Source organism: Neoarius graeffei, chromosome 14 (genome assembly GCF_027579695.1).
Source record: "Neoarius graeffei isolate fNeoGra1 chromosome 14, fNeoGra1.pri, whole genome shotgun sequence".
Taxonomy (NCBI): domain Eukaryota; kingdom Metazoa; phylum Chordata; class Actinopteri; order Siluriformes; family Ariidae; genus Neoarius; species Neoarius graeffei.
Window position 1 is genome coordinate 9,968,582 of NC_083582.1, and position 1,153,433 is coordinate 11,122,014.

The 1,153,433-nt window shown below is 43.2% G+C and overlaps 1 protein-coding gene across 1 annotated transcript; it reads right to left on the reverse strand.

Annotated features, from left to right (window-relative positions):
• Positions 1-215,782: 215,782 nt before the first annotated feature.
• Positions 215,783-962,336, reverse strand: grid1b (glutamate receptor, ionotropic, delta 1b). The gene is made up of 16 exons (XM_060938730.1): positions 962,255-962,336; positions 956,984-957,139; positions 646,864-647,148; positions 515,852-516,057; positions 325,578-325,631; positions 314,349-314,522; positions 311,804-311,965; positions 309,285-309,404; positions 283,665-283,766; positions 281,469-281,666; positions 280,629-280,953; positions 278,295-278,433; positions 249,239-249,434; positions 247,863-248,029; positions 225,344-225,590; positions 215,783-216,418 (listed from the first exon to the last, which is right to left on the reverse strand). Exons 1-16 carry the CDS (start codon positions 962,334-962,336, stop codon positions 215,990-215,992), a joined length of 3,042 nt encoding a protein of 1,013 aa, XP_060794713.1. The 3' UTR covers positions 215,783-215,989.
• Between the last annotated feature and the right edge of the window lie 191,097 nt (positions 962,337-1,153,433).

Consider the following 1,153,433-nt stretch of genomic DNA (forward strand, 5'->3'; position numbering starts at 1 on the left):
ACTTTGTTCTACCATGATTCTTTGTAGTATACAGGGATGGATCCCGCCCAAGAATCTGACAGATGCACATTTGCAGAAATATTTTCACTAATTTTACCAGATCGCTATGGATTTTTGCAGGGTCATAGAGCACACTGAGCCCTTTCCAAAGAGGGCAGCCATGGCCCGCTACAACCGCGGATCAGCCCGTTATTCGCCCCCGAAGCCCCACGTGAGCACGACTCGCTGAAAACTTTAATATAAGCCCTGGCTCCAGCTGCACATGCACAGAGATTTAACAATTCATAACTTGGCCACCAAAAGTCATAGCCCTGTCAAATTTTACAGGCACCTCTCCCTCCCCAATACCTTTTGAATCAGACCAGGCTCAGCCCACAATGACTGCAGCTCTGCCCGCTATTTGCTCTGAAGCCCCATGCAAGCGCGACTCTCTGAAAACTTTAATATGAGCCCTGGCTCCAGCTGCACATGTGCAGGGATTTAAAAATTCATAATTTGACCACCAAAAGTCTAAGCCCTGCCAAATTTTACAGGCACCTCCCTCTCCCCGAGACCTTTTGAAACAGCCCAAGCATGGCCCACTACAACTGCAGCTCAGCCCGATATTCGTGGTGAATTTCAAATTTCAACCTCTTTCTGGAGCCTTTTATTGGTTTGACCTAGATTCTTTGTTTCAGGTCACACTATACAAAGCATCATGAAAATACATGTAATTATGTCAGGTAAGTATTACCACAGGTGGTCAGATCTTGAACCATTGGTCTGTTGGTTGAGCGTGGTTATAGCCCATGAAGCTGGCTAGAGGTAAAGTAAACAAATGCTCCATAACCGATGCCAAGTGGTGCACATATATTTCTGACTGATGCACATGCATTGATTGCATCAGTCTGGATCCGTCCCTGGTATATTATCAGTGAATTGTACAATTACCTGGTGAATTGTAATTGGTATTCCGATGCGTTGTAGGCTCTTCAGTGTATACTGGAAGAAAATATGGGTAACAAAGAAAACACTGACGTTAAAGAACATTCACCAATGGATCAAGAGATGGAGCATTTGACTGAGCTTCAGGTATACTTCAGATAAGAGAATTACTCAGAACATTTTGCATGAAACTCACTTATTTGAAATTTCCCAAGTTTTATTTCATGGTAGTTTCAGTTTCATTTATGTGCTCAGAGTGTGAATTGACCAGAAAGAGGGATATTGCTGTGCAAACAGATGAAGTGTTGAAATCCAGACAGAGACAGTTGTCTTCGAAAACAAGATTATCCAGTGTTCTTTGTTGGGAGATGAAAACATCTCATTAGATGATTCATTCAAAATCTACTAGCAAAACCATGATGTAAGCAGAGGCTGCGCCAAGCTTCCACTATGCCACGTCATTGTCTACATCACTTCCATGGGAGGCCCATCTGGGATTTTAATAAAAATTTATTTTTCTTGAACACTATTTGGTCTCTGAAAATGAATGTTCAACTGTTGAAATCTGTGAATACTTTTACTGAACATAAGTTTAAGAGTAAATCTGCTGGAGGATCCTTTTAATGCTCCATCACAGAAGTGTAAGTTACCTTTGTCAAAGGCACTGACACAACCCCACACCATGACACACCCTGGCTTTTGGACTTGCTCCTGGTAACAGTCTAGATGGTTCTTTTCATCTTTGGTCCAGAGCACATGGCATCCATTTCTTCCAAAAAAAGACCTGGAACACTGATTGGTTTGACCACAATACATATTTCCACTGTGTGATGGTCCATCGCAGATGCCTCCAAGCCCAGAGAAATCGATAGTGCTTCTGCACACAGTTAACATGCAGCTTCCTTTTTGCACAGTAAAGTTTTAACTGCCATTTGTGGATGTAACACCGTATTGTAGCTTGACAAAGGTTTGCCAAAATAATCCTGAGCCCATGTGGTTTCTATCAGCTATAGATGAATGAGGGTTCTTGATGCAGTGCCATCTGAGGGATTGGAGGTCATGGGTGTTCAGCTTAGGCTTGAGCCCTTTCCTTTACACACTGAAATTCATCCAGATTCCTTGAATTGTTTAATGATATTATGCACCATAGAGGGTGAAATATCCAAATCCCTTCCTATCATTCTTTGAGGAAAATTGTTTTTAAACATTTCAATTATTTTCTCATGCATTTGTTGACAAACTGCAGATCTTCTGCCCGTCTTTGCTCCTCAAAAATGAAGCCTTTCCTGGATACTAATTTTGTACCAAATCAGTGGAACAGTGGAAGCTAATACCATACTTACGAGTAATATCACCCAGAGGTAACATATATAAACAAAAAAGCAGTGGGCCTAAAGCAGAACCTTGTGAAACATCAAATTTGACATATCTACTCATACCTTAGTATGAGTAGATATGTCACAATTCATATCAACAAACTGATAGTGATCAGTTAAATAAGACCTAAAGCAGCAGAGGGCTGTTCCCTTAACTCTCACAACATTTTCTAGTCTATCCAGAAGAATGGAATGATCAATGTTGTTAAAGGCTGCAGAAAGGTCAAGCAATACAAGCAGATAGACACAGCCCTGATCAGAGTAGGTCATTTACTACTTTAACCAGTGCTGTCTCTGTGTTATGATGAGGTCTAAATCCTGACTGATACATTTCATGGATGTTATTCCTATGTAGATATGAGCATAACTGCTGTGCCACAGCTTTTTCTAGGATCTTGGAGATAAAAGGGATGTTTGATATTGGCCGATAATTGGGCAGCTGACGGGTTGAGGTCAGGTTTTTTTAATTAAAGGTCCGATAACTGCTAGTTTAAAGGATTTGGGTACATAGCCAGTGCAAAAGAAGAATGGATTATTTTTAGAAGAGGCTCGATTGCTTTTAGTATTATCTGTTTGAAGAGTCATGTAGGTAAGGGATCTAGTACACAAATTGAAAATTTTGATGAGCCAATTATTGAAATTAGTTTGATTTCTCGAAGGGGAGTGAAACATTCTAATTGCTGATACAATACAATTATATTGCTAACTACAGGGTTACTTGTAAAATTGTCTGGCTTTAAATTAATAGTTTGAAAATTTTTTCATAATAATTTCAATTTTGTCATTGAAAAAATTCATGAAGTCATCACTACTACATATTTCAGGTGTCCATGTTTCTGTGATGGTCTTTTTCCTAGTTAATTTTGCAACAGTATTAAATAAGCCTTTAGGATTATTTTTGTTATCCTCTATTAGGGAGGAAAGATATGTTAATCTAGCAGCACTAAGAGCTTTTCTATACTTCAGGAAGCTCTTCTTACATGCTAATTTGAACACTACCAATTTTGTTTGATGCCATTTACATTCTAATTTTCGAGTGGTCTGTTTTAAAGTGGGAGTATAATCATAATACCAGGGTGCTAATTTTTCCTCTCTAGTCATTTTTCTTTAAAGTGGAGATACATTATCTAAAGTATAGCAGAACGTTGACTCTAAGCATTCAGTTGCCTGATTAAGTTCCGTGGGGTCTGACGGTGATCCAATCAAAGTTGATAACTCTGGGAGACTATTTATAAAACTTTGTGCAATAGTTGACGTGAATGTATGTTTAACACAGTAGTGTGACAAGGTGCATATAAGACATACATATTTTGAATAAGATGAGATAATGATCTGAGGTAACCTCAGACTGTGGAAGTGTGACTATATTTTCTATATTTAATCCAAATGTTAGTATTAGATCGAGGGTGTGACCACCATTATGGGTAGGTCCTATAATGTTCTGATTAACCCCTACTGAATCTAGAATGGACACAAATGCTGTTTTCAGAGGGTCTTCTGGGTTATTGAAGTGAATATTAAAATCTCCAATAACTAAAGCTTTCTCTAAGGAAATAACCAGGTCTGAGATGAAATCCGCAAATTTCAGACGAATGCAGACTTATTCTTTTTTTTGTGGCTACATGTGGTATGTTAGTATATTAAAAAAAAAACTCAAATGGCTTGAATTTATGTCCAGGTTTTTGTGTGACTCCTAGATAATCATTATAAACAACTGTACTTGCTGAAGTTTTGCTAAAAAAAATCAAGACAAAAAAAGGAATTTGAATACTTCAGAATGCTCAATGTTGGGTCATCACAGAAAAAAAAGTGATGTATTGCATATAACAACTTCTCAACTATTTTGTTCCTGCTTTTTCTAATGAAAAACTTCCCAATATCTGCAAATACTGCAAATTCCAGCTAACTGCTGTAATTACAAGGGTTTTTTTCAGTGCTTAATTTGTGAAGTGGGAGGTCCCGGAATGCAGGAGGTGGGTGGGTCCGGTGACTCAAAAAAAAAAGGCAGGGGGCGGTTTACTATAACTTTACGCACACACGCCTATTGCATGACATGTATTGCAACAGCACCAGTTATCAAATCCTGGACAACAATGGACAACGCTCAGAATGTTCTCCAAACAGGCACTCAAGTTCACTCTCGCTCTCCACACATACGTTAAGGCAGGGGTCGGGAACCTTTTTGACTGAGAGAGCCATGAAGGCCACATATTTTCAAATGCATTTTCGTGAGAGCCATATATAAAAAGTGACGCTGAATACAACTAAAATGCATTTTTACATACAATTTGAGTGTAATATATTCTTTTTCATAATGAAGAGGCTCTTGACATGCTGTCTTCCTCCTGTCCCCCGCTGAATATTTTGACGCAAACATAGCTTGGCGTGTTTCGAAGTGCCGCTTTATTTCATTGTTTCATCGATGCAATCTTGTCATTGTATAGGCCTATTGGACACAAAGCAGAACCCTCTCACCCCACTAAGGCGAATTCCTCTGTCCATTCCTGTTGAAATGTACGGTAGCCTACTAGTCACCTTTTTTCCCTTTTCGCCATGTTCTTTGTCAAAAGGCTTTGCTTTGCGGACAGCTAACTGACTTTTTCATTAAATGGAGGTGTACTTCTTGATCTCAATGTGAGCTGATTAATCTGCGAGCCAGATGCAGTCACCAAAAGAGCCACATCTGGCTCCCGAGCCATTGCAGACCCCTTCGTTAAGGCAATAACTGGATCAACAATTAACAAATCAAACACAGGTTACAATATATTGATTGCCATAATAAAACACAGCAGAGTAAAGACTTAATCTTGCTTGTGTATCTGACTGAGATTATAAAGAAAGTAAATAAATAAAACGGTCCTGGCACACTGCACCCACAAAGCAGCCCCATAGACCATAGAACACATTTGAACAATAGACCTACCGCGTGTCGACCGACCTGGCAGTGGCCCCGCTTGGCAAAAAATTAAAAATAAAATAATATCAGACATTATGATCTTAGAAAACGCTTTAGTGACGAACAGTTACAGACAGTAATATGTAGTGATATTATGTTATAAAATATTATTTTTTATTAGGCTATATATTAAATTATATATTAAATTTATCTTCTAAAATAACAGACTGTACTCATATCACAACCGGTTTATTTCACCATTGGAGATCAGATCACACAAGACATGAGTTAAATGACTCATTTTAAGGATTTAAGTAGGGTATTTAAAAGCATAGCCTAGGATTTCAAGCATATTTCAAGTTTAAAAGCAGTGCCAGCAAACATAAGTGCCAGCAAACAAGTGCAATCAATTCAAGTAATAGTTAAGAAATAAAGGGTTTACAAAACAAGTTGGAGAATTCATTTTAAGGATTCAAGTTTTACTATATTCCAAGGATTCAAGTAGCAGCCATAACGTCGTCCATTTTAGGTTGTTTAGGATCCGGCTGTCCTGGGACTTTCAAAAATTTTAGTAAGCTTTCTTGTTTTTTTGCCTTTTTTTTCCACAGCACAAGCTAACGGCTACAAAAAACCCGGTATTCTATTGAGCGGAAGTATACACCCCATGTCTCCCCCCCCTTCCCCTTTCGCATAGATTTTGTGGATGTCATAGGAGAAAAATCAACAACAGATATCAAAATCAAAACCGAACACTAAACAAATTTTTATTTACTTATTTATTTAACTTATTGTTTGATTTTTTTCCCTTTATGATGGTCACGGAGGTGATCTGATCCATTTAAATAGCTGCCGGAACACCGAATGAAATGAAAATAGCTGCCGGATCTGACGACGGAGGTTCCGGATCTTGTTCCGTCATGTTCCGGCTCAAATTAAGCCCTGTTTTTTTTCAATAAATGTCAGAGGATACAGCACTATCACCCACAATGCTGTACTGTTAATGTCTGATATATCACTAAAACAGTAGGCACCTGTGTTTCCCTTCAAATGTACATCAGGTTTTTACAGTGTAGGGAAATGTATTTCATTTTAAGAGATTGCATCAGGATTATTCCTTAAAAAAGCAAACCATTAGAAAAGAAAGAAGAGGCAGACATGGTTCCTGGCTGATCACGGTGACCTCTCATGCTATGTCATGCTTATTGTTCCTGATATTTCTTTCCTTCAATGCAAGGTCATTATAACAGGTAAAGTTCATATACAAGTCAAATAAGGCCACTCGTCATGCACGTAAACTAAAGAGGACACCAGTGGATTCAGTAAAAAAAGGACAAAATTGGAGATACAGTGATTTTGGCTTGAGTGAGGAGCAGTGTTAAGTCCAGCACAACTGCCTGACAGTTTAATATAACCACAATATGTCATGCTGAAATTTATGGTTTGGCTGTCCATACATACACTATGGAATGCCATCCATTCCATTCTACCTCATCCAAGACCTGTTGGTGACACTATGAAGTCTTTCCAGATAGTTCAGTCAAGCATGGCAGACAGGAGATCTTCATTTTGCAGGCCAACTTTTTCCTCGATCAGTTTCTTGTGGTTGACCACATCTTTCTTTGTTATCTGCTTGCCATAGAAGGACCTTGGCGGCCATCTCATCATGGTACATCATCTGGCCAGTAAGGGCCAGACGGTGGTTACGAATGACCAAGGAGATCTGTGGTAGGCCACCATAGAGTTGTTTGTTGGTGGTGTGGCTCTTCCAAGAAACATTCAGGGCAGCATGAAGGAGGTGAGTGTAGTTTCTGTCAAGCTTTTTACTCAGGGTTTTGGTTAATGTCCACAATTCGGACCCATAGAGCAAGATAGACTTGAGACATGACTTGAAGAAAATGGAATGCCATTCAAGGATAATATTAAATACATAAATATGACATTACTAATTCATTATTTAACATCTGTCCTCATGACCGAGGACATTGGAGGGGACGTATCTTAATCAGAGACATCTCTTATCTAGAGGAATTAATAGTTCATGCATAAAATGATGAATGAATTTAAAGATGAGTGCTCAGTCAGAGTCTCCCTTACACCGTGTACACATTTTCTTTAAAGCATAGTGTTTCAAATTAACATACTGACATTTATTTTATGATTTAAAAATCAAAATAGTGAATTAAAACTGTGATAACATCTCCTACATTTCACACACAGTAAAATTTCATGACCTCGATTTAGAATCTCATGGCTTTCATTAAGTTTCGCTCAAGTAACTGTCAGAACATGATATAAAATAATAAAATGTAAAACACTCTGTGCTGAATCAAGTGCTATTCTATGAGCTGCTGAATAACGAGTGTGGAAGCCCATCCATCCATTCCATCCATCTGTAGCCACTTATCCTGTTCTACAGGGTCGCAGGCAAGCTGGAGCCTATCCCAGCTGACTATGGGTGAGAGGCGGGGTACACCCTGGACAAGTCACCAGATCATCGCACGGCTGACACAGAGACAAACAACCATTCACACTCACACCTACAGTCAATTTAGAGCCAACAATTAGCCTAACCTGCATGTCTTTGGACTGTGGGGGAAACTGGAGCACCCGGAGGAAACCCACGCAGACACGGGGAGAACATGCAAACTCCACACAGAAAGGCCCTCGCTGGCCACTGGGCTCAAACCCAGGACCTTCTTGCTGTGAAGCGATAGTGCTAACCACTACACCACTGTGCCGCCCAAGTGTGGAAGCCATTTTCTTAAATTAAACCAGTGTTTAATGTGATTATATTAGAACTAGATCTATTCATGCAGCAATATATTAATTAGAATTAATTACTTATAAATAATTTTTTCCATGTCGCACAGTGTTTTCACTAGTATGTTTACCATCTGTCAAGCCTCAACAAGGGCCTCAGACAGCCAGTACTTTTCTCAGTACGTGAGCTGTGCCCATAAAAGGCTGACTTCTGCAAAGTGCGTAGATCATATAAGATTCCAAGCTGTTCTCGATAATCCTTGAACTTCAGTGGTATTGACCCTAAGGCTTCAATCACCACTGGTATCACTACTACCTTACTCTTTTGCATTCTCCACAATCTTGTAATTTCTACCTTCAGCTCAGAGTTGGCATCCATCTTATCTATTTGTTTCCTTAACGATGTTGTAATCTGCTGCTAGGGCTACATCTGACATTGATTATTTTCTTGATCCACTATATCAGGACGTCAATATTTGTTGACTGTCAGTTTGAAAATCATAATCCCAAAACAACTTCGGCTTGCCTTCTTCCATCGAGAAGGGGGGGAAGAGAAAACACAGGTTGTTAGGTATGCCCAGTGTCACCCAAAGAGAAAGAACAAGATACATTTTGCACTGAGTGCAAGCAGGGACTCCGGCAAGACTAACTATGACAGCATACCTAAAAGGGGAGAGCCAGAAGGTAACACAGACATGAGGAAGCCCTGGGACATAAAGCAGCCAACCACTCCACAATCAACAAACCCAAGTGAGCAATGGGGGGAATGACAGCATTCATACATCACAGTTTACCAAAACACTCTATGCCTGAGGACCCTCCAGATCTACTCCTTTACCTCATAAAACCTAATAACAAAAGGCTTGACTAAACAGATATGTTTTCAGCCTAGGCTTAAAAACTGAGACTGTGTCTGAATCCCAAACACTACTTGGAAGGCTGTTCCATAACTGTGGGGCTTTGTAAAAAAAGGCTCTGCCGTCAATGTAGCCTTCACTATATGAGGTACCACCAGATAGCCTGCATCTTTTGAGCTAAGTAGGCATGGCGGGTCATAAAGAACCAGAAGTTTGGTCAGGTACTGTAGTGCAAGACCAATTAGATGCTTTAAAGGTCAATAGTAGTATTTTATAATCAATACAAAATTTGATTGGGAACCAGTGCAGTGTGGATAAGACAGGGGTAATGTGTTCATATACTCACATACTGTAGTTCTAGTTCTAGCAAGTGTTTGACAGCCAGGCCTATCTCCCCAAGCTGGTAACCCATTTTCATCTTTCTCAGCACCATTGAAATAGGAATGAGTGCTATCACAAATAACAGTGGTGAAAATGAGTCACCTTGAAAAATACCCCTCTGAATCTTCACATCACCCAGGTACTCACTGTTTGAATAAAGCCGTGTATTCTAGTCCTTCATACTATCCTGGAGAATGGAAATGACATTCTCAGCAATTCCAAACATTCGAAGAGATTCAACAATCCACAAGTGAGACAACATATCAACAAGTGAGGCAAAAGTGAGGCCTTCTTGAAATCAACCCAGGCCATGCATAAGCTGGTATGATATTGCTTCCAGTCCTTCAGGATTGTTTTATCTATCACTAGATGATCTACTGGGTGATATGGTGGTGTAGTGGTTAGCACTGTCACCTCACAGCAAGAAGGTCCTGGGTTCAAGCCCAGCAGTTGATGGAGGCCTTTCTGTGTGGAGTTTGCATGTTCTCCCCATGTCTGCATGGGTTTCCTCTGGGTGCTCCGGTTTCCCCCACAGTCCAAAGACATGCAGGTTTGGCTAATTGGTGGCTTGAAATTGACTGTGAGTGTGAATGGTTGTTTGTCTCTATGTGTCAGCCCTGCTATGACCTGGTGATTTGTCCAGGGTGTACCCTGCCTCTTGCCCATAGTCAGCTGGGATAGGCTCCAGCTTGCCTGTGACCCTGTACAGGATAAGTGGCTACAGATAATGGATGGATAGATGATCTTTTGTACCTAATGACTGTTTGCAACATCTCTTCTGCTGATATGGGAGTAGGTCATTGTAGAAATAGTTTAAGGTGGGTGGAACACAGAAGCGCAGCAGGCCAGAACTGAGTTCTCACAAAAACTTTTATTACACTTTTCAGCATCTTATTTTGTTCGCCCACACACACACACACACACGCACCCACAAGTGTCCAGGTTGGGGAAAGCTCACTTCCTTTGCTCTCCCTCTCCTCTTATAGGGCGCTGTCACTGGGGAAGACACACAAACACAGGTTAATTCCCATCAGGTGCAGTGATTCTGCCACTTACCTTCCCTGACTCCGCCCTCCATTCACAGACCGATGCTTGACCACGCCCCTGCTGCCACATACCCCCACCGCCTGACTCAGGCCAGGGAGCCATCCGGCCTGCAACTGACCCGCAGATGGTCATGGCAGATTTCCTCTCCCGTCAAGGGGGGGGGGGGCCCTTGACGGGAGAGGAAATCCGCCATGACCATCTGCGCCCCCGGCCTGTGGACCACCTTGAACTTAAACAGCTGGAGTGCCAGATACCAACAGGTGATCCATGTGTTGGCATCCTTCATGCGGTGGAGCCACTGCAGGGGCACGTGGTCCGAACAGAGGGTGAAAGGGCACCCCAGCAGGTAGTAGCAGAGGACAAGGACTGCCCACTTGATGGCGAGGCATTCCTTTTCTATTGTGCTGTACCTACCCTCGCGCACTGACAGCTTCTGGCTGATGTACAGCACTGGACGATCCTCCCCCTCCACCTCCTGGGACAGAACAGCCCCCAGCCCTCTGTCCGATGCGTCCGTCGGTAAAACAAAGGGGAGAGAAAAGTCAGGGGAGTGTAACAGTGGCCCCCCACACAGTGCAGCCTTTACCTCAGAGAAAGCCCGCTGGCATTGCTCCATCCACTGGACCGGATCTGGTGCCCCCTTTTTAGTCAGATCAGTCAGAGGGCTGGTGATGTCCAAATAATTAGGTATAAACCTACGATAGTAGCCAGCCAGCCCCAGGAACTGTCTCACCCCCTTTTTGGTCTTGGGCCTCGGGCAGGCCACAATCACTGCTGTCTTATTGATTTGGGGATGCACCTGCCCATTGCCCAAGTGGAAGCCCAGACACCGTACTTCCACCTGCCCAATCGCACAGTTCTTCGGGTTGGCTGTGAGCTCCACTCGCCTCAGCAACCTAAGGACGGCCCTTAGGTGTTCTAAGTGCTGTGGCCAGTCATTACTATAAATAATAATATCATCCAAGTATGCAGTCGTGTAGGTGGCATGGGGGCGGAGGACCCTATCCATAAGCCGCTGGAACATAGCGGGTGACCCAAACAGCCCAAACAGAAGCTTGACGAACTGGTGTAAGCCAAACAGTGTAGAAAAGGCCGTTTTCTCTCGGGATAGCAGAGTCAAGGGGAACTGCCAATATCCCTTTGTCAAATCCAGCGTCGAATAAAAACAAGCTGTGCCTAGTCATTTCGAGCATGGCCTTGAGTTCTTCCTGAACCACCTTTTCTTTGTTTTTGGGCAGTCTTTAAGGGCGGCTGTGCACTACTACCCCCGGGGGTGTCTCAATGTGGTGTTCTATGAGGCGGGTGCGGCTGGGCAGGGGCGAGAACAAGTCAGAAAATTCTGTCTGCAACTGGGCAACCTCCATGAGTTGGGTCGGGGAGAGGTGGTCTCCACAGGAGACCGGAGTGGTGGGCGATGCCAATTTTCCTTTTTGAACCGCCGGCCCCAGCTTCGCCTTCTCTGGAACCACCGACACCAACGCCATGGGGACCTCCTCGTTCCAAAGTTTTAACAGATTGAGGTGGTAAATCTGTAATGCTCCACCCCTGTCCATTTGCCTCACCTCATAGTCGATGTCCCTGACTCGCCGTGTGACCTCAAAGGGTCCTTGCCACCTGGCAATCAATTTGGAGCTCGATGTGGGCAACAACACGAGTACTTTATCTCCTGGTGTGAATTTCCTAAGGCGCGTGCCCCTGTTGTACAGATGGACTTGACATTCTTTGGCCTGCCGCAAATTCTCCTGGGTTAGGTGCGTGAGTGTGTGGAGTTTGGCGTGCAGGTTGATAACGTATTGAATTTCATTTTTACTTGTTGAAGGTCCCTCCTTCCAGTTTTCACTCAGCACATCTAGAATGCCACATGGCTTATGCCTGTATAATAATTCAAATGTGGAGAACCCCATGGAGGCTTGCGGGACCTCTCGCACTGAGAATAACAGGGGCTCAAGCCATTTATCCCAATTGCGTGCATCTTCGCTTACAAATTTCCGAATTATGTTCTTGAGGGTGCGATTGAACCGTTCGACTAAGCCATCTGTTTGTGGGTGATAAACGCTGGTGCAGATAGTCTTTATTCCCAGTAACCCATACAGTTTGCGCAGTGTGCGTGACATAAACGTAGCACCTCTTTGGGGGTTCCGACTCGGGAGCTGACGCGGAAGAGCACTTCTGCAATACTACGTGCTGAGATATTGCGAAGAGGCACTGCTTCCGGATATTGCGTTGCATAGTCCACCAGAACTAAAATGAAGCAATATCCTCATGTTGACCAATCTAATGGCCCGACGAGAGCCATCCCAATTCTTTCGAACAGGGTCTCGATTAATGGCAGAGGGTGCAAAGGCGCTTTTGGAATGGCAGCGGGATTTACTAACTGGCATTCGCGGCACGCCGTACACCACCTACAGACATTGCCGTGAATCCCTGGCCAATAGAACCGGGCCATTATTCGGGCTAGTGTCTTATCCTGCCCCAAGTGTCCGGCCATGGGATTAAAGTGAGCCGCCTGGAATATAAATTCCCGGCGGCTCTTTGGGATTAAAAGATGTGTTATCGGTTCCTTAGTCTGAGTGTCCTGAGTCACTCGGTATAACCTATCCTTAATAATGGAGAAATAGGGGAAGGACGGGGTGGCGTTTGGCTGGAGCGTTTGACCATCGATTACCCTCACTTGTTCAAACACATGCTGCAGAGTTTCGTCTCGCGACTGCTCCAGTGGGAAATCCGCGAGGGATTCCCTGAGAGAGGAAGGAGGATCCTGCTGCTCCTCACTCTGACATGATGATGACATAGACGGCTCTGTGACAGCTGCTCCCACCAATGCCACACCTGGACCTACCCCCGCTAAATTATGGCAGGACCCACTCTTGACTAAATGTGCCATTAAGTCCCTAAATCCCAGCCAATCAGTCCCCAAAATTATCGAGTGGGTAAGGCGAGGATTAACCGCCACCTTTACTCTAAATTTCCCCCCTCGAAATAGAATGTGGACTGACACTAAAGGGTAGTTGTGAACATCCCTGTGCACACACAACACCTTCACCAATTGTGCTCTCCCCAATGCCTCATCTTGCACCAGGCTTTGGTGGATTGAGGTCTGATTACAGCCGGAATCCACCAAAGCCTGATACGTATCCCCTTGGATACTCACCAGTATGCGATACGCTCCGTCCTGATTGAGAGCGGTCCCTGGCGCGTCGGGGATCCGGACCACCGCATCCACCTCCATTGCCGAGCGCTGATGCTGGAGGTGCCCCAGCTCCCTGCAGTGCCAGCATACTGGCCCAGGCTCTCCCTCTGCACCAGTGCTCACTCACCTGAGGGGGGGGGGGGGGACACAGACACGGAAGTAGCAAATGGTAGGGCACCACAGGTGAGGCGGGCTGGCTGGGGTGGAGCCGGCCCCCGCCTCCGCGGTGGGGGAATGTGGTGAGGACAAGGAACAGAAGGGGAGAGAGAGAGAAAAGAGGGGAGAAGAGGAGACATGCTGTCCTGCCATCAGAACAGCCGCCATATGGTCCTCCACCAGCATGATGGTCTGATCCAGCGACACCGGGCGATGGCACTGGACCCACTCTGCTGTTCCTTCCGGAAGTCGGGCAATGAATTGTTCCAGTGCCACCAGGTTGATGATTCCCTCGGCGTCGCAGTTGTCGGCCCTCAGCCACCACTGGCAGGCATCCTGGAGTTGCTGGCCAAATGCAAATGGCTGGCTGATCTCCTCCAGGTGCAGTGTGTGGAAGCGCTGCTGTTGCTGCTCCGGGGTGTGCCCCACACATTGGAGGATGGCCCTGCAGAGGTCGGCATAGACCAACCGGCTGTCGGCGGGGAGCTGTAGTGTGGCCAGCTGTGCCTCGCCTGTTAGCAGGGGAAGGAGGCATGACGTGCGCTGTTCCACTGGCCAACCCCATGCCTCTGCTGCCAGCTCAAAAAGAGTGAGGAAGGCTTTGGGTCATCATGCGGACCCATCTTCATTAGGGTGAGGTGGGGAGGGTCCGCAGCAGTGGTGATGGTGGACCCCGCCGACGCGAGCAGGTGCCGGAACGCCTGGCAATCTTCCTGCTGCGCTAGCACCAGGGCTTCGAACTGTTGTTCCTGCTCCTTCCAGAGGGCGACCATCACCTGGTGCTGGCTCTGTTGGGCCATGGCGAGGGCATGGACCAGGTCCTTGAAGGGGGAGGACTCCATGAGGCTGTTCTCTTCTGTACTCTGTCCCAGGTTTCAGCACCACTGTAGAAATAGTTTAAGGTGGGTGGAGCACAGAAGCACAGCAGGCCAGAACTGAGTTCTCACAAAAACTTTTATTGCACTTTTCAGCATCTTATTTCACTCGACCACACACACACACAACCACACAAGTGTCCAGGTTGGGGAGAGCTCCCTTCCTCTGCTCTCCCTCTCCTCTTATAGGGCACGGTCACTGGGGAAGACACACAAACACAGGTTAATTCCCATCAGGTGCAGTGATTCTGCCACTTACCTTCCCTGACTCCGCCCTCCATTCACAGACCGACGCTTGACCACACCCCCGCTGCCACAATCATTTTCTAGTAGAAACTGATAGGTCTTCTCAGCAAAGATGCTTGTCAATAATTTCCAGACAATATTTAAGCAAGCTATTAGCTGGTAATTCCCAGTCACATTACCCTTACTCTTATCCTTCATTACAAACATTGTTCTTCCAGTTACTGTCCATTCAGAGACCGTCCTACTGGTAACACATTCATCCAGGTGAAGCAAACTGTTGAACCAGTATAGTTCAATATGGATGGAAGCAAACTATTTGAACCAGCATCCCTGGATCCCATCTGGGCCAGGTGCTTTCCAATTAGGCAACTTGTTCGCTTGCACACATACATCTCTGAGGTGGATCTTAATCTGCCCCGCTTTGGATTTTCCTGCAGCTGGACCTTCCCATCCTCAATCCATTCAGCCTTGTTATTGTGCAAGACACTCTGCTCCCAAATTTCACTCCAGAATTTCTGTGCTTCTTCAGCACCCAGGGCTTCATTTGTGCCAGTATCTCCCTCAAGATTAAAAAAAAAAAACCTGCTGCATATTATTCTAGAACATCCAATTCTGCTGGTATTGGTCACAGCATTCAGTGTATCTTCATACCTTCTGTGCCTTGGATATTATTCTCTGTTTTAACTGTTCAATTACTGTTCTCAACCCACTTGCTTGTATCTGATATTTTCTTTCAAGGGCATCCTGCTCTCTCTTCTTACCATTCTTCCAATTTCCCTTATACCACTGTTCAATCCTACTCAGGTCTTTTCTCAACATTAGAATGTCCTTCTCTATCCTCCTCTTCCACTGCAGCTCCACTTCCTTTCTGCCTCTCTTCCCTTTGACATCTAATTGCTCTTTGACCAACAGTGCTGCAGCACAGATAAGTCTCAGTGATATTATGAGTTGGTATATATTGGAGAATATTATTCACATGTTTGGCAACTTTTCTGATCCTATTCCAATCCACACGGTATAGACTCATGGGAGTGTGTTCTCCACTTTCATTCATTAGTTCCAGTACTCTAGTCACTAGAGCACATTTTCCTTCATCTAGCTCCTAGTTGTTGTGGAGACCTACATCTGCTTGAAACCTGTTCTCATCCTGTTGACAGGAACCAATGACACTTTCCTTATCAGTTTCCACTTCTACACCATTTCCGATATCACCTTCTACCAGATCCCTCTGCAAGCTAATAGTTCACAGCAGCTTTCAGCTTTCAGTTTTTTGCCACTTTGGTTGCATACTTGATGTATTTTGACCAGTCACAGGATGACGACCAGTGGGAGCCTGACCATCTGGATTTTTGGGCACCTGGTGCGCGCTCCCCTGTCCAAAAAAAAAAAAGTTTTAGTATTGCAGATATTGAGATATGCCTGCCATTTTTTATTTAATTCATAAGGTTTAAAAAATAAATAAAGCGTTATGTGGGATTGAGCTGAAGAGTTTATGGTATAAATTTATATTTAATAGTAGGTCCGATAGGTTTTTTTCACTTGTTACATGAATGCAGTGAAAAGCAAGCTGGGCAAGTCCTGTTGGATTTTAACAGGGCACGAGAACTTCATGCATCTACATAATAACAGTGTGGGAATTAAGGCTGGACCAGCAGACATTGACTGGTAATTTTCACGTTTGTCCGTCTGTATTTCAAACGCATCAAACCAGATGGCCCATGAAAAATTGTAAAGATATGGGTCTAATCTACTTCTAATTTTCTTCCAAATTTCACACTGTGTGAATACATTACGTCGTAACATGGCCTGTGATTGGTGGATTGCAGACGTTCTCGATGAATGACAAGTCGCCTCTCATCAGTGAGTAGAGTGCATTCTGGCATGATGACACGTGACGCTGTTATCAGCTGGGTAGGTTTACCACTAATGTTAAAAGAAAATAGACTACTACAGGTTTTGGACCCTGACAAAGCATTTTTTCCATCGTATATTAACCCTCTGGGGTTGAGAGCTTCTCCGGTGAAACTTGGCAGGTTTAGAATGAGTAGGTCATGTATTTCAATAAATATTTTCAATTTTTTATCATACAAACATGATAAACATGTTAACAGAAACTTTATACTTTACACTTTCCTGTGTGCCCACTGCCAAATAATATTCTAGTTTTTAAATTACCTAAATTAGATGAAACATCAAACTTGTCATCTTACTCAGTCACACCGGAGTCGGAGCACTGAGCGCCCACTTATGCATTCATAAAAGACTATTCCCATGGTAACAGCATGATAATCACTTTCTCATGATAAACTCTTTTGGTTTCGATTGGTTTCTTTTTCATGGTGTTTTCTTCTATTTTCTAAATTCTAGTCCAGCAGATTTTAGTCTGAATGCCAAATGATATTACCATGTCTAGTTCGAAGTCATTTTAAAAGTCATTTTGTTTCAAAGTTACTTGGAATCTCATACTCAAAATCTTAACTCTATTATGTCAAAATAGTTGTATTGTTAATTACTAAATTCCTTATAGACTTATTATAAACATAGTATAAAAATACTCATTGTTGACATAATGTTTCATGAGTGTTATTATAGTATGTATATACTATATGAGTACCAGTAAGTTGTAACCAATTGGAACATCCTTGTGTAAGATTGGACTGCTCTTCGTCTGGACTCTTCCCTTCAACCTGTCTGGCTTGGGTGGCCCTACAAAAGCCATTGGTCCCACCAGCATAGCTCTCAAGATCATCAAGACACACAAGGCCCTCCACCACAACAAGGTGGTAGTCCATGGAGGGCAATATTTATTTATATTAATTATAATATTTTATCTCATCTCATCATCTCTAGCCACTTTATCCTGTTCTACAGGGTCGCAGGCAGGCTGGAGCCTATGCTAGCTGACTGTGGCAGCGGGGGCGTGGTCAAGCATCGGTCTGTGACCAGAGGGCGGAGTCAGGGAAGGTAAGTGGCAGAATCACTACATTTGATGTTAATTAATGTTTGTGTGTCTTCCCCAGTGACCGCGCCCTATTTAAGGAGAGAGAGCGAGAGCAGAGGGAGCTCTCTCCCCAATCAGATGACTGATGTGTGTGCGTGTGTCTGAGTGTGTGTGAGAGTAAATATAGAAGCTGAAAAGCTAAATAAAAGAGTTTTGTGAACTCAGTTCTGGCCTGCCGTCCTTCTGTGCTCCACCCACCTACACGAACTGTCACAGTGGTGCTGAAACCCGGGATGAGCACAGAAGAGAACAGCCCCATGGAGTCCTCCCCCTTCACAGACCTGATCCATGCCCTCACCACGGCCCAACAGAGCCAGCACCAGGCGCTGCTCGCCCTCCGAAAGGAGCAAGAACAACGGTTCGAGGCCCTGGTGCTGGCACAACAGGAAGATCGTCGGGCGTTCCGGCACCTCCTCGTGTCCGTGGGGTCCACCATCTCCACCGCCGTGGGCCCCTCCCCCCTCACCCTCACGAAGATGGGCCCGCAGGACGACCCCGAGGCCTTCCTCACGCTCTTTGAGCAGGTAGCAGAGACCTCGGGGTGGCCGGTGGAACAGCGCGCGGCACGCCTCCTCCCCCTGCTAACAGGAGAGGCGCAGCTGGCCACGCTACAGCTCCCCGCCGACCGCCGGCTGGCCTATGCGGACCTTCGCCGGGCTGTCCTCCAGCGGGTGGGGTGCACCCCCGAGCAACAACGTCAGCGCTTCCGCGCTTTGCGCTTGGAGGAAGTCGGCCGGCCGTTCGCGTTTGGCCAGCAACTCCAGGACGCCTGCTGGGAGTGGTTGAGGGCCGACAACCGCGACACTGAGGGACTCATCGACCAGGTGGTACTGGAGCAGTTCATCACGCGTCTACCAGCAGGAACCGCAGAGTGGGTCCAGTGCCACCACCCGGTGTCACTGGATCAGGCAATCGAGCTGGCGGAGGACCATTTGGCGGCTGTCCTGATGGCAGGACAGCAGACGATCTCTTCTCTTCTCTCCTCTCTCTCTCTCCCTCCTCCTGTGTCTCCTCCTTGCCCCATTCCCCCACTGTGGAGGCAGGGGCCAGCGCCACCCCAGCCGGCCCGCCGCACCTGCGGTGCCCTCCCGTTTCTCCCTTCTGTGTCTGTCTCTCCCCCCCCTCAGGTGAGTGAGCCCCAGAGCACTAGTGCAGAGAGGAAGCCCGGGCGGGTTTGCTGGCACTGTGGGGAGCCGGGCCATCTCCAACAGCAGTGCTCGGTAATGGAGGTGGGTGCAGTGGTTCGGATCCCCGACGTGCCAGGAGCCGCCCTCGATCAGGCCGGAGCGTATCGTATACCGGTGAGTATCCAAGGGGATACATATCAGGCGTTGGTGGATTCTGGCTGTAATCAGACCTCAATCCACCAAAGCCTGGTGCAAGATGAGGCATTGGGGGGAGCACAATTGGTGAAGGTGTTGTGTGTGCACGGGGATGTTCCCAACTACCCTCTAGTGTTGGTCCACATTCTTTTTCGAGGGGAAAAATTTATAGTGAAGGCGGCGTTTAATCCTTGCCTTACCCACTCGATAATTTTGGGGACTGATTGGCCAGGATTTCGGGATTTAATGACACACTTGGTGAAGAGTGGGTCCTGCCATAGTTTAACACAGGGAGGTCCCGGTGTCGCGCTGGCAGGAGCAGCTGTCACAGAGCTGTCTACGTCAGCTCCGCGTCAGAGTGAGGAGCCGCCGGCTCCTCCTCTCTCTGTTGGGGAATCCCTCGCGGATTTCCCATTAGAGCAGTTGCGAGACGAGACTCTGCGGCATGCGTTTGACCAAGTGAGAGTAATCGATGGTCAAATGCTCCAGCCAAACGCCACCCCATCCTTCCCCTACTTCGCGATTATGAAGGATAGATTATACTGAGTGATGCAGGACACTCAAACTAAAGAGCAAGGCATGCAGCTTTTGATTCCGAAGAGCTGCTGGGAATTGGTATTCCAGGCGGCTCACTTTAATCCCATGGCTGGACACTTAAGGCAGGATAAAACACGAGCCCGAATAACGGCCCAGTTCTATTGGCCAGGGATTTGCGGCGATGTCTGTAGGTGGTGTACGGCATGCCGCGAATGCCAGTTAGTAAATCCAGCGGCCATTCCAAAAGCTCCTTTGCACCCTCTACCATTAATTGAGACCCCATTCGAAAGAATTGGGATGGATCTCGTCGGGCCATTAGATCGGTCAACACGAGGGTACCGCTTTATATTAGTTCTGGTGGACTATGCAACGCGATACCCGGAAGCAGTGCCTCTTCACAATATCTCAGCACGCAGTATTGCGGAGGCACTGTTCCGCGTTATCTCCCGAGTTGGAATCCCAAAAGAGACTCTGACTGACCAAGACACCTCGTTTATGTCACATACACTGAACGAACTGTATGGGTTGTTGGGTATTAAGCCGATCTGCACCAGTGTGTATCACCCACAAATGGACGGTTTAGTTGAACGGTTCAATCGCACCCTCAAGAATATAATTAAAAAATTCGTAAGTGAGGACGCACGTAATTGGGATAAATGGCTCGAACCCTTGCTATTTGCAGTGCAAGAGGTCCCCCAAGCCTCCACGGGGTTCTCCCCGTTTTAATTGTTATACGGGCGTAAGCCGCGTGGCATTCTAGATGTGCTGCGGGAAAATTGGGAGGAGGGACCTTCACTAAGTAAAAATGAAATCCAATATGTTATTGACCTGTGCGCAAAACTCCACACACTCACGCACCTAACTCAGGAGAATTCGCGGCAGGCCCAAGAACGACAAACCCGCCTGTACGCCAAGGGTACGTGCCTTAGGGAGTTTGCACCGGGAGATAAAGTACTCGTACTGTTGCCCACATCGAGCTCCAAATTGGTTGCCAAGTGGCAAGGACCCTTTGAGGTCACACGGCGAGTCGGGGACGTTGACTATGAGGTGAGGTGAACAGATAGGGGTGGGGCGCTACAGATTTACCACCTCAACCTGCTCAAACTCTGGAACGAAGAGGTCCCTGTGGCATTGGTGTCGGTGGTTCCGGAGAAGGCAGAGCTGGGGCCGGAGGTTCAAACGGGAACATTGGCATCACATACCTCTCCGGTCCCCTGTGGAGACCACCTCTCCCTGACCCAACTCGCTGAGGTTGCCCAGTTGCAGACCGAGTTTTCGGACGTGTTCTCGCCCCTGCCTGGCCACACCAACCTCATAGAGCACCACATTGAGACGCCCCCGGGGATGGTAGTGTGTAGCCGCCCTTACAGGTTACCCGAGCACAAGAAAAAAGTGGTTCGGGAAGAACTCAAGGCCATGCTCGAAATGGGCATTGTCGAGGAGTCCCACAGTGACTGGAGCAGCCCGGTGGTCTTGGTACCCAAGGCCAACGGGTCGGTCCGGTTCTGTGTAGACTATAGAAAAGTCAACGCGGTGTCTAAATTTGACACGTACCCAGTGCCTCGTATTGATGAGTTGCTCGATCGGCTAGGCACGGCTCATTTTTACTCAACACTGGATTTAACAAAGGATTATTGGCAGATCCCCTTGACTCCATTATCCCGAGAAAAAATGGCCTTTTCCACACCGTTCAGCTTACACCAATTTGTCACACTTCCTTTTCGGCTGTTTGGGGTGCCCGCTACATTTCAGCGGCTGATGGATAGGGTCCTCCGCCCCCACGCCACCTATGCGGCTGCCTACCTCAATGACATTATAGTATAATGACTATAGTAATGACTGGCCGAGGCACCTCGAACATCTGAGGGCCGTTCTTAGGTCGCTGAGGCGAGCGGGTCTCACAGCCAACCCGAAGAAGTGTACGATTGGGTGGGTGGAAGTACAGTATCTGGGCTTCCACTTGGGCAACGGGCAGGTGTGTCCCCAAATTAACAAGACCGCAGCAATTGCGGCCTGCCCGAGGCCCAAGACCAAAAAGGGGGTGAGACAGTTCCTAGGGCTGGCTGGCTATTATCGTAGGTTTATACTTAATTATTCAGACGTCACCAGCCCGCTGACTGATCTGACTAAAAAGGGGGCACCAGATCCGGTCCAGTGGACGGAGCAATGCCAGCGGGCTTTTTCTAAGGTAAAGGCTGCACTGTGTGTGGGGCCACTTTTACACTCCCCTGACTTTTCTCTCCCCTTTATGTTGCAGACGGATGCGTCAGACAGAGGGCTGGGGGCTGTTTTGTCCCAGGAGGTGGAGGGGGAGGATCGCCCAGTACAGTATATCAAGCTGTCGGGGCGTGAGGGGCGCTACAGCACCATTGAGAAAGAGTGCCTGGCGATCAAGTGGGCGGTCCTCACCCTCCGTTACTACCTGCTGGGACACCCTTTCACCCTCTGTTCGGACCACGCACCCCACCAGTGACTCCACCGCATGAAGGATGCCAACGCGCGGATCACCCTTTGGTCTCTGGCACTCCAACCCTTTAACTTCAAGGTGATCCACAGGCCGGGGGCGCAGATGGTCGTGGCAGACTTCCTCTCCCATCAAGGGGGGGGGGAGTCAGCTGCAGGCCGGACGGCCGCCCGGCCTGTGTTGGGCGGTGGGGGTATGTGGCAGCGGGGGCCTGGTCAAGCATCGGTCTGTGACCGGAGGGCAGAGTCAGGGAAGGTAAGTGGCAGAATCACTACACCTGATGTTAATTAATGTTTGTGTGTCTTCCCCAGTGACTGCACCCTATTTAAGGAGAGAGAGCGAGAGCAGAGGGAGCTCTCTCCCCAACCAGATGACTGATGTGTGTGTGTGTGTCTGAGTGTGTGTGAGAGTAAATATAGAAGCTGAAAAGCTAAATAAAAGAGTTTTGTGAACTCAGTTCTGGCCTGCCGTACTTCTGTGCTCCACCCACCTACACGAACTGTCACACTGACTATGGGCGAGAGGCAGGGTACACCCTGGACAAGTCGCCAGGTCATCACAGGGCTGACACATAGAGCCAAACAACCATTCACACCTACAGTCAATTTAGAGCCACCAATTAGCCTAACCTGCATGTCTTTGGACTGTAGGGGAAACCGGAGCACCCAGAGTAAACCCATGCAGACATGGGGAGAACATGCAAACTCCACACAGAAAGGCCCTTGTCGGCCGGTGGGCTCAAACCCAGGACCTTCTTACTGTGAGGTGACAGTGCTAACCACTACACCACCGTGCCATATAATAATAATAATGATAATAATAATAATTATTATTATTTGTAGTAGTACTTATAATCAAGTCAAGTTTATTTTTATAGAACTTTTAACAATAGACATTTTCACAAAGCAGTTTTACAGAAATTTAAAGACTTTAAACATGAACTAATTTTATCCCTAATCTATCCCCAGTGAGCAAGCCTGTGGTGATGGTGCCAAGGAAAAACTCCCTCAGACGACATGAGGAAGAAACCTCCAGAGGAAACCCAGGAAACCCATCCTCATTTGGGTGATAACAGACAACATGATTATATATAACTTGCTTCTATAACAGTGTCCTATAGAGTCACAAAATATAACTGTGAAACCAGGAAATTCATTATAGTTTTAACACAATTGTTGCCAGGTGACTTGTCCAGGGTGTACCCTGCTTCTCACACATAGTCAGCTGGGATAGGCTCCAGCTTGCCTGTAGCTGCTTATTTTGTGTAGTACAGGATAAGCGGCTACAGATAATGGATGGATGGATGTTGTGGCAGTATGGTGGTGTAGTGGTTAGCACTGTCACCTCACAGCAAGAAGGTCATGGGTTTGAGCCCAGCGGCCAGTGAGGGCCTTTCTGTGTGGAGTTTGCATGTTCTCCTCATGTCAGCATGGGTTTCCTCCAGGTGCTTTGGTTTCCTCCACAGTCCAAAGACATGCAGGTTAGGTTAATTGGTGGCTCTAAATTGACTGTATGTGTGAATGTGAGTGCGGATGGTTGTTTGTCTCTATGTTACCTCTGCGATAACCTGGCAACTTGTCCAGGGTGTACCCTGCCTCTCACCCATAGTCAGCTGGGATAGGCTCCAGCTTACCTGCGACCCTGTAGGACAGGATAAGCAGCTACAAATAATGGATAGATGGATGGATGGATGGATGTTGATAATGGTAATATCATCAGCAATCATCAGCAGTCAGGTTATAGTCCTCTGAAAATCTGTGACCTTGAGTTTGACCTTTCAAGGTCACTCAAGGTCAAAGACCATGGTGCCAAATGAAAGGCCATATGGGAGTTCCTATATGCTTGTAATAATAAATATTTATCTATCGGCAACCGTTTGAGTTATAATGGAAAATATGTTATTTTGACTGAAAGGTTGACCATTCCGTTAACCTTGACCTTCACCTTGACCCAGTTACCCACAAAATTTAATCTGGTAAACTACAGACCATTACCCACCTATCCTGAAAATTTGAAGTCAATTGGTACAACCATCTAGATGCTAGATTGTTAACAGACACACACACACACATACAAACACACACAAACCGCATTGATCATGAGGTAATGAAGTCTAGTCTGTTGAAGTTATAAACTGTTAATTGATGGAAACTTGAGTGCAAAACTGTTCATGACAACTGCAGTCCTAGAGTTAGCAAATTAACTATAGTCCTCAGCCATAAAAGCATTACTGTAAGTGTCCAGAGCCATCTTCCAAGTGCGACTTTCAACTGTCTATATGAGTCTGTCCTCCACAGGAGCAATGTGATGAGACTGCAGCCAGAAGTAGGACATCATACTGACATAACATAAATACTGACATAACTTTGGGACTAATGAATATGGCTCATTCTGAACATCCTATAAACACACTCAGTACTATTTGTTCTACTCTACGATATTGTAAACTATTATTTTTGTGGTCTCTAAATATAATACACATGAAATGCATTTAACATCCATAGCCACTTATCCTGTATAGGGTTGCAGGCAAGCTGGAACCGATCCCAGCTGACTATGGGCGAGAGGCGGGGTACACCCTGGACAAGTCACCAGGTCATCACAGGACTGACACATCGAGACAAACAACCATTCATACCTACGGTCAATTTAGAGCCACTAATTAGCCTAACCTGCCTGTCTTTGGACTGTGGGGGAACCGGAGCACCCAGAGGAAACCCACACAGACACAGTGAGAACATGCAAACTCCACACAGAAAGGCCTTTCATCAGCCACTGGGCTTGAACCCAGGACCTTCTTGCTGTGAGGCGACAGTACTAATCACTACACCAACATGCCACCCTGCATTTAACATTTAATATGAAAAAATGAGTTAAGGTAAGAATCAACTGCAGTCTGTGATTTTAGTTATTGTGTAAATGTAGTAACCATGACAACACTCTTTGTACTGAACCATTTTAAATCATTTTCTCGTCTCGTCTCGTCTTCTTCCGCTTTATCCGGGACCGGGTCGCGGAGGCAGCAGTCTAAGCATGGAAGTCCAAACTTCCCTTTCCCCAGACACCTCGGCCAGCTCCTCGGGAAGAACACCGAGGCGTTCCCAGGCCAGCCGAGAGACATAGTCCCTCCAGCGTGTCCTGGGTCTTCCCCGGGGCCTCCTCCCGGGGGGACATGCCTGGAACACCTCCCCAGGGAGGCGTCCAGGAGGCATCCGAAAGAGATGCCCGAGCCACCTCAGCTAATTCCTCTCGATGTGGAGGAGCAGCAGCTCTACTCCGAGCTCCTCCCGAGTGACTGTGCTTCTCACCCTATCTCTAAGGGAGCGCCCAGCCACCCTGCAAAGGAAACTCATTTCAGCCGCTTGTATCTGCGATCTTGTTCTTTCGGTCATTACCCAAAGCTCATGACCATAGGTGAGAGTTGGAACGTAGATCGACCGGTAAATTGAGAGCTTTGCCTTTTGGCTCAGCTCCTTCTTCACCATGACGGACCGGTAAAGTGACCGCATCACTGCAGAGGCTGCACCAATCCGCCTGTCGATCTCAAGCTCCATCCTTCCCTCACTCGTGAACAAGATCCCGAGATACTTAAACTCCTCCACTTGAGGCAGGACTTCTCCACCAACCTGAAGAGGGCAAGCCACCCTTTTCCGGTCGAGAACCATGGCCTCAGACTTGGAGGTACTGATTCTCATCCCAGCCGCTTCACACTCGACTGCAAACCACCCCAGTGCATGCTGGAGGTCCTGGTTTGAAGAAGCCAACAGGACAACATCATCCACAAAAAGCAGAGATGAAATCCTGTGGTTCCCAAACAGGATTCCTTCCGGCCCCTGGCTGCACCTAGAAATTCTGTCCATAAAAAATACAAACAGAACCGGTGACAAAGGGCAGCCCTGCCGGAGTCCAACATGCACTGGGAACAGGTCTGCCTTACTGCCGGCAATGCAAACCAGACTCTTGCTCCATTCGTACAGGGACCGGACAGCCCTTAGCAAAGGGCCCCGAACCCCATACTCCCGAAGCACCCCCCACAGAATACCATGGGGGACACGGTCGAATGCCTTCTCCAGATCCACAAAGCACATGTGGACTGGTTGGGCAAACTCCCATGAACCCTCGAGCACCCTATGAAGGGTATAGAGCTGGTCCAGTGTTCCGCGACCAGGATGAAAACCGCATTGTTCCTCCTGGATCCGAGGTTCGACTATCGGTCGAATTCTCCTCTCCAGTACCCTGGAGTAAATCTTCCCTGGGAGGCTGAGAAGTGTGATTCCCCTATAATTGGAGCACACTCTCCGGTCCCCTTTCTTAAAAAGAGGGACCACCACCCCAGTCTGCCACTCCAGAGGCACTGTCCCTGACCGCCACGCGATGTTGCAGAGGCGTGTCAACCAAGACAGCCCCACAACATCCAGAGACTTGAGATACTCAGGGCGGATCTCATCCACCCCCGGTGCCTTGCCACCGAGGAGCTTGCAAACCACCTCAGTGACTTCGGCTTGGGTAATGGATGAGTCCACCTCTGAGTCATCAGCCTCAGTCTCCTCAATGGAAGACATGACGGTGGGATTGAAGAGATCCTCAAAGTATTCCTTCCACCACCCGACAATGTCCCCAGTTGAGGTCAACAGCTCCCCACCCGCACTGTAAACAGTGTTGGTAGAGTACTGCTTCCCCCTCCTGAGGCACCGGACAGTTTGCCAGAATTTCTTTGAGGCTGACCAATAATCCTTCTCCATGGCCTCCCCGAACTCCTCCCAGTTCTGAGTTTTTGCCTCTGCAACTGCCCGAGCTGCAGCACACCTGGCCTGCCAATACCTGTCAGCTGCCTCAGGAGTCCTGGAGGTCAACATGGCCCAATAGGACTCCTTCTTCAGCTTGACGGCATCCCTTACTTCCGGTGTCCACCAGTGGGTTTGGGGATTGCCGCCACGACAGGCACCAGAGACCTTGCGGCCACAGCTCTGAACAGCCGCATCCACAATGGTGGTAGAGAACATGGTCCACTCAGACTCAATGTCCCCCATCTCCCCCAGAAGCTGGGAAAAGCTCTCCTGGAGGTGGGAGTTAAAGACCTCCCCAACAGAGTGCTCGGCCAGAAGTTCCCAGCAGACCCTCACCATACGTTTGGGCCTGCCAGGTCTGTCCAGCTTCCTCCTCTGCCAGCGGATCCAACTCACCACCAGGTGGTGATCAGTTGACAGCTCAGCCCCTCTCTTCACCCGAGTGTCCAAGACATAGGGCCGGAGATCAGATGAAATGACAACAAAGTCTATCATCGACCTCCGACCTAAGGTGTCCTGGTGCCACATGCACTTATGGACACCCATATGCTCGAACATGGTGTTTGTTATGGACAAACCGTGACTAGCACAGAAGTCCAATAACAAAACACCACTCGGGTTCAGATCGGGGAGGCCGTTCCTCCCAACCACGCCCCTCCAGGTGTCACTGTCATCACCTACGTGAGCATTGAAGTCCCCCAGTAGCACAATGGAGTCTCCAGTCTGAGCACCCCTCAGTACTTCTCCCAGGGACTCCAAGAAGGCCGGATACTCTACACTGCTATTCGGCTCGTAGGCACAAACAATAGCAAGAGCCCTCTCCCCAATCCGAAGGCGCAGAGAGGTGACCCTCTCATTCACTGGGGTAAACTCCAACACATGGCGGCTGAGCTGGGGAGCTATAAGCAAGCCCACACCAGCCCGCTGCCGCTCACCATGGGTAACTCCAGAGAAGTGGAGAGTCCAGCCCCTCTCGAGGAGCTGGGTTCCAGAGCCCAAGCTGTGCGTGGAGGTGAGCCCGACTATCTCTAGCCGGTACCTCTCAACCTCCCACACAAGCTCAGGCTCTTTCCCCCCCAGTGAAGTGACATTCCATGTCCCAACAGCTAGCCGCTGTGTCCAGGGATCAGGTCGTCGAGGCCCCTGCCTTCGACTGCCACCCAATCCACACTGCACCAGCCCCCTACTGCTACCTCTGTGGGTGGTGAACCCACAGGAGGTCAGGCCCATGTCATCTCTTCGGGCTGAGCCCGGCCGGGCCCCATGGGCAAAGGCCCGGCCACCAGGCGCTCGCATGCGAGCCCCAACCCCAGGCTTGGCTCCAGGGTGGGGCCCCGGCTGCACCATACCGGGCGACGTCTCGGTCCTTGGTTGTTGCTCCATTAGGGGTTTTGGTGAACTGCTCTTGGTCTGGCCTGTCACCTAGGACCTGTCTGCCTTGGGAAACCCTGACAGGGGCATAATGCCCCCGACAACATAGCTCCTAGGATCATTCAAGCACACAAACCCCTCCACCACAATAAGGTGGCAGTTCTAGGAGGAGTTAAATCATTTAAAATTTTTTTTTTTCATTTAAAATGAAAAAAAAAAGAAAAAAAAATTAAATCATTTTCAATCATCAAATGATTATTAAATCTTTGAGTTTAATAAATGTAAAATGGTCTGATTTCAGAAAATGTGTTCAGTGACCTGTAGGAACATAATAAAGCTTTTCAGGCCCAGTAAAATTTCTACCTCCCCGCTGGATTTCAACCTTGTCGTGGTCGAGGAGCTTGTGTGTCTCAGTGACCCCTAGAGCTATGCCAGTGGGAGATTTATCTCCTGGTAGGGCCCACCATGCTGGACAGGTCGAAGGGTAGAGGCGAGACAAAAAGCAATCCACTGGTCCTCCAGGTTGGGGATTGGGCACAGGGCTAACAACCCTGTCCCACAAAACAAATATGTTACGAGAACAGCAACGGAATGAATTGACACTACCAGGCATAATGGACTTCCAGGGCTATCGATAGATGCCAGAATGAGTGCCAATGGTGAAAGCCGTTTGGAAGCCAATGGCAGGAAGGTGGAAGTTCTGAATGCAAAACATAAAACTAAGATAGGATTTTGGAATGTAAGAACAATGTACGATACAGGGAAACTAGCACAAGTAACATCAGAGATGAGACAATACAATTTATATATCCTCGGAGTAAGTGAAAGCAGATGGACAGGCTTGGGGAGACTTAGGACTATCACAGGAGAGACAGTGTTGTACTCAGGGAGGGATGATGAACATCACAGAGAAGGAGTAGCTATCATTCTAAAGAAAGGAGTGGAAAACATCTTGATAGAGTGGAAACCTGCCAATAGCAGGCTCATGAAGATCAGAATGAAGGAGAAACAAATTAACACAACTATCATTCAGTGTTATGCTCCAACAAACAATAGTAATGGCAAAGTGAAGGATGAATTTTATGAGCAACTACAAGCCGAGCTGGAAAATACACCAAGGCATGATATGAAGATTATGATGGGGACTTGAATGCCAAAGTTGGTAATGACAATACATATTATGACAGGGCAATGGGAAAAGAGGGCTGCAGTACTATGAATGAGAATGTCGAGAGACTAGCAGAGCTATGCACCACTTATGACCTAGTAATTGGAGGGACCCTATTCCAACATAAGGACATCCACAAACTCACATGGTACTCTCCAAATGCAAGGGACAGGAATCAGATAGACTATCTCATGATTAACAGCACCTGGAGACACTTGTGACTGGATGTCAAGGTTAGACGGGGAGCAGATGTTGGCACCGATCATCAGCTAGTCCTGGCTGTGCTCAAAGTGAAACTGTGGAAGGTGGGAAACAAGAATCTAGGCAGACAACAGTTTGATGTTGGGAAACTACATGACCCAAAGGTGAAAGGCTCCTTTGTGCTTCAACTAAGGAACCAGTTTCAGGCATTGGCAGATATGGAAAATCATAAGGAGCCAAATTCAAATGGCATCAATACTATGTGGGAGCAAACCAAAACAGCCTATCTGAAGACCAGTGAATCCTGCCTTGGGTACAAGCAGAAGAAAAAGAAGGAATGGATAACTGAAGACATGTGGCAAGCCACAGAAAGTAGGAGAGAATTAAAGAAGCAAATAAATGATACAAAGTTGGAACGGCTGAAAAACAGATACAAGAAACAATACCAAGAAATAAACAAAACAGTTCAAAGAAAAGCCAGAGCTGATAAATGGGCATACCTAGAAGATCCTATTAATCAAGTAAAAGAGGCAGCTAGGAAAAGGGAACAAGGGAAGATCTACAAGATAACAAAGATAGTCTGTGAAAAGCATCGTCAAACCACAGAGATGCCAATAGTAGACAAACAGGGCCAAATCTTGACAACTGAGGCAAAACAAGAAGCTCAGTGGGCAGAACACTTCAAAAAAGTTCTAAATAGACCACCACCCACAGTAGACGCTGATATCCAGCATGCCAAGATAACCTGAATGCAGAGCTGTTCAAGGCAGATCCTGAACTTGCTGCTTGAAGTACTTCATCTACTATTCACAGCTATATGTATGGGAAAAGAAGGAGATCACTCTCCTGTCTATACCCAGCAAGATTTTGACAAAACTTATCATACAATGCATCTCTGATGCAGTAGATGAATAAGCTAAGAAATGACCAGGCATGTTTTTGCAAAAGAAGGGGATGCATTGACCAGATATTTGCCCTTAGAAACATCATAGAGCAATGCACAGAATAGCAGAGACATATTTACATCAACTTTATTGATTTTGATTTTGAAAAGGCTTTCGACAGCTTCCACCAGGACAGTGTTTGGGACATCTTAAGAATGTACATAGTAGACATCATTAAGTCCTTCTGGACTGCCTTGCATTCCAGGTGAAGACACGAGTCAGACAAGGATGTGTGATGTCTGTGGTGCTCTTCAATATAGCTATTGACTGGGTGATGCGCCAGACTACCGAAGACCAAACAAGAGGCATACGATAGACCCTCTTCTCATCATTAGAAGACCTGGATTTTGCAGATGATTTGGCCCGGATCTCCCATACTTTCAAGCACATGCAAAGAGAAAACATCCTGCCTGAGCTCCTTTGCACAACAGATTGGCCTCACAATAAACCAGAGGAAAACAGAAGTTAGGACACTTAACATCCCAAACCCCTTACCAATCCAAGTGAATGGAATTGATCTTACAACAACAGAGGAATTCACTTATCTTGGGAGCACAGTTAGATATGATGGAATGACATCAAGAATTGAATCAACAAGACTAGGAATGCTTTCAAAATGCTCAACAGTGTATGGAGGTCTTAACAGTACAGCATCAAGACCAAAATTAAGCTGTATCAGAGCTGCATCCTGTCCACTCTTCTATATGGATCAGAATGCTGGAGGATGACTGCCAATAACCTCAACCAACTATCAGTCTTCCACACAAAAAAATCTGAGGAAAATATGCAGGATTTTTTGGCCTAAAACCATATCTAATCAAGAGCTACTTGACAGATGCCAGATAGAGAGCATGGAGAATATCATAATGAGACAGTGCTGGAACTGGATAGGGCATGTTATGAGAAGAGAGCCAAACAGCATCCCTAGAGTAGCCCTGCATTGGACACCAGAAGGTAGAAGAAAAAGAGGAAGACCCAAAACCACCTGGTGTTGGACTGTGGAGGAGGAGATGCAAACCATGAATCTAACCTGGGGAAGTGTCCAAAAGATGGCCCATAAACACCAGGAGTGGAAATCCTTCGTTGCTGCCCTAAATGCCAGGAGGCATAATGGGCAGTAAGTAAGTAAGTGAGTGAGTGAGTGAGTGAGTGAGTAAAATTTCTACACCGATGTTATATACGCAATTATCAAAAATGATATGTGAATACTTGACAGTCTTGACTCTAACAGTGTTTATTTCCTCCACAGCAGCTGGATTTCTGCAGCACCACTGGATTGGACTTGTGCTGGATACTTGCCCGCTTAATGTAAAACTCCAGACTTCATTTAAAATAATTGATTGGGAGATTCTGCTGTGCAGCAGTTTGAGAATTTGATCAATAAAATATTGACATGATAAACATTAAACTGTGTGAGTAAATAAATTAGCATTAATAAAATTAGAATTTAATTTATGATCTATAAAACATGCAAAATCAAAACTAAAATAATTAGGCATAATACTGGCAATTTGAAATTTATATTATAAAAATGTTCAAAGTATCTGAGGAATAAGTCAAGGGGTCAAGTGTGTTGATCAATGAAAAAAATATTAGGTGCATTGATTATGCCTTATGATCAAGTTGGAAATTTCCCCCTCATGTCATCTCAGGGAGTTTTTCCCCTCTGGAGTATTCATCATGGATCTAACTCAACATCTGGATTTCTGTAAAGCGACTTTGTGACAATCCTATTGTTAACATCGCCATAGAAATAAAATTGTATTGAATTAAGAGCATGTGATCTAAAGAGAGTATAATTCTGGTTGATTTTGCTGAAACTACTGCTGCTGATAAAGGTTTATTTACAAATCTCATTTCCAGAAAAATTGGAATATTTTCCAAAATGCAATAAAAACAAAACACTGTGATTTGTTAATTCACATGAATCTTTATTTAACTGACAAAAGTACAAAGAAAAGATTTTCAATAGTTTTATTGACCAACTTAATTGTACTTTGTAAATATAAATGAAGTTAGAATTTGATGCCTGCAACACACTCAATAAAAGTTGGGACAGAGGCAAAATAAGACTGAAAAGTTTATCGGATATTCAATGTGGCAACGGGGGTGTGGCCAAGCAGCAGTTTGTGAATGGAGGGCGGGGTCGGGGAAGGTAAGTGGCTAAGTCATTACACCAAGCAGAGAAGAGCTGATTCCTGACCAGAACGTGTGTGTGTGTGTGTGTGTGTGTGAGAGAGAGAGCGAGAGAGAGAGAGAGAGAGAGTGTGGATAAATAAATAAATAAATAAATATAGAAATAGCACCTGAGTGAAGCTGAAAAGCTATATAAAATAAAGTTTGCAAGAAATTCAGTTCCTGCCTGCCATGCTTCTGTACTCCACCCACATCAGGGATTTACTACAGTGGTGATGAAACCCGGGATGACTACGGAAGGGAACCACCCCATGGAGTCCTCCCCAATTATGGAGCTCGTCCATGCCCTCACTGCTGCCCAGCAGAACCAGCATCAAGTGCTGACCACCCTCTGGAAGGACCAAGAGCAACATTTTGAAGCCTTGATGCTGGCCCAGAGGGAAGATCGTCAGGTGTTCCGGCATCTGCTGGCGTTGGCAGGGGCGTCCACCATCACCACCATGGACTCCCCTCACGTCACCCTCATGAAGATGGGCCTGCATGACGAGCCTGAAGCCTTCATCGCTCTCTTCAAGCAAGTGGCCCAAGCGTGGGGGTGGCCAATCGAGCAGCATGTGGCTCACCTCCTCCCTCTCTTGACAGGCAAGGCGCAGCTCGCAGCGCAGCAGCTCCCTGCCGACAGCTGGCTCAATTACTCTGACCTCAAGAGGGCCATCTTGCAACAGGTCGGTTGCTCCCCTGAACAACATTGCCAGCGGTTCTGGAAGCTGACACTGGAGGAGGTCAGCCAACCGTTCGCATTTGGCTAACAACTCTGGGACACCTGCCGGCGGTGGCTGAAGGCGGAAGACTGCGATGCCGACAGGATCATCGACCTGGTGGCACTCGGCTTCCAGAAGGAATGGCGGAATGGATCCAGTGTCACCACCCGGCATCGCTCCAGTGAGTCATTGAGTTGGCGGAGAACTATCTGGTGGCGGTTCCAATAACAGGCGGATGAGGTGAAGGCACCTCTCCACATTTCTCTTCTCTCCCCCTCTCTCTGTCCTCTCTCTCACCCTTGCCCCATTCCCCCACCGCGGTGGCAGGGGCTGACTCCTCCCCAGCCAGCCCGTCGCACCCGTGGTGTCTTCCAATCTCCCTTTTCCGTGTCTGTGTCTGTCCCCCCTCAGGTGAGTGACGCCCATAATGACAGTGCAGAGGGAAAGCCTGGGCCGGTATACTGGCATGGCAGGGAGCTGGAGCATCTCCAGAAACAGGGCTCTGCAAGGGAGGTGGAAGCCTTGATCCGGATCCCTGATGTGCCAGAGACCGCCCCCGATCGGGCTGGAATGTATCGCATACCGGTAAGTGTTCAAGGGGATTCATATCATGCTTTGGTGGATTCCGGTTGTAATCAGACCTCAATTCACCAATGCCTGGTGCAAGGTGAGGCATTGGGGAGAGCACAAGTGGTGAAAGTGTTGTGTGTGCATGGGGATGTTAACAATTATCCCTTAGTGTCTGTCCGTATTCTATTCCAGGGCTAAATGCATAGAATAAAGGTGGTGGTTAATCCTCATCTCACCCACTCATTGATTTTGGGTACTGATTGGCCAGGGTTTAAAAAGCTGATGGAACATTTAGCACATAGTGGGTCCTGCACTAGTAGGTCATGGGAAGAGCCCTGTGTGGCATTGACTGGAGAAGCTGTCACAGAGCCATCTACGTCAACACCGCATCAGAATGAGGAGCAGCCCGCTCCTCCTCCCTCTCTTGGGGATTCCCTTGAGGATTTCCCATTAGAACAGTAGCGAGACGAGACTCTGTGGCATGCGTTTGACCAAGTGAGAATAATCGATGGTCAAACTCTTCAGCCAAGTGCGACATTGGTCTTCCCTTATTTTGCTATTATTAAAGATAGATTGTACCAAGTGACACAGAACACTCAAACGAGTGAACGAATAACCCAATTATTAATTCCAAAGAGCCATAGGGAACTTGTATTCCATGTGGCTCACTTTAATCCCATGGCTGGACATTTAGGGCAAGATAAAACACTAGCCCGAATAATGGCCCAGTTCTATTGGCCAGGGATTCGCCGGGATGTCTGTCGGTGGTGTGCAGCGTGCTGTGAATGCCAATTAGTAAATCCCGTGGCCACTCCAAAAGCACCTTTGTGCCCTCTCCCTTTAATTGAGACCCTGTTTGAGCGAATTGGGATGGATCTCTTCGGGCCATTAGATTGGTCAGCACAAAGATATCGCTTTATTTTAGTTCTGATGGACTATGCAATGCGATATCTGGAAGCAGTGCCTCTCCGCAATATCTTAGCATGCAGCATTGCAGAAGCACTCTTCTGTATTATCTCCCGGGTCGGGATTCCAAAAGAAATCCTGACAGACCAAGGCACTACATTTATGTCATGCACACTGCGCGAACTGTATGGGTTACTGGGAATTAAGTCTATCCATACCAGTGTCTGTCACTCACAAACGGATGGCTTAGTGGAGCGTTTTAACCAAACCCTCAAAAACATAATCTGGAAATTTGTAAGTGAAGATGCACGTAATTGGGATAAGTGGCTCGAGCCCCTGTTATTTGCAGTATGAGAGGTCCCACAAGCCTCCACAGGGTTTTCTCCATTTAAATTATTATATGGGCATAGGCCACGTGGCATTTTGGATGGGCTACGAGAAAACTGGGAGGAGGGACCTTTGCCTAGCAAAAACGAAATTCAGTACCTTCTTGACTTGCACTCAAAACTCCACACCCTCAGGCACCTAACCCAGGAGAATTTGCGGCAAGCACAAGTATGTCAAATCTGACTGTATGACAGGGGCACATGCCTTAGAGCAGGGGTTCTCAACCTTTTCAAGCTGTCCCCCCCCAAAGCTGGTTCATTGCAGTTGGGGCCCCCCCTTTCCCGGTGCCACCCCCCCACCTTACCAGCCCCACCCCCCTACACCACCTTGCATAGATAGATAGATAGATAGATAGATAGATAGATAGATAGATAGATAGACTATTATTTTTAGGCCCACACTATTATTATTATTATTATTATTATTATTATTATTATTATTATTATTATTATTATTATTATTATTATCAGTAGTAGTGGTAGGTAGGCCTATCATCATTATTAGGCTATTGTTATAACTGGAAGTAGCATCAGACTTCTAATGTGAGCTTGCAGGCATTATTATTATTATTACTATTATTATTATTATGAGTAGTGGTAGGCCTATTATCATTACTAGGCTATAGCTATATAATTATGAGGTTGCATGTTTTGCTATTATTATTATTATTATTATTATTATTATTATTATTATTATTATTATTATTATTATCAGTAGGCCTATTATCATTACTAGGCTATTGCTATAACTGGGAATTGGCACTTGACCTCTGATATGAATTTATGCTTTATTATTGTTATTATTACTAGGTCTAATAATAGGCATATCATCTGCATGTTTTACAGAAGCTTGCAGGTAGGTGATGTTAATGTGAGACCTGAGCCTGCTTTGCCTTGCAAAGATCCTCAATTCTTGGTGCAATGTCTGATAAACATAGCCTCAAATCATCCTTGATTTGTGTACGATTGCAGTATTTCATTTTGAGTGCAGTCATTTTTGAGAATCCTGCCTCACACAAATATATGGACGCGAAAGGGAGGAGAATCTTCAAGGCGACGTCACAGAGTTGAGGGTATTCCTGCATCAATGCTGCCCAGAATGACGAAAGAGGGCAGGAGGTAAAAAGTTCCTTCAGCCTACTGTCACTCTTCAGCTCAATAAGCTGTTCCTGCATATCAATTGACAGCTCATTTGCTGTGCACACAAATGGATCTCATACCCACGCAAAAGAGCGATAATCCTCTTTAAAGTACGTCACAAATTCTTTTCTTATTGCAGACAAGTGCTCAGACGCTGATTGAAATAGAGAGAAGAAATCGTGTGACGTGCCTGCATCAGTGATAAAGTCTGCAAGGCTGGGGAACATGTCGCAGTTCCTTCGACTGATGCGGCCATGCCAGAGGTCAATTTTTTGTGTGAAGGCATCCACTCTGTCTGCGAGGAGCAAAATATGAGTTTCTCGGCCTTGCAGAGAAAGGTTGAGGCCATTCAAACAGTCAAATATATCGACCAAATAGGACAGAGACGCAAGCCACATAGTGTCATCCAGATGCTTCGCCAGATCTGATTTGATTTCTGTCAAAAAACACTTCACCTCCTCTCGCAGTTCATACAACCGCTGCAACACCCACCCCCTGGAGAGCCAGCGAACTTCAGTGTGCAGAAGCAGCTGTTCGTGCCCTGACCCCATCTCCTGGCAGAGGACCCCAAACAAGCAAGGGTTTAGCAGCCATGATTTGATTAGATTTGTCATTTTCACTGATTGGTTCAGCATGGAGTCAAAGACAACCGGCATTTTTTTAGCAGCTAATGCTTCGCGATGGACCATACAATGTGTCCATTTCACAAGTGAAGCTACTTGCTGAACACGAGCAACTAGGACATGCTTGTGGCCCGTCATTGCCCGTGCACCATCCGTGCATAGGCCAACGCATCGGTCCCAATATCAAGGACATTGAAGATGGCTTCTCCTGTAGTGTGCGACTGAAGAGGCCGGCAAAACAGGACATCCTCCTCAATTGCCTTGTCACGCAGATACCTGACATAGGTGAGGAGCTGTGCCTGCCCAGCAATATCAGTGGATTCGTCCAGCTTCAGCGCGTAGTAAGGACTCTGTTTTATGAACTCTATGAGTTGCTCTCTGATGTCATTAGACATGTCTGAAATCCTTCCAGCGACTGTGTCATTGGACAGTGGTACTGCACCGAGTTTGGCTGCTGCACTATCTCCTATCATTATTCTGCACGTCTTGTGCAGCCGGCAAAATGAATCTCGGCAATTGTATGCGGTTTACCCAGTTTAGCTATTCTTTTGGCCACTACATACAATGCCTCCAAACACTGTTTAGACACAGTGCTGTGCACTGAAATGGCTGCCTGTTGCTGATGGAGGCCATCAAGCTTTCTTTTAAAATATTCTGCTGGTTTATCTTTAATAGCAGCATGTTTTGTTTCGAGGTGCCTTTTAAGTTTGCAGGGCTTCATGCTGTCGTTTGCTAGCATCTTGGTACACATGACACACTGAGGTCTCAGGTAAGCTGTGACTGTAAATCCAAACTGCAGGTATGCGTCATCGTACCTTCGAAGCTTTTTTGCAGCTGGTGGTGCATCGGTTGCCTTGTTGGTCCTCACTAGAAATCTCTCCATTTTTGTTAATTATAATTTGGATGTGTGGCTATGTTCAGAGACAAGTATTGGGGACTAATCAGACAGGACTTATGCACGTTCTTTAATGCAAGTGTTTAACAATTTTGCAGGCAATACCAATTTTATTTGAAGACTTAAGATTGTAGTCCTGAGTGAGTGAGTGAGTGAGTGAGTGTGTGATTGTCTTAGTCGTGTGTGTTGTATGTGTTGCAACACGGTGAAAAAGGCAGAGGCTTACCCTATTAGCTAAGTGCACGCTTAGCAGTTAAAAAATAGCTAGGGCTGAGATTGGGATAGTCTTTAAAAAGACTTTTTGTAGTATTAGTCTTTAAAAAGACTGTTTGGGTTTGAAGTAAAGGCCTAAAGTAGATCGATATCAACACTGATAACAGATAGACTAGCAAGAGCTGGCACAAGTGAACTTGGCAAGAGACGAGAGTGAATGAAGCTCAACATGTGTGCAGACGCTTATATAGTAGGCTAGCCCAGCAGTTACGTGACATCGCATCACAGGCTCAAAATACTACCCCCTGTATTGGTAAATTTGAAATGAAACTGTGTGGTTGATTTGTTTCTGTGTTATAGTAGTCCAACCACTTGCATTTTCAACATGGGAATTTTCGTGATTTTTAAAAAAAAATTTTTTCCTGATTTTTTCCCCTCATCCTAGCCTACTCGCGCCCCCCCGGGAGAGTGTCCATGCCCCCCCCAGGGGGGCGGGCCCCACCGGTTGAGAACCACCGCCTTAGAGAGTTCACGCTGGGAGACAAAGTACTCATATTTATTGCCCACGTTGAGTTCTAAATTAATCGTCAAGTGGCAAGGGCCCTTCAAGGTCACACGGCGAGTCGGGGACATCAACTATGAGGTGAGGCGAATGGATAGGGGCGGGGCATTGCAAATCTACCACCTCAATCTTTTAAAATGCTGGAATGAGGGGGTCCCCGTGGCGTTCGCGTCGGTAGTCCCAGAGAAGGTGGAGCTGGGGCGGAAGTAAAAAAGATAACATCTCTAACCACTCCAGTCCCTTGTGGAGACCACCTTTTACCGGCCCAACTCACGGAGGTGGCCAAGTTGCAAAAGGAATTTTCCGACGTGTTCTCGCCCCTTTCCGGTTGTACCCACCTCAGAGAACACCACATCAAAACGCCCCCAGGGGTGGTAGCGCATAGCCGCCTTTACCGCTTGCCTGAACACAAGAAAAAGGTGGTTTGGAACAAACTCAAAGCCATGCTCAAAATGGGCATAATTGAGGAGTCCTACAGTGACTGGAGCAGCCAGTCCTGGTTCCCAAGACTGACAGGTCGGTCTGGTTCTGTGTGGACTATAGAAAAGTCAATGCAGTGTCTAAATTTGATGCATACCCAATGCCTCGCATTGATGAGTTGCTTGATCGGTTAGGTGCTGCTCGCTTTTATTTGACACTGGATCTAACAAAGGGATATTGGCAGATCCCCTTGACTCCTCTATCCTGAGAAAAAACGGCCTCTTCCACACCATTTGGATTACACCAATTTGTCACGCTCCCTTTTGGGTTATTTGGGGCACCCGCTACGTTCTAGCGGCTTATGGACAGGGTCCTCCGCCTTCATGCTGCCTACGCAGCCGCATATCTGGATAATATAATAATCTACAGCCATGATTGGCTGCGGCACCTGGAACATCTGAGGGCCATTCTAGAGTCGCTGAGGTGTGCGGACCTCACAGCTAACCCAAAAAAGTGTGCAATTGGGCAGGTGGAAGTATGGTATCTGGGGTTCCACTTGGGTCATGGGCAGGTGCATCCCCAAATTAACAAGACTGCAGTGATTGCAGCCTGCCCAAGACCAAAAAGGAGGTGAGATGGTTCCCGGGGCTGGCTATTATCGTAGGTTTATACCTAATTATTCGGATGTCACCAGGCCATTAACTGATCTCACTAAAAAGGGGACCACATGCCCCTCCAGTGGCTCCACCTCATGAAGGATGCCAATGCGTGGGTCACCCGTTGGTATCTCACTCTCCAGCCATTTAAGTTCGAGGTGGTCCACAGGCCAGGGGCACAGATAGTGGTGGCGGACTTCCTGTCCCATTGGGGGTGGGAGTCAGCTTCAGGCTGGATGGCTCCCCGGCCTGAGTCGGGCAGTGGGGGTATGTGGCAATGGGGGCATGGCCAAGCAGCAGTTTGTGAATGAAGGGTGGGGTCGGGGAAGGTAAGTGGCTAAGTCACTACACCTGGTGTCAATTAATGTGGGTGTGTGTGTTTGTTGCAGGGATGGAGCATAAAAGGAGGGGGAAAGCAGAGAAGAGCTGACTCCCGACCAGAACGTGTGTGAGTGAGAGTGAGAGAGAGAGAGAGAGAGAGAGTGAGTGAGTGAGTGAGTGAGTGAGTGAGTGAGTGGGTGGATAAATAAATAAATAAATAAATAAATAAATATCACCTGAGTGAAGCTGAAAAGCTATATAAAATAAAGTTTGCAAGAACTTCAGTTCCTGCCTGCCATGCTTCTGTACTCCACCCACATCAGGGATTTAATACATTCAAGGAACACCATTCTGGAAGATTCCAAAATCAGCAGGTTAATTGGTATCATGATTGGGTATAAAAGGAGCAGCACCAAAGGCTCAGTCTTTGCCAGCAAGGATGGGGCGTGGCTCACTGCTTTGTGCCGAAGTTCACGAGATAATTGTTTGTCAATTCAAAAAGAACATTTCACAATGCAAGAAATTATGTCTTTCAAAATCTACAGTAAATAATATTGTGAAAAGATTCAAGGAATTCAAAGACATCTCAGTGCGTAAAGGGCGAGGTCGGAAACCACTGTTGAATGGGCGTGACCTTCGAGCCCTCAGGTGGCACTGCCTGAGAAACCGCCATGCTAATGTGACAAATATAGCCACGTGGACTTGGGACCAGTTTCAGTGAGCAAGGATGGGGTGTGACTCATCCCTTTGTGCCAAAATTTGTGGAAGAATTGTTAGTCAATTAAAAAAGAACATTCAGTTAATTAATTTGTTTGTTTGCTTTACTTCTTTGCACATATTCTGCCTTAAGGGTCATCCACCTGTCATGTACAGCACAATCCAGAACCTCAATTATGTCAAAGCTAAACATTCAGAAAGCAATACTGCACTTTTTAAAAAAAAATTGTTTGCTTTACAGTGATGATCCAAGTAGCCAGTAAAAGCAAAAAGGAGATTTTACCTCTGTGGAGCTGATGGATGGTTTCACTGGAGATGTCTTTGATTCTAGACACATCATTGGCATTGGATGAACATCATCAAAAGCAGTGTACATGTACAGAACTGACAGCCAAAAGAACAGATGTACCTGACACTTTCTCTGAGGCACTGTCTGAGACTGAAACCATCATCAAGCTGTTTTAGATGATTGAGGAGGTTTTCAGTCACATTCGCACCTTGGAAAACAAAACAAAACAAATAAACAGTCTGGGTTGTGAATGTATTACACAGTGCTTCAATCAAATTAAAATCGCCTGCTAACAATGAAATCCACACTCACTGATGTGAAAGACGTCTAATGATCAGACATGATTAGTTCAGTACACACACAGAGTGAGAATGATCTGAACACTTCTCAGACTTAGGGCTACTCAAGAAAATAATTAAAATCACAATCCAGATGTGCTTCTCAGTGCAGTTTGAGTTAAGAAAAGTGTTGACTGTGCAGTATTTGGACTTTAGCAAGACTATAATCAACATAGCATCGCTGTTCCAATTTAGTCACTGTGATTAATAACCACAAACATGCTTTAGGAAAATGGAGGTAGCACAGACTATGCTAATCACGCTGATGCAATTTAATACAGCTTGTAAGAAGTAAAGCGCTTGAGGACATGGTGTTATAGAAAAATAATGAATGATGCAGTCATAATTGCATGTCCCCAAATATCTTACTCCTCTTTTACCACAGCAATTTCCCAACAATTTCATTTTTTTATTCATTAAAGAACATGTCATGGTTTTTGTGGCTACTGCCTCATAGAAGCAAAGTGAGGCAGTAGCCACTATGTCATCGTGTTGTAAGAATGTAAGAATGAGTGTAACAATAGCAAAACTTCATAACCAATCAGCACTTATCCTGATCGAGTTCGATTACCCATTCTACTTCTTGATAAACTTTGGAACCAATCAGAACCAGAAATGAAATAAGAGAAACCTCATTATAACTTTGTAGTACCAGAAGATAATTGGCAGATAAAAAGATAAATGAAATTTACCTCATGGTTTGCCAAGGCTACTGATTCAATATCAAGTAAGTGGTGTTGATTTTAAGAAAATTTACCTTTTGATTATCACAGCTTTTATTTGGTCCTTCTGAAAAGTCAAATGAAAGATTTTGTAAGGTTTTTTTGAGCTTTTTGGCAGACATATTGAAAAGCCGATATCAAACTTCTGCTATTCACTTTAATTTTTTAATAAATTTTTTTTATTTTAGTCTTTACATTGCACTTGCGAAACAAAATGTGCTCATTAGTACTAAATAATGCTTCTAAGACAATTCATGAATAAGTGCTTTCTTACTATTTTGAAAATATAGTTCACAGCACTGTATTTTGAACAAAACACAGTATATAAACTTGGTAACCAAGATACTACAAGTCCTGATGCTGCTTGCAAGAGATGAGGTGAGTATCACTGATAACATGTATATATGTGATATTTACTGTACCATATATGCTAGGGTTTTGCTGGGATTCGAACCTGGCTCGCTGGTGTGATAATCCAGCAAACCCCCACTAGGCCACCAGGGGGATGACTCAAATGCAGAGGCGTGAGGCAGAAGTAGAAAAGGTATCACAAGGTTTATTTACAATATTTACAAAAATCCAAAAAGTATAATCCAAAATGCTCAGAAGATCTTAACCCTTTGGTGACTGACCCCTTGAAAATGGTTCCTCCAGGAACCATGACATTTCAGTTGTCAAGACAACGGAAAAACTAAAATACAAATACAAATACAAGAGCATTTTGTTTTGTGCACAAGAGCATTGTGACGTATCTTTCTGTTTTTGTATTTTAGTTTTTACGTTGTCTTGACAACTGAAACGTCATCGTTCCTGGAGGAACCATTTTCAAGGGGTCAGTCACCAAAGGGTTAAGGGAAAAAAAATAAAAAATCCAAAAGTTCAAAGTCAATACAAAAGCCAAAAAAAAACTAGAAAAGAAAAGGCAAAAATACCAAACGCTCAGAAGCTTCACAAAGTCAAAAAACAAAATCCACAAAGTCCAAAAGAAAGCAAAAATACAAAGAACGCAAGGACATGGACGAGGAAATCGGAACAGAGGTAACTGGGGCTTAAACATAACAGCACAAAGACTCCGTGACAAGAGGACTGAACTCAGGGGGTATAAATACACAAAATAAATTGGAAACAGGTGACACTAATGAAAACAGGCAATCAACACCAACCCAAAACACAGGACACAGTGGCAACCTTTAGAGGCCAAAACAAACATAGACAAAAAACAGGAAATAACAGCGGCCTCTAGAGGCCAAAACAGTCCCAGTCCTAACAGGACCCCCCCCCCCCCCCCCCCCCCAGGAGCGTCTCCTGACGTTCCCAGGGCGATCCGGATGGGCCGAATGGAAGTCCTGACACAGTTCTTTATCTAAGACTTCCCAAGCAGGAACCCAGCAGCGCTCCTCAGGACCATAGCCCTCCCAGTCCACAAGATATTGCAGCCCGCCGTGGACCCGGCGGGAGTCAAGCAGGCGATGCACGGTGAACACAGTCTGACCCTGGAAGATGCAGGGGGGGGGTTCCTAGGGGCAGGGGCATACGTGGACATCAGTACAGGCCGCAACAGGGAAACATGGAATGTGGGGTTGATCCTCAGAGTCCGGGGCAACTGGAACCGGTAGGAGACAGGGTTCACCCTGCGCACCGCCTTGAAGGGGCCAATGTAGCGAGGAGCCAGCTTGCGGTTCTCCACCCACAGCGGAAGGTCCTTAGTGGACAGCCAAACCCACTGCCCAGGGCAGAAAGTGTGGGCAGGTCTTCTATGGCAGTTGGCCTGAGTCTGGTTGGTTCTGGAGGTCTGTATGAGGGTCTTCCTGACCTTGCTCCAGGTCTTGCGACACCGTCTCACATATTGGTTGACCGAGGGCACCCCCGCGTCCTCCTCCTGGTCCGGGAACAGAGGTGGCTGGAACCCGAATTGGCACTGGAATGGCGACAGCTTGGTGGCTGATGACTGCAGGGTGTTGTGGGCGTACTCTGCCCATGGCAGCCACGTGCTCCACAATGTCGGGTTATCCATAGCCAGGCCTCGCAGGGTGGTTTCCAGGTCCTGGTTGAGCCTCTCCGTCTGACCATTGGACTGTGGGTGAAACCCAGAGGACAGGCTGGCAGTGGCTCCGATGACCTTGCAGAACCCGTGCCACACTCGGGAGGAGAACTGGGGTCCTCGGTCTGAGACGATGTCCTGTGGGAGACCAAAGACTCGGAAGACATGATTAAAAATAAGTTTTGCTGTTTCAAGAGCAGAAGGGAGTTTGCACAGTGGTATGAAGCGGCAGGCCTTCGAGAATCTGTCGACTAAAACCAAAATGACAGTGTTACCTTGAGACTCAGGGAGACCCGTGATGAAGTCGACTGCCACGTGGGACCAGGGATGCCGGGGAATGGTCAAAGGATGCAGGAGACCCTGGGGACGCTGTCGCGGGTTCTTGGTTCTGGTGCAGACCTCACAGGACAGGACAAATGACGTTACTTCCTTCTCCATGTTAGGCCACCAGAAGCGTCTTTTCAGGAAGTCCAGGGTCCTCCGAGCTCCCGGGTGGGCGGTGAGAAGGGAAGAGTGACCCCACTGGAGAACCTTGGCCCGGGCTTGATGTGGGACGTACAAGAGGCCCGGTGGCCCCGTCCCAGGACCGGGGTCCTGGCGTTGGGCTCATCGGACGGCCTCCTCAATACCCCAGCAGACAGGGGCCACAATCCGGGACACAGGGATGATAGGCCCGACTTCACTCTCCCTGTTAGTGGCAGAGAACAGCCTGGACAGTGCGTCAGGTTTGGTGTTCTTGGAGCCGGGGCGGTACGAGAGGGTGAAATCAAACCGACTGAAAAACAGGGCCCACCTAGCCTGTCGTGGGTTCAGTCTTTTGGCTTGCTGGAGGTACTCCAGGTTCTTGTGGTCAGTCCAAACCAGGAATGGATGTTGCGCTCCCTCCAGCCAGTGCCTCCACTCCTCAAGGGCCAATTTGACCGCTAGCAGTTCTCGATCCCCCACATCGTACCGGGACTCTGCAGGACTCAGGCGGTGGGAGAAGCAAGCGCAGGGGTGCAGCTTTCCTTCCGAACGTTGAGAGAGCACCGCGCTGACACCACTGTCCGAGGCGTCCACCTCCACGATGAATGGTTGGGAGGTGTCCGGGAGGACCAGAATGGGTGCCGTGCAGAAGCAATCCTTGAGGTCTTTGAACGCCTTTTCCGCCTGAGGAGACCAGACATAAGATCCACCTGTCCCTTTGGTGAGGTCCGACATGGGTGCTGCTACAGAACTAAAGTTCCTGATAAACTTGCGGTAGAAGTTAGCAAATCCTAAGAACCGCTGAACCTCTTTGACGGACTTGGGAGTGGGCCATTCCCGGACGGCCAGGGTCTTGGCTGGGTCCATTTGGAGTTGGCCTGTCCGTACAATAAAACCCAGAAAGGGGACCTCGGGAACATGAAATTCGCATTTCTGGGCCTTGGCGAACAGATTGTTCTGTAGCAGCCTCTGGAGAACCTGGCGGACATGGTGGCGGTGCTCCTGCACGGTCTTGGAAAAGATAAGGATGTCGTCGAGGTAGACAAAAACGTACAGGTTAATCATGTCCCTCAAGACGTCGTTGATTAGGGCCTGAAAAACAGCTGGTGCGTTGGTGAGTCCGAAGGGCATCACCTGGTATTCGTAGTGCCCAGACGGGGTGTTAAAGGCAGTCTTCCACTCGTCTCCCTGTCGGATACGGATGAGGTGGTATGCGTTCTGTAGGTCCAACTTGGTGAAGACGGTGGCGCCTTGGAGGAGGTCGAAAGCTGTGGACATCAGCGGAAGGGGATATCGGTTGCACACAGTGATCTTGTTCAGGCCCCTGTAGTCAATACATGGTTGGAGCCCCCCATCCTTCTTACCGACAAAGAAGAAGCCGGCACCAGCAGGTGAGGTGGAGGGTCGAATGAACCCAGAGACCAGGGCATCTTTGAGGTATTCCTCCATGGCCTTGCGTTCTGGCTGAGAGAGGGAAAACAGTCTGCCACGAGGAGGGGTAGTCCCAGGGAGCAAGTCGATGGCACAGTCATAGGCGCGGTGCGGAGGAAGAACGGCGGCCCTGCTCTTGCTGAAGACTTCCTTGAGATCCCAGTACTCTGTGGGAACTTGAGATAACTCGGTGAGATCAGGGGGCTCGGCAGGAGACACAGGAGAGCTAGAGAGCAGACAAGAGGCATGGCATGCAGGGCCCCATTCCACAACCTGGCTTGTTACCCGGTCTATGCGAGGGTTGTGGCGAGTAAGCCAAGGAAGGCCTAGAATAACTGGGAACTCAGGTGAAGGAATCAGGTGCAGGGATATTTCTTCCTTGTGACCTTGAGACTAGAGGAAGACTGGAGAAGTAACTTGGGTGACTCTTCCATCACCTAATGCTTGGCCATCGAGGGCAGACACAGACAGTGGGACTTCAAGAGGTGCAGTCGGGACATTGATACTTTGGGCGAAGTGAATATCCATAAAGTTCCCAGCCGCCCCTGAGTCTAACAAAGCTTGACAAGAGTGGACAGACTCACCCCAGGAGATGGAGACCAGGATGTAGATTCCTTGGCCAGGGAGTCTGGGAGAGAGGGTAGGCCCCATCACAACCCTCCCTCGGCTGGATGGGGTGGTCCTTTTCCCGAGAGTTCAGGACATGATGCTCGGAAGTGACCAGGCTTGCCACAGTAGATGCAACACTTGTCCCTCCTTCTGTGCTCCCTCTCAGATGCGGAGAGGCGAGTACGACCCACTTGCATGGGTTCTGGACAGTCACTGGAGGAGGTAGACAGGCTCCAGGTAGAGGTAGGGAGGCTGGGGGGGGGGCTCAGGACTTGGTGGCGTTCTCTCATCCTGTTGTCCAGACGAGTAGAATGTGAGATGAGAGTTTCGAGGTCACTTGGGCATCCAATAGAGGCCAGGCCATCCTTGATGGGGTCAGACAGACCATGGTGGAAGGCTGACACCAGGGCAGTCTCGTTCCATCCACTTACTGCTGCGAGCATCCGGAACGAGATGGTGTAATCTGCGACGCTTCCTCCTTGCCGGATGGACATGAGCTTTCTGGCTGCGTCGGTACTGACGTCCACCTGGTCGAAGACCCGAAGCATCTCTTCAGTAAATAGTTCAAAATCAGAGCACTCGGGTCCCCGTCTCTGCCAGATAGCTGTTGCCCAAGCTCGTGCCTTACCAGCTAACAAGGTTATCACAAAGGCGATCTTGCGGTGATCCATAGTGTAGGTGGTAGGCTGTAGCTCAAAGGTGAGTTGGCACTGGGTAAGGAACTCCCGGCACTCACCGTGCTTGCCATCATACCTCTGTGGTGCAGGAAGGCTGGGTTCACAAGGTGAAGGAGACAGTGTGGCGGGAGGCACTGGAGCAGGATCAGGATGAGGAGATGCAGGCAGAGGTGTCAGCTATGCCAGGGTTTTCCCAATTTGCTGAAGCAGTTCCTCATGGCAAGCAAGGGCCTCACGTTGGCTGGTGAGCGGTCGTCCATGTGCTTCCATGGTCGCTCCAAAGCGTGTCAAAGCTGCCATAATTCCCTGAAGGTTGGCCGGGTAGACAGTTGAAGCAGCCTCTGCTGAGTCGGTCATGATGGAGTCTTTCTGTTAGGGTTTTGCTGGGATTCGAACCTGGTTCGCTGGTGTGATAATCCAGCAAACCCCCACTAGGCCACCAGGGGGATGACTCAAATGCAGAGGCGTGAGGCGGAAGTAGAAAAGGTATCAAAAGGTTTATTTACAATATTTACAAAAATCCAAAAAGTATAATCCAAAACGCTCAGAAGATCTTAAGGGAAAAAATAAAAAATCCAAAAGTTCAAAGTCAATAAAAAAGCCAAAAAAAACTAGAAAAGAAAAGGCAAAAATACCAAACGCTCAGAAGATTCACAAAGTCAAAAAACAAAATCCACAAAGTCCAAAAGAAAGCAAAAATACAAAGAACACAAGGACATGGACGAGGAAATCGGAACAGAGGTAACTGGGGCTTAAACATAACAGCACAAAGACTCCGTGACAAGAGGACTGAACTCAGGGGGTATAAATACACAAAATAAATTGGAAACAGGTGACACTAATGAAAACAGGCAATCAACACCAACCCAAAACACAGGACACAGTGGCGACCTCTAGAGGCCAAAACAAACATAGACAAAAAACAGGAAATAACAGCGGCCTCTAGAGGCCAAAACAGTCCCAGTCCTAACAGTATAGACATGGGAGCAGAAAACTATTTTATTTATAAGCAATAGCCACATGTTTGCCTACTTACCAGTGAGTGGCCTAGTCGTTAGTGTTTCCGCTTCTCGATTGGGAGATCGTGAGTTCTACTCAAGGTCGGGTCATACCAAAGACCATCATAAAAATGATGCCTTCTGGCAAGGCACGCTGTAATACAGATGTGAGTGGGGAGTCAAACTCTTGCGGTTACCAGAGGACTAGCCCCCCACTATAACCCTAGCTATGTAATATAGGTGAGAGACCGAGGGCTACGAAACGGAGATTGGTGCTGCCAAATGTGCCATGAATGGTGTGGGAAGGACTTTGAGCCACATACCCATAGGGTACCCATTTTTATCTGTTTGTAGTTATGTTTAATGTTGTGTAGCACGAGTGAAACAAGTTAGTTCCTGTTGTCATTTACATTACAGCAGCTATAAACTGTCAGTCCCTCATCAGCCTCTCTTTATTCTCTCTTCAAGTTAATAAGACAAAAAACAAAACAAAACGCAGTTTGTTGAGTTGCTCAGAAACTGCAAAGAAATGTAAACTCCACTGTCCTGAAGATGGAACTCTTAACATTACAGCTTCACCTCTGACACTGGAGAGTCCTTCCATAAATGTGAAATGAATAAACATTTCCTCAAATTATTTTTTGATCCATTTATGTTGAGCATCCGTTGCACACATCCCTATGAATGAGCTGTTACTACAGAACCGTAATATAAACCTGCACTACTGTCAGAGCTGCTGTTATAGAAATATATCCTATTAGAGTAGCTTTATTTAATCATATTACATCCCAGTCAGTTGCTTGGACACACTTCAGTTACAGATTTGCATGTTGTTGTCATATGGCAACAATTGCATTTTACAAAAGACTCATCTCATCAACTCTAGCCACTTTATTCTGTTCTACAGGGTCGCAGGCAAGCTGGAGCCTGTCCCAGCTGACTACGGGCAAAAGGCGGGGTACACCCTGGACAAGTCGCCAGGTCATCACAGGGCTGACACATAGACACAGACAACCATTCACACTCACCCCTACGGTCAATTTATGGTAGAGTCACCAGTTAACCTAACCTGCATGTCTTTGGACTGTGGGGGAAACCGGAGCACCTGGAAGAAACCCATGCGGAGAATATGCAAACTCCACACAGAAAGGCCCTCACTGGCCACGGAGCTCGAACCCGGACCTTCTTGCTGTGAGGCGACAGCGCTAACCACTACACCACCATGCCGCCCTACAAAAGACTCATTACACCTAAACTTGTTTTAACGCTAGAGCAATAAGTATTTACTTTTCACAGATAGTGTTTTCATTTTTTTTTTCTTGAAGGACTTTTGTCTAAATACTGTACAATACTTCAATTTTGACAGCCCTTGGGTGATGACCTTGATGGTGTCAAGCATCTGCTGAAAAGCGAAGTGCTACCAACATTTCCTGGTCATATAATGTAACAAATATGTTTCATAGCAAAAGAAAGCTCCCAATTTTCACAAATTAATGTAGGTTTTCTGGTACGAACTATTAGTAAAATGAAAAATTAATTGTTGCCATATGGCAACATCATGCAGTAGAGGGTTAATCAACACTTTTTGGCCAATCACAATCCACAATTCAACAGCGCTGTGGTGTAAACCTACATGCTCCTGTTGTGCAGAAGAATTATGTATTTCGATTTCACTTCTCCAGCAAAATAAATCAGGACTTTTATTTAATAATGAATTGTGCAGCCTTCAGTACGACCTTTACTGCCTGCTTGGTGCTAGTTCTGTTGGACACGTGCTCCAAGCTGGTTTCTTTTCAGAATGACATCGACTGAATAGTTTCAGCACTGCCATGACATCTGTAAGCTCTGTTTATGGTTGAATGTTTTGTCTTTTCATATGTTCAAGGATACTTCCCTCAGTAGAGAACAGGATGTCTGCTGCTAGCAGGTTAAGAATACTTTTATCACTGCCAAAATGTATTATCAATCTGTTCTATTACATACTCAAGGACAGGAGTTTAAATAAACAATGCATTAGATGAAATTCTTCTGGTTAAAGGTATTCATTTGCAGTTGTACAGATGGTAGAAGACTATAATTTATCCACTCAATCCTGCTGCTCTGCTTTCTACTGTTACTTTACAATGTTAATGAAAATCATCTCATCTCATCTCATTATCTCTAGCCGCTTTATCCTTCTACAGGGTCGCAGGCAAGCTGGAGCCTATCCCAGCTGACTATGGGCGAAAGGCGGGGTACACCCTGGACAAATCGCCATGTCATCACAGGGCTGACACATCGAGACAAGCAACCATTCACACTCACGGTCAATTTAGAGCCATCAGTTAGCCTAACCTGCATGTCTTTGGACTGTGGGGGAAACCAGAGCACCCAGAGGAAACCCACACTGACATGGGGAGAACATGCAAACTCCACACAGAAAGGCCCCTGTTGGCCACTGGGCTTGAACCCAGAACCTTCTTGCTGTGAGGCAACGATGCTAACCACTACACCACCGTGCCACCCCAGCAGAAATTATTCTACACAAAAATATTAAATACATTTAAAAAAAAAAAAGCATTTATCAGGGTTCCCACACCTTCTTAAACATCAAATTCAAGGACTTTTCAAGGACTTTCAAGACCCAATTCCATCAAATTCGAGGACCCAATACGGCATAGTTTGAGACATGGGTTAAGGTTAATTATTGTTATAACACTAAGAATTTTTATAATGAGAACTAACAGGCTTTACAAAAGCTCACAGTCACCAATTAAAAAGAGAGAGTGGCTTGAATGTGTCAATAGAGGCTTTGCACCATCATGTGACCCCATAGCAACAGTATCTACACTGCCATGACAGGGGACACATTTGTAGTGCGTCATTCAGCTGAGTTAGTTGTTATTGATTGGTATGGGAAGGTTTTGCTGCATTTTTGGACATGCAAATTATTTTGAATGAAAGAAAAAAATATCAGATTTTTTAATTTACCAAAAGTAATTCATCATCGGGGAAAAAAAACAACAAAAAACTAGAGAGCTTTCTTAACATAGAAGGGAAAATGGGGGAAAAAACATTCAGCGGGATTTGGTGTCAAATGGAGAGGTCAAAAACCTTATGGTATGTGTAATGGAAATTTCTAATAAACACTTCAGAATGCTTAGCAGTCGTCTTTTCAGTTATTTATTATAGTAAATCATATAAACAGATATATAAAATAGGAAAGGAAAGAGAAGAATAGAAGAAGAAACCACTTCTGATGATGCCGAGAGTACGCGCACTCTGAGTTGTGTTTTAGGAATGTTATCTATTATACTCTGAAAGCATTCGCTCACTGCTTGTGTCGTCACGTGATTGGCTCAAGATTTTCTATGAAGCTTTGTTAAAGCGTGCACCTGGCGTGCTCTGGTATGTGCAGGCAGATGCGAGTTAGGGAGAGCTCAAGCTCCCTGCTTATCACCACTGAGGTCAGGAAAGGTGGTTACATCATGAGAAGATGCGTAGTTAGGATGAACTCAAGCACCCTGCTCATTACCACCAAGGCCACAGAAAAGCGATTACAACATTGGAAAAAAACATCTTTCTCAGTATATTAGGCCACTTGAGCTCAACACACAGAAACACAGAGAATAGGAATGTTCATCCACTAAATTTTCCTCACAGTATGCTCATGCCATTTCCATGAAGGTAAGAATAAAAAGAAATTTAATTTCACAACTGCAGCGCGGTGCTCATTCTTATACAGTGAAGTGAACATGAGCCTCAACACAGCGATTCTGCAGAGCCTAACCTTCACCAAGACTTAAAAAGTGCATTTACATTTGGAAATCCTTGGGAGAGTGGAGTGCGTGTGCTTGGGACCCAGTCATTATGGGAAACACCTGATGTTGATTTGAGTGCAATCAGCATGCGCAAATAAGGAAACGGAGGCTTTGTGAAGTATTATCATTATCACTGTCATGTTTGTTTCTAGCCATGTTTATGACTCTGCTTTCGGTTTTGTTTTGGTAAATATCATGCCTGCTAATAAACACTCTTCCTGCACTTAGACCCATCTATTGCCGCATACCTGACAGAATACTTCACAAAGTGTCCGTGAAAATAACATGCTGATTATGCTCAAATCAGCATCAGGTGTTTCCCATAATGACTAGGTCCCAAGCGCATGCACAACATGCTCCAAAGGATCCCTGAACATAAATGCACTTTAAGTCTCGGTGAAGGTTGGGTTCCGCAGAGCTGCTCTGTTGAGGCTCATGTTCACTTCACTGTATAAGAATGAGCACCGTGCTACAGTTGTGAAATAAATTATTATTTTAAATTCTTACCTTCATGGAAATGAAGTGAGCATACCATAGGGTTTTTGACCTCTCCTTTCAACACTGAGTCACACTGAATGCTTTTTTTTTCATTTTCCCCTTCTATGTTTAGAAATCTCTCTAGTTTTTTTCCCCTGATGATGAATTACTTTTGGTAAATTAAAATCTGATCTCTTTGTTTTGTGTGGAACGATTTGTACATCCAAAAATGCAGCAAAACCTTCCCATAGCGATCAATAACAGCTAACTCATCTGAATGAAGCACTACAAGCATGTCCCCTGTCATGGCGGCATAGTTACTGTTGCTATGGAGTCATGTGATGGTGCAAAGCCTCTATTGTGCTGTTACAGTGATGGCAAACAATGTGGTCTCTTGCCTTCTCTTACACAGCACAGCAAAACACTGTAAGTTGAGCGATAGAGAAAAAGACTGATGAGTTGAAGAGCTAAGTAACTGCTCATTTATTTCATGAGCACCAGCTTCACAACACAAAACACGTTTTTTCATGAACATGACCGTGGCCAAATGAAGACCAATAAACACCACTGGACTCAAGAAAGTGTGATGGTAACCATCACGTATGTGCAGGAGTGAGTGAAGTTTAGGGTGACCAGACGTCCCGGTTTTACCGGGACAGTCCCGATTTGGGGTTGTGTGTCCCGAGTCCCGACAAAAGTCTGTCAGGACACGGATATGTCCCGGTTTTCGCCACTCGCGACGTTTGTGACTGAGCAGCGTGGGAATCATTAGCGGAGAAATGTCTGCATTTACTATTTTGATGAATTGACAGGAATCGCAAACTTTCCTGGTTACTGCCCCCTGGCCCTGTGGCATGGGTGTTTATTTAGCCACATTATTCCAGACAACAGAACGTGTTGCCATGCAACAATAAAATAAACATTAACTGGCGCGAATGTTCTTTGTCTAGCAGCTAGCAGCAGTAATGCTGCAGCAATTATGCCGAAAAGAAAATGTACCTTTTCCAAAGATTTACAGGGCACCTACCCCTTCCTCCGAGAGGTGCAGAACAATGCGCACGAAGCCTACTGCACACACTGTAAGTGCTTTGTTCTTGTACTAAGTTGGGTAGCCTATGCTGCAAATGCTGTGCGCTCCTGTGGGGGCTTTCCTCGGGCTGTCGCCCCTCTCCTCCTTTACTGCTGTTTTGTTTGAGTGTATATTTACGGAAGCCGCGAGAGGCCCTTCATATAATCTTTTTTTATTCACCTTGTTATCCCGAGATAATGACATAATTAATTCAGGATCTCGAGAAAACAACACAACTAATTCGAGATCTCGAGAAAACAAAACAATTATTTCATGATCTCAGCTGGATCACTGTATCTCCGTCGGTAGAGACGAAGCCGGGCCAGTTTTCTGCGGAAGTGCCGCGGACTAATTTTGAAATTATCCCTTATTAAAAGACTTATGCAATCTCTCCCTGTGTCAACCCCTGATCAAAATATTGCCTTATTAGGTGATCGATTATTCCAGGCATTCTAATGACCAAAGTTGCGTCTATACAGAATGAGAAATAGCCCCAAAGTCAGTATCACAAGTCTCTTGGCGTACCTGAATGAACCATTTCTCAGCTGTTGACTCGAGATCATGAAATAATTGTTTTGTTTTCTCGAGATCACGGAATAATTGTTTTGTTTTCTCGAGATCTCGGAATAACGGTTTTGTTTTCTCGAGATCTCGAATTAGTTGTGTTGTTTTCTCGAGATCCTGAATTAATTATGTCGTTATCTCGGGATAACAAGGTGAATAAAAAAAGGATTATATGAAGGGCCTCTCTCGGCTTCCGTAGTATATATTCTCAAATCACTTGTCTCTTTTTTGTTTCTGTTTAACATACCATTCTGACAGTTTGGCCATATTGCTGTGTTGAACAGCTTGTTGCACCTTCCATTAAAGTGTTCACTTTTGTACACATCTTCTTGCTTTATTCATTTAGAGTTGTGGGGAATGGTTAGTAAGGTTGATTCTGACCTAGGCTATGTTGAGGTCACATTTAAGTGACACTTTTAAGTCACACTTTTTAAGTTCATGCTATAGTGCATACAATTTTAGAGATATAGCCTACATGTGCATATGCATTCTTCTTGGTGTTCTCACAAACAGGTGAAATAAATCAGTTTAAATTTGGCCTATGGACATAGCCTGGCCTATTCTCAGCCATTACAAAATCTGTTGTCTGACCATAATTTAACTGATCTGTATACCACTATGCTACTAGATAACAAAATGCCTGTTTGTTTTATTTCATGTGAGATGTTGATAAATGTGAGCTTCAACAAAATGATAAGAGCACCTCTCTGAGTGTCACGTTTACGTAAAAAAAAGGTGTGCATGCACGAGCATGGTCGCGAGCAAAAGTGTCCCGGTTTCAGACTAGGGAAATCTGGTCACCCTAGTGAAGTTGAATGACAGAGGTTAAACAGCAGCAAGAAAGCTAACATTAAGTGAAGTTTGTGGATGTCACTCCATATCGTAGAGCTTGACAAAGGTTTGCCAAAGTTAATCCCGACCCCATGTTGCTATATCAGCGAATGATGAAAGACGGTACTTGATGCAGTGCTGTCTGAGGGTCTTCAATTTCTATTTTTTTGCACAAAATATAAAAATATTAAGGACTTTCAATGACCCATGTCTATTTGTGGAAATTTTCAAAAAACTTTCAAGGCCTTAATTTTTTTTTTCTCAAATTCACAAACTTTCAAGGATTTCAAGGACCCGTGGGAACAATGGTTTATTATGTGCAGTTGGACATGTGCTGATCGAGTTCCTGTTATTCAAATCCATTTCCTGCTTCAGGGTCTTGACTATTTTAAGATGCTCTGGTTCCATCCAAGGCAATGTACATCACAGAATATTATCACTTAACCAGTGTTGTAATCGAGTTATTAAACCTCGAGTCTGAGTCCAGTCTCAAGTCCCCAGTGTTCAAGTCCGAGTCAAGTCCAAGTCATGAAAGAAAATTTCGAGTCGAGTCCGAGAACAAGACTCCAACTGTACCATTTGACAGTGGCTGTTGCTGCCTTTATGTGAAACCGTCTCTGCTACTGTGTTGGACTAATGTTACTGCTCGACTGCCCAATTTGAATGAATGAATGAATGAATTTTATTTCGAACATCTCATCTCATTATCTCTAGCTGCTTTATCCTGTTCTACAGGGTCACAGGCAAGCTGGAGCCTATCCCAGCTGACTACGGGCGAAAGGCAGGGTACACCCTGGACAAGTCGCCAGGTCATTGCAGGACTGACACATAGACACAGACAACCATTCACACTCACATTCACACCTACGGTCAATTTAGAGTCACCAGTTAACCTAACCTGCATGTCTTTGGACTGTGGGGGAAACCGGAGCACCCGGAGGAAACCCACGCGGACACGGGGAGAACATGCAAACTCCACACAGAAAGGCCCTCGCCGGCCACGGGGCTCGAACCCGGACCTTCTTGCTGTGAGGTGACAGTGCTAACCACTACACCACCGTGCCGCCCTATTTCGAAGTTCGAACATGTATAAAAAAAATGTATGTAACTATTTGTACATACAAAAGAAAGAAAATGAGAAAGTGACAAAAAAAAGTTCATAAATAAAATACATAAAGAGCTAAGACATTACAATACACTGCACATTGTTCGAAATGGAGTGGGAAGAAGTACAGTACTTTTTTTAATTTCCCACCCCTTTGTAACTACCCCGAAATCCAAACTTCATTAATACACCTATAAAAATATATACCATACACTTCATGAATATCTATATAAATATATAATTACAAAAATAAATATATACTACATACCATATATATACACACTTCATAAATATCTATATAAATATTTAATTACAAAAATAAATATATACTACATTCCATATATACACTTCACAAATATCTATATAAATATATAATTACAAATATATATATATATATATATATATATACTATATACCATATATACACTTCATAAATATCTATATAAATATATAATTACAAAAATAAATATCTACTACATACCTATCCCTGTAAATATGAATATATAAACTATCCCCATAAATAAATATATACCATATATACCATATACTAAGTTAGTTCTAATATAACAATCAACCCTATTCTATTTATCCCTCATCATCCTCCGTTAACATACTTCCTCTTCTATATATTTGTTTAAAATATTTTTTGTACCTTTTTTTAAACAGATTTATATTTGCACTTTGTTTTACTTCTGTCTCCAGTCTGTTCCATAAAGTCACCCCACAGCTCGATACGCACATGTTTTTCATATTTGTTCGAACCTATGTTTTTTTAAAATTTAGGTCTCCCCTTAGATTATATCTCCCCTCTCTCTCGCTAAACATTCCTTGTATATTTTTTTGGCAATAGATTATTTCTCGCTTTATACATTATTTGTGCTGTTCTGAATTTGACCAGATCCATAAATTTCAACGTGTGATTTTATGAATAGTGGGTTTGTGTGATCTCTGTATCCTGTTTTGTTTATTGTCCTTATTGCTCTTTTCTGTATTGTACATATCGGCTGCAGAGTGGTTTTGTAGGTGTTTCCCCAGACTTCGACACAGTAAGTCAGATATGGCAAAAATAATGAGTAATATAGAGTATGCAAAGATTTGCAATCAAGAATATGTTTTGTTTTCCACAGAATTGCCGAGCACTTTGCCAGTTTTGCTCGTACGTATCCTACATGAGGTTTCCAGCAGACTTTATGATCCAAAATCACACCACGAAATTTGATTTCCTTTTTTAGTTAACAGGCTACAGATAAAAAGCTTGTTCATTGCTCAGCAAGCCCCGCCCACTAGCAATAGAGCAAATAACATGAGAGAGGGTTAACACTAGCTAGTTCATCACTCAGCAAGCAAGCCCCGCCCACTATCAACAGAGCAATGAACATAACGTGTCACTTCCTTCTCTGGGTGGAGTCTTGCCAAATGACGATTGAAGTTCGAGGTTGTCTCCATCGTCTCCTCGATAGTTCTTCTACATATGGAACACACAGCAGTGCATTTTTTCCCACAGCACGAGAAGTCTGTATAAGCAAAGTGGACAATCCTAGGGGCGTCTCTCCAGGCGTTTTAGCGCCGTTAACGTTAGTTTGTTCCTGAACATGACGTATGAACAGGTGAATGTGCATTCTCTTGCACAAAATTAGTATAAAAAATAATGTAGATATAAATATCTTATGCCAAATTATTATGGCATGTTACAAAAAAATAAAGAAATAATCCAAGTCCTCGTCTCCAATTTACAAATCCGAATGCAGTTAATGTACGAGTCTGAGTCCAAGTCTGAGTTAAGTCACGAATCCTTAAAATTAGGGCACAAATCGGACTCGAGTCCGAGTCCTGGACTCGAGTACTACAAGCCTGCACTTAACTGATGGATTTCCAAATGTTGTAGCAAAATGTTTATGAGGATCTGGTTATGTGAAGTCCCCAAAAGAGCACAGTGTCTGTATTCATTTGCAAGTGTTTTTTTTTTTTTTTTTACTTTTACCACTAAGCAGTGAGCCGGATTTCTCAGTAGAGTTCAACATTAAAATAAACAGCATGCAATGTGGTGAAATTGCACAACATATCATAATATTTTCCAAAGTGAATCATCAAACTGCACTTAAGTTCAGATCTTTAAAAACCTTGAAACATTCGCACCTCAGGAGCTGAGCTTTGTTCTTTGACACAGGAATAAAAAATAAATCTGTAAGTCAGGATTGAGCCTCAGTGCTGTACAGAAAGCTCGCTGGTTGAAGTGTTAATAACTCTGCTCCACAGAACGCACAGCTCACCACTGCTCAGGAACAAAGCCTTACAGGAGTATATTTGTTCCACATTAAACTCTGAAATATATTGCTTATAATGTTATTGACATGATGTGGAACAAGCGGCACGGTGGTGTAGTGGTTAGCGCTGTCGCCTCACAGCAAGAAGGTCCGGGTTCGAGCCCCGTGGCCAGCGAGGGCCTTTCTGTGCGGAGTTTGCATGTTCTCCCCGTGTCCGCGTGGGTTTCCTCCGGGTGCTCCGGTTTCCCCCACAGTCCAAAGACATGCAGGTTAGGTTAACTGGTGACTCTAAATTGACCGTAGGTGTAAGTGTGAATGGTTGTCTGTGTCTCTGTGTCAGCCCTGTGATGACCTGGCGACTTGTCCAGGGTGTACCCCGCCTTTCACCCGTAGTCAGCTGGGATAGGCTCCAGCTTGCCTGCGACCCTGTAGAACAGGATAAAGCGGCTAGAGATAATGAGATGAGATGAGATGAGATGATGTGGAACAAAATATACAGATTAAAAAAAAAAACGCATAGAACACAGACGATCTCATCTCATTATCTCTAGCTGCTTTATCCTGTTCTGCAGGGAAGCTGGAGCCTATCCCAGCTGACTACAGGCGAAAGACAGGGTACACCCTGGACAAGTCACCAGGTCATCACAGGGCTGACACATAGACACAGACAACCATTCACACTCACACCTACGGTCAATTTAGAGTCACCAGTTAACCTAACCTGCATGTCTTTGGACTGTGGGGGAAACCGGACCACCTGGAGGAAACCCATGCGGACACGGGGAGAACATGCAAACTCCGCACAGAAAGGCCCTCGCTGGCCACGGGGCTCGAACCCGGACCTTCTTGCTGTGAGGCGACAGCGCTAACCACTACACCACCGTGCCACCCGAACACAGACCAAGTAATAAAAATACACACACTGCAAGCAAGTAGGGGAGATGGTTTGGTTCTCTAAGCTGTGTTTTATCTTGCAGAAGTGACAGATCATTACGCTGTGATGCAGCTGATAGCTAGCAGTTTAGCTTGTGTCTATCAGTGTCAGATATGTGCAGTGCTTTTTATTCTAATAGGATGTACAGTGGTGCTTGAAAGTTTATGAACCCTTTAGAATTTTCAAAATTTCTGCATAAATATGACCTAAAACATCATCAGATTTTCACACAAGTCTTAAAAGTAGATAAATAGAATCCAGTTAAACAAATGAGACAAAAATATTATACTTGGTCATTTATTTATTGAGGAAAATGATCCAATGTTACATATCTGAGAGTGGCAAAAGTATGTGAACCTCTAGGATTAGCAGTTAATTTGAAGGTGAAAATAGAGTCAGGTGTTTTCAATCAATGGGATGACAATCAAGTGTGAGTGCGCACCCTGTTTTATTTAAAGAACAGGGATCTATCAAAGTCTGATCTTCACAACACATGTTTGTTCAAGTGTATCATGGCACAAACAACGGATATTTCTGAGGACCTCAGAAAAAGCGTTGTTGATGCTCATCAGGCCGGAAAAGGTTACAAAACCATTCTCTAAAGAGTTTGGACTCCACCAATCCACAGTCAGACAGATTGTGTACAAATGGAGGAAATTCAAGACTATTGTTACCCTCCACAGGAGTGGTCGACCAACAAAGATCACTCCAAGAGCAAGGCATGTAATAGTCGGCAAGGTCACAAAGGACCCCAGGGTAACTTCTAAGCAACTGAAGGCCTCTTTCACATTGGCTAATGTTAATGATCATGAGTCCACCATTAGGAGAACACTGAACAACAATGGTGTGCATGGCAGGGTTGCAAGGAGAAAGCCACTGCTCTCCAAAAAGAACATTGCTGCTTGTCTGCAGTTTGCTAACGATCACATGGATAAGCCAGAAGGCTATTGGAAAAATGTTTTGTGGACAGATGAGACCAAAATAAAACTTTTTGGTTTAAATGAGAAGTGTTATGTTTACAGAAAGGAAAACACTGCATTCCAGTACAAGAAACTTATCCCATTTATGAAACATGGTGGTGGTAGTATCATGGTTTGGGCCTGTTTTGCTGCATCTGGGCCAGGACGGCTTGCCATCATTGATGGAACAATGAATTCTGAATTATATCAGCGAATTCTAAAGGAGAATGTCAGGACATCTGTCCATGAACTGAATCTCAAGAGCAGGTGGGTCATGCAGCAAGACAACATCCCTCAGCACACAAGTTGTTCAACCAAAGAATTGTTAAAGAAGAATAAAGTTAATGTTTTGGAATGGCCAAGTCAAAGTCCTGACCTTAATCCAAACGAAATGTTGTCAAAGGACCTGAAGCGAGCAGTTCATGTGAGGAAACCCACCAACATCCCAGAGTTGAAGCTGTTCTGTACAGAGGAATGGGCTAAAATTCCTCCAAGCCGGTGTGCAGGACTGAGCAACAGTTACTGGAAATGTTTAGTTGCAGTTATTGCTGCACAAGGGGGTCACACCAGATACTGAAAGCAAAGGTTTACATACTTTTGCCACTCACAGATATGTAATATTGGATCATTTTCCTCAATAAATAAATGACCAAGTATAATATTTTTGTCTAATTTGTTTAACTGGGTTCTCTTTATCTACTTTTAGGACTTGAGTGAAAATCTGATGATGTTTTAGGGTCATATTTATGCAGAAATATAGAAAATTCTAAAGGGTTCACAAACTTTCAAGCACCACTGTAGATGTAAAAACGCTGATCTTACATGAGTTATTAAAGCTCAGAAAGTCTGATAGCTTCACCAAACAGCCAGTTCCTCCTTAATGACCCTGTATTAAACTCTTGAACCTATCTTGTGGGTGAGTTATTTTGGGGAGGTGAATGTTATGAGCAGGAATTTGTATTTCCTGCTCACTGGTCCCACTGTGAGTACTGTGTAATTTTACATCGAGGTTACAAATCTGGCACTGGTCCATCGCTGATACTGTTTGGACTTCTGGCTGAGTGAAGGCATAGTCATGGTTCTCATCTTTTGAAAGACACTGCAGCTGAGCACAATTTTACAACCATTATAGGAAAGTCAGACAATTTTCCTGAAAGGTTAAAAATGGGGGCACAATGTGCTCACATTTTCTGGCACTAATGTGTCAAACGAGTAAAAGAGAGAAAAAAAAGCTCTCTGATATTTCTATCAGCGAAATAGTAGAAAAAAGTAAAAAGGAAATGAAATGGGAGAGGTTGGAATTGAGGCTAAAATGCAGGGTGATTGAGTATATTTAGGAAGAGCTAGCCAGTGATGGCATGAAACAGATAGGTTTTCCTGCCGATGGCTGAGAGAGGGGAGGAGAGGAAATGAAACGGTGTCCTGAGGCTAGAGGACAGCGTGATTCAGCTGTAGCGATGGATGGCCTGATGAACACGATTAGGCTGGTGAGGTGTCCTGCACAGCGAGCAGACACGTCCCATAGCTCAGCTGTAGGGACCATCCATCTGCGTCTGCTTCCCTCACAACTACTGAGAACTTTACATGGCCAATACTGATAACACAATACTGATAACAAGAGATTTCATTTCTTTATACGCTATATGGTGGTGTAGTGGTTAGCTCTGTTGCCTCACAGTAAGAAGGTTTTGGGTTCGAGTGGAGTTTGCATGTTGTCTGCGTGGGTTTGCTCCGGTTTTACCCACAGTCCAAAGACATGCAGGTTAGGCTAATTGGTGTGACAATCTGGCGACTTGTCCAGGATGTACCCCGCCTTTCACCCACAGTCAGATTGGATAGGCTGCAGCTTGCCCGCGATCCTGCACAGGATAAGCGTTTACGGATAATGGATGGATACACTATATAAAATACACTACCGTTCAAAAGTTTGGGGTCAGTTTGAAATTTCCTTATTTTTGAAAGAAAAGCACTGTTCTTTTCAATGAAGATCACTTTAAACTAATCAGAAATCCACTCTATACATTGCTAATGTGGTAAATGACTATTCTAGCTAAATTCTACTAAATGTCTGGTTTTTGGTGCAATATCTACATATGTAGGTGTATAGAGGCCCTTTTCCAGCAACTATCACTCCAGTGTTCTAATGGTACAATGTGTTTGCTCATTGCCTCAGAAGGCTAATGGATGATTAGAAAACCCTTGTACAATCATGTTAGCACAGCTGAAAACAGTTTAGCTCTTTAGAGAAGCTATAAAACTGACCTTCCTTTGAGCAGATTGAGTTTCTGGAGCATCACATTTGTGGGGTCGATTAAATGCTCAAAATGGGCAGAAAAATGTCTTGACTATATTTTCTATTCATTTTACATCTTATGGTGGTAAATAAAAGTGTGACTTTTCATGGAAAACACAAAATTGTCTGGGTGACCCCAAACTTTTGAACGGTAGTGTATGTAATGAACAGAAAAAGAAATAAATAGATTTATGCCTCTAATTATTTTCAGCATAATGTGTGTAATCATAATCCGACAGGAATAGAGGTCTGTGGATATAGGGGGCCATGGGGGACACCATGGTCTAATGGCTAGGGAAGCAGCTTTGGGACCAAAAGGTTGCTGGTTTGATTCCCTGAACCATCAAGAATGGCTGAAATGCCCTTGCGCAAGGCACCTAACCCCCAACTGCTCCCCAGGCTGCTCGGGATGTGTTGTACGGATCAGAGCGTCTCATAAATGTATGTAATGTGATATAGAAATGCAGACTGAAATGAATTGAGAATTAAAGAACAGATTTCTGTCACTGTGCTGAAAACTGCAGCAAATGTTTGTGTTAACAATAAAATGAGAGTTTAAACACTTCTAAATTGATGGATCACAATACTGTTCATTTACATGTAGACATTTAATATGACGTTTCCATCAACACCATAATGACACCCACGAGCCAAAAACATTCAGGGTTGTTTCTCGTTAATGAATAAGAACAGAATGTCATCTGTTTTTTATCTTTTTTGCAGGATTAGACTAATACATATTCAGCCTTAATTGAGGTTAAATTAGTGGATGTGTCCTAAAACTGCGATGAGCTTCATTCATTCATTAATTCATTCATAAGTACTGTAAAAACTTACCAAGCAACCAGATTTTTTTTTGCCACATTGTTATATTAATTAACCCTCTGGGGTTAATGAGAAGGGTGAAAAATTTCCATTCCAGTCCAATGAGAAGAATAAAAACCCCTCCCACTGCCATCTCTTAATCCCATCAGGTCAAGTCACAGTGAGTAAGGTCATGTTTTTTCACACATTCCAACCCAGGTCTAAAACTGCTTTTTACAACAACTTAATTTATCTGGTATTTGACTTTATTTTGGTATTTGACTCGATTCAGTGGGTCTTGAAATTAACTCTTGTACTATTTTACTCAGTTCAGAGCCACAACCAACTCTGTTACACAATTACTCTGTAATTTTGCTCCCACTCCAAGTCCAAATTTTACTCTCTAAACTCAAAATAGAGCAAAATTAACTATTTTTGAGGAAAATACTTTTAACTCTGGAAAAACTGCTCAGTCATTTTTCCTGTGTATGCACTACAGCGCACGCATATCAACCGATCTGGAGTGGGTTTCCCTTTAGCCCTCTAGAGCTAAAGAGCAAGTTGAGAGACTCTCTTAAGCAACGAACGTTGTCTCTGTACGTGGTTTTCCCGAACTCACTCGTAAGAAGGAGCAACAGGACGAAGAGTGTCTTTGCAATGCACACATCCCCGATATACGTAGGCATTAGTAGTTGCTAAAGGCAATCGTACTGTCGTTGCTGAAGGCATTAGTAGTTGCTAAATCCAGTCAATAAGGTCACATGGCATTTTTTTTTTACCAAAATCGAATGAAATATAAAGTGTTTACAATAAGATAATATATAGTATAATTTGGAAGCATTACATATATAATGTGGTAATTAATTAAGGCCAAACAAAATAATATATGTGTTTCTGGTTACCCGACCGACCCTGTAAAAACACTGCGACCCTTCAACTGTTTATGACCATGATAAACAAACTATTTCTCGCGCCCGACCCTACCTGCTTGGCAGCCACCTGGCGAGTCAAACGAGAACCGCTAGGGTGTGTCATATAAACCACTTGATATTTGCGGAAAGACACGAGGCCCATCAGGAGTAAATTGACAACCAACATGCCCAGTTGCGTCCCGAGGCGCGGGGCTAGCCGGCCCTGGCAGTGCTGGTTCGTTGGGGACAGGGCAGAGGTCGCTGGCTGGCAAGTTTGAGGCAAGGCTGGGGCCTCCCCTGCCCGAGTTACGAGCGTCCAAAGTCGGGCAGGAGCCGCCGATAGAAAAACGAAACTAAAGCCAATCACCGTGGCTCTTCGTCCCGAGGCGCGGGGCAAGCCCGCCCTGGCAGCGCTGGTTCGTTGAGGAGAGGGCAGAGGTCTCATGCGGGGAAAATAATTTAGTGTGGATATGGCTAGATAGTGATTGAAATAATGCATACATCACAAGGAACTGTTTGCTCAGGGTATAAATCAGGTATTCAACACTTCCAGTGCTATTCTATACTCAACTTAAGATATCTGAATTGATAATAAATCTGAAATTGGAGGAGTTTGTGTCAGTGAAATGATACATTCCTTGATTTCCTCCTGATTTAAACCTTAGAGCAAATAGTATGAACCATGGACTAACAGGGCTGAAAAATGAAAGCATTTGCATTTATTTTGCAACACAATTTACAAACAGAATAGGAAACTTAAATATAGGAAATTTAGTTTCTTTATTTGAAAAGAAAATGGCACGGAGCAGCTGTATTCATTAGAACAACATAAGTGAACATTGCATTCATAGACAGAATAAGAAAAAACATGAAGCAAATATAATGTCATTAAGGCCGAGATGTTAAGCATGCACCCAATTTTGATAAACACACAAGACATCAGTTTTAAGTATGAAGGTCCCCACTAGTATATAAAAATATATTTTGGAAATGTTCAGAACTGAAGGGATAGATCTAGGTACTGGACCACCACCACTCTGGCCACCACCAAATAGATCATCCACCAAAATATTCCCATTTTACCTGGAAAATGAAAGTATGCCATCATTATTAGAACAATTTATATACAAGTGCATCCTTATATCATCAACGATATCTGATTACTAGGTTTAGTTTTGAACGAGTATTTTACAAAAAAAAGTTTTCAAAGGAAACTTCTCACTTTTTCCTACCTATCCTAGAAAATTTGTCGTAAACTTTTGGGATAAACAAATTTTTTTCCCTACCTACCTATTTTGAAAACCCAGGAAACAGGAAACACATATTATTTTGTCTGGCTTAATGAAACTATTTTATGTTTTTGGGCAATATTTTTATTCCAAGCATGTTTTTAATTAAATGAACAAACGTTCACATGAAAGAATGAGCAAATAATAAGCTAAATAATTAGGTAAATGTGTTCCCCGTGCTTGCTGTTACCCCCCTATCATGCAGTCAGGATTATTTCAACTGTTATCCACAATGCCAAGTGGGCAATGTTCTCCCTTATAAGTGTGTGTGTGTGTGTGTGAGAGAGAGAGGTTTTGATCTGTGTGTAGTGTGGACCGAACGAGGTTGTATTGACCTCCTATCTATCTATCTATCTATCTATCTATCTATCTATCTATCTATCTATCTATCTATCTATCTATCTATCTATCTACAGTGCCTTGCAAAAGTATTCATCCCCCTTGGTGTTTGTCCTGTTTTGTCGCATTACAAGCTGGAATTAAAATGGATTTTTGGAGGGTTAGCACCATTTGATTTACACAACATGCCTACAACTTTAAAGGTGCACGTTATTATTATTTTTTTATTGTGACACAAACAATAATTAAGATGAAAAAACAGAAATCTGGAGCCTGCATAAGTATTCACCCCCTTTCATATGAAACCCCTAAATAAAAGTTGCTCCAACCAATTCACTTCATAAGTCACATAATTAGTTGATTAAGTTCCACCTGTGTGCAATCAAAGTGTCACATGACCTGTCACATGATGTCTGTATACGGTAAATCAACCTGTTCTGGAAGGACCCTGACTCTGCAACACTACTTTTTATTCATTTGTCTTTCCATCTTTGTACTATTTTTGTGCACTTTAAATATTATCACACTCACATTTATGCACCACAAGTTTGCTTTAGTTGGGCATATCAGGTGAAGATTCAAATTCAATCCAAATTGCTTGAAACTGCTCTCATTGGATTCAGAATTGAATGCAGAACAGACTTTTTACAAAATTAAAATATCTGTTCTTGAGATATTACAAATATTAAATATTACAAATCAAAGATTGAAGAAACGGCTTCATTTTTAGAAAACTGCTATAATATTCTGTATGAGGATCACGTGGCCTGCGACCCTGGAGAACAGGATAAGCGGCTACAGATAATGGATGGATGGATGGATGGATCACATGGTCGAAAATGGGCCTCATTAACCAATGAGATTGAATGTTTTTTCTTGATAACTGTTTTATTCTTTCAAGCTATTTACATGGAAATTGGCAGTACAAAGATGGTTGGATACTGAATACAAAGTTTGAAAAATTAGTAAAAACAAATTATGCAGGTTAGTATTTAATTATTATTAATTATGCTAATTTGGTAAAAACGTTAAATCGGTACATTCTCTTCTTCAAAGTTTCACCAAATGGCTTTATTTGTGCAATATAAAGCTGATCTTAACTCTCATTTATAAATCACAAAGAAGGAGAAGTCAATGTTAATGATAAAATACGCATCAATAAGCATTGAATGTCATTCACATCTACCATTTTCTATCAAAATAAAAAAAGTAATAAAAGATTATTTCTAATATTGTCTGTGCTTTGTAGGCCTTTGTATTTCTAAGTAGGGCCTACTAGTGTTTATATGAAAGAATATAAATTATTATTTTGATTAATATTCACAGCTTTCAAGGCAAACCTTGAAAAAATTGGATGTTTGAACCACATCCAATAAACAATTCACATTAACTGAACTGAAATTGACACTTGCATTTCTGACTTCTGTTTTTTTAAAAATCATTCCGACCACTAAGATCTCAATATTTTTCATCAAAACAACTACAGTTATATTCTAAAATATATATGTTATTTACCAGCTGGGAGGTCTGTATCGTGAAATATCGTGACCAAGGTCTTGAAAGTACTGAGCGAGGCCCTCTGGGCTGAGGTCAGTATTCAAGGCCGAGGTCACGGTATTTCACCATACGGACCGACCTTAAGCTGGTAAATAATATATTTATTTTTTTCTTTACCTAATTCTAACAGAAAACGAGAGCGCCTGAAAGGGAAAACTGAGCCGAGCCGAGCCACCATTTTGAATCCTCATTCACAGCTGTAATGCAAATTGCTTCCTCCTCAGTATAAAAGTGCACTTCCATGGCAGGAAAAAAAACCTACATTTTGCCGCCTATGTAGTCCCCTATTTATACAAAATTCAGTCATTCAGTATTCAGCCATGTTTTTGCTCGGTGTTAGGTTTTTAGCTTTCTCCTGAAATGTTTTATTTTATTTCTTCTTCCTCAGGGTAGTAAAACTTGTTTTTGCTGTGAAGACTGTCATTATTGCTATCCATGCTGTAAAATTAATGCTATTATGTTGAGAAATGCTGGCAAAAATGGATAAGATTTTTGATAAAAATCTTATAAATAAATCTTATAAAAAAGATGTGTTGACAAAAATTGCGACAATGTTTGTTGTTGTTGTGAACAAGCGAGTTGCCAGAGGTCTGTAACTGGGGTCCGTAATTGGGGTCCGTATCGTAGGATATGGACCCACTCGCCAGCCAATCAGAGCGCAGGATTTGATGAAAACTGCACCATGAAAAAAATCAAGCTATTTATTTACATGAATCAGTTTGATTTGAAAAAATAAGTAGGTAAAGCTTTGAAAAGTCACTTCAAAGTCTCCCATGAAGCATAACATCAAAACTAGCCGACGGAAAATTTTGCTGAAAATGTCATCAAAAACAGTGAGAGAACAGAACCAGAGAACATCCGTATAAAAGTTATCTGCTTGATATTCACGAGTAATCCAGTCGGAAACCGATCAGAAGAAAGAGAGAGACAGCATTACCGCTTTCCTGTGACTCAAAAAGAAAAGCACTGGAAGTTTCCTGACGTCATGCGAGCAGAGTTTTTACTCTGTTGTATTGACTCCAACCTGCCATTACTCCCAAAGTACTGAACAGATCTTAATAAGATAAATTTCTTTGGAAAGCAGAGATAAGCTTTTTATTGATTGTATTCATGATAGAAAATATTCAAAAGTTAAGCAACGACAGGTTTGGAAACTTTGATGAGCGTCTGCATGGACAATTTTCACAGCACGGCCAGTGAGCGTCTGATATGCCTACTTTAGTAAGAAATAAAAAATGTAAATGGAACAGAGTATTTGTTAATATGTTCAGGGTGGTACTGTACATTTTCTCCATGGTGTGGTTCTGTTACTGGAAAATAATCAACAACAGGGTTGTGTGATAAAGCTGAGTTACCATTACGAGCCCAAGTTGATTATTTTCAGCTCGTCCTCATGTGTTTTCTTTACACCCCAGAGTGCCCTGGACTGTAGAAGAGGATGAGTGTTTAAAAGATGAGTGTAATTTTTGAACAGTATTGTACGAAAAAGACTAGTGTTCTTTAAAAACGTCAGTTTATATTAAAATCTGGTCACGTTTGTTCATAGTCACAGTTTGGTCTACGTTGTTGAAAAAGCAGATGACTGGGCTGTGCTGCGGAAAATCGGACAGTGCTATTGTACACCCAGTGGGACATCTGCATAGCCCTGTAATTCAGAAGGGCCTTGTTTTCCATCTGTTTCTCGCTTCAACCACAGCAGAGGACGTTAACAAGCAAAGAACTCCCTTTGTGGTGCTTTTAATGTGAAAGACCATTCTGGAGCTCGAGAAAAAAATATTAGCTGATTAGATAATTAGAAGTGAAAAAGACAAAAAGTGAAAGATAACTTCCAATCAGGAAAGAAAAGTGTTACAGGTTGAGAAGATGCTTCCACACTGTTGCATTTCTATTGGGACGATTCTCTATTCTATTATCTCTGGACCACTGAGACAGCAACTAAAAGCATCAAAATGAATGGATATATTTACAGACAAATGTTTACTGATGTCCACTATAACAGCACATTAACATTTGATTTGTTTCTGTCAGTGTGTCGGAGCCTCCACTGAACATTCCCTAAAGGCCCTCCATCACTTTTCCTGCAAGATAAATCTGTAATAAAAGCCCCCAAAAACATACAGACACTGGAGTATGAGGTTTATGTCTTGTCTTAGACAATAAAAATTGCCTATTAGGTTTGAAAATTCCGAGCCACATTCAGCAACAACTCTCCATCGCGGGATCACAAACGACTTCAGGCGAAGAGCGTGTTTTCAATATTTAATTGTTGAACTGAACCTTAATCCACTTTAAAGTAGTGTGAGAGTGAGGGTTTTGGACCAAAGCTCATTTATTTTACACGAGCTGAAGGAATGCTGTGTTCTTTCACACACACACACACACACACACACACACACACACACACACACACACACACACACACACACACACACGGTTTAGTCTCATAGCCTTAATTAAAGAGAAAACAAACAAGCCTGTACACCAACATTTGCCTCAGAAAGAAATTTAATTTTCACCATAAAACTCACAGTGCAGGTTTACTTTAATGCATTCGTTTGAATACGATATAATTTCTATGGTAACAGCATACACGTTCACACAGACGTACAACAGACACTCCACCAACTGCTATGAAATGAGTCTCCAGTACCAGTCAAAGGTAAAGGTGTAACTTTATGCTTTCTGGCATCCCACAATATTAAATACAACTCTAAATGGGAAAAAAAATCATGATGTCATTCTTTAATAAATAAAAAAATACAATTCTTGGCAAATTACTGATATAAAAGTAATGAAGAGATGTTCCTGTTACTACACAAAGATGATTATTTTCCAATAACAGCACATCCCCGAGTGTTCTATTTCTCTTATATGACAATTTCCTCACAATGAAATATTTCTTTATTTCTGAATGACGTCATAGGGCTTATCCATTTATAGAGCGGGTTAGGGTTCAATGCAAGTTACAAGTGTAAATTCAGGGTTTTTAAATATATAGCAGACAAACAAAAGTCAAAACCAAGGAGCTGGAGGACACAATGAAAGCTCAGCAATGACACAAAGGACAGGTAAAGAACTTTAAAAGAGACACAGAACAGGGAGTGTCATCAGAAGGGTGACAGTGCGTGACATGGTCATGTGATCTGGTTGGAGTTTGTGATGCTGATGGGAAATGAAATCTGAGGTGGCCATGTCGTGAGGTTGTGATGAACTCTGGGAGATTCCCTGCTGAAACCGGCACTGGCATGACACAAAAACACATTTCTACAAGATTCAAAGCAAGAATGAGAGAGAGAGAGAATACCAAACCAACTACATTTAAAGTTTAGACATAAATAATAATAATAATAATAATAATAATTACTATTGCTTTTTCTCCTGCTGCTGTGAAGATTAATTCATGTGGTTTATTTAATTTAGTCCATGCTGTAATAGTTTATGCAGCAATACAAAATTATTTTAATCACTAAAACTGCATGCTACAAATGATCTAATAAATTATACAGTATATCGCCAGATATAAAAACTCTAAATAATAAAGTAATTAAAGCTCTACTGCCTTTCAGATTTTTCAAGTTTAGGTCATAAAAAGAATTTTCCCCAACATCCAGTTATTTTTGTTTAGTGGACTGAAAGCTACTGAATTTGAACCACAGACTTCCAATTTTATTAGTTTTTTTTTAAATAGAACAATTAAAAATTTAGGGCCACTTGGCCCTAAATTCTCCACTATTTTTTCCTGCTTCACCATGAGGCAATACAAGATACTATGTCATGCATCACATGGTGGGCTTTCCCCGTTCACGCAAGGCATTGTGGGATACAAATTTGAAACAGGAGAAGAAAATGGAGGACGTGAATGAAACGTGAAAGACCGACTACCGTAATGGAAAGCGAGAAGAAAAGATGTTATATATGAAGGAAAGGAAATGCAGGACCAAACTAATAAATATCGGCAGTCAGCGAGCACCTCGGTGAGATCAGCTGTTCGTTTAGCGACAGAATGATGGAACTGTCACAGCACGGTCAAAGGTAAACCTGTAGATGGCAGTAATGCAACACTGTGGATGTCAGCTGCCGTAAAACCCAAAAGAAGAAGTTAAACCTGCGCATGTGCACACACACGGACTTCCTCTGTCTGCTTGACTGCGCAAAGCGAGCAATTTCATGCACATTATTTGCTTTAATCCCCTCAAATTAAATAACTTCCCAGCCACAGAAAGGCCTGATATTTTAAGCGATATTACAGAAATAAACATATATCACAATGACCAAATCTCAGAGGAAACTAAATTTCACCGATTTTATGAAACTGAAAGGCCATCTAGCTTTAAAGTCCGAATTAAGTGGAATAAGAAAGCAGTGATTGCAGAACGAAGCAGTTTGGGTTAGTGTCTGAGGAGTTTGGTTGGTGCAGGAGGGTGGAGTTCAGGGAGACATGTTTATAGGGCTTTATAAATGTGATATCTGTCAGGGCTTTATAAATCCTCAGTCTCTCCTGAATGCTGTAGAGGATTCAGTATTCTGACCAGCTGCTGTGCCGAGCTTTTTAGGAACACCACATCTCTGTTATGTGATCCGTCCATAAGCTCAGTATTAGGTTTAAGTTAAAGAGCTTTACCTTTTGATTTCAGTTATACAACATATTCAAGCTTATTTTTGCACTTTGATTTCACTGGCCTTAAAAAAGACAGTATTTGAACTGGACTTCATATGAAAGGATCACACAGTATAACAGGTCATTTATCTCTGTTCTAATTTATCTCTCTTATAATGGTTATTGGAACTGAGCTTTTTTATCTGCTTCAAAATTGAAGACGTTATTTCTTACAGAGAAATTTCTTCCTTGCATATTTTTCAAATATCTCAGAGGGAACTGACTCCTTTTTAAAGCACAAACAAGTCTCTGAACTTCCTGTGGGTTTAAGGTTAAAAGCAAATTAAATGGATTTCAGTGAATCATGATGATGAGGCCACAGGGAAGCAACACATCACATCACCATGTTCTTGATTGTTGCTGTTATTAGAAGAAGAAGAAGAACAACAACAATTACTGAGTTAGAATGAGCACATCCATTAAAGTCACAGAAATGAGTTTACTTTTATTAAGAATACAGAAATGGACATTAAATGCCCGAGAGTTAAACATCTTATCAATTAAAAACAAAGCTGATGATAATGGGTTATTTATTATTGCACTCAACTTCTGTCATATATCAACTATTTCTAGCTTTTCTCCACAGGAGAAACATTTTGACTTCTGTTCATTCACCACTTCACTTTATTCCTTGTTTTTTATTTTTTATTTTTAGTATCTTTTTATGGCCAAAATGCAATTAAATATACATGCTCCCCCAAAGCTGCTGGAATGGGAGATATGTACCAATAACTCACCTTAACTCACCAAAAACTCCACAGTAACTCACCAATAACTCACCTGTAACTCACCAATAGCTCACCTGTAACTCGTCTGTAACCAGTGTTGGGCAAGCTACTTGTATAATGTAGTGAGCTAAGCTATCAGTTACTCAACAATAAATTAAGCTTCACTACACAAAAGCTACCACCCATAGAAATATAGCAAGCTAAGTTACACAAATATGGCAAAAGTAGCTTAACTACATCAGAAATTACTTCACATTGTACCAACCTAATGCCAGATTAGGGATGCTAACCGATGACCGTTTGACCGGTGGTTGAATCAACGTCAACCGGTTAATTTTTTTTGGTTGTCGGTTAAAAAAAAAATCAATCGTTTTGAAGCTGCCGATTTTGGAGCGGAGAACCTGGAATTCTGTGTTGTAAATGCTTGGGGCATGCCATGCGGTGTAAGGATGACAGCTGACAAATCAGAAACACCCATTCAGTCATGTCCCGCCCCAGTTGAACACAGCTGCCACTCGGCGAAAGAAAAGTGTAGACACAGGCTTTTTAGCTTACAAATTACTATTCTGTTTTTTTAAAAATTATTATTAGAAGGCACATCGAGTTTAGTCCTGCCTTGGCCAGTGCATTCTGAAAGTATGTTTCAGTCTGTAGCCAACAATGCATATTATTGCAGATCATATCTCTCCACACAAACTAAAGGCGCAGATGCCGACTTTTTCACGGCTGAATCGTGCAGATCCGATTTTTTTTTTTGGGGGGGCATTGGCGTGTCTGAATAATTTTAATACAGAATTTACTCTGATGAAATTATTCAGACACTCCAACGCCCCCCCCCAAAAAAAAATCGGATCTGCACGATTCAGCCGTGAAAAAGGCGGCATCCGCCAAAAGGCGCGCCGGTTAACCAACTTTAACCGGCTAATGAGGCTCGGTGGTCGGTCAAGATTTTTTTTTAGTTTTCGCCATCCCTTTGCCAGATCAGTGCAAAATAACAGATAGATACACTGGTTAAAACATTTATTGAATAAAAGCCCATGATCTAACACAGTGTAGACATTGCATTATGTGAAGCATTGAGACATAAATAAAAGCTACAGTGCTTACTACTGGGAATAAAACAAAAAAAGTTATTGGCCTACTATTAGGTAAACCAGTACTCTAGGAAACAAACTATTTAGTACCAAATTAAAGCTCCTGTGTAGTGTTCTATGGGCAAGACATGGCTATAGGTTTAAATTGACCAATTTAACATTTCTAGGGAAATCAAAACCATATTAACAGGCATCTTATCTCCTCAGGGCCTCCCTTAACGAGAAAATTTCTTCAGACCCCAGTTAAGTCTATTCAAGTTACAAATGAACTTCATGTTTAAGAACCGTGTTAAACTGTGTTTAAGCAAACCATAATATCTAACACCATGATTATAAAGCATGGCACAGAGAGTGATCACTAGGACAATAGCAAATGAACTGGTCCAAGCTGAAATGAGAATCAAATTCCTCAAATACATGTTTTAGTGCTGGGGTATGGGAGGGGAGGGGGAGGGGGGTTATGTCGCATGGCTGGGCCCTTATTGTTCTAACAAGAGGTGTTTGTTTACACGGCACAAGAGAAACTTTTCAAAAGTGGCATCAGAAAGGCGGTTTCTCTTTGGTCTGAAAATATCTTTTCCTACGCTAAACAGTCTTTCACATGCTGCACTTGCTGGGACCCCTGTGTTGTATTTAAGAAAGACCTTTTTCATCAGTGGCAGGTTTTGGAATGCATTTACAAGTTTGGTTTCAGATGACTGCAAGTAGGAGTCCACTTCATTCAGCTCTGTGGCTGATCTCAGGGATGGGAAGTACCCTGTTACCTCATCACCATCATCAGTTGCATTGTCCTCATCTGTTTGCATGTGACCTAAAGACTGGGTTTGAAGCAGGTGTACTTCTGATTTCAGGTCTGACACAACTTGAGCCTTCTTGTCACTGGGGATGTAGGTCAGTCTGAACACTGGGTGAGCTGCAGTGGCTGTGAGCAACCTGGCATCTTGAAAAATGTAGTCAAACCTTTTCTTAATCCCACTGATGATGGCATATACCAGGGGGTTACAATGATGAAGTCGGCTCTCCCGCTTCATCTGTTCCATCTTCTCAAGTAGAATTGATAAAAACACTTTTGTCAAAGTAGCTAACAGCGAAAAAAAGATTGGAGACTCCTGGCCTAGGACCTTGAACATCACTCTGAATATCTGAATAACTGGAGCCTATTGATAAAAACAATTATGTATATGCTAATCTAATTTCACAATGATAAAAACTCACCTGTAACTTGCCAATAACTGACCTGTAACTCACCAATAAATCACCTGTAACTCACCAATAACTGACCGGTAACTCACCAATAACTCACCTGTAACTCACCAATAACTGACCTGTAACTCACCGGTAATTCATCAGTAACTCACCAGTAACTGACCTGTAAGTGACCTGTAACTCACCAATAAATCACCTGTAACTCACCAATAAATCACCTGTAACTCACCAATAACTGACCTGTTACTCACCAGTAACTCGCCAATAACTGACCTGCAACTCACCTGTAACTTGCCAATAACTGACCTGTAACTCACCAATAACTGACCTGTAACTCATCAATAACTCACCTATAACTCACCAATAACTGACCGGTAACTCACCAATAACTCACCAGTAACTCACCAATAACTCACCAGTAACTCACCAATAACTGACCTGTAACTCACCTTTAACTTGCCAATAACAGACCTGTAACTCACCAATAAATGACCTGTAACTCACCAATAAATGACCTGTAACTCACCAATAAATCACCTGTAAATCACCAATAACTGACCTGTAACTCACCAGTAACGCACCTGTAACTTGCCAAAAACTGACCTGTAACTCACCAATAAATCACCTGTAACTCACCAATAATTGACCTGTTACTCACCTGTAACTCACCAATAACTCACCTGTAACTCACCAATAACTGACCTGTAACTCACCAATAACTGACCTGTAACTCATCAATAACTGACCTGTAGCTCACTTGTAACTTGCCAATAACTGACCTGTAACTTACCAGTAACTCACCAATAACTCAGCGGTAACTCATCAGTAACTAACCAGTAACTCACCAATAACTGAATGGTAACTCACCTCTAACTTGCCAATAACTGACCTGTAACTCACCAATAAATCACCTGTAACTCACCAATAACTGACCTGTTACTCACCAATAACTGACCGGTAACTGACTTTTAACTCACCAATAATTGACCTGTAACTCACCAATAAATCACCTGTAACTCACCAACAACTGACTTGTAACTCACCTGTAACTTGCCAATAACACACCTGTAACTCACCAATAAATCACCTGTAACTCACCAATAACTGACCTGTTACTCACCAATAACTGACCTGTAACTGACCTGTAACTCGCCAATAATTGACCTGTAACTCACCAGTAAATCACCTGTAACTCACCAATAACTGAACTGTAACTCGCTAGTAACTCACCTGTAACTTGCCAATAACTGACCTATAACTCACCAATAAATCACCTGTAACTCACCAATAATTGACCTGTTACTCACCTGTAACTCACCAATAACTCGCCAATAATTGACCTGTAACTCACCAATAAATCACCAATAACTCACCAGTAACTTAGCAATAACTGACCTGTAACTCACCAATAACTGACATGTAACTCATCAATAACTGACCTGTAGCTCACTTGTAACTTGCCAATAACTGACCTGTAACTTACCAGTAACTCACCAATAACTCAGCGGTAACTCATTGTGGCAGTGGGGGTGGGGTCAAGTGTCGGTTGTGACAGGAGGGTGGAGTCAGGGAAGGTGAGTGGCAGAATCACTACACCTGAGAGCAATTAACCTGTGTTTGCATGTCTTCCCAGTGACCGTGCCCTATATAAGGAGGGAGAGCAGAGAGCAGAGGATCCCTCTCCTGAACCAGACACCCGATGTGTGTGTGCGAGTGTCTGTCTGGGTGTTTATGAGAGACCACTGAAAAGTGTGTAAAATAAAAAGATTACGAAACTTAGCTCTGTCCTGCCGTCTTCTGTGCTCCTCCCTTCTACACGAATTGCTACAGTGGTGCTGAAACCCGGGACTGGAGTACCAACGCCCAACCGCCCCATGGAGTCTTCCCCGTTCACCGACCTGGTCCACGCCCTCGCCACAGCCCAGCAAAGCCAGCACCAGGCGCTAGTCATGCTCTGTAAGGAGCAGGAGCAGCACTTCGAGGCCCTGGTGTTGGCCCAGCAAGAGGACCAACAGGCATTCCGGCACTTCCTTGCGTCGGTGGGGACAACCGACGCTTCCACCGCGGGCCCGTCCCCCCTCAGCCTGACAAAGATGGGCCCACAGGATGACCCCGAGGCTTTCATCACGCTCTTTGAGCAAGTCTCAGAGACCTCGGGGTGGCCAATGGATCAGCGCGTGGCGCGCCTCCTCCCCCTGCTAACGGGAGAGGCGCAGCTGGCCGTGCTACAGCTCCCCGTCGACCGCCGGCTGGCCTACGTGGACCTTCGCTGGGCCATCCTCCAGCGTGTGGGGCGCACCCCCGAACAGCAGCGCCAGCGCTTCTGAGCTTGGAGGAAGTCAGCCGGCCATTCGAGTTTGGCCAGCAACTTCGGGACGCCTGCTGGCGGTGGCTGAGGGCCAACAACCGCGACGCCGAAGAGATCGTCGATCAGGTGGTGCTGAAGTAGTTCATCGCGCGCTTGCCAACAGGAACCGTGGAGTGGGTCCAGTGACACCGCCCGGAGTCACTGGATCAGGCCATCGAGCTGGCGGAGGACCATTTGGCGGCTGTTCCGGCGGCAGGACAACAGACAGCATCTTCTCTTCTCTCCTCTTCTCTCTCTCTCTCTCTCCCCCTCCTTCTGTGTCCCGTCCTTGCCCCATTCCCCCACTGTGGAGGCGGGGGCCGGCACCACCCCAGCTGGCCCACCACACCCGCGGTGCCCTCCCGTTTCTCCCTTCTGTGTCTGTCTCCCCCCCCCCCCTCAGGTGAGTGAGCCCCAGAACACCGGTGCAGAGAGGAAGCCCGGGCCGGTTTGCTGGCGCTGCGGGGAACCGGGCCACCTCCAACAGCAGTGCACAGCAATGGAGGTGGGCGCGGTGGTTCGGATCCCCGACGCGCCAGAAGCTGCCCTCGATTGGGCCAGAGCGTATCGCATACCGGTGAGTATTCAAGGGGATACATATCAGGCGTTAATGGATTCCGGTTGTAATCAAACCTCAATTCACCAAAGCCTGGTTCAAAACGAGGCATTAGGGGAGCACAGGGGGTGAAGGTGTTGTGTGTGCACGGGGATGTTCATAGCTACCCTTTGGTGTAGGTCCACATTTTTTTCCGAGGGGAAAAATTTATAGTAAAGGCGGCGGTTAATCCTTGCCTCACCCACTCGATAATTTTGGGGACTGATTGGCCGGGATTCGGGGAGTTGATGAGCTGTTTAGTGGAGAGTGGGTCCTGCCGTACGTCAGCAGGGGGAGGTCCCGGTGTCGCCTTGGCGGGAGCAGCTGTCACAGAGCCAGCCACGTCATCTCCGCGTCAGAGTGAGGAGCCCCAGGCTCCTCCTCTCTCTCTCGGGGAATCCCTCGCGGATTTCCCGTTAGAACAATCGCGAGACGAGACTCTGCAGCATGCGTTTGCCCAAGTGAGAGTAATCGATGGTCAAATGATCCCGCCGAACGCCACCCCGTCCTTCCCCTATTTCTCTATTATGAAGGATAGATTATACCGAGTGACGCAGGACACTCAGACGAAAGAGCAAATCACGCAGCTTTTAATTCCAAAGAGCCGCCAGGAATTGGTATTCCTGGCGGCTCACTTTAATCCCATGGCTGGACACCTAGGGCACGATAAGACACTAGCCCGAATAATGGCCCGATTCTATTGGCCGGGGATTCGCGGCGACGTTCGTAGGTGGTGTACGGCGTGCCACAAATGCCAGTTAGTAAATCCAGCAGCCATTCCAAAAGCGCCTTTGCGCCTTCTACCTTTAATTGAGACCCCGTTTGAAAGAGTTGGGATGGATCTCGTTGGGCCATTAGATTGGTCAGCACGAGGGTATCGCTTTATATTAGTTCTGGTGGACTATACAACGCGATACCCGGAAGCAGTGCCTCTGCGCAATATCTCAGCACGCAGTATTGCAGAGGCGCTCTTCCGCTTTATCCCCTGAGTTGGAATCCCAAAAGAGATTCTGACTGATCAGGGCACCACGTTTATGTCACGGACACTGCGCGAACTGTATGGGTTATTGGGGATTAAGCTGATCCGCACCAGCGTGTATCACCCACAAACGGACGGTTTAGTTGAACGGTTCAACCGCACCCTCAAGAATATCATTAAACAATTCGTAAGTGAGGACGCATGTAATTGGGATAAGTGGCTCGAGCCCTTGTTGTTTTCAGTGCGAGAGGTTCCCCAAGCCTCCACGGGGTTCTCCCCATTCGAATTATTATATGGGTGTAAGCCGCGCGGCATTCTAGATGTGCTGCGGGAAAATTGGGAGGAGGGACCTTCACAAAGTAAGAACGAAATTCAATATGTTATGGACCTGCTTGCAAAACTCCACACGCTCACCCACCTAACCCAGGAGAATTTGCGGCAGGCCAAAGAACGGCAAGCCCGCCTGTACAACAAGGGTACGTGCCTTAGGGAGTTCACATCGGGAGATAAGGTACTCGTACTGTTGCCCACATCGAGCTCCAAATTGATCGCCAAGTGGCAAGGACCCTTTGAGGTCACACGGCGAGTCGGGGACGTCGACTACGAGGTGAGGCGAACGGACAGGGGTGGGGCGCTACAGATTTACCACCTCAATCTGCTTAAACTCTGGAATGAGGAGATCCCCGTGGCGTTGATGTCGGTGGTTCCGGAGAAGGCGGAGCTGGGGCCGGAGGTTCAAAAAGGGGCATTGGCATCACGTACCTCCCCGGTCCACTGTGGAGACCACCTCTCCCCGACCCAACTCAAGGAGGTCGCCCAGTTGTAGACTGAGTTTTCGGATGTGTTCTCGCCCCTGCCCGGTCGCACTAACCTCATAGAGCACCACATAGAGACGCCCACGGGGGTGGTAGTGCGTAGCCGCCCTTACAGGCTACCCAAACACAAAAAAAAGGTGGTTCAGGAAGAACTTGAGACCATGCTCGAAATGGGCATTGTTGAGGAGTCCCACAGTGACTGGAGCAGCCTGGTGGTCTTTGGCACCCAAGGCCGACGGGTTGGTCCGGTTCTGTGTGGACTATAGAAAAGTCAACGCGGTGTCTAAATCCAACGCGTACCCAATGCCTCGTATTGATGAGTTGCTTGATCGACTCGGCATGGCTCGCTTTTATTCGACACTGGATTTGACGAAGGGATATTGGCAAATCCCCTTGACTCCACTATCCCGAGAAAAAATGGCTTTTTCCACACCGTTTGGTTTACACCAATTCGTCACATTTCCGTTTGGGCTGTTTGGGGCGCCGGCTACGTTTCAGCAGCTGATGGACAGGGTCCTCCGCCCCCACGCCACCTATGCAGCCGCCTATCTCGAAAACATCATCGTCTATAGTAATGACTGGCCGAGGTACCTCGAACATCTGAGGGCCGTCCTTAGTTCGCTGAGGCGTGCGGGTCTCACAGCCAACCCAAAGAAGTGTGCGATTGGGCGGGTGGAAGTACGGTACCTGGGCTTCCACTTGGGCAACGGGCAGGTGCGTCCCCAAATTAACAAGACAGCAGCAATTGCAGCCTGCCCGAGGCCCAAGACCAAAAAGGGGGTGAGACAGTTCCTGGGGCTGGCTGGCTATTATCGTAGGTTTATACCTAATTATTCGGACAGTCATTACTATATATGATGTCATCAAGATAGGCGGCCGCATAGGTGGCGTGGGGGCGGAGGACCCGATCCATCAGCTGCTGAAACGTAGCGGGCGCCCCAAACAGCCCAAACGGAAGTGTGACGAATTGGTGTAACCTAAACGGTGTGGAAAAGGCCGTTTTTTCTCGGGATAGGGGAGTCAAGGGGATCTGCCAATATCCCTTCATCAAATCCAGTGTCAAATAAAAACAAGCCGTGCCTAGTTGATCGAGCAGCTCGTCAATACGAGGCATTGGGTACGCATCAAATTTAGACACCGCGTTGAATTTCCTATAGGCCACACAGAACCGGACCGACCCGTCGGCCTTGGGTACCAAGACCACCGGGCTGCTTCAGTCACTGTGGGACTCCTCAACGATGCCCATTTCGAGCATGGTCTGAAGTTCTTCCCAAACCACCTTTTTTTTGTGTTCGGGTAGCCTGTAAGGGCGGCTACGCACTACCACCCCCGGGGGCGTCTCGATGTGGTGCTCTATGAGGTTAGTGCGACCGGGCAGGGGCAAGAACACATCCGAAAACTCGGTCTGCAACTGGGCGACCTCCGTGAGTTGGGTCGGGGAGAGGTGGTCTCCACAGTGGACCGGAGAGGTACGATATGCCAATGCCCCTTTTTGAACCTCCGGCCCCAGCTCCGCCTTCTCCAGAACTACCGACACCAACGCTACGGGGACCTCCTCGTTCCAGAGTTTCAGCAGATTGAGGTGGTAGATCTGTAGTGCCCCCTCCCTGTCCGTTCGCCTAACCTCATAGTCGATGTCCCCGACTCGCCGTGTGACCTCAAAGGGTCCTTGCCACTTGGTGATCAATTTGGAGCTCGACGTGGGCAGCAGTACGAGTACTTTATCTCCCAGAGTGAACTCTGTAAGGAGCAAACCCTTTTTGTACAGGTGGACTTGCCATTCCTGGGCCTGCCGCAAATTCTCCTGAGTTAGGTGTGTGAGCGTGTGGAGTTTTGCGCGCAGGTCCATAACGTACTGAATTTCGTTTTTGCTTTGTGAAGGTCCCTCCTCCCAATTTTCGTGCAGCACATCTAGGAGGCCGCGCGGCTTATGCCCATATAATAATTCGAACGGGGAGAACGCCGTGGAGGCTTGGGGGACCTCTCGCACTGAGAACAGCAAGGGTTCGAGCCACTTATCCCAATTACATGCGTCCTCACTTACGAATTTTTTAATAATATTTTTGAGGGTGCGGTTGAACCGTTCTACTAAACCGTCCCTTTGTGGGTGATACACGCTGGTGCAGATTGGCTTAATCCCCAATAACCCATACAGTTCGTGCAGTGTCCGTGACATAAACGTAGTGCCTTGATCAGTCAGAATTTCTTTCGGGATTCCAACTCGGGAGATGACGCGGAAGAGCGCCTCTGCAATACTGCGTGCTGAGATATTGCACAGAGGCACTGCTTCCGGGTATCGTGTTGCATAGTCCACCAGAACTAATGGCCCGACGAGATCCATCCCAATTCTCTCAAACGCGGTCTCGATTAATGGAAGAGGGCGCAAAGGTGCTTTTGGAATGGCCGCTGGATTTACTAACTGGCATTCGCGGCATGCCGTACACCACCTACGAACATCGCCGCAAATCCCCGGCCAATAGAATCGGGCCATTATTCGGGCTAGTGTTTTATCCTGCCCTAAGTGTCCAGCCATGGGATTAAAGTGAGCCGCCTGGAATACCAATTCCTGGCGGCTCTTCGGAATTAAAAGCTGTGTGACACGCTCTTTAGTTTGAGTGTCCTGCGTCACTTGGTATAACCTATCCTTCATAATTGCGAAGTAGGGGAAGGACGGGGTGGCGTTCAGCTGGAGCGTTTGACCATCGATTACTCTCACTTGGTCAAAAGCATGTCGCAGAGTCTCGTCTCGCGATTGTTCTAATGGGAAATCCGCGAGGGATTCCCCAATAGAGAGAGGAGGAGCCGGCGGCTCCTCACTCTGACGCGGAGATGACGTAGACGGCTCTGCGACAGCTGCTCCCGCCAAAGCGGCACCGGGACCTCCCCCTGTTAAATGGCAGGACCCACTCTTTATTAGGCGTGTCATTAAACCCCGAAATCCCAGCCAATCAGTCCCCAAAATTAGAGAGTGGGTAAGGCGGGGATTAACCGCCACCTTCACTATAAATTTTTCCCCTCTGAAAATAATGTGGACCGACACCAATGGGTAGCTGTGAACATCCCCATGCACACACAACACCTTCACCCCTTGTGCTCCCCCCAATGCCTCGTTTTGAACCAGGCTTTGGCGAATTGAGGTCTGATTACAACCAGAATCCACCAACGCCTGATATGTAGCCCCTTGGATACTCACCGGTATGTGATACGCTCCGGCCTGATCGAGGGCAGCCTCTGGTGCATCGGGGATCTGAACCACCGCGCCCACTTCCATTGCCATGCACTGCTGTTGAAGGTGGCCTGGCTCCCCGCAGCGCCAGCAAACCGGCCCGGGCTTTCCCTCTGCACCGGTGATCTGGGGCTCACTCACCTGAGGTGGGGGAGAGACAGACACAGAAGGGAGAAACGGGAGGGCACCGTGGGTGCGGCGGGCCGGCTGGGGTGGTGCCGGCCCCCTCCTCCGCGGAGGGGGAATGGGGCGAGGACGGGACACAGGAGGAGGGGGAGAGAGAGAAGAGGAGAGAAGAGAAGATGCCAACTGCTGTCCTGCTGCCGGGACAGCTGCCAAATGGTCCTCCGCCAGCTCGACTGCTTGATCCAGCGACACCAGGCGGTGGCACCGGACCCACTCCGCAGTTCCTGCTGGCAAGCGAGCGACGAACTGTTCCAGCACCACCTGGTCGAGGATTCCTTCGGCGTCGCGGTTGTTGGCCCTCAGCCATCGCCAGCAGGCGTCCTGGAGCTGCTGTCCAAACGCGAACGGACGGCCGACTTCCTCCAAGCGCAGCGCGCGGAATCGCTGGCGCTGCTGTTCTGGAGTGCGCCCCACGCGCTGGAGGACGGCCCGGCGGAGGTCCGGGTAGGCCAGCCGGCGGTCGGCGGGGAGCTGTAGCGCGGCCAGCTGTGCTTCTCCCATGAGCAGGGGGAGGAGGCGCGCCACGTGCTGCTCCATTGGCCACCCCGAGGCTTCGGCGACTTGCTCAAAGAGCGTGATGAATGCCTCGGGGTCATCCTGCGGGCCCATCTTGGTGACAGTGAGGGGAGACGGGCCCGCGGTAGGAGCACTGGTGGGCCCCGCTGACGCGAGGAGGTGCCGGAACGCCTGTTGATCTTCTTGTTGGGCCAACACCAGGGCCTCGAACCGCTCTTCTTGCTCCTTTCAGAGGGTGAGTAGCGCCTGGTGCTGGCTTTGCTGGGCCGTGGCGAGGGCGTGGACCAGTTCAGCGAATGGGGAGGACTCCATGGGGCTGTGAGGCTGCTGTGCTCCAGGTCCCGGGTTTCGGCACCACTGTGGCAGTTCGGAGCAGGTGGGTGGAGCACAGAGGACGGCAGGACAGAGATCAAGTTCCAATTTAGAATTTATTGTCACACTTTTCAGCATAACATTCACTCAGACAGACACACACACACACGACGGGTGTCTGTTCCGGGAAGAGCTCCTCTGCTCTCTGCTCTCCCTCTCTATATAGGGTGCGGTCACTGGGAAGACACACAAACACAGGTTAATTGCTCTCAGGTGTAGTGATTCTGCCACTCACCTTCCCTGACTCTGCCCTCCTGTCACAGACCGGCGCTTGACCATGCCCCCGCTGCCACACTAATTATTCGGACGTCACCAGCCCGCTGACTGATCTCACTAAAAAAGGGGGCGCCAGATCCGGTTCAGTGGATGGAGCAATGCCAGCGGGCTTTTTCTGAGGTAAAGGCTGCACTGTGTGGGGGGCCACTTTGATACTCCCCTGACTTTTATCTCCCCTTTGTGTTGCAGACTGATGAGTCAGACAGAGGGCTGGGGGCAATTTTGTCCCAGGAGGTGGAGGGGGAGGACCGCCCCATCCGGTACATCAGCAGGAAGCTGTCGGTGCATGAGGGGCACTACAGCACCATAGAGAAAGAGTGTCTGGCCATCAAGTGGGTGGTCCTTGCCCTCCGTTACTACCTGCTGGGGCACCCTTTCACCCTCTGTTCGGACCACGCGCCCCTCCAGTGGCTCCACCGCATGAAGGATGCCAATACGCGGATCACCCGTTGGTATCTGGCACTCCAACCCTTTAATTTCAAGGTGGTCCACAGGCCGGGGGCGCAGATGGTCGTGGCGGACTTCCTCTCCCGTCAAGGGGGGGGGGGAGTTGGCTGCAGGCCGGACGGCCGCCCGGCCGAGAGTCGGGTGGTGGGGGTATGTGGCAGCGGGGGCAGGGTCAAGCGCCGGTCTGTGACAGGAGGGCGGAGTCAGGGAAGGTGAGTGGCAGAATCACTACACCTGAGAGCAATTAACCTGTGTTTGCATGTCTTCCCAGTGACCGTGCCCTATATAAGGAGGGAGAGCAGAGAGCAGAGGATCCCTCTCCCGAACCAGACACCCGATGTGTGTGTGCGAGTGTCTGTCTGGGTGTTTATGAGAGACCACTGAAAAGTGTGAAAAATAAAAAGATTATGAAACTTAGCTTTGTCCTGCCGTCTTCTGTGCTCCTCCCTTCTACAGGAACCGCTACACTCATCAGTAACTAACCAGTAACTCACCAATAACTGACCGGTAACTCACCTCTAACTTGCCAATAACTGACCTGTAACTCACCAATAAATCACCTGTAACTCACCAATAACTGACCTGTTACTCACCAATAACTGACCGGTAACTGACTTTTAACTCGCCAATAATTGACCTGTAACTCACCAATAAATCACCTGTAACTCACCAACAACTACCCTGTAACTTACCTGTAACTTGCCTATAACTGACCTGTAACTCACCAATAACTCACTGGCAACTCATCAGTAACTCACCAGTAACTGACCTGAAATTCACCTGTAACTTTCCAAAAACTCACCTATAAATCAGCAATAACTCACCAGTAACTCGCCAATAACTGACCTGCAACTCACCTGTAACTTGCCAATAACTGGCCTGTAACTCACCAATAAATCACCGGTAACTCACCAATAACTGACCTGTAACTCATTAATAACTCAGCTGTAACTCACCAATAACTTACCTGTAACTCGCCAAAAACCCACCTGTAACTCAGCTGTAACTCACCAATAACTCACCTGTAACTCACCTTTAACTCAACTGTAACTCACCAATAACACACCTGTAACTCCCCAATAACTGAACTGTAACTCACCTTTAACTCTCCAATAAATGACCTGAAACTCAGCAATAAATCACCTGTAACTCACCAATAACTGACCTGTAACTCACCAATAACTCAATGGCAACTCATCAGTAACTCACCAGTAACTGACCTGAAATTCACCTGTAACTTTCCAAAAACTCACCTATAACTCAGCAATAACTCACCAGTAACTCGCCAATAACTGACCTGCAACTCACCTGTAACTTGCCAATAACTGACCTGTAACTCACCAATAAATCACCGGTAACTCACCAATAACTGACCTGTAACTCATTAATAACTCAGCTGTAACTCACCAATAACTTACCTGTAACTCCCCAAAAACCCACCTCTAACTCAGCTGTAACTCACCAATAACTCAACTGTAACTCACCTTTAACTCAACTGTAACTCACCAATAACTGAACTGTAACTCACCTTTAACTCTCCAATAAATGACCTGAAACTCAGCAATAAATCACCTGTAACTCACCAATAACTGACCTGTAACTCACTTGTAACTGGCCAATAACTGACCTTTAACTAACCTGTAACTTGCCAATAACGGACCTGTAACTCACCAATAACTCAGCGGTAACTCATCAGTCACTCACCAGTAACTGACCTATAACTTGCCAAAAACTGACATGTAACTCACACATAACTCCCCTATAACTCACCTGTAAATCACCAATAACTCACCTGTAACTCAGCTGTAACTAACCAATAACTCACCTGTAACTCACCTGTAACTCGCCAAGAACTGACCTGTTACTCACCTGAACCTAACCAATAACTGACCTGTAACCTCCCTGTAACTTGCCAATAACTGACCTGTAACTCACCTGTAACTTGCCAATAACTGACCTGTTACTCACCAATACATCAGCTGTAAATCACCAATAACTGACCTGTAACTTGCCAAAAATTGACCTGTAATTCACCAATAACTCACCTGTAACTCACCAATAACTTACCTGTAACTCACCAGTAACTCAGCTGTAACTTGCCAATAACTGACTGGTAATTCACCAATAAATCACCTGTAACTCACCAATAATTGACCTGTTACTCACCTGTAACTCACCAATTGCTGACCTGTAACTCACCAATAACTGACCTGTAATTCACCAATAACTCACCTGTAACACACCAAAAGCTGACCTGTAACTCACCTTTAACTCTCCAATAACTGACTGGAAACTCAGCAATAAATCACATGTAACCAATAACTGACCTGTAACTCACCAACAACTGATGTCTAACTCAACAATAACTGACCTGTAACACACTTGTAACTAGCCAATAACTGACCTGTAACTGACCTGTAACTTGCCAATAACTCACCGGTAACTCATCAGTAAATCACCAGTAACTGACCTGTAACTTTCCAATTACTGACCTGTAACTCACCTGTATCTCGCCAATAACTCACCTGTAACTCAGCTGTAATTAAACAATAACTCACCTGTAACTCACCAGTAACTCTCCAATAACTGACCTGTAACTCACCTGTGCCTTGCCAAAAAATGACCTGTAACTCACCAATAACTGACCTGTAACTCACCAATAACTCATGGTAACTCATCAGTAACTCACCAGTAACTCACCTGTAACTCACCAATAACTCATCTGTAACTCAGCTGTAACTTACCAATAACTCACCTGTACCTCACAAATGACTGACCTGCAACTCACCTGTAACTTGACAATAACTGACCTGTAACTCACCAATAAATCACCTGTAAATCACCATTAACTGACCTGTTACTCACCAATAACTGACCTGTAACTGGCCTGTAACTCACCAATAATTGACCTGTACCTCAACAATAACTGACCTGTAACTCACCAGTAACTCACCTGTAAATTGCCAATAACTGACCTGTAACTCACCAATTAATCACCTGTAACCCCCCAATAAATAACCTTTTATTCACCTGTAACTCATCAAAAACTCAATCGGTAACTCGCCAATAACTGACCTGTAACTCACCAATAAATTACCTGTAACTCACCAATAACTGACCTGTAACTCACCAATAATTCACAAGTAACTCACCAGTAACTCACCTGTAACTGACCAGTAACTTGCCAGTAACCCCCCAATAAATAACCTTTTATTCACCTGTAACTCATCAAAAACTCAATCGGTAACTCGTCAATAACTGACCTGTAACTCACCAATAAATTACCTGTAACTCACCAATAACTGACCTGTAACTCACCAATAATTCACAAGTAACTCACCAGTAACTCACCTGTAACTGACCAGTAACTTGCCAGTAACTCACCTTTAACTCACCAATAACTGACCTGTAACTCACTGTTAACTCAACTGTAACTCAGTTATAACTCACCAATAACTAACGAGTAATGCACCAATAACTGACCAGCTACTCACCTGCAACTCACAAATAACTCACCTGTACCTCACCAATAACTGACCTGTAAGTCACCTGTAACTTGTGAATAACTGACCTGTAACTCACTAATAAATCACCTGTAATTCATCAATAACTCACCAGTAACTCATCTGTAACTTGCCAGTAATTGACCTATAACTCACCAATAAATCTCCAGTAACTCATGTTTTACTGTCGTTTTACTAACCTGTAACTGACCAATAACTGAACTGTAACTCACCAAAAACTCGCCAATAACCAAGCTGTAACTCACCAATTACTGACCTGTAACCTGTAACTAACTCACCTGTAACTTGCCAATAACTCACCTGTAACTCACCAATAACTGACCTGTAACCTGTAACTAACTCACCTGTAACTCACCAATAAATCACCTGTAACTCACAAAAAAGTGAGCTGTAACTCGCCAATAACTGACCTGTAACTGACCTGTAACTTGCCAATAACTGACCTGAAAGTCCCCAATAACTGACCTGTAACTCACCAATAACTCACCAGTAAGTTATCAGTAACTCACCAGTAACTGACCTGTAACTTGCCTATAACTGACCTGTAACTCGCCAATAACTACCATGTAACTCACCTGTTACTTGCCAATAACTCACCTGTAACTCAGCTGTAACTCACCAGTAACTCACCTGTAACTCACCAATAACTCATCAACACTGACTTGTTACTCACCTGTAACTCACCAATAAATCATCTGTACCTCACCTATAACTGTCCTGTAACTCACCTGTAACTCGCCAATAACTGACGTGTAACTCACCTGTAACTTGCCAATAACTGACTGGATAAAACTGCAATAACTCTCTAACTCCCCAATAACTCACCAGTAACTAACCAATAACTGATCTGTAACTCACCTGTAAATTGCAAATAAGTGACATGTAACTAACTTATAAATCACCTGTAAATCAACAATAATTGACCTCTTAATCACATATAACTGACCTGCAACTGACCTGTAACTCGCCAATAATTAACCTGTAACTCAGAAATAAATCACCTGAAACTCACCAATAACTGACCTGTAACTCACCAATAAATCACCTGTAACTCAACAACAATAGACCTGTTACACACCTGTAACTCACCAGGAACTCACCTGTAAATTTCCAATAACTGACCTGTAACTCACCAATAAATCACCTGTAACTCTCCAATAATTGTCCCGTTACTCACCTGTAACTCACCAATAACTCACTTGTAACTCGCCAATAACTGACCTGTAACTCACCAATAAATTACCTGTAACTCAGCAATAACTCACCTGTACCTGACCAATAACTGACCTGTAATTCACCTGTAACTCACCAATAACTGACCTGTAACACACCTGTAACTTGCCAATAACTGACCTGTAACTCACCAAGAACTCACCAGTAACTCACCTGTAACTTGTCAATAACTGACCTGTAACTCACCAATAAATCTCCTGTAACTCACCAATAACTGAACTGTTACTAACCTGTAAATGACCAATAATTGACCTGTAACTCACCTATAACTTGCCAATAAGTGACCTGTAACTCACCAATAAATCACCTTTAACTCACCAATAACTGACCTGTAATTCACCAATAACTCACCAGTAACTCACCTGTAACTTGCCAATAACTGACCTGTAACTCACCAATAAATCACCTCTAACTCATCAATAATTTACCTGTTACTCACCTGTAACTCACCAGTAACTCAGCCTTAACTCACCTGTAACTTGCCAATAACTCACCTTTAACTCACCAATAACTGACCTGTAACTCACCTTTAACTCAACTGTAATTCAGCTGTAACTCACAATAACTCACCTGTAACTCATCTGTAACTCACCCATAACTCACCAGTAACTCATCAATAACTCACCAGTAATTCATCAATAACTGACCTGTAACTCACCAGTAACTTGCCAATAACTGACCTGTAACTCACCAATAATTGACCTGTTACTCACCTGTAACTCACCAATAACTGACCTGTAACTCACCAATAACTCCCAAGTAACTCACCACTAACTCAGCTGTAACGTGCCAATAACTGACCTGTAACTCACCAATAAATCACCTGTAACTCACCAATAATTGACCTGTTGCTCACCTGTAACTCACCAATAACTCACCTGTAACTTATAGTGGTGCTTGAAAGTTTGTGAACCCTTTAGAATTTTCTATATTTCTGCATAAATATGACCTAAAACATCATCAGATTTTCACACAAGTCCTAAAAGTAGATAAAGGGAACCCAGTTAAACAAAGGAGAAAAAAATATTATACTTGGTCATTTATTTATTGAGGAAAATGATCCAATATTACATATCTGTGAGTGGCAAAAGTATGTGAACCTCTAGGATTAGCAGTTAATTTCAAGGTGAAATTAGAGTTAGGTGTTTCCAATCAATGGGATGGCAATCAGGTGTGACTGGGCACCCTGTTTTATTTAAAGAACAGGGATCTATCAAAGTCTGATCTTCACAACACATGTTTGTGGAAGTGTATCATGGCACGAACAAAGGAGATTTCTGAGGACCTCAGAAAAGGCATTGCTATTGCTCATCAGGCTGGAAAAGGTTACAGAACCATCTCTAAAGAGTTTGGACTCCACCAATCCACAGTCAGACAGATTGTGTACAAATGGAGGAAATTCAACACCATTGTTACCCTCCCCAGGAGTGGTCGACCAACAAAGATCACTCCAAGAGCAAGGTGTGTAATAGTCGGCAAGGTCACTAAGGACCCCAGGGTAACTTCTAAGCAACTGAAGGCCTCTCTCACATTGGCTAATGTTAATGTTCATGAGTCCACCATCAGGAGAACACTGAACAACAATGGTGTGCATGGCAGGGTTGCAAGGAGAAAGCCACTGCTCTCCAAAAAGAACACTGCTGCTCATCTGCAGTTTGCTAAAGATCACGTGGACAAGCCAGAAGGCTATTGGAAAAATGTTTTGTGGACGGATGAGACCAAAATAGAACTTTTTGGTTTAAATGAGAAGCATTATGTTTGGCGAAGGAAAACACTGCATTCCAGCATAAGAACCTTATCTCAACTGTGAAACATGGTGGTGGTAGTATCATGGTTTGGGCCTGTTTTGCTGCATCTGGGCCAGGACGGCTTGCCATCATTGATGGAACAATGGATTCTGAATTATACCAGCCAATTCTAAAGGAAAATGTCAGGACATCTGTCCATGAACTGAATCTCAAGAGAAGGTGGGTCATGCAGCAAGACAACGACCCTAAGCACACAAGTCATTCTACCAAAGAATGGTTAAAGAAGAATAAAGTTAATGTTTTGGAATGGCCAAGTTAAAGTCCTGACCTTAATCCAATTGAAATGTTGTGGAAGGACCTGAAGCGAGCAGTTCATGTGAGGAAACCTACCAACATCCCAGAGTTGAAGCTGTTCTGTACGGAGGAATGGGCTAAAATTCCTCCAAGCCGGTGTGCAGGACTGATCAACAGTTACCGCAAACGTTTAGTTGCAGTTATTGCTGCACCAGATACTGAAAGCAAAGTTTCACATACTTTTGCCACTCACAGATATGTAATATTGGATCATTTTCCTGAATAAATAAATGACCAAGTATAATATTTTTGTCTCATTTATTTAACTGGGTTCTCTTTATCTACTTTTAGGACTTGTGTGAAAATCTGATGATGTGTTAGGTCACATTTATGCAGAAATATAGAAAATTCGAAAAGGTTCACAAACTTTCAAGCACCACTGTAAGCTTCTAGAGCTGGAAAGATAAAATTGAAAATGGAGAACACAACATGACCTGTGGTGGACACTTTCATAGGAAAAAAAAAAACCATCAGAAGTAAACAATGAATCCCTCTCTCTCTCTCTCTCTCTCTCTCTCTCGCATTCTCAGCTCCACTCATCTGCACTCCATCCTCACAGAGGAGACACAGACACAGAGACACCATCAAACCCATGTTCAGCTCTGACACCTACACTATTTCTCCTCAACTGCTCCAGCCATCAATCACTTTTAATGAACGGAGCTTTTTCATGTGTGACAGAAGAACATGGACTGTGCTATTGTCCCATAGTTTAGAAAGCAGCTAAAGATTCCTTGGAATCTCAATTCATTAAATAGGAAATGTTACCGTTTCCATAGTAACGGCTCGTTCAGCAGCACTTGGATGGATGATGCTCTACGTGCAAGTGAAAACCGTGTAACTCTTAGTAGTTTGTGACAAAATGCTTCTTTACTTCTTTCTTGTTTATGGAAGGAGTCTCCAGCGTCAGATCTGTAACAGTCAAAGGTAAAGCTGTAAAAGTTTTCCTGCTTTTTTCCATCTTCAAAAGAGAGAACAAAGGGATTCTGGTGAGGGAATGACTGTTTATACAGTAGCTGCTCTAATGTAAGCTTCCCAGATGTTCCACAACAGTAAATGCAACAACAAATGCATAAAAAGTATGACAAATCGTTATCAGATAAATAAAACACATACCAGTTAGTATATTGCTGTGGTAAAGAGGACTAAAACATTTATTTATTTATTTATTTACAGGAACATCGTCGACATCAGGGTGGTAACAGTAACTGCTTCATCACACCATCCTGTTGTTGCCAATTTTCTTATAACACACTGTTTATTCCAGACTTGGGAAGTAGGCAGGCTGTTGCTTGCACTGTAAAAAATGATTGTGGTCAAGTAGATTTTAATTAATGAATAAGGTAAAATATCTCGTCTCGTCTCGTCTTCTTCCGCTTATCCGGGACCGGGCCGCGGAGGCAGCAGTCTAAGCATGGAAGCCCAAACTTCCCTTTCCCCAGACACCTCGGCCAGCTCCTCGGGAAGAACACCGAGGCGTTCCCAGGCCAGCCGAGAGACATAGTCCCTCCAGCGTGTCCTGGGTCTTCCCCGGGGCCTCCTCCCGGGGGGACATGCCTGGAACACCTCCCCAGGGAGGCGTCCAGGAGGCATCCAAAAAAGATGCCCGAGCCACCTCAGCTGGTTCCTCTCGATGTGGAGGAGCAGCGGCTCTACTCCGAGCTCCTTCCGAGTGACTGTGCTTCTCACCCTATCTCTAAGGGAGCGCCCAGCCACCCTGCGAAGGAAACTCATTTCAGCCGCTTGTATCCGCGGTCTTGTTCTTTCTGTCATTACCCAAAGCTCATGACCATAGGTGAGAGTCGGAACGTAGATCGACCGGTAAATTGAGAGCTTCGCCTTTTGGCTCAGCTCCTTCTTCACCACGACGGACTGGTAAAGCGACCGCATCACTGCGGAGGCTGCACCGATCCGCCTGTCGATCTCACGCTCCATCCTTCCCTCACTCGTGAACAAGATCCCGAGATACTTAAACTCCTCCACTTGAGGCAGGACTTCTCCACCAACCTGGAGAGGGCAAGCCACCCTTTTCCGGTCGAGAACCATGGCCTCGGACTTGGAGGTGCTGATTCTCATCCCAGCTGCTTCACACTCGACTGCAAACCGCCCCAGTGCATGCTGAAGGTCCTGGTTTGAAGAAGCCAACAGGACAACATCATCCGCAAAAAGCAGAGATGAAATCCTGTGGTTCCCAAACAGGATTCCTTCCGGCCCCTGGCTGTGCCTAGAAATTCTGTCCATAAAAATTATGAACAGAACCGGTGACAAAGGGCAGCCCTGCCGGAGTCCAACATGCACTGGGAACAGGTCTGACTTACTGCTGGCAATGCGAACCAGACTCCTGCTCCGTTCGTACAGGGACCGGACAGCCCTTAGCAAAGAGCCCCGAACCCCATACTCCCGAAGCACCCCCCACAGAATACCACGGGGGACACGGTCGAATGCCTTCTCCAGATCCACAAAGCACATGTGGACTGGTTGGGCAAACTCCCATGAACCCTCGAGCACCCTATGAAGGGTATAGAGCTGGTCCAGTGTTCCGCGACCAGGACGAAAACCACATTGTTCCTCCTGGATCCGAGGTTCGACTATTGGTCGAATTCTCCTCTCCAGTACCCTGGAGTAAACTTTCCCTGGGAGGCTGAGAAGTGTGATTCCCCTATAATTGGAGCACACTCTCCGGTCCCCTTTCTTAAAAAGAGGGACCACCACCCCAGTCTGCCACTCCAGAGGCACTGTCCCCGACCGCCACGCGATGTTGCAGAGGCGTGTCAACCAAGACAGCCCCACAACATCCAGAGACTTGAGATACTCAGGGCGGATCTCATCCACCCCCGGTGCCTTGCCACCGAGGAGCTTGCAAACCACCTCAGTGACTTCGGCTTGGGTAATGGACGAGTCCAATTCTGAGTCATCAGCCTCAGTCTCCTCAGTGGAAGACATGACGGTGGGATTGAGGAGATCCTCAAAGTATTCCTTCCATCGCCCGACAATGTCCCCAGTCGAGGTCAACAGCTCCCCACCCGCACTGTAAACAGTGTTGGCAGAGTACTGCTTCCCCCTCCTGAGGCGCCGGACGGTTTGCCAGAATTTCTTCGAGGCCGACCGATAGTCCTTCTCCATGGCCTCCCCAAACTCCTCCCAGTTCCGAGTTTTTGCCTCCGCAACTGCCCAAGCTGCAGCACGCCTGGCCTGCCGATACCTGTCAGCTGCCTCAGGAGTCCCGGAGGTCAACATGGCCCGATAGGACTCCTTCTTCAGCTTGACGGCATCCCTTACTTCCGGTGTCCACCACCGGGTTCGGGGATTGCCGCCACGACAGGCACCGGAGACCTTGCGGCCACAGCTCCGAACAGCTGCGTCCACAATGGAGGTAGAGAACATGGTCCACTCAGACTCAATGTCCCCTGCCTCCCTCGGAAGCTGGGAAAAGCTCTCCCGGAGGTGGGAGTTAAAGACCTCCCCAACAGAGTGCTCGGCCAGACGTTCCCAGCAGACCCTCACCATACGTTTAGGCCTGCCAGGTCTGTCCAACTTCCTACTCCGCCAGCGGATCCAACTCACCACCAGGTGGTGATCAGTTGACAGCTCAGCCCCTCTCTTCACCCGAGTGTCCAAGACATAGGGCCGGAGATCAGATGAAACGACTACAAAGTCGATCATCGACCTCCGACCTAAGGTGTCCTGGTGCCACGTGCACTTATGGACACCCCTATGCTCGAACATGGTGTTCGTTATGGACAAACCGTGACTAGCACAGAAGTCCAATAACAAAACACCACTCGGGTTCAGATCGGGGAGGCCGTTCCTCCCAACCACGCCCCTCCAGGTGACACTGTCGTCGCCCACGTGAGCATTGAAGTCCCCCAGTAGCACAATGGAGTCCCCAGTCTGAGCACCCCTCAGTACCTCTCCCAGGGACTCCAAGAAGGCCGGATACTCTATACTGCTATTTGGCCCGTAGGCACAAACAACAGCAAGAGCCCTCTCCCCAATCCGAAGGCGCAGAGAGGCGACCCTCTCATTCACTGGGGTAAACTCCAACACATGGCGGCTGAGCTGGGGAGCTATAAGCAAGCCCACACCAGCCCGCCGCCGCTCACCACGGGCGACTCCAGAGAAGTGGAAAGTCCAGCCCCTCTCGAGGAGCTGGGTTCCAGAGCCCAAGCTATGCGTGGAGGTGAGCCCGACTATCTCTAGCCGGTACCTCTCAACCTCCCGCACAAGCTCAGGCTCCTTCCCCCCCAGCGAAGTGACATTCCATGTCCCAACAGCCAGCCGCTGTGTCCGGGGATCAGGTCGTCGAGGCCCCTGCCTTCGACTGCCACCCAATCCACATTGCACCAAACCCCTACTGCTACCTCTGTGGGTGGTGAACCCACAGGAGGTCGGGCCCACGTCACCTCTTCGGGCTGAGCCCGGCCGGGCCCCATGGGCAAAGGCCCGGCCACCAAGCGCTCGCATACGAGCCCCAACCCCGGGCCTGGCTCCAGGGTGGGGCCCCGGCTGCGTCCTACCGGGCGACGTCACGGTCCTGGATTTTTTCTCCATAGGGGGTTTTTGGTGAACTGCTCTTGGTCTGGCCTGTCACCTAGGACCTGTCTGCCTTGGGAAACCCTACCAGGGGCATAATGCCCCCGACAACATAGCTCCTAGGATCATTCAAGCACACAAACCCCTCCACCACAATAAGGTGGCTGTTCTAGGAGGGGAAGGTAAAATATATTCAATATAATTGTGTTTTCAATTTTGAGGCAATAAAATAATTACATTTCACATAAAAATATTCAGAATAAAATCAACACATTGTAATTTAATAAAACATAAGCAATATGGTTATGTAATTCCAAACAGAGAGAATATTAAGTGAATCCAAATTAATATAATCAGGCAAATTTGAATAGAAAAGAACTTCCGGTCAAATGCACTTCACTTCATTGTTTAACTGTAGGGTGACCAGACGTCCCGGTTTTACCGGGACAGTCCCGATTTGGGGTTGTGTGTCCCAAGTCCCGACAAAAGTCTGTCGGGACACGGATATGTCCCGGTTTTCGCCACTCGCGACGTTTGCGACTGAGCAGCGTGGGAATCATTAGCGGAGAAATGTCTGCATTTACTATTTTGATGAATTGACCGGTGTGGCAGCGGGGGCATGGTCAAGCGTCGGTCTGTGACCGGAGGGCGGAGTCAGGGAAGGTAAGTGTCAGAATCACTAGAGGGCTCCGAGATGATGCTAAAAATAGTAACACTGCGCGTGCGCGGCCATCTTGGAAGTCACTCATGCCAGAGCGCTCATAGAGTACACATCATAGAGTACACATCATAGAGTACACATTTAGTGATTCGTTTCCGCGTTATAGGGCTTAAAAGCTTGGATTTTTTTTAAAGAATTTAGACATCTGAAGTGATGGAGCACTACTGTGATAGTTTGGATAAGCAGGCACGGGAGCGTTATGCTGAGAAGGTACGTTTCATTGGGAATGTAGATCCATACACTGTTAGTGAGAAGGAATGGAAAGCTGACCCCAGCTTGTTGCTGCATTTAACATACATAGATCTTGTGAACTATCTAGTGGTTCACCCAAGTCCATTTTGTGAACTAAAGGATTTCCAGAACTACAAGAGCATGGAAGCATACGATAGATTTGTGTCTGGTTGGGTCCGCGATGTGTCGGTGTTTACTGCTGAAGACGGAGAGACAAAAGTGATCAGAGGGAAAGTGTTACACTTGCAGAGACTATCCCAGCCTAGTCTACACCCCTGGATAATAGTTGACAAGAGACATGATATTTTGTGTGCACATTGCAACTGCATTGCTGGACTTGGGGAATGTTGCTCCCATGTTGCTTCCCTGTTGTTTTATGTTGAAGCGGCCACGAGACTGAGGGAAAGAACGACGGTCACACAACAGCCGGCATACTGGATGCTACCGGTAACTATGAAATTAAAATAACTATTTTAGTAACTATGAAATTCAAGACAATTTAACCTACCTGTCACAAAGTGATCAGAACAAATCCGGATACAGTCAAGTTGTCCTAAATTTGATCGGTTAATGTCAGCCAGCCACTGTCGTCTCCTCCGCTCGCTTTTCTCCTGTGCTGCAATTCCCTGGTTAGTCACGACTTTAGGGAGTCTGTGGAAGCTTTTGCCACCCTTTTCCCCCCGGCTACTACAGCCAACAATGACGCACGTATTCGGCATTGTCACCCCTTTTTGCTTCGCTGAACAACAACAATGCACTGACACAGCGCGCTTTGACTTCCAATATGGCCGCCGCTGGGTTCACGCTGACCTCGAAGCACTCTATACACCTGATGTGAATTAATGTGTTTGTGTGTCTTCCCCAGTGACCGCGCCCTATATAAGGAGAGAGAGAGAGCGCTCTCTCCCCAACCAGACGACTGGAGTGTGTGCGTTGGCTGGGAGAGTTAAAAGTTAAATAAATAAAAAGAGTTTTGTGAACTCAGTTCTGACCTGCCGTCTTTCTGTGCTCGGTCCCGGATTTCAGCACCACTATGACAGTCTGTATGGGTGGGTGGAGCACAGAAGGACGGCAGGTCAGAACTGAGTTCACAAAACTCTTTTTATTTTCACTTTTCAGCAAACTTTTAACTCTCCCAGCCAACGCGCACACTCCAGTCGTCTGGTTGGGGAGAGAGCTCGCTCTCTCTCCTTATATAGGGCGCGGTCACTGGGGAAGACACACAAACACATAAATTCACATCAGGTGTAGTGATTCTGACACTTACCTTCCCTGACTCCGCCCTCCGGTCACAGACCGACGCTTGACCACGCCCCCGCTGCCACACCGGTCAATTCATCAAAATAGTAAATGCAGACATTTCTCCGCTAATGATTCCCACGCTGCTCAGTCCCGAGTGGTGAAAACCGGGACATATCTGTGTCCCGACAGACTTTTGTCGGGACTCGGGACACACAACCCCAAATCGGGACTGTCCTGGTAAAACCGGGATGTCTGGTCACCCTATGTTAAGGTCACAATGCTGCAACATGTCCATCTTATGTTAATGGTTAATAAAGTACAAATTTGACTATCAATTGTGTTCTGTACTTTTGTTTAGAAAAATTTATTTAGATTTATGCATTCTTTAGAAAAATGTATTTAGTTTTCATTCATTGCATTGATTGACGTAAGTGGCAATGGATAGTTTTTCTTAAGAAAAGTATAGTTGGATTTAATTCATTGCATTAATTGAATTCAAATCAATGCCCAGATTAATGTAGATAATTGATTATTAATTATATATCATTGATGGGTAGAATTTAATTAATTTGTATGAATAGTATTTAAACATTATGGGCAAAATTTCATTAATTTTCATGAGCAGTATTTAAACATTATGGGTAGAATTTAATTAATTTTCATGAGTAGTTTTTAAACATTATGGATAGTTAGTAGTTTTCAAATCCAATCAGTTTTTTTGTTTAGTTTTTAATTAATTCTGTTATGTTTTCCTATTTGAATCTACTCATATTAAATGGATGCATTTTAAGGGTCTTAATTAATTTGTATTTACTCAATACCAAACATTGTGAAATTTAATTAATAATATTGACTGTAAATGGTTGCCTCATTTTTATTGATTAGATATGGTGTAACTTTTTTACAGTGTATAATGATAAAGATGAAAAAATTGTGAGGATGCAGGTTTGTGACTAGAAGTAAGAGAAGTTGCCAGTATATTATCATGATCCTGTTGATAAAATAGTGCAGGTTTCCCTCATCTCATTCTCTCTAGCCACTTTATCCTGTTCTACAGGGTCGCAGGCGAGCTGGAGCCTATCCCAGCTGACTACGAGCGAAAGGCGCGGTACACCCTGGACAAGTCGCCAGGTCATCACAGGGCTGACACATAGACACAGACAACCATTCACACTCACATTCACACCTACGGTCAATTTAGAGTCACAACCTAACCTGCATGTCTTTGGACTGTGGGGGAAACCGGAGCACCCGGAGGAAACCCACGCGGACATGGGGAGAACATGCAAACTCCACACAGAAAGGCCCTCGCCGGCCACGGGGCTCGAACCCGGACCTTCTTGCTGTGAGGCGACAGTGCTAACCACTACACCACCGTGCCACCCCACTGTTAATATATGCATGTAAATGATAATTACATACACTACATAGGACGTAAATTCTAGTTATTGTCACAAACATCAGCCTCGAAATGAGAGGACGCAAGTGCAGTTAAGCTGAGCTTTAAAGCGAGCCTGCCTTTCGATTTCATAAAATAGGTGAAATTTAGTTCCCTCTGAAATGTGGTCATTGTGATATATGTTTATTTCTGTAATATCAAACAAAATATCAGGCCATTTAGTGGCTGGGAAGTTATTTAATTTGAGGGGATTAAAGCAAATAATGTGCATTAAATCGCTCGCTTTGCACAGTCAGGCACACGGAGGAGGTCCGTGTGTCTGCGCATGCACAGGTTTACTTTTGAGCGTGCACTGACAGTTCCATCATTCTGTCACTAAACGAACAGCTGATCACACCGAGGTGCTCGCTGAGCACCGATATTTATTAGTTTGGTCCTGCGTTTCCTTTCCTTCATATATAACATATCGTCTTTTCTTCTTGCTTTCCGTTACTGTAGTCGGTCTTTCACGTTTCATTCGCATCCTCCATTTTCCTCTCCTGTTTCAAATTTGTATCCCACAATACCTTGCATGAACAGGGAAAGCCCACTATGTACGTAATGCATGATGTAGTATCTTGAATTGCACCATGGTGAAGAAGGAAAAAATAGCGGAGAATTTAGGGCCATGTGGCTTTAAATTAATTAATTGCTCTATTAAAAAACTAATAAAATTGGAAGTCTGTGATTCGAATTCAGTCGCTTTCGGTCCATGAAATAAAAATAATTGGGCATCAGGGAAAATTCTTTTTATGACCTACACTTGAAAAATCTGAAAGGCAGTATAGCTTTAAAGAAAGTTCAACCAGGCAGAAAGACAAATCCAAAGCAGGAGGCAGAAATGTGCTCAGTGAGCAGGCACAGGTCGAGCGGTTTGCAAACAGGCATAAACAAGGAAAGGAAATCCAGAATATCGAAGTCACAAAATGAGCACAGGTCAAATATAGGAACAAAACAGCTTGGTAATGAACAGAAGGATCAGAACAATACTTCACAGAGAATGTGTGTATGGGTGCAGAATCCTTCAGTAACGCAGCTATGATCGTGAACCGGTGTCCATATTTAATACTCAGGTGACAGGGAGCAGTGTGGAGCATGATGGGAGTTGTAGTGCAGGGTGTATAGTGCAGTGAGGTGACAGGGAACGGGCAGCGGATGTGACAGTTACATATGTAAATTATCTACCTCGTGCCTTTCTCCTGTCCACAAATTCATAGAAAGAGGAAAACTATTCTGTCCTCTTGGAGACAGAGAGCAGACGGGGGCTTTTGCATCACCTTCAAATAAAACCTCTTCTGTAGGTAAAGTGCTGGAAAAAGGTGTGATTATAGAAGCAGAGCAGTAACCCTAACCCGAACTTGAACTCGAACCCAAGGGCTTTCATCTTTTCATCAGGAAGTTTAGCACAGTTTGTTCTCATGGCTTCTTATGACTCCACACAGCTTTGTGCAGATCAACGCTAGGAAAAATGCGCTGAAGAGGCTCAGAGCAGAATAATGACAAGAGTGTGTTTCATTTGTGGATTGTGGAGAATGCAATTAATGACAGACAAAACAATACTGTACAATAGTGTTAATCATTTTAGAGCTGAGAACAAAGCACATTTTCTTTTTCACAATTTTTTCACAATCTTTAGTCTCTTTGTGGTGAAAATTAAATGTCTTTTTATAAAAAAAAATATTTTACATATCGGATGGCACGGTGGTGTAGTGGTTAGCACTGTTGCCTCACAGCAAGAAGGTTTTGGGTTTGAGCCCAGTGGCCGACGGGGGCCTTTCTGTGTGGAGTTTGCATGTTCTCCTCGTGTCCGCGTGGGTTTCCTCCGGGTGCTCCGGTTTCCCCACAGTCCAAAGACATGCAGGTTAGGTTAACTGGTGACTCTAAATTGACCGTAGGTGTGAATGTGAATGTGAATGGTTGTCTGTGTCTATGTGTCAGCCCTGTGATGACCTGGTGACTTGTCCAGGGTGTACCCCGCCTCTCGCCCATAGTCAGCTGGGATAGGCTCCAGCTTTCCCATGACCCTGCACAGGATAAGCAGTTTCAGGTAATGGATGGATGGATGAATTTGAAATATCATGTGACCGATTATTTAGAAACTAACCCGAATCCAAACTTCCTTCACTAACCCTGTAAACACTTTATGAAATAAATTGCCAAAAAAAGACCTTTAACAGGCAGTTTATCAGTGTATTACAGCTATGCATCATTTCTTTTAGAGTGAAAGAACCTGTTAATACCCTGTTGATTATGGAATTATGTCCTAAGCAAAAAAAAAAAAAGCATAAGCAAAACAAAATGGGTTAGATTCTTCAAAGCATCCTGCGTTTACCTTGATGACGCTTTGTTCACTATTGGCATTATCTTAACCAGCTTCATGAGGTAGTCACCTGGAATGCTATACAAGTAACACGTGTGCCTCGTCAAAAGGTCACCTGGAATTCCTTGCCTTCTTAAAGCTAGACCGCCTTTCAGATTTTTCAAATGTAGGCCATAAAAAGAATTTTCCCTGACACCCAGTTATTTTTGTTTAGTGGACCAAAAGCTACTGAAGTCGAATCACAGACTTCCAATTTTATTATTATTTTTTAAAATAGAACAATTAATGAATTTAGGGCCATGTGGCCCTAAATTCTCCACTATTTTTTCCTGCTTCACCATGACCCAATTGAAGATACTACATCATGCATCATGTGGTGGGCTTTCCCTGTTTGTACAAGGCATTGTGGGATACATATTTGAACCAGGAGATGAAAATCGAGGACGCAAATGAAATGTGAAAGACCAACCACAGTAATGGAAAGTGAGAAGAAAAGACGTTATCTTATATAGGAAGGAAAGGAAACACAGGACCAAACTAATAAATATCAGCAGTCAGCGAGCACCTCGATGTGATCAGCTGTTCGTTTAGTGACAGAATGATGGAACTGGGGCGGCACGGTGGTGTAGTGGTTAGCGCTGTCGCCTCACAGCAAGAAGGTCCGGGTTCGAGCCCAGCGGCCGGCGAGGGCCTTTCTGTGCGGAGTTTGCATGTTCTCCCCGTGTCCGCGTGGGTTTCCTCCGGGTGCTCCGGTTTCCCCCACAGTCCAAAGACATGCAGGTTAGGTTAACTGGTGACTCTAAATTGACTGTAGGTGTGAATGTGAGTGTGAATGGTTGTCTGTGTCTATGTGTCAGCCCTGTGATGACCTGGCGACTTGTCCAGGGTGTACCCCGCCTTTCACCCATAGTCAGCTGGGATAGGCTCTAGCTTGCCTGCGACCCTGTAGAACAGGATAAAGCGGCCAGAGATAATGAGATGAGATGAGATGATGGAACTGTCAGTGCACAGTCAAAGGTAAACCTGTAGATGGCAGTAATGCAACACTGTGGATGCCAACTGCCGTAAAACCCTAAAGAAGAAGGAAAAGAAGAAGAAGGAGATAAACCTGCGCATGCGCACACGGACTTCCTCTGTCTGCTTGACTGCATGAAGCAAGCGATTTCAGGCACATTATTTGCTTTAATCTCCTCAAATTAAATAACTTCCCAGCCACAGAATGGCCTGATATTTTGTGAGATATTATAGAAATAAACATATATCACAATGACTGACTGAATTTCAGAGGGAACTAAATTTCACAGATTTATGAAACCGAAAAGCCATCTAGCTTTAATGCATTTGAGATCAAACAGTAAATAATAAAAATACAGTAAATAGTCTGATTCCACAACTGTAGTAATGCATATTATGTCAAGAACCAAACAACTAAATAAAGAGAAACGACATCCATTATTACTTTAAGACATGAAGATCCATCAGTCCAGAAAATTGCAAGAACTTTGAACGTATCTTCAAGTGTATAAGTTTGACTGGTTCAAGTCTGACTGGTACTGTTATTGTATATGAGAAGAACATAAAACCCAATACAGCAGCATGAGGAGCTCTAATATCCTCAGAATTAGGCACTGTGGTGGATCATGATTTTAGAATAGCTATATTTTACATATTCAAAAAAAAATTGGAAATTGTATTTGTTTTCTGTGTAATTTTGATCACTTGGAATGTATGGAACAGGTCAAAATAACTGGCATGATAGAACACAAAAAGAGCCTTAACCTGATCAGCAAGTTTAAATTCCCACTAAAATGGATGTTCAGGGGGGCGGCACGGTGGTGTAGTGGTTAGCGCTGTCGCCTCACAGCAAGAAGGTCCGGGCTCGAGCCCCGTGGCCGGTGAGGGCCTTTCTGTGTGGAGTTTGCATTTTCTCCCCGTGTCCGCGTGGGTTTCCTCCGGGTGCTCTGGTTTCCCCCACAGTCCAAAGACATGCAGGTTAGGTTAACTGGTGACTCGAAATTGACCGTAAGTGTGAATGTGAGTGTGAATGGTTGTCTGTGTCTATGTGTCAGCCCTGTGATGACCTGGCGACTTGTCCAGGGTGTACCCCGCCTTTCGCCCATAGTCAGCTGGGATAGACTCCAGCTTGCCTGCGACCCTGTAGAAGGATAAAGCGGCTAGAAATAATGAGATGAGATGAGATGGATGTTCAGGGAAATAATAAGGAAAGAGGAAAGCAATAATGAGGACAAATAAAAAAAAACAACCAAAAAAAACGATGAAATGCTGAAAAGCTGAGCATAGTTAATTACAAATGGGAGTTTATTGAAGACTGAAGTAAGAGATTAAAACTATGTTCTAAAACCCCATTTCCAGAAAAGTTGGGATATTTTCCAAAATGCAATGAAAACAAAAATCTGTGATTTGTTAATTCACATGAACCTTTATTTCACTGACAAAAGTACAAAGAAAAGATTTTCAATAGTTTTGCTGACCAACTTAATTGTATTCTGTAAATATAAACGAAGTTAGAATTTGATGCCTGTAACACACTCAATAAAAGTTGGGACAGAGACAAAATAAGACTGAAAAGTTGATCAGATATTCAAGCACCATTCTGGAACATTCCACAATCAGCAGGTTAATTGGTCACATGATTGGGTATAAAAGGAGCAGCACCAAAGGCTCAGTCTTTGTAAGCAAGGATGAGGCGTGGCTCACTGCGTTGTGCCAAAATTCGTGAGATAATTGTTATTCAATTCAAAAAGAATATTTCTCAAGGCAATATTTTAGATCTTTCAAAATCTACAGTCCATAATATTGTGAAAAGATTCAGGGAATTTGGCGACACCTCAGTGCATAAAGGGCGAGGTCAGAAACTACCGTTGAATGGGCGTGACCTTCGAGCCCTCAGGTGGCACTGCCTGAGAAACCATCATGCTAAAGTGACAAATATAGCCACATGGGTTTGGGAGTACTTCGGAAAACTGCTGTCACTTAACACAGTCCGCCGCCGCATCCAGAAATGCAACCTGAAACTGTATTACACAAGGAGGAAGCCATTCATCAATTCTATACACAAATGTCACTGATTTCTCTGTGCCTGAAGTCATCTCAGATGAACCGAAAGACAGTGGAAACGTGTGCTGTGGTCAGAGGAGTCCACATTTCAGCTTGTTTTCAGGAAAACTTGACATCGAGTTCTCAGTGGCAAAGATGAGCACGACCATCCAATTTGTTATCAGAGAAAGGTGTAAAAGCAACATCTGTGATGGTATGGGAGGCATCAGTGCCCATGGAATGCATGTGTGTGAAGGTACCGCTGATACAGAGACGTATATTGGGATTTTAGAGAGACATTCATCAAGGCAGCATCTCTTCCCAGGAATTCCATGTTCACTGAGCAGGACAATACCAGGCCTCATTCTGCGCAGGCTACAACAGTGTGGCTTCATAGATACAGAGTGTGTGTGCTTGACTGGCCTGCCGCCAGTCCAGCTCTATCTCCTATTGAGAATGTATAGCGCATCGTGAAGAGGAGAATCAGACAGCGGTGACCACGGACTGTTAAGCAGCTGAAGTCTTGTATCAAGCAAGAATGGACAAAAATTCCATTTGCAAAACTGCAGCAATTCGTATCCTCAGATCCTATACGATTAAAAAGTGTTATTAAAGGAAAGGTGATGTAATACAATGGTAATAATGCCTCTGTAAAAACTTTTATTGAATGTGTTACAGGCATCAAATTCTAACTTTGTTTACAATTAAGTTGTTCAATAAAACTATTGAAAATCTTTTCTTTGTACTTTTGTCAGTTAAATAAAGATTCATGTGAATTAACAAATCACAGATTTTGACTTTTATTGCATTTTGGAAAATATCCCAACTTCTCTGGAAATGGGGTTGTACTTGCTTATGTCCCTGGATCGCCAACACACTTTCCTCGAGTGCTGCTCTTATTTCTCAACTTTTTTACTGAGTGCAAATGAAGTCATTGGCAGAGAAATGCTCCTGCTACATCATGTTACAATCTTACCTTACCAGCAGTCAGAAAACAATTTCACAGATGGTAAGAAAACTAGAATATATTTTGTTCCTGTTAAATCTCCACCGTCTTGTGGATTTAGATCAGTGACATTCCTCATTGTTACAACCAGCCATGTCACTGATCTAAATGAGTACACTGCAAAACCCGATAAGGTCACTGAGCTCAAAAATTTTATTGAGACCGATTACGTAAAAATTTTTGAGGTAAGTAACTTAAATTTTTTAAGGTAAGATTTCTTAAAAATTACAATTAAGTGTAACTATACTGTAATTTTTAAGAAATCTTACCTTAAAAAATTTAAGTTACTTACCTCAAAAATTTTTACGTAATCGGTTTCAATAAAATTTTTGAGCTCAGTGACCTTATCGGGTTTTGCAGTGTACAGACCTATGAGCATCCATTATCTGTAGCCACTTATCCTGTTCTACAGGGTTGCAGGCAAGCTGGAACCTATCCCAGCTGACTATGGGTGAGAGGCAGGGTTTACCCTGGACAAGTCGCCAGGTTATCACACAGCTGACACAGACAAACAACCATTCACACTCATGGTCAATTTAGAGCCACTAATTAGCCTTACCTGCATGTCTTTGGACTGTGGGGGAAACCAGAGCACCCGGAGGAAACCCATGCAGACGCGGGGAGAACTCCACACAGAAAGGCCCTCTCTGGCCACTGGGCTCGAACCCAGGACCTTCTTGCTGTGAGGCGACAGTGCTAACCACTACACCACCGTACTGCCCCACCTATGAGCACGACTAAGTTAATAACTTGCTATTTGGTTAAGTATTGTAGCATCTGGCTTACTGGCCAGTGAGCCAACAAAAAAAGGGTGAGCACCTTTACTGCATTGTTGCAGCAGGAACAGAAACATGTACGGTAAGCAGGCATGAGCTAAATTAGCAGCAATTTATTCAAGAATCATGCTTTTTATCTATTTGTAGTTACATTTACATGGTTATGTGCATGATACAGTATTATATTATAGCAGCTACAAACAGTCGTTCCCTCACCAACCTATTCTTTTTTCTCTCTGTCTCTCTCGTTACTGAGATTCTGCAAACTCCTCTGTCCCTGAATCTGTTACTATAGAAACAACAAAGAATTGAACTAAACCTCCAGTCAGAGCTGCTGTTCTAGAAAATTAATCAACACCTGAGTACAAATCCGAACGCAGAATTCAACTGGGGATTTCAGTACAAGATTAAGCACAAAAGCTTTATTCCCTGTGATTTAGTGTATATGAGTTTTATTGGCTCTAAGCGTGGATGTCATGGATACGGTGTTGCCATGGTTACAGCAAGCTCAGTGTTCAGGCTTGCTTAGTACACACGTCAGGAAGCAGCATAAATACATGTTGTCCATCTACCTCCCAGATCGCCTTGTTTTGCTTTCCTGGGAGAACAGACAGGACCGAGGTGAAGTGCTCACCCATGTAGTGGTGTAATCTGGTATTTTCACTCAGGACGGGGCCAAATCTACACTCCTTCTGATCATTTTTTTTTGCTAGGATTGAACACTCCTGAACTAAAAACACTCTCATTCCTGACATCACCTTCAACATGTTAAATGTTTAAAATCACAGACCATCCTGGAGCTTCTGGTATTTTTTTTCATCCGTTTAGGATTGTCGTACAGTATTTGCCCCCACTGAAGCTTTATGCGTCTTATTCGCATCTTATGTTCATGAGGATGCTTTGATAAATACGATTTAATACAATTAAATTAAATTAAACAAGTTACAGGCGGGGCGGCATGGTGGTGTAGTGGTTAGCACTGTCGCCTCACAGCAAGAAGGTTCTGGGTTTGAGCCCAGTGGCTGATGGGGCATTTCTGTGTGGAGTTTGCATGTTGTCTACGTTGGTTTCCTCCGGGTGCTCTGGTTTCCCCCACAGTCCAAAGACATGCAGGTTAGGTTAACTGGTGGGTCAAAATGAAGAGTTTGGTTCCAAAACACTATATATTCCATTGTTTTGAGAAAAATCACTTTTTCTGATTACAGGAAGTGATAAAAGGAAAACCACTGTATCCTGTTTTAAAATGTATTGACTAACTCCTTAATGATAATAAATTTAAAAAAAAAATCCAGAACTAATTAACAGTTTTTAACTGAACCAAGTAATTATTTTTTTGTCAAGTCGCTACATATCCACGCCACAGCATTTTTCCCCAAAATGCTACATATCCGTTTCTATTTAAAGTGCATTTAACTGTGTTCTTTCATGACATATTATTTTATTTTATAGATTATTTTGTTTTTTTAGATTATTTTATCAAAATTATTCATAATTCAGCGTGAAATTGTCCAATAAATGCAAGAAGTGACGAAGCGATTTCCTACTTCATGGGCGCAGCCATCTTAGAAGAGTTCACGCCAATGGAGGCCTCTGATTGGCCAAATGGATATGTCTGGTTTTGAGAAAACTCGGTGATGGCGCTTGTTGCGTTTTGGAATGAAAAGCCGTAATGCAGTGTGTAAATCAATGGTGCATATCGTGTTTTGGCAAAAATTGAATATGGTACGAGTAAGATATGATAATTGCTGATGGTTTGGTGGTGGGAGTTTCAATTTTTCAAATTTGGCATTTATCGTGTTTTGGAACCAAACTCTTCAAATTGATTGAAGGTGTGAATGTGAGTGTGAATGGTTGTTTGTCTCTATATATCAGCCCTGCGATGATCTGGTGACTTGTCCAGGGTGTCCAGAGTGTCTCTCTTGTCCTCTCGCCCATAGTCGGCTGGGATAGATCTCATCTCATAATCTCTAGCCACTTTATCCTGTTCTACAGGGTCGCAGGCAAGCTGGAGCCTATCCCAGCTGACTACGGGAGAAAGGCAGGATACACCCTGGACAAGTTGCCAGGTCATTACAGGGCTGACACATAGACACAGACAACCATTCACACTCACATTCACACCTACGGTCAATTTGGAGTCACCAGTTAACCTAACCTGCATGTCTTTGGACTGTGGGGGAAACCGGAGCACCCGGAGAACATGCCAACTCCACACAGAAAGGCCCTCGCCGGCCACGGGGCTCGAACCTGGACCTTCTTGCTGTGAGGCGACAGCGCTAACCACTACACCACCGTGCTGCCCACTGGGATAGATTATAGATTCTTTTATTTTATTGACTGTAGGTGTGAATGTGAGTGTGAATGGTTGTTTGTCTCTATATGTCAGCCCTGCGATGATCTGGTGACTTGTCCAGGGTATCCAGAATGTCTCTCTTGTCCTCTTCCCCATAGTTGGCTGGGATAGATTATAGATTATTTTATTTTTTTAGATTATTTTTTCAAAATTATTCATAATTCAGTGTGAAATTGCCCAATAAATGTGAGAAATGATGAAGCGATTTCCTACTTCATGGGCGCAGCCATCTTAGAAGAGTTCACGCCAATGGCGGCCTCTGATTGGCCAAATGGATATGTCTGGTTTTGAGAAAACTCGGTGATGGCGCTTATTGCATTTTGGAATGAAAAGCCATAATGCAGTGTGTAAATCAATGGTGGATATCATGTTTTGGCGAAAACTGAATATGGTACGAGTAAGATATGATAATTGCTGATGGTTTGGTGGTGGGAGTTTCAATTTTTCAAATTTGGCATTTATTACATTTTGGAACCAAACTCTTCAAATTGACCGTAGGTGTGAACATGAGTGTGAATGGTTGTTTGTCTTTATATGTCAGCCCTGTGATGATCTGGTGACTTGTCCAGGGTGTCCAGAGTGTCTCTCTTGTTCTCTCACCCATAGTTGGCTGGGATAGGCTCCAGCTTGCCTGTGACCATATACAGGATAAGCGGTTATGGATAATGGATGGATGGATAAATAAGTTATGTTGCAAAAAAACCCAAAAAAAGAACAAATGTGTCAGAGCGATGGGTTTATTTTCTAACACACTAATCCTGAAGTAGTGATTAAAAGGTAAACTAATACTGGTTTTCATTGTTCTGACTGTGAAGACTAGAATTAGTCTAGCTGCAGGTCACTGAACCATGAGCTGTGTTTTCATTATGCACCGCCATGCTAATTATCCTACTCTTTAATTGGGTCCACTGTGTATTCCTGTAATGTTTTTTTTTAATTTAATATTCACTATTTATGATTTAGGTTCAGTTTGTCTGTGGTACCATGTCTGATAATGAACTGAAATAAAACCAAATATAATTTACTCACTTATTTATATGTGAGGTCATTAAGACCTTGACTGGATTTAGCCAACAGGTCATTTGTAATTTGTCATGTACTGTACAGGCTCCCAAAGTGTAATCTATTTGCATTACATTTATATTACAATTACATTTATATTGTATATCATTTAAAACCCATTATGACTGTGGTCTAATGTTACAAACTCCAGTGTATGCTTCACTACAGCTCTACAGATCCCGTTTTAGTTCTACATAAGTGTTTCTTCCAGATTTGACTCCAGAATGTGTTCGACATACAGCACAGATGAAATTTCAGTCCTCTCTGACCCACGGTGCAAACAGGCAATACAATAAATAAAAATAGAATAACTGAAATAAACAATATAAACAGTAAAAACACTCTAGATAAGAAATAGACATAGACTAAATACTCACAGGTGTATATATATATATATATATATATATATATATATATATATATATATATATCATCTTCAACATCTCGTTGAGCCAGGCTGTTGTCCCCACGTGCCTCAAAACCACCACCATCATCCCGGTCCCGAAGAAGCCGTCTCCCTCCTGCTTCAATGACTACCGCCCTGTCGCACTCACTCCCATCCTCATAAAGTGCTTCGAGTGGCTAGTCATGAGGCATATCAAGTCTGCCCTCCCCCCCGCCCTGGATCCTTTCCAGTTTGCATATCAGTCCAACCGTTTGACCGATAACGCCATCTCCACTGACCTCCACTCAGCCCTCACCCACCTGGAGACAAAAGACTCATATGTCAAAATGCTGTTCATAGACTTTAGCTCAGCATTCAACACAATCATTCCTCAGCAGCTCATTCATAAACTGGACCAGCTGGGACTCAACACATCCCTGTGCAACTGGCTGCTGGACTTCCTGACGGGGAGACCACAGACTGTATGGGTCGGCAGCAACTCCTCCAACACCATCACACTGAACACGGGGGCCCCCAAGGATGTGTGCTAAGCCCCCTCCTCTTCACTCTGCTGACCCACGACTGCACACCAACATCCAGCTCAAATCTCTTCATTAAGTTTGTGGATGACATGACTGTGGTGGGTCTCATCAACAATGGCGATGAGACAATCTACAGGAGTGAGGTGAGCCGTTTGGCCATGTGGTGCAAGGACAACAATCTCCGTCTGAACGTGGAGAAAATGAAGGAGATTGTTGTGGACTTCAGGAGAGAGCACGCCCAGCATGCTCCACTATCTATCGACGGTGCTGCAGTGGAGAGGGTGAGCAGGACCAAGTTTCTGGGTGTGCACATCTCTGAAGACCTGTCCTGGAGCAACAACACCGCATCACTGGCCAAAAAAGCCCAACAGCGTCTGTACTTCCTCTGCAAACTGAGGAGAGCAAGAGCCCCGGCCCCCATCATGCACACTTTCTACAGAGGCACCATCGAGAACATTCTGACCAGCTGCATCACCGTGTGGTACGGCGCCTGCACCGTGTCCTGCTGCAAGTCTCTGCAGCGCATCGTGAGAGCAGCTGAGAGGATCATTGGTGTCTCTCTCCCTTCTCTAATGGATATTTATAACTCCCACCTCATCCGCAAAGCCATCAGGATTGCAGGTGACCCCACCCACCCATTTCACAGCCTCTTCAGCCTGCTGCCGTCGGGGAGGAGACTGCGGAGTCTCCAGGCCAAAACCAGCAGGCTCAAGAACAGTTTCTTTCACCAGGCAGTCAGGAGGCTCAACTCCCTCCCTGTTCTGCCCCTCCTCTCCCCTCTGCCCCCTGCCACAGATTCTGCTCGCACACCCCCCTGCCCCCCCTTCAGCATCTGACATGTCATCCTCACAGTTTCCCCCCAACACACACACACACACACACACACACACACACACACACACACACACACATAATACATCTCATCGTTCATTAACACACTGAACTCAGGGACCGCACATCTCACTTCACCTCGCTCATTTGCACTATTCCGCACTACCTCATATTAACAGCTGGTAGTTTGTTTATACTGCTTATTTCATGTTTCATGTTTACCTGCTATACCTCAAGTGCCCTTGACTGTTTGGTTATTTGAACCAATTTATGTGTGTGTGTGTGTGTGTGTGTGTGTGTGTGTGTGTGTGTGTGTGTGTGTATACATGAGTGTTTAGTCTACGTCTAGTTCATATCTAGAGTGTTTATACTGTTTATATTGTCTGTTTGAATGTTTAGTCTGTGTGTAGTTCTTATCTAGTGTTTACACTGTTTATATTGTCTGAGAGTTTAGTCTATGTCTAGTGTATATACTGTTTATTTATACTGTTTATATTGTTTGTCTGAGTGTTTAGTCTATGTCTAGTTCCTATCTAGAGTGTTTATACTGTTTATATTGTTGTTTGTTTGTTTTTTCAATTATTCTATTTTTATTTTTATTTATTGCATTGCCTGTTTGCACCATGGGTCAGAGAGGACTGAAATTTCATCTGTGCTGTATGTCGAGCATGTATAGCATATTTGACAATAAAGTTGACTTGACTTGACTTGATACACACACACACACACACACACACACACACACACACACACACACCAGTACATACACACATATACAACCCTGATTCCAAAAAAGTTGGGACAAAGTACAAACTGTAAATAAAAATGGAATGCAATGATGTGGAAGTTTCAAAATTCCATATTTTATTCAGAGTAGAACATAGATGACATATCAAATGTTTAAACTGAGAAAATATATCATTTAAAGAGAAAAATTAGGTGATTTTAAATTTCATGACAACAACACATCTCAAAAAAGTTGGGACAAAGCCATGTTTACCACTGTGAGACATCCCCTTTTTTCTTTACAACAGTCTGTAAACGTCTGGGGACTGAGGAGACAAGTTGCTCAAGTTTAGGGATAGGAATGTTAACCCATTCTTGTCTAATGTAGGATTCTAGTTGCTCAACTGTCTTGGGTCTTTTTTGTCGTATCTTCCGTTTTATGATGTGCCAAATGTTTTCTATGGGTGAAAAAGCTGGACTGCAGGCTGGCCAGTTCAGTACCCGGACCCTTCTTCTACGCAGCCATGATGCTGTAATTGATGCAGTGTGTGGTTTGGCATTGTCATGTTGGAAAATGCAAGGTCTTCCCTGAAAGAGACGTCGTCTGGATGGGAGCACATGTTGCGCTAGAACCTGGATATACCTTTCAGCATTGATGGTGTCTTTCCAGATGTGTAAGCTGCCCATGCCACACGCAATAATGCAACCCCATACCATCAGAGATGCAGGCTTCTGAACTGAGCGCTGATCACAACTTGGGTCGTCCTTCTCCTCTTTAGTCCGAATGACACGGCGTCCTTGATTTCCATAAAGAACTTCAAATTTTGATTCATCTGACCACAGAACAGCTTTCCACTTTGCCACAGTCCATTTTAAATGAACCTTGGCCCAGAGAAGACATCTGCGCTTCTGGATCATGTTTAGAGACGGCTTCTTCTTTGAACTATAGAGTTTTAGCTGGCAACGGCGGCTGGCACGGTGAATTGTGTTCACAGATAATGTTCTCTGGAAATATTCCTGAGCCCATTTTGTGATTTCCAAAACAGAAGCATGCTTGTATGTGATGCAGTGCCATCTAAGGGCCCGAAGATCACGGGCACCCAGTATGGTTTTCCGGCCTTGACCCTTATGCACAGAGATTCTTCCAGATTCTCTGAATCTTTTGATGATATCATGCACTGTAGATGATGATATGTTCAAACTCTTTGCAATTTTACACTGTTGAACTCCTTTCTGATATTGCTCCACTATTTGTCGGCGCAGAATTAGGGGGATTGGTGATCCTCTTCCCATCTTTACTTCTGAGAGCCGCTGCCACTCCAAGATGCTCTTTTTATACCCAGTCATGTTAATGACCTATTGCCAATTGACCTAATGAGTTGCAATTTGGTCCTCCAGCTGTTCCTTTTTTGGACCTTTAACTTTTCCAGCCTCTTATTGCCCCTGTCCCAACTTTTTTGAGATGTGTTGCTGTCATGAAATTTCAAATGAGCCAATATTTGGCATGAAATTTCAAAATGTCTCACTTTCGACATTTGATATGTTGTCTATGTTCTATTGTGAATACAATATCCGTTTTTGAGATTTGTAAATTATTGCATTCCATTTTTATTTACAATTTGTACCTTGTCCCAACTTTTTTGGAATCATATATATATATATATATATATATATATATATATATATATATATATATATATATATCATCTCATTATGTCTAGCCACTTTATCCTTCTACAGGGTCGCAGGCAAGCTGGAGCCTATCCCAGCTGACTATGGGCGAAAGGTGGGGTACACCCTGGACAAGTCGCCAGGTCATCACAGGGCTGACATATAGACACAGACAACCATTCACACTCACATTCACACCTACGGTCAATTTAGAGTCACCAATTAACCTAACCTGCATGTCTTTGGACTGTGGGGGAAACTGGAGCACCCGAAGGAAACTCATGAGGACACGGGGAGAACATGCAAACTCCACACAGAAAGGCCCTCGCTAGCCATGGGGCTTGAACCCGGACCTTCTTGCTGTGAGGCGACAGCGCTAACCACTACACCACCGTGCTGCCCCATATATATATATATATATATATATATATATAATCTCATCTCATTATCTCTAGCCGCTTTATCCTTCTACAGGGTCGCAGGCAAGCTGGAGCCTATCCCAGCTGACTACGGGCGAAAGGCGGGGTACACCCTGGACAAGTCGCCAGGTCATCACAGGGCTGACACATAGACACAGACAACCATTCACACTCACATTCACACCTACGGTCAATTTAGAGCCACCAATTAGCCTAACCTGCATGTCTTTGGACTGTGGGGGAAACCGGAGCACCCGGAGGAAACCCACGCAGACACAGGGAGAACATGCAAACTCCACACAGAAAGGCCCTCATCGGCCACTGGGCTCAAACCCAGGACCTTCTTGCTGTGAGGCGACAGTGCTAACCACTACACCACCGTGCCACCCAACCTCATACCCATCTGGTTCAAATCAACACCCATGCCACAGTGAAAGAAAGTCACACTTTGAGATCACAATTTTTCCCATTCTGATGTTTGAACATTGTGAACATTAACTGAAGCTCTTGATTTGTATCTGAATGATTTGATGTTCCTAATAAAGTGGCTGGTGAGTGTACATTATATATATATATATATATATATATATATATATATATATATATATATATATATATATATATATATAAGGAGGATCAAGACGAGGAAAGCTGCTGGCCCTGATGGTATCAACTCCAGACTGCTGAAGGACTGTGCAGATCAGCTCTGTGGGATTCTTCTGTACAATTTCAACCTGAGCCTCAGTCTGGAGAAAGTTCCACTTCTGTGGAAAACATCATGTGTGGTTCCAGCTCCCAAGACTGCGCACCCCAAGGAGCTCAACCACTTTCGGCCAGTAGCTTTAACATCTCACCTCATGAAGATCATGGAGAGGATTGTTCTCTCCCACCTCCGACACCTGGTGAACAGCGAGATGGACCCCCTGCAGTTCACATATCAACGGGGCATTGGTGTGGATGACGCTGTTATTTACCTGCTACACTGGTCACTTTTGCACCTGGAGGGCACTGGGAGCAATGTGAGAATCATGTTCTTTGACTTCTCCAGTGCTTTCAACACAATCCAGCCATCACTGCTTAGAGGGAAGCTGGAGGGAGCTGGTGTTGACTGCCACCTGGCTGCATGGATCATCCACTACCTCATTAACAGGCCGCAGTATGTGAGGCTCCGCGACTGTGTGTCTGATGTGGTTGTCTGGAGCACAGGGGCTCCACAGGGTACAGTGCTCTCTCCTTTCCTCTTTACACTTTACACATCTGACTTCAGCTACAACATGGACAGCTGCCACCTCCAGAAGTTCTCAGATGATACAGCCATCGTTGGATGTGTCTCAGAGGGGAACGATCTGGAGTACAGAGAGGTCATCACCAACTTTGTCACCTGGTGTGAACTTAACCACCTGCACATCAACGCCAGTAAGACAAAAGAGGTGGTGATTGATTTCAGAAGGACGGCTCCTCAAATTGCACCAGTGAACATCCAGGGTTTGGACATTGAGATCATGGAGGAGTACAGGAGTGTTCACCTCAACAACAAACTGGACTGGACTAACAACACAGATGTCCTGTACAAGAAGGGCCAAAGTCGTCTCCACCTGTTGAGAAGACTGAGACAAGTTTGGTGTGTGCAGGACACTGCTTAGGACTTTTTATGACTCTGTGGTAGCATCATCGATTTTCTACACTGTGGTCTGCTGGGGCTGTGGAAGTTCAGAGAGGGACAGGAAGAAACTTAATAAACTGGTCAGAAGGGCTGGCTCAGTCTTGGACTGTCGTCTGGACTCCATTGAGGTGGTGGGTGAGAGGAGGATGCTAGCCAAGCTGGCATCAATCATGGATAACCCCTCTCACCCCCTACATGAGGCTGTGGGGGCTTTAAGCAGCTCTTTTAGTAATAGACTGCTACACCCACGGTGTAAGAAGGAGAGATACTGCAGGTCATTCATGCCTACTGCTGTCAGACTGTATAACACCCACAACTTGTAATGTAGCACCAATAACCTGTCGTTATATTTGCACTACTTCACCACTACTACCTCTGCCATCTCTCATCGATGCAATTACGTATTATGTTATATAATTATTATATATATAGGCCTTAAACTATTTTTATGCATATATATATATATATATATATATCTCAGCTGGATAGTACAGTGGTAATGCTCACTGACTACGACGCGGGTGATCAGGGTTCGAATCCTGGTCGGGGCAAAACATCATCCAGTAAGGGTCCTTAGGCAAGACCCTTGATATATCAGCCTACCTCAGGAATGAGTGAAGACAAGAGTGACAGGAGTGAAGACCCGGCTCAGACGTCGCCCGGGTCAACAAGGTCTGCGTCAGTTGCTAGGGAACCAGGGCAAACTGATGAGAAATGGGCTACTGGAACAAGACATTGATGGACAAGGACAGAAAATACGGAATTGCTGGAATGCTACTATACAAGCAATCCCAGAGAGAGGGGATACATGCAGCGAATGTGGGACCATTGGATACTTCGAAACCCACAATCAAGGCTAACAAAGAAACACCTATTAGCCCAGTGTTCCAGCATCCGTAATCGAAATCTACTATCAAAACTAGAGATTAATGAAATACAACAATGATGCTACGGCAAGGGGGAGCCAGGAAGACAGGTCAGCGGGGAGATGTCGTCATCATCATCCCCACAACCAGCTAACAGCCTCAACACAAGAGCTGCTGACCTGAGAAGGAAGATCGTGACCCAACTGGAAACCTGGAGCCCCTGACGAATACTGAAGCTGAGTTGCCAAGTACCTTCAGAAGATCTACTAGTAGATGTGAATGCTGCTCTGAAGACAATCTCCACAAGAACCATCACTGAGACCAACAAGCTGATACAGTACAGTACAGCAACAGTAATCATGGAGATGCTTGGACACAAGGTGGGCTCAGGACATAAACAGTATCCACCATGGAAGAGACGATTAGAGGCCAAGATAAAGGCAGCACGGAGAGAAGTTAGCTAGCTAGCTGAACTACAGAAAGGGAACATGGTGAATAAAGGGGCACCCAGGAAGCACAACTCACTCTCCATACCAGAGGCACTCGAAACTGCCAAACAGCGACTAACAGCTCTGGCCACCCGGTTGAAGAGATACACCAAGGAAGGAGAGGCCAGGAGAATAAACAAGCTGTTCTCCAGTGGCAGGGAAACAACAACCGGTCAGACCCACCAAGAGCTGAGGTGGAAAAATACTGGAAAGACATATGGGAAAGAAAGGCATCACACAACACCGATGCCCAATGGTTAGTGGACCTAAGAGCTGACCACAGCAACCTCCCAGAACAAGAACCAGTAACCATCTCAATGGCAGACGTCCAAGAAAGAGTGTCAAAGATGAAGAGTTGGACAGCACCAGGCCTCGATATGATCCATACGTACTGGCTGAAGAAGCTAACTGCACTCCATGAACGTCTAGCAGCACAGATGAACCTGAGGGATGGGACTCACCCAGAATGGCTAACCCAAGGCAGGACAGTCCTAATCATGAAGGACCCCCAGAAGGGACCGATCCCATCCAACTACCGGCCAATTACCTGTCTCTGCACAACATGGAAGGCCCTGTCAGGCATCATTGCGGCAAAAATGAGTAAGCATGTGGCTCAATACATGAGCGAGGCACAGAAAGGGATTGACAGTAACACCAGAGGAGCCAAGCACCAGCTACTGGTCGATAGAACAGTCGCCCGAGACTGTAAGAAGAGACAGACCAACCTGTGCACTGCCTGGATTGACTACAAGAAAGCCTACGACTCAATGCCACACACATGGATACTGGAATGTCTGGAACTGTATAAGATCAACAGGAACCTAAGGACCTTCATCCAGAACTCAATGGAAATGTGGAAGACAACCCTAGAGGCCAACTCAAAACCCATTGCCCAAGTCAACATCAAGTGCGGCATATACCAAGGAGATGCGCTATCACCACTGCTGTTCTGCATAGGCCTGAACCCCCTCAGTCGGATCATCATGAAGAGCGGCTACAGGTACCGATTCCGTAGTGGGGCAACAATAAGCCACCTGCTCTACATGGATGACATCAAGCTGTATGCCAGGAACGAGTGAGAAATAAACTCGCTGATCCACACCACCCGGATCTACAGCGATGACATAGGGATGTCATTCGGATTGGACAAGTGTGGCCGGATGGTCTCAAAGAGAGGCAAGATGATCCGGACTGAGGGGATTGACCTACCAGAGGGCAACATAGGTGATATCCAAGACAGCTACAAGTACCTTGGCATCCCACAGGCTAATGGAAACCATGAAGAGGCCACAAGGAAGTCAACCACAGCCAAATACCTCCAGAGAGTAAGGCAGGTCCTGAAAAGTCAGCTGAATGGTAAGAACAAGGTCCGAGCCATCAACATGTATGCACTACCAGTCATCAGATACCCCGCTGGTATCATAAACTGGCCAAAGGAGGAGATAGAAGCCACAGATATCAAGACTAGAAAGCTCCTCACCATGCATGGAGGGTTCCACCCCAAGTCCAGCACCCTGAGACTATACACTAAGCGGAAAGAGGGAGGTCGAGGGCTAGTGAGCGTCAAGACCACAGTCCAGGATGAAACATCGAAAATCCGAGAATACATCAGAAAGATGGCCCCAAAGGATGAACTGCTAAGTGAATGTCTCAGGCAGCAGAACCCTGATGAGAGTGCAGAGGAGGAGGAGGAACAGACAACCTGGAGGGACAAACCCCTACATGGCATGTACCACCGTCAGATAGAGGAAGTGGCTGATATCAAGAAATCCTACCAGTGGCTGGATAATGCAGGACTGATAGACAGCACAGAGGCACTAATCATGGCAGCACAAGAACAGGCCATAAGCACAAGAGCCATAGAGGCCAGGATCTACCAGAGTAGATCAGACCCAAGATGCAGACTGTGCAAAGAAGCACCTGAAACAGTCCAGCACATAGTAGCAGGGTGTAAGATGCTAGCTGGATCAGCGTACATGGAGAGGCACAACCAAGTGGCTGGGATAGTATACAGGAACATCTGCAACCAGTATGGAATAGAAGTACCCAAGTCCCAATGGGCCATACCACAGAAGGTGGCTGAGAAGAACAGGGCCAAGGTTCTGTGGGACTTCAGCTTCCAGACTGACAAACAGATCCTGGCTAACCAACCAGACATAGTGGTGGTGGACAAAGAGCAGAAGAGGGTGGTGGTGATAGATGTGGCGATCCCAGCTGACGCCAACATCAGGAAGAAGGAACATGAGAAACTTGAGAAGTATCAAGGGTTGAAAGAGCAGCTGGAACGGATGTGGAAGGTCAAGGGTTGCGTGGTCCCCGTGGTAGTGGGGGCACTTGGGGCAGTAACCCCCAAACTAGGGTTAGTGGCTCCAGCAAATCCCAGGAACAACATCTGAAGCCTCAGTCCAGAAGAGCGCAGTCCTAGGAGCATCGAAGATACTGCGCAGAATCCTCAAACTCCCAGGCCTCTGGTAGAGGACCCGAGCTTGAGGATGACATGTATACCACCCCCCCGCCGGGGGTGAGAAGGAGATTTTGTTTTTTATATATATATAGTTAGGTCCATATATATTTGGACACTGACACAAATTTTGTTTTTCTACCTGTTTACTGAAACATATTCAAGTTATAGTTATATACTGGACATGGACATAAAGTCCATACTTTCAGCTTTCATTTGAGGGTATCCACATTAAAATTGGATGAAGGGTTTAGGAGTTTCAGCTCCTTAACATGTGCCACCCTGTTTTTAAAGGGACCAAAAGTAATTGGACAATTGACTCAAAGGCTATTTCATGGGCAGGTGTGGGCAATTCCTTTGTTATGTCATTCTCAGTTAAGCAGATAAAAGGCCTGGAGTTGATTTGAGGTGTGGTGTTTGCATTTGGAAGATTTTGCTGTGAAGAAAAGATGCGGTCAAAGGAGCTCTCCATGCAGGTGAAACAAGCCATCCTTAAGCTGCGAAAACAGAAAAAAAACATCCGAGAAATTGCTACAATATTAGGAGTGGCAAAATCTACAGTTTGGCACATCCTGAGACAGAAAGAAAGCACTGGTGAACTCATCAATGCAAAAAGACCTGGACGCCCACAGAAGACAACAGTGGTGGATGATCGCAGAATAATTTCCATGGTGAAGAGAAACCCCTTCACAACAGCCAACCAAGTGAACAACACTCTCCAGGAGGTAGGCATATCAATATCCAAATCTACCATAAAGAGAAGACTGCATGAAAGTAAATACAGAGGGTTCACTGCACGGTGCGAGCCACTCATAAGCCTCAAGAATAAAAAGGCTAGATTGGACTTTGCTAAAAAACATCTAAAAAAGCCAGCACAGTTCTGCAAGAACATTCTTTGGACAGATGAAACCAAGATCAACCTCTACCAGAATGATGGAAAGAAAAAAGTATGGCGAAGGCGTGGTACAGCTCATGATCCAAAGCATACCACATCATCTGTAAAACACAGCAGAGGCAGTGTGATGGCTTGGGCATGCATGGCTGCCAGTGGCACTGGGTCACTAGTGTTTATTGATGATGTGACACAGGACAGAAGCAGCCGGATGAATTCGGAGGTATTCAGAGACATACTGTGTGCTCAAATCCAGCCAAATGCAGCCAAACTGATTGGTCGGCATTTCATAATACAGAAGGACAATGACCCAAAACATAAAGCCAAAGCAACCCAGGAGTTTATTAAAGCAAAGATGTGGAATATTCTTGAATGGCCAAGTCAGTCACCTGATCTCAACCCAATTGAGCATGCATTTCACTTGTTAAAGACTAAACTTCAGACAGAAAGGCCCACAAACAAACAGCAACTGAAAACCGCTGAAGTAAAGGCCTGGCAGAGCATTAAAAAGGAGGAAACACAGCATCTGGTGATGTCCATGAGTTCAAGACTTCAGGCAGTCATTGCCAACAAAGGGTTTTCAACCAAGTATTAGAAATGAACATTTTATTTACAATTATTTAATTTGTCCAATTACTTTTGAGTCCCTGAAATGAAGGGATTGTGTTTAAAAAATGCTTTAGTTCCTCACATTTTTATGCAATCATTTTGTTCAACCCACTGAATTAAAGGTGAAAGTCTGAACTTCAACTGCATCTGAATTATTTTGTTCAAAATTCATTGTGGTAATGTACAGAACCAAAATTAGAAATTTGTCTCTGTCCAAATATTTATGGATCTAACTGTATATTATTTATGTATATTATTTATGTATATATGTGTGTATATATACAGAGTCTACCTGTAATGTGCAATTTTTCCGAGCCTCTCAATAAGGCAATTTTTCTATACTTTTTCACGGTAGATAATGCAAATAGCCCTCTGTATTTAATCTTTCATTTTGTCGAATTTTTTATTTCAGTTTTATTTGTTATCTGTATGACATTTTCTTGCTACTGTAACACATGAATTTCCCCGATGTGGGATGAATAAAGTGAATCTAATCTAATATATATATATATATATATATATATATATATATATATATATATATATAATGTGTGTGTGTGTGTGTGTGTGTGTGATGAGTTAATGTATTAATCTATTTGACTTTACAACCCATAATACAGTATATATTTAAAGAGTCTTCACTAAGTAAATAAATGTTATCGCTCATCCTAACAGTGTGCAGAGAAGAATAGTTTCTGTTTGCTTTCTTTGTCCTCGATTCATCCTCTTCTACTTTCAGAGCCACTTATTGATGTCAATGCATGCAGTAAATAATAATACTTTAAAAAATAATAATAATCATAGCAGAATTTGAGCATGACACTGCTGATCTAGTGTGCTGTTTCTTATTTGTCGAGTGTGTAGATCACCTGACCCTTTACCTGCAGAACGTTTCGACTATTTTTACATTTTGGTTTATCTGCCTCAGTCTGCTCAGTTAAACCCTTGTGTCCAAAGCTACCTGCCAAGAATTTCAACAACCTTCCCTTCCCTCCTCATAATACATTTACAGAACACAGAATAATTCAGGTGTGTAGAGCAGCAGTCAGGATGATATTGTAGTGCTGTGAGATATGCAGAGAGAGAGAGAGACAGAGAGACAGAGAGAATGTTGTTCCTCCAGGTCAGATCTCTCTCTCTCTGTCTCTCTGAGCTCAGATTTAACTCGAGCTGATAGCGGTGGGCTTTGATATCACGTCTCCTCTCATGTCTGTATCAGTGCTCACCATGTTGTCTTGTCTAATCAGGACTCTGTCAGCCAGCAGCAGTAACTTCTCCAGGTCAGGTTTATAATACCCTCACCCTGCCTCATAAGATACGCCTCGTTCTTCATTCTTCAGAGATGTCATTAATTATCAGTACTCAGTACTCTAATCCTCAATCAGATACTCAGATGAAGAATTAACATGAAATGATAGTAGGTTGGGTGGCACGGTGGTGTAGTGGTTAGCGCTGTCGCCTCACAGCAAGAAGGTCCTGGGTTCGAGCCCCGGGGCCGGCGAGGGCCTTTCTGTGCGGAGTTTGCATGTTCTCCCCGTGTCCGCGTGGGTTACCTCCGGGTGCTCCAGTTTCCCCCACAGTCCAAAGACATGCAGGTTAGGTTAACTGGTGACTCTAAATTGACCGTAGGTGTGAATGTGAGTGTGAATGGTTGTCTGTGTCTATGTGTCAGCCCTGTGATGACCTGGCGACTTGTCCAGGGTGTACCCCGCCTTTCGCCCGTAGTCAGCTGGGATAGGCTCCAGCTTGCCTGCGACCCTGTAGAAGGATAAAGCGGCTAGAGATAATGAGATGAGATGAGATTTACATATACAAATATATTAAAAAAGATATGGGGAAAAAAACTCCAGCAGGAGAGGTATTGCACATTGTCCAGTATTGCTTTTTCGTCAGGCTAGGCTACTGCTCCTTCCTGTCCTCTGTCCTCCTGTTACCCCTCCTCCCCCCAGAGAGGAGTTGTACAGTCTGATGGCGCGAGGTACAAAGGAGTTTTTAAGTCTGTTAGTCCTGCACTTGGGAAGGAGCATTCTGTCACTGAACAGGCTCCTCTGGTTGCTGATGACGGAGTGCAGAGGGTGACTGGCATCGTCCATTATGTTCAGTAGTTTGTCCATAGTCCTCTTCTCTGCCACCATCACCAGAGAGTCCAGCTTCATGCCGACTACAGAGCTGGCCTGCCTGATCAGTTTGTCCAGCCTGGATGTGTGCTTCTTGGATGTGCTGCCCCCCCAGCACACCATGGTGTAAAACAGGACACTGGCGACCACGGACTGATAGAACATCCACAGGAGTTTCCTGTAGATGTTAAAGGACCGCAGCTTCCTCAGGAAGTATAGCCTGCTCTATCCCTTCCTGTACAATTGGTTGGTGTTGCAAGTCCAGTCCAACTTGCTGTCCAGTGCCGTTAATGTTAGTTTGTTTCTGAACATGTTGTATGAACAGGTAAATATGGATTCTCTTGCACGAAATTAGTATAAAAAGTAATGTAGACATAAATACAGGGAAGCCACAGAACATTCGGGTCGGCAGTAACACCTCCAGGGCCATCATGCTGAGCACAAGGGCCCCACAAGGGTGTGTGCTCAGCCCACTGCTCTTCACCCTGCTGACCCATGACTGTGTACCAATCTACAGCACCAACCACATCATCAAGTTTGTGGATGACACGACTGTGGTGGGCCTCATCACTAACAACGATGAAGCCAACTACAGGAATGAGGTGAGCCAACTGGTTCAGTGGAGTAAAGATAACAATCTCTTTCTGAATGTGGAGAAGACCAAAGAGATTGCAGTTGACTTCAGGAGAGGTCATTCACAGCATCCCCCTCTGACCATTGATGGTGCTGCAGTGGAGAGGGTGAGCAGCACCTAAGGGTGCACATCTCTGAGGACCTCTCCTGGTCCAACAACACCGCATCGCTGGCCAAGAAGGCTCAAACTTGCCTCTACTTCCTCCACAAACTAAGAAGTGCACGAGTCCCACCCCCCATCATGTGCTCATTCTACAGGGGCATCATTGAGAGTGTCCTCACTGGCTGCATCACTGCATGGTACGGAGGCTGCAGTGCTTCCTGCCGGAAGACTCTGCAATGTATAGTGAACACTGCCAGCAAGATCATTGGTACCCCTCAGCCCTCCCTTACGGACATCTATCACTTCCGTCTCACCTGCAGAGCCATCAGCATCGCTGGTGACACCTCCCACCCTTCACACTCACTCTTCAACCTCCTGCCCTCAGGGAAAAGGTACCAGAGCCTCTGGGCCCGCTCCACAAGACTGCTGAACAGCTTCATCCACCAGGCTGTCAGGATGCTGAACTATGTCCACTGCCTACCCCCTACCCCTGGTCTGTAACACATTCATTCACACAAGAAACTCTATCTCATCTGTTTGCACATCACACTACAATTGTTTGCATTACTGCTGTATCTGCTACTATTGCTCATTTGCACTACTGTTCATTTTCACCCCATAAGCTACTCTTCTAGCACTTTCTCTGTTACAGATATTGTACTGTATTTGCACTACTGCTATTTTGTACATTGATTTTAGAGTGTATTTTTATCTATCTATCTATCTATCTATCTATCTATCTATCTATCTATCTATCTATCTATCTATCTATCTATCTATCTATCTATCTATCTATTGCTTGTTCTTAAATTTTTTTTGGTAATCTTTATCTGTTTTTACAAGTAGGGTGAGAGAGAAACGGTATTTTGATTCTACTATATGTCCTGGATATATAGTGAATTGACAATAAAAAAAATCTTTGAATCATGAATCTTAATACAAATATCTTAGGCCAAATTATTATGGCATGTTACAAAAAGTAAAGAAAAAAATCAGAGTCCTCGTCTCCAATTTACGAGTCCGAATGCAGTTTATGCATGAGTCTAAGTCTGAGTCTAAGGACTCGAGTACTACAAGCCTAGTCAGCACTTTGTAAAAGTCAGAGGTGAAGCTATAATGTAAAAGAAAATGATAAAGAAAACTTTAGTGTTGTAGCAGTTCCTCTGCTTCATCACGCGACCCCATCGCTAATTATTTTCTGATAACAGCATGTCCCCAAGTGCTCTATTCCTGAAATAAATGTGTTTTTCACAGCACATAAACCAACACCATGGTCAGAACATGAACAGTAAGTTTTGTGTAATATTATCAGCTCGGGGGGCGGCACGGTGGTGTAGTGGTTAGCGCTGTTGCCTCACAGCAAGAAGGTCCAGGTTCGAGCCCCGTGGCCGGTGAGGGCCTTTCTGTGTGGAGTTTGCATGTTCTCCCCGTGTCCGCGTGGGTTTCCTCCGGGTGCTCCGGTTTCCCCCACAGTCCAAAGACATGCAGGTTAGGTTAACTGGTGACTCTAAATTGACCGTAGGTGTGAATGTGAGTGTGAATGGTTGTCTGTGTCTATGTGTCAGCCCTGTGATGACCTGGCAACTTGTCCAGGGTGTACCCCGCCTTTCGCCCGTAGTCAGCTGGGATAGGCTCCAGCTTGCCTGCGACCCTGTAGAACAGGATAAAGCGGCTAGAGATAATGAGATGAGAGATGAGATTATCAGCTCGTTTCAGAAAGCGGTGTGAGTGAAACGGAAGGTCCACCATGTCTGTAAATGATGTATTTAATGAAGAAGTTTTGTAGTTTCAGGGAAAAGAGTAGTGCTAGCGTTCAATTACAGGCCATTTAACACTGCGATTAGACATCCATATTCTGTCGTGTGTGATTAATGTGTCACTTAACTGAGCTCAAACAAGAGTCCAATGGCCATAAACCAGCACATCCAGTGCTGCGTGCTGATATATATCACACATTACCATGCTAAATTAGCATAGCGCTGCGATTGTTTGAGTTATTAGGATGTCAAAACACGCTGATACTCAATGAATAGTTAATAAAATTCAGTTCAGCGTATACTCAAGAGAAAAAATGAACTAAATATGATGTGTGTGTGAGAGTGAGTGAGTGGGTGAGTTATGTCATTTATCATACAAGTTCATGCTAACAGCAGTCTCCCTCACCTACTTTTAACCTTTTCCCCACATCTGTTGGTTTTACAGAATCAGGATTTACATGATTTAGGTTTTATATTTATTTCCAATCTTATACTTGTGGAACTATTTGCAGTTCATCCTCTATACAGGCTCTATAAGAAATAACCCACTGTGTGTGGTGCTGTTACAGGAAAATAATCACTGACTTGTGGTGAGGTGCTGTGTGTTAGCACCCTGACCCATTATACAGTGGTGCTTGAAAGTTTGTGAACCCTTTAGAATTTTCTTTATTTCTGCATAAATATGACCTAAAACATCATCTGATTTTCACACAAGTCCTAAAAGTAGATAAAGGGAACCCAGTTAAACAAATGAGACAAAAATATTATACTTGGCCATTTATTTATTGAGGAAAATTATCCAATATTCATATGTGTGAGTGGCAAAAGTATGTGAACCTTTGCTTTCAGTATCTGGTGCAGCAATAACTGCAACCAAACATTTCCGGTAACTGTTGATCAGTCCTGCACACTGGCTTGGAGGAATTTTAGCCCATTCCTCTGTACAGAACAGCTTCAACTCTGGGATGTTGGTGGGTTTCCTCACATGAACTGCTCGCTTCAGGTCCTTCCACAACATTTTTGATTGGATTAAGGTCAGGACTTTGACTTGGCCATTCCAAAACATTAACCATTCTTTGGTAGAACGACTTGTGTGCTTAGGGTCGTTGTCTTGCTGCATGATCCACCTTCTCTTGAGAGTCAGTTCATGAACAGATGTCCTGACATTTTCCTTTAAAATTTGCTCGTATAATTCAGAATTCATTGTTCCATCAATGATGGCAAGCCGTCCTGGCCCAGATGCAGAAAACTTCCACCACCATGTTTCACAGATGGGATGAGGTTCTTATGGTGGAATGCAGTGCTTTCCTTTCTCCAAACATAACGCTTCTCATTTAAACCAAAAAGTTCTATGTTGGTCTCATCTGTCCACAGAACAATTTTGTCCAGTAGCCTTCTGGCTTGTCCATGTGATCTTTAGCAAACTGCAGATAAGCAGCAATGTTTTTTTTTTGGAGACTAGTAGCTTTCTCCTTGCAACCCTGCCATGCACACCATTGTTGTTTAGTGTTCTCCTGATGATGGACTCATGAACATTAGCCAATGTGAGAGAGGCCTTCAGTTGCTTAGAAGTTACCCTGAGGTCCTTTGTGACTTCACCGACTATTACACACCTTGCTCTTGGAGTGATCTCTGTTGGTCAACCACTCCTGGAGAGGGTATCAATGGTCTTGAATTTCCTCCATTTGTACACAATCTGTCTGACTGTGGATTAGTGGAGTCCAAACTCTTTAGAGATGGTTTTGTAACCTTTTCCAGACTGATGAGCATCAACAACGCTTTTTCTGAGGTCCTCAGAAATCCCCTTTTTATCATGCCATGATACATGATTCCACAAGCATGTGTTGTGAAGATCAGACTTTGATAGATCCCTGTTCTTTAGATAAAACAGGGTGCCCACTCACACCTGATTGTCATCCCATTGATTGAAAACACCTGACTCTAATTTCACCTTGAAATTAACTGCTAATCCTAGAGGTTCACATACTTTTGCCACTCACAGATATGTAATATTGGATCATTTTCCTCAATAAATAAATGACCAAGTATAATATTTTTGTCTCATTTGTTTAACTGGGTTCTCTTTATCTACTTTTAGGACTTGTGTGAAAATCTGATGATGTTTTAGGTCATATTTATGCAGAAATATAGAAGATTCTAAAGGGTTCACAAACCTTCAAGCATCACTGTACCTTTTATCCATTTAGAGTGACATTTAATTTTTTGATTAGTTTCTCTTTCACTTATGTCATAGACACATTAAAGTGCTGTTATTGGAGACTCCTTCCTTAAATAATTTCCCGAAAAGTCACCATATTAACAACTACACATTTTTTTCTTTATAAAATAACAACACAGTGTCTATACGTTTGTTCTTTGATAGAAATGATAATGTCGTATTAGAATGAGTGTGTTAACATAAACTTGCATGACTGCCAGATCTGATGTTATTTAACAATTATTCTTCAAAGGCGAGATGAATATCGGTGAACAATAACTGAGATGAAGTCGAGCTTGAGGTTATTATTCACCGATATTCACTGAGCCTGAGGCGGATAATTGTTTTAGTATAATACACAGGTGATTATTTTTAAAAAATCATTTAATTCAAACTTCAAAAGCAGCGTGTAAATCAGTGGCAGCTGGTAGTCTTTCAAACAGGGGAGGCTGGTCGGTTACGATATTTCCAGATTTTAAAAGAAAAAAGAAAAAACACATCAATTTTGCCCATACTCTTGCCTCTGATCTGGCTGATTGTTGGCAGGGTCACAAACTGTGAAATAACAGGTTCTTTTGGCCCATTAGCCTACTGTCCAATATACATGATGGTGGTGTTGGGGGGGGGTATATTTTAACATTTTATATTTTAAAATTGTGGCATGTTGTTTAAAAATTTATCATTATTGAAAGCAGCTCTTTGTCAGGAACCTCAGCAGTAACAGCAGAGTGTTCTGGAATAGGCACAAGCACTGACTTTGGGGAGCCAAACATAGAGCTGGGTGCCACACATTTCATTCAATGACACTTTCCCTATATTTTACTTATTTTGACTGAGAAATGTTTTATTGACAATTTTGATAACCCTTCACTTTTAATCCAGGTCTGTAGTGTGAAATGTTCTCGGCTGTGTTTTTGTTTAATGTTTTCCAAATTGTAGCTGTGTTTAATTCATAGTCGAGTATTATTCCCTACCTTTTTCACCAAGTCAATTTGAGGCGTTGGTCTACCCTGCTCTTTAATTTAAATTTTTTCCTCGAAAGGAAGACTGGCAAATGGCTTCACCAAAATTAAATCAATAATGCTTGGCATCCGTGTGCAGCTTTCTTGCTAGCTGACTAGCCCCCTCAAGTTCAAGTTCAGTCACTCAAATAAACGAAATTTCTGGAACTAAGATAGCAAACTTGACAACACTATATTTACACTTTATTTACAATGAAAATATATACAAACTAAAAAAGCTGGTAGAAACCGTATGTAATGAATAAAATCGAAATGTAAGCTGATCTCTTACAATACACCACAGCACTAGCGAATCCGCATGGGACTGAACTGAGATTCACCGCTGCCTGTCTATATTTGAAACGAGCTGTCAATCAAAGAAAATACCCGGCCACTTTCACCAATCACCAGTCTCCTCGCGGAAAGCTTTGCCATGTCCCTCCCACTGTGAGGCTGGGAGTCCGTGGGAGTCCGGGGGCGGGCGCTTTTGCAGTATTTGTCCAATAATCGTCTTGCATTTTGATATTGAAAAGCGCATAGCTCCCAAATGCCATTGAAGTGCACTGAGGCTGGGCTGCATCGCGCTGTCACGAGGGGGAAAAACTCACGCACACATTAGGCAAACTGGGGAAAGTTATAACGGAATGATTTCGCACTGTAGTTGGGTTGAGCACATATATTTCTATGATTCTGGATCTGAAATAGCAATGTTATAAGGTCGGCTATAACATAAGCCTAGCGCAATTCATCCTACACGATGTTTGTCATTTTTAGAGGAGGCTGAGCCTCCCTCGTTGTCTTAGAGCAATCACCCGTGGAATGTAATAACAGCTTGTGTCACTTATCTATGCTGAGTCACATGAAATACTTTGTTTTGAAATCGATAAAATAAATCCCAATTCCACCTTACCTTTGAATAGTTTTACAACCCTGATTCCAAAAAAGTTGGGACAAAGTACAAATTGTAAATAAAAACGGAATGCAATGATGTGGAAGTTTCAAAATTCCATATTTTATTCAGAATAGAACACAGATGACATATCAAATGTTTAAACTGAGAAAATGTATCATTTAAAGAGAAAAATGAGGTGATTTTAAATTTCATGACAACAACACATCTCAAAAAAGTTGGGACAAGGCCATAATTCCCACTGTGAGACATGCCCTTTTCTCTTTACAACAGTCTGTAAACGTCTGGGGACTGAGGAGACAAGTTGCTCAAGTTTAGGGATAGGAATGTTAACCCATTCTTGTCTAATGTAGGATTCTAGTTGCTCAACTGTCTTAGGTCTTTTTTGTCGTATCTTCCGTTTTATGATGTGCCAAATGTTTTCTATGGATGAAAGATCTGGACTGCAGGCTGGCCAGTTCAGTACCCGGACCCTTCTTCTACGCAGCCATGATGCTGTAATTGATGCAGTATGTGGTTTGGCATTGTTATGTTGGAAAATGCAAGGTCTTCCCTGAAAGAGACGTCGTCTGGATGGGAGCATATGTTGCTCTAGAACCTGGATATACCTTTCAGCATTGATGGTGTCTTTCCAGATGTGTAAGCTGCCCATGCCACACGCACTAATGCAACCCCATACCATCAGAGATGCAGGCTTCTGAACCGAGCGCTGATAACAACTTGGGTCGTCCTTCTCCTCTTTAGTCCGAATGACACGGTGTCCCTGATTTCCATAAAGAACTTCAAATTTTGATTCGTCTGACCACAGAACAGTTTTCCACTTTGCCACAGTCCATTTTAAATGAGCCTTGGCCCAGAGAAGACGTCTGCGCTTCTGGATCATGTTTAGATACGGCTTCTTCTTTGAACTATAGAGTTTTAGCTGGCAACGGCGGATGGCACGGTGAATTGTGTTCACAGATAATGTTCTCTGGAAATATTCCTGAGCCCATTTTGTGATTTCCAATACAGAAGCATGCCTGTATGTGATGCAGTGCCGTCTAAGGGTCCGAAGATCATGGGCACCCAGTATGGTTTTCCGGCCTTGACCCTTACACACAGAGATTCTTCCAGATTCTCTGAATCTTTTGATGATATTATGCACTGTAGATGATGATATGTTCAAACTCTTTGCAATTTTACACTGTCGAACTCCTTTCTGATATTGCTCCACTATTTGTCGGCGCAGAATTAGGGGGATTGGTGATCCTCTTCCCATCTTTACTTCTGAGAGCCGCTGCCACTCCAAGATGCTCTTTTTATACCCAGTCATGTTAATGACCTATTGCCAATTGACCTAATGAGTTGCAATTTGGTCCTCCAGCTGTTCCTTTTTTGTACCTTTAACTTTTCCAGCCTCTTATTGCCCCTGTCCCAACTTTTTTGAGATGTGTTGCTGTCATGAAATTTCAAATGAGCCAATATTTGGCATGAAATTTCAAAATGTCTCACTTTCGACATTTGATATGTTGTCTATGTTCTATTGTGAATATAATATCAATTTTTGAGATTTGTAAATTATTGCATTCTGTTTTTATTTACAATTTGTACTTTGTCCCAACTTTTTTGGAATCGGGGTTGTAGACCAAACTTCAGAGCATCGTTAGTGCTTTTATTTTAGGAACAGCATTTTCTTTCATCATTTGTAATTCTTCCATACTTCTGGTGACAAAGCGATTGGCCGCCATTTTGCCGAGTTGCTCAAGGTGATTATCGAGAAATAGTCCGAACCTCTCGACCAATAAGCATGCACAATTTTCTATAATCTCCTGCATATTTATCATCTCATCTCATTATCTCTAGCCGCTTTATCCTGTTCTACAGGGTCGCAGGCAAGCTGGAGCCTATCCCAGCTGACGACGGGCGAAAGGCGGGGTACACCCTGGACAAGTCGCCAGGTCATCACAGGGCTGACACATAGACACAGACAACCATTCACACTCACATTCACACCTACGGTCAATTTAGAGTCACCAGTTAACCTAACCTGCATGTCTTTGGACTGTGGGGGAAACCGGAGCACCCGGAGGAAACCCACGCGGACACGGGGAGAACATGCAAACTCCACACAGAAAGGCCCTCGCCGGCTATGGGGCTCGAACCCGGACCTTCTTGCTGTGAGGCGACAGTGCTAACCACTACACCACCGTGCCGCCCCTGCGTATTTATATGAAAGAGAATTAATCAACAGCTGACTACCAATCAGAAAGCAGGGTGGTGTAAAATATATTAGGACACAGACACACCATTTACATATTCTCACATTTACAGCTCAGGCTTGGCCTTCTGGTCGCTCTTTCTCTCTCTCTCTCTCTCTCTCTCTCTCTCTCTCTCACACACACACTCATTCTCCCTCTCTCTCATTGTCTTTCTCTTACTTGCTCTCTCTCTCTCACTCACTTTCTCTCTCTCTCTCACATAGACTCTCTCTCCCTCTCTCACTCACACACACTCATTCTCCCTCTCTCTCATTCTTTCTCTTACTTGCTCTCTCTATCTCTCTCTCTCTCACACACACACACACACACACACACACACACACACACACACACACACACTCGTTCTCCCTCTCTCTTGCTGTCGCTCTCTCTCTCACACACACATACTCCCTCTCTCTCACTGTCTCTCTCTCTCTCTCTCTCTCTCTCTCTCTCTCTCTCTCTCTCTCGGATTTCCTCCTCAGCAGCAGTTAAAAGACGAGTTGTTCATGACAGATGTCACTCTTCAGCATAAAGATCACACCTGCTGAGGTCCACAGGAGGCTGCAAGATCAATAACGCTCAGCTTTCCACCAGGCTGCTGTACAATGAACCCTCATTATCACTGGCCTTAGCCTGACAGGAGCATTTATAGAAAGCCAACAACTTTTTCTTCAGTGATTTTCAAAGGTAGCTTTTCATTCTGACCAGCCTTTGGTTTTTTCTGACAGGACAAGAAATAAGATCTGGTCTTCCGATAATCGCAGTGACGTGTGGTGTCAAAAAAACAAAAGCAATCGATGACAGATCACCTGGGTTCATGTAGGATGTGGTGTGAAAGACTGACAGAACCATCAAAAAAAAGTGAAGTTCTGTATTTTACAGCTCAAACAGGCCTTCACGAGTTTCAGTATAAAACCCGAGGAGTAGTGAAGCTCCAGTGTACAACAAATATTAATGCAGCATGCATTCACTGAGTATAATACAGATGTTACATACGCACCAAAACCCTCAGTGTTGGAAAATCACTAATCACTACGCTTTAAAACAGCTTGGTGTGTCTAGAATAAAAAATTCAGTGTGCTGCTGTTATAGTGAAATAATCAACAGTCAGTGGAGTGAAGAAGCAGAGTTTCTGTTACTTCATTTTTTCTGAAGTGTTTTATTCTTTTTATTCCACAGCAGTTTAAAATTGATTTTTGGAGGGTTAGTACCATTTGATTTACACAACATGCCTACCACTTTAAAGGTGAAAATTGTTGTTTTATTGTGACACAAACAATAATTAAGACGAAAAAAAACCCCCCCAGAAATCTGGAGTGTGTATAGATAGGTATTCACCCCCTTTCATATGAAACCCCTAAATAAGAGCTGCTCCAACCAATTCACTTCATAAGTCACATAATTAGTTGATTAAGATCCACCTGTGTGCAATCAAAGTGTCACATGATCTGTCACATGATGTCTGTATAAATCACCCTGTTCTGGAAGGACCCTGATTCTGCAACACTACTAAGCAAGCAACATGAAAACCAAGGAGCCTCCAAACAGGTCAGAGACAAAGTTGTGGAGAAGTATAGATCAGGGTTGGGTTATAAAAAAATATCCTAAACTTTGAATATCCCACGGAGCAAAATTAAATCCATTATAGCAAAATGGAAAGAATATGGCACCACTACAAACCTGACAAGAGAAGGCCACCCACCAAAACTCACAGACCAGGCAAGGAGGACATTAATCAGAGATGCAACAAAGACACCAAAGATAACACTGAAGGAGCTGCAAAGATCCACAGCGGAGATGGGAGTATCTGTCCATAGGACCACTTTAAGCCATACACTCCACAGAGCAGGCCTTTATGGAAGAGTGGCCAGAAAAAAAGCCATTGCTCAAAGAAAACACGTTTGGAGTTTGTCCAACAGCATGTGGCAGACCCCTCAAACACATGGAAGAAGATTCTCTGGTCAGATGAGACTAAAATTGAACTTTTTGGCCATCATGGGAAACACCATGTGTGGCGTAAACCAAACACCATGAAAACACTGTTCCTACAGTGAAGCATGGTGGTGGCAGCATCATGCTGTGGGGATATTTTTCATCTGCAGCGACAGGAAAGCTGGTCAGGACTGAAGGAAAGATGGATGGCACTAAATACAGGGCAATTCTGGAGGAAAACCTGTTTGAGTTGGCCAGAGGTTTGAGATGGGATGAAGGTTCATGTTCCAGCAGGATGATGACCCTAAACATACTGCTAAAGCTACACTGGAGTGGTTTAAAGGGAGATATTTAAATGTGTTGGAATGGCCTAATCAAAGCCCAGACCTCAATCCAATTGAGAATCTGTGGCATAACTTGAAGATTGCTGTCCACCAACGCAACCCATCTAACTTGAATGAGTTGGAGCAGTTTTGCCTTGAGGAATGGGCAAAAATCCCAGTGGCTAGATGTACTAAGCTAATAGAGACACACCCCAAGAGAAATGCAGCTGTAATTGCAGCAAACGGTGGCTCAACAAAGTATTTACTTTTTTTTGGGGGGGGGGGGGATACCTATGCACATTCCAGATTTCTGTTTTTTCATCTTAATTATTGTTAAGTTCATAATAATAATAATAATAATAATAATAATAATAAAAATTTGCACCTTGGGGCGGCACGGTGGTGTAGTGGTTAGCGCTGTCGCCTCACAGCAAGAAGGTCCTGGGTTCGAGCCCCGGGGCCGGCGAGGGCCTTTCTGTGTGGAGTTTGCATGTTCTCCCCGTGTCCACGTGGGTTTCCTCCGGGTGCTCCGGTTTCCCCCACAGTCCAAAGACATGCAGGCTAGGTTAACCGGTGACTCTAAATTGACCGTAGGTGTGAGTGTGAATGGTTGTCTGTGTCTATGTGTCAGCCCTGTGATGACCTGGTGACTTGTCCAGGGTGTACCCTGCCTTTCGCCCGTAGTCAGCTGGGATAGGCTCCAGCTTGCCTGCGACCCTGTAGAAGGATAAAGCGGCTAGAGATAATGAGATGAGATGAGAATTTGCACCTTTAAAGTTGTAGGCATGTTGTGTAAATCAAATGGTGCTAACAATCCATTTTAATTCCTGCTTGTAATGCGACAAAACAGGACAAACACCAAGGGGGATGAATACTTTCGCAAGACATTGTATACAATGTATATAAAACTCAGTTATTTCTCCTGCTCAGTTTATAGAAGAGTAAATACAGTGTGAACTTTCCAGGCATGTGCACACTCAGGCCATAAAATATTAGTGACATGACGGATTCAGACTGAAATCCCAGAGAAAACTCGAAAACTAATCCAGTCTGAATAGAACATTGCTGAATAGATAGCTAGCTTATGAAGATAAGAGTTCAGACTGTGTGTGGTGGTTCGGGGAAATGTGTCACATGTCACTGTGGATGAATTCTGGAAAAACACAAACAAAAAAGAGCTAAAAAGAAACTTTGAAAAGAATTTGCACATTATTTTTCTGCACATTGATCTCTGTTGTATGTTGCTGCATGTCGCACTGCGGTCCGTGGAGATTCACTGTTTCATCTCACAATGTACACAGTTGTTAATGACAATAAAGAAACCTTGATCACACACAGGAGATCTATCAGGAGACGGAGACAGAACCGTCACAGTTATTTAGATCACACAAAACTGACATCCACATTTACAAATCTCACTGTAACACCAACATAAAGCGTCATTAACATTTATTTCCTCTCTCTCTCTCTCTCTCTCTCTCTCTCTCTCTCTCTCTCTCAGAGTTTTAGCTGTATGGTTCTGCAGGGTTTAACATTCAAAATGATTTAAGGTACACTGCTGAAAAAAATGGCACAACACAAATGAAAGTGTGGTGCTGCTGCTGATGGCGATGGTGATACTAGTGATGAATTATCACTTTTTCATGCTGCTTGCCAGTGCCTTGACCCACAATATGGACTATGATGATGATTTCTGATTTGCTCCAAATTAACTGCACGCTAATTTTATACGCTTCTTTCCTGTCTCTCACACTCCTCTTCACACGTTACAGAAGCTACAGTAGTAGAGTAAACCCACACGGACATGGGGAGAACTCTACACAGATAGAAATCTGAGCTCAGGATCAAACCAGAGACCCTGGAGCTGTGAGAAGACAAACACTTCCCACTGATTAAGTAATTAAAGTGATGTATGCAAAACACCTAACCTGTGGGGAAAAATCAACCTGAGTATCAAACACATTTCTGGTTCTGAGGAAAATCTGCTCTATACCAGCTGCCAGAAGGCAAGAAAATGTAAATGGAGTTTTTGTGTTTTGCATCTCTGGGACCTGAAACCTTGAAGCAGTAAATCAGTTGTGATGCTGCTGTGTGAATCACTTCACAGATGATCATGACATCACAACATCATGCTCCATCTGGAGTGTATTCCTGCCTCATGGCCACTGTTGCTTCTCTATCTGGAGTGTATTCCTGCCTCACGGCCAATGTTCCTGCTCCACCAGGAGTGTATTCCTGCCTCACAGCCAGTGTTCCTGCTTCATCCGGAGTGTATTCTTGTTTCACGGCCAATGTCCTTCTCCATCTGGAGTGTATTCCTACCTCAGAGTGAGTGTTCTTGCTCCATCATGAGTACATCCCTGCCTCACAGCCAGTGTTCCTGCTCCATCCGTAGTGTATTCCTGTCTCACAGTCAGTGTTCTTGCTCCATTTGGAGTGTATTCCTGTCTCATGGTCAGTGTTCTTGCTCCATCCGGAGTGTATTCCTGCCTCATGTCCAGTGGTCCTTCTCCATGTGGAGTGTATTCCTGCCTCAGAGTCAGTGTTCCTTCTCCATCTGGAGTGTATTCCTGTTTCAGAGTCAGTGGTCCTTCTCCATCCGGAGTGTATTCCTGCCTCATGGCCAGTGTTCCTACTCCATCCGGAGTGTATTCCTGCCTCATGTCCAGTGGTCCTTCTCCATGCGGAGTGTATTCCTGCCTCAGAGTCAGTGTTCCTTCTCCATCTAGAGTGTATCCCTGCCTCACGGCCAATGTTCCTGCTCCACCAGGAGTGTATTCCTGCCTCACAGCCAGTGTTCCTGCTCCATCCGGAGTGTATTCTTGTTTCACGGCCAGTGTCCTTCTCCATCTGGAGTGTATTCCTACCTCAGAGTGAGTGTTCTTGCTCCATCACGAGTACATCCCTGCCTCACAGCCAGTGTTCCTGCTCCATCCGTAGTGTATTCCTGTCTCACGGTCAGTGTTCTTGCTCCATTCGGAGTGTATTCCTGTCTCACGGTCAGTGTTCCTGCTCCATCCGGAGTGTATTCCTGTCTCACGGTCAGTGTTCCTGCTCCATCCGGAGTGTATTCCTGCCTCATGTCCAGTGGTCCTTCTCCATGTGGAGTGTATTCCTGCCTCAGAGTCAGTGTTCCTTCTCCATCTGGAGTGTATCCCTGCCTCACGGTCAGTGTTCCTGCCCCATCTGGAGTGTATTCCTGTCTCACAGTCAGTGTTCCTGCTCCATCTGGAGTGTATTCCTGCCTCACAGCCAGTGTTCCTTCTCCATCTGGAGTGTATTCCTGTCTCACAGTCAGTGTTCCTGCTCCATCCAGAGTGTATTCCTATCTCATGGCCAGTGTTTCTTCTCCATCTGGAGTGTATTCCTGTTTCAGAGTCAGTGGTCCTTCTCCATCCGGAGTGTATTCCTGCCTCATGGCCAGTGTTCCTACTCCATCCGGAGTGTATTCCTGCCTCATGGCCAGTGTTCCTACTCCATCCGGAGTGTATTCCTGCCTCACAGCCAGCATTTCTTCTCCATCTGGAGTGTATTCCTACCTCACGGCCAGCGTTCCTGCTCCATCCAGAGTGTACTCCTGCCTCAGAGTCAGTGTTCCTTCTCCATCTGGAGTGTATTCCTGCCTCATGGCCCATTTTCCTGCGATACACTCCAGATCCTCTGTGACCCAGACCATTTCATGAAGATAAATGTATAAATATTTCATAAATATACCAAATACAAACTGGCAATTTGATTAAAAACAGTACTCTGGACTGTAATGAGTAGAGCCAAGCATTTCTGCTGGAGATAATAATATCATATATAATATAATAATATTCAGTTAAAGTGTGAATCCTGTCTCTGACTCATCCATCAGCATATGCAAAGAATTCTTTACAGATCAATCAAAACAGCAGGCATCACCCATTCTTCTCATTTCCATAATATGTACAGTAAATCTGTTCTTCTGCTTTGTTCTATACACCGCCCCATGGATCTTAAGATCAATTACTACATGAGCACCTCACAGCTCTTCATCCAAGTGTGGCAGTGATCGATCAAATGTGCTGTATCTCATTTCATCCGAGTGGCATCCTCCATCCAGCACCATGCATGAGTGCATCGGGATAATTACAACTCCCTGATCACACTCCTCATATTAATGATCAATCATAAAACAGCCAGAGTAGTTTATTAAAGCAGTTCCTCTCTTGATCTTTACCTCAAATGCATGTTTATCTCGATAAAAGCAAATATCGGAGTACTTAAGGGGATTTAATATGAACTGTTTGTGGAAAGAATGTTTATTTTAATTATACCGTTGTAACGTAGCTTTTTCTAGACTGCTTTTAAAAGTTAACTTCGGGTTGTGGGAGAAGAGAAAACACTGGGATAGCTTTTTTGCTGACTTGATTCACTTTTAATGTCTGCCACAACCGTCGGACAACTGACAAAGTGATACATGACCTCTTCACCTTTTTCATTGACAGCGAGCTAAACTTTGACAGTCACATGAAAGCAATCACTAAATCGGCATTTTATCACCTAAAAAACATTTCCAAACTAAGAGGACTTATATAAAAAAATGATCTGGAAAAACTTATACATGCCTTCATCTCTAGTAGGGTTGGCTACTGCAATGGCCTTTTCACAGGCCTGCCTAAAAAGACCATCAAGCGACTTCAGGTGATTCAAAATGCAGCGGCTAGGGTTCTCACACGAACAAAAAGAAGAGAGCACATTACTCCAATTCTAAGGTCCCTTCACCTTCACTGGCTTCCAGTAAGCTACAGCATTGACTTTAAAGCATTGCTGCTGGTGTACAAATCTCTAAATGGTACAGGGCCCAATTACCTCTCGGATATGTTGCAGCGGCCTAACCCAATCAGATCTACCAGATCGCAGCAGCAAAATGTACTGGTAAAACCTGTTGTTAAAACAAAGTGTGGTGAAGCAGCTTTTAGCTACTATGCAGTACAGCTATGGAACCAACTCCCAGAGGACATTAAAAATGCTCCTGCTGTTGGCAGCTTCAAATCTAGACTAAAGACCAAGCTGTTCTCAGATGCTTTCTGCTAAATGATAAATATCATCATCTTTACGTTTTAAACTTTACTTAACTTTTACAGTCTTTGCATGTTTTAAACTTTACTTAACTTTTATTCTATTTTATTCTGCTGTTTTTTACTGAACTTTTACTTCATTTTATTATTTTATTTCTACTATTGTTTAATTCTTCTTATTTTTTCTCTCTTCTTCCCCCTTTATTTTATGTAATTTTATTTTCTATTGTTTACTGTTTTGCCTTTACCTCTGTAAAGCACATTGAACTGCCACTGTGTATGAAATGTGCTATATAAATAAACTTGCCTTGCCTTCACCTTACATCATATCATTCTGCCAACCATAACCACTACTAACCTTATAGGCAAGGTGCACCATATTAAGTAGTTCCTGATCCAAATGAAGGAACAGAACACAACCTCCACATATGCAGTATATGCTGTAATTACCATTATGAAATTATACCAACTCTTATTAAAAGAGGAAAATTGGATACCAAAGAAATTACACAAAATAAATCTCATCTTACATAATTATGCTGTGAATTTTCAAATCAACATTTCTGACTGTAACAGTTTATATTAATGCACCCATTCATTTTTCCATCCATCCATTATCCATAACCGCTTATCCTGTGCAGGGTCACGGGCAAGCTGGAGCCTATCCCAGCTGACTATGGGCGAGAGGCAGGGTACACCCTGGACAAGTCACCAGATCATCACAGTGCTGACACATAGAGATAAACAACCATTCACACTCACATTCGCACTTACGGTCAATTTAGAGCCACTAATTAGCCTAACCTGCATGTCTTTGGACTGTGGGGGAAACCGGAGCACCCGTAGGAAACCCACACAGACATGGGGAGAACATGCAAACTCCACACAGAAAGGCCCCTGTTGGCCACTGGGCTCAAACCCAGAACCTTCTTGCTGTGAGGTGACAGTGCAGTGATTCTTCAGATAAGGGACAAAACATGTCCGAGAGATGAAACTCATTTTTGTGGTTAAATATGTAAATAAAATATGTCACATAATTATCTTAAATAAAAAAACAAATACAGATTTGCACTATAAAGTATGATTTAAAGGTTTTGTACACATATATTTTATTTTACATGAGTGAATGTGTTACCAGCACCATAAATAAACCTTGTCCGAAAGCAGGTTTCATAATTTCTTAACACTTAAAAAATTGTTTAAAGTAAAATAAAACAAACATCATAGCTACTGTCATCAAGTATTCTAATTAATTATTCAAACTGTACACAAGTTTACAATTTGAGAAACATTTTTGTGTAATTTTTAAGCGATTGAAGTCATGTCCAGAGTTTCTGTCAACACCATAAGATTTTTCAAAAATTAGAAAAAAAATCAGGCATTATTGTGGGCAGCTCTCAATCTAAGGACCCCTTTACACTTCCTGCTTGATACACATGCCATGAGGCCACTGCTCTGGTAAGTTAATATTTTATATTTTTCCCCTGAACTATCTCTTTTAGACATCATTTTGTGTCACAGCCATAGTGTGTCAACACCATAGTCAATAAAATTCAAGATTTATTTGACTCTTTTTGTAATGAAAGCTTTATTTAACTTTATTATTGAGGCCACAAGCAGCCGGTGAAAAACAAGATGGCTTCTGCCAAAAAAACACAAGTTATGATGAAAAGTAGACTACTTTGTCAACTCCGTCAAACGTCAACTCCATAAGATTTTTTGAGTTGACCTTGGCCTTATGGTGTTGACAAATGTGTGTCATTGGGGCGACTGTTAAGAGATGTGTCGACAGAATTGTTCTCAGAGGTCAGGACATTGTGGATGGCATGACGTTTCATCAGCTGGTGTCCAGCTGGCTAAGTGGAGTCCACCTACACTATATCACCAATGATGACTTCTTGACTTATGATGCTGTTCTCGCCCAGCCCCTGCGATCCATCACAGGAACAAGAAAGATCCATCAAGTTGTGGCTCAGCGCAATATGATTTACTGTAGACAGATGTCGTGTTTTTGTAACGAGACAGAAATTTGCCATTGTTTCAATCCAGCTGCACACCAATTCCATGGCATCTCTCAGCACCAGGATGAACATGCTCAAATACAGTGATGAACATGCTCAAATACAGAGTCCTCTTGCGATGTTGGTGGAAGCAATGGAAAATGAGCCGCAGAGAACACCTGAGGGCTTAACAACAACAATAGGGCCTAGTGATGTCCACATCGGAGATTGGCTTGCTGTCATGTACGACCAGGGTGCGATTTGTAAAAAAACCAGAAGAGGGGATGTTTTTTTTTTTTAATCATGAAATGTCACAAAACTAAGGTAACAATAGGCTAACAGCTCAATAACATCCGATGATATCAAATGAATAACACTGTGGCAGCGGGGGCGTGGTCAAGCATCGGTCTGTGACAGGAGGGCGGAGTCAGGGAAGGTAAGTGGCAGAATCACTACACCTGTCGTTAATTCATGTGTTTGTGTGTCTTCCCAGTGACCGCGCCCTATTTAAGGAGAGAGAGCGAGAGCAGCGGGAGCTCTCTCCACAACTAGACGACTGATGTGTGTGCATGTGTGAGAGTGCAGATAGAAGCTGAAAAGCTGAATAAAAGCGAGTTGTGTGAAATCAGTTCTGTCCTGCCGTCCTTCTGTCACAGACCGATGCTTGACCACGCCCCCGCTGCCACAAACACTAAATGAAAACGAACACTAAACCAGAGATAGTAAATTATTCTTCCTATCTCTCTGACTAAATACACTAACACACAACAAAGTTCGCATTGCTTGTCGCGTTGCTGTGATGTTTCTCTCCCTCCGGATTAAATGGACAGTGACTCGAAAATCACTAAAATACATGAATACTAAATGAACAGTTTGCTCTGATGGCGCAGTTCATGTGGCCTTTTCTGCTTTCCCGTCGGTGCGCTATCCGCCGCGTTTCGCCCTTCTTTAATCCACATTTCTGTGAATTTCTCAGCAGGGAAGGAATGCACGTCTGGCCCATCGACAGCGAGGAAAAGAAGGCTGTCAGTGTGGATACATTCATTCTGTTGCGCTCATCAGTAAGGATGTAATTCATGGCGCTAAATCCACATTCACACTCTGGATATTGTTATTATCTACAATGTATCTATTTGCTGGGGACGTTCGTGAACATCAAAGCTGCCACTTCGGGTCATTTTGAAAGTGAGTGCAATGTAGACCATAGAAAACTGTGTCACAACATGCCTGTCATGTCAACTTTTTTTTTGGTTTGTTTGTTTTATTGACGAGGTTGTCCCCGAGGATTTTTTTTCAGCAGAGATAAAAACCAGAGGGGGGGATGATCCCCCCCACCCCCCCAGCAAATCGCACCCAGTGTACGACCATAACTGGTGATTGGCAAAAGCCCTCAGAATGGATGAAGAACATGGAGATGTTCAAGTCGAATTTTTTCACCCTCATGGTCCAAACTCTCGCTTCCAAAGGAAACCAGGATGTCTGCTTTGTCCAATTTGCTGATGTCATAGTTAAACTTAGTGAACCATCCTCACCAGTCCGTACAAGTCGAACCAGGGACATATACCAGCTCTCTTCTGAGGTTATGGACTTCATAGATGAGGAACTTTTCAATCGGTTGTTGCCAGGTCTTTAAACCCATTTTCATGAGTTCAATATTTCCAGATGTCCATAGGCTTAGTTACTGAATGTTCTTTGTTACAACCTCACGGAGAAGCACACCAGAAATAAGTGCCACATATATATTTGTATGATAATGTGTGTGAATGCCACACACACACACACACACACACACACACACACAATGTTCTATTGCATCAGTTGTTTGGTTGAATGTCTGGATGTTATTTTGTTTGACAAGAATATTTTTGACTTTTTGCTCTGTATAAGATATAAATATGCATACTGCCTGGTTCATGTTTTTAAAGTAGGTTTTAATTCAAATATATGATTAACCCTAAGTGGTATTTTATGTCAATAAAATGTTCAATGAAATTATCTCCATTTCCCTTCTATTTCGTCAACACCGTAAGTGGTGTGTCAACACCGTAAACAGCTTGTCAACTCCATAATATGACTGTTAAGTTAATTTTTTCTTTAAAAGGATATTTTATTACATTGTTTCAAGTTGTTACAATAAAAACACTGCATTTCCAAATTAAATGTGTATACTTTATATTGCTTAATACCATTGTTTGTTATGGAGGATAAAAACTAAATGCATAAAGTCACATACTGGTAAATATAGTCAATAACATCTTAATAAATTAACTTTTAAAAGTAATATTACTACTTTGAAAACACAGACAGAATGACAGATTAAAGCAACCTCCAAGAGTAAAAATGCCTGGAAAAACTTTAAAATAATATATATATTTTTACATTTCTTTGTGTCTTATGGTGTTGACAAAATCTCTGACTTGCCCCGCAAACATGAAAATAATGTTAAAAATCTTGACCTGGGAGATTGTCCGAAAACTGTATAAGAGGGCCAACACCTTGTGCAACCATAATATATGAATATGTTTTGGAAATAATGAGATTTTATTTTTAGAAAATCAAAACCCCTTTTGTCCCTGATCTCAAGAATGACTGAATAACCACTACAACACCACGCCACCCCGCTTTCTATATTAGCAAATTGTAGTATGAATTTGGCTTGAGCTAACTTGTCTCGCTGACATTTGACAACATAAAATGCAACTATACGTGGATAAAAAGTACTAACTGGGAATCAAAGCTTGAAGTGAGAATCATGATCTCAGTGTGTATAGAATCTACCTTTATGATTATGGTGTTTATGATTTCGTTATTGCTGGAGTCAATATACTGTAGGTATGTGAGGTCTGAGTCAGGGACAGGACAGGAGAGCTCTTCTCAAGGTCCTCAGGGTGGGAAGAACGGGAATTGTTGTTTGTTATTTGTCTCTGAAACTGTCTGGGATTTTTAGACTCTACACTTGTGGTATGGTTTCAACATAATGATTGTATCACTGATTACAAAACTAATTAGTTTTCACTCTTAAGAGACAAATTCATCTAATCAGATGCAAACAGTTGTTTTATTAGATAAATATGAGCTTGAACCTGCGGTGGGTAGTGTTGTCTCCTCACAGCTTCACATTTAATTCTGGGATTGAGTTGCTGTCTGTGTGGAGCTTCACATGTTCTTCTGTGTCCATGTGGTTTCCTACAGGTTTTCGGGTTTCCTCCAAACGATGCCAATGTGTGTGAATATATGTGATGGACTGGTGGCTCTGACCTTTCTTATACAGATCCTCTGTGATTTTCATCCAGTCCATCTTATTGCCTATGTGGATGCCCAGGGACTTACATTCCTTGACAACTGTCAGAGATTCATTAGCTGATCCTTGGAGTAACCAAAGGATCCCTATGTCTCCCCTGCCAGGATGGGGATCGGGCATGATAAAAGTTCTGCAAATGCAGTGGAAAAGACACAAGATAATAAAGAGCAACTCTGGCAGGCTGCCACCCAGGATGGGACTGGAAGTATGTGGATAAATTATCAACCAAAACATTAGAATAGACAGTAAATAGATCCCTAATGAACACTAAAATACAAAAATGCTGGAATGCCATTCAGAGAATATTGGAGGGGATGCATCTTAATCAGAGATATCACTTATCTGGATGAGTGAATAATTTATAGTTAAAATGTTAAATGATGGGTGGCACGGTGGTGTAGTGATTAGCACTGTCACTTCACAGCAAGAAGGTTCTGGGTTTGAGCCCACTGGCCAACGGGGGCCTTTCTGTGCGGAGTTTGCATGTTCTCCTCGTGTCCGCGTGGGTTTCCTCTGGGTGCTCTGGATTCCCCCACAGTCCAAAGATATGTAGTTAGGCTAATCGGTGGCTCTAAATTGACCTAATTAGGCTAAAATTCCTCCAAGCCGGTGTGCAGGACTGATCAACAGTTACCGGAAACATTTAGTTGTAATTATTGCTGCACAAGGGGGTCACACCAGATACTGAAAGCAAAGGTTCACATACTTTTGCCACTCACAGATATGTAATATTGGATAATTTTCCTGAATAAATAAATGACCAAGTATAATATTTTTGTCTCATTTGTTTAACTGAGTTCTTTTTATCTACTTTTAGGACTTGTGTGAAAATCTGATGATGTTTTGGTCATATTTATGCAGAAATATAGAAAATTCTAAAGGGTATGCAAACTTTTAAGCACAACTGTATTTGAGAAGACAAAGCTTCAGTTTCCTGAGTCAGCCTGAGGAGTCACTGGCGATGTCGAGCTCTTTGTGGTTGATACCTGATCTCCAAGAACTTCCACTGCTTGTCCTCACAAAACCTTCGAAGAGCCTTTCTTCTTCCGTTTCTGTGGTGCTTCTTGGCTTCTCCTTTCTTCTGCCTTTCTTCCTACTTTTGGATCTAAATGCACACAATTCATGACACCTGTCTGTGATCTGTGTTACTGCACCACCTCTTCACCATTATTCGGGAATATTTAATAGTTCATCAGTCTGTGTCCACATTCATTTAGATTATTACACTGACTTGTGAGTCACTAATGAAAGCTAATACAAAACATGTCCAGATGCTTAATTGCACCACTAACATGAGACCTAATTATTATGACATCACCCTAAATCCAGGGTCGGGGCAATAACCCTGATTTAGTCCCAGCTTGAGTGAAAGGAACTAAATGGTGAGGGGGCAGTTAACAGCCTAATGGGGAGCATCATCAGGTTGTGCCACATGCATCAAAATCCTCACATCTGTAGGCTGATTTCATTCAGAAATGAGGGACGTGATGTACAGGGATGTCGGGCTAAACTGTCCACTGCTGCATGAGAATGAGCCTCAGACTTGAACAATGAGCCAGTTTGAAATATTCAGTGTTTAGAAAAAGGATGAGGCTTTGAACAAGCATTTAATTAGAAATGATATCGCCGTTAAAAACATGTTTTAACCTTGAATAATAACTGCTGAATAATGTTCTCAGAGTTCATAATGAAAAAGTTGAAATGTGTGTAGTAGTGTAAGGTCAAGGAGATGAGTCGAGGTAGATATAGTCGAGGAGATGAAGTGTGTGAATGACCTTGGAATTACACAACTACACAACTCACGACTCTTGAATATGATAAAGTGACCTTGATGATTAAAAACCATCACAAACTTGACAAGACGTTAAAATGTAGCATTCTGAAGTGTTTTTCTACTCATCCATGTAAAAATATTTTATGTAGAACTAATGAGTTTGTCAGTTTAATTAGGTTCATGTATTGCATCTCACATAATAATGAGCATAAATCCCATTTTACACCAAAACCATGGTGCATGTAGAGGAGTTGAACATTCAATTTCTGTCATTTCCCAAACTGGTTTAGTAAATATAATGTAAATGTTTTAAACATGCATTAGTGCTGTATGAAGTTGGTTATTCCAGTGAGATTTTCACTTCTACACCCTGTGAGAGTTAGAACTTTCACTATGTTTGGATTTTAACCATCAGAGTGAATCTTTTTCACAGACAGCAGTGTATATTGTGTACTGAGTAACAATGAGCAAGTCAGAAGTGATGGTGGTGAGAAAGAAAAAAAAAACTCCCTGAGACAACATGAGGAAGAAACCTTTAGAGGAACCAGACTCAAAAGGGAACCCATCCTCATCTGGGTGATAACAGATAGCGTGATGATAAATAATTCAATCCTTTAACTGTATTCTATAGAGTCACAAAGTACCCATGAAATTTGTAACCATGAAATTTATTACAGTTTAACATGAAGTATGTTTTGTTGAAGCTATCAACTGTTCATTGATGGAGACTTGAGGGTAAAACTGTTCATGACAACTGCAGTCAAAAGCCATCGTCATGGTTTTTAAGGGCATCTTTAAGCTGTATATGGAGCCATTCTCAGCAGGTGATGACAACTCCAACAAGAGCATCAACAGAAGTACAACAGACATCAAAGAAGGACTATAGAAGTAGAACATCAAGATGGATCAGGCAAGTCCAGACAGCAGAAGGGGTCATTGATATCTCAGGAGTGGCATTTGTGGAAAGAGAGAGAGAGAGAGAGAGAGAGAACACAGGTTATTACAATCCCATATTGCACCACACACACCATAGGGTCAGTGCGAGGAATCATGTGAGATGATTGTTTGGATTTGTACATTAGCATTGAGAAAATCTCAATCAAATTATTACAACCCCAATTCCAAAAAAGGTGGGGTGCTGTGTTAACTGTAAAGAAAAACAGAATGCAATAATTTGCAAATCATGGAAATCCTATTGTGGCAGCGGGGGCGTGGTCAAACGTCGGTCTGTGACAGGAGGGCGGAGCCAGGGAAGGTGAGTGGCAGAATCGCTACACCTGACAGTCGTTAACCTGTGTTTGTGTGTGTTTTCCCAGTAACCGCTCCCTATTTAAGGAGGCAGAAAGAGAGCAGAGGAAGCGCGACCCGGGACCGGAAGCAGAGTGTGCGTGTGTATGTGAGCTTACGCTGAATCCGACTGAAAAGTGGATTAATAAATATCCTTCTCTGCATCTAAAACGTTGTCCTGTCGTCCTCTGTGCTCCACCTGCACTTGATTCGCACCACAGTGGTGCCGAAACCCGGGACAAGGTGGAGCACCAGCTTTGCAGCCCCATGGAATCCTCCCCATTCGCGGACTTGGTCCACGCCCTCGCCACGGCTCAGCAAAGCCAGCACCAGGCACTCGTCACGCTCCGAAAGGAGCAGGAGCGACGCTTTGAAGCCCTGGTGCTGGCCCAGCAGGAAGATCGAGAGGCATTCCGGCATCTCCTCGCGTCGGCGGGATCCACCAGCGCCCCGGCCACGGGCCCGTCTCCCCTCACCATGACCAAGATGGGCCCGCAGGACGACCCTGAGGCATTTATCACCTTGTTCGAGCAAGTCGCCGAAGCCTCGGGGTGGCCGATGGAGCAGCGCGCGGCGCGCCTCCTCCCCCTCCTCATGGGAGAGGCACAGCTGGCCGCACTACAGCTTCCCGCCGACCGCCGGCTGGCCTACGCTGACCTTCGCCGGGCCGTCCTCCAGCGCGTGGGGCGCACGCCCGAACAACAGCGCCAGCGCTTCCGTGCGCTGCGGATGGAGGAAGTCGACCGGCCATTCGCGTTCGGCCAGCAACTCCGGGACGCCTGCTGGCGGTGGCTGAGGGCAGACGATCGCGACGCCGAGGGAATCATCGATCAGGTGGTGCTGGAGCAATTCATCGCCCACTTACCAGCCGGAACCGCGGAGTGGGTCCAGTGCCACCGCCCGGTGTCGCTGGATCAGGCCGTAGGACTGGCGGAGGATCATCTGGTGGCTGTTCCGGCAGCAGGACAACCAACGACGCTGCCTCTTCTCCCCTCTTCTCTCTCTCTTTCTCCCCTCCCTTCTGTGTCCCGTCCTCGCCCCATTCCCCCACCACGGAGGCGGGGGCCGGCTCCACCCCAGCCGGCCTGCCGCACCAGTGGTGCCCTCCCGTTTCTCCCTTATGTGTCTGTCTCTCCCCCCCCTCAGGTGAGTGAGCCCCAGAACACAACTGCAGAGGGAAGGCCCGGGCCGGTTTGCTGGCGCTGTGGGGAACCGGGCCACCTGCAGCAACAGTGCGCAGCTATGGAGGTGGGGGCGGTGGTGCGGATCCCCGACGTGCCAGAAGCTGCCCTCGATCGGGCTGGAGAGTATCGCATACCGGTAAGTGTACAAGGGGCTACATATCAGGCGTTGGTGGATTCGGGTTGCAATCAGACCTCAATCCGCCAAAGCCTGGTGCAAGATGAGGCATTGGGGGGAGCACAGGGGGTGAAGGTGTTGTGTGTGCACGGGGATGTTCACAGATACCCATTGGTGTCGGTCCACATATATTTCAGAGGGGCAAAATCCATAGTGAAGGCGGCGGTTAATCCTCACCTTACCCACTCTTTAATTTTGGGGACTGATTGGCCGGGATTTCAGGGTTTAATGGCACGCCTAGTAAAGAGTGGGTCCTGCCGGTTGACAGGGGAGGGTCCCGGTGTCACTTTGGCTGGAGCTGCGGTCGCAGAGCCGTCTACGTCATCTCTGCGACAGAGTGAGGAGCCGCCGGCTCCTCCTCTTTCTATTGGGGAATCCCTCGCAGATTTCCCACTGGAACAATTGCGAGACGAGACTCTGCGACACGCATTTGACCAAGTGAGAGTAATCGATGGTCAAATGCTCCAGCCGAATGCCACCCCATCCTTTCCCTATTTTTCCATTTTGAGAGATAGATTATACCAAGTGACGCAGGACACTCAGACGAAAGAGCGGGTCACCCAGTTATTAATTCCAAAGAGCCGCCGGGAATTGGTATTCCAGGCGGCTCACTTTAATCCCATGGCTGGACACCTCAGGCAGGATAAGACACTAGCTCGAATAATGGCCCAATTCTATTGGCCGGGGATTCGCGGCGATGTCCGTAAGTGGTGTACGGCGTGCCGCGAATGCCAGTTAGTAAATCCAGCGGCCATTCCAAAAGCGCCCTTGTGCCCCCTACCATTAATCGAGACCCCGTTCGAAAGAATTGGGATGGATCTCGTCGGGCCATTAGATCGGTCAACACGAGGGTACCGCTTTATATTGGTTCTGGTGGACTATGCAACGCGATACCTGGAAGCAGTGCCTCTTCGCAATATCTCAGCATGCAGTATTGCAGAGGCCCTCTTCCACGTCATCTCCCGGGTTGGAATCCCGAAAGAGATTCTAACTGACCAAGGCACCTCGTTTATGTCACGAACACTGAGCGAACTGTATGGGCTACTGGGTATTAAGCAGATCCGCACCAGCGTTTATCACCCACAGACGGACGGTTTAGTTGAATGGTTCAATCGCACCCTCAAAAATATTATCAAAAAATTCGTAAGTGAGGACGCACGTAACTGGGATAAGTGGCTCAAACCCTTGTTATTTGCAGTGCGAGAGGTCCCCCAAGCCTCCACGGGGTTCTCCCCGTTTGAATTATTATACGGGCATAAGCCACGCGGCATCTTAGATGTACTGCGGGAAAATTGGGAGGAGGGACCTTCACAGAGCAAAAATGAAATTCAGTACATTATGGACCTGCGCGCAAAACTCCACACGCTCACCCACCTAACTCAGGAGAATTTCCGGCAGGCCCAGGAACGGTAGGTCCGCCTGTACAACAAGGGCACGCGCCTTAGAGAGTTCACTCCGGGAGATAAGGTACTCATCCTGTTGCCCACGTCGAGCTCCAAATTAATCGCCAAGTGGCAAGGACCCTTTGAGGTCACACGGCGAGTCAGGGACATCGACTATGAGGTTAGGCGAACGGACAGGGAGGGGGCACTACAGATCTACCACCTCAATCTGCTGAAACTCTGGAATGAGGAGGTCCCCGTGGCGTTGGTGTCGGTAGTTCCGGAGAAGGCAGAGCTGGGGCCGGAGGTTCAAAAAGGGACATTGGCAGCACGTACCTCTCCGGTCCCCTGTGGAGACCACCTCTCCCCGACCCAACTCACGGAGGTCGCCCAGTTGCAGGCCGAGTTTTCGGATGTGTTCTCGCCCCTGCCTGGTCGCACTAACCTCATAGAACACCACATAGAGACGCCCCCGGGGGTGGTAGTGCGTAGCCGCCCTTACAGGCTACCCAAACACAAAAAAAAGGTGGTTCGGGAAGAACTTCAGGCCATGCTCGAAATGGGCATCGTCGAGGAGTCCCACAGTGACTGGAGCAGCCCGGTGGTCTTGGTTCCCAAGGCCGACGGCTCGGTCCGGTTCTGTGTGGACTATAGAAAAGTCAACGCGGTGTCTAAATTCGACGCATACCCAATGCCTCGTATTGATGAGCTGCTTGATCGACTAGGCACGGCTCGCTTTTACTAGACACTGGATTTGACGAAGGGATATTGGCAGATCCCCTTGACTCCATTATCCCGGGAGAAAACGGCCTTTTCCACACCGTTCGGCTTACACCAGTTCGTCACACTTCCGTTTGGGCTGTTTGGGGCGCCCGCTACGTTTCAGCGGCTGATGGACAGGGTCCTCCGGCCCCACGCCACCTATGCGGCCGCGTATTTAGACGACATTATCATTTATAGTAATGACTGGCAGTGGCACCTGCAACACCTGAGGGCCGTCCTTAGGTCGCTGAGGCGGGCGGGACTCACTACCAACCCGAAGAAGTGTGCGATTGGACGGGTGGAAGTACGGTATCTGGGCTTCCACTTGGGCAACGGGCAGGTGCGTCCCCAAATTAATAAGACAGCAGCAATTGCGGCCTTCCCAAGGCCCAAGACCAAAAAGGGGGTGAGACAGTTCCTGGGGCTGGCTGGCTACTATCGTAGGTTTATACCTAACTATTCGGACGTCACCAGCCCGCTGACTGATCTCACTAAAAAGGGGGTGCCAGATCCGGTCCAGTGGACGGAGCAGTGCCAGCGGGCTTTCTCTGAGGTAAAGGCTGCACTGTGTGGGAGGCCACTTTTACACTCCCCTGACTTCTCTCTCTCTTTTGTGTTACAGACGGATGTGTCGGACAGAGGGCTGGGGGCTGTTTTGTCCCAGCAGGTGGAGGGGGAGGATCGCCCGGTCCTATACATCAGCCGGAAGCTGTCAGTGCGTGAGGGGCGCTACAGCACAATTGAGAAGGAGTGCCTGGCGATCAAGTGGGCGGTCCTCGCCCTATGTTACTACCTGCTGGGGCGCCCTTTCACCCTCTGTTCGGACCACGCGCCCCTCCAGTGGCTCCACCGCATGAAGGATGCCAACGCGCGGATCACCCGTTGGTATCTGGCACTCCAACCCTTCAAATTCAAGGTGGTCCACAGGCCGGGGGCGCAGATGGTCTTGGCGGACTTCCTCTCCCGTCAAGGGGGGGGGGGGGGGGGGGGGGGTCGGCTGCAGGCCGGACGGCCGCCCGGCCTGAGTCGGGCGGTGGGGGCATGTGGCAGTGGGGGCGTGGTCAAGCACCGGTCTGTGACAGGAGGGCGGAGCCAGGGAAGGTGAGTGGCAGAATCGCTACACCTGACGGTCGTTAACCTGTGTTTGTGTGTGTTTTCCCAGTAACCGCTCCCTATTTAAGGAGGCAGAGAGAGAGCAGAGGGAGCGCGACCCGGGACCGGAAGCAGTGTGTGTGTGTGCGTGTGTATGTGAGCTTACGCTGAATCCGACTGAAAAGTGGATTAATAAATATCCTTCTCTGCATCTAAAACGTTGTCCTGTCGTCCTCTGTGCTCCACCCACACTTGATTCGCGCCACACCTATATTTCATTGAAAATAGTACAAAGACAACATATCAAATTTTGAAATTGAGAAATTGTATTGTTTGTTGAAAAATATACTGTATGCTTATTTTGAATTTGATGTCAGCAACACGCTTCAGAAAAGTTGAGACAGGGGCATGTTTACCACTGTGTTGCATCACCTCTACTTTTAACAATACTCTGTAAATGTTTGGGAACTGAGGAGACCAGTTGCTATAGTTTTGAAAGAGAAATATTGTCCCATTCTTGCCTGATATACAATTTCAGTTGCTTAATAGTTCAGGGTCTCCTTTGTCATATTTTGTGCTTCATAATGCACCAAATGGTCTGTAGGTCTGGACTGCAAGCAGACCAGTTTAGCACCTGGGCTTGTTTACTACGGAGCCATACAGTTTTAATATGTGCAGAAAGTGGTTTGGCATTGTCTTGCTGAAAGAAGGAAGGTCTTCCCTGAAAATGATTTTGTTTGGATGGCAGCATATTGCTCTGCAATGTGTATATATCATTCAGCATTAATGATGCCTTCCCAGATGTACAAACTACCCATGTCATGTGCACTAATGCACCATCATACCATCACAGATGCTGGCTTTTGAACTGTGCGCTGATAACAAGCTGGATGGTCCTTCTCCTCTTTAGCCTGGAGGATGTGGTGTTCATGATTTCTAAAAGGAATTTATACTTTTGGTTCGTCAGACCTCGGGACAGTTTTCCACTTCGCCTCAGTCCATCATAAAAGCGCTCAGGCCCAGAGAAGGTGGCAGTGTTTCTGGATATTGCTTATATCGGGCTTTAACTTGCATTTGTGAATGCAGTAATGAACTGTTTTCACAGACAGTGTTTTTCTGAAGTGTTCCTGAGTCCATACAGTGATTTCCACTACAGACACGTGTCTGCTTTTAATGCAATCTTTTAATCCTGAGGGTCTGAAGATCACAGGCATCCAATAAAAGTTTTCAGTCTTGTCTCTTGCATACAGAGATTTCTCCAGATTCTCTGAATCTTTTAATAATATTATGCAGGGCCACTGACAGCTTTGGCTGGGCCCGGGACAAAATGCTCTGAATGGGCCCCCCCTAACAACCCCCCCAGGCCAACCCACACACACACCCACCTCTCTTATCCCAGTCTCTACTCACGCGATATGATTTTTAATATATTTTTTAAACCTCATGTTTTATTTAAAAAAATACAACAATTCCACCGATTTTGTAACATTTATTGAAGTGTAGCTGATAAGTAACGTGACAAAAGCAACAGGTAGAACATCCTTGCAGCCTGTTTAGCCTTACTTGACGCACAGGTCGGAACGGTAATTGGCACGCGTGTGCGCGTAATCTTATGGAAAACAAAAGTGTCCTGTCTCCCTCTCGCAACGGACAAGGTGAAAAAATAGCCTATGTATCATTAGGCTATATTAAAAAAAACATAACAAGGTCGGCTCAAATATCAAATAGCCTAATTTAAGAAAAAGAAAAAAGCGAATGCACATCAGTGGCGTGAGAGAAGGATCTGCGCTGCTCCTGAATAAAGAAAGAAAAAGAGGAAATTACGATTTAAATAAGATCAAACAATATGACTATTTAAAAAGACTATTAACAAGGCCAGTACTCACTTAATGGGAAAAGTGACACTTCCCTTCGGTCACAATTTTGTGGATGTCGGGCGACAGGGATGTCACTTTTATCCTCAAGCAGCTCTCCAGGTTTGTATTGGTCAGACGGTTCCTCTCGTGTGTTTTGATTGTGTTCATTGAAGAAAAGCTTGACTCACAAGTGTAGGTAGATGGAAACATCGTCAGCACATAAAGGGCAAGTTTCTTAATCCCCGTGTACTCCTCCGAGCAGCCGATCCAGAAATCCTCTACGGAATGCTCACTAAACGCATCACGGACGAGGGAGCTTGTCTGGAAATCAATGAGCTCCAACTGAAATGTTGCCTCGTCTAACGAGCTGATGGTTTTTTTCGCCAATGAGGAGAATTCCTCACTTCGGATGGAGAATGGGTCACGGACAAAACCAACGATTTCCCCTGGGACACAGTAGTGTTGGAACCGTGACTGAAAGTTGGCCCGTAGCTTTTGACAACGACATTTTGCATCGATAGCTAGCAATCTTCAGCTAATCATTTACACGTCATCCAAAAGAATAAACAACCGGCAATTGTATATATTAGTTACGGCAGGTTGCTAGGCAGGTCGCCTGTCTCATGAGAGACGCCAGGAGATGCAGCAGTTGGCTTAATAACAGCGCCTAGAAGCAAATTAATGTTTTAAATGAAATGAAATTAAATGCATTTAAAAAGTTAAATAACGTTTATTTTTAATATAATAGAAAAAAAATATAACTTTTTTTCCCCATTAGAAAAGCATGGCCATGGCCCACGATGCCATTGTCAGAAAAAAATTTGGCCCGGGTCCAAACTTAATTGCCGACCCCTGCAATAAAGGCAAAAGATCTAGAAATCATTTATTGAATGCAAATATAGCACATTTCTCCCCCAAATCAACACATTTTGAAATGAAATAAAATAATCGCAGCTTCATGAGAGCCCAGTTCTGGGCCCCCCCCATTCCTGGGCCCGGGACAACATACCCGTTTGTCCCCCCCTGTCGGCGGGCCTGATATTATGTACCATAGATGATGTAATCCCCAAATTCTTTGCAATTTTACTTTGAGGAACATTATTCTTAAATTGTTGCACTGTTTTCCCACGCAGTCTTTCACAGAGCAGTGAACCCCTCCCCATCTTTACTTCTGAGAGACTCCACCTCTCTGGGATACTCTTTTTATACCCAATCATCTTACTGACCTGTTGCCAATTAACCAAATTTTGGTCTTTTGTTGCCCTGGTCCCAACTTTTCTGAAATGTGTTGCTGACATTAAATTCAAAATGAGCATATTTTTCAAAAAATAATAACATTTCTCAGTTTCAACATTTGATATGCTGCTTTTGTACTATTTTCAATGAAATATAGGGTTTCCATCATTTGAAAATCTTCACATTCTGTTTTTATTTATATTTTACACAGTGTCCCAACTTTTTTGGAATTGATGTTGTTAGGCATGCCCATTATCACCTAATGGTTAAGAACAGTGTACATTTTGTGCTAAGTGCAAGCAGGGACTCTGGCAAGACTTACTATGACAGCATAACTAAAAAGAAAAGCCAGAAGGTAACACAGACATGAGGGAGCCCTGGGACATAAAGCAGCAGCCACTCCACCATCAACAAACCCGAGTGAATGAGTGAGAGTGTGTGTGTGTGGAGGGGTTACAGCATCCGTACATCCCAGTTTACCAAAACACTCTATGTCTGAGGACCCTCCAGATCTATTCCTTTACCTCATAAAAACTATTAACAAAAGGCTTGACTAAACAGGTATGTTTTCTGCCGAGACTTAAACACTGAGACTATGTCTTAGTCCCAAATACTACTTGGAAGGCTGTTCCATAACTATGGGGCTTTGTAAGAAAAGGCTCTGCCCCCTGATGTAGCATTCACTATATGAGGTACCAACAAATAGCCTGCACCTTTTGATCTAAGTAGGCGTGGCAGGTCATAAAGGACCAGAAGTTCACTCAGATACTGTGGTGCAAGACCATTCAGTGCTTTAAAGGTCAACAGTAGTATTTTATAATCAATGTGAAATTTGATTGGGAGGCAATGCAGTGTGCAGAAGATAGGGGTGATGTGGTCATATCTTCTAGTTCTTGTAAGGACTCTTTCTGCTGCTAATTTCAAGGATTTAGCTATGCAGCCAGCACTAAGGAAAGAATGGATTTTTTTTAGAAGAACTTCAGTTAGGCGGCACGGTGGTGTAGTGGTTAGCGCCGTCGCCTCACAGCAAGAAGGTCCTGGGTTCGAGCCCCGGGGCCGGCAAGGGCCTTTCTGTGTGGAGTTTGCATGTTCTCCCCGTGTCCGTGTGGGTTTCCTCCGGGTGCTCCGGTTTCCCCCACAGTCCAAAGACATGCAGGTTAGGTTAACTGGTGACTCTAAATTGACCATAGGTGTGAATGTGAGTGTGAATGGTTGTCTGTGTCTATGTGTCAGCCCTGTGATGACCTGGTGACTTGTCCAGGGTGTACCCCGCCTTTCGCCCGTAGTCAGCTGGGATAGGCTCCAGCTTGCCTGCGACCCTGTAGAAGGATAAAGCGGCTAGAGATAATGAGATGAGATGAGAACTTCAGTTATTTCTGGCAGTGTCTGTTTGAACCACCATCATCTCTGGCTTGCTCATTAGGGATACATTTGTATGTTTTCCTCCTGCCTGTGTGAATTTCCTCTGGGTGCACCGGTTTCCTCCCATGGTCCCAAGACATGTCGATTCAGTCAACTGGCTCCTCTAAGGTGGGGTTTACATTAGACCATATCAGCGGATCATCAGATTAATGTTTTTAAAATGATTAGCGTGCACACAGCAATGCCAATACACGATTCGCGCGCTCGGCTCCGCAGGCATCCTGCGCTCCAAATCACTCCGCCCTGAACAGCGAGTGCCCTCTGGAGGGTGTGCACTCCAGCCCTGCGCAGCTCACAGAGCGCGCGAGTGAAGTGCACGAGCAGTGATTCGGGACTGAGCCGCTGTGTGTGTGATCCTAGTGCATATCGGGCATGCGCGTCACTTACCACTTGCAAGTGGAAGGATGGCAAGACTAAAGACAATCATAACTACACAATGGGCAGTATTTGCATCAGTATTTGCAGTATTTTCATACTTTTATACTCTTTAATGAAAGATGATACAAGGCGGAAGTCCGCGCCGTTTTTCAGCAGTCGCGTCACATGACCAACGCCAGCGAATCAGGAAGGTGGATGTCACAGTGACGTTGTCCAATGACGACGCCAGCTAGAGCTCAGCACAGCGTATCCACGTATCCGTGTATTCTCAATGTTTACACAGCACCGGACCAGACACGATCTGGATTGAATACGTGGACCCTGGCGGATTCCCATTTCCCGGCGTTTCCAGGCGTTTTAATGTAAACGGACAGTGCATCCGCGAAGAAAACGAGACAGATACGGTCTAATGTAAACTTGGCCTAAATCTCCCAGAGGTGTGAATGTGAGTGTGATGGTTGTTCATCTCTGTGTAGCCCTGTAATAGATTGGCTATCTGGCCAGGGTGAACCCCACCTCTCACTTGAAGTAAGCTGGGATTGGCTTCATCTTCCCCATTACCCTGACGTATAAATACTATAGAGCAGGGGTCATCAAACTACGGGCCGCGGGCCGACTCCGGCCCGCAACCCCCCTTTGACCGGCCCCCCAGCCCCTCTGCCCCCCACCACTTGAACTGGCCCTATGAGGCAATCCCCAAAAGTGGTCATGGCCTATTTTTTTTAAATTGCTTTTTGGCAAATAATAACATGTCTGCATCTTGTATTTTGTTGATTTTATCAATTAAAATTGATATTTAGTTATAAAATGAACTATTCATATTTTCCGAATTTTCGTCATATGCTTGCGATCAAGCAGTGACAGGCAGCGCACATGCAGAGAACTGTCAGTGTTCAGGACAGCAAAATGGCTAGCAGTAAGCGAAAAACTGACAGAGAGTGCGGAGTTTTTAAAGAACAGTGGACCACCGATTATTTTTTCGTTCAGTGTAAGGACCGTGCAGTTTGTCTTGTATGTAAAGAAAATGTGTCGGTTTTCAAAGAATATAATCTGCATCGTCACTACGAAACCCGCCACAAAGAGTATGCTAGTTTGTGAGGGCAAACAAGAGAAGACAGGATTCGGAGGATGAAATGCGGACTGGCTGCACAACAGAATGTATTCCTTCGCCAAACCCAGATCAACCAGGCTGCTGTCTAAGCTAGCTATAAGGTAGCTCACCTACTAGCTACCCATGGAAAGCCGTTTACTGATGGGGACTTTGTTAAAGTATGCATGCTTGCTGTGGCCGAGGAGGTGTGTCCCGACAAGAAGGATGCGCTCAACGCGGTGAGTCTTTCCCACTTAAACTTTCCCACTTTTCATTGGGAGGTGATTCAATGAAAATAAAAATACATTATTGTTGTTCTTGTGAAATTATTTACAAAATAGAAAGAATATGAAGCTGCAAAAATAAACTTCGCATCCATTCAAAGTTTCACAGATTCTCCAGGTCAAGTTTAAGTTTGTCTTCGTGAACATGGTCACTGATTGTTTCCACTCGCACCCGTCTCGTCCGTCCGTCCTGCTGGTGTGTCCCTGCGACATCTTAAGAGAATTTGTTCCTTGCTTCTCCTTCTCCTTCAATAAATATTTTTAGGAGTTCTTGAGTTAAAAGGGTTAATTAACACCGCAGTCGTGGACTCACTCAACTCATCTGAAGAGAATCCCGATGAGAGGATGCTGAATATATCACCTGAAAGCTATAACACTCAAACAAGCATATAACCAGATATCAGAGAGCATGTAATCAGGAAGCTGGCCTTGAAACTTGTGGAGAAAAGTTGGCAGAGTGATGACGGATCTCCGGCGGTGAAAGATAATTAATGATGGTCTCTATGTGGCTGCAGCAAAGCATGCTGGGCCTCTGAAGGAGTTTCCATTCATCAGTGCTGTCACTGTGATTAATCTCATAATGTCTGCTATGGGTTCTCGACCACCCTAACACACACACACACACACACACACACACACACACACACACACACACACACACACACACACACATCGATATCCTGTTTGTGTGTAATATTTCAACTCCAGATCAGTGACAGATAGGATGAGTTCGGAATCTTTTTTGTCTAAGGATGTGTAAGATATTATGAGCGTCTGTCATCCTGTATTGCAAGTGAGTTTTGTACTTTCACAGAAATAAAACTGTGCATTAACATCGATGACGAAGACATTTGGTGTAAACAGAGTTTTATGTCCCAGCAGCCGTCTTCAAGATGCTTGGTGTATGTTTGTGCTGCAGTAAATGCTAATAGCAGCAGGATGTGTGTGCTGTTTCTTTCAACTTTACTGGACGCACAGAATAAAGTGTCAGAAACAGTGTATCATTTAAAAAAAAAAACTTCACATGGCATCAACATTTTGACATTTTGCATGGAAATATTTGTTCTGAAAATGAAAAGAAAAGTGAAAAAGAAGCTTTTTTTTTTTTTTAGCTTTTGGGGTTTTAGATGTCATTTAAAGTAGAATTCAGCAGCAGAGACATTCGCTGGATTTCCCAGACCTCCTCACATTTATATTCATTGCATTTGCATGAAAGTGCGAGTATAATCCAGTTCTGCAGTCTGACTCTTCAGCTCTATGTTCTTTGCAGAGAAACTCATTTTCAGATGAAGAAACATTCAGAGGCTTGTCCATGCATTCTCTCACACATAAATGGTTCTCCTAGCACGTTCTGCTCAGAGCAGTTGGACATGTGTGGTGCTGAACTTTGCCCACAGAATCCATTCCTCTCTTCCATGAATTTGTGCTTCTGACCACCTGAAGAGGAATCGATAGAGACAGAACATGGTGAACTCAACTGCAATCACGGGGCTGAGTTTAAAATAGTAGACAGAGTGTTCTAGTGGCACTGTCCTGCTGGTTAAATTCAACTTCTTAGCAAAACAACAGTTTTACACGTGTTCAGGCCTCTGCGTTCGGAGTTTCTTTGTGATGCACTATGTACTCCTGGGCCAACCAAGCCCAACACCCATGCCACAATGAAAGAAAGTCACACTTTGAAATCACAATTTTTCCCATACTGATGTTTGAACATTGTGAACATTAACTGAAGCTCTTGATTTGTATCTGCATGATTTGAGGTGTTGTGCTGCTGTCAAGGGATTGGCTGATTAGAGAACTGCATCAAACAGCAGGTGGATGTATGGAGGTTCTGAATAAAGTGGCCAGTGAGTGTACTTTAAACAGAACCATATTATAATTTTTTGTTATAAATACATTACTGTGAAATTTTATTATTGAGAAACATTTATTTTTATTTTGCAGTCTATTAAAAACATTTCCTATCGTAATTCATATAATAAAAGTAAATTTTTAAAAGTAAATTTTATAATAAATTATATAAACTATAAAATATATTTGACCATGAGCTAGCTGAGTGCTTAGCATGTCTGTCTGTTGACCTACTCACAGTCAGGTCATACTGAAGACCATCTGGAAAGGCACGCTGAATTACAGATGCGAGCTGAGAGTCAAACTCTTGCAGTTACCAGAGGACCGCCCCCCCCCCAAGCTATATACAGCGGTGCTTGAAAGTTTGTGAACCCTTTAGAATTTTCTATATTTCTGAAGAAATATGACCTAAAACATCATCAGATTTTCACACAAGTCCTAAAAGTAGAAAAAGAGAAACCAGTTAAACAAATGAGACAAAAATATTATACTTGGTCATTTATTTATTGAGGAAAATGATCCAATATTACATATCTGTGAGTGGCAAAAGTATGTGAACCTCTAGGATTAGCAGTTAATTTCAAGGTGAAATCAGAGTCAGGTGTTTTCAATCAATGGGATGACAATCAGGTGTGAGTGGGCACCCTGTTTTATTTAAAGAACAGGGATCTATCAAAGTCTGATCTTCACAACACATGTTTGTGGAAGTGTATCATGGTATGAACAAAGGAGATTTCTGAGGACCTCAGAAAAAGCATTGTTGATGCTCATCAGGCTTGAAAAGGTTACAAAACCATCTCTTAAGAGTTTGGACTCCACCAATCCACAGTCAGACAGATTGTGTACAAATGGAGGAAATTCAAGACCATTCTTACCCTCCCCAGGAGTGGTTGAGCAACAAAGATCACTCCAAGAGCAAGGCGTGTAATAGACGGTGAGGTCAAAAAAGACCCCAGGGTAACTTCTAAGCAACTGAAGGCCTCTCTCACATTGGCTAATGTTAATGTTCATGAGTCCACCATCAGGACAACACTGAACAACAATGATATGCATGGCAGGGTTGCAAGGAGAAAGCCACTGCTCTCCAAAAAGAACATTGCTGCTCGTCTGCAGTTTGCTAAAAATCACGTGGACAAGCCAGAAGGCTATTGGAAGAATGTTTTGTGGACAGATGAGACCAAAATAGAAATTTTTTGTTTAAATGAGACATTATGTTTAGAGAAAGGAAAACACTGCATTCCAGCATAAGAACCTTATCCCATCTGTGAAACATGGTGGTGGTAGTATCATGGTTTGGGCCTGTTTTTCTGCATCTGAGCCAGGACGGCTTGCCATCATTGAGGAAAAATGAATTCTGAATTATACCAGCAAATTCTAAAGGAAAATGTCTGGCATCTGTCCATGAACTGAATCTCAAGAGAAGGTGGGTCATGCAGCAAGACAACAACCCTAAGCACACAAGTTGTTCTACCAAAGAATGGTTAAAGAAGAATAAAGTTAATGTTTTGGAATGGCCAAGTCAAAGTCCTGACCTTAAGCCAATCGAAATGTTGTGGAAGGACCTGAAGCGAGCAGTTCATGTGAGGAAACCCACCAACATCCCAGAGTTGAAGCTGTTCTGTACAGAGGAATGGGCTAAAATTCCTCCAAGCCGGTGTGCAGGACTGATCAACAGTTACCGGAAATGTTTAGTTGCAGTTATTGCTGCACAAGGGGGTCACACCAGATACTGAAAGCCAGTGGCGGCTGCTGGTTTTTAAAACAGGGGAAGCCCATTTTACGCATTCATCGTAAAACCTGTAGGCCAGATATCAAAGCATAGAAAGGTGTGCCCCATTAGCATAGTGAACTAGACAACCCTACCTAGTGGCAGAAAGTATTTTTGCTTGTACATTTCATGTTATAGTCTGGCTTGCCAGGCTAGTGCCTCATATCCTTAATCAAAAGTATCAAACATCCAAAAATCACTGGCTATTCAATGAAGAGCCTTGAACATCATACCCTGATATGCAACACAGAGTCTTTAACACAACACCCAGCTGTGCAACACATCCTTGAACATCTTCTGCAACACAGTCTGGAAATTCATAACCAGGTAGGCTATGCAACACACAGAACCTTGAATATTATACCCAGGTATAACCTATAACACAGAGCCCACCATTCTCTTAACATTACTGAACAATATACACACCTCAGATTCATGAACATTATATGATGCACACTATTTATACACAAATTCTGCCCTCCGCTCCTTTTCCAGAAAATGGTCTTTGACCCTGTCATACTAGCTGGTTGTGCTTTCCAGAGACTTCACCAATTTCTGTTAGCAGCTAGCACTGCAGATCCCAATAAGGCTCAAGCTAGCCTACAACCAGATTGAACTACAAATGAAATAAACGAGTGAATTCGCGAATGATCAAACTGATAGAATGGATGAAAGTTAACGGAGCACAACAAGTAATATTTACATTTATTTACAGAGTAATGTACAGAAACATCAATGAGAAGAAACGTTTATATGAAAAGAAAGTCGGACAGCACTTTGGCACACGACTACACTTTCTCGACATCCGCTGGGGACTGACTGATCATACTTCCGTGTTCCTCGCCGAAGTACCGCCCTCCTCATGTCTTTCAAACACTACCTCCAATAATCCTTCATCAGCCCGGCTTCTTGTCCCTCCCACTGTTTCGTTTAGTCCCAGAGAAGCCCGGCTTCCCTGGAAGTGACGATTTTGTCGATTTTAACCAATAACAACTAGCCGAAATTGGCTGTTCAGAGCCATCTCATAGACTGCAACGGATACCCGGCTGCCAGCCATAGAGCCCATTGAAATAAGAAAGGTTACAGCCAGTGTTGCCAGATTGGGCGGTTTTAAGTGCATTTTGGCGGGTTTTGAACATATTTTGGCTGGAAAACGTCAGCAGTATCTGGCAACGCTGGTTACAGCCTGGCAGCAAAGGTGATTCTCGTAGCGAACTGCAAGTTCATCAGACATCACTCAAATAAGTTACAGGATAGTTATGAACGTAAATACAATCTTGGGCATATATTATGTTATGCAAGTTATTGTTTTAATGAGAATTCAATGTCGTAGATGCCACAGTTTGGGGAGAGAATTTTAGGGGAAGCTCGGCTTCCCTTGTTGTCTCTGAGAAATCGCCCCTGCTGAAAGCACAGGTTCACATCCTTTTGCCACTCACAGATATGTAATATTGGATCATTTTCCTGAATAAATAAATGACCAAGTATAATATTTTTGTCTCATTTGTTTAACTGGGTTCTCTTTATCTACTTTTAGGACTTCTGTGAAAATCTGATGATGTTTTAGGTCATATTTATGCAGAAATATAGAAAATTCAAACTTTCAAGCACCACTGTAATAACCCTCTAGCATATAACAACCCAATAGTTAGTACTGGGACAGGAGACTGCCTGGGAAGACCAGGTCCTGGCACAGGAGGGACTTTGACTTGATAAAATACATTTGAACATTGTTTATATGTTCAGTATTAATGCATTAATTCTTTTCAGAACTTTTTTAAAATCATTTTTTAGGTTTTATATTTTTATAAATTGCTCTGAAATTACTTTTTAAAATAAGTAGCTTATTTATTTATTCATTCGTTTATTTTAGTTATCTGCAAGCTTATTAATGTCACAAGAGAGAAAAAGACAGGCTGGTGATGGAACGACTGTTTAAAGTGACTATTTATAATGGATGTGACGGCAGGATCTAACTCGTTTCAGTGCTATTCCAACATCAAATGTAACTATAAATGGATAAAAAAGTATGATGTGACATTCCTTAATGTAAACTACTGTAATTATTGGTGAATTGCTGTGGTGTAAGAGGAGTAAAACACTCTCTATGGTGCTGTTATAGAAAACTAATCACCTTCATGTTGGTTACAGTAACTCCGCTCCATCACACCACATTGATTATTTTTCTATAACAGCATGACACAGTGTTTATTTCTTACTAATATATAATGTGTAAATCACAGAAGAGATTAGTGAATGCATGGTCGTGTAATGGAAATTTCTAATAAACACTTCAGAATGCTTAGCAGTCGTCTTTTCAGTTATTTATTTGTGACAGTTCGTGTTAGTGGGTGGAGCACAGAAGGACGGCAGGACAGAACTGAGTTCACAAAACTCTTTTATTTCCACTTTTCAGTGCAAATCTTTCTCTCTCAGCCACACACGCACGCACGCACACACATTCCAGTCGTCTGGTTTGGGAGAGAGCTCCCTCTGCTCTCGCTCTCTCTCCTTAAATAGGGCACAGTCACTGGGAAGACACAAACACATTAATTAACGACAGGTGTAGTGATTCTGCCACTTACCTTCCCTGACTCCGCCCTCCTGTCACAGACCGATGCTTGACCACGCCCCCGCTGCCACATACCCCCACCACTCGACTCAGGCCGGGCGGCCGTCTGGCCTGCAGCCGACTCCCCCCCTTGACGGGAGAGGAAGTCCACCACGACCATCTGCGCCCCCGGCCTGTGGATCACCTTGAAGTTAAAGGGTTGGAGTGCCAGATACCAACGGGTGATCCGCGCGTTGGCATCCTTCATGCAGTGGAGCCACTGGAGGGGCGCGTGGTCCGAACAGAGGGTGAAAAGGCGTCCCAGCAGGTAGTACTGGAGGGCGAGGACCACCCATTTGATCGCCAGGCACTCCTTCTCGATGGTGCTGTAGCGCCCCTCATGCACCGACAGCTTACGACTAATGTACAAGACTGGGCGATCCTCCCCCTCCACTTGCTGGGACAAAACAGCCCCCAGCCCTCTGTCCAACGCATCCGTCTGCAACATAAAGGGGAGAGAAAAGTCAGGGGAGTGTAAAAGTGGCCCCCCACACAGTGCAGCCTTTACCTTAGAGAAAGCCCGCGGGCACTGCTCTGTCCACTGGACTGGATCTGGTGCCCCCTTTTTAGTGAGATCAGTCAGCGGGCTGGTGACATCCGAATAATTAGGTATAAACCTACAATAGTAGCCAGCCAGCCCCAGGAACTGTCTCACCCCCTTTTTGGTCTTGGGCCTTGGGCAGGCCACAATTGCTGCTGTCTTGTTAATTTGGGGACGCACCTGCCCGTTGCCCAAGTGGAAGCCCAGATACCGTACTTCCACCCACCCAATCGCACACTTCTTTGGGTTGGCTGTGAGACCCGCTCGCCCCAGCGACTTAAGGACGTCCCTCAAGTGTTGTAAGTGCCGCTGCCAGTCATTACTATAAATAATGATATCGTCAAGGTATGCAGCCACATAGGTGGCGTGGGGGCGGAGGACCGTATCCATCAGCCGCTGAAACGTAGCGGGCGCCCCAAACAGCCCAAAAGGAAGTGTGACAAATTGGTGTAAGCTGAACGGTGTGGAAAAGGCCGTCTTTTCCTGGGATAATGGAGTCAAGGGGATCTGCCAATAACCCTTTGTTAAATCCAGTGTCGAGTAAAAACGAGCCATGCCTAGCCGATCGAGCAACTCATCAATACGAGGCATTGGGTACCCATCGAATTTAGACACAGCGTTGACTTTTCTATAGTCGACACAGAACTGGACCGACCCGTCGGCCTTGGGTACCAAGACCACCAGGCTGCTCCAGTCACTGTGGGACTCCTCAACGATGCCCATTTCGAGCATGGCCTCGAGTTCTTCCCGAACCACTTTTTTCTTGTGCTCGGGTAACCTGTAAGGGCGGCTACGCACTACCACCCCCGGGGGCATCTCGATGTGGTGCTCTATGAGGTTGGTGCGGCCGGGCAGGGGCGAGAACATGTCCGAAAACTCGGTCTGCAACTGGGGCTCACTCACCTGAGGGGGGAGAGAGACGGACACAGAAGGGAGACACGGGAGGGCACAGCAGGTGCGGTGGGCCGGCTGAGGTGGTGCCGGCCCCCGCCTCCGCGGTGGGGGAATAGGGCAAGGAGGAGACACAGGAGGAGGGGAGAGAGAGAGAGAGAGAAGAGAAGAGGTCGTCTGCTGTCCTGCCGTCGGGACAGCCGCCAGATGGTCCTCCGCCAGCTCGATTGCCTGATCCAGCGACGCCGGGTGGTGGCACTGGACCCACTCTGTGGTTTCCGCTGGTAAACGTGTGATGAACTGCTCCAGTACCACCTGGTCGATGAGTCCATCGGTGTCGCAGCTGTCGGCCCTCAACCACTGCCAGCAGGCATCCCGGAGTTGCTGGCCAAACGCGAACGGCCGGCCGACTTCCTCCAAGCACAGAGCACGGAAACGCTGACGCTGTTGCTCCGGGGTGCGTCCCACCCGCTGGAGGACGGCCCGGCGAAGGTCCGTGTAGGCCAGCCGGCGGTCGGCGGGGAGCTGTAGCGCGGCCCTGCGCCTCTCCCGTTAGCAGGGGGAGGAGGCGCGCTGCGTGCTGTTCCACCGGCCACCCCAAGGTCTCCGCTACCTGCTCAAAGAGTGTTAGAATGCCTCGGGGTCGTCCTGTGGGCCCATCTTTGTGAGGGTGAGGGTGGAAGGGCCCGCGGCGGTGGAGATGGTGGACCCCGCTGATGCGAGGAGGTGCCGGAACGCCCGACGATCTTCCTGTTGCGCCAGCACCAGGGCCTCGAACCATTGTTCTTGCTCCTTTCGGATGGCGAGCAGCGCCTGGTGCTGGCTCTGTTGGGCCGTGGTGAGGGCGTGGATCAGGTCGGCAAAGGTGGAGGACTCCATGGAGCTGTTCTCTTCTGTGCTTATTCCTGGGTTTCAGCACCACTGTGACAGTTCGTGTTAGTGGGTGGAGCACAGAAGGACGGCAGGACAGAACTGAGTTCACAAAACTCTTTTATTTCCACTTTTCAGTGCAAATCTTTCTCTCTCAGCCACACACGCACGCACGCACGCACACACATTCCAGTCGTCTGGTTCGGGAGAGAGCTCCCTCTGCTCTCGCTCTCTCTCCTTAAATAGGGCGCGGTCACTGGGAAGACACAAACACATTAATTAACGTCAAATGTAGTGATTCTGCCACTTACCTTCCCTGACTCCACCCTCCTGTCACAGACCGATGCGTGACCACGCCCCCGCTGCTACATTATCTAAATTATCATAATCACATTATCATAATCTAAAATATACAAATTTGAACATTTTTCAAAATTAAATAAGCTTCAAACACGAAAGTATATCCTGGGTGATCAGCTACATGGGATGAAATAGTGAGGCAGTTGTGTAGATCATATAAACAGATATATAAAATAGGAATGGAAAGAAGAAAAGAAGAGAAGACACCACTTCTGATGCCGAAAGTACGCGCACTCTGAGTTGTGTTTTAGGAATGTTATCTATTATACTCTGAAAGCATTCGCTCACTGTTTGTGTCTTCACGTGATTGGCTCAAGATTTTCTATGAAGCTTTGTTAAAGCGTGCACCTGGCGTGCTCTGGTATGTGCAGGTGGATGCGAGTTAGGGAGAGCTCAAGCTCCCTGCTTATCACCACCGAGGTCAGGAAAGGTGGTTACATCATGAGAAGATACGTAGTTAGGACGAACTCAAGCACCCTGCTCATTACCACCAAGGCCACAGAAAAGCGATTACAACATTGGAAAAAACATCTTTCTCAGTATATTAGGCCACTTGAGCTCAACACACAGAAACACAGATAATAGGAATGTTCATCCACTAAATTTCCCTCACAGTCACATCACTGATCTCCAATGACTGTGCATTTTTATAACCAGGCACTACCTGTATTTGTAGCCCTGGGTGCTTTCTTATTGCCCTCCTGGGGCAGGTATTAGATATTTTAAACATTCAGTGGAATGCTTTCTTTCCCTTCTGTCCATCTAATGCTTGTAAATATCATGACATCACCCTAAATCCAGGGTCGGGGCAATAACCCTGATTTAGTCCCAGTTTGAATGAAAGGAGCTAAATGGTGAGGGGGCAGTTAACAGCCTAATGGGGAGCATCATCAGGTTGTGCCATATGCGTCAAAATCCTCACATCTGTAGGCTGATTTCATTCAGAAATGAGGGAAGTGATGTACAGGGATGTCGGGCTAAACTGTCCACTGCTGCATGGGAATGAGCCTCAGTCCTGAGGAACAATGAGCCAGTTTGAAATATTCAGTGTTTAGAAAAAGGATGAGGCTTTGAACAAGCATTTGATTAGAAATGATATCACAGTTAAAACATGTTTGAACCTTGAATAATAACTGCTGAATGTTCTCAGAGTTCATAATGAAAAAGCTGAAATGTGTGTAGTAGTGTAAGGTCAAGGAGACGAGTCGAGGTAGACATTTTAAATATAGTCTAGGAGATGAAGTGTTTTGGAGGCACGTGTGAAGGACATTGAGATTACATCCTGAAGTACACGGATTATAGCTACTGAATATGATAAAGCAGACCTTGATTTTTAATGAAACAATAAAATCCAACCTGTAATGCAGAGACGTTCCAGCATGGTGTCTGCTTGTGGCCACCTTTCTAAAGCCATAAGGGTTTATTATGAGGATTGTTCCAAAATACTATATATCCAATTCCATTGTTTCAAGAAAAATCACTTTTTCTGATTACGGGAAGTGATAAAAGGAAAAAACCACTGTATCCTGTTTTAAAATGTATTGACTAACTCCTTAATGATAATAAACTTCAAAAATGAAATCCAGAACTAATTAACAGCTTTTAACTGAACCAAGTAATTTTTTTTTCAAGTTGCTACATATCCACACCACAGCATTTTCCCCCAAAATACTACATATCCCTTTCTATTAAAGTGATAATTACTAAAACCTGTTACATGGGACAGGACAAGACATATTATCGCGCACAGTCACATCCCCGTCCCGTCACAGACCAGAATAATTGTCACGGACATATTATCGCTCACAGACATTGAACTCTTGTCACCTCCCATTCTGGGGGATCTTACCTTAGCTGTCCTGTCCCATCCCAGGGGATCTTACCTTAACTGTCCTTTCCCATCCCAGGGGATCTTACCTTCACTGTCCTTTCCTGTCCCAGGGGATCTTACCTTCACTGTCCTTTCCCATCCCAGGGAATCTTACCTTAGCTGTCCTGTCCCATCCTGGGGGATCTTACCTTATCTGTCCTGTCCTGTCCCGTCCCGGGGGATCTTACCTTAGCTGTCCTGTCCCATCCTGGGGGATCTTACCTTATCTGTCCTGTCCTGTCCCGTCCCGGGGGATCTTACTTTAACTGTCCTGTCCCATCCGGTGGGATCTTACCTTAGCTGTCCTGTCCTGTCCTGTCCCGGGGGATCTTACTTTAACTGTCCTGTCCCATCCGGTGGGATCTTACCTTAGCTGTCCTGTCCTGTCCTGTCCCGGGGGATCTTACCTTAGCTGTCCTATCACGTGCCATGGTATAGTTTGGATAACATACTATAGTTTTCATTTTCACAGTATAGTTTGGATAACATACTCTAATTAGTTAAGAATAATCAAAAGAAAGAAAAGAAAGAAATAACAAACAAATTAGTGTGTATGTGTTAATATTTATTTCTTTTGACATGAGAAGAAGAAATGACAAGTCAACATAAGAATTTTTCAACAAATTATTTATTAATTAATAAATTGTATCCCATCACTGACAATAAGGTAGGTGTTCCATCCCGTCCCATATGTCACGGTTCCATCCCATCCCGTATGTCCTGTCCTGTATGTCATCCTATCCCATATCGTGGGGAGGTCACTGCCCAAGCGATAATATGTCACATCCCATTCTATGTCACAGGTTTTAGCAACAGCCATTTAAAGTGCATTTAACCGTGTTCGTTCATGACAGATTACTTTATTATATAGATTTTTTTTAGATTATTTTATCGAAATTATTCATAATTCAGCATCAAATTGTCCAATAAATGCAAGAAAGTGCCAAAGCAATTTCCTACTTCATGGGCACAGCCGGGCGGCACGGTGGTGTAGTGGTTAGCGCTGTCGCCTCACAGCAAGAAGGTCCTGGGTTCGAGCCCCGGGGCCGGCGAGGGCCTTTCTGTGTGGAGTTTGCATGTTCTCCCCGTGTCCGCGTGGGTTTCCTCCGGGTGCTCCGGTTTCCCCCACAGTCCAAAGACATGCAGGTTAGGCTAACTGGTGACTCTAAATTGACCGTAGGTGTGAATGTGAGTGTGAATGGTTGTCTGTGTCTATGTGTCAGCCCTGTGATGACCTGGCGACTTGTCCAGGGTGTACCCCGCCTTTCGCCCGTAGTCAGCTGGGATAGGCTCCAGCTTGCCTGCGACCCTGTAGAAGGATAAAGTGGCTAGAGATAATGAGATGAGATGAGATGGGCACAGCCATGTTGGAAGACTTCACATGAATGGTGGCCTCTGATTGGCCAAATGGATATGTCTGGTTTTGAGAAAACTCGGTGATGGCGCTTTAGCAACAGCCATTTAAAGTGCATTTAACCGTGTTCGTTCATGACAGATTACTTTATTATATAGATTTTTTTTAGATTATTTTATCGAAATTATTCATAATTCAGCGTCAAATTGTCCAATAAATGCAAGAAAGTGCCAAAGCAATTTCCTACTTCATGGGCACAGCCATGTTAGAAGACTTCACATGAATGGTGGCCTCTGATTGGCCAAATGGATATGTCTGGTTTTGAGAAAACTCGGTGATGGCGCTTTTTGCATTTTGGAATGAAAAGCTGTAATGCAGTGTGTGAATCAAGGGCAGATATTGTATTTTGGTGAAAACTGAATATGGTACGAGTAATATATGATAATTGCTGATGGTTTGGTGGCGGGAGTTTCAATTTTTCAAATTTGCCATTTATCACGTTTTGGAACCAAACGCTTCATTTATGGCATTTGGCAGACGCTTTTATCCACAGCAAATTACAGAAGCGCTTTGACGTCTTTATCAATAAATGGACAAATCTTTCTGATGCTGTAAAGGAGAAATCGGCATGAGCGATGTGAGAGGAGAACAACAGTTTGTCCACGATTACCTCAAGGTTACATTTGTGCAGTGACAGAAGGTGAGATCTGAGATTTGTTCAGTTAAAGTTAGTGCACATTGGTATGGTTGATCAGTGCAGCACTCACCTCTCAGTCCCTCACCAGAGAGGGTCTCCATCAGTTTCAGACAAACAGGTCTGGGAATATGTCACACTGGCATGGGGGAAGATCCATCCATCCATTATCCCTAACCAATTATCCTGTGAAGGGTCGCAGGCAAGCTGGAGCCTATCACAGCTGACTATGGTCGAGAGGTGGGGTACACCCTGGACAAGTCACCAGGTCATCGCAGGACTGACACATACAGTGGTGCTTGAAAGTTTGTGAACCCTTTAGAATTTTCTATATTTCTAAATAATTATGACCTAAAACATCATCAGATTTTCACACAAATCCTAAAAGTAGATAAAGAGAACCCAGTTAAACAAATGACACAAAAATATTATACTTGGTCATTTATTTATTCAGGAAAATGATCCAATATTACATATCTGTCAGTGGCAAAAGTATGTGAACCTGTGCTTTCAGTATCTGGTGTGACCCCCTTGTGCAGCAATAACTGCAACTAAATGTTTCCGGTAACTGTTGATCAGTCCTGCACACTGGCTTGGAGGAATCCATTCCTCTGTACAGAACAGCTTCAACTCTGGGATGTTCGTGGGTTTCCTCACATGAACTGCTTGCTTCAGGTCCTTCCACAACATTTTGATTGGATTAAGGTCAGGACTTTGACTTAGCCATTCCAAAAAAAATGAACTTTATTCTTCTTTAACCATTCTTTGGTTGTGTGCTTAGGGTTGCTGTCTTGCTGCATGACCCACCTTCTCTTGAGATTCAGTTCATGGACCGATGTCCGAACATTTTCCTTTAGAATTTCCTGGTATAATTCAGGATTCATTGTTCCATCAATGATGGCAAGCTATCCTGGCCCAGATGCAGCAAAACAGGCCCAAACCATGATACTACCACCACCATGTTTCACAGATGGGATAAGGGTCTTGTGCTGGAACGCAGTGTTTTCCTTTCTCCAAACATAACGCTTCTCATTTAAATCAAAAAGTTCTATTTTGGTCTCATACGTCCACAAAACATTTTTCCAATAGCCTTCTGGCTTGTCCACATGATCTTTAGCAAACTGCAGACGAGCAGCAATGTTCTTTTTGGAGAGCAGTGGCTTTCTCCTTGCAACCCTGCCATGCACACCATTGTTGTTCAGTGTTCTCCTGATGGTGGACTCATGAACATTAACATTAGCCAATGTGAGAGAGGCCTTCAGTTGCTTAGAAGTTACCCTAAGGTCTTTTGTGACCTCACCATCTATTACATGCCTTGCTCTTGGAGTGATCTCTGTTGCTCAACCACTCCTGGGCAGGGTAACAATGTCTTGAATTTCCTCCATTTGTACACAATCTGTCTGACTGTGGACTGGTGGAGTCCAAAGTCTTTAGAGATGGTTTTGTAACCTTTTCAAGCCTGATGAGCATCAACAACGCTTTTTCTGAGGTCCTCAGAAATATAATTTGTTCGTGCCATGATACACTTCCACAAACATGTGTTGTGAAGATCAGACTTTAATAGATCCCTGTTCTTTAAATAAAACAGGGTGCCCACTCACACCTGATTGTAATCCCATTGATTGAAAACACCTGACTCTAATTTCACCTTCAAATTAACTGCTAATCCTAGAGGTTTGAATACTTTTGCCACTCACAGATATGTAATATTGGATCATTTTCCTCAATAGATAAATGACCAAGTGTAATATTTTTGTTTCATTTGCTTAACTGGGTTCTCTTTATCTACTTTTAGGACTTGTGTCTGATGATGTTTTAGGTCATATTTATGCAGAAATATAGAAAATTCTAAAGGGTACACAAACTTTCAAGCACCACTGTCGAGACAAACAACCATTCACACTCACATTCACACCTTTGGTCAATTTAGAGCCACCAATTAGCTGAACCTGCATGTCTTTGGACTGTGGGGAAAACCGGAACACCCGGAGGAAACTCACACAGACACAGGGAGAACATACAAACTCCACACAGAAAGGTCCCCATCACCCACTGGGCTCGAACCCAGAACCTTCTTGCTGTGAGGTGACAGTGCTAATCACTATGGGTGAAGATGCAAACACAAAAATATTTAATGCTGATGCCCATAATTCCAGAACATTTCTTTAAAAAAAAAGTCACAGTCCAGTCCAGTCCATCCATGCCTGAGTTTGTGGGACTTCCACGCTGGCTCCAGGCCGGATCCGGGACAGGAATTCCATCCTGCCCTGCTGGAGGCCATCTACCCTGAAGTGGCACTCCCACACCTGCTACCACTCCTCTCCCATCAGCCAGGGCCTACTTAAGAGCTGTTTGGAGCTACTCCAGTTGCCAGACTGTCTCTTGCAGACTTTCCTCGCCTTGCTACAGCTCTTTGGTATTGTGACTTCTCTATTCTCCCTGCCTGTATCGTTCTATGTTTTTTGCCTAGTTTTCTGTCTAGTTTTTGCCCCTGTTCTACCTGCCTGTTCCTTTGGATTGTGTTTTTTGCTTCCTCTGCCTGGGTTTCCCTTGTCCCTGTTTTCTTCAGTTTTTGTGAAGATTTTTCTGTCCTGTTTTTGTTCCTGACCGTGCCTGCCTGCTCTTCTGTGTTTTGACCTCTTGGCCCATTCTCTGACCACTGAATTTTGCCTGAGCCCTATTGTATCTCTGCCCTGTACTTTATTAAAGAAGTTTCTTTTTGTACACTGCCTGCCTTGAGTCTGCTCTTGAGTCCTCACTTCACCTCAGCTCGCCATTTCTGATAGCACAGTCTGGCCAGCATGGACCCAGCAGATTTGGCGAGCTAAGAGCAGTGGTGCATAAGCAGGGAGCTCTCTTTGGGACCCACCAACAAGACATCCAATAGGTGAACCAAAACCTTGTCGCCATCTCTAACACTCTCAATCTTCTTGCCACTCAGCTACAATGGCTTCAAATAACGTCTGCTCCTACACAACCCCCTCTGCCTACTGCTCCTCCAGCTCCTGCTCCAGCCCTCTTCAGGGAGCTGAGACTTCCCACCCCACAGCCATACAATGGAGAACCAGGTACCTGCCAATCATTCTTATCACAATGCTCGCCAACCCTTGAGCTTCAACCATTGGCCTTCCCCACAGAGTGTTCCCGAGTGGCCTGCACCATCACTCTCCTCACTGGCAAAGCTAGGGAGTGGGGAACAACTATGTGGGACACCAATGACCCATGCTGTGCCAGCTTCAAGAATTTCACAGAGGAGATGAGGCGAACCTTTGACCGCTCTCTGTCTGGCAGAGAGGCAGCAAGAGAAATTGTGGGGCTGCAGCAGGGTGCCCGGTCCACTTTTGACTATGCTATTGAGTTTCGGACTTTGGCTGCATCTTGTGGCTAGAATGAGAGTGCCTTGTTTGACGCATTTTTGAACAGGCGGTCAGACTCCATCAAGGATGAACTTGTCTCATGGACCTCGCCAATTGTATTGACTCCCGGATCAGAAAGCATGTGAAAGAAAGAGCTCGGACTAGTCTTGCTTCCCCTCAGCCTCCCATTCCCTCTGCTGAGCCAATGCAGGTAGACCGAGTCCGCATCTCACCTGAGGAACGACAGCACTGCAGGGATCTGAGGGCATGTTTTTATTGTGGACAGCTGGGGCATTACTGCCAATCATGCCCTTTAAAAGGAAAAGCCCACCAGTGAGTTTAGGGGCCCTGGTGGGCAATGTCCAGAATCAGCCCCCTACCGATCGACCACTACTCCCAGTGGTCATTATCCATGGCAATCAGCCCCATGACCTCCAGGCACTCATTGCTTCAGGGTCTGACAGAAACCTGATCTGCTCGACCACTGCCAAGCGCCTGGGGATTCCACTACTGGCTCTGAACCTGTCCCTCACTGTCCTGACCCTTAACGGTACTGGTCTGACCACTATCACCCATAAAAAAGCCCTGGTCACCTTAAGAATTTTGGGCAACCACTCTGAATCCATCCAGTTTTTCGTCATGAGCAACCCCCATGTGCCCATAGTTCTTGGTCTGCCCTGGCTAACTCTACATAACCTCCATGCCAACTGGACTAACAACACCATTTTAGGATGGAGTCAATTTTGTTTATCGTCATGCCTGAGATCTGCCCTCCCTCATGCCAAGCTGCTCCAACCCACCATTAGTGAATATCCTGACCTCTCTAATGTGCCTCCCGAGTATAATGACTTAAAGCCTGTGTTCAGCAAGTCTCAAGCTGTTTCCCTTCCTCCCTATTGGCCCTATGACTGTGGAATTGACCTTTTTCCTGGGACTGCACCACCTAAAAAGAAAGAAAGCAAAGAAAGCACAACTTTATTCATCACACACTTGTGAAATTTCCTCTCTGCATTTAACCCATCTGAAGCAGTGAACACACACATGCACACATGTGAGCAATGAGCACACACACATACCCAGAGCAGTGGGTAGCCATGCTAACAGTACCCGGGGAGCAATCAGGAGTTCGGTGCCTTGCTCAAGGGCACCTCAGCCCAAGGCCGTCCCATATTAACCTAACCGCATGTCTTTGAACTGTGGGGGAAACCGGAGCACCCAGAGGAAACCCACGCAGACGACATGCAAACTCTACACAGAAAGGCCCTCACCGGCAGCTGGGTTCAAACCCAGAACCTTCTTGCTGTGAGGTGACCATGCTAACCACTTACACTACCGTGCCTCCCGAGGGGCGACTTTACTCTCTTTCTCCTTCTGAAAGGCAAACCATGGATAAATACACCACCGAGTCCTTAGCAGCTGGAATTATTTATCCCTCCTCTTCTCCTGCAGGGGCAGGATTCTTTTTTGTGGAGAAGGACAAATCCTTGCACCCTTGCATTGATTACTGGGGGCTAAATGACATCACCATCAAGAACCGTTACCCCTACCTCTCATGACCATGGTGTTCGAGTTACTCCAGGGAGCCCAGATTTTCACCAAGCTAGACCTGCGCAATGCTTACCACCTCATGAGGATCAGGGAAGGGGACGAATGGAAGATGGCGTTCAACACCCCCATGGACCACTACGAATATCTCATGGTCCTGTTCGGCCTGACTAACACTCCCGCGGTTTTCCAGGCCCTCGTTAATGATGTCCTGAGGGACTACCTTAACCTTTTTTGTTTTTGTTTATCTGAACTATATGTTGATATTTTCCCGCTCCCTTGATGAACACCGCATCCACGTCAGGCAGGTCCTTCAACGACTCCTAGAAAATTAACTCTTTGTTAAGACAGAGAAATGCGAGTTCCATAGAAGCTCTGTCTCCTTTCTGGGTTTCATTATCTCCCCTGCACAGATTCAGATAGACCCCCTGAAACTCAAGGCAGTTGCTGACTGGCCCACCCCATCCTCTTGGCGAGAACTCCAGCGGTTTCTTGGGTTTGCAAATTTCTACAGGCGATTCATCAGGAACTTTAGTTTGGTGGCTGGGGCCCTCACGGCTCTAACTTCCACCAAGGTCCCTTTCAGCTGGGGGGAAGGGGCCAAGAAGGTGTTCTCTGAGCTCAAACAAAGGTTCATGTCAGCACCCATACTCACCATTCCAGATCCGTCCTGGCAGTTCGTGGTTGAGGTCGACGCTTCGGAGTCAGGGGTCGGAGCCATATTATCCCAAAGATCGGCTAGTGACAACAAGCTTCATCCTTGCTCCTTCTCTTGTCGGCTTCCCCCTCTGAGAGAAACTATAAAGTTGGCAATAGGGAACTGTTGGCTGCAAAACTGGCCTTGGAAGAATGGAGACATTGGTTGGAGGGGTCAGACCTTCCCTTCATCATATGGACAGGTTACAAGAACCCCGAATACCTCAGGACTGCCAAGCGCCTCAATTCTCGCCAGGCCTGATGGTCTCTCTTCTTTTCTCGCTTCAAGTTCACACTTTCCTTCCACCCAGGCTCCAAGAATGGTAAGGCCAATGCCTTGTCCAGAATGTTCTCTCCCCTCCAGGAGGAATCGACCTCCCCTGAGACCATCCTTCCTCCATGGTGCCTGGTGGGGCCGCCCTGTTAGAAGTGGAAACCCTGGTCCAGGAAGCCCATGAGCAGGACCCAGGGCCCAGTAATGCACCTCCTAACTATCTTTTTGTTCCTGTTTCTGTGCGGGCACAGGTGTTGCAGTGGGGTCATGGTTCCAGAATGGCATGCCACCCAGGAGCAGCTCGGACTCTGGCACTCATCTGACAATGTTTTTGGTGGCCATCCATCAAGGAGGACGTCCAGAAGTTTGTGGCAGCTTGTGACATCTGCGCCAGGAACAAGACTGGCAACAGACCCCCTGCTGGCCTGCTGCAACCCCTTCCTGTTCCCCACCAGCCCTGGTCACACATAGCCCTGGATTTCATCACAGAACTCCCTAATTCAGGTGGCAATACTTGTATACTCACTGTTGTCGATTGTTTTTCTAAAGCTGTTCATTTTATCCCTCTGCCCAAACTTCCCACTGCCAAAGAGACCACTGAATTGCTGATACTCCATGTTTTTCATCTACACGGACTCCCCTCAGACATTGTGTCAGACCGTGGACCCCAGTTCTCCACCCAATTCTGGAAAGCTTTCTGTAAACTCATTGGTGCTTCTTGCAGTCTGTCTTCAGGTTTCCACCCTCAGACCAATGGACAGATGGAACGGGCCAACCAGGAGCTGGAAGTGGCCCTCAGGTGCATGGTGTCCAAGGATGTGGCCTCCTGGAGCAATACCCTTCCTTGGATAGAGTATGCTCATAACTCCTTACCCACCTCTGCTACAGGTCTTTCCCCTTTCCAGTGCTCTTTGGGTTACCAGCCACCACTCTTCCCCATCCAAGGAGAAGAAGTCGCCGTGCCCTCTGCCCAGGTGTTTGTGCGCCGCTGCAGGAGAATGTGGGCACTGACCAGGAAAAAGCTCCTACATTCTGTCAAGATGTTTAAAGAGCAAGCTGTCAAACACTGCTCGGCAGCTCCCATCTATTGGGTGGGGCAGTGGGTGGTGCTCTCCACTCGCCACCTGCCCCTCAAGATGGTCTCCCACAAATTGGTTCTCAGGTTCACTGGGCCTTTCCCCATCTCCAAGGTAATTAATCCCTGCTCTGTAAGACTGTCTCTGCCCATAACCATGCGCCGTATTCAACCAACTTTCCATGTCTCCCAAGTCAAACCCCTTGTCTCCAGTTCTCTATCCCCACCCTCCAAACCCCCTCCTCCCAGGTTCATAGATGGTGGTGAGATCTTCATGGTCAGGAGGTTGCTGAAGGTACAATGCTGAGGCAGAGGACTCCAGTAACTGGTTGATTGGAAGGGGTATGGTCCTGAGGAGAGGAGCTGGGTTCCTGCCAGGTTCATCATGGATCCCACCCTCATCACGGACTTCCACCAACAACACCCTGAGGCACTTCCTAAGGCACTTGCAGGCACCCATCCGGTCCAGTCCATCCATGCCTGAGTTTGTGGGACTTCCACGCCTGCTCCAGGCCAGGAATTCAGTCCTGCCCTGCTGGAGGCCATCTTCCCTGAAGCGGCACTCCCACACCTGCTACCACTCCTCTCCCATCAGCCAGGGCCTACTTAAGAGCTGTTTGGAGCTACTCCAGTTGCCAGATTGTCTCTTGCAGACTTTCCTCGCCTTGTTACAGCCCTTTGGTATTGTGACTTCTCTATTCCCCCTGCCTGTATCGTTCCATGTTTTCTGTCTAGTTTTTGCCCCTGTTCTACCTGCCTGTTCCTTTGGATTGTGTTTTTGCCTCCTCTGCCTGAGTTTTCCTTGTCCCCATTTTCTTCAGTTTTTGTGAAGATTTTTCTGTCCTGTTTTTGTCCCTAACTGTGCCTGCCTGCTCTTCTCTGTTTTGACCTCTTGGCCCGTTCTTTGACCACTGATTTTGCCTGAGCCCTATTGTACCTCTGCCCTATACTTCATTAAAGAAGTTTCTTTTTGTACACTGCCTGTCTTGAGTCTGCTCTTGGGTCCTCACTTCACCTCAGCTTGCCATTTCTGACAAAAAAATATATATATATATATATTTTATATATATACACATACAGACAGACAGAACAGACAGAGATTTGGACAAATTCAGAAAAAATGGAGCTTTAATTAAAGAAGACCTTCTTTGGAGTCTTGCAAAAACAAAAAGTACATACACTATACAGCCAAAAGTATGTGCACCCTGTCCAACACACTCGTGTATTTCTTCTCCAACCTGTTTCCACAAAGTCTGAAGCACGCAGTTGTATAGAATGTCTCTGTATTCTGGAGCTTTACAGTTCCCCTTCACTGGAACTACAACCCCAATTCCAAAAAAGTTGGGACAAAGTACAAATTGTAAATAAAAACAGAATGCAATAATTTACAAATCTCAAAAACTGATATTGTATTCACAATAGAACATAGACAACATATCAAATGTCGAAAGTGAGACATTTTGAAATTTCATGCCAAATATTGGCTCATTTGAAATTTCATGACAGCAACACATCTCAAAAAAGTTGGGACGGGGCAATAAGAGGCTGGAAAAGTTACAAAAAAGGAACAGCTGGAGGACCAAATTGCAACTCATTAGGTCAATTGGCAATAGGTCATTAACATGACTGGGTGTAAAAAGAGCATCTTGGAGTGGCAGCGGCTCTCAGAAGTAAAGATGGGAAGAGGATCACCAATCCCCCTAATTCTGCACTGGCAAATAGTGGAGCAATATCAGAAAGGAGTTCGACAGTGTAAAATTGCAAAGAGTTTGAACATATCATCATCTACAGTCCATAATATCAAAAGATTCAGAGAATCTGGAAGAATCTCCATGCATAAGGGTCAAGGCCGGAAAACCATACTGGGTGGCCATGATCTTCGGGCCCTTAGACGGCACTGCATCACATACAGGCATGGGCGCCGCCAGGGGGGGAAAGGTTAGAACAATTCTAGGGGCCCAGCACTGCCATGGGGCCCTTTAAGGGGCTGATAATATGCTTTTAATTATTTTAATAAGACTTTTGAAATAACAACAATGTCATGGGCGTCGCCACCATTGAATGTGAAGGGGACATGTCCCCCTCACATTTCATAATTCTTCGTTTGGACCCCCCCACATTTAACATAAAATATTAGTTCACCCAGCGCCATTTCTATTGCTTCGTGAAAGAATCCATTCCACTTGATCGATAAGAGAATACACATCCCACTGAAAATCCACTCCGGGTTTTCCGGGCATTCCCTACAACAGCTCACCGCGCGCGAGTGAAGTGAATCTCAGCGCGAGCAGAGAAATGTTGGTGCAGCTGCTGGAAAGTGGAGGAGGTGACGTCAGCCACATTGCAACCTCACAATGTCTAGCTTTTGCTAAAACCTTATTCTTTTGTTATCTGCCCTCAAAATTAACCCTAGGACATGTTAAATTAATATTCAACTAAACAGTGAAATAAGCTTGGCCTAATGGGGTATTCTTGGTTGATGATGAATTGTTTGCAGTATTTGCTCCTCCCCAGACACAATGGACATGAGGACATTCTTTACAAAGAAACAGAAAGTCAGTCAAAATGTCCCCACAGGACAGGGTTTTTTGTCCCAATGGAAATGTTAGTGCAGTTAGCTGGCTAGTCAATGTTAGGAGATGTATCAGCTAGCTTAATGTTAGCTATCATTTAATTCAAACCCAGTAGGCCTGCCTTACTATAATGCCAAGAATGAGGTCAAGTCTGCTCTGATGATATTTATTGATTCCTTGTTTTGTCTGGTCTTTGGCAGTTTTCTGGAAAGTAAGGTGGGAAATCAGTGTATGGGGAAGGAATAGTAGAAAGGAAAGTGATGGAGAGAGATGGATGTTATTCCAGGTGGATTGTGAAGGAAAGGGGGATAAAAGTTATGAAGTGGTAGAAATTGTGGTGGCACCAATATAAGAAGGAGTTCTATCTATAAATCTATTTGTTATACAAATCTGTAAATGCTACTGTAGTACCACCATTGCATGTAGGTTGACAAAACTGCACTTGTTCATTGTGTGGGTGCAATCAGTTAATTATTGAAATTAAGTGATCAATCTCGTTAAATCAGTCTCATTAAATTTTGAAGGTTAATAATTAAAATGGATCAATCCCATTGAATCATTTACTTTGACTCGTTTGAATTGAATCATACCATAGAATCAGTCTCATTCAGTGAATCGTTCAATGAATCGTTTAGTGAATCATTTAGTGAATCGTTCAATGAATCGTTTAGTGAATCATACCATTAATCCTGGATAAATTACCAGACAGCTAGATTATGGTATATTTCCAAATTATTACGATCACTTACCATATTACATAACATATGCACCCTTTCTGAATTCTTTGAGAAGATTGGGGACTTCACATATTGTTCACCAACAAGATGAATACACACAGCTTTGATAATAAATGAATTTATTATACAAAGATAAAAAAAAAAAAAAATTATGGATAATCAATATATACAAGCAGTGAGGTGTATATACATGTGTGGTGTGTGTGTATGGCCTAGCTTGTGGCTAGCTAAAACAGTGTGTGTGTGTGTGTGTGTGTGTGTGTAGGACTTGACCATGTGTTTAGCCTCGTGTAGCTAACTACACGTGGTGGAGGCCTAGATTAGCCTTGTGTTGCTAGTGTGTGTTTGCTAAAGGGCCCTATGGCCTAGCTAAAGTGTGTTTGTGAAAGGCCCTATGGCCTAGCTAAAGTGTGGTTGTTAGGCCTGGTGAGGCCTACTGAGCACGTGTTGCTAAAAACAAAGGGAAGCTATCTAAAGTGTATCAGGCCTGGTCAGGCCTGTTGAGCACATGTTCTCAGTAACAAAAAGATTCCACACTCATAACATTACCAAACTCACTGAAGCCTTGATAAGGTCAAAATGTATGATAAGGAAATGAAGGTGTTAGTCAGAATAAGAGAGAGAGAGCATGCACAACTTATTAAAACAATTGAGAGAACATAGAACCAAAATAAATCAACACGCTGCGTGTCTAACAGTGTAACAGATAAACCTGGGTTTAAATTCACACTATTTCAAACAAAAAGCAAATTCCTAAGACTATCCTAATTATGCCCAAATGCCAAAATCTTACTTAATCCTGCCTTTAGCAAGATATGAAGAACTATTCGCCGGTGTAGTCTCGGGCCTCGCCGTGGGAGCGCGTGAGCCGCTCGTGATGGAGGCGTAGAAAACTTTCAGGTCCAGCGGAGCACTTGGGTGGTTCCTGTGGAAAGCAGAGGATTCTTGGTCCGAACCTCAGCATTCGTGAGGAAAAGTCTCTGATCAGAATAAGATGCACAGCGCTTTTGAGTTAAAAAGGATTCAATCGCTTCTTAACTTTTAACTGCCTGGGCTGCAGTCGTGACGTCACTACTAATGCAAGTAAACCGGTTGTAACTCAAGTTGAGTTTAAAGATCGCGCGACTCTAGAGTTTACCTTTGCCAAGGGTAAGAAAGAAAATCGCGCTGAGTGATGGATCTTGCAAGAAAGAAGACGTCTTTTTGGGTGAAGAGCGCCTCTTTATACGTCCAGATTCATCGGAAGGCAGACGTGAGAGACAAAGGTGGCGGAGCTTCCGCTTGGATTTATGCGTGCATGGCAGACTGACGTAGGTGATCCCGCCCACGCGTGACGTAGGTCACACGGAAGTTGCCTGGGAATTGTAGTTCTGACACAAGATGGCGGCATGATACCTACAGTCCCCCTTTTGGTCTCAGGGGTATGACGGAGTCGTAGCACTGAGAGCACTGTATCGTATCATCGCCGTGTCCATAGTCCTTGAGGTAGACTTGTCCTGTGCAGTTCATGGTGTCCTGCGAAGACTGTAAACTTGTGAGTTCCAGTAAGACAGTTGGAGACAGAGGCATTTTGGCATATCACTATGGGCATTTTGGGCATATATTCACTAACTAACTAGATCAAAATCACATCAAAAAAAAAAATTAAACATTGAACATGAAACATGTAGTGTTCAATTTCCTATGCACAAAAAAAAGAAAAAGAGAAGAAATGAAGGAAGAAAAGAAGTATTAGTGTTTGGGTTGGCAAACCTAATCTTCTAGAAAGGTGATAGCAGTGGGGGGGGGTCTGGCTAGAAAACGTGCGCTACTGCGGCTAGCTGTCGGGGACACAGACCATCTTATCTAGCTAGGTGTGTAGTGTTATGTATGGGTTGCCTGGGCAGACCCAGTGGATGTCTTTAGTGAAGGTGCATATCTCTAAGTCTTGTGGATTCACAAAAATGAGGATAGCACTGCCAAGACTATATGCCAGGTGTATTTGCGATGAATACACACTAGTAATAATAGCGGATTTTAGTATTTTATCTTCCATGTTATACTGAAGGGTTATTACTTCATTGGGTTGGTGAAGTCTGACCGGGACTGTTAGTGTACGCTTATGGTTGAGTGATGCGTACAAGCTAGGTGGACAGGATGGGCCTAGCTGTCGTCCACCCCCTTTTGGAGTGAGGACTGTTCCAAAGGTTTGATTCGATTATCATGGAAATCGATATGAAAGCGTTTGATTAGGCCTAAATGTCCTAATGTGATACGCGACGGGGAACGGTTTTCCCACGATCGAAAGGTCTCGACCAGGGTGGTAGGAACTTCTCTGAGATTCGGGCGTAGTAGGCTTTGTGTCCTTCTACTCTCGAATCGAGATTCTTTTGGGCACCTGTAAAGGTTGACTGTAGGTGGCGTCGTAGGTCGGCGACATGTTGATGTGCGGTGTATGTAATCGCGACACTCATGGCCTCTGGTTTGTATAGGAGATGCGGGGGAAGAACCGACTCTCGCCCAGTCATCATCCCAAAGGGTGTGACTTCAGTGGCACAATGAGGGGTGGACCGAATGGCCCTTAGCACCAAGGGAAGTTTCACGTCCCAAATTTGACCATGGTTTGTGATATACTCTCGCAGCATGCTCACAATGGTTTGAATGGCTCGTTCAGCCTGACCAGAGAATTGAGGGTGGTACGCGATATGGAATTTCACCTCGACGCCTAACATGTTCCACAGCGCAGCCATTACACCAGCAGTGAAATGGGTGTCTGTGTCTGAGTCGATGGATAGAGGGAGATTTTTGAAAGAGTTGTGGCCACTAGGGGGAATCGCGATGTCGGGTGTTTCGACACCGGACTCGGTGTGCAAAGACATGAACTGAAGTTCATCAGAAATTTGATCTCGCGTGGTGCTTGGTTGATCAGTGTTCGCACTAATCTCGTCACAACGGGTTTGTGCATATTTTGTGGGATCCAACGACTGTGGGGTTTTGTTTTGTGTGAAGCTGACTACGTTTATGTTGCAGGGCTTGGTTGGGATTGGGTCGCCTTGTGAGAGCCGTGTGTCTGAAACCTCTGCGAAGACTTTGGAACACATCAGGGTGATTTCTGACCCGGTATCCAAGAGAGCTTGGAGGGAAACGTTGCCTTCTACCACCACTGGGGTATAGATACGCTTGGCTTTGCCTTTCCTAACCAAATCTCCAAGAAACTGCGTCAGGGGTGCATCCTGCGGGTCAGGCTTCACTACTGGAGGGAGTGGTTTCAACTCATCGCTGCCTATTGGGCAGGGGTCTTTTCCCCACCCCACGAGGTAGACACGCGGTGGTGGTGGGGATGGGTCCCGGCCTAGTCAAGCTGACGGTTTGTCCCTGACTCTGCTCGGCTTACCCTTCCCTTTCTCATCGCTCAGCAGTTGTCTAATCTGTGCTAGTTCGGCCCTCATTTCTGCCATCCCAAGCGGCTCTTGGTTGGCTTGTTTAATCTGTGCTAGTTCGGCCCTCAGTTCTGCCATCCCAAGCGGCTCTTGGTTGGCTTGTTTAGTGGTAGCTGACTTAGGGCTCTGCTCCCTTCGAGAGGAGTTGCGATGGGGCCCTGACTGTCCGCTATTCTGAGATTTAGGGCCGTGACTGCCAGATTCGCGGTTACCTTGCCCGTGGGCGTTGGGGCCCTGTTCCCCCTTGGCTCCAGCTTATCGGCCTTTCCAGTTACCTTTGGGTTGACTCGACGTCTGGTGGCCGGGGTTTGGGTTCGCCCAAGGGGGTCCGCGGTTTGGGGCTTCACCCCCTTCTAGGCCTAAGGACTGACCTTCCTGCTCATATAGGCGGAGGACTCTGGGATCATCCTCGTGGTGGTCTGTGGGTCGGACGAACGTCTCCCACGTTAGTTGTGCGGTGCGACGCATTTCTCTCATAGTATGGGGGCGCTGGCGACACGCGAGTGTTACTTGGTTACGGATGCGCGGGTGAAGGTTATGGAGGAAGAGGGACTTGAAGTTGCGATCTTCCTCTAGCCCGGGCTCGCTTCTGCCCTGAAAGTACGCCGCGCGGAGCCGACGGTAGTACTCGCGAGGGTGTTCGCTTTGTTTCTGTCTGATTAGAATGGCACCCATCGTCGCAGCAGTCTCGTCCTCGTACAATGAGTATTCCTCTTTCAAGTACTCACGTATTTTCTTGTAGTTGTCGAGGACTGACTGTGGTAGGGTCTCAACGAATGCTCGTACGCTGCTACCTAAAGTTTTCCAGACTAGTCTGGCCTTTTCATGCGACGTAGCCTCTGGCAGGTCCAGGAGGCTACGTTTGATTTCCCGGAAATAATCATTAACGCTTCGGTGTCTATGATTTTCCGGCTCAAAACGCTCTATGTCTTTCGCAAGGATGTCGATTTGGCGGATCCTAGTTTTGCGTTCTGCGACAAGGCGTTTTGATTTTGACCCGTAGGGGTCCTCGCTGTCTTCGCTATTTGAGCTGCTCTCATATCGCCTATGTCTGCGTTTCGGCTTGTAGGCGGCCTCTCCGTCAGAGGAGTCTGAGGGTACGTAGCGCGGCGTTTTCCGCGTGCTAGAGGCTGCAGCGATATTGAAGTGCGAGGGGGTGTAGTGGGGAGTAAAGTAAAAACTCCCAGCGCCACGAGATGGCGATCGCGCGGCTTTCACGCGAGTTGAGCTTGAGTGCGGTGTCTGATCTACCGTTCTAAGCTCAGGTTCTTCCTCCTCCAGAGCGGAACTCTGTTCTTGGGAGGGTTTGGCCGATCCCTCATCTGAGCGACGTGCTTGCGTCACTTCTTCTCTGAGGCATTCTATTTCGCACTTTAGTTCATCTTGTGTGGCTCTCAGGCCCACGAGGCTACTCTCCGCGCTTTCTGCTCTCCTTTGAGCTTCGGCCAGTTGTCGTTTTAGTGTTCGTTTCTCTTGTTCGAGGGTCATACACACATGTTCCATTTCCTTATAGTAGATCATGAACAATTTGGATAGCCCTTCTGGGAGAGTCATAGTACGCTCTTTAAGTTCCCTAACGGCTATGTGTATTTCATCAAAGCAAGCCTTTTGGTCCAGATCACAGAAGTAATTTCTCCTATCCTCCAGGACTTGGCCTAAATCGCCTACAACGTCGAAAAGAGAGAGGAGGGGCCCTTCTGACTCACTTGATTGGGGATTCGACATTTTGTTCAAAATGTATTAACTTAAAGGAAATTAATACTGTGTTGATTAGGTTAGAATTTAATTTAATCCAAGTTGCTAAATAATTGATTTGTGGTTTCTTAGCTACTTTGTTCTTTCACTAATGTTTCACTCATTAATTAGCTCAATTAATAATATTAGTTAACAATAATGATTGTTATTAATAATATTAAGTACTCAGATTAGATATTACTCTAATGTACTAATCAATTAAACCAGTTTATCAGCTAACTGTGGTTGACAGCTGAATTTCAGTTCTGTGATTAACACACTGTTAATGATTCACCATTACAGTCACCTGTGTTATACCTTGGCAGTTGCTGAATCAACTGAGTTTATTTGTTGTTGAACAACATCCCAGAAGTCAACAAACCAATCTGCCTCACACGGGGCACCAATTTAACTGTGGGTGCAATCAGTTAATTATTGAAATTAAGTGATCAATCTCGTTAAATCAGTCTCATTAAATTTTGAAGGTTAATAATTAAAATGGATCAATCCCATTGAATCATTTACTTTGACTCGTTTGAATTGAATCATACCATAGAATCAGTCTCATTCAGTGAATCATTTAGTGAATCGTTCAATGAATCGTTTAGTGAATCATTTAGTGAATCATACCATTAATCCTGGATAAATTACCAGACAGCTAGATTATGGTATATTTCCAAATTATTACGATCACTTACCATATTACATAACATATGCACCCTTTCTGAATTCTTTGAGAAGATTGGGGACTTCACATATTGTTCACCAACAAGATGAATACACACAGCTTTGATAATAAATGAATTTATTATACAAAGATAAAAAAAAAAAAAAAATTATGGATAATCAATATATACAAGCAGTGAGGTGTATATACATGTGTGGTGTGTGTGTATGGCCTAGCTTGTGGCTAGCTAAAACAGTGTGTGTGTGTGTGTGTGTGTGTGTGTGTGTGTGTGTGTGTGTGTGTAGGACTTGACCATGTGTTTAGCCTCGTGTAGCTAACTACACGTGGTGGAGGCCTAGATTAGCCTTGTGTTGCTAGTGTGTGTTTGCTAAAGGGCCCTATGGCCTAGCTAAAGTGTGTTTGTGAAAGGCCCTATGGCCTAGCTAAAGTGTGGTTGTTAGGCCTGGTGAGGCCTACTGAGCACGTGTTGCTAAAAACAAAGGGAAGCTATCTAAAGTGTATCAGGCCTGGTCAGGCCTGTTGAGCACATGTTCTCAGTAACAAAAAGATTCCACACTCATAACATTACCAAACTCACTGAAGCCTTGATAAGGTCAAAATGTATGATAAGGAAATGAAGGTGTTAGTCAGAATAAGAGAGAGAGAGCATGCACAACTTATTAAAACAATTGAGAGAACATAGAACCAAAATAAATCAACACGCTGCGTGTCTAACAGTGTAACAGATAAACCTGGGTTTAAATTCACACTATTTCAAACAAAAAGCAAATTCCTAAGACTATCCTAATTATGCCCAAATGCCAAAATCTTACTTAATCCTGCCTTTAGCAAGATATGAAGAACTATTCGCCGGTGTAGTCTCGGGCCTCGCCGTGGGAGCGCGTGAGCCGCTCGTGATGGAGGCGTAGAAAACTTTCAGGTCCAGCGGAGCACTTGGGTGGTTCCCGTGGAAAGCAGAGGATTCTTGGTCCGAACCTCAGCGTTCGTGAGGAAAAGTCTCTGATCAGAATAAGATGCACAGCGCTTTTGAGTTAAAAAGGATTCAATCGCTTCTTAACTTTTAACTGCCTGGGCTGCAGTCGTGACGTCACTACTAATGCAAGTAAACCGGTTGTAACTCAAGTTGAGTTTAAAGATCGCGCGACTCTAGAGTTTACCTTTGCCAAGGGTAAGAAAGAAAATCGCGCTGAGTGATGGATCTTGCAAGAAAGAAGACGTCTTTTTGGGTGGAGAGCGCCTCTTTATACGTCCAGATTCATCGGAAGGCAGACGTGAGAGACAAAGGTGGCGGAGCTTCCGCTTGGATTTATGCGTGCATGGCAGACTGACGTAGGTGATCCCGCCCACGCGTGACGTAGGTCACACGGAAGTTGCCTGGGAATTGTAGTTCTGACACAAGATAGCGGCATGATACCTACAATTGTGTGAAGTTATCTTTTATGTGTCATTGCTTGACCCAGTGTAATTTTGTGTTATGAAGACTGCATGATGCCATGCCATTTTTGTTATGAGTATCGCTAAATCGGAAAAAAGTAAAATGCACCCACTAAAGTCACTGTTGGTGGTGAACAAAATTGCACCTGTTCATTGTGTGAAGTTATTTTTTATGTGTCACTGTTGCTTGACACAGTGTGATTTTGTGTTATGAAGTTTGCATGATGCCATGTCATGCCTGTTCATTGTGTGAGATTATGAATATTCTTATTTTTAAACATGCAGTTGAGTGTCACTATTGCTTGGCCCAGTGGCATGTTGTGTTACATCTAAAACTAAATAGAAAACACAAAATAAAAAGTAAAATGCACCCATAAAGTCATTGTTGGTGATAAATTGTGTCACATTCATCTCATTATCTTAGGCGTAGCGGTGGGTTTAAAAACAGGCTAATGAATATGTGGACTAGTTGAATGAGGACTTATTGTTGAGTCTCTAAAATAGTCATTGAATTAAGTGACTTTTGTAGGTAAAATTAGGTGTTTAACACCCTGTTAAAAATACATCAGAATGCAGGAAATGGCATCTAATTAATAAAAAATTTACTGGCGGAGGACCCCGCGCCAGTGTGTCCCCCCCACATTAAAAATGCTTCTGACGCCCCTGAACAATGCAATATTCCATCTAGTAAAATGAGCTAATTGAACAAGGTTGTCTATTTCTTGAGTTCTTCAACATATTGTCATTTAACCCTCCCCCTTTTGTGAAATGGTGCGGTCCAGTTCTGGTAGAAGCGCGATGCGTTAAATCTGTGTGCTGATCAGTGCAACGCTACTTGCTGCTGTGTCGCCGTGCAGCAGCAGCCAGCCAGCAGTGGAGTGCATACAGTCTATGATCGCTAAATATGAAGAGTGGCTGTCAAAAACGTAAAGAAAGGCAGCTGAAAGCTGAGAGGGACCAGAGAGGCAGGCAACTGGTCACTCAGTTTTTCCCAAAGAAAGGTAGCTATCGCTCACATGTGTGTTCAAAATATTAGCGAATGGTAAATGAACAGTATGAACGTGGTTGGATTAGCCTATCAAGAGAGCACTTTTACAGTTTGTACAGTGACATTTTTTCCATTTTAATAACTGAACTGACTTGTGTGATAAACAAGATGAAATATTATGTTATGCTGGTGCTAATAACTAGTGCTAATAACCAGTTTCATAACTAATGGGGTGCCCTAAATATGCACAGATTCAGCCTCAGGGGGACCTCCGCCCTACCAAACCACTGAACCCCCCTTTGGAGAAGGAGGTAAGCAGCAATACAACCCATAAATGCTTTAGGATTGAAGTTTTTAATGAGCGAGCGCCATATACAGTTTGCTAGATTAAAGTGTTGCTAATAACGGTCCATGGAGGGGCAACCAATAGTCTAACTCTGCTTATGCTCAAATTTCTGTCACACTTTGCTTTGAACATATTCCCTTTTTGCAGAACAGTACACACAGCTTTCTACCTAACACACAACAATCCATGGGATTTCCATAGGTATTTTGATGCTGGGTAGAAAACTTTTTCTATGATTTATTAGCAGTCACATCACACATTTCACTACCAATTGTCCTAGCACAAGAAGGCATGTGGCAAAATCTTGAATTTTCATTTGTGATTGTAAATGCACCAGAATTAGTCACTGACCAGTTTTCATCTAGTCCCTGGTAGGTTAATACATAAAATGTAATAACAAAGTCACAAACTCAAGGTCCATGGGCTATCAAAAGTCAAATAATGACAATAGTGCAATTGTGACGAGGGTGGGCAAAGTTGGGGGGCCCAAAATTCTAATCTTTCATGGGGCCCAAAATTCCTGGCGGCACCCCTGCATACAGGCATGCTTTTGTATTGGAAATCACAAAATGGGCTCAGGAATATTTCCAGTGAACATTATCTGTGAACACAATTCACCGTGCCATCCGCCGTTGCCAGCTAAAACTCTATAGTTCAAAGAAGAAACCGTATCTAAACATGACCCAGAAGCGCAGACATCTTCTCTGGGCCAAGGCTCATTTAAAATGGACTGTGGCAAAGTGGAAAACTGTTCTGTGGTCAGACGAATCAAAATTTGAAGTTCTTTATGGAAATCAGGGACGCCGTGTCATTCGGACTAAAGAGGAGAAGAACGACCCAAGTTGTTATCAGTGCTCAGTTCAGAAGCCTGCATCTCTGATGGTATGGGGTTGCATTAGTGTGTGTGGCATGGGCAGCTTACACATATGGAAAGACACCAGCAATGCTGAAAGGTATATCCAGGTTCTAGAGCAACATATGCTCCCATCCAGACGAGTCGACGTCTCTTTCAGGGAAGACCTTGCATTTTCCAACATGACAATGCCAAACCACATACTGCATCAATTACAGCATCATGGCTGCGTAGAAGAAGGGTCCGGGTACTGAACTGGCCAGCCTGCAGTCCAGATCTTTCACCCATAGAAAACATTTGGCGCATCATAAAACGGAAGATACGACAAAAAAGACCTAAGGCAGTTGAGCAACTAGAATCCTACATTAGACAAGGTTAACATTCCTATCCCTAAACTTGAGCAACTTGTCTCCTCAGTCCCCAGACGTTTACAGACTGTTGTAAAGAGAAAAGGGGATGGCTCACAGTGGTAAACATGGCCTTTTCCCAACTTTTTTGAGATGTGGTGTTGTCATGAAATTTAAAACCACCTAATTTTTCTCTTTAAATTATACATTTTCTCAGTTTAAACATTTGATATGTCATCTATGTTCTATTCTGAATAAAATACGGAATTTTGAAACTTCCACATCATTGCATTCCGTTTTTATTTACAATTTGTACTTTGTCCCAACTTTTTTGGAATCGGGGTTGTAAGAGTCTGAAACTTGTTCCAGCATGATGATGCTCCTGTGTACAAAGCGAGTTCCATGAAAGCATGATGTTTGAAGGTTGGAGTGAAGAACTCGAGTGTCCTGCACAGAGCCCTGACTGAACTCAACCCCACTGAACACCTTTGGGATGAACTGGAACTGGAGCCTCAACATCTCAACAACAGGGTCTGATCTCACTAATGCTCTTGTAGCTGAACTGAATGAATACAAATCCCCACAGCCACGCCCCAAATTCTAGTGGAACAATTTCCCAGAAGAATCAAATTCACTCTGATTCAGACTCTGATTAGACAACAAGTGGGCTAATAAGTGTTTTATTCGTTAACAAGTGCTTATTAGATTAGACATTACTTCACTGTCTAATGTTCTAGGCAAGATAGCAGAAAGATTTCTTCATAAAATCATTAAACATGGAACAGCAGCATACCTCTTTCACCTCTGGATGTTCATCAGAGATCAAAATATACTTTTGGATTTCAGTAAAGCTTCTCAGAGACAATGGCTTTTTACTTCGGCAGAGTGAAATTGAAGTGAATGCAAAGTGTTTTGAGCAGAACTAATGCTGAAATGATTAACTGAATAGTTATTATTGACTGATAATAAAACCTTGTGGCTTTGCTGGAAAGCTGTGTTGGAAAGCAAGATGACGTTGTGGAAGTTCCCATTCTGGCTGAGCGTTAGCTGCTCTTTCAGGATAGTTTAACTACAAGCTGCTGTTTACAAATTCAGTACATTGCACATATGCAGATAAGAGTACTGGATTTTCACAGGAGAAATTGGCCTCAACAATCAGCATTTGGTGTGTTGTGCTCCCTGGGTTACACCTGCTGTGCACATCTGTTCCAGGAAGTTATGAATAGACCTCAGCAAATGCGTTTATCTGCCGCAGAAGATGCAGGTAGGTGGTAAGTGCACCTGCATGCGTGACTGCAGAAAGTTTTCCACCAATTCATCTGAATGAGTGATGAGATTTTATGGGGAGAAAAAGTGGCTTTCAGGAAGTTTCTTTTTTCTTCTTTTTTTTTTTGTCCTTCCCTCAAAATCTGACTCATGCTGTGTCACTGTCCCAACCCCTGACACTCCATGGAGATGTTTCATCATGACATCAGATCTATTTGCAGGGTTTGTCTGGATTTGTTTCTGAACTCTGGGGAATGGAATAGGACTTTTAAAGGTGTCATGTCACTCTGGACCTCTGAGGAAAAGGATGATTTGTCCTCCGTGAATGGTTCTGTTAATCTCCTGCTGCTCCTTTGAAGCCTGCTGGAGAAACTTTGCAGATATTCATGTACATGTTACTTTAGACTGGATTAGCATAGGATCAAAGAAAAAGAAGCTTTTCTGACAATGATATTTTAATTATTTCATACTTTTTCCTGAACAGATGAGACTTTTTTTTGAAACTGAAGTAGACAATAAACACAAACTTCTTCTCCATCTAGTCATCTCTTTTATCAGTCTGTGTTCTTGCTGATACAGCTGTTTATGTTCACATCAACCATTCTCACACTCTCCGTGCAAGACAATGCCAAACCGCTTTCTGCACATATCAAAACTGCATGTCTCCATAGTAAAAGAGCCCAGGTGCTAAACTGGCCTGCCTGCAGTCCATACCTGCCTCCCATTTAAAACATTTGGTGCATTATGAAGCACAAACTATGACAAAGGAGACCCCAAACTGTGAGCAACTGAAATTGTATATCAGGCAAGAATGGAACAACGTTTCTCTTTCAAAACTACAGCAACTGGTCTTGTCAGTTCCCAAATGTTTACAGAGTGTTGTTAAAAGTTGAAGTGATGCAAAACGGTGGTAAACACACCCCTGTCCCAACTTTTCTGACATCAAATTCAAAATGAGCATATATTTTTCAAGAAACAGTAAATTTTCTCAGTTTCAACATTTGATATGTTGTCTTTGTACTATTTTCAATGAAACATAGGGTTTCCATAATTTGCAAATCTTCACATTCTGTTTTTATTTACAGTTTACACAGACTCCCAAGTTATTTTGGAATTAGGATTGTACTAGTTTCTGACTATAAATCAAATATATATATATATTTGATATATATTTTACAGTAGTTTATATATATATATATATATATATAAACTACTGTGAGTCACTTCAGCATGAGCAGAGTTGACCTGGAAATGCAATCCACTGTTCTTCAGATTGTACTCTGGTTAAGATGTGTAATTCAGGAATTCCTAAAGGATAGGATAGGATTACCTTGCAGAAATATATTATGGATGATTGAAACATTCTTAAATTTCAGCACCTGGAAAATACTGCTGAGTTTTTCAGTCAGCATGTGGTCCTTCTTTATGGTCACACACAGTTACTGATTTTAACCCTCTGGGGTCGAGAGCTTCTCCGGCAAAGCTCGACAGATTTAGAATGAGTAGGTCATGTATTTAGATAAATATCTTCAAGAACATAGTGATAGAAACTTTACACTTTACACTTTCCTATGTGCCCACTGACAAATAATATTATAGTTTTTAAATTACCTAAATTAAATGAAACATAAAACTTGTCACCTTATTCAGTCACACTGGAGTCGGAGCACTGACCTCCCATTTACGCATTCATAAGACTATTCACATGGTAACGGCATGATAATCACTTTTACTCATTCCATTTCAATTGGTTTCTCTTTTGTGGTGGGAACGCCCACCGTAAACAGGATAAAATCTGTCAGCCAAAGTTTAGGCTATTTGAAGGTAAAACTTGTTGCGAGATGACACGTGGATTTTATGTGCTTCGGATGATTCAGGACAGTGATTCAATTACAGGACAGCGAAATCAATTCATGATTCAATTCATGATTCAGGACAGCGATTCAATTCAAGCTTGAGAACTGTGACACTGATGATGAGTGGTATTTATTTATTTTATTTTATTTTTTTACTTCGACTCGATCCAGCTGAAGATCAACTTGAGTAAGTGTAAATATTTCTTCTATTTCTGATGAGCAGATTGGTTGATATGCGTGCGCTGTAGTGCATACACAGGAAAAATGACTGAGCAATTTTTCCAGAGTTAAAATTATTTTCCTCAAAAATAGCTAATTTTGCTCTACTTTGAGTTTAGAGAGTAAAATTTGGAGTGGGAGCAAAATTACAGAGTAATTGTGTAACAGAGTTGGTTGTGGCTCTGAACTGAGTAAAACAGTACAAGAGTTAATTTCAAGACCCACTGAATAGAGTCAAATACCAAAATAAAGTCAAATACCAGATAAATGAAGCTGTTGTAAAAAGCAGTTTTAGACCTGTGTTGGAATGTGTGAAAAAAACATGACCTTACCCATTGTGACTTGACCTGATCGGATTAAGAGTTAATCCGATGGGATTAAGAGATGGCAGTGGGAGCAGTTGTCACTCTTCTCATTGAATGGAATAGTGGAATAGAACATTTTTACCCTTCTCATTGAATACCCCTCCCACTGCCAACCCTTTATCCCAAAACAATAGGATATATATATATATATTGATGGCCAGTTAATTGTTCAAATCAATGGAGCAGATTTAAGTTTTTGTGCTTGATACATTCCTAAGACTGAACAGAATCACCTCAAGTGAGAAAAATGGTTCAACACAATGGGTAAGGTAATGTTTTTCCACACATTCCAACACAATTCTAAAACTGCTTTTTACAACATCTTCATTTATCTGGTCTTTACAATCATGACATACAGACTACATAGATATTACTGTAGCTGAACTTGTGCTGAATACAAAAAAAAAAGTCATATGACTTTGAAAATACTGCTTAGATTTGTTGAAATTGACAACAAAATCAGAGCATGCCATAATCATTAGAGTGCCAGAAAATACCCTCAGACCCCAGAGGGTTAAAAAGCTCATCTCATAGTGATCCATATGAGCAGTAAATCAGGAACTATTGCTGATATTGAAATCGAGGTTCAAAATGCCATGTATACACCTTAATTCGGCTGAAATTGAACCGAACTTGATTTCTCGGAATTGAGCTACACGACCTAGTTTATGCGATTTCTGCCGAGCTACTTTGTGCATGTATACCCTATCGAGCTACTTGTCGAGCTACTTCCAGAAGTGACGAGTGATGAGACCACAAGCGGGAAACAACAGCCTCGGTCGGCATGACAACGAATCATGACAACGGCATGAATCTTTTCTTTTTGTGGCATTGTTTGCACTGTTAAAATTTAGCTCACTTACTGTATCACCAAATACATCTGTACAGCTGTTGCATAGCTGTGAATTGTGTACATAAACAAGTCACTGTATTTGTGTGTGTGTGTGTATATATATATATATATATATATATATATATATATATATATATATATATATATATATGTCCAACATCTGAAGAATGTCAATAAAAACAAAACAATTGAACTTTTTGTGTGTTTATTAAGACATAAGTTAAATTGTAAGCAAAAAAAAAAAATTTGTAAGCAAAAAATGGACTTTATAAAAATATTATTGTGCAAAATAAGTTGTCTTACAAAACAGTGGTCTGCGCAGGACAGTTTGTAGCCATACAGTCTGTTAGAGCAAGCCTAACAGCTTGAACACGGAACTCTAGTGTTGCCAGATTGGGGGTTTTAAGTGCATTTTAGCGGATTTGAACATGTTTTGGGCTGGAAAACGTCAGCAGTATCTGGCAACACTATAGCTCTTCTTCATGTCAACAACCGGAAGTGTACCAACACGATGGGGCGTGTAGCGCCACGTGTGGCTCGGGTACACAATGCACCTTGCACAATAGCCCGATTTCACTTGTGCATGTAGGATTGGATTTCTCTGGCATCCCTGCTGGGACCCTTTGCTCGATTACCAACAGCAGCTCGATTTGGACGTGCATGTAAACGTAGTCACTGTTACACATCGGGCTCATTTGAGATTAACCTCATCTTTAAAGTTTTATATATATATATATATATATATATATATATATATATATATATATATATATACAGAGCAGTAAACAGGACCTCTGCCTCTGCATTGTGATGCTTTATGGTGTTTTGAACTAAAGCTGTGAATGAATTCCAGTTTTCTGAAGCTCAGCACAGACAAAACTGAAATTTGAACCGTTGGTCCTAAAATACTCTGCTGACTTTGAACATCTTGAATCTTCTTAAAGTCACTGCTGCTTTTGAAATTGTAAATCATGGTATGGCGCATTTTTTATCACAAGGTATTGTAGGTTCGATATTCACTTGGTTCAAGTCCAAGCTCGGTAATAGCAATTTGTCACCAGTAACATATATAAATATATCTCTCTCTCTGAATTATGTTTGTCATGAGTCACTTCTCATCCCTCTTTGATTTATTTTTTATAGTCTCTTGGCCAAGATGTTCAACAATGCAGAAAAGTGAGGCATTCATTTGACTAATCCCACTTCTACCAACTCAAGAAGGATTTCTAACCAGTCCCACCCACTCCAGTTAAGAATTTTGACCAATCTCCCCCCACTTCAGAAGGAATTGTGACCAATACCACTCCAGAAAGATTTTTTACCAAGCCCACCCACTCCAGAATGATTTCTGACCAATCCACCCACTCCAGAAAGATTTCTGACCAAACCCACCCACTCCAAACAACTCCAAACCCAAGCTGTCTGGAAGGCATTATAATCAATCCCACTGTCCCAAAAGGAATTCTGATCAATCAGGCCCACTCTGGAAAAAGTTCTGACCAATCCCACCTGCTCACACAGGTATTATTTTGTTTCTACCCTCCCACAATGTTTTGAAATGAACCTGTTTGGTTTCTGTTTCCCAATATATGAGTGCATGTCAAATAATTAGAATATTGTGAAAAAGTACATTTGTTTTCATAATTTAATTCAAAAAGGTAAATTTTCATTTATTCTATATTCATTACATGTAAAGCTAAATATTTCAAGCCTGTTTTTTTTTGTTTTAATTTTGATGATTATGGCTTATAGCTCATGAAAATCAGAAATCCAGTATCTCAGATTATTAGAATATTTCCTAAGAGCAATCACAAAAGGATTTACAATACGGAAATGTCCATTTTCTGAAAAGTGTGTTCATTTATGCGCTCAGGACTTGATTGGGGCTCCTTTACCATGAATTACTGCATCATTGGGGCGTGGCATGGAGGTGATCAGCCTGTGGCCTTGCTGAGGTGTTATTGAAGCCCAGGTTGCTTTGATAGCGGCCTTCAGCTCATCTGTATTTTTGGATCGGGTGTTTCTCATCTTTCTCTGGACAATCGCCCATAGATTCTCTCTGGGGTTCAGGTCAGGCGAGTTGGCTGACCGATCAAGCACAGTAATATCATGGTCAGCAAAACATTTGGGAGTAGTTTTGGAACTGTGGGCAGCTGCTAAGTTCTGCTGGAAAACAGAACCCAAGATGGCGGCGCAAGGAGTCACAGTGGCCCGAGGCTCTACCATTCACAGCATTTTTTTTAAGGACCCTCACTCAGAACTTATCGAAATACAAAAACACTGTTCAGACTTTATTCCAGAGGACATTAATCCATTTTGGGAAGGATTTTTTCATCCATGGAAGCGCCTGTAATTAATCCGAGCGACAGTGGGACCCAGACCATGGAGACACGGACGGAGGAAGCAAGGCAACAGGGCAGGCTGCCGAGCGAGGCTGCACCGTGCTCCACACCGACCAGCCATTCCAAGCTTACTCCTCATCAACGCTTGCTCTCTTGTCAACAAAATGGACGACTCGAGACTCCGATTTGTGAATAACCAATGGGAAAGCTGTATAACAGGCGATTTTCAAGACATGGTTGCATGGAAACATCCTAGATGCAGCTGTGGAACTACAGGGGCACAGCATCTACAGAGCAGACTGTACATCAGAGGCCGGGAAGAAAAAAGGAGGAGGTGTGTTTGTTTATGTGAGAGACGATTTCTGCATTGATGTAACTGTTATAGAAAGACATTGTTGTACAGACTTGGAGTTTCTGGTGCTAAAATGCAGGCCATTCTACCTCAGCTGTGAGTACAGTGCATTGTTTGTTTTTGCTGTGTACATTCACCCATGAGCTAATGCAAAGTTAGCCATGAGCAGGCTGCATGAGGTGATCAGTAAACAATAAAACAGATTACCAGACAGTTTTATCATTGTGACAGGGGATTTTAATCACACAAACCTGAAGTCTGTGTTACCCAAATTCTACAAAAAACATCCACATGGGGACACGGAATGGAAAAATACTGGATCAGGTTTACACCAGGCGGCACGGTGGTGTAGTGGTTAGCGCTGTCGCCTAACAACAAGAAGGTCCGGGTTCGAGCCCCGTGGCCGGCAAGGGCCTTTCTGTGCAGAGTTTGCATGTTCTCCCCGTGTCCGCGTGGGTTTCCTCCGGGTGCTCCGGTTTCCCCCACAGTCCAAAGACATGCAGGTTAGGTTAACTGGTGACTCTAAATTGACCGTAGGTGTGAATGTGAGTGTGAATGGTTGTCTGTGTCTATGTGTCAGCCCTGTGATGACCTGGCGACTTGTCCAGGGTGTATCCCGCCTTTCGCCCGTAGTCGGCTGGGATAGGCTCCAGCTTGCCTGCGACCCTGTAGAACAGGATAAAGCGGCTAGAGATAATGAGATGAGATGAGGTTTACACCAACTTCAAAGGTGCCTACAAAGTCTGCTCAGCCCCCCACCTTGGACAATCAGACCACTTGGCTCTGTTTTTAACACCTTTTTATCAACCTCTCATCAGCAAAACAAAGAGCCAGGTCAGGACAGTTCAGATCTGGTCTGAGGAGACTGAGCCAGCACTGCAAGACTGTTTTGAGGACACAAAGTGGGAGATCTCTGATCAGGAAGACACAGAACAATATGCTTCCATAGTAATGGACTATATCAGGTTCTGTGTTGAGACTTCCACCAAAACCAAAAACATCAGAGTGCCCCAAAACCAAAAGCCCTGGTTCAACAGCACTGTTTACAGTCTACTGAAAGCCAGGAATGCGGTGCTGCGATCAGGTGACCGGGAGACCTACAGGAGATACAGAACAGATCTGAGAAGGGGGATCACTACTGCCAAAAATAAATATAAAATGCAAATCGAACAGCATTTCAAAGACAACAACACCCGCAAGATGTGGCAGGGGATCAGAACAATTACTAACTACAAACAGAACCCCCTCCCTCCCTGATCAGCTGAATGCCTTCTTCTCCCATTTTGACAGCAACACCATCAACATGAATGAGCCATCCCCAGCATCCCTCACCCACAGTCAACATCCTTCATGCACCTCCAGCCCCCCTCAGAAAAAGAGACATCCAATGGTATTGCACCAGTACCAGGTTAAGCTCAACATCAATGGCAAGAAGGTGACTGGTCCAGACAGGGTCCCAGGACATGCTCTAAAAGCATGTGCTCACCAACTGGCAGCTGTTTTCACTGACATATTCAACAAGTCACTGAAGGAGGCCATAGTCCCCTCCTACTTTAAAGCTGCAACCATCATCCCCGTCCCAAAGCGCTCAGCAATCATATGTTTGAATGATTATCGGCCCGTTGCACTAACACCAATAATCATGAAATGCTTCAAAAGACTGTTGATGAACTACATCAAAGCCTCCGTCCCTGCTGACCTGGACCAGTACCAGTTTGCCTACCAAACCAACAGGTGCACTGAGGACACTATGTCCCTCATGCTCCACACCGTACTGACTCACCTGGAGACCTCTGACATTTATGTGAGGATACTGTTCATTGACTTCAGCTCGGCATTCAACACTGTCAATCCAAGCAAGCTGGTCAACAAGCTGCTGTCTCTGGGCCTGGACCACCACCTCTGTAGCTGGATTAAGAACTTCCTCTCTAACAGACCACAGCATGTGAGACTTGGAGACCTCATCTCATCCAACACCATCTTAAACACTGGCACCCCCCAAGGCTGTGTTCTTAGTCCACTCCTTTACTCACTCTTCACACAGGACTGTTCTCCCATTCATAAACTAAATATACAAGTTTGCAGATGACACAGCTGTGGTGGGGTTGATAACCAACAGCAATGAGGCAGCCTACAGAGAGGAAGTTCAGGCCCTCGCATCTTGGTGTCAGAACAATGACTTGCTCCTCAACACCAACAAAACAAAGGAGCTTGTCATTGACTTCAGAAAACGACCAGTTAAAACAAATGCCAGCCTGGTGATCTCTGGAGAGGAGGTAGAACAGGTGGGGAGCTTCAAGTACCTTGGTGTTCACCTCTCAGAGGACCTGACATGGGGAGTGAACACCAGAGAGGTGGTGAAGAAGGCCCAGCAGAGGCTCTTCTTCCTGCGATCCCTGAGGAAAACTGGGCTCTCACAGAAGCTCCTCACCAACTTCTACCAGTGCACCATACAAAGTGTTCTGAGCTATGGATGCATAGTGTGGTTCTCCAGCTGCACCTCAGAGGAAAGGAAAGATCTGCAGTGGATCATCAGGACTGCATCTAAAATCATTGGTACCCCTCTCCAATCCCTGGAACAGATTTACTCTGCCAGGCTGAGAAACAGAGCCACAAATATTAGGACTGATTGCACTCACCCCAGACAATGTCTTTTTGACACCCTTCCCTCTGGCAGGCTTAGGGTCATAAAGTCACAAACAGCAAGACACCAAAATAGCTTCTTCCCCAGGGCTGTAAAAGCTCTGCTGGAGGCCTGATCCGGACTTGGACTCACACTCTGCACCTTACTGTGTTTGGTTACATTGTATAATTACATGCGGCAATTTATACTGCTGCTTATATGCCAATATGCTGCCTTTTAAAATATTATTTATTTATTTATTTATTTATTTATTTATATTTTATTGATATGCTGCTGTAATCTGAGCCCTCAAACAGTGTTTCACTGTATAGTAATATGCAATGACAATAAAGTATCTACCTATCTATCCAAAAGGAAATCAGCATCTCCATAAAGCTTGTCAGCAGATGGAAGCATGAAGTGCTCTAAAATCTCCTGGTAGACGCTGTGTTGACTTTGGACTTGATAAAACCCAGTGGACCAACATTAGCAGATGACATGGCACCCCAAATCATTACAGACTGTGGAAACTTCACACTGGACTTCAAACACCTTGGATTCTGTTCCTCTCCACTCTTCCAGTTCTTTCTTTTCTTAGCCCAGATAAGCTGCTTTTGATGTTGTCTCTCATTCAGGAGTGGCTTGATATTAGGAATGTGACAGTTGTAGCCCCTTTCTTGAAGACGTCTGTGTATGGTGGCTCTTGATGCACTGACACCAGCCTCAGTTCACTCCTTGTGAAGCTCTCCCAAGTTCTTGAATCGACTTTTCTTGACAATCCTCTCAAGGCTGCACTCATTCATGTTGCTTGTTCACTGTTTCCAGCCAGCCTTTTCAGCAATGGCCTTCTATGGCTTACCCTCCTTGTGGAGGGTGTTGATGATCATCTTCCTGACAAATGTCAGGTCAGCAGTCTTCCCCATGAGTGTGGTTGCGTGTACTGAATTAGACTGAGAGATACATAGGATTTATACTGTTTTACATTATATTACATTATATTAATTTTTGTGTGGACTCAGTAGTTGGAACAAAAGAAATCAAAATCTATTCCAATAATAAACCATGGGTCAGTAAAGAACTGAAACACCATTTAAATCTGAAGAAAATAGCCTTCATGGAGGGTAACCTAGAAAAAACAAAAGAACTGACCAAGGAAGTCAGACGGCTAATAAAAAAGGCCCAATTGGATTACAAGGATAAGGTTGAAGGAAAACTGAGGACTGGTAATGCTAGAGATGCATGGAGAGGGTTGAATAAAATGATGGGTAGGGAGAAAAAACACATCTGCCAGTGTGACGAGAACCCTGTCCAGCTAGCAAACAATCTAAACAGATTCTATTCTAGATTCGATATACATGATTTTCAAAAAGAGTGTGACGCTGTCTGCACTGGTCTGACCTCTGACCCACTGATTATTCAAGAACACACAGTAACTTCCATACTCCAGAGGCTTAACCCTCACAAAGCCCCAGGCCCAGATGGACTCAAGGGGAGGGTGTTAAAGGAATGTGTGGCCCAACTAGGTCCAATTATCACCAAAGTATTCCAGCTGTTCCTGGACTGCAACTTCTATCCTCAAGCTTGGAAGACAGCGACTATCATCCCTGTACTTAAAACTCCCCATGCTAAAACAAATAACGACTTCAGACCCATTGCTCTCACAGCCATCCTTAGCAAATGCATGGAGCATCTAATTTGCAATTATCTGACCCGTCAGGTAGCAGGATCACTGGACCCTATGCAATTTGCCTATCGTACCAACAGAGGGGTGGAGGACGCCACACTCACCCTCCTATACAACATACATAGTCACCTGGATAAACCAAAAACTCATGCCCGCATTCTCTTCATGGATTTCTCCTCAGCTTTTAATACTGTGCAGCCACACCTCCTCTTACAGCGCCTTTGTGACCTGAAAGTCAGTAGTGGCCTAGTCCTTCTCATCAGGGACTTTCTGAGAAACCGGCCCCAGCGTGTGTGTATTAACAACTGCCTCTCTGACTCTCTAGTTCTCAACACCGGTGTTCCTCAAGGATGTGTATTATCACCCCTGCTCTTCTCCATATACACAAATGAGATACAATGCAACAGTGATGACCTCTCCCTCATCAAGTATGCAGATGACATGGCCCTAATTGCTTGCCTGCAGGACACAGACAGCTCCCCCTACCTGCAGTACATTAACACCCTGGCTGCATGGTTTGATAGCAGCTTCCTGGATCTCAACGTCACCAAGACCAAGGAGATGTGGCTGGGAAGCAGCAAGAAGGGAGGCAACAAAGATTCTGGGCACACCTTCAGGCCAATCAGCATGAAGGGTCAGGAAGTGGAGCAGGTCACTCATTTCAAATACCTTGGAACAATAATAGACAGTCAGTTACAATTTCAAGAACATGTGGACTATACATTCAAAAAAGGGAGACAGCACCTGGCTCTTCTGAGGAAACTCAGGAACCTGAACACCAGTCAGCGGACAATGACTATGGTCTACAAATCACTGACAGAGAGTGTGCTGACATTTAACATCGTGTCATGGTATGGGCACCTCTCTGTCAAACAAAAAAACACACTGGCACAGATCGTCAACCAGGCTGGAAAAATTATTGGACACAAACAATTGCAACTTTCACATCTATACACACAGGCTCTAACAAAAAAAAGCATTTCAAGTCTACCAGGACCCCACTCACCCTCTACACTGTGCTTTCCAGATGCTGCCATCAGGACGGAGACTTAAAGTCCCAATGACTAGGAAGAATGGTTACAAGCGGTCATTTATTCCATCAGCTGTGACCATTCTCAACAAAGAATTGCCTAAGCAATAGTGACACATTATAGTTAGTTAGGTTGTGTATCTTAAAAGTTTTTAGTATTAATATGGTGTTTTTACATCTTTTAATGTCTTTTAACTTTTTAAAATTTAACTGAGTGAAATGGACAGAGTAACTGTTCCTTAAGAACACTTTTTCTTCCCCATTTATTTATTTATTGAGTATTATGCTGACTGTGATGTGTGTTTGTCTCTGTGTGTCTTTTATGCCACTACTAAAGAGAAATTTCCATTTCATGCAAGTTTAATGGACAATAAAGAAGTCTAAGTCTACATAAATTCAAAATGAAATATTCTAATAATCTGAGATTTTTAAAAAAATTTTTGGTCTGTAGGCCATAATTATCAAAATTAAAATAGAAATATGCTTGAAACATTTTAGTTTACATGTAATGAGTCTAGAGTTTATCATATTTTCACTTCCTTAAATAACTGATGGAAAATATTAAACTTTTTCATGATATTCCAATTGTTTGAGATGATATTTCATTACATTCCTTCCTGTAATTACGGTACTATGGTTACATTTTATGTTTTTCAACTTATTCCCTGTAAAATGTCAGACAGTAAAGCATACTGAAGGTTATTGCAGCATTTCTGATTCATTCTGTATACTTTTACTAAATTCTGTATATAATGAAAATACAATAATCTTGTTTTCTCATCAAATGTTGGTTTATGTAATACAAAGTGATAATCGCATAAAATGTAATCACAATAATCAGATGTTAGTGTTTCTCATGTTACTGCTTTCTGAATGGTCAAGTGAACCTTTGCTTGTGTTCTGGATGAATTTGCGGTGTGTGTGTGTGTGTGTGTGTGTGTGTGTGTGTGTGTGTGTGTGTGTGTGTGTGAAGTGTCATTTGGCATAAAATTAAATTTAATTTAAAAAACGATGATGATGATGATGATGATGATGGTGATGACAATGCAGGTTTGCAGTTTCCTGTGATGTAATTCCTGTTTTCAAATTGTTTGCTGCAAGTCTTTTTTCTTTCGGTGTCAGCGTTTTATCTACAATCTTTTTCATGTTTTCTATAAATAATTTTGCACTATCATTTTCATTTTATTTTCACTTTCCCTTCTTCTGCATTTTAATTTTTTTCAGAGAATGCCAAAGACCAGAAGTTTTTTCCTTCCTGTGCAAAGACCACAAGCGGAGGCCATCAACATCGGATCTGCCTTAATATCAACAGATATGAATATCAAATTCTGTGGAGTTTTGGATATGGTGGAGGGTGTTGCCCACCAAGGGGGCCAAGATGTTGGCTACATGCTTAGCAATGTTGTAAGTAACCGAGTTTATGCTGCTGCTGATGGGCTTGAGCGGGGCCTCTTCTTTGTGAATCTTAGGGAGTCCATATAAGCATGGGATAGTGTCTTGGGGATTCAGATGGTGATATCGTAGACGGTCAGTGGTTCCTTCTTCCTGTAGCTTTTGTAAGCATTCTATTGCCTTCTTCTTGTAGCCACTGGTTGGGTCTTGTCTCAGAGTTTCATAGGTGTTAGTGTCACTGAGTAGTGCAGAGACCCTAGCGTGGTAGTCGGTTAAGAATTACCGTGCATCTCCCTTTGTCTGTTGGAAGGATCGTGATTCTTTGGTCCTTGCTCAGTGATGTCATGACTGTTCTTTCCTCAATTGTGAGGTTGGAAGGGGACCTTCGCATTGGACAGAGCCGCTGACACCTTTAACCTAAGCTGCTCAGCTTCAATTTCTGTTAAGTTGTTATTCCTTATAGCTGATTCTGTAGCTGTGATGAGATCAACTATAGACCCTTCCCACTGACGTCACCGGAAACCGGAAGTAAACAGACCCTGCGCCATATTGGAAGACCAACAAACTCATGATCGGGGGAAATAACGGCAGCGCGCGGAATTTAAACCCACGAGGCACTTGATTCATCATAAACCTACAATGGTAAACTTTTGTGCTGTGTTAGGGTGTTCCAACAAAGCTGATGGGAAAGGTGAAAAGAAGTCGTTCTTCAGAATACCAGCTGTGATTGAGACACAAGGGGAGCAAACTAAGGAGCTTTCTGCCAGGAGACAGAGAATAAGTGCATTACTGAGTGTCTGTGAGCAAAGGAGAGCCTGAATGTTGCAACCTCCCTATTGGCTGTTTATTGGCTGTTTGTAAAAATGTATCAATTGTTGCCCTTCATCGCGGACTCGAGAGACGAGACCTGACGAGTTAGTTCGTTGGTAGCAGAACAAAATGTCTGGACACAAATCGGGTTTTCAGAAAAGGAAAGAAAATAAACACAGGGTCGAAAATACAAAAAAGGAGGCAGAAAATGCAAAACGAGTTTTAAGGTAGGACAAATGGTTACTTTTCTGAGGCAGCCCGCCGTGGCTGCAGGCTTTCAGTTGTGTCATTGAATGGTTACTTTTCTGAGGCAGCCCGCCGTGGCTGCTTGCAGGCTTATTTATTATAGCCCATTTAGTTAAAATAGTTGATCTAAAATGTTTATAGTTATAGTTATGTGATGGTTGTCCTCAGTGTTCGAACTATGCCGATATTTTCGGGGGGTCCCTTTTTTTCCCTGGGGGGTGCTTGCGCTTGTCTCGGAGCGCGGATCTCCAAACACATGAGAAGCCTATCTTACGCACATATCACGCGTACTCCACACCTCCACACACGCATCGCATCTGAAGTCATAACTCATCAGGAGAAATCGTGTCCGCATTGGCATGTTCAAAAAACAACCTCGTGTCAACAATGATACCACACGCAAGAAAAAAACAGTCAGGCTACTCAACAACCAACCTGGCAGCAGCAGTTGTTGTCATATCAGTTTATTTTATCTTTGATGTAAACAACACTTTGGATATGCAAATGCTTCCCGTTACACACGATTGCTATGTCAATAAACATCATTTTGCCAATATTTTAGAGACCCCCCAACATTTCCCAAATCATGTTTTCAAGGGATCTCATGTCTGTTTCAGGGGATCTCGGATCCCCCGAGTACCCCCGTAGTTCGAACACTGGTTGTCCTGATTTAGACTGGTGTGTTTTTTTTTTTTGGGGGGGGGGTTGCGCGATGTTGCACCCGGGTCCAGATTAGGGCAGAACCGGCCCTGGCTACATTTCAGGTGTAGTTTGTTTTATGTATGTATGTACTTGCATAGATGTGTACTTGGTCTTCCAATATGGCGACTACCGAAATCTCGCAGCGCGGTGACATCATGCAGGATCCCTCTGTAGGTAATTGCTGTGGTGTCATGGCAAAGTTCAATCCTTTGGCTAGGACCTCTTTCTCTTAGTGGTTAAGTTCCCTGTCTGACAGGTTCTTTACCCATCTGTTATGTGTTTCCTCCTGGGTGGGATTGTCTGTCTTTTACCTTCAACTAAGTATTTCCATTTTGCTAGTGTTTTTTGGTCCACAACTGTAGGTTTTGAAATTTTCTTCTTTGTCTTTCTTTACTTCTGGTGTTTTAGGATAGTTGGGCTTTCTTTATGAAAGCAATGACCTTCTCCAAGACTGCACCAGGCAAGAGTAATATTAGTTTCTGGAGTAATTGGTCAATTTTCTCCTTCAGTCCTTCAATAGTGAAATGGTCCTGTCTCACTTTCTCATTTAGGAGTTGTTTTTGTGCCTTTTCTATGATCTTCTCCGCTCTGTGGCATCTCATTGTGGAATATAGGTGTAGGCTAATTGGTATAAGCCTGTGTTGTCTGCATCTTTGATTGAACCATAGGTGGCTTCTGTAGTCCGCAATTTGGGGTGTTTGGAGTGTACAGGAAACCCCCACACACAGACCAATACCTACTTTTTGACTCATACCACCTACTGGAACATAAGCTAGGTGTTATCAGAACCCTACAACACAGGGCTGATAATGTACCCACCAGCACTCAGGCCCAAAAGGAAGAGCACAAACACCTGAGGGAGGTCCTTAAAACCTGTGGTTACCCCAGTTGGACCTTTGTGAAAATAGCAACACGTTCCAGAAAGAACACCAACACTGTGGATGCTGAGGAGAAGCATAACAAGCGCAAGAGCATAGTTATCCCATGTGTGTCTGGGGTATTTGAGAAACTCAGGATGATCTTTAACAAGCACCACATCCATGTATTTTTCAAACCCAGTAACACACTCAGGCAAAGACTAGTACACCTCAAAGACCGTACACCACACACCCAGAAATGCAACCTGGTGTATGCTGTCCAATGCAGTGAGGAATGCTCGGACCTGTACATTGTTGAAACCAAACAACCACTAAACAAATGTATGGCCCAACACAAGAGGGCCAACTGTTCAGGCTAAGACTGCTGTCTATTTACACCTAAAGGAGAAGGCACACTCATTTGAGGACAGCAATGTACACATTTTGGACAGGAAAGTCAGATGGTTTGAAAGAGGAGTAAAGGAAGCCATCGATGTGAAATTGGGGGAAAAAAATCCCTCAAAAGAGGAGGAGGTCTGTGACAGCACCTATCTCCCACTTACAATGCTGTCCTTTCATCCCTACTCTGGATATTTTACATCTTAGCCTCGAAGAACAACGGTCATTCCCAAATGGCCTCATGTGACTCCAGCAACTCGAACGACCCCAAATGACTGTCATTCCAACAGAATGAAGCACTACTGAAGTTGACTCCAAAGACGTTATCACACCTTGAAGCACGAAAGAAACAATGACATCAGTGGCCCTGAGAACGACTCCAAAGAGGTTAAATACCTGGCTACTCACACCACTTGGTCAGACTAGCCCAGTCTAGTCAGACAAGCTGATGAAGTGAACTGATGAAACCTCTTGGATGAGAGGTGAAACATCTTCAAAGACTTAAACCAAGTCCAGTTGCATTCGATTTAATTTCCTTGAGATAACTATGACCTGGATGAATGAGAATATTCAAACCACTCTGGATGGACTTTGTTTCTTCATGTGCAGCAGTAAAAGACCTCATGGTGATCACTAACTCCAGTCTTTTGTTTGAAACTCATATTGATAACATTACCCATATAGCTTTCTTTCATCTCAGAAATATTGCTAAGATAAGAAATATAATGTCACTACATGATGCAAAAAAAAAACTAGTTCATGCCTTTGTTATCTCCAGGTTGGATTATTGTAATGCCTCAACAAGCATCAACAAGCTTCAGTTAGTTCAAAATTCACGCAGGCACGAGGAAAACATGCAAATGTATCCCTAATGAGCAAGCCAGAGGTGGTGGTGGTTCAAACAGACACTGCCAGAAATAACTGAATTTATTCTAAAAAAAATCCATTCTCCCCTTAGCTCTGGCTGTGTAGCTAAATCCTTGAAATTAGCAGCAGTATGAGTCCTTACTAGAACTGGAAGATATGACCACATCACCCCGTCTTATCCACACTGCACTGGCTCACAATTAAATTTTGCATTGATTATAAAACACTACTATTAACCTTTAAAGCACTGAATGGTCTTGCACCACAGTACCTGAGTGAACTTCTTCTCCTCTATGACCCACCATGCCTACTTAGATCAAAAGGTGCAGGCTATCTGCTGGTACCTCATATAGTGAAGGCAACATCAGGGGGCAGAGCCTTTTCTTACAAAGCCCCATAGTTATGGAACAGCCTTCCAAGTAGTGTTCAGGACTCAGACACAGTCTCAGTGGTTCAGTCTCAGTTGAAAACATATCTGTTTAGTCGAGCCTTTTGTTAATAGTTTTTATAAGGTAAAGGAGTAGATCTGGAGGGTCCTCAGGCATAGAATATATGGATGCTGTCATCCCCCTCCCCCCCACTCTCACTCACTCATTCACTCGGGTTTGTTGATGGTGTAGTGGCTGCTGCTTTATGTCCCAGGGCTCCCTCATGTCTGTGTTACCTTCTGGCTCTCCCTTTTAGTTATTCTGTCATAGTTAGTCTTGCTGGAGTCCCTGCTTGCACTCAGTGCAAAATGTACACTATTCTGACTCATTAGGTGACACTGGGCATACCTAACAAGTTGTCCCCCCTGTCGAGTTACATGTCGATGCTGAGACACCAGTGATGCTGACCTCGCCTGCTACTTGGACCTGCCTGATCCATCCTGATGCCCTACTTCTGGCTGGAGTCTCATCACATCGCTCCTGTGGAAAATGGCCCCATATGGACAGTCGAAACTCGCACTTAGAAGATGGCTCTGGACACTTACAGTTTTTCTATGATGGTTTAGGACTACAATCACCATGATAACTTTAGGAATGCAGTTGTCATGAACAGTTTTACACTCAAGTCTCCATCAATGCACAGTTGATAACTTCAACAAAACAGACTTCATATTAAACTATAATGAATATCCTGGTTACACAGTTGTATTTTGTGACTCTATAGGACACAGTTATAGAAGCGAGTTATTTATAATCATGCTATCTGTTATCACCCAGATGAGGATGGGTTCCCTTTTGAGTCTGGTTCCTTTCAAGGTTTCTCCCTCGTGTCATCTGAAGGAGTTTTTTCCTCACCACTGTCACCACAGACTTGATCATCAGGGATAAATAAATTTATTAGGGATAAAATTAGCTCATATGTTTAAAGTCTTTGATTTTCTGTAAATCTGCTTTGCGACAATGTCTGTTGTTAAAAGCACAATACAAATAAAGTGACTTGATGATGATGATTATTATTAAAGAATGATTATTAATGGTGTATTTTTGCCCAGTCTGTAGAAGGCTGGGCATGATGTGCTGTTGTGCCTCCATGTTCTTGCAGAAACCATTTTAAACAGTGTATGAAAATACAAACGTATAAGCTCCAGTGATCCATTCACATGCAAATGAGCATCACTCTACAACTCATCAACCATCATTCAAAAACATGTAAACCATATTTCTTTATTAAAGAATTAAGAAACTCCAAGCAGCATATTCATAAAGAAAATAAGAGTCTCCCTCTGGTGTAATGTTACAGACTGCACTATGATAGACTTCTTCCTTTCTTTTAATCTTTAATATTATCTGTTTTTCTTTCTCCAATTGGGTAAGGGAGTCAGGGCAGTAAAAGCAGTGAGCACACAGCTGTCCCTACAAGAAGGTCAGACATTGTCGTCTCCACCAGCGAGCGGTGTTTCATGGTGTAACACAGTGTCATATGATATCGCTTTGGTTAACATTGGAAACTATTCGAAAGTACACAAGATATTCAGACTACGACTGTGAGTACTGACAGAACATATGCAGTGCTGATGGCAGAATGTCCCCTCCACTCCAAAAAAAAAAAAAAGGAATGTCCTCATTTGACAGTCAAGTGTTGAGGGACAACAGCATGTACATCTACATCCACTGTCAGATATTTGGCCTGTCCTTCATCACCACTGATTGATTACTGATATTAAATATGAAGCATGGAGAAAAGCGCGGTTAAATCAAACACAGGTGGAAACAAAGCAAAACAATTACACAACGATAGAAAAGACAAGGACTATAAGTGCAATTCCACGATTCATATTCCTGCAGAACATCATATTGTGATGCAAAGTCAGTGATAATTGTCTGGGGACAGAACCTATTGAAGAAAACAAAAGTTTCTCATAAAAATCCTTCATAATGACACAATCATATGTTCTCCTTGCAGGACTGTATGCTCATTTCCAGTAAAAATAAAAATGAAGAAAAAAGAATATATATATATATATATATATATATATATATATATATATATATATATATATATATGGGTCCATCTCAGAAACTGGTCTTTCATTTGGGACCTTATGGTCAAAAAATTAATTTTCTAATTTTACTATTTTTTTTTGCATTTCCGTAACACTCAATGTTTCTTTTGTCATGTTTAATAATAATAAAGATAGTATCTTGCTTTATCTGGCCTACACTGTGGAATTTTTTTTTTATTACAATTCAAATGCTTTTGCAAAATTGATTTCCATATAAAATAACATCATGATGAAGAATTAAAGCCCCTCCTTCACAGATGAGTGAAAATACTGAGTAAATTTCCTCTTTTTGATTGCTTGGGTTAAAAATGCCAAGTTATGATGACTGAATTGATTATTCACTTAAATATGAATAATATGATACATTTTGGGTATTTGATATGGCGAAATAGGACACGATGGAAAAATCAAGAATGCACCGGAAAGATGAGAATAACGGCGGTGGTAAAAGAACAGCGACTGTACCGGCTGAAGGTCGCGCGGGTCTCTGCTGCGGCGTGCGAGCAACGGGACATCACTACCGCACCGGACGGAGCGGGGGCAGGGCAAAATGACTGGCCGTAGATTCTATCAAAAGTTCGATCTAAATTGACCATGGTTGCAAAATATTGGCCAAAGATATGCAAACACTACGAAATATGAAACTAATTTGAAAAGAAACATTCTATTGCCTTATACTGCAAGACTAAAACAAAATAAAACTGCCCAAACTCACCTTTTCAGTGATAACGTCCGAACAGATCACCCGCGTAACAGAAAGACAGCAAATGTTAGCACGATCAACTTCTAACTGCTGGAGTGGAAAATTCCATTCTACACATGCAAATTGTTAATGTGTGTCCTTCCCCGCACACAAATAACACGCTACGGTAAAAAATAGACCACGACTCATTTTATAGCTCAGAAATTCATACAAGACCTTATGGTCAAAAAATAAATTTTCTAATTTTACTATTTTTTTTGCATTTACCTAACACTCAATGTTTCTACCATCGTCACATATTCTGTAAGAAACATATTCTATGCCTAACTTTCAGCTTTCGTTTTAAAAAAACAAAATCGCAGATTTATAACTAAATTTTTATATGGCGTAGTGATTTTAAGTTCCTACTTTTGGTGAGTTAGTGACCTCGACCCTGAGGCTTTCCGTTTCAATCAAAGCACACGATCGTATTGGTTTTGGGTATGCAGAAAATGGAGTTACAAAGGTGATCAAATATTTTGCATGATGTTTTATTACGGTTATGATTATTCTGTGAGCGCACCAATCCTTAGGTCAAGTCAAGTCAAGTCAAATTTATTTGTATAGTGCTTTTAACAATAAACATTGTCGCAAAGCAGCTTTACAGAATTTGAACGACTTAAAATATGAGCTAATTTTATCCCTAATCTATCCCCAATGAGCATGCCTGTGGCGACGGTGGCAAGGAAAAACTCCCTCAGATAACACGAGGAAGAAACCTCGAGAGGAACCAGACTCAAAAGGGAACCCATCCCCATCCGGGCAACAACAGACAACATGACTATAACATTAACAGTCCTAATATAAAGCCAGCTTCGTTGATGTTATAAACCCCCCACCGAGCACAAAACCGTTCATGACAACCGCAGTCCCAAAGTCAGCAAGTCAACTGCAGCCCTAAAGTCAGCAAAGTCAACTGCAGTCCCCAGCCACAAACGCACCACTGCAAGAGTCCAGAGCATCCTCCAGGCGCGACCCCCAACTGTCCACATGGGGCCGCCCTCCACAGGAGCGATGCGATGAGACTCCAACCAGACACAGGGCACCAGGATGGATCAGGCAGGTCCGAGGAGCAGAAGAAGGCCAGTTGTATTTTAAGTTACAACTTAAAATACAATTAGTGATAACTGTAGACTTTTCAGTGGACTACAACCTTTTTAAGGGAACGCGATGTAGTCAACCATTTATCATGTCCCAGATCAAGCCGCCATTTTTCCACAAATTTGCAGAATTTTTGCCAAATTCTGAAGAGAGTATTCACATCAAAGATTTAGTTTTATCTGTATTATTTCTTTCATCATTTTATTTCAAAATAAAACTAACATCACCATTCAAAACCGTATAGTTTATTGACTGTAAGTATATTTAGTGGGGTACCCCCACAGTACCCAGTTTCTGAGACAGACCCATATTATATATATAAACAGCATGTATTGTTTCATCCCTTTTATATTTTATATTTGTCTTTACAGAGTTTGTTAATGATAAAACCATTTCATTTCTTTGCAGTTTACTCTGAAGGAAAATATCTCTGTATGTTACATATATCATCACACAAATATAAAAAAATAAAACTTATCACTGTTGTCACACAACCTGCATTGATCAAGCAGCCATACGTTGATAAAACAAAACAGATCCAATAACCAACCAGAGATTTTTCTTTGCTTTCTCCTTCCAGCCTCGCCAGACCTCACTCTGAACATGGCGCTCAGACTCGACACTAATGTTCACACCATCCATCATCAAACTTATTAATAAAGCAAGCAAAAAAAAAAAAAAATCCCCCCCAAAACCTGAATATCCAAACAAAGACGATGCTCTTGGAGACTAAAGAATAGATATGATTGTTTAAAAAAATGAAAAAGGGTGCAAAATTGATTAATTAATCTTCATTGTGATTCATAATGAAGTGAAATGTGTGATAATCTCGTAACAAGCTGCGGAGAGACATCTTTTTTTAATTTCGGCACTTAGAAAACAATCACAATGAATTTGCGTCTTTATCCATAGAGAACAAAATTTACAAAGCCATTTAAACAGTCATTTTTAAAGTCCATTTTATAGTTTCTTTTTTTTGTTTTCGTTTTGTTTTTGTAACTCAACTCCAAAAATTGAGAATATTCAAAATACACTTTAACTCACTTCGCTCTTTTGTTATTTACAAATATTTACAAGAAAAGATCTTTTTTGTTTTTTTTGTATCTATATTAAAAATCTCCTCCACTCTTATATGTGTGTGTGTGTGTGTGTGTGTGGTTTTTTTCTTTGTTCTTTTTATACATTACACCCAACCGTACTGCCACAGCCTGCTTCATCCCACAAGAAAGTTGCCCCCTTGTGGCGTCAGATGGACGTGCTATGGGTGGGATCAATGGCTTCGGGGATGGGTCCTCCTGCCACTGGTGGGTAGGGCATTGGCATGGGTGTCTTGCCGGGGCTCTGCCGGAAGAGACCCCCGTTGGGAGCCCTGTGTTTGCATTGGATGGAGGAGGGCATGGTGGAGCTGCCCAGGGGCAGGGGGAGCACAGTGCCAGGCCCTGGCGCCAGTGTCCTGCCCACTCCATGGGCCTGCTCTGGCAGGAAGGTGCTCACGGATAGAGCTGTGCCCGCGAAATCCCGGCCAGCTTCCCGTGCCGCCTGGCTCGGCTGCATGCCACCGATGTCCAGGGCAGAGATCTCGATAGATGGCCCGGGGATCTGCTTGTGCGCCATGTCCTCGTCTATGAGACTGTTCATGCGCCGATGCACCTGCTCCAGGTTCACCTCCTTGTCCTGGAGAGGGTGAGAGAAGGAAGAGAGAAGGGGAGGGAAGGAAGGAAGGAAGGGAGGGAGGTTTTCTGAGAACTCTGAAGCTCCACGCAATTTGTTTTCTCTTGCTTTCTCTTTTTGCTTTGTTTTTCTCGTTGGTCAAAGTTCCACAATAAAAGGCCCAGTCGGAATTGCCTGTATAGCATCGAATTGAGGGAGGAGTATAGAATGTGCACTTTGAAATCAAATTTGGCCAGTGGATAGGAAAATGTGTTAGCTAAGCAAGACCAGAATTAGAGCTCAGCACGAAATGTGAAATAACACTGAAGCATGGATATAAAAAATTAAACAGGAGCCAGGGGACCTGTTATTTGCTAAAATTTTATCATTGGCTGATCATAAAAGCAATTTTATTTTATTATGATTAGACTCAAGTTGGATCCAATGTTCCTGAAGATGATTTACTGAGAGCTTTTATGCTCTGCAATAAATTACGAGCTTGTTTATACATCATAATGATAAATGAGTACAAACTGATATTTGAGGGACTTTACTCTCCTATAAACTCTGTCCATGTGTAATTCATCCTGGACTTCTTTATTTATTCCGTTATCTTTCACTGAATTTGGACTTCTTGCAAATTTGAGTGATAAACTCACACAGTACTGTGCGAAAGTCTTAAGCACCCTATTTTTTTTTTAGTGCAAAATTTGTTATAGATTTTTATTTGATGACTTCTACGTTATCAAGTCAGTACAACAACTTTTCAGATAAAAACATAATGAAGGCTGCAGGGTTTTAGTGCAAAAATAAGAAGCATGTGCGAATGTGACTGGTTCAGTAAAACTAACAGCTCATTCCGTTATTTAAAAAAAAAAATCTAATTTCCTTACTGTTTATTGCTCGAAAGTAATTTTTTAATGTAGAAAGAGTTAATTCCATTATTTTTCAAGGTGTCTTTGCCCTACAGGATTTCTTTGCATGTGCCTTAGACTTTTGCACCAGACTGTTTGTTTAATTTTAATACATGATCAGTAACGTTATTGGACGAGCACTACACAAAGCCCCATCATTCCAGCCTCTGTATCTACCATCGTATTATGCTTTCCAAGGCACTAGTTTTGCATCCCTGTTGCAGATCTGTAAGCCTGTACTGCTTCCCACAGTGTCGTCCAACATTATCAAAGCCCCAACCATGGACAGTAAAAATGAATCTATCTTTACCAACTGTTCTGACTGGTAACAAACTGAACTGATTCACTTGGACGAGAACCAAGCCGTTCCAGTTTAGGGTGCATCAGTTACAGTGTCTTGCAAAAGTATTCATCCCCCTTGGTGTTTGTCCTGTTTTGTCGCACTACAAGCTGGAATTAAAATGGATTTTTGGAGTGTTGCCACCATTTGATTTACACAACATGCCTACAACTTTAAAGGTGCAAATTGTTGTTTTATTGTGATACAAACAATAATTAAGATGAAAAAAAAATCTGGAGTGTGCATAGATAGGTATTCACCCCCTTTCGTACGAAACCCCTAAATAAGAGCTGCTCCAACCAATTCACTTCATAAGTCACATAATTAGTTGATTAAGATCCACCTGTGTGCAATCAAAGTGTCACATGATCTGTCACATGATGTCTGTATAAATCAACCTGTTCTGGAAGGACCCGGACTCTGCAACACGACTAAACAAGCAACATGAAAACCAAGGAGCCTCCAAACAGGTCAGAGACAAAGTTGTGGAGAAGTACAGATCAGGGTTGGGTTATAAAAAATATCCCAAACTTTGAATATCCCACGGAGCGCCATTAAATTGATTATAGCAAAATGGAAAGAATATGGCACCACTACAAACTTCACAAGAGAAGGCCCCGCCCACCAAAACTCATAGACCGGGCAAGGAGGGCATTAATCAGAGATGCAACAAAGACACCAAAGATAACACTGAAGGAGCTGCACAGATCCACAGCAGAGATGGGAGTATCTGTCCATAGGACCACTTTAAGCCATACACTCCACAGAGCGGGGCTTTATGGAATAGTGGCCAGAAAAAAAAAAGTCACTGCTTAAAGAAAACACATTTGGAGTTTGCCCAACAGCATGTGGCAGACTCCCCAAACACATGGAAGAAGATTCTCTGGTCAGATGAGACTAAAATTGATCTTTCTGGCCATCATGGGAAACACCATGTGTGGCACAAACCCAACACCCTGAGAACACCATTCTTACAGTGAAGCATAGTAGTGGCATGGTAGAAGCATGGCAATGGCAGCATCATGCTGTGGGGATATTTTTCATCTGCAGGGACAGGAAAGCTGGTCAGGACTGAAGGAAAGATGGATGACAGTAAATACAGGGCAATTCTGTAGGAAAACCTGAGACTGGGACGAAGGTTCACGTTCCAGTAGGACAATGACTCTAAATATACTGCTAAAGCTCCACTGGAGTGGTTTAAAGCAGGGCTTTGAACCGGTTCAAGGAACGAAAATGAAAACCGGGAACTTTTTCTATTTTACATGGAACAGAAACGAAACCAGAAACTTTATTATTTTTTATGTTCCGGAACAGAAACGCTTATTAAAAATAATGGTAACCGGTTAATACTGGTTTTTATTTCGTTCCTCAAAGTTTCTGTAGCCTACAAATAAAAAAGCCATTCTTCTCCTGCACAAGTTTCTATGACCCGCTGGGGTTCACTTCCTGTGTGACGTTCGCTGACTGAATGGAGAGCGCGGGAAGGTGGACTGCTATCCACGTGATAAAGTGAGTAATTGCATTACTGAGTGTCTGAGCAAAGAATAGCCTGAACGATGCAACCTCCCTATTGGCTGTTTGTAAAAATGTATCAATTGTTGCCCTTCCCACGGGAATCATCGCAGGCTCGAGAGACGAGACCTGACGAGTTAGTTCGTTGGTAGCAGAACAAAATGTCTGGACACAAATCGGGTTTTCAGAAAAGGAAAGAAAATAAACAGAGGGTCGAAAATACAAAAAAGGAGGCAGAAAATGCAAAACGAGTTTTAAGGTAGGACAAATGGTTACTTTTCTGAGGCAGCCCGCCGTGGCTCCAGGCCTTCAGTTGTGTCACTGAATGGTTACTTTTCTGAGGTAGCCCGCCGTGGCTGCCTGCAGGCTTATTTATTATAGCCCATTTAGTTAAAATAGTTGATCTAAAATGTTTATAGTTATGTGATGGTTGTCCTGATTTAGACTGGTGTTTTGTTTTTTGGTTTTTTTTTGGGGGGGGGTTGCGCGATGTTGCACCCGGGTCCAGATTAGGGCAGAACCGGCCCTGGCTACATTTCAGGTGTAGTTTGTTTTATGTATGTATGTACTTGCATAGATGTGTACTTGGTCTTCCAATATGGCGCCTAACAAAATCTCGCGGCGCGGTGACATCATGCGGTAGCCCTCTATAGGGCCTGACTAGCCTTTGGTAACACACTAAACGAATTATCTTTCATTTTTGGCACTTTTTCTGTTTGTGTAGATGGGAAGACATACTGAGAATCCAAATCGCCAACATTTGAAATAATAATTGTTTTGAATTATTTCTTGTCTTATTTAATGAAGGTTGTAATAGAATTAGCCTACATTTGGCTTAAGCTGGATGAGACAGAGACATAATTTTATAGCCATTTGTTAAACAGCTGACAGGGAATGTAATTAACCGTTCCGGGAACGAAATTTTTTTGTTCTAACCGGTTTGGGAACGTCTATTTAATGGTGGAACCCAAAACCGGAAACGTTAAAATTCCGTTTCTGTTCGGAACGAACCAATAGGAAAAAAATTCTGGTTCAAAGCCCTGGTTTAAAGGGAAACCTTTACATGTCTTGGAATGGCCTAATCAAAGCCCAGACCTCAATCCAATTGAGAATCTGTGGCATAACTTGAAGATTGCTGTCCACTAACACAACCCATCTAACTTGAAGGAGTTGGAGCAGTTTTGCTTTGAGGAATGGGCAAAAATCCCAGTGGCTAAATGTGCTAAGCTAATAGAGACATACCCCAAGAGACTTGCAGCTGTAACTGCAGCAAAAGGTAACACTCCAGATTTCTGGTTTTTTTTAATCTTAATTATTATTTGTGTCACAATTTAAAAAATCACCTTTAAAGTGGTAGGCATGTTGTGTAAATCAAATGGTGCTAACCCTCCAAAAATCCATTTTAATTCCAGCTTATAATGCGACAAACCAGGACAAACACCAAGGGGGATGAATACTTTTGCAAGACACTGTATTTGGTTACTTCCAGTGATCGTGTGCACCCAAGTCAAAAGTCTCACACATAGGTTACTTTAAATGGAACCCTGATGTGTTCGACTCTTCAGTTGCAGGTGAGAACACACACAATCACACTCTGGTCCGCTCAGTGAGCCACTGATTTGATTCTGAATTGACTCACTGCAGGAAGCGAATCAAACATGCCATGTGTTCTGGAGATTTGGACTGAAGAACAAGAACAAAAAGAGAAAATTAATTAAACTCTGGATTTGACACACAACAGGTTTTTTTATGTTTATAATAATCTAATTATTTATTTAGTGCATTTTGTCTAAAACTGTGTTTTACAGGTGATTCTTATGATTTGCACTTGGTAAAGGTTTGTTTAACTTTCTCCACGGCTGTATATTTCTGATCGAGGTTTATGAGGATATTTTCAGTCTCAGACAATTTTTTTTCTTTTTTGCTTTTTGGTTTGTTTATTTTTTTGCGCTGCATGAATCCAAACCAAATAGCAAACGGATTATAACTCTGATTCAGACTAGACAAACAGACTAATAGATGTGATCCTGTCCAACTTTCTAATCCTCGTCTCTGGCTTTGGTTCAGTATCAGTTCCTGCTCTGTACTGGTCCCTTAACCCTCACATTTCCCCACGGTCTCCCCAGTCATCCTTCTCCGAGCATGTTCTTAACTCTTATCTCAGATCCAGATCCAGTCTCACACGCCACCCCTGATCTCCACTCTCACTCTTCAGCTCCTGATGAAACCCCTGACCTCCATCCAGGGATGTAATTCCTCTGACTCTGGATGTGACATTAACAGACCTGCCAACCATGAAGAGGAATAATGCGTGGTCCTTGTGTATGGTAGAAACAGGAGTGTGTGCATGTATACACAAGGTAACCATCAGGTGTTTGCGGGGAAAAGGTTGTCACTCATTTGTTTAAGATATAAACACTAGTAAAGTTTACACTGATATTTTCTTTATTTACGATTCTACAAAAAAGGCATTACCTACAGCAAAGAATAATAAAGTGTGTGCAAACTTTTCACTTTTCTAGTGTCATCTTAACTAAAACAGACAAGCAACAGCCCCCCCCGAAGTGTCTCTCTCTCTCTCTCTCACACACACACACACACACACACACACACACACACACACACACACGCGGTTCTAGTTTTGAATCAGTTCCTAATTATCATCATTACGATTCAAATTATTTGTTAAGTGTTAGATCTGACACACTGAAATAAAACTCGAAATATTTTCTGTCAAAATGTTCAGTGACAAAAGACTTAGTGAAATTCTGAATAATTATCGAGGGCGTAAATGAACTCAAAATATTCTCCATCAAGTCAGTATGAGATGAGAAGAAGGGGCGGAGCTACCTGGGGGTCAGTTAATATCATCTATCCATCCATTATCCATAACTGCTTATCCTGTGCAGGGTCGCGGGTGAGCTGGAGCCTATCCCAGCTGACTATGGGCGAGAGGCAGGGTACACCCTGGACAAGTTGCCAGGTCATCGCAGGGCTGACACATAGAGACAAACGACCATTCACATTCATGGTCAATTTAGAGCCACCAGTTAACTTAACCTGCATGTCTTTGGACGAAACCCACGCAGACACAGGGTGAACATGAAAACTCCACGCAGAAAGGCCCCTGTTGGCCACTGGGCTCAAACCCAGAACCTTCTTGCTGTGAGGCGACAGTGCTATCCACTACACTACTGTGCCTCCCAGTTAACATCCGAGAGCTCAAAACACAAATATTCAGCTGCCAATCATTCCAGATTCTTGTGCTGATTCGCTCATCTGCTCTTTTATTAAGGAACAAAAGAATACCCTTTTTTAACTCATAGGAATTTACTCCAGTGGATTATATGGAGCTCCTACACAGAAGGTTGGCAGGTCTGCGTTAAACACTGTGCTTTGGAGGTCTTGGTAGAACAGGACTTCCTCTTCTCTGGCTTGTCTCCTGGATTCCTCCTGACCTCCTCAGGGGATCTCAGTTGTTACTATATAATCGTGTCCTGTGTGCTTGTGGAGATTTCCGTGAGTAACCACACCAACACTTAACCGTATTTTAACTCCCTACTTCCTCGTGCTTTGTGTGTGTGCCTCTGATTACAGAATCTAGCTTCATGGTAACTCCTGTAGTTACACCTACGTATCTCTAGCTTCTGCGATTCTCTCTCTCACACAAACACACACACACACACACACACACACACACACACACACTACTTTTATTGGTTCTTGCTCTTTTGGTACTTAGTGAATATCATGTGTTTAGTGTCCAACAGCTTCGACGTAGAAATGAATGTTTTTACATTTCAAAGTCTTTGACTTGAACGTCTTCTGCTTTAAACTGTATGTTTCAGTAAATAGTGGCTTCCATAACTTCACCACTTGAACCTTTCCACATTTTGTAACAATGCGACCTGGAAGTGAAATGCACGGACTCGGAATTGTGTCATGAATCTACACAAAATCTTCCATGATACTGAAGTGAAGGGAAATCTCATCTCATCTCATTATCTCTAGCCGCTTTATCCTGTTCTACAGGGTCGCAGGCAAGCTGGAGCCTATCCCAGCTGACTACGGGCAAAAGGCGGGGTACACCCTGGACAAGTCGCCAGGTCATCACAGGGCTGACACATAGACACAGACAACCATTCACATTCACACCTACGGCCAATTTAGAGTCACCAGTTAACCTAACCTGCATGTCTTTGGACTGTGGGGGAAACCGGAGCACCCGGAGGAAACCCACGCAGACACGGGGAGAACATGCAAACTCCACACAGAAAGGCCCTCGCCGGCCCCGGGGCTCGAACCCAGGACCTTCTTGCTGTGAGGCGACAGCGCTAACCACTACACCACCGTGCCGCCTGAAGGGAAATCAATATAAAAATTATTTACAAATAAACAACCCTAAAATTCTTTACTCCGAGGAGACCAAAACCTTTGGTCTTGGTACACACAGACTGGTAGAAACAAAACAGCCTGAGGACACCATCTACACTGTGAAGCGTGGTGGTGGGAGCATCATTGCGCTTCATCAGCAGCGACTGGGGAAAGTGGTCAGGGTTGAGGCGAGATATTTGTGGACAAATAGAGCGCAATCTTAGATGTAAACCTTGATGCTGAGGCCGAGATTTGGTATAACCTAGCAGGCCAATGACCCGAAGTGAAATAAAAAACGTGAATGTGTTACACCAGGCAGACCAAACCTCAATCTGATTGAGAATCTGTAGCAAGACTTGAAAATCACTATTCACAAGTGATGCTTTCATTCCGGTCTAGCAAGAAGAAAGATCAGAAAGGGACGTATCCCATCTTTAATTACAGACGAAAACGGTCCTATGACGTAATGACCAGCCAACAATAAAGTGCATTTCAGTTCCAGGTTGTAACACGACCTGGAAGTTCAAGGAGGTGAATACTTACGCACAGCACTCTATATCATTATTGAACTTTATTTTGATGTTTTTGTAGACCTATATTGGTATATTGATCTTTTTGTTTGAAAGCAACAACTAGTCTGTATGCAAATGAAGCATTTTTAAGCAATCGAATCACAATTCTTTCAGAAGGTCACATTGCTGAGCTAGAGGAGTTAAATCAGAATGAAAGAAGGGTACTCATAATTATAATTCTTCCATATTTCTAATGACCCCATTGTGTTTTTTTTTCCTCCCTTGGCCCGCCCCTCATACTCGACCCGTTCGGACAGCACGAGTTCTATTCTGACCTGTGTCAATAGCCTCTGTTTCATCCCAGTCTCTCTCTCTGTCTGTCCAAATGTCCTTGCTCCCCTCCGATGAAGCAGTAGCAATATCATTATATCTCAATGGATCTGAAACCCTTCTCACTCTGTAATCCTTAGTAACCTGCACAAGATCATAAACATATCAAAAAAGACGTAAAGAGAAATTTCAACTCTCCACATTGACATAGAAAAGCAGTGGGGGTGACGGACTACGTCTGATTGCGTCAGTGGGTTCTGACCCATGCAAACATCCTTTTATTGACCACACTTTAGTTTATGGATCCATGTCAAGCCTTTGTAGTTTGCAGTTCTACAGTTGGTAATGCAAGGAGCGCACACTGGTCTCAAGTCATAAAAAAAAGGTGTTTGGCCGATTTGATGGATGAAGTGATTGTTGAATTGTGATGGCGAATATGATTTGTTAATAATGAAAGACGTTCGTTTTTAAATAGTATATAAAAGCAACAGAACAAGAAATTTCCTGACGAAGCTCGGAGATCATCTCAGGATAATAATTTCGAACGTATTCTGTAATGTCTGGGTGAAGGAGAAGTAAAAGGCTGCTGTAAGACATCAGCACTTTCTACACTGCAGATTTAAAAAAAAAAAAAAAGAGGAAGATTTTCAGTCTATAAATAAACATGAATAAATCAGCACTACAATTCCTGTATAAGAAGTGCAGTCGTGCTGTGTTAAAAATAAAAATAAATGCCACAGTGCCTGGTGTGAAAGAGGGAACATGGATGTGACGAACAACAAAAAATTGACTCTCTTGGTGTGTGTTTTTTGTTTGAAGATGGGAAGGGACCAATTTTGATTTCAGCAGAGCACACCTATAGCTGCGTGTACTGGAGTTCGACTAAGTCTGGGCTCGCATCTGCGGCCGGATCCGTAAAGTAGAGTGTGGCAGTATCGTCAGCCCTCCCGGCCCTGTGCTCGGTCACCTCTTTGGGCTGCTCTCGCCGGCAGTGGCTGCTGCTGCTGCTCCAGAACGTCTCGAGGGCGGCCACCAGGCAGGCCAGCACAAGCCCGGCGGCCAGCACACAGAAGACGCCGGCGAAGCTGTGCAGTTTGAGTGAGCGGCCATCGGCCGGCGCCCCCCGCTGGCTGCCCGGGTCACAGCGACCCGAACGAGGCCACCACTTCTGCTTCAACACATCCAGGTCACCCTTCTCCTGAAGCTCCAGGATCCTGAGGAGAAACAGCCGGAGAACAGTTACAGAATTTTACCTCAACAGTGTGTCATTGCAGGAAGTGGCACTCTGCATTAAAGGGCTGATGACACAAACATGACTCTATGCAATTTCTTAAATAAACTATACAACATGGCAAACATGTTAGATTTCTGTTATAATTACGTGAAAAGAAGCTGTTGTTACGCAAATATCCAACTTTTAATTGCACAGCGCAAGAAAACTGGGTCCGTGGCTCGCGGCCATGTTGTGACGTCAGCGGGAGAACACACTGCGGTTCACTGGCTGTTCTACTCTGGTTCTACTCAATGGAAATGGTGCATGAAAACGCCGGTGAACTCTCTAGTGCTAGCTCTTCCTCTTCTAGGAGTCTAGAATTGTGTTGATCTCTTCCAAATAGAATCTATGATAGCCTACCCTCTTTACCCTTTGCCTCTCGTTGCTAGGCGGCAGTTACATGAAAGCCGCAAGCTTTCACAAGCAAATACATGACTGATATCACGCCGACTTTATGATTACATTTATGATTATCATGTAGAATCTATAGCTCTACGTACCTTTATCTTATGTCGTTTCACAACACATGTTCTGACAGGAGGACTGTCTTTGGATCCGGCATAGCTACTAGTAGACCCCCTCCGGAATACTGGCAGTGTTGCCAGATTGGGAGGAATCCCGCCCAGTTGGGCGGTTTCAAGTGCATTTTGGTGGGTTTTGAACATATTTTGGGCTGGAAAACTTCAGCAGTATCTGGCAACAGATACTGCTGACGTTTTCCAGCCCCAAATATGTTCAAAACCCACCAAAATGCACTTGAAACCGCTCAACTGTGCGGGAAACCTCCCAATCTGGCAACACTGTGTAGGCACTGCTGATGGTAGTAACACACATTTGTGCTGAACTGCACACCCAAGAGATTCTTTTAAGCTGGGAAGGGTGTCAAAACAATCCAAATCGAAGTGTTCAGAGCGCAGGACGGATGTTGGTGAGGGCTCCCACTTGTCACGAGTGCGCCTGACTTGCTTCACCCACTTTGCATGCAGCTCGGGATCTCTGGGAAACTTGAATAAACTTACCCCATCCTTGTAGGTTTTGGAGCAAAAGCCGGCAACACAACGCAAAGGCATAATAACTAATTATATATATACATATATATATATATATATATATATATATATATATATATATATATATATATATATATATAATAATAATACTAATAATGACAAACTGAACACCTGTCGCATCAACAACAAACTGGTAAGTGAGGAGGAAGGTTCTTTCGCTGACGTCATATAGCTCCTCCTCCTCATTCGTCTCCTGGGTGCTGCAGCCCCGTCAAATTTGCCCAAATAGCCGCGTTTTTTATCATAACTTGTAAAATAGGCGCCTTCGTGAATTAATATATGGATCATCAGGAATTACTTTTTATGTTATAAAACATCGCCAAAGATGTCAAAAACATGTCATCAGCACTTTAAAGGCACCATTCAAAATCTTTTGTGTGAGCAGCATTTCTTATTTGAGAGATTTGTTTAGAAACTACGGCTGTATCCAGAGTTTACCTTCCAAAGACACGTCAATATTTATGTCGGGAAAGTTTTCTATATTCAGACTCGGCTGACGCTTGATTTTATGAGCCGCCCATTCACATTATTAAGTCTTCAAGGTTGCCAGGTTTTCTTGCTCTCCTGGCAGTTTTTCAACAGACCTCTAACTTGCGTTTAAACCTGAGAAATTAAGAAATGGTGGGTTGAACATGCAAACCAATAAAGCAGATTGCATTTCTGTCCCTAAGAATATATTATGGCACAAAAGAAAGACACGATAAAACTCGACGCCTCTGATGCGGTCAGGTTCGAACTCCTTTATGCAGAGAAAATGAAAAAGAACAGATTTTTTTTTAAAGTAAAAAGAACAGAAGCACATTTGTGGCCTCTCCAGGGCGTCGTAGATTGATTTAATAATGCCAGATTTATATACTGCAATTGATTTGTATTCCACAGTTTGAGTCCATGTACATTATTTAAAATGCGTTTCGCTGTAGTCGGCCTGACAGCACGCCGCTGTGCTAATGAAAGTATGGGATATGTTTGTATGGGAGAACAGCATGTTTTTCGTTTGTGCGGCGTTGTGATGAACTTTTACTTTAAGCATTTTTTTTTTATGTTGTGTAATGCAATACACCAAACTCACAGGCGCCACCATGCCATCTTGGGTTTTTTAGTGATATTTGTCACCGGTCCATGTGTTTTGTTGTTGCTTCTTCCAGCTCGCTCACTGTTGGTTCAATCAGCTTGAACCTCATGATTCCCACCTAGTGGTCGAATTTCTCATGTTGACTTGGTTTCCAATAAAATCAGCTGAACACTTTGCTGTCTAGTGCCCGTGAAAGATCAGATCACTGAGGAAAATTTTGTATCCTTCCTAAAATAATTAATGATTTTCCAAATATTTTTTTCACGGAGAAAAAATGAGAAGGTGTTTAAATATCTATAAGACTGTTTGGAAGATAATTAACAAAAGTTTGACACTCTTATACACAGCACATTCAAGCGCCACCATCATTAGTCATGCTCGATGTCTACAATTTAAAGTGAACATACCCAATAAATTCTAGCTTTTAGGTTTAAACCCAAAGGATGGACCAGTGTCAGTGATGTATTACTTTTAAGCCTTCTAGGTGCATAATTGTGATCTACAAGAAGAAGAAGCCTTTATCTGTAATTCTTACCCTGAGACTCAAAATGGCCCATCGCTGCAAACTGTAGTTCCAAGAAACTTCATTACCTCGCCCGGAACGGAGTCCACCAGGGGGCGAGGTATTGTTTTCGGTGAGGTTTCTTTCTTTCTTTCTTTCTTTCTTTCTTTCTTTCTTTGTTAGCAACATTATGGGGAAACAGCTGGACCAACCTTAATGAAACTTTCAGAATAGATGGGCATTGGTCTCAAATAGAACCTCCAACATTTTGAGGGTCATCCAGTCAAGGTCAAGGTCACCAAAAAGGTCAAAATAGTTTTTTTTTTCATTTTCCACGATATCTTCCTTCATATTCATCATCTCATCTCATTATCTCTAGCCGCTTTATCCTGTTCTACAGGGTCGCAGGCAAGCTGGAGCCTATCCCAGCTGACTACGGGCGAAAGGCGGGGTACACCCTGGACAAGTTGCCAGGTCATCACAGGGCTGACACATAGACACAGACAACCATTCACACTCACATTCACACCTACGCTCAATTTAGAGTCACCAGTTAACCTAACCTGCATGTCTTTGGACTGTGGGGGAAACCGGAGCACCCGGAGGAAACCCACGCGGACACGGGGAGAACATGCAAACTCCACACAGAAAGGCCCTCGCCGGCCACGGGGCTCGAACCCGGACCTTCTTGCTGTGAGGCGACAGCGCTAACCACTACACCACCGTGCCGCCCATATTCATCATATTTACTTCAAACCAATTCCACAATGTTCATCTTTCAATTCTGCTTCAATTGATATGCTGCATGATGAGGTATCTCTTTTAGTTTTCTTAGCAGTTGGAGGTCAAATGTCAGGGTGGGAGTCAAGGTCTCATCTCATCTCATTATCTCTAGCCGCTTTATCCTTCTACAGGGTCGCAGGCAAGCTGGAGCCTATCCCAGCTGACTACGGGCGAAAGGCGGGGTACACCCTGGACAAGTCGCCAGGTCATCACAGGGCTGACACATAGACACAGACAACCATTCACACTCACATTCACACCTACGGTCAATTTAGAGTCACCAGTTAACCTAACCTGCATGTCTTTGGACTGTGGGGGAAACCGGAGCACCCGGAGGAAACCCACGCGGACACGGGGAGAACATGCAAACACCACACAGAAAGGCCCTCGCCGGCCCCGGGGCTCGAACCCAGGACCTTCTTGCTGTGAGGCGACAGCGCTAACCACTACACCACCGTGCCGCCCATATTCATCATATTTACTTCAAACCAGTTCCACAATGTTCATCTTTCAATTCTGCTTCAATTGATATGCTGCATGATGAGGTATCTCTTTTAGTTTTCTTAACAGTTGGAGGTCAAATGTCAGGGTGGGAGTCAAGGTCATTGTTAAAATTTGCATAGATTCCATCATAACTCAAACGGTTAGAGATAGAGAGATGTTTATCATGATCAACATATAGGAAGTCATATATGGGCTTTCATTTGGCACCATGACCTTTGACCTTGAGTGACCCTGAAAGGTTTAGTTGCAGTTATTGCTGCACAAGGGGGTCACACCAGATACTGAAAGCACAGGTTCACATACTTTTGCCACTCACAGATATGTAATATTGGATCATTTTCCTGAATAAATAAATGATCAAGTATAATATTTTTGTCTCATTTGTTTAACTGAGTTCTCTTTATCTACTTTTAGGACTTGTGTGCAAATTTGATGATGTTTTAGGTCATATTTATGCAGAAATACAGACTATTCTAAAGGGTTCATAAACTTTCAAGCGCCACTGTAGATTATAACACTTCACTGAGCATTTAACTTTTAATTTTCTTTCAACGCTCCATCACTTCACAATTAAATGCACACAGAGCAGAAATAAAGAGAACAAAGAGACGACACACTCAACAGCCAAAGACTTCCTGACATTACATTTCGTTGAGGCCGTAAACACACCAGCTTTTATAAAGTCATGATCAGCTCCCTGGAATTAATAGATTTTTTTGTTGTTGTTTTGTCGAGTATTTGAGCTGTGAACATTACCAACATGACCAATGTGCACATCTCTATCAGTTCTACCTTCAAAGAGATTCATGTAAATAACTTGGTAAATCTTATTCAAGTGTAAAGGAATTTAAAATGTGTAATTGCACACAAAAGGAAATTAAAATCAAATAAATGGAGATGTTTAATTTGAGGTTTAAAAAAACAAAACAAAAACAACACAACCCAGAGCATGAGACTGTACATTATCTTCATCAGCTGCTACTGTGTGAAAAAGCCAAGCAATTTCCAGACTGGAAAAAGGAATACAGTGAACCATTTGAGAGAGCTGCAGATAAATGGGAGCAAGGCAGGAATGGAGCATGATGGAACAGAAAAGGGGAAAGTAAGATGAATCCCTCTCTCTGTAGAAGATGACACAGTGGTTCATGGGCCTATTTGCCATCGAGCTGCTCCCAGTCGTCCCTCAGGGTGTTAGTCTGTAGGTGGATTCACTCAGGGTTTGGATTCCCCTGAAACAATAGTATATTTTATAAAAAAAAAAAATATTTAAACTAAGAGGAAGTGTGTCATGAGTGAATGTCAACAATGAAATATATACACATATACAGTACAGTCCCTTGCAAAAGTATTCATCCCCCTTGGTGTTTGTCCTGTTTTGTCGCACTACAAGCTGGAATTAAAAGGGATTGTTGGAGGGTTGGCACCATTTGATTTACACAACATGCCTACCACTTTAAAGGGGCACATTGTTGTTTTATTGTGACACAAACAATAATTAAGATGAAAAAAACAGAAACCTGCAGTGTACATACGTATTCACCCCCTTTTGTATGAAACCCCTAAATAAGAGCTGCTCCAACCAATTCCCTTCATAACTCACATAATTAGTTGATTAAGATCCACCTGTGTGCAATCAAAGTGTCACATGATCTGTCACATGATGTCTATATAAATCAATCTGTTCTGGAAGGACCCTGACTCTGCAACACTACTAAGCAAGCAACATGAAAACCAAGGAGCCTCCAAACAGGTCAGAGACAAAGTTGTGGAGAAGTATAGATCAGGGTTGGGTTATAAAAAATATCCCAAACTTTGAATATCCCACAGAGCATCATTAAATCCATTATACCACTACAAACCTGACAAGAGAAGGTCATCCACCAAAACTCACAGACCAGGCAAGGAGGGCATTAATCAGAGATGCAATAAAGACACCAAAGATAACACTGAAGGAGCTGCAAAGATTCACAGTGGAGATGGGAGTATCTGTCCATAAGCCCACTTTAAGCCGGACACTCCACAGAGTGGGGCTTTATGGAAGAGTGGCCAGAAAAAGCCATTGCTTAAAGAAAACACATTTGGAGTTTAACCAACAGCATGTGGCAGACTCCCCAAACACATGGAAGAAGATCCTCTGGTCAGATGAGACTAAAATTGATCTTTCTGGCCATCATGAGAAATGCCATATGTGGTGCAAACCCAACACCCTGAGAACACCATTCCTACAGTGAAGCATGGTGGTGGAAGCATCATGCTGTGGGGATATTTTTCATCTGCAGGGACAGGAAAGCTGGTCAGGACTGAAGGAAAGATGGATGGCATTAAATACAGGGCAATTCTGGAGGATTTTTTTTTTTTGAGTCAGCCAGATGTTTGAGACTGGCACAAAGGTTTACATTTTACATTCCAGCAGGACAATGACCCTAAATATACTGCTAAAGCTCCACTGGAGTGGTTTAAAGGGAAACATTTAAATGTCTTGGAATGGCCTAGTCAAAGCCCAGACCTCAATCCATTTGAGAATCTGTGGCATAACTTGAAGATTTCTGTCCACCAACGCAACCCATCTAACTTGAAGGAGTTGGAGCAGTTTTGGCTTGAGGACTGGGCAAAAATCCCAGTGGCTAGATGTGCTAAGCTAATAGAGACATACCCCAAGAGACTTGTAGCTGTAATTGCAGTAAAAGGTACTTCTACAAAGTATTGACTTTAGGGGGTGCACACTCCAGATTTCTGTTTTTTCATCTTAATTATTGTTTGTTTCACAATAAAACAACAATTTTCACCTTAAAAGTGGTAGGCATATTGTGTAAATTAAATGGTGCTAACCCTCCAAAAATCCATTTTAATTCCAGCTTGTAATGCAACAAAACCGGACAAACAGGAAGGACTACGAATACTTTTGCAAGACACCGTGTGTATATATATATATATATATATATATATATATATATATATGAGTGATTCCACGCTTATGGGTACTGAAATGGTGACATGAACTTATTTTTATAAATTCACCTAAAACCATTTCTTTTTTTTACCATCAGGTCACAAAACATGTAATCTTTAATGAATGATATGTTAAAAGATAACTTTAATTTTCTGAGATGTAATAAAAACATATTTATATGCCAAAGTCAGAACGTAACAGAAGTGTTGTGGACATATATATTCTCAATTTTAACAATGTAGAATTACTTGTTGAAACATAGGAAGGTGATGTTTTAGCAAATATAATTAATAAACATGTGTAGTAGAATAAACATACACATTCTTTCAATAAGATTAACATGGTATAGAGCTAGATTGTAATTAATTTGTAACAGATGCGAGATGGACAATCGTAACAGAAGTAATGTAACAGACATCATTTTGGAACTCATAGGCTTGACTTTGGCATATAAATATGTTTTTATTACATCTCAGAAAATTAAAGTTATATTTTAACATATCATTCATTAAAGATTACATGTTTTGTGACCTGATGGTAAAAAAAGAAATGGTTTTAGGTGAATAAGTTCATGTCCCCATTTCAGTACCCATAAGCATGGAATCACTTTATATATATATATATATATATATATATATATATATATATATATATATATATATATAATGTGTGTGTGTGTGTGTGTGTGTGTCCCCTCATAAACCTCACAGTGCAGTATATATACTGTAGAAGGACACCCCGACTCATTTGTAGGTGTTTCTGTATCGTGACCATTTTCTACATTGTAGAATAATACTGAAGACATCAAAAGTATGAAATAACATCTGGAGCATCTCTGGAATTACTGTATGTGGTAAACAAAAAAGGTTTAAAAACAAAATACGTTTGATATTTTTAGATTCTTCAAAGTATTCAGTGTTTACTTTGATGTTTTGCACACTACTGGCATTATCTTAACCAGCTTCACGTGGTAGTCACCTGGAATGCTTTTCAATTAACAGGTGTGCCTCGTCAAAAGCTAATTAATGGACAAGTTTCTTGCCTTCTTAATGTGTTTGAGATCAAACAATAAATAGTGAATAATACAGTAAATAGTCTGATTCCACAACTGCAGTAATCCATATTATGTTAAGAACTAAACAACTAAGTAAAGAGAAATGATGTCCATCATTAATTTAAGACATGAAGATCTGTCAATCCAGAAAATTGCATGAACTTTGAATGTATCTTCAAGTGCAATTGCACAAAAACAAACAACAACAACAAAAAAAATCCCCTTACCTCTGCTGCTGAGAATAAGTTCATTAGAGTTACCAACCTCAGAAATCACCAATTAACATCACCTCAGATTAGAGCCAACATGAAAGCTTCACAGAGTTCAAGTAGCGGACACATCTCAAATTCTCAACATCACCTGTTCAGAGGAGACTGCCTGAATCAGAACTTCACAGTTGAACTGCTGCAAAGAAAACCGCTACTGAGGGAGGACAAGCTAAAGAAGAGAATTGTTGGGTTAAGAAATGGATATCACAAGGAATGGATATCAGACCAGTGGAAATCTGTACTTTGGTCTGATGAGTCCAAATTTGAGATTTTTGGTTCTAACCACCATATCTTTGAGAGATGCAGAAAAGGACAGTAAATGGTGTCTATATGTGGCTCCCACCATGAAGTAGGAGGAGGAGATGTGACAGTGTGGAGATGCTTTCCTGGTAACACTACTGTTGGTGATTCTATTCCATTCTATTCTTTTAGTCCTGGGTATGAATTTAAACTGCAACCGGTGGTCAGTCTCAAGTCTGGGAGGACTTGAGTATTGGGGGAAGTGGAGTTACCCCTTAATCACCATTGCTCCCAGGTCCACTCTGACCCGGAGTGGTAGCACCTGCCTGGGTTCCACCTATGTGTTTGTGGCAGCGGGGGCGTGGTCAAGCACCGGTCTGTGACAGGAGGGCGGAGTTGGGGAAGGTAAGTGGCAGAATCGCTTCACCTGAGTGTCATTAACCTGTGTTTTGTGTGTTCTCCCCAGTAAACCGCCCTATTTAAGGAGGGAGAGCGAGAGCAGAGGAGTTCAGCCCCGGACGAGACGCTGTGTGTGTGGGTGTCTCTCTCGCTATTTTGAAACATTATTGTAACCCTGAAAAGTGTGGCAATAAAGCCGATAGACAAACCTGATCTCTGTCCTGCCGTCCTCTGTGCTCCACCCACACGCGATTCTCGCTACAGTGGTGCTGAAACCCGGGATCGTGGAGCACCTGTCCTGCAGCCCCATGGAATCCTCCCCGTTCGCGGACTTGGTCCACGCCCTCGCCACGGCTCAGCAGAGCCAGCACCAGGCGCTCGTCACACTCCGGAAGGAGCAGGAGCGCCGCTTCGAAGCCCTGGTGCTGGCTCAACAGGAAGACCGTGAGGCGTTCCGGCGCCTCCTCGCGTCGGCGGGGTCCACCAGCGCCCCGGCCGCGGGCCCATCTCCCATCACCTTGACTAAGATGGGCCCGCAGGACGACCCCGAGGCGTTCATCGCGTTGTTCGAACAGGTCGCCGAAGCCTCGGGGTGGCCGATGGAACAGCGCGCGGTGCGCCTCCTCCCCCTCCTGACGGGAGAGGCGCAGTTAGCCGCACTACAGCTCCCCGCCGACCACCGGCTGGCCTACGCCGACCTTCGCCGGGCTGTCCTCCAGCGCGTGGGGCGCACGCCGGAGCAGCAGCGCCAGCGCTTCCGCGCGCTGCGAATGGAGGAAGTCGGCAGCCCGTTCGCGTTCGGCCAGCAGCTCCGGGACGCCTGCTGGCGGTGGCTGAGGGCCGAAGATCGCGACGCCGAGGGGATCATCGACCAGGTGGCGCTGGAGCAGTTCATCGCCCGCCTACCCGCCGGAACCGCGGAGTGGGTCCAGTGCCACCGCCCGGCGTCGCTGGATCAGGCCGTAGGACTGGCGGAGGATCATCTGGCGGCTGTCCCGGCGGCAGGACAACGGATGTCATCTTCTCTCTCCTCTTCTCTCTCTCTCTCTCTCTCTCTCTCTTCCCCCTCCTCCCGTGTCCCATCCTCGCCCCATTCCCCCACCACGGAGGCGGGGGCCGGCCCCACCCCAGCCGGCCCGCCGCACCCGTGGTGCCCTCCCGTTTCTCCCTTCTGTGTCTGTCTCTCCCCCCCCTCAGGTGAGTGACCCTCAATCCACAGCTGCAGAGGGGAGGCCCGGGCCGGTTTGCTGGCGCTGCGGGGAACCGGGCCACCTGCAGCAACAGTGTGCCGCGATGGAGGTGGGGGCGGTGGTGCGGATCCCCGACGCGCCAGAGGCTGCCCTCGATCAGGCCGGAGCATATCGCATACCGGTAAGTGTACAAGGGGCGACCTATCAGGCGTTGGTGGATTCGGGTTGCAACCAGACCTCGATCCGCCAAAGCCTGGTGCTAGACGAGGCATTGGGGGGAGCACAAGGGGTGAAGGTGTTGTGTGTGCACGGGGATGTTCACTGCTACCCGTTGGTGTCGGTCCACATACATTTCAGAGGGGACAAATCTATAGTGAAGGCGGCGGTTAATCCTCGCTTTACCCACTCTTTAATCTTGGGGACTGATTGGCCGGGATTCCGGGGGTTGATGGCACACCTAGTAAAGAGTGGGTCCTGCCGGTTAGCCGGGGGGGGGTCCCGGTGTCGTTTTGGCTGGAGCTGCGGTCGCAGAGCCGTCTACGTCATCTCCGCGACAGAGTGAGGAGCCGCCGGCTCCTCCTCTTTCTATTGGGGAATCCCTCGCGGATTTCCCACTGGAACAATCGCGAGATGAAACTCTGCGACACGCGTTTGACCAAGTGAGAGTAATCGATGGTCAAACGCTCCAGCCGAATGCCACCCCGACCTTCCCCTATTTTTCCATTTTAAAGGATAGGTTATACCGAGTGACGCAGGACACTCAGACGAAGGAGCGTGTCACCCAGTTGTTAATTCCAAAGAGCCGCCGGGAATTGGTTTCCAGGCGGCTCACTTTAATCCCATGGCGGGACACCTTGGGCAGGATAAAACACTCGCCCGGATAATGGCCCGATTCTATTGGCCGGGGATTCGCGGCGACGTCCGTAAGTGGTGTACGGCGTGCCGCGAATGCCAGTTAGTAAATCCAGCGGCCATTCCAAAAGCGCCCTTGCGCCCCCTACCATTAATCGAGACCCCGTTTGAACGAATTGGGATGGATCTCGTCGGGCCATTAGATCGGTCAACACGAGGGTACCGCTTTATATTGGTTCTGGTGGACTATGCAACGCGATACCCGGAAGCGGTGCCTCTTCGCAATATCTCCGCACGTAGTATTGCAGAGGCCCTCTTCCACGTCATCTCCCGGGTCGGAATCCCGAAAGAGATTCTGACTGATCAAGGCACCTCGTTTATGTCACGAACACTGGCCGAACTGTATGGGCTACTGGGTATTAAGCCGATCCGCACCAGCGTGTATCACCCACAAACGGACGGTTTAGTCGAACGGTTCAACCGCACCCTCAAGAATATTATCAAAAAATTCGTAAGTGAGGACGCACGTAACTGGGATAAGTGGCTCGAACCCTTGTTGTTTGCAGTGCGAGAGGTCCCCCAAGCCTCCACGGGGTTCTCCCCATTTGAATTACTGTATGGGCGTAAGCCGCGCGGCATCTTAGATGTACTGCGGGAAAATTGGGAGGAGGGACCTTCGCAGAGCAAAAGTGAAATTCAATACGTTATGGATCTGCGCGCAAAACTCCACACGCTCACCCACTTAACTCAGGAGAATTTGCGGCAGGCCCAGGAACGGCAAACCCGCCTGTACAACAAGGGCACGCGCCTTAGAGAGTTCACTCCGGGAGATAAGGTACTCGTCCTGTTGCCCACGTCGAGCTCCAAATTAATCGCCAAGTGGCAAGGGCCCTTCGAGGTCACACGGCGAGTCGGGGACGTCGACTATGAGGTTAGGCGAACGGACAGGGAGGGGGCGCTACAGATCTACCACCTCAATCTGCTGAAGCTCTGGAATGAGGAGGTCCCCGTGGCATTGGTGTCGGTAGTTCCAGAGAAGGCGGAGCTGGGGCCGGAGATCCAAAAAGGGTCATTGGCATCTCGCACCTCTCCGGTCCCCTGTGGAGACCACCTCTCCCCGACCCAACTCACGGAGGTCGCCCAGTTGCAGGCCGAGTTTTCGGATGTGTTCTCGCCCCGGCCCAGACGCACCAACCTCATAGAACACCACATAGAGACGCCCCCGGGGGTGGTAGTGCGTAGCCGTCCTTATAGATTACCCGAACACAAAAAAAAGGTGGTTCGGGAAGAACTTCAGGCCATGCTCGAAATGGGCATCGTCGAGGAGTCCCACAGTGACTGGAGCAGCCCGGTGGTCTTGGTTCCCAAGGCCGACGGCTCGGTCCGGTTCTGTGTGGACTATAGAAAAGTCAATGCGGTGTCTAAATTCGACGCGTACCCAATGCCTCGTATTGATGAGCTGCTCGATCGACTAGGCACGGCTCGCTTTTACTCGACACTGGATTTGACGAAGGGATATTGGCAGATCCCCTTGACTCCATTATCCCGGGAAAAAACGGCCTTTTCCACACCGTTCGGCTTACACCAGTTCGTCACACTTCCGTTTGGGCTGTTTGGGGCGCCCGCTACGTTTCAGCGGCTGATGAACCGGATCCTCCGGCCCCATGCCACCTATGCGGCCGCTTACTTAGACGACATCATCATTTATAGTAATGACTGGCAGCGGCACCTGCAACACCTGAGGGCCGTCCTTAGGTCGCTGAGGCGGGCGGGGCTCACTGCCAACCCGAAGAAGTGTGCGATTGGGCAGGTGGAAGTACGGTATCTGGGCTTCCACTTGGGTAACGGGCAGGTGCGTCCCCAAATTAATAAGACAGCAGCGATTGCGGCCTGCCCGAGACCCAAGACCAAAAAGGGGGTGAGACAGTTCCTGGGGCTGGCTGGCTATTATCGTAGGTTTATACCTAATTATTCGGACGTCACCAGCCCGCTGACTGACCTCACTAAAAAGGGGGCGCCAGATCCGGTCCAGTGGACGGAGCAGTGCCAGCGGGCTTTCTCTGAGGTAAAGGCTGCACTGTGTGGGGGGCCACTTTTGCACTCCCCTGACTTCTCTCTCCCCTTTTTGTTGCAGACGGATGCGTCGGACAGAGGGCTGGGGGCCGTTTTGTCCCAGCAGGTGGGGGGAGAGGACCGCCCAGTGTTGTACATCAGCCGGAAGCTGTCAGTGCGTGAGGGGCGCTACAGCACTATCGAGAAGGAGTGCCTGGCCATCAAGTGGGCGGTCCTCGCCCTCCGTTACTACCTGCTGGGGCGCTCTTTCACCCTCTGTTCGGACCACGCGCCCCTCCAGTGGCTCCACCGCATGAAGGATGCCAACGCGCGGATCACCCGTTGGTATCTGGCGCTCCAACCTTTCAACTTCAAGGTGGTCCACAGGCCGGGGGCGCAGATGGTCGTGGCGGACTTCCTCTCCCGTCAAGGGGGGGGGGATTCGGCTGCGGGCCGGACGGGCGCCCGGCCTGAGTCGGGCGGGCGCCCGGCCTGAGTCGGGCGGTGGGGGTATGTGGCAGCGGGGGCGTGGTCAAGCACCGGTCTTTGACAGGAGGGCGGAGTTGGGGAAGGTAAGTGGCAGAATCGCTTCACCTGAGTGTCATTAACCTGTGTTTTGTGTGTTCTCCCCAGTAAACCGCCCTATTTAAGGAGGGAGAGCGAGAGCAGAGGAGTTCAGCCCCGGACGAGACGCTGTGTGTGTGTGTGTCTCTCTCGCTATTTTGAAACATTATTGTAACCCTGAAAAGTGTGGCAATAAAGCCGATAGACAAACCTGATCTCTGTCCTGCCGTCCTCTGTGCTCCACCCACACGCGATTCTCACTACAGTGTTAAATAAGTATATCAGCAATAAGGCGCTGGCAGCAAGGTGCTTTTTGGTGCAATGTGGGAGATGAGCCCAACAGGGTCAATGGCACACCATCAGATGGCACACAGAAAAGCCACTCAAATGGCCAACGGATGGCATCACTCGGCAAGTCAGTTGTCACTGCGGGTAACTTCCATACCCATCACGTCTGTGGCACTTTTGTGCATCACTTGGCATCAGGTCTGGAGGGCCAGAAAGATAACACGATAGGGGCACGACATTGTTTGTCTTACCTTACTGTGTAAGGTGCTTCGTTAGGAGAGGAGAATAGTATACAAGAGCTCAGGAGGCCAGACATTCCATGGCGGCTCAGCCGGGCCATTTGTGCGGCCGCTGCGGATGACTCTGTCGCTCTGGTGTGGGCCTCACAGTCCATCTGTGTTTCTGCACATCCTAATGAAGCAGTCATCATCACTAGTGATGGACAGCTGCCGCTGACTGTTGGTGATTTACTGAAAATTGAAGGAACACTTAACCAGCATCTCTACCATAGCATTCTGCAGCAACATGCCATCCCATCTGTTCACACTTAGTGAAACCACCATTTGTTTTTCCAACAGGACAATGACCCAAAACACACCTCTAGGCTATGTAAGGGCTATTTAACTAAGAAGGACAGTGAAGTAGTGCTGCATCAGATGACCTGGGCGAAACAATCACCCAACCAAAACCCAACTGAGATGGTTTTGGAAGAATTGGACCACAGAGTGAAAGAAAAGCACCTACAAAGTGCTCAACATAAATGGAAACTCCTTCAAGACTGTTGGAGAACAATTCCAGGGAACTACCTCATGAAGCTGGTTGAGAGAACACCAAGAATGTGCAAAGCATCATCAAAGCAAAAGTTGGCTACTTTGAAGAATCCAAAATTTAAAACATTTTGCTTCATTTACATTTTTTGCACAGTTCCACATAAGTTATTTCATAGTTTTGATGTCTCTATCGTTCTACAATGAAGAAACTAATACAAATTAGAAGGTGAATTAGAAGGTGTGTCCAAACTTTTGACTATAAACAGGATTTATATTATAATACATTCAGTTTTAATCAGTATATTACACCTGTTTTAAATTTCCAGTCATGTAGATTATAACATGGTACTACATGTTTTAATGTGCATTATTCACTTCAGTTACCATGGTGGGCCACCAGTACTTGGCCTTCAGCAGGTTATAGGTTCGATGTGTTCCAGGGTGGCCATTGGTGGGAACTATGTGTGCCCAAGTTATTAGTTTATCTATGAGTTAGTTTGTTGGACACACAACAGGGAGATGATGTGTCAGCAAGCTTGCTGTCTCCTGATCCAGTTCCCAGGTTATGGCTCTGATGAAGCAGGAAAGGGCAGGATGGGGTTGGGATCTTGGGCTGGGTTATCAGCAGGATAGCTGCATGACAAAGAGTCAGCCTTGGTATTTTTTGAACTGGGTCGATAGGATAGTGTAAAATAAAACTGGGTGAAAAACAGTGCCCACCAGACTCGATGTGGATTCAGATACTTTGCTGTCTTAAGTAACTCTAGGTTCTTATAGTCTGTGAAAACTGTGAAAGGATGCACAGGGTGAACCTAACAGCTCGTAACTCTCAGTTCCTGATGTCATAATTTTGTTCTACAGGGAGAGAGTTTTCTTGAGAAAAAGGCCACTGGATGAAGTGCTGAGATAACAAGGCTCCTATACCTGATTCAGAACCATCCATGATGAAAGACGTGGGTTGGAGCTGGATGTTTTAGGATGGGGGCAGTGGTAAAGGCAGTTTGGAACTTGGAGGAGGCGTCAATAGAAATTGTCAAATCCAAGGAAATGTAATAGCAATAATAATAATAATAATAATAATAATAAAGTTTAACTTATATAGTGCCTTGCTCACACCCAAGGTTGCTTTACAATTAAAAAAAAAGTCCACCAAAAGAGATCAGGATGTAACTCCAGCAGCATAGCTGCCCACAGTCCCACCAAAAGGTGCACGAGGATAAATCCTACACTGCTTGCACAGCTGCCACGACACCACCGGGCAACAGCGCTTGGAACACCATGCCATGGATCCAGAAAATGAGCACAGAAGCACCGCCACACAGAGCGCTGGGCAACTCCGATATTAAAGAGAACAATGAGCTCACTGCAGTCCATTGGAAGCAGAACACGTCACCCATGGCAGACAAAGGCCTGAGGAAACCGATGCCCAAAACTGGGTCTGGATACCACAACCGGCAAACAAAACATTCAAACAAAGAACAAACATCAAACTATACAAACAAAAAGAAAGAAAGAGCTCTGGTGAGAAGTGACAGCCAAAACGCACACAGCATACTCTCAACCGGAAACGGAAGTATATATATGATATATAAATGTTGCAGATATTTGACAGTTTGGAGTATGGGCCACTCAATCATTGCAGCCCCATTAGCTTCATCCATGGCTATACCTTCCTGGCTAATGATATACCCCAGGAATGAGATTATGGGGACATGGAATTCTCGCTTTTCTCCTTTTACATAGAGCCGATTCCTTAAGAGACAGGATAAGACTTGCTTTTTTCAACATGTCTTTCAAGGGAAGGGGACTATATCAGAATGGTGTTGATGTAAGGTATTATACATTTTCCCAGCCTATCTCTTAGCACAGGGGTGTCAAACCTGATCCATAAAGGGCCATGTGGCTGCAGGTTTTCATTCCAGCCATGCAGCAGCACCCTGATTTGGCTTATTCAATCAACTGACACACCCACCCTTTAATCAAGGGTGGGTGTGGCTGCAAGTATTTGACTGTGTGAAGACAGTTCAGTTGATTGAATGAGCCAAGTCAGGTGTGCTGCTGCATGGCTGGAATGAAAACCTGCAGCCACAAGGCCCTTTATGGATCAGGTTTGACACCCCTGTCTTAGCACATCATTAATTCAGCACTAAAATACCAGGGGGGTGTAAAAGAGCCCATAAGGCATGACCGAGTACCCATAGTGGCCAGTGGTGGCACAAGAGGCAATTTTCCACTCAATGACTGTTCTAATGGGTATATGGTGATAGGGACTGCATTGGCCGAACTTTGTGAATGTCTTGTCCGAGTGGAGTTGCTTGAGTGCAGAGGGAACCAGTGGCAGAGGATATGGATACTTCTCTGTGATCTCATTTAGCCCCATATAGTCAGTGTAAGGATGAAGTCCTCACCATTTTTTCCTCACTGCAAACCCCAACCCCAAACAAACAAACAAAAAACCCTGCTGATCCTGGCGATGTGGATGACCAGATATACCCTTGGTGGGCTTCTTGAACATATTCTTCCATGACCCACTGTTCAGTGAGTAGCAAAGGTGTGGTGGTGTGGTGCCTGTGAGGAGGTCGATTGCACAATTGTAGCATCGGTTGGGTGGTAAGCAGCTCAGTCTGGTCTGAAAACTTCTAGGAAATCATGGAAAATGTCTGGAATTCTGGAATGTCAGTTGTGACAGGGCTGCTAGGGCAATCTACAGTGGTGGAAGCAAAAATGTGATGAGGTAGGTGAAAACAGTGGTGCAGGCAATATTCTGAGCACTTAGTGATCTCTTTATCCTATGGGGAAATTTGAGGATTGTGTAGATGCATCCAGGGCCATCTGAGGATGATGGCGATCAGAAATTAGATGGATTCCTGATGCAGGCTACTGACTTGAAGTAGAAGGGTTTTGGTAACCCACTTTGGATGGGTACTCCATCAATGGTGCTAATTTTTAAAGGATGCTGTAGTGACTGCAGTGGGAGCTTGAGCTGAACAGCAGTGTTGTGGTCTATGAAATTATCAGCAGCTCCAGAGTCAATCAGGGCTGAGAGAATGAAAACATTTCCTGAGTGCTTGATCTCAGCATTAAGGGGAAATGATTGGATAGACAGAAATTGAGTTGGAATCACTGCATAGGACAGTGTGAGTGTTCTCTGAGCCAGGTTAGAGGAAGTAGGGACTTTTCCCCACATTGGGCAGCTTGCCACTTCGTGATTTGGGTAACCGCAATAAAAACACAAATTGCCCCTTCTCCATGTCTCATGCTCGGTGGGGCTTAGCATTGAGCGTGTGATTTACATTAGTTCAGGAAAATCCAGCATGCTTGCTGAACTGCTGGCTCCATGGTATGCTTGGTGGTTTCTAAGGAGTTTATCAAGATGAATAGCCATGTCATTGATGTAGTCAAGGGAAATTTGATCATCCAGGCATGCTAGCTCAGGGAGTACCTCGGCATTAAGTCCTTGGAAAAAAGCAAACTTTAATGCAGATACATTCCAACCACTTCTGGTTGCAAGCTTGTGGAATTCCAGCGCACAGTCCACTGCTTGCCTTCTTCCTTGTTTCACATCCAGAAGTTGCTCACTAATCTCTTTGCCCTCAGGGGCGTAATTGAACACTGTACGGAAAAAAATCTATGCAGTGGGCAAAAGAAGAAGGAAACTGTCCACCTTTTCCCCATACTGCTGTAGGCCATCTGAGAGCCTTTCAAGGGAGAAGGTTGAGGAATTACACAGTCTAAGACTGGTCAGAGATGCCATCGTGGCGAGCAAATTACAGGGCCTACTGGAGGAGGACACCCTTGCACTGGAAGGTTTCTTCTGAAAACTTCAGGATGTGGAATGAGTAGATCAGGAGGTGGAACTGATGTTGGGGTGGCATGGTGGTGTAGTGGTTAGCACTGTCACGCACAGCAAGAAGGTTCTGGGTCCGAGCCCAGTGGCCAACAGGGGCCTTTCTTTGTGGAGTTTGCATGTTCTCCCTGTGTCTGCGTGGGTTTCCTCTGGGTGCCCCGGTTTCCCCCACAGTCCAAACACATACAGGTTAGGCTAATTGGTGGCTCTAAATTGACCGTAGGTGTGAATGTGAGTGTGAATGTTTGTTTGTCTCTATGTGTCAGCCCTGTGATGATCTGGCAACTTGTCCAGGGTGTACCCTGTCTCTCGCCCATAGTCAGCTGGGATAGGCTCCAGCCCGCCTGCGACCCTGCACAGGATAAGCGGTTATGGATAATGGATGGATGGAACTGATGTTGAGTGTGAAGAGGACGCCTGTGCAAATGCTTCAGCAAGTTGATTAATCTTGGTGTCCATGTCATTCAAACACTGCTGCTGCTCTCCCATAAATCTCCCTTGGGTTGTAAGCACATTCTAGTAACTATCTGAATCTCCTGCATCCATGACAGCGGGAACGTAATCTGTCATGAAACAGTTCTGAGATGGATGCAACTGCAGGTTAGTGTTTTTATTACAAAAGCTGACAGACAAATCCAAAACGTAATTCAAACTTGTGATCAGAAGGTCATGTGATCAGCAAACATCAAAATTTTTGTCAATAATTATATTAAACATGAACGCAGCAGGATCGTTCAGGATTGTTTGCGATGTGGTCTTAGCAATTTAGGAGTCCTCTGGAGTGCCGTGCATGTTTTCACACTTTTATAAAAAAAATTAAAAATAGGAATGTTAAGATAAGGAATCCTAAAATCAGGCAATTAAGGCCCGGTCCCAGAACACCAATAACTACAACTACAACTATAAGGATAACTATAAATAAATGAGTCCCCTGCAGTTTATGTGGTTGGTGGTCACACCAGACTGATAATGATAGCTATAGCCCAGGCCTGGGTTTATCTGTATCGCTGAGATTGCTTCTGGAGTGATTTTTCCAGACCTGAACCTGATCCAATAAAACATCTGACCAAAGAGGTAATTGTTTACATGTGACATTGTCTGAGCACATGCTATTTTTCTCAGACATCTTTGTACATCCTTGTTGCATCATGAAATCATGGAATACGGATTCACGAAAAATAAAAAATACAATACAAAGTACGGATCTTTTATTCACGGATATGTGATTTTACGTGAAATATCAATAGCAAATTAATAAACATATAAATGCAGGTAAGATATTTTAATTATGAACTTTGGCAGTCCAAGCATTTAATTAGTTTAGACTTCTTAATTTTTTATCCGCAACACATCATCCGTATGAAATCCGTAACCGATCTGTAATATACTGAAACGTCCATGACCAATCCGTAAATTATTAGCATCCATAATGAATTCGTATTAAAATTCATAACCACTCCGTATGTTGTATCCTTTATTATTTTTCCATAATCCGTGACCTATCTGTATTTTATCAACCACCGGAGTGTGTACATGGGTTATTTTGAAGTCCAAGCTGTACAGTATGACCCGGAATAATGTGCTACTACTGGAAAAAACTTCCACGACTATTCTTAAGTTGCATGCGTTTATTTCCCTGAGTGGCAACCGATATTATAGTGGGAATTATAGTTGTGGTGTTTCTGCTCCAGACTGGAACTAAATTCAGGCAGAGGTATAGTCATAGTTGTAGTTATAGGTATAGTTATAGTTATCGGTGTTGTGGGACCGGGCCCTTATGAGCTACTTTTAAATGGACCATTCTTTCTGAATAAAGGAGTCAATGCTATCAGAGCTGCTGTTATAGAAAAGTAATCAACACCTTCTCGCCAATCAGAATTCAACATTCAACATTGCTGTGGTGTAAATAAAAAAGAATCATTCCATAGGCGAGAGTTTACCATCCTGTTTTCACAGTAAGACAGTAGTTTTGTCAGTCATTATCAGTCTTTGCTCCCGTTCTTGCTCATAGCGACAGAAATTATCCAATATTATATTAGCAATGACAGGCCATTTTTTTAAAGTAGTTGTCATAGTGTTGTGTAATGTATCAAGTTAAATTTAATTGAACTTGTTTAATTTTGTAAATATGTCTAAAAAAACCAAAGTTATGAACACTGAACATTTGAAAATCCGGTATTTTATAAAATTTCCATTTCTGTCCGTTGCCCCGGTCATAAGCCAGCAACCATTTTCCATCGGTTTACTTTTCCATTCGTGAGAAAAAACCTCAATCAGAAACTAATCGACCAAAAAGCCAAAAATTAAGAGATTTAGAATTTTCAGTATCAGGGTAAGAACTACAGATAAAGACTTCTTCTTCTTGTAGATTACAATTGTGTACCTAGAAGGCTTAAAAATAACACATCACTGAAACTGGTCCATCCTTTGTGTTAAAAGCTAGAATTTAGCGGGTATGTTCACTTTAAATTGTGGACACCGAGCATGACTAATGACAGCAGTGCTCGAATGCGCTGTGTTGAAGAGGCTCAAACTTTTGTTAATTCTCTTCCAAAGAGTCTGACTGATATTTATACCCCTTCTCATTTTTTCTCTGTGAAAAAAAAATAGGAAAATCATTTATTTATTTATTTATTTTTACAAAGGATACAAAAATTTTCTTGGTGATCCGATCTTTCGCAGGCACTAGACAGCAAAGTGTTCAGCCGATTTTATTGGAAAAACAAGTCAACATGAGAGATTCAACCACTAGGTGGGAATCATGAGTTTCAAGCTGATTGAACCAACAGTGAACGAGCTGGAAATAACAACAAAACACACGGACCGGTGACGAATATCATGGAAAAACCCAAGATGGCGTGGTGGCGTCCGTGAATTTGGTGTATTGCAATACACAATGTTAAACGCTTAAAGTAAAAGCTCACCACAACGCCGCACAAAATTAACAATATATTCCGTAAATATGTTATTTATTCTTGAATCGATACTAGTTTTATATAAACATTTTTAAACGTCTTTAAAGGCCAAACGAAAAGATGCTGTTCTCCCATACAAATGTACAGGAGGTTCGTCAGTGTGGCGGCGCGCTGTCAAGCCTAATTATATATCGAAGTATTAATTAGGTCCGGATGTCGGAGAGGTAAATCGGTATGTGATAAAGTTAAGTTCTCTTTAATACTCCACACTCCTGGAAGGACCTGAGAGAATTATATAAGCTTCCAACAAACAGTAATCACTGGCAGTCTGTGTTGCAAGCTGTTGAGTCATGCATGCTAGAATATTCTTAATAGATCAATATGAAATTGCATGAAGGCAGTTGAGAGACAAAAACAGCTCTCCTGGCTGTCCAAATGCCCACGAAATATGATTATCCATTCAGTTTTAATTGGCTACAAGCAATTATGTGGAGATTTGTCTAATCTGCCCGCATCTGTTACTTTCACAAAATTTATAATAAGTAACTACTTCAAGCTACAAATCAAAGCTCTACACTTAACAAAAAGTGACAGTAATTTCTGTGATAATGACGTGTTGCTATCATTTCCTTCCAATTTAGCCACTTGATGTTTACCAAAGTACTTGTTTCTGATTTCATATTTCAAATAACCCAAGGCCGTGCAGTATTTATCATCATTTTGTTTTCCTTCTGTAGCACAAGTACTTGAACATCGAGCAAACAGTTTCCTTTCACTCCCTGGATAATATAACAGTCACGATATTACCATCATGCACAGCTGACTGGACAGAAAAGAGTTAAAGGTATAGTAAAGAGGACAGGAGAAAGGGGGGGGGCAGGTGGATATTTACTTCTGGGAGAAGAGGTCTCGGTAAGGGCTGCCGTGCTGGAGAGCGATGCCGTAACCCTTACTGCTCATGCTGTTGCCCGAGACGGTGACAGTGCAGTCATCATCTGTCAGGGCTGCATATTCCACTACTGCCATGTCCCAGAGGAATGCATAAGGGCCTTTCTTTGCCTGTAAGGGAAAAACAGACACTCGTGGAAGTGCAGTGCTAATGCCCCTAGCATCTAATCAGCTCTAGTTAGCGTATTATTAATACAACAGCAGTTCAAGTCATAATATACATATACATACGTTCAATGTAATGGAAGTGCTAACTGTTTTTTGGACAAATTTTTCATTGTCACAGTATATTCTTTGACAGCCACTAAACGATAATGTCACAGTAATTACAGTAAAACAGCGCAGCCATGGAGACGCGGCTGAGCTATTACCATTCCGGTGATTAATAAGGTGCTGGTCAGAGGTTAAAACAGATCATATCTCCTGTAAGAATTAAAAAAAACACCACTAAGCTGTCTCGGATCCGACAGCTGTGTGTTGGCTTCCAGTACTCGGGCTACAGTAATTAGTCACGTACCGTAAAAGGGACCGATAGCTTTTCTTTCTCGTTCCAATGTCATCATTAATTCCTTTGTTTTCATTCATGCGCTTGCTTGAATAAGGAGAGCAATGAACAATGTTTAAACCTAAAGCAGCTGCTGTTTTGAGGGTTTGTGCAAAGACTTAGGAGTAGACAAAAGCAAAAAGGTGCACAGGGTTAGGGTTAGCATGTTATTAATGTTCCCTTACACATTCTCTTCCAAATACCAATGCTGACGCAGAGCCTGACAAATAATAGTGCTCATAATAATAATGAATAATGCCATTTGTTAATATGCTTCAACGGCTCATCAGAATAAGGTGTGGGAATGTTTGTGGGAGGAAGTTGTGAAACAAAGCATTCGTCAGAAAAGCCCGCTGTTCCTGGTTGTGTGGAGATTGTGTACAGTTTTGATTTGTTACTCTCAGATTAAAATGTGAAACTTTTTTTTAAGTGTGTAATTCCTTTATTACAATAATTTGCAATCCACTTGACGAGTTCCTGTCGTCACTTATGGTATAGCAGTTTACACCAAACACATGAATACTGTAGGAAATTAATCAACAAGTCAGAATCCAGAATTCAGCAGTGCTATGGTGTACTGTATCACTGTATATCAATGCAAACAAATACAGAAAGTCTCATCATCTCATCTCATCTCATTATCTCTAGCCGCTTTATCCTTCTACAGGGTCGCAGGCAAGCTGGAGCCTATCCCAGCTGACTACGGGCGAAAGGCGGGGTACACCCTGGACAAGTCGCCAGGTCAGATACAGAAAGTCATTTTTTATATTGTTTACCTTACGGATGCCCTCGGATGGACTGGACACGGAGTATTCCTGGCCGTTATTTTTGCTGATGGTCCTCCACAGCTCAGCGTAAGTGCTGTCCTGCTCCAGTGGGTTCGTGCCCTTGGCTCTGAAATAGTCATACACCGCCGAGTCCCGCACGGTGCCGTAATCCAAGTCAACCTGTCTCGCCAGGTCCTGAAACGTCCTGAGAGAGAGAGAGAGCTCCTGTAATGTGTCATGTGAAATGCCATGTTGAAATGTAGCTGAGATTGTCGAGTATAGAAATGAAAGTCAATAAATAAAAGCATGCAGGGGGCTCCATGATGTGACATGGAGGGATGTGAACATTGAATTTCATTACTGTGGTAAAATGACACCAAAGTCGAGCCTTTAGGCCATGAACGCCATGATACGCAGACAAAGAAAAGCACCTGATCCCTGCTGTAAAAACCTAATCGCCATTGCCAGGAGGTTAAGACTTGGCAGTGTGAATGAGTCACTGAACAAGATAACGACCATAAACTGACATCCAAATGTTTTTCAGAAACATAAAACATCTCTTTTAATGTCTGGTGTTCTGAATTAAAGAAGGCAGGAGCAAAATATAAAAGAGCTTGGAATTTTTTCTGCATGGACAAATCCTCCATCGTCTACAAGTCACTGTGACATCGCTAAACATCACAAAAAAGGTTCTGTGCTATTCATCTCTCTACTTACTGTTCTGCTTTTACTTCTGTAAAGCACATTGAACTGCCACTGTGTATGAAATGTGCTATATAAATAAACTTGCCTTGCCTCTCCATTTCCTAGTACAGTGTCTTGCAAAAGTATTCATCCCCCTTGGTGTTTGTCCTGTTTTGTCGCATTACAAGCTGGAATTAAAATGGATTTTTGGAAGGTTAGCACCGTTTGATTGACACAACACGCCTACCACTTTAAAGGAGCACATTGTTGTTTTATTGTGACACAAACAATTAGGTATTCACCCCCCCAAAGTCAATACTTTGCCAAGCCACCTTTTACTGCAATTACAGCTGCAAGTCTCTTGGAATATGTCTCTATTAACTTAGCACATCTCACCACTGGGATTTTTGCCCAGTCCTCAAGGTAAAACTGCTCCAGCTCTTTCAAGTTAGATGGATTGCATTAGTGGACAGCAATCGTCAAGTTATGCCACAGATTCTCAAAAGGATTGAGGTCTGGGCTTTGACTAGGCCATTCCAAGACATTTAAATGTTTCCCTTTTCAACCACTCCAGTGGAGCATTAGGAGTATGTTTCAGGTCATTGTCCTGCTGAAACATTAACCTTCATCCCAGTCTCAAACCTCTGGCCGACTCAATCAGGTTTTCCTCCAGAATTGCCCTGTATTTAGTGCCATCCATCTTTCCTTCAGTCCTGACCAGCTTTCCTGTCCCTGCAGATGAAACATATCCCCACAGCATGATGCTGCCACCACCATGCTTCACTGTAGGAATGGTGTTCTCAGGGTGTTGGGTTTTTGCCACATATGGCATTTCCCATGATGGCCAAAAAGATCAATTTGAGTCTCATTTGACCAGAGGATCTTCTTCCATGTGTTTGGGGAGTCTGCCACATGCTGTTGGGCAAACTCCAAATGTGTTTTCTTTAAGCAGTGGCTTTTTTCTGGCCACTCTTCCATAAAGCCCCACTCTGTGGAGTGTATAGCTTAAAGTGGTCCTATGGACAGATACTCCCATCTCTGTTGTGGATCTTTGCAGCTCCTTCAGTGTTATCTTTGGTGTCTTTATTGCATCTCTGATTAATGCCCTCCTTGCCCGGTCTGTGAGTTTTGGTGGGCGGCCTTCTCTCGTCAGGTTTGTAGTTGTGCCATATTCTTTCCATTTTGCTATAATGGATTTAATTTTGCTCCGTGGGATATTCAAAGTTTGGGATATTTTTTATAACCCAACCCTGATCTATACTTCTCCACAACTTTGTCTCTGACCTGTTTGGAGGCTCCTTGGTTTTCATGTTGCTTGCTTAGTAGTGTTGCAGAGTCAGGGTCCTTCCAGAACAGGTTGATTTATTTATACAGACATCATGTGACAGATCATGTGACACTTTGATTGCACACAGGTGTATCTTAATCAACTAATTATGTGAGTTATGAAGTGAATTGGTTGGAGCAGCTCTTATTTAGGGATTTCATACAAAAGGGGGTGAATACCTATGTACCCTCCAGATTTTTTTTTTTAAATTTTAATTATTGTTTGTATCACAATAAAACAACAATGTGCCCCTTTAAAGTTGCAGGCATGTTTTGTAAATCAAATGGTGCTAACTCTTCAAAAATCCATTTTAATTCCAGCTTGTAATGCGACAAAACAGGACAAACACCAAGGGGGGTAAATACTTTTGCAAAACACTGTAATTCAGAGTGAAGTTGCTGTATTTTTAAGCTCGAAGCTTATGTTATTCTTTGTATGTACACATTTATGGTTGATTTCCTGATGATTGATGCTTCCTTTACTCCCGTCTTACACCAGCTGCCTGGTACAGCGATATGTACCATGTCGTTAAAACAGTGCCATCTGAAAAGGTAAACCTGAGCAGTGGTTAAGGATCAGACTACCTAAAAAGTCCCATAATTGCCCTTATTTCTGCAGGATTCATTAATTTTTAATCAGTAAAATCATTTTAAATCAATACTTTGAGTCAAATAATGGATTAGTTTAGTAAGTAGCTGTGAAATAAACAGGATGACGTACGGCGAGTTCACCATTCAGTCTTACACCATCACTAACCACTCCACCCTAATTACTGAAGATGATTCATGTTAATGTGCACATTTGGATATTCTGTTTTATTTGGACCATGATTATTGAAAAAGTAAGTGTAAAAAGATGGAGTTTTTATCCGACCCACTGCCTTAAAATAGTTTTATAACACCATGCTTGTGCAGGGTTTGTTTTTTTCCTTTTTCTTTTTTTGAGGTCCCTTTTAATCATGCAACTCTGTGAGCTTGGAACATAGCCCAAGGAAACACCACCTCCTAAGAAGAGAGAGCAGCCGGGTGGAGCACGGGGAGAGGGAAAAGTGCAGAGATGAAGGCAAAGTCCATGGAGCTGAAAGCATAAAAAGTCTGAAGGGAAACCCCTGAAGGGGAACAGGGACAAAGGGAATTCCTGAATCCGACATGAATCCTTTTCATATAAACATTGCACGTCAGCCAGTGAGAACATACAGCACACTGAAATGTTATAGCACCAAACACACGAGCACACACACACACACACACACACACACACACACACACACACACACACACAAAGATTCATGAATAAAGACTGAAGAGTCATTTCTGGGCATTTGTGTAAATAAAAACAAAACACTGTTTCTCTTCGGCCAGAAAGTGCAGATCAGAGAAAAAAAAGTCTACAACAGAGAAAATCTATAAAAAGAAAGGGAAAAATATTATAAATATACAGATAAACAATGGAAATAAGTTATAATACAGTGCCTTGCAAAAGTATTCATCCCCCTTGGTGTTTGTCCTGTTTTGTCGCATTACAAACTGGGATTAAAATGGATTTTTGGAGGGTTAGCACCATTTGATTTACATAACATGCCTACCACTTTAAAGGAGTACATTGTTGTTGTTTTTTTTAATTGTGACACAAGCAATAATTAAGATGAAAAAAACCCAGAAATCTGGAGTGTGCATAAGTATTCAACACCCCCCACAAAGTCAATACTTTATAGAGCCACCTTTTGCTACAATTACAGCTACAAGTCTCTTGGGGTATGTCTCTATTAGCTTAGCATATCTAACCACTGGGATTTTTGCCCATTCCACAAGGCAAAACTGCTCCGACTACTTCAAGTTTCCCTTTAAACCACTCCAGTGGAGCTTTAGTAGTATGTTTAGGGTCATTGTCCTGCTGAAACATGAACCTTCGTCCCAGTCTCAAACCTCTGGCTGACTCAAACAGGTTTTCCTCCAGAATTGCCCTGTATTTAGTGCCATCCATCTTTCCTTCAATCCTGACCAGCTTTCCTGTCCCTGCAGATGAAAAACATCCCCACAGTCTGATGCTGCCACCACCATGCTTCATTGTAGGATCAATGTTCTCAGGGTGATGGGTTTGCGCCACACATGGTGCTTCCCATGATGGCCAAAAAGTTCAATTTTTGTTTCATTTGACCACAGAATCTTCTTGGATGTGTTTGGGGAGTCTGCCACATGCTGTTGGGCAAACTCCAAACGTGATTTTTTAAGCAATGACTTTTTTTTGGCCACTCTTCCATAAAGCCCCACTTTGTGGAGTGTACGGCTTAAAGTGGTCCTATGGACAGATACTCCCATCTCCGCTGTGGATCTTTGCAGCTCCTTCAGTGTTATCTTTGGTGTCTTTGTTGCATCTCTGATTAATGCCCTCCTTGCCCGGTCTGTGAGTTTTGGTGGGCAGCCTTCTCTTATATATGCATACTCCAGATTTCTGTTTTTCATCTTGATTATTGTTTGTGTCACAATAAAAAACAATTTGCACCTTTAACATGGTAGGCATGTTGTGTAAATCAAATGGTGCTAACCCCCCCAAAATCCATTTTTATGGATTTGATAAGGTGTTGATAATAATGAAGATGAAAAAACAGAACTCTGGAGTGTTCATAGGTATTTACCCCCCAAAGTCAATACTTTTCAAGTCACGTTTTGCTGCAAGTATAGCTGCAAGTCTCTTGGGGTATGTCTCTATTAGCTTAGCACATCTAGCCACTGGGATTTTTGCCCATTCCTCAAGGGAAAACTACGTCAACTCCTTCAAGTTAGATGGGTTGCACTGGTGGACAGCAATCTTCAAGTTATGCCACAGATTCTCAATTGGATTGAGGTCTGGGCTTTGACTAAGCCATTCCAAGACATTTAAATGTTTCCCTTTAAACCACTCCAGTGTAGCTTTACCAGTATGTTTCGGGTCATTGTCCTGCTGGAACGTGAATCTTCATCCCAGTCTCAAACCTCTAGCTGACTCAAAAAGATTTTCCTCCAGAATTGCCCTGTATTTAGTGCCATCCATCTTTCCTTCAGTCCTGACCAGCTTTCCTGCCTCTGCAGATGAAAAACATCCCCAGAGCATGATGCTGCCACCACCATGCTTCACTGTAGGAATGGTGTTCTCAGGGTGTTGGGTTTGTGCCACACATGGCATTTCCCATGGTGGCCAAAAAGATCAATTTTAGTCTCATTTGACCAGAGAATCTTCTTCCATGTGTTTGGGGAGTCTGTCACATGATGTTGGGCAAACTCCAAACATGATTTATTAAGCAATTACTTTTTTCTGGCCACTCTTCCATAAAGCCCTGCTCTGTGGAGTGCACGGCTTAAAGTGGTCCTTTGGATAGATACTCCCATCTCCGCTGTGGCTCTTTGCAGCTCCTTCAGTGTTATCTTTGGTGTCTTTGTTGCATCTCTGATTAATGCCCTCCTTGACCGGTCTGTGAGTTTTGGTGGGCGGGGCCTTCTCTTGTCAGGTTTGTAGTGGTGTCATATTCTTTCCATTTTGCTATAATGGATTTAATGGTGCTCCATGGAATATTCAAAGTTTGGGATATTTTTTATAACCCAACCCTGATCTATACTTCTCCACAACTTTGTCTCTGACCTGTTTGGAGGCTCCTTGGTTTTCATCTTGCTTGCTTAGTAGTGTTGCAGAGTCCGGGTCCTTCCAGAACAGGTTGATTTATACAGACATCATGTGACAGATCATGTGACACTTTGATTGCACACAGGTGGATCTTAGTCAACTAATTATGTGACTTATGAAGTGAATTGGTTGGAGCAGCTTTTATTTAGGGGTTTCGTACGAAAGGGTGAATACTTATGCACACCCCAGATTTCTGTTTTTTCATCTTAATTATTGTTTGTTTCACAATAAAAAAAAAAAATGTACACCTTTAAAGTGTTAGGCATGTTGTGTAAATCAAATGGTGCTAACCCTCCAAAAATCCATTTTAATTCCAGCTTGTAATGCGACAACAGGACAAACACCAAGGGGGATGAATACCTTGCAAGGCACTGTATATCCAATTAATTATCACTAAATAAACACACAAAACTTTATACCTGCTGAAAAATCAGAGTTTATAAAAATGCAGGGTACAATAAAAAGCTGAGAAAATTATTGAAATGTTTTTAAAAATGTTCCTCAAAGAAAGATAGGAAGGGATTTGGATATTTATGCACCCTCGATGGTACATAATATCATTAAACGATTCAAGGAATCTGGAGGAATTTCAGTCTATAAAAGGGCAAAGGGCTCAAGCCTTTTCAGTCTGGATGAAAAAGACCATCCAGACTGTTACCAGGTTCAAGTCCAAAAGCCAGGGTGTGCCATGGTACTGGGTTGTGTCAGTGCCCTTGGTAAAGGTAACTGACACTTCTGTGATGGAGCATTAATGCAGAAAATACACTGAGATTTGGGAGCAACATATCCTGCCTTCAAGACGACATCTTCTCCAGGGAGATTTCAACAAAACCACATTCTGCACATATTACAAAGGCATGGCTGTGGAAGAAGAGGGCATGTCCCCTCTGTCCCCAATAGAAAACGTGTGGAGAATTTAGAAATGAAAAATACGACAGTGACGACCCCGTACTGTTACACATCTTAAGACCTGTTTACAGAAAGAATGGGACAAAATAACACCTGAAACACTCCATCACTTGGTGTCTTCTGTCCATGAACATTTTTTAAGTGTCGTGAGAAGGAATGGAAACATTATAAAGTGCTTTACCGTCCCAAATTTTTTTGAAATGTGCTGCAAGAATCAAAATTGAAATAAGTTTATTTTCAAAGAACAAAATTCATGCACTAAAATATCAAATAATGAGTGTAATACAGGTCAAAGATGATTTACAAATCAATGTTTTCAGTTTTAATTTCAACAGATCATCCCAACTTTTTCTGGTTTGGGGGTGTAGAATTATTATTATTATTATTATTATTATTATTACTGGGCGGCACGGTGGTGTAGTGGTTAGCGCTGTCGCCTCACAGCAAGAAGGTCCAGGTTCGAGCCCCGTGGCCGGCGAGGGCCTTTCTGTGCAGAGTTTGTATGTTCTCCCCGTGTCCGTGTGGGTTTCCTCCGGGTGCTCTGGTTTCCCCCACAGTCCAAAGACATGCAGGTTAGGTTAACTGGTGACTCTAAATTGACCATAGGTGTGAATGTGAGTGTGAATGGTTGTCTATGTGTCAGCCCTGTGATGACCTGGCGACTTGTCCAGGGTGTACCCCGCCTTTCGCCCGTAGTCAGCTGGGATAGGCTCCAGCTTGCCTGCGACCCTGTAGAACAGGATAAAACGGCTAGAGATAATGAGATGAGATGAGATGATTATTACTACCTCACCTGGGACAGAGTCCACCAGGGGGCATGGTATTGTTTTTGGTGGGGTTTCTTTGCTTGTTTGTTTGTTTGTTAATGATGTTACGGGAAATGGCTGGACCAATCTTCATGAAACTTTCAGGATAGATGGGCATTGGTCTCAAATAGAACCACCAAAATTTTGGGGGTCATCCGGTCAAGGTCTTTGTGGCTACTGCTTCATATAGAGTCAATAGCCACTATGTCATCGTGCTGTAAGAATGTAAGAGTGTAACAATCATGCAGAACGGTGTGTTCTGATTGGCTGAAAGCAGTAAGCAATATAGTATGTTCTGATTGGCTGAGAGCACTAGAGAATCAGAATCAGAACCATGTTTATTGACCAAGTATGTTCACACACAAGCTCAAAATCAAGTTCAAGGTCAACAAGAAGGTCAAAATTGTTTTTTTTCGTGACATCTTCGTTCATATTCATCATAAGTGCTACTGGGCGAGGTTTGTTTTGCCTGGCAAAAATTGTTATTATTATTATTAGTTTTTAAGGACAATGTCAGGACAGTGAGATATGCTTTGTGAAAGGCATTAAGGTTTTATTTTATGTTTTATTTAAATATTTTAAAGAAGACAGAGTGATGTGGCAGGCTTGGAGTATTCGAGTCCGACTCATGCCCTAATTTTAAGGACTCATGACTTGACTTGAGGGGCGGCGTGGTGGTGTAGTGGTTAGCACTGTCACCTCACAGCAAGAAGGTCCTGGGTTCAAGCCCAGCGGCCGGCAAGGGCCTTTCTGTGTGGAGTTTGCATGTTCTCCCCGTGTCTGTGTGGGTTTCCCCCGGGTGCTCCGGTTTCCCCCACAGTCCAAAGACATGCAGGTTAGGTTAATTGGTGGCTCTAAATTGACCGTAGGTGTGAATGTGAGTGTGAATGGTTGTTTGTCTCGATGTCAGCCCGGCGATAACCTGGCAACTTGTCCAGGGTGTACCCCACCTCTCACCCATAGTCAGCTGGGATAGGCTCCAGATTGCCTGTGACCCTGTAGAACAGGATTAGCGGCTACAGATAATGGAGGAGGAGGACTTGGCTTGGACTTGAGCACTGATGATTCGGACTTGGACTCTTACATTAACTGCATTCGGACTGATAAATTGGACATGAGGACTTGCATTTTGTCTTCATTTTTGTAACGTGCCATAATAATTTGGCATAAGATATTTATATCTGGCGGCACGGTGGTGTAATGGTTAACGCTGTCGCCTCACAGCAAGAAGGTCCAGGCTCGAGCCCCGTGGCCGGTGAGGGCCTTTCTGTGTGGAGTTTGCATGTTCTCCCCGTGTACGCGTGGGTTTCCTCCGGGTGCTCCGGTTTCCCCCACAGTCCAAAGACATGCAGGTTAGGTTAACTGGTGACTCTAAATTGACCGTAGGTGTGAATGTGAGTGTGAATGGTTGCCTGTGTCTATGTGTCAGCCCTGTGATGACCTGGCAACTTGTCCAGGGTGTACCCTGCCTTTCACCCGTAGTCAGCTGGGATAGGCTCCAGCTTGCCTGCGACCCTGTAGAACAGGATAAAGCAGCTAGAGATAATGAAATGAGATGAGATATTTATATCTGCATTAATTTCTATACTAATTTTGTGCAAGAGAATGCACATTCACCTGTTCATACATCATGTTCAGGAACAAACTAATGTTAACGGCGCTAAAATGCCTGGAAAGAACAACCCTAGGATTGTCCGCTTTGCTCATAAAGACTTCTCGTGTAGTGGGAAAAAAATGCACTGCTGTGTGTTCCATATGTAGAACTATCGAGGAGACGACGGGGACAACCTTGAACTTCAATCATCATTTGGCAAGAGTCCACCCAGAGAAGGAAGTGACACGCTATGTTCATTGCTCTGTTGATAGCGGGGCTTGCCTGCTGAGCGATGAACTAGCTAGTGTTAACCCTCTCTCATGTTATTTGCCCTGCTGATAGTGGGCGGGGCTTGCTGAGCAATGAACAAGCTTTTTATCTGGAGCCTGTTAACTAAAATGGGGCAGTCAAGCAGTAACGTTAGTCCAAAACAGTAGCAGAGACGCTTTCACATTCCATCATTTTTTTAACCATCCTGCATCACATGATCTTGGACATTTCATTTGGAGTGAAATACAGTGAGGTCCATATATATTTGGACACTGACACAAATTTTGTTTTTTTACCTGTTTACTGAAACCTATTCAAGTTATAGTTATATAATGGACATGGACATAAAGTCCAGACTTTCAGCTTTCGTTTGAAGGTATCCACATTAAAATTGGATGAAGGATTTAGGAGTTTCAGCTTAACATGTGCCACCCTGTTTTTAAAGGGACCAAAAGTAATTGGACAATTGACTCAAAGGCTATTTCATGGGCAGGTGTGGGCAATTCCTTCGTTATGTCATTCTCAATTAAGCAGATAAAAGGCCTGGAGTTGATTTGAGGTATGGTGCTTGCATTTGGAAGATTTTGCTGTGAAGAAAACATGCGGTCAAAGGAGCTCTCCATGCAGGTGAAACAAGCCATCCTTAAGCTGCGAAAACAGAAAAAACCCATCCGAGAAATTGCTACAATATTAGGAGTGGCAAAATCCCCAGTGCTGAATTAACACCCAGAGTGTTTATATAGGTCCAACTGGACACAAATTAACTCTGAAAGTGTTAATTCAACACTGAGGAATTTGCTGTGTACAGTTTGGTACATCCTGAGAAAGAAAGAAAGCACTGGTGAACTCATCAATGCAAAAAGACCTGGATGCCTACAGAAGATAACAGTGGTGGATTATCGCAGAATAATTTCCATGGTGAAGAGAAACCCCTTCACAACAGCCAACCAAGTGAACAACACTCTCCAGGAGGTAGGTGTATCAATTTCCAAATCTACCATAAAGAGAAGACTGCATGAAAGTAAATACAGAGGGTTCACTGCACGGTGCAAACCACTCATAAGCCTCAAGAATAAAAAGGCTAGATTGGACTTTGCTAAAAAAACATCTAAAAAAGCCAGCACAGTTCTGGAAGAACATTCTTTGGACAGATGAAACCAAGATCAACCTCTACCAGAATGATGGAAAGAAAAAGTATGGTGAAGGCGTGGTACAGCTCATGATCCAAAGCATACCACATCATCTGTAAAACACGGCAGAGGCAGTGTGATGGCTTGGGCATGCATGGCTGCCAGTGGCACTGGGTCACTAGTGTTTATTGATGATGTGACACAGGACAGAAGCAGCCGGATGAATTCGGAGGTATTCAGAGACATACTGTGTGCTCAAATCCAGCCAAATGCAGCCAAACTGATTGGTTGGCGTTTTATAATACAGATGGACAATGACCCAAAACATAAAGCCAAAGCAACCCAGGAGTTTATTAAAGCAAAGAAGTGGAATATTCTTGAATGGCCAAGTCAGTCACCTGATCTCAACCCAATTGAGCATGCATTTCACTTGTTAAAGACTAAACTTCAGACAGAAAGGCCCACAAACAAACAGCAACTGAAAACCGCTGCAGTAAAGGCCTGGCAGAGCATTAAAAAGGAGGAAACACAGCGTCTGGTGATGTCCATGAGTTCAAGACTTCAGGCAGTCATTGCCAACAAAGGGTTTTTGATCAAGTATTAGAAATGAACATTTTATTTACAATTACTTAATTTGTCCAATTACTTTTGAGCCCCTGAAATGAAGGGATTGTGTTTAAAAAATGCTTTAGTTTCTCACATATTTATGGAATCATTTTGTTCAACCCACTGAATTAAAGCTGAAAGTCTGAACTTCAACTGCATCTGAATTGTTTTGTTCAAAATTCATTGTGGTAATGTACAGAACCAAAATTAGAAAAATGTTGCCTCTGTCCAAATATTTATGGACCTAACTGTAACTATCGGAGTTAAAAGAACAAAAGAGAAAAACAAGAGAGAGTTGAAGAAGAATATCGACTTAATGTAGCCCATTAGATTCAGCTCTTTGCCAGCTTGCTTTTGAAAACTTACTGCAGAACTCAGGAGATCAAAACCAGGTTCAATCAAACACTCTCTCACATCACTCTGGTCCAGAATCTTCACCAGCATCCTCTTCAGTCGTGACTCACTCCACATCGATCAGTGTTAGACTAAATCAGACATGTCGAGGGCAACAAATGAGGCCAGGGGTTTCATCTGTATTGAAAATGGGATGGCTATCTAAAATGTGTACAGATCTCATCTCTCCGCTGGATAGTGTACATAGAATAATTATTGAATTTGAACTGTTCAGTGTTCCTGATGGGCCTGTTCATCCACTTCATTAAATCTTGGAGAAAAAAAAGAATGATTGCTCTGCCCTCAGGGCCCATTCTGCACAACAATGGCTTCATCAATAAATCAGGAAAATGACAGAACGGAGCGGAAGTAAACAAGAAAAAAAAATTCCAGAGAGAATTAGGAATAAAAATCCAGTAATTAAAGCTGAAAGCAGACAAATGGCACATTAGTTTCATGTTAATGGTGGCATGGAGCAACAGCAGCCTGGGTTTCCTGCTGAGGCTTTCACACAGATCAGGAGAAAGGAAAACTCGCACCAAGGAAAAAAAAAAAGTTTACTAAAAACCACAACCGCAAATGATGAATAAACTGAAGAAGACTGAGATTAAGAAAGCTTTAGGAAATAGTGACGGTTCCACAATGCCTCACTGAAAAGCTGGAGAGCTGTTTACATGGTGAGAAGTTTCATCTGCTGAGAGTAAACATGTGCTTTATCCTGCTTTATTAGCGTCTGTAATCCAAGAAATAGTGACAGTACGAAGTGTGACAATCTGGAAAACCCACTTCTCTGGCTGCGTTTGGAAAACATTCCAAAATTAAACAATATATATATATATATATATATATATATATATATATATATATATATATTTTGTTTTTCTGTCTGTAACATTCTTTGACACTTTAAGAAGCCATGAATGTATTTCACCAAAATGAATATGATCACTAAAGCTTTCCTTGGATTTCTACACAAATAACATGAAGTAAATACAGTGTCTTGCAAAAGTATTCATCCCTCTTGGTGTTTGTCCTGTTTTGTCGCATTACAAGCTGGAATTAAAATGGATTGTTGGAGGGTTAGCACCATTTGATTTCCACAACATGCCTACCACTTTAAATTGGCACATTGTTGATTTATTGTGACACAAACAATAAGAAAAAAAAAATCTGGAGTGTGCATAGGTTTTCACCCCCTTTTGTATGAAACCCCTAAATAAGAGCTGCTCCAACCGATTCACTTCATAACTCACATAATTAGTTGATTAAGATCCACCTGTGTGCAATCAAAGTGTCACATGATCTGTCACATGATGTCTGTATAAATCAACCTGTTCTGGAAGGACCCTGACTCTGCAACACTACTAAGCAAGCAACATGAAAACCAAGGAGCCTCCAAACAGGTCAGAGACAAAGTTGTGGAGAAGTATAGATCAGGGTTGGGTTATAAAAAAAAATATCCCAAACTTTGAATATCCCACAGAGCACCATTAAATCTATTATAGCAAAATGGAAAGAATATGACACCACTACAAACCTGACAAGAGAAGGCCCCGCCCACCAAAACTCACAGACCGGGCAAGGAGGGCATTAATCAGAGATGCAACAAAGACACCAAAGATAGCATTGAAGGAGCTGCACAGATCCACAGCAGAGATGGGAGTATCTGTCCATAGGACCACTTTAAAGGAACAGTCCACCGTACTTCCATAATGAAATATGCTCTTATCTGAATTGAGACGAGCTGCTCCGTACCTCTCCGAGCTTTGCGCGACCTCCCAGTCAGTCAGACGCAGTCAGACGCGCTGTCACTCCTGTTAGTAATGTAGCTAGGCTCAGCATGGCCAATGGTATTTTTGGGGGCTGTAGTTAGATGCGACCAAACTCTTCCACGTTTTTCCTGTTTACATAGGTTTATATGACCAGTGACATGAAACAAGTTCAGTTACACAAATTGAAACGTAGCGATTTTCTATGCTATGGAAAGTCCGCACTATAATGACAGGCGTACTAACACCTTCTGCGCGCTTCGACAGCGCATTGATACGGAGCTCAGATATCAATGCGCTGCCGAAGCGTGCAGAAGGTGTTAGTACGCCTGTCATTATAGTGCGGACTTTCCATAGCATAGAAAATCGCTATGTTTCAATTTGTGTAACTGAACTTGTTTCATGTCACTGGTCATATAAACCTACAGTGGTGCTTGAAAGTTTGTGAACCCTTTAGAATTTTCTATATTTCTGCATAAATATGACCTAAAACATCATCAGATTTTCACACAAGTCCTAAAAGTAGATAAAGAGAACCCGGTTAAACAAATGAGACAAAAATATTATACTTTGTCATTTGTTTATTGAGGAAAATGATCCAGTATTACATATCTGTGTGTGGCAAAAGTATGTGAACCTTTGCTTTCAGTATCTGGTGTGACCCCTTTGTGCAGCAATAACTGCAACTAAATGTTTCCGGTAACTGTTGCTCAGTCCTGCACACCGGCTGGGAGAAATTTTAGCCCATTCCTCCGTACAGAACAGCTTCAACTCTGGGATGTTGGTGGGTTTCCTCACATGAACTGCTCGCTTCAGGTCCTTCCACAACATTTCCATTGGATTAAGGTCAAGACTTTGACTTGGCCATTCCAAAACATTAACCTTACTCTTCTTTAACCATTCTTTGGTAGAGTGACTTGTGTGCTTAGGGTCGTTGTCTTGCTGCATGACCCACCTTCTCTTGAGTTTCAGTTCATGGGCAGATGTCCTGACATTTTCCTTTAGAATTTGCTGGTATAATTCAGAATTCATTGGTCCATCAATGATGGCAAGCCGTCCTGGCTCAGATGCAGCAAAACAGGCCCAAACCATGATACTATCACCACCTTGTTTCACAGATGAGATCAGGTTCTTATGCTGGAATGCAGTGTTTTCCTTTCTCCAAACATAACGCTTCTCATTTAAACCAAAAAGTTCTATTTTGGTCTCATCCGTCCACAAAACATTTTTCCAATAACCTTCTGGCTTGTCCACGTGATCTTTAGTAAACTGCAGACAAGCAGCAATGTTCTTTTTGGAGAGCAGTGGCTTTCTCCTTGCAACCCTGCCATGCACACCATTGTTGTTCAGTGTTCTCCTGATGGTGGACTCATGAACATTAACATTAGCCAATGTGAGAGAGGCCTTCAGTTGCTGAGAAGTTACCCTGGGGTCCTTTGTGACCTCGCCGACTATTACACGCCTTGCTCTTGGAGTGATCTTTGTTGGTCGACCACTCCTGGGGAGGGGAACAATGGTCTTGAATTTCCTCCATTTGTACACAGTCTGTCTGACTGTGGATTGGTGGAGTCCAAACTCTTTAGACATGGTTTTGTAACCTTTTCCAGCCTGATAAGCATCAACAATGCTTTTTCTGAGGTCCTCAGAAATCTCCTTTGTTCGTGCCATGATACACTTCCACAAACATGTGTTGTGAAGATCAGACTTTTATAGATCCCTGTTATTTAAATAAAACAGGGTGCCCACTCACACCTGATTGTCATCCCATTGATTGAAAACACCTGACTCTAATTTCACCTTCAAATTAACTGCTAAGCCTAGAGGTTCACATACTTTTGCCACTCACAGATATGTAATATTAAATCATTTTCCTCAATAAATAAATGACCAAGTATAATATTTTTGTCTCATATGTTTAACTGGGTTCTCTATATCTACTTTTAGGACTTGTGTGAAAATCTGATGATGTTTTAGGTCATATTTATGCAGAAATATAGAAAATTCTAGAGGGTTCACAAACTTTCAAGCACCACTTTATGTAAACAGGAAAAACGTGGAAGAGTTTGGTCGCATCTAACTACAGCCCCCAAAAATACCATTGGCCATACTGAGCCTAGCTACATTGCTAACAGGAGTGACAGCACGTCTGACTGCGTCTGACTGACTGGGAGGTCGCGCAAAGCTCGCAGAGGTACGGCGCAGCTCGTCTCAATTCAGATAAGAGCATATTTCATTATGGAAGTACGGTGGACTGTTCCTTTAAGCTGTACACTCCACAGAGCAGGGCTTTATGGAAGAGTGGCCAAAAAAAAGCCATTGCTTAAAGAAAATACATTTGGAGTTTGCCCAACAGCATGTGGCAGACTCCCCAAACACATGGAAGAAGATTCTCTGGTAGATAAGTGTGGCGCAAACCCATCACCCTGAGAACACCATTCCTACAGTGAAGCATGGTGGTGGCAGCATCATGCTGTGGGGATGTTTTTCATCTGTAGGGACAGGAAAGCTGGTCAGGACTGAAGGAAAGATGGATGGCACTAAATACAGGGCAATTCTGGAGGAAAACCTGTTTGAGTTGGCCAGAGGTTTGAGACTGGGACGAAGGTTCACGTTCCAGCAGGACAATGACCCTAAACATACTGCTAAAGCTACACTGGAGTGGTTTAAAGGGAAACATTTAAATGTCTTGGAATGGCCTAGTCAAAGCCCAGACCTCAATCCAATTGAGAATCTGTGGCATAACTTGAAGATTGCTGTACACCAACCCAACCCATCTAACTTGAAGGAGTTGGAGCAGTTTTGCCTTGAGGCAAAAAAATCCCAGTGGCTAGATGTGCTAAGCTAATAGAGACACACCCCAAGAGACTTGCAGCTGTAATTGCAGCAAAAGGTGGCTTGACAAAATATTGACTTGGGGGGGTGAATACCTATGCACACTGTTTTTTTTTATCTTAATTATTGACTGTGTCACAATAAAACAATTTGCACCTTTAAAGTGGAAGGTGTTTTGTGTAAACAGGGCTGCTACCTTTTCGAAATTCCTTGGAGTGAGATTTTTTTTTTTTTGGGGGGGGTCGACGGCAAAATTTTTCCACACACCATGCAGTAAGTGGGAATTTTGTATTCAGTTTGATATTCACTTGTCCCCCTGCATCCTGGTGTTTTGTTTGTGGGTCATCCAGCTGGAGATGGACAATGGGGGGGGGGGGGGGGGGGGGGTTGAGATTTTGGATTTAGTAGATGTTCCTGCATTCTGGTGGATTTTTGGAGTGGCCTGCTGTGCCATACCTACATTCTTACACACCCTGACTTGCCAGGCCTTCAGCTTGTGGCCAACAAAAGCACCAAGTTTTGGCTTAAAAGCCCCCACACTAGAAAACTACAGATGACTGCCAATGTTCCTGTAGCCCTATAGACCTGTGTTTCAGATTTAAAGGCAAGTTCATGTTTGAAAATATTTCATCAGCTAAGCCTAAACACCTTCTGAATTGAAACTAAATGTTAAGTTTTTAATAACTGTTGCAAAAAATAAGATTGTCCCTCACTGACTATTCATTATGCATTTAGGGGCTTTCTCCACCACTGGGTTCAGCAGAAGATTGGCATGGGGAAAAATATCAACAGCAAAAGAACAAATAAAATGCTTAAACAGTAAGCAAAATGTGCATGTGCTACAAGAAACATTAAAATGATTACGTTTGAACAGTATTGAAACACAAAAAGCTGAACCTTGGCCATAGGTGGGAATGTGCACACAAAGTTGGGCTTAAAAATCTCATCTCATTATCTCTAGCCGCTTTATCCTTCTACAGGGTCGCAGGCAAGCTGGAGCCTATCCCAGCTGACTACGGGCGAAAGGCAGGGTACACCCTGGACAAGTCGCCAGGTCATCACAGGGCTGACACATAGACACAGACAACCATTCACACTCACACCTACGGTCAATTTAGAGTCACCAGTTAACCTAACCTGCATGTCTTTGGACTGTGGGGGAAACCGGAGCACACCCATGCGGACACGGGGAGAACATGCAAACTCCGCACAGAAAGGCCCTCGCCGGCCCCGGGGCTCGAACCCAGGACCTTCTTGCTGTGAGGCGACAGCGCTAACCACTACACCACCGTGCCGCCCTGGGCTTAAAAATTTTGGTCATATTTAAATAAGCTATATTAATATATTCTTATTAATTTATTTCTTATCTATGTTTCTTATTAGTAATAGAGCATTCGTCAGGGCCTATTATCTGACAAATATTCTCTACCTGTCTTGCCCTCTTTGAAACCCTGTCTCCTCAGTATATTGTTCTCTGTCTTTTTTTTTAATTATTCACAAGTTCAAGTTCTTTGATATTACAGGTGACCATGCTTTATTTACTTTAACTGAGCAATTACATACATCATAAATAATTAAAAATAAATACCCTGTAAATAAACAATAGGTATGGTGGCTAATGGCTCTTCTTGCATTTGTAATATTATCTCTTACTTGCTTTATTTTACAACATTTCCAGTATGGCTTCAAATAAAGTCATAAAGTATGATAACATACAGTAAACAAACTAAAAATGCGCCTTAATAACCGTGTGCTAAGGAGGTGCTCTCCCGTGCTGCTTGTTGGGGAAGATAGAGGCTGTGGCACAGCAGGAGGCCTATAATGATTTATCATGCCTAGTACACAGCTCTCGATATGGCATTAAATATTCTCACAACACTTCTAGGCTAAAACGATTAAGAAACTTTATATAAGTTCATAATTACGCCAGTAACACCACACATTGGTGTGCATATGTACAAACCTGTCTGAGACACCCATCTTCAACTCAGATACCTTCTTCTCCCTCCTCTTCCTCTAAATTGACGGTAGGCAATTATCCAACTTGCGGCGAGTGCAGCATCATTAGATGTGCCACCTACCATAGGGGAGTGTGTACAGAAGGGAACACCTCTCTGCCTGTTTAGCCGTGCGTAAGGCGTAATTGATCAATCGCAAGTGGTTGGCGCGACACAATGGGTAGCCTAGATCAGATAGATAAACTAGATTTTTTTCTAGCGTGAGAAATCGGAGGTATGGCGTGTGAGCGTGTGAAGACAATCAAATGCGTGTGTCTCACGCTCATTGCGTGAGAGTTGGCAGCCCAGGTGTAAATCAAATGGTGCTAACCCTCCAAAAATCATTTTAATTCCGGCTTGTAATGCGACAAAACAGGACAAACACCAGGGGGGATACTTTTGCAAGACACTGTCAGCAAACATTTTAAAGACATTCAGAAGGCATAAAGAAGATGGTTCAGCCTGCAGTCCTTGCTTGCTACAGGTGATTTCCTCACACAGTCATCATCACACTTTCATCAACGTGCTGGTTACATGACAGAGCGAAGTACATATAAGTCTAACGGAGTTTGATTAAGACCGGAGTGAGGATTTAATACTGAAATTACACACCTCAGTATTCAGGCCTCGACCAATTTAAACGCTATTCAGAGAGTCACACATGTGGGGACGGAATTAGTTTGGAATAGAGGCATGTCTCAGTTATACTCGATTCTGATCTTGAACTGAAGCACATTTTTCTTGTGCTATATCTCACAATATAAAAAGCAATCAATATAAAATAAAGGATGTGCTGGAGCAAGTGCTAGTCTTTGCTCTGCTGAATAAAGAGAGTAGAATTAGGATGAAAACTTTTTTTGTCCCTTTTTACTTTCAGGGACTTTAAAATACCAGAACGTGAATTGAATTTCTGTAGCTTTTTCAAAGTGGGAGTTCTGATTTTCAGCCCTTACAAAATGTGACCATATGATTCACTGAACAAAACGAAAACTAAATGTATGATCTTAAAGATAGATCACCTTCACATTTTTCAAGTGTAGGTCATAAAAGAATTTTCCTGACACTCAATTATTTTTGTTTAGTGACCGAAAGCTACTGAATTTGAATCACAGACTTCCAATTTTATAATTTTTTTTAAAAATGGAACAATTAATGAATTTAAGGCCATGTGGCTCTAAATTCTCTGCTGTTTTTTCCTGCTTCACCATGACCCAATACAAGATACTACATCATGCATCACATGGTGGGCTTTCCCTGTTCAGGCAAGGCATTGTGGGATACAAATTTGAAACAGGAGAGAAAAATGGAGGATGGGAATGAAACGTGAAAGACCGACTACAGTAACGGAACGCGAGAAGAAAAGACGTTATGTTATATATGAAGGAAAGGAAACGCAGGACCAAACTAATAAATATTGGCGGTCAGCGAGCACCTTGGTGTGATCAGCTGTTCATTTAGTGACAGAATGATGAAACTGTCAGTGCATGGTCAAGGTAAACCTGCGCATGCATGCACACACAAACTTCCTTTGTCTGCTTGACTGCGTGAAGCAAGCGATTTCATGCATGTTATTTGGCAGGGAATCCCTTCAAATTAAATAACTTTCCAGCCACAGAATGACCTGTTTTTTGCTAGATATTACAGAAATAAACATATATCACAATGACCAAATTTGAGCGGGAACTAAATTTCACCGATTTTATGAAATCGAAAGGCCGTCTAGCTTTAATGATCCTAAAGCTTAATGTAATTCACTAAATCTTTTCCCACTAGATCGTCCCACTCGACCAAATCTGAAATGCCCTGACAAAGGATCTCTGATTGATTTAGGTTTTACTAATGTACCTCACAAATACACAACTGCATCTGTTTTTGTAAGTGAAACACAAAAATTCCCAAATCCAAACCTGAGATTATTAGAAAGCAGGACATGAAACACTTTGCAGAGCAAGGATTTTTACATGGGGGCGGCACAGTGGTGTAGTGGTTAGCACTGTCGCCTCACAGCAAGAAGGTCCTGGGTTCGATCCCAGTGGCTGGCGAGGGCCTTTCTGTGTGGAGTTTGCATGTTCTCCCCGTGTCTGCGTGGGTTTCCTCCGGGTGCTCCGGTTTCCTCCACAGTCCAAAGACATGCAGGTTAGGTTAACTGGTGACTCTAAATTGACCGTAGGTGTGAATGTGAGTGTGAATGGTTGTTTGTCTCTGTGTCAGCCCTGCGATGATCTGGCAACTTGTCCAGGGTGTACCCTGCCTCTCAGCTGTAGTCAGCTGGGATAGGCTCCAGCTTGCCTGCGACCCTGTAGGGCATGATAAGCGGCTACAGATAATGGATGGATGGATTTTTATATGATCTCTTTCACTTTGACTCAGGGAAAAAAAAAATATATTGCTGATCCCTGCGATGACCTGGTGACTTGTCCAGGGTGTACCCCACCTCTCGCCCATAGTTAGCTGGGCCATAGTCCAGCTTGCCTACAACCCTGTAGGACAGGATAAACGGCTACAGATAATGGATGGATGGATTAAGAAAGAAAAGAAAGAAAGCACAACTTTATTCATCACACACTTGTGAAATTTCCTCTCTGCATTTAACCCATCTGAAACAGTGAACATGCACACATGTGTGAGCAATGAGCACACACACACACACACACATGCCCAGAGCAGTGGGCAGCCATGCTAACAGGGCCCGGGGAGCAGTTGGGAGTTCGGTGCCTCGCTCAAGGGCACCTCAGCCCAAGGCCGTCCCATATTAACCTAACCACAGGTCTTTGGAGTGTGGGGGAAACTGGAGCACCCGGAGGAAACCCATGCAGACACGGGGAGAACATGCAAACTCCACACAGAAAGGCCCCTGCCAGCCACTGGGTTCGAACTCAGAACCTTCTTGCTTGTGTATGCTAACCACTACACCACCATGCCACCCATTATTGCTGATGTTGAGAATGCCTGGAAATTCTTCCATGATGGTTTCATTGAAATTGTTGACAAACACGCTCCCATCAGAAAGTATGAATTCAAAGGCCGTAGTAATGTATGGTTGACTTCAGGTATCTCTGACCTGTTTTATGAGCGCAATGTGGCATGAGCAAAAGCCAGGAAACCCAATTCTGAGTCAGATTGGCTGCTTTTCAAGTGACATCACAATCTATGCACAGCTGCAATAAGAAAAGCCAAATCAAATAATCTCTTTACTGAAGCTACAAAACAAACAAACAAACTAAACAGTTCTGTTTTGGAAGTCAATTAAAAACTTCACTGGAGATCTCAATCTCCAGCTGTATTGACTTTGTCTTGCTACTGAACCAAGATTTCTGGACGAGAGAGTGTGGTCAGTGATCTGTGCAACTCCTCCACACTATAAAGCAATTCACCATGCAAGTCACTTTGTCATCCTACTTGAGGCCTCACTGAAAGCTTCTCAAAAAGCTTTCGAAATTGACCCCCACACATGGGAAGAAACTGCTATGGATGGAACACATTGGCAGCATCTAACCCGGGACAGAGCCATCACTCATGAGGAGACCTATACAACCACTGTAAAACAAACAAGTGTTGCCAGGCAAAACAAGCCCCACCCGGCAGCACTTATTTTATACCTATAATGTTGATAATGGTAATATTTCTCAATTATCAGCTGTCTGATTATAGTCCGGCGGCATGGTGGTGTAGTGGTTAGCACTGTCACCTCACAGCAAGAAGGTCCTGGGTTCGAGCCCAGTGGCCGACGAGGGCCTTTCTGTGTGGAGTTTGCATGCTCTCCCCGTGTCTGCATGGGTTTCCTCCGGGTGCTCCATTTTTCCCCCCAAAGGCATGCAGGGTTAGGCTAATTGGTGGCTCTAAATTGACTGTAGGTGTGAATATGCTTGGAGAGGAGATGGGCACCACCAAGCAATCCAAGCCCAGAGAAAAGACATGAGAGATGAGTGACTATGTCAGCATCTCCCATGCCTCCCTACGACCGCAATGTGGTTAAGGGAATGAACAGAACAGATTATAGTCCAATGAAAATCCATGATCTTGAGTTTGACCTTTCAAGGTCAAAGATCATGGTGCCAAATAAAAGGCCATATGGGAGTTCTTATATGTTCATAATAGTAAACATTTGTCTATCAGCAACCATTTTTGAGTTATAATGGAAAATGTTATTTTAACGGAAAGGTTGACCTTTCCGGTGATTTTGACCAGAGTACCCCCAAAATTTAATCAGGCAATCTACAGACCATTGCTCACCAACCCTAAAAATTTGAAGTCAATCGGTGCACCCGTCTAGATGCTAGATTGTTAACAGACAGACACACAAACAAACTGCACTGATCACAATAAAAAGCCAGGCCAGGAAAGAACGTCCCAACAACCCTCCAAAGGACACCAGCCTTCATCCATGCCTGCACTGCAACAAAATACTCCACACAAGGATCGGCCTAATCAGCCATCTTTGGACACATCCTACGCCAACCCAACCACAGGATGACTAAGTGGTCATAGTCGCTACGGCGGATGAACAACTAGCTGGACATAAAAATAGCACAGTGCTTCCTGCATGCATTGTTAAGGACTCACATAAAATCTCCGATAAGGCTGAAATGCTTCAGTGTTTTGACGAATATTTCATTGCCTTGGGGTATGATTCTCTAAACATTTCTCATGAAAAATCCGGTACCGTTATCTGTTCTGACGGTCATATGGTGAGTCACCCGTTTAGTTTCTATCCTGTTACAGTCCCTGAGGTGCATAAAGCCCTCAAACTTTTAGATACTAAAAAAAAAAAAAATCAGCAGGTTCTGATAACTTGGAGCCTTATTTGTATCCCCCAGGCATATAACACGAGGGGATACAGCTATTGCTCTGTCCATCCATCCATTCATCAGTCTGTAAACATTTTAGTTTCTGGAGCATAACTCAAACTATTAGAGTTTTTTCACAAAACCTGACAGTTAAGTGACTACATGGATTGCACCTTTTGACATTTCCGCGATTTTTATTTTCTTCCATATTTCCATGGCAACCAATTCAACTTAGGAAAATTTGGAGTGGGGTTTCATGTTGGGGCCGGGGGGATACGCCATCTCCTGATGACTCTTGTTTAAAGCTAGCAGCTGATTTTATTGTGCCACCTTTGACATATCTTTTTAATCTTTCCTTAATGACAAATGAAATTCCTCTTATATGGAAATCAGCCTTTGTACTTCCCCCGTTAAAAAGGGGCGATCCTACTATTCAAAATCATCCGTGCTTGTCTGTGAACAGTTAAGAGTTTTTATCTACAAATAATATTTTATCTAATTTTCAGTCAGGTTTTAGGAAAAAAAAAAACAGCACAATTACAGCAGCCTTAAAGGTAGCTAATTGCTAACAATTAGCTAATTGCTAACATCATTGTGCAGCGCTTCTTATTGATTTGTCTAATAGACTCGCCAGTATACGTCTGTAAGAACAAACTGCTGGTTTGAAAGCTATCTGTCAGGCAGATCCCAATGAGTTCAGGCAGAGGGTTACATTTCCAGTCCCCTTTGTGTCTCTAAGGGTGTGCCCCAGGGATCAGTCCTCGAACCACTACTTTTTATTATTTATATCAATGGGACATTTTGTGCAAAACCAAACATAAATTTTCACGTTTATGCTGACGATACAGTCATGTACGTACTGCACTGCCCCAACACCAAGTCAGGCTCTTCATCAGCTACAAGTTGCTTGTAATACTGTACAACACTCTATATAATTTGAAACTTGTTCTGAATAATGTGCATGAACTTGCTCGCTTCACGCAGTCAAGCAGACAGAGGAAGTCCGTATGCGTATGCGCAGGTTTACCTTCTTTTTCTTATTCTTTTGGGTTTTACAGCAGCTGGTCTCTACAGTGTTGCATTACTGCCATCTACAGGTTTACCTTTGAGCGTGCACTGACAGTTCTATCATTCTGTCGCTAAATGAACAGCTGATCATACTGAGGTGCTTGCTGACCACCGATATTTATTAGTTTTGTCCTGCGTTTCCTTTCCTTTGTATATAACATAACATCTTTTCTTTTCATTTTCCGTTAAGGTAAAAGTCGGTATTTCATGTTTCATTTGTGTCCTTGATTTTTCTCTCCTGTATCAAATTTGTATCCCACAATGCCTTGCGTGAACTGGGAAAGCCCACCACGTGATGCATGGCGTAGTATCTTGTATTGGGTCATGATGAAGCAGGAAAAAACAGCAGAGAATTTAGGGCCACGTGGCCTTAAATTTGTTAATTGTTCGGTTTAAAAAAAAACTCATAAAATTGGAAGTCTGTGATTCGAATTCAGTAGCTTTCGCTCCACTAAACAAAAATAATTGCATATCAGCGAAAATTCTTTTTATGACCTAAACTGGAAAAATCTAAAAGGCAGTCTATCGTTAAGACTCATATTCAGCAATAGGTAAAAAGAAATGGACTATGGGGATGTTGTATAGATGCATGCCTCTTCACAGTGTCCATACATGCTGGATACAGTTTATGATGGAGCATTGAGATTTATCACAAATCTCAAGGCTCTCACACATGTATGAGCAGGTGGGTTGGTTGGCCCTGTTGACCTGAATAACTGAAGCATTGGCGTATTTTTTATTTATAAGGCAGTTCTTGGACTTCTTCCTTGTTACCTCCAGACTTACATACAACAACAGCAAAAAAAAAGTCTGGGAAGTTATTCTCTTTGCTCCCAGGATTTATTCCTTCTTACAGTCCCCAAAGTCTATACTGAACTTGGGGAAAGGGCCTTTAAACACATTGCTTGGAACCAGCTGCAGAATCATTGAACCCTTCAGGAGCTGGTTTCACTGAACATTTTTAAAAGGATTTTAAATGACTTGAATACAGCTACATCTGGCTGTTGATGTGTCAAAAGTTGATTTTTGTGTGTGTGATGTTTTATGTTTGTGTCTGAAACTGTTGTGTGCTGCTGTCTTGGCCAAAAGTGATATTTTATCTCAGTGAGTCTCTTCCTCCTGGATAAATAAAAGGGGGGAAAATGAAAACAATTACACTAGTGTTAATAATAATAATCTCATACCATCTCATTATCTGTAGCCGCTTTATCCTGTTCTACAGGGTCGCAGGCAAGCTGGAGCCTATCCCAGCTGACTACGGGCGAAAGGCGGGGTACACCCTGGACAAGTCGCCAGGTCATCACAGGGCTGACACATAGACACAGACAACCATTCACACTCACATTCACACCTACGGTCAATTTAAAGTCACCAGTTAAGCTAACCTGCATGTCTTTGGACTGTGGGGGAAACCGGAGCACCCGGAGGAAACCCACGCGGACACGGGGAGAACATGCAAACTCCGCACAGAAAGGCCCTCGCCAGCCACAGGGCTCGAACCCGGACCTTCTTGCTGTGAGGTGACAGTGCTAACCACTACACCACCGTGCCGCCCAATAATAATAATAATAATAATAAATCAGAATGCGGCAGCATGGTGGTGTAGTGATTAGCACTGTCACCTCACAGCAAGAAGGTCCTGGGTTCAAGCCCAGCAGCCAGCGAGAGCCTTTCTGTGTGGAGTTTGCATGTTCTCTCCGTGTTTGTGTGGGTTTCCTCCGGGTGCTCCGGTTTCCCCCACAGTCCAAAGACATGCAGGTTAGGTTAACTGGTGACTCTAAATTGACTGTAGGTGTCAGTGTGAATGGTTGCTTCTCTCTATGTGTCAGCCCTGCAATAACCTGGCGACTTGTCCAGGGTGTACCCCGCCTCTCGCCCATAGTCACCTGGGATAGGCTCCAGCTTGCCTGCGACTCTGTAGAACAGGATAAGCGGCTACAGATAATGGATGGATGGATAAATCAGAACGCCATTTTTCTAAACCAGCATAACAGAAAAGGTTGCAAGAAGTCCCATGTAGTGACAAGGAGAGCAGAATGATAAAAGCTGCAACACAAAGCATTCATTTTAGCATTAGCTTAATGGCATGACATTCACATGCACTGACGAGAGCACACTTTTGTTGAACTCTTAGAAGAAAAATGCACAGACCCAGAATGAGTCATTGTAATCAGCGGTGCTCGAATGTAGTGGACCTACATTCTCCAGTCAGGATGCTCATGCTCAGCTCCGAGCCGTAAAGAAAAAGGCAACATCCAAATGTGGAGTCTGAGAGCAACAGACTGCTTTGGGGAAAAAGTGTTTCCTGAAATTGCTGGGTTTCAGTCACGTGACTTTTCTTAGAGGTTTTACCAAAAGTGAAATAGCTGGTGGTCTAAACAGCGATAACTTATCAGTGCACGCTCGTAATCTAGAAGCCACTGCTCGCTTTAGATACTGTATATTCAGAAGATTGCTATGTGCAATGGAATCGACCCCTACAGTCTGGGAAAGAAGGATTTGTCATACGATCTCAAAAATGACCCTTCAGTCGAGTTCCCCGACATCTCGAACTATCTGGTGTTGCAGACGTCCTTCTACACCGCAAAACAGATGAAAGCATGGAAGATTATGGAGGCTTACAGCTTTTTTGTATGTGGCTGGGTAAAGGACCTCGCTATCAAGTCGCTGACGAATGAACCCTTTATTGTTTTTGCCCGTGGAAGTAGTTTTTTTTTTAAGCTTTCTGTTCGTGTCTTTACAATGAAGTGCTGCAAGTTGAAATGTAAAGCAACAGTTCACTTGATTCTCACTTGTGCAGGCTCTTATCTCTCAGGTAAATAATTCACAAAGATCATCAGAAACCCCTTTAAAGACCTGGAGCTTAGTTAAACAAGACGGAGACGTGATCATGGTGCATTGTAACTGTACGGCTGGGGAAGAATTTTGTCATACCTTCATGCATATGGACATTGTGAGGAGTAAACAAAGAAACAGCTGGGGACTTTAGCGCTTCGTGACTAAAAAAAGTACCGTAAAATAACGACACATAGCAAGAAAAGTACTTGGAAAACACCAAGGACATAGCTGAGAGGGATATACAGTGGTGCTTGAAAGTTTGTGAATCCTTTAGAATTTTCTATATTTCTGCATAAATATGACCTAAAACATCATCAGATTTTCACACAAGTCCTAAAAGTAGATAAAGAGAACCCAGTTAAACAAATGAGACAAAATATAATACTTTGTTATTTATTTATTGAGGAAAATCATCCAATATTACATATCTGTGAGTGGCAAAAGTATGTGAACCTTTGCTTTCAGTATCTGGTGTGACCCCCTTGTGCAGCAATAATTGCAACTAAACGTTTCCGGTAACTGTTGATCAGTCCTGCACACCGTCTTGGAGGAATTTTAGCCCATTCCTCCATACAGAACAGCTTCAACTCTGGGATATTGGTGGGTTTCCTCACATGAACTGCTCGCTTCAGGTCCTTCCACAACATTTCCATTGGATTAAGGTCAAGACGTTGACTTGGCCATTCCAAAACAATAACTTTATTCTTCTTTAACCTTTCTTTGGTAGAATGTCTTGCTGCATGAACCACCTTCTCTTGAGATTCAGTTCATGTACAGATGTCCTGACATTTTCCTTTAGAATTCGCTGATATAATTCAGAATTCATTGTTCCATCAATGATGGCAAGCCATCCTGGTCCAGATGCAGCAAAACAGGTCCAAACCATGACACTACCTCCACCATGTTTCACAGATGGGATGAGGTTCTTATGCTGGAATGCAGCGTTTTCCTTTCGCCAAACAGCGCTTCTCATTTAAACCAAAAAGGTCTATTTGGTCTCATCCGTCCACAAAACATTTTTCCAAGAGCCTTCTGGCTTGTCCATGTGATCTTTAACAAACTGCAGATGAGCAGCAATGCTCTTTTTGGAGAGCAGTGGCTTTCTCCTTGCAACCCTGCCATGACACCATTGTTGTTCAGTGTTCTCCTGATGGTGGACTCATGAACATTAGCCAATGTGAGAGAGGCCTCCAGTTGCTTAGAAGTTACCCTGGGGTCCTTTGTGACCTCGCCAACTATTACACGCCTTGCTCTTGGAGTGATTTTGTTGGTTGCCCACTCCTGGGGAGGGTAACAATGGTCTTGAGTTTTCTCCATTTGTACACAATCTGTCTGGTTGAGGATTGGTGGAGTCCAAACTCTTTAGAGATGGTTTTGTAACCTTTTCCAGCCTGATGAGCATCAACAACGCTTTTTCTGAGGTCCTCAGAAATCTCCTTTGTTCATGCCATGATACACTTCCACAAGCATGTGCTGTGAAGATCAGACTTTGATAGATCCCTGTTCTTTAAATAAAACAGGGTGCCCACTCACACCTGAATGTCATCCCATTCATTGAAAACACCTGACTAATTTCACCTTCAAATTAACTGCTAATCCTAGAGGTTCACATATGTCTGTGAAGATTCTCAATCATCCAGGTCATAGTAAACTGTGGGTGGTAGAAATACTCCCTATTAGTCAGACAGAACTGAGGAAGCCTTTTGGACGAGAGGTGAAACGTTTTCAAGAATCTTCAAGCAAGTCCAGTTGCCCATTTCTACCACCCACAGTTTAGACATTCACATACTTTTGCCACTCACAGAAATGTAATATTGGATCATTTTCCTCAATAAATAAATGACCAAGTATAATATTTTTGTCTCATTTGTTTAACTGGGTTCTCTTTATCTACTTTTAGGACTTGTGTGAAAATCTGATGATGTTTTAGGTCATATTTATGCAGAAATATAGAACATTCTAAAGGGTTCACAAACTTTCAAGCACCACTGTATAAACCTTTCACCAAGTGATCACTGCAAACTCGAGTGTGCTTCAACTTGGCTCCCTTCAATTTCATTAAGAGAGGTTCAAAGGCCACCTTTCTCGACGTCTTTTTGTGAAATCCTCTGTTTGTTCACCTTTTTTTATTAGTTCATGGGGAACCCTGAAGAATCTCTTATCAGTTTCATGGTTTGATTGATTCGAACAACCTAAAACAACGTATTTTTCGTAAGGCATTTTTCATGCGAGCAATGCACCTTCTCTGTACAAACGCTTTGTCAACTGAGCTTTGGTAGACCACCAGCTAAAGTTTTGAATAACTAATGAGGCGGCTGTGACGTCACGTAAAACCCAGCAATACATAAAAAGAGAAAAGAAAAGAAAACGGGTCATTTGAGAAGAGATAAGGACGTACCGTATGGTGTTGTCCATGCGGGACACAGTGAGGTACGCTGCAAGGTTAGCTGTGTACGATGAACACACGATTAAGGTGAAGAGCCACCAGCTCCCCATCACGATCCGCAAAGCCACTGAACCCACTGCCGAGTCTCCGCCTGCAAGCGACACAGCATGATCACGTTCTTAACTAAATCACATTTTATTACCTTGTTCTGGAAAAGAAAAAATCATATTAGGATGAACTGAAAGAGGAAAAACAAATCATTAAGGGACTCTACATGTGCTTAAGAAATAGTGAACGCATTCCTATAACCGAAATCCCCCTTGGGATTATTAAAGTATTCTGAAACATGCTAGCACAATCCTTTTCAATTTTCTGTCAAAATAAAATGCCCTTATTTCCAGACTAAGAAGTGTGTTGACCAAACAGAGGTGAGCTTATTAGCCATATGCCAATTCCTCCTGTGCTAATTCCACCATGCTCGATAAAAGGACGCTCATCGAGAACTTGCATAGATTGGTTGCAGAACCTTTTGTGCAACATCTATCAATCATCAGAAAGATTAGATGGCGGTGGCAGGCTAAGGACCAATGGGACAGGGCCTCCTCTGATTTAATTACAGGCTGGTTGGCATAAAAGCACTCCAGTGGCAGCGTGCCAGGCGGTAATAGATGCAGATGGAGCGTCACAGTTGCTGAGCTAGCCGTTTTCTTGCTTTTTGGATCAGATGAAGCCGTTACTCATTGTCTCTATACAAAGGCACCTCTAGCACATCTCTCTTCTTTAGTATCTGTTCTTTAAACACCAAAGTGTTCACTACAATCAGCCTCATGGATCCTAGAGGTCAGTGTCTCTGGGATTTCAAATCAGAAATGTTAAGGCTGAGATATGACACCATTACAATCCTTATTGTTACTTAAGTCAATCAGAAATGTACTTTCAAGGTACAGATTCCTAACCCTGGTCCTGGAGAACCTTCTGTCCTACAGACAGGACAAAATTGTACCTTTCGCCAAAATGACTATCTTCTGAATATTCTCTGAGATTAGGCATCACATGGGAATGCTCCAGTACTGCAGGTGGCGCTATTAAATGGTCATGACAATTTCCACTTCTCAAACTCATGCAAATATACACTCCCCAGCCACTTTATTAGGAACCCTAATACATCCACCTGGTGCTTGATACAATTCTCGGATCAACCGATAACTTGATGCATCAAATGCATCATGCAGATACAAATCAAGAACTTCGGTTAATTAATGTTCACAATGTTCAAACATCAGAACGGGAAAAACTGTGATCTCAAAGTGTGACTTCCTTTCACTGTGGCATGGGTGTTGGTTTGAACCAGATTTGAGTGTTTCAGAAACTGCTGATCTCCTGGGGTTTTCACACACAGCAGTCTCTAGAGCTTATACAGAATGGTGCAAAAAACAAAAACCACTGAATCGAGTGAGTGAATGAATGACAGTTCTGTGGGTGGAAAAAAACCAAACGCCTTATTGATAAGAGAGGTCAGAGGAAAATAGACAGATCGGTTCGAGATTTCTTTTTTGCCAGGAAGGATATAGTAACTCATAATGGGTCTTTACAACCATGGTGAGCAGAAAACCATCTCAGTATGCAACAGAAAAATGGATCACATTGGGTTCCATTCCTGCAGCCAAGAACAGGGATCTTAGAATCAACAACAAGTTCCTATTAAAGTGGCCGGTGAGTGTATGTTTGAGCATGGCTCATTTGTAATGACCAATCACAGGCTCGGTTGCATCGGAGTTCTTCCAGCTGCCAGAAGCCTTCAGACTCCACATGATGTCATATTGTTTGTGGAAGGCTGCTGAATATCATCGTCATGTTCAGTCTGTGTAAAGCCACGTGACTTCCTTACATAGTCGACGTCATGCTTTTATCACTCTGTGTGTTGTAGTGAAACAGACATAATATTCATCAGATCACAGGGATGTGAGCACACACACACCCAGAGGGCAGTTGGGGTTTATGTGCCTTGCTCAAGGGCACTTCAGCCATGTACTGTAGAGGGAGGGGAAAATACTGCTCCTTCACTCCCACATTTTCCTGCTGGTCCAGGGAATCAAACCACCAATCTTCAAATCCTAAACCTGCTTCTCTAACCTTCAGGCCATGCCTTCCCTATATCCATCATGTTCCTGCTTCGTATCCAGAATGAATTTTTAAAATGCATTCTATATATTTTTACCTTTTTGTGAAATTTAAAACTTCATAATTACTTGTGGTGAAAAACATATAAAAGAGACGTCAATACGTTTTCTGCTGATATCGCTCCAAAGGTGTTTGCGTACCGGTAGCCGAGCTTTCCGCACTTACCTTGGTGCACGAAGGCGCCGTAAACAAGCCACACAGCACTGTGTAAGGAGTTGGACAAGCTGGGAGGAGCTCCTGAAGGATTCTGGCAGCGCAGCGACTGCATGCGGTTCAGCAGGAAGATCAGGACTCCGACCACAGGGATGGCTGCTGCGATGCAGGCCCAGACGGCGAGGTCAAATGGAGCAAACAAGGAGAAGATGTTGATCTTCTCCTCCGGTTTGCGCATCAGGATCCCCACGGAGTAATCCATGTAGCGTTTGCTGAAGTCCACTACGTTCTCTCGCTCAGGTGTTATGGTGATGGCCGACACGGCTAGATCGGCCCTCTGCACAGAACAACACATCAGTCAGGGATCAGAACCTTACCTACACGCTTGAATTTGTGTCATAACTCAATCTGATCATGAGCTCACTCTCACATGCACCCAGCTTCTCCATTCCTCATTTAGTTCCTTGTATTAAAGTTGTTCATCACCTTTTGACATTCCAGTGAACATTTCTGAGCATCTTCTCTGTTCTCATGCTTGGTTTTATGTCCCTCATGTTCATTTTGCTTTTTAATTGCCCTGCATTGCTCTGTGTGCCTGACCTTTTACCCCTGTCTGTGTTTGTCTGCTAATTTGGATCTTTAATAAACAACTTTCACGTTCAATTTCAGTTACAGGAATAATTAGACAGCGGTAGCCTTAATAGTTCCGTTACAAGCTAATTGATGGTTCATGAAGCATGAAAATATGAACGGAGGTATAGAAAATGTTCTGAATCTACCCCCTGAGCTTTCACAACCTATTCTACATCTTCCCCTGTTCCCTCTGTTCTGAAGTGTTCCTGAATCACTCACTTTGTTAATAAGTTCCCCAATCATGCCGTTCCAGGAACCATTGTGAAGCTGAGAGCCATACTTGCTGTCTGCAACCTGGTAGATGTCATATTTGAAGCCGAGGATCTTCGCCAAGGCGTCAAGAACATCGATGGAGAATCCTTTGTACCTTTTGGGCTGCCCGAGAATGTTTTCTGCTACCATGACAAATGGGTCCTCCTTTAAAGAGAAGACATAGATCATTTACTATGATTGATTTCACTGACAATTTCAAACAAGTGTGCAACGTGCTCTTCACTTTCCAAGCACTGTCGGACATACAGTGGTGCTTGAAAGTTTGTGAACGCTTTAGAATTTTCTATATTTCTGCATAAATATGACCTAAAACATCATCAGATTTTCACACAAGTCCTAAAAGTAGATAAAGAGAACCCAGTTAAACAAATGAAACAAAAATATTATACTTGGTCATTTATTTATTGAGGAAAATTATCCAATATTACATATCTGTGAGGGGCAAAAGTATGTGAACCTTTGCTTTCAGTAGCTGGTGTGACCCCCTTGTGCAGCAATAACTGCAACTAAACGTTTGCAGTAACTGTTGATCAGTCCTGCACACCGGCTTGGAGGAATTTTAGCCCATTCCTCCATACAGAACAGCTTCAACTCTGGGATGTTGGTGGGTTTCCTCACATGAACTGCTCGCTTCAGGTCCTTCCACAACATTTCCAATGGATTAAGGTCAGGACGTTGACTTGGCCATTCCAAAACATTAACTTTATTCTTCTTTAACCATTCTTTGGTAGAATGACTTGTATGCTTAGGGTCGTTGTCTTGCTGCATGACTCACCTTCTCTTGAGATTCAGTTCATGGACAGATATCCTGATATTTTCCTTTAGAATTCACTGGTATAATTCAGAATTCATTGTTCCATCAGTGATGGCAAGCCATCCGGGGCCAGATGCAGCAAAACAGGCCCAAACCATGATGCTACCACCACCATGTTTCACAGATGGGGTAAGGTTCTTATGCTGGAATGCAGTGTTTTCCTTTCTCCAAACATAACGCTTCTCATTTAAATCAAAAAGGTTTATTTTGGTCTCATCCGTCCACAGAACATTTTTCCAATAGCCTTCTGGCTTGTCCACGTGATCTTTAGCAAACTGCAGACAATCAGCAATGCTCTTTTTGGAGAGCAATGGCTTTTTCCTTGCAACCCTGCCATGCACACCATTGTTGTTCAGTGTTCTCCTGATGGTGGACTCATGAACATTAACATTAGCCAATGTGAGAGAGGCCTTCAGTTGCTTAGAAGTTACCCTGGGGTCCTTTGTGACCTCGCCGACTATTACACACCTTGCTCTTGGAGTGATCTTTGTTGGTAGACCACTCCTGGGGAGGGTATCAATGGTCTTGAATTTCCTCCATTTGTACACAATCTGTCTGACTGTGGATTGGTGGAGTCCAAACTCTTTAGAGATGGTTTTGTAACCTTTTCCAGCCTGATGAGCATCAACAACGCTTTTTCTGAGGTCCTCAGAAATCTCCTTTGTTCATGCCATGATACCCTTCCACAAATATGTGTTGTGAAGATCAGACTTTGATAGATCCCTGTTCTTCAAATAAAACAGCGTGCCCACTCACACCTGATTGTCACCCCATTGATTGAAAACACCTGACTCTAATTTCACCTTCAAATTAACTGCTAATCCTAGAGGTTCACATAATTTTGCCACTCACAGATATGTAATATTGGATAATTTTCCTCAATAAATAAATGACCAAGTATAATATTTTTGTCTCATTTGTTTAACTGGGTTCTCTTTATCTACTTTTAGGGCTTGTGTGAAAATCTGATGATGTTTTCGGTTATATTTATGCAGAAATATAGAAACTTCTAAAGGGTTCACAAACTTTCAAGAACCACTGTACATGGCATAATGGTGCAGGATTACACAAAAGGCATTTGAAAACAGTGTAATAATAAGGAGCATGAAGTGAAATACAGGAACTCCAACTCCAGCAGCCGTTCTGCTCAATATTTCAGGGGGAATGCACTGAATTATGCATCTTTCTCTCATTTCTAATGAAAAAAAAAACTAGTTTGTATGCAGACAGACATCAAGATGATTTCATGAATAAAGGATTTATTTTGATTAGATATCGAAAAACAAATTATTCAAAGATAAAAACAAACTGTTATGAATGATTCCCACCAGCAGTGTGACCACTTTGACCGTAACCCCTTGCATGCCGTTCTCAATCCGAGTCTCCTTCAAGCTCCCGTTGAGGCCGTGAACCGAGTCCCACGTGGCTAACTGCAGGAGACATAAAACACACACGAATTTTCATTAAATCAGGGTTCAGATTAGATGCTCAGAGAAAGCGTGACGTTCATTTCAATGTTTATTCATTTTCTGGGACAGATCTTCCACCGATGTGTGGAAAAAAATGGTACAATATCTCACAATCTAATTCACAACCAGAGATTCATTTCCTTAAGTCTATATTTAACAGTTATTCCACAAAACCAAGTCGTACATGAGCTGATAGCTGATGAGGCGCGTAGCACCAAGTTGGCTATTAGCCATGTATGACGAGATTAAGTGGAATAACTGTTTTATTCTATCTACACTCACTGGATTTTGAGAAACAGAGCACTTTTATTTTTATTTTTCGCAAATTTGATAAATAAAAACTTTTTATACAAAACGTCTGACAAAATCATTTCCGCTTAGAATGTAAACAAACTTATGTTTTGTTGCTTTTTTTTGTCTTTTTTGGGGTTTTCTTCTTCTTTAGGTTTTTTTTTTTGGTGGTTGGCAAACCAGCTTAAAGGTGTATTACTGCCACCAACTGGGCTGGAGTGTGGAACACGCGATATTGGGGGGGGGGGGGGGGGGGGGCTATATTCTTTTAGCTATTTCTGTTTCTTTTAAATACTTGATAGTTTTTATTTCATTCTCGGTTGGTTCAGCAACACATTCCACCATTTTTTTCTACTCACAGGATATGAGCTGATATCCTTGTAGTAGAGTAGCCAATCAGAGTGCATGATTCCTCATATCAAGTGAATGTGGATAGAATAATAAGAGATATATACAGTACCTGGCTGTATGTAGTGCATTATATGTCATTATCGTAGGCTTGTAGTACTCGAATCTGACTCGTGCCCTAAGTTTAAGGAATCGTGACTTAACTTGGACTTGAGAACTGATGACTCGGACTCATGCATTAACTGCATTCGGATTCGTAAATTGGAGACGAGGACTAAGATTTTTTCTTTATTTCCTGTAACAGGCCATAATAATTTGGTATTAGATATTTATATTTAAATCTACATTAATTTTTATACTAATTTTGTGCAAGAGTCCCACACCTGCGCGCCTTGGCTGATGCATCAGATAGACTCTCAGGCGTGCTCACACCTGCACAGGATTAAAGCGCAATCAGCGCGGTTATATAAAAATTGTGAAAACACACTTACTTTGCGAAGTATTGAGTTGCGTTGCTAACATATTATCAAGCCTTATTTCCTTGTTCAGTTTCTTGATCCCTGATTTCCTGTTTCTCATCTTTGATTCTGCCGAGTCTACGGTAGCTTGTTTGTGCCTCGTTCATTCGCACCTATCGCCTGTTTCATAGTTTTACGATTTCGCCTGCCATTCTGGATTGTTTGTCTTCACTCGTATTAATAAACACACCTTTTGCACTTACATCCGTCTCCCAACCATCTCTGACAGAATACTTCACACTCCCTGATAAAGAGAAGCACATTCACCTGTTCATACATCATGTTCAGGAACAAACTAATGTTAATGGCACTGAAACAGCCACCATCAAATGGTGCGGTTGGAAGTTTGTTCTCGGACTCATCTCATCTCATTATCTCTAGCCACTTTATCCTGTTCTACAGGGTCGCAGGCAAGCTGGAGCCTATCCCAGCTGACTACGGGCGAAAGGCGGGGTACACCCTGGACAAGTCGCCAGGTCATCACAGGGCTTGTTCTCAGACTCAAATTTTTTTTTTAATGACCTGGACTTGACTCGGACTTGAACAATGGGGACTCGGGACTGGACTCAGACTCGAGGTCTAGTGACTTGACTACAACACTGCATTGTAGTATGTTAGCTATATTTAGGTCAAAGCACAGAACTGGACAACACTTAGATTCACCCAGTGGATGAGCACTTTATGAATTTATGATTTGTCCATCTCTGTACATACACACGCACACAGAATTTTCCCCTGAGTGGTCTGTCATAGCATCCATCATCAATAAATGTCATCATGGAGTCTTTTGGATTAATGTCTTTGTGTGGAAATGGTTCTCTTCTTGCACAAAAAGGCGAGCGGTGAATAGTCTTTCTGTAACTCCCTCTTATGTTTCCAGCAGTCTGCTGACTAACAGAGTGTCCAGTGGCTTTAACAGCTGCTTGGTCTGAACTTGGCACAAGTCTACATCATGGATGCGACTCCCAGGACTATTTCATGCCTCTCAGCATCATCTGGTGGCTCAGGCATGTTTGCTGCTTGCTTATGGCCAACCAAGTCTAAGTCTAAAGTCCTTTCCCAGACCATATGGTGCATAGGGCAGCGCCAATCTCTGTTTCTGTAGCCCTCGGCCTCTTGCCTATTACATAGCTATGGTTACAGTGAGGGGCTAGTCCTCTAGTAACAGTGAGAGTTTGACTCCCCACTCGCATCTGTATTGCAGCGTGTCTTGCCAGATGGCAGTTGGAACCATTTTTATGGTGGTCTTTGGTATAACCCGGCCGCAAGTAGAACTCGCGATCTCCCGATCAAGAGGCGGACATGCTAACCACGAGGCCAACTCGCGGTGGCCAACTAAGTGCACATAATTATTCCAGATCAGGTGTGTTTAGATCAGAAATATGCAATAATCTTAGTCTAAGACATCCCCTGGTCCTGGACTAAGAGGCACAAGAGGGAAAAAACACCTCAGTTGTGCTGGATAGAAACCTTCCAGACCACGGATCTAAAATCGCATTGATGAATTTCCAGCAAATGCGTTCAGCATGAGTGATTAGCGTGTGCGAGTTTTAATTCAATAACACTGAAGCATATAAAGCAATGTATATAAAGAAATCAATAAACATTCTCCACAATGAGCCATACAATCGGAAAACATTCGACCTAAACAATATTCCATTAAATGAGCCGATGTGGAAGATTAATCTCTGGATGAGTTTATCCACACATACACACAAGTCATAATCAGGATTAAGCATCATGGTAATGGAGTTATTGAAAAGCAGCACATATGCTTTCTGCTTTTGTAAGCTGTCTTGTTATCTCTGTCGAGTGCCTGAAGGTGATGAGATGTGATGTTCAATGAAAAACTTCAGTGTAGCTCATGTTCACGTCTCTGCTTCAGAACATTTCTCTGTAGTAAGATTCTATGCCCTGGTTCTGAAATAATAAAAAGATGTAGACACACTAGGGTTTGCCAGCCTAGGGCTCCGAAATACCATTTTTCCAGTACATAATATTCAGATAACTCTTCAGTGATTCCAGCACCACCAGGGGTTTCTTGATTACACACATGAACTCCCTCCAGCAGCAGCTCTGCTCTTCACTCAAGGTGCTTGCAGAAAAGTCGTGATAGTAAAACTCTCATTTCCGTACTGAGCTACTGCCAGAGCATATAACAGGTGAAAATAAAGAAAAACTGCACACACAATTTGTATAGAGTACAGGACATCTCGACAAAAGCTCCCAGCTGCAGGGGAACAAGAAGGATGGGCCCGTTAGAGCTCTCTCAGAACAGAGACAAAACCTCATTTGAAGCCAGAATGTGCCAGGAGCAAAATTCTCCCCTTTATATATTGCTGCTTTTTTGCTTTATTAAAAATCAACTATGAGATAGAGCTAGACATGATGTATAGAAGTTTATCAGGCTGGAACTTGCCTTGTCTAATGAATATGAACATCATCCAGCAGTGATTAGTTAAAAAAAATACACAACGAACTGCTGCGAAAGAAAAAATACTGTAATGAATGAAGAAGAGCTTATACAGTGCCTTGCAAAAGTATTCATCCCCCTTGGTGTTTGTCCTGTTTTGTTGCATTACAAGCTGGAATGAAAATGGATTTTTGGGGGGTGTAGGACTTTGAGCGGGTGGGTGGAGCACAGAAGTATGGCAGGCCAGAACTGAGTTCCAAAAAAACTCTTTATTTGCAGCTTTTCAGCTTTACAATCTCCCAGTCACACAGACACGCACACACACATCAGTCATCTGGTTGGGGAGAGAGCTCCCTTCCTCTGCTCTCTCTCTCCTTATATAGGGCGCGGTCACTGGGGAAGACACACAAACACAGGTTAATTGAGATCAGGTGCAGTGATTCTGCCACTTACCTTCCCTGACTCTGCCCTCTGGTCACAGACTGACGCTTGACCACGCCCCCGTTGCCACATACCCCCACCACCCGACTCAGGCCAGGCAGCCGTCCGGCCTGCAGCCGACTCCCCCCCCCTTGAAGGGAGAGGAAGTCTGCCATGACCATCTGCGCCCCCGGCCTGTGGATCACCTTGAAGTTAAAGGGCTGGAGTGCCAGATACCAACGGGTGAGCCGCGCGTTGGCATCCTTCATGCGGTGGAGCCACTGGAGGGGTGCATGGTCCGAATAGAGGGTGAAAGGGCGTCCCAGCAGGTAGTAGCGGAGGGCAAAGACCGCCCACTTGATGGCTAGGCACTCTTTCTCTATGGTGCTGTAGCGCCCCTCACGCACCGACAGCTTTCTGCTGATATACAGCACGGGGCGATCCTCCCCCTCACCCTCCTGGGACAGAACAGCACCCAGCCCTCTGTCTGACTCGTCCGTATGCAACATAAAGGGGAAAGAAAAGTCAGGGGAGTGTAACAGTGGCCCCCCATACAGTGCAGCCTTCACCTCAGAGAAAGCCCGCTGGCATTGCTCCGTCCACTGGACCGGATCTGGTGCCCCCTTTTTAGTGAAATCAGTCAGTGGGCTGGTGACATCCGAATAATTAGGTACAAACCTACGGTAGTAGCCAGCCAGCCCCAGGAACTGTCTCACCCCCAGGAACCGTCTCACTCCCTTTTTGGTCTTGGGCCTCGGGCAGGCCGCAATTGCTGCTGTCTTATTAATTTGGGGACGCACCTGCCCATTGCCCAAGTGGAAGCCCAGATGCCGTACTTCCACCTGCCCAATCGCACACTTCTTCGGGTTGGCAGTGAGACCCGCTTGCCTCAGTGACCTAAGGACGGCCCTCAGGTGTTGCAGATGCCGCGGCCAGTCATTACTATAGCTTATGATATCGTCTAAGTATGCAGCCACATAGGTGGTGTGGGGGCGGAGGACCCTGTCCATAAGCCGCTAGAATGTAGCGGACGCCCCAAACAGCCCAAAAGGAAGTGTGACAAATTGGTCTAAGCCAATATAGAAAAGGCCGTTTTTTCTCGGGATAGTGGAGTCAAGGGGATCTGACAAATAACCCTTTGTCAAATCCAGTGTCGAATAAAAGCGAGCTGTGCCTAGTCGATCCAGCAACTCGTCAATACGAGGCATTGGGTACGCATCAAATTTAGACATCGCGATGACTTTTCTATAGTCCACACAGAACCGGACCAGCCCGTCAGCCTTGGGAACCAAGACCACCGGGCTGCTCCAGTCACTGTGGGACTCCTCGACGCCCATTTCGGGCATGGCCTCGAGTTCTTCCCGAACCACCTTTTTCTTGTGTTCGGGCAGCCTGTAAGGGCGGCTGCACACTAACACCCCCGGGGGCGTCTCAATGTGGTGTTCTATGAGGCGGGTGCGGCCGGGCAGGGGCGAGAACACGTCCAAAAATTCGGTCTGCAACTGGGCAACCTCCATGAGTTGGGTCGGGGAGAGGTGGTCTCCACAGGGGACCGGAGAGGTAAGCGATGTCAATGTTCCCTTTTGAACCTCCGGCCCCAGCTCTGCCTTCTCTGGAACCAACAACACCAATGCCACGGAGACCTCCTCATTCCAGAGTTTGAGCAGATTGAGGTGGTAAATCTGTAGCGCCCCACCCCTGTCCATTCGCCTCACCTCATAGTCAATGTCCCTGACTCACTGTGTGACCTCAAAGGGTCCTTGCCACTTGGCAATCAATTTGAAGCTCGACGTGGGCAACAGTACGAGTACTTTATCTCCTGGTGCAAACTCCCTAAGGCGCGTACCCCTGTCATACAGGCGGATTTGCTGTTCTTGGGCCTGCTGCAAATTCTCCTGGGTTAGGTGTGTGAGTGTGTGGAGTTTTGCTCGCAGGTCGATAACGTATTGAATTTCATTTTTGCTTGGTGAAGGTCCCTCCTCCCAATTTTCCTGCAGTATATCTAGGATGCCGCGCGGCTTACACCAATATAATAATTTGAATGGGGAGAACCCTGTGGAGGCTTCTCGCACTGCGAATAACAGGGGTTCGAGCCATTTATCCCCATTGCGTGCATCCTCACGTACAAACTTTTTAATTATATCCTTGAGGGTGCGATTGAACCATTCAACTAAACCGTCCATTTGTGGGTGATAAACGCTGGTGCGGATCGGCTTAATTCCCAGTAACCCATACAGTTCGCGCAGTGTGCGTGACATAAACGAAGTGCCTTGATCAGTCAGAATCTCTTTGGGGATTCTGACTCAGGAGATGACGTGGAAGAGTGCTTCTGCAATACTATGTGCTGAGATATTGCGAAGAGGCACTGCTTCCGGGTATCACGTTGCATAGTCCACCAGAACTAAAATAAAGCGATACCCTTGTGTTGACCGATCTAATGGCCCGACGAGATCCATCCCAATTCTTTCGAATGGGGTCTTGATTAATGGTAGAGGGTGCAAAGGCACTTTTGGAATGGCCGCTGGATTTACTAACTGGCATTCGCGGCACGCTGTACACCACCTATGGACATCGCCGTGAATCCCTGGCCAATAGAACCGGGCCATTATTCGGGCTAGTGTCTTATCCTGCCCCAAGCGTCCAGCCATGGGATTAAAGTGAGCCACCTGGAATACCAATTCCCAGCGGCTCTTTGGGATCAAAAGTTGTGTGATCAGCTCCTTAGTCTGAGTGTCCTGCATCACTCGGTATAACCTATCCTTCATAATGGAAAAATAGGGGAACAACGGGGTGGAGTTTGGCTGGAGCGTTTGACCATCGATTACTCTCACTTGGTCAAATGCATGCCGCAGAGTCTTGTCTTGCGACTGCTCTAACGGGAAATCCACGAGGGATTCCCCGAGAGAGGGAGGAGGAGCCTGCTGCTCCTCAATCTGATGCAGAGATGACGTAGACGGCTCTGTGACAGCTGCTCCTGCCAATGCCACACTGGGACCTCCCCCTGCTGAACTATGGCAGGACCCACTCTTCACTAAATGAGTCATTAACTCCCAAAATCCCGGCCAATCAGTCCCCAAAATTATCGAGTGGGTAAGGCGAGGATTAACCGCCGCCTTTACACTAAATTTTTCCCCTTGAAATAGAATGTGGACCGACACTAAAGGGTAGTTGTGAACATCCCCGTGCACACACAACACCTTCACCAATTGTGCTCCCCCCAATGCCTCGTCTTGCACCAGGCTTTGGTGGATTGAGGTCTGATTACAGCCGGAGTCTACCAAAGCCTGATACGTATCCCCTTGGACACTCACCGGTATGCGATACACTCTGGCCCGATCGAGGGCGGTTCCTGGCGTGTCGGGGATCCAGACCACTGTGCCCACCTCCATTGCTGAGCACTGATGCTCCGGCTCCCCGCAGCGCCAGCAAACCGGCCCGGGCTCTCTCTCTACACCGGCGCTTTGGGGCTCACTCACCTGAGGGGGGGGGGGGAGACAGACACGGAAGTGGGAAATGGGAGGGCACCACGGGTGTGGCGAGCCTGCTGGGGTGGAGCTGGCCCCCGCCTCCATGTGGGGGAACAGGGCGAGGATGAGACACAGAAGGGGAGGGGGAGAGAGAGAGAGAGGAGACGAGGCGATCTGCGATCCTGCCATTGGAACAGCCACCAGATGATCCTCCGCCAACTCGATGGCCTGATCCAGTGATGCCAGGCGGTGGCACTGGACCCACTCCACGGTCCCTTCAGGAAGTCGGGCGATGAACTGCTCCAGTACCACCAGATCGACGATTCCCTCAGCGTCGCGGTTGTCAGTCCTCAGCCACCGCTGGCAGGTGTCCCGGAGTTGCTGGCCAAACGCAAATGGCCGGCCGACCTCCTCTAGGCGTAGAATGCAGAAGTGCTGGCATTGTTGGTCTGGGGTGCGCCCCACACGCTGGAGGACGGCCCAACGCAGGTCCGCGTAGACCAGCCGGCTGTCAGTGGGGAGCTGTAGCGCGGCCAGCTGTGCCTCACCCGTTAGCAGGGGGAGGAGGTGCGCCGCGCGCTGTTCCACCGGCCAGCCCCAGGCCTCTGCTGCTTGCTCGAAGAGCGCTAGGAAGGCCTCGGGGTCATTGTGCAGGCCCATCTTCATTAGGGTGAGGTGGGGAGGGCCCGCAGCGGTGGAGGTGGTGGACCCCGCCAACGCGAGGAGATGCCAGAATGCCTGACAATCTTCCTGTTGCGCCAGCACCAGGGCCTTGAACCTTTGCACTTGCTCCTTTTGGAGGGCAACCAGCGCCTGGTGCTGGCTCTGTTGGGCCATGGCAAGGGCGTGGATCAGGTCTGCGAAGGGGGAGGACTCCATGGGGCTGTTCTCCTCTGTGCTCCTTTCCCAGGTTTCGGCACCACTGTAGGGCTTTGAGCGGGTGGGTGGAGCACAGAAGTACGGCAGGCCAGAACTGAGTTCCAAAAACCTCTTTATTTGCAGCTTTTCAGCTTTACAATCTCCCAGTCACACAGACACATGCACACACACATCAATCGTCTGGTTGGGGAGAGAGCTCCCTTCCTCTGCTCTCTCTCTCCTTATATAGGGTGCGGTCACTGGGGAAGACACACAAACACAGGTTAATTGACATCAGGTGCAGTGATTCTGCCACTTACCTTCCCTGACTCTGCCCTCCGGTCACAGACCGACGCTTGACCACGCCCCCGCTGCCACAGGGGGGGTTAGCACTATTTGATTTACACAGCATGCCTACAACTTTAAAGGTGCTTTTTTTTATTGTGACACAAACAATAATTACGATGAAAAAACAGAAATCTGGAGTGTGTATAGGTATTATAAGCTTAGCACATTTAGCCACTGGTATTTTTTTTGCCTCAAGGCAAAACTGCTCCAACTCCTTCAAGTTAGATGGATTGTGTTGGTGTACAGCAATCTTCAAGTTATGCCACAGATTCTCAATTGGATTGAGGTCTGGGCTTTGATTAGGCCATTCCAAGACATTTAAACTTTTCCCTTTAAACCACTCCAGTGTAGCTTTAGCAGTATGTTTCAGGTCACTGTCCTGCTGGAATGTGAACCTTTGTCCCAGTCTCAAGCCTCTGGCCAACTCAAACAGGTTTTCCTCCAGAATTGCTCTGTATTTAGTGCCATCCATCTTTCCTTCAGTCCTGACCAGCTTTCCTGTCCCTACAGATGAAAAATATCCCCACAGCATGATGCTGCCACCACCATGCTTTATTGTAGGAACAATGTTCTCAGGGTGTTGGATTTGCACCACACATGGCATTTCCCATGATGGCCAAAAAGATAAATTTTAGTCTCATTTGACCAGAGAATCTTCTTCCATGTGTTTGGAGAGTCTGCCAAATGCTGTTGGGCAAACTCCAAACATGTTTTCTTTAAGCAATGGCTTTTATCTGGCCACTCTTCTATAAAGCCCCGCTGCACATTCCAGATTTTTTTTTTTTTAATCTTAATTATTGTTTGTGTCACAATTAAAAAAAAGCAATTTGCACCTTTAAAGTTGTAGGCATGTTGTGTAAATCAAATGGTGCTAACCCCCAAAAAATCAATTTTAATTTCCAATTGTAATACGACAAAACAGGACAAACACCAAGGAGGATCAATACTTCTGCAAGGCACTGTATAAGGGCCACAGCTTGGAATAAATGTGAAGAAAGAAAAAAAAAAGAAAAAAAACCCTCCCAAAACTTCCAGAATGAATGAGCCGATAATCTCCCTTCCAAACAAACTCAGAGCCAAGGTCAGCAAGTGAACGTGATGGGGTTAAATGTCACATCGCTGCCCCCTGTCTGTCAAAAAACCCTCGTCAACATGGAGTGATGATCTTGAAGAGCCCGAGGCTGAGAGAGCTGGCCAACCGATTCATCAACAACTGTCAGATTTTCCCACTCTGTGTCAAACTTTTCAGTACAGAGACAAATGAAATTCAGGACATGATGGATGGTGTATCACAACAGAGCCTTAGAGGAACTAAATAGGAGAACTCTAAACCCAAACGACAAAAAAATATCATTTATTGCTTATCATGTATCTTACCTCACCTTACTGAGGCAGACTGACAGCTTTCTAAATACACAAACATTCCTGGCATCTCTTTTCTCATTAGTTATAATTACTATAACAATTACTTCAAGAGATTTTACTCAATTATATTACTCTACCATGTCACAGATATATTATTATTCTATGTTATGGAGAATTATAAGTATAAATATTATATTAGTAAATTAGGAGGGCTATACCAACATAATTTTCAGATATATTACTATCCTATAGTTAACATATTTTACTATTTCTTCAGTTGCTCAACAGTCCAGGGTCTCCGTTGTCGTATTTTGTGCTTCAGAGCAGGCCAGACATTTTCAGTAGGAGGCAAGCAGGCCAGTTTAGCACCTGTACTCTTTTACTATGTCTTCCTGGAATAAACAGGATGCCGTCTGGATGGCAGCATGTTGCTCCAAAACCTGTCTGTACCTTTCAGCATTAATGGAGCCTTGACAGATGTGTAAGTTACCCCCACTATGGGTACTAACACACCCCCATACCATTACAGATGCTGGCTTTTGAGCTTTGTGCTGGTAACAATCTGGATGGCCGTTTTTCTCTTTAGCCCAGAGGACACGTTGCCCATGATTTCCAAAAACAATGTGACTCATCAGTATTAGCCCTGCAATAACCTGGCAACTTGTCCAGGGTGTACCCTGCCTCTTGTCCATAGTCAGCTGGGATAGGCTCCAGCTTGCTTGCGACCCTGCACAGGATAAGTGGCTACAGATAATGGATGGATGGATGGATGGATGGATGTGACTCGTCAGACCATGGCACACTTTTCCACTTTGCCTCAGCCCATCTCAGATGAGCTCAGGCCCAGAGAATTCACCACTGTTTCTGGATGTTGTTGATATTTGACTTTCCATTTGCATGGTAGATGCAGCATGAACTGTGTTTACTGATAACGGTTTTCTGAAGTGTTCCTGAGCCCATGGAGTAATGTCCTTTATTCAATCATGTAGGTTTTTAATGTGCTAGCCGCCTGACGGGTCGAAGGTCATAGGTGTTCACTGTTGGTTTTCGATCTTGCCCCTTACGTGAAGAGATTTCTCTCGATTTTAATCTTTTGATGATATTACGGATTGTTGACGGTGAAATTTCTAACTGTTTTCAGACCTCCGAACAGTTTTTCAGTTTATTTATTGTTGTTTATGTGAAACCCAACAACAAAACCAAATAGAAAATGAAAATAGAATAGATTTCACTATGGCTCAGAATTAACAAACAGAATAGCATGCGTGAAAGTGCACTATAATTACTGTTCATATTAGCAGTGTGAGGTGTAACAAAACAGCATGAAGAAAAGTCCTTTATTTTTCATCCGTGGAAAAGGTAATGGTTCTGTCACATTAGGAAATAAGATTTGCAACTTTCTGAGCTTGCATTGTTTTCAGAAATGAGAAGAACCACGGGCTCGCTCATCCTCTCCTGTTAACAGGAGGGAAATGGTACAGGAAGGTTAATGCTTGGACAAAGATGATGCTGTGAGCTTGACAGCTGCTCAGTCTTGGAGTTTATGTTCGGTACTGCTTCCCAATTATTTCCCATAAACGTCAGTAAAACACATCTTGTTGTAAATGTTGCAGCGTCTGGGAGAAGTTTGGTCAGAGTCTGCCATCTTAAGTTCCTCGATGAGTGTTTTTACAGCGGAAAGTCTGATTGCATGCACTATGCGTGAAGGAAAAAAAGAGGATGCAATTCCCACCTTGTTACAGCCATGCTTATTTGATCTTCTAGAAACCCACTTGTATTTTCTTAAATGGGATTCCAGAAAGTGTGGCTGTCTTTTGCTAAGCAATATTGTTTCAGAGAAATCGAAGTTACCGCAAGTAGTAAATGCATAGATGAAAAAAATCAGTCCGGTGGGAATGAAAGAGAGCAGGAACAAGAAAATAACACCTCAATCTCCATTACTCTTAACCTATGAGCTGCTCCATCTGCTGAGGAAAAAAGGCATGGGCAGGAAGAAGAGAGATTGGAGATTAAGATAAGACGAGAGAGGATAAGACATGGAGACTGACGGCCTGGACGGTTGACGATATCTCTTCGTGGCTGGCCGCGAGTTTCTTGCTTTCCTTTAGTCTCTGAAGCGTTTCAAATTCAGCTTGGAGATGGAGTGAATGTGTCTGTGCTTTAAATTCATGATATATGTCAAATAAACAGGAACACTCCTCATTTGTCTCCATAGTGAGTGGAGATGGAGTCGGCTGGATTAATGTCTTGTCGGGAGGTGCTGGTTTCAGTGAGTGACGCCGGGTCTCTAATAAAGAACAACAACGGCACTGAGTGCACTTGACGTGCCATTAGCTGTCTTTGCCTTTCATTACAGCTAATAAATGTGCCGAGTGTGTGAGGGGAGCCCAATGCCCTGTGGAAGTGTGTGTGTATATGTGTGTGCCTGCAAGCTAAATGGCCATGGTCTTGGGAACCTAATGGCCATAATGCGATATGCTGGGTTCATAATTCAAGTCAGGATGCAGGGTGATTAAATCTTCATTACCAGCGGACTGTTTCAGTCCTCATTCCTGTAATTTACATTACTCTTTATTTTTAAATGATAGATAGAAAGTGAAAGATTGGGGAAAGCAAAACCAAAAGCAAAAAAAAAACACCCATGAAAAAAATATATATCCAGGATTATGAAGGGAGAGATTGTGATTTATGGATTGTGCTTCTTGGCATCACCTTAGCGATGGAACACTAAAGAAAAGTCGCTCTTAATGTAGTTTGGCAGAGCATGAGCGACTCTGAGAGAAGCCTGCATCCAAACCAGCCACTCCATTATGAGCTCCTTCAGAGCTCTGCCACATGCACCACATACTGTAAATACACAACAAATATCTGTATGATACATATCATTAGTCCTGGGTATGACTTTAAACTGCAACCGGTGGTGAGTCTCAGGTCCAGGAGGACTTGAGTATTGGGGAAAGTGGAGTTACCCCTTAATCACCATTGCTCCCAGGTCCACTCTGACCCAGAGTAGTAGCATCTGCCTGGGTTCCAGCTATGGGTTAAATAGTACATCACCAATAAGGTGCTGGCAGCAGGGAGCTTTTCGATGCAATGTGGCAGATGAACCCAACAGGGTCAATGGTACACCACTAGATGGCATGCAGAAGAGCCACTCAAATGGCCAATGGATGGCATCACTTGACAAGTGGGGCAACTTCCATACCTGTCAGGTCTATGGCACTTTTGTGCACCACTTGGCATCAGGTCTGGAGGGCCAGAGAAGCAACACAATGGGGGCATGGAGTCGTTTGTCTTACCTTACTGTACAAGGCACTTCATTAGGAGAGGAGAATACAACCACAATTCCAAAAAAGTTGGCATGCTGTGTAAACTGTAAAGAAAAACAGAATGCAATAATTTGCAAATCATGGAAACCCTATATTTCATTGAAAATAGTAAAAATATAACATAGCAAATGTTGAAGCTGAGAAATTTTATTGTTTTTTGAAAAATATATGCTCATTTTGAATTTGATGTCAGCAAAACACTTTAAAAAAGGTGGGACAGGGGCATGTTTACCACTGTGTTTCATCACCTCTACTTTTAACAACACTCTGTAAACATTTGGGAACTGAGGAGACCAATTGCTGTAGTTTTGAAAGAGAAATGTTGTCCCATTCTTGCCTGATATACAGTTTCAGTTGCTCAACAGTTCAGGGTCTCCTTTGTTGTATTTTGCACTTCATAATGTGCCAAATGTTTTAAATGGGAGACAGGTCTGGATTTCAGGCAGGCCATTTTAGCACCCTGACTCTTTTACTATGGAGCCATGCAGTTTTAATATGTGCAGAAAGCAGTTTGGCATTGTCTTGCTGAAAGAAGGAAGGCCTTCCCTGAAAAACATTTTGTCTGGATGGCAGCATATTGCTCTGAAACGTGTTTATATCATTCAGCATTAATGATGCCTTCCCAGATGTACAAGCTACCCATGGCATGTGCACTAATGCCCCCTCATACCATCACAGATGCTTGCTTTTGAACTGTACACTAATAACAAACCGGATGGTCCCTCTCCTCTTTAGCCTGGAGGACGTAGTGTCCATGATTTCTAAATAGAATTTCTACTTTTGATTCATCAGACCTCGGGACAATTTTCCACTTCGCCTCAGTCCATCATAAAAGAACTTGGGTCAAGAGAAGGTGGCAGTATTTCTGGATATTGTTTATATCTGGTTTTAACTTGCATTTGTGGATGCAGTAATAAACTGTTTTCACAGACGATGGTTTCCTCAAGCATTCCTGATCCCATGCAGTGATTTCCAATGCAGACATGTGTCTGCTTTTAATGCAGTCAGTGCGTTTACATGCACATAGAGAAAAGCGAATTTCTGCCGTTGCTCGACTGAAATCGAAGTTCTAAATGGCATAGAAACACCTTAGCTAGGCTGAAATTGAACTGAACTTGATTCCTCGCAATCGAGCTACACGACCTAGATTATGCGATTTTTGCCGAGCTACTTAGTGCATGTATACCCTATCGAGATACGTAGTCAAGCTGCTTACATCAGCACTGCCCCTTCCGGAAGTGACGAGTGATGAGACCACAAGCGGGAAACACAACAGCCTCGGTCGAAAAAAACAAAAAAAACCAAAAACAGCCTCGGTCGGCATGACACGTCACCTTAGCCGCCACTTTATTAGGAACACTTGTGTCTGGGCATGTACGCACCCATTTCCAATTAGTTGGTAAGTTATTAGCATGTTAGCAGGCTAACAGTTAATATGTTCACCAATACAGATCAACTTCAACTTAGTGGCCATTTTATTAGGAACACTTCTGTTCATACATATAAACTACAAACACTTCTTGTGAACACGGAACTGATAACTTTGTTTATACTCTTGAACAGTGTTGCCAGATTGGGCGGTTTTAAGTGCATTTTGGCGGGTTTTGAACATATTTTGGGCTGGAAAACGTCAGCAGTGTCTGGCAACACTGCTCTTGAATAGCTCTTCTTCATGACGACAACCGGAAGTATACCAACCAACACAATGGGGCGTGTAGCGCCACCTGTGGCTCGGGTGCACAATGTACCTCACACAATAGCTCGATTTCCTTGTGTGCATGTAGGATTGGATTTCTCTGGCACCCCTGCTGGGACCCTTTGCTCGATTACCGACAGCAGCTCGATTTGGATGTGCATGTAAACGTACTGACAGTCTCCTGAGGGTCTGAAGATCACAGGCATCCAATATCAGTTTTCAGCCTTGTCTCTTGTCTACAGAGATTTCTCCAGATTCTCTGAATCTTTTCATGATATTATGGACCATAGATGATATGATCCCCAAATTCTTTGCAATTTTACATTGAGGAACGTTATTCTTAAATTGTTGCACTGTTTGCCCATGCAGTTTTTCACTGAGTGGTGAACCCATCCTGATCTTTACTTCTGAGAGATTCAGCCTCTCTGGGATGTTCTTCCCCAATCATGTTACTGACCTGTTGCCAATTAACCAAATTATTATTATTTTTTATCATTACACAACTTTTTCAGTCTTTTGTTGCCCCTGTCCCAACTTTTTTGAAATGTGTTGCTGACATCAATGTCAAAATGAGCATATATTTTTCAAAAAACAATGAAATTTCTCAGTTTCAACATTTGATATGTTGTCTTGGTACTATTTTCAATGAAATATAGGGTTTCCATGATTTGTAAATCGTCATATTCTGTATTTATTTATGTTTTACACAGTGTCCCAACTTTTTTGGAATTGGGGTTGTAGTACGTGAGAGCTCACGAAGCCAGACATTCCGTGGTGGCTTGGCCAGGCCATTTGTGCTGTCACTGCAGGTGACTCTGTCGCTCTGGTGTGAGTCTCGCAGCCCATCTGCGTTTCTGTGCATCCTAAAGAAGCAGTCATCATCGCGAGCAATGAACAGCCGACGATACATATCATATGATCCTGAGCTCACATTTGTGTGTGTGAGGAGTTTTATATGTTCTCCCCATGTCTGTGTGGGTTTCCTCTGGATTCTCCAGTTTCCTCCGACTTCCCAAAAAAACATGCAGGTAACCCCTGGATAGACTCTGGATCCTCTGCCACTCATCACATTTTTTTCTTTCTGGTGGAGTTGCAATTCTAACAGGTTGTGAAGCTCTAACCCCAGGCACAGATTGCAGCTGCTCCTCCTGACGTACCCAAGCCAAAATAATCTCTCCAGCAGGTTCTCGTACAGCTTTACCAGGAACCAAGCACGGCTTGGAAGTTGCCCAAACCACCTCCTGATTCAAAGAGGTAGTAACTCTGAGGGTCTCCAAGATAGCTGATCTCCTCAAGCCACCATGGAGAAGCTCATTTCCACCAGCTGTTCATGTAAACTTACTGGATACAGTGGTGCTTGAAAGTTTGTGAACCCTTTAGAATTTTCTATATTTCTGCATATATGACCTAAAACATCATCAGATTTTCACACAAGTCCTAAAAGTAGATAAAGAGAATCCAGTTAAACAAATAAGACAAAAATATTATACTTGGTCGTTTATTTATTGAGGAAAATGATCCAATGTTACATATCTGTGAGTGGCAAAAGTATGTGAACCTCTAGGATTAGCAGTTAATTTGAAGGTGAAAATAGAGTCAGGTGTTATCAATCAATGGGATGACAATCAGGTGTGAGTGGGCACCCTGTTTTATTTAAAGAACAGGGATCTATCAAAGTCTGATCTTCACAACACGTTTGTGGAAGTGTATTATGGCACAAACAAAGGATATTTCTGAGGACCTCAGAAAAAGCGTTGTTGATGCTCATCAGGCTGGAAAAGGTTACAAAACCATCTCTAAAGAGTTTGGACTCCACCAATCCACAGTCAGACAGATTGTGTACAAATGGAGGAAATTCAAGACCATTGATACCCTCTCCAGGAGTGGTTGACCAATAAAGATCACTCCAAGAGCAAGGCATGTAATAGTCGGCAAGATCACAAAGGACCCCAGGGTAACTTCTAAGCAACTGAAGGCCTCTCTCATATTGGCTAATGTTAATGATCATGAGTCCATCATCAGGAGAACACTGAACAACAATGGTGTGCATGGCAGGGTTGCAAGGGAAGCCACTGCTCTCCAAAAAGAACATTGCTGCTTGTCTGCAGTTTGCTAAAGATCACATGGATAAGCCAGAAGGCTATAGGAAAATGTTTTGTGGATGGATGAGACCAAAATAAACCTTTTTGATTTAAATGAGAAGCGTTATGTTTGGAGAAAGGAAAACACTGCATTCCAGTACAAGAACCTTATCCCATTTGTGAAACATGGTGGTGGTAGTATCACGGTTTGGGCCTGTTTTGCTGCATCTGGGCCAGGACGGCTTGCCATCATTGATGGAACAATGAATTCTGAATTATACCAGCAAATTCTAAAGGAAAATGTCAGAACATCTGTCCATATCTCAAGATAAGGTGGGTCATGCAGCAAGACAACGACCCTAAGCACACAAGTCGTTCTACCAAAGAATGGTTATAGAAGAATAAAGTTAATGTTTTGGAATGGCCAAGTCAAAGTCCTGACCTTAATCCAATGGAAATGTTGTGGAAGGACCTGAAGCGAGCAGTTCATGTGAGGAAACCCACCAACATCCCAGAGTTGAAGCTGTTCTGTACGGAGGAAATAATATAAAATTCCTCCAAGCTGGTGTGCAAGACTGCTCAACAGTTACCGGAAATGTTTAGTTGCAGTTATTGTTGCACAAGGGAGTCACACCAGCTACTGAAAGCAAAGGTTCACATACTTTTGCCACTCCCAAATATGTAATATTAGATCATTTTCCTCAATAAATAAATGACCAAGTATAATATTTTTGTCTCATTTGTTTAACTGGGCTCTCTTTATCTACTTTAAGGACTTGTGTGAAAATCTGATGATGTTTTAGGTCATATTTATGCAGAAATATAGAAAATTCTAAAGGGTTCATGAATTTTCAAGCACCACTCTATATGGTGTAGAAAGGCACAGCCTGCTGGGATTAGGGTTATTGAGATCTGTCCCTGGAGCCAGGCCTGAGTGTGGTGTCTGGAATATCTGTACTGACTAGTTCTTCTGATTCTTCATGTCAGCGTTAAACATTGCAACACCCTTGAAGACAGTTTAAAGAGCAGCAACATCACCAATGTACATGGTAACATTAAGACATGAAATCACTCTCATCACGAAAATAGAGAGTATGTTTCTCTCTTTAGGTGGCACGGTGGTGTTGTGGTTAGCACTGTCGCCTCACAGCAAGAAGGTTATGGGTTTGAGCCCAGCGGCTGACGAGGGCCTTTCTGTGTGGAGTTTGCGTGTTCTCCCCGTGTCTGTTGGGTTTCCTCTGGGTGCTCCGGTTTCCCCCACAGTCCAAAGACATTCAGGTTTGAATGTGAGTGTGAATGGTTGTGTGTCTCTATGCCCATGTTTACATTAGACCGTATCAGAGGATCAGATTAACGTTTTTAAAACGATTAGTGTGCACACAGCAACACCAAGACACGATTTGCGTGCACACAGCAACACCAATACACGGATACGCTCGGCTCCGCAGGCATCCTGCGCTCCAAATCACTCCGCCCTGAACAGTGAGTGCCCTCTGGAGGGTGCGCACTCCGGCCTTGCGCAGCTCACAGAGCACGCGAGTGAAGTGCACAAGCTGTGATTCGGGACTGAGTCGCTGTGTGTGTGATCCCAGCACATATCACTTACTACTTGCAAATGGAAGGATGGCAAGCCTAAAGACAATCATAACTACACAATGGGCAGTATTTGCATCAGTATTTGCAGTTTTTTCATACTTTTATACTCTTTAATGAAAGGTGATACAAGGCGGAAGTCCGCGCCGTTTTTCAGCAGTCGCGTCACATGACCAACGCCAGCGAATCAGGAAGGTGGATGTCACAGTGACGTTGTCCAATGACAACGCCAGCTAGAGCTCAGCACAGCGTATCCACATATTCTCAATGTTTACACAGCACCAGAGCTGACACGATCTGGATTGAATACGTGGACCCTGGCGGATTCCCGTTTCCCGGCGTTTCCAGGCATTTTAATGTAAACGGACAGTGCATCCGCGAAGAAAACGAGACAGATACGGTCTAATGTAAACTTGGCCTATGTGTCAGCCCTGTGATGACTTATCCAGGGTGTACCCTGCCTCTTGTCCACAGTCAGCTGGGATAGGCTACAGCTTGCCTGCGACCCTGCACAGGATATGTGGTTATGGATAATGGATGGATGGATGGATCCTTGGTTTCTACTAGTGAGACAAAGTGATGAAACATCATGCTACAGCGCTCCCACATGGAGGCGTAAGCCATTACAGCATATATATGGCAGCCATTTTGCGTACATGTAATAATAGTGCGAATATAATCCATGCATTAAACAAACTGAGACTTGTGAAAGTGCAGACTGGATGAGAAATAAGGAAGAGAGTGATGCTTGTAGCTTATCTGTGAATTTCACTGTAATGCAACAAGGCGCAGGGCTGGGAGCAGGCCTGTGATCACAGTCAGGCTAAAATCTGACAAATGATGAGTCGAAGATAAAAAAAAAAAAAACAGAAACAGGCATTTTATGATGAGGCTTTTCTGAGTTCTGACTGCAGCAATGAGTTCAGATCAAAACGAGGCTCTTCAAAACTGTGTGTTTAATTAGCGGTGTGTAGAAACAGTTTCCAAAAGCACACAGGAGCGTGTGTTCTGTTCATGAAGTACATTTGAATGAATAATTGTTTCACAGACTCTAAGGACAATACAACTTATATCAGACTTTACTTTGTCATCCTTCCTTAAATATCTTATCAGGAGTGTGTTATCACATGGTTTACACACATATCTTCAGGAAACCAGAGCCATGGAGGGATTCGGTTTAATCTCTCATGATAAATGCACTGAATGCATTGTTATGAAGCTAATATTATCACAGTTACTGAAATGTGGCTTATTGTCCCTCATTCACTTTCTAATAATGACAGATTGTTCACGATAGCTTTCTTTCTCTCCACACACACACACACACACACACACACACACACACACACACACACACACTGATACGCTTGGAAGAACTATCATTGTTATTTTTATCTCTTTTTGACTCAGCATGGCGAGGCTGCAGTCGTGTCGGGATGGAAAATGACTAAATTATTACCTTGAGCCACAATAAAACCTGATGAACGACCCTCTTAAACTAACCATGTGTTTGAGTCTGCGGTGGTCCTTTTCTTTCTGTTCTTCGCTGTTCTTTTTTTTTCCCATGCAGTAACCACTGAGACAAGAAACACTAACTACTATACATTTATCATCTATGACTACACTCATCATAGTTTAATCCAAAATTTCCCAAACAGAAACTGGAAATTTCAAAATGTTTTTACAAATAAAAGATTAGCTACTTAAGATCTCAAATAAAAATCTCAAAGGCAAGCAGTTTAGGTTCAAAATGTTCAACTGACAAAAAAGTGGAACCCCTGGATTTTCTTAATCTAAATATCTAAAATCTAATAATCTAAAGAGAAGCAGGCTTGTAGTACCCGAGTCCAACTCATGCCCTAATTTTAAGGACTTGTGATTTGACTTGACTTGGATTTGAGCACTGGTGACTCGGACTCGTGCATTAACTACATTCGGACTCGTAAATTGGAGACGAGGACTCTGATTTTTTCTTTATTTTTGTAACATGCCATAATAATTTGGCATAAGGTATTTATATCTACATTAATTTTTATACTAATTTCATGCAAGAGAATGCACATTCACCTGTTCATACGTCATGTTCAGGAACAAAATAACGTTAATGGCGCTAAAACGCCTAGAGAGAACACCCCTAGGATTTGCTTATACAGACTTCTGGTGCAGTGGGCAAAAATGCACTGCTATGTGTTCCATATGTAGAACTATCAAGGAAACGACGGGGACAACCTTGAACTTCAATCGTCATTTGGCAAGACTCCACCCAGAGAAGGAAGTGACACGCTATGTTCATTGCTGTGTTATAGCAGGGCTTGCTCACTGAGAAATGAGCTAGTGTTAACCCTCTCTCATGTTATTTGTCCTGTTGATAGTGGGCGGGGCTTGCTGAGCGATGAACAAGCTTTTTATCTGTAACCTGTTAACACTCTCAGGTCGCTGACCCCCCACAGGGGACTTTTAGGACTGTTAGTAAACACACATCTAAGGTGGGGTTTACATTAGACCGTATCAGCGGATCATCAGATTAACGTTTTTAAAACGATTCGCGTGCACACAGCAACGCCAATACACGGATACGCTAATCACATGACTAATTAGACGGCTCATAAGTTGAAATGTGTAGTGCGGCTCAGCACTTCCTCCTCAGCGGCTCGGCTCCACACAGGCATCCTGCGCTCCAAATCACTCCGCCCTGAACAGCGAGTGCCCTCTGGAGGGTGCGCACTCCGGCCCTGCGCAGCTCACAGAGCGCGCGAGTGAAGTGCACGAGCAGTGATTCGGGACTGAGCCACTGTGTGTGTGATCCCAGTGCATATTGGGCATGCGCAAGTCACTCACCACTTGCAAGTGGAAGGATGGCAAGCCTAAAGACAATCATAACTACACAATGGGCAGTATTTGCATCTTACCATGAACAACATTAAGAATGACAAAGCAAAGCATTATATTCATACTTTTATACTCTTTAATGAAGTGAAGTCCATGCCGTTTTTCAGCAGTCGCGTCACATGACCAATGTGGCATGACCAACGCCAGCGAATCAGGAAGGTGGATGTCACAGTGACATTGGCCGAATCCCATTTCACCCCTTGGACCAACCCCTTGGCCCTTCCCCTCCGTTTTGCGCGTTCACTTGAAGGGGTAGGGGTATCCCAATCCCAGTTAACACGGAGGGGTAGGGGAAGGGGTAGAGCTTCTGTACCCCTCCAAACGGAGATTTTCCTGGAGCTGACTCCGAACGAAGGGGTTTGAGTGATTTCCCACAATGCCATGCGGATTTCAGCGAGATTTCATGTGGATTTCAGAAAGATGGCGGTTCCCGCGGCGAAAGATTGTCATAAATGTATTTTCTCCATTATTTACGTGTTTTAAGTTGTTATCCAGAGGAAACACGCCGCTTGATTCGCTTTCGAGCTGAGAATGAGCAGCGATTTCTGAAATCCAAGCTGCTGCTAAAAAGCTTTGGGAGTGAGTATTGTTTTCGGTTGCTTGACTGCATACGTTTTGTTCTGTTATTCTCGCTTTTATTGTTTACATCAGTGTTCTGACACCTCATTCTGTCGGATGTGGTGCACGAAGCGCCAAAGATATCCCATTCAGTGGTGTTAGTTAACAAATCACACCCTGCCAGCAGAGATTTCTGGTTCTGCCTCTGGCTCTGACTGTAACGGCTGGTCGCAGCCAATGATGCATTTGGTCGCGTTTTGCTAACGTAAACGCTGACGGAGGTACGCGATGACGTATGCGATGACGTATGCGATCGTTGAAGGGCTATCCCAATACGTAGGGGTTGAATTTCAAGCCCTATCCCTTGTACCTCAGTTTCAAGGGGAAGGGCCAAGGGGAAGGGGGAGGGGGAGGGGTAGAAATTAGAATTGGGATTGGGCCACTGTCCAATGACGATGTCAGCTAGAGCTCAGCACAGCGTATCCTCGTTCCTCAATGTTTACACAGCACCAGATCAGATACGTACTGGATTGAATACGTGGGCCCTGGCGGATTCAAGTTGTTCCGCCTGTGGAGTCATTTCCCGGCGTTTTAATGTGAATGGACAGTGCATCCGCGACGAAAATGAGACGGATACGGTCTAATGTAAACACCACCTAAAGCTCCGCGAGTTTTTGTGCTAGAAACGCTCAAGTAACACCACTAGAAACCTTGAATCTTCTAGTTTTCAAAGAGAATAAAAACAACTCTTATGAATTTCAGTACTTCAGCCAGCAACAGCCTCTTAACGACACACCCTTCAGCTATTCACGTGTTAAGTGCATGGAACATCAGTGTCGTCATTCGCTCATTGTATAGCAAGGGGAGGTGATTTCACCGGTATAAACAAGTGCACATGTTCACTTGTTTCCATACCAACTGAGAAACTTTGAGGAATGGCCAATGCAAGGAAGATGTCTCACTCGCGGTTGTTATCATGCTTTTTCGGTTAGCGTATAGGGAGAACTACATTACATTACATTTAGCAGACACTTTTATCCAAAGCGACTTACAATTGAGAAAAATAATCAACCTACAATAAAACATAGGAAATCATAGAGTAAGATGAAGAGAGTGCATGTTAGATGGTTAGTGGGTTGTTAGAATAGGGGGTGCCCTTTGAAGAGAAAGAAGTAGTTGATCGAAACATGCTGTGTTATTTTTGTCAAGTTTTGAAAACATTTTTCTGTTGCCAAACTATGTTTCACTGATTTACTGATTACTGATTTACAGTAATTAGTTACTAAGTCAACATGCCCTGCATAGTCATAGTTTATCTTCATTGCTAACTTTAGATTTATTATAGTCCGTGCATAAGTCTATGCAGAAGATTGTGAAATGTAGCTTTGGCTTTTAGGGCTTCTTTTCTTTGCAGAAATTTCCAAGCAGAGAGGTGTGGAGGCAGGGAGGTACAGGGGCCAGGGCCAGGGTCTTAGGTGGGGTTTACATTAGACCATATCAGCGGATCATCAGATTAACGTTTTTAAAAACGATTAGCATGCACACAGCAACGCCAATACACGATTCGTGTGCACACAGCAACACCAATACACGGATACGCTAATCACATGACTAATTAGACTGCACGTAAGTTGAAATGTGTAAATGTGTAATGTGTAAATTTCTCCTCAGTGGCTCGGCTCCGCAGGCATCCTGCGCTCCAAATCACTCCGCCCTGAACAGCGAGTGCCCTCTGGAGGGTGCGGACTCCGGCCCTGCGCAGCTCACAGAGCACGCAAGTGAAGCGCACGAGCAGTGATTCGGGACTGAGCCGCTGTGCGCAAGTCACTCACCACTTGCAAGTGGAAGGATGGCAAGCCTAAAGACAATCATAACTACACAATGGGCAGTATTTGCATCAGTATTTGCAGTATTTTCATACTTTTATACTCTTTAATGAAAGGCGATACAAGGTGGAAGTCCGCGCCGTTTTTCAGCAGTCGCGTCACATGACCAACGCCAGCGAATCAGGAAGGTGGATGTCACAGTGACGTTGTCCAATGACAACGTCAGCTAGAGCTCAGCACAGCATATCCGCGTATCCTCAATGTTTACACAGCACCGGACCAGACACGAACTGGATTGAATACGTGGGCCCTGGCGGATTCCTGTTTCCCGGCGTTTCCCGGCGTTTTAATGTGAACTGACAGTGCATCCGTGAAGAAAACGAGATAGATACGGTCTAATGTAAACTTGGCCTTTGTCTTTGACAAATGGACTATTGACACTGACGGGGGGAGGGGGGATTACAGGTGAATTACACCTGCCTCATCAATATTCATTTGAAAGGGCAACTGACTTTGGAGAAAACAAAGGTAGTCTGAAGTTTCTACAATTAGTATTGAAACTACAGAACGTTTCTGAATGCCGTTCTTACTTTTATGTAGCCAACACCTATGTTTACAAGGTTCAGACTTCAAAAGTCTTGTGCAGATATATTTATAGTGTTTTTTTTTACAAGGTTTGAAGACTCTGAAAATAATTTTTTTGAAAGGTTGTGTTTGCACTTAATTTAAATAAAAACAAATTTCATTACATTCACTTTACTCTCATATTATTATTGCTGAGGGTGTCCAGAATATAACCATGTGTGTCACTTTTGCATGGATGTTTTTAGTTAGATGAAATACTTAAAAATGTCAAGGTTTATCGGACTGCCACAGAGTGTCTGACAGGCCCAGGACCTGCTAAAATGAGGCAGTCGAGCAGTAACGTTAGTCCAACACAGTAACAGAGACGCTTTCACATAAAGGCAGCAACAGCCACCATCAAATGGTGCGATTGGAGTCTTGTTCTCGGACTCGACTCGAAATTTCTTTAATGACTCGGACTTGAACACTGGGGACTCGAGACTGGACTTGGTCTCGATGTTTAGTGACTCAACTACAACACTGAAGAGAAGTAATGTTTAAACATCTGTCCCAGATAGTGATCAGCTGGTGATCAGGGATGTATGGAATATGTTGTGTAAAAATGTCCCAAGTAAGAGTTTCTGAATAGGCATCTCTAATTATTGAACAAACAAAGAAACACGCATTCACTGAAGCTCAGTTAGCATCCCATGGCTTTAATCTGTGCTCTTTGTGTGTTTATTACCTCCCTTTAGTGAACTAACTGTGTCTGTAAATTCACTCTTACATTAAATAAAGAACTTTAATGAGGCTCCTTCACTGAAGCTTTAGCACATCATGAAGAATGAAAGAGTTCAGGAAATGAAGACCTTTAGTTTTGATGACTAGCATGCTTTTCTTTTCTTTCTTTCTTACCCGTTTTATGTCTTTTCCAAAGGTCTCACTGAAGCTCGTGCCTAAAATCTCAAACTGAACATGCGAGTTGGATCCATTGTCCATGAAGTCCATAACTCCAGTGAGGCCAGTGATGCGACCCTGCCAAGAGAGGAACAGCCGAGTGTTTAGCACAACACTGCACACCTCCTCATGCTAATGTTCTTATTTGACCACTTATAGGATATCAGGAAGAGATAATCAGTGTTCAGGCTGAAGGTCAGAGACTGAAAGAGAGGGAGGTTTCAACAGAGATACAGAAAGACAGACAGATAGCTAGATAGATACAGTGTTTTGCAAAAGCATTCACGCCCCTTGGTGTTTGTCCTGTTCTGTCGCATGACAAGCTGGAATTAAAATGGATTGTTGGAGGGTTCGCACCATTTGATTTACACAACATGCCTACCACTTTAAAGGTGCACATTGTTGTTTTATTGTGACACAAGCAATAATTAAGATAAAAAAAAAACAGAACTCTGGAGTGTGTATAGGTATTCATCCCCTTTCAAATGAAACCCCTAAATAAGAGCTGCTCCAACCAATTCACTTCAAAAGTCACATAATTAGTTGATTAAGATCCACCTGTGTGCAATCAAAGTGTCACATGATGTCTGTATAAAGCAACCTGTTCTGGAAGGACCCTTACTCTGCAAAACTACTAAGCAAGCAACATGAAAACCAAGGAGCCTCCAAACAGGTCAGAGACAAAGTTGTGGAGAAGTATAGATCAGGGTTGGGTTATAAAAAATATCCCACACTTTGAATATCGAACAGAGCACCATTAAATCCATTATAGCAAAATGGAAAGAATATGGCACCACTACGTGTAGTGGTTAGCACTGTTGCCTCACAGCAAGAAGGTCCTGGGTTCGAGCCCAGCGTCCGGCAAGGGCCTTTCTGTGTGGAGTTTGCATGTTCTCCCCGTGTCTGCGTGGGTTTCCTCCGGGTGCTCCGGTTTCCCCCACAGTCCAAAGACATGCAGGTTAGGTTAACTGGTGACTCTAAATTGACCGTAGGTGTGAATGTATGAATGGTTGTCTGTGTCTATGTGTCAGCCCTGCGATGACCTGGCAACTTGTCCAGGGTGTACCCCGCCTCTCGCCAATAGTCAGCTGGGATAGGCTCCAGCTTGCCTGCGACCCTGTAGGACAGGATAAGCAGCTACAGATAATGGATGGATGGATGGATGGATGGATGGATGGATGGATGGATGGCACCACTACAAACCTGACAAGAGAAGGCCCCGCCCACCAAAACTCATGCCGAGCAAGGAGGGCATTAATCAGAGATGCAACAAAGACACTGAAGGAGCTGCAAAGATCCACAATGGAGATGGGAGTATCTGTCCATAGGACAGCTATACACTCCACAGAGCAGGGCTTTATTGAAGAGTGGCAAGAAAAAAATCATTGCTTAAAGAAAACACATTTGGAGTTTGCACAACAGCATGTGGCAGACTCCCCAAACACATGGAAGAAGATTCTCTGGTCAAATGAGACTAAAATTGATCTTTTTGGCCATCATGGGAAACACCATGTGTGGCACAAACCCATCACCCTGAGAGCAGCATTCCTACAGTGAAGCATGGTGGTGGCAGCATCATGCTGTGGGGATATTTTTCATCTGCAGGGACAGGAAAGTTGGTCAGGACTGAAGGAAATATGGATGGCACTAAATACAGGGCAATTCTGGAGGAAAACCTGTTTGAGTCAGCCAGAGGTTTGAGACTGGGACAAAGGTTCATGTTCCAGCAGGACAATGACCCTAAACATACTGCTAAAGCTACACTGGAGTGGTTTAAAGGGAAACATTTAAATGTCTTGGAATGGCCTAATCAAAGCCCAGACCTCAATCCAATTGAGAATCTGTGGCATAACTTGAAGATTGCTGTCCACCAACGCAACCAACGCAACTTGAAGGACTTGGAGCAGTTTTGCCTTGAGGAATGGGCAAAAATCCCAGTGGCTAGATGTGCTAAGCTAATAGAGACATACCCCAAGAGACTGTAACTGTAGCAAAAGGTGGCTCTATAAAGTATTGACTTTGGGGGTGAATACCTATGTACCCTCCAGATTTCTGTTTTTTTTTCATTTTAATTATTGTTTGTGTCACAATAAAACAACAATTTGCACCTTTAATGTGGTAGGCATGTTGTGTAAATCAAATAATGCTAACCCTCTAAAAATCCATTTTTATTCTAGCTTGTAATGCGACAAAACAGGACAAACACCAAGGGGATGAATACTTTTGCAAGACACTGTAGACAGACAGACAGACAGACAGACACCACTACAGGCACTGGGCTAACCTTTCAGAGAGATATGTGGCAGAACACAACTCAATCAAACACTCGTCTAGGACCTAAAACGCCACTCTGAAACATTTCTTTTTTGATTCTGCAGCTCCAATGGCTTGTCACTTTGAACCTCTTGCGTCTGCCCTGGAGTCAGAGGGCTTCCTGCTAACAGCGAACAACTTCTCAGAGGAGAACAATGTTGTACCTTCTGGATGGTCTCCAGCATGGACCAGCCTCCATTCCAGGGCTTGGTTGATTTCCGTATGCAGTTCAGGCTGGCCATGCTGTGCCACTTCCTGTCCTCTAACTTCCTGTAGAAGGCGTTGGCTAGCATCAACACGCTGTCATACAGATACAAGTTGGACACCTGAGAGAAAAACACAGAGATGATTCATCAGTGAAGAATCAAGGCACCTAAGTGTCAGTGTGAGAAACTGTTGATATTTCTAATACATTCTCGTGTATATTTCTTGTGTTTTTACGGAGCCAGGTCCCTCCCCCCGATCAGCTCTCGCCTGTCACATGACAGCTCCAGGGATGGTGAAATCTAACACGTGATTCCATGAAGCCAACAGCTGCTCAAAGCGTGATTCACTCACTCAGATGCTCCAAGGAAACAGATTTTAAACTGCGTGTAATCAGTGATACATCACTGTAAGGGAATTTTTCAAGCCAGCTCATCTGCTCAGCTGATCTGCAACCATGCCACAGTCCGCGTTAGTGTTTCCTGACTGGATCTGGATTCCTCTGTCAGACTCTGAGCCTAAGAACCACTGAAGCACTGATGACTGTGTCTGATGTCACATGTGCATTATTTGAGTGACACAGTCCTCTAAAGCCTGGTACAACACATTACAGCGCAGAAGAACAGATGTGTGTCAGGCACCAAAGTACATCAAGTGCTATAAAATCCAGGAGGAGGCTCAGATTCTGTCTGACATGTAGACCTCACACCGTCATGGCTGATCAGGACAGAGAGGCATCTTACAGCCACAGGCTGTCATTAAGCCACTGCATCATGGCCATGACAGGAAGTTGTTTCTGTTTAGACTCGTAAAGACGTCATACTCCGACAGCAGAAGGCAAATGGATGAGAAGTATGATGTGTCGTTTTCCAATAAATATAACATTCTAACTGTTGGCACAACACAGTGTTGAGCATGTTGAGACAGATAGAGAGAGAGAGAGAGAGAGAGAGAGAGATACAGAAGGAGAGGTAGTTAGAAAGAGAGAGACAGAGAGACTGAGAGAGAAAGGGAGAGAGGGAGCGCAAGAGACAGAGAGAGCAAGAGAGAAAGAGATACAGAAGGAGAGATAGTTAGAAAGAGACAGAGCATGAAAGAGAGACAGACAGACAGAGAAAGAGATAAAGAGAGATAGTTAGAAAGAGAGCATGACAGAGAGTGAGAGAGAGACAGAGAGATACAGAAGGAGAGATAGTTAGAAAGAGACAGAGCATGAAAGAGAGACAGACAGACAGAGAAGGAGAGATAGTTAGAAAGAGAGCATGACAGAGAGTGAGAGAGAGACAGAGAGAGAGATACAGAAGGAGAGATAGTTAGAAAGAGAAAGTGAGAGACAGACAGATAGACAGAGATGCAGAAGGAGAGACAGTTAGAAAGAGAGCATGACAGAGTGAGCGACAGAGAGAGAGAGAGATACAGAAGGAGAGATAGTTAGAAAGAGAGAGTGAAAGAGAGACAGACAGACAGAGAGATACAGAAGGAGAGACAGTCAGACAGAGAGAGAGCAGCAGCGAGACAGACAGACAGACAGACAGACAGAGAGATACAGAAGGAGAGATAGTTAGAAAGAGAGTGTGACAGAGTGAAAGAGAGAGACAGACAAAGAGAGAGATAGAGGAGAGATAGTTAGAGACAGAGTGAAAGAGAGAGAGACAGACAGACAGACAGACAGACAGAGAGATACAGAAGGCTAGTTAGAAAGAGAGTGCGAGACAGTGAAAGAGACAGACAGAGAGATACAGAAGGAGAGACCGTTAGAAAGAGAGCGTGACAGAGTGAGAGACAGACAAAGAGAGAGATAGAGGAGAGATAGTTAGAAAGAGAGAGACAAAGTGAAAGAGAGAGAGAGACAGACAGAGTGACAGACAGCAAGAGAGAGACAGAGACAGACAGACAGACAGACAGACAGACAAAGAGAGAGAGAGAGAGAGATAGACAGAGGGAGAGAGTGACAGAAAGAGAGAGAGAGAGAGAGAGAGAGAGAGAGAGAGAGGTGTCATTCTTAAATAAATATAACATTCTAATTGTTGGAACAACACGCTGTGGTATAAGAGGAATAAAACACTTCACAACATGCTGTTATAGGAAACTAATCCACTATAACATCACACTGACCTTTTCATGACAATATACGGTTATATTTGACTTATAGATTTGTTTCTATTGCTCTCCTCATGGACCAGAGTCTTCTTCCTCACTGTACGGTGTACGCCGTGGTTTAAACCGATAAGATTAAACAGAAACTGTAAGAATTGCATCAGCACACGAATCTCAGAGAGCACAAAGGCCTGGGAGCAGTGAATTGTGCCTCAGTGAGAGCAGGTATGACGTGATGATACGGATCAAGTGTAATTAAAGGAGTTAATGTTCAAGGACAGCTGGAGCTTTAAACCCTGCTGACGCTGCAGCGCCTCACTGAGGAAGCACAAGTCAAAGCAAAACTCTCCCTGACTTCCCAGGAGGTGTCGTTATAGGAAAATAATCAGCACATCAACTGGAACTGACCTCCAGCGACTGCAGGTATCCCTCCTGAGGGTCACAGAGCAGAGAGGAGATACGGTGGCTGTTCCTCATACAGTTCACACTGCTGTCTCTCCACAGCGGAAAAATCTGCCGGATCACCGTCATCCTTCCTAAAGCGCTGTGGGCCAGTTCCATGATTTCACTGTCGCTGATCTCCTTTAAAAAAAAAAAAAAAGTGATTTAGATGCTGCTTATTTTACCATCACATTTTTACCATCAAAAGGTGCCTGTTAATAAATGGTGAAAGAAAGATTTTGACCCGGATGTGAATGAGTGTGATGTTAACGGAGGACGATATGGCCACTGGAGGATTGTCCAGGTGCTGCGATTAAGAATGCATTAATGGCCATCTATGCACATCTGGATCCCACTGTAATGGACTGAGACATAATTCATGAGTCGTTTAGATTCACGAATATTGGATTTGTGTGGTGTAACAATCAAAACGAGACAATGAAATATTTTTACAAAGAATTTTCTGGGAAAAAAACGAATTAATTGCTACAAATAACAAAATAAACAATTGTTGTTGTTTTTTAATGAAAAACAAAATGACACAACTTCTGTCATACAGGTTTTAAAAAGTGCCTGAGCCTCGTCTCTCTCTTCGAATGGCACATTTATGGATTTGATCTCGCTCCCTTTTTCTGAGACATAATACATTATATGACATAACACACGTAGTTCTCTTTGGTTTGGTTTTAGCCTTAAGCTTGTTGAATCTGTTGTTTTGTGCTTCTTCTGAATAAACTCTGCACTTTTGGTGTCTGTACCCTGTAGCTGTAATGGAAAGAGTGCTCGGTCGGTGTTATATAATCCTCATGCTACTTAGCCGGAAAAAAAAAGGTATTTTAAAGAAACATATGAAAAGAAGGCCAGAAATGATATTATGAATCACCGTTTACACAATGCACACTGAGATAATTAGGGGATTGGACCAAATGAGAAAATGACACACTGATTCTTCTGAATATTAAGTTGTGAAGTGGTGTCTGTATCAGAGAGAGAGAGAGAGAGACAGAGAGACATACAGACAGAGAAAGAGCAACAGAGACAGACAGACAGACAGACAGACAGACAGACAGACAGACAGAGAGATACAGAAGGAGAGACAGTTTGAAAGAGAGCATGTCAGAGTGAGAGAGAGAAAGACAGACAGACAGAGAAAGCACAACAGAGAGATACAGACAGACAGAGAGATAGACAGACAGAGAGAAAGAGACAGACAGACAGGCAGAGAGACACAGAGAGGACAGACAGACAGAGACAGAGTGAGGGAGACAGACAGACAGACAGAGAGTGACAGAAAGAGACAGATAGACAGAGAGAGACAGACAGACAGGAGAGAGAGAGAAAGACAGACAGAGGAGAGAGAGACAGCGACAGAGAGAGGGAGCGAGAGAGTCAGACAGAGACAGAGTGAGAGAGAGAATGAGACAGACAGACAGAAAAAGAGCGACAGAGAGAGACAGACAGACAGAGACAGCGTGAGAGACAGACTGAGACAGACAGAGGAGAGAGACACACAGGCACAGAGAGAGAGCAACAGAGAGAGAGAGACAGACATAGAGAGACAGAGAGAGAGAGACATACATACAGACAGACAGAGAAAGAGCAACAGAGAGAGAGAGACAGACAGAGACAGACAGACAGACAGAGGAGAGAGAGAGACAGACAGACAGAGAGAGAGCGACAGAGGAGAGAGAGAGACAGCAGGCACAGAGAGAGAGCAACAGAGAGAGGGAGAGAGAGAGACAGACAGACAGAAACAGAGTGAGGGAGAGAGACAGACAGAGAGAGCAACAGAGAGAGAGAGACAGACAGACAGATGGAGACAGACAGACAGACAGAGGAGAGAGCGACAGAGAGAGAGACAGACAGAGAGAGATTGACAGAGAGATAGCGTGAGAGAGTCAGAGAGAGAGAGAGAGAGAGAGAGAGAGAGAGGGGTCAGAGAGAGTGCATACATTTCCTCCAGATTCCCTTTCCTGCATTATCTTTACTTGTCTTTTCCTGTTTCTGTGATATAACACTCACAAGTGAGATGACAGATGTTTTGTAAATTAATGAAGTAAAACAGCTCGGAACATGGAATATTCATCATCAACATGCTTTTCAGTCATTATTCATGAACTCAGCGTGTAAGCAACAAGAACCCAGTGCAAGATTACTGTAAAGACAAGAACAAAACACACAGACACACACACACACACACACACTCCATCAGGTAGGAGAGTGACCTCGAAAAAGGCCGATGACGTTAACATGTCTGCATTTAGAGGTGTTTGTGTTGTTGTGTGTGTCCTGTTTGCGTTCCCCCGCGGTACACAGATTGAGAGATCTCCTGCACGTCCATGCTAAAAGCCTGCCAGTGTTTTTCCGAAACACTAAGGGACTCGCAACGCCTCTGCTAATTTCACAGTCTGTAGTTTCACATCTGCAGGAAGAATAGAGCAGAGAGCCGGCACTGCACTTCACTGTCAATCTCAACGCAGGGAAGACAGTCAGGAGAACACACAGTCTTAACTAAACATGGACTCGCAATAAAACTCTCCATGTAGTGCCATTATGGGAAAATAATCAACAATCAGGCAGAACCTACAACAGTTACTGGTGGATTATCTACCATGGGCAGGTTGAGAAGATGGTTAGGGATTGTCCCTGTGCTGCTGCATTCTGCTGGAAAAAGAAGAAGGTGTTTACTGTTCAACGAGCGATGAAGGAGGAGGAACTGATCATGTCTGACTGCTTCGGACAGCTCTCTTCCTTTCTCTGCTCTTTATTAATATGTAATGTGAACTTGAATAAACCATGAGAATGGATTCAAGGATGCACAATATTAGTCAAACTCACTATTTTGAAATCTGCTAGAGCAGGACGCGTGCTGCATCATTAGAAAGCTGCACACATCAATATTTAACAGCTGCGTATGATACACCGCAGCATGCTCGAGCCTTAGCCATGGTCTTATAAAGCTAACGCAAACAAAAACTGTGTTCCAGAGACTGCATTAGTAAAGTTGATACACATTCAATGATTCCAAACTCTTTGTGTGCACATAGTGAAGATTAAACACCATCTGCTGATGTATAAATGGCTCTTAATCTACTGTTGAGATGATTACAGAGTGCATTTGTGTTGCAGCTGTTATAGCAGTCTGCTCTGTATGCAGACGACGTAGTGCACTACATAGGGCACAAGCTGAGGGCTTTTTAACCTCATCTGATATACTGGAGTTTTACAGATAAGTCTATTTTTAAAACATATCACCCAAAGGCACCGTGTTTTACACTTTATCAGCACTCCAGGAGCAGGACATACTGGCAGAGTTGGTGCCTCAAATCCAAAACTTAGATTCATATTTACATGGGGAACATTCTAGGTGTTCAGCTCCACATTCAGATTATCAGAGTCCCCTGTATGGGTTACGGCTGGACAACACTTCCAGGATTTTCTTGAGTGTTTCTCGAGTGTTCAAGACCACTGCCTTTAAAATCTCTCATCTCATCTCATTATCTCTAGCCGCATTATCCTGTTCTACAGGGTCGCAGGCAAGCTGGAGCCTATCCCAGCTGACTACGGGCGAAAGGCGGGGTACACCCTGGACAAGTCGCCAGGTCATCACAGGGCTGACACATAGACACAGACAACCATTCACACTCACATTCACACCTACGCTCAATTTAGAGTCACCAGTTAACCTAACCTGCATGTCTTTGGACTGTGGGGGAAACCGGAGCACCCGGAGGAAACCCACGCGGACACGGGGAGAACATGCAAACTCCGCACAGAAAGGCCTTCGCTGGCCACGGGGCTCGAACCCGGACCTTCTTGCTGTGAGGCGACAGCGCTAACCACTACACCACCGTGCCGCCCTGCCTTTAAAACGTTATTTTATATTTCATTTTTCAAACAAGCTATAACAGATACTTGTCTGGAAAACTTAATGGAGTGATGAAACATTACCATAAACAACCTGCCAGTAGTTAAGTAGTTTTAAGTTATTGAGGACTTAAGTAGCATTGTATTGTATTGTACTGTATTGTATTGTATTGGGGCGGCACGGTGGTGTAGTGGTTAGCGCTGTCGCCTCACAGCAAGAAGGTTCTGGGTTCAAGACCAGTGGGCCTGACAGGGGCCTTTCTGTGTGGAGTTTGCATGTTCTCCCCGTGTCCGCGTGGGTTTCCTCCGGGTGCTCCGGTTTCCCCCACAGTCCAAAAAAATGCAGGTTAGGCTAATTGGTGGCTCTAAATTGACCGTAGGTGTGAATGTGAGTGTGAATGGTTGTTTGTCTCTATGTGTCAGCCCTGCAATGATCTGGTGACTTGTCCAGGGGGTACCCTGCCTCTCGCCCATAGTCAGCTGGGATAGGCTCCAGCTTGCCTGTGACCCTGCACAGGATAAGCGGCTACAGATAATGGATGGATGGATAAACTAAAGCAGATGTGTGAGCTGATGTCCAGTGACAGTGCAGCATGTGACATGACATGATATGAGCCTGACATGACGTGATGTGTAGTACTGAGATGAGCAGTAATGTTACCCAGGTCTTTTTCACCATTTCAGGGGGTTAGTTGTTGCTAGTTTTGGGGTTAGAAAAAAAAATACGAACAGGAGAAACTTGATGAAAGCGATGGAAGATAGGAATTCATGGAGGCAGCTAGTCAATGATCAGTTCCACGAGAGCTTGCTTCAGTAGGTAGGTAGGTAATTTGGGGTTAGTTTAGCAACGTAACTTGCCCAATATTAGCGATATTATAAGCCACACAAGCTTTGGAAATATTATATGTATATAGTTTGGAAATATTTGCTTCATCATAAGAACAGCAACGTGAAGAAGACTGTAGGAAAACAATTCAGTGGGAGTGGCTATCAGAGTTCTCTTTAAAGCTGTTAGCCATCAGTTGAGTGCATTCGTTATTGGCTACAGGAGCTAAGGAATACTTCTAAAACAGGCTGTTTTCTGTCTTTTGCTGATTGCTTTCGTGATTCGAAGACTGTGCTTTTCTGTTGCTTTTATCTGTTGAATACTCTGTTTATCTGTTGCTTGTTGGGCATGTGCTACTCCATTACCTTGCATTTGCATTTGTTTAGCTACTAAAGGGGATTTGCCCATAAGTTTCAATTGCACAAGCAACCATCTGTTTTTCATTTGTTAATTAGCTGGGCTTTTAGTGTGTCACTCCTTGAGTGACAAATAGCATTGCTCCTTCCCAAAATCTCTCCTCCTCTCCTACCACTCCCATTACCCATTCATTGTGTGTTTCTACCCCATTCCTGTTTGTGGACTCATCTGCAAAATACACTTCCATCGCCATGGCCCCCTGTGAGGACGATGCTTCTCCAAGCTCATCTACCCTTCAGCTCCCTCTACTGACACCTTCTGGATCACAATTGGATTATGGAACTACCAGTCTGCCACACGGAAGGCTGACTTCATCTCTGCATATGCCTCCCTCCTGTCCCTCCACATCCTTGCACTGACCAAGACCTGGATTTTACCTGAAAATGCCACAGCCCTCTCCACCTCCTTCTCCTTCTCTCACACCCCTTGACCATCTGGTCATTGTGGTGGCAGCACTGGTTTGTTGATCTCTTAGTCATGGAAGTTTTCACCTCTTCCATTCTCCCACCTCTCCATCTCTTTCTTTGAATTTCACTCTCTTCTCTTGTTATCCTCTTTGTCATTGTCATTTATAGCCCTCCTGGCTCTTTGGGATGTTTCTTTGATGAAGTGGACCTCCTACTCAGTTACTTCTCAGAAGATGGCATCCCACTGATGCTCCTGGGAGACTTCAACCTTCACCTAGAAGCCTCCCACTCTGCTGCCTTCCTTTCACTACTCCACTCCTTTGATCTCTCCCTGCTGCACTCACCTCCAACCCATAAAGTTGGCAACCTTCTTGACCTGGAATTCCTCAGAAACTGCTCTGCCTCAGATCCCACAGTTACCCCTCTCCATCTGTCTGACCACCACTTCATTTCATTCCCCCTTCCTCTCTATCCATCCTCCCTCCTCCTACCCCCACTGTTATAGTCCATTGTAACCTCTGCTCCCTCTGTCCCTCCTCTCTTGCCTCCTCTGTCACTGCTTCCCTCCCCCCCTTGAATCCTTCTCCAATCTCCCCACTGAATCTGCTGCATCTTCTCTGCTCTCCTCTCTCGCCTTATCACGTGACACATTATCTCCTCTTGTCTCCAGGCCAGCAAAATCTTCCCCTCCTAGTCAATGGATGTCAATCACTTCGCTCCAACAGAAGCAGCCTACGAGCAGCAGAGCGGAAGTGGAGAAAATCCAGGGCCCCAGCTGACTTGTCTCACTACCAGTCCCTCCTGGCTGAGTTCACAGCTTCACTCACATCAGCTAAGATCAAGTTTTATCATTCCAAAATTCATACCTCCATTTCCAACCCTCATCAACTATTCTGTTTTCTCTTCTCTCCTCAGCGCTTCACCAGCTGCACCTCAGTCTTCCATCACTGCAGAAGACTTTGTGGTCTTTTTTGAGGAAAAGATGATGTCCATCTGTAACTGTTTCACCACCCCTGGCTTCCCCACCTGCCTCCCTGTCTCTTCCCCCTTGCTCTCTGCTTTTTCCCCTCTTTCCATTTCAGATGTCTCCCAGCTACTGCTCTCTCATCATCCTACCTCCTGAGCACTCATCTCTCCTCCAGAGTATCACTCCTGACATCCTTCCATTTATTACCTCCCTTGACAACTCCTCCTTGTCCTCTGGATACTTTCCCTCCAGCTTCAAACGGGCCCACATCACCCCTCTACTGAAAAAAAAACAATACCCTAGACTCCTCTGTCATCCAGAACTACCACCCAGTTTCTCTTCTCCCCTTCCTATCAAAGACACTTGAACTTGCTGTTGCTAACCAATTCTCCTCTTTTCTCTCAAAACAACCTCCTGGATCCCAACCAGTACGGCTTCCAAGCCAGACACTCAACTGAGACTCAGAGACTTCTCTCCATCAGTGAGGCAGTTAATGCAGCATGTGCCACCTCCCTCTCCCAGTTGTTTCTCTCTTTTCCTCCTTCTGACACACAGGTCTCTGCATGCATCTCTGCTTGCCTGCATGACATCCAGAGCTGGATGGACAACCATCACCTGAAACTCAACCCAAGCAAGATGGAGGTGATCTACATTCCTGCTCCATCCTCTCCACCCCTGGACATTGTCATCTCCCTGGGAGACATCTCTAGGTCACCTTCACCCAGTGTGAGGAACCTAGGGCTGGTGTTTGATGACAGACTCTCTTCCTCAGCGAACATCGCTGCAGTGACCCGGATGTGTAGATTTCTCCTTTACAACATCTGAAGGATCCGCCCCTTCCTCACCACTTACTCTGATCAGCTCCTAGTCCAAGCACTGATCCTCTCCCGCTTGGACTACTGCAACTCTAGTTTTGCTGTCCTTCTAGCATCTGACATCAGACCCCTGCAGCTCATCCAGAACACTGGAGCTCACCTGGTCTACAACCTCCCTCGATCCTCCCACATTACCCTTCTGCTTGTTGCCCTTCACTGTTTACCTATCACAGCTTGTATCAAATTTAAGACCTTGGTGCTAGCTTACCAGGCTGTCAAGGGGTTAGGGCCAGCATACCTCCAGAGACTGATCTGCCCCTACATGCAGGCCCGATCCCTTTGCTCCGCTACTACTGACCACCTGGCCCCTCCTCCTCTCCATTCCTGCCCGGCCCTCTCAAGACTGCTGTCTGTCCTGGCTCCCTGTTGGTGGAATGACCTTCCCACTGAAGTCAGAACTGCCGAATCCCTGACCACCTTCAAGCGCAAACTGAAGACTCACCTCTTCAGGCTGCACCTCTCCCCTGCTTCCCTGCCCACTGTGTCACTGCGTATCTGTCTAGACCAACAAAGTCTGTGTATTGTCTAGCCTGGGGTTAGCTGTTGGAGTTTTATTTTTGTCTATTTAGTTGTACTGTCAGCTCATTTGTATGGTTGAATTGTTTTCTTTAGCTGTTTGCTGATTGTTGGTATTTCAACAGAATATTACATGAAGTGTTATTCTGTCACTTGTTCAGTTGGCACTAGAACTTCCTTGTATAGAAGTTCAGCCCTTCTGGTACTTGACTTTTGCACTTGTACATCGCTCTGGGTAAAAGCATCTGCTAAATGCCTGTAATGTAATGTAATCAGAGTGGAGCTATTTACATATTTAATATTTATAGGCACAGCCACAAAATCAGCCTGTTTAATCCTGTAGGGTTTCCATACCATCATACAATATCATGAGAAAAATAACCAAGCCATTTTCTCCGATATAAAAAAAAGTTCAAGTTTGGAATCGAGTGTAACTGAGACACATCTCTGTTTTAGACAAACTACCCCCCCATGTGTGTAACCATCACGTAACTTCTGTACAGCTTCTGGAAAGTGTGGTGTTATGTCTGAGCTCTGAATCATGAAGTGTGTGATTTCAGGATTAAATCCTCGGCCTGAACTCAGTGATTAATTACTGTATATATGCGGAATGTGGAGGTTGGGTGCGTATTTTAATAATGTGTGTTTGAAGAAATGCAAAAAAATCAAAACACAGGAAGAGTGAAAGCCTGAGAGGTCAAAACACAAGGTCATGAAATTCATGAGTCACTAATGCAGGAGTTATTCATCCAGTACTCTCAGTGAAGGAAGGACATCTAAATATACACACTAATAACAAGTTACAGACAACAAGTGGCACTAATTAGCTTCCATGGCAACCGGAAATGACTTCAGGAAACACGACCATTTAAGGAATGTCAAATGAGAGAAACAGGGACAGAATCTGTAAAGATGTGCTGCTGCTGATAATAATAATAATAATAATAATAAATGTGAATATTATGTGTGGCGGCGCGCACACACACACACACAACGCAGATGCCCTGTAATGAAATTTTACTTATTTAAGTATCAGCAGTAAAACTTTCTTCCTTTAAAATGAGGATTTCATGAAATCAGAAGCTCCAGTGTTTATATTAAATGACAGAATGGATTGGACCGAACATAACAGAAATAAAATGACATAACACAAGGATGTTTTTCTAAAAATATCAAAGCAGGTGATTCTATATCCTGTTGAGAATATATTCATCCTTCAACTGACGTTTACAGAAAAATTTACGATTATACATTTTACTTTTTATTATTATTATTATTTTCCTTAGATTATCTGAAGTGCCCACTGTAGTATGAATTATTTAAAAAAACAAAACCCAAAGTCAAGTTTCTTTACTAAATCACTTCCATTATACCCAGTGAGTCACTGCTAAAAGAAATCTGAGCTAGTAGTGTATTATATTAATAAATTAAAGCTTAATGGATTTTGTCACGTTTGCATTCTGGAGTGCCATTAGCGTCTCTGCATTAATTACTCATGAATAATTTGTTCAGTTTCTGTAAAGTCCATGTAAAGTTCTCAGATGGGTAACAGGGTAGAACTGAGGTACATCAGTTTGCAGCGGTGCAGTTTTAGGACACACGTGAGTTTTTAGGCGTTTTGTAGCAGCTCGAGACGTCACCACACCACAGCTCAAAGATTTCCTATATTCACAAAAAAAAAAAGTAATAAATTTCACAAGATCTCAGAGCTTTTTTTCAGGAATGAATATGTTTTCATAATTCTTAGAAATGACAAAGTGAAATGATGTCATTTTAAAGGCGCAACCAGTACGATGCAGCATGATGATGATGTTACACTCATAATTTTTTTATAAAATGCAGTCTCTTGCAAAAGTATTCATCCCCCTTGGTGCTTGCCCTGTTTTGTTGCATAACAAGCTGGAATTAAAATAGATTTTTGGAGAGTTAGTACCATTTGATTTACACAACATGCCTACAAGTTAAAGGTGAAAATTGTTGTTTTATTGTGACACAAGCAATAATTAAGATGAAAAAACAGAAATCTAGAGTGTCTGCATAGGTATTCACCCCCCACCCCCCAAAGTCAATACTTTGTAGAGCCACCTTTTGCTGCAATTACAGTTGCAATTACTCCAACTCCTTCAAGTTAGATGGGTTGCGTTGGTGGACAGCAATCTTCAAGTTATGCCACAGATTCTCAATTGGATTGAGGTCTGGGCTTTGATTAGGCCATTCCAAGACATTTAAATGTTTCCCTTTAAACCAATCAAGTGCAGCTCTAGCAGTATGTTTAGGGTCATTGTTCTGCTGGAACATGAACCTTCGTCCCAGTCTCAAACCTCTGGCTGACTCAAACAGGTTTTCCTCCAGAATTGCCCTGTATTTAGTGCCATCCATCTTTCCTTCAGTCCTGACCAGCTTTCCTGTCCCTGCAGATGAAAAACATCCCCACAGCATGATGCTGCCACCACCATGCTTCACTGTAGGAATGGTGTTCTCAGGGTGATGGGTTTGTGCCACACATGGTGTTTCCCATGATGGCCAAAAAGATCAATTTTAGTCTCATTTGACCAGAGAATCTTCTTCCATGTGTTTGGGGAGTCTGCCACATGCTGTTGTGCAAACTCCAAACGTGTTTTCTTTAAGCAATGATTTTTTTCTTGCCACTCTTCAATAAAGCCCTGCTCTGTGGAGTGTACGGCTTAAAGTGGTCCTAAGGACAGATACTCCCATCTTCCATTGTGGATCTTTGCAGCTCCTTCAGTGTTATATCTGGTGTCTTTGTTACATCTCTGATTAATGCCCTCCTTGCCCGGTCTGTGAGTTTTGGTGGGCGGGGCCTTCTCTTGTCAGGTTTGTAGTGGTGCCATATTCTTTCCATTTTGCTATAATGGATTTAATGGTGCTCCGTGGGATATTTAAAGTTTGGGATATTTTTTATAACCCAACCCTGATCTGTACTTCTCCACAACTTTGTCTCTGACCTGTTTGGAGGCTCCTTGGTTTTCATGTTGCTTGCTTAGTAGTGTTGCAGAGTCAGGGTCCTTCCAGAACAGGTTGATTATGTGACAGATCATGTGACACTTTGATTGCACACAATAATGTGCACCTTTAAAGTGGTAGGCATGTTGTGTCAATCAAATGGTGCTAACCCTCCAAAATCCATTTTAATTCCAGCTTGTAATGCGACAAAACAGGACAAACACCAAGGGGGGACGAATACTTTTCAAGACACTGTAGCTCTTTGAAACAAATCTCATGCACCGAACACAAAGAGTTTCTGCTCCTGATGAGAAAGACGAATGCAAAGTCAGGAAAGTACGTGAAATACTTTCTTACCTCATTCACAAACACCCAGTGACTGTCTTTGGAGGCCAGGTTGGTTTCCACAGCCTGTGGAGATGGAGAAAAGAGAGAGAGAGAGAGAGAGAGGTGATGAGTCTGGACTGAACAAAGCCACAGAGACAGACACTGGATCATTTGATGTCATTCAAATGAAGCTCAGGATGTGTTTCCGCTCTGGACACAATGCATCATTGAGACATTTATATAAACAGCACGGCGTTCCTCTTGGTGAGATTTTACACACACTGTGGTGGTATAAGAGGAATAAAGAACTTAAGAACATGCTGTTTTGGGAAAATAATCAACTTCAGGGTCGGGAATCAGGCCTCATCACATGTCCACATCACTGACTATAGTAATGTATTCATCATTAATAATTCATCATGCTAAATTTAGTCATTATACACAGTAAGCTATTTCTAAGACACTGTTTTATGTCAGACTTGATGATTGACCGGGGCTCGCTGTACAGTACATTATCCCTTACGTGTCGGTTTCACGGACGGTCAGGAGGAGCAGTGAGAAATGGAGGAACCTGAAAGCAGAGGCATCTGAAAAGATGAGTGTGATGATGTCTAATATAAGAAAAGGGAATGAGGTGCCACTGAAGACCATCTGGTGGTGTTCCGGAGCCTGAGGACTGAGCACTGGGCTGTGTTTACTCAGTGAAACGTGTTTCTGTGGCGTAAAGCTCAGATTATATTCACCACATTGTAATCAAAGTCATGACTTTATTCCACAGCAGTAGAATCATAAAGAATGTTCTTCTCGAGGAACATTAACAGGCAGGTTAAGCAGATGCTCTTCCTCCAAAGCTTCTTAAGGCCAGTGGACTCGTCAAGTCAAGACGAGTTTATTCAGTTCACTTTAACACGAGCTTCATTCCACAGACTCCAGACCGCACGCTGTGCTGCCCCCGTCTTACACTTTATCTCTTTATCCTTCTCACTTTACAAACTCCATAGAAACACATCAAAATCACTCACATTTTCTATACACTGTGGACTTTATTTAAAAATCATAATCTGCACAACTCTGTGAGAGCAAAGTGCCTCATTTCTCTTGACTCTTTGTGATCGACTCGAAACATAGGACAGACATGAAAATGATAAAGATTGTGTTTGTTATCAAAGCCTATGGTTGAAATTTTGCACTATTTGTAAACTAACTGATTCAAATTGCTTCTCTATTTGTGGCATAATGTATGTCCTGTTTCAAATAAGCACATTATTAACTAGTACTTAACTGAGTAGGTTAACAGGCCATGTTGGATCAATTAACAATTATTCCCTGAAGGCGAAGTGAATATTGGTGAATAATAAGTGAGATGAAGTCGAGGTCGAGGTTATTATTTAAATAATATTGGCTGGCTTTGTGAGGTCTATCAGATATGTTCCATTCAGCCAGCATGATATTGAACGAGTCGAAGACGAGTAGCTGAATGGAATATATCTGATAGACCATGAAAAAAAGCCATTATTATTATTATTATTATTATTATTATACATACAGGGGCGGCACGGTGGTGTAGTGGTTAGCGCTGTTGCCTCACAGCAAGAAGGTCCGGGTTCGAGCCCCGTGGCCGACGAGGGCCTTTCTGTGTGGAGTTTGCATGTTCTCCCCGTGTCCGTGTGGGTTTCCTCCGGGTGCTCCGGTTTCCCCCACAGTCCAAAGACATGCAGGTTAGGTTAACTGGTGACTCTAAATTGACCGTAGGTGTGAATGTGAGTGTGAATGGTTGTCTGTGTCTATGTGTCAGCCCTGTGATGACCTGGCGACTTGTCCAGGGTGTACCCCGCCTTTCGCCCGTAGTCAGCTGGGATAGGCTCCAGCTTGCCTGCGACCCTGTAGAACAGGATAAAGTGGCTAGAGATAATGAGATGAGATGAGATTATACATACACATTCGACGGAACAATTAAAGATTTTACAGAAAGTTAAGAACAGGGCGGTAACTTACCAATATTGAATGCTGATTCTGATCGAATGTAATTCAATGTTCTGTCAATCCAATGTACAAAGTCAAAGTTCTAACAATAAAAATGGTACAAGTCCAAAAAGCCTGAACAACAACCCAACTTATCTCATCTCATCATCTCTAGCCGCTTTATCCTGTTCTACAGGGTCGCAGGCAAGCTGGAGCCTATCCCAGCTGACTACGGGCGAAAGGCGGGGTACACCCTGGACAAGTCGCCAGGTCATCACAGGGCTGACACATAGACACAGACAACCATTCACACTCACATTCACATCTACGCTCAATTTAGAGTCACCAGTTAACCTAACCTGCATGTCTTTGGACTGTGGGGGAAACCGGAGCACCCGGAGGAAACCCACGCGGACACGGGGAGAACATGCAAACTCCGCACAGAAAGGCCCTCGCCGGCCACGGGGCTTGAACCCGGACCTTCTTGCTGTGAGGCGACAGCGCTAACCACTACACCACCGTGCCGCCCCAACCCAACTTATATACAAGCAATAAGGTTGATGGTTCAAGTTCAAAGTTACTTTTAGTTGTAGTTAATTATTACATTGCAGTTGTTCAAAACAAAAGGGCTTTGCTGAGTGAAGTCCACGAGTGAAGTCCTCTTGTAAAAGCCTCCATCATTTTTCCTCACCTCCAAGTAGAACTTTATATTTCTGCTATTGCTCTCTCTTCCAGTTTTTCAATGTCCGATGGTATGTTTTTCTCTTGTAAATGTGCGTGAAGAATATCCAGGGAAGTTTTGGTAGCCTTTTGGGTGTTCAGTGCGTCTTTCTCTTTCAAAATTCTCTTTCAAAATATATCTCCCGCTTTCAATCTTCCACTTTAAATCTTCCGCTTTTAATGAAGCAAACCTTGCAGCCATGTTTGTGTACAGTCACAGTCACTCGTTAGTGTGGAAGTTTTACATCTCTGATGTGCATCTTTTCCAGCTTTTCCATATATTTAATGCGGAAGATTAAATGCATGAAGAATATCCAGTGAAGTTTTGGTAGCCTTTTGGGTGTTCAGTGCATCTTTCTCTTTCAAAATTCTCTCTAAATCTTCTGCTTTTAATGAAGCAAACCTCATGGCCATGTTTGTTTACAAACTGTCACAATCACTTGCTAGTCCGGAAGTTTTACATGTGTCTCTTGTCCAGTTTTTCGATGTCTGTTTGTATGTTTTTCTCTTGTAAATATGCGTGAAGAATATATAAGGAAGTTTTGGTAGCCTTTCAGGTGTTCAGTGGATCTTTAGTTTCAGTTTTCAGTTTATTTATTTATTTAGTGCTTAAACCAAGCACTAGATTAGTAGTGGGGCAGCATAGCTAACCTATTGTGCATTTTGTGATACAAGCACCAAATTTGGCACAAATGTACATTGACATATGGCGAACATTTTCAGATATTGAGCCACTTGGAATTCTCTCTTCATGTCCGCCATATTGGAATTCAAAATGGCCGCCATTTGAAATCTACATTTGCGCTTATCTGACCTAAACTTCACTTCCCTGTTGTTTCCATTCTGTGGACTGTTACATGAAGAATAGATATTTTTATATTCCAATTAAATTTAAGGTAATACTAGCACTGTGTTTGCCATCCAGACTGGTCCTATTGCAAGAGGATAGTGATGACCACATCAGTGGATTTTATACTTTTCCTCATTAAATAATATTTGGTGCAGGTGATGACCTAATCAATACCTCATTAAGTAAAATGAGATGTGTTGGAATCCCAGCACAGACACTGGAATGAAATGGCTGCCGTACACAGAGATGCTGATTTAAGAAAAAGATTTAAGTGGTCTCTTATTTCTTTTTTTTCCAGAGCTGTATGTCATGTCTCTACACAAAATAGCCCATATTATTGAGAAATGGATTGATCAGTATAGTTTGCAAAATTATTTACAAATAAAAAAATTAATTTGTCAACTATTCACCCTCCATTGGTGTAAAACCCCTAAATTAGTTATGGTTAAATCAGCTGAAAGTTTCCAGAAACTATGAGGTGATTTCCATTCTAAAGACAGTGATTTGATTGTAGAAAGCTCCAGGGTTTATTAGAGAGCATACTTAAGCAAACAGCATCATGAAAATCAATAACCTATGAAAACACATGCAGGACAAGGTTCTGAAAAAGTGTCAATTAGGGTTTGGTTATTAAAAAAATATCCCAAACTTGGAGCACCCACAGAGCAATATTAAATCCATCATTTTAAAAAAAGGAAAGAATTTGGTACAATCATGAGGAAGTCATCCACCAAAAGTCAGTGACTGAGTAAGTAACCAAGAGGCAGAGGACGGAATAGATGCTCATTCTTGTTCATCAGCATTATCTAGTTGTTCCAGTTAAACTTTCAGGAACACACACCTTCTCCTGCTTGACAATGCAGTCACCTTCACCCTTCCATCCATCCATCCATTCATTATCTGTAGCCACTTATCCTCTCCAACAGGGTCGCAGGCAAGCTGGAGCCTATCCCAGCTGACTACGGGCAAAAGGCGGGGTACACCCTGGACAAGTTGCCAGGTCATCACAGGGCTGACACATAGACACAGACAACCATTCACACTCACATTCACACCTACGGTCAATTTAGAGTCACCAGTTAACCTAACCTGCATGTCTTTGGACTGTGGGGGAAACTGGAGCACCCGGAGGAAACCCATGTAGACATGAGGAGAACATGCAAACTCCACACAGAAAGGCCCTCATCGGCCGCTGGGCTCGAACCCAGGACCTTCTTGCTGTGAGGCAACAGTGCTAACCACTACACCACCGTGCTGCCCGTCACCTTCACCTACTTTAGGATAATTAGCCTATTGCTTAACTGTTGGAACTCCTTCAGGTTCCATATCAAACCTAGAACAACACAGAATCTAATCAATAACTCAAACTTGTCAAAACAATTTTTACTTCACAGACTTTGAGTAAAATGTTGTCTTGTCAAAAATACATGATGATGAATATTCATCTCTCATGAATTAAGTGGAGTACTGTAATAAAGTATGTCATTTTGAAAAATGGATACCAGCAAATATTGTCATGTACTATAAAAATATTTGACCCAGAGGTAATCGCACATGTAGAATTCAAGTGGCGGCCATTTTGAAATCCAATATGTTGGCTAATTTATAAAGATACACAATGCAGATTGTAACCATCGGATTCCTTTCCTCCCAAAACATACATTTGGACACCAGAATCGAGTCAATAGCAGCATTAGACCCAAAGATAATCGAAAATGTAGATTTCAAACAACGGCCATTTTGAAATCCAATATGGCGGCTCATTGGTACAAAATATGCGATGCAGATTGTTACCATTGGATTCCTTGCCCCCCAAAACATACATTTAGACACCAGAATCGAGTCAATAGCAGCATTAGACCCAAAGATAATCGAAAATGTAGATTTCAAATGGCGGCCATTTTGAATTCCAATATGGTGGACATGAAGGGAGAATTCCGAGTGGCTCAATATCTGAAAATGTTCGCCATATATCAATGTACATTTGTGCCAAATTTGATGCTTGTATCACAAAATGCACAATCCTTTTGAATATTCGAGCTAAACCGCCCCACTATAGCTTCATCTTCTCTCTTTCCTGGTCGACAAAGAAATGTTTGTGCGCATGCGCAGCAGAAAAGTTTTGTTACTGGATCTTCGCATGAGCTCCGATGTGTGACGTTGTGTTGTCTTGACAACGTGCAATATTATAACAATATTGCACGCTCATTCTCCATTGGGGAGAGTGGTGTAATACATGAAGGATAAGTGATATGAAAACAATATTGCATGCCATCAATAAACCCACTAGAAGGGAATAGAACACGTTTTTACTCCATGAAAAAAGTGGCTTGTATGTATAATAATCAACGATATTCACTGAGCCTGAGTTGGATAATCGTTTTAGTATAAATACACAGGTGATTATTAAAAAAAAAATCATATTTAAAAAGAAAATAATTTATTCAAACTTTAAAAGCGTCATGTAAATGTAATAACTTTGCAGCGCAGACTTGTGTCACTTATCAATGCCATCACATAAAGTACGTTGTTTTGAAATGGATAAAATAAATCACAAATCCACCTTACCTTTGAATAGTTTTAGACCGAACTTTGTAGCATCTTTAGTGCTTTTATTTAGGAACAGCATTTTATTTCATCGTATGTAATTCTTCCTCACTTACGGTGACAAAGCGATTAGCCGTCATTTTGCAGAGTTACTCGAGGTGATTATCGAGAAATAGTCCGAATCTCTCGACCAATCAGAGTGCACGATTTTCTATAATCACCTCCGTATTTATACTAAATGCTATTATTATTATTATTATTACTATTATTATTATTATTATTATTTGGGAAACTGAGGGAAGGGGCAAATGTGAAAATTTAATTGCAAACGTTGTGATTATGTTGATTTTCACCCTGGTTGCTGTGAAACCCTTAAATGGTTACAGTATCGAATGTTTAGCTAATAATGAATCACAATACACCATCATTAGCATATTTTGTCAGTCGTTGAGTTTATGACTGTGAGTTTCCTGCTCTACTTTGCCCCGCAGTGAAATAACAGAGATTTGCTGCTATTTCCATTCTTTCCGTTCATCATTATGATCCACACGAGGATTTTAATTAAATTTGCTGCACCAGATTAGAAGCTGCATTGTGTCCCCGAGCCGTATGTTTCAAAGGTTTTAAAGGCATCAGTCTTTCTGTGGAATGAAGTCAGTGTTCGAGTAATGAGTGGCAGGCTGTGATTTTCCTCCCAGATCCAGTGGAAGGCCGGTGTCGTCTTGGAGCCCGTGCTCACCAGGGTTCTGCAATCTGGGTTGAATGGATTCGGTGCTTGTGTAGCTCTCAGGCTGTGATTTCTAGAGTGGCAGGCCCAGGTGACACCGAGGCACCTGGGGAGGGGGTTCACAGCTCAGCCAGCAAATCTGACAGCCATTAACCAGGCAGGGGAATGTGCTCTGACCCAGCCTGATGCTCGGGAAAGTGGCTGTTTTAAGAGCTTTTACTAACAGGACAAGGTCAATCTGCACAGGGCTGGCTGCATGCTTTCTCTCGCCGCTCTCTCAGGTACGTTCAGTCTCAGGACTGCCATGGTGTCGAGGGATACATGCCATTACAATGGAAGGTGTACACTCAGGGGGCTTCTCCTTCACATTCTGGAGACAAAAACCCTCAGGAACAGGGGGAAAAAAATAAAAACCCTCTGCTTTACTAAGGCTGCTGGTGAAAATGCAAATGGAAGACTCTCTGTGTTTAATGCTGCAGATCACCACATCATGAGTGACAAGATGGAGAAACGAACAGAGTGGATGCGTTATCGTGTGTTATTGTTATTTATACACGTTCCCATGTGATGTCATGGGAAAAGAATCATTCAGGGATGAAATCACATCACAACTAAAACCATCAGGTCCCACACATATTAAAAATCAACTTCAACTTTCAACTTTATTGTCCCCAAAGGGGTGATTGAGGTGGTGTTTACATTAGACCGTATCCGTATCGTTTTCGTTGCGGATGCACTGTCCGTGCACATTAAAACGCCGGAAAACGACTCCACAGGCGGAACAGTTTGAATCCGCCAGGGCCCACGTATTCAACCCAGTACCGTATTTTCTGGACTATAAGCCGCTACTTTTTTCCTAGGTTTTGAACCATGCGGCTTATACAAAGGTGCGGCTATTCTGTGGATTTTTCTTCCACCGCTAGGGGCGCTCTAACCGGAAGTAGAATCAAAAATAAGATAGACGAAAAATCAATGCAAAGAAGAATTAGCAGATCTTTAGCAGATAGAACACGCACGACAAATTACTAACTGGTAATTATTTTCAAATCCAGCGAAGATGATTAAAGTGACTTGTGGTTTCAAACACAGGAGAAATGAAGGTAAATAAATACCGGTTATTTTCTCTTGGTTCTGTTCCGTTTTAATCAGCAAAGTTGCTGCCGTGTTAAAAGGCACTGTTCGGAAAGAATCTGTTCAGGTACATACATGTACATTTACAGTACAAAATCGTTCTGTACATGCAGTAAATATCTAATTTTTCAACATGGATATCTGCGGCTTATAGCCCGGTGCGGCTTGTATATCTTTTTTTAAATTTTTTTTTAAAAATAGAGCGGATGCGGCTTATATACAGGTGCGCTCTATAGTCCAGAAAATACGGTATGTATCTGATCCGGTGCTGTGTAAACATTGAGGAACGAGGATACGCAGTGCTGAGCTCTAGCTGACGTCGTCATTGGACGACGTCACTGTGACATCCACCTTCCTGATTCGCTGGCATTGGTCATGCCACGTTGGTCATGTGAATGAGCAATACAGGAAGTGTGTTGAGGAAGTCATTAAGTGAATGAGCAATACAGGAAGTGTGTTGGTTACCGTAGCACTAAATAGTCTTGTTGTAATCGCAAAAAACGGCCGTTCTGCGAGGTGAAGAGTGTACTGAACACTGTTAGATCCTTCTAGCATAAACACGAAGGCCATACACGGTGTAAAAAAGGCGTCATTGTAGTACCAGTACCGCCGATAACAGGTTGGCATACTTCATTTTTTACAACGACATCCTTCCACTTGCAAGTGGTGAGTGAGTTGCGCATGCCCGATATGCACTGGGATCATGTGACGTGCCGTCTAATTAGTCATGTGATTAGCGTATCCGTGTATTGGCGTTGCTGTGTGCACGGGGAACGGTTTTGTTGCGGGCACAGAAATTTTGTGTGTGTACGCGAATCGTTTTAAAAACGTTAATCTGATGATCCGCTGATTCGAAATAATGTAAACAGGGCCTGAGTGTGCAGCAAGACAACATAAACACATATAGACAACACATAACACAGGACAGACCATAAAGGTCATTAAAAAGTTAAAAGGTTAAAAGAAAAAAATAAAAACATCATAATAAAATAAAATCATCATCACAGCATAAAATGCCATAAACAACACCAGAGATCAAGTCAAGTGATCAGTGAGGATCTGAGTTTAACAGGGAAATGGCACTGGGGACAAATGAAAATCTAGATCTGTTGGTTTTGACAGAGGGGAACCTAAAGCGTGAACCAGATGGAAGTAGCTGGACTTCAGAGTGGAGAGGGTGGGCAGTGACAGATAAAATAGACTCAGCCTTCCTCAAGGTGGCTTTCTTGTACAGGTCAGTGAGGCTGCTTTGCTGGGCACCGATGATTTTACCACTGACCTTCACAATTTTGGCGAGGGAGTTTTTGGCTTTCACACTGAGGTTATTAAACCAACAAGATATAGAAAATGATAAAACTGATTCAATGTAGGATCTATAAAAAAGAGTCACCATGGTTTTATCAACATTGAATTTAGCTAGCTTACGTAGACAAAAGAGACGTTGTTGGCTTTTTTTTACATATGTGTTCTATGTTAATATTAAAATTTAACTTATGGCCCTTTTCCACTACCCTTTTTCAGCTCACTTCAGCCCGACATGGCTCGCGTTTTGACTACCTCAGAACAGCATGACTCAGCTCGCTTCAGCCCTACTCAGCTCCCAAAACTCGCACGGTTTTGGAGTGGGGCTGAAGCGAGCCAAACCGAGCCGAGTGGGGCTAGGGGCGTGAGGAGACACTCCCCTGTGCACTGATTGGTGAGGAGGAGTGTCCTCACACGCCCACATACGCCCCGCGAGCACGCTGGGATCTGTAAACACCGTAAACCCGGAAGAAGAAGAATTACGAATTACGAGAATTTCTGAAGCCTAATGCGCCTCGCCTCATCTATATGCTCTTGCCAGTATCTGTTGGCGTTATCGGTGAGAACAAGCTACAGCACCAAGACCAGCAACACTAACGACTCCATGTCCTCCATGTTTATTGTTTACTATCCGGGTCGTGAGACTACCGCTTAAAAGGTCACTGATGTCACTGTTTGCGCCGCCTAACGACATCACGTGACGTCCACCCACTTTCGCTAACTCCACCCAATGTGTCCACCCACTTCCAGCCAGCACGGTTCAGCGCGGTTGTAGTCGAAATGCAACTCCAACAGCCCCACTCAGCTCGACTCAGCCCAACTCAGCACGGTACGGCTCAGCCCAACTCAGCCGCGTTGGTAGTGGAAAAGCGGCATTATTGTCAATCCAACTACCCAAGTACTTATAAGAGTCTACCACGCTGATAGCCTGCCCCTTGATGATAGTGGTCAGAGCAGGGAGGGGGTTGCGCCTAAAGTCAATGACCATGTCCTTTGTTTTTGTGACATTCAGGTGAAGGTGAGAACTGTCGCACCAGGCAATAAAATCATCTAAAACAAGACCATGATCTGTTTCATTTCCATGGAGAAGGCTAAGAATAATTGAATCATCTGCAAATTTCAGTATGTGTCGGTTTGCATACTGGTTACGGCAGTCATCAGTATACAGAATGTAGAGCAGAGGAAACAAAACGCATCCTTGAGGTGATCCTGTAGAGCAGTAGTCACCAACCTTTTTATGCCCGAGATCCCTAACCTCTGCCTAGATGGCAAGCAAAATCTACCCCTTGAAGCGTTGACAGAAAAAGAAATCCAGACTAGACTGTTTCAAGTTGAGGCTTTTTATTTAGCCTAATTTTAACTGAATAAGATTTAAGACCCTGGTCCAACTTTTTAATTTCTTGTGAGAGCTGACTAAATGACTTAATTTCAGTACAACATACAATGGAAATTAACTATACACAAAAAATATATAGGCCTATATCTGTAGTGAGCAGAATGAATGAACCACCAATGACTCAGATTGTTATTAATATCAACTAATAATATTGTAATGAGAAAGCTGAACTGTTAACATCAGTTGCACTGTCTTGTTTGTATTGTAACACTAAATTAATTAATTTCACAGCAACATAAAATGGAAATTGTCAAAATTACAACACACCAGTGATGATATATCACAAATTGTAACTTAAGTGACAAAATGACAACTTCAATTCAACATGAACTGATTTTCTTTAACCATACACACACAATAAAGACAAATATGAACTTGCAGTGATGCTACTACCAATGGCTGCTGTCATGCTACAGAGGTTACAGTTCATCACGCAACTCAAGTCAATGTGATGGCTCTGACTGAACACGGTCAGTGAGTGCCTTATAGTTAGGTTCATATCACGCATCATATTACGGCAGGAACAAGCAGCAGTAACATCCATGACCTTACGCTTAAAGCTCGACAAAGGAAAAACTTGACAGCAAGCTAATTAGCATGTTACCGCCTACAGTCGGTACTTGGCACATTAAAAGTGGGTCAGCATTGTAACAACATAACGCTACTGTACAAGCAATGCTTATTTAACGGTAACAAACTTGAGCCCTATATGTTGAAATTCCTCTCTTATTCATTCGTTAATTTATCACACAGTCTTACCTCAGTCAACTTCTTCCCTCCTTCTGTGAAAATTCAACGTCTCAGACGCGGACACAAGTGGGCAGGGGATGCATTTGATTAAGTCTCCTGATTGGCTGGTGATCGATTGGTGGGCGGGGGATGCGTTTGATTAAGTCTCCTGATTGGCTGGTGATAGATTGGTGTCATTATAGCGCGTCGGAGCGGTTCATGCCAGGCTCGAGTCCGATCCACCACTCCATGGAAACACTTCAAGAGCTACAGTAACACTGACAGCCAGGTTATATCCTCACGGTTTTATAGGCAATATCATGCTTCCTTTTGTAAAGGGGCGGCAGAAATTAAATGGGGGCGGGAATCACAGAAAGGGGGACGGCCCGCACCTCTAAAACCACTCGTGGAGAACCCTGAACTGTATTGCAAGGCTATCACCATGGTGACGATGCTCAGAGACGTAAGATGTAAGCAGCAGGAGTTAAAAAAAAGGACCCTGCGACACAGAGGGGGAAAGCTGTAGTGGGCCTATCGGAAGACATGTAATGTGAACGCCAATCAGATATACTGCAGTGTATTTCTGTATAATCTTCCAATTTCTTTCCTCATCCCCCAAGATCGACTGGGAAAGCCTCCGAGATCGACCAGTCGATCGCGATCGACGGGTTGGTGACCTCTGCTGTAGAGGATGTCATTTTTTCAGAAAGTACCCCATTTACCCTCACCTGCTGGGTTCTATTAATTAAAAAGTCCAGAATCCACCCCACTAAGCCATGGTCCAACTTAAAATTGCTAATGTCATGTTATGTTAGGTAATGTCATTTTAAAAATGTCATGTTAAAAAAAAAACAACAACAACAATGAATCAGGTATCAAAATCATAAGACAGTAGCCATGTAAAGATACATCATGTGATCATAAATCACGGTTCAAATTTATGGTGATTCAATTTGATGGAATTAAAAAAAAAAGAATGGTGATGATCATGACCATAAATTCCTTTGTTTAGACAGCAGAGAGCGATGTAACATACAATAGCCAAAATACATGTGACTTCACTGTAGGTGGAAGTAACACAGCTCTAATGCTGCACACTAATAAACAGATGTAAAATGTGAAAGAGCTGCTGTGTGATTGTGCACCAATAGATTTAAACGAGAAATCGGAGCTCTCTTTTCTTTTACAGACTGCTGAAAGAAAAGAAAAGAGAAGCAAGTGGAGGAAAAATAAATGTTGAATAAAGTTTATTAAGAAAAGGAATATTTGTTATCAACTTTTTCATTTTCAATAAGAGGAATATTTAGTTAATAGCTGATTATATTTTACTCCAACCTTTACAAATGTGGGGAAATAATTATTGTTGGTAATTAAGAAAATGAAACTGTCAGAGCGCGGACACTTATGGATGCAGGTGCAGGGGAGAGTGGGCGCGACGAAAACTGCAGCTGGAGCCAAATTATGAGACAGAAATTGTAGTTCGGAAACGGGCATAGGTCGATCGATCAGTGAACAGAGTAATGCAGGAGAGGCGAGGAAATGAGGTCGGAATAATAACAAGAACTGGGATCTAAATTGAGAAATCAGTCAGAAAAACAAACAGCTCGGTATATTCAGGTACGGGACACAGAACAATACTTTGCGTTGACTGAGTGTGAGAGCTGGGCTTATATAGGGGAAGTGATTGCGGGATAATTGGAGACAGGTGCAGTAGTTAATACCAGGCTTGTGCAAGTAGTACTCGAGTCCGACTCCTGCCCTAATTTTAAGGACTCATGATTTGACTTGGACTTGAGCACTGATGACTCGGACTTGGACTCGTGCATTAACTGCATTCAGACTTGTAAATTGGAAACAAGGACTCGGATTTTTTCTTTATTTTTTTGTAACATGCCATAATAATTTGGCATAAGATATTTATATCTACATTAATTTTTGGACTAATTTCGTGCAAGAGTGTCACACCTGTGTGCCTTGGCTCATGCATCAGATAGACTCTTGGGCTCACTCTGGACAGCACGTGCGGCAAGTGGACTCTCGTGTATGCACCGTAAATGACTCGAACCTGCACAGGATTAAGGCACAATCAGTGCGCCTATATAAAAACTGTGAAAACACACTTACTTTGCGAAGTATTGAGTTGCCTTGCTGACACATTACCGAGCCTTATTTCCTTGTTTGGTTTCCTGATCCCTGATTTCCTGTTTCTTGTCTTTGATTCTGCCGAGTCTACGATAGCCTGTTTGTGCTTCGCTCAACTTATTGCCTGTTTCACCGTTTTACGATTTTGCCTGCCGTTCTGGATTGTTTACCCTCTTCACTTGTATTAATAAACACACCTTCTGCACTTACATCCGTCTCCCAACCATCTCTGACAGAATACTTCACACTCCCTGATAAAGAGAATGCACAATCACCTGTTCATACAGCATGTTCAGGAACAAACTAATGTTAATGGCGCTAAAACAGCCACCGTCAAATGGTGCAGTTGGAGTCTTGGACTCAACTTGGAGTCGACTCAGATCAATAGTGGACTCGACTCAGACTCGACTTGAAATTTTCTTTAATGACTTGGACTTGAACACTGGGGACTTGAGACTGGACTCAGACTCGAGGTTTAGTGACTTGACTCCAACACTGGTTAATACTCTGGTGACGGAGGGCGCTGTGAATCTTGGAAAATCTCCCCCCATAGAGCACCCTCTGGGAGCAACTTCTTTCCTTGGTCGACCTCTCTTTCTTGGTGCCGTTTTTTCAGGGTGCTAACTGTGGAATTCTTGGGTGAGTAGAGGGTCTAAGATGTCCCTGGAACTGACCCAACTACACTCCTCTGGGCCGTAGCCTTCCCAGTTGACCAAGTACTCCAGTTGTCCCTGTCTACGGCGGGAATTGAGGATCTTGTTGACCTGGTAGATCGGTTCTCCTTCGATGTCTGGGGAGGGGTTTTCTTAAGTGGGTGTGTCTGAGGCTAGGGGACCTGGGACCTTGGATTGACAATAGGAAAATAAATGTTGCATTTTTTTTGGAGGGGGGGAATACAATTTTCTTTATTTTATTTATTTACTTATATTTTTTTAAATATCATTAATCAGATCAAATCGAATCAGTGGGTGAATCATTACATGCCTACAAGCATTTGCATGCCAGTAAATGAATCCTGTTTTCAAAAACATGATAAAATCTTAATTGTGTAAAGAAAAAAAAGAAATCAGATGAAAACAAAATTTAAAAAATGTTAAAAATTATGTGAAAATAAGTAATTTGCAACAAAAACATCTCATCTCATCTCATTATCTCTAGCCGCTTTATCCTGTCCTACAGGGTCGCAGGCAAGTTGGAGCCTATCCCAGCTGACTACAGGCGAAAGGCGGGGTACACCCTGGACAAGTCGCCAGGTCATCACAGGGCTGACACATAGACACAGACAACCATTCACACTCACATTCACACCTACAGCCAATTTAGAGTCACCAGTTAACCTAACCTGCATGTCTTTGGACTGTGGGGGAAACCGGAGCACCCGGAGGAAACCCACGCGGACACGGGGAGAACATGCAAACTCCGCACAGAAAGGCCCTCGCCGGCCACGGGGCTCGAACCCGGACCTTCTTGCTGTGAGGCGACAGCGCTAACCACTACACCACCGTGCCGCCCCCAACAAAAACATATGGTGAATAAATCATGTAGTTAGTAAATCAATCAATCAATAAATGCACTATGTGAAAAAGATGTAGAATGTTCCCAGTATGTCAACTTCTCACGTGAATCATGTGATTATTCACACGTGAACTTTGTTTCCATTTGACTGTCAGCGACACTAACGTCAGTGTGAACAGTGAAATCGATCAGCGCTAATTTTTTTCCATGTGACCAGACCAAAGACGCTCTTTTATCAAGCACAGACATTAACTGAGTCTTAATCCATCATATTAGTGCGCACTCAGAGCCATATTTATTGATCCTGGAAGACATGTGATGTGTGAGAGTTGAGATGTCGTGAGGGGAAATCAGTGCCTAATCCGTCAGCGCGCTGACTGGACCTCCATCCAAACTCGCTCTTTCCCTGAGTGAGCTCAATCCATGGTCACGTTCAGAACAGTGATGGATCTTCTGGAGAACATTCTGATTGGTCACAGGGTGATGATTACGTCATAGTAACAGCTTGTTCACAGGGACGTCTATGGTGAAAGCTAAACATGAATAAATAATAAACCCCTTGCACTCACGTCACATTTACATTAGCAACCGTCACTACTCTATACCTGGGGGATAAGTGAAGATGTCCAGCATCTGTTGCTGTTGCCCGAAGAAAACTCCAGCTAAAAAAGCTCTACTACCAGATTACTTGGATAATCAGAAAGAAGCGAAGCATAGATATATGCGGAAATTAGAGTTGATTAATGTTTATGATCCATGCAAAATTCCTCGAAACGACCGGACTGACGGTGCAGATTTGTGGCCGAGCATTAGCATTGGCATCATGTTGGAATATACCTTCTTTTTCCTGAAGAATCCCGACACGAAAGAACAATTTAAAAAAACTACAAAAGCAAGAACACCTTTGTGTCAAGACTTTCCTGACATCAGCTTTTGAGAACAGAGTGCTGCGAAAGCCAAAGCACTTACTCTCAATGAACTCCAACCTGAACTGTGGGCTAGATGGGAGTCTATTCCTGGCCCTCCATGCCTCAGCAACCCCAAGGACATCTAGTTACACAGCTATTTGCACTCTATCATTTATACATTGATACTTATTATTGTTACACCAATATCTGAAATGTTTTTGCAAAATAACAAAATATCTTGCTCTAGACTTTCAAACAATATTGTAAGATTTTATTTAATCTAATAGTGGATGGTAGAATAATTACAAACACTAACAGAATCAGCACATTCCAGTTGTAGCTATAGTCAAATACAACCCAGATTCCAAAAAAGTTTGGACAAAGAACAAATTGTAAATAAAATCGGAATGCAATGATGTGGAAGTTTCAAAATTCCATATTTTATTCAGAACAGAACATAGATGACATATCAAATGTTTAAACTGAGAAAATGTATCATTTAAAGAGAAAAATTAGGTGATTTTAAATTTCATGACAACAACACATCTCAAAAAAGTTGGGACAAGGCCATGTTTACCACTGTGAGACATCCCCTTTTCTCTTTACAACAGTCTGTAAACGTCTGGGGACTGAGGAGACAAGTTGCTCAAGTTTAGGGATAGGAACGTTAACCCATTCTTGTCTAATGTAGGATTCTAGTTGCTCAACTGTCTTAGGTCTTTTTTGTCGTATCTTCCGTTTTATGATGCGCCAAATGTTTTCTATGGGTGAAAGATCTGGACTGCAGGCTGGCCAGTTCAGTACCCGGACCCTTCTTCTACGCAGCCATGATGCTGTAATTGATGCAGTATGTGGTTTGGCATTGTCATGTTGGAAAATGCAAAGTATTCCATGAAAGAGACGTCGTCTGGATGGGAGCATATGTTGCTGTAGAACCTGGATATACCTTTCAGCATTGATGGTGTCTTTCCAGATGTGTAAGCTGCCCATGCCACACGCACTAATGCAACCCCATACCATCAGAGATGCAGGCTTCTGAACTGAGCACTGATAACAACTTGGGTCGTCCTTCTCCTCTTTAGTCCGAATGGCACGGCGTCCCTGATTTCCATAAAGAACTTCAAATTCTGATTCATCTGACCACAGAACAGTTTTCCACTTTGCCACAGTACATTTTAAATGAGCCTTGGCCCAGAGAAGACGTCTGTGCTTCTGGATCATGTTTAGATACGGCTTCTTCTTTGAACTATAGAGCTTTAGCTGGCAACGGCGGATGGCACGGTGAATTGTGTTCACAGATAATGTTCTCTGGAAATATTCCTGAGCCCATTTTGTGATTTCCAATACAGAAGCATGCCTGTATGTGATGCAGTGCCGTCTAAGGGCCTGAAGATCACGGGCACCCAGTATGGTTTTCCGGCCTTGACCCTTACGCACCCTTCCAGATTCTCTGAATCTTTTGATGATATTATGCACTGTAGATGATCTCATCTCATCTCATCTCATTATCTGTAGCCGCTTTATCCTGTTCTACAGGGTCGCAGGCAAGCTGGAGCCTATCCCAGCTGACTACGGGCGAAAGGCGGGGTACACCCTGGACAAGTCGCCAGGTCATCACAGGGCTGACACATAGACACAGACAACCATTCACACTCACATTCACACCTACGGTCAATTTAGAGTCACCAGTTAACCTAACCTGCATGTCTTTGGACTGTGGGGGAAACCGGAGCACCCGGAGGAAACCCACGCGGACACGGGGAGAACATGCAAACTCCGCACAGAAAGGCCCTCGCCAGCCACGGGGCTCGAACCCAGACCTTCTTGCTGTGAGGCGACAGCGCTAACCACTACACCACCGTGCCGCCCGCACTGTAGATGATGATATGTTCAAACTCTTTGCAATTTTACACTGTCGAACTCCTTTCTGATATTGCTCCACTATTTGTCGGCGCAGAATTAGGGGGATTGGTGATCCTCTTCCCATCTTTACTTCTGAGAGCCGCTGCCACTCCAAGATGCTCTTTTTATACCCAGTCATGTTAATGACCTATTGCCAATTGACCTAATGAGTTGCAGTTTGGTCCTCCAGCTGTTCCTTTTTTGTACCTTTAACTTTTCCAGCCTCTTATTGCCCCTGTCCCAACTTTTTTGAGATGTGTTGCTGTCATGAAATTTCAAATGAGCCAATATTTGGCATGAAATTTCAAAATGTCTCACTTTTGACATTTGATATGTTGTCCGTGTTCTACTGTGAATACAATATCAGTTTTTGAGATTTGTAAATTATTGCATTCCGTTTTTATTTACAATTTGTACTTTGTTCCAACTTTTTTGGAATCGGGGTTGTAGATAGTAACTATAATCACCCTTGCAATAATAATTTCAGTAAATGGTTAATGTTCAGTTCCCTCTTCATTTATTTTCTATTCAAAAGGCACAACTGAGTCACACAGGTTGAGCAGTGTGTAACGGACAAGAACAATTTTATCCGGAATAGTTTTTCCTACCTTAGTGGATTTATTTCTGTTTCGCATGCATGCAGCCGTTGTAAAGTTCAGTATGTGTATGTGTGTGTGTAGAACACTCTTGAACTGTAGGTTCATTACTACACTCTGACTCCATGGTGACAGTTTGTACAGGACTGGGTTCCTCTGATAACAGAAACAAAGCTCTCGCACTCTCTGTTCTTAATCTGTTCTGTTCTTTCAGGATATATCGCGCATGTCACTCCTTGTTGTTTTTTTTTTGTAGCTCTGCCTCATAGAGGCGGAGCCACTATGTCATCGTGTTGTAAGAATGTAAGAATAAGTGTAACAATAGTGCACTGCGCATGCGCATAAGCATTACAATCATCAGAATGGTCAATCGTGATCTCTGATACGATACGATAGTTGAGCTCGTGTTATCAAAAGTACACAAGAACGAGTGGCGAAGCCACGATGTCATCGTGTTGTAAGAATGTAAGAATATAGTGTAACAATAGTGAAACTTCGTAATCAATCAGCACTTCTCCTGATCAAATTGGATTGCCCGCTCTACTTCTTGATAAACTTCGAAACCAGTCAGAACCAGAAATGAAGTAAGACAAACCTCGTTATAACTTCATAGCATCAGAAGATAGTTGGCAGATAAAAAGATAAACAGAATGAAGTGTTTGGTTCCAAAACGCGATAAACACCAAATTTGAAAAACTGAAACTCCCACCACCAAACCATCAGCAATTATCATATCTTACTCGTACCATATTCAGTTTTTGCCAAAACATGATATCTGCCACTGATTTACACACTGCGTTACGGACTTTCATTCCAAAATGCAACAAGCGCCATCACCGATCTTTCTCAAAAACAGACATATCCATTTGGCCAATCAGAGGCCGCCATTGGTGTGAAGTCTTCTAAGATGGCTGCGCCCATGAAGTAGGAAATCGCTTCATCACTTCTCACATTAATTGGACAATTTCACACAGAATTATGAATAATTTCGATAAAATAATTTAAAAAAATCTATAAAATAAAATAATCTGTCATGAAAGAACACGGGGCGGCACGGTGGTGTAGTGGTTTGCACTGTTGCCTCACAGCAAGAAGGTTCTGGGTTTGAGCCCAGTGGCTGGCGAGGGCCTTTCTGCATGGAGTTTGCATGTTCTCCCCATATCTGCATGGGTTTCTTCTGGGTGCTCCGGTTTCACCCACAGTCCAAAGAGATGCAGGTTAAGATAATTGGTGGCTATAAATTGACCGTACATGTGAATGGTTGTCTGTGTCTATGTGTCAGCCCTGTGATGACCTGGCGACTTGTCCAGGGTGTACCCTGCCTCTCGCCCATATTCAGCTGGGATAGGCTCCAGCTTCCCTGCTACCCTGTAGAACAGGATAAGCGGCTACAGATAATGGATGGATGGAAAGAACACGGCTATATGCACTTTAATAGAAAGGGATATGTAGCATTTTGGGGGAAAATGCCTTGGCGTGATTATGTAGCAAATTGACAATTGGTGCAATTAAAAGCTGTTAATTAGTTCTGGATTTAATTTTTGAAGTTTATTATCATTAAGGAGTTTGTCAATAAGTTTTAAAACAGGATACAGTGGTTTTCCTTTTATCACTTCCCATAATCAGAAAAATAGATTTTTCTTGAAACAATGGAATTGGATATATAGCATCCTGGGACCAAACTCTTCAAATTCACCTCGTGGTTCACCAAGGCTACTGATTCGATATCAAATAAGTCGTGTTTATTTTAAGAATCACAGCTTTTGTTTGGTCCTTCTGAAATGTCAAATGGAAGGTTTTTTAGGTTTTTTTTCAGCTTTTCTGGCAGATATTTACAGTATGCCAAGAATTCCAGCAATTACAAATGTCCCATGGAGGAAGCTCATAAGTCAACTCCTTCATGCTAACTACACTACCGTTCAAAAGCTTGGGGTCACTTTGAAATGTCCTTATTTTTGAAAGAAAAGCACTGTTCTTTTCAATGAAGATCACTTTAAACTAATCAGAAATCCACTCTATACATTGCTCATGTGGTAAATGACTATTCTAGCTGCAAATGTCTGGTTTTTGGTGCAATATCTCCATAGGTGTATAGAGGCCCATTTCCAGCAACTATCACTCCAGTGTTCTAATGGTACAATGTGTTTGCTCATTGCCTCAGAAGGCTAATGGATGATTAGAAAACCCTTGTACAATCATGTTAGCACAGCTGAAAACAGTTGAGCTCTTTAGAGAAGCTATAAAACTGACCTTCCTTTGAGCAGATTGAGTTTCTGGAGCATCACATTTGTGGGGTCGATTAAATGCTCAAAATGGCCAGAAAAATGTCTCGACTATATTTTCTATTCATTTTACAACTTATGGTGGTAAATAAAAGTGTGACTTTTCATGGAAAACACAAAATTGTCTGGGTGACCCCAAACTTTTGAACGGTAGTGTAAGAGTAAAAGTTAAAAGTATAATTGGTCAAACTTCTGCTATTCGCTTTAATATTTTTTATTTTATTTTTTATTATAGAGTCTTTACACAACACTTGTGAAACAAAATGTGCTCATTGGTACTAAATACTTCTAAGACAATTCATGACCAAGTGCTTTTTTACCATTTTGAAAATAGATCTAGTTCACAGCACTGTATTTTGAGCAAAACACAGTAAACAAGTGTTGCCAGGCAAAACAAACCTCACCTGGCAGCACTTATTTTATATCTATATGTTGATCATGGTAATATTTCCTCAATCGTCAGCTGTCAGGTTATAGTCCTATGAAAATCCATGACCTTCATTTTGACATTTCAAAGTCATTCAAGATCAAATGTCATGGAGGTAACTGAAAGCCCATATGGGACTTCCTATAAGTTGATAATGGTAAACATCTGGCTATCATGAACCATTTTAAAGTTATAGCCCTCTGAAAATCCATGACCTTGAGTTTGACCTTTCAAGGTCACTCGAGGGAAAAGACCATGGTGCCAAATGAAAGCCCATATGACACTTCCTGTAAGTTGATAATGGTAAATATCTGTCTACCATCAACCGTTTTCAAGTTACAGCCTTCTGAAAATCCATGACCTTGAGTTTGACCTTTGCCAAATGAAAGGCCATATGGGAGTTCCTATATGCTCATAAAAGTAAACATTTATCTATCAGCAACCGTTTTTGAGTTATAATGTAAAAGGTGTTTTCCATTATAACTCAAGGTCCTTTCCAGAGACCTTGACCTTCACCTTGGCCTGATTACCCTTAAAATTAAATCAGGTAATCTATAGACCATTGTCCACCTACCCTGAAAATTTGAAGTCAATTGGTGCAACCGTCTAGACGCTACTTTCAAGGGAGTAACTTTGATTTTGACATTGGTGGGGACACAAAAGTGATCCAAGGCAGAGCTTCCGAAAGGTGGTTTTTTTTTCCATTAGCAATCATAATTTCATGTCATGCAGATCTTATAGGTTAACGAGGGCAGCCGTGGCCTAATGGTTAGGGAGTTAAAATGATATTTGGATATATAATTTAGTGATTGCCTATTATAGCATGATTATGATTACATTAGTATTGCATTTGTAGTATACCCCCCATTTTTTTTGTCTTTTTGTTGCCCCTCCATTTTCCATATTTTGTCATTTTGTTGCCTGTTTCTGTGTTCGTAACGTGTGTTATGATTTTCACTGCAGATGTGCTTGTGACTTCTTTTATGTTCATGCTGCAGTTACCAATATTCGTCTGTAGGTGGCAGTAAAGGACCATGGATTTGTTGTATCTAGCCTAGCCTAGTAGTAGTGGAAAGAGGTCTCTGTAAAATGGTGAACGCAGCAGACTCAGCGGCTGTCACGCTGTTGATTCTGAAATGCAAGTCGCACATCTGCATGGCCATGCAGTAGCCTACATCTGACTACTTACATTCTGTAAAACCATTAGGTCTATAAATTTAACATTCATTCATCGAGGATATTATCTAACACCAAGTTACATTGCTCCAGCATTCCTTTTCTCTGCAGCTATGCAGTAGCCTAGCTCTGATGCGTCCTGTCACGTCGCTAAACCTGCCTAAGGAGCCGCAGCAATAGTTTTATGAAGGGTTTCCATACATCAAAAGGATTTTGTTGAGTTTTTAAAGCTCGACGGAAACCCTGCACTTTCTTCTTCAAAGTCAAGAATGTATGAACGAATGTCTCGTTTCTTGGGAGGGGGGCCGTCATCCATGATACTCAAGTCAGCATGCGAGTCATAGGGCAAGCATGCATGGACATCGAAGTCCAGCTCAATTTGTAGGCTGACGGAGAGTGGGGGGTGCGTGGGGTAGGTCAGGTGTGTACGTGTGAGATACGGGGGGGTTGATGGGCGGGTAGTCACGGCTGCTGTGGGAAGTGTGCCGCTTTTACAGCAGATGGAGTGACAGCTGGGATAGCCAACCATGTACGGTAAGTTAGCGAGAAACAGGTAGCTAATCAGAGAATGATATCTACGTTAGAGGGGGGATTATTAGCAGTGTCATACATTTAACCCTTCGTGTGCCATATAATCATTGCTCATATTAGGACATCGGTTTTATTGATCGTGATTACACAGTAGTGGCTGAATATTGGTAGGGACACGTCCCTAGCGTCCCTACCCAAAATTACGCCCTACGCTACTTTGTTAACAGACACACAAACAAACAAAGAAACAAACCGCAATGATTACAATACTTCGCCCCGCTTACTCCGTCGTGGGTGCGGAAACAAAATTAGTAACCAAAATACTACAAGCTCTGATGCTGCTCACAGCTTGGTGATGCTTGCAAGAGATGAGGCGAGTATAATTGATAACATGTATACATTATATGCAATATTTACTGTATGGACATGGGATCAGAAAACAATTTTATTTATAAGCAGTAGCCACATGGACCCATAGGGTACCTATTTTTTACTGAGTTATGCTCGAGTTGTTTGAAACTAATCTGTGTCGAATAAGGAAGCTGGTTCACCTGTAAGAAAATCAAACACTTTCATGAAGATGCTAAATCCAATGCGAGCAGAAAAAAATAAAACGAGCTTCTTAAGTAAACTCTTCCATCCTCATTTCCGACTTTCTATTCATTTTAAATACAATCGCAAATTTCTCCGGAGTTTTCAGGCTGAGTGCCTCTCGTCGTATTCTCCTCTACCGCTCATTTCTTCATTGTTCTTGAAGCATTTGCTTCTCTTTGTTAACATTTTTCTTGATAGTGGGGAGACAGTGATACTGTTTATCTATTTCTTGATTTCAAAAACCAAAGACAGCACAAAAATGAACCATATTGAAGACAGATTAAGCCTTGCTTATCCTTGACTTGCAAGTGACGTCAAAGCAAAATAGAAACCCGGATGTCGGCCATGGTGGTGGATATAAATACAAATCTGGGGTCAAGCAACATTCCATACAAAACACAGTCACGTGTGCGCGACTCTTTCACTACGTTCAGACTGCAACCTGAAACGACCCATATCCGATTTGTTGTGAAATCCGATTTTTTTGTTAGGCCGTTCACATTACTAATTATATGAGACTTGTATGCGATCTCCAATATGAACAGAAAACGACCCAAAAGTGTCCCGCATGTGCAAATTGACACGTAATAAGCACATCTACGTAATACGTAAACAAAAAAAAAGCGCACTCTTCAAGTTTGCAAGTAAAGCATGGAGATGAGGCGAGACCTGGCGATGTGGTTTTTGTGGCGGCGGCGGAACTCACACAATAATCTGATTAATGTGGGCAGCAGACTAATGAGACCGAAGGTGTCAAATTACTGGAAATTTCCAGAACAATCTTATAATCTTGTAATACAGGATGGTTTAAGTTATAAATCAGTTACAGAAACTGTTTTATTTAATCAGGCTAACAGACAAACCATCCAGGTCCCTACCAAATCCACCATTAGCTTGATCAATTCTATAAAAGTCTATTTAAATTCTGAAAACTGTACAAATGTTGTTGTTTTCCACCAAAGAGGCGGGATTAGCCAACGCAGAATAGTGACGTTTGTCTCTTGTTGATGACGTGTAGGTCGCATGAATGCGACCTGTCCGGTCAGACTGCAGTCACATGTGAAAATAACGGATATGCATCGGAATTAGGACCACATATCCAAGCGGCCTGGGTGGCATGTGAAAAAATCGGATCTGTGTCGTTCAGATTGTCAATAACAAATCGGATACAGGTCGCATATGGGCAAAAAAATCGGATATGGGTCGTTTCAGGGTGCAGTCTGAACGTAGTCTTTGTTTTTCCACTGCTTTAAGTGTTCTTTTAGCTCTGCCATATGTTTGTGCTGTGGTCACAACAGTACTCGTGACCGTGGCACGTTCCGATTTCTTAGAATTCTGTCCATGATTCGGAAAGAGGGCGAGGAAACTCTGAGGCTTAGTACGGAGAGGAGACGAGCACGGCTGAACAACATCTAACAGAGACTAAAACCAAAACAGCTCGTGTTTGCAGTAATCATTTTCTCTCAGGTGAGATTCAAAAGCTTTCTCGATAATATCATGGAAGAATTTTATTTCATCTTGCTAGAATTTTGCTATAAAATGAGCGTTCTCTTGTCATGGTTCACTTGGTCGTTGTTATAATTTGAACATGTGTAATTGTTAGGGTTTTGCTGGGATTCGAACCTGGTTCGTTGGTGTGATAATCCAGCAAACCCCCACTAGGCCACCAGGGGGATGACTCAAATGCAGAGGCGTGAGGCGGAAGTAGAAAAAGAATCAAAAGGTTTATTTAAACTATATACACTATATACAGGGCAAAACAAAAGACAAAAAAAAAACCAAAGAGTATAATCCAAAAGAAAAGCAAAGTGCAAAAATACAAAAGCTAAGAAGATCAAAAAACACAGTACAAAGGAAACTGGAGATAAACATAACAGCACAAAGACTCCGTGACAAGAGGACTGAACTCAGGGGTATAAATAGACAAACTAATTAAGGACACAGGTGAAGATAATTAGGCAATAAACACAAACTCAAAACACAGGAACAGTGGCGGCCTCTAGAGGCCAAAATGAACACGACATGAAAAGGAAATAACAGCGGCCTCTAGAGGCCAAAACAGTCCTAGTCCTAACAGGACCCCCCCCTCTAGGAGCGTCTCCTGACGTTCCCAGGGCGATCCGGATGGGCCGAATGGAAGTCCCGACATAGTTCTTTATCAAGGACATCCCGAGCAGGAACCCAGCAGCGCTCCTCAGGACCATAGCCCTCCCAGTCCACCAGATATTGCAACCCGCCGCGGACCCGGCGGGAGTCAAGCAGGCGATTCACAGTGAACACAGTCTGCCCCTGGAAGATGCGGGGGGGTGGGGGGTTCCTAGGGGCAGGGGCATACGTAGACGTCAGTACGGGCCGTAACAGGGAAACATGGAAAGTGGGGTTGATCCTCAGAGTCCGGGGCAACTGGAGCCGGTAGGAGACAGGGTTCACCCTGCGCACCACCTTGAAGGGGCCAATGTAGCGAGGAGCAAGCTTGCGGTTCTCCACCCGCAGTGGAAGGTCCTTAGTGGACAGCCAAACCCGCTGCCCAGGGCGGAAAGCGTGTGCAGGTCTTCTATGGCGGTTGGCCTGAGTCTGGTTGGTTCTGGAGGTCTGTATGAGGGTCTTCCTGACCTTGCTCCAGGTCTTGCGACACCGTCTCACATATTGGTTGACCGAGGGCACCCCCACGTCCTCCTCCTGGTCCGGGAACAGAGGTGGCTGGAACCCGAATTGGCACTGGAATGGCGACAGCTTGGTGGCCGATGACTGCAGGGTGTTGTGGGCGTACTCCGCCCATGGCAGCCAGGTGCTCCACGATGTCGGGTTATCCATAGCCAGGCCTCGCAGGGTGGTTTCCAGGTCCTGGTTGAGCCTCTCCGTCTGACCATTGGACTGTGGGTGAAACCCAGAGGCGAGGCTGGCAGTGGCTCCGATGACCTTGCAGAACCCGTGCCACACTCGGGAGGAGAACTGGGGCCCTCGGTCTGAGACGATGTCCTGTGGAAGACCAAAGACTCGGAAGACATGATTAAACAAAAGTTTCGCAGTTTCAAGAGCAGAGGGGAGTTTGCACAGTGGTATGAAGCGGCAGGCCTTGGAGAATCTGTCAACTAAGACCAAAATGACCGTGTTACCTTGTGACTCAGGGAGACCCGTGATAAAGTCGACTGCCACGTGGGACCAGGGACGCCGGGGAATGGTCAGAGGATGCAGGAGACCCTGGGGACGCTGTCGTGGGTTCTTGGTTCTGGTGCAAACCTCACAGGACAGGACAAATGACCTTACTTCCTTTTCCATGTTAGGCCACCAGAAGCGTCTTTTCAGGAAGTCCAGGGTCCTCCGAGCTCCCGGGTGGGCGGTGAGAGGGGAAGAGTGACCCCACTGGAGAACCTTGGCCCGGGCTTGATGTGGGACGTACAAGAGGCCTGGTGGCCCCGTCCCAGGACCGGGGTCCTGGCGTTGGGCTCGTCGGACAGCCTCCTCAATACCCCAGCGGACAGGGGCCACAATCCGGGACACAGGGATAATAGGCCCGACTTCATTCTCCCTGTTAGTGGCAGAGAACAGCCTGGACAGTGCGTCAGGTTTGGTGTTCTTGGAGCCGGGGCGGTATGAGAGGGTGAAGTCAAACCGACTGAAAAACAGGGCCCACCTAGCCTGTCGAGGGTTATGTCTCTTGGCTTGCTGGAGGTACTCCAGGTTCTTGTGGTCAGTCCAAACCAGGAATGGATGTTGTGCTCCCTCCAGCCAGTGCCTCCACTCCTCAAGGGCCAGTTTGACCGCTAGCAGTTCTCGATCCCCCACATCGTACCGGGACTCAGCAGGACTCAGGCGGTGGGAGAAGTAAGCGCAGGGGTGCAGCTTTCCTTCCGAACGTTGAGAGAGCACCGCGCCGACACCACTGTCCGAGGCGTCCACCTCCACGATGAATGGTTGGGAGGTGTCCGGGAGAACCAGAATGGGTGCCGTGCAGAAGCGGTCCTTGAGGTCTTTGAACGCCTTTTCTGCCTGAGGAGACCAGCCATAAGATCCACCTGTCCCTTTGGTGAGGTCTGACATGGGTGCTGCCACAGAACTGAAGTTCCTGATGAACTTGCGGTAGAAGTTAGCGAATCCTAAGAACCGCTGAACCTCCTTAACGGACTTGGGAGTAGGCCAATCCCGGACGGCCAGGGTCTTGGCAGGGTCCATTTGGAGTTGGCCTGTCCGTACAATAAATCCCAGAAAGGAGACCTCGGGAACATGAAATTCGCATTTCTGGGCCTTGGCGAACAGATTGTTCTGTAGCAGCCTCTGGAGAACCTGGCGGACATGGTGGTGGTGCTCCTGCATGGTCTTGGAAAAGATAAGGATGTCGTCGAGGTAGACAAAAACGTATAGGTTAATCATGTCCCTTAAGACGTCGTTGATTAGGGCCTGAAAAACAGCTGGTGCGTTGGTGAGTCCGAAGGGCATCACCTGGTATTCGTAGTGCCCAGACGGGGTGTTAAAGGCAGTCTTCCACTCGTCTCCCTGTCGGATACGGATGAGGTGGTATGCGTTCCGTAGGTCCAACTTGGTGAAGACGGTGGCGCCTTGGAGCAGGTCGAAAGCTGTGGACATCAGCGGAAGGGGATATCGGTTGCGCACAGTGATCTTATTCAGGCCCCTGTAATCAATACATGGTCGGAGCCCCCCATCCTTCTTGCCGACAAAGAAGAAGCCGGCTCCAGCAGGTGAAGTGGAGGGTCGAATAAACCCAGAGACCAGGGCATCTTTGAGGTATTCCTCCATGGCCTTGCGTTCTGGCTGAGAGAGTGAAAACATTCTGCCACGAGGAGGGGTAGTCCCAGGGAGCAAGTCGATGGCACAGTCGTAGGCCCGGTGCGGAGGAAGAACGGCGGCCCTGCTCTTGCTGAATACCTCCTTGAGATCCCAGTACTCTGTGGGAACTTGAGATAACTCGGTGAGATCAGGGAGCTCGGCAGGAGACACAGGAGAGCTAGAGAGCAGACAAGAGGCATGGCATGCAGGGCCCCATTCCACAACCTGGCTTGTTACCCAGTCTATGCGAGGGTTGTGGCGAGTAAGCCAAGGAAGGCCTAGAATAACTGGGAACTCAGGTGAAGGAATCAGGTGCAGGGATATTTCTTCCTTGTGACCTTGAGACTGGAGGAAAACTGGAGAAGTAACTTGGGTGACTCTTCCATCACCTAACGCTTGGCCATCGAGGGCAGACACAGACAGTGGGACTTCAAGAGGTGCAGTCGGAATATTGATGCTTTGGGCGAAGTGAATATCCATAAAGTTCCCAGCCGCCCCTGAGTCTATCAAAGCTTGACAAGAGTGGACAGACTCACCCCAGGAGATGGAGACCGGGATGTAGATTCCTTGGCCAGGGAGTCCGGGAGAGAGGGTAGGCCCCGTCACAACCCTCCCTCGGCTGGACGGGGCGGTCCTTTTCCCAAGAGTTCGGGACATGATGCTCGGAAGTGACCAGGCTTGCCACAGTAGATGCAGCACTTGTCCCTCCTTCTGCGCTCCCTCTCAGATGCGGAGAGGCGAGTACGACCCACTTGCATGGGTTCTGGACAGTCACTGAAGGAGGTAGACGGTCTCCAGGTAGAGGTAGGGAGGCTGGGGGGGCTCAAGGCTTGGTGGCGTTCTCTCATCCTGTTGTCCAGACGAATAGCATGTGAGATGAGGGTTTCGAGGTCACTTGGGCATCCAATAGAGGCCAGACCGTCCTTGATGGGGTCAGACAGACCATGGTGGAAGGCTGACACCAGGGCAGTCTCGTTCCATCCACTTACTGCTGCGAGTGTTCGGAACGAGATGGCGTAATCTGCGACGCTTCCTCCTTGCCGGATGGACATGAGCTTTCGGGCTGCGTCGGTACTGATGTCTGCCTGATCGAAGACCCGAAGCATCTCTTCAGAAAACAGCTGGAAATCAAAGCACTCAGGTCCCTGTCTTTGCCAGATAGCAGTAGCCCAGGCTCGCGCCTTACCAGCTAATAAGGTGATCACAAAGGCAATCTTGCGGCGATCCGTAGTGTAGGTGGTAGGCTGAAGCTCAAAGGTGAGTTGACACTGGGTAAGGAACTCTCGGCACTCACTGTGCTTGCCGTCATACCTCTGTGGTGCAGGAAGGCTGGGTTCGCGAGGTGAAGAAGGCAGCATGGCAGGAGGCACTGGAGCAGGAGTGGGAGCTGGATCAGGAGCAGGAACTGGATCAGGAGCAGGAGATGCAGGCAGAGATGTCAGCTGTGCCAGGGTTTTCCCAATTTGCTGAAGCAGTTCCTCGTGGCGAGCAAGGGCCTCATGTTGGCTGGTGAGCGTACGTCCATGAGCGTCCATGGTCGCTCCGAAGCGTGTCAAAGCTGCCATAATTCCCTGAAGGTTGGCCGGGTAGACAGTTGAAGCAGCCTCTGCTGAGTCGGTCATGACGGAGTCTTTCTGTTAGGGTTTTGCTGGGATTCGAACCTGGTTCGTTGGTGTGATAATCCAGCAAACCCCCACTAGGCCACCAGGGGGATGACTCAAATGCAGAGGCGTGAGGCGGAAGTAGAAAAAGAATCAAAAGGTTTATTTAAACTATATACACTATATACAGGGCAAAACAAAAGACAAAAAAAAAACAAAGAGTATAATCCAAAAGAAAAGCAAAGTGCAAAAATACAAAAGCTAAGAAGATCAAAAAACACAGTACAAAGGAAACTGGAGATAAACATAACAGCACAAAGACTCCGTGACAAGAGGACTGAACTCAGGGGTATAAATAGACAAACTAATTAAGGACACAGGTGAAGATAATTAGGCAATAAACACAAACTCAAAACACAGGAACAGTGGCGGCCTCTAGAGGCCAAAATGAACACGACATGAAAAGGAAATAACAGCGGCCTCTAGAGGCCAAAACAGTCCTAGTCCTAACAGTAATACCGTTTCGCTTCTAGGAGCGCCAGCAAAATTACATGATAGAAACAATCCAGACTGGGCACCCGCTCAGAAAATGGGCTATGTTTCGTCCAAGGTCGGACTTGATTCTTTGGCAGCCGAACCAGATAGAACGTGATATCTGGGTACTCGATGGTTGGTAGAAGCGTCTTATCTTCAGAAAAATCTGATTTTTTTAAATAACGTGGGTCAAAACCACACATATCTATCTTCTCTTTGTATCGAATCTTCACTCAACTGTTCAAATCGTGGTAATCGTGAGAAAATTCAGCATTGTTTACAGACACGCTCTCAGTGGCTGCCATCCTAGTTGCTTTGTATATCCACCATCATGGCGGACGCTCATGACGTAGCACGTTTTGATCACGTGGCTGCAAGTCATCTATACAAAATACGGTGTCTGTTTGTCCCCCAGGTGAAATTATCACGTGATGCGTAACGTCATGCACAAGGGGCCAATAATTGTTGAAATGGACATTTTTTGGAAGAGTCTCCAGTGTCAATGCTTTATAACAGTACAACACCTCCTTCAATAAATAAACACTGTGCATAAGAGGAACAGGAAGAGTAACTCCACTTTATCGCTCCATCACGGATTATTTTCCCATCACTGCACCACACACAGTCAAACGTTCCTTCTTCTTTATTCCCTGCATCTACATTTGGACTTAATGAAAATGGGCCATGGTAGAAATGTCATGGCATTATTAAAAATGTGTGTGAGGCTTTATAATTTGAGTGAGTGAAGAAAAAGAAAAGTAGAAAGTTCGAAGGAGAGAGACAGAGACAGAGAAACAAATGGATTTTTATATTCTCAAAAATAAAGATGACAGAAATGATTCTTCAGAGTGATAATAAATCAATAAAATAGTAATTTTCTTCACTTCCTGAAGAACCTGTTTGATTGATGGATCTTTAGCTGCAAAATAATTCCTCGTATAAACGTGGAAAGGATTTTTTTTTTAGGTATTAAATGTTTATTCAGTTTATTTCAGCAGCAACAGAATATTATTCACAGCAGTGGATCTGAAAATCAAAAGTTTTTAGATCGAAATTTATTATCGGTTCGTTCCTTTTGTTATTCGAACCATATCCTGATCAAATTAATCGAAACCGAAAGCAAAACAAATCAGGAAAGTTCAAGAATAATAAAAAAATGTACACTAAATTAATATGAAGATTGTAAAATTGTGAGATTATTGTTGTACACTTTTTAATAACGAGCTCTTAAACATCTTAAATATCAGCAAGTAACTAAAGCGGCGACTATAATTATCAACAGTCCATAATTATTGAAACCTTTTCAGGTTTACCAATAAAAAACAATTTTACAAAGGTGAGTTTCAGATTACAGCAGTTATTATTGGTTAATTAATCAACCAGAAGACTCCCTTCGCATTTTGATCTTGTCGTCTGATGATGCAGCTCGTTACCTGAGATGGAATTTTTTTAGCACGATCAGTGATTTTTCGGAAAACCCGGACGTTATCATCGCAGGTAAGCATGGTGGAAAGATCACGGACATGTCTTTACTGATGATCTCCTCGTCAAAATCTACTTTGTTTCTTACTCTTTCGTTTGACAGTCACCATTTTGTATCTAAACGTGCGTTTGAGAAGTCACGTGAGGTGTCAATAATAGTGATCACTTTCACCGGTGTCCACCATTATCGACACCCTGTGAGATTAAGCGACATTTACAACTGTTATGGCTCGATCTTTGTGTAACATTGTTGAAGTAGATGAAGTACTTTTAAAAAAATTAAAAATAAAAAGTGCTGTGATTTATATATATTTTTTTCTGATTCATAACAGAATGGAATGTTTATCGAGTATTTGGAATCCGATTGCAATAAATAGAATTAAACCAGAATTAAATTCCTAGCATATAAAAAATGACATGCTTGAAATATTCAGATTTTTCTATTCCATTCAGATTTTTTTTTTTTTTGCAGTTTGTTATAAATATCTACCACATATTATAATATCAGTAGACATTTTATATTTTGGTTCGAGGAACGAGATGCGACCTTTGACCTGGACGTTCATGTGATTACAATATCAATTGCCTGTTGACGTTTATTGGTAAACTACAAAACTAGAAATGAATACAAACAACGACGAATGATGAACAAAATGTGGTCTACGAAAATACTTCGAAAGTGGAACAAAAAGATTTTCTGACGCAGGTTAAACATTATCAGTTCATTTGTTTACAAACATTAGAATTACTTCCTCATTTACGTAAACACCGACATCCATATATTTATATAAAAGATATTTTGTACTAAATATAAGTCTATGTAAAACAAATTTTAAATAAAAAAAACTATTTTTGTTAACTTAATACCACATACTGATTATTTTTTATAAATAATTATGGAACGATGTTGATAACTGTGGACAAAGGTGTCGATAATTCTGGGACGGTGTCACGTGATCTGATACGCTAAGTAATCGGGAATCAACTCATTTTTTTTTTTCCAGTGGAAGTTTGAGTAATTATTCATGCACGATTTACGTACTGAAAGTCTTTTCTACTTTTTCAATGGCCAAAAGATCATTACGGTGTCGATAATTGTAGCCGCCGCTCTATATCAGGTTTTAAAAAAAAAACGATCTGTTTATAAAACAAGATGATTTCCAGCTTAAATTAAACCTAAAAGCAGGTTTAATAATCCAGCTTAGACTGGAGATAGGAAGTGAATAATGGTTGAAGGTGATTATGACTCTTTAAATCTCACTGTGTGTGAAGAGGTCATGTGAGTCGTTGTGTGTTTGTGAGCTTTCGGCGCTCGGGACGCAGTCGTCTCTGTGGGCAGCGGTAGGATTCGGAGCATGAGGAGGAGGAGGCCAGATCAAAGGAGAGTATTCTTTACAAAAAAAAAATCAATTAACATTTGAAGAAACGTCAAGAAATCAAACCTCGAGTTTTATTCCTGTTCACTCTGTTCACTAACAAGGGCTTGTGTTTTAAGTCATGTCTTAACAGTGTTTATCGGTTGCAAGCTGCATGAATACTGTGACAGTGAATTATACTGTTAAGACATGACTGTGAGAATGAAGTGAAAATGGAAAACAACAGGAGAAAATAATCCTATTTCAACAACTGTCCTACACAGACAGGAAGTATTGTACAGCCTTTGTGCTGGTATAATAAATAGAAAGGAATACAAAAAGAAAGATACACTGTATAAGAGAAAAGTTGAAATAATTTCCTCTGAAATAATGATAGTAATAAAAGAGCCATTCAAAAAAATGATCAGAAACTGGACTGGAAAAGGAAAAAAAAATAACAGTGAAGCGGAGCGCTATAAAGATATTTCAGGAATGTGGGTAAAGTGGAGAAAATAAGAGGAGGGAACGAAAGAAGGAAAAGTCAGTAGATATTTTTCTTGGGGCAAATTTGATCGGATATACACGCAATGGGAGTGGTAATATGGCGGCCAGACGTCTTCACTCGTCTCTCTTTCAAAATTCCATATTTTATTCAGAATAGAACATAGATGACATATCAAATGTTTACACTGAGAAAATGTATCATTTAAAGAGAAAAAATAGGTGATTTTAAATTTCATGACAACAACACATCTCAAAAAAGTTGGGACAAGGCCATGTTTACCACTGTGAGACATCCCCTTTTCTCTTTACAACAGTCTGTAAACGTCTGGGGACTGAGGAGACAAGTTGCTCAAGTTTAGGGATAGGAATGTTAACCCATTCCTGTCTAATGTAGGATTCTAGTTGCTCAACTGTCTTAGGTCTTTTTTGTCGTATCTTCCGTTTTATGATGCGCCAAATGTTTTCTATGGGTGAAAGATCTGGACTGCAGGCTGGCCAGTTCAGTACCCGGACCCTTCTTCTACGCAGCCATGATGCTGTAATTGATGCAGTGTGTGGTTTGGCATTGTCATGTTGGAAAATGCAAAGTCTTCCCTGAAAGACACGTCGTCTGGATGGGAGCATATGTTGCTCTAGAACCTGGATATACCTTTCAGCATTGATGGTGTCTTTCCAGATGTGTAAGCTGCCCATGCCACACGCACTAATGCAACCCCATATCATCAGAGATGCAGGCTTCTGAACTGAGCGCTGATAACAACTTGGATCATCCTTCTCCTCTTTAGTCCGAATGACACGGCGTCCCTGATTTCCATAAAGAACTTCAAATTTTGATTCGTCTGACCACAGAACAGTTTTCCACTCTGCCACATTCCATTTTAAATGAGCGTTGGCCCAGAGAAGACGTCTGTGCTTCTGGATCATGTTTAGATACGGCTTCTTCTTTGAACTATAGAGTTTTAGCTGGCAACGGCGGATGGCACGGTGAATTGTGTTCACAGATAATGTTCTCTGGAAATATTCCTGAGCCCATTTTGTGATTTCCAATACAGAAGCATGCCTGTATGTGATGCAGTGCCGTCTAAGGGCCCGAAGATCACGGGCACCCAGTATGGTTTTCCGGCCTTGACCCTTACGCACACAGATTCTTCCAGATTCTCTGAATCTTTTGATGATATTATGCACTGACCTATTGCTAATTGACTTAATGAGTTGCAATTTGGGCGGCACGGTGGTGTAGTGGTTAGCGCTGTCGCCTCACAGCAAGAAGGTCCTGGGTTCGAGCCCCGGGGTCGGCGAGGGCCTTTCTGTGCGGAGTTTGCATGTTCTCCCCGTGTCCGCGTGGGTTTCCTCCGGGTGCTCCGGTTTCCCCCACAGTCCAAAGACATGCAGGTTAGGTTAACTGGTGACTCTAAATTGAGCGTAGGTGTGAATGTGAGTGTGAATGGTTGTCTGTGTCTATGTGTCAGCCCTGTGATGACCTGGCGACTTGTCCAGGGTGTACCCCGCCTTTCGCCCGTAGTCAGCTGGGATAGGCTCCAGCTTGCCTGCGACCCTGTAGAAGGATAAAGCGGCTAGAGATAATGAGATGAGATGAGTTGCAATTTGGTCCTCCAGCTGTTCCTTTTTTGTACCTTTAACTTTTCCAGCCTCTTATTGCCCCTGTCCCAACTTTTTTGAGATGTGTTGCTGTCATGAAATTTCAAATGAGCCAGTATTTGGCATGAAATTTCAAAATGTCTCACTTTCGACATTTGATATGTTGTCTATGTTCTATTGTGAATACAATATCAGTTTTTGAGATTTGTAAATTATTGCATTCCGTTTTTATTTACAATTTGTACTTTGTCCCAACTTTTTTGGAATCAGGGTTGTACAAAGCAACTCGGACAGCAGCCGCTGAAAGCGTGTCTGTAAACAATGCTGAATTTTCTCACTATTACCATGATTTGAATGATCAAATGAAGATTTGATACAAAAAGAAAATAGATATGTGTGGTTTTGACCCATATTATTTAAAAAGTCAGATTTTTCTGAAAATAAGACGCTTTTACCGACCATCGAGTACCCAGATATCGCGTTCTGTCTGGTTCGGCTGCCAAAGAATCAAGTCCGACCTTGGACGAAACATAGCCCATTTTCTGACCGAATGCCCAGTCTGGATTGTTTCTATCATATAATTTTGCTGGTGCTCCTAGAAGCGAACTGCTGATACACATGTTCAAATTATAACAATGACCGAGTGAAGCATGACAAGAGAGAACGCTCATTTTATAGCAAAATTCTAGCAAGACGAAATAAAATTCTTCCATGATATTATCGAGAAAGCTTTTGAATCTCACCTGAGATAGAATGATTACTGCAAACATGAGCTGTTTTGGTTTTAGTCTCTGTTAGATGTTGTTCAGCCGTGCTCGTCTCCTCTCTGTACTAAGCCTCAGAGTTTCCTCGCCCTCTTTCCGAATCACGGACAGAATTCTAAAAAATCGGAACGTGCCATGGTCACGAGTACTGCTGTGACCACAACCATATACAGCACAAAGATATGGCAGAGCTAAAAGAATGCTCAAAGCAGTGGAAAAACAATGAGAGTCGCGCATGCGTGACTATGTTTTGTCTGGAATGTCACTTGACCCTGCATTTGTATTTATATCCACCAACATGGCCGACACCTGGGCTTCTATTTTGCTTTGACGTCACTTGCAAGTCAAGGATAGGCTCTGAGCTCTCCAGATTTTATATAGAGCTCAGATGTTTTGCAGCAGCTGGCATCCACAGTGTTGCATTACTGCCATCTACAGGTTTACCTTTGAGCGTGCACTGACAGTTCCATCATTTTGTCGCTAAACGAACAGCTGATCACACCGAGGTGCTCGCTGACCGCCGATATTTATTAGTTTGGTCCTCCATTTCCTTTCCTTCGTATATAACATAATGTCTTTTCTTCTCGCTTTCCATTACTGTAGTCGGTCTTTCACGTTTCATTCGCATCCTCCATTTTTCTCTCCTGTTTCAAATTTGTATCCCACAATGTCTTGCGCGAACGGGGAAAGCCCACCACATAGTATCTTGAACTGGAACAGTGGAGAATTTAGGGCCATGTGGCCCTAAATTCATTAATTGTTCTATTTAAAAGTAATAATACAATTGGAAGTCTGTGATTCAAATTCGGTAGCTTTCAGTCCACTAAACAGAAATAATTGGGTGTCAGGGAAAATTATTTTTATGACCTATACTTGAAAAATCTGAAAGGCAGTATAGCTTTAAGAGGCCCACTTGCTAAGAGAGATGAATAACATTATGTTCTCCATACTGCCTCACACACACACACACACACACACACCATATGACCATGTAATGCCACTTTTGCTAACAGATGGTCCTTCTGATGTTCTCTGATGGCTGGATGACTTGTGACGTCTCTAGCTTGTTCAGACTCACACAGGAAATGTGCACCAGTCAGGACGATGGGGAAAAAAAAAACAAACAGCAAAAGCAACTAAATGTAATTTTTTTCATCTGAAAATATTGGTTATGAAGTGGAGAGGAATTTCTCCTATACTTATTTTTGTTCTAAAGAACATGGAAAGTCCTGTTGTAGAGAATTCTGTGTGGAAGAGCGCCTTCAGATGGACAGACGGATGGACGGACATCGCCATGACATAATCCCCCTTCAGGCCTTTTGGCCAGCGGAGGATAAAAAAAAAACCCTCAATAGCTGGACATGTGATTTCTGTGACGCAAAGATTGACGTTCTTTGCTGTTATAGGTAGACATGTAGCAATGCCATCACAGAAATCTTGTGGTGATTTCTGTCATGTTTCTTTTGCATGAGGCACCGCTGTGACTTTGCGGGTTTAGATTGGTTCTAAAGGAGGAGATGCGAGCCGTCACACACGTGCGCTAATCAAATAACCGGCCAATTACATGTACACAATTACACAACCAGACAAAAGATAACATTCCTCCATTTTGCGATAACACATTAGTGAGCTTGTGAGACAGATCATATATGATGGCTGTTTGGTTTGGGGGTGTGTTAAGCCTGCCTTGCTATCTCCCATCGCTTAGTCACGCATGAGTCACTTGTCATGGCCTCAGGGAATGATGGGAGTAAAAGGCTGTTTAGTTCTATTTAACTCCACACAGTGATGATCTGGCTGCAGTTCCTCGGGGAACAACTCCATCAGGAGTATTCGCTTATGAAAGCTGTCCAAACGATAACTCAGGAGAGAGGTGGTGCGCTGTGGCGTGTTGGTGTTTGCGGACTGAAGATAACTGCATGAGATACTGTTGGAGCTGACTTCAAAACATGGTGGAATTGATGCAAACGTCCTGGAGAACAACAGGAACATCAGAGAGGCATTGACAAAGAATTTCGACAGATTTCCTCAGTTTCCTCTGATCATCAAACTAACAAAATCTGCTTGGCCTTTCTTTCTCTCATGATAGCCGAGCCAAGTGTAAACAAAAGCAAGAATACCATATCTTAAAAAAAATAAATAAATCTCCGAGCAACATTGATCGAACCATATGAAACGCATCAGTCATTTATGGAAGATTTGTTCACAAACCAAATAACACACAGGTCACACACTGTACCCACTTTGTCTTCACACGGACAAGGGACACAGTTACAGGAGATTGTTTTTACATGTGTGTGACCAGGGGCGCCGCTAGGGGGGGAAAAGTTAGGACGATTCTAAGGGCCTGGCACTGACAGGGGGGCCCTGTGAGGGATATTAATATTATTTTAATAGTATTGCCTTGTGTAAGTTTTTGAAATAAAATATTTCATTTCATCTGTTAAAATATGCAAATTATACATGGTTATGATTTGCTATAACATTTTTCTTGAATTATTTATGATATTGTCATTTCACCCCTCCACCCTTTTTACTAATGGTACAGTGTGATTCTGGGAGCGGGACACGTAAAATGTGTAGCTCCGTGTGTGCACAGCGCCGCTATTAGCGCAGTTTAGAGCAGCTGTCAGTTTCTCTAAGTGCGCAACAGAGGTGAACATTCTAGAAGTTGCTAAGCAGGAGCAGGTGTGATGAATTATGAAGTCCGGATATCACACTGTGTGTGGAAAAAAAAATCACCTTTTTTCATAGGTATCTTTATTGTATAATTAAGTCTAGATGTTTTGCCATTGTTCATGTGTGGATTTGTTGATCTCATCTCATCTCATTATCTCTAGCCGCTTTATCCTGTCCTACAGGGTCGCAGGCAAGCTGGAGCCTATCCCAGCTGACTACGGGCGAAAGGCGGGGTACACCCTGGACAAGTCGCCAGGTCATCACAGGGCTGACACATAGACACAGACAACCATTCACACTCACATTCACACCTACGGTCAATTTAGAGTCACCAGTTAACCTAACCTGCATGTCTTTGGACTGTGGGGGAAACCGGAGCACCCGGAGGAAACCCACGCGGACACGGGGAGAACATGCAAACTCCGCACAGAAAGGCCCTCGCCGGCCCCGGGGCTCGAACCCGGACCTTCTTGCTGTGAGGCGACAGCGCTAACCACTACACCACCGTGCCGCCCGGATTTGTTGATATTGTTAAGTATTTAACTTTAATATTTTGCACATTAGCTGTGGTCATAGATATCATTGCTATTGTTCATGTGTGGATTTATTGATACTGTTGCTAGGTATTTAACTTGAATATTTGAACATTTGCTGTGTTTTCTAATAAATGTGTGATGCCTAAAAGAAACCAAAAACACTTAGTGGATTTCTTGCAGTGCACTCTGTAATTGTATCAAAAAACTAGTGTAGTTGGCGGCATGGTGGTGTAGTGGTTAGTGCTGTCGCCTCACAGCAAGAAGGTCCTGGGTTCGAGCCCCGGGGCTGGCGAGGGCCTTTCTGTGTGGAGTTTGCATGTTCTCCCCGTGTCCGCGTGGGTTTCCTCCGGGTGCTCCGGTTTCCCCCACAGTCCAAAGACATGCAGGTTAGGTTAACTGGTGACTCTAAATTGACCGTAGGTGTGAATGTGAGTGTGAATGGTTGTCTGTGTCTATGTGTCAGCCCTGTGATGACCTGGCGACTTGTCCAGGGCGTACCCCGCCTTTCGCCCGTAGTCAGCTGGGATAGGCTCCAGCTTGCCTGCGACCCTGTAGAAGGATAAAGCGGCTAGAGATAATGAGATGAGATGAACTAGTGTAGTTATTCATCAAGGCGTACATTTGATCACATAGAATAAGTCAATAAATGGAGGAAACAAAGGAATACATTTTGTAATCCTGATTATTGATGATGTTTGCTGGAGGGCTCTGGAGTATCCATAATGTGCATACAGGATGTTATAAATCCATACTGATACAGTGATGCATGCAATTTCTCTCAACACAAACATTTGGATTGAATGAACTCCATAGGCTACTGAGTGGCCTAATAATAGTTGCTCATAAAAGAAAAATATATATATATATCTTCCATATATATCATGGAATGTTCATTTTAAGGCAACAGTCTATTCAGTCTAATTCTGACAGTTCTGCATTTAAAATGTTCATAGACCAAATAATTGTATCACCTAAACTTGCTAGGTAGCTGATCACACGCGTAGTAAAGTAAAAGTGCCAGCCAAAAACAGACCTCAAATTCAGTTGCTTGAGCTTGAAAATTTTACCGGGGGGGCCCTAAATTGTAATCTTTCATAGGGCCCAAGATTTCTAGCAGCGCCCCTTTGTGTGACTATACACACAACTTCTACAGGAAGTGCAACTTCAATTCCAAAAAAGTTGGGACGCCGTGTAAAACATAAATGAAAACAGAATGTGATCATTTGCAAATCATGGACACCCTATATTTCATTGAAAATAGTACAAAGACAACATATCAAATGATGAAACTGAGAATTTTTTTTTTTAAATGTATACTCATTTTCAATTTGATGTCAGCAACAAGACCATCCAGCTTGTTATCAGTGCACAGCTCAAAAGCCAGCATCTGTGATGGTCTGAGGGTGCATTCGCGCACATGACATGGGGATTAGGGTGCATCAGTTGCCCCCTAAAAATGAAAAGTTCCTCCGATCATGATGCATTTTTGTTTTTATGTTCCTTTTGGTAAGAAAACACACTGGGTGAAATATTTTAACAAAATTCAAAAGTTTAATGGTGGCACCAGGAGCTCAAAGTTATGGAAAAAGGTGCTATTTTATGACTTTTATGACAAAATTTCGATCACTTTTCATGAAACATTTTGGCACCTTATAGAGTATGCCAAATATCTTAGATCCACATTTTTAGTACATATTCTAAATATATTATCAAGCACAGTTTGAGTTTTAGCTGTTCATTGAATCATTTGTTCAACTACTTTTAAACAATACAAATGTATTATGAATCACATTAATGCTTCTCAATCCCTTGCAAAGGTTCTTAACATGGGTCACAAGAAATCAATAAATGGACATTGTGATTCAAACCTTACGCGAAAACATAAAATAAGCATTTTTGGCAAAAAATGAACCTCATGGTGCCACCATTAGACTTTTGAATATGGTCAAAAAATTTTACAGGATGTCTTTATTGGTGAAAAGGAACACCCAAACAAAAATGCATCAGATTTTATGAAAGTGAGGGCAACTGATGCACCCTAATGGGGATCTTGTACATCTGGGAAGGCATCATTAATGCTGAATGATATATGCACGTTTCAGAGCAATATACTGCCATCCAGACAAAAGAATTTCCTTCTTTCAGCAGGACAATACCAAACCACTTTCTGCACATATTAAAACTGCATGGCTTTGTAGCAAAAGAGTCCAGGTGCTAAACTGGCCTGTTCAGACCTGTCTCTCATTTAAAATATTTGTCGCATTATGAAGCATAAAATATGACAAAGGAGACCCTGAACTGTTGAGCAACTGATTATATATCAAGCAAAAATGGGACAACATTTCTCTTTCAAAACTACAGCACTTGGTCTCCTCAGTTCCCAAACATTGACAGAGTGTTGTTAAAAGTAGACGTGATGCAACACAGTGGTACTGTAAGCATGGCCCTGTCCCAATTTTTCTGAAACGTGTTGCTGACATCAAATTCAAAATGTTTTTAAAGCATATGTTTGTTTGTTTTTAAATGAGAAAAAAATTTCAATAACTGATATGTTGTCTTTGTACTCTTTTCAATAAAATATTGGGTTTCCATTATTTGCAAATTATCACATTCTGTTTTAATCCACAGTTTACACAGTGTCCCAACTTTTTTTGGAATTGGGGTTGTAATAATTGGATTGAGATTTTCTCAAAGCTAATGCACAAAGCCAAACAATCATCTCACACGATTCCTCGCACTGATCCTGTGGTGCGTGTGGTATGATGTTTCTTCAGTTCCCTGCTCACAACTGAGATGAGTTCCTGTTTACTGTTTAAAGAAAAGCTTATAAGTGTGGTTTGATCTTCTCCTGTCATTCTTGTCGTCATCACATGTGTACAGAGATGTAATGAAGAAACAGGAGGAAGTAGCCTCCTCCAGGAACACCTGGGGAGTGAAGATAGCTAGTGAACTTCGCACCAATTCGAGATTTACTCAGTTTGTTGTTACTTCTTCAATTTTCTCTCATACTATTTCAGCCAAGTGTGAACATAAACACTTGTCTTGAATAGTATTCTTCTGACTCTGTGAAATTTCTGAAAAAGACCATGGAACCAGAACACACCTTTTCAAGTCAAGAAAGCAAATCGAATGTGTGAACAAAAGAAACAAATCTGGCAAACTTTATATTGAACATGTATTAGCGCAAGAGTACCTCGGGAAGAAGGGCTAGCCTTTAGACCCAATAACACACTGAGTAGGACTCATTTGGAGCTAAACAGGCTTTTCTGAAGCCCGACAATATAATAGACTTGATGGAAGGAAATGAAATGGGGACAGCGTCATTAGCAGGCAAGACTGCTTACACGGCTGCACAATGAAACACATTGTGCTCCAAAACAGTGGCGCTGAAAGATAAGTGAGTATAAAGGCATGTTCGCAGCATTGAGCTGAGCTGCAGTTGCGTTTTAATAACTAAAGGGCCCGACTGTGTGACTACTCACTTTATTGTCTACCGGAGCAAAGGTCTGAGCTAGCCAACTGTTTAAACACATTGTTCAACCATTTCCTCAGCTCTGCTTAGTGATACTTTTATTCGCATCTAATTAACGCTGCTTAATTTGAGATTCTGTTTAAGAAAAAAAAAAAAACAAGGCAAAAAGTACGCTGTCAGACCACCATGAGAACAACTTGAATTCACCTTGGCGTCGATTCCATGCCGCTAATGAAGCGGATCATTTTCATTCCTCATCGAACCTTCAGTAATCCCTGTGGATGGGGGTGGAGTCATTCAAGAGACCATGCCCACCATGATAGAAATGTTTAATCACAGGATAAAGGAGATCAGTTAGAAGCAGGCTTGTAGTACTCGACTCCGACTCATGCCCTAATTTTAAGGACTCGACTTGGACTTGAGCACTGATGACTCAGACTTGGACTCGGACTCATGCATTAACTGCATTAGGACTCAGAAAATGGAGACGAGGACTCAGATTTTTTTTTTTTTTCATTTTTTCGGTAACATGCTATAATAATTTGGCATTAGATATTTATATCTACATTCATTTTGTACTAATTTAGTGTAAGAGTGTCACACCTGCGCACCTTGGTGCGTGCATCAGATAGACTCTTGGGCTCGCTCCAGACAAGCGGACTCTCGCGTGCACGCCGTAAACGAATTGCACCTGCACAGGATTAAGGTGCAATCAGCACACCTATATAAAAACTGTGAAAACACACTTACTTTGCGAAGTATTGAGTTGCATTGGTGACAGATTACCGAGCCTTATTTCCTTATTTGGTTTTCTGATCCCTGATTTCCTGTTTCTCGTCTTCGATTCTGCCGAGTCTACGATAGCCTGTTTGTGCCTCGCTCGACCTATTGCCTGTTTCATCGTTTTACGATTTTGCCTGCCGTTCTGGATTGTTTACCCTCTTCACTTGTATTAATAAACACACCTTCTGCACTTACATCCGTCTCCCAACCATCTCCGACAGAATATTTCGCACTCCCTGATAAAGAGAAGCACATTCACCTGTTCATACGTCATGTTCAGGAACAAACTCATGTTAATGGGGCTGAAACAGCCACCGTCAAATGGTGCGGTTGGAATGTTGGACTCAACTCGAATTTTTTTGAAAGACTTGGACTTGACTTGGACTTTGAACACTGGGGACTCGAGACTGGACTCGGACTCGAGGGTTAGTGACTTGACTACAACACTGGTTAAAGAGCTTCAGGAGTGATAGACAGTCATTTGTAGCATGATAAATAAATAAATGCCCCCTACAGCCTTCATGTAATCTGTTACATGTCTGGATATACAGTAGAAATTCATTCTACTGTACATTAAAAATGAAGAATATAGCTTATAATATGGGGCGGCACGGTGGTGTAGTGGTTAGCGCTGTCGCCTCACAGCAAGAAGGTCCTGGGTTCGAGCCCCAGGGCCGGCGAGGGCCTTTCTGTGTGGAGTTTGCATGTTGTCCGCGTGGGTTTCCTCCGGGTGCTCCGGTTTCCCCCACAGTCCAAAGACATGCAGGTTAGGTTAACTGGTGACTCTAAATTGACTGTAGGTGTGAATGTGAGTGTGAATGGTTGTCTGTGTCTATGTGTCAGCCCTGTGATGACCTGGCGACTTGTCCAGGGTGTACCCCGCCTTTCGCCCGTAGTCAGCTGGGATAGGCTCCAGCTTGCCTGCGACCCTGTAGAAGGATAAAGCGGCTAGAGATAATGAGATGAGATGAGCTTATAATATACAGTCTGTCCTCCTGAAACTTTTTTTTTGTACCAGATTAGGTTTGATGCTCGAATAAAGCAACAAAACCAAATGATCGTTTTGAACAATTCCTCGGACCGATCCTATGATGAGTGTGGTACGATGTTTCTTCGGTTCCCTGCTCACAACTTTCATTCCTACCTGTAATTAATTCAGCTATTCAAACAAAAACAAAGCAAAAAGAATGCGAATGAAGCAAAGACAAAACCAAAATGAAATGAAAATTCAACCAAAGAAAGCCAGTGGTGTAGCTGAGGAGTAATGAGATGGAGGAGATCAGAAAATCACTGGACTTTATGTCAAAGTGGTGAAACAACAAGCGATGCTACTTGATCTGAAGGATGAGACAATTCATGACCTGGAGCAATGCACAAGAATGGAAGATTTCATTGTAAGTGGACTGGATACTGCACAGCGAACTTATTCCAGTACGAAAGAGGAGGAGGACATCCTAGCAGAGGAGAGACAAACTTTGATAAGGAAAGTCATAAAGTTCTTTGAAAGTAAGAACATGAGCATAACCTGCCATAACAGTCCAGCTTGGGACTCGAAAGCACACCATTGAGCAACTGAAGAAGGCAAAGAAGCTACAAACAACATATAAGCAACATGGACAAGAAAGTGTGAAGTGATGATATGGCGAGAAGGAAAAGCCAAAGAAGCCAAAGTAGTTACAATAAAAGAACTCAAAGACTAATACAGATAAGTAACTGTAAAATCTTCTGTTTGTGCTGATACCATGGAATATTTCCATTTGGAGATGTTGATGGCGGTGGCACGGTGGTGTACTCGTTAGCACTGTTGCCTCATGGAAAGAAGGTTCTGAGTTAGAGCCCATTGGCCGACGGAGGCCTTTCTGTGTGGAGTTTGCATGTTCTCCCCATGTCCGTGTGGGTTTCATCCAGGTGCTCTGGTTTCCCCCACAGTCCAAAGACATGCAGGTTAGGTTAATTGGTGGCTCTAAATTGACTGTGAGTGTGAATAGTTGTTTGTCTCTATGTGTCAGCCCTGTGATGATCTGGCAACTTGTCCAGGGTGTACCCTGCCTCTCACCCATAGTCAGCTGGGATAGGCTCCACTTTGCCCGCGACCCTGCATGGGATAAGCAGTTACAGATAATGGATGGATGGATGGATGGATGTTGATGGATGTTGATGGCTGTGGATTTTGTAGACATGGGTTCGGATTGTGTTTATATAATATCCTATATATTGGGCTGCAGTAACTCAGAGTTGAAGCATAACTCTCAGATGTGTATCTGTGTATCTGCTGGGCTTAGAGGGCAGTGCTTGTGAGTCCAGCTAAGTCTAAATGCCTCTCACACTCAAGTCAAAGTCCAACTCCATCATTAAGACAGGTGCACCCTGGGTAACTTGTCCTTACGGTTAGGTGAGCTCACGGAGTAAAGGTTGTGAAATCACCTCTTCCTTCATAGTTGAAGAGTGGTTTTGATTCTCTATTCGCTTATGAGATAAAAGGTAGAATAGTCCAAATCCTTAGCTTTAGTTCTGTTGCCAGAACAACTAATGGACAGGCACCAGGCCCTCAAAACCATGCTCATCAAAAAGGACTTCCTGTGCTTGTTGGACATGCGATTTCCATCAGCCAAGCAAGTACTGGTACATCCCAAGGCTGACCACGTATCGTGGGGAAATTCGATGATGATGATGATGTACATAAATGAATGAATATCCATCCATCCATTATCCATAACCACTTATCCTGTGCAGGGTTGCAGGTACTGTAAGCTGGAGCCTATCCCAGCTGACTATGGGTGAAAGGCGGGGTACACCCTGGACAAATCGCCAGATCATCACAGGGCTGACACATAGAGACAAACACCCATTCACACTTGCATTCACACCTATGGTCAATTTAGAGCCACCAATTAACCTAACCTGCATGTCTTTGGACTGTGGGGGAAACCGGAGCACCCAGAGGAAACCCATGCAGACACGGGGAGAACATGCAAACTCCACACAGAAAGGCCCCCGTTAGCTACTGGGCTCAAACCCAGAACCTACTTGCGGTGAGGCGACAGCGCTAACCACTACACCACCGTGCCTCCCTAAGTATGAGTATTTGAACTTTCAAACTTTTGAGCACAAAGAGCACAAAATGAATGAGAGTGAAAATAATATTGACCTGGAAATTCACTTCAACAACAAAAACACCTGTGAGTACTACACAGATGAACAACAGAAATGTGAAAATGGAAGGTTCTTCAAGCACTCATCTCTCATCTCATTATCTCTAGCCGCTTTATCCTGTTCTACAGGGTCGCAGGCAAGCTGGAGCCTATCCCAGCTGACTACGGGCGAAAGGCGGGGTACACCCTGGACAAGTCGCCAGGTCATCACAGGGCTGACACATAGTCACAGACAACCATTCACACTCACATTCACACCTACGGTCAATTTAGAGTCACCAGTTAACCTAACCTGCATGTCTTTGGATTGTGGGGGAAACTGGAGCACCCAGAGGAAACCCACGCGGACACGGGGAGAACATGCAAACTCTGCACAGAAAGGCCCTCGCTGGCCACAGGGCTCGAACCTGGACCTACTTGCTGTGAGGCGACAGTGCTAACCATTACACCACTGTGCCGCCCCCTGCATAGATGTATTTGATGATAAATTATCCAGTGTGTTAAAGACAAGAAAACTCAAAAAGAAGCACAAATATGTGGAGAAGCTGTGGATTAGAGAATGCATGTAGATTTCTAAAATACAGAAGAAAAGAAGCAGAAAATAATCTTGTGTATATATATATATATATATATATATATATATATATATATATATATATATGAATTAGTATTATGAGATAAAGGAACATGATTAGAGAGATTAACAGCTTAATTAAAAAGGGACTGAAAAAACAGACATGCAAAATAACTGTAAAAGATAACAATATAATTATAAATAAAACAAACAAATTTAATGATTTCATTGTACATGTTTTAAGCAAATGAGATCATGGAGAAATAAGGAAGGTGTAGATGAAGATATTATTCATAAAACCTCCAACTCCGTTGATGGCAAGGAAATAAATTAAAAATAAAAAGTCCACTGATTGGATTGAAATTATGTTGTTGGTAGAAATATTATTAATGAAACCTTTGACACATATCTACAATCAATCCTTCCAAACAGGTCAATTACATTTCCATCCATCCATTTTCTTTTGCTCATCCGAAGTCAGGTCACTGTGGCAGCAGGCTAAGCAAGGTATTCCAGGCATCCCTCTCCCCAGCAGCGCTTTCCAGTTCCTCCTGGTGGATCCCAAGGCACTCCCAGGCCAGATGAGATGTATAATCTCTCCAGCATGTTCTGGGTCTACCCTGATGTCTCCTCCCAGTTGGATATGCCTGGAAAACCTCCAAAGGCAGGCACCCAGGAGGCATCCTAATCAGATGCCCGAACCACCTCAGATGACTCCTTTCAATATGAAGGAGCAGCGGCTCTACTCTGAGATCCCTCCAGATATCTGACCTCCTCACCCTAATTCTAAGGGTGAACCCAGCCACCCTATGGAGAAAGCTCATTTCAGCCACCTGTATCTGCGATCTCATCCATTCAGTCACTACCCAAAGCTCATGACCATAGGTGAGGGTAGATTGACTGGTAAATCGAAAGCTTTGCCTTCCAGCTCAGCTCCATCTTCAACATGACAGTCCGGTACAATGCCTGCATTACTGCTGATGCCGTCCCAATCCACCTGTCCATCTCATGCTAACCCCAATGAAACAGCAAAGAAGGAGCTGCAGCACCTAGCCCAGGAGCTGGAAACTGGGGCCTCCCCTTGTAGACAGACCTGTAAGGGGAGCTCACTGGTGAGCGTCTGGTGGCCAGGCCTTGACCCATGGGGCCCAGCCAGGCACAGGCTGAAGAAATTACATGGAGGCGCCACCATGTGGGCTCACCATCCGCAAGGACAGGCACCGGGGTCAGGTGCATTGTGAGCCAGGATCCTCAGCAGCACAGACTAGATATTGGGACTACATTTCCATGGAAATGAAAACAGAAAAAGTAATTTCTATTTATAAATGTGGAAATAGACATCCATTATCCATCCATTATCCATAACCCCTTATCCTGTACAGGGTCGCAGGTAAGCTGGAGCCTATCCCAGCTGTCTGTGGCCGAGAGGTGGGGTACACCCTGGACAAGTCACCAGATCATCACAGGGCTGACACATAGAAACAAAAAAACAATTCACACCTATGGTCAATTTAGAGCCACCAATTAGCCTAACCTGCATGTCTTTGGAGTGTGGGGGAAACCAGAGGAAACCCATGCAGACACGGGGAGAACATGCAAACTCCACACAGAAAAGTCCCTGTTGGCCACTGTGCTCAAACCCAGAACCTTCTTGCTGTGAGGTGACAGTGCTAACCAGTATACCACCATGCCGCCGGAAATAGACACCTGTTTTCTAATTATAGATGAACTTCTCTGCTTTCTCACTTTTCAAAGATTTTAGAAATACTATCTGTGACGAAGTTTGATAATTTCATAGAAAAAAATACAGTTGATTGAGTGACCATCAGTATGGTTCAGCAGACAGGTCCACCTCAATGCTGCTGGTAGAAGAAACATCTACTGCAATGGACAACAAGGAATATACCATGAGGGTGTTTATAGATGTAAAAAAGCATTCGATACGATTGATGAAGAAATTGCAGAGATAATGGATCGAAGGGATAGAATCATGGCTGAGAAGTTACCAAGAAGATATATATGGACAAGTAAATAATGATGAATCCAATGTGTTGTGGAGTTCCACAAGGTTCGGTGTTAGGCAAATGAAGTAAAAATTATGATCGATGATTTTGAAAGAGGGGTGGCACAGTGGTGTAGCACTTAGCACTGTCACCTCACAGCAAGAAGGTCCTGGGTTTGAGCCCAGCAGCCGACAAGGGCCTTTCTGTGTGGAGTTTGCATGTTCTCCCCGTGTCCGCGTGGGTTTCCTTCGGGTGCTCCGGTTTCCCCCACAGTCCAAAGACATGCAGGTTAGGTTAACTGGTGACTCTAAATTGACCGTAGGTGTGAATGTGAGTGTGAATGGTTGTCTGTGTCTATGTGTCAGCCCTGCAATGACCTGGTGACTTGTCCAGGGTGTACCCTGCCTCTCGCCCATAGTCAGCTGGGATAGGCTCCAGCTCGCCCGCCACCCTGTACAGGATAAGTGGCTACAGATAATGGATGGATGGATGGATGGATGGATGGATTTTGAAAGAGCAATAGTGAATGAAATAAAACTGACTCCCACTCAAAACTGACTGGCTGCTTCTTCATCCTTGAGTCTCGATTGTATGAAGACTAGATTTTACAGGAGCTCTTTGAGGAAAGCACAAGACATCAGTCAGTATGCACTGACTACTAGAAGTACTGTCTGATCAGAATCTGTTGAGATCTTTCTTTAGCAGCAGTGCTACTCGTATGCTTTCATGCCTCCACGGCCTTGCCTGCTCTTACGCTTGCTTTCTCATGTAATTGGTTTGTGCCTCTGTGGAGCAATGGAGAGTTTATTGAAGCCGCACTTGCTGAAGTGGGATAGCCGCAACAGAGCACTGATTGAGCTGAAATGTTTTAAAAATGTATTATTTGTAATTTTTGTATTATTTTTTCTTTAGTAATCTTTCATGATTACTTCGAATGCCAGTGTCCAAAACACTAGCATTTCAGCAAATCACAAATTCCTCCTCAAACATTTAACAGTTCATAATTATCAATAAGATTCAGTTTGCTGCAAAGTAAACACGACCACCATCGTTCTTTTCCGTCGTCTGGCTCGGAACACAAGCTCATCCTCTCTGTAAGCCACTCTGAGGTGCAGGAGGAGCTCACGGTTTATGTAACAAAAGCGACGTTACAGATCTGACTGCTGAGAGAATCATTTCCTTTACACACTCTCTGAATAAAGTACTCAATTTAATTATTCCCAGGCATGAGCATACAATTTTTTTGCAATTATGTTATGGATGCATCCTCCAGATGATTAGACGTGCTAGCCGTGATAAACTACTCTCATAAATTCTTCAATAAAAGACTTCAGTGCTCAGCACAATCTCAAGAACCCAATTTATGTTCAGTAAAGTTCTGTAATTTTTTCAAATCTCATGTGTTTACGTTGTGTGTGTGGTACATGACGTAACTGCAGTCTACTGCTGTAATAATAGATGCATTAAAAAGTGCGTGAAGGATGAAGCAGCTTTGTTCTATAATATAATATAATATAATATAATATAATATAATATAATATAATATAATATAATATAATATAATATAATATAATATAATATAATACAGTTATCATCCTGAAGTTGATTATTTTCTTATAACAGCCTGTCCTCTAAACATATATTCCTCTTATAGCACAGCAGTTTGTTTTGTAAATTAAAGGATGATGTTGCAATTGAATCTGTTTATAGTCACGTTAAGTTAATGTTGTGGAACGTCCATGAAACGAGTTAGTTCCTGTTGTCATGTTAACCATCACAGACTCTACCGGTTTCACACTTTAACACACTGCAGATTTATATATCAGTTTATATCTTTCAACTCGACTGTTTGAGTTCTTTCCTGTTCATTTCAGAAAAACGTACAAATTCAGTACGTGAAAGAAGTTGAGGCGAGTGCAGGAGCTGTTCCAAGGATTAATTTTTCCCCTGGAAGCCATTTAGGGACTGTTGATCTGAGAGTTACAAGTTCAGACATTTTATAAACTACAAAACACACAGAGGAAGGAGAGAGAGAGAGAGAGAGAGAGAGAGAGAAAGAGAGAGAGGAAGACAGTGAGAGACAGACAGAGAGAGAGACAGCCAGACAGACAAAGAGAGAGAGAGAGAGACAGGCAGACAGACAGAGAGAGAGAGAGACAAAGAGAGAGATAAAGACAGAGAGAAAGACAAAGAGAGAGACAGACAGACAGACAGACAGACAGACAAATAAATATATAGAGACAGAGAGAGAGAGACAGACAGACAGAGTAAGAGAGACACAGACAGAGATACAAAGAGAGAGAGAGAGACAGACAGAGAGAGTGAGGCAGACAGACAGACAGCGAGAGAGAAAGACAGAGAAACATAGAGAGAGACACAGACAGAGAGACAGACAGAGAGTGAGGCAAACAGACAGACAAAGAGAGAGAGAGACAGACAGACAGACAGACAGACAAAGAGAGAGAGAGACAGAGAGACAGACAGAGTGAGAGAGAAACAGACAGACAGAGAGAAAGTGAGGCAGACAGACAGCAAGCGAGAAAGAGAAAGAGAGAGACAAAGAGACAGACAGAGGGAGAGAGGCAGACAAAGAGAGAGACAGACAGACAGAGAGAGTGAGGCAGACAGACAGACAGATAGCGAGAGAGAGAAAGAAAGAGAGAGAAAGAGAGACAGACAAAGAGAGACAGACAGAGGGAGAGAGAGGCAGACAGAGAGAGACAGACACACACAGAAAAAGAGAGAGAGAGAGACACTAGAGACACTGCAAAAAATGATATATTTGCAAGTGAAAATATCTTGATAATAGTTGAAACGATCTAGAATTTCCTATTAGAAGAATACAAGACACCAATTCAGAGATTATTAAACCGAGTTCTAGATTGCAACCAACTTATTCTAAGATGTCTTATCAAGTAAAAATATCTGTCCATGCAGCAAGATAATTGCACTGGTATTAAGTAATTTTCTCCTCAAATTCAGTTTTCAGTTTTTTGCAGTGCAGAGACACACAGAGACAGACAGAGAGAGAAAGAGAGAGAGAGAGAGAGAGAGAGAGAGAATATTTCACTGAGTTTTCAGCCACAGTGGAGATGTTAAAGCTCAGATAAGAAGCGAGTGATGGAGGTGATATAAACACAGAGATATAGATATGAAGACTGACCTCAATTATAGTATGCAGATAGAAGAGACCTTGCTAAGCCTGAGGTGGGCATTCAGGCATCTTACACCAGAAGCTCGATCCATTCACAGACACAGAGAGCAGACAGGACACTCTGTTCACATGTTAGCTACAAACACTGCTTTAGCCTTTCACTCAGCACTGGGAACTTTTCCTTTCGGTTCCATTCCTGAGGAAATCGTAATTCTGAGATCATGTTGGATGAGAGAGTTTATAGCAGAAGAGCAGTGCTGTGAAAATATGATGACTTGTGGAAGTGATGAGGAAGTCAGGGCCCAACGGTTAATGAAGCAGCTTTGGGACCAAAAGGTCACCAGTTCGATTCCCTAGACCGGTAGGAACAGTTGAAGTGCCCTTGAGCAAGGCACCGAACCCCCTACTGCTCCCCAGGCTGCTCTGGGTGTTTTGTACCTCGCTCTGGATAAGAGCGTCTGCTAAATGCCTGTAATGTAATGATGCTTTACTAAAAACTTCTTGAGAAATGAAAAGCTGAAACAGTGCTCTTACAGGAAGTGAAAATTATAGTACACACCCTGAGGGCATCGCCCGGAGTGTTTTATGCCTGTTATACCGCAGCCAATGGTAACAAGTTTTATCCATTGAAGTACAACATGTTTATAGTTATATTGTGCAGTGTTACAGTTGAGCCACTAAACCTTGAGTCCGAGTCCAGTCTCAAGTCCCCAGTGTTCAAGTCTGAGTCAAGCCCAAGTCTCATCTCATCTCATTATCTCTAGCCACTTTATCCTGTTCTACAGGGTCGCAGGCAAGCTGGAGCCTATCCCAGCTGACTATGGGCGAAAGGCGGGGTACACCCTGGACAAGTCGCCAGGTCATCACAGGGCTGACACATAGACACAGACAACCATTCACACTCACATTCACACCTACGGTCAATTTAGAGTCACCAGTTAACCTAACCTGCATGTCTCTGGACTGTGGGGGAAACCGGAGCACCCGGAGGAAACCCACGCAGACACGGGGAGAACATGCAAACTCCGCACAGAAAGGCCCTCGCCGGCCACGGGGCTCGAACCCGGACCTTCTTGCTGTGAGGCAACAGCACTAACCACTACACCACCGTGCCGCCCCAAGCCCAAGTCATAAAATAAATTTCAAGTCGAGTCCGAGAACAAGACTCCAACCGCACCATTTGACGGTCGCTGTTTTAGTGTCATTAACATGAGTTTGTTCCTGAACATGACGTATGAACAGGTGAATGTGCTTCTCTTTATCAGGGAGTGTGAAGTATTCTGTCAGAGACAGTTGGGAGATGGATGTAAGTGCAGAAGGTGTGTTTGTTAATACAAGTGAAGAGGGTAAACAATCCAGAACAGCAGGCAAAATCGTAAAACGGTGAAACAGGCAATAGGTCGAGCGAGGCACAAACAGGCTATCATAGACTCGGCAGGATCAAAGATGAGAAACAGGAAATCAGGGATCAGGAAACCAAACAAGGAAATAAGGCTCGGTAATGTGTCAGCAACGCAACTCAATACTTTGCAAAGTAAGTGTGTTTTCACAGTTTTTATATAGGCGCGCTGATTGCGCCTTAATCCTGTGCAGGTGCTAGTCGTTTACGGCGTGTGCGAGTCTATCTGATGTATGCACCAAGGCACGCAGGTGTGACACTCTTGCACGAAATTAGTGCAAAAACTAATGTAGATATAAATATAAACATATTATGCCAAATTATTATGGCATGTTACAAAATATAAAGAAAAAATCTGAGTCCTCATCTCCAATTTATGAGTCCTAATGTCGTTAATGCCCGCTTCCAAGTCCGAGCCATCAGTGCTCAAGTCCAAGTCGAGTCACGAGTCCTTAAAATTAGGGCACGAGTCGGACTTGAGTCCGAGTCCTGGGCTCGAGTACTACAAGCCTGATATTGTGTTCATGTTATGGAGTTAGTTCCTGTTGTGGCTGATGTTATAGCAGCTGTAAACAGTCATTCCCTCACCAGCCTCTCTTCATTCTCTCTCTCTCAAAGTAAAAAAACGGAGCTTGTCATGTTCCAAACGTAAACTTCTCTGTACCAAATGTAGCGCCCCCAGCCCGCTATAAGGTACTGCAGTGACGCCCTGGGTTCTATGAACTTATAACTCAATCTAGATTCAATGTATATAACTCCTAGGATGTATCTCTCTCTATGATGTACTGAATGCAAATAGTCTACGTTTGACTTAAATGTTCTTGTAGTCTTGTATGTAAGCTTTTAACTTGTTCATTCCAAAAATGAATCGTCCACACAGTGAATAAAGTTTAGTGTCTATATTGTAAATGTAATAAGTAAAATTAAAAAGCATGAAAATAAACAGAAAACAAACACAAATGTAGCCTAAATGAGAATGTATCAATATGTTCCTTACACAACTTTAATAGCCTATTAATCCTTTTCAGGTAACCACAGGTTTCTCAAAAAAACATACCAGTAGTAGACACAGTTAAACTAATCACATTCAAATACCATCAACCTCTTGTATAATAAACCTATTGGGCCCATTCAACATATAACACAAAGCAGGCACACCTTACTTGTCTCCCATACCCTGCCCAGTGTCCCCGATGCAGGCCTGAGTCGAGGCTGGCGTGGGTTGTGGCCTTAAACAAAAATGTCCGTTTCGACAAAAGAAAAGAAGTGAAGCAGGCTACTCACACCAGCTCCAGTGTGTATTCCCCGCAAGCAGTCGGTTTAGTCAGCCGACCTCGAACTCCCGTGTCAATTTCCAGCGTAGACCTCCGGAAAACAGTTCACGGTTAGCTGCAGTTTCTGGAACTCCGTTGTTGGCTTGGCCAGTTCGGCAGTTCTTCTGGCAGACACGTTGGCTACGTTATCTGCAATCGCATGTTCAGTTTATCCACTCCCACTCGAAGTTCAGTTTCAGTTCCGCGCACAAACTCCAAAAACAATGCACTAACTGCGGTCTCACGCCTTTACGGCTACCTCAAATATCACGTTTTAACCGAAAAATAACAATAACTCGCCGTCTTGATGACAGCAGCGTTCTCCTTCACTCGCTCAAAACAAAAGGAAGCCCGTTTCCGCTATATCCAGGCCTTTTTCTGCCTCCGTGACCTCTCACCCTGTACAGTCATTGGTTCCACTGTATTTTTTTTCAGAATTACAAATAATTAAACATGCAATAATAATAACATAGGTACACATGAGAACACTTAATATTACACCAGGAAAACACATCTCATCATCTCTAGCCGCTTTATCCTGTTTTACAGGGTCGCAGGCAAGCTGGAGCCTATCCCAGCTGACTACGGGCGAAAGGCGGGGTACACCCTGGACAAGTCGCCAGGTCATCACAAGGCTGACACATATATCCACCAAAGCAGTTCCAGGGCTGGTTCGGGGCCAGTGCTTAGTTTGGAACCGGGTTTTCTGTTTCCACTGACAAAGAACTGGCTCTGGGGCCAGAAAAAACAGTTCCAGGCTAGCACCAACTCTCTGCTGAGCCAGAGGAAAGAACCGCTTACGTCAGCGGGGGGGCAGAGTTGTTAAGACCAACAACAATAACAAGACCGCGAAAGATCGCCATTTTTAAGCGCTGAGAAGCAGCAGCTGTACAAACGCGAAGTCATCCTTTATTATTATTGTTGTTGCTGCTGCTTCTTCCGTGTTGTTTTTGCTTCGATATTCGCGCCAAGAATTATGCAAACGTAACGACGTAATGACGTATACAACGACGTAATGACGTGACTCCCCTTAGCACCGCGAGCTATGGAAAAGCAAACTGGTTCTCAGCTGGCTCGCAAGTTGAACGAGTTGTGAACCAGCACCAGCGGAAAAGGGGTAATAGACACAGACAACCATTCATACTCACGGTCAATTTAGAGTCACCAGTTAACCTAACCTGCATGTCTTTGGACTGTGGGGGAAACAGGAGCACCCGGAGGAAACCCATGCGGACAACATGAAAACTCAGCACAGAAAGGCCCTCGCCACCCACGGGGCTCGAACCCAGATCTTCTTGCTGTGAGGCGACAGCGCTAACCACTACACCACCGTGCCGCCAGGAAAACACATAAAATGGTAAATAAAATCAAGTAACAGAAACATGCATTTCCTCCTATACCCTATATCTCCACTTACATGGATAATAAAGGAAACTTATCTGCATTTTCTGAAAGGGTTACACGAAGACGTCGGAAAACGTAACGTTACATCTTCTGTTACAGAAAATTAATCACCACCTTCTGACCAATCAGAATCCAGAATTCAGCAGCGCTGTGTGTTTACAACTCCAAAGCATGTTGAGTAAAATGTCAAATCTGGATTAGCTTTGTGATTAAAGAAAATCTCCAACAGTTGTCATGCATTTCCAGTGGGAAACAGGGCTGTGCTTTAAGAGTTCACACTTCTGCTGAGAAACATTTTATTCTTTAAAATCCTCAGTAAATCAGTGACAGTCTGCTGTTAGATCCGTGCGAAGGCTGAAGGCAGAATCCTCGCCAAGACAGAGCCTGCCGTACATACCTTCCTCACCCAATCACTCGCGCCACCAAAGTAATCAGTGCATAAAACTTTTAATCTCTTTTCTTCTCCAGGATAATCATTCATGTAGATAAATACTGGCACCCTTTGGCACTGTGACTCATCATGGCATTTCTGTGTACCTTGTTCCAGAAAGCTGAATCCATCCTTGCTTCAGACCTCCATTACCCAAGCAGGCTGGGCTTATTAAGACTGAAGCCTGTATGATTGAATATAATGGGCCATTGATCCTCTGCCAACAAAGAAGGTGTGTGTGTGTGTGTGTGTGTGTGTGTGTGTGTGTGTGTGTGTGTGTGTGTGTGTTGTGTGAAGAAAAGCTAAACAATTCCTCTTCTCTTTTTGTCTGGGAAAAGCTGGAGCAAACAACATGTGGCAGGTTAGCATGAGCGGCATACTGATGTGTGCAGCATGAATTCTGAATTCTCCTCTCACACCCTGATGTGGCGATTCAAAAAGCCTTCCAAAATAACTACCTTTTCTGAACATCAACCTTTCTTCTTTTTTTTTATTTCTATTTTTTTTCACGGTCTTGCCACATCCCCAGTTACACTTCTGCTACTTTTTTGTGGAAAAAAGTCTGCAGTTTCAATTTGCATGTACAAACAGCTTGTAGTGATGTTCTATTAAAAAGGTGTGAGGTAAATCAAAATGCTTCTTAGTACACAGACGGCTCTCTCTCTCAACCCCTCTGGGGTCTCATTACTGGAGTAACATATCTGTCTTTCACATCTCTCTCTCTCTCTCTCTCTCTCTCTCTCATGTTTTCCTTTTCGTCCATGTCAGTCTGCCTTGTGACCCACGGAGACAAGCTGAGCTCCTCAACACACCTGAGGGAAACCGAGCTGAATACTAATTTCACATCTAATCTGTTTTTAATGACACAGGTGTAACTAAGGAGAGGCTGGAGCTGAGGTCGTCTCAGTCCTAGTTTGGCGATGTTGACTGGATCTCGTGGGGGCACGGTGGTGTAGTGGTTAGCACTGTCACCTCATAGCAATAAGGTTCTGGGTTTGAGCCCAGTGGCTGACGGGGGCCTTTCTTTGTGGAGTTTGTATGTTCTCCCTGTGTCTGCGTGGGTTTCCTCTGGGTGCTCTGATTTCCCCCACAGTCCAAAGACATGCAGGTTAGGTTAATTGGTGGCTCTAAATTGACCATAGGTGTGAATGTGAGTTTGAATGGTTGTTTGTCTCTATGTGCCAGCCCTGCGATGATCTGGCAACTTGTCCAGGGTGTACCCTGCCTCTTGCCCCTAGTCAGCTGGGATAGGCTCCAGCTTGCCCGTGACTCTGCACAGGATAAGCGGTTATAGATAATGGATGTCAGGATCTCACTGCTCTTTCAACATGGAGGTGAACATGGGTTTCATGGAATTGTAACCAGGACGAAAACTACAGGTAATGCATTTCTGAGGTATAGTCCTGAGGTGACCTGTTGTGAAGTTCCTGGTACAAGGTTGCTGGGTTTATTCTCTGTGACAGGGTGAGGAACTTGACAATCTGGAAAATTTTTGGAGTAAAAGCTCCACTGAACCAAGATGAGCCAGCCGAGATGGTTCAGGCATTATAGCAACCTTGGGAATGTCTTGGGATCTCACAGGAGGAGCTGGAATCTGTGGCTGTGCATAGAGAAGGTCTGGGCTGGTTTACAGCCAGTGCAACTTCCTCCTTAGATATTCTTCTTTGATTAACAGAACTCAGAAAAGGATGTATTGCTGAGGTATGAAAATGAGATTCCTCTGCAGGGTTCCTGGGTTTATATGCCAGGTGAGGAAATTGACAATCTGGGAGAGCCTTAGACTACAGCTCCTAGTCCTCTGAATTATAAGGACACAATTGAGGTGTTTTGGGTCACCTTCCACAGCCTTAGGAATGTCTTTGAAGCCCTAGAAAGAAACTGGAATACAAGGCCATGGATAGAGAAGGTCTGCTGTCTCTGGTTTACTGCTGGTGCAGTTTGGTGTATTACAAGAAATATTCATGAGGCCTTAGTTGATGCAGGACAAAGTATGTGTGTAGTTGCAAGTACAAGTCATGGAAATAAGGTTCCTTCACAGAGTTATTCTGCGACAGGTTCAGGAAATCAAAAGATCTGGTGGAGCTTCATACTGTAATGGAGCCGCTGCTCTGTCAAATTGAGAGGAGTCAGTTGATATGGTTCAGACACTTTACAAGGACACCCCCTGGCTGGCTCATGATAGAGCTGTATCAGAGAACTCCAAATGGATGGAGAACTCAGGGCAGTACCAGAAGCTGCTGGAGAGATTATATCTCACAGTCATTTGGGAATGACCTCCACCAAGAGGAGCTGGAATCTGTGGCTGGGGATAGAGAAGTGTGGAGTGAAAATCTCCAATCTGATCTTTAACCCCCTCAGAATGAATAATGTGAAAGTGATTTGATCTTTTGCACCTTATCTATAGACCTGTCTGAAGGAGAAAACATGATGGTTTGGTAGCAGATACCAGTTCTACTCCTACCATCAAGTTCTGATGGAGTTGAAGCAATCCAAGAATGTTGCACTTTCAGAAAGCATGGAGGGATGCAGAAATGCCAATATTTATGCTTTAGCTGTAGTATTTACAGTTTTTAGTCCTGGGTATGACTTTAAACTGCAACACATGGTAAGTCTCAGGTCCGGGAGGACTTGAGTATTGGGGAAAGTGGAGTTATCCCTCAATCACCATTGCTCCCAGATCCATTCTGACCCAGAGTGGTAGCACCTGCCTGGGTTCCAGCTGTGGTTTAAATAGTATATCACTGTGGCAGTGGAGGCATGGCCAAGCAGCAGTCTGTGAATGGAGGGTGGGGTCGGGGAAGATAAGTGGCTAAGTCATTCCCCCTGCTGTCAATTAATGTGTGTGTATGTGTATGTGTGTGTGTGTGTGTGTGTGTGTGTGTGTGTGTGTGTGTTTGTTACAGGGATGGAGCATAAAAGGAGAGAGAGAGAGCAGAGAAAGGGAGCTCTCTCCCTGACTACAATGCATGAGTGAGTGAGTGAGTGAGTGAGTGAGTGAGTGAGTGAGTGAGTGAGTGAGTGAGTGAGTGAGTGAATGAAAGAAAGCTGAAAAGCCAAAATAAAAGTGTTTGTGTAAAGATCAACTCTCACCTGCCATGCTTCTGTGCTCCACCCACATCAGGAAGTGCTACAGTGGTGCCAAAACCTGGGCACACAGAGGGAGGTGGGTGCTGTAATCCGGATCCCTGATGCGCCAGAAACCACCCCTGATCGGGCCGGAACGTATCGCATACCGGTGAGTATTCAAGGGGCTACATATCATGCTTTGGTGGATTCCGGTTGTAATCAGACCTCAATTCACCAACTCCTGGTGCAAGGTGAGGCATTGGGGGGAGCACAAGCAGTGAAAGTGTCGTGTGTGCACGGGGATGTTCACCATTACCCTCTAGTGTCTGTCCAAATTCTATTCCGGGGCTGAATGCATAGAATAAAGGCAGCGGTTAGTCCCCGTCTCACCCACTTGTTGATTTTGGATACTGATTGGCCGGGATTTAAAAACCTAATGGAATATTTAACACGCAGTGGGTCCTGCACTAGTAGGTCATGGGAAGATCCCGGCGTGGTGTTGACTGGAGAAGCTGTTGCAGAGCCATCTACGTCAACACCGCATCAGAGTGAGGAGCAGCCCGCTCCTCCTCCCTCTCTCAGGGATTCCCTTGGGGATTTCCCATTAGAGCAGTTGTGAGATGAGACTCTGTGGCATGCATTTGACCAAGTGAGAGTAATCGATGGTCAAACTCTTCAGCCAAGTGCAGCACCGACCTTCCCTTATTTTGCCATTATTAAAGATAGATTGTACCGAGTGACACAGGACACAAACTAAGGAACAAATAACCCAGTTGTTAATCACAAAGAGCCGTAGGGAACTCGTATTCCATGCAGCTCACTTTAATCCCATGGCTGGACACTTGGGGCAAGATAAAACACTCGCCCGAAAAATGGCCCGGTTTTATTGGCCAGAGATTCACGGGGATGTCCGTCGGTGGTGTGCGGCATGCCATGAATGCCAATTAGTAAATCCTGTGGCCACTCCAAAAGCACCTTTGTGCCCTCTTCCTCTAATCGAGACCCCATTTGAGCGAATTGGGATGAATTTCATCGGGCCATTAGATTGGTCAGCATGGGGATATCGCTTTATTTTAGTTCTAGTGGACTATGCAACACGATATCCAGAAACAGTGCTTCTCTGCAATATCTCAGCACAGAGTATTGCAGAAGTGCTCTTCCGCTTTATCTCCCGAGTCAGGATTCCGAAAGAAATCCTGACAGACCAAAGCACTTCGTTTATGTCACGCACACTGCACGAGCTGTATGGGTTACTGGGGATTAAGTCTATCCACACCAGTGTCTATCACCCACAAATGGATGGCTTAGTAGAGCGATTTAACCAAACACTCAAAAACATAATCCGTAAATTCGTAAGTGAAGATGTGCGTAATTGGGATAAGTGGCTCGAGCCCCTGTTATTCGCAGTACGAGAGGTCCCACAAGCCTCCATGGGGTTTTCTCCCTTTGAATTATTATATGGGTGTAAGCCACGTGGCATTCTGGACATGCTACGGGAAAATTGGGAGGAGGGACCTTCACTGAGTAAAAATGAAATCCAGTACGTTCTTGACCTGCATGCAAAACTCCACACCCTCACGCACCTAACCCAGGAGAATTTATGGCAGGCACAAGAATGTCAAAGCTGGCTGTATGACAGGGGCACATGCCTTAGAGAGTTCGTGCCAGGAGACAAAGTGCTCGTATTATTGCCCACGTCGAGTTCTAAATTAGTCGCCAAGTGGCAAGGGCCCTTTGAGGTTACACGGCGAGTCGGGGACATTGACTATGAAGTGAAGCGAACGGATAGGGATGGGGCACTGCAAATCTACCACCTCAACCTTTTAAAATGCTGGAATGAGGGGGTCCCCGTGGCGTTGGTGTCGGTAGTCCCAGAGAAGGTGGAGCTGGGGCTGGAGGTAAAAAAGATAACATCTCGGACCACTCCGGTCCCTTGTGGAGACCACCTCTCACCGGCCCAGCTCACAGAGGTAGCCAAGTTGCAGAAGGAATTTTCCAACGTGTTCTTGCCCCTTCCTGGTCATACCCACCTCATAGAAAACCACATCGAAACGACCCCGGGGGTGGTAGTGCGTAGCTGCCCTTACCGATTGCCCAAACACAAGAAAAAGGTGGTTCGGGATGAACTCAAGGCCATGCTCAAAATGGGCATAGTCGAGGAGTCCCACAGTGACTGGAGCAGCCCAGTGGTCCTGGTTCCCAAGACCGACAGGTCGGTCCGGTTCTGTGTAGACTATAGAAAGGTCAACACAGTGTCTAAATTTGATGCATACCCAATGCCTCGCATTGATGAGTTGCTTGATCGGTTAGGCGCTGCTCACTTTTATTTGACACTGGATCTAACAAAAGGATATTGGCAGATCCCCTTGACTCCTCTATCCTGAGAGAAAACAGCCTTTTCCACACCATTTGGGTTACACCAATTTGTCACGCTCCATTTTGGGTTGTTTGGGGCGCCCACTACATTCCAGCGGCTTATGGACAGGGTCCTCCGCCCTCACGCTGCCTAGGCAGCCGCCTATCTAGACAACATCATAACTTACAGTAATGATTGGCCACGGCACTTGAAACACCTGAGGGCCGTTCTAAAGTCGCTGAGGCGAGCGGAACTCACAGCTAACCCAAAAAAGTGTGCTATTGGGCGGGTGGAAGTACAGTATCTGGGGTTCCACTTGGGCCATGGGCAGGTGCGTCCCCAAATTAACAAGACCGCAGCAATTGCGGCCTGCTCAAGGCCCAAGACCAAAAAGGAGGTGAGACGGTTCTTGGGGCTGGCTGGCTATTACCGTAGGTTTCTACCTAATTATTCGGACATCACCAGCCCACTAACCGATCTCACTAAAAAAGGGGCTCCAGATCCGGTCCAGTGGACGGAACAGTGCCAACAGGCCTTCTCTGAGGTAAAAGCTGCACTGTGTGGGGGGCCACTTTTACAATCCCCTGACTTCTCTCTCCCCTTTATTTTGCAGACTGATACATCGGACAGAGGGCTGGGGGCCGTTTTGTCCCAGAAGGTGGAGGGTGAGGAGCGCCCCATGCTGTACATCAGCCGGAAACTCTTGATGCATGAAAGCAGGTACAGCACAATTGAGAAGGAGTGTCTCACCATCAAGTGGGCGGTCCTCGCCCTCCAATACTACCTGCTGGGGTGCCCTTTCACTCTCTGTTCAGACCGAGTGCCCCTCCAGTGGCTCCACCACATGAAGGATGCCAATGCGCAGATCACCCATTGGTATCTTGCCCTCCAGCCATTTAAGTTCGAGGTGATCCACAGGCCTGGGGCGCAGATGGTGGTGGCGGACTTCCTGTTCCATCGGGGTGGGGAGTCAGCTTCAGGCCGGATGGCTCACCGGCCTGAGTCAGGTGGTGGGGGTATGTGGCAGCGGGGGCGTGGCTAAGCAGCAGTCTGTGAATGGAGGGCAGGGTCAGGGAAGGTAAGTGGCTAAGTCATTCCACCTGCTGTCAATTAATGTGTGTGTGTGTGTGTGTGTGTGTTACAGGGATGGAGCATAAAAGGAGAGAGCAGAGAAAGGGAGCTCTCTCCCCGACCACAATGCATGTGTGAGTGAGTGAGTGAGTGAGTGAGTGAGTGAGTGAGTGAGTGAGTGAAAGCTGAAAAGTCAAAATAAAAGTGTTTGTGTAAACATCAACTCTCGCCTGCCATGCTTCTGTGCTCCACCCACATCAGGAAGTGCTACAATCACCAGTAAGGCATTGGCAGCAGGGTGCTTTTTGATGCAATGTGGTAGATGAACCCAACAGGGTCAATGGCACACCACCAGATGGCATGTGGAAGAGCCACTCAAATGGCCAACGGATGGCATCACTCGGCAAGTCAGTTGTCACTGCAAGTAACTTCCATACCCGTCAGGTCTGTGGCACTTTTGTGCACCACTTGGCATCAAGTCTGGAGGTCCAGAGAGACAACATGATGGGGGCATGACATCATTTGTCTTACTTTACTGTGCAAGGTGCTTCGTTAGGAGAGGAGAATAGTATGCAAGAGCTTACGAGGCCAGACATTCCGTGGCAGCTCGGCTGGGCCATTCGTGCCACAGCTGCAGGAGACTCTGCCGCTCTGGTGTGGGGCTCACAGCCCATCAGCATTTCTGTGCATCCTAATGAAGCAGTCATTATCACTAGCGATGGACAGCTGATGATGACGATGAGTATTTTCAGTTTTGACCACTCACTAAGATGATATAGGAGTCACCTGAAAAGTATGTTTTTTACATTTACTTTCTCTTCATGCTGACTTTATCGAGGTGACCTTTGACCTGTGAATTCACATGTCAGTCTTGTGAGCCAATAGGAAACAAGAAGAAGCCTTTAGAAGAAGAAGAAGACTTTATTTATTTGTCACACGTACACTCAAGCACAGACTTAAGTACACAGAGAAATTCCTCTCTGCATTTAACCCATCTGAAGCAATGAACACACACACACAAGCAATGAGCACACACACATACCCAGAGCAGTGGGTAGCTATGCTACAGTGCCCGTGGAAGCAGTTGGAGGTTAGGTGCCTTGCTCAAGGTCACTTCAGCGCAAGGCCACCCCATGTGAACCTAACCACATGTCTTTAAACTGTGGGGAAAACTGGAGCACCCGGAGGAAACCCATGCAGACACAGAGAGAACATGTAAACTCCACACAGAAAGGCCCCCATCGGCTGCTGGGCTCGAATCAGAACCTTCTTGCTGTAAGGCGACAGTGCTAACCACCACACCAGGGGAAGTAGGACTGTGGTGCGTTGGAAGAGCCGCTAATCATGATGATAAACAGCATCACATTGTGATTGTTTGTCTCACGCTTTTCTTAATGTTGCTTGATGCACATGTGAAAAAAGTTCGCAAATGTTCCTCCTACGTTATGTTTAAAATCATCAGTGTCACTATGGAAGCCCGTCAGTGCCTGAATCTATTGAGGAAAATAGCGTTACAGTGGTGTAAACACACGCAAGTTTCATACATCTTTGCATCACATGACCCACTGGTCTGCATGATCAGTTAGTTAAAGATTAAAAGCACAGTGTGGGGTTTGCTGTGTATCTCCATTTCATATTTCTTTTCAGTATGTAGGTGGAGATTTACTTTTTATATCCTGTATGTAATAAGTATTTCTTTTCCTAATTGCGTAGAAAAGTCTGGTTTCTTTTACATTTTCTATCCAAAAGAAATTTCAGATCGTGACTAAGTTCTGCTCTGTATAATGAAGCTCAGGTCTCAAAATAGGTCCATTAATCTCCACTAATGTCAGTTAATTACGATCTGCAGTACAATATAGACATGAGACATTGTAATTATTATAAAATGAAGGCTTTAATGAATAACTGGTTGATTATGAATCCAAACGTTTCGACAGTTAAATATCATTTGACCCACAGGACGTTTTATCATTTATGGTGTTTGCATGGAGCCGTCCTGTTCACTGACATCCACACGGAGAATCCATGGTAAAGTTCTCATTGGGTTTTTTTCTCCTGTTAGCAATATCGGCACACTATTTTCTGTTAACAGATAATGATGCCTTGGATAGATGAAAAGCTTCATGCAGATGCAAAATATGTTTCAGCCAGGGGAGGGGAAAAAAGTACTATTGATTTCCAAAAGTAGTTCTTTATCTGAATGTAAGTGAAATGTGTAGAAACTTTAATGAGGGAGAAAAAAAATTAATTGGATTTCTTGGATATGAATAATGACTTTTATAAGTTGTACGGTATACATTTTCACAGCTTTTCCATTGTGATACAGTTGGTATGGTGATTAAAATACTCTTTCAAAACACTGCAGAAATAAGAGAGATTTAGAAAAAAGCCACTGGAGTTCATCCTGAGATCATGGCTGGGGGGGAAAAAAAAGGCCCTCGGGTTCGACACCTGATGCTTTCCAGTCACACGGAATAGACAGAATGACAAGGGCTGGGGAAAAACATGATTAAAGCTTCTATTTCAGATCACTTATTTCTCCATTAGGATGATTAATATGACCAGCTTATGTCTCTAGCAAGGCTCTGACATGAAAAATGACACAATTAGCAACTTTTGAATAAGAGAGGGAACCCTGGGCCAACAAGGGAACAGCCGACGGAACAGCCGAGAGCCTCTCACTTTGCTTTGAGGTCTGGACAGATACACAACCCTCTTTCTTTCTTCCATTTCCTGTTGTTAAAGGCAGAGACACATCTCAGAAAGTGTCGAGATTCATAATCAAAATTCAGCAGTGAAGCAAAGCATGTTTTGTTTTGTTTTTTGCCACAGAGGACATTTTGTCATTTTTTTCCTCCTTCGTGTAAAATGTGTAAGATGAGCAAAAGAACAAAACAGAAAATGTCAAACACTCACTCTCTCCTGGTTCCTGTTTTATGGATCATTGAACATCAATACACACACTGAATAACTGAATATATTCAGGGAGAAGATGTGCATCATCCCAACACCTTAAACATGGCAGAGTGCACTGTGTGATCGCTGTTCCTGTCCATTTAGGGGAGCGGAAAAACATTCATATTCAACATACATGAGAACTACCAAGGAAATGGCCTTGAGAGGGTAAAGATAGTGTTTTGCAAAAGTATTCATCCTCCTTGGTGTTTGTCCTGTTTTGTCTCATTACAAGCTGGAATTAAATTGGATTGTTGGAGGGTTAGCACCATTTGATTTACACTTTTGGATATGTCTCTATTAGCTTAGCACATCTAGCCACTGGGATTTTTGCCCATTCCTCAAGGCAAAACTGCTCCAACTCCTTCAAGTTAGATGGGTTGCGTTGGTGGACAGAAATCTTCAAGTTATGCCACAGATTCTCAACTGGATTGAGGTCTGTGCTTTGACTAGGCCATTCCAAGACACACACACACACACACACACACACACACACACAAAAAAAAAAGCAACATCAGCTCTGAAGTTTTTATGTATCATTATTTTTGTGAAAGGGAATTATTGAATGAGATCATGGATTACTGTTCAATAAACTGTGACTACACTGATTTCCGGGGCAGCACGGTGGTGTAGTGGTTAGCACTGTCACCTCACAGCAAGAAGGTTCTGGGTTTGAGCCCAGTGGCTGGTGAGGGCCTTTATGTGCGGAGTTTGCATGTTCTCCCCGTGTCCGCATGGGTTTCCTCCGGGTGCTCCGGTTTCCCCCACAGTCCAAAGACATGCAGGTTAGGTTAACTGGTGACTCTAAATTGACCGTAGGTGTGAATGTGAGTGTGAATGGTTGTCTGTGTCTATGTGTCAGCCCTGTGATGACCTGGCGACTTGTCCAGGGTGTACCCCACCTTTCGCCCGTAGTCAGCTGGGATAGGCTCCAGCTTGCCTGCGACCCTGTAGAACAGGATAAAAGTGGCTAGAGATAATGGATACACTGATTTCCATTCCTTTCCATTCAATTCCTTCCCCTTCCATCCCTTTCCATTCTTTTCTATTCCTTTCCTTTCTCTTTCCATTCCAGTCCATTCCATTTAATTCCTTCCCATTCCATTCCATTTAATTCCTTTCCTTTTCCATTCCATTTCAATTAATTCCTTTCCTTTCCCTTCCATTTATTTCCCTTTCCTTTCCATTCCATTTAATTCCTTTCAGTCCCTTTCCCTTTCCATTTGTTTCCTCTCCATTACTTTCCATTTAATTCCTTTCCTTTCTATTCCTTTCAATTCCAATTAATTCCTTTCCTTTCCATTCTATTCCTTTCCTATTCCATTCCATTTATTTCCTTTCATTTCATTTCCTGTGCCATTCAATTCCTTTCCATTCTATTCCATTCCTTTCCTTTCTTTTCCCTTTCCATTCCATTCACTTCTTCTTCTTTTGATTCCTTTCCTTTCTTTTCCTTTTCCATTCCCTTTCGATTCCAATTAATTCCATTCCTTTCCTTTCCATTCTTTTCCATTCTATTCCTTTCCTATTCCATTCCATTTAATTCCTTTCCTTTCATTTCCTGTGCCATTCAATTCCTTTCCATTCTATTCCATTCCTTTCCTTTCTTTTCTTTTCCCTTTCCATTCCATTCCATTCTATTCCATTTACTTCCTTTCCTTTTGATTCCTTTTCTTTCCATTCCATTCCATTCCATTCCATTCCTTTCCCTTTCTATTCCTTTCCCAGTCCATTTAAGTCCTTTCTAATCCTTTCCTTTCAATTCTTTTCAATTCCTTTCCTTTCTTTTCCTTTTCCATTCCATTAATTCAATTCCTTTTCCCTTTCCATTCCATTCACTTCCTTTTCTTTTCATTCCTTTCCTTTCTTTTCCATTCCATTCCATTTACTTCCTTTCCTTTCCATTCAATTCCTTTCCTTTCCATGCCTTTCATTTTCCAGTCCATTTAAGTCCTTTCTAATCCTTTCCTTTTGATTCCGTTCAATTCCTTTCCTTTCCATTCCTCTCCCATGCCATTCAATTCCTTTCCATTTCATTCCTTTCCTTTCTTTTCCTTTTCCATTCCATTCCAATTAATTCCATTCCTTTCCCTTTTCCATTCCATTTATTCATTTCCTTTCCCTTTCCATTCCATTTAATTCCTTTCCTTTTGATTCATTTCCTTTCCATTCCTTTCCCATTGCATTCCATTCCAATGAATTCAATTCCTTTCCATTCCATTCCTAGCAGGCAGAGATGGCAGGAGAGGAGAGAGTACAGGAGGAATACTCTACTGCTGATGCTCTGCTAAGGTAATTGGATGGAAAGCTACAGAGTTACTGGAGGAGGGAAAAATGTCAGTAACATCTTTATTGGTCTGAGACAGACATTATGATAGAAAAAGAAAAAAAATCTTTGTGATGAACCAGACCTGAAAACTCCTAGAAGTTTACTTTCTGCCCTCAACGCCAACTCTATTTATTATACGGGGAGTGGAGCAGAGCGCTATCGTTCATTTATCTTTCATGCAGTGTGTTAATTGTGTGTGAATTGCCATTGTCTTTCCTCATATTAATAAAGAGCTCGCGCCTGTCTTCGTAATTGGATTAAGCGTAACCTAAACACCTCTGAAGAAATGTCTCCAAAATAAACTTCACATCTGATTATGCAATATTTCATTCACTGATGCACACTGTCCAAATGAGTTCTTACGTAAGCACAGGGGTCGGGTTCTTCAAAACAAATCAACATGAATATTTACTTCGACTGAATAAAGCCTTCTTTCGTTTCATTAATAAACACCTGTGTGCATGTGTGTGTTATACACCTGTTATACGTTATATACTCTATATATTTATTATGCATGTTATGTAAGAAATAACACCCTTGGGGATGTGCAGTTGCAGGAAAATAATCCACACTGGGGTGATGTGGACCTGAAACAGAGCTGAGATTCCACACTGAAGTCAGATCTTTTCCAATAACAGAACATAACACGCACAAGTGGTTCATTCCTTGTATTTACACTCACTGGCCAATTTATTAGGAACCTCCATCCGCCCATTGCTTTCTGCAGTTCTCTAACCAGCAGCAACTCCCTTGACAGCAGCACGATGCATCAAATCACGCAGATACAAATCAAAAGCTTCAGTTAATGTTCACAATGTTCAAACATCAGAATGGGAAAAAGTGTGATCTCAAAGTGTGACTTCCTTTCACTGTGGCATGGGTTTTGGTTTGAGCCAGATGAGTATTTTTGGTTTGAGTATTTCAGGAACTGCTGATCTTCTGGGGTTTTCACACACAACAGTCTCTAGAGTTTACACAGAATGGTCCAAAAAACACTGCGTGAGTGAGCAACAGTTCTGTGGGTGGAAACAAATGCCTTGTTGATAAGAGAGATTAGAGGAAAATGGACAGACTGGTTCAAGCTTTTTGGCCATGAAGGTTATAGTAACTCATGTAATCACTCTTTACAACTATGGTGAGCGGAAAAGCATCTCAGCATGCAACAGAAAAATAGAAGACCATATTGGGTTCCGGGACGGCACGGTGGTGTAGTGGTTAGCGCTGTTGCCTCACAGCAAGAAGGCCCGGGTTCGAGCCCCGTGGCCGCCGAGGGCCTTTCTGTGCAGAGTTTGCATGTTCTCCTCGTGTCCGCGTGGGTTTCCTCCGGGTGCTCCGGTTTCCCCCACAGTCCAAAGACATGCAGGTTAGGTTAACTGGTGACTCTAAATTGACCGTAGGTGTGAGTGTGAGTGTGAATGGTTGTCTGTGTCTATGTGTCAGCCCTGTGATGACCTGGCGACTTGTCCAGGGTGTACCCCGCCTTTCGCCCGTAGTCAGCTGGGATAGGCTCCAGCTTGCCTGCGACCCTGTAGAACAGGATAAAGCGGCTAGAGATGATGAGATGAGATACTGGGTTCCAGTCCTACAGCCAAGAACAGGAATGTTAGAATCAACAACAAGTTCCTATTAAAGTGGCCGGTGAGTATACCACAACATACTGCCAATGACTACAACTATTCATTTATTAATGAACGACACATCATACTTTTATCCATTTTACATTAATGCACCTGTGCATCAGTGGTGGCTGGTAGTCTTTCAAACAGGGGAGGCTGGTCAGTTACGATATTTCCAGATTTTAAAAGAAAAAACATCAATTTTGCCCATACTCTTGCCTCTGATCTGGCTGATTGTTGGCAGGGTCACAAACTGTGAAATAACAGGTTCTTTTGGCCCATTAGCCTACTGTCCAATATACATGATGGTGGTGTTGGGGGGGTATATTTTAACATTTTATATTTTAAAATTGTGGCATGTTGTTTAAAAATGGATCATTATTGAAAGCAGCTCTTTGTCAGGAACCTCAGCAGTAACAGCAGAGTGTTCTGGAATAGGCACAAGCACTGACCTTGGGGAGCCAAACATAGAGCTGGGTGCCACACATTTCATTCAATGACACTTTCCCTATATTTTACTTATTTTGACTGAGAAATGTTTTACTGACAGTTTTGATAACCCTTCACTTTTAATCCAGGTCTGTAGTGTGAAATGTTCTCGGCTGTGTTTTTGTTTAAAAATGTTTTCCAAATTGTAGCTGTGTTTAATAAATATCCAGAAAAATATATATTCCAATATAATATACTCAGCATAAACATTTTAAATAGATTCTATATTTTTGGTCCATCCATGACATATTACTAAAGTAGCCTATTTACTGTTGTTGATGTGGGTCACTTGCTGTTAGCCAATTCACTTTCTCGTACCAGGAGAGCTGAAAGGAACGAGTATTATTCCCTACCTTTTTCACCAAGTCAATTTGAGGCGTTGATCTACCCTGCTCTTTAATTTAAATTTTTTCCTCGAAAGGAAGACTGGCAAATGGCTTCGCCAAAATTAAATCAGCAATGCTTGGCATCCGTGCGCAGCTTTCTTGCTAGCTGACTAGCCCCCTCAAGTTCAAGTTCAGTCACTCAAATAAACGAAACTTCTGGAACTAAGATAGCAAACTTGACAACACTATATTCACACTTTATTTACAATGAAAATATATACAAACTAAAAAAGCTGGTAGAAACTGTATGTAATGAATGAAATCGAAATGTAAGCTGATCTCTTACAATACACCACACCACTTCCGATTCCGCATGGAACTGAACTGAGATTCACCGCTGCCTGTCTATAGTTGAAACGAGCTGTCAATCAAAGAAAATATCCGTCCGCTTTCACCAATCACCAGTCTCCTCGCGGAAACTGCCATGTCCCTCCCATGTGAGGCTCGGAGTCCGTAGGCGGGCATTTTCGCAGTATTTGTCCAATAATCATCTTGCGTTTTGAGATTGAAAAGCGCATAGCTCCCAAATGCCATTGAAGTCCACTGAGGCTGGGAGTCCGCGAGACTCCGTGGGCGGGCGTTTTCACAGTATTTGTCCAATAACCGTCTTGCATTTTGAGATTGAAAAGCGCAGAGCTCCCATTGCCATTGAAGTCCACTGAGGCTGCGCTGCATTGCGCTGTCACGAGGGGGAAAAACTCACGCACACATTAAAGTTATAAGGGCATTTTTAGAGGAGGCTGAGCCTCCCTCGTTGTCTTAGGGCAATCGCCCGTGCTGTGCATGTACTTTAAATGAATCATCAATATTAATGGAAAAAAGAAAAGAACCATGAAAGGAATAACATATGATGAATAGTTTAGCATCATTGAGTTAGACAAGCAAAGTGTGAACAATATGATCTACAGTGTCTTGCAAAAGTATTCATCCCCCTTGGTGTTTGTCCTGTTTTGTCGCATTATAAGCTGGAATTAAAATGGATTTTTGGAGGGTTAGCAACATCTGATTTACACAACATGCCTACAACTCTAAAGGTGAAAATTGTTGTTTTATTGTAACACAAACAATAATTAAGATGAAAAAAAAAACAGAAATCTGGAGTGTGCATAGGTATTCACCCCCATAAGCCAATACTTTGTCGAGCCACTTTTTGCTGCAATTACAGCTACAAGTCTCTTGAGGTGTGTCTCTATTAGCTTAGCACATCTAGCCACTGGGATTTTTGCCCATTCCTCAAGGCAAAACTCCTCCAACTCCTTCAAGTTAGATAGGTTGCATTGGTGGACAGCAATCTTCAAGTTATGCCACAGATTCTCAACTGGATTGAGGTCTGGGCTTTGACTAGACCATTCCAAGACATTTAAATGTTTCCCTTTAAACCACTCCAGTGTAGCTTTAGCAGCATGTTTAAGGTCATTGTCCTTCTGGAATGTGAATCTTCGTCTCAGTCTCCAACATCTGGCTGACTCAAACAGGTTTCCCTCCAGAATTGCCCTGTATTTAGTGCCATCCATCTTTCCTTCAGTCCTGACCAGCTTTCCTGTCCCTGCAGATGAAAAATATCCCCACAGCATGATGCTGCCACCACCATGCTTCACTGTAGGAATGGTGTTCTCAGGGTGTTGGGTTTGCACCACACATGGCATTTCCCCTGATGGCCAAAAAGTTCAATTTTTGTCTCATTTGACCAGAGAATCTTCTTCCATGTGTTTGGGGAGTCTGTCACATGCTGTTGGGCAAACTCCAAACGTGTTTTCTTAAGCAATGGCTTTTTTTTGGCCACTCTTCCATAAAGCCCTGCTCTCTAGAGTGTACGGCTTAAAGTGGTCCTCTGGACAGATACTCCCATTTCCGCTGTGGATCTTTGCAGCTCCTTCAGTGTTATCTTTGGTGTCTTCAAAGTTTGGGATATTTTTTATAACCCAACACTGATCTATACTTCTCCACAACTTTGTCTCTGACCTGTTTGGAGGCTCCTTGGTTTTCATGTTGCTTGCTTAGTAGTGTTGCAGAGTCAGGGTCCTTCCAGAAGAGGTTGATTTATACAGACATCATGTGACAGATCATGTGACACTTTGATTGCACACAGGTGGATCTTAATCAACTAATTATGTGACTTATGAAGTGAATTGGTTGGAGCAGCTCTTATTTAGGGGTTTCATAGGAAAGGGGGTGAATATCTATCTATACACACTCCAGATTTCTGTTGTTTTCATCTTAATTATTGTTTGTGTCACAATAAAACAACAATTTGCACCTTTAAAGTGGTAGGCATGTTGTGTAAATCAAATGGTGCTAACCCTCCAACAATCCATTTTAATTCCAGCTTGTAATGCGACAAAACAGGACAAACACCAAGGGGGATGAATACTTTTGCAAGACACTGTAAACTGTGGATTCTATGTACTGCATTTGTGTGTGTGTGTGTGTGTGTGTGTGTGTGTGTGTGTGTACGCCTTTTCTGTATATATGACAGTGCTAATTAGGCAAGGCTAATCCTTCCATCATCATTCCCCATCTCTCCATTATGTTCCTTCTGTTTTACTGCTTTTCCCACAGCTACTCCGCTATCCATGATGTGCATTCGAGATACTGAGTAAATAATACCGAATACTTTTTATCAGCTCCTAATAAACAGGATGAAGCATAAACATTTCACTGGGATTGAGCTCGTCTCTAATTGCAAATCAAGAGAACAGCTAGAGAACATAAAGCTAGCGGTGTGAAATCGATACAGCCGAAATTATATCAACCAGCCAATTTTTTTTTTTCTTCCAGCCAACGTCTAAAGAGAATGAGGTATCAGGGGGTAAGATAAGATAAGGAAAGGAAATTTCATTTTTTATGATTAGCACACATGGAAATCTGATGTGCAGTAATGGGATTAAGTGACTTGTGTAAAGCAGGGGTCATCAATTCCCATGTCCTGGAAGACTGGAGTCCAGCAGAGATTGGTCATTTCTTCACTCTGGCGTACACACTGAAGCTGATCATTAACTCGTGAGGTGTCTTCACGCTGAGAAATTGCCAGACTGTGTCTGGGAGTGATGAGCATTGCAGTACAGGAGGAAAACCTGTTCTAAAACAAGGCTGGATTTCTTTTTACAGGAAACAAACACAGGCAAAACGTTTTCATTTTAATTGCAACCTCCATGGTTTCCCACACTGTGTATAGCCACATTTGACCCTTTTGGCCTTCCAGTTTGTCTCTTGGTCATTTTCTTCCTCATACTCACTCTTTAATTATTGGTCCTCATTTCCCACTGCTCGACCTCGCATGTTTGTTTCACCTTAATGGACAATGCTTATTGGTCTTAGCCCATAATTTTGACCCTCAACCTTCATCACTCACCCACTGAAGGTCTCGAACCCAGTCTAGAACCAGACAGAGCTTTGGTATGAATCGTTGGGATACAGGAGGGAAAACTGTTAAAAAACTTGGCTGGATTTCTCTTTACAGGAAACAAACACAGGCAAAAAGCTTCCGTTTTAATTTCAACCTCCATGGTTTCCCACATTGTGCACAGCCACATGTGACCCTTTTGGCCTTCCAATTTGTCTATTGGTCAGTTTCTTCCTCATGCTCTTTAATTATTGATTCTCATTTCCCTCGCATGTTTGTTTCACCTTAATGGACAGTGCTTATTGGTCTTAGCCCATAGTTTTGACCCTCAAGCTTCATCATTCACCCACTGACAGTCTAGAACCCAGTCTAGAACCCAGTCTAGAACGAGACAGAGCCTTGGTATGATTTGTTGGGGTATAGGAGGGAAAACTGTTGTAAAACAAGGCTGGATTTCTCTTTACAGGAAACAAACACAGGCAAAAAGCTTCCATTTTAATTTCAACCTCCATGGTTTCCCACATTGTGCACGGCCACATTTGACCTTTTTGGCCTTCCAGTTTGTCTGTTGGTCAGTTTCTTCCTCATGCTCTTTAATTATTTATTCTCATTTCCCTCGCATGTTTGTTTCACCTTAATGGACAGTGCTTATTGGTCTTAGCCCATAGTTTTGACCCTCAAGTTTCATCACTCACCCACTGACGGTCTAGAACCCAGTCTCGAACCAGACAGAGCCTTGGTATTATTCTTTATTCAAGTGAGAACTCAACAATCACACTTGGATCTGAGAACGTCTGAGTGAGGTGTTCTCGGTCCACTTCCAAGTGAACTATAGTGAGAAAGTGAATTGACTCTGAATCGACTCACTGCAGGAAGTGACTCAAACATATTGTGGGCTTTTTTTGGGGGGTTGGGTAGTTCTTTAAGAATTAGAAGTTTGTTGTGATGTAAGAGGAATAAACCACTTCAGAACGTGCCATCAGAGAAAAAAAAAAAACAACTTCAGGGTGTTTATTCCACACACATTTTTTGTGCATTGTCAAACCAAACAGCAAATGAATCAAAAGAATCAAATTCACTTTGATTCAGACTCAACAAACAGACTCAAGGCCAATTTATGCTGACAACGCAGTCCTCGCAGAAGCCTCGCAGACAGCGTTGCAGACAAGAGGGCTCTGATTGGTCCACTCCAGGTCCACTCTACATCCGCTGTACACGCACTTCCGCTTCCCTACTTTCCCGGTTTGGTTTGTTTTCACTACCGCCATTTTTAAAAACACGAGCGAAGATGGAGCAGCACGAAGAGCGGTTGATCGAGGAAGTGAGGAAGTACGTACATCTACACGACTCCAGTTCTAGTCATTATAAGTAACCGGAGGATAAACACTCCACTAACCACACCCACCAACTACTCCTAGCGATTTTGCGACTTCGCGCCCCCTTGCGTTGTGGCGGTGAATAACATCGCGCTCGCCTATTACTCCCCGCTCAACGATAAATTACAACTGTCTGCGAAAAGCTATCTGCGAAAGCCTTGTCACAAGAGCATACAGAGGCCCTCACAGTGCCGGCTGTAAAAGCAGTCGCAATCTCATGCAGGAGAACGCCTCTGTAATTAGACCCACAATGCTCTCTGTTCTACAGAATTAATGTGTTCGTAAAGAATGAAACATTTTGAGCCACACAATAGAATCCATCACATATTATACAGTATAGTTAATAGATTATAGTCTAGACAGCATTAATTTGTCAGACAAAGCACAAATGCTGGTATTAGGATGCACCAAAAAGGAATAAATCCCTTTTTGTATGCCTTGTATGTGAATTTTTGTGACAGTGTATTTTATATATATATATAATAAAACACTTTGTAGCTATCTCTTTCTTGTTCCTTTCCAGAATAAGGGATGTGACCTGTTGTGAGGCTTTTTCACTGAAAGCAGTTCAGATGGTGCTGCAGCAGACTTCGGATCCTACGCTGACTGTAGATGTGTGACTTTAGCAGTTTAAAGGCTACAACCCACTCAGACACAGTGCGGCTCTGTGCTGCTCAGAACAAATGAGCAACGGGCTTGAAAATAAGATTGCAACTGGAAGAAAATGTTTTCTTCTGTCATACAAATAAAGAGAAATATTAAGAGAAAATGGCAGATAAGAGAGGCAGAGAGTAGAGCCTTATTCAGACGGGATTAGTTTTCCATGGTGAGGTTTGAAATGTAATTATTCCCGGGGTATCTCTGGGACTTTAGTCCGGGTCCGTAACGTCGGTCATTTTTTATGGAGCGTGGCTTATTTTCTGTTCTGTAAACTGAGCAGTAGAAATAACTCCAGGTAATATACAGTACAGTGCAGCGGCGAAGCAGAGGAGTGGCTAGCCGGCTTGACTTACTTAGCCAAGAAACCCTAGGAAAGGGATTCAACCCAGAACATGCTGGACGGGCAGAGAAGAAAAGAAGAAGAAGAATATACAATACTGTACATCTCATCTGAACTGACATGTTGGTAAAGGGTGTGTTGGAGCCTGTAGGTGTTTTTACCTCAGTGTAAAGATGATCCAGGACGCATCCACTCTTTTCTCTTTTCTCTAAACTATAGACAAGGTATAAAGGGCATGGCAGGGAAATGACACCACTGGGGGACAACAGACATGTTCTGGTCATGTCTCTGACTAATGATCAAGTGTGGCCACGCCCCTGACGACAAGTAATTAAATATAATCCTCTGTCTTGAACATAATCTCACAATTCGAACAAATTATAAAATTGACAACCAATGTCATTCTCTCTCTCTCTCTCTCTCTCTCTCTCTCTCTCTCTTTTTTCTATGTATTGCTGAGCGGTTGCCAAATCTTCCCTCTTCAGCAATGAGCTCACTGGATACAGTACCAATTCCCCTGACGGTGAGTGGAGGAGGTTTCAGTCGCACTTTCGAATGAGCTCTAACACCTGCTCCCGTCTCCTAAAAAAAGGACGGCCTGTGACTAAAGCAGACAGTTTCTGCAGTGATATTAGCCAGCACCGCATACAGCAAGGCAGGAGGCGTTTCAGAACCTGGCAGTGGACACAACCCAAGTTTTCAAGCTTGAACTAACTCCGAAGTTTAAAGCAGGGCTCAGCAGGCAAACAAAGTTAGAGCCCAGAATACAGTCAAAGTTGTTTTGGAGATGAACTCTTTCAGTTCCAGAGGAAGGAACCAGTTTTTCTGGTGTCTGATCTCATTCGGGAACCAGAGTACAGAAATAACTGGTAACAGGGATACAGGATGTGAGGACCGGCACTTGGAGCTCACGGAGAAGAAACAGGTGCGGAAGACACATCGCATAGTTTTATACCAATATATTAGCTATTTAGCAAATATGGATAATGTTAATTACCTCCGCCAAGGAGGTTATGTTTTCGGTAGCGTTGGTTTGTTTGTTGGTTTGTCTGTTAGCAACATTTCAGAAAAAGTTATGAACGGATTGCTCTGAAATTTTTTCCAGAGGTGTGACTGGGCACAAGTAACAATCCATTAAATTTTGCCGGTGATCCGGATCACCTTCTGGATCCCGGATTTTTTTAAAGGATTCTTGGCGGAGGTCTGCGCTCTCCGAGTGCTTTTCTAGTTGTTCAGCATGAAGTCGTCAGAGAACCAGGCTAGTCGCACTTCTGTGGATGCTAACTGACCTGTGGAAATGGAAATGGCTTTGAAACTTCTGGACTGACTTGTTTCCTGAAATAACTAGAGTGTGAGAGGCGATCACTGGGGTCCAAGCATTACAACGTGTAATGTTTCCCAAATGGTGACAATTCAAAACGTTTGAGTACTTTTACAATTAAGAAGAACAAGTCATCGATCCTTGCTGTGTTTGCAGATGTAGAAGCGCCAATCCTTACTGTCTTACTGATGTACTAATCCACATGGTGCTGAGATGACATTTTCCAAATGTTAAATGTTAGCGCAAAGTTAGATTTTCAGGGAAAATCGAGTCATGATGCTAAACCGCACGATTCGAAAGAGATGAGCGGAAATGGAAGTGTGACTCTGGCACCTCAGACTCAGCCTTTCATAACTAACAGTTGATTAAACCATGCTATATATCAGTGTTATAGTCGAGTCACTAAACCTCGAGTCCGAGTCCAGTCTCGAGTCCCCAGTGCTCGAAGTCCAAGTTGAATCCACCATTGATCCAAGTCGAGTCCAAGGCTCCAACCGCACCGTTTGATGGTGGCTGTTTCAGCACCATTAACATTAATTTGTTCCTGAACAGGTGAATGTGCTTCTCTTTATCAGGGAGTCTGAAGTATTCTGTCAGAGACAGTTGGGAGATGGATGCAAGTGCAGAAGGTGTGTTTACTAATGCAGGTGAACAATCCAGAATGACAGGCAAACTCATAAAATGGTGAAACAGGCAATAGGTCGACTGAGGCACAAACAGGCTATCATAGACTTGGCAGAATCAAAGTCAAGAAACAGGAAATCAGGGAACCAGACAAGGAAATAAGGCTGGATAATGTGTCAGAAATTCAACTCAATACTTCGCAAAGTAAGTGCGTTTTCACAGTCTTTATATTGGCATGCCTTAATCCTGTATAGGTGCGAGTCATTTACTGTCCGGAGTGTGCCCGAGAGTCTATCTGATGCATGCACCAAATTAGTACAAAAATTAATGTCGATATAAATATAAATATCTCATCTCATCTCATTATCTCTAGCCGCTTTATCCTTCTACAGGGTCGCAGGCAAGCTGGAGCCTATCCCAGCTGACTATGGGCGAAAGGCGGGGTACACCCTGGACAAGTCGCCAGGTCATCACAGGGCTGACACATAGACACAGACAACCATTCACACTCACATTCACACCTACGGTCAATTTAGAGTCACCAGTTAACCTAACCTGCATGTCTTTGGACTGTGGGGGAAACCGGAGCACCCGGAGGAAACCCACGCGGACACGGGGAGAACATGCAAACTCCACACAGAAAGGCCCTCGCCGGCCATGGGGCTCGAACCCAGGACCTTCTTGCTGTGAGGCGACAGCGCTAACCACTACACCACCGTGCCGCCTAAATATAAATATCTTATGCCAAATTATTATGGCATGTTAGAAAAAATAAAGAAAAAATCCAAGTCCTCGTCTCCAATTTACGAGTCCGAATGCAGTTAATGCACGAGTCCAAGTCTGAGTCATCAGTGCTCAAGTCCAAGTCGAGTCACGAGTCCTTAAAATTAGAGTACGAGTCGGACTCGAGTACGACAAGCATGCTACATACTGTACCGGTACATCAAGCCATTTTCCTAACCAAAAAAAAACAACCAACATTCATGTTTTACTGACTTTAACTAGTGTGTCCAAAACATCTGAAACACACAAAACTGAAAGCAGGTGTCGTGCAGTTTGTGGTGTCAAAAGTCATCTCTAATCCCACTGATTCAGCCCTCTCTGCTTTTTCATGAGCAGGCAGTATGTCAGGATGACAGAGCATAAACACTGAGAAACCCATCGCATTTACGTCACCTCCGTCAAAGACTGTCTTCACTCTCGGAGCGAATTCTCAATTCTGTATGCGGGATACAGTCCAGTCTCATGGAGGAGGTTTCATCACAGGGTCCTTATCATATTTTTCTGAACTGTTTATTCATATAATCAGCCAATCAGCCAATCATTCAGGAGCACAAATTCATACAAGCACTTTGTAGTAATTGGTTTTTGTTCATATTACTTTACAAAGCCGTTGACAAGTCATTCCAAATAAAGCAAACAGAAACATTAAATGTCTTAGGAAGCTAATCTAAGAAAATAACAGAGGTGCTGGATCACAGAGAAGAAAGCCATATAAAACACTGAACCTTGGAGTCTTCATAAAAAAAAAGAAAAAAGCATGTTAGTCTCATCTAGCTGTGCCATCTCTAGAACTATAGTGGTGCTTGAAAGTTTGTGAACCCTTTCGAATTTTCTATATTTCTGCATAAATATGACCTAAAACTTCATCAGATTTTCACACAAGTCCTAAAAGTAGATAAAGAGAACCCAGTTAAACAAATCAGACAAAAATATTATACTTGGTCATTTATTTATTAAGGAAAATGATCCAATATTACATATCTGTGAGTGGCAAAAGTATGTGAACCTTTGCTTTCAGTATCTGGTGTGACCCCCTTGTGCAGCAATAACTACAACTAAACCTTTGCGGTAACTGTTGATCAGTCCTGCACACCGACTTGGAGGAATTTTAGCCCGTTCCTCCGTACAGAACAGCTTCAACTCTGGGATGTTGGTGGGCTTCCTCACATGAACTGCTCGCTTCAGGTCCTTCCACAACATTTCGATTGAATTATGGTCAGGACTTTGACTTGGCCATTCCAAACATTAACTTTATTCTTCTTTAACCATTCTTTGGTAGAACGACTTGTGTGCTTCGGGTCGTTGTCTTGCTGCATGACCCACCTTCTCTTGAGATTCAGTTCATGGACAGATGTCCTGACATTTTCCTTTAGAATTTGCTGGTATAATTCAGAATTCATTGTTCCATCAATGATGGCAAGCCGTCCTGGCCCAGATGCAGCAAAACAGACCCAAACCATGATACTACCACCACCATGTTTCACAGATGGGATAAGGTTCTTATGCTGGAATGCAGTGTTTTCCTTTCTCCAAACATAACACTCCTCATTTAAACCAAAAAGTTCTATTTTGGTCTCATCCATCCACAAAACATTTTTCCAATAGCCTTCTGGCTTGTCCATGTGATCTTTAGCAAATTGCAGACAAGCAGCAATGTTCTTTTTGGAAAGCAGTGGCTTTCTCCTTGCAACCCTGCCATGCACACCATTGTTGTTTAGGCCTTCAGTTGCTTAGAAGTTACCCTGTGGTCCTTTGAGACCTCGCCGACTATTACACGCCTTGCTCTTGGAGTCATCTTTGTTGGTCGACCACTCCTGGGGAGGGTAACAATGGTCTTGAATTTCCTCCATTTGTACACAATCTGTATGACTGTGGATTGGTGGAGTCCAAACTCTTTACAGATGGTTTTGTAACCTTTTCCAGCCTGATAAGCATCAACAACGCTTTTTCTGAGGTCCTCAGAAATCTCCTTTGTTCGTGCCATGATACACTTCAACAAACGTGTTGTGAAGATCAGACTTTGATAGATCCCTGTTCTTTAAATAAAACAGGGTGCCCACTCACACCTGATTGTCATCCCATTGATTGAAAACACCTGACTCTAATTTCACCTTCAAATTAACTGCTAATCCTAGAGGTTCACATACTTTTGCCACTCACAGATATGTAATATTGGATCATTTTCCTCAGTAAATAAATGACCAAGTATAATATTTTTGTCTCATTTGTTTAACTGGGTTCTCTTTATCTACTTTTAGGACTTGTGTGAAAATCTGATGATGTTTTAGGTCATATTTATGCAGAAACATGGAAAATTCTAAAGGGTTCACAAACTTTCAAGCACCACTGTAAGTAAACTCAAGTCATGTTAAAAACATCACAAAGAAAAAAAAATATTCAAGAAGATAGAACGCCCACACCTACACCTACCTCAACACTAAAATTGGCATCCTTGACCTTTACCTGAACCCCCTTAACCTCTCAGAGCTTCAAACAATCGGTTTCATCTTTTGACTGAGGACCAAACTGCAGAAATATAGCATTATAATCAATTCATACACTCACTGGACACTTTAATAGGAACTTGTTGTTGATTCTAAGATTCCTGTTCTTGGCTGCAGGAGTGGAACCCAATATGATCTGTTGCATACCGAGATGCTATTCTGCTCACCACGGTTGTTAAGAGTGATTATATGAGTTACTATATCTTTCCTGGCAAAAAAAAAAAGAAATCTCCGATCAACATTTTCCTCTGATGTCTCTTATCAACAAGGCATTTGTTTTTTCCACCCACCGAACTCTCACTCACTCACTCAGTGTATTTTGTTTTTCATAGCATTCTGTGTTGAGACTGTTGTGTGTTAAAACCCCAGGAGGAGATCAGCAGTTTCTGAAATACTCAAACCAAAAATACTCATCTGGCTCAAACCAACACCCATGCCACAGTAAACGGAAGTCACACTTTGAGATTACGAGTTTTCCCATTCTGATGTTTGAACATTGTGAACATTAATTAGCTGAAGCTCTTGATTTGTATCTGCGTGATTAGATACATCGTGCTGCTGTCAGGGAATTGGCTGATTAGAGAATGGCATCAAATAGCAGGTGGATATAGGGGGTTCCTAATAAAGTGGCCGGTGAGTGTACATCACAGTGCTGAATGTGTAGTGCATCTCATCTCATCTCATCTCATCTCATCTCATTATCTCTAGCTACTTTATCCTGTTCTACAGGGTCGCAGGCAAGCTGGAGCCTATCCCAGCTGACTACGGGCGAAAGGCGGGGTACACCCTGGACAAGTCGCCAGGTCATCACAGGGCTGACACATAGACACAGACAACCATTCACACTCACATTCACACCTACGGTCAATTTAGAGTCACCAGTTAACCTAACCTGCATGTCTTTGGACTGTGGGGGAAACCGGAGCACCCGGAGGAAACCCACGCGGACACGGGGAGAACATGCAAACTCCACACAGAAAGGCCCTCGCTGGACACGGGGCTCGAACCCAGACCTTCTTGCTGTGAGGCGACAGCTCTAACCACTACACCACCGTGCTGCCCCAATAATAATAATAATAATAATAATAATAATAATGTGTTGCCAGGCAAAACCAACCTTGCCCGATAGCACTTATGATGCATATGAAGGAAGATATCGTGAAAAAACGATTTTGACCTTTTTGGTGACCTTGACGTCCAGGTTCGAGCCCTGTGGCCGGCGAGGGCCTTTCTGTGTGGAGTTTGCATGTTCTCCCCGTGTCCGCGTGGGTTTCCTCCGGGTGCTCCGGTTTCTCCCACAGTCCAAAGACATGCAGGTTAGGTTAACTGGTGACTCTAAATTGACCGTAGGTGTGAATGTGAGTGTGAATGGTTGTCTGTGTCTATGTGTCAGCCCTGTGATGACCTGGCGACTTGTCCAGGGTGTACCCCGCCTTTCGCCCGTAGTCAGCTGGGATAGGCTCCAGCTTGCCTGCGACCCTGTAGAACAGGATAAAGCGGCTACAGATAATAAGCTGAGATGAGATGGTGACCTTGACCAGATGGCCCTCAAAATGTTGGAGGTTCTATTTGAGACCAATGCCCATCTATCCTGAAAGTTTCATGAAGATTCGTCCAGCCGTTTTCCCATAATATCATTAACTAACAAACAAACCCCAATGAAAACAATACCTCGCCCCCTGGTGGACTCTGTCCTGGGCAAGGTAGTAATAATATAACCTACCCTTTCCAATGTAAAGGTTCTGGTTATACCCATGGCTATGTTCTGCCTCTACATTGTCAGAACCTTAAAGTGCTAATCTAACGAAAATTACACCATCAAATCCCAGGTTTTCTGTGTGTGACATGCTCAAATAGGTTGTAAAGTTCACCAATAAATAAAAAATTGTTTCAAAAAATACATTTTTTGCATCTGAATTCTGTCCCAAAAATCACTAAAAGCTTGTCCGCCATTATTAGATCACAGTGGTTTACAGATCCGCGCCACTGCCTTCTTTTGTGTCCACACAGACTCTACTGCTGGGTTTCACGTGACGTCACAGCCGCCTCATTAGTTATTCAAAACTTTAGCTGGTGGTCGACCAAAGCTCAGTTGACAAAGCGTTTGTACGGAGAAGGTGCATCGCTCACATGAAAAATGCCTTACGCTTGTACTGTTTTAGGTTGTTCAAATCGATCAAACTGTGAAACTGATAAAAGTTTCTTCAGGGTTCCCAGTGAACTAATAAAAAAGGGTGAATGAACACAGGATTTCACAAAAAGGCATCGAGAAAGGTGGCTTTTGAACCTCTCTTAATGAAATTGAAAGGAGCCGAACCGAAGCATGCTCGAGTTTGCAGTGATCACTTGGTGAAAGGTTTGTATTTCCCTCTCAGCTCTGTCCTTAGTGTTTTCCAAGTACTTTTCTTGCTATATGTCATTATTTTACAGTCCTTTTTTAGTCACAAAGCGCTAAAGTCCCCAGCTGTTTCTTTGTTTACTCCTCGCAAAGTCCATATGCATGAAGGTCGCGACAAAATTCTTCCCCAGCCGTACAGTTACAGTGCGCCGTGATCACTTCTCTGTCTTGTTTAACTAAGATCCAGGTCTTTAAAAGGGTTTCTGATGACCTTTGTGAATGGTTTACCTGAGAGATAAGAGCCAACACAAGTGAGAATCAAGCCAACTGTTGTTTGTTTACACTTCAACTTGCAGCACTTCGTTGTAAAGACGCAAACGCAAAGCTTAAAAAAAACCTACTCACACGGGCAAAAACAATACAAGATTCATCTGGCAGTGACTTGATAGCGAGGTCCTTTACCCAGCCACATACAATAAAGTTGTAAGCCCCCATACTCTTCCATGCTTTCATCTGTTTTGCAGTGTAGGAGGATGTCTGCAACACCAGATAGTTGGAGATGTCAGGGAACTTGAGTGAAGGGTAGTTTTTGAGATCGTATGACAAATCCTTCTTTCCCAGACTGTCGGGGTCGATTCCATTGCACATAGCGATCTTCTGAATTTATCTAAAGCCAGCAGTGGCTTCTACAACCCCGATTCCAAAAAAGTTGGGACAAAGTACTAATTGTAAATAAAAACTCAGGCCCGCCGACAGGGGGGGACAAATGGGTATGTTGTCCCAGGCCCAGGAATTGGGGGGGGCGGGGGGCGGGGCAGAACTGGGCTCTCATGAAGTTGCGATTAAATTATTTTATTTCATTTCAAAATGTGTTGATTTGGGGGAGAAATGTGCTATATTTGCATTCAATAATTGATTTCTAGATCTTTTGCCTTTATTCTCTTTGAAAAAGGTGTCAAGAACCCCCTACCACCCCAATGCAAAAATGGTTTGGTCTGACTCTTTGATTAAGGGGGAAAAAACGACATCGTTCGATCATAGCGCTTCGACAATCAGCGTGCGTGCCATTTGCCAACATGCACAAGTCAGGAGCACAGAAAAGAAAAGAAAAGAAAAGAGAAAAAGAGAGGAAGAAACCAAGAGACTCAGGGGCTCACTGCATAAATATTTTAAAAAAGATTCGGATGATGCAGCAGGTACTAGCAAAGGCAGTGGGGCAGCTGAGCCAGGTAAGACGCAGCCAACTTTTTCCAGCCCCGTAAAGTAACCCCAACCAAGGCAAGCGCGGCACGCAATTCATGTTACAAACGAGGGGAGAGCAAGTCACACTGAACACCATATCAAACGCACAGGGCATTGAATCATTTCATAACCACAACGGCTTAATAACATTGTGTTTCATATATCTGATTGAAGCTAAGAATATTCACATTAGCCCGCAATCATATCCCGCCGTTTCTCGAGCGGTGTGTTCTTCTCTGCTTTTCACACTGGACAGTACGCACACACAGTATACTATGTTCGCCCCCAGCCCTGCCCGAAATCCCCCGTCCATCGCTGCTTCTTCAAGAGCACCCCAATCGCGTGATTATAGTAGACTATCCACGAGTTTAGGAAGGCATTGCGGGGGCTGTCGCATGCAGGCTTGGGGCGTAACGGAATACATTTAATGGCGTTCGGTTAAAGGATACAAAATAACAGTAACCGCTTATTCCGTTACAGTACAGGGGGGAAAGATTCAGTGAAATTGGGGATTACTTCACAGGATCACAATGTGTGTGAGGTTGCTGGTTTTGGGCTTTTTTTTTTTCAAGCCTGCATTTTACATTGGCTTTTCGTTTGCTACCGTACCTGCGCTCAAACATGTCACAGGAGAGGCTCAATGGGCTGGCAATGCTCTCTATAGAGCATGAACTTGCGAAAAAGCTGGACTTCAATGACCTTATTGACGACTTTGCCACAACAGAAGTCCAGCGGATTGCATTTCGCACCTGAATAGTTGCAGACTAAGGAAATGTTAAAATGTTAAAACTGTAAAAATGTTGAAATGCTAAAATGAAATGGTTGTTGACCGGTTGAATGGTTTTTGAATACCTGTCATTTAAGGGTTGGAGTGAGTAGAGACTGGGATAAGAGAGGTGGGTGTGTGTGTGGGTTGGCCCGGGGGGGGCCCATTCAGAGCATTTTGTCCCGGGCCCAGCCAAAGCTGTCAGTGGCCCTATAAAAACGGAATGCGATGATGTGGAAGTTTCAAAATTCCATATTTTATTCAGAATAGAACATAGATGACATATCAAACTCTTTGCAATTTTACACTGTCGAACTCCTTTCTGATATTGCTCCACTATTTGTCGGCGCAGAATTAGGGGGATTGGTGATCCTCTTCCCATCTTTACTTCTGAGAGCCGCTGCCACTCCAAGATGCTCTTTTTATACCCAGTCATGTTAATGACCTATTGCCAATTGACCAAATGAGTTGCAATTTGGTCCTCCAGCTGTTCCTTTTTTGTACCTTTAACTTTTCCAGCCTCTTATTGCCCCTGTCCCAACTTTTTTTGAGATGTGTTGCTGTCATGAAATTTCAAATGAGCCAATATTTGGCATGAAATTTCAAAATGTCTCACTTTCGACATTTGATATGTTGTCTATGTTCTATTGTGAATACAATATCAGTTTTTGAGATTTGTAAATTATTGCATTCTGTTTTTATTTACAATTTGTACTTTGTCCCAACTTTTTTGGAATCGGGGTTGTAGATCTCCTCATTATCTCTAGCCGCTTAATCCTTCTACAGGGTCGCAGGCAAGCTGGAGCCTATCCCAGCTGACTACAGGCGAAAGGCGGGGTACACCCTGGACAAATCGCCAGGTCATCACAGGGCTGACACATAGACACAGACAACCATTCACACTCACATTCACACCTACGGTCAATTTAGAGTCACCAGGTAACCTAACCTGCATGTCTTTGGACTGTGGGGGAAACCGGAGCACCCGGAGGAAACCCACGCGGACACGGGGAGAACATGCAAACTCCACACAGAAAGGCCCTCGCCGGCCCCAGGGCTCGAACCCAGGACCTTCTTGCTGTGAGGCGACAGTGCTAACCACTACACCACCGTGCCGCCGGGGGTTGTAGATTACGAGCGTAATCTGATAAGCTATCTCTAGTTGTTTAGACCACCAGCTATTTCACTTCCGGTGAAACCGCTAAGAAAAGTCGCGTGACTGAAACCCAGCAATACTATTCTCTGTAATGACATGCCTTCTTGATACTGATTCTCTTGAAAAAGACAATGAAAGTTGTAGACCCTTTCTATTCTGTGCTACTGTACAACATTAAGTAGAGGTGCGTGTGTGTATTATCTACAAAAATCACGGAATTGGCGCGAAGGAAAAGGCCGTTGCAAGATCTCATCTCATCTCATTATCTCTAGCCGCTTTATCCTGTTCTACAGGGTCGCAGGCAAGCTGGAGCCTATCCCAGCTGACTACGGGTGAAAGGCGGGGTACACCCTGGACAAGTCGCCAGGTCATCACAGGGCTGACACATAGACACAGACAACCATTCACACTCACATTCACACCGACGGTCAATTTAGAGTCACCAGTTAACCTAACCTGCATGTCTTTGGACTGTGGGGGAAACCGGAGCACCCGGAGGAAACCCACGCGGACACGGGGAGAACATGCAAACTCCACACAGAAAGGCCCTCGCCGGCCCCGGGGCTCGAACCCAGGACCTTCTTGCTGTGAGGCGACAGCGCTAACCACTACACCACCGTGCCGCCCCATTGCAAGATTAATTTATAATTTACAATTTATCACTCTGTGATAAACTTCCCTGTGTATTTCTAAATCTTGTTGTTGGCTTTTTATCTACTGAAACACGCAAGACATTATATTGCATCTAAAAACATGATTTCAATATCAAATGAATGGACATGCCATCTTTTTATGTCTCTCAACTAACTCATCATGGGGTTTTTTCTTTCTGTATTTATAGGCTCTGAAAGAGATTCTCTCACAACATGAGCAAAATGTACACTGTTCAATTTATACTCTATCTTCAGGTACTATTAACACGTCATATCCATCTTCCATCAAATACTGCCTGTAAACAAAATAAACTGTCGAAACAACCACTCTCTTCTCTTTTTGGTATTTCATCCAAGTGTGCTGCCGCCAAAACAACATGTGTGTCTACTGTTACAAATAGCAGCTCCTCCTTCTTCTTCAAATACTGCATCAGGCACAAACAGAAACAGCCTTTCCACCCTCTCCTTCAACTACAGAATCGGAATTTTCGTAAAAAATAAATAACAGTGATTGCGTGCTGACCTCCCGCCACACACACACACACACACACACACACCTCTACTTAACGTTGCAGCACAAAATAGAAAGGGTCTACATGGTCCTGACTGGTACTGTTAGAACCAGAAAAGGTTGTAGTTTTATGAGCAACTTCGTTTTGGTGGTGAACCCTAAGACCTGTTGTGTGCTCGCTGCGCACAATGCATATGGCACAATGTGCCACCCACTCCACCTGGCACTGAAAATCTCAGTACCTAATTACTGCCATTATTTATCCTTGTATAAAACTTCAGAACAGGCCCGTTTCAAGCTATTTGGGGGCCCTAGGCAAAGGGGGATCTGGGGCCCATAATTATCCCCCCTCGACGAAAGGCCTTATGGCCGCCTACCCACTGAAGACTTAATAAATAAACATCACACATATTGCAATCATTCTTACGATTTTTACTTAATAAATGAACTCTTTACATTATTATAAATAATTATCAAACCCAATTAAACACAAGAATAGACAAAATACACACACACACACACACACACACACATATATATATAAATCAAATATGAAAATAAGACAAAGTAATAGAAAATGTGCAAATAACACAACACTAAATATTTACAGTATATACACAAGTAGAAATAACTTCAAATGGTGATTAAATGATTACAAACATGAATAAGAATCTTAATAAGAACCAGCACACAGAAAAGTGCAAAAGGTATAGAAAAACACATAAAAATTTAAGAATACACAACTAGAATCATGGGCAAAATGTCTCAAACTGTTGCTTGCGGGCTTTGGCTTCAGCAAAGGCAGCCACAATACCCTCCATGCCCAAAGACCTGCGGACATCACATTCAATTGACATCAGTGCCACTTTTTTACATAAATAGGCTATTTATGTAAAAAAGAGCTTTCTTGTGAGCCATCCCCTGTCCTACTCCATTCATGCTCACGACACACTAGCTACTTCTGATGAAAGCCATGCAGCTCGCTGAAACTAACTCTATGACATTTTGATAAACACAATAAGTTAATCTGGGAGAAGTTGTGTTAGGACTAGGACTGTTTTGGCCTCTAGAGGCCGCTGTTATTTCCTTTTCATGTCGTGTTTATTTTGGCCTCTAGAGGCCGCCACTGTTCCTGTGTTTTGTGTTTGTGTTAATTGCCTAATTATCTTCACCTGTGTCCTTAATTAGTTTGTCTATTTATACCCCTGAGTTCAGTCCTCTTGTCACGGAGTCTTTGTGCTGTTATGTTTATCTCCAGTTTCCTTTGTACTGTGTTTTTTGATCTTCTTAGCTTTTGAATTTTTGCACTTTGCTTTTCTTTTGGATTATACTCTTTGGTTTTTTTTTTTTTTTTGTCTTTTGTTTTGCCCTGTATATAGTGTATATAGTTTAAATAAACCTTTTGATTCTTTTTCTACTTCCGCCTCACGCCTCTGCATTTGAGTCATCCCCCTGGTGGCCTAGTGGGGGTTTGCTGGATTATCACACCAACGAACCAGGTTCGAATCCCAGCAAAACCCTAACAGAAAGACTCCGTCATGACCGACTCAGCAGAGGCTGCTTCAACTGTCTACCCGGCCAACCTTCAGGGAATTATGGCAGCTTTGACACGCTTCGGAGCGACCATGGACGCTCATGGACGTACGCTCACCAGCCAACGTGAGGCCCTCGCTCGCCACGAGGAACTGCTTCAGCAAATTGGGAAAACCCTGGCACAGCTGACATCTCTGCCTGCATCTCCTGCTCCAGTTCCTGCTCCTGATCCAGCTCCCACTCCTGCTCCAGTGCCTCCTGCAATGCTGCCTTCTTCACCTCGCGAACCCAGCCTTCCTGCACCACAGAGGTATGACGGCAAGCACACTGAGTGCCGAGAGTTCCTTACCCAGTGTCAACTCACCTTTGAGCTTCAGCCTACCACCTACACTACGGATCGCCGCAAGATTGCCTTTGTGATAACCTTATTAGCTGGTAAGGCGCGAGCCTGGGCTACTGCTATCTGGCAAAGACAGGGACCTGAGTGCTTTGATTTCCAGCTGTTTTCTGAAGAGATGCTTCGGGTCTTCGATCAGGCAGACATCAGTACCGACGCAGCCCGAAAGCTCATGTCCATCCGGCAAGGAGGAAGCGTCGCAGATTACGCCATCTCGTTCCGAACACTCGCAGCAGTAAGTGGATGGAACGAGACTGCCCTGGTGTCAGCCTTCCACCATGGTCTGTCTGACCCCATCAAGGACGGTCTGGCCTCTATTGGATGCCCAAGTGACCTCGAAACCCTCATCTCACATGCTATTCGTCTGGACAACAGGATGAGAGAACGCCACCAAGCCTTGAGCCCCCCCAGCCTCCCTACCTCTACCTGGAGACCGTCTACCTCCTTCAGTGACTGTCCAGAACCCATGCAAGTGGGTCGTACTCGCCTCTCCGCATCTGAGAGGGAGCGCAGAAGGAGGGACAAGTGCTGCATCTACTGTGGCAAGCCTGGTCACTTCCGAGCATCATGTCCCGAACTCTTGGGAAAAGGACCGCCCCGTCCAGCTGAGGGAGGGTTGTGACGGGGCCTACCCTCTCTCCCGGACTCCCTGGCCAAGGAATCTACATCCCGGTCTCCATCTCCTGGGGTGAGTCTGTCCACTCTTGTCAAGCTTTGTTAGACTCAGGGGCGGCTGGGAACTTTATGGATATTCACTTCGCCCAAAGCATCAATATTCCGACTGCACCTCTTGAAGTCCCACTGTCTGTGTCTGCCCTCGATGGCCAAGCGTTAGGTGATGGAAGAGTCACCCAAGTTACTTCTCCAGTTTTCCTCCAGTCTCAAGGTCACAAGGAAGAAATATCCCTGCACCTGATTCCTTCACCTGAGTTCCCAGTTATTCTAGGCCTTCCTTGGCTTACTCGCCACAACCCTCGCATAGACTGGGTAACAAGCCAGGTTGTGGAATGGGGCCCTGCATGCCATGCCTCTTGTCTGCTCTCTAGCTCTCCTGTGTCTCCTGCCGAGCCCCCTGATCTCACCGAGTTATCTCAAGTTCCCACAGAGTACTGGGATCTCAAGGAGGTATTCAGCAAGAGCAGGGCCGCCGTTCTTCCTCCGCACCGGGCCTACGACTGTGCCATCGACTTGCTCCCTGGGACTACCCCTCCTCGTGGCAGACTGTTTTCCCTCTCTCAGCCAGAACGCAAGGCCATGGAGGAATACCTCAAAGACGCCCTGGTCTCAGGGTTCATTCGACCCTCCACCTCACCTGCTGGTGCCGGCTTCTTCTTTGTCGGCAAGAAGGATGGGGGGCTTCGACCATGTATTGACTACAGGGGCCTGAACAAGATTACTGTGCGCAACCGATATCCCCTTCCGCTGATGTCCACTGCTTTCAACCTGCTCCAAGGTGCCACCGTCTTCACCAAGTTGGACCTACGGAACGCATACCACCTCATCCGTATCCGACAGGGAGACGAGTGGAAGACTGCCTTTAACACCCCGTCTGGGCACTACGAATACCAGGTGATGCCCTTCGGACTCACCAACGCACCAGCTGTTTTTCAGGCCCTAATCAACGACGTCTTAAGGGACATGATTAACCTATACGTTTTTGTCTACCTCGACGACATCCTTATCTTTTCCAAGACCGTGCAGGAGCACCGCCACCATGTCCGCCAGGTTCTCCAGAGGCTGCTACAGAACAATCTGTTCGCCAAGGCCCAGAAATGCGAATTTCATGTTCCCGAGGTCTCCTTTCTGGGATTTATTGTACGGACAGGCCAACTCCAAATGGACCCTGCCAAGACCCTGGCCGTCCGGGATTGGCCTACTCCCAAGTCCGTTAAGGAGGTTCAGCGGTTCTTAGGATTCGCTAACTTCTACCGCAAGTTCATCAGGAACTTCAGTTCTGTGGCAGCACCCATGTCAGACCTCACCAAAGGGACAGGTGGATCTTATGGCTGGTCTCCTCAGGCAGAAAAGGCGTTCAAAGACCTCAAGGACCGCTTCTGCACGGCACCCATTCTGGTTCTCCCGGACACCTCCCAACCATTCATCGTGGAGGTGGACGCCTCGGACAGTGGTGTCGGCGCGGTGCTCTCTCAACGTTCGGAAGGAAAGCTGCACCCCTGCGCTTACTTCTCCCACCGCCTGAGTCCTGCTGAGTCCCGGTACGATGTGGGGGATCGAGAACTGCTAGCGGTCAAACTGGCCCTTGAGGAGTGGAGGCACTGGCTGGAGGGAGCACAACATCCATTCCTGGTTTGGACTGACCACAAGAACCTGGAGTACCTCCAGCAAGCCAAGAGACTGAACCCTCGACAGGCTAGGTGGGCCCTGTTTTTCAGTCGGTTTGACTTCACCCTCTCATACCGCCCCGGCTCCAAGAACACCAAACCTGACGCACTGTCCAGACTGTTCTCTGCCACTAACAGGGAGAATGAAGTCGGGCCTATTATCCCTGTGTCCCGGATTGTGGCCCCTGTCCGCTGGGGTATTGAGGAGGCTGTCCGACGAGCCCAACGCCAGGACCCCGGTCCTGGGACGGGGCCACCAGGCCTCTTGTACGTCCCACATCAAGCCCGGGCCAAGGTTCTCCAGTGGGGTCACTCTTCCCCTCTCACCGCCCACCCGGGAGCTCGGAGGACCCTGGACTTCCTGAAAAGACGCTTCTGGTGGCCTAACATGGAGAAGGAAGTAAGGTCATTTGTCCTGTCCTGTGAGGTTTGCACCAGAACCAAGAACCCAAGACAGCGTCCCCAGGGTCTCCTGCATCCTCTGACCATTCCCCGGCGTCCCTGGTCCCACGTGGCAGTCGACTTTATCACGGGTCTCCCTGAGTCACAAGGTAACACGGTCATTTTGGTCTTAGTTGACAGATTCTCCAAGGCCTGCCGCTTCATACCACTGTGCAAACTCCCCTCTGCTCTTGAAACTGCGAAACTTTTGTTTAATCATGTCTTCCGAGTCTTTGGTCTTCCACAGGACATCGTCTCAGACCGAGGGCCCCAGTTCTCCTCCCGAGTGTGGCACGGGTTCTGCAAGGTCATCGGAGCCACTGCCAGCCTCTCCTCTGGGTTTCACCCACAGTCCAATGGTCAGACGGAGAGGCTCAACCAGGACCTGGAAACCACCCTGCGAGGCCTGGCTATGGATAACCCGACATCGTGGAGCACCTGGCTGCCATGGGCGGAGTACGCCCACAACACCCTGCAGTCATTGGCCACCAAGCTGTCGCCATTCCAGTGCCAATTCGGGTTCCAGCCACCTCTGTTCCCGGACCAGGAGGAGGACGCGGGGGTGCCCTCGGTCAACCAATATGTGAGACGGTGTCGCAAGACCTGGAGCAAGGTCAGGAAGACCCTCATACAGACTTCCAGAACCAACCAGACTCAGGCCAACCGCCATAGAAGACCTGCACACGCTTTCCGCCCTGGGCAGCGTGTTTGGCTGTCCACTAAGGACCTTCCACTGCGGGTGGAGAACCGCAAGCTTGCTCCTCGCTACATTGGCCCCTTCAAGGTGGTGCGCAGGGTGAACCCTGTCTCCTACCGGCTCCAGTTGCCCCGGACTCTGAGGATCAACCCCACTTTCCATGTTTCCCTGTTACGGCCCGTACTGACGTCTACGTATGCCCCTGCCCCTAGGAACCCCCCACCCCCCGCATCTTCCAGGGGCAGACTGTGTTCACTGTGAATCGCCTGCTTGACTCCCGCCGGGTCCGCGGCGGGTTGCAATATCTGGTGGACTGGGAGGGCTATGGTCCTGAGGAGCGCTGCTGGGTTCCTGCTCGGGATGTCCTTGATAAAGAACTATGTCGGAACTTCCATTCGGCCCATCCGGATTGCCCTGGGAACGTCAGGAGACGCTCCTAGAGGGGGGGGTCCTGTTAGGACTAGGACTGTTTTGGCCTCTAGAGGCCGCTGTTATTTCCTTTTCATGTCGTGTTTATTTTGGCCTCTAGAGGCCGCCACTGTTCCTGTGTTTTGTGTTTGTGTTAATTGCCTAATTATCTTCACCTGTGTCCTTAATTAGTTTGTCTATTTATACCCCTGAGTTCAGTCCTCTTGTCACGGAGTCTTTGTGCTGTTATGTTTATCTCCAGTTTCCTTTGTACTGTGTTTTTTGATCTTCTTAGCTTTTGAATTTTTGCACTTTGCTTTTCTTTTGGATTATACTCTTTGGTTTTTTTTTTTTTTTGTCTTTTGTTTTGCCCTGTATATAGTGTATATAGTTTAAATAAACCTTTTGATTCTTTTTCTACTTCCGCCTCACGCCTCTGCATTTGAGTCATCCCCCTGGTGGCCTAGTGGGGGTTTGCTGGATTATCACACCAACGAACCAGGTTCGAATCCCAGCAAAACCCTAACAAGTTGACAGTCTTTCACCTATTTGTGTGGCACATATTAGAATTTTTAGCCAGTCCTTGCAAGTTTGTAAGCCTGTTGTGCATGACAACGTTTACATCACTGTTATAAACACTGTCTACAAGATAACTACCATTAACGTAAGCTAGCTACCAAATTTGCTTGTCGACCCGCTTGGTATTAATGAGTGTGTACATTCTCACTTACCAGTGTCTTGTTTTTTTCTGTCTTCCTCTTCCCTTTTCTTCTTTCTCTTCTGGCTCCCTGAGGGGTAATTTCGCTTCATATTTGATTTCGTTTTTTGTTTTTTTTTTTGCCGTGGAGCTCTGCAACCACTTGACTGGACGGAGATGGGCATTGAGGGGTTGACAACAGACTGTCATTGCACTTTTTGGCCAAAGCATGTAGGGAGGCGCTGTTATGCATTAGGGGGCCCCCCTTGGAACTAGGGTATTTCAACAAGTGTCATTAGGCGCTGCGCTGCCGCGCTCAAAAAGTTGTCATTGCTATTGAATACATAACCAGTCGTTCGGCAGCGGGGGCCCTTCGAGGGCTGGGGCCCTAGGCAATTGCCAAGTCTGCCTACCTTGTTGCAATGGGTCTGCTTCAGAACTGCTATCAGTGAAAAGGATGAAAGACTAAAATAATAAATTCAAGCAACAGGCTAAACACAAGTTCGACCCTTACTGTGCGGCGGTAAGCTCTTTGGGATGGCGCTTCTGACTTCTATTTCCAGATCGTAGGAACTGCTTCGCATACCAGACATCGCTCAAATCCTTCTGTGTGAATCTGCCTCACAAATTTATCTTCTTCAAAACGTATGGAGCAGACACTGAACCATCCTGTTGGCTTAAAGTTACCTCTCTTTGTCCGTACAAATCAAACCCATTCATTCCGTAAGTGTCCTGCTGACTTTGGGTCATGGATAATAGGTCAAAATTCACCTTTTTTTACTTGAACAGCCTTGAATTCACCTCTTATGAGGCATGCTTTGGTTTTAGTTTTGTTGTGGAATTTAAAAAAAAAAATGTTAAAAACGTGCTACGGGGCGGCACGGTGGTGTAGTGGTTAGCGCTGTCGCCTCACAGCAAGAAGGTCCTGGGTTCGAGCCCCGTGGCCGGCAAGGGCCTTTCTGTGCGGAGTTTGCATGTTCTCCCCGTGTCCGCGTGGGTTTCCTCCGGGTGCTCCGGTTTCCCCCACAGTCCAAAGATATGCAGGTTAGGTTAACTGGTGACTCTAAATTGACCGTAGGTGTGAATGTGAGTGTGAATGGTTGTCTGTGTCTATGTGTCAGCCCTGTGATGACCTGGTGACTTGTCCGAGGTGTACCCCGCCTTTCGCCCGTGGTCAGCTGGGATAGGCTCCAGCTTGCCTGCGACCCTGTAGAAGGATAAAGCGGCTAGAGATAATGAGATGAGATGAGAAAAACGTGCTACACTTGTGCAAAGCAGACGAAGCCGCAAACTTTCAAGCATTGCACGTATGACGTCACTTCCTTTGAATTAACAGTAACTTTGTTTTATATTAGTTTATTAGTTCATTGGTTTACTTGTTGTCTCTGTGAGTTTGACTGTTTTTTTTATAATTTTTAATTAATTTAAGTTTTAGCTTAATTTAAATCCTTTTATGAGTTTGTTTTGCAATGATGAGGATTGCACTTCAGTTTCGTTGTACATGTTACAATGACAGCAAAGATATTCTATTCTATTCTATTCTATTCTATTCATACCAGGAACGCATTTGTGTAATGGCAGACTCAAAGAGCCAAATTTCACCAACTAAATAGAACATGTTCCCAGGCTCATATTAAAATATAATTTAGACAGTAAACTATTTAACATGTCTAGTTTCATAAGGTATAATTTCCAGGGGGGCGGCACAGTGGTGTAGTGGTTAGCACTGTCGCCTCACAGCAAGAGGGTCCGCGTTCGAGCCCCGTGGCCGGCGAGGGCCTTTCTGTGTGGAGTTTGCATGTTCTCCCCGTGTCCGCGTGGGTTTCCTCCGGGTGCTCCGGTTTCTCCCACAGTCCAAAGACATGCAGGTTAGGTTAACTGGTGACTCTAAATTGACCATAGGTGTGAATGTGAGGGTGAATGGTTGTCTGTGTCTATGTTTCAGCCCTGTGATGACCTGGCGACTTGTCCAGGGTGTACCCCGTCTTTCGCCCGTAGTCAGCTGGGATAGGCTCCAGCTTGCCTGCGACCCTGTAGAACAGGATAAAGCGTCTAGAGATAATGAGATGAGATGAGAATTTCCAGGGGGGCTATCATTTTCGTAAGATGAGCATTTTAAGTCAGCATATCAGATGCTCGCTGGCTGTGCTGTGAAAATTGTCCATGCAGACGCTCATTTAAGTTTCCAAATCTGTCATTGCTTAACTCTTGAATATTTTTATCGTGAATACTATCATTAAAAAAGCTTATCTCTGCTTTCCAAAGAAATGTATCTGGTTAAGATCTGCTCAGTACTTTGGGAGCAATGGCAGGTTGAAGTGGGTACAACAGAATAAAAACCCCGCTCACGTGACATCAGGAAACTGCCAGTGCTTTTCTTTTTGAGTCATGGAAAAGCGCTCAAGCTCTCTCTCTGTCTTCTGATTGGTTTCCGACTGGATTACTCGTGAATATCAATCACATAACTTTTATCAGGGTGTTCTCTGGTTCTGTTCTCTCACTGTTTCTGATGACATATTCAGCAAAATTTTCCGTTGGCTAGTTTTGACGTTATGCTTCACGGGAGACTTTGAAGTGAGATTTCATAGCTTTACCTACTTATTTTTTTTCCAATTAAACTGATTCATGTAAATAAATAACAATTTTAGAATATAACTGGAGTCATTTTGATGAAAAATATCTCATTGGTCGGAATGAGATTTAAAAAAATGGAAGTCAAAAACGCGAGTGTCAATTTCAATTCAGTGAATGTGAATTGTTTATTGGATGTGGATCAGACAGTTTTTTCAAAGTTCACCTTGAAAGCTATGAATATTAATCGAAATAATCATTTATATTCTTTCATATAAACACTAGTAGGCCCTACTTTTGAGAAATACAAAGGCCAAAAGAGTACAAAGGGGGATTAGAAATACTTTTATTACTTTTTTATTTTGATAGCGAATGGTAGATGTGAATGACATTCAATGCTTATTGATGCATAGTTTATCATTAACATTGATTTCTCCTTCTTTGTGATGTATAAATGAAAATTAAGATCAGCTTTATATTGCACAAATAAACTATTTGGTGAAACTTTAAAGAAGAGAATGTACTGATTTAATGTTTTAACCTAATTAGCATAATTAACACTAATTAAATACTAATTTGGTGTCCTGGGTATGATGTTAAACTGCATCCCCCAGCTATGGGTCAAATATTGAAGCCATGGCTGTAGGTGGTGGATCCTCTCATCAGGCATCTAGAACATCTTTTCCAGTCGTGGCTGCTGAAGGACATCAATCTCTTGACCGGCACTGCAGTCAACCATGGCAGCAGGTTGTTGATATCCTGATTGGGCACCTGGGACATCCTTCACAGAAGTGGCCACGAGAAATCTCATCAGCTTGAGCTGATACTGAGGAGCAGCTGCCAACTGACCAAGTTGTCGGGATCTTCTCCTGCCATTTGACTCATCAGCTGACAGCCCAGAGGGTGAGTAGTGTACCTGCACAATGCACCTCCCACCTTAAAACCCTTGTGCAGGCTTAGCCAGCAACCCTTCAAGACACAAAGCGACGAGCCCCCTTACGGTACCAGCAGGTGTGAGAGATGTCAGCTGGTAGTAAGGACTTGTATTTGTGCGGATCAGGAGTGCTGGTCGTGGATGCACTGAGGGTGACAGTGCTCCAAGGTCCTTCCTGGGTGACCAGGTGGCCCTTTTCAGGGATGACCTGCCTGCCTCAATCCGAGGACACCTCAAGAAAATGCGAGGTAAACAAAGCTCACCCATCCTCTTTCCTGGCTGGTTTCCCATGGCCAGCGGGTCTCCAACCAAGTGGGCGCAACCACAAACTTACTCTACATCTTGCCTATTGGAATATACGAACCTTGCTTGACAACAACCCAAAACACACTCAACGAAAATCAGCTCTACTTAGCAAAGAACTTGAGACATACAGCATCGATCTTGCAGCACTCTCAGAGATGAGGCTATCAGACAGTGGTGAGAGAAAGGAGCAGACACATACATTCTTCTGGTCAGGTACCCTATATGGATCATCTCAACAAGACACATCAGGTGTTGGATTTGCCATATCCAACCAACTGCTCCCAAAGCTCTCAGAAATGCCAAAGCCAGTCTCTGACAGGATCATGACTCTCTGCTTTGCAGTCAGCCCAACTACACATGCAACAGCTTTGAGTGTGTATGCTCCAACCCTCTGCAGTGAACAGACCAACATTGAAGCCTTTTACACCCAGTTGAAAGCAACCCTCAGTTGTGTATGACACAATGACATTGTAATCGTCCTGGGGGACTTCAATGCACGAGTTGGCAGTGATTACAATGCCTGGCCAAATGTTCTCGGAAAGTTTGGAAGAGGGTCTTACAACAGCAATGGAAAACTGCTCCTACATCTTTGCTCAGAATTTGAACTCGCTATCTCAAACATCTTCTTCAGGACCTCAGACCATCATTTCTTCTCGTGGAAGCATCCCAGATCAGCCCACTGGCACCTGCTCAATTACATCTTAATCAGCCAGAAACATCTGAAGGATGTTTGTATCACACGTGCCATGAGAGGAGCTGAGTGCGATACGGACCACATTATGATTAGAAGTAGGATGAAGCTATCAGTACACTGCACTCTTAGAAGGTCAGCCAGCAAACCTCTGAAGAAGCTGGATGTGCAGAAAATGGATGATGCAGACATTAGATAACAACTCACCCAAGCTTTCCAAGCCCACTTCACCCAGGCGCCAGATGCCTCTGCTGAAGAAAAGTGGGAGAAGTTCAAAACCTGCCTAATGACACAGGCTGTAGAGGCACTCGGCCACTCCAAACGCAAAAGTCGAGATTGGTTCGAGGACGGAGTTGGAACCATATCAGACCTTATACAGGAGAAGAGAAGAGCCTTCCAAGCGAAGCTTGCAAACCTCAACTGCTCAAGAGCCCAGCAGAAGTTCACTAGAGTCAAAGCCACACTGCAGCAAGAACTTCATCGGATGGAAGACAAGTGGTGGAACTATTTGGCAGACAAGATACAAGGGATGGCTGATGCCGGCGACACACAAGGGTACTTCCAAGCACTTAAAACAGTGTATGGCCCACAAGGTGCTCAGTCCTGTCTCCTACTCACTGCCAATGGCTCCACAATCCTGACTGAGCGCTCAGAGATCCTAGAGAGATGGAGAGAGCACTTCAATCAGTTGCTCAAGCAAAGCTCCAACGCAAACCCAGTGGTCATAAACAATATCCAGCAATGCCCAGTCCTGATAAGTGCAGACGATGACCTTACCCTGGAGGAAGTGAGGAGAGCTATGAAGAACCTTGCTCTGCGTAAAGCTCCTGGTATGAATAGCATCCCAGCTGAGATGTACAAGAAAGGAGGAAACTGCATTGTTGAAGCACTATTTGATGTCCTGTCAACAATCTGGCATGAGAGGAAAGTCCCTCAGGACTTCAAAGATGCCTCAATCATTCCTATCTTTAAGAAGAAGGGCAGCAAGCAGGAATGTAGAAACTACAGAGGCATTTCGTTCCTTGCTATCACAGGAAAGGTCCTTGGCAAGATTATTCTCTCCCGCATCAAGCCCATCTTGGACACAGTCCTCCCAGAGTCTCAAAGCGGCTTCAGAAGTGCAAGGTCGACCATTGACATGATTTTCACCTTGAGACAGCTCCAGGAGAAGGCAAGAGAACAGCATAGACCTCTATATATAGTATTCATAGACTTTACTAAAGCCTTCAACACTGTGAACCGGGACTGTCTCTGGCTGCTCTTACAGCGATACGGCTGCCCTCCAGGCATCACTAGCCTCATCACTCAGCTTCACACTGGTATGAAAGCACAAGTGTCAACGGACGGAATGACCTCAGAGCAATTTGAAGTGAATCAAGGAGTTAAACAGGGCGGCGTGCTTGCACCAACCCTCTTCTCACTCTACCTGTCTGCTGTCCTCGAGCTCTGTCCTGCCAACAACAATGATGGTGTCTCCTTATGCACTCACTCACATGCCAAGCTCTTCAATGCCTGACGACTCAAGGCCAAGACAAAGACCCGACGAGTGTGCATGAGGGAGATGCTTTATGCTGATGACTCAGCCATGGTGTCCCACTCAGCACAGAATCTCCAGACCATGTTGAACTCCTTCTGCACTGCTGCTTCAAGCCTCAGACTGACCATCAATGTGAAGAAGACAGAAGTGATGTTCCAGCCACCACCTGTCTCAGACGATCAGCCACCAGACATCCTGCTCAATAACGAACGTCTGAACTGTGTTGAACATTTCACTTACTTAGGGAGCACAGTCTCACTCAACACCAGCCTTACAAAGGAGGTAGAGAAGAGAATCGTGCTGCCTCTGCTGCTTTTGGGAAACTGCAAACTAGAGTGTGGAAATGTCCTGGTATCAGACTTAGCACCAAGTGCAAAGTCTACAGAGCAGTTGTCCTCTCGTGCCTTCTCTACTCCTCTGAATCTTACACATTGTACCACCGTCATATACACAGCCTCTGGAAGATGCAGATGTCCCACCTCAGGCAGCTTCTCAAGATCAAGTGGAGTGACAGGGTCAGCAACACGGAAGTCAGGATTATAGGAGGAATCCCAAGCGTTGAAGCCTTGTTGACACAGAGCCAGCTGTGATGGACGGGCCACATGACAAGGATGGAGGACACCAGGCTTCCTAAAGCAGCGTTCTATGGGGAACTGTTGGAGGGAAAGAGAACTGTTGGACAACCCAAACTGTATTACAAGGACTGCTTCAAGAGACACCTCGCTGCCTGCAGCATTAACATCAATTCATGGGAAGAAATGGCATGTGATTGCAAGACCTGGCACCACCTCACCAAGAATTCTGTGAAAGTTTTGAAGATTGCTCCAAGCCGAAACTCAGCAGCACAGCCTGAGAAGCACTAGCCGAACCAGCACAAGTGACGCTCCTTCCAACGTTGGCAATCAACATCAATGCCAGCACTGTGGCCAAACATGCCTACACCGTATCGGACTATTCTCCCATCAACGAAGATGCCGGTTACGTCATACTCTGCATGAGTGACAGCCTGATGATGATGATGAAATACTAATTTGCATAATTTGTTTTTACTAATTTTTTAAACTTTGTATTCAGTATACAACCATCTATGTGTTGCCAATTTCCATGTAAATATCTGGAAAGAATAAAACAGTTAAGAAAAAACATTTGATCTCATCGGTTAATGAGGCCCGTTTTGGACCATGTGATCCTCATACAGAATATCACAGCAGTTTTCGAAAAATTAAGCCATTTCTTCAATCTTTGATTTGTAATATCTGAAGAATGGGTATTTTAATTCTGTAAAAAGTCTGTTGTTCTGGATTCAGTTCTGAATCCAATGAGAACAGTTTCAAGCAATTTGGGTTGAATTTGAATTTTCACCTGATATGCCTCCTGTTTGGTGCTTGAAGTGAACCAGTTGGAAAACCATGATGGTGGAGAAGAAAAAAAAAAACAGGTTCATCGACACCCAGTCCCATGCTCAGCCATGTAATAGCAGGTTTACGGGAAGATCAGACACCAAATTGCCCTGAGTAATGGAGGGCTTAGAGTCTTTATCCTCCTGCTGGTGTTGCTCACAGTGGAGAAAATACACTGGAGAACACAGCTCCTCAATTCAATTAATTTAAGAACAAGTTCAGGCGGCACGGTGGTGTAGTGGTTAGCGCTGTCACCTCACAGCAAGAAGGTCCTGGGTTCGAGTCCCGTGGCCGGCGAGGGCCTTTCTGTGCAGAGTTTGCATGTTCTCCCCGTGTCCGCGTGGGTTTCCTCCGGGTGCTCCGGTTTCCCCCACAGTCCAAAGACATGCAGGTTAGGTTAACTGGTGACTCTAAATTGAGCGTAGGTGTGAATGTGAGTGTGAATGGTTGTCTGTGTCTATGTGTCAGCCCTGTGATGACCTGGCGACTTGTCCAGGATGTACCCCGCCTTTCGCCCGTAGTCAGCTGGGATAGGCTCCAGCTTGCCTGCGACCCTGTAGGACAGGATAAAGCGGCTAGAGATAATGAGATGAGACAAGTTCATGAAGAATTGCCATCATGTCAATTGTCATGAACTCTCAGACATGTCATTGTCACTCGATTGGCATTGTCATGTCCAGCAAGAAGCCATGTCCCTTAAATTAGATTTACATGTCCAGTTTGTACTCACACGCACAAAAATGCACTTACGCCATGCAGCGATGAGGAAAAGTACAGTTTGGAAGCATCAGTTCTGGAAGAGTGTGTCAAGGACAGCTTCCTGATTTGCAGTGGGTATAGTTTGCTGCTCTGTGATTATTGCTAACTCAGATTACCTCGCAGGTATCTCACCTTCTCTCGACAGATGCTTAACGACCTTGAAAATCTTTATGATGGCCATCAATTATGGTGCCACGTTTCAGCAGGTGCTGCCGTATCAAAAAATATGGATGGAAGTGGTCCAAGAGGTTCATTCTTCTCTACTGTAGATGCTGGCGTCAGTCAAGAAATTAAAAAAAAAAAAAATCCTCCTCTGAATCTGCATATTCTTCACAGACCGGAGTTAAAATTAGTAATTAGTCTGGAGTGATTGGGACCGAGCAGCACACTAAACTTATATATATATATATATATATATATATATATATATATATATATATATATATATATATATATGCATGATAAATTATGCTGGGACTTTTTAGTTATACCTCCAGTTCACTAAGCAATCAGCCAGCATACGTATTTTTTATTACCCTGAATAAACAGTCATAATGAAATGAAGGACAAATTTCTCACTTGGTTTCACATCTTTTTGAAGGAAAAGCTGAGTTTCATTATAATTGAGGTTATGAGACAATGATTCCATTTGAAATAAACAATTTCCTGTTTCAATAGGAGGTAAAATGTGATGCAGAGGCATGGAAATCCGATGTTAAAAAAAAAAAATTCAGATGAAGTTGCTTAACAGAGCTCTGTAAATGAAATATTGCATAGCTTTTGTTTGTTCTGTCAAATGAAATATCATAGAGTCGCTGTACTGCTTTGTGGCGGTAAAGCCGGAGCTCTTTCATTGATTAGGACCTTGGTGCAGAGCTCATCTGTGAGACCCACGTACGTCTGCCGTGGAAGCTCTCTGATGTCCCAGAGATGATTATGTTCTGGCATTTTTCTTGAATACATGGCTATTTTATTATTTTTGGAAGGTGAGAATGAGCCACTTATACAAGAAATACAACCCCGATTCCAAAACAGTTGGAACGCTGTGTAAAATGTAAATAAAAACAGAATGCAATGATTTGCAAATCTCATAAACCCATATATTTTTCAAAATGGAACACAGACAACATATCAAATGTTTAAAGCTAAACTGCCTTTCAGATTTTTCAAGTGTAGGTCACAAAAAGAATTTTCCCCGACACCCAGTTATTTTTGTTTAGTGGACCTTAAGCTACTGAATTCGAATCACAGACTTCCAATTTTATTCATTGTTTTAAAATAGAACAATTAGTGAATTTAGGGCCATGCGACCCTAAATTCTCTGCTATTTTTTCCTGCTTCACCATGACCCAATTCAAGATACTACATCATGCATCACATGGTGGGCTTTCCCCATTCGCACAAGGAATGCTGGGATACAAATTTGAAACAGGAGAGAAAACTCGAGGACGCGAATGAAATGTGAAAGACTGATTACAGTAACGGAAAGCGAGAAGAAAAGACATTATGTTATATACAAAGGAAAGGAAACACAGAACCAAACTAATAAATATCGGCGGCCAGAGAGCACCTCGGTGTGATCAGCTGTTCGTTTAGTGACAGAATGATGGAACGGTCAGTGCACGGTCAAAGGTAAACCTGTAGATGGCAGTAATGCGACACTGTGGGTGCCAACTGCCATAAAACCCAAAAGAAGAAGAAACTGAGAAAATGTACCATTTTAAGAAAAAATAAGGTAACTTTGAATTTGATGTCAGCAACATGTCTCAAAAAAGTTGGAACACGGCCATGTTTACCACTGTGTCGCATAACTATTCTTGTAACAACAGTCCGTAAACATCTGGGAACTGAGGAGACCAGTTGCTGGAGTTTTGGGAGAGGAATGTTGCCCCATTCTTCGTGATATAGGATTCTAGCTGCTCAACAGTCCTGGGTCTTCTTTGTCGTATTTTTCATTTCGTGATGTGCCAAATGTTTTCAGTTGGTGAAAGGGCTGGACTGCAGGCAGGCCAGTTTAGCACCTGTACTCTTCGACTATGAAGCCATGCTGTTGTAATAGATGCTTATATGGTTTAGCAGTGTCTTGCTGAAATATGCAAGGCCTTCCTGGAAAAAGCAGTCATCTGGATGGGAGCATGTGTCACCCTAAAACCTAAATATACCTTTCAGCATTGTTGGTGTCTTTCCAGATGTACAAGCTACCCATGCCATAGGCACTAATCCACCCCCATACCATCAGAGATGCAGGCTTTTGAACTGAGCACTGATAACAAGGCGGATGATCCCTCTCCTCTTTAGCCTGGAGGAGACGGCCCATGGTTTCCATAAAAAAATTTCAAATTTTGATTCGTCTGACCACAGAACAGTTTTCCATTTTGCTTCATTCTATTTTAAATGAACTTTGGTCCAGAGAAGATGGCAGCATTTCTGGACCATGTTCACATATGGCTTCTTCTTTGCATGACAGAGCTTGAACCTGCATTTGTGGATGGCACGGTGAACTGTGTTCACAGACAGTGATTTCTGGAAGTGTTCCTGAGCCTATGCAGTGATTTCCATTACAGAATCAGGCCTGCTTTTAATGCAGTGCCGCTTGAGGGCCCAAATATCACAGGCATCCAATATTGATTTCTGGCCTTGTTCCTTGCACGTAGAGATTTCTCCAGATTTTCAGAATCTTTTGATTATATTATGTACTCTAGATTAGGGGTTCTCAACCTTTTCTGTTTCAAGGCCCACCTATACATACTTGTAACGAGTCGGGGCCCATTAAAAAATATCCCCAATTGTTTTGGCTCATCTATTCTATTTGAATCTAATAATCTATTGTCAGGTGTATTAATGGGATGCAGCATCAGTCCCTGTTACAGATGGGAGCCCAGGAATTAAATAAATGCAATAAGAACAAAATGTTCTTATTTTTATTTGTAGGTATTGTATTTAAAACTGTATGGATGTGCCAGAAGCCAAACCATGCATGCAGGTCATTCTCAGTCAAAAGGGATTAATGATCCAAAAGTGGAGTCTGGTTGATTAACACAAGAACTTATTGCCATGTTTGTGTTCAGCAAACAAGCAAGTTATGAAAACCAAGAAGTACACTCAAAAGAAGTGGCTATAGAAACCACTCAATGGGATTAGATCCTTACACATTAACAAATACAGTACGGCTTTTTTCCTATGAGTTGGAAAATTATCCATCCGTTGAGTTCCCCGACATCTCAAACTACCTGGTGCTGCAGACGTCATTCTACATGGAAACACAGATGAAAACCTGGAAGAGCATGGAGGAGTACAACTTTTTATATGTGGCTGGGTTAAAGATCTGGAGATCAGGACACTACAAGATAGACAGCAGTAGATAGATCTAAGTGCAGGAAGAGTGTTTATTAGCAGGCATGATTTTACAAAAACAAAACACAAACGAAAGCAAAAAGCAGAATCATAAAGCAGAGTATTTAAAGGCCCGGTCCCACTGGCCGATGGACACAAAACGTATGCAAAAAGGACACAGCGGACGAGCAAAATTTCGGGGGTGGCTCTATCCGTTTTCATCCGCTCCAGAAATGGACAAAATTGGCGAAAATAGAACGGAAAAGAACGGACGTGGGTAGTATATAGCGGGGATGTTAAAAGCATGTTCATAGGAAGCCTAGCGGATGAAAGCGGATGGAAGTGGATGACAGCTCTGAAGGGGTTACCGGTGATAACTGAGAAGCGGACGCATAGCAGAAAGAGCGGATGCATAGCGGGTGAAGGGGCTGCATCACGTACGCCTAACGGAAACAAAGGGGATGTTGCGTGGATGTATATCGGATGCAGACCGTTCACTGCGCTAGGTGTCCTTCTACATACTCTAGACATACTCCAGACATCCTAAATATACGAGATACATCCCAGATATAAACGCTTTGTCCGTTTTGAATACTTTATATACGAGATGCATACGCTTACATCCTTTCTATTTCCGTGCTACTAACGATGAATAGACGTTTCATGTACCTTATCTTTCCTCCCTCTTTCCGTTTTCAGCTGCAGCGGATGTGAGTTGCGAGGATGCCCAGAGGATGCAGAGAGGATACAGCAGACGTTTAACGGATGATAACGGACATAGAACGTTTGTTGCTCGTATATGTCACGGATTTACATTGTACACGGCGGAAAGTTCATCCGTTCTAAAAGTTTTGTGCAGCTCAAAACTTTTTGCACGGATGAAATCACAGTGGACGGATGTTCGATGGATAGAGCGTATGAAGCACGTATGCAATGAGTACACAACGGATGCATAGCGTTTTCCAACGGATGGCAAAGATTTTTTTATGTTTTACATCCTCTTTGCATCCATAAGTGCAGTGGGACCGGGCCTTAAATGGCGTTATAAACATGGATAGAAACAAACATGACAGTGATAATGCATACATGTCAACCTATACGGATTGTCCGGAAATTATACAGATTTTAGATCATTTCAAGGGTGTACAGGCATATAAACAAAGTCTTATGGATTTTCAGTATTTTCTGACCTAAATTTATTTAGTGTACATTGTCATTGAACATTGTCAGCTGATCGTCGCAAAAACATACAAAAGCTCGATTTATAGACAAAGAACATATGCAGGGGCAGATAACCCAGACTATGTGAAACCGGATGTTTATTCCTCAAGCCTCGTGCAGTATCGCGACTGCGAGACTTCGCTCGTTCCAGTCATGCGCACGATCTGCATTTAAACACGCCAAACGGTCATTGTTCGAATGATTTTCTCATTGTGCAGAGCAACATTGTTTACACCGGAGAGATTTTGAATAGCGTCTGCTGAGTGAAAGAATGGGAACACCAAGAAAGAAAATGAGATACGGTACGGCGGGCGGTATCTTCCTGAATGGAAGGAGACATTTAATGGTGTCATTGTTCAGGCAAAAAATGAGGAGTACGCGCACTGCACAGTTTGTGTGCGAGATATAAAAGTTGCAGCATCTGGAGTTTACGACGTGAGGGAACACATGAGGTCCAAACTACATCAGCGAAATTTGCACCAGAAGCAGAATCAGCCGCAAATGATGATGTTTGCAAAGCCTAAGACCGATGATCAACCAACAAGTGTAATAAGAGCAGAAGTTACGATCTGTAATTTTATTGCTCAGCACAATTTGCTGCTAGCCGTTGCGGACCACCTGACAGAACTGTTGCTGTGAATTTGCACGGACAGTACGATTGCGAAATCTATCAGCTGTAGGCACACCAAAACAACGCAAATAATCAAAAAGAGCTTGGCCCCCAAAGCTACACTACCGATCATCCAGCACTGTCGGACATCGCCATTTTCCTTGATGATCGACAAATCCAATGACAAAAAGACGGACAAGCGACTGGCCGTTTTGGTACGGATCTTCGACATAAACAGAGGGGCGAAGTCAAGAATCATAGACATGCCCATGTGCAATATCGGCATGGGCGAGGCGATTTTCGACATGCTGGACGAAGTTCTCAGGCAAGTTATATTTACTTATTTATTTATTAAAGGGATAGTTCGGGATTTTTGACATGAATCTATATGGTATCCCCGTCAGCAGTGTCGTGCATCCACACTGACTTACCCCCGACAGTGTTCTGTGAGCCTAGATATTGTACAGTGTTGGTCAGTGCACAAGTAGTTCCGGCAGGTTTCCTGGGGTCTGCAAAGTAACACGTTTTTCTTCTCAAAACAGCTCGTGTTCGAATGAGTGATTTATTAGCATAACAAAACCCTTGTAGTCCAAAAAGTCACACCTTGTAATTGCTTGGGGCTACTTTCTCTCAATAGCGATCAGTGCGCGCTGTCACTGTTAACAGTTGTGTGCGAGCTAGCCAACAACTTTCATTAGTTGTTCGACAGTGTTTAGCAGCAGCAAATTGCTTTCCTCCTCAGTATACAAGTGCGCTTCCATGGCAGGGAAAAAGAAACTACCACTGCTGCCTATGTAGTGCCCTATTTATACAAATAGGAGTCATTCAGGATTCAGCCATGACACGGAGCAAAAACATAGGCAGCAGTGGTAGTTTCTTTGTCCCTGCCATGGAAGCGCACTTGTATACTGAGGAGGAAAGCAATTTGCTGCTGCTAAACACTGTCGAACAACTAATGAAAGTTGTTGGCTAGCTCGCACACAACTGTTAACAGTGACAGCGCGCACTGATCGCTATTGAGAGAAAGTAGCCCCAAGCAATTACAAGGTGTGACTTTTTGGACTACAAGGGTTTTGTTATGCTAATAAATCACTCATTCGAACACGAGCTGTTTTGAGAAGAAAAACGTGTTACTTTGCAGACCCCAGGAAACCTGCCGGAACTACTTGTGCACTGACCAACACTGTACAATATCTAGGCTCACAGAACACTGTCGGGGGTAAGTCAGTGTGGATGCACGACACTGCTGACGGGGATACCATATAGATTCATGTCAAAAATCCCGAACTATCCCTTTAAGTTTGGTGCGATTCAAAGGCTATAAGGATTTTATGTTGATTTTATGGATTTCTTCCTCTGATAGTACAGGTGGACGCCCAAAGGGGTTGACATGTATGATAATGATAATACTTACTAATAATGATAACACAGAGAATAGTGAATATGGCCATAAAGATAATAGGAAAGCCACAAAAGCACTTAAGTATAATGTATGATGAACAGATTTTAAACAAAACCAGGAAAATCAAAATGACCCTTCCCACCCGCTCCACTGTGAATTCGAGCTTCTACCCTCTGGGAGGCGTTTTAGAGTGCCCAACGCTAATAAGAACATCTTTAAAAACTCCTTCGTCCCAAAAGGAATAAGGGCGATAAATAATACAGGGATTTTTATTTAATTCACCCCAGTCCTTTTTATTGGTCTGATTACTTATTTATTATTATATTTATGATATTTATTACTTTTCAGCTATTTTATTCTTTTAAACACTCTTTTGAGTGCTAATGTATTTTATAATAACTTAGTTTTCTCTTCTTCTGTTTTTACAAAATGCAGTGCTTGAATGCTTGATTTGTGTATAGTGATTTTAATGTTTAATTGTTTAAATGTCTGTGGTGAAACTGAAGACAAATTTCCACATTGTGGACAATAAAGTATTCGTATTCGTACTTCATAAAGCCTCTGTGAAAACAGCTTCCGTATCTGGATCTGTCTGTATTTGCTGATTTCGCTCAAATCGGTATCAGGTGTTTCCCATAATGACCGGGTCCCAAGAATGCGCACCACATGCTTTATGAGTACGCATGGCTGCTTGAGCTGCGCCAGACTCAAGCATGCAAAGGTGTGACAGTCAAGTATTCGTGTGCTGTGTGACCACAATTTTTAGCTCACCTGTATATCGCCATGCATCACCACCAAAATGTCTCATTTTCATCAATAACCTCTCACAAAGCATCGCGAGCTGTAGTATGACTGTGAGGTGGATGTGATGTCGGATGCAACCCAGCAATTGTACCCTACTACGAGTAAAAATTAGCTTTAACTTGGGGGAAAAAAAACCTGTGTTTCACAGAGCAGTGAAGCTCTGCCCATCTTTATTTCTGAGAGATTCTGCCTCTCAAAGATGCTCTTTTTTATACCCAATCATGTTACTGACTTGTTGCTAATTAACCAAATTAGTTGCAAAATGTTCCTCCAGCTGTTTCTTTTTAGTACCACTTACTTTTCCAGCCCCCGTCCCAACTTTGAGACGTGTTGCTGCCATCAAATTCAAAATGCGCATATATTTTTCATGAAATATTACAATTTCAATATCAATTTCAACATTTGATATATTGTCTGTGTTCCACTGTGAAAAATATCTGGGTTTATGGGATTTGCAAATTATTGCATTTTGTTTTTATTTACATTTTACGCAGCATCCCAACTTTTTTGGAACTTGGGTTGTATGATGTACAATCACACTCAAAAAAGAAACAGTCTATTATACAATTAAAATAATGTTATCATGTTCATGTTTCTCCTGTTTAATAATTTAGAAAAAATGAAACAATTTAGGGCGGCATGGTGGTGTAGTGGTTAGCGCTGTCGCCTCACAGCAAGAAGGTCCGGGTTCGAGCCCCGTGGCTGGCGAGGGCCTTTCTGTGTGGAGTTTGCATGTTCTCCCTGTGTCTTCGTGGGTTTCCTCCGGGTGCTCCGGTTTCCCCCACAGTCCAAAGACATGCAGGTTAGGTTAACTGGGGACTCTAAATTGACCGTAGGTGTGAATGGTTGTCTGTGTCTATGTGTCAGCCCTGTGATGACCTGGCGACTTGTCCAGGGTGTATCCCGCCTTTCGACCGTAGTCAGCTGGGATAGGCTCCAGGTTGCCTGCGACCCTGTAGAACAGGATAAAGCAGCTAGAGATAATGAGATGAGATGAAACAATTTGTATTAAAGAATTGTCATTTGAAAGATTGTATATTTTAAGAAGTACCATTAGGTGAAGCTAATTCCCTCACCGGGGCGGCACCAGAGACTTTCTTTTGCTGGTGTTATGGGGTTGCTTGACTTTTCAGTGAGGTTGCTCTGAAATTTAGGGTTTTCCATTAATGTGCCGGTCACCACAGTTTCATTACCTCCACCAAGAAGGTTATCTTTTCAGTTTGTTTGTTTGTCTGCAAGCAGGATAGCATCAAAATTACCAACCCGATTTTCATGAAACTTGGTGGAATGTTGGAGCATGGGCCAAAGATCCCATTTGATTTTGGAGTGGATCCGACTCACGGTGTGGCTCAACAAATTTAGTTTCACTTTTGCTAATGTTGCATTTGGCCTTGGCGAAGGTCTGCCCTCTCTGTGCCCTTCTAGTTTCTACTTCAACAACACACACACACACATATGCAATACCTGCTCTGTGACAGTTACAGTGCAAGATTCACAAACCAGCTAATGTGAACACATCTCCAAATATTAAACGTCACACAATTATGTCATGACCAGGGCATGCACACAAGCAGCAAGCAAAACACACACACAGAGGTGTGTGCACATTTCAGCCTCAGATTCTGAGAGCACAAACTCATGCTGCCAGTTACCAACACCTCGACCAATGAATCAACAGTGTTCTGCTCTATAGAATTAATGTTACACAACCCATCCCATCCCATTCATTATCCATAACCGCTTATCCTGTGCAGGGTCGCGGGCAAGCTAGAACCTATCCCAGCTGACTATGGGCAAGAGGCAGGGTACACCCTGAACAAGTTGCCAGGTCATTGCAGGGCTGGCACATAGAGACAAACTACCATTCACACTCACATTCACACCTACGGTCAATTTAGAGCCACCAGTTAGCCTAACCTGCATGTCTTTGAACTATTTGTTTTACACAGTGTCGCAACATTTTTGGAATTCAAGTTGTGTAACAGGCGCCATGGTGGTGTAGTGGTTAGCACTGTTGCCTCACAGCAAGAAGGTTCTGGGTTCGAGCCCAGTGGCCGACGGGGGCCTTTCTGTGTGGAGTTTGCATGTTCTCCCCATGAGTTTCCTCCGGGTGCTCCGGTTTCCCCCACAGTCCAAAGACATGCAGGTTAGGTTAACTGGTGACTCTAAATTGACCGTAGGTGTGAATGGTTGTCTGTGTCTATGTGTCAGCCCTGCGATGATCTGACGACTTGTCTAGGGTGTACCCCGCCTCTCGCCCATAGTCAGCTGGAATAGGCTCCACCTTGCCCGCAACCCTGCACAGGATAAGTGGTTAGGGATAATGGATGGATGGATGAACCACAGATATTTTCTCAGGGTGCCATGGTGGTGCTCTGACTATCCTGGAGTAGCTACAGCATTCCTACACCTCTCCCTGGTGTCGCCCATATCACTCACTACCCATGACGGAAAAGCAAAAATAAAATAATTATGTAAATGTTTAACTTGTAAAAGGAAATGTACACAGACAGTATACATTCTTATTTTTGATTGATTTTACATCCCACAGTTACATACAATGTCAAGTTAAACTTTCCCAGTGTGTACTGTCAGTCTTGTTGAAATTCATGCAACTTCCTCAAGGAAAATCCTGGTCATTTCCTGGATATGGGACAATTTAGATGTATAAGGCAGTGATTTGATATTTAACCCTTTGATGCAAAACATATGCACACCCCTTCTAATGCACAACATGGGTCAAAAATGACCCACATTCATTTTCCAGGTTATTTCATAGTTTTTCTTTGCTCTATCTTTTGAAATCAATTTATTTTATGATTGAATATTCCAAGTATTCTTTAAATATCTTGTTTTTAATTATCACAAATCATTAATTTATTTTTTTCTTTCCTACTTTCTGAACAAAAATACTTTTTATATTACTACACATGGGTCATCCAAGTGTGATTTAAAATTAAATATCTTAATACTATAATAATAATTTGTTTCAAGTAATTACTTTAGCAGTGAATGGGGCCAGTTATTTATTTATTAACTATGTAGTTAGCTAAGCCAACTACAATAAAATTAGCTAACTAAAGTAGAATATGTCAACAGCTAGGTAGCTAATAGTAAGTACTTGTAACTTTCTGACAAGTAATCTACTCACTCTCAAGGGAACCTAAACATAATCCATTTTTTTCTAAGGTAATGTTAGAACAATTGAAAAACATTACTTCCATGTATTAGATGGGCAAAGGGCGCTGTGCTGTGCTGTGAAATGTCTGACACAAGCACAATTCACAGTTCCCACCAAACGCTGGAGTAAATGCATGCGGGTCGGTTCTGATCCATGTGTGTAAACTTGATGTAGAATTACAAAAGCTGTGCTTGTTCATAACTTAAGAAAGGAAAAATAAAAATGATGATTTGTGCTAAACAAAAACAAGATATTTACTGCATATTTGGAAAAGTAAATGACAAAATGAATTTATTTCAAAAGTATATCATAGAAACACTCAGCCATACATGAAATAACCTGGAAAATGAACGCAGGTCGTTTTTGACCCATGTTGTGCATTAGAAGGGTAGTGATACAAAAAGGGTTTTTATTCAAAAAGTAAGAAAGGAAGAAATAAAATAAGGATGTATGATGATCAAAAACAAGTTAATTGAGGAATACCTTGAATACTGAATGATGGAATTAATTTATTGCAAAGATATAGAAGATAAAAACTCACCCGGGTCAATTTTGACCCATGTTTTGCATCAAAGGGTTAAATAATATTGGCTGGCGTTGAGTGGTGTATCAGATATATTCCATTCAGCTAGCATTATATTGAACAAGTCGAAGATGAGTAGCTGAATGGAATATATCTGACAGACCATGAAAAAAAGCCAGCCAATATTATTATTATTTTTCATACACACTCTCTTCATATCAGCATTCTCAAAGGCTGATGTTAGCTTACCCGCGACTCGGTGCTGTTAGTGCAGCAGTCCAGTTAGCTTCCAGCCGGTGTAGCAGTAGCATTCGCGAAGGCCTACATGAGCGTACCGGCGACTTGGTGCTGTTAGTCCAGTTATGTTCTAGCTGGTGTAGTGTTAGCGAAAACCAATGCTAGTGCAGTCAAGCCAAATATTATTATTATTATTATTATTATTATTATTTTCCCTGTGTAATTTACTTAGTTGCTTTTAAAATCAGCATCAACAGCTACACACAATGGAGCGATGTGGCAGCCAAATTTCTCTCAAAAGCTTCTACTTTTAATGAAGCAAACCTCGTGGCCATGTTTGTTTACAAACTGTCACAATCACTCGCTAGTGAGGAAGTTGTACATCGCCAATGTGTCTCTTTTCCAGTTTTTCAATGTCCATTGGTATGTTTTTGTTTTGTAAATATGCGTGAAGAATATCTCATGAAGTTTTGGTAGTTTTTTGGGTGTTCAGTGCATCTTTAATTTCAGTTTTCAGTTCATTTATTTAGCGCTTAATCCTAGCACCGGATTAGCCTCGTTTTCTCTCTTTCCCAGCCGACAAAGAAATGACTGTGCGCATGCGCAGCAGAAAAGTCTTATCATTGGCTCTTCACATCAGCTCCGATGTATGATGTTGTGTTGTCTCGACAACGTGCGATATAGTAACAATATTGCATGCTCATTCTCCATGGGGAAAGTGGTGTAATACATGGAGGATAAGCAGTATGATAACAATATTGCATACCATCAATAAACCCGCTAGAAGGGAACAGAACACTCGTTTTTATTCCATGAAAAAAGTGGCCCGTATGTATAATAATTGATGATACGACTCAATCTGTATGATACCATATGATTCATAAGTGACCGACTTTGTTGCGGATCTGGGGTCGTCCCAGTGTTAACTGGTGAACGATGATGATGATGTTGAGAAAAACTGTTTTAAAGTGATCAGAGTTACTTTGGGCTTCTTTTTTTCTTTCACCACATTAAAATAGACTTGGCTATAGTCACCTCTGACACCTGTACAGTCACAGCTGATTGGTCGGAGCCCAATTAGCAAAGATTATCCATTGTTTTCAAGATAAAATGTCCAGACTTACTGAAATATTTAACCAAGCTGAGATTAGTTCACATGCCCAGGTCTACATTATGTTCCTCATTATTTTGTCTTGTCCAGTTTCCTTGTCTTCTAACTTTTCTGTCCTCACTCTCCTTTTTTCTGATTCTCCAGCTTCATTATCCTAGGACACACTGATGAGCAGAGAATCAGATGAAGCACACAACGTGAATTAAGTGGAACCATGTCCAAGATGCAGCAGGGTGTCCATCAGTGCAGCCAAATGTACCATTTTGTCCCTTCTCTCACCAAACAGCTTGTGCCATATGTTTACCTGTGGTGGTCCAATAGGAGAGGACACGTTCAGAGTTTTCAGATCATTATCACAACTTCTAAAACTAGTGCAATGAGCAAAATTCAAATTATGACCTTTTCCTCAGGCTATTTCAAAAAGCGCATTTCAGGATTTCTGTGCACAGGTCAGTGACTGTGTTGAAGTTAAAAAAAAAAAGGAAAAAAAAAGTTTATCTTGGTGAAAAGTCGCTCATGCCAGTGTGGAGATGCTTCAATGAACACTTTTTTCCGGAGCTGGCCGTCCTCACGCTGTCGATTCAACACAGTGTTTCAGTGCAATGATGGTGACTTGACTTGATGATCAGGTGCAGACCCGTTGCAACAAGGTAGGCAGACTTGGCAATTGCCTAGGGCCCCAGCCCTTGAAGGGCCCCCGCTGCCGAACGACTGGTTATGTATTCAATAGCAATGACAACTTTTTGAGCGCGGCAGCGCAGCGCCTAATGACATTTGTTGAAATACCCTAGTTCCAAGGGGGGCCCCCTAATGCACAACAGCACCTCCCTACATGCTTTGGCCGAAAAGTGCAATGACAGTCTGTTGTCAACCCCTCAATGCCCATCTCCATCCAGTCAAGTGGTTGCAGAGCTCCGCGGCAAAAAAAAACAAAATCAAATATGAAGCAAAATTACCCCTCAGGGCATACCTGTCAACCCTCCTGTTTTTCCTGGGAAATCCCTTATTTTGACTTATTTCCCGCTGTCTTCCCGTTTTTTTATTTTCCCGAAAATATCCCGTATTTTCACATTATATAAAAGTCCCGTATTTTCACAATATAAAAAAGTCGGTAGGTCCAGAATTCATGATGCGCCTCTGACAGGAGTTTACAGCAGGAAGTCGGGCCATGAATTCACGTCCCTGCCCTCTCAGGCATCAGTAATTACATAACTACGTCTGGAGGCGAGGCTGAACAAGTGATTAGGTCCAGTGTTGCCAGATTGGGTGGTTTCCCGCCCAAGTTGGCCGGTTTCAAGTGCATTTTGGCGGGTTTTGAACATATTTTGGGCTGGAAAACGTCAGCAGTATCTGGCAACACTGATTAGGTCTGAGGTGAAGATGGCAATGCTAATAGCTAAGAAAAACATTAGCCTCTCTTTCTTTGATGATTTCAACAAGTGTGTGGCTGGAATGTTCCCAGACTCTTCCATCGCAAAGAAATTTTCCATGGGGAAAACGAAAGCCTCCCAAATAATCGAAGGTAAGCTACACATGTTTACATTAAGTATGTCCTGGCTAAGACCTCATAAATAGCCTAGTGTAAACTAATTGGTGTATTAACTGTTTTATCCACTCATTGTCTATTTTATTTTCTATCTGAAACTTACCCATTTTAAATCACTCTTGGTTTAATATCTATCTATCTATCTATCTATCTATCTATCTATCTATCTATCTATCTATCTATCTATCTATCTATCTATTGTTCCGAGGCCATGACTATGGTAAAACCATAATAAATTGCAATGGAATTGAATTTATTGACTGGTTATATAATGACCTTTCTTATTTTAACATAAGATACGTATTTTAGCCCTTAATTTGGGAAATAACTGGTACCACTGAAAGCAAATAAAAATAAATGTATAGTTTATTCACAAATGCACTCTATAAACCAGACCTGGGAATTTTACGGCCCGGGGGCCACATCCGGCCCTTTGGTTCATTCTGACCGGCCCGCATAAGGTTAATTAGAAATTACAAAATAAACGTATTTTCTAATTTTACCTCATGCATGGACTGAATGTGCATTGCTTTTATTTTGAAGTTGTGTTCAACAAAAACACAATGTGCATGACATGAACATGACATGAAATCCCACGAAACCTAATCCCGCGATAACTACTTCCGTAATTTGTCCAGACCAACCACAAACTTGTACGTCATCCTTCAAACGGTCCAGCCAATCACATAGTGTGACGTCACCAGCAGGCGCCGGGGCCCGAGCCGATCTGTAGATCTGATACCTACACCGAATCGACGTTATTGGGAGCAGGTCACAAGAAGACTTTAGTCCCCAAAATGTCCGCAAAAAGAAGAAAAGTAGATGCCGAATGCAGGGCTTTCAACAAAACATGGACTGCTAAGTATTTATTTACTGAAGTCAGAGATAAAGCCGTGTGTTTAGTTTGCGGAGAGCAGATCGCCGTGTTCAAAGACTACAATTTGAGTCGGCATTACCAGACGAAGCACGCTGAGAAATACCGAAACTTGACTGATGCTGAAATAGCGCGGACATCGGAAGCTTTGCTGGCTAAGCTAGAAAAGCAGCAAGGCTTTTTTACCAAGCGTCACACATCCAGAGATGCAGCAACCAAGACCAACTTTGTGCTTTCCCACAAAATCGCTAAAAACAGTAAGCCATTCTCGGAGGAGGAATTTGTGAAAGAGTGCTTGGTGGACTTGGTGCTTGATATTTGGAGTAGAAAGACAATATTGTGATGTCTTTATTGTGTTTTGGGGTGAATGTGACTGAAAAAAAAATGGTACAAACGTTCACATTTTGTTAACCATTGTTTTGGGAAATTTGATTGAATAAATGACATTTTTTGTACGGCAACCTTGGTTTTTTTATACTCTTACCAGTCTTAGCAGCTTGTAAAAACAATGTTATTTATTGCTTTATATAAAGAAATACAATTAATATTATGCAGAATTTAGTTCAGCCTTTTGGTCTGGCCCTCCACAAAATTTTCTGTTTCTCATGTGGCCCCATGGAAAAAATAATTGCCCACCCCTGCTATAAACCATAAGCATATTGAGTTTGGGTCTTGGCTATCACCAACATGCACCAGAGTACAGGAAATCACAAATACTAGAGAGAAAATTGCCCCCCCATTCAACTACACACCCACTTTTGGTGAAGGGTATGACTTTCCGAAATTTTCCCTTATTTTGAGTTAAAAATCTGGGAAATATCCCTTTTTTTCAAACCTCAAAGTTGACAGGTATGCCTCAGGGAGCCAGAAGAGAAAGAAGAAAAGGGAAGAGGAAGACAGAAAAAAAACAAGACACTGGTAAGTGAGAATGTACACACTCATTAATACCAAGCGGGTCGACAAGCAAATTTGGTAGCTAGCTTACGTTAATGGTAGTTATCTTGTAGACAGTGTTTATAACAGTGATGTAAACGTTGTCATGCACAACAGGCTTACAAACTTGCAAGGACTGGCTAAAAATTCTAATATGTGCCACACAAATAGGTGAAAGACTGTCAACTTCTCCCAGATTAACTTATTGTGTTTATCAAAATGTCATAGTCAGAGTTAGTTTCAGCGAGCTGCATGGCTTTCATCAGAAGTAGCTAGTGTGTCGTGAGCATGAATGGAGTAGGACAGGGGATGGCTCACAAGAAAGCTCTTTTTTACATAAATAGGCTACGTTTGTGACCTTGGTTGGATATTAATGCAGTAATTCAGCTAAGAAACCCAAACTTTCTGCAAGGAAGCCCTGCTGCGATCAGCATGGCTAATGGCTACGACATGGCAAGTTTGCTTCGCTTGTGTCTCTGTATTGTTTTTGCTTCCATGGGAAGGAAGGACAGCCCTTGCCATTTTCTCTGATTCGAGTAACCTCTGCAAGAATTCCATGCATCATGACATATATATATATATATATATATATATATATATATATATATATATATTAGTGCTGTCAAGTGATTAAAATATTTAATCGCGATTAATGTCGCGACTTTCATAGTTAACTCGCGATTAATCGCAATTTAATCGCACATTTTTGTCACATGAAAAACCATTGTAATTCTCTTATCAGCATAAAAAAGTGAATGGGCTTGCTCACCGTTCGAACTACGGGGGTACTCGGGGGATCCGAGATCCCCTGAAACAGACATGAAATCCCTTGAAAACATGATTTGGGAAATGTTGGGGGGTCTCTAAAATATTGGCAAAATTATGTTTATTGACATAGCAATCGTGTGTAACGGGAAGCATTTGCATATCCGAAGTGAGCGCGTGATGGAGATCCGCGCTCTGAGACAAGCGCAAGCACCCCCCAAGGGAAAAAAAGGAACCCCCCGAAAATATCGGCATAGTTCGAACACTGGTTGTACCAATGTTTTTTTTTTTTTTAATTGCAGAGCATAACACGTCTTGTCACAGCCACTGCAAAGTGGGGCTGGAGCCGCCGATGGGAAAACGAAACCTAAGCCGAGCACCGTGGCTCTTCGGGGGAGGGCAGAGGACTCTGGCTGTGCGGCGCGTGGCATTACAGTCTAGCTGCTATCGTTTTTCTAAGCAAAGTCTCTGTTCCAAGTTCCTGGCAGTTTCAAAAGCTTATGAAAAACCTACATCATGTCACAGAGTGTTAATTTCGCGATAAAAAAATCATCGCCGTTAAAATTGAGTCAAGTTAACGCGTTAATAATGCGACATTTTTGACAGCACTAATATATGTGTGTGTGTGTGTATTTTGTCTATTCTTGTGTTTAATTGGGTTTGATAATTATTTATAATAATGTAAAGAGTTCATTTATTAAGTAAAAATCGTAAGAATGATTACAATATGTGTGATGTTTATTTATTAAGTCTTCAGTGGGTAGGCAGCCATAAGGCCTTTCGTCGAGGGGGGATAATTATGGGCCCCAGATCCCCCTTTGCCTAGGGCCCCCAAATAGCTTGAAACGGGCCTGATCAGGTGACTTGTATTGTAGGAAGAATACAATGAATAAAAGGAATGAATTTCAAAAGTCTTCGGCACATGTAAAGAAATGCTGTTGACCAAAATTGGCTTAAAAATAATGAAATGAAATGTTTCGACATAAAAAAACCAAAACAAAACTATAAACCGTAATCAGTAAGTCATAATAAATGAAACAAAATCAGTATTTGGTGTGAGACGGCCTTTTGGTTTAAAAAAAAATAAATAGTAGTCTCAGGGACAGTAAGTGCAGTTTTATAAGGAAATGAGCTGTAGGTTTTACTGAACATCTTACAGAACCAGCCACAGTTCTTCTGGACACTCTGACTATCATACTTGCTTCTTCATTTTGCACCAAAACCCAGTAGCCTTCATTATGTTTTTGTTTTTAATCTGAAAAGTGCTCTCTTATGGAATATGCTGCTCAGATACAATTTTTTTTTTTACGTAACATTTAATTAAAAAAAAAGTTTGGAACTCTAAAATGTTTTTGGAATGTTTCATACGTGTCAACATTTGGTCAGTCAAACCTGTATAACCAACCTCCAAAATCCATATTTCCCTTATAAAATTCTTATAAGATGCAAATTAAAATTTGAATGATAATTAACAATGATATATCCAAGTTACTTTTTATTCAATATTAATAACAATAAACCTTCAGAATGAATACAAAGCTCCAATGCTTGACAAAAACACAAAGTGTCACTCTAACATTCTGAATTGTACTCCATGACAGCTTTTTTAGCAGTCTGCACCAATACCTCACTAGGCTGCATGTCCCAGCAAGTGTTTGTGTTGATCTTGCCGGAGTGCCCATTCAGAATCTTTTCAGTCGCTATTGAAAGTCGCTCAGGTGGAAATATGCTTTTCAAACAAAATGTTACTTCCCGGTTGACGGGATTCTCGCAATGCAGTGTGCGCATGATCAAAAGTGGAACGAAGTCTCGCTACCACAAGATAACACGCGATTTCATAAGACTCTTTACTGGCTGTCGGTGCTTTCTGTGGTGTACAGTATGTTTGTAAATGTTATGCACTCTTTTATCATCGTAGGAATTGACTATTGCTCTAAATAAATATTGAAGTTTTTTTTTTTTAAATCCGTATAACTTTATTTGTACACCCGTATACTATGTTTATTGAATCAAATCCGTATAAAATACGGACATTCCGTATAGGTTGACATGTATGAATGTTTTGACTCTATAATGTATGTAGAAGTCTCATCTCATCTCATTATCTCTAGCCGCTTTATCCTGTTCTACAGGGTCGCAGGCAAGCTGGAGCCAATGCCAGCTGACTACGGGCGAAAGGCGGGGTACACCCTGGACAAGTCGCCAGGTCATCACAGGGCTGACACATAGACACAGACAACCATTCACACTCACATTCACACCTACGGTCAATTTAGAGTTACCAGTTAACCTAACCTGCATGTCTTTGGACTGTGGGGGAAACCGGAGCACCCGGAGGAAACCCATGCAGACGGGGGAGAACATGCAAACTTCGTACAGAAAGGCCCTCGCCGGCCATGGGGCTCAAACCCGGACCTTCTTGCTGTGAGGCGACAGTGCTAACCACTACACCACCGTGCCGCCTATGTACGGTAGAAGTCATAAAATAGAAATCTTTAACAAAGTTTGTATGAAGAAAAACAAAAAAGGGGGGGGGCTAAAACTTTTGCACAGGACTGTAGCAACATAAATGTGATGCAAGCGTATTATATCTATAAATCAAAATACAATATGATGATGTTTGGAAACATACTGTATATGCAGGACACATTCTGCAGTGCTAAATGGTTAAAACGCATGTAAACTTCTTGGCTAAGGCTAAACCATGTCAAGCACTGTTCTATAAATTACACACACATCTGCCTATTGGCAGAACCTGTTCTATTTCAGAAAAGTGTGATCATATCAAGCTTGCGCTGTGAACCAGGTCCTGATCGAACACATTTCAGATTCACATAGAGGAGGGAGCATCATGGTTTACTGCCTCAGGGCCTGGACAGCTTGCAGTCACTCAGGGAATGATGAGTTCAAAACTACATCGATAACTTCTTTAGGAAAATATGAGGGTAGCGCTCCATAACCTTCATGAATTTTGGGTGATGCAACAAGACAACAATCCAATAGACTCAAGTAGATGCAGAACAGAATGGTAAATAAGTAAAGTTCAACAATAATCAATCAAGTTTTTTTTTTTTACAGTTTTTTTTTCTGTTTTTAAGAGGTTGTAAGCAGGGAATTACAAGGTGCAACATCACCTCAAATGCAGCAAAAATTGGCTACGTTTGGATATATTACAAGGTCTTGCAAAAGTATTCATCCCCCTTGGTGTTTGTCTTGTTTTGTCGCATTACAAGCTGGAACGAAAATGGATTTTTGGAGGGTTAGCACCATTTGATTTACACAACATGCCGACCATTTTAAAGGTGCACATTGTTTTCTTTTGATTGTGACACAAACAATAATTAAGATGAAAAAACAGAAATCTGGAGTGCGCATAGTTAGGTATTCACCCTCTTTCATATGAAACCCCTAAATAAGAGCTGCTCCAACCGATTCACTTCATAACTCACATAATTAGTTGATTAAGATACACCTGTGTGCAATCAAAGTGTCACATGATCTGTCACATGTTGTCTGTATAAATCAACCTGTTCTGGAAGGACCCTGACTCTGCAACACTACTAAGCAAGCAACATGAAAACCAAGGAGCCTCCAAACAGGTCAGAGACAAAGTTGTGGAGACGTACAGATCAGGGTTGGGTTATAAAAAATATCCCAAACTTTGAATATCCCATGGAGCACCATTAAATCCATTATAGCAAAATGGAAAGAATATGGCACCACTACAAACCTGACAAGAGAAGGCCCCGCCCACCAAAGCTCACAGACCGGATAAGGAAGGCATTAATCAGAGATACAACAAAGACACCAAAGATAACACTGAAGGAGCTGCAAAGATCCACAGCGGAGATGGGAGTATCTGTCCATAGGACCACTTTAAGCCGTACACTCTATAGAGCGGGGCTTTATGGAAGAGTGGCCAAAAAAAAGCCATTGCTTAAGAAAACACGTTTGGAGTTTGCCCAACAGCATGTGACAGACTCCCCAAACACATGGAAGAAGATTCTCTGGTCAAATGAGACAAAAATTGAACTTTTTGGCCATCATGGGAAATGCCATGTGTGGTGCAAACCCAACACCCTGAGAACACCATTCCTACAGTGAAGCATGGTGGTGGCAGCATCATACTGTGGGGATGTTTTTCATCTGCAGGGACAGGAAAGCTGGTCAGGACTGAAGGAAAGATGGATGGTACTAAATACAGGGCAATTCTGAAGGAAAACCTGTTTGAGTCGGCCAGAGGTTTGAGACTGGGACACAGCTTCATATTCCAGCAGGACAATGACCCTAAACATACTGCTAAAGCTACACTTGAGTGGTTTAAAGAGAAACATTTAAATGTATTGGAATGGCCTAATCAAAGCCCAGACCTCAATCCAATTGAGAATCTGTGGCATAACTTGAAGATTGCTGTCCACCAACGCAACCCATCTAACCTGAAGGAGTTGGAGCAGTTTTGCCTTGAAGAATGGGCAAACATCCCAGTGGCTAGATCTGCTAAGCTAATAGAGACATACCCCAAGAGATTGACTTTAGGGGGGGTGAATGCCTGTGCACACTCCAGATTTCTGTTTTTTTTTTCATCTTAATTATTGTTTGTGTCACAATAAAACAACAATTTTTATCTTTAAAGTGGTAGGCATGTTGTGTAAATCAAATGGTGTTAACCCCCAAAAAATCCATTTTAATTCCAGCTTGTAATGTGACAAAACAGAACAAACGCCAAGGGGGATGAATACTTTTGCAAAACACTGTAAGTTTAACCAATGCTATCACATAAAATCCGGTCTTAAATAAATGTTGGCACACTTCCATGTTTATCATTTACTAAGCTGATACTTTATATATAAAATAAATGAAATGCTTGATATGAATATCACTCAAAAGTGGCTGCGTGTCTTGAATGTAAGTGCAGATTTTAAGTGTTTTGTCAGCATCTTACTGGTTTTGCCAGTTCCCATAAATAAACACGGGCCGGAATGTGCATGCTTCACCCAACCCCTCTAAACTCCCTGGTAAGAGACATCACTTACCATAATGAGTGACAACTTTACTGCTTCACATATACAAAGCCCTAATGAAGTAGCAGCAAGAATAGTGGCGGATTGATTTACAAAAAAAAAGTGGCGCAGTGGAAAGGTGACCTTGAGGATTTTTACTTGTCTACAGGTTCCACCTCATGGTCAGGTTTTCTTGCGAATCTGTGTAATATACTTTACTGTGATCAGGTGTACTCCAGGGGTCAGTGTTACGTCCAAATTCAAAACATCCCAATTCAAAACATTCTCTATTTACTGTGACAGAAAGCGAGGATGCCGCGTCAGTGAGAGACGAGAGCACCAGCCAATATATTACTAATGAGGGTGTCAGTTAATATGGGAGAGGTCACAATGCCTACACAACTGTCAATCATTCCAGATTCATATGTCAATTATTTTGACTTGTAGCAACATACTGTTAAACTGTGGAGTCTAATTGTTCAAATGTTTAGTCAGTCTGGGTGCTAGACAAGAAACTGGAGCAGCTATTAAACTGATCAAAAACAGCACAGTGGAACACAAAATCTGTCCTGTAGCTCTTTTACTAGTGCAGCACAGTCAGTTCATATATATCAACACTTGTCAAGTGAAAACGAAGACTATAGCAATAATCCAATAAGAAGAACACAACAGCTCAAAGCAAAAAAATGTTAGTTGTAGACTTTCTACGTGGTACCTTTTCCGGAGAGATAAAAATGACAAAAGTCACTCCTCAGATATGTCGTTGGTTTGTGTGTATTAATGCACATAATTAGCTTGTCATACAAACCCCATTTCCAGAAAAGTTTTCTCGCCCATAGTCAACTGAGATGGGCTCCAGCTTGCCTGGGATCCTGTAGAACAGGATAACTGGCTACAGATAATGGATGGAAACTTTATTTATTATCCATTACCTGTAACCGCTTATCCTGTGCAGGGTCACGGGCAAGCTGGAGCCTACGCCGGCTGACTATGGACAAGAGGCTTGACTCAACTGTATAGGTCAGTTAATTGAAAGCCATAAATGAGTATGAATGAAAATGTTTTTTGGAGCTGGTGTTAAACATACTGTACTAACGAAAACATTGTTTTGTTTTGTGAGTGGGTGGGTTGGTATGAGTCAGTGGCGGCTGCTGGTTTTAAAAACAGGGGAAGCCCCCCTTACGAAAATCTACCATGGTTTACTATGGTTTTACCATGGTTTTTATGTAGTAACCATGATTCTACCATGGTATCTCATGGTTATTCTAAGTACTATGAACCAACCATAGTATTACTATGGTTCATCCATGGTAGTAACCATGGATCTACTATGGTATTTCAAGGTGATTCTAAGTACTATGAACCAACCATAGCATTACTGTGGTTTATCCATAGTACTGCAGTAGCTGTGGTAGCATCATAGTTGTATGTGTAATAGGTCATAGTAACTACGAAATTAGTTTAAAAAGGGATAGTATGGTTTTTAAAAGGATGCACTAACTGTAGTATTACCATGCTTTCGTCCAACAGTCAATGCTGTAGAGAAGGATCTCGATTAACAGCCCAGATACATTAACATTTACTTAGAACCTAAAAATTTAAGTGAACATTGAGGTAAAATGCACCATGGTTTTCATGGTTACCCAAAAAACCATGAAAACCATGAATAACTATAAACCATGGTAAAACCATGGTTAGTTTTCATAGTAAAACCATGGTTAATTTTCGTAAGGGCCATTTTATGCATTCATCGTAAAACCTGTAGGCCGGATATCAAAGCATAGAAAGCTGTGCCCCATTAGCATAGTGAACTAGACAACCCTACCTAGTGGCAGAAAGTATTTTTACTTGTACATTTCATGTTATAGTCTGGCTTGCCAGGCTAGTGCCTCATATCCTTAATCAAAAATATCAAACATCCAAAAATCACTGGCTATTCAACGAAGAGCCTTGAACATCATACCCTGATATGCAACACAGAGTCTTTAACACAACACCCAGCTGTGCAACACATCCTTGAACATCTTCTGCAACACAGTCTGGAAATTCACAACCAGGTAGGCTATACAACACACAGAACCTTGAATATCATACCCAGGTATAACCTATAACACAGAGCCCACCATTCTCTTAACATTACTGAACAATATACACACTTCAGATTCATGAACATTATATGATGCACACTATTTATACACAAATTCTGCCCTCCGCTCCTTTTCCAGAAAATGGTCTGTGACCCTGTCATACCAGCTGGTTGTGCTTTCCAGAGACTTCACCAATTTCTGTTAGCAGCTAGCACTGCAGATCCCAATAAGGCTCAAGCTAGCCTACAACCAGATTGAACTACAAATGAAATAAACGAGTGAATTCACGAATGATCAAACTGATAGAATGGATGAAAGTTAACGGAGCACAACGAGTAATATTTACATTTATTTACAGAGTAATGTACAGAGACATCAATGAGAAGAAACGTTTATATGAAAAGAAATTCGGACAGCACTTTGGCACACGACTACACTTTCTCGACATCCGCTAGGGACTGATCATGCTTCCGTGTTCCTCGCCGACGCCGAAGTACAGAGCCTGCCCTCCTCATGTCTTTCAAACACTACCTCCAATAATCCTTCATCAGCCCGGCTTCTTGCCCCTCCCACTGTCTCATTAGTCCCAGAGAAGCCCGGCTTCCCTGGAAGTGACGATTTTGTCGATTTTAACCAATAACAACTAGCCGAAATTGGCTGTTCAGAGCCGTCTCATAGACTGCAACGGATACCCGGCTGCCAGTCCATAGAGCCCATTGAAATAAGAAAGGTTACAGCCAGTGTTGCCAGATTGGGCGGTTTTAAGTGCATTTTGGCGGGTTTTGAACATATTTTGGCTGGAAAACGTCAGCAGTATCTGGCAATGCTGGTTACAGCCTGGCAGCAAAGGTGATTCTCGTAGCGAACTGCAAGTTCGTCAGACATCACTCAAATAAGTTACAGGATAGTTATGAACGTAAATACAATCTTGGGCATATATTATGTTATGCAAGTTATTGTTTTAATGAGAATTCAACGTCATAGATGCTGCAGTTTGGGGACAGAATTTTAGGGGAAGCTCGGCTTCCCTTGTTGTCTCTGAGAAATCGCCCCTGGTATGAGTGTAATGAGGGAATATATATGTGTTTGTATGAGTGTGATGGGAGAGTGTGTGTGTGTGGGGGGGGGGGGGGGGGAGTGTGTGGTTTAGAGGATGAGAACATGATGTTTATGTTGCGTGTAAGAGTTTATGTTTTGAGGAAAGTTACGATTATTAAGAAAAGAAAGTTTATGTCGGTTAAAAAAATATATTGGTATACAAAAAATGAGTAGTTCTGCTTTACCACAAAAAGGATTTAGAATGGGTCACTTAAACATTTGTAGTTTACGAAATAAAATCGATGATGTTTCTGACATCCTTAATGAATATAATCTACATTTGCTTGCATTAACAGAGACCCATCTGAATCCAGAAATAAATAGTGAAGTATTGAAAATAGAGGGATATAATATGTATAGACTTGATAGAGGTATGAGGGGAGGTGGGGTAGCTATCTATTGTCAAGACCATATTCCGGTTAAAACCAGGACTGATTTGGGATGCAATGGGGCGGAAATACTATGGCTGCAAGTTCAACTAATGTATATAAAGCCAATGCTGATAGCCTGTTGTTATAGGCCTCCAAATGTGACCACAGTGTATTTGGATAATATATGTAAAGTATTAGATAAAGTGTGTGATGCAAATTTTGAGGTATTTGTCTTAGGTGATTTCAATATTGATTGGAATGTGAATGAGTGTCCGATGAAATATAAATTTCTTTCTCTAGCAGATACATGTCATCTATCACAAGTAGTTAAGAAGCATACTAGGATAAACAGAAGAGCAGATGGAGTCAAATCTTCAACATGTATTGATTTAATATTTACAAATGTGTTTGAGTTGTGTTCAAAAGCAATTTCCATTCCAGTAGGCTGTAGTGATCACAACCTTATAGCTATTAGTAGAAAGACAAAAATCCCCAAGAGGGGTCAGAAGGTCGTTTTCAAATGAAGCTTTAAATATTTTAATGAAAATAGTTCCTCTCATCTCATCTCATTATCTCTAGCCGCTTTATCCTGTTCTACAGGGTCGCAGGCGAGCTGGAGCCTATCCCAGCTGACTACGGGTGAAAGCCGGGGTACACCCTGGACAAGTCGCCAGGTCATCACAGGGCTGACACATAGACACAGACAACCATTCACACTCACATTCACACCTACGCTCAATTTATGCCGCTTTTCCACTACAAACGCGGCTGAGTCGAGCTGAGTGGGGCTGTTGGAGTTGCATTTCGACTACAACCGCGCTGAACCGTGCTGGCTGGAAGTGGGTGGACACATTGGGTGGAGTTAGCGAAAGTGGGTGGACGTCAGGTGATGTCGTTAAGCAGCGCAAACAGTGACATCAGTGATCTTTTAAGCGGTAGTCTCACGACCCGGATAGTAAACAATAAACATGGAGGACATGGAGTCGTTAGTGTTGCTGGTCTTGGTGCTGTGGCTTTTTGTCACCGACAACGGCAACAGATACTGGCAAGAGCGTATAGATGAGGCGAGGCGCATAAGGCTTCAGAAATTCTCGTAATTCGTAATTCTTCTCCTTCCGGGTTTGCGGTGTTTACAGATCCCAGCGCGCTCGCGGGGCATGTGTGGGCATGTGAGGACACTCCTCCTCACCAATCAGTGCACAGGGGAGTGTCTGCTCAAGCCCCCAGCCTCACTCGGCTCGCTTTGGCTCGCTTCAGCCCTACTCCAAAACCATGCGAGTTTTAGGGGCTAAGCAGGGCTGAAGCGAGCTGAGTAGTCGAAATTCGAGCCGTGTCAGGCTGAAGTGAGCTGAAGCGAGCTGAAGTGAGCTGAAAAAGGGTAGTGGAAAAGGGCCATTAGAGTCACCAGTTAACCTAACCTGCATGTCTTTGGACTGTGGGGGAAACTGGAGCACCCGGAGGAAACCCACGCGGACACGGGGAGAACATGCAAACTCCGCACAGAAAGGCCCTCACCGGCCACGGGGCTCGAACCCGGACCTTCTTGCTGTGAGGCGACAGCGTTAACCACTACACCACCGTGCCGCCCCATGAAAATAGTTATAGTAATGAAATAAGAGAGGTTGATTGGTCTGAAGTACTGCTGGAGGAAGATCCAAATCTTGCTTTGGGTGTGTTTGATCGTTTAATACTCCCAATAGTTAATAAATATGCTCCTGTCAAAAAATTAACTGCACGAAACACTAGGTCACCTTGGCTAGATCAAGAACTTAAAGCACACCTGAAAGAAAGGGATAGAGCCAAAACAGAAGCAGTAAAAACTGGTGGTGAACAAGAATGGAGTAAGTATCGTAAACTTAGAAACTTTGTAACGATGTTAAATAAAAATAAGAAGAGAGTGTATTATCATAAAAGGATTAATATGATAAGTGCAGACAGTAAGGCTACTTGGAACATTCTAAATCAGCTAATGGGGAAGACGGGCAGATCCATACCATCATTTTTAGAGGCAGAGGGTAATTTTATCACTAAACCAGTAGATATAGCAAATTATTTGAGTATGTTTTTAGTGATAAAATTCAGAAGTTAAATAATGGGATGGTAGTAAATGATGGAGGACTAGAACTTGTATCCGAACTTATCATAAATAAAGTTATGAAGAATAAAAGTTGTATTTTTCATTTTGATAAAGTCCAAGTGTCTACTGTTGAACAATGTATTAGATCTAGTAAGAATAAACCAGCTGGTATTGATAATTTGGATGCAAGGTTGCTTAAACCTGTTGCTGATGTTGTGGCTATCCCCATTTGTTATATAATTAATTTAAGTTTTGAAAAATCAATTTGCCCTGTGGATTGGAAGATAGCTAAGATTATTCCACTGCCCAAGAATAATAAAGAGATCTTCTCAGGGAAGAATAGCAGGCCAATTAGTATTTTACCTTTGTTAAGCAAAATTATGGAAAGAATAGCTTATGAGCAAATACAATATTATTTCTGTACAAATGATTGAATACAGTACATCAACATGCATATAGGAAGGGGCATTCCACAGCTACTGCACTCACTGAAATGACCGATGAATGGTTGAAAGAAATAGATGCAGGTAAGATAGTTGGTTCGGTTTTATTAGATTTCAGTGCAGCGTTTGATATTCTTGACCATAGATTATTGGTGAATAAGTTACATTGTTATGGCTTTGATCGAGGTTCTGTTGCCTGGATCAGTAGCTACCTTAAAAATAGGAAATATTGTGTGTGTTTTAATGGTGGTTTTTCAGATGTTAGAGAGATGAATTGTGGAGTTCCACAAGGGAGTTGTTTAGGGCCATTATTATTTTCTATATTTACTAACGATTTACCTTTAATTTTACAACAGTCGTCCATTACTATGTATGCAGATGACGCTACTATTTATGTAGCAGCTTCAACATCAAATGAGTTAGAAAAAATCTTAAATGATGAGCTTGTATTGATAAGGAAATGGGTGAATTTAAATGAATTGGTTCTAAATATTGACAAAACAAAATGTATAGTATTGTCCTCTAAACGGGGAGGGAGAGTAGAATCAAAACTGAATGTAAAAATAGATGATAAAACAATAGAACAGGTCACAGAAGTGAAATTACTTGGTGTGTTGATTGATAGCAGAATGTCGTGGACGAGTCATGTAAATGAAATGGTGAAGAAAATGGGTAGAGGAATGGCTGCAATTAGATATTGTAGAAAATATTTACAACCCCGATTCCAAAAAAGTTGGGACAAAGTACAAATTGTAAAAAAAAACGGAATGCAATAATTTACAAATCTCAAAAACTGATATTGTATTCACAGTAGAACATAGACAACATATCAAATGTCGAAAGTGAGACATTTTGAAATTTCATGCCAAATATTGGCTCATTTGAAATTTCATGACAGCAACACATCTCAAAAAAGTTGGGACAGGGGCAATAAGAGGCTGGAAAAGTTAAAGGTACAAAAAAGGAACAGCTGGAGGACCAAATTGCAACTCATTAGGTCAATTGGCAATAGGTCATTAACATGACTGGGTATAAAAAGAGCATCTTGGAGTGGCAACGGCTCTCAGAAGTAAAGATGGGAAGAGGATCACCAATCCCCCTAATTCTGCGCCGACAAATAGTGGAGCAATATCAGAAAGGAGTTCGACAGTGTAAAATTGCAAAGAGTTTGAACATATCATCATCTATAGTGCATAATATCATCAAAAGATTCAGAGAATCTGGAAGAATCTCTGTGCGTAAGGGTCAAGGCCGGAAAACCATACTGGGTGCCCGTGATCTTCGGGCCCTTAGACGGCACTGCATCACATACAGGCATGCTTCTGTATTGGAAATCACAAAATGGGCTCAGGAATATTTCCAGAGAACATTATCTGTGAACACAATTCACCGTGCCATCCGCCGTTGCCAACTAAAACTCTATAGTTCAAAGAAGAAGCCGTATCTAAACATGATCCAGAAGCGCAGACGTCTTCTCTGGGCCAAGGCTCATTTAAAATGGACTGTGGCAAAGTGGAAAACTGTTCTGTGGTCAGACGAATCAAAATTTGAAGTTCTTTATGGAAATCAGGGACGCCGTGTTATTCGGACTAAAGAGGAGAAGGACGACCCAAGTTGTTATCAGCGCTCAGTTCAGAAGCCTGCATCTCTGATGGTATGGGGTTGCATTAGTGCGTGTGGCATGGGCAGCTTACACATCTGGAAAGACACCATCAATGCTGAAAGGTATATCCAGGTTCTAGAGCAACATATGCTCCCATCCAGACGACGTCTCTTTCAGGGAAGACCTTGCATTTTCCAACATGACAATGCCAAACCACATACTGCATCAATTACAGCATCATGGCTGCGTAGAAGAAGGGTCCGGGTACTGAACTGGCCAGCCTGCAGTCCAGATCTTTCACCCATAGAAAACATTTGGCGCATCATAAAACGGAAGATACGACAAAAAAGACCTAAGACAGTTGAGCAACTAGAATCCTACATTAGACAAGAATGGGTTAACATTCCTATCCCTGAACTTGAGCAACTTGTCTCCTCAGTCCCCAGACGTTTACAGACTGTTGTAAAGAGAAAAGGGGATGTCTCACAGTGGGAAACATGACCTTGTCCCAACTTTTTTGAGATGTGTTGTTGTCATGAAATTTAAAATCACCTAATTTTTCTCTTTAAATGATACATTTTCTCAGTTTAAACATTTGATATGTCATCTATGTTCTATTCTGAATAAAATATGGAATTTTGAAACTTCCACATCATTGCATTCCGTTTTTATTTACAATTTGTACTTTGTCCCAACTTTTTTGGAATCGGGGTTGTACCAGGATGCTTTGTTAAGCAATTAATGCAGGCTATGGTTCTATCTCAGATGGACTATTGTACTGTAATATGGTCAAACACATCAGAAAATAATCTTCAAAGGCTACAGGTTGCGCAAAACAAAGCTGCACGTATAGTGCTCAATTGTTCTTTCAGAACAAGAGTGTTTGATATGTTAAAAACATTGAACTGGTTATCAGTTAAAGACAGGTTACATCACACTCTTCTTAGTTTTGTAAGAAACGTAATTATGACAAAGCGTCCTGTTACTTTGTTTAAATCCTTGATGTTTTCTAGTAATACACATACATACTTTACAAGACATTCAGTACAGAGAAGATTTTTGCTGCCTGCGTATAGAACAGGGGCTGGGCAGAGAACACTGCATTATAGAGGAATGTTAGCGTGGAATTCTTTACCCTGTTTTTTGGTTAATGAAGGAAATGAGAAAGCTTTTAAAATAAAATTAAAACTGTATCTGTTTACTCAAAATATATGATTATTTTTTGTTCCTCTATAAATAGGATATGTGGTACGATGACTAATTGATGGGACCAACATATTTAAGGAACACATTCTATTTCCTCTTTTGTTTTTATTTTATGTTTTTGTTTGTACAGTCTGTAAAAATGCATGTCTATGTTAAAAAAATTTAAGGAATTGTAAGTTTGACCACAGGGAGAACAGCACCCTTCTGTGAAGGGGAAGCTGATGTGGATCAATATAAATAAATAAATAAATTTAAAAAAGAGGCGGCGTACACCCTGGACAAGTCGCCAGGTCATCGCAGGGCTGATACATAGAGATGAACAATCACTCCCATTCACACCTACAGTCAATTTAGAGCCAGCAATTAGGCTAACCTGCATGTCTTTGGACTGTGGGGGAAACCAGAACACCTGGAGGAAACCCACACAGACATGGGGAGAACATGCAAACTCCACACAGAAAGGCCCCCGTCGGCCACTGGGCGCGAACCCAGAATCTTTTTGCTGTGAGGCGACAGTGCTAACCACCACCACCCGAAACTTGATGTACCTTTGCAATATTTGCAACAAGTTGTCTTTGGAGGGCGGCACGGTGGTGTAGTGGTTAGCACTGTCGCCTCACAGCAAGAAGTTCCGGGTTCGAGCCCCGTGGCCGGCGAGGGCCTTTCTGTGCGAAGTTTGCATGTTCTCCCCGTGTCCACGTGGGTTTCCTCCGGGTGCTCCGGTTTCCCCCACAGTCCAAAGACATGCAGGTTAGGTTAACTGGTGACTCTAAATTGACCGTAGGTGTGAATGTGAGTGTGAATGGTTGTCTGTGTCTATGTGTCAGCCCTGTGATGACCTGGCAACTTGTCCAGGGTGTACCCTGCCTTTCGCCCATAGTCAGCTGGGATAGGCTCCAGCTTGCCTGCGACCCTGTAGAACAGGATAAAGCGGCTAGAGATAATGAGATGAATGAGATGAGAAGTTGTCTTTGGTGTTGTGGCCTTGTTCTGGGACCTCCCTGCCCTTCCACATGCATACGTGGAAAGCCTTGAGGCAGGGAGAGCACACCTCCCTGTGCTTACATGGAAAGGCTAAAGCAGGGAGAGCCGCAGCAAAGACTGTTTCTATTAGAAAGTCTGTATAAGAACCGATGCACCCACCCCTTAATTCTCATCTCATCTCATTATCTCTAGCCGCTTTATCCTGTTCTACAGGGTTGCAGGCAAGCTGGAGCCTATTCCAGCTGACTATGGGCGAAAGGTGGGGTACACCCTGGACAAGTCGCCAGGTCATCATAGGGCTCCACCCCTTAATTATGTGATTAATTTATGCAGAAGTGGGAAAGTGAAGGGGAGACACATCATTGCCTTGTGGTTCTCTCTCTTAAGGCCATTTAGTGGGAGATGAATAGTTGGGTTTTCAAGTAGGCTGAAGGTTGATGGATCCAAAAAGTGCAGATGAAATTGAGTTCTTGCGACAAGTCCTTTGATGGAGGATTTGCAGGATTCAAAACACTGAACTATAAAGGCACTGAGGCGTGAAGTGAACAACATTGATTATATCGTTACAGTGACACCTATCAAGGGGCAGGATATATTAGGCAGTAAGTAAACAGTCAGTTCTCGAAGTTGATGTTTTGGAAGCAGAAAAATGGGCAAGCATAAGGATCTTAGCATCTTTGACAAGGCCCAAATTGCAATGGCTAGATGACTGGGTCAGTACATCTCCAAAATTGTAGGTCCTGGGGGTGTTCCCAGTATGCAGGGATAATTATCTATCAGAAAGTGGTCCAAGGAAAGACAATCAGTGAACCACAGAAGAGCTACTGTAGTGGAAATTGCTGAAAATGTTAATGCTGGCTATGATAGAAAGGTGTCAGAACGTACAGTGCATCACAGCTTGCTTTGTATGGGCTGAGGAAATGCAGACTGGTCAGAGCACCCATACTAACTCTTGTCTGCTGAAGAAAGTGGCTACAATAGGCATGGAGCAATGGAAGATGATGGCCTGGACTGGCGAATCCCATTTTCTTTTATATGTGCCCGTCCAGGCTCCTGTGTGTCGCTTATCTGAAGAAGAGATGGCACCAGGATGCACTATGGCAAGAAGGCATGCACTGGGCAATGTTCTGCTGGGAAATTGTAGGTCCTGGCATTCATGTAGATGTAACTTTGACCGTACCGCCTACCTAAACATGGTTGCAAACTAAGTATACCCTTTCAAGGCAACACTATTCCCTAATGACCTCTTTTGGCAGGATAATACACCCTACCACACTGCAAAATTGTACAGTATATGACTTCAAAATGTCACATTCAATAATGCATAATTATATCTGCAATGGTCTTATGAATAGATACTATGATGGAAGTATTGACAAGCAGAATAGCTACGAAGAAGGTGGCACAAAGTAGGACCATGCAGAGTCATACATTTTTTTTTAACCCTCTGGGGGTCTGAGTATGCTCTGATTTTGTCGTCAGTTTCAATAAACCTCAGCAGTATTTTCAAAGTCATATGACTTTTTTTTGTATTCAGCACAAGTTCAGCTACAATAATATCTACGTAGTATTTACAGTGGTGCTTGAAAGTTTGTGAAGCCTTTAGAATTTTCTATATTTCTGCATAAATATGACTTCAAACATCATCAGATTTTCACACAAGTCCTAAAAGTAGATAAAGAGAACCCAGTTAAACAAATGAGACAAATATATTAGACAACAAATGAGATAAATATATTATACTTGGTCATTTATTTATTGAGGAAAATGATCCAATATTATATCTCTGTGAGTGGCAAAAGTATGTGAACCTTTGCTTTCAGTATCTGGTGTGACCCCCTTGTGCAGCAATAACTGCAATTAAATATTTCCAGTAACTGTTGATCAGTCCTGCACACCGGCTTGGAGGAATTTTAGTCCATTCCTCCATACAGAACAGCTTCAACTCTGGGATGTTGGTGGGTTTCCTCACATGAACTGCTCGCTTCAGGTCCTTCCACAACATTTCGAATGGATTAAGGTCAGGACTTTGACTTGGCCATTCCAAAACATTAACTTTATTCTTCTTTAACCATTCTTTGGTAGAACCGTTTGTGTGCTTAGGATTATTGTCTTGCTACATGGCCCACCTTATCTTGAGATTCAGTTCATGGACAGATGTCCTGACATTTTCCTTTAGAATTCGCTGGTATAATTCAGAATTCATTGTTCCATCAATGATGGCAAGCCATCCTGGCCCAGATGCAGCAAAACAGGCCCAAACCATGATACTACCACCACCATGTTTCACAGATGGGATGAGGTTCTTATGCTGGAATGCAGTGTTTTCCTTTCTCCAAACATAACACTTCTCATTTAAACAAAAAAAGTTCTATTTTGGTCTCATCCATCCACAAAACATTTTTCCAATAGCCTTCTGGCTTGTCCATGTGATCTTTAGCAAACTGCAGACGAGCAACAATGTTCTTTTTGGAGAGCAGTGGCTTTCTCCTTGCAACCCTGCCATGCACACCATTGTTGTTCAGTGTTCTCCTGATGGTGGACTCATGAACATTAACATTAGCCAATGTGAGAGAGGCCTTCAGTTGCTTAGAAGTTACCCTGGGGTCCTTTGTGACCTCACCGACTATTACACGCCTTGCTCTTTGAGTGATCTTTGTTGGTTGACCACTCCTGGGGAGGGTAACAATGGTCTTGAATTTCCTCCATTTGTACACAATCTGTCTGACTGTGGATTGGTAGAGTCCAAACTCTTTAGAGATGGTTTTGTAACCTTTTCCAGCCTGATGAGCAGCAACAACACTTTTTCTGAGGTCCTCAGAAATCTCCTTTGTTCATGCCGTGATACACTTCCACAAACATGTGTTGTGAAGATCAGACTTTGATAGATCCCTGTTCTTTAAATAAAACTGGGTGCCCACTCACACCTGATTGTCATCCCATTGATTGAAAACACCTGACTCTAATCTCACCTTCAAATTAACTGCTAATCCTAGAGGTTCACATACTTTTGCCACGCACAGGTATGTAATATTGGATCATTTTCCTCAATAAATAAATGACCAAGTATAATATTTTTGTCTCATTTGTTTAACTGGGTTCTCTTTATCTACTTTTAGGACTTGTGTGAAAATCTGATGATGTTTTAGGTCATATTTACGCAGAAATATAGAAAATTCGAAAGGGTTCACAAACTTTCAAGCACCACTGTATGTCATGATTGTACTTTAAAAAAAAATCAATGAAGATGTTGTAAAAAGCAGTTTTAGAACTGTGTTGGAATGTGTGAAAAAACATGACTTTTCCCATTGTGACAAACCGTTTTGATCACTTGAGGTGATTCTGTTCAGTCTTAGGAATGTATCAAGCACAAAAACTTAAATCTGCTCCATTGATTTGGACAATTAACTGGCCATCAAAAAATGTATGTCCTATTGTTTTGGGATAAAGGGTTGGCAGTGGGACGGGTATTCAATGAGAAGGGTGAAAAATTTCCATTCCATTCCAATGAGAAGAATGAAAACCCCTCCCACTGCCATCTCTTAATCCCATCAGATTAACTCTTAATCCCATCTGGTCAAGTCACAATGGGTAAGGTAATGTTTTTTCACACATTCCAACACAGTTCTAAAGCTGCTTTTTACAACAGCTTCATTTATCTGGTATTTGATTTTATTTTGGCATTTTACTCTATTCACTGTGTTTTGAAATTAACTCTTGTACTATTTTGCTCAGTTCAGAGTCACAACCAACACTGTTACTCTGTTGCACAATTACTCTGTAATTTTGCTCCCATTCCAACTCCAAATTTTGCTCTCTAAATTCAAAATTGAGCAAAATTAACTATTTTTGATGAAAATACTTTTAACTCTGGAAAAATTGCTCAGTTATTTTTCCCTGTGTATGCACTACAGCGCACACATATCAACCAATCTGCTCATAATAAAGAGAAGAAATATTTACACTTACTTGAGTTGATCTTCAGCTGGATAGAGTCGAAGTATTTAAAAAAAAGGCACCGCGTCGCAGTTCTCAAGATTGAATTGAATCGCTGTCCTGAATCATGAAATGAATCATGAATTGAATCACTGTCCTGAATCATCCAAAGTGCATCAAATCCACGTGCCATCTCAAAACAAGTTTTACCTCCAAATAGCCTGAACTGTGTCTGACAAAGTTTATCCTGTTTACAGTGGGCGTTCCCACCACGAAAGAAAAACCAATCGACACCGAACGAGTGAAAGTGATTAGCATTCCATTACCATGTAAATAGTCTTTTATGAATGTGTAAGTGTGCACTCAGCGCTCCAACTCTGGTGTGACTGAGTAAGGTGACAAGTTTTATGTTTCATCTAATTTAGGTAATTTAAAAACTATATAATTTGGCAGTGGGCACATAGGAAAGTGTAGAGTATAAAGTTTCTGTCAATATGTTTATCATGCTTGTATGATGAAATACTAGTGAAGATATTTATCTAAATCTATGACCTACTTATTCTAAACCTGCCAAGCTTCACCGGCGAAGCTCTCGACCCCAGAGGGTTAATGTGGACTTAGCTAACCCAGATCACGTATAGTGAGCAGCAGAGAGCACATAAGTTTGCAGGGTTTTGAGCAGGCATCAATGATACAAAAATGACATGATTAATGTCAGACAACATAAAAGGGAAGGAGTTGGGGTGGAGGTGGGTTGCAAAATGGCTTGCAGAGGAAGCAGCAAAGGTAGGCAGGTTAAATCAGTTTAAATAAGGTGCTCTATGAGAGATATGCCAGTAGAATGCAGAGAAGGGAATCAGCTGAGCTGTCAGCTGATGTGGGCTGGCTTGAGATCAGCTGCAGTCAGCTGATGTAGCTGGGATTGAAGGCTGAGCTTGACTTAATGGCCTGCTAGAACTACGCTATGCTCAATTTCAGTCAGGATCACTTTCGTCAAAGAAACTTTATTTACATTTGCAATATTTGCAACAAGTTGTATTTGGCAGGCGGCCCAGTTCTTGGAACCTCCTTGCCCTTCCATGTGTATATGTGGAAAGCCTTGGGGTATGGACAGCACACTTCCTTGCCTTACCATGTGCCTACATGGAAAGGCTAAAGCAGGGAGAGCTGCAGCAAAAAAAAAAAAAAAAACCACAACACCAGGCAGACCTTCCTGGTCTTCCATGTGCTTTCATAGAAGAGCCAGTAGGAGGAGCTAGCTGAACTATTAAGCAGGAAGCAAGTTAAACCAAGATGAAATACGGTAAGGCGAGTTGAAGCTTCATAGATTGCTAGTTGGGGTAACATAGCTAGTAAGTTTATACAGAGCGCTTGAGCAGCAATGCAATAACATTGTTTAATCTAGCACAGTTTGAATGAATGGGGCAGGTCAGGCTGGATGGCGCTGCTTTCGGGCACAGTTGATGAAATTTCTGAAATTCAAAGTGGGACAAGAATCGGCCATTTGTTGTCCAAGCCTGAAATATGGGCTGCTCAAACGATGAAATTACCCAACGTAGAGCACCATGCAAGGTGCGTCACAAAAATATTAATAATGGAACTGAGGAGTACCCTAGTTAATGATATTTACAGCTACCTCATTGTCACAAAAACAGGATTTGCTTTCTTGACCTGTGTTTACCCCACAGATGACGAGCTAAACAATTGGGTAGATTTCTATTAGAGCAGTGGAAAAAGTGTTAGCTGGCAAGGCTGACAGTTCTTTTGGCCACGCATTAGCAAACTATGATTATGGGACACCCCCCCCCCCAAAAAAAAAATAAATAAATAAATATATAAATAAAAATTAAAATAGGTGGCACGGTGGTGTAGTGGTTAGCCCTGTTGCCTCACAGCAAGAAGGTCCGGGTTCGAGCCCCGTGGCCGGCGAGGGCCTTTCTGTGTGGAGTTTGCATGTTCTCCCCGTGTCCGCGTGGGTTTCCTCCGGGTGCTCCGGTTTCCCCCACAGTCCAAAGACATGCAGGTTAGGTTAACTGGTGACTCTAAATTGACCGTAGGTGTGAATGTGAATGGTTGTCTGTGTCTATGTGTCAGCCCTGTGATGACCTGGCGACTTGTCCAGGGTGTACCCCGCCTTTCGCCCGTAGTCAGCTGGGATAGGCTCCAGCTCGCCTGTGACCCTGTAGAAGGATAAAGCGGCTAGAGAAGATGAGATGAAATTAAAATAGGCGGCACGGTGGTGTAGTGGTTAGCCCTGTTGCCTCACAGCAAGAAGGTCCGGGTTTGAGCCCCGTGGCCGGCGAGGGCCTTTCTGTGTGGAGTTTGCATGTTCTCCCCGTGTCCGTGTGGGTTTCCTCCGGGTGCTCCGGTTTCCCCCACAGTCCAAAGACATGCAGGTTAGGTTAACTGGTGACTCTAAATTGACCGTAGGTGTGAATGTGAGTGTGAATGGTTGTCTGTGTCTATGTGTCAGCCCTGTGATGACCTGGCGACTTGTCCAGGGTGTACCCCGCCTTTTGCCCATAGTCAGCTAGGATAGGCTCCAGCTTGCCTGCGACCCTGTAGAACAGGATAAAGCGGCTAGAGATAATGAGATGAGATGAGATGAAAAAAATTAAATATAAAAACAAAACAATGGAAGGGACTACATCTGTGAACAACTTAATTGCTAATGGAGATTCCAGGTTTTCATTATAGAAGAATGAGATACCATTCCATTTCCCTAACAGAAGGAGAGCAGAACCAGAGTTCAGACCTGCAGCCTGTATCCAAGCTCACCCTATCATGGAGTTCTCTACAGATTTAGAGAGGTCAAGAAACCTGGATACAAAGGAGCATCCCTGGGGCGTAATACACATTGCGTAATTAAGATGCCCAAACATAGAAGCAATTCCCTTTTGAAATTGCTATTGTCTCCTGCACTTCTCATGACCTCTCTGATGCAATTTGATTTTTCGAGGCAGTGAAGCTTGCATCAGGTTGCTGTCTAAAGTGATGCCTAGAAATTCTGCAGTCTGGAGAGGGCCTGATGTTTTCTCTTCAGATAGAGGACTACCCAATTTTGAAAATGTATGTTTGAGCACTGAGATACATCGATCTGGCTTTGAATTGGGTCATCCACTAGCAAAAGTCATCTAAGAGGTGAAGCATGAAAAGCAGTTTAGGAGGAGCTAGCTGAACTATTAAGTAGGAAGCAAGTTAAACCAAGATGAAATACGGTAAGGCGAGTTGAAGCTTCACAGGAGGATCCAGCAAAGAGTCTCTGATGAGGTGTCAAATATTTTTGGGCTGCTGCAACAACTGAAGGTGAGCCTGATTAAAAAAATACATCCTATCTCTCTATTTAGCCAAATAAATGCAAATGTGAAGGGTGTAAAGGCATGACATGAATGAGACTATTGATGCTTTGGGCTTCATCATTATGAAGAGCAGATAAATCAATTATTAGGCATTTTTTTCCTATCCTCTCTCTCCCCAAAATATTTATGGGGAGCTATACTTATAGGGTTACCATGAGCTGGCCTAGTGGTTAGTGTGTCCGCCTCTTGACCGGGAGATTGCAAGTTCTACTTGCGGTCGGGTCATACCAAAGACCATCATAAAAATGGTACCTACAGCAAGGCATGCTGCAATACAGATGTGAGTGAGGGAGTCAAACTCTCACAGTTACCAATAGGACTAGCCCCCCACTGTAACCCTAGTTATATAATAGGCGAGAGGCCGAGGGCTAATGAATCGGAGATCAGCGCTGCGCCCATGCGCCTTAAGGAATTGGGTAGTACTGGGACAGGAGACTGCCTGGGAAGACCAGATCCTGGTGCAGAAGGGACTTTGACTTGATACTTATTGGGTTAAAGCAAGTCATCAGATTGAGTAGTTGGGTGGTAATGACAACATTCAGCGATGCAGGAGCTGACCCCACGTTTAAGTTGGAAACATGGAAAGATGAAAACAGACCTGCTGTTGCCAAGAAACGCAAACTTGTAGAGAGAGCTGAACCAGACTCCAGGGCTTGGATTCTGGAGTTCATGGTGGCAAGTGATGCTGGATCCTGGACAAGGCTGACAAGAAGGAGTTATTTGGGTTTGCAGGTGCGGCTGCTATGGCTGGGACTTGTTCTCTTTTGGGTTGCAGAGCGGCTGGAGTTGGGACTGCCTGGTAGTGCGGGTAGTGTTTTAATTTTTTGATGGTTTCCCTAGCAACAGAGGAGTTGAAAAGATCTGCAGCTGAAGGGTCTATGTGGATGCCCCCTGCGACAACACAGACAGTTCCTCGAGGGAAGCTCTGACTGGAGCCGTGATGCTATTTTTTAACAAGATATCCAGGAGCATGGGCATAAGCCATTCATTAATCCTGGGAGTAGAAGACTTCGACTTGCCAAACAAGCGCTCCGGCAAATGGAAATGGTGCTTGCTTGCAAAATGGCTTGCAGAGGAAGCAGCAAAGGTAGGTAGGTTAAAGCAGTTTAAATAAGGCGCCGTATGAGAGATATGCCAATAGAATGTGTAGATGGGAATCAGCTGAGCTGACAGCTGATGTGGGCTGGCTTGAGATCAGCTGCAGCCAGCTGATGTAGCTGGGATTGAAGGCTGAGCTTGACTTTGTGGCCTGCCAGAACTATGCTATGCTCAATTTGGTGTAGTTTTCTGTCAGGAGATATTTATTTAATGGTTATGGAAGGAGTCTCCAGTGCCAGAGGTGAAGCTGTAGCTTTAAGTTTTCTGACATCTTCATGACAGAGGAGTTGGCACTTCTTTGTGGTTTCTCGGTAGCATGACAAGCTGCTTTTTTTTTTTGAAGTCTTGTTAACTTCAAGAGAGAGAGGAAAAGAGAGTCTGGTGAAAGAATGATGATTAAAGGAAAATAGTCATCTCCTATGCATGACTGCAAGCTTTAGAGCCACATTACAGATTTCTATCACTCCCGATCTGTGATCTAACGCTGTATAATCAGGTCAGACGTAGCAATGCTCACTGCTAGTCAGGGTCAGAGTGTATTCGAGAGTGTTAGGGATTGAGCAAACACGCTGGGGGTTTGTCTAGTTAACTGTCTGCTTTTATCAGCCTCTCACTATGTGGCCCTTTTTTCCTTGACCTCATTATGTATTGCCTCTGTTTCATTAGCCTCTCCTATTCTCTGAGAAAATGGCTACTACCATTGGATCATCCATCTCTGTCTGCCACCTCTCTCTCTCTCTCTCTCTCTCTCTCACACACACACACACACACACACACATACATACAGATTCTCTCCATGTTTTCTTTTCTCCTCTTCTTACCTTGCCCTTCCCGATTCTCTCTCTCCATCTGTCTGGAATGAATCGGAAGGACATGCATGCCGCAGATGGACAGGTGTATTCAGTCTCACGGGCACTTGCTCATGTCTGATATCGTGTGATTGTGAATGGTGAACTGTTGACAGGTCAGTTTTGACCATGACATTACATTACAGTACAGGGATTTAGCAGACGCTCTTATCCAGAGCGATGTACAGCAAGTTCAACAATCACAATCCAACTCATTTAACACCATCTGTGTCAATAAATGTCCACCAGCACTGATTAGTGTGCCATTCGGTTACTACTCTTTAATGATTACTCCGTCTGAAAATTCTAACAAGGCTGTATTCAGACTAAGAGACGTTAGTACAGGGAAAGTTTCTCATATTCAGAACCGGCTTACACAGCTCCTTAAGTTTTAGGATTATTAAAATCCATCCATTATCCATAACCGCTTATACTGTGAAGGGTCACAGGCAAGCTGGAGCCTATCCCAGCTGACTATGGGCAAGAGGTGGGGTACACCCTGGACAAGTCGCCAGATCATCACAGGGCTGACACATAGAAACAAAGAACCATTCACACCTAGAGTCAATTTAGAGCCACTGATTAGCCTAACCTGCATGTCTTTGAACTGTGGGGGAAACCGGAGCACCCGGAGGAAACCCACGCAGACACAGGGAGAACATGCAAACTCCACACAGAAAGACCCCCGTCGGCCACTGGGCTCGAACCCAGAACCTTCTTGCTGTAAGGCGACAGTGCTAACCACGACACCACCATGCCGCCCACCACAACATCATCTCATCTCATTATCTCTAGCCGCTTTATCCTGTTCTACAGGGTCGCAGGCAAGCTGGAGCCTATCCCAGCTGACTATGGGCGAAAGGCGGGGTACATCCTGGACAAGTCGCCAGGTCATCACAGGGCTGACACATAGACACAGACAGCCATTCACACTCACATTCACACCTATGGTCAATTTAGAGTCACCAGTTAACCTAACCTGCATGTTTTTGGACTGTGGGGGAAACCGGAGCACCCGGAGGAAACCCACACGGACACGGGGAGAACATGCAAACTCCGCACAGAAAGGCCCTCGCCGGCCACGGGGCTCGAACCCGGACCTTCTTGCTGTGAGGCGACAGCGCTAACCACTACACCACCGTGTCGCCCCACCACAACATCAGCCAATACAAAATTACTCTCAAAGCACAGTCCAGGAGTCGATCAACAAACCTGCATGTTTGTTAAAATATCACAGTTTATTTGGTGTGAGATTATGTGGAGCTTCAGCGATTCTATATTAGTTTACATTTATTCGTTTGTCAATTTCATTTATCCAAAGTGACTTTGAAGGTTAGGCATCAGGTTTCAGAGGGACATCTGGATGGGACTAAATTGTCCCTCTTGATTCTTGTCATTCTACTTTAAGTTGCTGTCGGACTCTGTGCCGGAGTGAAACGGACACAATCCTAATCAATTCAGTTTGTAATCAGATAGTGGCTGTCAAAATGTCCATCATGCTCCTGCTCCGTTACATCATCATCAAAACACAGATGAGCTTTTACACAGTCTGTCCAGACCATGGAATTTTAACATGTTTAAATGACCAAATAAAAAGAGATGCAATGAGGCCACCAGTGACTTTTACCTCAGGTGCTGAGACAAAGACTGATGTGGATGAAGCAGAGAATCAAAGTGAGAATTAATTTCCTGTTGTAAACTTATCTTTCTGCATAATTCAGCAGTGATGCTGTCTTCCATCAGTAGATGAGGTTAGAAGTGTAAGGCTCTGCTCACACTACAGTTCGTGATGGGTTTAATTTGCGAATATTTGGCGATGAAAAATTGGTAGCATCACCACCAATTGTGTGATGAATGGTGAATGTTCTCCGAGCTTTGAGAGTTGTGTTTCAGTGTGTCTCTGCTTCGTGAGTGGCCAAAAACATTGCAAAAATTTTAAATTCATGCACTGAAATTTGGTGGCAATGTTTTCGTCGGTAAACTAAGCAGCGAATATGCGCAGATGGGTTTGGGAATACTTCCTGAAGCTTGGGGAACCTTTGTCGAGTCTTTTGAGATGTATTTGTCCCAAATCCATATCCCCAATGCTCATGGTAGCTTCATCAACACAGCAGCTCGGTATATCCTAACCTTCGCCAAGACTTAAAAAGCAAATTTACGTTCGGGGATCCTTTGCAGCACGTTGTGTGCACTCTTGGGACCTAGTCATTATGGGAAACACCTGATGCTGATTTGAGAACAGTCAGCATGCATATACCGGTACAGTGGTGCTTGAAAGTTTGTGAACCCTTTAGAATTTTCTATATTTCCGCATAAATATGACCTAAAACGTCATTAGATTTTCACACAAGTCCTAAAAGTAGATAAAGAGAACCCAGTGAAACAAATGAGACAAAAATATTATACTTGGTCATTTATTTATTGAGGAAAATGATCCAATATTACGTATCTGTGAGTGGCAAAAGTATGTGAACCTCTAGGATTAGCAGTTAATTTGAAGGTGAGATTAGAGTCAGGTGTTTTCAATCAATGGGATGACAATCAGGTGTGAGTGGGCACCCAGTTTTATTTAAAGAACAGGGATCTATCGAAGTCTGATCTTCACAACACATGTTTGTAGAAGTGTATCATGGCACGAACAAAGGAGATTTCTGAGGACCTCAGAAAAAGTGTTGTTGATGCTCATCAGGCTGGAAAAGGTTACAAAACCATCCCTAAAGAGTTTGGACTCCACCAATCCACAGTCAGACAGATTGTGTACAAATGGAGGAAATTCAAGACCATTGTTACCCTCCTCAGGATTGGTTGACCAACAAAGATCATCCCAAGAGCAAGGCATGTAATAGTTGGCGAGGTCACAAACGACCCCAGGGTAACTTCTAAGCAACTGAAGGCCTCTCTCACATTGGCTAATGCTAATGTTCCTGAGTCCACCATCAGGAGAACACTGAACAACAATGGTGTGCATGGCAGGGTTGCACGGAGTAAGCCACTGCTCTCCAAAAAGAACATTGCTGCTCGTCTGCAGTTTGCTAAAGATCATGTGGACAAGCCAGAAGGCTATTGGAAAAATGTTTTGGGATGGATGAGACCAAAATAGACCTTTTTAGTTTAAATGAGAAGCGTTATGTTTGGAGAAAGGAAAACACTGCATTCCAGCATAAGAACCTTATCCCATCTGTGAAACATGGTGGTGGTAGTATCATGGTTTGGGCCTGTTTTGCTGCATCTGGACCAGGACGACTTGCCATCATTGATGGAACAATGAATTCTGAATTATACCAGCGAATTCTAAAGGAAAATGTCAGGACATCTGTCCATGAACTGAATCTCAAGAGAAGATGGGTCATGCAGCAAGACAACGACCCTAAGCACACAAGTCGTTCTAACAAAGAATGGTTAAAGAAGAATAAAGTTAATGTTTTGGAATGGCCAAGTCAAAGTCCTGACCTTAATCCAATCGAAATGTTGTGGAAGGACCTGAAGCGAGCAGTTCATGTGAGGAAACCCACCAACATCCCAGAGTTGAAGCTGTTCTGTACGGAGGAACGGGCTAAAATTCCTCCAAGCCGGTGTGCAGGACTGATCAACAGTTACTGGAAATATTTAATTGCAGTTATTGCTGCACAAGGGGGTCACACCAGATACTGAAATCAAAGGTTCACATACTTTTGCCACTCACAGATATGCAATATTGGATCATTTTCCTCAATAAGTAAATGACCAAGTATAATATTTTTGTCTCATTTGTTTAATTGGGTTCTCTTTATCTACTTTTAGGACTTGTGTGAAAATCTGATGACGTTTTAGGTCATATTTATGGAGAAATATAGAAAATTCTAAAGGGTTCACAAACTTTCAAGCACCACTGCATAAGGACGCTGTTTTCAGAGAGACTTTGTGAAATATTCTGTTAGGTATGCGGCGGTAGACGGATGTAAGTGCAGGAAGTGCGTTTATTAGCAGGCATGATATTTACAAAAACAAAACATGAGGCAAGGTCAGAGTAACAAAACACAAGCAAAACCAAAACAGAAAGCAGATTCATAAAGCAAATTATTTTTTTCGCGGTGTGGTTTCCTTCAAATCCTACGCTTTGATTGGCTGGCGAGCGTGTCCGTATCCTACAGTACGGTCCCCAGTTACGGGCCCCAGTTACGGACTTCTGGTGACTCACTCGTTCACAACAACAACAAACATAGTAGACATTTTTGTCAACATTTATGTTTTTTTATAAGATTTATTTATAAGATTATCAAAAATCTTATACATTTTTGCCAGCATTTCTCAGGAAATTAGCATTAATTTTACAGCATGGATAGTGATAACGACAGTGTTCACAGTGAAAGCGAGTTTTACTACCCTGAGGAAGAAGAAATAAAAGAAAACATTTCAGGAGAAAGCTAAAAACCTCAAACTTGCTAACGCCGAGCAAAAACATGGCTGAATCCTGAATGACTCCTATTTGTATAAATAGGGGACTACATAGGCGGCAAAATGCATTTTTTTTTCCTGCCATGGAAGTGCACTTGTATACCGAGGAGGAAGCCATTTGCATTACAGCCGTGAATGAGGATTCAAAATAGCATTAATTTTACAGCATGGATAGCGATAACGACAGTGTTCACAGCGAAAGCAAGTTTTACTACCCTGAGGAAGAAGAAATAAAAGAAAACATTTCAGGAGAAAGCTAAAAACCTCTAACTTGCTAACGCCAAGCAAAAACATGGCTGAATCCTGAATGACTCCTATTTGTATAAATAGGGGACTACATAGGCGGCAAAATGTAGTTTTTTTCCTGCCATGGAAGTGCACTTGTATACGGAGGAGGAAGCAATTTGCATTACAGCTTTGAATGAGGATTCAAAATGGCGGCTCACCTTGGCTCGGCTCGGTTTTCCCTTTCGGGCGCTCTTGTTTTCTGTTAGAATTTGGTAAAGAAAAAAATAAATATCTTATTTACCAGCTTAAGGTCGGTCCGTATGGTGAAATACCGTGACCTTGGCCTTGAATACTGACCTCGGCCCAGAGGGCCTCGCTCAGTACTTTCAAGACCTCGGTTATGGTATTTCACGATACAGAAGAAGAAGAGAGGGTCCCATATACGATTCGTACATTGGGGGAGTGCCTGTTAGAGAGCGCACTTGTCCTGGGCCATCGGCATAGTGAGGTAGGGTGGCCAGTTCCTTTCCTCACTGCCTTACTTCCCCCAGTGTTTCCACCAGGTCCCCATTCACTGCTGGGTGGACAGGGAGCGAGCCCCAGATCCCCGTCGAGCCGAGGCTCGAACCGGGGACCGTTCGCTTAGTGGTCAAGCGCTCTAACCACTTGGCCACTTCGCCTCCTCACGATACAGACCTCCCAGCTGGTAAATAACATGTATTTAACCAGAGTCATAAACATGGATAGAAACAAATGTGACAGTGATAATGATAATACTTCACAAGGCCTCTGTGAAAACAGTGCCCTTATTTGTGCATGCTGATTGCACTAAAATCAGCATCAGGTGTTTCTCATAACGACTGGGTTCCAAGAGTATGCATAATGTGCTCCATGAGTGAGCACGGATGCTTGAGTTGTGCCAGACTCAAGCATGTTAAGGTGTGACAGTTAAGTGTTCACCTTCTGTGTGAACACAACTTTTAGCTCACCTGTATATCACACATGCATCGCCACCAAACAGCCTCATTTTCATCGATAACCCATCGCAAACTGAAGTGTGACCGCAGCTTAACAGGACAAGTCATGACTTTTTGTGGAAATGGAATGGCATCTTTAAAAGCTTGAGGTGAACCTACAGTCAGTCAAGTCAAAGTCCCTTCCCATGCCATGTGGCACATAGGGTGGCGCCGATCTCCGTTTGATGGTTATGTGCCTTATTTCTGTCTGGGGAGCCTCCTGGTCACCGCTGAGCAATCACTGCACCAGATTTATAAAAGACATCACTAAAGGTCAGTGCTGTGTTTCCCAAGAGCATTGTAGCACAAATATTAGCAGCACAATGAATGCTCTCTCTCCTAGTTAAGATGCTCTTAGCATTAAGAGGCTTTTGGGAAACCCACCCCAGATTAGTAGCTTGCTTGTTCATGGCAGCTGTAAAAAAAACACACAAAAAAAGTCTTTCTCTCTAAAATGAAATTCCACAAGACCTTATTTTAAGGCAGATATCTATTCATCTACAACCTAATTGAAAATTTTAATTCCTCTTATCTGCCTCTGTGGACCTCAGTGAGCTGGTGGTAATGGCAAAAAAAAGTCTTTTTTCGCTCAGTGTGAGCTACTGACATTTATAAACGCTATCATTACGCTCAGGAGGTGCTGGAGGTCTGAATTTAAAAATCAGGGGGTTGAAGTTTAATCTCTGTTCACACGAGTAAGTGGCATATCTGTAAGCGTCATTATTTTTCCCATAGATCAACAAATTACATCTTATTACCATGAGCCAAAGCACTCAGCATTAATGACTACTGTTACAAACTCGCCCTATATTCAAAGGCAATGTCAAAATGGAGTTATCTTCCATTTTGTGCTCAGAAAAGCAGGAAGGTGCATAAAGGATCTTAATACAATGGTTTAAAGTACAACTCTGTTCCCCAAATTATAGACTGAAAATAATTTATTAATCATTTGAATTCCGTTAAAGTCCTCATCCCATTAGCATGCACGTTTGTTGACCACGTTTTTTGTTTTTGCTAATTTCATGGTTAAAAGCTCTTTCAAACCATTTATTTATTTCAGAGCAAAATGCAGCAATGTCAGAAAAAAAGAAGTTTCCTGACATTCAATATTGAATAATCTCATCTCATCTCATTATCTCTAGCCGCCTTATCCTGTTCTACAGGGTCGCAGGCAAGCTGGAGCCTATCCCAGCTGACTACGGGCGAAAGGCGGGGTACACCCTGGACAAGTCGCCAGGTCATCACAGGGCTGACACATAGACACAGACAACCATTCACACTCACATTCACACCTACGCTCAATTTAGAGTCACCAGTTAACCTAACCTGCATGTCTTTGGACTGTGGGGGAAACCGGAGCACCCGGAGGAAACCCACGCGGACACGGGGAGAACATGCAAACTCCGCACAGAAAGGCCCTCGCCGGCCACGGGGCTCGAACCCGGACCTTCTTGCTGTGAGGCGACAGTGCTAACCACTACACCACCGTGCCGCCCCAATATTGAATAATTATTTACAAAATGGAGTTTCATTTTTAATATTTCATGATGCATATTGTTTTTCCATGTTTCTTCAATAAATGCTTAACATTTAAGCAATTCTGCAATTCCATCTTGGGTGTTCCATGTTGGGTGTTCAGTGTTGGATGTTCTGTGCCGGGTGTGCTGTGTTGGGTTTGCTGTGTTGGGTGTGCGGTGCTGGATGTTCAGTGTTGGGTGTGCTGTACTGGGTTTTCAGGGTTGGGTGTTCTGTGTTGGATGTGCTGTGCTGGGTTTTCCATGTTGGGTGTGATGTGCTGGATGTTCAGTGTTGGGTGGTCCATGTTGGGTGTTCCATGTTGGGTGGGCTGTGCTGGATGTTCAGTGTTGGGTATGCTGTGTTGGGTGTGCGGTGCTGGATGTTCAGTGTTGGGTGTTCCGTGTTGGGTGTTCTATGCTGGGTGTTCCATGTTGGGTGTGCTGTTTAAGGTGTGCTGTGCTGGATGTTCAGTGTTGGGTGTTCCGTGTTGGGTGTGCTGTACTGGGTTTTCAGGGTTGGGTGTTCTGTGTTGGGTGTTCTGTGTTGGATGTGCTGTGCTGGGTTTTCCGTGTTGGGTGTGATGTGCTGGATGTTCAGTGTTGGGTGGTCCATGTTGGGTGGGCTGTGCTGGATGTTCAGTGTTGGGTGTGCTGTGTTGGGTGTGCGGTGCTGGATGTTCAGTGTTGGGTGTTCCGTGTTGGGTGTTCTATGCTGGGTGTGCTGTTTAAGGTGTGCTGTGCTGGATGTTCAGTGTTGGGTGTTCCGTGTTGGGTTTGCTGTGTTGAGTGTGCTGTGTTGGGTGGTCCATGTTGGGTGTTCTGTGCTGGGTGTGCTGTTTTGTGTTCCATGTTGGGTGTTCCGTGTTGGGTGTTCTGTTTTGTGTTCCATGTTGGGTTTGCCGTGTTGGGTGTTCTGTGCTGGGTGTTCCCTTTTGGGTGTTCTGTGTTGGGTGTTCCATGTTGGGTGTGCTGTGTTGGGTGTTCAGTGTTGGGTGTGTTGTGTGTTCCATGTTAGGTGTGTTGTGTTGGGTGTTCAGTGTCAGGTGTGTTGTGTTGGGTGTTCAGTGTTGGGTGTTCCCTGTTGGGTGTTCCATGTTGGATGTGCTGCACACTGAAGTGTGAATCCATAAATGTTCTCTAAATGGAACAGATTTGAATATTATATTATGCTTTGGAACCAAAAGATTGCCGGTTTGATTCCCTGGATCAGCAGGAATGGCTGAAGTGCCCTTGAGCAAGGCACCTAACCCCCTGCCGCTCCCCAGGCTGCTCTGGGTGTGTTTTATGTCACTTTGGATCAGAGCATCTGCTAAATGCCTGTAATGTAATGTAATATATATTATAATAATAATAAATGTTCTTATGTCCAGCTAATGTGTGTGGAAAGGGCAAGCCTTCATTATTTATAAGAGCTCATCAAAACATTAATATTAATTCATACTGCACTTTACACAGCCTCGGCTTCGCAGCTTATTGTTATCATTTCTATAGTAACAGCTCTTTTACAAGGACTTGTACAGTGGATAATCCACATTAATGGATTTTATTGGATTAATGGATTTTCTGCAAGGAGAATATTTCATGTTTAAGGAAGGAGTCTCCAGTGTCAGAGGTAATGTGATACGTTTCCAGACATCCTCAGGACAGAGGAGTTTACGCTTCTTTGCAGTTTCTCAGTAACAGTAAGTGTACGTGGGATAAATAAAGTTGTTGTTGTTTTTCTTCTTCCTGTACATCACTTTATTTTGCCTTTTCCTTTTTGCTTTTTATCCACTCTCGTGAAAAAGTAGCAGTATAACAGTGTGAAAACCACTCGCACATCCCCGAGTGAAAAGACAGCTGCTGATTTAATGTTTAACCTACAGTGCTGTGCAAAAATATTCACCCCTTCCTCCCAATAAGGCACTAAGTCAACAGAATCCATCCATCCATAACCACTTATCCTATGCAGGGTCGCAGGCAAGCTGGAGCCTATCCCAGTCACCAGCTCATCGCAGGGCTGACACATAGAGACAAACAACCATTCACACCTATGGTCAACTTAGAGCCACCAATTAACCTAACCTGCATGTCTTTGGACTGTGGGGGAAACTGGAGCACCCGGAGTAAACCCACTCAGACACGGGGAGAACATGCAAACTCCACACACAAAGGCCCCCGTTGGCTGCTGGGCTCGAACCCAGAGCCTTCTTGCCGTGAGGCGACAGTGCTAACCACTACACCACCATGCCACCACTATGTTGCCCATTTACATCAGTTTAAAAATATGAATTACTATCTATATGGAACATCTGCCATGCAAGTCCCTTCCATGCAAGTCCCTCCCCGTGTCTGCATGGGTTTCCTCTGGGTGCTCCAGTTTCCCCCACAATCCCAAGACATGCAGGTTAAGATAATTGGTTGGCTCTACATGTATATTGACCATAGGTGTGAATGTGAGTGTGAATGGTTGTTTGTCTCTATGTACCGGTATCAGCCTTGCGATGACCTGGCAACTTGTCCAGGGTGTACCCCGCCTCTCATTCATTGTCAGCTGGGATAGGCTCCAGCTTGCCCGCGACCCTGCACAGGATAAGTGGTTATGGATAATGGATGGATAGATGGATGGATGTTGTCCATCCCTTCTACATTTCTGAAAGCATTTTCATAAATTGACAAGTATGCCATGAAGGGATTGGAAAATATCATCCATGACAGCCACTTTCAAAGAATCAAGATTTAACTTTCGATAAACCTGGCTTTCTCGGTGAATGTATTCAGCCTGGATTTTCTCTGCAATTTCATGAATGTTCTCAATCACCAATGGATGGCTAATAATAACAGCTAGTCCTTATTATTTGGGGGTAATTATTCAACCCAAAGAAGGCTGAATTCAGAAAATTTGAATGAAGAAATCCAAAAGGGTGTGCTTGATTTATTACCAGGATAATTAAATTGCTAACAGGGATTGTAAAATAGTTGAATAGTAAACAGGAGGGGGTCTTGGGGATATTAAAGAGTAAACATGGATGCTTTATTCTCCTCCTTTCCAGCATCTTATGGGAGAACGCTAATGACATTGACATTCATGTAATCAGTGACAAAGTGGCAGCGATTTACATTCTGAAAGTGCTTTAATGGGAATCTCTTTCTTTTCTAATCACCATGTGGAGAATTTGCTCTGTATGTTAAATCCATTCCACCTGAAAACCCAATTGGAGATGCTTAATTATCCACAATCTCACCGGTGTGTCCCTGAGGAGGAGGAGGAGGAGGAGGAGGAGGAGGAAGGGTAGCTGGCAGTGATGAATGCTACTGAAGCACAACATGGCACCAACAATTACTAATGTAATAGTGAACTGACTCACGATTAGGCAGGAAGTAGGCAGCTACAGCTTTTCTTACACCATCGCTGCTCTTCATTCTTGTACCATAGATACGGACAGGGTGCGATTTGTCAAAAAACCAGAAGGGGGGATGTTTTTTTTTTTTTTAAATCATGAAACGTCACAAAATTAAGGTAACAATAGGCTAACAGCTCAATAATATCCGATGATATTGTGATAACCTGTGTTGTGTTCTGTTACCTGTTGAGTTTCTTATGTTGTTATATGCCTTTTAGGGGAACTGGGGGGTGGAGTTTAGGTGTGGGTGCGCGAGAGTGAGCGCGGGGGGTTGGCGCTGTTTATGGGCTGTTAGGAAGCGTGAGTTGTGGCTAAAACAGCAACTCCTTGTTAAATACTTGTTAATAAAAATAAAGGACGCAGTGTGTATTAAGAAGTGTCCCTGGCGTTCTTACAATATCAAATGAATAACACTAAATGAAAACGAACACTAAACCAGAGATAGTAAATTCATCTTCTTTTCTCTCTGACTAAATACACAAACACTAACACACAACAAAGTTCGCATTGCTTGTCGCGTTGCTGTGATGTTTCTCTCCCTCCGGATTAAATGGACAGTGACTCGAAAATCACTAAAATACATGAATACTAAATGAACAGTTTGCTCTGATGGCGCAGTTCACATTGTGCGCAGCTTTCCGATTTAAACTGTTTTTTTTTTCTCATCCTTATACTTCCTGTTTCATGGACTGTAACGGATTTGCTTATTTAGTAATTTTAATACAGAATTTACTTTGAAATTATAATCAGACACTCCAACGCCCCCCCCCCCCCAAAAAAAAAAAATCGGCCGTGAAAAAGGCAGCATCCGCCAAAAGGCGCGCTATTTGCATCCCTGCATAGAACGCAAAGATATTGTTATTATCTACAATGTATCTATTTGCTGGGGACGTTCGTGAACATCAAAGCTGCCACTTCGGGTCATTTTGAAAGTGAGTGCAATGTAGCCCATAGAAAACTGTGTCACAACATGCCTGTCATGTCAACTTTTTTTTTGGTTTGTTTGTTTTATTGACAGGGTTGTCCCCGAGGATTTTTTTTCAGCAGAGATAAAAACCAGAGGGGGGGATGATCCCCCCCCAGCAAATCGCACCCAGGATACGGATGAGATTGAGAAGGTGGTGAAGATTAACATGTCCTGGAATCACTGGGATCCTTTTTTTTTTTTATATTTAATACTTTATATTAACAGTGTGTATAATACTTTATATTTTTCAGTGTGGAACATTTTCTGCAAAATCAGTACCATTATGTGTTGTGTTTGAAGTTATTGCATCAGCTTGGTCACTTTCACTCTGAGGTTAAATCCCTGTGTGTTTCCATTTTTTCTTTGTTTGAAGATTTTTTTTTTCTTTTGGCATGAATTTTGAAGCCTTGTAATCTTGCTTGTTCTTTCCTGACTGTTTATTTAATGCCCTGTGGTTGATCATGAATATACCAGGGTATTATCATGCCTGTCTGTTCTTTAACTCCTGATCCTTAACCACTGAAGCAGATAATAATAATTATACAGTTAGGTCCATAAATATTTGGACAGAGAACATTTTTTTCTAATTTTGGTTCTGTACATTACCACAATGGATTTTGAACAAAACAATTCAGATGCAGTTGAAGTTCAGAGTTTCAGCTTTAATTCAGTGGGTTGAACAAAATGATTGCATAAAAATGTGAGGAACCAAAGCATTTATAAACACAATCCCTTCATTTCAGGGGCTCAAAAGTAATTGGACAAATTAAATAATTGTAAATAAAATGTTCATTTCTAATACTTGGTTGAAAACTCTTTGTTGGCAATGACTGCCTGAAGTCTTGAACTCATGGACATCACCAGACGCTGTGTTTCCTCCTTTTTAATGCTGTGCCAGGCCTTTACTGCAGCGGTTTTCAGTTGCTGTTTGTTTGTGAGCCTTTCTGTCTGAAGTTTAGTCTTTAACAAGTGAAATGCATGCTCAATTGGGTTGAGATCAGGTGACTGACTTGGCCATTCAAGAATATTCCACTTCTTTGCTTTAATAAACTCCTGGGTTGCTTTGGCTTTATGTTCTGGGTCATTGTCCATCTGTATTATGAAACGCCGACCAATCAGTTTGGCTGCATTTGGCTGGATTTGAGCACACAGTATGTCTCTGAATACCTCCGAATTCATCCGGCTGCTTCTGTCCTGTGTCACATCATCAGTAAACACTAGTGACCCAGTGCCACTGGCAGCCATGCATGCCCAAGCCATCACACTGCCTCCGCCATGCTTTGGATCATGAGCTGTACCATGCCTTTGCCATACTTTTTTCTTTCCATCATTCTGGTAGAGGTTGATCTTGGTTTCATCTGTCCAAAGAATGTTCTTTCAGAACTGTGCTGACTTGTTTAGATGTTTTTTAGCAAAGTCCAATCTAGCCTTTTTATTCTTGAGGCTTATGAGTGGCTTGCACCGTGCAGTGAACCCTCTGTATTTACTTTCATGCAGTCTTCTCTTTATGGTAGATTTGGATATTGATACGCCTACCTCCTGGAGAGTGTTGTTCACTTGGTTGGCTGTTGTGAAGGGGTTTCTCTTCACCATGGAAATTATTCTGCGATCATCCACCGCTGCTGACTTCTGTTGGTGTCCAGGTCTTTTTGCATTGATGAGTTCACCAGTGCTTTCTTTCTTTCTCAGCATGTACCAAACTGTAGATTTTGCCACTCCTAATATTGTAGCAATTTCTCGGATGTTTTTTTTCTGTTTTCGCAGCTTAAGGATGGCTTGTTTCACCTGCATGGAGAGCTCCTTTGACCGCATCTTTTCTTCACAGCAAAATCTTCCAAATGCAAACACCACACCTCAAATCAACTCCAGGCCTTTTATCTGCTTAATTGAGAATGACATAACAAAGGAATTGCCCACACCTGCCCATGAAATAGCCTTTGAGTCAATTGTCCAATTACTTTTGGTCCCTTTAAAAACAGGGTGGCACATGTTAAGGAGCTGAAACTCCTAAACCCTTCATCCAATTTTAATGTGGATACCCTCAAATGAAAGCTGAAAGTCTGGACGTTATGTCCATGTCCATTATATAACTATAACTTGAATATGTTTCAGGAAACAGGTAAAAAAAAACAAAATTTGGGTCAGTGTCCAAATATATATGGACCTAACTGTACATACAGGCCACTTGTTCCATGGAATAAAAACATATGTCTATTCCCTTCTCATGGGTTTATTGATAGCATGCAATATTGTTATCATATCGCTTATCCTCTGTGTATTACGCCACTCTACCCAACGGAGAATGAGCGTGCAGTATTGTTACAATATTGCACATTGTCAAAACAACACGATGTCACACGTTATAGCTCATGTGAAGATCCAATGACAAAACTTTTCTGAATCATTTCTTTGTCTGCAGGGAAAGAGAGAAGACGAGGCGATTCCAGGGCTAGGATTAAGCACTAAATAAATAAACTGAAACTAAAGATGTGCTGAACACCTGAAAAGCTTACCAAAACTTCATGAGATATTCTTTACACATATTTACAAGAGAAAAACATACCAACGGACATCGATAAACTGGAAGAGAGATGCATCGGAAATGTAAAACTTCCGCGCTAGAGAGTGACTGACAGTTTATGAACAAACATGGTCGCAAGGTTTGTTCAATTAAAAGCGGAAGATTTTAAGAGAATTTTGGCTGCCAGATCACTCCGTTGTGTGTAGCTGTCAATGTTGATTTTAAAAGTAAATAAGTAAATTTTACAGGGAAAATAATAATAATATTCAGCTTGAGCGGCACAGTGGTGTAGTGGTTAGTAGGTGTGAATGTGAGTGTGAATGGTTGTCTGTCTCTATGTGTCAGCCCTGTGATGACCTGGCGACTTGTCCAGGGTGTACCCTGCCTTTTGCCCGTAGTCAGCTGGGATAGGCTCCAGCTTGCCTGTGACCCTGTAGAACAGGATAAAGCGGCTAGAGATAATGAGATGAGATGAGATGAGATATTCAGCTTGACTGTGCTAGCATTGGCCTTCGCTAACACTACACCAGCTGGAAGGTAACTGGACTGTCGCACTAATAGCACTGAGTCACAGGTAAGCTAGCATTGCCCTTTGAGAATGCTGATATGAAGAGAGTGTGTATGTATAATAATCTCATCTCATTATCTCTAGCCGCTTTATCCTTCTACAGGGTCGCAGGCAAGCTGGAGCCTATCCCAGCTGACTACGGGCGAAAGGCGGGGTACACCCTGGACAAGTCGCCAGATCATCACAGGGCTGACACATAGACACAGACAACCATTCACACTCACATTCACACCTACAGTCAATTTAGAGTCACCAGTTAACCTAACCTGCATGTCTTTGGACTGTGGGGGAAACCGGAGCACCCGGAGGAAACCCACGCGGACACGGGGAGAACATGCAAACTCCACACAGAAAGGCCCTCGCCGGCCCCGGGGCTCGAACCCAGGACCTTCTTGCTGTGAGGCGACAGCGCTAACCACTACACCACCGTGCCGCCCATGTATAATAATAATAATAATAATAATAATAATAATGGCTTTTTTCATGGTCTATCAGATATATTCCATTCAACTACTTGTCTTCGACTCGTTCAATATCACGCTAGCTGAATGGAATATACAGTGGTACGCAAAAGTTTGGGCACCCCTAGTCAAAATTACTGTTACTGTGAACAGTTAAGCAAGTTGAAGATGAAATGATCTCCAAAAGGCATAAAATTAAAGATGACTCATTCCCTTTATACTTTAAGCAAAAACAATTTTTTTTATTTTCATCTTTTACATTTTCAAAATGACAGAAAAGGAAAAGGGCCTGAAGCAAAAGTTTGGGCACCCTGCATGGTTAGTACCTTGTAATACCCCCTTTGGCAAATATCACAGCTTGTAAACACTTTTTGTAGCCAGCTAATAATCTTTCAGTTCTTACCTGGGGGATTTTCACACATTCGTCCTTGCAAAAGGCTTCCAGTTCTACAAGTTTCTTGGGCTGTCTTGCATGTGCTTCTCTTTTGAGATCTATCCACAGATTTCCAATGATGTTTAGGTCAGGGGACTGTGAGGGCCAGGGCAAAACCTTCAGCTTGTGCCTCTTGAGGTATTCCATTGTAGATTTTGAGGTGTGTTTTTGGATCATCATCTTATTGTAGGACCCATCCTCTTTTTAACTTCAACTTTTTTATAGATGGTGTGATGTTTGCTTCCAGAATTTGCTGGTATTTATTCGAATCCATGCTTCCCTCGACCAATGAAATGTGCCCTGTGCCACTGGCTGCAACACAACCCCAAAGCATGAGCAATCCACACCCATGCTTCAGAGTTGGAGAGGTGTTCTTTTCCTGGAATTTGGCACCCTTTATCCTCCAAACATACCTTTGCACATTGTGGCCAAAAAGTTCTATTTTGATTTCATCAGTCCACAGGACTTGTTTCCAAAATGCATCAGGCTTATTTAGATGTTCATTTGCAAACTTCAGACACTGAATTTTGTGGCTTGGATGCAGGAAAGGTTTTCTTCTGATGACTCTCCCATGAAGGTCATACAACCCCAATTCCAAAAAAGTTGGGACAAAGTACAGATTGTAAATAAAAACAGAATGCAATAATTTACAAATCTCAAAAACTGAAATTGTATTCACAATAGAACATAGACAACATATCAAATGTCAAAAGTGAGACATTTTGAAATTTCATGCCAAATATTGGCTCATTTGAAATTTCATGACAGCAACACATCTCAAAAAAGTTGGGACAGGGGCAATAAGAGGCTGGAAAAGTTAAAGGTATAAAAAAGGAACAGCTGGAGGACCAAATTGCAACTCATTAGGTCAACTGGCAATAGGTCATTAACATGACTGGGTATAAAAAGAGCATCTTGGAGTGGCAGCGGCTCTCAGAAGTAAAGATGGGAAGAAGATCACCAATCCCCCTAATTCTGCGCGGACAAATAGTGGAACAATATCAGAAAGGAGTTTGACAGTGTAAAATTGCAAAGAGTTTGAACATATCATCATCTACAGTGCATAATATCATCAAAAGATTCAGAGGATCTGGAAGAATCTCTGTGCGTAAGGGTCAAGGCCGGAAAACCATACTGGGTGCCCGTGATCTTCGGGCCCTTAGACGGCAGTGCATCACATACAGGCATGCTTCTGTATTGGAAATCACAAAATGGGCTCAGGAATATTTCCAGAGAACATTATCTGTGATCACAATTCACCATGCCATCCGCCGTTGCCAGCTAAAACTCTATAGTTCAAAGAAGAAGCCGTATCTAAACATGATCCAGAAGCGCAGACATCTTCTCTGGGCCAAGGCTCATTTAAAATGGACTGTGGCAAAGTGGAAAACTGTTCTGTGGTCAGATGAATCAAAATTTGAAGTTCTTTATGGAAATCAGGGACGCCGTGTCATTCGGACGAAAGAGGAGAAGGACGACCCAAGTTGTTATCAGCGCTCAGTTCAGAAGCCTGCATCTCTGATGGTATGGGGTTGCAGTAGTGCGTGTGGCATGGGCGGCGTACACATCTGGAAAGACACCATCAATGCTGAAAGGTATATCCAGGTTCTAGAGCAACATATGCTCCCATCCAGACGACGTCTCTTTCAGGGAAGACCTTGCATTTTCCAACATGACAATGCCAAACCACATACTGCATCAATTACAGCATCATGGCTGCGTAGAAGAAGGGTCCGGGTACTGAAGTGGCCAGCCTGCAGTCCAGATCTTTCACCCATAGAAAACATTTGGTGCATCATAAAATGGAAGATACGACAAAAAAGACCTAAAAGAGTTGAGCAACTAATCCTACATTAGACAAGAATGCATTAACATTCCTATCCCTAAACTTGAGCAACTTGTCTCCTCAGTCCCCAGACGTTTACAGACTGTTGTAAAGAGAAAAGGGGATGTCTCACAGTGGTAAACATGGCCTTGTCCCAACTTTTTTGAGATGTGTTGTTGTCATGAAATTTAAAATCACCTAATTTTTCTCTTTAAATGATAAATTTTCTCAGTTTAAACATTTGATATGTCATCTATGTTCTATTCTGAATAAAATATGGAATTTTGAAACTTCCACATCATTGCATTCTGTTTTTATTTACAATTTGTACTTTGTCCCAACTTTTTTGGAATCGGGGTTGTATTTGTTCAGGTGTTGCTGCATAGTAGAACAGTGCACCACCACTCCAGGGTCTGCTATATCTTTCTGAAGGTCTTTTGCAGTCAAACTGGGGTTTTTATTTGCCTGTCTAGCAGTCCAACGAGCAGTTCTTTCAGAAAGTTTTCTTCATCTTCCAGACCTCACCTTGATCTCCACCGTTTCTGTTAACTGCCATTTCTTAATAACATCACAATCTGAGGAAACAGCTACCTGAAAACACTTTGCTATGTTCTTGTAGCCTTCTCCTGCTTTGTGAGCATCAATTATTTTATTATTCAGAATGCGAGGGAGTTGCTTAGAGGAGCGCATGGCTGTTGATTTTAGGGACAAGTTTGAGGAGTCACAGAATTTATACAGCTTTGAAATCTGTGTCATCTGACCTTTCCTAATGAAGAATTTGAACAAGCCACAGCTCAATAAGCTAATTAAGGTCTGGAACCTTGGTAAAAGTTACCTGAGAGCTCAAATGTATTGGGGTGCCCAAACTTTCGCATGGTGTTCCTTTTCTTCTTTCACTCTCCAATTGTACAAAACAAAAATAATACACAAATCTTGCAGAAAACGCTGAAAAGAAATGTGTCGTCTTTACCTTTATGCCTTTTGGTGATCAGTTCATCTTCTGCTCACTTAACTATTCACAGTAACAGACATTTTCAGTAAGGGTGCCCAGACTTTTGCATGCCACTGTATCTGATATACCACTCAACACCAGCCAATATTATTTAAATAGCTGACAGATGTTTATTGCTTTCATGATGTTTTCTATCTTGATCAGGTTTTCTCCCAACCACATCTTCAAGCACAATGGAGATCATTTTTTCAGGATCTTAAGAAATCTGGTGAAGGTAATGATGCAGTGATTTCAGACCCTCACCTCACTGTCTGCAGACAGGCAGGTCAAGTTCCTCGCTCTTCATCTTGCTGAACTTGAGGATTTAGCAGTAATGAAACAAGGAGGAGTTTCACCACATCACATCTCAAACTTCTGTATTTCAGCCCACTGCCTGATGTGATTGTGCTTTACAGGGCAGCCAGCTGCTGCTAATGTGCAGCCACATTGGCTTTTATTAGACAATTAAATTAGACGACAGCTGCAGTTTTGCTGTTGGGAGAGACTGGGGCATTTCAGACGGAGATCATGATGCTGCAAAAGAGATGCATAAAGACTAGTTTAGTTGTATTTCCTTGCACAGATTTCTCAGGATGATAAAACAAGGTTATTATTGTCATCTTCATTGGTCAACTACCATCAAGATCCTTCACACAATCTTTCGCCACTGGGTCTTGTCCACTGTTGCTCTCCCCATTTCGCCAAGGAGGAAGCCAGTATCCCTAACTAAGGTATCTGGATAGGTGGGCAGTCTTGATCCTCAGCTCGGGCAAGGTAGTCTCCAGAGAATAGTGTCAGAGATTACTTGATTTTTCACTCTGAAGCAGTGGCCAGCGAACCGGGCTCTTCTTTGTGCCAAGGTGGTGGAGATCTGAGGGATTTCTTCATTATAATCTTGTCAATTGCTATTCCACCATGATATCGTTGTACTACTGGGAGGGGCGGCATGGTGGTGTAGTGGTTAGCATTGTTGCCTCACAGCAAGAAGGTTCTGGGTTTGAGTCCAGTGGCCAACGGGGGCCTTTCTGTGTGGAGTTTGCATGTTCTCCTCGTTTCAGCATGGGTTTCCTCCGGGTGCTCCAGTTTTCCCCACAGTCCAAAGACATGCAGGTTAGGTTAATTGGTGGCTCTAAATTGACCGTAGGTGTGGATTTGAGTGTGAATGGTTGTTTGTGTCTATGTGTCAGCCCTGCGATGATCTGGCGACTTGTCCAGGGTGTACCCCGCCTTTCGCCCGTAGTCAGCTGGGATAGGCTCCAGCTTGCCTGCTACCCTGCACAGGATAAGCAGTTATGGATGATGGATGGATAATGGATAGATGGATGGACTATTGGGAGGGAGGGGCTGAGAATTTGAACTTGGATGGATGTGTGTGTGTGTTACACACCTTGTACTGTACATCTTACAGTACTGTCTGGATTTCTAGGTATGTCAATGACATTGTAGGAGAGGACAAATCCCTCACACAGCCCCCTGGGAGAGCAGGATCAGGTGTCTGGGTTTGCTCCATCCAGAGAAAGAAAAAACCCGACATGTTATTGCCTTTTTTATTGAGTTTTTCATTGTTGATAAATATGACGTCATGTGGTCAACTCAAGCGTCCTTCAAAACCGTCCTGATGATGTTGTCATTGTGTTCATTCCTCCACACCATCATGCACTAAATGGACTGTCCTCTTTCCATCAACAAGGCCATACAAAATAAAACATTAGTCAAGGTTAACGTCGGATCAGTTTTCTTGATAAATTAACTTTAGCTGGATGGACATTGTGTACGAGTTCAAACTAAAAAGGCTCTGTTAATTTGTTGTGAATTACAGAGTTGATAGAAGAAGCAGTTATTTACCTTGAGATAGTGTCGAGAGCAATGTGAAGAGGTTTAATGCACAGTAAGTTAATGATATAATAAAAAAAAAAGGCCAGGACTAATTCAGTACCGTGTTTTATACGAGTCTGTGAGCTACAGCCAAGGATTTAAACAAGTCTAAAGAAGAATACAGCAAGTTTGTGTTATCATAATTAGCCTTCGGTGGTATCAGTTTCACAACATGACATTTTTCACACATTTCTCTGTTCCAATGGGCTTCTCGAAGATGTGGTGTTATATAAAGCAACGTGTCGAGTTGAACTGCCTCGTGTGTTTTCATTTCATTATGCCTTAAAAGATTATCTCTGAAAATGCAGGAAGAAATACACTAGCATTGTTAGGGTCTGCAGGTGCTCAGTACGGTAACCCTCTGGGGTGTGAGGGTATTTTCTGTCACTAATGATTTTAGTATGCTCGGATTTTGTTGTCACTTTCAACAAATCTAAGCAGTATTTTCAACGTCATATGACTTTTATGTCTTCAGCACGAGTTCAGCTACAATAATATCTCTGTAGTATATATGACCCTCACTGGGAAGCCCAAATATCGGCTCCCGATCCTCCTACCTTGACGCGGTGTGAGGGCCCGAATGTACTAATTTCCCAGTCCTGGGGTAGGTGCAACGTTCCTACTCTGTAACCTCGAATGAGGGGGTGGAAATTGGATAGTCACTAAATGGAGGCTCCAACTCCGCCCTGGCCGGTACCCAAGCCCGGATGCGAAAGTGAGAGGGTTTTGCGCTGGGTTAGCTACCTGCCATGTCAAAAGTATTGCTACTGATACGCCGACAAACTCAGAAAGTCATCCTTTTTCGGGCGTGCAAGGAAGACATGGCATGAAGTTAGATGGATGGCCCAAGACAGGAAGGGCTGGAGGGAGTTCGTCAGCGCCTTATGCTCCAAAGGGAGCGAAGAGGATTAAGTAAGTAAGTATATGATCATACTTAAAAAAAAAAACAGATAAATGAAGATGTTGTAAAAAGCAGTTTTAGAACTGTGTTGGAATGTGTGAAAACCATGACCTTACCCATTGTGACGAACCATTTTGGTTACTTGAGGTGATTCTGTTCAGTCTTAGGAATGTATCAAGCACAAAAATTTTAATTTGCTCCATTGATTTGGACAAATAACTGGTCATCAAAAACATGTATGTCCTATTGTTTTGGGATAAAGGGTTGACAGTGGGAGGGGTATTCAAAGAGAAGAGTAAAAAATTCCATTCCATTTAATGAGAAGCGTGAAAACCCCTCCCACCGCCATCCCATCAGGCCAAGTGATCAAAACGGTTCACCACACTGGGTAAGGTCATGTTTGTTTGTTTGTTTGTTTGTTTTCCACACATTCCAACACAGGTCTAAAACTGCTTTTTACAACAGCTTCATTTAGGTGGTATTTGAGTTTATTTTGGCATTTGACTCTATTCGGTGTGTCTTGAAATTAACTCTTGTCCTATTTCACTCTGTTCAGAGCCACAACCAACTCTGTTACTCTGTTACACAATTACTTTGTCATTTTGCTTCCACTCCAACTCCAAATTTTACTCTCTAAACTCAAAGTAGCACAAAAATTAACTATTTTTGGGGAAAATACTTTTAACTCTGGAAAAATTGCTCAGTCATTTTTCCTGTGTATGCACTACAGCGCACGCATATCAACCGATCTGCTCATAATAAATAGAAGAAATATTTACACTTACTCAAGTTGATCTTTGGCCAGATCGAGTCAAAGTAAAAAAAAAAAGGCTCCGCTCATTATTAGTGTTGGACTTCTCAAGATTGAATTGAATCGCTGTCCTGAATCATACAAAGTGCATAAAATCCGTGTGCCATCTTGCAACAAGTTTGACCTCCAAACAGGTAGCCTAAACTATGGCTGATACATTTTATCCTGTTTACAGTTGGCGTTCCCACCACGAAAGAGAAACCAATCGAAACTGAAAGAGTGAAAGTGATTATCATGCCGTTACCATGTGAATAGTCTTTTATGAATGCATACATGCACGCTCAGTGCTCCGACTCCGGTGTGACTGAGTAAGGTGACAAGTTTTATGTTTCATCTAATTTTGGTAAATTAAAAAATATAACCTTATGTGGGGTGGCACGGTGGTGTAGTGGTTAGCGCTGTCGCCTCACAGCAAGAAGGTCCGGGTTCGAGCCCCGTGGCCAGCGAGGGCCTTTCTGTATGGAGTTTGCATGTTCTCCCCGTGTCTGCGTGGGTTTCCTCCGGGTGCTCCGGTTTCCCCCACAGTCCAAAGACATGCAGGTTAGGTTAACTGGTGACTCTAAATTGACCGTAGGTGTGAATGGTTGTCTGTGTCTATGTGTCAGCCCTGCGATGACCTGGTGACTTGTCCAGGGTGTATCCCACCTTTCACCCATAGTCGACCCTGTAAGACAGGATAAAGCGGCTAGAGATAATGAGATGAGACATTATGTGGCAGTGGGCACATAGGAAAGTGTAAGGTTTCTGTCAGTATGTTTATCATGCTTGTATGATGAAAAACTCACGAAGATATTTATCTAAATACATGACCTACTCATTCTAAACCTGCCGAGCTTCGCCGGCGAATCTCTCAACCCCAAAGAGTTAAACAGGAACAGATGGGTTAAACGTCTGATATATAACTTTCCATTATTGATGAAATTTTCTTCTCTGCCATTTTGAAACTGATGAAATGGCTCATTAATATTCATAAGAATGCATTTCAGTACGCATTAATATTCATTATTTGACACGTCGAGCTGAACAGCTGGGCAGAATGACAGAACATGATAAGCTTCACAGCAATGTGTTTATACAGTTCATCAGGTTAGACGGCTAACAATGCTAACTGCCATGCTAGTCATAAACATTAGGTTATGTGGGTGAGTTAGCAAGCTCTGCTCAGTGAAGACATGAGCGGAAAAATGATCTCATCTTTTGGGCATGGTGCACTGAGCAGAGATCACAGATCAAATCACGCGGTAAAACTGGTCGTTGGGTTTCAGGTGAGCAGATGAGATCAGACATGTCATGATGATCAGATCGCATTACTTTAACAGAATAATAAACATCCAGGTTAGAGGGTAAACAGAGCAATAATTCACCTTGGGAAAAAAAAAATTATCCATTCAATAGGAGAGGACGTGTGTGTGTGTGTGTGTAAATCCAGTAAGGATTGAAGTGTTGCCTCTCTCACTTACGTCTAAATAAAGCTGGATGCTCTGAACACCTGAGATCACAAACACTCTCCCATTCGGAAACCGCATGATGCAACGGCAGGCAATATGAGCTGGCGGCCCATCAGCACCTGAGGCCCAGGTAAAGGAAAGAACCAGTGAATAAGCTCATTTCCAATGAAGACAAAACTTCCAACAGGGAGTAGAGTAGAGCGGCGTAATGCTAATCATATGGGTTCATGTCCATAAAACACCAACCAGGGAAACGTTACGGCTCTGACTCAGGAACAGGAAGTCCACGGGGTATACAGTCTACTGTCCAATTACAGGCTTCTGCTTGAACTCAAAGACTTCTGATCAATTCTGGATATGGAGCTGTATTCATTTTCATAATTTGTCTATAAATAAAGCCAGACCACGGGCGATTGCTCTAAGACAACAAGGGAGGCTCAGCCTCCTCTAAAAATGCCCTTATAACTTTAATGTGTACGTGAGTTTTTCCCCCTCGTGGCAGCGCGATGCAGCGCAGCCTCAGTGGACTTCAATGGCATTTGGGAACTCTGTGCTTTCAATCTCAAAATGCAAGACGGTTATTGGACAAATACTGCGAAAACGCCTGCCCACGGACTCCCAGCCTCAGTGGACTTCAATGGCATTTGGGAGCTATGCGCTTTTCAATCTCAAAATGCAAGACGATTATTGGACAAATACTGCGAAAATGCCCGCCTACGGACTCCGAGCCTCACATGGGAGGGACATGGCAGTTTCCGCGAGGAGACTGGTGATTGGTGAAAGCGGCCGGATATTTTCTTTGACAGCTCGTTTCACCTATAGACAGGCAGCGGTGAATTTCAGTTCAGTCCCATGCGGATTCGCGAGTGGTGTGGTGTATTGTAAGAGATCAGCTTACATTTCGATTTCATTCATTACATACGGTTTCTACCAGCTTTTTTAGTTTGTATATATTTTCATTGTAAATAAAGTGTAAATATAGTGTTGTCAAGTTTGCTATCTTAGTTCCAGAAATTTCGTTTATTTGAGTGACTGAACTTGAACTTGAGGGGGCTAGTCAGCTAGCAAGAAAGCTGCGCACGGATGCCAAGCATTGCTGATTTAATTTTGGCGAAGCCATTTGCCAGTCTTCCTTTCGAGGAAAAAATTAAAATTAAAGAGCAGGGTAGACCAACGCCTCAAATTGACTTGGTGAAAAAGGTAGGGAATAATACTCGTTCCTTTCAGCTCTCCTGGTACGAGAAAGTGAATTGGCTAACAGCAAGTGACCCACATCAACAACAGTAAATAGGCTACTTTAGTAATATGTCATGGATGGACCAAAAATATAGAATATATTTAAAATGTTTATGCTGAGTATATTATATTGGAATATATGTTTTTCTGGATATGAATTAAACACAGCTACAATTTGGAAAACATTTTTAAACAAAAACACAGCCGAGAACATTTCACACTACAGACCTGGATTAAAAGTGAAGGGTTATCAAAATTGTCAATAAAACATTTCTCAGTCAAAATAAGTAAAATATAGGGAAAGTGTCATTGAATGAAATGTGTGGCACCCAGCTCTATGTTTGGCTCCCCAAGGTCAGTGCTTGTGCCTATTCCAGAACACTCTGCTGTTACTGCTGAGGTTCCTGACAAAGAGCTGCTTTCAATAATGATCAATTTTTAAACAACATGCCACCATTTTAAAATGTTAAAATATACCCCCCCCACATCATGTAGATTGGACAGTAGGCTAATGGGCCAAAAGAACCTGTTATTTCACAGTTTGTGACCCTGCCAACAATCAGCCAGATCAGAGGCAAGAGTATGGGCAAAATTGATGTTTTTTCTTTTAAAATCTGGAAATATCGTAACCGACCAGCCTCCCCTGTTTGAAAGACTACCAGCCGCCACTGAGCCAGACGGCCTTTCGATTGCATAAAATCGGCGAAATTTAGTTCCCTCTGAAATTTGGTCATTGTGATATATGTTTATTTCTATAATATCTCATGGCTGGAGGGGATTCCTGAGCAAATAATGTGCATGAAATCACTGGCACGCGCAGGTTTACCTTCTTCCCTTCTTTTTCCTCTTCTTTTGGGTTTTACGGCAGCTGGCACCCACAGTGTCGCATTACTGCCATCTACAGGTTTACCTTTAAGCGTGCACTGACAGTTCCATCACTCTGTCACTAAACGAACAGCTGATCACACCGAGGTGCTCGCTGAGCGCCGATATTTATTAGTTTGGTTCTGCGTTTCCTTTCCTTCGCATATAACATAGCGTCTTTTCTTCTCGCTTTCCGTTACTGTAGTCGGTCTTTCACATTTGATCTGCATCTTCGAGCTTTCTCTCCTGTTTCAAATTTGTATCCCACAATGCCTTGCGTGAACAGGCAAAGCCCACCATGTACGTGATGCATGACGTAGTGTCTTGAATTGGGTCATGGTGAAGCAGGAAAAAATAGCGGAGAATTCAGGGCCATGTGGAGATAAATCCATTAATTGTTCCATTTTAAAACAAAACTAATAAAATTGGACGTCTGTGATTCAAATTCAGTTGCTTTCGGTCCACTAAACAAAAATAATTGGGCGTCAGGGAAAATAAATTTTATGACCGAAAGTTGAAAAATCTGAAAAGCAGTCTACCTTTAAATGAAAGTAAATCTCAAACACTTTCTTCATTGACTGACGGATTCTCCAAGTCCCACGTGGACACACACACACACACACACACCCTAAGATCAAAGCAAAGTTACGTCCACATTTTACCACCACTTAAGGCACAACTTTTTTAAAGTACGTTAAATAAATAAATAAATAAAAGGAGCAAAAGTTTTCATCGAATGTAATCGAAAATCATTCCAAACTGTTCCAGAGTGAAAACATGATTTTAAAAAGTGCTTCAATTGTGTAACTGGATGAAGAACATTATTTTCTCTTCTGTAGTCGAAACCTAAACATCTTCCCAATAAGCCTCACTTCCTGTCCTCAAGTGGTGACTTCCTGCTCAGTATTTTGCTTATAATTCTGCTCTGAAAATCAATGTTTCTGGTTAAATGCTGTGCTTGGTTTTATTTCTCGTAAATTTCCTCTGAGCAGAGACGCTCTCACCTGGACAGAACATTCTTCACTGTCCTGGACAGAAACTTACAGCTTTACCTCTGACACTGGAGACTCCTTCCATGAAAAACAGGAGCGCTCTCGGAATTTCAACATGTGCTATAATATAAAACCTTCCCTGCTAAACACACGGTTAGAAATGCAACCAGAGAGGAAAGAACCCAGTGGGTGGATTTTTTATAGCCCTGTCTGTAACCGTGACACGTTATGAAACTTCAGGGGGTTCAGCGAGGGCTCTGAGTCGACGCTGGATTTGGAAAGCCCCGGAAACACACTTAAAGAACAAGAGGTGGAATACAATGTCAAAATTTACACACTGCACTTTACCAAACACACACACACACACACACACACACACACACTTGAGCAGTATCTAGACAGCAACTTTCTGTTTGTGCTCCTTCTTAGGAGAAAATTTGCCACAGCATGTCATTCCATCCATCTTCTCCACAGTCGCCTGATATCCGATTATCTTCTCGTACGCCTCCTCTATAGAGTGCAGCATTGATACCCACACACACACACACACACACACACACACAGAGCATTGGGTAGAAGATGAAAGAGACCCCCACGCCTCTGTCTGAGATGTCACTGAGATGAGGCTTTTTGGAGAAAAAGAGAACGACGCAGATCAGAGAAGACACACACTCTTCAGGATGACGGCTGAATCACTGACTGTAAATAGAGATAAATGGGCCTCCCCAGTGCTCAAATATTTGCCACAAAATTGCAGACACGCCAACACGTCCGACAGGCTGATGGATCAGCAGCGAGCACCGAGCCGAGAGAAAGACGAGCTCTCTCCTTCACTGAACCTCTGCGTGACACCAAAAAAACAGCTCTGAACTCGTGTCTGATCAGGAATATTAAAAATATTCTAAATCATTAAGAATCTTCACAAAATGTTTTCATAGAAGTGTAAAAAAAAAAGTCAGCACAGTAGATTTGCCTGATCTTTTTTTTTTTTTTTAATGTGAAAATAAACATCACATGCCATTAGGAAAAGGAAAAATGTATGGCGGTCTGGGAAAACCCATTAGATATCAACAAACCTAACCCAGTCACGCTGTTTCTTATGTGCTGAAATGAAACAGATAAACACTCTGTACATTCAGTACATTTATAAACGTTTTAAATATAGAGATGGACAGTAACAAAGTACATTTACTTGCACTGCAAAAAATAAAAATCTTAGGAAGTTTATTTGTCTATTTTCAAGTCAAAACATCTAGCCACCCTTATTATAAGACATAGACCAGTGATGTTCAAATTGATCCATAAAGGGCCGTGTGGCTGCAGGTTTTCATTCCAGCCATGCAGCAGCACACCTGACTTGGCTCATTCAATCAACTGAACTGTCTTCACACAGTCAAATACTTGCAGCCACACCCATCCTTGATTAAAGGGTGGGTGTGTCAGTTGATTGAATAAGCCAAATCAGGGTGCTGCTGCATGGCTGGAATGAAAACCTGCAGCCACACGGCCCTTTATGGATCAATTTGAACACCCCTGACATAGACTATGTTCAGACTGCACCCTGAAACGACCCATATCCGATTTTTTTGCCCATATGCGACCTGTATCCGATTTGTTATTGACAATCTGAACGACACAGATCCGATTTTTTTCACATGCGACCCAGGCCGCTTGGATATGTGGTCCTAATTCCGATGTATATCCATTATTTTCACATGCGACTGCGGTCTGACCGGACAGGTCGCGTTCATGCGACCTACACGTCATCAACAAGAGACAAACGTCACTATTCTGCGTTGGCTAATCCCGCCTCTTTGGTGGAAAACAACATTTGTACAGTTTTCAGAATTTAAATAGACTTTTATAGAATTGATCAAGCTAATGGTGGATTTGGTAGGGACCTGGATGTTAAACCATCCTGTATTACAAGATTATAAGATTGTTTTGGAAATTTCCAGTAATTTGACACCTTCGGTCTCATTAGTCTGCTGCCCACATTAATCAGATTATTGTGTGAGTTCCGCCACCGCCACAAAAAACACATCGCCAGGTCTCACCTCATCTCCATGCTTTACTTGCAAACTTGAAGAGTGCGCTTTTTTTTGTTTACGTATTACGTACAGTGGTGCTTGAAAGTTTGTGAACCCTTTAGAATTTTCTATATTTCTGCATAAATATGACTTAAAACATCATCAGATTTTCACACAAGTCCTAACAGTAGATAAAGAGAACCCAGTTAAACAAATGAGACAAAAATATTATACTTGGTCATTTATTTATTGAGGAAAATGATCCAATATTACATATCTGTGAGTGGCAAAAGTATGTGAACCTCTAGGATTAGCAGTTCATTTGAAGGTGAAATTAGAGTCAGGTGTTTTTAATCAGTGGGATGACAATCAGGTGTGAGTGGGCACCCTGTTTTATTTAAAGAACAGGGATCTATCAAAGTCTGATCTTCACAACATATGTTTATGGAAAAGTATCATGGCACGAACAAAGGAGATTTCTGAGGACCTCAGAAAAAGCGTTGTTGATGCTCAGCAGGCTGGAAAAAGGTTACAAAATCATCTCTAAAGAGTTTGGACTCCACCAATCCACAGTCAGACAGATTGTGTACAAATGGAGGAAATTCAAGACCATTGTTACCCTCCCCAGGAGTGGTTGACCAACAAAGATCACTCCAAGAGCAAGGCATGTAATAGTTGGCGAGGTCACAAAGGACCCCAGGGTAACTTCTAAGCAACTGAAGGCCTCTCTCACATTGGCTAATGTTAATGTTCATGAGTCCACCATCAGGAGAACACTGAACAACAATGGTGTGCATGGCAGGGCTGCAAGGAGAAAGCCACTGCTCTCCAAAAAGAACATTGCTGCTCATCTGCAGTTTGCTAAAGATCACGCGGACAAGCCAGAAGGCTATTGGAAAAATGTTTTGTGGACGGATGAGACCAAAATAGAACTTTTTGGTTTAAATGAGAAGCGTTATGTTTGGAGAAAGGAAAACACTGCATTCCAGCATAAGAACCTTATCCCATCTGTGAAACATGGTGGTGGTAGTATCATGGTTTGGGACTGTTTTGCTGCATCTGGGCCAGGACGGCTTGCCATCATTGATGGAACAATGAATTCTGAATTATACCAGCGAATTCTAACGGAAAATGTCAGGACATCTGTCTATGAAGTGAATCTCAAGAGAAGGTGGGTCATGCAGCAAGACAACGACCCAAATTACACAAGTTGTTCTACCAAAGAATGGTTAAAGAAGAATAAAGTTAATGTTTTGGAATGGCCAAGTCAAAGTTCTGACCTTAATACAATCGAAATGTTGTGGAAGGACCTGAAGTGAGCAGTTCATGTGAGGAAACCCACCAACATCCCAGAGTTGAAGCTGTTCTGTACGAAGGAATGGACTAAAATTCCTCCAAGCCGGTGTGCAGGACTGATCAACAGTTACTGGAAACATTTAGTTGCAGTTATTGCTGCACAAGGGGGTCACACCAGATACTGAAAGCGAAGGTTCACATACTTTTGCCACTCACAGAAATGTAATATTGGATCATTTCCATCAATAAATAAATGACCAAGTATAATATTTTTGTCTCATTTGTTGAACTGGGTTTTCTTTATCTACTTTTAGGACTTGTGTGAAAATCTGATGATGTTTTAGGTCATATTTATGCAGAAATGTAGAAAATTCTAAAGGGTTCACAAACTTTCAAGCACCACTGTAGATGTGCTTATTATGTGTCAATTTGCGCATGCGGGACACTTTTGGGTCGTTTTCCGTTCATATTGGAAATCGCATACAAGTCTCATATAATTGGTAATGTGAACGGCCTAACAAAAAAATCGGATTTCACAACAAATCTGATATGGGTCGTTTCAGGTTGCAGTCTGAACGTAGTGATAATTGCCCAACAAGCAAAACCTCATTTAGTTAGAAAGGCTAGTTTTTAGACAGTCCATCTTGAAAATCTTGTATAGACAAAATGTCTTGAAAAAGTCTTATTTGGAGCACCTTTGAAAATAAAACAATTTTTTTTTTTAAAAAAAAAAACAAGTAAGTACATTTTGGACATTTGTCAAATGCGGTTCATCTTGCTTCAAGAAAAAAAAACAAAGTATGCTTGTTTTGGGAATAAATGAACTTTACTGAAATCTTTGACTCTTTCATTACAATTCAACTCCACCTTACAGATCCTAAGTTTACTGCGACTGTTTTCTCAGTCATTCAGAGTGAGCTCCTTCTAGATGCTGTACAGACTCTAGACCAGACAAGTGCCTTCAAAAAGCCTATGAGTGAGTGGAGGGCGTTTTAGTGAGGGCTTTTTGGAATGCTGTGAGTTAAGTTCAGTGTTTTTGTTTGTTTGTTTGTTTGTTTGTTTGTGCCTGATCTTGTAAACCCCTCGTACACATGAATAGTCAGTGCCCCCAAAATGCACCGTTGCTTTGGCGTTGTGTAAGCACTGTAAGTCAAAATGCGTAGACTTTTTTTTTTTAAATTATTATTATTATTATTATTTTGTGCCTGAGGTCCTGGGGAAGTGGAATCTTAAGAGATGTTTTAATGTTTGAATGTTGAAATGGGAAAAAAAAAAATAAACTTGTTGCAATGCTACACGTGTCGTCAACTTGATTCAAGATAGTCTCTGGTCTCATATCTAGAGTATTTTACTAATTACAGGTCACAAAAGGAGAACCTTTTAAGCTAGCAATGCTTAGTTGTAGAATTTAACAATCCTAATATTAGTATATTTATCTTAAATTCAGTTTTTACTGCTAAGACTTTGTCATGAATTTAAGTGAAATACCCTTAAAATGAAATAAATAAAAATGACTTGAATGGCTATGGAATCAATTTTGTGCCAAAATGTTCATACAATACTTTTGAAATATTAAACAAAAACGACAAATCAAAATACAAAAAAAGAAAAAGTAATTGTTTTAGACTGGCAAACTAATTATTCGTCTAATCATGCAAAATATCAGACTTTTACTCTTCAGAAACCTTTTATTTTTGTTCCGTGTCTTTCTCAGTTTTGTTTGACGTAATTTATTTTGGTTGCGATTCCAGCTTTCTCATTTGCGCTCCCTGACTTTTTGCTTGCAGTTTTGGCACAAACTTCACATGTGGGTGGGCTGTCCAGGAATGCATTCCCATTGGCTAACTTGTGTTTAACTGACAGCTACGCTCAGCGATTCCCTACTCGGATTCTGGCGGACTGTTTGACGAGTGACCGATCCATTGACGGTAAACAAGGATCGAGTGGACTTCAGTGGCGATTATGATATTGAATTAATTCAACAAAGTGTAAATTCAATATCATAGTCGCCACTGAAGTCCACTTGATCCTTGTTTACTGTCAATGGATCGGTCACTCGTCAAACAGTCCGCTAGAATCCGAGTAGGAAATGGCCGCAACAGCCTCCGGGGAAATGGCTGAGCGTAGCTGTCAGTCAAACACAAGTTAGCCAATGGGAATGCATTCCTGGACAGCCCACCCACACGTGAAGTTTGTGCCAAAACTGCAAGCAAAAAGTCAGGGAGCGCAAACGAGAAAGCTGGAATCGCAACCAAAATAAATTACGTCAAACAAAACTGAGAAAGACGCGGAACAAAAATAAAAGGTTTCTGAAGAGTAATAGACTGATATTTTGCACGATTACACGAATAATTTGTTTGCCAGTCTAAAAAAAATTACTTTTTTTTCTTTTTTTCTATTTTGATTTGTCGTTTTTGTTTAATATTTCAAAAGTATTGTATGAACATTTTGGCACAAAATTGATTCCATAAATGGCTAAATGTAAGAAGTACGATCTTGTTATAAGAACTATTTTGATTATTTTGAGTTAATCAGATCTCGCAAAATAAGTTCCCCAATCTTATTTTGGAATTATTTCATCTAAAAACATGTTAGAGTTTTCATCTTACTTTAAGAAATCTTACCAAGTCAAATTTGACTAGTTCCATTGGCAGATTTTTTTTCACCTGATTCAAGCAAATATGCTTTGTTTTAATCTTTTATTTCTTATTTTTGAAAGGCCATTTTTTGCAGTGTGAGTACTGTACTTAAGTACACTTATTGAGTATCTGTACTTTACTTGAGTAGTGGTTTTTTTTGGCAACTTATAACTTTAACTTCACTACATTTGAAAGACAAATATCGTACTTTTCACTCCACTACATTTCTATCAAGGTCCTCGTTACTCGTTACTATGAAGCGGCTTTGAAAGTGGATGTTTTTTTTCTTTTCTTTTCTAAAATGTGATTGTTTTTTTCGCAGGTGACACTGAGACAGCCGATCAGTAATCACTAGGGTCACGTCACGTCCATAGACTGGATAAAATCAAGTTCAATGATTTCTCAGCAGTGTTATTTAACACGATCAGTTGATGGCAGAATGGAAGGAGGCGGTTCTTCTGGGGAACGCACATACCCATGGCTATACCTAGAACCCATGTTTCAGTTTTCTGAAAGGATTAAATATTTGTTTCATTTTAAATGTTTGCTTTGTTTGTCGAAAACGAACCACATCACGGCCTACAAAAACTCACCATCCAACCTGTGGAAGCATATTGAGGTCTGTAAACGTTTTATTCCAAGAGAAAGCTTGCAACGAAGTTGTGTGTGCTTTTAGAGCTAGCGATAATGTTACAATAGCTATGCAGTCTGGTTAGTCAAATGACTTTCTATGGATTTGCCCACCAAGTTGTCATCGCCTTGTCCACGGCTAACATAAACACATAGCTAGTTAACTTGTACACTGTTAGTTAGCAGGTAAAAACAGAGTTACGCTAACATGAATAACGTTAACTTATCTGAAGTCCTTTCAGAAATATGTTTTAGCATAATCTTGCCAAATAAACAGAATGTAGAAATCTTTCTTTTCTAGTAGCGTTAGCTACCCAATATGATTTCGAGTTTGAAAAGAGTTTGCTAGCATGTCAGGTGGAGTTTCACTGACTAGCTAGCTTAGCAGTAAACCACCATGATGGCACAGCATGCGTTCATTTTGTGAATTCACATTTCTGTCTTTGGTAACGGCGTTAGGTTTTGTAAGCGTTGTTGCAATAATACAATGATGCGTTGACAGAAAATGTTCTTTTAATACTTAAGTATTTTAAAAGCAAGTACTTCAGTACTTTAAGTTAAGTACAAATTTGACTGGACAACTTTCACTTGTATTGGAGTAACATTTGACCAGTGGGATCTGTACTTTGACTTAAGTCATGAAGTTGGGTACTTTGTCCACCTCTGTTTAAATAGCAGCTGATATTGCTATCAGTATCGCTGCATCCTGAGTAAAACTCACCTCTACCTCTGTACAAACTTTTATACACCATGTTGCGGTGTGTATCAACATGCTAATGCTCACTTCCTCTATGTCTAAAGTTCTCGTGTCCTTAAAGACCTAATACTGTGGTGTGTGTGTAGCGTTACAGCTTGTCTATATCCTGACTTGTTTATGGCAAAATGTTAGTTGTGGAGCAAGTTAATCTCTGTAGCATGTTTAGCTCCATAAACAAGTTAACAAATAGTTTTGCACTAAAAACGTAGTTGTGTTTCCATGCTATTAATATTTATGAGGAAGAACATGAAATTTATTACTCAAGATAGAAAACAGTTGGTGGTCCATAATCCTGAAAAAGCCTGATGATGCCTGCACCATGAAAGCCCATGTCTTAAACACTGCTTTAAAATTTAGGAATGATTTGGTGTACAGGTTTACTCATCCATTTAAACACACACACACACACACACACACACACACACACACACATATATACTGTATACAACCCCGATTCCAAAAAAGTTGGGACAAAGTACAAATTGTAAATAAAAACGGAATGCAATAATTTACAAATCCCAAAAACTGATATTGTTTTCACAATAGAACATAGACAACATATCAAATGTCGAAAGTGAGACATTTTGAAATTTCATGCCAAATATTGGCTCATTTGAAATTTCATGACAGCAACACATCTCAAAAAAGTTGGGACAGGGGCAATAAGAGGCTGGAAAAGTTAAAGGTACAAAAAAGGAACAGCTGGAGGACCAAACTGCAACTCATTAGGTCAATTGGCAATAGGTCATTAACATGACTGGGTATAAAAAGAGCATCTTGGAGTGGCAGCAGCTCTCAGAAGTAAAGATGGGAAGAGGATCACCAATCCCCCTAATTCTGCGCCGACAAATAGTGGAGCAATATCAGAAAGGAGTTCAACAGTGTAAAATTGCAAAGAGTTTGAACATATCATCATCTACAGTGCATAATATCATCAAAAGATTCAGAGAATCTGGAAGAATCTCTGTGCGTAAGGGTCAAGGCCAGAAAACCATACTGGGTGCCCGTGATCTTCGGGCCCTTAGACGGCACTGCATCACATACAGGCATGCTTCTGTATTGGAAATCACAAAATGGGCTCAGGAATATTTCCAGAGAACATTATCTGTGAACACAATTCACTGTGCATATCCGCCGTTGCCAGCTAGAACTCTATAGTTCAAAGAAGAAGCCGTATCTAAACACAATCCAGAAGCGCAGACGTCTTCTCTGGGCCAAGGCTCATTTAAAATGGACTGTGGCAAAGTGGAAAACTGTTCTGTGGTCAGACGAATCAAAATTTGAAGTTCTTTATGGAAATCAGGGAGACCGTGTCATTCGGACTAAAGAGGAGAAGGACGACCCAAGTTGTTATCAGCGCTCAGTTCAGAAGCCTGCATCTCTGATGGTATGGGGTTGCATTAGTGCATGTGGCATGGGCAGCTTACACATCTGGAAAGACACCATCAATGCTAAAAGGTATATCCAGGTTCTAGAGCAACATATGCTCCCATCCAGATGACGTCTCTTCCAGGGAAGACCTTGCATTTTCCAACATGACAATGCCAAACCACATATTTGCATCAATTACAGCATCATGGCTGTGTAGAAGAAGGGTCCGGGTACTGAACTGGCCAGCCTGCAGTCCAGATCTTTCACCCATAGAAAACATTTGGCACATCATAAAACGGAAGATATGACAAAAAACACCTAAGACAGTTGAGCAACTAGAATCCTACATTAGACAAGAATGGGTTAACATTCCTATCCCTAAACTTGAGCAACTTGTCTCCTCAGTCCCCAGACGTTTACAGACTGTTGTAAAGAGAAAAGGGGATGTCTCACAGTGGGAAACATGGCCTTGTCCCAACTTTTTTGAGATGTGTTGTTGTCATGAAATTTAAAATCACCTAATTTTTCTCTTTAAATGATACATTTTCTCAGTTTAAACATTTGATATGTCATCTATGTTCTATTCTGAATAAAATATGGAATTTTGAAACTTCCAGATCATTGCATTCCGTTTTTATTTACAATTTGTACTTTGTCCCAACTTTTTTGGAATCGGGGTTGTATATATAATGTGTGTGTGTAAGTATTTTATATATATATATATATATATATATATATATATATATATATATATATAATGTGTGTGTGCGGCATGGTGGTGTAGTGGTTAGCGCTGTCGCCTCACAGCAAGAAGGTCTGGGTTAAAGCCCCGTGGCCGGCGAGGGCCTTTCTGTGCGGAGTTTGCATGTTCTCCCCGTGTCCGCGTGGGTTTCCTCCGGGTGCTCCGGTTTCCCCCACAGTCCAAGGATATGCAGGTTAGGTTAACTGGTGACTCTAAATTGACCGTAGGTGTGAATGTGAGTGTGAATGGTTGTCTGTGTCTATGTGTCAGCCCTGTGATGACCTGGCGACTTGTCCAGGGTGTACCCCGCCTTTCGCCCGTAGTCAGCTGGGATAGGCTCCAGCTTGCCTGCGACCCTGTAGAACAGGATAAAGCGGCTAGAGATAATGAGATGAGATGATATATATATTGTGTGTGTGTGTGTCACTCAGTGGTCAGAGCAGACAGTAGGAGGAAGAGGAGAAAGAAGAAAGTGTTTCAGTTATGATTCTGTCATCACAGCTGAAAAAAAAGGTAAAGGAGGAAAAAAGCTTTAAAATGAACTCTGCTATTGATATTTGATCTTCAAAGATACACCAAAGATGCCCTGAAAGTTTGTGTCTCGCTTTGAGCCCAAGCAGCAGAAGTTATTAATATTTCAATACGAACTTATTAAAAGCCTGAAACCCGTTCAACAGCCGGTGGGATGAAAATAGACGAGTGCACTGCAGGGACTAATCATCAATGACTGGGGTCTAAATAAAAGACAAGTTTGTGAAAACATCCTGAGAAACCTGTTTGAAATGCTGATGAGAACTTCAGAAAACTGACATGCGAGGCTCATCACAATAACCTTTCAGATGAAATTATGAGCACTGAGGGACACGTTTTTACATTTATGATGCAAAGAGTCCTGATCCTCTGAGCACCACTTTCGTCTGATCCTCCGAGAGTGAATTTGAGGTAGAGATAGAGTGAGAGACAGATGAAGACATTCTGACTGAAAGCTTGCCTACGTATGCAAGACATGATATCCAGGTTCCTGTCTGTCCCCTGTCACGGTCTTCTCAATCTACCTCCTGGTTTTTAACACTCTCACCAGGGGGCGATGAAAAGGCTCGACGGACGCTAGCAGATGTGCCACAATTCATGCCATCCATCTGGTACATGAGTCATTTTGTGCATCCGTGTCCACCTGCTGGCTCCCTGTTTCAGTTCCCTCAGTGGGAGGTGGAAAAACAACAGCACTCCATGAAGGAGTTAGGTCCATGCTCAGGAAAGACGCACAGTTTCAGGTGCAGCCATGAAGCACGTCGTTATCCAGTTCTGCATGTTAAGAGAGTAAGAAATACTCCCTCACTGTCTCTCATACTGAACACAGCAGGACCATAATTTGGAGACTCAAGAGAGAGGCCAAAAGAAGATTACTCACAATCTCTTCTGAAGTGGAAGCCCCAGTGGGACATGAGGGTAATATACCACCTGTGTTTCTCTGGCAGTTTATGAGGGACGTTAAGTTACGGATCAGACTGGAGGTCTTGTCTTGTGAGAAGATGTAATTATAACTAGCAGAGCTCTATATGACATTACTGGAGAAATTTCCTTATCCTTAATGTAACACAGGTGGGCTGAGAAGTCATGGTTTTTAATCCGAGATACAGCATATGCAATTTATTTTTGGAGTAAAACCTAAAGAACATGTGAAACCCCACACAGACAGGAACTCGAGTTCAGGATCAAACTGGGAATTCCGGATCTGTGACATAGCAACGTTATTCCCACTGTACCACCACGATCTCTGATATCACCCTGCCTCCTAACCTTCATGTAAAGGTTAAGGTTTAAAAAGTAATTGGAATACCTTCATAAAAAAAGGCCAAGATTTTATGATGTGTGTTTGGTGTCTCTCAGCTGAGCAACGTGAAAACAAATACATAATATCTGACTGCATCCTTTTCTGGTAAGTCACATCATTATGGTTAGAACAAGCAGCTCATATCAAATCTACTCGAGTTGCACACACTTTAGTCAATCTGTGCTTTACGTCTGTCCTGAAATGCATCCAATTCCTTGTGGATGGTGGAAGTGGGCTTCAGAGGGACAGGGATATCAGCAGGCAGTGAAATATGGTAACACATTAATAGCAAACCCGCTGAGACATCTCCTTCCAAGCCTCAGACCTCATCAGGAGGACAGCATGTCCTGTCACGGCTGGCAGCAAACACACCACAGTCAGCTTTTTTTTTCCCCCCTAAAGGCCAAAGCATATCACACCTGCATGACCAACACAACCAGAACCTCCCACATAACTCATATAACTTCTCCAATGAGACCAAAAGGGGCAAAAAAACAACAACCAAAAAACAACAGGTAATGGGACTGGTAAGGATGCATGACTTGTTTTCCATGAATGCGGGTCTTCTACGTTATACACAGAGATAAGTGCATCATAATCAGTTCAGTTGGTCGGGTTCAATGCCCAAACTGATGATCACATCATCAGTTTTTCTTTGGCTAATCAGACACAAGGTACGCCACCACTCTTGCCGGAGCGGTTGGGGGTTAGGTGCCTTGCTCAAGGGCACTTAAGTCAATCCTGCTAGTCTGGGGAATTGAACCAGCAACCTTTTGGTCCCAAAGCTGTTTCTCTAACCATTAGGCCATGACTTCCCCCATCACAATAGTAAGCTTGTAACAAGAATTTAAACTGTATGAGAGAAACCTGGGTTAACCTCAAATGCTCAGGAAGAGAGTTCCAAATTTGTCTGTGAAGATTCTCAGTCATCCAGGTCATAGTAAACAGTGGGTGGTAAAAGAGAGCAACTGGACTTGCTTGAAGATTCTTGAAGACGTCTTCAAGAATCTTCAAGCAAGTCCAGTTGCTCTCTTTTACCACCCACAGAGTTCCAAATTCTAGTGGTTCGCACGAAAAATGAGTATTGGTGTGTCCCAGTTCTACGCTTACAAGGCCGAAAAGAAATCACATTGGGATTTGTAGTAGATCTAGTTAATCTAGTTGGTATCAAATGACTGGGTAAAACATCAGGTGAGATTTTTACAATGCCATTTATGACCATAAAAAAGAATACCGCGTCCAAAAACTTATGCCAATAGCTAATTGACAAAAGGTTAATGGCAACAAGTCTGTCCGTATAGCTCTCCGAGCAAAGAAAGGGGAGGTCTAAAATAAAAACGTGCTCGACACGTTTAATAAGCTCAATTGACTGTAGACACCAGACTTGAGTAGTGTATCCTAAGACTGGGCAAACAACCACTAGGTACAATGTGCAGCATGTTCTTTGATTGCTAATCTCTGTAGCACATCTGCAGAGAAAACCAAGTAGCTTGTTAGCCTTTGCGCACTTTTCCATTACACGTTTCAACCATGTCAGGTCACTTGCCACCCAGACGCTGAGATCTTGCTCCACAGAGGTGATTGCCAGAGCCGTTCTGTTGATCTTGTAAGGGTACCGAACAGGTGTGACTTTCCTTGTGATTCGCTGACATTTGCCCTTTTCTTGGTTGAACGTTAAGCCAGACGAAGCAGACCAATTCTCTAAGTTAGTAAGCTCGCTCTGTTGTTAGGTGCTATCAGAGATGGAATCAATGTACCTAAACAATTTTGTATCATCCGCAAAACAGGCAACCTTAGAGTGTTCCACAACATCTGGCAAATCGTGAACAGACAGCAGGAACAGTATTGGGCCAAGTATAGACCCCTGTGGGACGCCTGACGTCACAGGATTTTCAGGGGAAGTAGCTCCAAGAAAAGTGACACATTGTCTTCGATTCTGCAAATATGAGTGAAACCATGAAAGCAAGTTGCCAGAGATGTGAAAACAGCTGTGCAGTTTGTTGATAAGCACTGCGTGGTTAACCTTGTCAAATGCTTTTGACATGTCCATATACATCACAACAGTCTGCTTCCCAGCGTCCAACAACACACCAATGTAATCAAAAACTTCAAGTAGCTGAGTGGTGCACGATTTTCCAGGGATAAAGCCATGCTGAGTGCTGTTGATCAGACAAAGCAGATGGTCCCGTGTTTTACTGACCACACAACGTTCTAGGACCTTAGAGACATTTGATAGTAATGAAATTGGGTGGTAATGTTCAACATGCTTTTTTCTCCTTTCTCGTGTACCAGAATAATATTTGCAAGCTTCCAGTCATCTGGCAGAGTGCCATGGTAAAGCGATAAGTTGAACAGCAGCGTGAGCGATGGCGCGATTTGTCGAGCAGTCTCTTTTTTGTTTTAATTTTGATGATTATGGCTTATAACTCATGAAAATCAGAAATCTAGTATCTCAGATTATTAGAATATTTCCTATGATCAAAAAACAAAAAAAAAATGGACTTACAATACAGAAATGTCCAACTTCTGAAAAGTATGTTCATTTATACACTCAGTGCTTGGTTAGGGCTCCTTTACCATGAATTACTGTATCAATGGGACGTGGCTTGGAGGTGATCAGTCTGTGGTCCTGCTGAGGTGTTATTGAAGCCCAGGTTGCTTTGATAGAGGCCTTCAGCTTGTCTGTATTTTTGGGTTGGGTGTTTCTCATCTTCCTCTTGACAATCGCCTATACCGGTAGATTCTCTCTGGGGTTGAGGTCAGGAGAGTTGGCTGGCCAATCAAGCACAGTAACATCATGGTCAGCAAACCATTTGGGAATAGTTTTATCACTGTGGGCAGGTGCTAAGTCCTGCTGGAAAAGGAAATGAGCATCTCCAGAAAGCTTGTCAGCAGATGGAACTATGAAGTGCTCTAAAATCTCCTGGTAGATGGTGCGTTGACCTTGGACTTGATAAAACCCTGTGGACCGACACCAGCAGATGACATGGCACTCCAAATTTTATTTTATTCATTTTTATTTAACCTTTATTTAACCAGGAAAAGTCCCATTGAGTTACAATAACTCTTCTCCCAGGGAGTCCTGGCCAAGACTGGCGGCAAAAAGTTTCAAAATACATAAAAAACAAGACAAAGTTACATACTACACCACAAATCCCATACTATACATATTAAAACACAAACAAGACATTACACTTAATATGACAAATAACAAGCTAATACAGACACACAACTTAAAGTGCTGATGACACGTTTTTGACATCTTTGGTGATGTTTTATAACATAAAAAGTAATTCCCGATGATCCATATATTAATTCACGAAGGTGCCTATTTTACAAGTTATGATAAAAAACGCGGCTATTTGGGCAAATTTGACAGGGCTGCAGCACCCAGGAGACGAAAGAGGAGGAGGAGCTATATGACGTCAGCGAAAGAACCTTCCTCCTGACTTACCAGTTTGTTGTTGATGCGACAGGTGTTCAGTTTGTCATTATTAGTATTATTATTATACATTATTATACATTATTATATATATATATATATATATATATATATATATATATATATATATATATATATATATATATAGTTATTATGCCTTCGCGTTGTGTTGCCGGCTTTTGCTCCAAAACCCACAAGGATGGGGTAAGTTTATTCAAGTTTCCCAGAGATCCCGAGCTGCATGCGAAGTGGGTGAAGCAAGTCAGGCGCACTCGTGACAAGTGGGAGCCCTCACCAACATCCGTCCTGTGCTCTGAACACTTCGATTTGGATTGTTTTGACACCCTTCCCAGCTTAAAAGAATCTCTTGGGTGTTCAGTTCAGCACAAACGTGTGTTACTACCATCAGCAGTGCCTACACAGTGTTGCCAGATTGGGAGGTTTCCCGCCCAGTTGGGCGGTTTCAAGTGCATTTTGGTGGGTTTTGAACATATTTTGGGCTGGAAAACTTCAGCAGTATCTGGCAACAGATACTGCTGAAGTTTTCCAGCCCAAAATATGTTCAAAACCCACCAAAATGCACTTGAAACCGCCCAACTGGGCGGGAAACCTCCCAATCTGGCAACACTGCCAATATTCCGGAGGGGGTCTACTAGTAGCTATGCCGGATCCAAAGACAGTCCTCCTGTCAGAACATGTGTTGTGAAACGACATAAGATAAAGGTACGTAGAGCTATAGATTCTACATGATAATCATAAATGTAATCATAAAGTCGGCGTGATATCAGTCATGTATTTGCTTGTGAAAGCTTGCGGCTTTCATGTAACTGCCACCTAGCAACGAGAGGCAAAGGGTAAAGAGGGTAGGCTATCATAGATTCTATTCGGAAGAGATCAACACAATTCTAGACTCCCAGAAGAGGAAGAGCTAGCACTAGAGAGTTCACCGGCGTTTTCATGCGCCATTTCCATTGAGTAGAACCAGAGTAGAACAGCCAGTGAACCGCAGCGTGTTCTTCCGCTGACGTCACAACATGGCCGCGAGCCATGGACCCAGTTTTCTTGCGCTGTGCAATTAAAAGTTGGATATTCGCGTAACAACAGCTTCTTTTCACGTAATTATAACAGAAATCTAACATGTTTGCCATGTTGTATAGTTTATTTAAGAAATTGCATAGAGTCATGTTCGTGTCATCAGCCCTTTAAAGGTCACCTAGTTAAAAACAATTACACTGTTCAGTCAGAGTTGACATTAAAAGGTTTTTAAAAGTATTGAAAGATGGAAGTGATTCTAGATTTAAAGTGTTTTGGAGTTCATTCCAGACATTTGGTGCATATGATGAGAAAGCTGTTTTACCAAGTTCTGTTCTTGCTGATGGAATAATTAGTAGTATTTTTTTCTGATGACTTTGTCCTATAAACAGTATTATGGTAAGTAAGCAAGTTTGAAATATAGAAGGGTAATTTACCCATTAATGCTTTCACAATGAAAATCAATAAATGGAATTTCCTTCTGAGAGAGAGGGAGGACCATTGTACACTTTCATACAGAATGCAGTGGTGAGTCCGACGGTAGCTACTGCACCTGTCATGAAACGCAAGGCTGAATGGTATAGTAGAGTGGGTATAAATTAGGTCACCGTAATCCAACACTGATAAGAATGTGCTCTGCACCAGCCTTTTCCTTGTTGAAAAAGGAAAGCACTTCGTTAATCTAAAGAAAAAAACCTAACTTGGGTCTGTGGTTTTTTAAAAGGCTCTCAATATGGACCCCAAAGTCATCACAGACTGTGGAAATTTCACACTGGACTTCAAACACCTTGGATTCTGTTCCTCTCCACTCTTCCTCCAGACTCTAGGACCTTGATTTCCAAATGAAATGCAAATTTTACTTTCATCTGAAAAGTGCACTTTGGACCACTAAGCAACAGTCCAGTTCTTTCTCTCCTTAGCCCAGGTAAGACACTTCTGACATTGTCTCTGATTCAGGAGTGGCTTGATATTAGGAATGTGACAGTTGTAGCCCCTTTCCTGAAGAGGTCTGTGCATGGTGGCTCTTGATGCACTGACACCAGCCTCAGTCCACTCCTTGTGAAGCTCTCCCATGTTCTTGAATCAATGTTTCTTGACAATCCTCTCAAGGCTGCACTCATCCCTGTTGCTTGTGCACCTTTTCCAGCCATCCTTTTCAGCAATGACCTTCTGTGGCTTACCATGCTTGTGGAGGGTGTCGATGATTGATTGTCTTCTGGACAACTGCCAAGTCAGCAGTCTTCCTCATGATTGTGGTTGCGTGTACTGAACTAGACCAAGAGATATACGATATTTATACTGTTTCACTCAAACTCAAAATGAACTCGTCTAATATTGAAGTTTTTCACGATATTCTAATATTTTGAGACACACTTGTACATATAATTATGTAATAGAGGAGATCAGGGTTGCGTACACTGACTCTGGAGCTGGGGAGCTGAGAGTGCTTCAATGTTTATCTTTTACATGCCTGTTGTTTGTTGGATCATTAGTGTCATCATTTATGATAGACTTCATTTTCAGAATCAGGAACACGATGATTACTGACGAAACCGAATGCAAAGCTCCTGTTTACTCCATGCAGTCACCTTACACTTAAACACATCGAGAGGAAATAAAGATGCTCATCAGACTTAAATAATATCTTTTACGTGTGGTATAAGGACAGAACTCCATAAACACAACGTGCTACATTTCCATTACTCTGTATTCATGGACTTAATTCAATAACTAACTCACCACATGTTATGTTAGCTACAACTTTTTAAATGGGAAAACAAAACCCGGGACAGGGCAGCACACAGGAGCTTTGACTTTCCCAGTGGGTTCACAAATAAATGTATCTTTTGTCCATCTCAGGAATCTATTGTGTAAAGTGCTGTGTGATGAGGAACATCAACCTGAAGCAATTACCAATCTCATTTACAAACGACTAGCAGAAGAGACTCCAGCAACCGGCAAAGTGTTTCATTTCTAAAACAATCCGTTCCAAAAATAGAACCAGCCAAAGCAGAGTCATTTCCATATTCATGAGAGCAGCACTTTTTCATTCTGTCAGAATAAGCTGGCGCAGAGCCACGAGCAGGACCGTCTCTGGCTGATCTCAGAACAGTAGTGGGACGCCAGTCAAACAGCATCTTAAGAGCTTTCTGAGGTGCGAAGTGATGTATGGTGCTGAGAGGTCCTGACTTCAGTACAGTGGAGAAAAGGAAGCAGACAAACCCTCAGAGAGACGTTGGCTTTAAAGGTCTACAAGGTATCTCACAAATATAAATAAAACAGTGGTGGAGGCAGCCTTGTCTTCAGGGTTTAATCTCACATGAATCATTAACACTGTCCTGTTGCTCAACCCAGGACTCTTATTTACATTCTGTTCATCCTGTAAACACACTCTTTCCTCTTCAACACCTGTCCACTGCGTACAATGGTTTATAATCTCACCGTCCAACATCGCCCAGAACACCAAGGGTTCCCTTTGGAGTCAAGTTTTCTTTCTCATTTTGTCACAAGGAAATTTTCCTCACCTCTCTCACCATCTCTCTCACCTTTTGTCACCACCTCTGTCACCACTGTCATCCCCTTTGTCAGCGCCTCTGTCACCTCTGTCATGAGCTGTCACCACTGTCACCTCTGTCATGTCTGTCACCACCTCTGTTATCATCTCTCTCACCTCTGGCATCATCTCTCTCACCATTGTCACCTCTGTCATCACCACTATCACCACTCTCATCACCGATGTCATCGCCTCTGTCACCTCTGTCATGAGCTCTGTCACCACCTCTGTTATCATCTCTCACACCTCTGGCATCACCTCTCTCACCATTGTCACCTCTGTCATCACCACTGTCACCTCTCTCATCACCGATGTCATCACCTCCATCACCTCTGTCATGAGCTCTGTCACCACTGTCACCTCTGTCATCTCCTCTGTCATCACCTGTTATCATCTCTCACACCTCTGGCATCACCTCTCTCACCATTGTCACCTCTGTCATCACCACTGTCACCTCTCTCATCACCGATGTCATCACCTCCATCACCTCTGTCATGTCTGTCACCACCTCTGTTATCATCTCTCTCACCTCTGGCATCATCTCTCTCACCATTGTCACCTCTGTCATCACCACTCTCATCACCGATGTCATCGCCTCTGTCACCTCTGTCATGAGCTCTGTCACCACTGTCATCTCCTCTGTTATCATCTCTCACACCTCTGGCATCATCTCTCACACCTCTGGCATCACCTCTCTCACCACTGTCACATCTGTCACCACCTCTGTTATCATCTCTCTCACCTCTGGCATCACCTCTCTCACCATTGTCACCTCTGTCATCACCACTTTCACCTCTCTCATCACCGATGTCATCACCTCTGTCACCTCTGTCACGAGCTCTGTCACCACTGTCACCTCTGCCATCTCTTCTGTCACCACTGTCATCACGTCCTATCATCTCTCTCACCTCTGGCCTCACCTCTGTCATCACCATGGTCACCTCTCTCATCACCTATGTCATCGCCTCTGTCACGTCTGTCATCTCTGCCATGAGCTCTGTCACCACTGTCATCACCTCTGTTATCATCTCTCTCACCTCTGGCATCACCTCTGTCACCATTGTCACCTCTGCCATCACCTCTGTCACCTCTGGGATATACATCTACATCCTGATTTCTGTACAGCTGCTTTGTGTAAATAAATCTGATCTGAAAGCAGACGAGGCAGTGTGAGTGATGTGAACAGTGCAGGGATGTTCCTCTTTTTTTTTTTTTCCATGTGTGTATGTGTGTGTGTGTAGCCATGTGGTTTATTCAGTGTGATGAACATGGACACACACAGGGCCGTGTCCACACACCTGATGGATGAAGACCTGAGCTCCACGAGGACTCAGCAACAGAATGGCTCTCCTCAGCGTGTCCCTGTAGCGGTTCAGCTCCTCAGTGCGCATGCTGCTGAACAGATTGGAGAAGACACTGCTGATGTTCCTGTCCACTCTCTGCAGAGCCACGTCCAGACCCTGTCTCGCCGTCTGGTCCAAAAAACCCTGCAGTCCACGGATATCTGTAAGAAGAAGAAGAGCACCGAACTGTTCATAAATGAAAATCTAAATTGTTTCCCAAAACGCTGTGACTTCGAACAGCACTAGATACTCACTAAGGTACAATTTTCTCACAAAACTCCAGAAGAGGGAGTTAATTATAATCAGGAGTGATGTATTTCTAGTTGAAAGCACACACAGTGAGAGGTTTAAGGGTCTCTTCAATTACTGCTTCTGGGGCTCTGCTCCTGTCTATTAGCCATGACAGACATCTTGTAAGAAAAAGGTGCTGCTGTCTGTTGGATCCACTCCTTCTCCAACTGCCGTCCTACTTAGTGTCACCTCTGACTCGAAAAAAGGAGATATCAGATTTTGCCTCGCCAATGCAGGGGAGTGTTTTAAAAACACAGCAAGAATGTAGTGAAGAGACCAACTGCCGTGTGTGTGTGTGTGTGTGTGTGTGTGTGTGTGTGTGTGTGTGCTGGAATAAACTGGACACACAGACAGAGGAAAGTTTTCCATGTGTTGTGTTCTGGACTCTGATTGGTCATCAGGTGTTGATTAATTCTCTCTCACAACAGCTCTGACAGTAGTGTAGGTTTATATTAATGCACTGGTTCTAATACATGGTTTCTATAGTAACAGCTCATACTCAGGGGTGTGTATAGCGGACGCTACACTGATAAAAAATGGATTATGGAGACTGATATGGTTTTCTGTAAGAATATAAATGTAGCATTCATGGAAGGAGTCTCCAGGACAGAAGAGTTTATACTTCTTGTTTCACAGATGTTAAATGTAACTAAACAGTAGCCTGGCAAGCCAGACTAATTGTGAATATTTAGTCTGGCCTCGATCCGTAGACATTTCCGAAGCGGGTAGGAGGAACAAACCGCTGTCTTTCAATCTGTCTCTGTGCGTATAGGCCAACGCTCTGACCAATCAGCGCAACAGTGACTGTGACGTAGTCAGAGCGACAGAAAGCAGTGGGGGAGGCCTTGAAATAAATAATTTTTCAAAATGCGTATTAATTAATAAACAGGTTCTAGATATTAAGAAGTTTGGAGATAATGACCACAAGTTTGGAGTCTGTACCACATACACATTTTTTTCCAAGTGTTTTTCAAGGGTTTGCTTAAACTGTTTTTGAGAGTTTTTATTTAGTGGTGTTTGGTGAAATAATTTCCCTTAAATTTAAAATAACGGGAAAACAAGAAACAATCAAAAAGTAATGTTTCAAAGCTGTTTATTAATTCTTCGTACTGCACAAACTAGCCCCATCCTTTTGGCTACGAGCGGAGCCAGCTGGTAGATCAGACTTTTGCCATAGCCGGTCGGCAAAACAGCGAAAACGTCCTTCTTGAAAAGGAATGAGCGGAGAGCCTCTTCCTGCTCATGTTTCAACGAAAACTCCAAGTCTAATTCTTCTAAAACTGATTCCAAAGTGGAGTCAAACGCGCGCTGTTCACTAGCCGTAGCCATCTTTCCTGTTGCGCTTTCTCCAGCGTCGCACAGCTTTGTCGTCACTCCTGCAAAAGCCCGCCCAAAGAATCCAAACAAAAACCTTGCGTTGTGATTGGCGGGCACGATTTGATGCCCGGGGTGTTTTTGTTTATATGGTGCGAGGCTAGACCCACTCGCTAGGCAAAAATATTTTTGGCCGCTAGGCGGGTGGGTCTAGTTTACTAGGCTAACTAAACAGATAAAAAGTGGCATCTTTCTTTAAAGCTAGACTGCCTTTCAGGTTTTTCAAGTGTAGGTCATAAAAATAATTTTCCCCGGCACCCAATTATTTTTGTTTAGTGGACCGAAAGCTACTGAATTCGAATCACAGACTTCCAATTTTATTAGTTTTTTAAAAATTGAACAATTAATGAATTTAGGGCCACATGGCCCTAAATTCTCTGCTATTTTTTCCAGCTTCACCATGACCCAATTCAAGATACTATGTCATTCATCACATGGTGGGCTTTCCCTGTTCATGCAAGGCACTGTGGGATACAAATTTGAAACAGGACAGAAACATGAAGGATGTGATTGTGCGGATGAAACGTGAAAGACCGAGGACCAAACTAATAAATATCGGCGCTCAGCTGTTTGTTTAGCGAAAGAATGATAGAACTGTCAGTGCACGGTCAAAGATACACCTGTAGATGGCAGTAATGCAACACTGTGGACGCCGGCTGCCGTAAAACCCAAAAGAAGAAAAAGAAGGTAAACCTGCGCATGCACACACTGGACTTCCTTCATCTGCTTGACTGCGCGAAGCGAGCGATTTCACGCACATTATTTGCTTTAATCCCCTCAAATTAAATAACTTCCCAGCCACAGAATGGATATTATAGATATTCCAGAAATAAACATATATCACAATGACCAAATTTCAGAAGGAACTAAATTTCACCGATTTTATGAAATCGAAAGGCCGTCTCGCTTTAATGAATGGATAAAAAGAAAACTGCTGTGGTGTAAAAGGAATAAAAGACTTCAGGATGTGCTATAAAAGGAAAACAATCAACTGAGCACTTGTACTTGAGACTCCTTCCATTAATGTTCAGTAAACATGTCTGTTTGTGCAGGTTTATGTGGAGCGTCTGCTGCACTCGTGTTATTTCTTACAGATGACATTAACGTCAATAAGCTTCTTAAAGTTAATTATTGCACATTTGTATCCAACATTCTGTAATTAATACATGTGCATGTGTAATAGCAACATTTTATACACAAGGCTGCAATTTACAAACATCAAATCCCTAAAGCACATTAAAATGGATGCATTGAATCCTAAATGCGGATTATGTAAAATTATGCAAACGTCTTTGTTAGTATGCTGATGACCTGCTGCTCTGCATCAGAAAGGAAAAAAAAAATCAGGCATATGAAACTTTTTGTTTTTTCTTCCGTGTGTGAGGTGCCGGGTTGGTTATGATGGGTGTTTAGTCGTGTTAATCTCAGCGTTCACAGCAGCAGGAGAAGCGTTCAGCATTCAGCTCATTGGTTTTAGCAACAGCTGGCCTGGGCCCAGTGAAACACAACTGCGGTACTTAGGGGAAGAGATCATAACAAGAGATAATCAAAGAGGAATGGAGGAGCAAATCCCATTAAACAGGATCAATCCAGCTGGAGAACGCAGTGAGGGGGAAAGGAAGGGATTAGTGCGGGGAAAGTAAAGCGCTGATTCTTCACTTCATAGCTTTTGCACCAGACTTTCCATCTCCCTCCCCGTCTCTCCTTCTACACACACACACTGAGCTAAGGGGAGGTGAAAAACAGACTAATAGAGCGTGTGGATGTGGAGATTACAGGTACTCAGACGTACAGGCAGGTGAGTTACACATGATGCATTTCCATCCATCCATCCATCCATCCATCCATGATGTATACACTGCTCACATTCCCTAAAGCCTTCTGCCTTATTATTACATACGTGTGTGTGTGTGTGCACGCGCGTGTGGTACATTAGCCTAAGGTTGTTTGTTCGATTTGCAGTACAGTCAGAAAGTCACCTTAAACCTATAAACCCTCAAAAGATGTGCGGTTACAGGAAAATGATCAACAGCACAGTGGCTATTTTCCAACCCGGTGCCTCATTTATCAATCTCTGACGAAAGTTGTGTTTAAATATTTGCATAAGGTTCAATGAATAATAAAAAAAAAAAATGTACAAGAGTTTCAGAAATTTTCCTTGCACTCGCACGCACATGTTGAGCACAAGCTCCTCATGTTCTTCATCTGTACCTGACTCAGCTCATTTGCATTTAGTGACACCCACAAAACTCCATAAAAGGTAAAGTGCACAGAGAGCTTGGAGCACGAAATGAGTGATCAGGGTAAAGTCTGAGAAACAGAAGTAGAGGTAATTTTAGTTCTCTACTCTGTCAATAAGATATTTAAAAATGCATCATAATAATAATAATAATAAAATGAGTGTCTTGCAAACGTATTCATCCCCCTTGGTGTTTGTCCTGTTTGTCGCATTACAAGCTGGAATTAAAATGGATTTCTGGAGGGTTAGCACCATTTGTTTTACATAGGTGCATAGGTATTCACCCCCTTTCCTACGAAACCCCTAAATAAGAGCTGGTCCAACTAAATCACTTCGTAAGACACATAATTAGTTAATTAAGATCCACCTGTGTGCAATCAAAGTATCACATGATGTCTGTATAAATCAACCTGTTCTGGAAGGACCCTGACTCTGCAACACTACTAAGCAAGCAACATGAAAACCAAGGAGCCTCCAAACAGGTCAGAGACAAAGTTGTGGAGAAGTATGGATCAGGGTTGGGTTATAAAAAAATATCCCAAACTTTGAATATCCCACGGAGCACCATTAAATCCATTATAGCAAAATGGAAAGAATATGGCACCACTACAAACCTGACAAGAGAAGGCCCCGCCCACCAAAACTCACAGACCGGGCAAGGAGGGCATTAATCAGAGATGCAACAAAGACACCAAAGATAACACTGAAGGAGCTGCAAAGATCCACAGCGGAGATGGGAGTATCTGTACATAGGACCGCTTTAAGCCGTACACTCCACAGAGCGGGGCTTTATGGAAGAGTGGACAGAAAAAAGTAATTGCTTAAAGAAAACACATTTGGAGTTTGCCCAACAGCATGTGGCAGACTCCCCAAACACATGGAAGAAGATTCTCTGGTCAGATGAGACAAAAACTGATCTTTTTGGCCATCATGGGAAACGCCATATGTGGCGCAAACCCAACACCCTGAGAACACCATTCCTACAGTGAAGCATGGTGGTGGCAGCATCATGCTTTGGGGATGTTTTTCATCTGCAGGGACAGGAAAGCTGGTCAGGACTGAAGGAAAGATGGATGGCACTAAATACAGGGCAATTCTGGAGGAAAACCTGTTTGAGTCGGCCAGAGATTTGAGACTGGGACGAAGGTTCATGTTCCAGCAGGACAATGACCCTAAACATACTGCTAAAGCTACACTGGAGTGGTTTAAAGGGAGACATTTAAATGTCTTGGAATGGCCTAATCAAAGCCCAGACCTCAATCCAATTGAGAATCTGTGGCATAACTTGAAGATCGCTGTCCACCAGCGCAACCCATCTAACTTGAAGGAGTTGAAGCAGTTATGCCTTGAGGAATGGGCAAAAATTCCAGTGGCTAAATGTGCTAAGCTAATACAGACATACCCCAAGAGACTTGCAGCTGTAATTGCAGCAAAAGTTGGCTCTACAAAGTATTGACTTAGGAGGGGGGTGAATACCTACGGTATGTACACTCCAGATTTCTGTTTTTTCATCTTTGTTTGTGTCACAATAAAACAACCGATAAAATAAAGCAACTGGTTTTTACTCAGTACTCTGGATGGTCCTCTTATTCCCTGACTGAGTGAACTAAAATGAGGATGTGTTTTTGTTCGAGACTCTAATGGCCCTTTTCCACTACCCTTTTTCAGCTCACTTCAGCTCGCTTCAGCTCACTTCAGCCTGACACGGCTCGCGTTTCGACTATCTCAGAACAGCACGACTCAGCTCGCTTCAGCCCTGCTTAGCGCCCAAAACTCGCACAGTTTTGGAGTGGGGCTGAAGCGAGCCAAACCGAGCTGAGTGAGGCTGGGGGCGTGAGCAGACACTCCCCTGTGCACTGATTGGTGAGGAGGAGTGTCCTCACATGCCCACACACGCCCCGCGAACACGCTGGGATCTGTAAACACCGCAAACCCGGAAGAAGAAGAATTACGAGAATTTCTGAAGCCTTATGCGCCTCGCCTCATCTATACGCTCTTGCCAGTATCTGTTGGCGTTGTCGGTGACAACAAGCCACAGCACCAAGACCAGCAACACTAACGACTCCATGTCCTCCATGTTTATTGTTTACTATCCAGGTCGTGAGACTACCGCTTAAAAGATCACTGATGTCACTGTTTGTGCCGCTTAACGACATCACGTGACGTCCACCCACTTTCGCTAACTCCACCCAATGTGTCCACCCACTTCCAGCCAGCACGGTTCAGCGCGGTTGTAGTCGAAATGCAACTCCAACAGCCCCGCTCAGCTCGACTCAGCCCGGCTCAGCCGCGTTTGTAGTGGAAAAGCAGCATAAAGCTCTTCGAGAAGTCTCTCTGGATAAGGGCATCGACTAAACGTGGTAACGTCATAAACATGCACAGTTTAAGCTCCACAGTATGTTCCAGATAGAAAAGTGCAGTAATCCATGGAGTTTATAGGATCTATCTATTTACACACACTCAGGAGCACGAGTAGGTTATGACCAGTTTTCACAATTTATGGAATTTTCATCAAAACCAAATTTCTTGTGTAAACACGCATACAAATGATTTACGAATAAATCTATTTGTGTTTTATTCCATAGCAATTTCCCAACAATTACAATGTTTTTTGTTTTTTTTCAGTACAGAATGGCATCAGAGTGACTGTAAAAAGGTTATAAATATCATATTGTAGTGAGTTGTGTGTTAATCCTTCATCTAATTCTCTTCTAATGAGCGTCTCTGAAACAAATAAAACATTCAGCTCGATTCCTGAAATGGAAACAATGTTAAAATCCATACTGAAAGGCAGCCGTAGCGGTGTTTGCATTTTCAGGCTGATGGTTTCATGACTCAGTCATTTCATTTCCTCTGAACCCTACAATAGGTTGCTCGCTTTCTTTCAGCTCCACTTCAATCCATATTTAGTTTGGTTTGTGCTTTTATAACCTCACGGGAGACGAGAATTCTGTCTCCGGCATCTTCAGCAAAAATCTTCAAAATGTAAAACTTCTCCGACTACATTACTGCCACTCTTCCAAAGAAGGCGGCGTGTGAGAGGATGCCAGATCCACTGCTCTGACCCTGCTCGCTGCCTCTCGTCCATTCACATCTTCAACTTTATAGAAGAGTTCACATGAAAAGCGCACTGACGAGGAGGACGCTTCCTGTCGTTCCTTGCCAGGGGCAGAATGCTGTGGATCTCCTGGCAGCCACGCAGCATGCTAAACTCTGTGCTGGTGAAAGAAAAGGGCTGCAGGCCAAAGGAGGAAAAAAGCCGTGGAGGGGATGGGGTGAAAGAGGAGGAGGAGGAGGAGGAGGAGCTGTGTCGCTCTGTAGGGGACGCTGTGGACTTGAATGTTGCACCGAACATGAAAATATAAAAGAACACCAAATTGTTACCAAACAAAGCAACAGGCTGAAGGTTTATTTTGTTCAAATGCTGAGCTGATTATGAAGGTCAGGGGCAGCAAAATTCCCAACCCAGTGGGAACAGGGTCTACAGGGGCATCGTGGGAACATTACTAAAGAAAAGAAAGGAAAAGGAAAGAAAGAAAGATATGATCATTGAGTATATGAGCCGACAATCAAAGGCTTCAACGATTATTTCATTTTAAAAAGAGCTGTACAGTATATAATTTTTGTCTTTTATTTTGCTTTTTCTTTTCATTAGAGAAACCAGCCAATCTCTACAATATTACGGCTTCAGACTGGGCTCCGACACAAAATATGAGCCACAACAAAATCAAAGATGGTACTAAAGCAGTAGCTTGGACTGCTTGGCCTACAGACTACAGAAAGAAAAGCAAAATTATTGAAGAATCTTCCCAAATCAGGGCTGTAGTTGAGTCACTAAACCTCGAGTCCGAGTCCAGTCAGAATTCCCCAGTGTTCAAGTCATTAAAAAAATTCGAGTCGAGTCCACTATTGATCCGAGTCAAGTCCAAGACTCCACCCGCACCATTTGACGGTGTCTGTTTCAGTGCCATTAACATTAGCTTGTTCCTGAACATGACGTTTGAACAGGTGAATGTGCTTCTCTTTGTCAGGGAGTGTGAAGTATTCTATCAGAGACGGTTGGGAGACGGATGTAAGTGCAGAAGGCGTGTTTATTAATACAAGTGAAGAGGGTAAACAATCCAGAACGGCAGGCAAAATCGTAAAATGGTGAAACAGGCAATAGGTCAAGCGAGGCACAAACAGGCTATCGTAGACTCGGCAGGATCAAAGACGAGAAACAGGAAATCAGGGATCAGGAAACCAAACAAGGAAATACGGTTCGGTAATGTGTCAGCAATGCAATTCAATACTTCGCAAAGTAAGTGTGTTTTCACAGTTTTTATATAGATGTGCTAATTACGCCTTAATCCTGTATAGGCACGAGTTGTTTACTATCCGGGGTGTGCCCGAGAGTCTAATGCCGCTTTTCCACTACAAACGCGGCTGAGCCGTGCCGTGCTGAGTCGAGCTGAGTCGAGCTGAGCGGGGCTGTTGGAGTTGCATTTGACTACAACCGCGCTGAACCGTGCTGGCTGGAAGTGGGTGGACACATTGGGTGGAGTTAGCAAAAGTGGGTGGACGTCCCGTGATGTCGTTAAGCAGCGCAAACAGTGACATCAGTGAGCTTTTAAGCGGTAGTCTCATGACCCGGAGAGTAAACAATAAACATGGAGGACATGGAGTCATTAGTGTTGCTGGTCTTGGTGCTGTGGCTTGTTGTCACCGACAACGCCAACAGATACTGGCAAGAGCGTATAGATGAGGCGAGGCACATAAGGCTTCAGAAATTCTCGTAATTTGTAATTATTCTTCTTCCGGGTTTGCGGTGTTTACAGATCCCAGCGTGCTCGCGGGGCGTGTGTGGGCATGTGAGGACACTCCTCCTCACCAATCAGTGCACAGGGGAGTGTCTGCTCACGCCCCCAGCCTCACTCGGCTCGCTTTGGCTCACTTCAGCCCCACTCCAAAACGGTGCGAGTTTTAGGGGCTAAGCAGGGCTGAAGCGAGCTGAGTCGTGCTGTTTTTTGGTAGTCGAAACGCGAGCCGTGTCGGGCTGAAGTGAGCTGAAGCGAGCTGAAGTGAGCTGAAAAAGGGTAGTGGAAAAGGGCCATATCTGATGCACGAGCCAAGGCGCGCAGATGTGGCACGAAATTAGTACAAAAATTTAAGTAGATATAAATCTCTTGTGCCAAATCATTATGGCATGTTACAAAAAATAAAGACAAAATCTGAATCCTCGTCTCCAATTTACGAGTCCGAATGCAGTTAATGTACAAGTCCGAGTCATCAGTGCTCAAGTCCAAGTCAAGTCACGAGGCCTTAAACTTAGGGCACGAGTCGGACTCGAATACTATAAGCCTGTCCCAAACGATCACAGAGTCAATCAAACAAGGTTCATGTCAATCCCCGACCTCAAATACTGCAGCCTCCTCGCCCCGTGAGTGATCTTTTAGAACTAAATATGTTATATAGTGTGTTAGATACCTGTCTTTTGAAGAAGTCAAAATGATTGTTTTTAAAATAGATTTGAGAAATGACTACAAGCTTTGAAATGTAACTCCTCTTGACCGTCCAGTCTGTACTCTTACCACTGTGTGTGTATATTATGTACACTACCGTTCAAAAGTTTGGGGTCACCCAGATAATTTTGTGTTTTCCATGAAAAGTCACACTTTTATTTACCACCATAAGTTGTAAAATGAATAGAAAATATAGTCAAGACATTTTTCTGGCCATTTTGAGCATTTAATCGACCCCACAAATGTGATGCTCCAGAAACTCAATCTGCTCAAAGGAAGGTCAGTTTTATAGCTTCTCTAAAGAGCTCAACTGTTTTCAGCTGTGCTAACATGATTGTACAAGGGTTTTCTAATCATCCATTAGCCTTCTGAGGCAATGAGCAAACACATTGTACCATTAGAACACTGGAGTGAGAGTTGCTGGAAATGGGCCTCTATACACCTATGGAGATATTGCACCAAAAACCACACATTTGCAGCTAGAATAGTCATTTACCACATTAGCAATGTATAGAGTGTATTTCTGATTAGTTTAAAGTGATCTTCATTGAAAAGAACAGTGCTTTTCTTTCAAAAATAAGGACATTTCAAAGTGACCCCAAACTTTTGAACGGTAGCGTATATTGTATATCCTCCAACATGGCGGCGGTCACTGACGCAAGCAGTTTTGGTCACGTGGTTTCAAACGAAGAATACATGCGCGCTCCCACAGGAAGCAACTCTGACGTCATGATGGCTGCGCCGGTTGAACGAAAGAGTTCCTGATAAATTACGCATTTTCTCGACGTTTATTCCACTTTAGATGCATAAAAACATTACAGGAAAAACACTGTCCGAGAATTAATACGTCGACTAGAATTCGGTTGGTTTAACAGATAAATCAGACAATGCACAGGCAGTTTAGTGAAATCCCCACAGTTGTGGTCTTGACCGGTCGTGAAATAAAACCCCGAGTCTCTATGTCTGAGACGAAAACTGTGTACGATTCCGTGAACTTCAAAAAGTGGTTTCAAGACCGGTCTCAAGTTCTACAACACTCATGTTCAGAGCATTAAAGAGATCCAGATTCAGATCCAGAAAGTGCTCAGTGACAGGCTGAATGGAGCTGAAGTGAAGTTTTTATTCAGTAGTGGCATCAAAGGCGAAAAATAAATGGAAACGTACAAGACATTAAAAGTAACCTGAGATCTGACAGCTTTACTGCAGCGGCACATTGAGAATTACACATACCCACCCACCCACACACACAAAATGTCTCTCTGACAGCTAATTCCATCACTCTGACAAAAGATGGCATTTTAATTATAATTGTAAGAGTTCTGTGCAAGTGTCGTGTGTGTATCGATATGTGTTACGAAGTATATTTAATGGACAGAGCAAGTGAGCACAAAATTATTCTTCTCTTCATGAGCTGTCAGGCTGGGCTGCTTTAAAATAAGACACGATCTTCAAGAAAATACGTACATCGATAGAGTTCGTATCAGAGGAACACCACGATTTGGAGAACTGTTCTTCTTCAGCTGGAAGACCAAAGTGCTTCTGAAGCTCCAGGAGGTGAACCATTTATTTATTCTGCATCACCAAAGAGTTTTCATCTGCAGCAGTAAAGTCTCATCTCAGGATTCGGACTAAACACCCATCCCACGGCATCCCATCCCATCCGGTCCCAGAACCCCCTTATCCATACAGATGACATCACAGCGCGAGTAGATGAGTGCCTCAGGGTTCCTCAGGGCAGATGGTCCTGACAGATTGTCCATCGCAGGACTGTGTGTTTCCAGTTCATGACAGGATCAAGAGTCAATCCGCTGCCGCTTTCTCATCCTGGTTCGCAGAAATGTATGGAAATTTGAATGAACCCCTGCGACCCCCTGAAGCTGATTAATACACTAATAATTAGACTGCTGCTGTGATAGAGAATTAATCAACACCAAACAGAATCAAGAATACGACAGTAAAAATACAAAACACTTCCTTTGGTAACTCCAGCTTTTGAGGACAACATTTTCCTCACTGTGTCCTGCACATGCCAAAAGAAAAAAAAAAGGAAAAGCCGTCGTGTAAGCCGATGTGGGCAGACGCAATGGCAGAGTCAGTTTATTTAGGCTGTTTAAATAGCCGTGCTCTGAGCTCAGTGCAGATGTCACATCGCAGGCAAACAAAGACATTTCTACACTCACAGGACATACACACAGACAAGGTCAAACCCAGAATAAAGCACAAACATAACAAGAGGCCTGGACACAGGGATGCTAATAATCCTTTTACAGTCGAGACAACCAGTAGTCGCTTTCGCCATCCAAGGAGCCGAAGCATTACAGTGTCTTGCAAAAGTATTCATCCCCCTTGGTGTTTGTCCTGTTTGGTCGCATTACAAGCTGGAATTAAAATGGATTGTTGGAGGGTTAGCACCATTTGATTTACACAACATGCCTACCACTTTAAAGGTGCAAATTGTTGTTTTATTGTGACACAAACAATAATGAAGATGAAAACAACAGAAATCTGGAGTGCGCATAGATAGATTTTCACCCCCTTTCATACAAAACCCCTAAATAAGAGCTGCTCCAACCAATTCACTTCGTAAGTCACATAATTAGTTGATTAAGATCCACCTGTGTGCAATCAAAGTGTCACATGATCTGTCACATGATGTCTGTATAAATCAACCTGTTCTGGAAGGACCCTGACTCTGCAACACTACTAAGCAAGCAACATGAAAACCAAGGAGCCTCCAAACAGGTCAGAGACAAAGTTGTGGAGAAGTATAGATCAGGGTTGGGTTATAAAAAATATCCCAAACTTTGAATATCCCACGGAGCACCATTAAATCCATTATAGCAAAATGGAAAGAATATGGCACCACGACAAACCTGACAAGAGAAGGCCCCGCCCACCAAAACTCACAGACCGGGCAAGGAGGGCATTAATCAGAGATTCAACAAAAACACCAAAGATAACACTGAAGGAGCTGCAAAGATCCACAGCGGGGATGGGAGTATCTGTCCATAGGACCACTTTAAGCCGTACACTCCACAGAGCGGGGCTTTATGGAAGAGTGGCCAGAAAAAAGCCATTGCTTAAAGAAAACACATTTGGAGTTTGCCCAACAGCATGTGGCAGACTCCCCAAACACATGGAAGAAGATTATCTGATCAAATGAGACTAAAATTGATCTTTTTGGCCATCATAGGAAATGTCATGTGGGGCACAAACACAACACCCATTCATTATCTTTAGCTGCTTATCCTGTGCAGAGTCGCTGCTGGAACCTATCCCACCTGACTATGGGCAAGAGGCGGGGTACACCCTGGACAAGTCACCAGGTCATCGCAAGGCTGACACATAGAGACAGACAACCATTTACACTCACACCTATGGTCAATTTAGAGACACCAATTAGCCTAACCTGGGTGTCTTTGGACTGTGGGAGAAACTGGAACACCTGGAGGAAACCCATGCAGACACGGGGAGAACATGCAAACTCCACACAGAAAGGCCCCTGTCGGCCGCTGGGCTCTAACCCAGAACCTTCTTGCTGTGAGGCAACAGTGCTAACCACTACACCACCGTGCTGCCCAAACCAACACCCTGATAACACCATTCCTACAGTGAAGCATGGTGGTGGCAGCATCATGCTGTGGGGATGGTTTTCATCTGCAGGGACAGGAAAGCTGGTCAGGACTGAAGGAAAGATGGATGACACTAAATACAGGGCAATTCTGGAGTAAAACCTGTTTGAGTCGGCCAGAGGTTTGAGACTGGGACGAAGGTTCATGTTCCAGCAGGACAATGACCCTAAACATCCTGCTAAAGCTACACTGGAGTGGTTTAAAGGGAAACATTTAAATGTCTTGGAATGGCCTAATCTAAGCCCAGACCTCAATCCAATTGAGAATCTCTGGCATCACTTGAAGATTGCTGTCCACCAATGCAACCCATCTAACTTGAAGGACTTGGAGCAGTTTTGTCTTGAGGAATGGACAAAAAGCCCAGTGGCTAGATGTGCTAAGCTAATACAGACATACCCCAAGAGACTCATAGCAAAAGGTGGCTCGACAAAGAATTGACTTTGGGGGTTGAATGCCTATGCACACTCCAGATTTCTGTTTTTTTTTCATCTTAATTATTGTTTGTGTCACAATAAAAAAAAAATGTCACCTTTAAAGTGGTAGGCATGTTATGTAAATCAAATGGTGGTAACCCTCCAAAAATCCATTTTAATTCCAGCTTGTAATGCGACCAAACAGGACAAACACCAAGGGGGATGAATACTTTTGCAAGGCACTGTACACACAGGCAAGTTTAATAATCTGAACGAGAAGCTTTCGGATCAGAAAATCAGCCGCGTAACTTGACTCTGAATATGAGCAACTTTCCCCACGCAGACACTGAGGTCACTTTTCGACTGAATTTGCTGACACTGAGCAGAGAAGACGTTACAGCATGAGCGAACATCATTCTGCTGTGGACTGATGGTGAACTTTAGCATATTGTTGACACAAGAACCATTATAAATAGAGTCACTGCTAAAATTTCTATGGCTTTTCCTTCGGCTGAAATGTGACCGAGCCTCTGGGGAAAGCCTGTGACCTTTTGGAAGCAATTTGACCAGAGAGACAGCGGGACACAGACATCACGGCAGCCATGACGAACTGAACGCGAGACATCCAGGACCACTCAGAGAGAAAAAAGCCAGACTTTATTATTTCCGAGTCCTATCTGGATACACAACGTGCTGCACCGACGAATCAGTGCTCTGGATTTCAGATGCAAGTGCACAGTCCATAAAAAATCCCAGATCCTTTTTTTTCGGGAGATTTAACATCCCATTCTTCTTCTAAACTCATAAGCATTCTCCCAGAAGAGTGAATTCATAAGAATTAAGTTTTAAGGAAAGCTATGGAAAGACCGTCAACCTCACACATCACTCTGACCTTAAATTAAACTTTCTGGAGGTTTTTTTTTTTTCAAGCCAAGTGAATTATAATAATTTTACAATCATGGAACTGCTAATTGTCGTGTTGTTGTTGTTGTATACATGCAGCTCAACAGAGCCTTATGAGTGTTGCATTTTTCCGTTTCTGTATTGTGCATGAAATCCCCCTGAATGAAAGTGAGTGTGACACACAGACGCCGTTGCTTGTTTAAGTCTTCAGCTTCATACCGCCACTTGCCCTGTAGAACATCAGCAATGTCAACAAGAAAAAGCTGAAAAAGAAGAAAATGTGACATGAGCTCTGTGCTCGTCTCTATCTCTGCTCCGTGACAATGAGCTCCGACAGGGAACAATGGGACACTGTGGCAGCACATTTCCTCACACATTTCCTGTTTAAGATATGTCACTTTACTGCTCTGTCACGACCTCTTCCGAAACACACACACACTTGGTTCTTTTAAAACTTTGTGTAGAAGATTTTAAAGCAAGCCTGCCTTTCGATTTCATAAAATCAGTGAAATTTAATTCCCTCTGAAAATTGATCATTTTGATATATGTTTAATTTGAGGGGATTAAAGCAAATAGTGTGCATGAAATCGCTCATGTCGCGCAGTCAAGCAGACAGAGGAAGTCCGCGTGTGTGTGCGCGCATGCATGGTTTATCTTTGACCGAGCACTGAGGTCAAAAGCACTGTTTACACTGTCGAACTCCTTTCTGATATTGCTCCACTATTTGTCGGCGCAGAATTAGGGGGATTGGTGATCCTCTTCCCATCTTTACTTCTGAGAGCCGCTCCCACTCCAAGATGCTCTTTTTATACCCAGTCATGTTAATGACCTATTGCCAATTGACCTAATGAGTTGCAGTTTGGTCCTCCAGCTGTTCCTTTTTTGTACCTTTAACTTTTCCAGCCTCTTATTGCCCCTGTCCCAACTTTTTTGAGATGTGCTGCTGTCATGAAATTTCAAATGAGCCAATATTTGGCATGAAATTTCAAAATGTCTCACTTTCGACATGTGATATGTTGTCTATGTTCTATTGTGAATACAATATCAGTTTTTGAGATTTGTAAATTATTGCATTCCGTTTTTATTTACAATTTGTACTTTGTCCCAACTTTTATATATATATATATATATATATATATATATATATATATATATATATATATATATATATACACACACAACTCATGAACATTAGCATTAGCCAATGTGAGAGAGGCCTTCAGTTGCTTAGAAGTTACCCTGGAGTCCTTTGTGGCCTTGCTGACTTGACACCTTGCTCTTGGAGTGATCTTTGTTGGTAGACCACTCCTGGGGAGGGTAACAATGGTCTTGAATTTCCTCCATTTGTACACAATCTGTCTGACTGTGGATTGGTGGAGTCCAAACTCTTTAGAGATGGTTTTGTAACCTTTTCCAGCCTGATGAGCATCAACAACGCTTTTTCTGAGGTCCTCAGAAATCTCCTTTGTTCGTGCCATGATACACTTCAACAAACATGTGTTGTGAAGCTCAGACTTTGATAGATCCCTGTTCTTTAAATAAAACAGGGTGCCCACTCACACCTGATTGTCATCCCATTGATTGAAAACACCTGACTCTGATTTCACCTTCAAATTAACTGCTAATCCTAGAGGTTCACATACTTTTGCCACTCACAGATATGTAATATTAGATAATTTTCCTCAATAAATAAATGACCAAGTATAATATTTTTGTCTCATTTGTTTAACTGGGTTCTTTTTATCTACTTTTAGGACTTGTGTGAAAATCTGATGATGTTTTAGGTCACATTTATGCAGAAATATAGAAAATTCATAAAGGTTCACAAACCTTCAAGCACCGCTGTCTCACATTAAATCAAGATCCAGTTAACCAGCCTTGCTGCATTCACAATAAATTTAACATTAATAAACTGTAACATTCACAAAACGCATTAACTGGTGTTCGTTGCAACGTTAATGAAATACTGAAACCTGCACTAAACTTCATTGATCTTTTATTCAGTCCATGAAAAATGATCATAAATTAAATACAGCGTGTTCTGATATTTGGAAATGAACGAGTATCGATGTCCGGGTGTACTCTTTAGCCTGAGTTCGGATTTTTTTTTTTAATATAATGATCTAATTTGTGCCCTTTTTACTCAGTGGATGTAAGAATATTGTTTCATGTTGTTTATTTACGTAGCTTATTTCACTGAATGATGAATACTGTACACGTTAGCTTGCTAATGTTACTGATGTTATAGTTCTGCTGAACCAAACCTCCCAGTCTACACCCACCTTTACACACATTGTTCTTTTATGAATGCATTTCTGCTTGGATCCGGGTCTTGAAGATTTCTGTTGCGAAGTGGCAAAGGAAGAGAAATTACTGCTAAACTTAGTAATAACATTTCTAAATTCTAAAATAATTGACTTCAAAACTCAATTTTCATTGGACCATGTGACCTGAAGCGGGTTGCTGTCAGGTCAAACGCAAACAAAATTACAAATCACCCTCTTTTTTGTGAACTAACCGAGCTACCTAGCTTACTTGTACCATTCAAGCTTATAAAAACATGTCCAAAGGAAAAAAGATCAGGACGATCACTCGTTCCGGTCAAGATACTACGTCAGTCTGAGAGCCTTTGTCGGAAGAGCTGTTATGTTTAATATGAAAAAGTGATAGAATCATGTCAATAAAATGGTCAAATTTAAAGCATCACGTGAGGCGATACATACCATGCTGGAGAGAAGGAAAAAGAATGCAAAGAGCTCCTGCAGGAATTACAGGAGGATGGGAACTCGGCTAGCTGTGCTGGTGCTTTGGCACCATGAGGAATGGGAAGAATCACAGATGGCGAGTATGCCCATATATCTATGCTTGATGTGGCCAAAGAACGGTTTGAAGACTTACTTCCCAAATAAAGACAAGATAATCAAAAAAATAAAATACATGTTACTGTTGGCTGGCGAGAACCGTTCATGATCATACCATCATGGTGGCAAATCAAGTAGAGAAAATGCAAATAAAGAACATAAATACAGGTACATACTTTTCTCTCACCTCGATGGGTCGACAGGCTTGTAGTACTCGAGTTCGACTTGTGCCCTAGTTTTAAGGACTCATGACTTGACTTGGACTTGAGCACTGATGACTCGGACTCGTACATTAACTGCATTCGGACTCGTAAATCGGAGACGAGGACTCTGATTTTTTTCTTTATTTTTTGTAACATGCCATACTAATTTGGCAGAAGATATTTATACATTTCTACATTAATTTTATATTAAGTTCATGCAAAAGAATGCACATTGGCGGCACGGTGGTGTAGTGGTTAGCGCTGTCGCCTCACAGCAAGAAGGTCCGGGTTCGAGCCCCGTGGCCGGCGAGGGCCTTTCTGTGTGGAGTTTGCATGTTCTCCCTGTGTCCACGTGGGTTTCCTCCGGGTGCTCCGGTTTCCCCCACAGTCCAAAGACATGCAGGTTAGGTTAACTGGTGACTCTAAATTGACCGTAGGTGTGAATGTGAGTGTGAATGATTGTCTGTGTCTATGTGTCAGCCCTGTGATGACCTGGCGACTTGTCCAGGGTGTACCCCGCCTTTCGCCCGTAGTCAGCTGGGATAGGCTCCAGCTTGCCTGCGACCCTGTAGAACAGGATAAAGCAGCTACAGATAATGAGATGAGATGAGATGAGATGAGATGAGATGAGATGAGAATGCACATTCACCTGTTCAAGTCAAGTCAAGTCAACTTTATTGTCAAATATGCTATGCATGCTCGACATACAGCACAGATGAAATTTCAGTCGTCTCTGACCCACGGTGCAAACAGGCAATGCAGTAAATAAAAATAGAATAATTGAAAAAAAAACAGTATAAACACTCGATAAGAACAAGACATAGACTAAACACTCAGACAATATAAACAGTGTAAACACTAGATAAGAACTACACACAGACTAAACACTCAGACAATATAAACAGTATAAACACTCTAGATATGAACTAGACGTAGACTAAACACTCATATATACATACATACACACACACACACACATAAATTGGTTCAAATAACCAAACAGTTAAGGGCACTTGAGGTATAGCAGGTAAACATGAAACATGAAATTGCTTATTTATATATAAACGAGCAGCTGTTAAGATGAGGTAGTGCGGAATAGTGCAAATGAGCGAGGTAAAGTGAGATGTGCGGTCCCTGAGTTCAGTGTGTTAATGAACAATGAGATGTGTGTGTGTGTGTGTGTGTGTGTGTGTGTGTTGGGGGGAAACTGTGAGGATGACATGTCAGATGCTGAAGGGGGGGCAGGGGTGTGTGCGAGCAGAATCTGTGGCAGGGGCAGAGGGGGGAGGAGGGGCAGAACAGGGAGGGAGTTGAGCCTCCTGACTGCCTGGTGAAAGAAACTGTTCTTGAGCCTGCTGGTTTTGGCCCGGAGACTCCACAGCCTATGTTCAGGAACAAACTAACGTTAATAATGCTAAAATGCCTGGAGAGAATGCCCCAAGGATTGTCTGCTTTGCTTATACAGACTTCTCGTGCAGTGGGGGAAAAAAATACACTGTTATGTGTTCCATATATAGAAGAACTATCGAGGAGTCGACGGGGACAACCTCGAACTTCAGTTGTCATTTGGCAAGACTCCACCCAGAGAAGGAAGTGACACGCTATGTTCATTGCCCTGTTGATAGTGGGGCTTGCTTGCTGAGCGATGAACGAGCTAGTGTTAACCCTCTCTCATGTTATTTGCCCTGTTGATAGTAGGTGGGGCTTGCTGAGTGATGAACAAGCTTTTTATTTGTAGCCTATGAACTAAAACGGGGCAGTCAAGCAGTAACATTAGTCCAACACAGTAGCAGAGATGCTTTTATGTAAAGGCAGCAACAGCCACCGTCAATTCGAAATTTTCTTTTATGACTCGGACTTAAACACTGAGAACTTAAGACTGGACTCGGACTCAAAGTTGAGTGACTCGACTACAACACTGGACTGATGTTCGCCATTGATCTCAGTTCAGTATGATTGTTAGATATGCTGTAGGTGAAACACTGCGTGAAGCAAGTCTTGCTGTTTTGCCTGATGTGGTGAGCAACTTGGTGAGTTGATGTCACTGGCTAGTCATGTGGTTAATTTTATTGCTGCCCGAGTGTGGCAGCGGGGGCGTGGTCAAGCGCCGGTCTGTGACAGGAGGGCGGAGTCAGGGAAGGTAAGTGGCAGAATCACTACACCTGACGACAATTAACCTGTGTTTGTGTGTGTCTTCCCAGTGACTGCGCCCTATTTAAGGAGGGAGAGTGAGAGCGGAGGAGAGCTTTTTCCCAGATGAGAACACTACAGAGAGTGTGTGTGTCTCTGTCCTTGAAAGTTGTCAGGCTGAAAAGTGCGACAATAAAGCTCTTATTGACCCCTGATCTCTGTCTTGCCGTCCTCTTTGCTCCACCCACACGTAGGGAACGTTACAGTGGTGCCGAATCCCAGGACGGTGGAGCACCAACCAAGCAGCCCCATGGAATCCTCCCCGTTCGCCGACCTGGTCCACGCCCTCGCCACGGCCCAGCAAAGCCAGCACCAGGTGCTCGTCACACTCCGGAAGGAACAAGAGCGGCGCTTCGAAGCCCTGGTGCTGGCTCAGCAGGAAGACCGCGAGGCGTTCAGGCACCTCCTCGCGTCGGCGGGGTCCACCAGCGCGCCGGCCGCGGGCCCGGCTCCCCTCACTGTCACCAAGATGGGCCCGCAGGACGACCCCGAGGCGTTCATCACATTATTTGAACAGGTCGCAGAAGCCTCGGGGTGGCCGATGGAGCAGTGCGTGGCGCGCCTCCTCCCCCTCCTAACGGGAGAGGCACAGCTGGCCGCGCTACAGCTCCCCGCCGACCGCCGGCTGGCCTACACGGACCTCCGCCGGGCCATCCTCCAGTGCGTGGGGCGCACGCCAGAGCAACAGCACCAGCACTTCCGCGCTCTGCGACTGGAGGAAGTCGGCCGGCCGTTCGCGTTCGGCCAGCAGCTCCGGGACGCCTGCTGGTGGTGGTTGAGGGCCAACGACCGCAACGCTGAGGGGATGATCGACCAGGTGGTGCTGGAACAATTCATCGCCCGTTTACCAGCAGGAACCGCAGAGTGGGTCCAGTGCCACCGCCCGACATCGCTGGATCAGGCAGTCGAGCTGGCGGAGGATCATTTGGTGGCTGTTCTGGCGGCAGGACAGCAGATGACGTCGACCCTTCTCTCCTCTTCTCTCTCTCTCTCTCCCCCTCCTTCTGTGTCCCGTCCTCGCCCCATTCCCCCACCGCGGAGACGGGGGCCGGCTACACCCCAGCTGGCCCGCCGCACCCGCAGTGCCCTCCCGTTTCTCCCTTCTGTGTCTGTCTCTCCCCCCCCCTCAGGTGAGTGAGCCCCAGAACACCGGTGCAGAGGGAAAGCCCGGGCCGCTTTGCTGGCGCTGCAGGGAGCCCGGGCCACCTTCAACAGCAGTGCACGGCAATGGAAGTGGGCATGGTGGTTCGGATCCCCGACGCGCCAGAGGCCGCCCTCGATCAGGCCGGAGCGTATCGCATACTGGTGAGTATCCAAGGGGCTACATATCAGGCGTTGGTGGATTCGGGTTGTAATCAGACCTCAATTCGCCAAAGCCTGGTTCAAAACGAGGCATTGGGGGGAGCACAGGGGGTGAAGGTGTTGTGTGGGCACGGGGATGTTCACAACTACCCTTTGGTGTCGGTCCACATTTTCTTCAGAGGGGAAAAACTTATAGTGAAGGCGGCGGTTAATCCTCGCCTTACCCACTCTTTGATTCTGGGGACTGATTGGCCGGGATTTCGGGGGTTAATGACACGCTTAGTAAAGAGTGGGTCCTGCCATTTGACAGGGGGAGGTCCCGAGGTTGCTTTGGCGGGAGCAGCTGTCACAGAGCCGTCTACGTCATCTCCGCGTCAGAGTGAGGAGCCGCCGGCTCCTCCCCTCTCTATTGGGGAATCCCTCGCGGATTTCCCATTAGAACAATCGCGAGACGAGACTCTGCGACATGCGTTTGACCAAGTGAGAGTAATCGATGGTCAAACGCTCCAGCCGAACGCCACCCCGTCCTTCCCTTACTTCGCGATTATGAAGGATAGGTTATACCGAGTGACGCAGGACACTCAAACTAAAGAGCGAGTCATGCAGCTTTTAATTCCGAAGAGCCGCCGGGAATTGGTATTCCAGGCGGCTCACTTTAATCCCATGGCTGGACACTTAGGGCAGGACAAAACACTAGCCCGAATAATGGCCCGATTCTATTGGCCGGGGATTCGCGGCGATGTCTGTAGGTGGTGTACGGCGTGCCGCGAATGCCAGTTAGTAAATCCAGTGGCCATTCCAAAAGCGTCTTTGCGCCCTCTGCCGTTAATCGAGACCCTGTTCGAAAGAATTGGGATGGATCTCGTAGGGCCATTAGATCGGTCAACATGAGGGTACCGCTTTATATTAGTTCTAGTGGATTATGCAACGCGATACCCGGAAGCAGTGCCTCTTCGCAATATCTCAGCACGTAGTATTGCGGAGGCGCTGTTCCGCGTTATCTCCCGAGTTGGAATCCCGAAAAAGATTCTGACTGACCAAGGCACCTCGTTTATGTCACATACACTGAACGAATTGTATGGGTTATTGGGTATTAAGCCGATCCGCACCAGCGTGTATCACCCACAAACGGACGGTTTAGTTGAACGGTTCAACCGCACCCTCAAGAACATAATTAAAAAATTCGTAAGTGAGGACACATGTAATTGGGATAGATGGCTCGAACCCTTGCTCTTTGCAGTGCGAGAGGTCCCCCAAGCCTCCACGGGGTTCTCCCCGTTTGAATTGTTATACGGGCGTAAGCCGCGCGGCATCCTAGATGTGCTGTGGGAAAATTGGGAGGAGGGACCTTCACCAAGTAAAAACGAGATCCAATACGTTATTGACCTGCGCGCAAAACTCCACACGCTCACACACTTAACTCAGGAGAATTTGCGGCAGGCCCAAGAACGGCAAGCCCGCCTGTACGACAAGGGTACGCGCCTTAGGGAATTCGCACCGGGAGAGAAAGTACTCGTACTGTTGCCCACGTCTAGCTCCAAATTAGTCACCTAGTGGCAAGGGCCCTTTGAGGTCACACAGCGAGTCGGGGATGTTGACTATGAGGTGAGGCGAACGGATAGGGGCGGGGCACTACAGATTTACCACCTCAACCTACTCAAACTCTGGAACGAGGAGGTCCCCGTGGCGTTGGTGTCGGTGGTTCCGGAGAAGGCGGAGCTGGAGCCGGAGGTTCAAAAGGGAACATTGGCATTGCGTACCTCTCCGGTCCCCTGTGGAGACCACCTCTCCCCGACCCAACTCGCGGAGGTTGCCCAGTTGCAGACCAAGTTTTCAGATGTGTTCTCGCCCCTGCCCAGCCGCACCAACCTCATAGAGCACCACATTGAGATGCCCCCAGGGGTAGTAGTGCGTAGCCGCCCTTACAGGTTACCCGAGCACAAAAAAAAAAGTGGTTCGGGAAGAACTAGAGGCCATGCTCGAAATGGGCATCGTCAAGGAGTCCCACAGTGACTGGAGCAGCCCAGTGGTCTTGGTACCCAAGGCCGACGGGTCGGTCCGGTTCTGTGTGGACTATAGAAAAGTCAACACGGTGTCTAAATTCGATGCGTACCCAATGCCTCGTATTGATGAGTTGCTCGATCGGCTAGGCACGGCTCGTTTTTACTTGACGCTGGATTTAACAAAGGGTTATTGGCAGATCTCCTTGACTCCATTATCCCGGGAAAAAACGACCTTTTCCACACCGTTCGGCTTGCACCAATTCGTCACACTTCCATTTGGGCTGTTTGGGGTGCCTGCTACGTTTCAGCGGCTGCTGGACAGGGTCCTCCACCCCCACGCCACCTATGCGGCCGCATACCTCGACGATATAATCATTTATAGTAATGACTGGCAGTGGCACTTACAACACCTGAGGGCCATCCTTAAGTCGCTGAGGCGAGCGGGTCTCACAGCCAACCCAAAGAAGTGTGCGATTGGGCGGGTGGAAGTACGGTATCTGGGCTTCCACTTGGGCAACGGGCAGGTGCGTCCCCAAATTAACAAGACAGCAGCAATTGTGGCCTGCCCGAGGCCCAAGACCAAAAAAGGGGTGAGACAGTTCCTGGGGCTGGCTGGCTACTATCGTAGGTTTATACCTAATTATTCGGACGTCACCAGCCCGCTGACTGATCTCACTAAAAAGGGGGCACCAGATCTGGTCCAGTGGACAGAGCAATGCCAGTGGGCTTTCTCTGAGGTAAAGGCTGCACTGTGTGGGGGGGCCACTATTACACTCCCCTGACTTTTCTCTCCCTTTTATGTTGCAGACCAATGCGTCGGACAGAGGGCTGGGGGCGGTTTTGTCCCAGGAGGGGGAGGGGGAGGAGCACCCAGTCCTGTACATTAGCAGGAAGCTGTCAGTGCATAAGGGGCGCTACAGCACTATCGAGAAAGAGTGTCTGGCGATCAAGTGGGCGGTCCTCGCCCTCTGCTACTACCTGCTGGGGCGCCCTTTCACCCTCTGTTCAGACCACGCGCCCCTCCAGTGGCTCCACCACATGAAGGATACCAACGTGCGGATCACCCGTTGGTATCTGGCACTCCAACCCTACAATTTTAAGGTGGTCCACAGGCCAGGGGCGCAGATGGTTGTGGCGGACTTCCTCTCCCATCGGGGGGAGGGGGGGAGTCGGCTGCAGGCCGGACGGCCACCTGGCTTGAGTCGGGCGGTGGGGGTATGTGGCAGCGGGGGCATGGTCAAGCACCGGTCTGTGACAGGAGGGCGGAGTCAGGGAAGGTAAGTGGCAGAATCACTACACCTGACGACAATTAACCTGTGTTTGTGTGTGTCTTCCCAGTGACCGTGCCCTATTTAAGGAGGGAGAGTGAGAGCGGAGGAGAGCTTTTTCCCAGATGAGAACACTACAGAGGGTGTGTGTGTCTCTGTCCTTGAAAGTTGTCAGGCTGAAAAGTGTGACAATAAAGCTCTTATTGATCCCTGATCTCTGTCCTGCCATCCTCTGTGCTCCACCCACACGTAGGGAACGTTACACCGAGCTTTAAATGATCACCAGTTTAAAGCACTGTTAGATAAAGTTGGGAGTAATTATCCCAGCCTGCTTATGCACAGCAATGTGTATGGGTTATCAAGGGGGAAAGAGCTCAGCTGTTTTGTGGCCTGCCCAAGCGAAATCGGGACTTTTCTCAAAATGAAAGGTGTTGAGCATCTTGAGCTAACTAGCATTGAATGGTTCTTGCTCAGTTTCAAGGCATCAGAAATGTGTATGTGAAGGTTCTCAGTCATCCAGGCCATCGTAAACCGTAGGTGCTAAAGAAGGCAACTGGACTTGCTTGAAATTCTTGAAGACGTCACACCTCTCATCTGAAAGGTTTCTTCAGTTCTGTCTGACTAGTGGGGAGTTCCAGATATTTATCCTCTAGTGGACCAAAAGTAACCCTAAGGAGAGTCATTGAGATCACATGGGTCATTGACCCTCTCAGTCATCCTGTGATGAATTTGAAGGGTCACTGGAGGCTGGGTGTGAACGGTATCCGAAATACAGTCTTGTCCCTTCAACAAACCGTGTTTGCATTTAAAAACAAGCTGGAACTCTTCATCAGGGACATTGAAGTTGGTCGTCTTCTGTACTTTGAAAGACTGCCAGAATTCAGAGATGGATGCTTAGCAAGTGACCCTACTCAACATTTGTATCTCCAGCAGGTAGTTGGCTTCATGTCTGATCTCCTGATGTTCCTCAAATCCCATTCTGGAGAATTTCACTCTGGAACATGCTGCTTTTTTCAAATTCATTACCCATCCACACGAGTGTGCAGTGGATGAAGCCATCCTGACCTGCATCCCCAGGGCCTCCACTGGAGAGTTTGAGGTAGAAGTTGCTGACCTAAAGGCATTTGACATTGGGTGAGTCGTGTGGGGTCAAGTCACTGAACAGGGAGTTGGAAAGACCAGCATGCAGAGCAGGCAAGTGAACACAACTGAACAAGAAAAAAAAACCTTCAACCTGAAGACGAGCTGATTCTCAAAACCTGGAACGATCTTCCTGTTACATCCCATACAGCGTGTACAGCATGCCAGTATTGTTGTACTGACCATGTTTGCCTCCATGTATGCATGCAAGCAGTCTTTCTCACAGCTGAAGAACATAAACACCAACCTATGGTCATGTTTAACTGATGGAAGCCTCAACCCCTGCATGAAGCTTACAGCATATATGCAGAACCATGGCCTCACTTTCGTTTATAAATGCCTTGAGACCTCAAGAATGGCACAGGAATAGTTTTAAGCATTAACAATAAATCTAATATAGTAATTTCTACAATTAAAGTGATTTATATAGGTAGCGGTCTGAGTGAATGACCTTGACGTCCGTAACGTCACAACAGGAAGTCTATCAGTCTCATTGCCATTTCCGCTATACTAAAACACGGAGCGGACTGAAACTCCGATCCTCCATTTTGAGCTAATTTATCACCATGCCACGGAGATGTGTTTTTGGCCAGTGCAGCAACATGACAAAAGCTGGAATTACGTTGCATTCATAGTCCAAGAATGTTCAAACTGCAAAGATTTGGACGTGTTTTGCGAGAAGTTCAAGGGCACATTGGGCACCTATGAAGTGGTCTCTCCTCTGCTCTGCACATTTTACTGAAGACTCGTATGAGACCTCTGATCGGTTGAGGAGCGTTGTCTATAAGCCCGTATTGAAAGAGGGCGCAGTACCAACAATTAAAGTAAAAGAAAACTACAAGAAAAGGAAAGTATTTATTTTATTTATTTTTTTAAAAGGAAAGTGAGTTCAGTTGCACCAGTCCTCCTGGAGTGAGCCGAGGGTTGTTGCTAAAACCAGTGACGTCCCGTTCTGTCCCGGGTTTTAGTAATTGCCTGAGCCGAGCAGTAATGGCGGACTACACAGTATGAAGAAAACAGTGAAAGAGTGGAGCAGCCGTCTTATTTCTAAACTGGATATTGCTGCCATCTCGCCCTTACGTGGAAGAAGTGAATGAACGGAGAACTGAACGAACAACTGAAAGTCAGACTGTTTCAAAAACAATCGGCCACAAGGTCGGCCTTCAAGAAGCGAGAACACAGACGGGTAAGCTCCGACTCCCATTTGGATACAAAACAACACATTGTTTACCTGCATTTAGATTAATACATGTAACTTGTATTGTGTATTTAAGTTACCGGTATGAGATTATTTAATTTGCTTCAGAATGTGATTGTCTCAGTTCATCTGATTATTTAATTAGCCTTTTACATTTTATTAGTGAAAATGCATGCATGTATGGTACATGTATGTTGCATAAGTTATAACACCCATCCTGTTTTAATGAGAGTCAACCCACAATCAATGAAGTCAAATCAGTCGAGCAAGTCGGTAATGGTATTTCTTACTTTCACCATAAATTTTTATTTATATGACTTTGGTCTATAGCTGTCAAAGGCCTCGGCCTTAAAACCGGTTCCCGCTGTGACGTCACGCGCTTGGGGCTGGCTGGCTCAGCGGGACAGGTCGAATGCCAACTTTGCGGTCGATTTTAACTCTCAAAAATATATATATTTTATTCCCATTTATGCAGCATACAAGAGTCAAGGATGGAGATGCTATCCAATCAGAAATTTATTTAAAAATAAAGGCTCTGCATATCTGCTTTAACCTCACTATGTTTCAAGGCCATCAATAAAACATGCAGCATTAATGGTCAGAAGTGCTCAGTTTATTACTGGTTGGCCAATAATGTGACAACAATAATAAAGTTATACCCTAATATAGCATATAATGTATGCATTAAAAATAGATGCATAACTATTATATGGCTCTGAAAGAAAAAAAATATCTAAAAATATTTGGTGTTTCTGGCTCTCCCAGCAAAAAAGGTTCCTGACCCATGCCCTAGTGGAAGGATGATTAGAGGGGATGCAGTCAGGGGCAATGAAGCCACACACTGAGCATGAGTTTATCACAGCACATCCATGAGGCCCACACATGCTATGGGATGCTCTTTAGCTACGAGTTAATCGATGAAGTAATGGTATGTAGCAATGTAGGCTGAATAGACCAACCATATTAGACCACAAGGAACAAAAACAGGAGAAGCACTTCAGTTATTTACAACCCCGATTCCAAAAAAGTTGGGACAAAGTACAAATTGTAAATAAAAACGGAATGCAATAATTTACAAATCTCAAAAACTGATATTGTTTTCACAATAGAACATAGACAACATATCAAATGTCGAAAGTGAGACATTTTGAAATTTCATGCCAAATATTGGCTCATTTGAAATTTCATGACAGCAACACATCTCAAAAAAGTTGGGACAGGGGTAATAAGAGGCTGGAAAAGTTAAAGGTACAAAAAAGGAACAGCTGGAGGACCAAATTGCAACTCATTAGGTCAATTGGCAATAGGTCATTAACATAACTGGGTATAAAAAGAGCATCTTGGAGTGGCAGCGGCTCTCAGAAGTAAAGATGGGAAGAGGATCACCAATCCCCCTAATTCTGCGCCGACAAATAGTGGAGCAATATCAGAAAGGAGTTCGACAGTGTAACATTGCAAAGAGTTTGAATATATCATCATCTACAGTGCATAATATCATCAAAAGATTCAGAGAATCTGGAAGAATCTCTGTGCGTAAGGGTCAAGGCCGGAAAACCATACTGGGTGCCCATGATCTTCGGGCTCTTAGATAGCACTGCATCACATACAGGCATGCTTCTGTATTGGAAATCACAAAATGGGTTCAGGAATATTTCCAGAGAACATTATCTGTGAACACAATTCACTGTGCCATCCGCCGTTGCCAGCTAAAACTCTATAGTTCAAAGAAGAAGCCGTATCTAAACATGATCCAGAAGCGCAGACGTCTTCTCTGGGCCAAGGCTCATTTAAAATGGACTGTGGCAAAGTGGAAAACTGTTCTGTGGTCAGACGAATCAAAATTTGAAGTTCTTTATGGAAATCAGGGACGCCATGTCATTCGGACTAAAGAGGAGAAGGACGACCCAAGTTGTTATCAGTGCTCAGTTCAGAAGCCTGCGTCTCTGATGGTATGGGGTTGCATTAGTGCGTGTGGCGTGGGCAGCTTACACATCTGGAAAGACACCATCAATGCTGATAGGTATATCCAGGTTCTAGAGCAACATATGCTCCCATCCAGATGACGTCTCTTTCAGGGAAGACCTTGCATTTTCCAATATGACAATGCCAAACCACATACTGCATCAATTACAGCATCATGGCTGTGTAGAAGAAGGGTCCGGGTATGGAACTGGCCAGCCTGCAGTCCAGATCTTTCACCCATAGAAAACATTTGGCGCATCATAAAACGGAAGATACGACAAAAAAGACCTAAGACAGTTGAGCAACTAGAATCCTATATTAGACAAGAATGGGTTAACATTCCTATCCCTAAACTTGAGCAACTTGTCTCCTCAGTCCCCAGACGTTTACAGACTGTTGTAAAGAGAAAAGGGGATGTCTCACAGTGGTAAACATGCCTTGTCCCAACTTTTTTGAGATGTGTTGTTGTCATGAAATTTAAAATCACCTAATTTTTCTCTTTAAATGATACATTTTCTCACTTTAAACAATTGATATGTCATCTATGTTCTATACTGAATAAAATATGGAATTTTGAAACTTCCACATCATTGCATTCCGTTTTTATTTACAATTTGGACTTTGTCCCAACTTTTTTGGAATCGGGGTTGTAGTTTCCAACTCTGCATTTACTTCATTATTAGACATTTAATGCTGTATTCATAAGAGTGAAATTATACATGAAGGTCATCTTATCCTTTAAAATGTGTACTTGTTTTCTTTACAGTGAGAGTGAATCAAATGAACAAAACCATTTCTAAACTATCCTGTGCATACAGTATATTATGATTCCATCACCTTGATTTCGAATCTCCTAGCTTCATTAAATGCAACTGTCTGAGCATGATATGAAAACTAACATGTAAAATAACACCATGCATGGGCAGATCCAGGGAAATGGGAATGGTGGGAGGTGTCAACCCAGTAAGGCCAAGGGTCCGGGAGCCACCAGAGGCCCCCAGAAACTCTACAGTTTTTAAATGCCTGGAGATGCCTTTTGAGCTGTCAGACCATGTTGTAAATGAGAAAATTACCATATCAAAAATATGTTTTAAAAGTAGGAACTTTTAAAACCATTTTATTTGTCACTGAAAATGATATTGTCAGAGTTGCAGGTATATGCGTAGAACATAAATACAACTGATATATGTTAATATTTATGAAAGTTGCATTGTCATATAATGCATTACCACATGACTTACTACAGTGTAGTACACTGACCACAAAACACCTCATATTGATAAATTATTACTATTTTAGCAACTGCAATCCGAGCTCCTGCTCAGGACATTCAATGTACATATAAGACAGTGAATATACCCAGGGAAACTGAGGGAATGGAAGTGACCACTTAAGGCAGAGCTTTATACCGAGATAACAATAAACAAAGACTGCAAGAGTTGCATGTCTATAATACAGTCAGTAACTGCAATTTGAGCTCTCAAAATGGCAAGTGTACCATGTACATACGCAGGGTATAGTGAGTACAGGGATACCCTATTAATGAATACGAGCAGTAGCTGGACAGTGTGTGTATGCAGTAAGCCTGCTGCAGCATCTTATCATTATGGCTTGTGAACATGCAGGTTAACGATACCATAAACATAAAAGGATGGCGCACACCCTTTACATGTAGTCTACAGTGTAGTCCGGGAATACAGTATGTTATTATGTCAATGCATGAAGTTGTCATGCCCTGTTCAAATCCAACAGGACTCATCCAGCTTGCTTTTCACTGCATTCATGTCACGTGCTGTTAGAATACAGGCACTTACGGGTGCATGCGCAGAAGATGCTGGAGCACAGAATGTAAACAAAGCCAAATTAATAGACAGAAATCGGAGTCGGAAAAACAAGCAAAGGTCAGGAGATTGGCGAACAATTGAGTGAAAGAGTGAAAACTAGAAACAGGAAGTAAAAGGTCAGAAAATAAGAGGAGCAGCCAGAAGAAATACAAGGCTTGGTAGGTACTGAGCTAGGAGGACAGTACTTCACAGGGATGTGTGTGTTTGGGGAGTTTAAGTAGAAGGACCGGTAATTGAGGAAATGGAAAACAGCTAAGATTCAGTATGCTGGAGACAGAGGGTGCTGTGTGTCTTGGGACTTGTAGTTCCAGGTGTCCATGTTTGTAGTCTCCTCAGCGGGTTTACTGACACGCGTGAAAAAAAACCCCTCAGCTAGGACCTACTCATCTCATCTCATTATCTCTAGCCGCTTTATCCTGTTCTACAGAGTCGCAGGCAAGCTGGAGCCTATCCCAGCTGACTACAGGCGAAAGGCGGGGTACACCCTGGACAAGTCGCCAGGTCATCACAGGGCTGACACATAGACACAGACAACCATTCACACTCACATTCACACCTACGGTCAATTTAGAGCCACCAGTTAACCTAACCTGCATGTCTTTGGATTGTGGGGGAAACCGGAGCACCCGGAGGAAACCCACAGGGAGAACATGCAAACTCCGCACAGAAAGGCCCTCGCCGGCCACAGGGCTCAAACCCAGAGCTTCTTGCTGTGAGGCGACAGCGCTAACCACTACACTACCGTGTCGCCAGCTAGGACCTACTATTAAATATAAATTTATATCATAAACTCTTTAGCTCAATCCCACATAACGATATATTTGGTTCATTTAAAAAAAAAAAAACTTTTTAAATTTAAAAAAAATGGTGGGTATATCTCAGTATCTGCAATACAATCAAGTCACAATTCCAAGTAGCTATGTAGTAATTTTTTTTTTTTTGGGGGGGATGGTGGGGCACACGCTGGGTGCCCCCCCCTCCCCTTAAATCCGTGCCAGGCATGTGCTGGATAAAGTGCTATTCGATGAGCGGCTGAATGAGACAGATTAGATTTATTTCAACACTCACCATCCTCTTATTCAAATATCATCATATTAGTGTTTGAGGTTCTTATTGTAATCTGCTTCTTCATTGTGCATATTTTGTCAGATATATATATATATATATATATATATATATATATATATATATATATATATATATATATTTTTTTTTTTTTTTTTTTTTTTTTTTTTTTTTTTTGTCTAGACATGAGTGAAAACTCCAGTCTCAGACAATTGTGTAAGAAAAAAGTGACACAAAAGACAACTACTTTGCAACAATGATCTGTTATTCAGAAAGCTGGGAGAATTTACAAGCAGCTCTTGATGTTTATCTCGTCTGTGATATTGCACATTCAGCTAAAGCTGCTAAAGAGAACAGCTGGCTAGCAGTGTCTAAACTTTTGAGAAAAGAGACAGAGCCTGAGCCTGACTGCCAACTGGCTCCCGAAAGAATATGTCGAGTGTTGCACATGGTGTAGACTCCAATTAGTCCATACCCTTTATAAAGCATATACACTGCCAGCCAAAAGACTCGAAGCAACACCATTTCTTTCTTTTCTCAAGAGACAGTCATGTGTTGATTACTTTATTTTAGTGACCGCATCAGCAGAGTACACCTGCATTTAGGATTCACCAGGGAAGGGAATGAAGCAGGAGGTGAACATGCTTCACATGGTGACAGTGGAAAGCATTTTCCAGAATGCACTTCCTCTCTGCTCCAGTGCACGTGAGCTCAGTAGAGGGAGGTTGCAGTCGTTACATAAAAAAACAACACTTTTCAGTTGTAAATGATCTGGATAAACGGTGCACAACATCGACATCGGTGTTTAAAGGTGAGGAAATTATAGTATGTTCCTCAAAACGCTTTGTGCTTTGTGTAGAGAGGCAGGACGCAGTGTCATGCTCCTGTATTCCTCGCTGTCTGATTACACGCTCCTTCAGATGATTGCAGTGTCGATGCGTCATGTTTTCCTGAGACGCAGGATGTGTGAGGATGGTGACAGCACCCTGGGAAGCCATTAAAGATTCCTCCAAGCATCATTAAGCAAATTTTTTTTTTTTTAATGCAGGAGCATGTCTGAGGCTGAATACCAGTGATGAACCGTCAGGGCCTTCTAGGTGTTCAGAGAAGGCGCAAACATATCAGCATTTCAAATGCTATATTTAATTTCTTTTATTCTTTAATAATTTAATTATAATCATTGTCTTCTAATTTGGCCTCGTTTTCTATCAAATTTCCTTCAGAAATCAAAGGGTTACTGTTCTGAAAATATTAAAGTCGAGTTATTCAGTGAGATTGTTTTGTGAGATTGTCTCTAGATTGAGAAGAGTTTAGAGCTGCTCACTCACTGGTTAGGACTTCATTGCCGGGACAGAAGACCATGGCAGTGTGTGTTTATGTAGGAAGTGACAGATGAATTAACCAATCAGATTTTTATTTAGGGGCGGCACGGTGGTGTAGTGATTAGTGCTGTTGCCTCACAGCAAGAAGGTCCAGGTTCGAGCCCCGTGGCCAGTGAGGGCCTTTCTGTGTGGAGTTTGCATGTTCTCCCCGTGTCCACGTGGGTTTCCTCCGGGTGCTCCGGTTTCCCCCACAATCCAAAGACATGCAGGTTAGGTTAACTGGTGACTCTAAATTGACCATAGGTGTGAATGTGAGTGTGAATGGTTGTCTGTGTCTATGTGTCAGCCCTGTGATGACCTGGCGACTTGTCCAGGGTGTACCCCGCCTTTCGCCCGTAGTCAGCTGGGATAGGCTCCAGCTTGCCTGCGACCCTGTAGAAGGATAAAGCGGCTAGAGATAATGAGATTTTTATTTATAGTGGGCGGGACCAAAAATGTATTGCTCTTGGCTTTCTCAAAGGCCAACACGAGCTTAACTGTGAGTTGGCGCCATCAGCGCTGCAGTGAAGTAGGATCGTTATGTCAGCAGCGATGGCAGAGGAGATTGACATGGCTAGCTTAAAAGCATTGCCTTTTACAAGGCGGTGTTTTGCGGAGAAGCAAATTATAATACAAAAGGGAAGACTAACTCCAGCACTGGACTTAACAGAAAAGGGGAAAACTGTTAAAAGGCATTTCAGAGTCAAGAATTATCAATGCTACCCGTGGACAGGATCGACTAGGAGCCTTGGCTCTGATGTCAATCGAGAAAGGACTTCTGTTGGAGCTTAAATCGAAGGACAAGCTTTATGATGCAGGCTTGTAGTACTCGAGTCCGACTCGTGCCCTAATTTTAAGGATCCATGACTTGACTTAGACTTGAGCACTGATGACTCAGACTTGGACTCGGATTCGTACATTAACTGCATTCGGACTCATAAATTGGAGATGAGGATTCGGATTCGGATTTTGTCTTTATTTTTTGTACCATGCCATAATAATTTGGCATAAGATATTTATATCTACATTAATTTTTGCACTAATTTTGTGTAAGAGTGTCACACCTGCGTACCTTGGTTCGTGCATCAGATAGAATCTTGGGCGTGCTCCAGACAGCACACGCACCAAGCGGACTCTCATGCGCGCACCGTAAATGAATCGCACCTACACAGGATTAAGGCTCAATCAGCATACCGATATAAAAGCTATGAAAATGCACTTACTTTGCGAAGTATTGAGTTGCATTGCTGACACATTACCGAGCCTTATTTCCTTGTTTGGTTTCCTGATCCCTGATTTCCTGTTTCTCGTCTTTGATTCTGCCGAGTCTACGATAGCCTGTTTGTGCCTCACGCGAGCTATTGCCTGTTTCACCGTTTTACGATTTTGCCTGGCGTTCTGGATTGTTTACCATCTTCACTTGTATTAATAAACACACCTTCTGCACTTACATCTGTCTCCCAACCATCTCTGACAGAATACTTCACACTCCCTGACAAAGAGAAGCACATTCACCTGTTCATATGTCATGTTCAGGAACAAACTAATGTTAATGGTGCTAAAACAGCCACCGTCAAATGGTGCGGTTGGAGTGTTGGACTCGACTCGGATCAATAGTGGATTCAACTTGGACTCGACTCGAAATTTTCTTTAATGACTTGGACTCGACTCAGACTTGAACACTGGGGACTCGAGACTGGACTCGGACTCGAGGTTTAGTGACTCGATTAGCCTAAATGAGGTGAGTTGGATGATGAGTTTTATATTGATATTTTTAGATATTTTATATGATAGGTTTTATTTCCCAGGGGTTGAAGGAACTAATTACAACTACTCAAATTGTTGTGAACGAGTCATTCTTTTGGGTACTTTAACTTTCTTTTTTTAATATTGTGGCGACCTGGGCGGTCACACAGGATGTGCAGTTCTGGGTTTTGCTGCCGTGGGACTCATGGACCTGTAAATGATTGGATTTTGTCTGGATGTTTGTATTGTGCTGTTTGTGTTGAAAGTTATTACAGTTATGTTGTGCATTTACTGTATGTCCGTATACCTGTAAATAGGGTTAAGCTTTGTTTGTAGCCGACCACCGTGACCGAAAGGGGTACGGTAATTAGGGGGCTTCTAGCCGGTGTAGTGGTCATGAGTAGTGTTAGCGAATGCTAATAAATCAGTCAAGCCAATGCTATTCAGAGCAAGTAGCACAGGCTAACGACTGAGAAATTAAGATTTCTGTTCCCAGACTCTTCTTCCACGCCACAGTATTTTTCACTCAGACTCAACTATTCATTTCCCTGTGTAATTTACTGAGTTACTTTGAAAATCCACATCGACAGCTACACACAATGGAGTTACGTGGCACCCTGCCGCTAATCCCTTGTAAAATCCTTTGCGCTGTTGCTTTTTTTGGTGTCTGGCTAAGTTTTAGCTGAGCTCAAGTCCCAGCTCTAATAGTAACAGTTCGCCACTGGTGAATACGCATGTTCTGAAGTCTCCTTATGCATTGTTTCTTCAACTTTTTCAGACCAAGGACCACTTTATCCATAAAAAAAAAAAAAATTGGCGGACCACCTAACCCCCTACTGTAAGTATCCCAAACAAAAAACAATGAGCCTACTTCAACAGTATATTACAAATTACACACTGATGAAATTACAGTTTTACAAATAGCATCGCCAACTCACTCACTGTTATCCTTATTTTAATGGGAAGAATGGTGCTGCGGGAGGCACGGTGGTGTAGTGGTTAGCGCTGTCGCCTCACAGCAAGAAGGTCCTGGGTTCGAGCCCCGTGGCCGGCGAGGGCCTTTCTGTGCGGAGTTTGCATGTTCTCCCCGTGTCTGCGTGGGTTTCCTCCGGGTGCTCTGGTTTCCCCCACAGTCCAAAGACATGCAGGTTAGGTTAACTGGTGACTCTAAATTGACCGTAGGTGTGAGTGTGAATGGTTGTCTGTGTCTATGTGTCAGCCCTGTGATGACCTGGCGACTTGTCCAGGGTGTACCCCGCCTTTCGCCCGTAGTCAGCTGGGATAGGCTCCAGCTTGCCTGCGACCCTGTAGAACAGGATAAAGCGGCTAGAGGTAATGAGATGAGATGAGAATGGTGCTGCTTATTCTGATACATCAGCGAAGCAATGTCTGTCTCCAAACTGGACAGTTATGATCTCATACGGTACCAGGGGCCACATTGATTCGGTTGCACTGCTTTGTTTTCTCAAGCAAAGACTCATCGTGTCTTTGCGCTTTGTCCTTGCTCGTGTCGGATGTTTCTTGTGCTTTTCTTTTGACTGACCCAGTGTTCAGCCACCGAGCCGTTATCTTTTTGACAGTTTGATGCTAACTCTGATTTGGTTACTCGTAATTTCTTCGCATTCCACATTCCCTCCACATTCAGAGGTGACGCTGATATGAAAGTGTAACCTAAACTGACATAGCTATAGGCAGTGTCGCAAAACTGTTGGCTTGCTTAATGTCAGACAAATTCAAATAATCGGCTACTGTTTGAATTTACATTTGACTTTATTCTTCAATAAAGAAAACAACTCATCTGTGCTACTCATAACTTTGCTTTTGGAGTTACACGGGCGATTTAAGAAACTGATATTTTACATCAACTCACAGACCAGGCGGCACGGTGGTGTAGTGGTTAGTGCTGTCGCCTCACAGCAAGAAGGTCCGGGTTCGAGCCCCGTGGCCGGCGAGGGCCTTTCTGTGCGGAGTTTGCATGTTCTCCCCGTGTCCACGTAGGTTTCATCCGGGTGCTCCGGTTTCCCCCACAGTCCAAAGACATGCAGGTTAGGTTAACTGGTGACTCTAAATTGACCGTAGGTGTGAATGTGAGTGTGAATGGTTGTCTGTGTCTATGTGTCAGCCCTGTGATGACCTGGCGACTTGTCCAGGGTGTACCCCGCCTTTCGCCCGTAGTCAGCTGGGATAGGCTCCAGCTTGCCTGCGACCCTGTAGAACAGGATAAAGCGGCTAGAGATAATGAGATGAGACGAACTCACAGACCACCAGGGGTCACTCACAGACCACACTTTGAGAAACACTGCTGTATCCTTGACTTGCAAGTGACGTCAAAGCAAAACAGAAACCCAGATGTCGGCCATGTTGGTGGATATAAATACAAATGCGGGGTCAAGCGACATTCCATACAAAACATAATCACGCGTGCATGACTCTCTTTGTTTTTCCACTGCTTTAAGCATTCTTTTAGCTCCGCCATATCTTTGTGCTGTACGGTATATGGTTGTGGTCACAACAGTACTTGTGACCATGGCACGTTCCGATTTTTTAGAATTCCGTCCATGATTATGAAAGAGGGCAAGGAAACTCTGAGGCTTAGTATGGAGAGGAGACGAGCACGGCTGAACAACATCGGCAGGGCTGATCTAACAGAGGCTAAAACCAAAACAGCTCATGTTTGCAGGAATCAATTTATCTCAGGTGAGATTCAAAAGCTTTCTCGATAATATCATGGAAGAATTTTATTTCATCTTGCGAGAATTTTGCTATAAAATGACCGTTCTCTTGTCGTGGTTCACTCGGTCGTTGTTATAATTTTAACACATAGATTACCATTTTGCTTCTAGGAGCATCAGCGAAATTATACGATAGAAACAATCCAGACTGGGCACCCACTCAGAAAATGGGCTATGTTTCGTCCAAGGTCGGACTTGATTCTTCGGCAGCCGAACCAGATAGAACGCAATATCTGGAAACTTGGTGGTCAGTCGAAGCATCTTATCTTCAGAAAAGTCTGACTTTTTTAAATGATATGGGTCAAAACCACACATATCTATCTTCTCTTTGTATCGAATCCTCGCTCGACCGTTCAAATCGTGGTAATAGTGAGAAAATTCAGCATTGTTTACAGACACGCTTTCAGCGGCTGCCGTCCTAGTTGCTTTGTATATCCGCCATCATGGCAGACGCTCATGATGTAGCACATTTTGATCACGTTGTTGCAAGTCATCTACTCGTATAGCTACCTTTTTTCTTATTCAGCACAGCATTATGAGGATAGAGCTGTTTATTGTACTCTTGCACTACTGTGTGTTTCTGCAGTGTTTTATTGGATAAATTTAATCCAGAACCCTGCGTTCACTCATTCACTCACTCACCTGCGGCATCAAGACACAACAAAGCAGCTGGAAATCATTCATTTTCAATGCAGTGGCAAAACGAAACAAGTAGAGCAGAGTTTAACTTCACACAAATGATAATTTGGTGACTCAGTCCACTGTGATGACTTGTCACTCAGAAATACACCAGTCTTCTTTTCCCCCAATAAAAACAGCAGATGAGCCAATCGACACATGGATCTGGAATGATTGACAGGTATTCTGAACTCAACTGACACTCTGGAAGCCCCGCCCCCTTCCCAAAGCTCACATTACTAAGTCACAGTAAAGATATCTCATCTCATCTCATTATCTCTAGTCGCTTTATCCTGTTCTGCAGGGTCGCAGGCAAGCTGGAGCCTATCCCAACTGACTACGGGCGAAAGGCGGGGTACACCCTGGACAAGTCGCCAGGTCATCACAGGGCTGACACATAGACACAGACAACCATTCACACTCACATTCACACCTACGCTCAATTTAGAGTCACTAGTTAACCTAACCTGCATGTCTTTGGACTGTGGGGGAAACCGGAGCACCCGGAGGAAACCCATGCGGACACAGGGAGAACATGCAAACTCCACACAGAAAGGCCCTCGCCGGCCACGGGGCTCGAACCCGGACCTTCTTGCTGTGAGGCGACAACGCTAACCACTACACCACCGTGCTGCCTAGTAATGATATTGTATTATAAATAAAAAGTGAGCACGTAAATATAACAAGTGTTGCCAGGCAAAACAAACCTCGCCTGGCAGCACTTATTTTATATCTATATGTTGATAATGGTAATATTTCTCAATCATCAGCTGTCAGGTTATAGTCCTATGAAAATCCATGACCTTGAGTTCGACATTTCAAAGTCATTCAAGGTCAAAGGTCATGGCGGCAACTGAAAGCCCATATGGGACTTCTTGCATGTTGATAACGGTAAACATGGCTATCATGAACCATTTGAAAGTTATAGCCCTTTGGAAACCCATGACATTGAGTTTGACCTTTCAAGGTCACTCAAGGTCAAAGATCATGGTGCCAAATGAAAGCCCAAGTGGCACTTCCTATAAGTTGATCATGGTAAATATTTCTCTGCCATCAACTGTTTTCGATTTACAGCCCTCTGAAAATCCATGACCTTGAGTTTGACCTTTCAGTGTCACTCAAGGTCAAATATCATGGTGCCAAATGAAAGGCCATATGGGAGTTCCTATATGCTCATAAAAGTAATCATTTGTCTATCGGCAACCATTTCTGTGTTATAATGGAAAATAAGTTATTTTGACCAAAAGGTTGACCTTTCCGGTGACCTTGACCCGATTACCCCCAAAATTTAATCAGGTGAAATTTTGAAGTCAATTGGTGCAACCGTGGCGGCACGGTGGTGTAGTGGTTAGTGCTGTCGCCTCACAGCAAGAAGGTCCTGGGTTCGAGCCCCGTGGCCGGCGAGGGCCTTTCTGTGTGGAGTTTGCATGTTCTCCCCGTGTCCGCGTGGGTTTCCTCCGGGTGCTCCGGTTTCCCCCACAGTCCAAAGACATGCAGGTTAGGTTAACTGGTGACTCTAAATTGAGCGTAGGTGTGAATGTGAGTGTGAATGGTTGTCTGTGTCTATGTGTCAGCCCTGTGATGACCTGGCGACTTGTCCAGGGTGTACCCCGCCTTTCGCCCGTAGTCAGCTGGGATAGGCTCCAGCTTGCCTGCGACCCTGTAGAAGGATAAAGCGGCTAGAGATAATGAGATGAGATGAGATGAGATGGTGCAACCGTCTAGACGCTAGATTGTTAACAGACAGACACATAAACAAACAAACCACATTGATTACAATACCTCACCCCACTTACTCCGTCACGGGCGAGGTAATAATCACAATGTGTTGGTCTTCAATTAATTAAAAAAATGTCAATTTGCTGCAGTATACTAAGAGGAATAAAACACTTCAAAACATGATGTTATAGGAAATAAATCAACTCCATCAACTCCACATCAACCCAGCGCTCATTATTTTCTTCTAAATAATCAAGGAGAAGTGTTTTCTTCCTTACATGTGTACACTTTTTCAATAAATAAATACAGACAGGCATAAATACCTTGTAAATAATAAAGGTTACAGTTTGAGAGTCACCCGACTTCTGCATTTAACGGTTCCGCCACAACCCTGAGAGAAACCACAGCTCGGGCTTTTAAAGGCTTTGTGTGAGAACATGCTGAGACACGCTGAGTGGACGTCTGAGTACTGCAGCTCCACAGCTGTCTTGTTTCCATTATCACACTTTCTTCACTTTACAGAGCCGCTCTCTTATCTCTACTCTGGGGTTTTTCTTTCCAAATATCTCCAAAGTCCAGCAGTCGGCATGATAAAGGATGGAGAAGTGTGCTGTTTAGATACCATGCACTGCTGGAAAAGGCCAGTGAGCTCATGTTCAGAGGAACAGGAACATACATACATTTCATACAACTTTATTCAAACCCTTATTTTGTTTCGAGTTCACATTTTCGCTCCGAGTCGAATAATACTAGCACCCGGGCTTTAAATGTAAGCTTTGATGTGATTGGCTCACGTGTTTTGATTTGAGGTTGATCTGTGTAAGAAAATTAAGAAATAAAACTCACGGGGTGTGTTCGAACTGGAAAATAATCAAGGATGGTGTGGTGTGATGAAGTGGAGTTACTGTTATCAGGCTGTAGTTGATTATTTTCCTATAACAGCATACCTGCAGTTGTTTTATTTCTCGGCTGAGTCTGCTGGACGACACACAGCACCCTGTTACCCTGAAGGAGCTGAGCTTCCTCAAAACACGACAGTCTGCTCCACTCCACTGGGTTCTCCAGGTCACACCTCCGTACCTTCAGGGCTCCACCACTTCAATACGGTTTATTGCACTTGCACCACTTCTTCTTAATGAGCGCTGACTCGTAGAGCCAGAGTGAACAAACACACAACACTGTCACACTTCAAAATGGACACCAAGAGACACTGAGACTGAGAGACACCGAGTGACACAGAGAGACACAAGCGATACCAAAAGTCACCGAGAAGCACAGAGAGACACCAAAAGACACCAAGAGACATTGAGAGACACGGAGAGGCACCGAGAGACACCAAGAGGCACTGAGGGACACGGAGAGGTACCAAGAGACACTGCGAGACATTGAGAGGCACTGAGATACACAAAGAGACACCAAAAGACACTGAGAGGCACCGAGAGACACCAAGAGACACTGAGAGACACAGATGGACACCGAGAGACACCAAGAGACGGTACGCTGAAAAGAAGTCACTTAGTGTCATGTATAACAGCACGAGTGAGGAAGTTACACCTCTGCCTTTAATCTCTCTCTCTCGCTCTCTCTTTCACTCTCTCTCTTTCACTCTCTCCTTCCATATATACTGTATCTCTGCCTCTCTCTCTCTCCTTCTGTATATGTCTCTGCCTCTCTCTCTCTCACACACACACACAAACACACACATGCACACACTGTCTTTCTCCCACACTGTTTCTCTCTCACTCTATCTCTGTCTCTCTCTCTCACACACACACACACACACACACACACTTTTTCTCCCACACTGTCTCTCTCACACATTCTGTCTGTCTGTCACACACACACACTCTCTCTCTCTCATCAGTGCTGATTTGAAGGGTATAAGGATGTCGAGTGTGAAATGTTTGAGGTCTGATTTGTGCATGATCCTCTCCTCCACCACACAGCACTGGGAACAATCAGAGAAAATTGAAAATCACCTCAAGTACATTTCGGCGACTTGTGTAATAAAACCGACGCACGTGGATGAAAGCAGCATGGATAAGTTCTCCACGTTCAAGAGAAATATTCATAGCCATTAAAGCTCAGCTCACTGACAGTGAACTTTGTCGGGATGAATACTGGTGGAACAGCTTGTATAAAGCGTGGCGCGCTGCCTTCTGGACAAGTCACCACTGACTTCACCTTTACTCACAGATCCCGTGTTCTTTACAACGCACGGATTGGTGCGTAGGCCTTAGTGTGGTGTAAATTATAGGTTCATTGCCTTGTGGCTTTTTCATCCTTCTTTCCTCGCCATTCAGTTTTTCTCTCTCTTACTGTTTTGAATCAGACAAATATGATCCCACACAACACTGTACAAGATGTCAAACCAGCGAAGTGTGTTTAAATTAGATCCTATATGACTGAAGTTATAAAAAAAGAAAGAAAGAAAAATGGTGTAAGTCCCAGCGCAGAAATCCTCACATTCTGAATCACGGATGGAATTCTAAAAAATCGGAACGTGCCACGGTCACAAATACTGTTGTGACCACAACCATCTCATCTCATCTCATTATCTCTAGCCACTTTATCCTGTTCTACAGGGTCGCAGGCGAGCTGGAGCCTATCCCAGCTGACTACGGGCGAAAGGCGGGGTACACCCTGGACAAGTCGCCAGGCCATCACAGGACTGACACATAGACAACCATTCACACTCACATTCACACCTACGGTCAATTTAGAGCCACCAGTTAACCTAACCTGCATGTCTTTGGACTGTGGGGGAAACCGGAGCACCCGGAGGAAACCCACGCGGACACGGGGAGAACATGCAAACTCCACACAGAAAGGACCTTGCCGGCCACGGAGCTCGAACCAAGACCTTCTTGCTGTGAGGCGACAGTGCTAACCACTACACCACCGTGCCGCCCAACCACAACCATATGCAGCACAAAGATATGGCAGAGCTGAAAGAACACTTAAAGCAGTGGAAAAACAAAGAGAGTTGCACACACATGATGTTTTGTATGGAATACACATTTGACCCCACATTTGTATTCATATCCACCAACATGACCGACATCTGGGTTTCTATTTTGCTTTGACGTCACTTGCAAGTCAAGGATACAGCAGTTTGCTTTTTTAAAATTAATTATATATAATTTTTTTTCTAAATACTTATATGCATAATAACTAAAATAATAATCCATCCATCTTCTACTGCTTATCTTACTTATCTTACTGCTTACTGATGGTGGAAAGATTATGGACATCTCTCTACCCCGGTCTCAGTCAGCCTAACCGAATGTCGAGAGGACGCTGGCATGATTGTTGCCGCTTCTCGCATCTCGCTTCTCGCTTTTTGTTTCTCTTATATTTGATCGCGCCTTTCCTCTATCTCAAGCCGCGTCTATTTTTGAGCTGTGTTTGTTCCATCTCGACTACAACTCTGCTGTCGGATACAACTGACGCGACGCGTGCTTGGACTACTCTGTGCTCCGCAGTTAAAAAACTTTTGGATTGCCTACCTCCTTGCTTTCGGCGTACTGGGTATACTTCTGACATCTCCGCCGCCCTTTACCACTCTACCACAGGACTGTCAACTCGCTAGTCTGCATCCTGCACTGCTGCTACCTCCATTTGGGTGTAGCATTGGTTAGCAAGCCAAGCTAGCCGGCAAGGTGCCTGTGTTTGTTCGGTGCTCCCCAGTCGCCATGGCGCGGATAAACTACACCGTAGGCAAACTCCTTGAACTCAACTCTGTCTTTCTGTCTCCTCCATGCTGTCTTGAGGTTATCAAATCTCTTCACCTCCTGCGCCGTCCACCATATGTACACAGAGCTGTTCGCCAGAAGTTTGTTTACAACTCCAAGATTGCGGCTATTCCTGTCATCTGTTCCGCATCCCAGCACAGACGTGCTGAACGTAGGCCACGTCCACCACCTGTCATTCTCCGGAACCTAGTCTGCACTGACAGCACTGCATCCACCAGCAAGTTTGCCTCCTTCATGTTACAGAATATCAGATCAATAAACAACAAAGCCATCATTATTCACGACATGATAACAGAGAAAAAACTGGACTTCCTTTGTTTAACCGAAACATGGCAGAGTCAGCAGGACTTTGTTAGCCTCAACCAAGCTACCCCTCCTGGTTACACATACATCCATAAGCCGCGTGGCCACGGCCGCGGTGGTGGACTCGCCATCATACACCACTCTGATTTTTTGGTTAAAGAACACCCCGTCAGTGCATCATCATTTGAATGCCTCCATCTCTCAGTGATTGGCGCTGCTCAGCTGCAACTGGTCCTCATTTATCGACCACCTATAGCCTCCTCCTGCTTCCTCCCTGAGCTCACTGAACTACTTGCTGCAGTGTGTCCCCTGTCCCCATCTACCATCCTGCTGGGTGACTTCAACATTCATGTGGACAACAGCAGCTGCTCTTTTGCAGCTGACTTCATGGCCCTTCTGGACTGCTTCAACATCACTCAGCATGTGCATGGCCCTACCCACAGCAAAGGACACACCCTCGATCTAGTCTGCAGCACCGGCTCATCTCCACTACATCTTCAATGCATTGACCTGGCCATATCAGACCATCAGGCAATTCTGTTTTCCATCCCGGTACCCCACCGCAGACAACGCCGTTTGCGGTCCATCACTTTCCGCAACATTAAGAATGTTCCTCTGCCTCTTCTTTCTCAAACTTTAACGAACCATCTCACACCCCCGGATACTGCCCTCCCAGTGGACACCCTGGTCGAACACTACAACACAGCACTCTCAACCAGCTTGAATACTCTGGCTCCTACCATCACGCGATCTGTCTCTTTCTCCCGTCCAGCTCCCTGGTTTACCTCTGAGCTGCGCCTCATGAAAAAATCTGGGCGGCGCCTCGAGCGACTCTATAAAAAATCTGGCCTTACTGTCCACCTGGAGGCCTACAGGGACCATGTGGAGAGCTACAAGCAGGCCCTCACCACAGCCAAGACACGCTACTACTCCACCCTCATCAACAACCAGCAACACCACCCAAGAAAACTTTTCTCAACTATCAATCGCCTTCTCCGTCCTCCTCACTCACCCCAACCATCTGATCCTGCTGAACTGTGCTCCAGATTTCAAGACTTCTTCATCGCAAAAGTCAACACCATCCACCAGCAGCTAGTATCTACATCCCCGGCCACAAACCAAGCCCATGATGACACGCCTCCTGGCATCCACCAGCCATGGCAGGACATCTCCACCCCTGCTGCCTGTCCACCGCAGCACTACCTCTCCTGCTTTGCACCACTGGACAATGCCCAGGTCACCGATTTAGTCTCCACAGCCAAGTCATCATCCTGCCTCCTGGACCCCATGCCCTCCACCCTGGTCAAATCATGTCTTCCCACCCTCTGCAACACCATGACCACCATCATTAACACATCCCTACAGTCTGGAGTTGTGCCCACCACCTTCAAAACCGCTGCTGTCATCCCCACCTTGAAAAAGCCTGGTCTGGACCCTGACGATCCCAACAACTATCGTCCCATCTCCAACCTTCCTTTCCTTTGTAAAATCCTGGAAAGAGCAGTGGCAGCCCAACTTCAGCAGCATATGTCCCACCATGAGCTCTTTGAACCACTACAATCCGGCTTCAGAGCCCACCACAGCACAGAGACTGCTCTTGTCAAAATTACCAACGACCTCCTCACTGCTGCAGACAATGGACTCATCACCATCCTCATTCTCCTGGACCTCTCAGCAGCTTTTGACACAGTCTCTCACTCCATCCTCCTGAAGCGGCTCTCAGAGTTCACTGGACTATCAGGCACAGTACTCCTCTGGTTCCACTCATACTTATCCAACCGGAAACAATTCATCACACTCAATGACTCCCGCTCCACTACAGCAACCATCAGCCACGGCGTTCCGCAAGGTTCGGTGCTTGGCCCCCTTCTTTTCACCATCTACATGCTCCCCCTTGGACAAATCATCCGTTTCCATGGTCTCAACTTCCACTGTTACGCTGATGACACACAACTATATATCTGCACCAAACCCTCTGCTCAGCTCCCCCCAACACCGCTCACTCACTGTCTGCGTGATATCAAAACATGGATGACCGACAATCTCCTCAAACTGAACAGCAGTAAAACCGAGCTCATGGTGGTGGCACCGGCGCCACTGCTCAGGAAGGTTGGGGATCTCCATCTGAACATCGATGGCTGCTCCTTCATCCCATCTCATGAAGTCCGTAACCTTGGTGTTATCTTGGATTCATCACTGTCTTTCCAGTCCCACATCAAAAATGTCACCAAATCTGCTTTCTTTCACCTCCGCAACATTTCCAGACTCAGGCCCTCACTCTCTAACACTGTTACAGAGACTCTTATTCATGCTTTCATATCATCCCGCCTAGACTATTGCAATGCCATCCTGCTTGGTCTGCCGAATAAGATCACAGACCGACTGCAATATGTTCAGAATTCAGCTGCCAGGATTCTCACAGGCACCAGGCCCTGGCAGCACATCACCCCCATTCTCAAACAGCTCCACTGGCTGCCCATTAAATCTCGCATTTCCTACAAAGTCCTCCTCCTCACTTACAAGTCTCTCCATGGTCTGGGACCCCATTACCTCAAAGATCTCCTCCATCCCTACTCCCCATCAAGATCCCTGCGGTCCTCATCCAAGGCCCAGCTGGTCATCCCCCGCACCAGACTTAAGGCCACCAGCGATAGAGCATTCTATGCAGCTGCTCCTTCTCTATGGAACAGGCTACCCAACACCATCCAGAATGCTCCTTCACTGGCAGCGTTTAAAAAACACCTTAAAACCCATCTCTTCATGGAGGCCTTTGGCTCCTAGTTTCCACAAGCACACACGCACACACTTATATGCACCCACACACACACTTCTACACTGACACCTTGTTAAGCGACCTTGGGTATTTTGAAAGGCGCTATATAAAACCAAACTATTATTATTATTATTATTATCCCGATCCGGGTCGCGGGGGTAGCAGCCTAAGCAGAGCAGCTCAGACTTCCTTCTCACTGGCCCCCTCCACCAGCTCTTCCGGGGGAATACTGAGGCATTCCCAGGCCAGCCAAGAGATGTAATCTCTCCAGCGTGTCCTGGGTCTGCCCCGGGTTCTCCTCCTGGTGGGGCATGCCCAGAAAACCTCCCTTGGGAGGCGTCCAGGGGGCATCCTAGCAAGGTGCCCAAACCACCTCAACTGACTCAACTGACTTATCAGGCCTCATTCTTCAATAGGATTGTTAAACCATGGAACTATGTATGTAAATATTTTTCCCCAGATAAATTCCGTAGCCTCCCTGTTTTCAAATCATCCCTGTTAGAGCTGTACTTTGAATTACTGACCTCCACCTATAATACGGACTTTTCATGTACTTGGTCTGTGTACCATGATTGTGGTTGCCACAGATCAATTTAGTCTAGTTTTAATTGTATGATTTTTCTTTTTTATATCTTCGGGGAAACGCCTCGCATGGGTTGCCCGTTCGTGTTCTCCCCTTTGGGCTGACTTACTTTATTATGTTTATTTTTTTTATTTTTTTACGTTTATTTTGTAACAGTCTAATAAAGTTGAAAAAAAACCCCTCCTTTTGATGTGGAGGAGCAGCAGTTCTACTCCGAGTCTCTCCTGAATGACCAAGCTTCTCACCCTGTCTCTAAGGGAGAGCCCAGCCACCCTGTGGAGAAAACTCATTTCTACTGCTTGTATCCGTGATCTCATTCTTTCAGTCACTACCCATAGCTCGTGACCATAGGTGAGAGTGGGAACGTAGATGGACCAGTAAATTGAGAGCTTTGCCTTTTGGCTCAGCTGTCTCTTTATCACAACAGACCGGTTTAGCATCCGCATCACTGCTGACGCTGCCCTGATTCTTCTGTCCAACTCCCGCTCCCCCTTACCCTCACTCGTGAACAAAAACCCGAGATACTTAAACTCCTCCACTTTAGGTAGCAACTCCCCCCTGACCTGGAGTAGGCACGCTACCTGTTTCCAGCTGAACACCATGGCCACGGACTTGGAGGTGCTGATCCTCATCCCAGCCGCGTCGCACTCGGCTGCAAACTGTTCCAGTGCATACTATAAGTCACAGATTGATGAAGCCAACAGGACCACATCATCCACAAAAAGCAGAGACGTGATCTTGATGCCACCAAACCAGACACCCTCCGCCCCTTGGCTGTGCCTCGAAGTTCTGTCCATTAAAGTTATGAACAGAACAGGTGACAAAGGACAGCCCTGGCAGAGTCCAACATGCACCGGGAATGAGTCCAACTTACTGCCGGCAATGCGAACCAAACTCCTGCTTCAGTCATACAGGGACCGAATGGCCTGCAGTAGTGGGCCCTGAACCCCATACTCCTGAAGCACCCCCCACAGGGCACCACAAGGGACACGGTCATAAGCCTTCTCCAGGTCCACAAAACACATGTAGACTGATTGGGCAAACTCCCATGCACCCTCCAGTACCCTTGCAAGGGAAAAGAGCTGGTCCAGTGTTCCACAATCAGGACGAAAACCACATTGTTCCTCCTGAATCCGAGGTTCGACTATCAACCGGACTCTCCTCTCCAGCACCCCAGCATAGGCTTTCCCAGGGAGGCTGAGAAGTGTGATCCCCCTATAGTTGGAACACACTCTCTGGTCCCCCTTTTTAAAAAGGGGGACCACCACCCCAGTCTGCCAATCCAGAGGCACTGTCCCCGACCTCCACGCAATGTTGAAGAGGCGTGTCAGCCAAGACAGCCCAACAACATCCAGTGCCTTCAGGAACTCAGCACGAATCTCATCCACCCCTGGAGCCCGGCCACCGAGGAGCTTTTTAACCACCTCAGCAACCTCAGCCCCTGTGATAGGCGAGTCCTCCCAAGCACCCTCAGACTCTGCATCCTCCACAGACAACATGAAGATGGGATTGAGGAGATCCTCAAAGTATTCCTTCCACTGTTGGATGATGTCCCCAATTGAGGTTAACAGCACTCCATCCTCACTGTAAACAGTAGGGACAGAGCACTGTTTTCTTTTCCTCTTTTTTTGAGGCAGACGGAAAGTCACTTTCCATGGCCTCTCCGAACTCCTCCCACACCCGAGTTTTTGCTTCAGTGACTGCCAGAGCCGCATTCCGCTTGGCCCGTCAGTATCTGTCAGCTGCCTCTGGAGACCCACAGGCTAACCAAGCCTGATAGGACTCCTTCTTCAGCTTGACGGCTCCCCTCACCACAGGTGTCCACCAGCGTGTTCGGGGATTACCGCCATTACAGGCACCAACAACCTTGCAGCCACAGCTCTGCATGGCTGCCTCAGCAATGGAGGTGCAGAACATGGTCCACTCGGACTCAATGTCCCCATCCTCCCCCAGTATTCAGTTGAAGCTCTGCTGGATGTGACAGTTGAAGATCCGATTGACGGGAGCCTCCGCCAGACGTTCCCAGCATACCCTCACTACTCGTTTGGGCCTGCCCAGTCTGTCCGGCCTCCTCCCCCACCATCTGATACAGCTCACCGCCAGGTAGTGATCAGTTGACAGCTCTGCTCCTCTCTTCACCCAAGTGTCCAAGACATACGGTCGTAGATCAGATGAAACGACGACAAAGTCAATCATCGATCTGCGGCCTAGGGTGTCCTAGTGCCACGTGCACTTATGAACACCCTTATGCTCGAACATGGTGTTTGTTATGGCCAAACCGTGCATGGCACAAAAATCCAACAACTGAACACCACTTGGGTTCAGATCAGGCAGGCCGTTCCTCCCAATCACACCCCTCCAGGTCTCACTGGCATTGCCCACATGAGCATTGAAGTCCCCCAGTAAAACAACGGAGTCCCCTTGTGGTGCACTGTCTAGCACCTCATTCAAGGACTCCAAGAAGGCTGGGTACTCTGAACTACCATTTGGCGCATAAGCGCAAATGATACTTAGTGACCTTTCCCTGACCCGAAGGCGCAGGGAAATGACCCTCTCATTCACTGGGGAGAACTCCGATGTTAGTGCGCCAAACTGGGGGGCTACCAATAGCCCCACCCCTGCCTGGCACTGCTCACCCTTGGCAACTCCAGCATAGAAGAGAGTCCAACCCCTCTCCAGGAAATTGGTTCCAGAGCCCAAGCTATGCGTTGAGGTGAGCCCAACTATATCTAGTTGATACCACTCAACCTCATGCACAAGCTCAGGCTCCTTTCCCACCAGAGAGGTGACATTCCATGTCCCAAAAGCCAGTTTTGTCAGCCGGGGATCAGTACGCCAGGGCCTCCGCTTTTGACTGCCACCTGATCCACAATGCACCGGACCCTTATGGCACCTCCTGCGGGTAGTGGGTCCACAGGAGAGTGGTTCTGTGTTGCTCATTCTGGCTGGGCCCAGCCAGGCCCCACGGATATAGGCCTGACCACCAGGCATTCACCGACAAGCCCCTCCCCCAGACCTGGCTCCAGGGTGGGGCCCCGGTATCCCTGGTCCGGGCAAGGGTACTCGGATACCTGTTTTTTCTTTCATAAGGGTCCTTTTTGAATCGCTCTTCATCTGACCTCTCATCTAGGACCTGGATAGGATCTATAGTTACATAATTATAACTAATTATGATAATAATTTTTTTAATGGATTATATTAAAGAATGACAGGTCATACTTTTCAACGTCTCTTCACAGGAAATTTCATCATATCAAAAATTTGTTTTTAATCCTCAGACAAATCAGTAATATTTGTAAGATTCTTTTTTTTTTAATGGTATTAATTTGAATGATCTTTTAAAAGAAGCTCAGAGCTGCACATCATCAGGGCTCCTGATACACATCTGGAACACAAGTCCTGAATCGAGATGTTTAACATCTCCAGGGTGAAGAAGACAAATGCTGATCTTCTGTAATCTGATCTCCTGTTAAGTTAAGAAAAGCCCTGAGGAGCAGCACCTTCTCTTCTGTCTCAGCACTGAAGCCAGTGACATTTACGTCATGGCTAAAGTGTGATTTCATCCCAGTGGGCAGAGTCTGAGTTCAAACACACGAGATTCACTGAAGAGAGTATTAACACTTAACACACCACACTGCTGCTGAATTCCATATCCTGATTGGTCAGAAGGTGTTGATAATAATGAAAATGAAAAAACAGAACTCTGGAGTGTTCATAGGTATTTACCCCCCAAAGTCAATACTTTTCAAGTCATGTTTTGCTGCAAGTATAGCTGCAAGTCTCTTGGGGTATGTCTCTATTAGCTTAGCACATCTAGCCACTGGGATTTTTGCCCATTCCTCAAGGGAAAACTATGTCAACTCCTTCAAGTTAAATGGGTTGCACTGGTGGACAGCAATCTTCAAGTTATGCCACAGATTCTCAATTGGATTGAGGTCTGGGCTTTGACTAAGCCATTCCAAGACATTTAAATGTTTCCCTTTAAACCAATCCAGTGTAGCTTTAGCAGTATGTTTAGGGTCATTGTCCTGCTGGAACGTGAATCTTCATCCCAGTCTCAAACCTCTAGCTGACTCAAAAATATTTTCCTCCAGAATTGCCCTGTATTTAGTGTCATCCATCTTTCCTTCAGTCCTGACCAGCTTTCCTGTCTCTGCAGATGAAAAACATCCCCACAGCATGATGCTGCCACCACCATGCTTCACTGTAGGAATAGTGATCTCAGTGTGTTGGGTTTGTGCCACACATGGCGTTTCCCATGGTGGCCAAAAAGATCAATTTTAGTCTCATTTGACCAGAGAATCTTCTTCAATGTGTTTGGGGAGTATGTCACATGATGTTGGGCAAACTCCAAACATGATTTATTAAGCAATTACTTTTTTCTGGCCACTCTTCCATAAAGCCCCGCTCTGTGGAGTGCACGGCTTAAAGTGGTCCTATGGACAGATACTCCCATCTCCGCTGTGGATCTTTGCAGCTCCTTCAGTGTTATCTTTGGTGTCTTTGTTCTATCTCTGATTAATGCCCTCCTTGCCCGGTCTGTGAGTTTTGGTGGGTGCCCTTCTCTTGTCAGGTTTGTAGTGGTGCCATATTCTTTCCATTTTGCTATAATGGATTTAATGGTGCTCCGTGGGATATTCAAAGTTTGGGATATTTTTTATAACCCAACCCTGATCTATACTTCTCCACAACTTTGTCTCTGACCTGTTTGGAGGCTCCTTGGTTTTCATGTTGCTTGCTTAGTAGTGTTGCAGAGTCAGGGTCCTTCCAGAACAGGTTGATTTATACAGACATCATGTGACAGATCATGTGACACTTTGATTGCACACAGGTGGATCTTAATCAACTAATTATGTGACTTATGAAGTGAATTGTTTGGAGAAGTTCTTATTTAGGGGTTTCACATGAAAGGGGTGAATACTTATGCACACTCCAGATTTCTGTGGGCTTTTTTTTTCATCTTAATTATTGTTTGTGTCACAATAAAACAACAATTTGCACCTTTAAAGTGGTAGGCATGTTGTGTAAATCAAATGGTGCTAACCCTCCAAAAATCCATTTTAATTTCAGCTTGTAATGCGACAAAACAGGACAAACACCAAGGGGGATGAATACTTTTGCAAGGCACTGTAGGTGGGCAATGGTCCGTAGATTATCTGATTAAATTTTGGGGGTAATCAGGTCAAGGTGAAGGTCAAGGTCACCAGAAAGGTCAACCTTTCGGTCAAAATAACATATTTTCCATTATAACTCAAAAATGGTTGCCGATAGACAAATGTTTACTTTTATGAGCATATAGGAACTCCCATATGGCCTTTCATTTGGCACCATGATCTTTGACCTTGAGTGACCCTGAAAGGTCAAACTCAAGGTCATGGATTTTCAGAGGGCTGTAACTTGAAAACGGTTGATGGTAGACAGATATTTACCATTATCAACTTACAGTATATGAAGTGGGCGGCACGGTGGTGTAGTGGTTAGCGCTGTCACCTCACTGCAAGAAGGTCCGGGTTCGAGCCCCGTGGCCGGCGAGGGCCTTTCTGTGCAGAGTTTGCACGTTCTCCCCGTGTCCACGTGGGTTTCCTCCGGGTGCTCCGGTTTCCCCCACAGTCCAAAGATATGCAGGTTAGGTTAACTGGTGACTCTAAATTGACCATAGGTGTGAATGGTTGTCTGTGTCTATGTGTCAGCCCTGTGATGACCTGGCGACTTGTCCAGGGTGTACCCCGCCTTTCGCCCGTAGTCAGCTGGGATAGGCTCCAGCTTGCCTGTGACCCTGTAGAAGGATAAAGCGGTTAGAGATAATGAGATGAGATGAGATGAGTATATGAAGTGCCATATGGGCTTTCATTTGGCACCATGACCTTTGACCCTGAATGACTTTGAAATGTCAAACTTAAGGTCATGGATTTTCATAGGACCATAACCTGACAGCTGATGATTAAGAAATATTACCATTATCAACATGTAGGTATAGAATAAGTGCTGCCGGGTGAGGTTTGTTTTGCCTGACAGCAGTTGTTCGTTTAAGAGAAGATGGATAAAAGTTCAGAAGAAGAAACAGTCAGATGGCTAACAGGAATTTATCTCGCAGTATTATACGTTTCTATCTGTGTTTGGCTGCTGTTCAAATATTTACTTTCTCAACATCTCAGAATTTTAATCTTGCAAATTTGAAGTAACCTTAAAATGTATGCAGGTCTTGTGCAGATGTAAATATAAATTACAGGATTTCTGGCTGCAGTGCCAAAACTTTGACATCCCACATCTTGAAACAGCATTTCACACAGAACTTTATAACATGAAGGCCACGATGAGCCTTTATAAATCCTCCTGTGTTGCTTTACAGACAGTTAAGCAGAGCGTATGAAGGCCTTGTGACAGGTTTCGTCTTACAACCCAAGGTATATAAAGCCTAGGTCACAACCGGACGTACAATTTTTTGGCCGTGCGATTTTTGGCGTTTCCCAAATCGCTGCATTTTTTTTTGTTCGTGGAGAAAGATGCACGTTGGCCGTAAGTTTGTCTTGCAACCTGAAAAAAACGTAAGTGCCCGTAGAGTTTGTTTGACATGACAAAGAGCCTCTGCGGCCGGTCTGCGGCCAGTCTACTGCTCGAAAATCAGCACGTCACACGCGCGCCCTCCGTGCGTTTCCCGAGCGCCCTCTGTGCGTTTCTTGCGTTTTTTGCATGTAGACCAGCCGTAGGAGCACGTACGGCCGATTGTGACCGAGGCTTAAGAGGTATGATGGGGAAAAAAAAAAGCAAACATGAACATGTAAAAGATTGCATCGGACCTGCCAACCTTTCCACACTGTGTGTTGGAGCTGAGTGTTTTAGCACCGCAGTATGCTGGAACGTTCTTCAGAATTTGCCATTCGAGCTTTTTTCTTTTCATCAAAAGGGCAGGTGACATTTCCATAGGTGTGTTTAACTCTCACACTCTGTGCAAGTGCCACTCTTCCTTCCCCATGCTCCCACAGCAGATGGGTCAAGCTTCCTGGATGCTAAAAAAATTTCCTCAGTCATGCTTTCAGTCCAGGGCACCACGGTGGTGTAGTGGTTAGCGCTGTCGCCTCACAGCAAGAAGGTCCGGGTTCGAGCCCCGTGGCTGGCGAGGGCCTTTCTGTGTGGAGTTTGCATGTTCTCCCCGTGTCCGCGTGGGTTTCCTCCGGGTGCTCCGGTTTCCCCCACAGTCCAAAGACATGCAGGTTAGGTTAACTGGTGACTCTAAATTGACCGTAGGTGTGAATGTGAATGGTTGTCTATGTCTATTGCCACTTTTCCACTACCAACGCGGCTGAGTTGGGCTGAGCTGTGCCGTGCTGAGTTGGGCTGAGTCGAGCTGAGCGGGGCTGTTGGAGTTGCATTTCGACTACAACCGTGCTGAACCATGCTGGCTGGAAGTGGGTGGACACATTGGGTGGAGTTAGCGAAAGTGGGTGGACGTCACGTGATGTCGTTAGGCGGCGCAAACAGTGACATCAGTGATCTTTTAAGCGGTAGTCTCACGACCCGGATAGTAAACAATAAACATGGAGTCGTTAGTGTTGCTGGTCTTGGTGCTGTGGCTTGTTGTCACCGACAACGCCAACAGATACTGGCAAGAGCGTATAGATGAGGTGAGGCGCATAAGGCTTCAGAAATTCTCGTAATTCGTAATTCTTCTTCTTCCGGGTTTACGGTGTTTACAGATCCCAGCGTGCTTGTGGGGCGTGTGTGGGCGTGTGAGGACACTCCTCCTCACCAATCAGTGCACAGGGGAGTGTCTGCTCATGCCCCTAGCCCCACTCGGCTCGGTTTGGCTCGCTTCAGCCCCACTCCAAAACCGTGCGAGTTTTGGGGGCTGAGCAGGGCTGAAGCGAGCTGAGTCGTGCTGTTCTGAGGTAGTCGAAACACGAGCCGTGTCGGGCTGAAGCGAGCTGAAGTGAGCTGAAAAAGGGTAGTGGAAAAGGGCCATATGTGTCAGCCCTGTGATGACCTGGCGACTTGTCCAGGGTGTACCCCGCCTTTCGCCCGTAATCAGCTGGGATAGGCTCCAGCTTGCCTGCGACCCTGTAGAACAGGATAAAGCGGCTAGAGATAATGAGATGAGATGCTTTCGGTCCCGTCTGAAACACCAACAAACAATCAGAGTGAAAACAATAACCATGAATATGAACTAACAAGACAAGAGCAACAGCCAGAATGAGATTAAACTCAGAACACAATGAGTGACAATCACAAGAGAAGCTTGACAAAGAAACACACAGAGAGGGACGCGAAATGGAGGAATACCACAGAGCAGGTGTGAGGGATCAGAGACATGTGACTTGCTGAAACCATTTGTGCTTCTGCACCTCTTTGGCACCATCATGATGAGAAGCCCTGTGTAAAAGACGTGCCCTCGCTTTAATACAGTGCAGTGAAAAAGTATTCACCCCCTTCCTGATTACTTCTATTTTTGCATCTTGGTCAGATCTTTGAAACAAAGTTTTTTAAAGATCACTTCATTTATCGAAGAGAAAAAGTAGATCATCGGCTGGCTCTGTGTAAAAAAAATAATAACTGCGTCATAACGTCTAAGCATAACTACGTCATCACTCGTTTATCGCAATGCATTATGGGAGATAGCCGGGGTCGGTAGTTGGGCAATATAGTAGATGTTAGATTAATTTTACGTGAGAGCGATGTGAGAGGAGACAATGAAATTGGTGATTTAAAGAGGTGGAGAACATGTCGAGGGTTTACAGCAGGAAAATCGGAATCCAAATCAAGCTTGGTGAGAAGGTAAGAGTCTAGACTGAGTCTACCACACTGTGCAACAACAACATAGAATTTCAGAGTGCCTTATCAAAACATGTATAAATGAGTGATTAGTTCAATAAAACTTGATATCAGGAAACATTACCAAAAAAAATCTTTGGAAACCCACTGATCTGCCATGTCATGTTTACTTCAATAAATGCTGCTAGTGTGTATGGAATCAATTTTGTGCCAAAATGTTCATACAATATTTTTGAAATATCAAACAAAAATGACAAATCAAAATACAAAAAAAAAAAGTCAATTTTTTTAGACTGGCAAACAAACTATTCGTGTAATTGTGCAAAATATCAGTCTATTACTCTTCAGAAACCTTTTATTTTTGTTCCACGTCTTTCTCAGTTTTTCATTTTCATTTCATTATCTCTAGCCGCTTTATCCTTCTACAGGGTCGCAGGCAAGCTGGAGCCTATCCCAGCTGACTACGGGCGAAAGGCGGGGTACACCCTGGACAAGTCACCAGGTCATCACAGGGCTGACACATAGACACAGACAACCATTCACACTCACATTCACACCTACGGTCAATTTAGAGTCACCAGTTAACCTAACCTGCATGTCTTTGGACTGTGGGGGAAACCGGAGCACCCGGAGGAAACCCACGCGGACACGGGGAGAACGTGCAAACTCCGCACAGAAAGGCCCTCGCCGGCCACGGGGCTCGAACCCGGACCTTCTTGCTATGAGGCGACAGCGCTAACCACTACACCACCGCGCCGCCCCTTTCTCAGTTTTGTTTGACGTAATTTATTTTGGTTGCGATTCCAGCTTTCTCGTTCGCGCTCCCTGACTTTTTGCTTGCAGTTTTGGCACAAACTTCACGTGTGGGTGGGCTGTCCAGGAATGCATTCCCATTGGCTAACTTGTGTTTGACTGACAGCTACGCTCAGCGACTCCCCCGGAGGCTGTTGCGGCCATTTCCTACTCGGATTCTGGCGGACTGTTTGACGAGTGACCGATCCATTGACGGTAAACAAGGATCGAGTGGACTTCAGTGGCGACTATGATATTGAATTAATTCAACAAAGTGTAAGTACGGGACAAATGTGTTGCAGTAGTGCACATTATGCAGGTGTGTTTAACGTTAGCAAGACAGCTATTATATTGGGTAGTGGAGCTAAGGCTAACATTTGACTTGCCACGAAACGCCTGCATAATGTGTACTACTGCAACACATACAGCACATTTGTCCCGTACTTACACTTTGTTGAATTAATTCAACATCATAGTCGCAACTGAAGTCCACTCGATCCTTGTTTACCGTCAATGGATCGTTCACTCGTCACACAGTCCGCCAGAATCCGAGTAGGAAATGGCCGCAACAGCTTCCGGGGGAATCGCTGAGCATAGCTGTCAGTCAAACACAAGTTACCCAATGGGAATGCATTCCTGGACAGCCATGGGCGTCGCCACCATTGAATGTGAAGGGGACATGTCCCCCTCACATTTCATAATTCTTCGTTTGGACCCCCCCACATTTAACATAAAATATTAGTTCACCCAGCGCCGTTTCTATTGCTTCGTGAAAGAATCCATCCCACTTGATCGATAAGAGAATACACAGACTATAATATATGGACCGCAATGGAAATATATGGACCGCAATGGAAATAAGTTTTAAACTTTCTTGCATTATCCATGTACAACTAGTGTATATTTTCCATATTGTATTTATTATATTATGTATATACATTGGTTTACTAAATAAACAAACAAACAAACAAACAAAAAAGACCACTGAAAATCCACTCCAGGTTTTCCGGGCGTTCCCTACAACAGCTCACCGCGCGCGAGTGAAGTGAATCTCAGCGCGAGCACAGAAATGTTGGTGCAGCTGCTGGAAAGTGGAGGAGGTGATGTCAGCCCCATTGCAACCTCACAATGTCTAGCTTTTGCTAAAACCTTATTCTTTTGTTATGTGCCCTCAAAATTAACCCTAGGACACGTTAAATTAATGTTCAACTAAACAGTGAAATAAGCTTAGCCTAACGGGGTATTCTTGGTTGATGATGAATTGTTTGCAGTATTTGCTCCTCCCCAGACACAATGGACATAAGGACATTCTTTACAAAGAAGCGGAAAGTCAGTCAAAATTTCCCCACAGGACAGGGTTTTTTGTCCCAATGGAAATGTTAGTGCAGTTAGCTGGCTAGTCAATGTTAGGAGATGTATCAGCTAGCTTAACCTTAGCTATCATTTAATTCAAACCCAGTAGGCCTGCCTTACTGTAATGCCAAGAATGAGGTCAAGTCTGCTCTGATGATATTTATTGATTCCTTGTTTTGTCTGGTCTTTGGCAGTTTTCTGGAAAGTAAGATGGGAAATCAGTGTATGGGGAAGGAATAGTAGAGAGGAAAGCAATGGCGAGAGATGGATGTTATTCCAAGTGGATTGTGAAGGAAAGGGGGATAAAAGTTATGAAGTGGTAGAAATTGTGGTGGCACCAATATAAGAAGGAGTTATATCTATAAATCTATTTGTTATACTAATCTGTAAATGTTACTGTCGCACCACCATTGCATGTAGGTTGACGAAACTGCACTTGTTCATTGTGTGAAGTTCTCTTTTATGTGTCGTTGCTTGACCCAGTGTAATTTTGTGTTATGAAGACTGCATGATGCCATGCCATTTTTATGAGTATCGCTAAATCGGAAAAAAAAGTCAAATGCACCCACTAAAGTCACTGATGGTGGTGAAAAAAATTGCACCTGTTCATTATGTGAAGTTATTTTTTATGTGTCACTGTTGCTTGACACAGTGTGATTTTGTGTTATGAAGTTTGCATGATGCCATGTCATGCCTGTTCATTGTGTGAGATTATGAATATTCTTATTTTTAAACATACAGTTGAGTGTCACTATTGCTTGGCCCAGTGGCATGTTGTGTTACATCTAAAACTAAATAGAAAACACAAAATAAAAAGTAAAATGCACCCATAAAGTCATTGTTGGTGATAAATTGTGTCACATTCATCTCATTACTGTATCTTAGGCGTAGCGGTGGGTTTAAAAACAGACTGATGAATATATGGACTCGTTGAATGAGGACTTATTGTTGAAAATTAATTAAAAATTTTCTGGCGGAGGACCCCCCGCCAGTGTGTCCCCCCCACATTAAAAATGCTTCTGACGCCCCTGTGGACAGCCCACCCACACGTGAAGTTTGTGCCAAAACTGCAAGCAAAAAGTCAGGGAGCGCAAACGAGAAAGCTGGAATCGCAACCAAAATAAGTTACGTCAAACAAAACTGAGAAAGACGCGGAACAAAAATAAAAGGTTTCTGAAGAGTAATAGACTGATATTTTACATGATTACACGAATAATTTGTTTGCCAGTCTAAAAAAAATTGACTTTTTTTTTATTTTGATTTGTCATTTTTGTTTGATATTTCAAAAGTATTGTATGAACATTTTGGCACAAAATTGATTCCATACTAGTGAGGTACACTGAACATTATACTTTATACCCGAAAGAGAACCCTTGGTGGTTTTAGAGTTTTATCATTCTGACAGGCTTGTTTGGCCGCCGAGTGTTTCGGTGCATTGAGAGGCAAAGGCCGAAGAATGCTTCTTCGTTTTACAGGCTTTGGAATATTGCTAGTTTCAGACGATGAACAGTGTCGATTATTATAATCATCTATAACCAAAGGCCATTCTGCAGACCACGGAAATATCACTGGGCCACAGCTTAAGTGCATCTTTTTCCCACCAGAGAAATGTAAGCTACAAACACTTGTCCATTGTGGATTAAACTTATCCGCTTCGTTCTTCTCTTCTTCTCAACTGGCAGCTGATAAAAGCTCAAATTAGGTGTTCTCTTTGTTGTGGAGACACAGTTAGGCACACAGCAATTCACTTTAGGCACGGTTCAAACCGGTTAGACAGAACAATGCAGTGTTTAACAAAGGTGAAAGTAAACAATATCGTGCAGCTGACCCCGTGAATCACCCATAATGCATTGCGGTAAACAAGCGATGACGTAGTCATGGGTTAGGGTCATTGCCCCTTTCAGGTGAAGTAGATTAGACAGACCTAGCCTTGATTATCAAGAGGGGACAAATACTATTCCGCAGCACTGTAAACAGAGAATATTTTGAGTTCACCGATAATCAAAGATTACAATTCTGACTGAGAGAAAAAAAAAAAAGATTAATTGGACCTGCAATAAAGTTTTAATCTAACACTTGATCATGTCTGTGAAGATTCTCAATCATCCAGGTCACAGTAAACTGTGGGTGGTAGAAAAGGGCAACTGGACTTGTTTGAAGATTCTTGAAAACGTTTCACCTCTCGTCCAAAAGGCTTCCTCAGTTCTGTCTGACTAATAGGGAGTATCAGATATTTATCCTCTCCTGGCTCAGAATCAGAATCAGAATTCTGATGACCAGCTCATCTAAGGTGTCATTGAGGCATCATGTTGGTGTGGGTCGCTGGAGGCTGGGTGTGAATGGTGAGTCATTAGGGTGATCAAAGGATTGCCCGTTAGGGTGATCAATGGCAATCTGACTCTCTCTGTCCTCCTGTGAGTCCCCGAAAACAGCAAAGAAGCCATTTTTGTCAACCTGGATCGGCCATCACTGAACAGAGGTGGGGGTCTAAGGCTACGTTTACATTACGTCGAATCAGCGGATCATCAGATTAATGTTCTTAAAACGATTCGCGTTTACACTAAAACCGTTAGCCGTGCACACAGCAACGCCAATACGCGGATATGCTCGGCTCCGCAGGCATCCTGCGCTCCAAATCACTCCGCCCTGAACAGCGAGTGCCCTCTGGAGGGTGCGCACTCCGGCCCTGCGCAGCTCACAGAGCGCGCGAGTGAAGTGCACAAACCACGATTCGGGACTGAGCCGCTGTGTGTGAGATCCCAGCGCATATCACTTACTACTTGCAAGTGGAAGGATGGCAAGCCTAAAGACAATCATAACTACACAATGGGCAGTATTTGCATCAGTATTTGCAGTATTTTCATACTTTTATACTCTTTAATGAAAGGTGATACAAGGCGGAAGTCCGCGCCGTTTTTCAGCAGTCGCGTCACATGACCAACGCCAGCGAATCAGGAAGGTGGATGTCACAGTGACGTTGTCCAATGACGACGCCAGCTAGAGCTCAGCACAGCGTATCCGCGTATTTTGAATGTTTACACAGCACCGGAGCTGACACGATCTGGATTGAATACATGGACGCTGGCGGATTCCCGTTTCCAGGCGTTTCCAGGTGGTTTAATGTAAACGGACAGTGCATCCACGAAGAAAACGAGATAGATACAGTCTAATGTAAACGTAGCCCAAGACATCATTTGTCAACCATCTACAAGGTGGTCTTGGACACTCTTCCCAGATGCCTGGGTGTACGCCAGGACCCAGCTGTTTTCGGGGACTCACAGGAGGACAGAGAGAGTCAGATTGCCATTGATCACCCTAATGACTCGCCATTCACACCCAGCCTCCAGCGACCCACACCAACATGATGCCTCAATGACACCTTAGATGAGCTGGTCATCAGAATTCTGATTCTGATTCTGAGCCAGGAGAGGATAAATATCTGATACTCCCTATTAGTCAGACAGAACTGAGGAAGCCTTTTGGACGAGAGGTGAAACGTTTTCAAGAATCTTCAAGCAAGTCCAGTTGCCCTTTTCTACCACCCACAGCTAACACTTGATCATTTTAATGGGAATGCTAATTGGACTAAGATGAAAAATGCTTTTTGTTTGCTTTGTTCATTCAATTCGATTTGAGAAGCAGATCCATAACTAGACATTTTTCCTGCTCGGGGTTGTCAGGTCTACTTTATTATGAGACTAGCTTTTATATGGATCAATTTTTACATTTTCTTAAAAATAAAAGCCCCAGGTAAATGACTTGGTTTGTTATTGCTGGGCAGCGGCAGCAACAGCAGGGTGCAAGTTCTCAAAAAACTGTGAAATGGGCCTCATGGGGAATAAATCTGAATACGTATGTCTCACACTGTCATGCTGTTGACCGTTTTTATTCATTCTCGCGTTGCGAGTACTGCTCAGATATCCTCAGATTGAAAAAGAGAGTATCATGAGCAGAAAGAGAGAGACAGAGAGTTTCAGCACACATGGAAGCCCTAAGCCTCATTATCCCTTATGTGGAGAGCGTAATTATAGATGTTGTTCTCTTGCCATAGCACTTCAATTTGTCTACTTTTGTCATTAAATCTATTAGAAAATTATAACGAAACTGCATATCCATCACCTCTTAACACCCATTTCCACACCATTAAATCGACATAAAAGTAACCTTATTCAGGTTGTTCAAATGTACACAGGCTCAGGCTCACGAGTGTCTCATTCATTCAATAATAATAATAATTATTATTATTATTCATCTCATCTGATTATCTCTAGCCGCTTTATCCTGTTCTACAGGGTCGCAGGCAAGCTGGAGCCTATCCCAGCTGACTACAGGCGAAAGGCGGGGTACACCCTGGACCATGGGCGCCGCCAGGGGGGGAAAGGTTAGAACAATTCTAGGGGCCCAGCACTGCCATGGGGCCCTTTAAGGGGCTGATAATATGCTTTTAATGATTTTAATAAGACTTTTGAAATAACAACAATGCAATATTCCATCTGGTAAAATGAGCTAATTGAACAAGGTTGTCTATTTTTTGAGTTCTTCAACATATTGTCATTTAACCCTCCCCCTTTTGCAAAATGGTACGGTCCAGTTCTGGTAGAAGCGCGATGCGTTAAATCTGTGTGCTGATCAGTGCAACGCTACTTGCTGCTGTGTCGCGGTGCAGCAGCCAGCCAGCCAGCAGTGGAGTGCGTACAGTCTATGATCGCTAAATATGAAGAGTGGCTGTCAAAAACGTAAAGAAAGGCAGCTGAAAGCTGAGAGGGGCCGGAGAGGCAGGCAACTGGTCACTCAGTTTTTCCCAAAGAAAGGTAGCTATCACTCACATGTGTGTTCAAAATATTAGCGAATGGTAAATGTATGAACGTGGTTGGATTAGCCTATCAAGAGAACACTTTTACAGTTTGTACAGTGACTTTTTTTTCCATTTTAATAACTGCCATGGGGACTTGTGTGATAAACAAGATGAAATATTACGTTATGCTGGTGCTAATAACTAGTGCTAATAACCAGTTTCATAACTAATGGGGTGCCCTAAATATGCACAGATTCAGCCTCAGGGGGACCTCCGCCCTACCAAACCACTGAACCCCCCTTTGGAGAAGGAGGTAAGCAGCAATACAACCCATAAATGCTTTAGGATTGAAGTTTTTAATGAGCGAGCGCCATATACAGTTTGCTAGATTAAAGTGTTGCTAATAACGGTAATCTAGTTAATAACGGTAATAATGGTAATAATCTAGTCCCTGGTAGGTTAATACATAAAATGTAATAACAAAGTCACAAACTCAAGGTCCATGGGCTATCAAAAGTCAAATAATAACAATAGTGCAATTGTGACAAGGGTGGGCAAAGTTGGGGGGCCCAAAATTCTAATCTTTCATGGGGCCCAAAATTTCTGGCGGCGCCCCTGCCCTGGATAAGTCTCCAGGTCATCACAGGGCTGACACATAGACACAGACAAGCATTCACACTCACATTCACACCTACGGTCAATTTAGAGTCACCAGTTAACCTAACCTGCATGTCTTTGGACTGTGGGGGAAACCGGAGCACCCGGAGGAAACCCACGTGGACACGGGGAGAACATGCAAACTCCGCATGGACCTTCTTGCTGTGAGGCGACAGAGCTAACCACTATACCACTGTGCCGCCCCCGGGTGATATTCAATATGAGAAATAAAATCTGTTAATATACACTACGTTGATGTTCATTAGGTGACATTGGGCATGCCTAAGAACCTGTATTTTCTCTCTCGCTTTCTTTCCCCCTCCCCCTCCTTTCCTCTGTCTGTCCCTCTGAGTTACATATCGATCCTGAGACACCAGTGATGCTGACCTCTTCTGCTCCTCGGAGCTGCCTGATCCATCCTGATGCCCTACGTTTGGCTGGAGTCTCATGACACAGGGGCTCTAAAGTCGTACTTGAAAGACGGCTCTGGACACTTACAGTAATATATTTATGTCTGAGGACTTCGGTTGAGTTGCTAACTTTAGAACAGCAGGTGTCATGAACAGTTTTGCACTCGAGTTTCAATCAGCGAATGGTTGATGACTTCAACAAAACAGACTTCATGTTCAATGATTTTCCTGTTTTCACAGTTGTACTTTGTGACTCTATAGGACACAGTTATAGAAGCGAGTTATTTATAATCACGCTATCTGTTATCGCCCAAATGAGGATGGGTTCCCTTTTGAGTCTGGTTCCTCTTGAGGTTTCTTCCTCGTGTCACCTGAGGGAGTTTTTCCTCACCACCATCGCCACAGGCTTGCTCATTGGGGGTAGATTAGAAATAAAATTCGTTCATGTTTAAAGCCTTTAATTTTCTGTAAAACTGCTTTGTGACAACATCTAGTGTTAAAAGCGCTATACAAATAAACTTGACTTGAGGCATATCCACCTTTTCCACCATTATTAATAATTATTAGTCTTGAATCACACCAATCTCATTTTCTTCTTATTTATTTATTTATTTATTTATTTATTTCCAAGGCATTTTCACACATATAAGTCAATTTGTTGAATCTGAATCAAAGTGAAATTGATTCTTGTGATTCATTTGCTATCTGGTTTGTTCATAATGCAAGTAGCTAAATGAACCTAAAAGGAAACGAGAAACATCGTCTGAGAGTTGTGTCGTAAAAAGTACACGAGCAGAGTAAAAGGCAGTAAAATCGGTGGTCTGTGTTTGTGCCTTTTCGCAAATGCTTGAGTCTCTGAATCGTATTCTCGGAAAAGAGCTACTTTAAGTATTTACATAATTGGTCATGTCTGCAGGCTGGATGCTGGCATCGTGCAGGGAAATGCACCGAGAACAAAATGGCTTTCTGATGGTGGTCAAAGGCCACTTCAGATTGCTCAGGTGTGCAGGCACTCTTCCTCCATTTTTCTTCCTTATTTTGGAGAAAAAGGCACTTCTTCAATTTTGATGCTAATCCACATGTCACGTGTCTGTCTGACACTCTCAGGTTGATGAGGGAATGCAGTAAGAGGAGGCGGGACAAGAGGATAGAGGTTGGAATCCATTAAAAAGCATAATAGCTCTCTGGATCGCTCAAACCGCCGTCATATGCAACTCCTTCATTCAGAACCGATTTCCACTCCAGCTGTATTTACATGCTAATTGCCCTAGCACAAGACTAAAATGTTATTTTGCAAGATGTCACGAAAGGCTGCAGTTATTACAGCATAATTACAACCATAATTGTGACAGACATAACTGAATTAAGATTGAATTATGCAGATGACAAAAGTCTAATCAACAGCATTGAATTAGCACTCTCACTGTCCATTCCTATCCAATTTTCATAATCCGGAGTTAAATTAGACTTTAATGTATGCTGCAGTCAATCCTCCGGAGCTGCTGATCTCGCTGTGCGAGAGGTATATTGCATAAGGTCTTGCAAATTGTCCTGCAAATTTTTCACAAACTTAGAAAATGTGAATCATCAAGTGTTTACATCAGCTATTGTTATGGGAATATTCTAAATATGGACAACATGAGGTAACATGAAGAGTGTCAGTGTCAGTCAAGTACACCACACACACACACACACACACACACACACACACACACACAGAGTCATAATTTATTACAAATGAATAAATTAACACCTTTAATCAGAAGTTCTCTTTACCCATGCACTAACTTTTACACCTTGATACTGCAGCCAATATTCAAATATATTCATATAAAATCAAACAGATGGCTTGATAGTTTATGTGACTTCTAACACACACATGCCTGACCAAGATTTGAGTCATAACCTTGATACACATGCACTGACTGATGAAACATACAGAAATAACTTCTGTCTCATCCAAACTAAACAGAAAAGTATTATATGACAAAGATAAACACGCTGCCATATACTGTAGACTGACCTTATAATAATATAATATACACAGTGTAATGTACAGAGTGCACAGCCCACAGACAGACCAACCAACCAACCCAGAGACAGGACAACCAAACGACCAACTAAACAACCAGCCCAGAGACAGACAGACCAACCAACCAGCCCACAGGCAGACAGACCAATCAAACAGACCTCAGGCAGAAAAACCAACCAACCAACTAGCCCAGAGACAGACAGACCAAACAATCTGACCACAGACAGAGCAACTAACCAAATCAACCAACCAACCAGCCCAGAGACAGACAGACCAACCAATCAGTCCACAGACAGACAAATCAAACAGCCAACAGGCAGAACAAGCAACCATCTAGCCCAGAGACAGACAGGCCAACCAACCAACTAACCAACCAACCAGCCCGGAGACAGACAAAACAATCAAATCAGCCTACAGGCAAACAGACCAACCAACCAGCCCACAGAGAGACAGACCAACCAACTAGCCCACAGACAGACAAAACAATCAGCCAGTCCACAGACAGAAAGACCAACCAATCAGCCCACAGACAGAACAACCAACCAATCAACCAGTCTATAGGCAAACAGACCAACCAACCAGCCCACAGACAGACCAACCAACCAGCCCACAGACAGACCAACCAATCAGCCCACAGACAGAACAACCAACCAATCAACCAACCAACCAGCCTACAGGCAGACAGACCAACCAACCAGCCCAAGGAGAGACAGACCAACCAACCAGCCCATAGACAAAGCAACCAACCAACCAGCCCAGAGACAAACAGGCCAACCAATCACCCCACAAACAGACAGACAGACAGACAAACAGACCAACCAACCAGCCCACAGACAGACCAACCAATCAGCCCACAGACAGAACAACCAACCAGCCCACAGACAGACCAACCAACCAATCAACCAACCAACCAGCCTACAGGCAGACAGACCAACCAACCAGCCCAAGGAGAGACAGACCAACTAACCAGCCCACAGACAGAGCAACCAACCAACCAACCAGCCCAGAGACAAACAGGCCAACCAATCACCCCACAGACAGACAGACAGACAGACAGACAGACCAACCAACCAGCTGACACACAGACAGACCAATCAGCCTACATACCGATCAACCCACCAACTAACCCAAATACAGACAAAACAAATAGTCCACAGAAAGGCAGACCAACCAACCAGCTCACAGACAGAACAACCAACCAATCAACCAACCCACAGACAGACAGGCCAACCAACCTACTGTAAACCCTGATAAGTTGAGTTTACTCAAACAGTGTTTGGAAACTGGTTGCCTTGAAATTTATAGTACATTAAACTTCAGATGTCTTGTAAATGTAAATTGCTTTACCATGCAGCATGAACTAACCATTTTAAGTTTTTTGTACTTAAAAGCCTGATAAGTTGTATTTACTCAAACAGTGTTGGGAAACTGGTTGCCTTGAAATTTATAGTACATTAAACTGAAATATGTTTATTTGATTGAACTTAATATTTAAACTTTCCTAGAATTCATCTTTAGTGATTATACTTTACATTTTAACTTAACAAGAATTCGATTTACCTGTTAAAGCAATAAAACAAATGACAGTGTATAAAGTTTTTCCATTGCATTTGTATTTTATTAACAAGAAGTGCACAATAAACATTGAAACATGAAACATGTTTTTTCTTTAACCAGATATGTGCTAACATTAATACGTAGCCCCTTAACATTCCCCGTACTGCCAGCGGGACGCTGTATACTTACATTATCCGAAAAGTTTTCAAAAAAAAAAGTGTCTCATTCCAAATCCAGAGAGCTCTCCACAGTGACAAAAGCAACTTAGCCAACAGATGAAAATGACGTGAAATTGGTAAAATACCACCTGTAACTATCAAACTGTAAAACACGCGATTTCCACTGCTCTTAAAGTTAAAACAAACATTCCCACCGACAGTCAGGATCCAAAATACTAAGTTCAGAGAAGAAACGTTGGCTGAAGCTCACTCTGAATTTTACCAAACCTCACGTAACCGCTGCTGATCTGTGAAAGTTAAAATGGCGGCTTCACAACTCTGCGCAGATTAAAAAAGAGGTGTGGTCATGACTAAAACTAGGAATTTTAAGGCCATTCAACTTAAACTTATTAACACTTTTGACTATGTGTACAAATTAGTAGAATATACTTAATATTTTTTAGTAATGCAATCAAACTTAAATTTTTACGTACATTGTAATTAAAACATTTAATTAAATACAAAGTCCGGGCTTACAGTGTACAGACAGACAGAACAACCAACCCACTGATACAGATATAGAAACCACGGGAGTCTAAGGAACTGACAGACAGACAGAATGACCAACCAAACAACAGGCAGACAAAACAAAAGAAAATGCACACTGAAAATATAGGTCAGTAACTCTCTCTCTCTCTCTCTCTCTCTCTCTCTGTGTTAATAGGGATAACAGACAATGATAATGATGTTTAAATAGTGTATAGGTGTATGAGGAATCAGATAAACAGTTAAAATTTCCAGGAGAATTCAGACATCATACTGTACCGTATATATTGCTGCACATAAAAGCACCATTAGTCCTGAGCAGAAACTTGTCAGGAGTTGAGCACTAAACTCCACTGCATCAACACTGTTAGTACACATTTATTAGATTATAAGATTTCAGACCATAACCTTTATTTAACATGGCAGATGTATGCCCACTCAGCTTCTGAGCCTCTGGAATAAATTCCCTCACTGTGTGAAGCCCAAACAGAGAGGATTTGTGACAGGAAGGAGCTTTTTCACAAGTGCTACACGTCCCTGACAGTAACATGATAGAAAATACATTAACACCTCGTGTCATGGTGTTGCTTTAATGGAGACACGAGAATTGGGATGTTGGTCATCACCTCAGACACAAAACTGAGTCGTTTCTATGCATTGCTGCAGCTAGCCAGACATCTTGTTTGCCCGAAGAACTCCTGGAGATCACCTGAGTCATAACTCATGTGGATGACAGCGTGATAAAACTTGAGGATGAAAAAAGTATCACCTTCACAAAGCCAAAGTCCAATGTGCAGAATATTAAGTAGTTTTCCAAACACACGCAGGCTCAATGACCTGCTCATGCTCATTCAAAATTATTAAATGTCTACATGCTACAGTATGCTTTGCTAAATCCAAGATTTAATTTTTAATTTATTGTTATCTGTATTTGCATTTGTATGACACAATCATGGAGATTTGGCATCATCCTAATTATTTATAGCAAACACTAAAATATTGACTGCTGAAGATAAGCTAATAATCTAAAAAGAGTCTGTGTTAATGTAATAATACGATTAGCATTAATTATCTAAGATGCTGCGTAAGCAGCTTTTTTCCTCCACTCCTGCACTCAGAGGCAGGCTTGTAGTATTCGAGTCCAACTCGTGCCCTAATTTTAAGGACTCGTGACTTGACTTGAACTTGAGCACTGATGACTTGGGCTCGGACTCGTGCATTAATTGCATAAGGACTCATAAATTGGAGACGAGGACTCAGATTTTTTCTTAATTTTTTGTACAACTAACGTTAATGGTGCTAAAATGCCTGGAGAGACGCCCCTAGGATTGTCCGCTTTGCTTATACAGACTTCTCGTGCAGTGGGGAAAAATGGGCTGCAATGTGTTCCATATGCAGAAGAACTATCGAGGAGACGACGGGGACAACCTTGAACTTCAATCGTCATTTGGCGAGACTCCACCCAGAGAAGGAAGTGACACGCTATGTTCATTGCTCTGTTGATAGTGGGTGGGGCTTGCTTACTGAGTGATGAACTAGCTAGTGTTAACCCTTTCTCATATTATTTGCCCTGTTGATAGTGGGCGGGGCTTGCTGAGTGATGAACAAGCTTTTTATCTCTAGCCTAGTAAGTAAAATGGGGCAGTCGAGCAGTAACATTAGTCCAACACAGTAGCAGAGACGCTTTCACATAAAGGCAGCAACAGCCACCGTCAAATGGTGCGGTTGGAGTCTTGTTCTCGGACTTGACTCAGATCAATAGTGGACTCAACTTGGAATCGGCTCGAAATTTTCTTTAATGACTTGGACTTGACATGGATTTGAACACTGGGGACTCGAGACTGGACTCGGACTTGACGTTTAGTGTCTCGACTACAACACTGCTCAGAGGTATCATCTTTCAGAGCACTGGAGGGCAAAAAACATTCTTTAAAGGAGAACTGAAGGCAAATTTTTTTATTATCAAAAGTCTATTTATCTCATTTTATTAAATATAGGAGTGCATTTTTGATCACTATTTTGTCGCTGCTATAGCAAGTTATGAGTTTTTGAAACATGCTCTGTAATATATCAGTCCATATGTCAAAGCAATGGCCGTAAACGAGATTTGTTGAGACCTGTGCGAGACATCGTAGGTAAGTAAAATGTACAGCGGAAATCAAACCCTGTGTCCAAAATCACTCACTCGTTCACTACTCCCTATATAGTGAGGACTATATAGTGAGCTCATTGGTAAAATGAAAAAATGCTTTCGGACACTAGTCCATCGCGCTGGTATTTATGTCATTACTGTCGCACAATTAAAATGTGCCAGATCAGCCTGCTGGTAGGTTTTCAAAGTAATAAATACATGCATGTACACTACCGTTCAAAAGTTTGGGGTCACTTTGAAATCTCCTTATTTTTGAAAGAAAAGCACTGTTCTTTTCAATGAAGATGACTTTAAACTAATCAGAAATGCACTCTATACATTGCTAATGTGGTAAATGACTATTCTAGCTGCAAATGTCTGGTTTTTGGTGCAATATCTCCATAGGTGTATAGAGGCCCATTTCCAGCAACTATCACTCCAGTGTTCTAATGGTACAATGTGTTTGCTCATTGCCTCAGAAGGCTAATGGATGATTAGAAAACCCTTGTACAATCATGTTAGCACAGCTGAAAACAGTTTAGCTCTTTAGAGAAGCTATAAAACTGACCTTCCTTTGAGCAGATTGAGGCCAAGTTTACATTAGACCGTATCTGTCTCGTTTTCTTCGCGGATGCACTGTCCGTTTACATTAAACCGCCTGGAAACGCCGGGAAACGGGAATCCGCCAGGGTCCACGTATTCAATCCAGATCGTGTCTGGTCCGGTGCTGTGTAAACATTGAGAATACGCGGATACGCTGTGCTGAGCTCTAGCTGGCGTCGTCATTGGACAACGTCACTGTGACATCCACCTTCCTGATTCGCTGGCGTTGGTCATGTGACGCGACTGCTGAAAAACGGTGCGGACTTCCGCCTTGTATCACCTTTCATTAAAGAGTATAAAAGTATGAAAATACTGCAAATACTGATGCAAATACTGCCCATTGTGTAGTTATGATTGTCTTTAGGCTTGCCATCCTTCCACTTGCAAGTGGTAAGTGATATGCGCTGGGATCACACACACAGCGGCTCAGTCCCGAATCACTGCTCGTGCACTACACTCGCGCGCTCTGTGAGCTGTGCAGGGCCGGAGTGCGCACCCTCCAGAGGGCACTCGCTGTTCAGGGCGGAGTGATTTGGAGCGCAGGATGCCTGCGGAGCCGAGCGTATCCGTGTATTGGTGTTGCTGTGTGCACGCAAATCGTGTATTGGTGTTGCTGTGTGCACACTAATCGTTTTAAAAACGTTAATCTGATGATCCGCTGATACGGTCTAATGTAAACCCCACCTGAGTTTCTGGAGCATCACATTTGTGGGGTCGATTAAATGCTCAAAATGGCCAGAAAAATGTCTTGACTATATTTTCTATTCATTTTACAACTTATGGTGGTAAATAAAAGTGTGACTTTTCATGGAAAACACAAAATTGTCTGGGTGACCCCAAACTTTTGAACGGTAGTGTATTTTTGTGAAAAATCCATATTATACTGAGCATATTTCCTACATTAATCATTGGAAAGTACCTGCATCTTTCAGCTCTTTTTAAATCAAGGCTGAATACTTTCTTCTTTGCCGTTGCCTTTTATTAAATCAAATTTGAGACTTTTAATTTGATTTCTTTCACCGTGACCGCAATGCATGATGGTATATATTGCTTTGGTTAGTAACCATCGTTGTACACTACTTTTCCTGATGCATTGTAGGATACTTTGAGTGCACTATACAGGGTGTAAATAATCCTCACTAAGGTTTTGGACAGCACTACAAAATGGTGTCCCCACTATATAGTGCCCTATATAGTGAGCAGGGAGTGATTTCAGACACCAGGAAAGTGACAAAAAAAAAAAAAAACGTACAGCGGAAATCAAAGTGACCGACATCTGCCAACGTTGTCAAAAGACGCGCGCGGCCTCTTTCGAATGCTGATGTAATCAAGCCGGAAGTTTTGTTTGTTTTGATAGCAATCAGGAAAGTTTGAAAAAAGTAGGCAGTAATCGTCATTTAAACTCATTTTTATGCAATATTTCGTTTGGAAAACAGTTTTCAAAATGGCGGCACTGACACCTGGCTGACACTTGACATTCTGAAGTCTCGCACAAGTCTCGTGAAGATCAGGCAGATAAGCAACGCCTGTCGTGGAGCAAACGAACTAAATTCAACATGGCTAAAAACCAAACGGGCTGATAAGTATAATATTTAATTGTAATTAGTTCCCAATACGATTCGTATAAGGTACTGCATCTCACTGTGATTTATTTGTGATATATGTATTGTTGCTGGTAGACTGTTGAATAGAGCAGATTGTACAATTATTTAATTATTGTATCATGTTTTACCACAGCAGTGTTCATCCCTAATCAGCACCCATGCCTTTACTCTAAATACGATGCTGATTGTTACTAAATAAAGTTCTGAATTCATCCATAACCACTTATCCTGTGCAGGGTCGCGGGCAAGCTGGAGCCTATCCCAGCTGACTGTGGGTGAGAGACAGGGTACACCCTGGATAAGTCACCAAATCATCGCAGGGCTGACACATAGACACAAACAACCATTCACACTCACATTCACACCTACAGTTGATTTAGAGCCACCAGTTAACCTAACCTGCATGTCTTTGGACTGTGGGGGAAACCGGAGCACCCGGAGGAAACCCATGCAGACACGGGGAGAACATGCAAACTCTACATAGAAAGGCCCCCATTAATCATTGGGCTCGAACCCAGAACCTTCTTGCTGTGAGGCAACAGTGCTAACCACTACACCACCGTGCCGTTCATTCTGAATTCAGAGAGATTGTGTGTTTGGACAATGTGCCAAGAGAGGAGTTGTGGTACTGCATGAGGAAACCAGGAGTGGTGGAGAAGTATGTGAGATTGGTGCAGGATATGTATGAGGACAGTGTAACAGCAGTGAGATGTGCAGTGGGAATTATGGAGGCATTTAAGGTCGATGTTGAATTGCACCAGGGCACGACCCTAAACCCTTTCTTGTTTGCAGTGATAATGGACAGGTTGACAGACAACATCAGGCAAGAGGCCCCATGGACGATGATGTTTGCAGATGATATTGTGATCTGTAGTGAGAACAGGGAGCAAGTGGAAGAAAACTGAGAGACATGGAGGTATGCACTAGAGAGAAGGGGAATGAAAGTCAGTAGGAGCAAGAAGGAGTACATGTGCGTGAATGAGGGTGAGGACAGTGGAATGGTACAGCTACAAGCAATAGAGGTGGCCAAAGCAGATGAGTTCAAATATCTGGGGTTTACTGTACGAAGTGTGGAAGAGAAGTGAAGAGCAGAATGCAAGCAGGTTGGAATAGATGGAGGAGAGAGCCAAGAGTGATCTGTGACAGAAGGTTGCCAGCAAGAGTGAAAGGGAAAGTTTACAAGACAGTAGTAAGAGCAGAGATGTTGTCCGGTTTGGAGACAGTGGCACTGACAAAAAGACAGGAGGCTGAGCTGGAGGTAGTGGAGCTGAAGATGCTGATTTTCATTGGGAGTGACAAAGCTGGACAAGATTCGAAATGAGTATATTAGAGGGACAGGACATGTAGGACGGCTTGGAGACAAAGTGAGAGAGGTGAGATTGAGATGGTTTGGACACGTACAGAGGAGAGATCCAAGGTTTAATGGGAGAAGAATGCTGGAGATGGAGTTGCCAGGTGGAAGGAAAAGAGGAAGACCAAAGATGAAATTTATGGATGTGGTGAAGGAGAACATGAGGACAGTTGGTGTGACAGAAAAAGATACAGAGGACAGGAGGGGAAGGAGGGACATTATCTACTGTGGCGACCCCTAAAAGGAACAACCGAAAGAAGAAGATATCCGAGAGACTGCTACACATATTTAATTACGTCTTCATCTTAACACTTATCAACATGGCTCCATTGTTATGATGATGATGATGGTGGTGATGATGATAATGATGATGATAATGATGACAATGATAGTGATGATGGTGATAATGATGATGACGATGATGGTGATGATGGTGATGACAATGATCATGATGATGATGAAGAAGATGATGATGATGATGATGTCGATGATAGTGATGATGATGACAAGAATGGTGATGATGAAGATGACAAGAATGGTGATGATGATAATAGTGATGACAATGAAGATGACGATGATGATGACAGTGATGATGATGATGACAATAATGGTGATGATGAAGATGATGAAAATGACGACGACGATGATGAAGATCATGATGATGAAGATGATGGTGATGATGATGATGATGATAATGATGGTGATGACAATAATAGTGATGATGAAGATGATGATGATAATAGTGATGATGGTGGCGATGATGATGATGGTGATTATGATGATGACGATGATGGCGATGATGATGATGATGATGATGATGATGATGACGATAATGGTGATTATGATGATGGTGATGACGTTGACGATGATGATGATTGTGGTAATGATGATGATGATGCTGTAAAAGCTGCTGATGATGATGTCAATGATAGTGATGATGACAATGATGATGACAATAATGGTGATGATGAAGATGACAAGAATGGTGATGATGATAATAGTGATGATGAAGATGACGATGATGATGACAGTGATGATGATGATGATGATGATGATGATGATGATGATGATGACGACGACAATAATGGTGATAAAGATGATGATGATGGTGATGATGATGATGATGATGATGGTGATGACAATAATAGTGATGATGAAGATGATGATGATAATAGTGATGATGGTGACAATGGTGATGATGATGATGATGATGATGGTGATGATGGTGATGACGTTGACGATGATGATGATTGTGGTAATGATGATGATGCTGTAAAAGCTGCATTCTAAAAGGTTTTGCCAGAGTGGACATGTCTGCAATTCTAGTAGGACATCAGAAGGCTCCACAGAGGACAGAAAAACCTTTTAAGGTCTTTTTTTTTCCCTTTCTGCCAAGTGGCTGTAAGATTAAATCAGTCATTTTGCTGTCTGATAACGAGAGCAGAGGATTTGGGAGGATTTTCTTGCAGTCAGGAAGGTAGCCTATTAAAGTGGCACTAAAGTAGCTTTTTTTATTTCTTTCTTCACATCAGTCAGAATGTATGTCTGATAATTTTAGGTTTGGGAAGGGCACAACAGTAACAGGAAGCTGAAACGGCTCACCAGTGGCACCTAAAGAGGCTCAAAAAGCCATTCACTGTCCAAATCACACACACTCTTCTCACAATCACGGCCTGGACCAAACAGCTGGCTCATCTTCCACTCGTGTGATCTGTCACTACTGAAACCTGACTCACTCCTAATGGCCTCGATGTTCCTGCAAAACAGTTGTGTACTTCTGTATAAAAGGGAACAATGCAGTCAGAAAACACACACGTGTGAATATCTAACACATCAAAGAGGGATTAACAGATTAACAAATTAACAGAGTCCTTTCAATAAAATCGGATTGTGATTATAGCATGTAATTCAGTATAATCACACATTATATGATAAAATACAAACACAGCTGAGAAGCTGAGGGTAAAACTACACCAGAAATTATTGGGAACCACAAATATTGACACCAAATGTCTGTATTTAAATGTTTTAAAGAATTTATCAATTATTTACTTGTTTTTCTCCAAAACCAAGGAGCCCTGAAAAGTCATAAAGGTAAAAGTTTCCACATGCTCTAAGAAATCCAAACACATCTTCCTGTAAACCGTGAGCATCTGCTCTGACTGTTACACACTACTGACTGACACTGGAGACTCCTTCCATAAACATCTCCAGCTTCAAAGGTGAAGCTGTAACTTTAAAGGGCATATTCTGGACAAATTTCGGGGTTTTTTTATACGAAAGTATGTCCTTTTACACACTCATCCAGAAGGGTAATTTTGCACAAGGCCATCTGTCTACAGCAGAAAAAAATAAAATAACAAAACACGTCTGGAAAAATCCCAAGGGAGTCTGGAGCCAGATTCGTGACGTCACCTGCGGAAGCGCCAGCAGGCTGCGAGAGCTTTGCACAGTTTCAGTGCACAGCCTGTGTAGACCAAGCGCTCCCATTTCTCTCTCAATGTCCGGTGTTTTGGAAAATGATGAGTACTAATCCCATCAAGATTGGTGTTGCTACACCCTCCGACGATACATCTGTTAACCATTTTAATAATTACGCGATAACGTTGAAGAAATTTGCAGAAAACCACCAGGTCGTTTTCTCATAAACAAACCAGCGCTGACGTAGGATTCAGAAGGAGGCGTCCCGCACGCGACGTCACGAAAATCAATGTTTGCTGGGAAATTCAAATGCCAAGTTTTTTCAGAGGCGGACCAATTCGCCTCAAATGGCTTGATTTCAACTGAATTTTTCTGGTATTGCGCAAGGTAAAAAAAAAATTTGCAGAGAATGCAGAATGTGACCGATATTTGACCAAAGTTTAATATAAAATAGGAGAATTGCATTGATCTTGCTCCTGGATTTACCCGTGATATGCACTTTAAGTTTTCTGACATCTTCAGGACAGACGAGTTGATACTTTTTTGTGGTTTATCTGTAACATGACAAGTTGCATTTAAAAAAAAATCTTATTAATGTCAAGAAAGAGTAACTTGTTTCGCTGAACATTAACTGTAACTACACAGGGATAAAAGTATGATACGCCATTCTTTAATTAATTAGTAAAAAAAATTAATTGTGGCAAATTGCTTTACTATGAGACGAATAAAACATTTCAGGGCATGATGTTAAATATGGACAAGAGTGTTTTGAGAGCACAATGTCCCCCGCTGGCAACTAGGCCATCTCATCTCATTATCTCTAGCCGCTTTATCCTGTTCTACAGGGTCGCAGGCAAGCTGGAGCCTATCCCAGCTGACTACGGGCGAAAGGCGGGGTACACCCCGGACAAGTTGCCAGGTCATCACAGGGCTGACACCAGTGGCGGCTGGTAGTCTTTCAAACAGGGGAGGCTGGTCAGTCACGATATTTCCAGATTTTAAAAGAAAAAAGAAAAAACACATCAATTTTGCCCATACTCTTGCCTCTGATCTGTCTGATTGTTGGCAGGGTCACAAACTGTGAAATAACAGGTTCTTTTGGCCCATTAGCCTACTGTCCAATATACATGATGGTGGTGTTGGGGGGGTATATTTTAACATTTTATATTTTAAAATTGTGGCATGTTGTTTAAAAAGTGATCATTATTGAAAGCAGCTCTTTGTCAGGAACCTCAGCAGTAACAGCAGAGTGTTCTGGAATAGGCACAAGCACTGACCTTGGGGAGCCAAACATAGAGCTGGGTGCCACACATTTCATTCAATGACACTTTCCCTATATTTTACTTATTTTGACTGAGAAATGTTTTATTGACAATTTTGATAACCCTTCACTTTTAATCCAGGTCTGTAGTGTGAAATGTTCTCGGCTGTGTTTTTGTTTAAAAATGTTTTCCAAATTGTAGCTGTGTTTAATAAATATCCAGAAAAATATATATTCCAATATAACATACTCAGCATAAACATTTTAAATAGATTCTATATTTTTGGTCCATCCATGACATATTACTAAAGTAGCCTATTTACTGTTGTTGATGTGGGTCACTTGCTGTTAGCCAATTCACTTTCTCGTACCAGGAGAGCTGAAAGGAACGAGTATTATTCCCTACCTTTTTCACCAAGTCAAATTGAGGCGTTGATCTACCCTGCTCTTTAATTTTAATTTTTTCCTCGAAAGGAAGACTGGCAAATGGCTTCGCCAAAATTAAATCAGCAATGCTTGGCATCCGTGCGCAGCTTTCTTGCTAGCTGACTAGCCCGTTCAAGTTCAAGTTCAGTCACTCAAATAAACGAAATTTCTGGAACTAAGATAGCAAACTTGACAACACTATATTTACAATGAAAATATATACAAACTAAAAAAGCTGGTAGAAACCGTATGTAATGAATGAAATCGAAATGTAAGCTGATCTCTTACAATACACCACAGCACTAGCGAATCCGCATGGGACTGAACTGAGATTCACCGCTGCCTGTCAATATTTGAAATGAGCTGTCAATCAAAGAAAATATCCAGCCGCTTTCTCCAATCACCAGTCTCCTCACGGAAACTGCCATGTCCCTCCCACTGTGAGGCTCGGAGTCCGTGGGCGGGCGTTTTCGCAGTATTTGTCCAATAATCGTCTTGCATTTTGATATTGAAAAGCGCATAGCTCCCAAATGCCATTGAAGTCCGCTGAGGCTGGGAGTCCGGTGGGTGGGCGTTTTCGCAGTATTTGTCCAATAATCATCTTGCATTTTGATATTGAAAGCGCATAGCTCCCAAATGCCATTGAAGTCCACTGAGACTGGGCTGCATCGCGCTGTCACGAGGGGGAAAAACTCACGCACACATTAGGCGAACTGGGGAAAGTTATAACGGAATGATTTCACACTGTAGTTGGGTTGACCACATATGTTTCTATGATTCTGGATCTGAAATAGCAATGTTATAACTTATAACATTGCTATTTCAGATCCAGAATTTTTAGAGGAGGCTGAGCCTCCCTCGTTGTCTTAGAGCAATCGCCCGTGGCTGACACATAGACAACCATTCACACTCACATTCACACCTACGGTCAATTTAGAGTCACCAGTTAACCTAACCTGCATGTCTTTGGACTGTGGGGGAAACCGGAGCACCCGGAGGAAACCCACGCGGACACGGGGAGAACATGCAAACTCCGCACAGAAAGGCCCTCGCCGGCCACGGGGCTCAAACCCAGACCTTCTTGCTATGAGGCGACAGCGCTAACCACTACACCACCGTGCCGCCCCAACTAGGCCATAACTCTGGTAAAATGCGACTGAATTGAACAAAATTGCAATATGCGTATTACTGACATATAACAAAGAATCCTGCCAAGTTTCGTGACATTCCTCCAAAAATTGTGAGAAGAGTTGATTTCAGAATGTGAGTACCCTTCCTGGGACAGATGGACAGATACATTGCCACGACATAATCCCCCTTCGGGCCTTTCGACCATCGGGAGATAATAAACATTGTGATGAAAGTTGATTTCAGAAAGCAAGCACACCTTGATGAAAATGCCAAAGTACAAGTTTGCTAATAATCAAGGCCATAACTCTGGTAAAATTTGCCCAAATTAAACAAAATTTCAACATACGTATAACTGTCATATAAGAAAGGCTTTTGCCAAGTTTGGTGAAATTCCTCCGCAAATTGTGAGAGGAGTTGATTTCAGAAGAACGTCCACCCTCATGAAATTGTCAAAGTACAAGTTATTTAATCAAGGGTCAAAACTCTGGGAAAATTTTCACAAACGAAATTAAATCGCAATATGCGTATTCCCGTCATATAACAAGGCCTTTTGCCAAGCTTCGAGAAATTCGTCCAAAAATTGCGAGAGGAGTTGATGTCAGAAGGAAAACACACCTTCATGAAAATGTGAAAGTACAAGGTTGTTAATCAAGGGCTGTAAGTCTGTTAAAATGTGACCGAATTGAACAAAATAACAATATGCGTACTACCGACATATAACAATGCCTTTTGCCAAGTTTCATGGACTTCCTCCACAAATTGTGAGAGTAGCTGATTTCAGAAGGAAAACACACTCTCGTGAAATTGTCAAAGTATAATTTTGTTAATCAAGGGCTGTAAAATGTGACCCAGTTTAATGAAATTATAATATGCATATTACCAACATATAACAAAGAATCCTGTCAAGTTTCGTGAAATTCCTCCCAAAATTGTGAGAGGAGTTGATTTCAGAAGGTGAGTACCTTTCCCGGGATGGACGGGCGGACAGACGCACGGACGGAAATCGCCACGACATAATCCCCCTTTGGGCCTTTCGGCCAGCGTGGGATAAAAATAATCAACTTTAGGCTGGAGATAGAGACAGTAGCTCCACTTCATCACTGATTATTTTCCAATAACAGTGTTTTGTTCATGGCTTAACCACATTTAGAAAAACTGCACATGTGTAAAGGGTTTCCAGAGAGAAAACTAATCAACATCTACTGACCAGTCAGAAAGCAGAACTGAACAGTGCTGTGGTGTATAGTGCAATAAAAGCCAAACAGATCCTGAGGTTTTATTTGATAATGAATGATTGTGTTGGTGTTGCTGGCGTTCCTGAGAGAAGCGGTTTAAAAGAGATTCTGATATGAGAGAGGTTTCCATCTCGAGAGACACAAAGCGAGACAAAGCCTCTACATCTATAAAGCATCACAATAAATCTGAAAGCTATGAACTAGATTGCAAACCCTTTGGAAGATCATAACGTCTGTAATTTTGAAAGCATTAAGTATTAAAACATGGCCATAGGTTCCAAAAGATGAAAATCTGAGACTAGACAGCCTCCGTATACTGTTGCGGTAATAATCCAGTCTTATTTACAATCATAAAGACGACATGTCTACTTTGAGGAGAGTCCTGAAAGGAAAAGGGAGTGAAAAAAGTGCGGTGTCTCAAATAAACAGGCTTGTTGGAGAGCGAGACTAAAATAAAAAGCTTTCACAGGTTTGATTTGTTTCACAGTGAGGGCCAGAGACCAGAGCCTCAGGAGGAGCCATTAGCGCGAGGACGAGGACGAGGACATCCCTGCCTGCTGTAACTGCACTCACGCACTCAGACTTTCATTTGATTTTTTTTTTTGTAATAAAGTCTTCAGAGGCCGTGTCCATCCCAGTCCAGGCTCTCACCCAATCACACGCTCACGAGTGCCCCAGCGAGGCTCCAACAACGAAACACATACATATATCACCCTGTGGCAGCTCGTAAAAATCTCCACCACATTTTTAACCTGTTGAACAAAACTCGCTGCTATTTTTTGCATCCAATCATCAGCCTTGGTTTCATAACACAGGAAGACATCGTTAAGGCCGGATTTAGCCTTTTCCTGTCGTACAGCGTGCTTTCGGAGTGCGACTAATCTGGTTTGGAAAGGTTTACGCATTCTGCGTTCTGTCTTATACCTGATACTGTGTCAGTTTATATTCACGGTGAAATGCATTAACTTTTTTTTTTTAAAACTTCTGTAATTCCTATTTAGCTGAATTATTTTAAAAAATAAATAATAAAGGATTTCTCTTCAGAAATCCAAATCAGACAGAAATCAAAAATATAACATCATGATGCATCTTTCTACACAAACCATATGGCACAGGATATATTTAAATAAAAAAAAAACTTGTGTACAGTATATGTTGCCCTTAGTGCCAGTGGGTGTGATGGGTATATGATGATGATGATGATGATGAATCGAATTACAGTTCAGAACAAGGCTTGGGTTACTGTAGTGTGTTTCAGGATTGTAACAGATCTAAATATAACATTCTCCCAGTCCACAGAGTCCATAACCACGTTAAAAAAAATCTATATCTTTGAATTCATTCAGGACGTTTATATATTAAATAAATCACAAAATATCTGCGGGGTCCTGATAAAAAACGTAGCATATGGCATGGATGACTGCCTTATGTAAGTGCATGTCAGAAGCCTCGGTGTACACAATATGGAAAAAAAACATGGGTTCTCGGGGTTAGGAACCATCTGTACATGATCTGCTGAGCTCCAGTTAGCTGGCATATATTTGTTTTAGCAGATGTGATTAAGCGAGCAGGCCGTGGTGGATTCAGGGATAAGTGCCATGCTTGAGGGGAGATGTTATCAGCTGGGATCAAACCTATGGCTTCTTTGGTGTGTAGCCAGTTTCCTCTAACTGCTGGACTAGAACCAATACCCAGCGCAGCAATTCATGCCGTGCAAAGAAGCTGATGAAGATTTATGTGCTGGAAGCTTGTGAACCTGTGAGAGCTTCTTCTCAAGCCACAGGCCAACATGTGACAGCATGGCGAGGCGCTCGTGGCTTGGATTTATTTTGAAACCCAAAGCAACATAAAAATGCAGAAGAATTCTGTCAATGACTCCGATGTTGCATCTCGTAGAAACGTCTCTCCTCCCAAGAGCAGCGCTGTCCCTGATTCTGTTTATCTCTTATTCATGTAAAACATCAGAGACAGGCCGAGCACTGAAACAGTGGGGAAAAAAGACTTTCCGTCTGCTTTCTTTTAATTTCGGTTGGGCTGCAAACCATGCACTGAGCACGAATGCAATCTTGGGACCTTGTGAACACTGTAACTTACCCATGATCCTCTGGGAACGTCTGGTAATATCATGTGTAAAACAGACAAGAGTGCTCTGAGAGCACAATATCCCCCACTGGCAACTAGGTCATAACTCTGGTAAAATGCGACTGAATTGAACGAAATTGCAATATGCGTATTACCGACGTGAAATTCCTCCAAAAATTGTGAGAGGAGTTGATTTCAGAAAGTAAGTATCCTTCCTTCCAGGGATGACTGGATGGACGGACGGACATTGCCATGACATAATCCCCCTTCGGGTCTTTCGGCCAGCGGGAGATAATAAACATTGTGAGGGAAGTTGATTTCAGAAAGCAAGCACACCTTGATGAAATTGCCAAAGTACAAATTTGTTAATAATCAAGAGCATAACTCTGGGAAAATTTGCCCAAATTAAACAAAATTTCAATATGCGTATAACTGTCATATAACAAAGCCTTTTGCCAAGTTTGGTGAAATTCCTCCACAAATTGTGAGAGGAGTTGATTTCAGAAGAACGTACACCCTCATGAAATTGTCAAAGTTATTTAGTGAAGGGTCAAAACTCTGGGAACATTTTCACAAACTAAGTTAAATCGCAATATGCGTATTACCGTCATTATAACAAGGCCTTTTGCCAAGCTTCGAGAAATTCATCCAAAAATCGTGAGAGGAGTTGATGTCAGAAGGAAAGCACACTCTCATTAAATGGTCTAATTATAATTTTGTTAATCAAGGGCTGTAACTCTGGTAAAATGCAACCGAATTTAACAAAATAATAATATGTGTACTACCGACATACAACTATGCTTTTTGCCAAGTTTGATGAAATGCCTCCATAAATAAATTGTGAGAGGAGTTGATTTCAGAAGGAAAACACACTCATGAAATTGTCAAAGTATAATTTTGTGAATTAACTCTGTTGTAACTCTGGTAAAATGTGACCGAATTTAACAAAATTACACCAGTGCTAACACTTTCGACACAAAATTCTAGTAGAATTGAACCACAGAAATGTACGCCAGTACATCACTGACTTGCTTTTAACATCTGAGACATTTCTGGATTTCATGTATCTCTTTACAAGCAAAGCGCATCACAGGTTTCAGTTCACGGATAAGAGATCCCTTCATAGCTGACATCATCAAAAATTGCACGCGCACTTAGGCAACAGAATTGGTGTTGTTCTTGAGCCATTCTGACCAACACAGGTGAGGTAGCAAGCGTTTAAAATTAAATAAAAGCTGTTTCCGGCGTCAAAATGTCTGGTTCCCAGCAAACACAAAAACGTTTATATAACGTTGTATAAACGTTTGGCTAACATTTCAGAAACATTACAAAATAACGTTTATAAAATGAAAATTTGTGGACAACTTTTTCGTTTGATAAACGTTTGAAAAAACGTTATATAAACGTTTGAAAAACATTCTGGAAACCATCATACAACATTCTGGAAATGTTTCAGAAACGTTTTTTAAAACATTGTATAAACGTTTCTTAAAACCATTTAAAAACAATAGTAAAACGTTTCTTTAATGTTTTAGAAACGTTATTAGAAACATGTTAATACCTGTTAAACTTATAACAACACATTTTTGTTATTGCACTTAAGTTTATTTCATTCCTCTTTGCAAGTTCAACAAAACCGATTTGAGAGCAGAGTTTTTTTACATAGACAATATTCACATTTACATATAAAGCCCTCATGAACAGCAAAAATGATAAAGATACTAGTATTAAAAATTTATCTAAATTTATTAAAGAAGCCTTGCTACTAAGAACCAAAACATTAAAGTTAACGTAATCATAGCAAATGCACAAAATCAGTTAAAAGTTGAAATAAAAAAGCAAATTAAATCAAATAAGTTGTTTCGATGAAGGAGATTTTCTAAGATAACTTCTAAGTGGACCCGGCCTTCTCAATCTTGTCCCAACAGCAACACACTCAAAATGGCGCTACTTCCGGTCCCTGCGCCTGCGCAAAGACGTAGGTCGCGCAGGCGCAGGGAACCAGCGAACAAAATGCCAGGGCCAAAAGGGCGTGTATTTTAGCAAATATAAAACGACGAATGGTCGTCTATCCAAATTATTCAAACCATACTTGATAATTACGAGACTAGAGCCACACATTTAATGATTTATCTATCTATCTAGATCTACATCTAAAAAATATTTAGCTAGATCGAAGGTTTTTTTTTCAACATTTATTAAACGTTTATACAACCACTTATTTTCCATAAAATTATTCCCATGTTTTTTGATACTTTTTAAAAACATGTCATCATGTAGTGTTTATAATCACACAATTAATTGTAGAAATTTTAATATTATCTGTTTTAGCCAGAAGTCTCCGAATATGTATAACGTTTTATAAACGTTTCATAAACGTTGTGAATGAAACATTTTAAAGAGAACGTTTATAAAACGTCAATAAAACGTTACTCATTTACTGATTATTTTGATAATTGTAATACAGTCATTATGACATCTTAATATCTAAAAATACCAAGAGATGATAAAAAATGTGCCACGGGTCAGCAAATATGACTTTATTAAATTTTCACCAACGTTTCATAAACATTTCATAAACGTTTAATAAAACCTAACCTTAATGCAACCCAAATGAAACGTTTTATAAACGTTTTGTGTTTGCTGGGTTGTTGCGTATACGGTTGTCAAACTCGATATTCTACAAGCGGAATCAAGTTTTACAGGATTCCGATAGGATCACGACAGTTTCAGAGCAACCAGCGGTGTATGTGGCTGCAAGCAATTAAATATGTTGACTGAAATGAGGACACAATCAAAAATGCCTGCGTCTGCAGCGTCCACTTTATATCAGGTAAGGTCCTGTGTCTATCTAAGTTACAGGAGCAAGACATATGATTTTTGATATGGTAAATAGAGTAATAGCCAAAGTTACATTTGAAAGGACAGTAACACAGAACCGGGGCGGCACGGTGGTGTAGTGGTTAGCGCTGTCGCCTCACAGCAAGAAGGTTCTGGGTTCAAGCCCAGTGGCCAGCAAGGGCCTTTCTGTGTGGAGTTTGCATGTTCTCCCCATGTCTGTATGGGTTTCCTCCTGGTGCTCCGGTTTCCCCCACAGTCCAAAGACATGCAGGTTAGGCTAATTGGTGGCTATAAACTGACCGTAGGTGTGAATGTGAGTGTGAATGGGTGTTTGTCTCTATGTGTCAGCCCTGCGATGATCTGGTGACTTGTCCAGAGTGTACCCTGCCTCTCACACATAGTCAGCTGGGATAGGCTCCAGACTGCCCTTGACCCTGCACAGGATAAGTGGTTATGGATAATGGATGGATGGATAACAACTATATCATAGAGCTCTGAACTATGTTAGCTACAAGCCCACAACACCAAATAATAGGCTACTTACCCTGCCATACAGGTGCAATTTGCTGTCAGGATGTACTTTTCTTATTTGTTGATTATAACCCAAGCCTCATGCACGTATATTTGGCCACTTGCTCATGTCTTCAACCCACTCATTAATTGCACATGGATCCAAAGTCGGTCACCATTTGTCAAAGTCAACTTGTTGAGGTAGCCCTGTGATGACCTGGCGACTTGTCCAGGGTGTACCCCGCCTTTCGCCCGTAGTCAGCTGGGATAGGCTCCAGCTTGCCTGCGACCCTGTAGGACAGGATAAAGCGGCTAGAGATAATGAGATGAGATGGAACTTGTTGAGGTAACATTCACAAACTTTTGTTGTTAATCTCCTTGCATAGCTTGACAAGCTGTTGATCTCCGCCATACTTCCATTGCCAAAATGCGCAAACATATGTACTATGTCATCATTGTGTACAAACTGTGAACGGGTCTATAAACGGGACTGATCTGGAATGGAATCCAGAACCGAATTTGGTGTTAATCACATGTCAGGAATCTACAACAAAATAACCCACAACAACAGTGTCTTGCAAAAGTATTCATCCCCCTGGTGTTTGTCATGTTTTGTGACATTACAAGCTGGAATAAAAATGGATTTTTTGGGGGGTTAGCACCATTTGATTTACACAACATGCCTACCATGTTAAAGGTGCAAATTGTTTTTTACTGTGACACAAACAATAATCAAGATGAAAAACAGAAATCTGGAGTATGCATATATAAGAGAAGACTGCCCACCAAAACTCACAGACCGGGCAAGGAGGGCATTAATCAGAGATGCAACAAAGACACCAAAGATAACACTGAAGGAGCTGCAAAGATCCACAGCAGAGATGGGAGTATCTGTCCATAGGACCACTTTAAGCCATACACTCCACAGAGTGGGGCTTTATGGAAGAGTGGCCAGAAAAAGTCATTGCTTAAAGAAAAAAAAATAAGAAAACATGTTTGGAGTTTGCCCAACAGCATGTGGCAGACTCCCCAAACACATGGAAGAAGATTCTCTGGTCAAATGAGACTAAAACTGATCTTTTGGGCCATCATGGGAAACTACATGTGTGGCGCAAACCCAACACCCTGAGAACACCATTCCTACAGTGAAGCATGGTGGTGGCAGCATCATGCTGTGGGGATATTTTTCATCTGCAGGGACAGGAAAGCTGGTCAGGACTGAAGGAAAGATGGATGGCACTAAATACAGGTCAATTCTGGAGGGAAACCTGTTTGAGTCGGCCAGAGGTTTGAGACTGGAATGAAGGTCCACGTTCCAGCAGGACAATGACCCTAAACATACTGCTAAAGCTACACTGGAGTGGTTTAAAGGGAAACATTTAAATGTCTTGGAATGGCCTAGTCAAAGCCCAGACCTCAATCCAGTTGAGAATCTGTGGCATAACTTGAAGATTGCTGTCCACCAGCACAACCCATCTAACTTGAAGGAGTTGGAGCAGTTTTGCCTTGAGGAATGGGCAAAAATCCCAGTGGCTAGATGTGCTAAGCTAATAGAGACATACCCCAAGAGACTTGCAACTGTAATTGCAACAAAAGGTGGCTTTACAAAGTACTGACTTTGGGGAGCTGAATACCTATACACACTCCAGATTTCAAATTTTTTTTTCATCTTAATTCATCAAATGGCACTAACCCTCCAAAAATCTATTTTAATTCCAGCTTGTAATGTGACAAAACAGGACAAACACCAAGGGGGATGAAACTTTTTGCAAGACACTATAATTATGTTAATGCTTCCACCACCATGCTTCATAGTCAGATGGGTATATTGAATTTTCTCCCCCACTGTGCTCTCAGAGTGACTCATGCTCACAATTTAATGAGGCTGTAATATTTGTGTGGGATGTATTTGATTTGATCACATGTTTAGTTCTTGGTTTGTTAAATGAATAAAATGTTTCTGTGAATTCGAAGCACTGCTGTAAAGAAAACATGCGCACAGTTTGAAGGATAAACTGACTGAGCGCTCATCTCATAGTGACAATGCTATCTGGATCAAAGAGAGATGAATTATAAGCCCAAGAAGTCAGATAATTAAAATTTTATTAAACTGGCACTTCTGCAATTCTCGAGTCTTTAAGGCAAGCTCTGTTCCTCCAGCTTGGCTGGGTGCTGAAGCTCGCAGTCTTGTAGAATTGTCTGTAAGGATTCTTTCTCTGAATCTCACAGTCTGAAAAGTTGTGTAATAAAAGTAAAAATCTGCTCGAGTAGCACTTTATGCTCTATTATAAATGGCACGGGTCACTGGGACATCAATGTTCAAGCTGAACACAACATGAGCATTAAATCTTAATTCTGAAAGGCAGAAATCAATTCTATATCAACATAAAATAAAATAAAAAATTATCTAGCAGGAGCTTTTTGTGTGTAAAATATTGAGCTCAAGAAACAAAACTGAAGACTTACAACCCTGATTCCAAAAAAGTTGGGACAAAGTACAAATTGTAAATAAAAACAGAATGCAATGATGTGGAAGTTTCAAAATTCCATATTTTATTCAGAATAGAACATAGATGACATATCAAATGTTTAAACTGAGAAAATGTATCATTTAAAGAGAAAAATTAGGTGATTTTAAATTTCATGACAACAACACATCTCAAAAAAGTTGGGACAAGGCTATGTTTCCCACTGTGAGACATCCCCTTTTCTCTTTACAACAGTCTGTAAATGTCTGGGGACTGAGGAGACAAGTTGCTCAAGTTTAGGGATAGGAATGTTAACCCATTCTTGTCTAATGTAGGATTCTAGTTGCTCAACTGTCTTAGGTCTTTTTTGTCGTATCTTCCGTTTTATGATGCACCAAATGTTTTCTATGGGTGAAAGATCTGGACTGCAGGCTGGCCAGTTCAGTACCCGGACCCTTCTTCTACACAGCCATGATGCTGTAATTGATGCAGTGTGTGGTTTGGCATTGTCATGTTGGAAAATGCAAGGTCTTCCCTGAAAGAGACGTCGTCTGGATGGGAGCATATGTTGCTCTAGAACCTGGATATACCTTTCAGCATTGATGGTGTCTTTCCAGATGTGTAAGCTGCCCATGCCACACGCACTAATGCAACCCCATACCATCAGAGATGCAGGCTTCTGAACTGAGCGCTGATAACAACTTGGGTCGTCCTTCTCCTCTTTAGTCCGAATGACACTGCGTCCCCGATTTCCATAAAGAACTTCAAATTTTGATTCGTCTGACCACAGAACAGTTTTCCACTTTGCCACAGTCCATTTTAAATGAGCCTTGGCCCAGAGAAGACGTCTGCGCTTCTGGATCATGTTTAGATACGGCTTCTTCTTTGAACTATAGAGTTTTAGCTGGCAACGGTGGATGGCACGGTGAATTGTGTTCACAGATAATGTTCTCTGGAAATATTCCTGAGCCCATTTTGTGATTTCCAATACAGAAGCATGCCTGTATGTGATGCAGTGCCGTCTAAGGGCCCGAAGATCACGGGCACCCAGTATGGTTTTCCGGCCTTGACCCTTACGCACAGAGATTCTTCCAGATTCTCTGAATCTTTTGATGATATTATGCACTGTAGATGATGATATGTTCAAACTCTTTGCAATTTTACACTGTTGAACTCCTTTCTGATATTGCTCCACTATTTGTCAGCGCAGAATTAGGGGGATTGGTGATCCTCTTCCCATCTTTACTTCTGAGAGCCGCTGCCACTCCAAGATGCTCTTTTTATACCCAGTCATGTTAATGACCTATTGCCAATTGACCTAATGAGTTGCAATTTGGTCCTCCAGCTGTTCCTTTTTTGTACCTTTAACTTTTCCAGCCTCTTATTGCCCCTGTCCCAACTTTTTTGATATGTGTTGCTGTCATGAAATTTCAAATGAGCCAATATTTGACATGAAATTTCAAAATGTCTCACTTTCGACATTTGATATGTTGTCTGTGTTCTATTGTGAATACAATATCAGTTTTTGAGATTTGTAAATTATTGCATTCCGTTTTTATTTACGATTTGTACTTTGTCCCAACTTTTTTGGAATCGGGCTTGTACATTGCAATTGAACATTTCACCAAAATCCAAATGAACCCTTTTTTAAATTTAATTTCCGTTCTTTTATTTTAGGTTTTAGCTTCTTACATCCACAGCTGCAGTGACAAATATCACGTTTAGTAATGAGATTATTATGAGCTAGGCTCCAGCTTGCCTGCGACCCTGCAGGACAGGATAAACGGCTACAGATAATGGATGGATGGAAGGATTATTATGAGGAAACTGTTCGACATTCAATAAAATCCTTCAGCAGCTTGGAATAATGTTCAAAGAACATTTGAGAAAGAGATGAAATGCAAATTTAAGGACCTTTTTCTTACAAAGCACCACAGTTATGGAAGAGCCTTCCAAGTAGTGTTCGGGATTCAGAGACAGTCTCAGTGGTTAAGTCTCGGCTGAAACATATCTGTTTTGTTGAGCCTTTTGTTAATAATTTTTATGAGGTAAAGGACTAAATCTGGAGGATCCTCAGGCATAGAGATGCAACAAAGACATCAAAGATAACACTGAAGGAGCTGCAAAGATCCACAGCGGAGATAGGAGTATCTGTACATGGAACCACTTTAAGCCGTACACTCCACAGAGCGGGGCTTTATGGAAGAGTGGCCAGAAAAAAAGCCATTTCTTAAAGAAAAAAAAAATAAGAAAAGATGTTTGGAGTTTGCCCAACAGCATGTGGCAGACTCCCCAAACACGTGGAAGAAAATTCTCTGTTCAAATGACACTAAAATGGATCTTTTTGGCCATCATGGGAAACGCCATGTGTGGCGCAAACCCAGCACCCTGAGAACACCATTCCTACAGTGAAGCATGGTGGTGGCAGCATCATGCTGTGGGGATATTTGTGGGGATCTGGAGGATCCTCAGGCATTGGGTGTTTTGGTAAACTGGGATGTATGAATGCTGTCACCCCGCTCCCCTTACCCGTTCGCTTGGGTTTATTGACCGTGTTGTGACTGGATGCTTTATGTCCCAGGGCTCTTTCATGTCTGTGTTACCTTCTGGCTCTCCCTTTTAGTTATGCTGTCATAGTTAGTCTTGCCGGAGTCCCTGCTTGCACTCAGCGCAAAATGTATCCTGTTCTTACTCATTAGGTGACATTGGGCATACCTAACAACCTGTGTTTTCTCCCCCCTGTCTGTCTATCTGAGTTACATGTCAATCCTGAGACACCAGTGATACTGACCTCTTCTGCTCCTCGGACCTGCCTGATCCATCCTGATGCCCTACGTCTGGCTAGAGTCTCATCACACAGGGGCTCCTGTGGAGGACGGTCCCATATGGACAGTCACACTTGGAAGACGGCTCTGGACACTTACAGTAATATATTTATGTCTGAGGACTACAGTTGACTTGCTAACTTTAGGACTGCAGGTGTCATAAACAGTTTTACACTCAAGTCTCCATCAATGAGCAGTTGATAACATCAACAAAACAGACTTCATGTTAAACTATAATAAATTTCCGACTTACACAGTTATACTTTGTGACGCTATATGACACAGTTATAGAAGCGAATTGTTTTATAAATCACGCTATCCGTTATCACCCAGATGAGTACGGGTTCACTTTTGAGTCTGGTTCCTCTTGAGGTTTCTTCCTCATGTCGTCTGATGGAGTTTTTCTTCACCACCGTCACCACAGGCTTTCTCATTGGGGATATATTAGGAATAAAATTAGCTCATGTTTAAAGCCTTTAATTTTCTGTAAAGCTGCTTTGTGACAATGTGTAGTGTTAAAAGCGCTATACAAATAAACTTGACTTGATTTTGAGATCTTTCTGGGGGGGGCGATGGATTCTTAGATGCACTTCAATCCTCTGTTTAAACAATCGCAAATCCCAGTAGTGTGATCTTTTTTACAGTGAACTTTGGGCGTAAAATATTTTTAACCAACTGGGTGATGTAAAGTCAAGTGTTAGTACCAATGCCAGGCCATTTTTTTAAAAGTAGTTGTCATAGTGTTGTGTAATGTATCAAATTAAAAAGCGTGAAGATCTGAATTGAAAACTTGTTTAATTTTGGAAATGCAGTATGTCTAAAAAAAAAAAAAGTTATGAACATTTGAAAATCCGGTGTTTTATAAAATTTCCATTTCTATCCGTTGCCCCGGTCACAAACCAGCAACCATTTTCCATTCATGAGAAAAAAAAAACTCAATCAGAAATTAATCGACCAAAAAACCAGAAATAAAGCGATGTAGAATTTTGCGTATCAGGGTAAGAATTACAGATAAAGGCTTCTTCGTCTTCTTGTAGATCACAGTTATGCACCTAGAAGGCTTAAAACCAATAGATCACTGAAATTGGTCCATCCTTTGTGTTTAAACCTACAAACCAAAATTTAGTCTGTATGTTCATTTTAAATTGTGGACACCGAGCATGACTAACGACAGTGGTGCTTGAATGCGCTGTGTATTTGAGGGTCAAACCTTTGTTAATTCTCTTGAAAATAGTATTACAGATATTTATACGCCTTCTTATTTTTTCTCCATGAAAAAAAAAAATTAGGAAAATCATTGATTTTTTCGGAAGGATACAAAATTTTCCTCAATGATATGATCTTTCGCAGGCACTAGACAGTAAAGTGTTCAGCCGATTTTATTGGGAAATCAAGTCAACATGAGAGATTCGACCACTAGGTGGGAATCATGAATTTCAAGCTGATTGAATCAACAGTGAGCGAACTGGAAGAAGCAACAACAAAACACATGGACCGGTGATGAATACGTATCACTAAAAAACCCAAGATGGCATGGTGGCGCCTGTGAACTTGGTGTATTGCATTACACAATGTTAAACGCTTCAAGTAAAAGCTCATCACAACGCCGCACAAAATTGACAATATATTCCATAAATAAGTTATTTATTGGGCGTCACGGTGGTGTAGTGGTTAGCGCTGTCGCCTCACAGCAAGAAGGTCCGGGTTCAAGCCCCGTGGCCGGCGAGGGCCTTTCTGTGCGGAGTTTGCATGTTGTCCGCGTGGGTTTCCTCCGGGTGCTCCGGTTTCCCCCACAGTCCAAAGACATGCAGGTTAGGTTAACTGGTGACTCTAAGGTGGGGTTTACATTAGACCGTATCAGCGGATCATCAGATTAACGTTTTTAAAAACGATTAGCGTGCACACAGCAACGCCAATACACGGATACGCTAATCACATGACTAATTCGGCACGTAAATTGAAATGTGTCAGTGCGGCTCATCGCTTCCTCCTCAGCGGCTGCGCTCCAAATCACTCCGCCCTGAACAGCGAGTGCCCTCTGGAGGGTGCGCACTCCGGCCCTGCGCAGCTCACAGAGCGCGCGAGTGTAGTGCACGAGCAGTGATTCGGGACTGAGCCGCTGTGCGCAAGTCACTTACCACTTGCAAGTGGAAGGATGTCAAGCCTAAAGACCATCATAACTACACAATGGGCAGTATTTGCATCAGTATTTGCAGTATTTTCATACTTTTATACTCTTTAATGAAAGGTGATACAAGGCGGAAGTCCACGCCGTTTTTCAGCAGTCGCGTCACATGACCAGCGCCAGCGAATCAGGAAGGTGGATGTCACAGTGACGTTGTCCAATGACGACGCCAGCTAGAGCTCAGCACAGCGTATCCGCGTATTCTCAATGTTTACACAGCACCGGATCAGACACGATCTGGATTGAATACGTGGACCCTGGCGGATTCCCGTTTCCCGGCGTTTCCAGGCGGTTTAATGTAAACGGACAGTGCATCCGCGAAGAAAACGAGACAGATACGGTCTAATGTAAACTTGGCCTAAATTGACCGTAGGTGTAAATGTGAGTGTGAATGGTTGTCTGTGTCTATGTGTCAGCCCTGTGATGACCTGGCGACTTGTCCAGGGTGTACCCCGCCTTTCGCCCGTAGTCAGCTGGGATAGGCTCCTGCGACCCTGTAGAAGGATAAAGCGGCTAGAGATAATGAGATGAGATGAAGTTATTTATTCTTGAATCGACACTAGTTTTATGTAAACACCTCTAAACGTCTTTAAAGGCTGTTCTCCCATACAAACGTACAGTAAGGGAGGTTCATTAGCGCAGCGACACGCTGTCAAGCCTAGTATTAGGCTAGTGAGTGCATGATAAGAAATGGAAAGAATGAAGCTAATCTAGCCAAACTAGCAAGCAGAAGTGAAACGGACGAAACCTATTTTCATTTCTGAAAGCTGTGTGACGATATCTGGAATATGAATAAATGTATTATTTTCTTATTATGAGATTATGATAAATCAAATATCATCTGCTTTTAGACGATTTTACTCCTTTCTCTTGGCAGATCATTTCACTTCTTTCCAGAAATAAATTTACAAGTAAAAATCTTCAAGTTTGAGCATCTGAAAATAGTTCAGTCTTAAAAGGGAATACACGACAACTTTGACCAAAAACAAGATATTCCCAGTTGCTAAGATATCATGTGGGTTTTTTTTTTTTTTCTTTGCCATGCAGCTCTGATTCAAGTCCCTGACATGAACACACACGTCTCACTGACCAGCTCGGAGACATAATGAGAGAAAACATCAAAGGAGCACATTGAGGTATAAAACCGGGGCAAATATTAGAGCTGCAGGTGTCCACACAATATCACTGCCGAGCCTGATGAATACTTAATCACCCGCAACAAACAGCAGCCATGAATCCAATCACAAGTGCAGAAAAGTTCATTTTTTATCCACAGGGTTCGCCTGTAGCACATGGGAACCCCGAGAACGACGCAGAGTAACTGTTCTACTGCTTTTTATTGCTGACCTTATTCTCTTATTAACTTCGAGAGAGAGAGAATAAAGAGAGCCTGGTGAGGGAACGACTGTTTCTAACTGCTATGATGTAAGTGAGACGTTCCACAGCAGCCATAACTCCTTCACATATCTAGTACCCTGTCCACACTAGGGATTTTGTACCGATACGAAACTACTTTCGTACCGCAACACCTGTCCACACTAGTAACTATACCGGTACTGTAGCGGTATAACTGTATCGGTACGAAACCCACAAATGTATGGGTTTTGTACCGGTACAGTATCGGTACTGTAGCGCTTCGCTGTAGTGTGGACAGATGAAGCGGCTCTGTATCGATACAAATATAATGCGCATGCGCAAAGTCACAAACCTCAATCGATGTCTTCGCTGAATAAAATAGTGAAGAAATAGCCTGGGCCCGCCCATCCTAAGCGTGACGCAACACGAGGGCCTGTTGCGAGCTTAAGGCCAATTTATGCTGACAACCCAGTCCTCGCAGACGGTGTCGCAGACAGTGTCTGCGTAGCCCCCCCACCTTCGCAGACGCTCTGCGCGCACCTCCCAAAAATTGCGACCACCGCAGAAGCCTCGCAGACAGCGCCGCAGACAAGAGGGCCCTGATTGGTCCACTCTACCAGCTGTACATGCACTTCCGCTTCCCTACTTTCCCGGTTTGTTTTGTTTTCACGACCGGCATTTTTAAAAACACGAGCGAAGATGGAGCAGCATGAAGAGCGGTTGATTGAGGAAGTACGAACATCTATACGACTCCAGTTCTAGTCATTATAAAAAAAAAAAAAGTTCGTCATTATAAGTAACCGGAGGATAAACACTCCACTAACCACACCCACCAACTACTCCTAGCGACTTCGCGCCCCCTTGCGTTGTGCCGGTGAATAACATCGCGCACGCCTATTCCCCTGCTCAACAATAAATTACAACTGTCTGCGAAAAGCTATCTGCGAAAGCCTTGTCGCACAAGCATACAGAGGCCTTTAGTCTGGCCAGGCAAGCTATCTCCAGCTCTTCCAAGCTCCCGAAAAATCGGAAACCAATCAACTTTGAGCATCTCCAACGGCCCTGGGTAGAGGCGTGTTCAAGGCACTGACGTAGTAGAACTGTGACCGGAAGCCATAAATTGTTTACAGAATCTATGCCGGAAGCGCTTCATTCACGCTTCCGCATCTATTACGCATAGATGCTGTATCGAAAGCATTCAACGGGAAGTTCTCATTGAAAACGGAGCAAAGAGCAGCCCTGGAGGTATTTATTGAAAGGAAGGCCGTTTTCGCCTTGCTCCCGACCGGCTTCGGTAAGAGTTTAATCTACCAGTTAGCCCCGTCACGTCGCATACGTCAGAGGAAAGAGTGATGTGATTGGTTTAAGCTTCGTCACAGCCTTTTCTGGCTTCGACCAGTAGCAAACTGAGGCATTTCAGGGAGGCGGGTCAACCACGGGCTCTGGGAAACGGTTGGGCTTAATATCTTGGCCAGACCAATAGCTCAGAGAGCTTTGAAGTCGCGTTAGCCAGGCTAGTGAAGAACGGAGATTCGTTCTCTTTGTTTCTTTCTCAACTGCCTCGCGCGTTTTATACGATTCGACTGAATAAATGACCACCAGAAATACAGACTGTACATTGACAACAAAAAGCACACACACACGTTGTTTCATCCGTACGGAAGCCGAGAGAGGCCCTTCATATAATCCTTTTTTTTTTATTCACCTTGTTATTCCAAGATAACGACATAATTAATTCAGGATCTCGAGAAAACAACACAACTAATTCGAGATCACGAGAAAACAAAACAGTTATTTCATGATCTCGAGTAAACAGCTGAGAAATGGTTCATTCAGGTGCGCCAAGAGACTTGTGATATGCTGACTTTGGGGCTATTTCTCATTCTGTATGGAGCACTTGCATGTGACGTCACAGCCGATCCAGATTGTGACAGACACCATCTTGTCGGTCAAACGCCATATTTCCGCCTTCTACTTCTACTTCTGCTTCTACCTTTTCTTCTGGAAAACCCTACTATATACAATTCTACTACAACGGCTGCGGCTACAAGCTCTCCCTACCTGTGCACGTTTATTATGTTTTTTGTGTGTATTTTTGCGTGTTGTTCGTCTGTACCGGACTTCAATATCCACTACAACCGTATGGACTTACTGGACATTGGTTTCCAGCAGAAAATGACGGTTTGTAGCGATTTCCATCGCATGCACAACATTCCGGACGAGATAGCGAGACCAGCGGGGTCTCCGTGGATTGTTATCAGAAGCAAAGCGAAGGAGGCGGCGCCGGGAGCGGAAGCAAAAGCGAGGCTGCAGAGCCGGTGTTCTGTAAAGTTATCCTACCTCTTGGATTTGTCCTACCAAGCCTACTGCGCATGCGCGAAATCCAGGAGGGTACACCGGCCTGTTGACTAAGCTCAGAAAACAGCCACTCAAATCTCCACTGCTAAGCCTCTACCTCTCCAACGCCAGATCCATGGTAAACAAGACGGACGATTTAGAATTACAGCTGGAATTACCTTATTCTATTCTATAATCGGCTGGTCAGTGCTATACTCAATACTTAAGTGACTTACCCATCCAATGAGGATAGTTATTTTCTTGTTTACAAGATGCCACATCTGAGTCTCTGACAAATCCTGAATTTCTGTAAAGATAACTGTGCAGAGATTTATAAGCATGCAGTGCTTCACCACTGAACAGCGAGGGAAAGTTAATGAGGTAATTATACACATCTGGGTATTCCGCTGGCAGTTCAAAATCCACTGACACGGTCGTGAAAACTACGTCCGGTAAGCCATAAGGGTCACTAATCTGTAGATCGTTTATTTTAGACATATATCTAGTTATCTGTTCATTAGAAAAATGAGCCGTGTAGTCCGTCGGTTGAAATTGATCCATTCTGTACACGAGTGCAGCAGTATTCAGCTGTGTTTTTTACTGACAAGATGGCGGCTGTGTACTTTCCGGTCATGTGACTGCAAGATCTCTATAGACGCAACTTTGGTCATTAGAATGTCTGGAATAATCGATCACCTAATAAGGCAATATTTTGATCAGGGGTTGACACAGGGAGAGATTGCATTAAGTCTTTTAATAAGGGATCATTTCAAAATTAGTCCGCGGCACCTCCGCAGAAGACTGGCCCGGCTTCGTCTCTACTGACGGAGATACAGTGATCCAGCTGAGATCACGGAATAATTGTTTTGTTTTCTCGAGATCTCGAAATAACGGATGCCATATATTCTCGGAAGGAAGTTACTCGGTAACCACGGAAACATTTTGCGCACGCGCATTTCAACTACCGTGAAAGAAAACCGCAAACATTTCTCGCTAGTGTGGACAGATGCACTAAACTGTACCGGTATACTTTGTATCGATACAGTTATACCACTTTCGTACCGGTATAAGTGTGAACACAGCATAAAAAACTGTGGTATAAAGGCCATCATTTACCATCGAGTGGGTGCATGGACTCACTCCTCTTCCCAATTACTGAAGCTGCTCAAACAGCAAATTAGCAGCGTGCTCAGAGAACTCAGATCTGCCTCGACGCCCTGTGCAGATAAAAACAAAGAGGAATCCACACGCACAGCAGGATACAGCAGTGATCTGCATCAACAACCTGATTTCCACATCTTCATCACACACCTTGGCTCTGAACAGAAAGCAGACGATCAAAGCAGCGCTGTAGTGTTCGAGCTGAGACGTGAACTCAAAGGCAGCAGTGGAAGCACGTCTCATACACAAGCTCTGAAGCACTTAGAGTGCCGTGAACATAATACACAATGCTTGTAGCAGTTCTCCAGGTTCCCTCCACCTCCTTGACAGCAACCTTTACACGAGCGAGCAAGCGAGCGACGGAGTGACAGATGAGCTTTCATCTCATCTCATCTCATTATCTCTAGCCGCTTTATCCTTCTACAGGGTCGCAGGCAAGCTGGAGCCTATCCCAGCTGACTACGGGCGAAAGGCGGGGTACACCCTGGACAAGTCGCCAGGTCATCACAGGGCTGACACATAGACACAGACAACCATTCACACTCACATTCACACCTACGGTCAATTTAGAGCCACCAGTTAACCTAACCTGCATGTCTTTGGACTGTGGGGGAAACCGGAGCACCCGGAGGAAACCCACGCGGACACGGGGAGAACATGCAAACTCCGCACAGAAAGGCCCTCGCCGGCCACGGGGCTCGAACCCGGACCTTCTTGCTGTGAGGCGACAGCGCTAACCACTACACCACCGTGCCGCCCACGAGCTTTCATTTTACATGTATTCATTTTTTCCTCGGACCGATCCTGACTTTATACTCAATCTCTCATTCTCATTACACGTGTAATTAGTATAAAGATGCAGGCGATTAGAGAAAATCGTGCACCTTGATTGGTCGAGAAATTCAGACTACTTCTCGATAATCACCTCCAGCGACTTGGTAAAATGGTGGCCAATCGCTTCGTCACCGTAAGTGAGGAAGAATTACAAATGATGAAAGAAAATGCTGTTCCTCAATAAAAGCACTAAAGATGCTCCAAAGTTTGGTCTAAAACTATTCAGAGATAAGTGACACAAATCTGCGAAATTATTCACAAATATACGGTGAATAATTGTTAAAATAGAGACGTTAGAAAGAAAAATAAAGCTTGGAAGGAAGGATGTAGGTAGTACCATGGGTGCCGCCAGGGGGGGAAAGGTTAGAACAATTCTAGGGGCCCAGCACTGCCATGGGGCCCTTTAAGGGGCTGATAATATGCTTTTAATGATTTTAATAAGACTTTTGAAATAACAGCAATGCAATATTCCGTCTGGTAAAATGAGCTAATTGAACAAGGTTGTCTATTTCTTGAGTTCTTCAACATATTGTCATTTAACCCTCCCCCTTTTGCGAAATGGTACGGTCCAGTTCTGGTAGAAGCGCGATGCGTTAAATCTGTGTGCTGATCAGTGCAACGCTACTTGCTGCTGTGTCGCGGTGCAGCAGCCAGCCAGCCAGCAGTGGAGTGCGTACAGTCTATGATCGCTAAATATGAAGAGTGGCTGTCAAAAACGTAAAGAAAGGCAGCTGAAAGCTGAGAGGGACCGGAGAGGCAGGCAACTGGTCACTCAGTTTTTCCCAAAGAAAGGTAGCTATCGCTCACATGTGTGTTCAAAATATTAGCGAATGGTAAATGAACAGTATGAACGTGGTTGGATTAGCCTATCAAGAGAACACTTTTACAGTTTGTACAGTGACTTTTTCCATTTTAATAACTGAACTGACTTGTGTGATAAACAAGATGAAATATTACATTATGCTGGTGCTAATAACTAGTGCTAATAACCAGTTTCATAACTAATGGGGTGCCCTAAATATGCACAGATTCAGCCTCAGGGGGACCTCCGCCCTACCAAACCACTGAACCCCCCTTTGGAGAAGGAGGTAAGCAGCGATACGACCCATAAATGCTTTAGGATTGAAGTTTTTAATGAGCGAGCGCCATATACAGTTTGCTAGATTAAAGTGTTGCTAATAACGGACACCAGTCAAGTGTTTGACATCATAATGACAATAGTGCAATTGTGACGAGGGTGGGCAAAGTTGGGGGGGCCCAAAATTCTAATCTTTCAAGGGGCCCAAAATTTCTGGCGGCGCCCCTGGGTAGTACTGTACAGTTCGCTCACTTTGCTCATCTAATCTGAAAACAAAGCCAAGCATGTAACGAAACTGAACAACCAATTTTCACACGGATTAGTCAGTTGTCTTCAAATGGTTAGCTTTCGGACCTATAAATAACTAGTACGGTTTCTCATCTGAACTGAAAGAACATACAAATCTGTGCAGTGTTGGAATCAAGTCACTAAACCTTGAGTCCGAGTCCAGTCTTGAGTCCCCGGTGTTCAAGTCCAAGTCGTTAAAAAAAATTTCGAGTCAAGTCTGAGAACAAGACTCCATCTGCACCATTTGATGGTGGCTGTTGCTGGCTTTATATGAAAGCGTCTCTGCTGCTGTGTTGGACTAACGTTACTGCTTGACTTTAGTTAAAAGGCTACAGATAAAAATCTCGTTCACTGCTCAGCAAGCCCCGCCCACTATCAACAGGGCAAATAACATGAGAGAGGGTTAGCACTAGCTAGTTCATTGCTCAGCAAGCAAGCCCCGCCTACTATCAACAGAGCAATGAACATAGCGTGACACTTCCTTCTCTGGGTGGAGTCTTGCCAAATGATGATTGAAGTTCGAGGTTGTCTCCGTCGTCTCCTCGATAGTTCGTCTACATATGGAACACATCGCAGTGCATTTTTTCCCACTGCACGAGAAATATGTATAAGCAAAGCGGACAATCCTAGGGGTGTTCTCTCCAGGCATTTTAGCGCCATTAACGTTAATTGTTACAAAAAATAAAGAAAAACTCAGAGTCCTTGTCTCCTATTTACGAGTCTGAATGCCGTTAATGCATGAGTCTGAGTCCGAGTCATCAGTGCTCGAGTCCAAGTCAAGTCACGAGTCCTTAAAATTAGGGCTCGAGTCCTGGACTTGAGTACGACAAGCCTGAATCTTTGTCCATCTTCAAATCTGCTAGCTACTGTAGATTAGCTAGCTTCTAAAGTACACACACTAGCCTAGACCTACACATTTCACCACCCAGTGTAGTCTAGACTTCTCATCTCATCTCATTATCTGTAGCCACTTTATCCTTCTACAGGGTCGCAGGCAAGCTGGAGCCTATCCCAGCTGACTACGGGCGAAAGGCGGGGTACACCCTGGACAAGTCGCCAGGTCATCACAGGGCTGACACATAGACACAGACAACCATTCACACTCACATTCACACCTACGGTCAATTTAGAGTCACCAGTTAACCTAACCTGCATGTCTTTGGACTGTGGGGGAAACCGGAGCACCCGGAGGAAACCCATGCGGACACGGGGAGAACATGCAAACTCCGCACAGAAAGGCCCTTGCCGGCCCTGGGGCTCGAACCCAGGACCTTCTTGCTGTGAGGCGACAGCGCTAACCACTACACCACCGTGCCGCCCTAGTCTAGACTTATTATTATTATTATTATTATTGACTTCACATTGCACTGGACTTGTTTTACTTCTTTTTATCTTACTGTAGGTATCGCTCTCGTGAACTTTCAAAGAATCAGCCTGACTTCTTGAACGGTGTTATTTTTGCCTTGCGGACACTCAACAGGACCCCAACACGTTTCTACCTGGTGTAAGTCGAATCTTCATGGCTTATTACCTTGATCACGTTCCTAAGGCACTTCTCTATACGACTCTTGTACATAAACACAAACAACCTGAAGCAAGCGAATGCTATACCTACTTCATTAATTCACTCATAATGAGAGATATAATCTCATCCTTGTAGCCCCTGCGGCTGACACGTCACCTCACAACTACACGCTATTGCATTCATGAATAAACTTTTACCCAATGATACCTTCTGGGATAATAATAAAAATAAAAATAAACTACAGAAACACTCGCTTCATTTTTACAACATCACCACGGTGCTCAACGCTCTCATACGTGACCATTTTCAGTCACCTGGACCCAAAATCACCTTTCACACTTTGCTGTAATTTATCTTTATATTCTAAACAATAGATGAGATGAGATGAGATGAGATGCACAGTTCTTGTTAAAGTAGGGTGACCAGATTTCCCTAGTCTGAAACCGGGACACTTTTGCGCGCGACCATGCTCGTGCACGCACACCTTTTTTTTTTTACGTAAACGTGACACTCAGAGAGGTGCTCTTATCATTTTGTTGAAGCTCACATTTATCAAAATCTCACATGAAATAAAACAAACAGGCATTTTGTTATCTAGTAGCATAGTGGTATACAGATCAGTTAAATTATGGTCAGACAACAGATTTTGTAATGGCTGAGAATAGGCCAGGCTATGTCCATAGGCCAAATTTAAACTGATTTATTTCACCTGTTTGCAGTGGCGTGCACAGACATTTTGGGGGGCAAGTGCTCTGGGGGGAAAAAAGGGCACTTTTTTGTGCATGTGGAACACCTTATTATAAAAGTCTGAGATTTAACCCTCCTCTTGTGTTCGGGTCGCCACTGACCCGTTTTAGTTTTTAAAGGCGTCACGCTGTGGCGATAAAAGTCGCATTATTCTGCACCAGAATGCTTTCGAGATTTGAAATAAATTGACTGTCGATTTTTCAAAAGCTTCCCGCGGTTGTAATCGGTCCTTATTTGGTCATGCCCATCACTTGAAGGCCGAATCCCATTTCACCCCTTGGACCAACCCCTTGGCCCTTCCCCTCCATTTTGCGCGTTCACGTGAAGGGGTAGGGGTATCCCAATCCCAGTTAACGCGGAGGGGTAGGGGAAGGGGGAGGGCTTCTGTACCCCTCCAAACGGAGATTTTCCTGGAGCTGACTCCGAACGAAGGGGTTTGAGTGATTTCCCACAATGCCATGCGGATTTCAGCGAGATTTCATGCGGATTTCAGAAAGATGGCGGTTCCCGCGGCGAAAGATTGTCATAAATGTATTTTCTCCATTATTTACGTGTTTTAAGTTGTTATCCAGAGGAAACACGCCGCTTGATTCGCTTTCGAGCTGAGAATGAGCAGCGATTTCTGAAATCCAAGCTGCTGCTAAAAAGCTTTGGGAGTGAGTATTGTTTTCGGTTGCTTTACTGCGTACGTTTTGTTCTGTTATTCTCGCTTTTATTGTTTACATGAGTGTTCTGACACCTCATTCTGTCGGATGTGGTGCACGAAGCGCCAAAGATATCCCACTCAGTGGTGTTAGTTAACAAATCACACCCTGTCAGCAGAGATTTCTGGTTCTGGCTCTGACTGTAGCGGCTGGTCGCAGCCAATGACGCATTTGGTCGCGTTTTGCTAACGTAAACGCTGACGGAGGTACGCGATGACGTATGCGATCGTTGAAGGGCTATCCGAATACGTAAGGGTTGAATTTCAAGCCCTATCCCTTGTAGCTCAGTTTCAAGGGGAAGGGCCAAGGGGAAGGCGGAGGGGAAGGGGGAGGGGTAGGGGTAGAAATTAGAATTGGGATTGGGCCGAAATTTCCCGCGTTCGCAGCGCCCCCTCTCGGTCAATGCAACAGCTGTGTGACGTCATACCAGTAACCACTCGGTGCAGTTGCAATGACGGACACACCAGAAAATAGGAGCGATGCTGAGGAAATTAGCTTTGATTTTACCAATACAGAAGAAGAAAATGGCCCACAAGTAGAGATTTTGACAGCTGAATGTCCTGGTGGTATCCAGCCTTACAGATTTGAACCTGAGCGCTCATCTTCAGAAGAAAATGAGGACAGTTCTGACAACGACAGAAACGAAGACGAGAATGAAGAAGACCGGCGACTTGAAGACTTGTTTTGGTTGGTTTCTCTGACTAAATCACTACTTGTGTGTATTTTTAAAGACCATTTTCACTTGAATTAAAATGCTGTGTGATTAATCTATGATTATGTGTAATACTGATAGCTGTAGGGGGTGAAAGTATAGCTCGAAAGATTGAATTCTAGCAACTTGACAGCTTGCGATCTCGCGAAATGCAGTGGGCCTTCTGATACAGTAGACCCCTTGATATTCCAGTTTTCATCATTTTCCTTTTATTGCGGTTGATTTTAACTTGATATTCAGTATGTTATAGGCTGGGAGTATTGAGCTTTGTATTGTATTGTTTAGTAAACGTACAATCGTCAGTAATAAGTGATAATTATTAGTTAAAGGCAGCTCTGTGGCATAAATCACTGTAAAATTTGGACACAAGTCCAAATTTGGCCTTTTGGTTTCTATCCTATAGATCTATTTTGTTCTCCCATGATGATCTTAGACCTATTAAAAGCGACATGGGGTGTTGTACATAATATTGCAAGATCATGGAGGTTTAATTGGAGTTTTGTGAAACTTCTTGAACTGTCTTGTCAGTGGGAAATTCGTGTAAGGCAATTCCTGGCTGGGGCTCGTTGTTACAGCCAAACACAATACACCGATTAGGCATTTTGTATCACAGAATATTAATACATCATTTCATAGTGTTTTGAGTGTTCAAAACTATCCACAAACTGAATAAATCCACAAAATCTGCAATGTAAACAACTCTGGTAAACGCACGCTATAGAGAAAACATGGCGACAGGCCAGCATCACCCAAGGGAGGTTACTGGTATGACGTCACACATAAGTTGACCTAGTTAACGGCTGGCTGCCTAAATTTGGCTGTGCGCGTCAACTTTAAATGCTTGTAGCGGGCGCATCGTGACACTGAGATCGCGGGAAACCGAGGGGCTTGAATAACCCACCAAACCCGACATTTTGACACATGATATAGCCTGATTGCTGAAACTACCGCACGACGCCTTTAAAGGTGTAAAACAACCACTTAATGTTAATTTATTACATCAAGGCTTTTTGACTTTGCCAGGAATCTCTAGTTGAACAAAATAGAAAAAGAAATTTTTGTTTTCCTAAATCTGAAAATGGTCTAGCAAAAAATATAATACTTATGTGCAGTTGTTTCTGTATGCGACGGGCTACCTCACGACAAAATAATTACAGCTTGGGCTTAGAGGGCAAACAATACATTTTCACTCGATTCATGTGTTACCTGGCTGGTGGGGCAGGGGAAGAGCTGACTGACTGCCCGATGTGTTGTCTGCGCTACGACAAGGCCGTGGCTTCCAGGACGCTATGCTGCTGCAACCTCACATTGAATGCACTGCACGCTTGTTCACGTGACAGAGCAAGAGAGACAGAGGTCCGGTGTGTGTGCGGAGGGGGCACACATCGGGACATTATTTTCACACACGCTTTTAATGCCGCGGCTTTTCTAAAAGATCATGTCGACATTGGCCTCAGTAAACTGTAAAAAAAAAAAAAATTCAAAAGGGCACTTTTTTGGACAGGGGGCAGGTGCTTGAGCACCACCTCGTGTCTATCTGTGCACGCCACTGCCTGTTTGTGAGAACACCAAGAAGAATGCATATGCACATGTAGGCTATATCTCTAAAATTGTATGCACTATAGCATGAACTTAAAAAGTAGATATGTGGCCTCAACATAGCCTAGGTCAGGATCAACCTTACTAACCATTCCCCACAACTGAATGAATAAAGCAAGAAGATGTGTACAAAAGTGAACACTTTAATGGAAGGTGCAACAAGCTGTTCAACACAGCAATATGGCCAAACTGTCAGAATGGTATGTTAAACAGAAACAAAAAAGAGACAAGTGATTTGAGAATATACATTCAAACAAAACAGCAATAAAGGAGGAGAGGGGCGACAGCCCGAGGAAAGCCCCCACAGGAGTGCACAGCATTTGCAGCATAGGCTACCCAACTCAGTACAAGAACAAAGCACAGGAACAAAGCTAAGGCGACTGTCAATCCACCCACCCTAAACAAAATGCATTAGCCTACGTATATTTACAAGAAGAGTGATCCGTTTTAATGTGATCCTGTATATCGGCGTTACCGCTGTGGGCTACGGAGAAGGAACACTTACAGTGTGTGCAGTAGGCTTTGTGCGCATTGTTCTGCACCTCTCAGAGGAAGGGGTAGGTGCCCTGTACATCTTTGGAAAAGGTACATTTTCTTTTCGGCATAATTGCTGCGGCATTACTGCTGCTAGCTGCTAGACAAAGAACATTCGCGCCAGTTAATGTTTATTTTATTGTTGCATGGCAACACGTTCTGTTGTCTGGAATAATGTGGCTAAATAAACACCCATGCCACAGGGCCAGGGGGCAGTAACCAGGAAAGTTTGCGATTCCTGTCAATTCATCAAAATAGTAAATACAGACATTTCTCCGCTAATGATTCCCACGCTGCTCAGTTGCAAACGTTGCGAGTGGCGAAAACCGGGACATATCCGTGTCCCGACAGACTTTTGTCGGGACTCGGGACACACAACCCCAAATCGGGACTGTCCCGGTAAAACCAGGACGTCTGGTCACCCTATGTTAAAGGAAAAAAAGTGTTTATTGTGACATGAGGTTTGCAACCATTTAATACTGAAATCGCACACTCAGTATTCAGGCCTCAGACACCACTTCAGACTTAAACGCTATCTGGAAGGTGGGGTTTGTCTAAACAGAGGTGTGTCTGAGTTACACTCAATTCTGACCTTAAACATTTCTTCTCAAGTCTCAGACTTTTAAACCTGACCTTTAAAACCAAGAGCGTCCCAGAAGATCATTTAAAAGTTATGAGAAAGAAAAGTGTGTTTGTTTTTCACCAAACGGAGTTGCAGCAGTTTCGCCATCATCACTTCATAAAGATCTCACACAGGGCTAAAACAATCCACACTTCCTGTTCTTCCAGCTGACACAGGAAGAGGATGAGTGCGTGGGCTTTCAGTTATTCTAAATATAGTGTATTATTATGCATATGGGCCACTTTTTCCATGGAATAAAACATGTACAGTGGTGCTTGAAAGTTTGTGAACCCTTCAGAATTGTCTACATTTCTGCATAAATATGACCTAAAACATCATCAGATTTTCACACAAGTCTGAAAAGTAGATAAAGAGAACCCAGTTAAACAAATGAGACAAAAATATTATACTTGTTCATTTATTTATTGAGGAAAATGATCCAATATTACATATCTGTGAGTGGCAAAAGTATGTGAACCTTTGCTTTCAGTATCTGGTGTGACCCCCTTGTGCAGCAATAACTGCAACTAAACGTTTGCGGTAACAGTTGATCAGTCCTGCACACCGGCTTGGAGGAATTTTAGCCCATTCCTCCATACAGAACAGCTTCAACTCTGGGATGTTGGTGGGTTTCCTCACATGAACTGCTCGCTTCAGGTCCTTCCACAACATTTCCATTGGATTAAGGTCAGAACTTTGACTTGGCCATTCCAAAACATTAACTTTATTCTTCTTTAACCATTCTTTGGTAGAACGACTTGTGTGCTTAGGGTTGTTGTCTTGCTGCATGACCCACCTTCTCTTGAGATTCAGTTCATGGACAGATGTCCTGACATTTTCCTTTAGAATTTGTTGGTATAATTCAGAATTCATTGCTCCATCAATGATAGCAAGCCATCCTGGCCCAGATGCAGCAAAACAGGCCCAAACCATGATACTACCACCACCATGTTTCACAGATGGGATAAGGTTCTGATGCTGGAATGCAGTGTTTTTTTTTTTTTTTTACTGTCTCCAAACATAATGCTTATCATTTACACCAAAAAGTTCTACACAAAACATTTTTCCAATAGCCTTCTGGCTTGTCCATGTGATCTTTAGCAAACTGCAGATGAGCAGCAATGTTCTTTTTGGAAAGCAGTGGCTTTCTCCTTGCAACCCTGCCATGCATACCATTGTTGTTCCATGTTCTCCCGATGGTGGACTCATGAACATTAACATTAGCCAATGTGAGAGAGGCCTTCAGTTGCTTAGAAGTTATCCTGGGGTCCTTTGTGACCTCGCAGACTATTACATACCTTGCTCTTGGAGTCATCTTTGTTGCTAACAATGGTCTTGAATTTTCTCCATTTGTACACAATCTGTCTGACTGTGGATTGGTGGAGTCCAAACTCTTTAGAGATGGCTTTGTAACCTTTTCCAGCCTGATGAGCATCAACAACGCTTTTTCTGAGGTCCTCAGAAATCTCCTTTATTCATGCCATGATACACTTCCACAAACATGTGTTGTGAAGATCAGACTTTGATGGATCCCTGTTCTCTAAATAAAACAGGGTGCCCACTCACACCTGATTGTCATTCCATTGATTGAAAACACCTGACTCTAATTTCACCTTCAAATTAACTGCTAATCCTAGAGGTTCACATACTTTTGCCACTCACAGATATGTAATATTCCTCAACAAATAAATGACCAAGTATAATATTTTGTCTCATTTGTTTAATTGGGTTCTCTTTATCTACGTTTCGGACTCGTGTGAAAATCCGATGATGTTTTAGGCCATATTTATACAGAAATATAGAAAATTCTAAAGGGTTCACAAACTTTCAAGCACCACTGTGTTCTGTTCCCTTCTAGTGGGTTTATTGATGCCATACAATATTGTTATCATATCGCTTATCCTCTGTGTACTATGCCACTTTCCCCAATGAAGAATGAGCGTGCAATATTGTTATAATACTGCACTTTGTCAAGACAACACGACATCACACATTCGAGCTCATGGGAAGATTCAGTGACAGCTTTTCTGCTGAGCATGTGCACAATCATTTCTTTGCCAGCCGGGAGAGAGAGAAGATGAAGCTAATCCAGTGCTAGGTTTAAGCACTAAATAAATAAACTGAAACTAAAGACACGCTGAACACCCGAAAGACTACCAAAACTTCATTAGATATTCTTCACGCATATTTACAAGAGAAAAACAGACCAATGGACATCGAAAAACTTTAAAAGAGACACATCGGAGACATAAAACTTCCATGCTGGTGAGTGACTCGGACAGTTTGTACATAAACATGGTGGCGAGGTTTGCTTCATTAAACGCCGAAGATTTAACGAGACAGATGCGCTGAACTCCTGAAAGATTGCCAAAACCTTACTGGATATTCTTCATGCATATTTACAAGAGAAAAACATACAAACGGGCATCGAAAAAACTGGAAAAGAGCAATAGCGTAAATATTGTCAAAGTTCTACTTGGAGGTGAGGAAAAGTGATGGAGACTTTTACAAGAGGACTTCACTCATGGACTTCACTCAGCAAAGCCCTTTTGTTTTGAACAACTGCAATGTAACAATTAACTACAACCAAAAGTAACTTTGAACTTGAACCGTCAACCTGGATATAGCTTGTATACAAGTTGGGCTGTTCAGGGGTTTTGGACTTGTACCATTTTTTATTGTAAGAACTTTGACTTTGTACACGTACATTGGATTGACAGAGTACATTCAATCAGAATCAGCATTCAATATTGGTAAGTTACCCCCCTGTTCTTAACTTTTTCTAAAACTTATAACTGTTCCATCGAGTATGTATGAATAATAAAAATAATAACAATACCGGCTGGCTTTTTTTCCTGGCATATCAGATATATTCCATTCAGCTACTCGTCTTCGGCTCGTTCAATATCATGCTGGCTGAATGGAACATATCTGATAGACCTCACAAAGCCAGCCAATATTATTTAAATATTGCATGTGTGCTGCAGGTGTGGACTTTTTCTCACTCTATAAAAAAGTTTTCACACCCCTGTTAAAATTGTAGCTTTCAGTAATGTAAAAAAAAATATATATATGAACCCAAGCTAAATTATATCAGATCTTTTTTCACCTTTAATGTGAATTAATGACCAACAACATTCAAATGAAAAACAAAGAGAAGCATTTGAGGGGAAAACGTACAATAATCTTGTTGTATAAGTATACACATGCCTTGATTACTGCAATGGCCTTTTCACAGGCTTGCCAAAAAAGACCATCAAACGACTTCAGCTGGTTCAAAATGCAGCGGCGAGGGTTCTCACACGAACAAAAAGAACAGAGCACATTACTCCAATTCTAAGGTCCCTTCACTGGCTTCCAGTAAGCTACAGAATTGACTTTAAAGTATTGCTGCTGGTGTATAAATCTCTAAATGGTACAGGGCCCAATTACCTCTCTGATATGTTGCAGCGGCCTAACCCAATCAGATCTACCAGATCAAAACAGAAAAATTTACTATTAAAACCAGTTGTTAAAACAAAGTGTGGTGAAGCAGCTTTTAGCTACTATGCAGTACAGCTATGGAACCAACTCCCAGAGGACATTAAAAATGCTCCTGCTGTTGGCAGCTTCAAATCTAGATTAAAGACCAAGCTGTTTTCAGATGCTTTCTGTTAAATAATTAATATTGTCTTCTTTACATTCTTTATAATCTTTACTTCTCTGCATGTTTTAAATTTACTTTAACTTTATCCTATTTTATTCTTTATTCTATTCTGCTGTTTTTTTTTTCTTTCTCATCTTATTTGAACTACTACTTCATTTTATTATTTTATTTTTACTATTGTTTAATTCTTATTATTTTTCTTTTAATTTCTTTTAATTAATTGTTTTAGAATAAAAATAAAATTATTTTATGTAATTTTATTTCTCTATTGTTTACTGTTTTTGTTTTTACTTCTGTAAAGCACATTGAACTGCCATTGTGTATGAAATGTGCTATATCAATAAACTTGCCTTGCCTTGCCTTAACTACTGCTTTGTTAAAGCACTTTTGCTTGTAATGGAGCTTTCCATGTTGGTCATTTTATTTCACTCTTTCCTGCAAAAATGCTCCAGATCTATCAGATATTGAGCGACTCTCCTGTGCACAGGCTTTCTTCATATCATCCCACAGGTTTTAGATTGGCTTGAGATCTGGGCTCAGATTGGGCCATTCCAAACTGTCGATCATCTTTTTCTTCTGAAGCTGTTTTTTTGGTAACTTAAAAGAAGGAACTATTTTTCTTCATCTTCAGCTCTCTAACAGACGTCTGCAGCTTTTGTTCCAAAATGGATTGACATTTGGAGCTCTTCATGATTCCCTCTGTCCTGACTACAGCCCCAGTCCCAGCTGAAAAGAGGCAGCTCCAGTGCGTGATGCTGCTACCACCATGCTTCACTGTGCATACGCCATTCTTTGGCTGATAATCTGTCTTATTTATGTGCCAAACAGATCTTGTAGAATTATGCCTAAGAATGGGCAGAACTACTGTGACATAAAGTTAATGGGTGGTGTGTCAGTAACAGCGCTGAGAGCATAAGCTCGAAACAGCCTCCAAACATGGCCACCATGAACTACACTTAAACTCCATTCTCACTTGCATTCAATGCGAAGTATCGTTTGGCGTTTATCTCCTGTCATACTAAGCTGTTTACTTTCTGCCTGCCAGTTTGCTATTCTACCTTTGTTTACGTTTTCCTCGACCTCATCTCTTATGCCATGTACACACGTAGCCGGGTATTTTTAAAACCGAACATTTTCCCCCCCTCTGTTTATAAAAATGTTTTATCCACACCACCTCGTCTTCGAAAAAAATCCCTTCCACACATAACCGAACATCTGCGTTTTCAATCACATTCATAAGCATTCCAAACCTGTAGATGGCTATTTCCTCAAATCCTACCCCCAATCACATCACCTGTGCTCTTGGAGCAGTAGTTGGGCTTCTAAAATTAAACATGTAAATAGCACCTGCACAATAATTAACGCTTTCAAGGCACTACTCCGATACTCTTTAGCTAGCCGCACACTACGCCGATTTTCAGCGTACCGAGCCAACTGAAGTCGCGAGTCAGGCGTAAAGACTAGTTTTCGATGGTACCGACTCATCTCACAGCCAATTCGAAAAACAAATCGGGAGCCAGACTGATCGGCGAGAGTCGCTAGCAATAGCCAATCATATCTTTCGCATATAACACGTGACATCATTAAACACAATTTCTAGCGCAAGAAATACGTGTTGGTAGCACCTAATGCAGGTATATACTGTAATTCCATAGACTGAAGCTTTATCCATAGACACAGTGGGCTGGAAAGCCACTCTGCTCAAGTTGTGTGGCTGAATTCCAAATCGCTTTAACTCCCCTATATAAGTGCACTATTTAAGGTTGGGAATAATAGCTCATGCAGTCTAGATAGTGCGCTACATATTCCATGTTGTGTCATTTGTAATTCAGCCTGTAGCATCTTCAAGTGTTGGATTTAACAGTAACGATATCCAATAGCCAATCACAAAGCTATTAAGTTGTCACGTGTCGCTTCAATCGCGACTGCACTCGTCAACAGTCGGGGGATATGTGCGTGCCCTGTCGGGAGTCGGCTCTGAAATGGGTCGGTTCGGTACCGCGTGGATCGCCGTGGTGTGCGGCTAGCTTAAGTCCATGCTTAATCTGGCTTCTGCAGTAAACAAAGGTCGCACGTTTGACGTCAGGGCAGATTTGTTGTCATTTTTTTGGCGCAGATTGTGACGTTCTAAAACGCAAAACTCCGGTTATCTCTGTCTACACGAAAAGGCATACACGGAGTTTTCAAAAATCTTCACTTTGCCCGGAGTTTTTTTAAATATTCGTTTTTGATGTGTTTTCATGTGGATGACAGGCCAAAACGTAGAAAAATATCTTCGATTTAGCAGATACCCAGCTACGTGTGGACGGGGTCTTAGTCTCGCCTTCAACATTCCATTTGCCGATCGACCGACCTCCACCCGTCTCTTTGACCACGATTCTAGTCTACTGTTTTGGCTTTGTCTGCAGTTTGCTTCTCCCACTTTCTCCTGCTCCTGCATCCATAAGTGCCTGCACCCTGACAGGTGGGGCTAATCTACTGTAAAGTCAATGTTTTTAAATGTATTAAAAATGTCTTTATTTCTGTAACATCCAAGAAACAACAATAATAAAATAAAACCTATTTTTTGCAGTATAGTTCCAAGAAATCAACCTTGTGGGCTGGATTTTTTTCCTATGTCTAAAAAGCCTTTTCTACGTCTAAAAAAAAGTATTTTTTTCCTTGGTTTTTTTTTTTTTTTTTGGCCAGCTAAAGATTTAAAAAAAAAAATCCCTCCGAGCCTCAGAGTTTCGGTTGTACTAGAAGTGACACGAAAAAGAAAATCTGGCAACTTTGCATAGCAGAGGGCTGCTTAGGTCAGATCTGATTTCTACTGAAGTTTCCTTTCGTTTTTTTTTTATATTTAGAGGTGATGATGCATAAAACAGAAAAGAGCAGTTTTGCGTTTCAGCTAGCAGCCAGTGAATGCTGAGAGAGTTGACACTTCCTGCCCCATGGTGCTTTGAGGCACAGCAAGATACTCTACATGGTCTATAGAGAATCCAATTTCTGTTTAAAAAAAAAAAACAGAAAGTGAGCGAGAAAAGTTTGATGGAAAATACGTGAATGTATGTGGTGGAGAAAGTCACAGATTGGACTTCTCAAAGGGAACACAAGGAGACGGAGATAGAGTCAGAGAGAACAAAGGGAAAAATAGGAAGGGAGATGAAGGGTAGAGATGGGAAACTGTGCAATAATCCAAGGTCTCTCCTTAATCATCATCACTCAGCTGTCAGACGGAGTGCGAGGCAGGACCGACCGCGTGTGGACGGGCAGACCCAGGTGCCATCTGCTCCCAATAAAATCCTACAAAAGCTTTAATTTGAATAAATGTCCCCTTTGTCCTGTCCTCTGGATGTCCCTTTTATTACTATCCTCAATAAAGTGTTTTCTGCTCACATGAAGAGAAGAATATGGAACTGACACTGAGAGCACAAATTACAGCAATAACTATTAGAAAGTCCTGAGCTTCATGTGCATGGAAAGAGATTTTTTTTCATCCCATGTGCTAGACCCAAAAAGATCAAATCACAAACTCTTAAAACTACGATTCCATCCACATCAAGCAGAACCTCATGATTCAGTCACCATCAAGCAGAACTGAATGATTCATCCATCCATCCATGATCCATAACTGCTTATCCTGTGCAGGGTCGAGGGCAAGTTGGAGCCTATCCCAGCTGACTATGTGTGAGAGGTGGGGTACATCCTGGACAAGTCTCCAGGTCATCGCAGGGCTGACACATAGAGACAAACAACCATTCACACTCACATTCACACCTAAGGTCAATTTAGAGCCACCAATTAGCCTAACCTGCATGTCTTTGGACTGTGGGGGAAACCGGAGCACCCGGAGGAAACCCACGCGGACACGGGGAGAACATGTAAACTCCACACAGAAAGGCCCTCATCAGCCGCTGGGCTCAAACCCAGGACCTTCTTGCTGTGAGGCAACAATGTTAACCACTACACCACTGTGCCACCCCGTAATGTTTCAGTCCACACCAATCAGAACCTAAAAGCAGATCAATCAGAACACATAAAACTTAATTATTACAGAACCTAATGATTCAGAACCTAATGATTTATTCAACATCAACAGAACCTAATGTTTCAGTCCATATCAATCAGAACCTAATGATTCAGTCCACATCAGTCAGAACCTAAAAGCTGATCTATCAGAACACATAAAACAGAACTTAATTATTATAGAACCTAATGATTCAGAACCTAATGATTCAGTCGACATCAAGCTGAACCTAATGATTCAGTCCATAAAAAGTAAAGCTGAATAATTGAGGTTCTTTTGGCTAGACCAGCTGTTGAACCTCCTGGTGGTACTTTACTTATCATTTACATTTATGGCATTTGGCAGAGGGAGGGAGCATGGTGCAGTGCAGGGTGTGATAAGTGCATTGAAGTAGGTGAGTGCTGGTCCATTTTGGCTTTGAAGGCAAGCCTCAGTGTTTTAAGTCTGATGCAGCAGTTACAGGAAGACAGTGGAGGAAGCATGGAAATGGCATGGTGTGAGAGAACTTAGGAGGCTTGAAAACAAATCATTCTGCATTCTGGATCAGTTTCAGAGGTCAACTGGTGCTCAGAGGCAGACCTGCCAGGAGTGAGAGCAATCTCAAAATGACAAAGGACTGAACAAGCACCTGAGTGACCTGTGTGGATAGTACAGAACTGGACGAATCCTTCTGATGTTGTAAAAAAGAAATCACCATGAGTGTGTCAGATTAGGAATTTGAGTGGAGAAGAACAGGTGATTGTCCATTGTTACCCCAAGGTTGCATACAGTGAGAGAAGGTGAGATCTGAGATTTGTTTAGGGAGATCAGAAGATCCTGACATGGGGATGATTCACTTGGGATGAACAGCAGTTTAGTTTAGCTAGGATTAAGTTTCAGCTGATGAGCTGGATAGCTGCTGTCCATGATGAGATGTCTGAAAGGTGTGCTGAGATCTGGGCAGAAACATGAAAGTCTAAGGGAGGAAACTTCCTTCAACACCATCAGTGATGAGGCCAAACATCTGCAAACTTGACCAATGATACAGATACACTGGTGGAAACACAGTCATTTGTGTAAAGTGAATATAAGAGGGCTGAGAAGACACAACCTTGTGGTGTTCCAATGCTGAGTGAGCTGGTTCCTGGCAGAAAATAAGGGTTGTGATCCACATACACATACAGGAACCAAGTAGATACAAAAGTTATGAGTTTCTCTTGTAGGAACTCAATCCTGAGCAGAAATCTGCAAAGAGAATCTCGACATATGTGTTTGGAGAGTTTAGATGCTTTAATAGAATGTGAAGCCCAGTATTAACATCATCATCTACAGATTTGTTGCTTCTAAAACAAATTGCAGAAGATCCAGTGTACTCCATCCATCCATTATCCGTAACCGCTTATCCTGTGCTACAGGGTCACAGGAAAGCTGGAGCCAATCCCAGCTGACTATGGGTGAGAGGCAGGGTACACCCTGGACAAGTTGCCAGATCATCGCAGGGCTGACACATGGAAACAAACAACCATTCACACTCATACCTGCAGTCAATTTAGAGCCACCAATTAGCCTAACCTGCATGTCTTTGGACTCTGGGGGAAATCGGAGCACCCAGAGGAAACCCACACAGACACGGGGAGAACATGCAAACTCCACACAGAAAGGCCCCTGTCGGCCACTGGACTTGAACCCAGAACCTTCTTGCTGTGAGGTGACAGTGCTAACCATGACACCACCATGCCACCCATCCTGAATACCGAATTTGATAAATCTTATCAAGGTCTTTATGATAACAGAAGTGAGGGCTACTGGTCTGTGGTGAGTAAGGCCATCATTGTTTCTTTTTGAGGTGGGACGATGACAGATGTCTTGAAGCATGCAAGAACAGTATCTAGCTTCAATGAAGAGTTGAATATGTCTATAAAAATGGGGGACAGCTGATCAGCACAGCTGTCAGCTGATCAGCATTTGAGGGCTCCAGATGCAACAGAATCAGGGCCAGCAGCTTTCTTTACGCTTTGTTTTTGTTTAATTATCTTCTCATTTCTTGCTCTGTGATGATGAATGGAGGGGTGACAGGACTGGGACAGAGGACGGGCTGAGTAGCTGATGGATTAGGAACCTGACCTGACTCCCAAATCTGCAGTGGAAGTCACTTAGATCATTTGGATGATGGGGATCATTGGGGTGTGGTTTTTGCTTTTTTACTTTTTGTAGTTTGTGATGTCTGAAGACCCTTCCAGACTGAGGAGGAACCGTTAGCAGAAAGATGTTGATTCAGTTTATCAGAGCTTTGCTGTTTGGGTGCTCTGATAGCTTTCTCAAACTTGTTTTGAATTCCTTCTTTTTTCTTGCATGGCTGTCTGAGCTCTGATTTGAACCAAGGTCTGTTTTTGGAGAAGCAGGTAAGGGAGATACAGTTCTCCTGACAGAAGCTGATGTAGGATGCGTTTGTGTCCATAAACTCATCCATACTGTTGGTACTTGATATAAACCTGTCACTGTCTATGGCACTGAGTCAGTATAGATCTTCAATTCTTTCAATAATCCATGTCTTTTCAACTTTTTTTTCAAGACATCACTGTGTTCAGTTTTTGTCGCTGTAGGACTTTCACGTGACATCATCACAACTGCGGATTTGTTTATCCGGCCAAGCGTTGTGTTTGACAATGACCAACACAAGTGTACGCGAGTGACTGTAAGCCCAATTCAGTAAATATCTACAGATAAACTTGTAGAAGTTACATCTAAAAGAACAATGCCAGAGACTTGTAGTGCTTTTGGATGTAATAACAGATGCACAGATGAGCCTGGTTTAACTTTTCACTGCTTGTCGGTGAACCCAGAAAGACAAAAAAAATGGCGAGCTGCAGTTAAACAGGAAGACTGGATGGCAACAAAGCATTCCCTTGTGTGTGGAGAACATTTTATATCAGGTTAGTGTGAAAGCTCTGTGCAACGTTAAAATGTAGATCTGGATATGGGCTTTGGGTGCGATATATTTTATTAGACTGTAGTGTAGTGGTTAGCACGGTCGCCTCACAGCAAGAAGGTTCTGGGTTCAAACCCAGCGGCCGGCAAGAGCCTTTCTGTGTGGAGTTTGCATGTTCTCCCTGTGTCTACGTGGGTTTCCTCCGGGTGCTCCGGTTTCCCCCACAATCCAAAGACATGCAGGTTAGGTTAATATGGGACGGCCTTGGGCTGAGGTGCCCTTGAGTGAGGCACCTAACTCCCAACTGCTCCCCGGGCACTGTTAGCATGGCTGCCCACTGCTCTGGGTATGTGTGTGTGCTCATTGCTTACATGTATGTGTGTGTTCACTGCTTCAGATGGGTTAAATGCAGAGAGGAAATTTCACAAGTGTGTGATGAATAAAGTTGTGCTTTCTTCTTTTCTTTTTTCTTTTTCTTTGACGCTTGTCTTCAATTGCGGACACTGAGCTTTTAATTATGCTTCGCCATGTTGCTCTATCCAAGGTATTTCTTTCCCACGTCTGATCAATAACTCCAGCATTCTTCATGTTCCTCTTCAAAACGTCTTTGTACCTCAGTTTCTGTTCTCCTTATCTCCTCTTTCCTCAGCCCAGTTCTCTGTAGAATATGGTTTTGGGTAGTCGTGTGTCAGGCATGCACCAGATGTGTCCAGACCAACAAAGTTGGGCGGCTGTGATAAGAGCTTCCATGTTTACTGTTTTGGCTCACCTGAGGACTTCTACATCGGGGACCTTGTCCTGCTATCTTATTCTGAGGATTTGATGTTGGAGTTATAGCCTGGTCAGTTTCTTGAAGTATTTCCAGTAGAGCATCATGCATTCGGTGGCATAAAGCAGAGATGGTAAGACTGCAGAGTTGTATACTTTCACCTTGGTGGTTCTCTTGATGTCATGGAGAGACCATAGTTGCTTTTGTAATGCACCGAAGGCTTTGGTGGCAGCTTGAATCCGGTGGTCTACCTCCAAGTCTGATGAGTTCCTGTTAGTAACTGCACTGCCTAAGTATATGAAACTCTCAGAACTCTTAAGACGTGTTCCATTGACCAAAACAATGTTGTTTGGCATTGCCTATGGCTCAGGTGAGGGTTGGTACAAGAGTTCTGTTTTTGCGCTATTGATTTTCAATCCAAACAGGGTTGCAACTGTGGCAAAGCGATCAACGATTTCCTGCATGTCATCCAAATCTGTTGCTACAAGCACAGAGTTGTCTGCATACAGCAGTTCTCACATGCAAATTTGCCGAGTTTTGATTGAGGACTTGAGTCTGGCAAGGTTGAAGAGTTTGCCTTCCGATCGAGTCCTGATGTAGACTCCTTTATCTACATTAGTGCCCATAGTCTCTAGGATTGCTGTAAGGTAGAGTGTAAACAATGTTGGGGCAAGAACGCATCCCTGTTTGACACCATGATTGACAGGAAAAGCTTCGCTAATGTCTCCTCCGATCTAAACCTTCCCAGACATGTTCTCATGGAAGAGCTTAATGAGCCGTATCAGTCTTTCTGGGTATTCATACACTTCTAGTATCTTCCAAAGCGTCTCTCGGTCAACGGTGTCAAAGGCCTTTGAGAAGTCTACAAAGACCATGTACAGAGATTGACATTGCTCGATGTCTTTCTCTTGGAGTTGTCTCAAGGTAAAGATCAGATCTGAGGTAGATCTGCCAGCCCTGAAACCGCACTGACTTTCTGGAAGTATATCTTCTGAGATATTTTAAATTCGGTTTAGAACTATCTTGGCCAGAATCTTGCCTGCAATGGAAAGCAGAGATATGCCACGGTGGTTTCCACATTCACACCTATCTCCTTTCTTTTTGTAGATATAGTCACAATTAGTGCATCTTTGACATCTTGGCGAAGACAGATGTTCTCCCAGCATGCATTGTACAGTTTTAAGAGTGCAGCTGTTAGGCTGGGGCCACCTCACTTCAACACTTCAGCTTGGATGCCATCTTGGCTGGGTGCTTTGACACATCTAGTATCCTTGAGTGCTTTCTCAAGCTCATCTGATGTGATGGGTACACACAGATCTTCTCTTGTTGGTCTCCTCTCAAGCCAGCAACATGGCTCAGGATCGGCTGACCCTTGAGGGTTTAGGAGATTGAAGAAATGCTCCTTCCACCTTCTTTTTATGTCTTCCAGATTTGTGTGGAGTATACTTCCATCAGCACTTTTCACTGGTGCCACTACATTGCTTCTCTGTCCATAGAGAGTCTTCAGCCTGGTGAATAATCCATGGTAGTCCTTCCTGTGTACCAGTTCCTGTAGTTCTTCAGTTTTCTTGCACCAACATCTGTCCCTCATGGCTCTGAGTTTTTGTTGCACTTTCGCTTTAATATCTTAGAAAGCTTTCAACCGTGTGATCGTGCATTCTATTCCCCATGTTCTATCTTAATGTATAGTATTTTGTCAGATTTTATTCTATTCTGTTCTCTCCTGAGTTATCCTATTCTATTCTCTATTTCTATCCAAAATGTATTATACTGTCATTCCTAGTCCTGGATATGACTTTAAACTGCAACCGGTGGTGAGTCTCAGGTCCAGGAGGACTTGAGTATTGGGGAAAGTGGAGTTATAGTACTAATAACTTTTGTCTACCTATGTACTGATAATGTAGACTCAGCTAAACACCATAAAATATGCTAGATCACAGCCCTGGGTTGTTTATTACTGTTAGAAGTCTGTGTTTGTGCTTACCTTTGTCATAATAAGTTATTTTTCTTTATCAGGAATTTCCCAGAATACTCCAGCACGAAACCTGCCTTGGAATATTGATCAGCATCTGTACTTTTGTCTTCTTTTTAGCATATCTGGTGTATTTAGAAGTCCAAATGCTAAAGAGTTCAGGATGTCATAGTGTCCCAAATCTGGGAGCTGGTTTGCCGAACACTTTTCAAGTGGAATAAATACATTTGTGGGTAAATTAAGAAGAAGAAGAAGAAACCTTTTTTGTTACATGTACTCAAGCACAGCGCAATTCGTCCTCTACATTTAACCCAGCTGAAGCTGTGAACACACACAGAGAGAAGCAGAGAGAGAGAGAGAGAGAGAGAGAAGTGTGCAGAATAAATACAAGGGTAAGTCAAAATGTTCTAAGGCAGATGTTATAATTTCAAAAGGTGTCAAAGACATCCCCCAGAATTCTACAAAGAAGGAATTCTCCGATGGAAACACCGCTTGCAGAAGTGTTTAGACTTAAATGGAGGATATGTAGAGAAATAGCTTTGTTATTTTCATAAATAAAGATTTTTTTTCAATCTGTCTTAGAACTTTTTGACTTACCCTTATACATCTATGGGTAAATTATATGGATCTGTGATGCTGCATGTTTCAGCTTTTGGATGTAACACGATCTGCTGGTATAAAATACATTTTTTTAATCATTTTAGAGAGATTGTACCGAGTGCAGTCGTCTTGATTTTCATTATTAACTGTCATGGCTGTTTCTTTGTTTGCCCGGCAGTATGGCAGACACTGCATGAAAAACAAAAAACCTGTGACATCAGTGAAAGGCCCCTATATGGAGGAATGAGTTGGATCATAGCATGATCAGACAGTCCAAGAGGGTCCTGGGCAGTGGCATGGTATACATTCTTCATGGGACTATAGCAGTTGTCCAAAGTTTTTCCTTCTCTGGTGGCATGTTTAATACACTGATGGAATGAGGGGAGATTCAGACTGAAAGTTGTATGGTTGAAATCGCCCACTATAATTACTACAGAGTCTGGCTGTGCTTCTTCAGTGTCTGTGACCATGTCTGTTGATTCTTGTTGAGTCTGGTTGTCATCGTCGGCTGTCCATCGCTTGCGACGATGACTGCTTCATTAGGATGCGCAGAAATGGAGATGGGCCACAAGAAGCCCACACCAGAGCTCCTCTCCTAATGAAGCGCCTTGCATAGCAAGGTAAGACAATGTCATGCCCCCATCATGTTGTCTCTCTGGACCTCCAGACCTGATGCCAAGTGGTGCACAAAAGTGCCACAGACCTGACGGGTATGGAAGTTGCCCCGCAGTGACAAGTGACTTGCCAAGTGATACCATCCATTGGCCATTTGAGTGGCTCTTCCGCATGCCATCTGGTGGTGTGCCATTGACCCTGTTGGGTTCACCTGCCACATTGCACCAAAAAGCACCCTGCTACCAGCACCTTATTAGTGATGTACTATTTAACCCTTAGCTGGAACCCAGGCAGGTGCTACCACTCCGGGTCAGAGCGGACCTGGGAGCAATGGTGATTAAGGGGTAACTCCACTTTCCCCAATACTCAAGTCCTCCCAGACCTGAGACTCACCACCGGTTGCAGTTTAAAATCATGACCAGGACTAATGTTGTGTCTGGTAAGCATTGGCCACTGGGAGAATATACCGTAAACTCCAGACAGTATAACAGATGTAAATTCATGGGGTGAATAAAAATGATTGCATTTGAGAAGCACTACCTCCATATTGATGGAGCATATTATTGTGATGACAGATGTGTCTTTGCACAAACTGTTAAAAGCACATACCTGCTTTCTTTCTTATTGCAGAGATCAGGGCCTGAATCCACTCTGTATAGTTGAAACCCTGGTAATTCCACTATAGTGCAGGGAATCAGGTCGTTCAGCCATGTCTCTGTGAAGCAGTAAGCTGAAGTCCTTTTTTGGATTTTGAGTATGTTGATTTTGTTACCAATTGAGCACACGTTAGACAGGAATAAACCTGGGAGTGGAAATCGTAGGCCTCTTTTCTTAAATCTGACCAGCACTTCAACATGCTTGACTCTCCGTCTTTTTCATGCAGTGTGGAGCGCAGCGGGAGCACACTTCAGAAGCAGCACTAATAATATCTGTGTGTTGCTAATGCCAGTACAGTTCTCCTGATATTAAGAAGCACATCCCTTGAATGTTGAATCTGAACTGGAGCGTCATTGAAAAAAAAAAATACACAAAAAACAAGACAGGACGAGATGCCAAAACTCTGTGGCTGACATCTTGGGCACCAACCATAAAGAAGAGCTGAATTTTTCTGTAAACATCAATCGGAACCTAATGATTCAGTTCATTAATGTGTTCAGCCCAAAAAAGATCCAATCACAAACCCTAAAAGAACCCAGTGCTTTAAATCATAACAAAGGGAACCACAGAGCTTCTCCCTTCACCAAAAATAACTAATTGTGTTACTTTATGTCAAAGAAAACTGTTTTTCACAAATAGAATCAAACCCTGCTTTGCAGAACCCAACCCTTCACTACGCACCAGATGAAAGCGCTTCACTCGGAACCAAAACTATGTTTCTGTCCATATCAATAAAAACCCAGTGATTCAATCCAAATCAAGCAGAAATGAATGATTCAGTCAACATCAAGCAGAACCTAATGATACAGTTCCTATCAAGCAGAATCTAATGACTCATATGAAGCAAAACCTAATGATTCAGAAAACATCAGGCAGAACCTGATGATTCAATTCATTTTAAGCAGAACCTACTGCTTCAGTCAAATCAAATGTTACAATCCACAAGAAGAAGAAGCCAATGCATCAGTCAGAACCCAATGTTTCAGTCCACATGACAAAGAACCTAATGCTTCAGTCGACATGAATCAGAACCAAAGGCTTCAGTCTACATCAATCACAACCCAATGTGATGTCTACACCAAACAGAACCAAAAGCTTTAGTTCACCACGAACATAACTCACTGGTCTACTCCACACCAAGCAGAACCCAATATTTATATTCAGTCCATTCAGAACCAAATGCTTTACTCTGTACTGAATAGAATCCAGTGATTCACTGTACAACAAACAGAGCCACATTGCAAAAAATTACATTTTAGCAAGTTAAAGTATCTTGAATATAGTTGAAACAATCTTTCTTATTAGAAGAATACAAGAAACCAACTCTGAGATTATTAAACCTAGTTCTAGATTCTAACCAACTTACTCCAAGATGTTTTGTCAAGTAAAAGCATCTGTCCATGCAGCAAAATAATTTCACAAGCAGTAGTAGGCAGCCATCGATCCTGGGGGATCATGGATGTGCACCGGTGGATGTTTCTGAGCAGCATCTGCAGTAGCTATGAAGTCCAATGCAAGAGTGGCAGGCTCTGCCACATCTTGCGCAGCAAAACGTGGGGGCAGAACTGGCGTCTTGGGGGAGGGACTTTCTGCGAGAACTCTTGTTTTCTGCTTGGCGCCTCAGTGGTCGAAGAGGTCCTTGCACACCACCTGTTTCCAGGTGCTTCTGTCTGAGGCAAGCAGCTGCCAGGTACTGGTGTTGATGGCAGCAGTCTTGAGATCACGCTTGCAGATGCCCTTGTAGTGCAGCTGGGGCCGTCCTGTTGGCCTTTTTCCAGGCATCAGCTCACCAAACAGGAGGTCTTTGGGGATCCGGCCATCTTCCATGCAAGAGACATGACCCTACCATTGCAGGCACCTCTGTTTGAGAAGGGTGAACATGGAAGTGGTATGTGTCCTCTCCAGTACTGCGTTGTTGGTGACCCTGTCTTTCCAGGTGATGCCCAGGATGTGGCTCAGACAGTGCATATGGAAGGAAGTTCAGCCTCTGTTCTTGCTTTGAATGCAGCATCCATGTCTCGCTGCCATAGAGGAGGGTACTCAGGACACAAGCTGAGTAAACCTGGATTTTGGTGTGCTCTGTGAGTTGGCCATTTGATCAGACTCTCTTTGTCATGAGTATAAAGTAATCCATCCATCCATTATCTGTAGCCACTTATCCTGTACAGGGTCGCAGGCAAGCTGGAGCCTATCCCAGCTGACTATGGGCAAGAGACGGGGTACACCCTGGACAAGTCACCAGATCATTGCAAGGCTGACACAGAGAGACAACCATTCACACTCATGGTCAATTTTAGAGCCACCAATTAACCTAATCTGCATGTCTTTGGACTGTAGGGGAAAACGGAGCACCCGGAGGAAACCCATGCAGACACAGGAAGAACATGCAAACTCCACACAGAAAGGCCCTCGTCAGCCGCTGGGCTCGAACCCAGAACCTTCTTGCTGTGAGGCGACAGTGCTAACCACTACACCACCCAGTATAAAGTAATTTTCTCTTCAAATTCAATTTTCAATTTTTTTTGCAGTTCCTCTTCTTTAATAAACACTGATCATCTCATCTCATCTCATTATCTCTAGCCGCTTTTATCCTGTTCTACAGGGTCGCAGGCGAGCTGGAGCCTATCCTAGCTGACTACAGGCGAAAGGCGGGGTACACCCTGGACAAGTCGCCAGGTCATCACAGGGCTAACACATAGGCCCTGTCCACACGGCAACGGATTCAGGTTAATCTGATAAAATTGTTTATCGTTTCGGCCTGGCGTCCACATGGCACCGGCGTTTTGGGTGCCCCAAAACGATTGTTTTTGAGAACGGGTTCCAGAGTGGAAAAATCTGGCAATGGTGCCGTTGCGAAGTTGTCTGGATGAGTAGAACGGATTTGTTTACGATGACGTCACAACCACATGACTAGAACAAGCAGCACTCTCGCGTGCATCATTCGTAACAACAGAAATTGAAATTGTTTACACTGACCTGCCAGACAGACAATTTACACCTGCTTTGATGAACAGAAAGTACAGCCTTCCACACAAAGCAACAGTTACCTGACTATAATGGAGGCAGAGTGGAAAAGGGTCAGAAGACCCTTCAACAGACTGTTTTGTATGAACCACTGCATTGCATTCACTTTTGTATACAGCTTTTCTTTTAAATAAACAAGTAACTGAACCATTTCTTGAATTTCTTTTTTTATTGGATAAGACTGCTTTTCAGAATGTTCACACACAATATAAAAAGTTATATAAATTATATAAAAATGCTTTTCAAAATGTTCACACACGATAAGAAAATTAAGTTATGTAAAACTATGCACACTATTAAAACTAATTTGTACACACAGAAGGCACGACTTCCTCGCGTAGTCGCAGCCATCTTCTTCTTGTTGTTGTGTGTTTGTTCCTGTGAGTGCTTCACGCCGGGTAGAAGAAGGGGTTTATGCGTGTAACAGACGTTGCGTTGTGTTGTTCACCAGTCTTTTTATTCTGAAGAAATGAGACACAAATACACTGCTGAGGACGGGCTGCAAACGTCCAGTGGCATTGGCGCTTACATTTCCAAAACGAACTGAAAGAGGCCAGCACCTCGTTCCCATAACTACCTGCGCTCTTAAAGGGCCAGCGCAGAATTTCCCCACCACTACACACAATGGCAAGTGGAAAAAAAATAAACCCGTTACATGCGCATGCGTCCTACTTCTTTTTCTATTGTTCTGGTGTCTCCGATGGGACCGTCTTACAGCGCACGTAGAGGTGTGGCATGTGTATTGCATCGTTTTCAGCAAGCGTTGCGTTGCCATATGAACCTGATATTTTACTGATCCGTTGCCCATGTGGACGCGATATTTTTTTTACCCGCTAAAAAAAAAATCTCGTTGCCGTTGTCGTGTGGATGTAGCCATAGACACAGACAACCATTCACACTCACATTCACACCTACGGTCAATTTAGAGTCACCAGTTAACCTAACCTGCATGTCTTTGGACTGTGGGGGAAACCGGAGCGCCCGGAGGAAACCCACGCAACACTGATCATCTCATCTCATCTCATCTCATCTCATCTCATCTCATCTCATCTCATTATCTCTAGCCGCTTTATCCTGTTCTACAGGGTCGCAGGCAAGCTGGAGCCTATCCCAGCTAACTATGGGCGAAAGGCGGGGTACACCCTGGACAAGTCACCAGGTCATCACAGGGCTGACACATAGACACAGACAACCATTCACACTCACATTCACACCTACGGTCAATTTAGAGTCACCAGTTAACCTAACCTGCATGTCTTTGGACTGTGGGGGAAACCGGAGCACCCGGAGGAAACCCACGCGGACACGGGGAGAACATGCAAACTCCGCACAGAAAGGCCCTCGCCGGCCACGGGGCTCGAACCCGGACCTTCTTGCTGTGAGGCGACAGCGCTAACCACTACACCACCGTGCCGCCAACACTGATCATAACCCAATAAATCAATTCCACATCCAACAGGACCCATGTGCTCAGTCCACACTGACCAGAACCAAATACTTTAGTCAAACAAGACCAAATGTTTGAGTCCAGAAAATGAAGAACCCAGTGCCTCAGACCACATCAGGCAAAACCCTATGCAGCAAATTGAGCTCAGTTCTTTAATAAGCAACCTGTATCCAACAGAACCTGTGGGTTCAGTTCACACCTAATGTAACCCAACAATTTTTATTTAGCAGCTGAGATCTGGTCTGAGTCATTCTGCACTGCAGTATAAACCTCACACACTGCTGAGCCTCACATCATCGAGTGATCCATTAGCTAAGAGACAGAAGAGAACGAGCAGAACAGTACCACTGTGTTTTTGCTCACAGAGTGATGGTTCTACCTAGCTTTAACCTGTTCAAAGGTGCGAAATAAACTGAGATGTGTGTGCAGACCTGTAAATGTGTTTCCTTTCAGCCTCACACCAAAACCCAGGTGTCAGTGTTGGTCCTCATCCAGGAGCAGTGATTCCTCTGTAACTGAGGTTAGGTAGAGGATCTTAAAAATATTTTTTCTTTCATAACCGTCAGTCTTTAAGGGAATTAATATAGCGTTCCAACCATCTGGAGGAAACGTGGAGGGGAAAAAATCTAAAGCAGTCCAAGAAATGAGTAAACTGTCAGTATAAATAGAGTAATTGCCTTCTTAGTCACACTAAAACCATCCTGACACTTTGGATTTCCCAGACTAATTGGCATTTAAGAAATCAATATGCCAAGACTTAAAAGCATGAGTAATTGCAATGCATATTTAGCTCTTCCCTGAGCTGAACCACAACTCAGTGTTGAATTGAAGCAATCCAATTACAGTTATACATAAATGCTAATCACCTTGAAGTCAATTCAAATGCAATAATCACAGGAGACTGTGAACTGAACAATCTGCTTAATTAAACTGAAATCATTTGATATACAATTAATGAAGAGAACAAATCGCAGAAATAAAGACAGCTAAACCCATTCAGGGTTTTTTTTATGGTAATGTTCTATAAGCTTTCGTTTACATAAAGTTCTTTGAAAACCCTCTTTTCATTCATGCAATAATTAAGGAATAAAACTCTCCATTATGGATTATTTGTCCTGCTTTATTCCTCTTATACAGTACCACAGTGATATCAATATCCACATTCACTGGATATGAGCAGTCATGTGCTCTGATTGGCTACTCTGCAACGAGGCTATCAGCTCATATACCATGAGTAGAGAAAAAGAAAATGGCGGTGCATATTGCTGAACCAACCAAGGACAAAATAAAAACTCTACTTGAAAACAAAACCCCCGAAATTGTTATCAAGTATTTAACCTTCATCCTACCAAGTGGGGTCCATCTGGACCCCGCACCTATATGTTTGTTTGCCATTTTAAAAATATGTGACATACTGCCTCACCGTTTTATGAATTTGTCAGAATTTATGTCTTAATTAAAACACTAAAGCACCGGAAGATCAGCTTTTTGCATTGTGAAGGTATAATTAATTTGTTACTGGGGTCCAACCGGACCCCAGAGTAAAGTTTATCTGTCTTTCATTTTATAATTGAATAGCACACTGAAAGTTAACTTCTTTTATTTCTTTTATGTTCCATAATGAAACTACCAAGGCATTCCTTCTTGGGGTCCGTGTGGACCCCACTGCTGCAATAAGCACAGGCTGCAAAACAAAAGCCCTACATTATTTTACAATTACTTTTTTGTTTTAAATTCTGTAAGAAAAGACCTAAGTTGTAATCCAGAATGTTTTACAGCTGCATGAGCTGCAAAAATCATGTATATAATCCCAATTTCTTTTGTGGCGCTATAATTTGCTACATGTATGCTAGTTATTGCGATATTATTGCAATGTTATTGCATTTATAATACATCATTGATATTCAGCCATAGTGGATTTTGTTCTTCAATAAAGTTATGTCTGTTTGCTGCATTGAATTGGTTTCTTACTGCATTGATTTCAAGGTATTCCCTCCTGGGGTCCATACGGACCCCGCCTGGTATAGTTTGTGTATGTAAAATTGGCTGGTAGGATGAAGGTTAAGTGTGTTCTTTATGCCTTGGGCCCTTTAGTGTATTGCTGTTATTAATACAAGATGTTCTGAACAAAACTTATCTGGTGATTTTGTCTTTATAAGCTTTAATTTTAAAGAAAAGTATTGGGGTCCAAACGGACCCTACATGGTAAGATTAAGGTGTAAAATAGCATGGTAGGATGAGGGTTAAAAGAAACAGAAATAGCTGAAAGTATATATATTTTTTTCCTCCCCCATAATATCTCCTGTTCCACACTCCAGCCCAGTCGGTGGTGGTACCGTAATACACCTTTAAGATGGTTTGCCAACACCAAAAAAACCCTAAAGAAGAAGAAGAACCCCCCCCCCCCAAAACACAAAAAAACAACAAAATATGGAATAAAAGTATTTGATGGTAAGAATGTATCTTTTTTATTTTTCAATAATTATTATTATCACATTTTTTCACAAATTACTCCTGTCATTTCGCCGGTTTGTTTACAGTCTAAAGGGAAATGATTTTGTCGTCGTTTTGTTTAAAGTTTTTATGCATCGAATTTGCAAAAAATAAAAATAAAAATGCTCTGTTTCTCAAAATCCAGTGAATGTGGATAGAATAAAACAGTTGTTCCACTCAATCTTGTCGTACGTGGCTTCTAGCCGACTTGGTGCTATGCGCCTCGTCAGCTATCAGCTCATGTACGACTCGAGTTTGTGGAATAACTGTTAAATATCTTTTATAATTGAGTAGTGAAATTAAAAAAAAAAAAAAACACTGGAGACTCCTTCCATACATGTTAAATAAGCAAGCATCTCCTCACAGAATATCAGTGATTATCAGTGGAGCGTCCGCTGTACCGTACACGTCCCTGTGAATGAGCTGTTCCTATAGAAACCATAACATATTAAAACAGGCGCATTGATATAAACCTGCACTATTGAGAGAGCTGCTGCTATAGAGAATTAATCAACACCTTCTGATTTGAGAATTAAACAGTGCCGTGATATAAAAGCACAAACCCAATTTGCATTGCTGTATTCCTTCCCTTTAGCTCATCAGGTCTCTCGATGTAGAAGCACGTTACACAAGACTGCAGGCAGTGGATGCGCCACACAGCTGGATGAAGTGGACAATCTGCCAGGGTTCTGGATTTCTGAAAATACTAACAGCCACTTCACAGGAATATTTCACACTCTATCTAATGACCTTCGAGCCTGTCTCTGACCTTCACTTCAACTTCATGTTTTCATTTCCAGTACAGGCGGAAATGTTCAGACAGTCAGGCTGATAAAAGCCGTTCCTCACTCTCTTACGGTATTTCTCAAGGTAGCTTGTCCAGATGGATAAAACAATATCTAACATGACCTGAACACTCTCCATTAGTCTTCTGTCCAAACAGTCTCCATGCTCTTAGCGTAGCTGCTTCAGCAAAGAATAAACAGCACTCTTCAGGAACAACAGTGTCAACATCTTCCACCTATGTCTAACTTCCGCCAGAATTCAGTGCAGCTCGGCTCAATGTGCAGAATCTCTGCTGATCTCATGATGTGTCAGGGTTGTCAGGAAGTACTTGAATTAGGAGCAGGGATACATGCTGTGACTGAAGGTCACAGAGTGCCAGCAGACTTTGAGCTCCTCAGGAGAACCCACCCATCCATCCATCCATCCATCCATCCATCCATCCATCCATCCATCCATCCATCCATTATCCGTAACTGCTTATCCTGTGCAGGGTCGAGGGCAAGCTGGAGCCTATCCCAGTTGACTATGGGCGAAAGGCAGGGTACACCCTGGACAAGTCACCAAATAATCACAGGGTTGACACATAGAAACAAACAACCATTCACACTCACATTCACACCTACGGTCAATTTAGAGCCACCAGTTAGCCTAAGCTGCATGTCTTTGGACTGTGGGAGAAACCGGAGCACCCAGAGGAAACCCATGCAGACACAGGGAGAACATGCAAACTCCACACAGAAAGGCCCCTGTTGGCCACTGGGCTCGAATACAGAACCTTCTTGCTGTGAAGCGTCAGTGCTAACCACTACACCACTGTGCCACCGATCAGAAATCATTAGCAGAGAAAACACTTAAAAGCTCCAGCTTTGAAATGTTATTGAGAAAAGCTGTGAAGTGACTCAACATCCACTCGATGAAAGAGAAGATACCATTACCCGAATGCTGCTCTGAACAGACAAATCAAAAGCTTGATGATGAGTTCAGATATTCCAGGAGATCCCAATCCAAAGTCTGAATTTCCATGAATAGCCAGAGACGAGTAATGTGCTAATGAATAATGTAATTGCTATTATACAGTCTGAGCTGCGCAGGCTGGCCAGTCTCCACGCTGAAGCTGTGGGCAGCTACTGGAACTGCACTGTACTGTAACACATCTCCTTTGATTTATCAAGGGATCGATTCTGATTGGGTGGGAGATGTTGATTAATTTTCTGCAGCAGCTGTTGAAATTAATCAACACCTTTTAGCCAAACAGAAGCCGAGAATCTATTGAAGTTATTCTGTTAAGAGCTGAGAAAGCAGAATGAGGGGTTGGGCTTTGAATCTTCTCTCAGTTCAACCAGCAAAAAGACACAAAGCTCTTACCGTAGTCACTGTCATAGAAGACGAGGAACTTGCGCCAGCGGAGCTCATCGATGAGTGCGAGCATGACATCACTGAGGCGTACAGGAGGCCGGGCGGCCAGTGTGTAGCGTCCCCCGTCAGTGCTGGGCTTCAGCGGGCAGGCAGTGCGAGGGGAGCCATCATCGCTTCGCTGTATGTACAGATGCGGGATGTGCATGGCGTCGGTGAGGGACTGCAGGGCGCTCGCCGAGGCGCATCCAGTTGAGGTCACCAGTGCCAGGATACCCTGTGTCATCAGCTCACACGCTGTACAGAGAAAGAGAGAGAAATCAGTCCTACTTTCAACACGAACACACAGGCTATCAGAGCATGGTGAAGACGCTGCTAATTGACTCGTCACACTATTTAATTCTTGAGTGTCTAAACTGATAAAACTCTCATGCTCTTATGCTCCAGGAACAAAACTCCAAATGGTCAGAATGTCCTAAAATCCCTCACATGGATTCTTCAGAGGATGCAGAAATAATCAAAAGTGCTTTCAAAGTGACCTCATGACTTATTTGTGTGGTGGAACGAAGGCCAAATCCTCACGCAGTTCATGAGTAAGGCTGTCCAAACAAACAGCACATCATAACAGTTCAGGAAAACTAAATGGGTTTGTCCTGATCTGCATACTTGGCTGAGGAGCCATGAGTTTTGATTTTCACTTCTTGTTCTGGTTTAGTCTCCATCATATGTTCAATTTCTGGATTGTTACCTCCACCAACTTTGTGAGAGAAGGTTGTATGTTTTCACCTCCATTTGTTTGTTTGTCTTTTCCCAATGTAAGTCAAAAAATAGCAAATGGATTTTGATGAAATTTGGTGGAAAGGTGAGCCATGGGCCGAGGAACAATTGTTTGGATTTTGATGCAAATCCGGATATGTATTTAGATCCAGGATCCAAATATGTATGTGGATCCAGGAGTTTTTGTCTTTTCCCAACATAACTCAAAAAATAGTGAGCGGAATTGGATGAAATTTGGTGGATAGCTTTAGTATTATCCGAGGTTCAAATGATTTGAGTTTGATGTTGAGAATACTGTATGTGGCTTGGTGGAGGTATGAACTCTACCAAGTGCCCTTTGACTTGGTTACATTTACTTGTTTGTTCATTAAACTCAGGAAACACTGATGAACTCGAGTACAAAGCCGTCCTATAACCCTCATGTTTACTGGACACAGTTAATCATATCCAAAGAAAATAACATCACTAGCCAGACTTGAATGATCATGAATGAGTGCTGAATTTTTGTGTTACCTTAGAAACTTTCGGGTCGGTTTCTTCAGATAAGTGGAAAAAATGGATGGATGGATGGATGGATGGATGGATGGATTCGAAACTTTGTTAGAAGAGGATAATCCTTAACTGGTTTATTTCTTGTAGCCTATTGATATATCTCATTTCATCTTATTATCTGTAGCCGCTTTATCCTGTCCAACAGGGTCGCAGGCAAGCTGGAGCCTATCCCAGCTGACTACGGGCGAAAGGTGGGGTACACCCTGGACAAGTTGCCAGGTCATCACAGGGCTGACACATAGACACAGACAACCATTCACACTCACATTCCGGTCAATTTAGAGTCACCAGTTAACCTAACCTGCATGTCTTTGGACTGTGGGGGAAACCGGAGCACCCGGAGGAAACCCACGCGGACACGGGGAGAACGTGCAAACTCCGCACAGAAAGGCCCTCGCCGGCCATGGGGCTTGAACCCGGACCTTCTTGCTGTGAGGAGACAGCGCTAACCACTACACCACCGTGCCGTCCCCTATTGATATATCATTACATGATATTAGTTACTACTTTTTAGCCTTAGGTTTCCAGGAATCAAACCATGGCACTGGGCCACACACTGGAGATTTGACTTCTGGTGAGATAGCAAATAAATAAATGTGTGCTTTACCCACCAGTGGAATGCATGTGTGTGTGCGCATGTGTGTGCACATGATTCCCTGCAATGGACTGTTGCCTACAGTGCCCCTAGGATATAATGTTATCATTCTTTCAGCATTTTTATTGTACATCCCCCATTCCCCAGGTTTATATAAACAACAATCGCATCATCTCGTGAAGCCACTTCAACTTAAGCTGCAAAAAATGGAAAGCTCATTGAAAGCTCCTCTCCAGCCACCGATATATTCCATAGTGCATGAGCCGGTGATCCGAGTCAGTGCTTCAATTAACCTTTCCTTTGAAATACAGACAAGATTTGGGATCCTACTTAATACTTCACTGAACTGTGAGGGCTCATGAAAGCATTCACCATAGTTCACAGAAAATCTTTATATATATATATATATATACATACACACACACAGTGCTGAGCGTACAGTAAATGAGTACACCCCCTTTGAAAAGTAACATTTTAAACAATATCTCAATGAACACAAACAGTTTCCAAAAATGTTGACAAGACAAAGTTTAATATAACATCTGTTTAACTTATAACGTGAAAGTAAGGTTAATAATATAAACTTAGATTACACATTTTTCAGTTTTACTCAAATTAGCGTGGTGCAAAAATGAGTACACCCCACAACAAAAACTACTCCATCTAGTACTTTGTATGGCCTCCATGATTTTTAATGACAGCACCAAGTCTTCTAGGCATGGAATGAACAAGTTGGCGACATTTTGCAACATCAATCTTTTCCCATTCTTCAACAACGACCTCTTTTAGTGACTGGATGCTGGATGGAGAGTGATGCTCAACTCGTCTCTTCAGAATTCCCCAAAGAAAATAATTTCTTTACACCACAAAGGTGAAGGCTACAAGAAGATCAGCAAAGCTTTCCTTATCAGTCAGAATATTGTTGCAAAAGTGGTACAAGAATTTAAGAAAGACGGAACTGCAACCATCTCACAGAGATGTCCAGGTCGTCCACGGAAGTTAACACCTCGACAGGAGCGTCTTCTGATGAGAAGGGTTGAAGAAAATCGGCATGCAAGTTCACTGCAGTTATCTAAAGAAGCAGAAAGCCAAACTGGGGTGACTATTTCCCGTGACACAATACGGCGTACGCTGCAGAGGAATGGCACGCATGGATGCCGTCCACGAAAGAAGCCTCTCCTAAAGCCCAGGCACAAAAAAGCCCGCCTAGAGTTTGCCAGGGCCCATGCTGACAAAGATGAAGACTACTGGGACTCTATACTCTGGAGTGATGAGACCAAGAGAAATGTTTTTGGAACTGATGGCTTCAAAACTGTATGGCATCGCAAAGGTGAGGAATACAAAGAAAACTGCCTGGTGCCTACAGTGAAACATGGTGGTGGCAGTGTCCTTATGTGGGGCTGCGTGAGTGCTGCTGGTGTCGGGGAGCTGCATTTCATTGATGGCATCATGAATTCACAGATGTATTGCTCTATACTGAAAGAGAAAATGCTACCATCACTCCGTGCCCTTGGTCGTTGTGCACTTTTCCAACATGACTAAACACACATCTAAGGCCACTGTTGGATTTCTGAAGAAGAACAGGGTGAAAGTGATTCAGTGGCCAAGTACGTCTCCTGATCTGAACCCAATCGAACACCTATGGGGAATTCTGAAGAGACGAGTTGAGCATCACTCTCCATCCAGTCACTAAAAGAGGTCGTTGTTGAAGAATGGAAAAAGATTGATGTTGCAAAATGTCGCCAACTTGTTCATTCCATGCCTAGAAGACTTGGTGCTGTCATTAAAAATCATGGAGGCCATACAAAGTACTAGATGGAGAAGTTTTTGTTGTGGGGTGTACTCATTTTTGCACCACCCTAATTTGAGTAAAACTGAAAAAATGTGTAATCTAAGTTATATTATTAACCTTACTTTCACGTTATAAGTTAAACAGATGTTATATTAAACTTTGTCTTGTCAACATTTTGGAAACTGTTTGTGTTCATCGAGATATTGTTTAAAATGTTACTTTTCAAAGGGGGTGCACTCATTTACGCTCAGCACTGTGTATATAAACCTGGAGTTCTGATTTTCCTCATCTTTTCTCCTGCACTCACTCTCCCACATTCAGAAGGCCACATTCTATGATCGGATAATTACGTCTAACTGCAGTTCTAGAAATGTCTTTCGGGCAAAAGGCGCTAAATTAAATAATTAGCCCGAAAGGTTATGAGGTAAATCATTCCGTGTTCACACACTGAGGGATACGAAACTTTCCACTTTGTGGATTTCGACTTCACTTTTGTGGTGGAGGGATGCAGAGGAGGAAAACAAGACTCTGTAAATCCAATTTCAACAAGAATCGCCATGAGATTTGAAGTAAATGCAGCTAATGATGCGGTAATTAGCGAGGACTTGGCTGGTTCCTGCATACACTGCTCTCGATCAATCTCCACGATACACACAGAAGTACAAGAGAAACAAACAAGCAAATGCAGGGTGCATTTTAAAATTGACTTTTTACACACACACACACACACACACACACTAAAGGAGAGCTTTTTAAATAAATGGTCCCTGTTGAGACCCACCATCTTGTTTGCAAACTTTAGCAATGAATTTCTTCAACTTATATAAGTCATCTACTGGGCAAATAATACAGAGCCTCCACACACACACATTGGCTGATCCACTAGAGCCAACGACAGTGTCCTTAATCCCACCAGAGATGTTTTTTAGCTCTAATGATCGAAGTAGTGCCATTCTTTGTTAAACCCCAAACAAATGATATTTGTTCTTCAACACAGTAAAGAGCAGTGAAGCAAAGGGAACAGAACATCCACAAAAAAAATGTATATACTAGTGTATGCTAGCAGGTTTCTGCCTCTCCAGAGGAAAGCCCTAACCCTAATCCTAATGTACCAGATGTTTACGTCATGTTTAACGGAGTCTGTTCAGAAAGTTACTGCATACGGAAGGAATAACCATTTGTTGTGCTGATCTTTTCGGAAAATAATCAACGACAGAGTGGTCTGATGAAGCAAAGAAAGACACATCACACTTTTTTTTAATCTGATTAGAGCAGCATTTAATGTCGGTGAAACAAGTCACTTCCTGTTGTTGTTGATATTATAGCAGCTATAAACAGATGTTCCTTCACCGGCCTTTATTTATTGACTCCCAAATTAAAATGGATTTTTGGAGGGTTAGCACCATTTGATTTACACAACACGCCGACCTCTTTAAAGGTGCAAATTGTTTTCTTTTGATTGTGACACAAACAATAATTAAGATGAATAAAAACAGAAATCTGGAGTGTGTATAGATAGGTATTCACCCCCTTTCATATGAAACCCCTAAATAAGAGCTGCTCCAACCAATTCACTTCATAACTCACATAATTAGTTGATTAAGATCCACCTGTGTGCAATCAAAGCGTCACATGATCTGTCACATGATGTCTGTATAAATCACCCTGTTCTGGAAGGACCCTGACTCTGCAACACTACTAAGCAAGCAACATGAAAACCAAGGAGCCTCCAAACAGGTCAGAGACAAAGTTGTGGAGAAGTATAGATCAGGGTTGGGTTATTAAAAAATATCCCAAACTTTGAATATCCCACAGAGCATCATTAAATCCATTATAGCAAAATGGAAAGAATATGGCACCACTACAAACCTGACAAGAGAAGGCTGCAGACCAAAACTCACAGACCGGGCAAGGAGGGCATTAATCAGAGATGCAGCAAAGACACCAAAGATAACACTGAAAGAGCTGCAGAGATCCACAGCGGAGATGGGAGTATCTGTCCATAGCACCACTTTAAGCCGTACATTCCACAGAGCGGGGCTTTATGGAAGAGTGGGCAGAAAAAAGCCATTGCTTAAAGAAAAAAATAAGAAAACACGTTTGGAGTTTGGAGATGGGAGTATCTGTCCATAGGACCACTTTAAGCCGTACATTCCACAGAGCGGGGCTTTATGGAAGAATGGGCAGAAAAAAGCCATTGCTTAAAGAAAAAAATAAGAAAACACGTTTGGAGTTTGCCCAACAGCATGTGGCAGACTCCCCAAACACATGGAAGAAGATTATCTGATCAAATGAGACTAAAATTTATCTTTTTGGCCATCATGGGAAATGCCATAAGTGGTGCCAACCCAACACCCTGAGAACACCATTCCTACAGTGAAGCATGGTGGTGGCAGCATCATGCTGTGGGGATGTTTTTCATCTGCAGGGACAGGAAAGCTGGTCAGGACTGAAGGAAAGATGGATGGCACTAAATACAGGGCAATTCTGGAGGAAAACCTGTTTGAGTCGGCCAGAGATTTGAGACTGGGATGAAGGTTCATGTTCCAGCAGGACAATGACCCTAAACATGCTGCTAAAGCTACACTGGAGTGATTTATAGGGAAATATTTAAATGTCTTGGAATGGCCTAATCAAAGCCCAGACCTCAATCCAATTGAGAATCTGTGGCATAACTTGAAGATTGCTGTCCACCAACGCAACCCGTCTAATTTGAAGGAGTTGGAGCAGTTTTGCCTTGAGGAATGGGCAAAAATCCCAGTGGCTAGATGTGCTAAGCTAATAGAGACATACCCCAAGAGACTTGCAGCTGTAATTGCAGCAAAAGGTGGCTCTACGAAGTATTTACTTTTTTTGGGGGGAGGGGATACCTATGCACACTCCAGATTTATGTTTTGTTTTGTTTTTTATCTTGGTTTGTATTTGTATCACAATTAAAAAAGCGCACCTTTAAAGTTGTAGGCATGTTGTGTAAATCAGATGGTGCTAACCCTCCAAAAATCTATTTTAATTCCAGCTTGTAATGCGACAAAACAGGAGAAACATTAAGGGGGATGAATACTTTTGCAAGACACTGTAGCTGCAAGGTCCTTGACCACATTGACCAAGGACTAGAACTATTCACTTTCCTATTAAAGCCTAATCATGTGTCTAGACAGGGCCTTTATATGCCATTAAACACCTATTTGGTTTTGAGTTCTGTGCCTCCTTTTAAAGGTCCTAATAGCAGCCTACCAAATGTGATCGATAGCCACATTGTTCCCTCATCCTCAGACAAAAGTGTGAAATTGATGCTGGCTGGAAATTTTGGTTTTAAAGATGTGATGTCGGTGATGAGAAATACCAGAAAACGGGGTGTTTTAATGCAGTAATTAAGACAAGACACTAGATTTAAAGTGTAAAAATGGCAAACTAAATTCATAAAATAACAAATCTCCAAATATATATATATATATATATATATATATATATATATATATATATATATATATATATATATATATATATATATATTTATTTACTTTATTTCAGTGTTTTTATTTTTGTCCACTTGTGACCACTAACACTGTATTTATTATCTGAAAAAGTGAAGCTCCGCCCACTTCAATTATCTCATCTCATCATCTCTAGCCGCTTTATCCTGTTCTACAGGGTCGCAGGCGAGCTGGAGCCTATCCCAGCTGACTACGGGCGAAAGGCGGGGTACACCCTGGACAAGTCGCCAGGTCATCACAGGGCTGACACATAGACACAGACAACCATTCACACTCACATTCACACCTACGGTCAATTTAGAGTCACCAGTTAACCTAACCTGCATGTCTTTGGACTGTGGGGGAAACCGGAGCACCCGGAGGAAACCCACGCGGACACGGGGAAAACATGCAAACTCCGCACAGAAAGGCCCTCGCCGGCCACGGGGCTCGAACCCGGACCCTCTTGCTGTGAGGCGACAGCGCTAACCACTACACCACCGTGCCGCCCACTTCAATTATCTGACGTAATATTTGTCTCCTTTATCATCCACTTTAATTATAAACCACTTTGACTACACATTTTAAAGTCTTACAATTCTTCAAATTCTGAAAATCAGCTCTTTTTCTATCGTCAGAACAAATAAATCTCTGTTTCTAGATGAGGTGCAGTCATGAAATTTTATCCGTTTGGAAGAAACTTGTGCACTAAGTGTATACTGGGGAAAAACACAACATCAGATTGACCGATATGGACAAAGAGAGTTGATCGGCTTCGACTCCGCGCTTATCATCGTGTGTTTTCTCAGAACGCACCACAGTTTTCCGCTGACATCTGCTGCTTTAGTGGAGACAACACCAAACGGCAAAGATAAGCTTATCACACACACTTCACCAGCACATGAAAACAAAGATGGCTAAGAGCCGATAGCGCGATGGGAGAAAGTCTGCCAAGAAAACCATGGCAGAAACTGTGGAGCAGGCGTGTGGTGTAAACAACAGAACTGGAAGAAGAACAGAAATAAACTACAGTGATTTTAAAAAAAGAGAAAGCGAGAGAACAGAAAAGTAGTGCTTATCTAGAACTGGAACTAACTTGTTTCATCGACGTCCAAAAACACTAAACAGATAAACAATATGAATTCTTTAATAAGTAAAAAAATGTCATGCTAGATAGATTACACCAATGTTGAATAATAGGAACAAATGCTTTTGTAGGAAAACAATCACGTCTTGTGTTATTCTTTACTTAAAGGTACTGACTACAAAGTCATCTGAAATTTTCAAATCGTTTGATTGTGCACGGCATTTTCCTACGTCTTGAAGAACAATATCATGTGATCATTTTGCTGTCCTGACGCTTGCTTTTCTCCATTTTGGGACCGTTTTCCTCTCTCTTCAGGTAAACAGTACGGCCCTACGGAAACAGGAAACAGCCGAATGTGAGGGAGGAGCTTTAACTAATTAACATATCTATGGAACTGCGTCACACCAAGATGGTGACCCCACCAAGAAAACATTGTGACTCTGTATCGACTTTGGAGAGTTTTGAGTCGTAGGGATGTAATTTGTGGTTGACGTTCGTGAACAGCTCCGTTAAAAAAAAAAAGACAAATATATATTTCCTCTGTTACTGCTTTTGTGTTCTTGTTTCTTTCTGTGTAAGATCAAAACATTAGGTGTGTAACTCCATACTCGCTACCGTGGAGTTGAGCCCATGCGTTCTAAGGCTAAGATAGCTAATCGCTAGCTAGAATGATTTAGTTATCTGTGCAGAAAAATGACATCATCTAACCTTGCTCTATCTTGCAGTTGCACTCATTAGACAGGCTTTCCTTTTCTTTTCCTCTGGATTTTAGCTGGCAGGAGAGACGAGTCCGCCATGTTCGCCCATGCTGACTTGTTTTGGTTAAAAGTAGCTCAAACACACCCCACGGTGGTCACGTGATATTGTTGCTTACTCGCTCTGACAATCTCCGGAATCGTAAAATGTGAGACGCTTCTTATCTCGGCAAAACATTTACACATAGGATGCACGGTGTGTGTGCAGCAGTGCAACATCTCAAAACTCAAACAGCTATAGAAATAGAACATTTTGCCCAGAATTCAACTTTACAGTCAGAACCTTTATCCCTCTGGGGTTGAGAGCTTCGCCGGCGAAGCTCCGCAGGTTTAGAATGAGTAGGTCATGCATTTAGATAAATAACTTTGTGAGTTTTTATCGTACAAGCATGATAAACTTATTGACAGAAACTTTACACTTTCCTATGTGCCCACTGTCAAATAATATTATAGTTTTTAAATGACCTAAATTAGATGAAACATACCGGTAAAACGTGTCACCTTACTCAGTCACACTGGAGTTGGAGCGCTGAGCGCACACTTACGCAGTCATAAAAGACTATTCACATGGTAACGGCATGATAATCGCTTTCACTCTTTCAGTTTCGATTGGTTTCTCTTTCACAGTGGGAACGCCCACTGTAAACAGGATAAAATATATCAGCCATAGTTTAGGCTACCTATTCGGAGGTCAAACTTGTTGCGAGATGGCACGAGGATTTGATGTACTTTGGATGATTCAGGACAGCAATTCAATTCATGATTCAGGACAGCGATTCAATTTAATCTTGAGAACTGCGACACTAATTATGTTCAGTGCCTTTTTTATTTTTATTTTTTTACTTCAACTCGATCCAGTCGAAGATCAACTCAAGTAAGCGTAAATATTTCTATTTATTATGAGCAGATCGGTTGATATGCGTGCGCTGTAGTGCATACACAGGAAAAATGACTGAGCAATTTTTCCAGAGTTAAAAGTATTTTCTTCAAAAATAATTAATTTTGCACTACTTTGAGTTTAGAGAGTAAAATTTGGAGTTGGAGTGGGAGCAAAATTACAGAGAAATTGTGTAACAGAGTTGGTTGTGGCTCTGAAGTGAGTAAAACAGTACAATAGTTAATTTCAAGACCCACTGAATAGAGTCAAATACCAAAATAAAGTCAAATACCAGATAAATGAAGCTGTTGTAAAAAGCAGTTTTAGAATTGTGTTGGAATGTGTGAAAAAACATGACCTTACCCATTGTGACGAACCGTTTTGATCAGTTAGCATGATGGGGTTAAGAGTTTGCATTGGGAGCGGTTTTCACTCTTCTCATTGAATGGAATGGAATTTTTTACCCCTCTCATTGAATACCCGTCCCACTGCCAACCCTTTATCCCAAAACAATAGGATATACATTTTTTTGATGGCCAGTTATTTGTCCAAATCAGTGGAGCAGATTTAAGTTTTTGTGCTTGATACGTTCCTAAGACTGAACAGAATCACCTCAAGTGACAAAACGGTTCGTCACAATGGGAAAAGTCATGTTTTTTCACACATTCCAAAACAATTCTAAAACTGCTTTTGACAACAACTTCATTCATCTGGTATTTTTTTTAAAGTACAATCATGACATACATACTACATACAGTAGATATTATTGTAGCTGAACTTGTGCTGAATATCTCATCTCATTATCTCTAGCCGCTTTATCCTGTCCTACAGGGTCGCAGGCGAGCTGGAGCCTATCCCAGCTGACTACGGGCGAAGGCGAGGTACATCCTGGACAAGTCACCAGGTCATCACAGGGCTGACACACAGACAACCATTCACACTCACACTCACACCTACGGTCAATTTAGAGTCACCAGTTAACCTAACCTGCATGTCTTTAGACTGTGGGGGAAACCGGAGCACCCGGAGGAAACCCACACAGACACGGGGAGAACATGCAAACTCCGCACAGAAAGGCCCTCGCCGGCCACGGAGCTCGAACCCGGACCTTCTTGCTGTAGTGGTTAGTGCTGTCGCCTCACACCACCGTGCCGCCCCTGTGCTGAATATGAAAAAAAAATTAATCTGACTGAAAATACTGCTTAGATTTGGTGAAATTGACAACAATATGCCAAAATCATTAGAGTGCTAGAAAATACCCTCAGACCCCAAAGGATTAATGTTGTGTTATAATCATTATGGTAAATTAATGAACAATATTATCATATTATTACCATTAATAATAACATTTTGTAGCATTGGTGTAAAACGGTCTCATCAGACAAATCGGACGCAGCGGCAGTGTTACACCGTCAAGCCTAAGTTACTTCCAGACAAAACAGTCCTGTTGTTCACTGTTTTCTTTTGGCTACATCTAATCTGGGTAATATTTTCCTTCTGAAGCAAGCTTTCCAGACCAAACAGTTCAGTGCAGAAAGTCATCAATCTGAGTCCTGGCGGACTGCAGTCCAGCCGTGTTTGGTGATTTCTCCGCACTAACACTCCTGCTAAGCCTCGTAATTAAGTGGTGAGTTAAATCCGGTGTCTTTGAGCAGCGAAATCACTGCGCTGTGCTGCACTCGGGCCCACTGGGACTGAAATTGATGACACAGGCCTCTTGTCTAAACTGGCCTTTGTGCTGCTTGGATGGTATTGGTTTAAATCAGACCTGTCACCTTTTATAAGCTTTGTCTACTATTACACTAATTAGCCACATGCTACATTTATGTTCCTGGCACACACGTTTGTGTTTTATTCCAAAACAGTGTCGCAAAGCAGCTTTAGGGAAATATATAAATTCATCCTGCTTTACCTTCACCTTTACTCGTACTGATTTTCGTACATTAAAAACACACAGAAAAACAGAAGCTTTTTGTTCAGTATTTACAGCCTGTTTTGGACATTTCATGTGTGTTTCAGCCTGCGCTGGAGCACACGGTGCGACGAGTGCAGCACGAGGCAGCGTAAGCGTGTGGTGATATGCATTTGGTGTATTTTTGTTATCTTCTCACTCTGCAGTATTCAGATTCTCGTCATGGTCTCGTCACGCAGCGATGGCTCGGATTATGGCGCACCTGAATAAAACGCAACGCTCTTCACTCTAATCCAATCCGAGGGAGAGACGAGAACGTCCCAGCCAGCAGCAGCTCACCGAATCCACTATTCACTTGTGAGATGGAAAAATCAAAGCGTTCGGTGGAACACAATGCAGCAGAGAAACCGTGAAAAGAGGAAGGGACGGACAGCTGCATTGTGAACTTCAGAAACGATTACAAAAGCAATGACTCTAATGAGTTACTCGGGCAATAATCACTGAGCCTTTGTCAATACCAAACCCTAATTAAGGCTATTAATGACATCTGCACCATTTAAGGAGGAAAGTTTACAATCTGTTCAGCCCTTTTTGTGTTTGTCTCTTCTTTGTCAGCGATATGTTAATCTTTCTTGAGGCTCGTCGTGTAATTAAAGGAGAGATGGTAAAGCTGATACGAGGCTCGAAACACAGAAGATGTTGCTGAACAACAATTCTATCCTCACTTATAGGTTTAATAATAGTCTTGTCCGTATCTCGTAGTTTAGGTCAGGAATAAAATACTCCAACTGCTGTAGGGAAGCTACAGGCCACCATTGGACTCACCACCGAGAACGTTTAGAATGTTCAACAAACATTAGGAATCCAAGAAGAACCACCACCATTTTAATCAATGAGGACCACTAGCTTTCCAGAAAACCCTTAAAGAACTCTTGAAGAACCTTTTTTTCCTGGTCAGGATCCCGTTCAGGCATGTAGGACTCAAGTCCAGGACTCAGACTCGAGTCCGACTCGTGCCCTAATTTTAAGGACTTGTGACTTGACTTGGACTTGAGCACTGATGACTCGGACTCGTACATTAACTGCACTCTTATTTATTTTTTGTAACATGTCATAATAATTTGGTGTAAGATATTTATATTTATATCTACATTCAAGGGCGTCACGGTGGTGTAGTGGTTAGCGCTGTCACCTCACAGCAAGAAGGTCCGGGTTCGAGCCCCGTGGCCGGTGAGGGCCTTTCTGTGTGGAGTTTGCATGTTCTCCCCGTGTCCGCGTGGGTTTCCTCCGGGTGCTCCGGTTTCCCCCACAGTCCAAAGACATGCAGGTTAGGTTAACTGGTGACTCTAAATTGACCGTAGGTGTGAATGTGAGTGTGAATGGTTGTCTGTGTCTATGTGTCAGCCATGTGATGACCTGGCGACTTGTCCAGGGTGTACCCCGCCTTTCGCCCGTAGTCAGCTGGGATAGGATCCAGCTTGCCTGCGACCCTGTAGAACAGGATAAAGCGGCTACAGGTAATGAGATGAGATCTACATTCATTTTTATACTAATTTCGTGCAAGAGAATGCACATTCACCTGTGCGTACATCATGTTTAGGAACAAACCCACGTTAACGGCGCTAAAATGCCTGGAGAGAACGGTCCTAGGATTGTCCGCTTTGCTTATACAGACTTCTTATGCAGTGGGAAAAAATGCACTGCGATGGGTTCCATATGTAGAAGAACTATCGAGGAGATGATGGAGACAACCTCGAACTTCAATCGTCATTTGGCGAGACTCCACCCAGAGAAGGAAGTGACAAGCTATGTTCATTGCCCTGTTGATAGTGGGCGGGGCTTGCTTGATGACCGATGAACTCTCTCATGTTATTTGCCCTGTTGATAGTGGGTGGGGCTTGTGTTGGACTCGACTCGGACTCGACTTGAAATTTTCTTTAATGACTCGGACTTGAACACTGGGGACTCGAGACTGGACTAGGACTCGAGGTTGAGTGACTCGGCTAAGGAACACTTGGAGAACCCTGTGTTCTATGAGTGTAGCATATTAATCTGAATATTACTGACCACGAAACCCTTCTCTCCGAAACAATTTAGAACCAGCGAGGTTCTACAGAGTGATTCCCAGGGTTATGGTTTGAACCCTTAACCCTTTAACCCCAGTGTGTTCATCTGCATTTACATGGAATGAAACACGACTTGCAATTCCACTAAGCCCATCATTATTAAAAAAAAAAATGCACAACCCTCAAGGTTCTAAAGAGTGGTTGGGTTTTTTTTTTTTGTTTGTTTGTTTGTTTTTGAAGTTAAGAACCTTAATTATCCCAGAGCATCCTGTCTTCTCGGAGTGTACTGTGTTAAACAGAACTATTTCTTCTCCCAGCAAACTTTTTGTATTAAAATGGTATTTTTGACACTCTCATCGGGCGGCACGGTGGTGTGGTGGTTAGCGCTGTCGCCTCACAGCAAGAAGGTCCTGGGTTCGAGCCCCGGGGCCGGCGAGGGCCTTTCTGTGCAGAGTTTGCATGTTCTCCCCGTGTCCGCGTGGGTTTCCTCCGGGTGCTCTGGTTTCCCCCACAGTCCAAAGACATGCAGGTTAGGTTAACTGGTGACTCTAAATTGACCGTAGGTGTGAATGGTTGTCTGTGTCTATGTGTCAGCCCTGTGATGACCTGGCGACTTGTCCAGGGTGTACCCCGCCTTTCGCCTGTAGTCAGCTGGGATAGGCTCCAGCTTGCCTGCGACCCTGTAGAAGGATAAAGCGGCTAGAGATAATGAGAGATGAGATGAGACACTCTCATCTTTCCAAAATGTGTATAAAGGAATAATTTTGGCACGTTTTTAAACATCGTCAGCGTTCACAGTGTAATAGCGCTGATCAGGCAGGGGGGAGTGAATCAGGTAGCACTGAGCAACATGGCTACCAGGTGACTGAGAGCTTACAAATTTTAATGCTGTTGAAGTGTGTGTGTGTGTAGATTTATCATCTAAACAGGATTTATAAAGCTCCAGCAGTGTTTTTTATGGTGAACATGAGAGCATGAGCATTGTGTGGTTCAGTAATTCTACTTCCTTTATGCGCAGGCTGTGTTGTAGCTCAAAAAAACAAACATGTCAACACCAGCATGTGTTTTACTTCCTGCTTCTTTGTGGAGGAAAAACACCAGCAGAGAAAGCCTCTGCAGTCACATTAGTGTGCACAGAAGCCACTCGAGCCACTTTTTGATGGCTACTTCCTGTCTGTCTGGTCAGATAAGAGACACAAGGTCAGCGAGTATCTGAATACAAAATGTGAACATGACAGCATCGCAGAGATAAAGCTGCACGTCAGGGGGTCAGGCAACCAAATAAAAAGCAGCGCAGGGTGATTCTAAGGACACACACACACACACACACACAAACATACTCTCTCTCTCGCTGGCAGTAAACTCATTCACAGCCTCTTTCTGTAAAAGCTGCTCTTTCCAGTCGCTCTGCTCTGCTGTAACTGATTCTCACAACTACCATAAACTCCATCCTGACCAATCACAATCCAGAATTCTATTCAGTAACTGTACAAGTTCACTTTTTTTTTCAACGATGGCCCTTTTCTTGAACCATCCTCATCATGACCACTCCCACACACAGCAGCGTGTCGCGTCCCCTCTGTACTCCACAGAGCGACAGCTGCAGGGCTCGTGTCTCATTTCACATCTCACTGGATTGACCTCCAGGATTCGATTCTTAAATTTTCTAAAAGCCTGGAAAAACATTTACTTCACTTTTACGCAGCCGTTCATCTGTAGGAGGATCTGAGGTCACTTTGGGCCGAACAAACACTTCTGGCATCGTCAAGACCGAAACTGCCATCACAGGGAGTAATGGGGTCATTAGCTTCATGCTGGATATCAGCTCCAGGCTCAGACGGGATGTTATTAATCCTCACTCACCCCCACCCTCACTCCATCCCTCACCTCCTCCGTCACTCATACCTCCTTATTCACCTCCTCCCTCACTCACCCCCTCACTCAGCCCTCACTCACTCACACCTCTCACTCACTCACACCTCTCACTCACCCCCTGCTTCAGCCCCCACTCACATCCCCTCACTCACACCCCATCACTCACACCTCCCTCACTCACATACCCTCACTCACCCCTCCCTCAGTCACACCCTCACTCTCACACCCTCACTCACCCCCTCCTTCACTCACTCAACCCCTCACTCTCACCCTCATACCCCCTCACTCACCCCCCCACTCACATCCCCTCAATCACACCCCCTTACTCACCCCCCCCACACACACCCACTCACTCACTCACTCACTCACTCACTCACTCACTCACTCACTCACTCACACCCCCTCCACTCACTCACTCGCTCATTCACACACACCCTCATTTACACCCCTGCACTCACTCAATCACACACCCACTCACTCACACCCCCTCGCTCACACACCCTCACTCACTCACTCACTCACTCACTCACTCACTCACTCACTCACTCACCTGCACTCACTCACTCACTGAATCACACACCCATTCACTCACCCCTCACTCACACCCCCTCACTCACTCACTCACTCACTCACTCACTCACTCACTCACTCACTCACACCCCCTCCACTCACTCACTCACTCACTCACTCACTCACTCACACCCCCCACTCACTCACTCACTCACACCCCCACTCACTCACTCACTTGCTCATTCACACACCCACTCACACCCCCGCACTCACTCACTCACTCACTCACTCACTCACTCACTCACTCACTCAATCACACACCCCTCACTCACACCCTCTCACTCCCCTCACTCACACACCCTCACTCACCCACACTCACACCCTCTCACTCCCCCCTCACTCCCTCACTCCCTTCACTCACCCACACTCACACACCCTCACTCACCCCTCACTCACACCCCCTCGCTCACACACCCCCACTCACTCACTCACTCACTCACTCACTCACTCACTCACTCACACACCCACTCACACCCCCGCACTCACTCACTCACTGAATCACACACCCACTCACTCACTCCTCACTCACACCCCCTCGCTCACACACCCCCACTCACTCACTCACTCACTCACTCACTCACTCACTCACTCACTCACTCACTCACTCACTCACTCACTCACTCACTCACTCCCCCTCCACTCACTCACTTGCTCATTCACACCCCCACTCACTCACTCACTCACTCACTCACTCACTCACTCACTCACCCCTCACTCACACCCTCTCACTCCCCCCACTCACACACCCTCACTCCCTTCACTCACCCACACTCACACCCTCTCACTCCCCCCTCACTCCCTTCACTCACCCACACTCACACACCCTCACTCACTGCCTCACTCCCCTCACTCACGCACCCTCACTCACTCCCTTCACTCACTCACCCCCCTTTCCCTCCTCCTTTTATTGTATTAAATGTGATGGCATCTGTCAGCGGTTAAAAAGATCCAGAAAAAGATTCAGTGTGCTTCACTGATTTGATGATCTACATTCTTATGGAAATGTACCAGAGGAAATCTGAGAGGCATTTCTGTCAGGTATAGTCGTGTGTAGTATTAGTCGAGTGTTTAGTGAATGTGTGGGAGTGATTTAGTCGAGCTCACGGTGCGTGAAACAAAACATCTTTTGTGTACTTTGGGTTTTTTTTTTTTGATTGATTTTGTCTCTTGTTGGTTTTATTTTCATTGCTTGCTGGCACTTTGTTGTACGATGGATGGAAAGTAAAAAGGTAAAAGTTTTAAAATGCAAGATAATTTCTGAATAAATTCATACATTTTATAAATCGCTCGTCTAATGATTGCACATTTTCACAGTTTACCTGCTGCTGAAAGGCGTCTGGAAACAAACCACGTTTGGAATAATATTTTCGTTATCGTTATCATTAATCTTTAAATAGAACTGTTTTCTGCCATTTTTCTCTTTTCGACAAAAAGTGTGAAGGGGGTGGAGCTTCCAGGTAATCTCAGTCCATGTCCGTAGTCGTGATGCTAATCAGGAGCGAAGACAAAAACGCCAATGCCAAATAAAGACTTACATAACATCCCCAATTATATCTTCCACATTTGTGTAATGAAGAGTTTTAAACTCGTTTGTTTCTCCGTCAGGTTTTTCCTCGGCTGGCATCATCCTTTACACAAACTCAGTTCAAAGAGGAAAACCATTGCCTCTTATCTAAAATGCACTTAGTTCTTCTGGTTTCAGGGGAAAAAAAGAAAGAAAGAGAGAAAGAAAATGGTTTGAAGGCTGTGTGTGTGTGTGTGTGTGTGTGTGTGTGTGTGTGTGTGTGTGTGTGTAAGAGCTAAGAATGTATCTATAGCATTATGATTATACACAGTGTTATAAATTATTTGTAAAAAGGCATTACGGATGACAGAAGTGTTTATAATGTTAACAGAAAGTGTTATGTCACCAAAACCAAAGAAATTCACAGGAACGTGTTTTTTTTTTTTTTTTTTTCCGTTCATAACTAGCTTTTATGATTGCAGTTCCTGGAAAGACACTTGCGCGTGCATTGTTGAAAACGTGTGCTAATTAACGTGAGCTGCTGTTCCACTGAGGGGCCACAGTGACGTGTTTTTCACTGATTCTTCTGTGCTGTGGTTCCTCTCATGTTCTAATGGATAATCCAGGCAGAAATGTTCCAGTGTGGTCATTTCCACTGCCATTAAGGAGATGGATTCTCACTCGTCCCCACTGCGGTACTGATTAAAGGTTAGAGAAGCAGTGGCATTTGAAATTCATTTTGCCCTCTTTTTTTTTTCCTCCTGTTGGAAGGGCTGCTGAGAATAACCGGCTATATTGGCAGCTTGTGACATTTGTTAAGTCAACTTTCCCTTTTCTTTTGCCTCGTGCTGAATCTTAAAAACCTTCGACACAGAAAAGGATGAGGAAAGCCGATAGAGAAATGTCCCGAGTTAAAAATGAGGACTTGGATATGGAAAGCTGTAAGAGCTGTACTTCATACCATCAGATCACTTTACACACAGAGTGGATTTAGGAAAAACAAACAAACTGTGCCTTCGGGTCGTTTTCACTAACGCGAATATACAGCGTCTTGCAAAAGTATTCACTCCCCTTGGTGTTTGTCCTGTTTTGTTGCATTACAAACTCAAATTAAAATGGATTTTTGGAGGGTTGGCGCCATTTGATTTACACAACATGCCGACCACTTTAAAGGTGCACGTTGTTTTCTTTTGATTGTGACACAAGCAATAATTAAGATGAAAAAACAGAAATCTGGAGTGTGCACCCGCTTTCATATGAAACCCCTAAATAAGAGCTGCTCCAACCAATTCACTTCATAACTCACATAATTAATTGATTAAGATCCACCTGGGTGCAATCAATGTGTCACATGATGCCTGTATAAATCACCCTGTTCTGGAAGGACCCTGACTCTGCAACACTACTAAACAAGCAACATGAAAACCAAGGAGCCTCCAAACAGGTCAGAGACAAAGTTGTGGAGAAGTATAGATCAGGGTTGGGTTATAAAAAAATATCCTAAACTTTGAATATCCCACGGAGCAAAATTAAATCCATTATAGCAAAATGGAAAGAATACGGCACCACTACAAACCTGACAAGAGAAGGCCCCGCCCACCAAAACTCACAGACCGGGCAAGGAGGGCATTAATCAGAGATGCAACAAAGACACCAAAGATAACACTGAAGGAGCTGCAAAGATCCACAGCGGAGATGGGAGTATCTGTCCATAGGACCACATTAAGCCGTACACTCCACAGAGCGGGGCTTTATGGAAGAGTGGCCAGAAAAAAGTCACTGCTTAAAGAAAACACGTTTGGAGTTTGCCCAACAGCATGTGGCAGACTCCCCAAACATATGGAAGAAGATTCTCTGGTCAAATGAGACTAAAACTGATCTTTTTGGCCATCATAGGAAACGCCATGTGTGGCGCAAACCCAACACCCTGAGAACACCATTCCTACAGTGAAGCATGGTGGTGGCAGCATCATGCTGTGCGGATATTTTTCATCTGCAGGGACAGGAAAGCTGGTCAGGACTGAAGGAAAGATGGATGGCACTAAATACAGGGGAATTCTGGAGGAAAACCTGTTTGAGTCAGCCAGAGGTTTGAGACTGGGACGAAGGTTCATGTTCCAGCAGGACAATGACCCTAAACATACTGCTAAAGCTACACTTGAGTGGTTTAAAGGGAAACATTTAAATGTATTGGAATGGCCTCATCAAAGCCCAGACCTCAATCCAATTGAGAATCTGTGGCATCACTTGAAGATTGCTGTCCACCAACGCAACCCATCTAACTTGAAGGAGTTGGAGCAGTTTTGCCTTGAGGAATGGGCAAAATCCCAGTGGCTAGGCGTGCTAAGCTAATAGAGACATACCCCAAGAGACTTGCAGCTGTAATTGCAACAAAAGGTGTCTCTACAAAGTATTGTAGAGAAAGGTGTGAATACCTATGGACACTCCAGATTTCTATTTTTTCAGCTTAATTATTGTTTGTGTCACAATGAAACAACAATGTGCACCTTTAAAGTTGTAGGCATGTTGTGTAAATCAAATGGTGCTAACCCTCCAAAAATCCATTTTAATTCCAGCTTGTAATGCGATTAAAAAAAAACCTGTGTAGTTCTGTAATAAATAAACATTTTTTCAGAGGAATAATGAAGAGCTGAGCATCATAAGCGAGGGCTGGATAGAGAACTAAGAAGAATTATAAGAATGATTAAAGTAAAATTCCACTAATATTGCACGTTATAGTAAACAGACAGCTGATGGAATGCGAGAAACGAAGGATGCATCATCTGCCAATGTGACTCGGTGTCACTCTGTTGGCAAATCGATATTATTTCCTATTATATGAGTCCATTTGCTCCTAAATTTCATTCCTGATCAGCAGAAATGTGTTGCAGATGACTGGAGCAGCCAGTTACAGCCAACGGGGCTAAAACGTTGTGATTCTCAGTGATCTAAACCATATAGCGATCAGGTTTCTCTGCGTTTACACTTCACTACGCTGGCTTTCATGTCCTCACCTGGAATTGACCCCAATTTTTTTTTGCTTTGTCGAACAAAAAGTTAACTTTGTCGAGATTATCAGAGATGCATTACTTCCAGATGAACTCTTTTATTTATTTATTTTTCATATCAGCTCTTTTTAATTGATTGTCCCAGCTTATTCTATCCCAAGCGGAAAATTAATGTCTAAATTTACATGTACACGTTCTGGTCTAAACTGAAGGCTGAAGTATTTCTAAGCCACGAACCTTTTCACCGCTGCTTCGGTGCATTATTTTTGGCTGTAGCTACAAAAATGGGTCTCTAACTGAAAAGCTTGTGGTGGTTTCAAGTCTAATATCCAGCCTAATGGAATCATAATGCTCAGCATTAGCAAGAGGTGGAAGTTTCCCAGGATGATTAGGCGTGTGTACGTGTTTCTCAGGATCACTAACAGTCGGCATATCAGGTGAAAATTCAAATTGCTTGAAACTGCTCTCACTGGATTCAAAACTGAATGCAGAACAACAGACTTTTTACAGAATTAAAATATCAATTTTTGAGATATTATAAATCAAAGATTGAGAAGAAACGGCTTAATTTTTAGAAAACTGCCGCAATATTCTGTATGAGGATCACATGGTCCAAAACGGGCCAAAATAAGATTGAATGTTTTTTCTTAATAACTTTTTTATTCTTTCAAGATACAACCCCGATTCCAAAAAAGTTGGGACAAAGTACAAATTGTAAATAAAAACGGAATGCAATGATGTGGAAGTTTCAAAATTCCATATTTTATTCAGAATAGAACATAGATGACATATCAAATGTTTAAACTGAGAAAATGTATCATTTAAAGAGAAAAATTAGGTGATTTTAAATTTCATGACAACAACACATCTCAAAAAAGTTGGGACAAGGCCATGTTTCCCACTGTGAGACATCCCCTTTTCTCTTTACAACAGTCTGTAAACGTCTGGGGACTGAGGAGACAAGTTGCTCAAGTTTAGAGATAGGAATGTTAACCCATTCTTGTCTAATGTAGGATTCTAGTTGCTCAACTGTCTTAGGTCTTTTTTGTCGTATCTTCCGTTTTATGATGCGCCAAATGTTTTCTATGGGTGAAAGATCTGGACTGCAGGCTGGCCAGTTCAGTACCCGGACCCTTCTTCTACGCAGCCATGATGCTGTAATTGATGCAGTATGTGGTTTGGCATCGTCATGTTGGAAAATGCAAGGTCTTCCCTGAAAGAGACGTCGTCTGGATGGGAGCATATGTTGCTCTAGAACCTGGATATACCTTTCAGCATTGATGGTGTCTTTCCAGATGTATAAGCTGCCCATGCCACAAGCACTAATATGACCCCATACCATCAGAGATGCAGGCTTCTGAACTGAGCGCTGATAACAACTTGGGTCGTCCTTCTCCTCTTTAGTCTGAATGACACGGCGTCCCTGATTTCCATAAAGAACTTCAAATTTTGATTTGTCTGACCACAGAACAGTTTTCCACTTTGCCACAGTCCATTTTAAATGAGCCTTGGCCCAGAGAAGACGTCTGCGCTTCTGGATCGTGTTTAGATACGGCTTCTTCTTTGAACTATAGAGTTTTAGCTGGCAACGGTGGATGGCACAGTGAATTGTGTTCGCAGATAATTCTCTCTCATTCTCTCTCATTATCTCTAGCCGCTTTATCCTTCTACAGGGTCACAGGCAAGCTGGAGCCTATCCCAGCTGACTACGGGCGAAAGGCGGGGTACACCCTGGACAAGTCGCCAGGTCATCACAGGGCTGACACATAGACACAGACAACCATTCACACTCACATTCACACCTACGGTCAATTTAGAGTCACCAGTTAACCTAACCTGCATGTCTTTGGACTGTGGGGGAAACCGGAGCATCTGGAGGAAACCCACACAGACACGGGGAGAACATGAAAACTCTGCACAGAAAGGCCCTCGCCGGCCACGGGGCTCGAACCCGGACCTTCTTGCTGTGAGGTGACAGCGCTAACCACTACACCACTGTGCCGCCTTCACAGATAATGTTCTCTGGAAATATTCCTGAGCCCATTTTGTGATTTCCAATACAGAGGCATGCCTGTATGTGATGCAGTGCCGTCTAAGGGCCCGAAGATCACAGGCACCCGGTATGGTTTTCCGGCCTTGACCCTTATGCACAGAGATTCTTCCAGATTCTCTGAATCTTTTGATGATATTATGCACTGTAGATGATGATATGTTCAAACTCTTTGCAATTTTACACTGTCGAACTCCTTTCTGATATTGCTCCACTATTTGTCGGCGCAGAATTAGGGGGATTGGTGATCCTCTTCCCATCTTTACTTCTGAGAGCCGCTGCCACTCCAAGATGCTCTTTTTATACCCAGTCATGTTAATGACCTATTGCCAATTGACCTAATGAGTTGCAATTTGGTCCTCCAGCTGTTCCTTTTTTGTACCTTTAACTTTTCCAGCCTCTTATTTCCCCTGTCCCAACTTTTCTGAGATGTGTTGCTGTCATGAAATTTCAAATGAGCCAATATTTGGCATGAAATTTCAAAATGTCTCACTTTCGACATTTGATATGTTGTCTATATTCTATTGCGAATACAATATCAGTTTTTGAGATTTGAAAATTATTGCATTCCATTTTTATTTACAATTTGTACTTTGTCCCAACTTTTTTGGAATCGGGGTTGTATTACAAATCAAAGATTGAGAAGAAACGGCTTAATTTTTAGAAAATTGCCACAATATTCTGTATGAGGATTACATGGTCCAAAACGGGCCAAAACGAGATTGAATGTTTTTTCTTAATCACTTTTTTTTATTCTTCCAAGATATTTACATAGAAATTGGCAGCACATAGATGGTTGTATACTGAATACAAAGTTTTAAAAAAATCATAAATGTTGCAAATTAATATTTAATTATTATTAATTATGCTAATTAGGTACAACGTTAAATTGGTACACTCTCTTCTTCAAAGTTTCACCAAACGGCTTTATTTGCGCAATATAAAGCTGATCTTAACTCTCATTTATACATCACAAAGAAGGAGAAATCAATGCTAATGATAATATATGCATCAATAAGCATTGAATGTCATTCACATCTACCATTTTCTATCAAAATAAAAAAGTAATAAAAGTATTTCTAATACCCTCTTTGTGCTCTGTCAGCCTTTGTATTTCTCAAAAGTAAGGCCTACTAGCGTTTATACTGTATGAAAGAATATCAATGATTATTTTGATTAATATTCACAGCTTTCAAGTCTAACCTCAAAAAACTGTCTGATCCACATCCAATAAACAATTCACATTAATTGAACTGGAATTGACACTCACGTTTCTGACTTCTTTTTTTTTTATCTCATTCTGACCACTAAGATCTCAATATTTTTCATCAAAACAACTCCAGTTATATTCTAAAATATTTATTTATTTACGTGAATCAGTTTAATTTGAAAAAAATAAGTAGGTAAAGCTCTGAAAACTCACTTCAACGTCTCCCGTGAAACATAAGATCAAAACTAGCGGCCGGAAAATTTTGCTGAATACGTCATCAGAAACAGTGAGAGAACAGAACCAGAGAACATCCCGATAAAACAGGCTTTTAATACTTGAGTCCGACTCGTGCCCTAATTTTAAGGACTCGTGACTCGGCCTGGACTTTGAGCACTGATGACTCGGACTCTTGCATTAATGGCATTCGGACTCGTAAATTGGAGACTCGGACTCTTTCTTTATTTTTCGCAACATGCCATAATAATTTGGCGTTGGATATTTATATTCATATCTACATTAATTTTTATACTAATTTCATGCAAGAGAATGCACATTCACCTGTTCATGCATCATGGTCAGGAACAAACCAACGTTAACGGCGCTAAAATGCCTGGAGAGACGCCCCTAGGATTGCTGATACAGACTTCTCGTGCAGTGAGAAAAAATGCACTGCTGTGTGTTCCATATGTAGAAGAACTATCGAGGAGACGACGGAGACAACCTCGAACTTCAATCGTCATTTGGCAAGACTCCACCCAGAGAAGGAAGTGACACGTTATGTTCATTGAGCTGTTGATAGTGGGGCTCGCTTGCTGAACAATGAACTAGCTTGTGTTAACCCTCTCTCATGTTATTTGCCCTGTTGATAGTGGGTGGGGCTTGAACAAGCTTTTTATCTGTAGCCTATTAACTAAAATGGGGCAGTTGAGCAGTAACGTTAGTCCAATACAGTAGCAGAGACGGTTTCACATAAAGGTAACAACAGCCACTGTCAAATGGCGCAATTGGAGTCTTGTTCTCGGACAGAAACCAATCAGAAGAGAGAGAACCTGAGCGCTTTCCCGTGACTCCAAAAGAAAATTACCGGCAGTTTCCTGAGAGTTTACTCTGTTGTACCGACTTCAACCTGCCGTTACTCGCAAAGTACTGAACAGATCGTAACGAGATACATTTCTTTGGAAAGCAGAGATAAGCTTTTTAATGATAGTATTCACAATAGAAAATATTCAAGAGTTAAGCAATGACAGATTTGGAAACTTAGATGAGCGTCTGCATGGACAATTTTCACAGCACAGCCAGCGAGCGTCTGATACGCCTCCTAACAGTGTCTGCTCTCTGCGCTCGAGGTCGCGAACCAATTGCTCAGGTTGTATTCAGTAATCAGAGGAGAGCCACTGATTTATACAACAGCATTAGAGAGACATGGAGATGAATGCTAATGTGGAGACCCAAGGACAAAGAGGAGCTGCATGCTAACACAACACATCTCCACTTCTATTCACTCTCAACGGCAGGTGGACAAACCGGGATCGGTTCAAGAACCAGAAAAAGAAGAAACCCTTTTTGCCTTTTGGTGTGTGTTACATGCGTCACAGTTTGTTTGATGATATTCGTCCTAAACTCGTTCGGTTCCTTTAGTCTGTAATAATGCAGTTAACCAGCTCATGTCACTTTAGACAGCAGAAGGCTTTCATACACTTTCACAGACAGATGTTTCATTTGATCATGTAAATCAGGGTCTGTAGCGGAAGTCAAAAGAGATAACCACCATGAAAGTACAAAACATGGAGTCTTTAATCACTTTAAACATGAAACAAGGTACGAAAAATCACAGGAGGTAAGACCTGCGAGTCATTGCGCACTGAGAATTGTTTGGATGATTTCTGATCTGGAAAAAAACCCCAACGGCTCGGTTCGTGTACACAAACCCAAAGGTCACGCACCATATAAATAGCAAGGTCTACCGACTCCCGGCTTCTCTGCAGGCCAGAATATTTAGATAAAGGCGCTGAAATGATCTGCTGCAATCGTGATCCGTTTGCTTCACAGCTACTCTGGGCAACAGACTCTTCACCATGCTGCAAGCTGAATCTGATGACACTCACCACATCATAAAACACGGCACAGACCAATGTGACCAGGAAACAACTTCTCCCCAATCCAACCTGAGTACTGAGATGATACATGGGAGGTTTACCTATGAAACTTGTCACAAATTAGGTTCTGTGCTTCTCGTCTTTTGAATAAGCTCCATACTGGGACTAGAACCTTCTCTCTAACCTTCTAAAAACTAGACCTATGGATTGTTGGTGTTAAGATGTAAAGAACTTGGATGGCTCATGCTAGCACAGACAGAAAAAACCCAGTAACCTTGAGGAGGAACATGGAACGGTGATTCTGGAGATCCGGAGCATTCCGAATGTGATATCTGACTGATTTTGCACGGCGGTTCATTCAGACACATTCAGCCGGTTTCTTCCTTCTGAGACATCATGGAAAGGTACAGTGGTGCTTGAAAGTTTGTGAACCCTTTAGAATTTTCTATATTTCTGCATAAATATGACCTAAAACATCATCAGATTTTCACACAAGTCCTAAAAGTAGATAAAGAGAACCCAGTTAAACAAATGAAACAAAAATATTATACTTGGTCATTTATTTATTGAGGAAAATGATCCAATATTACATACCTGTGAGTGGCAAAAGTATGTGAACCTTTGCTTTCAGTATCTGGTGTGACCCCCCTGTGCAGCAATAACTGCAACTAAACGTTTGCGGTAACTGTTGATCAGTCCTGCACACCGGCTTGGAGGAATTTTAGCCCGTTCCTCCGTGCAGAACAGCTTCAACTCTGGGATGTTGGTGGGTTTCCTCACATGAACTGGTCACTTCAGGTCCTTCCACAACATTTCCATTGGATTAAGGTCAGGACTTTGACTTGGCCATTCCAAAACATTAACTTTATTCTTCTTTAACCATTCTTTGGTAGAAAGACTTGTGTGCTTAGGGTCGTTGTCTTGCTGCATGACCCACCTTCTCTTGAGATTCAGTTCATAGACAGATGTCCTGACATTTTCCTTTAGAATTCATTGGTATAATTCAAAATTCATCGTTCCATCAATGAGTGCGTTTACATGCACATAGAGAAAATCGAATTTCTGCCGTTGCTCGACTGAAATCGAAGTTCTAAATGCCATGAATGCACCTTAGCTAGGCTGAAATTGAACCGAACTTGATTTCTCGTAATCGAGCTACGCGACCTAGATTATGCGATTTTTGCCGAGCTACTTAGTGCATGTAAACCCTATCAAGCTACGTAGTTGAGCTACTTACTTCAGCACTGCCCCTTCCGGAAGTGACGAGTGACGAGACCACAAGCAGGAAACACGACAGCCTCGGTCGGCATGACAACAGTAGTAGCGAGCAGCAGAAGAGGTCAGGAGGAACAAACGAAGAAGAGAAAATGGCGAGCAGAAACGTGCACTTCTGGAGCAATGAGGAGACAGAGTTCATGCTCATTCAGCTTAAGGAGTTGAATATATTAAAATTCATGGACGGGAGAAAAACGCGCAATGGAGAACACGGAACTGATAACTTTGTTTACACTCTTGAATAGCTCTTCTTCATGACGACAACCGGAAGTGTACCAACACGATGGGGCATGTAGCGCCACCTGTGGCTTGGGTGCACAATGTACCTCACACAATAGCTCGATTTCCTTGTGTGCATGTAGGATTGGATTTCTCTGGCACCCCTGCTGGGACCCTTAGCTCGATTACCAACAGCAGCTTGATTTGGATGTGCATGTAAACGTACTGAATGATGGCAAGCCGTCCTGGCCCAGAAGCAGCAAAACAGGCCCAAACCATGATACTACCACCACCATGTTTCACAGATGGGATAAGGTTCTTATGCTGGAATGCAGCGTTTTCCTTTCTCCAAACATAACGCTTCTCATTTAAACCAAAAAGTTCTATTTTGGTCTCATCCGTCCACAAAACATTTGTCCAATAGCCTTCTGGCTTGTCCACATGATCTTTAGCAAACTGCAGATGAGCAGCAATGCTCTTTTTGGAGACCAGTGGCTTTCTCCTTGCAACCCTGCCATGCATACCGTACCATTGTTGTTCAGCATTCTCCTGATGGTGGACTCATGAACATTAACATTAGCCAATGTGAGAGAGGCCTTCAGTTGTTTAGAAATTACCCTGGAGTCCTTTGTGACCTCGCCGGCTATTACACGCCTTGCTCTTGGAGTCATCTTTGTTGGTCGACCACTCCTGGGGAGGGTAACAATGGTCTTGAATTCCCTCCATTTGTACACAATCTGTCTGACTGTGGATTGGTGGAGTCCAAACTCTTTAGAGATGGTTTTGTAACCTTTTCCAGCCTGATGAGCATCAACAGCGCTTTTTCTGAGGGCCTCAGAAATCTCCTTTGTTCGTGCCATGATACACTTCCACAAACATGTGTTGTGAAGATCAGACTTTGATAGATCCCTGTTCTTTAAATAAAACAGGGTGCCCACTCACACCTGATTGTCATCCCATTGATCGAAAACACCTGACTCTAATTTCACCTTCAAATTAACTGCTAATCCTAGAGGTTCACATACTTTTGCCACTCACAGATATGTAACATTGGATCATTTTCCTCAATAAATAAATGACCAAGTATAATATTTTTGTCTCATTTGTTTAACTGGGTTCTCTTTATCTACTTTTAGGACTTGTGGGAAAATCTGATGATGTTTTAGGTCATATTTATGCAGAAATATAGAAAATTCTAAAGGGTTCACAAACTTTCAAGCACCACTATAATAATAATAATAATGATAATAAGCGGCATGGTAGTGTAGTGATTAGCACTGTTGCCTCACAGCAAGAAGGTCCGGGTTCGAGCCCCGTGGCCGGCGAGGGCCTTTCTGTGCGGAGTTTGCATGTTCTCCCCGTGTCTGTGTGGGTTTCCTCCGGGTGCTCCGGTTTCCCCCACAGTCCAAAGACATGCAGGTTAGGTTAACTGGTGACTCTAAATTGACCGTAGGTGTGAATGTGAGTGTGAATGGTTGTCTGTGTCTATGTGTCAGCCCTGTGATGACCTGGCAACTTGTCCAGGGTGTACCCCGCCTTTCGCCCGTAGTCAGCTGGGATAGGCTCCAGCTTGCCTGCGACCCTGTAGAACAGGATAAGCGGCTACAGATAATGGATGGATGGATGGATAATAATAATAATAATAATAATAATAATAATATTGACTGGCTTTTTTGTGGTCTATGAGATATATTCCCTTCAGCTACTCGTCTTCGACTCATTCAATATCATGCTGGCTGAATGAAATGTATTTGATATACCACTCAATGCCAGCCAATATTAATTAAATATAATATAATCAGAGTAAACATGATCGGTCATTGTGTACTATGGTGTAAAAATGATTAAACATCACACAAGCCAAACAGCAATGCAGCTTGTTCTGTTTCATCGTGATTCGTCTCCTTCGAGTGAGCAGGACACGCCTGATGAGACACTTCTCCGTCACGAATCTCTTAGAACACTGAAATATAAAATGCTTAATGGTCCCAGAAATGCTTGTCAATTTCTCCCTGGTGGTCTGCGGCATGATAGCACAATGGCTTTGACCTTGACAAGTGCAGAAAAGCATTTATTGTAACACTCCTGCTTAGATCTGATGAGAAAATAGAACAGAAATGTTATGTGTGATGCTCGGCTCCATGGGAAGCAGGAATTTATTCCGATTTGGACTGAAATTTAGAGACAAGCACGTTCTTAAAGTGACAGGATCAACATTTGGCTGAGGGACTAAAGTGGAGGAAACAGAGCTGTATCTTTCTGATCATCAGCAGTCATGTGAGTTGATTAATTTTCTAGAACAGCAGCAACGACAGCAGTGCAGCTGCAGATTTTATTGTCTCTATAGGGACAGGTTTGTGTAGGTTTCTGTAAGGAAATGTTTCTTTGACATACAGTGTCTTCCAAAAGTATTCATCCCCCTTGGTGTTTGTCCTGTTTTGTCGCATTACAAGCTGGAATTAAAATAGATTGTTGGAGTGTTAGCACCATTTGATTTACACAACATGCCTACAACTTTAAAGGTGCAAATTGTTGTTTTATTGTGACACAAACAATAATGAAGATGTAAAAACAGAAATCTGGAGTGTGCATAGGTATCCCCCCCCCCCCCCCAAAGAAAAAAGTCAATACCAATACTTCGTAGAGCCACCTTTTGCTGCAATTACAGCTGCAAGTCTCTTGGGGTATGTCTCTATTAGCTTAGCACATCTAGCCACTGGGATTTTTGCCCATTCCTCAAAGCAAAACTGCTCCAACTCCTTCAACTTACATGGGTTGCATTGGTGGACAGCAATCTTCAAGTTATGCCACAGATTCTCAATTGGATTGAGGTCTGGGCTTTGATTAGGCCATTCCAAGACATTTAAATGTTTCCCTTTAAACCACTCCAGTGGAGCTTTTGCAGTATGTTTAGGGTCATTGTCTTGCTGGAACGTGAACCTTCATCCCGGTCTCAAATCTCTGGCTGACTTAAACAGGTTTTCCTCCAGAATTGCCCTGTATTTAGTGCCATCCATCTTTTTTCAGTCCTGACCAGCTTTCCTGTCCCTGCAGATGAAAAATATCCCCACAGCTTGATGCTGCCACCACCATGCTTCAATGTAGGAATGGTGTTCTCAGGGTGTTGGGTTTGTGCCATGCATGGCGCTTCCCATTATGGCCAAAAAGATCAATTTTAGTCTCATTTGACCAGAGAATCTTCTTCCATTGTTTGGGGAGTCTGCCACATGCTGTTGGACAAACTCCAAACGTGTTTTCTTTAACCAATGGCTTTTTTTTTTGGCCACTCTTCCATAAAGCCCCACTCTGTGGAGTGTACGGCTTAAAGTGGTCCTTTGGACAGATACTCCCATCTCCGCTGTGGATCTTTGCAGTTCCTTCAGTGTTATTTTTGGTGTCTTTGTTGCATCTCTGATTAATGCCCTCCTTGCCCGGTCTGTGAGTTTTGGTGGGTGGACTTCTCTTGTCAGGTTTGTAGTGGTGCCATATTCTTTCCATTTTGCTAGAATGGATTTAATGGTGCTCCGTGGGATATTCAAAGTTTGGGATATTTTTTATAACCCAACCCTGATCTATACTTCTCCACAACTTTGTCTCTGACCTGTTTGGAGGCTCCTTGGTTTTCATGTTGCTTGTTTAGTCGTGTTGCAGAGTCAGGGTCCTTCCAGAACAGGCTGATTTATACAGACATCATGTGACAGATCATGTGACACTTTGATTGCACACAGGTGGATCTTAATCAACTAATTATGTGACTTATGAAGTGAATTGTTTGGAGAAGTTCTTATTTAGGGGATTCACATGAAAGGGGTGAATACTTATGCACACTCCAGATTTCTGTGGGGTTTTTTTTTTTTCATCTTAATTATTGTTTGTGTCACAAAATTACCTTTGAAGTGGTAGGCATGCTGTGTAAATCAAACGGTGCTAATCCTCTAACAATCCATTTTAATTCCATGTTGTAATACTTCTGCAAGACAGCGTATTCTACTCCTGAAGTATATTATTCCTTACTTAACGTTAATTTGTACTCCCTCGCTACTGTCAGATATGTGTTTAGTCAGAAACACATGACCTGGATGGAAGCACAGTGCTGCTCACAGAGCCGTATCAGAACATACAGGAAGTACTTTAAATCATAACCCTCAAACGAATCACAGTTCAGTGAGTCCTCGTCAAAACACGGCATATGTGCGTTTGTCTCAAGTGTCTAAAGACAGATGGGCCGTTGGTGTGACGACAGAGACGTGTGTAGACGCCATGTGATTTCTGAATTTAGGCTTCACTAAACTCACATTAGCTCTGAGGATCGGTACAAAGTCTCTAAATTGGGTTCTATTGTTGTCTTGTCAACAAGAAGGTGTTCTATGAAAACGTTCACAATGCGAATGGGGAATGAAAGGAAGAGAGCGATTTCTCATTTGGGTTCATTTACCACAAGCAGAACTTAAAGGAAGCCTTGACTTTATAGGGAACATCTGTGCTACTGAGCAGCATGATAAGTACAATTAAATCAAATGAACGTGCTGAAGAGTCCTGAACCGAACCGGTGCTATTCACAGCACCATTAGAGGAGATCTTGTTTGCTTCTTTGTTTACTTGCCACTGAATTGAAGCTATTTGTTTGCTAAGATTCACTTTTCATTTAAAAAACAAAAAAAAACTTTTGCTAAAGCTGTGTGGAAATGTTTTTGTGGTCTCATCTCGTCTCATCTCATCTCATCTCATCTCATCTCATTATCTCTAGCCGCTTTATCCTGTTCTACAGGGTCGTACGCAAGCTGATACCTGATACCATCTGGACCTGATACCATCCGGGTTCTGGCTTGACGGCATGCAGCAGAATGAGCAGAGATCTGGCTTCTTGTTTTTTGTAAGCAGTAAAATGCCTGCGCTTCTGTTATAGGAAAATAATCAATGACTGACTGCCAGTTACCACCCTGCAGTGTTTTATTCCTCTTATACCTCAGCAACAATTACATTAGTCAGGGTTTCCCCTAAAGCATCATAGCGTAGCGGCCCTGCTATGTGTAATTTAATGACCGATACGCTTAGGCTACGTTTACATTACGTCGAATCAGCGGATCATCAGATTAACGTTCTTAAAACGATTCGCGTTTACACTAAAACCGTTAGCCGTGCACACAGCAACGCCAATACGCAGATACGCTCGGCTCCGCAGGCATCCTACGCTCCACATCACTCCGCCCTGAACAGCGAGTGCCCTCTGGAGAGTGCGCACTCCGGCCCTGCGCAGCTCACACAGCGCGCGAGTGAAGTGCACAAGCCACGATTTGGGACTGAGCCGCTGTGTGTGAGATCCCAGCGCATATCACTTACTACTTGCAAGTGGAAGGATGGCAAGCCTAAAGACCATCATAACTACACAATGGGCAGTATTTGCATCAGTATTTGCAGTATTTTCATACTTTTATACTCTTTAATGAAAGGTGATACAAGGCGGAAGTCCGCGCCGTTTTCCAGCAGTCGCGTCACATGACCAACGCCAGCGAATCAGGAAGGTGGATGTCACAGTGACGTTGTCCAATGAGACGCCAGCTAGAGCCCAGCACAGCGTATCCGCGTATTCTGAATGTTTACACAGCACCGGAGCTGACACGATCTGGATTGAATACGTGGACGCTGGCGGATTCCCGTTTCCAGGCGTTTCCAGGCGGTTTAATGTAAACGGACAGTGCATCCGCGAAGAAAACGAGACAGATACAGTCTAGTGTAAACGTAGCCTTAGTGACATGCCTCTACCCTTTAAACCATCGATGAAATGCTTACAATTTAGCCCTACCAGGGATCGCGGTAACACAGAAATTCTGCATTTATACACACAAAAAAATGCATGTTCAGAATGTTAATGCGTCCCGGGACGCAGGACTCCTACTTGAATTTTTTTCCAATTGCCTTGGCAAATCTGTTTGATTATGTTGTTGAACAAACAAAGCAAAAGTGAACAGAATGAAAAGCTCACAGCATCGTGGTCGCTTTTACGTGATGTCATCGCAAGTGCAGTTATCTGGATGTGGGCTTTGGGCGCGGTATATTTTATTAGCTCTAATGCTTGGCTCAACTAACAGAATGTTTGTTATGTACTGATAATGCAGACTCGGCTAAACACAACATTCCGGCATGAAACCCGCCTCGGAATATTGCTCAGCATCTGTACTTTTGTTTGCCTTTAGCATCTCTAGTGTATTTAGAAATCTCATCTCATCTCATTATCTCTAGCCGCTTTATCCTGTTCTACAGGGTCGCAGGCGAGCTGGAGCCTATCCCAGCTGACTACGGGCGAAAGGCGGGGTACACCCTGGACAAGTCGCCAGGTCATCACAGGGCTGACACATAGACACAGACAACCATTCACACTCACATTCACACCTACGGTCAATTTAGAGTCACCAGTTAACCTAACCTGCATGTCTTTGGACTGTGGGGGAAACCGGAGCACCCGGAGGAAACCCACGCGGACACGGGGAGAACATGCAAACTCCACACAGAAAGGCCCTCGCCGGCCACGGGGCTCGAACCCGGACCTTCTTGCTGTGAGGCAACAGCGCTAACCACTACACCACCGTGCCGCTGTTTTTGTGGTCTAATCAAGCAAAAAAAAAATGTCCACAAGTTCATCTTCTTCTTTATTATTATTTAAGGTTTATGGTGGTTGGCAAACTGACTTAAAGGTGCATTACTGCCACTGACTGGGCTGGAGTGTGGAACAGGAGATCTTGAGGAGGGGAAAAACTGAATTATTTTAGCTATTTCTGTTTCTTTTAGAAACTTGATAATATAATGATTTATTTTTTTCACGGTCCGGTTTCCATCAAATCCTGCGCTCTGATTGGCTGGTGAGTGGGTCCGTATCCTACGATACGGACTCCAGTTACGGACCCCGGTTACGGACCTCTGGCGACTCGCTCGTTCACAACAATAAACGTAGCATTTTTTGTCAACATTTTTCTTTTTTTTTATAAGATTTATTTATTTATAAGATTATCAAAAATCTTATAAATTTTTGCCAACATTTCTCAGGAGAATAGCATTAATTTTACAGCATGGATAGCGATAACGACAGTGTTCATAGCGAAAGCGAGTTTTACTACCCTGAGGAAGAAGAAATAAAAGAAAACATTTCAGGAGAAAGCTAAAAACCTGTAACTGTAGCTAAGCCGAGCAAAAAACATGGCTGAATCCTGAATGACTCCTATTTGTATAAATAGGGGACTACATAGGCGGCAAAATGTAGTTTTTTTTCCTGCCATGGAAGTGCACTTGTATACCGAGGAGGAAGCCATTTGCATTACAGCCGTGAATGAGGATTCAAAATAGCGGCTTGGCTTATTTTTCCCTTTCGGCCGCTCTCGTTTTCTGTTAGAATTTGGTAAAGAAAAAATATATATATTATTTACCAGCTTAAGGTCGGTCCGTATGGTGAAATACCGTGACCTCGGCCTTGAATACTTTCAAGACCTCGGTCATGGTATTTCATGATAAGGACCTCCCAGCTGGTAAATAACATATATATATGACTTGATGATCTCCCTAATGAACCAGGTAATGTGAAATTATGATGTTTAACCATTGAAAAAGCTTGTTCCTTTCATGTTTGTACTTCTTGGAGTGAAGTCGAGCAATCATCGACAGTCCATAATTATCGACACCTTTTCAGATTTACCAATAAAAAGCAATTTTACAAAGATGAATTTCAGTTCCAGCAGTTATTATTGGTTAATTAATCAACCAGAAGACCCCCCTCGCCCTTTGATCTTGCCGTCTGATGACGCAGCTCATTACCTGAGACGGAATTTTTTTCACACGATCAGCAATTTGATGAAAACCCGGACGTTATCATCGCAGGTAAGCATGGTGGAAAAATCACGGACATGTTTTTACTGATCAAATTCACCGATATTTCATGATCTCCTTGTCGAAACCTACTTTGTTTCTTACTCTTTCATTTGACTGTCGCCATTTTGTATCTAAACGTGCGTTTGAGAGGCCACGTGAGGTGTTGATAATAGTGATCACTTTCACCGGTGTCCACCATTATCGACACCCTGTGGAATTAAGGGACATTTACAACTGTTATGGATCGATCTTTGTGTAACATTGTTGAAGTCGATGAAGTACTTTAAAAAATAAAAGTGACGTGATTTATATATTTTTCTGATTCATATTAAAATGGAATGTTTATCGAGTATTTGGAATCTGATTGCAATAAATAAATAGAATTAGACCAGAATTAAATTCCTAGCATATAAAAAATGACATGCTTGAAATATTCAGATTTTTCTATTCCATTCAGAATTTTTTTTTTTTTTTGCAGTTTGTTGTAAATATCTACCACATATTACAATATCAGTAGACATTTTATATTTTGGTTCAAAGAATGAGATGCGACCTTTGACCTGGATGTTCATGTGGTTACAATATCAATTGCCTGTTGACGTTTGTAAACTACAAAACTAGAAATTAATACAAACAACAACGAACGAGTAACAAAATGTGATCTACGAAAATGCTTAGAAAGCGGGTAGAAAGTGGAACAAAAAGATTTTCTGACGCAGGTTAAACATTATCAGTTCATTTGGTTCCAAACATTAGAATTACTTCCTCATTTACGTAAACACCGACATCCATATATTTATATAAAATATATTTTGTACTAAATATAAGTCTATATAAAACAAATTTTAAACAAAAACTATGTTTTGTTAACATACAATGGTATGCAAAAGTTTGGGCACCCCTAGTCAAAATTACTGTTACTGTGAACAGTTAAGCAAGTTGAAGATGAAATGATCTCCAAAAGGCATAAAGTTAAAGATGACTCATTCCCTTTATATTTTAAGCAAAAACTTTTTTTTTCATCTTTTACATTTTCAAAATGACAAAAAAGGAAAAGGGCCTGAAGCAAAAGTTTGGGCACCCTGCATGGTTAGTCCCTAGTAACACCCCCTTTGGCAAGTATCACAGCTTGTAAACACTTTTTGTAGCCAGCTAATAATCTTTCAGTTCTTACCTGGGGGATTTTCACACATTCGTCCTTGCAAAAGGCTTCCAGTTCTACAAGTTTCCTGGGCTGTCTTGCATGCACTGCTCTTTTGAGATCTATCCACAGATTTCCAATAATGTTTAGGTCAGGGGACTGTGAGGGCCAGGGCAAAACCTTCAGCTTGTGCCTCTTGAGGTATTCCATTGTAGATTTTGAGGTGTGTTTTGGATCATCGTCTTATTGTCGGACCCATCCTCTTTTTAACGTCAACTTTTTTACAGATGGTGTGATGTTTGCTTCCAGAATTTGCTGGTATTTATTCGAATCCATGCTTCCCTCGACCAATGAAATGCGCCCTGTGCCACTGGCTGCAACACAACCCCAAAGCATGAGCGATCCACACCCATGCTTCAGAGTTGGAGAGGTGGTCTTTTCCTGGAATTTGGCACCTTTTTTCTCCAAACATACCTTTGCACATTGTGGCCAAAAAGTTCTATTTTGATTTCATCAGTCCACAGGACTTGTTTCCAAAATGCATCAGGCTTATTTAGATGTTCTTGCAAACTTCAGACACTGAATTTTGTGGCTTGGACGCAGGAAAGGTTTTCTTCTGATGACTCTCCCATGAAGGTCATATTTGTTCAGGTGTCGTTGCATAGTAGAACAGTGCACCACCACTCCAGGGTCTGCTAAATCTTTCTGAAGGTCTTTTGCAGTCAAACAGGGGTTTTTATTTGCCTTTCTAGCAATCCAATGAGCAGTTCTTTCAGAAAGTTTTCTTCATCTTCCAGACCTCACCTTGATCTCCACTGTTTCTGTTAACTGCCATTTCTTAATAACATTACAATCTGAGGAAACGGCTACCTGAAAACACTTTGCTATGTTCTTGTAGCCTTCTCCTGCTTTTTGAGCATCAATTATTTTATTATTCAGAATGCGAGGGAGTTGCTTAGAGGAGCCCATGGCTGTTGATTTTAGGGACAAGTTTGAGGAGTCAGAGAATTTATACAGCTTTGAAATCTGCATCATCTGACCTTTCCTAATGAAGAATTTGAACAAGCCACAGCTCAATAAGCTAATTAAGGTCTGGAACATTGGTAAAAGTTACCTGAGGACTCAAATGTATTGGGGTGCCCAAACTTTCACATGGTGTTCTTTTTCTTTTTTCATTCTCCAATTGTACAAAACAAAAATAATACACAAATCTTGCAGAAAACGCTGAAAAGAAATGTCGTCTTTACCTTTATGCCTTTTGGTGATCAGTTAATCTTCTGCTCACTTAACTATTCACAGTAAAATACATTTTCAGTAAGGGTGCCCAGACTTTTGCATGCCACTGTAATACCACATACCAGTTATTTTTTTTAAAATAAATACTCATCTGGATGTCGATAACTGTGGACAAAGGTGTCAATAATTGTGGAACGGTGTCACGTGATCTGATACGCTAAGTAATCAGGAATCAACTCACTTTTTTCCAGTGGAAGTTTGAGTAATTATACGTGCACAATTTACATATTGAAAGTCTTTTCTACTTTTGCAACGGCCAAAAGACTGTTAAGGAGTCGATAATTGGAGCTGCCGCTCTAGTACATGTTCTACAGTTTCTGGATGGCTGCAAAGCTCACATATCCCAGTAGGATGTTTGCCTATTATGTTTAAAGAAAAGTTAAGCCCTGTATGTCCTATTCTTAAATGGGTGATCATGATTTCCTCTCTCCGACTCCTGCCCCCTATCCTTCCAGTATTAACCTGTCTTTGAGTGTTATATAGATGTCTCCCTGTTTCATTGCCATCCCAATACTCCTGCCAGGCTGACTTTGAATAGGCCTTTTATATAAATCTTAGCCTCTGCTTTACTTATTGGGATTTGCAATTCTCTTGGTAGTCCATTGGTTCCGATGATAACTTCTGTGTTCTCATGGGGGGGTGGGAGTGCCTGTGGCTCCACAGCCCAAGACTGGATGCACACAGGTGCCCACATGTACTGCAGTGATGATCTGTTGTCTGAACTGAGGTAGATGCTGTCCCATGACATCTCTCCCTTGCAGCATCAAGACACTATTGCCTGTCCTCCTTGAAAGTGCTTAATGCTTTTGAGATTAGTCCCTTCCAAACTGTCCTGTCTATAGCATATACCTCTAATGCTGATGGACTGGGGAGTGAGTGAGTTCACAGACACCTGCGCATGAGTTGTTTTAAGTGGAAGAGCCGTTGCATGGGGGCAATCCCACTCTCTTGGCAGAAGGAACCTTGACCCAGTGGCACCGAGACCTTTACACCTGGAGACCCCTCCTGCTGCAGTGGATGACCAGGACTCTTACATGTCCCATCCTGCTCTAGGCATTCCACAATTCCTGCGGACACCATCTTTCTGGACATTGAGCCTCGTTGGTACCTCATCTGCCCAGTCTGCTGAAGCCAGTCTTCGCATACCTGGGTGGGCATTTTAAGTGGAAGAGCCGTTGCACTGGGGCAATCCCACTCTCTCGGCAGAAGGAACCTTGACCCATTGGCACGGAGACTGTTACACCTGGAGACCCCTCCTACTGCAGTGGATGACCAGGACTCCTACATGTCCCATCCTGCCCTAGGTACTCCACAACACCTACTGACACTGCCTTTCTGAATGTTGGGCTTCATTGGTACCTCATCTGTCCAGTCTGCTGGAGCCAGGCTTCACATGCCTGGGTGGACAAGCCCTAAGTCACCAAGGGTTTGCAACCCATCGGCTCCCCTCACTAAGCTTAGCCAGCCAGTCGAAGCCATTGCCCAGGGTGCGCATGCAAACAGCTACTTGGAGCCAGAGGTGAGAGCTGGTTGCCAGATGAGGGCCAATTATGGGTGAACTACTCTACAGAGCATGACATGTCTCACCATCAGAGGTACTACCCCTCTCTGACACCCTGTAAACCCCAATTCTATTTCTTTATTATTAAGAGTTTGCTTAGCCAGGTGATCAACCTGTTCATTTCCGTTCACCCCAACACAAGCAGGTATCCAAAGAAAACTAGTTGACTGGTTCTAAATTATTTACCTGATTGAATACTTTCCAGTCTTGAATAACTATCTGAGATTATAACTATATTGTTTATTGCATTTTGTTTTCTTTTTCCCATTCCAGGGCCAATGATATTGCCACCAATTTTGTTGTGTACACCGACAAATTATCAGTCACTCTTTCCTTAATACTCACTCCATTCTTTGGAATATACAGTACCCTGCTGATCAAGCACATCCTTTCTTTCTGGTCTTGAGAACCATCTGTAAATATATATGTATGATTTGACAAATGTAAATCCAAATAATTTTGAACACATAATTCCTTTGATCTCTTTTGTATTTCCTGATTAATATTTAATTCTACATCTGGTAAAGGTGGAACTATGGTGGAACTGGAGATAATGAGACTGTAGGGCTGTACTGTAGCTGACATAAACCAATACTCTCTGCTTTAGCATCACTTATCCATCCAAAACTTTTGAAATTGGATTCATGATGTTCCCAGCAATCTTTTAAAATACTTTTAGCAGGATGATTATCCGGGGCGGCACGGTGGTGTAGTGGTTAGCACTGTCGCCTCACAGCAAGAAGGTCCGGGTTCAAGCCCCGTGGCCAGCGAGGGCCTTTCTGTGTGGAGTTTGCATGTTCTCCCCGTGTCCGCATGGGTTTCCTCCGGGTGCTCCGGTTTCCCCCACAGTCCAAAGACATGCAGGTTAGGTTAACTGGTGACTCTAAATTGACCGTAGGTGTGAATGTGAGTGTGAATGGTTGTCTGTGTCTATGTGTCAGCCCTGTGATGACCTGGCGACTTGTCCGGGGTGTACCCCGCCTTTCGCCCGTAGTCAGCTGGGATAGGCTCCAGCTTGACTGCGACCCTGTAGAACAGGATAAAGCGGCTAGAGATAATGAGATGAGATGAGAAAACTATCGATAAATTGCGGATCCCGGAAAAAGGCAGCCTTGCCTCAGGGCTAATCTCACATGATGTCATGTGTGGAACCCCGGTTATCTGGGTCATTTCCTTTCATCTGACTCCATGCTTATTTACTCGCTGAAATTGGATATTATTGTAGGAACATCTTACAAAAATAATGATGTGAAAGAAAGTGCTGCATTGTGTTTGTTCTCTCTGGCTGGTGGTACGCTATCAGTGGTGAGCGGGACTGTCATGAACTGGCATCTGTTTTTCATCTTGGGGGCTCAAAAAGATAACCATTTACTCCGGAATATCCTTGATAATATTAAATCTGCCCCTTCATCCGACATATAAGAATCCCAATCACTATCAGAACTCTCTCCAAAACGTGATTCCATATCATGACTGGTCTAACCACTGCTGTGCACATGAACGAAATTGATACCTGTATCTTAGTTACATGTGTGATGTCATGCACCCCTTCGGGATCTTCTGGATCAATCTCGGCAGATTCCATGGAAATCGGCTGATTTTATTGATTTTCCATTAATTTATGGCCTTTTGGATCAGCTGTGGTTTGAAAAGGCAGGGTCAATCAACATGATTGTTGCTTTGTACAAGGAAAAAAAGTCTGATTTAGGGACATTAAATTCACTTTAAAGGCATCTCCGTGGGGATCCACAAGTTTTTCTTCATACTCACGTGTTCATAAATGTCATCAGTACAAGTACATTTAGCCACGCCCACCAAACTCCATTAAATGCAAAGAGGGATGGAAATGACTAAACAGTGAAAGAGCGCCTCCGGTGATGCAGCAAAGCCATTGCAGGATGAGCCACTGGTTTTGTTTTGTTTCGAAGTCTGACGTTATAATTTAATGCTAAATGCAACCACTTGGGTATGATGTAGCAAAGAATTTCTCACAGAAGTGATACTACTCTGCTTTAATTGTTTCAAGGGCAAAAAAAAAGCAATTGATTAATCACAAATCTAATATTAGTCTGTTTAGTATTAGTCAAATACTTTGAATCATTCTTGGTTTCTTTGCGAAGTCTTGCCATGCTTTTGTTTTGTGATGTCAGCACTTTATTGATTTCCACATTTGTTTACCTGGATCATGATTCTTGATTGAAGCTTTTACCGAATTGACACACCTGCTTCCTGTAGCCATTTAAAAAAAAAAAAGCGGAAATTCGAATGAAAGTGAATTTTAGATGTAGATCTGCAGCTGGGCTGGTTATTTAATGTGGCTGTGAAAACCCCCCCAAAAAAACATCAACTCTGAGATGAAAGCTTTAAATCTTCAGTCATTAACTGAGCGTTAGCATCACCAAATTACAAAATAATAATAATAATAGGCGGCACGGTGGTGTAGTGGTTAGCGCTGTCGCCTCACAGCAAGAAGGTCCGGGTTCGAGCCCCGGGGCCGGCGAGGGCCTTTCTGTGTGGAGTTTGCATGTTCTCCCCGTGTCCGCGTGGGTTTCCTCCGGGTGCTCCGGTTTCCCCACAGTCCAAAGACATGCAGGTTAGGTTAACTGGTGACTCTAAATTGACCGTAGGTGTGAGTGTGAATGGTTGTCTGTGTCTATGTGTCAGCCCTGTGATGACCTGGCGACTTGTCCAGGGTGTACCCCGCCTTTCGCCCGTAGTCAGCTGGGATAGGCTCCAGCTTGCCTGCGACCCTGTAGAACAGGATAAAGCAGCTAGAGATAATGAGATGAGATGAAATAATAATAATAATAATAATAATACTTCTCTAATTTGTGACCCCTGAGCTTCTCAGGCTTGTCTTTTCATTGTGAAACCTTTTCCCCAGGCAGAGGCGATGCGCTACACAGAAACTCCAGCACCTAATTAACGGAATGCTATTTGAATGCTGACATTTTCTCCTGGTGGAAGGCTGCAGGCGGTGGATCACACCACGGAAATGAAGCCATAACCATTTTTTTCCTTCGTAATTGTAGAAATGCTCCCATTCCTGCTGGGTAAAGTATACAGACGGAACCATAAGTCGGGTTATTGAGTCTAAATAACAACAACAACACGCAATGCAGCGGGAAAAAAGAAAAAACAGAACAAACAAGGCGGCTGATCAGTATTTGAAACATTTATTAGTAAGAAAGTCAGCACTGCTATCGTTCAATTCATTTCCTGATGGCTGTCATCACACCAACATTGTGTTCACAGAGTCACTGACTACTGCAGGAAAAATTGCGGCAAATCAAAGTGTTTTGTTCTTTGTGATGCGGCGCGCGACGTCTTACAATAGACGACTGTGAATAATACGATCCTCCGAGAGCTCCATCATCTTCTCCAATAACACTGTTGAGATCAATCACACTGAAACCCAAACAGAGGGAAATAAACACCCCTCTCTCTCTCTCTCTCTCTCTCTCTCTCTCATATATGCTCTCGCTCTCACTTTCTCGCTCTTGTGCTCTCACTCTCACTCTGTCTCGTGCGCTTGCGCACTTTCTCTTTCTCTCACTCTCTCTTGCTCTTTCTCTTGATCTCTCTCTCTCACTTTCTCTCTTGCTTTTTCTCGCTCTCTCTCTCATTCTCTCTCTCACTGTCTCGCATTCTCTCTCTCTCTCACTTTCTCTCGCTCTCTCTCTCTCTTTCTCGCTCTCTCGCTTTCTCTCTCGCTCGCTTTCTCTCGCTCTCTTTCTTTCTTTCTCTCTCTTGCTCGCTCTCTTGCTGTCTCTTGCTCTCTCACTCAGTTTCTCTCTCTCTCTCTTACTTGCTCTCTCTCTCTTGTATTCTCTCTCTCACTCACTCTCTCTCGCGCTCTCTCTCTCTCCCTCCCTCTCTCTTTTTGCCTCTATTTCTCTCTCTCGCTCTCTCTCACTTGCTTTCTCTCTCGCGCGCTCTCTCACTTTCTCTCTCTCTTTTTGTCTCTCTCTCTCTCGCTTTCTCTCTCTCTTTTTGTCTCTCTTTCTCTCTCTTGCTCTCTCACATTCTCGCTCTTGTGCTCTCATCACTCTGTCTCGTGCATGTGCACACTTTCTCTCTCTCTCTCTCTTGCTCTTTCTCTTGCTCTCTCTCTCACTTTCTCTCTTGCTTTTTCTCGCTCTCTCTCATTCTCTCTCTCACTGTCTCGCATTCTCTCTCTCTCTCACTTTCTCTCGCTCTCTTGCTTTCTCTCTCTTTCTCGCTCTCTCGCTTTCTCTCTCGCTTGCTTTCTCTCGCTCTCTTTCTTTCTTTCTCTCTCTTGCTCGCTCTCTGGCTGTCTCTTGCTCTCTCTCTCACTCAGTTTCTCTCTCTCTTGCTCTCTCTCTCTTGTGTTCTCTCTCTCACTCACTCTCTCTCGCTCTCTCTCTCTCCCTCCCTCTCTCTTTTTGCCTCTTTCTCTCTCTCGCTCTCTCTCACGCTCTCTCACTTTCTCTCTCTCTTTGACTCTCTCTCTCTCTCTTGCTTTCTCTCTCTCTTTTTGTCTCTCTTTCTCTCTCTTGCTCTCTCACATTCTCGCTCTTGTGCTCTCATCACTCTGTCTCTTGCATGTGCACACTTTCTCTCTCTCTCTCTTGCTCTTTCTCTTGCTCTCTCTCTCTCTCTCTCTCTCACTTTCTCTCTTGCTTTTTCTCACTCTCTCTCTCATTCTCTCTCTCACTGTCTCGCATTCTCTCTCTCACTTTCTCTCGCTCTCTTGCTTTCTCTCTCTCTCTTTCTCACTCTCTCGCTTTCTCTCTCGCTCGCTTTCTCTCGCTCTCTCTCTTTCTTTCTTTCTTTCTCTCTCTTGCTCGCTCTCTTGCTGTCTCTTGCTCTCTCTCACTCAGTTTCTCTCTCTTTCTTACTTGCTCTCTCTCTCTCGTGTTCTCTCTCTCACTCACTCTCTCTCGCTCTCTCTCTCTCCCTCCCTCTCTCTTTTTGCCTCTATTTCTCTCTCTCGCTCTCTCTCACTTGCTTTCTCTCTCTCACGCTCTCTCACTTTCTCTCTCTCTTTTTGTCTCTTTCTCTCTCTTGCTTTCTCGCTCTCTTTTTGTCTCTCTTTCTCTCTCTTGCTCTCTCACATTCTCGCTCTTGTGCTCTCATCACTCTGTCTCGTGCATGTGCACACTTTCTCTCTCTCTCTTGCTCTTTCTCTTGCTCTCTCTCTCGCTTTCTCTCTCTTGCTTTCTCTCGCTCTCTCTCTTTCTCACTGTCTCGCATTCTCTCTCTCTTTCACTTTCTCTCGCTCTCTTGCTTTCTCTCTCTCTCTCGCTCGCTTGCTTTCTCTCGTTCTCTCTCTTTCTTTCTCTAAACAAGTTAGAACACAATTCAGGGTTTGACCTTGTACTGGTTTTTGCTACTTTGGTGAAATCGAGAATTTTAATTGATTTTCGTTTTTATAAAGAAATGGGAGATGCTGAAACCTTTGAAGACATATGGTGTCAGAATAATGCTTTGTGTGCAGTCTCAGATGATATTGTGCATTTTAAAAATGTTTTACATGTCAATTGATATGGTTTGTTCAAACTTCTGTGCGCTTTTTATTTATTTAATTTCATTTATTCATGCAAACTCACTCAGAAGTGTTTCACTTTTAATGTAATCTAAAAATATCACAATGATATTTTTGTATGTCTTTTAAAGTTCTTTTGTAATAAATGATATTTTGAAAATTCAATTCTCTTGCTCGCTCTCTTGCTGTCTCTTTCTCTCTCTCACTCAGTTTCTCTCTCTCTCTCTCCCTCCCTCTCTCTTTTTGCCTCTATTTCTCTCTCACTTGCTTTCTCTCTCTCACGCTCTCTCGCTTTCTCTCTCTCTCTTTTTGTCTCTCTCTCTTGCACTGTCTCTCTCTCACTCTCTCTTTCTTGCTTTCTCTCTCTCTTTTTGTCTCTCTTTCTTTCTCTTGCTCTCTCTCTCTCTCTCTTTTCTGGCCCGGTGCATTAGAATAGTTGATGAAGGCCGTTCCGTGTTTAGCATTCACTGAGCACTGCGTCCTGTTAGCGTCACGCAGCAGTGTGGCTCGGAGCGGTTAACAGCCGTGGGGAAAATGCCCTTGAATATCCATGAGCTCTTCCCCATCACCTCCTTCCACATTTTCCCGTCTGGTGCCGGTATTAAGTGGCAGTCAGAGACACCTCACTGAAAGTGCATGAGACTGGATGTGTGCACAGGGGAAAGGCTCGCTCGTTCACAGAGCACGGTGAAGTGAATGTGACAATATTGTGCCTAATCTTGTGATTGCAATTACATGAGCTGCAGCTCAGAAGCAGAACAGAAGCGTTCACAATTTGCTTTCATCATCAGCGAGCGACCGAGAACGCTGGGCGCTACCTGTGACTGCTCGATCCACACAACGTACAGGAACAAGACAGCCGTTTTACTTTGAGTATCTCTATCAGGTACACATTATTATATTTCCATTATAGGGATTTTTTTCAGCTTTTTCAAGAAAATAATACAGAACTGTGTTGATGTAAACTAATACACACGGTTTCAGTCTCAGGATCGATATCGGAAAACAAAAAAAGTCGCATTGTGCCAAACTTCTCAGTAAAAATATATATTCATTCAAAGAAAGCATTTTTATAACACATCTTATACTAGAAATATCAGATGCTCGCTGGCCGTGCTGTGAAAATTGTCCATGCAGACGCTCATCTATGTTTCCAAATCTGTCATTGCTTAACTCTTGAACATGTTTTATCGTGAATACTATCATTAAAAAGCTTCTCATTAAGATACATTTCAGTACTTTGGGAGTAACGGCAGGTTGAAGTCAGTACAACAGAGTAAAAACTCTGCTCGCGTGATGTCGGGAAACTGCCGGTGCTTTTCTTTCTGAGTCACAGGAAAGCGCTCAGGCTCTCTCTCTCTCTGTCTGTCTGTCTTCTGATCGGTTTCTGACTGGATTACTCGTCAATATCAATCAGATAACTTTTATCGGGATGTTCTCTGGTTCTGTTCTCTCACTGTTTCTGATCATCTCATCTCATTATCTGTAGCCGCTTTATCCTGTTCTACAGGGTCGCAGGCAAGCTGGAGCCTATCCTAGCTGACTACGGGCGAAAGGCGGGGTACACCCTGGACAAGTCGCCAGGTCATCACAGGGCTGACACATAGACACAGACAACCATTCACACTCACATTCACACCTACGCTCAATTTAGAGTCACCAGTTAACCTAACCTGCATGTCTTTGGACCGTGGGGGAAACCGGAGCACCCGGAGGAAACCCACGCGGACACGGGGAGAACATGCAAACTCCACACAGAAAGGCCCTCGCCGGCCACGGGGCTCGAACCCGGACCTTCTTGCTGTGAGGCGACAGCGCTAACCACTACACCACCGTGTCGCCTTTCTGATGACGTATTCAGCAAAATTTTCCGTCTGCTAGTTGTGATGTTATGCTTCACAGGAGACTTTGCAATGAGTTTTCATAGTTTTACCTACTTATTTTTTTCAAATCAAACTGATTCATGTAAATAAATAACTATTGTAGAACATAACTGGAGTTGTTTTGATGGAAAATATTGAGATCTTAGTGGTCGGGATGATATTTTTAACAAACTGGAAGTCAGAAACGCGCGTGTCAATTTCAGTTCAGTTAATGTGAATTGTTTATTGGATGTGGATCAGATGGTTTTTTGAGGTTTGCCTTGAAAGCTGTGACTATTAATCAAAATAATCATTTATATTCTTTCATATAAGCACTAGTGTCCGGGTTCGAGCCCCGTGGCCGGTGAGGGCCTTTCTGTGCGGAGTTTGCATGTTATCCACGTGGGTTTCCTCCGGGTGCTCCGGTTTCCCCCACAGTCCAAAGACATGCAGGTTAAGGCCTCTGCATGCTCTTGCGACAAGGCTTTCGCAGATAGCTTTTCGCAGACAGTTGTAATTTATCATTGAGCGGGGAGTAATAGGCGTGCACGATGTTATTCACCGCCACAATGCAAGGGGGCGCGAAGTCGCGAAATCGCTAGGAGTAGTTGGTGGGTGTGGTTAGTGGAGTGTTTATCCTCCGGTTACTTATAATGACTAGAACTGGAGTCGTATAGGTGTACATACTTCCTCACTTCCTCGATCAACCGCTCTTCGTGCTGCTCCATCTTCGCTCGTGTTTTTAAAAATGGCGGTCGTGAAAACAAAACAAACCGGGAAAGTAGGGAAGCTGAAGTGCGTGTACAGCGGATGTAGAGTGGACCAATCAGAGCCCTCTTGTCTGCGACGCTGTCTGCGAGGCTGTCTGCGGTGGTCACAATTTTTGGGAGGTGCGCGCAGAGCATCTGCAAAGGGGGGGGGGGGGGCTTCACAGACGCCATCTGCGAGGACTGGGTTGTCAGCATAAATTAGCCTTTAGGTTAACTGGTGACTCTAAATTGACCGTAGGTGTGAATGTGAGTGTGAATGGTTGTCTGTGTCTATGTGTCAGCCCTGTGATGACCTGGCGACTTGTCCAGGGTGTACCCTGCCTTTCGCCCGTAGTCAGCTGGGATAGGCTCCAGCTTGCCTGCGACCCTGTAGAACAGGATAAAGCGGCTAGAGATAATGAGATGAGATGAGATGAGACGAGACAAAGACCTACAGAGCACAAAGAGGGGATTAGAAATACTTTTATTACTTTTTTTTTATTTTGATAGAACGGTAGATGTGAATGGCATTCAATGCTTATTTACCTCACCTGCGATTGAGTAAGCGGGGCAAGGTATTGTAATCAGTTTGTTTGTTTGTTTGTTTGTTTGTGTGTCTGTTAACAATCAAGCGTCTAGATCAGGGGTCACCAAACTACGGCCCGCGGGCCAGATCCGGCCCGCCACCCCCCTTTGACCGGCCCCCCAGCCCCTCTGCCCCCCATCACTTGAACCGGCCCTATGAGGCAATCCCCAAAAGTGGTCATGGCCTATTTTTTTAAATTGCTTTTTGGCAAATAATAACATGTCTGCATCTTGTATTTTGTTGATTTTATCAATTAAAATTGATATTTAGTTATAAAATGAACTATTCATATTTTCCAAATTTTCGTCATATGCTCGCGATCAAGCAGTGACAGGCAGCGCACGCGCAGAGAACTGTCAGTGTTCAGGACAGCAAAATGGCTAGCGGTCAGCGAAAAGCTGATAGAGAGTGCAGAGTTTTTAAAGAACAATGGACCACCGATTATTTTTTCGTTCAGTGTAAGGACCGTGCAGTTTATCTTGTATGTAAAGAAAGTGTGCCGGTTTTCAAAGAATATAATCTGTGTCATCACTATGAAACCCGCCACAAAGAGTGTGCTAGTTTGCGAGGGCAAACAAGAGAAGACAGGATTCGGAGGATGAAATGCGGACTGGCTGCACAACAGAACGTATTCCTTCACCAAACCCAGATCAACCAGGCTGCTGTCCGAGCTAGCTATAAGGTAGCTCACCTACTAGCTACCCATGGAAAGATGTTTACTGATGGGGACTTTGTTAAAGTATGCATGCTTGCTGTGGCCGAGGAGGTGTGTCCCGACAAGAAGAATGCGCTCAACGCGGTGAGTCTCTCCGCACCTACTATGACCAGGCGAACCGAAGATTTGGGGGACAACGTGTCTGACCAGCTGAATGAGAGAGCGTCAGAATTCGAGTTTTTTGCTTTGGCCATGGATGAGAGCAATGACGTGCAGGACACAGCACAACTGCTGTGATCTATTGCTCATATTATTATAATTTCACTGTTTTTTAAAATGTATTTATTTTATAGGCCTATTTATTTGACCTTTATTAAGTGCTGCATACAATTATTATTTATATTATTAATAATATCAACAGGCCTACCTACAATTTATAATTTTCCACTCACCTTTGCCAGTTTCAATCACCTCAAATAGGCAGATGTTTCTTACCTTGACAGCTTTGATGTTATTTTTATTAGAAAATAAATAAATGGAATATCAGTGGTATTTCAAATTAAAACAAAGTGTGAAGACTTGATTACTACTTTTGCAAACCACTAGTAAAGATAAACAAATATGTGCCAGGAATCAAGTGTTGATATAGTAGTGTTGATATAGTAGTGTGGATATAGTAGTGTGGATATAGTAGTGGGGATGGCCGTGCCAGGCTAGTAATCTCTACTACACAATGAGGCCTGCTGGTGGTCATATTTGTCTGGGTCATACAATTCTATGTGATATAGCTGACCCGACCCCGGCCCCCATCACAGTCAGGAACGACAATGTGGCCCCCAGAGAAAAAAGTTTGGTGACCCCTGGTCTAGATGGTTGCACTGATTGACTTCAGATTTTCAGGGTAGGTGGGCAATGGTCCGTAGATTACTTGATTAAATTTTGGGGGTAATCGGGTCAAAGTCAAGGTCACTGGAAAGGTCAGAATAGTTTTTTTGCAATAACTTTCTTCAAATTCATCATTTTGACTTCAATGCAAAACCAAAACGTGCATCTTTCAGTTCTGCTTCCAACCATATGCAGTATGATGGGGTAGCTTGGACAGTCTCCATAGCAATTGGGGGTTAAAGGTCAGGGGGTCAAGGTCACCGGTCAAAGAAAAAGAAAGAAAGTACAACTTTATTCATCACATCCTCTCTGCATTTAACCCATCTGAAGCAGTGAACACACACCCAGAGCAGTGGGCAGCCATGCTAACAGTGCCTGGGGAGCAGTTGGGAGTTAGGTACCTTGCTCAAGGGCACCTCAGCCCAAGGCCAAGGCCGTCCCATATTAACCTAACCTGCATGTTTTTGGACTGTGGGGGAAACTGGAGCACCTGGAGGAAACCCACGCAGACACGGGGAGAACATGCAAACTCCACACAGAAAAGCTCTTGCCGGCCACTGGGTTCAAACTCAGAACCTTCTTGCTGTGAGGCGACCATGCTAACCACTACACCACTGTGCCGCCCTAAATAACATTTTCCATTATAACTCAAAATCGGTTGCCGATAGACAAATGGTTACGATTATGAGCATATAGGAACCCCTATATGGCCTTTGATTTAGCACCATGATCTTTGACCTTGAGTGACCTTGAAAGGTCAAACTCAAGGTCACAGATTTTCAGAGGGCTGTAACTTGAAAACGGTTGATGGCAAACAGATATTTACCATTATCAACTTATAGGAAGTGCCATATGGCTTTCATTTGGCACCATGATCTTGAGTAACCCTGAAAGGTCAAACTCAAGGTCATGGATTGTCCATAGGACAACCTGACAGCTGATGATTGAGAAATTTTACCATTGTCAACATATAGGTATAATGTGTTCTTGAGTTCAAATGTGAATATAACACGCATTAAACAGCTGAGAAATGAACACAATATTGTTCTTAAAGAATGATTGAAATATTGATCTGGTCAGAAACATGATTGCTCGATTTGATACATTTTAATTAAAACATCTATCGATATAATTTTTCTTTGTAATTGCACATCATGCAGTGGTGAAATAAATCTCTGTTTTTGGCGCTCTGTAGGCTGAAGGATCTTCTAATATAGCACATGTTTTAAAAACAGGGCTCAAGCGCTCACATTTTAGTGATAAACAAGATCAACTGTGAGCTACAGCTCACTCACGTATCTATCAGAACGCAAGCAATTGAAGGAATAGGACACTTATTATGAATATTGACTTCAACAAATAATTAACCATGAAACAAGTAAGTAAAGAGCAGTGTCTCTCCCCAGGGATTTAAAATAGCATCCTGGTAAACTGTCACTTTGAAATGGCATTTTGCTTCTTGAAATAGCATCAAAATCCACCCTATGTGTTTCGTAAATACATTCAGTCGGTAAACAGGAAGTCGATGTGCGACAGACCTGAAAGTGATAAACATGGTATAAAACCCTAAGCTGAAGCTTGGTACCGAATATCAAGTAGGTGTGATCTGTAGTTGGTGAGAAAAATGTTGTGAAAATGTTGTAAATCCACCCAATATGTTTCGTAAATACATTCAGTCAGTAAACAGGAAGTCATTGTGGGACAGACCTGAAAACGTTATAGATGGTATAGAACCCCAAGCTGAAGTTTGGTACCAAGTACCAAGTGGCTATGATTTGTGGTTGCTGAGAAAAAGGGTGTTTCAGATGGACGGAGTTACGGACGGATGGACAGAAGTAAACCAGTATACCCCCCCAGTGCGGGGGTAGTAGTATAGTAATAATTATTATTATTTTGATCTTTCCTCTCGCAAAGTTGACCACGAGTTGGCCTAGCAGTTACCATGTCCACCTCTCGACCGGGAGATCGCAAGTCCTACTCGCGGTCGGGTCATACCAAAGACCATCATAAAAATGGTACCTACTACCATCTGGCAAGGCTCACTGTGATACAGATGCAAGTGGGGAAGTCAAACTCTCGTGGTTACCAGAGGACCTGCCCCCCACTGCAACCCTAGCTGTATAGGCGAGAGACCGAGGACTATGGAAACGGAGATTGGTGCCGCACCCATACGCCTCAAAGAGTTGGTTAGTACTGGGACAGGAGACTGCCTGGGAAGACCAGATTCTGGCCTGAGAGGGACTTTGACTTCTCTCAAAGTCAACTGTTGGTGGTTATTTTACAAGCACCACTTACTTTTCTGCGCCGTTTCTAAACGGATTTAATTCAGTGAGGCATCGGAGGAGAAAGATTCGTGCACAATGGCAGCGCAGGTAATAAACTGTTTCTAAACATCTCCTAATCATAAGAGGAGAGTCTCAGCTGGGTCGGGTCAGGTTGGATCGGGTCGGGTCTCTTCACTATAACTGGATTCCATCAGCCCCATTAAACAAACAACTGCTCCAGACCTGATACCATCCGGGTTCTGGCTTAACGGCATGCAGCAGAATGAGCAGAGATCTGGCTTCTTGTTTTTTGTAAGCAGTAAAATGCCTGTGCTTCTGTTATAGGAAAATAATCAATGACTGACTGCCAGTTACCACCCTGCAGTGTTTTATTCCTCTTATACCTCAGCAACAATTACATTAGTGATGGTTTCCCCTAAAGCATCATAGCGTAGCGGCCCTGCTACGTGTAATTTAATGACCAATACGCTTAGTGACATGCCTCTACCCTTTAAACCATCGCCACAACGCTTACAATTTAGCCCTACCAGGGATCGCGTTAACACAGAAATTGTGCATTTATACGCACAAAAAAATGCATGTTCAGAATGTTAATGCGTCCCGGGACGCAGGACTCCTACTTGAATTTTTTTTCCAATTGCCTTGGCAAATCTGTTTGATTATGTTGTTGAACAAACAAAGCAAAAGTGAACAGAATGAAAAGCTCACAGCATCGTGGTCACTTTTACGTGATGTCATCGCAAGTGCAGTTATCTGGATGTGGGCTTTGGGCGCGGTATATTTTATTAGCTCTAATGCTTGGCTCGACTAACAGAATGTTTGTTATGTGCTGATAATGCAGACTCGGCTAAACACAACATTCCGGCATGAAACCCGCCTCGGAATATTGCTCAGCATCTGTACTTTTGTTTGCCTTTAGCATCTCTAGTGTATTTAGAAATCCAAATACTAAATAGTTCAGGATGTTGTAGTGTCCTGAATCCGGGAGCTGGTTTGCTGAGCACTTTTCAAGTGGAATAAATACATTTATGGGTAAATTGCAATTACTGCTCCACCGGCTGGAAGATACCGTAACTGCACTGCCACGCTAACAGCACCCAGTCATGGCTAAGCTAGTGTTGGCCTTTGAGAATGCTAATATGAAGAGAGTGTGTATGTATCATAACAATAATATTGGCTGGCTTTTTTTCATGGTCTATCAGATATATTTCATTCAGCTCCTCGTCTTCGACTAGTTCAGTATCATGCTTGATAAATGGAATATTTCTGATATACCACTCAACACCATACATGTCAACCTTTGGTCAATCAAACCTGTATAACCAACCTCCAAAATCCGTATTTCCCTTATAAAATCCATATAAGATGCAAATTAAAATAATTTACCTAAAATTTGAATGATAATTAACAATGATATATCCCAGTTACTTTTTATTCAATATTAATAACAATAAACCTTCAGAATGAATACAAAGCTCCAATGTTTGACAAAAACACAAAGTGTTATCAGCGTAGTTACGAAGGAAATACTTCGTTGTTTGGAGACAGGTTTCACTGAGCGGCTATTATGCGCGAGACTTCATATTAGCCACAAAGTCAGGAAAATCTGTTCGTAAAATTACGTTATAATGACCAAATACAATGAAAAGTATTTTTCCAGTCTCACCTGTGAAAGGTAATCCCATGTGATCTCGTTTGGACGGTAAACCTGTTGGCACAGTTAAACGCAGCACATGAATGAGGCATCTTTATTCTCGGCTACTGTCTAGACGCTATACCAGAGACGGTTGAAGAATTTCCACTTTGCAACATCCAATATGGCGGCGAGGATGACGTATGATTCTACGCAGAAGGCGGCGTCTATGTTTATATGTCTATGACTTCACGGTTGGCGGGATTCTCGCAATGCGGTGTGCGCATGATCAAAAGTGGAACGAAGTCTCGCTACCACAAGATAACACGCGATTTCATAAGACTCTTTACTGGCTGTCTGTGGTGTACAGTACATTTGTAAAGGCCCGGTCCCACTGCACTTACGGATGCAAAGAGGATGTAAAACGTAAAAAAATCTTTGCCATCCGTTGGAAAACGCTATGCATCCGTTGTGTACTCATTGCATACGTGCTTCATACGCTCTATCCATCGAGCATCCGTCCACTGTGATTTCATCCGCGCAAAAAGTTTTGAGCTGCACAAAACTTTTAGAACGGATGAACTTTCCGCCATGTACGATGTAAATCCGCGACATATACGAGCAACAAACGTTCTATGTCCGTTATCATCCGTTAAACGTCTGCTGTATCCTCTCTGCATCCTCTGGGCATCCTCGCAACTCACATCCGCTGCAGCTGAAAACGGAAAGAGGGAGGAAAGATAAGGTACATGAAACGTCTATTCATCGTTAGTAGCACGGAAATAGAAAGGATGTAAGCGTATGCATCTCGTATATAAAGTATTCAAAACGGACAAAGCGTTTATATCTGGGATGTATCTCGTATATTGAGGATGTCTGGAGTATGTCTAGAGTATGTAGAAGGACAACTAGCGGACAATCGGTCTGCATCCGATATACATCCGCGCAACATCCCCTTCGTTTCCGTTAGGCGTACGTGATGCATCCCCTTCATCCGCTATGCATCCGCTCTTTCTGCTATGCGTCCGCTTCTCAGTTATCACCGGTAACCCCTTCGGAGCTGTCATCCACTTCCATCCGCTTTCATCCGCTAGGCTTCCTATGAACATGCGTTTAACATCCCCGCTATATACTACCCACGTCCGTTCTTTTCCGTTCTGTTTTCGCAAATTTTCGCCAATTTTGTCCATTTCTGGAGCGGATGAAAACGGATAGAGCCACCCCCGAAATTTTGCTCGTCCGCCGTGTCCTTTTTGCATACGTTTTGTGTCCATCGGCCAGTGGGACCGGGCCTTTAATGTTATGCGCTCTTTTACCATCGTGGGAATTGATTATAGCTCTAAATGAATATTGAAGTTTTTTTTAAAGAATCCGTATAACTTTATTTATACGCCCGTATACTACGTTTATTGAATCAAATCCATATAAAATACGGACATTCGGTATAGGTTGACATGTATGCAACACCAGCCAATATTATTACAATTTTTTTTTTTACTCATCATGTTTATTATTGGTACACATCCCAATGGATCAGCCGTTCCTATTGAAACAATAGTGAATTAGAACAAGTGCATTAATACAGCTCAACCTGTGCTGGATTTGTATGAATTTGTGATGTCATCACAGCATGCTAATGTGAAAAAAGAAAAAAAAAGGCGAAAATAAAATGGGAATCAGTCATTAGGGGCGGCACGGTGGTGTAGTGGTTAGCGCTGTCGCCTCACAGCAAGAAGGTCCTGGGTTCGAGCCCCGGGGCCGGCGAGGGCCTTTCTGTGTGGAGTTTGCATGTTCTCCCCGTGTCCGCGTGGGTTTCCTCCGGGTGCTCCGGTTTCCCCCACAGTCCAAAGACATGCAGGTTAGGTTAACTGGTGACTCTAAATTGACCGTAGGTGTGAATGTGAGTATGAATGGTTGTCTGCGTCTATGTGTCAGCCCTGTGATGACCTGGCGACTTGTCCAGGGTGTACCCCGCCTTTCGCCCGTAGTCAGCTGGGATAGGCTCCAGCTTGCCTGCGACCCTGTAGAAGGATAAAGCGGCTAGAGATGATGAGATGAGATCAGTCATTAGAGGAGAAAACTCTCTATCCAGCAAGGCGTAGAGACAATGTGAGGCTTCAAGTGCTCGAGATCTTTGCTGGGAGTAAATAAGTCCTCCTTTAGTTGTTATGGCAAACCTTTCAGCATTCATGTTTTGTAATATCCAGAGATAAAAGGCTAAATGGTGGCCAGGGAGCAAAACATACAGTAGGGCTAATCAATGGAGCGTTGTTCTCCCATTAGACCAAAGCTAAGTGCCTTCCATCAGCAGCAGAATCCTGACAGGAACATTCAGTCGACTGGAAAACTTCATTTTGTCCCCGACAGTCTTTCAGTGCACGGGCAAACAACATATGTGCTGCTCATTCTTTTTCCACTGAATCCTATAATCTCAGTAAACTGGCATAAGTGCACAGACGGACATGTTCAGCAGAAGGTACAGTTAATGACTGCTTTATTTTTAAAACATTTATCCACAACATGGGCATCTGCTTCCTGTGATTCTTTGACTGAATGATGAAATCGAGACTGAGAAATCTGAAATTTCACCTCTTGGGAATGATGTGTGATTACTACAGTACACAAGATTTCTCAAAAGTCCACGACTCCTGCGGCTCCCGATCACCTGCCGTATCGCTCGGCCATCAGGCAGTGGAGCGAGTGGCTAACAGACGCCTTCATTATCCAACACGACTCATCTTTATTTCATAGTTGGCACAAACAACACGACAGGCATATGAAAGGGTGAATTTCCACATGAATGAGGTGTTCAGTGTACATCACATCACACCATTCCCACTTTATTCGTTCTCCTGCAGGAACCCAGGAGGCTTGGTATTCATCACATACTGCTAACACAATCATTATTCTGGACGTGGAGGATCCAGAAAAAACACTGAAAATGTGGAAAAATTCCACCAAGGAGACAGAGAGGTCAGCCATACACTCTGGAGAACCCTATAAACTGGTTCTTATGAGAATCAGGGCACTATGATAATTCAACCATCAGCTCTAGATCTACAGTGTCTTGCAGGAGTATTCATCCCTCTTGGTGTTTATCCTGTTTTGTTGCATTACAAACTGGAATTAAAATGGATTTTGGGGGATTAGCACTATTTGATTTACATAGGTGCATAGGTATTCACCCCCTTTCATATGAAACCCCTAAATAAGAGCTACTCCAACCAATTCACTTCATAAGTCACATAAGTAGTTGATTAGGATCCACCTGTGTGCAATCAAAGTGTCACATGATCTGTCACATGATGTCTGTATAAATCAACCTGTTCTGGAAGGATCCTGACTCTGCAACACGACTAAACAAGCAACATGAAAACCAAGGAGCCTCCAAACAGGTCAGAGACAAAGTTGTGGAGAAGTATAGATCAGGGTTGGGTTATAAAAAATATCCCGAACTTTGAATATCCCACAGAGCACCATTAAATCCATTATAGCAAATGGAAAGGATATGGCACCACTACAAACCTGACAAGAGAAGGCCACCCACCAAAACTCACAGACTGGGCAAGGAGGGCATTAATCAGAGATGCAGCAAAGACACCAAAGATAACACTGAAGGAGCTGCAAAGATCCACAGTGGAGATGGGAGTATCTGTCCATAGGACCAGTTTAAGCTATACACTCCACAGAGTGGGGCTTTATGGAAGAGTGGCCAGAAAAAAAAGCCATTGCTTAAAGAAAAACTTTTTAAAAATCACGTTTGGAGTTTGACCAACAGCATGTGGCAGACTCCCCAAACACATGGAAGAAGATTCTCTGGTCAAATGAGACTGAAATCGATCTTTTTGGCCATCATGGGAAACGCCATGTGTGGCACAAACCCAACACCCTGAGATCACCATTCCTACAGTGAAGCATGGTGGTGGCAGCATCATGCTGTGGGGATATTTTTCATCTGCAGGGACAGGAAAGCTGGTCAGGACTGAAGGAAAGATGGATGGCACTAAATACAGGGCAATTCTGGAGGAAAACCTGTTTGAGTCAGCCAGAGGTTTGAGACTGGGATGAAGATTCATGTTCCAGCAGGACAATGACCCTAAACATACTGTTAAAGCTCCGCTGGAGTTTTAACAGCATAACTTGAAGATTGCTGTCCACCAACGCAACCCATCTAACTTGAAGGAGTTGGAGTAGTTTTGCCTTGAGGAATGGACAAAAATCCCAGTGGCTAGATGTGCTAAGCTAATAGAGACATACCCCAAGAGACTTGCAGCTGTAATTGCAGCAAAAGGTGGCTCTACAAAATATTGACTTTGGGGGATGAATACCTATGCACACTCCAGACTTCTGTTTTTTTTTCCATCTTAATCATTGTTTGTGTCACAATAAAACAATTTGCACCTTTAAAGTGGTAGGGATGTTGTGTAAATCAAATGGTGCCAACCCTCCAACAATCCAATTTAATTCCAGCTTGTAATGCGACAAAACAGGACAAACACCAAGGGGGATGAATACTTTTGCAAGACACTGTACATAAATGTTTGAGTTGCGCCTGCCTCAGCCCAATATGACTTACAAATATAATCATAGACACTTCAATGATCTAATAATCGGATTATTTTTGCATTAATGTGTGAATCTCGTTCCTGAACCAATCTTTTGCATGACTCGTCTGTTACAGGTGATGAATAATGGATGTTTTAATTCATATTCACTCCCAAACCTGTTACCTGAACATCATCGAGCAAGGACGACGCTGTTCGTCACATTATAGACTGGAAATAAATTATTAATAAAGGAAAAAACACATTTCAAGTAAATCACTGGAATGTCCTCGTGTCATTAGCATGGATGCAGGTCTGGAAGGAACTGGGTTAGTGTTTAATGGTTGATGTGTTTGAGCAAAGCGTACAGATGAGGACCTGAGACAGCTGGACAGACTGAAGGACTAAAGCGCCACTGCATCACTCTGTTTATGCGTAGAAGTGAGGGCTCCATCCCATTGCACCAGAATCAGCAGGCAGACGAATATCACTGAGGGAAATATAGTAGAACCTCGACCAACATGACACGTGGACAACACGTGGGGAAAGATCATACATTCATGAGAAATATGGATAAAGATGTCATTTAGGGTCGAAGTGTCCGGAAAAGGTTTTATCAGAAAGTCTTCTGAGCTGAGCACTCTAAATCTAGCGCCCTAAATCTGAGAACCCTAAATCTAGCCCCCTAAATCCGAGAACCATAAATCTGAACACCCTAAATTTGAGCACCTTAAATCTGAGAACCATAAATCTGAGCACTCTAAATCTAGCCCCCTGAATCCGAGAGCCATAAATCTGAGCACCCTAAATCTAGCCCCTTAAATCTGAGAACCATAATTCTGAGCACCCTAAATCTAGCCCCCTAAATCCAAGAACCATAAATCTGAACACCCTAAATCTGAGCACTGTAAATCTGAGAACTCGAAATCCAAGAAACGTAAATCTGAGACCCATAAATCTGAGCACCCTCAATCCGAGCATCCAAATCTGAGAACCCTAAATCTGAACACTCTAAATCTGAACACTCTAAATTAGGGATGGCGAAAACTAAAAAAAATCTTGACCGACCACCGAGCCTCATTAGCCGGTTAAAGTCGGTTAACCTATGAGTTTAAACAGGGATGCAAACGGCGCGCTTTTTTCACGGCTCGTGCAGATCCGATTTTTTTTTTTTTAGGGGGGGCATTGGAGTGTCTGAATAATTTCATCAGAGTAAATTCTGTATTAAAATTACTACACAAGCAAATGCCGTTACAGTCCATGAAAAAGCCGTGAAAAAGTTGGCATCTGCACCTTTAGTTTGTGTGGAGAGAGATGATCTGCAATAACATGCATTGTTGGCTACAGACTGAAACATACTTTCAGAATGCACTGGCCAAGGCAGGAATAAACTCCATGTGCCTTCTAATAATAATTAAAAAAAAAAAAAAACAGAATAGTAATTTGTAAGCTAAAAAGCCTGTGTCTACACTTTTCTCTCGCCGAGTGGCAGCTGTTTTTAACTGGGGCGGGACATGACTGAATGGGTGTTTCTGATATGTCAGCTGTCTTTAACTGGGGCGGGAGGGCAGGACATGACTGAATGGGTGTTTCTGATTTGTCAGCTGTCTTTAACTGGGGCGGGAGGACGGGACATGACTGAATGGGTGTTTCTGATTTGTCAGCTGTCGTCCTTACACCGCATGGCATGCCCCAAGCGTTTACAACACAGAATTCCAGGTTCTCCGCTCCAAAATCGGCAGCTTCAAAACGATTTTTTTTTTCCTACCGACAACCAAAAAAAATTAACCGGTTGACGTTGATTCGGTCAACCACCGGTCAAACGGTCATCGGTTAACATCCCTACTCTAAATCTGAGAACTGTAAATTTGAGCACTCTAAATCTGAGAACTGTAAATCTGAGAACCGTAAATCCGAGCACCCTCAATCCGAGAGCCCTAAATCCGAGCACCATAAATCTGAGCACCCTAAATCTGAGAACTGTAAAACTGAGAACCCTAAATCTGAGCACTGTAAATCTGAGCACCCTAAATCTGAGAACTGTAAATCTGAGCACCCTCAATCCAAGCACCCTAATCTGAACACTCTAAATCTGAGAACTGTAAATCTGAGAACCCGAAATCCAAAACCCCTAAATCTGAGCATCCTAAATTTGAGCGCCCTAAATCTGAGAACTGTAAATCCAAGCACCCTCAATCTGAGCACCCTCAGTCCGAGCACCCTAATCTGAACACTCTAAATATGAACACTCTAAATCTGAGAACTGTAAATCTGAGAACCCTCAAACCGAGCACCCTAATCTGAAAACACTAAATCCGAGCTCCGTAACTCTGAGAACTCGAAATTTGAGAGCCCTAAATCTGAGAACCGCAAATCTGCCAGTGAAATCCTGAGATATCTCCACAGTGACCTGGTTCTTTATACAGCAGGAGAGATGACAGAGTAGTAGCTAATCTCTCTCTCTCTCTCTCTCTCTCTCTGAGACACTGACCACATTTTCTAATGGGGAAGCCATGAAATTTTAGAGAAGCAGCCTTGGGACCAAAAGGTTGTCGGTTTGATTCCCTGGATCAGCAGGAATGGCTGAAATGCCATTGAGCAAGGCACTTAACCCTGCTCTGGATAAGAGCATCTGCTAAATGCCTGTAATGTAATATAATATAATATCTATCTAATGGTTACCTTTAATGTTAGTTTATGCTGTCATTTCGGTTATAGCAGCTATAAACCGTCTTTCCCTCACCAGCCTCTCTTTATTCTCTCTTGACACATAAAACACAGCGTTTTGCCAAGAAACGTAAACTCTTCTGTCCTGATGGAAAATGACATAGGAAAAGTTACAGCTTTCCTTTGACCTGTTACAAAACCCTGACACTGGAGACTCCTTCCGTAAACATTAGCGATGACGTATTAAACCCCTTTTCCACAGGTCCCTGAGGGATTAATGAAAAGTCTGTGAAAACCCTCCAGCTCCTTCTCCCCCTGCCTACACGGCCCCGTTCAGAAGGGCCGGTGTGAGTGCCCATCCCTTTAAATGATAACGAGGCACTGCTCACCCCACCCCTCTCTTCCGCAGTGTGTGCGAACGCCAATACGGCTTCACGGTACCATGGCAACTGTTGAGCGTGAACCCTGGGATAAAAATTGCTGCAGCTGTACAGCACAGCCCTGAGTTTGCTCTGAGGTCAGGGATATGCTCATTCAAGCAGAAACACTACACACGGTATAACAAACCGCATCGTGGATCCTGCAGCGAGTAACAAGTAATGCCAATAACGTTTGAGAAAATTAGCATACATCTGTTCGATCAGCTGTTAGCATTAGCTAGTGCTAAGCGGCCAAAAAAAACGCACCGCATAATGAATTTTGACATTTCCATCATCTGCAAAAACATCAATGATTTCACAAGTTTTTAATCCGTGAATGTGGATCGTCTGCAGTATACGAGGCCCTGTGGATGAGCTGTTACTATAGAAACCATAATGTATCGGAACAACATGCATTAATATTCAATTTGGTTCGCAGCCAGGAAATTACCGTGTAACGGTGTTTTTAGTAATGGTGGTGTAAGTCCTGCTTCACACTGCTTTGTAGAGAAATGCTTCACGTTCCAGATTTTACTGGAAGAACGATTACTGCCTGAGCAGCCGCAGGCTTTCCTCGCAGCTAAACCTAAAATTATATGCTAGGAAATCTTATTCTTCTTGAAGCATGCGCCATGTCTTCCTGCTGAACATTTCACTTTATTTAACACTTCAGGTGGCTTTCGCAGCGGCTAATTGCAAAGATAACAGACTGTCAGCCATGCGCGAGATCCTCCTGGTCGCCATATTGGCAGCTTAGGAGCCAATTACCAGTCACGGATTTTAGATGAGTGCTTCAAGATCGATAGATCTCTCCGTCTGATTTCACCGCCGTACATGAGCTTCCATCAAAATGCATCTAGATTCCATCAAGGTGAGAGAGAGAGATTCATTCTGCTGCACAGAAACCTGGATTATAAACACATCATCATGAAAATTCAGCAGGCTGTGTGTATAATGTCAACGTGGATAAAGCGTTTCTGGTGCTTCATCTAACATCTATAGGGAATCCAAACCAAACTGTGAACTTACTATTACTTACTGTATTTTAAAACTACACAAAGCTGTAGTGGGTTCTTCAGGGGCCTGAGAAAAGATTCCAAAAAAAAAAAAAGACGTAGATGAAAAAGTAAAATAGGCGCAAAAACCTAGAAACCATACAGGAAGCGAACGTTCTAAAAAGCAAAAGTGTTTAATTACAGATCAAAAATGATTACTGCAGAAATGTATGTTAAATACAGATTAACCTCCTGGGGTTGAGAGCTTCGCCGGTGAAACTCATCAGGTTTAGAATGAGTGGGTCATGTACAGTATTTAGATCAATATCTTCGCGAGTTTTTATCATACAAGCATGATAAACATATTGACAGAAACTTTGTACTTTACACTTTCTTATGTGCCCACTAGCAAATAATATTATAGTTTTTTAAATTACCTAAATTAGATGAAACATAAAACTTGTCACCTTACTCAGGCCCTGTCCACACGGCAACGGATTCAGGTGAATCCGATACAATTGTTTATCGTTTCGGCCTGGCGTCCACACGGCACCGGCGTTTTGGGTGCCCCAAAACGCAATCTTTTGAGAACAGGTTCCAGAGTGGAAAGATCTGGCAACGTTGCCGTTGCGAAGTCGTCTGGATGAGTAGAACGGATTTGTTTACGATGACGTCACAACCACATGACTGAGTGCTTCACGCCGGGTAGAAGTGTAACGAACTCGATGCGAGTTGTCAACAAATCCTATAACTTGGTTCATGAAACACGCTTACAAAATATTTTCACTGTGAATATTTATTGTGTAATGGTGCAAAGTGAGAGAGAGAAGGGGTGTTCACACGGCAACTTTTACTCTGGTGTAGCACTGGGGCTGCCCCGGTAGAGCGTTCACACGGTACAAAGTTATACCAGTGTAGCCCCTGAAAGCTGCTTAAACGGGTGCAAATCTAACCCTGCTCGGGAGGTGGTTTAAGAAATTTACTCCGGAGTAAATGCTAGTTTGCGGGGCAGCACCGATATAAAATGGGACGTCTGAACGCTACAGGGGTAGACTCGCTACGCGTGAGGAGAGTTGATTACATACAGGCATTGCATAATTTGCATCCTGGTATTTTGCGCTTCCAAAATGGCGAATATCAACAACAACAGAACTGCGTGTCTTCCAGTGTTGCCAGATTGGGCAGTTTTAAGTGCATTTTGGCGGATTTGAACATATTTTGGGATGGAAAACATTAGCAATATCTGGCAACACTGGTGTCTTCATCCACGTTGTTTTCCCGGCGCTTGGTGATGCCATGACAACCGGGAAAAGGAAGTACATTTTCACGCATGCGCATATTTAATTTCCGCATTATTACTATCGCAAATGATAGTAATAATGATAGGAAATGATAGTAATAAAAGGAAATGATATCAAAACTTTATTACTATCAAAGGAAATGATAGTAATAAAGTTTTTGCTACTATTGCACGGTCGCAGAAACTGCCGTGTGACCGCAAGTGGGGCTGCACCGGTGCTAACACACTTCTCTCTAGTAAGCAGGGTTGTGACGTGTGAACGCTATGCAAAATTTACACCGGTGTAAGATATATCGCAACAAAATACATCGGTGCAGCATCGATGCAAATATGTGCTGTGTGAACACCCTAAGAGAGAGAGAGAGAGTGAGTGAGAGTCAATCCCGCCAGCAAAAATAGGGAAAAAAAGGAGCTATCTCACCTCTTCAGATGTTGGTTTAAGTCCTACAATACATTCCTCAAAAAGGGCGTAGAAGAACAAATTAATCCATCAACATGTAGCATTCAATTTATTCTGGACCATTAAAGACGCCGCCTTCCGCGTAGAATCATACGTCATCCTCGCAGCCATATTGGATGGGTCAAAGCGGAGAATAAAGATGCCTCATTCATGTGCTGCGTTTAACTGTACCAACAGGTTTACCGTCCAAACGAGATCACATGGGATTACCTTTCACAGGTGAGACTGGAAAAATACTTTTCATTGTATTTGGTCATTATAACGTAACTTTACGAACAGATTTTTCTGACTTTGTGGCTAATATGAAGTCTCGTGCATAATAGTTTATGTGCATGCGCCCTTACTTCTTCTATTGTTCTGGTGTCTCCAAAGGGACCGTCTTACAGCGCCCCTAGAGGTGTGGCATGTGTATTGCATCGTTTTCAGCAAGCGTTGAGTTGCCATATGGACCTGATATTTTACTGATCGTTGCCCATATGGACGCGATATTTTTTTAAATAACATCTCGTTGCCGTTGTCGTGTGGATGTAGCCTCAGTCACACCAGAGTCGAAGCACTGAGCGCCCACTTACACATTCATGAAAGACTATTCACATGGTAATGGCATGGCAATCACTTTCACTCTTTTGGTTTTGATTGGTTTCTCTTTCACGGTAGGAATGCCCACTGTAAAATCTGTCAGCCATAGTTTAGGCTACCTGTTTGGAGGTCAAACTTGTTTCCAGATGGCACGTGGATTTTATGCACTTCGGATGATTCAGAACAGTGATTCAATTCAATCTTGAGAACTGCGACACTGATGATGAGTGTTATTTTTTTTTTAACTTTGACTCGATCCAGCCAAAGATCAACTTGAGTAAGTGTAAATATTTCTTCTATTTATTATGAGCAGATTGGTTGATATGCGTGCGCTGTAGTGCATACACACACTGCAAAAAATGGCCTTTCAAAAATAAGAAATAAAAGATTAAAACAAAGCATATTTGCTTGAATCAGGTGAAAAAAATCTGCCAATGGAACTAGTCAAATTTGACTTGGTAAGATTTCTTAAAGTAAGATGAAAAATCTAACCTGTTTTTAGATTAAATAATTCCAAACTAAGATTGGGGAACTTATTATGCGAGATCTGATTAACTCAAAATAATCAAAATAGTTCTTATAACAAGATCGTACTTCTTACATTTAGCCATTCAAGTCATTTTTATTTATTTCATTTGAAGGGTATTTCACTTAAATTCATGACAAAGTCTTAGCAGTAAAAACTGAATTTTAGGCCCACTTTACACGGGGACGGCCTGAAACAAAAACGCAAAAGTCCGTTTTCGTTCTCACTTTTTTCCGCATCTACACGACCGTTTTCAAGGAGGAAATCTGCGTCTATACGGTGACGCATAAATGTGTGGAATTCAATTGGATGTGCATGCCAGGTGGCTAGGTGGTGCTGTGAAAGTCCTCCGCTATGTCTGCACGCATGCACAACGTCTTCCGTCTTGTCTGATCTGCACATCTGCGCCGCGAAAACTTTGACTACTCTGGCTATGGTAAGTAAGAAAGTAAGTAAAAAAGTAAGAGCATACTATACCCGCCTCTGTTCATTAACGGTGTATGTGCAGATTCGGTATAGATGTTCGAAGGACTCCTGGACGTTTATTAAAGCTGCCAGAGCAGCTTGAAGGTCCGTTGGATCGATGTAATCAGACATGCTCTTACTTTTTTACTTACTTTCTTACTTCCCGGGCTGGCATGTACAGTATATGACATATGTATGACGTAAACGCGTACCCGACGTGAGCAGATCCAAGCAGAGTTTCGCGTATTGGGTAGTTTAGACGGATATGCAACGGGAGCTGTTTTTAACTTATCCACTCTGGAAGGTGTTTTCAATTTTTTCCGTTTTTCAGCCTCGGAAACGCCGTCCCCGTGTAGACGAAAGGCACTTCCGATAAAATATTTAGTCGTTTTTACCCGACAGCGTCCTCGTGTAAACGGGCCCTAAGATAAATATACTAATATTAGGATTGTTAAATTCTACAACTAAGCATTGCTAGCTTAAAAGATTCTCCTTTTGTGACCTGTAATTAGTAAAATACTCTAGATATGAGACCAGAGATTATCTTGAATCAAGTTGACGACACATGTAGCATTGCAACAAGTTTATTTTTTTTCCCATTTCAACATTCAAACATTAAAGCATCTCTTAAAGGAACAGTCCACTGTACTTCCATAATGAAATATGCTCTTATCTGAATTGAGACGAGCTGCTCCATACCTCTCCGAGCTTTGTGCGACCTCCCAGTCAGTCAGACGCGCTGTCACTCCTGTTAGCAATGTAGCTAGGCTCAGTATGGCCAGTGGTATTTTTTGGGGCTGTAGTTAGATGCGACCAAACTCTTCCGCGTTTTTCCTGTTTACATAGGTTTATATGACCAGTGATATGAAACAAGTTCAGTTACACAAATTGAAAAGTAGCGATTTTCTATGCTATGGAAAGTCCGCACTATAATGACAGGCGTACTAACACCTTCTGCGTTTCGGCAGCGCATTGATACAGAGCTCAGATATCAATGCGCTGCCGAAGCGCGCAGAAGGTGTTAGTACGCCTGTCATTATAGTGCGGACTTTCCATAGCATAGAAAACCGCTACTTTTCAATTTGTGTAACTGAACTTGTTTCATATCACTGGTCATATAAAGCTATGTAAACAGGAAAAACGCGGAAGAGTTTGGTCACATCTAACTACAGCCCCAAAAAATACCACTGGCCATACTGAGCCTAGCTACATTGCTAACAGGAGTGACAGCGCGTCTGACTGCGTCTGACTGACTGGGAGGTCGCGCAAAGCTTGGAGAGGTACGGAGCAGCTCGTCTCAATTCAGATACGAGCATATTTCATTATGGAAGTACGGTGGACTGTTCCTTTAAGATTCCACTTCCCCAGGACCTCAGGCACCAAAAAAAAAAATAATAATAAAAAAAAGTCTACGCATTTTGACTTACAGTGCTTACACAACGCCAAAGCAACAGTGCATTTTGGGGGCACTGACTATTCATGTGTATGAGGGGTTTACAAGATCAGGCACAAAAAAAAAGCCAAAAAAAACCCCCACTGAACTTAACTCACAGCATTCCAAAAAGACCTCACTAAAACGCCCTCCACTCACCCATAGCCTTTTTGAAGGCACTTGTCTGGTCTAGAGTCTGTACAGCATCTAGAAGGAACTCACTCTGAATGACTGAGAAAACAGTCGCAGTAAACTTAGGATCTGTAAGGTGGAGTTGAATTGTAATGAAAGATTCAAAGATTTCAGTAAAGTTCATTTATTCCCAAAACAAGCATACTTTTTTTTCTTGAAACAAGATGAACCGCATTTGACAAATGTCCAAAATGTACTTACTTGTTTGTTTTTTTAAACTTGCTTTATTTTCAAAGGTGCTCCAAATAAGACTTTTTCAAGACATTTTGTCTATACAAGATTTTCAAGATGGACTGTCTAAAAACTAGCCTTTCTAGCTAAATGAGGTTTTGCTTGTTGGGCAATTATGTCTTATAATAAGGGTGGCTAGATGTTTTGACTTGAAAATAGACAAATAAACTTCCTAAGATTTTTATTTTTTGCAGTGCAGTAAGAATGGCGGAACGATTTTTCCAGAGTTAAAAGTATTTTCCTCAAAAATAGTTAATTTTGCTCTAATTTGAGTTTAGAGAGTAAAATTTGGAGTTGGAGTGGGAGCAAAATGACAGAGTAATTGTGTAACAGAGTTGGTTGTGGCTCTGAAGTGAGTAAAATAGGACAAGTGTTAATTTCAAGGCACACTGAATAGAGTCAAATACCAAAATAAAGTCAAATACCAGATGAATGAAGGTGTTGTAAAAAAACAGTTGTAGAACTGTGTTGGAAGGTGTGAAAAAAACATTACCTTACCCATCGGGACGAACCGTTTTGATCACTTGGCCTGATGGGTTTAAGAGTTCGCGGTGGGAGAGGTTTTCACTCTTCTCATTGAATGGAATGGAAATTTTTATCCTTCTCATTGAATACCCGTCCCACTGCCAATCCTTTATCCCAAAACATACATCTTTTTGATAGCCAGTTATTTGTCCAAATCAATGGAGCAGATTTAATTTTTTTTTGCTTGATACATTCCTAAGACTGAACAGAATCACCGCAAGTGAACAAAACGGTTCGTCACAATGGGAAAAGTCATGTTTTTTCACACATTCCAACACAGTTCTAAAACTGCTTTTTACAACATCTTCATTTATCTGCTATTTTTTTAAGTATATTCTTGACATACATACTACGTAGATGTTATTGTAGCTGAACTTGTGCTGAATACAAAAAAGTCATATGACTTTGAAAATACTGCTGAGATTTGTTGAAACTGACAACAAAATCAGAGCATACTAAAATCATTAGAGTGCCAGAAAATACCCTCAGACCCCCAGAAGGTTAACAAACATTGAAAAATGTATTTAAAAAAAACAATTGAATTATGGTGGTATTTAAGACTATTTTCACACAATTAAAAATATTAAGTGTCTGCAGAGTGCTAATTTATAGCCAAACTTTTATAAATTGCTAAAATGAAACTTTAAGCAGTGATGAGGGGGCCAAGCAATCTATCAGGGCATAGTTACCATGGACTCTTCATGTCACTTTGTTGAGGGCGTGGCTGTATGCACTCACAGCAAGTTTCATATCGATCAGCAAATGATTGGCTGAGATATGAGCTCACTTCCTGTTTGGCAGCTTTGTCATCGAATATGATCTCAGACCAGGAAATGGCAACATGTTCTGTCATCAGGATCACAAAAGGAAGGCCTTGAAAAAACAATCATGTTTTTAGACCAAAAACATGAAAAGTAATGAGTAAAAGCATGTTTTTCTCCTATTATAGCACCCCCAAGTGTTGAAATGGGGTAACTGTTACTGGACTCCCTCAGTGCAGAGTCTTGAATCATTTCACCAAGTTTGGTGTCGACACATAAAATCATTACTGGGAACTAGCTTCACTTCTTGTTTGGCAACTTTGTCATCAAATGCAGTCACAGAACAGGAAATGGCATGATGTCCAGACTTCAGGATCTAAAAAGGCATGACTTAAAATACAATCATGAGTTTAGGTCCAAAGATATGAAGAGTAATGAAAAAAACACCACAATATGTTCTTATTATCGCACCCCGAGTGAAGACAAATGAGGCAAATTTTTCTGGACTCCCTTTGGGTGGGGTCTTGAGTCAGTTCACCAAGTTTGGTGTGGATACGTAAAATGTTTCTGAGATATGGCCTCACTTCCTGTTTGGTGGCTTTGCCGTAGATTTCAGTTGGCTGTTATGGACCAATGCTTTTGAAAATCAAAAATCCATGAGACAACTTTTGCGAGTCTTTGTCTGAAGATCATTTGTGAAAAGTGTCATGAAGATCAGCCAAGGTTTGTCCATGGAGTAGCGAAAAAAACACTTTTATAAAATCCAAAATGGCAGAAAATCCAATCTGGCGGAAATTGTCGTCAATGAGCGCAATGAACTGGGCTTGATGCAAGTAACCCAGAATTTCCCTCATCTGGTTCAAAAGTTATGTGTGTACCTCCATATTTTTCTTATTATAGCACTCTCAAGTGGTAAAAAAAGGACAAGTTTTTCTGGACTCCCTTTATTAGGAGACTTGAAATATGGACTCACTTCCTATTTGTTTAGTGGCTTTGGTGCCAATTTTGACTGGCTGTTAGGGTTGAATGTTTTTGAAAATTAACCCTCTGGAGTCTGAGAGTATTTTCTGGCACTCTAATGATTTTGGCATGCTCTGATTTTGTTGTCAGTTTCAACAAATCTCAGCAGTATTTTCAAAGTCATATGACTTTTTTGTATTCAGCACAAGTTCAGCTACAATAACATCTCAAGTCACGTTTATTTGTATAGCGCTTTTAACAATAAACATTGTCGCAAAGCAGCTTTACAGAATTTGAACGACTTAAAACACGAGCTAATTTTATCCCTAATCTATCCCCAATGAGCAAGCCTGTGGTGACGGTGGCAAGGAAAAACTCCCTCAGATGACATGAGGAAGAAACCTCAAGAGGAACCAGACTCAAAAGGGAATCCATCCTCATTTGGGCAACAACAGACAGCATGACTATAACATTAACAGTTTTAACATGAAGTCAGTTTCGTTGATGTTGTAACTCTTCATTGATGGAAACTGGAGTGCGAAACTGTTCATGACAACCGCAGTCCTAAAGTTAGCAAGTCAACTGTAGTCCTCAGCCATAAAAGCATTACTGTAAGAGTCCAGAGCGTCCTCCAGGTGTAACCCTCAACTCATACAACATCTCTGTAGTATGTATGTCATGATTATACTTTTTTAAAAATAGCAGATGAATGAAGATGTTGTAAAAAGCAGTTTTAGAACTGTGTTGGAATGTGTGAAAAAAACATGACTTTTCCCATTGTGACAAACCGTTTTGATCACTTGAGGTGATTCTGCTCACTTAGGAATGTATCAAGCACAAAAACTTAAATCTGCTCCATTGATTTGGACAATTAACTGGCCATTAAAAAATGCATGTCCTGTTGTTTTGGGATAAAGGGCTGGCAGTGGGATGGGTATTCAATGAGAAGGGTAAAAAATTCCATTCCATTCAATGAGAAGAGTGAAAACTGCTCCCACTACCATCTCTTAATACCATCAGGTCAACTGATCAAAACAGTTTGTGACACTGGGTAAGGTCATGTTTTTTCACACATTCCAACACAGTTCTACAACTGCTTTTTACAACAGCTTCATTTATCTGGTATTTGACTTTATTTTGGTATTTGACTCTATTCCGTGTGTCTTGAAATTAACTCTTGTCCTATTTCACTCCGTTCAGAGCCACAACCAACTCTGTTACACAATTACTCTGTAATTTTGCTCCCACTCCAACTTTTACTCTCTAAACTCAAAATACAGCAAAATTAACTATTTTTGAGGAAAATAATTTTTCCTATGTATGCACTACAGCGCACACATATCAACCAATCTGCTCATAATAAATCTCATCTCATTATCTGTAGCCGCTTTATCCTGTTCTACAGGGTCGCAGGCAAGCTGGAGCCTATCCCAGCTGACTACGGGCGAAAGGCGGGGTACACCCTGGACAAGTCGCCAGGTCATCACAGGGCTGACACATAGACACAGACAACCATTCACACTCACACCTATGGTCAATTTAGAGTCGCCAGTTAACCTAACCTGCATGTCTTTGGACTGTGTGGGAAACCGGAGCACCCGGAGGAAACCCACGCGAACACAGGGAGAACATGCAAACTCCACACAGAAAGGCCCTCGCCGGCCACGGGGCTCGAACCCGGACCTTCTTGCTGTGAGGCGACAGTGCTAACCACTACACCACTGTGCCGCCCCTCATAATAAATAGAAGAAATATTTACACTTACTCGATTTGATCTTTGGCTGGATTGAGTCGAATTTAAAATAAAAAAGGCACTGCTCATCATCAGTGTCACAGTTCTCAAGATTGAATTGAATCGCTGTCCTGAAATTGAATCGCTGTCCTGAATCATCTGAAGCACATAAAATCCGCATGCCATCTTGTAACAAGTTTGACCTCCAAACAGATAGCCTAAACTCATCTCATCTCATCTCATTATCTGTAGCCGCTTTATCCTGTTCTACAGGGTTGCAGGCAAGCTGGAGCCTATCCCAGCTGACTACGGGCGACAAGCGGGGTACACCCTGGACAAGTCGCCAGGTCATCACAGGGCTAGCCTAAACTATGACTGATATATTTTATCCTGTTTATGGTGGGCGTTCCCACCGTGAAAGAGAAACCAATCAAAACTGAAAGAAAGAGTGAAAGTGATTACCATGTGAATAGTCTTTTATGAATGCGTAAGTGGGCGCTCAGCGCTCCAACTCCAATTTGACTGAGTAAAGGAACAAGTTTTATGTTTCATCTAATTTAGGTAATTTAAAAACTATCATATTATTTGCCAGTGGGCACATAGGAAAGTGTAAAGTCGAAAGTTGCTGTCAATATGTTTATCATGCTTGTATGATAAAAACTTGTGAAGATATTTATCGAAATACATGACCTACTCATTCTAAACCTTCGCCAGCAAAGCTCTCGATCCCAGAGGGTTAAAAACACTACATAATAACTTGTATGAGTCTTAGTTTGAAAATTATCTGTAACAAATCTGGTGCAAGTAGCAAAAGAAAACACTTTTTGATCCAAAAAAAAAGAAAAAACTGGCATCATGGGATGCGCTGAACTTGATTTGAGCCAAGGAATTCAAAGGTACGTCATTTTTGAAAATCTGGCATGCGGTTCAGAATTTACTGACATAAATGCACCTCCAAATTTGGCCCATTGGTGGTGGTAGAGCACTTGAGGTGCAAACATAAAACTTGGAGAGAAGAACCAGGGGACTGTCCACAATCAGGGTACCAAATTTTATGCCATTCAGTCCTGTGGTCTGCCATAGACGCCCTCGCCAGAAAAGATGAATAAAACGTGGAAACACAATGGATGTGTATACAGCTTCACTGCTTGGCCCCCAGAAATGATGTTTCTCAAAAATTGCACGATGAATAAATGTCAGCACTCTCTATAAACACTTAAGTCTATAAATATCTCATTATGTCAATAAATCCACCTCGACTGCATGCATAAATGACATAAATGATCCGTGCTTTAGATCAGATTTTTCTGTGGCGTGTTAAAGCTGTCAGGTTTTGACAGTCTGTTATGTTGTCCCAAGTGTCTGCGTTCAAGCTGAATACATCTACTGGACATATTTCATGTGTTTTATTCCCGCCTTGTTTTCCCTTGGAGTCCTGCGGAGAAGCTGTCGCTGATCAAAACAACGTCTCATACACGACAATAAGACATAAAACAACTTACAGGCTGTAATAATCACATAAAAAGCACTGTGCGCTTGTGTGCCTTTGTCAACGTTACTGCTGAGTTCTAGACTCTGATTGGTTGTCGAGTGTTGATGAATTCTCTGGAACAGCAGCTCTGACGGGGCACAGGTTTATATTCATACTGTATGTTATGGTTTCTATAGTCACAGCTCATTCACAGGGGCGTGTATGGCAGAGGCTGAACGGATTTAGGGGGGAATAATGTGACGTGAGGTGAGAGAGAGAAAGGCTGGTGAATGAGAACAACAACTAGCTCGTGGTCACAGTAACTCTGCTGTCGTTTATTTTCCGATCACAGCACCACGCTCAGTGTTTTGCTCTTGACTTAAAGGTAGACTCTCGCTTTCAGATTTTTCAAATGTAGGCAGTGGTCGAGTTATAAAATCAAACCAGGGGGATGGTGACATTTTTAGTCGCGTGTCGACCCATCGGTCGGTCCGTCGGTGGGAAACTGGTTTGCTTTTAGGAGGGTTTGCACACAACGTAGGTCTGTGGACCTTGTTCATTTACCAGACATACAGTATTTTGTGCTGATAAAGTGTGTAGTACACACTGTGTACCCTTTTTATTGTTGTAAAAAACATAATACACTTAGCCGAGTAAACTAGACCCAACCGCCTAGCGGCCAAAACTATTTTTTGCCTGCGAATGGGTCTAGCCTCGCACTATATAAACAAAAACACCCCAGGCATCAAATCGTGCCCGCCAATCACAACGCAAGGTTTTTGTTTGGATTCTTTGGATGGGCTTTTGCAGGAGTGACGACAAAGCTGCGTGACGCTGGAGAAAGCACAACAGGAAAGATGGCTACCGATAGTGAACAGCGCGCGTTTGACTCCGTTTTGGAATCAGTTTTAGAAGAATTAGACTTGGAGTTTTCGTTGAAACATGAGCAGGAAGAGGCTCTCCGCTCATTCCTTTTCAAGAAGGACGTTTTCGCTGTTTTGCCGACCGGCTATGGCAAAAGTCTGATCTACCAGCTGGCTCCGCTCGTAGCCAAAAGGATGGGGCTAGTTTGTGCAGTACGAAGAATTAATAAACAGCTTTGAAACATTACTTTTTGATTGTTTCTTATTTTCCCGTTATTTTAAATTTAAGGGAAATTATTTCACCAAACACCACTAAATAAAAACTCTCAAAAACAGTTTAAGCAAACCCTTGAAAAACACTTGGAAAAAAATGTGTATGTGGTACAGACTCCAACCTTGTGGTCATTATCTCCAAATTTCTTAATATCTAGAACCTGTTTATTAATTAATACGCATTTTGAAAAATTATTTATTTCAAGGCCTCCCCCACTGCTTTCTGTCGCTCTGACTACGTCACAGTCACTGTTGCGCTGATTGGTCAGAGCGTTGGCCTATACGCACAGAGACAGTTTGAAAGACAGCGGTTTGTTCCTCCCACCCCCTCTGGAAATGTCTACGGATCGAGGCCAGACTAAATATTCACATTTAGTCTGGCTTGCCAGGCTATAATACACTGGTATTTTACTGTAAAACATGCACAGTGTGGATGTCATGCGTCATATTTAGTCAGTCTCCTGGCTGACATACCTACCACATTCTCCATATTAGGGTGAAATGCAGATGACAAATTTGAAGTGTAACTTCATAGTCATGGTAGGCTCCTTTTAAATCGTTTGGTAAATAATTTATTAAAACCTCAGCGGGCAATGTAAATGAACAACTGAATCTTTTCATATCAAGTCAATAGAATTTTTATTCAAAGCTGAACATTGAGTTAAATACAGAGGTAGGTAGGGAACCAATAAGCTAAAACAAGCAACAGGAAATTGTAAATCAGCCTTACATGTTGTGACCGGCTCTCTAATGAGGCAATGAAGCCTTCGAAACTGCTAGTGTCGTTTATTTTAGCCTTCCTGTCTTGAATAACACTTTTTGTTGCCTGAAGAATAACAAACGAACGTCCAGGCTGATTAAATTAATGGCCTTATACAAGAAATCAAAGCTAACATGAACCTGAGTAAGCTATCGATAGCTGGCTAGACTCCAAACTAACATTCATTATGATAGCTGTGTTGTTATCCGCCGCCCACAAATTAGGCTACATATCGGGAACTTTACAGCATGATGGTGGGCTCACAGAAAGTGTGACTGATATTCGTAACTCTTGACTTACCTCCTGAAATGTTTTTTCTTGCGATCTTAAATCCAAACTTGCTTAGGTCTTGCTGTCCACTCCGCTTGGCCATGATGCTGCAATCCGCTGCTGTCACTGACGCCGAATGAAATAAAAAATACCGGAACCCCAACTGAATGTCACCTCCTCAAACGCTTCGCTTGCGTGTGCCCTCTCTCGCGGTAGCTTATTGTATGCTCAGTTTCAGCAAAGCTACGTGGAATGGCATTTCTAATTCCAATGTTAAATAGAAGTAATGTCCATTTATTGATAAAATTGCTCAAGGGAAGGGAGGGGGGATGATTTTGACCATTTTTTATTCCGGGGGGATGGCATCCCCCGTCAACTCGAATACAGAATGTAGGTCATAAAAAGAATTTTCTCCGACACAATTACTTTTGTTTAATGGACGAAAGCGACTGAATTCAAATCACAGCCTTCCAATTTTATTTTTCTTTTTAACAGAACAATTAATGAATTTAGGGCCACGTGGCCCGAAATTCTCCGCTATTTTTTCCTGCTTCACCATGACGCGATACAAGATACTACGTCATGCACCATGTGGTGGGCTTTCCCCGTTCATGCAAGGTATTATGGGATATAAATTTGAAATGGGACAGAAAAACGGAGGACGTGAATAAAACGTGAAAGACTGACTAACGGAAAGCGAGAAGAAAAGACGTTATGTTATATACGAAGGAAAGGAAACGCAGGACCAACCTAATAAATATCGGCGCTCAGCGAGCACCTCGGTGTGATCAGCTGTTCGTTTAGCGACAGAATGATGGAACTGTCAGCGCACGGTCAAAGATAAACCTGCGCATGCGCACACACACGGACTTCCTCAATTTCATGCAAATTATTTGCTTTAATCCCGTCAAATTAAATAACATCCCAGCCACAGAATGGCTTCTTTCTTTTAGATATTACCGAAATAAACATATATCACAATGACCAATTGTCAGACCAGCTATATTTCACCGATTTTATGAAATCGAAAGGCCGTCTAGCTTTAAAGCTACATCACACTCCAGAACACAGATTCCCAGCGTGACATGTTTAATATATGCAGAAGGATTTCTCGAGAAGACTGCGAGTTCCTGGCAGACAAGGCTGATGAATGATTCACACTTATTGTAGTAAAGTCATTTGAATTCACAGGAACTTTTTTTTTTTCCACAAGGCTGAGAAAAGCACCACAGCAGCGTTGGATGATGTAGTACACATTTCCCACACTCGCAGAGATATGTTTAATGCCTTTCGGAGTGGTATAATAATGAGCAGATACAAGTACACACAGGTAATAATCAGAAATGATCGGACTCCTGAGTTCTTCAGCTGTGAAGTAACGCGAAGGATAAAGTCCGACAACATTTTTAATATCCGAGTTATTAACCAGCAGAGGAACGCATTTCATCGATCGTGTTCCGCACGTGCAAATACACACAGACCATTTAATTATGTTTCAGAGGAAAAGATTTATTTTGGAAAATGCCCAATCTGGTTTCGTCATCTTTAAAATGAGCTCCAGTATGAACGAGCAGGAAAAACTTACAGAAACGTCACATTTAAATGATCAAATGTGGTTTTCAGACACATCACATATTCCCTTTCAAACATCTTCCACGTGTGTATTATTACTTTTAGTGCAATTATTATTTATGTATGTGAAATTCATTTTCATATTCATCTTATTTTTTCATACAGGATGGGATTTTAATAAATCACATATCACTGTTGTCTGTGTCTATGTGTCAGCCCTGTGATGACCTGGCGACTTGTCCAGGGTGTACCCCGCCTTTCGCCCGTAGTCAGCTGGGATAGGCTCCAGCTTGCCTGCGACCCTGTAGAAGGATAAAGCGGCTAGAGATAATGAGATGAGAATGAGATGAGAGATCACTGATGATGTCTTGCAAAAGTATTCACCCCCCTTGGTGTTTGTCCTGTTTTGTCGCATTACAAGCTGGAATTAAAATAGATTTTTGGAGTTTTAGCACCATTTGACTTTCACAACATGCCTACCACTTTAAAGGTGAAAATTGTTGTTTTATTGTGTCACAAACAATAATTAAGATGAAAAAAAACAGAAAACTGGAGTGTTCATAGGTATTCACCACCCCAAAGTCAATACTTTGTAGCGCCACCTTGTGCTGCAATTAAAGCTGCAAGTCTCTTGAGGTGTGTCTCTATTAGCTTAGCACATCTAGCCACTGGGATTTTTGCCCATTCCTCAAGGCAAAACTCCTCCAACTCTTTCAAGTTAGATGGGTTGCGTTGGTGGACAGCAATCTTCAAGTTATGCCACAGATTCTCAATTGGATTGAGGTCTGGGCTTTGATTAGGCCATTCCAAGGCATTTAAATGTTTCCCTTTAAACCACTCCACTGTAGCTTTAGCAGTATGTTTTGGGTCATTGTCCTGCTGGAATGTGAACCTTTGTCCCAGTTTCAAACTTCTGACCGACTCAAACAGGTTTTTCTCCAGAATTGCCCTGTATTTAGTGCCATCCATCTTTCCTTCAGTCCTGACCAGCTTTCCTGTCCCTGCAGATGAAAAACATCCCCACAGCATGATGCTGCCACCACCATGCTTCACTGTAGGAATGGTGTTCTCAGGGTGTTGGGTTTGCATCACACATGGCGTTTCCCATGATGTCCAAAAAGATCAATTTTAGTCTCATTTGACCAGAGAATCTTCTTCCATGTGTTTGGGGAGTCTGCCACATGCTGTTGGGCAAACTCCAAACGTGTTTTCTTTAAGCAATGGCCTTTTTTCTGGCCACTCTTCCATAAAGCCCCACCCACTCTGTGGAGTGTACGGCTTAAAGTGGTCCTATGGACAGATACTCCCATCTCCGCTGTGGATCTTTGCAGCTCCTTCAGTGTTATCTTTGGTGTCTTTGTTGCATCTCTGATTAATGCCCTCCTTGCCCGGTCTGTGAGGTTTGGTGGGCGGGGCCTTCTCTTGTCAGGTTTGTCATGGTGCCATATTCTTTCCATTTTGCTATAATGGATTTAATGGTGCTCCGTGGGATATTCAAAGTTTGGGATATTTTTTATAACCCAACCCTGATCTATACTTCTCCACAACTTTGTCTCTGACCTGTTTGGAGGCTCCTTGGTTTTCATCTTGCTTGCTTAGTAGTGTTGCAGAGTCAGGGTCCTTCCAGAGCAGGGTGATTTATACACACATCATGGGACAGATCATGTAACACTTTGATTGCACACAGGTGGATCTTAATCAACTAATTATGTGACTTATGAAGTGAATTGGTTGGATCAGCTCTTATTTAGGGGTTTCATATGAAAGGGGGCGAATACTTATGCACACTCCAGATTTCTGTTTATTCATCTTAATTATTGTTTGTGTCACAATAAAACAACAATTTGCACCTTTAAAGTGGTAGGCATGTTGTGTAAATCAAATGGTGCTAACCTGCCAAAAATCCATATTAATTCCAGCTTGTAATGCGACAAAACAGGACAAACACCAAGGGGGATGAATACTTTTGCAAGACACTGTATATTAGTGTGAATTTTACAAATTACTAAATTATTTTCACATGTAATTTTTCCACATGATCTATTCATTTTCAAATGATTTGTTTTTCAATAAATGATTAATTTATTTTCTTTTTTTTACATAATCCATTAGTATTTGTCATTTAAAAAAAACACGATTAATCTATTTTCACGTTTTACATGATTCACTTCTTCTCACATTTCTTCAAATGATTCATTCATTTTCACATGATTCGTATGAATCTTTTTTTTCATTTAAAAAAACACAGACATGGCATTTGAACAATCATGCATGGTTTTTCATGATGTGTTTTTAAAAATTTTTTGACATATATTTGTTTATTTTATCGTTATTGGTGGTGGGTTTTGGTTTTTTTTCACTCACATGGTCAAATTATTTTCTTATCATTTCCTTGTGCAATTTCAGGCTGTAATGTGAAACGTATGTCATTTTTCCACTGAAAAAAAATTCCTATTTTGAGGAATTCTGCTGACGGTGGGTGGCAGTATGACATTTCCACTGTAAAGCCTCGGAAAGCTCATAATTTTTAGCTCACAGTAAAGTCAGAGTGTGTACGATATGAAGGCCGAGGCTGAGTTCAGTGGTGGAAGTCGTGAATGAACTGACAGGCATGGTTTTCAGGTTTACGCCGACTCGCTTGTTTTTCCTTCCTGTTCTGTCGAATAATCTGAAGGATTTAGAGTAGCGAGGCAGATGGAGCAGGGCCGTGTTCCGTTTCCTGTGTTACAGGGCTGAAGAGTGCGCACTTTGAGCCCTGGACGAATTAAAGTGTCGTGTTCGATCAGCTCGCTCCAGGGAGAATAGATGGCTGGTGTTGTCATGCAATCTGCTGCTGTCACATTTGTGCGAACGCAGCGTCTCGTTTGCTTTTAGTAAAAGCTGCTTGTTGGATGGAAGAGCAACTACTTTTCTTCCTTCAGGGATCAAGATTTCTGAGTTAACTCCCAGTGTATCTGATGTTCAAGGTCTATCACACTTATGTTCTATTTGTTTAAGACCCTAATCTGGATATATATAAATATTTTTTTTTCTTTTTCAGGTCATTCCACACTGTCATATTGGTTCCGCCCAGTGCTTGTGTAGTGGCTCTGATTGACGTTCCGTTTTTTTTTTTTTTCTCAGCTTCAAAATAACTTGCTTTTCTCCTACAGACAGCTCTCTGGTCTGCAGGCTGGTTTATCCTTATTAACAACAAATGCAGTCTTCACAGGTGAAACCCAAGGTTCAATCCAAGAGCAGTTCCAATACTTTTGGAGGGGACTGTATATGAGGATCAGTCAAATGAAAACTTTTTTTTTTATTATTTTGCACATTTTGTTTGCCAACAGATGTCATAAACGAGTATCATTTTTCTACAGTGGATATAAAAAGTATACACACCCTGTTAAAATGACTTCATAAAATTGATTTCATAAAATTGGTGAAATTTCGTTCCCTTTGAAATTTGGTCATTATGATACAGTGGATATAAAAAGTGTACACACCCAGTTAAAATGGTTGTTTTTTCTGATGTAAAAAAAAAAAAAATGAGACCACGATAAATAATTTCAAAACTTTTTCCTACCTTTAATGTGATCTTTTACCTGTACAATTCAATTGAAAAACAAACAAATCTGTTGGGGGGGAAAACATAAAAAATAAAAAACATACGATAAGATAAGTGTGCACACCCTTAAACTCATTCTTTGTTGAAGCACCTTTTGATTTAATTACAGCATTCGGTCTTTTTGGGTCGGAGTCTTTCAGCCTGCCACATCTAGACTTGGCAATATTTGCCCACTCTTCCTTGCAAAAGCGCTCCAAATCTGTCAGATTGCGAGGGCGTGACTTGTGCACAGCCCTCTTCAGGTCACCCCACAGATTTTCAATTGGATTTAGGTCTGGGCTCTGGCTGGGCCGTTCCAAAACATGATGCTGCCACCACCATGCTTCACCGTGGGTATGATGTTCTTTTGGTGATGCGCAGTGTTGTTTTTTGCGCCAAACATACTTTTTGGAATTGTGGCCAAAATGTTCAACCTTGGTTTCATCAGACCATAACACATTTTCCCACATGCTTTAGGGAGAGTTGATGTATTTATTTTTTTTTTGCAAAATTTAGCCGGGCCTGGATGTTTTCCTTTGACCCTACCTCATAGTCCAGGCATATGGAGAATACGGGAGATTGTTGTCACATGTAGAACACAACCAGTACTTGCCAGAAATTCCTGCAGCTCCTTCAGTGTTGCTGTAGGCCTCTCGGCAGCCTGCCTGACCAGTTTCCGTCTTGTCTTTTCATCAATTCTGGAGCGACGTCCAGTTCTCAGTAATGTCACTGTTGTCCCATATTTTCTCCACTTCTTGATGACGGTCTTCACTGTGCTCCATGGTATATCTAATGCTGTGGAAATGTTTTTGTACCCTTCTCCTGACTGATACCTTTCAACAATGAGATCCTTTTGATGCTTTGTAAGCTCTCTGTGAACCCTGGCTTTAGCTGGATGATGTAACTGAGTAAATGTCTGAACTTTATTTGCGGTTAATCAGAGTCATTTTATTGATGGCAGGTGTGAAAAACCTTTACAGCAGAAATACCTATCATTTTAACTGTATATGTGTGTACATGTGTGTGTTCACTGCTTCAGATGGGTTAAATGCAATTTCAGAAGTGTATGTGTGATGAACAAAGTTTTCAGGAGCCAAGCACTGGTTGAGGGAAGTTCTAAAACATTCACTCTCTTTGTTGTTGATTAAACAGTCTGTCTGGGTGCTTTAGGAGCTAAACTTGCTATATGTAGCTGAGACATATTCATCCACACTGGTATGGAGTGGTGGTGTTCACCTGTGGGAGCTTTCTGCTCAGGGAGAGAGCTGTACGGTACTTTCTCGCTCACGGACTCAGAAATGTTGGAGTGTTATTATGTACAGACCTTTCTCCTGGAGTGAGAGTGCTAGCTGAATGCTAATTAGAAAGGTTTGGTAGCAGGAGACCTGAAAAGTATGAACAGTGTTCATGCCTTCTGCTAAAGGAAAAAAACCCTAATCCTGTAATGTAATGTGCAGTGAGAGAGAGACAGAGTAGCGTTGAATATGAAGTAAGCTGCCCTGAGGCTGAGCGTGTGGCCATCGATCGAAATTCAGCTGCATCAGAAAAGCATATTTGTTCGATTTAATATTCCCAAAGTTGCACGTATCACTTCAGATATAAGGACTGTATGGATCAGAAAGTGGACTAAGATCAGAAGAATACAGTGGTGCTTGAACGTTTGTGAGCCCTTTCGAATTTTCTATATTTCTGCATAAATATGACATCATCAGAATTTCACACAAGTCCGAAAAGTAGATAAAGAGAACCCAGCCGTCCTGGACCAGATGCAGCAAAACGGGCCCAAACCATGATACTGCCACCACCATGTTTCACAGATGGGATAAGGTTCTTATGCTGGAATGCAGTGTTCTCCTTTCTCCAAACATAACGCTCCTCATTTAAACCAAAAAGTTCTATTTTGGTCTCATCCATCCACAAAACATTTTTCCAATAGCCTTCCGGCTTGTCCACATGATCTTTAGCAAACTGCAAATGAGCAGCAATGTTCTTTTTGGAGAGCAGTGGCTTTCTCCTTGCAACCCTGCCATGCACACCATTTGTTGTTCAGTATTCTCCTGATGGTGGACTCATGAACATTAGCATTAGCCAATGTGAGAGAGGCCTTCAGTTGCTTAGAAGTTACCCCGGGGTCCTTTGTGGCCTTGCCAACTATTACACGCCTTGCTCTTGGAGTGATCTTTGTTGGTCGACCACTCCTGGGGAGGGTAACAATGGTCTCGAATTTCCTCCATTTGTACGTAATCTGTCTGACTGTGGATTGGTGGAGTCCAAACTCTTTAGAGATGGTTTTGTAACCTTTTCCAGCCTGATGAGCATCAACAACGCTTTTTCTGAGGTCCTCAGAAATCTCCTTTGTTCGTGCCATGATACCCTTCCACAAACATGTGTTGTGAAGATCAGACTTTGATAGATCCCTGTTCTTTAAATAAAACAGGGTGCCCACTCACACCTGATTGTCATCCCATTGATTGAAAACACCTGACTCTAATTTCACCTTCAAATTAACTGTTAATCCTAGAGGTTCACATACTTTTGCCACTCCCAGATATGTAACATTGGATCATTTTCCTCAATAAATAAATGACCAAGTATAATATTTTTGTCTCATTTGTTTAACCGGGTTCTCTTTATCTACTTTTAGGACTTGTGTGAAAATCCGATGATGTTTCAGGTCATATTTATGCAGAAATATAGAAAATTCTACAGGGTTCACAAACTTTCAAGCACCACTGTAAATCTAGCAGAATTATTGAAGGTAATTAATTGAGCACAAAGAATAAATCATTATGCAAGGAATAAAACATCCGGGGTCATGCCATTACAGGAAATTAATCAGTGACAGGATGGTGCGATGAAGCCGGGATACCGTTACCACCACAAAGCTCATTATTTTCTCATAACAACATCACATCGCGAAGTGTTTTGAACCATCTTTAACTATGACCAACGATGACTCTTTTTTTTTTAAATTACAGAATCTCTTGTTGTACTTCTTCTTCAGTTCTAGCTACATTTATAACATCTGCAAAAAAGATCCTGTTGTCACTCACGTTATCGCAGGTACCAAGTTACCAAGAACTCAGACAGCTTAAAGCTACAGCTTCACCTCTGACGCTGGAGACTCCTTCCATAAATCTCATCTCATCTCATCATCTCTAGCCGCTTTATCCTTCTACAGGGTCGCAGGCAAGCTGGAGCCTATCCCAGCTGACTACGGGCGAAAGGCGGGGTACACCCTGGACAAGTTGCCAGGTCATCACAGGGCTGACACATAGACACAGACAACCATTCACACTCACATTCACACCTACGGTCAATTTAGAGTCACCAGTTAACCTAACCTGCATGTCTTTGGACTGTGGGGGAAACCAGAGCACCCGGAGGAAACCCACGCGGAAACGGGGAGAACATGCAAACTCCGCACAGAAAGGCCCTCGCCGGCCCCGGGGCTCGAACCCAGGACCTTCTTGCTGTGAGGCGACAGCGCTAACCACTACACCACCGTGCCGCCCCCTTCCATAAATGTGAAATAAATATATATTCAACAGAGCTTGGTAAGAATACATGAACAAATCAAAACACAAGCAAGCACATGAATGAATAAAGAAATCAATCAGTCAAACATCTGTGCCATCCGAGAAGCAAACATCAAAATGCAGGGAATAATGCATGTTTATTTGTCAGTACTGTGTGACACGCAGGCTAACGTTTTTTCATTTTCACACTTTCATCACTGCACCACTGGGCTGCTTTTTTGCTTAACGCAGAGCTTCATCCAACGTTCAAACCCAAGCTAAGACCACCTTAAAGACAACGTTTATGTAAGACACAAACAAAACCTGGCATCTTTTTTTTTCCCCGAAATGGCTCCTGGCGTTCTTTCTCTTTTCCATTAAAAGAAATTATAGACTGGGATTGCACTGCTGTGTCGGTAGCCAAGGTGCCGCATCTCTCGCCGCGTTCGTTTCTTGTGCTCACGAGGAGGAATAAGCACAGATTGTGACAGGTGCTCATTATGTCTTGTTCGCTGTGTCCCTTAAGTGGCTATGTATTTATTCCTGCGAAAGCCGCAGCAGTGTGAAGTCTGATTAAGAGGACACACGGAGTGTCGATTCAGCGCACATCAAAGGCTGCTATCAAAGGAAGAACAGGCATGCTCATCTCATACATCATGAACGTATGATGAGGTGGAAAGTGGTGGGGTAGGGCTACCTCCGCACGTCTGTTCTTCACCGGGATTTGGGGAGCCATTAAGTCTACCACAGCAATGATTCTAGAACATGCCGCATAATTGGGTTACGTTACGTCTCCACTGTTGATGGATCAACTCAGTGCATGGAAAGGTTCGGTAGATGTCATGTGGGTAGAGAATGCACCAGTTTAACACCAAACCTATATTGCTGGGTTTCAGTCACGTGACTTTTCTTAGCGGTTTTACCAGAAGTGAAATAGCCGGTGGTCTGAACGGCTGCCGTAGTGCAAACAACTTACCAGAGTATGCTCATCATCTAGAAGCCACTGCTGGCTTTAGATATATTCAGAAGATTGCTATGTGCAATGGAATCGACCCCTACAGTCTGGGAAAGAAGGATTTGTCATACGATCTCGAAAATCACCTTTCAGTCGAGTTCACCAACATCTTGAACTATCTGGTGTTGCAGACGTCCTTCTACACCGCAAAACAGATGAAAGCGTGGAAGAGTATGGAGGCGTACAACTTTTTTGTATGTGGCTGGGTAAAGGACCTCACTATCAAGTTGCTGCCCAATGAATCCTGTATTGTTTTTGCCCGTGTAAGTATGTTTTTTTAAGCTTTTCATTCAGCTTTACAACGAAGCGCTGTAAGTTGAACTGCAAACAAACAACAGTTGTCTTGATTCTCACTTGTTTTGGCTCTTATCTCTCAGGCAAATCATTCACAAAGATCATCAGAAACCCCTTGAAAGACCTGGATCTTAGTTAAACAAGATGGAGACGTGATCACGGCACATCGTAACTGTACGGCTGGGGAAGAATTTGTTCGCGACCTTCAAGCATATGGACTTTGCGAGAAGTAAACAAAGAAACAGCTAGGGACTTTAGCGCTTCGTGACGAAAAAAAGTACCGTAAAATAACGACGCATAGCAAGAAAAGTACTTGGAAAACACTAAGGACAGAGCTGAGAGGGAAATACAAACCTTTCACCAAGTGATCACTGCAAACTCGAGCATGCTTCGACTCGACTCGCTTCGATTTCATTAAGAGAGGTTCAAAAGCCATCTTTCTTGATGTCTTTTTGTGAAATACTTTGTTCGTTCACCCTTTTTTATTAGTTCACGGGGAACCCTGAAGAAACTTTTATCAGTTTCATGGTTTGATCGAGTCAATCAACCTAAAACAATGTATTTTTCGTGAGGCATTTTTCATGCAAGCAATGCACCTTCTACGTACAAACGCTTTGTCAACTGAGCTTTGGTAGACCACCAGCTAAAGGTTTGAATAACTAATGAGATGGATGTGACGTCACGTGAAATCCAAGAATACCAAAATCTGCACCACAACCTGACAGTTCCACCCCACACCAGCAGAGGTCCCCATTAATTGAGTAGTACACCATGTCCAAGTCTGAACTCATCATCATTCACAGTTCACTGTGAAGTCTTTCTGATTTCCTGTTTTGAAATGTTTCTGATCTATGCCTGTTCGCACCCGGATCCTTCCTCTCACAGGCCATGGTGTGACAGAGCGAGAAGTAAGGCTGGAGCTGACTGCCATACCATGCCCCCTAGATCTGATCATCATTTGGGCTGAAATTTTCCCCCACACACCAAGAACACATCATTTGCAGTGACTCAGAGTAATAAATGCCATTGGGGTGGAATATTTACTCCATCATCCTTTTGTTTCCTTCTTCTTCTGAAGGGAACCACATGACCTTCTCCTCCCACGACGTGATTTTTACCATGAACATTCTCTTAATTAGTGATCTCCAAGCAAAACACCATGAGGCCGGTCGACTTCAGATCAGGAATAAAAAGTTGTACTTGTTCTGTGTGATTAACTAAAGGCCACCGTGGTTGAGTAATGAGCCGAGCACAGCAAACTGCCTTGCCCTGACTTGTGCTTTACATTACATAGTTTTATACGAGGCGGTTTTTGGATTCTTCATTGCGTCCTCATATACAACCCCAATTCTAAAAAAGTTGGGATGCTGTGTAAACTGTAAATAAAAACAGAATGCGATAATTTGCAAATCATGGAAACCCGACATTTCATTGAAAATAGTACAAAGATGACATATCAAATGTTGAAAATGAGAAATTTTATAGTTTTCTCAAAAACATATGCTCATTTTGAATTTGATGTCAACGATACCATGGGCGATTGCTCTAAGACAACGAGGGAGGCTCAGCCTCCTCTAAAAATGACGAACATCGTGTAGGATGAATTGCGCTAGGCTTATGTTATAGCCGACCTTATAACATTGCTATTTCAGATCCAGAATCTTAGAAATATATGTGCTCAACCCAACTACAGTGCGAAATCATTCCGTTATAACTTTAATGTGTGCGTGAGTTTTTCCCCCTCGTGACAGCGCGATGCAGCGCAGCCTCAGTGGACTTCAACGGCATTTGGGAGCTATGCGCTTTTCAATCTCAAAATGCAAGACGGTTATTGGACAAATACTGCGAAAACGCCCGCCCACGGAGTCTCACGGACTCCCAGCCTCAGTGGACTTCAATGGCATTTGGGAGCTATGCGCTTTTCAATCTCAAAATGCAAGATGATTACTGGACAAATACTGCGAAAATGCCCGCCTACGGACTCCGAGCCTCACAGTGGGAGGGATATGGCAAAGCTTTCCGTGAGGAGACTGGTGATTGGTAAAAGCGGCCGGATATTTTCTTTGATTGACAGCTCGTTTCAAATGTAGACAGGCAGCGGTGAATTTCAGTTCAGTCCCATGCGGATTCGCTAGTGCTGTGGTGTATTGTAAGAGATCAGCTTACATTTCGATTTCATTCATTACATACGGTTTCTACCAGCTTTTTTACTTTGTATATATTTTCATTGTAAATAAAGTGTAAATATAGTGTTGTCAAGTTTGCTGTCTTAGTTCCAGAAATTTCGTTTATTTGAGTGACTGAACTTGAACTTGAGGGGGCTAGTCAGCTAGCAAGAAAGCTGTGCACGGATGCCAAGCATTGTTGATTTAATTTTGCCGAAGCCATTTGCCAGTCTTCCTTTCAAGGAAAAAATTAAAATTAAAGAGCAGGGTAGACCAACACCTCAAATTGACTTGGTGAAAAAGGTAGGGAATAATACTCGTTCCTTTCAGCTCTCCTGGTACGAGAAAGTGAATTGGCTAACAGCAAGTGACCCACATCAACAACAGTAAATAGGCTACTTTAGTAATATGTCATGGATGGACCAAAAATATAGAATATATTTAAAATGTTTATGCTGAGTATATTATATTGGAATATATTTTTCTCTGGATATGAATTAAACACAGCTACAATTTGGAAAACATTTTTAAACAAAAACACAGCTGAGAACATTTCACACTACAGACCTGGATTAAAAGTGAAGGGTTATCAAAACTGTCAGTAAAACATTTCTCAGTCAAAATAAGTAAAATATAGGGAAAGTGTCATTGAATGAAATGTGTGGCACCCAGCTCTATGTTTGGCTCCCCAAGGTCAGTGCTTGTGCCTATTCCAGAACACTCTGCTGTTACTGCTGAGGTTCCTGACAAAGAGCTGCTTTCAATAATGATCAATTTTTAAACAACATGCCACAATTTTAAAATATAAAATGTTAAAATATACCCCCCCCCCCAACACCACCATCATGTATATTGGACAGTAGGCTAATGGGCCAAAAGAACCTGTTATTTCACAGTTTGTGACCCTGCCAACAATCAGCCAGATCAGAGGCAAGAGTATGGGCAAAATTGATGTGTTTTTTCTTTTTTCTTTTAAAATCTGGAAATATCGTAACTGACCAGCCTCCCCTGTTTGAAAGACTACCAGCCACCACTGAACGACACGTTTCAAAAAAGTTGGGACAGGGGCATGTTTACCACTGTGTTTCATCACCACTACTTTTAACAACACTCTGTAAACATTTGGGAACTGACGAGACCAGTTGCTGTAGTTTTGAAAGAGAAATGTCATCTCATTCTTGCCTGATATACAGCACAATTTCCATTGCTCAACAGTTCGGTGTCTCCTTTGTCATATTTTGTGCTTCATAATGCCCCAAATGTTTTAAATGAGAGACAGGTCTGGATTGCAGCAGGCCAGTTTAACACCTGGACTCTTTTACTACGGAGCCATGCAGTTTTAATACGTGCAGAAAGCAGTTTGTGAATGTCTTGCTGAAAGAAGGAAAGAAGGAAGGTCTTCCCTGAAAATGATTTTGTCTGGATGGCAGCATATTGCTCTGCAATGTGTAGATATCATTCAGCATTACTGATGCCTTCCCAGATGTACAAGCTACCCATGTCATGTGCACTAATGCCCCCTCATACCATCACAGATGCTGGCTTTTGAACTGTGCACTGATAACAAGCCGGATGGTCCCTCTCCTCTTTAGCCTGGAGGACGTGGCATCCATGATTTCTAAAAAGAATTTCTACTTTTGATTCGTCAGACCTCGGGACAATTTTCCACTTCGCCTCAGTCCATCGTAAAAGAGCTCAGGCCCAGAGAAGGTGGTGATGTTTCTGGATATTGTTTATATCTGGTTTTAACTTGCATTTGTGGATGCAGTAATGAAGTGTTTCACAGACGATGGTTTTCTGAAGTGTTCCTGAGCCCATACAGTGATTTCCACTACAGATACGTGTCTACTTTTAATGCGGTGTCTCCTGAGGGCCTGAAGATCACAGGCATCCAATGTCAGTTTTCAGCCTTGTCTCTTGCATACAGAGATTTCTCCAGATTCTCTGAATCTTTTAATGATATTATGTGCCATAGATGATGTGATCCCAAAATTCTTTACAATTTTACATTGAGGAACGTTATTCTTAAATTGTTGTACTGTTTGCCCATGCATCCTTTCACAGAGGGGTCTTTGATCATAGCATTCATCAAGCTCAAAGCTAAAATTGGTAGCCTTCAGGGATTTTTTTAGCATTGTATCTTTTGCTGGATGAGTCAACTTTGTTCGAGAAGTGGGTTATGTTTTCGCCTCCATTTGTTTGTTTGTTCTCAACGTCACTCCAAAAGTACTACACGGATTTTGATGAAATTTGGTGGAAAGGTGAGCCATGGGCCGAGAAACAATTACTTCAATTTTGATGGAAATCTGGATATGTATTTACATCCAGGATCTGGATATGTATATGGATCCAGGATTTTTTTTGTGTGTGTGTGTGTGTGTTCACAACATAACTCAAAAAAGTAGTGAACAGATTTGGATGAAATTTGGTCACAGCTTTAGGATTATCTCAGGTTCAAGTGATTTGTTTGTGATGTTGATATGTGGTTTGGTGGAGATATGAATTCTACCGAGTGCCCTTTGAGTTAAATTGCTTCCACCTTTCTTTCGACGTGGTCATTTTTGTGACCCCTCCAAAACAAATCAGATGGATATACCTGATCGATATCAAATCCCAAAATAATGTGTGCTGCAAATATGAGAGAAAATGGAGCGTTTAGGTTCAATATGAAGAAAAAAATCAGCAGGGATTTAAAAGAAAATAACTCTTGTTTTCTCCGAAGCTGTGCTCTGTGCTGTGGTTGTGAATAAAGCTTTCACTCTGGCTTTGTCTCAGACACCTTTTCTTGTCATTGTTCTTCCTTTTATTCTTTTTTTAAGTAGTACACTCTTCTTTATCGCTCCGAAAGCAAACAAAATGATAAAAGTGGGAACAAAACACTGACTTGTTTCCAATAAATGGAGCAGTATTCAGCGCCCCTGCTCATCTGATGTGTCCTATTGTAATGCTCTACTTAAGTCTGGGAGAGCTTGCTAAAGAAAGCGCATCCCAGCATGTGGCCACACCGAAGCTTTTTTTCACATACCTGTTTGACGCACGTTGTACAATGCACTTTTGGAACGTTGCCTGAGGTGCATAAAGTAAATTATACATCATCAATTGAGATATGCATGTTTTGTAGCTAAACTACAAGACCACTCTAGAGGAGCTTGTGGAGGTTCATGGTACAGGAGACATGTCATTTTGATTCAAAATCCAATAAAGCAAGTTTTTTCGAGAGCAATTTGGCTGCCTGGACTTCCCAGCCTGTCTGGTCACTTCATCAAATCACACCATGATTACGTCTGCTTTGAAAATCTCATCTCATCTCATTATCTCTAGCCGCTTTATCCTTCTACAGGGTCGCAGGCGAGCTGGAGCCTATCCCAGCTGACTACAGGCGAAAGGCGGGGTACACCCTGGACAAGTCGCCAGGTCATCACAGGGCTGACACATAGACACAGACAACCATTCACACTCACTTTCACACCTACAGTCAATTTAGAGTCACCAGTTAACCTAACCTGTATGTCTTTGGACTGTGGGGGAAACCGGAGCACCCGGAGGAAACCCACGCGGACACGGGGAGAACATGCAAACTCCGCACAGAAAGGCCCTCGCTGGCCACGGGGCTCGAACCCGGACCTTCTTGCTGTGAGGTGACAGCGCTAACCACTACACCACCGTGCCGCCCTGCTTTGAAAATAACAAAAAAATTAAATATATTTTTTAAAAATCATGCCGCAAACCCAAGACCCTGAGTATGACTGAAATAGAACTGTGATGGGACTGAAGTGCTGCAACATAGAGGAGATCAGACACCTGGGAAAGATGTGGTCATCATTTCCATGGCAACGGAGGAACAATTCAAGCGACCCATATGTTTTGTCTCCATTTGTTTGTTTGTTTGTTTGTTTGTTCCCAATGGCATGGTGGTGTAGTGGTTAGCACTGTCACCTCACAGTAAGAAAGTTCTGGGTTCGAGCCCAGTGGCCAACAACGGCCTTTCTGTGTGGAGTTTGCATGTTCTCCGTGGGTTTCCTCCGGGTGCTCCGGTTTCCCCTACAGTCCAAAAACATGCAGGTTAGGTTAATTGGTGGTTCGAAATTGGCCGTAAGTGTGAATGTGAATGGTTGTTTGTCTCTATGTGTCAGCCCTGGGATGATCTGGTGACTTGTCCAGGGTGTACCCCGCCTCTCACCCATAGTCAGCTGGGATAGGCTCCAGCTTGCCCACGACCCTGCACAGGATAAGCGGTTACAGATAATGGATGGATTTTTTGAGTAGACTTGACAAGTGCGCCATTGTGCTGATGAACATTTAAAAGTGTTCACATAAAACTAATCTCGATTCAAGAATAAATAATATTTACGGAATATATCGTTAATTTTGTGTGGCGTTGTGAGGAGCTTTTACTTTAAGCATTTTTTTTTTTTAATGTTGTGTAATGGGGCGGCACGGTGGTGTAGTGGTTAGCGCTGTCGCCTCACAGCAAGAAGGTCCTGGGTTCGAGCCCCGGGGCCGGCGAGGGCCTTTCTGTGCGGAGTTTGCATGTTCTCCCCGTGTCCGCGTGGGTTTCCTCCGGGTGCTCCGGTTTCCCCCACAGTCCAAAGACATGCAGGTTAGGTTAACTGGTGACTCTAAATTGACCGTAGGTGTGAATGTGAGTGTGAATGGTTGTCTGTGTCTATGTGTCAGCCCTGTGATGACCTGGCGACTTGTCCAGGGTGTACCCCGCCTTTCGCCCGTAGTCAGCTGGGATAGGCTCCAGCTTGCCTGCGACCCTGTAGAAGGATAAAGCGGCTAGAGATGATGAGATGTTGTGTAATGCAATACACCAAATTCATGCGCCACCATGCCATCTTGGGTTTTTTAGTGATATTTGTCACCGGTCCGTGTGTTTTGTTGTTGCTTCCAGCTCACTCACTGTTACCGGTAGTTCAATCAGCTTGAAACTCATGATTCCCACCTAGTGGTTGTTGACTTGATTTCCCAGTAAAATCGGCTGAACACTTTGCTCTCTGGTGCCCGCGAAAGATCGGATCACGGAGGAAAATTTTGTATCCTTCAAAATTCCAGACCTCTTTATTTTTGGCTTTTTGGTCTACTGATTGCTGATTGAGGTTTTTCTTTTTCCTCACGAATGGAAAATTAAACTAATGGGAAATGGTTGCTGGTTTGTGACCGGGGCAACGGACAGAAATGGAAATTTTATAAAAACACCGGATTTTCAAATGTTCAATGTCCATAACTTTGTTTCCTTTTTGACATATTTACAGAATTAAACAAGTTTTCAATTCAGATCTTCACGCTCTTTAATTTGATACATTACACACAGTGGTGTAGTGGTTAGCACTGTCGCCTCACAGCAAGAAGGTTCTGGGTTCGAGCCCCGTGGCCGGCGAGGGCCTTTCTGTGTGGAGTTTGCATGTTCTCCCCGTGTCTGCGTGGGTTTCCTCCGGGTGCTCCGGTTTCCCCCACAGTCCAAAGACATGCAGTTAGGTTAACGTGGGGTGGCCTTGGACTGAAGTGCCCTTGAGCAAGGTACCGAACCCCTGACTGCTCCCCTGGCGCTGTAGTATGGCTGCCCACTGCTCTGGGAGTGTGTTCACTGCTTCAGATGGGTTAAATGCAGAGGATGAATTTCACTGTGCGTGAAGTGTGCATGTGACAAATAAAGGTTTCTTCTTCTTCTTCAACACTATGACAACTACTTAAAAAAATGGCCTGTCATTGCTATTTTGAGCCCATTTACACCGAGAGGCAATTTAGGGTGGGAGGGGAATATGCGGAGAACATGCAAGACAGAAACCCAAGCTCAGGATTGAACCGGAGACCTCAGAGGTACGCGGGAAAAGAGAGGAACCTCCAGCTTGGCGTCAGAATGAGGACGCAAGATATTTATACAACAGACTGATGTGCACAGCCTGTTTAAGTCTGACAGATGGAAATGTAATGAAATGAAAATCAGTTGTGAGTGTTATGAGGTCTTGAAAGTGGGCAGGAGAGCTCCAGGAAAATCTTAATTGCGTGTTTGAATGACAGATTCACTCAGACACACACACACACACTCCAGTTCTCCGCAGTACAAATTTGCCTGTCATTTAAAGTTGCAAAACATCACTGAAACAATGTTGTCTTGATGACACTTCCTGTTCCCTCACCAACCTTGTTATTCTCTCGATTGATATGAATAAGAAAAAAAAAGTGCAAAGAAGCATTAACTTGTTTGTCCTGAAGATGTCGGAAAAAAATGTAAAGCTACAGCTCTACCTCTGGCACTGGAGAATCCTTCCATAAATGTTACACAACAAATATCTTGCAGAAAACAACAGTGTCTTGCAAAAGTATTCATCCCCCTTGGTGTTTGTCCTGTTTTGTCGCATTACAAGCAGGAATTAAAATTGATTTTTGGAGGGTTAGCACCATTTGATTGACACAACGTGCCTACAACTTTAAAGGTGCACATTGTTGATTTATTGTGACACAAACAATAATTAAGATGAAAAAACAGAAATCTGGAGTGCGCATAGATAGATATTCACCCCCTTTTATATGAAACCCCTAAATAAGAGCTGCTCCAACCAATTCACTTCATAAGTCACATAATTAGTTGATTAAGATCCACCTGTGTGCAATCAAAGTGTCACATGATCTGTCACATGATGTCTGTATAAATCAACCTGTTCTGGAAGGACCCTGACTCTGCAACACGACTAAACAAGCAACATGAAAACCAAGGAGCCTCCAAACAGGTCAGAGACAAAGTTGTGGAGAAGTATAGATCAGGGTTGGGTTATAAAAATATCCCAAACTTTGAATATCCCACAGAGCACCATTAAATCCATTATAGCAAAATGGAAAGAATATGGCACCACTACAAACCTGACAAGAGAAGGCCCCGCCCACCAAAACTCACAGACCGGGCAAGGAGGGCATTAATCAGAGATGCAACAAAGACACCAAAGATAACACTGAAGGAGCTGCAAAGATCCACAGCAGAGATGGGAGTATCTGTCCATAGGACCACTTTAAGCCGTACACTCCACAGAGTGGGCAGGGCTTTATGGAAGAGTGGCCAGAAAAAAAGTCATTGCTTAAAGAAAACACATTTGGAGTTTGCATATGGCGGACTCCCCAAACACATGGAAGAAGATTCTCTGGTCAAATGAGACTAAAATTTATCTTTCTGGCCATCATGGGAAACGCCATGTGTGGTGCAAACCCAGCACCCTGAGAACACCATTCTTACAGTGAAGCATGGTGATGGCAGCATCATGCTGTGGGGATATTTTTCATCTGCAGGGACAGGAAAGCTGGTCAGGACTGAAGGAAAGATGGATGGCACTAAATACAGGGCAATTCTGGAGGAAAACCTGTTTGAGTTGGTCAGAGGTTTGAGACTGGGACGAAGGTTCACGTTCCATCAGGACAATGACCCAACACATACTGCTAAAGCTACACTGGAGTGGTTTAACAGGAAACATTTAAACCTCTTGGAATGACCTAATCAAAGCCCAGACCTCAATCCAGTTGAGAATCTGTGGCATAACTTGAAGATTGCTGTCTGCCAACGCAACCCATCTAACTTGAAGGAGTTGGAGCAGTTTTGCCTTGAGGAATGGGCAAAAATCCCAGTGGTTAGATGTGCTAAGCTAATAGAGACATACCCCAAGAGACTTGCAGCTGTAATTGCAGCAAAAGGTGGCTCTACAAAGTATTGACTTTGGGGGGTGAATACCTATGCACACTCCAGATTTCTGTTTTTAATCTTAATTATTGTTTGTGTCACAATAAAAACAACAATTTGCACCTTTAAAGTTGTAGGCATGTTGTGTAAATCAAATGGCGCCAACCCTCCAAAAGTCCATTTTAATTCCAGCTTGTAATGCAACAAAGCAGGACAAACACCAAGGGGGGGTGAATACTTTTGCAAGACACTGTACATCACATTTCCATTCCTATGGAAACGATAACATGATTTGCGGTTGCTGGTGTCCAGCGTGAATCTGAATCCGGAATTCAGCATTGCTGTGGTGTAATATTGGATCACTTCCTCCGAGCTTCAGTGTCATCATTTATTAAAGCAGCCACGTTCCTTCCATTCAGTGCCTCATTCCTGATCCAAACTGCAGCACGTCGCTCTGCTCGTCCTGCGCCGTCTCCCCATGAAACTCATAACACCTCTGCACTGTCTCTTCTCCTAGCGCACTGCTAATTTAATCCCTTTCCAATGACCTCTCATAGAGTTAATTAATGGAACGCTGGTGGTCAATGCCCATGCAATAAATGTCAACCCTTCCTTCTCCTGTTATATGGATGAATTTTTCTCAGGGGCAGATGCAGAAAACTCAAAAGCACCAAAAAACACAACGAGGTCAATTTCCAGAATGTGTGTGTGTGTGTGCGCGTATGCGTTTGTTGTGTGTGAGATCACACTGTGATTTGGGATGAACTTAAACCACACTAACTTTCTGTTTTTTGGGGGTTTTTTTTCGTGTTTTGGGCTTGTGCTGATTGAGGTGTGGCTCTAATCCGCGCAAGAACCTCAAACCAACAGATTGTTGAGCGTCACTCATCTCATCTCATTATCTCTAGCCGCTTTATCCTTCTACAGGGTCGCCGGCAAGCTGGAGCCTATCCCAGCTGACTACGGGCGAAAGGCGGGGTACACCCTGAACAAGTCGCCAGGTCATCACAGGGCTGACACATAGACACAGACAACCATTCACACTCACATTCACACCTACGGTCAATTTAGAGTCACCAGTTAACCTAACCTGCATGTCTTTGGACTGTGGGGGGAACCGGAGCACCCAGAGGAAACCCACGCGGACACAGGGAGAACATGCAAACTCCGCACAGAAAGGCCCTCGCCGGCCACGGGGCTCGAACCCGGACCTTCTTGCTGTGAGGCGACAGCGCTAACCACTACACCACCGTGCCGCCTTGAGCGTCACTTTTTAAGAAAAAAAACCTTTTTAGCAACACCAGGACATTTTTCAGAGACTTTTCAAAGACATTGGCACCTGCTCAAGCTCCGATCGATGCAGAAAAGAATGAGCCCAAGGAAAGGAGATGTAGAGATTGTAAAAATGAGATCAATGTCTTCCATGGTAACTGCCTCTAATGACTCGCTAAATGAGATAGCGGACATATTTCTGCCTGAAGCTGCGTTCTTTAGATAAAAACATTGAGAAATGTCTGAAAGAGTTATTCCTGCACACGGAAAAGGAAATAATAAATTTAAAAAAAAATCCAGAACACTCATTAACCGACCTCTCTTGTTGGATGACCTTTATCTTTGATGGGCGCCAGAATTTATGAAGAAAATTTAGGATCAATGATTGTAGACATTTAGAGTGATTCGGTTGGTTTGTTCTTGACAGATAAAGAGAGAAAGGTGCTGTTTCTTCTCTGCAAATGTGCAAATTAATGCACTTAGCTGTTGTGTTCAATTCCCTAAACAGGCAGGAATCTGATTGGAATGGCGATTGTAGTAATCTGCACAAACAAATCATTCGGCAAGACAGCGAAAGAGAAAACCATCTGCGCTGAAATGAAGCCTCAATTTCGATTTCACTGCAGCCGAAACATTTCACTTACAGTAAAGTCAAAGTGAATCTGTCTTTTTTTTTGTGTGTGTTGTTGAAATTGCAAGTGTGAAATGTGAAACAAAATGAAATTGCGGGTAATTTTGTGAACTATTTCACTTTTCCTGGAAATAATAATAGGGCAATTCCATGTAAATGTCAACCTCACCATGCAAAAATAAAGCAACATGTAAAACATCAAAACCACTCCCAGAGATATCACCTAGGCCTGTATTTTACAGATGTGAATAAGTTGAACCAATTTGTAACCAACCTAATATGTCACTGTCAGTCTCTCTTTCTTATAATGTAAAACCCAAGCTAAAATCAACTTTGATCATGTACAATTCTATATTATTGCCACAAGCCACAGAAATGTATGCTAAAATCCACAAAACAGCAAAACAATAGCCATCCTAAATATTATTTAAGAACTTTGATAGTTTTAGCTGATATTTAGAGTTTTTCAAAGGGTTATGGTGGTTAAATTGCTGATTTTCTAAACATATGCCATGTCTATTTCAGATGCGTCACATCCATAACGGAATTATGTCACATCCATAACGCTGATTTTTTCTTCCTAGATTCTGCTTGAAATAGAAAATATTTTAAACAAAGGCTTTTTTTATTTTCAGCTAAGACTCCTTTATTAAATGCATGCCTGCATTTGGATATTATGTTTGCAATTTCACAGAGTTTGATGAATATGTGCAGTCACCCTGGAAATGGGGTATTTTTTCCGTCACATCCATAACGCATGTCTTTTTTGGCATTTTCTAGAGTTCTAAATGTACTATGGGAATTCTTTTTTTCCCATGACTTCTCCAATATGAGAGGTCTTAAAAATATACAACAAATTTTAAAATACTGGAAAGGAATAAAAATTAACTAGGTCAGTTGTTGCCATTTTGAGTCCAAATGTCACATCCATAACGCTGGAATTGCTCAATAACATCACGAGGTTGAAGCTGTCCCCGGAAATGTCCCCGTTTTTAACCATGAACCCCCCTCCCAAAAAAAAAAAAAAAAAACCAGACCGAAACATCTACCAGATTTCAGCAGACTCTTCGAATACAGTGTCTTGCAAAAGTATTCATCCCCTTTGGTGTTCGTCCTGTTTTGTCGCACTACAAGCTGGAACTAAAATGGATTTTTGGAGGGTTAGCACCATTTGATTTACCACTTTAAAGGTGAAAATTGTTTTATTGTGACACAAACATACTGCTAAAGCTACACTGGAGTGGTTTAAAAGGAAACATTTAAATCTCTTGGAATGACCTAATCAAAGCCCAGACCTCAATCCAGTTGAGAATCTGTGGCATAACTTGAAGATTGCTGTCCGCCAACGCAACCCATCTAACTTGGAGTTGGAGCAGTTTTTCCTTGAGGACTGGGCAAAAATCCCAGTGGCTAAATGTGCTAAGCTAATAGAGACATACCCCAAGAGACTTGCAGCTGTTTTTTCATCTTAATTATTGTTTGTGTCACAATTTTCACCTTTAAAGTTGCAGGCATGTTGTGTAAATCAAATGGTGCTAACCCTCCAAAAATTCCAGCTTGTAATGCGACAAAACAGGACAAACACCAAGGGGGATGAATACTTTTGCAAGACACTGTATTGTTTTCTGGATCACTTTAAGATGGGCTCAAGCCGATAGCAGAGATGTTCTTGAACATCTCTGGCGAGAGCCTTTCCAGTAATTTCAGAATCAGAAGCACTTTATTGCCAGGTATGTTACACACACGAGGAATTTGACTCCGGTTCGACTTAGCTTTCATAGTACAGACAGAAAGAAAGTATAGGAAAAAAAAAAACACACACACACACACACACACACAGAGTCTCACTGCAGTGAACTCCAGGGGGAGAATCGTGTTTCTACAGCGACGGCCTTGAAGGCAGTGCTGGCTAGGAGAGCCAAGATAAGATTGGAATTTGTTTAGACTTAAGATGGATAGACATGTCCTTTTTCGCTTAACCCACTTGTCCATTCTGGCCACCAAAATGATCCATTTCTCTTTGCAAAGCCATCAACTTCATGATGTTATCAATGTTGCAACTCAAGTTCTGAACAGCCACAGTCTGAGCGCCGACAGCTCTGCCCACTGCCTCAATCATGTCGGGCAGTTTTGTGGGGCTTTGAACAGCTGCAACCATTAACTGACGACTCGATACACCAGGGCAATGCCAAGTCCAATCAGCAAAAATCCTGTGATCATGGTTCCGAATAGGTAAATATCCTCAATGTCCTCCACGGAAAGAATCGCCAAGCACACCACACGGCACTTCTCCCAGGCATCCATGGTGTATCCGGCTGCAAATGTTCTGGCAGGACAGGCAGGTTCCCCCGAATCCAGACTTCGCGTCGAGAAGATTGTGTCAATTGCGTGAAGTGACCAGTTGATCAAATCCATAATTTCGATTCGGAGAACAGTGCAGGAAGGGTCTCTCAGACAAGACGAGTCCGCAGAAGCAAAGCAGGAGAGAGGCTTGTCAGGAAGGGAGAGGCTGAGAAATGAGAGATGAGAGGAAAAAACACCCACACATTTTGCTCCTATCAGGACCGGAATGTGTAGGCATTAAATAAACCCCTCAGCGCAGCATTCCGTGAAGCACGGAGAAGAATTAACACAACAATTACACAAAAACATAGAAAGTACGAGAGAGCAAAGTCCCGTGGCAGCCGTCTGCGACGCCATCAATTTGATTGGTGGTGCTGAGGAGCAACTTTTTAGCAGAGCGCTAGAATCTTTGCCTCAACTGAAGTCATTCATTTAGCTTTGGCAGAGCGCTAGAATCTTTGCCTCAACTGAAGTCATTCATTTAGCTTTGACAGATCGCTTCATCCGCTCCTCAACAGGTCAACCATAGTCTTTTCTTGTTTGTCATCTGTGGCTGGGAAGTTATTTAATTTGAAGGGATCAAAGCAAATAATGTGCATGAAACCGCTTGCTTCACGCAGTCAAACAGACAGAGGAAGTCCGTATGCACCACTGAGCTCCATATAAAATCTGGAGAGCTTGTAGCCTATTCCCTGCTGTAGAGACAAGTGAAGCCATCTGGTCGCCATCTTACCACTCCCATCGTGTGTATAGTGTATCGCTTTATGTGTTAAATCGTCGTAACCAATTAAATTTGCCCCAAGAAAAGTATCTCCAGACTTTTTCCCCCCTTTCATTACCTACTTTTATTTTCTCAACTTTACCCACAGTTCTTACATATCTTTATAGCGCTCCCATTCACTGTCACTGTTTTTTTTTCCTTTTCCAGTTCAGTCTCTGATCTTTTTTTTTTGCCTCTTTTTACTAGAGTGGCGGCTACAATTAATTATCGACACCTTAATGATCTTTTGGCTGTTGGAAAAGTAAAAAAAAGACTTTCAATGCATAAATTGTGCATGAATAATTACTCAAACTTCCACTGGGAAAAAATGAGTTGATTCCTGATTACGTAGCATATCAGATCATGTGACACCATTGCACAATTATTGACGCCTTTGTCCACAGTTATCGACACCCAGATGATTATTTTTTTTATAAATAATCAGTATGTGGTATTAAGTTAACAAAAATAGTTTTTTATTTAAAATTTATTTTACATACACTTATTTAGTACAAAATATATTTTATATCAATATATCGATGTCGGTGTTTACGTAAGTGAGGAAGTAGTTTTAATGTTTGTAAACAAATGAACTGATAATGTTTAACCTGCATCAGAAAATCTTTTTGTTCCACTTTCTACCCGCTTTCGAAGTATTTTCGTAGATCACATTTTGTTCAACATTCGTTGTTGTTTGTATTAATTTCTAGTTTTGTAGTTTACCAATAAATGTCAACAGGCAATTGATATTGTAACCACATGAACGTCCAGGTCAAAGGTGGCATCTCATTCGTCAAACAGAAATATAAAATGTCTACTGTCAAAGTCACCAAACCGGTCCAGAAGCAGGTACGGGTGTGGCCAGAGGGTGCTTCCTCAGCACTTCAGGACTGCTTTAACATCACAGACTGGGACATGTTTAAGCAGGCAGCTACTTACAACCACCAGATCGACATCCAGGAGTATTCAGACACTGTTACAGCCTACATTAGTAAATGCATTGATGATGTCACGGACCTTAAGACCATCACATCACAGTACGGGCCAACCAGAAACCATGGCTGATGGGGAAAGTCTATCGGTTACTGAAAGCCCGGAACGCTGCTTTCAGAGCAGGTGATGAGGCTGGTCTGAGATCAGCAAGAGACAACTTGTCCCGTGGCATCAGACTAGCAAAGAGGCAGTACAGCAGCAGGATAACCCATCATTTCACTGACAGCAGAGGCACAAGGAGCCTGTGTCAGGGGATACAGACCATCACGGACTATAAACCTCAACCACAGACCTGTGACAAGGACATCACTCTGCTGAACAGTCTGAACAACTTCTTTGGACGGTTTGAAGCCAACAACAGCACGCCTGCACAGAAGACACCACCCCTTCCGGATGACCAGGTGCTGTCCCTGTCTCCAGCCAGTGTGAGGAGATCCCTCTCCAGGATCAACACCCACAAAGCTGTAGGACCTGACAACATTCCAGGTCGTGTGCTAAAGGACTGTGCAGAGGAACTCACAGGTGTCCTCACAGACATCTTCAACACCTCCCTGAGCCAAGCTATTGTCCCCACCTGCTTCAAGAGCACCACCATCATCCCTGTTCCAAAGAAGGCCTCTCCATCCTGCTTCAATGACGACTGCCCTGTGGCACTGACCCCCATCATTATGAAGTGCTACGAGTGGTTAGTCATGCAGCACATCAAATCCACCCTCCCTCCTTCCATGGACCCGTACCAATTTGCATATCGGGCCAACCAGTCCACTGATGATGCAATCTCCACCACTCTCCACTCAGCTCTCACTCACCTGGACACTAAGGACTCTTACATGCGGATGCTGTTCTTAGACTTTAGTTCAGCATTTAACACAATCATCCCCCAGCAACTGCTACAGAAACTGGACTGTCTAGGACTTAACACCTCCCTCTGCAAGTGGTTTCTGGACTTCCTGACTATAAGACCACAGGCAGTCTGGGTCGGCAGCAACACATCCAGCACCATCATACTGAACACAGGGGCCCCCCAAGGATGTGTGCTCAGCCCCTTTCTCTTCACCCTGCTGACCCACGACTGCACACCAACACACAACAGCAACCTCTTCATCAAGTTTGCGGATGACACGACTGTGGTGGGACTCATTAACAATGATGAGTCATACTACAGGGACGAGGTGAGCCAACTGGCTGCATGGTACAGAGACAACAATCTCTCTCTTAATGTGGAGAAGACGAGGGAGATGGTTGTCAACTTCCAGAGAGCCTCCACCCAGCATCCTCCACTGACCATCAACGGTGCCGCTGTGGAGAGAATGAGCAGCACCAAGTTCCTGGGTGTGTACCTCACAGAGGATCTCTCCTGGAGCAGCAACACTGCATCGCTGGCCAGGAAAGCTCAGCAGCACCTCTACTTCCTCCGCAGACTGAAAAGAGCTAGAGCACCAGTCCCTATCATGCACACCTTCTACCGCGGAACTACCGAGAGCATCCTGACCAGCTGCATCACTGTGTGGTACGGCGGCTGTACTACATCCTGCCGGAAGACCCTGCAGCGCATAGTGAGAGCAGTTGAGAAGATCATCGGTGTCCCCCTACCCTCCCTTCAGGATATTTACAACACACGCCTGGCCCGCAGAGCACTCAGCATTGCGGGCGACTCCACCCATTCCAACCACCACTTCTTCAGCCTCCTGCCTTCTGGGAGGAGAATGAGAAGCCTCCGGGCGAGAACCAGCAGACTGAGAGACAGCTTCATCCACCAAGCCGTCAGGATGCTGAACTCCCTCCCAGGCCAGTACCCCCTTCCTTTAATACACAAACCAAATGTCACCAGCCACTTTAACGAAATTCAATTGCACTATGTAAAAACTGTTTACAATACTGTTTACATGTTATATTTTTTACTCAGGGCGGCACGGTGGTGTAGTGGTTAGCACTGTCACCTCACAGCAAGAAGGTCCGGGTTCGAGCCCCGTGGCCAGTGAGGGCCTTTCTGTGCGGAGTTTGCATGTTCTCCCCGTGTCCACGTGGGTTTCCTCTGAGTGCTCCGGTTTCCTCCACAGTCCAAAGACATGCAGGTTAGGTTAACTGGTGACTCTAAATTGACCGTAGGTGTGAATGTGAGTGTGAATGGCTGTCTGTGTCTATGTGTCAGCCCTGTGATGACCTGGCGACTTGTCCAGGGTGTACCCCGCCTTTCACCCGTAGTCAGCTGGGATAGGCTCCAGCTTGCCTGCGACCCTGTAGAACAGGATAAAGCGGCTAGAGATAATGAGATGAGATTAGATGAGATGAGATATCTGCCATTATTTATATTTACACTGAAAATTCTGCTCATACTGCCATATTTATATTTATACTGATAATTCTGTTTATATCGTGCTATATTGCCCTACTATACTGTCAGACTGCTGTTCCCATTTACATTGTTCATTCTGTTTATATTGTCATTCGTCACATTTAAATTTATACCGTTAATTCTGTTCACACATTTGCCATATTTATACTTTCTGGATTGCCACTGTCTTTTCTTAGATAGCTTTAGCTTGTGTGCGTATATACATACATATATGAGTGATTCCACGCTTATGGGTACTGAAATGGGGACATGAACTTATTTTTAAAAATTCACCTAAAACCATTTCTTTTTTTTACCATCAGGTCACAAAACATGTAATCTTTAATGAATGATATGTTAAAAGATAACTTTAATTTTCTGAGATGTAATAAAAACATATTTATATGCCAAAGTCAGAACGTAACAGAAGTGTTGTGGACATATATATTCTCAATTTTAACAATGTAGAATTACTTTTTGAAACATAGGAAGGTGATGTTTTAGCAAATATAATTAATAAACATGTGTAGTAGAATAAACATACACATTCTTTCAATAAGATTAACATGGTATAGAGCTAGATTGTAATTAATTTGTAACAGACGCGAGATGGACAATCGTAACAGAAGTAATGTAACAGACATCATTTTGGAACTCATAGGCTTGACTTTGGCATATAAATGTTTTTATTACATCTCAGAAAATTAAAGTTATCTTTTAACATATCATTCATTAAAGATTACATGTTTTGTGACCTGATGGTAAAAAAAGAAATGGTTTTAGGTGAATAAGTTCGTGTCCCCATTTCAGTACCCATAAGCATGGAATCACTCATATACCTTTTTTAAGTTTATATCTTTTACCTATATTTTATATTTCATGTTTATTACTGTTTGCATCGCGGATAAGAGGGAAACGCAATTTCAATTCTCTGTATGTCCTGCACATATGGCATTATTGATAATAAAGTTGACTTGAACTTGAAATTGAATATTGTAATATGTGGTAGATATTTACAACAAACTGCAAAAAAAAATTCTGAACGGAATAGAAAAATCTGAATATTTCAAGCATGTCATTTTTTATATGCTCGGAATTTAATTCTGCTCTAAGTCTATTTATTGCAATCGGATTCCAAATACTCGATAAACATTCCATTCTGTTATGAATCAGAAAAAATATATAAATCGCAGCACTTTTATTTATTTTTTTTAAGTACTTCATCGACTTCAACAATGTTACACAAAGATCGATCCATAACAGTTGTAAATGTCGCTTAATCCCACAGGGTGTCGATAATGGTGGACACCGGTGAAAGTGATCACTATTATCGACACCTCACGTGACTTCTCAAACGCGCCTTTAGATACAAAATGGCGACTGTCAAATGAAAGACGAAGAAACAAAGTAGGTTCCGACAAGGAGATCATGAAATATCGGTGAATTTGATCAGTAAAAACATGTCCGTGATCTTTCCACCATGCTTACCTGCGATGATAACGTCTGGGTTTTCCGAAAAATTGCTGATCGTGCTGGAAAAATTCCATCTCAGGTAACGAGCTGCGTCATCAGACGACAAGATCAAAGGGCGAGAGGGGTCTTCCGGTTGATTAATTAACCAATAATAACTGTTGGAACTGAAACTCAACTTAGTAAAATTGTTTTTTATTGGAAAATCTTGTGTTTAGCCTTTGGTAAATGAAAATAACTCCTGACCAAACTAGAACAATAACCTCTCTCTTTTTATTGGTATCCTTGACTGCCATTTCTGCCTCAGGCTACGGTCCTTCTTTCACTTATGGCCCTTTTCCACTACCCTTTTTCAGCTCGCTTCAGCTCACTTCAGCCCGACACGGCTCGCGTTTCGACTATCAAAAACCAGCACGACTCAGCTCGCTTCAGCCCTGCTTAGCCCCTGAAACTCGCACGGTTTTGGAGTGGGGCTGAAGCGAGCCAAACCGTGCCGAGTGAGGTTGGGGGCGTGAGCAGACACTCCCCTGTGCAATGATTGGTGAGGAGGAGTGTCCTCACATGCCCACACACGCCCCGCGAGCGCGCTGGGATCTGTAAACACCGCAAACCCGGAAGAAGGAGAATTACGAGAATTTCTGAAGCCTTATGCGCCTCGCCTCATCTATACGCTCTTGCCAGTATCTGTCCGCGTTGTCGGTGACAACAAGCCACAGCACCAAGACCAGCAACACTAACGACTCCATGTCCGCCATGTTTATTGTTTACTATTCGGGTTGTGAGACTACCGCTTAAAAGCTCACTGATGTCACTGTTTGCGCTGCTTAACGACATCACCTGACGTCCACCCACTTTCGCTAACTCCACCCAATGTGTCCACCCACTTCCAGCCAGCACGGTTCAGCGCGGTTGTAGTCGAAATGCAACTCCAACAGCCCCGCTCAGCTCGACTCAGCACGGCACGGCTCAGCCCGACTCAGCCGCGTTTGTAGTGGAAAAGCGGCATTAGGTTACTGAGGCTAATTTACTCTGTTCATTTCTCTTTTTGAATTTCAGCCGTTAAGCTTGAACTCTCACATTCAGTATCAAACACGTCTAGACTTCGGCTTTGATCTAGTCTGGGACATTTCCATTGAAAATCTGACACAGTGTTCATCCCAGATATCAGTGTCAGATTTTTAACAAAAACAGACAAGATGATGAGATGGATTTGGGTTTTTTTCCTTTTTTTTTTTGCTCTTCCTATAGAAAGTCCACACAAATGGCGCTGTACACATGTGTAAAAATGATCACGCGCTCACTATCAATACTCACAGGTGAAATGTCCGTCCACGACCTTTGACCTGACAGTTTGTACACTTCACTGCTGCACATGTAGACATTTTTCTTCTAATTTTTTCTCACCAACTACATAAATTAACTCGTCCAATTTTGTGTAGCTTCCAGTAGTCTAAATGACAGTTCCACTCCGCAATGGGAGTGGTAAGATGGCGGACAGCTGGCTCCACTCTGACGAACCTATGAGCTCTCCAGATTTTATACAGAGCGCAGTGGTGTGAGCATGTGCAGGCTTACTTTCTTCTTCTTCTTTTGGGTTTTACAGCAGCTGGCATCCACAGTGTTGCATTACTGCCATCTACAGGTTTACCTTTGAGCGTGCACTGACAGTTCCATCATTCTGTTGCTAAACGAACAGCTGATCACACCGAGGTGCTCGCTGACCGCCGATATTTATTAGTTTGGGCCTGCGTTTCCTTTCCTGTAGTCAGTCTTTCACATTTCATTCGCGTCCTCCATTTTTCTCTCCTGTTTCAAATTTGTATCCCACAATGCCTTGTGTAAACGGGGAAAGCCCACCACGTGATGCAAGACGTAGTATCTTGTATTGGGTCATGGTGAAGCAGGAAAAAATTGCGGAGAATTTCGGGCCACGCGGCTCGAAATTCATCAATTGTTCTATTTTTAAAAAAACCCGAATAAAATTGGAAGTCTGTGATTCGAATTCAGTAGCTTTCGGTCCACTAAACAAAAATAATTCTGTGTTCGGAAAATTCTTTTTATGACCTACACTTGAAAAATCTGAAAGGCAGAAATCCTAATGTTTTCAACTTTATTGAAGCTGCTCACACTGAACAGTTTTGTTTTAAAATGCAGGAAGTGCAACAAATCGGGGTCTTATTTTTCTAAATTTTCTACATGAGGCCCCCCAGACCCCCACCAACGAGAAGAGGAGTTGCCCCCTCTCGTCCTTACCCTGTTGAGTGCCTCTGGCACTCATCACAGACCTTCAGCCTGTATATTACAAATTCCAATCTCTGGATGTTGGCAGCTATGTACATAAAAACCAGAAATGTTCCACCTTTTTATTACAAAGATAAAAACGAGATGTTTTAATTATATTTTCACCGCCAAACTGAAAATGTCGCTGGTTTTCTTCTCAGAAATCTGGTCACCTTATTCTAAATAAAATAAAATACTAACGGTAAAGCATTTCTTGGTAACACAAGCTTTTTTTATCTCGCATTGGCCGAAAGGCCTGAATGGGGATTATCTCATCTCATCTCATTATCTCTAGCCACTTTATCCTGTCCTACAGGGTCGCAGGCAAGCTGGAGCCTATCCCAGCTGACTACGGGCGAAAGGCGGGGTACACCCTGGACAAGTCGCCAGGTCATCGCAGGGCTGACACATAGACACAGACAACCATTCACACTCACATTCACGCCTACGGTCAATTTAGAGTCACCAGTTAACCTAACCTGCATGTCTTTGGACTGTGGGGGAAACCGGAGCACCCACCCGGAGGAAACCCACGCGGACACGGGGAGAACATGCAAACTCCACACAGAAAGGCCCTCGCTGGCCACAGGGCTCGAACCCGGACCTTCTTGCTGTGAGGCGACAGCGCTAACCACTACACCACCATGCCGCCAAACGGGGATTATGCCATGGCAATTTCTTTCCATTTGGGGAAGGGTACTCACTTTCTGAAATTAACTCCTCTGACAAGTTTTGGAGGAATTTCACCAAACTTGGCAGGATTCTTTGTTATATGTCGGTAATACACATATTGCAATTTCATTCAACTGGGTCACGTTTTACCAGAGTTCCAGCCCTTGATTAACAAAATTATCCTTTGACGATTTCATGAGGGTGTGTTTTCCTTCTGAAATCAACTCCTCTCATAAGTTTTGGAGGAATTTTACCAAATTTGGCAAAAGGCATTGTTATATGTCAGTAGTATACATATTGTTATTTTGTTCAATTCGGTTGCATTTTACCAGAGTTTCAGCCCTTGATTTACAACCTTGTACTTTGACATTTTCATGAAGGTGTGTTTTCCTTCTGACATCAACTCCTCTCACAATTTTTGGACAAATTTCTCAAAGCTTGGCAAAAGGCCTTGTTAAATGATGGTAATACGCATATTGCGATTTAATTTCGTTTGTGAAAATTTTGCCAGAGTTTTGACTCTTGATTAAATAACTTGTACTTTGACAATTCCATGAGGGTGGACGTTCTTCTGAAATCAACTCCTCTCACAATTTGTGGAGGAATTTCACCAAACTTGGCAAAAGCCTTTGTTATGTGACAGTCATATGCATATTGAAATTTCATTTAATTTGGGCAAATTTTACCAGAGTTATGCCCTTGATTATTAACAAACTTTGGCAATTTCATCAAGGTGTGCTTGCTTTCTGAAATCAACCTCCCTCACAATTTTTATCCCCCGCTGGCCGAAAGGCCCGACGGAGGATTATATCGTGACAATGTCTGTCCATCCGTCCAGCTGTCCCAGGAAGGGTACTCACCTACTGAAATCAACTCCTCTCACAATTTTTGGAGGAATTTCATGAAACTTGGCAGGATTCTTTGTTGCATGTCGGAAATACACATATTGCAATTTTGTTTAATTCAGTCACATTTTACCAGAGTTATGGCCTAGTTGCCAGCAGGGGATATTGGGCTCTCTTGTTTTGGCATCGGATTTTCTTCAGCCGCCATTTTGTTGTGATTTAGCGTCACGTAATGATCCTCTAACATAACCTCGATCGTAGGAAGTAGATAGTTGAAGAATTTTCGCTGCAAAATGAAGCTGAAATGATGACACACAAGCAGAAATATGAGTTTTATAATATTTAGTGTTAATGTCAATCCTGTTTTTGGTTTTAGTTTGCAGATTTTGTTTGCTTGTTTTTTTTTTTTCAAAATAAGAACCGAATGAAGGTGACTTACACTGACCTTAATTTCTTTCTTTCTTTTTTTTTTTAATCAAGATTGGATGCTTCCTGCTGAGGTGTGTGACTTCTTCACCAGTCTCCCGAGTGTGTGTTTGAACTAAAGGCCCTGCAGAAGTAATATCCAGCAAAGATTAAAAGGAGCAAGTTCATTAAAGTGGCAGTGTGTCTGTGGACTGGGAGCAGGCTGGCATTACCTTCGTGTCTCTCTCTCTCTGAGATAAATAAATAAATAAATAAATAAAGGGAAGGGAGACAATGCAGTTCTGTTGGCTTCTTCAGAGCATAAGCTTCAGCACCTCCAAGCCTGAAGCCATGGTTCTCTGCTGGAAAACGGTGGCGTGCTCCCTCTGGGTTGGGAGGGAGTTCACTCCTACCAAGTGAAGGAATTCAAGTATCTTGGGGTCTTGTTCACAAGTGATGGTAAAATGGAGCGCGAGATGGATAGGTGGATTGGGGCAGCATCAGCAGTACTGCCAACCAACCCTAATGCCAATTCCAACCCTCACCTATGGTCACGAGCTTTGGGTCGTGACTGAAAGGATGAGATTGCGGATACAGGTAGCTGAAATGAGCTTTCTCCGTAGGGTGGCTGGGCTCACCCTTAGAGATCGGGTGAGGAGCTCAGACATCTGGAGGGATCTCGGAATAGAGCCGCTGCTCCTTTATGTCGAAAGGAGTCAGCTGAGGTGGTTCGGGTATCTGGTTAGGATGCCTCCTGGGCACCTTCCTTTGGAGGTTTTCTGGGTATGTCCGACTGGGAGGAGACCTCAGGGTAGACCCAGAACATGCTGGAAAGATTATATATCTCATCTGGCCTGGGAGCACCTTGGGATTCCCCAGGAAGAACTGGAAAGCGTTGCTGGGGAGAGGGACGCCTGGAATACCCTGCTGCCACTGTGACCCAACTTTGGATAAGCGGAAGAAAATGGATAGCTGGATGGATGGAAATGATGTCATTAGCAGTAGATGTGGATGAACATGTGAAAGTTTGGGTCTTAGTCTCTGAACTGCGATTGATTCACAAATACCCACAATGCATCAGCTGAGCTTGTTGAACAAGATTAGGCTCAAGAAACAGGTTTTGCTTTCCTGCTGTAATCTCAGTGGTGCTTGGTGACATTTTAATAAGCAATAATACAATAACGGTGAGGCCTGAAATCAAAAACGCTCCATCTCAGGAGCAGAAAAATGTCCTGGACGAGAGTCAAACACTCAAAGCTGCACAGTTTGTCTGTCTGTCTGTCTGTCTGTCTGTCTGTCTGTCTGTCTGTCTATCTATTTTTCTTTTTAAATTGATGACTCATGGCTCTGTATGGTTTTTTTTCTGTGATTCAGATGTTGATATAATTATAAAATCTTCATCAACGTTCACTCAAGCATCTTTTCCGGCGTTAATCATAACTAAAAGACGGCAGACGGCACAAACAGCTGGCCGTCGTCTGTTTCCGCATCATCGCCGTTTAGAGCTTTCAAAGCTGAGTCCTACCCTTGGGTCCGAGTCGATGAGACGAAAACTGCAAGACCGTCCCTGAACCACGTTTTTTTTTTGAATAAGTCGATCCCACTTACTGTAACGATTTATGAGAAAAAAAATAATACCTGAATGCGGCTCGGCAGCATGTCTGTCATGTGGAGTACGTGATGAGATTGTTAAGTGGAATGAGCGCATTGATTTCAGATAACGCAGATATATGCTGATTAACGGGAGAGAGGAAATAGAGAGAGAGAGAGAGAGAGAGAGAGAGAGAGAGCGAGAGACACTCTTCACAGCTGTAGAGAAGCAGCACCACCCGAGATCTCAAGCGTGCTGTTTCATAAATAATCAAATGGACCATGCATGAAGACTTCTTCTCATGTGTGTGTGTGTGTGTGTGTGTGTGTGTGTGTGTGTGTGTGTGTGTGTGTTTAAAAGCCCACACATCATTCATATAATCATCTTGGCCTCCTATACTGACACCATGCTAACAAACCAGTGCAGCTAATTACTAGCAATGAAAACATCTCATTAGGGAATAAAAGCACAGAGGAGGCAAAAAAAAAGGCACAGAAACGAGAGAAAGTGGCAGGTTAAGCAGTCTGTGTGGTTTCGCTCTCACGTTTATAATCCTCTTGCTTCCTGAAACTTACGCTTATCTGCTTTTTTTTTTTTTTGGCGGAAGCTGCCACCAGAACGAGCTCTTTGCTAACAGATTTCCTGTTTCTTAATTAGCTAGTAATGGCTACGTTAGCAGTCAGAGGTGCCAACATTTACAGCTTAACCACTAACTGTGCTGATATGGGAGACAACTGGAAGCTGCTAATAATTAAAACGGCGCTAATGCTAAACTTTTACCTCACTTTTCCTTTTAATTGCTCTTACTTGGGGAGAAAAAAAACAGCTAGCTAACGTTAAAACACATCAGAGTCAAGGTACTGGATAAATCAGGGTGACCAGACGTCCCTGTTTTCCGGGGACAATCCCCGTTTTTGGTGGCCCGTCCCCAGCTGGAGCTGTCCCTAGAAATGTCCCTGTTTTTAACCACGACTGACAAACCCGAAAAACAAAAAAACAGACTGAGACATCGCCCAGATTTCAGCGGGCTCAGGTCGATAGCAGAGATGTTCTCGAACACCTCTGGCGAGAGCCTTTTCAGTATTTTGATTGGTGGAAGTGAGGAGCAACTTTTTAGCATAGCGCTAGAATCTTTGCTTAAACTAAAGTCATTCATCCAGCTTTTACAGATTGTTTCATCTGCTCCTGGACAGGTGAACCATACTCTTTTCTTGTCTGTCATCGATTTTATTTAGCCTTTAAATGTGTAAGCTACATCTTGCGATGTTGTACATGACATAACACCATACATGTCAACCTTTGGTCAATCAAACCTGTATAACCAACCTCCAAAATCCGTATTTCCCTTATAAAATCCGTATAAGATGCAAATTAAAATAATTTACCTAAAATTTGAATGATAATTAACAATGATATATCCCAGTTACTTTTTATTCAATATTAATAACAATAAACCTTCAGAATGAATACAAAGCTCCAATGTTTGACAAAAACACAAAGTGTTATCAGCGTAGTTACGAAGGAAATACTTCGTTGTTTGGAGACAGGTTTCACCGAGCGGCTATTATGCGCGAGACTTCATATTAGCCGCAAAGTCAGGAAAATCTGTTCGTAAAATTACGTTATAATGACCAAATACAATGAAAAGTATTTTTCCAGTCTCACCTGTGAAAGGTAATCCCATGTGATCTCGTTTGGACGGTAAACCTGTTGGTACAGTTAAACGCAGCACATGAATGAGGCATCTTTATTCTCGGCTACTGTCTAGACGCTATACCAGAGACGGTTGAAGAATCTCCACTTTGCAACATCCAATATGGCGGCGAGGATGACGTATGATTCTACGCAGAAGGCGGCGTCTATGTTTATATGTCTATGACTTCACGGTTGGCGGGATTCTCGCAATGCGGTGTGCGCATGATCAAAAGTGGAACGAAGTCTCGCTACCACAAGATAACGCGCGATTTCATAAGACTCTTTACTGGCTGTCTGTGATGTACAGTACGTTTCTAAATGTTATGCGCTCTTTTACCATTGTGAGAATTGATTATAGCTCTAAATGAATATTGAAGTTTTTTTTAAAGAATCCGTATAACTTTATTTATATGCCCGTATACTACGTTTATTGAATCAAATCTGTATAAAATATGGACATTCCGTATAGGTTGACATGTATGTAGCATTGCTTGTCACGCTGGGTTTCACTTGACGTCACATCCACCTCAGTAGTTATTCAAAACTTTAGCTGGTGGTCTACCAAAGCTCAGTTGACAAAGTGTTTGTATGGAGAAGGTGCATTGCTCGCATGAAAAATGCCTTATGAAAAATACGTTGTTTTAGGTTGATCGAATCGACCAAACTGTTAAACTGATAAAAGTTTCTTCAGGGTTCCCCGTGAACGAATAAAAAAGGGTGAATGAACACAGTATTTCACAAAAAGACGTCGAGAAAGGTGGCTTTTGAACCTCTCTTAATGAAATCGAAGCGAGCCGAGTCAAAGCCTGCTCAAGTTTGCAGTGATCACTTGGTGAAAGGTTTGTATATCCCTTTCAGCTCTGTCCTTAGTGTTTTCCAAGTACTTTTCTTGTTATGCGTCGTTATTTTACGATACTTTTTTTAGTCACGAAGCACTAAAGTCCCCGGCTGTTTCTTTGTTTACTCCTCACTCCTCGCAAAGTCCATATGCATGACAGTCGCGACCAAATTCTTACCCAGCCGTACAGTTACAATGCGCCGTGATCACTTCTTCTCCGTCTTGTTTAACTAAGCTCCAGGTCTTTAAAGGGGTTTCTGATGAGCTTTGTGAATAATTTACCTGACAGATAAGAGCCTGCACAAGTGAGAATCAAGACAACTGTTGTTTGTTTACACTTCAATTTGCAGCACTTCATTGTAAAGATGAACGAAAAGATTAAAGGGCATATTCTGGACCAATTTCTTTTTTTTTATATGAAAGAATGTCCCTTTACACACTCATCCAGAAGGGTAATTTTGCACAAGGCCATCTGTCTTCAGCAGAAAAAAATAAAATAACAAAATGCGTCTGGAAAAATCCCAAAGGAGTCTGAAGCCAGATTTGTGACGTTATCTGCGGAAGCGCCAGCAGGCTGCGCAAGCTTTGCACAGTTTCAGTGCACAGCCTGTGTAGACCAAGCGCTCCCATTTCTCTCTCATTGTCCAGTCTTTTGGAAAACGACGAGTAGTAATCCCATCATGATTGGTGTTGCTACACCCTCCTACGATACATCTGTTAACCATTTTAATAATTACATGATAACGTTGAGGGCGGCACGGTGGTGTAGTGGTTAGCGCTGTCGCCTCACAGCAAGAAGGTCCGGGTTCGAGCCCTGTGGCCGGCGAGGGCCTTTCTGTGCGGAGTTTGCATGTTCTCTCCGTGTCCGCGTGGGTTTCCTCCGGGTGCTCCGGTTTCCCCCACAGTCCAAAGACATGCAGGTTAGGTTAACTGGTGACTCTAAATTGAGCGTAGGTGTGAATGTGAGTGTGAATGGTTGTCTGTGTCTATGTGTCAGCCCTGCGATGACCTGGCGACTTGTCCAGGGTGTACCCCGCCTTCCGCCCCTAGTCAGTTGGGATAGGTTCCAGCTTGCCTGCGACCCTGTAGAAGGATAAAGCGGCTAGAGATAATGAGATGAGATGAGATGATAACGTTGAAGAAATTTGCAGAAAACCACCAGGTCGTTTTCTCATAAACAAACCAGCGCTGACGTAGGATTCAGAAGGAGGCGTCCCGCAGATGACGTCACGAAAATCAATGTTTCCCGGGAAATTCAAATGCTAAGTTTTTTTCAGAGGCGGACCAATTCGCCTCAAACGGCTTGATTTCAACTGAATTTTTCTGGTATTGCGCAAGGTAAAAAAACTGCAGAGAATGCAGAATGTTACAGATATTTGACCAAAGTTTAATTTAAAATAGGAGAATTACATTGATCTTGCTCCTGAATTTACCCGTGATATACCCTTTAAAAAAACATACTTATACGGACAAAAACAATACAGGATTCATTGGGCAGCGACTTGATAGCGAGGTCCTTTACCCAGCCACATACAAAAAACTTGTATGCCCCCATACTCTTCCATGCTTTAATCTGTTTTGCGGTGTAGAAGGACGTCTGCAACACCAGATAGTTCGAGATGTCGGGGAACTTGAGTGAAGGGTAGTTTTCGAGATTGTATGACAAATCCTTCTTTCCCAGACTGTAGGCGTTGATTCCATTGCACAGAGCAATCTTCTGAATATATCTAAACCGAGCAGTGGCTTCTAGATGACGAGCGTACTCTGATAAGTTGTTTGCACTACGGCAGTCGTTTAGACCACCAGCTATTTCACTTCCGATAAAACCGCTAGGAAAAGTCACATGACTGAAACCCAGGAATTGAGATGTAGCAGTTGATGCAATAAACCGTAGCCTACTGCGGCCGATGCTAGCAAGAGAAAGCTCAGTACAGCGCCAATCAGTCAGGTGAAGTTGTTGCTAAATGTAGCGTCGCTGTAACAGAAATCCAGCTGAGCTAAAATTGTAACAGGTCAACAGCATAAGCTAACTTGCACGCAGATTGGTGTGTTATCCCACAGAGTAGCTGGCTGTGTAAAGCTGTAGGCTTATAGTAATGTTACCAAAGTGTCAGTAATTTGTATAATTTGTTGTGATGTGTACACATTTTGATTTCATTTCATTTTTTCATTCATCGTCAACAGACCCAGCGGGTCCAATTACAGTGATGATAACAATGAAAACATAAAACCAACAGTAAAAAGTAACAGATGTAAAATAGTAAACTGTAAAATACATAATGCACAGTTGTGGTCAGAAGTTTACATACAGTGGCATGAATGTCATCTTGGATATGAATGTCATGGCAATATTTGGGCTTTCAGTAATTTCTTTGAACTGTTCTTTTTCTGTGGCAGAATGATTGTACAGCATACAGCTTTAATAAAAAAAACAGTAGAATTTGGTGCACAAGTTTTCTTTTTTGGGGGTTTTCTGAAATCAACACAGGGACAAAATTATACAAACAGCACACCTAATATTTGGGTAAAATGTCTCTTCGCAAGATTCACCTTGACCAAACATGTTTGTTTACCATGAACAAGCTTCTGGTAGAATTCTGGTTGGATATTTCACGACTCTTCATGGTAGAATTGGTAGAGTTCAATATTTTTTTTTCTTGGCATGGACTCAACTGATAAGGATGGTCCATATATTTTCAATAGGGTTTGAAGTCAGGACTTGTTTTAAGCTTAATGCTAGCCTGCTTTATCCTCCACAACCAGCTCTGATGCGTGTTTGGGTTCATTGTCCTGTTGTAACTCCCAAGTCCCAAGTCGTGTTTAAGTTTCTGATGGTTTATGCTGAAGAATTCTGAGCTAGCCCTCCTTCTTCATTATTCCATCCACTTTATGCAATGAACCAGTTCCATTGGCACCAAAACCGCCCCAGAGCATGATGATCCTACCACCAACACCAGCTGGTACAGTGTCCCTCTGTACATGGTGGTCATTGAATAGAATAGAATAGAATAGAATAGAATAGAATAGAATAGAATAGAAAGCCTTTATTGTCATCACACAGAGTATAATGAAATTCAGAGCTGCTCCATAAAGTGCACACACACATAGAATAAAAAGAAAAGGTATATTCAAAATACAAAAACTACTATTGAACTACTAGTTACTATATACAGACACATTTGTATAGGTCCTGCATGGAGAATACACACAAGACAAAGCACAGTAGATAAAACCTTAAGGGCAAGTAAAGTGGCTGATAGTAGCAGCATCCAGTGGTGTGCAACCATGTGTAACATAATTACAGTTCAAGTATATTGGCATTGTAATAACAGTGTATACCTACACATATACACACACACACACACACACACACACACATACACACATACATATATACATATACATACACACATACATTGAGCTCAAGTATATTGGCATTGTTGGCATAATTGGCATATTGTGCATAATTGGCATTTTAATAACAGTATATACATATATATACATACATACATATGCATGTGTATGTACATACACACACACAGCTCAAGTATATTGGCATCAATACTCCAGTAGTATAAGTAAAGTGGCTAGTGATAGCAGCATTCAGTGATAAGGTGACATTTGTATTGACAGGGCAAAAAGACATGATGCAATACACACACACACACACACACACACACACACACACACACAAAGTTACCTTTTGAACAGTTCACAAGTAGGCCAGTTCTCAAAGCACCAGTTCCTCAGTGCAGGCTGGAGTTGAGTATGGTGACTGCTTTAGGAAAGAAGCTGTCCCTGAGTCTGTTTGTTCTGGCCGGTATGGACCTGTATCGCCTGCCAGAGGGTAGCAGATTGAACAGATGGAAGCCAGGGTGGGTGATGTCCCTTATGATGTTTTTTGCTCTGTTCAGACATCTAGAGTTGTAGATGTCAGTTAAGGAAGGCAGAGGGCTGCCGATGATCCTTTGTGCAGTGTTGGTCACCCTCTGCAGCCTCTTCCTGTCAGCCACTGTGCAGCTAGAGTGCCACACTGACACTGCGTAGGTCAGCAGACTCTCTATGGTGGAGCGGTAGAAGGTCACCAGCAGGCTTGTGCTCAGTTGCTCCCTCTTGAGCACTCTAAGGTAGTGTAGCCGCTGCTGGGCCTTCTTGACCAGGGCTGACGTGTTGGTTGACCAGGAGAGATCAGCAGAGATGTGGACACCCAGGAATTTGAAGGTCTGCACTCGCTCAACACGCTCACCGTTGATATACAGGGGGGCAGGGGTAGCGCTGTTCCGCCGGAAGTCCAGGATGAGTTCCTTTGTCTTAGAGATGTTCAGTGCTAAGTTGTTGGTTGCACACCACCTCTCCAGGTTCAGGACCTCATCTCTGTAGGCCTCCTCGTTCCCCCCTGTTATCATCCCCACCACTGTTGTGTCGTCAGCGAATTTGACGATGATGTTCTCTGGGTGGGTTGCACTGCAGTCGTATGTGTAGAGCGAGTACAGGAGTGGGCTCAGCACGCAGCCCTGCGGTGAGCCAGTGCTGAGGGTGCGGGCAGATGAAAGGTGGCGGCCCAGCTTCACCTGTTGTGGTCGGTTGATTAGAAAGACTTGTGGCCAAACAACTCAATCTTTGTCTCTTCTGACCATACAGCTTTCCTCCAGAAGGCTTTTTCTTTGTCTGTTTAGTCAGCTTCAAACTTTAGTTAAGCTTGAAGGTGTCAATTTTAGAGCAGGGGGTTATTTCTTGTATAGCAGCCTCTTTGTCCATGGTGATCTGAACTGTAGACAGTGATCCATCAGCTTCCAGTTCATGGCAGGGCTGTGCCATGGTGTTTCCCAGGTTGTTCCTGACCACCCAAACCAATTTCCTTTCAGGTGAGGGTGGCAGTTTGGGTTTTCTTGAAGCAAAGTGGCTTGGCAAAGGGAATACACCTCACAATAACTTTTCTTGGAGTTTGCAGTTGTTTAGAAATGGCTCCAAGAGACTTTCCAGAGTTGTGTATATATGTGATCCTCTTTCTCAGATCTGCACTGAGCTCCTTGGACTTTCCCATTTAATTGTGTGTTGGTCAATCCAATGACTGCTGTAAACAAACCGCTTTTTATGAAGGCACAGAGAAGCTACCAGCTGTAGTCAATCATGATCACTAACAGGAAGTTAAGAGACCTCGGCCTTGGCAAAATTAGACATTTTGGAAGTTTCAGCACCTCTGAATTAATAATCTAAGTGAGCAAATATAAATTTTTGACCATGTATGTATAATTTTGACCCTGTGTTGATGTATCCTGTACAATCATTCTGCCACAAAAAAAAGAACAGTTCAAAGAAATTATTGAAAGCCCAAATATTGCCATGGCGTTCATACAGTGGATATAAAAAGTGTGCACACCCCGTTAAAAGGATAGGTTTTTCTGCCATGAAAAAAAATGAGACCACAATAAATAAATTCACAATAAATAAACTTTTCCCACCTTTAATGTGACCTACAGTGGTGCTTGAAAGTTTGTGAATCCTTTAGAATTTTCTATATTTCTGCATAAATATGACCTAAAACATCATCAGATTTTCACACAAGTCCTTAAAGTAGATAAAGAGAACCCAGTTAAACAAATGAGACAAAAAGATTATACTTGGTCATTTATTTATTGAGGAAAATGATCCAATATTACATATCTGTGAGTGGCAAAAGTATGTGAACCTTTGCTTTCAGTATCTGGTGTGACCCCCTTGTGCAGCAATAACTGCAACTAAACATTTCCGGTAACTGTTGATCAGTCCTGCACACCGGCTTGGAGGAATTTTAGCCCATTCCTCCGTGCAGAACAGCTTCAACTCTGGGATGTTGGTGGGTTTCCTCACATGAACTGCTCGCTTCAGGTTCTTCCACAACATTTCGATTGGATTATGGTCAGGACTTTGACTTGGCCATTCCAAAACATTAATTTTATTCTTCTTTAACTATTCTTTGGTAGAACAACTTGTGTGCTTAGGGTCGTTGTCTTGCTGCATGACCCACCTTCTCTTGAGATTCAGTTCATGGACAGATGTCCTGACATTTTCCTTTAGAATTCGCTGGTATAATTCAGAATTCATTCTTCCATCAATGATGGCAAGCCGTCCTGGCCCAGATGCAGCAAAACAGGCCCAAACCATGATACTACCACCACCATGTTTCACAGATGGGATAAGGTTCTAATGCTGGAATGCAGTGTTTTCCTTTCTCCAAACATAACGCTTCTCATTTCAACCAAAAAGTTCTATTTTGGTCTCATCCATCCACAAAACATTTTTCCAATAGCCTTCTGGCTTGTCCATGTGATCGTTAGCAAACTGCAGACGAGCAGCAATGTTCTTTTTGGAGTGCAGTGGCTTTCTCCTTGCAACCCTGCCATGCACACCATTGTTGTTCAGTGTTCTCCTGATGGTGGACTCATGAACATTAACATTAGCCAATGTGAGAGAGGCCTTCAGTTGCTTAGAAGTTACCCTGGGGTCCTTTGTGACCTCACCAACTATTACACACCTTGCTCTTGGAGTGATCTTTGTTGGTCGACCACTCCTGGGGAGGGCAACAATGGTCTTGAATTTCCTCCATTTGTACACAATCTGTCTGACTGTGGATTGGTGGAATCCAAACTCTTTAGAGATGGTTTTGTAACCTTTTCCAGCCTGATGAGCATCAACAACGCTTTTTCTGAGGTCCTCAGAAATCTCCTTTATTCATGCCATGATACACTTCCACAAACATGTGTTGTGAAGATCAGACTTTGATAGATCCCTGTTCTTTAAATAAAACAGGGTGCCCACTCACACCTGATTGTCATCCCATTGATCAAAAACACCTGACTCTAATTTCACCTTCAAATTAACTGCTAATCCTAGAGGTTCACATACTTTTACCACTCACAGATATGTAATATTGGATCATTTTCCTCAATAAATAAATGACCAAGTATTATATTTTTGTCTCATTTGTTTAACTGGGTTCTCTTTATCTACTTTAAGGGCTTGTGTGAAAATCTGATGATGTTTTAGGTCATATTTATGCAGAAATATAGAAAATTCTAAAGGGTTCACAAACTTTCACGCATCACTGTATAACCTGTACAATTCAATTGAAGAACAAACAAATTTGTTTGGGGGGAAACATAAAAAATAAAAAATGTACAATCAGTTGGTTGCATAAGTGTGTACACCCTTAAACTAATACTTTGTTGAAGCACCTAATGTTGCTCACAAAAAACTAAGAAATGAAAAGTCGTGCAGAGCACAATACTTGTGAAAATCACAAAGAAACGGAAGTTATGGCCGATTAGGTGTTTTTACAAGATTTGACCTTGACCCATCAAAAACTAATGATGTCTTTGTGTGACCCTAGTGAGTTGTCCTGTGCATTTTGGTGAAGAAATGAGCACCAACAAACAAACGGACAAACAGACAGATCAACATACTTGTGAAAATCTCTGATTTTCACAAGTAACAAAGAAACCCCACCGAAAACAATACCTCGCCCCCTGATGGACTCCATCCTGGGCAAGGTAATAATAATTATAATAATAACAAGAAGTTGCCATACTTTGAGGCGGCATGGTGGTGTAGTGGTTAGCACTGTTGCCTCAAAGCAAGAAGGTTCTGGGTTTGAGCCCAGTGGCCGGCAAGGGCCTTTCTGTGCGGAGTTTGCATGTTCTCCCCGTGTCCGCGTGGGTTTCCTCCGGGTGCTCCGGTTTCCCCCACAGTCCAAAGACATGCAGGTTAGGTTAATTGGTGGCTCTTAATTGACCATAGGTGTGAATGTGAGTGTGAATGGTTGTTTGTCTGTGTGTCAGCCCTGCGATAACCTGGTGACTTATCTAGGGTGTACCCCGCCTCTCACCCATAATCAGCTGGGATAGGCTCTAGCTTGCCTGTGACCTTGTAGAACAGGATAAGTGGCTATAGATAATGGATGGATGGATGGCTGTCCATTACTAGTGGTATATATGGTCTCATCTCATCTCATTATCTCTAGCCGCTTTATCCTGTTCTACAGGGTCGCAGGCAAGCTGGAGCCTATCCCAGCTGACTACGGGCAAAAGGCGGGGTACACCCTGGACAAGTCGCCAGGTCATCACAGGGCTGACACATAGACACAGACAACCATTCACATTCGTACCTACGGTCAATTTAGAGTCACCAGTTAACCTAACCTGCATGTCTTTGGACTGTGGGGGAAACCGGAGCACCCGGAGGAAACCCACGCGGACACGGGGAGAACATGCAAACTCCGCACAGAAAGGCCCTCGCCGGCCACGGGGCTCGAACCCGGACCTTTTAGCTGTGAGGCGACAGCACTAACCACTACACTACTGTGCCGCCCGGTATATATATGGTAATTAATTTAATATATTTACTTTCATGAGTCTAAAACATCTGTTTCAGCTAGCCCAGGGATTCTCAATTTTTTTTTTTTTTGCTTTGAGGCCTCATACTTGTAACGAGTCGGGGCCCATTAAAAAGATCCACAATTATTTTGGCTCATTTTGATGTGACTCCAGAAATCAAGTGAAAGAAAACAGGACAATGACCCGATGTCCATTTGGTTTAAAGTTTTATCAGGAAATCTCTAACAAGATGGCCACTGGTGAAGGTCTGCACCTTTGGTACATCTCATCCTTGCTTTCTTGAATAAATAAAAAAGGACACAGTAGCTAAATTGAGGCACCCAGCCAGAATGCTAAGAGCATGTGGAATCCAATTAGAGAGTGCTTTCTGTGATCAGAGACACTTTTCCCTGCTCTGCTCCAGGAACAGGTGGCTCTCCAGCGTCTCGGCTTATCACTGAAGAATTCCCGACCATGTTTCAGAAGTATTAAACTCGAAACCGAGCAGGTTTGTGGAAAAGTAGTCAAAGTGTAATATTTCTAAAGGGCAGAATAAGAACAAAACTAAACTATTCAAATGTCAGGCTGCAGCACTTTGTTCAAAACCTTTTCTTTTGGTTCTTTGTGTCTCAGCACCGAACGAGATTTAGCAGCGAGGCAATTTTGCTGTTCTCTTTGGAGCTGCGAAATAAAAATGACTCCACTTCACAGGCCAGTTTTGCGGCGATTAATCAGCATGCCATGTCTGAGCCCGATAAAATGTGTTGACTGTGAACTAGGAGTGTGTTGAGTCTCTGTGTGTACAATAAGGTCCGGTTCATGAGCATTAACGTGGTGTTCTATCACACGAGCCCACGCACATGCATATCGCTGAAAAAAAAAGTTCCTCACCCGCTGCTGCTGCTTACATAAGAGAAAACTGTGCGAGACGAGGCTTTCGCGAGTATAACAAGATAATCTGTGGTTCAGAAAAGCAGGAGGTCTGGATCCGACTTCCTTCCTAGAGATCCACAAAAGCAGCAAGTGGAGATGCTTTCCTACAGTGGTGCTTGAAAGGTTGTGAACCCTTTAGAATTTTCTATATTTCTGCATAAATATGACCTAAAACATCATCGGATTTTCACACAAGTCCTAAAAGTAGATAAAGAGAACCCAGTTAAACAAATGAGACAAAAATATGAGACAAATGAGACTTGGTCATTTATTTATTGAGGAAAATGATCCAATATTACATATCTGTGAGTGGCAAAAGTATGTGAACCTCTAGGATTAGCAGTTAATTTGAAGGTGAAATTAGAGTCAGGTGTTTTCAATCAATGGAATGACAATCAGGTGTGAGTGGGCACCCTGTTTTATTTAAAGAACAGGGATCTATCAAAGTCTGATCTTCACAACACATGTTTGTGGAAGTGTATCATGGCACGAACAAAGGAGATTTCTGAGGACCTCAGAAAAAGTGTTGTTGATGCTCATCAGGCTGGAAAAGGTTACAAAACCATCTCTAAAGAGTTTGGACTCCACCAATCCACAGTCAGACAGATTGTGTACAAATGGAGGAAGTTCAACACCATTGTTACCCTCCCCAGGAGTGGTCGACCAACAAAGATCACTCCAAGAGTAAGGCGCGTAATAGTCGGCGAGGTCACAAAGGACCCCAGGGTAACTTCTAATCAACTGGAGGCCTCTCTCAAATTGGCTAATGTTAATGTTCATGAGTCCACCATCAGGAGAACACTGAACAACAATGGTGTGCATGGCAGGGTTGCAAGAAGAAAGCCACTGCTCTCCAAAAAGAACATTGCTGCTTGTCTACAGTCTGCTAAAGATCACGTGCACAAGCCAGAAGGCTATTGGAAAAATGTTTTGTGGACGGATGAGACCAAAATAGAACTTTTTGGTTGAAATGAGAAGCGTTATGTTTGGAGAAAGGAAAACACTGCATTGCAGCATAAGAACCTTATTCCATCTGTGAAACATGGTGGTGGTAGTATCATGGTTTGGGCCTGTTTTGCTGCATCTGGGCCAGGACAGCTTGCCATCATTGATGGAAGAATGAATTCTGAATTATACCAGCGAATTCTAAAGGAAAATGTCAGGACATCTGTCCATGAACTGAATCTCAAGAGAAGGTGGGTCATGCAGCAAGACAATGACCTTAAGCACACAAGTCGTTCTACCAAAGAATGGTTAAAGAAGAATAAAGTTAATGTTTTGGAATGGCCAAGTCAAAGTCCTGACCTTAATCCAATCGAAATGTTGTGGAAGGACCTGAAGTGAGTAGTTCATGTGAAGAAACCCACCAACATCCCAGAGTTGAAGCTGTTCTGTATGGAGGAATGGGCTAAAATTCCTCCAAGCCGGTGTGCAGGACTGATCAACAGTTACCGCAAACGTTTAGTTGCAGTTATTGCTGCACAAGGGGGTCACAACAGATACTGAAAGCAAAGGTTCACATACTTTTACCACTCACAGATATGTAATATTGGATCATTTTCCTCAATAAATAAATGACCAAGTATAATATTTTTGTTTCATTTGTTTAACTGGGTTCTCTTTATCTACTTTTAGGACTTGTGTGAAAATCTGATGATGTTTTAGGTCATATTTATGCAGAAATATAGACAATTCTAAAGGGTTCACAAACTTTCAAGCACCACTGTATTAAAGCAAGTCCTGTTTTATTCCTCTTATTCCTCCACAACACATCATACCTTTTATCTTTTTAGAGTTACATTTGATATTGTCGAGTGTCTGTGTCTGAAGTTCGTGATGATCTGATCTCATCACTACACTCATTCATTCTGTTTCCTCAGCACACAATATTCTATATTTAGGAGTCTTGAAGGATCTGCACATGCGTAACTCATAGACGTCACAGATGTGAGCGCTGGGCAAGCCTCCAAAAACCACTCATTACGGAGCAACACTGAATAATTCAAGACCTTCCTTTTCCTCAAAGCATTTTTCCTCATACTGTAGTCATGTACAGTTGTGGTCAGAAGTTTACATACAGTGACGTGAATGTCATCTTGGATATGAACATCATGGCAATATTTGGGCTTTCAGTAATTTCTTTGAACTGTTCTTTTTCTGTGGCAGAATGATTGTACAGCATACATCTTTAATTTAAAAAAAAACCCACTAGAATTTGGTGCACAAGTTTTAATTTTCTTTGGGTTTTCTGAAATCAACACAGGGTCAAAATTATACATACGGTACAGCACACCTAATTGGTGCTTTGGTTCATTAAACTTTGTGCAATGAACCAGTTCCACTGACAGCAAAACAGCCCCAGAGCATGATGATCCTACCACCACCACCAGCTGGTACAGTGTCCCTCTGTACATGGTGATCATTGTGGCCAAACAACTCAATCTTTGTCTCATCTCACCATACAGCTTTCCTCCAGAAGGCTTTTTCTTTGTCCATGTGGTCAGTTGCAAACTTTAGTTAAGCTTGAAGGTGTCAATTTTGGAGCAGGGGGTTATTTCTTCGATAGCAGCCTCTTAGTCCATGGTGATCTGAACTGTAGACAGTGATCCATCAGCTTCCAGTTCATGGTAGGGCTGTGCCATGGTGTTTCCCAGGTTGTTCCTGACCACCCAAACCAATTTCCTTTCAGCTGAGGGTGACAGTTTGGGTTTTCTTGAGTGGGCAAAGTGGCTTGGCAAAGTGACTACACCTCACAATAACTTGCATACAATTGTTTGAACTGATCTTGGAGTTTGCAATTGTTTAGAAATGGCTCCAAGAGACATTCCGGAGTTGTGTATATCTGCAATCCTCTTTCTCAGATCTGCACTGAGCTTCTTGGACTTTCCCATTTTACTGTGTGTTGGTCAATCCAGTGAGTGCTGTAAACAAACCCTTTTTATGAAGGCACAGAGAAGCTACCAGCTGTAGTCAATCATGATCACTAACAGGAAGTTAAGAGACCTCGGCCTTGGCAAAATTAGACATTTTGGAAGTTTCAGCACCTCTGAATTAATAATCTAAGTGAGCGAATGTAAATTTTTGACCCTGTATGTATAATTTTGACCCCATGTTGAATTAAAACTTGTACACCAAATTTTAGTGTTTTTTTTATTAAAGATGTATGCTGTACAATCATTCTGCCACAGAAAAAGAACAGTTTAAAGAAATCACTGAAAGCCCAAATATTGCCATGACCTTCATATCCAAGATGACATTCATGTCACTGTATGTACACTTCTGACCACAACTGTAGGTATACAGATTCATGTACTGAACATAGCGGGGTCATAAATGACCCCAGCCGGTCATATTGGTCGTTAAAATAGCTTGGTCGCTTGAAGGTTAAGTGAAGCTGTATGTCCTATAGCACTAAACATTACTGAATTACCTCTGCAGATGGACATCAGGAAATTCTTCATCCAAAACAGAGGCAGGGAGGGAAGCAGTAAGGAGAGATGAGGATAAGGTGGAGGGATGTAAGATGATCTTGCTGTACATTAACATTATCATCATTTAGCGATGCAAAAGTGATGCTAGTTGGAGGTGCTGTATGCATTTGATTTATGGCTGTCGACCTTCAGTACTGTAAATTCACTTGCATCGACAGAATCCCATCGCACTTGAAAGTCAGTGCATGCTAGCATTTATATAAGCTACAAAAGACGATGCAGTATTGCCAGGGTGAAAATCAATGACTACCATAAACCTACCATAAACTGCTGTGGCCCAGTAGAGCTTTATGTCTAGCAATGTCCATGGCGCTGTGCAATTCTGGATTTTCACTGGTCAGAGTTTTCTAGAAAGCGTTCGTTCTGGTGTGTTATCATTTCTCGAGTAGCTCCGGTAATCCTCTTTAAAAACCCTGACATGGCACCAAAGATGACATTTAGCTCGAATGTCAGCTTCTAGTATCACTCTTCTCAACCAAACATGGACATGTTCAAGTCAATAAAGTGCACTCGCACCTTAAACCACTGATCCAGCCTAGAATGAAGAAGTACACTTGTTAATGGCAGAGTATAAAGCTGAGTGTACTTCACACACAGACGACGCTCCTGTGACTCGCCGGGTCATGCACATATCGCAAGGGTGAACTTGTCACTCATAAACACTTAGATTGATTTCATTTTCTCACATACCACCTGCATCTTATTCCACTTTTCTCTTTTCTCTTGATGCATGTGGAACAAAAGAAACAATCCCTCGTGTTCTCACTGTCGGTTGAATATGCCCTACCAAAAACTTGCCATTGACTACTTTCATGTTACCCATAATGCTTTGTGCCTTGAGGGGTAACCAAAATATAAACGAACTAAAACTACATGCCGTCGCACACTGACCGTCATCTTTCAAATTTAAATCTCCGTAAAACTTCAAAGAAGTGTCAAAACTAATGAAACCAAAGCTTAAAGAAATCTGCAAAGCCTTTTCTGTGGACTTTGAGAAATCAATTGGTAAAAAAAATTAAAAAAAAAAAAGCGCTTGTAAATATCGTATCGAACGCTTTGAACGTCTCTACTTCAGGCGACAGTGAGTCAGCAGCCTTCTTTGTCTGTCAACACGGGTGTTCCTGTAGAACTTAAACGATTGGCAGAAGAGCTTTGAAAGATCGACACTGATCAGAGAAGAATCCACAGAGAAATGGTTTTTGCTGGGTGCTGGTTACGATGAGAAAGCTGTAAGAAAATACAAAACGCTTCGTGCACGGGAACACAAGCAAGGAATCCACTCAGTCGAGTAAATACTGTAAAGACAGCAGAAGTGTCAAATTTATTTTTTCAGTTGAAGTTGATTTTGATTTCCTTCACTCTGATGTTCCTCGAGCTCATATTTTACCAGATTACGACAATCTTTGGGCTGTTAGAGGAAGCTGTTCGGACGACAGCATACACGTCAACCTATACGGAATGTCCGTATTTTATACGGATTTGATTCAATAAACGTAGTATACGGGCGTACAAATAAAGTTATACGGATTCTTTAAAAAAACTTCAATATTTATTTAGAGCTATAATCAATTCCCACGATGATAAAAGAGCGCATAACATGTACAAACATACCGTACACCAAAGAAAGCACAGACAGCCAGTAAAGAGTCTTATGAAATTGCGTGTTATCTTGTGGTAGCGAGACTTCGTTCCACTTTTGATCATGCGCACACCGCATTGCGAGAATCCCGCCAACCGGTAAGTAACATTTTGTTTGAAAAGCGTATTTCCACCTGAGCGACTTTCAGTAGCGACTGAAAAGATTCTGAATGGGCACTCTGGCAAAGAAATTCAAAACACAATACAGCGGTAGGTTTCTCCCTGAATGGAAGGACCTTTTCAATGGCATAATCCAACCGGCAGCCTCCAAAAATGACGAATACGCACACTGCACATTGTGTGTGCGTGACATCAAAGTTGCAGCATCGGGAGTGTATGATGTGAAAGAACATTTCAAATCGAAACTACATCAGTGGAATGCAAGCCAAAGGCAAAATAAGCCACTGATGACAGTATTTGCGTGCTCAAAAACTGATATGCCAACAACTGGAAAAGACAGAAGACACAAGGTAGTGGGTGTTTTAGTTCACGTTAGGCAGTGCTCTGTTTACCCCACAGTAATGCTGACTGTGAGAGAGTTTTCTCTCAAGTCAGGAAGATACACACAGAGAGCAGAAAGAACCTGAATGCAGACACACTGACCTGGCCTACTGCAGTGTAAGATCAACACAGACACTTGCTGTGACATGCAGCCTAGTGAGGTATTGATGCAGAGTGCTAAAAAAGCTGTCATGGAGTACAATTCAGAACATTAGAGTGACACTTTGTGTTTTTGTCAAACATTGGAGCTTTGTATTCATTCTGAAGGTTTATTGTTATTAATATTGAATAAAAAATAACTGGGATATATCATTGTTAATTATCATTCAAATTTTAGGTAAATTATTTTAATTTGCATCTTATAAGGATTTTATAAGGGAAATAAGGATTTTGGAGGTTGGTTATACAGGTTTGATTGACCAAAGGTTGACATGTATGCGACAGGGTCAAATACTACATTCGATCTCCCGACATAAACGCTAAAAGGTGAAGGACATGTAAGCTTACTGACACTGCATCGTTTGTGCTTTGTTTTGGGAGTCGATCCTTCAATAAAGTCGTCCTTTTCAGTTCTTTGATTGACTTGCCCTTGTTTTTCAGTTTTTCACACTTTTTATGCCTAAACACAAAAACAGACGGGTTGTCGGCTTGGTGACTTTATATCATCAGACTTGACTTCACCGCTGAAGTGTGGCAGAACACAGTCGTGTTTTGTCTGTCGGTGTAACATTTTGACAGCCTAACCACCTTTTCAACGCTTAACCTCTTTACATATTCGATAAAACTTAAAATCAGGAAAAGTCATGTGAATGAATTCCTCATGTGAATCCGAAGAAATGACTGAGGTTATCTGAATTAGTAAACAAATACAGCACCTGGGTTTCCCCAAGGAAAGTGAAAGTCGTCGTGTGAAAGTAGTCAATAGTTTGTGCTGTCACTTTTCTTCCGGTTGAGAAATTTTAACAGCACCATCTGCAGTACTGGAGAACTGACACCATGGCCAAAGAAATCTTAAACAAGACCGTCAGTGATGGCATAGCTCACTCCGGCCCTGTCTATTCCAGAAGGAACGCTCTAAAGTGGGCCACCTTGTGCAATAAATGCCATCCATCCATCCATTATCTGTAGCCTCTTATCCTGTGCAGGGTCATGGGCAAGCTGGAGCCTATCCCAGGTGACTATGGGCAAGAGGTGGGGTACACCCTGGGCAAGTCGCCAGGTAATCGCAGGGCTGACACACAAACAATCATTCACACTCATGGTCAATTTAGAGCCACCAATTAACCTAACCTGCATGTCTTTGGACTGTGGGGGAAACCAGAGCACCCGAAGGAAGCCCATGCAGACACGGGGAGAACGTGCAAACTCCACACAGAAAGGCCCTCGTCAGCCGCTGGGCTTGAACCCAAGACCTTCTTGCTGTGAGGCGACAGTGCTAACCAGTACATTACTATGCAATAAATGTTGCAAGCTATAAACACTATCTAGAACACCCTAGGAATACTGACCTATTTGCCAAAGCAGCGAGGAATTGACCGAGAACTAGCGACTTTTGTTGAGCTGCTCATTAAGGCTTAATTAGTCCATAACTTCATTAATTGTAATTAAGCAAGGATCACTGGAGGAGTAGTACTTTTCTGGGTGGCCTCAACACCCGGTGTCCCAGACTGGTCTCCCCAGATCCAGCACCATGTGATGCGCAAAATACGGCCTGTATTCCAGCAAGTGGCCACAGCACCTAGCCTCTCACATGTGTGAAGACCACCATGTGCCTCCCCGTGGCGCCCCAGTTTTGCTAAACATGGTGGAGCTAAGGGAGTAAACCCTGATACAAAATCAGAGTCAATCCTTGCTTGGGTTAGCCCACTGACTCTGTAATTCATGGCCTCTCTTACTCAGTTGTGGTGATTTGTGTTTCCAAGTGATTCCACTCCACAATCTAACCACTGAGGTATGCAAGCATGGAAGATGGGCAGCCTGCTTGCTAGCAGCATGGGGCTAGCGTCCCTTCGCTGTGAAATTCTTACCCGCTACAGACCCAGAAAGATATTATCAGCAATAAAAAAAACCATCATCAAACTGACAGTGACCGTTGATGGTAAGCAAATCTGGGTAGAAGGTACAGTTGTGGTCAGAAGTTTACAAACAGTGACATGAATGTCATCTTGGATATGAATGTCATGGCAATATTTGGGCTTTCAGTGATTTCTTTGAACTGTTCTTTTTCTCTGGCAGAATGACTGTACAGCATACATATTTAATTTTAAAAAACACTAGAATTTGATGAACAAGTTTTCATTTTCTTTGGGTTTTCTGAAAACAACACAGGGTCAAAATTATACATACAGGGTCAAAAATGTACATACGCTCACTTAGATTACAAATTCAGAGGTGCTGAAACTTCCAAAATGTCTCTTATCTTGCCAAGGCAAAGGTCTCTTATCTTCCTGTTAGTGATCATGATTGACTACAGCTGGTAGTTTCTCTGCGCCTTCATAAAAAGGGTTTGTTTACAGCACTGGAGTGACCAACATACAATACAATGGGAAAGTCCAAGTAGCTCAGTGCAGATCTGAGGAAGAGGATCAAAGATACACACAACTCCGGAATGTCTCTTGGAGCCAAACAACTGCAAATTCCAAGATCAGTTCAAACAATTGAAAGGAAATTGGTTTGGGTGGTCAGGAACAACCTGGGTACCACCATGACACAGCCCTGCCATGAACTGGAAGCTGATGGATCACTGTCTACAGTTCAGATCATTATGAACCAAGAGGCTGCTATACAAGAAATAACCCCCTGCTCCAAAACTGACACCTTCAAGCTTAACTAAAGTTTGAAGCTGACCACATGGACAAAAGAAAAAGCCTTCTGGAGGAAAGCTGTATGGTCAGATGAGACAAAGATTGAGTTGTTTGGCCCCAGTGACCACCATGTACAGAGGGACACTGTACCAGCTGGTGTTGGTAGTAGGAACATCATGCTCTGGGGCTGTTTTGCTGCCAATGGAACTGGTTCATTGCACAAAGTGGATGGAATAATAAAGAAGGAGGGCTAGCTCAGAATTCTTCAGCATAAACCATCAGAAACTTGAACATGACTTGGGACTTACAACAGAACAATGAACCCAAACACACATCAGAGCTGGATGTGGAGGATAAAGCAGGCTAGCATTAAGCTTAAAATAAGTCCTGACTTCAACCCTATTGAAAATAGATGGACCGTGCTTATAAGGCGAGTCCATGCCAAGAAAAAAAAAAACATTTAATTGAATTGAACTCTACCAATTCTACCATGAAGAGTCATGAAATATCCAACCAGAATTCTACCAGAAGCTTGTTCATGGTAAACAAAAATGTTTGGTCAAGATGAATCTTGTGAAGAGACATTTTACCCAAATATTAGGTGTGCTGTATGTATAATTATGACCCTGTGTTGATTTCAGAAAGCCCAAAGAAAATTAAAACTCATCTCATTCATCTCATCTCATTATCTCTAGCCGCTTTATCCTTCTACAGGGTCGCAGGCAAGCTGGAGCCTATCCCAGCTGACTACGGGCGAAAGGCGGGGTACACCCTGGACAAGTCGCCAGGTCATCACAGGGCCGACACAGACAACCATTCACAATCACATTCACACCTACGGTCAATTTAGAGTCACCAGTTAACCTAACCTGCATGTCTTTGGACTGTGGGGGAAACCGGAGCACCCGGAGGAAACCCACGCAGACACGGGGAGAACATGCAAACTCCACACAGAAAGGCCCTCGCCAGCCCCGGGGCTCGAACCCAGGACCTTCTTGCTGTGAGGCGACAGCGCTAACCACTACACCACCGTGCCGCCCAAAATTAAAACTTGTGCACCAAATTCTAGTGTTTTTTTTTATTATTCTTAAAGATGTATGCTGTACAATCGTTCTGCCACAGAAAAAGAACAGTTCAAAGAAATTACCGAAAGCCCAAATATCGCCATGGCGTTCATATCCAAGATGACATTCATGTCACTGTATGTAAACTTCTGATCACAACTGTACAGTATAGGCACCGTAGGTTCCACTACCCTCCTGCCAGAATCAAAATCACTGAAGAATTGAAAGAGAAGAAGAGATTTGTGTGCTCGTTAGGGATTGATTAATTACTCCATATCTTCATTATTAATTGTGATTATGTAAATTTGGGTAGAAGCCATATGCACCCCAGGTAGATCTACCTTCCTGCCGAAAAGAATAAAAATCGGTGAAGGACTGAAAGAGAAGAAGCGATTTTTGTGAAATGTGGATGACAGACGAAGGACGGATAAGACATGATGGCATAAGCTCATCACCTGTCGGCCGGATGAGCTAATAAATAAATAAATAAATAAATAAATATCTACGGGGCGGCACGGTGGTGTAGTGGTTAGCGCTGTCGCCTCACAGCAAGAAGGTCCGGGTTCGAGCCCCGTGGCCGGCGAGGGCCTTTCTGTGCGGAGTTTGCATGTTCTCCCCATGTCCGCGTGGGTTTCCTCCAGGTGCTCCGGTTTCCCCCACAATCCAAAGACATGCAGGTTAGGTTAACTGGTGACTCTAGTACCCTGTCCACACTAGGGATTTTATACCGATACGAAACTACTTTCGTACCGCAACACCTGTCCACACTAGCAACTATACCGGTACTGTAGCGGTATAACTGTATCGGTACGAAACCCACAAATGTATGGGTTTCGTACCGGTACAGTATCGGTACTGTAGCGCTTTGCTGTAGTGTGGACAGATGAAGCGGCTTTGTATCGATACAAATATAATGCGCGTGCGCAAAGTCACACACCTCAATCGGAGTCTTCGCTGAATAAAATAGTGAAGAACGGAGATTCGTTTGTTTCTTTCTCAACTGCCTCGCGCGTTTTATATGATTCGACTGAATAAATGACCTCTAGAAATACAGACTGTACACTGACAACAAAAAGCACACACATGTTGTTTCATCCGCCATATTCTCGGAAGGAAGTTACTCGGTAACCACGGAAACATTTCGCGCACGCGCATTTCAACTACCGTGAAAGAAAACCGCAAACATTTCTCGCTAGTGTGGACAGATGCACTAAACTGCACCGGTATACTTTGTATCGATACAGTTATACTACTTTCGTACCGGTATAAGTGTGAACACAGCATAAATTGACCGTAGGTGTGAATGTGAATGGTTGTCTGTGTCTATGTGTCAGCCCTGTGATGACCTGGCGACTTGTCCAGGGTGTACCCCGCCTTTCGCCCGTAGTCAGCTGGGATAGGCTCCAGCTTGCCTGCGACCCTGTAGAACAGGATAAAGCGGCTACAGATAATGAGATGAGATGAGATGAGATGAGATGAGATGAGATAAGATAAATATCTACCTGGTTTAAAAAAAAAGAAAGTATGACAATGTTCTTTAAAAAAAAAAAGCTGTAAGGCCAAAAAAAAAAAAGTGTGTTTCCGGTAACCTGACCGATCGAGAATTTCCGCGTCGAAATTGCCGACCGTAAAGTTTTTATTACAAATTTCCCTCGATATTTTAGTGTAAGCGGCGTTAGTTTGTCATAATTTTTTGTTTCAACGCATTCAAGCTGTGAAAGAAACGATAAAAAGTAAAATGTTTCGCCACTTCTATCAGCCCTCCTGCATAAACATGGAAGCGCACTTGTATACTGAAGGAGGAAGGGAAAACTGAGCCAAGCCACCATTTTGAATCCTCATTCAAGGCTGTAATGCAAATTGCTTCCTTTTCAGTATACAAGTGCACTTCCATGGCAGGGAAAAACACTACGTTTTGCCACCGATGTAGTCCCCTATTTATACAAATAGGAGTCATTCAGGATTCAGCCATGTTTTTGCTCGGTGTTTTTGCTCGACCCAAGTTCTACAGTAGGCTAGGCTAGGCCGTCTGCTTTTAATGGAAGTAGCCTAGCCTAGGACGTTATTTTCACGTTATTTCTTGATAAGGTATTTTCACGTTATTACATGAAAATATCATGAAATAACGTGATAATTTCGTATCATGAAATTACGTGCTGTTATGTTATTACATGATAAATATATTGTAAAAACGTGATAACTTTGTTAACAATATCTTTTCACGTAATTACTTGATTCTAAGCCAATTTTTTTGAGTGTGGCAGCAATACGCTTCCGTAGATCATAACTCGAACTCTCGCGATATTTTTTTTTGTTCGTTTAAAGATTTAAAACACTTTTATTTTATTATGATGTGTGGTATGAAGGATTCTGTGCCAAAATACTATTTTGTAAGATGTTTACTTGTGTTAATTTTTTCGAACAAAATAAAAAAAATTAAGAAAAAAAAAAATCTTTTTCCTGGCGGCACGGTGGTGTAGTGGTTAGTGCTGTTGCCTCACAGCAAGAAGGTCCTGGGTTCGAGCCCCGTGGCCGGCGAGGGCCTTTCTGTGTGGCGTTTGCATGTTCTCCCCGTGTCTGCGTGGGTTTCCTCCGGGTGCTCCGGTTTCCTCCACAGTCCAAAGACATGCAGGTTAGGTTAACTGGTGACTCTAAATTGACCGTAGGTGTGAATGTGAGTGTGAATGGTTGTCTGTGTCTATGTGTCAGCCCTGTGATGACCTGGCGACTTGTCCAGGGTGTACCCCGCCTTTCGCCCGTAGTCAGCTGGGATAGGCTCCAGCTTGCCTGCGACCCTGTAGAAGGATAAAGCGGCTACAGATAATGAGATGAGATGAAAACTTTTTCCTACCTACCGACCTTATTTTAGTATTTCATGTTACCTGAAACACTCTTTTTTTTTTTTTTTTGGCCTAATTGTTGACAGATTGTGGTGTGAACTGTTTCTCTTCACACTGCAGAGTAAATGGTGCTTGTGATTTTCGACAGCCGGAAACAGGAAGAAATCTGGGCCTCATGAAAGCCCCGGGTAATAAATGCATGTTTTGTTCCTCTGCACAGTTGCATAGGTTTTTTTTTTTTTTTTTGATTTTTTTTTAACTGAGAAGTTGACCTTTTCTGTAATGTACAGTTCTGAATGTCTGGCCCAACAAGGCTCAACAGCTTCCAACTGTTTTTCCCCGCCTCACAGGCAGATTTATCGAGCTTTGTGGAGGCGTTCCCTCTTCTGAAGTGCCTTTTAAAGAATTATCAAGTCGGTTTCAGGTGAATTCAAAATGTTCGAGCCGAGACAGTTTCTTTATCACCATTCCCCCGTTGATATGCTTCAATTTTCTGTTAATTAAAATAATCAGAACAACATGTGGCAGCAGCGGAATGTATAAAACCGTACAGATGCAGCTTCAGTTAATGATCACGTCAAACATCAGAATGAAGAAAAAGGCTGATCGTGTTGGAACCACATGGCTGGTTTGAGAATCTACTGGGATTTTCACATACAGCAATATTGACGCAGCATGGCGTGAAAAAAAAACACTGAGTGAGAGAGGGAAACAAACGCCTTGCTGAAGACAGAGATCAGACTGGTCTGAGCTGCCAGGAAGGATATAATAACTCATATTAATCACTCTTTACAACCGTGCTGAGCAGAAAAGCATCTCAAAACACAGTGTTACTAAAAATTCAGCTTACTTTTTATTTAGTTATCAGAGATATACTTAATAAAGTTATACATAAGTATACTTGGCTAATACTGAAAAGTATATAGAAAAGTCTAAGTATATTAAGCTTATATTTATACTTAAACTTTTGATCAAGATATACTTAACAAAAGTGCCTTATGTTTAAGTGTACTTGCCCTGTAGTTATGCTTATCCTTTTGACAGGAGCCTATAAAACACTTCTTTTATTGCCATGTTTTTATACTTTGGCATTTAAGACAATGTTGCTTTGAATTTTAATTTTTAAAGAAAATGAATATGTTGGGGCGGCACGGTGGTGTAGTGGTTAGCACTGTCGCCTCACAGCAAGAAGGTCCGGGTTCAAGCCCCGTGGCCGATGAGGGCCTTTCTGTGTGGAGTTTGCATGTTCTCCCCATGTCTGCGTGGGTTTCCTCCGGGTGCTCCGGTTTCCCCCATAGTCCAAAGACATGCAGGTTAGGTTAACTGGTAACTCTAAATTGACCGTAGGTGTGAATGTGAGTGTGAATGGTTGTCTGTGTCTATGTGTCAGCCCTGTGATGACCTGGCGACTTGTCCAGGGTGTACCCCGCCTTTCGCCTGTAGTCAGCTGGGATAGGCTCCAGCTTGCCTGCGACCCTGTAGAACAGGATAAAGCGGCTACAGATAATGAGATGAGATGAGATTTACATATGAAATAACTACATCATGAAGAATTAAAGCCCCTCCTTCACAGATGAGTGAAAATATTGAATACATTTCCTCTTTTTGATTGCTTGGGTTAAAAATGCCAAGTTATGATGACTGAATTGATTATTCACTTAAATATGAATAATATGATACATTTTGGGTATCTGATATGGCGAAATAGGACACAATGGAAAAATCAAGAACGCACCGGAAAGATGAGAATAACGGTGGTGGTAAAAGAACAGCGACTGTACCGGCTGAAGGTCGCGCGGGTCTCTGCTGCAGCGCGTGAGCAACGGGACATCACTACCGCACCGGACAGAGCGCGAGGCGGGGGCGGGGCAAAATGACTGGCCGTAGAGTCTATCAAAAGTTCGATCTAAATTGACCATGGTTCAAAATATTGGCCAAAAATACGCAAACACTACGAAATATGAAACTAAGATGAAAATGAAACATTCTATTGCCTTATACTGCAAAACTAAAACAAAATAAAACTGCCAAAACTCACCTTTTCAGCGATAATGTCCGAACAGATCACCCGCGTAACAGAAAGACCGCAAATGGAAGCACGATCAGCTTCTAACTGCTGGAGTGGAAAATTCCATTCTACACATGCAAATTGTTAATGTGTGTCCTTCCCCGCACACAAATAACACGCTACGGTAAAAAATAGACCACAACTCATTTTATAGCTCAGAAATTCATACAAGACCAGCTACCATCGTAACATATTCTGTAAGAAACATATTCTATACCTAACTTTCAGCTTTCGTTTTAAAAAACAAAATCGCAGATTTATAACGAAATTTTTATATGGCATAGTGATTTTAAGTTCCTACTTTTGGTGAGTTAGTGACCTCGACCCTGAGGCTTTCTGTTTAGATCAAAACACACGATCGTATTGGTTTTGGGTTTGCGGAAAATGGAGTTACAACGATGATCAAATATTTTGCATGATGTTTTATTACGGTTATGATTATTCTGTGAGTGCACCAATCCTTAGGTGTATAAAGTTACAACTTCAAATACAATTAGTGATAACTGTAGACTTTTCAGTGGACTACAACCTTTTTAAGAGACTGCGATGTCGTCGACCGTTTATCATGTCCCAGATCAAGCCGCCATTTTTCCACAAATTTGCAGAATTTTTGCCAAATTCTGAATATTCACATCAAAGATTTAGTTTTATCTGTATTATTTCTTTCATCATTTTATTTCAAATTAAAACCAACATCACCATTCAAAACCATATAGTTTACCGACTGCGAGTATATTTAGTGGGGTTTCCCCACAGTACCCAGTTTCTGAGACAGACCCATATACACTTTAACTTTACTTAAGTATACTTATTTTTGATAAGGGGCTACAAAGCACTGACACTGGAGACTCCTTCTGTAAATCTACAATTAGTTTTACTTCATGTCAGGACTTTAAAATTAAGGCTACATCCACACGACAACGGCAACGAGATTTTTTTTTTTAAATATCGCGTCCACATGGGCAACGGATCAGTAAAATATCAGGTACATATGGCAACGCAACGCTTGCTGAAAACGATGCAATACACATGCCACACCTCTACGTGCGCTGTAAGACGGTCCCCTCGGAGACACCAGAACAATAGAAGAAGTAGACACATGCGCATAAACCCCTTCTTCTGTAGCATCAGCCACATAAAGTTTTGATTATTAATCAGTAGCGTAAAACAATGGAGGAATGAATGGGGGTAGATGGAAGCCGGTACGCCAACATTCTGAGATCCTCCAGAATTCTTTAATGGTCTGGAACAAATTGAATGCTACACGTTGATGGATTACTTTGTTCTTCTACGCCCTTTTTGAGGAATGTATTGTTGGACTTAAACCAACATCTGAAGAGGTGAAATCGCTCCTTTTTTTCCCCTATTTTTGCTGGCGGGATTGTTTTTGTTTTTGGAAAGCGCACGGGCGGTGCGCGGTTTGGTACTGCTTCCGCAGTGTTTGGACTAAAGACTCTGCCCTAAGGGCTATTCTTTCACTCTCTCTCTCTCTCTCTCTCTCTCACTTTGCACCATTACACAATAAATATTCACAGTGAAAATATTTTGTAAGCGCGTTTCATGAACCAAGTTATAGGATTTGTTGACAACTCGCATCAAGTTCGTTACACTTCTACCCGGCGTGAAGCACTGACAGTCATGTGGTTGTGACGTCATCGTAAACAAATCCGTTCTACTCATCCAGACGACTTCGCAACGGCGCCGTTGCCAGATTTTTCCACTCTGGAACCCGTTCTCAAAAGATTTCGTTTTGGGGCACCCAAAACGCCGGTGCCGTGTGGACGCCAGGCCGAAGCGATAAACAATTTTATCAGATTCACCTGAATCCGTTGCCATTTGGACAGGGCCTAAGAGTCAAAACATTTCTCCTCTATTTTACGTACAGGACAGGAACAATGGTGATCCGTGATTGGTGATTGGCGGTGATAAACGTATTTATATAGCGCTTTTCACAGACAAACGTCACAAAATGTTTTACAAGGGCAAATAAAATAGAGATAACACATGAATACAATCACAGGAAAATAAATAATACACAACAACAACAAAAGTGCATGAAGAACAATGAGAGATCAGCCAGGAGTTTACCCAAGCTTGTTTTAAACAAGTGAGCTTTCAGCTGCCTTTTAAATCAGTCCACAGAGACAGCAAACCTGAGATGGGTGGGCAGGGCGTTCCATAATTTGGGGGGCGACAACCTCAAAAGCTCGGTCACCACAGGTCTTTAAAATGAGTGCAGGAGGTTTTGGTTGTTAGATCTAAGGGAGTGTACAGGCGTATGGAAATGAATTTGATCTGCCAAATAAGCGGGGGCTGAGCCATGAAGTGCCCTATATGTAATAACAAGAATCTTAAACTGTATCCTGTAACACACAGGAAGCCAGTGAAGGGAGCTGAGCAGAGGGGTGGTGTGACAGTGTCTGTTCACCCAGGGGTACGCAACCTTTTCTGCTTTCAGGCCCACCTATTCATACTTGATTAAAAAAGATCCCCAATTATTTTGGTTCATCTATTCTATTAGAATCTAATAATCTAGTGTAAAGTGTATTAATGGGATGCGACATCACTCCCTGTTACAGATGGGAGTCCAGGACTTAAATTAATGCAATACAAACAAATTGTTTTTAATTGTAGGTGTTGTTTTTAAAACTGTCTGGTGCCCCTTTTCCATAGTCTGGCTAACGCGACTTCAAAGCTCTGCGAGCATTTGGTCTGGCAAAGATATTAAGGCCAACCGTTTCCCAAAGGCGCGGTTGACCCGCCTCCCTGAAATGCCTCAGTTTGCTACTGGTCGAAGCCAGAAAAGGCTGTGACGAAGCTTAAACCAATCACATCACTCTTTCCTCTGATGTATGTGACGCGACGGAAACTGCTTGAGTAACAGGAAGAAGATAAATACCTCCAGGGCTGCTCTTTGCTCCGTTTTCAATGAGAACTTCCCGTTGAATGCTTTCAATACAGCATCTACCGCTGTGTCAAAGGCTTGCCGCTGCTCCATGTTCGTAATGTTTCTAGTGAATGAAGTGCTTCCGGCATAGATTCTGTAAACAATCTATGGCTTCCGGTCGCAGTTCTACTACGTCACTGCCTTGAACACGCCTCTACCCAGGGCCGTTGGAGATGCTCAAAGTTGATTGGCTCCCGATTTTTCGGGAGCTTGGAAGAGCTGGAGATAGCTTGCCTTGCCAGACTAAGCTCGCAACAGGCCCTCGTGTTGCGTCACACTTAGGATGGGTGGGCCCAGGCTACCTTTTCCAACAAAGCAGTTCCAGGGCTGGTTCGGGGCCAGTGCTTAGTTTGGAACCGGGTTTTCTGTTTCCACTGACAAAGAACTGGCTCGGGGGCCAGAAAAACCAGTTCCAGGCTAGCATCAACTCTCTGCTGGGCCAGAGGAAAGAACTGCTTACGTCAGTGGGGGGGGGGGGGTTGTTAAGACCAACAACAATAACAAGATCGCGAAAGATCGCCATTTTTAAGTGACGAGAAGCAGCAGCTGTACAAACGCGAAGTCATCCTTTATTATTATTGTTGTTGCTGCTGCTTCTTCCGTGTTGTTTTTGCTTCGATATTCGCGCCAAGGTTTATGCAAACGTAGCGACGTAACTGACATATACAGCGACGTAACTGACGTATACAACGACGTAACTGACGTATACAGTGACGTAATGACGTGGCTTCCCTTAGCACCGCGAGCTGTGGAAAAGCAAACTGGTTCTCAGCTGGCTCGGAAGTTGAACGAGTTGTGAACCAGCACCAGCACTGGCCCTGAACCAGCCCTGGAACTGATTTGGTGGAAAAGGGGTATGGCTGTACCAGAAGCCAAATCATGCATGCAGGACAATCTCAGTCAAAAGGGCTTCACGATCCAAAAGTGGAGTCTGGTTGATTAACACAAGAACTTATTGCTATGTTTGTGTACAGAAAACAAGCAAGTTATTAAAACCAAGAAGTACACTCAAAAGAAGTGGACATAGAAACCACTCAGTGGGATAATCAAATCAGCGTCAGGTGTTTCCCAAAGCGACTGGGTCCCAAGAGTGTGCACAACGCGCTTTATGAGCGAGCGCAGCCACTCAAGCTACGCCAGACTCAAGCGTGCAAAGGCACACAGTCAAGTGTTCACCTGTTGTGTGACCACAACTTTTAGCTCACCATGCATCGCTATCAAAATGCCTCATTTTCATCGATAACCCATCACGAGCTGTAGTGTGAACGTGAGGCGGATGTGACGTCAGCTGCAACCCATCAATTGTACCCTACTAGGAGTAAAAATTAGCTTCAACTTGAAAAAAAATCTGCAGCCCACTAGATGGTGCTTCATGGCCCACTAATGGGCCGTGGCCCAGTGGTTGAGAAACACTGTGCTAGACCTTGCAAGTAACTTAGCAGCAGCATTCTGAATTGACTGTAAGCGAGACAGGATGGGAGGAAATAAGGACGTTAGAGTAATCAATGCGTGAGGAGATAAAAGCATGTACAAGCATCTCCAGTTCTGAGTATAAAACCATAGTTTGCTAATATTACGCAGATGAAAAAAACCCAGGATTTAGCCAGTTGTTTGACATGAGAGTCAAACGACGGAGACTTATCAAATGTCACCCTGAAGTTCCTCAGGCTCGAGCGAACAGCAGGCGAGAGGGGCCCAATGCATTGTTTAATCGTATATATAATATTATCTGGAGCGATAATTAAGACCGCCGTCTTATCTGTATTTAATTGTAAAAAATTTCCTGCCATCTGGTCTTTGATGGAGCCTAGAGAGCCTAGACACCTCATTGGATCTGAAAGTAAAATGGAGCTGGATATCATCTGCATAAAAGTGATATGTAATATTACGACTGTTTATAATCTGTCCCAGTGGCAACATGTAGAGGGAAAAAGTAAGGGGTCCAAAACTGAACCCTGGGGAACGCCATAGGACAGAGGGGAAGAAGCAATGACAAAATCCCCAGTCGAGACAGCATCCGTGAGGTAGGAGGTAAACCAATCTAAAGCAATGCCCAATACGCCGACCCAGTCAAGTCAACAGTGTCAAAGGCAGAGCTACGATCCAGAAGCACTAATACAGAGCAGCCGCCTGTGTCGGAGGCCATTTGAATATCATTTGTAATCCTTCGAAGGGCAGTTTCTGTAGAATGCCGTTTCCGGAAACCGGACTGGAATTTATCATCAAGATTGTGACTCTCCAGCATGGCTGTAAGTTGGTTAGCAAGAACCTTTTCTCGAATTTTAGATAAAAACGTGAGTTTGGATATGAGCCTATAATTCACAGAGGGGTCCAAGTTAGGTTTCTTTACTATGGGTTGAATAGTGGCATGATAAGAAGGGACACATCCTGAAGACAACGAAGAATTAACAATGGCTAATACCGCAGGTCCGATGGTAGGCAAGACGTGAGTGAACAGAGAGGATGGTGATATATCTTGAGTGATATATCTGGAAGATAATTTAATTGGCTTGATTAAACTCAGGAAGTCTCATCTCATTCATCTCATTATCTCTAGCCGCTTTATCCTGTCCTACAGGGTCGCAGGCAAGCTGGAGCCTATCCCAGCTGACTACGGGCGAAAGGCGGGGTACACCCTGGACAAGTCGCCAGGTACTCAGGAAGTCATGTAAGCTAATGGGGGGAAATGAATCCAGAATAGTAAGAGATCGGGAGAGGCTACTATTAAGTGAGCATAAACCAGGCTGAATACTGGATCTAATAGCTCTTACCTTATCAACAAAAAAAAAAGTGAGAAACTTATCACAGTCATTTCGTAGATTAGAGTGATTAGATCGATTAGAGTAGGAATAATAATCATAAGTTCAATTTAGGGCGGCACGGTGGTGTAGTGGTTAGCGCTGTCGCCTCACAGCAAGAAGATCTGGGTTTGAGCCCCGTGGCCGGCGAGGGCCTTTCTGTGCGGAGTTTGCATGTTCTCCCCGTGTCCGCGTGGGTTTCCTCCGGGTGCTCCGGTTTCCCCCACAGTCCAAAGACATGCAGGTTAGGTTAACTGGTGACTCTAAATTGACCGTAGGTGTGAATGTGAGTGTGAATGGTTGTCTGTGTCTATGTGTCAGCCCTGTGATGACCTGGCGACTTGTCCAGGGTGTACCCCGCCTTTCGCCCGTAGTCAGCTGGGATAGGCTCCAGCTTGCCTGCGACCCTGTAGAACAGGATAAAGCGGCGAGAGATAATGAGATGAGATGAGTTCAATTTATATATTTATACACCCAAGGTCACTTTACAATTAGGGAGGAAAAAAAAAGTCCAGGATGTAATTCAAATGGCGTAGCTGCCACAGTCCAACAAAAGGCGCACGAAGATAAATCCCACACCACCTGCACAGCTGCCACGCTGCCGCTGGGCAACATCACTCGGAACACCGGGCCAAGCACAAAAACACCGCTACACAGAGTGCTGGGCAACCCTGATGTTAAAAGCGCAACGAGCTCACTGCAGTCCATGGCGGACCAAGACCTGAAAGGAACCCACACCCAAAACTGGGTCCGGAGCTAAACCACAACCGGCGGACAAAACACTCAAACAAAAAACAAACTACACAAACACAGGAAATAAAGGAAAAAAAAGAAATAAAAAGCTCCAGTGAGAAGCGGCAGCCAGAACGCGCATGGCGTACTCTCAACCGGGTAGCAGAGTGAAGCTGGCAACACTGATCTTCTCAGAGCGGAACAATTTCTTCATTTCTTTCAGCACATGAAACACCAACCCATCTCCGGCTAGAATTCCATGCAGTAAGTGTCGTTAATGTAAAAGAGGAGCCGGAAGCTGTACCTGTGTATAAAACCTGGAGATGTAACGTGTCGAGCTCAGGGGTTTGATGGTATTCTCCCAGCTGTGGAACGACATATCAACATCGCCGTTTCTCATCAGTACCACAGCAGCGTCCGTATCTGCATCATGCTGCTTCTGACGTCACTGATAAAACCACCGACCCACCAAAACCATGCAGTAAACAGGTGGAACGTTTCTACCGCACTACCACTTGCTCTGATTCTCCTCACTGAACAATGGATTTTTTTTTTGTCCTCCTCTGTGTCCACTGAACAGCTTTTTATAAATGCAACATATGGTATCTAATGCAATAGAGCGAGGTTTTTAGTTCCAAACACTCAGAACTTAAATAGAACAGAGTAGTTTACATGCGCTGCTGTTTGGGGAAGCTGGACTCAAACCATGTTGCCTGGAAACCAGCGTATTCTCACTGTCCATGTTATTGGCACAGTGAGAGTATAAGAAGCTCAAGCTCCATCATCGTACCCGTTCTTGACACTCTCACTTTTTATGAACAGGACGGATCTACCACTTCCGCACTGGAGCAGCTCGTAAAGGAAAAGATGGCATCCCTCTGTACTGTAACAGTGTGTGCAGATGGAGGGGCGTTACTGGCTCTCTGAGCTTCAGGGATCCGATCAGAACCACCGAGGTGATGTGTCGTATTAAATGTGTACCTCGCGGCATGGTGTTGAATCATTTCTGAATTTCATTTTCATCATCTGCCACGTCAAATCCTATACGCACTTCAAAATAATGCAAACAATTCAAAAAGTCTTTTATTGGCACGTCTAGAGTGGCGACTCGTGTACACTGTGTGGGAGAAATGAGCACGTAAAGTCAGCAGTCAGCAGTCAGGGACTCTGTGTGGATGATGGACTTCTGGCCGTATAGTGTAGATTCTGATTTCATGACTTTGGCGCTTTTTTGAGTCCATACATTTTATATTCTTGAAAATGATTTTCCCAATGAAAAATGAGACGTTACAGAGAAATGCTGGTGTCAGTAAACAAACAACACAGTACATACGAGACCAGTTTTCAGACAAAAAAAAAAAAACAGAATGAAGGCTGCTGGCTTTAAGTGCAGAAACAGACGTGAGCGACAGTCCGAGTCTCCACAAGAACCCCTGCAGAGTCAATGACATGCTCTGTAACTTACTGATGCTCTGTTTTTAAGCAAAGGATCTGACCAAATATTGACTTTGTTTACTTCATTACTGTTTACACTTACACTTAAATCAGTTTCCATTTACTTCTTTTTTTTTAAAGCAACTCATTTCACAAACAAATCTTTACTGATTCAAAACCAAATCTTTACTCATCTCATCTCATCTCATCTCATCATCTCTAGCCGCTTTATCCTGTTCTACAGGGTCGCAGGCAAGCTGGAGCCTATCCCAGCTGACTACGGGCAAAAGGCGGGGTACACCCTGGACAAGTCGCCAGGTCATCACAGGGCTGACACATAGACACAGACAACCATTCACACTCACATTCACACCTACGGTTAATTTAGAGTCACCAGTTAACCTAACCTGCATGTCTTTGAACTGTGGGGGAAACCGGAGCACCCGGAGGAAACCCACGCGGACACGGGGAGAACATGCAAACTCCGCACAGAAAGGCCTTCGCCGGCCACGGGGCTCGAACCCGGACCTTCTTGCTGTGAGGCGACAGCGCTAACCACTACACCACCGTGCCGCCCCAAATCTTTACTGATTCACAAAACAAATACTGATTCACAACAGTCTTTACTGATTCACTGAACTAGTCTTTACTGATTCAAACAAATCTTTACTGAATCAAAACCAAATCTTTACTGATTCACGAAACAAATACTGATTCACAACCAAATATTTAGCGATTCAAAACCAAATCTTTACTGATTTAAACAAAACTTTACTACCGTAAATCCTCTAATACTGGCCTGTATTCCATTACTGGCCGGGACTCTAATATTGGCCGGTCTCGCTGTCGGAGGAGGTAAATAATGGCCGGACTCTAATACAGGCCGGGGCTATAACCAACGATGTTTCTGAGATCATAGTGGCCTTACACAATCGTTCCGATCTGAAAGACAATTGTGATCAGTGGCGCTGCCAGGCGTATGGCCGTACGCACTAGGCGTACCTTGGGGAGAGAGATTTTTTTTTTTTATTATAATTGTTACCTGAATGCTTTGGCAATGCAACATAATTTGAGAGAGAGAGAGAGAGAGAGAGAGAGAGAGACGTGTGTGTGCCGGCGCATTTGTGTGCTTCAGGAGTGGGCGGGGTGTGCGTGACCAAGAAAGCTCATTGGTCAATGCAGATATACTTTTCTTGCACCACTGAGATTCTCTCCAGTTTTGAGAAACGGAGACAGACAATCGTCAGTAGTCAGAGCTTGTGCGAGAATTTATTGAGAAGCGAGTCAAAAATGAGTAAACGGACCCTGAAACAAACGAGCTTGTTTCAGACTTTTACGAAAAAGTCCAAAAGCAGTGATCCAGGGGTGTCATCTGCTTGCCAGTCCTCTCCAGTATCAGCTAGTAACACGGCACCGGCAGCTTCCACTCCTCCGCAACCGAGCAGCAGTACGCTGCAGCTGGATGCGAGCTCAGTTCCTTTTCGGGAATTGCCTTCATCTACCTCTGAGTTTGAAACTAGCCATACATCCAGTGAATTTCATATAAGAACACCTACATCTCCCCATGTCCCTTACGATCAGAAGTAGATGGTTGCTCCACCTTGCTGACAAATGAGCCATCAGATAGCTTTACTAATGAGCCACGAGTCAGCCCGCTATCACTGACATCAGATTTATCAGACATAGGTAAACTTCAACCAGATGCCTTAAAATGTGCACCGGACTCTGTAAAGCTCAATGTCCTACAGAACCGCTTCAAACCAGACAGAGGGTGGGTGGCTCCTTCTACTCTGATTTTCGGTAAACTCAGAAAAATACCCGAGGAGTTTTTCAACGAGTCTCTGTACCCCACGTTGCGCTACAGTGTGTGTCAGAGTCGTGCGTGCGGTAGTGCTGAGCAAGTTCACTAGATTCTAATCGAGGCTATAAAGAGTTTATTGTTTATTGTCGTGTGTAGTTCACATATGTTGTTCAAATATCAGCCTGTGTTCATGGAAGGCTATTGTTCAATTTCAAGTTAAAGTTCTATCGTTGTTTTGTGTATAAGCCTATAGATCGACTCTTCATAGAAACTGCAGCACGCAAGCGTTTTTTTTTTTTTGGGGGGGGGGGGGGGGGATTACACCGCTAGTGCGTACCTTACAGTTCAACCCTGCAGGCGCCCCTGATTGTGATTACCGGTAGGTCTGGTGGTAACCAGGCAACCAAGCATCAACCTATTTTATAGGTTCAAATAGACACAAAATCTCGTTTTTATTCATTCCACTGGTAGTCTGTTTTGCTCAAATAGAAATAGAGGCCTGCCTCTAATTCTGGCCTCCTTCCAATAATGGCCTGGACCAAGATGCACTTGAGTGAAATAAAGGCCCTGGCCTATATTAGAGGATTTACGGTAATTCACTGAACAAATCTTTACCGATTCACTAAACAAATCTTTACTGATTCACAACCAAATCTTTACTCATTCAAAAACAAATCTTTAGTGATTCAAAAACAGGCGGCATGGTGGTGTAGTGGTTAGCACTGTCATCTCACAGCAAGAAGGTTCTGGGTTTGAGTCCAGTGGCCGACGAGCGCCTTTCTGTGTGGAGTTTGCATGTTCTCCCCGTGTCCGCGTGGGTTTCCTCCGGGTGCTCCGGTTTCCCCCACAGTCCAAAGACGTGCAGGTTAGGTTAACTGGTGACTCTAAATTGACCGTAGGTGTGAATGTGAGTGTGAATGGTTGTTTGTCTCTGTGTGTCAGCCCCGCAATGACCAGGGTGTACCCTGCCTCTCGCCCGTAGTCAGCTGGAATAGACTCCAGCTTGCCTGCGACCCTACACAGGATAAGCGGTTACGGATAATGGATGGATGGATTCAAAACCAAATCTTTACTGAATCAAAAACACAATTTCACGATTCACAACTAAATCCTTTCCTGAATCAGAGCCAAATCTTTTTTTGATTCCCAGGTGAATCTTTATTGTTTCAGACCTGAGTGTTTTCTGCATGACATTTGAAAATTCTCACTGTTTAAATGTTATAAAAAGCCACACAGCTGCCTTTTGTTTTGGGGGAAACGATTTTCCAACACAGTGAGATGTGAATATGAGAGAATATGATGACGGAAGTCACATTGTTCTGATGTTGTGTTTAAACTCTCGCGCAGAGGGCAGCTTTGTGTAGCTGATTTTCTGTAGTGGTTCTGGGCATTGTGCTGCTTTTAGACACACACACACACACACACACACACACACACACACAGAGAGAGAGAGAGAGAGAGAGAGAGAGAGAGAGAAATTAAGCACAGGTAGCTGTCTGGATTGTAAACAGGATGTTCTGTACAGAGTTCTTCAGCAGCAGTGTAGATGATCTGTTAGGTTAAACGAAGCACTACAGCTGGAGAAGTGTATCCCTTTTAATTCTTATTCATTAAAGAACAATACATTATTTTGTTGTGCTGGCTCTTTTGAGAAAAAAAAACAAAAACATCAATACCATTTCATATTTTCTCCGGACTCAAGGAGCTGATCCTCAGAGGAAGCGTGTGAACTCCTGCGACTCTGCACAACAGGGGTGCGATTTGTCACCTAATTAAAGCAACTTGCTATCAACAATGAGCACTCAAGACTTCCCTCAAGACTTTACTCAATACTACTCAAGACTTTACTCAATACTACTCAAGACTTTACTCAATACTAAAGACTTTACTCAAGACTTTACTCAATACTACTCAGGACTTTACTCAATACTACTCAAGACTTTACTCAATACTACTCAAGACTTTATTCAAAACTTTACTGAACACTTTACTCAACACTTTACTCAATACCACTCAAGACTTTAATCAAGACTTTACTCAATACTACTCAAGACTTTACTCAACACTTTACTCAAGGCTTTACTCAATACTACTCAAGACTTTACTCAAGTCTTCACTCAAGACTTCACTCAATACTACTCAAGACTTTACTCAAGACTTTACACAATACTACTCGAGACTACACAATACTACTCGAGACTTTACTCAATACTACTCGAGACTTTACTCAAGACTTCACTCAATACTACTCAAGACTTTACTCAATACTACTCAAGACTTTACTCAAGACTTTACACAATACTACTCGAGACTTTACACAATACTACTCGAGACTTTACACAATACTACTCGAGACTTTACTCAAGACTTCACTCAATACTACTCAAGACTTTACTCAATACTACTCAAGATTTTACTCAGTACTACTCAAGACTTTCAAAATAATTAGTTTTCTTTTGTTTCAGACATGTAAAAGCGTTTTACCTTTACCTGACATGTTTCGACAGTGTAAAAAAGAAACAGAACAGAGACAAACAAGAGCAATAAAAGAAAAAGCTATGCAAGAGAACCTGAAATCAGCAATAATGGACCACTGCAGAAGGGAAAATCATATAATGGACTGGGACAATGCTCAGATCATACAGCAAGAGAACAACAGATACCACCGTTGGATCAAGGAGTCAATAGAAATCAGAAAGCGTAGCCCAAGAACAATAAACAGGGATGAGGGGGCATACATGCTCTCCCACACCTGGAGCACCGTCCTGAGGGGGCAACACTGACAGCAGGAGGTGTGACCGACCTGTCAATGTTGACAGGGAGGTCACACCTCCGTAACATCAGCTGATTATAAAGGCACGTCACACACCAACATCCGGGTGACCCTCTGATGAAGACGGAAGTTACACCGTCGAAGCATGTCAGGTAAAGGAAGAAACTTTTACATGTCTGTAACAAAAGAAAACTAATGACTTGATTTAATAAGAAGACATAATGAACGTAATATATATATTTACTCAAGACTTTACTCAATACTTTACTCAATACTACTCAACACTTTACTCAATACTTTACTCAAGCCTTCACTCAATACTTTACTCAACACTTTCCTCAATACTTTACTCAACACTTTCCTCAAGACTTTCCTCAATACTACTCAAGACTTCACTCAACACTTTACTCAAGACTTCACTCAAGACTACTCAAGACTGTACTCAATACTACTCAAGATATTACACAATACTACTCAAGACTTTACTCAAGACTTTACACACACACACACACACACACACACACACTCAATTACCCTAAAGCCTTCTGAACATCAGCAGGATTTAGACTCAAACAAGAAGATTGATTATTTATTTACTTATTTACTTACTTACTTATTTATATTTGCAGTCATAGGCGCCAACTTCATGTCAACATTGGGGGGGTCAGAATTATGTTCTTGCACCGTGACGTCATGACGTCGGCAGTGTATGTAGTTGAATATCAAAGACTCAGTTGTAAGTCATTTTCATTCATTACTATTCACCATTGCAAGTGGGAAGCGCCCATTTTAACGATAACTTATTATGATGCATTAAAAAATCTCACGACTTTAAACATTGTATGAAACACAATTTATTCAATAAACAAATTTAGTTTCATGCAATTTTCTTTGAGATGAATTCGGCAGACAACTGTACATGAATGTAGTTTCTGTTAAGAGTTAATGGATATGACAAAGTTAATTTTAATCGTACTTACAAACTTTAACAACACATCTCTTTCATGGCGACGGAAATTAACAAGTAGGCAGTGAGAAAATCATATTCATGAACATGAGAAAATCATATTCACCCTAATAGCCCATCAGCCCTAAAACTTCGCAAAAACATCACTCCTTCTGTCACAAGCGCTGAACTCATTGGTAATTTTTTTCAAATCAATGTGGTCTGTATGTTCCTTGTGTGTGTAAAGAACAGCCAAGTAATTCAGTCTTGGAGCAGTCATGGTGCTCCGCAGGTAGGTCTTAAGTCTGCGCAAAGCACTAAAGGACGTGTAAATTTTGCGTAGTGCAACCTGTCAATCACTCACTGCCAACCATTGGAATATTGCAAGTGGAAAAGGGGGCGGGTCATGTCCGATCATAACATTTTAGGTGACGTTTCTATAGATTACTTATTTTGCATTCAAAGCTAGGCTATTATTTGTTTAGGTGGTTTCAATCGTCAGTTAACATGAGTTCATCTGTACTGTTTACTACTTTTTTCATTATTGGGGTGTTTTTGCCCCCCCAACTTTATCTTTGGGGGGTCAAAAAGGTCCGTGCCCCCCGCAGATGGCGCCAGTGTTTGCAGTTCCTGGGCAGACTGGAACACACACACTGTACGCGACCCACCTGAACACATTACCTGACTATTTTCCCTTCTGAACCTCCATCTACACTGAACATATTCACCCCAGTGCTCTTCGAAAGGTTGTGTGATTTGTTGTTGTGGTTGTGTTGGGTTTTTTTTTTTGTTTTTTGTTTTTTGAAGGCCATTCCCACGCTGGTGACCAGAAGAGACCATGTTGATAGTACAAATGAATGAATGAATGAATGAATTTATTTTATTTCGAACATGTATAAAAAAAAATGTATGTAACTATTTGTACATACAAAAGAAAGAAAATGAGAAAGTGACAAAAAAAGAATAAATAAAATAACATAAAGAGCTAAGACATTACAAAACACTGCACATTGTTCGAAAAAGGAGTGGGAAGAAGTACAGTACTTTTTTAATTTCCCACCCCTTTTTAACTACCCCGAAATCCAAACTACATTAATACACCTATAAAAATATATACCATATATACACTTCATGAATATCTATATAAATATTTAATTACAAAAATAAATATATACTACATACCATATACACTTCATAATTATCTATATAAATATTTAATTACAAAAATAAATATATACTACATACCATATACACTTCATAATTATCTATATAAATATTTAATTACAAAAATAAATATATACTACATACCATATACACTTCATAAATATCTATATAAATATATAACTACAAAAATATATATACTATATACCATATATACACTTCATAAATATCTATATAAATATATAATTACAAAAATAAATATCTACTACATACCTATCCCTGTAAATATGAATATATAAACTATCCCCATAAATAAATATATACCATATATACCATATACTAAGTTAGTTCTAATATAACAATCAACCCTATTCTATTTATCCCTCATCATCCTCCGTTAACATACTTCCTCTTCTATATACTTGTTTAAAAATATTTTTGTACCTTTTTTTAAACAGATTTATATTTGCACTTTGTTTTACTTCTGTCTCCAGTCTGTTCCATAAAGTCACCCCACAGCTCGATACGCACATGCTTTTCATATTTGTTCAAACCTTTGGTTTTTTAAAATTTAGGTCTCCTCTTAGATTATATCCCCCCTCTCTCTCACTAAACATTCCTTGTATATTTTTCGGCAATAGATTATTTCTCGCTTTATACATTATTTGTGCTGTTCTGAATTAGTAAAGAACGGACTGGAGCTAAAAGAGAGAGACAGAGAGCACTTGTAGAAAATGACGGTATCTTTCAGCCTTTCTCCTCTAGACTGGACTCGCATGAGCATGAAGCAGCTCGAGCACAAACTACCACGGAGGAACAGTGAGTGTGTGCAGGTCACAGGTGCTTCAGGTTCTCCGATCAGAGCTGTGGAGCTCCTGGTTGTTTCTTGGTGCTGAACATTGATATTTTGAGTGAGTGAGTGAGTGAGTGAGTGAGTGAGTGAGTGAGTGAGTGAGTGAGTGAGTGAGTGAGTGAGTGAGAAGAAACTGATGCTCAGAAAATTTGCCAAAGCCTGCTCGGGGTCACTGCGAAACAGAAAAGTCGCCGGAATAAATGTAACAATTAAGCGTCCTGCTCATTCCTGAGCGAAGCGAGAAAGATCCTGACCTTTGTGAGTCCATTTTGAATTGAATTTCTCCTCTGCGTCCCATTTTCCGTTCATCTTTTATTTATACCGTGCTCTTAATAAGTAGCATTGTTACAAAGCAGCTTTACAGAAATCCGCATGTCGGTCCCGAGGTGACGGCGGTGAGGAAAACCCTGCGTGAAGGAAGCGAGAGAGAAGGAACCCATCCTCTTCCTGATACGGTTTAAACAACAACTTGTTTTGAAACTTGTTTTTATTCATCCTTGTATAGAATGTGATAGAGTGTATGATATACTGTGTGTTTCAGTTTCTTTTATTTATCGTGGTTTAGTGGTGCACTTGTGTGTTGGCACATCGCTGGAGCAAATAATGAAATATATATAAAAAAGCAGCTTTTGGCTCAGTCAAGGCCAGAATAATCCAGTCCCTGTCATAAAGCACGGAATTTAAGAACACGCGCTCAGAGAGGTGTAAAGTGACAAATGGGCCATTGGGACCGGAGATCCACGTCTCTCTCGGTAATGGCAGAGCCGAGACACTCTTCAGGTCTTAATGGACCATTAAAGTCCCAAGGTTGGCTCTGCGAATCTTAGCGCGATGCCTCGGGGGCTCAGCGGGAACTCGAGTCACACCGAAACTAGAGTTAAAGCATCTAGTGCAGGATCAGAGAGGAGAACAATCTGTGCGTCAGGACAAATCCACGCCTGGGGTTTTGTCGATCTGGACAGTAGCAGAGGTGTTTCATTCTTTTTTTTTCAGATCTGACACGATGCAGGGCTATCAGTAAGCTTCACAGTGCGCCGCTAGGCTCATGAACCTCGCATACGTTTGTATGCATGTTTTTGTTTCAATTCAAGAATAAATAATATTGACGGAATATATTTTTAATTTTGTGCGGTGACGACCTTCTACTTTAAGCATTTTTTTAAGAAGAAACCTTTATTTTTATTTGTCACATGCACACTTCAAGCACAGTGAAATTCATCCTCTGCATTTAACCCATCTGAAGCAGTGAACACACACACACACACATACACACACACACAGCAGTGGGCAGCACGGGTGATTGCTCTAAGACAACGAGGGAGGCTCAGCCTCCTCTAAAAATGATGAACATCGTGTAGGATGAATTGCGCTAGGCTTATGTTATAGCCGACCTTATAACGTTGCTATTTCAGATCCAGAATCATAGAAATACATGTGCTCAACCCAACTACAGTGTGAAATCATTCCGTTATAACTTTCCCCAGTTCGCCTAATGTGTGCGTGAGTTTTTCCCCCTCGTGACAGCACGATGCAGCCCAGCCTCAGTGGATTGGGAGCTATGTGCTTGTCAATCTCAAAATGCCAGACGATTATTGGACAAATACTGCGAAAACGCCCGCCCACGGAGTCTCACGGACTCCCAGCCTCAATGGACTTCAACGGCATTTGGGAGCTCTGCGCTTTTCAATCTCAAAATGCAAGACGGTTATTGGACAAATACTGCAAAAATGCCCGCCTACGGACTCCCAGCCTCACAGTGGGAGGGACATGGCAAAGCTTTCCGCGAGGAGACTGGTGATTGGTGAAAGCGGCCGGATATTTTCTTTGATTGACAGCTCGTTTCAAATATAGACAGGCAGCGGTACAGTGTTGCCAGATTGGGTGGTTTTAAGTGCATTTTGGCGGGTTTTGAACATATTTTGGGCTGGATAACATCAGCAGTATCTGGCAACATCAGTTCAGTCCCATGCGAATTCAGAAGTGCTGTGGTGTATTGTAAGAGATCGGCTTACATTTCGATTTCATTAATTACATACGGTTTCTACCAGCTTTTTTAGTTTGTATATATTTTCATTGTAAATAAAGTGTAAATATAGTGTTGTCAAGTTTGCTATCTTAGTTCCAGAAATTTCGTTTATTTGAGTGACTGAACTTGAACTTGAGGGGGCTAGTCAGCTAGCAAGAAAGCTGCGCACGGATGCCAAGCATTGTTGATTTAATTTTGGCAAAGCCATTTGCCAGTCTTCCTTTCGAGGAAAAAAATAAATTAAAGAGCAGGGTAAACCAACGCCTCAAATTGACTTGGTGAAAAAGGTAGGGAATAATACTCGTTCCTTTCAGCTCTCCTGGTACGAGAAAGTGAATTGGCTAACAGCAAGTGACCCACATCAACAACAGTAAATAGGCTACTTTAGTAATGTCATGGATGGACCAAAAATATAGAATCTATTTAAAATGTTTATGCTGAGTATATTATATTGGAATATATGTTTTTCTGGATATGAATTAAACACAGCTACAATTTGGAAAACATTTTTAAACAAAAACACAGCCGAGGTCAATTTTTAAACAACATGCCACAATTTTAAAATATAAAATGTTAAAATATACCCCCCCCCAACACCACCATCATATATATTGGACAGTAGGCTAATGGGCCAAAAGAACCTGTTATTTCACAGTTTGTGACCCTGCCAACAATCAGCCAGATCAGAGGCAAGAGTATGGGCAAAATTGATGTGTTTTTTCTTTTAAAATCTGGAAATATCGTAACTGACCAGCTTCCCCTGTTTGAAAGACTACCAGCCGCCACTGGTGGGCAGCCACACCAGAGCACCCAGGGGTTACGTACCTTGCTCAAGGGCACTTCAGCCCAAGGCCACCCCACGTTAACCTAACCGCATGTCTTTGGATTGCAGGAGAAACCAGAGCACCTGGAGGAAACCCACGCAGACATGGGGAGAACATGCAAACTCCACACAGAAAGGCCCTCGCTGGCCACTGGGTTCAAACCCAGAACCTTCTTGCTGTGAGGCAACAGTGCTAACCACTACACCACTGTGCCACCCCATGGTGGTGTAGTGGTTAGCAATTCAACGTTGTGTAATTCAATACACCAAATTCACAGGCGCCGCCATGCCGTCTTGGGTTTTTTAGTGATATTCGTCACCGGTCTGTGTGTTTTGTTGTTGCTTCCAGCTCGCTCACTCACTGTTCGTTCAATCAGCTTGAAACTCATGATTCCCACCTAGTGGTCGAATCTCTCATGTCGACTTGTTTTTCCAATAAAATCGGCTGAACACTTTGCTGTCAGGTGGCCGCGAAAGATCGGCTCACTGAGGAAAATTTTGTATCCTTCATTAAAATAAATAAATAAATAAATAAATAAATAAAACGCTTTTCTGAATATTTTTTCATGGATAAAAAATGAGGTGTAGAAATATCAGTAACAGGCTTGTAGTACTCGGAGTCCGACTCGTGCCCTAATTTTAAGGACTCGTGACTCGACTTGGACTTGAGCACTGATGACTCGGACTAGGACTCGTGTGTTAACTGCATTCGGACTCGTAAATTGGAGATGAGGACTCGGATTGTTTCTTTATCTTTTGTGACATGCCCTAATAATTTGGCATGAGATATTTATATTTATATCTCCATTCATTTTTGTAGCAATTTTGTGCCACACCTGCTTGCCTTGGCGCGCGCATCAGATAGACTCTCGGGCGCGCTCCGGACAGTAAACAACTCACACCTGCACAGGATTAAGGTGCAATCAGTGCGCCGATATAAAATCTGTGAAAACTCACTTACTTTGCGAAGTATTGAGTTGCATTGCCGAGCCTTATTTCCTTGTTTGGTTTCCTGATCCCTGATTTCCTGTTTCTTGTCTTTGATTCTACCGAGTCTACGATAGCCTGTTTGTGCCTCGCTCGACCTATTGCCTGTTTCACCATTTTACGATTTTGGATTGTTCACCTGTCTTCACTTGTATTAATAAACACACCTTCTGCACTTACATCCGTCTCCCAACCGTCTCTGACAGAATACTTCACACTCCCTGATAAAGAGAAGCACATTCACCTGTTCAGGAACAAACTAATGTGAATGGCGCTAAGAGGATATTCAACCATTCCTCTCTCTAAATCGTCCAGAGTCCTGGGTCCTCTCCTATGCACTCTCCTCTTCAGCTCACCCCACAGGTTTTCAATTGGGTTGAGGTCTGGGTACTGAGATGGCCATGGGAGGAGCTTGATTTTGTGTCTGGTGAACTGTTTTTGTGTAGATTTGGCCACATGTTTAGGGTCATTATCTTGCTGAAAGACCCAGTGACGACCCATCTTCAGCTTTCGGGCAGAGGCCACCAGATTTCGATTTAAAATGTCCTGGTATTTCAAAGAGTTCATGATGCCATGCACTCTAACAAGGTTCGCGGGGCCTTTGGAAGAGAAACAGGCCCACAGCATCACCGATCCTCCCGCATACTTCACAGTGAGCATGAGGTGCTTTTCCGCATACTCATCCTTTGTGATGTATTAGAGTGTTTATTGCCAAAAAGCTCTATCTTGGTCTCATCTGACCAAAGCACACGGTCTCAGTTGAAGTCCCAGTACGGCTTAGTGAACTCCAGACGTTTACGTTTATGCTTGTAAGTGAGAAAAGGCTTTTTCCGTGCATGCCTCCCAAACAGCTTGTTGGCATGTAGATAGCGCCTGATGGTTGTTATGGAGACTTTGTGACCCCCAGATGCTCCTCTTTGACGCAATTCTCTAACAGTGAGCTTTGGAGAACTTTTTACTTCTCTTACCATCCTCCTCACTGTGCGTGGTGGCAAGATAAATTTGCCTCCTCGTCCAGGCTTGTTTGCCACTGTTCCAGTTGTTTTAAACTTCTTGATGATTCCTCTGACTGTAGATACGGGCCGGTGTAGGCGAGCAGCTGTTTTCTTGTAGCCATTGCCTGACTTATGAACGTCTACACACGTCTGCCTTACTTGAATGGTGTGTTCTCTTGTCTTTCCCATGTTGAAGTGTGGATAAGAGAAATAGGCCTCTGTGTCACATCATATTTATACCTCAGGGAAACAGGATGTGATGAATTACTAATTAAAAGCTTCTTAGATACTCCGATCAACTTTATAAACTACAGTAGAAATGACAGAAACGCTTCAATTACATTTATTTTCTAGGAATTGTTATGGGTGCCAATAATTCTGGAACAGGTGATTTTATGAAAAATAATTATTTCTTAGTCAGGGATTTTTTTTAATTCACTTGAGTTAAGGGTTACATTTTTTCTACAGTTTTCAGTGTGAGATTATGCTCCTGCGATAAAAATTGAATTTGTTTGAAGGCTTTTAACACATCTTAACCAGGGGTGCCAATAATTGTGGAGGGTGCTGTATTTACAAAATGAAACAAGTTTTCAATTCAGATCTTCATGCGCTTTAATTTGATATATTACACAACACTATGACAACTACTTTAAAAATTGGCTTGTCATCGCTACTGTTGGGTGGCACGGTGGTGTAGTGGTTAGCGCTGTCGCCTCACAGCAAGAAGGTCCGGGTTCGAGCCCCGTGGCCGGCGAGGGTCTTTCTGTGTGGAGTTTGCATGTTCTCCCCGTGTCCGCGTGGGTTTCCTCCGGGTGCTCCGGTTTCCCCCACAGTCCAAAGACATGCAGGTTAGGTTAACTGGTGACTCTAAATTGAGCGTAGGTGTGAATGTGAGTGTGAATGGTTCTCTGTGTCTATGTGTCGGCCCTGTGATGATCTGGCGACTTGTCCAGGGTGTACCCCGCCTTTCGCCCGTAGTCAGCTGGGATAGGCTCCAGCTTGCCCGCGACCCTGTAGAACAGGATAAAGCGGCTAGAGATAATGAGACGAGATCGCTACTATCAGTGACGGACGGGTCGGTGATAAAGCGGAGTCCCTGCGAATGAGTCAATGAGATCATCGCTGCACGTCATGTGGCGTCAGGAAGGAAGGAAAAGGAACAGCTGGATATTTTACTCGTCCTGTGTGCCAGGAAGTCCTGAGGAGGTTAATAAGAATTCAAATTAAGCTGGAAAATGAATCCATCCATCCGCCCGGAGACTGTGTGTGTGGTTTTTTTTTCGGTATTTTTATCCAGTGCTGCAGACTAACAGGGTGAATCCTCTCCATCGCCAAACTTTATGATGTGTTTTAGAGGATCTGTGCCACATGACTTGTTCTATTTTTAGTCCTTTACATTTTAATGGGTAATTTTTTTAATAATCCTGTATTTCTATATGCGTAAGAGGCTTCGGTTAGATGTGAGCTGAAATTGAAATGTCGAGGGATTTGCTTTATATAATCCTTATTAGAGGCGAAATGAATTTCAGCGTTAAGAAGGGTTTGGCCAGTGAAGCGCTGCCAATGCCTGGCTCGCACGCCAAATAACAGTGTGGGGAAAAGGAGCAAATAAATCAATAAATACATACATTATACTTAAAGCAGGGATATCATGATAACTGTATAAGTTATTTTTGATATACACTTGCTGGCCACTTTCTTAGGAACACCTGTACAGTGCTCAGCGTAAATGAGTACCCCCCCCCTTTGAAAAGTAACATTTTAAACAATATCTCAATGAACACACACAATTTCCAAAATGTTGACAAGTTTAATATAACATCTGTTTAACTTATAACATGAAAGTAAGGTTAATAATATAACTTGGTGGTGCAAAATTGAGTACACCCCACAACAAAAACTACTCCATCTAGTACTTTGTATGGCCTCCGTGATTTTTAATAACAGCACCAAGTCTTCTAGGCATGGAATGAACAAGTTGGCGACATTTTGCAACATCAATCTTTTCCCATTCTTCAACAACGACCTCTTTTAGTGACTGGATGCTGGATGGAGAGGGATGCTCAACTCGTCTCTTCAGAATTCCCCATAGGTGTTCGATTGGGTTCAGATCAGGAGACGTACTCGGCCACTGAATCACTTTCACCCTGTTCTTCTTCAGAAATCCAACAGTGGCCTTAGATGTGTGTTTAGTCATGTTGGAAAAGTGCACGACGACCAAGGGCACGGAGTGATGGTAGCAGGTTCTCTTTCAGTATAGAGCAATACGTCTGTGAATTCATGATGCCATCAATGAAATGCAGCTCCCCGACACCAGCAGCACTCACGCAGCCCCACATAAGGACACTGCCACCACCATGTTTCACTGTAGGCACCAGGCAGTTTTCTTTGTATTCCTCACCTTTGCGATGCCGTACAGTTTTGAAGCCATCAGTTCCAAAAACATTTCTCTTGGTCTCATCACTCCAGAGTATAGAGTCCCAGTAGTCTTCATCTTTGTCAGCATGGGCCCTGGCAAACTCTAGGTGGGCTTTTTTGTGCCTGGGCTTTAGGAGAGGCTTCTTTCGTGGACGGCATCCATGCATGCCATTCCTCTGCAACGTACGCCGTATTGTGTCGCGGGAAATAGTCACCCCAGTTTGACTTTCTACTTCTTTAGATAACTGCAGTGAACTTGCATGCCGATTTTCTTCAACCCTTCTCATCAGAAGACGCTCCTGTCGAGGTGTTAACTTTCGTGGACGACCTGGACGTCTCTGTGAGATGGTTTCAGTTCCATCTTTCTTAAATTTTTGTACCACTTTTGCGACAGTATTCTGACTGACAAGTAAAGCTTTGCTGATCATCTTGTAGCCTTCACCTTTGTGGTGGAAAGAAATTATTTTCTTTGGGGAATTCTGAAGAGACGAGTTGAGCATCGCTCTCCATCCAGCATCCAGTCACTAAAAGAGGTCGTTGAAGAATGGAAAAAGACTGATGTTGCAAAATGTCGACAACTTGTTCATTCCATGCCTAGAAGACTTGGTGCTGTTATTAAAAATCACGGAGGCCATACAAAGTACTAGATGTAGTAGTTTTTGTTGTGGGGTGTACTCATTTTTGCACCACCATAATTAGAGTAAAACTGAAAATGTGTAATCTAAGTTATATTATTAACCTTACTTTCACGTTATAAGTTAAACAGATGTTATATTAAACTTTGTCTTGTCAACATTTTGGACATTGTTTGTGTTCATTGAGATATTGTTTAAAATGTTACTTTTCAAAGGGGGTGTACTCATTTACGCTCAGCACTATACATACACCCTCTGTTTGATGCGGTTTTCTAATCAGCCGATCCCTTGATGCGTCAAATCGCGCAGATACAAATCAAGAGCTCCGGTTCATGTTCACAACGTTCAAACATCAGAATGGGAAAAAGTGTGATCACAAAGTGTGACAGTCCCTGTGTATGTAGTGAGTTCGCCATTTTGTAGTGTTGCCCGAATGTATTGCTGAGTTTCACGTGACGTCATATCCGCCTCATTAGTTATTCAAACCTTTAGCTGTTGGTCACCCAAAGCTCAGCTGACAAAGCGTTTGTACGGAGAAGGTGCATTGCTCGCATGAAAAATGCCTTACGAAAAATACGTTGTTTGAGATTGTTCGAATTGATCAAACCGTGAAATTGATTAAAGTTTCTTCAGGGTTCCTCGTGAACTAATAAAAAAGGGTGAACGAACACAGGATTTTACAAAAAGACGTGGAGAAAGGTGGCTTTCGAACCTCTCTTAATGAAATCGAAGGGAGCCGAGTCGAAGCATGCTTGAGTTTGCAGTGATCACTTGATGAAAGGTTTGTATATCCGTCTTAGCTACAATGGTGCTTGAAAGTTTGTGAACCCTTTAGAATTTTCTATATTTCTGCATAAATATGACCTAAAACATCAGATTTTCACACAAGTCCTAAAAGTAGATAAAGAGAACCCAGTTAAACAAATGAGACAAAAATATTATACTTGGTCATTTATTTATTGAGGAAAATGATCCAATGTTACATATCTGTGAGTGGCAAAAGTATGTGAACCTTTGCTTTCAGTATCTGGTGTGACCCCCTTGTGCAGCAATAACTGCAACTAAACGTTTGCGGTAACTGTTGATCAGTCCTGCACACCGGCTTGGAGGAATTTTAGCCCGTTCCTCCGTACAGAACAGCTTCAACTCTGGGATGTTGGTGGGTTTCCTCACATGAACTGCTCGCTTCAGGTCCTTCCACAACATTTCGATTGGATTATGGTCAGGACTTTGACTTGGCCATTCCAAAACATTAACTTTATTCTTCTTTAACCATTCTTTGGTAGAACGACTTGTGTGCTTAGGGTCGTTGTCTTGCTGCATGACCCACCTCCTCTTGAGATTCAGTTCATGGACAGATGTCCTGACATTTTCCTTTAGAATTCGCTGGTATAAGAGCCATTCTACCGAATCGGTGCCATTTCCGTCCCTAGAAAATTATATGTATAAATGCACATAAAAATGTACTTTAAAATACATTTCCTTATTACGCAGAATGTCCTGCACATTGATCTGATTTCAAATTTAAGATATATAATTGTAAGGATTAATAAAAACTACCTAAAACACTGAAAAATAGCATGTGTTACCTGTCCCCGCACTCTAACTTTATACTTAACTATGAAATATTATGATTAAAATCCTTCAGAAACAGTATTTCTTTTGCACTGTTGTGTGACTCCATATCCTATCCATGATTTAAATATATTTTTTTCATAAGAAATCCACAATATCTTCATTAAAATACACATTTTAGTCGTGTCCCTGGGTTTTCACTCAGTCCTGTTACCCAAACATATTACCCCATCTGACAAATTTGGAACATTCCATAAATCACATGCTCAACAGGAAGTTACATCAGTTGTGTCTTCTGAAGGCCATGGGAAGACCAAAAGTTAGTTCTCTCATTTACTTTTCTGTATATTTGATGATTTTTTAACTTTGACTGATTAGGTCAATGTCAACATACTGTCCTGTCACTTAAATTATTTCTTAGATGATATTTGTTTATTTTAAAAATACAGATTTTTGGTAAATCACTAGAATGTGCTAAGTGTGCTCATGCTATTAGCAATGATGCCATGTGGCTTAATTCCATGTATTAGCTAATCCTAGACTAAAAACTCAGTCCTGTTACTTTCAGTCCTGTTACTCATATAAAGAGTATGCAGCCATCTTTGACTTCCAAACCTTGTAAAAAAAATAAATAACGTAGCCTGAGGTTGACCAATACACATTTTGAATAGTTAAATATGTGTGTTATTATAATCAGTGTTGAAAAGATATAACAAATTCAGTTTAATTTGGGAGTAGTACAACAAGCAAATGGCACCCATTCGGTGGAACGTCCCATAATTCAGAATTCATTGTTCTATCAATGACGGCAAGCCGTCCTGGCCCAGATGCAGCAAAACAGGCCCAAACCATGATACTACCACCACCATGTTTCACAGATGGGATAAGGTACTCATGCTGGAATGCAGTGCTTTCCTTTCTCCAAACATAACGCTTCTCATTTAAACCAAAAAGTTCTATTTTGGTTTCATCCGTCCACAAAACAATTTTCCAATAGCCTTCTGGCTTGTCCACGTGATCTTTAGCAAACTGCAGATGAGCAGCAATGTTCTTTTTGGACAGCAGTGGCTTTCTCTTTGCAGCCCTGCCATGCACACCATTGTTGTTCAGTGTTCTCCTGATGGTGGACTCATGAACATTAACATTAGCCAATGTGAGAGAGGCCTTCAGTTGCTTAGTGGGGTCCTTTGTGACCTCACCGACTATTACACGCCTTGCTCTTGGAGTGATCTTTGTTGGTCGACCACTCCTGGGGAGGGTAACAATGATCTTGAATTTCCTCCATTTGTACACAATCTGTCTGACTGTGGATTGGTGGAGTCCAAACTCTTTAGAGATGCTTTTGTAACCTTTTCCAGACTGATGAACATCTGAGGTCCTCAGAAATCTCCTTTTTTCGTGCCATGATACACTTCCACAAACATGTGTTGTGAAGATCAGACTTTGATAGATCCCTGTTCTTTAAATAAAACAGGGTGCCCACTCACACCTGATTGTCATCCCATTGATTGAAAACGCCTGACTCTAATTTCACCTTCAAATTAACTGCGAATCCTAGAGGTTCACATACTCTTGCCACTCACAGATATGTAACATTGGATCATTTTCCTCAATAAATAAATGACCAAGTATTATATTTTTGTCTCATTTGTTTAACTGGGTTCTCTTTATCTACTTTTAGGACTTGTGTGAAAATCTGATGATGTTTTAGGTCATATTTATGCAGAAATATAGAAGATTCTAAAGGGTTCACAAACTTTCAAGCACCGCTGTATGTCCTTCGTGTTTTCCAAGTACTTTTCTTGCTGTGTATCATTATTTTACAGTACTTTTTTCATCACGAAGCGCTAAAGTCCCCAGCTGTTTCTTTGTTTACTCCTCACAAAATCCATATGCATGAAGGTCGCAACAAAATTCTTCCCCAGCCGTACAGTTACAATGCGCCATGATCACTTCTCTGTCTTGTTTAACTAAAGATCCAGGTCTTTAAAGGGGTTTCTGATGATCTTTGTGAATGATTTACTTGAGAGATAAGAGCCAACACAAGTGAGAATCAAGCCAACTGTTGTTTGTTTACACTTCAACTTGCAGCGCTTCGTTGTAAAGACACGAATGAAAAGCTTAAAAAAAAAAACATACTCACACGGGCAAAAACAATACAGGATTCATTCGGCAGCGACTTGATAATGAGGTTCTTTACCCAGCCACGTGCAAAAAAGCTGTAAGCCTCCATACTCTTCCACGCTTTCATCTGTTTTGTGGTGTAGAAGGACGTCTACAACACCAGATAGTTCGAGATGTCGGGGAACTCGACTGAAGGGTAGTTTTCGAGATTGTATGACAAATCCTTCTTTCCCAGACTGTAGGGGTTGATTCCATTGCACATAGCAATCTTCTGAATTTATCTAAAGCCAGCAGTGGATTCTAGATTATGAGCGTGCTCTGATAAGTTGTTTGCACTACGGCAGCCGTTTAGACCACCGGCTATTTCACTTCCGGTAAAACCGCTAAGAAAAGTCATGTGACTAAAACCCAGCAATAGTGAGAATTATTACACCCTCTATAGTGCACTCAAAGTATCCCACAATGCATCATGAAAAGTAGTGTACAACCGATGGCCACTAACCAAGCAATATATCCCATCATGCATTGCCGTCGCGCTGAAAGAAATCAAATCAAAAGCCTAAAATTTGATTTCATAAAAGACAGCGGCAAAGAAGAAAGAAAGTGTTCAGCCTTGATTTAAAAGAACTGAAAGATGCGGCAGACACAAAGTACTTTGTATTGATTAATGTGGGAAATAGGCTCAGTATAACATGCATTAATTATTTTGAAAACCCACCAGCCGACTGATCTGGCACATTTTACTTGTGTGACAGTAAAATAATGGCGCGGCGAAGTAGCGTCCGAAAGTGTTTATTCATTTTACCAATGAGCTCACTGTATAGTCCTCTACAGTGGTGCTTGAAAGTTTGTGAACCCTTTAGAATTTTCTATATTTCTGCATAAATATGACCTAAAACATCATCAGATTTTCACACAAGTCCTAAAAGTAGATAAAGAGAATCCAGTTAAACAAATGAGACAAAAATATTATACTTGGTCATTTATTTATTGAGGAAAATGATCCAATATTACATATCTGTGAATGGCAAAAGTATGTGAACCTTTGCTTTCAGTATCTGGTGTGACCCCCTTGTGCAGCAATAACTGCAACTAAACGTTTCTGGTAACTGTTGATCAGGCCTGCACACCGGCTTGGAGGAATTTTAGCCCGTTCCTCCGTACAGAACAGCTTCAACTCTGGGATGTTGGTGGGTTTCCTCACATGAACTGCTCGCTTCAGGTCCTTCCACAACATTTCCATTGGATTAAGGTCAGGACTTTGACTTGGCCATTCCAAAACATTAACTTTATTCTTCTTTAAACATTCTTTGGTAGAACAACTTGTGTGCTTACAGTCGTTGTTTTGCTGCATGACCCACCTTCTCTTGAGATTCAGTTCATGGTCAGATGTCCTGACATTTTCCTTTAGAATTCGCTGGTATAATTCAGAATTCATTGTTCCAGCGATGATGGCAAGCCGTCCTGGCCCAAATACAGCAAAATGGACCCAAACCAGGATACTACCACCACCATGTTTCACAGATGGGATAAGGTTCTTATGCTGGAATGTAGTGTTTTCCTTTCTCCAAACATAACACTTCTCATTTAAACCAAAAAGTTCTATTTTGGTCTCATCCGCCCACAAAACATTTTTCCAATAGCCTTCTGGCTTGTCCACATGATCTTTAGCAAACTGCATATGAGAAGCAATGTTCTTTTTGGAGAGCAGTGGCTTTCTCCTTGCAACCCTGCCATGCACACCATTGTTGTTCAGTGTTCTCCTGATGGTGGACTCCTGAACATGAACATTAGCCAATGTGAGAGAGGCCTTCAGTTGCTTAGAAGTTACCCTGGGGTCCTTTGTGACCTCGCCGACTTTTACACGCCTTGCTCTTGGAGTGATCTTTGTTGGTTGATCACTCCTGGGGAGGGTAACAATGGTCTTGAATTTCCTCCATTTGTACACAGTCTGTCTGACTGTGGATTGGTGGAGTCCAAACTCTTTAGAGATGGTTTTGTAACCTTTTCCAGCCTGATGAGCATCAACAACACTTTTTCTGAGGTCCTCAGAAATCTCCTTTGTTCGTGCCATGATACACTTCCACAAACGTATGTTGTGAAGATCAGACTTTGATAGATCCCTGTTCATTAAATAAAACAGGGTGCCCACTCACACCTGATTGTCATCCCATTGATTGAAAACACCTGACTCTAATTTCACCTTCAAATTAACTGCTAATCCTAGAAGTTCACATACTTTTGCCACTCACAGATATGTAATATTGGATCATTTTCCTCAATAAATAAATGACCAAGTATAATATTTTTGTCTCGTTTGTTTAACTGGGTTCTCTTTATCTACTTTTCAGACTTGTGTGAAAATCTGATGATGTTTTAGGTCATATTTATGCAGAAATATAGAAAATTCTAAAGGGTTCACAAACTTTCAAGCACCACTGTATATAGTAATTCCTTAGATAGTGAGTAGGAAGTGAACGAGTGAGTGATTTCGGACACAGGGTTTCTTTCATTGTGGCTTTTGTGCTGGTTTGAGCCAGATGAGTGTTTTTGGTTTGAGTATTTCACAAACTGCTGATCTAATGCAGCTTTCACGCACAACAGTCTCAACACAGAATGGTGCGAAAAACAAAAAACATCATCGAGTGAGTGAGTGAGAGTTCTGTGGGCGGAAAAAAACAAACGCCTTGTTGAGAAGAGAGGTCAGAGGAAAGTGCAGATTGAGTACTTCGAGCTTTTTAGCCAGGAAGGATATTGAGTACTTCACCATACCCATAATGCTTTGTGCCTTGGGGGGGAAACCATGCGCTGTATTTGTTTACTAATTCAGCTAACCTCAGTAATTTCTTCGAATTCACACAGGAAATTCATTCACATGACTTAAAGTTTTATCGAATACGTAAAGAGGCTAAGCGCTGAAAAGGTGGTGAGACAGAATTTGCCGTCAAAATGTTACACCGACAGACAACACGCGACTGTGTTCTGCGCACTTCAGTGGTGAAGTCAAGTCTGATGATCCAAGTCACGCAGCCGACAACCCGTCTGCTTTTGTGTTTAGGCGTAAAAAGTGCAAAAAACTGAAAAACAAGGACAAGTCAATCAAAGAACTGAAAAGGACGACTTTATTGAAGGATCAACTCCCAAAAGAAAGCGCAAACAATGCAGTGTCAGTAAGCTTACATGTCCTTCGCCTTTTAGCGTTCATGTCGGGAGATCAAATGTAGTATTTGACCCTGTCGTCCAAACAGCTTCCTCTGGCAGCCCAAAGATTGTCGTAATCTGGTAGAATATGAGCTCGAGGAACATCAGAGTGAAGGAAATCAAAATCAACTTCAACTTAAAAAATAAATCTGACAGTTCTGCTGTGTTTACAGTATTTACTCGACTGAGTGGATTCCTTGCTTGTGTTCCCGTGCACAAAGTATTTTCTTACGGCTTTCTCGTCATAACCAGCACCCAGCAAAATCCATTTCTCTGTGGATTCTTCTCTGACCAGTGTCGATCTTTCAAAGCTCTTCTGCCAATCATTTAAGTTCTGCAGGAACATCCGTGTTGACACACGAAGAAGGCTGCTGACTCACTGTCGCCCGAAATAGAGACGTTCAAAGCGTTCGATACGATATTTACAAGCGCTTTTTTTTTTACCGATTGATTTCTCAAAGTCCACAGAAAAGGCTTTGCAGATTTCTTTAAGCTTTGGTTTCGTTAGTTTGGACACGTCTTTGAAGGTTTTAGGGAGATTTAAATTTGAAAGACTACTGTCATTTCTCCCCCCCCCCAGGCGCAAAGCATTATGGGTAATGTGAAAGAAGTCAATAGTAACTCATAGAATTACTCTTTACAACCATGGTGAGCAGAAAAGCATCTCAGCATGCAACAGAAAAATAGAACATATCGGGTTCCAGTCCCATAATAATAATAATAATAATAATAATAATAATAATAATAACTAGACTGCATTTCTGCAGAGAAAGTGCAAAGTGTGCTTGCTGAGCTGTAGCAGAACAGCTATCATGCTAGCATGCTAAAAGCTAGCATGCCAACATGCTAATGCCAACATGCTAACAACTAGCATACTAACATGCTAAAAGCTAGCATGTTAAAATGTTAACGCTAACATGCTAATAGATAACATGCTAACAGCTAGCATTCTAACATGCTAATGATTAACATGCTATTTGTTAAAATTCTAACACTTTAAGGCTAATATGCTGACAGCTATCATGCTAACAGCTAACAGGCTAACATGCTAATGGCTAGTATGTTAACTTTTAGCATGCTAACACGCTGAGGCTGACATGCTAACAGCTAACATGCTAACAGTTAGCATGCTAACATGCTCAGGCGAACTCGCTAACAGCAAACATGCGAACTCTGCATGCTACCATGCTAATCCTAACATGTTAACAGCTCTCATGATAACATGCTAATGGTGAACATGCTAACAACTCACGAGCTAACAGCAGGCATGATATCGTAATGGGTAACATGCTAACAGCTAGCATGGTAACACGTGAATCCTTATATGCTAATTGCTATCATGTGTGCGTGTAAGTATTCCTAATAAAGCAGCCATTGAGTTGAAGTTGATTTGCTGTCAAAGTCTCAAATGAGCAGATCCTTGCCAAATGCATCATCACCTATGGGGGAAGGGAGGAATGACTCAGTCAAGCTTCCATTGATTAGCGGCAAAATGGAGAAAAAATGGACGGATGAAAGGCAAGACAAAGACGAGTGCGGGTCAGAACCGATATCACGTGTGTGATGGTGATTTGGCCTGAGGTGCCGTATGAAGTTTGGTGGATGTGTGGTGAAGTGTTACTGAGCAAAACTCCATTCATTTGAATGGGGCCAAAAATCAATGGAAGCCTATGGAGGTAAAAAGAGATGCGTGAAAACCAAGGAAAAAACGAGTGCAGGTCTCAGATGAGGGGATGGATCTGTGCGGGGACTTGGCCTGAGGCATCAAGTGAAGTTTCTTGAAGTTTGGTCACTTGGTTAAAAAAATTGATGGAGAGTGAAAGTTTTTCTCCTGAAACACCATTCATTTTCAATGGGGCCAAAAATCAATGCAAGCCTATGGAGGAAAAAGGGATGAGCAAAAAGAAAGGAAAAATATGAGTGCGGGTCAGAACTGATTGCATGTATTTGTCGGGGGAGTTGGCCTGAAGTATCACATGAGGTTTGGTGCATCTGCGATGGAGCGTGTCCGAGTAGGACGATTCAATTCATGAGCCCTATTCATTCTCTATGGGAAAAAAACAAAAGAAAAACGACAAGAACAAGAGAACGGGCACATTGATCCAAAAGCTGTATACAAGCACACTACACCACTTCGGGCCAGACGTCTCAGAGTTGGAACGGTGTCTCTATCTCGAATGCCCTAGGAGGAGTAGTGGATCCAAAAAACGTGTCGGAATAAGGCAGAATAAGTAAACTTAAGAAGAACAATAGTGTGCTTGCCTTTGGCAAGTGAGCAAGCACACTAATAATAATAATAATAATAATAATAATAATGGTTAGTGCACACACACATACAGTGGTGCTTGAAAGTTTGTGAACCCTTTAGAATTGTCTATATTTCTGCATAAATATGACCTAAAACATCATCCGATTTTCACACAAGTCCTAAAAGTAGATAAAGAGAACCCAGTTAAACAAATGAGACAAAAATATTATACGTGGTCATTTATTTATTGAGGAAAATGATCAAATATTACATATCTGTGAGTGGCAAAATTATGTGAACCTCTAGGACAGGGGTGTCCAAACTGATCCATAAAGGGCCGTGTGGCTGCAGGTTTTCATTCCAGCCATGCAGCAGCACACCTGATTTGGCTTATTCAATCAACTGACACACCTACCCTTTAATCAAGGGTGGGTGTGGCTGCAAGTACAGTGGTGCTTGAAAGTTTGTGAACCCTTTAGAATTTTCTATATTTCTGCATAAATATGACCTAAAACATCATCGGATTGTCACACAAGTCCTAAAAGAAGAGAAAGAGAACCCAGTTAAACAAATGAAACAAAAATATTATACTTGGTCATTTATTTATTGAGGAAAATGATCCAATATTACATATCTGTGAGTGGTAAAAGTATGTGAACCTTTGCTTTCAGTATCTGGTGTGACCCCCTTGTGCAGCAATAACTGCAACTAAACATTTCCGGTAACTGTTGATCAGTCCTGCACACCGGCTTGGAGGAATTTTAGCCCATTCCTCCGTACAGAACAGCTTCAACTCTGGGATGTTGGTGGGTTTCTTCACATGAACTGCTCGCTTCAGGTCCTTCCACAACATTTCCATTGGATTAAGGTCAGGACTTTGACTTGGCCATTCCAAAACATTAACTTTATTCTTCTTTAACCATTCTTTGGTAGAATGACTTGTGTGCTTAAGGTCATTGTCTTGCTGCATGACCCACCTTCTCTTGAGATTCAGTTCATGGACAGATGTCCTGACATTTTCCTTTAGAATTCACTGGTATAATTCAGAATTCATTCTTCCATCAATGATGGCAAGCTGTCCTTGCCCAGATGCAGCAAAACAGGCCCAAACCATGATACTACCACCACCATGTTTCACAGATGGAATAAGGTTCTTATGCTGCAATGCAGTGTTTTCCTTTCTCCAAACATAATGCTTCTCATTTAAACCAAAAAGTTCTATTTTGGTCTCATCCGTCCACAAAACATTTTTCCAATAGCCTTCTGGCTTGTGCACGTGATCTTTAGCAGACTGTAGACAAGCAGCAATGTTCTTTTTGGAGAGCAGTGGCTTTCTCCTTGCAACCCTGCCATGCACACCATTGTCGTTCAGTGTTCTCCTGATGGAGGACTCATGAACATTAACATTAGCCAATGTGAGAGAGGCCTCCAGTTGCTTAGAAGTTACCCTGGGGTCCTTTGTGACCTCGCCGACTATTACACACCTTGCTCTTGGAGTGATCTTTGTTGGTCGATCACTCCTGGGGAGGGTAACAATGGTCTTGAATTTCCTCCATTTGTACACAATCTGTCTGACTGTGGATTGGTGGAGTCCAAACTCTTTAGAGATGGTTTTGTAACCTTTTCCAGCCTGATGAGCATCAACAACACTTTTTCTGATGTCCTCAGAAATCTCCTTTGTTCGTGCCATGATACACTTCCACAAACATGGGTTGTGAAGATCAGACTTTGATAGATCCCTGTTCTTTAAATAAAACAGGGTGCCCACTCACACCTGATTGTCATCCCATTGATTGAAAACACCTGACTCTAATTTCACCTTCAAATTAACTGCTAATCCTAGAGGTTCACATACTTTTGCCACTCACAGATATGTAATATTGGATCATTTTCCTCAATAAATAAATGACCAAGTATTATATTTTTGTCTCATTTGTTTAACTGGGTTCTCTTTATCTACTTTTAGGACTTGTGTGAAAATCCGATGATGTTTTAGGTCATATTTATGCAGAAATATAGAAAATTCTAAAGGGTTCACAAACTTTCAAGCACCACTGTATTTGACTGTGTGAAGACAGTTCAGTTGATTGAATGAGCCAAGTCAGGTGTGCTGCTGCATGGGTGGAATGAAAACCTGCAGCCACACGGCCCTTTATGGATCAGTTTGGACACCCCTGCTCTAGGATTAGCAGTTAATTTGAAGGTGAAATTAGAGTCAGGTGTTTTCAATCAGTGGGATGACAATCAGGTGTGAGTGGGCAACCTGTTTTATTTAAAGAACAGGGATCTATCAAAGTCTGATCTTCACAACACATGTTTGTGGAAGTGTATCATGGCACAAACAAAGGAGATTTCTGAGGACCTCAGAAAAAGCGTTGTTGATGCTCATCAGGCTGGAAAAGGTTACAAAACCATCTCTAAAGAGTTTGGACTCCACCAATCCACAGTCAGACAGATTATGTACAAATGGAGGAAATTCAAGACCATTGTTACCCTCCCCAGGAGTGGTTGACCAACAATGATCACTCCAAGAGCAAGGCGTGTAATAGTCGGCGAGGTCACAAAGGACCCCAGGGTAACTTCTAAGCAACTGAAGGCCTCTCTCACATTGGCTAATGTTAATGGTCATGAGTCCACCATCAGGAGAACACTGAACAACAATGGTGTGCATGGCAGGGTTGCAAGGAGAAAGCCACTGCTCTCCAAAAAGAATATTGCTGCTCGTCCGCAGTTTGCTAAAGATCATGTAGACAAGCCAGAAGGCGATTGGAAAAATGTTTTGTGGACGGATTAGACCAAAATAGAACTTTTTGGTTTAAATGAGAATCGTTATGTTTGGAGAAAGGAAAGCACTGTATTCCTGCATAAGAACCTTATCCCATCTGTGAAACATGGTCATGGTAGTATCATGGTTTGGGCCTGTTTTGATGCATCTGGGCCAGGGCAGCTTGCCATTGTTGATGGAACAATGAATTCTGAATTATACCAGTGAATTCTAAAGGAAAATGTCAGGACATCTGACCATGAACTGAATCTCAAGAGAAGGTGGGTCATGCAGCAAAACAACGACTGTAAGCACACAAGTTGTTCTACCAAAGAATGTTTAAAGAAGAATAAAGTTAATGTTTTGGAATGGCCAAGTCAAAGTCCTGACCTTAATTCAATCGAAATGTTGTGGAAGGACCTGAAGCAAGCAGTTCATGTGAGGAAACCCACCAACATCCCAGAGTTGAAGCTGTTCTGTACGGAGGAATGGGCTAAAATTCCTCCAAGCCGGTGTGCAGGACTGATCAACAGTTACCAGAAACGTTTAGTTGCAGTTATTGCTGCACAAAGGGGTCACACCAGCTACTGAAAGCAAAGGTTCACATACTTTTGCCACTCACAGTTGTGTAATATTGGATCATTTTCCTCAATAAATAAATGACCAAGTATAATATTTTTGTCTCATTTGTTTAACTGGGTTCTCTTTATCTACTTTTAGGACTTGTGTGAAAATCTGATGATGTTTTAGGTCATATTTATGCAGAAATATAGAAAATTCTAAAGGGTTCACAAACTTTCAAGCACCACTGTACTGTCCATACTGTAAAGACGAACATGATTTAATGTTTAATGTTCATTAATGCAGCAAATGAAGTTTAAAAAACTTTTCTGTATTTTAACAATCTCTATCCTGGAGCTTCATCTTAACATCCAGAGCTTCCTATTTTTTCAGTTCCAGATCGAAACCTATCCCACGAATGCTGCAACTGAACCGGACGAACTCACAGGAGACATAATTACAGTGCCTTGCAGTGCCTCCCCCCCTTGGCATTTTTCGGGTTTTGTTGCCTCACAACCTGGAATTAAAATGGATTGTTTGAGGGTCTGCATCATTTCATTTACAGAACATGCCTACAACTTTGAAGATGTGATTTTTTTTTTAATTGTGAAGCAAACAACAAATAGGACAAAATAACAGAAAACTTCAATGTGCATAACTATTCACCCCCCCCTAATATCAGTACTTTGTAGAGCCACCTTTTGTGGCAATTGTAGCTTCAAGTCGCTTTGGATAAGACTCAATGAGCTTGTCACATCTAGCCACTGGGATTTTTGCCCATTCCTCAAGGCAAAACTGCTCCAACTCCTTCAAGTTAGATGGGTTGCATTGGTGGACAGAAATCTTCAAGTTATGCCACAGATTCTCAACTGGATTGAGGTCTGGACTTTGATTAGGCCATTCCAAGACATTTCAATGTTTCCCTTTAAACCACTCCAGTGTAGCTTTAGCAGTGTGTTTAGGGTCATTGTCCTGCTGGAACATGAACCTTCGTCCCAGTCTCAAACCTCTGGCTGACGCAAACAGGTTTTCCTCCAGAATTGCCCTGTATTTAGTGCCATCCATCTTTCCTTCAGTCCTGACCAGCTTTCCTGTCCTTGCAGATGAAAAACATCCCCATAGCATGATGCTACCACCACCATGCTTCACTGTAGGAATGGTATTCTCAGGGTGTTGGGTTTGCACCACACCCATGATGGCCAAAAAGATAAATTTTAGTCTCATTTGACCAGAGAATCTTCTTCCATGTGTTTGGAGAGTCTGCTACATGCTGTTGGGCAAACTCCAAACATGATTTCTTAAGCAATGACTTTTTTCTGGCCACTCTTCCATAAAGCCCCTCTCTGTGGAGTGTACGGCTTAAAGTGGTCCTATGGACAGATACTCCCGTCTCCGCTGTGGATCTTTGCAGCTCCTTCAGTGTTATCTTTGCTGCATCTCTGATTAATGCCCTCCTTGCCCGGTCTGTGAGTTTTGGTGGGCGGGGCCTTCTCTTGTCAGGTTTGTAGTGGTGCCATATTCTTTCCATTTTGCTATAATGGATTTAATGGTGCTCTGTGGGATATTCAAAGTTTGGGATATTTTTTATAACCCAACCCTGATCTATACTTCACAACTTTGTCTCTGACCTGTTTGGAGGCTCCTTGGTTTTCATGTTGCTTGTTTAGTCGTGTTGCAGAGTCAGGGTCCTTCCAGAACAGGTTGATTTATACAGACATCATGTGACAGATCATGTGACACTTTGATTGCACACAGGTGGATCTTAATCAACTAATTATGTGAGTTATGAAGTGAATTGGTTGGAGCAGCTCTTATTTCGGGGTTTCGTATGAAAGGGGGTGAATACCTATCTATGCACACTCCAGATTTCTGTTTTTTCATCTTAATTATTGTTTGTGTCACAGTAAAACAACAATGTGCACCTTTAAATTGGTAGGCATGTTGTGTTGGTGCTAACCCTCCAAAAATCCATTTTAATTCCAGCTTGTAATGCGACAGAACAAGACAAACACCAAGGGGGATGAATACTTTTGCAAGACACAGTAGGAATTCTGTTTGCTAAATTCGTCCACTGATCAGAATCCTCACATCACAGAGTCATGTGACGCAGTACGTTTTATTCCACCGATTTGTTCCTCTCAGCTTTCGACTCTCTGCTTCAGTTGCATTCGATTTGTATCACACTTTAACTATGGTTTTCTTTGTTTGTTTTTTTCCCTCACAGAGTTGACTGATAACATATCTGCAGGATGAATAACTTACAGATTTACAAAATGATGAATAAAATGCAAAAGTTTCTGTGTGAGCGCAGTAGACGAGCGCTTGGTCAGATTATCCTTCACGCTCAATTAACACGATGATGATCTCATGACCTCGAATTAACATAATTTGCGCTCGAATAACTCTCTGAGGACATATTTTTGGACCTCTTTACTAAATAGTGATTGTGGTCTGATCATTCGAAAGTTGTTTTTTCTGTTCAAACCTTCCAGACTTGACCCTTGACTGCAGAAATTTTTGGAAATACGTAAGTGCATCCAAATCCAGTAATGAGCACACTCGGATGGAGATTGTTTCTTGAGCTCTGAAAATCACGAATGAGCACGCAGATAAGCAGAAAAGTAAGTGAAGGTGGACGACGCTGTGAGTCATACGTGAGAAAACCAACACCTCTGTTTGCGCAGTGAGAGATGAAGCAGCGAGGGTTAAGTTCTGATTTATCACATGGACCAGGCAGAACATATGGGAGAGCGATCTTAACCGGCCCGTGTAATGATGGTTAGTCGATGGCAGCTGTGCACTGTCCTGTAATAAAGACACTCAGTGCACTAACAAAACCCCGTGTAAGTTTGGAGGAGCGACTGCGAGGACTGTAATGTCGTTTCCAAGGTTTCGTCGGAGTTATTAATGATGGCTGAAGTGAACTGAAAAATCAGGCTGAGACTCATCTGGCCTTGTTTATGAAAGATGGATACGGAAGCTAATGACGGAGCCGTCACTTGGCATTCACACAAGTTTCCTGTGGGATTGAGGTCTGGTGATTTTGCAGGACAAAGTCTGGCACCCCCCGGTCCAAAAAATAAATAAAATAAAATAAATAATAATAATTTTAGTACATGGTTATTTGTTAGGAATAATTGCACGCACATACTGTATGAGCTAGCATACATAAGGCATATGTCTTTGCGTGTTAGCATGGGAGCTGTTAGCATGCTAACAATTAGCATGTTGGCCAAAATATATTAGCATGGTAGCCTTAGCATGTCAGCATGTTAGATATTAGCATTTTAGCCATGATCATATTAGCATGCTAGCCATGGTATGTTAGTGTGTTCGCCTTAGAATGTTAGCTTACTAGCTGTTAGCATATTAGTCTCAGTGTGTTAGCATGCTAACAGTTAGCATACTGGCCATGGTATGTTAGCGTGTTCATCTTAGCATGTTAGCTTGCTAGCTGTTACCATATTCACCTTAGAGTGTTAGCATGCTAACAATTGACACGTTAGCATTAGCATGTTAGCATGGTAGCCTTAGCATGTCAGCATGTTCGCCATGAGCATATTAGTATGCTAGTTGCTAGCATATTAGCCTCGGTATGTTAGCATGCTAACAGTTAACATGTTAGTGTTAGCATATTAGCCATGGCATGTTAGCGTGTTCACCTTAGCATGTTAGCTTGCTAGCTGTTATCATATTAGCCTTAGAGTGTTAGCATGCTAACAATTAACATGTTAGCTAACAGTTAGCATGTTGGCCAAAGTATGTTAGCATGTTAACTGTTAGCATATTAGTCTCAGTGTGTTAGCATGCTAACAGTTAACGTTAGTCATTTGCATGTTAGCATTAGCATGTTAGCATGCTAACAGTTAGCATGTTGGCCATGGTATGTTAGTGTGTCCTACTTTTAAAACATTTTCGATATGGTAATTTTCTTTCAGAGATTTCATTTACAACATGTCTCTGACAGCTCAAAATGCATCTCCGGGCATTTAAAAACTGCAGAGAGGCCCCCGGACCCCCGGCCTTACTAGGTTGACACCCCCCCCCCTTCCCTTTTTCCTGGATCCACCACTGAAAGTGTTCCGTCAAGCTCTGATTTGCATAGAACGTTGGAGTGTCTGCCAAACCAGAGACGAATTTAAGTTTCTGAGATCACTGCTGCTTTAATTCCATCAGTGTGGACATGTCCGATCATGTACAGCAGGGGTGTCCAAACTGATCCATAAAGGGCCGTGTGGCTGCAGGTTTTCATTCCAGCCATGCAGCAGCACACCTGACTTGGCTCATTCAATCAACTGAACTGTCTTCACATAGTCAAATACTTGCAGCCACACCCACCCTTGATTAAAGGGTGGGTGTGTCAGTTGATTGAATAAGCCGAATCAGGTGTGCTGCTGCATGGCTGGAATGAAAACCTGCAGCCACACGGCCCTTTATGGATCAGTTTGGACACACCTGATGTACAGGGTTCAAGGCGTGAGGCAGGTACGGCACACACCGCTAAGGTCAGTGTGACTGCTTCATAAACAGCAGTGTCTATCTCAGACGAGAACTAAAGATACCGGTCTTCTACTTGGCGTCTCTGAGTTCTTCTATGAGTATTAGAGTGTTTGTACAGATCATGGAGCACGGATTGATGCCATGCACTGTTCCAGACGTGATAACGTTTCAAAAAGAAGTCCATGTTCACAAATTCAGAGATCCTCCAGTAATAATATAATCTTCAGACAAAAGTTGAGACCAATTACTGTCCATTTCCGAAACACACGTTGACCTTTGCCTGTCTAAAATCTGGACATCTCTTAATAAGGAGTAGAAGAGGTCTTACAGTGCTCCATGTCTGAAAACAGATCATTCTGAGATTACATTAATAAAGGGAACATTTTTTTTTCCACAAAGGAGAAACTTGACATTTCTCTACAAGTCTACAGATAATTATGAACCACAAAGCAAATGCTGTTTTAGCAATACATGAGCATGTCGCTTACTCTTTTAGAAAGAACAATCCAATTAGCATAACATTGTCAAAAGTAAGTGGAACTACAATGAATTAGTGCAGCAACAGGAAGCAGACTGAGGAAATTCAGAAATTCATCTCATCTCATCTCATCTCATTATCTCTAGCCGCTTTATCCTGTTCTACAGGGTCGCAGGCAAGCTGGAGCCTATCCCAGCTGACTACGGGCGAAAGGCGGGGTACACCCTGGACAAGTCGCCAGGTCATCACAGGGCTGACACATAGACACAGACAACCATTCACACTCACATTCACACCTACGGTCAATTTAGAGTCACCAGTTAACCTAACCTGCATGTCTTTGGACTGTGGGGGAAACCGGAGCACCCAGAGGAAACCCACGCGGGCACGGGGAGAACATGCAAACTCCGCACAGAAAGGCCCTCACCAGCCACGGGGCTCAAACCCAGAACCTTCTTGCTGTGAGGCGACAGCGCTAACCACTACACCACCGTGCCGCCCTCATAAATTCATATTCATGCATAAATTAAAAAAAGGACCAAAGCTTGCTATGTGCATTTGTTTGGTTATTTGCAGTAATAAGGAAAAAATACACCACAATTAGTTTAAAAAAAAGCATTTCCATATAAAGGATAAGGCATAAAGTGCTAAATAATTGGTTTCATAGTAAACATGGACATCTCAGGAGGTTATTAATTAAACAAAACAACTTCCACACTCGTTATTCAGCAACTCAGAGAACAGCACTTGATCCAGCACAGAGTTGTTTTCCACTTTATTATTTTTCTATCGTGCTCTGATAGTTACTTAATGAAGCCATGAGATTCTAAGGTCATGATTCATCATGTCCTACAAAGTTTAAGTTCCTTCATAACTTTATCGATAAATCATTCACTCCTCCAGACGTCTCCGATTATGACGTGTCTCCTCCGAAGTCCTCTGCGTAGAAAAAGCCTTTTAAAAAGTAGCTTTAAAAGTGAGAGTATTTTTAATAAATTAAGGAATACGGTCATGTGTCTAATTTTGTCCTCGAATGACATTCCGCCGTGAGCGTGATTGTGTTTAAAGCCAAAAGATAAACATTAGCATGATACAACTCCAATTCCATAAAAATTGGGACACCGTGTAAAACATAAATAAAAACAGAACGAAGATTTGCAAATCACAGAAACCCTATAGTTCATGGAAAATAGTACAAAGACAACATACCAGATGTCGAAACTGAGAAATTTTATTGTTTTTTGAAAAATATATGCTCATTTTGAATTTGATGTCAGTAACACGTTTCAGAAAAGTTGGAACGGGGCAACAAAAGACTGAAAAAGTTGTGCAGTGGAGGAAAAAATAATAATTTGGTTAATTGGCAACAGGTCAGTAAGATGATTGGGTATAAAAAGAGCATCCCAGAGAGGCGGAGTCTCTCAGAAGTAAAGATGGGGAGGGGTTCACCGCTCTGGGAAAGACTGTGTGGGCAAACAGTGCAACAATTTAAGGATAATGTAATATTCTCAATGTAAAACTGCAAAGAATTTGGGGATCACATCATCTATGGTACATAATATCATTAAAAGATTCAAAGAATCTGGAGAAATCTCTGTATGCAAGAGACAAGGCTGAAAACTGACACTGGATGCCTGTGATCTTCAGGCCCTCAGGAGACACTGCATTAAAAGCAGACACGTGTCTGGAGTGGAAATCACTGTATGGGCTCAGGAACACTTCAGAAAACCAGCGTCTGTGAAACGGTTCATTACTGCATCCACAAATGCAAGTTAAAACCTGATGTAAACAATATCCAGAAACACCGCCACCTTCTCTGGGCCCGAGCTCTTTCACGATGGACCGAGGCGAAGTGTTAAACTGTTCCGAGGTCTGACGAAATCATGGACACCGCATCCTCTGGGCTAAAGAGGAGAGGGACCATCCGACTTGTTATCAGCACACAGTTCAAAAGCCGGCATCTGTGATGGTATGAGGGGGCATTAGTGCACATGACATGGGTAGCTTGTACATTTTGGAAGGCATCATTAATGCTGAAAGATATAAACATGTTTCAGAGCAATATGCTGCCATCCAGAAAAAAATATTTTTCAGGGAAGGCCTTCCTTCTTTCCTTCTTTCAGCAGGACAATCCCAAACCGCTTTCTGCACATATTAAAACTGTATGGCTCCAAAGTAAGAGTCCAGGTGCTAAACTGGCCTGCCTGCAGTCCAGACCTGTCTCCTATTTAAAACCTTTGGTGCATTATGAAGCGCAAAATATGACAAAGGAGACCCTGAACTGTTGAGCAACTGAAATTCTATATCAGGCAAGAATGAGATGACATTTCTCTTTCAAAACTACAGCAACTGGTCTCCTCAGTTCCCAAACATTTACAGAGTGTGGTTAAAAGTAGACATGATGAAACACAGTGGTAAACATGACCCTGTCCCAACTTTTTTGAAACGTGTTGCTGACATCAAATTCAAAATGAGCATATGTTTTTCAGAAAACTATAAAATTTCTCAGTTTCAACATTTGATATGTCGTCTTTGTACTATTTTCAATGAAATATCTGGCTTCCATGATTTGCAAATCTTCACATTCTGTTTTTATTTACAGTTTAGACAGTGTCCCAACTTTTTTGGAATTGGGATTGTATATGGTGGTTACAGTGGTGCTTGAAAGTTTGTGAACCCTTTAGAATTTTCATAAATATGACCTACAACATCATCAGATTTTCACACAAGTCCTAAAAATAGATAAAGAGAACCCAGTTAAACAAATGAGACAAAAATATTATACTTAGTCATTTATTTATTGAGAAAAATGATCCAATATTACATATCTGTGAGTGGCAAAAGTATGTGAACCTTTGCTTTCAGTATCTGGTGTGACCCCCTTGTGCAGCAATAACTGCAATTAAACGTTTCCGGTAACTGTTGATCAGTCCTGCACACCGGCTTGGAGGAATTTTAGCCCGTTCCTCCATACAGAACAGCTTCAACTCTGGGATGTTGGTGGGTTTCCTCACATGAACTGCTCGCTTCAGGTTCTTCCACAACATTTAGATTGGATTAAGGTCAGGACTTTGACTTGGCCATTCCAAAACATTAACTTTATTCTTCTTTAACCATTCTTTGGTAGAACGACTTGTGTGCTTAGGGTCGTTGTCTTGCTGCATGACCCACCTTCTCTTGAGATTCAGTTCATGGACAGATGTTCTGACATTTTCCTTTAGAATTCGCTGGTATAATTCAGAATTCATTGTTCCATCAATGATGGCAAGCCATCGTGGACCAGATGCAGCAAAACAGGCCCAAACCATGATACTACCACCACCATGTTTCACAGATGGGATAAGGTTCTTATGCTGGAATGCAGCGTTTTCCTTTCTCCAAACATAATACCAAACATTTAAACCAAAAAATTCTATTTTGGTCTCATCCATACACAAAACATTTTTCCAATAGCCTTCTGGCTTGTCCATGTAATCTTTAGCAAACTGCAGACGAGCAGCAATGTTCTTTTTGGAGAGCAGTGGCTTTCTCCTTGCAACCCTGCCATGCACACCATTGTTGTTCAGTGTTCTCCTGATGGTGGACTCATGAGCATTAACGTTAGCCAATGTGAGAGAGGCCTTCAGTTGCTTAGTGGGGTCCTTTGTGACCTCACCGACTATTACACGCCTTGCTCTTGGAGTGATCTTTGTTGGTCGACCACTCCTGGGGAGGGTAACAATGGTCTTGAATTTCCTCCATTTGTACACAATCTGTCTGACTGTGGACTTGTGGAGTCCAAACTCTTTAGAGATGGTTTTGTAACCTTTTCCAGCCTGATGAGCATCAACAACGCTTTTTCTGAGGTCCTCAGAAATCTCCTTTGTCTGTGCCATGATACACTTCCACAAACATGTTGTGAAGATCAGACTTTGATAGATCCCTGTTCTTTAAATAAAACAGGGTGCCCACTCGCACCTGATTGTCATCCCATTGATTGAAAACACCTGACTCTAATTTCACCTTCAAATTAACTGCTTATCCTAGAGGTTCACATACTTTTGCCACTCACAGATACATAATATTGACTCATTTTCCTCAATAAATAAATGACCAAGTATAATATTTTTGTCTCATTGGGCTCTCTTTATCTACTTTTAGTACTTGTGTGAAAATCTGATGATGTTTTAGGTCATATTTATGCAGAAATATAGAAAATTCTAAAAGGTTTACAAACTTTCAAGCACCACTGTATATTAAATATTAAACTATCAAAGCTGGACGTAACACTGCTCCTCACTCAGAATCGAGCAGAATTGAGACATGCCTCTGTTTTGGAAAACCCTGCCCCCCAGCGTGCTTAACTCTCACGTAACTTCTGAATAGTGTTTATCCCTGGAGCTACGTTTGAGCTCTGAATTTTGGCAGTAAATTTAACTCTGAATAAAGCTCGCGGTTTGGCAGGTCTATTAGCTCATCATGCCTTTTTCCATTGACAGCTAATTACAGCTACGTGCACTGCATGCCAACTGTCAGTCGCTTTATAGCAGAGTGACAGCATCAGTGCTAACATGCTAATTGTTTCTGAAATGCTGCTAAAGGCGCCTAATGGAGGACGTGCAGGGATCCATTCCGATGGAAGCCTGAAAGACCGTTCCTGTCAGAGCTTCACATGTTCCTTCAGTTTGATTGCTCCAATGATGATCATTACGGATAAAAAAACCCCCAAAGTGACAAGTAATAACTAGTTACTGGTCGTCTGGAAGAGCTGCTAGGTGTGGAGGAGAACTACACATCCAGGTGAAGGGTGTGTGCGTGTACTTTCTCTTGGCGAGACAGGGCGTTATTAGTATACGCACCACAGAGCGGCCTGGAAGTGTTGTTTAAAGGCCTGTATTTGCATTTCAATCAGTTTTCTGAGCTTCTCCTCTGACAATAAGGACGAATCGCTCCTTGGTGAAATGATATTTAAACACTGATCGTTGGATGACGGAGCCTGAGTCAATAGCACGTCCACGTTTTGTGGTCGCTGAACGAGATGCAGTCGTACATCAACCTGAGGCTTTTCTGATTGCGTTCGTTGCTCATCTTCAACTTCAAATGATTTAGGAGTAATTCGTTAAAGCAGGCCCGGGTCCTGGAGGCGCACGTCTGACTCGCCACTAAATTAACGCCATGCTCTGGGAGAACTTTATATCAAATAAAAGGACTGTTTTGCCTTCACTACCATATGACTGAACACTTTTTAGTACAGAATTCACAGAAATAAACTCCATCTGTAGCCGTTTAGAGCGTTGCTAACAGAGTACGGCTAACTTGCTCTTTTCCCTGTGCATGCTGGGGGAAAAACTGAGCTTGACTTTTTTTTAAGGCACATCAAACTAATCTTTGTATCTGAACCTCTTGCTTCACTTTACTGTCTGAAAAAATAAAACATATTCCTGCTGTTGTGTAACATCAGCTGGGTTACGAGCACAAAGGGTCAGAACAGCTACGCTAAAGTTTTCTCCACCATGCTAGTCTCTTATTTCATTCTGTCGAACTTTCTCACACACACACACACACACACACACACAGACACACACAGACACACACACACACACACACACACACACACAGACAGACACACACTATGTCTGTGTCGCTTTATCCCCTGAGGCAGGTTGACAAGTGAAGGATGACAGCCGTCAGGAGGAAATATGTCAAGTTAACCACAAGAAGGCCTATTTAGCTTAGCGGCTAATGTTGTATAATTCAGTGTGCTTACCACTACACACACACACACACACACACACACACACACACACATCAGTTTATAAGTAACCAGAAGTGCCTTTTCTCTGATTTAAAGCTAATTGTAACATCACTGTGGAACAAACTATAAAACTCTTCCACTTTACAGAACTCAGCATGATCTCTCTCTCTCTCTCTCTCTCTCTCTCTCTCTCTCATGCTTTCTCTCCATCTCTCTCTCTCCCCATCTCTCTCTCTGTCATTCTCTCGCTCCCTCCATCTCTCTCTCTCCGTCTCCCCCTCTCTCCATCTCTCTCTCTATTTCTCTCGGTCTCCCTCTCCCTCCATCTCTCCCCCTCTCTCTCTCTCTCTCCCCACATCTCTCTCTGTGTCTCTCACTTCCCATCTCTCCCTCCCCGTCTTTCTCTCGCGCTCTCTCTCCCTCATTTCTCTCCCCATTTCTCTCTCTCTCTCTCCCTCCATCTCTCTCCCCCTCTCTCGCCCCCTCTCTCTGTCTCTCCATCTCTCTCCCCCTCCCTACATCTCTCTCTCCCTCCATCTCTGTCCCCCTCTCTCTTTCCCTCCATCTCTCCCCATTTCTCTCTCTCTCCCTCCATCTCTCTCCCCCTCTCTCTCGCCCGCTCTCTCTGTCTCTCCATCTCTCTCCCCCTCCCTCCATCTCTCTCTCCCTCTCTCCCCATTTCTCTCTCTCTCCCTCCATTTCTCTCCCCATTTCTCTCTATCTCTCTCCCTCCATCTCTCTCCCCCTCTCTCTCACCCCCCGTCTCTCCATCTCTCTCCCCCTCCCTCCATCTCTCCCTCCCTCCATCTCTCTCCCCCTCTCTCTCCCTCTCTCCCCATTTCTCTCTCTCTCCCTCCATTTCTCTCCCCCTCTCTCTCACCCCCCTCTGTCTCTCCATCTCTCTCCCCCTCCCTCCATCTCTCTCCCCCTCTCTCTTTCCCTCCATCTCTCTCCCTCTCTCCCCATTTCTCTCTCTCTCCCTCCATTTCTCTCCCCATTTCTCTCTCTCTCTCTCCCTCCATCTCTCTCCCCCTCTCTCTCACCCCCCCGTCTCTCCATCTCTCTCCCCTCCCTCCATCTCTCCCTCCCTCCATCTCTCTCCCTCTCTCCCCATTTATCTTTCTCTCTCCCCTTCCATCTCTCTCCCCCTCTCTCTTTTGCTCTCTCTCTATCTATCTATCTCCCTCCATCTCTCTCCCTCCCACTGTCTCTCTTCTCCATATCTCTCTCCCACCCTCTCTCTCTCTCCCCTCTATGTCTCTCACCCCCACCCTCTCTCTCTCCCCCCCTCTTTCTCACCCCCTCTCTCTCTCTCCCTCTCTCTCGCCCCCACCCTCTCTCTCTCTCTCTCCCTCTCTCTCACCCCTCCCCTCTCTCTCTTGCCCCCACCCTCTCTCTCCCTCTCTCTCTCGCCCCACCCCCTCTCTCTCTCACCTGTTACTCTCTCTCAAGTGCCCCCTCTCTCTCTCAACCCCCCACACCTCCCTCTCTCTCTCTCTCTCTCTCTAGCATAGGTTCAGAAGATAGACACATGTGAACCTGTTTTTCGTCGGGTCCATTAGATGTTCAGAAAGGTTCTGGAGCACAATTGTAGGGCGCGACCTCTTTCCCGTAATTCTTCTGGGTATTCGGGAAAATGCTTCTAACCAATTTACAGCCTGGGTCAGTTTCTGTACTGGGAGGCCAAAAGGGCAAAAAGAAAAAATATAAAGGTCTTTTAATAGGAGTCAACTGTTTTAAGAGAAAGGGCAGGGTGTGTGTGTGGGTGTGTGTGTGTGTGTGGGTTGGAGAGTTCAGTAGATGGCATTAACCCACCAAATTTTCTTATTTTACCTACTTTTTGTTTGTAAATCGATATTCCTCGCTTCTCTCTGCACATTAAAAGATGAACACACATTACAAATTCCTCGTTAGTCTCGAGAGTGAATTTTATTAACGTTTTACAGTTTAATCCGTTTATGCAAAGCGTCTGCCGTACCCCTCCCTGTGAACGAGCTGTTACTATAGGAACCATGGAGAAGAGAATTAAACAGGCTAGCAAGATGATTTGCTCATAAGTCGTGATGTAGATGCTTCTACATTATTATCATCTTCTACATATGAACCCAAGGTCCACTGCAGATCCCGAGCAGATCCCGAGCAGACCCGATCCATCAAAGGAAACAGAATCGGATCATATGGCATCATGGCAGATCCAGTCGTATCGCAGTGGGAAATGGGACAGAACTGGACGGCCATGTTGCACTGGTGTCACACCAGCAGCAGATGGTTGTGCCGTCTGTTTATTTACGTTTATTTCCTCTTCACGGTGTAGGTTTCAATTATTCAAATGGACTTTCCTTGCTCTTCTCTCTACAGTTAATTCAGGTGCGCAGCGCAAAGTGGCGAGTTGAATTTCACGGACTTTGGGCATCAGAGTATATACATATATATAGACCCGAGTCTGGATGATTCTGAGATCCGCGTCTTCTGACTTGGATTAAATTTAATGAAGATTTACAGAGCAGAATCGTCAATTTCCGCGTTAGTCCGAGCAGGTAAGACTCTGATCAGTGCCACAATCAGAACGGGAAATGAGGTCATTTTCACTGCAATTCAGTTGATGAGGAAATCACACCCACAGAGAGAGAGAGAGAGAGAGAGAGAGAGAGAGAGGTGCTTCTGACAGGTCTCTCCTGGTGCAGAATTATATATTATATTTATGCAAATTGTGTTTCATTTCCATTTATTCATTTGCAGATGCTTTCATCCACACAGCTTTAATCCCAGTGCGAGTCGTTCACTTTAGTACCTTCACACTTCATTTTTCACCCTTTTTTATTTCACTTAGGGCTTTTTTGCTTGTTTGTTTGTTTGTTTGTTTGTTTGTTTGTTTGTTTGTTTGTTTTTTACTTCACAAAAGGCTCAAGTCCATCGCAAGATAGCTGGAATTTTACATTTATCATTTTTGTATATTTTTTTTATTGTCTGGTTTTCCTTTTTGGTTGATCCTTTTCTCCATTATTTTATATAATAAAAACACTTCCATTCTATCCTGTCTCGTCCACGAAGTGCACTTCATCCCAGCTTTCAGGGACCTCTTATATAATATTTGTATAAATGTCAGCTCATGTCTTTCATTTTGTTTTGTTTCGTCGTTTAACTGCTTCATTTCTTATAAGCTCTTTTCGAGCAATTTCTTGAAAGTATGAAGCACGTGTGAATTATCCCACTCGACCCTGACCTGGATTATTTCTGTCCGCAATGCTGTCTTGGACATTCTTTCATCTATTTATGATATGCATAACTCTTTTGCTTTGCATTTACTTTTTTTTTTCTTATATGTTTCCGAGGACAGGAGTTTACGCTTGTTTGTGGTTTCTCGGTAAAATGACAACCTGGTTCACAGAACATTAATAGAACTATGAACAGAGAAGGCACGGTGGTGTAGTGGTTAGTGCTGTCGCCTCACAGCAAGAAGGTCCGGGTTCGAGCCCCGTGGCCGGCGAGGGCCTTTCTGTGCGGAGTTTGCATGTTCTCCCCGTGTCCGCGTGGGTTTCCTCCGGGTGCTCCGGTTTCCCCCACAGTCCAAAGACATGCAGGTTAGGTTAACTGGTGACTCTAAATTGACCGTAGGTGTGAATGTGAGTGTGAATGGTTGTCTGTGTCTATGTGTCAGCCCTGTGATGACCTGGCGACTTTCGCCCATAGTCAGCTGGGATAGGCTCCAGCTTGCCTGCGACCCTGTAGAACAGGATAAAGCGGCTAGAGATGAGATGAGATGAGATGAACAGAGAAAAAGATCTGGGCTGCTGTTACAGGAAAACTTCATCATCAACTTCATGGTGGTAAGTCTGTCCGTAATCAGTCAGTTTTTAAAAGAGAAAAACCTGACCCCAAACAATATGTACAGGAAATCTGACAGATAGTCGTTTAAAAATGCACGTTGGGAAAATCAGAGAATTCAGAAGTGAGGAAGAACGTTTTGTGCAGCAAGTGTAGAGTGATTGGGTTATCATCAGCACAGCTATAAGTCTAGATATTTTTTAAATTGCCCGTAGATTAAAATAGAACAATGGAGATTACATGAAACAACAATGAAATTAAGAGTAGAGTTGAAGAACTGCCTCTGAAAGTAAATGAGTTCAAATCAAAAGATTTCAGAATGAAGCTGATTGACTGTAAGCAGTCTCCAGACCACCAGGGGGCGCCATGATTTAAAAAAAGATATGAATCCTTGACTTGCAAGTGACGTCAAAGCAAAATAGAAACCCGGATGTCGGCCATGTTGGTCAATCGACATTCCATACAAAACATAGTCACGTGTGCAAGACTCTCTTTGTTTTTCCACTGCTTTAAGCGTTCTTTTAGCTATACCGTATCCAGGAGCACCGCCAGAAATTTTGGGCCCCATGAAAGATTAGAATTTTGGGCCCCCAAACTTTGCCCACCCTCGTCACAATTGCACTATTGTCATTATTTGACTTTTAGAGCGGAGGTCCCCCTGAGGCTGAATCTGTGCATATTTAGGGCACCCCATTAGGTATGAAACTGGTTATTAGCACCAGTATAACGTAATATTTCATCTTGTTTATCACACAAGTCAGTTCAGTTATTAAAATGGAAAACTGTCACTGTACAAACTGTAAAAGTGTTCTCTTGATAGGCTAATCCAACCACGTTCATACTGTTCATTTACCATTCGCTAATATTTTGAACACACACGTGAGCGATAGCTACCTTTCTTTGGGAAAAACTGAGTGACCAGTTGCCTGCCTCTCCGGTCCCTCTCAGCTTTCAGCTGCCTTTCTTTACGTTTTTGACAGCCACTCTTCATATTTAGCGATCACAGACTGTACGCACTCCACTGCTGGCTGGCTGCTGCTGCACCGCGACACAGCAGCAAGTAGCGTTGCACTGATCAGCACACAGATTTAACGCATCGCACTTCTACCAGAACTGGACCGTACCATTTCGCAAAAGGGGGAGGGTTAAATGACAATATGTTGAAGAACTCAAGAAATAGACAACCTTGTTCAATTAGCTCATTTTACCAGATGGAATATTGCATTGTTGTTATTTCAAAAGTCTTATTAAAATCATTAAAAGCATATTATCAGCCCCTTAAAGGGCCCCATGGCAGTGCTGGGCCCCTAGAATTGTTCTAACCTTTCCCCCCCTGGCGGTGCCCATGACCGTATCTTTGTGCTGTATATGGTCGTGGTTACAATAGTACTCGTGACCGTGGCACGTTCCGATTTTTCCTACTTCTGTCCGTGATTCGGAAAGAGGGCGAGGAAACTCTGAGGCTTAGTACGGAGAGGAGACGAGTACGACTGAACAACATCTAACAGAGACTAAAACCAAAACAGCTCGTGTTTGCAGGAATCATTTTATCTCAGGTGAGATTAAGCTTTCTCGATAATATCATGGAAAAATTTTATTTCATCTTGCTAGAATTTTGCTATAAAATTAGCATTCTCTTGTCGTGGTTCACTCGGTCGTTGTTATAATTTTAACACGTGTATTACCATTTCGCTTCTAGGAGCGCCAGCGAAATTATATGATAGAAACAATCCAGACTGGGCGCCCGCTCTGAAAACGGGCTACATTTCATCCAAGGTCGGACTTGTTTCTTCGGTAGCCGAACCAGATAGAATGCGATATCTGGGTACTCAATGGTCAGTAGAAGCGTCTTATCTTCAGAAAAGTCTCATCTCATCTCATTATCTCTAGCCGCTTTATCCTTCTACAGGGTCGCAGGCAAGCTGGAGCCTATCCCAGCTGACTACGGGCGAAAGGCGGGGTACACCCTGGACAAGTCGCCAGGTCATCACAGGGCTGACACATAGACACAGACAACCACTCACACTCACATTCACACCTACGGTCAATTTAGAGTCACCAGTTAACCTAACCTGCATGTCTTTGGACTGTGGGGGAAACCGGAGCACCCGGAGGAAACCCACACGGACACGGGGAGAACATGCAAACTCCACACAGAAAGGCCCTCGCCGGCCCCGGGGCTCGAACCCAGGACCTTCTTGCTGTGAGGCGACAGCGCTAACCACTACACCACCGTGCCGCCCTCAGAAAAGTCTGACTTTTTAAAATAATATGGGTCAAAACCACACGTATCTATCTTCTCTTTGTATCGAATCTTCACTTGATCGTTCGAATCGTGGTAATAGTGAGGAAATTCAGCATTGTTTACAGACACGCTTTCAGCGGCTGCCGTCCGAGTTGGCGGACGCTCATGACGTAGCACATTTTGATCGCGTGGTTGCAAGTCATCTATAAAGCAGCATTTACAATTCATTGGCGAAATCAGGCAGCCACGGAGACTCCTTGTAAATTACCCAACAAAATTCAGTAACCAACGTCACAGGATCAGGACGAAGCAGCGCTCGTGAAGCGTTTGTGTCAACCCGAGATGCAAAACTACCCAAAGGAAAAAAAGCAGAAATGTAGAAACATTGCTAAGAAATGAATTAATACGAATTAATCAGAGGTAGTAGCAAGCTAGCGAGCATCTAGAGTAAGACGTGTTAAGCGAACGTAGTAAGTTCCTCACACTACTCTCGAGTTCCGAATAATAGCGCAGTTGGGAATAAGAGTGTAGGGCGGCAAAATGGGCAAAAATTAATAAGAGTGTAGGGTGGAAATAAGCATGCAGGCCGGAAAATTCTCGAGTTTCGAATAATAGTGCGGTTGGGAATAAGAGTATAGGATGGCACATTAGGACAAATATAATAAGCGATAAGCACACTTGTAGTCTAGAAAATTATGCTGAACAGATCTTGGAGACCAAATATCAATTCAGTAAACAGACAAATCATATAATGGCTGTCAAAATTTCTTGTTCGTGTTCTTTTTATCTAAAACAAAAAGAATATCTGGATACTAGTAGAGTACTTTTGCTTGAGAAACTCAAGTATGCAAATTGCTTTAATTTACCTTTATTTAAGGTCTTAAAACATCAAAATTCTAATTTAAAAATGTCAAAATTCTATTACAGAGGCAGAGGAAGACTTTATTGCACCATTTGAATCCAGCAGGTGAAAGAGCATGAACCGTTAAGTCTTCATCTGATTCTTCAACAATATCACAATTAGAATATGAAGGGATGATCAGCCAATAGATACAAACGCCTCTTAATTCCAATTAATACAATATGACTTAAGGAAAAAGGCTATATCTTAATGCTTTATTACTTCACTTCTGTGTTTAGTCCCAATCAGTGATGTACGGGGGATTTGGAGAAAATTTTTTGACATGACCATGTCAAAAAATTGTCTCCGGATCCCCCGTACATCACTGATTGGGACTATTCTGTGTGCAGATATGCACTACAAAATATATGTACATAGCCAATGGACATACACACTGTTTTTAGTCGGCACACATCATGCCGTTTGAGAATGTTGCGAGCATAAAATACTTAAAACTAGAAAGTTTACATGTATAGTTGATTAATTGTTGTCACTGCACTCCAGCATGGTTCTATTAATCATGTATAATTCAAATATCTGTGCATTATTGCACTTATTATTTCATAAGATTTTACCACTCCTTTTACAAATTACAATTCATTTAAGAATATCTCTCTTTCAATGATGGTAGTTTGTTATTCACGAATAGTACTAGTACACAACTTAGTGGAATAATTCTATGGAACCGGCCAGGACCCGAAAAGGGCCAGCAATATTGAACCGCTGGCATAAGTATTTAATTACTTGGAAAAATTGCATTGTAATTCATTTCTATGCTATTATATCTCAAGAATATGCTACCTTATGGAACTGGATGGGTGAAATTCATGTCAATTTTCGGTGGATTGAAATCGATCATAGATACCGTTGTTTACCACCGGCAGTGTTGTTGGTGCATCGGCGGTGCTTCATTGTGTCTGCGCATGTGCGTAGTGAGTCGTCTGTGTTCAGGCGTTATTTTCGCTCATTCGTCACACGTGCTTGTATTGACAAATAGAATAAGCGTGTAGGCCCGAATAAGACCGTGCAGGCGGGAATTTTTCGCAAAAATAAATAGCCGTGCATGCACGGTTATTCGGAACTCGAGAGTACACAGTGGATATAAAAAGTGTACACACCTCGTTAAAATGATCGGTTTTTCTGATGTAAAAAAAATGAGACCACGATAAATAATTTAAAAACTTTTTCCCACCTTTAATGTGACCTATAACCTGTACAATTCAATTGAAAAACAAACAAGTCTGTTGGGGGGGAAAACATAAAAAATAAAAAACTTACAATAAGCTGGTTGCATAAGTATGCACACCCTTAAACTCATACTTTGTTGAAGCACCTTTTGATTTAATTACAGCATTCGGTCTTTTTGGGTCGGAGTCTATCAGCCTGACACATCTAGACTTGGCAATATTTGCACATTCTTCCTTGCAAAAGCGCTCCAAATCTGTCAGATTACGAGAGCGTGTCTTGTGCACAGCCCTCTTCAGGTCACCCCACAGATTTTCAATTGGATTTAGGTCCGGGCTCTGGCTGGGCCGTTCCAAAACTTTTTTGGGGTCATTGTCGTGCTGAAAGATGAAATTCCTCTTCATCATCTTTCTAGCAGACACCTGAAGGTTTTGGGCCAAAATTGACTGGTATTTAGAACTGTTCATAATTCCCTCCACTTTGACTAAAGCCCCTGTTCCAGCTGAAGAAAAACAACCCCAAAACATGATGCTGCCACCACCATGCTTCACCATGAGTATGGTGTTCTTTTGGTGATGCACAGTGTTGCTTTTGCGTCAAACATACCTTTTGGAATTGTGACCAAAAAAGTTCAACCTTGGTTTCATCAAACCATAACACATTTTCCCACATGCTTTTATGTTTTTTTGTTTTTTTTTGCAAAATTTATCTGGGCCTGGATGTTTTTCTTTGACCCTACCTCATAGTCCAGACATACGGAGAATACGGGAGATTGTTGTCACATGTAGAACACAACCAGTACTTGCCAGAAATTCCTGCAGCTCCTTCAGTGTTGCTGTAGGCCTCTCGGTGGCCTCCCTGACCAGTTTCCGTCTGGTCTTTTCATCAATTTTGGAGAGACGTCCAGTTCTCGGTAATGTCACGGTTGTCCCATATTTTCTCCACTTCTTGATGACGGTCTTCACTGTGCTCCATGGTATATCTAATGCCGTGGAAATGTTTTTGTCCCCTTCTCCTGACTGATACCTTTCAACAATGAGATCCCTTTGATGCTTTGTAAGCTCTCCGTGAACCCTGGCTTTTGCTGGAGGATGCAACTGAGTAAATGTCTGAACTTTATTTGGCGTTAATCAGAGTTATTTTAATTGATGGCAGGTGTGAACCCAAAAAGACTGAATGCTGTAATTAAATCAAAAGGTGCTTCAACAAAGTATTAGTGTAAGGGTGTGCACACTTATGTACGGAAGCCGAGAGAGGCCCTTCATATAATCTTTTTTTATTCACCTTGTTATCCCGAGATAACAACATAATTCATTCAGGATCTCGAGAAAACAACACAACTAATTCGAGATCTCGAGAAAACAAAACAATTATTTCATGATCTCGAGAAAACAGCTGAGATTTCTAGCAGAGCTGCGCCCCCTGTGGGTCAGACAACGAAGACTTAGAAATTGGCGGACATGTAACAGAGCAGAAATGGCTTTTTACGATGCCTTGAGAGAGAGGGGGGCCAGTCTTCTGCGGAGGTGCCGCGGACTAATTTTGAAATTATATCTTATTAAAAGACTTAATGCAATCTCTCCCTGTGTCAGCCCCTGATCAAAATATTGCCTTATTAGGTGATCGATTATTCCAGACATTCTAATGACCAAAGTTGCGTCTATACAGAATGAGAAATAGCCCCAAAGTCAGCATATCACAAGTCTCTTGGCGTACCTGAATGAACCATTTCTCAGCTGTTTACTCGAGATCATGAAATAATTGTTTTGTTTTCTCGAGATCACGGAATAATTGTTTTGTTTTCTCGAGATCTCGAAATAACGGTTTTGTTTTCTCGAGATCTCGAATTAGTTGTGTTGTTTTCTCGAGATCCTGAATTAATTATGTCGTTATCTCGGGATAACAAGGTGAATAAAAAAAAGGATTATATGAAGGGCCTTGGCGGCATGGTGGTGTAGTTAGCGCTGTCGCCTCACAGCAAGAAGGTCCGGGTTCGAGCCCCGTGGCCGGCGAGGGCCTTTCTGTGCGGAGTTTGCATGTTGTCCGTGTGGGTTTCCTCCGGGTGCTCCGGTTTCCCCCACAGTCCAAAGACATGCAGGTTAGGTTAACTGGTGACTCTAAATTGACCGTAGGTGTGAATGTGAGTGTGAATGGTTGTCTGTGTCTATGTGTCAGCCCTGTGATGACCTGGCGACTTGTCCAGGGTGTATCCCGCCTTTCACCTGTAGTCAGCTGGGATAGGCTCCAGCTTGCCTGCGACCCTGTAGAACAGGATAAAGCGGCTAGAGATAATGAGATGAGATGAGATGAGATGAGATGAGATGAGATGAAGGGCCTCTCGCGGCTTCAGGCCCGGTCCCACTGCACTTACGGATGCAAAGAGGATGTAAAACGTAAAAAAATCTTTGCCATCCGTTGGAAAACGCTATGCATCCGTTGTGTACTCATTGCATACATGCTTCATACGCTCTATCCATCGAGCATCCGTCCACTGTGATTTCATCCGCGCAAAAAGTTTTGAGCTGCACAAAACTTTTAGAACGGATGAACTTTCCGCCGTGTACGATGTAAATCCATGACATATACAAGCAACAAACGTTCTATGTCCGTTATCATCCGTTAAACGTCTGCTGTATCCTCTCTGCATCCTCTGGGCATCCTCGCAACTCACATCCGCTGCAGCTGAAAACGGAAAGAGGGAGGAAAGATAAGGTACATGAAACGTCTATTCATCGTTAGTAGCACGGAAATAGAAAGGATGTAAGCGTATGCATCTCGTATATAAAGTATTCAAAACGGACAAAGCGTTTATATCTGGGATGTATCTCGTATATTGAGGATGTCTGGAGTATGTCTAGAGTATGTAGAAGGACAACTAGCGGACAATCGGTCTGCATCCGATATACATCCGCGCAACATGCCCTTTGTTTCCGTTAGGCGTACGTGATGCATCCCCTTCATCCGCTATGCATCCGCTCTTTCTGCTATGCGTCCGCTTCTCAGTTATCACCGGTAACCCCTTCGGAGCTGTCATCCACTTCCATCCGCTTTCGTCCGCTAGGCTTCCTATGAACATGCGTTTAACATCCCCGCTATATACTACCCACGTCCGTTCTTTTCCGTTCTGTTTTCGCCAATTTTCGCCAATTTTGTCCATTTCTGGAGCGGATGAAAACAGATAGAGCCACCCCCGAAATTTTGCTCGTCCGCCGTGTCCTTTTTGCATACGTTTTGTGTCCATCGGCCAGTGGGACCGGGCCTTTCCGTACTTATGCAACTAGCTTATTGTACATTTTTTAAAAAAATGTTTTTCCCCCTGAACAGATTTATTTGTTTTTCGATTGAATTGTACAGGTTATAGGTCACATTAAAGGTGGGAAAAGTTTTGAAATTATTTATCGTGGTCTAATTTTTTTACATCAGAAAAACCGATCATTTTAACGGGGTGTGTACATCCACTGTATCATTATGACCAAATTTCAGAGGGAACTAAATTTCACCGATTTTATGAAGTCTAGCTTTAATGATTTTATTACCATCTGTCACCAAACGTGCTTGCTGGTTAGGGCATAAGTATACTGAGATAACCCGGAGACTGTGGAGCTCCTCTGTGAGGAGAATGTGCTACCTAACAAACATGACGCTAAAATTAAACAGGATTGTGAAAGGAAATTAGAATGCGTGTATAGAGTGTACACACACACACACACAATTCAGATGTGCATGTGTACAGTGGTGCTTGAAAGTTTGTGAACCCTTTAAAATTTTCTATATTTCTGCATAAATATGACCTAAAACATCATCAGATTTTCACACAAGTCCTAAAAGTAGATAAAGAGAACCCAGTTAAACAAATGACACAAAAATATTATACTTGGTCATTTATTTATTGAGGAAAGTGATCCAATATTACATATCTGTGAGTGGCAAAAGTAAGTGAACCTCTATGATTAGCAGTTAATTTGAAGGTGAAATTAGAGTCAGGTGTTTTCAATCAATGGGATGACAATCAGGTGTGAGTGGGCACCCTGTTTTATTTAAAGAACAGGGATCTATCAAAGTCTGATCTTCACAACACATGTTTGTGGAAGTGTATCATGGCACGAACAAAGGAGATTTCTGAGGACCTCAGAAAAAGTGTTGTTGATGCTCATCAGGCTGGAAAAGGTTACAAAACCATCTCTAAAGAGTTTGGACTCCACCAATCCACAGTCAGACAGATTGTGTACAAATGGAGGAAATTCAAGACCATTGTTACCCTCCCCAGGAGTGGGCAACCAACAAAGATCACTCCAACAGCAAGGCATGTAATAGTCGGCGAGGTCAAAAAGGACCCCAGGGTAACTTCTAAGCAACTGAAGGCCTCTCTCACATTGGCTAATGTTCATGTTCAGGAGTCCACCATCAGGAGAACACTGAACAACAATGGTGTGCATGGCAGGGTTGCAAGGAGAAAGCCACTGCTCTCCAAAAAGAATATTGCTGCTCATCTGCAGTTTGCTAAAGATCACATGGACAAGCCAGAAGGCTATTGGAAAAATGTTTTGTGGACGGATGAGACCAAAATAGAACTTTTTGGTTTAAATGAGAAGCGTTATGTTTGGAGAAAGGAAAGCACTGGATTCCAGCATAAGAACCTTATCCCATCTGTGAAACATGTTGGTGGTAGTATTATGGTTTGGGCCTGTTTTGCTGCATCTGGGCCAGGATGGCTTGCCATCATTGATGGAACAATGAATTCTGAATTATACCAGCAAATTCTAAAGGAAAATGTCAGAACATCTGTCCATGAACTGAATCTCAAGAGAAGGTGGGTCATGCAGCAAGACAACGACCCTAAGCGCACAAGTCGTTCTACCAAAGAACGGTTAAAGAAGAATAAAGTTAATGTTTTGGAATGGCCAAGTCAAAGTCCTGACCTTAATCCAATCGAAATGTTGTGGAAGGACCTGAAGCGAGCAGTTCATGTGAGGAAACCCACCAACATCCCAGAGTTGAAGCTGTTCTGTACGGAGGAACGGGCTAAAATTCCTCCAAGCCGGTGTGCAGGACTGATCAACAGTTACCGGAAACGTTTAGTTGCAGTTATTGCTGCACAAGGGGGTCACACCAGATACTGAAAGCAAACGTTCACATACTTTTGCCACTCACAGATATGTAATATTGGATCATTTTCCTCAATAAATAAATGACCAACGATAATATTTTTGTCTCATTTGTTTAACTGGGTTCTCTTTATCTACTTTTAGGACTTGTGTGAAAATCCGATGATGTTTTAGGTCCTATTTATGCAGAAATATAGAAAATTCTAAAGGGTTCACAAACTTTCAAGCACCACTGTATATGTGTGTGTGCTCAAAGTGCAGCCACCTGCAGTACTTATGAATGAATACACACTTGTTTTTGCACTTCTCCACTAACTCTTATTTTATGCCCAAAATAAATTAAAAAAGCTTCTAAAATTAGATGCAGTCGTAGCAAAGGGCCACCATTCTTCAGTGCCATAACGGCAACGTGTCGTTCTCTTACAATTAAAAGACGATTAAAACCTTTTTTTAAATGTGTTCCAGGTATGAAGTGCTGTGTACTCACTGCTGGAGATCTTTATTCCCACCTTATAGGACGGCTGTGCTGCTCGGATCAGGAAGGAATAGAGTTTGAAAGCTGGAAACCCTTGACCTCGCACACGAAAGCTTATTTTTTGGAATGATGGTTTAAAAAATGGAAATCTTCCTTTCAGGTCTAATTGTACGAGAAGCAAAACAGGAAAGTAATTGGACATGACAGAGCGATAGCACAGCACTTTTAGCTCTGTTAAGTTGATCGTGTTTCTGCGTTCAGGGCAGTGGAGGAGGAGGAGAAGGTGAAGGTGGAGGACCTGGACAAGGAGGAGGAGAAAGTGGAGGTGGAGAAGATGGAGCTGGAGCTGGAAGAGATGGAGAAGGTGGAGGTGGAGGAGGAGTAGAAAGAGTGGAGCTGGAGGAGGAGAAAGTGGAGGTGAAGGTGTCAAAATAGGTGGAGCTGGAGGAGGAGGAGGAGGAGAAGAAGGTGGAGAAGTTGGAGGAGGTGGAGGTGGAGGAAGAGAAGGTGGAGAAGTTGTAGGTGGAGCTGGAGAAGGTGGAGGAGCTGAAGGAGGAGGTGGAGCAGGAGAAGATGGAGGTGGTGGCAGAGGAGGAGGTGGAGCTGGAGGAGGTGGAGGGGGTGAGCACAGTTAGTTTTTCCTCTCACAGTAAGCTCACTTTAATGTGCTTGAGATTCGGCTGGTGTGGAAATCCCTCAGGGCGAGCAGCTAAAATACCAGCAGTCTCCTCACAGGAGATTTTTTTTTTTGCTTTGCTTTTTTCACTTAAATTGACGTTTAATCCTGGAGGATATTATTAATCTTCTGCAGTGAAAATATATACACAAGCATGTCGGAGAAGAAGAACATGAACTCAAGAATCTTTCAGAGGGTCAGTGAAGATCAAGTTCAACAGTGGTTTAGTGATTTTAGTGCCTTTAATCAGCTGGTTATGTTCATAAATGCTGCATGGATTTCTGCCTGAGGAGTCACGGAGGAGTCCAGCTGCAGCGATCATACCGACGCCCACACAAAGAGTAAATAAGCTGAATGATTCAATCACCCGTCCTGACAAGCGCTTGCTCGGCTCCCCGAGTCGCCATTAATGCAGATGCATTCATGATATGCGTATGGCTGATGGCAGCAATAACCGATGGCAGCAGGGGGTCAGGAGGATGTGGTGTGTCAGTACCCCGGCACATCATTACCAACCCATTGCTAGTGATATTCTGCAATCGAACGCTGTCAATCTTTCTTCACGTCTCCGCCTTCGTACTCATCCTGTTATTTAGCGGTGTAAAGCCAATAACGTGTTGAGCAGGCGCTCTCTTTCAGCCGTGACTTTAGGAAGCAGGAATTAAACAAGTCAGACTGGTTCATCTTTTTCACCAATCTGAAGGAATTCACTCTGACTGCAGATTCCAAATGGATCCTGAACCGATTCAGGAATCGTTTTTTTTTTTTTTTTTTATCTTCTGCATGTGCTGCATCCTCACATCACATCACATCACATTCTGAGCCAAATTTACTGAGATCACTTCTGCTTCAAAATATTAGCTTGAAGCCCATCACCTCATCAGACCTAAAGGTTGACTCGGATATTCTTCTTGAATGTAAGAGATTATGAAAAGGTTGGAAAAGTTAAATCCGCTCTCAGTTGGATTCTGTCTTCAACCATGAAGAAATACACTCACCGGCCACTTTAATAGGAACTCGTTCTTGATGCTAAGATCCTTGTTCTTGGCTGCAGGAGCAGAACCCATCCATCCATTATCTGTAGCCGCTTATCCTGTTCTACAGGGTCATGGGCAAGCTGGAGCCTATCCCAGCTGACTATGGGCGAGAGGCGGGGAACACCCTGGACAAGTCGCCAGGTTATCGCAGGGTTGACACACAGACAAACAACCATTCCCATTCACACCTACGGTCAATTTAGAACCACCAATTAGCCTAACCTGCATGTCTTTGGACTGTGGAGGAAACCGGAGCACCCGGAGGAAATCCATGCAGACAGAGGGAGAACATGCAAACTCCACACTTGCCGGCCGCTGGGCTCGAACCAGCGAACTGTGAGGCGACAGTGCTAACCACTACACCACTATGCCGCCAGAGTAGAACCCAATGTGATCTATTTTTCTGTTGCATGCTGAGATGCTTTTCTGCTCACCACGGTTGTAAAGAGTGATTATATGAGTGACTATACCCTTCCTGGCAAAAAAGAAATCTCGAACCGATCTACATTTTCCTCTGACCTCTCATCACCAAGGCGTTTGTTTTTTCCACCCACAGAACTGTCACTCGCTCAATGTTTTTTGTTTTTCGCACCATTCTGTGTTGAGACTGTTGTGTGTGAAAACCCCAGGAGAGCAGCGGTTTCTGAAATACTCGAACCAGTCCATCTGGCTCAAATCGATACCCGTGCCACAGTGAAAGGAAGTCACACTTTGAGATCGCAATTTTTGTTTGAAGTGAACGTGAACTGAAGCTCTTGATTTGTATCTGCATGATTTGATGCATCGTGCTGCTGTCAAGGGATCGGCTGATGAGAGAACTGCACAAAACAGCAGGCGGGGTGTAGGGGGGTTCCTAATAAAGTATCCAGTGAGTGTAAATGCTGTCTGAGATGTCCAAGGCTTTTCCCACATGATGCCGTGGACATTCCAACACAACGGAAGCAATACAGATGACATTTTTCCCATTAGTGGAAATAGTTTTCTTTATTATAGGTGCTTGCTGTAGTAATAGTATGTCACATGACCATAACACGTCTGTAGTGTGTACTGTAACTATTTTCCAAGCTCTAAAACTTCCCTAAAACCTCGGAAGCCTCACGTCTCTGACACACCCTTTTAAACATCATCTACATACTCAAGAAAAGTATCTTTTCCCACAGGATCGAACACCATGAACCTTTACCAATATGTATGTACCAGTGGCGGCTGGTAGTCTTTCAAACAGGGGAGGCTGGTCGGTTACGATATTTCCAGATTTTAAAAGAAAAAAGAAAAAACACATCAATTTTGCCCATACTCTTGCCTCTGATCTGGCTGATTGTTGGCAGGGTCACAAACTGTGAAATAACAGGTTCTTTTGGCCCATTAGTCTACTGTCCAATATACATGATGGTGGTGTTGGGGGGGGGTATATTTTAACATTTTATATTTTAAAATGGTGGCATGTTGTTTAAAAATTGATCATTATTGAAAGCAGCTCTTTGTCAGGAACCTCAGCAGTAACAGCAGAGTGTTCTGGAATAGGCACAAGCACTGACCTTGGGGAGCCAAACATAGAGCTGGGTGCCACACATTTCATTCAATGACACTTTCCCTATATTTTACTTATTTTGACTGAGAAATGTTTTATTGACAATTTTGATAACCCTTCACTTTTAATCCAGGTCTGTAGTGTGAAATGTTCTCGGCTGTGTTTTTGTTTAAAAATGTTTTCCAAATTGTAGCTGTGTTTAATTCATATCCAGAAAAATATATATTCCAATATAATATACTCAGCATAAACATTTTAAATAGATTCTATATTTTTGGTCCATCCATGACATATTACTAAAGTAGCCTATTTACTGTTGTTGATGTGGGTCACTTGCTGTTAGCCAATTCACTTTCTCGTACCAGGAGAGCTGAAAGGAACGAGTATTATTCCCTACCTTTTTCACCAAGTCAATTTGAGGCGTTGGTCAACCCTGCTCTTTAATTTTAATTTTTTCCTCGAAAGGAAGACTGGCAAATGGCTTCACCAAAATTAAATCAATAATGCTTGGCATCCGTGCGCAGCTTTCTTGCTAGCTGACTAGCCCCCTCAAGTTCAAGTTCAGTCACTCAAATAAACGAAATTTCTGGAACTAAGATAGCAAACTTGACAACACTATATTTACACTTTATTTACAATGAAAATATATACAAACTAAAAAAGCTGGTAGAAACCGTATGTAATGAATGAAATCGAAATGTAAGCTGATCTCTTACAATACACCACAGCACTTGCGAATCCGCATGGGACTGAACTGAAATTCACCGCTGCCTGTCTATAGTTGAAACGAGCTGTCAATCAAAGAAAATATCCAGCCGCTTTCACCAATCACCAGTCTCCTCGCGGAAACTGCCATGTCCCTCCCACTGTGAGGCTGGGAGTCCGTGGGCGGGCATTTTCGCAGTATTTGTCCAATAACCGTCTTGCATTTTGAGATTGAAAAGCGCATAGCTCCCAAATGCCATTGAAGTCCACTGAGGCTGGGAGTCCGTGGGCGGGCATTTTCGCAGTATTTGTCCAATAACCGTCTTGCATTTTGAGATTGAAAAGCGCATAGCTCCCAAATGCCGTTGAAGTCCACTGAGGCTGGGACTCCGTGGGCGGGCATTTTCGCAGTATTTGTCCAATAACCGTCTTGCATTTTGAGATTGAAAAGCGCATAGCTCCCAAATGCCATTGAAGTCCACTGAGGCTGGGCTGCATCGCGCTGTCACGAGGGGGAAAAACTCACGCGCACATTAGGCGAACTGGGGAAAGTTATAACAGAATGATTTCGCACTGTAGTTGGGTTGAGCACATATATTTCTATGATTCTGGATCTGAAATAGCAATGTTATAAGGTCGGCTATAACATAAGCCTAGCGCAATTCATCCTACACGATGTTCGTCATTTTTAGAGGAGGCTGAGCCTCCCTCGTTGTCTTAGAGCAATCGCCCGTGGTATGTACATACGTATTACTTGGAGATATTTCTATTGCTCGTTCTATAGAGAGGAAAATATGACATGGCGAGTCCATGTGGAGCTGGTAAACAAATTACCGACGTGACGGATAAAATCAGAATAAAATCCCAGGGATAGTGTAATAATTACACACCAATATTTGGAAAAATGAATCCTGGCCAAATAGGACTTTGGAAAGATATGTGTTGACCCGAAAAAGAAAAAAAAGAAAAGAAATTCACTTTATTCAGGCAACAGTGAGGTAATTATGCGATCATACACTGTGACTGAGCATGAAGCCATGACAACTTAACCACTCTAAACCACGCAATTCCCTACAAGGACCTGATTGCATAATAGGACTGCGTGTTGGAATCTATCATCAATGGCAGCCTAATTAAAACGGGCGTAGCGACAATGCATGCAAAGCTGAGCTAAACTATTAATCACCAGGAGCATCCTGAGTGTAGGGCCCACATGCATTAGAGAATTGTTCTGGAACACAATAGCTAAACAGGAAAGAAGTCTCAGAAGGTTAAGTCTATAAATTACTCCCGAGTGTGAGTGCGTATGATTATGTTTCGCCAAGTCAGGTATCCGGGAATGGGCATGCGGCCCAACACGCCACATCCACACAGGCCCACCTCTCTCATTACACAGGTTTTCTCATGTATCCTTCCCTAAACGCTGTCTGGCTCCTGAAGGCAAAGCCACTGCTGATTAATAGAGAAAGTTCTTGTGTTCTGGGAGATAAGTTCATGCGTAAACATTTGGGCAGCCACTGGTGGCATGATGGAGTACGAGCAGAAACACAAAGTAGAACCAGACCAGAGGGAAGAGGATGAAGGATTGCATCCTGGGTGAGATGGAGCTCCTCCAGACAGGAGGAGAAAACGCAAATGTCCACCTTTGCTAAGAGCTATAACGAAAGATGGAAGAATGTAATTTTGTGCAAACTCATTTTCAATTGGTGCTCTAAATAGGGTGGTGCAGGAATGCTGGGAACTTTGCAGGGGATTTGAAACAATAGATACAGCTATGGCATGCACATACGTTTCTGGGTGCATCTGTATCACATTTATCCAACAGGACCTTTATACCACAGAATGCTGGATTCTGATTGGTTAGAGTGTCCATTGGTAATTATACCAGTGCGAGACATTTATTTATGCAACATTTATGGAAGAAGGCATCTCCAGTGTCAGCGCTTTGGAACAGTCAGAGGTCTTCAGGATGGCAGCATTGGAGTCGAGTCACTAAACCTCGAGTCCGAGTCCAGTCTCGAGTCTTCAGTGTTCAAGTCCAAGTCATTAAAGAAAATTTTGAATCGAGTCCGAGAACAAGACTCCAACCGCACCATTTGACGGTGGCTGTTGCTGCCTTTATGTGAAAGTGTCTCTGCTACTGTGTTGGATTAACGTTGCTGTTCGACTGCCCCATTTTAGTTCCTAGGCTACAGATAAAAAGCTTGTTCATCGCTCAGCAAGCCCCGCCCACTATCAACAGGGCAAATAACATGAGAGAGGGTTAACACTAGCTAGTTCATCGCTCAGCAAGCAAGCCCCGCCCACTATCAACAGAGCAATGAACATACTGTAGCATGTCACTTCCTTCTCTGGGTGGAGTCTTGCCAAATGATGATTGAAGTTCGAGGTTGTCTCCATCATCTCCTCGATAGTTCTTCTACATATGGAACACATTGCAGTTCATTTTTTCCCACCGCATGAGAAGTCTGTAGAAGCAAAGTGGACAATCCTAGGGGCGTTATGCCAAATTATTATGGCATGTTACAAAAAATAAAGAAAAAAATCCAAGTTCTCGTCTCCAATTTGCAAGTCCGAACGCAGCTAATGTACGAGTCATCAGTCATCAGTGCTCAAGTCCAAGTCAAGTCACGAGTCCTTAAAATTAGGGCACGAGTTGGACTCGAGGACTACAAGCCTGCAGGATGGAGGAGATTACACTTTGATATTTCTCATCATTTTGTTTTAGCTTGAAGAGAGAGAATAACGAGAGACCAGTGAGGGAACGGTTCTTTATAGGTGCTATGTCAGTGACAACAGGAACTAACTCCTTTCACTGAACATGAGCTGCAACTATAAATGACTTAAAAAGTATGAAGTTCTTTCATAAATAAATAAAAAATGTAATCATTGGTGGTGGCAATGTGGTATAGTGGTTAGCATTGTCACCTCAAAGCAAGAAGGTCCTGGGTTCAAACCCAGTGGCTGACGGGGGCCTTTCTGTGTGCAGTTTGCATGTTCTCCCCGTGTCTGTGTGGGCTTCCTCTGGGTGCTCCGGTTTCCCTCACAGTCCAAAGACATGCAGGTTAGGATAATTGGTGGCTCTAAATTGACCGTAGGTGTGAATGGTTGTTTGTCTCTATGTGTCAACCCTGCGATGACCTGGCGACTTGTCCAGGCTGTACCCCGCCTCTCGCCCATAGTCAGCTGGGATAGGCTCCAGCTTGCCTGCGACCCTGCACAGGATAAGCGGCTACAGATAATGGATAGGTGGAGGGTAATCATTGGTAAATTGCTGTGTTATAAGAGGAATAAAACACAGAGGGACATTCTGTTACAGGAAAACAATCAACTTTGGGCTGGAAACAGCAACTCTGCTTCATCAGGTTTTATTCCCTCCACAGCCCATTTCATTAAATGATTTTATGGCAGTTAGATTGATTGTAATCCCTCCACGTCTGGAGTAAAATTCCCCATCCTCTCAGCTATGTTACATCATGCACTTGGGACCAATCAGAACTGAAAATTAACTTGACTGGACTCCAAATTAAAAAGGGAGAAATGAATCAAAGGCATTACTGCTAATCAATGATAGCGATGGTGAAATGAGCTACATCTGACACTCAAAAAAAATGATCACTGCTTCAGAAGAAGGAACAAAATGTCAATGTCAGTCAAAGATCTATAAATAGTGCTGTCACTTCCCCCCCCACTCACTCACTTTCCCATGGAGAAGAAAAAGTCTGAAGAGGGTCAGATAGGAAAGAAAAGATGGGGTCATGTGCACCTGATGTGGCTAACTGAAGATTCCTGAAGAAACCCTGAAAAGGCTCTGACTCTGTTTTTCACCCCGACTCGCGAAGGAGGCAAACTGCCCATCATGACTCCTAGCTTTCCTTGGGTGCATATCTGGACCACATCAGACTCCCAGGTGATGATCTTTGATGTAGAGGAACATAGGAGGTTTTAAATAATGCTATTAACACACTGTAGTATCCACGAGAAAGTGGTGCAGTGTAGCCACACACACATGCACACACAGTCAAAGTGTTTGCCTCAGCACATTTTCCTTCACCTGGGCCTTCCTCTGTCCTCCATCATTGTTCCATTCTCAGCTTAGCTCACATTGCTGGGGGCAAAGTCAAGCATCTAAAGCTGCTAACACCCACCACCATACATTGTTTTCATACAAAGGTAGTCAGAGATCAACCCTGCTGAGGCTGTAGTACACACTGCAGGCTCTTGACTGGACCCAGTACTGCCTCCTGAGGCACCCCAAACAGGCTAAACAAAAGTTCTTGCGGATTTTTTTCAGAAGTGAGTGTCGATGTGTTTGAAGACTCTGCACGGTGGTTGTAGAAACAATCTTGTCCAAGTTTGTATTATGTAATACTGGCCTATTTAAACCTTGTGTGTATTACGGTATCTATTGGCATGAGTGGTGCTGCTGTTGTATTGTACTTCCTGAGCAGGGGCAGTACTTGTCTGACTTTAGTCTTTTTATGGGTGTGATTTCACCGTCTATTAGTTTTCCAGAAAAAATTCCTGTTTCCTCCTGCAGCTCCATTTCCCTGCTGGATTACCATCGTTAATAGCTGACCTTCATCTATCGCTTTTTATAAAACTTTATCGCTCGTGTTGAGTGGGTCATCAAAGTCATCTGTATGACCATCGGGTTCTTTCCTCATGCATTTTGAATGCAAATCCTAACCTTATCAGTTGCCTAGTCACTGTATTTCTGATTAGAACCAAGGCAAGCAAGAATAGGCGCGACCCCATTAATTGCTTTCTGGCAATCAATACTTGGCAAAGGACCTTTGGAAGCAAAGTTACGTGTAATAATGAGATTAGCGATTAGCCACTGCAGGTCACTTCTGCATAGCCATCATTAATAGCTCACCTTCTTCCATGCTTTTTTATTGCGAGTGCTGAGTGGCTCAAGAAAAGCAACTTGTTAGACCATTCCTTGTATCATCAGTGGCCTGGTCACTGTATTTCTCTCACAGCAAGAAGGTCCTGGGTTCGAGTCTAGTGGCCGACGGGGACCTTTCTGTGTGGAGTTTGCATGTTCTCCCCGTGTCTGCGTGGGTTTCCTCCGGGTGCTCCGGTTTCCCCCACAGTCCAAAGATATGCAGGTTAAACTAATTGGTGGCTCTAAATTGACCGTAGGTGTGAATGTGAATGGTTGTTTGTCTCTAGGTGTCAGCCCTGAGATGATCTGGTGACTTGTCCAGGGTGTAACCCACCTCTCACCCATAGAAAGCTGGGATAGGCTCCAGCTTGCCTGCGACCCTGCACAGGATAAGTGGTTATGGATAATGGATCAATGGATGGACGTCCCTTGACTTTCAGAAATAGATGCACCTCATTTATGAGTTTTGGCCAATTCATAGCCTGAACTACTTGGGAACAGATCTCTGGAAGCAAAGTTATGCTGTAACGGGATTAGCCGTAGACATTGTACATTATAGGAGTACATGAGAATACCTTTTCTCTCCTGTAATTTGTTGTGGATATTCTGCAGGCTCACCATGAAACCCACCAAATTACATGTTCACAATCCGAGTGTGGAACAGGATTAGTGTGGCATATCAGTCATCGCAGGATCCTTTCAGACTCCTGGTGTGTAAGATAACACTGACCATGGCCATATCCAATCCACTGCCAACAATTTCATCAGAGCTGCCAAGTGAAAGCATTTTGTTGCTGCATCCTGACACCACTTCTATGAATGCCACAGTCCCTGCAGTTGGGAAACACTTGCACCGACAGGTAATGAATCTGTTATGAAATACAGTAGTTACAAATTGACCCCAGTACTTGGTGGCACTACATAAAGGCCCGGGTTCATCAACTGGCAGATGTGGAGCAGATCAAAACAAGCGACTCCAGTTTTTTAAACATGAACCAGCATCAACCAGATCCTCTATTACAGCTTTTCACATGTGTTTTTGTAAATTATTTAGCCAAAGGCAGCTCATCAGATCAGAGACTCGCTACAGAGAAAGCTAGTGAAGTGATGTCATGACACAGAAGTGTGTGTTTAACCTCAAGTCTGAGTCCAGTCTTGAGTACCCAGTGTCCAAGTCATGAAAGAAAATTTTGAGTCGAGTCCGAGAACAAGACTCCAACTGCACCATTTGATGGTGGCTGTTGCTGCCTTTATGTGAAAGTGTCTCTTCTACTCTGTTGGATTAACGCTACTGCTCGACTGTCCCATTTTAGTTCATAGGCTACAGATAAAAAGCTTGTTCACCGCTCAGCAAGCCCCGCCCACTATCAACAGAGCAATGAACATACTGTAGCATGTCACTTCCTTCTCTGGGTGGAGTCTTGCCAAATGACGATTGAAGTTTGAGGTTGTCTCCATCATCTCCTCGATAGTTCTTCTACATATGGAACACATCGAAGTTCATTTTTTCCCACTGCATGAAAGTCTGTAGAAGCAAAGTGGACAATCCTAGGGGCGTTATGCCAAATTATTATGGCATGTTACAAAAAATAAAGAAAAAATCCAAGTCCTGGTCTCCAATTTTGCAAGTCCGAACGCAGCTAATGTACGAGTCATCAGTCATCAGTGCTCAAGTCCAAGTCAAGTCACGAGTCCTTAAAATTAGGGCACGAGTCGGACTCCAGTACTACAGGTGGTGAGATATGAAGTTTGCTGGATAAAGAAAGTCCAGGTTCATTAAATCCTTGGAGCTGGTAAGATTGGCATCGTGAATGTAATATTATGCATTAAAAGAGAACTATTGTCAACATTCAGTCAAACCTTTGTGAGCATGAAACCTTTTAACGATATTTCCTGACAGATTATTTCGTTGAATTCACACCAGTGCCAAATTCCGAGCTGATAAAAGCAGCTGCGATTGTGATTGCTTGGGTAAATAAATGATCATGCCCTCTGCGTGCTTGTTGGCGAGACAGTCCACAGTTCTGCATGCCTGATACTGAAGAAAAGTTATAAATAATCAGTTCTTTGTGTGTTCAGGAAATGATTTATATGCAGCAAATGTGGAAGGAGTATGATAGGAAGAGGGCAAAGACAGATTAAGGAGCCTAAGGAGATAGTAGGAGGCACAAAGGAGCCTGTATTTGATGCATGGCTAAGTTTAGGAGCTTGACACACACTGCATAAGCGCTCATTTAGCAGCCATTAACATTGCTAGTCCTTGCTTTGGGGGGTGCAATCATTAAGTGTGTGGTGCAGATTCCCAGGTGCCAACTTCATAATGGCACAGATGAGCAGAGCTGGAGCCGAGAAACCCGCCACTGCTGTCTCTAAAGGCCACATGTCCTGGCTCTTTAATTACACACACACGAACCTATTCTTATCCCATTCACACTACTGTACACACTTCCAAGCTACACACATCTTCTCTGTACCTTCTCAGAACATGTGAGAATATTATAACGCAGAAGGAGTGTTTCAGTTCCACGCAAGAATTGTGCTATTTCAAGTTCTAGCCAAGTGAAATTCCGTATTTGTGTGACGTTAAACAGTTCTTAGTTCTCGCCTGTTTTGAGCCGCTGCTGGCGAATTAGGAGGTAATGAAAAACAAGGCAGGCTGTGTTCCAATCTCGGTGTTATTGCGACTGTGTTTCGCGTGACTGATGTTTCAATGACTCCTACGCCACAAAATGAGAAAGAACCACGGAAAAGTTCTTTAAGATTACCTCCTCAGCCTGAAACGGTTTCAACATCCGACCAGCGTTTTATTCCAGAAGCAACTCGCTCCTCAAGTCTACGCAGCTGAAACAGTATCCATTTATGCAAAGGTCTCTGTTTAATACTCTGTATTTAATTCAGCAGGCACAACTCTGATTTATTCCCTTCCATTCCTGAAGGCGCTTTCTGCTTGGAATAGCCCAAATAGGTTTTCTGCCATTGTGAGCAATGTGGGCTCCATCCAAAAGTTTTCAAACACAATACACAGCTGGCAGGCAGGTTTATCAAACCTCCAGCCAATTAAAATGTCTCGAGCTATGATGTCTGCCTCGAGATCGTCAGAAACCCTGTGCATCAAACCATCGCTCTGGATATGATATGTGGAGCAGAAGTGAGCAATTCTTCATCAGGACATGATGGACCTGGCGTCCAGGTAACTCAGAAGAAACAGGAAATGAAAACTTATCATATTACATCCATATTAGCTCACAAACAGCGGATTTTTTTTCGGAATCAATGAGGTGTTTTATTTGAACTATTTCCAACAATTAAATGAGTGTACAAGGTGTAACTAACAGGCAGTGAACATCTTTTCGATTATCATTATTACAACACTGTTAGCATATACAGTGTGTTAGCATGTAGCATGTGTACATTTCAGCCAGCTGGGATTTATACTATTTACAAATGAAGCTCTTTCACAACAGTGTGGAACCAGTGCAGTATTTATTATTATTATTATTATTATTATTATTATTATTATACATACAGGCCACTTTTTCCATGGAATGTGTTCTATTCCCTTCTTGCGGGATTACTGATAGCATGCGATATTGTTATCATATTGCTTATCCTCCATGTACTGTATTACGCCGCTCTCCCCAATAGAGAATGAGCGTGCAATATTGTTATAATATTGCACGTCGGCAAGACAACACAACGTCACACATCGGAGCGCCAGCGAAGATCCAATGACAAAACTTTTCTGCCGTGCATGCGCACAATCATTTCTTTGTCCGCCAGGAAAGAGAGAAGATGAGGCAAATCCAGTGCTAGGATTAAGCGCTAAATAAATAAACTGAAAACTGAAACTGAAGACGCGCTGAAAACCTGAAAGGCTACCAAAACTTCATGAGATATTCTTTATGCATATTTACAGGAGAAAAACATACCAACGGACATCGAAAAACTGGAAAAGTCACACATCGGAGATGAAAAACTTTGTCACAATTTGTCACAAACATGGCGGCGAGGTTTGTTTTGTTAAAAGTGGAAGATTTTGAGAGAATTTTGGCTGCCAGGTGACTCTGTTGTGTGTAGCTGTCGATGTTGATTTTAAAAGTAACACAGTATATTACACAGAGAAAATAATAATAATAATAATAATAATAATAATAATAATAATCAGCGGGGCGGCACGGTGGTGTAGTGGTTAGCGCTGTCGCCTCACAGCAAGAAGGTCCGGGTTCGAGCCCCGTGGCCGGCAAGGGCCTTTCTGTGCGGAGTTTGCATGTTCTCCCCGTGGGTTTCCTCCGGGTGCTCCGGTTTCCCCCACAGTCCAAAGACATGCAGGTTAGGTTAACTGGTGACTCTAAATTGACCGTAGGTGTGAGTGTGAATGGTTGTCTATGTCTATGTGTCAGCCCTGTGATGACCTGGCGACTTGTCCAGGGTGTACCCCGCCTTTCGCCCGTAGTCAGCTGGGATAGGCTCCAGCTTGCCTGCGACCCTGTAGAAGGATAAAGCGGCTAGAGATAATGAGATGAGATAATAATCAGCTTGACTGTGCTCGCATTGGCCTTCGCTAATGCTACTGCTACACCGGCTGGAAGGTAACTGGACTGCCACTCTAACAGCACCGAGTCGCAGGTAAGCTAGCGTTGGCCTTTGAGAATGCTGATATGAAGAAAGTGGTTGTATAATAATAATGGCTTTTTTTCGTTGCATATCAAATATATTCCATTCAGCTACTCATCTTCGACTCGTTCAGTATCATGCTAGCTGAATGGAATATATCTCATATATCACTCAATGCCAACCAATATAATTTAAATATTATTATTATTAGTATTATTATTATGTAAAAAAATGGAGATGCTAATTATTAGTTAGCGCTTACACCTTGCTGTATTCTCGCTAACAAATTAGCTAGCTAATTTGACTACTTTCTCTATACAATCACATGCCAGTCTGAAACCATGATTTTGATTGGAATTGCTGTGACACTTTCTAGAACCATTGTATAAAACGGATCAGGGTCTGAGTCGGGAAAGTGCAGCGTGTCATCATTTTTATTTTTGGTAGCAATGCTATTAAAACCTGGGCATTCAGTGTACAAGACTGTTTAGCTAGCAAGCTAGCAAACTAGTATATACTTGAGACTCATATTTCTGCTTTCGTAAAGTGCAGCCCTCACATTAGATCCAGAATAAACGAGCCTGTACTGCCTTAAATATTGCCTACAAAGCCTCTTTTTTTTTTTTTTTGCCTTTGAGGCATTGAGGTTGATTTGAATTATTTATAACAGATGAATGACTGTACATGGTGTAGATAGTGGGAAGTGAATACGGTATTTAGCTGCTTTACCAAACCCTGCGTCTCGGTGGATTTGTCCCACAGTGTGAGACAGTAGCGCCAAAGTTAATGATTGTGTGGCACAAACACATTCGTAATGAGCGTAACAGCTCCTCAACATGCCAACTCTATTACTATAACCTCCATAAAGTTCATTAGTTCAGAATCCTGAGGAAAAGACAAAACAAGAATGTCGCTATAACTACAACTCCAACCACGAGCAACTTTCTTCAGGCTGGAGTTAATCATCTTGAAATAATTAAACTCAATAAACCAGAACTGATTAAATAAAACAAACAAGTGCTGTAAGTAAACAGACTGGGCAGGATCTCTTTTTCTTTCTGAGCTGAACGAAGAACAAAAGGGTGGAACTGACAGAACAATATGAGAGGCCCCGAACCATACCCCTGAGGAACCCCGAGCTAGTTCTTCATCATAAACATGGTGTGACCTGCGATAAATTATCTCCACAGAGCACACGAGTCAATAACCACTCGACTGTGCAGACCAACAGAGACGGGGGGGGACGTCAACCTAAAGCAGGTCCTCGTTTGAGAGAAAGCAGCCTCCCTGACACATGACCAGCCCAGACACAATGCCGGAGATTAATAATCCTGATAAACACCTGATCCATTTCCCGACAGCAGCACACCGATTATCTGTCCATCAGCCATTATTTTAAACTGAAATTTAATATGATTAGCGATCCTGGGTTCCGATCCACAAGTGCATTTCTGTGACGAAGGATCGGAATTCTGTTATTCGGCCCGAATCTGAATTTGTCCAGAGCGAGAAACCTGTTCACTGCTTCTCTCGTCTGTAGTTTGTTCTTGTTCTGGACACTTTGGAGAGATAGATTTGAAAGACTGAAAGAAGAAGAGAAGGAAAGAATCTGAGATGGAGGACAGGAGAATGCATCTTCATGTCTCCGGGTGTTAATGAGTTTTTCAGATAATTGATACTAATGAGCAGCGTGCGACGCTGACAGGTGCGAGGAGCGATGGCTCCGTGTTCTGATCAAGTTGACGTGATGGATGTGACTTCACACTTGCCTGACCCCAACACTCAACTCTCGGAACTCAGCTCTTTTTCCTCGTTTATTTCCTCTTTACATTTTATTTTCGAAGACCAACGAAACCTGATTTGTAATTATTAAGCTATTAATTAGCAAATGTTTTGCACTCGCTCTCCCTGCGACTTATGTGTCATCCATGGATGAGAAGTCGTCTTTGGAGGGTGAGACCAATTTGTTCTGGATTCCAACAGAATAATGATTAATTATAGAAGAAAAATCTAAAGACATGACAGTGTGGTAAAGTAAACAGGCCTGTGCTTCCCCCCAATTAGTCTACCTAATTTCCAAATCCACATCCACACACTGGAACTACAGAAAATAATCATCTTCGAGGTGGGACCATCCATCCATCCCATTCATTATCTGTAGCCGCTTATCCTGTGCAGGATCATGGGCAAGCTGGAGCCTGTCCCAGCTGACTATGGGTGAGAGGCGGGGTACACCCTGGACAAGTCATCAGGTCATCGCAGGGCTGATACATAGAGACAAGCAACCATTCACACTCACATTCACACCTACGCTCAATTTCGAGCCACTAATTAACCTAACCTGCATGCCTTTGGACTGTGCGCGAAACCCACGCAGACACGGGGCAAACATCCAAACTCCACACAGAAAGGCCCCTGTCAGCCACTGGGCTCAAACCCAGAACCTTCTTGCTGTGAGGCGATAATGCTAACCACTACACCACCGGGCTGCCCGAGGTGGTACCATGACGTTGATTATTTTCCTACAACGGCAAAACCCAGAAGAACATAATTAATCCAGCTGTTCTCCAGCAGTGCAAGCTGTTTCACTGTTCAAAGCCCTTCACTGTTTCTATAACTCTTCTAGTGATACAAAGGAAACATGGTGCAGATCCCACACAACTCTCCATCCAGCCACAGGTCATGAATGTAAAGTCAAGAAGGATCTATTACGAGGAATTGCCCTTGCCTATGCACAATGCCATCCTGGAGGCCATCTTGCATTAATGGAACGCAAAGGGCAAATCATGTAGCCTTCTGTCCTCAGAGCGTCGGCCTTCACGTCCCCAAGGCTCCAGCGGCTCCATCGCCGTGCTGTTTCAGACCAACCAGCATTAGTTTAACATCAAAATAGTCTGTAGCATCCATCACACCACCTCATGATAGTTTGGGTCTGGGTGAAAGGCTACAGCTGAAGCTCCACCTTCTTCCTCATTAACTTCATATAAACACACCCGTTTCTCTTTCTCTGCTCATGATCAAGTTTCCACATCGTTTCCGTCCTAATATTCACCTACTCGAACCCAAAAATCTTTCATGGGCAGCTTGGAGGTCTAGCACAAACATCTCAGAGTTCTCCACCCTTTACAGTTCCAATCACTCTCAGTCACATTCCACAAGGCGTATCAGATGCTCGCTGGCCGTGCTGTGAAAATTGTCCATGCAGACGCTCATCTAAGTTTCCAAATCTGTCATTGCTTAACTCTTGAATATTTTCTATCATGAATACTATCGTTAAAAAGTTTATCTCTGCTTTCCAAAGAAATTTATCTTATTAAGATCTGTTCAGTACTTTGGGAGTAACGGCAGGTTGAAGTCAGTCCAAGAGAATAAACTCTCAGGAAACTGCCGGTGCTTTTCTTTTTGAGTCACGGGAAAGCGCTCAGGTTCTCTCTCTGTCTGTCTTCTGATGGGTTTCCGACCGGATTACTCGTGAATATCAATCAGATAACTTTTATCAGGGTGTTCTCTGTTTCTGTTCTCTCACTGTTTCTGATGACGTATTCAGCAAAATTTTCCGTCGGCTAGTTTTGATCTTATGCTTCACGGGAGACTTTGAAGTGAGTTTTCATAGCTTTACCTACTTATTTTTTTTAATCAAACTGATTCGTGTAAATAAATAACTATTTTAGAATATAACTGGAGTTGTTTTGATGAAAAATATTGAGATCTTAGTGGTCGGGATGATATTTTAAAAAAACCGAAAGTCAGAAACGTGAGTGTCAATTTCAGTTCAATTAATGTGAATTGTTTATTGGATGTGGCTCACATAGTTTTTTCGAGGTTCGCTTTGAAAGCTGGGAATATGAATCAAAATAATACTTTATATTTTTCATATAAACGCTAGTCGGCCCAAGAAATACAAAGAAAATGATAGATGTGAATGACATTTAATGCTTATTGATGCATATTTCATCATTAGCATTGATTTCTCCTTCTTTGTAATGTATAAATGAGAGTTAAGATCAGCATTATATTGTACAAATAAAGCCGTTTGGTGCAACTTTGAAGAAGAGAGTGGACCGATTTAACGTTTTTACCTCATTAGCATAATTAATACTAATTAAATACTAATTTGATTAGTATTAAAAAAAACATTCGATCTCATTGGTTAATGAGGTCCGTTTTGGACCATATGATCCTCATACAGAATATCACGGCAGTTTTTGAAAAATTAAGCCGTTTCTTCTCAATCTTTGATTTGTAATACCTCAAGAACGGATACTTTAATTCTGTAAAAAGTCTGCTGTTCTGCGTTCAGTTCCAAATCCACTGAGAGCAGTTTCAAGCAATTTGGATTGAATTTGAATTTTTCACATGATATACCTACTATTTCTACTATTTAATTGTTTACAGAGAGCCCCACGTTGGAGTACTGTCTGTCTGAAGTTTTGGGTGTTCTCCTAGTGTCCGTGTTGGTTCCTCTCAGTTCTGCTGTTTCCTCCCACCTCCCAGTAGGTAGATTAGCTGGGTGTGAAATGTACAGTATGTGTGTGATGGATTTGTATCCAAGGTTCAGTGTTCCCAGGATAGACTCCAGGTCCATCATGACCCTCACCATGATTAAGGACTTGCTGAAGATGTTTATAGAACATTTATGCTGAAAGAGCATTGAGATCTAAGAGGAAGGGGAAAGGATTTCAAGAGAATTCCTGACATGACTAATAAATGAAGAGGATCCTGATCCTGAAGCACCTGAAAAAAATAGTGCGGCTTAGAAGAAGCCAGATTTCAATTCCGAGAGTTGCTTCGCCTGGCAGCTCACAGAATGAAGTGTTCTCATAATCCTCTCTGCAAGAGCAAGGAGGAAAGATGGACGGACAGGCAGAGAGGAGAGTTCTGGAGTCATTAATAAAAGATGAAGGGGCTCTTGGAGAGATGATTAATATGTTGTAAACACCACACCCCTTCATGCTGCAGGATAAGAAGCGCTGCTGTTTTCTTCCCTGATGTTCCTGCGGAGAGCGAGCGATTCAGGGCATCGTCAGCTCGGCTCGCTGTGGAGTGGATCGGCTGGGACAAAAAGAACCGTGCAAGGAGCTCGCCTTGAATATGCAGCCGTCAACACCAGCTGGCTTCACCCCTGATACCGCTGCACCCGTATCAAAGGCCATGTGTTCCTGGGCAAGACATACACACAGTGTTCAGAGCCCAGCTGAGCAGGGCAATAAACATTGACTTTGCCACGCTGCCTTGGGTGCTTCCCTGCTATTAACCCCTGTGATCAGTTCACTCCTTAGCACTGGATGCGCCTCTGACTTGAGCCTCCTCTTGAGATTTTGTAACAAGGCAAGTGTTCGTCTATTTTCCAATACCTAACATAGTGCCTTCATCTTAATTATTTATGATAATAATTGTATATGCATATCTGGATGGAGATTTAAATCTCTAATGAATGAGCCAGAGGTGACAGTGGCAAGGAAAAACTCCCTGAGAAATCAGGAGGAAGAAATTTTGGATTCAAAAGGGAACCCTTGCTCTTCTGGGTGACACCGTGATAATAAATCATTACAACACACAAGTGAAGAAGAATAAAGACACAATATTGAGTGTGTTTACATGTCCAAAAGTTACATCAATATTTACAGTGTCTTGCAAAAGTATTCACCACCCCCCTTGGTGTTTGTCCTGTTTTGTCGCATTACAAGCTGGAATTAAAATGGATTTTTGGAGGGTTAGCACCAACACAACATGCCTGCCACATTGTTGTTTTATTCTGATACAAACAATAATTAAGATTAAAAAACAGAAATCTGGAGTGTGCATAGTTAGGTATTCACCCCCTTTTGTATGAAACCCCTAAATAAGAGCTGCTCCTACCAATTCACTTCATAAGTCACATAATTAGTCCATTAAGATCCACCTGTGTGCAATCAAAGTGTCACATGACCTGTCACATGATGTCTGTATAAATCACCCTGTTCTGGAAGGACCCTGACTCTGCAACACTACTAAGCAAGCAACATGAAAACCAAGGAGCCTCCAAACAGGTCAAAGACAAAGTTGTGGAGAAGTATAGATCAGGGTTGGGTTATAAAAAATATCCCAAACTTTGAATATCCCACGGAGCACCATTAAATCCATTATAGCAAAATGGAAAGGATATGGCACCACGACAAACCTGACAAGAGAAGGGCACCCACCAAAACTCATGGACCGGGCAAGGAGGGCATTAATTAGAGATGCAACAAAGACACCAAAGATCACACTGAAGGAGCTGCAAAGATCCACAGCGGAGATGGGAGTATCTGTCCATAGGACTACTTCAAGCACAGAGTGAGGCTTTATGGAAGAGTGGCAAAAAAAAAAAAGCCATTGCTTAAGAAAACACATTTGGAGTTTGCCCAACAGCATGTGGCAGACTCCCCAAACACATGGAAGAAGATTCTCTGGTCAAATGAGAGTAAAATTGATCTTTTTGACCATCATAGGAAACACAATGTGTGGTGCAAACCCATCACCCTGAGAACACCATTCCTACAGTGAAGCATGGTGGTGGCAGCATCATGCTGTGGGGATGTTTTTCATCTGCAGGGACAGGAAAGCTGGTCAGGACTGAAGGAAAGATGGATGGCACTAAATACAGGGCAATTCTGGAGGAAAACCTGTTTGAGTCAGCCAGAGGTTTGAGACTGGGACAAAGGTTTAAATGTATTGGAATGGCCTAATCAAAGCCCAGACCTCAATCCAATTGAGAATCTGTGGCATAACTTGAAGATTGCTGTCCACCAATGCAACCCATCTAACTTGAAGGAGTTGGAGCAGTTTTGCCTTGAGGAATGGGCAAAAATCCCAGTGGCTAGATGTGCTAAGCTAATAGAGACACACCCCAAGAGACTTGCAGCTGTAATTGCAGCAAAAGGTGGATCTAACAAAGTATTGACTTTGGGGGGTGAATACCTATGCACACTCCAGATTTCCAGTAGGGAATGATCCATTTTAGGGGACTGTAAATGTTTAGGATGTCCATGCGCAACCAAAAAATCTGGTCATTTTCAAAACTGTTATTTCAGCAGGATATAATAAGCTGGATGTTCATGCTCATTAGAAAAACCAAGCACCTAATTTCATTTAAGTCTCTTTTGCTCCACTTGTGCTTATAACGAGGGGGGAAAATGTTGCAAATGGGACATAATTCTGCTGCTGGAGAAGGAATGTAGAAGGAATAGACCCTTTATGATGAAGAAAGCGCAAACAGGACACGTGTCATTGCCTGTCCCCCATCACTTCCGATCCTCCCGTGTGCAATTATGGCAATCAGTAAAACATAAAAGGAATCGTTACAAGCACAGGAGGGCATGAAAAGGCAGTTAGGACTTTAACAGGGTAAACTTCACCTTTCTTGCGTGGAGGAGTTTTATCTGTGCGTGATGTGAGGCTGTGGTTTTCTTGTCCAAGGTTGGGCGTGCTCTGTTGGGACACGGGGTCGAAGAGGAACCGACATGGAGAATTAAAGTGCTCTTTGAGGAAGATTAAAAACACAGTGCTCTCGCATTCATAACCAGAGCGCAGACAGTGTGGCTGGTTGGAAAGGTGATAAGTAGGAAAGGATTTGTTATTGCTAAAAAGCCAGGCAGTGACCTGGAACTCCCTGGAGGAAAAAAAAAAAGCCTCCTTCCTGCAGGGACTGGCAGGAGCGCTGGCTGAACCTCCTTCCTAACAGCGCTAAACCTCGTCTGTCTTTCGAAGATAATAATATATCATTTAATTCAATTATTTGCGACATTATTCTGGATTGCTGTGTTTGCAAACTCAACGGTGAAGAAGTGAGGAGGAAGTGAGGCTGATTTCTTTTCGTCCCAGACCGTACGGTAGATTCCTGCAGGTGACCACATGCAGCGTGACACACCCCTCGATCTGATCTCCATTTTTGTAGGAATATAAAAAGTAAACGTCAATCAGCGAAACACAGTCGATCAGAGTACAAATTTTACTTCATGGCAGGAGACAGAACTTGTTGTTGAAATACAGCATGAAGTCTGGAGCAGCTTAGCAACTTGGCGCGACGAAAATACATTTTCGACAATAAGTTCTGACTCGCTCCGAAAAGTCACTCCAGTCTCCATCTGTGTTTCTGAGATCAGGAGACGCACCTGACGTCTATAAAGTCTGCAACCGAAGTACAAAATCACCCAGAATATTCCAAAAAAAAAAAAGGGGGGGTATGTGTCTCAGCTGTAGGGTAAAGCATCATTAGGCACAGGGAGAGTGTGAAATTATTCATGGCTGCCCAAAAGCTTCAGCCAGTGGAAGAAAATATTTTAAGCCACAAGCTCCCGGATGCATAAAAGCAGAAAGCAGAGGGTTATTTATTCTAAACCAGTCACTTCATTACAGTGAATTTGGATATTTGATACACAGACATCTGTGTGCATTTTCTGGATTATACAACACTCAGGAACGTGACACAAAATCACATTTACAGTCAGGGCGTTGGTGTAGAAATGTTAATTTCTAGCCAATTAGTACAGGAAGGTTGCTTCCTGGTTAATTAGTATCGAAAAGCTAATTAGCTAACTGGTGTAGAAATGCTAGTTTGACCTTTTCAAGGACTGTGAGTGAGAGATGGGTGTCGTTAAAGTAGAACTGAAGTCATTTTTAAACTTACTTTATTTCTTAATTAGCGTGTTATTCAATTACATTTTCGGTTTTAGTAACCTTATAGCGTGACTCGTATTGGCAACTAATTGCAATTAAATATTATACTTATCGGCCTATTCGGTTTTTAGCCATGTTGAATTTCGTTCGTTTGGTCCACGGCAGGCGTCGCTGATCCGCGTGATCTTCACGAGACTTGTGCGAGACTTCGAAACGTGAAGCGTCAGCCAGGTGTCAGTGCCGCCATTTTGAAAGCTGTTTTCCAAACAAAATATTGCAAAAAACGAGTTTAAATGACGATTACTGCCTACTTTTTTCAAACTTTCCTGATTGCTGTCAAAACAAACACAACTTCCGACTTGATTACATCAGCATTCGAAAGAGGGCGCATGCGTCTTTTGACAACGTTGGCAGATGTCGGTCGCATTGATTTCCGCTGTACGCTTATGGCCATTGCTTTGACATATGGACTGATATATTACAGAGCATATGTCAAACACTCATAACTTGCTATAGCAGTGACAAAATAGTGATCAAAAATGCGTTCCTATATTTAATAAAATGAGATAAATAGAATTTTGATAATAAAAAATTGCCTTCAGTTCTCCTTTATTATTATTATTATTATTATTATGGGGCGGCACGGTGATGTAGTGGTTAGCGCTGTCGCCTCACAGCAAGAAGGTCCGGGTTCAAGCCCCGTGGCCGGCGAGGGCCTTTCTGTGTGGAGTTTGCATGTTCTCCCCGTGTCCGCGTGGGTTTCCTCCGGGTGCTCCGGTTTCCCCCACAGTCCAAAGACATGCAGGTTAGGTTAACTGGTGACTCTAAATTGACCGTAGGTGTGAATGTGAGTGTGAATGGTTGTCTGTGTCTATGTGTCAGCCCTGTGATGACCTGGCGACTTGTCCAGGGTGTACCCCGCCTCTCGCCCGTAGTCAGCTGGGATAGGATCCAGCTTGCCTGCGACCCTGTAGAACAGGATAAAGCGGCTAGAGATAATGAGATGAGATTATTTTTTTTTTTTTAAGCATACACATTGAAAAATCTTCCGAGTCGCCAATTGAGCTAACGTGTAGCATCACACCACCCTGTTAATGACTTGTATTTCACTGCAGACAGAATGAACCTGATATTTCATGTTTTGCTGGTCAACTTCATTTCATTTGTTAATATACATCCATTCCTGTGTTTCAGTCCTGCAACACATTCCAAAAAAAGTTGGGACGGGGAAAATTTAGGGCGAGTAATAAGGTAAAACTACAACCCCGATTCCAAAAAAGTTGGGACAAAGTACAAATTGTAAATAAAAACGGAATGCAATGATGTGGAAGTTTCAAAATTCCATATTTTATTCAGAATAGAACATAGATGACATATCAAATGTTTAAACTGAGAAAATGTATCATTTAAAGAGAAAAATTAGGTGATTTTAAATTTCATGACAACAACACATCTCAAAAAAGTTGGGACAAGGCCATGTTTACCACTGTGAGACATCCCCTTTTCTCTTTACAACAGTCTGTAAACGTCTGGGGACTGAGGAGACAAGTTGCTCAAGTTTAGGGATAGGAATGTTAACCCATTCTTGTCTAATGTAGGATTCTAGTTGCTCAACTGTCTTAGGTCTTTTTTGTCGTATCTTCCATTTAATGATGCGCCAAATGTTTTCTATGGGTGAAAGATCTGGACTGCAGGCTGGCCAGTTCAGTACCCGGACCCTTCTTCTACGCAGCCATGATGCTGTAATTGATGCAGTATGTGGTTTGGCATTGTCATGTTGGAAAATGCAAGGTCTTCCCTGAAAGAGACGTCATCTGGATGGGAGCATATGTTGTTCTAGAACCTGGATATACCTTTCAGCATTGATGGTGTCTTTCCAGATGTGTAAGCTGCCCATGCCACACGCACTAATGCAACCCCATACCATCAGAGATGCAGGCTTCTGAACTGAGCGCTGATAACAACTTGGGTCGTCCTTCTCCTCTTTAGTCCGAATGACACGGTGTCCCTGATTTCCATAAAGAACTTCAAATTTTGATTCGTCTGACCACAGAACAGTTTTCCACTTTGTCACAGTCCATTTTAAATGAGCCTTGGCCCAGAGAAGACGTCTGCGCTTCTGGATCATGTTTAGATACGGCTTCTTCTTTGAACTATAGAGTTTTAGCTGGCAACGGCGGATGGCACGGTGAATTGTGTTCACAGATAATGTTCTCTGGAAATATTCCTGAGCCCATTTTGTGATTTCCAATACAGAAGCATGCCTGTATATGATGCAGTGCCGTCTAAGGGCCCGAAGATCACGGGCACCCGGTATGGTTTTCCGGCCTTGACCCTTACGCACAGAGATTCTTCCAGATTCTCTGAATCTTTTGATGATATTATGCACTGTAGATGATGATACATTCAAACGCTTTGCAATTTTACACTGTCGAACTCCTTTCTGATATTGCTCCACTATTTGTTGGCGCAGAATTAGGGGGATTGGTGATCCTCTTCCCATCTTTACTTCTGAGAGCCGCTGCCACTCCAAGATGCTCTTTTTATACCCAGTCATGTTAATGACCTATTGCCAATTGACCTAATGAGTTGCAGTTTGGTCCTCCAGCTGTTCCTTTTTTGTACCTTTTAACTTTTCCAGCCTCTTCTTGCCCCTGTCCCAACTTTTTTGAGATGTGTTGCTGTCATGAAATTTCAAATGAGCCAATATTTGGCAAGACATTTCAAAATGTTTCACTTTCGACATTTGATATGTTGTCTATGTTCGATTGTGAATACAATATCAGTTTTTGAGATTTGTAAATTATTGCATTCCGTTTCTATTTACAATTTGTACTTTGTCCCAACTTTTTTGGAATCAGGGTTGTATTGAATAATGATGTGATTTGAAACAGGTGACTAATCACAATTTGGTACAAAATCAGTATTCAGGAAAGGCCGAGGCTTTGAGGATGGATCGAGGATCTCCAGTTTGTCAACAAATGCGTGAGAAATGTTTAAAAACAATGTTGCTCAAAGAAAGATAGGAAAGGATTTGGATATTTATGCATAATATCATTAAACGATTCAAGGAATCTGGAGATATTTCAGTCTGTAAAAGGGCAAATGGCTCAAGCCTAATCTGAACACCTGTGATCGCCGATCCCCACAAACACCAGTTAAAACTTTACTGTGCAAAAACAAAGCCTTGTGTTAACTGTGTCCAGAAGCGCTGTTGAGGTCTTCTCTGGGCTTAAAGACATCTGGGATGGACCATCACACAGTGGATACGTGTATCGTGGTCAGACGAATCAGTGTTCCAGGTATTTTTGGGAAGAAATGGATGAAAAAGACCATCCAGACTGTTACCAGGAAGGAACAAGTCCAAAAGCCAGGGTGTGTCATGGTATGGGGTTGTGTCAGTGCCCTTACTAAAGGTAACTTACACTTCTGTGATGGAGCGTTAATACAGAAAAGTACACTGAGATTTTGGAGCAACATATCCTGCCTTCAGGACGAGATTTCAACAAAACCACATTCTGCATACATTACAAAGGCGTGGCTGTGGAAGAAGAGGGCGTGTCCCCTCTGTCCCCAATGTGTGGAGAATTTAGAAATGAAAAATATGACCGTGACGACCCCGTACTGTTACACACCTTAAAGGTCCCATGGCATGAAATTTTCACTTTCTGAGGTTTTTTAACGTTAAAATGAGTTCCTCTGACCTTCTTAAGTCACCCCAGTGGCTAGAAATTTCATAATGTGTAAACCAAACTATGCCCAACATTTGAGAATGGCGCGTCAAAACGGCGCGTTGATAAGCTCTTCCCTTTACTACGTCAGCAAGGGAGATGATCCCCATTTCCCCCCTCTGGATTCCCACCCACTCTATGGATTGCCCGGCCCAGTTGTAGTGAGGAGACCATAGAGGACACAACAACATGGCATCACCTAAGCGAGCGAAACATGGAAATTGCGCCGTACATGGATGTGACAACACAGAAAAGAGTCTGTTTTTACTGCCGACGGGAGAGCCCCTGAAGACGCAGTGGCTTAATTTTATTTACTTCAATAATACGCCGTCGAGTCTACCTAAGACGGTGTATGTTTGTCGGAAGCATTTTCCTGATGAATGTTTCCACAACTTGGGACAGTACAGGGCAGGTTTTGCACATCAACTGTCACTGAAGCCTGGGTCCGTACCAAGCATCCCTGCCGCATCAGCCACAAACACCGAACAAGTAAGTGTATAACTGGTCGTTTTGCCGTGTTTTAAAATCGGTGCGTTAGCCTAGCAATGGCTACATTAGCTGTGCAGCTAACCGCTTCCTGCAGTTAGCCAGGTAATCTGCGCTACAAAACTAAAGAGCATGCAGCATGCTCTGTTAAACTGAGTTTAGTCTGGAAATTGACTGTAACTTATGAGCTTATGTTTGACTATTGCTCCGCAATGCATGTCTTCTGTTGGATAAGCGCTATGTTGCTGTAGTTGCTGCTTCTATCCTCTTTGGTTATGGAGTGCGTGTTCAAGCCTAGGGTATTATACGTTCATAAACTACCACTCCGAACACTCTCACTCTCTGTTCTCTGTGTCACGTTGAGTTTACGAAAGGAGTCCGAGGGAGAACGGGGTTTTGTCTTAGCAGCGTGGCTACAGGCGCTGATAGCAGCGAGTATGTGTGTGCGCAGCTTGGTCAAGTCCCTCCCCCTCCCCCCATGGCCCACCCCCACCCTCTACCCTTCCCCGCCTCCTGCTTCTCATTAGCAAAACGATGCACTGGGAAAAGCGCTGAAATGGGGCTTTCTCCCAGGAGGCTATATTTACGTGCCGAGGGTTCATTTCGAGAAAGGCTGCGGATATAACATCCGGAAGCCTCCACGAGCCCGTAAACCACCATGCCATGGGACCTTTAAGATCTGTTTGCAGGAAGAATGGAACAAAATAACACTTGAAACATTCCATTACTTGGTGTCTTCAGTCCCTGAACATCTTTTAAGTGTCGTGAGAAGGAATGGAAACAGTATGAAGTGTGAAATGCTTTGCTGCATCTATTTTTATCTCCCAATTCAATTTATGTCATTTGGTTCAGGTGTTAATCAAATAATCCTGTTAGAATGAAGGGGAAAAGGTTAATTTTATGCAATTACTTTTGACTTTAATAGAATTTCGGGAATTAAAAATAAATCCCCAGGTTATTGCCCGCTGTTAATCCGTGACTAATCACAGTATCGCTGCTGACTGTGTCTCAGTGTTCCGACGGAAAAATTATAAACGAAGCGAATGTTCTGGTGTCCTGGTGTCCCACGCCCCCCGAACACGTCTCACACAGCCGTGACTCGAGTTTTATCCCATCAGCTGCGTCCTACAGGCTGCTCATCCAATCACATTACAGTACTGCGACGATCATCCGACTTTGCTGAAATCAGCAAAACTGGCGACCAAGACTCAGGAATACCCTTCAGAGTGTCTCACACACTCACACACGCCATGATTCCAGCCAGCCGTCTCACATGAGGAAAAAAAGGCGTCCACTTTGTGTGCTTGTTTACTTCAAAATGCAAATACACTTCCGTACATCTGAAATTTATTTCGCACCCATCGTGTGATTTTAGCATCTCGAAACCTGTGACTGTGTATAAACATGTTTTTATATGAAATATTCTCTTTAAGTCTGTGTGCCAAGTCCGCATCAGAGCAAAACCGAGTCATTTGATTCGGTCTGGTTTGATCTCGCACTGTATGTCATTAAACGAGCCGAAAAATCAGACTACTCGGCACACAAGCTCAAATTAGTCATGCTAGCTAGGCCTGATCAGAGATGCTAGGGCTAATATTAGCTTGTCCGTGTAAGCTAACAGCTTTCCAAAGTGAACGACAGAATCTTGTCAGAAAGAAAGAAAGAAAGAAAGAAAGAAAGAAAGAAAGCAGACATTAATTTTCAGCAGCAGCGCCAGATTACGATTGGTCGGCGAAACCTGATAAAGTTACATTTATATGCGAGACATCATAACAGAACACGACCATAAAGCGCCGTGCGATGTCAGGAAGCCTGAAACGCAGTGCCGAAAGACCGCGAGATGTCATAAACGATAGCTGTTAATATTTTGTAGCATTATAAAAGCAGCAATAATGTGCATTCGCATCAGAACCGGCCCAGAAAAGGTCTTTCATTAGCATAAATGGAGCTGGTGGTGGTGATGGTGTGCTTGTGCGAGCGTTTAACGGGGAACGGTTCCATTCGCTCTGGCCGAGCTGACGCTAAAGAAGTGGCGCGAGTTGCTCGTGATCACTCAGAGCGCGTAATCGCTGTTTGGACAGTCCAATTCTGCGCCACTTTCTTCGTGACCAGCTTATCTGGCTCGGAGCAGCTCTGCGGCGAGGATGCTGTAATTGATATGACATTTATATAAAAGAGCAGCTCGTGGCACGCTCGATAAAAATAAATAATGAATAAATATTCTAATTAGAAAGCGAGGATGGGTGAACGAGCAAATCAATTACGGAATGCAGAGACGACGAAAGCTGTGGCTAGTTTCTCGTGAGATAAACGGAGGGGAAATTGGGCTCCTTCTTTTATCCCCCCCCAACACACACACACCTGATCATAAAAAGAATGTGAGAAGAAGCAGGCAGCATCTTGAATCGTCTCTTTGATTGAAATGTCAGGGTTCTTTTCTTCTCTGTTCTTTCATGTACGTCTTTCCTTCCTGTCCTCTTTTTGCCTCGTCACTGTTGATCCAATGAGATAGTCCATAACTGTGTGTGTGTGTGTGTGTCGTTTTCTGTGACGTTCACATTAGCAAGCCACAAAGCACTTTATTTCCTACGCACAGCACATGAACAAGATGAAGCTGCGATTTCAACAACAAACAACATTTCAATTCAGATTTATTCAATTCTGGGGCGGCACGGTGGTGTAGTGGTTAACGCTGTCGCCTCACAGCAAGAAGGTCCTGGGTTGGACCTGAGCACTGATGACTCGGACTCGTGCATTAACCGCATTCGGACGCGCGAACTGGAGATGAGGACTCTGATTTTTTCTTTATTTTTTGTAACATGGCATAATAATTTGGCATAAGATATTTATATTTATATCGACAGGCACTGCTATGTGTTCCATATGTAGAAGAACTATCGAGGGGACAACGGGGATGACCTCGAACTTCGATCGTCATTTGGCGAGATTCCACCCAGAGAAGTAATGCTTGGTTCACACATTGGCATATCAGGATACGTGGCAGTAAGAAAGCAACGTCACGGCATCACCAGCTAACGTAGCTAATACTCTAGGGTGCGTAACACGACCTCCTTGTACGCCAGGGTGCGGCGTATTTTTAAGTCTGCACTTAAAAATCCGTAGCACATACTGTATGTAGCAGCTTTGATACGTCACACGTACACCATAGCAACGCAGCAGTGACACGGCGGGAACGTTGCTCGAACACCTATTATGCCATGGGCGTCTCCATCATTGAATTTCATAATTCTTCGTTTGAACCCCCCCACATTTAACATAAAATATTAGTTCACCCAGCGCCGTTTCTATTGCTTCGTGAAAGAATCCATCCCACTTGATCGATAAGAGAATACACGTACCACTGAAAATCCACTCCGGGTTTTCCGGGCGTTACCTACAACAACTCACCGCACGCGACTGAAGTGAATCTCAGATCACGGAATCCAGGGACACATGTCAGCCCGGGGGCATTTTGAGTTATTGACAGATTCAGAAAATACAGTTTCTAAGCTTTCCAATGATGCCTTCCATGTGGAGATCTGACAATATTTGAAGAATGTGTGGCCTTTTGAAAGTGTATACTTCTTAAAACAGGAAAGGGAGAAAATCGCCCTCAAAGTTTTCCTTCTCAGTTACTCTGGGTGCAGGGCGGGCACATAATGGTGCTCATTTGCATGACATTAAGGAAAGCCCTACCCCCTACGAGCTAGCACGATGCTACTTTCATGTAAACAAACATCACCACGTCAATTTTCCTTCCATGCAAAGTATGCCCAAAACAATTGTGACCCCTCACCGAATCCAGGGACACATGTCGGCCGAAACGAATCCGAGATAATCGCAAAAGAAGCATTTTTTTTTTCAAAATTTGTGATTTTTGTTTTTTTCCATCATGTGCAAGTTGAGATCTTGAAGAATGCAATCAGTATTTCAGATAATAGATTGTTTTGTTGGAAAAGCATACATTTTTTGTTGCAAATTGTCTCATTTTTGTCAGGACTGTAGCCTGCTGGGGGGTGTGGGTAAATTACCATATGGGCCATTCACATGATGATTTAAGTCTTTTGTTTTTTTTTCGCGAATCAGCTGTATGATACGAGCTGAGCTCGTGGCTACTTAAGCTGCATACAGGCGTGTGATTTCACTATGGAATGAGTTACTAAACAGAGCGCAGAGGAGCTGAAACACCGCGAAGCAAACAGACACACGGTATTTACATCGGAGATAACCATTTCTAGCAAAAAAAACGCAACCTCGTTTTCCAGATTGAATGGAACACTTGAATGATCGGATGATACACGGACCGTTCTAGGACTACATTCCATCGGAGGCATTGGTGTGTGCAAGGCGCCGTTTCTCTTTCTGATGGGGTAAGTTTATTAATCTAAGGCTGTGTGGTTATTTTTGCATGTAACGGAGAGTGTTGTGGTTTGGTTAAGCCTAGGTCACAACCGGACGTACGATTTTTTGGCCGTGCGATTTTTGGCGTTTCCCAAATCGCTGCAGGGTTTTTTTTTTGTTCATGGAGAAAGACGCGCGTTGGCCGTAAGTTTGTTTTGCAACCTGAAAAAACCGTAAGCGCCCGTAGAGTTTGTTTGACATGACAAAGAACCTCTGCGGCCGGTCTGCGGCTTGAAAATCAGCACGTCACACGCGCGCTCTCGTGCTTTTCACACGCGCGCTCTCGTGCGTTTCATGCGCGCTTTTGTGCGTTTCTTGCGTTTTTTGCACGTAGACCGGCCGTAGGAGCGCGTACTGTACGGCCGGTTGTGACCGAGGCTTTACATGAAACTAGTGTTGTGTTAGTTGTGTCATCATCGTGCTATCTTTCTTTCTTACGGTGTGAGTAATTTTTCAACCACAAAACGTTAAAGTATACTTTAGGACTTATTTTTGTACTTCATAATTGTGTTGGGCATACTTTGCATGGAAGGAAAATTGACGTGGTGATCTTTGTTTACATGAAAGTAGCATCGTGCTAGCTCGTAGGGGGTAGGGCTTTCCTTAATGTTATGCAAGTAAGCACCATTATGTGCCTGCCCTACACCCAGAGTAACTGAGATGGAAAACTTTGAGGGCGATTTTCTCCCTTTCTGTTTTAAGAAGTATACACTTTCAAAAGGCCACACATTCTTCAAATACTGTCAGATCTCCACATGGAAGGCATCATTGGAAAGCTTAGAAACTGTACTTTCTGAATCTGTCAATAACTCAAAATGCCCCTGGGCGGACATGTGTCCCTGGATTCTGGATTTGGGCACAATTATGAAGTACAAAAATAAGTCCTAAAGTATACTTTAACATTTTGTGGTTGAAAAATTACTCACACTGTAAGAAAGAAAGATAGCACGATGATGACACAACTAACACAACGCTAGTTTCATGTAACCAAACCACAACACTCTCCGTTACATGCAAAAATAACCACACAACCTTAGATTAATAAACTTACCCCATCAGAAAGAGAAACGTCGCCTTGTACACACCAATGCCTCCGATGGAATATGTAGTCCTAGAACACTTCCTTTTGGTTGTTTTTTTTTTTGCTAGAAATGGTCATCTCCGATGTAGCTACCATGCGTCTGTTTGCTTCGAGGTATTTCAGCTCCTCTGCGCTCTGTTTAGCTTGCTCCATATTCATTCCATAGTGAAATTACATGCCTGTATGCAGCTTAAGTAGCCACAAGCTCAGCTCGTATCATACAGCTGATTGGCAAAAAAAAAAGACTTAAATCGTCACGTGAATGGCCCATATGCTAATTTACGCACACACCCCAGCAGGCTACAGTCCTGACAAAAACGAGACAATTTGCAACAAAAAATGTATGCTTTTCCAACAAAACAATCTATTATCTGAAATACTGATTGCATTCTTCAAGATCTCAACTTGCACATTATGGAAAAAACGAAAATCACAAATTTAGAAAAAAAATATGCTTCTTTTGTGATTTTCTCGGATTCGTTTGGGCCGACATGTGTCCCTGGATTCCGTGAAGTGACACATTGGTGCCCTTGCCACCTCACAATGTCTAGCACTTGCTAAAACCTTATTCTTTTGTTATATGCCCTCAAAATTAGACCCTCGGCCACGTTAAATTAATGTTCAACTAAACAATGAAATAAGCTTAGCCTAATGGGGTGTTCTTGGTTGATGATGAATTGTTTGCAGTATTTGCGCCTCCCCAGACACAATGGACATAAGGAAATTCTTTAAAAAGAAGCGGAAAGTAAATCAAAATTTCCCACAGGACGGGGTTTTTTGTTTTTTTACTTTTTTTGGAAAGTAACATGGGAAATGGGGAAGGAATAGTAGAAAGGAAAGCGATGGTGAGAGATGGATGTTATTCCAGGTGGATCGTGAAGGAAAGGGGGATAAAAGTTATGAAGTGGTAGAAATTGTGGCGGCACCAATGTAAGAAGGAGTTATATCTATAAATCTATTTGTTATACTAATCTGTAAATGTTACTGTCGCACCACCATTGCATGTAGGTTGACGAAACTGCACTTGTTCATTGTGTGAAGTTCTCTTTTATGTGTCGTTGCTTGACACAGTGTGATTTTGTGTTATGAAGACTGCATGATGTCATGTCATTTTTGTTATGAGCATCACTAAATCGGAAAAAAGTCAAATGCACCCACTAAAGTCACTGTTGGTGGTGAACAAAATTGCACCTGTTCATTGTGTGAAGTTATTTTTTATGTGTCACCGTTGCTTGAGACAGCGTGATTTTGTGTTATGAAGTTTGCATGATGCCATGTCATGCCTGTTCATTGTGTGAGATTATGACTATTCTTATTTTTAAACATACAGCTGAGTGTCACTATTGCTTGGCACAGTGGCATGTTGCGTTACATCTAAAACTAAATAAAAAAGGAAACACAAAATAAAAAGTAAAATGCACCCATAAAGTCATTGTTGGTGATAAATTGTCTCACATTGTAAAATTAGATGTTTAGCAACCTGCTACTAAACGGTGTGGTGGTGTAGTGGTTAGCGCTGTCGCCTCACAGCAAGAAGGTCCGGGTTCGAGCCGGCAAGGGCCTTTCTGTGTGGAGTTTGCATGTTCTCCCCGTGTCTGCGTGGGTTTCCTCCGGGTGCTCTGGTTTCCCCCACAGTCCAAAGACATGCAGGTTAGGTTAACTGGTGACTCTAAATTGACCGTAGGTGTGAATGTGAGTGTGAATGGTTGTCTGTGTCTATGTGTCAGCCCTGTGATGACCTGGCGACTTGTCCAGGGTGTACCCCGCCTTTCGCCCGTAGTCAGCTGGGATAGGCTCCAGCTTGCCTGCGACCCTGTAGAACAGGATAAAGCGGCTAGAGATAATGAGATGAGATGAGATGTTCTGGGGGAGGACCCCAGATCCCCTGCCAGTGTGTCCCCCCCAACATTAAAAATGCTTCTGACGCCCTGTGAACGCTTTAGTAGACTGGGCTTCTGACTCAAGCTCAGGCTGTGGCTGGTTTTCTGGAACGACTTCAGTGTTTGACGATGGTGGCTGGCTGACTTCTTTCGCCAACGAAAGCAATGAGACGCGGCGACGCATCATGTGCCACGCATATGCCTCAGTACGCCATAACCTTACGTCCCTTGAACCCCGTACAAACCCCAGATGCGCCACAGAAACGTCACACATACGCCATGTACATCACAGGATTTTAATTTTGGACAAAATACGCCTCATTTCTTGCCTTTTGACCCACACGCCGCTTGCATGGCAATATACGAGACTGTGATAGTAGCCTAAGTGACACGCTATGTTCGTTGCTCTGTTGCTTGCTTACTGAGCGATGAACTAACTAGTGTTAACCCTCTCTCATGTTATTTGCCCTGTTGATAGTGGGCGGGGCTTGCTGAGCGATGAACAAGCTTTTTATCTGTATCCTATTAACTAAAATGGGGTGGTTGAGCAGTAACGTTAATCCGACACAGTAGCAGAGACGCTTTCACGTAAACGCAGCAACAGCCGCCGTCAAATGGTGCGGGTGGAGTCTTGTTCTCGGACTCGACTCGAAATTTTCTTTAATGATTCGGACTTGAACACTGATTCCTCGATCCGATCCTATGGCGCGTGCGGTGCGACGATTCTTCAGCTCGACTCTCATAAAATTACTTCTTGCTTACTATTTGACACAAAACTGGAAGAAAGTGTGCGTTCATCTCATCCTGTAAGATACGACCTCAGATTATCATTAAACGTGTGATGAAAAATAAAGCTTGGCTGGTGTCTGTGGGGTATGTAGGGATGTAGGACAGTTAGCGACAGAAAAGAAGGCCACGCACCAAACACAAAAGTTTTTTGAATCTGGATTGTTCATTCGTGGCCTTGTTTTCTAAACACCTTGACATGAGGGGGCAGGGGAGGGGGAACTACGTGTTTTTCCCTTTTCCCTCACGAACGGGAGAACAGCGCAACAGCGCAGGATAATCACGCTGTCAGCTTTATTTATGTGTAATTATTCACTTTTAATGCATGGTGGTGATGAAACTGTTATCTCTGCATGTAGGAAATGAGAAAACAAGCAAACGATGCATCTCAGTAGCACGGAAAGAAAGTCGAAGGATCTTTTCCCGTCGTGCCGTCGTGCTGCGGTGCACAATCCACAGCGATCTTAATGTCCACCGCATTCAGGCCGGAAGCCTTTTTATGACTCCCTGGATGGTAGACTGTGCAGTTGTTTGTCGTGGAAATAAAACAGGCATTGGCTTGAAATGCTATCAGAGAGAGAGAGAGAGAGAGAGAGAGAGAGAGATCAATGCTGGGAACAGAACAGATGAAACAGACAGGACCCTGGCGCCTTTAAAGAGCTCTCTTCATTATGGTCCTGGTGTAAACCCGTAACGTCTACGCACAGCGTCTCTTTTTCATGTGCGGATTAAGGCGAACAAATGACATTTTAAGAACAACAAATCAATGAAAATTGTATAACCTATGATCTGGAGTGCTTCTGGAGATGTCTAATGTTTATGAGAGTCGAAACACTTGCTCTTGTATTTCTATATTTGCCGTTTCTCTCTTAAGATATTTCCCACATTCTTTTCAGTTTTCTTTCATTCTTTCTTTCTTTCTTCTCAACACAGTAAGACTCACAGAGACATTTCCACACGTCACACTGCCGTAAACACAGGAATCGCTGGGAATCGTCCACTGGGCCGCTGCGCACTCCAATAACCCGCTAAATGCTTCCTGAGCTTTAACCGGGTGGAGGGCAGGCGATGTTAATCCAGCTTTTCCGCATCATGTAGGATTTATCAGACTACACACCAGGGGATTTCACAAGATTTGTGGTTCCGAAGAGCAGAATTTGTCACAGCAAGGCCTTGGGATTATATCGATTCATAAAATCCAAATCCACACTAAAACGGCAGAAATATGATGTGAAAGGTACAAAACAAGAATAGCAACAATAATAATAATAACGATTAGTTTTGACATTATGTTAACATTGTAGCTGAATATGTACACAGTGTTTTCACTTGGCCTCAGTCCTTTACATCTACCAGTCCATTTGTTGAGTCTGAATCACAGCGAATTTGATTCATTTGCTATTTGGTTCGGTTTCTTTATAATGCTGAATAATAAATGAGAATAAGTGTTGCCAGGCAAAACAAACCTCGCCCGGTAGCACTTGTGATGAATATGAAGGAAGATATCGCAAAAAAAAAAAAAAGGACCCGCTGGGTCCATGTGGCTACTGATTATAAATAAAATTGTTATATCGTAAATATATATATATGAATGCCATCTTGGATATGAACATCATGGCAATATTTGGGCTTTCAGTGATTTATACATAACAGTGAACTGTTATTTTTCTGTGGCAGAATGATTGTACAGCATACAGCTTTAATAAAAAAAAAAAAAAACACTAGAACTTGGTGCACAAGTTTTAATTTTCTTTGGGTTTTCTGAAATCAACACAGGGTCAAAATTACACACGCTCACTTAGATTATTAATTCAGTGGTGCTGAAACTTCCAAAATGTCTCTCATCTTGCTGAGGCCGAGGTCTCTTAACTTCCTGTTCGTGATCATGATTGACTACAGCTGGTAGCTTCTCTGTGCCTTCATAAAAAGGGTCTGTTTACAGCACTCACTGGATTGACCAACACACAGTAAAATGGGGAAGTCCAAGGAGCTCAGTGCAGATCTGAGAAAGAGGATCGCAGATGTACACAACTCCGGAATGTCTCTTGGAGCCATTTCTAAACAACTGCAAATTCCAAGATCAGTTCAAACAATTGTATGCAAGTTATTGTGAGGTTTAGTGACTTTGCCAAGCCACTTTGCTTCAAGAAAACCCAAACTGTCTTCCTCAGCTGGTTTGGATGGTCAGGAACAACCTGGGAACACGGGCGATTGCTCTAAGACAACGAGGGAGGCTCAGCCTCCTCTAAAAATGACGAACATCGTGTAGGATGAATTGCGCTAGGCTTATGTTATAGCCGACCTTATAACATTGCTATTTCAGATCCAGAATCATAGAAATATATGTGCTCAACCCAACTACAGTGCGATATCATTCCCTTATAACTTTCCCCAGTTCGCCTAATGTGTGCGTGAGTTTTTCCCCCTCGTGACAGTGCGATGCAGCCCAGCCTCAGTGCACTTCAATGGCATTTGGGAGCTATGTGCTTTTCAATATCAAAATGCAAGACGATTATTGGACAAATACTGCAAAAACACCCACCCACGGACTCCCAGCCTCAGTGGACTTCAATGGCATTTGGGAGCTATGCGCTTTTCAATCTCAAAATGCAAGACGGTTATTGGACAAATACTGCGAAAATGCCCGCCTACGGACTCTGAGCCTCACAGTGGGAGGGACATGGCAGTTTCCGCGAGGAGACTGGTGATTGGTGAAAGCGGCCGGATATTTTCTTTGATTGACAGCTCGTTTCAAATATAGACAGGCAGCGGTGAATTTCAGTTCAGTCCCATGCGGATTCGCAAGTGCTGTGGTGTATTGTAAAAGATCAGCTTACATTTCGATTTCATTCATGACATACGGTTTCTACCAGCTTTTTTAGTTTGTATATATTTTCATTGTAAATAAAGTGTAAATATAGTGTTGTCAAGTTTGCTATCTTAGTTCCAGAAATTTTGTTTATTTGAGTGACTGAACTTGAACTTGAGGGGGCTAGTCAGCTAGCAAGAAAGCTGCGCACGGATGCCAAGCATTGCTGATTTAATTTTGGCGAAGCCATTTGCCAGTCTTCCTTTCGAGGAAAAAATTAAAATTAAAGAGCAGGGTAGACCAACGCCTCAAATTGACTTGGTGAAAAAGGTAGGGAATAATACTCGTTCCTTTCAGCTCTCCTGGTACGAGAAAGTGAATTGGCTAACAGCAAGTGACCCACATCAACAACAGTAAATAGGCTACTTTAGTAATATGTCATGGATGGACCAAAAATATAGAATCTATTTAAAATGTTTATGCTGAGTATATTATATTGGAATATATATTTCTCTGGATATGAATTAAACACAGCTACAATTTGGAAAGCATTTTTAAACAAAAACACAGCCAAGAACATTTCACACTACAGACCTGGATTAAAAGTGAAGGGTTATCAAAATTGTCAATAAAACATTTCTCAGTCAAAATAAGTAAAATATAGGGAAAGTGTCATTGAATGAAATGTGTGGCACCCAGCTCTATGTTTGGCTCCCCAAGGTCAGTGCTTGTGCCTATTCCAGAACACTCTGCTGTTACTGCTGAGGTTCCTGACAAAGAGCTGCTTTCAATAATGATCCATTTTTAAACAACATGCCACAATTTTAAAATATAAAATGTTAAAATATACCCCCCCAACACCACCATCATGTATATTGGACAGTAGGCTAATGGGCCAAAAGAACCTGTTATTTCACAGTTTGTGACCCTGCCAACAATCAGCCAGATCAGAGGCAAGAGTATGGGCAAAATTGATGTGTTTTTTCTTTTAAAATCTGGAAATATCATAACTGAACAGCCTCCCCTGTTTGAAAGACTACCAGCCGCCACTGCCTGGGAACCACCATGGCACAGCCCTGCCATGAACTGGAAGCTGATGGATCACTGTCTACAGTTCAGATCACCATGGACTAAGAGGCTGCTATCCAAGAAATAACCCTCTGTGCCAAAATTGATATCTTCAAGCTTAACTAAAGTTTGAAGCTGACCACAGAGACAAAGAAAAAGCTTTCTGGAGGACAGCTGCCAGAAGCTTGTTCGTGGTAAACAAAAATGTTTGGTCAAGGTGAATCTTGCAAAGAGATGTTTTACCCAAATACAGTATTAGGTGCGCTGTATATGTATTTTTGACCCTGTATGTATAATTTTGACCCTGCGTTGATTGATTTCATAAACCCAAAGAAAATTAAAACTTCTGCACCAAATTCTAGTGTTTTTTTTTATTAAAGATGTATGCTGTACAATCATTCTGCCACAGAAAAAGAACAGTTCGAAGAAATTACTGAAAGCCCAAATATTGCCATGACGTTCATATCCAAGATGACATTCATGTCACTGTATGTAAACTTCTGGCCACAACTGTATATAGTGAGCTCGTTGATTAAATCATGAAAATTCTGCTTTGCTGCAGACTTTTTTTTTCTTATTTGCCGCAGCACGACTTTGTGTGATGCATTGTGGGATACTTTGAGTGCACTATACAGGATGTAATAATGCTCACTATACATTCGGACAGCGGCGGCACGGTGGTGTAGTGGTTAGCGCTGTCGTCTCACAGCAAGAAGGTCCGGGTTCGAGCCCCGTGGCCGGCGAGGGCCTTTCTGTGCGGAGTTTGCATGTTCTCCCCGTGTCCGCGTGGGTTTCCTCCGGGTGCTCCGGTTTCCCCCACAGTCCAAAGACATGCAGGTTAGGTTAACTGGTGACTCTAAATTGAGCGTAGGTGTGAATGGGAGTGTGAATGGTTGTCTGTGTCTATGTGTCAGCCCTGTGATGACCTGGCGACTTGTCCAGGGTGTACCCCGCCTTTCGCCCGTAGTCAGCTGGGATAGGCTCCAGCTTGCCTGCGACCCTGTAGAAGGATAAAGCGGCTACAGATAATGAGATGAGATGAGATGAGATGAGATGACATTCGGACAGCACTACAAAATGACGACCTGACTATATAGTCCACTATGTAGTGAGTAGGGAGTGATTTGGGACACAGGAGAACTTTTGCTATTGTTACATTCATTCTTACATTCTTACAGCACTATGATAACGTGAGATCAACTGTTCATATTGCAAGATCACAATTCTCCGTTCTGGTGATACGAATGTGCAATTGTTACACTCTTACATTCTTACAGCACGATGACACTGTACAGTGGTGCTTGAAATAGGGATGTCCCGATCCGATCACGTGATCGGAAATCGGGCCCGATCACATGGTTTCAGACTCGATCGGAATCGGGCATTGCCTCCCGATCAGGGATCGGATATATAGCTATATAATATATTCTCATTTTTAACACATCAATAGCTATGCGTTGGCACAGAGTGAGACCAGACCTCTTGTCTCAACACAGCAACATCAACGCGTGCGGCATGACATCACTTTGTAGCGGAGACGCTATTGGTTATTGGCTGCCTGTTGCCGGCAAAGTTGAACACGGAAGCAGTTCGAAGTGGAAAGCAAAGCATGAGATCATTTTTTTTTTCGTTGGATGACAAAAGAAACGGGCTCAAACCTGAAAGGGTAGAAATGCTTGTTTTCATCAAGAAAAACGTTCATTTCCTTAATTGAAATTACTGTACACCACTGTGAGATGCGTTCTTAAAAGCAAATTACCGGCACTGTGGCACTTTATTTTTTTTTATTTGTTTACATTCCTGCCAGGTATTTTAAGGTTATTTTTTTAAATTTGTTATTTATTGTTCAAACTGCCTCACGTAAGTGCTCTGTTTGCTAACGGAGTTGTTGGATGTTAAAATAAGGTGTTAAATAAAAAATGAGGAACATCCTGGATCCGTTTCTTTCCTCGTCTTTATTTTTTATGGATTATAAGAAGTATCGGATCGGGACTCGGTATCGGCAGATACTCAAAATCAAATGATCGGTATCGGATCGGAGGGCAAAAAAACCTGATCGGGACATCCCTAGCTTGAAAGTTTGTGAACCCTTTAGAATTTTCTATATTTCTGCATAAATATGACCTAAAACATCATCAGATTTTCAAACAAGTCCTAAAAGTAGATAAAGAGAACCCAGTTAAACAAATGAGACAAAAATATTATACTTGGCCATTTATTTATTGAGGAAAATGATCCAATATTACATATCTGTGAGTGGCAAAAGTATGTGAACCTTTGCTTTCAGTATCTGGTGTGACCCCCTTGTGCAGCAATAACTGCAACTAAACGTTTCCGGTAACTGTTGATCAGGCCTGCACACCGGCTTGGAGGAATTTTAGCCCATTCCTCCGTACAGAACAGCTTCAACTCTGGGATGTTGGTGGGTTTCCTCACATGAACTGCTCGCTTCAGGTTCTTTCACAACATTTCGATTGGATTAAGGTCAGGACTTTGACTTGGCCATTCCAAAACATTAACTTTATTCTTCTTTAACCATTCTTTGGTAGAACAACTTGTGTGCTCAGGGTCGTTGTCTTGCTGCATGACCCACATTCTCTTGAAATTCAGTTCATGGACAGATGTCCTGACATTTTCCTTTAGAATTCGCTGGTATAATTCAGAATTCATTGTTCCATCAATGATGGCAAGCCGTCCTGGCTCAGATGCAGCAAAACAGGCCCAAACCATGATACTACCACCACCATGTTTCGCAGATGGGGTAAGGTTCGTATGCTGGAGTGCAGTGTTTTTCCTTTCTCCAAACATAACGTTTCTCATTTAAACCAAAAAGTTCTATTTTGGTCTCATCCATCCACAAAACATTTGTCCAATAGCCTTCTGGTTTGTCCATGTGATCTTTAACAAACTGCAGATGAGCAGCAATGTTCTTTTTGGAGAGCAGTGGCTTTCTCCTTGCATCCCTGCCATGCACACCATTGTTGTTCAGTGTTCTCCTGATGGTGGACTCATGAACGTTAACATTAGCCAATGTGAGAGAGGCCTTCAGTTGCTTAGAAGTTACCCTGGGGTCCTTTGTGACCTCGCCGACTATTACACGCCTTGCTCTTGGAGTGATCTTTGTTGGTCGACCACTTCTGGGGAGGGTAACAATGGTCTTGAATTTCCTCCATTTGTACACAATCTGTCTGACTGTGGATTGGTGGAGTCCAAACTCTTTAGAGATGGTTTTGTAACCTTTTCCAGCCTGATGAGCATCAGCAACGCTTTTTCTGAGGTCCTCAGAAATCTCCTTTGTTTGCGCCATGACACACTTCCACAAACATGTGTTGTGAAGATCAGACTTCGATAGATCCCTGTTCTTTAAATAAAACAGGGTGCCCACTCACACCTGATTGTCATCCCATTGATTGAAAACACCTGACTCTAATTTCACCTTCAAATTAACTGCTAATCCTAGAGGTTCACATACTTTTGCCACTCACAGATATGTAATATTGGATCATTTTCCTCAATAAATAAATGACCAAGTATAATATTTTTGTCTCATTTGTTTAACTGGGTTCTCTTTATCTACTTTTCAGACTTGTGTAAAAATCTGATGATGTTTTAGGTCATATTTATGCAGAAATATAGAAAATTCTAAAGGTTTCACAAACTTTCAAGCACCACTGTATATGAGGCAGTCGCCACAAAAATCTTGACCTTAACCGGATGACCCTCAAAGTGTTGGAGGTTCTATTTGAGACCAATGTCCATCGATCCTGAAAGTTTCATGAAGATTGGTCCAGCCGTTTTCCCGTAATATCATTAACAAAGAAACCCGACTGAAAACAATACCTCGCCCCCGGTGGACTCCGTCCCGGAGCGAGGTAATAAACGATTCAAGAATGATAGAAATAACTAGTTTCAAACATGTTCAGCGTCCAAATCTCCACACAAGCACAAGTCATGTTTGATTCACTTCCCATGAGTCGATTCAGAGTCATTCACTTCTGTTCAAACCCACTGAACACTGTGGACGTGGAAAATCCCTCACGCTTTAACGTCACCCTTTTCCTCAGACTGGGTAAAGCAAATACTATGGAAGCCTGAAGAGACCGTTGAACACGTTCCTTCTTTACACTCACGATATGAAGCTCGTACATGGTTTAGCTGCTTAATTCATGATTGAATACATTCCTGCCCACGTCACGGTTCAGAGCCACGAGAGAGGATCATAAAGAGCAGAAAACTGAGAACACGGTGTAAAACACACCTCTTTATCTCATCTCTACTCAATCATACTGACATCCTTTATCTTAACAAGCCCAAAGAAACCGAGCTAAAGTTAACCAGCCGCATTAAACTGTCAAACTGCTGCACTGATTTTACTACAACAGCCCAAAACGGACGCATCACTTATGCACTCTGGAATAAAATGTCATTTGATATAATAATGTTCACTCTTTAGAAAAATTTCACTCACTGGTTCACAGGAAGGTTTGCTGCAAAACCTGGAATCAGTGTTGTAGCCGAGTCACTAAACCTCGAGTCCGAGTCCAGTGTTCAAGTCTGAGTCGTCAAAAAATTTTTCGAGTTGAGTCCAAGACTCCAACCGCACCATTTGACGGTGGCTGTTTTAGCGCCGTTAGCATTAGTTTATTCCTGAACAGGTGAATGTGCATTCTCAGGAGCGCCGCCAGAAATTTTGGGCCCCATGAAAGATTAGAATTTTGGGCCCCCCAACTTTGCCCACCCTCGTCACAATTGCACTATTGTCATTATTTGACTTTTAGAGCGGAGGTCCCCCTGAGACTGAATCTGTGCATATTTAGGGCACCCCATTAGTTATGAAACTGGTTATTAGCACTAGTTATTAGCACCAGCATAACGTAATATTTCATCTTGTTTATCACACAAGTCAGTTCAGTTATTAAAATGGAAAAAGCCACTGTACAAACTGTAAAAGTGTTCTCTTGATAAGCTAATCCAACCATGTTCATACTGTTCATTTACCATTCGCTAATATTTTGAACACACATGTGAGCGATAGCTACCTTTCTTTGGGAAAAACTGAGTGACCAGTTGCCTGCCTCTCCGGTCCCTCTCAGCTTTCAGCTGCCTTTCTTTACGTTTTTGACAGCCACTCTTCATATTTAGCGATCATAGACTGTACGCACTCCACTGCTGGCTGGCTGGCTGCTGCACCGCAACACAGCAGCAAGTAGCGTTGCACTGATCAGCACACAGATTTAACGCATCGCGCTTCTACCAGAACTGGACCGTACCATTTCACAAAAGGGGGAGGGTTAAATGACAATATGTTGAAGAACTCAAGAAATAGACAACCTTGTTCAATTAGCTCATTTTACCAGATGGAATATTGCATTGTTGTTATTTCAAAAGTCTTATTAAAATCATTAAAAGCATATTATCAGCTCCTTAAAGGGCCCCATGGCAGTGCTGGGCCCCTAGAATTGTTCTAACCTTTCCCCCCCTGGCGGCGCCCATGGCATTCTCTTTATCAGGGAGTGCGAAGTATTCTGTCAGAGATGGTTGGGAGACGGATGTAAGGTGTGTTTATTAATACGAGTGAAGACAGGTAAGCAATCCAGAACGGCAGGCAAAATCGTAAAACAGCGAAACGGGCAATAGGTGCGAATGAGCGAGGCACAAACAGGCTATCGTAGACTCGGCAGAATCAAACACGAGAAACAGGAAATCAGGGACCAGGAAACCGAACAAGAAAATAAGGCTAGGTAATGTGTCAGCAAGGCAACTCAATACTTCGCAAAGTAAGTGTGTTTTCATAGTTTTTATATAGGCATGCTGACTGTGCCTTAATCCTATGCAGGTACGAGTCGTTTACTGTCCGGGGCGCACCTGAGAGTATCTGATGCACGCGCCAAGGCGTGGCACGAAATTGGTACAAAAATGAATGTACCGTACATATAAATATCTTATGCCAAATTATTATGGTGTGTTACAAAAAATAAAGAAAAAATCAGAGTCTTCGTTCCCAGTTTACGAGTCCGAATGCAGTTAACGCACGAGTCCGAGTCCAAGTCCGAGTCATCACTGCTCACGTCCAAGTCGAGTCATGAGTCCTTAAAATTAGGGCGCAAGCCGGACTCGAGTATTACAAACCTGCCTGGAATTCTGTGTTGGGAATTCTGACATCTCAACATCTCGGTGGCAGGATGTGTTTAGAAGGGAATTCAGCCCAAATTTCATCTCTTCATTAATCACACAGCAATACTAATTCATGTAGATCTTATGAATTAATATGTCAAGTTCCGTCTTATTTACGTCACTATAAAATTTGCAGTTTCCTTTTCAGGCAGTAAAGGAAGAAAATATTCTCTTCTGTGTATCTGTGCATGCGGCTTTTCCGCCATATTGTTTATCATATACCGTATATATGTATATGAGAGAGAGAGAGAGAGAGAGAGAGAGAGAGATGGTGTGTGTGTGTTTATACCTCTGCAGTGCACTGATACGACTCCAGAAATACAGCTCTGCCTGAGTCAGCACAGGTTTGACAAAAGCTCCAGCTGACAGGGGTCAGGCCAGGAAGTGATCCAGAGCCGACCTGTGTGTGTGTGTGTGTGTGTGGTTACGGTACAGTACAAACTCCAGCCAAGCCACCAGAGCGCCATCAACGTTGCATGATGAGCCGTTAAGTGCAAAAGTTACATAAATTAACACGCATAATTCTAGTCTTTCTGTCAGAGCAAAAGTAATGGCGCCCTATAAAAGGAGGAGGAAGAGTTATCGTGTGTCTGTGATGGCTGACGCTCTGTAATGGCTGAGCTGCATTACTGGAAGATTCATCAGGATGCTATGCTCAAGAGGCACGTTTTCACGGTTCCGTCATCATTTTCGGCACTCTGTCTTTTATGCAGGTGTGTGGGCGTGGCTTCAGGGAAATGTGCTGTGGGAATTCACAGCCGATTTGCTTTTCTCATCTCATCTCATTATCTCTAGCCGCTTTATCCTGTTCTACAGGGTCGCAGGCAAGCTGGAGCCTATCCCAGCTGACTACGGGCGAAAGGCGGGGTACACCCTGGACAAGTCGCCAGGTCATCACAGGGCTGACACATAGACACAGACAACCATTCACACTCACATTCACACCTACGCTCAATTTAGAGTCACCAGTTAACCTAACCTGCATGTCTTTGGACTGTGGGGGAAACCGGAGCACCCGGAGAAAACCCACGCGGACACGGGGAGAACATGCAGACTCCACACAGAAAGGCCCTCGCCGGCCACGGGGCTCGAACCCGGACCTTCTTGCTGTGAGGCGACAGCGCTAATCACTACACCACCGTGCCGCCCCGATTTGCTTTTATTAACCTTTTTAAATTTGGCTTTTTTTGTTTTGAAATTTATTAAAGCTTGTTGCTGAGTTACGCCCTCGCTTCCTGATGTTTGTGCGTTACGGAGAACGTTTCAGCACATGAAACATCTGCCAAACAAATTTCGTGACCATCACGTCAAACGCTTTCACTCACACCAGGCACTTCGGTCTCCGTCGCTCCATTTATCGTCTTTCCGAGGCACAGCCACGCCCCTTTGAGACTACGCTGACATATTAAGGAGTGCGTTATACTGTATTTCATACAACAAGATTAACAGAAGGACCAGGAGGCTCAAGCCCTGCATTAAGATTACCCCGACTTCCCGAGGGCAGTAATAAGTGCGCCGTTGGTGAGCTTGAGCCTCCTGGAGATTACAAGTGGTCCTTTTGAGTAAATAGCGCATGAGTGTGTTCATCACAACCCGGAGTTATTGCATTCTCAGTGTGTGAGTTGTGTAATCCTTCTCCACGCTCTCCTGCAGGAAGAGGGACGGGTGTGAAAGCCCACGGTGAAGGTCTGGAAGAGTAACTGACATATTCGTGAGAACCTGCCCACGTTCGAGCTCCAGCACTAACGCTTTTGCCAAGAACTGCCTGGAATGAAAGACTCTGCCTGAGTGTCTTATTTTAAATCCCCAAACCTCCGAAGCCTTAATCAACAATCTCAAAAATATTTGTTCAGCAGGTTGAGCTCAACTCCAGAACGACACGTCACACTGTTTATGTGTTTAATGTTCACAAAACAAGTTTGCTCTTGGAATCACTTACGCTGGAGCAGAACTCGCTCTGCGAAAATGAGCTTTTTATGCATTACAGGTTGGACGAAAATAAATGTGGAAAACTCAATTTCAGATAACATGATTGTACGCTCGTCGTCCCTTCTTCCTTCAACGCAACAGTGAGTTTGCTGAACGAAACCGCACATTTTTTTTTCTCCGTGTCCTCTTTTGCCCTTTTCTCCTCCGTTCCTTCAAGACATTGTAATTGATGTTCATCCTAAATGCCAACTGGTAACGGTTCCTCTCTGTAAGTCCATTAGCCCTTACCTCTGAGTATTTTCCACTGGTGCAGCTTGAAATGTTCTCCAATTAACCTATAATAACCTGTCCTTTTGGAAAGAAATACAAAGCTACATATTTTCCAGAAAATTTGCGTTACCTGAAATGGCACCTCCAAGATGGCAGGCGTCCAGATTTCCCAGAGACATGCAGGACCATGGTTTACCTCTGGCCTTTTCTAGTATTTTAAAGGTACACTGATTTGTTTTGCTTAATGGACCGAAAGCTACTGAATTCGAATCACAGACTCCCAATTTTATTAGGTTATTTTTTAATTCTCCGCTATTTTTTCCTGCTTCACCATGACGCAATACAAGATACTACGTCATGCATCATGTCCGTGGTGGGCTTTCCCCGTTCACACAAGGCATTATGGGATACAAATTTGAAACAGGAGAGAAAAATGGAGGACGCGAATGAAACGTGAAAGACCGACTACAGTAACGGAAAGAAAGCGAGAAGAAAAGACGTTATGTTATATACGAAGGAAAGGAAACGCAGGACCAAACTAATAAATATCGGCGGTCAGCGAGCACCTCGGTGTGATCAGCTATTCGTTTAGCGACAGAATGATGGAACTGTCAGTGCACGCTCAAAGGTAAGCCTGCGCACGCACACACACGGTGCGAAGCGAGCGATTTCATGCACATTATTTGTTTTAATCCCCTCAAATTAAATAACTTCCCAGCTACAGAATGGCCTGATATTTTGTGAGATATTGCACATATGTCACAATGACCAAATTTCAGAGGGAACTAAATTTCACCGATTTTATGAAACCGAAAGGCAGGCTTGCTTTAATATTCACATGAAGCGAATGAGACGCTGAATAACGTGTGTCTTCCGGGACCGGGTCAGAATACTGAGACGTGATGAGAGCCAGGTCTCAGGGCCACAGCCGCCAGTTCATAACTCCACTTCCAGAATAATACGATTAAACGCAAGACAGTGGGAGGCTCAGAGACAGAGAGATGCTTTTCTCTAACACGCACTCACCCACATATCCATATTCACCCACACACTTTACTCGGCTGCAATTTTATACGTATATGAATTATAATCACTTGTTTACAGTGAACATTTACTCAAACTCGGTTAACGACTTCAGTTATAATAAGCAGTGGCTGAGCTGCATTACTGGAACATTTCGCACAGCACACTTCCGAGCTGCTCGTTCACCATTTAGTCTGCTCTCGTCGCCTTGTATGGAGTTGTGTGGGTGTGGCTAAATGTCAATGCACTCGGTAATTATGCCTGATTGCCATTTATCAACACTCACATGAAGAGTGGTGTGAATTTTTCCTTCAGTTTGGCCATGAAAAGATTTTCACACAGCTCGTTAAGTCTCAACTCATTTCTGGAAAATGTAACTGACTGTACAACAACAACAACAAAAAACCATCATTTATTCTTTCCAGCCTTCGTTAGTAATAACCTCCTCGTAGAGGCACTGAAGACCTTCGGAAAACAATAAGAGCTATTATTATACCGTACGTACGGGACACTTTTTCCATGGAATAAAAACAAGTGTTCTGTTCCCTTCTAGAGGGTTTATTGACAGAATACAATATTGTTATCATATCGCTTATCCTCCATGTACTGTATTACGCCGCTCTCCCCAATGGAGAATGAGCGTGCAATATTGTTATGATATATTGCATGTCGTCGAGACAACACAACATCAGACGTCGGAGCTCAGCCAACGACAAAACTTTTCTGAATCATTTATTTGTCCTCCAGGAAAGAGAGAAGATGAGGCGAATCCAGTGCTAGGATTAAGCACTAAATAAATAAACAAACTGAAAAATGAAACTGAAGACGTGCTGAACACCCGAAAGGCTACCAAAACTTCATGAGATATCCTTTACACATATTTACAAGAGAAGAACATACCAACGGTCATTAAAAAACTGGAAAAGAGACAAACATGGCCGTGAGGTTTGCTTCATTAAAAGCAGAAGATTTTGAGAGAATTTTGGCTGACAGGTCGCTCCGTTGTGTGTAGCTGTCAGTGTTGATTTTAAAAGTAACTAAGTAAATTACAAAATAATAATAATATTCAGCTTGACTGCGCTAGCATTGGTCTTCGCTAACACTACACCGACTGGAAGGCAACTGGACTGTCGTGCTAACAGCACTGAGTCGCAGGTAAGCTAGCATCGGCCTTCACTCATGCTACTGCTACACTGGCTGGAAGGTAACTGGATTGCCATGCTAACAACACCGAGTTGCGGGTAAGTGAGCTTTGGCCTTTGAGAATACCGATATGAAGAGAGTGTGTATGTATTATAATAATAATAATAATAATAATAATAATAATAAAAATAATAATATTGGCTGGCTTTTTGTCATGGTATATCAGATATATCTTCGACTTGTTCAATATCATGCTACCTGAATGGAATATATCTGATATACCACTCAACACCATCTAATATTATTTAACTGTTATGAATATATTACATCCACATGCTCTGCACCTAAATCTGTACATGCATAGGCATGTAAAATATATTAAATGAAGAACATTTTATGATCAAAAACTGCAACATTTATTTTCCTCTTCTTTATCAACTTAAATATTCCTTTTGTTAAATTTTTCATTGAAAAATAACCTCTGTTTCATTTTCTTAATAAACAACAATAATTATTTACCTACATTCATAAAGTTTGGAGTAAAATATAATCTCCTATTCACTAAAATATCTCTTTTATTAAAAATTAAACATGAATAACAAACATTCCTTTTCTTAGTAAACTTTCATCAGCATTTGTTCTGCCTCCATTTGTATGGAATCAATTTTGTGCCAAAATGTTCATACAATACTTTTGAAATATCAAACAAAAACGACAAATCAAAATACAAAAAAAAAAAGTCAATTTTTTTAGACTGGCAAACAAATTATTCGTGTAATCGTGCAAAATATCAGTCTGTTACTCTTCAGAAACCTTTTATTTTTGTTCCGCATCTTTCTCAGTTTTGTTTGACGTTATTTATTTTGGTTGCGATTCCAGCTTTCTCGTTTGCGCTCCCTGACTTTTTGCTTGCAGTTTTGGCACAAACTTAACATGTGGGTGGGCTGTCCAGGAATGCATTCCCATTGGCTAACTTGTGATTGACTGACAGCTACGCTCAGCGATTCCCGCGGAGGCTGTTGCGGCCATTTCCTACTCGGATTCTGGCGGACTGTTTGACGAGTGACCATTGACGGTAAACAAGGATCGAGTGGACTTCAGTGGCGACTATGATATTGAATTAATTCAACAAAGTGTAAGTGCGGGACAAATGTGTTGTATGTGTTGCAGTAGTACACATTATGCAGGTGTGTTTAACGTTAGCAAGACAGCTATTATATTGGGTAGTGGAGCTAAGTCTAACATTTGACTTGCCACGAAACACCGGCATAATGTGTACTACTGCAACACATACAACACATTTGTCCCGCACTTACACTTTGTTGAATTAATTCAATATCATAGTCACCACTGAAGTCCACTTGATCCTTGTTTACCGTCAATGGATCGGTCACTCGTCAAACAGTCCGCCAGAATCCGAGTAGGAAATGGCCGCAACAGCCTCCGGGGGAATCGCTGAGCGTAGCTGTCAGTCAAACACAAGTTAGCCAATGGGAATGCATTCCTGGACAGCCCACCCACACGTGAAGTTTGTGCCAAAACTGCAAGCAAAAAGTCAGGGAGCGCGAACGAGAAAGCTGGAATCGCAACCAAAATAAATTACGTCAAACAAAACTGAGAAAGACGCGGAACAAAAATAAAAGGTTTCTGAAGAGTAACAGACTGATATTTTGCACGATTACATGAATAATTTGTTTGCCAGTCTAAAAAAATTGACTTTTTTTTGTATTTTGATTTGTCGTTTTTGTTTGATATTTCAAAAGTATTGTATGAACATTTTGGCATAAAATTGATTCCATAGATTTGCTTCCCTTTTCTTTATCTTTCAGCAGTCTGTAAAAGAAAACAGAGCTCTGATTTCTTATTAGATTTATTTGTACACAATCACACAGCAACTCTTTCACATTTTACATCTATTTATTAGTGTGTTTATTAGTGCAGCATTAGAGCTGTGCTACTTCCGCCTACAGTGAAGTCACATGTCGTCCTGCGATTGTATATCACCCTCTGCTGTCTAAACAAAGCAATTACAGCGAGGAAAAACTAAGAGATTACGCAACCTGATGATCATCACCGTTCATTTTTAGCTCATCCAGCTGCAGGCCAGGCCGGATGAGCCTATGTGATCACGCGTCGTCTGTCCACAATTTACAAAAATCGCTCCTCCTCCCACAGGAATGACTGGAATTCGATCAAGCTTACATACATACAATGTTATACAGGTGGGTGTGCATAAAAGTTGTTAAGATGGTGGCGCCACCCGTCATATTGACGATTTTATAGGCGTCTTGAGTGGTATGAGCTACATCCTTACTGAGGCTATTTTTTATTTCAACGATTCAAATCATCACACGTAAATTTATACATGATTTATCATTGAGTGATATATCATTACGTGCCTATAAATATTGATTGAAAGGTTTGACTTTTTATTAAAACTAAACTGCCTTTCAGATTTTTCAAGTGTAGGTCATAAAAAGAATTTTCCCCGACACCCAATTATTTTTCATTAGTTGACCAAAAGCTACTGAATTCGAATCACAGACTTCCAATTTTATTAGGTTATTTTTAACAGAACAATTAATGAATTTAAGGCCATGTGGCCCTAAATTCTCCGCTATTTTTTCCTGCTTCACCATGACGCAATCCAAGATACTACATCATGCATCATGTGATGGGCTTTCCCCATTCACACAAGGCATTGTGGGACACAAATTTGAAACAGGAGAGAAAAATGGAGGACGCGAATGAAACGTGAAAGACCGACTACAGTAACGGAAAGAAAGCGAGAAGAAAAGACGTTATGTTATATACGAAGGAAAGGAAACGCAGGACCAAACTAATGAATATCGGCGATCAGCAAGCACCTCGGTGTGATCAGCTGTTCGTTTAGCGACAGAATGATGGAACTGCCAGTGCACGCTCAAAGGTAAACCTGCGTATGCGCACACACACGGACTTCCTCTGTCTGCTTGACTGCATAAAGTGAGCAATTTCATGCACATTATTTGCTTTAATCCCTTCAAATTAAATAACTTCCCAGCCACAGAATGGCCTGATATTTTGTGAGATATTACAGAAATAAATGTATATCACAATGAGCAAATTTCAGAGGGAACTAAATTTCACCGATTTTATGAAATTGAAAGGCCGTCTCGCTTTAATCAACTATTAGTTGAAAAGTTTTAATATTGAGGGTCAGGTGGCATGGTGGTGTAGTGGTTAGTACTGTTGCCTCACAGCAAGAAGGTTCTGGGTTCGAGCCCAGTGGCTGACGAGGGCCTTTCTGTGTGGAGTTTGCATGTTTTCCCCGTGTCTGCGTGGGTGTGCTCCGGTTTCTCCCAAAGACACGCAGGTTAGGTTAATTGGTGGCTCTAAATTGACCGTAGGTGTGAATGTGAGTGTGAATGGTTGTTTGTCTCTATGCATCAGCCCTGCGATGACCTGGTGACTTGTCCAGGGTGTACCCCGCCTCTCGCCCATAATCAGCTGGGATAGGCTCCAGCTTGCCCGAGACCCTGCACAAGATAAGTGGTTACGGATAATGGATGGATTATATTTTATACACGGTACTGTGCAACTGTGTTAGATTCTTAGACACTGATATTTATACGAAGATCATGCTCTTAAACATGCCGTGCTGCGGTAGTAAAGTCAGCGAGGCTACTATAGCGTTGTTCCACACTGAATCCTCCAGCAGGTCATTTTAAATGTAGGAGGAGTGAAACACCCACTCTTTATCTCAGCTGCCTGAACTTCTCCACTTCAGAGAGAAAGCGCACTACCAATAACCATGGATACTCTTTTTCTTCTTTTTTTTTTTTACATAATGGCTTCCTGACATCAGAATTCCACCTTTTTATCATTTCCATTGTAAAGTTTCAGGCTCATTTCTATCCCACTCTCAAGCAAAGCGAATGAATACAGTCCAAAATGACTGCAAAAAGTTTTTATAGATATTGAGCTTAACCTTTCACAAGGAAATTCCCAATCCCAGTTTCTGATGATGATCAGATCCACCAACGATAAGAGTGTAGCATCAGCCACATAAAGTTTTGATTATTAATCAGTAGCGTAAAATAGTATCTATTGTCTAAGACACTTATTTCATATTAAAACATCTATGTAAATGAATACATAGAAAGCCTGGCCAGGCGCTGAACGTTCTTCTGCCTTCACTTTAAGAGAAATTCAGGGCGAGCATGAGCCTACGAAGTCTATAAGGTTCTTCCCTGTCACTCACCCTGTCACTGTCACACGCACATACCTTCTCACTCCCTATCCTATGGATATAGTCCCTTTAAATCGCATGCTCATTTTTTTGAATGGAGAGGCGGAAAGAGGAATGAATGGGGGTAGATGGAAGCCAGTGCGCCAACATTCTGATATCCTCCAGAATTCTTTAATGGTCCGAAATAAATTGGATGCTACACGTTGATGGATTACTTTGTTCTTCTACGCCCTTTTTGAGGAATGTACTGTCGGACTTAAACCAACATCTGAAGAGGTGAGATCGCTCCTTTTTTTCCCCTATTTTTGCTGGCGGGATTGTTTTTGTTTTTGGAAAGCGCACGGGCGGTGCGCGGTTTTGGTTATACTGCTTACGCAGTGTTTGGACTATATACTCTGCCCTAAGGGCTATTCTCTCACTCTCTCTCTCTATCTCTCTCTCTTTGCACCATTACACAATAAATATTCACATTGAAAATATTTTGTAAGCACGTTTCATGAACCAAGTTATAGAATTTGTTGACAACTCGCATCGAGTTCATTACAAGAGTTCTCCAGATGATACACAAAACCTTTCCCACCTATTAGTCCTCGTGTCGAGTCTGAATCTGATTCATTCTTTATTATACCCCTGCTCTGAAGGAGGGAGGTATACTGGTTTACCCCTGTCCATCTGTCCGTATCTCCATCTGTCCAAAACACACTTTTTCTCAGCAACCACAAATCATAGTCACTTGGTACTTGGTATCAAACTTCAGCTTGGGGTTCTACACTGTGTATACCATTTTCAGGTCTGTCCCACATCGACTTCCTGTTTACCGACTGAATGTATTTACAAAACATATAGTGTGGGTTTTTTAAATTTTCATAACACTTTTCTCAACAACTACAAATCACAACTGCTTGATATTTGGTACTGAGCTTCAGCTTGGGGTTCTATACCATGTATACCGTTTTCAGGTCTGTCCCACATCGACTTCCTGTTTGCTGACTGAATGTATTTACAAAACATATAGCGTGAATTTACAAAATTTTCATAACAGTTTTCTCAACAACTGCAAATCAAATCACAACTGCTTGATATTTGCTACCAAGCTTCAGCTTGGGGTTCTATACCATCTATACCGTTTTCAGGTCTGTCCCACATCGGCTTCCTGTTTACCAACTGAATGTATTTACGAAGGATAGCGTGGATTTTTTAATTTTTCGTAACACTTTTCTCAACAACTACAAATCACAACTGCTTGATATTTGGTATCGAACTTCAGCTTGGGGTTCTATACCATGTATACCGTTTTCAGGTCTGTCCCACATCGACTTCCTGTTTACCGACTGAATGTATTTATGAAACATATAGGGTGGATTCTGACGCTATTTCAAGAAGCAAAATGCTATTTCAAAATAACAGTTTACCAGGATGCTGTTTGAAATCCCTGGGAAGAGACACTGCTCTTTACTTACTTGTTTCAGGGTTCATTATTTGTTGAAGTCAACATTTATACTGTAATAAGTGTCCTATTCCTTCAATTGCTTGCATTCTAAATGAGAGCAGGGGGATATGTAAGTGAGCAGTAGCTCACAGTTGATCTTGTTGGATTTGTTTTCATGCTCCGTGCACAGAAACGAACCAAAACGTTAACTAATAAACCAGATGGAGATTGTTCTTCCTCCGTATGGATAGAGAGAGTTTGAGATGTTGTACAGTTTTGACTGGAACAGTCCAGAGCCTGCAGAAACACGCCGTAATTAATCTGATGACTCTATAATCATAATCATGAGCTAAACTCTCAGCTCTTCAGGCACTGAGATCAGAACTGTGCTCAATAAGCGATGTAGAATACACACCCTGCAGCATGAACATTCTAAACTCATGGAGCGTGGCGTTCAAATGGAAGCCGAATGCCAAAATGGTGGTGCTCTGATTACATGGGGCTTCATAAGAACGCTCGTCATGCGTGCAGAGTGATGGATAAAAGACGACTAGAGAACGAGCAACAAAATTAGGAGGATGTTTGTTAGGAATTCACTAAAAAGGGGATTGAGGACAAGGTTGACAAATTAAGTCCAATCAAATATTTACAGTATGTGAGGAAAGTTACGTGCGTGCGTACTTCAGCTGATTTTCAGAACTCCACAATCACATTATTAAAATCACCTGCATGGAGTTCATACACTACTGTTCAAAAGTTTGGGGTCACTTTGAAATTTCGTTATTTTTGAAAGAAAAGCACTGTTCTTTTCAATGAAGATCACTTTAAACTAATCAGAAATCCACTCTATACATTGCTAATGTGGTAAATGACTATTCTAGCTGCAAATGTCTGGTTTTTGGTGCAATATCTCCATAGGTGTATAGAGGCCCATTTCCAGCAACTCTCACTCCAGTGTTCTAATGGTACAATGTGTTTGCTCATTGCCTCAGGAGGCTAATGGATGATTAGAAAACCCTTGTACAATCATGTTAGCACAGCTGAAAACAGTTTAGCTCTTTAGAGAAGCTATAAAACTGACCTTCCTTTGAGCAGATTGAGTTTCTGGAGCATCACATTTGTGGGGTCGATTAAATGCTCAAAATGGCCAGAAAAATGTCTTGACTATGTTTTCTATTCATTTTACAACTTATGGTGGTAAATAAAAGTGTGACTTTTCATGGAAAACACAAAATTGTCTGGGTGACCCCAAACTTTTGAACGGTAGTGTACCTCCAAGGATTCCGGATATTTCTTCAGTAGAAACACCAGAGACGAGGTTTTTCAACATCATCTAGCCACAAACACACCTTTCAGAGCATAATCAGGAAAAAACAAGATCAACTGTGAGCTACTGCTCACTTACGTATCCCCCCGCTCTCATTTATATCAGAATGCAAGCAATTGAAGGAATAAGACACTTATATTACAGTATAAATGTTGACTTCAACAAATAATTAACCCTGAAACAAGTAAGTAAAGAGCTGTGTTCTCCCCAGGTATTTCAAATAGCATCCTGGTAAACTGTCATTTTGAAATAGGATTTTGCTTCTTGAAATAACGTCAAAATCCACCTATACATTTCGTAAATACATTCAGTCGGTAAACAGGAAGTCGACGTGTGACAGACCTGAAATCAGTGTACATGGTACAGAACCCCAAGCTGAAGCTTGGTACCAAATATCAAGCAGTTGTGATTTGTAGTTGCTGAGAAAAGTCTCATCTCATCTCATTATCTCTAGCCGCTTTATCCTGTTCTACAGGGTCACAGGCAAGCTGGAGCCTATCCCAGCTGACTACGGGCGAAAGGCGGGGTACACCCTGGACAAGTCGCCAGGTCATCACAGGGCTGACACATAGACACAGACAACCATTCACACTCACATTCACACCTACGGTCAATTTAGAGTCACCAGTTAACCTAACCTGCATGTCTTTGGACTGTGGGGGAAACCGGAGCACCCGGAGGAAACCCACGCGGACACGGGGAGAACATGCAAACTCCACACAGAAAGGTCCTCGCCGGCCACGGGGCTCGAACCCGGACCTTCTTGCTGTGAGGCGACAGCGCTAACCACTACACCACCGTGCCGCCTCTGCTGAGAAAAGTGTTATGAAAATTTTGTAAATCCATGCTATATGTTTTGTAAATACATTCAGTCGGTAAACAGGAAGTCGATGTGCGACAGACCTGAAAACGGTATACACAATATAGAACCCCAAGCTGAAGCTCGGTACCAAGTACAAACTGGCTATGATTTGTGGTTGCTGAGAAAAAGGGTGTTTCAGACAGACGGAAATACAGAGATACGGAGGTAAACCAGTATACCCCCCTCCTTCATAGCAGGGTTATAAAAAATGTAAAAATATATTTACATTTTTTTATTTTTTTAAGACTGCTGCTACTGGTTGCCTTGCCCCTCCTCCTCTCCATTTCTGCCCAGCCCTCTCAAGACTGCCATCTGTCCTGGTTCCATGTTGGTGGAATGACCTTCCCATCAAGGTCAGAACTGCCGACTCCATGACCACCTTCAAGCGCACACTGAAGATCCATCTCTTCAGGCTGCAACTCTCCCCTGCTTCCCTGCTCACTGTGTCACTGTGTATCGGTCCAGACCAGGGGTTCCCAGCCTTTTCTACTTCAAGGCCCACCTATTCATACTTGTAACAAGTCAAGGCCCATTAAAAAAGATCCCCAATTATTTTGGCTCATCTATTCTGTTCTACTCTAATAATCTTTTATAAAGTGTATTAATGGGATGTGACATCACTCCCTGTTACAGACGGGAGCCTAGGAATTAAATAAATGCAATAAAAACAAACTGTTTTTAATTGGACATGTACAACCCCGATTCCAAAAAAGTTGGGACAAAGTACAAATTGTAAATAAAAACGGAATGCAATGATGTGGAAGTTTCAAAATTCCATATTTTATTCAGAATAGAACATAGATGACATATCAAATGTTTAAACTGAGAAAATGTATCATTTAAAGAGAAAAATTAGGTGATTTTAAATTTCATGACAACAACATATCTCAAAAAAGTTGGGACAAGGCCATGTTTACCACTGTGAGACATCCCCTTTTCTCTTTACAACAGTCTGTAAACGTCTGGGGACTGAGGAGACAAGTTGCTCAAGTTTAGGGATAGGAATGTTAACCCATTCTTGTCTAATGTAGGATTCTAGTTGCTCAACTGTCTTAGGTCTTTTTTGTCGTATCTTCCGTTTTATGATGCGCCAAATGTTTTCTATGGGTGAAAGATCTGGACTGCAGGCTGGCCAGTTCAGTATTCGGACCCTTCTTCTACGCAGCCATGATGCTGTAATTGATGCAGTATGTGGTTTGGCATTGTCATGTTGGAAAATGCAAGGTCTTCCTTGAAAGAAACGTCGTCTGGATGGGAGCATATGTTGCTGTAGAACCTGGATATACCTTTCAGCATTGATGGTGTCTTTCCAGATGTGTAAGCTGCCCATGCCACATGCACTAATGCAACCCCATACCATCAGAGATGCAGGCTTCTGAACTGAGCGCTGATAACAACTTGGGTCGTCCTTCTCCTCTTTAGTCTGAATGACACACCGTCCCTGATTTCCATAAAGAACTTCAAATTTTGATTCGTCTGACCACAGAACAGTTTTCCACTTTGCCACAGTCCATTTTAAATGAGCCTTGGCCCAGAGAAGACATCTGCGCTTCTGGATCATGTTTAGATACGGCTTCTTCTTTGAACTATAGAGTTTTAGCTGGCAACGGCGGATGGCACGGTGAATTGTGTTCACAGATAATGTTCTCTGGAAATATTCCTGAGCCCATTTTGTGATTTCCAATACAGAAGCATGCCTGTATGTGATGCAGTGCCGTCTAAGGGCCCGAAGATCACGGGCACCCAGTATGGTTTTCCAGCCTTGACCCTTACGCACAGAGATTCTTCCAGATTCTCTGAATCTTTTGATGATATTATGCACTGTAGATGATGATATGTTCAAACTCTTTGCAATTTTACACTGTCGAACTCCTTTCTGATATTGCTCCACTATTTGTCGGCGCAGAATTAGGGGGATTGGTGATCCTCTTCCCATCTTTACTTCTGAGAGCCGCTGCCACTCCAAGATACTCTTTTTATACCCAGTCATGTTAATGACCTATTGCCGATTGACCTAATGAGTTGCAATTTGGTCCTCCAGCTGTTCCTTTTTTGTACCTTTAACTTTTCCAGCCTCTTATTGCCCCTGTCCCAACTTTTTTGAGATGTGTTGCTGTCATGAAATTTCAAATGAGCCAATATTTGGCATGAAATTTCAAAATGTCTCACTTTCGACATTTAATATGTTGTCTATGTTCTATTGTGAATACAATATCAGTTTTTGAGATTTGTAAATTATTGCATTCCGTTTTTATTTACAATTTGTACTTTGTCCCAACTTTTTTGGAATCGGGGTTGTATTGTATTTAAAACTGTATGACTGTACCAGAAGCCAAACCATGCATGCAGGGCATTCTCAGTCAAAAGGGATTAATGATCCAAAAGTGGAGTCTGGTCCATTAACACAAGAACTTATTGCCATGTTTGTGTTCAGCAAACCAAGAAGCACACTCAAAAGAAGTGGATATAGAAACCACTCATTGGGATAGATCCTTACACAAGAAGGATTTTTCCTACGAGTTGGAAAATGATCCATCTGTTGAGTTCCCTGACATCTCAAACTACCTGGTGCTGCAGTGAAGACATCATTCTACACGGGGACACAGATGAAAATCTGGAAGACCACGGAGGAGTACAACTTTTTATACAGTATGTGGCTGGGTTAAAGATCTGGGGATCAAAACACTACAAGATAGACGGCGGTCGACGGATCTTAAGTGCAGTTCGAGTGTTTATTAGCAGGCATGACATTTACGAAAGCAAAAAAGAAAGCAGAATCATAATGCACAGTATTTAAACAGTGTTATAAATATGGCTAGGATTAAACATGACAATGATAATGATAATACTTCGCAAAGCCTCCATGAAAACAGCATCCATATCAGTATCAGGTGTTTCCCATAATGACTGGGTCCCAAAAGCATGCACAATGCACTCTGTGAATGGGCATGGCCGCTCAAGCTGAAGTGTGCAAACTGCAAAGGCATGATAGTCAAGTGTTCGCATGCTGTATGACCATAACTTTTAGTTTGCTTGTATATCGCCATCAAAATGCCTCATTTTCATCAATAACCCCTTGCAAAGCATCCCGAGCTGTAGTGTGACCATGAGGCAGATGTGATGTCAGATGCAACCCAGCAATTGTATCCTAATACGAGTAAAAATTAGCTTCAACTTGAAAAAAAAATTTTGCGGCCCACTAGATGGTGCTTCGCAGCCCACTGATATGGCCCATGGCCCAGTGGTTGAGAAACACTGTGCTAGACTAGCCCAGGCTGTGTACTGAGTTTTATTTTTCTTGATTTAGTTGTAGTGTCAGCTCATTAATGGTTGGTTTGCTTTCCTTGGCTGTTTGCGGAGTACTGATACTTGAACAGAATATTATCTGAAGTGTTATTCTGTCACTTTCAATTGGCACTAGAACTTTCTTGTCTAGAAGTTCAGCACTTCTGGTACCTGTCTTTTGCACTTGTTATACATTGATCTGTGAAATGTCTATGAAATGCCATGTTATGTACCGTAATGTTATGTAATGATGGAACATAGAAATGAGAAACAAGTTCGAAAAGAATTCTCAAGATAATCAATATCTCTGATGTCACTCCCACCGAGCCACTGTTCTCCTGCAGTGACATTCTGCTCATGTTTCTGATTGTTAACCTGACAGCAGGAAGTGACCCCCACAGACTGTTAAACGTTGTTCCTTTCCCTCGTTCTGCTATTAAAGTGTCTTTAATGACTCTAAACCAGACTTTTTTCCTTTGTACAAAGCAACAATCACTATGTTGATTGATCATGTGTTTTCGAACGATAGCTGATCCAAAAGGCCATAAATTCATGGAAAATCAGTAAGATCCGCCGATTTTCACGGAATCTGCCAAGCAAGACTGATCCAGAAGATCCCGAAGGGGTGCGTGACGTCACATGTTTTACAATTCAGGTATCGATTTCGTTCACATTCACAGCAGTGCTTAGACCAGTCTCGATATGGAATCACGTTTTGGAGAGAATTCTGATAGTGATTGGGATTCTCATATGTCCGATGAAGGGACAAATTTAATATTATCAAGGATATTCCAGAGTAAGGGGCGGCACGGTGGTGTAGTGGTTAGCACTGTCGCCTCACAGCAAGAAGGTCGTGGGTTTGATCTCAGCGGCCGGCGAGGGCCTTTCTGTGTCCCCAGAGTCCAAAGACATGCAGGTTAGGATAATTGGTGGCTCTGAATTGACCGTGAATGGTTGTCTGTGTCTATGTGTCAGCCCTGCGATGACCTAGCGACTTGTCCAGGGTGTACCCCGCCTCTCGCCCATAGTCAGCTGGGATAGGCTCCAGCTTGCCTGCGACCTTATAGGACAGGATAAGCAGCTACAGATAATGGATGGATGGATTCCAGAGTAAATGGTTATCTTTTCGAGCCCCCAAGATGAGAAACAGATACCAGTTCACTCAGTTCATGACAGTCTTCCTCTGTAGCATGTGCAAGATGGAGAGATAGAGAGAGAGAGAGATGTGCGGAACGCGGTGGTTACCTTTCATCATGTTTTCCTGAACAAAACTAAAAATAAATCTAGTCTTGCAATATCGTAATCTGAGAGCACTTAACATGTTTCAGTTCATAATTAATGAGAATGATTGCGCGAAAGCATTTTTCTTCCTGTTAAAGTGCATCAGGTATGATAAGATCGGATGTTGCAAGCGTGTAAATGTTGCTCATAACTCTGCATCTGGTGCTCAAATCCATCCATCCATCCATCCATCCATCCATCCATCCGTTATCTGCAGCCGCTTATCCTGTCCTACAGGGCCACAGGCAAGCTGGAGCCTATCCCAGCTGACTACGGGCGAAAGGCGGGGTACACCCTGGACAAGTCGCCAGGTCATCACAGGGCTGAAACATAGACACAGACAACCATTCACACTCACATTCACACCTACGGTCAATTTAGAGCCACCACTTAGCCTAACCTGCATGCCTTTGGACTGTGGGGGAAACCGGAGCACCCGGAGGAAACCCACGCGGACATGGGGAGAACATGCAAACTCCGCACAGAAAGGCCCTCACCGGCCACAGGGCTCGAACCCAGGACCTTCTTGCTGTGAGGTGACAGTGCTAACCACTACACCACCATGCCGCCCTGGTGCTCAAATCTCAGTTATTAAATCAATGTGGTTTCTTTTTTGCTCCAGTAATTCCCATGTGGTCGTTCTGGTGGTGATGAACACTTGATGAATCAGATTTATTATTAGTAGGCGACACAAAATCTCCCTACTTTGTTTACACAAACCTCACCCACTGTCGCTTTAGATTAGTGTCATTTCTTGGAAATTTGTGAACTGAACGTCCTGTTGTATATGGATTTGAACATCCAAACACAACGCAGCACTTTCCCATTGTTATTTTTGTAAGATTCCAACAACAACATCCAATTTCAGCGAGTAAACAAGCACGGAGTCAGATGAACGGAAATTACCCAGATAACTGGGGTTCCATATGTGACATCATGCGAGATTAGCCCTGGAGCAAGGCTGCCTTTTTCAGGGATCCAGAAGCCATGATTTATCGAAAGTTTTGTGCGTGTGTGTGGTTAATCAGGAGGACAGGCACTTGTGGATAAAGCGCTGAGTGCAAGAAGACAAAAGGTGACTGTTGTAAAGCGTCAAAAGAATCATATGACCATATATGTTTCATACATCCAAGAGGTTACAGTTGAAACGAAGGTAACGTCAGCACCAGAGAGGAATCTTAAAAGACGTCACTGTCTCATGTCCCGATAAAAAAAAAATCTCTGCTGCTTAATCCCAGGGATTATGAAGTGGTGCCTTTGCTTCATGAGCTCAGGGATAAATCAAGTCATATTTGAAAACTGTTGACATTTAAGTGAATTGCTGTCAGTTTGTTTATTTGTTTGTTTGTTTGTTTGTTTGTTTCTGGAGACACATTCTCTTTCATAAACTGGAAATCATCCCAGTCCTGGACTGAAATGTGGTTTCAAGTTTTACAGTCAATTTCACCTGGAGTTATTAAAGCTTGACTGCCTTTCAGATTTTTCGATTGTAGGTCATAAAAAGAATTTTCCCCAACACCCAATTATTTTTGTTTAGTGGACTGAAAGCTACTAAATTCGAATCACAGTCTTCCAATTTAATTAGGTTTTTTTTAACAGAACAATTAATGAATTTAGGACCATGTGGCCCTAAATTCTCCGTTATTTTTTCCTGCTTCACCATGATGAAATCCAAGATACTGCATCATGCATCACATGGTGGGCTTTCCCCGTTCATGCAAGGCATTGTGGGATACAAATTTGAAACAGGAGAGAAAAATGGAGGACGCAAATGAAAGACCGGCTTCAGTAATGGAAAGCAAGAAGAAAATACGTTATGTTAAATGTGAAGGAAAGGAAACACAGGACCAAACTAATAAATATCGGTGCTCAGTGAGCACCTCGGTGTGATCAGCTGTTCGTTTAGCGACAGGATGATGGAACTGTCAGTGTACGGTCAAAGGTAAACCTGTAGATGGCAGGAATGCAACATTGGATGCCAGCTGCTGTAAAACCCAAAAGATGAAGAAGAAAAAGAGGAAGAGGAAGGTAAACCTGCCCATGCGCACAAGGACTTCCTCGGTCTGCTTGACTGCGCAAAGTGATCAATTTCATGCACATTATTTGCTTTAATCCCCCCAAATTAAATCCATTCCCAGCCACAGAAAGATCAAACTTCAGAGGGAACAAAATTTCACCAATTTTATGAAATCGAAAGGCCGTATAGCTTTAAGACGAGAACAATAACAAAATAGTCTTCATACGCTGGATGCTCACGGGTTACTCTGAGATCCGGAATTCAAATCTTCCACCTCATGAGGTTTTATTAGAGTTGCTTGGTAGTGATATAAAAGGGATCAGAGCCATAACCTCTTGGTCTTTCCCTCTGACTCGGATTCGTGTGCATCATGTGGGCCGTCTTGTGTGTTCAACAGCAAGGGATATTCGTGTTCCTGCTCCTTTACAGGAGATTTGTTCACAGTTCTTCAAAGAGAACACCAGAGGAATCCAGATGAAGGGCAGGTGGAGGCTGGTTTAATATCGTCTCAACGTTCAGAGAGGTGGAGAACATTTACACTCCTTCTTCCATTACGTAGATGATATAGATTACTGATCTACAAATACACACACACACGGTATAAATAAGGGTGCGTGTCATATCCAGTGTAATGATGGTTTACAGCCATTTCACTGCCTGATCGGTTCATAACAATGTCTTAAAATAGACGTGACATCCATGTGAGTGAATTCACGACAAGTTATTATGATACATCAGGAAGCTGAGGAGAATTTGTTCTGAAATGTTTCTTACATCCCCAGTTGCTTCAAAATATATTTTTAAGGGCGGCATGGTGGTGTAGTGGTTAGCACTGGGATAGGCTATAGTCAGCTGGGATAGGCTCCAGTTTGCCCGTGACCCTGCACAGGATAAGTGGTTATGGATAATGGATGGATAAATAACTTGTCCAGGGTGTACCCCGCCTCTCGCCCATAGTCAGCTGGGATAGGATCCAGCTTGCCCATGACCCTGCACAGGATAAGCGGCTACAGATAATGGTTGGATAGATGGGTAATAATAAAAATAATAATAATAATAGTAATCATAACACCCTTGGCCTCGCAGATGAAGTAGTACTTGACGCTTTTCTGACATGCTAATTATTATTTTCCACACACACTACAAACTGGAAATGAAACTACAAAGGACAGACGACCTCACTCTCTCGCTAATCTGTTTGTGTAAGAGGAATAAATAAATCTACGAACAAAGTTTATGAGCAGCGATTGTTTTCAGACGGTGGTGAGCTACCTCCAACAACTTAGCGCGAGCTTTGGTACGAAAATCAGTGCAATTAGCATAAACATGGAAGCACTCATGAAGGCTGGAGGGGAAAATGGAAACGTAACAGGAAGTGAGGAGGCTGCAGAAAGAGCGGATGTGATGAATCATTGCGCTAACTGGTGCCTCGGCATTTATTTATAACTTGAATGGGATTTATTTCATCTCTTTCCTCCTTAGCATGGCTTTGTTAGCATGGCTGTTTGTGGCCATGCTTGTCTCGCACCTCGCTAAAAGCTTTGTGAGTGAGATGCTTCTAATAACGGGCTGCTGGTGTGATGAGATAGCCGGTGTGGTAATTGCGCGATGTGATTGTCAGGCTGTGGATCTGATAGTGTTTGGAAGTGTTTGGCTGCTAAAGAGGTGTCATTGGCAGCCATGTTCTCAGCACCTCCATCACGCACTCAGGATTTCAGATTGTTTATCGCTTACGCTTTGCTAACAAAAGGATTGTTGTTACAGACAGACAGGATTGTGACATGAACACGAAGCCATCACAGGTGTGCACGAATAATAATCAGTTAGCGAAGTGACGTGCGGCCCAGTCCCCTGTTTCATGTGGAGTGTTTCCTGCTTTGATCTTTGTCTCATCTCCTGGTGCACCATGTTCGCTAATATGGACCAGCCACTAAGAAACATGTCTTCTGGTCCTGGTCTCATCATTGGTTTGTTTCCCTAATGTGTGCACCTGTACTGTGTTCAGCTTTTAATTATATGCTGTGGTTTGCTGGTGTGTGTTATCAGGGAGAAGGTAGAGATCCTCCAACTCCACCTTCCTGTTTCTTCAGTAGTGCAGCGTTGAGCTCCAACACTAATGAGATTAAGGGACCTTTCCATGATCACTCATGTGTGTGTGTGTGAGAGAGAGAGAGAGTTGAGAGCAGGTTGTGTTACAGTAATATCAGTTTACATGATGATTCATTTACAGAATTACAGTGTTTACTCTCTCTCTCTCTCTCTCTCTCTCTCTCTCTGCGCATGGCGTGGGGAGCGCTTAAGAGCAGTTGGCGTTTCTGTCAGCTTTTTTTCCATATAACATCTTGGGATTTTTGCATGCTGGAGGAGCATGGTAGCTCCCAGCATGCGGTTGTGTGAGAGTTTTACTCGCCAGCACAGTGTGCGGATTGTGTGTGTGTGGGGGGGGGTGGGGGTGGGGGAGTGTAGAAGATTGTGTGTTCGCGGTTGGAAATGTGGTGGGGCATGAGAATATTGTCTCTGCCTCCCACATGAACAGCGCGATTGTTGTGTTTCTGAATGATGTAAACAGAGTAAACAAGCTAATAAAGACAGGTATAGTGATAGATAACAAGCTAATACTGGTTTCTCCTCGAAGTTCCCCATCAAAAAAGATCATCCTGTCTAACGTCCCTTGCTTCACCTCTGATGCAGCAATCGCTAAAAAGCTGTCGAGATATGGGCAGCTGGTCTCTCCCATGAAGAAAATCCCCCTTGGTTGTAAGTCCCACCTGCTGTTTTTTAGATGATCTGTGTTTATGATGACCCCGAGTTGGCCTAGCGTGTCCACGTCTTGATCAGGAGATCGCGAGTTCTACTCATGGTCAGGTCATACCGTCTGGCAAGGCATGCTGCAATACAGATGTGAGTGGGGAGTCAAACTCTTGTGGTTACCAGAGGACCAGCCCCCCACTGTAACCCTAGCTAGGTAATAGGCGAGATGCCAAGGGCTACGGAAATGGGGATCGGTGCCGCCCTATGTGCCACATGGTGTGGGAAGGACTTTGATTTGATTTTGATTTGTGTTTATGATACTCAAGGATGGTGTTGAGGAAATGAATGTAGTGTTTAAATTCAGGGTAGATGATTCAGACTACAGTATCTATGTATCTTCTGACACAGATACAAAATGTTTCAAATGCGGACAGTCCATGCTTGTCCTGCAAGACAGGGTGACCCCGTTGTTTCTGAGTGGCCGGGGCAGGATGCAGTTGGATCTGCTGTAGTTGTTCCCCTTGCGGCTGCAGTGTGTCCGGCTGCTGAAAACTCCAGAGTGGCTGCTGCACAAGAGTATGAGCAGAGTGAGCTCCAAGCCCAGCCCGCAGCCCAAGAGTCCACTAGAAGCTGCGTTGACCCCAGAGAGGCCCATCTTGGCCAAATCGGTCCCAGAAAACCCTTGCTTGGCTGAATCTGATCAGGAAAGGCCCTGCTTGGCAGGGAAGGCTACAAGGGATCCTAGAACAGTGCTGGAGCTACCTGTGCTGGCAGAGGCTGGTACAGGGGTGCAGAGCCATCGCTCGGAAGCACCCATCATCGGGAGGAGATGGGGGAGATTTGTAGATGTAAGACGAGCCCATATTTAAAATACCAAACAAAGGTAAGGAACATGGGAACAAACAGGCTAAAAAAACATGAAGGTCTATGAAGGAGAGCCAGACAGTCATGAAATGTCTTAACTATGGCTCCCAGATTCTGGTCTTAACTATGGCCCCCAAGAAGAATGTTTACCAGTTGTTTACTCTGCTGAAGATATTAAAAAGGTTTTAAGGATCACTAAATGGTAGGAAAATGTTGTTGGAGAGGAATATTTCCCTGACCGTTAACAGCTTATCCATGATGTAAAGCATTTCAGAAGTTGAAAGTTTTTCGTCGAAGGAAACCGATTACAAAGGTGAGTAGTTTAAATATCAATGGGGCAAGACGATATTTATTTTCTTTATTCATTCCTTTCATGAAAATGCACAATATACAGTATTGAATTAGAACATAATTCAAGGTACATAGATCAGAGTGACTCTTTTCATGATTGAAAAGGAGCAGCAAGAAGAATATAATTCTTATTTTTGTCTGCCCCTGAGTAAAACATAAGGAATCTTAGATGATCTGTAAATTCCAATTACCTACACCGCATGTCAGTTACCTACACCATCAGCTACATATGCCAAGAACTTAAATGAAAAAATAACCAATTAAAAACAAAAAATTATAAGCTCAAAACAATAAAAATGATCGTCTACATTCGATGCCAACAACATAAAACAAAAAATAACCCATAAAAATCAAATTTTACGAGCTCATAACAAATAAAATGAACATCCAGTTAAATTTCATGTGCATATTGTCTCATTTTTTTAAACTGAAAAATATCTGTGCAACACTTTAAATAATTCTGTTGAGAATTCCAAAGTTTTACGCCAACAACAGAAATACACATTTGTTTTAAAGTGGTGCGAGCAACTTGATGCTTAAAATCAAATCTCCTTCTGCGATTTTCATCTTCTGAGGTAAACACAAACAACTTCTGCATGTTCTCTGGCAATATTCTGTTCTTGGCTTTAAACATTACTAATAACGTCTGCAGTTCAATTATCTCTTTAAATTTTCAATAAACAATATTTTGGTATGTTCTCTAAACTCAACTTTGTGAATTATTCGAATTGCTCTTTTCTGCATTAAAACCAATGGCATTATATTGCTTATGTATGTGTTACCCCACACTTCTACACAATAACTAAAATAAGGCAATATAATTGAACGGTACAGCATTCTCATTGTTTTACAATCCAAAACATACTTGACTTTGTTCAAAATAAAAATATTCTTTGACACCTTTTGTTTAACATATGATATATGAGATTTCCATGTCGATTTTTCATCCATTATAACTCCTAGAAACCTAAACTCAGATACTTTCTCAATGTTAACTCCATTAACAGATAATGAAATTTCGTCCTTTCTTTTATTTGCAAAAACCATAAATTTGTTTTTTTTTTCACATTTAATGATAACTTATTTTCATCAAACCAAGACTTAAGTTGAACCATTTCATTTTCAATAATGATTTTAAATTATCTCCCGAACAAAAGCAATTTGTGTCATCTGCAAACAAGACAAACTCGAATAAATTTGAGACTTCACAAATGTCATTTATATATAAAATAAAGAGTTTAGGCCCCAAAACAGAACCTTGTGGAACTCCACATTCAACTGTCAAACATTCTGAAGTATTACCAGCAAAATGCACATATTGTTGTTCTGTTCTGTAAATAGCTGGTTAACCAGTTAAGGACAACTCCTCTTACACCATATGCATTCAACTTTGAAATTAAAATAGAATGATCTATTGTATCGAATGCTTTCTTTAAATCAATGAATACCCCTATTGTATATTTCTTTTTGTCAATAGCTGTTGTATATCCATCCATCCATTATCTGCAGCAGCTTATCCTGTCCTACAGGGCCGCAGGCAAGCTGGAGCCTATCCCAGCTGACTATGGGCGAGAGGTGGGGTACACCCTGGACAAGTCGCCAGGTCATCACAGGGCTGACACATAGACATAGACAACCATTCACACTCACGGTCAATTTAGAGCCACCAATTAGCCTAACCTACCGTACATGCCTTTGGACTGTGGGGGAAACTGGAGGAAACCCATGCATTCCACTCTTGTTTTAAGAGATCATTTCTGAAGGCATTAATTCCCTCATCAGTCCTTACCCTTTTGTATCTGTGGCAATTTTCTGGTTTCTTTCTCTGTAATTGATAATTAAATGTTACAAATACAGGTAAATGGTCACTCATATCATTTATTAGTAAACCGCTTCTAATTTTATTCTCTAAAACATTTGTAAAAATATTGTCAATTAATGTTGTACTACTTGTTGTTACTCTACTAGGCTTTGTAATCAGTGGGTACAACCCTCTACTATATAATACGTCCAAAAAATCAGAAGTTTGTTTATGCGTAGAGACCTTTAAGAGGTCGATGTTGAAATCACCACAGATTATAAGTGTTTTATTGTCATTTAAACCGTTCATTAATTCTTCTAAACTATCCATAAAAGTTTCCACATTTGACCCTGGTTTCCTGTAAACACATGTAACAACAATATTTCTCATCATCTCATCTCATTATCTCTAGCCGCTTTATCCTTCTACAGGGTCGCAGGAGCCTATCCCAGCTGACTACGGGCGAAAGGCGGGGTACACCCTGGACAAGTCGCCAGGTCATCACAGGGCTGACACATAGACACAGACAACCATTCACACTCACATTCACACCTACGGTCAATTTAGAGTCACCAGTTAACCTAACCTGCATGTCTTTGGACTGTGGGGGAAACCGGAGCACCCGGAGGAAACCCACGCGGACACAGGGAGAACATGCAAACTCCACACAGAAAGGCCCTCGCCGGCCCCGGGGCTCGAACCCAGGACCTTCTTGCTGTGAGGCGACAGCGCTAACCACTACACCACCGTGCCGCCCACAATATTTCTCATTCTTTCTAATTCAACTTCCACAGCAATACACTCCATTAAATCATCAATTACACGTGTCATGCATTCAACTGGTCGACGTTTTAAGTCACTGGCCATATAAAGGGCCACACCCCCTCCTCTCCTGTTAACTCTACTGGTAACATAGCCATTAATATGCAAATCAATATCTTTCTCTTCGTTTATCCAGGTCTCAGATAAAGCTATCAGCTTAAATTTACTTTTAAATGTGTCCAAATATTCAGAAATTTTAGTAAAGTTTTTAGGTAAACTTCGACAATTAAAATGTATCAACGAAAATATCTTGTCAAGTTCAACACTATCATTAATTTGCTCATCAGTATAATATGCACAAGAGTCAATGATGTGGTTAAAAACATAATTCTCTGAATCCACATCATTTTCAAAATCACAGACTCTATGTTCTGGATATTAAACAACTTCTTCTTTTGGCTGCTCCCGATTAGGGGTCGCCACAGCGGATCTTTCGTCTCCATTGCTCCCTGTCTTCCACATCCTTCTCTACCACACCTGCCACTTTCATGTCCTCTCTCACCACATCCATGTATCTCCTCTTTGGCCTTCCTCGTTTTCATTTGCCTGGCAGCTCCATCCTCAACATTCTCCTTTCAACATGCTCTGCATCTCTTCTCAGGATGTGCCCGTACCATCTCAGTCTCATCTCTCTTAGCTTAATTCCCAAGCTCTCCACATGTGCTGTCCCTCTGATGTGCTCGCTCCTTATCCTGTCCAACCTCGTCACTCCCATTGCAAACCTTAACATCCTCAACTCCGCCACCTCCAACTTTGCCTCCTGTCTCCTACTGTCTTATACAACCCCGATTCCAAAAAAGTTGGGACAAAGTACATATTGTAAATTAAAATGGAATGCAATAATTTACAAATCTCAAAAACTGATATTGTATTCACAATAGAACATAGACAACATATCAAATGTCGAAAGTGAGACATTTTTAAATTTCATGCCAAATATTGCATACATGTCAACCTATACGGAATGTCCGTATTTTATACGGATTTGATTCAATAAACGTAGTATACGGGCGTATAAATAAAGTTATACGGATTCTTTAAAAAAACTTCAATATTTATTTAGAGCTATAATCAATTCCCACGATGATAAAAGAGTGCATAACATTTACAAACGTACTGTACATCACAGAAAGCACAGAAAGCCAGTAAAGAGTCTTATGAAATCACGCATTATCTTGTGGTAGCGAGACTTCGTTCCACTTTTGATCATGCACACACCGCATTGCGAGAATCCCGCCAACCGTGAAGTCATAGATAAACATAGATGCCGCCTTCTGTGTAGAATCATACGTCATCCTCGCCACCATATTGGGTGTAGCAAAGTGGAGATTCTTCACCCGTCTCTGGTATAGCGTCTAGACAGTAGCCGAGAATAAAGATGCCTTATTCATGTGCTGCGTTTAACTGTACCAACAGGTTTACCGTACAAACGAGATCACATGGGATTACCTTTCACAGGTGAGACTGGAAAAATACTTTTCATTGTATTTGGTCATTATAATGTAATTTTACGAACAGATTTTCCTGACTTTGTGGCTAATATGAAGTCTCGCGCATAATAGCCGCTCGGTGAAACCTGTCTCCAAACAACGAAGTATTTCCTTCGTAACTACGCTGATAACACTTTGTGTTTTTGTCAAGCATTGGACCTTTGTATTCATTCTGAAGGTTTATTGTTATTAATATTGAATAAAAAGTAACTGGGATATATCATTGTTAATTATCATTCAAATTTTAGGTAAATTATTTTAATTTGCATCTTATACGGATTTTATAAGGGAAATATGGATTTTGGAGGTTGGTTATACAGGTTTGATTGACCAAAGGTTGACATGTATGATATTGGCTCATTTGAAATTTCATGACAGCAGCACATCTCAAAAAAGTTGGGACAGGGGCAATAAGAGGCTGGAAAAGTTAAAGGTCCAAAAAAGGAACAGCTGGAGGACCAAATTGCAACTCATTAGGTCAATTGGCAATAGGTCATTAACATGACTGGGTATAAAAAGAGCATCTTGGAGTGGCAGCGGCTTTCAGGAGTAAAGATGGGAAGAGGATCACCAATCCCCCTAATTCTGCCCTGACAAATAGTGGAGCAATATCAGAAAGGAGTTCGACAGTGTAACATTGCAAAGAGTTTGAACGTATCATCATCTACAATGCATAATATCATCAAAAGATTCAGAGAATCTGGAAGAATCTCTGTGCGTAAGGGTCAAGGCCGGAAAACCATACTGGGTGACCGTGATCTTCGGGCCCTTAGACGCCACTGCATCACATACAGGCATGCTTCTGTATTGGAAATCACGAAATGGGCTCAGGAATATTTCCAGAGAACATTATCTGTGAACACAATTCACCGTGCCATCCGCCGTTGCCAGCTAGAACTCTATAGTTCAAAGAAGAAGCCGTATCTAAACACGATCCAGAAGCGCAGACGTCTTCTCTGGGCCAAGGCTCATTTAAAATGGACTGTGGCAAAGTGGAAAACTGTTCTGTGGTCAGACGAATCAAAATTTGAAGTTCTTTATGGAAATCAGGGACGCCGTGTCATTTGGACTAAAGAGGAGAAGGACGACCCAAGTTGTTATCAGCGCTCAGTTCAGAAGCCTGCATCTCTGATGGTATGGGGTTGCATTAGTGCGTGTGGCATGGGCAGCTTACACATCTGGAAAGACACCATCAATGCTGAAAGGTATATCCAGGTTCTAGAGCAACATATGCTCCCATCCAGACGACGTCTCTTTCAGGGAAGACCTTGCATTTTCCAACATGACAATGCCAAACCACATACTGCATCAATTACAGCATCATGGCTGCGTAGAAGAAGGGTCCGGGTACTGAACTGGCCAGCCTGCAGTCCAGATCTTTCACCCATAGAAAACATTTGGCGCATCATTAAACGGAAGATACGACAAAAAAGACCTAAGACAGTTGAGCAACTAGAATCCTACATTAGACAAGAATGGGTTAACATTCCTATCCCTAAACTTGAGCAACTTGTCTCCTCAGTCCCCAGATGTTTACAGACTGTTGTAAAGAGAAAAGGGGATGTCTCACAGTGGTCAACATGGCCTTGTCCCAACTTTTTTGAGATGTGTTGTTGTCATGAAATTTAAAATCACCTAATTTTTCTCTTTAAATGATACATTTTCTCAGTTTAAACATTTGATATGTCATCTATGTTCTATTCTGAATAAAATATGGAATTTTGAAACTTCCACATCATCGCATTCCGTTTTTATTTACAATTTGTACTTTGTCCCAACTTTTTTGGAATCGGGGTTGTACATCTTACCTTTCACTTTTGCTGGGACTTTCCAATCACAAATGACTCCCGAAATCCTTCTCCAACTGCTCCACCCTGCCTGCACTCTCTTTCTCACCTCACTATCGCAGCCCCCATTTTCCTGCACAGTTGACCCCAGGTACTTGAATTCACCAACTTTCTTTCCGTCTACTCCTTGCATCTTCACTACACTCTCATCCCCATTCTGATTGATACACATGCATTCTGTTTTGCTACTGCTCACCTTCATTCCTCTTTGTTCCAATGCATACCTCCATCTCTCCAAACCCAACTCAACCTCCTTTCTACTATCACCACATATCACAATATCATCCGCAAACATCATATTTCATGGTGACTCTTGCCTCACTTTGTCCGTCAAGCTATCCATCACTACGGCAAACAAAAAAGGACCCAAAGCAGATCCTTGATGGAGTCCCACCTTCACCTTGAACCATTCAGTTGTTCCAACTGCACACCTCACTGCTGTTTCACTGTTCTCATACATGCCTTGCACCACTCTAATATACTTCTCATTCACTCCACTCTTTCTCATAAAATACCATAACTCATCTCTCGGCACTCTATTGTTTGCCTTCTCCAGGTCTACAAACACACAATGTAGCTTTCTCTGGCCTTCCCTGTACTTCTCCATTAACATTCTTAAAGCAAAAATTGCATCCGACATGCTCTTCCTTGGCATAAACCCGTACTGCTGTTCACAGATTGCTACCTCTCTTCTGTCTCGCCTCCAATACCCTTTCCCATAACTTCATGGTGTGGCTCATCAATTTTATTCCTCTGTAATTACTGCAGCTCTGTACATCTCCCTTATTCTTGTATATTGGGACTAGCGCATTCTTTCTCCATTCATTTGGCATTTTCTCATTCTTTAGGATCTTATTAAACAATCTCGTTAGGAACTCCATAGCCGTCTCACCCAAACATCTCCAAGCCTCAATCGGGATACCATCTGGTCCGACTGCTTTCCCAGTCTTCATTCTTTTCATGGCTGCCCTCACCTCATCCTTACTAACCAACTCTGCTTCCTGATTTGCTGTCTCCAATGAATCTGACCTTTTCTCTCTTAGATTCTCCCCATTTAATAAATCCTCAAAGTACTCTTTCCACCTTCTTAATACACTCTGTTTGTCAGCACATTTCCATTTACATCTTTCATCACTCTTACCTGCTGTACATCCCTCACTTCCCTGTTTCTCTGCCTAGCTAGTCTGTACAGGTCTTTCTCTCCTTCTTTGGTCTCCAGTCTTTCGTACAACTCCTGGTATGCATCTGCTTTCACCTTCGCTACTGCTCTTTGTGCCTTCTGTCTCGTCTCTCTGTATAACCGCCTGCTTTCCTCATCTCTCTGATTGTCCCAATTCTTCTTTGCTCACTTCTTCTCTTTTATAATTTCCTGCACTTCTTTGTTCCACCACCATGTCTCCTTGTCTTCCTTCCTCCTTCCCAATGACCACCCTAGCACCTTCCTTGCTGCCTCTCTTACTAGTCCAGCAGTAGTATTCCAATCTTCTGGCAGACTCCCATGGCCACTCAATGCTCATCTCATTTCTTCCCTAAACTCCTTCTGATGTCCAACCTCTTTTAGTTTCCACCACTTAATCTTCAGCTCCACTATTTCACGCTTCCTGTTTTTCACTTTCAAGCTCATCCTGCACACGACCACTTGATGTTGTCTAGCTACACTCTCCCATGTTCTGTATATTAATATAAGATTATAATATGAGAAGAGACTTAAACTATACGAGCTAATAACGTCGAAAAACATGGATGTTATGATATTACAAGAGACACAATGATGCAAGCGGCGAAGCAGACTGAGTTTAGGAGTGGGAGTTTGGGTTGGTGATTTTAAGTCATAAAACATCACTTAATGGTGGGGTTGCGTTGCTGTTTGCTTGCAATTTTATCCCCAGCTCTTATACAGTAGAAGAGTTTTTAAAAGTAAAAGCTTTTTATGACAATGAGGTTTTTGTTTTTACCTGTGTGTACACGCCCACCAATGCAGTGGAGAGAATGTTGATTTTAGACAAGCTCAGTAATGTAATTGCTAACTGCAGCACCTCCGACATTTTAATTCTGGGTGAAGATTTTAACTTTACAACTGATAACTCGGACAGAAACCATACAGAACCTCACATGGCCTCCCGTAAGTGATTATTGGAGATGATGGAGACCCATGACTTAAGTGATATATATGGAGAAATTTAAATAAAAAACAGAGACAATACACATGAGTCCATGCTATAGACCAGGGGTTCTCAATCTTTTCTACTTCAAAGCTCACTTATTCATACTTGTAACAAGTCAAGGCCCATTAAAAAGATCCCCAATTATTTTGGCTCATCTATTCTATTCTAATCTAATAATCTATTGTAAAGTGTGTTAATTGGATGCAACATCAGTCCCTGTTACAGATGGGAGCCCAGGAATTCAATAAATGCAATAAAAACAAACTGTTTTTAATTGGAGGTGTATTGTATTTAAAACTGTATGGATGTGCCAGAAGCCAAACCATGCATGCAGGACATTCTCAGCCAAAAGAGATTAATGATCCAAAAGTGGAGTCTGGTCCATTAACACAAGAACTTATTGGCAAACAAGCAAGTTATTAAAACCAAGAAGTACACTCAAAAGAAGTGGATACAGAAACCACTCAGTGGGATTAGATCCTTACACGCTAAGAAGGATTTTTCCTATGAGTTGGAAAATGATCCATCCGTTGAGTTCCCCAGCATCTCAAACTAGAGCAATTCCAGCGTTATGGATGTGACACTTGAACTCAAAATGGCAACAAATGACCCAGTGCATGTTTTATTGTCTCCCAGTATTTAAACAGGTGTTGCATATTTTAAGGCTGTACCATACTGGAGAAGTGATAGAACAAGAACAATTCCCATAGTACATCTAGGGCATGCCAGAAAATGCCAATAAAAGATGCGTTATGGATGTGACAGAAAAAGTATCACTTTTCTTGGGTGACTGTACATTTTTAACAAACTCTGTGAAATTGTAAACCTAATGTCGAAATGGAGATATCCATTTGATAGAGGGGTCCAAGGTGAATATTAAAAAATCTTTGTTTAAAATATTTTGTATTTCATGCAGAGTTTCGGAAGGAAAAGTCAGCGTTATGGATGTGACGAAATTCCGTTATGGATGTGACGCGTCTGAAATAGACATGGCATATGTTTAGAAAATCAGCAATTTAACCACCATAACCCTTTGAAAAACTCTCTAAATATCAGCTAAAACTATCAAAGTTCTTAAATAATATTTAGGATGGCTATTGTTTTGCTGTTTTGTGGATTTTAGCATACATTTCTGTGGCTTGTGGGAATAATATAGAATTGTACATGATCAAAGTTGATTTTAGCTTGGGTTTTACATTATAAGAAAGAAAGACTGACAGTGACATATTAGGTTGGTTACAAATTGGTTCAACTTATTCACATCTGTAAAATACAGGCCTAGGTGATATCTCTGGGAGTGGTTTTAATGTATTACATGTTGCTTTATTTTTGCATGGTGAGGTTGACATTTACATGGAAGTGCCCACTACCTGGTGCGGCAGACATCGTTCTACATGGACACACAGATGAAAACCTGGAAGAGCACGGAGGCGAACAACTTTTTATATGTGGCTGGGTTAAAGATCTGGAGAACAACACACTATAAGATAGACGGCGGTAGATGGCTCTAAGTGCAGGAAGAATGTTTATTAGCAGGCATGATATTTACAAAAACAAAAGCAAAACAGAAAGCAGAATAAACATGGCTAGAAACAAATGTGATAGTGATAATGTTAATACTTTGCAAAATCCTCAGTCCTCTGTAGCCGAACATGCTGATTGCGCTCAAATCAGTATCAGGTGTTTCCCATAACGACCGGGTCACCAGAGCATTCACAATGTGCTCTGTGAGTGGACGTGGCCGCTCAAGCTCAAGTGAGCAAAGGTGTGATAGTCAAGTGTTCACCTGCTGTATGACCATAACTTTTCGTTCACGTGTATATCACAATCAAAACGCCTCATTTTCATTGATAACCCCTCGCAAAGCATCGCAAGCTGTAGTGTGACTGTAGCTTAATGAGGCGGATGTGACGCTGGACGCAACCCAACAGTTGTACCCTACTACAAGTAAAAATTAGCTTCAACTTGAAAAAAAAATTTGCGGCCCACTAGATGGCACTTCGCAGCCCACTAATGGGCTGTGGCCCAGTGGTTGAGAAACACTGCTATAGACAACACGGTCTCTCTGGCAAGACTGGATCGGTTTTATTGTTTTAACATCAACTGACTTATTTTACAAAGTGTTTTATTGTTCCCGTAGGCATCTCTGACCACAGCATGGTTCACTGTGTCATTAGTAAAAAGAATGTAAAACCTAGGAGTGCCTACTGGCATTTTAACACTGCACTTTTAGGAAATATTAATTTTAGAGAGTCTTTTATTTATTTTTGGAATCATTTTAAATTAGAAAAGGCACTTTTTAGTTCTCTGCAACAGTGGTGGGACATGGCTAAAGCACAAACCAGGGTGTTTGGAGGCCACAGGAGATTTAAGGCATGCTGAAGCCCTCAAAAGTAAACTAGAGACCTGTGCAGGTCTGTCACGTCAACTTCAGGATTCAATCCAATGTTGCAAAATCCTTTCCTTTCCTAGGCAGTGCGCTAGACCACTTTTGCCACAGAAGACCATATCACAAACTGAGGTTCTGTAACATGGCACTTACATAGTCAGTAGGCTATGCAGTGGCACAACACCGCAAATGTGGAATCACTACCTGAGGCTGACATGTCAATTACATTCTTAAACATGCTTGAACTCGGTTAAACATACACATACAGACAGGTGCCTCTATAGGCTTCAGCCAAAGGCTGAGCCAAAAAGCCACAATAAATGACCTGTTGGGCATTACGGCACAGGGGGCATTGGTCCGCTCATGCTTTAAAAGCGTGACTGAGATGGATGCTCCTTCAAAGTCCTTCTTTGGTCTCAAGCAAAAGAATGGACAGAAAAGAGTCACACATGCTGTGCGAACAGAATCAGGGGACCTTGTATTAGAACCCACTGAAATTTGCAAGCAGACAGTCAGCTTCTATTTGCAGCTTTACAGCAGTGAGTGGGAAGGGGTACAGGTGGTTCAGGAGAGCTTCCTTAATGATGTGCCAAAGCTCTCAGTGCAGGCGGCAGAGGAAATGGGCAAAGAGCTGACACTGGGGGAGCTCCAGGAAGCTCTCCAAGGTATGGAGAATGACTGAGCGCCAGGCATTGATGGGCTTCCTGTAGAATTCTACAAGACCTTCTGGGCAGTAATAGGACAGGACATGCCTGAAGTGTTACAGGATAGCGTGAAGAGAGGCATGCTCCCATTGAACTGCAAGAGGGCTGTCCTGAAAAAGGGAGACCTTACTTACCTGAAGACTTGGTGCCCAGTTTCACTACTGTGCACTGACTGTAAGCTGCTTTCAAAAAGCATTAGCCTCAAGACTGATGAAAGCAATGAACCAGATCATTCACCATGACCAGACATACCGTGTGCCTGGCAGGTCTATATTTGATAATGTGTATTTAATTTGTGATGTTTTGGACATCTCCAGGCTATTGGGCTTAAAGACTAGTCTCATTTTTCTAGACCAGGAAAAGGCTTTTGACTGGGTGGAACAGGAATACTTATGGAAGGTGCTGGAAACCTTTGGGTTCAACCCAGGTTTTATAGGTTTTATATGCGTGGATCTGCTGCCAAACCTGCTAGCAGACATCAAGGCCCTGCTAGCAGGCGCAAGCCTCTGGTGGCACGCGTGGATCCGCTGCCAAACCTGCTAGCAGACATCCAGGCCCTGCGAGAGGACTTCTTCTGGGACAGTCTACACCGGATTCCTCAGAGCATTCTCGATCTGCCTCAAGAGGAAGAATGGCAAGGGCTGGTCTAGCTTGGCATCAGAACTTCAGCCTTTCAATTCCAGTTCATATGGAGATGCCTTGCTGGATCCAGGAATCTACTGTGGTGAGCACCAACTTACAGACTGTTGCACGTGGTAGGAGGACTGGGATTGGACAGAACCTTGCTTTAGTTGACACAAGAATGATGGACATGAATGGATTACCCATATTTTTGGAACTGTTTCAAAAAACAATGCAAGGAACGCAGGATATGGAAGAACCCCTGCTTTATGGTGGACATCTGGACATCTCTGATGGGGCTACTCCCACACTGTCCAGGGCTCTGGTCTCTTCAATGATGTGACACTCTGTCAGTTGGTGGAGATCACAGGGACAGACTTGTCATGGATGGAGGACCTGGCAGTGCCATATGGGACTACAGTCCCTGCATGTCAACAATCAGCTCCTACATCACTGGAGGTCTATGCTAAAATCAGAGGAGTGAGTTCAGCTGATGGACTATAAAAACAGCAAGGCTGGTCCTGTACAGGAGGAACCTTTTCCCTAGCTGAACATTGCACCAGACCTGAATGGGTGTGTGGGTCCCCTTCTGGAGTGCAAGGATGAGAATGAAATGAATTTGCGTCAGGTAAGCTGCTGTACAGGGCCTATGTTAAGGTTTTAAATCAGAAAAAAATCTGAGTGGGAGGGTGGAGAAGTGTACTTGGTTTTAATGATGATCTTAAACCAGAGTGGAGGGCATTGTACAAACCACCATTAGCCAAAAAGGTTGTTGACCTCCAGTGGAGGCTTTTACATGGTATTGTGTCTGTCATCTCCATTTTAAACCCTGAGGTCAAACAAGAATGTCCCTTTTGTTCTCAGAGAGAAGCTATTTTTCATGCCTCCAGGTTGCAGTCTTTGTTTTATTTGTTGCAGAACATTTTAAGATCATCCATCCATCATCTGCAGCTACTTATCCTGTGTAGGGTCGCAGGCAAGCTGGAGCCTATCCAAGCTGATTATGGGCAAGAGGCAGGGTACCCTGGACAAGTCACCAGGTCATTGCAGGGCTGACACATAGAGACAAGCAACCATTCACACTCACAGTCAATTTAGAGCCACCAATTAGCCTAACTTGCAGGTCTTTGGGGGAAACTGGAGCACCCAGAGGAAACCCTCTGGGGAGAGCATGCAAACTCCATTCAGAAAGGCCCTCGTCGGCTGCTGGGCTCAAACCCAGGACCTTCTTGCTGTAAGGCAACAGTGCTAACCACCATGCCACCCCCACGTTAAGATCATTTGATGTGAGTTTTCATTTTTGGTTTTAAATATGTCAGGGGAAACAGATTCAGGTGTCAGCTGGGTAATTTTATCCTTGGCCAGGCCAAAATGGTGCAAAGCACAGATTTCAAAGACATGCGGTTAAGTTAAAGTGAATGTAATGCCTCTAAACCAGATTTTTTTCCTTGTACAAAGCAACAATCTTTATGTTGACTGATCATGTGTTTTCGAGCCATAGCTGATCCAAAAGGCCATAAATTGATGGAAGTGAATGTAATAAGATCAGCCGATTTTCACGGAATCTGCCGAGACTGATCCGGAAAATCCCAAAGGGGTGTGTGATGTCACATGTGTAACAATTCCGGTATTAATTTTGTTCACGTGCGCAGCAGTGCTTAGACCAGTCTTGATATGGAATCACGTTTTGGAGAGAATTCTGATAGTGATTGGGATTCTTATATGTCGGATGAAGGGGCAGATTTAATATTATCAAGTATATTCCGGAGTAAATGGTTATCTTTTCTAGCCCCCACGATGAAAAACAGATGCCAGTTCACGACAGTCTTCCTCTGTAGCGCGCACGAGATAGATGGATAGATGGATGGATGTGCAGAACACGGTGGTTACCTTTCATCATGTTTCCTGAGCAAAATTAAAAACAAATCGAGTCTTGCAATATTGCAGTCTGAGAGCATTTAACATGTTTCAGTTAATAATTAATGAGGATGATTGTGCGAAGGCATTTTTCTTCCTGTTAAAGTGCATCAGGTATGATAAGACCGGATGTCACGAGCATGTAAATGTTGCTCATAATCGTGCATCTGGTGCACTCTGTGTGTGTGATAATAGGGACATTGATGAACTGTCCAAATGTCAGATCAAATGTTATTTATTAAATCAACATGGTTTCGTTTTTGCTCCAATAGTTCCCATGTGGTTGTTCTGGTGGTGATGAACACTTGACAAATCAGGTTTATTATTAGTAGGCGACACAAAATCTGCCTGCTTCGTTTGCACAAACCTCACCCACTGTCGCTTTAGATTAGTGTTTTTTCTCGGGAATTCGTGAACTGAATGTCCTGTTGGATATGGATTTGAACATCCAAACACAACACAGTGCTTTCCCATCGTTATTTCTGTAAGATTCCAATAACAATATCCAATTTCAGCGAGTAAACAAGCACGGAGTCAGATGAACGGAAATGATCCAGATAACAGGGGTTCCATGTGTGACGTCATGTGAGATTAGCCCTGAGGCAATCTAAGGCTGACTTTTTCCAGGATCCGGAAGCCGCGATTTATCAATAGTTTTATGCGTGATAATAAAATAACTAATAATTAATATTATTTTGGGGCGGCACGGTGGTGTAGTGGTTAGCGCTGTCGCCTCACAGCAAGAAGGTCCTGGGTTCGAGCCCCATGGCCGGCGAGGGCCTTTCTGTGTGGAGTTTGCATGTTCTCCCCGTGTCCGCGTGGGTTTCCTCTGGGTGCTCCGGTTTCCCCCACAGTCCAAAGACATGCAGGTTAGGTTAACTGGTGATTCTAAATTGACCGTAGGTGTGAGTGTGAGTGTGAATGGTTGTCTGTGTCTATGTGTCAGCCCTGTGATGACCTGGCGACTTGTCCAGGGTGTACCCCGCCTTTCACCCGTAGTCAGCTGGGATAGGCTCCAGCTTGCCTGCGACCTTGTAGAAGGATAAAGCGGCTAGAGATAATGAGATAATATTATTTTTCCCCTGCTTTATTAATTCATTTTGGTCGTTACTAATGATATATATTCATTTTAAAGCATTACAATAAGGCATTACATTCACTTTAACATGTGGCAGCCATGGCCTGAGGTTGCGCTAAAGTGCCCTTGAGCAAGGGCATCTACCCCACAATTGCTCCACGGGCGCTGTAGCATAGCTGCCCACTTCTTTGCACGCGCATGTGTGTGTGTTCACTGCTTCAGATGGGTTAAATGCAAAGGTTAAATTTCACTGTGTGCTTTAAATCTGTGTGCGTGTGACAAATAAAGGCTGCTTGGCTTGGTTTCTTCTTCTGTGACCCTGAGAGGATTCTCCTCAGATGGATTAAATCCAGAGTTTTGATCGATTTAAATTTTTTAAGGAGCATGAGTGATTTGGAAATGTTTAAGGCAGTGTGGTGTTGTGAGGAGGCTCGGTGCTCCATCGTGGAAGAAGAACTTTGTATATTAACAGAATCACGACAACAATTTGCTCACACTGTGCGCTGTTATATTTAGCCTAATTGATTTAAATGCTTTTTTTATATTATTATTTATTTATTTATTTATTCACCCTGACTTTATTGTGTCATGCAACTTTTGTAAAAAAAAAAAAAAATCATAAAAAGTAAAAAAAATATCTCTCTCTCTCTCGCAAGCACCACAGAGACTAAACACTAATGTTTGCGAGCTAATTTACCCAGATAAGCTAACGTTAGCTCACTGATGAACTTCCCATTTTCTCAAGAATATTTCACCTCGTTATTTTCCTAATTAATTCTCACAATCACTCAACGTGATGAGCTTATGATCCACTTATGAATATTAATGAGCACTGTACTCTGCATACAACACCCAGTGTCAAGCTGCTGCATGAAAATAATCAACAGTGAGCTTTAATTAAAAAAAAAGATATGTTTTATTATTTAAGGTGATGCAAAACATTTGAAAATGTCCTATTTCTCTAATTAATTAATTGTGTTTTCATGAGGTAAGTAGCCATATAAGAAGACTTTACAACAACTGAAAGAGGTTTGTCTAATTTTTATTTAATTAATTCATTTAATTATTTTAGTTGGTGTTTTGAGGCGTATTTCATTCGAGATTAAAGCCAAACAAAACACAAAAATCAACGCCGTGTACTGATCGCAGCAAGTGCCCTCTGCACGTTTAAATTAAAAATAAAATTAGACTATATAATAACAATAATTCATTCTAAAAGTTATGATATTGCGAAAATTAGGCTTACCTGGGTGCCGCCATTTTGGCTGAACCGGATATCCGCCTGTGGCGTAGGCAATTCCCCAGAACACTGGTTCCCATAGTGATACAAAGTTATCGATTCGGAAAATTTCTGTCTTTTTTTTTTTGTAGTTTTGCTGTGCAAGCATGGAAATGCATTTGAACAAAAAGGGATTCCACTGTATATGTTTGAGCCAGAATATGAGCCGGAAACAAAGAGTGAAAGTGAGTCTGGCCATAGCAGAAGCCGTAGTGGATTAAAGGAACTCAGAGGCCGTGCGAGTCAGCCTGTGTGTGAGTGGTGTGAGTGTACAAAATGCCACCCAATTCCCTGAGATAAGGAGAGGATATGCTGTGCTGACTGGACTGATATCCTGAGCAAAGAACTGGATGCCACAGCATGCACTGTAAATCAGGGAGATTTTTATAGCGTCTGTCTGCAGCATGTCACTCTGTGCATTGCATTTACACTGTTTATGATCGACAAGATCGCTGTGATTGAAAAAAAGCAGGTATGGTGGTGTAGTGGTTAGCACTGTCGCCTCACAGCAAGAAGGTTCTGAGTTCGAGCCCAGTAGCCGACGGGGGCCTTTCTGTGTGGAGTTTGCATGTTCTCTCCGTGTCTGTGTGGGTTTCCTCCGGGTGCTCCGGTTTCCCCCAGAGTCCAAAGACATGCAGGTTAGGCTAACTGGTGGCTCTAAATTGACCGTAGGTGTGAATGTGAGTGTGAATGGTTGTTTGTCTCTATGTGTCAGCCCTGTGATGACCTGGAGACTAGTCCAGGGTGTACCCTGCCTCTCACCCATACTCAGCTGGGCTAGGCTTCAGCTTGCCTGTGACCCTACACAGGATAATGGATGGATGGATGGATGGATGGATGGATGGATGGATGGATGGATGGATGGATGGATGGATGGTTTGTTGACGTGGCAGTACCAGGAGATAGTAGAATTGAACTGAAAGAAATAGAGACGATCATCAAATACCAAGATCTGAGAGTGGAGATTGAGAGACTATGGGAAAAGAAAGCCATGGTATTGCCAGTTGTGGTTGGAGTGCTGGGAGCAATACCCAAGGACCCTGAAAAATATCTGAGGACATTGGAGCTCAATAAGATCGCACCGCAACAACTTCAGAAAGGAGCAATTCAGCCCACTGGGTGTCTTGGACTGGGAGTTTTGGACCCCCAAGTTCAAGTCCTATCCAAGGACCTATGAATTTTGGATGTACTTGCGCAAGTATACCCAAAGACCCTGAAAAACATCTGAGGACATTGGACCTCAACAAGATCGCACCGCAACAACTTCAGAAAGGAGCAATTCAGTCCACTGGGTGTCTTGGACTGGGAGTTTTGGACCCCCAAGTTCAAGTCCTATCCAAGGACCTATGAATTTTGGATGTACTTGCGCAAGTATACCCAAAGACCCTGAAAAACATCTGAGGACATTGGAGCTCAACAAGATCGCACCGCAACAACTTCAGAAAGGAGCAACTCAGTCCACTGGGTGTCTTGGACTGGGAGTTTTGGACCCCCAAGTTCAAGTCTCATCCAAGAACCTATGAATTTTGGAGGTACTTGCGCAAGTATACCCAAAGACCCTGAAAAACATCTGAGGATATTGGAGCTCAACAAGATCGCACCACAACAACTTCAGAAAGGAGCACTACTAGGAACTGCTCGCATCTTGCGCAAGTACCTCCAAGATTCATAGGTCCTTGGATAGGACTTGAACCTGGGGGTCCAAAACTGCCAATCCGAGACACCCAGTGGACTGAGTTGAGCAGACAATTATTATTATTATTATTATTATTATTATTATTATTACTGTGTGTGTGTATTTTCACTGCTTCAAATGGGTTAAATGCAGAGAAAGAACGTCACTGTGCTGTAATGTAAATGTGACAAATGAAAGCTTGTAAAGGCTTCTAAAACTCTAATCAGAAATTTTCTGTAACCATCCCTGTGTCAGAACTCACTCCCTACTCACTGTATAGTGGACTATATAGTGAGGTCGCTGTTTTGTAGTGCTGTCTGAATGTATAGCGAGCATTATTACACCCTCTATAGTGCACTCAAAGTATCCCACAATGCATCACGAAAAGTAGTGTACAACCGATGGTCACTAACCAAGCAATATATCCCGTCATTCATTGCGGTCGCGCTGAAAGAAATCAAATCAAAAGCCTCAGATTTGATTTCATAAAAGACAGCGGCAAAGAAGAAAGAAAGTGTTCAGTCTCGATTTAAAAGAACTGAAAGATGTGGCAGACACAAAGTATTTTGCATTTATTAATGTGGGAAATAGGCTCGGTATAATATGGATTTATTATTTTGAAAACCCACCAGCCGACTGATCTGGCACGTTTTAATTGTGCGACAGTAATGACGTAAATAACTGCGTGACGTACTAGTGTCCGAAAGTGTTTTTTTTTTTTTTCATTTTATCAATGAGCTCACTATATAGTCCTCGATATAGTAATTCCCTATATAGTATGTAGGGAGCAGTGAAGGAGTGCGTGATTTCGGACACAGCCCATGTGATTTTTACTGGCAACAAAATCTGCGAATCAACAGACTTCCTTTTTCATCAAGTTTAAATCTCACTCGGCTCGATAACGCGCACACAGTACTGACACGGATACGAGTAAACAATGTACGTCATCATAGCAACGCAATTCTTGCCGTCTAAAAGGATCGCTTTTTTCAGTGCGTCAAAACAAACAAAAGCGTCACATAAAAACACAATTTGTCCTCAGAGCGTGATATTTGAACCTCGGAGAGAGTGAGATGGCGGCGCCTGGGGGAAATTGTTTTTCTTTTAAAATAAAATCTGGACAATACACAGTAGGGACAAATTTGAACACGTGAACATGTCTCGTTTATGTGGAGATTATCTGTCAGTATAAAGGGGTTTATTTTGGGGTTTTGTTTGGCTTTAAAGAATTCGAATTAAAGTCATAATTTACAAGAAAAAACAAACTGGGATCTTCTCTGAGATTAAACCGTCACATATTTGCTAGAAACAAAACTCGCCAATGAGAAAGTGTTTTATTTTGTTTTTTGCCAAGGAATCACAAACATGACGAGATTTTCAACTACATTTCCCAGAATGCACTGCAGCCAGGACGCATGTGATTGTTGTCTCTGAGAATATCCATCCATCCATCCATCCATCCATTTGTGACTTTTTGATCTTGAAATATCTGAGTTTTTTTCCTTGCAATTTTATGACTTTATTCTCAGAAATTCCAAAAAACGGGGCGGCACGGTGGTGTAGTGGTTAGCGCTGTCGCCTCACAGCAAGAAGGTCCTGGGTTCGAGCCCCGGGGCCGGCGAGGGCCTTTCTGTGCGGAGTTTGCATGTTCTCCCCGTGTCTGCGTGGGTTTCCTCCGGGTGCTCCGGTTTCCCCCACAGTCCAAAGACATGCAGGTTAGGTTAACTGGTCACTCTAAATTGACCGTAGGTGTGAATGTGAGTGTGAATGGTTGTCTGTCTATGTGTCAGCCCTGTGATGACCTGGCGACTTGTCCAGGGTGTACCCCGCCTTTCGCCCGTAGTCAGCTGGGATAGGCTCCAGCTTGCCTGCGACCCTGTAGAAGGATAAAGCGGCTAGAGATAATGAGATGAGATGAGATTCCAAAAAACTCAGTATGTTTTTTTTTTTCCTCTGAATATTACCTTCCTCCCTTAGCACTATTTTTCCCTACAATGGCTTTAATACATCATTATAATAAGTAACAATTAAAGCTAGACGGCCTTTCGATTTCATAAAATCGGTGAAATTTAGTTCCCTCTGAAATGTGGTCATTGTGATATATGTTTATTTCTGTAATATCTCACAAAATATCAGGCCATTCTGTGGTTATTTAATTTGCAGGGATTAAAGCAAATAATGTACGGGTACATGAAATCGCTCGCTTCGTGAAGTCAAGCAGACAGAGGAAGTCCGTGTGTGTGCGCATGTGCAGGTTTACTTTCTTCTTCGTTGGGGTTTTACAGCAGCTGGCATCCACAGTGTTGCATTACTGCCATCTACAGGTTTACCTTTGAGCATGCACTGACAGTTCCATCATTCTGTCGCTAAACGAACAGCTGATCACACCAAGGTGCTCGCTGATCGCCGATATTTATTAGTTTGGTCCTGCGTTTCCTTTCCTTCCTATATAACATAACGTCTTTTCTTCTTCTCGCTTTCCGTTACTGTAGTCGGTCTTTCACGTTTTATTCGTGTCCTCCATTTTTCTCTCTTGTTTCAAATTTGTATCCCACAATGCTTTGCGAAAACAGGGAAAGCCCACCACGTACGTCATGCATGATGTAGTATCTTGAATTGGGTCATGGTGAAGCAGGAAAAAATAGTGGAGAATTTAAGGCCATGTGGCCTTAAATTCATTAATTGTTCTGTTAAAAAAAACTAATAAAATTGGAAGTCTGTGATTCGAATTCAGTAGCTTTCGGTCCACTAAACAAAAATAATTGCATGTCGGGGAAAATTCTTTTTATGATCTACACTTGAAAAATCTGAAAGGCGGTCTAGCTTTAATGGATTATTTTTATTCTGCATGTCACCCTTATGAAAAATAATATAAGGTGTAGTGGTATGTTACTTCCTGAAGAGGGCGCACTATGCAATTCAATCAGGTATCACAAACGAGATTGACCAATGCTAAAAAAGTTCTTTCGATGATCAAAGATTTAGTTAGTTAATTAGTTACATCGTTTCGTTTAAACATTTTATGATGAAAGCGAAGAAGACAACTTTGTGTTTGTTTTTTCTGTCGGCTCCTGACTCAGAGCGTTCATGTTATTTTTCAACACAGGACTGACGAAGGAAGTTTTTGTGCTGCGGTCGAAACTCAGATAGACTCGACCTGATGACATTTAAACTTGTTGTGCTGCAAAAGAGTCGGCATGTATCCGAGAGACAGAGGAGCGCGCTAAATCAGAGTGAAATTTGCAGAGTAATTCTCCCACGTTGCATCTCTGGATGTAAAGGCTAAAGTTGTAAAAGTGTTGAGCAACGCCAGCGTGATTGATGTGGCATTTACACGGAGCTTAACATCAATGAAACCGATGCATATTTTGTCAGCTGACCTTTCAGCGAGAACTGAATTTGATAAATATTTAAAAATAAGATGTGCGTGCACTTTCACTTGCACAGTACAGGTACAGAGACTTACAGTTACGACATTTTTACCCGCATCCGTAACGTTCGAGTTCGACTGTAACGATGGCGTGCATGTGGTCGGCCTGTTATATCGGACACGATCACAGCGTGCTGATGATGATGGAGACAAACACATACAGCAAGAGGAATATTAAATATATACATCACCTGAGAGCATGAAAAACATCCTGAATGCGTGTGTTATCTCCAACAGAAAAAAAAAAAAGCAAAAAACAAAACCGATTCAGTAAAAAGTCACAGGGGCGAGTAATTCTGCTTAAACCGCCTTGGTTAATCGCAGGTCTGTTCTGAAATCTGGCCAAGGATCAGAGCAATGCATCCTGAGGAGCAGGAGAAACATGGGAGTAAAAAAACTGGAAGATTAAAGAGGAAAAGTGAATAATGTTTTATTAAAGGAAAGACTTTTGTTTTTTTTAACTGAAAAAGAGAAACCTTTTGGAAAATCACCAACAAATTCAAATATAGCCATCGAACTATAGCCGTGTGTTCTGTCTCAGGTTCATCATCAGTTACTTAACGCAAATTACGCTCCAGCAGTTTCTCTCTCTCTCTCTCTCTCTTATTCTCTCACTTATTCTCTCTCTCTGTCTGTCTGTCTCTTTCTCTCTCTTGCTCTCTCGCGCTCTCTCACATTCTCTCACTCTCATTCTCTCTGTCTCTCTCTCTCTGTCACTCTCGCTCTCTCTCATTCTCTCTCTTTCTGTCTCTCTCTCATTCTCTCATTCTCTCTCAGTCTCTCTCTCTCGTTCTCTCTCTCTCTCTCATTCTCTCTGTCACTCTTGTTCTCTCTCTCATTCTCTCTTGTTCTCACCCTCATTCTCTCTCTCTCTCTCTCTCTGTGTCTCACGCTCTCATTCTCTCTGTTTCTCTCTCTCTCTCGCTCTCACATTCTCTGTGTCTGTCTTTCTTACACACTCACATTCTCTCTCTTGCTCTCTCGCACTCTCTCACATTCTCTCTCTCACTCTCATTCTCTCTGTCTCTCTCTCTCTGTCACTCTCGCTCTCTCTCATTCTCTCTCTTATTCTCTCTCGTTCTCTCTCTCTCTCATTCTCTCTGTCACTCTCATTCTCTCATTCTCTCTTGTTCTCACCCTCATTCTCTCTCTCTCTCTGTCTCACGCTCTCATTCTCTCTCTCTCACTCTCACATTCTCTCTCTCACTCTCATTCTCTCTGTCTCTCTGTCACTCTCGCTCTCTCTCATTCTCTCTCTTATTCTCTCTCGTTCTCTCTCTCTTTCTCATTCTCTCTGTCACTCTCATTCTCTCTCTCATTCTCTCTTGTTCTCACCCTCATTCTCTCTCTCTCTCTGTCTCACGCTCTCATTCTCTCTGTTTCTCTCTCTCTCTCTCTCTCTCTCATTCTCTCTTGTTCTCACCCTCATTCTCTCTCTCTCTCTCTGTCTCACGCTCTCATTCTCTCTGTTTCTCTCTCTCTCTCGCTCTCTCTCACATTCTCTCTCTCTCACTCTCATTCTCTCTGTCTCTCTCTGTCACTCTCGCTCTCTCTCATTCTCTCTCTTATTCTCTCTCATTCTCTCTCTCTCTCATTCTCTCTGTCACTCTCATTCTCTCTCTCATTCTCTCTTGTTCTCACCCTCATTCTCTCTCTCTGTCTCACACTCTCATTCTCTCTGTTTCTCTCTCTCGCTCTCTCTCACATTCTCTGTGTCTGTCTCTCTTACACACACACATTCTCTCTCTCTTATTCTCTTATGTGTGTGTGTGTGTGTGTGTGTGTGTGTGTGTGTGTGTGTGTGTGTGTGTGTAAACATGGGAGTAAAAAAACTGGAAGATTAAAGAGGAAAAGTGAATAATGTTTTATTAAAGGAAAGACTTTTGGGTTTTTTTAACTGAAAAAGAGAAACCTTTTGGAAAATCACCAATAAATTCAAATATAGCGATCGAACTATAGCCGTGTGTTCTGTCTCAGGTTCATCATCAGTTACTTAACGCAAATTACGCTCCAGCAGTTTCTCTCTCTCTCTCTCTCTTATTCTCTCACTCTTATTCTCTCTCTCTGTCTGTCTGTCTCTTTCTCTCTCTCTCTTGCTCTCTCGCGCTCTCTCACATTCTCTTACTCTCATTCTCTCTGTCTCTCTCTCTCTGTCACTCTTGCTCTCTCTCATTCTCTCTCTTATTCTCTCTCAGTCTCTCTCTCATCTCTCTGTCACTCTCATTCTCTCTTGTTCTCACCCTCATTCTCTCTCTCTCTCTGTGTCTCACGCTCTCATTCTCTCTGTTTCTCTCTCTCGCTCTCTCTCACATTCTCTGTGTCTGTCTCTCTTACACACACTCATATTCTCTCTCTCTTATTCTCTGTCTCTGTCTCTTGCGCTCTCGTTCTCTCTCACATTCTCTCTCTCATTCTCTCTCTGTCACTCTCACTCTCTCTCTCTTATTCTCTCTCACTCTCTCATTCTCTCTCGTGCTCTCATTCTGTTTTTCTCTCTCTCATTCTGTCACTCACTCACTCACTCACTCACTCACATTCTCTCTCTCTTATTCTCTCTCTCTGTCTGTCTCTCTCTCTTTGCTCTCTCTCACATTCTCTGTGTGTGTGTCTCTACCTGTCTCTCTCTTTGTCTCTCTCTCGTTCTCTTGCTCTCTCGCTCTCGTTCTCTCTCTCTTGTTCTTGCTCTCTCATTCTCATTCTCTCTCTCTCTCTGTCACTCTCTCACTCTCTCTTCTTCATGTCCATCATTCAGCTCATGATTCAGAACCAATTTTAATCAGCAGCCACGTTGGACACGTCGGGCCCCGAAAAAGAGGTCAGGAATTAATTACCCTGACGGCTCGCGGTGTGAAGTGATGCATGAAGCTGCTGCGCACACATGGGCATTCAGAATCACACATCCACCCACCCACCCACACCACACACACACACACACACACACACAGAAAGAGAGAGAAAGAAAAAGTGAGGTGGTTTAAACCACAGCAGCCTCATAAAGATCAGTGGAGCTTTCTCTCTGTGATGAACTGTCCTCCGCTCTTTCCATTTGTATTAAGTGAAGGGAGGAAGCCAAGGCAGACGCTCACACTGAAAAAATGACATCAATCTACAACCCTCCACCCCCCAAAGAAGCACAGAGATCCAGCAGCCTTTGGTCTGTTTGTGTCAGAGCTCCGCAGCAGAGCGGGACAGGGTCCAGGGTTCTAATCCAGTAAGTGTGAAGAAATAAACAAGCAAAAACTTTGATGAATGAGAGTGGGCTAAAAGGCTAAAATAATCTAAAAGGATGATCCAAAAAATGCAACGATATAAACTGTCATGCATGTAAAATATATGTGCGTGTAATCAAAGTGAAACTATGCGTGTGAAGCATGGTGGTGGGAGCATCATGATGTAAGCCCCTCTGCTTAATAGCTAATTGACTCAGTTATTAATATCACTAATACTTTGGTTATGAAACGGAGCACACTGTGTGTGTTTTTACTGCAAGCAAATACAAAAGAACTCAAGATATACAGTGTCTTGCAAAAGTATTCATCCCCCTTGGTGTTTGTCCTGTTTTGTTGCATTACAAGCTGGAACTAAAATGGATTTTTGGAGGGTTGGCACCATTTGAGTTACACAACATGCCTACAACTTTAAAGGTGCACATTGTTGTTTTATTGTGACACAAACAAGAATTAAGATGAACAAACAGAAATCTGGAGTGTGCATAGATAGATATTCACCCCCTTTCGTATGAAACCCCTAAATAAGAGCTGCTCCAACCAATTCACTTCATAAGTCACATAATTAGTTGATTAAGATCCACCTGTGTGCAATCAAAGTGTCACATGATCTGTCACATGATGTCTGTATAAATCAACCTGTTCTGGAAGGATCCTGACTCTGCAACACTACTAAGCAAGCAACATGAAAACCAAGGAGCCTCCAAACAGGTCAGAGACAAAGTTGTGGAGAAGTATAGATCAGGGTTGGGTTATAAAACTATCCCAAACATTGAATATCCCACGGAGCACCATTAAATCCATTCTAGCAAAATGGAAAGAATATGGCACCACTACAAACCTGACAAGAGAAGGCCCCGCCCACCAAAACTCACAGAGGAGGGCATTAATCGGAGATGCAACAAAGACACCAAAGAAAACACTGAAGGAGCTGCAAAGATCCACAGCGGAGATGGGAGTATCTGTCCATAGGACGACTTCAAGCCATACACTCCACAGAGCGGGGCTTTATGGAAGAGTGGCCAAAAAAAAAGCCATTGCTGAAGAAAACAGATTTGGAGTTTGCCCAACAGCATGTGGCAGACTCCCCAAACACATGGAAGAAGATTCTCTGGTCAAATGAGACTAAAATTGATCTTTTTGGCCATCATGGGAAACGCCATGTGTGGCGCAAACCCAACACCCTGAGAACACCATTCCTACAGTGAAGCATGGTGGTGGCAGCATCATGCTGTGGGGATGTTTTTAATCTGCAGGGACAGGAAAGCTGGTCAGGACTGAAGGAAAGATGGATGGCACTAAATATAGGGCAATTCTGGAGGAAAACCTGTTTGAGTCGGCCAGAGGTTTGAGTCTGGGACAAAGGTTCACATTCCAGCAGGACAATGACCCAAAACATAATGCTAAAGCTACATTGGAGTGATTTAAAGGGAGACATTTAAATGCCTTGGAATGGCCTAGTCAAAGCCCAGACCTCAATCCATTTGAGAATCTGTGGCATACTTTGAAGATTGCTGTCCTCCAACGCAACCCATCTAACTTGAAGGAGTTGGAGCAGTTTTGCCTTGAGGAATGGGCAAAAATCCCAGTGGTTAGATGTGCTAAGCTAATAGAGACATACCCCAAGAGACTTGTAGCTGTAATTGCAGCAAAAGGTGGCTCTACAAAGTATTGACTTTGGGGAGTGAATACTTATGCATACTCCAGATTTCTGTTTTTTCATCTTAATTATTGTTTGTGTCACAGTAAAAAAAAAACAATGTGCACCTTTAAAGTGGTAGGCATGTTGTGTAAATGAAATGGTGCACTGTAAAACATTTCAAATTGGTTTAACTTGGAAATGCAAGTTCATCTGCTGCCTTGAAAATGCAAGTTAACTCAATTTGACGATTATCTTTGTTTCAACTCAGAAAAAGTCTCAAATAGTCAAGACAACTAAGTGATTCAAGTCTAACCTTTGAAAACCTGCACAGATTAGTTCAAATTGAAACACTTTTCAGAGCTCTGTGACAATTATTGCTTGTGTCACAATAAAACAATAATTTGCACCTTTAAAATGGTCGGCATGTTGTGTAGATCAAATGGCGCTAACCCTCCAAAATTCCATTTTAATTCTAGCTTGTATTGCGACAAAACAGGACAAACACCAAGGGGGATGAATACTTTTACAAGACATCGTAGTAAGCTGGAAATGATAACATTAGTGTGTATATGAATATGAAAGTCAGTGAACGTCTTTGAGAGTGTGTATGTGTGCATCGTCACACTCCCCGTGCCCGTTATTTTGTGTGAATATCCAGGACCTCAAGGTTTTGTGTCTTTGGAGAAGTGTCATGATGGGCGAAATGTTCCCTCCCTCTGTTTTTCTCTGTCGCTTCAAAATAACTCTATTACACGCTTATGAGTGGCTTCATGTCCGTGGGCGACGGCACAGCGGGGAGGCTCATGCGGGCGATGAAGATCTCCGTCCTCGTGTCCATCTTTTATAACATTGTTGCTCATATTACAGACTTTATTACTTTTACGTATGGAGTATGAGTTGCTCTCATTCACTCATTATCCAGCCACAAACGATATTTCCTATAATAGATCTCCGAAAGCTCTTCACATGCTGGAGGAAAACAGATGGAGTAAATGTGACAGCGCTGTCGAGTCCTGCATTCTGATTGGTCAGAACATATTTATTATTATCATACATACAGGCCACTTTTTCCATGGAATAAAAACATGTGTTCTATTCCCTTCTAGTGGGTTTACTGATAGCATGCAATATTGTTATCATATTGCTTATCCTCTATGTATTACGCCACTCTCCCCAATGGAGAATGAGTGTGCAATATTGTTACAATATTGCACGTTGTCGAGACAACACGACATCACACATCGGAGCTCATGCAAAAATCCAACGACAAAAATAATTTCTTTGTCCGCTGGGAAAGAGAGCAGACAAGCCGAATCCAGTGCTTGGCTTAAGCGCTAAATAAATAAACTGAAACTGAAGACACACTGAAAACCCGAAAGGCTACCAAAACTTCATGAGATATTCTTCACGCATATTTATAAGAGAAAAACATACCAATGACCATCAAAAAACTGGAAAAGAGACACGCTGGAGATGTAAAACTTTCGTGCTTGAGAGTGACTGTGACAGTTTGTAAACAAACATGGCGGGGAGGTTTGCTTCGTTAAAAGCGGAAGATTTTGAGAGAATTTTGGCTGCCGGGTCACTCTGTTGTGTGTAGCTGTCAATGCTGATTTTAAAAAGTAGCTGAGTAAATTGCACAGGGAAGATAATGATAATATTCGGCTTGACTGCGCTAGCATTGGCCTTCGCTAACACTACACCGGCTGGAAGGTAACTGGACTGCCGCACTAACAGCATCAAGTTGCGGGTATGCTAGCTTTGGCCTTTGAGAAGGCTGATAATGAAGAGAGTATGCATGTATTATAATAATAATAATAATAATAAGGGCCTGATGATGTACGCCTCTCCGTGATGGGCCTAGATAGGGAGGATCTATTCCCCTGAACTAAACGTACATCACCCAGTTAGGGCTAACCCCCTGAAGCTGGTGTATACTGGGTTACGAAACAAATAAACAAAAATCATTTCCAACTTCCGCAGTCCAGTCAGTCTCTCTCCGGTGATGAAACCAACCAAACTGGAGATGGGACTTGCCCCAGGGGGGGAGACAATGTCCGGCCAAGAATATCTTGGACGAAAGAACTTAAGTCCACACTACTTGAGTGTGCAAAGGCAACTGGATGGCCTGACAATCCACGCATCAATGGCAAGATGCTGAAGCAACATTGGGACAATGCCATGCCCATGTATGCTTATCTGACGGACCAAAATCTGCGTGATCAACTCCGGCGTCTAAAAATTTACATGCGCCGTGAGTCAAGTGAGCTAAAATCACCAGTCCGTCAGGTACCTTTGCCAGAAGAACCCACTGCTCCAGCGGCAGCAGACCCGAAACTCCAAATGGATGTCCGCATTCTTCTTTCCCCAATCACCAATGAAATTAGCTCACATGAGCCAAGTGGCCTCGGAAAAACTTCTGAAAAAACTTTTTCATATGATTCCGCCCCATCTTCTGTTACTGACCTTTCTGATGATCCAATGTATATTTTGTTTCATTCCATTTATAATGACATTCTTGATTTGCCTATTGATAAACGGAGGCCACTTCAACATTCCAAGCAATCATTCCCTGAAAATGAAATTGATAAATTAAATCAAATTATTTCTGCAACTTTATCTGCGGACAGTTCATTGGAGGAAATCAACTGTTGTGTGTATGCTGCTGCTCGAACGTTGGAGGAACTACATACGGTTTCCAAAACTGAAGATCTCATCTCATTATCTCTAGCCGCTTTATCCTTCTACAGGGTCGCAGGCAAGCTGGAGCCTATCCCAGCTGACTATGGGCGAAAGGCGGGGTACACCCTGGACAAGTCGCCAGGTCATCACAGGGCTGACACATATGGCCCTTTTCCACTACCCTTTTTCAGCTCACTTCAGCTTGCTTCAGCCCGACACGGCTCGTGTTTCGACTATCTAAGAACAGCACGACTCAGCTCGCTTCAGCCCTGCTCAGCCCCCAAAACTCGCACGGTTTTGGAGTGGGGCTGAAGCGAGCCAAACCGAGCTGAGTGAGGCTAGGGGCGTGAGGAGACACTCCCCTGTGCACTGATTGGTGAGGAGGAGTGTCCTTACATGCCCACACACACCCCGCGAGCACGCTGGGATCTGTAAACACCGTAAACCTGGAAGAAGGAGAATTACGAATTACGAGAATTATGAAGCCTTATGCGCCTCACCTCATCTATACGCTCTTGCCAGTATCTGTTGGCGTTGTCGGTGACAACAAGCCACAGCACCAAGACCAGCAACACTAACGACACCATGTCCTCCATGTTTATTGTTTACTCTCCGGGTTGTGAGACTACCGCTTAAAAGGTCACTGATGTCACTGTTTGCGCCGCATAACGACATCACCTGACGTCCACCCACTTTCGCTAACTCCACCCAATGTGTCCACTCACTTCCAGCCAGCACGGTTCAGCGCGGTTGCAGTCGAAATGCAAGTCCAACAGCCCCGCTCAGCTCGACTCAGCCCAACACGGCTCAGCCCAACTCAGCCGCGTTGGTAGTGGAAAAGCGGCAATAGACACAGACAACCATTCACACTCACATTCACACCTACGGTCAATTTAGAGTCACCAGTTAACCTAACCTGCATGTCTTTGGACTGTGGGGGAAACCGGAGCACCCGGAGGAAACCCACGCATACACGGGGAGAACATGCAAACTCTGCACAGAAAAGCCCTCGCCGGCCACGGGGCTCGAACCCAGACCTTCTTGCTGTGAGGCGACAGCGCTAACCACTACACCACTGTGCCACCAAAACTGAAGATATTACTGTAAATAAAAACAAAGCTCCAAAGAAAAATCGGTTTCAAATGAAAATAAATCAAACAAGAAAAGATATCTCCTGGATTGAACTATGCCTCAAATTACGATTATCGGGGAATTCAATGACAAAATGTCAAAAGTCAATCTGGAGAAAACTGAAGGCAAAATTTAAGACAACAAAAGAAAAAGTTCTTCTCCAAATTCTTGATTCCCTCAAGGCAAAAATAAAGGTTTGGACTTAAAGGAAAAGAAAATGGGAAAAGAAAAATAATTTCATTAAACAAAATAGACTTTTCCAAAAAGATGAAAAACAATTTTATAGGCAACTTAAATCAAAAGAAGGTGGTTATGAGACACAACCCCCCATGGACTCCAATGAAAGGTTCTGGAATCAGTTGTGGTCTGTACCCGGCAACTGCAACCTTGAGGAACCATGGGTCCAAGATTATGATCATGCTATGCATGAGAAAATTAAAAGGCCGTGTATATCATATATTACACCAGATTGCCTTAAAACTATTATAAAAAAAGTCCAAATCTAATACGGCACCAGGGCCTGATGGCATAAGAAACCGGTACTGGAAACTGTTTCCCTGCATCCAGCCACACTTGGTGACCGATTTTAATTTGCTTCTGGATTCAGGGAATGTTCCTCCATGGTTCTGCAAAGGATGCACAATACTTCTTCCTAAAAAAGGTGACTTGACTGATCCCAATTTCCGGCCAATCACTTGTTTAAACACTCAGTATAAGTTTTTTACAGGGTGTTTGACAAGTTTAGTGTCAGCGTACTGCTCAAACAATTATATAATTTATAGAGAGCAGAAGGGGGCGGCACGGTGGTGTAGTGGTTAGCGCTGTCGCCTCACAGCAAGAAGGTCCGGGTTCAAGCCCCGTGGCCGGTGAGGGCCTTTCTGTGTGGAGTTTGCATGTTCTCCCCGTGTCCGCATGGGTTTCCTCCAGGTGCTCCGGTTTCCCCCACAGTCCAAAGACATGCAGGTTAGGTTAACTGGTGACTCTAAATTGACCGTAGGTGTGAATGTGAGTGTGAATGGTTGTCTGTGTCTATGTGTAAGCCCTGTGATGACCTGGCAACTTGTCCAGGGTGTACCCCGCCCTTCGCCCGTAGTCAGCTGGAATAGGCTCCAGCTTGCCTGCGACTCTGTAGAACAGGATAAAGTGGCTAGAGATAATGAGAATGAGATGAGAGAGCAGAAGGGAGTGAGAAAGGGATGTTGGGGATGCAAGGATCAACTCCTTGCTCAAAAAATTATACTTGAAGAGGCCAAAACTTATCACCGTAACCTCTCAATGTGCTGGATAGACTACAAGAAAGCATATGACTCATGAGTGGATTCTGAAGTCTCTGCAATGTGTTGACCTGCCTGAGCGACTGGTTGTTTTACTCAAGTCTTTAATGAGTTGCTGGTTAACTCAGCTTGAGATGTACTCGCAAGGGCAGGTGCAAACTTCAGAATCTATTCCAATTAAACGAGGAATATTTCAGGGTGACTCTTTTAGCCCGTTGCTTTTTTGTCTGTCACTAAACCCTTTGAGTTTTTTGCTCAATAGAGAGGAGGGATATCACCCTGGACCTCCTCAGCACAGGTCCCCAACACCCCTTACTCATCTCCTTTACATGGATGACATTGAACTGCTTGCCTAAGGAGAATCAAACTTAAAAGAACAGGTTCTCCTTGTCGAGTCCTTTTCTAATGATAAAGGTATGAGCTTCGGACTCGACAAATGCAATACTCTTCATTTGAAACGTGGCAAGGCAGTACAAGGTGGATCAGTTGAGTTGCAAGGGGGAGGAGTTATTGAGCATCTAGTGGAAGATCAGGCCTATACTTACTTGGGAATGCAAGTTCGAGACAAACTCAAGAATGCCCACATCAAAGACAAACTTAGGGCAGAATATAAATCTCGTCTAAAAAAGGTCTGGAGTTCAGAGCTTAATGCTTGAAACAAGGTCAAAGCCACCAACACTTTTGCTGTGCCTGCCCTTTCTTACTCCTTCGGAATAGTGGACGGGACTAAACAAGACATTCAGGGTCTTGACCGCCTCACTAGAAGGATCATGTCCGATAATAGAGCTCACCACCCTCGTTCCTCTCTCAATCGTTTATATATGCCAATTAATTCTGGAGGTCGAGGTTTGATTAATGTGGAAGCTCTCCATGATAGAATTTTAGTGTGCACTTTTGCTCACATTTATTTGTCGGATGATCCTCTGGTGAAGCATGTCAAGACTCATGATGAAAGCAAGGAATTCCACAGCTATTTTAAGCATGCTAAGGTTGTTGGACAAAATCTCAATTTTGATGTTGATTTTATTGATGGTGATGTACTGCTGGATGGTACTGAGATGGGCGTCAACCAGGTGAAGTCGTACGTCAAATCAGCGCAGAGTCTGTATTTCAAGGAGAGGCTTTCTGAGAAACCACTGCATCGTGTCTACATGCAGTGTGTGGAACAGAACAGTCATCTTACCGATTCCTTTGCCTGGATGAGTCGGCTGGTCTGGAAAGTGAGACTGAGGGCTTTCTTTTTGCAGCCCAGAACCAGTCACTGCCCACTGGTAATCGCCAAAATGTGATTTTAAAGCAAAATGTGAATTTTAAATGTAGATTATGCAATGAATTTAATGAGACTGTCCAACACCTTGTCAGTGGATGCCCTGCTTTGGCACAAACGCAATATCTAAAATGACAAGATGGCATGGCTCGTTCTTTTTACTACCGTCTTCGCCATGCCTGTGGTTTTGACTCTGAGGTCCATCCATGGTATGACCCTGAACATGTACAGGGCGTCATGGAAAATGATGATTTTAAACTTCTTTGGAATAGGCCTATATACAGCCTGCGCAAAATTCCAGCCAACAAACCTGATCTTGTCCTTTTTGATAAAGCCAATGAAGTCATTTACATAATTGAATTTTCTGTCCCTTTTGACAGCAGCGTGATTGACAAGATTCAGGAAAAACATGGAAAATATGCAGACCTCGCATTTGAAATGTCTCGCTTGAATCCCAAGTACACGGTTGTCTGATTCCCCATTGTTTTTGGTGCCCTTGGTTTGGTACCTCCTGATCCCTTGACGCAGATCAAGAGAGTGCCCGGGTAGTGTAGCGGCTAACATGAAATCTTCACCAGAATATTTCACTTGGTGAGCAAAGCATGAAAATTGGCACACATGTAGATCAAACCATACTGTTTCCAAAACAATCGTTGGCCATCGCGATTTCCGCCATTTTAAAGATGGCCGCCACCGTTTTCAAAATGGCGTCATTTTCAACAACCAAATTTCCGAAATATGGACATATATCTTTATCGTGGTCGTTTTTTTGGCCGGATTTTCACAATTTTAATGTAGAAGGCTTTGGTTATTATGTGAGTGAAGTTATAATGACTATTCTTTCAAAATAATTCAACCTGGATCAAAACTGTCCAGGAGCATGATAAAAGTTTGATTCAAAAGGGCAACTAAGAAACTGTTGTTTTATATTCTCAAAAGAGTAAATTGCAAACACTACCAGGGCACAATGGTGCAATTTACTGCCGTTAAACTCGGCATGGGGTTCAGTGTAAGCTTTGTTCATTATTGGTACAAAGTCTCCCAAATACATTACGATCCGCCCCATATATACGGGTCGTGATGTCGTATCCGAATTGACGGAGTGTGCCAACGCGGGAGAACCGAGCCAAGAGGGACGGGGCTAAAAGTCCCTCGAATGGTGTACAGATCGCACAGGAGTTAAATTGCACTGGATGAACGATCGGGCTAGGTGTAGGAATTCCATCTTCGAACCTAGTTGTATCCCATACGTTAAAGTGTTATAGCTGTAGGTGGTAAAAGGATAATCCCTCGGCCTTCAGTTATTGAAAGTGACAAGTCATTTTCCTTATTACTGCGTTTGTATCTTTTTGCAATTACATTTGAATTTGTTTGTTTGATCATTTGTTTTAATAATTATGTCGAAAAGAATTCGACTTTCTTTGTCTGCTCAAGAGAAGCATATCACAGATTGGTCAAAATGTTTTATATGTCAGGAAGACAAAAATGAATCACTCAAATCTCCTTCACCTACAACTGACTCTGCTAAATCTGGTTACAGAACGTTGTCTACTAATATTCCGGAGTTTGCCAAAATCAATGAAATGCCCGTTCCTCTTGACATTCAGCGAATAGATGAAGGCGATGGAATAGAAGCTGCCCTGATAAAACACAATGCAAAATATCACGAGTCGGGTAGATTGAAGTTTAATAACACCAAACTTCAAAGAGCTCAAAAGAGACACCAGCCACGTGATGATAATCGTTCCGACCAACCATCACCTAAATTTACAAGACAAAGGCCTATTACCACAGCAGAAGAGCAACCACACTGCCTTGATGAATGTTTTATATGCGAGAAACCATCATCCTGTTCTGAACTGCACGAGACGATGACAATGAAGATTAACACGTGACTACACCAATGTGCAACAAATCTTCAAGATAAGAAACTATTATGGCTATGGGGAGTCATATTGAGGTAGATATTAGCAAAAGAAAAGAATTTAAATTAAAAATGGTACATATAATAATAAAACTAGTAGGCGAAAACTGTAAAAATGACACCATTTTGAAAATCATGGCAACCATCTTGAAAATGGTGGAAACTTGAGTGGCCAACGATGATTTTTGGTCAGGTACATGCAGACAAAGTTTCATGCAAAATTTGGTGCTTTGCTCACCAAGTGAAATATTTTACCAGCTATCCGCTCCACTAGGGTTTTCCATCGGGAGCACAGCTCTTCTGACAATCTGGGTAATGCAGAAGGCTGCTGTGTTGGGGAGTCTCCATATTCTCCGAAAGGTTCTTGGTGGGTTCGACTAGGCAGCGCTTCCTGGGAGAAGTCCCATTCGCTGTCTGGGCTGCGTGTAGAGAGGGGGAGGGCCCTGAGCTGATGATGAGCCTTACCAGCCTGACTGTGCCAGGATCACCCAATCTCTCTCTACTGCATATCTATATTATTCTGTAAATCATAATAATAATGGCTTTTCTTCGTGGTCTATCTGATATATTCCATTCAGCTACTCGTTTTCGACTTGTTCAATATCATGCTAGCTGAATGGAATATATCTGATATACCACTCAACGCCAGCCAATATTATTTAAATATGATATGAGCACAGTGAAGCTCTGTGACACATCAAAAGACTGCATAAAGCAACACACACACACGATTAAAGTCACACTGACGGTGTCAGTGCATTTAACAGCCAAGAAGGCATCAGGAAAAAAAAAAAAAAAACCAGTGAAGTGTTTGGCTGAATGAGATGAGGTTACATCACAGGTATGAGCTCGTCGTGAATCCCACACCTCGCTGCTAATTAGCTCCATCATTACACTCCTGCTAGCTCCCATTTGCATCCACGGAGCTCGTCATGTCTCGGTGTAGCTCGCTTTACTCCAAGGGAGACAGAGCTCGGTGAGGAAAGAAAAGAAAAACAGATATAAACTCACAATGCCGTGCCTCATTCTCCAAGGCCATGCAGTGCACCGGCACTGAGGAATATCGCCGTTCGCAATTCTGAGTCATGCAACAAGTTCAGAATACAACCATGATAAATTAGCATATCGCAATCAGCCTAATGTGAAAATGATAACGTCATTTAGACACTTTACGGTCAACATCGCAGCACCTGCTAGTGTGTGAGGAGTGAGATTTCAGAGGCAGCGCTGTCAGACGATTCAGTGAGGGAAGAAACGAAACACTGTCTGTAATCGGAAAACCTCGTCATTTAGCTGTGAAAAGGTTTGATCGTATTGAAGCAATTACTGATCAAAGATCTCAGAGGGATTTAATCCAAATCTGTCACGTTTCTCATTTTTACACAATATTTTAATACCAGAGAACGCAACAAAAATGACAAGACAAAGACACAAATGCACCTGTCTGTCATATATGTTCTTTATTGTACTTACATAGCTATATATAGAGTTGTACACACTCACCGGCCACGTTAATAGGAACTTGTTGTTGATTCTAAGATCCCTGTTCTTGGCTGCAGGAGTGGACCCCAGTGCGGTCTTCTATTTTTCTGTTGCATGCTGAGATGCTTTTCTGCTCACCACGGTTGTAAAGAGTGATTATATGAGTTACTATATCCTTCCTGGCAAAAAAGAAATCTCGAACCGATCCGTCCATTTTCCTCTGACCTCCCTTATCAACAAGGCGTTTGTTTTTTCCACCCATAGAACTGTCGCTCATTCACTCACTCAGTGTTTTTTGTTTGCTCCCCAAACACAAGGAAGAAGATTCTCTGGTCAAATGAGACTAAAATTGATCTTTTGGGCCATCATGGGAAACGCCATGTGTGGTGCAAACCCAACACCCTGAGAACACCATTCCTACAGTGAAGCATGGTGGTGGCAGCATCATGCTGTGGGGATATTTTTCATCTGCAGGGAAAGGAAAGCTGGTCAGGACTGAAGGAAAGATGGATGGCACTAAATACAGGGCAATTCTGGAGGAAAACCTGTTTGAGTCGGCCAGAGGTTTGAGACTGGGATAAAGGTTTACGTTCCAGCAGGACAATGACCCTAAACATAATGCTAATACTACACTGGAGTGGTTTAAATGGAAATATTTAAATGTCTTGGAATAGCCTAGTCAAAGCCCAGACCTCAATCCAGTTGAGAATCTGTGGCATAACTTTAACAGGACCTTCTTGTTGATTAGAAGATCCCTGTTCTTGGCTGCAGGAGTGGAACCCAGTGCGGTCTTCTATTTTTCTGTTGCATGCTGAGATGCTTTTCTGCTTACCATGGTTGTAAAGAGTGATTATACCGTATGAGTTACTATATAATTCCTGGCAAAAAAGAAATCTCAAACCGATCTGTCCATTTTCCTCTGACCTCTCTTATCAACAAGGTGTTTGTTTTTTCCACCCACAGAACTGTCGCTCACTCACTCACTCACTCACTCACTCACTCACTCACTCACTCACTCACTCGATGTTTTTTGCTTTTCTCACCATTCTCTTTTGAGACTGTTGTGTGTGAAAACCCCAGGAGGAGATCAGCAGTTTCTGAAATACTCAAACCAAAAATACTCATCTGGCTCAACCCAACACCCACGCTACAGTAAAAGGAAGTCACACTTTGAGATCACAAGTTTTCCCGTTCTGATGTTTGAACATTGTGAACATTAATTAGCTGAAGCCCTTAATTTGTATCTGCGTGATTTGATGCATCGTGCTGTTGTCAGGGGGTTGGCTGATTAGAGAACTGCATCAAACAGCAGGTGGATGGGGTGTTACTAATAAAGTGGCCGGTGAGTGTATGTACCTTGTTTTGTAAATGCACCACGGGGAGCCTGAGGGAAACGCTATCTGCACTGTATACTTGTAGATGGCCTTATTGACAATAAAGCTCTCTTGAATGTATTCAGATGGGATTAGTTTCTCATGTGTACAGTAAGGACGTGTGTCGTGCTCTCTGTATAAATAAATCACACAGGTATGGGCGTGTCTTCACTGTGTAGGAGGTGTGACCACACAGTCTCATAAATAATAATAATAATAAGTTACATTTATATCGCGCCTTTCTCAAACTCAGACCGCGAGCTGGCCTAGTGGTTAGCATGTCCACCTCTCAACTGGGAGATCGTGAGTTCTACTCATAGTCGGGTCATACTAAAGACCATCATAAAAATGGTACCTACTACTGTCTGGCAAGGCATGCTGTGATACAGATGCGAGTGGGGAAGTCAAACTCTTGTGGTTACCAGAGGACCCCCACTGTAACCCTAGCTGTGCAGGTGAGAGGCCAAGGGCTATCAAAACGGAGATCAGTGCTGCACCCATATGCTTTAAGAGTTAGGTAGTACTGGGACAGGAGACTGCCTGAGAAGACCAGATTCTGGCGTAAGAGGGACTTTGACTTGACTTTTCTCAAACTCAAGGTCACTTTACATAGGTCAAAGAAAACAGATTTAGTAGGGAGGCTAATGAAAAGGGAGTCGCAATAATCTACGTGGGACCTAATGAAGGAGTGGACCAAAGTTTGAGCATCACGAGTGGAAAGAAAGGGGCAAAGGCGGGCAATGCTCCGGCAGTGAAAGAAAGCAGTCTTGGTGGGGATCAAAGTGGGGATCAAATTTGAGTGAGGGGTCAAGCAATATTCCAAGGTTTCTGACAACAGGCAAAGATTTAACAAGTGTGCCGTCAATGTTACAAAGATTTGAACAATGGCGAGTTGGGGCTGATAAGCATGATTTCTGTTTTGTCTGTGTTAAGTTTTCGAAAAGAACTATGCATCCACAACTTTAGGTCTGATAGACAGTCATTGAGGGGGGTCAGTGGGAGAGAATGTCAACTCAAGTCAAGTCAAAGTCCCTTCCATGCCAGAACCTGGGCTTCCCAGGCAGTTTCCTGTCCCAGTACTAACCAACTCTTTAAGGCATATGGATGCGACACCGATCTCTGTTTCTATAGCCTTCAGCCTCTTGCCTATACAGCTAGGGTTACAGTGGGGGGCTAGTCCTCTAATAACCATGAGAGTTTGAGTTCCCTTTTCACATCTGTATTGCAGCTTGCCTTGCCAGATGGCAGTCAGTACCATTTTTATGATGGTCTTTGGTATGACCTGACCGCGAGTAGAACTCACAATCTCCCAGTCGAGAGGCAGACACGCTAACCACTAGGCCAGCTCGTGGTGGGGGAGGATGAAGTGAGATATAATTGAATATCATCGGTGTAGCAATGGAAGTGAAGACCATGGTTATGAATAATTTGGCCAAGGGGAAGAATGTACAGTATATAAAGAAGAGGAAGTGCCCAAGAACAAACCCCTGGGGGACACCACAAGTAACAAGGGACATGGAGGACTTATGTGGACCCAGTGTGACAATCTGTCATTTGTTGGTGAGGTAGAACCGAAACCAGTGGAGGGCTATGTCTGTGATACCAATAGCTGACAGACGAGGGATGAGTGTGTCATGACTGACAGTGTCAAATGCAGCACATAAGTCAAGGAGAATGAGAATGTTAAATGAACCACTATTAGCAGACAGGAGGAGGTCATTTACCACTTGCAGGAGAGCAGTCTCTGTCCTGTGATGTGTGCGGAAACCAGATTGAAAGGGTTCAGGTCTGTAGTGTGTACTGTACCTTGCTCAATAACTTCCCTAAAACCCAAAACATGTTGCTTTTCTGACATGCCCTTAAACACTGTCTGTATTTTATTGGTTTCAACTTTTGGTTTTGGAGAGGATAGAAAAGAGAAACGAGCGAGGGCTTACTGGAGCATCCTGAAGGAAAAAAAGCACAAATCTTCTTTCCGTACAGGATCCAACACAATTTTTATCAACATGTCAGTTCAGACGGGATATACTGTATATTACCTGGAGTTATCTTTCCAGGCGAGTGCACGCTCAGTCTGTAATCCGTAAAATCCCAGAGATACTCTAGAAATAATCACATCACACACCTCCACATGGAAAACTAATCCCGTCTGAATAAGGTTAATAAAATGAGCAGTACAAATAACTCCGGTTGTTATAGTATATAAAATCAGTGTTCTCCACAGAGCGCTTTTGTGTGTCTGCATGTCGGGGCCGATACGCTTTAATTTTGCCAACATGCTATTTTTTTGCGCTGACGCTTGCTGAAAGATCACGTCAGATTTCCACCTTGCGATGCTTTGGGCATATTTTGAAGGAAAATCAGTGTTTTGGGCCGGTTTGCTGCCATGATGCACTCAGGCAGATCGGAAATTCCCCTAGGAAATCCCCAATCACAGCAAACACCCTCAGTCGCTTTGCTGCTTGCACTGGTACCCTGATGCTTCAGTGTCTGGGTGAGCACCCTTGCACTGACGTCACGTTTACCTTTGCAACCATCGCTACCCTATACCTGGGGGACAAGCAAACTTTGTTTACATACTGTACTGAAGCCAAGCGAAGATGTCCGACATCTGTTGCTGCTGTCCGAAGAAAACTCCAGCAAAAAAAGCTCTACTACTGGATTATTTGGATAGTCAGAAAGAAGCAAAGGATAGATATTCACGGAAATTAGAGTTTATTAGCGGTTCTGGTCCATACAAAATTCTTTGAAACGACTGGAGTGATAGTGCAGATTTGTGGCCTCGCATTAGCATTAGCTATACGTATGTTGGAATATACTTTCTTTTTCCCGAAGAATCCCAACACAGAAGAACAGTTTAAAAAAAAAAAACTGCAAAAGCAAGAAAACTTCTTTGTGTAAAGACATCAGGTTCCCTAACATCAGGTTTTGGGAACAGAGTGCTGTGAAAGCCAAAGCATTTACTCTCAAATGACTCCGACCTGAACTGTGGGTTAGATGGGAGTCTATTCCCGGCCCTCCATAGGGGTGTTCACACGGCACATATTTGCATCGATGCTGCACCGATGTATTTTGTTGCGATATATCTTACACCGGTGTAAATTATGTGGAGCGTTCACACGTCACAAACCTGCTTACTAGAGAGAAGCGTGTTAGCACCGGTGCAGCCCCACTTGCGTTCACACGGCAGTTTTTGCGACCGTGCTATACGATAGTAATAATGCGGAAATGAAATATGTGCATGCGTGAAAATGTACTTCCTTTCCCTGGTTGTCATGGCATCACCAAGCGCCGGGAAAACAACGTGGATGAAGACACCAGTGTTGCCAGATACTGCTGACGTTTTCCAGCCCAAAATATGTTCAAATCCGCCAAAATGCACTTAAAACCCAATCTGGCAACACTGGAAGACACACAGCTCTGTTGTTGTTGATATTCGCCATTTTGGAAGCGCAAAATACCAGGATGCAAATTATGCAGTGCCCGTATGTAATCAACTGTCCTCACGCGTAGCGAGTCTACCCCTGTAGTGTTCAGACGTCCCATTTTATATCGGTGCTGCCCCGCAAACTAGCATTTATTCCGGAGTAAATTTCTTAAACCACCTCCTGAACAGGGTTAGATTTGCACCGGTTTAAGCAGCTTTCAGGGGCTACACCGGTATAACTTGGTACCGTGTGAACACTCTACCGGGGCAGCCCCGGTGCTACACTGGAGTAAAAGTTGCCGTGTGAACACCCCTAATGTCTCAACAACTCCAAGAACATCTAGTTACACACCTATCTGCACTCTATCATTTATACATTGATACTCTTACAGTTAAAACAATATCTTAAATGTTATTATTTGTAAAATAGCAAAATATCTTGCTCTAGACTTTCAAACAATATTGTAAGATTTTATTTTAATTTTATCTAATAGTGGACGGTACATTTTTGAGTATTATTGCTCAAACATGTTGTTTATTCTAAGGTGCTTTTGGTGTTTGAAGTATTAAGTAGGCTGAAGTATAAAGGGCATTTGTTCAGTAAATGCAGTCTGCGGGGGGTTTTTTTCTAGCCGCAACAGAACCCATTTAAAGTGCTGATGACACGTTTTTGACATCTTTGGTGATGTTTTATAACATAAAAAGTAATTCCCGATGATCCATATATTAATTCACGAAGGCGCCTATTTTACAAGTTATGATGATAAACGCAGCTATTTGGGCAAATTTGATGGGGCTGCAGCACCCAGGAGACGAAGGAGGAGGAGGAGCTATATGACGTCAGCGAAAGAACCTTCCTCCTAACTTACCAGTTTGTTGTTGATGCGACAAGTGTTCAGTTTATCATTATTAGTATTTTTATTAGACATTATTATACATTATTATATATATAGTTATTATGCCTTCGCGTTGTGTTGCCGGCTTTTGCTCCAAAACCCACAAGGATGGGGTAAGTTTATTCAAGTTTCCCAGAGATCCCGAGCTGCATGCGAAGTGGGTAAAGCAAATCAGGCGTACTCGTGACAAGTGGGAGCCCTCACCAACATCCGTCCTGTGCTCTGAACACTTCGATTTGGATTGTTTTGACACCCTTCCCAGCTGAAAAGAATCTCTTGGGTGTTCATTTCAGCACAAACGTGTGTTACTACCATCAGCAGTGCCTACACAGTGTTGCCAGATTGGGAGGTTTCCTGCCCAGTTGGGCGGTTTCAAGTGCATTTTGGTGGGTTTTGAACATATTTTGGGCTGGAAAACGTCAGCAACGTCAGCAGTATCTGTTGCCAGATACTGCTGAAGTTTTCCAGCCCAAAATATGTTCAAAACCCACCAAAATGCATTTGAAACCGCCCAACTGGGCGGGAAACCTCCCAACCTGGCAACACTGCCAGTATTCCGGAGGGGGTCTACTAGTAGCTATGCCGGATCCAAAGACAGTCCTCCTGTCAGAACATGTGTTGTGAAACGACATAAGATAAAGGTACGTAGAGCTATAGATTCTACATGATAATCATAAATGTAATCATAAAGTCGGCGTGATATCAGTCATGTATTTGCTTGTGAAAGCTTGCGGCTTTCATGTAACTGCCGCCTAGCAACGAGAGGCAAAGGGTAAAGAGGGTAGGCTATCATAGATTCTATTCGGAAGAGATCAACACAATTCTAGACTCCCAGAAGAGGAAGAGCTAGCACTAGAGAGTTCACCGGCGTTTTCATGCGCCATTTCCATTGAGTAGAACCAGAGTAGAACAGCCAGTGAACCGCAGCGTGTTCTTCTGCTGACGTCACAACATGGCCGCGAGCCACGGACCCAGTTTTCTTGCGCTGTGCAATTAAAAGTTGGATATTTGCGTAACAACAGCTTCTTTTCACGTAATTATAACAGAAATCTAACATGTTTGCCATGTTGTATAGTTTATTTAAGAAATTGCATAGAGTCATGTTCGTGTCATCAGCCCTTTAAAATTTTGGTTAGTGGTGTTCTGGTGGTGGTTCAGGTAATAAAACAGCATTATTATATAATGCATTGTTGTCAGATGACGACTTAATTTATTGCCCATGTGAACCCCATGCTGCAAACCACAGCATCACAGACCTCCACTTCTTGTAGCAACCTTTTCAACAGTAAAAAGTGACAGTGTCAGGGTTTTTTTAGACATGGCTGGGTTCTTGCCCAAGCTGATAATCGCATCATCAGGTTTTCTCTGGCTAATTTCTCTGGCTAAGACATGAGGTACGCAACCAGTCTTGCTGGAGTAGTTGGGGGTTAGGCGCCTTGCTCAAGGGCACTTGAGCCAGTCCAGCTGGTTCAGGGGATCGAACAAGCAACCTTCTGGTCCCAAAGGTGGTTCTCGAACCATTTGGCCATGGCTTCCCCCAAACAGTATCAGTACCACCATAAAATGCTACCAAAAGTCACCAGATGCCACCAAATGGGCTCCCTTTTTTATTTTTCAAAATTTTGAAGGGGAGGCCCCCGAAACAAGAGGGGGAACCCCCCGCTTGTACTCCCCCCACACACCTATGTACTGTCTACCCTATAAGTCACACAAAAGTTAGGGCTTTATTTTAATCCTAGGGAGAAAACTGACAGTATATATACTGTACCTGAACTGAAATGTTGGTAGAGATGGTGTTATAGCCACATAAACATCTCCGAATACAGGTTTTCTGATTTATACAGATTTTCTAAGTGCCCTTTTTCCCACATCAGTTGCATCCTTCATTTAAAAAAAACTACCTCCATCAGTACGTTATCGTGTCCTGTCTTCCATCAAAAATGATTCAGTCTTACTTGAGCAATAAGATCTGACACACGTGCATTAGTTTTTAATAAATAACGATGCATAACACACCCCACGGTGCGGACAGTTCATCTCTGTGGAGTTTTTTTTTTCTTTACTCGTGTATTTTTCATTCTGCAGTGCTTCTGAAATGATAGCCTGTGTCTGAGGATCTCTTTGCGTGTGACGTGACACAAGAAGGACTGAAAGACAGAAAGAAAAATCGCGTAAAAAATCAATAAGCCGGATCGTTATTTTCAAGCGCAGCTGTCAAAGTACAAAGAAATGTAATCGCTACCATCACCATCATCATCGTCATCATCATCAGAGCATTCATAAGGCACACTGCTTTTCCCCACATCTCTGCCATGACAAAGCCTGAAGCTCAACTGCAATTACAAGGAAAATAGCTATTGAATAAATCTCGACTTCCACCTAGACTTCTCTTCATATGGAGCACCGCAAATCACAGAACAGCAAGGAGGCAATAACATCTGTCTGTCAAATCCGGTCCTGAAAAACCCTGAGACAAATTACCAGGGTCTGGTTGTTCAAAGCATGGCTATTTTAACGGCAGGTTAACCTGTAACCATCCGTTAACATTTGAACCTGCCATTAGTTAACCAGCTGTTAAAAAATCGTTTCTTGAAGCTAATTTAACCATACCAACTGGTTTAGCCCTAACCAGTTGATTATGACATTACACCGTGTCAAAATCTATCCCAAAATGCCACACCCACCTTTGCTCCAAGACGCGGGTACCATCTATACAACTAAGGATGTTTGGAAAACCGCCGGAAAGGTAAAACCCTTCCTGCACCTGTATGTCATCACAAGGCCATGTAATGTACTGATTGGACTTGGACACAAGGGCATTTGTTTCTTCGTTAACCACTCATTCATTAACAGTTCCTTTGTCTATGCCCATTGTATTGCCGATGACTTGGAAAAAACTGCCGCTTGCATCAAATCTAAGGGCAATGAGCGCCTGCTCGTCAACAGACAATGCATGGCTTCTTCGCGTTCCAAATCTTGCAACCAATCAAGTATACAATGGAGAGATCCTCCACCAAATCAGTACCGATGTCAAAGTTCTGCGTCACTGTATCAAAGTAACTCGTTTGGTCCTCATCTGAATTGTTTTGGATGGCGTGCATTAACAATCAGGCACATGCTATTTTGATGTTTACAGTACATAACCACTTGGTTAAAAGAAAACAGAGGCTGGGAGGTGTGTTAACTTCAACGGAGTTTTGAACAACAGTTTAACGGTAGGTTATATTTAAAGTCCCCTTCCACACCAGGATCTGGTCTTCCCGGGCAGTCTCCTGTCCCAATACTAACCAGCTCTTTGAGGCGCATAGGTGCGGCGCCGAAATCTCTATTTCGATAGCCCTCGGCCGCTCGCCTATACAGCTAGGGTTACAGTGGGGGGCGGGTCCTCTGGTAACCACGAGAGTTTGACTTCCCTACTTGCATCTGTATTGCAGTGTGCCTTGCCAAATGGTAGTAGGTACCATTTTTATGATGCTCTTTGGTATCGAGTAGAACTCGCGAGCTCCTGGTCGAGAGGCGGACACGCCACGAGGCCAACTCGTGGTAGGTTATATATAACATAATGCTATATGGTGATTTGGCCATTGGTTAAAAGATAACCATGTTTTGAACAACCAGACCCAGAACTTTACATTGTTGAACTGTGATTTCCTCTTAAAAAAGAAACACCCTAAACCTTTCGCATGGTAATGTGAAGGTGTCCAAGATTTGATTTTATTTCTGATTTGTCACTCTGGTTAACAGTTTCACCTTCGCGTCATCTCTACCTAAAGAGGCCGATCGATGCGGTGGCGCTTTAGTCCTGTAGCTTTCTCTAACTTTCACTCTGCAACTTTCACACTAATACCCCAACATTGCCATCACACTCATCATCTCATACATCACTAACTAACCGAGGCTTGTCTCTTCGGCATGTAGATGTAGCTGCAGTGCATTCTGGGATTTTGAGTCCAATATCTTCCCAAAGTACCTCATTACTATGATACTGAACTTCGCTAAATAACACCATGAACGTCTCATGGGGGAAAAGCAGGAAGCAACTAGAAAATTAGCACCACAATCACCGAACACTTCACTACCCTGGCCCTAACTCCTCCACCACCTGAACAACCACACGACAACACTTACAGCAGTTTCTAAAGAGCTCTGAAACAATTGCTAGCCACTTGCTAAGCATTTAGCCTCGTGCTAATCCTATATCTGTCTGATTAAATGTTTATAGCTTTCATAGCTTTTGATGGACAACGTTAGCAGCCACCAAATCCATAACGCCAAGAATAACAATTCACTTACCTTCTTGAACTGCCTGGAAGGGGTTATTAGGCTCAATAAATTTTATGGAGTGTGTGATTTTCTCGCTCTGCAAAATGTCATCGTTGAGGCTGAGGTCTGAGATGGCCAGCTGGAAAATCTCGTCATCCCTCGCTGCATTCTCCTCGAAGATGGCGCCTTCAGGGGCAAAAAGAAAAAAAGACAGGACGTTTTATTTATTTGCTACTTGCTGGGTCACGACTAAAAATCGAAACGATCGATTTTTTCCGCTATCTAGGAAAGCTGTGGTGTTCAAGCAGCATGACTCAGCGCTATGAACGTGAAGTATGGAATCTGTTTGATCAGGAACCGGACCTGGATCTGTTCTGGACTCAAGGCACCTCCATTACTGTCCTAACAACAAACCTGTAAGAGACGCTACATCCAAATGATCTTGGGTTGTTTCTTCACAGCAACAGGGTCCACATGCTCTCCTTGGGTCTCTGTGTAGTTCTCCAGTTTCCTCCAAACCTCTAAAAACATGTCAGTACATCTCCTCTACTTTTATCTGGAAACTTGTCTAAAGCGTAATTAAATGTAAAAGAGTGGTCCTTAAAATCTTGCGCACTCCTGTTAGCATATAATGTCATAAAGACATGCTAAAGTTACAAAAGGTGTCCTTTTCAGAGTACTACCCCAACAACAAGGAATGAAATACACTTTTTTTTATTTTTACAGGTGGATTAGTGACTCTAAATTGCCCCCAGGTGTGAATCTGTGTGTGCAAGATGCCTTGCGATGAACTGTCGTTACATTCCGGGTGAATTCCTGGGTGACGTCACACCCAGCATTCGTTATTGATGCATATATTCTGCCTCCAGGACAGAATGTCACAATTGCTCTTGTTTAAAAAAAATAGCAGCTCTGTTTCTTAAGAGAAAAAAAAAAACTAATCAGTGTGGTGGAATTTGTTCATTTTGATTCAGAACCACGGACAGCAACGACATAGCAGAAATGTCTTTTTAGTCTCAAAAAAGTCTTTTGAAAAATGTAATCTTTTTTAAAGACTTAAAAAATTATTTAAAAAAGATGTCTTTTTGGTCTTAAAAAAGTCTTTAAAAAATCTTTAAAAAAGGTTTTTTAGTCAAAAACCACAGGCGATATGATCACGACTTCACTTCAAGCAGGTGTGGGAAAGCAATATGCCACACAACAACACTGAATATTAAATATTGAAGCTATGCAAACCCATCAGCCTGGATATTTAGGCGAAACAAACTTGTATTGTGGAATAAATGCTTGTTGCATTGCAATTGTTTTTGTGCTCATGGAATGAACAGCAGTCCCCTCTCGCCCGTTATCCAGGTGGCCGATACGCCGAGTTGATGTATAACCGCAGCATGAAGCTTATTTAGTAGGAATGGATGTGTCGCATCTGCTCATTCCACCCTTCCAATTACAAGGTTCGGATAGCTGAAGCCTCAGTGAGAAATCACAGCATCTTCCTTCGAATCGGTTTCTGTAGGAATGTCCCTTCTCAGGAAGGCGCTATCTTTCCTTCCTCAGTTTCTTTAGGGTTTAGACCTGAGCAGGAGGCAGACTGGACATGTGAGATGTCAAGTTTTGTTATTTCACATTTCTAACTTGAATAACTTCATTACTTATACTGAAATTATACGCATGTGTGTGTGTGTGTGTGTGTGTGTGTGTGTGTGTGTGTGTGTGTGAGAGAGAGAGAGAGAGAGAGAGAGAGAGAGAGAGAGAGACTATATATTGTACTGAAAGTTAAGTCAAGTTGTAAATTTTAGTTTTCTCTGAAAGTGAAAAGAAAGAACATTTGAAAGCATGTAAAGTTTTCATTCCATTGAAAACACGCTGATGCTACTCCTACTCCTACTATCTGGTTTTACATCAGTTTCTCCACCAGGGGGCAGGTACAACATTGCATGGCAATTTTGCTTTTTGTTTTTCATCCCCGTCTATCCAATGTGTCAGAGGCCTCCAGCTTATATTCACGGAGGTCACTCCGGATGACCTCCAGGCAGGTTTTCCGTGGCCTGCCCCTAGGCACCCGTCCCTCCATGCTCAGGCTGGTCACCTTGGCGGCAATCCACGAATTGCTGTGTTGCATGTGTCCAAACCATCTTAGACGTCTGCCTGAAATGGCTGTCTTCAGGTCCTCAATTTCAAGCCAATCAAGCAGGGAAGGGGTTGGGATGTCATTGTCTCCTTTCACTCTGCAAACCCACCTGACCTTTGATCACTTGTTCCTTTGCAATCTACAAAAGTCAGGGCCCAGCACTTGCTGGCATATAGCATTGTCCCTCTCACACGGATGTTATAAATACTGCCCCAGGTTCTCATGGAAAGGCTTTTGCTTGTCAGGATGGGTAGGAGTTTACGGAATTTACCCCAGGCGGTTCTTACTTGAGTGATAATAGCAGCCTCACAGCCACCTCCAGCTGAGACTGAGTCTCTCAGGTAACAGAAGGAGTCTACCACCTTGAGCTTGTGCTCATCAACCATCACATGGTCGATGGGTCTGCCATCGATAGGGCGGGTCATGCCAAGGCAATGGCTGCATTTGAAGTCAGGGTCAGGAGTCAGTATGCCACTGGTACTGGTGCACCTCTTGTGAACCCAGTGTTTACAGCAGTGACAGAAGATGGAGGTCACACTAACTCCTTTCCTACAAACATCACAAGGGTGCTTACCAGAGTCCTTCAAAAAGCCAAGGTTGGGGCTTGATATCATTAGCTTGGTGCACTAAAACCATCCATCCATCCATCCATCCATTATCTGTAGCTGCTTATCCTGTCCTACAGGGTCGCAGGCAAGCTGGAGCCTATCCCAGCTGACTATGGGCGAGAGGCAGGGTATACCCTGGACAAGTCACCAGGTCATCACAGGACTGACACATAGACAACCATTCACACTCACACCTATGGTCAACTTAGAGTCACCAATTAGCCTAACCTGCATGCCTTTGGACTGTGGAGGGAAACCAGAGCACCCGGAGGAAACCCACGTGGACACGGGGAGATCATGCCGCCCTGCACTAAAACCAAATATTAGTTAAATTTGCATTTTACACTGGAGTCTTTCTGGGCAGAGTCTGCATGTTCTCCTCACATCTGTGTGGGTTTCCTCCATGTTCTCTGGTTTCCTCCTGCAGTCCAAAGACATGTGGATTCGATCAACTGGCTCCTCGAAATCCTCCATAGGCGTGAATGTGAGTGTGATGGTTGTTACCTCAGCCAACTTTGCTGGAGGAGGTTGTGTTTTTGCCTGTTTGTTTGTTTGTTTGTTTGTTTGTTTGTTTGTTTGTTTGTTCCCAACGCAAGTCAAAAAGTAGTGAACGGATTTTGATGAAATCGTGAGGAAAGGTGTGCCTTGGCAGAGGTATGCACTCTACAGAGTGCCCTTCGAGTCCGTATCTGTTTCCCTGTGATAGACTGGTGACCTGTCCAGGGTGAACCCCGCCTCTCACACAAAGTCAGCTGGGATTGGCTCCAGCTCACCCGCAAAAAATTCACTCACACCGTTTGACGAACATACATAAGCCTCATCGTCACTGTCATCTCTAAAAGTTTGTTTGTCTGAGGTTTGTTCTCTTGTATAAATTTACAAATGGAATCTGAAAATATTTGCAAAAGTCCATAGGAGGAGTCAAAGGATTGTCAGGAAAATGAAACAAACACAATCCGTTAGAAGTCGAGTCAAAAAAACTGGAACAAATCTAGAATATGGGGAAACATGGAGGAAAACACAGCTCAGACTTAAAGTTACAAAAATGCACAAAAGTAACAGAAGAGTATCAACAGACAAACAAACTGATCACAGACTAACACAGAACAGGTGACCACAATAGAGCAACAAGTCAGGACTGGAACACAAACAATTTGTGACATTAACTTTACTGAACATGTCATTTAGCTGAGGGTCGCAGTTATAGCCTCCATGACCTCCAGCGCTGTGGTTCTCAAAATGCGGATGTGTGATTTTATTTTTAAGTTTATTTTTTTAAAGTGCCCTCCAGGTGCCATCCTCATTCTCTATTTTTGACAACCCTACAGCTCTCAAAGTGGGGTTATGAGGGTGCGTGAAGTGTCGCCAGAAGGTCAGCCATTTTCTAATTTTGAGAGAGAGGTCGGTGGAAGACCACTGCGAGCACACAGCCGTTTCTTTTTCTGGTTCGAATGAGTCACGGAGCATGAGACGAGGCTTGAATTGAGGTCAGGTGACTTAGCGCTCAGGGCCAAATGCAATTCCCACTGTGCTCTTTCCCAGGAGCTACTCAGAGATAATCACTTCTTTAACTTGGTCATCAAACTTTACAGTATTACGCTTACAGGAAGTGGGTATACACGCTGACCGCATGGCTATAGCAACACGTTGATAAAACGCTTCCAGTACACATGCCATTGCACCACAAACGATTCGCCAACGACCAGCACAGAGGAAAAGAAAAGGATGGAAGGAGCACAGCGACGCAGAGCTTTACACATCTGACGAGGCAAAGAAAAGCAGGCCTTGCGTTTGGAAAATCACAGGTGAATAAATATGAACATTTTGATTGAATCAAATAGAATATGACTCATTGAATCATATAGTGTGTGTGTAGGGGGGGGACTTCAGATCCAGCTCCAGGGTATGATCTGTTGAATAGTAAAAGGACAGGAGGACTCTCTCTCTCTCTCTCTCTCTCTCTCTCTCTCCCCGGTCCACGAAGTATTGATGGATGGACGCTGCAGGATTTATCTGATTTTTTTGTTTGTTTGTTTTTATTCTGCAGGTTGATATACTCACCTGGCAGCTCAGAGAGCAGAAATGAGCATCACAGTCCCCGGAAAAAAAAAAAAAAAAAACATTCACAGCACTCATTCTCATTCGACTCACTCGATTCACTGATTCACGAGCCTTTCTTAAAATTTCTCTCACGTTGCATACAAAGTTGAGGCTTCGAGCTTGAAAAGAGGAGGAGGGGGTCAGTTCTCAGCCCTCCCACACACACACACACACACACACACACACACACTTTTCAGGTCTAGCCAAATCCGAGATCCTTTTCTTTGCGCTCCAACTTCATTGCACGCGCATGAATTATACATTTTTATTCTCTCTCTCTCTCTCTCTCTCTCTTTTTGCTTTTTATAATCCCACTCATCATTTTCCCCAGACGCACTCTCCCCCCCCCCAATCTCTCTCCATCTCTGCGCGAGCGCTAATCGCATCAGTCTTTGATCTTCCCATGATCTGTTCGAATCCTAAAGGGAGTCGGTAGCGACACATGACGCCGCGCGAGCTCCTTACCGATGTGAATGATGGAGTCCGCTCGCGCACCGTCGCACCGCAGCATACCGAACGCGACGCAGATCACCAGCAGCAGGTCCATTTCCGCTCCGCTCCGCGCATCCACGCGTTCTTCGCGTTTCCTCCTCACTCGCGCGCCCGCTCGGACCGTCGGCACCTCGGAGTGTGTGAAAGGATTTATTTAATTAATTATCGATATATTATATATATATATATATATTTTTTTTTTTTCCTCCTCAATCCTTTAATTCGGAGCGTCCAAGGATTGCAAATAGAAATAAAAAATTTGATAATAATAATAATAATAATAATAAATAATAAACCCTGTAATGCGCGCGATCCGGGCTCCCGTTCACCGCAGGTCTCGCGCCGAATCTGAGAGGCATGAACGAGCTGCAAACGGAGAAGGAGGAGGAAGAGGAGGGCTGCTCTCTCTCTCTCTCTCTCTCTCTCTCTTTCTCTCGTGCCACGTGACTGCGGAGGAGCTCTAATGCGGAGAAGCGGAGCCGCGCGCGGAGAGACGGAGTCGGAGTCGGTGATGCTGCGCGCGAGGATGGAGGCGTGAGGCACGCTCATCAAGCAGTGCGCGTGTGCGCGCGCGCGTACGCGCAAAAAACTCCGACGCTCATTTCTCGGTCCGGCTTCAGCCGGTAAACTTTCTCGCGTGAGTTTGTTTGTTTGTTTGTTTGTTTGTTTGTTTGTTTGTTTAGAGTGCCACCCAGGATGCACAGGTGTTTATCGAAAAAGTGTGACGAGTTAAAAAAAAAAAAAGATATTTTCATCAAGGAGCCAGGAAACGATCGGCGCGTGAAAGGATTCGCCGCGCGCGTCTCAGAGGACGGAAGCGGGACTTGAAGGACCGGGAACGAAAGGACACGACTGAGTCGGGCGCGCGTGCATGATTAAGTTTAAAAAAGGACCTGTTTAGTGATGGGAAAGAAAGACATTTTGTGTGTGTGTGTGTGTGTGTGTGTGTGTGAGATGGGCGCATCGCGGCTCTGAACCCAGCTGAAGACGGAGTCGGATAATATTCTTACTCTTACAATTAAAGGATATTTCTTGCAGGCTCGTGCGAAACCGGAAATGTCCCTTAATTGTTTGGCTAAGTGTATTGAGCGCGCGGGATTGTGGAGAGCACACAGACGACATCATCAGCCTCTTCTTCATCTCCTTCTTCTTTTATAATAATAATAATAATAATAATAATAATAATGCGCATGCTCAGTTGCTGTGAAGAAATGTTCAGGACAAGAAAGAAACACTCGCTTGATTTGATTTATTCCCAACTGTTTATTTCTCCATTTGTTGATTCGTATGTGCTGCATGAAATGTGAATTTTGACCTCTGTGTTGTTGCAGCCAGAGACAGGAAGTCATGATCAGGAGGGTTGTGATTTGTTTGTTTGCTGCACTGATGAGATTTATGACGCGCTCCGTGCTTTGTTAGTGAGACTAGTAAAGAGTTACAGGAGCATAAATATCGGCACTCATTGACCTGCAGTGCAGAGAAGGACAGGTATGGATCAGAGGTTGTGATGAGAAGAGAAAGTGCGCCCCTGGTGGACAGCATCGGAACTGCGCACGACACTAAACATGTGATGATGTGAGGAAGAGGTCCAGTGTGCCATGGCATGCATGTGAAAGTGCATGCTTTCTACATGTTTATGGTGAATGTGATGAATCAAAGAACAAAAGATAAATAAATTCACGCGTGAAAATAGTTGAGCGCAGCATGTGAGTTTTTTTTTCTCTGAAACTGCAGACCAAACGGTCTCCCGGTGGCCAGATTTGGTCTCCTAGTCAGTGCCAAACCAGCTTCACTGGGAGACCAAATTTTAAACCAAGTTATGTTAGATTGATGCTGAAAGGTAAAACTGAAATGGGATTATGGGAGGTGCTTGAATTGCTGGTCCAAATTCATAAGACTGTTTTCTTTGGATTGGAACGTTTAAGAAATATTGAAGTTGGGTTGTCAAGACTGTTCCAATTTCCAAATTATAGACTAAATATACAGTTATTTGATACGATGTTTCACATCGAGCAATAAAATTGAAGATTTTCTTATTTCTTATTTTTCACTGTTTCTTAAAATACATAATATTATGAAAGTTGATAAAACAATAACTTAAACTCATAGTGTAATTTTAGTATTTTACCATACTTATGATGAAGTTATGGTAACTTGGCACTGCATTAACTATGTTGATATTATGCTGGCTGAAACGAGGATTCGTAATGCGGCAATTTGCATCACAGAATATGCCGCAGCGGTGCAGCCGCATGGACTCTGGGGCCTGTGATTGGATTGCCCAGACCAGTTGGTCTCCTAGTGGAAAATCCTTAAAAAATGCTCTGAACCTAGCTGTGAAAATAAATCACTTGTGTGTAAAAATCACATGTGGAAATAAAGGAGTCAGGGAGGGGGGGTGGATGAGGTGGGAGGGGGGGTCATGAATCACGTTTAACAGGAACTTGAAAAAAATTCTAGTTGTAAAAATAAAAAATAAATTGTGATAAAAATTCATGAATCATCTGTAAAAAAAAAATACTATGAGAAAATAAACGAAGGATTAAAGTGTGTATATACTGAATAACATGAAAAAAATAGATTTATTTGTAAAGAAAAGAAATTAATCATGTAAAAAATGTGTAATAATAATAATGTTTAAAAAACACATGCAAAATAGATTAAAAGTCCACGTGTGAACATTATGTCCTGAAATTACCCTTGACGTTGTGTCAGTAATGTGATAAATGATTCAATTTCACATATGAAGCTTCTGTAGCCTCCACAGGAATGCCGGAGGGAATGCTGGGAATGATCCCGGGGGGATGAGTGGGCAGAGGGGCGATCCATTAATGCTTGTTAACATTAATAACAAACTTATTATTGTTGTTGTTGGACAGTATACACTGTGTGCACAATTATTAGCCAAGTGAGTACCCTGAGCCTTCCATTATTTCTATGCATATTTTCCAACACCAAGCTATTGAGGTTTTTCACCTGACGTCACAGGGTCACATGACGCCCCGGTGTCCGCCATTTTGAAGGTCAAGCTAGCTAATGTCAACAACATCATAGCTAGTATGTTACTGTAGCAATGTTTACGTTCAGTCATTTGGATGACTGTTAAAACCTTTCAGTCTCAAGTTTTTCCTTTACTGTATTTACTAGTTTACTGTAATTATGATCCGGCAGCTATTTACACCGGATCCAGTGTAAATAGCTGCCGGAGCGCGCTCCGGCTTGCTCCCCCTCAAATTAAGCAGCGCGCTCCGGCTTGCTCCCGGAGTGCTCCGGCCGAGGTTCTGGAGCGCGCTCCGGCTTGCTCCCCCTCAAATTAAGCAGCGCACTCCGGCTTGCTCCCGGAGTGCTCCGGCCGAGGTTCCAGAGCACGCTCCGGCTTGTTCCCCCTCAAATTAAGCAGCGTGCTCCGGCTTGCTCCCGGAGTGCTCCGGCCGAGGTTCCGCACTCCGGGAGCAAGCCGGAGCACGCTGCTTAATTTGAGGGGGAGCAAGCCGGAGCGCGCTCCGGCAGCTATTTACACAGGATCCGGTGTAAATAGCTGCTGGATCATAATTACAGTAAACCAGTAAATCCAGTAAAGGAAAAACTTGAGACTGAAAGGTTTTAACAGTCATCCAAATGACTGAACGTAAACATTGCTACAGTAACATACCAGCTATGATGTTGTTGACATTAGCTAGTGCTAACAGCTAGCTGCTAGTGCACTGCTACAACACAGACACCGACCCTAATAATACAGTTCTTGGTCATTGCCTGGTAACAGCAAATTTATAACGGGCCATGTCTCAACAGACTAAGAAGTTATTTCAATGACATTTAATAACATTTTGTTTATCCTGAGGACCGAAAGTAAATGAAAATGTGAACAAACCTTAGCTGTAATAAGATGGCGACCACCGGCTCCAGGGACGACCCGCTGATGTAGGCATGTTACCCAGCCTGACACAAAATATTTGTAGGTATCCAAACTCTTATATGCTTTCAGATCAATACCTGTGTATGGCGATGGGTTTTTAACGACATAGGTATACAGATCATGTGGGCCGAAGTCAGGTAAAGACGAGGGCTTCGTGTACTTCCGTATGTCAATGAACAATCCTGGTAGAAGCAGGTAAACGTCGTTCTCTAAGCCTGCTAACCTCAATTTTTGCAAATACCTCTCCCTCTGCTCGCCCTGTAAATGCCCTACGTCGCTGGATAGTGAAGGTGTTTTCTGCATCTCGCTCCTTTTTCTTTTATGTTTTTCATTTGTCGCCTTCCTCGCATTCAAACTGATTCGAGCCGTGACGTCCAAAATGGCAGCCTCACATGACTTGGTCACGTGGGTGAAAAACCTCAATGTACACTTGAATGCTAAATGGATTTAATTAAGCATTCCCAGATGGTATTTATTTGTGTAATGAGGGGGGTGTGGCCTAAAGTCATTAATACCCTATATTAAGGTGTGCATAATTATTAGGCAGCTTCATTATCTCAGGCAAAATGGGCCAAAGAAGAGATTTAACAGACACTGAAAAGACAAAAACTGTAAAATGCCTATGTAGGATGCAGCACATAGCTAAGAAATAGTTAAGACCACAGAACAATCAAACGTTTGTTGCGAATAGTCAACAGAGTCGCAAAAAAAAACAACACGTGGAGAAGAAAAGACGCAAATTAACCGCAAAAAAAAAAAAAGCTTGAGAAGGATTAAACATGAAGCTACTGGGAACCCGTTATCCTCCAGTGCCACCATATTTCAGAACTGCAACCTACCTGGAGTGTCCAGAAGGACAAGGTGTTTGGTGATCAGAGACATGGCCAAGGTAAGGAAGGCTGAAACACGACCACCACTAAACAAGTCTTACAAGTTGAAATGCCAAGATTGGGCCAAGAAATATCTGAAGACAGATTTTTCAAAGGTTTTATGGACGGATGAAATGAGAGTGACTCTTGATGGACCAGATGGATGGGCCCATAGCTGGATAACTAATGGACACACAGCACCACTTCGACTTGGACGCCAGCAAGGTGGAGGAGGGGTACTGGTATGGGCTGCTATTATTAAGGATGAGCTAGATGGACTTAAAATCAACTCCCAGTTTCTAGAAGATACATTCTTCAAGCAGTGGTACAGGAAGAAGTCTGCATCATTCAAGAAGGCCATGATTTTTATGCAGGACAATGCACCATCACATGCATCCAGGTACTCCACTGCTTGGCGAGCCAGCAAAGGCCTTAAAGATGACCGAATAATGACACGGCCCCCTTCCTCACCTGACTTAAACCCTATTGAGAACTTCTGGGCCCTTCTTAAATGTTAGATTTACAGTGAGGGAAGACCATAAACCACTCTGAACAGCATTTAGGAGGCCGTGGTTACTGCTGCACAAAAAGTTGATCGTGAACAAATCAAAAAACTAACAGACTTCATAGATGGAAGCCTCATGGCAGTTGTTGAAAAGAAGTTATGTTAGATTGATGCTGAAAGGTAAAACTGAAATGGGATTATGGGAGATGCTTGAATTAAACATGAAGCTACCAGGAACCCGTTATCCTCCAGTGCCACCATATTTCAGAACTGCAACCTACCTGGAGTGTCCAGAAGGACAAGGTGTTTGGTGATCAGAGACATGGCCAAGGTAAGGAAGGCTGAAACACGACCACCACTAAACAAGTCTTACAAGTTGAAATGCCAAGATTGGGCCAAGAAATATCTGAAGACAGATTTTTCAAAGGTTTTATGGACGGATGAAATGAGAGTGACTCTTGATGGACCGGATGGATGGGCCCGTGGCTGGATAACTAATGGACACACAGCACCGCTTCGACTTGGACACCAGCAAGGTGGAGGAGGGGTACTAGTATGGGCTGCTATTATTAAGGATGAGCTAGATGGATTTAAAATCAACTCCCAGTTTCTAGAAGATACATTCTTCAAGCAGTGGTACAGGAAGAAGTCTGCATCATTCAAGAAGGCCATGATTTTTATGCAGGACAATGCACCATCACATGCATCCAAGTACTCCACTGCTTGGCGAGCCAGCAAAGGCCATAAAGATGACCGAATAATGACACGGCCCCCTTCCTCACCTGACTTAAACCCTATTGAGAACTTGTGGGCCCTTCTTAAATGTGAGATTTACAGTGAGGGAAGACCATAAACCACTCTGAACAGCATTTGGGAGGCCGTGGTTGCTGCTGCACAAAAAGTTGATCGTCAACAAATCAAAAAACTAACAGACTTCATAGATGGAAGCCTCATGGCAGTTGTTGAAAAGAAGTTATGTTAGATTGATGCTGAAAGGTAAAACTGAAATGGGATTATCGGAGATGCTTGAATTAAACATGAAGCTACCAGGAACCCGTTATCCTCCAGTGCCACCATATTTCAGACTTCATAGATGGAAGCCTCATGGCAGTTGTTGAAAAGAAGAGTGGCAATATTGGTCACTGAATATTTTTGAAATGTCAAACGTGTTTTATTTGTTAATTCTGAGTTGTTTATTTGTTACACTTACTCTAACAAGATCAACTGTGAGCTACTGCTCACTTGCGTATCCCCCCGCTCTCGCTTATATCAGAATGCAAGCAATCGAAGGAATAGGACACTTATTACAGGATAAACATTGACTTCAACAAATAATTAACCCTGAAACAAGTAAGTAAAGAGCAGTATTCTCGCCAGGCATTTCAAATAGCATCCTGGTAAACTGTCATTTTGAAATAGCATTTTGCTTCCTGAAATAGCGTCAAAATCCACCCTATATGTTTCGTAAATATATTCAGTCAGTAAACAGGAAGTCGATTAACGACAGACCTGAAAATGGTACACATGGTATAGAACCTCAAGCTGACGCTCAGGACCAAATATCAAGTAGTTGTGATTTGTAGTTGCTGAGAAAAGGGTTACGAAAATTTTGTAAATCCACACTATATGTTTTGTAAATACATTCAGTCGGTAAACAGGAAGTCAATGTGTGACAGACCTGAAAATGGTACATACAGTATAGAACCCCAAGCTGAAGCTCAGTACCAAATATCAAGTAGTTGTGATTTGTAGTTGCTCAGAAAAGTGTTATGAAAATTTTGTAAATCCACGCTATATGTTTCGTAAATACATTCAGTCGGTAAACAGGAAGTCGATGTGTGACAGACCTGAAAACAGTATGCACGGTATAGAACCCCAAGCTGAAGTTTGGTACCAAGTGGCTATGATTTATGGTTGCTGAGAAAAAGAGTGTTTCGGACTGATGGAAATACGGAGACACGGATGGACGGAGGTAAATAAACCAGTATACCCCCCTCTTTTGGAGTAGGGGTATAATAAAAATTAAAATAAACAAGTGAGATGGGAAAATTTTAGCTTTTCATTTCGTTGCATAATAATTCTGCATGCTAAACGTGGTCTAATAATTGTGAACGCTTATATACCCCTGAGAAAGTCAAAACTCCCTTTTCCTTTGTTAAACTTTTGGGTTTTAGGTTGATTAACAATTTGGATTGACTGAGAGGCTGTCCACACGGCAACGGATTCAGGTGAATCTGATAAAATTGTTTATCGTTTCGGCCTGGCGTCCACACGGCACTGGCGTTTTGGGTGCCCCAAAACGAGAACGGGTTCCAGAGTGGAAAAATCTGGCAACGGCGCCGTTGCGAAGTCGTCTAGATGAGTAGAACGGATTTGTTTACGATGACGTCACAACCACATGACTAGAACAAGCAGCACTCTCGCTGTTTTGTATGAATCACTGCATTGCATTCACTTTTGTATACAGCTTTTCTTTTAAATAAACAAGTAACTGAACCATTTCTTGAATTTCTTTTTTTTTATTGGATAAGACTGCTTTTCAAAATGTTCACACACAATATAAAAAGTTATATAAATTATATAAAAATGCTTTTCAAAATGTTCACACACAATAAGAAAATTAAGTTATGTAAAACTATGCACACTAATAAAACTAATTTGTACACACAGAAGGCACAATTTCCTCGCGTAGTCGCAGCCATCTTCTTCTTGTTGTTGTGTGCTTGTTCCTGTGAGTGCTTTACGCCGGGTAGAAGAAGGGGTTTATGCGCATGCGTCCTACTTCTTCTATTGTTCTGGTGTCTCCGATGGGACCGTCTTACAGCGCACGTAGAGGTGTGGCATGTGTATTGCATCGTTTTCAGCAAGCGTTGCGTTGCCATATGTACCTGATATTTTACTGATCCGTTGCCCATGTGGACGCGATATTTTTTTTAATAAAATCTCATTGCCGTTGTCATGTGGATGTAGCCTGAGAGCACTGTATTTGTTCAACAATAAAATGAATCCTCAGGAATACAACCTGCCTGATAATTGTGCACACTTACTTAAGGTCCCCATCAGTCATTGATGATAGGGGACCCGTCCAGCCCTTTCATGTCTTCTGCGTCTTCTTGATTCTACTCTGCCCTTAAGTTTCTTTTTGCATAGTTGTCTCCCGGCGAGGAGATGGCCTCTCCAAGCATGACAATCCTGGGCGCGCTGGTACCAGGACTGGCTGTCAATCCTGAAGAGCTTAAGGTCTTCTTTGGCGCAGTCCTTCCATCTTTTTCGGGGTCTACCCCTAGAGCACTTTCCATGTTTGAGCTCACCAAAGAGTAGCTGTTTGGGGACTCTAGAGTCATCCATCCTGGACATGTAGCTGAGCCAGTGGAGCCTGTTGCTGCGTAGCATAGATTCGATCGAGATGGTGTTTGCACGTTGTAGAACCTCGACATTGGTCACGTGATGCCACCACTTGACATTTAAGATCTGCCTGAGGGATCTTTGGTGGAACACTTCGAGGCAGCGCATATGGTAGACTAAAGTTGGCCATGTTTCAGATCCATAAAGAAGCAATGGTAGGACTGTAGCATTGTATAATCGTGCACACAGTGTAGTTAGCTTGACCGGCCACTTGAGTTGAATCGTTTTAATCCAAAACCTCAATAACTTGAATCAAAAGTCAAAGTCCCTTTCACGCCAGAATCTGGTCTACCCAGGCAGTCTCCTGTCCCAGTACTAACCAGCTCTTTAAGGTGTATGGATGCGGCATCAATCTCCGTTTCTATAGCCCTCGGCTTCTCGCCTATACAGTTAAGGTTACAGTGGGTCCTTTGGTAACCGCAAAAGTTTGACTTCCTCACTCACAACTGTATTGCAGTGTGCCTTGCCAGATGGTAGCAGGTACCATTTTTATGATGGTCTTTGGTATCGAGTAGAACTCGCAATCTTGTGATCGAGAGGCGGATACGCTAACCGCTAGGCCAACTCACTGTCCACTGACTTGAATAATGCAACTTAAACCTCATGACATTCTGATTTAAGATCAGACACAAAAACACTGTGTGTGCAATCAATATTATCCAGAATATTACCGCACGCACTGAAATAATTAACTTAATGTAAGTGTTTTTCGAGATAAATCGCTTGTAAAACATTTGAGAACCAGTGCTTTACACTCTCGTCTTTCTCCTGTGTTAATATCAGCAAGCATCAAACCTGCATGCTAGTTAATCACTAAGCGTATTAGCATCAAAGTGTGTACACAACTTTACACACACCAGTTTTAAAACGCCCAGAACAGCGAGCTCATCGCATTTAGGAAGAGAGTTTGTGAGATTTGGGAGAGGGAATTCTTGTGAGGATGTCAGAAGTGAAAAATGATGGTGATGCACGAAAGTGAATATACAAAAAAATTACCGTTGGAAAAAAGGATAAAAGAAAGAAATAAGGGGAAAATGGTTATCAGAGGACTGTCACTCCAAAATCTCATCCCGCCGGTCACATCATACATCACGACTCTCTCACATGGTTATCATTTTTCATCTTCAAGTTAATGAGAAATCCAGTGAAGAAGACGACAACATTGGACCCAGAATGCAATGCAATGCAGTGATACGACACATGTAAAGGCTCGTCTCAGCTCATTGGTGATGTACGAGATGACGAGTGTGATGGTGTTGATGTTGCTATTAGTGTGAAACCTGGAGCTTTGGAAGCTGATGTGTTTGAGCAGAGTTTACAGATGAGGAGGTGAACGAGCTGGACAGACTGAAGGACTAAAGCACCGCCACATCGCTCTCTTTATGTCGAGATGAAGCGAGAAATAAATCCTCTGTAAATCAGTCACATAGCACTTTGGGTTATATAGGGAACTAAAGTGAAAATACACACCAGCATGGGCATGCAAGAAGTTCAACTCATTATTGATAAAATTAATTTCAGATGAACACTTTAATGAAGAATATGTACTAGAGCGGCGGCTACAATTAATTATCGACACCGTAACGATCGTTTGGCCGTTGCAAAAGTAGAAAAGACTTTCAGTATGTAAATTGTGCATGAATAATTACTCAAACTTCCACTGGAAAAAAAATGAGTTGATTCCCGATTACTTAGTGTATCAGATCGCATGACACTGTTTCATAATTATCGACACCTTTGTCCACAGTTATCGACACCCAGATGATTATTTATTTTTTAAAAAATAATCGGTATGTGGTATGAAGTTAAAGGTCCCATGGCATGAAATTTTCACTTTCTGAGGTTTTTTAAATGTTAAAATGAGTTCCTCTGACCTTCTTAAGTCACCCCAGTGGCTAGAAATTTCATAATGTGTAAACCAAACTATGCCCAACATTTGAGAATGGCGCGTCAAAACGGCGCGTTGATAAACTCTTCCCTTGCCTACGTCAGCAAGGGAGATGATCCCCACGCCCCCCCTCTGGATTCCCACCCACTGTATGGATTGCCCGCCCAGCTCAAAAGTTGCCACCAAACATGGAAATTGCGCTGTACATGGATGTGACAACACAGAAAGGAGTCCGTTTTTACTGCCGACGGGAGAGCCCCTGAAGACGCAGTGGCTTAATTTTATTTACTCCAATAATACGCCGTCGAGTCTACCTAAGACGGTGTATGTTTGTCGGAAGCATTTTCCTGATGAATGTTTCCACAACTTGGGACAGTACAGGGCAGGTTTTGCACATCAACTGTCACTGAAGCCTGGGTCCGTACCAAGCATCCCTGCCGCATCAGCCACAAACACCGAACAAGTAAGTGTATAACTGTTAAGTCGTTTTGCCATGTTTTAAAATCGGTGCCAAGTTAGCCTTGCAATGGCTACATTAGCTGTGCAGCTAACCACTTCCTGCAGTTAGCCAGGTACTCTGCGCTACAAAACCAAAAAGCATGCAGCATGCTCTGTTATAATAGCCAATCAAAACAGTTTTTACAAAGACACCCACATTCTTTTTTTAAGTCACTCGTTCATTTTATTTGTTTGTTTGTTCAGTAAAAACCCAAACATTTGTTGAATTTATTTTATTTCCTCGCATCGCACCTTAATGACATCAGCGCACAGTATTTTTCCCTTCGCGGTTTGTTCCTTCTCTCTCGCCATAGTAAGACACCCACATTTGCTTGTTCTGACCCACTGGAGGTAGCGTCACAGTGCTGTTAGCCAATCAGAGGTAACACGTTTACATGTCATGAATATTAATGATAAGATCCGCCCCCACCCTCTACCCTTCCCCGCCTCCTGCTTCTCATTAGCAAAACGACGCACTGGGAAAAGCGCTGAAATGGGGCTTTCTCCCAGGAGGCTATATCTACGTGCTGAGGGTTCATTTCGAGAAAGGCTGCAGATATAACATCCGGAAACCTCCACGAGCCCGTTTAAAGCATCAACAAACCACCATGCCATGGGACCTTTAACAAAACATAGTTTTTATTTAAAATTTCTTTTACATAGACTTATATTTAGTTCAGAATATCTTTTATATAAATATATAGATGTCGGTGCTTACGTAAATGAGGAAGTAATTCTAATGTTTGTAAACAAATGAACTGATAATGTTTAACCTGCGACAGAAAATCTTGTTGTTCCACTTTCGAAGTATTTTCGTATATCACATTTTGTTCATCATTTGTTGTTGTTTGTATTAATTTCTAGTTTTGTAGTTTACCAATAAACCTCAACAGGCAATTGATATTGTAACCACATGAACATCCAGGTCAAAGGTCGCATCTCGTTCCTCGAACCAAAATATAAAATGTCTACTGATATTGTAATATGTGGTAGATATTTACAACAAACTGCAAAAAAAAAATCTGAATGGAATAGAAAAATCTGAATATTTCAAGCATGTAATTTTTTTTATATGCTAGGAATTTAATTCTGGTCTAATTCTATTTATTGCAATATGATTCCAAATAGTCTATAAACATTCCATTCTGTTATGAATTAGAAAAAAAAAACATTATAAATCACAGCACTTTTATTTTTTAAAGTACTTCATCGACTTCAACAATGTTACACAAAGATCGATCCATAACAGTTGTAAATGTCGCTTAATTCCGCAGGGTGTCGATAATGCTGGACACCGGTGAAAGTGATCACTATTATCGACACCTCAAGTGACTTCTCAAGCGCATGTTTAGATACAAAATGGCGACTGTCAAATGAAAGAGGAAGAAACAAAGTAGGTTCCGACAAGGAGATCATGAAATATCGGTGAATTTGATCAGTAAAAACATGTCCGTGATCTTTCCACCATGCTTACCTGCGATGATAACGTCCGGGTTTTCATCAAGTTGCTGATCGTGTGAAAAAAATTCCATCTCAGGTAACGAGCTGCGTCATCAGACGGCAAGCTCAAAGGGCGAGGGGGGTCTTCTGGTTGATTAATTAACCAATAATAACTGCTGTAACTGAGACTCACCTTTGTAAAATCCTTAAGTTACACGTGCCCTTACAAAATCTGTACTTTTCCCTTACATACACCCATGAGCCCTTATACACGAGAAAAAATTCCAATATATAATCCAAAGCACCGATTGTTTTATTCCACATTATGCACTCCTATTGTAATCGGCATATTTATCACACTGCATCAAGTTAAAGGGATCAAATAAGCATGTACTGAATAAAAATAAATTTTAGATCCCAGAGAAAACAACTGAATTAAAAAAGGACTATATGTCCAGTCAAGTAAACAATTATCTACTAAAGAGAATGACTGAACTATCAAGTTAATTATTTAATATACATTGTATCAGTAAGACCAGAATTATTGATGTAAATTTTGCAAATAAAATGTATTAATATACCTGGCGACTTGTCCAGGGTGTACCCCGCCTTTCTCCCGTAGTCAGCTGGGATAGGCTCCAGCTTGCCTGCGACCCTGTAGAACAGGATAAAGCAGCTAGAGATAATGAGATGAGATGAGATGAGATGTACACTACTGTTCAAAAGTTTGGGGTCACCCAGACAATTTTGTGTTTTCCATGAAAAGTCACACTTTTATTCACCACCATAAGTTGTAAAATGAATAGAAAATATAGTCAAGACATTTTTCTGGCCATTTTGAGCATTTATCACTAGCAGTCCCAGCATTTTTCTGTCTACCTAGAAGACCCACATGGGGCCATTTGGCCCGACCGCTTTTCCCCAATACACTAATCACTCATTTTGTTATGGTAATGAGGCTGTTAGTGGCAGTGTGTGGGGTGAGGGGGTCACATTTCACACACTTCACACTTCAGTGGTGAAGTCATGTTGGCTACTTCTGTGTGAATGTGAGAATGAGCAATAAAAACACATTCTATTCTAAAATGTGAACATGTGAATGTCCCATGTGACCATAACGACTCATGTGACTGCAACCAGACAATTGTTTGATGGATAAATACCTCAGTGCACATGGACTATCGCTTCAGTTCCCTCAAGAATTTTGTGGTGAAAGAAGCTCCTCTCCAAGGAACGAAGATGCAGACATTCAACATTCAACAGGCATTGTAAGATTTCATTTCTAAGCTGTAAGGTAACTAACAGCCACATTTCCATAACAAAATGAATGTCTACAGGGAGGACTTGGGGCCAATTGGCCCTCTTGTGGGTTTTCTAGGTAAAAAGGCCAAATGGCCCCTCTCTGGGACTTCTATTAATCGACCCCACAAATGTGATGCTCCAGAAACTCAGGCTACGTTTACACTAGACCGTATCTATCTCGTTTTCTTCGCGGATGCACTGTCCGTTTACATTAACCCCCCTGGAAAAGCGGGGAAACGGGAATCCGCCAGCGTCCACGTATTCAATCTAGATCGTATCAGCTCCGGTGCTGTGTAAACATTGAGAATACGCGAATATGCTGTGCTGAGCTCTAGCTGGCGTCTCATTGGACAACGTCACTGTGACATCCACCTTCCTGATTCGCTGGCGTTGGTCATGTGACGCGACTGCTGAAAAACGGCGCGGACTTCCGCCTTGTATCACCTTTCATTAAAGAGTATAAAAGTATGAAAATACTGCAAATACTGATGCAAATACTGCCCATTGTGTAGTTATGATTGTCTTTAGGCTTGCCATCCTTCCACTTGCAAGTAATAAGTGATCTGCGCTGGGATCACACACACAGCGGCTCAGTCCCGAATCGTGGCTTGTTCACTTCACTCGCGCACTCTGTGAGCTGCGCAGGGCCGGAGTGCGCACCCTCCAGAGGGCACTCGCTGTTCAGGGTGGAGTGATTTGGAGCGCAGGATGCCTGCGGAGCCGAGCGTATCCGCGTATTGGTGTTGCTGTGTGCACGGCTAACGGTTTTAGTGTAAACGCGAATCATTTTAAGAACGTTAATCTGATGATCCGCTGATTCGACGTAATGTAAACGTAGCCTCAATCTGCTCAAAGGAAGGTCAGTTTTATAGCTTCTCTAAAGAGCTCAACTGTTTTCAGCTGTGCTAACATGATTGTACAAGGGTTTTCTAATCATCCATTAGCCTTCTGAGGCAATGAGCAAACACATTGTACCATTAGAACACTGGAGTGAGAGTTGCTGGAAATGGGCCTCTATACACCTATGGAGATATTGCACCAAAAACCAGACATTTGCAGCTAGAATAGTCATTTACCACATTAGCAATGTATAGAGTGGATTTCTGATTAGTTTAAAGTGATCTTCATTGAAAAGAACCGTGCTTTTCTTTCAAAAATAAGGACATTTCAAAGTGACCCCAAACTTTTGAACGGTAGTATATTAATATTAAATAGTTCATAAAAATTACACAAAGTTCTATTTGACAAGTGTTGACATCACCTACAATATTACATTCCGCCAAAGAAAATTACTTGAAATATAACAGCAGTACTAAGTAGGGATCTCATCTCATTATCTGTAGCCGCTTTATCCTTCTACAGGGTCGCAGGCAAGCTGGAGCCTATCCCAGCTGACTACGAGCGAAAGGCGGGGTACACCCTGGACAAGTCGCCAGGTCATCACAGGGCTGACACATAGACACAGACAACCATTCACACTCACATTCACACCTACGGTCAATTTAGAGTCACCAGTTAACCTAACCTGCATGTCTTTGGACTGTGGGGGAAACCGGAGCACCCGGAGGAAACCCACGCGGACACGGGGAGAACATGCAAACTCCACACAGAAAGGCCCTCGCCGGCCCCGGGGCTCGAACCCGGACCTTCTTGCTGTGAGGCGACAGCGCTAACCACTACACCACCGTGCCGCCACTAAGTAGGGATGTTAATTAAAATAGTAGGTTACATGTAATAAATTATATATAATCATGTCGAACAGGAAATGAAGGTTAGTAAAAGTTCCATTTGAGAAAAAAAAGTGTTGACACCACAAGCAGTGTTCGATCCAACTAACGATGACCGAATCACATCAAGTATATTATGTAAACATGGATAAGTGAAAATATTAATAAATTATGAAGTTAAATTGAAAATCTTCCCAGTAATTTATAACAAGAATTTAAATCTTATTCCTTTTTGAAGTGTTCTTTGTTGTACAAAGATGTTGCAGATTTGGCACTAGCTATAATATCACTGCTTGGGTAGCAGTTGTAGCTCCTCATCACACTTCATTTTAATTTGCAGATATGCAGTTAATGTGTCTGCAGCCATAATTTTTCTGTCCTCAGGATGAATTTTCCTAACCAATGAAAAAGCCCTCTCACTATCCGCGTTGCTCTGTGGGAGGCACAGCAAAGCAGTAAAAAGTTGTTTCAGCATTGGAAACCTGGCAACACCCAGAGCAGTTTTTACATCGAAGACCTTTCCCCAATATACAGTGGCATGCAAAAGTTTGGGCGCCCTTGCTGAAAATGTCTGTTACCGTGAATAGTTAAGTGAGCAGAAGATGAAATGATCTCCAAAAGGCATAAAGGTAAAGATGACACATTTCTTTAATACTTTCCACAAGGTTACATTTTTATTTCCATCATTTACAGGCATAAAATACCAAAAAATGAAAAGGACCTGAAGCAAAAGTTTGGGCACCTGACATGGTCAGTACTTAGTAACACCCCCTTTGGCAAGTATAACAGCTTGTAAACACTTTTTGTCTTTCAGTTCTTACCTGGGGGATTTTCACACATTCGTCCTTGCAAAAGGCTTCCAGTTCTACAAGTTTCTTGGGCTGTCTTGCATGCACTGCTCTTTTGAGATCTATCCACAGATTTTCAATGATGTTTAGGTCAGGGGACTGTGAGGGCCAGGGCAAAACCTTCAGCTTGTGCCTCTTGAGGTATTCCATTATAGATTTTGAGGTGTGTTTTGGATCATCGTCTTATTGTAGGACCCATCCTCTTTTTAACGTCAACTTTTTTACAGTTGGTGTGATGTTTGCTTCCAGAGTTTGCTGGTATTTATTCGAATCCATGCTTCCCTCGACCAATGAAATGTGCCCTGTGCCACTGGCTGCAACACAACCCCAAAGCATGATCGATCCACACCCATGCTTCAGAGTTGGAGAGGTGTTCTTTTCCTGGAATTTGGCACCCTTTTTTCTCCAAACATACCTTTGCACATTGTGGCTAAAAAGTTCTATTTTGATTTCATCAGTCCACAGGACTTGTTTCCAAAATGCATCAGGCTTATTTAGATGTTCATTTGCAAACTTCAGACACTGAATTTTATGGCTAGGACGCAGGAAAGGTTTTCTTCTGATGACTCTCCCAAGAAGGTCATATTTGTTCAGGTGTCGCTGCATAGTAGAACAGTGCACCACCACTCCAGGGTCTGCTAAATCTTTCTGAAGGTCTTTTGCCTTTCTAGCAATCCAACGAGCAGTTCTTTCAGAAAGTTTTCTTCATCTTCCAGACCTCGCCTTGATCTCCACTGTTTCTGTTAACTGCCATTTCTTAATAACATTACAATCTGAGGAAACAGCTACCTGAAAGCACTTTGTTCTTGTAGCCTTCTCCTGCTTTGTGAGCATCAATTATTTTATTATTCAGAATGCGAGGGAGTTGCTTAGAGGAGCCCATGGTTGTTGATTTTAGGGACAAGTTTGAGGAGTCAGAGAATCTATACAGCTTTGAAATCTGCATCATCTGACCTTTCCTAATGAAGAATTTGAACAAGCCACAGCTCAATAAGCTAATTAAGGTCTGGAACCTTGGTAAAAGTTACCTGAGAACTCAAATGTATTGGGGTGCCCAAACTTTCGCCTGGTGTTCCTTTTCTTTTTTCACTCTCCAATTGTACAAAACAAAAATAATACACAAATCTTGCAGAAAACGCTGAAAAGAAATGTCTTCTCTTTACCTTTATGCCTTTTGGTGATCAGTTCATATTCTGCTCACTTAACTATTCACAGTAACAGACATTTTCAGCAAGGGTGCCCAAACTTTTGCATACCACTGTACATCTAATATTTTCCTGGTCAATAAAAGAAAATCAGAGCACGGCAAACATGTAGATGGTGTTAAATTGCTTGCATCCGCTACTACACATTTTAGAGACAGGTTACCAACGGTTGTTACCACCATTACTCTTCATTCAGTACTTTTCCAGTTTACTGACAATCTGTACTCGAGTTGAGGGGGGATGGGGGGGATGCCATCCCCCCTGGAATAAAAAATGGTCAAAATCATCCCCCCTCTAAAACGGGCATCCCCCCTCCCTTCCCTTGAGCAATTTTATCAATAAATGTGGACATTACTTCTATTTAACATTGGAATTAGAAATGCCATTCCACGTAGCTTTGATGAAACTGAGCATACAATAAGCTACCGCAAGAGATGGCACGCGCAAGCGAAGCGTTTGAGGAGGTGACATTCAGTTGGGGTTCCGTTATTTTTTATTTCATTCGGCGTCAGTGACAGCAGCGGATTGCAGCATCATGGCCAAGCGGAGTGGACGGCAAGACCTAAGCAAGTTCGGATTTATGATCGCAAGAAAAAAACATTTCAGGAGATAAGTCAAGAGTTACGAATATCAGTCACACTTTCTGTGAGCCCACTATCATGCTGTAAAGTTACCAATATGTAGCCTAATTTGTGGGCGGCGGATAACACAGCTATCATAATGAATGTTAGTTTGGAGTCTAGCCAGCTATCGATAGCTTACTCAGGTTCATGTTAGCTTTGATTTCTTGTATAAGGCCATTAATTTAATCAGCCTGGACGTTCGTTTGTTATTCTTCAGGCAACAAAAAGTGTTAATCAAGACAGGAAGGCTAAAATAAACGACACTAGCAGTTTCGAAGGCTTCATTGCCTCATTAGAGAGCCGGTCACAACATGTAAGGCTGATTTACAATTTCCTGTTGCTTGTTTTAGCTTATTGGTTCCCTACCTACCTCTGTATTTAACTCATTCTCTAGCCGCTTTATCCTTCTACAGGGTCGCAGGCAAGCTGGAGCCTATCCCAGCTGACTACGGGCGAAAGGCGGGGTACACCCTGGACAAGTCGCCAGGTCATCACAGGGCTGACATATAGACACAGACAACCATTCACACTCACATTCACACCTACGGTCAATTTAGAGTCACCAGTTAACCTAACCTGCATGTCTTTGGACTGTGGGGGAAACCGGAGCACCCGGAGGAAACCCACGCGGACACGGGGAGAACATGCAAACTCCACACAGAAAGGCCCTCGCCGGCCACGGGGCTCGAACCCGGACCTTCTTGCTGTGAGGCGACAGTGCTAACCACTACACCACCGTGCTGCCTGTATTTAACTCAATGTTCCCAATGTTCAGCTTTGAATAAAAATTCTATTGACTTGATATGAAAAGATTCAGTTGTTCATTTACATTGCCTGCTAAGGTTTTAATAAATTATTTACCAAACGATTTAAAAGGAGCCTACCATGACTATGAAGTTACACTTCAAATTTGTCATCTGCATTTCACCCTAATATGGAGAATGTGGTAGGTATGTCAGCCAGGAGACTGACTAAATATGACACGACATCCACACTGTGCATGTTTTACAGTAAAATACCAGTGTATTATGTTTTTTACAACAATAAAAAGGGTACACAGTGTGTACTACACACTTTATCAGCACAAAATACTGTATGTCTGGCAAATGAACAAGGTCCACAGACCTACGTTGTGTGCAAACCCTCCTAAAAGCAAACCAGTTTCCCACCGACGGACCGACCGATGGGTCGACACGCGACTAAAAATTTCACCATCCCCCCGGTTTGATTTTACAACTCGACCACTGCTGACGACTGATGGTAGTAAAGAGTGTTGGTCATCTGTGTCTACATATAATGTCTATCAGCAATTAAAATGTTTAGGGAAGCGAAACCAGAAATCGCCGGGTAACTACAGTTGCCGTTGTATAAACGGCGACTCCCAGTATCGCCTCCCTAAATTATCATCATAATGGAGGAAGCTTTCCTACATGCAAACAGTAAAAACTTAAATAAATAGATAAATAAATAAATACAAACAAATGCTTACCTGTGCAATTTTTTAATCGAGAAACATTTTTTTTTCGCTAGCTGTGAAAAGTGGTCTGCCACAGTTGGGGGGATGTTGTGTTCTATGAGAAATTGGCAGAACATAACTTCTGAAGCCGTCACAGAAGTCCGAGCCGATGTACTTAAATGACCGAGAAAACCACGTGCAACTATAAAACCACATAAATCGAAAATAGTTCCATTTCATTGGGCATGCGTGTTTGAAAAAACAAATGGTGGATGCTAAGGAAATTTTCTAGGAGTAATGGAAAAAAAATCTCTGATACAAACGTAATTTTCCCGTATGAAAATCAGTGTACGCCGTATTAGCCAAAAAATTGCATTTTCCAGTACAAAATACGGGGGAACCGTACAACTTGACATGCATGAAACCACATGCTCGAAGATAGGAAAGATCTGCTACACTCCAAAGCATGTTGCTCTCAAACAAGCATGGAAAAAAAAAGAAATAGGAGACATGGCAAAAAGCCTAAATGCCTATAGCACTTTAAAAGAGCTGGCACAGACGTCAGAAAAAAATGGCATGACGGCTTCAGTAAAAATGGGGTACAGCTGAAGAAAGAGAGAGAGAAAGACTGCTGGAGGGTAATTACCTACACCCAGAGGAGGAAGGATTACTGAGGACCAACAGAATCCGAGTCGCTTTTTCATCTCTCAGCCTTTCAACAGCAGTTTGTAGGAACTGAAGCAAGAGTGAGACATAAACTGTTTTCGTCATTTGGAATTAATAATAATCATTAAATAATCATAACTATTGGCTTTGTGCACTAGTATTGGCGAGAGGAATAATCGAGGCTGTATATCTCATCGTTCGTGTAATTGTGATTGACTCTCGCGCAGGTGAAGACTGAAGCAGGTGAAGGTACAAGTATGAGGAAGGAGTATGAGGAAACTCATCATTTGACTGTTAATCATAAATAATGAGTCAGGCACTGACTCTGCTATCCAGCTACTCCAATTACGCTACAATCATTTAGTCATCAATTATTTAGTTCATGACCACGAGACACCGCTTGGAAGTTCGGAAAACAAACATTTTAGCACGTAGCAGGCTTGTAGTACTCGAGTCCGACTCGTGGCCTAATTTTAAGGACTCGTGACTCAACTTGGACTTGAGCACTGATGACTCGGACTCGTGTATTAACTGCATTCAGACTCGTAAATTGGAGACGAGGACTCTCATTTTTTCTTTATTTTTTGTAAGATGACAATAATTTGGCATAAGATATTTATATTTATATCTACATTCATTATTGTACCAATTTCGTGCCACACCTTCGTGCCTTGGCGCGCGCATCAGATAGACTCTCAGGCGCGCTCTGGACAGTAAATAGGGGTGTTCACACGGCAACTTTTACTCTGGTGTAGCACCGGGGCTGCCCCGGTAGAGCGTTCACACGGTACAAATTTATACCGGTGTAGCCCCTGAAAGCTGCTTAAACCGGTGCAAATCTAACCCTGCTCGGGAGGCGGTTTAAGAAATTTACTCCAGAGTAAATGCTAGTTTGTGGGGCAGCACCAATATAAAATGGGACGTCTGAATGCTACAGGGGTAGACTCGCTACGCGTGAGGAGAGTTGATTACATACGGGCATTGCATATGTGTCTTAATCCACGTTGTTTTCCTGGCGCTTGGTGATGCCATGACAACCGTCCACATGGCCATGAATGACACGAAGTCGTCGATTTGTTGCCGAATTAATTGTAGAATGCGTTGTTTTCGTGCTCTCTTGTACTTGCGCAACTTTTCCTTTCTCTCTTTTACCCTTTTACGGTGTCTGATAGACCACAGCGTAGAAAGTTTCTCTGGAAAAGTATAAACCATGGTTTTTCGATATATCAATCACAAACAAGGCGGGAAAAGGAAGTACATTTTCACGCCTGCGCATATTTCATTTCCGCATTATTACTATCGTATAGCATGGTTGCAAAAACTGCTGTGTGAACGCAAGTGGGGCTGCACCGGTGCTAACACGCTTCTCTCTAGTAAGCAGGTTTGTGACGTGTGAACGCTCCACAAAATTTACACCGGTGTAAGATATATCGCAACAAAATACATCAGTGCAGCATCGATGCAAATATGTGCCGTGTGAACACCCCTAATGACTCGCACCTGCACAGGATTAAGGCCCAATCAGCACACCTCTATAAAATCTGTGAAAACACACTTACTTTGCGAAGTATTGATTTGTGTTGCTGTCACATTACCGAGCCATATTTCCTTGTTCGGTTTCCTGATCCCTGATTTCCTGTTTCTCATCTTTGATTCTGTCGAGTCTACGATAGCCTGTTTGTGCCTCACTCGACCTATCGCCTGTTTCACCGTTTTACAATTTTCCCTGCCGTTCTGGATTGTTTACCTGTCTTCACTCATATTAATAAACACACCTTCTGCACTTACATCCTTCTCCCAACCATCTCTGACAGAATACTTCACACTCCCTGATACCTGTTCAGGAACAAACTAATGTTAACGGCGTTAAAACAGCCACCGTCAAATGGTGCGGTTGGAGTCTTGGACTCAACTCGAAATTTTTTTTAATGACTTGGACTTGAACACTGGGGACTCGGGACTGGAATCGGACTCGAGGTTTAGTGACTCAACTACAACACTGGCACTTAGCCAACAATTATTGAGTGATCAATATACAACCCCGGTTCCAAAAAAGTTGGGACAAAGTACAAATTGTAAATAAAAACAGAATGCAATAATTTACAAATCTCAAAAACTGATATTGTATTCACAATAGAACATAGACAACATATCAAATGTCGAAAGTGAGACATTTTGAAATTTCATGCCAAATATTGGCTCATTTGAAATTTCATGACAGCAACACATCTCAAAAAAGTTGGGACAGGGGCAATAAGAGGCTGGAAAAGTTAAAGGTACAAAAAAGGAACAGCTGGAGGACCAAATTGCAACTCATTAGGTCAATTGGCAATAGGTCATTAACATGACTGGGTATAAAAAGAGCATCTTGGAGTGGCAGCGGCTCTCAGAAGTAAAGATGGGAAGAGGATCACCAATCCCCCTAATTCTGCGCCGACAAATAGTGGAGCAATATCAGAAAGGAGTTCGACAGTGTAAAATTGCAAAGAGTTTGAACATATCATCTACAGTGCATATCATCATCAAAAGATTCAGAGAGTCTGGAAGAATCTGTGCGTAAGGGTCAAGGCCGGAAAACCATACTGGGTGCCCGTGATCTTCGGGCCCTTAGATGGCACTGCATCACATACAGGCATGCTTCTGTATTGGAAATCACAAAATGGGCTCAGGAATATTTCCAGAGAACATTATCTGTGATCACAATTCACCGTGCCATCCGCCGTTGCCAGCTAAAACTCTATAGTTCAAAGAAGAAGCCGTATCTAAACATGATCCAGAAGCGCAGACGTCTTCTCTGGGCCAAGGCTCATTTAAAATGGACTGTGGCAAAGTGGAAAACTGTTCTGTGGTCAGACGAATCAAAATTTGAAGTTCTTTATGGAAATCAGGGACGCCGTGTCATTTGGACTAAAGAGGAGAAGGACGACCCAAGTTGTTATCAGCGCTCAGTTCAGAAGCCTGCATCTCTGATGGTATGGGGCTGCATTAGTGCGTGTGGCATGGACAGCTTACACATCTGGAAAGACACCATCAATGCTGAAAGGTATATCCAGGTTCTAGAGCAACATACAGTTATGTTCAAAATAATAGCAGTCCCTCAACAGTAGCAAGATAAATCACTGTTTTTGTTAAAATTTCAACCTTTACACCGCAAGCAAGTTTCTGGAGGGTATAGTAAAGGTATAGAAAACCAACAGACCCAACAGGCCTGCCGTGCATGCTACTGATTCTGTGAAATTGAATGATTAGCTGAAAGGGGTGTGTTCAAAAAAATAGCAGTGGTGAGTTCAATTAGGGAGGGCATTGATTTTGTGGAAAAAAAAGGTGTTAACAGGTGGTCCTTATTTAAGGATCAAGGCAACTGACATTGCATATGCTGGCTGTCCTGCATTGGTCCTGAAAAACCAAGTAAAATGGGTCGTTCAAGACACTGTTCTGATGAAGAGCGGCTTTTAATCAAGAAATGGATAAAAGAGGGGAAAACCTACAAAGAAGTGCAGAAACTTATAGGCTGTTCAGCTAAAATGATATCAAACGCTTTAAAATGGCAGCCAAAACCAGAAAGACGAGGAAGAAAAAGAAAAACAACTTCTCGAATGGATCGGAGAATAACCAAACTGGCAAAGGCTCAGCCAATGATCAGCTCCAGGAGGATCAAAGAAGATCTAAACTTGCCTGTGAGTACTGGTACAATCAGACGACGTCTATGTGAAGCCAATCTACCAGCAAGAAGCCCCCGCAAAGTCCCATTGTTAAAGAAAAGACATGTGCTGAAGCGGCTACAATTTGCCAAAGAACGCATTGACTGGCCTGAAAAGAAATGGCATAATATTTTGTGGACAGATGAAAGTAAGATTGTTCTTTTTGGGTCTAAGGGTCACAGACAGTTTGTCAGACGTCCTGCAAACACAGAATTCAAGCCACAGTACACAGTGAAGACTGTTAAGCATGGTGGTGCAAGCATCATGATATGGGGATGTTTTTCATACTACGGTGTTGGTCCTATTTACCACATACCAGGGATCATGGATCAGTTTGAGTACATCAGGATACTGGAAGAAGTCATGTTGCCATTTGCTGAAGAGGAAATGCCTTTGAAGTGGGTGTTTCAACAAGACAATGACCCCAAACACACCAGCAAGCGAGCAAAATCATGGTTCCAGACAAACAGCATCCAACTAATGGAGTGGCCAGCACAATCCCCGGACCTCAATCCCATAGAAAACTTGTGGGCTGACATAAAAAATGCTGTTCATGAGGCAAAAGCAAGAAATGCAGAGGAATTGTGGAACGTAGTACAATTGACCTGGGCTGCAATACCTGTTGACCGTTGCCAGAAGTTGGTCGACTCCATGCACCACAGATGCGAAGCAGTTATCAGAAACCATGGTTATGCAACAAAATATTAGTTTAGGATACTCAGCAAAGTTAAATTTTCAAGAATTTCTTAGTTTGTATGGTACATTTTTGAGTTTCCAAAGAAAGATGTCAACACTGCTATTTTTTTGAACATTACATTTCTTGACGTTCTGTGAAATATTATGAAATGTAATTACTTTTTTCCAATTTTCTTGCTTTGAAATAGAATGTGCAGTATGCCCAATGCATTTGTGTTCATTAAAGTACAATTTATTTGAAGAATTTTGACATTTACTCGCCTTTTTAAAGACACTGCTATTATTTTGAGCACAACTGTATGCTCTCATCCAGACGACGTCTCTTTCAGGGAAGACCTTGCATTTTCCAACATGACAATGCCAAACCACATACTGCATCAATTACAGCATCATGGCTGCGTAGAAGGGTCCAGGTACTGAACTGGCCAGCCTGCAGTCCAGATCTTTCACCCATAGAAAACATTTGGCGCATCATAAAACGGAAGATACGACAAAAAAGACCTAAGACAGTTGAGCAACTAGAATCCTACATTAGACAAGAATGGGTTAACATTCCTATCCCTAAACTTGAGCAGCTTGTCTCCTCAGTCCCCAGACGTTTACAGACTGTTGTAAAGAGAAAAGGGGATGTCTCACAGTGGTAAACATGGCCTTGTCCCAACTTTTTTGAGATGTGTTGTTGTCATGAAATTTAAAATCACCTAATTTTTCTCTTTAAATGATACATTTTCTCAGTGTAAACATTTGATATGTCATCTATGTTCTATTCTGAATAAAATATGGAATTTTGAAACGTCCACATCATTGCATTCCATTTTTATTGACAATTTGTACTTTGTCCCAACTTTTTTGGAATCGGGGTTGTATTTTGATGTTAAACACAATCAGAATGGCATCACAGCACAATATTGTTCATGGCAATAAAGCATGGAGACGTCTCACAGGAAGTACTTTACGGTATTTTTCAACTACAAAAATACAAAACACCAAAGTATTTTGATACAAAATGTGACGCCATTTTCATCAACCCCATCAAATAAAAATCACAAAATCCTATTTCTTGTATTTGAAAGAGGTATTTTAATTACATGTATCATAAATTCTGCCCATCCCTGAGTATGAGGTATGAGTCAGGGCACTGAGCTATAGTTCACTTCCTGTTAGTAGTTATCTCAGTAGACATTCACATTATACTCAAAGTCGGCTTGACAGCATGCCGCTGCGCTGATGAACCTCCAGTACGTTTGTATTGGAGAACAGCACGTTTTCATTTGGCCTTTAAAGACATTAAAAAGTGTTTACATAAAACTAGTGTTGATTTAAGAATAAATTATATTTACAGAATATATTGTTCATTTTGTGTGGCACTGTGATGAGCTTTTACTTTAAGCGTTTTTTTTTTACGTTGTGTAATGCAATACACCAAATTCATGGACGCCATCATGCCAGCTTGGGTTTTTTAGTGATATTCGTCACCGGTCCTTGTGTTTTGTTGTTGCTTCCAGCTCAATCACTGTTAGTTCAATCAGCTTGAAACTGGGCGGCACGGTGGTGTAGTGGTTAGCGCTGTCGCCTCACAGCAAGAAGGTCCTGGGTTCGAGCCCCGTGGCCGGCGAGGGCCTTTCTGTGCAGAGTTTGCATGTTCTCCCCGTGTCCGCGTGGGTTTCCTCCGGGTGCTCCGGTTTCCCCCACAGTCCAAAGACATGCAGGTTAGGTTAACTGGTGACTAAATTGACCGTAGGTGTGAATGTGAGTGTGAATGGTTGTCTGTGTCTATGTGTCAGCCCTGTGATGACCTGGCGACTTGTCCAGGGTGTACCCCACCTTTCGTCCGTAGTCAGCTGGGATAGGCTCCAGCTTGCCTGCGACCCTGTAGAACAGGATAAAGCAGCTACAGATAATGAGATAATGAGATGAGCTTGAAACTCATGATTCCCACCTAGTGGTCAAATCTCTCATGTTGACTTGTTTTTCCAATAAAATCGGATGAACACTTTGCTGTCTAGTGCCCGTGAAAGATCGTACCACCAAGAAAAATTTTGTATCCTTCATAAAAAAAAAAATCAATGAGTTTCCTCATGTTGTTTTCATGGAGAAAAAATGAGAAGGAGTATAAATATCTGTAATAACGTTTTGAAGAGAATTAACAAAAGTTTGAGCCTCTTATACACAGCGCATTCGAACACCACCATCATTAGTCATGCTCGGTGTCCACAATTTAAAGTGAACATACCTGCTAAAGTCTGGATTTTAGGTTTAAACCCAAAGGATGGACCAATTTCAGTGATGTATTACTTTTAAGCCTTCTAGGTGTATAATTGTGATCTACAAGAAGAAGAAGCTTTTATCTGTTATTCTTACCTTGAGACTCATCTCATCTCATTATCTCTAACCGCTTTATCCTGTTCTACAGGGTCGCAGGCAAGCTGGAGCCTATCCCAGCTGACTACGGGCGAAAGCCGGGGTACACCCTGGGCAAGTCGCCAGGTCATCACAGGGCTGACACATAGACACAGACAACCATTCACACTCACATTCACACCTACGGTCAATTTAGAGTCACCAGTTAACCTAACCTGCATGTCTTTGGACTGTGGGGGAAACCGGAGCACCCGGAGGAAACCCACGCAGACATGGGGAGAACATGCAAACTCCGCACAGAAAGGCCCTCGCCGGCCACGGGGCTCGAACCCGGACCTTCTTGCTGTGAGGCGACAGCGCTAACCACTACACCACCGTGCCGCCCACCCTGAGACTCAAAATTTGAAATCTCTTTATTTTTGGCTTTTTGGTCTATTAATTTCTGACTGAGGTTTTTCCTCATGAATGTAAAATTAAACCAGCGGAAAATGGTTCTTGGTTTGTGACTGGGACAACGGACAGAAATGGAAATTTTATAAAACACTGGATTTTCAAATGTTCAATGTTCATAATTTTGCGGGGGTTTTTTTAGACATATTTACAAAATTAAACAAGTTTTCAATTCAGATCTTCACACTCTTTAATTTGATACATTACACAACACTATGACAGCTACTTTTTTAAAAAAATGGCCTGTCATTGCGACTCAAAGAGATCATTTCAGGTCTTTTCAGAGCTTCAGATGGTACACTCTGTAAAAGGTTTGGGTTGCTTTTTGTGAAACAATAAAACCTCTTCTTGTTTTCAGAAAGGATAATTAAAGATGTGGGTTGATGTTCATGATCAGCTTCAGCCTTTCAGTATAATACTGTACTCCTCTACAGCCAACTTTATAATTTGGATGCCAGTTTATTGGTTTTCAACCATTTTGCACCCACTCTTTCCAAAACAAAAGAATTTCCAATGATCTCCTTATCATCACAATACAGATTTTAATTGTAAGAATAATACAAAAAATATGTTCCAGTGTATTCAAGCAATTAGAGTCAAGGTTGGAACTGTGCATAATAAAGACGTGGCCCTGGAGGAATATCAGGAGGAGTAGCTGCAGTATGCTGAAAGGAGCTCCTATAGAGATCTTGCATGTGCCGTCACAGCCGATCCAGATTGTAACAGACGCCATCTTGTCGGTCAAACGCCATATTTCCGCCTTCTACTTCATTCTGGTTCTACTTCTACCTTTTCTTCTGGAAAACCCTACTATATACAATTCTACTACAATGGCTGCGGCTACAAGCTCTGCCTACCTGTGCACGTTTTTTATGTTTTTTGTGTGTATTTTTGCGTGTTGTTCGTCTGTACCGGACTTCAATATCCACTACAATCGTATGGACTTACTGGACATTGGTTTCCAGCAGAAAATGACAGTTTGTAGCGATTTCCATCGCATGCACAACATTCCGGACGAGATAGCGAGACCAGCGGGGTCTCCGTGGATTGTTATCGGGTCTGACAGGTGAAGGAGGCAGCGTCGGGAGAGGAAGCAAAAGCGAGGCTGCAGAGCCGGCCTGTTGACTAAGCTCATAAAACAGCCACTCAAACCTCCACTGCCAAGCCTCTACCTCTCCAATGCCAGATCCATGGTAAACAAAACGGACGATTTGGAATTACAGCTGGAATTACCTTATTCTATTCTATAATCGGCTGGTCAGTGCTATACTAGATACTACTGATATATCTAGTATCAGTACTAGTAATACTTAAGTGACTTACCCGTCCAATGAGGATTGTCATTTTCTTGTTTACAAGATGCCACATCTGAGGGGGGCTGACAAATCCTGAATTTCTGTAAAGATAACTGTCCAGTGATTTATAAGCACACAGTGCTTCACCACTGAACAGCGAGGGAAAGTTTATGAGGTAATTATACACATCTGGGTATTCCGCTGGCAGTTCCATATCCACTGACAGTCGTGAAAACTACGTCTGGTAATCAATAAGGGTCACTAATCTGTAGGTCGTTTATTTTAGACATATATCTAGTTATCTGTTCATTAGAAAAATGAGCCGTGTAGTCCGTCGGTTGAAACTGATCCATTTTGTACACGAGTGCAGCAGTATTCAACGGTGTTTTTTACCGACAAAATGGCGGCTGTGTACTTTCCGGTCACGTGACTGCAAGATCTCTATTTACAACCTTCCTCTCCCTGTATAACCCTGCTCCAGTGCTGGATCATCTCCAGGGCCTTCACAAGAACGGCCCAATCAAAGGGCGGGACACAACAACAACAACCACGTGTGAGAGTAGTCAAGAGCTCATTACACTGAAATACTTTCTACAGTTATAAAGAGAAGAGCGAAGAGGGCAAGCTTGACATCATGTCCAAACAGAGGTGTCAGTGCCAGTGACACTGCCCTTGGAACAAGATTTACTTCATCATGTAAAAAAAAATGTAATCAAATTGGCTCTCCTGTAAATCCATAAAAAAATTAGGATTAATTAACGTTGTCTCTTTCCAGACAGAGGTACTAAAACTAAAGTTGAGTAAAAATGGAGACCAATACTAAATGTTCATATGAAGCAAAAAGAAATAAATAAATGTAGTACATAAATTCAGGCAGAAATGCCGTCATGCTCCCACACCAGCCTGGAGAATTCCCCTCGCTCTTACTCTTTCCTAATATTTCAAAAGGAAACTTTCCTTCTTCCATCTTCTCTTCTTCCTCACCTGTCTCCACATCATCAGGACGGCGTGTAAATAAAAGCTCACTGAACAACACTGTGTCAAGAGTGGGGTAAGTATGGACATATCCACCAAGTACACACCCACCCATTCACATTCACCAATTACACACCCACCAATTCACACCCACCAATTACACATCCATCAATTTACACCCACTAATTCATACACACCAAGTACACATTCATCAAGGACACACCCACCAAGTACACACCCACCCATTCACATTCACCAAATACACACCCACCAATTCACACCCACCAATTACACATCCATCAATTCACACCCACCAATTCATACACACCAAGGACACAACCACCAAGTACACACCCACCAATTCCACATCCATCAATTCACACCCACCAATTCATACACACCAAGTACACATTCACCAAGGACACACCCACCAATTCACATCCACCAGTACACATCAACCAAGTATACATCCACAAATTCACATCAACCAAGTATACATCCACAAATTCACATCAACCAAGGACACACCCACCAAGTACACATCCATCAATTCACATCCACCAATTCCACATCCACCAATTCATACCTACCAAGTACACATTCACCAAGGACACGTCCACCAAATACGTCCATCAATTCGCACCCACCAGTACATATCCACCAATTCCATATCCATCAATTCACACCCACCAAGTACATATCCACCAAGTACACCTCCACCAAGTACACATCTCCCAAGTACATACCCACAAAGTACACACCCACCAAGTACACATCCACCAATTCACATCCACCAGTACACATTCACCAATTCACACCCACCAAGTACACATCTACCAAGTACACATCCACCAATTCACACCCACCAAGTACACATCCACCAAGTACACAGTACACATCTACCACGTACACCCCAACCAAGAATAAATCTACCAAGTACACATCCACCAAGTACACATCCATTGTCATTGGCGTAGCTTGAGATTGAGTATTCTTTCCAAGATCAAGGTGCATGATGCTTGAAGTGGAGATGACTTGAGAGTCCAAGATGTGAGTGAAACAGGCAAGAACAATGAGGGGTAATAGGAGGCGGTCCAATGCTGGCTGCTCTCTATTGTTCTCGAAGCTGTCAGAGGTGGTGTTTTTCATCTGCATGATATCTCTTATCATTTTCAGCCTTGATGGAGCCAAATTCACATCCACCAATTCACATCCAACAAGTACACATCTACCAAGTATACATCCACTAAGTACACAGTACAGTATCAGTCTTACAAAAATACAGTACATACTCATCCAGTAATTACCAGCAACATTGTACTGTAATAAACCTTAAATATCAGTTACCTGTCACTGTTATGACTCTGTTGAAAAGATGAACTATGTATTTCATCTTTTCAACAGAGTCATAACAGTGACAGATAACTGAGATTTAAGGTTTATTACAATGCTGCTGTATACAATGTATGAATTTTTGTATTTTTTTTTTTACATACGAACCTTTCTTTGCTCTAAAGCTACATGCACCTGAAATACCCACTATGTTGAATGGCTAAACAAATGCACACAAATCACTAAGCAGTCTGATGCCAAGTGCAATTAGACAGGAGGAAATTGTCTCCGAGCTGTGGAGCTGAATTCAAGACTCAGTGCAGGTCCAGTGACCCATGGAGGAAAACATGATTTATTCGGGAAACCGTGGACCAAGAAGTGTTTGTAATAGCTTTCCACTCACCTGAACAAAGTATACATGAAGCACAAAACCACTAAAAACAAATGCATTGGCCATTAGGCATGAGTAATTTATTAGGACCTCATTCAAACTTATTGACCTTATAATAATGAAGCATCACTTCTGCTCACTGACTCTCTCTCTTTCTGTGTCTCTATTTGTGAAACAGATTATAGTTTAGCTAACAGTTCAAACAGTATGTTGGATTTGTGGTTGCACAAAAGTGACAAATGGAATCGATCTGTGGTTCAGAAGGAATTCTTTTACATCAAAGCGAACCTGTGATTGTAAGCTCTGCCCCTGAACAAGACCAGAATAGGTCCTGGGTGCAAATTCAAGTATTCCGACCAAGTGTGAAAACACTCTTAGGCATTTATGAAGTGGTGACACAATCATGGAAACCCTGTGGTGAGATCTATAGACCCCTATCCTCCTCAAAAGAGTATGATATTAGCAACTGGAGTAATTTATATCCTCAATAACGAGCAATATTTGCATTATTTAAGTGTTACCTGTTAGAGTTTGGTGAGGTGCACTGTGAGGACATGTTACAAACCTTTGAAGAAGGTTCAGAACTTAACAGCCTTGGTGGTTCGGAAGTAAAGGAATTAGAAGATTAGGTGATATATTATATATAACTGTGGTTCTCTGACTGACTGCAGGACCTGCAGACGTTATTATTAGCACTCAAGAAATTATGAGCTGGAAAACTTGACAAGTTCTAAAAAAGGAAACCATGGCATTCCTCATCAAAGTCATGAGACCATGCTGAGGGTTTTTTTTTTTGTTGTTGTTGTTGTTGTTGGTGGTGGTGGTGATGGCTTTTGTGCAACATGTTACTACTGTGACAGAACTACACACCCACACATCCACCTGCTGTTTGATGCAGTTCTCTAATCAGCCAATTCATTGACAGCAGCGTAATGCATCAAATCATACAGACACAAATCAAGAGCTTCAGTTAATGTTCACGTCAAACATCAGAATGGGAAACATTGTGATCAAGGTGTAACTTTCACTGTGCCATGGATGTTGATTTGAGCCAGATGGACTGGTTTGAGTATTTCAGAAACTGCTGATCTCCTGCGGTTTTCACACACAACAGTCTCTAGAGTTTACAAAGAATGGTGTGAAAACCAAAAAACATCAAGTGAGGGGGCAACAGTTCTGTGGGTGGAAACAAATGCCTTGTTGATAAGAGAGGTCAGAGGAAAATGGTCAGATTGCTTCGAGCTGCCAGGAAGGATGTAGTAACTCATATAATCATGCTTTACAACTGTGGTGAGCAGAAAAGCATCTCAGCATGCAAGAGAAAAATAGAAGACCACATTGGGTTCCTCTCCTGCAGCCAAGAACAGGAATCTTAGAATCAACAAGAAGTTCCAAATAAAGTGGCCGGTGAGTTTACAGTGTCTTGCAAAAGTATTTTGGCATATTACAAGCTGGAATTAAAATGGATTTTTGGTGGGTTAGCACCATTTAATTCACACAATATGCCTACCATTTTAAAGGTGCAAATTGTTGTTTTATTGTGACACAAACAATAATTAAGATGAAAAACACAGAAATCTGGAGTGTGCATACTGTAGGTATTCCACCCCCAAGTCAATACTTTGTAGCACCATCTTTTGTTGCAATTACAGCTGCAAGTCTCTTGGGGTATGTCTCTATTAGCTTAGCACATCTAGCCACTGGGATGTTTGCCCATTCCGCAAGGCAAAACTGCTCCAACTCTTTCAAGTTAGATGGGTTGCGTTGGTGGACAGCAATCTTCAAGTTATGCCACAGATTCTCAATTGGATTGAGGTCTGAGCTTTGACTAGGCCATTCCAAGACATTTTATTGTTTCCTTTTAAACCACTCCCGTGTAGCTTTAGCAGTATATTTAGGGTCATTGTCCTGCTGGAACATGAACCTTCATCCCAGTTTTAGACCTCTGGCCAACTCAAAAAGGTTTTCCTCCAGAATTGCCCTGAATTTAGTGCCATCCATCTTTCCTTCAGTCCTGACCAGCTTTCCTGTCCCTGCAGATGAAAAATATCCCCACAGCATAATGTTACCACCACCATGCTTCACTGTAGGAATGGTGTTCTCAGGGTGTCAGGTTTGCACCACACATGGCGTTTCCCTTGATGGCCAAAAAGATCAATTTTAGTCTCATTTGACCAGAGAATCTTCTTCCATGTGTTTGGGGAGTCTGCCACATGGTGTTGGGCAAACTCCAAACATGATTTCTTAAGCAATGACTTTTTTCTGGCCACTCTTCCATAAAGACCCACTCTGTGGAGTATACGGCTTTAAGTGGTCCTATGGACAGATACTCCCATCTCTGCTGTGGATCTTTGCAGCTCCTTCAGTGTTATCTTTGGTGTCTTTGTTGCATCTCTGATTAATGCCCTCCTTGCCCGGTCTGAGAGTTTTGGTGGGTGGGGCCTTCTCTTGTCAGGTTTGTAGTGGTGCCATATCCTTTCCATTTTGCTATAATGAATTTAATGATGCTCCCTGGGATATTCAAAGTTTGGGATATTTTTTATAACCCAACCCTGATCTATACTTCTCCACAACTTTGTCTCTGACCTGTTTGGAGGCTCCTTGGTTTTCATGTTGCTTGCTTAGTCATGTTGCAGAGTCAGGGTCCTTCCAGAACAGGGTGATTTATACAGACATCATGTGACAGATCATGTGACACTTTGATTGCACACAGGTGGATCTTAATCAACTAATTATGTAACTTATGAAGTGAATTGGTTGGAGCAGCTCTTATTTACTGTAGGGTTTTCATATGAAAGAGGGTGAATACGTATGTCCACGACAAATTTCTGGGGGGGTTCATCTTTATTACTGTTTGTGTCACAATAAAACGACAATTTTCACCTTTAAAGTGGTAGGCATGTTGTGTCAATCAAATGGTGCTCACCCTCCAACGATCCATTTTAGTTCCAGCTTGTAATGCGACAAAACAGGTCAAACACCAAGGGGGATGGCAAGACACTCTATATATGTATGTACGTGTTCAGATTTTTATGTCATATTATTTTTCATAGTCATGACAATACATCATCACATGCCTGAAACAAACTTCAAGATGAAAAAAACAAAGAAGCTTTAGGGCTTCTAGAGTTACAGTACCTTTCTTTCTGAGAGTGTAGACTGGGAATTGTGGAGGTTGGGAATGTTTGTAAGCGCTAATTTCTTTTCACAAGGACCACTCAGGTACAAATCACATTTAAAAAGTACGCTTAAAAGGTAAAATAGTGGTCTATTCGATCCAAGAGGCACAGATGATTAAAGCAAAACGACATTCTTGAGGCACTCAAAATAATGGAACAAAATAAGGATCTGTACTGAGGGTTATGTTGAGTTTTGACTGCTCTTAGAGCCCTTCTAGAACATTCACATCAATGTTTATTACATTTGCTTCTACTTGCTCTTTTATTATTAAAAAGAAAGCAGCGTAATAATATAAATTCTGCGATGCTGCTTTTGTTTACTGGTCCTTTTTAGGCACACAAATTGATGCTCTCTCTTCTTGTTTGAGTTGTTTTTAAATTAATCCTCGTTATTGTTCAAACCCCTGGCCTCCATTAATGCAGCAAATGGCTTGGGTATTGCACAGCTGTGGTTGCCATATGTGCAGCAATACAAAGTGTCGTTTCCTCTTAAAGCTGTCAGCTCCTGAGAACACTACAGAACCTGCAGATCTTAAAAATGATGTGCACTACTTTCTTGACTGATGAATGCACACCGGTGTAGTCATTGAAGAAAATCCACTAATCATCCAGTCATTCCAGTTTAGCATCCAATCATGTTCATCACTGTCGAAAAAACTATCATCTGCTCTGGCTTTCTGGTGCTACAACAATGTAGTTAGCTCTTTTAGCTCTGCCCCAGACTGCAGTGTGGAGATTGAGACTCATGGTAAAAGAGGCATGTTGAAGTAAGTTTCGCTAGATTTGCTAATATTAACTGGCTATATTTAATGAACTTAGCCTGTTTTCTTTGCTAATGCTTGGGTTAGGTACAGTATATTTGATACTGTATTGTAGAAATGTCTACAGGTATCATAATATGATATTTATGTCATATCGTTCACCCTTATGTTCAGCTGGACTGACAGAGCTAACAGACTTTAGGATATTAGGATAGTTATTCTCGTATAGTCCTGGGTATGACTTTAAACTGCAACCAGTGGTGAGTCTGAGGTCCAGGAGGACTTAAGTATTGGGGGAAGTGGAGTTACCCCTTAATCACCATTGCGCCTAGGTCCGCTCTGACCCGGAGTGGTAGCACCTGCCTGGGTTCCAGCTATGGGTTAAACAGGACATCATCAACAAGGTGCTGGCAGCAGGGTACTTTTTGGTGCAATGTGACAGATGAATCCAACAGGGTCAATGGCACACCACCAGATGGCATACAGAAGAGCCACTCAAATGGCCAATGGATGGCATCACTCCACAAGTCAGTTGTCACTGCGGGGCAACTTCCATACCCATCAGGTCTGTGGCACTTTTCTGCACCACTTGGCATCGGGTCTGGTGGTCCAGAGAGACAACATGATGGGGGCAAGACATCATTTGTCTTACCTTAATGTGCAAGGTGCTTCGTTAGGAGAGGAGAATAGTATGCGAGAGCTCATAAGGCCAGACTTTCCATGGCGGCTCAGCCGGGCCATTCGTGTCACCGCTGCAGACGACTTTGTCACTCTGGTGTGGGTCTCATGGCCCAGCTGCATTTCTGCACATCCTAATGAAGCAGTCATCATCGCTCGTGATGGACAGCCAACAATGCTGATGAGTCGTTCTTGTTAGCATCCCAAAGTCCAACCCCTTGTCCGTCATTATGGGAGTTGGAAATGGCTTGTCTGGGGGAGTCTTTTCCTCCCGTACTGCCGGCTAATGGGGCTCTGGTGAAACTTTGACAGGCCTAGCAAGCCGTAAGTGGATTCAAAAATTGCCCATGAAAATACAAGGAGAAACAATCAGATGGATGAAAGCAGTAATCGGACTGGCTTTGGACATGGACCCCATGACAGCACTAAGTACAAGTGGAAGATAAAGGAAGGAGGTTCTGGTGAACACGGTAACTTAGTGGCTTGGATGGTATAAAGTTCTCCAAAAGTTTGTAAATTTCCTGACGATGAAAGGAATATGTATTAATGTTAGCAACATGTGAATACCCATCCTGCTGACTTAAACTTCAGAAGGTTCAGAAGGTAATGTCAAAGGGGTGAAAAACTTGGATTGTGTGTTGATGTTGTAATTAACCACCTAATGCTGGCTACATCTTTTTACACAATACCTAAACATGAGTGAAAACGCTCATGATAGGTGATAGTTAACTACTTATGTGATTAACCTTTAACAGTCACTCTGACAGTAGTGCAGCTGTGAAGTACAGTGGTGCTTGAAAGTTTGTGAACCCTTTAGAATTTTCTATATTTCTGCATAAATATGACCAAGAATAGCATGAGATTTTCACACAAATCCTAAAGTTTTCACACAAATCCTGGTGGCACGGTGGTGTAGTGGTTAGCACAGTTGCCTCACAGCAAGAAGGTTCTGGGTTCTAACCCAGCAGCCGGCGAGGGCCTTTCTGTGTGGAATTTGCATGTTCTCTCCTGTGTCTGAGTCTGGTTTCCTCTGGGTGCTCTGGTTTCCCCCACAATCCAAAGACATGCAGTTAGGTTGACGTGGGGTGACCTTGGGCTGAGGTGCTCTTGAGCAAGGTACTGAACCTCTGGGCTGCCCACTGCTGTGTGCGTGTGTGTTCACTGCTTCAGATTGGTTAAATGCAGAGGATGAATTTCACTGTGCTTGAAGTGTGCATGTGACAAATAAAGGTTTCTTCTTCTAAAAGTAGATAAAGAGAACCCAGTTAAACAAATGAGACAAAAATATTATACTTGGTCATTTATTTATTGAGGAAAATCATCCAATATTACATATCTGTGAGTGGCAAAAGTATGTGAACCTTTGCTTTCAGTATCTGGTGTGACCCCCTTGTGCAGCAATAACTGCAACTAAATGTTTCCGGTAACTGTTGATCAGTCCTGCACACCAGCTTGGAGGAATTTTAGCCCATTCCTCCGTACAGAACAGCTTCAACTCTGGCATGTTGGTGGGTTTCCTCACATGAACTGCTCGCTTCAGGTCCTTCCACAACATTTCCATTGGATTAAGGTCAGGACTTTGACTTGGCCATTCCAAAACATTAACTTTATTCTTCTTTAACCATTCTTTGGTAGAACGACTTGTGTGCTTAGGGTCATTGTCTTGCTGCATGACCCACCTTCTCTTGAGATGCAGTTCATGGACAGATGTCCTGACATTTTCCTTTAGAATTCACTGGTATAATTCAGAATTCATTGTTCCATCAATGATGGCAAGCCGTCCTGGACCAGATGCAGCAAAACAGGCCCAGACCATGATACTACCTCCACCATGTTTCACAGATGGGATAAGGTTCTTATACTGGAATGCAGCACTTTCCTTTCTCCAAACATAACGCTTCTCATTTAAACCAAAAAGTTCTATTTTGGTCTTATCCATCCACAAAACATTTTTCCAATAGCCTTCTGGCTTGTCTATGTGATCTTTACCAAACTGCAGACGAGCAGCAATGTTCTTTTCAGAGAGCAGTGGCTTTCTCCTTGCAACCCTGCCATGCACACCACTGTTGTTCAGTGTTCTCCTGATGGTGGACTCATGAACATTAACATTAGCCAATGTGAGAGAGGCCTTCAGTTGCTTAGAAGTTACCCTGGGGTCCTTTGTGACCTCGCCAACTATTACATGCCTTGCTCTGAGCATGATCTATGAACAGGTGAATGTGCATTCTCTTGCATGAAATTAATATAAAAATGAATGTAGATATAAATATAAATATCTTATGCCAAATTATTATGGCATGTTACAAAATAAAGAAAAAATCTGAGTCCTCGTCTCCAATTTACGAGTCCAAATGCAGTTAATGCACAAGTCTGAGTCATCAATGCTCATGTCCAAGTCAAGTCACAAGTCCTTAAATTAGTGAGTCCTGGACTTGAGTACTACAATCCTGCTTTAAAGTAAATTTAAGGATTCCTTCAGAGATCTAAGATACAGCTTACCTTTTTTCATGAAGGCTTTACTCCATTATAGACACTTTTACAAAGTTCCATTTACAAAGTATTTATTCTCCCGCAGCTGTAGTACAGGATTAGGGCTTCTGTTTTTGTCCATCTTTTAATCAGTGAGTTTGTTTGTTTGTTTGTTTGTTTGTTTGTTTGTTTGTCTTTTGGTTTCCTGCTTTTGTTTTATACTTTTGGTTCAATTGATTTAAATTTTGTTTTATTGCCATTTCAACTGAGCTGAAATTGTGTACACCACTTTGGCCAACGCTTCTGCTCCTTTAAATGTGTGATATAAATAAAGGTGATGTTTCTTAATACAGTTTTCTCCCAGTAGCATCTCTGTGTCTCAGTACCAATCCAGCTGGATATACAGTGTCTTGCAAAAGTATTCATCCCCTTTGCGTTTGTCCTGTTTTTTGGCATTACAAGCTGGAATTAAAATGGATTTTTAGTGGGTTAGCACCATTTGGTTTACACAAGATGCCTACCACTTTAAAGGTGAAAATTGTAATTTTATTGTGACACAAACAATAATTAAGATGGAAAAAAAACCAGAAATCTGCAGTGTGCATGGGTATTCATGCCCCCCCCCCCAAAAAAAAAAAATCAGTACTTTGTAGAGCCCACTTTTGCTGCAATTACAGCTGCAAGTCTCTTGGGGTATGTCTCTATTAGCTTATCACATCTAGTCACTGGGATTTTTGCCCATTCCTCAAGGCTCCAACTGTTCCAACTCCTTCAAGTTAGATGGGTTGCGTTGGTGGGCAGCAATCTTCAAGTTATGCCACAGATTCTCAATTGGATTGAGGTTTGGGCTTTGATTAGGCCATTCCAAGACATTTCAATGTTTCCCTTTAAACCACTCGAGTGTAGCTTTAGCAGTGTGTTCATTGTCCTACTGGAACGTAAACCTTCTTCCCAGTCTCAAACTTCTGGCCAACTCAAACAGGTTTTCCTCCAGAATTGCCCTGTATTTAGTGCCATCCATCTTTCCTTTAGTCCTGACCAGCTTTCCTGTCCCTGAAGATGAAAAATATCCCCACAGCATGATGCTGCCACCACCATGTTTCACTGTAGGAATGGTGATCTCAGGGTGTTGGGTTTGTGCCACACATGGCATTTCCCATGATGGCCAAAAAGATAAATTTTGGTCTCATTTGACCAGAGAATCTTCTTCCATGTGTTTGGGGAGTCTGCCACATGCTATTGGGCAAACTCCAAATGTGTTTTCTTAAGCAATATTTTTTTTCTGCCCACTCTTCCACAATGCCCCGCTCTGTGGAATGTACAGCTTAAAGTGGTCCTATGGACAGATACTCCCATCTCCACTGTAGATCTTTGCAGCTCCTTCACTGTGATCTTTGGTGTCTTTGTTGCATCTCTGATTAATGCCCTCCTTGCCCGGTCTGTGAGTTTTGGTGAGCAGCCTTCTCTTGTCAGGTTTGTAGTGGTGCCATATTCTTTCCATTTTGTTATAATGGATTTAATTTTGATGTTGCTTGCTTAGTAGTGTAGCAGAGTCAGGGTCCTTCCAGAACAGGTTGATTTATACAGACATCATGTGACAGATCATGTGACACTTTGATTGCACACAGGTGGATCTTAATCAACTCATTATATGACTTATGAAGTTAATTGTTTGGACCAACTCTTATTTAGGGGTTTCATACGAAAGGGGGTGAATACTTATGCACACTCCAGATTTCAGTTTTTTCATGTTTATTATTGTGTCACAATAAAACAACAATTCGCACCTTTAAAGTGGTAGGCATGTTGTGTCAATCAAATGGTGCTCACCCTCCAAAAATCCATTTTAGTTCCAGCTTGTAATGTGACAATACAGGACAAACACCAAGGGGGATGAATACTTTTGCAAGACACTGTATATGGAGGACATCTGCTTGCTTTATACTTTAGTTGTTTGCTAGTTGCTCTGTAAACTTTGCAGAAGGTGGGTAATTATTATAATTTGCGAATACACAGTGCTTTAAATTCACTTGATTGATATTGTATTTGTGTAGTGCTGCTTTAAGGCTGCGTACATATTACATTATAAAACCTCGCTGGTGTCAGGACCCCTGAGTTCTTTTTTTATGCTTTTGCAAGCTATTAAGATTTTTTTTTCCTTCCAATGGAAGTCATATTGGCTGCAATCATTATGCACGCTCACTCACTCTTCCCTGTGATATAAAATAGCTCCCCGGTGCCACACAAGCAAAAACAAATGCAAATGTAGGAAACTTTGTTCCCCAATGACAAATTACATTCATCATCATTTTTGCTACAGCCCTTCGCCAATCCACCGCTAAAGCCAAATACAGTAGGAGCAGGACTCAGTGAGAAAGGTTTTGTTTTCTCTTTATGAAAGCCTGCCTAGTGTTTCCATGCAATTCAGAATAAACATAAAATGAATTAAATTCTTAAAATCATACGAGGCAAAAAATGCCTAAGAATAGGAATTACTGTTGTGGAATTTTTTTTCAAGTGGATGATGAAGAAGTATACGCTGTTATTACTATATCCTGGAATACAATTAGAAATGCCAGCGACAACATGTAATCATGGCATCACAGTCTACCATTTTCATCAGACTTCCACAAGTAAACATTTACGTTCGTATTGAATGAACAAATCCACCATGATCACTTACACACAATATGATGTAAACAAATCCAGTGGCCAGTTGATTTTTGTTTGGGTTTTTTTTTTCTTTACATGTGACTCTACAATGCTGTTAAAGGACAGAGAGGTTTTTAATACAGATCCACGCGAACAAAATAGGAACGTGATCCAGAATCAAAGTCATCATGCACATTAGAATCTCATTCGATAGCGTAAATGAGGAGTAGAATAAACGACAAGGCGTTAGAATGAATCAACGGCTCACAGTTTACACATGCAGGAGTGGCAAGACTTCGCAATGAACTAGTGCACATCCATCCATTATTTGTAGCCGCTTATCCTGTCCTACAGGGTCGCAGGCAAGCTGGAGCCTATCCCAGCTGACTATGGGCAAGAGGCGGGGTACACCCTGGACAAGTCACCAGGTCATCGCAGGCCTGACACATAGACACAGACAACCATTCACACCTACGGTCAATTTAGAGCCACCAATGATCCTAACCTGCATGCCTTTGGACTGTGGGGGAAACCGGAGCACCTGGAGGAAACCCACACAGACATGGGGAGAACATGCAAACTCCACACGGAAAGGCCCTCGTCGGCCGCTGGGCTTGAACCCAGGACCTTCTTGCTGTGAGGCGACAGTTCTAACCACTACACCACCGTGCCGCCCAGTCATGCACATGATCTGCTTAAATATTCTAGAACCAGGAATAAATCAGGACGTGATAGCAGAGATTGCGCTAGTACTCCAGTGATGGTGACCTCGACTAGCAGGGAGAGTGTGTGTCCTGAGATTGTGTTAAAATTTTAATCAAATTTAATTCAATCTACAGCCGACTTCATTACATCTCACGTCACTGGAAGCAGCTCGAAACACTGTTGGACTTATTGGCGAGTTTAGACCCTTTTTAGGGGTGCCCTGTGACCCTACACAGGATAAGCAGCTACAGATAATAGATGGATGAGATGGATGGTTTGTTTACACTACATTTATGGACAGTGAATTGAAATACTGAAAGAAACCCTGACTTATGGGGAATGTCATTTTTTCATCGATGGTTATGCAGGCTTGTAGTACTCAAGTCGGACTCATGCCCTAATTTTACTTGGACTTGAGCACCGGTGACTCAGACTCGGATTCATGCATTACCTGCATTCAGACTCGTAAATTGGAGACGAGGACTGATTTTTTCTTTATTTTTTGTAAGATGTCATAATAATTTGGCAAAAGATATTTATATCTACATTAATTTTTATACTAATTTCATGCAAGAGTGTCACACCTGTGCACCTTGGCGTGTGCATCAGATAGAATCTTGGGCGTGCGCCAGAGAGTGTGCATGCCAAGTGGACTCTCGTGTGCATACTGTAAACATTTCACACCTGCAAAGGATTAAGGCGCAATCAGCGCGCCGATATAAAGACTGTGAAAACACACTTACTTTGTGAAGTATTGAGTTGTGGTGCTGACACATTACCAAGCAGTGTTGTAGTCGAGTCACCAAACCTCGAGTCCAAGTCCAGTCTCGAGTCCCCAGGGTTCAAGTCCAAGTCATTACAAAAAATTTTGAGTTGAGTCGAGTCCACGATTGATCCGAGTCAAGTCCGCGTCCAAGACTCCAACCGCACCACTTAACAGTGGCTGTTTTAGCACCATTAACATTAGTTTGTTCCTGAACATGACATATGAACAGGTGAATGTGCTTCTCTTTGTCAGGGAGTGTGAAGTATTCTGTCAGAGATGGTTGGGAGACAGATGTAAGTGCAGAAGGTGTGTTTATTAATACAAGTTAAGACAGGTAAACAATCCAGAATAGCAGGCAAAATCGTAAAACAGTGAAACAGGCAATCAGTCGAGAGAGGCACAAACAGGCTATCGTAGACTTGGCAGAATCAAAGATGAGAAACAGGAAATCAGGGATCAGGAAACTGAACAAGGAAATAAGGCTTGGTAACGTGTCAGCAACGCAACTCAATACTTCACAAAGTAAGTGTGTTTTCACAGTTTTTAGATAGGCGCACTGATACCCCTTTTCCACCAAATCAATTCCAGGGCTGGTTCAGGGCCAGTGCTGGTGCTGGTTCACAACTCATTCAACTTGCGAGCCAGCTGAGAGCCAGTTTGCTTTTCCATAGCCCGCAGTGCTAAGGGGAGACACGTCATTACGTCGCTGTATACGTCAGTTACGTCGCTACGTTTGCATAAACCTTGGTGCGAATATCGAAGCAAAAACAACACGGAAGAAGCAGCAGCAGCAGCAACAACAACAACAACAATAATAATAATGGATGGCTTCACGTTTGTACAGCTGCTGCTTCTCATCGCTTAAAAATGGCGATCTTTCACGGTCTTGTTATTGTTGTTGGTCTTAACAATTCCGCCCCCTGCTGACGTAAGCGGTTCTTTCCTCTGGCCCAGCAGAGACTTGGTGCTAGCCTGGAACCGGTTTTTCTGGCCCCAGAGCCAGTTTTTTGTCAGTGGAAACAGAAAACCCGGTTCCAAACTAAGCACTGGCCCTGAACCAGCCCTGGAACTGCTTTGGTGGAAAAGAGGCATCATTGTGCCTTAATCCTGTGCAGGTGTAAGTCATTTACTGTCTGGAGCGCACCCGAGAGTCTATCTGATGCACGCACCAAGGCACGCAGGTGTGACACTCTTGCACAAAATTAGTACAAAAATTAATGTAGATATAAATATAAATATCTTATGCCAAATTATTATGGCATGTTACAAAAAAATAAAGAAAAAAATCAGAGTCCTAGTCTCCAATTTATAAGTCCGAATACAGTTAATGCACAAGTCCGAGTTCAAGTCCGAGTCATCAGTGCTCAAGTCCAAGTCAAGTCACGAGTCTTTAAAATTAGGGCATGAGTTGGACTCTAGTCTGAGTCCTGGACTCGAGTACTACAAGCCTGTTACCGAGCCTTATTTCCTTGTTTGGTTTCCTGATCCCTGATATCCTGTTTCTTGTCTTTGATTCTGCCAAGTCTACGATAGCCTGTTTGTGCCTCACTCGATTTATTGCCTGTTTCACCATTTTACAACTTTGCCTGCCATTCTGGATTGTTTACCTGTCTTCACTTGTGTTAATAAAGACACCTTCTGCACTTACATCCATCTCCCGACCATCTCTGACAGAATACTTCACACTCCCTGATAAAGAGAATGCACAATCACCTGTTCATACACCATGTTCAGGAACAAACTAATGTTAATGGCGCTGCAACAGCCACCGTCAAATGGTGCGGTTGGAGCCTTGGACTCGGCTCGGACTTGAACACTGGGGACTCGAAATTGGACTCGGACATGCGGTTTAGTGACTTGACTAAAACACTGTGGATATGTGTGGTTTAAAAAAAATAATACAGCCAGATCCAGGTGAGAGAAAGTCAGAATGATGCCACCGCTTATGTCAATGTCCAGCAGGAGTCCAATATTCAACTAGAATATTGTTATAAAATAATATGGTCAATTAATGCCTTTTATTGGGTCGTAAATTCTGTTTGGTTGTTCCATTTACCCTTTCCATGACAGCACAGAAATTGAGGAGAGAGAGAGAAAGAGCAAGAAGAGCCAGGTACAGTGCCTTGCAAAAGTATTCATACCCCTTGAACTTCTCATCTCATCTCATTATCTCTAGCCGCTTTATCCTTCTACAGGGTCGCAGGCAAGCTGGAGCCTATCCCAGCTGACTACGGGCGAAAGGCGGGGTACACCCTGGACAAGTCGCCAGGTCATCACAGGGCTGACACATAGACACAGACAACCATTCACACTCACATTCACACCTACGGTCAATTTAGAGTCACCAGTTAACCTAACCTGCATGTCTTTGGACTGTGGGGGAAACCGGAGCACCCGGAGGAAACCCACGCGGACACGGGGAGAACATGCAAACTCCACACAGAAAGGCCCTCGCCGGACCCGGGGCTCGAACCCAGGACCTTCTTGCTGTGAGGCGACAGCGCTAACCACTACACCACCGTGCCGCCCCCCCCTTGAACTTTTTCACACTTTTTCCACCTTACAACCACGAACTTAAAAGTTTTTTATTGAGATGTTATGTGATAGACCAACACAGAGTAGCACATAATTGTGAACTGAAACGAAAATGATAAATGGTCTTCAAAATTTTAAACAAATAAAAATCTGAAAAATGTGGTGTGCATTAGTATTCAGCCCCCCTGCGTCAATACTTTGTAGAGCCACCTTTTGCTGCAATTACAGCTGCAAGTCTTTTGTGGTATGTCTCTACCAGCTTTGCACATCTAGTCACTGAAATTTTTGCCCATTCTTCTTTGCAAAATAGCTCAAGCTCAGCCAGATTGGATGGAGAGCGTCTGTGAACAGCAATTTTCAAGTCTTGCCACAGATGCTCAATGGGATTTAGGTCTGGACCAGGCCCAGCGCCAGGAACAGTTTACTAAGGGGGCAATTAGAAATCGCAAGGGGGCAAATATTTTTTCATATAGTGTGTAGTAGTGATGGCGGTCTGACAACGTGTTTCAAACAATTAACTGCGCCAACCACAAAACCACGGCCCCGAAGGTTGCTTTAGTCCGGGAAAATCATGTGACATATTACCAGGGTAGTTGCGCTTTATCAACCCCCGTGCCCACCTGTTACCCCTCCCCTCCGATTTTCTCACAGACATGCGGTACAACCGGAAAGATGCCAAACATAAAACAACACACACAAACCTACAGGCAAGTCCTTTAAATTTAAAATACATACAAATAGCTCTGCGGCATGAAAACAAAATGTCAATGCAAGTCTAAGGTACTTGGCTCGGCGGCCAAAATCATAATTTAAAAAAATCAACAGACCCCGCGGCTGCACCAGTGATAGCCTTCCTGACTCGCACCGAGTCAACGCTAACCACTTAATCCGCGATCCCAGTTTAGGTGTGTAGGGGACAAAACACTCTGAAGTGATGAATTTTCACCCCCGCTGCATGGGGGGTGACGTCAACGACACATATTCTTACGCTATTTGCACACAAAGCGGATCATATATGAACACATACACCGACATAAACGGAGATAAACTTAGCCTACAAAGAAAGAAAATGGATTCACAATATTGTGATTAAATTCGTTTAATTCGGTGGGGGAAAGACTACTCCCGTAAACTGACTGCATATTGCAGGATATTGCAGAGACAGTGCACTTGTAAGTGTGCATGTAAAACCCCCGCCCGCATGACCCCTCCTCTTGTCCTTATCACAGGTCTGTGTGTGCGCGGCTGTGTCAGCATTTCACACATACACCCACAATAACTAGTCCCCAGTAGTTAGGATTGATACATATGTCTAAAACAGGGTTAATATTAAATTCAGGCTTTTTGAAATAATCCTACCTTAATACAGTTGAATTCTACGATTGCAACGTAAGAATCATAACAACCAATCAGATTTGTTCTACCGTGCCAGTTTTAGTAGTGATTTATGTAAAATGTATTTTTGTGCAATGCGCAACCACTTAATATTTTGTATTTGAAAATGCAAATTATTAATACGTCTATAATACATTATATTTTCATAAGAAAACAATTAAGTGATCTGAGTCTCCGTTGAGGGGGCGGGGCTGTAGCCACGAGGGGGCGACGCCCCCTTTCGCCCCCCCATGGCGCCGGGCCTGGTCTGGACTTTGACTGGGCCATTCTAACACATGAATATTCTTTGATCTAAACCATTCCATTGTAGCTCTGGCTGTATGTTTAGGGTCATTGTCTTGCTGGAAGGTGAATCTCCTTCCCAGTCTCAAGTCTTTTGCAGCCTCCAACAGGTTTTCTTCCAGGATTGCCCTGTATTTAGCTCCATCCATCTTCCCATCAACTCTGACCAGCTTCCCTGTCCCTGCTGAAGAAAAGCATCCCCATAGCATGATGCTGCCACCACCATGTTTCACAGTGGGGATGGTGTGTGCAGGGTGATGAGCAGTGTTAGTTTTCCGCCACACATAGCGCTTTGCATTTAGGCCAAAAAGTTCAACTTTGGTCTCATCTGACCAAAGCACCTTCTTCCACATGTTTTCTGTGTCCCCTACATGGCTTCTGGCAAACTGCAAACGAGACTTCTTATGCCTGTCTTTCAACAATGGCTTTTTTCTTGCCACTCTTCCAAAAAGGCCAGATTTGTGGAGTGTACGACTTATAGTTGTCCTGTGCACAGATTCTCCCACCTGAGCTGTGGATTTCTGCAGCTCCTCCAGAGTGATCATGGGCCTCTTGGCTGCTTCTCTGACCAGTGCTCTCCTCGCTCGCTCTGTCAGTTTAGGTGGACGGCCATGTCTTAGTAGTTTTGCAGTTGTGCCATACTTTTTCCATTTTTGAATGATGGATTGAACAGTGCTTCTTGAGATGTTCAGAGCTTGGGATATTTTTTTTATAACCTAACCCTGCTTTAAACTTCTCCAGAACTTTATCCCTGACCTGTCTGGTGAGTTCTTTGGTCTTCATGATGCTGTTTGTTCTTCAGTGTTCTCTAACAAACCACTGAGGCCTTCACAGAGCAAGTGTATTTATGCTGAGAGTAAATTACACACAGTAGGACTCTATTAACTAATTAGATGACTTCTGAAGGCAATTGATTGCACTGGATTGTATTTAGAGGTATCAGAGGACAGGGGACTGAATACTAATGCACACCACATTTTTCAGATTTTTATTTGTTTAAAATTTTGAAGACCATTTATCATTTTTGTTTCACTTCACAATTATGTGCTACTCTGTGTTGGTCTATCACGTAACATCTCAATAAAAAACTTTTAAGTTCGTGGTTGTAAGGTGGAAAAATGTGAAAAAGTTCAAGGGGTATGAATACTTTTTCAAGGCACTGTAAGAGTGGACACGTAGTCGAAGTCAGGACCATAGTTATAATGCCAAGGTAGCTTCTGTTTTGCCCACACTCATTATGGTGGACGCCACAATGATTTCACATCACTCAGCAGTGTGTTATACTGGTATCAAATGTAGATATTCCTCAAGCCCCTCTGATATTATCTTGCATCAAAAATACTCTGCCTTATTTATCATCAGATTATTTATCATTTTCGAGTTGAATAATTTGTGTGTCATTGTCTGTGGAAAGAGGAAGCAAGGAGGTTTGAAAGAGAGAGAGAGAGAGAGAGAGAGAGAGAGAGAGAGCAGACCAGAGAGACAAATGAAGAGACAGAGACGATCGAGCCCAAGCAGCAGGGTTCCAAGATGTTTCTTTTGATTTTGGAGACAAGGACACTGGTCCTAAACAGTTAAAGCTGTCTCAGTACCCATAGGATCAGTTTGGCACACAAAAACAGAGCCTTCCAACAAACCTGGTGGTGCTTTGGAAAGTTCTGGCCATCATGATCAAGTCTTTGCCTCAAGTTTCATTCACTAACTAAAGGGTCCATCTTAACACAGGTGTATTATATTGAAATCTGTGATTATTCCTACAGAATTATTCTTAGACACGACAACAGACCGTCCAACTAATTAGGTTGCTTTGGAAGGTAACATTGCAATGTGTACCGAATTTAATTGAGGTTTGCGGAGGTGAAAGGGGGTTGAATATGTTTGTAAGCAGCATATTCCATTCCTTATTTTCTAAAAAATATTTATTGGTGTAAAACTCAGGTTACTGAAAGTAATTAAAGAAGTATGATTGTTTTATTAATGTATTAATTGCAAGGCACGGTACAGTGTCTTGCAGAAGTATTCATCCCCCTTGGTATTTGTCCTGTTTTGTCGTATTACAAGCTGGAATTAAAATGGATTGTTGGAGGGTTAGCACCATTTGATTTACCCAACATGCCTACAACTTTAAAGGTGCACATTGTTTTTTATTGTGACACAAACAATAATTAAGATGAAAAAAAACCAGAAGTCTGGAGTGTGCATAGATAGGTATTCACCCCCTTTCGTATGAAACCCCTAAATAAGAGCTGATCCAACCAATTCACTTCATAACTCACATAATTAGTTGATTAAGATCCACCTGTGTGCAATCAAAGTGTCACATGATCTGTCACATGATGTCTGTATAAATCAACCTGTTCTGGAAGGACCCTGACTCTGCAACACTACTAAGCAAGCAACATGAAAACCAAGGAGCCTCCAAACAGGTCAGAGACAAAGTTGTGGAGAAGTATAGATCAGGGTTGGGTTATAAAAAATATCCCAAACTTTGAATATCCCACGGAGCACCATTAAATCCATTATAGCAAAATGGAAAGGATATGGCACCATGACAAACCTGACAAGAGAAGGCCCTGCCCACCAAAATTCACAGACAAGGCAAGGAGGGCATTAATCAGAGATGCAACAAAAACACCAAAGATAACAATGAAGGAACTGCAAAGATCCACAGTGGAGATGGGAGTATCTGTCCATAGGACCACTTTAAGCTGTACACTCCACACAGTGTGAACACCATTCCTATAGTGAACCATGGTGGTGGCAGCATGCTTCACTGTGGATGGCTTTATTGAAGAGTGGCCAGAAAAAAGCCATTGCTTAAAGAAAACACATTTGGAGTTTGCCCAACAGCATGTGGCAGACTCCCCAAACACACGGAAGTCAAATGAGACTAAAATTTATCCTTTTGGCCATCATGGGAAACACCATGTGTGGTGCAAACCCAACACCCTGAGAACACCATTCCTTCAGTGAAGCATGGTGGTGGCAGTATCATGCTGTGGGGATGTTTTTCATCTGCAGGGACAGGAAAGCTGGTCAGAACTGAAGGAAAGATGGATGGCACTAAATACAGGGCAATTCTGGAGGAAAACCTGTTTGAGTCGGCCAGAAGTTTGAGACTGGGAAGAAGGTTCATGGTCCAGCAGGACAATGACCCTAAATATACTGCTAAAGCTACACTGGAGTGGTTTAAAGGGAAACATTGAAATGTCTTGGAATGGCCTAATCAAAGCCCAGAATTCAATCCAATTGAGAATCTGTGGCATAACTTGAAGATTGCTATCCACCAGCACAACCCATCTAACTTGAAGGAGTTGGAGTAGTTTTGCCTTGAAGAATGGGCAAAAATCCCAGTGGCTAGATGTGCCAAGCACTGTGTATAATATGCACCAATATGGTAAGTTGACAGAAAACATCTAAATCATGAGAAAAAAGTGCTACGTGCTTCCTTCCGTTTTATCTTTTACACATGAAATCCATCATCCTTCTGATAATTAAATATGTGATAAAATATACTAAATCCTGTTTATGACATATTTCATGCATGTGAGTGTTTTGAGATTAGCCATGTGGTTGTGTCTCAAATCAGTCCATTGTTTTAACATTCCATAGTAATACGTACAGTATAAAAGTTCTCCAAATACCAAAGGTTTACAAAAAGTTGCACATGAGCACGTTGTTTAATTACAGTGGTGCTTTATAGTTTGTGAACCCTTTAGAATTTTCTATATTTCTGCATAAATATGACCTAAAACAACATCAGATTTTCACACAAGTCCTAAAAGTAGATAAAGAGAACCCAGTTAAACAAATGACACAAAAATATTATACTTGGTAATTTATTTATTGAGGAAAATGATCCAATATTACATATCTGTGAGTGGCAAAAGTATGTGAACCTTTGCTTTCAGTATCTGGTGTGACCCCCTTGTGCAGCAATAACTGCAACTAAACGTTTGCGGTAACTGTTGATCAGTCCTGCACACCGGCTTGGAGGAATTTTAGCCCATTCCTCCATACAGAACAGCTTCAACTCTGGGATGTTGGTGGGTTTCCTCACATGAACTGCTCGCTTCAGGTCCTTCCACAACATTTCCATTGGATTAAGATCAGGACTTTGACTTGGCCATTCCAAAACATTAACTTTATTCTTCTTTAGCCATTCTTTGGTAGAACGACTTGTGTGCTTAAGGTCGTTGTCTTGCTGCATGACCCACCTTCTCTTGAGATTCAGTTCATGGACAGATGTCCTGACGTTTTCCTTTAGAATTCGCTGGTATAATTCAGAATTCATTGTTCCATCAATGATGGCAAGCCGTCCTGGCCCAGATGCACCAAAACAGGCCCAAACCATGATACTACCACCACCATGTTTCACAGATGGGATAAGGTTCTTATGCTGGAATGCAGTGTTTTCCTTTCTCCAAACATAACGCTTCTCATTTAAACCAAAAAGTTCTATTTTGGTCTCATCCATCCACAAAACATTTTTCCAATAGCCTTCTGGCTTGTCCATGTGATCTTTAGCAAACTGCAAATGAGCAGCAATGTTCTTTTTGGAAAGCAGTGGTTTTCTCCTTGCAACCCTGCCATACACACCATTGTTGTTCAGTGTTCTCCTGATGGTGGACTCATGAACATTAACATTAGCCAATGTGAGAGAGGCCTTCAGTTGCTTAGAAGTTACCCTGGGGTCCTTTGTGACCTCGCCGACTATTACGCACCTTGCTCTTGGAGTGATCTTTGTTGGTCGACCACTCCTGGGGGAGGGTAACAATGGTCTTGAATTTCCTCCATTTGTACACAATCTGTCTGACTGTGGATTGGTGGAGTCCAAACTCTTTAGAGATGGTTTTGTAACCTTTTCCAGCCTGATGAGCATCAACAACGCTTTTTCTGAGGTCCTTAGAAATCTCCTTCGTTTGTGCCATGATACACTTCCACAAACATGTGTTGTGAAGATCAGACATTGATAGATCCCTGTTCTTTAAATAAAACAGGGTGCCCACTCACACCTGATTGTCATCCCATTGATTGAAAACACCTGACTCTAATTTCACCTTCAAATTAATTGCTAATCCTAGAGGTTCACACACTTGCCACTCACAGATATGTAATACTGGATCATTTTCCTCAATAAATAAATGACCAAGTATAATATTTTTGTCTCATTTGTTTAACTGGGTTCTCTTTATCTACTTTTAGGACTTGTGTGAAAATCTGATGATGTTTTAGGTCATATTTATGCAGAAATATAGAAAATTCTAAAGGGTTCACAAACTTTCAAGCACCACTGTACTTTATTTCCTCACTGAATGACTGTGGGAAAGTTCCTGTCGTGTCTGCTTCTGATGGTTCACTCATGGTATGAGTGTTCCTCTGCTGTGTTTCAGTGGCGGAACACAAGGTTTAAAAAGAAGCACTTTATACAGTGCTCTTTTCAGCAGATTTTCCAGGCAAAACCTCTTTCATTTTCCTGTCAGTTGTAATACGATGAAACACAGACGTGAGCAAAAATCAACACTACAGTTTAGATTAACATGATTATATACTAATGATAGGTGGGCGAGGATTCAAATAAACTTGAACTTAACTAGAAATTTATAGTTGTCTAATGTGTGTGTGTGTGTGTGTGTGTGTGTGTGTGTGTGTGTGTGTGTACTTAACGAGGCTAATTAGCATCAGTATTTCTTTTTTGATGTACCTCATGTGCAAATTCATGTGAAAATGAGATACAGAAGGTCATGAAATTGTACTTTGTGCCTCACCACGCACTTGTGATTTCATTAAAGGGTACCTATAGTGAATTTTAATTACTAGCTATTTCAAAAGATCACATATGATACCAGTGGTTCCATCATATAAATTTCGCCATAAGCTCTTGTCAAGTACGCATGAATTTTACATCACTGCTCCATCAGTCAGGCATGGTCAGTGACATGTTGCCTCCTTCATAGGCTGTTCCAGCATCAGTAGTGATGCACAGTCGTTGCTTTGTCCGATTGCATAATGCCATGAAATAATAGATATGTGCCATAAAATAAAGATCTATTACAAGTATTAGATCTATATTTATTCAATGTCTTCTGAAGTTAATTGACTGGGAACTTGCCTGTTCATCAACTCCCCTTCAGATGCTGGTCCCCAGAGGTACCTGCGGATCATGTCCTCAATGAAGGCCATTTCCAGGGGCCGTTTCTGAAGGACATACTTGTGCAGATTTGGGGTGGACGTAATGCAGCCGTCAAAGCGGTCTACAATGAGTTCATGTTCTTGACAAAAGTAGGACTCCATGTCAGTTCTCATGATAGAGCACTGCCCGCATCAACACCATGCAGCGGTAGCCATTTTGGATCTACCGTCACGCATATCTCTTGCGGCAGTTTCCTCTTCTGAATGACTAGAATGTGATGACTCACTGTCCTCACAACCCTCCTCCCTCTTTGGCTCGAACAGATAACCATTAACACCCATTTCATCAAAGTCGCTAGCCATATTTTGCTTCTTTAACACCTCCTTTCACCTCAACCCACTTGTTTACTCGCACCCGATAACCTGGAATCAATGACTGTACGTCACTTCCAGCCAGCAATGGCTGCTCCCCATTGGTTCTGCCCCCACGGGTAATTTACGGAATAAAATTGTCCACAGAAGGGCTTTTACATGTTTTTTTTTTGACTGAATGTGCGTGTCTTTTGTCTATAAGTAATACATAAAGCACAATTAATGTTGTAAGCATGGCCAGTACCGGTACACTTTAAGTTCAAGTTTCAGAACAAATGAATTTGCCCGTGTTTTGGTTAATTGGCTAATGCACTCTTCTGTGTAAAAAACACGCCCATGGTAGAAAGTAAGTACGGTAGGCTGAGGTGAAGTTTCGAATTTTACTGTAAGAATCAATGTGCCATATCAGCGGTCTCAAAAGTAGCCGGTCACCGGCGGCAAATCGCCGCCTATGGCTTGTTATGCCGCCAGCTATTGTCAGTCGAGTCACAAAATTTAATATTAAATATTTCTGACAGCAAAAAAAGTTGTGAACATAAATTACATCCACTATGTCATGTATGTCCGTTGCCGCATCAAGGGTGTTTACATCCTCGACATGAGTGCAGCCATTACTGCCGCCTGTGTTGCCAGATTGCGCGGTTTCCCACCCAATTTGGGTGGTTTTAAGTGCATTTTGGCGGGTTTTGAACATATTTTGGGCTGTCAAACATCAGCAGTATCTGGCAACATATTTTTTTTACTTAATATAAGAAATTTATGGATGCCAAAGTTTTTGCCAAAATGGTATTTTATTTTCCATTGTTTAGGCAACTTCAGCATCATACTGTGAGATTCTGTTCAAATTGTTTTTTTTTCTCCTATGAAGCCTGAGCCATTTATTTTATTAGTTTATAATTATTGTTTAATTTAGTCTTCAGGAGAGACTGCCTGCACACAGTACTAGTATTAGTTTTTTTTCTTACATGAAAGCTGAGGCATTTATATTATATTTTAAGGTAACTTCATGTTGTGCTGTGAGGTTCTATGCACTTTAACTTTTGAACCAACAGGTGCATTTGGATAAGTAAAGCCTATTTTTCTGCATTTTTGTAGTCCTGGTAATCTTTTATATTGGTAAAGTTGTTTATAGGACCATTTCTCAGTGTCTGTTTTTTTAATCAATAGTTTTTCAGTAATAACTTAATATTTAACATATCACTCAATTTTAAACAACCCCCATGCCTCCCGCATAGTCTCCAAAATTTCTGTGGGAAACACTGGCGTGCGTAACAACGCTAATCAAGCTTAAGCTAGACGACCCGCCTCAAATACCCGTCCCAGGTAAATGTTATCCCAATTTTAGATGGCCTGTTCCAAACCATCCCGCCCCATGAAAAATTCGTACTTGCATATCTATCTATCTATCTATCTATATATATATCCCTGCACGCTTTGCGTGCATTATGTCTGCCGCTGGCAGACATTTTACCATTTTGCACCCTGCTGTAAATTATTTGTACCCTGCTATTCTCCCAAACTTTGAAGCCCCTGCCATATGAAATACTGTGGTTACAGAAAAATGCATGCGTGATTTTTCCAGATCATGAAATGAGAGATTTTAAACTTGGACGTTCTTCTAAATTGTAGTTTGTTTGTTTGCTTGGGGGCTTTTGTGCTGTTGTGGGGTTTTATTTGGGGGGAGGGGGGGTTCACATTAGAGGACAGACCAGGAGATGTGTCTAGACCTCTCATCTCAAGGACAGAATGATTTACGTACGGATAAAATGAGGAACGAACGTAAAGTTTTCTGTAAGTGTGTCTGTGCTGGATCAAGTGCTATTCTACATGTGTGCTGCTGAGCAATGAGCGTAGATTAGAAGCCATTTTGTTCAATTAAACCAGTGATTAATGTGATCATTAAATATACTCCACTCCAGTATTAGAGTTACTTCAGTGCTCTCGATCTTCTCATTCCACTCATGTACAGTATCATCATGGAGTATGAGGCTTTGTATTTTTCATTTTTAAATTGCTTTTATCTCATCTCATCTCATTATCTCTAGCCACTTTATCCTTCTACAGGGTCGCAGGCAAGCTGGAGCCTATCCCAGCTGACTACGGGCGAAAGGCGGGGTACACCCTGGACAAGTCGCCAGGTCATCACAGGGCTGAGACAGAGACACAGACAACCATTCACACTCACATTCACACCTACGGTCAATTTAGAGTCACCAGTTAACCTAACCTGCATGTCTTTGGACTGTGGGGGAAACCGGAGCACCCGGAGGAAACCCACGGGGAGAACATGCAAACTCCACACAGAAAGGCCCTCGCTGGCCACGGGGCTCAAACCCAGACCTTCTTGCTGTGAGGCGACAGCGCTAACCACTACACCACCGCGCCGCCCCTAAATTGCTTTTATGTCACATCTTATTACATTTGATAGTGTCTGTCTTTCCATGGGCATACCACAGCAACTATCTTCCATCTTCAACCAGGTTGCTTTTCAAGCCCTTTTTTCATCCACTGCTGTGAAAACCTGTCTTCATTACTGCATTTGAAAACAGCTAGCCTATTTCTTGCTCTTGTGTAGGATTGGGTTACAGTTTATAATTATTGATCTCCAGACCCACTCTTTTGGCCTTGATTACTTAAAAAATAAAAATAAAAAAATCCTCATCAATACCCAGAGCTCTTGTTCTCTTTGACCTGTAAACAGCTTATCTTCTGAGTAGGTTAAACATATCGATCTTCATCACTCACTTAATGCCGATTCACTTTGCTATGAATTTCCACATCCAGTTTTGTACCATCTCTTTCACCTCAAATAGCGATATTAGCTCACATGTTAAAGCCAATGAGAATATATTTCTCTAATCCTAAACATAGAGCAGTATCCCTGCACCTGCTTTGCAGAACTCGGGCATTTCTGCAGCTTTTTAAAACTTACATTCGATAAAGCAATGGAAGAAGAATCATGTTTCCCCCGGGTGCTCCGGTTTCCCCCCACAGTCCAAAGACATGCAGGTTAGGCTAATTGGTGGCTCTAAATTGACCGTAGGTGTGAATGTGAAGGTGTGTGAATGGTTGTTTGTCTGTATGTGTCAGCCCTGCGATGATTTGGCGACTTGTCCAGGGTGTACCCCGCCTCTCGCCCATAGTCAGCTGGGATAGGCTCCAGATTGCCCGCGACCCTGCACAGGATAAGTGGTTACGGATAATGGATGGATGATCTTTCTAGTTGTGGTACCCAGGTGAGTTGGACACTGAAGGAATCAGACAGGTGGGATACGTCAACACACACAGACTGCTCTGCAAGTTGGTTCTCTCTCACTTCGAAAAGTGATTACTTTTGCTGCTCCTCACCTCCCCTGGCCTTGCTGTCCATTCAGAAAAAGACACTCAGCCACACCCTGACCACGTCCTGACTTCCACACATGTGTATTTCCATTGTGTATTTTTAGATCAACAGTTAGAAAACAGAAAAAAACATACAGCCTACAGCTGCTCGACACCCCCTCATCAGCCGCCAACCAGGGATGAATACACAGTTTCGGTGGCTAAGACGGTACTGCCATCCCCAGTCTTATAAATTGGGCCATCACGTTGACAAGTTATGTGCTTTGAACCAGATCCACCTTGATGATTTTTCAGCTGCTGCACGAAGCTGCTTGGAGGCAGATGTTATGGCACATGTGCCAAGTCCAAGTTTGGATAGGAAGGCTGTCATGGACCTCCCCAGGAATCCATGACAGCCAACCTCTCCTGGCCATACTGAGCACGCCCAGCCATTGTCCTCATAACTAATACGCAACTGCTGATACTGCGTTCTCTTACATTCAAATGCCTCCTCCATATTGAGGTATTTCACTCATGTGACCAAGTCATGTGACGCTGCCATTTTGGACGGCATGGCTCAAATCAGTTTGAATGCGAGGAAGGCGACAAACGAAAAACATAAAAGAAAAAGGAGCGAGATGCAGAAAACACCTTCACTATCCAGCGACGTAGGGCATTTACAGGGCGAGCAGAGGGAGAGGTATTTGCAAAAATTGAGGTTAGCAGGCTTAGAGAACGACGTTTACCTGCTTCCACCAGGATTGTTCACTGACGTACGGAAGTACACGAAGCCCTCGTCTTTACCTGACTTCGGCCCACATGATCTGTATACCTATGTCGTTAAAAACCTATCGCCATACACAGGTATTGATCTGAAAGCGTATACGAGTTTGGATGCCTACAAATATTTTGTGTCAGGCTGGGTAACATGCCTACATCAGTGGGTCGTCCCTGGAGCCGGTGGTCGCCATCTGATTACAGCTAAGGTTTGTTCACATTTTCATTTACTTTCGGTCCTCAGGATAAACAAAATGTTATTAAATGTCATTGAAATAACTTCTTAGTCTGTTGAGACATGGCCCGTTATAAATTTGCTGTTACCAGGCAATGACTAAGAACTGTATTATTAGGGTCGGTGTAGTTGTAGCAGTGTATTAGCAACTAGCTGTTAGCACTAGCTAATGTCAACAACATCGTAGCTGGTATGTTACTGTAGCAATGTTTACGTTCAGTCATTTGGATGACTGTTAAAACCTTTCAGTCTCAAGTTTTTCCTTTACTGGATTTACTAGTTTACTGAGCTAGCGCGCTCGGCCAAGCCGGGAGCCATCGCACGCTCTCCGGCCAAGCCGGGAGCCATCGCGCGCTCTCCGGCCAAGCCGGGAGCCATCGCGCGCTCTCCGGCCAAGCCGGGAGCCATCGCGCGCTCGCCGGCCAAGCCGGGAGCCATCGCGCGCTCGCCGGCCAAGCCGGGAGCCATCGCGCGCTCGCCGGCCAAGCCGGGAGCCATCGCACGCTCGCCGGCCAAGCCGGGAGCCATCGCGCGCTAGCTCAGTAAACTAGTAAATCCAGTAAAGGAAAAATTTGAGACTGAAAGGTTTTAACAGTCATCCAAATGACTGAACGTAAATATTGCTACAGTAACATACTAGCTACTGTTGTTGACATTAGCTAGCTTGCCGTCCAAAATGGTGGACACCGGGGCGTCACGTGACCCTGTGATGTCAGGTGAAATACCGCAATTGTCTCTCCAGGGGACAGTCAGTTCTATGAGATGTACACGTCTTACCAATTTGGACCACATGATCACATCTGGTCGCTCATTAGTTCCGGCAATATGTGTAGGAAAGGTACAAACAGGTAGAAGTTGATCACTGCATGTTTTCTATCACAGGTAACACAAAAATCCTTCAAACTGTTTGTTTACAGAAAAAAACTGCTTTACATTTCTATAATGAGAGGAATAAATGACAGCTATTCTGTATTCACGTCTTCTTCTAATTTATATTCAATAAGTGTAACTTTTTTCCTAATCCTAATTGCTGTCAAACTTTCATGATTTTTGCTCTCATGAATCTTTCTTCCGTTGCATTTTTATATATTTTATGCATCTTAAATTATATTAATATTAAAATTTTCCAGTACTGCAATCTTCCCTTTACTTCCTCTTCGTCTAATCCAGAAGTTTCTGTTCTTCTCACATGGAGGTAAATGAAACTAAAATCAAAGACTCAGTCTGTGTCATTAATGATAATGATATTCTCATACATAAAATATAAATGACGTATTGTGACATAATTATTTGTGGGAATAATGTCATCTCGTCACATCGGCCAAACGCAGCGCCAGGGATCTTATCACCATTCAGCAACTCTGCAAACGACTTCCTCTGCTCTCCCGAGGCTGTTTCTTCATCTGTTACAGGATTTTCTCTTTTCTTTCTTCTTCATCGTCTTTGATTATGAGTCCCATACGTCATCATTTGTGACACGTCATGCATCATAATTTGCCAGAAGGACTGGGGCAAGTTTCATATTTTGACAGTTTTAACTTTTGTTAACTTTTGCAGGACCAGAGTGAGAGTCCAGGCAGTTTTCAGTTTAAAATCTACTTCGTATTTTACGTCAGTTTTTTTTTTTTTTTAGAAGATCTCAGAGAAGACCTTTACTAAGGAAAGGAATTCACATTGATGTAACTACCTGTTTATGGTCTCATCTCATCTCATTATCTCTAGCCGCTTTATCCTGTTCTACAGGGTCGCAGGCAAGCTGGAGCCTATCTCAGCTGACTACGGGCGAAAGGCGGGGTACACCCTGGACAAGTCGCCAGGTCATCACAGGGCTGACATATAGACACAGACAACCATTCACACTCACAGTCAATTTAGAGTCACCAGTTAACCTAACCTGCATGTCTTTGGACTGTGGGGGAAACCAGAGCACCCGGAGGAAACCCACGTGGACACGGGGAGAACATACAAACTCTGCACAGAAAGGCCCTCGCCGGCCACGGGGCTCGAACCCAGGACCTTCTTGCTGTGAGGCGACAGCGCTAACCACTACACCACCGTGCCGCCCCGTTTGTGGTTTTCCTGGCAATTCTTGTGATGAGAGGATTGACTGGGCTTTTTCTCTTCATCCTGCTCAGGGTGGTGATGGATCAGGAATCTGTCCCAGGAACACGGTGTGTGAGGTGAGACCACACCCTGGATGTGACACCAGTGTTTTTAATTTTCATGTATTATGTGAATCATATTAGTCAAATGATGGCTAATCACTTATCGCCATTGTTTCAATTGACTGATCACTTATCATTTTCCCCAGTGACTAAATACTTATCTCATTGTTCACAATGACTAATCATATACCATAGTTATGCCCAAATACTAATCACTTACAGTTGTGATCAAAATTTTACATACAGTGACATGAATGTCATCTTGGATATGAACGTCATGGCAATATTTGGGCTTTCAGTAATTTCTTTGAACTGTTCTTTTTCTGTGGCAGAATGATTGTACAGCATACAGCTTTAATTAAAAAAAAACACTAGAATTTGGTGCACAAGTTTTAATTTTCTTTGGGTTTTCTGAAATCAACACGGAGTCAAAATTATACATACAGCATACCTAATATTTGGCTAAAATGTCTCTTTGCAAGATTCACCTTGACCAAACATTTTTGTTTACCATGAATAAGCTTCTGGCAGGGGAGGCATGGTGGTGTAGTGGTTAGCGCTGTCGCCTCACAGCAAGAAGGTCCTGGGTTTGAGCACCGGGGCTGGCTAGGGCCTTTCTGTGTGGAGTTTGCATGTTCTCCCCGTGTCCGCGTGGGTTTCCTCCGGGTGCTCCGGTTTCCCCCACAGTCCAAAGACATGCAGGTTAGGTTAACTGGTGACTCTAAATTGACCATAGGTGTGAATGGTTGTCTGTGTCTATGTGTCAGCCCTGTGATGATCTGGCGACTTGTCCAGGGTGTACCCTGCCTTTCGCCCGTAGTCAGCTGGGATAGGCTCCAGCTTGCCTGCGACCCTGTAGAAGGATAAAGCGGCTAGAGATAATGAGATGAGATGAGAAGCTTCTGGCAGAATCCTGGTTGGCTATTTCACAACTCTTCATGGTAGAATTGGTAGAGTTCAATTATTTTTTTTTCTTGCCATGGACTCGACTTATAAGCACGGTCCATATATTTTCAATAGGGTTGAAGTCAGGACTTGTTTTAAGCTTAATGTTCGCCTGCTTTATCCTCCACAACCAGCTCTGATGTGCGTTTGGGTTCATTGTCCTGTTGTAGTTTCAAGTTTCTGATGGTTTATGCTGAAGAATTCTGAGGTAGTCCTCCTTAGTCTCTTAGTCTTAGCAGCATCTTAGTCCATGGTGATCTGAACTGTCGACAGTGATCCATCAGCTTCCAGTTCATGGCAGGGCTGTGCCATGGTGGTTCCCAGGTTGTTCCTGACCATCCAAACCAATTTCCTTTCAGCTGAGGGTGACAGTTTGGGTTTTCTTGAAGCAAAGTGGCTTGGCAAAGTGACTACACCTCACAATAACTTGCATACAATGCTTTGATTCCACTATCCCAACATTTTAGCTGTATTCAGCAGGTGGCGCTGTGATCAGTCTTCCACTTCTGGGTCGTTCCCAGCCAAAACAATATTTTGACAAGTTTTCGCGGCATTTTATGTAACTTTTGCAAATGATTGCCATTATCGGATCATATACTCACTGTGACATTGGTTTGTATAACGTTTTGCTGAAATAAGATAGAATTAATAAAAAAAAATTTTAACGAAGCATTGTCTGGAAGGTACTTTAGTGATCACTGATGATGGGGAAAAACAAATATATAATGATGGGGAATAATAATATAGATATACCGTGTGGAATTTTGATCTAATTATACTTGTATGTTAAATCCAAAATCTATAGATCTGCTCGGATATCGGTTGATTGGGGGCAATGCATGTTAAACATGTTAGTGTGATATTTGCAGGATATTTATATATATTTTAAACAGTCAATGTGTGTCGAACAACCAAATAAGTTCTTAAGTGGGGCATTACAATCTTTCATAACCCATCATTGATACATAACCAATACTGGTTGATATAAGCTTAAAACAGGATCTGCACGTGTTTGTTTTCACCGATTATGGACCATCAAAGTATATTTGTAAACACTACAAATGGGGGAATCCCTCGAGATTGCCTGCGGTTATGGAAAATGTGGAGAGAATGCATGGACATGCAAGTTCAATTAGTTGAAACAATCACAGCATTTGGTAATGCACGAGTCCTCGTGAGTTTTCAAACATTTCAAATTGTCAATCCCCAAATATTTGAGAAGTTGATGTCTAAATACCAGCGTAACATCCTAACTCTGGTTCATAGCCCAATTCCAAAAACTTACCCAATAATAATATCCCTCATATTCCTTGAAAACTTTCAATGTTTTGAGGATGTTTTGAGTTGGGAATGCAAATTATGAGCCTCTTCAGTAAGTATATGTTAAAACACCAAACACCAATGCGAACAGAAATGAAATTGGACGTGTCCATTTCCTGCAAATATCACTCTAATAAACTAATGTTACAGTGGTGCTTGAAAGTTTGTGAACCCTTTAGAATTTTCTATATTTCTGCATAAATATGACCTAAAACATCATCGGATTTTCACACAAGTCCTAAAAGTAGATAAAGAGAACCCAGTTAAACAAATGAGACAAAAATATTATACTTGGTCATTTATTTATTGAGGAAAATGATCCAATATTACATATCTGTGAGTGGCAAAAGTATGTGAACCTCTAGGATTAGCAGTTAATTTGAAGGTGAAATTAGAGTCAGGTGTTTTCAATCAATGGGATGACAATCAGGTGTGAGTGGGCACCCTGTTTTATTTAAAGAACAGGGATCTATCAAAGTCTGATCTTCACAACACATGTTTGTGGAAGTGTATCATGGCACGAACAAAGGAGATTTCTGAGGACCTCAGAAAAAGTGTTGTTGATGCTCATCAGGCTGGAAAAGGTTACAAAACCATCTCTAGAGTTTGGACTCCACCAATCCACAGTCAGACAGATTGTGTACAAATGGAGGAAATTCAAGACCATTATTACCCTCCCCAGGAGTGGTCGACCAACAAAGATCTCTCCAAGAGCAAGGCGCGTAATAGTCGGCGAGGTCACAAAGGACCCCAGGGTAACTTCTAATCAACTGGAGGCCTCTCTCAAATTGGCTAATGTTAATGTTCATGAGTCCACCATCAGGAGAACACTGAACAACAATGGTGTGCATGGCAGGGTTGCAAGAAGAAAGCCACTGCTCTCCAAAAAGAACATTGCTGCTCATTTGCAGTTTGCTAAAGATCACGTGCACAAGCCAGAAGGCTATTGGAAAAATGTTTTGTGGACGGATGAGACCAAAATAGAACTTTTTGGTTTAAATGAGAAGCGTTATGTTTGGAGAAAGGAAAACACTGCATTGCAGCATAAGAACCTTATTCCATCTGTGAAACATGGTGGTGGTAGTATCATGGTTTGGGCCTGTTTTGCTGCATCTGGGCAAGGACAGCTTGCCATCATTGATGGAAGAATGAATTCTGAATTATACCAGCGAATTCTAAAGGAAAATGTCAGGACATCTGTCCATGAACTGAATCTCAAGAGAAGGTGGGTCATGCAGCAAGACAATGACCTTAAGCACACAAGTCATTCTACCAAAGAATGGTTAAAGAAGAATAAAGTTAATGTTTTGGAATGGCCAAGTCAAAGTCCTGACCTTAATCCAATCGAAATGTTGTGGAATGGCCAAGTCAAAGTCCTGACCTTAATCCAATCGAAATGTTGTGGAAGGACGAGCAGTTCATGTGAAGAAACCCACCAACATCCCAGAGTTGAAGCTGTTCTGTACGGAGGAATGGGCTAACATTCCTCCAAGCCGGTGTGCAGGACTGATTAACAGTTACCGGAAACGTTTAGTTGCAGTTATTGCTGCACAAGGGGGTCACACCAGATACTGAAAGCAAAGGTTCACATACTTTTACCACTCACAGATATGTAATATTGGATCATTTTCCTCAATAAATAAATGACCAAGTATAATATTTTTGTTTCATTTGTTTAACTGGGTTCTCTTTCTCTACTTTTAGGACTTGTGTGAAAATCCGATGATGTTTTAGGTCATATTTATGCAGAAATATAGAAAATTCTAAAGGGTTCACAAACTTTCAAGCACCACTGTAAGGAGTCCAGGGGTGTGGCACTTCGAGGTGACACTCACAGTGACAAGAATGATCAAATTGACAAATTTACAATTTAACAGAGTATTTTCATCACAAAAAAAATTTACTTGATGGCTCCGTATCTTTAAAATTTACAAGATGCTATTAAACTTAAAACAAACCACAATAAACCCTGAATAAACACTTTACTTTTGTTGGTTTGGGCTGTGCGGCGTCCACCGTTGTTGACATTGTTGAACGACCCAGTGACCTGTTGAATACTCCGCACATATCATAGCGGAACCGAAGCATTGTTTGAACTGATCTTGGAATTTGCAGTTGTTTAGAAATGGCTCCAAGAGACATTCCGGAGTTGTGTACATCTGCAATCCTCTTTCTCAGATCTGCACTGAGCTCCTTGGACTTTCCCATTTTACTGTGTGTTGATCAATCCAGTGAGTGCTGTAAACAAACCCTTTTTATGAAGGCACAGAGAAGCTACCAGCTGTAATCAATCATGATCATTAACAGGAAGTTAAGAGACCTTGGCCTTGGCAAGATAAGAGACATTTTGGAAGTTTCAGCACCACTGAATTAATAATCTAAGTGAGCGTATGTAAATTTTTGACCAAGTATGTATAATTTTGACCCTGTGTTGATTTCAGAAAACCCAAAGAAAATTAAAACTTGTGCACCAAATTCTAGTGTTTTTTTTAAAGCTGTATGCTGTACAATCGTTCTGCCACAGAAAAAGAACAACAGTTCAAAGAAATTACTGAAAGCCAAAATATTGCCATGATGTTCATATCCAAGATGACATTCATGTCACTGTATGTAAACTTCTGACCACAACTGTATCATTTTCCCAGTCACAATTGTTCCAATCACTTATCACTATTGTTCCTTCTGACTAATCACTTGCCTTTTCCAAGCGAGTAATCACATCACTTCCCCGTTGATTAATCACTTATCATTTTTTCCCAGTGAGTAATTATTCAGGGTGGCACCATGGTGTAGTGGTTAGTACTGTTGCCTCACAGCAAGAAGGTTCTGGGTTTGAGCCCCGTGGCCGGCGAGGGCCTTTCTGTGTGGAGTTTGCATGTTCTCCCCGTGTCCGCGTGGGTTTCCTCCGGGTGCTCCGGTTTCCCCCACAGTCCAAAGACATGCAGGTTAGGTTAACTGGTGACTCTAAATTGACCGGAGGTGTGAATGTGAGTGTGAATGGTTGTGTGTCTCTATGTGTCAGCCCTGCGATGATCTGGTGACTTGTCCAGGGTGTACCCCGCCTTTCGCCCGTAGTCAGCTGGGATAGACTCCTGCAACCCTGTACAGGATGAGTGGTTACAGATAATGGATGGACTAATAATTCATCACCATTGTTCCCATTTATCAGCATTTTTTCTGATGTCCCAGTCACTGATCACATCATTTCCAGATGACTAATCACTATCATATTAAATGCCTGAGAAAATAACTGTGGGCTGAGGACTGTGTTTTCATGCCCCATCTGTCACTCTTGTTATAGACACACCCCCAAAGACCCCTTTACTTTAGGGGGAGTAAATACCTACATCTCAGTTCCTCAAGTTCATTCGCAGCCACCTCATAGCTTTCCTTTGCTGCTAATTTGCATAAAGTTGAACTCTGCTCAATGTTTACATGTTGCTCAGTCCAACCACTGTGCAGTGGGATTTTATAAAACTGAACACACACTGCACAATTTTAGCTCAGATTTCCCTGTTTCAGACTCATTTGGGGGTTTAGTAATGTGATTTTCTCAGTCTGGGAGCGATCATATACAGTACTGAGCGTAAATGAGTACACCCCCTTTGAAAAGTAACATTTTAAACAATATCTCAATGAACACAAACAATTTCCAAAATGTTGACAAGACAGTTTAATATAACATCTGTTTAACTTATAACGTGAAAGTAAGGTTAATAATATAAACTTAGATTACACATTTTTCAGTTTTACTCAAAGTAGGGTGGTGCAAAAATGAGTACACCCCACAACAAAAACTACTACATCTAGTACTTTGTATGGCCTCCATGATTTTTAATGACAGCACCAAGTCTTCTAGGCATGGAATGAACAAGTTGGCGACATTTTGCAACATCAATCTTTTTCCATTCTTCAACGACGACCTCTTTTAGTGACTGGATGCTGGATGGAGAGCGATGCTCAACTCGTCTCTTCAGAATTCCCCAAAGAAAATAATTTCTTTCCACTACAAAGGTGAAGGCTACAAGAAGATCAGCAAAGCTTTACTTATCAGTCAGAATACTGTTGCAAAAGTGGTACAAAAATTTAAGAAAGATGGAACTGCAACCATCTCACAGAGATGTCCAGGTCGTCCACAGAAGTTAACACCTCGACAGGAGCGTCTTCTGATGAGAAGGGTTGAAGAAAATCGGCATCCAAGTTCACTGCAGTTATCTAAAGAAGTAGAAAACCAAACTGGGGTGACTATTTCCCGTGACACAATACGGCGTACACTGCAGAGGAATGGCATGCATGGATGCCGTCCACGAAAGAAGCCTCTCCTAAAGCCCAGGCACAAAAAAAGCCCGCCTAGAGTTTGCCAAGGCCCATGCTGACAAAGATGAAGACTACTGGGACTCTATACTCTGGAGTGATGGCTTCAAAACTGTATGACGTCACAAAGGTGAGGAATACAAAGAAAACTGCCTGGTGCCTACAGTGAAACATGGTGGTGGCAGTGTCCTTATGTGGGGCTGCGTGAGTGCTGCTGGTGTTGGGGAGCTGCATTTCATTGATGGCATCATGAATTCACAAATGTATCGCTCTATACTGAAAGAGAAGATGCTACCATCACTCCGTGCCCTTGGTCGTCGTGCACTTTTCCAACATGACTAAACACACATCTAAGGCCACTGTTGGATTTCTGAAGAAGAACAGGGTGAAAGTGATTCAGTGGCCAAGTACGTCTCCTGATCTGAACCCAATCGAACACCTATGGGGAATTCTGAAGAGACGAGTTGAGCATCACTCTCCATCCAGCATCCAGTCACTAAAAGAGGTCGTTGTTGAAGAATGGGAAAAGATTGATGTTGCAAAATGTCGCCAACTTGTTCATTCCATGCCTAGAAGACTTGGTGCTGTTATTAAAAATCATGGAGGCCATACAAAGTACTAGATGTAGTAGTTTTTGTTGTGGGGTGTACTCATTTTTGCACCGCCCTAATTTGAGTAAAACTGAAAAATGTGTAATCTAAGTTATATTATTAACCTTACTTTCCTGTTATAAGTAAAACAGATGTTTGTCTTGTCAACATTTTGGAAATTGTTTGTGTTCATTGAGATATTGTTTAAAATGTTACTTTTCAAAGGGGGTGCACTCATTTACGCTCAGCACTCTATGATCTGACAATTTCAAGTCTTCACCTATTTCAAACATAAACTGACAACGTTAACAGCCTCATGCCACTGGCCTCGCACCAAGCGACAATCGCCTCGTGACATTCACCTAGCACCTAAAACTGTCTAAGGATTTGAATCACCTCACGCCAAGCGGCATCCACCTAGCAAATCACTCCAGACAATTACACACACACACACACACACACACACACACACACACAGAGTTACATCCAGTCTACACTTTCACTGCACTATTTACAGGTTACACTTTTTAAAAGCCTGACGACAACTTCCCTTCTCACATATCGACAACCAAATCTCCTACAGTTCTCTTTTTAAAGGGAACTTTCTTATGTATCATTTTATAGAAACGCCATCTGTTTGCCAGTTATTTCCATCACAATTTGCACTGAAGATTGTGTTTACTCCCTAAAGTATCTGTACCTGTAAACAGCTGACGAAATTCGTGCATTCAAAACCGAAAATGACCTACCTGACCTCGGAAAATAGGTCAAAGATCAAATCTGACAGTTGATTTGGGTAGAATGGGTATATACTTGGATTAGTTTACTATCACATGTTATCAGCCAGAAACATTATTTCATGCTGAAAATGACATTTTTGTCTATTTTGATAGCCTAGTAAACTAGACCCACCCGCCTAGCGGCCAAAAATATTTTTGCCTAGCGAGTGGGTCTAGCCTCGCACCATATAAACAAAAACACCCCGGGCATCAAATCGTGCCCGCCAATCACAACGCAAGGTTTTTGTTTGGATTCTTTGGGCGGGCTTTTGCAGGAGTGACGACAAAGCTGCGCGACGCTGGAGAAAGCGCAACAGGAAAGAAGGCTATGGCTAGTGAACAGCGCGCGTTTGACTCCGCTTTGGAATCAGTTTTAGAAGAATTAGACTTGGAGTTTTCGTTGAAACATGAGCAGGAAGAGGCTCTCCGCTCATTCCTTTTCAAGAAGGACGTTTTCGCTATTTTGCCGACCGGCTATGGCAAAAGTCTGATCTACCAGCTGGCTCCGCTCGTAGCCAAAAGGATGGGCTAGTTTGTGCAGTACGAAGAATTAATAAACAGCTTTGAAACATTACTTTTTGATTGTTTCTTATTTTCCCGTTATTTTAAATTTAAGGGAAATTATTTCACCAAACACCACTAAATAAAAACTCTCAAAAACAGTTTAAGCAAACCCTTGAAAAACACTTGGAAAAAAAAATGAGTGTATGTGGTACAGACTCCGAACTTGTGGTCATTATCTCCAAACTTCTTAATATCTAGAACCTGTTTATTAATTAATATGCATTTTGAAAAATTATTTATTTCAAGGTCTTCCCCACTGCTTTCTGTCGCTCTGACTACGTCACAGTCACTGTTGTGCTGATTGGTCAGAGCGTTGGCCTATACGCACAGAGACAGTTTGAAAGACAGCGGTTTGTTCCTCCTACCCCCGTCGAAAATGTCTACGGATCGAGGCCAGACTAAATATTCACATTTACTCTGGCTTGCCAGGCTACTGTTTTGATAGTTTTTCAGACTTTTGACCTCGACCTGAAACTATGAGAGAAACATGTGATTTGACGGTTTGAATAGAAAGAGCATATGTCAATTATATATAGTGAATAATACATTTCATTTATGTAGAGCTAATAGTTTAGGCTAAAAGTAGAGAAAACCCTAATGCAACATTTTAAGTGATAACAATCACATTTGGGAATTTGTCATTTTTATATATAGCGTTTGATAAAATATATCGATTTGGCAATAACGTACAAAAGAATATGCACTAAAGAAAAAATACAAGGTCATTGTATGTAAATATTAAACTATTTTTATGATTTTTTTTAAAAAAAGGTACAGTCAGAAACCGAAAATGACCTTTTTGACCTCTAAAAGTAGGTCAAAGGTCAAATTTGACTCTTGATTCTGGTAGAATGGCTACATGTTTGGGGTCATTTATTGCAGCATATTCTAAGCCGAAATCAATATTTCATGGTGAAATGGCGACGTTGACGATTTTTGCGAATGCGCAAAATACATTAAATTCAATTTTTCGAAAACCGATAAAGACTTCTTTACCAAAGAAGAACCTGCACTGGTCCAAAGCACATGACAACTTTTGGCACCATTGATGTTTTTGAACATCTCGTGGTTTTGGCTATTTAGGAAACAAACCGTTTTCAACCGCGGTCAAGAACGCGTTACTTTCCACTTGCCTGGCATCGAAGCATTTTGCACAGGAAATGAGCACGTCATTTGTTCCTGTAAACTGTAGGGGAAAATCCTGATATCTTTAGTAGATACTGTAATAAATCAAATGACGTTTTCAACAAAAACCACATAAAACATGCTCCATGACCTTGAAAATTAGGTCAAGGTCACTCATCTTGGGTCAGTGAGCTTCGAAAATAGATGAAAACTAATAATGACCTTCTCACTCATCTTTCTCCTGTCACCAGCCTGAATGGTTACCGTCCTGTGGCCCTCACCCTGGTAATCATGAAGTGCTTCGAGAGACTAGTTCTTCAGCACATCAAGGACCACCTCCCCCCAGACTTCAACCCCTACCAGTTCGCATATCGCACAAACAGATCCACAGAGGATGCCATTGCCGTAGCTCTCCACTCTGCGCTAAATCACCTGGAGCAGCAGCAGAGCTACGTCCGCATACTCTTTGTGGATTACAGTTCAGCTTTTAATACAATAATCCCGGACATCCTTATTAGAAAACTGGACACTCTCGGCCTCCCCCCTCTCACATGTGCCTGGTTAAAGGACTTTCTTACTAACCGGCCCCAGACTGTGAGACTTGGCCCCCACTTCTCCTCCACCCGCACATTGAGGACCGGCTCTCCACAGGGCTGTGTGCTGAGCCCCCTCCTGTACTGCCTCTACACCCACGACTGTAGTCCGACCCATAACAACAACAACCTTATTGTCAAGTTTGCTGATGACATCACAGTGGTCGAACTCATCTCAAAGGGAGACGAGGCAGCCTACAGAGAGGAGGTCCTGAAGTTGGCAGCCTGGTGTTCAGAAAATAACCTCGCTCTGAACACCAAGAAAACCAAAGAGCTCATTGTTGACTTCAGGAAGCACAGCACCGACCTAGCCCCCCTCTACATCAACAACGTGTATGTGGAGAGGGTCCACACCTTCCGGTTTCTCAGTGTCCTCATCTCCGCCGACATCTCCTGGTCAGCAAACATTACAGCAGTCATTAAGAAGGCTCAGCAGCGGCTACACTTCCTGAGAGTCCTCAGGAAGTACAACTTAAGCTCCAACCTGCTGCTGACCTTCTACCACTCATCCATCGAGAGCATGCTGACGTACTGTATTACAGTATGGTACGGCAGCTTCACTGCTGTAGACAGGGAGAGGCTCCAGAGGGTAGTTAAGGCAGCACAGAAGATCATTGGCTGCCCTCTCCCCTCCCTGATGGACATTTACACCTCCTGCTGCCTTAGCAGAGCTAAGAATATTATCAAGGACAGCTCCCACCCTGGCTTTGATCTGTTCGACCTGTTGCCCTCAGGGAGGCGCTGCAGGTGCATCAGGACAAAGACAAATCGATTAAAAAACAGCTTCTTTCCGAAAGCCATAACCGCCCTGAACTCAGATATGCTCTGACTTTATAGTCTATTTATTTTACTATTTTACTACTTTATAATGTGCAGTACTTTATAAGATGACTCTCTATGCAATACTTTTATAATGTGCAATACCTCACTCCATAATGTGAAACGCAACACATTCACCTCAGGACTGTGCACCTTACACACAGCACATACACCTCAGGACTGTGCACCTTACCTTACCTTGCAATACTTCATAATGTGTAATATTTTATCTTATAATGTGACTCTCTCGTGCAATAATTTATAATGTGACTGTCTCTGTGCAATACTTTATATGTGCAATACCTCACTCCATAATGTGTAACACAACACATACACCTCAGACTGTGCACCTTACCCCCTTACACCCCCCCCTTTCCTCTCTCTCTCTCTCTCTCTCTCTCTACATGCTGTTTGCACTGTTACTGGAGATGCTTTAATCTCATTGTACATGTGTATAGTAACAATAAAGGCATTCTATTCTATTCTATTCTATTCTATTCTATTCTATTCTATTCTGTCTTACTGAAAGCCCAGCCTTGTGGGTTTTCCTGTGATCAGCAACAAACATCATTTCTAACTGCCACACCTTCGATTTTACCAGATGCATGTTTTCCCCTTCTTTTTTGACCAGGTGAGCAGTTTGAGGAATGAACTTCTCTGTTGACCCTCCGCTTTTTATTTCTTCTATCATAAAAACATCACCAGGTTCACGCCGATATCCACTTTAAGCTCTCTATTTGCTCCGAGACGCCTGCACTGGAACTGTGTTCCCTCTGCATGGTGCTTCTTGGGACTCTCACTAACTTTCAAATTATCTCATTAAAAACAATTTAGAAAACAATAACCATACAGTGGTGCTTGAAAGTTTGTGAACCCTTTAGAATTTTCTATATTTCTGCATAAATATGACCTAAAACATCATCAGATTTTCACACAAGTCCCAAAAGTAGATAAAGAGAACCCAGTTAAACAAATGAGACAAAAATATTATACTTGGTCATTTATTTATTGAGGAAAATGATCCAATATTACATATCTGTGAGTGGCAAAAGTATGTGAACCTTTGCTTTCAGTACCTGGTGTGACCCCCTTGTGCAGCAATAACTGCAACTAAATGTTTCCGGTAACTGTTGATCAGTCCTGCACACCAGCTTGGAGGAATTTTAGCCCATTCCTCCGTACAGAACAGCTTCAACTCTGGCATGTTGGTGGGTTTCCTCACATGAACCGCTCGCTTCAGGTCCTTCCACAGCATTTCGATTGGATTAAGGTCAGGACTTTGACTTGGCCATTCCAAAACATTCACTTTATTCTTCTTTAACCATTCTTTGGTAGAACGACTTGTGTGCTTAGGGTCGTTGTCTTGCTGCATGACCCACCTTCTCTTGAGAGTCAGTTCATGGACAGATGTCCTGACATTTTCCTTTAGAATTCTCTGGTATAATTCAGAATTCATTGTTCCATCAATGATGGCAAGCCGTCCTGGCCCAGATGCAGCAAAACAGGCCCAAACCATGATACTACCACCACCATGTTTCACAGATGGGATAAGGTTCTTATGCTGGAATGCAATGTTTTCCTTTGTCCAAACACAATGCTTCTCATTGAAGCCAAAAAATTCTATTTTGGTCTCATCCATCCACAAAACATTTTTCCAATAGCCTTCTGGCTTGTCCATGTGATCTTTAGCAAACTGCAGATGAGCAGCAATGTTCTTTTTGGAGAGCAGTGGCTTTCTCCTTGCAACCCTGCCATACACACCACTGTTGATCAGTGTTCTCCTGATGGTGGACTCATGAACATTAACGTTAGCCAATGTGAGAGAGGCCTTCAGTTGCTTAGAAGTTACCCTGGGGTCCTTTGTGACCTCGCCGACTATTACGTGCCTTCCTCTTGGAGTGATCATTGTTGGTCGACCACTCCTGGGGAGGGTAACAATGGTCTTGAATTTCCTCCATTTGTACACAATCTGTCTGACTGTGGATTGGTGGAGTCCAAACTCTTTAGAGATGGTTTTGTAACCTTTTCCAGCCTGATGAGCATCAACAACGCTTTTTCTGAGGTCCTCAGAAATCTCCTTTGTTCATGCCATGATACACTTGAACAAACATGTGTTGTGAAGATCAGACTTTGATAGATCCCCGTTCTTTAAATAAAACAGGGTGCCCACTCACACCTGATTGTCATCCCATTGATTGAAAACACCTGACTCTAATTTCACCTTCAAATTAACTGCTAATCCTAGAGGTTCACATACTTTTGCCACTCACAGATATGTAATATTGGATCATTTTCCTCAATTAGTAAATGACCAAGTATAATATTTTTGTCTCATTTGTTTAACTGTGTTCTCTTTATCTACTTTTAGGACTTGTGTGAAAATCTGATGATGTTTTAGATCATATTTATGCAGAAATATGGAAAATTCTAAAGGGTTCACAAACTTTCAAGCACCACTGTATATGAACTTAAACATGTAGACAGTTTTATTTCAACATGTGTTTCTGCAAATCACTTCTTTTTAAAATTACAGACACCAATGCAGTTACAAACTGATGAAGCCACATCGAGAGAAAATAACAGGAAGAAGCTTTAACATTTCAAGTGCCTTGATATTCTTACATCTTTGCATTCAGATTGACAATGTTCAACACGGTTTACTGTTTTTTAACAAGGCTCAGATCTGCAGTCTGAGACTCGAGTCTGATGTGAAACATTCATCTTACTCTTGCAAACATTTTTGTGCTGATTTAGATGCATCTCTATGGTCAACTCTTGGCAGAGGCAATGATGTTTTGGCTTGAAATACTCTGGCACTTGGCAGAATGTATGATCTCATCAATCTTCAGAAGAGCTCCTCAATCACCAGCCACAAAACAGTCCCAAAACACTGATGATCCTTTGATGCGTCTTTTCCTCATATGCAGCCCCAATTCATCACTAAACCTACATTTAATTCTGCTTTAGTCTGAGACATGATTCCAGTTTTCTAGTATCTACATCACTGAAACTGACTAGCTGCAGTCCCACCACGCCAACCAGGTGCCTGGTGGTTCCCATAAAACCTTGTACATACACAGAAGACACTGGCGTCCCCTTTTGTCAGAGGAATCAGAATCGACTTATCAGATGTTTTCAATCAGTATGAACGAATGAAATATTTTACTGCTGCAAGTCTGTTATAAGATCATTCAGGACCATGTTGGGTTTCTGTGTGTGGAGTATCGTGACTCTGTGTTTCGCTGCTTGTGAGCAGGACGATCGCAAAAGGGAGCGGTCTGAGAGCCCACATCTCTCCACAATAACACCGGGACGGAGATAAAACTCACAGCAAAACTAAAGTTTTTTACAGTAAAGCACCATATTCTTGGGTTTCAGTCACGTGAATTTTCTTCGCGATTTCACTTCCAGTAAAACTGCTGGCGGTCAAGCAAACAACTAGCGATAACTTACAGAGTACGCTCATAATCTAGAAGTCACTGTTCGCTTTAGATATATTCAGAAGATTGCTATGTGCAATTGAATCGACCCCTACAGTCTGGGAAAGAAGGATTTGTCATACGATCTCGAAAATCACCCTTCAGTCGAGTTCCCCGACATCTTGAACTATCTGGTGTTGCAGACGTCCTTCTACACCGCAAAACAGATGAAAGCATGGAAGAGTATGGAGGCGTACAACTTTTTTGTATGTGGCTGGGTAAAGGACCTCAGTATCAAGTCACTGTCGAATGAATCCTGTATTGTTTTTTCCCCGTGTAAATATGGTTTTTTTAAGCTTTTCATTCACGTCTTTACAACGAAGCACTGCAAACTGAAGTGTAAACAAACAACAGTTTGCTTGATTCTCACTTGTGTTGGCTCTTATCCATCCATCCATTATCTGTAGCTGCTTATCCTGCCCTACAGGATCCCAGGCAAGCTGGAGCCTATCCCAGCTGACTATGGTGTTTTCCTTTCTCCAAACATAACGCTTCTAATTTAAACCAAAAAGTTCTATTTTGGTCTCATCTGTCCACAAAACATTTTTCCAATAGCGTTCTGGCTTGTCCACGTGATCTTTCACAAACTGCAGACGAGCAGCAATGTTCTTTTTGGAGAGCAGTGGGTTTCTCCTTGCAGCCCTGCCATGCACACCATTGTTGTTCAGTGTTCTCCTGATGGTGGACTCACGAACATTAACATCAGCCAATAAGAGAGAGGCCTTCAGTTGCTTAGAAGTTACCCTAGGGTCCTTTGTGACCTCGCCGACTATTACACGCCTTGCTCTTGGAGTGATCTTTGTTGGTCAACCACTCCTGGGGAGGGTAACAATGGTCTTGAATTTCCTCCATTTGTACACAATCTGTCTGACTGTGGATTGGTAGAGTCCAAACTCTTTAGAGATGGTTTTGTAACCTTTTCCAGCCTGATGAGCATCAGCAATGCTTTTTCTGAAGTCCTCAGAAATCTCCTTTGTTCGTGCCATGATACACTTCCACAAACATGTGTTGTGAAGATCAGACTTTGATAGATCCCTGTTCTTTAAATAAAACAGGGTACCCACTCACACCTGATTGTCATCCCATTGATTGAAAACACCTGACTCTAATTTCACCTTCAAATTAACTGCTAATCCTAGAGGTTCACATACTTTTGCCACTCACAGATATGTAATATTAGATCATTTTCCTCAATAAATAAATGACCAAGTATGATATTTTTGTCTCATTTGTTTAACTGGGTTCTCTTTATCTACTTTTAGGACTTGTGTGAAAATCTGTTGATGCTTTAGGTCATATTTATGCAGAAATATAGAAAATTCTAAAGGGTTCACAAACTTTCAAGCACCACTGCAGCTGCCCACTGCTCATGTGTGTTCACTGCTTCAGATGAGTGAAATGCAGAGAGGAATTTCACAAGTGTAACTGTGAAGAAATAAAGTTCTTCTTCTTCATACTGTTGCCTCACAGCAAGAAGGCTCTGGGTTTGAGCCCAGCGGCCGACAGGGGCCTTTCTATGTGGAGTTTGCATGTTCTCCCGGTGTCTGCGTGGGTTTCCTCCAGGATATGAGCTGTTAGCCACTATTACTGAGCATGACATCACGAATAAACTCAGTGCCTAAAACATGTGGAGATGAGATTTTTTTCGCTGCTGGTAAAAAAAAAAAAAAAGAGTTAAACGTATCTGCCATTTTAACTGCGTTGGTAATATCGATCCAAAGCCGGTCAACAGCTATCTTTCTCTTTTGTGTTGGAATCTTGTCCCTAGTTGGATATGTGTTTTTGAGGTGGTCTGGGAAAAACCCATCGGCTGTCACTTGGGTCGAATTCGAGCAAACTAACAAAAAAAAGATTGAAACACTGGCTTTAAAAAAGGGCTAAAATTAGTACAGGTGGCAAGGTAGTGTACTGGTTAGCACTGTTGCCTCATAGCAAGAAGGTCCTGGGTTCAAACCTAGCAGCTGACGAGGGCCTTTCTATGTGGAGTTTGCATGTTCTCCCTGTGTCTGTGTGGGAAACCTCTGGTTTCCCCCACAGTCTATGGGGGGACACTATGTTTCTTTGTGTCAGCCCTGCGATGACCTGGCGACTTGTCCAGGGTGTACCCCGCCTCTCACCATAGTCAGCTGGGATAGGCTCCAGCTTGCCTGCGACCTTGTACATGATAAGCGGTGATGGATGATGGATGGATAAAATTGTTGCTTTCTGCCTTTAATATACTTTGACACATTTTAACAATATAGAAATATTTTTTAAAAATGACATGGTAGTGTTGGGCGGCATGGTGGTGTAGTGGTTAGCGCTGTCGCCTCACAGCAAGAAGGTCCTGGGTTCGAGCCCCGTGGCCGGCGAGGGCCTTTCTGTGTGGAGTTTGCATGTTCTCCCCATGTCCGCGTGGGTTTCCTCCAGGTGCTCCGGTTTCCCCCACAGTCCAAAGACATGCAGGTTAGGTTAACTGGTGACTCTAAATTGACCGTAGATGTGAGTGTGAATGGTTGTCTGTGTCTATGTGTCAGCCCTGTGATGACCTGGCGACTTGTCCAGGGTGTACCCCGCCTTTCGCCCGTAGTCAGCTGGGATAGGCTCCAGCTTGCCTGCGACCCTGTAGAAGGATAAAGCGGCTAGAGATAATGAGATGAGATGGTAGTGTTTATATCAATCAGTCAATGGATTTGTGTCAAAATAGTTGTGTCAGGAGACTGGTCTACAGTCTGAGTTTATCCCTATAAAAACACTTTCCCGATAATTCAAGGCTCTCTGAGCTGAATTAGTGGACTGCAGATTAAATTACATTTTTCATGCATAATTTACACAGCTTTCTCTGAGCTCTGCCAGGAAAGAGAGCGTCTCCTAAAGTAAGATCAGAATGATATCGGCGAGTCGCTTGCATTAGGACAATCAGTGCTTTCAGGGAAGGGACGTTTCAAGAGCTATTAGGGGAAGTCCACTAAAAGTCTCCCATTGAACAGATGAGACGTTAATTAAATGATGGAGTTACAACACTGATGGACCACTTTATGACCTTCTGTGATGAGGAACCGTGAAGATCTGAGCCCCTCCTGATACACATCCACAACTCACACTCAGAATGGTACAGTGCGTCTGTAACCTGCGTACATTTACTTACACTACGGGTTCATTACAAACAAACCACACTTCTCACAATTAATCTTCATTCATTTCTAAATGTATTCATTCAAATGAGGCTTCACTGAATTCAACATGAGTAAGTGTGCATCTTTTATTAAACCAAAAACCTTGTGTTTGAATGATGTTGGATTGAAAATATTTCGACTAGCCCCAGAGAGAAAGACTTTTACAGAACGGCTCATGGAGGGAAGCACCGAGGGAGGATTGTACCAGGAGTGAAAATAACTCCTACCTCTAACTTCTTCAAGAATATCATAGTTAGGGGAGAGTGGGGTAAGATGAGCCACTTTTTACATTTTTCATCATAACTACATGTTAAAGCCATTTTTACTTCCAGTCTACACACCATACCAAATTTCAAAGTGTACTGTTACTATCTGAGCAAAACATAATTGATAAGCTCTTATGGTTAGAGTGATATTACCTCTTGAAAAAAAAATGTCAAGTGGCTCAACTTACCCCATGCACGGGGTAAGATGAGCCACTGTGTGGGGTAAATTGAGCCAACACAAAACATGTTAGGTTAACAAAGTAAACAACTTTTATTATTAGAAATGCAATCAATGAATCAAGTCAAGTCAATCAAGTGGGGGATAGGGCCGTTGCATAGAGAAGGGGAGATGAAGAGAGAGGTGATAGAACGAGATGGGATAGGGAGGGATAGATAGATGGATAGAGAGAGAGATATGCGTAGATAGATAGAAAGAGGGATGGTTAGAGAGGGAATGAGAGATATACTATATTATAGAAATTACTAAAACAGTAGAACAGTGCCAAAAGAATCTTATTTCTTTCAGTAGGTTAAAACATTGCTAAAACATGCAGCAATCATTCCATCAATCATTCAATCATTTCATCATTATTCAATGTTCCAAGCGTTCAAATGGCAAGGGAACACCATTTGCCTCTCCCTCCGTGCTGTCCCCCCAACAGTAAAGGGGCGGGGCAATTTTTTCACAATATCCTGTCTTGACAGGACAGCCTCATCTTTCTCTTTGAAGACAAAGGTTGGCTTTCTTGCAGAGCCATGGCATGACCGGCTTCTTTTGAGAAATCTTGCCTCTATTTCAAAGACATCCAATTTGATTATCTGGCCAATGAAGAAATGCACTTTCTTCTTCCCCGTGTATTTTGCCACAACATAATCCCCCACATCTAACAACTGGTCTTCCTCATCTGATGTCATATATATATATATGTTGTTGTCATATATGACCAGTAAATGTGAAAACTTAAGTGTCATCCATATTGGGTAAGCTCAGCCACCAATGGGGTAAGTTGAGCCAGTGGCTCAACTTGCCCCACATCTAATGGCTCGTCTTACCCCGTGGCCACCATTTTGTAGAAAAATGCTTGTAAGATTGTATGTGTGTTCTCGTGCATGGCTGTACTGAACTTATGACCTGTTCACATCCTGGTAAACGTGCATAGCCGCGAGAACATACTTTTTTGCTTTTCTCTGTACCTTCTAGTTTCACTGAAACCACATTCCTGGACCCTCCTGTTCTAGGGGGTGTACATTCTGCTCTTTCATGTATAATAAAACAACTCCTTATTTGGTGAGTTCACCTTGTGCCCTCGGGCCTCTACTTATCTTGTCACGCAAGCTTCTTATGTATATAAACCCTGCTTTTTCTATGTATCACCGAGCAGTGCACGAATAAACCAGACTGATTTAATTCGTGTGGTTCGTTCCCTCCCTGCTCCAGAGCGCTCTTACGTCAACGCATCTGAACTGAGACAGACACAGGTTCTAACAATTTGGTGACCCCGACGTGATGCTCTCAATCAGGTAAGACATGTTTGATTGACTACCTGGTTGGCAGTAGTTTCGTAGTGTCCTACGGAGGACAGTTTTCCCTGGTTCGAGTCCAGGAAGAGCGCGCTATACAAATTTGTACTATATTTGTTGTCTGTTCCTCTTCAGATCCGTTTGTTGTCATTGTACGATGGGAAGCTCGTTCCCTAAGCCTGCGCCAGGGGAAACCCCGGCCGAATGGATGAATAAGTGTGGTTTAGGCTATTACGTTACGCCGTGGCTGGACAATTTGGCTGGGTGGACGGAGGCAAATCCTCAGATTCCATCGTATCCCCGTGATGGGACGTTTAATCCAGGCTTTCTTGCCTCAGCGCACCGTATGATTTATGAAAGCTTAGGCGATCCGGATTGGGACCGCCCTTATATGCGCGCAGGGTATGATTTACGAAGAAATGGTTTGACATGAAGAAGGTATGGGATAAATCAAAGGGTGTTTACACCCCGAGACCTGTTTTAAAGGCTATTCTAAAACCAAAACTTTCTCAGTTAACCTCCCATGTAAAGCGAGGGAGGAATAGTTACGTCCCACTCATTCCTCATCTCATATACATGTCCAGTAAATTTGTTAGCACATGATTTAATGTGCAAATTAGAAGTAAATCTCACATCCACTCCAGATGGACTAACTATTGAAGTAAGTGAAATGTGCGGTGTGCAGTATGGGTTTGGAAGCCCTCTGTATGTGTATGTCTGGCAGCTCTGTTCAGATCAGCTCGCACATTTGAACACCTCATCAGTTGACACAGATTATATGATGAGGAGCGTTTGCTCGAAATAGTCGATGTGTTGCAACCTAGAAATGACGTCGCTATGAATATAAAGGAAGAAATAGCTCCGGCTCAGGAAGGTGGCCGTCCGCGTCAGCGCACCGTGTCGACATTTTTTTGGAGGGACACACCGAATGCTTTGCAGCTCCTGCGTGAGCAGTTAACTAGGTATTTACTGGCTATGAAACAAGCGAACCGTGATCTGTCGCAGGTTACTAACTGTAAACAGGAAAAGTCAGAAGTGACGTCGGCCTTTTGGAAACGTTTTGGTGAAGTTTGGCAGCACCTGGGTGGGTTAGAATTGGACATGACTCAACCCAATCCAATGTTCCTGTCCACCTTTTTATCTAACTGCCGCCCTGAGGTTCAGAACGTTTTGAAACATCACTTGAGCGATAGGACTCATTTGGTCCTTCGCCAAGCGGGTGAACGGTTGAGGACAATGGAAAGTGATGGGTTGTTAGATTGTAAGACTAATAAAGCATGTTTATCTGTGGCCCCACAGGGCCCCGGGTCGTATCGTCATAATAATGACAAAACACGCACCGGGCCTCGCACATGGTCGGGTGGGAACCGGAAGAAAACAGGCAGGTGCCACTATTGTGGAAAGGAGGGCCACTGGATGAGGGAATGCTATGCGCGGCGGAGGGATGAGCAGAGTAGGACGGGAGAATTAGGGGATGTGTTGCAAGGCCAGAATCCCGGACCTAAGGGCTATCGGCAGAATAACGGACAGGACCAGCGCTATCACGCCCCGCTATAGGGCTGCCCTCAGAGCGATGAAACCCCGACCGTTGCTATGTTAAATCTTTTATTCAGCTCCCCTCTTAACGAAGATCTTCCCACTATTGTTTTATGCCTGGCAGGGACTGAATATCCTTTTTTACTCGACACCGGGGCTACCATGTCCTCAGTGGGGAGGGAATATGCGGGTCCTTTATCTACACGGTCTGTAAGCTCTGTGGGAATAGAAGGGGTTCCTTTCCATTCCAGTTGCACGCCCCCCCTTTCTGTTACTTGTGCCCTTGATCCTTTACTGAAGTTTTCTCACTCCTTTGTTTGCATGCCTGATTGCCCTTTTAACCTGCTTGGACGGGATCTCATGAGCCTCCTAGGGCTTTCTATTTCTTTCAGTGGTTCACACATGGTTGTTGACGCACCAGACGACACTTCGTCGGCTGCTCTTGCCCTCACCTCCCTTTCTCTTCCTCATAATCTTCTTAATGCTGCTTGTGCCGTTACCTGCCTCACACCCTCTCTTTCTGACCTTCCAGCTTCTCTTTGGGCGGAACATAAGGACGAGGTGGGCTTTGTTAACTGTACCCCTTACGAGGCGGTCATTAAACACTCTTCGCCAGTATATGTAAAACAGTACCCCCTTTCCCCAGCTAAACTGTCTGGCATTGATGATGTTCTGTGTTCTCTCCTAGAGCAAGGTGTGGTTGTTCCCTGTGTCAGCCCTTATAACACCCCAGTGAATCCGGTGCAGAAGCCCAACGGCACGTGGCGTTTCACCCAGGATTTGCGTAAGATTAATGAGTTAATTATCCCAGTCGCCCCATTAGTTCCAGACGTTCCCTCTCTTATGGCCTCGATTCCGTGTGAACATGCTTTTTTCTCTGTAATTGATCTCTGTTCTGCCTTTTTCAGCGTCCCTGTGGGCCACGACACGCAGCCCCTGTTCGCTTTTACGCACAGGGGAAAGCAGTACACATGGACCAGGTTACCCCAAGGATATGTCGATTCCCCCGCGGTTTTTACAGCCGTAGTGAGGGACGCCTTGGCCGGTTTGTGCCTCCCCTCGGGCTCCTCCGTGCTCCAATACGCGGATGATCTTCTGGTAACGGCGGAGGACGAGGACCTTTGCGCTAAAGCCACACTCGCTCTCCTCTCCCTTCTGGCGCAAGAAGGTTTCAAGGTCTCACGAACTAAGCTTCAGTTCTGCCTCCCCACTGTTCGATATCTGGGTCACGATCTCTCCCAGGGCTCCCGCAGGCTCAGCCCCGAGCGTGTGCAGGTCATCCTAGGCACTCAGGTGCCTGCCACGAAACACGCCCTCATGGCTTTTCTGGGACTTATCAATTACTGCCGCCAGTGGATTCCTGACTGTTCCACCTATGACAAGTGTCTGCGCTCTGCAATTCTGCACTCGGACCCTTTGACTCAGCCCTTGGTGTGGTCTGATGAAATGCTGACGGCCTTCAGGGCCCTGAAGCAGGCTTTATGCTCGGCCCCTGCTCTCGGACTTCCGAATTACCGTTTGCCGTTTCATTTATATGTGTGCAACCAGCAGGGAACTGCGTCTGGGGTTTTGGCGCAGGAGCACGGGGGGGGTATGCGGCCTTGTGCGTTCCTCTCTAAAACTCTTGATTCTGTGGCACAGGGTCTCCCTGCTTGCCTCAGGGCGGTGGCTGCATGTGCTGTCATGGTCACGGACGCTGAACGGCTGGTTTTGTCTCACCCGCTCGTTCTCCACACCTCACATGATGTAGTGCACGTTTTAAAGAACCTCAGTACCCAGCATTTATCTGCGCAGCGTCGCTCTGGATACGAGTCTATTCTTTTGGCCACCGAAAACCTTACTGTTAAGCCCTCCTCCTCCTTTGATTCTCTCGCGCACGCGCTTCAGCGCCTCCTCAATTCACAGGATGATTCTCTTCCTTCTGAAACACACGACTGCATTTCTAGCATTCTTTTCGAGACAAGTATCCGCCCCGACTTACGCTCCACCCCGTTACTTTCAGGTGATTCGCTGTTTGTGGACGGCTCGTGCTCACGCCCCTCTGACGGCGTTTTCGTGTGTGGTTATTCTGTGTGCCGCCTTCCTGATGAAACTGTTGAAGCTTTTTCTCTTCCTTTCTCCTCGGCTCAGGCTGCTGAACTATACGCTCTAACCCGTGCATGTGTTATCGCCCAGGACACAGACGTCACTATCTACACTGATTCACGCTACGCTTTCGGCGTTGCTCACGACTTTGGTCGGATTTGGGCTTCGCGTGGGTTCACCACTGCAGACGGTAAGCCCATTTCTCATTCTTCGCTTGTTACTGATCTTATTACAGCGTGTCTTCTCCCGCGCTCTTTAGCCATTGTTAAGACTCGTGCTCATTGTATTGGGGACTCTTTTGAGATCAGGGGAAACTCTCTCGCCGATCGCATTGCCAAAGCCGCGGCTGCCTCCGGTGTTTTTCCGCCTTCGCTTACTCTCTCCCTGGTCTCATCCAGCCGTATGATTAGTGCCGTTCTTCCGGACATTGACTTGATCTCCCTCCAGGCCTCCGCTTCGGCCTCAGACAACCATTTCTGGGACTCATGCGGCGCGCAGCCGTCTGACGGCGTTCGGATCGATGCTCAGGGCCGCCTTTGTTTGCCTAGACATTGCACTCCATTTCTCGTCCGCGAGTTTCATGGTCCCACTCACCGCGGCCGAAGAGGGGTAGTGGAGGATTTATCCAAAATATTTTGCATCGACAAAATACACACCGATGTACATCACATTCTAGACAGATGTTTAACGTGCGCCCAGAATAATCCATCTAAACCAGGCGCGGTACATCAGCACCTTCCCATACCTGACACGCCGTTCCAGGAATGGCAGATTGACTTTACTCACATGCCAAAACAGGGCCCCTTTAAGTATCTCTTGGTCATGGTCGACAAATTTTCACGATGGGTGGAGGCTTTCCCTTGCGGGAAAGAAGACGCTCGCACGGCGGTAAACAAATTGACGCAAGAAATCATTCCGCGTTATGGTCTCCCGGTAGGGATAGACTCTGACAAAGGTACGCCGTTCACCTCTAAGGTGACACAAGAACTGTGTAAAGACTTAAAGATCCATTGGCGTTTCCACATCCCGTACCATCCACAATCCTCCGGCATTGTGGAGCGCGCAAACAGAACAATCAAGGGTAAGCTGCGTAAAGCCATGCAAGAAGCTGGTACTAAAAATTGGGTACAAGTTTTACCCTTAGTCCTCGCTGACATGCGAATGACCGCTCAAGTGGCCCTCGACAACCTGTCTCCGTATGAGCTCGTGATGGGCCGGCCTTTTCCTACACCCTGGCGCAGAGGTATGCAGGCTATAGGAACGAGTGATCTTGATGTACATCTCAGTGAGTACGCCGTGGGTCTCATGCGGGTGTTGGATGAGTACTGGACGAGACTAAATTCCAAAAAGCCTCCCATTCCTGAGGCACCCACTCACCCCTTTGAGGTAGGGGATAAAGTGTTGGTAAAGAAATTTGCGAAATTAGGCGCTCCTTTGGAGGAACCACCCTACAGTGAACCCACGGATGTGCTCGCTGTAACTCGAACGGCTGTACTAACTGACCTTTTTCCACAGTGGATTCATGCCAGTCGAATAAAGAAGGCTCCAATGTAATAGAAATCTATATTGTTGATGCTTAACAGGTTTTTGTGTTTCAGAAAGTTGCTGTGACAATAGCTGACGGCCTTTTCAGGGATCCCCTTTCCAGCATCCGGAGTGATCCGGTTTCGGCTGATCTACAAAGAGGGGATGGTCGGTGCGTCCCGCAGACTTCTGAACTGAGGAATCTGGAAGACACGTGAGCCTGGGCTACCTTCAACTATCTACATCCTGTGGACACAGAAAGAACAAAGTCAGTGACCAGTATGACTTTCCTTCTGGTATTGGTCTTGGTGCTTGGAGCAGGGAATCCCGCTCAAGCCAGCCACGAGGACAACGTTTTTTGGCGATTTGCCAATTGGACTGCTAAACAACATACTAATCAGTCTTGTTATGTCTGTCAATACGTTAGAGTCTAAACTGTAGTTATACTCTGTAAACAAAGTATAAAAGAGGGGATTGTAAGATTGTATGTGTGTTCTCGTGCATGGCTGTACTGAACTTATGACCTGTTCACATCCTGGTAAACGTGCATAGCCGCGAGAACATACTTTTTTGCTTTTCTCTGTACCTTCTAGTTTCACTGAAACCACATTCCTGGACCCTCCTGTTCTAGGGGGTGTACATTCTGCTCTTTCATGTATAATAAAACAACTCCTTATTTGGTGAGTTCACCTTGTGCCCTCGGGCCTCTACTTATCTTGTCACGCAAGCTTCTTATGTATATAAACCCTGCTTTTTCTATGTATCACCGAGCAGTGCACGAATAAACCAGACTGATTTAATTCGTGTGGTTCGTTCCCTCCCTGCTCCAGAGCGCTCTTACGTCAACGCATCTGAACTGAGACAGACACAGGTTCTAACAATGCTAATAAAGGGGATTAGGCTAATCAAAATTATTTTTATTAGCATTCATATCATAGCTTAGAAAGCCACTAACTTAACCCTAATGTGTCTAAATATTATTCTACTTTTGTCTTCTCTAAATCATCTTCACTGTGGACAAACATGGAATTGACTTAGAAAGCACAAAAACACATTTTTATAAATATGTCCCTCACCTAGTTTGACATGTGGTGCTCCTCTCCACAAGTGTAAGTAAATGGTCCCGGCCCCCTTTGAATGTGGTCACATGGTCACATTTGTTTACTGTTTCTTAGAAACAGGGGGTGGCTCATCTTACCCCCTGGCTCATCTTACCCCGCTCTCCCCTATGTACGAACAAAAATAATAACCACGTGAGCCAGATTTAAAAAAACACTCTGGTTTAGGACACGCCCACTTCAGGTTTAATGCAGGATGTGGTCGTGGTGTGTCACAGAAAACCTGAGCTGATCTTGTACCTGGAGAGAGAGAGAGAGAGAGAGAGAGTGTGTGTGTGAGGATGTTTAGTTCTCATACACTATGTATAATTTTAGTACTTTTGGGTGGATTTAAAAAAAAGTAGGAGAGAGAGAGAGAGAGAGATGTGTTTCTCTGTTCACAAGAAGGCATGGTGCAGATCTCAGTCTCTCTCTCTTTCTGTCTCTCTATCTCTCCATTTCTCTGTTTGTCTCACTCTGTCACTCTCTGTCTCTCTCTTCATTTCTCTGTTTGTCTGTCTCTCTGTCTGTCTGTCTCTCTCACTCTCTCTCTCTCTCTCTGTATCTCTCTGACTGTCTCTCTTTGTCTCTCTCTGTCTGTCTCACTCTGTTTCTCTGTCTCTCCATCTGTCTGTCTCTCTGTCTGTCTCTGTCTCTCCATCTGTCTCTCTGTCTCGCTCTCTGTCTGTCTTGCTCTCTGTTTCTCTGTCTGTCTGTCTGTCTCTCTGTTTCTCTCTCTCCCCATTTCTCTGTGTTTGTGTCTGTTGCTCACTCTGTCTGTCTGTCTCTCTCTGTATCTCCCTCTCTCTGTCTGACTCTCTGTTAAACTGTCTTCATGTTAAAACTGTTAATGTTATTTTCATGTTGTCTGTTGTTGCCCAAATGAGGATGGGTTCCCTTTTGAGTCTGGTTCCTTTCGAGGTTTCTTCTTCATGTCGTCTGAGGGAGTTTTTCCTTGCCGCCGTCGCCGCAGGCTCGCTCATTGGGGATAGATTAGGGATAAAATTAGCTCATGTTTAAAGTCGTTCAAATTCTGTAAAGCTGCTTTGCGACAATGTTTATTGTTAAAAGCGCTGTACAAATAAACTTGACTTGACTTGACTCTCTCTGTCTGTTTCTCTCTCTGTCTCTCTCTCCCCCTCTCTGTCTGTCTCAACAACGGGCATCAACCCCCTTTTATGGGAGCAGGCTTCTCAAGACAGAGGAAGGTGGCATTCTGCCATTCACAAAGGGGCGAATTCCTGTGAAGCCAGCAGGATCGCTGCAGCTAAGCACCGTCAGTAGTCCCGCAAAACCTGCACGGACGGATCCCCGACGGCTGCCACCATTCCCTGTCCTCACTGCTAGAAAACATTCCGTGCGCAGATTGGCTTGACAAGTCACCTTTGCACTCACAGACCCCGCCCCCATATCCAGGATGACTAGATGATCTTCATCACCTCAACGGACGAAACAACAACAATAACATCCTTTACTTAAATGTTTGTATTCAAGACAAAAGGTTATTTTTATGCCTTAAATTTCCTTCAAATCTTGAAGGTTTCTTTGTCTTCCTTCATCCAGCCAGTGACTTTACACGACACATCAATCACACGGGATCAGTTTAGCGTCCAATCAGGTTCATTGGTGTAGAAGAAAACCATCATCTGCTAAACAGTGTCGAAGGCATGAACTCCAAGCATGTTGAGGTACATTACACTAATTTCTTTATGTGAACTTAGCCTGGCGGCACGGTGGTGTAGTGGTTAGCGCTGTCGCCTCACAGCAAGAAGGTCCTGGGTTCGAGCCCCGGGGCCGGCGAGGGCCTTTCTGTGCGGAGTTTGCATGTTCTCCCCGTGTCCGCGTGGGTTTCCTCCGGGTGCTCCGGTTTCCCCCACAGTCCAAAGACATGCAGGTTAGGTTAACTGGTGACTCTAAATTGACCGTAGGTGTGAATGTGAGTGTGAATGGTTGTCTGTGTCTATGTGTCAGCCCTGTGATGACCTGGCGACTTGTCCAGGGTGTACCCCGCCTTTCACCCGTAGTCAGCTGGGATAGGCTCCAGCTTGCCTGCGACCCTGTAGAACAGGATAAAGCGGCTAGAGATAATGAGATGAGATGAGATGAGATGAACTTAGCCTGTGTTCTTTGCTAACTCCAGGTCAGACTAGCATCTCGTCCATGAGCTAATGTAAATCAGTTTAGCGAATGGTAAAAATCAGAAAAATATCCTGTAAAGAGCTGATAAATTCATTAACAAACAGCATAGCGTTAGTCATGTACAGAGTAGCAGTGTACGATCAGTCCCATGACCTTTAGAGAATATGAGACTTTGAAGGAAATTGGTTCCAGCCCTAACTGAGTAACATATCTCTAAAATATTATTTGTCAAGAGCTGAAACTAATGGACTGAAAATCAGCTAAATGAGCTCCTCGTCAACGAACACAGACTGTCCTGTCTTTCCACACAGCGGCAGTAGAAAACTGCGTGACTGGCCTTGGATCAGCACGGAGAAGATTCAAAATATCAGTAATCTTAATAAACTCCTGCCTGAGAGTTCTTATTTACATATGTTGACACTGGACTTGTCAACTTTCACTCCAACAGATTGAGCTGCTGATAAATATTTTCTGCAGAATCCTCAACCCTTCCGAGAAAGTGATATTGATGTGAAAAGAAGCTGCATACTGTAAAACTGAGTAAAATAAACAGATGAAACAGTTGTTGGCTTGAAACTCGAATGTTTTTCTTGAATGTCTTTGCTTTTCTTGAACGGTCTTCTCCGAGTCAAAACACATTACTGTTTGACGACATACCGTACAATAATCAAGTGTTAACTCTCGAGACCGTGTTGAAAAGAAGAAGAAGAAGCTCTGAGTGAGTCTGAGTGCTGTAGAGGAGTAAAAGACCTGAAGAAGAGAAGCTGAGAGCTTTTCCACAGCCGAGCTCCTCTTGAAGCTTCTTTAATGAAGTGAAAGAGACATAAAGTCCAGCGCTAGTGACTAACCTGATCACAGCTACACCGTTCAACACGACACCTCTGTGAGTGACTCATCCAATCCAGAGGATCAGGAACACGAGGCTAATCGAGCACAGCATCACCATCCAAACATGCCATTAGTCCACAAGAGACGTCTCTGAAACATGTTGGGATTTTAATGGATGCAGGCGGAGGATTGCGATCCATCTCTAGCCCCATGGAAGGCAGCCATGAGTTTAGTGGCCAAAAGGCTTTCACAAACTCGATCCAGTGATGAAGATTTGGCACACGAGGCTGGCAGCAGATCAACTGTCTCTCGCTGCATAATTTCTGCTTTGATACTTGTGCAAAAAGGACACTGTTCAAGGGAACAAATCTTTCGCACATATTGCTTGGCAAGCATTGACATTTGGCAGAAATGCCACTTCAAATGGATTGCGCTTGTAGGTTTAGTGCCTAATGAAAGTGTATCGCGCTCAGGCTTTAAGTGCTTTTAAAACACACCTTAATGGTTCAGTCTTAATTGAAATATTCAACTCCACCTGTGCAAAATAATATCTGCAATATCAGCGTCACTCGGAAGCGCTCACATCGTTGGGTTTAGACAACTTATGGATGGATGGATGGATGGATGGATGGCTAGATAGATAGACAGATGGATAGATAAATAAATAAACATCACATGTATTATGTAAATAATGTGACCATATGGGGGAGAAAATAATTGCACATGAATTATGGGACTAATAATAATAATAACAATGAGATCACATGACATTCAATTTAATAATGAGAGAAATCACCAAGGGCGGCACGGTGGTGTAGTGGTTAGTGCTGTTGCCTCACAGCAAGGAGGTCCGGGTTCGAGCCCCGTGGCCGGCGAGGGCCTTTCTGTGCGGAGTTTGCATGTTCTCCCCGTGTCCGCGTGGGTTTCCTCCGGGTGCTCCGGTTTCCCCCACAGTCCAAAGACATGCAGGTTAGGTTAACTGGTAACTCTAAATTGACTGTAGGTGTGAATGGTTGTCTGTCTATATGTGTCAGCCCTGTGATGACCTGGCGACTTGTCCAGGGTGTACCCCGCCTTTCGCCCGTAGTCAGCTGGGATAGGCTCCAGCTTGCCTGCGACCCTGTAGAACAGGATAAAGCGGCTAGAGATAATGAGATGAGATGAGAAATCACCAAGCTTGTAGTACTCGAGTCCGACTCGTGCCCTAATTTTAAGGGCTCGTGACTTGACTTGGACTTGAGCGCTGATGACTTGGACTCGTAAATTGGAGATGAGGACTTGGATTTCTTCTTTATTTTTTGCAACATGTCACAATAATTTGGTATAAGATATTATATCTACATTAATTTTTGTACTAATTTCGTGCAAGAGTGTCACACCTGCGTGCCTTGGTGCGTGTGTCAGATAGACTCTCGGGCTCACTCTGGACAGCACGGGTGCCATAAACGACTCGCACCTGCACAGGATTAAGGCGCAATCAGCGCGCCTATATAAAAACCGTGAAAACACACTTACTTTGCAAAATATTGAGTTGCATTGCTGACACATTACCGAGTCTTATTTCCTTCCTTGTTTGTTTTCCTGTTTCTCATCTTTGATTCTGCCGAGTCTACGATAGCCTGTTTGTGCCTCGCTCAACCTATTGCCTGTTTCACCATTTTATGATTTTGCCTGCCGTTCTGGATTGTTTACTTGTCTTCACTTATATTAACAAACACACCTTCTGCACTTACATCCGTCTCCCAACTGTCTCTGACAGAATACTTCACACTCCCTGATAAAGAGAAGCACATTCACCTGTTCATACCTCATGTTCAGGAACAAACTAACGTTAATGGCGCTAAAATGCCTGGAGAGAATGTCCCTAGGATTGTCCGCTTTGCTTATACAGACTTCTTGTGCAGTGGGAAAAAATGCACTGCGATGGGTTCCATATGTAGAAGAACTATCGAGGAGACGACGGGGACAACCTCGAACTTCAATCGTCATTTGGCGAGACTCCACCCAGAGAAGGAAGTGACATGCTATATTCATTGCCCTGTTGATAGTGGGCGGGGCTTGCTTGCTGAGCGATGAACTAGCTAGTGGTAACCCTCTCTCATGTTATTTGCCCCAGTGATAGTGGGCGGGGCTTGCTGAGTGATGAACAAGCTTTTTATCTGTAGCCTATTAACTACTATGTATACATATTCTGTATATTGTGTATATTCTACAGAGCACTCCATCATCACATTCTTATTTCCTTTTTATTATATTTATTACATTTTATTTTACTCCCTCTCCTTTTTTCATCCCCTCCAAACTATCCTCACCACCTACGGAGCATTGCAATAAGCATTTCACTGCATGTCGTGCTCTGTATGATTATTTATGTGGCAAATAAAATTTGAATTTGAATTTGCAAGCAAGTCATGTTGAAGAATCAGGTGAAAAGAAATGAATGGTGTTGAAGAATCAGGCAAAAAGAAATGAATCATGTTGAAGAATCGGGGAAAATAAATGAATCATTTTCAAGAATCAGGGGAAAATGAATCGTGTTGAAGAATCAGGTGAAAAAATGAATCATGTTGAAGAATCAGGTGAAAATAAATGAATGATTTTGAAGAATCAAGAGAAAATAAATGAATCGTGTTGAAAATAAATGAATCATTTTGAAGAATCAGGGGAAAATGAATGAATCATTTTCAAGAATCAGGTGGAAAAATGGGGCGGCACGGTGGTGTAGTGGTTAGCGCTGTCGCCTCACAGCAAGAAGGTCCTGGGTTCGAGCCCCGGGGCCGGCGAGGGCCTTTCTGTGCGGAGTTTGCATGTTCTCCCCGTGTCCGCGTGGGTTTCCTCCGGGTGCTCCGGTTTCCCCCACAGTCCAAAGACATGCAGGTTAGGTTAACTGGTGACTCTAAATTGACCGTAGGTGTGAATGTGAGTGTGGATGGTTGTCTGTGTCTATGTGTCAGCCCTGTGATGACCTGGCGACTTGTCCAGGGTGTACCCCGCCTTTCGCCCATAGTCAGCTGGGATAGGCTCCAGCTTGCCTGCGACCCTGTAGAAGGATAAAGCGGCTAGAGATAATGAGATGAGATGAGGTGGAAAAATGAATCGTGTTGAAGAATCAGGGGAAAATAAATGAATCATTTTGAAGAATCGGGGGAAAAAATGAATCATGTTGAAGAATCAGGGGAAAATAAATTAATCATTTTCAAGAATCAGGTGAAAAAATGAATCATTTTGAAGAATCAGGAGAAAAGAAATGAATCGTGTTGAAGAATCAGGGGAAAATAAATTAATCATTTTCAAGAATCAGGAGAAAAGAAATGAATCGTGTTGAAGAATCAGGAGAAAAGAAATGAATCAATTTTCAAGAATCAGGAGAAAAGAAATGAATCGTGTTGAAGAATCAGGTGAAAAGAAATGAATCGTGCTGAAGAATCAGGTGAAAATAAATGAATCATTTTCAAGAATCAGGAGAAAAGAAATGAATTGTCTTGAAGAATCAGGAGACAATAAATTAATCATTTTCAAGAATCAGGTTTAAAGAAATGAATCATGTTGAAGAATCAGGGGAAAGTTAATGAATCATTTTGATGAATCAGGAGAAAATAAATGAATTGTTTTCAAGAATCAAGGGAAAAATGAATTAATAATTTCAAAGAATCAGGGAAAATAAATTAATCGTGCTGAAGAATCAGTTGAAAATAAATGAATCATTTTGAAGAATCAGGGAAAAAAATAAATGGTGTTGAAGAATCAGGTGAAAAAAGAATCATGTTGGAGAATCAGGTGAAAATAAATGAATCATTTTCAAGAATCAGGAGAAAAGAAATGAATCGTGTTGAAGAATCAGGAGAAAAGAAATGAATCAATTTTCAAGAATCAGGAGAAAAGAAATGAATCATTTTCAAGAATCAGGTGAAAAGAAATGAATCATTTTCAAGAATCAGGAGAAAAGAAATGAATCGTCTTGAAGAATCAGGAGACAATAAATTAATCATTTTCAAGAATCAGGTTTAAAGAAATGAATCATGTTGAAGAATCAGGGGAAAGTAAATGAATCATTTTGATGAATCAGGAGAAAATAAATGAATTGTGCTGAAGAATCAGGGAAAAATAAATGAATTGTTTTCAAGAATCAAGGGAAAAATGAATTTAATCATTTCAAAGAATCAGGGGAAAATAAATTAATCGTGTTGAAGAATCAGTTGAAAATAAATGAATCATTTTGAAGAATCAGGGGAAAAATGGTGGTGAAGAATCAGGTGAAAAAAAGAATCATGTTGGAGAATCAGGCGAAAATAAATGAATCATATCACAAACATGGCTATTGTTCGTCCTCACAGCTGTTGACTAGCACTCTAGCTTTAGCAATATGCCTGCAAGGTGTCTGCCAATAGCCTTGTGGAAGACTCGAGTCACACACAGTGAGTGCATAGGCAGAGTGTGCGCAGGTAGACAGGTAGGCATGCAGACAGGTAGACCATCTGATCTTTTCATTCACCGGGCTTTTTACAGTCCTGCGGCTGCCACAGATGATGGATATTTTCTTTTGATTTTGATTTATTTTCTTAAGCTTTTGATTTATTCATTGCAGTCGGATGTAAAGACAACTTCAAGAAATACACCAAAATGCTTCTAAAATAAATAACCTACCCTGCCTTTAAAACAGGAGTCCTGTGGCTGCCGTTTCATATCAGCACGCACAGACGCCCTTGAAGATAACACAGCACTCGGGCAAGAGGCAGAGATTAGAGCTATCAGACGAGTCAGAGCTGGAGCTGCTTAAGGGTGGATACTGGATTTCACAGGTCACTCAAATGGATCATTACTCAGAAAGTGAATGAATTTAGATGGAGATCAAACAGGTTAACCTGTGCCATACTTCCTTTAACCTCTGTAACCTCCTGGGAGACTCCATCCTCCTCCTCAATCAAGGTTGTCTATTCATATTGTCCTTCAGTGTTTCGTGCTGAAAAACTCTCCTCAGCCTCCTTCGCTTATTGTGGTTCTCTATCTGTGAACAAGAGACAAAGAAACAAAAGATTGCTATAAATTGTTAAACTGGGAAGTTTAAAAGGGCTGAAAGGTCTTTGGACTGTGGGGGAAACCGGAGCACCCAGAGGAAACCCACGCGGACACGGGGAGAACATGCAAACTCCACACAAAAAGGCCCTCACCGGCCACGGGGCTCGAACCCGGACCTTCTTGCTGTGAGGCGACAGCGCTAACCACTACACCACCGTGCCACCCTAGCGATCATCTGTTGTGTTAAATACAGTACAGTGTCTTCCAAAAGTATTCATCCCCCTTGGTGTTTGTCCTGTTTTGTCGCATTATAAGCTGGAATTAAAATGGATTTTTTGAGGGTTTGCTCCATTTGATTTACACAATATGCCTACAACTTTAAAGGTGCAAATTATTGTTTTATTGTGACACAAACAATAATTAAAATGAAAAATCTTAAATCTGGAGTGTGCATAGGTATTCACCAACCAAGTCAATACTTTGTAGAGCCACCTTTTGCTGTAATTACAGCTGCAAGTCTCTTAGGGTATGTCCAGGCCCGCCAACGGGGGGGACAAACGGGTATGTTGTCCCGGGCCCAGGAATGGGGGGGGCCCAGAACTGGGCTCTCATGAAGTTGCGATTATTTTATTTCATTTCAAAATGTGTTGATTTGGGGGAGAAATGTGCTATATTTGCATTCAATAAATGATTTCTAGATCTTTTGCCTTTATTGTCTTTGAAAAAGGCGTCAAGAACCCCCTACCACCCCTAATGCAAAAATGGTTTGGTCTGACTCTTTGATTAAGGGGAAAAAAACGACATCGTTCGATCATAGCACTTCGACCATCAGCGTGCGTGCCATTTGCCAACATGCACAAGTCAGGAGCACAGAAAAGAAAAGAGAAAAAGAGAGGAAGAAACCAAGAGACTCAGGGGCTCACTGCATAAATATTTTAAAAAAGATTCGGATGATGCAGCAGGTACTAGCAAAGGCAGTGGGGCAGCTGAGCCAGGTAAGACCAGTGTTGGGCACGTTACTTTCAAAAAGTAATTAGTTATAGTTACTAGTTACTTTTCCCAAAAAGTAACTGAGTTAGTAACGGAGTTACTTTGTCATAAAAGTAACTAATTACCAGGGAAAGTAATTATTCCGTTACATTTTGTTCCCCCTCAAAAAAAATCAAATTCAATTAGTGTAATCATAATAAAAGTGAATGTTAAATGTGTTTAATGACTGAAATGGACACTTAACAGAACCAATTAGTAATGTTATCTACACTATATTAATATTTTTGTGGGACAATGTGAGATAAGACATCTATCAAATGTAATATATTTTTGTAGTTATTAAAATTATGTTACTAATTACTGGCCACTGACGAGGACAAACGCTTTGTTCCTCGACATAATGTGCATTGCACGTAAACACTCTTGCCTTTTATTTCAAGTAATGAAAAGTACTGGCTGTATTTCCAATGTGAAAGCGCAGTGCTGGGCTGACCGCTCGCCATCGCTGTGTCTTCTGATTGAAAGAGCCCGCAGTAGTGCAGTAGGCGTGGCCTACCTACGTTTGTTGTCCAAATCTACTCTGATTGGCTTACTGTGCCATTGTCTCGCGTCTCCCCGCCCCACACGAAAGCAGAGTAAAGAAAGGCTGAACGAGCAGCGTGCCAGATGAGAACAGCTTTAATAAAGTAACGCATAGTATTTTATTGTAAGTAACGGGAACGGCGTTATAACGATGTAAAAAGTAATTAGTTAGATTATTTGTTACTAAAAAAAATAACGCCGTTATTCCCATCACTGGGTAAGACACAGCCAACTTTTTCCAGCCCCGTAAAATAACCCCAACCGCGGCACGCAATTCATGTTACAAACGAGGGGCGAGCAAGTCACACTGAACACCATATCAAACGCACAGGGCATTGAATCATTTCATAACCACAACGGCTTAATATCATTGTGTTTCATATATCTGATTGAAGCTAAGAATATTCACATTAGCCCGCAATCATATCCCGCCGTTTCTCGAGCGGTGTGTTCTTCTCTGCTTTTCACACTGGACAGTACGCACGCACAGTATACTATGTTCGCCCCCAGCCCTGCCCGAAATCCCCCATCCATCACTGCTCCTTCAAGAGCACCCCAATCACGTGATTATAGTAGACTATCCACGAGTTTAGGAAGGCATTGCGGGGACTGTCGCATGCAGGCTTGGGGCATAACGGAATACATTTAATGGCGTTCAGTTAAAGGATACAAAATAACAGTAACCGCTTATTCCGTTACAGTACAGGGGGGAAAGATTCAGTGAAATTGGGGATTACTTCACAGGATCACAATGTGTGTGAGGTTGCTGGTTTTGGGCTTTTTTTTGTTGTTGTTAAAATGTTAAAACTGTAAAAATGTTGAAATGCTAAAATGAAATGGTTGTTGACCGGTTGAATGGTTTTTGAATACCTGTCATTTAAGGGTTGGAGTGAGTAGAGACTGGGATAAGAGAGGTGGGTGTGTGTGTGTGTGGGTTGGCCCGGGGGGGGGGGGGGGGGGGGGGGGGGGGGGGGGGGGGTGTTGTTGGGGGGGGCCCATTCAGAGCATTTTGTCCCGGGCCCAGCCAAAGCTGTCAGCAGCCCTGGGTATGTTTATTAGCTTAGCACATCTAACCACTGGGATTTTTGCCCATTCCTCAAGGCAAAACTACTCCAACTCCTTCAAGTTAGATGGGTTGCGTTGGTGGACAGCAATCTTCAAGTTATGCCACAGATTCTCAACTGGATTGAGGTCTGGGCTTTGATTAGGCCATTCCAAGACATTTAAATGTTTCCCTTTAAACCACTCCAGTGTAGCTTTAGCAGTGTGTTTAGGGTCATTGTCCTGCTGGAATGTGAACCTTCATCCCAGTCTCAAACCTCTGGCTGACTCAAACAGGTTTTCCTCCAGAATTGCCCTGTACTTAGTGCCATCCATCTTTCCTTCAGTCCTGACCAGCTTTCCTGTCCCTGCAGATGAAAAACATCCCCACAGCATGATGCTGCCACCACCATGCTTCACTGTAGGAATGGTGTTCTCAGGGTGTTGGGTTTGCACCACACATGGCATTTCCCATGATGGCCCAAAAGATCAATTTTAGTCTCATTTGACCAGAAAATCTTCTTCCATGTGTTTGGAGAGTCTGCCTCATGCTGTTGGGCAAACTTCAAACGTGTTTTCTGAAGTAAGAAATGAGAAATTACTTCTCAATTAAGAAGTAATGGCTTTTTTCTGCCCACTCTTCCATAAAGCTCCGCCCGCTCTGTGGAGTGTACGGCTTAAAGTGGTCCTATGGACAGATACTCCCATCTGTGCTGTGGATCTTTGCAGCTCCTTCAGTGTTATCTTTGGTGTCTTTGTCGCATCTCTGATAAATGCCCTCCTTGCCCGGTCTGTGAGTTTTGGTGAGCAGCCTTCTCTTGTCAGGTTTGTAGTGGTGCCATATTCATTCCATTTTGCTATAAAGGATTTAATGGTGGGGCTGTACAGTGGTGTAGTGGTTAGCGCTGTCACCTCACAGCAAGAAGGTCCTGGATTTGAGCCCAGCGGCCGACAGGGGCCTTTCTGTGTGGAGTTTGCATGTTCTCCCCGTGTCCGCGTGGGTTTCCTCCGGGTGCTCCGGTTTCCCCCACAGTCCAAAGACATGCAGGTTAGGTTAACTGGTGACTCTAAATTGACCGTAGGTGTGAATGTGAGTGTGAATGGTTGTCTGTGTCTATGTGTCAGCCCTGTGATGACCTGGCGACTTGTCCAGGGTGTACCCCGCCTTTCGCCCGTAGTCAGCTGGGATAGGCTCCAGCTTGCCTGCGACCCTGTAGGACAGGATAAGAGGCTACAGATAATGGATTTAATGGTGCTCCATGGGATATTCAAAGTTTGGGATATTTTTTATAACCCAACCCTGATCTATACTTCTCCACAACTTTGTCTCTGACCTGTTTGGAGGCTCTTTGGCTTTCATTTTGCTTGTTTAGTAGTGTTGCAGAGTCAGGGTCCTTCCAGAACAGGTTGATTTATACAGACATCATGTGACAGATCATGTGACACTTTGATTGCACACAGGTGGATCTTCATCTCATCTCATCTCATTATCTCTAGCCGCTTTATCCTGTTCTACAGGGTCGCAGGCAAGCTGGAGCCTATCCCAGCTGACTACGGGCGAAAGGCGGGGTACACCCTGGACAAGTCGCCAGGTCATCACAGGGCTGACACATAGACACAGACAACCATTCACACTCACATTCACACCTACGGTCAATTTAGAGTCACCAGTTAACCTAACCTGCATGTCTTTGGACTGTGGGGGAAACCAGAGCACCCGGAGGAAACCCACGCGGACACGGGGAGAACATGTAAACTCCGCACAGAAAGGCCCTCGCCGGCCACGGGGCTCGAACCCGGACCTTCTTGCTGTGAGGCGACAGCGCTAACCACTACACCACCGTGCCGCCCAGGTGGATCTTAATCAACTAATTATGTGAGTTATGAAGTGAATCGGTTGGAGCAGCTCTTATTTAGGGGTTTCATACGAAAGGGGGTGAATACCTATGCACACTCCAGATTTCTGTTTTTTCATCTTAATTATTGTTTGTGTCACAATAAAACAACAATGTGCACCTTTAAAGTGGTAGGCATGTGGTGTAAATCAAACGGTGCTAACCCTCCAAAAATCCATTTTAATTCCAGCTTGTAATGCAACAAAACAGGACAAACACCAAGGGGGATGAATACTTTTGCAAGACACTGTACTTCAGGACGCGCTGTTAAAGGAAAATAATTCACTTCAGGCCATGTCGCACCACCTCATCACTGATTATTTTCCGAGAACAGCACACCACATCTACGTGATGCATACAGAGAGAGACAGAGAAGGTTACTCAGCCTCCGTGTCTCTAGTGCTGTCTTTTTCATCACACTTTTTTTAAGCTCTTGATTATAAACTGCTGGAGATGATGGAGAGCAGGGGGATGTTTTTTTCTTCTCAAAAGCATCATTTTGTAAAACTCTATAGAATCTGAGAGCTGTGGAGATTAAAGGGGGAAAAGCATAACGTACCTTTAATCTTAATCCCTCAATCAGCTGGAGGCGACATAAATACACACTGACTCTCCATTTCCTGCTTTGAATCCACCCACTTAATGGTGTGTGTGTGTGTGTGTGTGTGTGTGTGTGTGTGTGTGTGTGTGTTCAGAAGCAGAGCTGCCAAATCCTGAAGTGTTCAATATTGATGAAACTTTGGTGCTCTGATGCTCTCTCACACACACACACACACACATACACACACACACTGCATTGCACTAGAGCAGGCTTCAAACAGCAGTATCAAAAAAGGACACATGAATAAAAGAGTTCCAGCACCAACAGGTGTGTGTGTGTGTGTGTGTGTGGGTGGGTAGGTGGGAATGTCACAGCCTTCAAAGGCATGAGTATGAATTCAAAATACAAGTTTAAAAAAGTAATCGGAATAAAATGAATTAGATTTTTAAGTGTGTATTACACTGTAGACACAGCGAGGTGGGCAAATATTCTCTCGGCAAATATTCATTTGTCGGATCTGCCAGCATGTTTTAGTCAGTCTGGTTTTGTCACTGCTCAGCAACAGTGTGAACTGAACCTTTCACACAGTGTGAGCGCGACGAGAGCTCAGTGCAGAATAACACACTGTTTCAAGGAAATGTCACTGATAATAGTTTCCATGCAACATTCCAAACATTTGAAAACCATTACAGTTGTATTATTTATTAATGAACATTTCATTATGTGTATTTTTTTTGGTGTGTGTGTTAAATATCGTGGAACGTCCATGGAACAAGTTCTCACTTACGTTATTGCAACAACATCCTACACCGGCGTATTAGTCAAATTTATTAGTATAGCGCTTTTAACACTAGACATTTTGGCAAAGCAGCTTTACAGAAAATTAAAGACTTTAAACAGGAGCTAATTTTATCCCTAATTTATCCCCAGTGAGCAAGCCTGTGGCGAGAAAAAACTCCCTCAGATGACACGAGGAAGAAACCTCAAGAGGAACCAGACTCAAAAGGGAACCCATCCTCATCTGGATGATAACAGATAGCGGGGTTATAAATAACTCGCTTCTATAACTGTGCAACTACATCATTATAGTTTCAGCATGGTCTGTTTTGTTGACGTTATAAACTGTTCATTGATGGAAACTTGAGTGTTAAACTGTTCGAGACAACTACCGTCCTAAAGTTAGCAAGTTGACTGTAGTCCTCAGACGTAAACGTATTGTGTCCAGAGCGTCTTCCAAGTGCGACTTTCGAATGTTCATATGGGGCCGTCCTCCACAGGGGAGTGGAGTGTGATGAGACTCCAGCCAGAAGTAGGGCATCAGGATGGATCAGGCAGGTCCGAGGAGCAGAAGAGGTCAGCGTCTTACTGGTGTCTCAGGATCGATATGTAACTCAGAAGGACAGACAGAGTGAAGGGGGGGAGAGAAAAAGAGAGAGAGAAAACACAGGTTGTTAGGTATGCCCAGTATCGCCTCATGAGTAAGAACAGGATACATTTTGCGCTGAGTGCAAGCAGGGACTCCGGCAAGATTAACGATGACAGCATAACTAATGCTGGGCATACACTGTGCGATTTTTGGCCCGATTTTGACATGATTGTCACTCATGCGACTATTTTGGAGATCGGGCCGAGTTTTGGATCAATCGTGCGTCTCGGATCGTGTAGTATACATGGGGTAACAACAAGCGATTAACACCTCACGACCTCCTCCCGATCGATCGGATGAAAATCAAACCTGTTTGAAATCCTGGTCGCCCATCGTGAGGCTATCGCACTGTTGAAGCAGCGTCATGAGCCGATTTACCTCAACCTGTCACACTACACATGCACGAACACAGATACGGAAGAGAAAACAGAGACTTTCGGTCTCTTCTTCTTCTTCTTCTTCTTCTTTTTCACGTTGCAGTTCCAGATACAAGAATCCGACGAGTCATGTATGGAAGTACAGTGTGAGCAGTCAGATCGCATCCGAGCATCGGATCGTATAGTGTGAGAACTGGAATCGTAAGCTGCGTGCTGTTTACCCCTGCGATTCACTCGTACAGTGTGAGCAGCAGCTGAATACCGCGATTGAAAAAATCGCACAGTGTATGCCCAACTTAAAAGGGAGAGTCAGAAGGTAACACAGACATGACAGAGCCCTGGGATATAAAGCAGCCGGCCACTACACCATCACCAAATGCGAGCGAATGAGTGAGAGTCGGGGGGCTGACAGCATCCATATATCCCAGTTTACCAAAACACTCTATGCCTGAGGATCCTCCAGAGCTACTCCTTTACCGAATAAAAACTATTAACAAAAGGCTCGACTAAACAGATCACTTAAGGAACCAGATCGCATCACTTTGCAAGGTTGGATGGAACATCATCACACTACAGGCTGTGTTACAGGAAGCGCAGTCTTTCATCCTTGATTGCGTAATATAAAATAATAAAACACTATGGCTGTGTCCAAAATCACTCACTCGTTCACTACTCCCTACTCACTATATAAGGAATTACTATATAGAGGACTATGCAGTGTGGCAGCACGGTGGTGTAGTGGTTAGCGCTGACTCCTCACAGCAAGAAGGTCCGGGTTCGAGCCCCGTAGCCAGCGAGGGCCTTTCTGTGCGGAGTTTGCATGTTCTCCCCATGTCCGCATGAGTTTCCTCCGGGTCCTCCGGTTTCCCCCACAGTCCAAAGACATGCAGGTTAGGTTAACTGGTGACTCTAAATTGACCGTAGGTGTGAATGTGAGTGTGAATGGTTGTCTGTGTCTATGTGTCAGCCCTGTGATGACCTGGCGACTTGTCCAGGGTGTACCCCGCCTTTCGCCCGTAGTCAGCTGGGATAGGCTCCAGCTTGCCTGCGACCCTGTAGAACAGGATAAAGCGGCTAGAGATAATGAGATGAGATGAGGACTATACAGTGAGCTCATTGGTAAAATGAAAAAACACTTTTGGACACTACTCCACCACACCGTTATTTACGTCATTACTGTCGCACAATTAAAACGTGCCACATCAGTCAGTTGGTGGGTTTTCAAAATAATAAATACATGCATGTGTTTTTGTGATAAGTCCATATTATATCGAGCATATTTCCCACATTAATAAATACAAAGTATGTTGTGTCCATTGCATCTTTCAGTTCTTTTAAGTCAAGGCTGAATACTTTCTTTCTTTTTTGCTGCTGCCTTTCAGTAAATCAAATTGGAGGCTTTTGATTAATTCCTCGCTCTGCACTGTAACTCTTATTCTTGTATTTTATCTCTCTTATTCTATTTTAGCTTATTTTCTATTCTCTTACTATTTTTAATTTACTTGAATGTTCATTTATCATGTGTTTCTTCCTCCGTCCATTCACCCCAACACACTTTTTTTTTCTCTTTCAGCACGACCGCAATGCATGATGATATATATTGCTTGGTTAGTGACCATCGGTTGTACACTTTTTTTCACAGTGCATTGTGGGATACTATGAGTCCACTATATAGGGTGTAATAATTCTCACTATATCTTCGGACAGCACTACAAAATGGCAAACTCACTATATCGTCCACTATATAGTAAGAAGTGAGTGATTTCAGACACAGGATATGAGATTTTCAATTCCATTTTCCAGAATGCCCTGCAGCCGAGAAGCATGAGAGTTTTTTTCTCATAAATTTATGACTTTTTAGTCTCAGAGAATATCTGAGAATATATTTGTCCCAGAATATTACCCCCCACCTCAGCTCTGTTTTTTTCTAACGTCCAGTGACCCTAATATGCCATCGTATTATCCTGAAGATATCAGTAAACTTAAACTTACAGTTTTGCTTCTGACCCTGGAGACTCCTTCCATACATTTCTACAGCACCTTTCTTTCATTCACTCAAGGTCTCGTTACCAAATATGATGAAGATTACGGTAAGGTTTGGATTAAGGGGGTAAACATGGTCTGATGGTCAAAGAAGCAGCCTTGGGCCCAAAGGGTCACCAGTTCAATTCCCAGGACTGGCAGGAATGTGAGGGGAGTATCATGGCTGAGGTGCCCTTGAGCAAGGCACCTAACTGCTCCCTGGGTGCTGTAGTATAGCTGCCCACTGCTGTGTGTTCATTGCTCACATGTGTGTTCACTGCTTCAGCTGGGTTAAATGCAGAAGGAATTTCGCTGTGCTTCAGTGTACGTACATGTGACAAAAATAAAGGCTTCTTCTTCAGGGTTAAGTGGGCTTAAAGCTGCATGATGTAGGATCTAGTGGTGAGGTTCTAGATTGCAAGAGACTGAATACCCCTCCCTTTCCAAGTGTGTACTAGTGCATCTCAAAAAATAGAAGATCATGAAAAAGTTTTTTTTGTATTTTAATTCAAAACATTAACATATAACAATGTCATATACAGTATTCTATATTCATTACACATAAAGTGAAATATTTCAAGCCTTTTTATATTTTAACTTTGATGACTTTGGCTTCTAGCTCATGAAACTCAGAAATCCAGTATCTTAGATTATTAGAATATTTCCTAAGATCAATCAAAAAAGGATTTACAATACAGAAATGTCCAACTTCTGAAAAGTATGTTCATTTATACACTCAGTGCTTGTTTGTGGCTTCTTTACCATCAATTACTGCATCAATGGGGCGTGGCATGGAGGCGATTGGCCTGTGGCCCTGCTGAGGTGTTATTGAAGCCCAGCTTGCTTTGATAGAGGCCTTCAGCTCGTCTGTATTTTTGGGTCGGGTGTTTCTCATCTTCCTCTTGACAATCGCCCATAAATTCTCTCTGGGGTTCAGGTCAGGCAAGTTGGCCGGCCAATCAAGCACAGTAATATCATGGTCAGCAAACTATTTGATAGTAGTTTTGTCACTGTGGGCAGGTGCTAAGTCCTGCTGGAAAAGGAAATCGGTATCTCCATAAAGCTTGTCAGCAGATGGAAGCATGAAGTGCTGCGTTGACTTTGGACTTGATAAAACCCAGTGGACCAACACCAGCAGATGACCTGGCACCCCAAATCATCACAGACTGTGGAAACTTCACACTGGACTTCAAACATATTGGATTCTGTTCCTCTCCACTCTTCCTCCAGACTCTAGAACCTTAATTTCCAAATGAAATGCAAAATTTACTTTCATCTGAAAAGAGGACTTTGGACCACTGAGCAACAGTCCAGTTCTTTCTCTCCTTAGTCCAGGTAAGACACTTCTGACCTTGTCTCTGGTTCAGGAGTGGCTTGATATGAGGAATGTGACAGTTGTAGTCCCTTTCCTGAACAGGTCTGTGTGTGGTGGCTCTTGATGCATTGACACCAGCCTCAGTCCACTCCTTGTGAAGCTCTCCCATGTTCTTGAATCGACTTTTCTTGACAATCCTCTCAAGGCTGCACTCATCCTTGCTGCTTGTGTACCTTTTCCAGCCAGCCTTTTCAGCAGTGACCTTCTGTGGCTTACCCTCCTTGTGGAGGGTGTCAATGATCGTCTTCTGGATAACTGTAAAGTCAGCAGTCTTCCCCATGATTATGGTTGCACGTACTGAACTAGACCAAGAGATACATGGGATTTATACTGTTTTACTCAAGCTCAGAATGAAATATTTTAATAATTTAAGATACTGGATGTCTGATTAATTTTTGAATTAAATTATGAAAAAAAGTACTTTTTCATGATATTCTAATTTTTTGAAATGCAGTAGCATGTCTGCAGAGCTGCAGTTTTACACCAGCCATTTCATCCCTGGGGTTTTCAGCACATGTCTGGCCACAGTTTTGGTTTATCTGAGCAATTGTTTGACTGAGATCAGACTACACAATATTTTTGCCTTTCATGATGCTCACCATGTCAGATTAGTGCCATAAATTCTTGCTGTGTCTTAGTCGAGAGACTGGCAACACTACAAGTTTGACCATGACCAATCATCATTAATGTCCTTGGAGTGTCAGGAAATTGTGAATCATGGCTATCAAGGAGCACATTGTAGGAGCTGTCAAACTTGGAGAGAAAAAAAAATTCTGACATTCTAGACTTTTCATCTGGGTGTTGTGGGTCGTCCCAGAAGCCACATCACTGTTCTTCAGTTATGGCAAACTACAAGGCCACGACAAAATCATGTCAAAATCAGGCTGAATTTGTGTACTCTGATCCCGGCCTAATAGATCCTCCTATATCCTAAAGAGTGCACCTTTAATGTCTTGATAAAAAATAACAAATCTAATAACTGGTACAAATTTCTACTGAGATCAGATTTGCTGTATAATGTGTAACAAAATCTAATCAATACATAGAGAGCTTATAAATAAATAGATTTTTTTTTTAAATAGACAGACCTGAGAGAAGCAGTGGGTTTTGAGCTGGAGGAAACAGACAGAATTCATCTCTGTGGGAGTGAAGTTTAACTGCTGTGACACTGAAAGACCTGCCACCTGTGGAGATAAGTGTGTGTCTTTGTACCACGAGTAAACTGGATCCAGATGACCTTAACAACCAGGTGAGGGAGTATGGAAGGTGCATTTCACTTGGAGAACCCAGTCTTTGAAAAGCTGTGCAGGTGAGGAGGAGGACAGAGGACTGGATACAGCAGGAGATTAGGAGACGAGCAGCATGTACTGGAAAGAGTGGGTGAGCATGGGCATAGCCGTGTGTGTGTGTGTGTGTGTGTGTGTGTGTGTGTGTGTGTGTGTGTGTGAGAGAGAGAGAGAGAGAGAGAGAGAGAACTCCAGCAAGCGAATTCTGTAAATATAGCAGTCTGGAGCATGCTGTGACTCAGAGAGCAGTAAAAAGAGCAGTAATGGAGGTGGAAGGTTATAAACACATCATCTAAAGTACTATAAAAATAAAATCTACTCTAATCCAGAGATGTGGAAGGTGACAGAGGTGAAATTATTCTTATTATTTTTTTAATTACAGCATTCAGAGGTGTGTGATACATCGCACATGATGCCTAGATTGAGAATAGCTTTGAACCGTATCAATAAAGCTCTTAAAGTCAGAGATTATTATAATGCTCTAACCTGTTTCTATAGTAACCACTCATTCACAGAGATATGTACGCTTCGTGTAAACAAATGTAATTCTAAAAACCAGATTTAATTTTAACATTTTTTTTCTGGGGTGGCACGGTGGTGTAGTGGTTAGCGCTGTCGCCTCACAGCAAGAAGGTCCTGGGTTCGAGCCCTGTGGCCGGCGAGGGCCTTTCTGTGCGGAGTTTGCATGTTCTCCCCGTGTCCGCGTGGGTTTCCTCCGGGTGCTCCGGTTTCCCCCACAGTCCAAAGACATGCAGGTTAGGTTAACTGGTGACTCTAAATTGACCATAGGTGTGAATGGTTGTCTGTGTCTATGTGTCAGCCCTGTGATGACCTGGCGACTTGTCCAGGGTGTACCCCGCCTTTCGCCCGTAGTCAGCTGGGATAGGCTCCAGCTTGCCTGCAACCCTGTAGAAGGATAAAGCGGCTACAGATAATGAGATGAGATGAGATTTTTTTTTCTGGTTGTAGAAAAGCTGAAAAGGTCTGTGTTACATTAGTTCATCACTTTTCATTCTGAGAGAGAGAGAGAGCCTTGTTTGTACAAGATCAAATAAACTTTCTGGAATATTATGGAAGATTGTGTTTTTTGTGGAATATTATAGAATGTGGTGTTTTTTGTGGAATGTGGTGTTTTTCTGGAATGTTATGGAATGTGATGTTTTGTGGACTGTTATAGAATGTGGTTTTTGTGGACTGTTATAGAATGTAATGTTTTGTGGGATGTTACAGAATGTGATGTTTTTGTGGACTGTTATGGAATGTGATTTTTGTGGCATGTTATTGAATGTAATGTTTTTGTGGGATGTAAAAGAATGTGATGTTTTTGGGATGTTATTGAATGTTGTGTTATTTTAGTGGAATTATTTTTTGTTAAATGTTACAGAATGTGATGTTTTTTGTTGAATGTTATGGAATGTGATGTTTTTGTGGACTGTTATAGAATGTGATTTTTGTAGACTGTTATAGAATGTGTTTTTTGTGGAATGTTAGAATGTGAATTTTTTTGTGCAATGTTATAGAATGTAATGTTTTGTGTGGGATGTTTTTGTGGACTGTATAGAATGTGATTTTTGTGGACTGTTATAGAATGTGGTTTTTGTGGAATGTTATAGAATGTGATGGTTTTTTATGGAATGTTATTGAATGTTGTGTTATTTTAGTGGAATGTTGTGTTTTTTGTTCAATGTTACAGAATGTGATGTTTTCTGTTGAATGTTATGGAATGTGCTGGGTTTGTGGGCTGTTATAGAATGTGACTTTTGTGGCATGTTATGGAATGTGATGTTTTAGTGGGATGTTATAGAATGTGATGTTTTATGGTATGTTATGGAATGTGATGTTTTTGTGGAATGTTGTGGAATGTGAATTTTTTGTGGGATGTAGAATGTGATGTATTTGTGGTATGTTATGGAATGTCATGTTTTTGTGGAATGTGAATTTTTTGTGGGATGTAGAATGTGATGTTTTTGTGGGATGTTATGGAATGTCATGCTTTTGTGGAATGTTACAGAAATGTGTTGTTTTTGTGGGATGTTATTGAATGTTGTATTTTTTAGTTGATTTTTGTAATTTTTTGTTGAATGTAATAGAATATGATGTTTTTGTGGAATGTTATAGAATGTGATGTTTTGTGGGATGTTATGGAATGTTGTATTTTAGTGGAATGTTGTGATTTGTGGAATGTTATAGAATGTGATGTTTTTGTGGAATGTTATGGAATGCTGTATTATTTTAGTGGAAGATTATTTTTGTTGAATGTGATAGAATGTGATGTTTTTTGTGGAATGTTATGTAATGTTGTATTATTTAAGTGGAATGTTGTGATGTTTTGTGGAATTTTCTTTCTCCTTCTCTAACACCTCTCAACCATCTGGTCATCGTGGTGATGGCACTGGTTTGTTGATCTCTCAGTCATGGAAGTTTTCACCTCTTCCACTTTCCCATCTCTCCATCTCCTATTTTGAATTTCACTCTGTTTCAGTTTCTTCTCCTGTTAATATCTTTGTTATTGCTGTTTATCACTCTCCTGGCCCTGTGGGATATTTATTTGATAAACTGGACATCCTACTGAGCTCCTTCCTAGAAAATGGCACCCCACTGATGATCCTGGGAGACTTCAACCTTCACCTAGAAGCCTCCCACTCTGCTGCCTTCCTTCTACTCCTTCCCCCTGCACTCACCTCCAACCCATAAAGCTGGCAACCTTCTAGACATGATGTTCCTCAGAAACTGTTCTGCCTCAGATCCCACAGTTACCCCTCTCCATCTGTCTGATCGCCACTTCATTTCATTCTTCCTCCCTCTTCCTCTCCACCCATCTTCCCTCTTCCTACCCCACTGTTACAGTCTGCCATAACCTGTGTTCTCTCTCCCACCTCTCTTGCCTCCTCTGTCACTGCTCCCCCCTCCCCCCCCCCCAAATCCTTCTCCAATCTTCCCACTGAATCTGTTGCATCTTCTCTGGTCTCCTCTCTCTCCTCATCATTTGACATATTATCTGCTCTTGTATCCAGGGCAGCAAGATCTTCCCCTCCTAGTCCCTGGATGTCTGAAACACTTTGCTCCAACAGAAGCAGCCTACAAGCAGCAGAGAGGAAGTGGAGAAAATCCAGGTCCCCAGCCAACCTGTCTCACTACCAGTCCCTCCTGGCTGAGTTCACAGTTTCACTCACATCAGTTAAGATCAAGTTTTATCATTCCAAAATTCATCACATCATCTCCAACCCTCGTCAACTCTTTTCTGTTTTCTCTTCTCTTCTCAGCTCTCCACCAGCTGCACCTCAGTCCTCTATCACTGCAGAGGACTTTTCAGTCTTTTTTGAGGAAAAGATTGTATCCATCTGCAACTCCTTCACCACCCCTGCCTACCCCTCTCCACCCTCCCTGTCTCTTCCCCTTTGCTCTCTGCTTTTTCCACTCTTTCTACTTCTGATGTCTCCCAGCTCCTTCTCTCTCACAGTCTTACCACCTGTGCTCTTGACCCTATCCTCTCATCACTCTTCCAGACTATCACTCCTGACATCCTTCCTTTTATCACCTCCCTTGTCAACTCCTCCTTGTCCTGAGGATATTTTCCCTTCAGCTTCAAACAAGCCCACATCACTCCTCAGCTGAAAAAAAACCTACCCTGGACCCCTCTGTCATCCAGAACTACCACCCAGTTTCTCTTCTCCCCTTCCTGTCAAAGATGCTTGAACTTGCTGTTGCTAACCAACTCTCTTCTTTTCTCCTCTAGGAACAATCTCCTGGATCCTCACCAGTATGGCTTCCAAGCCAGTCACTCAACTGAGACTGTGCTTCTCTCCATCAGTGAGGCATTTCATGCAGCACATGATGCCTCCCTCTCCTCTGTCCTGATTCTCCTTGACCTTTCTGCTGCATTTGACACTGTTGATCATCCTGTCATCCTTATCATCTCTAGGGATCTGCGGGACAGCCCTGGACTGGTTAAAGTCCTACCTCTCTAGTTGCTCCTTCCAGGTTACCTGGTTTGGTCCCATATATCAGCACCATGCCCAATTACCACTGGTGTTCCTCAAGGTACAATCCTTGGTCCGCTTCTCTTCTCCCTCTACACCCAGTCTCTTGGCCCAATTATCTCTGATCATGGGCTATCCTACCACTGCTATGCTGATGACACACAACTGTTTCTCTCTTTTAGGCACAATGATGTAGTAGTTAGCACTGTCACCTCACAGCAAGAAGGTTCTGGGTTCGAGCCCATGGCTGTCAGGAGCCTTTCTGTTTGGAGTTTGCATGTTGTCCCTGTGTCTGTGCAGGCTTCCTCTGGGTGCTCTGGTTTCCCCCACAATCCAAAGACATGTGATTAGGTTAACATGGGGCAGCCTTGAGCTGAAGTGCCCTTGAGCAAGGCACCTAACCCCCAACTGCTCCCCATGCTCTGTAGCATAGTAGCTGCCTACTGCTCTGGGTATGTGTGTGCTCATTGCTCACTTATGTGTGCATGCATGTGTTCACTGCTTCAGATGAGTTAAATGCAGAGGATGAATTTCACTGTGCTTGAGTGCACATGTGACAAATAAAGGCTTCTTCTTTCTTCTTTTTCTTCTTCTTTCTTCTGACACATAGGTCTGTGCTCGCATCTCTGCTTGCCTGCATGACATCCAGAGCTGGGTAGATAACCATCACCTGAACCTCAACCCAGGCAAGATGGAGGTGATCTACATTCCTGCTCCATCAACTCCACCCCTGGACATCATCTCCTGGGGGACATCTCTAGGTCACCTTCACCCAGTGTGAAGGACCTAGGGGTGGTGTTCACAGACAGACTCTCCACCTCAGCAAACATCGCTGCAGTGACCCAGATGTGTAAATTTCTCCTTGACAACATCCAAAGGCTCCTCCCCTTCCTCACCACCTACTCGACTCAGCTCCTGGTCCAAGCACTGATCCTCTCCCACTTGGACTACTGCAACTCTCTCCTTGCTGGCCTTCCAGCATCTGCCATCAGACCCCTGCATCTCATCCAGAATCCTGCAGCCTGCCAGGTCTATAATCCCCCTCATTACTCCCATGCTGCCCTTCTGTTCACAGCTCATATAAAATTCAAGACATTGGTGCTAGCTTAGCAGGCTGTCAAAGGGTCTGGTCCAGCATAACCCCAGAGACTGGCCCACACCTACATGCCAGCCAGATCCCGATACTCTGCTGTTACTGATTACCTGGCCTCTCCTCCTCTCTGCTCCTGCCCAGCCCACTCAAGACTGCTGTCTGTCCTGACTCCCCATTGGTAGAATGACCTTCCCACTGAAGTCAGAACTGCTGACTCCCTGACCACCTTCAAGTGCAGACTGAAAACTCACCTCTTCAGGCTGCACCTCTCCCTTTCATCCCTGCCTACTGTGTAATCACATAGCGGTCTTGACCAACCCAGGCTGTGTACTGTCTAGCCTAGTCATGATGACTCAGTGTTAGCTGCTGAAGTATTATTTTTCTCTATTTAGTTGTACTTTGTCAGCTCATTTGTCTGGTTGGTTTGTTTTCTTGGCTGTTTGTTGAGTGTTACTTAAACAGAATATTACATGAAGTTCTGTCACTTGTTCAGTTGCCACTAGAACATTCTTGTCTAGAAGTTCAGCACTTCTTGTACCTGACTTTTGCACTTCTTATACATGGCTCTGGATAAGAGTGTCCGCTACATGCCACGTAATGTAATGTAACATAATGAATGTTATGGAATGTTGTGATTTTTCATGGAATTTTCTGATTTTTTTTGTGGAATTTTATGGAATGTTGTGATTTGTGTTTTATCATGTCTTCATTTGAATAACTTCATTTACTTTCTACTTGTAATGAAGAGGACGTTGTGTTGGACATTTGAGCCTCATGGATGAATTGTGTTCTTGTAGTCTACAGTGATGATGATGATGATGATGATTGTAACAGCTCAGGGTTCCGGCTCTACATCATCTCATCGAGGCAGGGTGCTGGTTTATGATCTCTGAATATAATAATGATAATGTAGTATCATTTGTCAGAACAATATACTCTCTTATTAATGATACTTGGTGCAAACTCACTCCAAATCTGTTCAAATTTTTTATTCATTTTTTAATTATAATTATGGAACACTTCAAGATGATTGTTTAAAAAAAAGAGATTGTATTAAATTAAATAATCAGAGAAAAGCATTTACTCCAAGCTAATTTACCCCAAGAAAGGTTTATGCCAAACTAATTTATGATGAAAGGTTTAATCCAAGTAGGGATGCACTAAACAAGGCCTTTGACGCACCGACACTGTGGTTTGGTGTTTTGAAGGTTTTGACACTTCGCTCCACTCCGACATCTGGTGGTTCATAAAAATTCCTACATCAACATCCTGAAGTATTAAAGACTGCCATATCAGTTGAAGATTTATTTGTATGTATTGCCTTATCTCATCTCATCTCATCTCATCTCATTATCTCTAGCTGCTTTATCCTGTTCTACAGGGTCGCAGGCAAGCTGGAGCCTATCCCAGCTGACTACGGGCGAGAGGCGGGGTACACCCTGGACAAGTCGCCAGGTCATCACAGGGCTGACACATAGCCCATGTTTACATTAGACCGTATCAGCGGATCATCAGATTAACATTTTTAAAACGATTTGCGTGCACACAGCAATACCAATACACGGATACGCTCGGCTCCGCAGGCATCCTGCGCTCCAAATCACTCCGCCCTGAACAGCGAGTGCCCTCTGGAGGGTGCGCACTCCGGCCTTGCGCAGCTCACAGGGCACGCGAGTGAATTGAACAAGCTGTGATTCGGGACTGAGCCGCTGTGTGTGTGATCCCAGTGCACATCACTTACCACTTGCAAGTGGAAGGATGGCAAGCCTAAAGACCATCATAACTACACAATGGGCAGTATTTGCATCAGTATTTGCAGTATTTTCATACTTTTATACTCTTTAATGAAAGGTGATACAAGGCGGAAGTCCGCGCCGTTTTTCAGCAGTCGTGTCACATGACCAACGCCAGCGAATCAGGAAGGTGGATGTCATAGTGACGTTGTCCAATGAGACGCCAGCTAGAGCTCAGCACAGCGTATCTGCGTATTCTGAATGTTTACACAGCACCGGAGCTGACACGGTCTGGATTGAATACGTGGACGCTGGCGAATTCCCGTTTCCCGGCGGTTTAATGTAAACGGACAGTGCATCCGCGAAGAAAACGAGACAGATACGGTCTAATGTAAACGTAGCCATAGACAACCATTCACACTCACATTCACACCTACGGTCAATTTAGAGCCACCAGTTAACCTAACCTGCATGTCTTTGGACTGTGGGGGAAACCGGAGCACCCGGAGGAAACCCACGCAGACACGGGGAGAATATGCAAACTCTGCACAGAAAGGCCCTCGTCGGCCACAGGGCTCGAGCCCGGACCTTCTTGCTGTGAGGCGACAGCGCTAACCACTACACCACCGTGCCGCCCTTGGATGATTTTTCACTTTCTAAATAAAATCATTAATATCTTGAGCATATGAATAAATCACGGAGTTTTCATTACACTGCTCGTTTGGCTATTCCTAATTTTTAATACTATTCTATTGAATGTTAAGGCTCAAAATATTAATTTGCAAAGTCATGCAGAAGAATGAATGTGTTTATGTTCCTGACTATACAACAATACAGATGTGCACAAATACACAGATGCAACTGTTTTCATTTAAGTATAATAATCTGCTCTGCTGTGCTGCAGCTTAACTGGTTCTTATTTATTTATATGCCCAGCATATAACAAAGCACACAGACACAGAATGGGGGTGGCAGTAAGAGCCAGAGTGTGAAGGTGGGGATAAACAGCATGCAGACAATTTCTGTGAGACTGTTGAGACTGAAATGTTCCCACACCTGAGAACAGATTTTCCTCTGTGTGTTTTCCATTGATTTACAAACAGGTCATGTGATCTGTTCCGATGGCGTTGACAAATGGCAAACAGTGTAAGAAAGACTTTTATTCTCTCTGGGAACAATGGTTAAGTCTGCAAGGTGTCGTAATTAACATTCAGACAACAAAGGCATCATTGTTTTTAGTAGTAGTATACTATTCAAAAAAAGTAGGGGATATTGGATTTACAAGTAGAATGAAATGCAGATCATGAGGTCAGGAAGGAAACAAATGACAGAAAAACATTAAGGAAACATTTGTCAATTTATTCGAAACCCTGTGTACAGTCAGTAAAGGACAGATTCTCCAGAATAAGGGTCAACACAAACACAGGGTCACACAGCAAATTTACCACCATTTTGAAACCGAGTCAGTAGCGGGTAAAACCCCCTTGGCGTGGCAGACTCCTAACGAGACGTCCCAGGTCATTTTGGGGAATGTTATTCCATTCCTGTTGCAATGCTGCAGCAAGTTCTTGGACATTGGCAGGAGGTTGTTGACGTTGGCGTAGCCGCTGTCCAAGCATGTCCCAGACATGCTCGATGGGGGAAAGGTCCGGACTGAGTGCTGGCCATGGTAATCTGGTGATATTCTGCTGCTGGAGGTAATCTGTAACGATCCTGGCCCTATGACATCTGGCATTGTCATCTTGGAAAATGAAACGGCGGCCATAACGATGTGCAAACGGCACAACATGGGGTGCCAAGATGTTGTCCCGGTAGTACTGCCCTGTGACACGTCCAGCAACAACATGCAAGTCTGTTCTGCTGGCAGCAGTGATGCCTCCCCACACCATTACAGAGCCACCCCCATACGGATCATGTCTAATGACGTTAACATCATGGAAACGTTCGTTACGTCGGCGCCAAACCCTCCTGCGTCTGTCCAGGAAGTCCACAGTGAACCTCGACTCATCTGAGAACATTACGTGGTTCCATCGGCGATTATCCCAGCGTTGATGATGACGACACCATTGGAGTCTGGCCCTAATGTGACGATCCCTCAAACAGGGAATGACACGAGGACGTCGGGCGTGTAAGTGAAATCTGTGCAGTCGATTCCTGATGGTCTGGCCACTCACTACCAAGCCAGTATCCCTTCAAAGTTGAGACCTTATCTGATTTGCTGTTACCATACGATTTCTGAAGGCAATAGTGCGGATGAATCTGTCCTGAGCCTGAGTTGTTGCCCTTGGTCGACCGGATCGTGGTCTATCCTGAACAGACCCTGTAGCACGATGTCTGGACCATAATCTGCTGATGACAGACTAGGAAACATTCAATGCTCTTGCCACAACGACCTGTCTTGTGCCAACCTGTAGCATGCCAAGGGCACGTAACCTCTCATCCTGTGTTAGACGGCGCATGGTCTCTGTTTAATTAATGACTTCAACCACTGATAATCTGATGCTTTCTCTTCAAAATCTTCCTTTGGAGTGGCTCTAACCTTCCAATTCAGAGTCATGCAAATTTGTGGCACGACCCCCTTGATCATCAGTAGCATCCCGTGCTGATCATGAGAGTGTCATTGATGTGTTTGGGTGATGAATTTCTTTGGAAATGCTTCCTCAGTAAGGAACTATACAACATGCTTTCGTATCCCTTTGTATATGTGAAAATTTGGATCTCAAAATAAAATATCCCCTACTTTTTTTGAATAGTATATTTCATGAACAGCAATAAACAACAGTGAAGAGAACAGTGGTGCTTGAAAGTTTGTGAACCCTTTAGAATTTTCTATATTTCTGCATAAATATGACCGAAAACATCATCAGATTTTCACACAAGTCCTAAAAGTAGATAAAGAGAACCCAGTTAAACAAATGAGACAAAAATATTATACTTGGTCATTTATTTATTGAGGAAAATGATCCAATATTACATATCTGTGAGTGGCAAAAGTATGTGAACCTTTGCTTTCAGTACCTGATGTGACCCCCTTGTGCAGCAATAACTGCAACTAAACATTTGCAGTAACTGTTGATCAGTCCTGCACACCGGCTTGGAGGAATTTTAGCCCATTCTTCCATACAGAACAGCTTTGACTCTGGGATGTTGGTGGGTTTCCTCACATGAACTGCTCGCTTCAGGTCCTTCCACAACATTTCGATTGAATTAAGGTCAGGACTTTGACTTGGCCATTCCAAAACATTAACTTTATTCTTCTTTAACCATTCTTTGGTAGAACGACTTGTGTGCTTAGGGTTGTTGTCTTGCTGCATGACCCACCTTCTCTTGAGATTCAGTTCATGTACAGATGTCCTGACATTTTCCTTTAGAATTCGCTGGTATAATTCAGAATTCATTGTTCCATCAATGATGGCAAGCCGTCCTGGCCCAGATGCAACAAAACAGGCCCAAACCATGATACTACCACCACCATGTTTCACAGATGGGATAAGGTTCTTATGCTGGAATGCAGTGTTTTCCTTTGTCCAAACATAATGCTTCCCATTTAAACCAAAAAGTTCTATTTTGGTCTCATCCATCCACAAAACATTTTTCCAATAGCCTTCTGTCCCCTTCACATTTCATAATTCTTCGTTTGGACCCCCCCCCATATTTAACATAAAATATTAGTTCACCCAGCGCCGTTTCTATTGCTTCGTGAAAGAATCCATTCCACTTGATCGATAAGAGAATACACGTACCACTGAAAATCCACTCCGGGTTTTCCGGGCGTTACCTACAACAACTCACTGAAGTGAATCTCAGTGCAAGCAGAGAAATTTTGGTGCAGCTGCTTGAAAGTGGAGGAGGTAACGTCAGCCCTATTGCCACCTCACAATGTCTAGCATTTGCTAAAACCTTATTCTTTTTTTATATGCCCTCAAAATTATACCCTCGGCCACATTAAATTAATGTTCAACTAAACAGTGAAATAAGCTTAGCCTAATGGGGTATTCTTGGTTGATGATGAATTGTTTGCAGTATTTGCTCCTCCCCAGACACAATGGACATAAGGAAATTCTTTACAAAGAAGCAGAAAGTAAATCAAAATTTCCCACAGGACAGGGTTTTTTTGGTCCCGATGGAAATGTTAGTGCAGTTAGCTGGCTAGTCAATCAGTGCGTTTACATGCACATAGAGAAAATCGAATTTCTGCCGTAGCTCAACTGAAATCGAAGTTCTAAATGCCATGGAAACACCTTAGCTCAGCTGAAATCGAACCGAACTGGATTTCTCGTAATCGAGCTACGCGACCTAGATTATGCAACTGTAGCCGAGCTACTTAGTGCATGTAAACCCTATCGAGCTACGTAGTCGAGCTACTTACTTCAGCACTGCCCCTTCCGGAAGTGACGAGTGATGAGACCACAAGCGGGAAACACAGTCCAAAGTCAACACAGCCACAGAATGTTCAGCAAGAATCAAACACCCATTCAGTCATGTCCCACCCTCCCGCCCCAGTTAAAGACAGCTGACAAATCAGAAACACCCATTCAGTCATGTCCCGCCCTCCCGCCCCAGTTAAAGACAGCTGACAAATCAGAAACACCCATTCAGTCATGTCCCGCCCTCCCACCCCAGTTAAAGACAGCTGACAAATCAGAAACACCCATTCAGTCATGTCCCGCCCTCCTGCCCCAGTTAAAGACAGCTGACAAATTAGAAACACCCATTCAGTCATGTCCCGCCCTCCTGTCCCAGTTAAAGACAGCTGATAAATCAGAAACACCCATTCAGTCATGTCCCGCCCTCCTGCCCCAGTTAAAGACAGCTGACAAATCAGAAACACCCATTCAGTCATGTCCCACCCCAGTTGAACACAGCTGCCACTCGGCGAAAGAAAAAAGTGTAGACACAGGCTTTTTAGCTTACAAATTACTATTCTGTTGTGTTTTTTTTAAATTATTATTAGAAGGCACATGGAGTTTAGTCCTGCCTTGGCCAGTGCATTCTGAAAGTATGTTTCGGTCTGTAGCCAACAATGCATGTTATTGCAGATCATATCTCTCCACACAAACTAAAGGCGCAGATGCCAACTTTTTCACGGCTGAATCGTGCAGATCCGATTTTTTTTTTAGGGGGGGCGTTGGAGTGTCTGAATAATTTAATCAGAGTAAATTCTGTATTAAATTATTAATTATTCTGTATTAATTATTTAGTAATTTTAATACAGAATTTACTCTGATTAAATTATTCAGACACTCCAACGCCCCCCCTAAAAAAAAATCGGATCTGCGCGATTCAGCCGTGAAAAAGGCGTGCCGTTTGCATCCCTGTTTAAACTCATAGGTTAACCGACTTTAACCGGCTAATGAGGCTCGGTGGTCAGTCAAGATTTTTTTTAGTTTTCGCCATCCCTACTCTTGAATAGCTCTTCTTCATGACGACAACCGGAAGTGTACCAACACGATGGGGCATGTAGCGCCACCTGTGGCTCGGGTGCACAATGTACCTCACACAATAGCTCGATTTCCTTGTGTGCATGTAGGATTGGATTTCTCTGGCACCCCTGCTAGGACTCTTAGCTCAATTACCGACAGTAGCTCGATTTGGATGTGCATGTAAACGCACTGAATGTTAGGAGATGTATCAGCTAGCTTAATGTTAGCTATCATTTAATTCAAACCCAGTAGGCCGACCTTATTGTAACGCCAAGAATGAGGTCAAGTCTGCTCTGATGATATTTACTGATTCCCTGTTGTGATTTGAAGAACTTCTTTTGTCTGGGCTTTGCCAGTTTTCTGGAAAGTAACATGAGAAATCAGTGTATGGGGAAGGAATAGTAGAGAGGAAAGCAATGGCGAGAGATGGATGTTATTCCAGGTGGATCGTGAAGGAAAGGGGGATAAAAGTTATGAAGTGGTAGAAATTGTGGCGGCACCAATGTAAGAAGGAGTTATAGCTATAAATCTATTTGTTATACTAATCTGTAAATGTTACTGTCGCACCACCATTGTATGTAGGTTGACGAAACTACACTTGTTCATTGTGTGAAGTTCTCTTTTATGTGTCGTTGCTTGACACAGTGTGATTTTGTGTTATGAAGACTGCATGATGCCATGCCATTTTTGTTATGAGCATCACTAAATCAGAAAAAAGTCAAATGCACCCACTAAAATCACTGTTGGTGGTGAACAAAATTGCACTTGTTCATTGTGTGAAGTTATTTTTTATGTGTCACCGTTGCTTGACACAGCGTGATTTTGTGTTATGAAGACTGCATGGTGCCATGTCATGCCTGTTCATTGTGTGAAATTATGACTATTCTTATTTTTAAACATACAGCTGAGTGTCACTATTGCTTGGCCCAGTGGCATGTTGTGTTACATCTAAAACTAAATAAAAAAGGAAACACAAAATAAAAAGTAAAATGCACCCATAAAATCATTGTTGGTGATAAATTGTGTCACATTCATCTCATTATCTTAGGCAGAGCAGTGGGTTTAAAAACAGGCTGATGAATATATGGACTCGTTGAATGAGGACTTATTGTTGAGTCTCTAAAATGATAATTGAATTAAGTGACTTCTGTAGGGGGGCGGCACGGTGGTGTAGTGGTTAGTGCTGTCGCCTCACAGCAAGAAGGTCCTGGGTTCAAGCCCCGGGGCTGGCAAGGGCCCTTCTGTGCAGAGTTTGCATGTTCTCCCCGTGTCCGCGTGGGTTTCCTCCGGGTGCTCCGGTTTCCCCCACAGTCCAAAGACATCCAGGTTAGGTTAACTGGTGACTCTAAATTGACCGTAGGTGTGAATGTGAGTGTGAATGGTTGTCTGTGTCTATGTATCAGCCCTGTGATGACCTGGCGACTTGTCCAGGGTGTACCCTGCCTTTCGCCCGTAGTCAGCTGGGATAGGCTCCAGCTTGCCTGCGACCCTGTAGAAGGATAAAGCGGCTAGAGATGATGAGATGAGACTTTTGTAGGTAAAATTAGGTGTTTAACAACCTGTTAAAAATACACCAGAATGCAGGAAATGGCATCTAATTAATTAAAAATTTTCTCGGGGAGGACCCCCAGCCAGTGTGTCCCCCCTACATTAAAAAAGCTTCTGATGCCTCTGCTTGGAGGAAACATTTCTTGGAATAAAATAGTTTGGAGTAAACATGTCTTGGAGTGAAAATTTCAGAAGAAAACATTTCTTGGAGTCAATATCTCTTGGTGTTAATTAGTTTGGAGTAAATATTTTTTTTAAGTAAATATTTGAGTAAACGAGCTTGAAGTAAACATTTCTTGGATGAAATATTTCTTGGAGTAAACTAGTTTGGATGAAACATTTATTGGAGTAAAGTAGTTTGGAGGAAACATTTTCTGGAGTAAATATTTTTTGGAGTAAACTAGTTTGGATGAAATATTTCTTTGAGTAAACTTTTCTTGGAGAAAACATTTCTTGGAGTAAACTAGTTTGGAATAAACATTTCTGGGAATAAACAAAATTGGGGTGAACATTTCTTGGAGTTAACATTTATTGGAATAAAGTAGTTTGGACTAAACCTTTCCTGGTGTAAAAATTTCTGGCGAAAACTTTTCGTGGAGTAAATTAGCTTGGAGTAAACATTTATTAGAATAATATTTCTTGGAAGGATGGCATGGTGGTGTAGTGGTTAGCAATTTCGCCTCACAGCAAGAAGGTCCTGGGTTCGAGCCCAGTGGCCAGCGAGGGCCTTTCTGTGTGGAGTTTGCATGTTCTCCCCGTGTCCGCGTGGGTTTCCTCCTGGTGCTCTGGTTTCCCCCACAGTCCAAAGACATGCAGGTTAGGTTAACTGGTGACTCTAAATTGACCGTAGGTGTGAATGTGAGTGTGAATGGTTGTTTGTCTCTATGTGTCAGCCCTGCTATGATCTGGCGACTTGTCCAGGGTGTACCCCGCCTTTCGCCCGTAGTCAGCTGGGATAGGCTCCAGCTTGCCCGCAACTCTGCACAGTTATGGATAATGGATGGATGGATTGTTTACTCCAAAAAATATTTCTCCAAACTACCTTCCTCCAAGAAGTTTTTACTCCAAACTAGTTTACTCCGAGAAATGTTTCCTCTAAACTAATTTACTCCAAGAATTGTTTCCTACAAGAAATGTTTATTCCAAGAAATGTTTGCTCAAAATTATTTTACTCCACAAAATGTTCACTCCAGACTAGTTTACTCCAAAAAATATTTACTCCAACAAATGTTTACTCCAAACTGGTTTACTGTATGAAATGTGAACTCAAAACTAGTTTACTCCAAGAAATGTTTCCTACAAGAAATATTTACTCCTAAGTAGTTTACTCCAAGAAATTTTTACTCCAAACATGTTTCCTCCAGGCGGCACGGTGGTGTAGTGGTTAGCAGAGGTGGGGACTTGAGACTTGGGGACCTGGACTCGAGTCGACTTGAGTCACTGTTTTCATGACTTGTGACTTGACTTGACAAAACATGAAAATACTTGAGACTTGACTCGGACTTGGAAGTTTAAGACTCGGGACTTGACTTGACTTGACACACAATGACTTGAGTGACTTGAGTGTTATTTCCATCGTGTTTTTATTGTGAAAATAAAATGTAATATGCACATACTTCAGTAATTTTGATTGCACTGCCGTTGCGTTGTCACCGCCCTGTCCATCAGGCACGCTCTCTGCGTGGGCTATATACCGGCACGCCCCATGCCACGATGTGTTCACAGATTTCACATCATATCATCATGTCAGCCATCCCAAGAGTAATCACTTTCGGCTTCAAGGGCTACTGCCTAGAAGGTAAACGACGAACGGCGCAGTGCAAGATTTGCAACGTGACGATTTCTGACAACCAGACCACGACTTCCAATTTCGTCCAGTATTTGAAGATCCATTCTGCCCAGTAAGTTTATTAATGTGTTATTTGGTGATGGCAGCTAAACTCCTCGTTAGCCAATGTTAGCCACGAAAGTGAGCGGTAGGAGGATTTTAGCCGTTGCAGATGTAGCTAGGGATTCAGTTTATTATTGTGAAATTCTTATGTGAAAGCTGGTAAGCAATGTAGTTACGTCAAGTTTAATGATATTGTATATCAGTAGTAGTAAGTTGATTGTGCACTTTGCAGTCGTGATGCTGAATAACATAAGCAGCTTCCTACCCTGTTGTTCTGTTTCAGGGTTAAGCTAATGGTCAGCTTGAGAACATGTACACATTCATGAGCAGTACAAACTCGTGTAAGTGTGTTCGTGTATATTAGCCAGACTGTCCATAGGGCATAGAGGCAGGGGAGTTTATCATAGCCGTTTGAAATAGCAGTGCAGCAACCTGCACATTTTTTTCGTCACACTACCCGATCAAAAAAGAAAAGAAAACTCTGTCCCACTGCCTATCATGCACTATTGAAAAAAGCGCCACGATTTGGATTCACCGGCATGCCACTCGCTGTTTGAATCCAGGCTAGCAGCAATACTAAACTCTGCAAAATAGGCTGACTGTGCGCGGGAGTCTCGGTTCCCACGGTAACACAGTGTTACGAAAATAAATTGTGCAGTCATCCAAACCATGAATTTACATTTAGTATATCAGGCTACCAGGCCGCCAAAACAATGGTTTGAACGACTACAATTTAGAGAGCACAACTCTGTAACTGAACAGGTGCACTGGATATTTCCCAGTGAGGTAATTTAAAAAGTCTCTGGGTAATTGTTCAAGGAAAGATGAATCCCGCGCACTGTCCTTTCCGTATTGTTCCTGAAACGTTGCACTTGTGGTAAGGAGGACAGTGCGTTAGCCACGACCGAAACATTGTGAGCAAAGTTCCTGTGGAAAGGAATGCGCGGGATGCATATTTCATTTAACATTTATTTTCGTAACAATCTATTATAGCGGGAACCAAGACTCCCGCGCCAAAGTGGTTCTATATGTCCCCACTCCGCACAGGCTGAGGCAGCCTCGGAGAGGGAGAGAGTGAGAGAGCGCTTTTGCACACACCTCTGTAGCTTGTCATATGGGGTAAGATGATGTCACTTTTGCACGGGCGAACAGGTCCTCTTTTTGAGACCTAAATTATGTCTGACACATTTCTCTATCCTTTGGGTTTTTTTTTTTTACTGGCACAAACATACATCGAAGTCACTTCAGGTTTCTCCACATGTATCTTATTAATAATAATCATCTCATCTGACGTGATTAGAGATTGGAGGAGCTCATGCCCCTGTTAACCCAAGGTGTCGTCCTACCCTCTTTTAACTACGCACATAACAGAATGCCAATTCTCTGTTTATTTTTCTTGTTGGCTGATGACAATGTGAGAAACTTAGTTGGCTTTCAATCTTGCAATCAATTTTGCCATCAATAAATAACTTTGTGACATTATTACTGTTTTGTTTTATGTATTTTACAGAACATGAGTATTTAAAATGCAAATATTTAACAGGTTGGGCACATGTGCCAGGGATGTTTACTGACATTTACTTATGTATTGCCTTTTCAATGTATTAAATTCATATTCTGCTGCTAAAATTACGCCAATACGCCTAAGGTGACTTGACTTGGACTTGACTTGACTTATTATAGGACTTGACTTGACTTGACTTGCCCAAGACAAAAAAGACTTGGGACTTACTTGGGACTTGAAGGTTAAGACTTGAGACTTACTTGAGACTTGCACATGTGTGACTTGGTCCCATCTCTGGTGGTTAGCACTGTCGCCTCACAGCAAGAAGGTCCGGGTTCGAGCCCCGTGGCCGGCGAGGGCCTTTCTGTGCGGAGTTCGCATGTTCTCCCCGTGTCTGCGTGGGTTTCCTCCAGGTGCTCCGGTTTCCCCCACAGTCCAAAGACATGCAGGTTAGGTTAACTGGTGACTCTAAATTGACCGTAGGTGTGAGTGTGAATGGTTGTCTGTGTCTATGTGTCAGCCCTGTGATGACCTGGCGACTTGTCCAGGGTGTACCCCGCCTTTCGCCCGTAGTCAGCTGGGATAGGCTCCAGCTTGCCTGCGACCCTGTAGAAGGATAAAGCGGCTAAAGATAGTGAGATGAGATGAGAAGATACCGGTATGTTTCCTCTACCAGATCTTTACTCCAAGAAATTTTTACTTCAAACTAGCTTACTCCAAGAGATCTTTACTCCAAACTAGTTTACTCCAAGAAATATTTCCTCTAAACTATTTTACTCCAAGAAATGTTTCCTCCAAGAAATATTTACTCCAAGAAAGGCCTTTTTAAATTGTCCTATGTATTTGGCCCAATTGGACAATTTTATGTTGACTTTCTAAAATATATTTAAAGTTGACATTTGTAAGGTTATTTCTTTTCTGTTCAGTTCATTTTAAAGGTTTTTAAAGGAACAGTCCACCGTATTTCCATAATGAAATATGCTCTTATCTGAATTGAGACGAGCTGCTCCGTACCTATCCGAGCTTTGCGCGACCTCCCAGTCAGTCAGACGCAGTCAGACACGCTGTCACTCCTGTTAGCAATGTAGCTAGGCTCAGTATGGCCAATGGTATTTTTTGGGGCTGTAGTTAGATGCGACCAAACTCTTCCACATTTTTCCTGTTTACATAGGTTTATATGACCAGTGATATGAAACAAGTTCAGTTACACAAATTGAAACGTAGCAATTTTCTATGCTATGGAAAGTCCGCACTATAATGACAGGCATACTAACACCTTCTGCGCGCTTCGGCAGCACATTGATACGGAGCTCAGATATCAATGCGCTGCCGAAGCGCGCAGAAGGTGTTAGTACGCCTGTCATTATAGTGCGGACTTTCCATAGCATAGAAAATCGCTACGTTTCAATTTGTGTAACTGAACTTGTTTCATATTACTGGTCATATAAACCTATGTAAACAGGAAAAACGCGGAAGAGTTTGGTCGCATCTAACTACAGCCCCCAAAAATACCATTGGCCATACTGAGCCTAGCTACATTGCTAACAGGAGTGACAGCGCGTCTGACTGACTGGGAGGTCGCGCAAAGCTCGGATAGGTACGGAGCAGCTCGTCTCAATTCAGATAAGAGCATATTTCATTATGGAAATACGGTGGACTGTTCCTTTAAGGTCTACTATTTCAAGTTAGATGTTTTTATTTAAAAATCAGACATCTTAAGAACTGATTTTTTTAAACCTACAGCGTTTGAAAGATTGTACTCAAGCCATAAATGACCCTGAGGTCTGAAGTAACCACGAGAAATGTGCAATATGACGTGTCTGGTGGTGCGCTTTGGCATCACTGTGTTTATTATAAATGTGACTCAGAGGCACTGACATGATTATCAGCTCTTTAGTAAATTCATTTCATCTTTTCCGATTTGTGTATTCATCCAGGATGGAAACTTGGCTCATGTTTATTATTTTAAAATAGCTGTGGGTAACGGTTGTCCTGTAGCGCCGTGCCTTGTCATCTAGAATCACCACATTAAAACGTTTCTCCATCTTTATTAGTGATGTGGATAAATTCTCTCCAGAGCTCACTGTAGTGTTTGATGAGCAGGTAGCGTACAGGTCTCCTGATGTGGATATGGATGTGGACGTTAATGTTAACATGGCAGTGTGGTTGCCAGGAGATGGAGTGATGTATTTTGCATCACAGAAGATAAAAAATACAAAAGGGGACAGCAAGACAACGTGACATGGAAATAAATGGAGCAGCATTTCATATCCCGACACCGTGTTGGCTCATCTCGGCTGCCAGTCAGTGGTGTTCGGGTTTCACTCTGGCGGGTCAGTGATCTCGGCAGCTGATAATGCGAGGTAAATTCACTGAGATAAAGTGACAGAACATAGAGCGATAACAGAATTAGCATAAATAGTGACGGGGGGGGGGGGGGGGGGGGGGGTGCACTGAAACGTTTTGCGAGTTTTGAGCTGCCCCCAAAAAAATCTGAAAAAAAACCCCAACATGGCGGTGATGGAGATTCTGCTACCATGTTGAGGTTATTTCCCTTTAACAGCACATCCTCATGTATTTTATTCCTCTTACTCCTCAGCAATTCTTATGCATTAAACAAAACGTCATGCTATTTATGAGGTTTTTGTCCATTTACAGTTTATATTTGCAAAACAAGTTTGTTCCTGTTGTCACTTATGTTAGCACAGCCTCTCTTTATTCTCTCTCCAAGTGAATTAGACAGAAAAAGACGCTTACTGAGAAACTGCAATAAGAAAGCAGACGATGATGTAAAGGACGAACAGTACGAACATCTAACCCAAGTAAGATCTAAAGTCCCCCATCGTGATATGCTCTTAATTATCAGTGATCTAAATGCAAAAGTAGGAAAGGATAACATCAAGAGCCATGGGTAAACACGGCTGCGGCGTGATGAACAACAACGGTGAGTGTCGCTGATTTCTGCCTTAACAGCAACTTTGTTCTGGGTGGTACGATCTTCCCACACAAGAACATCCATAAGTTAATATGGAGATCACCAGATGGCAGATCCTTTAACCAGATTGACCATGTTATCATGAATGGGAAATGGAGACGTCATCTTGCAGATGTTAGAGCCTTCTGAGGAGCTGATGTATCCAGTGATCATAACCTGATTATAGCATCGGTGAAACTGAAACTTCATGATCAAGTGCAGCAGACGAAACAATTTGACATCACCAGACCTAAGAGCCCGAGAGTGAAACAACGGTTTGTCCTAAAAGTTAGAAATCATTTCCACGTTCTCTTGGACGCTAGTGAAGAAGATGATGACCTCGTTGAATCCAAATTGGATGCAACTGAAACCACCTATACAGAAGCAGCAGCTAGCACATTAGGCTACAAGAAGAAGAAGAACAAAGAAACAAAGAATGGTTAACATCTGAGACATGGAGGAAGATAGATGAACGGAAACATCTAAAAGCCAAGATACTAAGCACCAAGTCACCAAGACTTCAAGAACAGACCGAACGGGCTTACAAGCTAAAAAAAGACAAAGAAGTGAAAAGGAGTGCCAGGAAAGATAAACGGTTATTCATCGAAGAGATGGCTTGCAAAGCTGAGCTCGCTGCTGCAAGAGGGGAGATGGGCGTCGTATATAAGATCACCAAACAACTTCGTGGGAGTCGTACCAGCCAGTTAGAGGTAAGGGTGGTTTTATTATCACCACTGAGCGAGAACAGGCAGCAAGGTGGATCCATCATTTCCAAAGAGTTCTTAACCATCCTGAGCCAGACAAACAGACAAACCCTCTGCCGCCACGAGATGTTCTTGATATCGACATTGGTTACCCTACAGTTTCTAAGGTCAGAGAAGCTATTAAAGCAATGAAGAATGGTAAGGCACCAGGCGTTGATGCATCCATCCATGTGGAAATGTTACAAGCAGGCCTTGACACAGCAACAACTGTCTTGGTCAACTTTTTCAACACGATCTGGGATAGTAACACCATCTCAAGCGACTGGGCCAAGGGCCTGATCAGTAAGCTCCCAAAGAAAGGCAACCTACAGATCTGCGACAACTGCTGTGGCATAAGACTTCTTTCCATCCCAAGTAAACTCTTCTGCAGAGTTCTTCTCCAACGAATTGACCAAGCCGTTGACAGCAATCTAAGACAGGAACAAGCTGGATTCAGAAAGGGTAGAGGATGCATTAATCAGATCTTCACCTTGCAGAATATCATCGAACAGTGCCTCGAGTGGAACGTCCCCTTGTACATCAACTTCATAGACTTTCGTAAGGCTTTTAACAGCATCCACAGCCAGATTCTTTGGAAGATCTTGAATAATAATAATAATAATAATAATAATAATAATAATAATAATGCCTCATTATCTGTAGCCACTTTATCCTGTTCGACAGGGTTGCAGGCAAGCTGGAGCCTATCCCAGCTGACTACGGGCGAAAGGCGGGGTACACCCTGGACAAGTCGCCAGGTCATCACAGGGCTGACACATAGACACAGACAACCATTCACACTCACATTCACACCTACGGTCAATTTAGAGTCACCAGTTAACCTAACCTGCATGTCTTTGGACTGTGGGGGAAACCGGAGCACCCGGAGGAAACCCACGCGGACACGGGGAGAACATGCAAACTCCACACAGAAAGGCCCTCGCCGGCCACGGGGCTTGAACCTGGACCTTCTTGCTGTGAGGCGACCACTACACCACCGTGCCGCCCCCGATATATAATATATATATTAAATACAACTTCTAATTGGACGGCATGGTGAAACACAGGATTTCACAAAAAGATGTTGAGAAAGGTGGCTTTTGAACCTCTCTTAATGAAATCAAAGGGAGCCGAGTCGAAGCCTGCTCGGGTTTGCAGTGGTCACTTGGTGAAAGGATTGTATTTCCCTCTCAGCTGTGTCCTTAGTGTTTTCCAAGTACTTTTCTTGCTGTGTGTCATTATTTTATGGTATTTTTTTTAGTCATGAAGCGCTGAAGTCCCCAGCTGTTTCTTTTTTACTCCTCGCAAGTCTATATGCATGAAGGTCGCAACAAAATTCTTACCCAGCCATACAGTTACAATGCACCATGATCACTTATCCATCTTGTTTAACTAAGATCCAGGTCTTTAAAGGGGTTTCTGATGATCTTTGTGAATGATTTACCTGAGAGATAAGAGCCAACACAAGTGAGAATCAAGTGAACTGTTGTCTGTTTACACTTCAACTTGCAGCGCTTCATTGTAAAGACACGAACGAAAAGTTTTAAAAAAAATCAAACATACTTACATGGGTAAAAACAATACAGGATTCATTCGGCAGCGACTTGATACTGAGGTCCTTTACCCAGCCACAAACAAAAAAGTTGTAAGCCTCCATACTCTTCCATGCTTTCATCTGTTTTGCGGTGTAGAAGGACGTCTGCAACACCAGATAGTTCGAGATGTCGGGGGACTCGACGGAAGGGTAGTTTTCGAGATCGTATGACAAATCCTTCTTTCCCAGACTGTAGGGGTCGATTCCATTGCACATAGCAATCTTCTGAATATAGCTAAAGCGAGCAGGGGAGTCTAGATTATGAGCGTACACTGAAAAGTTATCACTAGTTGTTTGCACTACGGCAGCGGTTTAGACCACCAGCTATTTCACTTCCTGTAAAACTGCTAAGAAAAGTCATGTGACTGAAACCCAGCAATAAGAAACTAAATTGTATCTAAAAATTAAGCGGTTTACAAAAGAGCTCATAAAATGCAGCATGTTTATTTAAGGCTTCTTAATTGACTTCTTCTAAACTGATATCCGGTATTTTTAACCTTAGGCATCATATTATATAACAGCTGACTCTTCAAGCTCATAGCATTAGCGTATGCTTTCTTATCTTGATTTTCTAGGAGTTTATGAACATCTATACTATTTGAGATGTACCTACATTTCTTACATCTATCCAAAAAACATTGAACTGTTGTTAATTCGGCTTCTGCGGCAGGGGCGCAGATAGGATTTTTAAACTGGGGGGGACTGAGCTGTCAGCAAATGATTCCATTTTGTGTGTGTGTGTGTGTGTGTATATATATATATATATATATATATATATATATATATATATATATATATATATATACACACACACACACACACACACACACTACCGTTCAAAAGTTTGGGGTCACTTTGAAATGTCCTTATTTTTGAAAGAAAAGCACTGTTCTTTTCAATCAAGATGACTTTAAACTAATCAGAAATCCACTCTATACATTGCTAATGTGGTAAATGACTATTCTAGCTGCAAATGTCTGGTTTTTGGTGCAATATCTCCATAGGTGTATAGAGGCCCATTTCCAGCAACTATCACTCCAGTGTTCTAATGGTACAATGTGTTTGCTCATTGCCTCAGAAGGCTAATGGATGATTAGAAAACCCTTGTACAATCATGTTAGCACAGCTGAAAACAGTTGAGCTCTTTAGAGAAGCTATAAAACTGACCTTCCTTTGAGCAGATTGAGTTTCTGGAGCATCACATTTGTGGGGTCGATTAAATGCTCAAAATGGCCAGAAAAATGTCTTGACTATATTTTCTATTTATTTTACAACTTATGGTGGTAAATAAAAGTGTGACTTTTCATGGAAAACACAAAATTGTCTGGGTGACCCCAAACTTTTGAACGGTAGTGTGTATACATGTTATTTCACCTCCCTCACTGCCATCACCAGGAACTACCTGCAGGCCAGGACAATGATAACATTTTAACATAGCCTATGGAAATCCAAAGTTTACACATTATCATCACGCACAGAAATTGCAAAACTAGTTTTAAAATCGCTAAGTTCCAACTGTTAAACATAGCGAGAGGCTGGGCTACGTGTGTGTGTGTAAAGTGTAAACCAGTGCATCCTGACTTTCTAACTATGCCTGTGTGTTGCGTGAGCGGCAGTCAGTCAACAACTCTTCGCAAAGTTTCCTTATGAAACAATATGCTCGCTGAAATTATGGCAGGGAACGCCAGATTAAACATTAAAACTGCCTTCTGAGCACTGTATCTACAGGCTGCCACCGAAAGAAGGAGGCTACCAGAAAGGCATCTCTACTCCGTACGATTTTACTTTCACTACGACATTACTTTGAACAGACTATCAAAAAATTGCAAGGTGATATGGTAAAGTAAGGCACAGTTTACTTACAGTCGTTTTTTTTTTTTTTTTTTAAACAATGCAATCCTTTTCTGCCTTTTGGCACCCTTCATCATGCCGTGTTGGGGTCCTGAACTAGGAGGCGCTGTCCCCGATATGCCTGTCAAACTTGTAACCATAGCAACCAAGCTCGAGCTCGCAACCTGTGCAGTCTGCGCAGTTGCAACTATGTATACACTGCTGTGCACCTCAATAAACCGAATGGTAATTAGTCTTTTGATTTTTCCGTGAGGTTTGCCTTATGCAAAGAAAGACAGCATAGACGTTTTTTCCTCCCTATAAGTGGGGGGGACCGAACGAGGTGAATTTAAATCTGGGTGGGACGAATCCCCCCCGTCCCCCCCTCTATCTGCGCCCGTGTTCTGCGGCCCTGTACACTGCAAGCCCATATGAAATATTAGGTAGTACAATGGTATTGAATAAATTAATTGTCAATTTCTGTTTGATTATACCCTTCTTTTCTAAGTGTTCTAGGCACATGTAGGGACTTGTTAGCTTTTGATAACTTGTTCTTTACATGAGTGGTAAATCTTGTGTCTGACTGGAAGGTGATACAAGGTTAAAACAAGTTCCTTGACCTGAGGTGTTCTGGCTATCCTATCAAAGTTCTCTCCATTGCCCTTTTTCACAAAAGTAAGCTTTCACAGGTGCAATAATAGTGGAGTCATCCACATATTTATACAAAACAGTTGTGGAACCATTTTTAACCTCTAGGTCATTTAGAAAAATATTAAAGAAATAGGGGCCACTAACACTGCCCTGGGTGGTACTTTGGTTTACCTCCTTCCATTGCCCTACAAAGGCATCGTAGATGACCCTTTGTTGCCTATGCTTCAAAAAGTTTAAATACAGATTGATAATATATGGGTTTAATGGAAGGTTTTTCAGTTTTTCAGATAATAAACAATGTTTTACAGAGTCAAAGGCCTTGCTGAAGTCCATGGTGAATAGATGCATGGCTTTGCAGTCAGAATTATCTCAGTAATTATGTACTGTATGTTGAATTGCCAGCAAAGCATTTGTACAGCTTCCTCTGTTTCTGTAAGCAAATTGGCTTGAGCTGAGATTCTGTTCTACAATATCTTTAGCGTGACTCCTGTAAATTACTTTTTCAAAGACACACGCAATAACAGGTGCAATACTAATCCCTCTATCATCATTATTTACTTTGGGAAGATCTTTTCCAAGATCGAGGCCAAGACTGAGTTGAAAGACAGAGATTCCACAGCTTTGTGATGACCGGGGTGAGAATCTCTGCGTGATCCTTCCAAATCCAAAATGGGATATTATCGGGACCATTTTAACTTGCAGAGAGCATACCAGACTTGTTGTTGATTGATTTCTGGGACCTGTACACTATCATCAATAGCTACAGGGGGTGGCTCGATGTAGGCGTCATCAGTACATAAAGTTCCGAAGTAAATCATTTCGCTGCACTAATCTCTCATTGTCCAAAGCAATACTGGCGGCAGGGATACATCGCTGTGATCAAGAGTCGACTTCCTTCCACCATTTACAGCTGCCTAGTGGAGCCGCCAGTAAATGCTTCCTGTTCTCACTTATAAGATGGGAAATGCATTTGTTCAAATGCAATAATCGGTCCATACTGGAGACAGAAATTCTGTTTTTGGTCTTAAGTATGAATTTCAGCAGGGGAGACATCCAAAATGGATCCCGCAAAGACATAGATACTGATTGCTGAGGCATACAGTGATCCAAATATCCCAGAATGATGGCTTTGAGTTTGTCAACCACTTGATCCAGATCATTAGCAAACACTTGGTTCCAATTTTCATTCTTGAGAGCTTGGTAAAATGTGATCTTGCGATGTTCACGCTGATCTCAAATCAAAATTTTGCGGCGAATAGGTTTAAGCTTAGATCCTGCCAGCAAAATAACCCCAGAATGGTCAGTCTTGATTAATATATTCAAAGGATAGCATTTGCCAAAGAGTTGCAGTTGGTTAACAAATTATCTAAGCACGAATTCCCTGTTGTTGGAAAAATCAACAAGTGCATTCCATCCGGATAATGCTGCAGTTGATTGAGATCCATCTTGTTAACATCGCCGCCAGACAATGACTGTATCAGGATGTGAATCTAAGGCATTGTCCGCAAGTTCAGTCATGCAATTCATTAAATCAAGTTCCTTATAGTTATATTTTGGCGGATGGTAAACGTCACAAACAAGCAACCGATGTCCCAAGGGTAAAGTCCAACATATCAACTCATAGAATTTAGATCTGTAGGCATCAGTAACATTCAGGTTACTTCAAATGTAAATGGCGATTACACCTTTACTTCTACAATATAGTCCAAACCAATTTCTGTCCCGTCTAAAGATTTTGTAGTTTGGTATGTTGACAACACTATCTGGCATATCTGGTTTGAGGTACATCCCCGGCACAATGCATACATCCTTTGTAGCTGCTTATCCTGTACAGGGTCACGGGCAAGCTGGAGCCTATCCCAACTGACTATGACCTGGACAAGTCGCCAGGTCATCGCAGGGCTAACACACAGAGAAACAACCATTCACACCTACAGTCAATTTAGAGCCACCAATTAGCCTAACCTGCATGTCTTTGGGCTGTGGGGGAAACCGGAGTACCCGGAGGAAACCCACAGGGAGAACATGCAAACTTCACACAGAAAGGCCCTCATCAGCCGCTGGGCTTGAACCCAGGACCTTCTTGCTGTGAGGCAACAGTACTAACCACTACACCACTGTGCTGCCTGCATACATTATATCATTCTTATTCAAAGCAGCTTCAAGTGCTACAGCTGCTCTGACTCGATTTTTGTTTTTGCCGAGACTGCAAATGTTTGTAAATAAAAATTTTGGCACAGCAAAATCCATGTTTGACTTTCGCGCAATCGGAGACACCTGTCGAGTGATTGGTATTAGGTTCGCCAGAGATACACCACTAGAAAAATGGTGGATAGACCTGCCGATGCCTTGTATCACAGGAATACACTTGTTTTCAATTATTTCGGCCGAGTTCTTGGCAAAATCCGGTAGTCTCTCATGGTGCTTATGCTCACCTCACGATCCTCAATATCTGAACAAACTGAGCGTCTTGAGATTGTGGATAACGACTGGAGCGGGTTTGAATTTTATCGATTTTCTTAGTCCCAATAAGTCCCTTCTCGTATACTTGATCAATTCACTGTTCTCGATACATTTCTCTATCCTTGCACGAGTTTCACTTTTGGGGCCTGGATTAACTTCCACATCCATACTAATACTTGGGTCCAAACAGATTTGATGTTCCTTGAGTGCGACGACTAGGATACCGTGCTTCATCCATACTGATATCGTCTGATGTATCAAGCTTTGACGAGAAAGGCGACTCACAACTTTGACATTTGGACTGAAAAATTCTGTTGCCAGTGCACTCTTGCCATAAAAATCCACTCAAACGACTCTATGGGAACTTAGTAAAGATTTAATTGGTATATGATATCTTTGTAATCTGCCCAAACTAAGATTACGTAAAAATAAAACAAGAGCTAAAAATCGTGTGGCTGCCATTACCAGCGCCTGGAATCCCTGAAAAGATCATAACACTCATCAGCCTGTTCTATAAATCACTTTGAGTGCAGCGTTATTATCAACAACACACTTTCCGAATGGTTCCCAGTAAAATCCAGCATGCAGCAAGGCTGCATACTTTCACCCATCTTATTCCTTGTTACCATTGACTGGGTCACATGAGAGACATCTGATTAACCCAGAGGCAGTCAGTGGACTCTCATGTCCCAGTTGGAGGCTCGAGATTTTGCAGACAACCTAGCAGTCTTTTCCTCCAATAAAAGTCATTTTCAGGAGAAACCCATCCATTATCTGTAACCCCTTATCCTGTGCAGGGTTGCGGGCAAGCTGGAGCCTATCCCAGCTGACTATGGGCGAGAAGCAGAGTACACCCGGGATGAGTCGCCAGGTCATTGCAGGACTGACACACAGATACAAGCAACCATTCACACTCTCACCTACGGTCAATTTAGAGCCACCAATTAGCCTAACCTGCATGTCTTTGGACTGTGGGGGAAACTGGAGCACCCGGAGGAAACCCATGCAGACACGGGGAGAACATGCAAACCCCACAGAGAAAGGCCCTCATCAGCCACTAAGTAAGTAAGTAAGTAAGTAAGTAAGAGAAACTGCAAAAACCACAAATTCTGTATGATGATCTATGAGGGAGAAGATTTTGCGAGTGTTGAAATAAATCTAATAGGAAACTCATATGGCCCTTTTCCACTACCCTTTTTCAGCTCACTTCAGCTCGCTTCAGCTCGCTTCAGCCCGACACAGCTTGCGTTTCGACTATCAAAAACCAGCACGACTCAGCTCGTTTCAGCCCTGCTTAGCCCCTAAAACTCGCACCGTTTTGGAGTGGGGCTGAAGCGAGCCAAGCCGTGCCGAGTGAGGCTGGGGGCGTGAGCAGACACTCCCCTGTGCACTGATTGGTGAGGAGGAGTGTCCTCACATGCCCACACACGCCCCGCGAGCGCGCTGGGATCTGTAAACACCGCAAACCCGGAAGGAGAAGAATTACGAATTACGAGAATTTCTGAAGCCTTATGTGCCTCGCCTCATCTATACGCTCTTGCCAGTATCTGTCCGCATTGTCGGTGACAACAAGCCACAGCACCAAGACCAGCAACACTAACGACTCCATGTCCTCCATGTTTATTGTTTACTATCCGGGTCGTGAGACTACCGCTTAAAAAGTCACTGATGTCACTGTTTGCGCTGCTTAACGACATCACCTGACGTCCACCCACTTTCGCTAACTCCACCCAATGTGTCCACCCACTTCCAGCCAGCGCGGTTCAGAGCGGTTGTAGTCGAAATGCAACTCCAACAGCCCCGCTCAGCCCGACTCAGCACGGCACGGCTCAGCCCGACTCAGCCGCGTTTGTAGTGGAAAAGCGGCATTATATCAACAATAAATCACAGCATGAATAGAGTGAGCTGTAATGATCACATTAATCACTGGTTGGTTGGTTGGTTGGTTAATTAATTAATTAATTAATTAATTAATCTTATTATCTCTAGCCGCTTTATCCTGTTCTACAGGGTCGCAGGCAAGCTGGAGCCTATCCCAGCTGACTATGGACGAAAGGCGGGGTACACCCTGGACAAGTCACCAGGTCATCACGGGGCTGACACATAGACACAGACAACCATTCACACTCACATTCACACCTACGGTCAATTTAGAGTCACCAGTTAACCTAACCTGCATGTCTTTGGACTGTGGGGGAAACCGGAGCACCCGGAGGAAACCCACGTGGACACGGGGAAAACATGCAAACTCCGTACAGAAAGGCCCTCGCTGGCCACGGGGCTCGAACCTGGACCTTCTTGCTGTGAGGTGACAGTGCTAACCACTACACCACCGTGCCGCCTTAATTAATTAATTAATTAATTAATTAATTAATTAGACAAAAATGACTTCTACACTTGTTATTCAGCGGCTCATAGAATAACATCTGATCCAGCACAGAGTGTTGCTTTACATTTCATGACACGACTTTGTTGAATACTTGATACTTGCAGTGTCTTGCAAAAGTATTCATCCCCCTTGGTGTTAGTCCTGTTTTGTCGCATTACAAGCTGGAATTAAAATGGATTTTTGGAAGGTTAGCACCATTTGATTTACACAACATGCCTGCAACTTTAAAGGTGCAAATTGTTTCATTGTGACACAAACAATAATTAAGATGAAAAAACAGAAATCTGGAGTGTGCATAGGTATGCACCCCCTTTTGTATGAAACCCCTACATAAGAGCTGCTCCAAACAATTCACTTCATAAGTCACATAATTAGTTGATTAAGATCCACCTGTGTGCAATCAGTGTCACATGATCTGTCACATGATGTCTGTATAAAATCAACCTGTTCTGGAAGGACCCTGACTCTGCAACACTACTAAGCAAGCAACATAAAAACCAAGGAGCCTCCAAACAGGTCAGAGATAAAGTTGTGGAAAAGTATAGATCAGGGTCGGGTTATAAAAAATATCCCAAACTTTGAATATCCCACAGAGCATCATTAAATCCATTATAGCAAAATGGAAAGGATATGGCACCACTACAAACCTGACAAGAGAAGGCTGCAGACCAAAACTCACAGACCGGGCAAGGAGGGCATTAATCAGAGATGGAACAAAGACACCAAAGATAACACTGAAGGAGCTGCAAAGATCCACAGCAGAGATAGGAGTATCTGTCCATAGGACCACTTTAAGCCATACACTCCACAGAGCAGGGCTTTATGGAAGAGTGGCCAGAAAAAAGCCATTACTTAAGAAAACACGTTTGGAGTTTGCCCAACAGCATGTGGCAGTAAAGTGGTAGGCATGTTGTGTCAATCAAATGGTGCTAACCCTCCAAAAATCCATTTTAATACCAGCTTGTAATGCAACAAAACAGGACAAACACTAAAGGGGATGAATACTTTTGCAAGACACTGGACAGTCCTGTGCAGAAGTCTTAGGCACATGTAAAGAAATGCTGTCGACCAAAAATGGCTTAAAAATAATGAAATTAAATGTTTAAACATTAAAAGAAATACTATAAACAGTCATCACTAAGCCATAATAAATGAAACAAAGTCAATATTTGGTGTGAGATGACCCTCTGCTTAAAAAAAATTAAAAATAGTAGTCTCAGGTCCGGGCGGCACGGTGGTGTAGTGGTTAGCGCTGTCGCCTCACAGCAAGAAGGTCCGGGTTCGAGTCCCATGGCCGGCGAGGGCCTTTCTGTGTGGAGTTTGCATGTTCTTCCCATGTCCGCGTGGGTTTCCTTCGGGTGCTCCGGTTTCCCCCACAGTCCAAAGACATGCAGGTTAGGTTAACTGGTGACTCTAAATTGACCGTAGGTGTGAATGTGAGTGTGAATGGTTGTCTGTGTCTATGTGTCAGCCCTGTGATGACCTGGCGACTTGTCCAGGGTGTACCCCGCCTTTCGCCCGTAGTCAGCTGGGATAGGCTCCAGCTTGCCTGTGACCCTGTAGATTAGAAGGATAAAGCGGCTAGAGATAATGAGATGAGATGAGTCTCAGGTCCAGTGAGTGCAGTTTGATAAGGAAATGAGCTGTAGGTTTTACTGAACATCCTGCAGAACCAGCCACAGTTCTTTTGGACACTTTGTCACACTTGCATCTTCATTTTGCACCAAAACCCAGTAGGCTTCATTATATTTTCTATTTTAATCTGAAAAGTGCTGTCTTATGGAATATGCAACTCGGATACAAACATTATTTTTTTCTGTAACGTTTAATTTTGTGCTGGAAAAAAAAAAGAACATTTGGAACTCTAAAATGTTTTTGTAATGTTTTGATGCGATAATGTAGAAGTCATAAAATAGAAATGCATGAAGTTTGCATGAAAAAAAGGGTGTCTCGGACTTTTGCACAGTACCATATGTATATTATTGGCCAGCCCTAAGGGTCCCATCCACAGGCGTAACTTTAATAAGGACAGGTGGGGACATGTCCCCACCAACTTTGACAGGGCAGGGGACAGTCCCCACCAACATTTCACGCCTTTTCCGAACGTTTAGAGACACGCGCGACTGTTTTCCCCTGTTTTATCCCATGAATGACAAGCCCCGCTGTTGCCGCCGCTTAGCTGCTGTTTTGAGAGCTGTAACCTGATTGGCGGCAGCTCTCTGCTATGTGTGTAACAACCAACGACTCATTGGTAGCAACGTCTAGAACTATTGGTATTCTAGTTCTACATAACGCGTGTGGTGTTGAATGATGATGGCAGGTTAGCGGTGGTGTCATGTCGGAAAAAATGCCAGTTGATATCCGGAGATTTTTCCGAAAACAATCAAATGTCAGTAATGATGTCATATTGCCTCGTTATAACGTAATATTATAGCATTTCACTGACTTTAGTTCTCCTTTCTTATTGCTAGGTGTAATCCTGGTTTAGTCCAGGTATAATCTAGTTTATTATTATATTAATTCTAGTTTAGTTTGCTCTTGTTTGTGGTTTAGCCTTGGTTTAGTCCTGATGTGATCCGTGTTTGCCCTGGCTGAAACATTGAAGTTCTGGTTTAGACCTGGCTCGTGTATAGTCCTGGTTTAGTTTTGAGTAGTCCTGTTTATGTGCTATCCCTTACCCCTTAGTTTGTATCTGTTTTGACTGAGCATTGTTGGTGGCACTATTGTTTTTTTTTGTGACACTAGAATCAACAATAAAAAGATGGCAATGAATGTTTTAAGATGATACTGTTTATTGTGTATTTTTTCATATAGCGGTTGTACTGCAGGACACAAGTCCTTCCACAGAATCTAGTAATAATGTGTAATGTGTATATAGTTCATATGTAAAGTACGTTCAATCAACCAGTGTGCAAGAGAGTATTTGGTAGGTGTATTTTACCACCTTTTACCCATCAGAGTGCATCAGATTGCTTTATTTATGTGTGAAGATTCACAACATTTTCTGGGGCAGGATCCCCCCCAGTTCTACATTTGTTTTGTCCATCATGTTTCCAGCCTTTCACTGCATACCCATTGACAGCCTGCCCTTAAATGGTTTTCCTAAAAGTAGTGAGGCCATAGTACGCATCTCAAAATGCATCAAAATTAAGCCTTAAAACGGGATCTTTCTAAATTTTCTCCAGGGGGACCATGCCCCCTGACCCCCCTTGAAGGGAAGTATCGTGCCTGGAAATGTCCCCACCAACTTTGAACACAAAGTTACGCCCTTGGTCCCATCTGCATCTCATCATTGCTGAGGAGTGTGCTCCCATCACCCAATCCACGGGCGCAGATAGAGGGGGGGACGGGGGGGATTCGTCCCACCCAGATTTAAATTCACCTCGTTCGGTCCCCCCCACTTATAGGGAGGAAAAAACGTCTATGCTGTCTTTCTTTGCATAAGGCAAACCTCACGGAAAAATCAAAAGACTAATTACCATTCGGTTTATTGAGGTGCACAGCAGTGTATACATAGTTGCAACTGCGCAGACTGCACAGGTTGCGAGCTCGAGCTTGGTTGCTATGGTTACAAGTTTGACAGGCATATCGGGGACAGCGCCTCCTAGTTCAGGACCCCAACACGGCATGATGAAGGGTGCCAAAAGGCAGAAAACGATTGCATTGTTTTAAAAAAAAAAAAAAACGACTGTAAGTAAACTGTGCCTTACTTTACCATATCACCTTGCAATTTTTTGATAGTCTGTTCAAAGTAACGTCGTAGTGAAAGTAAAATCGTACGGAGTAGAGATGCCTTTCTGGTAGCCTCCTTCTTTCGGTGGTAGCCTGTAGATACAGTGCTCAGAAGGCAGTTTTAATGTTTAATCTGGCGTTCCCTGCCATAATTTCAGCGAGCATATTGTTTCATAAGGAAACTTTGCGAAGAGTTGTTGACTGACTGCCGCTCACGCAACACACAGGCATAGTTAGAAAGTCAGGATGCACTGGTTTACACTTTACACACACACGTAGCCCAGCCTCTCGCTATGTTTAACAGTTGGAACTTAGCGATTTTAAAACTAGTTTTGCAATTTCTGTGCGTGATGATAATGTGTAAACTTTGGATTTCCATAGGCTATGTTAAAATGTTATCATTGTCCTGGCCTGCAGGTAGTTCCTGGTGATGGCAGTGAGGGAGGTGAAATAATATGTATACACACTACCGTTCAAAAGTTTGGGGTCACCCAGACAATTTTGTGTTTTCCATGAAAAGTCACACTTTTATTTCCCACCATAAGTTGTAAAATAAATAGAAAATATAGTCAAGACATTTTTCTGGCCATTTTGAGCATTTAATCGACCCCACAAATGTGATGCTCCAGAAACTCAATCTGCTCAAAGGAAGGTCAGTTTTATAGCTTCTCTAAAGAGCTAAACTGTTTTCAGCTGTGCTAACATGATTGTACAAGGGTTTTCTAATCATCCATTAGCCTTCTGAGGCAATGAGCAAACACATTGTACCATTAGAACACTGGAGTGATAGTTGCTGGAAATGGGCCTCTATACACCTATGGAGATATTGCACCAAAAACCAGACATTTGCAGCTAGAATAGTCATTTACCACATTAGCAATGTATAGAGTGGATTTCTGATTAGTTTAAAGTGATCTTCATTGAAAAGAACAGTGCTTTTCTTTCAAAAATAAGGACATTTCAAAGTGACCCCAAACTTTTGAACGGTAGTGTGTGTGTATATAATAATCTCCTTCTCACCCCCGGCGGGGGGGGTGGTATCCATGTCATCCTCAAGCTCGGGTCCTCTACCAGAGGCCTGGGAGTTTGAGGGTTCTGCGCAGTATCTTCGATGTTCCTAGGACTGCGCTCTTCTGGACTGAGGCTTCAGATGTTGTTCCTGGGATTTGCTGGAGCCACTCTCCCAGTTTGGGGGTTACTGCCCCAAGTGCCCCCACTACCACGGGGATCACACAACCCTTGACCTTCCACATCCGTTCCAGCTGCTCTTTCAACCCTTGATACTTCTCAAGTTTCTCATGTTCCTTCTTCCTGATGTTGGCGTCAGCTGGGATCGCCACATCTATCACCACCACCCTCTTCTGCTCTTTGTCCACCACCACTATGTCCGGTTGGTTAGCCAGGATCTGTTTGTCAGTCTGGAAGCTGAAGTCCCACAGAATCTTGGCCCTGTTGTTCTCAGCCACCTTCTGTGGTATGGCCCATTGGGACTTGGGTATTTCTATTCCATACTGGTTGCAGATGTTCCTGTATACTATCCCAGCCACTTGGTTGTGCCTCTCCATGTACGCTGATCCAGCTAGCATCTTACACCCTGCTACTATGTGCTGGACTGTTTCAGGGGCTTCTTTGCACAGTCTGCATCTTGGGTCTGATCTACTCTGGTAGATCCTGGCCTCTATGGCTCTTGTGCTTATGGCCTGTTCTTGTGCTGCCATGATTAGTGCCTCTGTGCTGTCTGTCAGTCCTGCATTATCCAGCCACTGGTAGGATTTCTTGATGTCAGCCACTTCCTCTATCTGACGGTGGTACATGCCATGTAGGGGTTTGTCTCTCCAGGTTGTCTGTTCCTCCTCCTCCTCTGCACTCTCATCAGGGTTCTGCTGCCTGAGACATTCACTTAGCAGTTCATCCTTTGGGGCCATCTTTCTGATGTATTCTCGGATTTTCGATGTTTCATCCTGGACCGTGGTCTTGATGCTCACTAGCCCTCGGCCTCCCTCTTTCCGCTTAGTGTATAGTCTCAGGGTGCTGGACTTGGGGTGGAACCCTCCATGCATGGTGAGGAGCTTTCTAGTCTTGATATCTGTGGCTTCTATCTCCTCCTTTGGCCAGTTTATGATACCAGCGGGGTATCTGATGACTGGTAGTGCATACATGTTGATGGCTCGGACCTTGTTTTTACCATTCAGCTGACTTTTCAGGACCTGCCTTACTCTCTGGAGGTATTTGGCTGTGGTTGACTTCCTTGTGGCTTCTTCATGGTTTCCATTAGCCTGTGGGATGCCAAGGTACTTGTAGCTGTTTTGGATATCACCTATGTTGCCCTCTGGTAGGTCAATCCCTTCAGTCCGGATCATCTTGCCTCTCTTTGAGACCATCCGGCCACACTTGTCCAATCCGAATGACATCCCTATGTCATCGCTGTAGATCCGGGTGGTGTGGATCAGCGAGTCTATTTCTCGCTCATTCCTGGCATACAGCTTGATGTCATCCATGTAGAGCAGGTGGCTGATTGTTGCCCCACTACGGAATCGGTACCCGTAGCCGCAATTCGTGATGATCTGACTGAGGGGGTTCAGGCCTATGCAGAACAGCAGTGGTGATAGCGCATCTCCTTGGTATATGCCGCACTTGATGTTGACTTGGGCAATGGGTTTTGAATTGGCCTCTAGGGTTGTCTTCCACATTTCCATTGAGTTCTGTATGAAGGTCCTTAGGTTCCTGTTGATCTTATACAGTTCCAGACATTCCAGTATCCATGTGTGTGGCATTGAGTCGTAGGCTTTCTTGTAGTCAATCCAGGCAGTGCACAGGTTGGTCTGTCTCTTCTTACAGTCTCGGGCGACTGTTCTATCGACCAGTAGCTGGTGCTTGGCTCCTCTGGTGTTACTGTCAATCCCTTTCTGTGCCTCGCTCATGTATTGAGCCACATGCTTACTCATTTTTGCCGCAATGATGCCTGACAGGGCCTTCCATGTTGTGCAGAGACAGGTAATTGGCCGGTAGTTGGATGGGATGGGTCCCTTCTGGGGGTCCTTCATGATTAGGACTGTCCTGCCTTGGGTTAGCCATTCTGGGTGGGTTCCATCCCTCAGCAGCTGGTTCATCTGTGCTGCTAGGCGTTCATGGAGTGCAGTTAGCTTCTTCAGCCAGTACGTATGGATCATATCGGGGCCTGGTGCTGTCCAGCTCTTCATCTTTGACACTCTTTCTTGGACGTCTGCCATTGAGATGGTTACTGGTTCTTGTTCTGTGACATATGTATATATATATGTGTATATATATATATACACACACACACACACACACACACACAAAATGGAATCATTTGCTGACAGCTCAGTCCCCCCCAGTTTAAAAATCCTATCTGCGCCCCTGACCCAATCAAGCATCCAGCCAGAGCAGGTCATGATATTTTTTACCATATTAACATGCCATTGTTGTGTGTTATGCTTGATGTAAAGACTCTTGTCTCTGCGAGCCTACCACACAGATTTAATACTTGTCATTTTTAGGGCATACCTAACAACCTGTGTTTTCTTTCTCTCTCTCTCTCTCTCTCCTCCCCCAATCTGTCCCTCTGAGTTACATGTTGATCCTCGGATTGAGATGCTGGCCTCTTCTGCCCCTCGGACCTGCTTGATCCATCCTGGTGCCCTGTGTCTGGTCGGAGTTTTATCGCACCGCTCCTGTGAAGGACGGCCCCATGTGGACAGTTGAGGGTTATACCTGTTAAAACTGTTAATATTATAGTCAGGCTGTCTGTTGTTGCCCAAATGAGGATGGGTTCCCTTCTGAGTCTGGTTCCTCTCGAGGTTTCTTCCTCATGTCGTCTGAGGGAGTTTTTCCTTGCCACCGTCGCCACAGGCTTGCTCATTGGGGATAGATTAGGGATAAAATTAGCTCATGTTTTAAGTCGTTCAAATTCTGTAAAGCTGCTTTGCGCCAATGTTTATTGTTAAAAGCGCTATACAAATAAACTTGATTTGATTTGATTTGAAATTCTATATGAATAGCAGACTGTTGCTATGGACACCGTTCTGATTATACAACCCTGATTCCAAAAAAGTTGGGACAAAGTACAAACTGTAAATAAAAACGGAATGCAATGATGTGGAAGTTTCAAGATTCCATATTTTATTCAGAATAGAACATAGATGACATATCAAATGTTTAAACTGAGAAAATGTATCATTTAAAGAGAAAAATTAGGTGATTTTACATTTCATGACAACAACACATCTCAAAAAAGTTGGGACAAGGCCATGTTTACCACTGTGAGACATCCCCTTTTCTCTTTACAACAGTCTGTAAACGTCTGGGGACTGAGGAGACAAGTTGCTCAAGTTTAGGGATAGGAATGTTAACCCATTCTTGTCTAATGTAGGATTCTAGTTGCTCAACTGTCTTAGGTCTTTTTTGTCGTATCTTCCGTTTTATGATGCGCCAAATGTTTTCTATGGGTGAAAGATCTGGACTGCAGGCTGGCCAGTTCAGTACCCGGACCCTTCTTCTACGCAGCCATGATGCTGTAATTGATGCAGTGTGTGGTTTGGCATTGTCATGTTGGAAAATGCAAGGTCTTCCCTGAAAGAGACGTCATCTGGATGGGAGCATATGTTGCTCTAGAACCTGGATATACCTTTCAACATTGATGGTGTCTTTCCAGATGTGTAAGCTGCCCATGCCACATGCACTAATGCAACCCCATACCATCAGAGATGCAGGCTTCTGAACTGAGCGCTGATAACAACTTGGGTCATCCTTCTCCTCTTTAGTCCGAATGCCACGGCGTCCCTGATTTCCATAAAGAACTTCAAATTTTGATTCATCTGACCACAGAACAGTTTTCCACTTTGCCACAGTCCATTTTAAATGAGCCTTGGCCCAGAGAAGACGTCTGCGCTTCTGGGTCATGTTTAGATACGGCTTCTTCTTTGAACTATAGAGTTTTAGCTGGCAACGGCGGATGGCACGGTGAATTGTGTTCACAGATAATGTTCTCTGGAAATATTCCTGAGCCCATTTTGTGATTTCCAATACAGAAGCATGCCTGTATGTGATGCAGTGCCGTCTAAGGGCCCGAAGATCACGGGCACCCAGTATGGTTTTCCGGCCTTGACCCTTACGCACAGAGATTCTTCCAGATTCTCTGAATCTTTTGATGATATTATGCACTGTAGATGATGATACGTTCAAACTCTTTGCAATTTTACACTGTCGAACTCCTTTCTGATATTGCTCCACTATTTGTCGGCAGAGAATTAGGGGGATTGGTGATCCTCTTCCCATCTTTACTTCTGAGAGCCGCTGCCACTCCAAGATGCTCTTTTTATACCCAGTCATGTTAATGACCTATTGCCAATTGACCTAATGAGTTGCAATTTGGTCCTCCAGCTGTTCCTTTTTTGTACCTTTAACTTTTCCAGCCTCTTACTGCCCCTGTTCCAACTTTGAGATGTGTTGCTGTCATGAAATTTCAAATGAGCCAATATTTGGCATGAAATTTCAAAATGTCTCACTTTCGAAATTTGATATGTTGTCTATGGTCTATTGTGAATACAATATCAGTTTTTGAGATTTGTAAATTATTGCATTCCATTTTTATTTACAATTTGTACTTTGTCCCAACTTTTTTGGAATCGGGGTTGTAGACTGTGGAAGACGTATCCAATCAATCAGATCAATCCACAGAAAGAAGTCCAGGAAATTTTGTTGCTTTAATAACCAAATGAACAATGTCAGCTCGTTCACGACACCTTGAGGCGCAAAAAAAAAAAAGGTTACTCTATCAGGAAACACCAAAGGCAGATTTTTCTAATATTCATTTTAATTTCAGTTTAATATGAAGTATAATGCTAAGAAGGCAACAGAGTTTGCAATATGTTGCTATAGACGCAGTCCCAACCGTAGAATCTTACGGATTCTTTTTCAGCAATAAAACCACCACCACCACCATGTCTGGGTTTATTTCCCAACAGTAATGACCATCATCCCTTACAGATCATGTTCTGGCAGTTACTCAAGCGCGACTTAACGAGGCTATGAGACTGTAAATCGAGGTCATGAAATCATGATGTGTGTGTGTGTGTGTGGGACGTAGGAGATTTTAACACTTCTGTGTTAATTCGATGCTCTGCTGTAAAGAAAACGTGTCCATGGTGTGAAGGATCATCTGTAATCTCCACTTACAGAGAAACCTAAACTTCATTCAGCATTTTATTTCTAAAAAAGTGATTTACCACTCCGGCAGATCTCTGATTAAGACACGTCTCTCAACCTTTGCAGTACAGAAATGCAAAAAAACACAAACACACCAAACGTCGGAAAAGTTACAGCCTGTACTGGCGCTCCATCAAGGCCACTGCGCTTCAGTGAAATGGAAAATAAAGAGCTTTCTGATGACCTTGATGATAGGACACATGTGGACGTCTGAAACGAGCTTCTTGGTAGTTCTTTGGTTTCTCTCACACCCTGAACACCATGCGTGTTACTCAAAACACCCGAATACACTGTCAGGCTCATCTCCAAAGGTCAGTACCATAATAACACCACAATCCCTTTTCCCTTCAAGAGCATCAGTAAAAAGGAGGGTTTCTTTCACAGGGTTTCACTTTGGTATGAATCAAACCCATTTTCATGTCAAGAAAGAAGAAAGAGTATACACTTTTAAACACACACGTGTATTCTTTTCCATCAGGCCAGACTTATCAATCCATTATTTTTACCTTCCATAAAGTGAGGTAGAAGAGAACACTTGTGAGTGACACTTAATTTCAAAGCATCAGCAAGTCTCTTGATAGTGCAGATGGCTCTCACACACACACACACACACACACACAAAACTCTTTAATACACCACCTGGCCTAAAAACATCAGTCTAAGTCATGACAAAGTGATTTTCTCTTACTGACTAGACAGTGATACAGACAGAAACTTCCAAACACCTATGTTACTGTTTGTCTCTCTCTCACACACGCACAAACTATCTTTCAAGATGATAATTGCATGCTTGCTGCAGTTCAATTGGCCACTTGGCCGTGTATTATGGGTAGCTGCAGGAGCAGAAATGGACCAAGCTTTTCCTGTCTTTGATGCTGTCGATGAATTCAGAGTCAAATCAGGTCGTGAATTTTTAACACAATTTCCTGATTATTTTCACTTCGAATGGTTGTCTATGTGTCAGCCCTGTGATGACCTGGCGACTTGTCCAGGGTGTACCCCGCCTTTCGTCCGCAGTCAGCTGGGATAGGCTCCAGCTTGTCTGCGACCCTGTAGAACAGGATAAAGCGGCTACAGATAATGAGATGAGATGAGATTTTCACTTTGCTGCATACTGACAAAACACCACGTCGGCTCTCGGCTCTAAAGCTACGCTATCAGCGCCGAGGATATCAAACCAGAGCAGCTCGATGAACCCAATTAACACCTCGATACAGAGATAACTTCAAATATAACACAAAGACTCTGATCTTTTTCGTCTCCCATCGAGCCTTTCTATCTGCCTTGTTTCTAAACGCTAAACAAAGTAACACGCTACTTACATGCTCATCATCATATAAGGACCGTATCTGGGCAGACAGCCAGTTCAGATCCTAAAAACACCAAGAGTAAAGGTTTTTTTTCCAAAGTGGCAATGGCTGTGTCAGTCAGCCTTGTGTTTTGACATCAGAAGGGTGGAAGGCAGCACTCCAGACAAAATCATTCCTGGAATAAGATCCGCGAATTCATTTAATATAGCAGATGGAATACTCAACATTTCAGGCCAAAAGTTGTGCAGAGACAAGACAAGACAAGAACATATGAATTAAAGAGAACGGGGCTTGCTGGCGTTGCTCACAGACAGGCTAAATTTTTGAAAGCTGTTCCTAACTCCAGTTACTTTGGTGGAGAATTTTAAACCACAGAAAGACTATGAGTGTATTCGATACAACATTTTCTCCCAGATGTCCTCATCAAGTGGGACTGTGGCTGCTACGCCACTGGAATTATATCCTGACCTCTATTTGGTGGACTTTTTTCTTTTCTTATTTCTGCCTATTATTGTAAAGCGACCTTGGGTTTTGAGAAAGGTGCTATATAAATTGAACGTTATTATTATTATTATTATTATCATCATCATCATCAAGTGTCCAAGATCCTGTTCCAAAGGTTCTTCATGTGAGATACAGTGTCTTGCAAAAGTATTCATCCCCCTTTGTGTTTGTCCTGTTTTGTCGCATGACAAGCTGGAATTAAAATGGATTGTTGGAGGGTTAGCACCATTTGATTTACACAACATGCCTACAACTTTAAAGGTGAAAACTGTTGCTTTATTGTGACACAAACAATAATTAAGATGAAAAAACAGAAATCTTGTCTAGGGTGTACCCTGCCTTTCGCCTGTAGTCAGCTGGGATAGGCTCCAGCTTGCCTGCGACCCTGTAGAACAGGATAAAGCGGCTAGAGATAATGAGATGAGATGAAAACAGAAATCTGGAGTGTGCACAGTATTCACCCCCCAAAGTCAATACTTTGTAGAGCCACCTTTTGCTGCAGTTGCAGCTGCAAGTCTCTTGGGGCATGTCTCTATTAGTTTAGCACATCTAGCCACTGGGATTTTTGCCCATTCCTCAAGGCAAAACTGCTCTGACTCCTTCAAGTTAGATGGGTTGCGTTGGTGGACAGCAATCTTCAAGTTATGCCACAGATTCTCAATTGGATTGAGGTCTGGGCTTTGATTAGGCCATTCAAGACATTTCAATGTTTCCCTTTAAACCACTCCAGTGTCGCTTTAGCAGCATATTTAGGGTCACTGTCCTGCTAGAATGTGAACCTTCATCCCAGTCTCAAACCTCTGGCTGACTCAAACAGGTTTTCCTCCAGAATTGCCCTGTATTTAGTGCCATCCGTCTTTCCTTCAGTCCTGACCAGCTTTCCTGTCCCTGCAGATGAAAAATATCCCACAGCATGATGCTGCCACCACCATGCTTCACTGTAGGAATGGTCTCCTCAGGGTGTTGGGTTTGCGCCACACAGGGTGTTTCCCATGATAGCCAAAAAGATCAATTTTAGTCTCATTTGACCAGAGAATCTTCTTCCATGGGTTTGGGGAGTCTGCCACATGCTGTTGGGCAAACTCCAAACGTGTCTTCAATTACTTTTTTCTGGCTACTCTTCCATAATGCCCCGCTCTGTGGAGTGTACAGTGTAATGGAAATTTCTAATAAACACTTCAGAATGCTTAGCAGTCGTCTTTTCAGTCATTTATTATAAAAGATCATATAAAAGATATATAAAATAGGAAAGGAAAGAAGAAAAGACGACACCACTTCTGATGCCGAGAGTATGCGCACTCTGAGTTGTGTTTTAGTGGCTGTTATCTATTATACTCTGAAAGCATTCGCTCACTGCTTGTGTCTTCACGTGATTGGCTCAAGATTTTCTGTGAAGCTTTGTAAAAGCGTGCACCTGGCATGCTCTGGTATGTGCAGGCGGATGCGAGTTAGGGAGAGCTCAAGCTCCCTGCTTATCACCACCGAGGTCAGGAAAGGTGGTTACATCATGAGAAGATGCGTCGTTAGGACGAACTCAAGCACCCTGCTCATTACCACCAAGGCCACAGAAAAGTGATTACAACATTGGAAAAAAAACATCTTTCTCATTATATTAGGCCACTTGAGCTCAACACACAAACACAGAGAATAGGAAATGTTCATCCACTAAATTTCCCTCACAACAGCTTAAAGTGGTCCTATGGACAGGTGCTCCCATCTCTGCTGTGGATCTTTGCAGCTCCTTCAGTGTCAGGGGGATGAATACTTTTGCAAGACACTGTCAAGAGAGATTGTACACAGAGGAGATTCCAGTATACAGGATTGGATATAATGCCTTTTTTCACAACTAACTGATTTTCCAAAGATCATCTTGTGGATTTTGTGGTTCAGTGGGAAAGTTAATGCTGTTGTCATGGACAAAGCTGCAAATCTTTTCTCTTTAAGTTGTTGGAATGATGTGATGTATGGTATACATCACTAAAAGAAGCAATGCCTGCTCGAGCCCCCACTGAGAAAGTTCCATCCTTCTGTGATGAAAAGAACAAGTGGTTGTGTTGAAGGGGGTCTTGAGTGAAAAACAATGAATACCAAAGTGGCATTTAAATTACATCCAGATTTTGTGGGGAGATTTGACAAGGATATTTTTTCCTAGATTGGTAGCCCAATGGTAGCACTGAAAATTGGTCGCGCAAGTCCCTCTAATGTCTTGTATCTTTCTATGTAGGCTCTACCCAGCCTTGGTGTCCACCCTTGCCAAAGGAACCCAGATATTATCCCAGTAATCTCCAGGAAAAGGACCTTATCAAGTAAATGTGTATACGCTGAAAGAGATGAAAATTTGAAGAAGAAGAAGTCTTTATTTGTCATATGCACACTCCACCACAGTGAAATTCATCCTCTGCATTTAACCCATCTGAAGCAGTGAACACACACAAGCAAGCACACACATACCCAGAGCAGTGGGCAGCTATGCTACAGCACCCAGGGAAGCAGTTAGGGGTTAGGTGCCTTGCTCAATGGCACTTCAGCCCAAGGCCGCCTCCATGTTAACCTAACCGCATGTCTTTGGACTGTGGAGGAAGTAAACCCATGCAGACACGGGGAAAACATGCAAAAGCCACACAGAAAGGCCCCCATTGGATGCTGGACTCAAACCCAGAACCTTCTTGCTATGAGGTGACAGTGCTAACAACTACACCACCGTGCCACCCAAATTTGTAACAACCAGCACTTTAGATCTACTTTGGTTCAAGTTTGGAGAGGCTCAAAGTTTGTTATAAAAAGACTTTCAAATGTATTTGTAATCTGGACACCTAAATACATAAACTTATCAAAGATTATCTGAAATAGTGGTGGAAAGTCACAAGCAGCTGAATTTCAAGGAAAAGTCAGAACTGAGTTTGTAAGCAGAGATAAATCCAAAGCTCTCCAGTGTGGAGAACAGTGTGCATGCGGTAGTGACACACTGAGCTTTGAGATGAAGAGCAGGAGTGAGACTTTTTGTTCAGCATTTTGTTCACGTCTACAAACTCCTGACATTTGGTGAGGACAACATAAGGCTAAGGAAAGGGGCTTAGTGGCAATACAGAGCAGTACAGGAGACAAAGCACTTCTCTGTCTGGCACCACACTGGAGAGGAAAGTGTTGAGAATTTATGTAGAAGCTGAAGGGATAGAATGTACAAGACTCACCAGTGAAATGCACTTTTATCTAAATAGAAGGTTCCACCTGGTCAAAGACCTTCTCTGCATCTCGTGAAACAAGAACCTGTGGAATGGTGGATGAAGGATTGGATATCATCTCGTCTTGTCTTCTTCTGCTTATCCGGGGCCGGGTCGCGGAGGCAGCAGTCTGAGCATGGAAGCCCAAACTTCCCTTTCCCCAGACACCTCGGCCAGCTCCTCAGGAAGAACACCGAGGCGTTCCCAGGCCAGCCGAGAGACATAGTCCCTCCAGCGTGTCCTGAGTCTTCTCCGGGGCCTCCTCCTGGGGGGACATGCCTGGAACACCTTCCCAGGGAGGTGTCCAGGAGGCATCTGAAAGAGATGCCCGAGCCACCTCAGCTGATTCCTCTCAATGTGGAGGAGCAGCGGCTCTACTCCGAGCTCCTCCCGAATGACTGTGCTTCTCACCCTCTCTCTAAGGGAGTGCCCAGCCACCCTGCGAAGGAAACTCATTTCGGCCGCTTGTATCCGTGATCTTGTTCTTTCAGTCATTACCCAAAGCTCATGACCATAGGTGAGAGTCGGAACATAGATCGACTGGTAAATCAAGAGCTTCGCCTTTTGGCTCAGGTCCTTCTTCACCATGACGGACTGGTAAAGCAATCGCATCACTGCAGAGGCCGCACCGAACCGCCTGTCGATCTCACGCTCTATCCTTCCCTCACTCGTGAACAAGATCCTGAGATACTTAAATTCCTCCACTTGAGGCAGGACTTCTCCACCAACCTGGAGAGGGCAAGCCACCCTTTTTTGGTCGAGAACCATGGCCTCTGACTTGGAGGTGCTGATTCTCATCCCAGCCACTTCACACTCGACTGCAAACTGCCCCAGTGCATGCTGAAGGTCCTGGTTTGAAGAAGCCAACAGGACAACATCATCTGCGAAAAGCAGAGATGAAATCCTGTGGTTCCCAAACAGGATTCCTTCCGGCCCCTGGCTGCGCCTAGAAATTCTGTCCATAAAGCTTATGAACAGAACCGGTGACAAAGGGCAGCCCTGCTGGAGTCCAACATGCACTGGGAACAGGTCTGACTTACTGCTGGCAATGCGAACCAGACTCCTGCTCCGTTCGTACAGGGACCGGACAGCCCTTAGCAAAGAGCCCCGAGCCCCATATTCCCGAAGCACCCCCCACAGAATACCACGATTGCATATCGTTTTAAGTAAACATCTAATGTTGAAGAAAGAGTGGCTATTTTTAATGAAACCAGCTTGAAATCATTGAAGGAAGGATTGATTGTAATTGCTCTGCCAACACTTTCGCTAAAAGCTTTCGATCCATGTTGATCACAGAGATCACAAAGACTAAATGAGCCACAATGCAGGGGATCTTTAATTCTAACAAGAAAAGAACAAAGAGATTGATGTTTGTCTCAAAACCCGAGGTAGGCAGTTGGATGAAAAAGAATCATTAAACATATTGATTAGGAGAATTTGAGAATTTTCTGTGGAGGTCTATAGGGTAGCCATCTGCCCTGGTGAGATACTCTGCTCCAAGATTGACCCATACACCTCTTCTACAATTGGTCATCTCATCCCATCTCCACCTGTTGTCCCATCTTGCACAAGAGCTCTCCAGGCATCGTGATCCTGGGCCAGTTGTTCCAGCTGCCCAAGGTACGGCCCATCTTTTTAATTAAACTCTACTATTGCCAGTCCCAAGCCCAGAGGAGAAAGGAGGAGGGTTGGGTGAGGGGTCAGCACCACTTCCCATTTAAAAAAAACAAAAACAAAAAACTTGAGTTACAGAAACATCAACAAGAACATCAAAAGACACTTCACCCCTGGGGGAGGATAGATCTTCAGCTGGAGAAGTTATGATGCTGGTGGTGAAAGCCAAAGTCATTTGGAAGCTACTAGGCCGATGACCATCATCTCTACAATCAGTACAGAGAGATTATATCACTCCAAACTGGACAAACTGTGTTTCTCAGATGTGTACAGGCGACTGTAAGAGTCTGATCCTGTATCTGCTTTCAGAGTTTCTCGTTTGGGGCGAGGGACAGACATTTTCAGTGAAATAAGTGTGCAAAGGATTATGAAGGTATAAAATAGTACAATGCAAATAATATAGTGTTTTGCAAAAGTATTCATCCCCCTTGGTGTTTGTCCTGTTTTGTAGCATTATAAGCTGGAATTAAAATGGATTTTTGGGGGGTTAGCATCATTTGATTTACACAACATGCCTCCCACTTTAAAGGTGCAGATTGTTGCTTATTGTGACACAGTAATTAAGATGAAAAAGCAGAAATCTGGAGTGTACATAGGTACAGTATTCACTCCCAAAGTCAATACTTTGTAGAGCCACCTTTTGTTTCAAGTCACTTGGGGCATGTCTCTATTAGCTTAGCACATCTAGCCACTGGGATTTTTGCCCATTCCGCGAGGCAAAACTGCTCCAACTCCTTCAAGTTAGGTTGGATGGGTTGCATTGGTGGACAGCAATCTTCAAGTTATGCCACAGATTCTCAATTGGATTGAGGTCTGGGCTTTGATTAGGCCATTCCAAGACATTCAAATGTTTCCCTTTAAACCACTCCAGTATAGCTTTAGCAGTATGTTTAGGGTCATTGTCCTGCTGGAACGTGAACCTTCTTTCCAGTCTCAAACTTCTGGCCAACTCAAACAGGTTTTCCTCCACAATTGCCCTGTATTTAGTGCCATCCATCTTTCCTTCAGTCCTGACCAGCTTTTCTGTCCAGGCAGATGAAAAATATCCCCACAGCATGATGCTGCCACCACCATGCTTCACTGTAGGAATGGTGTTCTCAGGGTGTTGGGTTTGCACCACACATGACATTTCTCATGATGGCCAAAAAGATCAATTTTTGTCTCATTTGACCAGAGACTCTTCTTCCATGTGTTTGGGAAGTCTGCTAATGGATTTAATGGTGCTCTATTGGATATTCAAAGTTTGGGATATTTTTTCTAACCCAACCCTGATCTATACTTCTCCACAACTTTGACCTGTTTGGAGGCTCCTTGGTTCTCATGTTGCTTGCTTAGTAGTGTTGCAGAGTCAGGGTCTTTCCAGAGCAGGTTGATTTATAGACATCATGTGACGGATCATGTGACACTTTGATTGCACACAGGTGGATCTTTAATCAACTATTTATGTGACTTATGAAGTGAATTGTTTGAAGCAGCTCTTATTTAGGGGTTTCATACAAAAGAGGGTGAATTCCTATGCATGCTCCAGATTTGTTTTTTCATATTAAAATTATTGTTTGTGTCACAGTAAAACAACAATTTGTACCTTTAAAGTGGTAGGCATGTTGTGTAAATCAAATGGTGCTAACCCTCCAAAAATCCATTTTAATTCCGGCTTGTAACGCGACAAAACAGGACAAGCACCAAGGGGGATGAATACTTTTGCAAGACACTGTATCTATTACAAATATTCAGCTTAATTAGTATTATTTTTGGCTGACAGAAGACACTAGCGCCCCCTGCTGCCCAAGACGTAAGGCGCTAGAATTAGATTAGATTAGAATTATTGCGCAATTATTAAGAATTATCAAGTGTTTTGTGTTGAGGCGAGACGAAAATGAAACTATTGGTTGATTTGTGGCTTTATTTGATTTACTGCATCACGAATTCATATATCCAAACAAAATCAGTGTGAAAATCCAAAACAAGCAAACAAACAGAACAATGAAGTCTGTGACTGGAACAGAACAGACTGCTTGCTCTTTAACATTCTTGTCTTTTCTGGATGCCGGGTTTTGTATGCAGATTTCTGCTCATGCTGCTCAGTGAATAATGACCTTTGTGAGATCCCACAGCAGGCCTCGAGTCCATTTAAGCATGAGGTGGAGAATCAGATGGCAGTCAGGAGAGGCGTAATACATGACCTGAAAATACAATATTGCACACAAACATGGGTTCGCAACCGTTGTTGGAATGACAATAGCACAAAGAAAAGCGCATTCAAGAACATCAATTTGAGTAATCATGAGAAATAGCATGTTTGTGCCACGGAGGCTAGAAAAGCACTTCACAGTTCAATATTCATCTCTCGTTTTTAACCGCTGACAAGAGAGAGAGAGAAGGAGGGCGAGTGGGAGTGGAGTGCGTTCATCAATAACAAGGTCCTGGTGTTAGGGAATACTAAATACACTTGTGTTTCTTTTCAGTTCCAAAACAAGCCCCATCTCTAAAGACGTAATGAATTACACAGTGGCCGCCTGAGGCTATGACAATGAACTGTGTCCTTTTCTAAGAGCACTTCAAAACGTGTTTACTTATCATCTATTGTAGTGCTCATTACTGGACAAATTTCATAAAAATATATCCATGTACACGTGAAGTTGTTTGGCAGGAGAGATGACCATGAGCTGCTCCGAATGTAAAAGACGTGTGGAAAAGATGTTCTGAAAAGTCTTCCTTTATACTCTTTCTGAAGAAATGCTTCCTCAAGGCCTTCTTTAGTCCCGCGTATTTTTTTTTTTCACAAAGCCCAGCCTCAACACCGGAGCCATGTCAGGAGAAAGTAACTACGGAGAGACCGAAGTGAAAATGTAGTAAAGAAGTAAAGACTCAAACACTGTGTGTGATGTTATAGGAAAATAATCAGCATGAAAGAGTTACTGTTAGCACCACAGACTTGAATTTTATCACAAAAAGGGCTTATTTCTCTCATATCACAGCAACGAAAGACGCAAAAGATGTACATTTTATCTGTTTATAGTTATGCTTAATATTGTGGAATATCCATAAAACAATTACAAGGTCTTGCAAAAGTATTCATCCCCCTTGGTGTTTGTCCTGTTTTGTCGCATTACAAGCTGGAATTAAAATGGATTTTTGGAGGGTTAGCACCATTTGATTTACACAACATGCCTACCACTTTAAAGGTGTAAATTGTTGTTTCATTGTGACACAAACAATAATTAAGATGAAAAAACAGAAATCTGGAGTGTGCATAGATGGGTATTCACCCCCTTTTGTACGAAACCCCTAAATAAGAGCTGCTCCAACCAATTCGCTTCATAAGTCACATAATTAGTTGATTAAGATCCACCTGTGTGCAATCAATGTGTCACATGATCTGTCACATGATGTCTGTATAAATCAACCTGTTCTGGAAGGACCCTGACTCTGCAACACGACTAAACAAGCAACATGAAAACCAAGGAGCCTCCAAACAGGTCAGAGACAAAGTTGTGGAGAAGTATAGATCAGGGTTGGGTTATAAAAAATATCCCAAACTTTGAATATCCCACGGAGCACCATTAAATCCATTATAGCAAAATGGAAAGAATATGGCACCACTACAAACCTGACAAGAGAAGGCTGCAGACCAAAACTCACAGACCGGGAAAGGAGGGCATTAATCAGAGATGCAACAAAGACACCAAAGATAACACTGAAGGAACTGCAAAGATCCACAGCGGAGATGGGAGTACCTGTCCATAGGACCACTTTAAGCCGTACAGTCCACAGAGCGGGGCTTTATGGAAGAGTAGACAGAAAAAAGCCATTGCTTAAGAAAACATGTTTGGAGTTTGCCCAACAGCATGTGGCAGACTCCCCAAACACATGGAAGAAGATTCTCTGGTCAAATGAGACTAAAATTTATCTTTTTGGCCATCATAGGAAACACCACGTGTGGCACAAACCCAACACCCTGAGAACACCATTCCTACAGTGAAGCATGGTGATGGCAGCCAGGGACGCCACTAGAAATCTTGGGCCCTATGAAAGATTACAATTTAGGGCCCCCCCGGTAAAATTTTCAAGCTCAAGCAACTGAATTTGAAGTCTGTTTTTGGCTGGCACTTCTACTTTACTATGCATGTGATCAGCTACCTATCAAGTTTAGGTGATACAATTATTTGGTATATGAACATTTTAAATGCAGAACTGTCAGAATTAGACTGAATAGACTGTTGACTTAAAAATGATATATGGAAGATATATATTTTTTTCTTTTATGAGCAACTATTATTAGGCCACTCAGTAGCCTCTGGAGTTCATTCAATCCAAATGTTTGTGTTGAGAGAAATTGCATGCATCACTGTATCAGTATGGATTTATAACATTCTGTATGCACATTATGGATACTCCAGAGCCCTCCAGCAAACATCATCAATAATCAGGATTACAAAATGTATTCCTTTGTTTCCTCCATTTATTGACTTATTGTATGTGATCAAATGTACGCCTTGATGAATAACTACACTAGTTTTTTGATACAATTACAGAGTGCACTGCAAGAAATCCACTAAGCGTTTTGGGTTTCTTTTAGGCATCACACATTTATTAGAAAACACAGCAAATGTTCAAATATTCAAGTTAAATACTTAGCAACAGTATCAATAAATCCACACATGAACAATAGCAATGATATCTATGACCACAGCTAATGTGCAAAATATTAAAGTTAAATACTTAACAATATCAACAAATCCACACATTAACAATGGCAAAACATCTAGACTTAATTATACAATAAAGATACCCATGAAAAAAAGGTGATTTTTTTTTTCCACACACAGTGTGATATCCGGACTTCATAATTCATCACACCTGCTCCTGCTTAGCAACTTCTAGAATGTTCACCTCTGTTGCGCACATAGAAAAACTGCCAGCTGATCTGAGCTGCGCTAATAGCGGCGCTGTGCACACATGGAGCTACACATTTCACGTGTCCCGCTCCCAGAATCAGAGTGTACCATTAGTAAAAAGGGTGGAGGGGTGAAATGACAATATCATAAATAATTCAAGAAAAATGTTATAGCAAATCATAACCATGTATAATTTGCATATTTTAACAGATGAAATGAAATATTTTATTTCAAAAACTTACACAAGGCAATACTATTAAAATAATATTAATACCCCTCACAGGCCCCCCTGTCAGTGCCAGGCCCTTAGAATTGTCCTAACTCCCCCCCCCCAGCGGTGCCCCTGATGGCAGCATTATGCTGTGAGGATATTTTTCATCTGCAGGGACAAGAAAGATGGTCAGGACTGAAGGAAAGATGGATGGCACTAAATACAGGGCAGTTCTGAAGGAAAACCTGTTTGAGTCAGCCAGAAGTTTGAGACTGGAACGAAGGTTCACGTTCCAGCAGGACAATGACCCTAAACACACTGCTAAAGCTACACTGGAGTGGTTTAAAGGGAAACATTTAAATGTCTTGGAATGGCCTAGTCAAAGCCAAGACCTCAATCCAATTGAGAATCTGTGCCATAACTTGAAGATTCTGTCCACCAACGCAACCCATCTAAATTGAAGGAGTTGGAGCAGTTTTGCCTTGAGGAATGGACAAAAATCCCAGTGGCTAGATGTCTCATCTCATCTCATTATCTCTAGCCGCTTTATCCTTCTACAGGGTCGCAGGCAAGCTGGAGCCTATCCCAGCTAACTACGGGCGAAAGGCGGGGTACACCCTGGACAAGTCGCCAGGTCATCACAGGGCTGACACATAGACACAGACAACTATTCACACTCACATTCACACCTACGGTCAATTTAGAGTCACCAGTTAACCTAACCTGCATGTCTTTGGACTGTGGGGGAAACCGGAGCACCCGGAGGAAACCCACGCGGACACGGGGAGAACATGCAAACTCCACACAGAAAGGCCCTCGCCGGCCCCGGGGCTCGAACCCAGGACCTTCTTGCTGTGAGGTGACAGCGCTAACCACTACACCACCGTGCCGCCCGCGGCTAGATGTGTCAAGCTAATTGAGACATACTCCAAGGGATTTGCAGCTGTAACTGCAGCAAAAGGTGGCTCTACAAAGTGTTGACTTTGGGGGGTGAATACCTATGCACACTCCATATTTGATTGTTTTTTTTTTCATTTTAATTGTTTGTGTCGCAATAAAACAACAATTTCTACCTTTAAAGTGGGAGGCATGTTGTGTAAATCAAATGGTGCTAACCCCCCAAAAAGCCATTTTAATTCCAGTTTGTAATGCAACAAAACAGGACAAACACCAAGGGGGATGAATACTTTTGCAAGAGACTGTACTTCCTGTTGTTCCCTCACCGGCTCCTGTCACTCCTGAAGGAATTGTGACTCCGCCCATAAGAAATTGCCTACTTGTACAGAAACTTTGACTCATCCCATCCATTCTCCAAGGAGTTCTGTGGAACATCCATGAATCAGTTTGTTCCCAAAGGAATTCTGATGAATCCTCGATGCTCCATTAGATTCCATCCGACCCCACCTTTGACCACCTGCTCCTGAAGCAATTCTGAGCAATAGACCACTTGCACATAATGTCAAGCATCACGTCATAATTTCACCTCGGGGTCAAACAGACACCGTCTTTTGTATAAGCAAGGCTTAATCTGTCTTCAATATGGTTCGTTTTTGTGCCATTTTTGGTTCTTCAAATCAAGAAATAGTTAAAACGCATCACCGTCTCCCCGCTATCAAGAAAAACATTAACAAAGAGAAGGAAATTCTTCAAGAGCAACAAAGAAATGAGTGGTTAAAGAGAATACAACAAGAGGCACTAAGCCCGAATATGCCAGAGAAATTCATGATTGTATTTAAAATAAATAGAATGTTTGAAGTGAGGATGGAAGAGTTTACTTAAGAATCTTGCTTTATTTTTCATGCTCTCATTTGTGTTAGCATCTTCATGAAAGTGTTTGATTTTCTTACAGGTGAAGCAGCTTTCTTAATTGACATGGAAAACCCAGATTGGTTTCAAACAACTCGGGTGTTACTCAGTAAAACATCCAACAAGAAGCGATATGCGTGATATATCCTGAAAGAACAGAAAAGATTAAGAGCAGAGAGAGCTGGAGCTTTGCTTCTATTATCAGAGAAACCCAGTCCTGTGTAAAATGTCACCATGGAGTCAGCATGTAGTAATGAACATACAGTTCAAGAGTGTTACACACACACTGAACTTTACAACAGCTGCATGTGAAAAGGAAATAAATCCACTAAGGCAGGAAAAACTCATCTCATCTCATTATCTCTAGCCGCTTTATCCTGTTCTACAGGGTCACAGGCAAGCTGGAGCCTATCCCAGCTGACTACGGGCGAAAGGCGGGGTACACCCTGGACAAGTCGCCAGGTCATCACAGGGCTGACACATAGACAACCATTCACACACAGTCAATTTAGAGTCACCAGTTAACCTAACCTACATGTCTTTGGACTGTGGGGGAAACCAGAGCACCTGGAGGAAACCCACGCGGAGAACATGCAAACTCTGCAGAGAACATGCAAACTCTGCACAGAAAGGCACTCGCCGGCCACGGGGCTCGAACCCAGACCTTCTTGCTGTGAGGCGACAGCGCTAACCACTACACCACCGTGCCACCAGCAGGAAAAACTATTCCAGGTAAAATTGTTACTGTCCGTTACACATTTATCAACCTGTGTGACTCAGTCGTGCCTTTTGAATTGAGAGTAAATGAAGAGGGAACTGAACATTAACCATTTATTGAAATTATTGCTGCAATGGTGATTATAGCTACTATTTACAGTATGACTATAGCTACAAGTGGATTCTGTTCGCGTTTGTAATTATTGTACCATCCACTATTAGATAAAATTAAAATAAAATCTTACAATATTGTTTGAAAGTCTAGAGCAGGATATTTTGTTATTTTCCAAAAAAAACACTTCAGATATTGTTTTAACAATAATAAGTAAATATATAAATGATAGAGTGCAAATAGCTGTGTAATTAGATGTCCTTGGGGTTGCTGAGTCATGGAGGGCTGGGAATAGACTCCCATCTAGCCCACAGTGCAGGTCAGAGTCCACTGAGAGTGAATGCTTTGGCTTTCACAGCACTCTGTTCTCAAAAGCATGTCGGGGGAAAAAATCTTTACACAAAGAAGGTTTTCTTGCTTTTGTAGTTTTTTAACTGTTCTTACATGTCGGAACTCTTTGGGGAAAAAGAAAATATATTCCAACATGTAGCTAATGCTAGACCACAAATCTGCACCGTCACTCCAGTCGTTTACAAGGAATTTTGGATGGATTAGAACCGCTAATAAACTCTAATTTCCACGTATATCTATCTTTCGCTTCTTTCTGACTATCTAAGTAATCTGGTAGGAGAGCTTTTTTAACTGGAGTTTTCTTCGGACAACAGCAACAGACGCCGGACATCTTCGCTTGGCTTCAGTATGTGAACGGTATGTGTGGCAATGGGGGTGTGGTTAAGCGTCAGTCTGTGAATGGAGGGCAGAGTCAGGGAAGGTAAGTGGCAGAAATCACTCCACCTGATGGGAATTAACCTGTGTTTGTGTCTTCCCCAGTGACCATGCCCTATAAGAGGAGAGGGAGAGCAGAGGAAGGGAGCTCTTCCCCAATCTGGACACTTGTGTGCACACGCATGTGGGTGTGTGTGTGTGTGGGGGGGGGGGGGGGGGGGCAAAATAAGACACTGAAAAGTGCAATAAAAGGAGTTTGTGAGAACTCAGTTCTGGCCTGCCGTGATTCTGCGCTCCACCCACCTTAAACTATTTCTACAGTGGTGCCTAAACCTGGGACGGAGTACAGAAGAGAATAGCCTCATGAAGTCCTCCCCCTTCAAGGACCTGGTCCATGCCCTCGCCACGGCCCAACAGAGCCAGCACCAGGCGCTGGTCGACCTACAGAAGGAGCAGGAACAACGGTTCGAAGCCCTGGTGCTGGCGCAGCAGGAAGATTGCCAGGCGTTCCGGCAGCTGATCGCGTCGGCGGCGGGGTCCACCATCACCACCGCCGCAGACCCTCCCTACCTCACCCTAACGAAGATGGGTCCGCATGACGACCCCAAAGCCTTCCTCGCTCTTTTCGAGCAGGCAGCAGAGGCGTGGGGTTGGCCGGTGGAACAGCATGCGGCGCGCCTCCTCCCCCTGCTAACAGGCGAGGCGCAGCTAGACGCGCTACAGCTCCCCGCCGACAGCCAGCTGGTCTACGCCGACCTCCACAGGGCCGTCCTCCAATGTGTGGGGCACACCCCAGAGCAGCAATGGCAGCACTTCCGCATGCTGCGCCTGGAGGAGGTCAGCCGGCTGTTCGCGTTTGGCCAGCAACTCCGGGACTGCCCCAGCCCCACCCCAGCTGGCCCGCCAAACCCGCGGTGATCTACCGTTTCCTACTTCCATGTCTGTGTCTTCCCCCCCTCAGGTGAGTGAACTCTGGAACACCGGTGCAGAGGGAGATCCTGGGCCGGTATGCTGGTGCTGTGGGGAGCCGGGGCACCTCCAGCATCAGTGCTCGGCGATGGAGGTGGGCGCGGTGGTCCAGATCCCCAACGCGCCAGGGACTGCCCTTGATCGAGCCGGAGTGAGGAGCCAAAGGGACACATAATTGAGTAATCAGACCTCAATCCACCAAAGCCTGGTGCAAGACGAGGCATTGGAAAGAGCACAATTGGTGAAGGTGTTGTGTGTGCAGGGGGATGTTCACAACTACCCTTTAGTGTCGGTCCACATTCTATTTCGAGGGGAGAAATTTAGAGCAAAGGTGGCGGTTAATCCTCGCCTTACCGAGTCGATAATTTTGGGGACTGATTAGTCAGGATTTAGGGAATTAATGGCACATTTAGTGAAGAGTGGGGCCTGCCATAATTTAGCGGGGGGAGGTCCCGGTGTGGCATTGGCGGGAGCAGCTGTCACAGAACTGTCTACGTCATCACCGCTTCAGAGTGAGGAGCAGCAGGCTCTTCCTCCCTCTCTCGGGGATTCCCTTGCGGATTTCCCGTTAGAGCAGTCGTGAGATGAAACTCTGTGGCATGCGTTTGACCAAGTGAGAGTAATCGATGGTCAAACGCTCCAGCCAAACGCCACCCCATCCTTCCCCTATTTCTCCATTATTAAAAACAGGTTATACCGGGTGACGCAGGACACTCAGACGAAGGAACCAATAACACAGCTTTTAATCCCAAAGAGCTGCCAGGAATTTATATTCCCGGTGACTCACTTAAATCCCATGGCCTGACACTTGGGGCAGGATAAGACACTAGCCTGAATAATGGCCAGGTTCTATTGGCCAGGGATTCGTGGCGATGTCCATAGGTGATGTACGGCATGCTGCGAATGCCAGTTAGTAAATCCCACGGCCATTCCAAAAGTGCCTTTGCCATTAATCGAGACCCCGTTCGAAAGAATTGGGATGGATCTCGTCGGGCCATTAGATCGGTCAACACAAGGATATCGTTTTATTTTAGTTCTGGTGGACTATGCAACGCGATATCCGGAAGCAGTGCCTCTTCACCATATCTCAGTACGTAGTCCTGCAGAAGCACTCTTCCACGTCATCTCTCGAGTCGGAATCCCCAAAGAGATTCTGACTGATCAAGGCACTACATTTATGTCACGCACACTGCGCGAACTGTATGGGTTACTGGGAATTAAGCCTATCCACACCAGCGTTTATCACCCACAAACGGATGGCTTAGTTGAACAGTTCAATCGCACCCTCAAAAACATAATTCAGAAATTTGTAAGTGAGGACACATGCAACTGGGATAAATGGCTCGAGCCCCTGTTATTCGCAGTGCAAGAGGTCCCGCAAGCCTCCACAGGGTTCTCCCCATTCAAATTATTATACGGGCATAAGCCGCGTGGCATTCTAGATGTGCTGCATGAAAATTGGGAGGAGGGACCTTCAATAAGTAAAAATGAAATTCAATACGTTATCGACTTGCACGCCAAACTCCACACACTCATGCACCTAACCCAGGAGAATTTGCGGCAGGCCCAAGAACGTCAAGTCCGTCTGTATGATGGTCACGCACCTTAGGGAATTCACACCGGGAGATAAAGTATTCATGTTGTTGCCCACATCAAGCTCCAAATTGATCACCAGGTGGCAAGGACCCTTTGAGGTCACACGGCGAGTCGGGGACGTCGACTATGAGATGAGGCAAACGGACAGGGGTGGGGATTACAGATTTACCACCTCAGTCTGTCAAAACTTTGGAATGAGGAGGTCCCCGTGACATTGGTGTCTGTGGTACCAGAGAAGGCGGAGCTGGGGCCAGAGGTTCAAAAAGGAAAATTGACATTGCCTGCCACTCCGGTGCCCTGTGGAGACCACCTCTCCCCGACCCAAGTCAGGGAAGTCGCCGAGTTGCAGACAGAATTTTCTGACATGTTCTCGCCCCTGCCTGGCCATACCCACCTCATAGAATACCACATTGTGATGCCCCCGGGGGTAGTAGTGCACAGCCACCCTTACAGACTGCCCGAACACAAAAAAAAGGTGGTTCGGGAAGAACTCGAGGCCATGCTCAAAATGGGCATCATCAAGGAGTCCCACAGTGACTGGAGCAGCCCAGTGGTCTTGGTTCCCAAGGCCGACGGGTCGGTCTGGTTCTGTGTGGACTATAGAAAAGTCAGTGCGGTGTCTAAATTTGATACGTACCCAATGCCTCATATTGACGGGTTGCTCAATCGACTAGGCACGGCTCGTTTTTATTCGACACTGGATTTGACAAAGGGATATTGGCAGATCCCCTTGACTCCGCTATCCCGAGAGAAAAACGGCCTTTTCAACACCGTTTGGCTTACATCAGTTTGTCACACTTCCGTTTGGGCTGTTTGGGGCGCCCGCTATGTTCCAGCGGCTTATGGATAGGGTCCTCCGCCCCACGCCACCTACATGGTCGCATACTTGGATGATATTATTTATAGTAATGACTGGCTGTGGCACTTACAACACCTAAGGGCCATCCTTAGGTCGCTGAGGTAAGCGGGTCTCACAGCCAACCTGAAGAAGTGTGCGACTGGGCGGGTGGAAGTACGGTATCTGGGCTTCCACTTGGGCAATGGGCAGGTGTGTCCCCAAATCAATAAGACAGCAGCGATTGCAGCCTGCCCGAGGCCCAAGACCAAAAAGGAGGTGAGACAGTGCCTGGGGCTGGCTGGCTACTATCGTAGGTTTATACCTAATTATTCGGACGTCACCAGCCCGCTGACTGATCTGACTAAAAAGGGGGCACCAGATCCAGTCCAGTGGATGGAGCAATGCCAGCGGGCTTTCTCTGAAGTAAAGGCTGCACTGTGTGGGGGGCCACTGTTACACTCCCCTGACTTTTTTTCTCTCCCCTTTGTTTTGCAGACAGACGCATCAGACAGAGGGCTGGGGGCTGTTCTGTCCCAGGAGGTGGAGGGGGAGGACCATCCAGTGCTGTGCATCAGCCGGAAGCTGTCGGTGCTCGAAGGCAGGTACAGCACAATAGAAAAGGAATGCCTCGCCATCAAGTGGGCGGTCCTCGCCCTCTGCTACTACCTGCTGGGGCGCCCTTTCACCCTCTGTTCGGACCACATGCCCCTGCAATGGCTCCACCACATGAAGGATGCCAACGCGCGGATAACCCATTGGTATCTGGCACTCCAGCCGTTTAAGTTCGAGGTGGTCCACAGGCCGGGGGCACAGATGGTCGTGGCGGATTTCCTCTCCTGTCAAGGGGGGTGGGGGGGAGTCAGCTGCAGGCCGGATGGCTCTCCGGCCTGAGTCAGGCAGTGGGCGTATGTGGCAGCGGGGGCGTGGTCAAGCGTGGATCTGTGAATGGAGGGCAGAGTCAGGGAAGGTAAGTGGTAGAATCACTGCACCTGATGGGAATTAACCTGTGTTTGTGTGTCTTCCCCAGTGACCGTGCCCTATAAGAGGAGAGGGAGAGCAGAGGAAGGAAGCTCTTCCCCAACCTGGACACTTGTGTGTGCGCACACGCGTGTGTGTGTGGGCGAGTGAAATAAGACACTGAAAAGTGCAATAAAAGGAGTTTGTGAGAACTCAGTTCTGGCCTGCCGTGCTTCTGTGCTCCACCCACCTTAAACTATTTCTACAGTATGTAAACAAAGTTCACTTGTCCCCCAGGTATACAAGTAGGGTAGCGACTGTTGCTAACGTAAATGTGACATCAGTGCAAGGGGTCTATATCCCGCCCAATTCTGCAGAAAGTTGGACAAACCCCACAGTGATCATTTGTGCTTGATATTTTTGAATGAAATTATTTGGTTCTGTTTCAGACTTCCATTGGAGGTGATAAAACAGCGGTGTACAAGTGTTTTTCTTTTTTTTTTTCTTGTATGGTTTTGTATCACAGTTGAGATAAATGTGGTTTAAGTTTTAATACCAGAGTCAAAGTAAAGCTAGTAATCTGATTAGCCATGTGGCCTGAAGGATCTCAGAGAAAGAACAAAAGAACTTCAACCTCCCAGTAGCTGAAAGCATTAATCACTAAATGGTGTTGAATTTCCAAAGCTCTTGCCTCATGTCTTTATTTATTTATTTTATTGGAGATTCCTGATGTGAGCTCTGCGAGATAAAAGGATAAACCCCATTTGAAGATGAGACACTGCACAAATTAGCAGGCGATTTTCCACCTCATTTCTGTTTCACACCCATGCTGGGTAGGAATGAGAAAATGGAGAAACATTCTCAGTCAGGAGGAAGAACAAGGACAGGGAGGAGCAGGTAATCACTTCCAGCCTGAACTGCGCAGTTTCCCAATCATAAAAACAGCACTTTCACTGTAAAGGTATTAACTGTCGCTTACGTCTCCTTAATTTAGCAGCAAAGATGAGTGGAAGGTTATTCGTTCAAATCCCAGGCCTGTGGCTGGTTTATGGTTCAACGTTAAGAGTTTTTAAAACTTCCATGGGAGTAGAACGAGCTGTGGGTGGGAGGGGCATACCCGGTCTCCCCGGTCAATCACAGAGACATAAGCCAATCATAGATATCTCTGAGCTCGTGGATGTAGAAGACGGCGGATAGCATTCCCAGCTTCGGATGAGTGTACATCCCACCTGCGCGACTGTCCAAGCTGCTGTTCTAGAAAACTAATCAACAGCTCCTAATTAATCAGATTTCAGAATTGAGCACCCGAAGGTGCCATGTTGGTGAATATTGAGTGTTGGCTGTGATTTGGCAGGCAGATGTACTGTATCCACACAGCTCACTCGCTTTTATAAGCAGGAAAAACAAGCTGATTAAATTTCAGATCATGATTCAAGTCGAAACACGGAGAATGCGTTCCTGTCGGCTTCCATATCAAAACGCTCCCGCAAAACAGACGGCAACGCAGCGAGTGTACACACACACACACAGCTTAGCTGGGAAATGAGACTGAGATGAACACAGTTTTTCCCCATGTAGCATAACACCGTGCACATCTCCTCCGTCACATTCTGATCAGTCAGAGTGAAAATGCTGCAATGTTGTCACAGAGATGCCAATATCAGTTACAAAAAAAATAAAAAATCCAAGCAGGCAGAGAAGAAAAAAAGCAGAATTTTAGCACTAAATCCCGAGCGTATGTCAGTATAGGAGACGGCTCCATGCTAACAGCATGAATAATAAAACATGGACTGGCTGAACTGATATTTATCTGCAGAACTGAGTGCTTCTCAGCCCTGTCCACGCACATACGATATTCTTTTGTCGAAAACACCATTTTGGTGCACAGCCGTTGCATGCGTTTTGCGAGTGTTATGAATTCACCGTGTTCATCCGCTTTCTACTTTGAGCTCTTGAGAACATGTTTGTCGGTTTGACTTAACTTCGTTTTATTGTTAACCCTCATGCGGAGGAGGGTGTGATTTGTGAAGCACCACCAGGAGCACTGAGAATGCAGATGTTGGTGTTTTTTCTGCAGTTCTTCTTCGAATGTTAAAGCTAGACTGCCTTTCAGATTTTTCAAGTGTAGGTCATAAAAAGAATTTTCCCTGACATGTAATTATTTTTGTTTAGTGCACCGAAAGCTACTGAATTCGAAATCACAGATTTCCAATTTTATTAGTTTTTTTAACAGAACAATTAATGAATTTAGGGACACATGGCCTTAAATTCTCCACTATTTTTTCCTGCTTCACCATGACACAATACAAGATACTACGTCATGCATCACGTAGTGGGCTTTCCCTGTTCGCAACAGGAGAGAAAAATGGAAGACGCAAATGAAACGTGAAAGACCGACTACAGTAACGGAATGCGAGAAGAAAAGACGTTATGTTATATACGAAGGAAAGGAAACGCAGGACCAAACTAATAAATATCGGCGCTCAGCGAGCACCTCGGTGTGATCAGCTGTTCGTTTAGCGACAGAATGATGGAACTGTCAATGTACGGTCAAAGGTAAACCTGCACATACACACACACACGGACTTCCTCTGTCTGCTTGACTGCGTTAAGCAAGTGATTTCATGCACGTTATTTGCTTTAATCCTCTCAAATTAAATAACTTCCCAGCCACAGAATGGCCTGATATTTTGTAAAATATTCCAGAAATAAACATACATCACAATGAGCAAATTTCAGAGCGAACTAAATTTCACAGATTTTATGAAATTGAAAGGCAGGCTTGCTTTAACCAGGATACAAGACAGTTGCATGCTCAGGGGTAAAGGTGAATCAGTTCGATCACTTCCTGCATCCCTTTGATGTCACTCAGCAGGTTCAACATTTCAACACCACGTTAGACTCCTAACACCATTCTGCTGGAGAACTTGTTCTAGTTTTTCTGTTGTTTTCAGTGCAACCCAGACGAACAGCATGTTTTAATAATGCACCACTGGGTAGAAGCATGCTTTCTTTTGTTCCAGACGGCAAATCTGAATGCATTCTTCTCTCCTCTGCTCCATCCTTCCAGCCTCTGCTTCTCTCTGTCCCTGTGAAAGAGGGAACCTTGACGTACATAAAAGTACAGCTTTGACGACAAATTCCGAAAAGGAAGTGCATTGAAGTGTCATAAATAAGCTCACCTATCTTTTTCACACATCTTAATCTGACTCCAATCTTCCTTCCAAGCTTTGTCGGTCTTCATTGCACCGATATACAGCACAAGATGAAACCATATTTATGTTTTCTTTTCCAATTTTGCCGTCAAACTAAGGGGTCATCCATAATTTTCATCATTATCATGAGTCTACAAAGAGTAGACTTTTGAGCAAACCCCCCCCAAAGTGTACATTAGCGGACAAAAAAATTATGGATCTACGTGGAATAGGAATTCAAAATAAAACCATGTCTTGTATTCCTTTTTATTAAAATCGGATGACAGGACAATACAAAGATTCACAAGAGAAGAAAAGACACAAGACGGGTCCAGAAATTTTCATAGAAAGCAGGCGATTCATTTTTCAGTCCCCCCAGGATTCCGCGGGCCTTTTTTGTGATTGTTGCGGGCTAAAATGTCTGATGTTGCGAGGGTTTTTCCAAAAAACTGCGATGAAAGTTGCAGTGTTTTTTAGGTTTTTGTTGCGATTACATTGCGGGAGGAAGTGAAAGTTGCGAGAAATTGTTGCGATTTTCGCTTTTTGTGATTAAAATTGAGTGATATGATAAATATTAAGTTATTACTGAAAAACTATTGATTAAAAAAACAAAGACACTGAGAAATGGTCCTATAAACAACTTTACCAATATAAAAGATTACCAGGACTACAAAAATGCAGAAAAATAGGCTTTACTGATCCAAATGCACCTGTTGGTTCAAAAGTTAAAGTGCAGAGAACCTCACAGCACAACATGAAGTTACCTTAAAATATAATATAAATGCCTCAGCTTTGATGTAAGAAAAAAAAACTATTAATAACTAGTACTGTGTGCAGGCAGTCTCTCCTGAATACTAAATTAAACAATAATTATAGGGCGGCACGGTGGTGTAGTGGTTAGCGCTGTCGCCTCACAGCAAGAAGGTCCTGGGTTCGAGCCCCGGGGCCGGCGAGGGCCTTTCTGTGTGGAGTTTGCATGTTCTCCCTGTGTCCGCGTGGGTTTCCTCCGGGTGCTCCGGTTTCCCCCAAAGACATGCAGGTTAGGTTAACTGGTGACTCTAAATTGACCGTAGGTGTGAATGTGAGTGTGAATGGTGGTCTGTGTCTATGTGTCAGCCCTGTGATGACCTGGCGACTTGTCCAGGGTGTACCCCGCCTTTCGCCCGTAGTCAGCTGGGATAGGCTCCAGCTTGCCTGCGACCCTGTAGAAGGATAAAGCGGCTAGAGATAATGAGATGAGATGAGACAATAATTATAAACTAATAAAATAAATGGCTCAGGCTTCATAGAAGAAAAACAACAATTTGAACAGAATCTCACAGTATGATGCTGAAGCTGCCTAAACAATGGAAAATAAAATACCATTTTGGCAAAAATGTTGGCATCCATTAATTTCTTGTATTAAGTAAAAAAATAATGTAAAGTGCACACAGTGCTTCACTGTAAACATAACACAATTTCAGTAACAGAATTTAAGCCTACAGTGGTGCTTGAAAGTTTGTGAACCCTTTAAAATTTTCTATATTTCTGCATAAATATGACCTAAAACATCATCAGATTTTCACACAAGTCCTAAAAGTAGATAAAGAGAACCTAGGTAAACAAATGAGACAAAAATATTATACTTGGTCATTTATTTATTGAGGAAAATGATCCAATATTACATATCTGTGAGTGGCAAAAGTATGTGAACCTCTAGGATTAGCAGTTAATTTGAAGGTGAAATTAGAGTCAGGTGTTTTCAATCAATGGGATGGCAATCAGGTGTGAGTGGGCACCCTGTTTTATTTAAAGAACAGGGATCTATCAAAGTCTGATCTCCACAACACATGTTTGTGGAAGTATATCATGGCATGAACAAAGGAGATTTCTGAGGACCTCAGAAAAAGCGTTGTTGATGCTCATCAGGCTGGAAAAGGTTACAAAACCATCTCTAAAGAGTTTGGACTCCACCAATCCGCAGTCAGACAGATTGTGTACAAACGGAGGAAATTCAAGACCATTGTTACCCTCCCCAGGAGTGGTCGACCAACAAAGATCACTCAAAGAGCAAGGCATGTAATAGTCGGCGAGGTCACAAAGGACCCCAGGGTAACTTCTAAGCAACTGAAGGCTTCTCTCACATTGGCTAATGTTAATGTTCATGAGTCCACCATCAGGAGAACACTGAACAACAAATGGTGTGCATGGCAGGGTTGCAAGGAGAAAGCCACTGCTCTCCAAAAAGAACATTGCTAGTCATCTGCAGTTTGCTAAAGATCATGTGGATAAACTAGAAGGCTATTGGAAAAATGTTTTTGGATGGATGAGACCAAAATAGAACTTTCTGGTTTAAATGAGAAGCGTTATGTTTGGAGAAAGGAAAACACTGCATTCCAGCATAAGAACCTTATTCCATCTGTGAAACATGGTGGTGGTAGTTTCATGGTTTGGGCCTGTTTTGCTGCATCTGGGCCAGGACAGCTTGCCATCATTGATGGAACAATGAATTCTGAATTATACCAGAGAATTCTAAAGGAAAATGTCAGGACATCTGTCCATGAACTGAATCTCAAGAGAAGGTGGGTCATGCAGCAAGACAACGACCCTAAGCACACAAGTCATTCTACCAAAGAATGGTTAAAGAAGAATAAAGTTAATGTTTTGGAATGGCCAAGTCAAAGTCCTGACTTTAATCCAATCGAAATGTTGTGGAAGGACCTGAAGCAAGCAGTTCATGTAAGGAAACCCACCAACATCCCAGAGTTGAAGCTGTTCTGTACGGAGGAACGGGCTAAAATTCCTCCAAGCCGGTGTGCAGGACTGATCAACAGTTACCGGAAACGTTTAACTGCAGTTATTGCTGCACAAGGGAGGCACACTAGATACCGAAAGCAAAGGTTCACATATGTGGCAGCGGGGGCGTGGTCAAGCACCGGTCTGTGACAGGAGGGCAGAGCCGGGGAAGGTGAGTGGCAGAATCGCTACACCTGATGGTAGTTAACCTGTGTTTTGTGCGTTTTCCCAGTAACCGCTCCCTATTTAAGGAGGCAGAGAGAGAGCAGAGGGAGCGCAACCCGGGACCAGAGCAGAGTGTGCATGTGTATGTGGGCTTACGCCGCATTTAAAACTGAAAAGTTGATTAATAAATAGCCTTCTCTGCCTCGAAGCATTGTCCTGCCGTCCTCTGTGCTCCACCCACACTTTGCAAGCGCTACAGTGGTGCTGAAACCCGGGAAAAGGTGGAGCACCAACTTTGCAGCCCCATGGAATCCTCCCCGTTCGCGGACTTGGTCCACGCCCTCGCCACGGCTCAGCAGAGCCAGCACCAGGCACTCGTCACACTACGAAAGGAGCAGGAGCGACGCTTCGAAGCCCTGGTGCTGGCCCAGCGGGAAGATCGAGAGGCGTTCCAGCATCTCCTCGCGTCGGCGGGGTCCGCCAGCGCCCCGGCCGCGGGCCCGTCTCCCCTCACCATGACCAAGATGGGCCCACAGGACGACCCCGAGGCGTTTATCACCTTGTTCGAGCAGGTCGCCGAAGCCTCGGGGTGGCCAATGGAGCAGCGCACGGCGCGCCTCCTCCCCCTCCTGACGGGAGAGGCGCAGCTGGCCGCACTACAGCTCCCCGCCGACCGCCGGCTGGCCTACGCTGACCTTCGCCGGGCCGTCCTCCAGCGCGTGGGGCGCACGCCCGAACAACAGCGCCAGCGCTTCCGCGCGCTGCGGATGGAGGAAGTCGGCCAGCCATTCGCGTTTGGCCAGCAGCTCCGGGACGCCTGCTGGCGGTGGCTGAGGGCCAACGATCGCGACACCGAGGGAATCATCGATCAGGTGGTGCTGGAGCAATTCATCGCCTGCTTACCAGCCGGAACTGCGGAGTGGGTCCAGTGCCACCACCCGGCGTCGCTGGATCAGGCCGTAGGACTGGCGGAGGATCATTTGGCGGCTGTTCCAGCGGCAGGACGGCTGACGATGCCATCTCTTCTCTCCTCTTCTCTCTCTCTTTCTCCCCCCCTTCTGTGTCCTCGCCCCATTCCCCCACCATGGAGGCGGGGGCCGGCTCCACCCCAGCCGGCCCGCCGCACCCGTGGTGCCCTCCCGTCTCTCCCTTCTGTGTCTGTCTCTCCCCCCCCCCTCAGGTGAGTGAGCCCCAGAACACAGCTGCAGAGGGAAGGCCCGGGCCGGTTTGCTGGCGCTGCGGGGAACCGGGCCACCTGCAGCAACAGTGTGCAGCTATGGAGGTGGGGGCGGTGGTGCGGATCCCTGATGCGCCAGAAGCTGTCCTCGATCGGGCCGGAGCGTATCGCATACCGGTGAGTGTACAAGGGGCTACATATCAGGCTTTGGTGGATTCGGGTTGCAATCAGACCTCGATCCGCCAAAGCCTGGTGCAAGACAAGGCATTGGGGGGAGCACAGGGGGTGAAGGTGTTGTGTGTGCACGGGGATGTTCACAGATACCTGTTGGTGTCGGTCCACATATATTTCAGAGGGGAAAAATCTATAGTGAAGGCGGCGGTTAATCCTCGCCTTACCCACTCTTTGATTTTGGGGACTGATTGGCCGGGATTTCAGGGTTTAATGGCACGCCTAGTAAAGAGTGGGTCCTGCTGGTTGACAGGGGAGGGTCCCGGTGTCGCTTTGGCTGGAGCTGCGGTCGCAGAGCCATCTACGTCATCTCCGCGACAGAGTGAGGAGCCGCCGGCTCCTCCTCTTTCTATTGGGGAATCCCTTGCGGATTTCACACTAGAACAATCGCGAGACGAGACTCTGCGACACGCGTTTGACCAAGTGAGAGTAATCGATGGTCAAACGCTCCAGCCGAATGCCACCCCGTCCTTCCCCTATTTTTCCATTTTGAAGGATAGATTATACCGAGTGACGCAGGACACTCAGACGAAAGAGCGAGTCACCCAGTTATTAATTCCAAAGAGCCGCCGGGAATTGGTATTCCAGGCGGCTCACTTTAATCCCATGGCTGGACACCTCGGGCAGGATAAGACACTAGCCCGAATAATGGCACGATTCTATTGGCCGGGGATTCGCGGCGACGTCCATAAGTGGTGTACGGCGTGCCGCGAATGCCAGTTAGTAAATCCAGCGGCCATTCCAAAAGTGCCCTTGCGCCCCCTACCATTAATCGAGACCCCGTTCAAAAGAATTGGGATGGATCTCGTCGGGCCATTAGATCGGTCAACACAAGGGTACCGCTTTATATTGGTTCTGGTGGACTATGCAACGCGATACCTGGAAGCGGTGCCTCTTCGCAATATCTCAGCACGCAGTATTGCAGAGGCCCTCTTCCACGTCATCTCCCGGGTTGGAATCCCGAAAGAGATTCTGACTGACCAAGGCACCTCATTTATGTCACGAACACTGAGCGAACTGTATGGGCTACTGGGTATTAAGCCAATCTGCACCAGCATTTATCACCCACAAACGGATGGTTTAGTTGAATGGTTCAATCGCACCCTCAAGAATATTATCAAAAAATTCGTAAGTGAGGACGCACGTAACTGGGATAAGTGGCTCGAACCCTTGTTATTTGCAGTGCGAGAGGTCCCCCAAGCCTCCACGGGGTTCTCCCCGTTTGAATTATTATATGGGCTAAGCCGCGTGGCATCTTAGATGTACTGCGGGAAAATTGGGAGGAGGGACCTTCACAGAGCAAAAACAAAATTCAGTACGTCATGGACCTGTGCGCAAAACTCCACACGCTCACCCACCTAACTCAGGAGAATTTGCGGCAGGCCCAGGAACGGCAAGCCCGCCTGTACAACAAGGGCACGCGCCTTAGAGAGTTCACTCCGGGAGATAAGGTACTCGTCCTGTTGCCCACGTCAAGCTCCAAACTAATTGCCAAGTGGCAAGGACCCTTTGAGGTCTCACGGTGAGTCGGGGACGTCGACTACGAGGTTAGGCGAACGGACAGGGACGGGGCACTACAGATCTACCACCTCAATCTGCTGAAACTCTGGAACGAGGAGGTCCCCGTGGCGTTAGTGTCGGTAGTTCCGGAGACGGTGGAGCTGGGGCCGGAGGTTCAAAATGGGACATTGACAGCACGTACCTCTCCAGTCCCCTGTGGAGACCACCTCTCCCCAACCCAACTCACGGAGGTCGCCCAGTTGCAGGCCGAGTTTTCGGATGTGTTCTCGCCCCTGCCTGGTCGCACTAACCTCATAGAACACCACAGAGACGCCCCCGGGGGTGGTAGTGCGTAGCCGCCCTTATAGACTACCCGAACACAAAAAAAAGGTGGTTCGGGAAGAACTTCAGGCCATGCTTGAAATGGGCATCGTCGAGGAGTCCCACAGTGACTGGAGCAGCCCGGTGGTCTTGGTTCCCAAGGCCGACGGCTCGGTCCGGTTCTGTGTGGACTATAGAAAAGTCAACACGGTGTCTAAATTCGACGCGTACCCAATGCCTCGTATTGATGAGCTGCTCGATCGACTAGGCACGGCTCGCTTTTACTCGACACTGGATTTGACGAAGGGATATTGGCAGATCCCCTTGACTCCATTATCCCGGGAGAAAACGGCCTTTCCCACACCGTTCAGCTTACACCAGTTCGTCACACTTCCGTTTGGGCTGTTTGGGGCGCCCGCTACGTTTCAGCGGCTGATGGACCGGGTCCTCCGGCCCCACGCCACCTATGCGGCTGCTTATCTAGACGACATTATCATTTATAGTAATGACTGGCAGCGGCACCTGCAACACCTGAGGGCCGTCCTTAGGTCGCTGAGGCGGGCGGGACTCACTGCCAACCCAAAGAAGTGTGCGATTGGGCGGGTGGAAGTATGGTATCTGGGCTTCCACTTGGGCAACGGGCAGGTGCGTCCCCAAATTAATAAGACAGCAGCGATTGCGGCCTGCCCGAGGCCCAAGACCAAAAAGGGGGTGAGACAGTTCCTGGGGCTGGCTGGCTACTATCGTAGGTTTATACCTAATTATTCGGAAGTCACCAGCCCGCTGACTGACCTCACTAAAAAGGGGGCGCCAGATCCGGTCCAGTGGACAGAGCAGTGCCAGCGGGCTTTCTCTGAGGTAAAGGCTGCACTGTGTGGGGGGCCACTTTTACACTCCCCTGACTTCTCTCTCCCTTTTATGTTACAGACGGATGCGTCGGACAGAGGGCTGGGGGCCGTTTTGTCCCAGCAGGTGGAGGGGGAGGATCGCCCCATTCTATACATCAGTCGGAAGCTGTCAGTGCGTGAGGGGCGCTACAGCACGATCGAGAAGGAATGCCTGACGATCAAGTGGGCGGTCCTCGCCCTCCGTTACTACCTGCTGGGGCGCCCTTTCACCCTCTGTTCGGACCACGCGCCCCTCCAGTGGCTCCACCGCATGAAGGATGCCAACGCGCAGATCACCCGTTGGTATCTGGCACTCCAACCCTTCAACTTCAAGGTGGTCCACAGGCCGGGGGAGCAGATGGTCGTGGCAGACTTCCTCTCCCGTCAAGGGGGGGGAGTCGGCTGCAGGCCGGACAGGCGCCTGGCCTGAGTCGGGCGGTGGGGGTATGTGGCAGCGGGGGCGTGGTCAAGTGCCGGTCTGTGACAGGAGGGCGGAGCCGGGGAAGGTGAGTGGCAGAATCGCTACACCTGACGGTAGTTAACCTGTGTTTTGTGTGTTTTCCCAGTAACTGCTCCCTATTTAAGGAGGCAGAGAGAGAGCAGAGGGAGCGCAACCCGGGACCAGAGCAGAGTGTGCGTCTGTGTGTGTGTATGTGGGCTTACGCCGCATTTAAAACTGAAAAGTTGATTACTAAATAGCCTTCTCTGCCTCTAAGTGTTGTCCTGTCGTCCTCTGTGCTCCACCCACACTTTGCAAGCGCTACAACATACTTTTGCCACTCACAGATATGTACTATTGGATCATTTTCCTCAATAAATAAATGACCAAGTACAACCCCGATTCCAAAAAAGTTGGGACAAAGTACAAATTGTAAATAAAAATGGAATGCAATGATGTGGAAGTTTCAAAATTCCATATTTTATTCAGAATAGAACATAGATGACATATCAAAGGTTTAAACTGAGAAAATGTATCATTTAAAGAGAAAAATTAGGTGATTTTAAATTTCATGACAACAACACATCTCAAAAAAGTTGGGACAAGGCCATGTTTACCACTGCGAGACATCCCCTTTTCTCTTTACAACAGTCTGTAAACGTCTGGGGACTGAGGAGACAAGTTGCTCAAGTTTAGGGATAGGAATGTTAACCCATTCTTGTCTAATGTAGGATTCTAATTGCTCAACTGTCTTAGGTCTTTTTTGTCGTATCTTCCGTTTTATGATGTGCCAAATGTTTTCTATGGGTGAAAGATCTGGACTGCAGGCTGGCCAGTTCAGTACCCGGACCCTTCTTCTACGCAGCCATGATGCTGTAATTGATGCAGTATGTGGTTTGGTATTGTCATGCTGGAAAATGCAAGGTCTTCCCTGAAAGAGACGTCGTGTGGATGGGAGCATATGTTGCTCTAGAACCTGGATATACCTTTCAGCATTGATGGTGTCTTTCCAGATGTGTAAGCTGCCCATGCCACACGCACTAATGCAACCCCATACCATCAGAGATGCAGGCTTCTGAACTGAGCGCTGATAACAACTTGGGTCGTCCTTCTCCTCTTTAGTCCGAATGACACGGCGTCCCTGATTTCCATAAAGAACTTCAAATTTTGATTCGTCTGACCACAGAACAGTTTCCCATTTTGCCACAGTCCATTTTAAATGAGCCTTGGCCCAGAGAAGACGTCTGCGCTTCTGGATCATGTTTAGATATGGCTTCTTCTTTGATCTATAGAGTTTTAGCTGGCAACGGCGGATGGCACGGTGAATTGTGTTCACAGATAATGTTCTCTGGAAATATTCCTGAGCCCATTTTGTGATTTCCAATACAGAAGCATGCCTGTATGTGATGCAGTGCCGTCTAAGGGCCCGAAGATCACGGGCACCCAGTATGGTTTTCCAGCCTTGACCCTTACGCACAGAGATTCTTCCAGATTCTCTGAATCTTTTGATGATATTACGCACTGTAGATGATGATATGTTCAAACTCTTTGCAATTTTACACTGTCGAACTCCTTTCTGATATTGCTCCACTATTTGTCGGCGCAGAATTAGGGGGATTGGTGATCCTCTTCCCGTCTTTACTTCTGAGAGCCGCTGCCACTCCAAGATGCTCTTTTTATACCCAGTCATGTTAATGACCTATTGCCAATTGACCTAATGAGCTGCAATTTGGTCCTCCAGCAGTTCCTTTTTTGTACCTTTAACTTTTCCAGCCTCTTATTGCCCCTGTCCCAACTTTTTTGAGATGTGTTGCTGTCATGAAATTTCAAATGAGCCAATATTTGGCATAAAACTTCAAAATGTCTCACTTTCGACATTTGATATGTTGTCTATGTTCTATTGTGAATACAATATCAGTTTTTGAGATTTGTAAATTATTGCATTCCGTTTTTATTTACAATTTGTACTTTGTCCCAACTTTTTTGGAATCGGGGTTGTATCATATTTTTGTCTCATTTGTTTACCCAGGTTCTCTTTATCTACTTTTAGGATTTGTGTGAAAATCTGATGATGTTTTAGGTCATATTTATACAGAAATATAGAAAATTCTAAAGGGTTCACAAACTTTCAAGCACCACTGTATATAAACACTGACTCGCACATGCTGCTTCTCTTGAACGTATACACGGAAGTAAGCAGTGTTGCCAGATACTGCTGATGTTTTCCAGCCCAAAATATATGTTCAAAACCCCCCAAAATGCACTTGAAACCCCCCAACTGGGTGGGAAACCGCCCAATCTGGTAACACTGGAAGTAAGGTGGAAGGTAGTTTGTCGACGTCACCTCAAGATGACACCAACGATTGGTCAAATTTACGGGAAAGTTGCGGTGATTGGATATAATTGCAACACCGCCCTGAATTCGCGGGGATTGGTTGAATTTGTGTTGAAGTTGCAAATCGCAACATCGCGAAATCCTGGAGGATCTGGTTATTAAAAATTAGGAACTGTCTTTTTAAGGGGAGCTGTTGCCTTTTGGCTTTGAAATGTTCGTTTTTGATTCTTTCCAAGCAGCCTGTCCTGCCCTAACTGCCTCCTCTCAGATGAATGCAGGAAACAATAAATGTTTAAAAACTGCTCGTACTCATTTGAAGGAGTCTTGTGAATAGCGGTATTTCTGCTATTCACAAATTTGTAAATGCGGTCAAAATCTGGGTCAGCAATTGTTGTTGTATTGAAGAAAAAGCGTGTTGCGCTCGCTGGAACACCGATGTGGCGCGAAATTTTTAACATGGCGGCCGCCGATTCACACATTGACAGATCATTTTTTCATTTTTAAAAAGTGTATGCCTGGTCATTAACCCCCTCCCCCCGCGTACGGTTTGTACGCTCGTGATGATGAAAATTATGGATGACCCCTAATCGCAGGTAGGAAATAAGGTGTGAGTGGGGAACTGAAGAAACAACCCACCATGTGCACTGGAGGATTGGTCCGAGGAATCGTTTGATATTATCGTTTGGATTTGTCGCTTTACAGCATCATAACTTTATTTCAGTTTAGTAACAGGGTCCCAAGTATTTCTCCATTTTTTTTATATCCAATATGCATTATTATAATTAGTCTTTGGAACATTTTATTTCAGCTCTCTGAACTCTTCCTGCATGTCGGCATGTTCATATGAAGAGAAGCATTGGTGAAGAAATTCCAAATGTATATAAATGAAACAAGAGTGACACCCAAAATGAAGGACTCCGACTTTACAGCAATAACACAGTCCTCTGGGTGCTTGTGAAGTAGATTGTTTTTACTGACAAAAATCAATGCTTTGTTTTGCACAGTTCAACAAATAAAGCTTTGTGTATTTTTCATTACGCACTGAAAGTTCATTAAGACTTTGCCAGATGAAATCAATGGCTGTGGAACAAGAAAAAAAAATAATCTGTTCTGCGTCCTTAAGAGCGTCAGAGCGCTTTCCTATGGGAGTCTTTCCATGTGTTCATTTCCTTCCAAAGTACAAATAATAAAAGTCAAGACCTTGGTCTATAAAAGCCGCATTGTCTTTCCAGTTCTCGTCGAGTGCACCATCAAATGTTCACGCTGAGCTAAAGAAGTGAAATGAACTTCACCATTTGTTGCAACAGGTTTGGAAGTATAGATGCTCTGATGCCTCATTGGTTTGTTCAGTATTCTGGAAGGACCCTGACTCTGCAACACTACTAAGCAAGCAACATGAAAACCAAGGAGCCTCCAAACAGGTCAGAGACAAAGTTGTGGAGAAGTATAGATCAGGGTTGGGTTATAAAAAATATCCCAAACTTTGAATATCCCACAGAGCGCCATTAAATCCATTATAGCAAAATGGAAAGAATATGGCACCACTACAAACCTGACAAGAGAAGGCTGCAGACCAAAACTCACAGACCGGGAAAGGAGGGCATTAATCAGAGATGCAACAAAGACACCAAACATAACACTGAAGGAGCTGCAAAGATCCACAGCGGAGATGGGAGTATCTGTCCATAGGACCACTTTAAGCCATACACTCCACAGAGTGAGGCTTTATGGAAGAGTGGCCAGAAAAAAAGCCATTGCTTAAAGAAAACACATTTGGAGTTTGCCCAACAGCATGTGGCAGACTCCCCAAACACATGGAAGAAGATTCTCTGGTCAAATGAGACTAAAATGTATCTTTTTGCCCATCATGGGAAACACCATATGTGGCGCAAACCCATCACCCTGAGAACACCATTCCTACTGTGAAGCATGGTGGTGGCAGCATCATGCTGTGGGGATGTTTTTCATCTGCAGGGACAGGAAACCTGGTCAGGACTGAAGGAAAGATGGACGGCACTAAATACAGGGCAATTCTGAAGGAAAACCTGTTTGCATCGGCCAGAGGTTTGAGACTGGGATGAAGGTTCACGTTCCAGCAGAACAATGACCCGAAACATACTGCTAAAACTACACTGGAGTGGTTTAAAGGGAAACATTTAAATGTCTTGGAATGGCCTCGTCAAAGCCTAGAACTAAGCTAATAGAGACATATACCAAGAGACTTGCAGCTGGAATTGCAGCAAAAGGTGGCTCGACAAAGTATTGCCTGGGGGTGTGTGAATACCTATGCACACTCCAGATTTCTGTTTTTCATCTTAATTATTGTTTGTGTCACAATAAAACAACAATTTTCACCTTTAAAGTGGTAGGCATGTGTAAATCAAATGGTGCTAACCCTCCAACAATCCATTTTAATTCCAGCTTGTAATGCGACAAAACAGGACAAACACCAAGGGGGATGAATACTTTTGAAAGACACTGTATTCCTCCATTTTCCATTCCACTCTTGATTAGTTTATTTACCTTTACATTCCTGTGTCCAGCTGTGAGGTTTTACCATCATTGTTGTATGTAACCAACAAACATTTACTTTATTTTTGTGACTTGATATTCATTTATGATGGATAGAATTTCTTTAATTCTTTACTCATGTACTGAGCCCTGGATCATAGTATAAGCATAAGTTTTGGATCCCCACCCCACCCCCACTGGGCATCCCCAATGCTCCAAAAATGAAAATCAATCAACTCATTTTTAACTTTTATTATTTTAACAGGAGTGTACAGTGCCTTGAAAAAGTATTCATACCCCTTGAACTTTTTCACATTTTTCCACCTTACAACCACGAACTTAAAAGTTTTTTGTTGAGATTTTATGTGATAGACCAACACAGAGTAGCACATAATTGTGAAGTGAAACGAAAATGATAAATGGTCTTCAAAATTTTAAACAAATAAAAATCTGAAAAATGTGGTGTGCATTAGTATTCAGCCCCCTGTACTCTGATACCTCTAAATACAATCCAGTGCAATCAATTGCCTTCAGAAGTCATCTAATTAGTTAATAGAGTCCTACTGTGTGTAATTTACTCTCAGCATCAATACACTTGTTCTGTGAAGGCCTCAGTGGTTTGTTAGAGATCACTGAAGAACAAACAGCATCATGAAGACCAAAGAACTCACCAGACAGGTCAGGGATAAAGTTCTGGAGAAGTTTAAAGCAGGGTTAGGTTATAAAAAATATCCCAAGCTCTGAACATCTCAAGAAGCACTGTTCAACCCATCATTCAAAAATGGAAAAAGTATGGCACAACTGCAAATCTACCAAGACATGGCCGTCCATCTAAACTGACAGAGCGAGCGAGGAGCGCACTGGTCAGAGAAGCAGCCAAGAGGCCCATGATCACTCTGGAGGAGCTGCAGAAATCCACAACTCAGGTGGGAGAATCTGTGCACAGGATAACTATAAGTCGTACACTCCACAAATCTGGCCTTTTTGGAAGAGTGGCAAGAAGAAAGCCATTGTTGAAAGACAGGCATAAGAAGCCATGTAGGGGACACAGCAAACATGTGGAAGAAGGTGCTTTGGTCAGATGAGACCAAAGTTGAACTTTTTGGCCTAAATGCAAAGCGCTATGTGTGGCGGAAAACTAACACTGCTCATCACCCTGCACACACCATCCCCACTGTGAAACATGGTGGTGGCAGCATCATGCTATGGGGATGCTTTTCTTCAGCGGGGACAGGGAAGCTGGTCAGAGTTGATAGGAAGATGGATGGAGCTAAATACAGGGCAATCCTGGAAGAAAACCTGTTGGAGGCTGCAAAAGACTTGAGACTGGGAAGGACATTCACCTTCCAGCAAGACAATGACCCTAAACATACAGCCAGAGCTACAATGGAATGGTTTAGATCAAAGAATACTCATGTGTTAGAATGGCCCAGTCAAAGTCCAGACCTAAATCCCATTGAGCATCTGTGGCAAGACTTGAAAATTGCTGTTCACAGACGCTCTCCATCCAATCTGGCTGAGCTTGAGCTATTTTGCAAAGAAGAATGGGCAAAAATTTCAGTGTCTAGATGTGCAAAGCTGGTAGAGACATACCACAAAAGACTTGCAGCTGTAATTGCAGCAAAAGGTGGCTCTACAAAGTATTGACGCAGGGGGGCTGAATACTAATGCACATCACACTTTTCAGATTTTTACTTGTTTAAAATTTTGAAGACCATTTATCATTTTCGTTTCACTTCACAATTATGTGCTACTCTGTGTTGGTCTATCACATAAAATCTCAATAAAAAACTTTTAAGTTCGTGGTTGTAAGGTGGAAAAATGTGAAAAAGTTCAAGGGGTATGAATACTTTTGCAAGGCACTGTATTATAAGGTGGTGTATGGTTATTATTCAGAGGAGGTTGATGCGAAGCTACACACACACACACACACACACACCAGGTTTTGTTTTTTTAACTGGATGAGACACAAACCTTGCAGTAAAGCATGTGAAGGTGTTGTTCAGAAATGTGAGCCGTGTTTGTCTGCATCACCTGGAGTGAGGAGCTTCGTTTCTCTGACACTCTGAATTTAAAACTCCACATTGCTCAAGGCGGCACGCTGGATTTACTGATGGAAGGTGAAATCTCCATCTCTCCCACGGGTCTGGAGACGGAGAGATTAATAAATTGATTTTTATCCTGACCTTGCCTGAATCGTGAATCTTCTTTATTGCACTTTACAATAAAGAGAATGATGAATTACATCAGCGGATGGACGGACGGACAGACAGACAGAGCACTCCTGTATTACTGGACCTGAGCACTTCTCGCTGCCAGCTGTGAGGCACTTCTACAAGAAATGGAGATAACATTCGTGACATCACTCTTGGCATCGCTGGTTGTTGCTATGGGAACAACGAAGTGAGGAACCTTAACGAGAAGCTCATTTACACTCTCTGTGCCCCAAACTACATGTTTTATAGCTCAATTAATGCTGAATATGTAATGTCTGAATCGTGCAGTGGGCAGGAGAGGGTCAGGCACGCACGCGCACGCACACACAATCTTTGCAAGTACATTCCATTGACATAATTATTAATGCAGCTCATTAATGCTACACCAAACTCCTAACTCTAACCTCAATAATATATATATTTTTTTCACATTCCCTGGATATGAGCAATCGCGTGCTCTGATTGGCTACTCTATGACTAGGATATCAGCTCATATACCATGAGTAGAGAAAAACAAAATGGCGAAGCGCATCACGTCAGACATATCACTTCTGTTATCAAGTATTCAGCTAAAAGAATATTTTTTTCCCCCCACGCAATATCTCCTGTTCCACACTCCAGCCCAGTCAGTGGCAGTAATGCAGCTTTAAGTTGGTTTGCCAACCGGCAAAAAAAAACCTGAAGAAGAAAAATAAAATGGCGGAGAGTGTTGCTGAACCAACCCAGGACGAAATTTAAAAAAAAAAAAAAAAAACCTACTCGAAAACAAAACCCAAAAAATACCAAAAAAAAAAAGCGCAACAAAATATGGAATAAAAGTATTTGATGGTAAGAACATATCTTTTTTTTATTTTTGAAGAATTATTCTTATTATAGCATTTTTCACAAATTGATACTGTCATTTCACCGGTTTGTTTCCATTCCAAGCGGAAAATGACTTTGTCGGACATTTTGTATAACGTGTTTATTTAATCGAATTTGCAGAAAATAAAAATGCTCCGTTTTTCAAAATCCAGTGAATGTGGATAGAATAAAACAGTTACTCCACTCAATCTCATCGTACATGGCTTACAGCCAACTCGGTGCTACGCGCCTCATCGGTTATCAGCTCGATTTCGTGGAATAACTGTCATTATTATTATTATTATTATTATTATACAGACACGAGTGTTTTACTGGGAAATCCACCCCTTGTATTTTTCATACGAGCTCCATCCGGGACATGGAGAACAAAAACCGTGACATAAATCTCTATGTGTCACTCGTGAGGAAATCGATGAATTGTTTTGATAAAATGTGGGGACTTTTTGTGAATGTGTCAATATAATAAAAAGAAAATCACACGTTGGATTGAAGGTATGAAGCTTATCTTCTCGTATTGAAAAAGTTGCATTTTTCATATGAAACACATTGTGGATCTGAGTGACAAATTTCAATAATATTAGATGGCGTTGAATGTTCTATCAGATATATTCCATTCAGCTAGCATGATATTGAACGAGTCGAAGATGAGTAGCTAGCCCATGGAAAAAAGCCATTATTATTATACAAACGCACTGTCTTCATATCAGCATTCTCAAAAGCCAACACTAGCTTACCCGCGACTCGATGCTGTTAGCGCAGCAGTCCAGTTACCTTCCAGCCGGTGTAGTGTTAGCAAAGACCAATGCTAGCACAGTCAAGCCGAATATTATTATTATTTTCCTTGTGTAATTTACTCAGTTACTTTTAAAATCAATATCGACAGCTACACACAACAGAGCGACCTGGCAGCCAAAATTCTCTCAAAATCTTCCACTTTCAACGAAGCAAACCTTGCGGCCATGTTTGTTTACAAACTGTCACAGTCACTCGCTAGCATGGAAGTTTTACATCTCTGACGTGTCTCTTTTCCAGTTTTTTGATGTCCGTTGATATGTTTTTCTCTTGTAAATGTGTGTGAAGAATATCTAATGAAGTTTTGGTTGCCTTTCGGGTGTTCAACGCGTCTTCAGTTTATTTATTTAGTGCTTAATCCTAGCACTGGATTAGCCTCGTCTTCTCTCTTTCCGGGCCAACAAAGAAATGATTGTGCGCATGCACAGCAAAAAAGTTGCGTCATTGGATCTTCGCATGAGCTTTGGCGTGTGATGTCGTGTTATCTTGACAATGTACAATATTGCACGCTCATTCTCCGTTGGGGAGAGTGGTGTCCTACAGTACATGGAGGATAAGCGATATAATATTGCATGCGATCAATAAACCCGCTAGAGGGGAACAGAATACATGTTCTTATTCCATGGAAAAAGTGGCCCGTATTTATAACAAGTCCCGATATTTCATTCCAATGATGTCACGCCTCGTGTTTTCCTACTGACTAGGTACACGTTGTCAAAATGGCGATTTTATATTTTTGATTAACTTGCGTATTTTTTTTTTTTGTGATTGCGTCCATATAATATGACCAACATTACACAGTGGTGTGAAGATATGTTTATCTTCTCGTGTTGGAAAATATTTTCACTCGTTCATTTTGCTCACTCGTGAGATATACACTCACCACTTAAAGATAAACTGCACCACCGTGTAATACCCTCAATGTATATGCCACAATTTTTGGTCCCCACCAAGATATAAAGACAGGTCCACACGGAAACATACACAAACCTGGTGTTTCTTCTCTGGCTCTCGGCATCAGCTGACCCACCCAAAGGGAGAAGGAGCCTTTATTGAACTGTGTGTATACACACACACACACAAAAAAAACTACAGAAGTGTCCAAACTCCCATGATAGTCAAGCCATAAACAGTCACATTCACTTCCGTCACTCAATTGAATCAAGTCATCGATAATCTCATCTCTCATCTCATTATCTCTAGCTGCTTTATCCTTCTACAGGGTCGCAGGCAAGCTGGAGCCTATCCCAGCTGACTACGGGCGAAAGGCGGGGTACACCCTGGACAAGTCGCCAGGTCATCACAGGGCTGACACATAGACACAGACAACCATTCACACTCACATTCACACCTACGGTCAATTTAGAGTCACCAGTTAACCTAACCTGCATGTCTTTGGACTGTGGGGGAAACCGGAGCACCCGGAGGAAACCCACGCCGACACGGGGAGAACATGCAAACTCCACACAGAAAGGCCCTCGCCGGCCCCGGGGCTCGAACCCAGGACCTTCTTGCTGTGAGGCGACAGCGCTAACCACTACACCACCGTGCCGCCCGTCATCGATAATGACAGGATTTAATAAAAACATCTTCGTTTATGAAAAAAAAAAACCTCCAACAAGCCATCACAACCCCTCTGAGTTTTGTCTGAGCTGTGGGCGGAGCCTCTGAGGTGACATGGTGGTTCATGTTGAAACTAGACCACTGTGTGGAAGAGGACAATCACCATAGCAATGACTGACACATGAACACATCCTGGACTGGTTGGGGTGGCGACATTGATATTCCATCACTGTTATCTCATGACAGGAGTTCAGCTTTATATTAACGCACTCGTTTCCATAGTAACAGCTCATTTCACGGGGACGTGTACAGCGGACGCTCCACTGACGATAAACAGATTAATAAACAACCGTTGATGTGGTGAAGGTTTCTAGAAGATGTTCACTGATACAGCAGGTATGGAAGGAGTCTCCAGTGGCAGAGGGAAAGCTGGAACTTTGACATCTTCAAGACAGAGCAGTTTAAGCTTCTTTACGGTTTCTCGGTCACGGGACAGTCTCATAATGCTGCGTCTGGAAAAATACGTCTTCATTTTTTATGACTTTTATAGTGATTTGTGGGAAAAGCGCTCGGCTTTTGTTCATTTGTTTGGTCATCAGTTATTAAGAAAATAACATCAGAGCATTCCCTTCAGACAAGGTCAGTGTGTGTGTGTGTGTGTGTAAGAGACATCTCATTATCTTTCAGACACGCTGCCATCTGGTGGTGTGCACACACACGCACACACTATTGCTCTCAGTAGTTGTTGCAGACTAAATTATGCAATGTAACTTAAGGTCTGAGGCTATAAACACACACACACACACACACACACACACCATGGAGCCTTGTTTTTCTTTGGACAGCTGTGCTTCTCTTTAATGAATGACATAGCCTCCTCCCGCTCAGTTTTCTCTCCCTTCTTTAACCTTTACTAAATCGCACCATCATTAGAGGCTCAGAGATCTTTCTATCTCCCTTCATTTTATCCCTTTTTGCTACTGTGCACAGGGGATTAAAGCACAGTGTTCTACACCTACACACACAGGTTACATGACGCACACACACCACCACCATTACACACACACAGCTAGGTCTAATGAGTCCATTAGCACCTTGAATTAGCCGTTAATTAGCAGTGTGACCAGCCAAGCTAGAGTCTGGGCTTCATGGTTTCGTTGTGTGTGTGTGTGTGTGTGTGTGTCTGAACAGAACTGCATGCTGGGACACAAACTACATCCAGAAAAAAAACAACACAGAAAATGCAAGTAAGGTGAGACACTCCAGGACAGGCTCGTCATACTCGAGTCCAGGACTCGTGTCTTGACGTGGACTTGAGCACTGATGATTCGGACTCGTAAATTGGAGACAAGGACTTGGAAATTTTCTTTATTTTTTTTTTGGAACGTCATAATTTGGCATAAGATTTATATCTACATTAATTTTTATACTCATACGTCATGGTCAGGACCAAACTAAAGTTAATGGCGCTAAAATGCCTGGAGAGAACGCCGCTAGGATTGTCGGCTTTGCTTATACGGACTTCTTGTACAGTGGAGGAAAAAAAACGCACTACGATGTGTTCCATATGTAGATGAACTATCAAGGAGACGACGGGGACAACCTTGAAGTGCAATCGTCATCTGGCAAGACTCCACCCAGAGAAGGACGTGACACACTACGCTTGTTGCTCTGTTGATAGCAGGGCTTGCTTGCTGAGTGATGAACTAGCTAGTGTTAACCCTCTCTCATGTTATTTGCCCTGTTGATAGTGGGCGGGGCTTGCTGAGTGATGAACAAGCTTTTTATCTCTAGCCTATTAACTAAAATGGGGCAGTTGAGCAGTAACGTTAGTCCAACACAGCAGCAGAGACAGTTTCACATGAAGACTAGTCTGGTTAACGCGACTTCAAAGCTCTCCGAGCTATTGGTCTGGCCAAGATATTAAGCCCAACCGTTTCCCAGAGCCCGTGGTTGACCCGCCTCCCTGAAATGCCTCAGTTTGCTACTGGTCGAAGCCAGAAAAGGCTGTGACGAAGCTTAAACCAATCACATCACTCTTTCCTCTGACGTATGCGACGCGACGGGGCTAACTGGTAGATTAAACTCTTACCGAAGCCGGTCGGGAGCAAGGCGAAAACGGCCTTCCTTTCAATAAATACCTCCAGGGCTGCTCTTTGCTCCGTTTTCAATGAGAACTTCCCGTTGAATGCTTTCAATACAGCATCTATGCGTAATAGATGCGGAAGCGTGAATGAAGCGCTTCCGGCATAGATTCTGTAAACAATTTATGGCTTCCGGTCGCAGTTCTACTACGTCACTGCCTTGAACACGCCTCTACCCAGGGCCGTTGGAGATGCTCAAAGTTGATTGGTTCCCGATTTTTCGGGAGCTTGGAAGAGCTGGAGATAGCTTGCCTGGCCAGACAAAGCTCGCAACAGGCCCTCGTGTTGCATCACGCTTAGGATGGGCGGGCCCAGGCTACATAAAGACAGCAAGAGCCACCGTCAAATGGTGCGGTTGAAGTCTTGTTCTCGGACTTGACTCGGCTCAAAATGTTCTTTAATGACTTGTACTTGAACCCTGGGGACTCGAGACTCAGTGGCCCGACTGCAACACTGTTGCAGGACGAACAGGTGACAGAAACCTTTGAACATCACACTGATCAAGTTGTTGTAGATCGATGTGCTCAGAGTTGAAGAAGAACCAGGGCACCAGGTAATCTAAGGGTCTTAGGAAAGCATCGGTTTTCAAAAGATACTTACTCATACAGGAGCAAATGAGCGAATATACACCTTCGTCAATCTGAGGTTATTAAGAGTAACGTAGTGAAAGTGATGTCTGATGCGGAGTCTTCCCTTACAAAGCCCCACAGTTATGGAACAGCCTTCCAAGTAGCGTTTGGGACTCGGACACTGTCTCAGTGTTTCGGCTGAAAACAGATCGGTTTAGTTGAGCCTTTTGTTAATAGTTACAGTATGAGGTAAAGGAGTAGATCTGGAGGATCTTCAGGCATAGTGCGTTTTGGTACAACCCCGATTCCAAAAAAGTTGGGACAAAGTACAAACTGTAAATAAAAACGGAATGCAATGATGTGGAAGTTTCAAGATTCCATATTTTATTCAGAATAGAACATAGATGACATATCACATGTTTACACTGAGAAAATGTATCATTTAAAGAGAAAAATTAGGTGATTTTAAATTTCATGACAACACCACATCTCAAAAAAGTTGGGACAAGGCCATGTTTACCACTGTGAGACATCCCCTTTTCTCTTTACAACAGTCTGTAAACGTCTGGGGACTGAGGAGACAAGTTGCTCAAGTTTAGGGATAGGAATGTTAACCCATTCTTGTCTAATGTAGGATTCTAGTTGCTCAACTGTCTTAGGTCTTTTTTGTCGTATCTTCCGTTTTATGATGCGCCAAATGTTTTCTGTGGGTGAAAGATCTGGACTGCAGGCTGGCCAGTTCAGTACCCGGACCCTTCTTCTACGCAGCCATGATGCTGTAATTGATGCAGTATGTGGTTTGGCATTGTCATGTTGGAAAATGCAAGGTCTTCCCTGAAAGAGACGTCGTCTGGATGGGAGCATATGTTGCTGTAGAACCTGGATATACCTTTCAGCATTGATGGTGTCTTTCCAGATGTGTAAGCTGCCCGTGCCACATGCTCTAATGCAACCCCATACCATCAGAGATGCAGGCTTCTGAACTGAGCGCTGATAACAACTTGGGTCGTCCTTCTCCTCTTTAGTCCGAATGACACGGCGTCCCTGATTTCCATAAAGAACTTCACATTTTGATTCGTCTGACCACAGTCCATTTTTAATGAGCCTTGGCCCAGAGAAGACGTCTGCGCTTCTGGATCATGTTTAGATACGGCTTCTTCTTTGATCTATAGAGTTTTAGCTGGCAACGGCGGATGGCACGGTGAATTGTGTTCACAGATAATGTTCTCTGGAAATATTCCTGAGCCCATTTTGTGATTTCCAATACAGAAGCATGCCTGTATGTGATGCAGTGCCGTCTAAGGGCCCGAAGATCACGGGCACCCAGTATGGTTTTCCGGCCTTGACCCTTATGCACAGAGATTCTTCCAGATTCTCTGAATCTTTTGATGATATTATGCACTGTAGATGATGATATGTTCAAACTCTCTGCAATTTTACACTGTCGAACTCCTTTCTGATATTGCTCCACTATTTGTTGGCGCAGAATCAGGGGGATTGGTGATCCTCTTCCCTTCTTTACTTCTGAGAGCCGCTGCCACTCCAAGATGCTCTTTTTATACCCAGTCATGTTAATGACCTATTGCCAATTGACCTAATGAGTTGCAATTTGGTCCTCCAGCTGTTCCTTTTTTGTACCTTTAACTTTTCCAGCCTCTTATTGCCCCTGTCCCAACTTTTTTGAGATGTGTTGCTGTCATGAAATTTCAAATGAGCCAATATTTGGCATGAAATTTCAAAATGTCTCACTTTCGACATTTGATATGTTGTCTATGTTCTATTGTGAATACAATATCAGTTTTTGAGATTTGTAAATTATTGCATTCTGTTTTTATTTACAATTTGTACTTTGTCCCAACTTTTTTGGAATCGGGGTTGTAAATTAGGATGCATGGATGCTGTTGCCCCCCCTACTCTCACTTGCTCACTCGGGTTTGTTGATGATGGAGTAGCTCCCTCATGACTGTATTACCTTCTGGCTCGCCCTTTTAGCAATGTTCTCATAGTTAGTCTTGCCAGAGCCCCTGCTTTCCCTCAGTGCAAAATGTATCCTGTTTTTACTCATGAGGTGGCACTGGGCATGCCTAACAACCTGCATTTTCTCCCCCCCCCAAGTTACATGTCAATGCTGAGACACCAGTGACGTTGGATTCCTGCTCTCTGGAAACGCCTGATCCGTCCTGATGAGACTCCAGCCAGAAGTAGGGCATCACATCGCCCCTGTAGAGGACGGCTCCATACGGACAGTCAAAAGTCGCACGTGGAAGACGGCTCTGGACACTTGCGGTTTTGCTATGCTGGTTTAGGACTACAATCACCATGATAACTTTACGACTGCAGTTGTCATGTACAGTTTTACCCTCAAGTTTCCATCAGTGAACAGTTGATAACGTCAACAAAACAGACTTCCTGTTAAACTTTAATATATTTCCTGGTTACATAGTTATAGAAGGGAGTTATTTATAATCGTGCTATCTGTTATCAAGCAGATGAGGATGGGTTCCCTTTAGAGTCTGGTTCCTCTCAAGGTTTCTTCTTCATGTCACCTCAAGCTTGATCATCAGGCATAAATAAATTTTAATCTGGAATTTATAAATTTCTGTAAAGCTGCTTTATGACAATGTCCATTCTTAAAAAAGTGTTAGATAAATAAAACTGAACAAAACTTAATTCTACTCCCTCCCCCCCACCTTCCACCAACACCATCCAAGTGCTAGTTCAGAGCTGGCTCAACTTGCATATCCTCCATGATCTGATTTCCTTTTCATCAGAAAGAGAGAGCGCCACCTCATCACGTCATCGTACATATCTCCGTTGTCTCAGCCGCTAGCCTGTCACACTAGCGCCATGACCCGGCCCTATTTGCGCCATTTTCCTGACCGAGAGCTAGTTCTTTGGCTGTCAAAAGATGAAGAACTGGTTGGAGAACAGGCATGGGCTCCAAATTGGCCTTG

Bases quoted from the DNA above. Each gene is read 5' to 3' on its own strand.
- grid1b (XM_060938730.1), bottom strand. From the start codon at position 962,336: ATGGACCTGCTGCTGGTGATCTGCGTCGCGTTCGGTATGCTGCGGTGC. The intron at 516,058-646,863 runs GTAAGAGCTTTG...TTCTTCTTACAG, and splicing joins CTTCTATGACAGTGACTACG to ATATCCGTGGACTGCAGGGT. The intron at 283,767-309,284 runs GTAAGAAAGAAA...TGTCTCCTGCAG, and splicing joins TTGGAAAAGACATAAAACGG to TTAGCCACGTGGGACTCGGT.